The sequence below is a fragment of the Ambystoma mexicanum genome, chromosome 4q (assembly GCF_040938575.1).
Source record: "Ambystoma mexicanum isolate Mex_15411 chromosome 4q, UKY_AmexF1_1, whole genome shotgun sequence".
Taxonomy (NCBI): Eukaryota; Metazoa; Chordata; class Amphibia; order Caudata; family Ambystomatidae; genus Ambystoma; species Ambystoma mexicanum.
This window is the reverse complement of record NC_090928.1, coordinates 1,287,059,063-1,287,883,787: the sequence shown is the minus strand read 5'-3', so window position 1 is coordinate 1,287,883,787 and position 824,725 is coordinate 1,287,059,063. Positions and strand designations below refer to the sequence as shown.

The window sequence follows — 824,725 nt, the reverse complement described above, 5'->3', positions numbered from 1 at the left end:
TATCTGGGAGCCAGTTTATTGGGGCGCAGATGTCGAGGAAGGAGCTTCGAGGATAACCAAACTTTATCTCCTACTGAATAGGAAGGTCCAGGTCTTCTTTTAGAGTCAGCATAACGTTTGACATCTTCTCGGGCCCGTTCTAGATGTTCCTTAACCTCCTTATGTACTGTGACGAGGTTTTCGATCCAGGAGTCTACTGTAGGTACTCTCAAGGAGTTCCCCCCTTCTCACCTGGGTCCGGTGTTTGCCGGTGTCTTCGATCGCTGCCTTCTTGCGCACGCTCCTGGTCTTGAACAGCGCTGCTCGAGTCTCGCCTGGTTCCAGGTTGCATTTAGTTCCGGGATCGCGGAGTCCAGGAATCCGGGAGACTGAAAAGGCTAGAAATGCCCGGGACCAGGAAGGGGGAAAGGGACAGGAGTGGGTAATAGCACTGGGATAAAGGAAACAATACCGCGAGCTACGAACACATGTCTGGGCTACTCTGCAATAGCATTGAGACGCACGGAGCCGTGGAAGGCGTGGTCTATAAATAGATCACGCCGCGCTCAGCGCATGGAGCGAGCAAGGGCTACAGCTCTAAACGGCCATGTTGGAAGTAGTACTGAATGTAAGCCCCGTTGAGACAAGGACCAGGAGGTCCAAAAGGGGCGTGATCTGAAGTTCATGACAGCATGCCTCCTCCGAAGGCCTTTCCCTCCAAGTTTGCCCGGGTGTATTAGGTGAAATCTTCTGAGCAACCGAGGAGCCTTGATATTTGAAATAGGGTCCCAGGTCCTTTCGCTGGGAGGATATCCTTTCCACTCCACTAGGTATTGAAGATGGCCCCGCTTATACCTGGAGTCACAAATCCGGGACACCTCATATTCCAGTTGGTTGTCAACCAGTAGAGGAGGTGGTCTACTGGATTTTCGAGAGGATTGGATGTAGGGTTTCAATAGGGATGTGTGAAAAACTGGATGAATTTTTTTCCAGGAGTCAGGTAGCTTGATTCGATATGAGACAGGACTGATAATCTCCTTGATGGGAAATGGACCATAGTAGCGGGGAGCCAGCTTGTTTGGTCGTAAGTGTCGGGGGAAGTAGTTTTGATGACAACCACACTCGGTCACCGACCGTATAGGAAGGACCTGGTCTTCTCTTGGAATTGCATACCTCTTGGTTTGTGATCTGGCTTTCTCCAAGTGTTCTTTAGCCTCCCGGTGAATGTTGATAAGAGTTTCGATCCAGGAGTCAACAGTAGGTACTGGTGTAGGGTAAGGAAGAACCGAGGGTAAGACCGATGGATGGAACCCCTGGCTACAATAAAAGGGGCTGGTCTGTAGCGCTGAGTGTTCGGAGTTGTTGTAAGCGAATTCCGCAACGGGTATCAGGAGAGACCAGTCATCCTGGACCTTGGTGGCAAAACATCGGAGATATTGTTCCAGGGTCTGATTTGCACGTTCTGTGGCTCTGTTGGTTTGGGGGTGATATCCTGAAGAGAGGGCATGTTGGATTCCTAGTACCCGACAGAGGTGTTTCCAGAATTGTGAAATGTATTGGGGACCCTGGTCAGATATGATCTTGGAAGGAAGCCCATGTAGTCGGAATATGTGTTCCAGAAATATTCCAGCTAGCTCTGACGAGGAGGGTAGTTCCATCAGTGGCGTAAAATGGGCCATATGGGTAAACAAATCTATTGTGACCATGATGGTATTATATCCTCGGGGAAGGTGGTAACTCCACTATGAAGTCTGTAGCGATGATTTCCCATGGTTTAGAGGGTAGAGTGGGCTGCAGAAGAAGACCCGCCGGTCTTTTGTTATCATGTTTATTTTGGGCACAGGTTATAAAAGCCTGGATGTATTGCTGTACGTCAGACTTCATTTTAGGCCACCAGAACTGTCTCTGTATAAGACGGAGGGTGTTGGTGATAGCTCAGTGCCCGGAATGGAGTGTGTCATGACAAAGGTTTATTATTTTTTGCTGTAACTTTTGTGTAGGAATGAGTAGTGCATTGTCCTTGAATAAGTAGCCTTCCTTAATTTTCAGAGACTTCGTGTTGAAATGTCCTTCCATAATTCCGAGGATTGAGTTTGCGATCAGACTTCTTCCAGGAGATCAACTGCTTGGGCTACGAAGATTGTCGGAGAGAACATTTTAGGAAATACCTTATCTTCAGTGGTCACGTAGTCAGGACGGCGAGGCAAGGCGTCAGCGATCAGGTTCTGTGATCCAGGGACATGGGTAATGTGGAACTGATACTGGGCAAAAAAGTAGGCCCAACGTGCCTTACGACTGTTCGTGCACTCCAGTGACTGTAGAATCTGAAGGTTTCGATGATCAGTACGGACTTGGACAGGATGTCTGGCTCCCAGAAGTAGGTGTCGCCATTCAGTGAAGGCTTGGCGAATGGCTAAGAGTTCCTTTTCTAGGACGGAGTAGTGCGTTTCACTAGGAGTTAAGGTTCTTGACAGATAAGCAACGGGGTGTGCCAAATCGTCCTCCATCTTCTGCTTCAACACTGCTCCTACAGCGTAATTAGAAGCATCCGTTTTCACTAAAAAGGGTCGACTTGTATCAGGTTGAGCCAAAATGGGAGCTCGTGTGAAATGCAGTTTCTTGTAATGTTGACCAGACAAATGGGGTGTCCTTCTTTAGCAAAGCCACTATGGGTTGTACAATCTCGGAAAAGGTGGCTATGAACTTCCGGTAGAAATTGGCTAGTCCTAGGAAGGATTGGATTTGTTTCACGGACGTGGGAGTAGGCCAGGCAAGAATGGCCTTTACTTTTGAAGGGTCCATGCCAATCCCCTCTGGACTAAGGATAAATCCAAGATGGTGCACAGAGGTAACGTGAAACAAACATTTTCCAGGCTTGGCTAAGAGGTGATGTTCCCGGGGTCTTTGTAGAACTTCCTTAACATGTCCTTCATGCTTCAGAGGGTCTTTGGAAAAAATCAATATGTCGTCCAGATAGACAATGACGAAGAGAAACAACATATCAGAGAACACCCTATCCATAAAACGTTGGAATACTGCTGGTGCATTGGCTAGTCCAAAGGGCATGACCAGGTACTCGTAGTGACCAAAGGGTGTTCTAAAGGCGGTCTTCCACTCGTCTCCTTCCCGGATACGGATCAAATGGTAGGCATCCCTGAGATCCAATTTGGTGAATATTACGGCTCCTCTCACAGCTTCCAGGATATCCGAGATCAGGGGCAGTGGGTACCAATCCTTGAGGGTGCATTGATTTAAGCCTCTATAGTCGAGGCAAGGTCTGAGTTCCTTGGTATCCTTCTTGGGAACGAAGAACAATGAAGCACCCGCTGGAGATTTCGAGGGTCTTATGGTGCAGTTTTCAAGATTAGTGTCTAGGTATTCCCGAAGGGCCTTTGTCTCGGGTTCGGAAAGAATGAACATTCTGCCGAAAGGTATTACAGCTGAGGGATCCGTATCTATGGCACAGTCTTCGGGCCTGTGAGGGGTAAGGGCCTGGACAATGGCAGTAGAAAATACATCAGCACATCCCCGATAGTCCTCTGGAACTTGTATGACATTGGAAACCATGAGTGGTTTTTCTTGGTCTCTTGGTAGTTCTTTAGGAGTTACCGAGGAGGGATCCAGGGATAGACAGTGGGACATACAGAACTCTGAGCCCAGGAATAATGATCCTGCTGTCCAATTGATATACGGATTGTGCTTTTGTAACCAGGGCATACCCAAAACCATGGGGTAATGGGCTGACTTAATGATGTCGAATGTAATCCGCTCTTGATGATGGTTTATGGAAAGTTGGATCTCTTTAGTCTGCAGGCTTATGGGTCCTGAAGAGAGGGGTCTTCCGTCAATTGCTTCCACCGGCTGCATGGTGTTTCATGTCTCGTACGGAATATGATGACTAACAACCCAGTCTTGATCAATGAAAATTCCCATAGCTCCGCAGTCCACCAAGGCCAGAATGGGATAGGTCTTGCCTTTGGAGGGTGACAGGAAGGCCTGTAGTATCACCAAACTGTGTTTTCCAGGAGAGTTCAAGGATGGAATTGATGTGGAGCAAACATCTCTCTCCCGAATCTCTGCTCCATTTAAGATCGGGAGCTGGCGTTTCCCGAACGCCGAGGAGGTGCCAGAGGACATTCCCTGACCAAATGTTTGTCTGAAGCACAATACATACACAAACCCGTATGGATCCTTCTCAATCTTTCTTGAGGTGATATGGGTCCACGAAAGGCTCCGATTTGCATGGGTTCAGGTTCTGGGCTGGACTTGGGTTTGCGTCCGTTCTGGCTGTGCTCTCAAAGGACGCCTTGGATGGGTTTCCCTTGGATTTCTTCCTTTCAGCCTTCCTTTCCTGGATGCGAAAGTCTATTTGCAAGGCCAGGTCAATTAGTGCTTGGAATGAATTTGGTCTGGCCACCCTGGCTAGTTCATCCTTGATCTCATTGTTTAGGCCTCTCCTGAACAGGGTAAAACGAGCCTCAGAGGACCAGTCTGCTTCCTTAGCCAATTGTTTAAATCTGGTCACATAAGTGAGCATATCTTGGGAGCCCTGTTGAAAATCCAGCAAGCGTTCTTGGGCAGTATAGACCTGCTCTGGACGGTCAAACATGCCTTTAAGAATATTACACTTCGGGCTTCCCCGCGGGCCTCCTTGCAGAATACGACTTCTTTACAAGCTCCTCTGTGGACCAGATACAGTCTGCCATGGCACCTGTACAAACTACGACGGACTCCGGGTCAGCTGAGAGGAAGAAACACCACTCACTGATTACGTTTTAGAGTTACGAGATAACCTCTCCAAGCTTAGGGAGTTGGCACAAGCCAACTTGGGTTAAGCTCAACAGACCCAGGAGAAATATTATAACAACAGAACAAGGGTACGGTCATTTACAAAGGGAGACAAGGTGTTGGTGTTATTACCCACCTCCCAGAACAAGATGTTAGCCCAATGGAGAGGGCCTTATAAGGTGCTAGACGTCTTGGGACCGGTCAATTATCTAATTGAACAACCAGACAGAAAGGACAAAACGAAAAACTACCACATAAATCTGTTAAAAGAATGGAAAGAAACCGAAGACATTCCCCTTGCCGCCAAAAACATGAACGCAGTAGGGGCCCAGGATGCAAACCTCGAAACTGCTCTTCAGTCAGTACAATGGGGATCCGAATTGTTTTCATTTAACCCTGGAAAAACCCATCTAGTAGAACACAAGATAGAGACCTTCCCAAATCAGTTTGTGAGGACACAGCCTTACAGTTTACCCGAAAGTAAAAGAGAGGCGGTGCAGCGGGAGGTAGAAGAAATGTTGAAGATGGGAATAATTGAACGATCAACAAGCCACTGGTCGTCCCCGATCGTTCTTGTCCCAAAACCGGATGGGTCCACCCGGTTTTGTATGGACTACAGGAAACTGAATAGTACATCAACGTACCAGGCCTATCCTATGCCCCGTGTGGACGAACTGTTAGAAAATCTAGGAACAGCTCACTACCTAACTACGATAGACCTCACCAAGGGTTACTGGCAGATCCCTTTAAGGAAGGAGGATAAAATAAAAACTGCATTTTCAACAGCATCAGGATTGTACCAGTTCATCGTCTTGCCGTTTGGGCTGCATGGAGCACCAGCTACGTTCCAGTCCCTTATGAATCAGGTGCTTGCACCACACAGGGGTTATTGTTCGGCTTACTTGGATGATATCATCATATACAGCACATCTTGGGATGACCATCTCCTACACTTACAGAACGTAATAAATGACCTTGATGGGGCGGGATTAAAAATCAACTCCAAGAAAACCACCATAGGGGCACAACAGACTAGGTATTTAGGCTACCTGGTAGGTGGAGGAAGAATCCGACCACAGTTAGACAAGGTTGAAGCCATCCTGAAACTTCCGGTACTGAACAACAGGAAACAGATACGGGCCTTTCTAGGGTTTGTGGGATACTACCGGAGGTTTATTCCCATGTTTTCCTCGGTAGCTGCACCACTGACGGAATCCTTGAAATCATCCTACAAACAGGACGTGCACTCCGATCCCAAGGCTCTCAGTGCCTTCCAGCGGTTGAAACAGGCCATTTATACTCTACCGGTTCTCAAGTGTCCAGACTTTAATAAAGAGTTCTTTTTGCAGTCGGATGCCTCGGGTTCCGGCCTGGGGGCTGTACTGTCCCAAGGCAGTGAGGAGGACTTATACCCTGTTGCTTTTATAAGCCGAAAACTGCTAAAACACGAGGAGACCTACTCCACAATTGAGAAAGAGTGTCTTGCCATCAAGTGGGCCGTGGAGACCTTAAGGTACTATTTACTGGGCCGTACATTCATTGTCTTCACAGACCACGCTCCCTTACAGTGGCTGGCGGTCCAAAAAGACTCAAACCAGCGGGTGTTGCGATGGTTCCTGACCCTTCAAGCATATAGGTTCAAGACTGTTCACAAACCAGCTGCCTTCCAGGTTGTCCCTGACTATTTGTCCCAGAGTGTTGATCGCCCCGAACGGCTCAATCCATCGGGGGGGTTTGTGAATGACTGGGAGCCCCGACGTTCACTAATGGACCTCAACAGGTCCGCAATGGCGTTCACAACGACCATGAGGCAGACAACCACGGTCGCAGGTCGGAAAGTCATGGAGGCTGCAGAGCGAATCCAGACTGCGAAGCACGTCTGCCGGGCTTCGAACACGTGGCGAACCCCGACTCGACAGCAACCAGCGTCCGCAGAACGAACCCAGATGGCGGAGCACGCCTGGCCCATGAACCAGATATAAGCAGTGGTTGCCGAGCGACCCCGCAGCACGGGTCGGCCTTCCATAACCCGTCCGCAGTCTTCCTTGAACAGTCGGAGATAGCGGAGGAAATAAGTACTCCCACCCATAACTGGCGCTGGGCCGATAGCACGTCCCACAACCACGAGGGTGAAACAGTACCCGCTCCCCGGGACTGTTATGCCACTATCTTACCTGAGCCTCTCCCCACGAGCAATCAGGTCCACGAAGAGGGGACATGGGAGGAAGCAGAACGGCAACCTTCGCTCACTGGAAAAAGGGGCGGGGCTTCGGGGAACATTTATAGAGACAGCAACATGCTCGCTGGTGATTGGTTAATTACTGTTTCAGCCCTATATAAGTCTGAAACTAACAAAGGACTGGGTGATTTTTCTCCATGCTGTTTCAGAACAGGCGAGGTGACGGAGAGAGACACTGCAGAGACGCTCTGGGTATATGAAGACTAAACAGAGGTCTCGTCCATATAAAAGGAGACTGAACTAATTTCCTGGTCGTCAATTTTTATTTTCTTATCTGAAACTTGAATAAAAGGATTTTTGGTTATTCACCCCTGCCTTCCTGCCTCATCGTTACAGTCTATTTGGCCCGTTTCAATCAGTTGGCAGCAGAAACTGACTGGCCTGAAGAAAAGAAGACAGCCGTCTTCTATCAAGGCCTCTCAGATGAACTAAAGGACATCCTCTCCACTGTTCCTGTTGTCACCACGGCATTCGTGGAACTGCTAGATTTAGTCCTTCAGATTGATGCCCGTGAATCCGAAAGACGTGACGAAAAGAAACCAGCAAGGTTCAGCACGGTTTCAGCAGAGGCCTCGTCTTCTTCACTTCCTGCGCCAGAACCTATGCAGATTGGTGTGGTTAGGGGACCACTTACCCCTGCTCAACGAGAATATCGTAGATCACACAATCTTTGCATGTACTGTGGGGCCTCTGACCACTTATTGCCTGAATGTCCCAAAAAACCCAAAAGAAAGGCGGGAAACACCAAATCCCGACAGTAGACAGAGTCCCTATGTCCGGAAACTCACCTTTGGACTTTACATTACAGAATCCGAGTCATCGAGTCCGCCTACCTGTTACATTTTCCTTAAATCACAGTGTTTCATTCCAGACAACAGCCGTGATTGATTCAGGTGCAACAGGTAATTATGTTGATCAATGCTTTGCCTCCATGTCAAGAATACCACTGGTTCGCAAAGCCATACCTGAAACAGTGAATACAGTGGACATTTCAATTCTTGTATCAGGAATGGTAACTCACCAAATGGTTCCACTACATAAGAGTATCGATGAAGGCCATACTGAAGAGATATCATTCGATATCATCAAAGCACCAGCCTACAAAGTCATTCTGGGTATCCCATGGTTGAAGCTTCATAACCCTGTCATCGACTGGTCGACATCCCAGATTCAATTCCCTTCCAATATATGCAATACCTGATGTACTACATTACTTGGTATTACCCAGGATAGTCCGGTCAGGGCACTGGTTTCTCCTACTATGCATATTGGAGCTGTTTCTAAAAATGTTGTCTCTCTGATACCTTCCCAATATGCAGATTATGCAGATGTCTTTGACAAAGGGATGGCGGAGACTCTACCTCCACATAGAGCCTATGATTGCCCAATAGACCTAATACCGGGAGTAAAGATACCATCCGGCAGAGTGTATTCCCTCACTCTCAAAGAAGATGAAGTCTTAAAGATTATATAGACAAGGCCTTGGCCATGGGATTCATTCGTCCATCCAAATCACCAATTGCATCACCACTTTTCTTTGTTCCTAAGAAGGAAGGGGATTTACGTCCCTGTATTGATTATTGTGCCTTGAATGAAGCAACCATAAAAAAACCAGTACCCTCTTCCTCTGATCTCTGTTCTCCTTGATCAATTGGGATCTTCCAAAGTATTTACTAAGCTCGATCTCAGAGGAGTTTATAATCTCGACGGTATGAGAGAGGGGGACGAATGGAAGACCGCTTTCAAAACACGTTACGGTCTATTTGAATACCTTGTCATGCCCTTTCGGTTATGTAATGCCCCGGCCACCTTTCAGGCATTCATGAACGATTTGTTTTATGACATCCTCGATCAGTTTGTTGTTGTCTACCTGGATGACATTTTGATATATTCACAAAACTAGGAAGACCACGAAATACATGTAAAAACAGTGCTCCAACGTCTGAGAGATCACAAATTGTTTGTAAAAGCTGAAAAATGCATATTTCACGCCTCAGAGGTGGAATTTTTGGGATATGATCTTACTAACAATGGGGTGCGCATGAGTCAGTCCAAAATGAGTGCTATCCTAGAATGGCCTGTGCCCAATTCAGTCAAATCTTTACAATCATTCCTGGGATTTGTAAACTTTTATAGACGCTTCATCAATGGCTTTTCTGAATTCTCTGCACCTCATACCTCTCTGACAAGCGCCAAGGTGCCATTTGTATGGGCTTCAGAAGCTCAGAAAGCTTTTGATCAATTAAAATCAGCCTTCACTTCCTCCCCTGTCCTCAAACATCCCGATCCCAAGCTTCCTTTTTTTGTTGAAGCCGACGCTTCGGGTTATGATCTTGGGGCGCTGTTGTCACAAACCTGTCCTCATTCAGGCGAAATTCATCCTGTTGCCTACTTCTCTCGTAAATTGACAGCTTACGAAAGGAACTATTCCATCATGGAACGCAAACTCTTAGCCATCAGAGACGCATTCTTGGAATGGAGACATCGGCCCTCATTACGACCCTGGCGCTAAGCGAAAAACGATGGCGGTAAAGGATTACCGCCATCGTTTTCCGCTAGGTCCGATTAAGACCCGTGACCGTTAACTACGATGCCATTAGCGGCATCGTAGTTAACGCTGCCGCTAACTGCACCAAGGACGCGCGCACGAGACCCCCCACACCGTAATTACCGGCATGGCGGAAAGGTACGCGAATGCTGACCCAAGCGGACATGCACCTAACGCCATCTCCCAGCCCGTTAAGTACCTTACCGCCATGCCGGTAATTACGCCATCGCGAACCGACCGTAAAGGGCCTTGTGCAGTGAATCCAGCTGCCACAGGTGCACAGAATCAGCACAGGTGGAGGCAATACAGACTCAGGAAGTACAAAAAGAGCACACCCAACCCCTTCCCAGACCCAGTCACACTCCACAATGATACCAATAGGACTAGCAATGTTGGGGCTGGAGGACCAGATAGCAATGCAAGTGCTACAACTACAACTACAACAACAGGCTGCACAGAGAAGACGCAGGAGGAGAAGGAGGGCAAGGCAGGCCCAGCAAGGCCAACCAGCACAGCCAGTACCACCAGGCAGGCAGCCCACAATCCCACGCATCAGAGCCAGTGCATTCAACCTCACCGCAGAGCAGATCCACACCCTGTACCGTTTGGACCGGGACACCATCACCGCCATCGTGGACATGACGCACAACGACATCGTCAGCAAGATAAAACACCAACTGCCATCCCACCCCTACTGAAGGTAGTGTCTGTACTCCACTTCCTGGCCACAGGCACCTACCAGCACACAGTGGGGCACTTGCATGGTATTTCACAACCATTATTCTCACGTACACTGATCCAAGTGCTCGATGCCCTCCTCAAGCACATAGACGACCACATCTCATTACCACGGTCTGCCAAGGAGATTGCAAACACCAAAGTGGGTTTCCATGCACTAGCCGGCATACCTGGTTGCATTGGTGCCATCAACTGCACCCATGCGGAATTGGTGGTCCCACATGCCATGGAGGTACCGTACCGCAACCGTAAACTATTTCACTCAATCAACATGCATATGGTCTGTGACTCCAACAGGATCCTCACACATTGTTGTGCCCGATTCCCCGGATCAACCCATGATTCAATGGTCCTGAGGAACTCCACAATACCACGCTACATGGAGCGACATGCAGGCCCAAGATCCTGGCTACTCTGAGTCTCACGTCATGACCTTGGTATGGCAGAAAGGGGGGGGGAATGATGCATACTCCAACTGGCAGAAAGGGGGGGGGGAATGATGCATACTCCACCTGGCAGAAAGGGGGGGGGGAAATGATGCATACTCCACCTGGCAGAAAGGGGGGGGGGATGATGCATACTCCACCTGGCAGAAAGGGGGGAATGATGCATACTCCACCTGGCAGAAAGGGGGGGGAATTATGCATACTCCACCTGGCAGAAAGGGGGGGGGTGATGCATACTCCACCTGGCTGCGACTAGCAGAGACGATCATACCCTAAAGCAGCACTAACGTAATCTCACACCTGTAGACATTATGCCTGACCGAAGCAGCCCCACCATGTCAAAGAAGGTGTGTTCCAACCATGACACAACCATCTGCAAGTGCATTTTCAATTTGGAACATTGACTCCAACGAAATGCACCTACATGCACGTCACTATACACCATCTACTGAAAGGCCTGTCCCACATAGCGCACAAAGGAGGCACATGACGGACAGAAACATCACAACACCACATCACAGACAGCAAGGCCCACAAAATGTCCCTATCAACATCCGGATAGTTCACTGGGTTCATAATGATGCAGACAACAATGTAGCAATCATGTGAGCGTTGACATCACAGGACACGTGCCAGGTCACCTAAACATACGGCATGGACGGACACAGTGGATGGGCACTCACAAGGCACTCGACCACCCTGCATACATGGTTTGTTGGCATGCAAAACTGTCCATGAGAGCCATGGACATATACCGTTTGCATAGCGTGAATCCATCAACGCAACTGAAAGTGGTCCAAAGTAACAGTTCAATGTGCATGTTGGCACGTCATGTTCAGAATTAGATGTAATGACTGACACATACATTGTTTCCTACATGCAGGTGATGCTGGCTATCCCCTGAAGAGGTGGCTCCTTACACCAGTCCGGAACCCACAGAACCAGCATGAGGCGGACTTCAACCGTGCCCATGCATGTACCCGTGTGGTGATTGAGCAGGCATTTGGCCTACTCAAGGCACGGTTTCGCTGCCTCAGCAGGTCTGGCGGGGCACTCTTGTACTGCCATGAGAAGGTTGCAAAGATTGTCATGGCATGTGTAATGCTACACAATATGTGTGTCAGACGGAATGTTCCACTGCCCCCTGACGCAGAACTGCAACCACCTGACGATGAGGATGATGAGGGTGGGGATGGGGCAGCACCTCAAGGAGGCAGCAATGCACAGGAGGGCCGTGAAATGCGTCAGAATATCATTGACCAATGCTTCTAGCACACACAGCTGGTGTGTGTAACATGGAGACGGCACTTGGGGCACTGTGTGTGTCTGGGACATGCACACTGTGGACTGTACACCAATAAAGCACACATACGCAATGAGCAATGTCCACACATTTGATTTGTGCAAATCAAAAAAGTGTATTATCAATGTGCATGTCTGAAACACCCAATCCCCCTCCCCCTCCCCCTCCCCCCTGAACTCCCCAACACACCCAGTCCCCCCTCTGCCTCCCCCCTGAACTCCCCAACACACCCAATACCCCATCCCCCCTGAACTCCCCAACACACCCAATCCCCCTCCCCCCTGAACTCCCTGCAAAGGTGTGACGGTGCCCGTGGTGAAGTGGGTAATGTTCCATTGGTGCACTGGACGGCCACTATTGGTAGCCCCCTCTCCCGGCACCTGGGGCCCCCCTGCCTGTGCTCCTCAGGTTCCTGGATGACCTGAGGACGGGGCTGGCTGGGGCAGAACTTGCAGCGGAGGAGGTACTGGCCTGCTTGCTATGCCGTGTGTCCATGATTGTCTGTATGAGTTGACTTATCATATTCCGCACCGCGGCTAGTTCTGCACAAATGTCCTTGCTTGCTGATTGGATGGCTGCCTTGATGTTCTCAGCACATCTCTCCATGCCTGCACTGGCGCCTCCACAATCAGCAACATGCTGCGTCAGTAGTGAGGCCAATTGTTGTTGCCTCGTTGATATTTGGTCCAGCGATTGCTGGAAATCAGGGGCAATGGAGGTTGCAATTGTCGGCCCAATTGGACTACTCCCCTCCTCCCCTACTCCCACTGTGCTGGGAGTGGCTGGCCATGCATCTCCAGGGGATAGCCCCTGTGTGTCGTCTCTGTGCAGGCTACATGGGGACAGGTGTGGGGAGTGAAGGTGGGCGTTGGGGGAACCTTCAGTGTCATCCTCCATATTCCCCACATCGCTGTCGGAGCATGCTGCGACGGCAGCAGTCTCCCCAATGGTACTGCTCCCCGCAGACACATTCCCCTCAGTGGGCAGCAGTTGTTGTGTGTCTTCCGTGGGTGCTATCATGGCACTTTCGTCGGGGGACATTGCTGCCCTGGGCTGTCTTTCAACAGGGATTTTGGCCTGGTGTGGTTTGGGCATGGGTCCAGCAGAGGTGGAGGGTTGTTGTGCTCTTCCATCTTTCCTGGGCTTCTTGGCTGGGGTGGTGCCACTCTCGTCCCTGCCAGTGTCCGATTGTGAGCCTGTGGTGGAGCAGAGGAGGGAATGTGTTATTGATGGGTCAGCGAACATTGAGCAGGCATGAAGATTGCCATGGTTTTGAAGGATAGATGGTGGAATTTTTAGGCTGTGACATACAGGGTTGTCTCCCTTTTGGGTGGGTTGAGCATGCAGAAATGTGTGCGTCTGCTGTGGAGTGTGCATGCTGCATGTGTGCCGGGTGTGGGTCTCCTGCTGATGTGTTGTGTTTACCGTGTGGGGCGACATTGTGATTCCCATGTAAGTGTAATTCAGGGTGTTTTGCATGGCTGAATTGGAGGCACCTACCTGTGTCTCCTGATGTCGGGGCTCCTCTCTCCATTCCACCAACGCCCTCAATGCACTCTATGCCTATCGTCGAGGCACAAATCTCCTCCCATGGCTGCATCTTGATTGGGGCGTCTGCTCCCCGCCAGTTGCCAGGCCCAGGTTGCGATTGGCTGACAGTATGCTCCTTACTCGGAGCCGGAGGTCATCCCACCTTTTGTGGCACTGTTTGGAGGTGCGTGGGGTGGTACCTACGGCACTGACCCGTTGTGTCACGAGTTCCCATATTTCCTTTTTGCGGGCTATGGCTGCTCTTGTCATTTCTGGCGAGAAGACGATGTCCGCCTTTTCCTGCAGCGTTTCTGCCAACATCGTTAGTTCCTCCCGACTGAAGCGGTCCTGCCGCTGCCGATCGCAGGTTTTTTTCACAACTTTGGGCATGTTTAGGTGGGGAAATGGGTGGGTAATGGGTTTTACAAGGTCTCAGGGTCAGATGTGGTGTGGTTGGGTAGGATGGCAATGGATTGTGTTTTTAAAGATGGCCGCCGTGCTCTTTCCCGTTCCGCCGCGATGACGCTACTTCCGGTTCCGCTTATTTACGGTGACCGCTAATTACGGTGACCGCTAATTACGGTCGCCGCAATGATGGGTGGCGGTAGTGCACCTTGTGCGGCGTACGATGACGGTAAGGGCCGTTTGGGGGTCATTTACGCCATGGCGTAGTTTACATTACCGGCATGGCGTAATGCTCGTGCGCGATAGGTCGTAATGTGCTGCACTTTACGGCATCGGACCAAGGCGTAAACGCTAATCACACCATGCCGGTAATGTTGGATACTTACCGCCTGGGTTGTAATGAGGGCCATCACCTTCTGGGGGCCAAACACCTTGTAACGGTATACTCGGATCACTGCAGTCTGTTAGCCTTCAAATCTATGAAATGCCTTACAGCTAGACAGGCGCGGTGGCATTTATTCTTTTCATAGTATCAATTTATTATCACATACCATCCTGCTAAAGCTCAAGTTTCGGCTGATACTCTTTCTCGCCTACATGCGGATGGCCAGTCCCAACAGGTCGAAGCACTTCCTCTCCTACCAAACAAAGTTGTTTGTGGTTGTTCGGTTCAGCCCTCTTTACGTTCAATCATCCTTGATTGGGTTTCAACCCATCCAAAAGAGATCATTGACTTCAACCTGGAAGTAATTCAGGGTATGCCATTCATTCAAGGGCGCGTCTATATACCCTCAGGTCAAGCTAGAGCTTTAGCACTCCAGTGGTCTCACGATTCTTTGATTGCTGCACATCCTGGAAGTGAAAAGACTCTTGAAGCCTTACGGCGTTGGGCTTGGTGGCCTTCCATGGTTCGTGATGTAAAGGACTACATTTTTTTTTTAATTTTAATTGTAACAATTAGTTTATAAATAAACTTCAATTACAATAAGAAGAATCCAATTTTCACATATACAACAAAGCAAGAAGAAAAACAACAATACAACCAAGGCGAAACACCACATTCTATGAATTCGCAGGAAGGAGAGTAAAAGAGTAAAAGAATAAATGAATAAATGAATATTGCCAACATATTGCCCACATACTGCCAACATATTTCCGGTTAGAGCATGTTCTCAGTCAAAATGTTTTCCACAAACTCACATACTGCACATGTGAGCGAAACATTGGAACCAGATAGGATCCAAAACCACCATCTGTCCATATCTTCATCAGCTGGGGCAAAAGGCCCAAGGTAGCGAGTTCGTTGCTGTGATATGTTGGAGCACTCAATGATCAGGTGTTTTACTGATTCAATTGCGTTTCCACAGAACCTACAGAGGTTATTCTCGATCTTAGTAGTATTATTTCTTCGTCGCCATTGGATCTCCTTAGTTGTCATAACGTTCAACTGAAGTCTCATAAATTGATTACGATGTTTTCTTGATGGAAATTTTTGGAGATATCTAGGTAATTGATCTAGACGGTTTGTTAATGGCCCTAAGTCGATCGATGAAGACAGAAGATTTCTATGTTCTAAGTTTTGGATCCAGTTCCACTTCCTTAGTTTCTGTTTCGCAAGTTGGGGGGTTGCTATTAATGTTTCCCACTTTATATCTGCAGAGTCTAGAATCTTTTTTAAACCGCTGCACCACGATAACATGATACCGCAAGATTGCTGTTTGGTTGCATTTGCAAAGATTTGATAAGCCGGAGCCTTGTCTGTCATTGACATTTTCCGTAACAAGGCCAGCGATTTCCAGACAACTATGTTGTACATTGATTCGATTCCAAGTTCATGTCTTATAGAAATCATTGAGGTGCCCTTTGGAAGCTTAAGGATGCGTCTCCAAAATAAGCCTTCGAGGGTCGGCCACAGATGATAGTCAAGATTCCAGCCGGCCTCGGCTCCAAAGGTGATTGAAGGGATCACCTTTTAAATATAGAAGGTTAGTACTGGTTTTAGGGTAAATTTCCCGTATTCAGCATGAAGCTTAGCCCCTTGTAGCGCGAAGGTCAACATACGTTGTTTGAGATCAGACATCCAATCATGTTCTCTGATTGAGGTATTAAAAATGATGCCTAGATACCGAACAGATGGTACAAGTTGTAGCTGTAATGCGTCGAGTTTCCGTCTGAAGTTTTTAATTTGTCTTTTGGAGGAATTTCCAATCGCCATGATCTTGGTTTTCTCCACATTAATTTGTAGCGAGTTGTCACTCAAGTAATTTTCAAGGGCTAATAAGAGTCTCTGAAGACCAATTGGGGTTGCGTCCATTAGGACAATATCGTCTGCATAAATTGTCCAACTGATACTGTTACTGTCGATGTTTGGGGGGAAGCATCGAGTCTGAGAGAATGCTTCAGATATATCAGCTATGAATAGTTTAAATAATAAGGCGGCAAGGGGGCATCCCTGTTTTACTCCCTTGTTCGTACTTATTCTCTCAGTGAGTTCACCAGCCTCATTAATTCGCACTCGGATTGATGTTTTATTGTGGAGGGCCATAATGGGGCACAATAATTCAAGCGGACACGACCAGGTAATCAGTTTTTTCCACAATTTTGTGCGGTCCAGAGAATCGAACGCTTGTTTCATGTCAATGAATGCGATATACAGGTTTTTGCCTTGATGAAATGCTTTTAATTTCAATAGGTTCAGAATGGTTAGATTTACCTCAGTTCCCACGCCCTTTGTAAAACCCGACTGTCTTATATCAGAGTGTCCTGAGCTGATAGCCCACTTTGCCAGCTTCTGTTGTAAGAAGGACGCAAATATTTTACCCAAGATGTCTAACAGAGCAATTGGGCGATAATTCGCCGGATCATCTCGGCAACCCTTTTTAAAAATAGGAACTATGATAGCCGAGTTCCAGGTTTCAGGAATTAGCTTTGTGATAGCTATCGCTTGGAATAGATGGTAGATAAAAGTTGTCCAATGCTCAATGTTGGCTTTTAGAGTGACATTGGAGAGGCCGTCAGGGCCAGCTGCTCGAGAGTTTTTTAACCTTTTAATTGCAGATGATATGTCCTCTCTTGTTTCAATTACATCCCAAGACTGGACAACTTCACACCTTTGGTCTGTTGGGCGATTTACCGCAGTTCCAAAGACCTTGGCAAAGTATGATTCCCAACTGGCCTTGGAAATACCATGATGCATCTTTGCTTGATGGAAAATTGCTTTGTGGTTTATGATATTCCATAGGTCCTTTGTCTGATGACAAATGATGATCTTCAGAATACGTTCTCCTCGTTCTTGATCTCTCATTGTTTTGAAACATTTCAACCAATTTCGGTACTTCACCTCCAGATGTTTCATTTGCACCATAGCATTGGGGTCTAAGTTTTTCTTTAATTTCCTTAATTCACGTTGCAGTTGTTTTTTTTTTAGAGATACCAATGGACTAAATTCATATTTTTTTAAATATGAACATCTGTTTGAATGATTAGATTTTATTTGAAAGTCTACCAGCAAGGCAGTGTAATTTAATTTGTCATGTGGAGCTATTTCTTCAGAGGACATCAATTCGTTTAGATTTCTCAATTGCTTAGTGTTTATTTTTAGTCGATTTCCTCCTTGATTTACTTCGATCGGCTGGTTGAAAAGCTCTTCATTTTGTGGCGAAAATGCCCTTAGAGTTAATTCGAGCGGATAGTGATCGCTCAATTTTGACTTCAGAACCGTCAACTGGACGATGTCATGAGACATAGTTTTTGATGCCCAAACATAGTCAATAATAGTTCCATTTCCACCACGCTGCCATGTAAAGTTTGGGGGACAATCTCCTTTTGTATGACCATTGAGCATATAACAGTTCCTAGCATTCATTGCTGACTGAAATTGATAACCTCTACACGAGGTTTGTGGTTTCTGCTTAAATTTAATCGTTTTCAGGGTATCATCAAACCACGAAAAGTTCAAGTCACCGCATACAAGTACTTGTAGGTCGGACAGCAATTCCATGGAATCATCAATCAGTTTTGTTATCGATTGGATAAAATGACATGAGGAAATCATTGCTGTGTTCCAATAGATGTTAATGAGCAGAAGATGCTTGAATGTTGAGCTCGGTCTACAACTGTTTTTGAGAATTGTTCCCTGAACAAACAAATTTGGAGAAAAAGAATGCAAAATCTCCCATCCGGAGGCGTTATTTATCATGGTCAGGAGCCCAGAGAATGGTCGACCAAACTGGTTTTTCCCAGCTGGATTTAGAACGATGGAATACCCGTCTCTGTGCGGCGACTCCCTCAACCATGTTTCCTGGAGGCATAGTGCAAAACAATTTTCTAAAGATGGTTCAAAATTTTCGAACAGATGTCGAAATCCTCTGGTGTTCCATGATAAAAGGACATTCACGTCGTCCTTAATGTTTTGCGATAGCTAAGTCCTGTTCGAATGAATCTGTGAGGTACGATCGAACACGGCATTTTGATGTCCGACTGATCTCTGTCTGATATTAAATTGTTGTCGTAAAACTTCACGGCGTTGTTCGTGAGTTTGCTCTCGATCGTGAGGCACATCATTGCCTCTTCTTTCTCTTTGTGGGTTGGTTTTTAATGTCAAATCGAAGCCATACGACAGTAGCTCGTCTTTTGCTGCAAGCAAGGCATTTTCAACTGCCTGAGAGGTGATATGCAGATAGACCATATCCAGAGAGTCTTCATTGATGTATTCCACAATGGTTATATAGTTGGACGTTATCGTTCTTAGGGATGGAAAATTATGTAGTAATCGCATCACATTTCTACGGTTTAGGTTGACCTCGTTTGAGTCTGAGAAAATATTCTCGAGTCTTAATCTCCAGAGATTTTGTTCCTGTACAGATTTCACAGGTGCAGTTGCTATTGGATGACGTTGCTTTTGCTTTTCCCATTGTGCAGCTGTCATCCTGGGATTTAGCTTTGTAGTGAATAGTTTTTTTTGATGTTGTGCAGCAGCCTTTTCGCGTTCTCGATTTTGGGATTGTGAGGCTGCACCAGAGGTGCTGGCATTTGCACACGTGGGGGTCTTCTTTGTTTCAACATTTTTAGATCTGAACACCTGGTGAATTTTTCCCGGACCTTGGGAAGGTATTAGAACAGGGCGAGGGGTTTCAATTGCCTGTTCTGATTGCATCAATTCGACCGATTTGTCTGAGTATATCGAAAGATCGCATAAATCAGTGACACTTAGATCGGAATTCTTTGAACCAGAATCAGATTCGCATCTTCGTCTTTTATTTGGATTTGATGGTTCGGCTGCTTTTATTTTAGAGGTTTCTTTCGACACAAGATTTCTTGAGAGAACATCATCTCGCTCACCCTGATGAACATTTAATGGATTGCGAGAGAAAAGTCCCAGCTTTTGTGGTGTCGAAAGATTTCTCACAAACTGTTTCGTTTTTATTCGAGCATTGCTCATCTTAGTTTGCCGCTTGTTTACTATCAGTTTGTTGGTAGGGGTTTTTGTGGATTTTGCACAGGGTTTGGATGGAAACGAAGGAACAAAGAGTTTTGCAGCTCCACTGAAAATGTCAAAGGTGTTTACAGGTCCTTTTGAGAGTGGTACAGGAGGGTTTTGTGTAGTTTGAACTTCATCCACAACAACCGCAGACAAGTTGGAATTTTGTGGTAATGCGTCTGGTTTCGATTGTACTTTATTCGAATGAATACGGTCAAGCTGGTCACCCAAAGGTGGTTCTACTTGTGGTTCCAACGACACGACAATTTCGGTGTTCACGTTGTCGAGTTGCGATGTACCAGGACTCTTGTCCAAGACGGTACTGGAATTAGGAATGTTATTTGGACCGCTTTGCTCTTCTTTTCTTCTTGAGATGGTGTTTGATCTCTCTGCGCGGTGAGGAGGTCTCTCTTTCAATGATCATTTTTATCTGTGTGGTCCTTCATTGCGGGGTCTCCTAGTCGGTTTTGCCATTGAAAGGAGATCTCCGCTTCACGTTCCACTCTAGTCATTAGATGAGTGTTATTTTCTTCCAATGATGAAACTTTGTTTAATAGATTATGCAATAAAGCATTTTGATCTTTTACAGACTCGTTTAATGTTTCAAAAAGTTTGATGAATGGAATCAAGGCTAAAGATGAGGCCGCCAAAACATTATTGTGTATCTGGATCCCGGCTGCAACGGATAGATTTTCTTTGTTGCAAGGAATTGACTCAGATTCGGAAATTGAAGGTTCATCATTTTTGCTAGAGCTCCTTTCATTTCTTGGAGAATCAGAGGCTGCTTTAGAACTATGGTGAAAACGCAGGTTTTCCATCGGGTCCTTTGAGGAACACGGTTGTGATTTTCTTGTCGTAGGGGTGCCTATGTTACGAATACTTGGAACGTCTTTTTGCTGAGGTGTGCTTGTGCAGGATTTAAACATGCTATTTGACCTTTGAGTGATCTTCGCGTCTTTCTCACTGTGAATTGGCGACTTTACTTTAGTTGTTGGTGTGATTTGCGGAGCCATCGAAAAGCTATGAATTAGTTTGTTTTTTACGGCCTGATAGTCCGCTGTCAGCCGCTCCGTCAGCCGCGCTTCTCCTCCCGCTAAGTCCACTCCTTGACTTTTTTTATGAGTAGGCATAAGCAGGGGAGGTAAAAGGGGTCGAGATACTGTGGTTTCTGATGGACGTGAGATTTCACGTCTTTGTAAATCCGATTCGAATGCAGGAGCCGTCGGAGCAGTGGCAGTTCTACTGACTATAGAGTCACATGAGATATCATTATTTATAGGCGGAATGAAAGAAAAATTTGTTTGAATTTCGGGTCCATTTGGTATCTTCAGGGCCAATAGTTCTGTGTCCGTTACGTCAAACGGCGAAAGAAAGGAAGCAGTATCGATTTCGATCATCACGTTTGACTTTGGAAGATGATGCTCATTTACCATGTTTGTCATTGTGAGCGAGTTTGGTTCGGCCAAAACTGTGTGCGATTTCATGATGTTTTGGCACACGTTGTCTAGCTCATTAGAGTGAAGAACTTGTGTCGAGTTGTCGGCCAACACGACTTGATTGATTTTATTAGTTTCATCACCGTCTGCTTCAGGCGGCAGGTGAGATTCCATGTCGGAAACAACAAGTGGCGCAGTATTTTCAGACCGCGGACTCGCTGTGTTTACCGCGGCACTTTCAAGAATTAAGGTCTCGTCGTTGGACGTGAAGGTAGGTTGAGCTTGCACTATGTGAGTATGTACAGCTATCACGTCGACCACAGACACAGCTTGGTTGATAGAAACGAGGGATGTTTTTGTTTCAAAGTTTACTTCAAGGTCGCTAGTGCTGGCAGCGTGAAGTTGTGTGGAACTGTGTGGAAGGCTTTCAACCCCAGCTTGATCTAGGTAAGGGGGGGGCGAAGGGGGTGGAAGAGGAGCACAAGCTGTAATGGGGGGGAGGGAAGAGGAAGACGGGGTGGGTAGGGAAGAGGGAGGGAAAGGGAGAGGTGCGGACGCATTTGTTGAAGCACCGGCACCCACAGCTGGCAGCACAGGTTCGGTTGAGTAAGAAAACGCACCACGATTCCGAGCATTTAATGTTGATTGGCGCGTCTGCGGATGAGTGTCAGTTACCATGGTATCTCTTACCGGTGGTTGTCAGACTCGAGTTGCAACTCGGCACGTCCTCAGCGATGTAGGCGGACTGGAGGCAGACTGGACTCTGCACCGGACTCCGCGCCGCGCTCCGCGCGCTGGAGGGGTTTTTAAACAGTTAGCCCAGTGAAGAAAGAAAGAGGACTGAACACGTAGTGCAGCTCCTCAATGTAGCACAACACAGCAAGGACTGGAGGCAGACTGGACTCTGCACCGGACTCAAAGGACTACATTTTGACTTGTTCCATATGCACTCAGTGTAAAACCTCTAGAGCCAAACCAGTAGGCTCGTTACAACCTCTTCCTGTTCCATACAAACCTTGGCAGCTGCTGTCAATGGATTTCATTGTGGAACTTCCTGACGTTCAGGGTCATGACACCATTTGGGTGATTGTTGATTATTTCACAAAATATGCATTGTTCATACCTTGCTCTGGCTTGCCTGCGGCTCCGGAATTGGCGAGACTGTTCTTGACGAATGTGTTTCGTTTCTTTGGATTACCCTCGGTTATTATTTCTGACCATGGTACACAATTTACGTCACGATTCTGGAAGGCTCTTACAGCTTCTCTGGGTATTGAGGACAGGTACTCCTCGGCTTACCATCCTCAGACGGATGAGCAGAACTAACGCCACTATCGAACAGTATCTACGCTGTTTATGCCTTCAGTTCCAACAGTCTTGGTTTACTTCTCTGCCTTATGCAGAGTTTGCATATAATAACTCTATGCATACATCAACTGGGGTTTCTCCCTTTTTTGCCCTGTATGGTGGTCACCCCAGAACACTCCCAATTGATCCGGTATTGCCGGCCGTCAATCCAGCAGCAAGAGACTGCAGAAGAGATCTCGATAAGATTCATCGGGATGTACGCTGTCATTTACTCCGAGCTCAAGATCGTGCCAAGAAGTATGCCGATGTGCATTGATGCCCTGCACCAGTCTATCCGAGTGGCATGAAGGTGTGGTTGTCGTCCCATAATTTACGAATTGCGGGCAAACGCTCGCTTCTGCCTAAATATGTGGGACCCTATGCCATTACTGATGTTATCAATCCAGTGGCGGTCAAGCTCTCCCTGCCGCGCTCATGGCGGATACATCCAGTCTTTCACGTCTCCCTGATCAAGCCTTTCATCCAGGGGACTCGTCTGCCTACACGTCCTTCGACAATCTTGGTGGATGGAGAAGAGGTGTATGAGGTCTCTTGTATCCTGGACTGCAGGGTGTCTAGGGGTACGTTGTTCTACCTTGTGGATTGGAAGGGTTATGGGCCTGAGGACCGAACCTGGGAGCCTCTCTCCAATTTACATTGTCTGGATCTTCTGAGGAGTTTCCATTCCGCCAGGGGGTTGCCGGAGTCTTTGGGGGAGGATGCTGTTACACTTCGGGCTTCCCCGCGGGCCTCCTTGCAGAATACGACTTCTTTACAAGCTCCTCTGTGGACCAGATACAGGCTGCCATGGCGCCTGTACAAACTACGACGGACTCCGGGTCAGCTGACATGTCCTGTACGTGGAAGACGTACGGCAAGACACACCCCCTTACGACTATAAAAGCACTGTCTTTCAAGGGGCTCGTTGCTGCTAATTAGTGTTACAAGCTACAAGCGGTTACGTCCGTTACTTCTTCGTGTCTTCTCCACACGATTCATCTGAATTCCTGGCTTCGACCCTTGCCTGACTACCGGATTGGCTTGTCTCCTCCTTCATTCCTGTCGTGCTCGTCTGGTTTTTTGACTCGGAACTTTACTGGATTCGGCTCCCTTCTGTCTCTTGCGGTACTTCATTCCAGGTTGCCGCTTCTGCGCACGGAACCAAAGCAGAGGACTTGCTGTCTTCTATCCGGAACTTTTCAACATCTACTCTTGATGCATGTGCATGTGTGCTCAGGTACATACTTAATTGGCAAATCCTGTCTCTGCTACTATTTTCTCTCCACGACTTGTTTGGATTTTTGTGTCTTCTGTTGGATTCTGGGACATTGAGTGACTGTCTTGTGAACTTGTCTTCAAGTGCATATAAACGCTCTGCTGAAACTGCACCAACACGGCACTAGTGCGACCCTCGTGCCGTTCAGGGCTACTTCCCTATAGTAACATTCCTGTTTGTTATTTTCTCCTTTCGTTGTTTTCCGTTTCCTGGATTCCTTTCCTCAAAATATCCTTATTCAGGTTAGTTCTAACAATTCGATATATATATAATTTGGGACTGATACTTCAAAGGCTCTTTAGAACATCCCACTCATTGTGTTATATTTCTTGCAGATCCACACCGGGGAAGCTCCACTCCAATACTTACCTAGGTAGTTTCCCGTAATATACAACTGTTCTGATTACTTGGTTTAATTTCAACACTAATATCTTTGTATTCCTTTGCAGCATTGGTATTGGCGGTGTGTGTTCTCCCCGCTCTTTTATTCAATTGACACCTCTGTCTGTCCCAACTGAAACAGCAGAGAGGTACATTGTAGAAAAGAGCTCCTCTTTGAGGAAGCCTGAGTCTTGTACTCAGGGGAGCTGGGATGGAAGGCTGACTATCGATTCTTGACCACCATCATCTCCAAGGTCAATCCTCCGCATATTCGGCCTATTTCGGAGTGGTGAATAACAATTAACCCATTGTAGTCGTCTAGGAGGGCATCGCCAGAGTTAACAAGGGGTGTTGCCCAAGTGAAGGCATTGCCGGAAAGCTGGGATATGATGAAACCCACCTTAGCCCTAGGAGTCGAGAAATAATAGGGCTTAAAGGTCAAATGGACCAGGCATGAATCCAGGAATCCGCGAAGTGTTTTTGCCGAACCATCATACTTGTCAACAATACCGCCCAACAGGGCACCCTCCTTTGTAGCAGAATCCCGGGACAAGACCAATTGTTTGAGCACAGCGTTTTCCGCCTTAAGGTTTTGAACCTCGGTTGATAATTCTTGCATGTGTCGCATTAAGTCGTACACAGCGGCTTCCATCTCGTTTTTAGGTTCGATCGGGTGGCGTCTCAAACTGTCAAGGAGTTCCCCCCTTCTCACCTGGGTCCGGTGTTTGCCGGTGTCTTCGATCGCTGCCTTCTTGCGAACGCTCCTGGTCTTGAACAGCACTGCTCGAGTCTCGTCTGGTTCCAGGCTGGGTTTAGTTCCGGGATCGCGCAGTCCAGGAATCCGGGAGACTGAAAAGGCTAGAAATGCCCGTGACCAGGAAGGGGGAAAGGGACAGGAGTGGGTAATAGCACTGGGATAAAGGAAACAATACCGCGAGCTACGAACACACGTCTGGGCTACTCTGCAATAGCATTGAGACGCGCAGAGCCGTGGAAGGCGTGGTCTATAAAAAGATCACGCCGCGTTCAGCGCATGGAGCGAGCAAGGGCTACGGCTCTGACGACCATGTTGGAAGTAGTACTGAATGTAAGCCCCGTTGAGACAAGGACCAGGAGGTCCAAAAGGGGCGTGATCTGAAGTTCATGACAGGTACTGGAGTAGGATGTGGGAGTACGGAGGGTAGGACAGATTGATAGAATCCTTGACTACAGAAGAAGGGACTGATCTTGCTAGCTGAATGATATGAATTGTTATAGGCAAATTCAGCCATAGGTATTAGGAGTGACCAATCGTCCTGAACTTTGGTGGCGAAACATAGTAGATATTGTTCGAGAGTCTGGTTCACACGCTCCGTGGCTCCATTGGTTTGTGGATGGTAGCCAGAGGATAAAGCACGTTGGATTCCCAGAATTCGACATTCTTGCTTCCAAAACTGAGATATGTACTGAGGTCCTCGGTCTGAAATGATCTTGGAAGGCAACCCATGAAGTCAGAATATGTGTTCCAGGAAAATTCCGGCAAGGTCTGATGAGGAAGGTAGTTTGGATAAGGGTGTAAAATGAGCTATATGAGTAAACAAATCAATAGTGACCATGATTTTTCTGTAGCCTCTAGAGGGTGGTAATTCCACGATAAAATCAGTGGCAATGAATTCCCAGGGTCTCGTTGGTATTGCTGGTTGGAGTAGGAGTCCGGCTGGCTTCTTATTATCGTGTTTGTTCTGATTGCAAACTGTGCATGTTTGGACATGGATCCTAATATCATCCTTCATCTTGGGCCACCAAAACTGTCTTTGTACTAGATGGAGGGTGTTGGTTATCCCACAATGTCCCGAATGTAAGGTATCATGACATAGACTTGTGATCCTTTGTCTCAGTCCAGGAGTGGGAATGACTAATCGATTATCTTTGAATAGATACCCGTCCTTATCTGTGAGATTCCATCTGTTATTTCGCTTGTGCTCCTTCCAGAGGTCCGAAAGTCGAGTTTGGCCTTGGATATTCTCCAGGAGGGTGAGTGCTTGGGCAACAAAGATTGTGTGAGGAAACACCTTTGGAAAGGTCCGATCCTCAGAGTTTTCATAGTCAGGACGTCTGGAAAGGACATCGGCAATTATGTTTTGTGATCCAGGGACATGATGGATGTGGAACTGATACTGGGCAAAGAAGGCGACCCAACGGGCCTGACGACTGTTCCTACACTCCAAAGATTGTAAAACTTGAAGATTTCGATGGTCCGTACGGACCTGGACTGGATGCCTAGCTCCCAGGAGTAGAAGTCGCCATTCTGTGAAGGCTTGGCGGATGGCTAGCAGTTCCTTTTCCAAGACGGAATAATGAGTCTCACTGGGCGTCCGGGTTCGTGAAAGGTAAGCAATGGGGTGTTTCAAATTGTCCTCAAATTCCTGTTTCAGTGCTGCTCCTATGGCGTAATTGGATGCATTCGTCTCCACTAGGAATGGCCGGTTAATATCAGGTTCAGCCAGGATGGGGGCTTGAGTAAACTCTGTCTTTAATCGTTGGAATGCCTTGTCTTGATCTGTAGACCAGAGAAATGGAGCATCTTTCTTCAAGAGAGCAATGATCGGTTGAACAATTTCAGAGAAGGACAGTATGAACTTTCGGTAAAAATTGGCAAGTCCCAGAAAAGATTGAATCTGTTTCACGGATGTGGGAGCCGGCCAAGATAGTATGGCATTTACCTTTGAAGGATCCATTCCAATTCCTTCTGGAGTAAGGACAAATCCTAGGTAATGAACAGAAGTGACATGAAACAGGCATTTCTCGGGTTTAGCTAGGAGTTTGTCTTCACCCAATCGTTGTAAAGCTGCCTTAACATGCTCTTCCTGCCTTAGAAGGTCCTTGGAGTAGATCAAGATGTCATCCAGGTAGACGATAACAAAGAGGAACAGCATGTCCGAGAACACCCTCTCCATGAAACGTTGAAAAACTGCTGGGGCATTAGCAAGTCCAAAAGGCATTACCAGATATTCAAAATGGTCAAAGTGAGTTCTAAAGGCTATTTTCCATTTGTCACCTTCCTTTATACGAATGAGATGGTAAGCACCCCTTAGGTCTAATTTTGTGAAGATTACTGCACCTCTGACTGCTTCCAGGATATCCGAGATGAGGGGTAGAGGATAACAGTCCTTGAGAGTGCACTGATTTAGACCACTGTAGTCCAGACATGGTCTGAGTTCTTTGGTATCTTTCTTTGGAACGAAGAAAAATGAAGCACCCGCTGGAGATTTGGACGGGCGTATGGTGCCATTTTCCAGGTTAGTATCCAGGTATTCTCGGAGAGCCTTCTTTTCAGGTTCAGATAATATAAACATTCTTCCGAAAGGAATCATAGCTGTGGGTTCGGTATCGATGGCACAATCCTCTGGCCTCTGAGGAGGGAGAGCTTTAACTATCGCGGTCGAAAAAACATCAGAAAAGGCTTGGTAGGCCCTGGGAATCTGGATGATGTTAGAAACGGTGAGTGGACTTTGTTGGTTCTCTTGAAAGTCTCTAGAAGGCTTTGGTAAGGTATCCAGGGATCGGCAGTGAGCCATACAATATTCAGATCCAAGAAACAGTGAGCCGGCTGCCCAGTTGATGTAAGGACTGTGCCTCTGCAGCCAGGGCATTCCAAGAACCATCGGATAATGGGCTGATTTAATGAGGTCAAATTTGATTCTCTCTTGATGGTGATTGATAGAAAGTAGAATCTCTTTAGTCTGAAGGGTAATGGGTCCTGAGGAAAGAGGCCTTCCATCAATTGCCTCTACTGGTTGCATTGTAACTCGGCTTTCATGTGGAATGTTATGAGCAGTGACCCAATCATGATCTAGAAATATGCCCATAGCTCTGCAGTCAACCAATGCCAGGAAAGGGTAGGATTCTGTCTTGGAAGGCGATAGTAGGGCCTGAAGAACCACAAGGTTATTTTGTCCAGGAGAGTTCAAGGATGGAATTGATGTGGAGCAAACATCTCTCTCCAGACACTGTGCTCCATCTAGGATCGGGAGCTGGCGTTTCCTGAACGCCGTGGAGGAGCAATGGGACATTCTCTCACAAGATGTTTATCGGAGGCGCAATACATGCACAGACCAGTATGGATTTGTCGCATCCTTTCTTGAGGGGTAATGGGTCCACAAAAGGCTCCTAGTTGCATAGTTCTGGGTCAGGGGTAGAAGGAACAGTAGACTCTGCTCTAGGGGCATGTTCCGGGATGGTCTTTTGGAAACTTGCCTTAAGACTTCCTCTTCTCTGCTCTTCTTTCTTGGATTCGGAAATCTATCTGTAAGGATAGATCCATAAGAGCCTGGAACGAGCTTGGGCGGACCACCCTAGCAAGCTCATCTTTTATTTCTTCGTTCAGCCCCCTTCGGAAGAGTGTAAAACTAGCTTCTGGAGACCAGTCTGCTTCTTTCACAAGTTGTTTGAAATGAGTAACATAGGTGAGCATATCCTTGGACCCTTGTTGAAACTCGAGTAGTCTCTCTTGAGCACTATACACCTGCTCTGGGCGATCAAACATTTCCTTAAGAGCTCTCACAAAGCCATCATAGTCATCCAGGAGTGCGTTGCTTGTATTGACTTGGGGAGTTGCCCAAGTCAATGCATTTCCAGTGAGGTGTGAGATCATAAAACCCACCTTTGCTCTAGGAGTGGAGAAGTAGTAGGGCTTGAAAGTGAAGTGAACTAAACACGAATCAAGGAAGGCGCGGAGAGTCTTGGAAGAACTGTCATACTTGTCCACTATTCCTCCCAATATTACATTTTCTTTGGCTGCGGAATCACGTGATAGAACTAGCTGTTTTAATGCTGCGTTCTCTACCTTGAGGTTCTGTACCTCCGTTGTTAATTTCTGCATGCCTTGCATGAGGTCTTGAACGGCAGCTTCCATATCTGAATCTATCATTTTTAAGGTGTCTCAATCTGTCACAAGTCTCTCCCCTTCTCACCCGTTTCTGTTGTGTACTTGCAACCTTCTGGGATTTCTTCTTCTTTACGGTCCGGGATTTGTATAGACCCGAACGCCGCTCTTTGGCGTCCAGCGTGAGAGTAGCGGTTCAGTTTCCAGGAGCAATTACAAAGTCCAGGGTAATTCCAGGAAGTAAATAAGGTACGCTCAGAGGCACGTGACTCGAGCGCGGAAGGTTTTCCAGGAGATTGGAGAGGGAAGGGAACAGGAAGGGATTCAAGGAACTGGGAACAAGGAATAAAGCGAGAGCCCCGATCGAACTCCGGCTAAGCACGTCCGACTACAGGTAGCAGTAGCGTTGAGGTGCGCAGAGCCGCGGGGGTGTGTCTCTTTTGTAGGATGAGCAGCGTGGAACGCATAGACTGATCCGGAGCATTCCGTTCCGGGCGGCCAAGTTGGAAGGATAACTGCATGCAGACCCCTGCGAGTCAGGGACCAGGAGGTCCAGAAAGGACGTAGATGCCGGTTCATGACAGATTCGAGCCTAATGACCCGAGCGTTGGCCTGCGAAGACTGGAGGCAAGGATCGTGGAGAGTGAGGCGGCTGCGAGTAGAAACACGCTCGCATTGCAGAGCCTGCTGCCACATGGGAGATAAAAGCACATGGCACACAGCGTTCGCGGTGCGGAGGGGGCTGAGAGCGGCGGTGGCGGGCATCTGCAGCAAAAGAAAGTGTCCCAGGTGGCTACAATTGTAGCAGCGAGGGAGCCGTCCAGGGCTCCGTGAGGCTTTGGCGTACCCAGCGCAGATTGCAGGGAGCGCCTCTGCTGCAAGAGAACAGCGGCCGGTGAATAAGATACTTTGTTTCATACATGAGGGACTGGTTTGTGTTGGAGCTAAAGTGGTCTTACTGCTCCCAGCCGATAGACACTGCTGGGGAGCAGATGCTGTGGAAACATTGTCGCACCCCTGAACGCAAGGCTTGGAAGGCGATACCTTGCCCACATGAATAAAGAGCAGAGAATAGGAGCGGAAAGCGATCTGGGCATAAATAAATGAAGTAGATGAACCGCATGGAATAAAAATAACAAACGCCCTTGGTGTGCAGTGTAACTTAAAGCTTTAACTTGCATACAGCTCTAATGCAATGATAATTGGGTGATGTGTCGCTATGGGAAGCTGAGACACTTTGGCACCTGGAGGGTGCTGGACGCCTGCCCTTCACTGTGAGGGGGGCCTGGGAACCATATCACCAAAAAGGGCAGGGAGAGCACCCATAACCTGCATGAGGAGACTGGTAGTGCACCCAGGCACTGCCAGAAAAGTGGATATAAGGGTGTACTGCCATTACTGTAGCAGGTGCAGTCCATGTGCTGGCGCCTCCTGGGCACTTGCCAGATGCGGTGATAGTTAGAGGACAGGGGGCAGTCATTGAGGCGCACAGACACGATAGAACATATTTACTGGCGCGCAGAAGGAGGAATACCCAGCGATCCAAGAAACAAGCAAAGGGGGGCCGACCACAGCAGCCAGTGGAGATACGTGGGAGGACGCGACCCACTCGGGGGTTTTGGATAGTAGCCAAGCCTGCATGACACAGGGGGGACCGCAACGGGGAAAAAGAAGTGGCGTGAAGACCAACAGGAGCCCAAGAGATGGGTGGTCATGCTGATGGTATAAAATAGCCTCTAGGAAGCGGTCAATTATTTAGAAACGTGGGAGGACACAGCCCACCCGAAGATACAGCGTCACAAATACAAACTTAAACAGGGGCCTCAAAGACACTGCCCTGGCCTGGAGTGACACATTGGTGGTAAACCACGACAGGATTGATACACCATGGAACAGGTACCCTCAGATACATAACAGATATTGCAAGATGGCGGGGCGAGGAACTGTCAGCAAGAGCAAAAACAAACAATCCACGATGGAAGCATTTGCCAAGACGCAGCAGTCTCCTGCGGCGACAACGCACAGCGGTGCGACAGCACCAGCGGAGAGCACCTCAGCGGCTGAAAACCACCACATACTAGCGGCTATAACGGAGCTGAGAGACTCGTGGGGGATAGCGATGGCGGACCTGCGAACCTCCTTGGAGGCTAAAATAGACGCAGTAGGCATAGAAGACACCCTACTGCGACAAGATGTTCGAACGCTGGCAGAGGGAACGAGCAGCTTGGAAAGTGCGGTGAAAACCAACACAGACACTAGCACCAGCAACACAAAAGAGGTGCACATACTGAAGCAACAGGTAGCCAACCTGGAGAACCGCGCCGAGGAAACGGAAGGAAGGGCACGAAGGAACAATATCCGCGTGGTCGGACTGCCGGAGGGGGAGGAAGGCTAAGACCCTACAGACTATGTGGAGAACTTGATCTTGCAAGAAATTGGAGCTGACAAACTCTCGCAGGGATTCACGGTGGAGCGAGCACATAGAGCCCTCATGAGGAAACTGAAGCCGGGGGCCCCTCATCGTGCGACAATTGACAAGATACTGACCTATAAAGATCGCAAGAAGATTGGAGTATTTTCGCAAAGGGGGAACGATCGAAAGGGCCTCGAGTACCATCATGGCGTATCCTGACTACACAATGTTGGTCCAGAGGCAACGTTATAGCTATGTGGCAGTCAAGAGGAGATTGCGCATGGCCGTAATCAAGTACATGCTACTGTACCCTCCAAAACTGAAAGTGCTGCACAAAAGTAGAATGTTCTTTTTTGACACCCCAGAGGAAGCAGCGGCATAGCTGGAGCTACAAGGTTGCCCGGAACGAGATACGGAGAAGGTCCAGGAGGAGCATGATAAGTGATTGGGATATTATACGCATATTGAAATGATGTAGAGCGGGTACCCAAGTAGAGACTATGCTAGTTATAAGATAAAGGGGTGCGATCGAGTAGTGCTGACATTTGGCAGGATGCCTGTGATTTTGTTGAACTTAAAGGACTGGAATGTAGAAGATTGAATATATAAGTGAATTAAACAGCAATGTGTGGTTGAATTAAAGCGAAACAGGAGTGGCAGGACGATGGCACCCTACCCCCTGGTAGTAATGGTAGTAGTCGCAGGATAGCCATTAGGGTGACCTCACCCTACTGAGTTTCGAGTAAAGGCTATTGCCAGAAAGAGCTAGATGCGGGGGTGCCTGAGATCCAGGGATGGAGCTGCACAACAGTTGGGGGCTTATGGGAAAGGAGGCGTAAGGGGGGAGGAGGTCTGGGGAGTTTGGTGTGTTTTTGGTTAAAGGGAATACGAGCCTACACAGACTGAGATTGAAATGGGATCTGGACTGCACAGATGGGAGGGGAGGGGGAACTCTAATGGGCCATGGGGGACCTTAAAATAATTACGTGGAATGTCAGGGGACTTAATAGTTATCCAAAGAGGAACAAGGTTATGTTGTACCTGCGCAGACAAAAGATAGACATTGTACTGTTGCAGGAGACTCATGGGACATGGGAAAAGATTGAGATGGTTGTGAAGAAATGGAAAGGGATAGTGGGGGGGCTCGACAAACTCTGCTTATGCTAGAGGAATGCTCATCTGGGTGGCGCTGCATGTCCCGTTTGAACTGTTGCAGGAAAAGGCGGAAACAGATAGGAGGATGGTCATACTGAGGGGGTTGGTGGAGAAAAGGGGGATTAGCATTGTAAATACATACGCCCCCAATCAGAATAAGGCAACATATTTCAGAACGCTGTGTACTAACCTTAGCATGTTTATGGGGAGTGCAGTGATCTGGGGTGGGGATTTTAACTGTGTATTAAACCCCAGGGTGGATAGATCAGATGGAAAGATTGATAGACCCGCCCCAGCGGCTAAAGCGTTGCAGACACTACTAGATGACTTTGGTCTGGCAGATGTGTGGAGAATGATACACCCCCAAGAATGGCAGTACTCGCACAATTCCGCCCCGCAGCAGTTGCATACGAGGCTGGACTATGTCTTTGCTACGTCGGAGGTAATAACAGAGATTACTCAGGAAGAATACAAGGCGAGGGTCCTCTCGGACCACTCGCCCCTGGTTCTCGGTTGGCAATATTGCCCCCCGAGGGCAAGGATTCCGACATGGCGCCTCCGGGCAGAGGCACTTAAGGATCCCTGCTTCAGAGAAGATATAAGGGAAGAGATTATAAATCACTTTGAGATGAACACGGGTAGCGTAGACTCGGCAAGCACATTATGGGAAGCCTTCAAGGTGGTGATGAGAGGTGTAGCCATAGCAAAATCTAAAGGCCTGCAAGGTGGGATCTTGGTTGACCTACAAGAAGCAGAAAGGGAACTGGAAAAGGCACTGAAGGGAGGTGGGAAAACAGAGAGAGACGTGGAGCGGATACTTCAACTACAGCAGAAATGTACAGAGCAATGGGGAAGACTGTGCAACCTCAACTATAAAAAATATAGAGAGAGACAGCATGCAGGAGGGGATAAAACAGGAAGGCTATTGGCATGGTTATACAAGAGCGAAACCCCCAGACCCATGATCAGAAGAATAACTAGAGAAGATGGTAGTGTAGCTGACACCCAGGAGGAAGTAAATCAGGAGTTTGCAGATTATTATAGGTTACTGTATTGGAATGAAGAGGGAAGTAGTGACGGGGAGATAACAGAAATACTGGAGGACATAGCGCTGCCCACTATAAGTGCAGAGGAAAGAGAGGAGCTGGATGCACCGATTACTTTGGAGGAGTTAGAAGAAGTGGTGAAGCAGCTGCCTACTAGTAAGACTCTGGGGCGGACGGGTTCCCAAGCGAATTTTATAAAGTGTATGTGAAGGAAGTGTACCCCCCAATGCTAGAAATGTTAAATGAAGCGTTTGAGGTGGCACGGCTGCCAGAGTCACTTAGAGAAGCGATCATAATACCACTCCCCAAATCCAATAAGCCTGGGCATAGCTGTGGCTCCTACAGACCCTTGTCGATGTTGAACCAGGACAGCAGGATATTGACGGCTGTCCTGACAAACAGACTGCAGAGAGTTATAGGCAAATTAGTACACACTGACCAAACAGGCTATGTCCCGAACAGAAATATAACTCGTAATCATAGACGACTCCAACGCGTTGTCGAATGGGGGAGTAAGAATGAGGGTGAAATGGTTATTGGGTCCTTGGATGCGGTAAAAGCTTTTGATTCGGTCAAATGGCCATGGCTGCTGGCGGCTCTGGCGGGCTATGGAATGGGGCCTGGATACTTAAGGTGGGCGAAGATGCTATATAGTGAACCGCTGGCCAGGGTCAGAACGGGATCAGTGATATCCGAGAGATGGCAACTGAGTAGAGGCACCAGACAGGGGTGCCCATGGTCCCCAATGCTCTATATACTAGCCCTGGAGCCTCTAGCAATATACCATAGACAACAATACGATACTATAGGTATGGAGGTTGCGGGGGAACGACACTTGATCTCCTTATATGCGGATGACTTGCTGCTGTACTTGAGGCACCCGGAAGAAAATCTCCAGTACATCCTGGAAGTGATGGAGAGATATGCGGGGCTGTCTGGTATAGCGGTGAATCCTCAAAAATCTAGTATCTTCCCATTAGGCAGTTACAAGGGAATCCATGTGGGACGGTTACTGGTGTTACATATACCATGGTCAATTAGTACTTTCCAGTATCTTGGAATAGACGTGTACCACACGGTGGAAGAAGAGCAAAGGCACAATACTAAGGTAGCCATTGAGAAAATCGAGAAGTGTATGAAATTCTGGGTGAAGTTGCCCCTAGCAATGATGGGACGAGGAGCAATGCTTAAGATGGTGGTCCTACCTAGGCTCCTGCATTATTTTGGGAATATTCCATACCTGATACCCAAGAAGTTTTTCACTAAACTGAACAGTATGTGTAGGGATTTCCTGTGGCATGGTACCCGGAATAGGGTGGCATTATGGAAGATGCAGAACTTTTATGACAAAGGAGGGATAAAACTGCCTAATTATGAGGTCCATTACGTAGCGAGACAACTGCAATACATTGCCAAATGGCTCTCAGATGAACTGACCCCTGAATCCAGGTTGTTTGGACATGATTGTGCCCCATTTTATTTAAGAGAGATGATCTGGCTACCCAAAACAGAAATGGAAGAACGCCCTAAGATGATGATGCTTGGGTGGAAGATGTGGCGCCGGGCATGCTGGATGATGGAGAACCCATTCCCATGCTCCCCGCAGGTACCACTAGTTGTGCTGGTAGGGGGAGATAGGCAGCTGAGGAAGATAATCAGGAACCATTGGGAACCAGTGGGGTTAGTAACGATGGGAGATGTCTGGCGAGAGGGGACTATCATAGATTTTGATGTGCTGGGTGGGGAATCAGGGTTACACACGGGCCAGTATATCACATATCACAGAATGGTGCAGAGAATTAGGAAAACATGGCGCGAAACGGTACTGGAAGCAGAACCGGGCGCTACTATAGATATAATATATGATATAACGGAAGGGGGGGCATGAGATCTCTAGACTGTACGAGATGGTGATGTCAAAGGTCGGAAGGATTTAACACAGTTGAGACTGGATTGGGAAGCAGAAGTAGGAGCCCCGATAGAGGATGGGATGTGGGAACGTGCCCTGGGGTACCACAAGAAGGTGTCAAGGAATGCAAGGCTAAAACAGATACAACTGTACATTACACAAAGGGCATATAGGACACCTCAAAGGATATCCAGGTTTGAAAATGCTGGACGACAAGCATGTCCCAAATGTGACGAAGAAAAAGCTGACATGGTACACATGTTTTGGTTATGCCCAGTAATTGAGCGTTTCTGGGGCGAAGTGGCACAGAAACTAGCGGAAAAGGGGATCACGATCATCATAGACACAACCTGGGCCTGCTTGCTGGGGGGGGTTCCCCAGATCGCAGAAACTTATGCATGTTGATAAATTGAAAGATCTAGCATATGTGCTTGCAAAAAGAAGGATTGCCATGGGATGGAAGACATGTCATAAGCCACGAGTGGAGGTGTGGTGGAAAGACTTGTAGAAATGGCCAGAGGCAGAAACCATGGTATGGCAAGAGACAAGCAATGTGGGGGGAGAGGAAGAGGCGGGAACCCTGAGGGCAAGGACATCATTGATAGCGGAATTATTTGGCAGATACAGAATGAGTGGAATAAATAGGCTCGTAAGGGGGGTGGGATAAGGGGACCAGTGACCGAAAGTACTCAATGAACAATTGAGCTGTTGATATATGCACTGCGTGTTTGGTTTGTATTGTTTTTTGTTTGAATAAACCAATAAAATTGTTTTAAAAGAAAGAAAGGGTACGTGATTCCTCTACATCCTCTGTGGAACCTCTGGTGAGGAAAGCGGCTGGTTGAGCGGCCTCAAACTTGACCATTCATGTCGAAAACCTTGGTGCTGAATACCTTCTTCATTGACAGTTGCGCTTTATCTTGCGCTGTATATCTGTTCACAAATCTCCTCATTTCGAATGGATTGTGCCCTCCCACATATTCCTCATCTAATGATATTTCCATAACCAGCTTCAGCTGCTTTGGAAATATTTTTCCAGCAGTTGGAGTTGCGCGTCGATGCCTGTCGACTCAATGTCCCTCGAAGGCCTCTATCTCGATGTCAACATCATTGATGGTACAAACCACGCCCAACGACCATTGAAGGCCTGCCTATCGATGAAGGCATAAACCCAGAAAGAGTAAAGAGGAAAACTAGCGGCAGGTAGGTCTAAAACCCCATCGACGACTGTTGAAAAGACAGTCTTTAGATGAGTCGAGAAATATTTCTCCTCAGCGGAAGAAGACAAAAAGATCAAGATCACGCAGTGGTTCTCACCACTCGTCATCTTCGCGACGTTCAAAGAAAAGTCACCATAGGTCACCGTCTTTGTCATCATTGAATTTCCCCCCATAATGGGTCAAATGCCTGACGAAATCAGCCTCTCCGGCTGAATGGGAAAACTTCAGAGTAAAAATGATTAAAGTATTCGAGACTGCGGCCTTGACCCCCTTGAAGACTCATGAACGCATCATGAAAGCCATGACTAGGTCAAAAAACAAGACAAGAAAATAAATTAGGGCCAAACCTGTGCACCCTCGGGCCCAGGAGGCAAGGACAAATCTCCTCGAGAGCGGTCGAAGGATCCCTCGAGTCGCGACAAATCTCCTCCGAGGAAGAAGTAATCGATGCCATCAGCAACGAAACACTGCTCGTCGGGCCCTAAAATGTCCACAACACTGCACGCTCAATGTCGTCGAAAATATTGGTGCCACCATCGAGGATTACTGAACCTCTGATGATTCACGTCCCTTGGGCCTACAATATGAAACACCTGGGGTCCCTGAACCCTTAATTCCAGAGGAAACAAGGATTAAAAATCTACAGGAGTCCCTGCAAAATGCAAGTGGACTAGATACATCCCGATAATTAGAATTTGGGAGACCTGATCCTACTGACCATGCAGATGGGTCTTGCAGACCTTTAATGTCCAGGGTGGTGAAATACATGGGGTGGAAAAGACCCACACCAATATATGAGCAGGTTAATCTTACAGATATCCTAGATAAAGGACCCCAGGAGGATCCTATTCTTCCCTTTCATGTGGCTCTGCAAAGGCGAGTAAATACAAATTGGGAGACGCCAGAGTTAATTCCTAAATACAGGGCGTCCAGTAGTGGCCCCAGTTATCTAAAGAAACATCTGACTGCTGAAAGTTTGGTAGTGCAGGCTGCCACATCCACCTGAAAACAAAATGCATACCCAACTATTCCCCCAGACAGAGATGACAAGCGTTACAACGCTTTGCCCAAGAAAGTTTTCTCTGCAGGGAGTATGGCCCTAAAGACGGTGAATGCTACGTGAGCGTTGGCCAGGTTCACTTACATTATTTTGGAAATATATAGCAATGGCGGCTGAGCATATCCCCGAAGGGGATGAAAGAGACATATTTTTAAATCTAGTCAAGGATGGGAAGGATGGGTTGTGCAAATCCCTCCAGATAGGTCTTGACACTGCTGACAGTATCAGCAGGTCAATGGAGGCTAATACAGTAATGCGCAGATTCGTCTGGTTAAGAAAGTCCGGTTTTGCCCTTTGATGGCACGCATTTATTTGGCAGCAAGGCTGACGAGAGCGCTTGGAGAAGCTGCAAACCTCCAAAGCAGCAGCCAAATCCCTTGGTGCTGCTATTAGACAGCCACAAAACCGCCCCACCGGGACACCTTGGAGGGGTAAGTCCTTTCGCTTTTACTCCTCTGTTGGAAGGGGGAGAGGACTGTCCAATCAAAGAGGTCAAAAAATATTACCCGTGGTGGACGGGGAAGAGGTACTTTACCATCAGCCACTGCTCCACCCGCCGCAAATCCTCTCTGAGGCCCCAGTGGGAGGCAGACTCTCACTGCATCTGAAAGAATGGTAGGGCATTACTTCAGATGCATGGGCATTGGAAACAGATGCCCAGGTTTACTGCCTTCCCTTTCTAAAAAAGCCTCACAGTCAATCCCCGGGGAACAGCTCTTTCAAAGTTCCAGATCTGCTCCTTATGCAGGAAATCCTCACCCTGCTATAGAAAGGTGCTGTGCTGTAGAACAAGTACCTGTAGCGGAGAGGAACAAGGGTTGGTAATCCCTGTACTTCCTAATTCCCAAGAAGGATGGAGGATTGAGACCCATCTTGGATTTAAGAGATTTAAATAAATTCCTCAGGAAGTACAGGTTCAAGATGGTTACCCGTTCTCAGATCCTTCAGGCCCTCCAGCTTCAGGACTGGATGGTATCATTGGACCTTCAAGATGCTTACTTTGATGTGCCAATCCATCACAAGCACAGACAGTACCTGAGGTTTGTTAAGTATTTCAATCAGGCGATACACCCTGGTCTCAGCCTAGTATGCAGCGCACAGCTGAAATGCTTATTTTATTATATCTATACGTTCAATATTTTGAGTGATATACCACTCATATCACACCCCTTATTCAAATACCCCGGGTCACAATGGACCAGGAATCTGGCTGGTTGGTAAAGGTCATATTTATTTAAAAATCAAATCAAACATACTTTTAATAGGGAGCAGCAATCACCAATGTGGTGACAATAACAGACAGGAAGGTATGTAATGCGCTTAAATTCACTCTTTAGTAACACAGATGTAAAACACCTTTGGCTTGTTTGGAAAGATAGCACTTAAGTTAGGATTTCACCCTGCAATATTTCTCAACCCACAAATAAACAATTTTAAATAGATATAGGGAAGCAGCAGGTAATCAGGAATAAGGAATGGAAGACAGAATTCGAATCCAACCTTCCATCCCCAAACAAGAGAGAAAAACGAATTTGAAATCTTACACTTTAAAATGAAATTTCAGATATGGCTGGGCAAAACAATGAATGTGTGCAACAATTCTTAAATCAGTACAAATCTCTATGGGAGCAACATTGGAAAGATACCAACAATCATGAGTTATAGTTTGAGCAAAAGTAAACACTTTGAATCTGAATGGAAGGTTGAAAATAATTTAGAAGAAAAATCACACATGTAAAATTTTGCAAAATTGTGGATTCCCGGCAAAAATTAACCAAACGGTTTATAAGAAAAACGGGTGAAATACACTGATTTGTAGTGGGATAGGATGTGGCTATAGGTGTTAAGTATAATCCAGAGCTTAAATGAAGTCTCTAGCTATTAAATTGATGGAGATATGCAATGTTGAATGAGAAGCGTTTTCAGAAAAATCGGGTAGTAAAACAGAAAAGAAACTCAGTTTGGATTCATGACTTCAACACCAGATCCCCAGCGTCCGCCCCGGCAGAACCAGTCAGATCACTCGAAGTAGAATTGATAGTTTAAGGTTTACACAACATAAAAATGCCAGAAATGGCGCTTAGCAAGATAAATCAAAGACAGGATGGCAATAAGGATTCTGACAATGTTACAAGTTATTAAGGTATTGATAGGATGGTTTAGAGATTGGGATGAGACAAGGCAAGGTATGCTATGGTTTTCTATGATTCCTTTTAATACTTACAGTCCACTTTAATTTAGGATTTTGGACCGTCAAGGGTTCTGGTCATCACACAAATCGGATCTAACCAAGGACAGTTGGGCAACTCAAGCAGGACAGGATCATCTAGGCTGTTCTGGTCACCAGACTGCACTGGACTGGCGCTTCTGGTTACTGGAGAATGGAGATCAGTGGGATGGCGGGTTTGCAGGCATGCATCTAGCAGTAGCAAGCCAGGTTGGATCAGGATGCTTCCCTTGGGTTTTGGAGATTTTTAGAATTTGAGGCCTAGTTGAAAAGGGGTTCAGCAATGCATAGGCCTTGGCTTTGCAATGATATCTGGAATCAGGATCAAGCAGGATGAAGAAATCAGGAACAGGACGCCATGCAGGAAATCAGGAAGAAAGTCAGGAATCAGTGTGTCTGTGTGCTATCAGGTTCCCTTATATATCATGCCAAATGACATCACTACAGTATATGGCAGGGGCAGGCTTACTACCCACACCCATAATGCTAGGATTGGGCAAGAGCATAGTTTCCGCTTTGCTCTTCGCTGATCGGATCACAGAAAAGGATGTCATGTTTATGGGATGATTTTTACAATGACTAGAAACCTCCCCTAGCTTATGGAACCAAAATCTAACTTTCCCACAAATACATATTTATACAGTTACAACCTCTGAGAAAATTAGATACATAATACATATTTTGTGGGTCATATTTCAATCCAAACCCCAAATCTGTGGGACCTGGTTTAGCCTTTCTGCTACATTTTGGCAATTTTAACCATGAACGATTTGGCCTAACATTTCCCAACTTTGTACACAGATGCGCATGTAACCCTGGGATGTGTGTAAAAAATGTTATGTGCGCAATATCAATACTTTCCCCACAATCTGTCATTCTTTACAACTTCTGTTCCTTATGCAGTAAAGAGATCTACCAAGTTTTCAAAGAAAGAACATAAAAGTTGATTTAAAACTACAAACCTTTCATATTTTTCCTCATTCTTGCTGCAAAGTTAAATATCTTGAAGTTCAGTTGCAAAACAGGCTTTTTAAAACCAACAGGAAGTCTATTGTCACTTAATCAGCTTTTCCTTTCTTTTCCCCAACTGCAAGTAAATGTCAATTCCTTTGAAGCAGGATGAGGGGCCTCTCTCTTGATTGAAGTTTACTGCCCCTCACACTTGACAGGTGAGAGTCTTAGCCTGCTATTGTCTCAGCCTGGAGCAAAGACGAATGTCTGATGTGACTGGGGAAGTCCCTTTGTCCTGGGTATTCAAAGCCTCAAAGCTAGCAATTAGCCACTTTCCTGTTCCAGAAGTTTATGAGGCGTCACCCTTTCTCAGGGCTAGCAAATGGCAGAGCAAGTTTTTTTTAATATAGTTTGCCAACCCAGCCTGGGTTTTAGCTTTGATTTTCTCCTTTTAAATCTTGATTTTAAACCTATAGAATTAAAACAGTTTATAAGTGTATTTTTACCAGCAACAAATCCTTTTACATTTCTAAGTAATCAAGCCTTTACACAACAATGTACCTTAAAAATAGGCGATTTTCCCTCTCCAGTCAGGAAAAAGCACATTTTACTATTTCTTTAAATCCAGTTTTCATCTCTAGCAAATATACACTTTCTGCAGCTATGGTTCTTTTCTTGAGTGCTGTAGTTGTTTTGTGGCATGGATACAGTTACAGGCATCTATTTAGAGTCTTTCTCTGGACAGCTGATTCTTGACACTGTGGCAAAGAAAATAGACATGTTTCCCATGTAAAATGAAAACAAAGCCCCTGGTTGATTCTTCAAAGATACATTTGACAGGAGCCGTCATTCAAAAGGCCCGGTTACTCTGAGACACAATGAATGATCCTGGGCATTGCAGGGCCTTTTTAATCACAGTAGTTCATGAGAAATTGATGAACTTAGCAGCACTTTTCAGGTTGGGGACGTGGGGGCGTGGCTTGGCAGCCATGGACTAGGCTGCTCTTCTTGTGAGCTCCTTGATCCGAAAATTGATCCGAACAAGGGCACGTACTTTGAACTGGAATTCCAACAAGAAAATATGACTAAGACAATGGGAACATAAGGGGACCCCAATGCAAGTAACCGCAAGCAGATCGAATGGGCAGAACAGAAGTTACGGAACTTTGAGGTTCGCATTGGGCACTACGAAACTGGCAGCAAAATGGCAGCGGACAAAGGAGCCCTTTGATGTGAGGACTGTGATCTAGACTAGGGCTGAAGAGGACGGAGGAGCCGGCACCCCATCGCAGGCGCTGACTATAGCTTCTGCATAAGAAATACCTGGCGGGGACGTTGGGCGACTCAATGGAGCAGAGTTGCTTGCGCCGGAGCGCCTGCAGGACCGCTGCTGTAGAACATGGCTCTGAGAGCGCCCGTGATGGCAGTGAGGACGACCCCCGGAGAAGTGCAAAGACGACGGCGCTGTGGAAGCCAGGGGATCCGGCGGTGAAGGTACGGAACGTCCATAAACTGGGACGACATTCGCAGCTACGAGCGGAGCTGGAGGACGCCTCTGAAGCCAGAGAATAACGGGTGACCGCACGTAACACGGCGGACAACTCAGACGCAGGCACAGCATATGCGCGTCTGCAACGAAGGGTCGGCCCATATTGCAGAGCGAGAAGTGGGCCTGCACAAGTGTCTGCATTTCTAAGTGGCGTCACTGATATGTTTAAAGGGGACAATGACCATTTTGGTCAAACAGGTGACACAAACATGTTCATACAAATACCTGGGTTCTATGGCCATATAAACCTCCGTAAAAACCTCAAACAGTGGCTGCTCAAAAGCCAGAGCTATAACGGTACATGTTTCTAATACCAAGGATCCCAAGGTCTCATGCCTGAACGTTGCAACTGTATTTTGGGGGGCCACTTTAAACTCTTTTTAAACTACAATTGTGTCAAGGCGAAGCGCACCGGGCGTGTGCGACATCACAGAGGAGGCGGATAGCGAAATTGAGCCCCAGACAGGGGCGGCCAGGTGGCAGGCCTTGAGGCAACAGGAGGCCGCTACCGGAGGACGCAGCTCCTATAATTAAACAGCGATGGCGAATAGAAGGGCTGGAGGGATGCAAGCTAGAAATCCTCGGCGAAGTGCGTGAGGAGCACTGGACCGCCCAGAATGGGTGCCGGACAACTGCGTGGCACAGGCGGCCCCACGAAATACCATTGTGTCAGGTGAGCAAACATCTGGCCGTCCTACACAATTGCGAGCCAGCACCCTAATCCAGGAGGAGTGAATGGGCACATGACTAACAGCCAGCACGCATCAGTGCCTGGGGTGTGGTAGAACGCACGGACATACAGGAGCGGTGCCTGGTGGGCGCTGAGCTAGGGGTTAAGCATGGGACTGGTGAAGTGCTGGTGCCCCCACTGGAGAATCAAGATTATGCAGGCCTGAAAAGTCAGTGGATAAGAGCCGCAGATTCCACACATGGTGGACCCATACTCCAAGGAATAAGAGTAAACAGAAGGCAGCGCCACCGGGAGCCCTGCACCCGCGAAGTTAGGGCTTCGGACCGACACAGGAACTAACACACTCTAGATGAGACGCAACCTTGTGCAGTAGACTGGCTGGGCCAGGGACGTCCAGTGCAATGGCTCTCAAGGGGGGAAAAGTCAAAGGCAAACAGCCAACAATGGACATCTTTACGAAACCACAGCAGTCCCCAACCACACCTGCACAAGCCATGGCAACTATACCAGGAGAGACGACCTCGCCAAGGGACGACCACTTGATCCTTGCAGCTATTACGAAACTAAAGTCCTCGTGGGGGACTGCGATGGCAGATCTGAAGGCAGCACTGGAAACTAAGATCGACGCAGTAGGGATAGAGGTCAACCTACTGAGACAGGATGTGAGAGCATTGGCGGACCGGACGAGTGGCCTAGAGAACGCTGTGAAAACCAACACAGTTGTCAGCACCACCAACGCCAAGGAGGTCCACATATTGAAACAACAAGTGTCCAACCTGGAAAACCGAGCAGAGGAGGCGGAAGGGCGAGCAAGACGCAATAACATACGCGTAGTGGGCCTACCGGAAGGAGAAGAAGGCTCGGATCCCACGGACTATGTGGAGAATATGATAATCCAGGAAACAGGGGCTAGCAAGCTCTCCCAGTGGTTCACGATCGAATGGGCGCACACGGCCCAGATGAGGAGGCCTCAACCTGGGGCTCCTCCCCGCGCAATTATAGCAAAGATATTGAACTACAGAGACAGGGGAATTTTTTCGGAAAGGCGGAACAATAACTCGGGCGTCTGCGACCGTCACTGCATACCCGGACTACACCATGCTGGTGCAGAGACAGCGCTACAGCTACATGGCGGTGAAAAGAAGACTGCGAACAGCCAGAGTCAAATATATGCTTTTGTACCCTGCGAGACTCAAGGTCCTACACAAAGGCAAAGCACACTTCTTCGAAGCCCCGGAGGAGGCGGCATGCTGGCTGGACGCCCAAGGCTGCCCAAAGTCTGGAGACGGTCAGGAGCGAGATGGACAGGATAAGTGACCCGGCGCCATGCTTATTACTGCTGGGGGCGGGTGATATTGCAGCAATGATACCTGAAGGGGATGTAAAGACACGTTAGTAAAGTGCGAACGCTAATTAACTTACACACTCACTAGGTGGACTTGTTGGACTGGAATATAGAAGTGTGCAAGTTAGATATGAGCTGTGAGTGCGCTGCGATCTATAGACCAACATAGGAGACTCAGGATGTAGGTGACCTATCCCCAGTAGTTAGAATAGGTGAAGCACCGGTAGGGCGAGATCTCCCTGCTGTGTCCCGAGTACTGGCAATACCCAAGAAAAGGGCTAGATGTGGGGGTGCCTGAGATCCAGGGATGGAGCTGGGCATCAGTTGGGATGGGGGAGGGAATGTGGGGAGTTGGAGATTGAGTTGGGGCTGGGAAGGGAGGGGGGATGGAGGGAAGTTGGGGGAGTTGCAGTGTTAATGGCTAGGGGTAGTGTAAGTTGGGGAACAAGCTTACATACATGAGCGGTGGCGCTCCAGGCAGAGGTTGGAGAGATACAAAGGGGGAGGGGGGGACATGGCTAGAATATGGGGGACCTTAAGGTAATTTCTTGGAATGTCAGGGGGCTCAACAGCTGCCTAAAAAAGGGACAAGATCATGATGTATCTAAGAAGGCAGAAGATAGATATTGCCCTAATACAAGAGACTCACCTCACAAAAGAAAAGTTAGAGGTGATCCAGAAGATGTGGAAGGGGACCGTCATCGGTGCAACATATTCGGCTTATGCCAGAGGGGTGACCACTTGGGTAGCACTGCATGTCCCATTCCAATTACTACAGTCCACAGTTGAAGCAGATGGGAGGATGGTGGCAATACGAGGGCTGGTGGAAAATAAAGAAATCTGCATTATAAATAGATATGCCCTGAATCAGGCCACAGTGACATACTTCAAGACCCTATACAACAAAATAAGCTTGTACCATGGGGGGGGGGCAGTGATCCGGGGGGGGGGGGTCGATTTTAACTGCACATTAAACCCGAAGGTAGATAGGTCAGATAATAAACTAGACAGACCCGCCCCTGCTGCCAGGGCCCTGCAGGCTCTGTTGACAGATTTCCGGCTAGAGGATACATGGAGGGTACACCACCCACAAGACAGACAATATTGGAAAGGAAGAGGAGAAGTTACACAGGCTTGATCCAAGGTGTGCACTCAAGTTTCTACATCTCCAGGATGTCTAAACATAAGACAGGATGATCAACCTTTTGTAGGCTGCACGGGCCCAATTTAGGTATGGCAATTTCGAAACAAACTTTATCAAGATGGATCATGTTAGGAATATCTGAACTAGAGATTAGTGGGAAAGGATCCTCCAGGGGCTCTTAATTTAATGGATGGAATGTTCAAGATTAATGCATCTGAAGTGCTTAATGGATGGAATGTTCAGGTTTAATGCATCTGAAGTGCCATGTCCATAATAAAACCTTTTTGGTGTTAAATGGATGTTCTTATTTACTTTCGTTCATGAGCCTGGTGCCAAAGGCGCCAGGACAGTGTCCGCCCTGTCTCCTGTGCATGCAACCCCTGCATGCTTGTGCCCCTGACGTCATGACAATGACACCAATTTGAAAGATCTCCTGACCAAAAATGATATCTCAAAATCAACTCAAACACAGAAAAGCATCACAGAAATGTGGGTTATTCCACGGATCTCGCGGCATCCTCCATTTGGATTGTGCATTACCTGTAGTTTTTCTAGCAGGACTATGGAGGTGGATGTGGGATTAGATAAACCGTGGACTCAACATCAGTTCACTAATTGCAATTCAAACAACGTTGTGTATGCGGTATGGGGTCCATGTCCTAAAATGTATATAGGTGTGACTGAGCGTAAAGTAAAAAACAAAATTTCAGAACACAGAAGTTGCATTAAAAATAAGGTCCTGATTCCAAAATGGGTCTCTCCCGCCGGGCCGCTACAACGAAGCACGCAATTTAAGACTGGATGATCAAAAATAATAAAGAAATGCAACACTAACCTTTGACACCTCCGGAGCAAAAGGCATGATGTCGCCAACCCTGCAGGCGCGGACTTGAAGCGACAGTGGAGCGGAGAAGTGCGGACCGCCCCTCCCCCTCCGAGGAACACTGAGGAAGCCCGCCGGCTGCGGAGTGTGGCTGCCGAGGAAGGCAACGGGCGGTAGCTGAGAGCCTGGCGCCGAGGAACAGCATGATAATCCCCAAGAGCGGCAGAGTGCCACCCCAGGCCGCGGAGAGGACGCTTCCAAGGCAGAGTCTGCAGCGTCGCGCAGCCTAGCGAGGAGATAGGATGCCGCGGAAAAAGGAACAGGAGGCCCCACTTCATGGAGAGCTGCGATCCGGATCCCTGAATGGGAGAGAGAACGAGACCATACGCCAGGCGGCGTAGAAGGTGAGGGCCTCCTCCATCCCACCGCTAAGAAAGCAAGGGGCCAGCCCCACGCGACATACCTCTCCCCCAGCCATAACGACTTTGGCTGGGCTACCCACGCCACCCAACAACTTGAATTCACAGTGCAGGGGCTGGGCCGACAGGGATCACCACGTGAGGTGCCCCCCCCTCCCCCGCAACACAGGCCGGGGGAGGCAACGTACCGCAATCTCCCACCCACGGCTGCCTGAGGCAGTAGAACTCAGGTCTTACGCTGCCAAGGAGCATTTGAAACAACGCATCTACCTCCATCACAAGGCCCCCCCCCTTTTCCCCAAGTGGAGGGCAACAGACGGAGGGTAGAGGCACGAGGACATCCCAAGGCGCCCCAACCAACAGCGGCACTACCCCACGGGTGTCATGTCTAAAGCAAAGGGGAAAGGGGGCCCAACCCTAATGAACTCCCAAACCACCAAACAAGACGCCAATCTAATACAAATGTGGTAATCGGATACCCCAGTACATACTAGAGGAAGGGCGCAGTAGGACCCCCCTGCTGAACGCAACCCCACATCAACCACCACCCTCAAGGGATGACATGCATGCATGGTTTATGGAGCTGCAAGCTAAGTTCATGTCAACGGTTCAGGACCAGTTTGCCACGATGAGGAATGACATGAAGCAGGTGGTCCAAGAACTGAAGTCGGATGTGGCCAAACTGGAAGAGAGGACCGATACGCTAGAGAGATTCCTCCAGAACACAGAAGAAGAAGCACAGCATAACAGCGAGATGCAGGAACACTTGGTGAGGCTAACCCACAATGTAGCGATACAATGTAAAGACCTCAAAAATCGCTCTCAAAGATCCAACATTCGCATTAAAAATATGGCAGAGTGGGTACTCGATAAGGACCTTAAAAATGGCAGTTCAGGAGGTGTTCAGAGACATTCTTGAGGCACAAGAGGCAGAATTCATTGGTATCGACAGGGTGCACAGGGTGGGCCCAAACAGAATGGGTGCGCCAGGGGAGAGACCAAGAGATGTGCCAATTGCTCTCTCCTCATACCCCCAAAAAGAACAAATCTTGAGGAGGGGGATGGGCCACATAAGAATGAATGGGGCGGACCCTCAGCTGTACCAAGACGTGGCCCTGGTGACTCTGCAAAAAAGAAAAGCGATGGCCCCACTAGTCAAGGAATTGGTGGCGAGGGAAATCCACTACAAATGGACGTTTGCATTTGGTTTGCGGTTCACATGGAAAGGCAAACAACGAAGAGTGACCACATGGGACGAAGGGCTCCACATAATGGACATACAAGCAGATGGGGCAGACGAAAGGGACAATAAAGCAAGGGGAGAGTACCAGAGAAGGCCGAAAGGATGGGAAACGGTCCAGCAAAAGAAGAAGCAAATTGGGAGAGAGAAACGCAGAACGACCCCAGATGAGTAGAGGGGAAACACAGGATGAGACCTGTACGCAGGTGGCATAGGTAGAACAGTAGGAGGAAGAAGAGGTGAACATTTGATGACATCCAGAAAACAAGCGACACATCGGCCCGGTGAAGGGCCCCGGAACTTGAACCCGGTAAGGACAGTGGTAGATGTGGGGAATAGGAACCCCCGCGAAGTTCACCCCGAGCTCATGGAGGGCCGGGATCGATAGGCTCAACGCCCTAGCATCCTTAGATACCTGGGCCCACCTCGGGACAACTGTTGGTTCAAAGTTCAATGTTGGGGTGGGAGTTAAGGGAACTGGGGGAGGGCTGGTAGAGGATGCCCGGAAGACGAACGGGAACTCTGCAACTGGGAATTTAAGACACTCACTACGGGCTAAGACACCATGGGGAAACTCAGAATTCTAACATATAACATAAGGCACCTCAACTCCCCAGTGAAGAGGAAAAAGGTTGAGGGCATGCTCAGGAGGGAAAAGGCGAACATTCTACTACTGCAAGAAACCCACATAAGAGCCCAAGACAAACAGAAAGTGCACTTTAGAGGGTACAAGATATGGGCTCAATCCAATGCTTCAGATAAAAGAGCAGGAGTGATGATAGCGGTAAAAGATGGAGGTGACTCTAGGCTAATAGACAAGCTAACAGATAGGGACGGGAGGTACGCGTTTGCTAACACCACGATAGATGGATACTGCCTCACCCTGTCGTCAATATATGCACCCAACACGGGACAGGATGGTTTCCTACGGGACACAATGGGGAAGCTTGAGGACTTTGCAAAAGGAGAGGTGATACTGGGTGGGGGAGACCTAAATATGGCATGGCACCCACAAACAGACAGGAGCACTGGGGGATTCCAGGGCCATGGGGTGCCGCCTAAGCACCTCAGGCAAAAGATGGACCATATGGCTCTATGTGACATATGGAGGGAACTCAAGGGCCAACAGAGGGGATACACATACTTCTCACAGGTATACAACACAATGTCGAGAATAGACTATTTCTGGGCATCGGTGGGACTGATGGGCAAAATACAATGAATGGAAATTGGATCAATATCACTGTCAGACCATGCCCCTTTATGGATGGAGTAAGTAACCCCTGGGAAGGGGAGGGATACGGCGTTGGAGGCTCACTCAGGACCTACTCCTGGACCCAATAATGGGAGAAACGATAAGGGAGATGGTTATAGAATACTTTGCACAAAACGACACAGGAGATGTCCCACTGGGAACAGTCTGGGAGGCATTCAAAGCAGTAATCCGCGGCCAAATGGTAACACTGAAAGCCTCCAAGGACAACCAGAGGCAGACTTCGGAAAGAGAGCTAGAAAGGAAATTAACAGACACACAAGAGAAACTATTGAGTCACCACACCCGGAGTCTGAAGAAGGCTCTGAGACATGTACATGGGCAATTGGAAATGCTACGCACCAAAAAAGTAGAGAAAACCCTCTTATATCTCAAGCAACGATACTACATAAAAGCCAACAAGGCAGATAGATACCTGGCTAGACAACTCCGCGAGAAACAAAAGTCAATGATGATTTTGAACATCCGAAATGCACACGGAGAGACACAAACGCGCACCCAAGACATGGGGGAGGCCTTCAGGGAGTTTTACCAAACGCTGTATGCAACAGAATATCCGGATGGAAGCGACCAAGATGCGTACTTACAAACCCTCCCCATTCCACAAATAGCAGAGTAGGATAGAATTGCACTTGATTAGGGATGAAGTGCAAAAAGCAATAGCAGATCTCCCAAATAACAAGGCACCCGGCCCAGATGGCTTCACAGCCCCATTCTATAAAAAGTATGCTGACATAATAACCCCATCTTTAACCAGACCTCTAAACACCTTCAAAGAATGCGGAAACGTAACCCTGTCAATGAATGCAGCCAAGGTATTAGTCTTCCATAAAGCAGGAAAAGAACCCTCCCACCCCGGCTCCTACCGCCCCATAGCCCTGATTAACTTAGACTCTAAGATCTACACAAAAATCCTGGAAGCTAGATTATCCCCACTTTTGCCCAGCTTGATAAGCACTGACCAATCAGGCTTTATACCGGGTCGACAAACGAACGACAATCTGAGAAGACTAATACATCTAGTGGAAAAGACGGGCATTACACACACTCCGGCAATACTACTCTCATTAGATGACGAAAAGGCATTCGTCCGGGTAAAGTGGTCACTACTATTCAAAACACTGAAGTGCATGGGATTTAGAGAGCAATACATAAACATGATAAGAGCCAATTACAATAATCCATCAATTAGGATAGCCATAAATGGAGAGGTCTCAGAGAGGGTCGAGATATCAAGGGGCACCAAACAGGGATGCCCACTATCCCCCCTTTTATATGCCATTTTCCTGGAACCATTGCTAATAAGAATCAGAGAATCCTCCCTCATAAAGGGGATAGAGATGGCAGGCAGACAACACAAAGTGATTGCCTACACAGATGACATGTTTATAGCCCTAGCGGACCCGGGAAGAACACTCGCCGTAGCAATAAGAGAATTAGAGACACTCGGGGCAATCTCCAGCCTAAGAATCAACAGGAAAAAGTCAGAGATACTAATCCTGGCAGGCGAGAGTAGGGAAGTAGAAAGGGAGGCAGCAGCACTAGACCTCAAAATAGCAGAAAAGGGGATCAAGTACCTAGGAATAACACTGACACACAAGGTTGACCTACTGTATAAAGGGAAACTATCCCCCGCTGCTGGAACTTATAAGGAGGGATCTTGAGCGCTGTAGTCCTCCAATGGTCTCATGGTGGGGCAGAATTCAGTCGGTAAAGATGAACATTCTCCCCAGCCTGTAAAATTATTTTCAAGCTCGCCCAATTACCGTCTCCAGATCCTTCTTCAAAGCACTATCAAAGTCAATCGCGAACTATATATGGAAAAAGAAACCCCCAAGGGTTGCCAGAGCGATCCTCACAGCACCAATTCGAGCCGGGGGAATGTCCCTCCATCACTTTCAAAAATATTACCAAGCTGCGCAACTAAGAGTACTGAAGGAATGGCAGGGGGAAGACCAACAAACAATATGGGTGACACAAGATAGGGCAGTAGCCAGATCCCCATTGGTGGAAACTCTTTGGAAAGCAAAACAATATAGGCACGCTAACCTCTGCATCAGTGAAGTCATGAAGACCACTCTGGAAGCCTGGGACGAACAAATGCGAAGGGGAATCATGACCACAGTAGAAGCTCCCTTCACACCCATCTGTCGGAAACTCCAATTCCCGCCAGGAATGGAATGAGGGGCCTTCGAGAAATGGGAAACTGCAGGGTGCACAAAAATTGGGGAAATGTTCCAAGACAAAGAAATAAGATAGTTTGAGGCATGTAAAACTCTACTAAACCTAACAGAGGCGGACAGGTATAAATACAACCAGCTGAGGCACTGGCTAGCGACACCTGAAGTCAAACAAGCGGCCACTAGAGACTTCACTTCATTTGAAAAATACATAATAACCGACTCAGGGTCCAGGAAGTTAGTCTCGTCACTGTATAACTTTAACTCCCAAGAAGAAGTCAAGTGGGTCTTTATGATCAAATGGGGAAAATCACTGGGTGAAGATATCCCAAAACAACAGTGGGTAGAATTGTGGAACAGCATCCCAAAAATGACTCGATCAGTTCAAATGAGGGAAATGTGGATAAAAATTGTAACCCAATGGCATTACACGCCAGAGAGACTGCATACAATGTACCCACAAACACCCAATCTTTGCTGGAGAGGCTGCGCAGAGGTGGGTACGTGGAAGCACATCTGGGGGGACTGTCCGGGGATTAAGGGTTTCTGGTCTGAAGTAAAGACTGAGATGGGAAAAATGTTCCCAGATGTGGAGCAGTTGGGGGAGAAAGTGTGGCTATGCGGAATGAAATATCAGGCAGCTAGGAAATATACGAAATCACACCGGAGGCGCTTCATTGGATTAGTTATAGCTGCATGGGCGACAATAGCCCAAAACTGGGAAAAACAAGACCCACCACAATTGTACGCATGGCTACAGAAGGTCTGGTCACAGATGACAATGGAAAAGCTAACGCATACTATTCAGGGCTCAAGCGGATCCTTCACAAAGGAATGGGGATGGTCCTGGACTATCTGCAATCAGACTATATGGAAAAATGGTGCCCACATAAAATCAGAATAACAAATATTTTCAGTACATTAGACATTCCCAAACTGAGAGACACCAAGAAGATTGTCCAGGGAGGGAGGGCGGAAAGATGAGGGATGATTCAGTTACATGTTTGTATTTGAAAACAATAAAATATAAAACATTTTTTTTTTTAAAAAGGTCCTTACAGCTCCTCTTGTGAACCATTTTTTGGTAATGGACCATACAAGTGAGACACTTAAATGGACAGTTTTGCTTCAAATTACACCAACACAGAGTGGTGAATCTATGTCCAAGAGACTGTATGCTGAAGAACAGTGGCCGAGGAGAAGCGATACGGATCCAACCCAAGAAAGTGTTGAATAACGTTCTTAGGCGCAGAACAAATTATGGACATACCTGTGTGTAATTATGACAAGTTGGACAAATGCTGTGTCTAGTAACGGTATATTGACATCACGCTCGTTTTAATGGATATTTTGCAGTTTGTGCTCTTTTTGAACCAGGGAGGCGTTAAACGGACTATCGCGGAACGCTGGAAAATAGTTGTGCTAAAAAGCCGCCACCCGGGATGAATTAGAAGCTACACCTTTCATAGTGACGATAAGAGAGCACAAAGTAAATGGAGTTTGTCTGTTATTATGTGGCGCAAAGCAAACGTTGGACTTTGGGCGAATGAGAACTTCAATGTACCCTTACATTTTTTGACAACATGGTGTGACTGCCAATTACAGTATTCGATTGTTCACAGTAAATGTGTGATGCTGGACCAGAGATAGTTTCTTTTAACTTAATTGTTGAGGAGGACAGTTTAGTAGCAACCTGCAGGACACTGACAACAGTAACTAATATGGGGTCATACATTCTGCAGGTTCTATGCATCTTGTTACATGGAAGAAAGCTGTTGATTAACAATAAAAGCATAGTATCTCGATGGTGAAATGTTTACGGCCATTTGGTACAGAGAGAGTATTGCTCATATTTATTTTTTACAGATATAGACCGTGGGGTATCATGGTGTAGCTGCAGAAAACATAGACATAAGACATTCCTTAACAGTATCAGACATTGACACATATACAGTATATACATTGAGATATAGGAATGTGTTTTATTGTAGCATGCTGGTAGTGCAGGAGAGGAGTTGATTTACTCAGTTGGGCTCTTCCTGCCCGTAGTTTACTTCATTATAGCTCTAAATGGACTGTTGGACCTGTAGCGGTTGACTTTGGTTTGCTAGTACTGGTTAAATAATCAGGTTTTTAGGGCTTTTTTAAAGTTCAGGAAGGATTCCTCATTTTTTATATTTAACGGGAGGGAGTTCCAATGTTTGGGGGCCAGGACCTGGAAGCTGCTACCACCTGCTCTAGAACTTTTGAACCGCGGGACCACAAGAAGCAAGTTGTTGTGGGATCTGTGTGGCCTACTGGCGTTTTTTCATGATGGTTCTGTTCAAGTAAATAGTTGCTTTATTGGCTAGGCATATGTGTGTGTGACACATAGTGTCTTGAATAGGATTCTGGCCTTGATAGGAAGCCAGTGGTTTTCGCTCCTAATATTGGAGATGTGATCAGATTTTTTTATACCTAGGGCAGCCCGTAGTGCTTTGTTCTGCATTAGTTGTAGCGTGTTAAGGTTGGTATTGGACGCTCGTAGTAGTAGCATTGCAGTAATCCAGCTTCGACAGAATTAGTGCTCTGGCCAGGGTGATGAAATTTGCAGGATTGAGGACCTGAAGGCTTAGAGCAATTAATTTAGAAGTGTATGTAGTAGTGGAAGAGAGTGCTGAGATGTGTTTACCCATAGTAAGGTTGGCACCTAAGTACACTCCTAGAGTTTTGACTTGTTTGAGTACTGGAATCAGCATTCGGAGGGCATCAAATTTGGTTTGAGAGCCCACAATGAGAATCACTGTCTTCTCATCGTTGAGGCAGAGGCTGTTTAATGCCATCCAATTTTGGACAATAGCATAGACTTTGTTGATGGTCACCGTATCCTGATCATAGTACCCTGAGATTGGTATGAGGATTTGGACGTCATCTGCGAAGTTGGTGTAGATGACACCCATATCCTATAATGCGGAGAAGAGAAGCTTTGTGTATGCATTATAAAGAGTTGGTAAGAGGCCTTGGGGGACTCCGATGGGGACTGCAATAGGGTTTGCTGTGTCTTTAGCGATGGAGACTCTGGACGTACGGTCGGCAAGGAAGGAGTTGACCCACTGAGTGGCATTATTGGAGAAGCTAACCTCATTGGCCAGGGTGGTGCATAATTTATCATGACTCACAAAGGCAAAAGCTGCATATAGATCTAACAGCAGTAGCATACAGAGTTTTCCAGAGTCTCCGATAGTGTCCATCTGTATTTTAAGGTCAACGAGAGCAATTTCTGTGCTGTGGTTGGGCCTGAATCCGGATTGTCTCACTCCCAGGAGTTGGTTTTGTTCGAGGTGGGTTTGAATTTGTGAGTAGGCTATTTTATCTATGATTTTAAGTAAAAATGGGACTGTAGTTATTGGCTGGTAATTAATGGGCACAGCAAGGTCAAGGGTCGTTTTATTTTTTTAGAGGAGGGTTGACCCAAGTTTCTTTGATGCTAGCCAGGACAGTGTTTGGCAATAGTATTGTTCACTTGTTCTTGGGTTACTGAGGTGAAGTGGAATAGAGAGGTGTCATGGTCTTTAGGGGTTGTGAGAGAGTTTGTAGAGGTATTTTTATCAGCTAATATTTTTCTTTTAGTATCTATTTTCATTTGTAACAGCAAGATTTTGGAAGCTAGTGCGTCTTGAATGGTAGTGCACCATTCTTTACTGGTATTAGCTAAGGTGGTGGCTGGGATAGGGTTTTCCAGCTCACGGAGAATGGAGAACAGTTCATTTGAGTCTGAAGAGGCATTAGTAATACAGGTGTTATAGGTGTTTGCTTTATGGGTAATGATTGCCCTTTTTTAGGTTTTATTTGCCGCACTAAACGCAATTGCAGACTCAATGATACATACCTTTTTGTGGATATCTTCGAGTGAATGTTTAGTTCGCCTTAGTGTGACAAGTTCCTCGTTGAACCAGAAGGGGGTTCTTTGGTTGGCACATCAGGTTTTGGTTGTAATTGGGGCTAATGAATCAATAGTGGTGGTAAGGCATGTATGGTAGGTTGCTGCCAACAGGCAGATTAAGTTGGTTTCTATGGTTTTACTTAAGATGGGATTTAAGTTCTCAGCTGTAAGTTTGCGAGTGTTTCTCATTTAGTAAGTGTCCAATTCCGCAGTTTTAGGAGGGCTAATTTCATTCCTTGCCAGGGTGAAGTTAATGCTACGATGGTCTGTCCAGTCAAGAGGTGTGATTGACTCTATGTTTACAGTTGCGTTGAGTGAGAGTATCCAATCGTATGTTCTACCCTTGATGTGGGTAGGGGTATTCATATGTTGCGTGAAATGAATATCTCCGACGGCAGGGTGCAGGGCTTCAGCTTTGTGGTCTAGACTATCATTAAAGCCTACATTGAGATCACCAAGTATGATGCACTTAGTATTTGGTTTGATGAAAGGAGCTAATAGCAAAGGTATATCTAATTCTGGCTGGGAGTTAAGGATTAGGCACTTTATAGATTACCACTAGGTTGATGGTAGTGTTATGGTTGATTACAGGTTTGGCTAGTAAGATTTCGTAACCTTCGGGATTTTCAATGGGACATGATCTTAGAAGTAAGTCGAACTTAGCTATAATGGCTACGCCGCCTCCATGAGAGATGGATCTGTCAGTCCTCAGGATGGTATATTCAGGTGGGATGGCAATGGCTAGCACGGGTCCGCATGCTTGGTGAAGCCACAATTCTGTTATTATTAGTAGGTCTGGTTGGTGTTCGATAATGAGGTCCTGAATCTCAATAGCATGTGCTCCTATTGATCGGGCACTGATGAGGGTACCTATGATGTTAACTGGCGCATCTGGTATGGGAGCAGTAGTGGGTGGGGGATGGGGTCAACTGTAATTCTGGCTTGTTGTTTGTTGGTCATAGGTATTTTATGATGTTTAGTTTGGAGAACTGCACTGGGTGTGGTCTGAATGGGGGTAGCTGTGGCAAGAGTATATTGGGGAGTGCTGACCTTGGTGCGTGACCTTAGGCGAAGGGATCTAGAGTTACCCTAAAAATTAATCTGAACAGGTGTAATAGGGGCTGGGAGGGATGGAAGGAGTTGACTTTAGTACGCTGAATTCTGGTTTTACCCTAAATAGGGTAGGATGGTGTTTCATCAACAGATTTTTGCAAATAGCACTGATCCATCATGCGAGGGATGGAGGAAGGTTCTGGCTTGTTAATGCCATGAGTGGCAGTAGGGGTATTAGTGAGGAAGTACTGGATGGGTGGGAATGGTGCGGAGGATTGTAGGAATGGGGTGGGGCAAGGGATAGTGTGGTGTTGAGGGCATCCTAATCTGGTGAGACCATTCCAATGGTTGATGAACGGGCTCTCTGTGCATGGCAAGCAATTGGGTACAATACAGAAAGGGAGTGACCAGGGAGTACTCCCAGTGAGTAACCAGCCTAGCATCACTGGATTATCTATTAAAGATGGCTATGGAGCTGAGCGTTAAATTGCAGTACAATAATCTCGAATACAGAATCACTTGTGCATCACAATAAATACAACCTAGGCTTGGTAGGGCTGCTGGCTACCTAATACATCTTAACAGTCCCATACATTTTTCTGGAAATGAACTTAGAGATAGGGGAACAAGGGGTACACTGTATGGTGCCACTTTGTGAGGCAATCGGCTTAGTAGGCTAGGTTCGAGAGTATGTAATTTACAATATGGTGCAATACGATTAAATCAAAGCATTTTGTATTAGCATAAAAGATACAGCATCATACTTGGCATATCAGCAAAACTAGAAGCAACAATATATCTTTGCATTTTAGAATAGGTGGAGCCTTTTAGGTGTGTCCCTGATGATTGTCCAAGAACCTGCCGTGGCTGAGCTAGGTCGGGACTGCTGTCCCATACAGTATGGGTGGGCACACATGGCAGAGGTGACAGTGGTTAGCAAGATAGTACATGTGGGAGTAACTGTGTGCATTGACAGTATTATGAGTAGCGTGAAAGCAAATACAGTGGACAACTTTTAGCAATAAATACTGAATGTAGGGGTGTTGCATCAGGAACCACAGACAAATAAGCTGGGTGATTCAATAGTTTATTTGAGACCACAACATAGGAAACGACCCCCAGCTGGAGAGTCACAAGTTACACATCTTCTTGTCAGCACAGTTCAAGCAATAACATTCTTACCAGAACCTCATGATGTTGATGCTGTTCCAGGTTCCATGGAACAAGTGCATTCCTATTAACTATTTGCAATATGGTACAGTGTGCTATATACAATTGCCAATGATGTCATAGTGATGTATATCACTGATATAACCTTATCCTAACACATCCTCTCCTTATAATACTTGAACACAAAATGAAGAATTCATTGTGTGATGTCCTTACCCGAATCCTCTCTCATCAACTTTCTAAGTACAGCCACTCTCTCTTTATTCCAGATACTACCACCTTTGACTAATACAGAGGAACCTAAGTCCTTCACAACCTGCTTAGGCTCTGAAAACACTGATGCTTCTTTCCGTAATTTGGTGGGGATTTTGATCCAATCACCTTCTTTAACTTTAAACTCCCTGCAGCAATTCCTTAAATCATATTGCATCTTGGATTTGGTACCTGATACAGTGATTCTCTCTCTCACCTTTTCCAAATCCAGACTTACACACCTAGTATTTCCCATCCATCCCGGGGACATGAGGGAATTAGGTTTTCTTCCACGCAACACTTCAAAAGGGGACACTCCCGTTACACAGTGAGGAGCCAATCTGTACTGAAAGGTTCTCTCCATCACTGTTCTTACCCAATCGCCACCCGTGGCAACTGCAATCCTAATGGCTTCCATGACAGTTCTGTTAAAGCGTTCTACACATCCATTACTCTGTGGATGGTATAACAAAGTGGTTGACTGTTCTATCCCATACCTTTTCAAGAAATCTCTAAATTCTCTAGACACGAGTTGTGACCCATTGTCAGACAGGCATTTCTTGGGAAATCCTTCCCTCCAGAATAAAGGCTCAAGAAATTTGATTATGCTGTTGCTAGATATGTCCTTTAAAAGACATACTTCAGGCCATTTTGAAAAGTCCATTACTACAAGTAAATAGCTGTCTCTACCTCCTCCAATGTTGAACTGACCTAATAAGTCTAAGGCAATTTCGTCCCATGGGACCTTTGGACTTTCTGTCACAACCATGGGCACTTTCTGGACTCTTAGCCCTTTATCACCTTCTACACATTCTATACAATTCTTGACTTGTTCTTCAGTATCTTTGTCAACTCTCAGCCACCAGAATTCTGCCCTTATTAGACCTTTGGTTCTGGCAACACCCAAATGTCCAACATGTGCTACATCTATCACTGATTTCCTCATCTTTTGTGGAACTACCATCTGATGACCCCTGTACAAGTAATCCCATTGAAACCAGAGTTCATCTTTCACTTTGGCATAACCACACGTGTCTCCATTGCACCCTTTTAATTTGTTGGCGATTATTAACAACATAATCTTTTGATATATCGCATCTTCTGCACAGGCAGTATCCCATGCTTCCTTTTTCAATGCCTCATGAACTTGAAAAATGTCAGTTATATCCTCTGAACATTGATCATAAGAACTAGTGTGAGCTTCCTTTTCCATTGACCTAGATAACGCGTCTGCAACCACATTCTTATCCCCACTTACATGGAGCATCATAAACTGTAATCCTTGTAATGACGTTACCCACTTCATGATGTGCCTTGAAACTCCCTATAAACCACCGTTAGTAAAGATTCCAACTAGGGGTTTGCGATCGGTGCAAATTGTGAACTCTCTGCCCCATAATAATCTCTTGAATTTTTGCACACCCCAAACACAAGCAAGATATTCCTTCTCAACAACAGAGCACATACAATCTGGTCCTTTCAATGATCTAGATGCAAATGCCACTGTGTGTAGTCCTATGTGATCCTCCTGTATGAGAACCTCACCAATACCATAATCACTGGCATCCACAAAAACATAAGTCTGTTTCCCTTCCTCAAAAATTTTGAGAATAGGTGCATTCGCTATTGAAGACTTTATATCTTCAAACTCCCTTCTACACTCCTCATTCCACTTAAATGCAACACCCTTCCTGGTAAGTATCCTCATGTTACTTGACTTTATGGATAAACCTTTAATGAATTTTCCATAAAATTCTACAAGACCAAAAAATGACAGTAGATCTTTTGACTTGGGGGCCTCCATCCTCTTAATGGCTTCAATAGCTTCCTCTTTAGGCTTAACGCCTTCTCTTGAAAATTCATGACCTAAGTATACTACTTTATTAGCCTCGAATGTACAACTTTCCATCGCAACAGTAAGACCTCCTTCCTTCAAAATACTCAAAACTCTTTTTAGGCGCTTATCATGTTCGGCATCATCACTAGTACACACACCAACACATCGTCCTGATAACACAATACTCCATTCTCACCTCCCAGCAGTCTATACATGATGTTTTGAAAAACACTTGCGGCCGAGACTAGCCCAAATGGCATGCGTATATACCTAAGCAAACCAATGGGGGTGATGAAAGCTGTGAGATCTCTAGACTCTGGGTGTTCAATTATAGACCTCAAATATGCTGATTTGAGGTCTATAATTGAAAAAACCTTGGATCCAGCCACCCCCACCAAAAGATCATCTATTCTAGGTAGCGGAAATGTGTCTGCCACTACCATGCTGTTTAAGTGTCCATGGTCAATACTGTCATGATGCCTACCTCCAAGGTGCCAGACAAGACCCAGCTACCCCAGAGGCAGGCATCATGTCTTCAAGGGAAGTCACAACAGTCTCAGGTAGGGGCTCTTTGGACTCAGTCCTGGCGCCTTTGGCGCCAGGCTCATATCAGGCCACAGTCCTGGAGGCATAGGCGCCAGGCTCATAAAAGGGGACTTTGTGTTAAAGGTGCTTAGTGTTAACTTACCTGATGCAGACCATGCTGCAACATCCAGGCCTTCTGAGGCCTGAATGGGACTACTTTATCTTTGGAACTACTTAACCACACGGGTGTGGTCAGGGGAGGAATACATACCTGAGAGGAAGGATACATACCTGGAACTACTTTGAAGGCTATTTAAGCCACGCCCAAGCAGCAACTCACGCTTCGCGTTGTTCTGCATCTAGCAGCTGGACGCTCACCGTGTTTGCTCCTGCATTCTGTCTTCTGCCACTCCTGCCAGCATCCTGGAACACCTGCAAAGAGAGAAGAGAAGCGGGTAAAGAAGAGTCCTTACCTGCTAAACCCGCATTCCGGAGACATCTCGCCGACAGTCCTGAAAATGAAGACATCCATTTAAAAGCACATCGCATCGATCGCTGCAGCGCCGCATCTCACTCACCTGTACAAGGTACCACCACGTTCTACGGCGACATCTGGACTCGCAGCTATATCACCGCGCCTAGGGAGAAAAAGACAAGAATAAAGGTGAGAGGGGAAAGAAAACAAGGAAACCATAATTTCCATTACAAAGCTTACCTGTTGGGTTATTCCAACTTCATTTCGGGTTGGTGCCGCATCCTGGCATTTCCGGACCCCGGCCTCTAAGGGGAAAAAGAGACATCAGTGTTAGTGGGCGCATGAAAAGACGTTACCCAACGCACGCCCATTAAAGACTTACCTGATTTCTTCTGGATTTATCTTTGTTTCGGGTTAGTGCCGCATCCAGGCATTTCCGGACCCCGGCCCCCATGGGGAAAAAGACATCAGCGTTAGTGAGTGTATTGATAATTGATACAAGGACACTGAGAGAACTCTCATCAAGCTCACCAGAGTCTCATTCTTCGGTTCCACAGCTCTTCTCGGAATAGTTTCCGCACCTGAAAAAGAGACAACGAACAATTATTATTGCGGAATCATACTCATTAACAGAATCCTTATGGTACTATACCGAGAAAACAGAACTTGAACCCTCTACAATCAAAATCCCAGTGAAGTAACTGGATACAACGCGCCTCTGCATGAGAAGCAGGATGGAGAGCTCAACCTTTCAAACCCTAAGGTGAGACTTCACGTGGGGGTCGCAGGAGGGTTTCTTAGAGGGGTGAGAAGGGAGCGGGAGGCTTATACTTTCTCCCGCAGATTGTTAATACTCCCTTTTCACATACAGAAAGATATTCCTGCGAGCCAGACAAGCCAGATTCGAAGGTCCGGTCCAGTCCATCTTCTGGGTCCTGCGCTTCACCATAGAAGAAGCAACAACACTCCAAACCAGACCTGCGCCTCCGTGGGAGTCAGGTGAGCGTAACAAATACATAACCTCAAAGACCCATTGGATTTTTTTTACTAATACTATGGTACTAACCCATTCTGAGGCATCTATTTTCTCAATCACTTCTTCCAGCCAGCTCCATTTTCGTCAACTCTTTCTCCACATCTTCCTTAAGTGCCAATGGAATGGTGCAGAGTTTGGCAATTTTAAGCACTGCACCCTTCCTCAAATTAATTTTATGAACAAATCCTTTTAGACACCCCAATTTATTTTCTTCCTGCATTTTACCATTCTCTACACTTTCCACTGAAAGAACCTGTTCTGGATGGGCTGCCTCAAGTCTCATCTTTAATTCTGCTTGATCGCTCGATGAAAGTAACTCGCCACCTGTTTTTGCAACATGTATAATTCCAATGGATTTTCTATCCTTGAACTCTAACTCACCTTCAAAACTCCCTATGATCTCCATCGGTACCTCTCCATATGCATTTGCTCTAACAGAATTTTCCCAAAGTGTACAGCAATCAAATTTCTCTTTCCACACTTGTACACTAATCAAGGTATAATCTGCTCCACTGTCAATTAGCGTTGAGACAGGAACACCACGAATTAATACAATAGCATAAGGTTTTTTATTTTCACTTTCCCCATCAACAGCATTTATGTTATGTTATTTTATCTTATACCGTGCCAAAGCCCGTAGGCATCCAGGCGCCGAGAGACAGAAACATGCAAGCTACCTATGAGGAGAGGGGGTACTAATGGAAGAGATAGGTCTTCAGCTGTTTCCTGAAGGAGAGTAAATCCTCAGTCTTACGCAATGTAGCTGATAACGCATTCCAGGCCTTAGCGCCTTGGATATGAAACGCTCTGCCCAGCCCACGGGATCGATTCACACGATGTTGGACTAGTAAGAGATCTTCCGCTGATCTGAGCCTTCTTGAGGGTTGGTAAACACTTATAACATCCTTCAAATAAATTGGTGCCTTTCCAAAGACGCATTTATGACAGATGGTGAGTAGCTTAAACTAAATTTGGGCCTCAACAGGAAGCCAGTGTAGCTTTTCCCTAGCAGCAGTAATTGGTTCTGAATATTTCATTTGGTAGATGATGCGAATAGCTTTATTTTGTACCTTTTGGAGTTCAAGGATGTTGGCTTTGCTTGCCCCACATAGGAGAGCATTACAATAATCCATGTGTGGTAGAATAACAGCTCTCACCGGTTTAGTACGGTTTTCAATGGAAACAAGTGGGGCAACCTGTCTGAGCACTTTAAGATGGTAGTTAGTGCTCTTTGATATGGCAGCGACGTAAGCTACTCTCCATGAAGGTGCCTAACGTTTTAACTTTCTGTACAACTTTTATATCACTACCATCAATCCTGAAACCTGAGTACGCCTGGTCCAGTATAGTTAGTACCTGACGGGGTCTGAATAGCACGAGCTCAGTCTTTAAGGCATTGAGGCAGAGCCAGTTTGTAGACATCCACTTTTTTATCAGTTGATATACCATATCTACCAAATTTTGGTCTGTGTCATGATTACCCGTGATGTCAAGGACCAATTGGAAGTCATCCGCATAATTGCAAAAGAAAATCTGAAAGAATTCCAATTGATTGCAAAGGGGGAGGACGTAAATATTAAAGGGGAGAGACAGGCCCCCTGTGGAACTCCACAGGTCAACAGTTGCGGTTCCGAGGCACAGTCCCCCCAGTATACCTGCGATCGACGACCCTCAAGAAATGAGCTTAGCCATTCTATGGCATTTGCAAAGAGGCCCCCGACTGACTGCATTCTCTCAAGAAGTATGTTATTTACCGTGTACACCACTTCTCTTCCTGCCTCATTCATAAAATCATTATCATAGTCTGCGGTTACCTCATGCGCTTGACCCATACCAGAATTAAAATATGTGCAACAACGAGCAAGGTGTCCTCTCCTGCCACAATCATTACAAATTATGTGTGTTGCAAAACAATCTTTGACTGATGCTAGATGTGAAAAACTTCCACATCTGTAGCATCTTCTTTCATAAACCCCTCTTGAGTCCTTGGAAAAACTAGTATCCTTGAAGGTGTTAAACTCTTTAGGCACACCCTTATGATCCTTTGAGGGTACCAATTGGCGCCCCCAACTTCTCCCAGTTGGCGGCCCTTTGTTCTCATGTCGATCCTCAGACTTCCTTCCACTGTATTCTGATCGCCTTGCTGAACCATTTGTTCCTTGTTTTTCGTTAACTTTTGATATTTTTTGCACCACTCCTTCACTTTCATCATGTTTGGGTCTTTCACCAGGCACATCTGCTTGATACACTTATCAGTATGTTCAACAGTCTTTGCTATTTCAATAGCCCTGTCCAGAGGATTGCTCTCCTTCCATAATTCCTTCCTAATATTGTCATTGACACATTTGATCATTAACTGATCTCTGATGTGTTCATCCTGGCAATGACTGAATCTACACTTGACTGCCAGACCACTCAAAGCTGTGATGAAATGTTCAATACTTTCGCCATTTTTCTGACCTCGCGCAGCAAATTTATATCTTTCTAGAATAATATTCTCAACATGATAGTGTTTATCTAGTTTTGCTAATGACCTCATATGGACCTGCATCAGATATATCAGATGTTTCTGGAAGTTTCTTCAAGACCTCCTGACCTGCAGGACCTAACCAGTGAAATAATAGGGCTTCCTTGCGTTCGTTAGAAAAATTGGCACCAAACACAGCAAATGCATATTTACTAAATCCCTCCTTCCAATCTGCCCATCTAACTCTGGGCTCACCCGGGGCTGTAAGTAAGAATATAGGAGCTGGCACATTTGCCATCTTGTTGAGTGTTCCTGACTTGTTTCACTTATAAAAAGCTATCCTGTTAACTTCCCAATGCTTGTCGGATAGTAACAACTTACTACTCTTTCATTTCATTGTATTGCATTGATTCACCAATGAAGAACATTCATGACAAACCTCAGCATTTACTGTTCTGGACCGATTCTCATGTATTCATGTGAAAGATATTTGCTTACTTGTGCAGCAGGGTTACTTCATCTGCATCTTGTGGATCAGTAGCAGTGTTTTCTGAATGCTGGGAACGTTTATAATGAACGAAAAGATGCTGCCAATGCAAACAATATGGCCGCACGTTGATGGGTCCTTTTCTCTTCAATGCGTGGTGACGTGGGGTGCTACACTGGGCTTCCTCAAACTTCCAATATGGCCACCATGTCGGGCCACCACGTCGTTAGGTCCTTTACTTTAAGGCGTGGTGACGTGGCGTGCCCGAAAGTGTTTCTCTTCAATCCCGACGGCGCATCATGCAGCTTTGCATGCGCGTGAGGATGCGTTTCCTCAGAGATGCGTCGTGCAGCCTTGCATATACTTGAGGACGCGTTACCTTGGAGACTGTTTATCAGAAGTAAACACCGCCTAACTGCGGCAAGCGATGCGTACAATGTCCTAATAGCAATTCAAATGAAGCTGCCAATTCAAATGAAGCTGCCAACACTCACCGTAGACACCAGATTGTTACGTGAGTGGTGGCCGTGTCTAGGGTCGCTAGTGTCTCCAAAGTGTCCCCAAAGTGTCCCCAAAAACTCCAGGTTCGCTCAGGTGTCCTCCAACACTTCGAACGCAGTTTCAGTCCTCCGACTTGTGGTATTTTTTCCACTGGCGTTTCTGTCTCCTTGTTCCTTGGCCACACGCCAGCTCCGGTCAACAGGTTTAGCACGATTGCCACCACAGGGCTCTCTCTTTCCTTGCTTCTTGACCACACGCAGACTCTGGTCTAGCACAATTACCTGCTGGAGTCTGGTGTCTGCCGGGGGTCGTTTCCTCCGAGTTCCTCCTTGTATCCTCGTCGCCAATTGTTGCATCAGGAACCACAGACAAATAAGCTGGGTGATCCAATCGTTTATTTGAGATCATAACATAGGAAACGACTCCCAGCTGGAGAGTCACAAGTTACACATCTTGTCAGCACAGTTCAAGCAATAACATTCTTACCAGAACCTTACGATGTTGATGCTGTTCCAGGTTCCATGGAACAAGTGCATTACTATTAACTATTTACAATATGGTACAGTGTGCTATATACAATTGCCAATGATGTCAGAGTGATGTATATCCCTGATATAACCTTATCCTAACAAGGGGTTAAAGCATAAGGCTTAGTTCCCAGAAACTATGCAGAGCTAACAGGCACTAGATCCGGCAGTCAGAACAGTGAGGCATAAACAACAGACGTTGAGAATGGGAGTGGAACAGTTTACATTGGGGCGTCATAGGCCATGGCATGCTTTGCAAGCGACAAGGCAGTCGTATGCATCATAAAGTATACCGGTGTTAACGGGTAAGCAAGTCTGTGCATAGTTCAGGGCACAATGAGCTGATATTGCACTGTGCAAAGCGCTTCAGGGCGCTGTAGGTAGTTAGGTTAGGGCACACAGGGTGAATATAAAATGGGCTAGAGAGCATTGATACAGTGCTTACCGGTTTGTTCGGGTGCGGGATAGTGTGGAACAACCGGTGTGTGCCCAAGGGCTCTTAGGTAAGCATGTGACAGGATGCCAAGACGGATGGGCAGGGGGACCGGCCTTGGCCTCTGAATACTCTCTGGACAGGCTCGGGACAGGTATAAGCCTTTGTGCTTGTGCCTTTGTGCGGTCGGCAAGCGCCTACCGGCGTGGAATTGGTGCCTAAAAAGAGAACGTGTGGCCAATCCGATAATGGACCGATTGAGGATTTGTCGATTTCGAGAACTAATTAGTTTATGAATGTGTTTTAACTTATTTGCCCATACAAAGGTGTGCTGTCTCAGCAGATCGGAGTATAATTAGAAGACACTTCCACCAGACCTATGATTGTTGAATAAACAAGTACTTTCACAGTGAGCCTTCCAGGGGTAATTTTTGCTCCTTTGGTCAACGGCTGTTCAATGACAGCAGCACTAATGTAAGCTGTTTGTTTTGTATTGTCTCTACTCAGGGAGCCAGAATAGTGTTTTTTTTTTTACCTGTCGAAGATTTAAAGATAGTAAATGTTGCATCCCCTAAATAAGTTCTTGTGGATTGTGATAATAGAAGGAGAACGAAACATGTCAGGATTTTGAAGAACACTGTACTAATAGACAGCATTGTGTATTAAGATATTAATAATGTTCAGAACCCTTTTGAGCATGAAAGGATTCGCTTACGTGTCTACACCTGTGAGAGAGTAGAGCAACCATTAATGATATTGGTCTCTTATTCACCAACCAATTAAGTTTAAAAATAACGCAATAATACTGGCCTTTGTTAGCCAGTGGTGGTTTGTTTTAAATTCTTTGTAACTTTTGCACTTTGTGATTTGCATTGCACTAGTCACTTTGTTGAAGATGTGTACATTTACAAGATTGTATGTGTTTTTATACTAATTATGTATGTTTATTAATAAAAGGGAATATATTATAACACAGATGTAAGAAAAACAGTTCTTTATTTGTTGGATAAACTGTTCAGTTTTTTCATTCATGACAGGAATAGACAACACAAAGACAGGAGGGTTCTGTAGTCAGAGTTTTCAGAGAATTCCCTTTGGGGAGGAATCCTGGTGTCGTTAAATTTCCCCACGTCTCTATTTTGTTTATTGGTTGGTAGACCCCATCGCAAGGATCTCCTGTCCTGGAGTCCAATCCATTTGTGAGGCCTTAAAGTCATGTCAGTACTTGTTTAATTCTTGGCTCGCCTTAAGATTCACTGTTGCCTGGCCCATCATCTGTACCCTCCTCCATCTGAGGCCTAAGCCATAGTCCTCCATTTGCTTGGCCGGACCTGGAGGGGTGGCTTCCAAACCTTATCTGATCAAGGCAAGGGGCCCCGCCTCACAGGATGTCCAAAGAGAAGCTCAAAGGGGCAAAGAGAAGCTCAAAGGGGAAACCAACACCCTCTTGAGGCACTTCTCTATAGGCAACGAGCAGGCATGGTAGGAGGAGATCCCATTTCCTCCGTAGGGGCATTTCCAAAACACCCAGCATGCCCTTGAGAGTTTTATTATAGCTCTCAACCAGACCATTAGTAGGAGGAGGAGAACTTAAATGTCATTTCGCACTCCTTCCACATCGCTTGCATGTAACAAGACATGAAGTTGGATCCTCTGTCAGAGACCACCTCTTTAGGGAATCCAACTGTGGTGAAAATGCCCATGAGAGCCCTGGTGTAATGCATCAACAATGGAAGGTATGGAGCCGATGGAGACACACCTAAAATGGATCGAGAAGTGTCAGTCAGCGGTCTATGTCTTATTCCAAGATGGCCACTGCAACGTATATACGTCACACGCATCTTTGCACCGATGCGTTGTATCGTCGCTTTTCTCTTGTAGGAAACTTCTAACGCTCAGCTCTCGTACTTTTCAAGCCCTAACAGTATCTTTCTACCCGTTTCCCTTTCATTTGCTTTTCCATATTTCTAGTACTTTTTAGGTGCTTTCTGCTATTCGGGTGAGGGTATATCGATTTGCTGTCTAGACTCACGGAGGCGGTAAGGGTTATTCGGTCTCTCTGTTAACTATCTACGCTACCCTTTCTCTTACTCCTCCCGTCTTCCCTGTTCCTCATTTTACTGCTACATCTGCTGCTTTTGTGTTTTTCTACCAAGCTTCCCTGTAGCGCTTTCGGAGGAGATCGCGCCCCTCTGGCGTACCTCTCCCTCCTTCTTTTTGAGCATTTCACTTACTTTACGCCCGCCTGCTTCCATCTGGGTCAGTCGGTAGGATCGCCGGCAGTATTCCTTCCTAGTGGGAAGGTGGATACAAGGCGGCTTTCCATTACGACCAACGGTGGAGCTGTACTGCTTGTTTACGGTAGACCTAGACTTCATCTATATCATACTCTGGAACAATCATCAGCCACATCGTATTTACAATCAGAAGAAGAGTGGTATCATTCCACACAAGCCACACTTTCAACCTCGGTCTTCTTACCTACCATTCTTCAAGAAGAAAGACTTCTTTGCAGGGTTTTTTCCCTGTTTTAGGACTTGCTCTTCGGGGGTCTTCGGGGCCTGGTTCCATCCTGTCACGACGGCCTCTGAGGAGCCACTCCCCTATTTGCATCGTAAGAAGGAGAGGAAGACAAGAAGACTCCGTAAGAAGGAGACAGAACAATTCACAGACTCAACAGAAGAAAGAGGTGAGAGGGAATTAAGGGAAGAGGTTAAAGACAATGTCCTGCATAACAGTATACAACACCAAGGAGAAACCATGGCCTCTTTAGAGCAGTTTCAGGAGATGTTCAACGCCATACAGAATCTACGAGTAGATATGCAAACACTCCAGACGGAGAACCAGGCCCTGCGCCAACAAGCCACAGCCAGAGATGAGTTAAGAAGCGAACTGCCTCCCATGCCCTTTTCTCTCAGCAAATATGACGGTAATCCAAGAGGAATGAAGGAATTCCTGAATGCCTGTCAGGTTTATTTTTCCTTCAGAAGGAGGACTTTCGAGACTGGCAGAGCTCGAGTAGGCTATCTGGTAGCTAACCTGACGGGAAGTGCTCTGGCATGGGCCACTCCACTGGTTACCACAGATGATCCTTTAGTTAATGATTACGATCTGTTTGTTCAGAACTTTAAGCTCTGATTTGAAAGATCAGAGGTGAAGTACTCGTCTTACAAAGCCTTTATGGATGGCAACCAGGACGTTCAATCGTATGTGGCCCGGTTCCAAGACCTGGCTACATGGCCCAACAAACAATCTTTCGCCGAGGGCTACACAAAGAGATAAAGGACGAGCTAGCACGAGTAGCTCGACCGGAGACATTTTCCGAATTAGTATCACTAGACCTTCGGATAGAGTTCAGACTAAACGAAAGACGAAGTGAGAAGAGACGAAGTCGAGGTCATGCACCAGTTTATAATGCTCCTGTTCCGCCTAAGGATCACACCTCAATGGAAGAACCGATGCAAATAGGGGCAACCAGAGGTCTGTCAATCTGGAAAAGTGAATACCCTTCATTTGAATGACAGACGTATCTTGATGGCCGAAGGCCAACCGTCTTATGCACAGAATTATAGAAATACAGACTGCCATGCTTGACCAACAAGCGGCCATTTTAAACGTAGCAAGAATCGCCATTTTGCTTGTTAACCATTGCTCATTGCTTTCTGTCTAAACTGCTTTACAGCTTGCAATTCTTGTGAATTCTGCTTACTCTGCTCAACTGTTAAAATTGTTGTCTGAATATGAAAGGGCAAGGTCGTGGGACTGAGGAGTTCGTTGAAACTCCTCATGAGTAGCCCAGAATGGAATGCCCACGCTCCTTCTCTGTAGCCTTGAGGGAGAGCTGCAGGGCATTTAATCATTTCACAGCTGCCAGTCAGTCTCGTACTGTGGTAGAATATGTTAGAATAAAGCAGCTAAAAGGCTTGAATTATGCTCTTCTTACGGCCTCCCTTCACAAAACCCTTTAGAGCGTGTCGGCTCCCAGGACACGAATAGCACCTCATAGATAGCAAAGCTTGGAATGTGACTCTTCCCCTGTGTGCAGCTTGCTTCCAAGAACAGAAGCACTGTGTTCTGTTCAACAACTAGAAGATGCCTCCGCACTTTCTAAAAATTGCACATTGTTACTAGAATAGACATCGAAAGTGTCATAATTGTCATACTCGTCGGAAATGTCCATCATCATCCTGAGTTCAAAGAAACTTAATAAAAGGGGGGTGTTAAACATGTCATAGCTGATTGTATTATATGCATTTTGTATATATGTAACTGATGTACGTAATTCGCTCTCTTGCGTCCCTCGAGGTCTAGAAAATACACGTTGCGGGGCATGAGACCACAGTTGGCCAATTGGGACTATTTTGCTTGCAATAAACCCTAGCATCGGGAATTTGAACCTCGTGTCTGGCGCATCCTTTCGTGTATGGTTATTGCCTTGTTTCCATATCGCAAGGGACCCCTAGGGGCCCCTTTCAAGGACAACTAACTTCAGAGGAAAGAAGGCGCAGACGAGCAATGAATCTGTGCATGTATTGCGGATCCTCAAAGCATCAACTAAAGGATTGCACAGAAATACCTTCCAGACGCCAGGGAAATGCACAACCTCATATCTATGCAAGGGAGATAACGGGGATATCAGCTCAAACCCTTGCAATACAACCAGAGCAGGAGGAGAAAGCATAGAGGGCAACCGACTGAGGGTACTACAGGTTACTCTTGCAGTATCTTCCGGGAGCACGATTCCTGTATTGGCTATCTTGGACTGCGGGGCTGCAGGCAACTTTATCGATGTGACATGGGCCAACGAGAAGGGAATTCCGCTCCAAGAAAAGAATAAGAGCATACCAGTTGAAGGAGTGGACGGACGTGCTCTCTCTTCAGGTCGAATAACCATGGAAAGCCATCCTCTACAGATCACGATGGGTAATCATGTTGAGAAGATTGTCTTTGACGTCATAAGGGCAACCCATTTTCTGTTAATACTTGGTATTTCTTGGTAACGTCAACATAATCCCTGCATAGACTGGTGTGCCAACAGACTAAGTTTCAATTCTAGCTATTGCGAGGCGCATTGCTTTAGGAAGGCCGAGGGAGAAGTTCTCACCGCACTCCGGATAGGACAGTCTTGTGTTTCCGTCTCCTCGATTCCTGAACAGTATAAAGAGTTCTCTGAGGTTTTTGATGACAAGGTTCCCAAACTACTTCCACCGCATGGTCCAGAGGATTGCGGCATAGATCTCAAGGAGCTGACCCCGGTACCCTTTGGTCGTATGTAGCCATTATCTCAGCAAGAAACGATCGTTCTTCAGAAGTATTTGGACTCTAATCTTGAGAATGGTCTTATTAGAAGGTCAAAGTCATCTGGAGGAGCATCCTTGTTTTTTGTAGCTAAGAGGGGTACCAGGGAACTACGTCCTTGCATCGATTACAGAGGAGTCAACAGTATCACAGTTTGGGATAGATACCCGATGCCCCTGATTAGAGATATACTAGAAGCTGTCAAGAATTCTCAGATATTCACCAAGATAGATCTCAGCGGGCATACCACTTGTTAAGAATAAGATCCAGAGATGAGTGGAAGACTGCATTCAGAACACCGTTGGGGTTGTTGGAGTACTGTGTAATGCCTTTTGGTATGGTCAATGCCCCAGGAGTGCTCCAAAGATTCATGGATGGTATGTTTGCCGATATGCTCAACGTATCGGTAGTCGTCTATCTAGACGACATTCGCATTTTTTCTACAGCCCTTACGGAACATCGATCTCAGGTCAAGGAGGTGTTACGGAGATTACAGGAGAATCACCTCTATGCTAAGCACGAGAAATTTATTTTTGAAGCCTAAGAAGTTCCTTACCTGGGGTTCATCCTATCTTCCACAGGAGTTCGAATGGACACCGACAAAGTTAAGGCCATTCTTAGGTGGCCCGAACCTTCATCAGTCAAGGAGGTTCAGAGATTCCTTGATCTGGCGAACTTTTATCGCCACTTTATTCCCCATTTTTCTGACATTGTTCTACCCATAACATCTCTCCTTAAGAAGGGAAGCACTTTCGAATGGAACTCGAAGGCACAGGAAGCCTTTTCCAAACTTAAGGAGCTGTTTACTACCGCCCCAATCTTGAAGCCTTTTATTGTTGAGACGGATGCCTCTAGCGGAGCCATGGGTGCAGTCCTCTTACAGGAGGACCTGAAGGATCCAGAACGTCCCATTGCTTATTTTTCTCGGACATTCACAGTGTCAGAGAGCACCAAAGTATTAACTGAAAAGGATACGGTACTTAAAAGGATACAGGTGGTAGGGTCTTCCGGATCCCTGTTCACGCGTTTTGATATTTGTGAAGTCAAGTTAAGACCTTCCAAATGATACAACTCTCTGACTGGTAAAACAGGCAGAGTGATGGATCACTGGAAAGGGCGTGGGTAAGGTATAGGAAGTCAACCTAGAACAAAATAAAGTATCATGAATAACTGCCCCAACCTGGGTATGATGGAATAGAGAATGTCATGAATGCACACACTGACCTTGAGTCTAGGGCAGATGAATCCAGCAGAGTCTCTTGAGGAATCCAAGGTAGAACAAACGACAAGGAAGGGAAGATTAGTAAGGGAGACTTATCCCGAACGGAACGAGGCTCACGCTAGATACCTGGTTGATGCACCACAGGATAGTGTCCAAAGTACTGTTCACTGTCACCTTCCCGTTATCCTTGAAAAGCTTCCTTCCCACGTAGAGTAAAGTATAGAAATGAATCAATCCCCCTGTTAATATCACAGGTGCAGGAGTTGGAAATAGCGCTCCTTTTAAGGTATAAACAAGTACACGCGGTTCTGTACAGCCGCGAAGAAAAGAGCGTGTGGATTTACACGCGAGCAGGCTTCACGCAGTCCAGGCCAGCAGCGCTTGAAGATAGCGTGCGCGTGTGGATTTACACGCGAACAGGATTCACGCAGCCCAGACCAGCAGCGCTTGAAGATAGCGTGCGCGTGTGCATTTACACGCGAGCAGGATTCACGCAGTCCAGGCCAGCAGCGTTTGAAGATATTGTGCGCGTGTGGATTTACACGCGAGCAGGATTCACGCAGTCCAGGCCAGCAGCGCTTGAAGATAGCGTGCGCGTGTGGATTTACCCACGAGCAGGATTCACGCAGTCCAGGCCAGCAGCGTTTGAAGATATTGTGCGCGTGTGGATTTACACGCGAGCAGGATTCACGCAGTCCAGGCCAGCAGCGCTTGAAGATAGCGTGCGCGTGTGGATTTACACGCGAACAGGATTCACGCAGCCCAGACCAGCAGCGCTTGAAGATAGCGTGCGCGTGTGGATTTACACGCGAGCAGGATTCACGCAGTCCAGGCCAGCAGCGCTTGAAGATAGCGTGCGCGTGTGGATTTACACGCGAACAGGATTCACGCAGTCCAGGCCAGCAGCGTTTGAAGACAACGTGCGCGTGTGGATTTACACGCGACCAATCAGCTCCAGGAATCAGCGTGTGGCGGAAAACACGCTATAGAAGGCCCAAAAAGTAGCTGTAGTAACCTGCAAGGATGCAGACCGGAGGTTCAGTTACACAACGCCAAATGATTCGATCAGAAGCAGCGAGTGAAGTTTCCACGCTGCTTAAATACGTAATGCCGTAGTTCACGTGACGAAGCAGAATACACGTGAAGTTAGCGACGTGAAAAGTGCAAACGTCGTTTTCCCGGCAACGTATCGAACAACCGCCATTTGGAGTAGAACGGTCTAGCTGTTCTACGAGCGTAGGAGGTAGGACCACGTCCAGCATGCATGACACAGCCAGTGAACGGAATTATTCGGTCCTGGAAAGAGAGCTGCTGACCATGAGAATGGCTTGTGAGGAGTGGAGGCATCTGTTACAAGGAGCCACCTACCCATTTATTATTCAAACAGATCCTAGGAACATGCGGGTACTCCAGCAGATGGAGTGTCGCAACTCTCGACATGCCAGGTGGGCTTATTATTTTTCTACTTTTGATTTCCGGATTACCTACATACCGGGAACTCAGAACGGACTAGCAGATGCCCTCTCACGAAGCTGGCCTATGACAGAAGACCGAAGGTCGAGGAGGAGGTCTTAATACCCCGGCAAAGGTTTATTACAGTCATAAGCCGTTACCTCCAAGGCGTTAGAGAGGAGAGCAAGGCCTGGAAGAAAGACAACATCCTTCCGGAACAGTTACAGGAGAAGGAGGGTCTGTGGTTCCACGATTCCGCCCTCTTCCTACCCACTCAGGAATTACAACATCAGGCAATGCACTTTTGTCATGACCTTCCGTTAGCGGGGCATAAGGGTCAGAAGGCTACATATGAGCTATTGACAAGAGGCTTTTGGTGGCCTTCTGTCCGGTCCGATGTCATATCCTTCGTCAAGACTTGCCCGGTATGTGCCACTGGAAAGGTGTCTCGACAAAGGCAATTGGGTCTTTTGCAACAACCCAGTCTACCAACCAGTCCCTGGAAGGATCTTTCCATGGACTTTATCGTGGATTTGCCACCGTCGCAGGGAAAGACCGCCATCATGGTCACTGTTGACTCGTTCTCCAAGTTGGCCTTTTTTCCCCCTCTAGCGGGTATACCTACATCAGCTGAGACTGCATCTGTCTTTCTCAAGGACATAGTACGTTTACATGGGTTACCACAAGTTATCATTTCGGACAGAGGAGTCCAGTTCACCTCCCGGTTTTGGTCTATTCTCTGCAAAGAGTTAGGTATTCAAAGGACGCTTTCCTCTGGATACCGCCCACAGTCCAATGGGCAGACTGAGAGCCTCAATGCCAACTTGGAACAGTATCTTCGCTGTTTTTGCAACAAGGGGCAGGATAATTGGGCTACGCTAATTCCTATGGCCGAGTTTGCCTATAATAATATAATCCACACAGCAATCGGCATCAGTTCCTTTAAATGTACCTATGGATATCATCCACACTGGTTACCAGGACTAGATCTGGTTGAAACCAAAGCTCCTGCGGTTAATGAACTGCTGGCTGACTTGCAAGGAATACGTCAATTAGCTCTCCATACTTTGGAGGAGAGTCGAAGGGTCTATAAGAGATCTGCAGATTCCAAGAGAAGACCCAATCGCCAATGGGACCCTGGAACCTTGGTTTGGTTATCTACCAAATACCTGCCCAGATGAGCACATCTGGGTAAATTTTCTCCAAGATACATAGGACCCTTTCGAATCGAGGAAAGGATAAATCCTGTAGCTTACAGACTGAAGCTGCCCGCAAGATTCAAGAGGATAAATCCGGTATTCCATATCCTTCCTCAAAGCTTACGTGGAAGACCCATTTCTTAGAGCAAACAGAAGTACAAACAAAAGGTCAATTTCTGGACCTGAAGAATACGAGGTAGCCAGATTAGTGGATTCACGTTATAAACATGGCACCCTTCAGTACTTAGTACAGTGGAAGGGGTATCCAGTGTCTGAGAGAACATGGGAACCCAAGACCCATGTACATGCTCCGGACTTGGTATACAAGTTCCATAGGCTTTATCCAGGAAAGCCAGAGGGCCGACTCATCGGAGGGGGCATACTTTAATACATCAACCATGGAAGGTAAGGAGCCGATGGAGACACACCTAAGATGGATCAAGAAGTGCCAGTCAGCGGTCTATGTCTTATTCCAAGGTGGCCGCTGCAACGTATATACGTCACACGCATCTTTGCACCGATGCTTTGTATCGTCGCTTTTCTCTTGTAGGAAACTTCTAACGCTCAGTTCTCGTACTTTTCAAGCCCTAACAGTATCTTTCTACCTGTTTCACTTTCATTTGCTTTTCCATATTTCTAGCACTTTTTAGGTGCTTTCCGCTATTCGGGTGAGGGTATATCGATTTGCTCTCTAGACTCACGGAGGAGGTATGGGTTATTCGGTCTCTCTGTTTACTATCTACGCTACCCTTTCTCTTACTCCTGCTGTCTTACATGTTCCTCATCTTACTGCTACACCTCTGGTTTTTATGTTTTTCTATCACGCTTCCCTGTAGCGCTCTTTCGGTGGAGATCGCGCCCCTCTGGCGTACCTCTCCCTCCTTTTCGAGCATTTCACTTACTTTACGCCCGGCTGCTTCCATCTGGGTCAGTCGGTAGGATCACCGGCAGTATTCCTTCTTAGCGGGAAGGTGGATTCACGGCGGCTTTCCATTACAACCAATGGTGGAGCTGTACTGCTTGTTTACGGTAGACCTAGACTTCATCTATATCATACTCTGGAACAATCATCAGTCACATCGTATTTACAATCAGAAGAAGAGTGGTATCATTCCACACAAGCCACACTTTCAACCTCGATCTTCTTACCTACCATTCTTCAAGAAGAAAGACTTTTTTTGCAGGGTTTTTTCCCTGTTTTAGGACTGGCTCCTCGGGGGTCTGTGGGACCTGGTTCCATCCTGTCACGACGGCCTCCGAGGAGCCACGCCCCTATTTGCATCGTAAGAAGGATAAGGAGAGGAAGACAAGAAGATTCCGTAAGAAGAAGGAGACAGAACAATCCACAGACAACAGAAGAAAGAGGTGAGGAGGAATTAAGGGAAGAGGTTAAAGACATTGTCCTGCATGACACCTCGCAACCACCTTGGCAGTAATGGTCCGAAGGGGTATAGCCTCAGGGTACCTGGTGGCATGATCAACCAGGACCAGGATGAACCGGTGTTCACCTGATGTGGGATGGTCAAGGGGACGGACAATGTCGATGCCAACCCTCTCAAATGGTGTGCCAACCACTGGCAAAGGCTGCAGTGGGACAATGACACTGTCTCCAGTCTTGCCAAACAACTGACTAAGTGGGACAGGTCCAGCAGTGGGACTCCACTTCTACTCCCATCCAGGTCCAGTAGAAATGTGCAGAGAGCCATTGCTTAGTCTTCTTGGTCCCAAGATGACCAGCTAATCTCATCTCATGCACCAACTGCAACAGGAAGGGCCTGTAAACCTGGGGTACCACCAGCCTCTTGAGGGAACCAGGTTCAGGCTTAGTGGGCTCACTACAAAAGGAGCTCACCCTCCCAAATTTTTTGAAATACCTCCGCACTTCAGCTTGTACCTGGGCCTGTTTTAGGCTCGAGAGAGAGTGGCACTATCTCTGACCCTTACAGATGTCTCCCCTAGAGGCCCCCCCCCCCTTCAGCAAGCAGGCACTGAAGGCCAGGGTGAACCTCTGAGTTGAGCACCTCTACCCTCAGGAGTTGAGTCTCGGGTTACCATTGGACCCAGCCCGTCCAGAGCCTGAATCACAGTGGGTGCTGCTGAAGCAGCAGGAAGAGAAGGAGCCCTCTTCACAGAGGTGGCCTTCTTAACTCTTCTGTCTTGCCTTGGGTCTCCCTTCTGGCTTGGGTACCTGTCAGTCAGATATGGTATGACCTGTGATCTAGTGACCGCAGCAGCAGTCAGGGGTAGTCCATACGAGATCAACCCAAACTCCAGTAGATTATTACCCAACAAATTGTTGGTAGGCACATTGTCCTGAACCAGGACAGGAAGCTTTCTTGTCCGCAATCGTGCTGGTGACTAGGGCTACAGGAGATAATTTGGGAGGCCCACCAGCTAACCTGGTAGTTCTCAGAGGAGCACCTACATAGTCCTCTGGCATGAGCAAGGTCCTGTCCACCACCGCCATACTTGCCCCAGTGTCTCTCAAACCAGTAGAAGGCTGGTGTTACTCACCACTCCGTTCAGGTCAAGGGTAGTAGATAAACGACCTTGGAGATGATAGGTGTGCAAGAATCGATATTCGGCCTTAACTTCCAGCCCCCTGAGTTCTAGACTCAGGCTTCCTCAAAGAGGGGCTCTTTTCTACAATGTACCTCTCTGCTGTTTCGATTGGGACAGACAGAGGTGTCAATTGACTAAAAGAGCGGGGAGAACACAAACAATATTAGACAGTTGTTGAGAATATCCAAATAACCAAACAGCGGAATAAGGTAATGAAATACCTAGGTAAGTATTGGAGTGGAGCTTCCCCGGAATGGATCTATGAAAATAAGGAGCTAGGCTTAGTGAGTGGAACCGTGGAAGAGATACCCAAAAAACAGTATGAACCAAGAACAACAGACCCGAGTAGTGGGTTCTAACGGTATTGAAACAAGTCCTTCTTTGAAGACAACTGCAGGAAAAAATAACAAACAGGAATATTAGTATAGGGAGGTAACCCGGGCGGCACGGGGGTCGCACTAGAGTCGGGTTGGTGTAGTATCAGGAAAGCGTTCGGATGCACTATGGTAAGTTCCCAATCTCTAATGAATCCAACTATCAGTAACAGGAAATCAAAACAAGTTCCCACAATACAGTAGTGATTGAATGAATATCAAACAGAGAGGGCGTTACCGAGCTCACCCGGATACCGTTGTTGAAATCCCTTGGAATTCTGCACACGTTCAGGCGTGGAGCGGAGTAGCGGGAAAAGCTTCGGGTGGATGTTCGCCGGCAGTCCGCGGATGGCAGCTGAAGCAGGAAGAGTCTGTTCCGTGACTACCAGCCGAAATGGAGCCACGAAAAGCTGTAGGAAGCAGAGAGTAGTCCAGTAGCGTTCTGTGTCAAGAATCAGGAGGGTACGACAGAGACCAGGGGAGCGAGGAGCAGTCCGGGTCAAAAAAGCCATAAGTATCAATAAACAGTTCCAATGAGGGAGAAAGAATCTCAATCCAGTAGCCAGGCAAGATTAAATTCACAGGAGATAGGACAGACGTAACCACAACAGCGAACAACGCTAATTAGCAGCAACGAGTCCCTGCGAAAGACGGCGATTTAAAGCCGTATGGGGGTGTGTTTTACCATACGTTTTTCACGTACAAGCCGTGTCAGCCGACACAGATTCTGCCGCTGTTTATGCAGGCGCCATGGCAACCTGTACCGGCTCCACAAAGGAGCGTGCAGATGAGCTGAACGCTGCAAAGGACGCTGCGCGGGAACCCAAAGTGTAAGAGCTGGCCATTCAGGAGGACACTTCTCAGAAATCTGCAGGAGTTTTGTGGGATGGTAGCCAGTACTTCTGCGTACTAGCCCCAGGCTCCAGGGGACACCAGGGAAATCTCTGCAGGAGTGCCAAATGTGATTCCTGTAGAGGAGGGGAGGACAGTGGCCTCCACCTCAGGCATGAAGTAAGGTTACCTTTACACTTGGGGTCACCCTTCTTGTCGTCCAGAGCACCACAGTCGCAACAAGTGCCAGGAATCTGGGGTACGGTACTGGATCCACTGGGAGGCTGCTTTGCAGCAGGAGGACCACTACTCTTACTCCCCCCCACATAGGACTTATCCCCACTAGATTTCTGGTTCTTAGGAGAGGATGGTTTAGGTTTATTTGACTGATTGCTTTTGGGACTCCTCAGACTTCTGAGAGTTCCCTTTCTCTTTGTCCTTCCCACTGGGTTCCTTAGGGGACACCCAGTGAGAGACACACTTGTCAGCCAGCCTGGCCAGCTTAAAGGGATCTAAAAAGTTCTGGTCAGCAACATACTGATGCAGCTCTGGTGATCAGACTTCAGAAAAATGCTAAAAAAAAAAAAAACAAAAAGGCGGGACAATTCATCAGGAATTGAATGCAGGGTCTGCTAAGGGACCTACCAGTATGACATCTCCTGCAGCATATTAGCAGACAATGAATATAATGCCTCCTAAAAAAAGATTGTCATCTTCCTATTCCTTGCAACGGAGAGCTCCATTTCTAGCTCGTTATCTATTGCCATGGTGATGTGTCAAACTATTCCCAACACATCGCAACGCTGGTAGGAAATCACGTGATACCGGTACACGCGACATTGCGTGAATAAAGCCAGCCCCAAGAGCGCAGCCCGATGCTTTTGATTGAAGTGCTCTGGACTCGCGTTTTGTTGTCTTGATTACGTGTTCTGACCTTTGCCTCGTTTCCTGGATTGTTCTTGCTTAACCCTCCCATCTTGAATCTATGATCCTGATTGCTCCACGTAAGCCTGCCGACCCATTTCCACATTAAGGACTGCCTTTGCTTCACGATTTAAATACCTGCAGCTGCCTGCTAGATATCCGACCCATTTCCGCATTACAGACTGCCTTTGCTTCACGATTTAAATACCTGCAGCTGCCAGCTAGATATCCGACCCATTTCTACATAAATGACTATCTTAGCTACACGCTGAAAATACCAGCTGGCGCCTGCTAACTCTTCGACCTGTAAACAAGGACCGCTTTCCCACTGACATTCTTCACTTCAACCCCACAGTGGATTCATCCAATCTCACTCCAAAACAGAAACAAGTGGGAGATCACAGAAAAGACTAGAGACGCTTGCTGTGTTTGTTACATAGGCGTCCTCATGCGGTCGGGGTAGGTCGTTTGGATTTTTGGACCAGGTACTTTAAGGAACTATCAGGTGCCCTTGTGCGGTCGGGACAGGACAGTGAATTACCGGATATAGACTTCAGGGATTGACCTTGTCAATACTGGTAAGACTCTGTATGTACCCCCCCCCTATTTTTAGTAACCATACGTTGTTCTAGTCATTCAGAGTTTGTTCTTGTACTTGGTTACTTAGGTGATTCGTCATCAGAGATTTTGGGGACCATGAACAGCCATACCCACCCACCTGGAACAACCTGCTGGGTTCCACAGACCAGGTTGGTTTGTTGTCACTATTGAGGGTGGGTTATTCCCAAACATCTTTCGTGGTATTGATTATTTTCTTGTTTCTCCAGTTGGCGACTGGTAGGTGTGGGTCTCCTCTTCCAACTATTTGATCTTTCTGTCTGTTGCAGAGAGGTACAATAGGTGGAGGAATTCTTCAGCGACTTCCGGTTTCATTGTTCAGTGCTCCCTCCACGCTGGTAGTAATTGGCAGGGAGTCTTAACATAATTCAACAAAGGTTTTCACCTTGTATCCATCAATCCACCCCATCATGTTCGTATGCGCAGCACTCACCTAGTCAACCCAAGACAAATTCTCTCTTTTCTTATAATCCCTAAACCTTTTAAACAGGTATTGGGTAGGTGTCTTGTCACACTTGGCGATCAAAGCAGACTTCATGCATTCATACTGACCCCTTTCTTCCACACCCAGTTTCAGAATACAGTCATAACAAGTCTGAGACACTCTACTTAAACACTTTGCCCAATCTCTTTTTTATCAACATCATGGATTCCACAAGCCATCTCAAACGCTTCACTACATTGGAGGATATCAGAACCCTCCACATACACACCAACCAAATCTTCATAAACTTGGTGGCAGGGGACCTCAACTGTTTTAGCTGAAGTCTCCACTCTGGCAGGTTTCTCTGACATTCAGTGTGCTTGTTTTTAAGTTCAAGATCCCTATTTTTGATTATCACTTGCTGCGCCAACTCCTAAAGTTCTCCTTCAGTTTCCAACTTTTAATATTCCAAGGCCAATTTCAGCCTAAATAACTCAAGTTCAAGGAATTCCCATAAGAAACAATGCTGGGTTTCGGAGTAGAGGCAGCCGGAGCGTTGGCACCACCGGAAACAGATTCAATAACAACCCCTGGGACAGGGTCTTCAATGGTTGTATCCCCCCCCTCATCAAGAGCATCACCATCGGTCTGGTAGTCCACCAGGGCAGCTATCAACTCAGCCCTAGACTTATCTTCAAAGTCTAACTCCCTGGCTTCACAAGCACTCTGGAGAGCCTCCAAGCTCATCCTAATCAATTTACCATTTGCAATAGATGCCAATGCATGTAATGTAGTTATCTAGTACACCACTAAACCTCAAATTAAAAAAGTGTGTATATTTTGTAAGTGGCATGGTTACACACTGATTCATAAAACCACTAGTATCCCACCGCTGCCACCAGTGTACAGACTGGAGAGGGGGGGGGTCTGTACTTCTGCTCTCTATATGGCAGAGAGGCACAGAGGACCCCAGCCAAGATTCTCTATGCAGTAGCAATGGACAAGCAATCAAGTTTTAGATGCGTGTTCAGGGCAAATCTGTTATTACAAATCCCCCCTCAATCTCTCACACCAGTTATCAGAGAGACTTAAGATATCGCATTTGGCTAGTGGGTGCCATAAAAATGTAATACATCGCTAGTAACCCTCTTTACCTTTCCTACCCAAAAACACACATTTGAACTCTGGAGATTTCCCGTTGGGGCCTCTGCAGTATGGGTCCCTTTGAGCGAGGGGGATGAAGTGAAGGATGTGTTTCAAAGATTCCAGTACATGTTCATATGGAGCCACTTGAAAAACACTTCCAGGGCCGCTTTTGGTTTTCAGTCAGGAGGCCCCAGCGTATAGTATACCACGAATAGCGCTAAGCATAGACGTTTAGCTCCAGTCAAGCACAAAACGACCCGTATCTCCAACGATTCCAAATGTAAACAAAATACCACGTGACGTCTTTTCCAACTGCGACAGCCTCGTCAGTCTCCAACAAGCCCGCTCTGTGACACACCCCTATCCCTCGCTCGGAGTTTTGCCGGCACGGCGTTGTGTCCTTCGGATACCGCTCCACGCTGATCCTCAAGATGTCGACCACCACAAGATAGCACCAACGGCGTTAAACTTTTCAAACTCCCGTTTTGTCTTTCAAAGCAACTCCTTAAAATCAATCGTCCCTCCGACCAACAATGACGCAGAAAGCCCGTCCTGTCCAATCGTTGCCCGAAGCGAGTAACCTGACACACTCAGTGCCCAATCAGATGACAATCCCCTTCCAGCAGGCCCCCCCAACCACCACTCAGGTGATCCCGTGGGTGGCGGGTGCGGATGGGGGCGGGCATTGTTGCTAGGCAGGCCTCGGTTGCCTTCCGTCTGCGCTTTTTTTTTCCTCCATTCTCCGAGGAGGGTGGCGTGCGCAGGCGCGAGGTGGGAGGGCCCAGGGACGCAGAAGCCGCGTGCGCGTGACCGGCGCATGCGCGCGGAGCGTGAGGTCGGGAGTGTGCCCGCGGCTGGTAGGACAGAGCAAGGAGGGCAGGCGGAGTGCGCGTGCGCGATCCAGCCCGAGAGACATACCGAGCGCGAGACCGCGGAGTGCGCGAGAGTGACAGCGGGGTCGGGAGAAGGGAGACATGCCGAACAAAACCAAGAAGGACAAGGTGAGGAGGCTGCAGGCCTGCCACTGCACGGGGGCGTGGGCGTGCACTGGGGCCTGCACACTGCCCACAGGGGGCATTCGCGAGCTGTGTGGGAATAATGAGCCATTGCAGGGCAATGAAGTGTTAGGCTTACATAAAAGAGCATGTGTGGGCTGTGCGGCCCAGGGCAACATGGGAGTGGGTGTCATGCACCTAAGAGGAGGGGGGCAGGGGCCCACCTCAAGAAGGGGAGGGGATTGAATGGAGCGTCCTAGTTTGAGGCAGAGGATGTCCAGGCTCAGTGGGAGATGGGTTGCATTGATGCATGGGTAATTGGGTACATGGAGTCAGGGGGTATGTGAAAGAAAGGGGTGGGCTGGAGCCAGGAGTCTGTAGTGTTGTATAGGTGTGGCTCAGGACAGGCAGGCCAGAAGTGGGGTGGATGACAGAGCATGAAGCTCACCCGCTTAGGAGGGTCGCAGTGCACCGCAACGGAGGAAAGCTAGTGCAACTTGTGTAAATGGGAGAAAAATCAGGACTCCTTAAGAGGGTAGTACAGTCTTCAATGATACCCGCGTTCATCACGTGTCATGGTAGATGTATGTTGGTAAGCTGCACTGCTGCTCTCACGTAGATCCAAGCTAGTCCAGGGTCCCCACACACATGCCACGTCTCTCTGCAAATTAAACTAGAATTACCTACTGAACGTAGCATCTCTGACTGTCATTGACAACAGTTCCTTAAGTGGGATAAGCAATCGAGGCGTAAGCTCTAACAACTTGCAACATAATGTTTGCTAGTGGAGACTAAAGTATGTCTGGCACTGCTGAAGAATTGCAAGTACCTAAGGGAACCTTGGAGAGATGTGTGGCCGTTTGTGTTCTAACATACTCAGTCGAGTTTACGTAACTGCTATGAAAGGGAGCAAATTCTCTTCTACAGGTAAATCCTAATATAATTGATCTGCAACAAAACAATGACAAATACAAATCCTGAAATATGACAATGAAATCAATTAAACATGGATGAATGCTGGTTCCAGTCACTTAGTTCTTTTCAAGGAAATCCATGATTCTTCTGTAGAAGTTTTAAGTAAACATTTTAATGTTGACGTTAATACAATATATTGCAAAAATCAAACCATAAATGATCCCTTCAGAGTATTATATGAAAACAATCTAAACTACAAATGTCTGAAAATGATGTTTCTAAACATGAGGCTTCTACTGCGTGAAAGGTATTGTTGCCTCAAATATTTTCTTTGCATTTAGAGTTTGAACTGAGGTCAGGAAGCCCTGGCTAGGGTGTACTTTTTGGACACCACCCAGGCTAGCACTATCCCAGCAGAAGCTTTTATTGGCATAGAGAACAATGTCCTAGGACTTGGACCGCCGGTAAGGCTGTCTTGTGGTTTTGGAACCATGTCTGGTCTTATCCTTGAGATTTTGTATGTCTCCTCCCAATTACCCACAAACCTCTGCAGCAGTGCAAATATCAAGTTAAAGCTACTAGTTAGGTACCTACTTGGATCCCAAACTACTAAGACTTATCTTAGGTAAAACACCCGTACACTGGTCTGCTCTGATCTATTTTGCATTGTGAGATATTCCTGATCGGAACACTACGCTTTTGAAACTTGATACACATTTCAGATGTTTTCTCTTCATCACCCTCTCTCCCTTGGCCTGTTGTTCCTGTTGTTTTGAAGGATTCCAGTTGTCTTCTTTTTCTGAATTGAGAAGTGTTTCTAGTAACTGATGTTTAGCCGTGTTATGGTGACCAATGTGCTGCTGGTTTCCCTGTTAGCGGAAGTGGTCTTAAAGGCAGACTGAGTTTTTGTGGGTTTGCAACTTTTGACTAGCACAATGTACCCAACCTCACAGAAGATATGCCACACAGGCTCTTTACTTTCATGGTGGGTGGCAAGGTAGCTCTGGCCAGCAACCCTTCCTTGAATCACGCCTGTGTGGCATGATGGATGAGTGGGAATGTTCAGCAACTAATTAATGTCTGTGATGGAGTCGACCTGGTGGAAGTTTTAGGGGTATTCCTAAAAGGACTTGTAAAGAAATAACTCTAAGTTTACTCTAATTGCTCACCAGTGTGTACATGGAGCGTTTTGAGTCGCCATTTGCTTCTGGCCAGGACAGAATAAGTCGATTGTGTCTGATTTTTCATCCTGCCCGCTCCCCCCTCACTTTCCTACCAAGAATATTTTAAGCTTTGGGCCTTGAAAAGTAGTCCCTTTGTGTGGCTTGAACTCCCCAGGTCACCCATGCACAGCTAACACCTTTCCTAATTTTGGTAGCGCCAAGTCAGCTGCTATTTAAACCTCCTGATATCTGTTGTAATTGCTGAACAAAACACAGGGGTATTGCTAACTCAGTAGTTTGCAGAAGCCCATGCACACTTTTTGCCATGGAGAGTTGGCCCTTACTGCTGCAATAATGGGGCATGGACATATCTGGCATTCATGTAGCCAGGCCTATAAGGTATTGTCGCATCACATTCCCCATAGTCTCTGTTCCTGGGCACCAACATTTCTTTCATGGCCTGGAATTTGAACTTGAACTTGCTGTATTCTGGTGTCCTGTGTGGGCCAGGAGATTTACTCTTTTGGTGAGACTTTGGTATCGTAGTGCACAAATTGTGGGAAATATATCAAAATGTCTCCTCAGAATTCCGACTGCCGAAAATGCAGACTGTTTTTTAGATCCCCCCCTTACACCACATGTATTATATCCTTTACCCCCCACACATGTATAGAAGTATGGGGTGGCATCTGAGGGGGTGGTCCCCCCCCCCCTGCATATATACGTGGTGTAAAGGCGGTTGAGGGAAATAAGTCTGCGTTTTTGGGCCTCGGACTTCTGGGGGTCACAGTAATCACATAGATCCCTAATTGTGTAATAGCACACATCCCTCTATTGCTGACAATACGTTGCAGACCATGAAGAGGCTTCAGAATGCGTATGTCTGTCAACGATGGTGTGCCACTGTCGCTCAATGCAGCCCTTCCATTTGTTTTTGATGGTTCATGTTCATCTGCAGGTCTCGTGAAATTCACTGGAACTCTAGCATTGTTGAGTACTTTTTGAGGAGGGTCGAGTGACCGTTTCATTGTTCTCGACCTAGAGAGTGCACTTAATTGGTTGTTTGCCGTAGCTTCTGATAAAACTAATAATACATCTCCTGCTAAGTGTCTTGTGAGGATTTGTAGGCCCTCTTTTGAGTATCTGCCAATTAGTGTAATGTAATCAAATGGCAGCTTCAGAAAACAAAGGGAGGGTTTTGAAAGTTTGCCCCTGGATGGCCATCCCTTAGGCTAGAAGACTTTTGGGGTGTGCTGAGAGGGCAGCGCTATTCTGATATATATATATATATAATTTTTTTTTTTTTTTCACATGTAACTTTTGACATTTTCCAAAAATGTCAACAAAAACGCAACTCCCCTTACACTCCCCCTCACACCTTTAGTTTTTTTTATCCTTCGTTAGTCCCTGCCCCCTTCAATCCATAACATCCTCCACCTTTGTGTCTTGGGCCCCAATTTAGTGATGAGGTTCCTTCTTTTTATGTCCAACAGTGTTTACAATAGTCTTATCCTCCTCGGGCACCAGGTCCACCTGGCTCCGATCTGTAGGAAGCCCAACACCAGAAACCAATCAGCCAAATATCCTTGGTGATCTTCTTGTAGAGAGTAAGATACCCATTCCAGCGCTGCACAATTCCACACTTAATTCAAGCTAGACTGTCTTCATCTGAGTACGTCATTTGGACTACTGATGGGAAGAGATCGCATCCACAAAGTAACTGGTCACAAACAAACTATCCTTTTTATGGTCCAGGTGAGTTTCTGCCTTAACCATATTCCAGTAACCTACCTATTCATGACACACACCATATATGGGCCCAGGATCTCTCCATTTCACATTCCCTCCAGCATATAGATTGGGCACTGTGGGGTAACATTTGTGTATTTTTACCGGTGTTAGGTGCCATTGTAGCATGAGTTCTTTACCCATATTTCCTGGATTTGAAGGGACCTCGTGAGTTTTGAAGTATTGGCCCACAATCCTTTCCAATCTGTCTCTTCTATTAGTTGGCTTGTTGCCCCTTCCCAACTCGCCATGTATCTCCTTTCCCCGAGAACCTCCCCCTGTTTGGTGTACTTGTAAATTGCCCCCAAAGCATGTCTATCTCCTGACTCCGTCAGTAAGTATTTCTCGAATGGGAATAGGATTCGCATTGCTGCTTCCTTCATAGGCGGCTATAATAACCAGTGTCTTATTTGAGTATGTCTGAACCTCTCCTCTTCTCCCACCCCAAAATCCGCCTTACATTGGGTGAGGGATTTGATTTCTGTGCCCTCGAACATGTTCCGGATTTTGTGGCACCCTCCCTCCCGCCACTGAAGCCCCTTCCCGCTCATCCCCTGAGATAATTGCGGGTTTCCAAAAATTGTTGTAAGTGGAGACGGAAAAGTGGTGATTTGAGCTCTCTTGATTATCTCATCCCAGGAGTCTGCTACCACGGCCATTATCCTGCTACAGTACATGATTATGAGGCCTATCCTCCTTGGGTTTCCATAGTAGTTCTAGGTTCTCTGTAAGTAAGTCCTGGGGATCGTTGTAACAGTGCGCTAGTTAAGACTGCCACAGAGTACAATTGCTAATATGGTACAGGTGATAAGAAATGCTGCGTTGAAACTCTTCAATTGGTACCCCCTAGTAAGCACCAAAACGATGAAGTATATGACTAGAAGAAGGTACATTCAACGGGCAAGTCTTAAATATTAGGAAAATACTAAATTGTTCCAATATAAATCCACAGTAAATCTGGTATCTGCAATACGTCTTGGAATTTATTGTACTCATAGAATAATCAGCCGACACGTGTTTCGACCCCCTGGGTCGTTGTCAAGGCGATGTTGCTAGAGATATATAAGAATATCTCAGTAGTGATAGGGTAAACAAAATCCTACAGTAATAGTAGCGTTTAAAGAAAATCAATTAGCGGTAAGTCTACATACTGTTCCAGGACAATGGAGGGGAAAGGGCAGAGAAGAGGAGGGAAAGGAGAGAAAAAAAAGAGGCAAGGCACATAATGTCTTCTGTGCTTATTGAAAACATACATTTCATACAACCTCTGGTGATCGTCATGGGTTCAGCAGAAATTCTACCAGTTTTGGTTGGAAGAACATATGCTCTTTCTCTGCCACATATTCCAGGAAAGGCCCCCACGTATTTTATAAACTTAGGGAGCTTTTTATCAATCATGGCTGTCAGTTTTTCCATGGCAAGTAGTTCCTAAATTTTTACCCACCATTAAGCTGTGTGTGGGCCCTCCACCTCTTTCCAAAATCGGGCTCGTTTGAGCCTAGCAGTCATGAGAAGATGGGAAACCAGTTCGGCCCTGGGGCCCGACCTTGGATACGAGCCATCTTCAGGAGCGTCTCCCAATAGCAGAATTTGCGGGTCCGTAGGAAGTAATGTGTTTCAAATGTCTTTGATTTTGGATCGTATCTCCAGCCAAAATGTTTGTATAGTTGGGCAATGCCACCACATGTGGCTTAAATCCCCCCTTTCCCCACAACCATACCAACATGTGTCTGGAATCTCTGGGTTCATTGCGGTCTATGCGGAGAAAGGTACCAGCGGTAGCATAGTTTAAGAGCGCCCTCCCTAACTGCGGTGCACCGTGAAGTTTTGTGGGCCCTACTCCAAATCTTCTGCCACGAGTCATGGGGGACCGTAATCCCCAATTCCCTTTCCTAGTCTAGCATGTATGGTAATTTCTCTTCCATCTGGGCCTTTTCCAAAAGGCGGTAGTAGGTAGCTATTCTATGGGTCTGCTGGCCCTCTAACACTGTCAATTCTATCCCTGTCGGGGGTCTATTAGCTGCTTGTTATACGGTCGGGTGTGTGATCCAATGGCGCAATTGTAAGTATCTGAACTTCTATGTTTCGTGGAACCCAAATTTCGACTTGCATTGCTCAAAGGTCAGAGGCGTAGAGTTTTCATAGAGACCCCGTAACCTTAGGGGTTCCCCCTCTGACCAGATGTGATAAGCATTAGGTTGGAGGCTCGGGGTGAAGGCTGGGTTTTGAGTGATAGGCGATAGGGGGCCCAGACCGGCCGGGAGGCCTCGTTGTGCGCAAGCTTTTCCCCAGCAATGAAGTGTGTTTTTCGTGTTTGGGAGCAGGGCGATTTGGCGAGTACGCACTTCTTTTGGGAAGAATGGGAGAAAGTGCAAGGGGGTGGCGGATTCAGCTTGTTCAATTTCACACCATTTAGGCCAATTCTCAGGCGACCCGACCATCCCAACAACCCTGCCACCTGAGCAGCTCTAAAGTATATCGAAATAGAAGGGACACCTAGGCTTCCCGATGCTTTCTCCCTCATAAGAAGTTTGCGCGGGAGCCTCGGTTGTTTCCCTTGCCATATGAACCTGCCAACTTCTTTTTGAAGTTCAAGGAGTTCACGTTCTGGGATTATTATTGGGAGGGCATGGAAGGTGTATAGAAGCTTCGGGAGGTCATTTTGACTGCGTAAATACACCCGAGCCAGGATATCTCTTGCGCTGTCCATCTGTGCAGAGAGTCCTTGGCTTCTTTGAATAGATTGTGAATGTTGGCCTTCTGCAGGCCCTCGTAAGCCTGAGTTAAACGCACACCCAGGTAAGTAATATAATTGGAATTCCACTGAAATAGGTATGAAGTCTAGAGAGCTGCCAAAGTGGCCTGAGATTCCGTCAGCCCCATTCCCATGGATTTCCTGAAATGTATTGTGAACCCAGAGACCACAGCGAACTGGGCAAGAGAGTCTACTAGAGTGGGTAAGGAGCTTTGAGCGTCTCTAAGGAAGCAGAGCACGTCATCCGTGTATAACACGACTTTATGCATTTTCCCTTGTGCTCAAATCCCTTGATCTCCGGGTGAAGGTGTATGTGCTGAGCCAGAGGCTCCATCGCCAATGCGAAGACTAACGGCGATAGAGGGCATCCCTGCCTGGTGCTCCTGCGTAAGGGTATCTGGGCAGACCATTGCACGTTGATACGCACGCGCATCGATGGGATTTGGAAGTTTTGACAGTATTGGCCTCGAGAATTTAGGGCCAAAGCCAAAACCTTTCAGAACTAGATGCAAATATTCCCAGGACATACTATCAAATGCCCTGTGGGCATCTAAAGAGAGGAGAGGGAGGGTCCCCGGAATTGAAGGAGCTAAGGATATCGGGTTTATTGCTCGGTGAATATTATCGAACGGCCCTGAATAAATCTCGTCTGATCCCGATCTATAACAAGTGGCGGCATATCCCCCAGCCGGCGGGCAATAATTTTGCTATATATCTTTGCATCGGAGTTGAGGAGCGCTATAGGGCGATAAGATGCGCATTCTGCCGGGTCTTTTCACGGTTTTAAAATTAAGGTGGTGGAGGATTCTGCCATCGTCTGCGTAGCAGTTCCCTCCTCCCACAGGGAGTTAAACAGCTTTGTAAGGTGGGGTGTTATTCAGCTTGAAAGGTTTTATAAAACTTATTGGTTAACCCAACAGGGCCTGGGGCCTTGCCAGTGAGAAGGGCCTTAATTGTGTCCTCGACTTCTTAGGCCGTAATGGGATCTTCTAATGTGGCGCTTTAGATTTGTGGGATTTGGGTGACCCGCGCGTCATTTATAAATTGCCTGGCGGATTGTGGGTAACCGACATGGGAAACCAATTGTTCTCTAAAGAAGGCCTCCACGAAGCAGAGTTTCCCCTCCTCAGAGGAAATAGATCTGCTCAAGTGATCGCGCAGGGAGTCTATCCTGTTCCGTGTTGACTGCTTTTTGAGTTTTGCTGCCAATAGCCTGTTACCCTTGTTCCCTTTCGTGTAAAAAAATATTGTTTTACTTGCAACATGTAATGTGCGGCTCTAGATGTATGGTGCGCCTCTAAAGCCTTTTTTGCTATGCGCAGGTCTCTCAGGGACCGGCGCGAGTTCTTGCTCTTGTGTATTACTTCACACCTCCGAACCTCTCCCTCCAGCTGGGCCTGCAAGATTTTCCTGGCCCTCCCTTTCTGTGTCGCTTGTTCTATCAGGTGACCTCTGATGACCGCCTTTGCAGCATCCCAGACTACCCCAAGCTTCGTGTCCCCTGTGTCGTTCGCCCGAAAGTAATGTATAATAGTTTCAGCTACATGGGCGCAGATTGTCTCATCCTCCAATCAGAGGTCGTTTAATCGCCAAGGTGGTCTATGGGGGGGAGTTGCTTGGGGAGGAATTAGTGATAAGCGGACTGGGGCGTGATCTGAAAGGGCTTCCGGGAGGATCTCCACATCTGTTGTCAGTGGAATAAGGGTGTCATAGAGGAGCAACATGTCCAATCTGGAGAATCCTCTATGGACCGGTGAGAAGTATGTATAGTTTAGCTCTTCCGGATGTAGGAATCTCCATGCTTCGATAAGTGTTCTCGCAGCAGGGTGGTAAGAGCTAAGAAGTTTTTCTTATCGTTTGCAGTTGGGGGAAGCGTCTTATCAAGGAGGGGGTTGACCACTGCGTTAAAGTCTCTGCCTAGAACTATCTCGCCCTCAGCATGTTGCTCTACAGTGTCTGAGAGATAGGCTAGAAATACATCTTGCTTAGTGTTTGGGGCGTACAACGAAATCGGGGTCATTTTCCGCCCCCACAGCATATCTACTATCAGCAGGAATCTTCCCTCCCTGTCAAGTATTATCTTCAATGTTTTTAGGGGGATGCCCTTACGCACCAGGATGGTGACCCCACGTTTCTTCGTGCCACTAGAAGCTAAATATTTAGTTGGATAAAGTCTATTGTTAAGGTGGAATTCATCCGCAGGTTGGAGGTGAGTTTCTTGAAGGAATAGTAATGCTGAGTCCAATGACGCTAATATATGTAGCAATGCGTTGCGTTTTAGGGGGAGTTCAACCGCGGTACGTTAAGGGTGATAAATGTAAACTCTGGTGTCGCCATTCCGGAAACATTCAGTCCCCCCGATACGCTATCCAACCCCTTCCCCTCCCTGCCCGGAGCCCCCCGTTCCACAGCTGTCAGACCGGGAAAGAGTTGTGTGGATAAGTGGGATCCTCCTCCCTGGGGAATAGGAATATGACATTGAACCAAGACCGACCAAAGAGGGTTGAGACCATGGTGAGGACTTTTTGACAAAATGACCAGCCAAAAACAGATAAAATCAAGACATAATGAACCAAAAAAAAAATACAAAATATAGGGAGCTTCTGATAGCCCCAGTACCAATTTCGACCACAACAAACCAACAGCAACATTGGGCGCAATCCGACTTAGGCGCCCCAAATCAGAATCTGAATTCAACTTTTGCAAACCATTCAGTTCCCTTTCGGGAGATATGCCTTGTGAGCAACTAATGCAACAGGAATATCCAAAAACCATTCCGGGATCTATGCGGTTGGTATCCCAGAAACACCTCCAGCGAGTGACCCCGTCCACTCAATGACAGGCCCACCAGTGAGCTTCTGCTCGTGAAGGTCCCTCGGCAAGTTTGCTTAAGTTCTCCCGAGACTCCATCGATACAGTTCCCCATGGCCGGGCCATCGTCCCTCGTATGTCATATCCCAGGAGAGACAGTTCACGATTAACAGAGTATGCATCCTCTTTATTTAGGTGTTCCGCCAGTCATCAAAGTGTCAGTCTGCTCCTGATGGTCTCTTGGGTCATTCGGCGAGGAGCGTGCGTGGTTGTGATCTACAACCTCCCTCTCACTAAGGGCGGATCCGCCCACTTGCCACCAACCTCAGGGCCTTCTTATCTTGTCTTTTGGAGTTGGATGAAAGTCGTGATCTACCTCCATCCGGATATCCTGGGTCGACCTGGAATCAGTGGTGTCCTCCGCTATTAGATCTCTCGCCTCAGCCTCAGAGGAGATCGCATAGTATTGGTTGTGGCAATCAAACAGCAGCTTACAAGGGACACCCCAGCGGTAGCGGATCTTCCGGGCCTGTAACCATGCAGTCACCCTCTAGCCGGCGCCGGCAAGCTAAGGTGTATGGAGAGAGATCCTGAAACAGCTGAATGGATGCTCCTTGGAATTGCAATGCTTCTGCTTTCCTGGCCGCGGTCATGATTTCCTTATTGGTGGAAAAAATGAACCCTGGTGAGGACATTCGGAAGAAGCTTTCTCCTCTGCTGAGCCGATGAGTAAACACGGTGCATCCTATCCAGGATCAGAGCTTCTGTGGGGGATAGGCTCAGTAGACTCCGGAACAGTTCGCTTACATAATTGGCCAGGTCTTGATCCGAAACCTGCCGTGGTATCCCGCGAAGGCGTATGTTATTGCGTCTGGACCTATTTTCAAGGTCCGCCTGTTTAACCCAGATGTCCTCCAGGTGTTCTTCAATCGTCCGGACCCGCTCCATGAGGACTTCAGTATCGTGTGTTTGCTCGCATGTTACGTTTTCTAGGTCATTGACCCTCTCTTCAAGACCTCCAAGGTGAGTAGTTAATTCAGCCAAAGATCTAGCTAAAGAGTCTTTCGAGGTAGTGATTTCTGCCTTCATTCCTGGGTAATCTCTTGCTTGAAGGCTTTTAGTAGGTCCTCAAAGTCCGTTCTGGAGAATGCCATTTCCAGGGGAGTGTCTATGGCAGGGGGCGAGTGAATATCCACTGTCAATATATGGCTCTGGGGAGCGGGTGTCACCTGGGGTGTTAGGAAGGCTTTTATGTCCTGAGCCTTTTTCTTTCCTATGGCTTTGGGCTCAGGGGCTCAGGTCACCGGACTGTGATGTACCATAAATGGAGAGGATTATGGGAAGTTGAAAGTATTCCGGGGCCTGATAATTCCAAAGAAGGTCTATGGAAGCTTAAGTGGCAGGGCTGAGTCCGGGTCCTCCGCTCATGTTTCAATCCAACCTTGCTCTCCCCAGGCGCAGCGGGTGGATTTTCTCCAGTCCCTAAGGATCTTTGTAAGGGAATGGGGTGGCGCTCAAGGCCCAAGCACAGAGATATACCACTTACTGGAGCCCGGAAGCGCGGCATAGACCCAGGCGCGCTCCACTCGCCTCCCCCCCCCCCCCCCCATCCCGGAGCGCCTAGATGCAGCTCACCGATCCCTCAGGGTTGCAGTCAGGCGGGAGGTGGAGCCGCAACGTCTCCAGCCCTCCACGGCAGGGAGGGGCCTCCCCGTTTGCAGGCTCCAGGCCTCCAGCAGAGCCCCCCGAGTCCAGCGTCCAGCGATCGGTCTCAGTGCCCCAGGCCAGCAGCCCTCCCGATGGCGCTCCCTTCCCCCGGGCCCGATGTGCAGGTCATTCCCCCGCTCTCAGGACTGACACCCGCCCCGCTCCTGCCGTACCCGCTCTTCTCCACACCGCAGGCTCGCTTCACTTATGGTCGCGGGGCCGTTGCGCTGCCTTCAGTGCCCCCGGTCTCAGGAGGCCCCCGCGGGAAAAGACGCGAACCGCCATATCCCGGGGGGGGGGGGATCGAGAGAAGTTCGGCGAGTTCCGGGAGTGTTGCGCTCCGATGTTGGCTGGAAATGCTGACCGGGGATCCGCCTCAGGTTCAGCCAGGAATCCCGTCAGTCTGAGCTGAAATAACGCGGTTTGCTGCTTCCTTTGGCGGAGCCCACAGCAGGCACATCTTCCATGCGCGCTGCCTAGCCAGGCCCCCCCTAGCGCCATTCTAAAGTGCCTACCATGGAGGCCCGTGCTCAGCCCAGCTCCCATGCACGTCCCATCTATTGGGAACATACATGTATTCTGACGTGACGGGCGCATTTGGGAACATTGTACTGGTAATATTTCTTCACTTTTTTTTAAATAAAAAGAATTGTATTCAATCCAGTTCATGGGTCGAGCTTGTTTCTCTTAGTTCAAGTAGACACATAAGTTACTTGAACTGCAGGTCTGGTAGTAATTTTTAAAGAAAGTCGAGGCTTGATCACCGTTGGAGCTCTTCACTCTTCAACTTAGTTATGTATGTTTCTGCTTCACTGGCTACGGTCGGGCTGAATTCTGTCCTCCAGAGGAATGGCTGGATTTCCTTGAGGGCAACTTCCTCGTGGGATGGCTTGCCTCCCTTTTGCACCACAATCCTTCATATCTTGGGAACACTGTATGGTTTTACACATGTGCCATCACATGACGGAGCACATTCCACACCCACACATGCCGGAAGCATCTGTTTGGTTGTTAGGAACAGTATGGGACTGTGTTTGACAAGCACAGGCACTGAGCCAAGTCCTTTCTTGAGACACGCAAAATTGTCCATCCAAGTTTTGTGCCAAACTATCACCTTGGACAGACTGCTTTTTAATCATGCCTGGTAGAAGCTCCGTATTTCAGTCTTGGTTCACGACAGATGGTGATGATCACCTGGTATATTGAGGAAGCACCTACTGCTTTGGATACTTATGATTGAGTTTAACGGGGCCTGCTCAGTTACTCCCCTACTCTAAAATGTCACTTTTATACTTTCATTTATGGTGATTAAGAGCTGAGTGTGGCACTATTGTCTAAAGGGGCTGGAGTGATTTAGTTCCAAGCCACATTTATCAGAAGTCATTCTGAGTCCATTGCACATGTCTACAGGAGCAGCATTGTACGTTTTCTGAGATTAACCAGCTAGTCTTCTCCGGGTTCCCTCCTATCAGAATGTGAGGCTCTATTGAATTTTCCATTTACACAAATGCTATTATGCCTATTTGCACACCGATCTAGCCCACGCACCATGACGTGAGGCTCTACGGGACTGTGCACTCTTAATCTACCCTCATGACGCAACTATATATGCTTGGTCCTGAACATTATGGACTCTGCTAGCACACTTGTACTGTAACTAGCGCCTAGATGCCCCAGGACCTTGTGCGCTGCTATACATGTAAACAAATAAATGCAGCACTAGGAGCCAGCAAAGGGTTGTAGACATGACAGACCTTCCTCAAGAGAACACCACACGTGTGGTTGATAAAATCACAGAGTAGAGAGGGGTCGGCTGAAAGGTCAGGATGAATACTGCCAGGCTCGCTCCCAGGCAGGGCCGCAAATAAGACGAGGGGCAATAGGTCAGACGGAGGTCGTAAGGAGAACACAATTACGTCACACTTTACTTAGTCTGCTTCCTTGTATGATAGCAGGATCCAAGAATTAATGGGAAGATTGAAGCGGAGGGAGAATGAAAGCTAAGACAGCAGGGGTGTCTGGCCTGGGTGGCATGATGACGCTGCTAGACAAAGGAAAAGGGGGAGGGGTCTGTACCAGGGAGCACGAGGATGCAATTAATTTTTTTAGGGATAATAGCGACATGGGTAGACGGGATTCACAAATATTTGCTAATGTTTGCCAATACACTGCTTGGGTGGATATCCTCAGGATTCTGGGGTGTATTTGCGCTGTGTCGAGGAGAGGTCCCTGTGTCGGCACCGTGGGCCCAATCCAAGACCACCACTGCCATGCATTCTCCAGTCCTGCTGATGTGCGTAACAACGTAGGACAAACATGCACATTACCTCCTTCTCACCACCGCTTTGGAGTGTTGTGTATCTAGTCTACAAGATTAGGGGTGAGGGCAATATCCCACTCCCCACAATTATCAGAGGTTTACAGTTGTAATTATGGGGCATTTTAGAGTGCATGATCTGTCATTGGTATGGCTTTGAAGTGTTGAAAACTCCCTGTATGTGCATCTGGGATATTTGGTAGGTGATCTGACATCCATGCCATTACATGATATGCATGGTGCATTTCATGATAAAAGTACTGCCAGAATCGGAGAACACTTGACACTTTAATCTTAGTGTTAAAACAAACATTTCAGTGTGCACTTTGCAATATATTGTGTTTTGGCTAGCCCAGTTATTAGTGACTTGGTTGGCACTTGTGCAAACGAACATAGTGGTTACTTGTTCAGCTGATATCCATATAAACGTTAGCATGAGGAGGGGTCCAGATGTGTTTTCTGTGGACGGTCTATCTTTGGAGTTGGTCAACATTTGAGGGCAGCAGGATGCCACAGAGCTGTGTCCTGGGATGCCACCCTAAATCAAGAGCAGGAGGCGATTGTATTCTCTAAGGATGCAAGAACTAGGCATCTTTTAAAAGGGCGCAGAAGAGAGGCCATCTGTGCATCCTAGTCCTCCTAAGTCGCTCACTGAGCCGCAGTGAGAGACATTTGCATTAAAGGGTGGTAGCATTGTTAATCCTGAATCTCCGCCAAGGCACTCGCAGCTAGCTGTAGCGAGATCCTGTCCTTCGCAGCTACCTGTAGGGAGAGCCTGTCCTAAACACTGCAGAGTTGACCTGCTTTCAAGGAGGGAGTACACACATTCAACTTGTGAGCTGCTAGCCAGGCATAATAAGACGCCCCCCACCTCCATTCGATACATGAACACCGTTTCTTACGCGCAAAGAGTCGACTATCACTAGCTAGTTGCAAGTGCACATTTTGCAACCTGGTTTGAAGTATGCTGAGAAGACAAAAGTAGAACTAGGGGAAGTATTGGCCCTCGTTGCAGAACGAAACTGCAAATGTGGCTGCAAATCGGTACCCATTTTCATGTATTTGGCACGTAGCTGGTGGGCAGCAGGGCCATTTTGCTTAACGCCGTTTTGCTTTGAGTGCATTATTTGTGCGTTTGTGTTTTTTGTGGCGTTGTATATACCGTCTTGCAGCTGCATTTAAAATCTCATCTGACTTGACGGTGGTGTCCACGTGGAAGTTCTGTCCTTATTAGAAGTTTCCCTGATTATCGTATCATCAGGATTGAACGGCTATGGGGGACCGTTACACTTTGGTTCTCTTTCCTTGAAAAACAAACTGGGCTTAGATATAGCGACATACCATAATGACGTGTTTTTGCGTAGCAGAACATGTCCTAACTGCCCATGTATAACAAACCAGCTAGCATAACTTATCCAAGCAACTTGGTGTTAGTTGGCATGACCTAGCATAGCGTAACCGCACAGGTAACCTGTCACACACAGATGTCGGAGTGGATGAGGACTGCGGATGCTGGAGGTTTTCGAGTGTACCAGTTGATCCCACTAATAGTGGGACATCACACGAGTCCCATTCTACACCTGCCTGGCAGAGTAAGATTTTGGAATATTCAGTGATCTCTTTTGGTATGTAAACAGGCTTCATCTCTAGTCATTGGTGAATTGTAATCAACTCTTGGCAAGTAAGAAACAGTGTGTATGTGAGAACTGAGGGAGTCCGTGTTTTCTTTGTTTTTTTGCATTTTCAGGCTTGTAAATTAAGCAAAACATTAGGTAGCAGATATTGCCTTTCTACGATAGCTTCTGGAAAGTATGAGGTTTGAGTTTAAATTGCTCCTTGTTGCATTATTGTGGATTTTAGCGATGCTGACAGTTTGGGGAGGGGGAGAGTGACACCTTATGTTGTTTATGTATTAACCATCTATCTGGTGTTGTTGTGGAAGGGGTCTCATATATTGAGTAATTTAAATTGACTCATATGAAAAAAGTTCAAACCTTCTCTGCCCTTTGGTGTTCCTCTAGACTTGGCAGTGAGGTGGCATTCCCACAGTGTTCGTCTTCCATCACATCCTTTTGAATAGAGTCCACTGCAGTAGGACCATACAGCACTTGGTTGGCTCATGCTGTATGTGTTGTAGACAGTCCAGTTGGGCACGTGTACAGTGACCAGTGTAGCCTGGGTCAAGTACACATGAAAATCTCTGGTTGTTTAATCCCCATATTTTTCTCTCCCCGAAAACAACAAGGGTGCCATAGACTCTGGACTGATGTTCCCGGATTGGAACTATCAAAAGTGTGCGATCTGTTCTTGCAGCAATCTCAGTTTGAGTCTGTTTGCTGCCACTGTTCTTGCAGCAATCTCAGTTTGAGTCTCAGTTTGCTGCTGCCACTGCCAATAAGGAGTGCTTCTGTGCAGCAACATTGCACTCTACATGTGTACAGCGCTTCTGGTTACAATTCAATAAACAAGTCTTTTTCTAAAAGTGATGGCCCCATTCTTTCTAATTATAATTTTCTTCTTAATTATGATTTAAAAAAACCTTTTCAATACAAAACATTCATCAAACGTTTATCTGGATTTTATCCAATGTGAGTGATCGAGTATACATTGAGGGGTGCCTAGCATTTGTAGAGGTAACACCTTGATGAGTTTATCTTCCTTCCATACATATGACAGGAGTGTTCATTTCCTTAGTAGTGTTAATTTTTCCCCGTGATTAGGTCATTGTTCAGGATTATTTCCAAAAATGTCATGGCTGCCAAGGTTAGGCTGACGTTTGTTCCGTTCACCAGCATGTTCCACCATTCGTGCGCTGTGAGTGATTTTGTTTTTGTCATGCCTGCGCCATGGGCGCACACATTGGCAACCATCATGGACTATTTGTTATTCATTTATCTTCAGAATACTCTTGGAACAACCCCTATTCACACTTTGGTACTTAATTCCCATTTGCGTGACTTTGGTGCCTTCTTATATAACTCAACTATCTACATGTACCACAATGCACCTTGCTACAGCTATCAATTCCTGGCCATTCCCATTCGTCAACATTGGAACCACAATCCCCAGAAGTCCTAGGGATCAGTGCTGCTTCCACCATCTCAGGACCAGAGAGGGAGGAGGCAGATTGTATTCAGGTGTGCTGCTCCAGGTGCTGCCCATTAGCCTGCCTCAGTACAGGGCAGGGCGGTATTTAAGCAGCTGCCTGCAGGAGCTCAGTCTCTTGCATCAAGAGTCCTCCCAGCCCCTTTTTGCCTCGAATTTGTATGCTGTTCCTGCTGCTGCATTTTCCTGCTTTTGTTCCAGTTCTCTTTCTGGGCTTCCTGACTTGCAGCCTGCTACACCCTGCTGCCTACAGCCCTAGCCTTTTGGGCTCACTGCCTCACAGAACTGCTCCGCTGGGCTTCCTGCCTTGCAGCCTGCTACATCCTGCTGCCTACACCCCTAGCCTTTTGGGCTCCCTGCCTCACAGCCCTGCTCCTCTGGGCTTCCTGCCTTGCAGCCTGCTACACCCTGCTGCCTACAGCCCTAGCCTTTTGGGCTCCCTGCCTCACAGCCCTGCTCCTCTGGGCTTCCTGCCTTGCAGCCTGTTACACTCCGCTGCCTACAACCATAGCCTTCCGGGCTCCCTGCCTCGCAGCTCTGCTCCTCTGAGCTCGCTCCTTGCTGCTCTGCTCCGCTGGGCTCCCTGCCTTGCAGCCTGCTACTCTCTTCTGCTTTCAGCCCCGACTCTCGGGTCTCTCTGCCCCTACGCCCTGTTCCTTTGGGTTCGCTCCTTGCTGCCCTACTCCTCTGGGCTCTCTGTCTGCCGCCTACTATAGCTCTCAGTCCTGCTCCTCTGGACTCTCTGCCTATTAGCCTACTACAGTCCTCTGCAATCCACTACAGTTTTTCTGTACCTTGTACCATTTGGTACTTCAGCCCTGCTTCCTTGTTTATAGCTCCCCTCTTTCCTGGCTGCTGCTCCCTTGCTCTCTTCCTTGTTTGCAACCCCTTGTTCTTGATCCCTGTCCTCTTCCTTGACTCCTCTGTCCTCCCCTTTAGTTTACCCATTTCTATTGTACTGTTTCTTCATTCATTCCCTTCTGCTAGATTTCTCTTAGACTTCCTTGTCCCTGGTTATTTCTGTTCTTGTCTCTCTTGTTTTATGTTGATCCTTTGTACAGAGCTTGACTATTGGTTTCAGGCAGGCAACCTCTGCCCTTTCCCTTGTCGCGTTTTCTGTTTAACAGACACCCACAGCTGTTGTTCCCAGCCATGAGCAGACAGAGTGGGCCTCTGTAATATTAATCCATGCAGAAGGCTGGAGTTTCCAAAGGTCCGTGGAACACTTTTTCCATATCTGCATACACCCCAAGAGGGAATCCAGTGTGTTTGTATCTTTGTATTTCCTGCCCCTTTCTGTTCACAACTACAGCTGCCTACCTTTCTTTCTTGATGAGTTTCCTGCTGTGTGTGTACTTATCGGTCACCTTACATCAACACAGCCACCCAAACCCTACCTGGGGGCCCTGTGCCACTCTTGACAGAGTGCCATCTTTGACAGTTTTGGCGATTGAACATTCTAGATGTCTTGTTCCATGTCTCTGAAATGGGAACATTCGATCATTAGATGATATGAAGAGTCTACTATAAAGACTGGATTGGGGTGTCTGTACTCCTGCTCTCTATATGGCAGAAGAGAGGCACAGAGGACCCTAGCCAAGATTCTCTATTGTTGGTAGCAATGGACAAGCAATCAAGACCTAGCTTCTCAGGAGGTGATGCGGGCTGGTTCTTAAGTACAGTGTAGTCCCCAAGCACCCACAAAGGAATGTCCACACACTGTTAGTTAAAACACAGCTCTTTATATAAATATGGTTCACGTTTATGTGCACAGTCACAATAACTCACTTTGTGCTCCGTTAATCTACAATGGTAAATATATACACAATTCTATGTGGTACCACAATTACTTTGATTCCTTTAAAATGCATTAATGGTACTCAGTTCAAATAGCATACAAATCAACACAGTAAAACAATATCAACCATAGACTTGGGAGGAAGACAAGTTGATTAGACAATTGGCAGAATACTGGCCCGATACCTACACAGTTCTGTATGAGGATCCCCCCACCTGGGTAACCTGTAAAGGAAGATGCACTACAAGCCCAGTCCGTCTATTGAGTCTTATCTCCTTCTATCAAAGTTCTACTGCCCCAAGTGCCTGGTTTCGTAGAGTTCTTCGGTAAGTCGTCGACAGGCCCATCTTGAACGGACTCCCTTTCAGGCAAGAGCCGTGGGTCGTCGAGATTCGGTGAAGAAAAGGGTGAACACTGTCGTGGTGGCAGCATTAGCTTCGGTTCTTGCGGTGTTCGTTGACGATAGGTCAAACGTCCTGCAAGCTGAGGCGTGCGGGGTACCTCGACAACCAGTGTTCGTATCCGCAAAGAGTTACTGAAGATCTTTGGCCTAGCAAGGACGCCGAGCCGTCCGGCGTCTCTGCGGTCTTCTGGTGGCGGGAAACCCACCGGCGGATTCTCCTCTGTCGTCGACCTTGACTTTCTCCGGCCGGACGAAAGCGGTCGAAGGTGATGAACAAGTGAGTCCTTAGATCATATATTATTAGGCAAAGGAAGTACGGCGGCTCCGGTCAGCGACGGCGGTCGTGGATGGCTGTCCCTTGCTTCTCTTCGTTCTCCTCGGCGGGTCTCCGGTCAGCAGTCTTTCGTAGGTCTGTCTACCAGGGAGCTTTGGCAAAGATCAGCTGGTGCACGATGGTCCCTCGTAGCTTGGGGAGAGGTCTATTAGCCAGGTCCTCTATTGGATCAGTTCCTTGAAGGCACAGCAGCTTTCAGATTAGCGAAGGACTGCAGCAGCAGTTCTTCTTCCAGTGGGCTTCAAGGTTAAGCGTCAGTTTAGATGTCAGTTTCTACTTCAGCTTCTGACCGATTTCTAGCAGTGAGAGGCCCCCAGATATACTGTTGATATCCCAGTCACTCTTCTGGGTCACACTCCGGCAACCAATCATTCAGAAGGGCAGTCAGGCAGTCAATCAGGCGCATGGTGCATTCAGGCCATTTGTCATGATGTATACCCCCGGGTATCCAGACCACGTCCATCAGCCCTGGGAGCAGGCATCATGTTGCCTTGAGAAAACCCAGCAACCCCTGCTAGGGGCTGTCTGGGTTCAGTCCTGGCGCCATAGGCGCCAGGTTCATAGGTGCACACTTACCTGATGCAGACCATGCTGCAAGAAGATCCAAGCCCATCTGAGGCCTGGAAGGGACTACTTTACCTTGGGGACTATTTTGTTACTCGGGTGTGGTCAGGGAGGAATACCTACCTGGGACTACTTTGGAGACTATTTAAACCATGCCCGAAGAGCAGCAGACGCTTCGCGTTATTCTGCATCCAGCAGCGTAACACTCACTGTGCCAGCAGCAGCATCCAGCCTTCTGCCACGCCCGCCTCGAACCTGGAGCACCTAGAAAGAAGGAAAGATGCAAAGGTTAAAACAAGAGTATTGCCTGATTTCATCGCACTGCATTCATACCAGTTTTGGGCAGGGCTGTCTGTCATTGTGTCAACCACCAGATACTAGACACCCATAACACAGAATGTGTATTCGTCACGCACTGCATTCACCCAGGTCCCAGCCCATGGGCGTACCCACAACATAGTCATTGGAAGGCTCCAGCCAGTCTGGCCTGGACCTCCCCACAACACCATATATGGAACTTCCACCCAACAGCTAGTCAGGGGGAAGGGACAGAGTCAGGGCTTCCCGGAACTTCGGTAAAAATAAGGTAACATGCAACAGAAAGCAAGAGGCCACAGGGGCCATCTTGTTTCCTATCAGGAATCCACTGATTCCAATGACAGGGCCTGGGCACCCCAAAATGGAGGATGCGCAGGGCACCCGTCAATTCAGCACAGAGCTGCCACCAGCCCGTACCCTACTCTGTGGGCCACACACAGGTGCCCAAAAACATACACTAGCAGTACTGGGTCGTACTCCCACCCGTGGGCGCAATAAGGGTATCCTAAAGGTCTGTTCACCAAACCAAATACAGGAAGAGCTGCACCGCCAGGAGTCCCACATGAATTCCTGCGCGGAAAGCAAGTCGGAACATGCATGATAAAGCAATAAAGGACAAGAATATGGAGGCCCTGTCCCTCCAATGCATTTCCAGCATCACATCTACAACATGTTTAATTTGACAGTATCTGCAAAATGGTTTGCCATCTGGGTGTACTTTCCGCACATGTACGACTTCTCCAGTTGGAAGACTGTTAGGTGAAATCTTAGAAACATATCTCGATAGTGCCTCGAAGGAAATCTGATAAGGTATTCTGGAGCATTATCGACTGATCTTCTTTCATTAGTTTGTTCTATAGTCGAAGCATATGCTGCTCTATCCTCCTGGGTACGGATCCAGTCATATTCTTTGTTTCTTTTTGACCATCTCTGGATTTGATATTAGTATTTCTGTTGTACCTCTGATCACATTAAGCTAGTTCAAGCATCTTTTATTCCATCGTTCAAGTATCCATTCTTTTCTTCCCTTGTTTGTGTGTCTAATCTGAAATGGGGGTAGATAGTCTGTCATTATGCTCTTCCTGAAAAGAGATGGTCTTCTATAGGGTTTGACGTTACATGGATTGGGGTCCTATCTCATATCTGATGAAGCTGATCGGGTTTCTCTTGGGAAGTCTTAAGACTTCTCTCCAAAAAAGACCTTCTAGGAGAGCTCACGTTTGCCAGGTTCAATTTAGAAGAGTCTCTTCTCCATATATTAACATGGGTATAACCTTCTGTTGGTAAAATGTGATTATTGGTATCATTGTGTACTTCCTCTATAGGTTTAACGTGGCTTTTCCTTGTTCGGCCAATCTTTTGATCTTAGTTCAGAGTACTTCATTCCAGTCTCTTTCACAGATGCTGCAGTTAAAAAGAATCCCCAGGTACGTGATGGTTTAAAATTCTGTAAGTGGGTGTCCGCCTAGCTTCCATTTAAAAGCTTTCTTTTTCTTATGAGAGTTCCCCTACAGAGTTGCTAGTTCTGGGATGTAGGTTTTCTTCATGTTTATTCTAAGGTTGTTTGCCAAGATGTATTCAATGAATTTGTTTAATCTATGCCGTAGCGCGATCTGCGCCTGGTCAATGATGACCAGATCGTCTGCGTACAGGATCCAAGGAATTAGTTGGTTTAAGATTCTTGGTGGAAAAGCTGCAACTAATTTCTGCAAGTCTTGCAGATCAGATGGATATAAATTGAATGAATGCAAGAGGGCACCCTTGCTTTAATCCTCGATGTATGTTTACTTTCTCTGTGACTTCACCATGCCTCGTGAGTCTTACCACAATCATATAATTTCTTCCAGAGCATTCCTCTGTCCACGCTGTCAAATGCTGGTTCGAAGTCAATGAAAGCTATGAAGTATTTAGTCTTAGTTTTGATGGACTTTAGCTTAAGTATGTTTGTTTAAAATGAAGCGATTCAAGGTGGTGCCGACTCCCTTGATGAATCCAGTTAGTTTGTCAAGGGTCTAATCGGTCGCTTTTTGGTGCCCATATAGTGAGTTTACGGAGGAGGATTGATCCAAATATTTTCCCCATTACACCCAGAAGGCGATTGGTTGATAGTTTTTTGCTCTTCTTTGTTGCCCCTTTTTAAAATGGGTACATTGATGGCCGTTGAGGTGGGGATCTTCTTGGTTCGTTTTTATGTGATTTTAATCAGAGTTGTAAATGTCAGTGCTCAAAATTCAATTTTTTAAAGTTTTATTTGTGCCCTCCCAAGCCCCTCGTTATTCTATCCTTTTAACCCCACTCCAACTCCTCCCATTTGAACCCTTTACCCATATATATGACCAGAGCCACGTGCATCTTTTAGCATGCAGTTGGTGAGACCATCAGGGCCAGATGCTCTCGAGGCATTTAATTTGCTGCACATTTTTTCTATGTCATCTCTGATGTATTTGAGGTTCTATTGCCTTATAGTTTTTGGTGGGCCCCACTGTGCTTTCTGTGTGATTGGGGCAACTAAAATAGTAAACTGGCAGACCCAGTTTTTGTCTGAAACATTGCATATCTGCATAGACGCCTGGAATCTGCCATTATTGTTGAGAAGTTCCCATATGTTTCTGGTCTTTTTCTTTGAGATAGTTTTAATTATGGTTTCGGCGTCATTTGTGCTCTCTGTGCTTGTGAAGGTATGAGCCAGTTTCTGTAATTATATTCCTTTTCTTCATGTGGAAGAATGTATCTATTTCATTGTTCTGCCGGATTTTATTAATGTCTGCTCTAAGGTTTCTCTTCGATTCAACTACTGTGTGAAGGACGCTGTCTCATGCTTTTTCATTGTTTCTGAAATTAATTGGTAACCAGGCATACTGTGGTGTCTCATCAGTTGGTTCATCGGTGCTGCTGAGTATTTTGGTTATTTGTGTTGCATCCTTTGCTTTTAGCCTGAGTCTATTGCAACTTTGCTTAAGTTCAGTAACTGTTTTTGGATTTTCGACGAGTGAGCAGTTGTTTCGTCCCAGGCTATTTCTATGAGGTTGTGATCACTTGTTGGCATGTCTATCACATGTAGATGCATTATCAACCACAAATCTGTCGACACAAATATGTAATCTAGGCATGCTTTAGATTCCCCTCTAGACCAGGTGCTCCTACCCAGGATGTCTCTCTCGGTTTGTGCGTTGAACATATGGAGATTACGTTCTCTCATCCCCTCCATCCATTGATGAGCAAGTTTTCTTAATTCACTTTCATTTATTACAAGGCCCTGTCTGTTGATCAGTATCCTGTTCAAATCATCACAAAGGAGGAATTGTGTGTCTTTACATCTACTTGTTGTTTCCTCAATGTATCCATTATGGTTTTAGTGAATTTTTCATAGTCGCACATGTTCACATCATAGAATGTGTTGCATGCTATCACTATCATAATTTGTGTTAACGTGTCCCGATTGCCTTCAAATTATCAAGATTTATAAGCCTATTGATTCTTCTACCACAAGTCCTGCTCTTTTCCTTATTAGCATCAAAAGTCCTGAGAAGGGTCTGCCTGAGGCTCCTTTTTTTCCGGGATTCAGGTAGCATTCGTAGTCGTTGCAGCAGGGGGTCTTCTTGGCAGCATAGTACTTCGTATTTTCCTAGGCCTAAAGTTCGGCTATTGACGAGCTGGAAAAAGCTTCAGGAGTTCCAGGATCCTATGTATCGGGTAGAATTGACAGAATTTATCTGGCTCTAGTCTTTCGCTTCTGGTGCCAAGGCTCTTGCGATCCAGCTCCAATTTGAATAGTCAGGTTTCTGATTGATACTAGTCTTTGTGGGCGAAATTTTCATGATTTTTTTTTATCAACTGTAGATTTTTTCCTTTCAGTTGCCCATTCAAGTTCCTCACTTGGCGCTTGCCTGCTAGTTTCTTGTCATGTTTTCTCTGTTCTTGTGTGACCTAGCCTATTTGATTTTGCACTATCAAGGATCTTACTTGTCTTGCAGAGTAGTTCAAAATTTCAAAACCTAGTGGCAGTAAATCATTTGATGTTTCCAGTAGAATGTTTGTTTTTAATTGGATGATTCTACATCTAAATCCACCCTAATCAGTTCTTTTTTCGTCCATAAATTGCACTATTTTAAGGTCTTCTGATATGACGTGTCTGAGTTTGGAGCTGTGATGTAATAGCCTTATGACATTCGTACGGTTTAATAATGGGTTGTCTTTAGAGTGTAGGATTCTTTCTAAGGTCATTAGATGGCACCTCTCGTGGTTGAGAGTCAGATTGTTCGTCATTTTGGTCGACCTGTTTTCACATGACATGTACTTTCCTGTAGAGTGCTCACACTGCTTTTTGCCACTTTCTTCCGTAGCTGTTCTCTTTTGTTCCAGGGTGAGGAATGTTTAGCTCGATAGTTTTACATATGCTTGATCTCCTAATTTTGCTGTGTGATTTATTGATTGAGAGACATTCTTGTTGCTTAGGGCTACATTCTTAAAGCTAGAGTTCATCATTCCTGTTTCCTCTTCCCTGAATGTTTGATCCTGGTTGTCATGGATCGTGACTTCATTAAGTAATGCAGTGATTTCTTCGTAGTTCTCAAACGCTTTAGATGAGTTTATGGATGCGTTACTGAGATTTATAATCTCTAGATTTTCGCTCATCCTCATCATCTTTGTGCCGTTTGTCACTTGTATTTTGAATGACTCTTGTCTGTTCTTTATTGGTTATTGCCGTCGTCATTGTTCTCTTGCATTTTGGTTGTCCAGTTTTATGCACAGGTTCTGTTGGAGGAATTCTTTGGTTTCTCATGAAGGCTCTACATCCGTTAGATTTGGGTTTGTGTATTGTTCGTTGATTCTTTGATTTCTTTTGGATTGTGACTCTAGAGATTTGGGAAGAGATGTCCCAAGATCCTTCTGACTAGGTTGTGTAACTGTCATTGCATTCTTTTGAAATATTGAGAAGTAGGCTAAGGGATCTTTGGGGGGTCTCCTTTCCATCTGAATTTCTGGGGCTAAGGATTTGTTTGGGGTTTGCTGTCACGGTCGATTCCGGTACAATGATTTCGCTGTTATCAGTCCCATTCAAGTCTATGGGCCTTTGACAGTGTGCTCCCTCCTCGCGAGTCTCCATTTTGAGACTGTTGCTGGACGTAACATGTATTGTTTGCATTGATTTACCAGAGATGTTTTCTTTTCCTCCATTGATGATTTAGTCTTGCATGAGTTCTCTAAGGATTTCTTCTTTTTGTGTCATGCAAGGTTTTTCTTTTTTGCATTCCTTGCTTCGAGCATTGGACCGTTTTCCACGTTGTATTCCGTGGACTTAGATAGCTGTGAGGAGCGGGTTTGCCATCTCATTTACTTAGTTTTCTAAGAGTGCAGTCATCAAGATGGAATTGTCTCCTTTTGCTTCTCACTAAGTCACCCAGTCTGTTTTGCCGGGTTGCAGATGTCTCAGCCTCTTTCTCTAGCCTATGGTAGAGTTTATCCACCAAGCTTTCTAAGAAGATCAGTTTTGCATGCGACATTACCAGTAATGTAGTTTGATCTTTCAATGCATCATGTAGTGCTTCGTACAACTTGGTGAAAAGCGGCATCGAAGAGGCCACTATTGCCATTATACTATTTTGCGGTAGTAGAATGGTCTCTGTTGAAAGTTGCCCTGAGTGTCTTGAAGTGTCATGCTGGTGTACAGATTCATTCTCCGATGTACAGTTCAGCGTTGTCGCCTTTGCACTACATGGCGATTGTTAGGCAGAATCCTTTGCAGTTCCCTTAGGGAGCACTACAGAAGATTAAGACTACAGGTGAGAGCAATAAATCCCCTCTGGTATCAGTCCGTACCACAAAGATTTAGTTGGTAGCTGTGGCTAAGCAGTCAGACTTATCTCAAGAGGGAGATGAGCAGTATTCAGGGTTTACACTATAGACTACAATACTATGGTACAAGGAAACACTGACCAAAGCTTTGTATCAAAAAGAATATATATATTTATTTTACACTCTCTTAAGTTCACACACAAATCACTATAGTTAAAGCAAGTTAAAACAGTCAAGAAAAGTATGCACAACTCCCTATTTAAATTGTAGACAAGTTTGAGCTAGAGTGAAAACTGAGCAAAACGGCACAGTGTTAAACCAAACAGAAATGGCACTCTTAACAATTTCTTCAGAGGGAGGGAAAGGACAAGTCATACAGGGTTAGACTCCTAAACTTTATTGCTCTCACCTGTAGTCTTAATCTTCTGTAGTGCTCCCTAAGGGAACTGCAAAGGATTCTGCCTAACAATCGCCATGTAGTGCAAAGGCGACAACGCTGAACTGTACATCGGAGAATGAATCTGTACACCAGCATGACACTTCAAGACACTCAGGGCAACTTTCAACAGAGACACACTAGCAACACTACCCAATTGGATAGTGAACAACCTAGGCAAGGCAATACTTTAGTATAAGCAATACTTTGGTGAAAACCGAGCAAAATGGCACTTCAGCAATATAGAAAGGGGAAGGAAAGGAGGTTATAAGAGTTTAGGTGCACCAACACATTTCTAAGTGAAAAGCAATCTAGAGAAGGCAGTTGTAACAGATTTAGCCAGGAACAATAGGCCTGCGCCAGAGTCAGTGGTACAAGGCAACTGCCCAGGATCAAACGGTTCTTGTAGCTGCAGTTAAAGTCTTTGTTAACGAGTTGAAAAGGCGGTTGCAGAAGGTAAAAAGATAATGTTAGATGAAAGGGGCGGCCAGCCCAGAAGGGTAAGTAAAGGATTTAAAACACCTTTAGCAGTACCCAACGAAACGGGAGGCCTGGCGGAACAATGTACCTTGAAAGTGGAAGAGGCTCCTGCAGTGGTGGTAGTTCCTGCCGTTCGGGAGATCCAGCAGAGGAAGAGAGACTCTCGTCATGGAGGAAGGTTCGAGTTACTGCACTGTCCAGCGATGAAGCCAGCCGTGGCGATGCCAAGACGAAATAAAAGGTACGCTTCTTTAAATCGCGGTTGTGGTGGACGGGTGCCTGGCTATCCAGTCTCCTAGTGCTGGGCACTGGCGATTCAACCAAGGCAGGTCCTGGAAGGCGATTGGTGAACTGGTTGGCCCCACCAGCTCAAGGGAAGAAGACTCTTGCAGGTGAAGATCTTCTCGAGTCGTTGGAGAAAAGTGGTGAGGATCTACAGCAGGGCTTCACCGGTGGTTCAGTCGTTACAGATGTCTTCAGTTTCTCTCCTCTTCGGGTTTCTTAGTTCCAGTGGCAACGTCTTGTCCTCCAGTCCTCAGAGCCCTGCTTTTATGCAGAAAACCCTCATTCATACAGCTTAGCTGTCACTCGCACAGTGGTGTGGCTATCTTGGCGGGATAACCCCCCAGCCTATTGGGACAGAGTGTGACTTGGGTTGCCTAGGTAACCCTGTCCAGGTTGCCTATTCCCCCTCCCACACATCCTGTCTACCCCAGACTCAGTGGTGTCGAAAGGAGGGCTTCTGGGCAGAAGCCCGCCAAAAGGACGAACAAAGGATCCCTGACCTGGGTTAGGATTTCAGAGAAAGACACGAGAAAGAAATATTATCAAAGATCTGGCAATAAAAACCTACCGGAGTAAAGTTAAAATTAAAATAAACCGGCGGTATGTTAGAGGCTGTCAGTAAAAGTGGTAGCCTCGAACAATGGGAAAATCCCATAGGAAAATATTCGCGGTCGATTATATACGGTAGTAACCACTGCCACCATCCAGAAACTTTGGAGAGAGGAACTGGACGGTACCCTCTCGAAAATGAACACCACGGAAAAACTATTAACCCTTTCCAGTACTTCCATAGTGAGATGCGTTGTACTGGTTTTGTTCATAACTATTGACTAGTAAAGTCAATGGTAACTTTACATGCCCTGGGAGAAAGTAGTCAGTCCCAGGGTATGGAGTCTGTTTGGGGGTCTCTGACACCCCTGTGATACTGCATTGAGGGTGCTGTGTAACACGCATGTAAAAAGATACCTATGAGGGTGAGAAAAACCCCATAGACCATAAGCACACAAAATAGCCTAAAACACACATCAGCAACGTATCTAAGAGTGGGAAAAAGAGTCTCACTCTTAGCAGGAGAAAACAATAAACCCCTCAAATCCAGCAAAGCTGCTGCGGGATTCTATATGTAAGGGAAATTAGCCTTAGAAGAGAATTCTCCCTAACAGCGATGAAGGGAGTTCTTCTTCATTGTTGCTATGTGAAGCAGTTTTGTCATTTTTTCATTTCATCAAGTCGTATGTTTTGGTTGAGTATTTAGAAGAGGTGTTGAGGTGACTGCTACACTTGTGAGGTCTGTGTCACGTAGGTTTAGTTTGTTAGCAGTTGAAATTCTCCGATTTAAGTTTCTGTTGGTTTTGGTACTATTTGATGATGATTGATTTTGGTACTATTTGATTGATGATTATGCCAGATGGAGTTTAATCTCTGCTATGTCGTGACTTGGGCGTTCTGCGTGCGGAGCGGATTGCTTGAATGTTCTCTAGTTTGCGTGTATAAAGCGGATATTGGTTGCTTGTGACATTCCTTTCAACTCTTGTTTCTGTGGTTTTCAGGGAGCTGGAGATGCTCTAATGACGTGCATTCGGTGGTGTAGGTTCCGCTTGAGTTTGGGTCTGTTGCCTGGATTATCGCGGGCAAAATCACTTCCGTGGGTTTGTCTTCGTTGTATGGTTCTGGTCTAAATTCTGTGGCCAGCGTTTCCGCATTTGGAGTTGGAGTGAATTGTGAATTGGGGTTCGTTTATAGCTGCAGTTGATGTGAGTCTTCATGTTGTAACGAGTCACACGTTTTTGCCCGGGGATCGGGTATTATAATGGCTGGCCCTATCTGCAGGGAATGTGATAAGCCAGATAGAATGGGTGAGGCTAGCGTGATTGATCCCAAAGGAGTAAGGATTCTCTCGCATGGAGCGGCCGGTTTGATGTTCATCGTGCCCAGCGGACTTGGTGATGATATAAGTCTGGGTGGGGAAGTGTCACTGAGTGGATACTGCTGCTGGGTGGGGGAGTGTGTCTCGGGTTTAGCGGACATGAGACTAATTCATGATTAGAGAGCGAGACACCTCTTCTTGGCCAAGGGCTCCACTGTCTTCACTCAAGTGTCGAAGTTTGTGCCGCGTGATCGGTCCCCCAGATGACCTCTTGTTTTGGTTGTTGCCTGCAGTGAACGTCTCACGATTTGATGGATTGAATGCTGCAAGTTATGTACCAAAGGTTGCAGGACCTGCAGGAGATGTCTGGAGACTGCACCGCCTACGTGGTACAATTAGTGTTTTAAAGAAAGGGCTCCTCCTTCAACACAGCAAATGGGTATAGAAACAATGGACAGACTGCTGAAACTGCACCACCTCAGCACTAGATGCAATGGTAATCAAAAAGAATTTTGTGCAATCAGCCGTGATATTTCTTGCCAGAACGTTTCCTCGTGTTTTACACCGGAGAAATGTGCTTGTAAGTGCGCCCCTTCAATGACATTAGTCAACACTTTTCTAGTAGACTAATAGCATTAAGGTTTTGCTTCTTCACTGCATGCTTTTGTTCAGTGGGCTTCCTGCCAGAGATTACAGCAACCTCGGGGAAAAGAGGTACTACCTCAACTCCCACCCCTACTCCCCAGCACCAAGCCTGGCACAGTGTGCTTTTGTTACTCTGATACTGCTCCAATTGCCCCCTGAAGGTAGCCACCCTCCTCTGGGCATTATGAAACTAAAAAAGGAGCTCTCAGGAGCCGAGCGCCAACCCAGGATTTGAATGATTGAGTGCTTTTCATTTTGCTACAAACACAGGGAAAGGGTCCTTTTGTAGCCTTGCAGACAATCTCTGTATATATAGTTTGTTGCCCATATCACCTAGGACACATCCATCCTTTGTTCTCACGTTTGCCTCTAGTCCGTTGTTTTTGCACAGTAAACCTTGTCATACGTTACCCCTGTGTCTAAAGTCCTTTTTATTTTTCACATAAGTTTTTATTAACATTAATATTGACAATATGCAGAACTGACCCCCTCACCCCCAAAAGACCCATCCAAAACCCGTTATGAACTTGCCTTGAGCATATTCCAGGTACTCTTACCCAGCATGGGCATTGCCCCTTCTAGGGTCTTGACCAGTGACTTTTCCCAACTTTCCGGCTGGTCTCTCTTTCCACATTTCCCTCTTACACCAGGCCCAACAGTTTCATTTTTCTCGGGCACCATGCTCCTCTTGAATCTTTTTGTAGGAATGTCATCACCAAGTCCCAGTCCGCCACAAAGCCCTGATGGTTTTCCTATATGTAGTAGGTTACCCACTCCATAGATGCAAACTGACAGATTTTGCTCACCCGCTCATGTTCCGTGGGTGGGTCCGTCGACCTCCATTTCTGGGCGTTTACCAGGGCTCCTGAAAGCATTAATATTGCGTAGATCTTTCTCTGCGCTTTAGGGAGGAGATCCTCGATTGTTCCTCCAAAACCTCGTATAGCTTCACCTCGGTTACTTGTACATTTGAGACCGGTCATTTCCTCAACTGCGATTTAGCATGTAGCATGTCCCAGTATGCGGGGCATTCCTCCCACCACACATGTCCCAAAGTTCCTTCTTCTCCACAGTCCCTCCAACAGTCTTTCTTCACTTGCAGGAATAATTTGTTCAGGGCTCTCGGAGTGAGATGCCATTGATTAGTTTAGTCCCGAATTCTTGTATTTGTATAGATTTCGTAAGATTTGGTGTGTTGGCCCAAACCAGTGCCCACTCCGCTTCTTCTATTTGGCGGCCTACTGCCTCCTCCCATAACCTTCTGTATCGAATGGGCCCTGGTTCCTCATTTGTTCTCTACATTTGTAGAGAGTACATTTTTAGCTCCTTCATTTTCTGTTAGCAGTTTTTCAAAAGGCGTTGGGGAACTCTCAGTGCTGCCTTCTTTATCACCGGCGGGAGTAGCCAGTGTCACATTTGCATGTATCTAAATCTCTCCTCCTCCCCCAGGGAGAAGTCCATTTTATATTGGTTGAATGACTTGATTTCCCCTTCCTCGAACTTCTCTTCTCTTTAGGCATTCTCCCTGTTCCCATCTGTTAAACACTTCCCCTCCTTCCCCTGGGGAAAATTGTGGGTTGTAGAAGTTTGGGATAAAAGGCGATGGGTAGGTCGTTGGGTCCACTCTAGTTATTAGTTCGTCCCATACGTCGCCCACCAATGATCCTATCGTGCTTTTTATATAGGTTTTGAGGTCTGTCCCCCTTGGGTTTTCACAACACTAACTCTAATTGCCCTCCCACTAGTGCTTCTTCCATATGTCTCCACTTCTTGTATCTGTCATTTTTCATCCAGTCTCTATTTACTCTAATTTGGGTGGCCCTGGTAGTATGCTCCCATGTCCGGTGCCCTCATAACTCCCCTGTTTCTTGGCATTTGCATCAGACTTCTCTCGACTCTGGGTTTTTTATTGTTCCAAATAAATGTTCCTTTGGACTCTTGGAGTGTTCTAAAGAATGGTTTGGGGACTTTCGTCAGAATTGTCATGAAGTAGTACAGGATTTTAAGGAGTATGACCATCTTAATTACATTGATTCTTCCCAGCCATGAAATCCTAAGTGGGCTCCATTCCTGTAGTAAATGTTTGATTTAAGCCAGCAGGGGCGGATAGTTTTTCTGGTATAGTAAATCAATGTCTTTGGTGATGTCGATACCTAGGTATCTTATCGCAGTGGTCTGCCAGCTATATTGAGAGGCTTTTTTAATCTCCCGTTCTGTCCCTTTCAGCAACGTTAGGTTCAGGGCCTTGGTGTTAATTTTTAACCCTGTGACGTCTCTAAGCTTTCCTAGTTCTCTTTCCAGTGCCCTGATGGACAGCTCTGGGTCTGTGAGTATTAGCAGCATGTCATCCGCGAAGACCGTTATTTTATGGGACTGCCCTCCAAAAGGGATGCCTGCTATGTCCTCAGTGGCCCGAATTGTGGCCAACAGGGGTTCTAGGTAGATCGCGTACAGCAGGGGAGAGAGGGAACAGCCTTTTTTCGTATCTCTTGTTACCTTGATCAACCTTGTTAGCTGCCCGTTTATCAGTAGCCGGAGGAATGGATTAGAGTAGTTTGTCCTTACCCTGGCCAGCAATTTCTTCCCAAATCCCATCTTCTTCATAGTGGCGAACACAAACTGCCATTCCACCCTATCAAATGCTTTATTTGCGTCTTAACGCGAGGAGAAGTGCTAGTAACTTTTTCATGTTCATCTTTTTGACTAGGTGTGCTACCCTTCTAGTGTTGTCCCTGGGTCTGTCTCCCACGTATAAAGCCCGATCGGTCTATTGCGATGAGTTTCGGAAGGTGGGGGGGGTCTATCCTAGCGGCCAAAATCTTTGTGTAAATCTTAGCATCAATATTTATTAGTGCTATCGACCTGTAAGTCTTGCAGCATTACGGATCCTTGCCTGGTTTTGGAAGGACAACTACCTTGTTGGAGTTTTTCTTCCTTCTTTCCCGAATTTGTTAAATAGTTGCACTAGGTGGGGGATCGGCTCTTCTCTAAAAGTTTTATAGAAGTCGGCGTAAATCCGCCGGGCCCTGGAGATTTATTATTGGGCATTGCGGTGATTGCTTTACGAACTTCCTCAGCTGTTATAGCCTGATGGAGGTCCTGGGCTTCTTTGGTTGTTATGGTTGGAAGATGTAGACTTTCCAAGTATTTTAATTGTGCATGATCTAGGGGATTCGCTGACTTGTTAAGCTCTTAATAGAATTCTGTGAATCCTCTTTGTATCGCTGAATGTTCGGTACTCTCCTGCCCCTTTACTTTGATTTTGGTAAATTGCTCTGTCTCTTCCTTCCTTAAAAGCCTGGCTAGCAGCCTATCGGCATTGTTGGCTTTTACATAATATTTGTCTAAGGTGTAGCAATGCCTGTTCTGCTTCCCTCGTTTGCAACACCTCCAATTGACGTCTTATGGCCCTGTATTCATTCCCTCCTAGTTTCACTACTTGCCCCAATTCCCATCCCAGTCCTAACTTGTTTGAGTTTGCTTTCTAGCTCCCTTTCCAGCTGCCTCCTTTCCTTGTACCGCCTGGCTTTCACTGCGACAAACTGACCTCTGATCATGGCCTTAAATGCTTTCCACCTCAAGTTTTGGCTTGTGTGCCCCAGCTTATTGAGCAGAACATTCTCAAATGGCCTTTTTAATCTCCTCCCTAATTAGACCCTCTTTGACTATGCATGACAGGAATTTCCACTTCCAGATTCCCAGGAAATTGGCCCTTCTCCTTAGTGTGATAGATACAGGCGTATGGACTGACAGAGCTATTTCCCCTACATCCATTTCTGCTACAGAGGCTAGTATACCCTGTGAGATCCACACATAGTCGATCCTCGAAGACCTATGAACATGGGAGAAAAATGTGTACTCCTTTGCATCCCCCTTCTTTTCCCCCCAGGCATCCACCAGTGCTAGCCTGTCCATTTTATCTTTCAGTTCTTTCGAGGGTCCACCCTGGGATCCCGCTCTACTCCTATCTACTTGTGGCTCCTAGGCCATGTTAAGGTCCCCTGTTAGGATAATGGGGCCTCTGGCAAATCCTTCCAAGTTGGTTAGTTTCTGTTGCATGAATTTGTCCTGCCCGGAATTGGATGTGTAAATGATGGCTATCATGTACACCTATCCTCCCTGCTTGCAGTCTTGTGGCTAGGTACCTACCACTATTATCCTTTTCCCAGTCTGTTGCTGTCATATTGAGGGAGGACCTAATAGCCAGCAGAACCACCCTCCCCCTTTCTTCCTTCTCTCGTTCGCTTGAAATAATGTATTGTATCCTTGGATTCTAAGCTTGTGTGCCTCCCTCGCTTGTAAGTGCGTTTACTGGAGTGTCAAAATGTCAGGTTTCTCTCTCCGTTTTTTCCTTTTCAAAGGGGATTTGAGTCCCCTGACGTGGAGTGTCATGATGGTCATTTGCTAGTCTTGTTTGTCCCCATTTTGGTTCCTGTAGCTCTGTCTCTCTTCGTGGTTTGGATGGGATCCCGCCCTCCTGACTCCTCCCACTCTCCCCTTCTCCTTAAGCCCCCAATCCCCACTCTGCTGGGTGGACTCAGTCGGCCTCTAGCCCCTCCCGATGTGGCGTCACACGTATTCCTTTCCTTATCCCAGACCTGCGAACTGCAGGCTCTCCCCAACCCATAATTGGATCCCAATTACCACCTTCCCACTCCCCCTAACATTTTCGTGTTGTGGTATTTACCCTCCCCGGGCAATCATTCCAGGTGTAGACTGTACCCTCCTGGTCCTCCTATGTTGAATCTGGGCCTTTCGGACCCCTCTTAGCGCTCTTACGTCTCACTTTTGACCATTACCACCATTTCTTTGTTCCCGGGCCCCTTACTCCTGTTATGCTGGTCTCTGGTTCTTCCTCCTCTATTCCCAGTATGCTTGTTCCCTCATTGCAGGCTGTGATGCAGTGTTCTTTTCCCCTCCCATTCGAACACCAAGCCGAAAGGGAAGGTCCAGCAGTATCTAATATCCTTTTCATTCAGGAATCTTAATACAGGCCCATTATCCTTCTTTTTAGTAGTGTCATGTGGGATAAGTCTTGGAAGAGCTGGATTTCCGAACTGTTATATTTGAGCTGTTTGCTGCTCGGAGGATCTCTTCTTTCTGGCCGTACTCGTGCAGGGCCGCCAGGGTGTCTTTTGCTCCCGCCTCTTACCTTAGTGGACCCACTCTGTGCACCCTGTCTAGTTTTAGCACGGAGTCTCCTTCCAGATCTATTGGGTCCGCAATTATTCACCTGACCGCTGCCTTGAGATATTTGTCTTGGACGTCTTCAGAGCCCTTTTATCTGAACGTTAGATCTCCTGGACCTGTTATCCAGGTCCTCGGTCTGCATTTCCAAGTTGTAGGTGGCAGTTGCCAGCTTCTCTACCAGGTCCTCCGTTTTCCCTGCATCCTCAGCCAGACCTGGCCTGTGGTCTCACCTCTGTGTTGCAGAACGGCTGCTTGATCCCTGCTTCGGCCTGCTGTACATTTACTGCTCCGTTCCAACTCCACCAACTGAGTCAGTGGCTCCTCCTCTCTTCTCCGGGACAGCTGGGCTTGGGAGTGAATTCTCTTCTCCGGTGCTGCTGGCTTCCCTCACCGCACCGCTTACCTGGAATCCCGGCTCCTCCTCTCGGGGGTTTGCTGGCCATTCGTCTCTGCTCCACTCGCCTATACTCCAGCCCCCTGTCCGGACTGGGAGTTTCTCCTTTGCCTTCTCCGGGGCCAGCTCCTCCTCTCTTACCCGCAAGAGGATGGCCCGCGCACCGGGTCAGTAGGTGCTCTCTGCCCCGAGGACCTCAACCTCTCCGTCCCGTCTTCCTAGCCCCAGCACCTAGGTGGGCTGCATGGCGCCTCTCTAGGGTCTGAGTTGGGGCACTCTGCGGGTCTTCACAGGCTAATATCCGGTGCTTTCTCTGCTGGGGGGGTGGGCTCCCCACAGCCCCCTCGCCTCGGGGCTCTCTGCCAACACCACCTGGAGTACCAGGCTGGAGCTGCAGCTCTTTAATGCGTGGCTTGACTGTCCCTCAGACCTCTGCCCACGTTAGGCGGTTGTTACTTTGCTGGACAGGATCAGCGCTTTAAATCATTAATTTTTTAGAGGCAACGCTATCCTGCTGGCTTCTTCACCCCGCCCCCCTCCCTGTCCCCCTTTCAAGGGTCTCTGCTTCGTGTCCGGGAAGGGAAACGCGCTTACAGCTTTCTTGCTCATGGGGGAGAGCTACTTTCAAGGTGCTCTCCCTATGGCGGCCATCTTGGGAATCTAAAGTCCTTCCTTCTTTTAATCCTGTTTTTGGTTACATCACATAGACTCAAGATGATCTGGGACCATCTGACAGGTTGCAAGGTTGAGTGCGAGGAGCTGTGTTGGCAAACTGCAAGGTTTTAGGAATGATTTTACTGCAGTAAAATAAGAATAGCTAGTGCCACTAAGTAAGAAAAATGAATTTGTGTCTTTATTACTCTACCTAACACTTTCTCAGTCAGCCCCAATGTAATACTTCCCCTAATCAAGGTTTAACTTCTGATAGGAAGGGCACTCTGATGATGGTACCATTGGAGCAAGACTGAAGCAACAGTGCAGGTAAAAAGCACTGTGTGGAGAGTCTCAGGAGGGGTTGTTTGTGAAGGAAAGTGCTAGGCCTAGAGCTCTAGAGCGGTCGATCGAAAGTCTGCAGAAAAGAAACTAACCACGAGAACACATGGTCTGAGACTGGGGAATAAAATGGACCGAAACGGAAACTCGTAAGCACAGCAGCTGAATGTATGAAAGCTGCAGAGGTAGTTCTGGAACTGGTACAGGCACTTTCAGGAACTGCCACTTGATAAGAAATGTGAGCGAAAGAACCAGACTGAAGAGGGGACCCTTGGGCGCCAGCAAATATGTGAGAAATGTCCAGACTATTTTCAGCACCAAGACAAACCGCCAACAAGCTGTAGGGAAAGAAGCTGAGAAAACCATGACCAGTTCCTGAATCCCCAAAAAAAGAGGATGGCACATTGGACATGTACTGGGCTACTGAACATGTGGCCTTAAAGAGGCATGTAGAACGCTGGAACTGTTACAGCATTGCTAAAAAATAGACGATTATTGGCAACACTTAATTTCGCCACAGATTCTGTGCAAACCCTCAAGGTAGGAGCTGGACATCTTAGAGAGCCGCTCATGTCTCGGCTGAGGCAATTATCATACCCAGTATGACACTGTAAAGGATCAACCAAGTACCTCCAAAGCATTGCCTGCTGCTGAAAACAGAGGAGGGGAGAGGCCCTGCTTGTGCTGTAGGCTCTGGAGGCTTGTGAAGAGAAGCCAAAAGGGTCCTGATCTGCAGAAACATTGGGGAGGCAATGAACCTGGAGGATCTGACCCTTCTTATTGGAGTTTCAGCAGTAGATCTTAATGCCCCACCCCTTCTCTGCTGGCGTGTGACTGTACAATTAGAGGTTCTTCCTGAGGGCCTCACTTGTGGGGATGCCAAGGCATTGAAAGGTTCACACAGGCTTCAGAGGAACACCATGGAGTGTAGATGCAACTTTGCAACATAACTGTTTCTGTGAAACGGTGGGCCTCGAGGCGGCAAAGGAAGCTGCTGTAAACCTATCGTGGATAGTGAGCAATCTGAGACTCGGTTGTAGGAGGCAGCAGGGAAGTGTCATTCGTAGGGTGTGCAAACCTTCCAGCATTGAGCTCCTGGACCATAGCCACTACAGGACCCGGTGAGACAATGTCAAGTTTATTAAAGTTAGTTTTATAAACCTAAATAAAAGTACATATAAGAACTTCAATCATTAGGCAAGCACATATTAACAAAATCCAAATCAACTTGGTGAACTTTGTGAAGTTGGAACTGTACATGATGCAACGTACATGATGCAATTGGACATACATCTAAAAGTGAAATGCTACATTTTATCATTCACCAACGCCTAACATTGGCATCCTAATTCATTAGTTCAATTAAATCACGTCTCTTCTTTTTTCTGTTGTACATTTGTTGATGCTTTTTTATGTAGAATCTATTGTAACATAAATAATTGCATATAGTTAGTTTTTCTTAATACGCTATATGAATATTACAATAAAAGTAAAAATAAAGAAACATAGCAATGCAATATGCAATTCAGATTGCAATTTATATTAATGCATTACAGCGAAATATGGACTTACAAGAAGCAGCATAATTATAATTAGTGCTACGTATGTTGGATCCATGTATTGGATGAATGAGCTGTGTATACTGAAGGGTATCGAAGGAGACAGACACAAAGGCGGCATGATATTTGTTACACTTTTATTTAGGAAAATGGAAAAGAGGTCCCAGCCTCAAAGTCTCTCAAGATGTCTGTCATCACACTCTAAAACTAAAAAGTAAATTAACGCAAAGTTCCATCTGTAAGGAGAGCTGCTCCTTTCTCCTGCTTCTAGATTGTGATTGTTGCTTAACCAACATTTTCCTTCAAACATAAACAGGGGGAATGGTTCCCTTCCCATGATTTGTACAGTCTTTATACAATGTTCTCTCCAGGAGAATGGCTCCCTTCTCCTAGTGTGATTCTGTACAAGTTCTAATAGAACCAGGGTAATGACTCCCTTCCCCTGGTATGTCTTGATACAATGCACAACTGGGCCAGGGGCCTTCCCCTGACGCCCCCAATTTGACTTCTATTTCAGGAACAAGAGAATGCCCCCCTTCTTTTGGTCTGCTTCCGACACACAAAGCCAGGAGGGGGAATGACTCCCTTTCCCTGACGTCGCACTACTTTAGCTTTGGTACCAGGAGAATGACTTTCTTCTCCTAGTATTACTTGATATTCAGTGCTTTCAGGTTGATGCACGCTTTGCCTTGGTAACTTGCTGTCAACAATGTCCCAAATCTTCTTAGGATCCCAGATCCTTATCTTGTAACTATTGGACTTATCTCCCTACGATGAGGAAGATTTCCACTCTGCTTTAACATTTATTTGTTGGGGTCCCAGACCTTTCTTATATCACCAGTGGTTTCTTCTTCCCCACTGTTTGCGATGACCCTTCCCTGGTGGCCAGTGTGCACTTCTCCCCCACTGCGATTGTGGGCGGGGTCTCGGACCCTTCACTGGTGGCCAGTGGATTTATCTCTACCACTGTCTTGAGGGCGACTCCCTCTGGTATTTGCTTGGTTTCGCTTCAGGTACCAGACCTTATCTTGCTCGGGTTTCAAACCCTTACTTTCCTCCCCTTTTTTCGCTAGCCCAACTTGGTTCACTCCTGCAAACTACTGCCACGAAGAAGATTACTTGTATCGTCAAGTTCGATTAACTCGCATTCAGTATTTCAAATTAATGTGCATTTACTCTTTATGCCCCTACTGGTTCCTGCGTTGCACCAGTTACCTTTGCTGGCTTCGGAACCATCTGCTGGCTCGTCCTGGAGTCTTGCTTTGATCGGGAGTGTTGTGTGTGCCTTTGTTTTCTCTGCTGCTCCTGTTCCACATTATTCGCCCCCACTTGCTAGGCCGGCGGTGTAGGCGCTTTTGCAGGACCGCATGGTCCACCTTCTCAAGGTCGTGCAAATGCTCCTAAGCTTCCAGCCACATTCCCGACCAGCTCCACGCCACCGGGCATAGGATTCTCGCCACCTGCTTCTCGTCGCCAGCAGATGACTGCTTTCGGCTTCCACAGAGCGTTTCTGCTCTGCCTTTAATTTCCCCATGCTGGAATGTCTCACGTGCAGCTTTCCTTCTCGGGTGGCCCATATCCAGGATGGTTCTCTCAGTCCTTTGGGTTTTAGGTTGTTTTGGTATCCACTCTCTGCAGAGCACAACGTTTTCTCTTGTTCCATGAGTCATTCTTCATAGCTCCTTGGGGGGCCACCTTGTCCCAGTACTTGCATTGAGATTAACCTTTACGTTTTGGACGATCTTCTTCGTCTCAGTTGATGAAACTGACCTGATGTTACAATAGCACATGGTTGTCAGTCAAGGTGGAGTGTGTGAAAGGGTGCTAGAGGTTTCAGGTAGGTTTAGGTTTTGGTGTTGTGCCGCCGCATTAAACTACACGTAGGGAGACTATTGGGTAGCAGCCTCCCCTCCCTAGCCTCATGAGACGGGGCTCCTACTGGGGAGAAGTCACAATACGTACTTATATTATCAACATTTATTTAAGTGTGGAGTAGCCTACAATGATTCCTTGTTGGAATTTGGGACAAACATACACGCCCGTGGCACTTGAAGGGTTAATGAATATAAAACAACCGTACGTAATATTTCATTAAGGCTTATGAACATCTTGCAACTGAACGAATAAGTTAGTGTTAACTGTAGGTCTAAATGGAACACTTTTCTTCAAGGCAATTGAAAATATTCCACCCGCTGCTGTTCTCCCAGGACCCCTTCTACCCACTTGGTACTCCTGGGCTTTCCTTCCTGTCCCCCAGCATAGCTGTGCTGTCCCCTCCCTCCACTTGCCCCTGTAATCTTCCCTGGACTAACTTGGTCCTCCGGATTGTCCCTATACTTGTTACTGACGGGGGGTGGGTTCTCCATCTCTCATGCCTGAGATGGTTTGGCTCGAGCCCCCTCTCTAGCTGTTCTGTCGCATCTTCAAGCTACTTATATAATTTCCTTTTCCCTGATGACTATCTTCTTAGGACCAATTCTTCACATCTCAGACGTTCGCTTCTGGAAGGGCATTTTTGGAGAAGTGGTGCAGCGAAATAAATGTCCCTCACACGCTGTCTTGTTTCAGGATTATGTGACAAGATAGTGTGCTAAAGACTCTGGGCAAGGCTCCCGTAACCAGGACTAATGCCTGACAGAGACACCCAGTACCCCTCTTGTTATTTGCATATTTTAAGTAACTTTGGGTCTCACCCGAAGTTACCAGGGGAATCCAGACATGGACCTCTTGCTCTCTATTTTTACAGAGGCACAGCTCCAACCAGACTGAAACATGTGTTTGGGGTTGCTGTTGGTACTCTTGTTCTGAGGAGAATTTCCTGGCATTTTGGTGCTGGACTGCCCCAGGGCAGGACAAAGACTGATATGTTTTGGATATATCTCCTCTGTGAAAGAAAGAAAGATGACCAGTGAGCTAAAGACTCTGGGTAAGGCTCTCATAACCATGACTAATGCCTGGTAGAGAGACTCCCAGGACCCCCCTTGTTATTTACAAATGTTTAATGGCCCATCTGCTTTTATTGCTCCAAACCGCAAACAAAATATGCAAGAGCAAGCAGCAATGCGTGCTTATTTCATTACAATGTTCTCTTATTGTGATCTTTTGCATGCATGGCTGCAGCTTTAACGTTGAGGTAAATCCATCATTGCTTATCTAGTGGAATGTTTGGATTACCTTCATTCCCAAGACATGACAAACCCTGCTTGTTTGCGCAGGGAAGCCTCCCTGCCTTATCCCCAAGCTGGCAAACAAGACCTGGCCATATTTTGCAAGTGAACTCGTATGATTTCTTCCACCAGTCCTTGTTCTGTGTAATGTGCACATCCGTTACAATCGTGAACACTTTTTTCCTCATGCAAGTGTATTTTTGTGCTTAAAAGCAAGAAAGCTAAAATGGCTGAGACTATGCTATAATCTTAAAAAGAAAATGACATTTCACAATCTATGTGGGCACCTCCCCATCTCGCAGTAATGTTCCCTTTCAAGTCTTCTCCTTTCTCTTCACCAAACCTCACCAGCTACCTCTCGTCTTTTCGCCTGCTCCTCAGGAAAAATCTCCAATTAGCTCTCCTTCACCTCTCTAAAATTTCTTCCATCTCTCAAGTTCCTTTGCCAGGCGGCGTCTCCCTCTGATCTCCTTTTCCCCTCCTGACATACTGTTCTCTGTGGTCACCTACAAATTACATTTTTTGTTCTCCTTAATCTCCACAATCCCATTTTCTTCCTTCTTCCAGAGGGTACCCCTCTTTCTTCTCCTAGGCGAACCTCCTGCACCCTCCGTCTCTGCTCCCAGGCAATTCCTTGCTATAGAGCAAACCAGGACCTCCTGTCTGCTCCACACATCTATTACTCCCCTCCTCTAACACTATAAGATCTTCCTTTAACCCACTTTCTTCCCTGCTCTCTTCTCCCTGCTTTTGTCTTTTTTAATTTTTTTATTTTTATTTGCATTTTAAAGCACTCACACATTGAGGCGCCGTTACAGAATTTTCTTGTTGTTGTCTTAGTTGCATATTTATAACGTGCTTAAATACCCAGAGGTTTCTAAGCGCGGACCCGGGGATCGAACCCTTGTTGCTTCGTGTCGTCTTGCTTCCAAGGCGAGCACGTTGCCACTGAGCTATCCTCCCAGGACAACGTTCCTTACTACGCTCCAGTATTTCCTCCTTTGTAGTAACTACTGCCATACTCTCCTGGCACTGATCTCAAAGGAAGGGGTCTAACAGGGTCTTTTGCTTGCTTCCTGCCAGTTCTCCCAAGGCTTCACACCGACTGACTGCACTGGCTGTCTTTTAAAGGCTGATCTCTCCTTCTTTTGGTTGTTGCTTGGAAACATGACCTGCACCTGCGCAGTAAGTAGGAGTTCCTATGATTTCGCCATGTCGGTTGCAAGGGGGCTGGCCTAAAATTATGTCGGACCACCTGCAACATTTCTCAAAAGAAGCGATGCATGTTTTCATCATTGCTAAGGGGACATACATTTGTTCCTTTGATTTAACAGTATTTAGATGGTGCATTAAAGATTTCACGTGAGTCCCGCAAATGGAGCAGACCTGGAAATGTATCCAAAATATTGCTCTGACAATCTTGCCAGAGCATCACGTTTATCTACTCCTTCATCAAAGGTTTCCAGGTGTTGTAATTTGGTTCTGATAAGAGGAAAAAGGATTTTCGATACTGTCGGGCATTTGTCTCTGTCTTGCAGGGGCTTTAGTCTTCCGCCAGGCTTTGAGGGTTCCTTCACTTTGCTCCATATATACCAGTTTAAGGCCAGAATATGGCTGTTCGTCATAGGCATAAATAATAGTGAGATTGAACATATTACATGGTTATGGAGCGTCAGGATTTGAGATACCCATGTTTCACATGCGCAAAATCTCTTCAAAAAAGTCCAAATGTTTTAAAATTGGTCTTCCAGTTGTACAGTCAGTAGACAACTTTTATATACTATGCATAATAATCCATGTATTCCTCTGTTGTTGTAGCTGACACGTGTTTCAACCACAAACTCTTTTTCAAGGTTCTGGTATCTCTCGTTTTATGATATGGAGGTACTTAATATAATGAAACCTGTCATCCATGTCTTCGCAAACGATCTTTGATAATGGTTGTGTGAGTGACACTATTGCACGTGCCTAGTCACTGTCCCCATATATGTTGTGACTCAATGGTCAATATTGATCGATCTTTTGTCAGTTGGCGAAGCAGAGTTTGGCGTCTGAGGCACTTATTGTCGCAACTACGACTTCGGCAATACACACATAGTCGCCGAGCAAGTATGCACATACAATACTGATCTTGTGTCCTAGTAAATGCGTTGATTTCTGTCTTGAGGTGCAAGTAGATCTGATGGCTGAAAATTAGGTTACCGAGAACCTTGATGACTGATGAGACTAAGAATAAACCCGGATTCCTAAAGTAAAACCTTCACGAAAAGGGTGATGAAGGTAGATACGCTCCTGGCCATTACATTTAGAGTGCAGAGGCAAGAGAGAAGTTGGTGCTGTTCATCATATTCCTAAGAATTTAAACCTATCAAAAGAAACATAAACAATCACTCTAAAGACTTCAGTTACCAGAGTTGTCTCTAGACAAGTCTTCCCATTGGCAAAATCTATTACCAGAGGGAAAATTACAGTAACCGTATTCTCTCTGAAGGGAAACGTGTGGTGATGATTTCAGCTAGTCATGTAGATGACAAGAACTTCTAGCTTCTAGAATGATGGCGGATTATATAGAGTGAGAGGGCCTCTGGAATCCATAGGTGGCGGTCGAGGAGGCAACCTGGGGAAGGGAAAGTCGAGTGCTTTTTGACCCCACCCTTAGTAGACCTGGTGAAATAATTTCTCTAATGGAAAACCACCTGCTGACAATGATGGATGCCATCATAAAGGCCATCCCAAGGAAAGGAAAGCCCCTACTGAGTTCATTGTAAAGGCAAGATCATTACTCTGTTTAGCTGGAAGTATTTTAGTGAACATTTGGGATATGCTGTAGTTATACAAACAGCTTTGGTACAGACCATATCAGGAAGACCTGCAACATGTTGCAGAACAGGGAAGTTGAGGTTCCGCTCCTTATTGGACGTGAATATGATATTGGTGTACCGAGCAACTGTTTGTTGGTCGGCATGATGACTGGTGTCCCATTGCCTCACAATCACTCTATTGCTGTATTAACGTCTATGATCCCCGGGATGTGAGTTCACTAATAATATTAAAACTCTGGTTGAAGATCTAATTTTGTCTGGTAATCATGATTGGGATATCACCTTCCTTATGATTGTGGGTGGTGATTTCAATGCCAAAATTCTGCTCAGAATGGATTTTTTTGATATTGACTACTTCAGTACATTGTGGAATATACCAGTGTGTATCCTAAAACAAAAGGATTATAATAGCAACGGTATGTTATGGTATAAAACATGAATTCCTTTGGGTCCCCATATGATTAACAACACATACGACGGCCTTCCCTATTTAAACATGGTGACAATATACAATGTTACTGATCTGGAAATGGGCCCTTTGGAGGAAAGTGATTTTTTTCAAAATGGCCTGTATGCCTAAAGTGGAATATTCTCAGATTGATGTGCTGGAAGTCAATTGCGGGGGTTCGGGGTTTGTATTAAAGAAATCCTAGATATGATCTCGTCTAGGGCCCTGGCACTGGAACAACGGCTGGTAAGTGTGGGATTATAAATTCCATAACAAATGTGGTGATTGTTGTAATAACGGTTAGTCTTAATAAATACAATTTGGCATAGTGAAACATCAAATGTTTATGAGAATGTTATGATGTATGCTGAATTTGTTGACCATCTGACCAAAATACTGTGACGAATCGCAGGAATTCGTCCCTTTGAGGCTAGGGAGGTGAGCTTGTTCCACAAGACCTTCCCTACGGGTCTGGGAAAGTGGGTCCTCACTGTTATAAACACCCCCTTAAGGGACAAGGACTCCATTCCTGCAAGAAACTCCCTAATCCCTCCACCATCGTGGTACCTATGGGGACTATCACATATGAAGAATATTGCAAGATCCAGAGACTTGGCTGTAGGTAAGGCTGAAATAACCCGTTATGCACAAGAATGGTCTGTCTCTTTAAGAGGAGACACAAATAATGGAGATGAGTAGCCTGATGGAGGAGACTACACAGAGTGAAGACACAGTGCGAACAGAGAGAGAAGAGCGTAAGTAGGGGACAGGATCCAGAGTCTCCCTGCCACCGCGGAGGGAGTAGTCTTTCAGGCCCATCGAGAAGACCCCCCACGAAGTCCCCGTTGGAAAAGGAGGGGGAGGGCAGGTGGCCATCGTGGATGCGGACACGACCTCTGCAGAAGAGCTCATTGAAGTCGTGGAGGAGGCCCAGCCCATCGGGAGGGATCCCGACGAGGGTGACTACGAGAGCGAGGGTGTCGCCGACGAGGTTCCTCAAGAGCCCTCGCGCCCGTCGTTTCCGGTGCCGCAGGACACTTCGGCGGCCATTTTGTCAGCAATTCAGTCCTTATGCTCGGAGATAAGGACAAGGTTGCCCCTTCCCCGATGGAGGTACCTGAGCCAGACCCGACGGGGGAACCGTAGCCGGGACCTTCGGAAAGTCCACCGCATAAGAAGAGGACGACGGATCCTCCGCCACCTCTCTCACCTCTGCGGCCTGCTCTGCCTTCCCCCCCGGTTTACTACCCACGGGGATGATACAGGCACGGACACGGCTAAGAGAGGTACAGATGACGACGGATGCGACGACGGGACGTGTCCCCCGCTGCCCCCTGCTCGGGCGTCCCCGCCCAACGAGATTGGATCCTTCCATGCCATGATTTCCAGGGCATCTGATCTCTTCCAGCTCTGACCCGAAGAGAAGAAGGAAGGGATCCTTTACCAACGGCGCGAGGCTAAAAGGAAGACGGTCCTCGCCGTACCACTTCTTGATGATATCTAGGATGAGGGGCTCACCCTCCTCAAGAACCCTGCCACGGCGCCTGCAAAGAGTGACCGGTACGAGAAGAAGTACCGGGTCCCCGACGCTGCCCCCTTGTGCCTTCGGGCGCAACCTACCCCGGATTCGGTCGTCTCGGCGGCGGCAAAGAAGAAAGCTGGGGGAGGGGGGGGGGGCCATCGGCCTCGACATCAACTTCCCCGCCAGATGGCGAGGGCAGGAAGCTGGACACGATGGTGGACACGATGGACGACGGGTCATCTCATCCGCAGCGACGACTAAGGCGGCCAACGCCCTGGCTATCGTAGCCCGCTACGACAGAGAGTTGTGGATCAAAATCGCCCCTCTATTGGACTTCCTTCCGGACGCCAAAAGGGCTGAGGCCCTTGAAATCTTACAGGAAGGTGAGATTGCTTCGGACCACGCCATCACCGGTTTCCGTCAGTTGGACAACAGCTTTTGCCTGAGACGACAAGGATGGCTCAAGGTGACGGATTTCCGCCAGGACGTACAAACCAAAGTTTTGGACATGCCCTTCGACGGGGAACAACCTGTTTGGGAAGGCGGTTGATGAGTCCATTCAGGCTATTAAGACAGACACAGAGACTGCCTGGGCACTGGGAGCGCTCCAACGGCGACGGCCGTCTTTTCGGAGCTCCGGAGGCAGACAAGGTGCCTCCAAGGGATCCGGCAGTGGCTCCTCGACGTTCCGCCAAGCAGCAAGACCTGGGGTTCTCCACCAAATTCCCAAAATCCCACCCGGTCCCGTCACAAGACGCCCTGTTTCTGGGAGCCAAGCTCGACACAGTGGCACGGCTGGCCTCGGCGTTGGAGGAAAGGACCAGGACCATACTGGGCAAGGTGCAGCGTCTGCTGGCCACGGACATGGCCAGGGTAAGATCTATCAAGTCCCTCCTCGGGATGATGTCCTCCTGCATTTATCTGGTGCGCCTTTGCAGACTTCGGATGTGCCCCTTACAAGAGTTCCTCGACGCCCGCTGGGTCCAGTCGACTGGCAGCTTCGAGGACAGGATCCCACTCAACGAGACGTTCCGTCAGGCGATGCAGTGGTGGGGTACCTGCTCTCATCTGTCGGCGGGCACAGACTTTCAGACCCCAGCTCACCAGGTGACGGTGACGACGGATGCCTCCCTGGAAAGTTGGGGAGCGCACTCCGGAGATCTTCACGCGAGAGGCCTTTGGCTCCCGGAGAAGTCACTCCACATCAACATCTTGGAGCTCCGCGCAGTGTTTTGGGCCCTCGGGTCTTTTCTTCCATCCCTCAAGGGCAAGGTGGTGAGGATCTTCACCGACAACACCACCACGATGTTCTACATCCGGAAGCAGGGCGGAACCAGATCCCCTGCCCTATACAAGGAAGTCCAGGATCTGTGGCATTGGGCCGTCGCCCAAGGGATGTTTCTGGTGCCTTTTCGTCTGGCAGGAATAAAAAACACCATCGCCAACTCACTCAGCAGAGAGCTGTGCTCGTGCCACGAGTGGGAACTACGCCAGGATCAAGTGGATAGACTCTTCCGACGATGGGGCGAACCCCAGATCGATCTCTTCGCGACGGCGACAAACTCCAAGTGCCGGAGGTTCGCCAGCAGGTTCCCCAGCCGAGTAGCATGGGCGATGCTTTCTCGCTTCCCTGGGACGGCCTATTTCTTTATGCGTTCCCTCCGTTGCAGTTGCTGCTCCAGCTCAAGAGGTCCCGGTGCAGGATGATCCTCGTCGCACCGGCGTGGCCGAGACCGATCTGGTTCCCGCACCTTCTGGACTTGTCAGCGTCCACACCAGTCAAGCTGCCGACGGAGAAGGGGGCGCCATTCTTCATCACAACCCAGAGTCGCTGAACTTGCAGGCCTGGCTCCTGCAGCACTAGAGTTTGGAGGGTATGACATCCCAGCCGACTGCAGAGAGGTTCTTGCAAAGGCCAGGGTGTCCTCAAGTGCTACGTACATAAATGGAAGAGGTTCTCTGTCTGGTGTGTGCACAGAAGATTAACCCTCTGCGGATTACGGCCCCTCGGGTATTGCCGTACCTACTGTCATTGGCCAAGGCTGGACTAGCTCACGCTTCCATCAAGGTACATCTGCCCGCCATCTCACGATACACCAGAACTATGGGACGGGCGTCCTTGTGGTCCCATCGGCTGGTGAAGGAATTTATGAAAGGATTGTTCCGATCATTCCGGCCGTTCGAAGACCTCTGCCCCAGCGTGGGAGCTCAACGTGGTGCTGACTAGGCTCATGGGGGGCCCCATTTGAGCCTATGCATTTGGCACCGTTGAAGTTTCTGTCGTGGAAGACGGCGTTTCTCGTGGCCATCACCTCTGCACGACAAGTGGGAGAGATCCAGGCCCTATCTTGCAAGCCACTATACTTGACTTTTCACGACACGAGGGTGGTGCTGAGGACGCACCCCTCCTTCATCCCAAGGTGCCGTCGGACTTCCACCTCAACGAACCCTTGGTGTTGCCAGTTTTCTTCCCGTCGCCTTCGTCGCCGGCCGAGAGGACTCTGCACTCGCTGGACGTAGCTAGAGCGCTGAAGTTCTACATGGACCGCACGAAGAGTTTTCGGAAGACATCACAGCTGTTTGTAAACTTTGGACCTGTAAATCAAGGGAAGGCTCTCTCGAAGGCTTCTATTTCCAGATGGCTCTCCGGCTGCATCATGCACTGTCACCGGTTGGCAAACCGACGGCTGCCCGGCAGTCCGAGAGCCCACTCGACCAGAGCGATCGCTGCTACCACGGCGTTCCTATCTGGTGTGCCCCTGCTCGACATCTGCAGGGCTGCGACGTGGAGGTCGACGCACACCTTCACGAGATTCTACTGCGTCGATCGGGACTCCAGGGAGGAGTCCAGGGTCGTCCAAGCAGTGCTGCGCAACCTGTTCGCTTAAGGTGAGCCTGGTGAGGAGGTAAGAGATGCTTAATGTTGAGTTGTTGTATTGCTTAATGTTGAGCCTGTTGCCACCTCCCGTGGGTGTGCATGTGTATACTGCTATGTCTTCTTATATTCATGAGCATGTGAATCCATACCAGAACCCATGCTGGAGATGTTACAAGTTACTTACCTGTAACTGTTGTTCTCCAGCATGGGTCTGGCATGGATTCACATGCGAACCCTCCCGCCTACCCCTCTGCGGCTCTTCACTTGGTCATACTGCCACTTTACGTGCTACCAAATCTGAGGATGGCTGCCAGAGGCGGGGCTTAGGGAGAGGGCAGTCATTGGCTGGGGGCAGTATGACCCAGAGACCAGTGATTGGTTACTACTAAGAAAGACAGATCATAAACGAAACTGATACTGATTGTTTTTCTATACCGAGGATTCTGTCCTCCATTCACACTAAACTGCAGTGACCCTACCACTAAGACAAAACCACAAAAGCCCGGGAGATTGAATCCCTTCTCCTTGATAGGCTTCCCCAGCAATATATTGTTTTACCTATCATGTATGAGTTCAGTTCCTTTTCCAAGTCTTTGGTTCCCCCTTTTATTGACTTGGTAAGCTTTTCTTCCTCGGCGTACTTGGCCTTTTGAATTTCCCTCGGCCTTTTGAATTTCCCTTATGTTTTTCTCTTTCTCTAAATTTGGGAGGTAAAATCCTCTTTACTTCCGGTTCTGTGTACTCTTATTGTTATTTCACTCCTTCTGAGTGAGATATCTGATATTAGAATTCTTATTTTCTAGTTTACTGCTTTTTCTCATTGGGGCAAGTATAGCAGACCCAATAGTTATTCGTATTCTTGTGGCCACTTTGTATATTACTGAGACGAATTAGATGAGTCCCATAATACTTCTCACTCTCTGCTCTTTCTCATATCACTGGAACGATTGGGATGAGTCCCGTAATGGGTTTCGCTCTCTCCATTCTTTCTTGTATAACTGGGACAAGTTGGATGAGTCCTGTGATGGGGTTCACTCTTCTTAGTATTTGGCTATTTACTGGGACAAATAAATTGAATCCCTGAATGATTCTCACTCTTCTTGATATTTGGCCATTCACTGGTACTTGGTTATACTAGTGTTCCCTTCCGGGTCTCCTGCCATCCCTCTTACCTTTCTTTTTCATATGGGTTTTGGGGTCACTGGGCCTGCATGCAGGACAGGGATATTTGTTTCTCTCGGTCAAGGCGTCTTCTGCTTCCACTCCAACGCGCTCTGCTTTTTGTCTGCGGTGCCAGCGTTATAGCAGTCTTGGTGTTGTTGCCAGACGGCACAGTCCACCTCTCGTGGGTCACACCACCACTCGCGATGGTCTGTCCCTTGGGGTTTTCTTCCCCTGCTCTCTGTCTTCAGTTCGCTTGGTGCTTCTTGCACACACCAGCTGGTTGCTTCCTCCCAGCCGAGGATCTCCCAGTCTCGGTCAGCCCTCACAACACTGCTGATTTGAAACAACCAGGATTTACATCTCATGGTCCTTCTTCCTTTTTTGAGACATTGCTGGGCCCTCCCCAGTGGAGGATTGTAGTCATTTTTCTCTTCCAGTTAAGCACTCTCCCTTACTCGTTCATTTCTCCTCATCACAGTAGTGTTGTTTTCTAACCACTGAGTGATCGGTATTACTCTCTCACTCTTCTTCACTGTAGTTTTACCAGATAATTCTTCAGGATAGATCTTAGATTGCATGGCACAATAACAAACAGTCTGGGCTGCTTGGTTTTTCTAAAACCCTGATCTTACTGTCAGTCCAAGAAAAAGGGATTTAGGGAGTTCCTCATCGGAAAGGGGAGTCCTTATCCCCAAGATGGGAGTCCCTCTCTCTGAGGTCCTACTTACCGCCACCCATAGGGTGAATATTACATAGCGGGCTCGTCTCCTTCGCCTCGGAAGGAAAGGCTCCCCTCTGAGGAGAAGTGACCGAATCCCATGATTCCTCACAGTAGCGATACGTCTGGCTGCAATTAGGGCATTTCCTAATGGAAATTATGGTTTCAATTTGAAGCCTTTAATAGATATTTATCAACTAAATATGGTACGTATTATGACATGTGTGGCATAGATATGGGCACCACGTAAGTTAAAGGTGCTTTGGACTCTTGATAATTATTGTATCAAATACATTTTCTTCCCTCGACTGCATACTTAAGTGCTGAATGTGGCTTGATTATGCGGGTGGTACAAGACATCTAAGATATGGGAGGAGGTTGGTGTGAGCCAGGTTTAGTTTGTGCTATGTGATGGTGTTTGCGTTATCAGGTGGGTGTGAAACGGCTAATCGGGTGTTGTGCATCATGAGAGCACTTCAGCGTTGCGAGAGAGTGCGGATTGTGGCGTGAAAAGTGATTTTAGGATGGGCAACTGTTGGGGGTGTGAGCGTTTGACCTGGGGGGGAGACAAACAGATGGTGTCCTTGTGTTTGTGCGTCCTTTGCTAAGGCCACCTCGGGAAGACTGTTGATAAAGCCAAAGGTGGGTTTGGCCAAGGATTTTGGAGCGCTGGTGCACTCGGCAACAATGCAGAATGCAAGGTCCCATGGACCTGCACCTTACTCCTGCTGGTGATGGTAAGTGACGGTAGACTGCTGGAGCAGCGTTGATGAAGCCGGAGTTGTGTGTGGCTGAGCATGCTGGAGTGCTGGTATCGATTGTCGAGAAGATGCGGAAAGCAAGATGACGTGACCTGCAACTCAATCCTGCTGCCGGTGGTGGGAAGTGGCCTTATGCTGCCAGAGCAGCTTTGATCAATCCCTTGCTGGGCATGACCAAGGTGGATGGAGCACTAATGGCGGTCGGCAAGGAGGCAGGAAGCAAGTTAAAGTGACCTCCTCCTTGCTTCTGCTACAGGTGATGCAAAGTGGCCCTAGGCAGTTTGAGAGGTGTTGATAAAGCCTGAGGTTGGCGTGGCCGAGGACTTATTTCCGAGAATTGGGCCTCAAAAGTTGCACTCGCTATTAGCCATTGACCAGTGATAATTGACTCTTGGCCAGTCAGAAATTGCGTGCTATGTGCAGAATTTAGGTCTTGTATGTCTGGCCATTAGTTTACAAAATGACGAGTGAAGCCTTTCAAAGGATAGACAGACTTTGAACCAAGGTGGATTTGGTGACTTCCCACAAGATTGGAATCCAGAGGTTCTAGCAGTGCATTACTGATGGAAGTGTGAAAAGAGGTCTAGTTAGGGGAGTCGGTCCACGGTAATATCGACTCGATGAATGCTCTAGTGTAGAGTGCTGCGCTTCAAACAGAAAACCGGTAGACTGGAATTGCAATAGTGGGGGGAACAATTCCTTTACAGGGTGTTTTACAGTAAACATAGTCGTGATTGAGCAGACTATGAAGCAGGCGATGAAGGGTAAAGATGCCAATAGGGAAATGGACTCATGAATGGGTAATAGCTCAGAAGGGCCACCAGTTTTATATGTTTTTAAATTAATTTGTAAGTTGTTAAGGATGATTTCATTTGTGTGCTGAGGAAGAGGAACTGGGGGATGAAGGTGAGGGCGGAAAGTCTTTTTGTGGATAAGAGTTGCAATTGGCAAGCCGTCTTTGCTGAATCTGGATGGAGTGGGGGACACGGGTAGTAGTTGGGAGCAAGAAGTGTGAAGACGCAGAGTGGTGTATTGTTTTGGTAATTTTTTTTTTCTTCTCAAAACATGAAAAGGACCCATAGATATAATTGTGAACGAGGCTTCAAAAGAAACTCTTACAAGGTGGTATATTCCGTCCCAAAAAAGTTACTAAAGCCAGAGACAATATGAATGGTGGCTGAACAGGAAGAATGCCCCTTAAGTGCACATCACATGGTCGGTTACGCAGTGTTTCAGAGCATCAATTTCTTCTAATGCAGAGCACAGCATTTGCATTTGCCATTAGCTATTGCTAATTGGCTCTTGGCTAGTAACAAATGGTGTGCCGTTTATATCCGTACATTGAGGCGGCGAGTGACGTTTTATGGCTGGCTAGTAGCTTGCAACTTTAAATTTGTACCCCTGCATTTGTCCATTTTTGGGACTTTTGAGTTCTTTCTTCGCTTTATTATTTGAGAAATGGCCATCCAGCACATAGAGTAAGCTGTTAATATTCATACCTCCTATTCGTTATTAAATCCTCCTTGGGTGATGCTCCCGTTTTATTACTCTTTGTAGTGTTACCAGTTGCAGCTTTAGAGCATTGCACTGTTTTTTTCCAACAGTAACTGCTTTTTAAATGTTCCTCTGATGCATAGTACTAGGATGATTTCTTTGCCCTGCTAGAGTTCCCTTTTGTTTCTTAAATTGTGACTTTAGTAGGGCTTTTGTCTCTTCCTGCCCACTCTGTATTAATCCAACCCTTTGGCTATTTTGTGGGTTAAGGTGTGGAGTGGATGGCAAACTTGCATTATGTTTAACTGCCAATCGTTTTGATGGTTCTTCTTTAAAAAAAACACACATGGGCAACACAGATATTCATGACGCAAGACTAGAAAAGAACGGTTCCAGTGGTGGTCTTTGGGGGAGTATTTTGTATTTTTTAATACTTAGCTTTGTATTATTTTTTTTTTGTCAAATTATGTTTTTGTGAGAAGAGCAGTAATTGACAGTTCTGCTGGTGATATTTTTCTAAGCGTGTAAAGCTATATTTTAACTCTAAAACATGACTTTTTGTAATGCACATTATACTGCAGCTATTAAAAATGCAAATGAAGGTAAATGTTGGTCTTGAAGTTCCTAATCGGCTCTAGAGGTAATGGTGGTAGCACTCGGACCTGTGCCGCTAGTCTGCTGATATCCCGTGGTGAAGAGTGCATGCCAGCCGGGGTACAGGACCCTCACTTTGTGTAGTCATGTTTTCTGTGTGGGAGGTATTTACATTCCTATTTTACAGGTTGTGGTTGCCTGTTTTCGGTGAAAGGTGCTAGTGCGCAGCTCATCTGTAGTTCTGATTTTAGGGTTCCTATGAAGTGGGTACAAGGACTGCTGCGAAGAGGCGATTCGGCATACAGGCAAGGAAGCGGGGTTCGAAATTGAGCCTGGTTAGCTTGGTACCAAGAACTACCAGGTGCCAAGTTTGGCTCCCCAGGCCAACTGTTGCCGAACAAACACACCTATGGGAATTCCACTCTCTGGGACAATGCCCCCCAAAACTGTGTACACATCTATACAATATTTAAAGCATAAGGGGTCATAAATAACGGACACAATTATATGTTTGCATCTTATGAGGAATTCTTGTTTTTTTATTAGCATTGGTTTTGTTTTCATCACAAAGATTTTAGCTATATCAAAACCACCAATCACATAGCACCCATAATCGAGCAACATTTCATAATTTTAAAATGCAACTTTTAAAAGCATTAAATCAGTTAAAAAGCATCCTTTTAAAAAAACGTAGTTACTAAGGGCAGATGTACATTGTCATCTCCAAGTGAAAATTCCTCTGATGATAAAGTGCTGGTCTCAGTTAACATTTCCCCAAATGCAGTTCTCAGATCCGCTATTCCCCTACAGGATAATAAAAGATGTTTTAATGTTTCCTGTGTATTAGACTCTTTACAGTATCGACAGCCAGTGATCCATTTCCCAGGTCTCAGGCGTGATACCTGTATCTCCCTTGTCGGGTACAGGTTCCTTGTTGGGGCCTTTTAACAAATATATCAGCACCGTTCCGTATGCCCTTGTCTTGTGTTTGCTGTGATGAAACAATGTATACCTCTTCACTTCGCTCAATGTGGAAATCCAGTCTGTTCTCCAGACTTTAACCTTAACTTTGTCTGGGTCTCTTGAGCTCATTTAATGTGGTGTCTAACCCTACCACTAAGTGCTTACAGGCCTCGCTCCACTAGCATAGCGTCCCTGCTAAGATCCAATTCTGTTTTTATCGTGTTGTATAATGTTCCCATGATAACTTCCATACATTTACGGTAGCGGGTAATGCTTTTCCAATGGACAATCCCATGTAGAGAAACCAGGCCAAGTTCTTATCACTTATATGGGAGTTGATCTTGGTAGACCCAACACTGTTTTTCAAACGGCACCCTCGATCATTGGCCAGACCAGTCTCCGCAAAAACAAGGCAGTCTCTACGCCATACGTCAAGGCTGCCACCACCTTAAGTTTGTAAAGTTGTATCAATGGGGACATTTTTATTTATTAAATTTGTTACACACCCAGACCCTGGGGTATCGCGGCGTGGTTACAGACAATTTAGGCATTAATATTCAAATACTTGCATGTGGATGGACAGTAATACAAAGGAATTAGTGATATTTGCAAACATAGGTTAATACAGTGCAAGAATCATACTTATTTACATTTTTCTGAAACTGAGCATTTTACTAAAATTGGGTGAATAACCAGGTGTTTAGCAATTTTTTGAAGCCATGGAAGGATTCCTCCTTTTTGATGTTAAGAGGGAGGGAGTTCCAATGTTTGGGGGGCCAAGAATTGGAAGCTGCTACCCCCAGCCCTAGTATTTTTGTAGCGGGGGATCATCATGAGCAGATTGCCGTCGTGTATCGGTGATCAGATGAATTCTTTTTTGTTAATGGCGTTGTTCAAGTAGATGGGGGGGGGGGGGAGAGGGGGAGGGGGCTTTTTTGGAAAGGCATTTGTAGGGGATGCAGAATGTCTTAAAGATGATTCTGGCTTTGATGGGTAGCCAGTGGGACTCCCTCCAATGTTCGAGATATGATCAGACTTTTTTATTCCTAAAGCTGCCCGTAATGCTTTGCTTTGTATTAGTTGTAATTTACTAAGGTTGGTATTGGAGGTCCCTAGTAATCACGCATTACAATAGTCCAACTTTGATAAGATCAGTGCCCTGGCCAAAATAATGCAGTTGGTGGGTGTAAGAAATCGGCGGCTTAGAGCAATTGATTTGGAAGAATACAACGTGGATGATGAGAGTGCACTTGTGTGTTTAGCCCTTGTGAGGTTGGCATCTAGGTAAACTCTTAAAGTTTTTACTTGTTTAAGTACTGGAATCAACGTACCATCAATGTTGATTGAGGAGTAGTCCGGATGGAGGGCACCTATTCCTATTTTAGTTTGGGAACCCACAACGAGAATCTATATTCTCATCGTTAAGGCAGAGGCTATTCAAAGCCATCCAGTTTTGGATAATAGCATACACAAAATATTTGTTTTCAATAAAATGTATTTTCTTTTTTTTTTTTACCTTGAGAAACCAGGTTTTTTAATCTTCAGTTTTAGTGCCTTTTTTTTATTCGCTGCGTCAACCCTACTGTTATTGATCAAATCCCCCCACCTCATCCCCGGGAACAGATCATGCCAGCAGATGATTCAGAGTCTGCTAAATATGGAGTGGAAACCTTCTTGCTGGTGAGAGGGATCTCCGGAAACCTGTGTGGTGGGAAGAAGTGGTGAATATAACACTGCATGCCGTGCCCCCCCCCCCACCCAATAAACTGCCAAGCTCCACGGGTAAGCTCAACCATCTTTCTGGCTCCGTGCATACACCTCTGAGGTGAGAATTACCGCCCTAAGCAAGGTCACGCAGCCAGTGGCAGTTCAACTTGGACATGCGATCTGTCTGGTATCGAGTCATACCGAGCGTCAATCGCCTCTCCCCCCCCTCTTTCTTTCTCGCCCATATAGGGACATTTCTAAGTGTTTCCATCCACCCAAGGTTCTCTGTTGCCTGGTTCAACTCAGCCCCATAATCCTCCCGGAATGGCACCTCTGGGGATCGGGCCAACACAACCCCCAGGTAGTGGGTACTATCTGTGTCATTGAAAGCCCATCCCACCCTGAAACCTCTGCACACCTTCTGTTGGGGGGTTGGGGGGGAGGAATAGCACCAATTTCCAAGGGTTAGCATTGAACCCTAAGTAACGCCCAAACTAAATTACATCCACCATGATCAGAGTGAGATTTGTTTTGGGGTCATTAACAAATGGTATCAGGTCATCTGCGGTATACAGAAATAAATACCCTTTTCAAATTAAAGATATATGGGGGTGGGTACGGGGTTACAACTAGTGGGGAGGGGGTTTGGGTGGAATTATAAACCAAGGGAAATGGAGGGCTGGGCCTCAAATAAAAAAAACTAATTTTCGGTAACCTTTTTTTAAGTTTACGTTCGGTAAAATCACATGTAACGGTCATCTGCGTATAGCAAGATCACCAGTTTGTGAGAACATACTTATTCCCCTATGAATATGCCTAGATCTGATCATTTCTGCCAGTTGATGCACTGTCAGAGCAAACCGCATGTGTGACATGGGGCACCCCTGCCTCTTGCCATTCCGATGGGTTTGGACAGCTACCGTTCCCCCGTAGCTTTGCCACAGGAACCTTATATAACAGGGAGACCAAAGACCAGGGAGACCAAAGACACAAACTCTTCCTCCACCCCCATGCGCCTTAGAACAGAGGAAAGGCCATTCTGTAGGATGAAAAGCTTTCTCTGCGTCTAAAAGCGCTGCCACCACTGAGGACTTCTGCTCTAGTATTGAGAGAAGGCCAAATACTCCACGGAGCCCATATGAGGTGGAGCGCCCAGGGATAGAAACTGCCTGATGAGACAAGACACATTTGGGCATTAGCAGGGCGAGTCTATTTGCCAATATCCTGCCCAATTTTTCTGTCAATGTTGTTTATTAAAGAGATTGGCCAATAGGGTTGAGCACATCCCAGTGTACCTCATGGACTCTGGCAGGGACCTGTCACTCATTGCCTGTAGATGCATGTTCTGCATATGGGGGACTAGGATCATCTCATATGCCTTGTAGAAGTCAGCCGAGAGCCCGTCAGGGCCAGAGGCCTACCTGGAGTGGAGAGCCCGGATTGCCTCGTGTACCTCTTGCTCCATCAGCGGCCTGCTCTGTGACTCTTGCTCCTCCCGTGCCAACCAATATAACCCTACCTGATCCATGTGTTGACTGGGTCACATTGACCTTGGCTGAATATAGTGCACTATAGTAGTCCACCAGCGCCCCTATCTGTCTAGCAGCCTATCTGGCCTGTGCCCCTCCCCGTACTGACGAACCGCTGTCTTTCGGTTGATAAATCTAACCTCACGTTCTGCCGCCTCCCAAAACGTTGCCAGGTCTGTGTGGAATTGTGCCTGTTTCGTAGCGTTGGTGAGGAACCCCGCCTCAGTTCCCATAACCCGCAGGAGAGTTTCACTAGTCTCCAGCTCTGCCCGAATGACCTTAAGAATCCATACCTCTTTTGCAGAACATACCCCTCGGATCGCACACTTATATGCTTCCTTCCCACAAAACTGCTTAGGAGGCCCACCATCCCTTATCCCCTCCTCTACTGCCCCCTTGAAAATCAGGTCATGAAGGCTCTCATTTTTTTAAATACCAGCTCCTATCCCCTTGTATTCTCCCCGGAATACCGTCACCGGAGCATGATCAGAAAGTGTGTGTGCTAGGATGCTGCAATCTGTAACCCAGCCGATCCCCCTGACCGAGACTAGGAAGTAGTCTAGCATTGACGCGCTGCCAGGCACTGCAGACCTGAATGTGGAACCCCTGTCCTCCCCCCTGTGGTGGTCCCTCCACACAACAACCAGTTCCCCAGTGGCACAAAGCTGCTGCAACATGTACATGGCCTTTGTGGTCACCCAGCTGCTGGCCCCAGACCTTTGAACCTCAGGGGTTCATGACAGCGCTAAAGTCCCCCGCCCACAACACAATATTCTTTGGGCATTTCCTAAATTGTGCCTCAATGAATCCGTGCTAGGGCCGTAGTAATTGACAAATGAGAACCCCCTGTCCTTTGATCACCCCAGTAAGAATGAAGGCCCTCCCCTCAGTGTGTTTAACCATCTCCTGATAACGGAACCCCAATGCACCCCTTATAACTTTACCTACCCCCTGTGAGTAGCGCAAGTAGGAAGAGGAATATCCGTGGCATCCCCAAGACCTGGGCAGCTTCATCTGAGGGTGAGAGATGCGTTTTCTATAGGAAACCCACGTCCACATGTATAACCGTATTTATCTGGATTTGGACGTACAGTTTAAAACCTGCACAATCCAGGTAATAAGTTTGACCCCAGTATTGGACATTAGCGTGTAGGGAGGCCATCACAGAACCAGGGGTTTCACTGCCTCCCATCCCATTCGAGCTCAGCGTCTCTCGCATAGCTCGAGTTGGTACACCCTTGAGCACGATTCCAATTGACACACCTGTTCCCTCCCCCATCCCGGCTGGAGGTCACGTGCCACCCCCCCTGGCTACGCTTTGGCCCCAGCAGATTGTCCAATTCTCTGCCCCGTGATTAATAACTGTTGTGTATTACAGCAACCAAAAAAGAAACAAACCACCACCCATACCTCCCCATGCCCCACCAGCAATCCCAACCTGCCGGTTAAACTCCCCCCTTCCACCCCAGAAAACAAACCCGTGCCTAGGCATGGGAATTGTTCATGGCTTAGCCATCCCCACCAGCTCCCTAAATAAGGCAACTCATACCACCACTATGTGAATTCCCGCCATGGAGAGAGAACCAATTCCCGCCATGGAGAAAGAACCAATTAGCCTTGGGACTTGGGATACTGTCATCCAAGGTCTCTGTTTTGTGGCTTGGTCAGTGTGGTTCTGGATTTTGAAAGCCTAGTCGCGCCGCAGCAAACTGTATTGCGAAATCACCCGCCTCCTCAGGGGACTGAGAACATATGGCTTTACCCCCTGTGCTGGATGCGCAGTCGCACAGGAAATAACGTAGAGTATTTGAAGCCTTTCTTCCTGAGCCTTTTCTTCACCTCAATGAAATTCCTCCTGGATGCTTGCACTCTATTGGAGAAATCTGGGAAGAGACAGATTTGGTCCCCATTGTACATGAGGGTGTCCAGCTCCCTAGATCGTCTTGAGGCAAAGTCTCTGTCACAGTAGTTGAGGAGCTGGCAATAATTGGTCTAGGCGAGGAGCCAGGCACCAGAGTCCTCCTCCCAGGTATGCGATGGGCCCGCTTCACGACAAACGCTGCCGAAAAGCCCTCTTGGCCCAGCGCCTCTTGTAGAAGCACCTCTTGTAGAAGCACCTCGACCAGCCACTCCATGGGACCTCTCTGCCCACTCGGGGACCTCCACTTTTGCGAATGTTATGACGTGATCTTGATTCAAAATCGTCCTTAACTGCCTTTTTCAACTGGGCTACGTCGCTCGTTGTCTTCGCGGACTCATCTTCCACCGTAGATATGTGCTGCTTTGCCTTATCGATCCTGTCGTCGTGCTTATGTAGCCTGACCTGCATGTGGTGTACTTCGCAGGTGTGTCCAATTTATTATCCAGAGAGTGGATGCCTGCCTGCAATTGTTAAAATGTCTTTTCCTGTAAAGCGTCAGCGGAGGCCCCCCCGACAGGGTGTCCCCCTTGGCATCCATGTCTGGAGTCCCCCACGTAGAGTTTTGGGTTGGGAGCGGGCAGCATATGGGAGTTTGGACTTGTTCTTATCCGTTTTGACCATTTTGTTCCAGGCAGTGCAGGCTTCATTGAGCTGTAAGACATGCAGTGTGCCAAGCTCGACCGTCTCTCCCCCCCCCCCCCAGCAGCACAATGAATTCCTGCCGCTGTCAACTTTTCACGCTCTGTGCTTAGCGCCTGACCAGGCAGACCTCAGATTAACTAGACATTCCCCTTTGGTGGGGCTGTACACCCCAGTCTGCACGTGTGGATCAACCATGCGGGATGTCGTTAACCATTGATGGGTGCAGAACCTCCCCCACCCCCTCACCGCCCGCCTTATTGGTGGTGATTCCTCATGCCACTGATGGTATGGAGGTGGGGGGGGGCAGCACCGGGCCCAGATAGTAATGGGGATAGTAATGGGCTTCCCACAGGAACTCTAGATTCAATGGGGGGCCCACTGCTTCCCCACCGCCCGCAGCATCAGCCCAGTTCAAAGTTAAAGCTCAGTCTGTAAGAGCCTTGCGCACCGGCAGCCTAAGCAGCCACCGCTCGGGTTATAGGCCCAGAGGACCCACCTCCAGTGTCTTTCAGTGTGGCGCGGTGTACTCTGGCCCCCGGGCACCCACTTACCTCTCAGATGCTTGGCCACTCCCCGCAGTCCACAAGAAGGCTTTCTTGCCTGGAGCTGAAAACCAGCAATCAAGTGCCCGAAGCGCTCCACTAGCCCCCACCTACTCCGGATCGCTGCAGGCACCTCATGCAGCCCGCTCTCTCGGCAGCAAGGGGGACTCTAATCATGCCTCCTGGCAGCAAAGCGGGTCTTCTCTATCCCCCTGTAGGGAGCCCAGTGCTGCATGCCCAGCCGGGGATGTCTCTGCTTGATTAACCTCTCGCAGCTCCAAGTGGCAGAGTCGCGGCTCGCCCCAACTCAGCCACGTTCCAAGTATCTCCTCCGTTCCACTGACCTCCAGCCATGCACCATTGAGTATGGTCCAGGAAGACTGGGGAGGATTGCGTTGATTATCAATAGGAAAAGGGGGATACCATGTCTGACACAAGGGCATACCACTCCCAATCCCCAAAGACCCTCTACCCAGGTGATCCTCCCTCGCTTCTCTGCCCCCAGTGTATTGATCCAATAGCGATGGCCTGCCCCTGGCCATCTGCGCAGAGAATCCAAGGGGTTTAGGAGTCAGGATACCCTCAGGTTTCTCACAGTTTCCTGGCAAGGTCAAGGACATTCGCTACTGGTCGCAATATAATAGAGCTTCCGCCATCCAGGACCATGCATTTTCTACAGACGGTGTTATTCTATTCCGATAAGTAATTTGGACCGACCTTTTCTCTTCTCTGCACTTTCCAATGGTGATTTCTAGAGGAGTGTCCATGATGGTTTTTTGGTTATCTGCCCATTGTGCATCCTTTGTAGAATGGTCTATGCCCCTTTTAAACGTAGCATTATTGTTTGTGGCAGACTTCTCGATAATCATCTTTTGATTTTCTTCTCTGAGTTTATGATCTGTTCAGAAAGTTTTGAGGCGTTTTGTTTGTAAATGGCGTTTAATTGAAAGCCTAACGATAGAAGACATGGAGTAGCCCCCAGCAGCATCTGCGGTACCATGCCTGAATTCAGATGTAAATATACCCTAGTCAGATCTTTCTCGTTTCCTCAGTTTAAAATTGTGAACTTTGCACTCCACCAGAGCTTCAAGTCTAATACAGTTATCCCACTCTCCTTTTGGGGATTTGCTTTTACTCCTGTCATTAGGTTCAAGATTAGGTTTTTTGATAAGGTGTCTCTTCTTTTCTTTACTTTAGCCCCTCTGGGATCTCAGATCCTAGTCCTTTAGTTACACCTTGAGGTTCGATGGCCTGGGTGGTGGCACCCTCAGTTCGACTGGCGTTGCACCCATTCCAGTTCATCTCTGTCCAGCTCTCGTTACCCTGTGCTACCTTGCCAATAGTTGGGCCGGCCCCTTGTTCCTGAGTCCATCCACTCCGACCCTTCACAAACTCCACCTGTCACCTCTTTTTATTCTTGCAAATGTTCTGGTTCGTATTTTGTCAGAAATGGAGCCCATTCCATAGCTCTTGTTGGAGATCGATAGTGTATCAATCTCGTTAGCTCCTCCATTCTGTATAGGTGTAGTGCCTTGGCCGCCCATTCCTTTTTACTCGGGAGGTTCTCCCTTTTCCATCCCACAGCAAGACACGCCCTAGCTGCCAGCAGGAGATAGTGCGGCATATGTGGTAGTTTGACCCAGTTCTCATCTGTCATTTCAGTTCCAAATAACACCAGTAGTGGGTCCACCCTCCTTTTCACCCCATCCAGGTCCTTGATCCAGCCCAGCACTTCTTTCCAGTACTGTTGTACCTTTCCACAATTCCACCACATATGCCAATGATCAGCTACTTGACCACATTTCCTCCAGCAGTGGAGGTCTGCCCCCGAGTACATTTTCCCCAGCCTTGCTGGGTCCCATTGCCACCTATATAGCAGCTTGAGTCCGTGTATCTTATACCGGCAGGCCACTGATGTTCGATGGGCATTTAGGCATAATGTCCTCCATTGATCCGGGTCTATCTCCCTCCCCAAGTCTCTCGCCCACCTCTCCTTGAGTGTAGATACCTCATCCCCTCTGGCCTCCAGTAGTGCCTGGTACAACTTTGAGATGAGACCCTTGGTACCCTTCGCCGTGTCCAGCACTCTCTCTGTGTGTCAGGTCCCTCTGTAGTTCCTGCTTCCATCTTTCAGACCTTAGCACCCCCTTCAGTTGTAGGTATTTAAAGACTGATAGGTTGCCCACCCACAGGGCTGCTTCCAGGTCTGCTATCCCCACAAATTCGTCCTTCATAAGAACCTGCCCCACCCTCTCTGGCCTGCTTCAAACCAGTCCTTGAAACGTCCATGGTCCGGTATGTTGTCTCGTATGGCTGGTGCCCAAAAATTGCTCGGTGGGGAGGGCCACGTTGTGACACCTTCCATCTCTCTAACTCTCCATAACTTCAGTAGTGGACCTAGAACCTTGTAAGTGGATTCTCCTCGGTATGGCTCTCATTGGTGCCCATAACCACTCCCCCAGGGTGACCGGGCGGAAGCGGTAATTTTATATCCCTACCCATTGTTTATCTTTGTCCATATGCAGGTGAGGGATCAGGGCTCTGAACTGGGCTGCGCTATAGTATGTTCTCATCTCAGGAAGTCCCAACCCTCCCCTTTGGCTGGATCAGTAATTTATAGGCCACCCTCTGCTTGCCCCCTTGCCATAAGAATCTGAGTATTTACTCTTCTATTCCCCAAAGTGTATATCAGGTAACTCTATCAGGAGTGCTTGATAGAAGTATAATATTCTTGGAAGAATCGCCATCTTAAGAGCATTCAGCCACCCTAACCAAGAGATTGTCAGATTTTTTCCATTTCACCGGCTAGCCTGTGCATTAGTGGGGGGGAAGTTACATTTGTATATTCTATCCAACCTCCACGGTATTCTCACCCATAGGTACTTTACGCAGTCCCTTTCTACTGGTATCCCCAGGCCCGACCATGTCAACAATTGTTGTGGCGTGCCGTCCCCTAGGAGAAGGATAATTGATTTGTCAATATTTATCTTGAAGCCTGACACCCTTCCATATTCCTTTATTACCCAAAGTGCTCTCTGTAGAGAATCTTGTGTTCAACGGTACATAAGGATGTCGTCTGCGTACATGCTCATTTTATGCTTCTGCTGCCCCACTACAGTTCCCTCTATCTCATCATCTCCCCTTATCTGCTCCCTCAGGGGCTCCATTGCCAGGGCGAACAGTAGGGGCGAAAGAAGGTAGTCCAGCCTAGTACCTCTAGTCAGGCGGATTTCACGTGACATGGCCCTGATAGCCATTACTCTGGCAGTTGGTCCTGTGTAGACCGCTCTAATTGCCCTGCACATCTTATTTCCTACCCCTATTTTTCGCAACACCGCAAAGAGGAAGGGCCACTCCACCCTATCAAATGCCTTCTTGCCGTCTAAACTTGGGAGTCCCTGCTCCTGGGTGCTCCCCTACATGCTTGATTAGGTCAAGTGTCTCTCTAATTGCGTCCGGCCCCTGCCTGCCTGCTATGAATCCCATTTGATCGGGATGTGTGGTAGTTTTTCTTCAAATCTTATTGCCAAGATGTGGGTGAAAATCTTTTCATCCACATTTAGGAGGGAGATTGGGCGGTATGAGGAACAGAGGGACGGGTCGTGTCCCTCTTTGGGGATGACGTAGATCTGGGCCTTACTAAATGATGCCAGGGTCTTCCATGTCCCCAGGATGTGGTTGTACAGTTTGACCAGGTGTTGTGTTAGGGTTCCAGAGGTGTTTCTGCCACCAATGCGTACCGTTCCATTGTCCGGCCCAAATGACCCCATTTATCAACTCCTTTATCCGTGCTATCCCCTCTAGTCTTTCTGTCCTATGTTTCGTTCGCCCAGGCATTAAAGTCCCCACCAATAATGTATAAGTCAGCCTCCCGCTCATGTATTCTATCCAGCGCTTCTTTTATGAACCTTTGTTGTCCCTAATTTGGGGCGTATACTGCCACCAGTAGCACTTTCGCACCTTCCAGAGTTCCCTCTACTGTTAGCAGTCTGCCCACAAGCAGATTAGTGGCTACACAATCTTTGATTCGGCATAGTTTATGAAGGATTATTCCCACCCCTCCCTTTTTCGTGGGTCCCGACCCCTCCACCTCGCAGTTCATGCTCCTCACCCTGCACCAGTCTGGTCTCTGCCAAGAATAAGATGTCCAGCGAGGCTTTCCGAAACTCCCTTGTTACCAACAACCTTTTGGTCGGGAAGTTCAGCCCTTTTACCTTTAAAGTGCCCACCTTTAGGCCCTTCTTAGCCGCACCTTCCCCCATTATTAGTTCTGTCTTTCATATTTGCCATCTCGCGACTACGGTTTGGTGTCGCCTCAAGATGTATGTCCTTTTCCCTCGGAGGGACTTGCCAAAAATTCCTTAGGTTAGCTCTACTGGTGCTGGTAAACCCCATGAACTTAACACTAAACCACACAACTTTCAACAAGGTGAACCCTTGCAACTTGGAGGTGGGAACATTGATATGGGAGATGCCCCCTCTCTCACTGGGAGCCAATTTGGAGAGGTTAGGACAGCCTGCCCCCAGCACCTTTCCATCTTTACCTGAGCTTCCACCCGGGCTTCATTGATTAATGTGTAACCACTCGCCTTCTCTTTGCTTTCATCTCAGTCCCCCAGCTTTTCTTGAGCCGCTTTTTTGGTGAGGGGCCGTTGAGCCTCATGAATGTCTGCCCCGTCTGGACTCTCCTCCTTCTGAGGTCGGGTCTTGTGGACCTTGCAGGCCCCTCATCTGATGCTCTGCGTTCGATGTGAGGTGTCTCAAGGCTTGATCCGCCTCTTCAATTGACATCAGTCTGTATTCAACTCCTTCAGCCTTAAATTCCAGTGAGAACGGGTAGCCCCACCTGTATCAGATCCCCCTCTCCCACAGCCAAGTCGTGAGTGGCCTGCAGCCTCTTCTCCTTGCCAGTGTGAAATTGGAGAGGTCCTGGTATATGAAAACTTTGGAACCTTCAAATTCAATTTTTTGTTGTTTTGCTCTGTTTAATACCTCCTGTCTGTCTCTGTAACTTAGTAATCTGGCCACTATAGAGTGAGGGCCGTTTCCATAAGGTTTCCCTCCCCTATGCGCCCTTTCCAGATGCACCGTCTTGCCCCCTTCTATTGCGAAGAGTTGGTGTATTAGTGCGTGTACCTTTTCTTCGACATGTTGCAGCGTTTCTCTGTCCACTTCTTCAGGCCCAGTATTTGCACGTTGTTTCTTCTCTCCCTGTTTTCAAGGATGTCGATTTTTAACCTCATTTCCGCTTACCTTAAGTCCAGCTCTGTCATTTTGGCATCCAGACGCATCTCCACCATGTCAGAATTCCAATGCCTCAACCTTGCCTTCAATTGTGGTCCCTGTGCCCGTCAGGTCGGCTAGCAACGCTTGTATATCCCCTCTCAGGGCCTTGATCTCTGCCAGAATATGTCCGTATCCTCTTTCGTGGAGAACTGGGAGAGGTCGATTCCTGTGGCCATCGTGATATGGGGGGCGGACCCTGAGTGCTTGCCTCGATCCCTTCGGCGCAGACTCTGGTGTTTCACCTTTACCCCCCCCCCTCTCAGTGCGCACTCCAGTCCTCTCTTCCCGCTTTCCTGTGCGGCTTCTTTGCCTTCTCCGCATTATTCGCACTATCCTGGGCCACTGTTCTCGTGTGTCCCCTCTTGCTGATTTGTCTCCGGGGGTCTCTGAGTGTGTCCTCTTAGTTACCCCTCTTACACGTGTCCCCCTGTAGTGTGGCGTGGCGTGGGCTAGGGAGGCTTCCAGGGTATTTATGCTATTTATGCTATTTATGCTGGGTCTATCGATGTATGGCTGTCTTTCCTTGCCCCTGTCTAGCAGTGCCTGCAATTTTCGCCTCTGTGCTCAGGGTTGGGGGGTCCAAGTCAGCCTGCTGGTCGCGTCTATGCTTTGCAGTGGTGCAACACCACCTGTGTCCTGGTTCCCAATTAATGCTGGGTTCAGTCTCTATCTGCCCTTTTACCCTTCACCTCTTTGTTACCAGTCGTATCACGTCTCACTTGTGTGACTAAGGCGGGGGTCTGGGCACACACCTCTTTGTGTGCGGATGCTTGCCCTTTTCTTTCTACCTGCAGGTCCAATTTCAAGATGGCCTCCCCCTTAGAGTGTGCCTGTGTCTGTCCGAACGTCTGACCTTTACTCGGCGCTCTTCTTCCAGTTGGGGGTCATGGCACGTCTTGTGGGCCCCTCCACGGATTTGTTGAGAACTCCTTAGTTGCCTGAAAAGGTCCAATGCTCTTCTGTGGACACTCTCTGGGGCTTAGGGTGCTGTCTCTCACCACACTTCCCTTCTCGGGACCTGGTATGCTGTCTCCCGCTTTATCTCCGGCCCCTCTCTCCTGGCGCTCTTCTTGCTGCTGCGATTTTTTTTTTTTCCCCCTTTCTGCTTGATCGGGATGATGGGGAGCACTTCTCAGCATGCTGCGGTTGCCGGCCCCTCGGGCGGACCGGACCGCCTTTGCTGCAGAGGCTGCAGGCGTTAACTCCCAGGCACGGCCTTGGCCCTGCTAACAATGTCGGGGGCAGGCCCCTACGCGTTACTGCTCTTTACTCGGGTGTCCGAGGCTGCCTTATCACCTGCAGATGCCTTCATTGTTTCCGCTTCGAGCCGGTGTCACCATTTAGAATTTCCATGGGTCTGGGTGCCCATTCTCATCTCCTAAGTGCTGGAGGGAGCGGGAGCTGTGTTCTTAATGAGCCATCTTGTCCCGCGCCCCCAGTGGTCTCCAGGACCTTTACTTTTAAAATATACAAGTGACTGAGAATATGTTTATATATTTTCATTTGCATATTCAGTTAACTCTCAATAAGCAAGTATGTGTTTGCGAAGGAGTTGACTGGAACACAGTGTTGCTTTAACCAAAAGAGCTGTTTAAATAAGCAGTGTCGCATAGCAATTTGCTATGCAATTCTGTAGGTTTGCTAATCAAATGGGCACTTGTGTCTATTTAAGTTGCCCTTTTCTATTAAATCACAGCTCGCCCTGCATTCCTCTCTTGTCCTCTGTGCTCTCCATTTTTTTTCCCCCTGTTCACAAGTGCTAATGGAGAGAAAGTGCAGCAGTAATCATCTCCACCACTAGTGGCAAAGGCATGTATGGGAGTGCTAGGTAAGAATTTTTCTTTTTCAAATAATTGCAAACCAGAAGTAATTGGGATGATACTTTTACTGAGCTTTCAATATCCTGTCTGGCAAAGACCACTGTCAACTTTATTATTTTTTTTTTTTAAGCCAATCTTGCAATTCCATTCCTAAATTGTAAGTTGTTACATAATGCATAATTATAGTATTGATACTGTAAAACACTGCATCATCTCCAGTGAAGTTTAAGTTAGTGTTCTAAATTTCATAGTGTCAACTACAATTAATTTGTTTGGGGAAGATGCATCATATTGACAAGTGAATTTGAAAATGTACTAGTTCTATAAACTGCAGGTTGAATACATCTTGCAACTAGTGCTCCCTTGAGCGAACCCATACTCCTTGACATTCTATATCACCCGGTTGCTTTGTACCAGGTACCCTGAAAGTGAGATGACCACAAACTACAATATTCCACCTAGTTTGCTCAGTTCTCTGCCTGCTATGCAATCCACTCTGCTAAGTCTTTCTTGCCTCTTACATAACAAATACACTATGTGAACTAGATGCTTATGGAAAGTAGTGATCAATAGTTCCATCCAGCCTGTACATCTACGATCTACTGCAATACCAAACACTGCAGTTGGCCTCTTGAGCTCGCTTTCTTTTATGATTATGATTGTATTTGTTAGGGAGAATTCTCTCTTTAGGCTGAATTTCCTAACCTAGTGAGTCCACCAGCAGCTTTGCTGGATTTCTGTTTTTTCCTCCTGCCAAGAGTGAGACTCTTTTTCTCCCACTCTTGGACATGATTTATGGTGTTCCTTTGACTGTTAATGTGTTTTATGGGCTATGGGGTCCTTTACTCCATAGGGTCTCGTGTGTTTTTATTATGTGTGTTACACAGCACCCTCCATGCAGTAACACAGGGGTGTCATAGTGACCCCCCACATAGACTCCATACCCTGGGACTGACTACTGTCTCCCATGGCATGTAAAGTCACTATTGGCTTTTCTAGTCCCAAATTATTAACAGAAACCAGTACAAACCATCATATTGTGGATGTACTGGTCGGGGAAATTCGGTTGCCCGGGGTCTGTTAGTTGAGGGGGCACATCTCCGTCCCCCCTGATCGAGTTTTGGCTGGTGGCAGTGGAAACTACTTTTTATATTCAACCGCGAATATTTTCCTATGGGATTTTCCCATTGTCCGAGGCTACCAACTTTAATTATTTAATTCTCATAGCCTCGAACATACCGCTGGTTTATTTAATTAATATTAATTCTCCGGTTGGTATTTTTTGCCAAGACTCGATTCTAAAATGGTGTTTGTGTTCTCTTCTGTGATTCCAACGCAAGTGGAGCCCTTTGTTCCACTTTTTGGCGGGCTTCTCCACAGAAGCCTCCAAAAGTGATGTCACTCTGTCTGAGTACTACAGGGGGCGTGGGAGGGGGTTTAGGCACCCTGGGCCGAGTTACCTTGGTAACTCAGGTCGCAGTCTTGTGTGATTGGCCCACCACTTAGCATGTTTGAGTGACCGCTAGGCTGAGTGAATGGGGGTTTTCTGCATACAAGCAGGGCTTTGGGGACTGCAACTTCAGAAGTCGCCACAGGACCTAAGAATCCGACGAGGGAGAAGCTGAGCCGACCTACCACCACGACACCACCGGTGGAGCCCTGCAGAACCGACTCACCACTTCCCGACGACAGAGAAGATCTCCCGGCTGGAGAGGCTTCTTCCCCTGACTGGTGGGCACAATCAGTTTACCTTTCTTTCTTCGCACCCCAGCCCGGTTTGTGGTCGAACTGCCCGTGCCAAGCACCCCGGCAGCCGGATAGCCACTCGCCACTGAACCGCGAATCACCTGACCGCTCCTTGTACCTGAGAAACTCAGCGGCTGGTTTCTTCCCTGGCAGTGCAACGGACTCCTGTCTTCCTCCACGACAAGATCCTCTCTTCCCCCGGACGAAGCACCGACTTGCACCCGCTGCCAGGAACAACTGCCCCCGCTAGAGCGTTCTCACCACTTTAAGGTACTGTGTCCGCCAGGTCTCCCTTTCTAAAGATTGCAACAAGGTAATAATAACTCTTTGACCTTCTGGACTGGGCTGGCCGCCTTGACCCTCTAACTGGTCCCTTTCCTTGGTCCAACTCCTTTGTGAACCGTTACAAGGCTTTTGTGCACTGCAACCGTGTGACCTTGGACACATTTCGTTTTGATCCTCTTAAAGCGGATCCAGCCTATTGACTCTGAATTCACGGTGCTACTTTGCCTTTCTCTCTTGTGTGTTCGTGAAAAAGTGTTGGGATCTGTTTCAATTTATTCTCTCCTCTTCTCTCCCGTTTTAAAACAAATTATTAGAGTGCCATCTATGTTAAGCGCTCACTGCTGTCTTAAAATAAGTGGGGCTTTACTTAAGACTTGTTTAATATTCTTTTAAGGGAGTGTATATCTTTTAGTGAACGTGTTTTTGAATTGCTTGCTATTAGTGCCTGTGTGTTTTTCTAGATGTGGTTTTAAATAAATAATTATCTCTTTTACACCAAGCCCTGGTCAGTGTTTACTTGTTCCACTGTGTTCTCTTGACCTATTGTGAATACTCTGTATACTGCCTAACTCTTCTTGATGGAAGTCTGACTGCTCAGCCACAGCTACCAAGTGAATCTGTGTGGTACAGACTGCTACCAAGTGGGTTTACTGCCAAACACCTGTAGTCCTAAATCTTTTGCAGTGGTCCCAGAGGGAACTGCACAGGTTTCTGCCTAACAGTATTATATATTGCAACCTGCAGGAGACAGCTGGCCAAACTGTTTTCAGAGTCTTTTTAACGTATCTATTTGTGTCCATCATGCAGCTAACCTTCAACATTTTACAGACACTCATCTAAGGCTCGGAAAGTCTTTTCGCCCGATCTCATAGCCAAGTGGATTTTATGAAGGGCGACTAGCATTTGCAAGGGATGTTTGAAACTTTTATTTAACATTTACTTTGTTTGCAGTAAATGTGAAAGATTTCAAAGGTTTCATTGTGCATGGGGGCCCTCTGGGTGGCAGCAGTGTTCTGCACATAAAGTGGGTTTATAGTGACATGCACCGTTTTACAGAAATCACATTTTAAATGTGTTGTCCTCCCTTGCTTTGGGTAAAGTGCATTTCTCTTAGGTTGAATAGGTAAACCTAAGTTACCTGACCTGCAGGTCTAGCTGAAGATTTTGCAAGGCCCGGCTCCCCTCACTAATGTCTTATTTCAGTGGTATGCAAAACTGCTGTATTTTTGCTAATTTCATGTCTTGTGTATATAACATCTGCTGACATTAAAAATATTAGTACAAAATTGCTAATCAAATGGGCATGTTTGCTAATCAAACAAGATTTAATTAGCAAACTCTACTAATCAATTTTTGAAAACTAATTTATGCCTTGCAGAGGCATAATGCGTTTTTCTGCCTGAACCTCAGACTTTCTTCAGTCTTTTTTTAATGCTCTTCTCCTCAAAAGTCTACAAATAAGGGTGCACAGAGACTGCGTGAGCATTAATCCTCGTATGCCCAGATGGTCTCCTCAGCTGCTCTCTCCTGGCTGTTCTGAAAGGAAAAGAACTGAATTCCACCAGTCCGTCATTCATTTCCAGTTTATATAGGGACAGAGGGGTTGTGGACCAATCGGACACAAGTTCCTTTGAAACTCTATAAGTATTCCCCCAAGCCCTGCCCCCTTTATCTCCATCAGAAGGTTGCCATGATGCTGCTCTAGGCGGTGCCAGCAAAGAACTGCGTCTTTCACACCCCGGGAACACTGTCTTGTACAGTAAGTGTTCAGAAGAAAGTAGAAAACATTGGGAATTCGGAGGTAGTGGAGCCGCCAGTGGTACTTGATGATTGTCTGATTCATCAGGTACTGCAGACGAGTGCCGGCTGGGTTCTGAGTTACACGTATCATGGCCGTGAAACCCTGTGACACAGAGAATGGCTTCAGTTTCTCCATATGGGTCCATCCCTCGCATTGTTCCATGGAGTGTACGTCCAGGTCGGGGATGGTCCTGTTCGCTTGGCAGCGTTCCGCGTTCCCCTCGTAATGTCCCGCGACTGCTTTCTTCCCACCACCCTGACTCAGTTGTAATGTCCTATTCGCTAGTGGTGGGGGTCATATTCAGGGCTGTAGTGTCTGTGTTCTGTGTCCCCTGTGTCTCGGATCCGGTCCTCTCAGTGTTGAACAATCGGCTACTGTAGTCCTACAACAAACTATTAAGACGAGCACTTCATAATTGATTTCCATGTTGCTTTAACATCTAACCTGCCATATGCTATTTGCATTAATAAATAGCTGCACAAAATGTTACACGCACATTTCCCTGTGCCAGTGTTGAGTCCCTTTTGCGTATTGTCTAATGCATGTATTTCAAGCACTTGACTTTCATAAATGGTTTCATGTGATGTTATAGTTTGATAATGCTAGTTAAACCAAATTATGAGACTATGCGGTTCCCATTAAACCTCATATTATTCAAATGAATGTAGGTATTTGTCATTGTACATTAAGTTTTGTCATCTTTTTGTGTTAAGAGCTAGTTCCTGTTTTACTGAACTTTGAGCAAAACCGTTAATTTTACTTGGGGAGCTTGGCCTTTTAAAGCTTTTCTAAACCATCGTTAAAATGATTGCCGTATTATAATGCTGAAGACCCAAGGTCCCTTTTAAGTTTGGGGTATTCGGTCGTGCTGAAAGCGCTACCTTAAAACCCAAAACTATTGTCATTAACATAAAAGCTTCAAATATGGGCTTTGGATGAGGTTCTGTAATGCTTTTCCAATGGAGATGATCTTTGAGGAGGGGTACACAGCTGTAATCCCACCCATTCCCTGCCCCTAGCCAATGTAATCCCTGTGGCTAATCCCACCCATTCCTGCCCATCTCAGAACTCTTTAATTTTGTCTGAGCTCTTACATGGAGGCAGCCATCTTGGACGACTGTCTCTAAGGAAGCTCTCTGGAAACAAGCTGGCCATCTTTGAATGGTAAATATACTGTGCATCTTCCAAATAAAATGATAATTTGTTTAAAATAGGTGAAGTAATTTGCAGTTTGGGAGCATATTTTGATTTGCAATGAAATGAGGTCTAGTTTATTGTGAAATCATATTAAATTCACTATTACAAGTATAGTGCTCTTGAGCCCATCTTCCAATGATAATGCACTACAGTTAAAAAAACGTTTTCACAAAAAAACTGTGGGCCAACCTCCCATGCATCTCATGTAGGAGCAGAAATCCATTCAACTCGTTTCCTAAAAGCATGCACACAAATCTCCGTGCGCACCTGTTACTCTATACACCATGTTTATTAAATTGATTACAGCTGCCCTCCTCCTTTCACTGGAAAACGTCCTTCGCTACCATTGGACGACCTGCCTGTGATCGCTCACAGTGAAAGCAGCACCAGTGGGTTGTCTCTGGCAACGGGGTGACGTGCAGCAGCGCGTTGTGCCATTGGCAGAGACTCGCCACTAGGAAGGAGTGCTGCCTCGCGACTTGCATAGGGGATGGAGGGAGCATTCCCCCTGTCCGGGGGTTACTGGTCTGGGAGGTACTGTGCCCCACAGGTGGTTGGGGGGCCTGGGGACTTAGCGACACTTGTATTTGCACTGTGGTGGTGTAACCGTCACGTTGAGCATCTGCAAGATGAGAAAACTCTGAACTAAGGGAATGCCCATCAGTACAGAAGAATGGCTCTGCAATGTAAACGTTCCGACCCATTCTGTGCTCGGCGATGAAGCATTCAGCCAATTCCCTGTAATTGGGTATCCGGAATGATTAGCTAAGGAGTTGTGGATATCGTCCCCTAAAACCAGGAGAGACTATTGGTCCATTCCATGGCCTAAATCCTGACTGAACTGAGTGGCGAGGCTGACGGCTGCGCAGATGGTCCTGGGGTTGGGTGGAAACTGCCTTCTCCAGAAATGGCCAATTGGTATCATTCTGCCCCTATTGTGCAAGGCATCAGGGTATAAATTGGGGGTCATATATGTCCATACCGGGTCTATACCACGGTCTCTCTGCTTCATGAATGGCCTATTTATTAATGTGTTATTGAGTGTTGCACTGCGCCATCGCGCTGCCTAGAAGACGCCTTTCAGCACTGGAATGCTATGAGATTAAAACATAAAAGCGTTCCTGTTGTGAGCTGTCTTCTTTGACTGATCGTGTGCTGCTCTGGAGATGTGACATGTCGGGGCTGATACTGGTGAAAGGTCGACAGAGTTATGATGAGTGCGATTGTTCCTTGTGCGACATTTGGTGGAGTGAGGGTTGGGGGGGAGATGTGTTACTGGGTCAGATTATCTGATAAATCCAAATAAATAAATATCTAATGTCCTTTTTTAACTGGGGCTCGAGGCGATATTACAGAAACTGTGCACCTGTTAATGTTAAAGGTATTTGTACCGTGCACCGTCGCCAACGGAATTGGTCCCCAGACGGGCAGGCGGATCTGCAAACAAGAAGGTGGGGTGGGGTTAGGGTGAAGAGAGAGTTGGAAACTGAGAAAAGTGATATCCTGTTGGCAGTTTCAGTTTAGTTTTAACCGTGCGCTGAGCTTGGGTGTGAATATCTGATTGATGCGAGTCCTCGTGTGCTGTTGGTGTGACTTATGTGTTTGTTGTTGCGGTTTGGTGAAGTGCTTGCGGTTTGCTGTCGAGAGGGTGGTTGTGTGGATATTTGAGAGAGTTAAGTATGCAGAAATTTGAGCTTTTGGGTTAGTGGGATATATGTCACCTAGTCCTTATAATTATTCTATGTACCTGTTTGTCCTATGGAGTAGGCATATTCTTTTTCTTTCCTGTCCGTCTAATTGTTGGTGATGGCGTGGCAAGTTCCCAGCTATGTTAGTTTCGACCTTTGTGTGCCAAGTCGAGGCGTGCATTATCCCCCACTCTGGTATCGGTGCTGTATTTTTACAGTCACCGGCTCCCTTCCTATCGGTGATCCATTGTTGCCTGTGTTTAGTTTGTAGGCCAAGGTAGTATTGGCACAACATTCTTACCCTTCCATCCCGATCCCTCTGTGATCGTTCTTTAGTATGGTTCTAGCAGATCTCTTTCAATTTGTAAGATGATATGCCGTAGATTGTTCTTCCCTTACTTCAGTTGATGGGCGGTATCTTAGGGAGACTGTGAGGATCAGTTTCCTCTCTCAGCATTGTTTCAGCTTTGTATGTGTCCCCATAGGCATTCTTTCTAGTTACGGGGTGAAGAGCCAAGGTTTTAGGAGTTTTCTGAATAGGAGGTGATCTCTTGTGTTACATATGTTCTTTGGTAATTCGTTCAGGTTTTTGGGGCGAGGTGAGAGGAGGATCCTCCGATTTTTCTTTTGTTGTATGGTTTTGGTTCCAAACAGATGTCACTGCTGGATCAGAGTAGCCTTGTTGGGCGGTGTACGTATAATTTGTATCTTGGAACTCTGCACCTTGGCCGTGGATTGCACTGTTATGCACATTGATTTAAACTTGATTTGCAGTTCTATTGGTAGCCAGTGTAGTATTTCCAGAGCTGTTGTGATGTGTTCTCTTCGAGGTAGTTTGAGGAGCAATCTGGCCACCGCATTTTGTATGCTTTGGAGTGTTTTTGCAAGTTGTTCTGGCATTCCCAGATAGAGGCTATTGGCACAGTCTACTTTTGACATGACGAGAGCGATGACGTTGAGTGTTTTGTTCACGAATGACAAGAATGGTAGGATCTTTTTTACTGCTCGCAGTAGAAAGAAACATTTCTTGATTAGAGCTTTTATTTGTGGCTCTACGGTAAGTTTGTTGTCCATCAAGACTCCCAGGTTTTTTACAATTAGCGACGGAGCTGGGGTTGGGCCAATTTCTGTTGGCCAGGGGATGTAGTGGTTGTCTTCTCCGTTTTTTTGGAAGACCATAATTTTTGTTTTCCTTGGGTTGAGTTTGAGGCAGTTCAAGTTCATCCAGTTGTAGATTTCACAAAGGCAGCTCTCTAATGGTGTTTTCTTCTTGTGTGGCTTGTATTTTGTAGACTATTTATGTGTCCGCAGCGTAGTTGTAACAGGTGAGGCTGTGTCTTTTAAAGATCCTGATTAGTTGAGAGAGGTGGATGTTGAATAATGGCGGGGAGAAGGATGATCCTTGTGGTACTCCACAAAAGGACTCTCTTGGGCTGGATTTGAAAGGTTTGATCCATATGGTGTCTGTTCTGTTAGGAAGGAATTGGTCCCTAGTAAGGCGCGGCCGGTGTAAATAGCACTAGGGCAAAACACGACCCACTTTATAAAAGCATAGTCTTTCAATCGCATGGAAATGTCTGCCCTTGCACCGATGCAAAATGTCTGTCACGTGAACCCAGGAGTCTTGTCGCCCCGAACTTGCAACACCCCTTTAAAAAGCCAGGCAATATATAAAGCAGCACTGCGAGGTCTAGGGCCAGTGCCCCCCTTCAAGACTCCCAGGTGAAGGTGGGCGAATAAAGCGTGCATCTTCAGAGGAGGAGATGCAAATACAAAAGAGAACACGAGTAGGGTGGGACTGTTATCTTGAAAAGTCACGAACTTGTAAAAGTTGGCCACGGTTTTTGGGTGCCCAGGACATTATTTTTTTTAACACAGCCCGAATGGTCGCATTGCTAATGCAAGCGACGTGGACACCTCTTCACTTGACAGAAGAGTGGCCGACGCCAGGTGCGTGTGGTGCATTCGTTCACCACAATAGTAATGCACAAGTCCACGTAGACGCGAAAGCACGCGATTCCTCAGCGCATAAGTGAAGGATCCGAGAGAGCACCTACACCTGCGCTGTACAGCGCCGTGGCGAGCCTTTACCGCCAGGTCCTGTGTAGAATTACCGCCAGAAAGACAGCTCATTCACCAGAGAATAAAGCAGCAGCCACTCTCCATCCAGTACAAGCTGACGCACTTGGCACAGGATCGAATTAGAAAAGGCTCAAGCAAAGTCTGGCGGCCACATTAATGAAAGAGAGGGGAGACTTGAGTGCTGCAGATAAAGAAGCTCCGCCAACTGGAGATGTTTCCTTTTAAATAGTCCTGCGGGAGATGGGGCTGCACCCCTACATTGCCACCTGACCTGCTGCCTCATGACTGCTCCAGGGAGCCTGATCAGTGGAGACATAATTGGAACATGGATGGGTCATCGAGTCCTGGTCACACGCGCCCCGTGGAGGAAGAGGAGGGACACTGCTACCTGGAAATAGAAGCTTATTTTTATTGTAATGGTGGATTTTCCTGAAAAGAAATGTCCATTGGGGAGGGGAGCAGAACACAAAACAGCAGCTCTCGAGAGGCTAACCAAACGCTATGACTAAAGGACATCGGGAGACATGTTCAGAGTGTGAGCCACCATGCTGTGGAATAGGCTCCCTTTAGCGGGGCTTCTTGCAACCGCATGAATGTATTCAAGTTCAGTTTGAATGAGTCCAGCACCATCCCTTTTTGGGGGCTGGGGTCTCGAGCTCCCAATGCCCCCCTCTCGGCTGGTCTTCTACCCGCCCATCTTTATTCATTACTCACAGCCTCACTCATTGGAAGTATTTGAGCTCGCTTTAACAAGCCTTACCATCAGACTTTGTGCTCGAAGCGCCTTCCAGTTTTTCTTCAAAGCGGCCATGTGAGAGTTAATGGCTTAGTTTGGAATTATTAACCCGTGATTGTTGAAATAAAACCAGGCCTGCTTCAGCCACTCAATGTATGAGAGCACGTTGTGTCGTCCTATAGAGTCTTGTTTGTTTATCGTGCATTTGTAAGGCGCTTATACACCAAGAATGTGTGTTCCAAAGCGCCCAACGCCAATGGTTTTAACTAGTGTAGAAATATTAGGCATTTGGCAGGTAAAAAAAGCCCAAACTATTGCCATTGCCAATGCTTCCTTAAGAGGAGCTGTTGGCTTGAAAATGACCGTTTCAGTGTACTACTTCGTTTGATGAAGGCTGTTTGGAGCCCGTTCACACACACGCTTTTTACTTGGACCTTCAGTAGACGGATGCGTGTAACCACAAAATCTTATTTTGAGTTTTCTGTAGGCAGCCAAAAATATGGAGACCGCTTGCTGCTTGGATCAAAAACCTGCAAGGTCGCATATATAGACTAAACACCATTTTGAATGAAGCACAGAAATTGCAGTTACATTGTGCCAATGAAACCATTCTCTTATGGCAAGCATTTGCTTCAGTGCCTTTAATAATTCAAATTACAAATATCTACAGAATGCAGTTGAAACCATATCTTCGTTTGACCTGAAAAAGCCAGCAAGCTTAACTTAAAGTGCCAAGCACATGTAAGGCTACAACAGAAAAGATTCGACATGTGTACATCATATGTTACTATACAGAGTTTCCATACCATGTAGCATACCACCCGCAGTGGTGCTACATCAAACAATCGCCTTTGACTGGGAGCGATCGGAGCTCACTCCATATGTTCCTGGGATGCGACGACGCTGGCTGCATCGTGATGTATGTGTCTTTGCACTCACTAACCCAGGTTAAGTAACCAACTCGCCACCCCACGCATCCACAGAGCCAAAGCAGGAGGGAATAGACTTCCCAATATCTAGCCCTCAAGTTATGGAATGCGCTCCCCACGGAGCTCGGGTTAGAATCATCCCTCTTCACATTCTGTAAAAAACTGAAAACTGCTCTCTTTAATGAGACTCTTCCTGATACTTACGGTTCCCTCACACTCCCTTACCAGATGTGATATAAACTGTCTCTTCCTCAGTGAGAACATTATGCGGCCTGTTTTTTACCACCTTTGTAACTAAGCTGTGCTTCCACTATCTATGTAACTTAGTTGTGACCTCTTTATACTGCTACCGCTGTAACTAAAATGTCACCCAATTCTGTAACCAGCGCCACGATGCTCCCGAGCTGATGTGCGCTATACAAATCCTAATAAATAAATAATAAATAAATAAGTCTCGTAACCGCTCTCACCGGTTGGGAGGTGATTGGTCTTTCCATCGCTGTAGGATGCAGCGCATCGCAAGCGAACACCCTACATTGAGAAGGGCCCTCAATCTCTTCTCCGGGATCCCCACCCACACCCCAAAGAAGGCGCTCCGAGGCATCAGCACTATCTGCCTGTTCCCCATCTCAGATATTGTGGCATAAACCTGTTCTCCAAAGTGGACCAAACTAGGGAACCCCACAACATATGTATGTAGCCAATGCCATCTTGCCCACACCTCGGGCAGGTGCCCACGTGATCTGGGCATATTATCCGCAGTGCCCATGGCGTGTAGTGTAACCTGTGTAGAATCTTATACTTATTCACTGAGCCCCATTTAGAGAATGCACACATTTTCGTCCACATCCCGTATGTTGGTTATAGGTCAATGGTGCGAATCAAAAGGTTCGAAATACAATAGGTTCGAATCAAAAGGACCAAAAACAAAAGGTTCGAAAAATATATATATATATATATATATATATATATATATATTTTTTTTTTTTTTTTTTTTTTTTTTTTACATTTTTTTTGGGGGGGGGGGGATCCACTCCCAGCCCCCGTTTTTGTGGTAAAAACTACTTTTTTTACTTAAACGGAAACCCAAAACAATATATATAATTTAAAAAAAAATTTGAACCTTTTTGTTTTCGATCCTATTGACTCTCACCTTTTGCATTCAAACCTTTTGTAATCACAGCTTTAACTGGACACCCCCTATGTTCTATCTAGCAACAGTTCTGTTGGCCATCTTTATTATCCAGTACGTTGGCGTAAAGAGGCCACTATTCTCCAGCAGCCATACGAATTGGATAAAAGGGCCAGGTAAGCTTAACTTCTAAGCCGTATGGTTTACGTTCTCACGTGAGTTTTCAAAATTCGTCATGCCTTTATGCAAATTTGTGCTTTGGAATGTCCAAATATATCATTGAGCTGTGAACTGTTTGCAAGAGTATATGCAGGTGCATTCATACCGGGGCGAGGTGCTAGATGCTGTCAGGCAAGCAGTTCTTGTATGCTCTCTGGATGATGGGCACTCAGCCCTCTTTCTCCAGAACTAGGATAGGGGTTTACAGAACAGTTCTGCCAAAACCGCAATCACTTCTTACTCTCATGTAGTAGACCCATTGTCACTGTACGGCCATTTCAAAACCAATTTATATTTGATCATTTCTGGGGACGATGGTTCACACTTCATGTAAAGTGGGGCCCACCTTTATCACAAGATCTTACGTTGCAGGGCTGACTCCGCCCTCCATACTTCTGAGGTTGAGAGGTTTAACACCATTCACACAATAGCTATTGTAGTGCTTACAAAGACGGGAAGAATCGGTCATCAAGTGCTACATAAAACATGATTATTTATATCTGTATATAGTGAGTAAGTACGTTTAATGTGGTTGGATCTAAGATGGGGCCATGGTTTCCTAATGTTACATTCTTAATGGCCACTTCTCGGATGGCTTAAAGGGGTTTTAAATAGTGTAAAGGGCTCCGGTTTGAACAAAGTGAAGGAGGGAGAGATCATTATTCCTTGGGGAGGAATGTACTGTAGTGTTAAGATGGTGTTTTACTGGCTCTGATCTACAGAGCGAGAACATGTTCCAGAGTGTAGGAAGGACATGAGTACATTTTCCACATTTTAGCACAGTTTTAACACTTAATAAATATAGTGTATTATTCGAGCGTCCTCTCTTGTTTGGTATATTTAGTTAGCATTTGCTCTGTTGAACTGAGCCTACCACTCCTAAGCAGAATGTATTTTATTTCTGGAAAGTTTAGCCTATATGCACAAAATAGAGCTAAACACATTAGAAGCAGTTCTGTTCTCCCGCAGGGTTGAGCAATTCAACCTAAAGATTGTGCCAAAACACAAATCTGAAACCCTGTTGGAGTGCATACATATCTCAAACAATTTAAATACAAACTTAAACAAAGATGCATCAAACATATATCAACAAATAAAACAAAATCTAGACTACTAATAACCAACAGCAAGTCCTTAATCATTCCTAATCTGCACTTGATCACTTCCCACCCGTACATTAGTCTTTAAGCTACATAAATATAAGGTCAGCAGTCTGGTGGTACAGGGGGACAGGTGAAAGTGGGGTGAAGGTGGGACCAAAGAGAGGAAGAGCTGTTCTGTAGTCTGTAAGAACAGGACAGTACTAGCGGGTCAGGTAGGCCTTAGGCAGGACCAAGAGATGGGAGGGGGAGCGAGATTCCGCTCGGGAAGATGCAGTAAGATCAGAGAGGCAAGAGTAGTAAACAAGAGGGCCCCTCGTTAGGCTAGCCCAGAAGTGTTGCCTCTCCAGCTTTCCCTTTCTGTCTACTCCCACTGGCCCTTTATTGGCAAGGCTATGGCGTAAGGTCAGTGTGGTAATGGACCATAGTAAACCTGCTGTTTGGTAAACCATAAAGCCCGCAAACCCCTAGGAACTAAAGAAGAGACAAATGAACCGCTTTTGAACCATAAGGACTGTGGGATTTTAGGGGCTGGGATGGCAAGCTAGAGTGCATGAGACAGCTAGCAAGGACATTGAGGAGTCCTCCCAGAGTTGGAGCCCAATTAGAAGAATCGTCTTGACATTTTAATTTGAGACTTTTTGTGGTTGTCTTTGTAATTATCCTCCCAAATAAAGGTTTGAACTTCACTCGATGGGCTTGGCATACTTCTTGACCCAAGGCATATCTGATATTGGTAAAGGGGCAATAATAGAGCACACACACACACACACACACACACACACACACACACGCGCGCGCAAATGCACCCACATAGCCAGTTATGAGACACTTGCTCCTGGCTGCCCGTTCGCCACATATATTCAGCGCATCATTTCTTGCTCTTCAAGTCCATTATCACTTGCCAATGACTTAGTAGTGAGTGTAAATGTTGAGGCCAAATTTCTTATATAGTCAGTGGCGCAATAGAGGCTCTGTTGAGGTTAAGCTAGTTTTTCCATAGTAAGAAGCTTTTTTAAAGAATTTGAATATTTTTGAAACTAGGAGAAACAAAAAGTATACATGCTCTTCTGATACTTTTTTGGAAAGTTTTATCAAGTTCTCCTGGTGCAGTGAGAAAGGGAGGGGGGGTCGCAATTGGGGAGATACAGGACCTTCCCCCATGGGAAGCCCTCCAGTTTATTCAACATAACTGCTGAACCCAATGAATTAACTTCCCAAATATAAGTTATGGCTGGCATTAATATTTCCTTCTTAGTATTTGATGATCGGAAGAAATGAAACTGTACAAAACGTACTATTCATTCTCTTTTACTGGGCAATATATAAATTGATTTTAGTTATCAATCTCAGGAATTCAGATTGGATTGCAAACATTTGATTTAATGAAAAGCCCAAGATATGTCAATTGTTCAACTGATTCTAATTTTTTATCTCAAACTCCTGGCAACCTTCTCTTCATGACTAAGACAAATGACTTTAGAGTTTGCAGTTTTAATGACCCGGTTGTTTGCCAGGGCGAACCCATGAAGTTCTGTTATCGAGTGCTGCAAGCCGATGCTGTGGAATCCAGTATCCTTATTTTACATATATACTATCTTCATCAAACATACAATAACATACATTGTTATTTACATTCTCCAAAAGGAGCATCCACATACAATTCACAATACATAGTTCATATTTCATAGTCTGTGTTCTCATAAAATAACAGCTACAAGGTACCTATCTATATATCATCAAAAACTTACCCAACTTCTTAAGACATAGATTCTAATTTGCAATAGACATTAATCATATCAAGCCAGTTCAATCACATGCTATTGGTAATCTGATACTAGATTTGTTCAACACCAGTATTGAATAGAAATAACTGGGGATGAAAAAGCACCAGAAAGAGAATACATAGGGGTTGCATGTACACAATTCACATGTTCTGATTCCAAATGGATTCCACAGTAGACCATACATTAAACATGGCTGTATGTATCGATTCTGAAGGTGAATTTAAACACTAATGCAAAAGGTGTATGGTTGAGATAGTCGTTATCTGGTGGACATATCGCCCATAGATAAGCAAATATAACGGCTCAACGGAGGAACATTAGTAAGAATGTGTCATACTGTCTCCAACATCGCAGTATTTTTACTAATCGACAATAATGTTCGCCAGCTGATAAATGCCACTGGGTGCCTTACCTTGCTCTTACGGGCAATTGATTCGTCCTCATCAAGAGACAAAAGCTTCTTTGCGCTGGACTTGGACAGCGAATGAAATGCCTGTGAGTTAAGTGTGGATAGTTCCTTCCAGCTGATGGAAATTATGCAATTTTCCCGTATGATGGAAACTATTTTCCCAGTCTCTTTTCTGTAGACGCTTTTAAAAGCTATCTTTATGGCATTGTATCTGCCACAGCAACGACGACTAACTGACCAATTTAAATCGGAGTATAGATCGATGCATATAGCATCCTACTTGTTATGCTCCTCAGTTTTATTGACACGTATAATGTTTGTACCCATTTTAGTTAGCATCTAACTCTCAGGGTGACACAATTCTTTCAACAGGAGAAGACCTCTTTGTTGAATTATCGCCTCAAGAGAGGTCAAGCTTAATTCAACACAAATGTATTGAATTGGACAAGTAGGAGGAAGGACTAATACAGTTCGCCAAAACCGACCTTCGATATTATTTATCCAAGTAAGATTTTTAATGGTTGGAGCTTCCAATCCATATGCAGCCACTGGAATGAGCCACTGTGTATACAACATCATTATGCCCTTTAGTGAGTCGCCTGCATAAAGTAGAACAAAGATGCGCACTAGCATAGACATTTGGTTGGCTAGCTGAATCTTACTTGCTATAAGCGTGCAGTAGCCTGTATTTGATGGAAAAACGTCCCAACTCCTCTAAAATGGCCTAAATGGCCCCAATGGTATGTTCGACAACGAGAAGGTCATCAGCATACATAATTGCTGTAACCTTAGTCGTCCTAAATTTGACAGGGCAGTTTGCATAATTTTCGAGCCGGGCAATCAAACGGGACATATAAAGGTTGAAAAGGAGAGCCACTCATAGGCAGTCCTGTTTAACTCCTTTATTTATTTTAAAAGGTCTAGATAAACTGCCCTCATTGTTAAGACGTATACAGGCGGTGTTATTAGTGTGCAACTTATCAAGATGTCTAATAACCATGAGGGACATTTTAACTCAGTCAAGGTGTCCCACAGGTTCTGACGACTAACTCGGTCAAACGAAGAACGGAAATCAACAAATGTAACATAGACTGACGTGTTCGGATGCTTTTTAGCTCTGGTGATGATGGCATCAAGAAGGCGTATATTAAATGTCGTGCTTGACCCAGTGTGAAAGAAATATGCAATAGATTGTTAGCATCAGTCCAGCGTTGTAGATGGTAGCGTACAATGGCAGAAAATACTTTGCTAGTAGTATCAAGTAGAGATAATGTGCAATAGTTTTCGGGCATAGTTCTCGACCCCGCTTTAAAAACAGGGATAAGAATTGAAGTAGACAAAGAGGCTGGAATTCGCCTTTCCTTAAATGCCTTTTTACACAAGATGAATAGCAATTCAGACCATCTAAGGTGGTGCTTGATTACCATGGATGCAAGGCCATTGGGGCCAGGGACCCTGACATATTTTTAAATTTATGTCTTCATCGATGGCATTTAAGGGTTGAGGGAGTGCGTTACCTCTAGCTTTATTCAACATTGTCCACACCTTCTTGGTATCGCCCACTTTCAACGAACATATAATCGTTTGCCATTTCCCATTTAACCTTCTCGAGTTTTCTACGTTTGCATCATGCTCTGTACACATTATTCAGTTTTTTCTTTAATGCAATATAATCACTCATTGATAGTTGTCTCTTTCTTATACTTCGAAGCTCCCTACGTTTGCGTCTAAGCACAAGCAACTCCCCATCATATATAATGTTAATTTTTTTTTCCTTTAGCAATAATCGGTGGGCAGCTAACAATTGCGACTTCCATAGTTAATTTCTTAATTAGCTTTTCGATGTCATCACAATTCATGTCAACAATAGCAACTTCCACATGGTCAGTTAATTGGCAGATTCCTTTAGTCATTTGCTTAACCTTTGAAACATTCCATTTGATTCTATTCCCACTATTTGTAACTTCTATTCCATGGGGACCTCTGGCAAAAGAGCCCTGGGAAGAGATGGCTAACGTTGCATGAATTAGAACATGGTCAACATATGGCATATGTATCACATACTTACTCAAGAGCTATCATGTTTCTGCAAATCTAATCTAAAGTGGCAGGTTTATTGCCATTAATCCATGTACATTTGCCCGGAGTATCACTCGCAGTTCGACCATTCAGTGGTCACATATCCCAATCATTCAAAATGTTAGACCATGCAATTCCCCTATCATTCTTTTTGGGTTTCACCATCACATTTAATGCTGTTATGTTTTAAAAACTAGCTTTCATAGTAGAGACCCCACATTGTGCATTTAGATCCCCGTAAAGAAAGACCACATCATTACCTTCATGTATGAGCCAATCGGAGAACAAGCTCGAGTAGGTTGATCATTAATATATTAAGGGCGGCAGGGATATTTTTGGCTTTAATTTGGATTGCTAGCACATGATCATGAGCAAGTTGGGAGGGAATTAATGATAATGATATTTTATTTATATCGCCCTCGTACACAAAGTGTTTCAGAGCGCGACAAGGCAAGGGAGGGGAACAAGGGAGAACAATGCAACGTTCTTACTAGGCCCAGTGAAATTGAGAACGCGCAAGTGTATGTGACAGGGGGAGGGGGAAAAGTGCATGGAAGTGGGGGAGAAACGGAAAGTGCAGAGCTGAGGAGAAACGGAAAAGTGCAGAGCTAAGGAGAAACAGATAAATAATAAATAAATAATAAAGGCAACAAACAGTGGTAGTGCAGCCAGCAAGTGCTGGGTTTAAGGCAACAGACAGGGTAGGACTGATAAGTGCAGGAAGACAAAAAAAAAGGGGGGGTCTGTATGGGTACAGATACACACCCCAGTTCAAGGGGTGGCCCGGAGGCAGTGTGGGTGGCATGGTGAGCAGGATCCAGGGCCCGGCGGACAGAGGGTGGCCAGGTGACAGTGCCAGAAGAGAACAGATTAGCAGGGGAGAGGGTGGACGAAGGAAGAAGCAATGAGGAAGGTCTTGAGGTGTTTGCGGAACCGGAGATAGTTCTCCTCAGGTTTTAGAGTGGCAGGGAGGCTATTCCAGAGGGAGGCACCATCCGAGGACAGATCTACCCCCAGCTCATTTCTTTGAAAAACATCTGACCTTGAGGGAGTTTGAGGTAGAGGAGCAAAGAGCTTGAGTGGGGAGGTATATGTGGAGGGAAAGCTGAAGGGGTTTTGGACCCAGGCCCCAGAAGGCCTTGTGGACAATGCAGAGGGTTTTGAATTTAATCCATGCATCCATTGGGAGCAAATGGAGAGATTTCAGAGCTGGAGAGTGGTAACGATTAAGGTAGCAGTTGCCGGCAGAACACAGTGAATCTGTTATGGCTCCGAATGGGCGCTTCAATGGCTCAAGAAAGTCCAAGTCAGAAGATTGTAATATTCGAAGTGCTGGGATTTTGGAGCAAATGGCAATCAATGTAGTTCTGTTTCTATATATATTTTTTTGTCAATTTGTCGGCCCTTTCACTAATGGTTGCCACTCTGTTTTTTAATGGGGTCTTACAGTCGCTAACAGAAAGTTCAATTACATGATCCTTTTCAAGGATGGCCTTGCTTTGTTTGCATTTCTCTTTATTGGTGGTACCAATACCAGGGAAGTCACCTTGGTTCATACGTCAGAGACAGACTGATCTTCAATAGACCTCTTTGCCTCTGTAAGACTGGTGTCATGAACTTCATTGATGGACTTCATTGATTCATGGTGCGTCACCCTTTCTCATGGTAGCCCTGAATCGCTCTGTTACCTCTTGTATCCAGGCTTGCAACATTATACTACTGACTTCTGCAATTGTATTCGCTCTCCCCTCTTGCTTTTCCACTCTTTTTGACTGCTTACTCTCTGTTCTCTCCCCCTCTCCCCTTCTTCCTTTTCCTATCTCCTCTCCTCTTCCCCATCTCCTCCCCTCCTCCCCTTACTTTCTTCTATGCAATTATTCTATCAGAATTGTCCCTGGGCCTAGTTTGATAGTAACATCGTCTGTCTCCTCCCCTTACCTTACTTGTTCCCCTCACCCCCCTCCAGCACTATCTGAAATGTCTTCAGGCCTAGTATGATAGTCACTTGTTTTGTTCCTCCCCTCCCTTTTTACCCTACTCTTCCCTCACCTTTTGTTTTCTCCGGCGCTACCAGAAATGTCGGCAGGCATTACTACTGTAATCGCCTGTCGGTTTCCATTTCCTTCCCACTCTCCCCCCTCCCTTCCTTATCTATGTCTTAGCTCTTGCACTATCTGAAATGTCGTCAGGCCGAGTACAATAGTTAATTTCACATCCTTACTGTTCATGGCCTGTAAGAATGTCATTGTATTTTCCCTTGTTCCCTCCCTTGCCTTGAAGAAGTTTGAAACACAGTTTATTAACATAGCGCCTATAAACAATCATATTCTGAATTAGCCAGCTTGTGAGTGTTCCTGTTTTCTGAGGTTGCCTTTTGATTCGTTGATTTGCTCGCTTTCTTATCCGTCTGGATTAGATTTTTGGTGCACGTGTAGAGGCTGCAGTGGAATTTACCGGATGGCTACGTTCGTCCACTACTTTCTCGATGCTCGTTAAATTTTTTTTCATTTGCTGTCGTTTTTGCTTACGAGTATGACAAAGGAGACTCCGTAACATTGTAGGAGTGATGGGATATATCATTACTCAAAATAGGCGAAGCACTCTTTCTTTCATCACGATTAATCTAATGGGGGCCCCATTTGCTTGTCCCCTGGTGCCTTAGATAAAAAGCAATCCATATGGTTGCATAAAAGCGACACCATTATCTCACTATTCTTTTGGGATTGCAAATAGATTTGATCACACAGCTTTATGAACATTTTAAGTGCAAAATGCATTAAACTCGTAGATGGCAGTACGTTATTCTCTGCCAACCCACTTTCTTTCATGTGAGCAGTGGGTTGAGAGTTAGATGTAGCACTATGTTCACATATATTAGCCGCTTCACTCTGGGACAAAACAATAGATGACTGGTGAATAGAAGCAGTCAAGGGGAGGAGGGGAGTACTAGACAAACGAAAAGGGGGGGGGGGCTTGTATTCGGATGTTGCGGTTCCGATTGATGAGAAACGGCTTTAACATATGAGTGGTCTCCTCGAGCTTCAACAGCTTCTGTGCTGCTCTATTAGATCCACAAGGGCAATAGCAGAGTTCCAAAAGTGAGTTAGCGTCTATGGCACCCAGAGAAGCATCAAGGGGAAAGCTAAGATTCGCATTGGCTCCAGGTGGATGAATTTCAGCGGACTTCTTAAGTGGTAATGCTGGGCGCAAACTCTCTGGTATATCATTGCCGGGTTTAAAACCAAAAATCAGTAATCTGCCCCAGCAATTTAGGGATATGAAGTTTTGTTTTTCAACTCGAGTCTCACAGAAGTTATATTAATTTTGGTTTGTGTCCCGGGAATAGAAACTAAACTTTTTTCGTGCTGGTAGCCAGAGGTTTTACCATACGGTTTGTTCTTTCGAAGGTTATAGTGCTTCGGTTTGTTCTTACCCGGCATGATGGTCTACAATCCGCAGGCGCTTACCTTCGGTTAGTCGAGCAGAATGTTTCAATGGGTTCGAAGGAAAGCAAACAAAGCCCAAGCAGCTGTGGATAATCACTGTACTCAATCTTTCCACTTCAGATTTCCAAAAAGAGACGGGGGAATTTTCACAACCGCCAATCTCACTGCCAAACACACTATTCTTCACACGGCGCTTCAAGCTCCGCGTGAGCGGCTAGGGATAAGGAAGCAGCGTTCACAGATGCAATGAAGAGGGTAAAAAGACTCATGCAGGGAGTCGGAACACAGGCCCAAGGATTTGGAACCTGAGGAAGACTCATTCCGGTCAAATAAGTAAAGGTTGGGAAATCCTTTTGAACTGCCTCTGTAGCCAATTTATCACAAACCCGTTTAAAATGGTATATTGGTTTTTCCCAAAGCCGATCTTAAATGCTTACAACCTCCTCCTCCTTAGAGGTCCAGTTATCGAGCTCTTGCAATACCAGATTTGCAAATATTTTGCTCCCCACATCCTATCTTTAGGGTTCAATCCGTCGCCCTTCTTTAATAAGGGGTAAATGTGCAAAAGGTGCCTTGACTCCGGATCTTTTGGGCATTGACAATTTGACACAACAGTAGAATAAAAATGTTTGTCCATAATTCTGGGTTTCCTTTTTAGAGTGGGGTTTGCAAGCCCAGCAGTCTCTTCAACGTTGTATGTTAAACCCATGGTTTTCAGATACCCTTTATAGGGATCCTTTTGATTAAGTTCCTTAAAGTAATCATTCCATTGCCCATCGCCAATTGGGTTAGTTAAATACCCCAATTGACTGATATTCATTATTCTGCCTCATTCTTGTTTAATATTCTTGGCATTTCCTCACTGCCAGCCTGACAAATGCTAAACTGGTATGCCTTTGACCAATTCTTGAAGGATTGTTTATAGTATATAATTAAACACATTTTGAAAGATGCTATGTTGGGATCTTATATATCAATTGGTCATATTTATGACCTAAATTGGACCTTTCACTGACTATCTTCGGTCTCATAGGTCCTCTTCTAATTGTACGGATGAAAAGTTGGGAGAGAATTTCACTGATTGCAGTCTAGCCAGCAAGAAGTCAAAAAACATAGAAAGGTTTGGACGAATGGTAACTGGTTTCCAGCTCAGGCAGTTTCTGCTCTCGATTTACCTCGATCTACTGGACCTGTGCGGACAGATACCACCTTGCAATGAATACGAAAGAGGGCTGATAACTGATTGAACCCTGGGATACAACTAATGTTTTGCACACTAAGAAAAGTGGGCGAGTAACTAACAAAAATATGATTGAATGAAACCAAGTTGAATTACTCTGAATATCTCCCAAAACATTGCATTTAATCTGCAAAGCTCCCAAGTTGTTAAGTAATTCCAACGACATCTGGCCTGAAGCTGCTGCTTTGCTCAGCCTGGATTCAAAAACAATAAGAATTGAAAAAACTACCCAGAATTAGGGTCTCGCTGCCACCCTCCCCTATCCAGTTGTGGGGCGTAACCTATGGCACAAATAAGATCCTTTACATTTTGTTTAATTGGATTGCAATATATGTTGATTAATGATGCATCACTAAAAAAATAGATGCACTGGATTCAAAAGCATAACTAAAATTCCCCATAAAGAATTATCTAGCAGAACCATTATGCCACCTAAGTTATTTCAACTCACTGTTAAGATTCTACCCGAAGGACGACCTCAACAGCCAGTTGGAGAAATACAGTAAATCCGTCAAGGATTGGTCAACTGTCTAACAAAATATGCCATACTTTGTAACTTTAGGTAATTGGGGTGCCTCCTTTAAGATTGTTAAAGCCCTGTTAGTTCCAAGAAAGTACTTTCAAGTTGTAATTACTGAAGATGCCAGGCTAATGAGTCGCTACTCTTCCCCACAGGTTGGAGGGTATATGGAAGCCATGACCAATCCTGATGTTCAGCTACTGTGTTGGAGCAGGGAACATTACTTAGTGTGATTCTATGACTTGTACTAACGTTGTTCAAACATATCTGTAAATCCTCTTTATATGTAATTGTTGGTAACCTAGTTTGAAATTTGGTTCGCAGATGCACTAACTTTTGTGATGTGTCATCACCTTTGTCTATTGAGGGCAGGATCAAACAATTCAAAACCCAAGACTAATGGGTTCTCTGATTCAGCAATCGGTAATTCCACAATCAACCGTGAATGAATGGGTATGTAAACCTCTAGTCTGGTTCACAAATTCCGCTAAATCAATGACCTTGGTTATTGAACGAAGATCTGGAACTTCGTGCAACAATGTTGGAACGATTCAAAGTTCTTTCCGACTCTCCTTTCATACTCTGACTGGAGAATGAGTGACGTTTGTATAATGGTTGCTGGAAACCCCTCCTCCCCCCACCCAAGGGAAGGCATGGGCCAACATTACGCCTTCTCAGCATCATTGATCTCCACAGTCTGGGCCCCATCCCACATATTTAGGTCCTCTGTTTTCTTTAGAAATGGAAAAATTGATGAGACCTGTTATACTGATGGGTTGTGGGTGCCGGTTGCACAATTTTGCCCTTCATTTTTCCACACTCCATTGCAGTTTAAGCCGCTTGCATCCCTGTTGCCGCCAAAGCACCCTCTTTTATATCTGTGTGGATGGAGGAGGTGAAGTAGAAATTTCCTCGAGGATCTTGAGATCGTCTTGATGTGGTGATTTCGAATAGTCTTAGGATTCTGCAGCTGCATTGTCTCTTATTTCGTTGTAATGCTATCATTTGACAGCTTTCTTGTCCCAATTATATCAGTTGTAGGATGAATACAGGTATCAGGGCCACAGTCTCCTCCGTGACACACAGATTGATTTGTGAGGGCCACTTCTTTATCTATTAAGCCAGCAAGTATAAGATGTTCCGGTTCTGATTTGCCTCAGGAGGTTTGGCCCCGCCTGTGCTTGTGTTTGAGCCAAAGGGCGGAGCTTTTTGGGACACAAAATTGGATGAATGCATTAACTAAGTTCTTATTACTGGGGTGCCACTTAAAAAAGATAACAGGTAATTCAGCACTTTGAGTTCTCCTGGGGAATATGATACTCCTTAACCAGTGAGTTCTGCATTGTGTTAGATGGGGACAAATCTGTTCGACCGAATAGGGCACACAGGCCAGAAACATGATCAGATACTTCTAGTAGCGCAGGCCCCATAGGACTTTAAGGCTGAACAACTCCCAGGGTTACAATAGCTCGACCCCACTGCTGGTCAGGGTGGGTTTTGCCAAGTTGCTGAGGGTTTGTCTTCATTTTTTTTTATTTTTATTTTTTTAAATTTGTTTTTATTGAGTTTTCAAAATAAACATTCACATGAACAAGGAAGTACAGAATAAGATTATCGTTTGGAATAACAACGAGTACCTGTTCAGGTCAGGTTCTTCCTATTGTTTGGAAGGTACAACTGAAGAGCATACATGATCAGAAGAACGTGGAGAGACCAACAATATAAACAACTATGTCCTCCCTTTTCCCCCTACAAGTTTAGAATTGATACCCCCTCCCCCCTCCCCCCGGTAATGGAAGACTGGTCATTTGGAGATTTTTTGGCGTCGTGGTCAAGGTGTAAGTTGTGGATCAGGGTTAGTTCAATGGAGGTGAGTTATGGGCACTCCCATGAGGAGGGTGTAGTTGTGTGCCTGAGGTGGCTTCGTCTAGCGGTGTGGGGGGAGATGTATGGTAGAATGTTGGGAGGTTAGTCCCTGGAAGGGGGGGTGCTCCGGTCCGGCCCTCTCCAGGGCAGAGACCCATCTTCGCTCTGGGTTGGTTCTGCAGTGGATGTATATGCGCTCAGAAAGTCGGACCATAACAGTTCACATTGTGACGCTCTACCATGGAGTGATGCAGGTATCTTTTCCATCGTGCAGAGATTTAGGGCGACATTGATCCATTTTTTCTTATTTGGGGTCAACAATGGTTTCTATTTGGTCGCTATTGGTGCCCTTGCCGCAAGTAACAGGTGGGGGACTATTCCTTGGACCTTCGTCCATTCGCCGTCCTCCGCCTCAAGACTAAACAACACCAGTTGCGGGGTCAGAGTTCTCTGGATCCCATCCGTGTGCCTTATCCAGCCAAGCACCTCATCCCAAAAAATCTGGACCTTAGGGCAGTCCCACCACATATGCCAATAATCAGCTATTTGACCACATTCGCGCCAGCAGTGGGGGGATGATGATTGATACATCTTTGACAGTCTATGTGGATCGTATTGCCAGCGGTGGAGGAGTTTGATGGAGTGTAGTTTGTATTGGCTTGATATTGAGGTGCGTGTGGCCATGGTGCACATTTTGTTCCACAGTTCGTCTACAATTTCAATCTCCATATCGTTTTCCCACCGTGTTCGGAGAGTGTGTGTCGACCCAATACCGCCCTCCAACAGCAACTTATACATTATAGAGATCAATCCCTTCCTATCAGTTTTGGAATCTAGCATTTTTTCAAATGGGGTGAGTTCTCTGCTCAATTTATCCTTCCACATTGCTCTCGTCAGGACTCCTTTGAGTTGGAGGTAGTGAAAAGCGGAAAGAGTTCCTATGTTTAAGGTCTCCGTTAGGGCTGGCAAGGTAATGAAGGAGTCGGTGCGTACAAGTTGGCCTACCCGCTCAAGTCCCGCCTCGTACTAGGTCTGGAATCTTTCTACGTTGGGGATATGGTTGTTAATACCTGGTGACCATAAATGGCTTAGTGGGGACGGCCACGTCGTAATGCGTGTCATTTCTGTTCCCTCTCTCCAGATTTCCCACAGGGCTGCAAATAGTGGGTGGTCTCTCGTTCTTCTCATCACCCATTTCCGTGGTGCCCACATCCATTCTCCAAGTGTTGCAGGCGCTAGATAGTGGTTGTCCATTGCTACCCATTGTGGTTCACTGTAGTTGCGTAGGTGTGGGACAAGTAGACGGAGCTGGGCGGCTGCATGGTATTTTCTCAAGTCAGGTAGTCCTACCCCTCCCTTATCTTTGGGCAGTGTGAGGGTGGTATATGCTATTCGGGGCTTCTTTCCTTGCCAGAGAAATTTTAGAATTTCCCTCTTGATGTCTATGAAGTACCGCTGTGGGATCCGGATTGGGAGCATCTGGAATGGGTAAAGGAACCTCGGGAGGCAAGTCATTTTTTATTGCATGGAGCCTGCCCAACCACGATATCGTGAGTTTATCCCACCTGGCGAGGTCTGATCGGAGTTTCGTTAGGAGCTGGGGAAAATTTGCTTCGTAGAGAGAGTCAATATTTTTGGTGATTCGTATTCCCAGGTATTGTAATGTGGGGTGTTCGATCGTTAGCCCCAGGGAGGAGTATTTTACCACATTCGTAGTTGGGTCACCTTGTAGGGGGAAGAGGACAGACTTGGCACGGTTGATCTTGAACCCTGACAGGCGGCCGTATTCCTCGAGTAGGAAGATGGCTTGATGGATGGAGGTCTCTGGGTTGACTACGTGTAGTAGTATGTCGTCAGCATATAGCGCTAACTTGTACTCTACGCCTCCCAAACGTATGCCCTCTACACCAAGGTCTTTTCTGATTTTGCATGCCACTGGTTCCAGCGATAGGGCGAACAAAATGGCTGAGAGGGGGCATCCCTGCCTGGTACCACGCTTTAATCGGAACCACCTAGAATATTCTCCATTCACATGGACCGATGCCGAGGGAGCTGAATAAATTGCTTGTATTCCCTTTCTCAAGTTGGGGCCGAGTCCTATTTTCTGAAGGACCTTTATTAGGAAGTCCCACTCTACCCTATCGAACGCCTTTTCCGCGTCAATAGAAAGCAGTGCAGGGTTGGTGTGGAGAGTATGGGAGGTGTGTAACAAGTGGAGGATTTTGCGCATAGTGTCTGCGCCTTGACGGCCTAATATGAATCCTACTTGGTCAGCGTGAATGAGACGGGGGAGGAACGATTCGATCCTAGCGGCTAAGACCCTGGCGTATATTTTCGCATCCAAGTTTAGTAGGGAAATAGGGCGATATGAACCACATCTCGCGGGGTCTCTCCCTTCTGTTGGAATGACCACAATGATCGCCTTCGTAAATGAATCGGGGGGGGTTTCCCTGTCTCCAAGATCTGATTGAAGAGATCAGTGAGGAAGGGAGTGAGTTGCGTTGCAAATGTTTTATAAAATCCTGCCGAATACCCATCCTCCCCCGGGGATTTACCTGGTGTAAGTCTCTTTATGGCTTCATGGATCTCCTCACTCGTTATGGGGCTGTCAAGGGATTCCGCCTCTGTGACTGTAATTTTGGGCATGTCAATATCGTTTAAATATGTTTGGATACCTGGTGTGTCGGGTTCTTCGTCGGGGGTATATAAGGCTTCAAAGAAATCGGCACATTTTTCAGGGATGGTGGTTTGGGCCCCTTCCGGGGTGTTTTCTGAATCAGATTTTTCGTGAACCCTTCTGTCGGCTTGCTGCGCCCGTAGTCTGGCTGCCAATAACGCGTCCGCTTTGTCCCCTTTCTCGTAAAACTTCTGCTTCAAGAGGAGAAGTTTGCGGACTATTAGGTCATGTTCTAGGAGACGGAGTTCCTCCCTTTTTTTCCTGGCTTCTAAGACCTGTTCAGAGTCAGTAACCCCACTCTTGATTGTTCCCGTCTCTAGTTGGGTAATTTCCCTGCGGAGTCTGTTTTCAATCAAAGCTCTCTCCCTTTTTTTACTGGCCCCTTCTCTCATTAAGACCCCTCTCCATGTGGCTTTGGCCGCCTCCCAGACACCCTGTTTGGAGACCTCACCATTATCGTTCAGCTGGAAGTAGTCCTCAATTGCGGTTTGCATTTCTTGTTTAAAAACTGCATCTTTCCAGAGCGATTCATTACACCGCCATCTACCCCTCCCTATTGGGAGGGTGCCCCATACCAAATCGGCTCGTACCATATCGTGGTCTGACCATGAGATTGTAACGATATCTGAGCAGGAGGCTGTATCACATAGATCTCTCGAGGAGAAGAGGTAATCAATGCGGGTGTGTGTGTTGTGTGTGGCTGAAAAGAAGGTGTACCGCCTATCTGTGGGGTGCATACAACGCCACACGTCCATCAAGCCATACAATTCCATCATCCTATTAAATTGGGTGTAGTCCCCAGTGGGTTTGTCCCTTGTTTGCGGATTGCCGGGGTGCCAATCCATATCGGGGTTCCGCCCAAATGTTGAAGTCCCCGCCTAGTATTACATGGCCGGTCGCTTCTAGCATGATTTTGGGTATTGTTTTGGAGAGGTATCGGATCTGACCTACATTTGGGGAGTAAATCGTGGCCACCGTGATAGCTAGTTTACTTATGGTACCTGTGACAAGTAGCGCTCGGCCCTCTACGTCCGCCCAAACCTTCGTGACCATCAGGTTTATTCCTTTTCTGACCAGGATCCCCACCCCACCTTTGCGCAGTGGGCCCGATCCCCAGAACTCCAGCCCCGTTCGCTTCCCCAAGATTACTCTTTCTTCGCCTCTCACGTATTTAGTCTCCTGTAGGAGAAGGATATCAAATCTCGACCTCCGGAACTCTCTATAGACAAGGGACCTTTTCGTGGGCGAGTTCAGGCCTTTCACATTCAATGTGCCCACCCTCATGGTGCCCTTGGAGCATGCCTCAGCCGTCGTCACAACGGTGGTGTCTTAGGTCATAAGGGCGCCCTGACCTTTCCATTGTTTCCCCATGATGACCGGGGGACCACAAGCCCATCTCTCCATATGAGCTATTCATCCAAATCACTGACGCGAAGTCAGCCTCCATTCCCTTTCCCCTTCCTTCCCTCCCCCTCCCCCCGTGTGTTCGGTGGCGTTCGATTGAGCCGAGTTGAAAGCACTGGCTCATAACCGAACCACCAGTGGAGACCGTTACTTCACAGTCCCCTTGCAGTATATACATCAATATAAACTTTAGAGCCCCCTGGGACCCCCCCTCCAGGTGTACATGTTAACTGTGCGCGGGTAGGGTCGAGACACCCTACATGTGAGATGTCCTTCAATCTTATTTTCTCGGCATGTAAATTAGCTGAGTAGAGCTGCGAGGAGATATGGTCAACTCAATCCTTCTGGTGAGCCATTTCCTCTACGGTATTTTCTTGAGCCTTTAACTTTCCTCCTCTTCGGGCCTCGTATTCGCCATTCCCTGTCTTCGCGGGGTGCATGATCGGTCGATTCCTCTTGAGATTGGTGACCTAATAGGTCAAGGATGCAGGCCTTAATTTCTCTCTCCGAGTTCAGTCTGATTCTCGATCCTTCGTGATCGAAGGAGAGGGAGAAGGGGTATCCCCATCTGTATCTTATGTCACGAGATTTAAGCCATGTGGTGAGTGGTTTGCACATTTTCCTCAATGCGAGGGTTAAAGAGGAGAGATCCTGATAGATCGTTATTTGTGCCCCGCTCAGGGTGATGGTGCATCCGCTCCTCGCCTTTTCTAGTACCCTCGATCTATCCTAGTAATGGTGGAATCGGGCGAGGACGGACCGGGGTCCCCCGGGTGGCCCCCCCGCCCTGTGGATGCGTTCCGTTTTGGGTTCATCAATATTGTCGTCAGCAACGAGGAGCTTTATGATATCATGTAGGGTCGTTTTCTGACTGTCACTATGCACATATGACTCCCTCTGGCCAACACTACCCTGCTTGCACATTCACACATTCTCGTCCGTGTCATCATCCCATGATCACATCTGAGATTTAGACCCTCAAAACAAACATACGCTGTGACATACGACACTGTTGCAAATCAGACCCCTAATTTACAGTCTACAATAAAATCCTTTACTGCCCTCTTCTCAGCACTGCACTCTGCCAATTCCTCATCCTTAATAAACCTAATCTACTCCTTTTGCAATCACCCTGCAAACGTTAATGACCAGTCAAGCTTTGCACGCATCTACCAAGCCATTATCCATTGCCTCCCCTTCCGGCTAATGTCTTTGCTTGCTACCTTTTTTCTCAAATCTCTGCAAAGTTGTGGAATTCTTTCATCACTCCTCTCTCCATACCACACCCTCCTTCTGTCCACCACCTCTTCCCCCTAACCATTCTACTCCCGACTAATTCTCCCTTACCTCTATTGAATTAACAGCCTCCTTCGTAGTACCAACACATCTTGCCCTCCTACTGACCAGTTTGCGCACCAAAAGGTCAAAGACGTGGTCTCAATCACCTGCCGTTATCTAAGTTTCTTTTACCTTTCTTCCCCAGCTGGCCTCTTTTCTGCCTCTTTCAAATCTGCAACTGCCTTACCCCTACTGAAGAAACCATCTGCTCGCCCAAATGTCCTGGCAAACTATCACATAGTTTCCTTACTTCTCTGTTATTATTCAAAGGTCCTTGAGTGGGTGGTCTTCAACCGGATCACTAAGTGCCCTGAGGATAATTACGTTGGAGATGCACTTTAATCTGCCTTCTGTAGTAAACAAACCACGAAAACTGCACTCCTGCATATCTCCAACTTTCTCTATTGATGTCAACCACTCCAAACACTCTTCCTTTTGGACATTTCTGCGGCTTTCAACACGGTCAACCATTTCTTTTCACCACTTCTCAGGTCCTTGAGTTTTGCAAATCTACCCTTGGCTGGATTATCTCCTACCTGGAACGCCAATTGTTTAAAAGCTTGTATAACATGCACCTCTAACCCCACCCGCCCCCTGCTTCATCCCGCCCAAAGATCAGTGATTTGACCTCTATACCTCTGCCTTAGGAAGACTTATCTTATCCTTTGGCTTTCACTGTCACCTCTTTGCTGATGACACTTGAAACGTTCTACTTTCCCTTCTTCATCCCAGCCATCTTGGAACTGATTACCAACTGTCTCATTTGAATTTGTTGCTGTATGGCTCTGTGCCTCATGCTGAACCCATCAACAATGGAAGTTCTCGTTCTCCTGGCTGCCAATGCCATCCCCACCTTTCCGACCCCTCCCCTTTTCGCCTGAAGTTTTTGTTCCCTTGCCATAGGCTATCAACCATGGGCTCCTCTTTGACAGCTACAGCAATTCTTCGCTACCCCGGCTCCTGCTGCATTTCTTAACTTTCTCAATATTCTGTAAATATGTACATTTCTTGCTAAGCACTCTACAAAAATGCTAATCTCCACTCTCGCGGCCAGGAAACTTGACTACTGCTTGAGTCTACTCCTTTGCCTTCTTCTCGACTAATTCCTCCCTTTAGACAAAGTCCTCAACTTTGTTACCCACACTCTCTACAACTTGCCCAGATCCTCCCCCACTTCTACCTTCCGATAACAGGTTGGTTGGCTCTTGTGACGAATCCAAGGAATTCATCCCTTCTCCCTAAGGGGGAGCCACCCCCTTTGAGACTAGGGAGGAGATCCCACTAGGGGAATTGGGCAAGCAGGATATCACTGGGGGTGTTTCCCCTACACCCCCATTTAGGAGATAAGGTCTACCCCAGTGAGTGAGTCTGTAACACCCCCATTACCGTCTATTGCATTCATAGGGCCTGATAATGTTAAATACAGGGCACCTTGAAGTATGCTTGCTTTGGCTGCTGACCCCTCTTTGAGACCGGAATTCCAGGACCAATGGTATTATCAGGGTGCATAGAAGTCAACTCACCGCCTCAATTCTATGACACTATCGGTGCTGTCTGGATAAATTCTATCGGTGCAGGTCACTGACAGTGGAAGGCCATTACTAAGTCTTTGAAGACTGTGGCTGAGAAAAGGTGTACTACTCTGCCGAAGAAAGATTTCTTTAAGTCCCTCACTTCCATTTAGGAGGAAAGATCAGATGTGGATGATGCCCCTTTTGGTCTCCAGTATGAGACCCCTAATGTACCTGACTGCCTCCTTTCAGAGGAGAGTCGGACGGAGGATCATTGTGACATTTGCACAATGCAAGTGGTATTGACACTTTGAGCTGGAGTTCGGCAAACCAGACCCAGGGGAGCATGCCGACTCCTCATATAGGCTATTTATTTATTTATTAATTTGTATTTTTAAAGGGCACATCAGCCCAGGGGCATCGTGGTGCTGTTACAAGATATGTAAGGTTTACAGATTATTTATGTGACCTAGTGCCTGAACTGTGGGAGGTACAATCAGAGTATGTCGAAAGTAGTGGAGTATTTGGGCTATTCCAGACCTCTTGTGCAGTTTGATCAGGATGATCTTATGGACATTTTGGTTCTGGGTCCGCCTACCGACCCTGTGTTGCCATTTCAGCTGGCTCTGCAAAAGAGGATGGCTGTGAATTGGGATGCCCAGCGTAGATGTGCTGCCAAAGACCCTCCAGAGGGCTTGCAGGCTCCTTCCACCAGGGGCATGGCTACATGACAGCCCTGCAGGGGGGGTGTCCCTGTAAAGAACTTCGAAGGGATTGTGTCCTCCGACGTATTCCTTATCTTAGATATAAATCCTTCAGCTTTGCTGGCCTCGGAAAATTTTTTCGCCAGAGGGCGCTGCGCGTCGATGATCGCCGAGTCGATGACCCTCGACGGCCTCCGTGCCGACGTCGACGTCATCCTGCCTATAAAGGCCGCGCGCAGCGTCCGTTGCTCAGTTCCGTTTTTCCGCGCTTCGTTGTGCCTCGGAACACCGTTGCTCAGTTCTCGTCAAGATAACGTATATAATAACTACTATTTACCTCGATATCGATGGCATCCTCCTCCGACCCGACGACCCCTCGGTCCGGTTTCAAAAAGTGCCGAGACTGCGGGAAGAAAATGTCGTTGACGGACCCTCACAGGGTCTGTTTGTGGTGTCTGGGAATCACGCACCAGAGTTCGGAGTGTGAGGAATGCCTTTCCATGACGGCGAAAGCCTTGAAGGAGCGTAGGGGGAAGCTCGAGAGAGGTAGGTCAACTTTAACTTCCTCGAAAGCTTCTTCGGTAGAGTCGAGACGTTCGTCTCCTCACCATAAAAAACACTCTCGATCTAGATCACGAAGTGGCTCCCACCACTCGTCGACATCGAGACACTCGAAGAAGAGACGTAGGAGATCCCCTTCGTCATCTTCGTCGAGTTCTCCTGAGAGAGTTCATTGCCCCACAAAACGCAGCTCGCAAGCTGAGTGGGAGGAATTCAGGAAAAAGATGCTAAGCGTCTTCGAGAAAGCGGCCTCGTCCCCCTCGAAGACAGCTGAGGGTGATACCCCGGGTAAAAAACCCAAAAAATCTAAACGCCGCGAGTCGCAGTACCCGGCGGAAAAGTCAACCCGAAAGCGCCTCGAGCCATCGGGAGATAAAGCATCATCGACGCCATCGTCGAAAACTCCTTCGAAACAGAGGTCGGCGCCATCGACGCCGTTGTCGAAGGATTCATCGGCGCATCAGTCGATCGAGTCGACGCCGACGTCGACGCCGATATCGACGCCGGTGAAGGAAAGAACCACGGCTACTCCACAGCCAACGGTTAGACAAAAGACCTCCGACTCGACGCCGAGAACGTCGACGTCGTTCTCGAGCAGGACTCCGATCCTTTCGAGTTCTTCGAGGCCTAGTACACATTTCTCGACGCTTTTCACGGCGCCTTCGAGTACTTTCACGTCGGTGTCGACGACATCGACGTTTTCAAGGCCTGTGATGATGGCTCCTTCTGCATTGGAAATGGGGTTTATACCATTCCAAAAACCAATGTATCCCCCTTTAACCTCGATTTTTGAGGAAAGGGAGGATTCAGACCAAGATATTGATTTACAGAGGACCACATCACCAGAGCCAGAGACTTTCGCCTCTGAGGAAGGAAGATTAAAAAATCTTCAGGATGCACTTCAGGAAGCTAGTGGCTTGGACACTTCTCCTGAAGCAGAATTTATCAAACCAGACCCAGGAGAACATGCGGAGACTCCATATAGAGCTCTGATGTCTAGAATCATAGAATTTATGGGTTGGTCTGCACCTTCTCCTGCCTTTCAGCAGGATGACCTCACTGACATACTGGACAAGGGCCCACAGGAGGATCCTGTGGTTCCATTTCACTCTGCTCTACAGAGAAGGATTTTGACAAACTGGGAAACGCCAGAAATTATCCCGGCAGTAAATAAAAAACTGTCAACAAAATACAGGGTGGCTAGTTCTGACCCTGAATATTTGTCAAAACACCCTACTCCTGAGAGCTTGGTTGTACAGGCTGCAACCTCATCAGGCAGCACATCTGCATACCCCACTGCTCCGCAGGATAGGGATGACAAAAAGTATGATGCCATGGCTAAGAAGGTTTTTTTCTGCCTGTAGCATGGCGTTAAAGTCTATTAACGCGACCTGTACGCTCGCTAGGTTCAGCCACACCCTTTGGGAGTGCGCTTCATCAGCGGCTGACTGCCTCCAAGAAGGAGAGGAAAGGGACGCATTTTTAAACATCATCAGGGATGGTAAAGATGCGATGTGCGAGACCCTACAAACTGGCCTAGATTCTGCTGACAGTATCAGCAGGGCCATGGCGGCAAGTACCACAATCCGCAGGCATGCGTGGTTGAGGAAGTCTGGTTTTGCCTCTGACGTGCAGACCAGGCTTTTGAATATGCCCTTTGACGGTTCTACCCTCTTTGGAAAGAAGGCGGATGACAGTTTGGAGAAACTGCAAACGTCCAAGGCAGCAGCCAAGTCATTGGGAGCTGCTATCCGTCAGAATACCTTTCGTCCTTCGGGATCATCGTGGAGAGGACGGTCCTTTCGTTACTATTCCTCATATGGAAGGGGCAGGGGACGACCGGCTCAAAGAGGCCAAGGAAGATTTACCCGTGGTGGACGGGGTAGGGGAAAGAAAGCCGCACCCGCAGGAGCAGGAGCCACTTTACCTTCGGCAACTGCATCAGCCGCTTCAAAACCACTCTGAGGTCTCCCCTCACAGAACACCAGTAGGGGGCAGGTTAACTCACCATCTGACGGAATGGCAGGCTATTACGTCAGATGCTTGGGCTCTGGAGACAGTGGCCCAAGGTTACTGCCTGCCCTTCCTACATATCCCTCAGAGTCATCCACCGGGGAACAACCCTTTGAAGCTTCCAGATCCGCTCCTCTTGCAGGAGGTTTTAGACCTGCTAGAGAAAGGTGCCATAGAACTGGTACCTGTAGCGGAAAGGAACAAGGGTTGGTACTCCCCCTACTTCATAATACCGAAGAAGGACGGAGGACTGAGACCCATCTTAGACTTACGGGAATTGAACAAATTCCTCCGAAAGGACAAGTTCAAGATGGTGACTCTCTCTCAGATCCTTCAGGCCCTCCAGCTTCAGGACTGGTTGGTATCTCTAGACCTCCAGGACGCTTATTTCCATGTGCCGATCCATCCCAGGCACAGGAGATACCTGAGGTTCGCAATTGGCAGCTCTCATTATCAATTTCGAGTTCTGCCATTTGGGCTAACCTCCGCCCCGAGGGTCTTTACCAAGCTAATGTCGGTTGTGGCTGCAAGTCTAAGGAGGGAAGGGATTCATGTCTACCCTTACCTAGACGATTGGTTGATCAGAGCTGTATCTTCGGAACAGGCTCAGAGACAACTGGATTATGTTTGCCACTTCCTTCACAAGCTGGGCTTCTCCCTCAATTTAAAGAAGTCACAGATGATACCATCACAGAGACTCCAATTCATTGGAGCAGTCCTGGACACTTCCCTGGGAAAAGCCTTGCCACCAGAGGTGAGGGCTCGAGATATTCTGCAGATGGTCATCAGATTTCAGAATGCCCAATATCTCCCAGCCTACGACTTTCTGAGGTTGCTAGGCCTCATGGCATCCTGCATATTCCTCGTGCCGGAGGCTCGCCTGAGAATGAGATCCCTCCAGTGGGCACTGAGAACTCAGTGGTCACAGTTCTCAGGAAGGATGACAGATCTCCTTCGGATCCCGGTCAAAGTAGCCCGAGACCTTCAGTGGTGGGCCTGTCGGGAGAACATCCTGAAAGGAGAAATGTTTTGGCAACCATGGCCGGAGATAACAGTAGTCACGGATGCCTCACTCACGGGGTGGGGAGCTCACGCCAACGACTTGACCATCAGCGGTCGTTGGTCTCCATCGGAGTCCAGACTACATATCAACCTGTTGGAGCTGAGAGCCATCAGACTAGCGCTGAAGGCTTTTCTGCCGTCTGTACGGGGAAGAAACGTCCTAATAATGACGGACAATACAGTGGCCATGCACTACCTCAACAAAAGAGGAGGCGTAGGCTCACTACCACTGTGCAGAGAGGCGATGCAGCTCTGGTTTTGGGCAATTCAGGAAGGAATCTCTCTATCGGCAATTCACCTAGCCGGAGAGAAGAACTTGACAGCGGACGCTCTGAGCAGGCAGAGCACAGTCTCTCACGAGTGGGAGATAGCTCAGGAAGTCCTTCAAGAGATCTTCGCCCTTTGGGGAACCCCTCAAGTGGATCTGTTCGCCACCAGTATCAACAGGAAGTGCGACAGATTTTGCTCAAGGGAATTTCCCCCGAGAGGAGCTCTAGGAGATGCGTTCGTAGTGGACTGGGAGTTCCCACTTCTGTACGCGTTCCCTCCGGTCCCTGTCATTCCTCAAATGATCAGGAGGTTGAGAAGGTTTCGGAAGACCATGATCCTAATTGCCCCGGATTGGGCCAGGAGAACGTGGTACCCGGACCTTCTAGACATGTCCATCTGCCCTCCAATTCGACTGCCATACAGAGAGGATCTTCTCTCGCAGAAGGAAGGTCAGGTTCTCCATCCAGCCATCAAGACCCTCAACCTTCACGCTTGGTGTCTGAAAGGTTGAGGTACAAGGATTGGGACCTTCCGGATGATGTTATGGAGGTGTTGCTTTCGGCCAGAAGGCCGGCAACTAAAACTCTATACCGCTGCCGTTGGAACAAATTTTGCAGCTGGTGCAGAGAAAAGAATATTGAACCCTTTTCTTGTGGTACACCTATGGTGTTGTCATTCTTACTTTACCTGGCTAATTCAGGCCTACAGGTTGGCACAATTAAGGGCTATCTCGCAGCGCTATCAATCTTTAAGCGCACTGCAGAGGAGCCTTCATACTTCAAAATTCCATTGGTAATACAATACCTAAAAGGATTAACTAATGTTTATCCCCCGAAACCTTTTCAAGTTCCCTTATGGGATTTAAACCTAATTTTAAACTTCCTAAAGGGTGCCCCTTTTGAACCACTACACTCTTGTTCATTGAAGCTTCTCACCCTCAAAACTGTTTTGCTAATAGCATTGACATCTGCTAGAAGGGTTAGCGAGTTGCAAGCCTTATCGTGTAAACCTCCACATACAATCTTTTACAAGGACAAAGTTGTTCTTCAGGTGAAGCCTAACTTCCTCCCGAAGGTAGTCTCGGAGTTTCACATCACTCAGAAGATTATATTACCTTCTTTCTACCCTCCTCCTCATCCGGGGAAGGAGGAAGAGAGACTGCACAGGCTGGACCCTAAGCGAGCCTTGAGCTTCTATATCAGCAGATTGGCTAAGATCAGACAAGCAGACCAACTCTTTGTAGGTTATGCAGGACATAAGTTGGGCCTTCCAATAACAAAACAAACCATCTCCAGATGGATTATTTTAGCCATTCTGGAGTGCTACAAATTGGCAGGAAAGGAGCCTCCTCAAAATCTAAGGGCTCATTCTACCAGGGGTATCGCAACATCCTCAGCCCTTCAAAGAGGGGTGCCAATTCGAGATATATGTGCGGCTGCCACATGGTCGTCCGCACATACATTTACCAGATTCTATAGCCTGGATTCCTCCTCTAGTCAAGAAACTAGATTCGGCAAGGCTGTGTTACACTCTGTCCATTCTGGAAGGGTAACATAACTTTTATTACTCCCGCCTCCAGTCACAATACCACTGCTATGGGAGTCTATCTAAGATAAGGAATACGTCGGAGGACACAATCCCTTCGAAGAACTAGTTACTCTTACCTTGTAACGTTCTTTCGATGGGATGTTCCTCCGACGTATTCCTTATCGACCCTCCCATCCATCCCCGCAGTATGACTTCCTGTGGGTTTGCAGCCTATGCTCCTTCAAGGTGATTAGTCTAATCCAAAAACATTACTGGGGACTACAAAACGGAACTGAGCAACGGACGCTGCGCGCGGCCTTTATAGGCAGGATGACGTCGACGTCGGCACGGAGGCCGTCGAGGGTCATCGACTCGGCGATCATCGACGCGCAGCGCCCTCTGGCGAAAAATTTTCCGAGGCCAGCAAAGCTGAAGGATTTATATCTAAGATAAGGAATACGTCGGAGGAACATCCCATCGAAAGAACGTTACAAGGTAAGAGTAACTAGTTCATCTGTGATGATGCAACGTGGTCTTCCATACACATGTTTGTTAAGAATTATTCCCTGGATACTTCCCGTGTTCAGGATGTTGCCTTTGGTAAGACAGTACTTTACTCTGCCATTTAATTGGGTATGTCTAAATTCTTCTCCCTCCTCCCATCATGGATGCTGCTTTGGGAGTCTGTCAAATATGAGGAATACGTTAGAGGACACAATCCATTCAAAGAACAAGTTACTTAGCAACTGGTAACATTCTTTCGACTGGATGTTCCTCCAACATATTCCTCATCGCCCTCCCAGTTTACCCCTCTGTAGAATTTACCATGCTATTACAGCTTTCGTTCCAACAAGGCTGAGTACAGTCAGAGCGTCCACACGATGAGGGGGGGAAAAACATGAACTGGGGCTATGGGCGACATGCGTGCTACTTATAACATCCGACGAAGTCACCCTCGACAGAGGACTTTGAGGGACATCGACCCAACGCCATCGACGCAGGGCGCCCTCTGCCAAAATATTTCCGAAGCAGCCGAGCTGTGGACATTACATGTCAATGATGAGGAATACGTTGGAGGAACATCCAGTCGAAATAACGTTACCAGTTGGTAAGTAACTTGTTCTTCTTTCTCGCCAAGAGTAAAATATCACTAGCCATTGCTGAGTGCAAATTTTGCACCCTGGTGTTTTGCCCCTCGTTGAAGGAAGAGACTTCTAAGGTACAAGACTCTTTCTTACCTGGTGTTTAGGAGCCGATGCGTAATAAGTTGATCACAGGGGTAGAAGAAGTGGAGAGAGACCACGTAAGCCAGAAGCCGCTACTGTTACATGGAGCCGATGCTTCCTGGAGGCGGGACCAAGACGCACACGTGGTGGGCAGAGACAATGAAACTCTGCTGAGCCCAGGAGTGCGGGATGCCCTATGCTCCAAGGTTTTGAGATGTGCAGCACCGAACCACAACTAAATGGGATGATGGTCGTGCTGAGACAGCAGCATCCGACGGAAGTCACAGGGCACCAATGGGGCGATGAACCTAGTTCTACCGCTGAATCAGTGACTGCCTCCCTCACAAAAGCCCACCGCGAAGAAACAGGTAAGCATTTTTATCAAGGAAAGGGAGGAGGGCGATAAGCTCTACAGGGTTCCAAAAGGGAGCCAGAGTGCTGAGAAAGCAAACCAGGTGCCAAAGTCGGCGATGGGGCCTACAAACAAACAGACTGAGAGAAATACCCAAAGTGGGTGAATTTGAGAGCCACAACCCGCAAGGGGCTATTAAAAATGAGAACGAAATGAAATGCCCAAAGAGGCTGAAGTGGAGAACCACTACCCACGAGGGTTTGTCAGAGACCCCGAAAGTGAACATAATACCCAAAAGGGGGGAAGCTGATGACCATAACCCGCGAGGGGTAACGAGAAGTCAGAAAGCAAAAATAATACTCGACAGGGGCGAGCTTTGAACACCACAAGTCACGAGAGGTTACCAGGATCACAAAAATTAACCAACTACCAAAAGCGGGTGAAGCTGAAAGCCATAACCTGCGAGGAGTTATTAAAGCCCAGAAAGATAGCAAAATACTCACAGGGGCCGAAGTTCAAAGCCACAATCCTCAAGGGCCTTTGAGAAACCAAACGCAAAGCCAATATCAAAAGGGAGCGAACTGGAAAGACACAACCCCAAAGGGGGGGTCAGGGGAAAGATGAATTAAGGGCAGTACCTGAGAAAGGGTAAGCTAAACGGAGCAACCAAGTAGAGGGGAAAACCTGGATAGGAGCCACAGCCCAGTCCGGGCTATAAATCCAGCCACTCAAAAGGGGTGAAAACCTACAGTATCGTAAAACCTTAAGTGGTGGCCGTAGGACCCCATGGGGCTACACGCTTGGGCCGGTCTGAGGCACCTTGGAAGGGTGAGCACGAGACCACAATTGACCATCTGCAAGATCTACAAATCGCAGAACCTTTGTTTAACAAAACTGTGTGAAAAGACAAGAACTAAAACATGGTGGAGTGGCCAGCATTGGGCACATGTACTCTGTAGTGAAATCCAAAACCTTTGTCATTAAATTGACATTCTCTGGGCTAAGTTTGTGTTTTTTGTGTTAGAGATGGGGTCGGTTAGAAATATAGCTTAGGTTTGGGCGGACGACGAGCTTGAGTTCTGTATGACATCTTAACAAGCACCACTTTATTATTTTCTTAGAATAGGGAACGCGTACTGTAGCACGCATTCTCTTTGGCCTACCACACTCTCCACAAACAACCACTTCCTTTTCAAGTTATTTTTCCTAGTCTAAAATGCCATCAATATTCTTACTCCTCAGTAACTCTCTGATTTGGATCTGTCTACTCACCATCTTGTTCCTCCACTCTTCCTCTGTACTGAACCTCAGCCCCATGCCCCCCTCATGTGCCTCCTTTTCCTGCCTCTTTCTTCCTTCTCGCCCGACTGGAGCCTGCTGCTCATCACAATCGAAGCGAACCAAACTGTGGATCTCGTCAAAGCTCAGCTTAAACTTACTTGCTAAAGAGGGTGCTCCCCCTGCTCTGCCTGCTTTCCCCATCCTCTTCCTGACCCCACCACTCACTTTATTGATACTAAATAATTCAGTTTATTAATATTTTAGAATCACAGCTCTGACTAGTACATATAACCGTACTACATTATTTGTAAACAATGCCTTTATCACAACGTGGCAGTTGAGGATTAGGTTGTAGTCTCTGTCAGAGTGAATAGATAACTACTGAAGGGGTCTAAATATCGGGCAGCCTTTGGTGTGGTGGCGTAAGCTGGAGTATAGTCATTTCCACTTTAGAGCACCACACAATGTTTCACATCCATTCCGTGTCAGTATGTATCCTTGGCTGTGTCCAGGCCTTAAACACACATCGCTTTGCCATCAATAAAAATAAGGTCAATGTTTTTCTAGAGCATGGGGGTACGTTGGAAGTCCTTCCCAGAAAATAAACGAGTGGCTCTTGCGGCACAACCATATCATAATGGCAGAAATCCTGGATTGTACCATAGAAATGCAATTGTGTAGATTTATTCAGTGCTCCTCTTCGGTTTGAAACACATTTCCTAATGTTACCTTTGTGAGGCACCCGTCTTTGTTTTTCTTTTTGTTTTGTTTCGTTCCTGGTCTTTGTCCCACTAGTCTTTTTAATACCCTCATAACTGCCTCACCACTTGTTCATGTCTTTGTTCTGTTGTACAGGCATCCCTATAGTAGAAGGCCTGCGCCATCGCTAAATGTGTTTATTTTGTACGTTTTCCTGGTGTATGACTGTAAGGCTGGCAGAGGCCAGCCTCTGAGCGAAGTGAGTATGCTTAACTAGAGGAGGCCATGAATATTTCTCAGATCATTAACTACCTGAATCGCTTGAGGATTTGCAGAAAAATTGGCTGCTACGTGTGGGCACATGAATTGGCCATATTGGCTTGAAGTGGACTCTGGTTTATTTGTCTATGTTTGATTTATTCAACCTGCTGGAAGTCCTTCCTGAGCTTTTCCCCCCCACCCTCTTTCACCCTCATCACCAGTACGCTGGTTGGACAATTCCTGGGCCGTTGCTGTACTGCCTTCCTCTGCAAGCCTCCCGAAAGAGACTTTCTGATACGCTGCATACCAAAGTCTAACCTCCACCCAAAAGACAGTTGAAATTCCCACCTATGGCTGTGGCAGTTTTCTTGTTGTTGCAGGTAATAGTGCTTTAGATGATGCAAGGCTCTGGAGAAAGTTGGGTCTCCACTTCGAAACCAGTACCCCTGAGCACCTGACAAGCTTAGTATTGAACAGCAATATTGTTGTGGATCTACCTCCAGTATTTGGGAACCAATTCATATTACCTTTGTGCATATAATGGACATTAGCACCTGGGCGGGGGGAGCCAGCCAATCAGATGGCTAGGAACACAGGTTTGAACCACCGGTACAAGCCTGCGTTCCATGCCGCCTGACGGCCAGCTCCCCTCCCCCACCGCCATATTCCCCCCCACCCTCTGTCCCGTTTTAATTTTGTTTGAACCCCCCAAGTTACCTTATTTTGGCGTGAGTGCGCTGCCGCATCCGCTCCTTCTCCTTTCCTCTGGGCAGGCTGATCTAATCTGCAATTTTTTAAGCGACTATAAACAAGTGTTGCAAGGCGCGACAAGACACGGGTGGGGGAACAGAGGGAAGACGGACAGATTAATCCTACTTGGCCAGGTGTCTTTCAGATTGCGCAAGTGCATGGGAAGGAGGAGGGGAAAGTGCAATACATGGGATAATCTATTAATAACAATAAGTAAAGTACGGCCAGCTGGTGGCAAGTGCAGACATCTGGTGTCAAGTGCTGGTAGTGGGACTGCAGGGTTAGAGAGACCGTCCAGAGTGTGGGGGTTGCCAGAAAGGCAGTGCAGGTATGTTACTGGCGGTGGACGGGACCTGGCCCTGAGATCAGCGGGTGGCCAGGTAACCAGTGCAGTTTCAGCCAGGAATTCAGCAGGGGAGGAGAAAAAGCAGAAGCAAAGCGGTTTTGAGTTGCTTCTGGAACCAGAGATGATTCTCCTCAAGTTTCAGTGAGGCAGGGAGCCAGCCGAAGAGAGAGAGAGAGAGGGAGGGAGAGAGAGAGAGAGAGAGAGAGAGAGAGAGAGGGATCTACCACCAACTCATTGCTTGGAGAAGCAACTGACCCTGAGGGAGTTGGAGGTGGATGAGCGAAGAGCTCGAGAAGGAAGATATTTAGGAAGAGAGAGTTGAAGGTATTGAGGCCCCAGGCGGCCTTGTGGACAATGCACAGGGTTTTGAACTTAATTCTTGCAGCCACTGGGAGCCAGTGCAGAGATGTCAGTCCTGGAGAGATACGATCCCTGGGCTTGAAGCCAAGGACAAGTCTCGCAGGTCTGCTCTGGATAAGTTGCAGTGGGCAGAGAGTAGAGGCAGATTTAGAAAGAGGGCTGTTGCAATAGTCCAGCCTAGAGAGAACAAGAACTCTGGAGACGGTGAGCTTCTGGGGGGAAGGAGAGGAAAGGAAGAATACCTCTGAGGAGGTGCAGCTGGTAGTGTGATTTCTTAGAGACGTCCGAGATGTGAGGAGAGTGTGGAGTCGAAGATGACCCCAACGTTTGTAGCCTCACAGGTGGGAGCAGGAAGAGGGCCAAGAGAGGCCAGCCAGAGAGTGACCGGAAAAGAGGGAGGGAGTGAGTGTGCTGGTGAGGAGAATCTCAGTCTTACTGGCATTAAGGCAGAGATCATTGGCGGCACACCACTCCTGGACGGCGGACAGACAGATATGAGAGAGGGAGAAGAGGTGGCTGAGGGTAGCCTGAAAATGAGCAGTGTGTCATCCGCATAGCACTGGAAGATGTGACAGAGCGTGGCCATGCGGTGGGCAAGAAGTTCCAGGTATTGGTTAAACAGTCAGGGAGAGAGGTTAGACCCCTGGGGAACACCACAGGTAGAGATAGAGGAGAGGAAGGGCCCAAGTTGAACCTGGGAGGGTCGATCAGAGTGGAAAGAAGTCGGCCACGCCAGGGCCTGACCGGTGATGCCCAGGTTATCAGACGATTGAGCAGGATGTCATGGTTGACCGTATCAAAGGTAGAAGAGAGATCAAGTAAGATAAGGTCACAGGGGGTATTGGAGTCAAGGTTGGAGAGCAGGTTTTCACGGATGTTCACGAGAGCAGTTTCTGTGCTTCTGGTAGCTCTGAAGCCAGACTGATGCTCATGGAGACAACCAACAGATTCAGAGTGAAGATTGAGCTGGGAGATGGCCAGCTTTTCCAGGAGTTTGCCCAGGAAAGGAGTGATGGAGATTGGGCGATAGTTGGCCGGGCAAGACTGGTCAGCAGAGGGTTTCTTAAGAAGAGGGTACACAAGGGAGTGCTTCAGGGGGGAAGGGAAGACTCCAGTGGCGAAAGAGTGGTTGCAGAAGTCTGCCAGGGGAGGAGCCAGGGGGGTCAATGTGGTCCTTGATTGTTTTGGAGGAGCAGGGGCGAACCTGTGTTGATGAGACTTTCATAAATCAGACTTGTCTGGAAACCTCGTCCGAGGAGAACAGGGGAAAGGCAGAGAAGGAGGGAGGACAGGTGGCCGAAGAAGGGCCAGAGGAAGAGCAGGGAGTAGAAGAAGGAAGGGGAGGAGAGAGAGGACAGGATGTCCCGAATTTTAGAGATGAAATGAGAAGCCAGAGCCGTGCAAAGGGCCTGGGAAGGGACAGGAGAGGTAGAGACTGCGTCAGGATTGGCCAGTTCCTTGCAGATTTTAAAGAGTTCAGCCGATTTGTTAGATGCCGCAGAGATTCAGGATTGGATGTGGGCTCTCTACTTGGTGAGGACAGAGAGCCGGTATTGCCTTTGGAGCAGGAAGCATGCCAGTTTGTCAGAGGATGTACCAGAAGCATGCCATTTCCTCTCAGCCAGCATGCACTTGCGTTTGAGGGTGATGAGATCTGAGTCGTACCAAGAGTTGCATTTGGCTTTAGGCTTCAGGCATATCCTCACGACAGGGGCAAGAACATCGAGAGTATCAGATCTAGCAGAGTGGCGCATGGAAAGGGCTGTGTCAGGGTGTGAGTCAGCCAAAGGGTGAGGGGCGGGGGTGAGAAAGTGGCGTTGAATGCCTCAATTGACATGCGCTTCATGGGTCGTTTGACAGAGAAGGTGGGTGGCAGTGCTGGAGTTGGCGTGGCATGGAGGGGGTTAGAGTGGTGAGATGGGAGGAAAGGAGAAAGTGATCCCTCTAGGAGGGGGTAGTGGTGAGAGTGAAAGAAAAGGGAAGGTCTGAGGCGATCAGAACATCGAGTGTGCCCTGCAGAGTGAGTCTGGCCAGAGGGGAGAATACTGAGTGAGAGAGAGTCGCAAAGGTTGCGGAAGAGTCCAGAGGAAGGACAGGAAGCATCCAGGTGGATGTTGAAATCTCCAAGAATGAAGAGTTGAGTGGTCGAGACCAGGAGGGAAGAGGAGAGGTCCGCCCACTCGGAGAGGAAGGAGGAGATCTGACCAGGTGGCCGATAGATAGTAGCCACAGTAAGGAAATGGGTAGGAGAGAGAGAGAGCCTGCAGATGAGGCATTTAAAAGAGGAGTCGGCCTGCATAGGAATGGGAGTCAGGAATCCACTTGGGGAAGATCAGGGCTACACCACCTCCTGAACGGTTGGACCTGGGCGCGGAGAGGATCTTGTAGCTGTCAGGGAGGAGAGTGTCAAAGCCTGTGACAGAACCGGCCGTGAACTATGTCTGTGAGACCGAGGACATCGAGGCCAAGTTCCTCCAGAAGGCGGCAGATGTCGGAGGAGTGTTTGACAGCTGAGCAAGAGTTAAGAGTGGCAATGTGGAGAAGGTTGCCGTCCTTGAAAGACTTCCGGGGAGGGGTATGAATCAGAGGTACATCCAGTGGAGGTGTAGACGAAGCCTGAGTGAGGGCAGAAAAGGAAGGAGAGGGCAGGGTAGCCAAGGAGAAGGGAGCAGGGGCAGGCGAGGAAGCCGTGGAGCGGGAGAGGGGACAGCAGGAGAAAAAAGGAAATTGATGAGATGCAGGAAGTGTATCGAAGAGGAGAAGGTTGGCCTGAGGGCCTCGGACCAAGACTGTGCCATTCACATACACATTAATGATGACCTTAGAGGAGTGGAAGGGGGCCAGGAGGGCCTCCCACTGGGTGCCACCATAAATGGGAAAAGAAGAGCAAGGAGAGAGCCCAGAGACCATATGAAGAGTCCATAGGTCTGGTGAGAGAACAACAAAGAGGATGTCGGTGAAAGTTTGCCTGGAGGAGGCACTGGTATAGGTGTCAGCGATGGGGAGGCCTGGGTTGAAGACCAGGATGTCCCATTTAAACTCCTTTTTACCAGATTTAGTGAGGAGAGCAGGATAGTCGATAGAGAAGCAGTTGGAAAAGATGGGAGAGAGAGAGCACCATAGAGTAGGTAGGAGGAAAGAGGGGGGAAGGGAGTGGGAAGGGGAGAACACTAGGAAAGGACACAGGGAAGAGTGCAAGCAGACGAGACAGCCAGAGCAGAAGATAAAAGTTGACAATGGGCAAGATAACTGGCGCTAAGATTTAAGTACTTACACAATGCAATTTTCAAACAGGAGAAAACACACCCAAGTTTGAGAGTTAACTATAAGGACAGGATTGCAGGGTGAAGGAGGGTCTCTGCCTTACACGGGCCACTCCTCCCTTCCTAACTAGCTGCCGGGTGGCGGCTGTCCACTGTCTTCCTCTGCTGACACCTGCAGACACTGACTGGAGCCACCAAGTGGGAGCCGCCCTTTGCCTTGGGGCCCTTGGCCACGGGGCCCTTAGCCACGGGGCTAACGGGCAAAGGGAAGAGGGGCTCCATACAGACCCCCGCCGCACCTTTCCATGGTGGCCATCTTGATAAAGGATTTTCATTCATTGAACGGGATGCGCGAGGCGCCCCAGTCAATTAATGAAAGGGCTGATACGGGGGGTGGGGGTGTGTTAACGACCCGGAGCCCTTGTTATCAGCCCTCACTTTGCTTGGGTCGATAACTTGGGCTGCTGGGCTATTAACCCCCCACCCTTGGAACGGGGGCTTATCGCCACATTAGATGTTATCAATAGCTTCCAACAAAACGAGGTGATGGCTGGAAGGTTTTAAAATTGATCTTAACCTCTGGTATTGCTCTGGGCAACCCGCCCGACCATCGTTCTTCACCTGCCAAGCCATTACAAAATGGGAAAGACCATATTAAAATCAGGCTTGGTTCCACCCCAAAATGGGCAGTCCTGCCCGAACTGCTTGGTCACATCCCTTCGGCACAAGACCACAAGCATCCCCAAACATGTTTCCGCCTTGGTGTGCTTCATCAGTGAGGATTAGTTTGGGTCTCTAGGCCCAGCAGGCACAGGACTCCCCTCCTGGGCATACCCGTCCCACTCTGTGTGACTACAGCAAAACAAGGTTATGGCTAGAAGGTTTAGTATTAATCTTAACCTCTGGCATTTCTCTCGGCAACCCTCCAGACCATCAATAGCTTCCATACTCTGTTTTACCACAAAGCCAAGTATTTAAACTTGCAATATAATGTCTTTTATACTCCTCAACAGAAACATATTAGGAATGCTCTTGCTCTCTTGTTTAGCACGCATACATCATCATTCTCTTGTATAGATCATATAGCTGCATTAAAATAGTATAGTGAAACAATATGTATTTCCCAATGTTGGCAAGAAGTAGCAGAGTCTTAACATCCTACACTTCTCTTCACTTCTAAAATGTTAAAGCAACCTGCTACTAATCATCAATATGTGTACAACCATTGAAACTTAAAATAATACTCAAAATAATAGTGCTGTCATATTGGCTAGTGGACTGGCGAGATTGTAAATGGCAACCCCTGTAAAATCCATTAATTGAAAAGGGTTGAAACTCTGTCGAAAGTTCACTTCAGTTAAGGGGAGTTAATAAAATAACTTTGAAGCAATCTAAAGCCACTGCTTAAAAATTACAGATAAAGCTTTTTAAATCCCTTTTCAAGGATTCCTCTCCTGTCCTCTCTGATTTGATGGATCCACTTATCCTGCCCAAAACGGTATGAAGGGCAGCAGAGACTTTTATGCGCTGTGCCAAAACGTGCATCAGGCTAGAACTGTTTCCCTATCACACCCACATTTAAAATCTTACTGAGCAACAATACATCATGGTGTCTCTTAACCGTGTAACTATGAGAAAGAAAAATGTTGCACAAATAGGTAAAAAAATGGCTTATTTCAGCCCTCAAAATATTGAAATGGTCAAGAAATGTGAACTCAGAAAAGGACAAATTGACCGGTTTTAGGCCCATGAGCAGATTTACTGTATCACGGGAAGGCATTTTAAAGTTCCCTGCTTCTTCTCATAGCATTGGTTTAGCTCTGTCATTTAGTTTTGCCTTTACTGAAGCAATCCTACAAATCAGAATTTGGAAAAATTGGCCAAGTGCCAATTCTAGGCCCATAGGAAAAACTATTCTCATGGTTCATATGTTGAATTGGCCGCTTGCTTTCTCTTAACAAGGAAGGTCATCTTCGGAATCTGGTAGGCCTCCAACTTCTACCTCATATGCATTCTTTACGACCTTGCTTCTGTCTGCCTTTGTGATATGTATTTTTTTTTTTTTTTACATTTTTTGGTTTAAAATCAAACCTTTAAAATATTACACAAACAAAATCAACAGAAGTAAAAACCACAAAATCCAGTGACCTTTATCTTTCCCCCCCCCAATTAAACCTCCTCCCTTCTCACTGCCCAAACTGAAAAAGTCACATTGCCAGATCTTATTTTCCATGATCAACCTTGAAAGCACTTAAACTCATTCAGGCATTCTCACAATTGTCCGGATTGATCTTTTAGTTTATCATCTATAACGGCCAGGAAGGAGGTCAGGGGCATGATTAATTTCATATCCAATCCATTCCACATTCTCCTCCACCACTCGTCTGCACACGCAGACTGATTTTCATAATGCCACCGGCCCAGATGAATTGATCTTGCATCTTTCAACGCTGAGCAAAAGAGGACTAAGTGTTTAAGGGACTTCAACTCCTTATTACAAAAGCGACAGAATTTAGTCCCACATTACACGCCCAGTGGCTGGTACTCTCTTTAGTTTTCATTGAATTCAGCCGAAATAGCATATATAGTTTTCTGGCTTTCGAATTCGGGAAACGAGTCAGATATTTTTGAAGGATGTTGTAACCCTTTGATTCAGCAGGGAAATTTTTCATCGCATTGGCGGCTAGACGCGCTTGTTACATGTATTTATCCAGTCAGCGCGCCATAGGGTCACCTTGGCAGCCGTAGGATTTGTGTGAATTTCAAGCTAATGTTGTTAAATGCTGAAAGATCTTCACATTTTTTATCCATTGAGAGAGAATATCTGAGCCTCCCGATGGAGCATTGTGGAATATCTGGAATTGGAATATTCCTTCCTCTATTCTAGTTTTTCGAAACAGTGCTAGTTGGCTCCAGCATATCCTAGCGTGCAGTGAAATTAAAGCTAATTCATACCGTATGCAGGCTGATGCAATTCCAGGTGGTAAGTTTAAGGTCTTAGTCCAGAACATATGTTCTAGGGAATTCCAGTGTGTCGCCGGGCAACCGAAGGCGTTTTCCGCGCCGTAAGCCAGAATCGGCACAACATTTTGTTCATAGAAATTACGCAGCAGTTGCAATGAAAATCGCCCATATTTTCTATGTATCACCAAGCCCTGGCAGGCCAGCTGACCACATTTTCGCTTTGAATCGACCACCCAAGGGTCGTCACAAATGCTGGAATTTAGATTCATGGCGAGGTATTTTACGCTTTTTGAGAGCTGCAGTTTTGTTTGATTTAGAGACCACACATATTTTGTCTCTTGAGTTACGACTTGTTTTTAAATTCTCGAACACCAGTATTTCTGTCTTGGTTGTGTTGATCTTCAAATTATTCTGGCAAACATATTTTTGAACAGCTTCAAGTTTGCGTTGAAGACCAATCGGTGTTAAATCTAGAATTACCAAGTCGTCAGCATACAACAGCCAGCTTACCTTCGATGAATTGAGTTTTGGTGGAAAAGATCGCACCGATTGAATTGCGTCCCCAATATCCGAGATAAACGGCGAAAATTGCAGCTGCTAACGGGCAACCTTGCTTGACTCCTTTTCACGTCTTGATTTGAGCTGACAACGTCCCCGATGTGTCCAGCCGAACGGCAATTGAAGTATTAGAGTGAAGCTCTTTAATTGCTGCAAGTAAGCCAACCGGACAGCCCCACAGTTCCAGTTTTTGCCACAACAGTTCACGGTCATCATGTCAAATGCCATAGAAAAGTCAAAAAAAGCAATATACACTCTCGTGTTAGTTCTCAAAGCTTCCTTTTTCAGCTGATTTAGAACAAGCAGGTTTAGTGAACACCCTACAAGTTTCACAAAACCCGCCTGTCTTTCATCCACTCTTTTCGCTGATTTAGCCAAAGTGATCAATTTTACTTGCAACAGGGATGCAAAAATCTTGCCCAGAACGTCGAGCAGGGCCACCGGACGATAATTTTCCAGTGATGCTCTGTTTCCTTTCTTAAATATTGGCACGATTATCCCAGTCTTCCATGAGGCTGGCACTTGCTTTTGCAAGTTGATTTTCGTAAATAGATCAAAACACAAGTCTGCCCATAGATCAGGAAACTGTTTGATCATATAGTTAGACAACCCATCGGGGCCGGGGGCCCGCAAGTTTTTTGTTATCATGATTACATCTCGAATACATCATTGCTTCAGCATCGTTTTGATGTAATATAAATCGATGGCTTTTGATCCAATTTTTATAGGCTTGTTTGACTACTTTGTTTTTACTGCTATTTCACTCTTTGGGCCTTTATTATTTTTTTCGAATTTCAGCTCGCATGTTTTACCATAAGATCAAAACTATGTTTGTTCACAAAAGACCAGTTTTTAATACCAATATTTTTGGTTTTAAATTGAGATAAAATTGACACATATTCAATCTCGTCTGACTTTGACTTGAATTGTTTGAATATCTTAGCCACGTCTTGTTCTTATAATTTTAGGCAAAGACGATTTGTTTCAACTGTGATTTTAGTTTTCCACTTTTTGATTTGCGGACTTTGTGTGTCTTGAAATCGTAGTTCTAGCATTTCATGATCGCTATTTTTCATGGTATGAACTTTCATGGTCTTAATTTTTCCATTCAGCTTGTCAGAAACAAAAATATAATCAATGATGGAACTTTGACCTTCCCGCAGCCACGTGGGCTTAGCCGGTATGTCTCCTTGCGTTCGACCATTTAGCATTGAGAGTCCTCTTACTTCCATTTCTTCTAACCATAATTTTGACAAATGACCTTTCGCGGGACACTGAGGATTGAAAAAATCAATATTTAAGTCACCACAAACTATCAAAGCACTTCCACTGTTTGATTCCAACAAGTTATCAAGAATTGCGGTGACCTGATCAATAAATGGAAGTGACCCAGTCCGTTGGTGATTCCAATATAAGTTGATAATATGGATCACATCGGAAAGTTTGAATGGAGCGGCGGTTTTGCGTAACTCACAGACTTGGATGTAGGGCGTGTAATTCATTGAGTTCTGCAACCGGTATCCCGATGACCTTTTAATCCATGTCAGGAGACCTGCTACTGGGCGGCCCTTTTCTGCCTTAATGGCTGGATTGATTGCACATTCATAGTCTGTGATTGTTGGTAATTCACAGATCCAGGTTTCCTGTAAACAGATTAATTGTAACTCGTGTGCCCAGTTATTATTTAAGAGATGTGAAAAACCATGCGTATTCCATGAGGCAAAAGAGCATTCTTGATCCACGTTAAACTTCGGGCATTAGCTGTTCAAATTTATATTTAGTGTCGTGGCCATCCAGTTCCAGTCTTCTACGGGGGCATGTTCTCTTTGAGTGCTTATTTTTACCAAGGAGGATTTTTCAGTTTGTCTCATTATCTATAGTAATCTTAATTTTCTCCATTGAACTTCTTCTGAAGCTCATGGCCTCTTCAACCGCCGCAAAACTTTGGGAAGGCGAAGCGGCCGATTGTGCACTGCGAGTTAGTCCATTCCGGTCGGACGAGAATCGCCAGGTTTTCTCACTTTGATCCAACTTTCTCGCCACTTCAAAAGGTTTAGAGGTGCTCTTATTAGAGGGCCAGGCTTCTCGTGGCTGATTTAACATCTCTTCTTTTTTGCGTCGTTCTGGGTCCCTCACTTTATAAGTGTCGAAACCCATTGATAACAGCTCTTCATTTGCATCCAAAATTACATTTGCGATTAGATTAGAGTTTAGATGTAAAAGCACCTTATCGGTGCACATTTCCTCTGGGAATTCAATGATTTTCAGATCTTTCGACTCCAAAGACTCCAGTCGTAGCACATTAGTTCTATTCAGAATAAGTTTATCCAAGCCCTCCAGTCGCTCTAACATTAACTTAATCAGCAACGATGGCTCTGCCGTTTGTACGGCAGGCATCCTGTTCTTGTTTTTCAGATTTTGCGCCAACATTTTGGGCTTATATAAGTCAGATTTCTGGAACTTATCTACTTTGGCATCAAGAGTTGCTTTCGCGCCTGATCCCAATTCCTTCTGAAGATACCCCTCATATAAGTTACACTGGCTTGAGTCGTCAGTATTTTGAACTTTCAACTGGCCTTGTATCCTTTGTCTTTCTCTTTTAGCTTGTAGTGTAATGAATTCCAGACTCCTTGGCACTCTACCCTCGTCCTTCTCCTCTGCAACTAGCGGAATGATCTCACACAGTCTGTCTCTCACTACACGTCTTGGACAGGTTAATGGAGCTTCACCCTTCTGTGACTCACTCAGGGTGCAATTTTGTTTCTCTAATGATGTAATCTTACAATCGCTGCTCGATTTTGTTTCTAATGCAGATACAGCAGCTTCTTGAGTGACGCGTATTTCCGCAACAGTTTTAACCGTTTCAACATCGAGTTCAATCTTGTCTTCATAAACTGAAAGAGCCATTAATTCCGCTTGTATTGCCAAGTCCTCTTCGTTGGGCGGACTCTCCATCGCGTCAGACTTTGGATCATCTATTTCAAGGTGGACAATCTGAGTCTCCTTTATTGTGTCCGCTAATTTCAAACTGGTGGAAATAGCCTTGTCAACTAGTTGAAACATATTTAAATTCCGTAAGAATTTTCGGGCTCCTTTTTGTTGCGATTTTTTTCGAGCAGGCATGTTCTTTTTCATTAGAGGATGATTTTTCTTTGAACCCATAGTTGAAGTCGGTTGCACTTCTAGATCTAAGGTTTCAAAAATAGGAAACAGACCTGCTGACTTCGCTGTTATCACGCCACGTTCTGCGGGTCAGAAACCCCTTTTATAATTTTCTGAAGTGAAGATGAACCGGAGGCCATTTGAGGGTCCTCTAAGGCTGGATTAGATGCATTATTTGCTTGCATAAAAGCTGTATTAAACGAAATATCAAGAGCTTTTACGAAGCAATCATTTTCGGGATGATATTCATCAACAAGCTTTTGCTTGCGCACCTCGATTTCCAACAGAGCAGCGCTTTCTTTAGGCCCCTCATTCGAGATGTCAATCACTTCTGTTATTGAACTTCCTGGTGACTTACTATGCAGGAGAGATTGCATGTGTGGTTGGACAGGCTGTAAATGAGAATCGGGCATCTTGGCCTGTTTTGAAGAGTTCACGCAGACATTCGAATTGGCAGCTAAAGCTTTACTTCCCCAGTCTTTCAGGTTACCGTCGTCCCGCAGCTCATATTTTTTTTTTTTATTATGGCTGTGTGTGATTTATGAAATAAGGACAAGGCTTCTTTTGCAACCTCTGCAAACAGCTTTTTGTCAATCATATCATTCTTTTTAGCCTCATTTGTTGCTAGGATGCCCGCCATAATTTGAGTCATCTCTTCTTGTTTGTGTCCATCTCTCCCCTGCATTGATTCTAGGTGAACCAGTTTTGAATTCATCAGAGCTAGTAAAGTTGTGACATCCTTCACGTTATCATTTAAGGTTTCATATAACTTAGTGAAGGGTGTGAGAGAAATTGACATTTCCGATGTAAGAGCTATTAATAGATCATTAGAGGGCACGTGAACACAAGGAGCTGGCCGCTCACCTTCCACTCTCCCCTGTGCCTTATGTGGAATGCGTCTAGCGCATGCCCCTTCCCTCCTAATCTTAGGAAACGGACGTTCTCCAATCGAGGAGTCCGACGTATCAGAATAGTCAGATGTCTCTTCGCACTGAGCTTTCGCTTCCAATTATGTAACGTCTCTTGTTGCTGGACTGACCAGTCTTGGGTGGAATAGGCACTCTTTTCTGAGAATCGGCCACATTTCCTTCTTGTGACAGTTCAAAACTATCAGAAGACTGTCACACATGGTTTACTTCTTTTATAATTACCAATTCCCCATATAGCTGGATTTGACTTACTGACACTCATACAATTCCTTTTCTGTGGGGCTTTGGATAATAACTCATGAGGTAGATTAGATCCATCCAACCGGTTACAAGATCTGGATTTGTTTAAACTTATTAGGTTCTGTAGGACTGCAGAGACTACCTCTAACGAGTTTCTTTTGTCATTATTTAGTAAACCATTTCCTGTAGCATTTCGAATATTCTGTGTATTTTCACTATGCCATGTTGTATTCAAGCTAGAATCCTTAAGGGGAGTCTCTGTGGGCTGTGAAGGATAAATGGGGCTCTTAGCATTTTGAGGGGCGGCAAAAGAATCCTACAGCGAGGCATTTACAGGATTGCTCAGCGACGTGATAGAATCAGAGATTGTACTTACAGCATTTTCGTGGCCAACGCCCGCGCCACCTGACCCGCTGGGCGAAGCGGTTAGAATCATATTACACTCAGGGGGAGGAAGCGAGGCAGAGCCCGCTGCAGCATCCGCCAAATTCACCAGGCGCTGCACAATCCCCGCCTCACTCGCGATCCCCACAGCGGTGCCGGGCTCGCCCGCGACCTCCGGCCACGCCCCCTGGCCCAGCCCGCCAACGTCATCAACGGACGCCACGGCGGGGGATCTTGTGGCGTCCTCCATTCTCCACTCCTCGCACACCGGCACAACACCCATCGAGCCAGCGGTCTCCGCTCCACTCGGCGACAGCGGCAGATCGGCCCGGCCAATCCGCGAATCAAGGTCGATATTACTGCTCGCTTCAATCTCGATACTACTTGACTTTGCGTTATTCATATTATTCATATTAGTTTTTTTGTTGGTCCTCTTAACTTGGTTTGAGATCATGCCCCCATCCCCCTCTACTTTGTTTTACTTGCAAAGGAAGGGGAGGAGGCAATGGGGAGGGAAGGCTGGAATTAGCCTGCACATGTAGGGTAAAGGGCGTGGACGTGCCACGAATAGGTGATGGACCAACGTCCAGTGTTTTCAGGGGTTCAAACACATCTTCCAACGGCGTTACAGATGCATCTTCAGCTAAGTCAATATTGTCAGTTACTGACCCACAGGAAAAGTATTGACTCCCTTTTTTGGTTTTCGATTTTTTTCGCCTGCAATACTTCTAAGTTTGCTGTTTGTCTTACTTGAGCTCTAGTTCTTAGCAGCACATTAGATGGATCCATTTCTTGCAGACTAATTTAATCCGATTATTGGCCTTGCGCTTTGCGCCAAACAGCAAACAGCGATATCCTCAGCCCTTTGGTCCTCAGGGCTTAGTATGTATTTGTACCTCCAACTCCTCCCCATATGCATTCTCTAGGAACCTTGCCTCTGGCTGTCTTTGTGGTACGTCTCCCTGCTGTCCTGTGGAGCTAGTTATGTAAATTATAGCGCACTGCTCAGAGACATCTGAACCATCCCCATTTCCTTGCTAGTCAATCCTGATTAGTTGGTGTCTTACTGTTTTGTTCCACCTTTCCTCCTTCTCCTAATCATCAATCAACTTCCATTAGTACTAAGGTCTTTGGCAACATGGTTTACAGTTCAAATGTCGTCGATCTTGATCACGCCTCCAAGGAACAGTGCTTTCCCACTTCTTACTTTTATCAGCTGTTCATGATCCGGTTGCTTTCATCTTGAGGCTTTGTGTCCTATTGAGTAACATGCAATGTTTAAAAGCGTTTACTTTAGAACTTAATCTGCTTTGTATGGGTGACGCCCAGAGCAAAGCATTTCTTTCTTTCATGCCATCAGATTTTCAAGATGGTGGATTTTTCAAAATTCATGTTCACGTGGATTATATAAAATAAGGATTATTTGGCAGTTAATTTCCAAAGATTTGTTCTGCAAGAGTAAGTAAATGCCGTCTTCATGTGCAACAGTGTGCAGCATGACACATTGCGTTTAATAAATAGCATTGCTATGTTTAAGAATCCTAAATTCAGTTAAATGAGAATAGCTGAAAAGATCTGTTAAGCTCGCACATGTTGTGGCATTAAACGTGGAGTAATGTTTTTACAGAGTGGTGGTTAAATTAGCAATGCAAGATATAAATGAAACCTTTTGTAGGTCTTCAGTCTCCATAGAAACATGTATTTTAAACAAAATTGAGCTTCTCTGGCTCTGTGAACACTTTCCATGTGATATTTGCAGCGGGTGCATATTTACTTCACCGGCGTCAAATGCAATTGAAAATGTTTTAAAGCAATTTGTGGATTACCGTTGTTTGGAAGTAAGAGATGTCAAACTCAATGGGTCTAAACTTGCATATGTGGCTATGCATTTCTTGTTTGTGAAGACTTGTCAGTCAGTAGGCGTGAATGCACATAGGTTCTAGTTTATAGCTTCCCTTGGTTTGTTTAGCTGTCCAATCACAAGTACGTTTATGGAATATGCGACGGAGCCTCAAGGTAGGATGTCTCCCTGGATTAGAAGAGTGGTCTGTTCCTGCTAATCCCCTTCAGCTGAGTCATGGGCCGTTCTCGTCTTGGGTTGCCTTCAGATATTGCCCCCGCTGTGGGACCATGCTTTAACTGGCACCTTCTTCTGTCCATTGAGCTTCACAGATCCCCTTGGGTGGGCTCTCCTGTCTTCCTGGTGCCGACTCTAATTGCTGCTGATGATCATCCTGGATGCGCAGAATGTTCTTGTCAGTCTTGGTCTTCGCTGGTTTACTCTTCAAGTCCATGGATACTGGATCCTTGCCCTATTGAAATTCCTATACTTACCAGGTTTTCCTGTCCTTTTCAGAACAGAATACTCAGTGACTTATACCCCAAGTGCTTGTGCTGGGACATGTGGTCTTCAGGAGTAGCAAGCGGTTCACAGGTTTCTCAATTGCAGGCCATACACCAAAGCATTTTGGGGAAATGTGAGTACCATTATAACTGCACTTGGATTTGGTTTTACTGTATTTTGACAATTGGCGAGCATTGAAAGGGTACTGTGAGAAACCAAGAGGTGTCTCACCTGCTAGTCCCTGCGCGCCGCTCTCTCTTTTTCTCTCTTTTTCTCTCTTTTTCTCTCTTTTTCTCTCTTTTTCTCTCGTGGGCAGGGGCATGGCCATTGCCTTTGGAGCCAGACCCTGTGGGTTGACCAGTGCGGGAGGATCACCTGGGTGAGGGGTCTTCAGGGAGTGGGGGTGAGACAGCCTATGGTGAGATGCGGTATTCCCTCTTTTCCCATACTCCTAACCCATCCTATTTCATAGGATTCCCCGATGTCCCGACTCCCACCACCAACCTCCCCATCTTTCCACACAAACACTGGTCTGAGGAAGATGGCGACTGAGAGTAGAAATGCTGACTCTTATACATTGCATTGGACATGTCCCGCTAATTGGGTCAGGCAAAGTCAGGCACTTGTCTCGTGTGCATACATCTGATACCAATTAGCTCTCCTCACACAGATAAAGGGCGGAACATAGAGACACACTCTGATCAAGGAGGAACACGGCTAAGAGCAGAACTTCTGGTGCAAAGGCGCACCTACTGGAGCAGAGCAACGGACCAAGGGACGAGAGCAACAGATAGAGAACCCCAGGAGTTCCCTGCAGTAGGTCATTGCCTCCAAAAACGCAGTGAAAGATACCTGGAGAAGGCTGAATCCCAAACAAGAAAGCTGCATTGTGTTCCAAAGACGCCAGCGACCCTTCCGGGTGAACAGCAGAGTTGGGGAGGCGAGGCCAAGCCTGTGGTACTGACCTTGACTCGCATATTGGAAGAAAGTAAAAGACAAAGAAAATCACACAGCCGGTGAGTTGGCAAGCGATGCGAGAGACAGGTGTGTGCTAAAGAGCGGGTGAAGTGGCAACCTATCGCAAAATTGAAGGCTGCACCCGTGTGGAAGAGACGCGAAGAAAGGCAGACCTGCAAATATACTTTAAAATAACGATAGCTGGAAAATCAGCGATACTGATGAGTAACAGAGTGGTCCGGCAAAAAGAAGTAGCCCACTCAAAAGTCTCTGTGAAAGGTAGTAGGTTGTCTCAATAAAGTGAATGAACTGTAAAAGCAAGGTGATTGAAGTTAACCCCGAGAGAAGAACGACGTGAAAAGCTTCATGTTGAACTGTGGTACATAATACAGTAAACTACCCAGACCAGAAAGCACTACAGTAAATAACATAGGAGTGTGAGCCGAAAGCTGGAAAGTCAAAGTGGTCCTGCGGGTGTCTGTCGCAAAAACCATGCACATTCGAAAGTCTTCGACATCGGGAAACGGTCCGAGTCTGACTGAGGGAGACCAGAAGTATATTAAGTTAGGGCAAGGGGAGTTCTAGAATGGCCTCTGAGGGAGTAGCAGCTTAAGGCAGCAGCTCCTGATCCCACCCTGGCAACCATTGGAAACCTATTTAATATTGGATGAAAATGTCGGGAAAGAAGAAGAACGAGCTTTTGGACAACCCTCTTTCTAAGAAAACTAAACAAGTGATGGAGGATCTTGAAGAAGAGGCTCCAAGCAATGCTGAAATCTTTAAACTACTTAAGCAAGTGGCCAGTGATATGGCTGAAGTGAAAACAACTTTAAGTGATTTGTCTGGAGCTGTCAATGGTCTTGAAACACGTATGAAGGATATTGAAGGCAGAACTACAGGTTTGGAAAGAGAGACTGCAGGCAGTTATAGGGCCTATCAGGAATTACAAGAGGGAATGTCTAAGCTCCAACTGTCAAATATGAACTTGGAGATCCAGGCCAGAAATAACAATTTGCGCTTAATTGGCATCAAAGAACAACCTGAACTCAATTTGCTCACTTTGGTCACTAATGTTTTTCAAAAAAGCTTACCAGGAAGCAATGTGCAGCCCAAGGATTTGGATGTGGTGTTTAGGGCTGGAAAATCGGAAACTGGAAAGCCAAGACAGATAATTGTGAAGTTCTTGAAAGCCAGCATGAAGGAGGATATTCTAAACATTGCGAGGAAACAAACATCTCTGTTTTGGGAAGGAGTCTCCTTTAATGTCTACCCTGATTTTCCTAAAGAAGTGGTCCTGAAAAGGAAAGCATTTTGGGAGGCAAAGCGTTTGGCCAAAGAAAGAGGATTGAAGACTTCCCTATTGAAACCTGCTATATTGAAATTGTTTCTACCAGATGGAATAAAACTCACAGAAGTTCCTGAACAAGCCTGTGCATGGCTTAAAAATTACCCCTGCATGTAGACACAATCAAAGGCTTAATTGGTCGTAATTTTCTGATTTGTGCTTGATTTGAAATGCCTTTGGATGTTCAAGTTTTTGCCTTTTATTAATTTATTACATTCATACTAGTTGAAATTGTTGCCTAAACTTTACTTATTTAATTGATTTAATTGTGTTTAAAATTTGAATTATGGCAGTTTATTTACATACACGGCGCGTGTTACCTCCTCTGTCGTCAGCGTTCGTATTGTTCGAGGTATGCTGTTGTGTTGTGTTGAAAAAAGGACCCTCTTGTTATTGTGACTGCTCACGTGGCGTAACGTTACGTGAAGAAGTGGCAGTTTACTTCCGGGTTCGCTTGTTCTTGGAGACAGCGTTTTTTTTTTTTTTTTTGCGCTGCTCGACGCATTCTCCGAGGCATTTCGTTCTCCCCAATGGTGTGTTTGCTGGTGGTTCGGGACTATGGCGATCCCCATCTGACATGAGGTGAGTGTTGCGAGTGGTTACATAGTCCTGATATTGTTATAGTTATCCGGATTATTTGGCCTGCGTGTAACCCGTTTTTTTTCACTTCCTCCACATTATGCCTCGGGCTTTGTTTGTTTGTTTCTTGCCTCCTCTGAATGCTCCAGGGCCTGCACGGTTGCCGCAACACAGTACTTTGTTGTGCTCAGCGGTACACGTGTGAATGGGCTGGCCTGGGGCTATTTGTGCGGCATGTATTGTGTGGTGCAACCAAAGCCAGGAAGCCTTGCGGTAGAAATAGGAGGTGTTTAAGGACAGGGGTAACATGTATGATGATGCACTGTGGCTAAGTGTATTTTACCAGCATAAGGCACAATGATGGGGCATTATGGGGTAAATAGTTTGCCACAATAGGCACAGTGATGTATCATTAAGGGCGAAGCACAGTAACACCCTAAGGTATAAAGTGAGAAGGTTCTATAGGCTAAATGCAGTATCCAGTGTGTGACACAGTGATGAGGCTAGGCAAAGGCTAAGCAATGTCTAATTGGTGCTGTGGCCAAGATATGGTTAGTTGTATGAGGTGAGGCACATACATAGTTACTGAAGACCGTTGGCATCATTGGTTCACATGGGCAAGTGCGCTCAGTTATAGGTCTTACCGTAAGTGAGGAGGTGGAGTCGTGAACACAGCATAGCGGATATGTAGTAGGATTTATTTTTGTATTGCATTATATCAAATGTAGCCTGATCAGCACAATACCCCTTCACACAATGCCCGTGATCACATGCGCTCTGGGCGCTATATGCATTATCATATATACCTGGTGTCTTGTTTCGGATGGGGGATGCTGGTCTAGTCTTGGTGTTATCTTTGTGGAGATCTGTATTGCGGGGTTGGAGCCGGGGTTGGGCTGGTGGCTCCGCAGTGGGGTGAGTCATATTGGCATGTATACTTTATACTCAGGGCAGGGGTGTTGTATAGACGTGCATATGCTTGCGGGGGAGTTGGTTCCTCTGCATATTGTTTTGTTTGTTGTTTTTTTTCTTAGAGCATGCAGGTTGGTGGCTCTTGGGAGTACAGATTAATATGGGGTTTGGAATGGTTTCTGGGTCAGTCATGCTGAGCCACCACTAAATGCACAAATATTAGGGTCCAGCAATTCATTGGTCAGTTTGCCCTCCAGATAATGTGAAACAGCCCACAAGTTATTATGCATGAGGCAGTGGATGCTGGAGAAACACCAATATGGAACTTGAGGATAAATGAGGAGACATTTGGACTTGATTGTTGGAGAGCAAGGCAATGCAGGGGTTACACACTTAAAGGACTCAGTAGCAGAGAACCACCTCTTTATAACTAGGGGGTAAATATTAACTTTATGAATACCAGCCATATGGGGGGTTGTTATGTTATGCTGGTGTTTACGTTATTCATATTATAATTTTGAGCCTTTTCCGGCTGAGGGTTAGGGGCATTGTTCACAGCATTGTGTGGGGTCCGTGATGGCTGTGAGGAGAGCAGCGCAGTACTGGGATGATATAGATTGACGATAAGTGTGCATTGACAAGATGTTTTTGAATTGGATGTGCACTTCTTTTGTGGAATGGCTGCTTTCCTTATATTTGCTCATCTTTCTTCATGTATACGCTTTCTACGCCCTGGCAGGGGATTCTAAATGCATTATTACGTGATTGGTGTTGCCTCACATATCATTTACCTTTCATGTTAACTCTGCCTTTCACCTATGATCAAGTCCAATCAGGACCTATATGCTTTGATCTTTGGTTTGTTATCATCCCACGCACGTGATACAACATTCAATTGTTTCATTGCCTCAGCCTCGGAATATTATGGCCATTCCTCTTTCTTTTGGGGTCATGCCTTTTTGTTTCATTGAGGTACTATGACTTGGTGCCTCAATCTTGTAGGATGATTAGATGTGTCTGCTTGATCCAGATATATGTGAAGTTAGATCTTTTCATGTAGTGAAAGTGTAGTTGGACTTGACTATATATTCTGATGCTGCCTGTAAGGGGCAAGATCTGTTAGTTTGAAGATAGATACTGGCGACGGGTTGTACTATGCTTAACTATTGTGAATGGGTTGTCCTTGTTATGTGTGGATGTTATAGAGTTCTGTTCCAGGTATGTGTGTAAATTTAGGGTGGGGACGGGAACTTGAATTTAGAGTTTACTGAAAGTTTAGTGTTCAGTGACATTTACTTTTGGTTGCCTTGCTGCTGTATCTGTACAGTGTGCCATCTACTTGTTACTATTTTTAGCATATTCTAGTGTTTGTTGCCCCTTATGGGCATGTGCTTTACCTTTACTCTTTTCTTTCTTTTCTTTTTTCTATTTTCTTTTTATTTTTCTATCCTGTTCTTTGATTGTAATTGCATATGTTATAATATGTCTCGAAATTCTACCTGTACCATGAGTACCAAAATTGTGGATCATCTGAATATTGTCTCATGGAATGTTAATGGAATCAACAATGTGGTGAAAAGGACTAAGATTTTATCTCAACTGCGTTCATGCTCTTGTGACATCGCATTCCTCCAGGAGACGCATTTAGAAGACTCAGAGGCTGAAAAATTGAAGAGGTTGGGTTGGAGATACTTATTTTTCTAATCATTCCTCTAGTAAAAGAGGTGTTTCGATACTTATTAGAAAGAATCTGCCTATATCAGTCATCAAGAGCAAGGGAGACAAAGAAGGAAGAATTATTTGCGTTCTGGTGAGAATTCAAGGTGTGGACATTCTATTATGCAATCTGTATGCACCAAATTTGGATGATCCGACCTTTTTTCATGAAGTGGCTCAATTGCTTCAGAGTTTTAATACGGACTCCATTGTAGTGGGTGGGGATTTCAATCAGGTCATGGACGCTGCTTTGGATCGATCAAATGGAGATTATACTAGGTCACCAAATAGATGCAAACGATCCTTGGAGAATTTGATTGAGGAGTTCAACCTGGCCGACATCTGGAGGCTAGAGCACCCGTCGGATAGGGATTACAGTTTTCATTCACAGTGTCATGACACATACTCTAGAATTGACTTCTTTTTGACCTCTGGCCGAGTGACTTCCAGTTGCTATGATTCGGCTATTGGCCTTATTGCCCTATCTGACCACGCACCTATTTCATTGCGATTGTCCTTGCAGTACTCTTTGGTTAAATCTCCAAGGTGGAGAATGAACTCTTATATTCTGAAAAATGACCAGATCAGACAGGAGGTGACAGAGGAAATTGATACCTTCATCTTAATTAATAGGACTGCCGATGTTCAACTTTCAACAGTTTGGGAAGCTCTGAAATGCTTTGTTAGGGGGTTACTGATTTCAAAAACTGGCAAAGAAAGGAAATTGAGAATGAAAGAAATTCAGAGAGACTCTTCTGAAGCTAAGCGCCTGGATGTTCTGTTTGCAGCTAGCAGAGATGAAAATACAAAAAATGAACTACGAAAAACTAAGTATGAACTCAACAAACTCATCTCTAGCCAAGTTGACTATGCACTGTTTAGACAAAAAAATTAACTATTTTGAGAATGGTGAGAAGGCAGGGAAATTGCTGGCACATCGGCTGAAGATGGCTGAAAGCGATCGTTTCATTCCTGCTATAAGGAGTCTTACTAACACATTGGAGACGCAGCAAACACAGATTAACAATTCATTCCGTGGCTTCTATGAAAGACTCTATACCTCGGATCTGTCCTGTGGAAATGATGAAATTGAAAACTTCCTTGACTCTCATATTCTCCCTAGCCTGTCAACAGATGAAGCGATGAGTTTAGAAGGGAAGGTGGAGGTAGATGATGTTCAGCACGCAATTTCAAAACTAACAATGGGTAAATCACCTGGCACTGATGGACTACCTAATGAATTTTATAAGGCCCTCCCTGATTCCGCACTACAGCTTTTGTGTGATGTTTTTAATGCTGCTTTTGAGTCTGGTTCACTGCCGGATTCAATGAGACATGCATTGATTACAGTGATGAGGAGGAAAGACAGATCTGCTACCAGATGTGAGAATTATCGACCGATCAGTCTGATAAACTGTGACTGCAAAATATTAGCCAAGATCCTGGCTGTTCGGTTAAATAGGGTGGTTTCAACTCTGATACATGAGAATCAAGTGGGTTTTGTCTCTGGAAGGGCAGTGGCGGACAACATGAGGCGCCTACTATTGACAATTGAGAAAGGGCATAATCAACCAATTGCCAGTGCGGTCATTTCCCTGGATGCTGAAAAGGCATTTGATCGTGTTGAATGGAACTTTTTATTTGCATGCTTGGGGAAGATGAAATTTGGGCAAGAATTCCGGCGATGGGTTAAGTTGTTATATACTAACCCTTCTGCAAGTGTGCTGACGAATGGACTTATTTCCGATCCGTTTGAGCTTCATCGTGGTACAAGGCAGGGTTGCCCTCTTTCACCTCTCCTTTTTATTATATCTATGGAACCTCTAGCAGTGAGCTTAAGGGCGGATGTACGCCTTCAAACGGTAATTGGAAATGGTCGGAATAATTTGGTTTGGTTATATGCGGATGATTTGTTGATTGCCCTTCAAGAACCGGCTATTGGTATTTCTTATTTGATGCAAGACATTCATTCCTTCTCCGTGATATCAGGATATAAGATTAACTGGAGTAAATCCGAGATCCTTCCAGTCAATGGGTTGTGTCAACGACATACATGTGTTCAATTTCAATTCAGGTGGTGTGCTGAAAAGTTGAAATATCTTGGCATATGGATTGGAGCAGACATAGTGAAGTTACCTGCCATTAACTTTGCTCAGATTCTTCCGACCCTAAAATCCGATTTGATGAGGTGGAGTCTTTTGAAGTTATCGACATGGGGCAGAATCAACTGTTTGAAGATGAACTTGGCTCCTCGGATAAATTACTTGCTGAGCATGCTACCCATTAAGATACCAAGAAACATCTTTAGGGAGGTCAACAGGATTATGCAGGACTTTATTTGGAATGGGAAGCCTCCAAGACTTGCAATCTGGAAACTTCAACTCCCATTGTAATTGGGGGGAATGAATTTGCCTAATTTCTCAGACTACCATTTGTCCTTTTCCACTCGACATTTGTGCAAAGTTATTGACTCTGGAGATGTACAGTCTGAGCATTTTGACCTCTTATCTTGGGAATGCAGTGCTGTGTCCCAATTAGACCCGAGATCTCTGCTGACCACTCGAAGGAATAAATCTAGAAAAATCAGCGCCCTTACTTCATTTTTGCAAGACTGCTGGTGTGAACTCTCAATCCGTGTGGGTGCAGATCCATATTTACATCCAGATGCCTCCATATGGAATAATCCAGCCTTGAAGTATCAGGGCAAAACACTGTTTTGGACAGAATGGCTTGTGGCTGGTATCAAATACATTGGAGATTTGTTTGATGGGGAGAACTGGTTAACGTTCACTCAGCTTGGCCAGAGGTGTGATATGACGAAATGTTCATTTGCCGAATATCGGAAGTTGAAGATTATTATTTCAGCTTGTATTGAGGTGCCACAATTGACTGTTCAGAGTCCAGCCTGGGCAGCTGTAACTGTATGCCTCAGTGCATCTCACCCTGCTTCTACCATGTATGGTATCATAAAGGCTACTCGGAAAGGTGATCCGAGATTACCTGCTCTGTGGGCGGAGGAATTGGGGGAAGATGTGAACTTCAGATGTTGGCGAAGGTGCTGTGAGAACACTCGTTTGGTGAGTTTGGATTGGTCCCTCAGAGCATCTCAAACGAAGTTGTTGTTTAGGGCCTATTGGACGCCGGAGAAACTATTCAGGAGACAACTTTTAGACAACAATCTTTGCTGGAAATGTAAATGTTCTAGAGGATCTCTGAGTCACTTGATTTGGTCCTGTCCTAAAACGATGCAGTTCTGGGAAAAGGTGTGTGAGAGATTAAGCCTGGTCTTAAACATTGCAATCCCCATGAATGCCTCATTATTGATTTTAGGCAATGATTCTCTTCTGGAGGATATTGACTTTGGAAAGAAAGTTTGGCTGCTACGTGCATGTATGGTTGCTAAGAAATTCATTTTGAGGTCCTGGAAATCGAGTAATTCTTTCAACATTGATGATTGGGTGGAGGAGCTTCTTACAATTTCAACATATGAAAGAGCTATTTACAAACTCACTGATGACATTGAGAAGTTTTGGGACATTTGGGGCTGCTTTCTTGATGCCTATGCGTAATGCAGAGCTTTGATCTGGGACAATATATACATATCCTTGTACAATGTTGTGCTGTATGACATCTATAGGATGTGTATTGGTTGTTTTATTATTGAATTTGTTATATGGTTCATGCAATTAGTATTCTTAGTCCTTATTTCCTGCGTTGGCTCTTTTCTCTTCTTCTTTCCTGTTTTTCTTCTTCTTCAACCGGTTCTATTTTTTAGTACATTGATGTGTATTTTAAATTGGTTGTGATATGTTGATTATTTACATTGAATTGATTGGCTATGTGTTTACTGGATTATTCATGTTCATGTTTATTTATGTAAAATTAAAAATTGTAATAAAAAAAAAAAAAAAAAAAAAGTTAGGGCAAGGGAACTCCTCAAGGATATGAGTTAAACTTGGGGAAGGGAGCCCCCCAACCCCCCCTGCAAGTGTTGTGAACCTTTTGCTGTGAAAGGTCTGAGTCGACAGAGGAGGACCGACGTGAACCTTTCGTTAAACTGCATTTGTGGAAATTGAAAAGCAAGACTTTAACGTAGAAGGCCAGGCGAGCCTCGATCCTTGTCTGAATGACCTTGTATTAAGAGCCTGAGCCAGAATGTGTCGTCTTGTCTGCACGGACTGCCCTACCCCGCGCTGTTGAACGTGGTTCTGAGAGCTGAGTCGGACACATTTATTCTTTTGAACACTGACTTTATTTTATATACATATATTACCTTTCACACTTTTTGTACTAGGTATAGGACAGGCATTAGGTTTTGTTAGTATAGGCCATTTTGATTTAACGGACACAACTAGGACTGTTTGTTTATGATTTGATGGTCGAGACAGGAATCGGCCAAAATGACTGATTAAAAAATGACCGAATGGGTGATTTGGCCGAATTTTGGCCGTTCCAAAATTCCGAATGGCCGACAAGTTTGACCAGATCACACATTCAGTGCTGGAGGCTGCGGGGGTGGCCCCCTGCACCCTTGCTCATTACTTTGTGAGGGGGGTGGCACCGGCAGCCATAAAAAAAAAAAGGTGGGGGAAAAAAAGGAAAGGACTCTGCAGCGCCGATTCGCGATCACGGAAGTGAAAGGGAACGTGCTTTGCAGGGACACAGCAAGTGGGAAGCACGTGGGGCTGTGGGCCAAGTCAGAAATGTTTAGGGGAGAAAAGATTGAAGGATATTTCAGAAAAATAATCTTCAGTCTTTTCTCCCTTGAACATTTCTACCTCAGTCTTTCAACCCTTATCCCTCCTAATACATTTGTGTTGTTTGTTACCAGTTAACTAAAGATGAGAATTGCCATCCTGGCATCTGATGACCTAGAGCAATGTAGGCTAGAGGTTTTGCAACTTTATATATTAACCACATTAAAATCGATCACGTTAACATTTTCCTTATCTCTGCATGTTGGATATCGCACACTAGTTTGTGTACAACATTCCCTCGATCGTAACCTGTGAATTAATGGTAGCATTGATACAAAATACTTTTTTTTTCTGAAGTGAACTTTGTAACATTTGTACTAATAAGAATCTGGTTTCTTTTTTTTTTGCTTCTAGTTTTGTAAACTGTTACCCAGTGATTTTTCTTTTTGTGTCTTTTTTTAATTTTTATTGGAGGTTCACTACAGTCAAACATTTTATGCCATAGTTACAGAATTTTGATTGAGTCTTGAATCCTGATCTATGCAAATGCTAGTCAGGTCTGGCCTATGCCTCCCTGTCCTCAAACTTCATGGGCTAAAGGCAGCCATTACTGTATATGGATGGCCCGATCTGTTTCCTTTCACAGAAGGGAAGCTAGGCTTAGCTGTGAAATGCATTTAGAATTACTAATGCAAGGGTGCCACCTAATGGCTCTGTGCCCGGGTGCAGATATGATCCCTGATTTTACATGCTTGGCAAAACCCTGCCATTTTCCTGATTCACATACCTAACTAGGGCAGGCTACAAGGGCTAAAATTGGGTTGGGGGCTTCTTCTGGGAAGCACAATGCAGAGAGCTGCACGCTTAGTGACTACTTGGTGGCGACATACTCGGTAAGGTCAGTAAACAATCTAAAATGAGCAAAAACAGATGGCTCACAGCAGAACCAGGTAGCAAGTAATAATATCGCCACATATATGGTCGCCGTAAATATCGCCGGGAAAATGTTGTGGCGATATTATTTGGTGACCATATATATGTTCCATGCAATAATGTCCCCACAAAAAACAACCATTTTTCGGCGATATTTTTGTATGTCGATATTTTTGTGGCGACATTATTACATGGAACCCAGAACCACAACCCAACAAAAGGCCCACATTGCAGTGTTAACATAAACGCTCACTGTGTGTGTTAAACCAAGTAATCGCTGCAGCTTTTTCTGTTTCAGTTGAGGAACAGTGGATGGGTAAAAAGTGCACATCAACGCATCAGTCCCTCCATGGTGGTCAATCCTTGCTTTATTGGATAGAGTAAAACAAGGGGCTGTGAGGGATAGGGATTGAACCAAAATGCCCTTCTAGGGGACTGAAACAAAAACATAGAGCTTGTTAGGGTTGTAGGAGATGATGATGATCAATGTGCTGTAGATTGTGGCGTTCAGAGGAGAGGGGTGACCATGAAGTATTTTAAGTTGGAGAGGTAAAGGAGCATACCCAGTTGGTTAATGCGGTGCATTGAAGATGAAGGGCCTTGTAAACGAGGTTTGTTGAGATGGAGAATGTTCAACTGTATAGGCGATTGAGCCCCAGTGGGATTAAACAATGTTGAAAAAAGACTTGAAGAAATTAAATCTGAAGTGAAGAAAGGGGGGCAAGGATTGTGTAGAGAATTCTTCAGGGGTAGCAAGAAGGGTGGTGAAAATAGACGTACTGGCTCATGGGCGAGTTAGAGGTTCACGCTGAAAGACCTTGGGCCTGGTATGGGAATCTAGACCTTGTGTAGGTGTTGCTTGCATGCAAAAGCCAGTTGGCACTGTTTAGATATTTTTACTAACTTTCACACAGTGAAACCTCCCTCTCTTCCGTGGTGTCAGAGTAATTGCACTGTAGATAATGATTTACACATTAAGATGATATTGATTACATCTTTGGATTTACAGGAGCCGCCTAAAGCAGTAAAAAGCACCCCAAAGAACAGCAACACTGGAAAAGATGGTAGTGTGGAGCCACCCGAAGAGGTAAGAACCCAGCCCAATTTTAAATCTGAGTTAACGAAGGATGCATTACAAATTCTCATAGACTGACTCTTGAAGACTAAAAGTTGAATCCATCAGTAATGCTGATTCCAAGGGTAGGTTTTAGAAACTCCGGCCACTCTGCACTGTTCCATTTTAAAAGGGTGTAGGAATTCAGGAACCTCTGGCTTGATGATCCTGTTCAAAAAAGGAAAAATTATCTCTTGCAGAAGGCTTTCATCCACGACAGACCAGCGAGTGAAGTGTTGAAACGACACATTTTTACTGTTAGTTTTTTTTTCTTTTGACCCCCTGTCAAGGTTGTTAGCAAACCATTCACAAAACTGCTACACACATACCCTCCGTCAAGATTAGACTATAAATCACCAAACAAGTTTATTTCCTGTATGAATTATGGGAGGATAAGAATGTGGTGTTTGACTTTGAAGCAGAGGTTGGAGGACACAGAACCACGCAACTCTTCACAATGTCAAAACCACATTCCTTGTCTACTTAAATCAACAACGTCTCTACTCTCCACCTATAAAAGCCTGTTCATGTTGCCCTAGCTTGTCACACTAATGTTCGGCTTAAGCACTTTTGTTTTTGTGGCCTAATTCAAAAAGCAGTGGGAAGGATGGTGGCGCCATTGTGAGCACACATTTCTGTGCATGCTCCCAGGCTGCAGGCTGGAAACCTGCATTGCTGCATCTGCCAAGGAATCACCTGGGAAACATTTTAAGAGGATCACATCCAACAGTTTTCTCCTTCTGCATGTCTTCATTCTTTGACAGTGAATTCTTGCTTTAGCGTTTTGTCTCTGGACCCCTTTGTTAGAAGGTTTTCAATGGCTCTGGGGTGTATGAAAGTGTGGCATTTAACTCCTGGAAAGTTGTAGCCATCTCCATTTACTATCCCTTATTCTACCTATGGGGGGGCAGTCTTACTTTGACTCCTAATGAGAGCCTGAAGAGCACCAGTATCCACCATGCGCTCTATTCGGCCACTTGTTTCTCTATCCTAATATTTAATGTGTAGCCAAATGCATGGCTAAAGCGCCTGAAGCGTAGTGTGCATTTGTGGCGATTCCCATCTTGGTAGGGTGTCTTCGTCTGCACCCAGCACTGCCATACCACGGAAGCTTCAAGGGTATGTTGCCCGACTCTCCAGGATGCTGCTGGTGTGCTACCTATTCTTGCCTCCTCCCCTGGCCTGCCCTTTTGATTGTGCCTTTGCTTCTCCGGTCTGCGGTTGCTGCTCTCCCCTAAGCATGCCACTGCATCGGGTAGGGCCCTCTTACATATAATTTCTCACATCCCTTATGGATTTCTCTTCCTACCGCCATTACTCTAATAAACTTTGTTCACCTCTTTGGGATTCTTGCCGAGAGATTTGATTCTTGCAACTATACTCTTAATCATGTTGGAGCCATCCATAGGCACCTTTTCGCTCCACCAGAGCTCTTTCTTCTGAAAACATACGCTAAGCCCTGCATGTCGAAAAGATGTAAATAACGTTTATTTAAACTTGTGTAGGATGTGACAGAGTCCCAAAGTCAAGAAAACTGAATTGCAACCAGCCAGCCCTAGAAACCTACTACCTGAAAGGTTTTGTAGGCAAACGGAAGTACTTTTGTATTGAAGTGGTCAGGATGCTTAGGAATTTTTGTTGGTTGAAAGCAGTGTAATCGCACACCTTCCCACTTGACATGATTCAGGCAACCTGCCCACTTCCTTGACTTGACTTCCTTGCAATATCTGAAACCTGGCTCCACGCTGCTGCAGGTCCCTCGCTAATGCTTGCCATTCCTGACTCCTACACCATTTTCAGAGCGGATAGGGAAACGTCAAAAGGCGGTGGGGTTGCCTTCATAATTTGGGCTAACTTGGCACTCAGACCCTCGACCACCCCTATGCTCAAGTCATGTGAACTCCTCACAGTTAAACTAACAACCTCCCATACCAGTACTCTTACTCTGCACCTTGTATACAGGCCTCCTGGTCCTTCTGGTGACTTTGAGGAAGATACCGTACTGCTCTCAGACAATACCAAACCTGCGTCTCAAATCCAAGTCCTAGGTGACTTCAAACTAGGCCTGACCGACCCTAATGACCGGGCCGCTAAGTCACTAGAAGAATCCTTGAGTGAACTTAACTTTACGGAAAGAATCATCCAACCTACACATGTGAAAGGACGAACGCTAGGCTGGCTGACCATAACTGCCCCACCACAATAACTGCTATCGAACCCCAGGCATGGACTGACCATTCCCTGATCACCTTCACCATTAATGCTACCCCACCGCCTACTAAAACTAGACTATAGCGCTACCCTTACCCACTAGGAATAAGCGTGGCATTATAGCTGAGAAACTCCGATCATGATCCCAATTTTGAACTCTACCACAACTGAAGAGCCTGAAGAACTAATCAATCTCTTCAACAATACCTTGACCAAGGCCTTAGATTCCATCGCCCCAATGAAACTCTGCAAAAGTAAACCTAAAGCCCACCTCAACACCTGGTTTGCACCACACTTGAAACCCTCAGAACTGAAAAGAGGAAATGTGAAACTACCTGGAAAAACCTTCCTATCAAAGAGAACAAAGATAAAGTTACCGAAATATCCTCCCTATACAAAGCAGAGATTATCGGAGCTGAACATGAAACCTACAACAATAGTATTCAAAACGCCAGTTCCAGTATCGAGGAACTATTCGGAATTCTAAGAGAGCTAGAATCCCCTATAGCCCCGGACGATTCTCACCCAAAAGACAAAGATTGGTGCACAGTCATACAAAATGCCCTGGCCAATTAAATCGCCACACTTCAAAACAAGATTGCCACCAAACGATGCAACATCAACACTACCGATTCCTTTCAGAAACCGGTAATAATACCTGCCCTCAATACTTAACAAGAATTCAAATTTGCCCAAGTTACCTCATCTGAGGTCGTAAAAATCATTGCTCTCTGAAACCTTCTAGATGCCAAGGCGACATCTGTCCGGCTCAAATTATAAAAGATGCAGCTAGAGATCTCGCCCCTTTTATCACGAGGATAATAAACTAATCTTTCAAATCATGCCAGGTTCTTACCAACCTCAGACTCTTGGGTACTCCCTTTACTAAAAAAAAAAGCCTCACTTGATCCCTCCATCCCCACGAACTATAGACCAATAACCACAGTCCCTTTCTTACTGAAAATGATCAACAAGGCAGCCTACATCCAAATCCAGACTTACCTTGAGACTAATAACCTTCTAGGGCTTAGACAATCTGGCTTTAGACCACTCCATGGAACTGAAACAGCCTTAATCGACTTGAAAACACAAATTGACCTCATAAAAGATAAGACAATGCGCACTACTCATCCTGCTTGACCTCTTGCCGCCTTCGATTTGGTGGACCATAACATACTGTGCGAACACCTCTCATCCTCGGCCAACTTCTCGCAAGAGGCTGCAAATTGGATCAAGTCCATCCTAAATAACAGAACAATGAGAGTTGTTTCTTCCTCTGACTCTGCCGACCCTGTACCTATCACTTGTGGAGTCCCACAAGGCTCCTGCGTCTCCCCTACATTATACAATGTTTTTACTAAACCTCTTTGACATCTTGGACAGCCTTGGTGTCATCTACACTAAATATGCAGATGACACCCAGATACTGATACCGTTATCCGGCCACTATGACACAGATGACGCCTTACTCAACAAGATTTACCTCGTCATTCAGGCTGGATAGCTACCCATTGTCTCTGCCTGAATGACGAGAACACCGAAATACTCGTCTTGTGGGCATCCGCCTACCTCAATAAACTAAATTACAAATACGCGTCCTTTAACATAGACGGAAACATTATCAAAACTGCCAAAGAAACTAAAACATTAGGTTTTTATATCGACTCCACCCTGAACTTGAGGAAACCAGTGACTGCCACTGCCACAGTTTACACTTGTAAGCTCATCCATGCCTGCAAAGCCTACTTATCTACAAACAGACGCATCACACTAGCTCGAGCACTAATCTTGTCTAAACTTGATTACTGCAACGCACTATATGCAGGAGCTAACAAGCAAGTGATAAACTACAAACCCTACAAAATAATGCCTTGAGAACCGCTTTGAGCATTCCAAGGAAAGATCACATCTCTGAAACAAGACAAAGCCACAAATGGCCATCACTAAAGGACAGGATTTACTTCAAACTTGTCTCCATCGCCCACAAATGTCTGAATAATGCTGCCCCTCAATACCTGAAAGACAAAATCCTCCCAAAAACTTCTTCCAGATCAGCTAACTCTTGCTGTATCATCACACCACGCTTTAATCTGAAGAGAGCCAGAGGCTCCAGCTTCCTGGTCCAAGCGACCTTAGCCTGGAATACCCTCCCGCTCAACCTACGGACATACCAACCCTTCCATAGCCTCAGATCCAACACAAAAAAATGGCTCCTTACCAACGATGCCCCCACTGCTTCTGCTGGCGATCTGTAAGCCAGCTATTCCATGACTATCTACCTGCACTTATGACTCTTACTGTTGTCAATTAAAATGCTGTATTTCCTATTATGTGGCTTTGCTCTATGTACTTCACTGATATGCATTTATGTACCCTTGCCTTGTCTTGATACGCTCATGTACTTACGTTTGCCAAGCTGTCTTGTATTGCGCCAAGATACCCCAGGGTGAGGTGCGCGTTATAAACAATAAACTAACTTGACATGATTCAGGCAGTCTTTTACCTGGTACATGGTAATGAAATCCTCTTTATCCAGGTTTGGTATCTTTGTGCAGTTTAAAACAAAATGTTCAGGTCTCAAACTCCAACCGCTGAAGAGTGGATCCACTGAAAGTATTAGCGAAGATTGAGAAAGCTTTCTATATTGAATAGGTTTTCTGTGGTTGCACAGAGGCATAAGTCCTACGGAGTGGATGGGGGGGGGGTTGGCTTAAAAGGGAGGCAATAACAGGTAGAGGGAGGAGGACGATGAGGAGGTTGAAGAGCGTGAGGGACAATGAGGCACAGAGGGTAGGTTCTAGGTTGCTGCGGTTGGAGGTGACCGGGCGGTATGGGGGTAACGCAAGATAAGTGGTTGTATTGGATCATAAGTGAGGGTTTCATAACCGACAGGTACCAGAGATTATGGCCGGTCAGTATCGTTGAAAGTTCATTGGAAATGAAGGAGAAGTCTTGGCACCTGCAAGGTTTTCTAGGCTCCTTTTTAATGTAATAAAGTGATTGCCATTGACATACGAAATGCCATATATTGACATTTTAAGGACTGCCAGGATAGGTGTGCTAGGGTCAAAGTCATTTGCGTGCTAGACGTGTTTGACCCAGCATTTTATCTTCCAGGGCTTATAATGTGGACACCTCCTCAAAGGACAGTAGTGCTGAAGCAAAATCCGTAAGTGAAGCGTGACTCGCTTACATTCTGTTATTCTGAGAGGGATAACATGAGTACACCTAAAGTTAAATTGGGCATTGGCATATCAACCAGTATCTCTGAAAGGCCAGCAGCGTGCCCCTGATCCAGCACTTGATACTTCATGCGATAATCCTAAGTGCATCAATGAGTTGGGTAATATTACGTCTGGCTGAAATCTGTGATGGGCCAGTTGTGCTCGGATTGGGCCAGTGACATGTCCTATGGGCCTGAGTTTTATCTTAGACTTATGAAATGAATACACTTAAACTGGATAATATTTAGACGGGAAAGACTCGGGGGGGGGGGGGGGGGGGGGGCCTGTTGAGTCAGGCATGCCAGGCTCACCGTTTCAGTTTTCTGAGGGCGATAATGTGAGTAAAATGAGGGGAGGGAATATTAAATGATTTGATAGTGCAGACTGGTATCTTTTTGGACACGGTTTGGTTTGGAGCAGAATCTGGCACCTGCCCAGTGTGCGTGGGGCATCCTTTTATCCTTCTATGCGCAAACAATAGTATTATGGAAATAAATATTAAATGGAGTAATTTAAAAAAATGCTCATACCTTTTGAAACAATATTAATGCTGGTGCAGAGTCAGTCAAATGTCTGGTGTGCCCGACTCAGCCTTTCTTCATTCCATGGATGATACACAAGTGCAGTTGAAAAGTTTCATCTTAAAGTAGAATTGTTTAATTGCATAGACTCTCGCTTCCTGTGGAAGGCCTGGAGAGCTGTGAAAGCATCTGTGTTTCAGGTGCCCCCTAGCTTTATCCTAGTTGGGCTAATGCAAAGAGTATGATTGAGGAGGATCATGTTAAATGGTGCGATATGAACTGCTTTTGCCTCTGCATTGCCAGCGTGGATGGGTAAGACCCTGTGACAGTGTGCATGTGGCTAACCCATCATTTAAACATTCTGGAATAGAGTACCAGCACCTTGGCAGTATTAACATCTGTTAAATGCAAGAAAAAATACCTTTTTTTTTTAAATTTGTGATTTGGTTTATAAGAAATCGTTCACGTTCTATATATTTTTACACACCAAAAAGGAAAAAATAAAGACAATAAATCATCAAGAACATTTGTCCCATAATAAAATAACATTTACACTTTGTATCAATCTATCACATTAACAAGTTAAGACAATTATTTCCTTAAGTCTACTGACGGCAATAATCAGAGATAGTCGATCCTTCCATTAACCTACAAAAGAAATTCTCAGATGATAAAAATTAATATGGATTACACATTTTTCCAGATATGATATACATTGCTGGAAGGTTCCATCATAATCCCTTGGGGTACGAAAGCATGATTCACTCTGATCCCTAGTTTGGCAGAAACTACAGGACCTACTTTCTGGAAGTATCCCTAAACCGATATACAGAGTTTCACCATTATGGAGTATGTTCAGACGATATCTCGAAGGTATCCAGATAAACCGGACAGAGAAACTGTTTCAGGTAACCTGAGAGTAGCCCTGGTGGTGAACCAGAAGGAGGAGTCTGACAACTTAGTGACATGTGCATGTGTACTTAAATTAAAATAAAACTCTTTAACTTACCTTTATCACTGAGGGAAGTTCCCTGCCTATCAAAAGTAAAATGGAGGGTGCAAATCAAGTGCAAAGAAAACGTTTTCTGTCCGAACCCCAACTGGCCATACCACTTTAGGAAAATATCGAACTGAAAAGAAAAGGGAGGCTTGGATAATGGCTTCGGTATGGGCATCTGCCTGGCCTACTGGTATTTTACTTGTTCTCAGTCTGTTCTTGCAGGCTGTTTCACAGCTTTTATATCAAATTCTTTTGGAAAATTAACAAATGTCGTTGGTCTGGGTTTCCCTCTACCTTTTGATTTTTAAAATGTTCCAACCCCTCCAGGATGCTTCCCACCTTCGTAGCATTGGGACTTCCAAAAGTCTGGTGGCTCTGTGGTTAACTGTCTTGTTACTTGTTACAAACTTTAGCTTGGGGCTCCTATCGAGACTGGGACTACACCTTCCTGTGATTTCAAGTACTGTGAGGTCAGGGTTGCAGAGTATTCACCTTGCTTGCACTTTGTTTCAGCATAGGTCCTGTATCTGAACTTCAATGATACTCTCCTCAGTTGTATGTCTCGCTCGTCTCCACAGGTTTGCAGCGTCCCTTTCTCCATCTGTACCTCTCGCGGTGGGAAAGGCGCTTAAAGGCATGAGCACGGTACCTCAGGCTCCTCTCTTCTTCCCCCTTCAGCGTTGGTATCGGGCACTAGGCCTACCATGGGTCTTTAGTGGTCTTGCCACCCACAAAGACAGTTGATTTTCTGTCCTTCCTTACACTTGCTCAGAAGGTGCCAGCCTCCAGCTAGCCAAACCTTTGCTCGCCACGTCACCACTGGGTTCGTGGTTCGACCCCTTCAGGGCGTCAGTGCTCCAGAGGCTTGTGTCAAGAATTTACAAGAGAGCTCCTGGGTGAGTTATACCTCCGTCACCAAGCACCAGTCAGAGAGAGAATACTGACTCACAAACCAGTTATTGAGGCCACAGGTGAGAACTGGAACTGCAGCAGCTGATCCCCAAGCAACTAGAGAAAAACAATAGGACACAGTCAATCACTACTCTAGCACAGGGTATTAAGTGACGGTGAGCTAGACGAAATTAACCTACTTGGAGGGAGTACCAGCTGTAGACCAGATGAAGCGCTCTCCTAACAAAGGCATTCAAGGATTCAGGGCCACAGTTCCTTCCCAGTGGTAGATAGCAACAGCAGAAGTTCAGAGTCAATGTTCCCAGGTAAGAACAGTTCCAAGAGCAATATCCAGGAAAAACAAAATCCAATAAAAGTAATTCACAAAAATAAACCCAGTTCAATGTTTTCCAAATAGTTCCAGGCGAAAGTTCCAACAAATGCCAAAACAGAAGGGTAATCCAAGCCTAAATCCAGTGAAGCAGAAGCTGGGGGTTGAGAGCCAGAAAACGAAAAAGGCACAGCATTAATTATCCAAAAACCAAGACTAATCTAAAGTAATCCAGTAGAGCACAGCCAGAGGTGAAAAACAGTAACAAGATGAACGCCGGAACAAGCCACTCACAGAAACGTTGAGTAGCACACTACTGCAGTCCGGCAAGGCTTTTATAGTTTGCTTCCTGGTTGAGGTCATGTGACGGGAGCAGTGTGACGTCCTCGTCCTCGTGCTCTGGCGTCAAGGAGGTGACATGGCAACGTAGGACGTAGATCATGTGTGCAGGTGGTGGAGGAAAAGCCTGTTGCCACGAGTGAGTGGAGCAGGGAGTCCCGTGGTAATGCTGCAAGGACTGCGGGTGGCATGTGAGCGAAGCAAAAGAACCCATGGCCCGGAGTGGCTGTGAGAAAGAAGGGCAGCTCAGTGCTGGCGGGCCGAAGGTATGATCGCTTGCTTATGCTTGGCATTTTGGCTCCTCCGAGAGCGGGGAGTTCCGCCTCCATTCACAGTTCTCCTTTTATATCAGTCATTAGGATCCATGAAATACTGTGAGTAGTCCCTGGTTATGGCCCTCGTGCGAGGTTCACCATTGCCTGAAGCCAATAGACTAGAGGAAGAATCTTTGTTTTGTAGTTGTAAAGGGGAATGAAACCGTTATTTTAACACACATACCCATATATTCAGAAAGGGTGGTTTGGACAGGGAAGTCCATGCTGGCATGGGAGTCCTTATCCAAGAGGGGAGTTGCTCCCTGTGAGGTGCCCCTTGCCCAGACCTTTAGATAAGGATCTTGCGTAGCGGGCTCCCTTCCCTCGATTCAAAGGACATGGCTTCTCTCTTTGGAGAAGGGACAAATTGTCCAGATTCCTCACACCCCTTTTTTCTTGAGTTATAAGTTGCCTGCTTATAGAGTCTACATTTTGCAAGGGAATCGGGTTTCAATCCCGTAGGCTCCCCATAATCTTTTCTTTTACCCGAAGTTTGTTATGTTTACTAAATCCTTATGGGACTCCTAAGTCAGAGTCCAAATGCATTTTAATATTAGTTGATCAAATGTGTGCTTGATTTTGTAGCTAGACAATGGGACAAAACTTCAAACTTCGAATTCGGAGGACAGGATACTATTTTATGGCATAAATTCAACATTCCATTGTACCCACGTCACTAATGAAATAAGACCCAACTTAAATCTAATCAGTCTTTGGCACACATTTAGGCAGCGATGGAACTTTTTTCCACAAGATTCCTTCCAACCGTGGAAGAAATATCCAACATCCAAATGCCAACATTCTAAGCCATAACTTATAGACTGACCACCTTTGCTTTATAAAAACGTAAACGTGGAATTGGAAAACATTTTTCTTTTTTGTTCTCTTAATTTGAGAAACTAATAGCAGAATCTTCTTTAGTAGTAATTGATGCTCTAGATTTTTGAAGTGGAAGTATTTTACTCCCTATTTTTCTAAAGTTAGGAGTAAAATGAAATTTTTTGGGAGTCCAAAAATCAAGTACAATTCCTAACAGGAGTATTTTTATACACGAATAAAAATGTGTTTTTAACTGTAAAACGGAAATGTTATTCGAATTAATATTTATTTACACCTAGTTATGCATGCACGTTAAAAGATACATTTTTACCTCTTCAGATCAGGCAGTATTAATAGTTTCTTCCTGTGGTATTAAGTGCATTTTTGGTATAAACATATCCATGTAGCTGTGGAGGTGAAGGCAGGGGCACGTGGTCCTGTGCGTTGGTTCCTTATTTTTGGGAGTATTGTGAGAAAGGTGAAGGTGTCTCCCTGTCTAAACCTTGAGGATCTGTCTTCCAGGCGGCCAGGACATGGCCATCGCTATTGGATCCAGTTCCTAGGGGTGGACCAGTAAGGGAGGATCACCTGCAGGGGGTCCTTTGGGAGTGGGACACTGATGGGTGAGAAGCTATATTCCCTTTCCTTTGACGACTTTTCCTCATCCTCTCCTAGGATATTCCCCACAGGGATAAAAGGTGGAACCAGAGGGCACTGTACGAGTAAGGCGAGCATGGCAGACAGCACAACGAGAAGGCTACCACGCGGCAGTTCAAAGGAAGGAGAAAGTCGGTAGGAATCAAGAGGGTGGCGAGGAGAGACGTGACCTTGCCCTTTTCGTCCCAGACCCACAGACCCTTCGTGGAAGAGAGCCTAAGACCGCGAACAATAGCACAAGTGTCCTGCAGCAGATGTCAACGGTACACAGGGCAAACCTATGCCGATGAGCCGGAGCGATGGAAGCTCCCGTGGCCGTGGTACTGGCCTTGGACTACAGAGAAGTTAACAGCCAAGCGATTCATGGTGAGTTGAGGGGTGAACCGATAAGAACCAGGCTGTGTTGAGTAGGTATTGCAAAGTGGCAAGTTTTTAACCAAAGCTGATTAACATTGAATGAACTGTAAAAAGTGAGAAGGGGAGACCAACGGCAGAGGGAAACTGGCACCACGTTTGTGCTATCTCGGAAGACTCTGGTCGAGCACCATATGAGAAAAGCTACAAGTACCAGAAGGCCATAGGAGAACCATTGGAATGGTCATGCAGAGGGTCAAGCAAAATCCCTGTACGATCGAAAGACTTTGATCTACAAGCACTGTGAAAGAAAGGGAAGTGAATACCGTAAACATCGAACTGTGTAAAAAGAGAACATTGAAAGTAAAGAGGGGTCAGCGCCCGGAAGAAGGGGGCCGAGGGGTGAGCCACTATCACCTTGATCGAGAGACACAGTAAACCCGGTGAAGAGAGGCTAAGAATCGAGCGGGGTCGGAGTCCGGCAGATGGGGGATCCAAAGGTGAAAAGTTGTCACCCCAAGATTGAAAGTGAAAGCAAAGTTAGACGGCTAGAGTGAATCTGAAGGAGGGATGCCAGTGAAGAGGGGTCAGAGCCTGGCAGAGGGCGGTCCAGAGATGAAGCTATCACCCAAGTATCGCCAGTCAAGAGGGGTACGAGCTCGACGGAGGGTGATTCAGGGGTGAAGCCATCATCTGAATTTCAAGTAAGAAGAGAACTGACACAAAAATGTGTGCAAGACAATTGAGAAGGGTCAGCGCCCAGAAGAGGGGGCATGGGGGTAACGGGGGGTGTACCCATCCCCCAACGAATATTGAAAATTAACTTTTGTTTGTTAAAAGAACTTTTGTTTTGTTGTTTGAGCATGTCGGGTCCTCAAAGGCAAGAGATTTTCAAGTGAAACGAGACTTGGCCATTGACGGCCCTGATAACTGAAAGCTTGACAGTTAAAAGCTGAACTATAATCTTGTGCTAGAAAAGCTTGAGAGTGTGTGCTGAGAACTGCAATTGGAACTGTGGTTTTGTGCTGGAGAAGCCCTAGACTGTAATGTGCTCCAAGCGCCCATCTTACCCTGTGTCCAAAACTTGGGGAAGGAAGACCCATGCTACCGTATATATATTATTTGAGAACACTTCTTTCTTTTCTTGAGAATCATCCCACACACCTTTTTGTATTAGTTGTGAGGTTTGGCAATAGGTTTCTTAGTATAGGCCCTTCTTATTTTTGACATGACACCACTAGGACTGCCTTATTTTTCATTTGATGTTTGACGCTTGCTCCCATCTTAGATTTAGGTTTAGAATAGGCGTTTTTCCAATCTGCATACAGAATTCATTGTTCAATAAACACCCTTGAACTATGATCACTTGTGTCGGTCTTACTTGTTGTCACCATGAGTTCCTCACAGCATTTGCCAATTTTAAGGGTGTAAAATTGGTTGACACACCTCTTCTCTATAGGGCTGGGAGTGATGTCAATGAAGAACTATTCCATTTATTACAAATTTTGAAAACACAATTTTGCAGTAGTTTCCAATTTTAAGGCAGTCTAGATTCTATTTTAAATCTTTTTTGTCCTTCCTGAAAAGCAGATAATAGTCTTTGCAATGTTGGTTTTAGTTAATTCTTATTCAAATATATATTAAGAGATTTAGGAGTTCTTTGCAGACCAATTGGTATAAATCAAATTAAGTATATTGTCCACGTAGGCCAAATATTGACTATGTACTTGGCCGATACGCAGTGGAAAATATATTTGAACTACAAATGTAGTTTCCAAGTCAGACAAATGGAGGTTAAAGAGGCAAAGAGCCAACACGCATCCCTGCCTCAATTGTTGGTTTGTTTGTTTATTTGGTAATGCGCTCCAAGCCCGTGGGCAGCTGGGCGCAACAGTACAAGTAGACTAGAGACTTAGTTACAAAGCCTGACACAGCCTATTACAAAACAGTGGTAACTTTCAACAAATGATACAGGTGAAACAGTACATATAGGATCAAGATGGGTAAGCGCAGAAGAATATCGTCTTAACAATGTATAACGTGATCAGCAAGATAAGGGTGAATATCGTTACATATCGTTAGTTGTGCAGCCATTTGAGAGCGTTAGATCTGAATCTAAGGTCAGGTGGGAGTATGTGCCATGATTGTGAAGCTCTAACTGGGAAGCTAGATCCACCCGCCGTGGTAAGTTTGAATCTAGGGACTTCAAGTAAGAAGGTGTTGGCAGATCTCGTCAATCGGTTAGAGGGTCTCCAGTTGATTCTTTCAGCTAAGTAGGGGGTGCTTGATTGTTGAGGCATTTGGATGTGAGAGAAATGGTTTTAAGGATAATTCTGTCTTTTATCTTAAGCCAGTGGGCCTCGGTCCGGTGTTTGGAGATATGCTCTCTGCGTGGGGTGTTCAAAGCTGCTCTAAGAGCGTTATTTTGTAATCTCTGGAGTTTGTCAATGACCAACTTATTTGCACCTGAGTATGGGGCGTTGCAATAGTCCAGTCTGGACATGATGAGGGCATTGGCCAAGGTGAGGCAGCTGGCACTGGACAGGAAGGGTCTGGCAGCAAGGATGAGTTTACACGTGTAAGTGGTTGTGGATGCGAGGGAGTTCACTTGCTTTTTGAGGGTGAGAGCTGAGTCGAGGTAAAAACCTAGGGTTTTAACCTCTCGCATAACCTTAATAGTATTATTGTCGATGTTAAATGAGGCATAGTCCGGGGTGAGTTTGGATAGGGTATGGTCTGATCCGAGGAGCAGGATTTCAGTTTTATCGTCGTTCAGGCAGAGGCCATCCATGCCTGAATGAGGATGTACATTTTATTCACCAAAGCCAGGTCCACTCCATAGTTGCCCGAAAGGGGTATGAGGATCTGGGTGTCATCTGCGTAATTTGTGTAGGCGACGCCCAGTCTGTCCAACTTGTCGAACAATGGCTTGGTGAAAATGTTGTACATGGTGGGTGAGACACAGGAGCTCTGTGGGACTCCACATGTAATTTGGATGGGATCGGCACAAGTGGAAGTGGAGAACACTCTCATGGTCCGGTTGGCTAGAAAGGATTGGACCCATGCTATAGCTTCTCCTGTGAAATTGGCAGCTAGCTTGAGGTGGTTGCATAAGACTGCATGATCCACCAGATCAAAAGCTGCTGACAAGTCCAGTAGGAGTAGCAACGCTATTTTCCCACTATCCTTGAATGCCTCCATTTTAGTTTTAAGATCTATCAAGGCTGTTTCAGTGCCATGGAGAGGGCGGAAGCCCGATTGGTGCGAGCCTAGTAGATGGTTAGCTTCTAAGTAATCTTGAATTTGGAGATAGGCTACTCTATCGATAATTTTTAGTAGGAAAGGTACAGTGGTGATAGGCCTATAGTTGGTCGGGATGGATGGATGGATCGAGGGTTTGTTTTTTAAGAAGGGGGAGGACCCAGGATTCTTTTAGGTTGGCTGGCACTGTATTGGATTTGAAGGAGGAGTTAATGAGCTTCGAGATGAATGGGGCTAAATCTCTGGCTGCGTCCTTTATTATTTGAACTGGGCAACTGTCGCCCTTGCAGTTGGAAGGCTTCAGTGAGAGGATAACCTTTTCAGTGTCGATGATGGAGATGGGTTTGAAGCTAAAAGGGGAGATAGTATAGGGTTCAGTCACTGGAGGTGCTTGTTGATCAGTAGGAGAGAGGGCGTCCTTTTTTTTTTTAGTTATTTTAAGTGGAGGGTGGATATTTTATTCGATAGGGCATTCTGTATATTAGTGCACCATATCTTGTCCTTGGGGACCGTGTCAGTTGGTTGGATGGATGGGAGATTCCATTTCCCGGAGGATGGCAAAAAGTTCTTTGGTATTAGATTTGGCGTTGGTAATTCTGTCATTGAATAGATTTTTTTTTGTATTGATAATTTCAGACTTGTAGTATTTAGTGAATTGGGTTAAATTAGCTTTGTTGTCGTTGGTAGGCGAATTACGCCAGATAGGAGTGTTCGTTTCTGCTTTCTGAGGTCCTTAAGCTGGGGGGTGAACCAAGCATTAAGGTGGGCTTCTTGTTTAGCTTTGCGTAGTTTTGGAGGTGCAATAGTATCCAGTGCATGAGACATAGCTTTATTAAAGGTGTCTACTAGGGTGTCTGGGTCAGTATTGTTCTCCAGGCCATTGATAGGAGGCAGGAGGAGGGGGATGAGTTTTTCTGTAGTAATGTCTTTTTTACTTCTGGTGGGGAGTGGTGGTATCATTTTGATAATTTTAGGGCTGAGGAGGTCAAGCGTGGCAGTGAAATTTATTAGATAGTGGTCGGTCCATGGTTGAGGGGTGATGTCAGTAATGACTATGTTGCAGTTAAGTTCAGAAACCCAGTCAAGGGTTCTGCCTTTAGCATGTGTGGGGGAGAGGACTTTTTGGGTAAGGCCGTGGTCATTTAGGATAGCTGTTATAGAGAGGGCATTTCTGTTGTCTGGCTCATTAAAGCCGATGTTAAAGTCGCCCAGCAACAGCGTTTGCGAGTGATTTTGGGTATTGTTCGCTATGAGGGTGGTAAGGTCATCTTCGAAGGTTCCCAAGGGACCTGGGGGCCTATAGATCAAGTGAATGGTTAGCGTGCGGTTATTGGAAAGTTGCAATTTTGCTGAGAGTACTTCGCAGGAAGCACAGGAGGGTGAGGTGCTAAGTCTGATAGAGTAGTTTTAGCGATGATGGCTAGGCCACCGCCTTTAGCATTAGGTCTGTCTACTCTATGGATCTGGTAATTGTCAGGTATGGCTAACATCAAGGAGGGTCCTGCTACCTTGTGAAGCCAGGTTTCTGTTACGGCAAGGAGGTCAATGCTGCTGTTGTTTAGTATGTCAGCAATTTCAGTTGCATGGGCTACCATGGATCTGGCATTGATAAGGGATCCAGTAAGTGATAAGGTATTCTTAGGAATAGGATGGCTTGCAGATTTATCTGTGTGCTTGTTTTGACTCGGGAGTTTCTTTTTGTGAAAGTGAGTGGGATTTACGGTCGGAGTTAAGGGTGTTGTGGCTTGAATTTGCTTATCCAAGTGCGTCAGTATAGTTGGGGATCTAACGGTATGGTTTGTGCCGTTTCTTTTGGGTTCGTATATACAGGGTAGTCTTGCCCTAAGTCTTAAGTTTTTGTCTGTGGGGGGGGGCTAGAGCTGTAGGTAGCGAAGGCCATGATTGTAGTTAGGAGGGTCAGGGAGGTCAGGTTTCTGCACATGGTAGTTAGTATAGTTGACTGGTACCCTTTACTTCCCTTACTTCGCTAGGATGTCTGGTTAGGGTGACGCAATGTAGATTGCGGGTGGCTAGTTGTAACCAGGGGTTCACCTAGTGATGTGGAGCATGATATTCAGGAATCGCAATAAGAGCTAAAATGCATGGTCTGTTAGCGACCATAAGGCACAGCACAATCAAAGTGGTCTGTTAGCGACCATAAGGCACAGCACAATCAAAGTGGTCTGTTAGCGACCATAAGGCACAGCACAATCAAAGTGGTCTGTTAGCGACCATAAGGCACAGCACAATCAAAGTGGTCTGTTAGCGACCATAAGGCACAGCACAATCAAAGTGGTCTGTTAGCGACCATAAGGCACAGCACAATCAAAGTGGTCTGTTAGCGACCATAAGGCACAGCACAATCAAAGTGGTCTGTTAGCGACCATAAGGCACAGCACAATCAAAGTGGTCTGTTAGCGACCATAAGGCACAGCACAATCAAAGTGGTCTGTTAGCGACCATAAGGCACAGCTCAATCAAAGTGGTCTGTTAGCGACCATAAGGCACAGCACAATCAAAGTGGTCTGTTAGCGACCATAAGGCACAGCACAATCAAAGTGGTCTGTTAATGACCATAAGGCACAGCTCAATCAAAGTGGTCTGTTAGCGACCATAAGGCACAGCACAATCAAAGTGGTCTGTTAGCGACCATAAGGCACAGCACAATCAAAGTGGTCTGTTAGCGACCATAAGGCACAGCACAATCAAAGTGGTCTGTTAGCGACCATAAGGCACAGCACAATCAAAGTGGTCTGTTAGCGACCATAAGGCACAGCTCAATCAAAGTGGTCTGTTAGCGACCATAAGGCACAGCACAATCAAAGTGGTCTGTTAGCGACCATAAGGCACAGCACAATCAAAGTGGTCTGTTAATGACCATAAGGCACAGCTCAATCAAAGTGGTCTGTTAGCGACCATAAGGCACAGCACAATCAAAGTGGTCTGTTAATGACCATAGGGCACAGCACAATCAGTGTGGTCTGTTAGCGACCATAAGGCACAGCACAATCAGTGTGGTCTGTTAATGACCATAAGGCACAGCACAATCATTGTGGTCTGTTAGCGACCATAAGGCACAGCACAATCAGTGTGGTCTGTTAATGACCATAAGGCACAGCACAATCATTGTGGTCTGTTAGCGACCATAAGGCACAGCACAATCAGTGTGGTCTGTTAGCGACCATAAGGCACAGCTCAATCAAAGTGGTTATTAAGACCCTAGGCGCATATGCAGGCAGGGAGTACCTAGATTCGAAATTCAAAAATATGGCTAAAATGCAAGTGCAAACTGGGTATGCCTAGTTTCGGTACAACTAGGAATGCAAAAGGCTAGTATGCAAACCAATTAGAATTAGTACAATTAAGTTATATAAAAGCAGTGATGACGTTAAACATGCTGCCAGCTAAATTCAATTTTAGCACAGGAGGCCGAGGCCACTAATGACCAAGGAGCACAAAGAGAGCTATCTAGCTATCCGTGACTAGGAGTACAGTAGGCTAGTATGCAGCTGGGTCGGTCATTATATCAACAGTATAGTAACAGTATACATAGGTAATACAATGCTGGTACAGGTATTTACTGAGCAGGATGTATGTGCAGACAAACGGTGGATTTACAAAATCATAGGTAGATTTGGGTACAATCATAAGTATTGCGAAAGTTCATTGAGATTACGCCACGACTCTGTGTGCACAGCTTAGTAGGGCAATATCAATTAGGCAGAGGGATAAACAAGCGGATCGTATATGCAGAAATATTGCGGGCATGGGGTAATGCATTCAGGTTTGGCGAGTGTGCAAGATAAAACGAATCACATGTGGGCTAATGTGTTTGGCAACTTATGCGAGTCTTTGAGAGTCAAGCGTCTGTGTGTGTGTGTCTCCTTGAGGTGACAATTTTACAGCAACACTATTAGACAAATGAAGTTGAATTATTATTTTCAATACATGAGGGTCCAATTCCCAAACAGCTCATTTGGTCCACAAGCGGGCCCTATTTACATTATCAAATGAGACTGAGAGATAACGATTGCAGTGTTTCAGAATTCTCTATGCCACGCCTGCTTCTGTAAGCATGCAACCAAATAAATGTTCAATTGACATTCCACTTGTTTTTTAAAGCAGGATTGGGAGGTGCCAGTCTGCCCGGTGCATGGACCAGCTAAGTAGTTCTTTTAAAATGATTGAAGCAGATATTTACTCGATGTGCAATAGCGTAATTTGGCGATAGTTTAGTGTAGATAATCTTTTTAAAAGTCTGAACCACTATCGCTTCAGACCAAGACCTAGGTGGCAATTGGCTGGAAATTACTTGCTTAAACAAGTAGTTAAGTATTCTTGCCTATATATAGGGGGGATGTCTTTAGAACCATATTCAAGAGCCCATCATGTCACGTGGCCCTAGAGTGTTTTGTTTGAGTTATTTACATCTTCTTTCCTATGCTCTAAGAAAACTAGGGAAATGGTCAGATTGGCCAAATAATAAAGTCATCCCCATTTGTGTCTCAAAAAGCCTACTTCTGTTCCCAACACTAATAAGCTAAAGCTACTATGTAAGGATGATGTCTTCCTAAAGTAAAGTGTTCTGTGTAGATCCAAGTAACAGAAAAGTACAGTCTCTTGGGTAATCCCAAGTGGGAAACAAAAAGAAAGGTTCAAAGCTGTAGGACTCAAAGGTTATGGTTGTAGTCCTTTCCCCTAGATTCCTACTTATAGTGTTTTTCTCCCTTTGTGGCCTCTCAGGCCGGTATGTTCTTATATAAATGTCAGTAGCCAGTTCACAAGAATATGCTACTTATCTTTCTCCTGCTTAACCCACCAACTTGGCACACTCCCGTTGCCCAAGTGTAGGATTTGCTTGCAGCTTGTGGGATGTTTTTACCCATGCATCCGAGCCCTACCACAAAAACTGTGCAGTACTGGCATTGAAAACATGATGATAGCCAGAGCTTCCCAGAAAATGCCCAGGGAAATGGATGAAGAATAGGCTGCCACCCATTTTTGCCGATGTTATGGGCACAGAAGGGCACTGCCTAAAACCACCATTGGACTACCCACCCAGCAGCCTGAAACCATTGGGAATGGCAATGCTGATTGCCAAAAGCAACCTAGAACTGTGGGGAATTCATTTTCTTAAATCCCCAAAATGGTTGCATTACCAGTACTCACCACTATCAGAAAGCAGGCGTTTTAAAACCACCAGACTTTTGTGTAAAATTGAATAAATGAACCCAAAGCAGGCCAAATAAAGACTTACTGAGAGGTGGATACAATGTAAAGTTATATTCTGAAGTGACTTGAATGTTCATAACAAGACTGGCTGAGCTCTGCAGGTCTGCAGCAGCCTAACTGAAACTGGATTTAAAACTACCAAAAATTGAAAATGTTTAAATTAACTGAGTGACCTACTTTTGAGTGTCACATAGTTTGTCACTGTTGAAATGTCATAAGTTTTGAACTTAGAATCAGCATTCTAGCTGCATATGTAAAAATTGTCTTGACTTAAACTGGGGAACAAAAAGTGACATTTTATCTGAAACCTGGCTTAATGAAACTGAATTCTGCCCACCAGCTACCCCCGGCAGGAGTTGAGACTTGCACAACAGCTGTGTTCCCAGGCCTAGCTGCCTTTTGCTGTTCCCACCAAAAGGGATATGACACTTCTCTGATTGAATTACCTGGGCTCTGCAGGAAATTGAACAAAGCCCTGTCCTGACTCAGGCAAATGTTTTATTGGGGGTGTCGTAAAAATGGCTTACTCTTGGCAGAAACTGGGAGGGGGAGAAACTGGAGACAGAGGCTGAGCTTGAAGAAAGTGGAAAGACTGGTTTCTGTACCATGTGACCTGAAAAGACACACCCCTGTAGCCAGAATATGGTTTTAGAAAAAGATGAATAACTCATAGTACGGACTTGTCATAATTATTTAAATGATACCATAATTCTTGTGATTTTTCTGCCCACATTTTAAGAGGTTTTTAGAACCGGTGGTATGATCTGGGGGCAAACTAGCAGTTAAGAGGGTATTACTTAAAATGTCTGCATGTGAAAAGTCTGATACTTCATCAATTAATGCCTGCATGCCTTGCACACATTTGGGTAAATTTGAGTAAGATTCCGATATTGGTAACCCGACCAAAAAGCGCAAAAAGTTGCCATTTCTCAATGCAAGCTCTCAGGAAGAGCAGATTTGGACAGAGTATACCTCAAGTGATATGTGATGGATGCGTGTAATTTTAAACAGATGTGTACCTGTGTAAATATGTATTTGGGTCAAATATAGATTGTGTGTAAAGTTGACAGGGGTGGGTTCTCTGTATCATAAACAGACCTCATCATGATGACACTTCATTTCATTCCCCCAATCAAGGGGAAGAGGAGGAAGTGGCCAATGACAAGTGGAGAGGGGTAGGGCCTAGAAAGCTAGCCTCTCCACCCACTTTCAAAACACATAAAAGCAGACAGTCAGGACAGATAGACATTCAATTCCATTTGCTGCGGAGCATGCTGCCGGACCATACCACATCCAGAGATCCAGACTTCAAATCTATCAATCTCCAGAACCTGTAGCAGTACCTAGAAAGCAGAGCAGTATCCAGAATCCAGAGTGGCTAGACCAGCAGAGCAGAGCTGACCCAGACCGCTGTGAGCAGAACCAGAGAGCTGACCCAGATCACTGTGAAGTGCCGAGACCAGACCGGAGTCCAGTCCGAAAACCTGACCAGATCCGTGGCGAGGCCTATTTCTAAATATATTGTGAGTACCTAGCAGAACTGTGCAGAACCCAATCTCTTAGTTAAAATAATCTAATGCAAGCTATTTTAATCTAACAAGAACTGCCTCCTAGAAGTTGTCACCTGTCATTTTTAAAAGCTGTCACCTGTCATTTCCAGCTGCAAGCTGTAACCTGTCGCTTTGAACTTTTAAAATTTCAAATCCGAAAAACAACCTTCACAAAATCGTTCATAACTCTGGAACCGTTTGTGCTAGGAACTTGGTTTAACTTTCCTCTGAAAGCTTAGAATCTTACCTTTCCAACAAGCCTAGAACCGACTTCTGATACTTTCTCCGTAATCACGATTCTCGCACTCACGAATTTTACCGCGATTTGCGATTTGGTTAAAAATCCAGCGACGTGTGAAAACAGCAGCTTCCTTGCTTTCCTTTGCCAAAAATTCGATAACCTGCTAGTTACTCCTAGATCCTTGCTAAAGTGAGCCTGAACTCATCCCAAGTATATTTCACTCATCCTGAACCTCCGAAAGGGAATTAAAACCATTTTCAGCATATTCCTCACTTCATTTCCAGCACATATAAAAGCATGTTGGGCCTGTGTTTCAAACGTCTATAGTCTAAGCTTGCAGGGGTGAACTGAATTACATTTGATTGCATTTCTGAGAACTGTGTGCTTTCCTTCCATTTCCTTGCATTGCATAAAGGGGGGGGTGGATTGCCAGAGAAAAGTGATTACATTGTTTTGTTGAAATCATATTGAGTATTTTCTGTATTGCATTTCATTCAACATTGCATCCATCTGAACTTATATAAAGCATTCTCTACTACCTTATTCTTCTGTTCCTATTCACAAGTGTGCTAGTGCCGGACTATCCATTATTGATTACTGCTCAGATTAAGTGTGATATTAAATTATTAATTTATTATAAAGTGTGATATATTTATTGTTTAAATTATCAAATAAACCTTTTAAACTTGCAAAACAGAACTACTTCTTGGCTCAGTGGGGTCAGGGGGATTCCAAGAGAGGGGTGTTATATAGCGGTAGTCATCCAGAACGCATGAACTGGACGTAAAGATATATCAATAAGGGTTTCCATTCAGTATCCCAGACTAGGCATTGACTTAGCTGTAGTGTTGAATTGAATCCTCTTACAACATGTATTCACTTATTTTGGGTGCGGGTCCCAGAGTTGCAGTATTCCAAAATAGCTTGGTTTCCTCCTTGTCAAGCCAATGTCCTCTCATGGACTCTCCCTCTTGTGTGTGTGCGAGTCCCAGATTTGCAATATAACTGCTTGGTTCACTATCCTGCCAAGCAGTTATCTTTTCATATGCTTCTTGTTTGGGTGTGCAAGTCCTAGACTCCCTGTTTAAATCTGCTTGATGTACGCTCCTGCCAATCCTTCGTCGTCTCAAGGACTGTCCCAGACTTGTACTATTTACAGTTGCTGGTTTACTCTCCTGCCAGGCAACAGTTCCAACGTGGACTTTCTCTGTTTGGGTGCAGGTCACATAATTGCAAAGATTCTATTTTCCTTTGTCTCAGTTTCTCATATGGGTGCGGGACCGAGACCTTCTTGATCCGGCTTCCGTTTTCAAACCCTCTCTCCCCCGGACCACTGGTTGATAACAGGGCTTCAACGCGGTCGACAGCGTCTTACCTGACGCAGCTTCTCCCCGGCGGTACATCCTCTCTCCTGGATGCTTCACCGGTGCTTTGGATGCCCGGAAGTTCCCCATGACAGTAATGCGAGCAGTACTTCGCTCTGGGACCCCGCTCGCGTTCTCCTCCTCTGCTCTCCGCTTTCCTCTCGCTGGCTCTCCTTTTCTCTGCTGTACGGTTCACCGGTTTCCTCCTGAGGATCACTTTCCTGTTGCATCTCAGCTGTGAGAGATTTAAACTTCTGCGTCAGAAAAGGGAGTTGTTCTGGGCAAATCACATTCAATGAGAAGCCAGAGCGCTCACTCTGCTTCTCCAGAGTGATCCTTTGATTCTTGATCATCTCAGTACATGACAGTCAGATGTAATATACTTGGCATTTCCTAAGGTTTGAATCTTGTCACGTCTATTATGTTGACTAACTTGACAAAAACAGATATTGGCCTTATCAAAAGAAGGGAGGGGAGAATGTAATATTGGAGAAGGGTTTGGATGTAGTAACGCAAGGGCATACTGCGTTCTCTGAACATGGTCATCCCTCCCCCACATGATCTTCCCTCTCTGTACCACTCTCAGGTCGACTATTGTACTGTGGACGCACCGCCCTGGCCCCATAGGAAATCTCTCCCACCAGGGGAGAAGCGACGATATCCTCAGATTCGTCACACATCACTGTTGAGTTATTTGTTTTCCATGAGCTAACGTGAGTTTGGTCTGTATATCACTGTCAAGTAGAACTCTAACTTGGATCCGGTGCGTGTTTTTTTTTTTTTTTTTCTCTATCCACTTTCTTAGATAGGCGGCACATCACCTTTTACAAGGGATAAACTTCACACTTGAGGGCGAGATTCATTTTTCTATAGGGCATGAGTGATTAAGGGATTCTTTCACCTATGTGATATAAGATGTTGGGGAGTTGAAATCATCAAAGTACCCCAGTGGCCTCTTTTGTGGTATTGTTATATCCCTGATGAACCCATCAAATGTGTTAGGGGCAAGATGAGGGGAGAGGTCCATGTTCTTTTGATAAGACATTATTTCTTAATTCTTGCATTAAAGTGAGCAACTTTTCTAGCGCTCCATGAAACGCAATTTCCTTTTGATGACACTGAAATGGAGCACAGGCAAGGGAGAAGCTCCTTGCAGATTTTATCGATGCTAAATTGAACTACAAGACAATTGTGTTCACTTAGATTTGTAGAGACCACATGAACATCTGGACAGCGCTGATAAAAGGTAGAAGAGGCAAAAATTGAATCTATATATGAATGACTCTGATCCCTATGCCAAGCAGAGGTGGCAAGAATAGCGCCATTAAATTTGCCATTCAGCCTGTTGAAACCCCAAGTATCAAAGAAATGAAACCAGCAAGAGCCTTTAAAATTGCAATACCTCGAAAAGGAAAATAGTGCTATTTTTGGGATCCCAACATGCACAGTTCAGATCTCCTGCTATTTTTATATTTTCAGGAAGACTCTGCTCCAAACAAGAAGAAAGGATTTCAGCCGGTGGGGGGATCTAGGGTGCAAATCAAATTAGACATCATAGGATTCCAGTACACATTCATTACATCCCCATATGTGGCGTTTCCTTTTATTACTAGTTTAACTGCAAAATGCCCTGGCTGTTTGTCCAACCAGATTTCAGAACTTGCAATAGTTGTAGACACTTATGTTTGTGGTGTGGTGTACGCCCTTGTTTGTTTACTAGGTAATTTGAAATGCACGATTTACTGACACAAAGGGAGATTTGCACAAGAGGTCTGAAATGACTGAAAAATGTAAATGTTCTTTCACTCATGTGATTTGTGGTGTGTGCTATACAAATGGTCAGTAGATCACTCAACCCTTCTCCGTGGCGGTGTGGCTGAACATCAAGGCCACTGCCACATGCTCTCAGCAGGGTCATGCCTCATCCAGGACCGACCGCCCCGAGGAGCGGGCTTCTAAGTCCTTTGTGAGTGCCTCACCCATGCAGGCCCAAGACAAGGCCAAACACCGTCAGTTCCAAGCGGGTCCCGTGTTGGGCGGGGCGCGTTCAACATCACCACCTGCCTCCATTGCCAGCCAACGATCAAGCTCCTCCCACAAGAGGAAGTCACCCAACCCGACTAAGCTGCAGGAGAGGCCCAAGAAGCCAGGGACATAGACGGCCAGACTGCCCAGGAAGACCCAGTCGGCTCAGGAGAGGTCTTCGTTGACGATAAAGCTGGTGGAGGCTGCTCTCACAAAGGTACAAGGGGCTGACCTCGTAAAGGTAGCCCCCGCAACCCAGAATGTTTCCCTACCTCTAAGGCAAGCTGCAGTGACTTTGGCAAAGTCTGCCGACACGCCAGAGAAGAGGATGCTGTCTTGGAGCCCGGCTCCGACCCCGCAGAATCGAAAGGGGGGGGGGGCACATGCATCGCTGGACATCCTTTTGACTCTACACGCTTTAGTGTTGGAGATCCAGAATAGAATGCTGCAGGTTCCTATGGCCCCCCAGGCCCTGGCCATGCTCTGGCAAAGAGGAGGAAGCATCATCCGACGCCTCCATTTCAGCGTTCACATCCACGTTGGACCCCTCCCACACTCCCCCGGTTGACCCAGAGATGGGGATGGATACGGCCACAGCAACAGCGACGACTGACGATGATATCACAGCAGGAGGGTCAACGCAGCCCGAGGTGGGTGGGGTCGTTCCATTCTATGGTTGCAAAAGCCTCCAAACCTTTCTAACTTCACGAGGAAACCAGGAAGGAGGGTTTCCTGTACAAGAGGCGCAATGCCAAGAGGAAGACCATCATGGCAGTGCCCTTTCTGGACGACGTGTCGGAGGAGGGCTTAGCCCTCCTTGAAGAACCCTTGCACGGCTCCAGTCAAGCGGGATAGGTTGAAGAAGCAGTACCGGGTGCCGGAGTCTGCACCCAAGAACCTGAGGTTGCAACCATTGCTGGACTCTGTGGTTTTGGCAGCCGCGAGGAAGCAGTCGACGAACCCTTCCTAATCATCCTCTGTCCCTCCGAACAGTGAGGGCAAGAAGTTGGATGCCATGGGAAGGAAGGTAATTTACACAGCGGCGTCCACCATCAACGCGGCCAACGCACTGCTGATCCTAGCAAGGTATGATGGGGAACTGTGGTACAATCTGGGCCCGATTCTGGAGTTCCTCCTCCCTGACGACAAGAGGATGGAGGCGATCTCCCTCTTCCAGGAGGGAGAAGTGGCTTTGGACCATGCCATCACGGTGGCACTGGACTTCTGCGACACAGGGTCCCGGCAGATGGCAAACGGTGTCTGCCTGGAAATGCCATTCGACAGAGATAACCTCTTTGGGAAGGTCGTCGACGAATCACTGCAGGTCATCAAGGCAGATGCAGAGACGGCCCTTTCCCTGGGCACGCTCCAGCAGCACCACTCTTCCTTTCGCTCCTCCAGGGGGAGGTCCAGCAGGTCGTCGAAAGGTTTCTCCTCATACCACCAGCCCACCAGGTCTACGACCCAGGAACCCGGCGGAGGCCGTTTCCAGGCGTACAGTGGAGGAGGTCCGCGCCGCCATTGCCCGTAAGGCAAGACGCCAGCACCAAAGCAAGTCTGAACCGGCCAGGACGTCGGGGCCCCCACCCGTGCACCCCGGTGGGAGGCTAGCTGATGGGATTAGAGAGTGGGAGAAAATCACTGACAGATGGGTGCTGGACGCTCTCGCCCAATGACATACCTTGGAGTTTCAGCACAGGTGTATGCGAATCCCTCAGGAGCGTTCTCCGGCAGGAGCAGCACATACCTCAACTCTTGGAAGCGGTGCGGGCCATGCTACGAAAAGGGTCGATGGAACTGGTACACCAACGACACTGGGGCTCCGGAGTCTAAGCCAGATACTTCCTAGTCAAAAAGAAAACCAGGGGTTGAAGGCCCATCCTAGACCTGCAACGTTTCAACAAGTACCTCAAGTCCCAAAAATTCAGGATGGCCACGTTGCAGCACGTGCTCGGCCAACTGGAGGAAGGAGACTTCTTGGCGTCTACTTTCATGTCCCCATTCACAAGAAGCACCAGAGGTTCCTACCCTTTGTAGTGCAGGGACGGCACTACCAGTTCAATGCCCTCCCCTTTGTCCTGAGGTCGGTCTCCAGGGTGTTCACAAAGTGAAGAGGTGAGGCTGTTCTGCACTGGGACTGCCATTATAAAGCCACTCGTACGCTTTAAAACCCTGATTTTGATGTGATTCTACTATTAGTGTTTTAAGCTGCTAATTGCTGGTGCCTAAGTGTATTTTGCATTAACTTACCGTACTGGTTGCTCACTGCAGTTTTTCTGTAGTATTTCACTACGAGTCAAGATGGAGGCGCAGTCCTCTCTGTCTCTAGTATACAAGGTCATTCAGCATCGCTTCCAACTGGATTCCGGCATTAATGTGCCAGATCGACTGCCCGTGCAGCGGACGGGCGCAGCAGGCACACAGTCAGCATGCCAAAGGCGCGCTTAAGGCAAGTCCGTCTGTGCCAGTCCTAGCCGGGGACGTGCGGGATGGGCACTATTATTACACCAGGTATTCTTTGTTATCCCTTGCGCCTACGGATACCATACTGCCAGCTGGTTGGAGAGACACTCCCTTGCATGTTTGATCTACTCCTAGCAAGGCAGTGCCGGAAGGATCTCCCTCCCACTTACCCTCTCTTCTATCTATGCTCTCTTCTGCCTGCCCATACAGATGAAATGCACAATCTTATGACGAGCAGGGAGCTAGCGATGCTGTGCCTTACCGAGACCTGGCTTGTGCCCAGTTCTTCGATAGGCCATCCCAGCAGACTATGGCATCATCCACCTCGACCCCCCCCCCCCAGCATGGAGGTGGGGGTTGCAGTCATCTATCGCTCTGGATTTGATGCCATTCAGCTGATTTGCGCTCACAAGCTTACTATGGAAGCACTTCTTTTTAGGTGTGCTATTTCGCCTACATGTCTGTGCCACTTTCTCCTCATATATCGCCATCCTGGTCCTCCTGGGAGTTTTGAGGAACTCTTTCTAGATCTTTTGGCTGACGTTCATATGCGCTATACTAACCTTGTAGTGTTAGGCGATTTTATTTTGCGATTCAACTCTCCCAGACCCACTGATATGAATAGTTTTTTTTATAGCATTTCTGGCCTTGAACTACATCAATTAATCCAAGGTCCCACACATAAATTGAGAAATACACTAGACTTGATCTTTTCCAAAGAATCCTTACTTAGTTGTAATGCTATTGAACCAGTGGTCTGGTCAGATCATTTTAGGATAACTTGTACGTTTAAGTCCTCTAACCCACACGAAAGACCTAGCCGTGCAGATAACCTCCAAATGCAATTCTGTATTACCTACGTCTTTAATTACTGTCTCAAGTGCTTAAGGATACGGCAGACAAATTTGCCCCTCTGAAACTGGTACAACTTCGTAGACTGCCCTCTCGGCCATGGTTTTCTGACCAGCTTGGAGCAGCTATATTGAAGGTTAGACAGACTGAACGCAAGTGGCGCAAATTCTACGATCCTCTTCTTAGAGAAACTTATAAATCATGTCTTTCTACTTATCTGGCAGATATTAAAGTCGCCAAAGCACTCCACTTTTCTCGCAAGATTGAAACCGCTCTGTCAACCAAAATTGTTTTCTATTGTCAAATCATTGTCGTCTTCGGACTCTTACATCGAGGTTTAAACCTACACAAGAATAATGTGACTGTCTATCCCATTTTTCTGTTACCACGATCAATGACATTCTGATGAGTATTGCAAAATCGGTAGCTACACCTTCTGGCAATGCAAAGGCTATTTCTAATGCCACTCAACCAGAAAATATAGCGAAATGGTCTATTTTTCAACCGTTCACAGAAGCGGTAGTATTAGCAGCCATCCAAAAGATTAAATCCCCCCCTCCGTCCGACGCCATCCCAGTAGAGATTATGAAAGAAATCGCACCGGAGCTCCTAGAAGCATTAACAACTGCTGGAAATGATTCATGTCAATCTGGGGTTGTCCCACCGGAGTTGAAATCCGCTGGGCGGTTCCGCTTCATAAGAAGTCATTATTTGATCCAACTGTCTTAGCTAACGTCCGTCCTATTTCTCTGCTTCGCTTCTTGTCTAAACTACTCAAATCCTTGGTTGCGCCCCTACTTTCGTCTTTTCTTGAATCCTCTGTTTTCAACTCTGCACAGGCCGGTTTCAGACCTGACAGAGGCACCGGGAATGTGCTAGTTTCCATCCAGGATGACCTGTCCAGACTGGTGGACTCAGGTGGGGTGGGGTCCCTGATTCTATTAGACCAATCCATTCGACACTCCTTGCCCAGATAATATCTGATCAGGTACTAGCCTGGTTCACCTCATTCCTGGTGGTTCGTACGCAGACTCTCTATGCCACTTTTCCTTTCTACTCCTTGTCACCTCACTTGTGATGTCCCACAGGGCTCGTCTCTGTCTCCGATCTTATTCAACATCTGTATTTGGGCCTTGGTGTGTCTCATCCGCTCCCACGGTCTCAATTGCTACTCTTACGCCGACGCCACCCAAATCCTGATCCGCTTAGATCAAGATCAGGCTGTGGTGTCGTCGTGCCTCCAGAGCTGCTTGACTGCCGTTGGTGAGTGGATGGACTACAACTGGCTCAAACTGAACGGAGACGAGACGGAGGTCCTGGTGGTTGGGTGCCCTCCCAATCCCTCACTCTGGGTCTCCTCTTTCTGGCCCTCTACGCTCGGTCCCCACCCTACTCCGGTTGGTAAAGTGAAAAACCTGCGGTTATTCTTTCAGCCTCCCTATCTTTGGCGGATCAAGTTTCAGCAGTCTGTTAAGTAGGCCATTACCAACTTAAGGTCTTGAAGAAGGTGCTCCCTTTGATCCCCGAGCCCCTCGGCCCTCCGGTAGTTGTGGCTTTGGATCTATCCCGCCTAGACTGCTGCAATTCGCTGTATTTGGCCCAACCTAATGGTCTCATGCAGCGGTTACAGCATCTACAAAATTTAGCGGCCCGGATGGCAACTGGCACCCGCTATGGAGCCCATATATCTCTGGTGCTACGATCTCTGCACTGGCTGCCTGTTTGGCCAGCGTATTCCATTTAAAGCCCTGTGCATAGTTCACTGAGCTCTCCGTTCTCAGGGCGCTGAATTTCTCTAATCTAAATTCACTCGTTATCACCCTGAGCGTCTGCTGCGATCCTTCTCTGCGGATATTCTTATTGTTCCCAGGTTCCGTCGCACAAGGGTAGGTGGTCGTGCCTTCCCCATAGTTGCTGCCAACCTTTGGAATGGGCTGCCACCTTGAATCAGGAATCGAATCACCTGGCTTTTAGAAAAGTGCTTAAAACTGCGCTCTTCTAGGTATCTGCCTTCACCCTGTTGACATTCGGTCTGAACTGCCTTTCTCTCTAGCGCCAAGATACCCTCGGGTGGCCGTGCGCTTAAAAAATCTATCTAACATAACAAAGTGCCTGGCACCTGTGGCGGCCCATCTACGACTGCGAGGGATACACGTGTATCCATACCTCGGCCACTGTTTCATCCGGGCCAGTTCACGAGAGTTAGCCGTTGGTTACATGGAGACGCATCTGGGATTCCCAATCAATTATCCAAAGTCTTGCTTGACATCATCGCGGAACGCTCTGTTCCTAGGCGCCAGGTTCAACATGGTCTCCTGCCTAGTGTCTCCCTTGGAGGAGAGGGTAGCGGCCATGCTGGGGAAAGTGCACCGGCTGTTGTCAATGAAACATCTTGCATCTACCTTATCCAGCTCTGCATTTTAGGGATGTGACCTCTTCAGGAGTTCCGGGACGATCGCTGGATACAGGTGTCCGGAAGCTTTGTGGACAAGGTCCCGCCTGACGAGGTGTTCCGTTTGGCGATAAGGTGGTGGGGTGTTCACTCCAACATCGCCCGTGGCACAGGGTTTCCAACCCACCCCACGCCCCCATACCAGGAAACTGTCACCATTGACGCTTCCCTGGAAGGCTGGGGAGCCCACACCGGATGTCTGCACACCAGACGCCAGAGGCCTGTGGCTGCCAGAGGAGAAGGATCTCTACATAAATATCCTAAAACTATGTTGCAGTGTTGCGGGCCCTCAAGTTATTCCTTCTGTCTCTGAAGGGCAAAGTGGTGAGGATCTTCATGGACAAAACCGACACAGCGTTTTACATCGGGAAGCAGGGGGGGGGGGGGGTCACTCGATCACCAGCGCTCTCCAAACAGGTGCAGGACTTGTGGCACCGGGCCGTCGGACAAGGGCTTTTCCTCGTCCCCTTTCACCTGGCGGGAGTCGAGAACACCATCGCTGATTCCCTCAGCTGGGAGTTGCGCTCCTGTCACGAGTGAGAACTTTGGCAGGACCAAGTGGACCGCATCTTCGCCAAGTGGGGCGATGGCGGCAAACTCTAAATGCCAGAAGTTTTCCAGTAGATTCCACCAACCGAGGAGCATGGGGGACGCGTTCTCCTTCCTGTGGGAATGCCTGTTTCTGTACGCATTACCGCCTCTGACTCCCCTGCTGCGAGACAGACACACACACACACACACGCACGCACGCGCACGCACACGCACGCACACGGCAGAGGCATATTTGGTACACAGTCCTTCTCAGCCTGTCCGCGTCGCCTCCTGTCAAACTGCCAGTAGCCCCGGATCCTCTCACCAAAGGAGGCGCAATCCTGTATCACGATCCAGAATCACTTGGCTCCTGCAGCCCTAGAGTTTGGAGGATACAAATTGCCAGCAGACTGCAGGGAGGTCCTTGCCAAGGCCAGAGCATCGTCGACTTTGAAGTGCTACTGTCACAAGTGGAAGCGTTTTGCTACGTGGTGCCGGTCACTGAAGATCACCCCTCTGGGTGTCACAGCCCTGTAGATTCCTCCCTATTTGTTATCGTTGGCCAAGGCTGGACTGGCGCCCTTCTCTATCAAGGTGCATCTGGCTCCCGCTACACCAGGTCGCCAGGAAGATCTTCTCTTTGGTCTCACTGTCTCGTCAAGGACTCAAAGGACCATTTTGATCTTTCCTGCCGGTGAAGGCTCCTGCCCCGCCGTGGGAACTCGACATGCTGCTGACCAGGCTCATGGGGGGGGGGGTCCCCCCTTCGAGCCCATGCATCAGGCCCCTCAAGTTTCTCGCGTGGAAAACGGCTTTCCTTGTGGCCATCACCTCTGCCAGGAGGGTGGGTGAGATCCAGGCCATATCCTGCAAATAGCCATATTTGACTATTTACGAGTCAAGGGTGGTGCTGCGGACGCACCCCTCTTTCATGCTGAAGGTTCCGTCGGAATTCCAGCCTTTGGTGTTCCCAGTGTTTTTCCGAAGCCTTCATCACGTGCTGAAAGGGCTTTGTACTCGCTGGGCGTTGTTCGTGCCCTGTAGTTCTATGTGACACGCATGAAGAGTTTTCGGAAGACTTCTCAAATGTTTGTGAACTTTGGTTCTGAACCACGGGAAGGCTTTGTCCAAAACTTTCATCTCAAGATGGCTCTGGGGCTGCATCACACACGGTCATCAGTTGGCTAACTGACAGTTGCCCGGCCATCCGAGAGCTCACTCCACCAGAGTGATCGCTGTGACAACGGCTTTCCTGTCTGGTGTGCCCCTACTGGACATCTGCAGGGCTGGTACGTGGAGGTCCACGCACACCTTCACAAAGTTATACTGCGTTGACAGGGATTGCAGGAAGGAGTCCAGAGTCAGCCACGCCGTACTATGCAACCTGTTTGGTTGAGGTGAGTCTGTTCCACATTTAAGAGTAATTGCTTCTGTTGAGCCTTTCCACCTCCTGTGGGTGTGTAATGTTGTACTGCAATGTATTAGTTATACTCCTACGTCCTGTCCCCTTTCCTCCATAATTGTGGGACATTCCGTCCTTCGGGACGGGACCGGAGCACTTTTGATAAAAAGCATAAAAAATTGAAACTTTTTGTCCTTCTATTGTCACGCAGGGCACCGCACGTGGCCGTGACCCCGACCCACCTGAGCTCTGCACCGCCATTCAGTCCTTTTCTCCACGCGGTCGGTGTTGGACGCACTAGCATCAACAGGATTTTTTTCTGTTTTCCTTTTGTCCTTCTTTCCTCCTCTGGTTCCGCTGTCCTCCATCCGTCTATGCCGGAGCACCTGGGATTCTTTAAGCTAACATCGCTTCGCTAGGGCGGATCCCCATTCTCTCTGTTTAGAGTGCCTTGGCCCAGACCATCGTTGGGACTCGTGTTTCTACTGCGACTCCTCTCCGTCCGGGCACTTCAATGTAGTCGTCTTCGGTGGGAGGAAGTGTTTCAGCGTGTTCCTCCTCATTGCCAGCTTTTCATTGATGAAAAGAAGAAACGCCAGATAAGTAAGGGGTCTTCCAGGTCCGGGAGGGGCTTACATAGCTCTGTTACCAGGGGTTCCCTGAAGTGCCTCGTAGGCCTAATAGGTGCAAAAGAGTTTTCTCCAAGGGTTACCACGGCGGACCTGCCAAAACCGGACAAAGTTCCGAGGGTCACCTGTTAGGTGCTAAAGTTCAGCCCGGTTTGTCTGCGGCTCTGGATACCGGGGTTCACCCTGAGGTCTCCATTTCTGGAGCTTTACACATTGACACCGGGTTATGCCCGGAGGTCTTGGTTTCTGGAGATTCCCATACCGAGCCACGGCTTGAGGCCCCTCTTGAGGGAGCTATTGGTTCCTGAGGCTAAGGTCACTACCGACAGAACCAAGAGACCGGCTTTGAAGGTCTTGTCTATGAGGTGTATTCCTCAAAATTCCCGCACTCCGGGTCGCAGTGATACGGTTATGTTGAGGGGGCAAAGGGGGCGGTCACGGACCATAACTCTTCCACTACCGGCTCGGCCGAGGTTCCTCCTCTGGGGGCTAATTTTGGGGCGATCTCTAAAATGTCTCGTAAACATCCAAGACCTCCCCGTACAGGCTCTGCCGAGGATCCTTGTGTCAAGGCTAAGGTGTTGCTTAAGTCTCCTGTTTCGCCTGAGGAGACAATTGCCTTATCTACACATGTGATGCAGTTCTCTTCAGGTGTCGACAAAATGGCAGCCTAACCGCCTTGGTCCACGGCAGCCATTTTGGACACCTCACTTACACCTACGTTCACGACATCTGGTGCTGGGAGCATTCCTTTTGGAGCTGAGCAGCCTTTTCCACGCCTTGTGGATAACAAAAACCTGCTCCGCCCTTCTTATGATTGGTGAGCTTGGGCACTGCTGCCTCATAGTCTTGTTTCCTCCTGCTTGTGCTCCGCTACTCTGTGGACTTGACCGGTGGTGGGCTTTCCTGGCAACCATCCTCCTTGCTTTCTTGGTGGAATATTTTAAGGGTCTTTTCAAGGAAATTTAACCTGAGCCTCCTGTTTCGCCTTCCGCCACGGCTGTTCCTACACATCCGACAGTGGTTCCACCTCTTCCTCTTGGCCCATCTCCGCCTCCTCCTCCATTGTCCCCTATAGAGAAGACGCCGGCAGAGCGGGATAGCACTTTAAAACCTAAGGCGGTGCACGTGGCGGACCAAGCGTCTGATTCCGCTTCGCTGGATGACCCTCAAACGGATCAGGATAGCGATGAGCAGCCCCGCTCTGTGAGTATTCCATGACCGAGTCCTGGATATGATGGCCCTTCTTGATTTTCCAGTACCTGTGGCCCCCAGCTCCGCAGGAGGGGGTGCTTTCGGGAGCATTTACCCTGTCGCCTCAGGAGCGCACCGGCCTGTTACTCCAGAAGGACGTTTTGGCTGAGGCCCGTAAAGTCTGGGATAAGCCTCACACTGGGCTACACCAACAGAAGAATTGACGCTCGATACAGGCTTCACACCTCTGAGGAGATAGCCTTATCGTCTTGCCGCTTCCTTCCCGATGGTGGTGGCTGCGGCCACTCTTCAATATAAGCCGGCCTCTGCATCTTCAACAGCTGCGGCTCAAATTCTGTCCAAGGAAGACTGGACTCCTTGGACAAGAAAGTCTTTGCCAATTCGGCGCTCCAACTTCGTCAAGCGAACACAGAGCTCATCCTGGCAGTAGCCAATCTGAGGTTGTGGAAAGAGCTGGCCTATTTCCAGGAGTGTATTCCAACGGATAGGCTAGATGACTTTAAAGCTGGTTTTCCACACGCCAGAGTCTTGGCACAGGATCTGCTGAAAGCCGCGGCACACCACGTAGAAACCTCGGCTCGAGGCCTCATGGTGGGGATTGACACCTCCCGCTAGGCGTGGCTCCATGCGACATTTTTCAAAGGAGGTGCAAGACAAAGTTCTGGACCTTCCTTTCGACGGCAAGTAATTGTTTCATTCTTTTACGGATGAGGAACTCACAAAGAATAAGGCACATACCCAATCCGCCAAATCCTGACAGAGGTCAGGGTCTCACTCTATCCTTCTCTGGGTTCAGGGGGTTTCAGGACCGCTGTGCGTGCCAAACTGAAACGCTGGTTGGCGGCACCCGCCGAAAGCAAGTGTGGCAAGGTGGCCTGTTTTTCTCTCGGACGTCAGCCTCCTTTCCAGGGGCAGGTAGTCTCCCTGCCGACAAATCAGCCAAATTATATTTTTTGTCGGTCGCACGAGACTCCGGTGGGAGGACGAATCTCGTCTCATCTGGAGGCGTGGCAGACCATCATGGGCGACCAGTGGGTTTTTTCCATCGCTCGGGCGGTCATCTGCTTGCCCCTCCCCCTGACCCCATCCTTCTTTTCAACAGATCGGGTCGCCCTCCCTCAGAGCCGAGGTACAGAAGCTTCTAGCCCTCAGAGCAGTGGAACATGTTCCCCCTAAGGGAACAAGGGGAGGGTTTCTACTCCCGTCTGTTTAGTGCCCAAACCCAACCAGGCCTGCCTGCGCACTATCCTCGACCTTTCCCAGTTCAACCGTTCTCTCCCCCAAGAGAAATTCAAGATGATCACGCCTTGTCAAATAAAGTCCTCTCTTCGAAAGGCCTATTGGCTCAGTGTGGTGGACCTTCAGGACGCTTACATGCACATCCTGTTAAGGAAACCACATCGGAAATATCTGCTGCTCTCCCTGGGAGGGGTGCACTTCCAGTTCCGCGTGCTCCCTTTTGGTCTCAGCTCGGCGCTGCGTGTCTTCACGAAGATGTCGGTCATCGCAGCTTTCCTCCGCCTACAGGGTATTCATGTATATCCATATTTGGACGACTGGCTCCTTCACAGCCCTTGTCCTCAGACGGCATTGAACAATCTCCAGTCTCTCCTCCAGCTCCTGTTCCACCTTGGGCTGTCGGTGAACTGGTGGAAATCATCCATGATGGTCTCCCAAGACCTGATTTTCGTGGGTTTCTGCTGGGATACGATCAGTTCCAGGGTGTTCCTAACTGCGGACAGGATTGCAGATTTAGCCACCACGTCTCACCTCTTCCTCCAATCAGCACGCATGATGGCTTGGTAGTTTCAGAGACTTATTGGCCTCATGGCTTCTTGCGTGCTTGCTCTTCCTCTTGCATGTCTGAAAATGAGACGTAATCAGCTGGCTCTTCGGAGCTCTTTGTCTCAGGCTTCGGACTCTGATTCCAAGATGATTCCAGTTCCATCCTGCATGACTGATCTACTATGGTGGTCCTTGACCAACAACCTTTCTGTGGGGGGGGGGTCCTCCTTTCAGGAGCCCTGCCCACAAGTGACGATTACCATGGACTCCTCCCTTCTGGGGTGGGGCGCGACCCTGGAACATCTCCAGGTATTCGATCTATGGACACTTCATATCAATTATCTGGAACTCCTCACTGTTTTTCTGGCGCTAAAAGCTTTTCAACCGTCCATTACGAACCAGGTGGTACGTATCCACAATGACAACTCAGTTGCAATGTTTTTTATATGAACAAGAAGGGTGGCACCAAGTCACCGCCCCTTGTGGACCTTGGCATTCAGATTTGGGAATGGGCCATTCAGCACAACATTTGGCTGCTGAATGTACACATTCCGGGTCACATCAATGTAATTGCATACTCACTCTGCTGCCAGACGGTAGCCAGCTGCAAGTGGGAACTGAACACAGAGGTTCTATCCTCCATTTTTCACCAAAGGGGCACTCCAGAAGTGGACCTATTTGCGAACAGGAAACTTCCTCTTCATGCTTCCAGGAACGGTCTCAGGGTATCCTCCCTAGGGGACGCTCTCGAGATCTGTTGGCACAACATGAAGGCCTATGCTTTCCCTCCACTGCCTCTCATTCATCGGTCACTCTGCAAGCTCAGGAATGCATCGGATTGCACTCTCATGTTCATAGCTCCTTGGTGGCCAGCCAGATTCTGGTTCTCAGAACTTCAGCATCTGTCGATTCTTGATCATATTGCAGTTGATTCCCAAGCTGCTTCACCAGTATGATCATCCGATGTGGCACCCCTCCCCACAATCGTTCAGCTTTGCGGCCTAATGCCTGAATTCAGATCATTAGCACAGTTTAATTTGTCGGAGGACAATATGCGCATTATTCAAGCGGCCAGGAAACCTTCTACGAGGACTCAATACAGGAGCAAGTGGCTCAATTTTCGCCACTGGTGTTTCACTATGCAGCTCGACCCCAGGCACGCTACGATTGACGCTGTTCTTAGGTTCATATCTCATCTTGCAGCTTCGGGCATCCATGTCTTGCCCTGCCGGACTTACTTGTTGGCTATTGCCCCTACCTGTCCACTGATGGCTGTTCCTTTTCTTTGACGAACCCAGTCATTAAAAGGTGTTTTGCGGGTCTATTACATCTTTTTCCACCAGTACGCAATCCACATCCAAAATGGGATTTGAATGTGGTCCTCACTGCCTTCTGCCATACACAATTTGAACCCATGGCCACTACTGATCTCAAATACCTTTCTTAGAAGGTCACATTTTTGATTGCAGTGACATCGGCGAGGTGAGTATGCGAGCTGCTAGCTCTGTAGAACGCCCGTTCCTCACCTTCCATAAGGATAAGGTTGTGCTTGCACTCATCCTTCTTTCCTTCCTAAAGTGGTTACCGATTTTCATTTGAATCAATCTATTTCATTACCTGTCTTTTTTCCGAATCCGGCCTCCGAGGCTGAGAGAGTCTTACACAACTTAGATGTCAGGCGAGCCCTGAAGTTTAACCTCAACAGAATGAGTGAACTCAGGGGCTCCTCACAACTCTTTGTCACATTCGGAGACCCGAAAGGGAGACCCGCTTCAAAGGCTACTATCTCCCGATGGATTGCCTCTTGCATTTCTCAAGCATATACCATTCAGGGCCTTCGACCTCCGAAGGGCTTCATGCCCATCTTGTACGTGGCAAATCGGCTGCTGTTGCCTTCCAAAAGTATGTTCCTTGGGAAACAATTGCCAAGGCGGCTATGTGGGCTTCCCCCATCAGCTTTTTGTAAGCATTATTGCTTGGACCTGAGCTCCGGGGCTGATGCCCAATTCGGCCAGGGTGTTCTCAGGAATCGATTTTCAGAAGAAGAGTTTCCATCCACCCGTATTACCTGTGAGGAGTGCTTGGGAATCTCCCACAAGTATGGAGGAAAGGGGACGGGACGTAGGAGTATAACAAAGTTACTCACCATAGTGAGTACCTTACTCCTAGTCCATAGTCCCCTTACCTCCATACGCCCGCCCGCCGTCCCCTCTAATAAATATCCTCTATTATTGCTTAAATGGTCGCAGACCTGGCGATAGAAAAGGACTGAAAGGCGAGGTGGGGGGTAACGGCCACGTGCGGTGTCCCACGTAAAAATAGAAGGACAAAAATAAGGTAGTCACTACGGTGAGTAACTTTGTTATTCATGAGCATGTGAATCCATGCCAGACCCCATGCTGGAAAAGGAAAAAGTTACTTACCTGTAACTATTGTTCTCCAGCATGGGTCTGTCATGGATTCACATGCAAACCCTCCCTCCTACTGCTCTGCGGCTCTTCTTGTTCATGCTGGCACTTTACGTGCTTACCAAATCTGAAGCTAGCTGCCAGGAGCGGGGCTTAGGGAGATTGGCTCGGGGCAGTATGACCCAGAGGACAGTGATTGGTTTAGAGGAGAAATAAAGTGTGTAAGTGAAATTGTTTTTTCTTTTACTCTGGATTCCCGGCATGACGATGGGGAATATTCATGAGCATGTGAATCCATGCTGGAGAACAATAGTTACAGGTAAGTAACTTGTTCCAAGTCTTTTAACCAAAGGAGTTTTTAATACTTTGGAGCTTCTTTGTAAAGCCACATACACCAGCCACATAATGCAACAAGTTTTAATTTCGCCTGTAAATCTCTTAAATGTTCTATTGGTTGTGCACTATAATAATTAGCAAATGTAAAGCTGTCACCTTGCTTGGGCCAATTTAAAAGCTTGCTTGTGCAGAGGTTTATTTAGAGTAAGAGTCAAGCCGAATCTGATTCCCAAAAATGAGCATTGGCAACGCCAACAGTTTGGGCTTTTGTGTATCCATGGTGCAGGTGTAATGAAAGGCACTTGTCTGGCACTGACGTAAGTGTTATGAAATGGCTATTGATGGTAGCAGGTGCAAAATGGTGCGAATACCTGGGCATCTAGTAGCCGTGCCTCTCAAATGCGTAATATTTCTACACGCAAACCGGATTGTAAGTATCCGTGGGGCAGCCGAATCATTCGTACTGCTGTGGCAGTCAGCAAGCAACAAGCAATCCGGTTTGCGGTTTCACGAAAACACAATTTCCAGTCTCCAGATTCCCTCGATAAGCGTCGCCAGCTACCCATTGAACGACCACAAGATACCAAGGGTTCCCTGTGCCTTGATCGAACTAGATGAGATACAAGATCACCAGTCTCCTGAGAATTATAGCGACACGCTCCAATGCAGAATGCATGATTAAAGAGGCTCCCACATCAATCAAGCCCCACTCCAATTCATTTAACTCGGTGCACGCTGTGGCGTACACTTATTGGGCCACATCGTTTGAGAACAATAACCATCTCAAGAGATTACCAGATACACTCTGGGTCCCCCTTCCTGAACACTGTACTGAGCCACTTGACCAACACGGCGGTACCTACATAGAACATTCCATCATTCAAGTCCGCCCGTCCTGATGAAGGCCCACACAGCAAAGGCACACTATACGACCTACCAGGGCCGAAACACAACTGTGTAGACTTTTCTATGATCCACCTCAGTGCCGAATGACACTGAGCCTCTATGTAACGTTCTTAACATTTTGTACGATTCAAGTATCACGTGTCCTCGACTCCTGTTACGGTCTGACGTAACAGCAAGTCATGTTTTTTGTTTAACGTCTGTATTGTTTCTCGAGCTGCACTAATCTCGAACCTGGATGCACTTTACTGTTATGCACTTATATGTATTGCTAGTTGGAATGTTTTGTTTTGCCTTATGTCCCAACAGACCAGTAGGTCTGCACCTTTGATTATAAACATTGATTGTAAACATTTAGTTGTGTCCGGTGTATATTATGAAATGGATTAGGTTTGCGGAACAGATGGGATTGACCCTGTTCACCTGTTTTTTTGTTACGATTTAGCCCTCATGGGCAGAATAGGGTCCCAACAAGGAGTCCTTGTTTGTTGTACCTTAAGTTATAGACACGCATTGCTTATAAATCGAGTGGCTGAAGGCAGATTGGTTAAGAAAATGTTATTGCACCAGTAGTGGGTTTACACCTCCAAACAAGTCATTAACTCTCAGAAAACTGCTTTGAAAAAAAAAACACTGGCTGGTACTTAGAGTACAAAGTGTGATGGTAAGGCTTCATTAATGCGAAATGACCATAGGTATTGGAATGAGCAGACAATGGGTGGGCAAATAACCATACAACACCTACAAGCTTTGTCTCCCGACTCATGTGCCATTTATCGCTATCTCTAGTCTGTGCAGAACTTTAAGTGCCACCTAATAGCCCAAACAATGATCATAAAATGTCATATTTGGGTGTGGTCCCTTTCCCGAGAGAAACAGCCTTTATTTCACTCTTTTTTTATTGAAAGAGGAAACCATTGTGGCAGATTTAGTAACATTAACCTTGAAACCCAGCTCTCTCGCAGTCTGTACAAGCCTCAATCAGCCGATATTGGGGGCGGCGAGGCTTGATCAATCCTGGCTAAAAGAACCCCTTTCTCCACGTGAGATAAAACCGGCCTACCCACACCATTTATGTGAGGCCGCCTTCTTGCAGGTCGTCTAGTACTGAGGTTAGGGAGTTCGTGTACAAGTTAAAAAGTGGTGTACTCCAAAACACCCCCCTGTTGTGCCCCCATATTATTTTGAAGGAAGAGGTTGTAGATCTTGCTTTATCAATACGTAATGCAGAACTATATTGCTCGTGTATTTTGATCAAAAAGGGCAATAACTTTCTGGGAAGCCCAGTTTGTTTGAAAATGGACAATAAAGTCCGTCTATTCACAGAATCAAATGACATTTTGAGCTCCACGATTGCTGCATAAAAAGGCTCACCTCTTATGAAAACAGATTTTGTGATCCATAAATGCAAATTAAGAGATTGTTATTCAGTTTCCAGTTCTTCAGAAAAACCCAACTGGGTTTCCGGTGACATATATATATGTAACCCGCATTTCCTGTGGGCTTAAGTATTGTGCATAGGTTTTGTGTCACGTTTGTTCGGCTGTTTTTTTTTTTTTATCCCCTTTCTACGTTTTCTTTATTCTTGCAGCGCAGATTTTGGGGCACAGGTTTGTTCCAGCAGGGCGGCATGGTAGGCTCCACCAGCAGGGGAGCAGGGCTGTCTCTGAGGTGATATCACCTCACGACTGGCGCAAGTCCCCGTGCTAGCGCCGAAAGGTTGAAAGTCCCTGGGGAGCTTAAGAGCCCTGAGGGGATCGTGAGGGAGAGAGTGCCTGGAGACACAAGGAGAGAACAGTGCTGGACTGGACTTTGGGACTCTGGAGATTTCCCGGTAGGCCTCTGCACCCTGGGCCTTTTTTCTGTGAGTACTCTGAATGTGTGCTCCTATTACCCTCTCTCCCATAAAACCCAACCCTTCATCCCATCTCTCCACATTAGAATTTGGACCCATATTTCCACATTTGCTTGTGGGAGAACCCTAAGCCCTACTTACAGGGGTTGGTTGCCCTTGCACACATGGTGTAATATTGGGCCACTTGCAAGCACATTTCCTGGGCCACTTTTGGTTCCCAGTCCACCCCTGGGAGGGAAAGGAGCTGCGTACTGACATGGAGGGCTCCCAGACCCTTGTTTGCTTCAGGGACGCCCCACTGCCCTTTGGCCGCCCGCCTTCCAGGGACGGCATTCCTCTCTTCCCCCATCCGGGGTCGAGAGAGCAAGCCGGGGTTACAATCTCCTCGTGTGCTGAACAGCAGAGACTGCTTTAGCTCTGTGTATTCTCAGTCAGGTAGGAAAAGGGAAAAAGAGAGAAACAAGGGAGCCCGTTCCCTGCGTGTGCAGGCTTGTGGTGACACTTGGGAAGTGGAGCTGCCTCAGAAAGGTTCGGTGGCGCTGAGAGACGTGCCTCCGCTCAGCTGCACTGCGGGGGTGTGTTGATCTTGAACTCTCCTTAAAGCGAGGTGTGTTTTAGCTGACTGAGTACTCTCTACTGAGACTACAGTAGGTGTAATGCGCATTAGTGCCGTTAAGGGGTTTGTTTCACCCTTGTAGTTAGTAGGTTTCGTTTATTTTCCAGGGTTCAAATTAGAGGTGGATGGCAGCTGGTAGCCAGACTGGGTTGTTGGTGATTGTTGTGTTAAGTGTTGTACGTCCCAGTGACCATCTGTCTACCAGTTGTGAGGAGACACTGGCCCAACCTATTTGAGTATTTACTTAGCAAAGGTGAATGCATTGGTTCTCCAAGTGAACCCAAAAGTATATTTAAGTATTTATTTACCAAATGTGAATGCTCTGGTTTTCAAAGGGAACCCACTGATCTATTTACAGGCTTATTTACTAAATTCGAAAGCATGTATCTTCAAGGTGATCCCGATAGACCTACTTCAGTTTTATTATAACATATGTGAAAGTGTTGATACTGTAAAGGGATGAAAGGAGAAATGTGATGTGTAGTTTCTTTCTAGTACTAGCAGAGAGCTCCTCTCTTAGGGGCAATGTAGGTGATATATTACCCAAGTGCACCAAGGCTTGAATTTATGCATTACTATTCCATAAATGAAAGTGGTTCACGCTTAATATAAGAACTAAGACTCTGTCTGTTTTTTAAAGCAGGGGCACCCGGTTATCGGTCAGTCATCTGGGCTGATGTACATGTGTGCTGTAAGATGTTGTACTCCTATGCTCAGCTCTCCTACAGGTGCAGTGCGATCATTACTACAGATAAAAGGGGAGAAACACCTTACATATAGTTAACTCTCCCAATACCATATGTTTTATTAAAACCAGAATGCCAAATATTTTGAATGAGGAATCGAGTAATGAGATGGGTCACGAAGGGGCATCCCTTTCACCATTCTCAAAAATCAAATAAATAATGGGTGTTTTGCAAGAAGTTGTTTACAAACCTGATACGATCACAGAATTAAATGTGTCACGTTGGAGCCTGAATATTTCTGCTGGAATAAAGGATAAAACACGTTCGAGATTTTAAATTCAAGATTTACTTGTCACCTCAGAAACTTTAAAACATTAAGATCACAATGTTGACATAGCCTTTGAGTATAAGATGAGGCAGACCGAGTGGTCTGGTATACATCCACAAAGTGTGCAATCCAGCCTTCAGGACAGACCTCATTTACAATGCCAGAACTGTCATTGCATTAGGGGCTGTTTCCAAGATCCCAGAACCTCATTGAATGTTTGTCAGCTGCAGCCTCAAGGAGTGCCAACTCACCCGATTTCATGAATTATTTCGTTTGATGCAACTGTGGTACTCCTCAGGCTGGCACCATTCCACCAATCCTCTTACTAATACTGGCCCGCTTGCTTACAATGGAGATCCATCCATGAAGGCGGATCTAAAAGGCATGGTACATCCGTTACCTTACAAACTATTTCTAAGCGGGTCACACATTCCGTTGCTATCCCTGCTGAAGGCACTACAGTGGACAAACCAGTCTCAATACTACTTGTGCTGTTACTGAAAAGGATTGGGATTCCATTTTTTCGAAGAGGTTATTCCAGTGTATTCGGTGATTAGTCAATAGAGTACCTTCCTTTTTTAATATTTCAGTTAATATTGTCACTGTTGGAGATTGTTTGATGTTGGTGCCAAGCTGAGTGGCCATCATCTCCTCCAGGAATGACTTCAGTCATTATTGTTCTAGTCCTTTGTAGAGACTGAAAGTGGTCCATTTCTTTTTTAATTTTTTTTTATTCAAACCGTTGTTTATTAGTTCGATCAACAAACTTTTACTTTTTTCGATCATAAATTCCTTATTTTTTACATTTAAATATTTACAATACTTCCATTCATTATCGTACAATTCTATTCTCCATTTTTTTATACAAATTAATATAAATTCTAATTTTTAACAACTAAAACTCTTCCATCAACTGTGCATCATAGAGCAAGTTATTATTCCGCATGAATACATGCATTCAAACCAAGGGTAAACTGTTGCTTCTTTGTTGGTGTTTCAATATATCATTTAGATATCATTTAACAATTTATAAAAACTGTGATTTACAGTAAGCATAACCTAACATGTATGAAAAAAAATAGATACAACAAAACCACATGGCAAGTAGATCAACTGGCAGGTGCCACTTGCTATATACAAAAAGTATAAATAGTAGTAATCACTGCAACATACTAATTCACCCCTTCAAGATTTTTATACATAGTCTCAAGTTCTTTATGATTATTAGAAATCTATAAAGGGACAGTACAAGACTTATTCTGTTGCCCCACATGCAGGCTATCCAAAGCCATTCCCTTTTGTTAACATCCAAGCCCTCGCCATCTATGTCAATTGTTAATAGACGCATTGCCTCAAAACGGGGACAAAGTATAACTAGATGTCTCAAAGATTCTATAATAGATCCATCATTACAGAACCTACATCCCAAACCAGTGTCAGATTTCAAGCGAGGGTTCCAACAATTAATTCTGTCGAGAGTTAATGATTGATTCAATTTAAATCGAAAGTAGGTCTCCCTTGCTTTATTACAGTACAGGGAAATTGTATTATGTAAGGTTTGTGTGGACGCCTTAAGGTGCAGAATTTGGCAGCTTCTTTATAAGGTTTAAGTTCGTCCATTCCACTTAACGTTTTGCACCAATCATGCTCAAAAATAAGTAATTTCACATAAGTTGGTCTGAATTCCAGATCTGATGGTTCAAGTGCAATTTCATCACGTAGATGGACCATTAATGCGTAATATCTTGTGAGAGAGGACGGTTCAGAAGCAACCATTAATTGGCCAAGATCTTCATTAAAGCAATGGTCGGGAGGGTATAACATTCTGGCAAAGTTAGACAATAGCCGCCAGTTGTAGCGTGCAGATAGTGCAGTCAGACCAAATTCTTGCCTTACCACTATGTTTGGGATTGATTTGGCCAAACGCAGCGCTCTCTTCCATGTTCGACCTTGCAATTGTTATTGTTGTTATTGTTATTTTGCATTTATATAGCGCCTTATATACCATTGGTATGGTCTGAAGGTGCTGGTAGGTTGAACGCCCTTGGGAACCGAAGTTCAGGTCAGTATAGAGAGTAGAGGGAGTCCAAAAGTGCGTGTGCGCACTAGGTATGTGTGCAGCTGGTGCGGAAATCGAGTGGTAGCTGCTTCTTAGTTGTAGGTGTGGTGGTTGAGAGGTCAGGAGTATGTGTTTGCTCTGGTCGGTTTTACCCAGAACGAGTGTGGCTGCGTTAGGCCTGAGGAGAACGCCTGGCTGGGGGGTGTGAATCCAGCAATGATTACTTAGAGTGATGTGGAGTAAGAGGGAGATGTGGATATGAGAACAGTTATACCGAATGGTGTCATAGTATCTGTGTTCTAGATGAGTGGTGGTGTGAGAGGGAGAGTAAGCGTGGGGTGTGGTAATGATGTATGTTTTCAAGTGTTTCCTTCATTCCAAAGCATATTAAGCATCGTCTGTTGTACATATTCGTCCGCTCCACACATTCGTTCAGTCATTATCATCGTCTAGTTCACACCCTCGTACACTTCTAAACGCTGCTGGGAACAGTTCTGAATTCAACTTTCACAGAGAGGCTATTGGGTGCAACTTTCAAGTGTAACTGGGTATACTTCTAAAATGCTATTGGGTACACTTCTAAATGCAGGTGGGAACCGTTTTACAATCAGCTTTCAGATAGGTTATTGGGTGCAGCTTCTAAATGCAATTGGGTATATTTCTAAAATGCTGTTGGATACACTTCTAATTGCAAGAGGGTACAATTCTAATTCAACTTTCTCTGAGGAGGTGCGGGGTACAGTTCTAGTTGCGAGTGGGAACAGTTCTTAATTCAACTTTCACAGAGAGGCTATTGGGTGCAAACTTTCAGGTGCAACTGGGTACACTTCTAAATGCAAGTGGGAACAGTTCTAAATTTCAGCTTTCACAGAGAGGCTATTGGGTGCAGCTTCTGAATGCAATTGGGTACACTTCTAAATGCCGTTGGGTACATTTCTACATGTAAGAGAGAACAGTTCTAAATCAACTTTCTCACAGAGGCTAACCGGCGCAACTTCCAACTCTAATTGGATACACTTCCAGGAGCAGGTGGGAGCAGTTCTAATGCGGGTGGTAACGGATTTAAATTCAATTTTCACAGAGAGGCTATTGGGTGCAAACTTTCAGGTGCAACTGGGTACACTTCTAAATGCAAGTGGGAACAGTTCTAAATTTCAGCCTTCACAGAGAGGCTATTGGGTGCAGCGTCTAAATGCAATTGGGTACAATTCTAATGCAGGTGAGGACAATTCTAAATTCGACTTTCTCAGAGAGGCTATTGGGTGCAGCTTCTAAATGCAATTGGGTAGACTTCTAAATGCCGTTGGGTACACTTCTACATGCAAGAGGGAACAATTCTAATTCAACTTTCTCAGAGAGGCTATCCGGCGCAACTTCCAACTGCAATTGGGTACACTTCTAAATGGAGGTGGGAGCAGTTCTAATGCGGGTGGTAACAGATCTAAATTCAACTTTCACAGAGAATTCTAGTGTATCTTTCTCAGAGGGCTATCCGGCGTACTTCTAAATGCTAACATTCACAATTCCATCCAAGAGTGGACATGCTAACATTCACAATTCCATCCAAGAGTGTACATGCCAACATTCACAATTCCATCCAAGAGTGGACATGCTAACCTTCACAATTCCATCAAGGAGTGGACATGCTAACATTCACAATTCCATCTAAGAGTGGACATGCTAACATTCACAATTCCATCTAAGAGTGGACATGCTAACATTCACAATTCCATCAAGGAGTGGACATGCTAACATTCACAATTCCATCTAAGAGTGGACATGCTAACATTCACAACTCCATCTAAGAGTGGACATGCTAGTATTATGGCACTCTATGTTATTGGTAGGTAAGATAGGGTGGCAGGGGTTTTCTGGAGTAGAGTGATTGCTCTACTCCCCACCCATGCCACACTCACGGTTTTTGTTGGCTTCCTTGGCGTCCCCTGCGGACACCTGCTGACACATCCTGGAGCCGCCTCTGTAGGGCCGCCCTTTGCCTTGGGGCCCTTCGCCAGGGGGGCTGCCGGGCAGAGGGCTGCCCTGGGAAAGTCGGGGATAAAGGGGAGGTGGACGAATCAGGGCAAGGGGAGGACAAAGGGGGCGGGACTGAGGGAGGAAAGCTGCTGTGCAGAAGGGAGGCAGCAAGGGCCTCCTGGCCCCAAAATGGTGGCATGGGGGGGCAGGGGCACAGAAATTCCTTTGTGGGGGGCATCTGGGGTCGGCTTGCCCTGCGCAGCACTCACCTGCTTCCCGATGGTAAAGGAAGCAGGGAGGCTGCCGCGGGTCGCTAGACCCGAGCCCACGGGCCCAGTTAGCCAATGGGGAACGGGGGGCGGGATGGAAGGCGGGAGCAGGGATCCAGGAAGGAGCGGGGAGAGGGGACGCAAAGAGGGTACAGGGGCCTGGGGGCACAGAAATTCCTTTGTGGGGGCATCTGGGGTCGGCTTGCCCTGCGCAGCACTCACCTGCTTCCCGATGGTAAAGGAAGCAGGGAGGCTGCCGCTGGTCGCTAGACCCGAGCCCACGGGCCCAGTTAGCCAATGGGGAACGGGGGGCGGGATGGAAGGCGGGAGCAGGGATCCAGGAAGGAGCGGGGAGAGGGGACGCAAAGAGGGTACAGGGGCCTGGGGGCACAGAAATTCCTTTGTGGGGGCATCTGGGGTCGGCTTGCCCTGCGCAGCACTCACCTGCTTCCCAATGGTAAAGGAAGCAGGGAGGCTGCCGCGGGTCGCTAGACCCGAGCCCACGGGCCCAGTTAGCCAATGGGGAACGGGGGGCGGGATGGAAGGCGGGAGCAGGGATCCAGGAAGGAGCGGGGAGAGGGGACGCAAAGAGGGTACAGGGGCCTGGGGGCACAGAAATTCCTTTGTGGGGGCATCTGGGGTCGGCTTGCCCTGCGCAGCACTCACCTGCTTCCCGATGGTAAAGGAAGCAGGGAGGCTGCCGCGGGTCGCTAGACCCGAGCCCACGGGCCCAGTTAGCCAATGGTGAACGGGGGGCGGGATGGAAGGCGGGAGCAGGGATCCAGGAAGGAGCGGGGAGAGGGGACGCAAAGAGGGTACAGGGGCCTGGGGGCACAGAAATTCCTTTGTGGGGGCATCTGGGGTCGGCTTGCCCTGCGCAGCACTCACCTGCTTCCCGATTGGTCAAGAAAGCTGTTAATATCCACAAGACACATGTCCAAAGCATAAAGGAGCACAGATTCCACTTTCAATGTATAAAATTGCAATAATGGCAATAATGAAAATTTACAGAACTTAATGTACACCATCCGCATTTGAGTAGCAAGCGGAGCCGCTTTTTTGTTCAGTACGTCTTTCCACATTGCCAGGGAGTTGGAATCAGTTATTGTATATCCAAGATAACGAATAGCAGGAACTATGGTTATCGGAAAATTGTCAAATGACCATTTTTGAGTGGGGCGTTTTCTCTTTAGGTTCTTAAAGACCACAATGTGGGATTTGTCTACATTACATTTCAGATTATTACTGTGACAGTAGGACGCAAACAGTGCAAGTTTAACTTGCAGGCCTTTTGGGGTACGATCAAAAATAACTGTCATCGGCAAAGGCTAGTCATTGTATTTTTAGGTGGCCAAGCCTTGCCGGATAGGAGGTTTAGTTGTCCCAAATGTCGTTGATGCCACATAAATAAAGATTGAAGAGAGTGGCCGCTAGGTTGCATCCCTGCTTCACACCAACCTCAATCTTTATTGCATTGGTTGTTGCACCTTCGTTGTTAACTCTTACAAGATAGGTGGTATTTGCATGAAGTTTAGATATCAGCTGAATAATATATTGGGGTATGTTCATAGCAGCCATTTTTTCCAAAAGTAATGAGCGTATGACGCAGTCAAAGGCAGATTTAAGATCTATGGATGCCATGTACAAAGGCCCGGAATTCTGTACTTTGGTTTTCGCTAACACGTGCGCCATAATTGTTGCATTTAGGGGAGTGCCCATTCTTGCCCGGAAACCAATTTGGTACCGAGGCAGGATCTTGCGTTGTTTAATCTCTGATTGTACTTCTCCCAAAAGCAAGATAGCAAAAACTTTCGCAGCAGTGTCTATTAACACGATGGGTCGAAAGTTAGAGGGTTCAGATCTTACACCCTTTTTGTTAATTGGCACAATGATGGAACTTAACCAAGAAGGGGGAATAAAGGTGGTTGTTCGAATGTTATCAAAAAGCTTTTTAAAGATCTGATCCCACATTGCTGGCTGTCTTTTAAGAACGCAGGCAGGAATCTCATCCGGGCCAGCTGCTTTAGAATACTTCAATGCATTTATCATATTCTCTATACTACACACTGACCATGGAGAGAAGGAAGAAGCGGCTAAAACAACACATTTTGACTCTATTTTTACAAAGGCTGCAGGAAGTGCAATTCTTTTTTCAAAGAATGCTTTCCAAACCTGTGCAGAGATCATAGAGGACTGATCCGTGGAGATTACAGTTGTGTCAGCCCTAAGCATACCCATGTGGATCGTCGGTCTCTGAGGCAGAGTGTACTGAACATTTGTTGATTGATCAAATTATGAATAAAGTGTTTGTGATTTCTGCATTTGTTTCGATAGACATTCAAAATCCTTTTTTTTTTTTCCCTTCTCAAATTCCCCCCAAAAGAGAGCGTTTTTGCGAAGTTCACAGAGAGCCATATTCTTGGTTCTTTTGGCTTCAAGAATTATGTTAGAGTTTTGGTTATTAATAACAGCTGGGCAGTGCCTAGAATTTAACAGCAATGTGTTTATTATCTCAGATATGATTTTGGATAGACTGCCAAATTCGTCGTTCGGCGTATTTTGCTGATAATGAAAATTATAATCATACATGAGACGTGCAGAAATCATGTCGTTCACTTTGTCACAGAGATTAGTGGCCCACTGAATCGACAGCCCAGGACGATCCCCTTCGAGGAACGCCTGTTGAAGGTCCTTGACCAGTACTGTCACAACTGCCTCCAGGTGCAGATGAATCCTACAGTGGTCACTATAACCAGGATCATGAATTGCGATTCTACTAGTAGGCTGCAACCCCCGAGATGTAACAAAGTAATCAATACAAGTGGAGCTGTCGCCTCTCCTCCATGTATAGCAACCATCACTGATCTCAAAAGGAAGAAAGTCAAGTTCCCAGAATGCCACATACTCTTTCCATAACTGACCTCTAGACACTGCTTGCTGATGAACCCCAGTGTTCACATTGCTATTTTTTTATTTTAAACAATAGGCATTAAAGTCCCCTCCTAAAACTATAGGGATGTGCTGATAGAACTTCATCAAATAATGTATCCAGCTCCTGAAAAACTAGTGCTAACTTGAAAGTTGCAGGATTGTGATATATACATACAATCAACATAGGGTTGGAGTGTTTATCATTGAGTATGATCAGTAGAGCTAGAGTTGCTGCCGCATCATAGACATCTAAAATAGATGCATTCAGGTTGTTATTTAAACATGTTGCTAATCCACCATACGGCCTTCCAGCAGTGCCTTGTTTCGTTTTTTTTTATATACAGTATAACCAGGCATCATGCTCACACATGGTTTCTTGGCATAATATAATATCACATTTGATGTCTACATGTGCGTTGATGATCCCGGAATATACATTTCTAAGCCCACACGAGTTACGAGATAAAATTGATAAAATGGAAGCCTGGTTAGTGGGGAGTGTTATCCATTGCTGGGTTTAGAGCATTATGCAATGCAGATAACCATGACCAGTCCTTGCTGATATTGGATAAACCTACTAGTTGTGCAATTACTTCGGCATTTACACTACTCTGGGCGTCACCAAGGACTATATTTGGCAGCTTCGAGGAAATAGACACCAAAAGAGTTTCTTTAAAAGAGATTGCATCATCAATGGAATCAAATGGGTACGCCATCAGTCCAATGAAATGCAGTTCCTCCGTGTATTGTAACAACAGATTAGTAATAATGGCCGATTGCACCTTACATACCATTCGATTGTTCTGAATCGGCGGCAAGGTGACCCATCAATGTCTGTCGTATGGAGAGTTCGAAGGGCTGGAATTCTACTAAAAGCTTGCAGCAGTGCAGAACAATTTAGCCGCTTTATGCCATTTTTATCAGAGATGATTTCCCATCCTAATTTGGTTGTGGAGTGTTTACTCATGTCCCCCATCCCTTCAACCTCCCCCCCCCCCGGGCACAGTTCGGAGATTGAGACCGCTGCCTTTCCTTCACGCAAACTCCCTTGGTATCCTGGGAAGTTGGTAGATTCTTAACAAACTCATCTCGAATCTCAAAGGACCGAGGCTGAAGAGGCCTGTCGTTGGGTGACAAGGTTCTAGGAGCCAAGTCATTGACCAGCTCCGTTTTGCTCGGAGCGTATGGTATGTCCGCCACCTTTCCCACTTGAGTAATTTTCTTGTTGAGAACTTTAAAAAAGTTGGGTATTTGGGTCTGAGAAGACGAGTGCACTTTCTCGTCTATCTGTGAACACGTCAACTGATTTGAGAATTTTTTAGGATTTTTTTTTTTAAAGGGGTTACACCAGGGTCCAAGTTACCTTTAATGGTTGTCAGGTCGTCTGTACCCATATCTGCAGCTGATTTTTTACAGTTGATGACAATTCTTGAAGTTTGTTGCCTATTTGATGCTTAATAGATGGCTGTTCATCACACCCCATCGCCGCTACAGTTTCATTACCCTTAACAATTTTTTTATATTTTCCATTTGATTTGACTTGACCAACTGGTTCAGCTTGAGAGATTTGGACCGCTTTATTTCTGTCCACTTTCCTTTTTAAGGCTCGGAAAAAGTATTTTTTCCTTCCTTGATAAAATAGTGCGCTCTGCGTTAATCCGAGATCTTTCAGCAGAAGCGGGTACATTAAAGTTGGCTGCAGCGTCAGTTTGGTCATTTTCTTCTAGCAAATTGATTAGTGCTGAGGGACTGTCAGGATGAAAAACCTGACACCCCTCTGTATTGCCAGGAGGAGCTGCCTCCTCTTCCCCAGGTCCAGGTTGTAAAAAAAATAGGACCAGTTCCAGCTTCTGAGCATGGGCAGCAACTTCCGAACATAGTTGAGCATGTGTAAGAATATGGCAAGAAGTATCAATTCGTGGGGCAAGCACAGTTTTAGCAAATGATTGGGGGAAAGAATAAGTGACATGTGGAACATTCCTAGCTTGTGTTCCATTCAGTGGAGCATCGAGCTCGTCTGTTTGTGTAGTCACAGAGACATTAGAGGGCATATCTATTTGCGTCGGCTGGCGACCCCTTGGTTCCTGTCTTAGACTATCAGCAAAAATGAAGCCCTCGAGTTTGTTGAGTTTTATGAGGATTTCTGTCAACGTTGATTTGCAGTCCCTTAACTCGTAATGCGTGTATTCATGACAACGATCAAGTAGATTGAGTATCCTTGTTAATATAGGATATGATGCTTCAAGGGAGTGCATGTCCTCTGTTGGTTCTAAAATGTCAAATCCCAAAGGATGGTTTGTTGGAATTTAGGTGGGCGAAGGCAGTGGACCTAAGACGGGCTTTAGGATTATAGTTGGATTGGTATTTGGCGAGGAACGATAAGAGCTGGAAATGGGAAAATTGTATGGCTTAGTAATATGTATATCAGATGCTGGAGAAATATTCAAGTCAGCCATAGGTGCTACATCTTTACAATGAATCTGTACATCAGCTCTTTTACAGCTAGGATATGTGACTGGAGTAGAAGGACCAACCGATAGCTGCACCCGTTTTCGAGGGCAGCAAGTAGGACTGGTGCTAATATGGAGTTATTCGAGGGTGAGGAGGGAAGATCATCATTTGATCGATCAGGTGGAAGGTTTAAGTCATCCATACGCATACTGAGAACTTCTACGGGGCGGTTTTAAATAATCATTACCTTGGGAGGAGCTTATTCCAAAAGAGATCACCCCATTAGGAGCCGCCACGGATGCTTGCGTACGTGCATAAGAGAATGCTACCTCATGCCTTACCAGGTCCTGATCGGTGACAGGGCCCCATAATGCATCAGAACCGATAACTATGCAGGGCACTAGAGCAGCACTCTCAACGGTGCTCTTTGCCATTAACATGCGTATATTTGTTGGAGCTTTTTCAAAGGTCAAGGTCTTGGAAGGAGGTGATTTTAGCGCGCGACCACTGCGCAAGCTTAAGACCATTTAAGATTGCTGTGATAAATGCTAGAAATAACAGCCTCACCCCCCACTCAGGTAACAACTTACACAGCAAGGTAATGTGATACAATTCACAAGCTACATGAATACCGTGCTCACCTCTACACCCTCACAGCCCAACCGCCACTTGGAGCCCACTTAGATGCGCACGCGTGACGCGCGTGCGCGTGAGGTTATGTAGGAGTTGAAGCCGGCTGGAGGCAGTGCGAGGAGAGAGGGGGGCGGAGTCAGTTAGGGAGTGACTGGAAAGAGAAAAAAAGAAACAATTACCCTTTCAGAGGAAAATGCAACATGGAATCATAGACGTGTTTGAGAAGCCGCGGCAAAGCCGCGCCAACACTTTTAAACAAACACGAAAAAAACGGTGTTCCAATACTAAAGTCTCTAGTTCATGACTTGATAGAATGACCAGTAACGGCGTTTCGCCGACGGGGAGTTTCCTCTTGCGCAAGGCGCTTGGCGTGAGGAAGCAGTTTTCAGCTTGCTGGTAATCTACTAAGTACAAGCGATTCCGGGCAGCCCAACAGCCACTTGGAGCCCACTTAGATGGTCCATTATGGACTTGGCATTATGGCCTATGAACGTGGATTTTGCAACAATGCCCTTAGAAAAAAGGCCTTGCGTTGACTGTAGCCCCCCTGGCTCCCATCCATTAGTGAATTATGGAGTAGAAGGCCAGATGGCTTGACTTTTGAATCAATCGAAATTGGTAATGGGTATGCCCAAAGTGATGTCCTTGTTGATATCAAATAATCCATCACAGGGCCCTTTCCCCAATTTGGAATGAAAGTCCCTACATATAAGTGTAATTGGCGTATGTGCTGCTTTCTTAGATATCATTCAACAAGGATAATAGATTCTGGGAAGAGGAGTGTTGCTCTGTTTTCTAAAAGGGCAGGGTTCTTGTAATAATTTAAGCTGTGCTTCTACCAGCAGCAGCCACCCAGTTTATTGCTTGCATAATTAGAAATACAAGAATACCTCAAGCGACATCTTGCCCCAAGAAGGAAACCAACCCCTCCTGAGTGCCTATCCCTTCTATTCACATGTGCTGGACTATTTAACCTAACAAACCCATCTGGATATGGTGGCAAAGTAGACCTTGTTTCTTGGGACATTATTCGTAATAAATATGCATCTCTCTCAATGGACCATTTATTCTTGGAAAAATAGTTCTATCACAATTTAAACTACGCAAAATGTGCTACAGTGCCACCAAGTAGCCGTTCTTGGAAGTTAACCTCAGTTTGTGCTACTGAGCAATACATTGTGTGCGCGAATTGACAGAAACGCATGTTTATTACACTTCCAACTTGCCTTGGTATTAGGGCATTGCTATTGCATATTAGCTTTGCTCTCAAGGATGCAGACAGCCACATACATGTTTTGCCCTCATTAGGATTCCATGCAGTATTGTGGGACATCCTTGTGGTTGGAGCATTGGGGCATGTTCACATGAGTCCACTGTAACTGCTGAGGGCTACAAACGAGTTACAGAAAAGCCAACTGTGTTGAAATGGACTTCCTATATCTCTGATTTGCAGAATTAACTGTTTTAAGATGTTATCCCTGACCCAGACTACTTTCTAAGCATGGTATTGCTAGAAAGCTAAATTGCATTTTTCAATAGGCCTGCAATAAACCACTCAATGACTTTCTATCCATCAGAGTCCAGGTAACAATGATGGTTGAAATGTTGCAAAGAGAAGGAGCGAAAACGATGCTTTCTATGTGCTGTCACCAAATTGAATAGGTCGGTCACAGGTGTGACCCAATTGGCAAGACTGAACAGTGTAGTCAGGAACACATCGGCACCCTAAGATGATCACTACCTGAAGCTGAACAACGCACCGTGGATACAAAGAGCTGTCGCAATCTGTACCCCAACCATCATCATGGAACATTCAGGGGGACTCTGCAGGACAATACAAATGTATCCTGCAACCACTTTCTCATGGAGGATCCATGGTGCATTGGCAAGACTGAAACATGACTATCTACATGCATCAAAAGCAGAAAATGAATTACTCAAAACGTGCGGAAATGCGAAAGATGTACCGCCTGTAGGTAGAAAGAAGACAAAAACCTTGTTGTTCTAAAGTTGGAATATGTAATGTGATTAAAGGCGTACAATCTATATATTTGAAGAATAAAGTTAGGATACGTGTAATGTTCCCTAATTTAATTGCCTTTCAAATTGAACATTTTGGAATAGCGTAAGTGCAAACTGCAAAGTAGACTTTTATTTTTTTATTTTTACAATTGTGAATCTCTTTTTAGATTGACATGCTGTGCAGGCGCCTCAATTTCTTTTGTTGGGCGAGGATTACGGATTTTATTTATATAAAACAAACACCCTAACAAGGGCGCGGCGTGTGTGACATGTCAAGGTACTGCCAATGTTTCTTCTAGTCGACATAATAAAGCATATTTTCTGCCATGTTAGACACAATGATGTGGAAGTATTTTCAGTGTAGGTCGTATGAGGATTAGACATTCACCTTTTTGATAATTTCAGCTCTCAAGTTGATCACTGTTTGTCTATAGTAATTTATTTATTTTAAATTCTGCCGTACATGCATCCTGCCAAGGGCTAAGTAAGGATCAATGAGAAGCCAAGATCAGAACTTGAAGGTTCAGCAGGGTTTTATTTTGAATACCAGAGCATCCCTCAAAAGAGCAGGATGACTTCTCTTAGGGCTGCAGTCCAGTAAACAAGGTTAGTTCCTGGGTTTTAACAATGTGGGTCCCCTGTTGAAAATCCCTGGAGGGGGTTCAGTCTCATTTCGGGGCAGGCTGTATCTCAGGCACTTCTTAGGACTCTGTTGGCGTTGTCTTCTGATGTTCGGCTTCTCCATGGGATGATTCAGTAGCCATACACTACTGACACAGATCTGAGTGACCAATGGTATATGGCTATGGGTCACAAAACTTAAGCATGAAGGCCTCTAGTTGCTGGCTGGATTTGGGTGTGGTACTCACCCAATTCCCTGTCTTGTTAGTCAGCTCATACCTTTGCTATTTTACCTTCCTTGGGATCTCTGCTCTGTTCCTCTCTTTCACTCCTGTTCTATTCTTCAAACTGAATGTGTGTGCCCTCCTTTTAGTTGTACCATCTCCTGTCCACACTGCTTTACCAGACGTGTTGCTTGTCACGGGGTACCTCACATCGCTGACTCAACCTGCCCAGTCTACTCTTCTCTATTCATTCACCTTCCCTAGTTTACTTTACCACCAGCCATCTCATCAATTATTTTTCCTGCTAATGTGCTCTCACACTCGTATTTCCACCTCCTCCTCTGGGATTCTCTGCATTTCCGCTGGTGGTCTCGCAGCCCTTCACAGCTTTTTCCACTTTTTACTAATCTCACTACTCTTCCTCCTCCAGATGTTTTCCCCTCAATCATCACTGCCTCCTCCTGCTTGCCTAACGCATACCCTATTGTTTCACTCCTTCCTGTCTAGTCTTTCACCACCACCTCCTGATGTCATTCCTCTGCCTCCAAATAAATCTGTTTCCCTCGTCTTCCCCCTCCTTCTGTGTCCTTCAAATCAACTTTCCACTCTAGTCGCTGCCTCTTCTGTCCTCGGACCACATTTAAACAGTTGCCTTTCTTTTCCTCTCGCCTCCTGCATGATCTTTCTCTGTACCACTCCTTGCTCTAAACTCGCAAGCCTCTCTGCAAAAGTCTTCCCTTTTCAAAGGTACTTGGACATCCCTCTCGGTCGGAGCCTTCCTCTGTGTTCTTCAGGCATTGGTATAATTGTGTGTGGGAGGTGTTTGTATTGTTAGGATACGTGGACTTCATTCTGCAGGTGATGTGCGCTCCTCCCCCCCTCAACACGGTTTCACAACCCCAGCTAATAATTGGAGCCAGCACTATCCTTGTGCTTGCGGGCCCTCTGCTCTGAGAGTCACACTAAAGAACAGACTTTCCAGCGTGCAAGCCTGCAAACGTTATGCTGGTGAGTCTTTGATGTGCTCCTTTCTCTCAGTGGAATATGTTGCTGTTGGTTCACTGTGATGGGTCACTGCCATGCCACTGGGAAGGTGAAGGTTAACATAGTGCTGAGCAGGAATGAGAAACTGGAGCGGTGGCATAGGTTTAGCATAATGGACACCATTCATAAAGCTGAAACCAGGCTGATTGACTTTCTCAAACTGGGTGTTCTCTAAATTCTTGTAATGTTCATGGATCTTAATAGAACAAGGTATGTTATTCTCTGTATGACATGGGCAGTACACTGGCCCTGTCAAGATGGACAAGAACCCTTCTCAGCCGAGAGGGAGAAGCCCATCGGGCAGCAATCCAGATTCAGGTCTACTACTGAGGTGGACAGTGGCATCAGAGGGCCCCAATTCCAGCCGTTCCTTGTGTCAGTATGTGTCTCTGCAGAGCCTGATCTCCAGAGCGAGACACATATGGGCGCGCACACCTACCGGCATACAGCAGTGACGCCGGCACTATGAGAACAGAGTGACAGACACGACCATACAGATGACCTCACAGCGCTGGCATTGAGAATTGGCAAGCCCATGCAACACCTATACCACAGAAGAAAAAGAAGCAACGAAGACCCCATGTCCCCTAAAAGACTTTCTGGAAGACCCAAAGAACCAGGGTCCTGGTGTAGGAACATGGACACTGGCCGACCTGGGCCGTCATCTCTGGGATTCCGCAAGCCTGCACTGTTTGTTTATTTATTTATATGGCGCACCGGACCAGAAGGTATGAGGGCGCAAGCATTACAAAGTATATTCTCAACTTAGTTGCAGTGCTGTTCATTATTTACATTATTATACAAGGGCGCAGTGAGTAAATGCAGTTACAAGGAGACAGAGTAAAATTACGACAGAGTTACAGGTTGAAAGAATGTGTAGTAGTTACAGGGTGTCGGTTATTGGTCTTTGTTCTTAAGACACTGGATGTAGTTGCGCCTAAATTGGTGGTAGGTTTGTGGTGCTCTAACGGAGGGTGGTAGTGTGTTCCAGTGTTGGGCTGCTCTCACCTGGAAGCTATTGCCGCCCATTTTCATTCGCTTGAATCTGGGAACAGCGAGCAGGTTAGCATTACTATTTCTGGTGTGTCTGTTGGGCGTGTATCTAGTTATTCTGTCGGTTAGATAACGGAGAACTGAGTTGTTAAGGCATTTGTGGGTGAGGGAGGCTACCTTAAGCAGGATTTTGTCCGAGGTAGTGAGCCAGTTGTGAGTTCTAGTATTCGAGATGTGTTCTCTTTTAGGGAAGCTAAGCGCTGCTCTGAGAGCATTGTTCTGTAGGATCTGGATTTTATTGGTAACCTGTTTGTTAGCACCTACATAGAGGGAGTTACAATAGTCCAGTTTTGATAGTATGAGAGCTCTGGCTAGAGTAATGCAGCTTTGGGTGGAGAGGAAGGGTTTGGCCGAGCGTATAAGCTTGCATGTGTAGGCTGTGGTGGAGGCCAGGGAGCTGACCTGTTTATGGAAGGAGAGGGTGGAATCGAGGTAGATGCTAAGGGTTTTCACTTCCTTAGCTACCTTTTATAGAGTTGCCGTCTATGGTGAAGCTGGAGTAGTTGAGGTCCAATTTGTTTAGGTTCGTGGCTGATCCCAGGATGATGAGTTCGATCTTGTCATCATTCAGGCATAGACTATGGGAGGCCATCAATGCCTGGATGATGAGGTACACCATGTTCACAAAGGCCAAATCCGTGTTGTAATCTCCCGTCAACGGGATGAGGATTTAGGTATCAGCATAGTTAGTGTAGGTGATAACCAAACCGTCAATCATCAAACAGGGGCTTAGTGAACACGTTTTACAGTGTGGGGGAGACACATGACCCCAGAGGGACCGGACATGTGATGGGGTCAAAGGAGGCCGTGGTGGAGAAGACACGCCTGGATCTGTTGCTCAGGAATGATGTGATCCAGCCAATAGCTTCTTGGGAAAAGTGGCCAGCCGAGTCTAAGTGGCTACATAGGATTTTATGATCAACAAGATCAAAAGCTGCCGAAAGGTCTAAGAGGAGCAATAAGGCAGTTTTCCCATTATCCGAGTGTCAATTTGGGCCCTTGAGGTCAATGAGTGCGGTTTCTGTGCCGTGTTGGGGTCTAAATCCTGATTGTCGGACTCCTAGGAGGTGGTTTTGTTCAAGGAATGTTTGAATTTGTAGGTAGGCTGTCTTGTCGAGGATTTTTAGTAGGAAGGGGACGGTGGTGATGGGTCTGTAGTTAGTGGGGACGGCTGGGTCGAGTTTTTTTTTTTTATTCTTTTTTTTTTTTTTTTTTTTTTTTTTTTATTAGGGGGAGGACCCAGGATTCTTTGAAGTTGTTGGGGATAGTACCTGAAGAGAAGGAGGCGTTGATGAGTTTGGTAATGAATGGAGATAGGTCTCTGGCTGCGTCTTTGATGATTTTAGGTGGGCATAGGTCGCCTTGGCAGTTAGATGGTTTGAGGCCGAGTATGATTTTTTTCCACTTCTAGCGTGGAAACTTTGGAAAAGCTGAAGCGAGTGAGGGGGTTGGGGGGATGGTGTTGAGGGCCGGTGCGTTGGGGGGGTATTAGGTTTGGAGTTGGATAAAGGCTATTTCTTGTTGTTAATTTTGATTTGGAGGCCTGCAACTTTATTGGATAGGGCATTTTGGATGCTGGTGCACCATTGTTTGTCTTTCTTACAGGTGTCTGGGGCCGGGATGGTTGTCTCTAGCTCTTTTAATATGGTGAACAATTCCTTAGTGCTGGATTTGGCATGCAGTATTCTCAGGTTGTAAGATTCTTGTTTGGCGAGGAGGATTTCTTTTTTATAGGTAGAAACTATTTTGTTGAGGATCGGCTTGTTGCTGTCTGTGGGAGCTGGTCTGCAAATTTGTTCCTTTTTGCGTTTCTCTAATCTGAGGGCTTTTAGGTGGGCCGTGAACCAGGTATTCAAGTGTTTGTACTGAAGAAATGGGCTCACAGTGAGAGCGGGTTTAAGCGGGAGACAGGAAGTGTGTTTTTTTTCGTGGGAGGTCTGAGTTGGAGGTGGGAGATGAACAAGAGATGAGAAGTCGGAAGCAGGGAGCGGCGACTTGTGGCAGAGATTCGTTGAGCAGGTAAGGTATTGGCTTCAGAGTGAAAGTGGTTCTGCAGTGTGAGTGGGTATTTGTGTGAGGAGTGCGTAAAGAGCTTAGTGTAAGGAGTGAATGTAAACTGAATGGTACAGGGTGGGATTAGCAGTGTGAAGGAAGATTTGTAGCAGATTGGAGGAGTAGTGGAGTGGGAGGGGAAGTAACATAGAAGGGTGGAGGCAAGAACTCGGAGTGAAATAGAGGGACAGGAGACTGGTGGGAGGAGTAAGGGGATGTGTGGTATTAAATAGTGGACAGGAAAGGCAAGCATCTATCGATCCAGTACTCTACAACAACCACCTTGCTCCCTCCCTCTATCTCTCACGCTTGGTACCACTCTTGTACGCACAATACCACACCTGTGCTCTCCTTCACAATCTGTCTCCTCAAAACTCCATTCGACCATCAGTCGTCGTCCTGGTCTCTCATCTGCCATTTCCTGACCTCACCCAAACTGTCTTCATTCCTGGTCACGTGGGTCTTTTTATACTTGGCTTTTCCTTCTTGACCACTTCCTCCCATTTCCCATAGATCCCAGCTTGCACTGGCCAATCGTTTTCTTAATTTTCACCCGGTGCTACGTCAGTGACCAATTCTTTTAAAATCCCTTCTTGGCCCTACACCTTTTTCCGGCATTGCCGTGCTTTGCCATCTTGCTGTCTTGAGAAGTCTGTGTTGTTGCTGGTAATCTAGAGATAACAAGAGGAGTGAGGTTCATGTTCAGTGTCTGTGCTTCGGCTTGCAGAGTTTCCCACTGGGGATGAACTGCATTCTGTAGCCAGTGGTTCTTTGAGAAATATTAAGTTGATTCAGACGGCACCTTGCCTCAAGGTCGCCGGCCCAGCTGATGACATCAGCTCACCGACCACTGATCTCCTGCGGACTGGCTCCCGCTCCCCCATGACCAACGACGCCACCGTCTGTGACGCCGCCAAGTGTGCGTCAGTGTCCAATATTTCCAGGGTCGCTGCAACAGAGCGATTCATATCATAGGGTGAGGGCATGGCCCTCTATCAGATAATACGCCTACGCACTAATTAGGGATCCTAAGTTACTGAATCTGTTTTACACAGTAAGGACTCAGAGGGAGCTGTTAAGGCTCCTCCGACAGGCGCTGGGCCAGGAAGGGACACCATTGAGTCGGTTTCCTCTGTTGGCATACCATCTCCAGTGGCTGCTTCCACTGGACCTCACCACGCAACCGTACAGAGGAATGCACTGCAATCTTGCTGGAGGATATCCAATAGTCACTAGTTCTGATCAAGGTGAAAAAGGACCGAGTTCCTCACCTCTGGATTTGTCTCCCCAACGACGATGAGGCCCTCTGAGGATGTGGTGCAAAGGCAGAGAGCAGATGCCGCTGCTGCTAAGTCCCCAACCCCCAGCATCTGACGTTTACGGACCTTGCTGCTATCATGTATTGGGCATGCTCTTCATTACTATGACTCTGATATTTGTGTGGCTCTGGTACTATTAGTATTTGTAGTTTGGACGGGTAAGAGGATCTGTCGACCATAAAACTGTGAACCTGGATTTTTCTGCTGGACGCTTGTCAAACGTGGTGGGACTTTGAGACTTACTGTGCTATAGAACTTAAGGATTTTTGACCAGAGGGTGGGTCCATAGAACAGGCTCAGCCCGTGTCCTACTTAACAATACCATCATGGCCATTGTGGCGGTTACAAGATTTGTGAGTCCTGATCCGACCAAGTGCCCTCGTCCGCAGAAGGCAGATTGGCGGATTGACTGAGGCCCTCCTCATGTGTTCTCTGTTCAAGGAGCGGCAGCCAAAGCCAGTCCCCTAAAAGGGCCCCTTTTGAGGGTCCTACTCATCTCAGTTCTGGGTCTTCATATGGCGCCTCAGATCTATTCTCCAGATCCACACTCCCTTGAGTTTAGTTTATTTGTAACGCGCACCGAGCTGGAGGCATCTGGGCGCTGTGCTTACAGGTTACAACATAGTACAAAAACAAAGGAATACAACAGCATGGTACTAAAGAGTTACACATATACAGTAGAGTAGTAGAAATATACATCATTACATTTATACCACAAACAAGAATTTACTGTGACAAAAATCTACGTATGTACATGTGTTGGGTGTTCTGACCCACGTTTGGACTATTATGCTACAACATTTGGTGCTGTGGGCTTAGGAAATCCAAGATGGCCGAAAAAGCCCACATGTGCGCCAGAATCTATGAAAACCGCGCAGTTGTGCACACTAAAATGGTTGCCTAACTTGCCACCCACCAGTGTGAGCAGGATGGGCCGGGGTGCCATGAGTGAAATGTGTGCCAAAGGAAAAACCGCACTTTAAAATCACCTTTTGTTTCTCTGAATGCCAGCTCAAAATGCCTATTTGCAACACATCCAAAAATCTCACTGAACACCAGCGGACATCTGGCAGAATAAAGTCTTGTGGGCATACAAAATCTGGAAAGAGGATGAGCCTAAAACAATGTTCATCACACGACTGGCTGAGCTGTGGATTTCAGCAGTTTAAGTAAATTTGGACTGAAAGACACTAAAAATCTAAATGTTTAAAAGAAATGAGTGACCTACTTTTGAGTGTCACATAGGCTGCAATTGTTTAAATGTCATAGTTTTAAACTTAGAATCAGCATTCTAGCTGCATATGTAAAAAATTGTTAGTTATTTGAATGCAGAAAACTGGGGAACAGAAATGACATGTGGCTAAAAACTGGCTTAAAGAGATTCCAATTTTGCCTGGCAACTACCCCCATCAGGAGTGAAACTTGATTCACAAGTAACTTCCCAGGCCTGGCTGTTTCCTGCTGGCCACACTAAGGATATGCCATCTCTCTGATAATTGAATTAAGGGGAGCCCCCACAGAATACAGGAGCTCTGAACAATGCAACCCCCTTCACCCAGGCAGATGGTTTATTGCAGATGTTGTAAAACAGCTTCCTCTTGGCAGAAGCTGGGAGGGGCAGAGTCTCTGAGCTTGGCAGAAACTGGAAAGACTGGTTTCTGTACCATGTGACCTGAAAAGACACATTCCTGTAGCCAGAATATGGTTTTAGAAAAAGATGGATCATTCATAGAGCGGACTTGTGAAAATTATTTAAATGATACCATAATTCTTGTGATTTTTCTGCCCACATTTTAAGACGTGTTAGGACCCGGTGGTATGTTCAGGGGGGTTTTAGCGGAAAAGAGGATATTACTCAAAATGTGTGCATGTGAAAAATCTGACACTTCATCAACTTATGTCCATACTCCTTGCGCACATGTGTGTAAATTTGGGTTAATGTCCGAAATTGCAAAATCAGTTAAAAAGTGCAAATGTTGCCATTTCTGAATGCAATTGATGGGTGCGTGTAATTTTAAACGAATGTGTACCTGTGCAAATATGTTTTTTTTTATCAAATATAGATTGTGTGCAATTTGACAGGGGAGGATCCTCTGACCCATAAAACCTACAGCATCACTCTGACTCACAGTTCCTTCCCCAATCATGGGAGAGGGGAGAATTGGGCCAATGGCAAGTGTAGAGGGGTAGGGTCTAGTGATGCTGCACACACACCCATTTTAAAAACAGATAAAAGCAGACAGACAGGACAGATAGGGACATTCATTTCCATCTGCTGCAGGACGCTCTGCCGTAAAATCCATACTTTACCTCCATCAATCTCTAGAGAAAGCTGTGCAGAAAGATCCAGACTTCAAATCGATCAATATCCAGAACCAGAGCTGACTCAGACCAGACCAGCAGAACAGAGCTGACCCAGATCACTGTGAAGTGCCGAGACCAGACCAGAGTCCAGTCTAAAACCTGACCAGATCCGTGGCGAGGCCTATTTAAAAATATATTGTGAGTACCTAGCAGACTGTGCAGAACCAATCTCTTAGTTAGATTAAATAGATTGAATTATATTATTTTAAGTAGAACTGCCTCCTAACTGTCACCTGTCATTTTCTAGTTGCTAGCTGTCACTTGTCTTTTTGAACTTTAAAATTTCAAATCTGAAAAACGACTTTTATTTAATCGCTCATATCTCTGTGACCGTTTGTCCTAGAGACTTGCAGTAACTTTCATCTGGAAGCTGAGATGTTAGGCTGTCCTAGGACCCCAAAACGATATTGCTAGTCCTTATAGTTCCTCTGTAATCGCGCCCGGCGCACTCGGAAAAATCTGCCGCGATTTGACATTTTGCCGCGATTTGCAAGTTTCTCCACGTGTGAAAACAGAAGTTTTCTTGCTTTCAGTTGCCAAAAATTCGTTTAACCTGCTAGTTACTCCTAGATCCTTGCTAAAGTGAGCCTGGACTAATATTAACTTGATACCACTCACCCTGAACCCCTAGAGGGAATTAAAAGCATTTTAGCATATTTTTCACTTCATTGCCAGCACATATAAAAGCATTTTGGGCCTGTGTTTCCAACTTCTGTAGTCTAAGCTTGCTGGGGTGAACTGAATTACATTGGATTGCATTTCTGAGAACTGTGTGCTTTCCTTCCATTTCCTTGCATTGCATAAAGGGGGGAGGGGATTGCCAGAGAAAAGTGATTCATCATTGATTATAAAGAAGTGTGCTAGTGCCAGACTATCCATTATTGATTACTGCTCAGATTCAGTGTGATATTCAATTATTAAATTATTATAAAGTGTGATATATATATCTATTGTTTAAATTATCAAATAAACCTTTTTACTTGCAAAACAGAACTACTTCTTGGCTCAGTGGGGTCAGGGGGATTCCAAGGGAGGGGTGTTATATAGGGGTAGTCATCCAGAACGCATGAACTGGACATAAAGATATATCAATAAGGGTTTCCATCCAGTATCCCAGACTAGGCATTGACTTAGCTGTAGTGTTGAATTGAATCCTCTTACACATGGCATGTCGTGATTATTTGAATGAGGTCCTGCTCATGGAGCCATACTTTGACCCTTTTCTGGGAAAGTAGGTAAGATGGTTCCTCTCTTATGGAAAGAGGGAGGGCATTCCATTTCTTTGCAGCGAGGACTGGGAAGCTAACCCCGCCTGCTCGTTGTTTGATGTGTGGCATGTTGACACAATGCATCTGGGCTCTTCTAGTAGGCTGTGTGGCAGGAGATGGTATTGGACAGCTAGATGGGGGCCTGGTTAGATGAGCACTTATGCGTGAGGGACAGTGTTTTGGATGCAATTCTTTGGTTAATGTTGAGCCGTTTTAGAGAGTGTCTGGTTTCCGATGTGTTGATTCCTTGGGAAGTTTAATGCTGCTCTAATAGCATTATTTTGCATGACTTGCATTTTAATGAGGTTATGTTGTGATGTGCAAAGATATAGCGCATTACAATTATCGAGATTTGAGAGGACAAGTGCTCTTGCTATTGCTATTGTAATGCAGTTGGCTGGTATGGGCGACTAACAGTAATGAGCTTACAGGTGTAAACTGTTGAGGAAGCCAAGGCGTTAGTTTGTCTTGTTAGGGATTTCAATGTAAATTCCCAAGGTTTTCACAACCTTACAGACTTTATATTACCGTCAATACAGAAGGTGGTGAATAGCACATCCGTTTTGGTCAAGTTGGTTGGTGAGCCCAGGAGGAGCAGATCTGTCTTATCATTGTTAAGACAGAGACCATGCTTCGCCATCCAGGCTTGTATAGTAAGGTAAATGACAAGCGTTTTACTGTCTACAGTGTAGTTACCAGTGATGGGGATGAGTATCTGAATGTCATCCGCATAATTTGTGTAAGTGACACCAAGATAGTCAAGATCATCAAAAAGTAGTTTGGTGAACACATTGTAGAGAGTAGGAGACACACTAGACCCCTGAGGGACACCACAGGTGACTGGAGTGGGGGTGGCAGAGGCTGAAGGTGCAAAGACCCTCTTGGATCTGTTATTAAGGAAGGATTCAATCCAAGCGTTTGCCTGGTCAGAGAAGTGTGCGGCAGATGATGGGTGTTTGCATAACATTTTTTGGTTCACCAGATCAAATGCTGCTGATGGGTAGAGTAGAAGAAGTAAGGCCAGTTTACCCATGTCTTTCAATGGTTGGATTTGAGTCTTATGGTCGATCAGCGCAGTTTCTGTCCCATGTCTGGGTCTGAATCCTGTTTGTCTAAGGCCAAACAAGTTGTTAGATTTGAGGTATTGCTGTATCTGCAGGTAAGCAGCTCGGTCCATAATTCTTTGCTGGAAAGGTACAGTTGCGATGGGTCTATAGTTTGATGGATTGTTAGGATCTAAGGATGATTTTATTAGAAGCGGGAGCACCCACACATCTTTCAGATTGTTGGGTACTATGATGGATTTAAATGAAGTGTTAATGACAGATGTGATAAAGGGGGCAAGTTCCTTCACGGCATCTTTGATAAGAGGAGCTGGGCAGGCGTCACCCTGGCAGTTTGACGATTTGAATTTTATGAAACCAGGATGATGGTTTCAACCTCTAATAGAGAGGGGGCGTAAAGTTAAATTGCTGCTGAACGTTCCTGGTAGAGGTTGCTGGGTTCTGAGTTGAATCAGTATTAAGAGTTTTCTTAGTTTCTATTGGACGTTTGTACTGCAGCTCTGTGTCCTCCATTTATTGGCAGTGCGTCATCGGCCCTGCTAGGCCCACCCATGGCCTCAAAACTGTTGTATCTTTGTACTCTCCAAATCAAGGCCCCTGCATAGCTGATTTTCATCGCCGCTCCAACTAGCGTAAGTCAGCTGCAGTTTGAAAGAGGGCGCCAATCACAACCATCAGCTGTTTGCCAAGCCACGCCCACAGGAAGAGGCATATAAATCGGCGACGCCTTAACCCGTGCAGCGTGAAGCCCGCTGAGGAGTAAAGGGCGTCTGCCTTCTACTGTTTACTGCTGTTTCCCACTGGAGACGCAGGATACGTGGTAAGTGCTGGTCCCTGGATCACATCTTTACTAATTTAAAATATCAACTTTCACTTACTGAATATCCTTTTACTCGAATAAATTGCCAATGAATTCTACAAAGCCTCGTACGCGATTACAAGAAAAACTTGAAGAGTCATTGGTAATTGTAACCAAAAGTACCCATTCACTGGAGTCGCATGGGAATCGCATGCAACACCCTAACGACACTGATTCTAAATTGGTAGTCTCAACGGTCACTCCATGTCCAACAGTGAAACTTAAAAAAGAGGATAAGCCCCTTTTGCAATCTACTATGGAGAGAACTCCGGTTTTATGTCCATCTTTGAAACTTATACCAAAAATTGTAAACATCAAATCAGTAGGAACAAATCCTTCGTCTCTTGAGCCTCAGTCCTCTTTTACTCTGGACCAACGGAAAGATACTCCATTTACATTAACTTTGAACATCTTACCCCCCCAGCCTCTCAATCACCCAATCTCTTCTGACACAACCGCCCATGAGAAACAATGGACTATGTTATCTAATCCGAGTAAACTAATGACTCATCCCTCCATTGATACAACAGCAACCGATCAATCAAAATGAGCTTTATCTTTACCTGCAAACCCCCAAACACAAAGTGAGAGACCTTAAATCTGTCCACGAAGATTCTTGCTTTACACCGAGCCTGCAGGAAAGAGCAAGAGTGGCCAAACAATGGCACTCAATGTATTATCCTACAGACTCCTTAAATTGCCAGAAAAATAAACCATTGTCTGTTCGCATAGCTCGTTTTTCCATCGACATAACGGAAATAGATGCGATTATGGATTCTCAAGAAAAAAGAGCAGAAGTTTTTGGGGAGGCCCTTAATGACATTCCAGATTAAAAAATTAACACATCTACACCAATTGCGACTAAAGGAGCTCACGTGCCCTTAAAATATTTCTCAAAAATGTACTCAAGATTCAATGACTACCCCCAGCTGTCAGTAGTCTCAGAGCTAGAATCCCTCTCTCCACACAAGAAAGTTGACCTCTTGGATAACAGACCTGACATCCCGGAAAGAATTACAACCACGATGCTTGACCTTCAGAACACACTAGTAGGAGTGCTATCAGTGTCAATGGTACCCTTTCTAAAAATCCAAGAAGCCATGGTAGACGCAACTAAAGATCAAGCAACCTTGCTAGCCATGATCATGACTAAGCAAACTCAACTAGGTTTCATTGGAACTATACAAGAGCATCTAAACTATGATGCAGAAACCTCTAGGACATGACAAAGCCGCCTTGCTGAAGTTGCAAGATTAGACCGAGCGGACAAACAGAACCTGAAGGACACAATATCTATAATTACTAAGAAATTGATGGATGAAAAAGTAATAAAAACATCCACACGTGAGCATCCAAATGGATCAATCGACCAAACAAACTGAAACTGAGACCTTAGTGCACGCAGATGTAACTAAACTAGATCAGACAACGCAATATGAAACTCAAACTCACCCTTTAGGATCATTGGACACATCATTACCATCGAGCCTAGCTAAAGCCGAACCGGCACTATGTACCCCTTTTGATATCTTTGACTTAACTAAACGAGGTCATGTGGGCAACGAACAGACTATGAAGAAAAAAAAATAGACAAAAAAAATAGACACAAAAAAAACTCAAACAGGCTCTCGTGCATTCCTGAGAAAAATGCAATCGGTCCAAAAGTCTCTTTCACAAAACATAACTACAACCTCAAAACAAATTACCCAAAATCATCCAACCAAAGAACGTGTTGAATCGAGCCTACCAAATAGAGAAACAACATCCATTCTAACTCAACAACATGACAGCCCGGCGGATGAACCACTTGATGCTCTATTAGCTGTGATTAGTCAAGACACATCTACTCAAATAACAAAGACTCTGGAAGCCGGGCACACTAGAACTTCGGCTGACGCTACTACTCATAACTCCATAGACTTGCAGGATGACCTATTGATAGTGCTTGACGAATGCTATGAGACATCTTCAGACATTTCTCAGATTACCCCAAATAACTAGAATACATCAAATAACATCTCCTTCGTGTACTCAACTGTGTCAAATTACGAATCTTGGTCGTCATCAGAATCACAAAAAAATCCTAAAACCAAGGTGTTAAGTAGTGAGCCGGAGACACCAGAGTATTTTGACAAATGATATTTATTTCTTGATATTACTTCAAGTTGCAAAAAGGGAGGTTATGCAAAAATCTCAATTCGAAATGAACAGTGCCAACCAGGCTTCTCAATCTCTTTTTAAAACGTGACCGTAATCATAGGTTCAGGTTTACCTCTAAGAAAACTTCGTTCGTGCCGTGCTGAGCGGTTTCCTTCACACACTCGACTGAGCACCCCGTTAGAAAGAGTTTCATCATATAAAGTTCCTCCAATCTTCTTGCCGTCCTTGAAGTGAAAGGAAAAACTCAAACTCCAGTATTTTTATCACCTTGTGAGCAGTCCCTCTCCTGTTGACTGTGCTCTGCGCTGTGCATAGTGTTGCCTGCCGTCTCGATAAGGGTTCGTCCTGCGGAGTGCCCTTCTTCCTCTAATAAGCCCACCGGTGTTGTGAGCTGGTCTCTTCCCACTCGGAATCCACGCCGGCCGTCGCCTTCCACTCCTGCAAAATGAGACACACGTTGAGGTGTTTAGTGCAGCTTTAAACCCTTGGGCCACTCCTCCTCCTCCCCAGCAATTAATCACAGGTGCTGCCTCTGGGCGTAGTACAGCCGATGCTAATTCCCCTCCTTCCTGCTTCACACACTCTGAATCGGCGTTAGTTTTCACCCTTAACTGGGAGAGTCTATTCATATATGGAAATGTGGATTCCCTCCTTCTTTCCCTGTTTTCTTTTCCCCGTTGTTGGCTTTTATTTAAAAAATGCATCTGTTGAGGCCTTCTGGGAGTTGTAGTCCGTGTCGTTACTGTATCAATCATTTCGCCTGCTATGTGGTGTGAGGGCTGCCCCTTTGTACCGTTTTGTTCTTTAGCATTTCTCGATAACCTGTCCGCTGCTACAGGTTCTCTATCACACAAGGACATACTGCCCGACCAAGACGAAACACCACTCATCAGACCAAACTTTATTAACCCGGCGAAAGCATCCTTTGCATTCAGAGTAGCCTTATTCCCAACTGCGACAAACTCCGAAGACCCTGTAATTATGAATAGAGCCAGGAATGGACCAAAGAATTAACCATGCGTGACATATCCCGATGAACAGCGGTCTGCCCCTCCCAACTTGGTCACAAGAAAAATCCACTTCAATCATTGATTACATTTTTACCTCAGAGGGGATACGAAAATTTATCATTTCTACTGCCAATCATCCCCAATCTAATAGTGACCATCACCAGCTATCAATATCATGGGATACACTACGATCTCAGATCCCACGAATGACTGTACCAGACCTTGAACTGAATAACGGCTTGAATAGACTTAGAATTAAAAAAAAATCAGATGCCTGGTTTAGTTTCAAAATTTGAAGGTTCACTACTGCAAGACCAACCAAAATTAAATTACGGCTGGATCCTAGAGAAATATCATCAACCGCTCTGAAGACATAGCAACTCAATGAAACACAACCAGACGCATCATTTCAATATTGAAATTAAGTTGAAGAAAAAACCTCTTCAGAAACGAATACGTCTCTTAAAAAAGCAGAAACAAACACATTTTGAAATCAAAAGAAAAAAAGAAAAACAAATATTCTAATTCGATAAAATCAATTAAAGCAATAATGCAGCAAAATGATGCAGAAGCAATTTTAGCTGCCCTGAAACAGAAAAACACAAAAGAACTATGGTCATTGCTAAATGAAACTCCCAAAGCACCACACATGATCCAAGAAGTAGATGCTCACGCATGGATCAAACATTTCACTAACCTATATTCACTAACCTATATAAACCAACTCCAGATACTCTGATAACCGAAGCAGAGAAAAGAAACTGCTCTTGGGACCTCACCTGGGAAAAAGATCATCTTAGAAACACCATCTTGGCTCTCAATCCATCTCGAGCCCCGGGTCCAGACGGAACTATCGAATGCCAATTTGAAATCCGCACCAGAAGAATGGGCCACCTTTTTCTCCCAACTTCTTCTACTCATTGGAAGGACAAAAGAAATCCCTCGAACCTGGACCCTGGCTATTCTTATTCCGATCTACAAAGCTGGTGATAGAAAAAATCCGGAGAACTATAGACTCATAGCGCTCCTAGATCCCCTAGGAAAACTTTTCGCGGGATACCTCCTAAAAAAAAAAAAACATCTGAGCGGTTGAGAATAGTAGGCAAGAAAAAAGACAGACTGGTTTTGTTAACAAAATAGGAACCAATGTCAATGTATTGCTGTTGAACATGATAAAATATGAAGCGATCACCAAGAAACGGGTATATGCCATCTTTATGGAGCATTCGACTCTGTCAACAGGCAAAACCTGTGGAACAAACTAACATCATGGGGTTGCCCACCGTGCATGCTGAATCCAATAAAACAATTGTATTCGAATACTTCTATTCAAGTCCGGCTAACCAAGGATGGTGTGACGACAAAACCAATCCCTACCTGGAACGGCCTGAAACAAGGTTCCCCCCCTTGAACGCAGGCGTATATAAACTGTATACCTCAGAATTTGGGGAAATGATCAAAGACCCATCTGTGAATCCTCCGAAGATCAATAATGAACCGTTGCAAACCCTAATATATGCTGATGATATAATCATCCTAGATAAAACTGTGCCAGGCCTACAAAAGTCATTAGACAAAGTTCAAAACTTCATGATAGAAAACGAGTTGCATATAAATATCAATAAAACTAAACTGATGAAACTCGACCCAAAAAAATAAGAACCGATAAAACCTAAAGATACATCTAGAAACCGAACCCATCGTGAAGGCAATTAAATATCTGGGTGTACTGATAAATCCTGCTACAAACAAACAAGAATGGAAAGATCACCTTGAGGGTAAAGCCAGATCTCTTGCCAGACAAGGTCGCTTCTTTCACCTAAAGTTTGGAACCTTTTTCAATAAAAGCCTCAATCGCTATGTACAAGCAAAAAGTGGTGCCCATCCTTACCTATGCCGGCGAAACATTGATCAACAAACAATAAAATGGCCCCACTACGAGGCGATATTTTGGAGGAAAACATTATCCCTTCCCAGATCATTCCCTATGCCAAGAATCCGATTTGAACTGGCTCTTCAATCTTTGCAATTATAGTTCTTTGGAAACAAATGGATCTATACAGAAAAATAATCTCCCAAGAGCTGATACCATCGCTTGAAATACTGAAAGAAAAAAAACAAGCTTTTCAAGTCACAGCTCTTTCTCATTGGATTTCTAAAATTAAACAAAAAATGCAAACAGAAGAAATTGCTGAAGAAATGCTGCTAAATAGACTGCAACATGTGAAACGCAAAATTCGGACCAATGACTGGATTAAAACAATCACCGAACAACTCAAATATAAACGCCATCTAAAATGTGAATCGGATACAAGGGCTCTTCATGAACTTCCAGGCTACCTAAATTATTTTCCGGACCGCATTATCCGAGATTTCTTTTGGCGCTTTTGCCTAAACATTCTACCAACCCGCGACTACTTAACGAAGATAGAAAAATCAGATAATAAAACCACTGACTGCCGCTTTTGCAAAGCAGAGAATGTGCGTGAAACACTTTCATTTGATCATGGTCTGCCCGGCTTTAAAAGAAAAAAGAGATCTATACAAAGACTTCTTTGGAATATCCCAAAAACAAATGACCACTCAAGAAAGATGGCAAAAATTATTGGACAGACGCCTAATCTTCACAGTAATCAAATTTTGGACAGTGATTATCAACAACAGTAAACTGTATGATTTGAAATGTAATGACAAAGCTTTATTCACCCTGAAATGTCAGTTAAGTGCAAAGTGAAAAGTTTGTAAAATCAAACAAATCATTTTTTAATTAAAATAAAGTTTCTATTTTGCTTTGGAGCAATGTAATTTTATCTTGGAGTGCTTTCTGTATGTTAGTGCACCACAGAGTATCTCTGGTACAGGTATCCGGTGATGGGGCTGGTGATTCTAACTCTTTCAAAATGTTGAAGAGTTCCTTTATGTTGGACTTAGCTTTGGTTATGCGGTCGTTATAGTTGTCTTTTTTTGCTTGCACAATGGCTACCTTGTAGTTAAATGAGGCTGAAATGAAGTTGTCCTTGTTTGCTGGAGACTGGGTGCTTTTCCATAATGCCTCAGAGGTTCTCTTCAATTTCCTAAGAGACTTGAAGTGTGGGGTGTACCAGTTGTTGAGGTGTGCTTGGGGGGCTAGGGGGTGGTTAGATTTACATAGTTTAAGTGGTGCTATTGTGTTAATAGCCTTGAAGATAGTGTGATTGTACAGGTCGACTAGAGCCGTGGGGTCTGAGAGAGCTATGCTGGGGTTGATCATTGGTTGAAGTAATGGTATTTATTAATTTCTCAATGGTCAGATTACATTTATTTCCGGTCATGGCTGGAGCTTGGTTCCGTGTCGTAGGTAGCAATGATTCTTTAATGGTGAACAAGATTATGTGGGGGTCGGTCCAGGCTCAAGGGGTGTTAGAAAGGATGTCAATATTGCAATTTAGGTCAGCTAAGCAGTCAAGGGTTCCACCTGTGATGGGGGTAGGTTCGGCGATGCTGTGAGTAAATCCTAGTTCAGTTATTGTGTTCTGAAGGGTACAGGCTTTAGAGTCTTCGGGGTCTTGGAAACCTAAGTTGAAGTCACCCACGATGATGACTTGTGAGGAGTTTTTGGTGTTGGTTGATGGCAGGTGTGAGATGACCTTTTCGAAGGTGGTGGACGGTAAATTAGGTGGATAGTAATAGTTGATGTCGGTGTGGTGGTAAGTTTGATAGATAGTTCTGCTGAAGGTAAAGGTTGGTTGTTGACATTTCTTGGGCCTTGTGCGGTTTTATATATGCTGGTTTTGAGGACCAAGATCCAAAGGTTGTACTTTGGCGCTGACCAGGTGATCCTAGATATCTAATGAGTGTTCATTTCCACACATAGTGTTTGCAACAATTGTTTTTATTGCTTGCAAACTGCTTCAAACATAGGTTGTCACTCTTGTGACAAACACTTTAGTTGGTCAAGGCTTACATAGAGTCCAAAGTGTGCAATAACTTTGGTTTCACTACTGCCGACATGTGTTTCAACCCTTTAAGGTTTTTCTCAAGGCAAGGTTAATGTAAGCATGGTCCCGGATTGGTGTGGTGTTAGTCCAATGCAAGCTCGAGTACTGGATAGTACTTCTTGCCGGATGGGTGCACGTATTGTCTTTGGTCTCGCGGTGACCTGCTGTAGTAAGCTACTACAGCAGATCACCTACAGCAGATCACCGCGAGACCAGAGACAATACGTGCACCCATCCGGAAAATTCAGATCACTACTTTAAAGAGAAGAGACTTGGGTTTTCATGTTTCTGCTACCAATGCCATTGCCAGGCAGTCAATAGAAAACTTCAAGGAGGTCATGGCTATGGTACTGGTGACTCTTCTTAGCGACAGTAGGTGGTACAGATGGGGAGGCCAGTGGCACTGCGCAAGTGCAGAGCCCATGAGACACAGTTGCTTGCTGCCAGTGTGAAGTAAAGGGCTTTTGGGGAAGAGGTCTGCCAAGAGATGCTGAATGCTGCCTGTGCTCCATTGTGGGTAGGTAATGACCCTGGGGCCGGAGGGTTGTGGCAGGTAAACTCTTGTATGAGCTTCTCTGGTGATGCGCACTGTGTCCCACCACCATAGGGTGATTAATATTGATCTGCTTCCCTCTAAGTAGGTGGGGGTGCGGACAACTGAATCGTTCACTGGGTTCACAGTACCTACTCTAACCGTAAATTAGTGTGAGCAAAGATTGAGGATGCAATCCGAGGCTATTACTATATGCAAATATCTACAGACCACTGCCAGTATCTGTGTTTGTGATCAGGGATGGGTGGTGCTTTATCATACTTACGGACCCGTGGCTGTCTCAGCCACTCGCTAGAAGATGAGTGAGGAGTCCACTGAAGACATTTCAAAAGTTGGCAACATTGGCTCCTGCCTCTGAGGAATTCTGGATTCATTGTAGAAGATGGTTTGGAGCCTGCTGGCTTCCACTCCCAATGTTAATACTGTTTAACATTGGCTTCCGATTGGGTGTAACATGTGCATGGTTTCACTCTGGGGCACCAAGTTATGTCTGGCCTCCCATAGCGGCGCAGAGAGACATCCTTGTTGGCCTAAATCCATGGTTCTGAGGCCTTCTATGAGGTTATAGCTCCCCATTGTGATGTAATATGTTGGCTGAAGATGCAGCTGTTTATATAGCCTCGGTGCTGTTTTACTCTTAAGTTGAAACCCACACACTATTACAAGAAATAGACCATGGAAGCCGTATGGTGCTTGCAGCCGTTGGATGACTGAAGGTCCAGTCCCAGAGACGGGCATTTAAAAAAAGAAAATAAATCATGAGGCAACTTGAACAAGGAAGACATTCCCGTGAGAATTCACATTGGCAAATAAGGCAGTGTAAGAAATGTTCACGGTGAAGGATGCAAGACTTTGATCACTTCAAAATTTTGGAAAGAATCTTGGACCGTGTGTGGGTATGTTGTATTCAACACTGCCTTTGAATCGTTACTTGTCTGGGATTCCATTTCATCCGAGCCATGAGGGCTCTGCAGCCAGCCATAGGTTGGAGCTCGAGTCTCGATGCATTTCATGCAATTAGCAAGTGTAAAAGGAAACACACATATTGGCCAGTAGTACCGATGTGAAGGAGTCCCATTTCTTAGATATAATGCTGGGATCGCCTCATTCTTGCCTTCTTACCTGGCTGGTGGATGGCCACAATGTTGGATTTTTATGGCAGTACGTTGGTCTGGTGAAGCAACATGGAATGCTGTTTTTCTCTTGGAGCTTACATGAAGCGGCATTCTATTTTCAGAACAACTCAAGAAGGAGCATATCTTTGGTTATTTTTCAGGAGACTGGTTTACTTCTGACCTCTTCCTTTGTCATGTGCAGCCTATGACACATGCATCTTAAACCGAAACGGACCTTAGGGTAAGTGGTTTGGTTTTGTGGTAGGTTTCGGGGATTTAGAACTTATGAAGAAGACAAACTGTCCTGCAGAGTGGGCAAACCCGTCACCCCTTCCATAAATCCATTTTCCTGAGTTAGCTGCATCTGGCTTGCTAATGTTTGATTTAGCTCCTGGAAGGAACAACACCAGAGGATGTGCACTCCTGAACAACCCCAAACTATGTGCATAAATGCTGCATTGTGTTTTGTGCTTGTGAGCTTGTTTGCTCGGTTGTGTTCTGCATTCTTTGCAGTGTGACGTAGGACCTTTTCAAGATTTAATAATCTTGTAACTAGCCTTCGGTGTCAACTTGCGGGTTAGTGAGCAAACCCTATCCTACTTGGCCACCTAGTTCTTTACCAAACACACAATGCCCATTCATCAGAAATGCGGCCAGTAACAAGTATGTGTTGGTAATTAACTTGGTGGCTTTGCATGCCTGCAACTTGAAGCCTAATAGAAATGAATCATCCGGCTTCTCTGGAAAGCCCTCCTAAGTTAGTCTATTGGCACCCCTGATTAGTGCATATTGAAAAACATGGTGCCAGCATGTCATCCAGGGTTTTGAATCCTTTGATTCAGTAGATTTCTTCCATTGGTATCATTTCATCCCTACATCTTTGTAGCAACAATAGATCCTAGAATCCTGGCTTACATTTAAGCCATTCCTTTTCTGGTAAAATCTTACTGAGTGGCTTCCCTCTAGTCTCTTGCATAAGGGCATGTTTTCATGTCCTCAACAGTTTCTGAAGGTGTGGTTCCTTAGTCAGCCCACTAAGTTGCCTGAAATGTCTAGGCGAGATATTTATGGGTTACCTTCGTTCTCCATCCTAGCATATTGGACCTCATCACTGCTGCCCCATGTGTTCCAAACATGTGTTCCAAATGTGTTCCAAACGCTTGTAAGATACCAGAAGACTGGTGGCCTGACTGCCTGAGAAGCCATGGCTGGTAGGCACAGAGCAGCAACCGTCTCATCTGTTGGCCTAAGAAATCCAAGAAGTCTGAACTCCCAGAATGGAGAGGAGAGCGAACCTGAAGGTTTCAAAACTGTAAGAGTAAGACAAGGTAATACTGTCAGTCACCAAAGGAGAAATGGTGTAGTCCCATAAAAGAAAATGTGTTGTGCATAAGACGAAGAAAACCAAGACTTGAGAATCTAACATATATAGCCCATGGAGAGGCTTGAGAACTCTATTCTATGGAAGTATTGAACTTTAAGAAAATTGTGATAAACCTTCCCAAGAACTCTTTTGGAACTTTGTGAAACTGTTAAGAATCCTGTTTCCTGGGATAAAAGACTTGAGGATTGAAAAGCGTTCTAAAAACCTGCTTGGCGAAGGAATCCAAGGTTTGTGCCAGGCAGAAGTCCTAGGCAGAGGCCTGGTCCTGGTCTCCTTTTTTGTTTGGCTTTCTAAAGTGGTAGGGCCAGTTATTTAGTTAGGATCCAGACCTTTTATTTTGGACTTCTAACGTGCACCCTTTGCTTTAGTTTATTAGGTAGGAAACTTCGCTCCTACCGATAGGCATAGTTATTCATTTTTCTTTTAATTTTAACAAAACCTTTGAAAATGTCATTAACTCCTCCGACTCCTGGTTCGACACTGCCCATTGTTTGACATCTTGTGGCTGGTGTTAAACATTCGGGTTTAGCCGAAAACAAATCTCAGATTGGTCCCAAGTAATTCAAAGTCCTGATACCTCCCCAAATTGTTCAACACTCCGCAGGATGTTGGCAAGATTCTCTCTAGGTCACCTGACTTGTGGCATTTTGTCGTCAATATACAGTGTGTTAGTAGATGCAATGCCTTAATTTACCACACCCTACCCCTACCCTGCCAGTACCCCCTGGATAATCCTGGCCATCAGTTTTAGAGCAAAGAGCAGACGGCCAGTAACCCTACCTTATGTCTCTCTGTAGGTTAAATGTCTGTAATGTCATACCATTAGTCTTAATCAATTCTTAGGGCTGAGGATATGGTAGCTCCTTCAGGCTTATCAGATATTTTCAAAACCCCACCTTTTCTGAGGGGACCCATGAGGTAGCCACAGGACACTGTTTACAATGCTTTCTTGACGTTCATTGCCAAAACCCCTTTGCTCTCGGTTTGCTGCCTGGACATTTGTCCGCCGTTGAAGGTTACAGGAGCAGGGATGACCTGCTATGAACGTTCCTGTTCCAGGAAATGTAAATGTTTGACAGGGGACTGAATCCTGTTGGCAATAACTTTGGCCAGTAGCTGTTTATGTGCATACATGGACTAAAGACCTATACAAACCACATCTCGTAGGATCCCTGTTTGTTTTGAGCTGCACCAATGTACTGGCTCGCTCCTTTGAACTAGGCAGTCACCCCAACTCTCTGACCTCTCAAATGCCCTTTTAGCAGTTTGGGAGCTATCCATGAAAAGTATACAATTCTACAACCAGCCCAGGGGCCTTCCCACCGGGCTCAGTTTCTGGATCACCAAATGTATCTTCTCAATCATTATTGGGATCTTTAGGATTCTCTGCCACCTGCTCGTCCATTGGCACTAGTTAATCTTGTCGTTTGGGAAACTTTTTGGTGGTATAGCTTCTCATAAATGAACCTTGACAACTCTTGTATACCATGCTTCCCATTATCTGGATGTTTAGGATGTCTTACTTAAACTCTTCCTGTTATGTAATCCATGCTATCACTCTGCCCAGCCTCTCTTTGCATAGAGCACCTCGCTAGTGATTTCCAGCACCTGACTCGAACCTCTATCGGGAGCCTTATCAAACACTATTTTAAGAATTCAAATCGTTGCTGGAGACTTATCCCTGCGCTCCCTTTCACAGCTTCCCTTAAGCTCCGTTAGCTGTACTTTCAGCAGACCAAGTTCATTCACTGTTGGTTTCAGACTCTATCCTCTGTTCAAAGACACATTCTCCTTTAGAAAACTTTAAAAAACGTTAAACCCATCTCACATGACTTGTGTCCACCTTACTATCCCCTGCATCTTTCTTGGGAGGGAGTGTCAGCGTATTTATTTGTATTTTCTATTTATTTGTTTATAATGTTCCAGAGCCCGCAGGCATCGGGGCGCACACAGACACACAGGCCAAAAGAGAGGACGGAGAACGGGACAGTGGTGAAGGATACAAGGTCAATTAGGAGGATTTAATCAAAGAGAGCAATTTTCAGCAATTTCTTAAAAGAAAGTAGGTTGGAGACTGATCAGAGTCGGCGGGAGGTCATTCCAGATCTTGGAGGTGCAGTTAGCAAATTATCTGTCCAACCCTTTTGATTTCTTAAAGCGGGAGCGGGAAACCAGATTGGTGTTGGTAGATCTCAGTGAGGGTAGTGATGTGTACCATGAAGTTGTTGACTTCAGGTATGAGTGCCTTCCCATATAGACACTTGTGGAGCAGAGATTCTGCCTTGAATTGACATCTAGCCATGACCAGTAGCCAGTGCAATTCCCTGCAGTGGTTTGAGATATGACACCTTCTCGGGACTTTATTGACAATCCGCACCGCATTATTGTGAACGATCTGTAGGCGTTGAATGCTTTATCCGCGCCAACTAAGAGCGCATTGCAGTAGTCTAATCTTGACACAATAGCAGCCCTAGCAATGGAGGCTGAGTTTTCCTCGTTAAGATAAGGGTGGATATTTCTAAGAAGCTTGAGCTGGTATGAGCAGTGTTTGGTTACTAGGTTCACATGGGCTTCGGCACTCGTTGCACAATCAGTTTGTACACCAAGTGTTTTGGCTTTAACTCTCTAACTGAAATGCAGCAGTCCTGGATGGGGAATGACTGATAGCAGTTAGGGAGTTTAGTCCTGGCTTGTAATGAGCCAAAGGTAAGAAGCTTGGCCTTGCCCTTATTGAGACACATCCAGTTGTCCACCATCCAGGAATCTATTTGAGAGTAGATGTTTTGGAGTACTAGGTTATCCTTGGCATAATCCCACGAGAGCTCCAGGACCAGCTGGGTGTCAATGTAATTGGTCCAAAAGACTCCAGAGTTTTCTAGGAGGCTGCAAAGAGAAAGGATGTATAGATTGAACAGTATGGGAGACATACATGCGCCCTGGGGCACCGCACAATGTTGAGAATGGGGTCTGAGGTAGCCTTCTTCCAGCAAACCTTGGATTTTCTGCCAGTCAAGAAGGATAGTATCCACTTACTAGTTAAGGCAGAAAAATGACAGGTGTCCCTAAGTGTCTGTACGAGACGTTTGTGGTCTAGTAAATCTAACGCAGCCGATAAGTCCATTAGTACCAAAAGGCCGGGTTTACCATGGTCTATAATGCTAAGCACATGGCTCTGAAGATCGAGGACAGTTTCAGTGCTACGAGCAGTGTGTAAGCCTGATTGCCTGGGATGGAGAATGTTCATAGTCTCTGCGAAAGATTGAATCTGACGAATTGCTTCTTTGTCCAGTATTTTCAAGAAAAAGATATAGGTGATGTTGGGTCCTAAATTGGCAGGGTCCTTTGGGTCCAATCCAGATTTTTTTTAAAAGGCGATTGACTGTGACATTTTTAATGTCAACAGGAACTGCATGTGCGCAAAAGGAGGCATTGACAAATCAGGCCAAGAATGGGACAAAGGTATCCTTATTATCAAGGATTAGTTTAGGGTAATTACATTCTCGTCGTCCAGTCGTTGGATGCATAGTACACAGATTGGCTATTAAGTCAAGGTTGGGTACATCCTTGAAACTAAGCAAGGTGCAATCATGAGGGGGCGCTGAACATTGGAGAGGAGGAGACAGCAATCCCTGAAGGACAGTGCTTAATTTAGCTGAGATTTCACTTAGAATTTTGTCCCTAGCGCTGAGTATTTTGTCATGGAATGCAGGCTGTATTCTGGTGCAGTCCTCGTTCGAGGGAATAAAAGTTAACTGGACTTTGGGTTGTTGAATGAGCTTTATTATGTCAAACAATCTTTGTAGGTTTGTTAGCGTCTGAGATTTGTTGGTTGAAAAAGTTATTTTTCGCCTCTGTAATTCCATCCTTATAGACTTTTTCGTCAGATTTCCAGGTGCTTTTATTATCAGTCGAGGGGCATTGAAGCCAACACCTCTCTCTGCCTTTCTCTTATTTATTTTTAGGCATCTAAGTTCTGGTGAGACAGTGTATAGCCAACAAAGCGTCCATCTTGAATCCCCGGTACCTGCTCTACCCCACACTTGCATAGTCTAACACCACTGGAGAATCTAGCATGTTTGTACCACACTTCAGGCTACTTCACTAATCAATATCGGGGCAATCATTGTGGATATATCATGTAAAGTGAAGTCTTGTGTTGGAATTCCACAGCTTCCATGTGTTTGACTGTAATAGTCTGTAACTCCTTATGGACATGGCTGTTCTACTCTCGGCGATATTTCCTACAGTGTCCAGGACAAGTGGTGGACCAGTGTAGTCATGGCTTACTTGGAGCACATCCCCATAAAGCACATGATTCCCTATATAGCCAATATACATTCTTTGCCAGAACCTATTCCCCTGAAATGGGTCCTTGAAGTGTTCCCGTCTACCTCTATCACACGGCATGTGTTCTGCATAGCAATTCATGCGATTGTACAAAGTTGTATATAGTTGAATAATACTATAAATGTTGCCTTCTAGAACTGTGGGGCTGTTAGAATGTGCTGTTGGTAAGGAGAACAGTTGGAAACTAAGAGTGTGTAGCAGAGGACAGTCTCAGTTGGGGGCCTCCCTACCTGCTGCACTACATGCTGTATGTGCATCATAATAAAGCATTAAGTAAAACGTACAGAAGACTCTGCTCTGAAGATAATACAATCCGCTTCTCTTGCCCCAAATCAAGGGACGTGTGGATCCAGGTAATCCCTCCCCCGGCTCCTGCTGTGAAGCAGTTGACTTATTCATCCTTGCGATAACAAGCCTCAAATCTAGCATGCTGCTCTTTAAACAAGAGTTTTTTGCAGCATAACAGTATTTATCTTGTATCTCGGCAGCAAGTACACCACCTGTGCTTAATCTTACTATGAAGACCCCTTTATGTCCTGTCATCAATCTAATAACTTCTGCTATTCTTGGTTAATCTAGTTATTTGTGCCCCAGCCATGCTCAGTCCCTACTTGGGCCACAGAACCCCCCCACACCCCTTTGAATCCAGGTTGTTTGTACCGGCATTCCCCCTGATATGAAACTGCAACTGTCTGAGACTGTATCCCACCCCATCTCGATCTCCTAACACATTTCTCCAATCACTCGTTTGCCACACAACTGTCTTTGTGATCACTTCTTAAAAAGATGTCCATGTGACCCAGGCTACGCGTTGCATGAATAATCACATTAGGTTACTCGATTCTACCCAAGCAGGTGGCTTGTGGAAATCAATAGCTGCACATGGCACCCTACTCCCCAGCCAGCTGAGCACTGCGAGAGGTGGGTAATGCGAGGCGGACAACTGCTTGTAGATTTCTCAAAATATGCAATTTTATTATATTCAGAAAATACCTTGCTTACCCTACTCTACAGAGGAATTCCCTGCCTAGTCTATAAGGGAACGCTCTCTAGCATGCGATAACTGGCCCTCACGCTAAACAGCCAACGTATATAGAAAAAATATAGCAACACAATATAATAAAAAATATTGGTACACTATCTGAATGGCCTTCTCCTGTCCCGGGTAAGGTTGCTTCTCCAGGATTCAAAGTCAACCCAAAACTTTCAACAAAGGAAAAAAAGTTTTTGAACCAGCTTTTAATAGTTCCAAGTCAAAGGAAAAAAGTTAATCCAACAGAAAACCACTGGTAAGAAATGTTTGTTCCTGGTTGTAAGATCCACTTCCAACTTCCAGTAAAGAAATGGCACCAATGGTAATCCTGGTTATGATAAATTGCTTCTTCAAAATAGTTTGCCACAGTTCAAAAGAAGGTGTAATATCCCCCACTGTCACCAACAAGACAGTTCTTAATCAACAGTTAGGACTTTGTTATTTACAACTTTACATTGGTATATTTGTCAGGATGTTTTCTTCGTACTGCTGCTTCCACTTCAAGAACCACACTTCTACTGTTGGTATTATGAGAACAGTCACCTTTGTCCCAGAGTACGTTATGGCTTCAGACCACTTCAATGTTACATCTGCTGACAACTTATTATACCACCACAGTTTAAATACTACTACCACAGCTCAATACTTAAGACTTCAACCTCTTAATGTAAGCAAGGAACTCTTCCTTTTAAATTTCTCAAAGGGGCAGCCTCTTTGCCGCCTCAGTCTGTCTGCCGCAATGACAACCTGCTTCTGCCCACAGGGCTCACTTCTTTCTGGCTTCTGCAGTCTTTGGCACCACAGGTTGTGTCCACTTCACAAGCAATTATTTCCCCATTACCTTCTTTAGTCACACCTTTCTGTTAGCCATCAGCCCCAAGTAATTGCCCAAAAGCCTTGGTGCCACTCTCTGTTCTATGATTACTTGTATCCACACCTCACACTTCTCACCTCCACAAAGACTTACACGGCGATGCTCAGACATGAGCCTCTGCACCCCTGTTCATCATGATCTCTGCAAATGCAAGCTACACCTTGCAAGCGCTGCTTGTACCCATATTAAACAGAATGCCTCTGAACCGCTTAAAATATATGAACGCGATCCTCCTTGACAATACCAATGTGTCTGATTGCTCTAAATCGGCAGCATCACTATTGGTGCCCGATTGTCATACCATGTTAGCCCATGTAAATGTGCCAGATTATTCTAGTTCTACAGCATCTCCATTGGTGCCCGATTGCCATACCATGTTAGCCCATGTAAATGTGCCAGATTGTTGCAACCTCGCAGTATCACTATTGGCACTTGATTGCCCTAGCATGGTAGCCACCATAATTGTACCCGACTCACCCATGACGACACCTTTAAATAATAACCCAGCAACTCCTGACCAGCACTCACCAAGACTGCTCAAAGGAGCCCAGATCAATGCCAAATCACTAATAGCTCACTCACTCTATATCACAGACCTAATATCCAGTAACAACCTTGATTTATTAGCCATCACAGAAACCTGGCTACACGCAGCAGCAGGGTCTGTCCTCTCCCACGCCATAGCGGACACCTACACCATCTTCATAAAGGACAGACTAGATGCCAAAGGAGGGGGAAGTAGGAATCGTCAAACATTCCCTGTCCCTCAGAGAAATAAATATCCAAACCTTATAATCGGAGGAACTGATGTCCACTAAATTGACCCTCTCCCCATTAACACTTGGACCCTACATCTAATGTATAGGCCCTCTGGAACCTGAACTTTCCTTTGAGGAGGATATCTAGCAACTCCTCTCAACGGACGTCAAATCATCCTCGAATTGTGCTTCTTGGCAACATAAACCACAAAGTTCTTAAAATCAAACCGTTTAATTAACTCTCAGCTTTCCTAATTCCTCACACTGGTCCAATGTAACCAAGGGACTTACTGTATGTTTTTTTAAACTTACCTTTACTGTGTATTGCTACCTTTAATCAAATATCTGCACTGTCATTTCTTAGTACTACAAATGCAACAAGTAAGTTTTCTGCAACAACGCCACGATGCTTAAGGGCCGATGTGCGCTTTACAAATGGAAATAAATAAATACAAAATAAACCTAGGTTTTAATGACCCATTGGACCATAACGCTCTTGTAATTGGTTATTTATAACGCGCTTAATATCCAAAGGTTTCTAAGCGTGGACCCGGGGATCAAACCTCTGTTGCTCTGCGCCGTCTTGCTTCCAAGGCAAGCGTGTTGTTCCCTGAGCTATCCTCCAGAGACTTGCATTCGCATTAGGTGTTCCAACAAAGAACATGCCCTGCTAGCCAAGACTCCAACTAAAAATCTTAGCTAATAAAAACAGACTCCTCTCCCCAGAAGGCCCTACTTGACACACAACCTTCCTCAATCACCTCTCACTTCCAGCAGTTTGAGTTCAACCGTGTCACTGAACTGGAGGTAATCAAACTCATCAAAGGTCTAAAACCTTCCAGATGGCAAGGTGACATTTGCCCAGCCCAAGTCATCAGGCTGCACACCAGAGCTGGTGCCTTTCGTCTCCTCACTCATCAATGCCTCATTTGCCTCCAGCATAGTGTCCTCGAGTCTACAAGATGATTGGGTACTACAAGCGCCTCGAGAAGCCCACCATCAACCTCAACACACCTACCAGTTACCGCCCAATCATGACCATGCCTTCCCTACTCAAAATCCTGGATAGAGCAGCTTATGTACAAATCAAAAAGCACTTGGAATCTTTCAACCTTCTCGGGCTACGCCAATCCGTGTTCCGCCCTGTCCACAGCACCGAATCTGCTCTCATAGACCTAAAGATCCAAATAGAAGAGTTCAAAGACAAAGGCAAACTCGCCCTTCTCCTTCTATTTGACTTCTCAGCAGCCTTTGACTTGGTAGATCACAATCTTCTGCCAACACCTTTCATCGGCCGGCCACTTCTCTCCATAAGCTACAGCTTGGATCTAATCCTTCCCATTAAACAGAACGATGAGTGTGTTCTACGCCTCGGCGCAGAGTTCACCAAGGTTCATGCATCTCTCCAATGTTATACAATATCTTCACTAAACCACTCTTTGAACCTCCTCGACTGCTTGGGTATCTCCTACACTAACTATGCAGACGATAACCAGATCAGGCTCCTACAACACCGACTCCATACTCTGGGTATGGCTTACCAAACTATTCAGGCTTGGATGGCCTTACACTCGCTGTGCTTGAAAGACGACAAGACCAAGCTTCTCTTGATCGGATCGCAACCACTACTAAATAAATTAGATGGAGCATAAAAATCCTTCATTATTGATGGCATCACCATCCCAGTGTCCAAAGAAGTTAAAACTCTGGGTGTGTATTTGGACGCCTCACTATCCCTAAATAGACAAGTAAATGCAATGGCCTGCACTGCAGCATATACCAATAAACTGATTAACGCCAGCAGACCTTTCGTCTCCACAGAGAACTGTGTCACAATTGCAAGAGCACTCTGTCTCCAGATTAGCCTACTGTAATGTGCTGTTAGCCGAAACCACTACCGGTAATATCAAAAAGCTACAGATCATACAGAACAAGGCGCAAAGAACTGCCCTAAACATCCAGAGAAAAGACAAAATTTCTCCAGCCAGAAGAAACCTATATTGGCTACCCATTCGTGAGCGTATTCTGTTTGACACTCTCCATAACCCACAAATGCCTTGCCAACATGTGCCTGGATGCTTCTCACAATGATTCTCCAAACCAAGGGCGTTCCAACCTTGGGCTGAGAGTGTATAGAAGACTCGACCCAAGCCTCTCATTTATTTTCTTTGTGCTTTGTACCAGCAGCCTGTTATCTATACTTGACCTAAGTTGTCTGGAGGGGATGTATGGTTTCATTTTGCCCTTTAGGTATACCGAAGTACCCTACCACTATCACTAAGAGAGGAACTGTCATTCTGGACATTCTGCAAATGTCTCATAACCTGGCTTCTTTCTCAAGACCTTAAAGGAATAGTGCGTTCAGAAATATTATTGTCCCCAGGGTTCAGGCATGTGTTTTTAAGCATACGTTGATGGATCGTACAAACATTTCCTATGCACCTTACCATAGTTTTCCTCTTTTGTACACATGCGAAATCGAGTAGCAGGCCACGGCCATCTTGTGATAATCTTATCCGTTGCCACATCACCCAAGCAGGACTGCCCTGGCGGCACTAATTCATATGCCCTGCCCCTGAGGCTGACCTCACCAAACCTAGTGATATTCTCACCCTATCTCCAGGACGTTACTGGGCAGCATAGCCAAACGCGTCCAGTCATCACCTATGTGTCATGATCTCTGCTTCCAAAAGGTCAGGACTTACCCAACTCCCTTGGAAGCAGACCCATAACCCAGGTTCCGAGTGCCAACCAGTCCCAATTGGGACCTTTTGGACCCTGTCCTGGCGCCAGTGGCACCAGGCTCATAAATATGCCCAGTCCCAGCGCTGGAAGCGCCGGGGTCATAATGCTTGGGTGGACTTACCTGCAGCAGACCATGCTGCTTACTTACCTGCCAGTTGAGCCTCTAATCCTCTTCTGTTTAGGACTACTTTTCCTGTTGGGTGGGGCAGGAGCCACTCCCTAGGTTCAGAACACTGGAACTCTTCTGGAAAGCAGGAACTCTTTTCTTACCTAGGCGAGGCTGTGGAAGGAGACACCTAAGCACCACAGGAGGCTATTTAAACCACACCCGATGGATGAATCTTGCTTTCCGTTATTCTGCATCCTCTGCAGCAGAACGCTCATCGTGTCTTCTGCATCTGATCCTGGGCCTAAGGGAAAAAGGCTTACCATCCTGAATCCAGTCTTCAGCAACACCTATAAAGACAAGAAAGAACAGGTTAGCATTACGGTCTTCAGTGACAGCGCTTCTCTTACCTGGTCCATCGGCTGTCACCAATGCCTCGCGCTGCATTCCGGCATCTGAAAGACAAAGGCTTACCTACTCTTTGCGTGCTCTGGAGGTCTTCGCACTGCATTCCGGCATCTGAAAGACAAAAGCTTACCAACTCTTCGCACGCTCCGGAGGCCTTCGGCGCTGCATCCCGCATCTGAAAGACAAAAGAAGGTGCGTTTAAAGACATTGGGTAACTTTATTACTCACGTGCCATTACTCCTTCCCACGCCGAACCCAGTGGGTATTCCGGCACCCTTCAGCAGCTCCGAACTTGTACCTGCAAGATAAAAGGACAGTTAGTTCGCATCGTGAAGCAGGCAACGAGCGCTTACTTACATGCTTCCAGGCGCTTCTATTCCTCACACGGGTTCCATCCTCAACTCACTTCAGCCCGTCATCCGCCATCGCCGGAACCCTGCAAAACAAGAGACATCATTACAAAAGACTTTTAAAGACATTTGAAATACTCGGAACTTACCGTTCGTGCAGTAAACGACAGACAGCAGTCCTCTGAGGTCAAGAGGCCTGCACCCTTATCCAGTGAAGAAACTGGTTACGGCACCCTGCCCCGAGGCAGATGGAGAGCTCGGCGTTCACTTACCTAAGGTGAGAGCGTTAACCTTTGGGGTTCTACAGGAGAAGAGAAGGGGATGAAGAGAGAGACACCCAATAACCCCAGTTCATTAATCCCATATTTTCTATCTGCAGACATCTTACTCTTCGAGTCAGACATACAGTGCACAGAGGTCCAGCCCAAAGAGCCAACCGTGTGTTACACATCACCTTTGAAGATACGGTATTCGCCCAGTCAAGACCGGCGCCTCTGCGGGAATCAGGTGAGCGTTACACTATGTGATGTGACGCAAAACCCGGAAATCAACACACATCTCACAACCCAGCGCGTCACAATTCGGAATATAAAACTATACTTTAAAAGGAAATAGCAAGACTGTACAATTTGTAAAGTACTTTTATTTCAAAATAAGCGCTCCGAGAACATCCGGCGATTGCCTTATTCAATCAAATGGGTAATTTTTTTCTTCGCTCTCGAACCGCAAATGTTTATCATGAGTCACGCAGTGTTCCTTTTGGGTAAAAGAAGCACTTTGGACGCACCGTGAATTGCAAGGCTGGTGCATCAGCTTGGCGCTAGGCCACTGTAAATGATGTTAGGTTGCTCCTAATTGCTGGTACCACGTAAGGGCATATCGGGCCGTGGCAATAGTCCCAAAAGAGTCATTGATATCCCCAGCTGTTGATGTGTATCTGCAGCTGCCGGTTGAAAACCCCGCCAGTTGGTATCTGGAATCGATGACAATCGCAGAAAGGCAGGATGTATCTGTTTTGAAAACATAACAGAATTGTTTCTCAGTAGCCGGTCTTTATTACAATTCATCATTTTACACATTAATTCAGCCCCGTGTTGAAGCTAAAGATGAACACAGATGTGAAACAATGGGAAAACATAGAAAACAAAGTGGACAGGATAATGGAGGATAGTGCTATGGAGTATGTTCAGCTCGAAATGGGATGCGGAAGCTTACGCTACAAATGGAGGAACAAATAGACAGCATTTTAATTAAATATTAGCGTTGACCCTGGGGGAACCGATTGGTGGTCTACATACCTCTCGATGCTGGACTGCCCATGTGCCCGGTAGAAAGACCAGTACACACAAAGGTTGTACTTGCGTTTCATTGCAATATGCCACACAGAACAAACTTACATTATGTTCGGCATTTCCATTCTCTTGGTGTAACGCAGACCGTAACGCAGACTCTGTTCAGATCAACGATTTTTCATATTCTGAAATTACATGTTCCTTAGACCAGTTTTTGATTAGTGAACCTTATCATACACCCCTCCCTTGACATAATGCGGCCTACTCCAAAGTTGGAGTCGAGGGTACACAAAATGGAGTCCATGTGTCTAGCAACAGCCCCACCTCTGCTTATGTCAGGGCCCTCTTCCCCATGGCAGCAGAAGGGCAAAGGACGTGCCCCTTTTGAGTGCAGTAGCAGGATGTCACTTTCGCGTATAATGTATGTGGGCTGGGGGCTCAACCGACCTACTCCTTCCTTACATTAGCAACGACCCCAACACATGCCCCCGTGAATATATTGGTCAGAGTGCTTCTATTTCTCACCAACAACCCACTTTTTTTATGTGCTGTTTTGCTCACAGTCAGTAGTTCAGCTATTTGGGCAACTGCTTGGTAAGGCAACTGCGGAACCCCAAAGTTGCTTTCATACTCTTATCCATCTGGCCTTCCTATGATCAGTGAAGGTACCACAGTAGCTCGACAAAACTGGGAAGTGTGAAAGCACAGCGTAACACTATATGGCATTCGTAAAAATGGTACTTGTTGAAAAAAATAGACAGAGGATCGATTTCAAAATACAAATTGGATGCTTTATTTGGACACTTCATGAAAACATGCTTGATCAAAAAAACAGATGGTAGCCATTTGTACCAGGAAGTGAACTGTTGCACAAGCTCTGCTTTAGGTGGACAGGGCACGTTGGCAACGTATGTGTCCTCGGAACAAAATCGTGCACGATTCCGTGAGTATGTATCTCCAAGACAATCATAATAAGATCTTTCACAAAATCGAATTCCATTTCCTAATATATTGGCTTGACCACCCATTTGTTGCTTCTTTTCGTAAAGGCCATAATGTAGCGAAGCATCCCAAAGTTTCCTGCAGTCCTCGATTGTTCACGGCCTACATTCTCGTTATGCGCTTATACTGCTAGTAATGTCCTATATTTCATTCCGTCTATGCCGAAATGCAATCTCTTTGGCCTGTACTTTAGACACATATTGTGGAACACCTCCAAATCTCCTGTGTGGCAGAATTCTGAGATTCCCTTCAGATCTCTAGATAGTTTTATCAAACACAATCTTCTCAAGGGCTTTGTGTGGAGGTGAAGATGGAATCGACCACTTCTTCCGTTCCTGCTTCGGCGACAAAGGGCCATGTGCACATTGGTGGAAATGTTGGTTTTCTGTCCAAGAATGAAAGTTGGAACAGTGGTTCATTAGTGACAGCCATTTTTGTAGTAGAATTTCCACAGACCCATCACAAGCTTTGGAGCTCCACCAAAGATGGTTGCTGAAAGACTGGGGCCACTGTAAAATATTTTCAGAACCTTTTTTTTCCCTGAAGCTGAGATTTATTTTGAGGGATTTGACAACGTGCCATACATCCAATTGATGGCGAATATTTGGAAACTGAGCTCTCATTGTATTGGCTATTGAAACGTGTCAGTCTGTGGCTGAGGTCGATTTTGCATTCCCCTCGATTCGAGATCTTCCAGTGATTTTATAAAACCAGGTTTCTCCATGGCCACTCAGTATTTACATCCGGACACCTGCACGACCCCCAAACTCACCATTTTTTTTTGTTTCCATGTCCTGAAAGTGGTATGTGCAGTACTTTGCTGAAAATCCGGGGCTGTCTAGCCTGAACTGTTTTTCACAGAATGTACTTTGAATAGACAATTGTTCAATTTTCCATGCTTCACTAATGGCAGGTAATAGATATTGATGTTGTTAATTTGTATTACCGTGTTTCAGAAATTAAATGGAGTCCCACAAATTGCCAGAAACTGGACAACTTTATCAAACTAGAGCCACTGAAAAGTAAAACTGCTGCACACACTAGATTCCCAGCTGGCAGTTTCCCCAGCATCGGTTGTGCGGACCATGAACATTTTTCATGGAGCATTTCACAGGTGGCATGTATTTTGAGGTTACTGCCTTGTGATACACGAGTCACATTCACCAATGGCTTCCCACATACTTCCCCTCTCTCTGAATGCACACATTTCAGCATCATTATAATCTCCATCAAGCTGCTGTCGATTACTATGTATTTGGGCTCCTTTATTAGACTATCATACTGCATTATTGTTGTTTCTGACTGAATTGTGGTTGGCATATCAGCCAAACTGGACATACTGTATTCGAGATCTTTGCCTAGTTCCTCTGTCAATTCTATTGATGCTTTAGTCTGTCATTTCAGCGTCTGTTACTTGATCATGAATCAGAGAAAACATCAATATCGATTGGTTTTTGGGTGGCCCTATTTTGGCAGGTGTCGTTTGTGTCAAGTGGTCTGCGACTAATTAAAAAGCATCTTCATTACATTTAGTTTTATCTTCATCTGGTGGAGCAGTCGCATTGTAGCAATGGTCCAACAGTTCTTTGCTTGTTTCGCTGGTCACATTAAATTAATATTCTGGCCATTGGGCAAAAGCAGCTCGAGTCTGCTTATTAATTTGAACATGCTGCGCCTCTAATAGTTCCTCCATGATGAAAACAGTTTGGCAAGCAGCATCTGTGAATTCTGTAGCTGTCAGTGTCTGCATACTTCGTACACCATCTGGCAACTAGAAGACAGGTAAAAAAAGATGTTCAATGTAAATCCAACATACAGTATTGGACAATTTACATTAAAAAAGCATGTTATGAAGGCACCAGCACAATACACTGTGTTTAAAAATGAAATTGTTTGCAAATTACCATATCTTTCTTGCTTTTCTGTGAAACCACCTTCTTTACTGTAATGACAGCAACAGCAAGCTGGTCCACCGACTCAGATCCACGTGCCTCCTCTTCTATATCATGTATATATCCCTAGAAAAGAATATCCATTCAAAATAACTCATTCGGATTAGAAATCAAATTATTCAATCGCACATATGGCTTACACAGATACAATCGTACATCGTGTACGTCATTTAAAAAATACATTTAGATTTCCACCAGATTGTTGGTTCGTTTACTAGATCAAAGATGACTGTGCAAAGCACACTGATTGAAATGTTGGACTCAAGCTATTTGCAAAAACTGCGAGTTTATAATAATGTCACTGTCTAATAGCATCAGATCTAGGACCTACTTTCTTTCATTCGATAGAACTGTCGGTACGCATACCTCTGGGTCTGGATCAACTACGAGGGATGATGTAATTGTAGTCGAAGCTTCAGCTTCTCCCTGTAAGAGTACTTGTTTTAGTATGGATGAAAAAATTGAAATTGAACACACTCAATGTGACACAGACAATGGGACATATCAATAAAAAAAACATGAATGAAACATTGTGTAAACCAACGACACGATACGTAAATATCATCAAATTATCTCAAATTCTGTGCATAAAACATTTCCGGAACTGAATAGCTAAATAAGACTGCCTGATATGCGCTCAAAGTTGTTGTTGACTCCAGGCAAGACATGGATACAGAATCTTGCTCCTTCATATTCAGTGCATAGTCATGGAGTTGGAAAGGGAAAATATTATTTGATTTAGAAATGCTAATCTTAAAAAATTGGCATGTAAAGAGACAGATTATGAAAATATTATGCTTATTTCTAAGGGCACTATACCATAGTTATCTGTGCCCATAAATCATTTTCTATGATGCTCCTAAAACCAATGACCGTTGTTTAGCTAAATGGGGTTTAGTTATAAAGCAATACACTTGTGTGAAGAGGAGAATTATTATAAGGGACATTTACACCTAAATCACCAATCCGTCCATTTAGTTACCTGTTCACTACCTCAAGGTCCACAGCTAAATCAGGAACCATGACTCACCTGAGATGGCCTGTGCATGAATAGAGTCGGAATTGCATTTGGGAGCAATATACGAGACGTTCTGAGTTGATGCTTCTTTGTGTACTTGGATTAGTTGTACATATTTGCGGCAAAGTGCAGGCTGCAGATGCGGTATCGATCACCCCTTGTGTACTCCAAGACTGTACGGGCTCTATAAACTCTTCCAGCGCAAATCTGCAATATATGACCCATTCTCTTATTTGATCTATATTCCTCGGGAATACATGGATTGTAGTGCCTTTAGATTTATTATGGGTCTTAGTAGGGCAACTGAAAACCGCACATGCCGGCGTTGTTGGAAATACTGTGTTAAAAAAAAAGTCAACAATATTCAAAAATGACATTGCATAAAAGCGTGAGAAAGACAGAATTATACCATACAATTTTTCTATGCAAGCTATGTTTTGGTCATGGAAGCAATACCAGTGTAGCGTAACTGGCTGTATTATAGGATATCTTTCATAAACAATTCATTGATGTGACGAAAATCATAACCTGTTACTCGTCCCTTGAATGTACTATCAAGCATCAAAAGGAAACATGCTTATAGACACGGTCCGCGAAGGATGCAATTCAATCCCAATTGACACTGATGACAATTGAAATATATATCGATAACATAACAAATTAAAATCAAGTCAATGGCAATGAGATGAATGAACATAATACTAATGTGTACGTTCATTCGAAATAGATAGAAATTTAGAGATGAAGGAGATACGGTTAGGTGACCTGCCCTTACCTTGACCAACAAACATTTAGATTCAGCAAGCAGGGTAGTTAGTGGCAGGAGAACAGGGAGATGTCCACAGGTAGCACGACGACGAGCTGAATCACAGTGGTCACAGAGGTTCTCAGGTAGCACGTTCACAAGTTGACTTGCAGTGCTCAAAGATGTTTTCATGAAAAATATCAAGTGGTTTTTGAAAAGAGGGTGTGTATGTGAATGAAAGATGTGTATATGGTGTGGTCTTATGTGGATTGCAGGGGCGCGGCCTCCTTCAGGGGATCCTGCCTGGAGACACGGGGTCTGGGGAGGGCATGTGAACATTGACCCCTGTGCGTAAGATACCTTTGAAGTGTACATGGTGTTTGGCACCTTGGCTGTTCCCACCCCTGCCATCGCCCTTTGCAGCGCACATCCACTGGTGCCAACTGCCTTTGATAATGGAGGGGGGATGGATGGGCAAGAGGCGTGCAGAGAAGGTAAGGAACACTGCTGAAGGGAAGACGCACTTGATTCACTGAAAAACGGAAACATCCATTGATAAAAGTTCAGTTGTTTTATTTTGTTTCTGATTTTGATGGCACAAATGTACTACACATTAAAAACTTCTGGTTGCAGCACAGTGTGGGAAAATCCCTTGTACTGACCGCCGTCACTGGGGAAAGTTTCTCTAATGGCACCAACGACACAGGCCGGTATTACTTGTCGAACGCGGTGTCCAACCCTCCCATGAAGCCACCATGTCAACTAACGATAGGCCACCAGCCAGTACCATCTGTGAAAGAGAAAGATACAAACTGTTTTTAAAGGAACACGATTAGTTGCCAATGATATTTCTTGTATCCATGGCTTTGTTGCCAGTACAAATGCTACCTAGACACTGTACAATATTGAACGACTATGCATTCCATTACATTTAGGACACAAATATTGCTTCATGGCTGTACATGAAATTAACATAAGGAGACCACTATGATATCCCCAAATTGAGAGTGATGTATAGAATGGCAAGACTGCATTCGTTTGGCATTGACAGATCAAAGTTACGACGATATAGGAGACAACCATGAAATGGTAGTGGCCTAAGTGACATCACTTCTAGAGTACACTTACTCGTTACTTGGATTGCGTGGGCGAACTGTTGCGCGAAGTTCGTGCATAAGCACCATCATAATCCTCAACACGAACTGTGTGAGGCAGGCTGCCCTGAAGTCTGGCAGCCCGGTAACGCATTGCGGCTGTGTCTCGTCTTCCGATATGTAGGAGAGGCATCCAGAGTTCTCGGCAGCAGCAGTTCTCCTCGTCGGTTGGCATTAGCACTCACCGATTGCAGGTACACAGGTGGAAACGCCGTCCATGCGACTAGGCTCGGGCTCTTGATCTGTTGAATCGTCCTCCCAACTGTCTTCGTATCTTTCTCTTTCGAGTAATTCTGCCTCGGAATACTCCGGCTCGTACTGGTAGGGCTGTATTGTTGCCATTATGGGGCAAACAAAAAAAATTGATAGTAATGGTGCTGGTATCTGTTTGCACGGGCTACGAGCAACGAATATGGCTGACCAGAGCACAGAAGAGGCACAGAATACAAAAACAAAGACAGTGAAACAATTCGAAAAGCAAATCTGATGAGAAGCGGTCTGTTTATACTTATTGAGGAAAGAGGCGTCCTGCCATTTCCATGGAGACACATTAGCTGAAGCCCAGAGAATGTTGACAAGAGACGTGCTTTGGTGTTGTGAAATGGGCGGTAGTGATCTCAGCCTCAGGGGCGGGGCATATGAATTGGTGCCGCCAGGGCAGTCCTGCTTGGGCGATGCTTCAACGGATACGATTATCACAAGATGGCCACGCCCTGCTGCTTAATTTCGCATGTGTACAAAAGAGGAAAACTACAGTAAGGTGTATAGGAAATGTTTGTACGATCGATAAGCGTGTGCTTAAAAACACATGGCTGAACCCTTAGGACAATAATATTTCTGAGCGCACTATTGCTTTAAATCCTTTCCAATTTGCTATCATGACTGCATATAAGACTACACAATGTAACGAAGTTCATTTCTAGCGATGCTTCTTTTATGTACTGTACTTTTTTCCATCTGTAACCACTGTAACCAGCGACTGGATGCCTTCCGGTTTCGAGCGCTCTACAAATGCCAAAATAAATCCTCTCTAGATGGAGCCAGTGTGTTTCCTTGCCGGGTTACTCAACTTAACATATATAATAAGACTGAAAAAACAGAAAGGTCAAAGTTTCATGCATATAGCTTCAAAACTGGTATTGCTACAAAGTTGATGACCGGGACGTGCAAGGGGGAGAACTATACCCCGAGGAGGACTGGCGGGAGCCGTGCACAGGAGCAGTTGACGACCAGCTGCAAGGGAAGCAGTAACTGGAGGAAGAGGAGAACCGAAATGTGGTTCACCACGAGAGGACTACTCAATTGCCGCTGAGTGAATTCTCTGAGCGCCCCAGGGCCCGGTGTAGCAAGAGAGAAGGTGAACACACAGCTGGGAAGGATCACAAGACTGCAGACCTGCTGCAGACACCAACACTACCGGAGCCTCAAAGGGATGCAGCTGCCTGGGAACCACCAATAGCTGAGAATGAAGCAAACAGATATGCGTGCTGCCCGGGAGGTGTCGGATGTCCAGGGAAGCAAAGGGGAGAACCCAGAAGCTGAGAAAAGAGGGCCTGTGACCCTGAAGCAAAGCAGGAAGAGTTGTATACTTGGCAGGCAAGTGAACCATGCCGCTAAGGTTACAGTGCGAGCCTTGGCGTGGCACCCAAACAAGAAGTTGAGAACAAGAGGGTCCGGTACCCAAATTGCAAACTAAGTAAACCAAGAACAGTTATGTACTTGACAGGAGAGTGAACCAAGCAGATGCTACTCAACAGTGAGAGTATGGGAACTGCACCCATATGAGAAACCAAAGTTTAAAGTGACTAGGATCAAGAGGGACTGGGACCCTGTGGAAAAAAGACAGTCCAGGACAATGCACTGCCTTGGTAGAAGACTGAACCAAGCCATTTAACGAGTCTGGGATTCGCACCCATATGAGAGACTGGGAATAAGAGTCAAGAACCCTAGAAAGTATAGAAGGGCATCTATGCTTTTTATAGCGAACTGTGCCAACTTGGTAGAAGTGAGAACTCAAGACGTATTCCCTTGTAAATTGTCTAGTGGCACTTTGCCAAAAGGGGAGCCCAAAAGGAATGGGCTTAAAACAAGTAGTCTAGGGAAAAGAGCACAACTCTAGCATTGGAATCTTGCATTTTGGAACATTATTTTGCAACCCTTTGTATTACTAGAGAGACTGGGAACTTTTCTGCTGGTTGAAAACACAAGGAACGCCTTTTACTTTGAAGAAACATCATCCTTGCACAGTTACGTTAGATTGTTAGTGTTCGGGATGAAGGTAGATTTTGAGACACAACAGTGACTTACTTTTTTTTAGTTTTGGTATTCCTGACAAGTTCACTAGTTTCCTTTTGAGGTAGGGAAACCCCTCTTAGCTTTAAGGACAGAGAGGCATTTGTCCAACCCACTTTTAATTAATAAAAGTCTATAACCAGAAATATGCCACCATTTGTAATATGCCACCATTGTGTCTGAGCCTTACTTCTGCACCCTTACAGTCCCCTCTGCTTCTCTTGGTAATTGATGTATGCAGCTATCACCTGGCTCTTTTGCCTGCTTGTTGCCTGATGTTTGGAAGGAAGCCCTGGAGGTATTTATATGCTGCTGCTAGCTCTTACTATTTTGAAGAATTTCTGTTCCCGTGACCACCTTACCTGGCTCATTGTTTTACTCAGAGTTGCACCCCATCCAAGGGAGCTGGTGTCTGCTGGAATTAAAGTAGAGACGGACAAATGAATGGAATGTGTTTGTGGAGAGCATAAGGTAATTGTTAACTTCGCTGATATGAGTTGGAACTGCAAAATCCTGAGATGCTGGTTTTCAGTTCCTGTTCAGGTGTATTATGAGGACAGAGAGGAGAAACCAGGCCCAGGGGACCACGAAGCGACTACACATGTGCTCCTTCATCTTCAACCATGCATTTGCTGGTTTAGCAGGGTGTTCTAGAAGCGAGGACAGGTTGGACATCTAAAGGACTGCCATGTGCTCTTATTAAGGTTTGTTCCTGGAGTGGATCAAGTAGCATCTTTCTTCAAACAATCAGGAAGACCTGCTGAGCGAGAAAATGGTACACTCTCTGTAGATAGAACTGTTCAGAAGAGATGTGGCTGATGCCATGAACAATTGCCCATTCATGGGTAGACTGCCAAAGGCTCCTTGTGTAGCAAATTGACCAGGGTTTGCATTCATAATGGCCTAACAAATGGCATGATGTGGATGGGTGCTTGAAACATAGCACTTCTCATAATGGCCCATAGTCTGGTTTTCCTATCCTCTGCCTTTATGATGGCGCCTTTGTATGCTTGTGTGCTGCCAAGGGATTTTACATCATCCCTGCTAGCTCTGCTGTGTTGGTGGAATTTCAGGACTACAAAACTCATGTTCTTGCCTGGAACTCTCCCCCGCCCCACAAACCCTAATCTTCCTTTTTTCATGGCAATGTTGTCTCAAGCACTCCCATATAACCCAAAACTGGAGTGGGGGGGTGGGGGTTCACCCTCTGATACTCCTGCCTCCCACACTCAGCACGCTGCAATGTGGGAGTTTGCATGAACCCAGTTAGCATCAAAAGGGCAAGAGTAAAGCTAATGACTGCATTGACAATACAAACAGCTGTCTTTTGTGTAGGCATGGGCTGGGCACTTGCCAGGCACTGCCACAGTGGTAGCATCTGGCCATAAAATGACAGCAGCTGGCAATGGTGTGTATGCAATGGCACTTACTATATAATACTTATAAAATAGCAGAAACTGTTGGCTTTGCCAGTGCTCATTTTTTAACAATTTACATGCAAGGAACAAACAATTGGATAAATATTACTTAAAACTTTAGTGGCTAAAGGCACACTTGTTTATGATAGGATAATTTATTTATAGTGCGCTCATACACAAGTGTTTCAGAGCACGACAAGGCAAGGGAGGGGAACAGGGGAGAACAAAAAGAGCAATCTTACTAGGCCCAGTGACATTGAGAACGCGCAAGTGCATGGGAAAGGGAAAAAGTGCATGGAAGGGGGAGAGTGGAAAGTGCGGAGCAGAGGAGAACATATCAATAAAAATAAATAGATAATCGAGGCAATAAACAGTGGTAGAGCAGCAAGCAAGTGCTGTGTTTAAGGCAGCAGACTGGGTAAGTCTGATAAGTGCAGATAAAAGAAAATGGGCGTGTGGGAATCTGTATGGGTACAGATACAGCCCCCCAGTGCAAGGGGTGGCCAGGAGGCAGTGCGGGAGGGTGGCAGTGTGAGTAGGTACCTGGGCCCAGGGGACAGAGGGTCGCAGGTGTACAGTGCCAAGAGGTAGCAGATCAGCAGGGGAGAGGGGGAGCGAAAGCAGAAGCAAAGAGGAAGTTCTTGAGGTGCTTCCGTGACCGGAGATGGTTCTCCTCAAGTTTTAGAGTGGCAGGGAGGTTGTTCCAGAGGGAGGCCTCAGCCGAAGACCTAGATCGCTTGTTTCTCTGAAAAACGACTGACGCCACCAGGGGGCGCACAGGCTATGGTTGCTTGATTCCCTATCTCCCGCTGGAGCTGGGCCTAAAAGGGGTGTGAGCCCCCCCCCAGCGTCCCCCTGGCGAGAATACACTGGTGGGACTGCGAGGTGACCACCCCAGGGACCCTCTGACTGCAGGTGCGGCGATCAGGGACACCGGGAAGCCCGAGTTTGGAGGCCGTTGGGTCTGGAGGACAACGGTTGGAGACCCGGCAGCCTGGGAAGAGTGAGAGGAGCCGTTGGAGCCTGGGACGGCGGGCTCCCGCGGGTGTGCTCGCCTGCCTCTTCTGGCCCCCGCTGGCGTGCGCGGGGGATCCCAGTTGGGAGGACCTTTCCCTCGGATCGCTGTTGGAGCGAGAGTGGCTCCGGGCGGCCCGGATCCCGGATCCGAAGTGGGAGGAGGAGTCCCGGCGCAGGAACACAGACACGGGGAAGGAGGCGGGCGTTTGGAGGATTGGATCCACCTAGCGCATAGCCCCTTGGGGGGGCCAGACAAGCACGAGCCCCCCCCCCCCGCGAGGTGGCCGTCAGCCAGAACAGAGAGGGGGGGGCCCAGAGGTAGGGAGACACACCTACCACGGAGTGGGAGATTGGAGGACCTCCAGCCCATTCCCCAGTGATAGCTCGCCCAGTGAACCCCCCCCCCTATCCCCCCCACCCCGCGAGTGGACCCTTGAATGGACTGGGGTCTTGGGAAGGGGGTCGGGGCTTGGGAAGTGGAGAGGGGCTACTGGTTGTATACAAGGCGTGAGGCTGTGGAGAGGCTCCAGTCAGGGTGCAGAGGGTGGGTGGGCCGACTCTGCTGGGTTGATTGCTCCGGGGCCTATACCCGCAACGAGTGCCTTCCTGGCGAGGATCGGGAGGTCGGTCTGGTGGGTTTCTCCCCGGAGGAAGGCGGCGGCACTGGGCCCCCCGCGGTGGTGTGGAAAGGGTGCGAGGCCCCCGCCCGTGGCTGGTGGGGCATGTGCCCGCCCTGGGGGGAGGTGAGAGATTCTCTCCCCCCAGAGTGCGAAGAGGTCTTTGGACTATCGCTGCGGAGAGTGCAGGGTGTGAGGCCCCCGCCCGTTAACGGTGGGGCGTGTGCCCGCCCAGGAGTGGATGTGACCCCGGAGGACAGTCCGACTCTTCGACGGCAGCCTAACAGCCAGAGTGGTAATGAGGAGTCGCGGTGCGGTCTGGGGGGGGGGGGGTGCCTCGTGGCCCCCTAGACGGTGGCAGTTCCGGCGGCGGGGCGCACGAGGTGGCCAGATGAACTGGCGTAAAACCCTCCAGGAGTATCGGTATCGGGAGAGTAGCAGCTGCAGCAAAGGCCTGGATCGAGATAGCGGAATGGCCCAGATGGAGTCTACATCACAGTCGGCCTCTGCAATGGAAAGGGGCTTTGCAGCAGTCTTGCAGGAAATCAGAGACATGAGATCAGATATTGCTCAAAAAATTGAAAAAATGGACCAGAGGGTGAGCAAAGTGGAGGACAGGCTGTTGCAATTGGAAACCAATCAAACCTCTTCTGTGACCAGGAAGTGCAAATAGACATGAGGTTGAAGGCCCTGGAGAAGAGGGATGAAGAAAGGGCCAGGCAACTGGACGATTTTGAAAACGGGGAAAGAAGGAATAACCTCAGAATTTTTGGGGTCCCGGAAATGGAGGGTGAAAGGGAGAGGGAGCTGGGCTGAGTGGTGAGAGACATTATTAATCTCCTCTTCCCGGATGGGATGACAACAGAGCCGATGTTTGACCGGGTTCATAGGGTGGGGGGGCAGAGCGGGAGGCCGCCAATCCATTTTGGTCCAGTTCCATTACTACACAGAGAAGGCTGAGGTGCTGGAGGAGGCTAGGAAGGCCCGGGAGATGTCATATAATAACGCGCAAGTTTCAATTTTCCAGGATCTCTCAGCGTACACATTGGCTAAGCGCAGAATGTGCCACCCCCTAACGCAGTTGCTGAAGGAGAGGGGTGTGCGCTATAGATGGGGCTACCCCCTTCTCCCTTTCATTCGAGTACATCGGGCAGCGTCTGACTTTGGTCACTGAGGAAGACATAAAAGGTGCTATTCAGGAACATGTAACGGAGCCGATGCCCCAGAGGGGCCCCATGGGATCGATCGTGGAGGGGGGCGAATGGTCCCGGGTCTCCGGGAAACAGGAGGAAAAAGATAAGTTCAAGAAAATTTAAAAAATGTAATTTTCCCTCACCGACCAAGAATGACCAGGGCGGAGGAGGGGTGGATCGCCCCAACCAATAATGGAAAAGAGGAGAGGATCCTGGGGTCCATGCAAGATCGGGATTCCCCTGAACAGCAAGTATAAGGAGACCTCGGAGGGGGCGCCGGGTTGGGGGGGGGGCTCACAGTGGTGATCATGTCAAGGTTGATCCAGCAGAGGTGGGTATGCTGGTGGTCCAGCCACGCACCTGTGATGGTGGCCATTTTTTGCTGGACGCTGAGGAGGGGAAGGGGGGATTGGGAGGGAGTTGGGGCTGTTGAATTTGGGGAGGAATGGAGGGCAGTTGGGGGCAAGTTTAAGGCCCACCCGGGGTGGAGGGAGGGGGGGTGTTCGGGGACACAGGGAAAAACATCAAGAGCTGTTTAAAAAAGGTGCGGCGAGGGTGTGGATCGAGAGAAAAGGTAACTTAGATAATGGCTGAGTGTCTGCCGGCCCTGGGTGTGGGTTCCCTAAACGTACGGGGCTTGAACACCCCTACCAAGAGGTCCTTGGTTTGCAGAGAATTTAGAAGGGCCAACCTCGACCTTCTCTTTTTGCAAGAGACGCACTGGGCACGGGGGAAAGAACCCAAAATGCAGAGGGGGGGGATTGGGGGAGGTATTCTGCGCATCGCACAGGACCAAGAAGAGAGGGGTGGCCATCGTACTGGCGAAGGACATGGGCTTCGACAAGGAGGCCATCATGAGGGATCCGGAAGGCCGATATTTAATGGTTAAAGGGTCTCTACAGGGCCCCCCACTGACTCTTGCTGTGGTGTATAGTCCAAACGAAGGCCAGGCACAACTTTGTGAGGAAGTAGGGGCCCGGCTAAAGTTATTTGTACAAGGCTCTGTGGTGGTGGTGGTGGTGGTGGGGGGGGGGGGATTTTGACATGGTCCTGGACCCATCCACTGACTGGAAACGGCTGGGATCTCAGGCGGCTAGGGCAGCGGACGAAGCCATGGCCCGAACCTTTCAGAAGATTAATGCGGAACTAGGTCTGGTGGACACAATCCCGAGTTCTAGGACCAGTTACCCCTCTTTTACATACTACTCTGTAACCTATGAATCCTATTCTAGAATTGATTACATCCTGGTTGATGAGCTCCTGGCCCCTTTTGTTTCAGGCCACAGGGTTGATCCCGTCCCCTGGTCTGACCATGATATGGTATGGGTTGCCATAGGGGGTGGATGCCGGGGTCCATGAAGCGATGGAAATGTAATGACTCCTTGTTGAAGGATGACGTGTTGGCTCAGGGGATCCTAGATGCCATAGTGGACTTTTTCGTACTGAATAACAATGGTGAGGTAGGCATCCACACACTATGGGACGCCTTCAAAGCGACATTACGAGGTGTCCTTATTAAAATGGGAGCCCAGAGGAAAAGGGAAAGGGAAGCTCTGGAGAGGTCTTTGAGAGAGAAGATAGCCCTTCGAGGGGATTGAGTCCGTCGTATTCCATATCTATGACAGTAATCGCCACAGCTGTGCTGCTTCAGAAAATCTTTTGGCGTCTGCGTCCTGCGTCGATACGCCGTCCTCGAGGACCTCCTCCGACGGCCGACGTCCCCACATGTTATAAGTAGGATGCACGATGCCCATAGCCTCAGTTCCGTTTTTTTTGCGAACATGTTCGTTTCGGAGATCTCGGCGCGCCTCGACTCTTTGGAGTTTCTGTTCTTTCGGTTCTTCGAACCTGTTCGTTTGTGTAGTATTGTACGGGATGTCTTCCTCTTCTTCCACCCTGCGTGCGGGGTTCAAGAAGTGTGGGGACTGCGGGTCCAAGATGTTGGTGACGGACTTGCACGATGCCTGCCTCTGGTGCCTCGGGGAGGCCCACGACACGGATGATTGTGTCGACTGCCAGCCGCTTACGTCCAAGGCCTTGCGGGAACGTAAGAAGAAGCTGTCTGTCGGTAAGGTGTCCAAGCCCCGGAAGGCGAGGTCCACTGGGCTTTCGCCGGACAATTCGAGGGGCGACTCTCTGCATCGTTGTCGTAAGTCTAGGAGGTCTCGGTCCCAGAGTGGGTCCCGCCACTCCTCTGCCTCTTCGAGGCACTCCTGGAAGCGCCGTCATCAGTCGCCTTCCCTGTCCTCATCCGAGGACTCCGCCCATCAGCGGGTTTCTTATCCCACCAAGCGTTCCTCTCTGGAGGAGTGGGCTTCCTTCGGGAAGAAAATGTTGGCGATTCTTGAATCGCAGTGCTGTGGTCCGTCCGCGCCTCCGAGATGGGTCGGTCGTGACCGTACTGGAGACACTTCTCGTGCGCCTTTGGGCTCGGGTGGTCGGCATGATTTGCGGGAGAGGTCCCGCTCGGACAAGGGAAATCGTTCCAGTTATGCCCGTTCCAGGTCCCGGTCCTCGACACGCTCGAGTCCGTGTGCGTCTGTGAAGTCTTCGAAGAAGACGTCGACGCCGGTGGTGCCGAGGTCGCCGACGGACTCTCTCGAGGTTCCGCCTCCGAGGAAGTCAATGTTGTCGGCGCAGCGCTCGACCTCGACTCCGATTCCGATTCACTCGAGGCCCTCAACGACTTTCGAGGCTGTGGTGTCAGAGGTACCCCGTGGCACGGGGGAACCCCCTAGAAAGGCTCTGGCCAAGGCAACACATGTGTTTCTCCCGTATTCTTTCCCCCCTTTCCAGCCTATGGAGTATATTTCTGAGGTGGAAGAGGGTTCTGAAGATGGGTTGGTTCCGGACACGGTGCCGGATGAGATTCTTTCTGGTCATAGCCAGATTGAGGACTTGCGTCAGTCACTGCATGACGCCTGTGGTCTGGACACCTCTACGGAGGTGGAGTTCTGTAGGCCTGAGCCTGGCACCCATGCCGAGTCATCGTACCGGCTCCTTATGTCGAGGGTCACGGACTACTTGGGGTGGTCGGTGCCCCCAGTTGATTTTGTGCAGGATGACCTGACGGATATCCTCGACCAAGGTCCACCCACTGACCCGGTACTGCCATTCCATATGGCTCTGCAAAGAAGGGTGGCAGCGGCTTGGACTGCTCCGGAGAGTCTCCCGGCAGTGGGCAAGTCTTTGCCGCGAAAATACCGCCCAGCCAGTAGCGACCCCTGCTACTTACCACGCACCCCACTCCGGGGAGTTTGGTGGTGCAGGCGGCTATGGCCCCCGCAAAGCAGGCGGCGTATCCTACCATCCCTCCTGATAGGGACGACAAGCGTTCTGATGGCTAGGCATAGAAAGTGTTTTCTTCAGGGGGTATGGCTTTTCAGGCTGCCAACTCTGTATGTGCCTTGTCACGTTTTACGCACACTCTATGGAACTGAATTTCATTAGCGGCTGAAAATATTCCCGAAGGGGACGTACGGGATGGTTTTCTTGCTATTATTCAGGATGGCAAGGAATCCATGTGTGAGTCCGTTCAGTCGGGTTTGGGCATGGCAAACTTTGTCAGCCGGTCCATGGCGGCGAGCACCGTGATACGTGAATTTGCGTGGTTGAGAAAGTCGGGGTTTGCTCCTGATGTGCAAGCCAGGCTCCTCAACATGCCCTTTGGTGAGGAAGGAAGGACAAGTTCAAGATGGTTAGTCTTTCTCAAGTCTTCCAGGCCCTTCAACTTCAGGACTGGTTGGTGTCTCTCGACCTCAAGGACGTTTATTTTCATGTCCAAAGCACAAGAAGTACCTGAGGTTCGCGTTTGGCGACTTGCACTTTCAGTTTCGGGTCATGCCGTTCGGATTGACCTCCGCCCGAGGGTCTTCACCAAGTTCATGGTAGTGGTGGCAGCGCATCTCAGGGAAGGGGGGATTCATGTCTACCCCTACCTGGATGATTGGTTGACCAGGGCGCGCTCTCCCGAGCAAGTCTTGGATCATCTGTCTGTCACCTGCCACTCCCTTCACAGGCTGGGCTTCTCCCTCAACTTAAAGAAGCCCCACTTGCCGCCAACTCAGCAGCTCCAGTACATCGGAGCAGTGCTCGACACGTCCCTGGGGCAGTGTTTTCCTCCCCAGGTGAGGGCTCACCACATTCAGCAGATGGTGCACAAGTTTCAGCATGCCCAGAGTCTCTCAGCGTTCGAGTTCTTGAGATTGCTCGGCCTCATGGCATCTGCATTCTTCTGGTGCCAGAGGCCAGGTTGCGGATGAGATCTTTGCAATGGGCACTCAAGCTCCAGTGGTATCAGTCCTCCGGCCTCCGTGCCGTCCTTGGTCGCCCAGGACCTTTTGTGGTGGGCCGTCGAAGATAATCTGATGAAGGGGGCCCCATTTTGGCTGCCCTGGCCGAAGGTGACGATCGTGACGGACGCATCCCTCACGGGATGGGGAGCTCATGCCAACGAGTTGACAGTCAGTGGTCGTTGGTCTGCGTCGGAGTCCAGACTCCATATCAATCTGTTGGAGCTGAGGGCTGTCAGGCTTGCCCTGAAGGCTTTTCTGCCGACTGTGCGAGGAAAGAATGTCACGATCCTGACGGACAACACAGTGGCCATGCACTACCTCAACAAAAAGGGGGGGGTGGGGGCAGGGTCACTTCCTCTGTGCAGGGAGGCGATGCAGCTCTGGTTCTGGGCAATCCAGCAGGAAGTTTCGATCTCAGCAGTTCATCTGGCGGGAGACGAAAACGAGACGGCGGATGCTCTAAGCAGGCAGAGCGCGATCTCTCACAAGTAGGAGTTGGCTCAGGAGATTCTCGTGGAGATCTTTGCCCTTTGGGGGACCCCTCAAGTGGATCTCTTCGCCTCCAGTGTCAACCGGAAGTGCGAAAGGTTCTGCTCGTGGGAATTTCCTCCAAGAGGAGCCTTGGGAGACGCGTTTGTGGTGGAGTGGTCATTCCCACTGCTGTACGCGTTTCCTCCAGTCCCCGTCATCCCGCAAGTGCTGCAGAGGTTACGAAGGTTCGGTTCCCGGATGATCCTCATTGCTCCGGCATGGTCCCGGAGGACGTGGTACCTGGTCCTTCTTGACTTGTCCATCTGCCCTCCACGTCGTCTTCCCTACTGAGACGATCTGCTCTCACGGGAGGGGGGGGGGGTCAGGTTCTCCATCCAGAGGTCAGATCCCTCAACCTTCACGCTTGGTTTCTGAAAGGTTGAGGTATAAGGATTGGGACCTCCCTGAGAACGTGATGGAGGTGTTGCTTTCGGCCAGAGGGCCTGCAACAAAGTCCCTGTACCGTTGCCGTTGGAGAAAGTTCTGCAACTGGTGCAGGGTTAAGAATGTGGATCCGGTTTCATGTGACATTGCTGTGGTTCTTTCTTTTTTGCTTTCTTTTGCCCACAGGGGCTTGCAAGTGGGTACCGTTAGAGGTTACCTGGCGGCGCTGTTGTTCTGATCTTGATGGTCGTGCCGATTATTGAATACCTCCGTCCCCAAGTATCACACAGACAGAATAACCAAATACTGTCTGTGCAATCTTTGAGGCCACAGGTGTGGTGAGCCGTCAACTGGAACCAGGAAACGCCGGAAGAACCCCTTTGACCGCTGTAAGGCAATAGATGGTTATCAACTAATGCAATATGGACACAGCAATAAGGAACTGATTTTAGCAAGGCTTACCTAGATAAGCTGTGGGTTAGGTCGTAATGCACTAGGGGCAACCAGCAGGGACAGTGAGCCGGGTTTTCAGAGAGGCTAGGGTAGTAGTTCCACACCTGGGCAAGTTGGCACAAGAGGAGTCCAAAGACACGTAATGGGGTCAAAACCAGTTCAAAGCACAAGGTCTAAGCAAAGGGATAATCCGTTTAAGCAATCCGTTGAGGAGGTGCAGGGTCGAATATCTTTGGAAGCAAGCAAGGTAACAGATGAAGCCAAGAAGAATTAGAGTATCCAAAAAACAGTCCGTGGTCGTAGAGCCAATGAATCCTTGATGAAAACAAAAACGCCAAACAGTCCTTCCGAGAAGCAGCTGAGAAGCGCTGCCACCGTGGTTTCCGGCGCTTTTAACTGTTAGTTGTAGTCACATGATGCAAAAACGCGGCAGCGTGGGAAAATCACGTGATGGCAGAGGATGAACGTGATTGGCAGTAGTTCACCTCACGTGACGCGTGAATCTCCGTGTTCCTCTGCGGTGCTGCAAGGCATACAAGAGTTTCCACGGGAGTTGCCAGGACAACGAAGGTCGGAAAACCAGTCATCTTTCTCCAGTGTCGAGCAGAAGGTTGTGTTCTTGTGTCACGATGTGATGTGCCAGGTAAATGCAGGCTGATCGTGGGTTGCCTAGTGGGATGCCTAGTGGTGGGCACACTGGGAGACGTGACAGCTGTCCATATTTAAGCGCTCGTCTTTTAAAATCCCTTTAATTTCTCAGTTTCTAAAAGGGCTCACTAATGTGTTCCCTCCGTCACCTTTCCAGGTGCCCAGTTGGGATCTGAACCTTGTTCTCAAGTTTCTAATGTGTGCTCCGTTTGAGCCTTTGCATTCCTGCCCTTTGAGACTGTTAACTCTTAAAACTGTATTTTTAGTTGCGGTCAATTCCGCTCGCAGATTGAGTGAGTTACAGGCACTTTCAGTTAAGCCACCCTTCACTGTGTTTCACAAGGACAGGGTTGTCCTTGGAGTTCGTTCTTCCTTTCTTCCGAAGGTGGTGTCGGAATTTCATTTAAGCCAGATGGTTATTCTACCGGCATTTTATCCTCCTCCGCATCCTGGTAAGGACAAGGAGAGGCTCCATAGGCTGGATCCTAGGAGAGCTTTAAGCTTTTATATTTCTCGCATGTCCCTGGTCAGAGTGGACGATCAACTCTTTATTGGTTACGCTGGAAGGTGTTTGGGACAAACTGTTACTAAGCAGACTTTGTTGCGATGGATCATCTTGACAATTTCCGAATGTTACCGCTTGGCGGGTAAGGACCCTCCGGAAGGCTCACGGGCCCATTCTGCCAGGGGTATGGCTGCCTCTGCTGCCCTGCAGAGGGGTGTTCCTATTCGTAACATCGGTGATGCACCCACCTGGGCTTCGGTCCATACTTTTGTACGTCCCTACTCCCTCGATGCTATCCGGGGGCAGGATCAAGGCCTTTGGCAAGGCGGCCCTTTACTCTGCAATTTGATTGGGCATTCTAAATTTGTATATTCTAAATTCTTTTCCCACTTCCTTATGTTGGTACTGCTTTGGAAGTCTGTCATAGATATGGAATACGTCGGAGGACGCAATCCCCTCGAAGAACAAGTTACTCTCTTACCTGGTAACGTTCTTTTGATGGGATGTTCTGACGACGTATTCCATATCGCTCCCTCCCTGCCTACCCTGCTACAGAATTTCTTATGAGATTGCAGCTTACGTTTCCGCAAGGCTTTCTGTGGTCATACTGGCAGAAGATTGGTGCCACACGTTCTGGGAAAAAACTACAACTGAGGCTATGGGCGTCGTGCGTCCTACTTATAACATCTGGTGACGTCGGCTGTCGGAGGAGGTCCTCGAGGACGGCGTATCGACGTCATCGACGCAGGACGCAGACGCCGAAAGATCCTCCTACATAAATCAGAAAGGAGCCTTCAGCTGGTTAAGCAAAAACATTATGAGAAGGGGGACAAAGCGGATAGTATTTTAGCCTGGAAATTGAGAGAGGTCCAGAGAAGTAAAATGGTAAAAGCAGTGAAAAATGATAGGGGGGCGATGGTCAGTGACACCCCGAATATAGGTGAGGCCTTCAGTAGATTTTATGAGAAGCTATACTCCTGAGTATGAAGGGGAAGACACCCAGATTGAGGAGTTTCTGAATACCATTAAGGTCCCGGCCTTACCAGAGGGGGTGGCGGATGGATTTGAGGGGCCTGTAACATAGGATGAGGTGGAGCAAGCGATTTGCGGGATGAGGGGGGGACGTCACCGGGCGAGGATGGCTTCACTGTATACTTTTACAAGAGGTTCTGCTCCACCCTAGCTCCGTATTTAGTGAGGGTGTTTAATGCAGTGATAGAGGGCGGAATCCTGCCAGAATCCATGATGGGGGGCTATAATAGTGGTGCTGCCTAAGGAAGGGAAAGACCCGACGGAATGCCCCTCTTACCGGCCATATCGCTCCTTAATATAGATGTAAAGATCCTAGACAAGGTGGTGGGGAAGCGGATGGATGCGATAATGCCAACACTGGTTCACGGGGATCAAGTGGGCTTCATTAGGGGGAGGCAAGGGTCGGATAATAGCCGTAAAACGTTAGATTTGATCCACTATGCCCAAGAGTCGGATCTGGTGGCGAGTTTGCTTTCTCTGGACTTGGATAAAGCTTTCGATAGGGTGGAATGGAGATATCTGGAACTAATCCTCCAAAGAATGGGCTTTGGGGCAAACATTAGGAATTGGGTGGCCGCGTATATAGGGCCCCAAAGGCGACGGTCCAAGTGAATGGGGTGCTATCTGACTCGTTTTCCCTTTCACGGGGGATGAGGCAGGGATGCCTGCTCTTCCCCGCCCCCCCCCCCCATTATACGTTCTTACGTTGGAACCCCTGGCCATAGCAGTGAGAGCCTCTGCGGATGTCATGGGGATTAGGAGAGGCGAGGTGGAGTTCAAGCAGTCCTTGTTTGCAGATAATATCCTGGTATATCTGGTACAGCCGAACGCCTCACTTCCCCTCTCTTATCATTGATGACTACTTTTGGGCAATTCTCAGGGTTGAAAATCAACATGGCAAAGTCAGTGATACTCCCCATGAGGGCTCGGGACCAGAGGTTGGATCCCCTGGATAAGGGAGTGGTGGTTGGGAAGGACTCTGTTCATTACCTAGGCATTCTCATTACTAGGGACCTTTCTAAGCTAGTTTCAACCAAATATGGCCCAGTGATGGTAGGGATTTCATCTGACTTGAGGAAATGGAGAGGGATGATCTTGTCTTGGTATGGCCGCATGACTGCGGTAAAGATGAACATCTTGCCTAGATTGCTGTACCTCTTTGTTGCTCTCCCAACGATTGTCCCCGACCAAAACTTTAGAGATCTACAGAAAGTGGTGCAAGAGTTTATATGGCAGGGGAAAACCCAGAGGATCGGGTGGGCTAATTTGACTCTCCCCAGGCAGGAGGGGGGTTTTGGGTTACCAGATTTTCCTCTTTATTACCGTGCAGCCCAATTACGGGTCCTGGTGGAACACATGAAAGATGGGATGAGGACTTATTGGTCTTATCTGGAAGACATTGACGCTCACCCCCTTAAGGTGCGTAAACTCTTGTGGGTTCCGTGTATGCTTGTCCCGAGTAGGTCGAAGGCTCACCCAACTCTTGGTGTATCTGGGCGATTTGGAAAGAGGGTCCCTCGACTGCTCACGAACCTCTTGGCCCTCTCTGATGACCTCACTCTGGGGACACCCCTTCAAACTTGGGAGTAGGGGGTTTCGGAACACCCAATCTTGGTCGAACAAAGGGTTGGAATGTGCTGAGCATATGTTCAAAGAGGGTGAATTTCTTCCGTATGAAGAAATGAGGGAGGCTCTGAGGGGTGGTTCAATTTCCATTTTTGAGTACCTCTGGTTGAAGGGCATTCTCTGTGATCAGGCATGGGGGCAGAATTTAAGTAGAAAGTTGACTCCTTTTGAAATGTTTCTGGACACAGCTACGACGAGAAAGGGGGCAGTATCCAGGATGTACAAAATCCTGAATACCAACAACCTAGTGGAGAGGAGGGGATTCCGCAAGTTTTGGAATGAGTTAATAGGGGAGGCCCTTTCGGAGGATGATGGGCAAGGATATTTAAAATAGCGTTTCATGGGAACTTATTTACATCTGACATGGAGCATAATTTTAAGTTCTCCAGCATGGGGTCTGGCATGGATTCACATGCTCATGCTCATGAATATTCCCCGTCGTCAGGCTGGGAATCCTCGGTAAAGAAAAAACCAGTATCAGTTTCGTTTCTGATCTGTCTTTCGTAGTAATAACCAATCACTGATCTCTGCGTCATACTGACCACAGCCAATGACTGCCCTCTACCTAAGCCCCGCCTCTGGCAGCCATCTTCAGATTTTTACCGCACGTTCATGTGTTGGGATCCTCGTGCTATTGCTCTCGAGCGTTAGTGCTATTTTTTCACGTTTTTTTTTCTCAAAAAATTCATTTTTTTCGGTCAAAAGAGCCTCAAGCTCCACCGACTTTCTATCCGATCAACGGGGACCCGTGTCGGATTCGTCTGCGCCCCTCAAGGGTGAAGATTCGTCGAGCTACGCTTTTGGAGGACTCCAGAAGTTTCTCAGGCCCAGTCATGGCCCAGGAGAAGGGAAGCGCGACGCCCGGAAAGCTGTTCAGGGTCTGCCCTGGATGCCAGCTTCAGAACGTCTTCAAGGAGGACGAACACTCCTTTTGTCTCTACTGCCTACATGAGGACAAGACGCACGTGGAGAAGGACTGTGCGTTTTGCGGCAACATGTCGGAGCGGACCATGAAGGACCGCCATCAACGTCTCGCCAACTGGCTAGAAGGGAAGAGCCCGTCCGGCGAGAAGAAGAAGAAGAAAACCGAGCGGTCTTCTAAGACCTTTGAGGACGCCCCGGCGACGGGGGTCCAACATAAGGCCAAGTACCGCGAGTCCGCTGGCACCGGGAGCGCCGAACGGTCGGGCTCTACGGGCGCCAGGCAGGGTGCACCCTCCCCGGCACCATCAACCACGAGCCAACGCTCTGGGTCGGGTAAGAGGAAGGCCGAGCACCCGGCGAAGCTCCTGGAGAGGCCCCGGTCGAGCTCGAAGGCGGAGGGGGAGCGAGGCGGTGTCCCCCCCCTCAAGGATAAGGCGGTGAGCGCACCTAAGGTGGTGAAGGCCTTAATCCATCCGGCCAAGCCCTCTATCGAAACTGTCGCGGCGGCCCTGGCTCAGCCTGTGCAGGCTACACCAGTGGTGGCGACCTCGGGGCTCAGAGTCTCCCTGCCACCTCGGAGGGAGTCCTCTTTTGTGCCCATCGATAGGACCCCCGTGAAATCCCCCGAGGGGAAGAGAAAGGGGGGGCAGGGCGTCGTCGTAGATTCGGCTTCAACCTCGGAGGAGGAATTGGTCGAGGTCTTAAGCCACGGCCTCGGCGTGGAAGAAGACCGGCCCGTCGGGATGGATCCCGACGCAGGTGACGACGACATCGTCGAGGGTACCGACGGGGCCCCTGATCGCCCGTCGGATTCCCCTCTGCCAGCACCGCAAGACAACTCGGCGGCCATTTTGTTGGCTATACAGTCCTTATGTTCAGAGATAAGGACGAGACTACCGTTGCCGACGGAGGAACCTCTCCCGTCGGGGGACCCAGAACCGGGACCTTCTGGTGCCCCCCCCTACTAAGAAAAGAAGGATCCACCCTCCACCTCCTTTTCAGCCGTCGCGCCCCGTCCAGCCCTCCTCCCCGTCCACCCGAGGGGATGATACGGGGACTGACACGGCAGCGACGGGAACGGACGACGAGGTATACGACGAGGATTTACCGTCGTCGCCTCCCACCAGGGCTTCTCCGCCCGACGAGATTGGATCGTTCCACTCCATGATCACCAGGGCATCCGAGCTTTTCCAACTCTGCCCTGAGGAGAAGAAGGAAGGTTTCCTTTATCAGCGGCGCGAGGCCAAGAGGAAGACGGTCCTCTCAGTGCCTCTATTGGACGACATTTGGGATGAGGGCCTCACCCGCCTCAAGAACCCTTCCACGACGCCAGCTAGAAGAGACCGGTACGAGAAGAAGTACCGGGTCCCGGACACGGCCCCCCTGTGCCTCCGGGCGCAGCCTACCCCGGACTCCGTCGTCTCCGCGGCGGCCAGGAAGAAAGCGGGGGGGGTGCGGCCTCCACATCGACTTCCCCACCGGACGGTGAGGGAAAGAAATTGGACGCTATGGGACGCACAGCGACGACGATTAAAGCGGCCAACGCCTTGACTATCGTGGCCCGCTACGATAGGGAGCTCTGGTACAAACTGGCTCCCCTGCTGGACTTCCTGCCGGACGACAAGAGGACAGAGGCCCTGGAGATCCTGCAGGAAGGTGAGGTGGCTTCGGACCACGCCATTACCGTTGCGACGGACATCGCCGACACTGGGTTCCGCCAGTTGGGCAACGGCGTTTGCCTTAGGCGGCGTGGATGGCTCAAGGCTACGGACTTCCGTCAAGACGTTCAGACCAGAGTCCTGGACATGCCCTTCGATGGGAACAACCTGTTTGGGAAAACAGTGAACGATTCCCTTCAGGCCATTAAAGCGGACACTGATACGGCCCGGGCCCTAGGAGTTCTGCAACAACGACGGACGCCCTTTCGGAGCAGCGGAGGCAAGGGCGCCTCCAAAGGTTCCGGCGGCGGTTTCTCCACCTACCGTCAAGCGGCCCGCTCGTCGTCTCAGGAGGCCTACAGAGGACGAGGCAAGTCTGGCGGACCCCGCCGTCGTCGCCAAGGAGGTCAAGGCGGCAAAGCCTCGTCGAAGCAGGATTGAACCGGCCGTGGGGTCGGGCCCCCACCGAAGCACCCCGGTGGGAGGCCGGCTGGCGAGCTTCGTCAGCGTGTGGGAGTCCACCGACCGTTGGGTGCTGGACACCTTGGCCCGGGGCCACGCGCTCGAGTTCCAGAGAAGGTGCCCGCGCGTCCCCCCCGTGGCCAGGAAAGAACTTCATGTCCCTCAACTTCTCCTGGAGGTAAAAGCGATGCTCAGGAAGGGCGCCATCGAACTCGTCCCAAAGAGGCTTCGGGGCTCCGGAGTTTACTCGAGATACTTCCTCGTGAAGAAGAAGACGGGGGGATGGCGCCCCATCCTGGACCTGCGACGTATGAACAAGTTCATCAAGGCGCAGAAGTTCCGGATGGTCACCCTCCAACACGTCCTGGGTCAGCTGGAGGAAGGAGACTTCCTGTCGTCGTTGGATTTGGAGGATGCCTACTTCCATATTCCCATCCTAAAGGGGCACCGAAAATTCCTCAGGTTTGTGGTCCAAGGGCGTCATTACCAGTTCAAAGCCCTCCCCTTCGGACTACGGTCGGCACCCAGGGTATTCACCAAGTGCCTCGCACCGGTGGCGGCGCAGCTGCGCCGCGAGGGGGTCCACGTCTACCCCTACCTGGACGACTGGCTCATCCGAGCCAAGACGAGGGAGCTCGCCGTGGTTCACACGGCAAGGACCGTCCAACTTCTCACGGAGCTGGGATTCTCCGTGAACTACGCCAAATCCCACCTGGTACCCGCGCAAGACGCTCTGTTTCTGGGAGCGAGGCTCAGCACAGTGTCTCTTCTGGCCTCCCCGTCGGAGGAGAGGACCAGGACCATCCTGGGCAAGGTGCAGCGGATGTTGGTGGCCGACGCGGCCAAGGTGAGGTCCATCAAGTCCCTCCTCGGAATGATGTCTTCCTGCATCTACCTCATTCCCATGTGCAGGCTCCGGATGCGCCCGTTGCAGGAGTTCCTGGACGCGCGCTGGATCCAAACGACTGGCAGCTTCGAGGAAAGGATCACACTCGACGAGAGCTTCCGACCAGCGATCCGGTGGTGGGGCACCCGCGCGCATCTGACGGCGGGCTTGGACTTCCAGACCCCAGCCCACCAGGAGACAGTGACCACGGATGCCTCCCTGGAAGGGTGGGGAGCGCACACCGAAAATCTGCACGCAAGAGGCCTTTGGCTCCCGACGGAGAAATCCCTACATATCAACGTCCTGGAGCTCCGTGCAGTGTTTTGGGCCCTCCGGTCCTTCCTTCCGTCCCTCAAGGGCAAGGTGGTGAGGATCTTCACCGACAACACCACCACCATGTTTTACAACAGGAAACAGGGCGGAACCAGGTCCCCAGCACTGTCCAAGGAGGCACAGGACCTGTGGCATTGGGCCATCGCCCAAAGGATATTTCTGGTGCCGTTTCATCTGGCAGGGATAAAAAACACCATCGCCGACTCACTCAGCAGGGAGCTGCGCTCGTGCCACGAGTGGGAGCTACGGCAGGATCTAGTGGATCGCCTCTTCCGACGGTAGGGCACACCCCAGATCGACCTGTTCGCGACGGCGACGAACTCCAAGTGCCGGAGGTTCGCCAGCAGGTTTCCCCAGGCGAGGAGCATGGGCGATGCTTTCTCGTTCCCCTGGGAGGGCCTGTTCCTCTACGTGTTCCCTCCTTTGCCACTGCTAATCCGGCTCGTCAACCAGCTCAAGAGGTCACGGTGCAGGATGATCTCGTCGCACCTGCGTGGCCGAGGCAGATATGGTTCCCGGACCTTCTGGACTTGTCAGCGTCCCCGCCAATCAAGCTGCCGGTGGACGCGGATCTGCTCTCCAGAGAAGGAGGCGCCATCCTCCACCACGACCCGAAATTGCCGAACTTGCAGGCCTGGCTCCTGCAGCGCTAGAGTTTGGAGGATACGACATACCGGCCGACTGCAGAGAGGTTCTTGCAAAGGCCAGGGCGTCCTCGACTCTTAAATGCTACGGACACAAATGGAAGAGGTTCTCTGTCTGGTGCCACGCACAGAAGATTAACCCTCTACGGATTACGGCCCCCCAAGTACTGCCGTACCTGCTGACGCTGGCCAAAGCTGGACTGGCACACGCGTCCATCAAGATTCATCTTGCTGCGATCTCCCGATACACCAGAACCACGGGGCGGACGTCCTTGTGGTCTCATCGTCTGGTGAAAGAGTTCATGAAGGGACTGTTCAGATCGTTCCCGCCGGTGAAGGCTCCGGCCCCGGCGTGGGAGCTCAATGTGGTGCTGACCAAGCTCATGGGACCTCCGTTCGAGCCTCTGCACTCAGCTCCGTTGAAATTTCTGTCGTGGAAAACAGCGTTTCTTGTGGCCATCACCTCCGCACGACGAGTGGGAGAGATCCAGGCCCTTTCCTGCAAGGCCCCGTACTTGACTTTTCACGACACGAGGGTAGTGCTCAGGACGCACCCCTCCTTCATGCCCAAGGTACCGTCGGACTTCCATCTCAACGAACCCTTGGTGTTGCCTGTGTTCTTCCCGTCGCCTTCGTCGCCGGCTGAGAGGACTTTGCACTCGCTGGATGTGTTCTACGTGGACCGCACGAAGTATTTTCGGAAGACGTCACAACTCTTTGTGAACTTTGGACCTGTCAATCAGGGGAAGGCTCTCTAAGGCTTCCATTTCCAGATGGCTCTCCGGCTGTATCATGTACTGTCACCGGTTGGCAAACCGACCGCTGCCTGGCCGTCCGAGAGCCCATTCCACCAGAGCGATCGCAGCTACCACGGCGTTCCTATCTGGTGTGCCCCTGCTGGACATATGCAGGGCTGCTACGTGGAGGTCGACGCACACCTTCACGAAATTCTACTGCGTCGACCGGGATTCCAGGGAGGAGTCCAGGGTCGGCCAAGCAGTGCTGCGCAACCTGTTCGCCTGAGGTGAGCCTGGTGAGGAGGTAAGATGCTTAATGTTGAGTTTGATGTGATGCTTAATGTTGAGCCTTTGCCACCTCCCGTGATTGTGCATGTGTGTACTGCTATGTATTCTTTATTCATGAGCATGTGAATCCATGCCAGACCCCATGCTGGAGAAGGAACAAGTTACTTACCTGTAACTGTTGTTCTCCAGCATGGGTCTGGCATGGATTCACATGCGAACCCTCCCGCCTACCCCTCTGCGGCTCTTCACTTGGTCATACTGCCACTTCACGTGCTTCCAAATCTGAAGATGGCTGCCAGAGGCGGGGCTTAGGTAGAGGGCAGTCATTGGCTGTGGTCAGTATGACGCAGAGATCAGTGATTGGTTATTACTACGAAAGACAGATCAGAAACGAAACTGATACTGGTTTTTTCTTTACCGAGGATTCCCAGCCTGACGACGGGGAATATTCATGAGCATGAGCATGAGCATCCATGCCAGACCCATGCTGGAGAACAGTTACAGGTAAGTAACTTGTTCCATATTGCAAGGCTGGCATAGGGACCCATTTAAACTGTCGAAGATGTTCCCAGGGATGTCCCCCAAATGTCCAAGGGGATGCGGCCAGGTGGGTTCAAGGGACCACATGTGGTGGCACTGTCCAGTAGTCCAGAAGTTCTGGAAAGATGTGAGGGGCTGGATGGCGGAGGTGACGGAGGAACTATTACCACAAAATCCGCTGACTATGCTGTTAGGCCTCCTCCCGGAGGAAGCCGAAATTCACAGGTACCCAAGAATGTGGGAAAGAATGCTGAGGGCGGGTAGAGTGGCCCTGGCGCAGAAATGGAAGTGCCCGGTGACTCCTTCCAAGGATGACTGGTTGAATAAATTAAAGAACATGTTCCTCATGGATAAATTGACAGCCATGGTTAACAATAACTTAAGTGCATTCCAAGCAAACTGGTGTGGGGTGAAACAGAAGTGGGGATGGGAGATTTAATGTCACCGTGGGGATGATACTGTGCCGGGGGGAAGGTTGGGGAGTGTGTGGTGCCCACTCTAGGAGGGGTGACTCACGGTCTGGGGCGCAGCAGGCGCTATACAGTCGACAGATGGCAACAAACAATTCAGCACCCCAGCACCGGGGAAAGGACGTCTAACGGAAGCTCTTGTAGTTACTGGTTTGAAGGGACAATTATTTGGGGGGAGGGTCAGGGTTGGGTGTGGGGATTGAGGGGTAGAGGAGTTGGGTTCTGGACTTTCAAGGGTTCATTATAATCTATTTGTTGTATTCAGAAAACGCTAATAAAACCAAAGTTAAAATTTTTTTTTTAAAAACCACTATCCCTGAGGGAGTTAGAGGTAGAGGAGCGAAGAGCTTGAGAGGGGATGTATTTGCGGAGGCATAGCTGAAGGTATATTGGACGCGGGCCCCAGAAAGCCTTGTAGACCATGCAGAGGGTTTTGAATTTAATCCCATCGTCCACTGGGAGCCCAGTGGAGAGATTTCAGAGCTGGAGAGATGCAATCCCAGGGCTTGAGGCCAAAGACAACTCTTGCAGTCCTGTTCTGGATTAGTTACAGATTGCGGAGAGTAGAGGCAGGTAGATTTAGAAAGAGGCTTTTACAATAGTCCAGCCTAGAGAGAACCAGAGCTTGGGAGACCGTGAGCGTCTGAGGGAAGGAGAGGAAAGGCAGAGTACCGCTGAAGAGGTGCAGTAGGAAATGTGACTTTTTAGAGACCTCAGAGATGTGGGTGGAGAAAGAAAGGGTGGAGTCAAAGATGACCCCGAGGTTCTTAGCCTCGCAGGTGGGGGTAGGAGGAGGGCCAAGGGAGGCCGGCCAGAGAGTGAGGGGAAAGGATGGTGAAGGTGTGCCGATGAGGAGGATCTCCGTCTTGCTGGCATTCAGACAAAGATCATTGGTGGCACACCAATCTTGAATGGCAGTTAGGCAATCGGAGATGAGAGAGGGAGAGGAGGTGGCAGAGGGCAGCCTGAAAATGAGTTGTCATCAGCGTACCACTGGAAGTTTGAGCAGAATATTGCAATGCAGTCGGCTAGAGTTGCCAGGTATTTTTTGAAAAGCCAGGGCGAGAAGTTAGACCCCTTGGGAACACCACAGGTAGAGAGGAAGATGGATGATAGGACCCAAGTTGGGAGGGTTGATCAGAGAGGAAAGAGGTCAGCCCGGCCAGAGCCTGATGGTTATCACAGACGGTTGAGCAGGATGGTATGGTTGACCGTGTCGAAGGCAGAAGAGAGCTCGAGTAGGATGAGGACAGAGGGAATGTTAGAGTCAAGGTTGGAGATCAGATCTTCACAGATGTTCAGGAGGGCAGTTTCCGTACTTCTGACAGTTCTGAAGCCAGACTGATGGTCATGGAGACAGCCAACAGAATCGGAATGAAGGTTAAGTTGAGATGGGCAGCTTTTCCAGACGTTTGCCCAGAAAGGGAGTAATGGAAATAGGGCGATATTTGGCCGGACAAGAGGGATCCACTGTAGGTTTCTTGAGAAGAGGATGCACCAACTTCTATCCTCTATTGTGATTTGATTTGTCCCCAAGGAACCTGTGTTCTGAAATAACCTTCAGAGTAAAGCAGCAGTGTGGGAGATATAAGGCTTTGGTGGGTGGCGGGGGTGGGGAGAAGCACACAAGTACTGTTCCCTGAAGCTGTGTTGTGAGCAAGAGTATAATATGCCCCCGGTTCTGGACCATGAAGAGATGCTCACTGGAGCCGTAAACGGGTATCCCTATCCTTGATGCAATTGGGAGACTGCGACCTATGTTGCAGAGGTGCGTCAACTGCAGACCACTTCTGTCTGACTTCAAAATGACTGCGCAGCTGATGACTACTAATTGAGGAATAAAAAGTCACATGCCTTATTAGGTAATCTGATCAAACAGGAGTCCTTGAAAAGCGCCAGGGCTCAGGAGTCCAGGTTACCTAACCCACTACAGAGCTGGAGACTGAAAATAGGCAGGCCTAGGAGCTTGCTTGCATCCATGTCCAAGAACTGCTCTCAAGCTAAAGCTCCGCTACAGATCCCCAACTGGATTTCCCCGCATTAAGGTTCAGTGAAAAGATGCCACTGTTCCATATGTTCATAATCCAATCCTCAATTTCAGACATTTGCGTGCAATTTGTTTACTTTAATTGAAGTATTGTGATTGGAATTGTTTAATACAATCAATTCATAAATAAGTCATGAATTTCATTCAAAAGAACTGAGGAACTAGAACCTGCATTACCACTTTTTTTTTTTTGTATATGAATATTTTTACTTTTGTAGATTATGCTGACTAATATTCTATTCTATTTAATGCACCTTTTATCCTAGAGTTTACTCCCTTTCGTGCCAGATAGGAAAAAGTGATTACATCGGTTAGGCCACTCCTATAGTTACATAGGTCACATGTCTTTAAAAGGTTCCTTAGTTACTTTTGGTTCTTAGATCCAGCCACACACTTCTTAGACTTCATCCCCAAATATTGTTTGTGACTGGTGTGGTACATCAGAATTTGGACTCTGACAACAAAGCATGGTTCAAGAGTCTTTATTTTTCCCTCCCAAGTCCCAAAATACCCTTTCTGTAAAACTACAAATCCAAGCCATAGTCTATAAAAGCAGAAAATAAAAAGGATGCTCATCAGGAAGCCAATACAATACAATCCTCTGTCTGGAATCCTACTCTCCTGGTTCACGTTACGGTCCTGCTCACTGACCTTGTCTTCCCTCCTCTCTCGCTGGCCACATCTCATTTTGCCTCTTTGATGCGGTTAAACTCTGCAGGGCCTGCTGAGTCTTTCGTGATTGGTTGTCCCAGGGACGCTCTTCCAGCAGGCTGGTTTACTCATCCCTCCTCAATCTTCACAGCAGATTGGGCATACATAAGGCCAGAAGCCAAGTCAGCCATTAGTAAAGGGTGTGCAGAGTTTTTGTAAAAAGTAGCTCCCAGATATCCTAAAAAGGTATTTGTAACTGGCGGCAGGAATGGTGACGTATGTGTTTTTATTTATGTGCTGAAAACCCAATAGGTATCGGGGCGTGAACAAAAAGACACAGGTGACAACAAAGGCACGGGACGATATACGTTTTAGACAAAAGGAAGTATTTATTTAAATGGGGTGCTTTTAAATCATTTGCAGAAGGACCACGAAGTTCCTTGTGGTAATGCTTGGGGGAGGGTCTTCCATGCAGAGGATGCGCAGAAGGGAAAGGATATTCCATTTCCTTGGACGCAATGGGCTTGGGGCATACCAGTAGGCTGCTGTTGCTAGATCTAAGCATTCTTGGAGAATGGTAGCTCATCGGTTTCTCTTTCAGGCAGGTGGGGGAATTGCTGTAGATGCACTTGTGTGTTTGGCTGACTAGCTTGGAGCGTTCTCTTGAGTTTTTCTGGAAGCCAGTGCAGGTTTTTTCTATGCTTAGTTATGTGTTCGCCAGCGTTAGGTTTTTTGATACTACGAATGGCATTGTTCAGGATTTTCTGGAGGCCTTTATTAGCACCCCCCTCACCCCAACAGTGCATTGCAATAGTCGAGTCCGGATAGGATGGTCGCTCTGGCTAGGGTTTCACAATATATATCTGCGATGAAAGGTTTGACTTGCTCGAGCAATTTCAGATGGTAATTAGTGGTCTTCACCAAGTAGTTAACCTGGGTGTTGGAGCTTAAAGAAGAGTCCAAGTGTGTGCCCAGTGTTTTGATCTTGTGCAGGGTAGGGATGGTGCAGTTTTCTGTCTCGAAATTAGCATAAAGAGCTTCCAGTTTAGATCTAGCATGTTGTGGGCTAAAGAGTCGGAGTTTGGTCTTCGAGTTGTTTAAATCTCATGTGTGGTTACTGTCGTGACTCTCGGAGAGAAAGGAGTGGATGCAAGATATAACTTGGTGGAAGCATCTGCTGACCTTTTTGAGTGTTAGGATAAGAATGTTGTGGTGCAGAAAATCAAATGCTGCAGACAGATCAGCAGCACCAGGAGATCGCACTGGTTATTATCAACCAAATCTAGCATATTGGATTGTAGGTCCAACAGGGCACTTTCGGCGCTATGGTGGGCCCTAAAACCAGACTGCCTGGGATGTACAATGGAGTGTTGGTCCACAAAGCCTTGGAACTGCCTGCTAGCGAGTACACCATCCTCACAAATGATATCGCGCTCATACACAAGTGTTTCAGAGCGCGACCAGGCAAAGGGAGAGTAACAGGGGAGAACAAAAACAACTATATTACTAGGCGCGCGCAAGTGCATGGGAAAGTGCATGGAAGGGGGAGATGGGGAAAGTGCGGAACAGCGGAGAGAACGCAATAAATATTAATAAGTCAAAAGAAATAAAAGCGATAAACTATGGTAGTGCAGCCAGCAAAGTGGCAAGTGCTATCTTAGTCAGATAGGGTATATCTGATAAGTGCAGAAGAAAAGTGGGTGGGGGACTGTATGGGTACAGATACAGACCCCAGAGCAAGTGTTGGCCCTGAGGCAATGCAGGAAGGTTGCAGGGTGAGCAGGTACCTGGCTCTGAAGGACGGAGTGTGGTCAGGTGCCCGGTGCAGAGAGAGGGAACAGATCAACAGGGTAGAAGAGGGGAAAAGGCAGAGCTGAAGAGGAATGTCTTGAGGTGCTTCCGGAACCAGAGATGGTTTACCCAAGTTTCAAGGTGGCAGGGAGGTTGTTCCAAAGGGAGGCCCCAGCTGAAGACAGAGAACCTCTGAGGAGGTGCAGTAAGAAGGTACTTTGTTTTTTTTTTTTTTAGAGATGTCAGATGTGTGGGGAAAAGTGTAGAATCAAAGATGACCTTGAGGTTCTTAGCCTCGCAGGTGGGGGTAGGAGGAGGGCCAAGGGAGGCCGGCCAGAGTGTGAGGGGAAAGGATGGTGAAGGTGTACCAATGAGGAGGATCTCGGTCTTGTTGGCATTTAGATGATCATTGGCGGCACACCAATTTTGAATGGCGATTAGGCAATCCGAGATGAGGGAAGGAGAGGAGGTGGCTTAAGGAAACCTGAAAATGAGTTTGGTTTCATCAGCATAGCACTGGAAATTTTGAGCAGAAAATGGAAAGGCAGTAGGTGAGAGTTGCCATGTATTGATTTATAAGCCAGGGCGAGAGGTTAGACCCCTGGGGAACACCACATGTAGAGAGGGAGATAGAAGATGGGAAAGACCCACGTTGGAACTGGGAGGGTCGATCAGAGAGGAAAGAGGTCAGCCAGGCCAGAGCCCGATCGGTGATACCCAGGTTGTCACGGAGACGATTCAACAAGATGGTATGGTTGACCGTGTCGAAAGCAGAGGAGAGATCAAGTAGGATGAGGACAGAGGGAATGTTAGTCGAGGTTGTAGAAGAAAGAAATTTGGTAATGGGTCTGAGGTTGGCGGCGTCTTCAGGACTGAGCTAGGCTTTCTTGTCCGGCTTTCTTCATGAGAGGCTTGACCGTTACCTTTTTGATAGAGTTGGGGACAGTATTGTTTTTAAAGGAGGAGTTAATGAGTAAAGAATGGGGCAAAGGGTGTTTTATTGTCCAGGATGAGCTTGGAAGGTAAGATGTCCTCAGGGCAGAATGTGGGGTTCATAGTACTAAAAGACTGAATAAATGCAGAAGTGGTAATGGCGACGAAGGAGAAGGCTGGTTGTTCTACTGCCTGTTCCTGTTTTCCTAACCCGTGGGCAGTCTGGGTGCTGCAGGTTGGTAAGGTTTTGTGATCGGCTTGGGAGTTTGATTTTATTTCATACTGTGTTGCTACAATTTTGTCTAAAAAGGCTCGCTTTTCTACCCACCTCAGCTCCTTTGATTTCTTATCTCACTTAAAGCACTGCTGTAACTATACCCCAGAACCTGGTGCTGTTGCATTAATGCGTTATTCATGATTTAATTCCAGTAGAGCCTTAGGTGATTAGGCTGGCCCCTTACTAATTGTAGCATTACACTGTGGAGGATGCTGGATGCTGTAGCCTGAGATTGTGCGATAGGCTGGAGCACTTGATGGGAGGACCCAGTAGCCCCATTAGATTATGAATTCTGTCACCCTTTGTGACTCACTTTGCTTAGATTCCAGAGAGGAATACCGTTTTATTGTATAAAGACCAATTTACATTTATAGGAGTTTATCACCATTCCATCCTGACAAAGTTAGATAAGCATTATGAACTCTGTCTCCTGGCTCACTTGTGGCTTCGTTGATGGTACATTACATATGCTCTTTTTAACCACAATGGACCTTTCAACGACCAGGGGGAACGCTTGACAGGGAAAACTTGCAGAGAAATTCTGTGAAGCAGACTTTTGAGACACCCTTTTTGGCAGCAGCACATTCTTAAGACTTGTGGATTATATACAAGTCTGTGGGGCGGGGCAGCACACTGAAACTGCTTTCACTCCATTGCAAACTGAGGAACTGAAGCAGCCTTAGCCCTGGGGATAAGCTTGGTTGGAAACTGTAGGGTATCCGATGGCATGCATGGATAAGTGGAAAACTCTTGCGAGGGTTCAAGAAGTTACTGGGGCTGTAGAATTGAGAAACAATAGCCAAGGTGCACGCCAAATGGCATCAGCATTTGAATACCATGCGCGTATCATGATGGGACGGGCTGCATGCTGTCACAGATGGTTCCATAATCACTCTGGAGGGGGTTGAAGGGATTTTACTACGTTCTGTGGGGCCATGGTAGTCCCTCACTCATGTCTAATGCTGAACCCCCACCCTAGCCTAGGCGTCCGTAACCTGGTTAGTGCTGCTGAATGTTAACCACTAATGTCTGAAACTGAGCTGTGTTAGAGGTGGTCTAAAAGACGGCTGTCTAGACTTCCTCAGGGGCTTCCTAACTGTGCCTTACTTGACCCAGTTGTTGGTGTTCCAAGGGGGTTTTGGTATAATGCCTTATTCTTTGTCAGACTCAACACTCATTCTGCCAATTATCTGTCCTTTTTAATCTCCTAGGTATGGCCTCCATCCTTTGATGTTGCTCTCCCTCCTTCCTTCCTCCTCCCTCCTTTACTACCACCATGCTGCTAATCCTTCCTCCACACTAATACTCCTCCCTCCTTCACGCCTTTCTCCAAATGACTACTCCCTCCTTCACATTACTACTATTCCCTTCTCACTACTACCATTTGCTTCTCCTCACTGCTACTCCTCCCCTGCTCCAAGTTCTGTAAGCGCTACTAATGGTCATCTTCTTACTGCGATATGAGGTTGCCAGGGCCATTTTAGGATATTTAAGTCCATTGGAAGGGTTACCAGCATAGATCTTTGAGCATAAAGGTTGAGCTAACATTTAAGGCGTAGCACAAATGTCTACTCTCAGGTCAATCCAATGCAACACACTGGCAACCCTCTGAACCATCTAAATAATGCGGTTCATCTAAGTGCAGTACAAGTGACAGCCTTGGCAGTTCTTCAGGTGAAATGTGACTGCTGAATCTACACCTTCTCCTAACGCAGTGCATGTGCAGACATTCAGAGTTCTTCAACAGCAGTACACGTGTTGGCCTTCTCAGTTCTTGGTGTATAATGCATATGTCAATCTAGTGAAATACAGCTTCTGACCCGCTGTTAAATATTATGTGCTTCGCAAATTGCTAGCCTTCAAAGTTCTTGAGGCACAGCAGGTACTAGCCATACTGTGGGAAACCTGAAGCTTTCTCACCCGCTGGTCCCCGGCGATCTGTCATCAAGGTGGCCAGGACTCTTCCATCGTTATTGGATCCAGTTCTTGGGGGTGGACCAGTGGGGAAGGATCACCTGGATGGGGGCTCTTCTGGCAGTGGAAGTGGGACACCGAGTGAGACACAGTAGCCCCCTTCCTTATAACACCTTTTCCCCATTCTACCCGGTAGGAAACTTACAAGCTCCCCCCCACCCTCTTTCCAGCACAAACACTTTCTTACACCGTGAAGGACAATGGACTAAAACCAGAGCCCGTTTACCTGACATGTCACAACACATGACAGTAACTACACACACCTGACGGCCCTTTCCCTTCCCACAGGGTTAATCATAAGACCAAGAACTAGAGCTGACGTGTGGTGTAACAGATGTCAACGGTGCATGAGACCCACCTGCACTGATAACCGAGGCAGGGAGAAGTGCTTGCTACCGTGGTACTGTCCTTGACGCCACAGACAAACGACAAGGAGTTCAGTGCAGTCGGAGGGATAACCAATGGTAAACCGGACGGTGTTGAACGAAGGTTGAAAATGGCAACATGAAATGAATAAAGAACTTGTGTGCTAATGAACTTTCAAGGCCCTGGGAGAGACCAGCTGCAGAGTGGTTCGGCTCCACATGGGCACCCATTTGAAAGACTCTGGGTGGTCCCCTTTTCTTGTGAACATTATAGTACCAAGAGGCCATAGGAAAGGCCGACATAGAGAGTTAAGGTGGTCATACAACAAAGTCCTTAAACCATTATCAAACCTTTTGACATTGTGAAACAGGCCTGTGCCCCCCTGGGTGAGGGAAACTGTGCGAATGGTAAATGTGTGAAGCCTGACTGGGGGTTTAAGAGAGAGCCTGACTGCGGGCTAGAGAAAGCTAAGGGAAGTGAATCATGCAAGCTGTTACAAAATGAGTGAACTGTGTTAAACTGCAAATATGTACCCGACTGAGGGAGGCCAGCATTGCAAAAAAGGATCAGAGCCTGGTTGTGGGGGATCCACGGGGGAAAGGAAATCACCCAACGAGAACATTACTGAAAGGAACATTTGTCTGGTTGTTTATAGCACATAAGGCCCTCTGAGGCAAGAGGCTTGGTATAAAAGATACTTGGCCACAGAAGGCCCTGATATTTTGGATCGTGCTGGAGAAGCCCAGGAGTGTGCTGTGCTTGAGAGTCCCTCCTTGTCCCGTGCTAAAGGCGTATGTAAGGGAGTCCCCAATATACCATCCTGACTTATTTAGTGAACATATCTTTCTTTTCTGGAGAAGATTATCGCACACTATTTTGTAACTTAGTGGTAAAGCTTGGCAATATTTTTTTTAACGTATACGCCATTTGTATTTTACAAAATGCCACTAGGACTGCTTATTATTTGATGGTTGTAGATTGCTCCCATCTTAGATTTAGGTTTAGTTTAGGTGTTTTTCTCACCCATTTATACAGTTTAATAAACCACCTTGAATTGTGATCACTTGTGTCGTCTGTCTTGACTGTTGCCACCATGAGTTCCTTACAATACCCACATTTCTACTAAGTGCAGTGCATGTGTTAGTTTACAGATATTCAAGCAGAGTGCATGTGATAACTTGCACAATGTGCTCCAAGTGCATCACACGTATTGACCTACATGTGCAGTCTTCCAAGTGCAATATCATTTCATACCCCCAAATCCAAGTGACACCTTTCCTAACACTAATTATCCATCTAAGTGCCATACATTTCCTAGCCCCAACAAGCCATCTAAATGCAATACATTGCCTACCCCCCAAAATACAGCCAAGGGTGACACATTTCCCAAAAATCCCAACACACCATCTAAATGCAATATATTTCCTACCCCAAAAATTCCATGTAAGTGGAACACCTTTCCTAGCCACAATAATCCATCCAAGCCTAGATTGAAGTCCATCTAAGTGCCAGAGCTAAAAACTAGCTATCCGTAATGGGTCTTCCAAGCATCATGGACAAGCTATCATGTTGCATCTTCTGGGCTTGATCAATTGGTTGTCTTATTATCTTCCAGATACGATTCCGAGGCTCCCCGCTTATCTGCCATTTGCTGGCAGTGCTCACACATAAAGGTGTATTGGGTGGGCTAATACAAGGTCTTCTAGGCGTACTGAGAGAGGTGAGTCCGGAGGATTAGTTATCCCAATACCTGGTTTGAGTAAGGGAAGGAACTTGTAAGGCTTGGGGTGTGTGTGGTAGTTTAAAGACTGGCCTGTTGATGTGCACTGCGTTGTTAGAGGGCGTAAGAGGGATGCGCCGGCTTCTACTCAGTTGAGCATAGCCATGTTCCTTATTGGGGCATTGCGTTAGCGACATTAAAAACAGCCTGGCATGTCTGTAAATGGTGGATTAGTGCAGTGTGGTCTGTGGTTGCTAGTTTGCGATAATGACCTGCACCGCCTGGGTGTCAGGGTCATGTTCCTGGTGGAGTTTTGTACTGTTGTAGCCGGAGGGATGGAGAGGTGGCCTGACTGATCAGTGTTATGCTACACATTGCAGAGTGATCGGTTTGGATAGGATTGTGGCTGTAGCTGGAAAAGTGAAGATGCTGTGATAAGCATCCAGTGTGGACTCCATTCCACTACACGGTTCCGGGCGCCACTGGAAATAGCCATGTCTTTAGGTCCTTCCTGAAGGAGAGGTAGTTTTTGTTACAGCAGATGTGTATTGGAAGGGAGTTCCAGATGGGGGTAGGGGGGTCTTGGCTAGAGAAGGCAGTTCCTCCCAATCTGGTGGAGTTTTTGGGGTGGTTGGGGGTATTTCGAGAAGGAGTGCTGAGCCTGATCGGAGAGAGCTGGTCGGATGGTAGCGAGTGATCTTGTCCTGGAGGAACTCTAGTCAGTGTTATGGAGGGCGTGGTGAGTGATGCACATGGCTATAAAGGTGCTCGTCTGCTGATAGGCAGACAGTGTAGTACTCTGAGGACATAGGTGATATGTTCTCTAGTTAAAAGGCCATGAAGGAGTCTGGCTGCAGAGTTTTGGATTTGTTGGAGTTTCCTGAGCTGATGTGCTAGAATGCCTAGATAGAGGGAGTTGGCATAGTCTAAGCGGGAGAGAACAATGGCGAGTGTTGCAAAGAGCCTATGCGGGTAAGATAGGTAAGGGACGATTCGTCTTAGGATGCATAAGTAGAAATTCCAGGTTCTGAACACACAGTTGATGTGTTGGGAGCGGGTCCATTGTGCGTCCCAGATTTTTTAGAGGTGGAAGCTGCAGGTAGTACTCGTAGGGCGTGTGGTCAGGCTATCAGTTGGGGGAATGAGAGCAATTTTGCCGCAAAGTATTTCAGTTTTGCCAGGGTTTAGGAGAAGGTGGTTGGCTGTCATCCAGTGATCGATTGCAGAGAGGCAGGAGGAGATGTCGGGTTGGGAGCAGGGGGGGGATGTTGCAGTTTTGTGGATCTTGAAAATTATCTGGGTATCATCTGCATAGTTAAAGCATGAAAGGTAGTGAGGGTGGATGAGAGTTGGCAATGGGCTGAGGTAGAGATTGAAGAGAAGGGGTACGAGGAGTATCCCCGAGAGACACCTATCGGGACAGTGTGAGGATGGAGGTGAAAGGCAGAAGGAGCATGATTTGCGATCCAGATCCATTCGAAAGGAATGAGATCCATTTTAGAGCGGAGTCCCTGATGCCTAGTGTGGTAAGTTGGCCATGAGGATTGCGTGGTCAATGGTGCCAAAAGCGCATATAGATCGAGCAGGATGAGTGCAGCGCATCCATCCACATCAGCTATTCTTTTTAGATCGTCCCAGATGGACACGAGCAGATTCAGTTCCTCGAAGGCATCTGAGGCCAGATTAGGCTGGGTTGGGTAGCATGTTGGCTTCTGAGAATAGGCTGAGTTACTTGTAAGCAGTGTGGTCTAGCAGCTTAGAAATGAAGTAGGTCCTGGAAATAGGTCTGTAGTTTGAAGGAAGGAGGGGGTCGGGAGTGGGTGTTTTGAGAAGTAGCTTGACATGAGGTTTTGAAGGCTTCTGAGAAGATACCATACGAGAGAGAATTGTTGTTAATGGTCTGTGCAGCATTGCCAGCAAATGTAGTTGGGATGTTTTTAAGAAGTGTAGCGGGACAGGGATCTCCTGGGGAGCCTGAGGACTGGCTTAGTGCTAGGAGTTTGAGGAATTCAGAGTGAGAGATGGGTGTGAACAAGGACAGGACTTGCTGAGTGGGCCGGGGAGGGATAGGACTGGAGGGAGGGTGGGGGGTTACCAAAACTAGTTAGAAGAGGATGTGGCAGAGTCTCTCAATAGCGATGTTGTGAAAGTGGTCAGATAGTGTCACAGAAAGTTTGGGAGTGCGGTGAGTGAGGAGTTGAGCAGCTTGGGTTCTTGAATTCAGTGATGATTTTGTTTGTTCTGTGATACTGTATAATCATCACTGATCCCCAGCCTAAAGTCTCCTCCCATGTGGCCAGGGGAAGGCAGTTGCTACCTGATCCTGACCCCCGCGGGTGGTATTCTGAGGATGGATCACATGGGAGAAGCTGGCCATCAAGGGAGAGTGGTGACTCCAACAGGAGACGAGTGATGTTAATCCCTTTCTTGTAAAGTGGATCCTTTAACTCCAGAATTTTTGATGGCATGTTGCCATTATTTAGAACCATTTCATTATTAAAATCTGAAACTACTTTTTTTCAAAGAAAACACTTCATTCTTCATCTATATATGATAAGTCTTGAACATATCCAACATCTGATGTTTACGTTGATTGTTATTTAACTAAACCTATCCAATAATGTAACTTAAAACAGAAAGCCTCAAGTACTGAGCCGAGGAAGAGGTGCAAGGAGTCAATGTGGACGGAATATGACAGCAAGTTCAATGTGCAGTCTAGTTCCACGTCAGCTGCGCAGGACATTTAAACTTGGAAATCACCTGCAGCTGACGGATCGGAGAGGGAGCGAGGAGGGAAGCGAATCCAGAGGCTCATTGAGAAGAGCTGTGGGGAGAGCAGGAAACGGTTTGCCGGTAGCATTCTGGAGACGTTCAGGATAGGAGTAGAGGAACTCCGGTGAAGTTGCGGCAGGTGCCCTCGAGGGACTGCTGAAGGTAAAGTGTGCACAGCAGGACCACGGGAGACACGGTCCTGCAGGGGGGCAGGGGTTCCCTCGGCGAAGGACTAAAAGGCAGACGTGGGAAACAAAGGAGAGACTGCCAAGAAGGAGATGCTTGCCCAACGAAAACTCCTCGTAGCAGCCGCACGTTAGACCAGTGAGTCAACCTAAACTAGTAGGTTGGAAGTTCAAATAGGTTAACAAACCTTTGGGAATCATTTTTGAATACTGACCATATAGAATTGAAAAGCAAAGGCAAATCTGGTACAATTATCCTGAAATTAGATGTTGGGGGAAACCTGGAACCAGCATTGACAAAAGACATTACAGAAGAAACAAAAGAGCAAAAGTTGTAGAAATCTCCTAATACGAGATGGCAATGCTTTTGCCAGGTTTCCCCAAATTGACAAGCGATATTGAAAGAAAGGTTGACAGCTTGAAGAAACCCTCATGTATGGGATATCAGTATGGGGAAAATTGAATCAAGTAATAACTAAAGTCAGCAAAGGTTGACTATTGAAGTACAATTTTGTTCTACCGTAGAGGAATGTGAATGTGACAGGGAGAGACCTGATGAGAGCATCAGGTAGTGAACCTTTTTTGGGAAGAGATGCCTGGCGGGAGAGTACATCAGGGGATCTGCATGAGCCAAAAGGGAGATATTTCTGGCAGGAGAGTGAACCAAGATATCAAGATACAGTTGAGAAGTTTCCCGGTGGGAGAGTATACGAGGAAACCCATTTTTAACTGGTGTTTTAAAGAGAAACTTTGTCATATCAAGTTGTTGTTTAAATCAAACATTTTGTCAACCAGAGAATTTGAAAAGATTTTCCTCTTGCCATACTATCCACGGGAGGATAGCTCAGCGGCAGCGTGCGCGTCTTGGAAGCAAGACGACACGAAGCAACAACAGGTTCGATCCCCGGGTCCGTGCTTAGAAACCTCTGGGTGTTTAAGCGTGTTATAAATACGTAACTAAGACAAAAAAAACAAAAAAAAAACACACAATTACGCAACTATGTAACAGCACCTCGATGCCTGCGGGCTGTGTGAGCGCTTTATAAATGTAAAATAAATAAATAAATCCAATATTGGTTTGTTTAACCATCCTGAAAATTAGGAAAGACTTTCCTTTGCCATTTTCCAACCAGGATTGTGGACGAGATCTTTGTTTTGCCATCCTGAGGAAAGTATTAGATGAGACATTTTCATTGCCTTTTAATAGACTATTGTTGAAACAGAACCTTTTTCCTGAAATAATCTACGGGGAAGGGAGGCAACCCCATGACAGAAGGATTGTTTTGTTGAAATTATATGTTTACGTTTTTGCACATTTTAGTGGAATTGAAATTGGAAACCTTTTATCTTGCACTGTTTAATTGTGTATGTTAGTGTGAGGGTCCGATTTAGTTTGGAAACAAAGGTCAGCCTGCGTTAGTTTGTTTCATAGGAAGGAACATTCACTTTAGGACAGGGAAAGTCAGGCCTTTATCCGAACCCCTTTCTGTTAATAAAATGGCTAATGTTGAGAATATTACCATTTTGTGTATCAGCCTCTCATTTCTAAGCCCTCAGTTCCCTGCTCGGATAATAGAAATCCAGTGTCCATAGGTTTTTTGGCTTCTTATTTCAGTTGTCATCCACTGCTGACCTCACACGAATAACCCACACTTCCCTCTTCCTGGTTTTTATATGCGCCACCTCTCTCCCCACCCCCCATGTATGTCCAGGATGGGGTCCCTTTGCCTAACCTGTCTAGCTGGTCTTTTCCTTCCATGAGGTGCAAAATCTTAAATAGTGGGTAACGCTCCACCCACTTTCTCTGTGTGGACTTGCCCAAAACATGCAAAGCGGCCCGGGAAGGCAAGAGTGCATGTTTGTGTTCCAGGCTTTGGCTTCGCCCAGTCTCCGGTAAGTTATTTGGGGATGGTGTGGGTATAGTTGTCACGCTCACCTGGTCTCCACGGGGGCGTGCTTGTGTGCGAAGGATGTCTGCTTAATGAGGGCCTGATTCCGTCTTCCCTCCTGTCTTGCCTCAGGAGATGTTCGTCTGCAAGCTGAAACAAGATATTAGCCAACTGTGTGGAGTTGGTTTTGGTTTTCACCTCCTTCCGTGTTATCCTTCTCTTTCCCTGGCTCACCTTGTCTATTATATGGGTGAGCTCTCCGTCCTGCACACTCTCTGGCAGGGACGCGGTTACTCTGTAGTTCCAGGATCGAGTTACTTCAATGATCCGATGGAGGTTGCTGAAGTGGATGGACCGGAGTAAGCAGGTAAGTCTCTATTCCAATAACTCCTTGAAATAGCTGCCTTAAGTCCTTGCATGCAAGATATCTAATGTTTGTTTTCGTTGTCTTTCAGGTGCGGCACAAAGCGGTTTTTGGATGATGGATGACACTCCTGACCATGATGTGCAGGATTCTTACCGGTAAGTAGAGCGCTGTGCGAGATGCGCTAATAGTTTTGCTTTATTTTAGCCTTCTTGTGTGCGACTAACCTGCTTTGTCTTTTCTGTTCGGCAGGTGCTGCGCTTTTCCAGGAAGAAGATGGAAGGTCCGACTGACGGTGTTGAGATGCGGCGCGATGCAGAATGATGGAGAACTGCTCGCTGGAGTTCCTGGAGAAGGCCGAGTCAGGTGCGTCGCTACCCGAGAGGGTACCTTCTGTTCTGATCTTCTACAGATGCGGCGGCCCTTGGATAAGCATAAAGGCGAGGTCCGGATGTTCTGCTGGTAAGGCCTTCAATGCGTGAATAACTCTTGTTCTTCTATTTTCACAGGTGCCGGTGGATAGAAGACTCTGGACGGGTGTGGCAGAAAGGAAGCAAAAACTGACACAGTGAGCGTTACGCTGCAGGAGTGCAGATTAACGTGAAGCGTGTTCAGTTTGCAACGTGCGGTTTAAATAACCTTGCAGGAAAATAGTCCCCTTCATCGTATCCTGTCTCTCTGGTAAAGTAGAGCCAAGCCACACCCTGTACTGAATGGGCTCAGCATCTCGGAGCCAAATAAATGGACCATGTATTTAACACTTACCATGAGCCTGGCGCCAGCGGCGCCAGGACTGAGCCCAGGTGAGCCTAGCTGGGGCCTGGGAAGTCCCAAAGGAAGCCAGAACCTGGGCTGGGCTCGCGGGTTTCAGGGTTTTGGGGGCATGCACCATGACAATATTACTCCTTTAGGTACCGGGTGGTGAGGGCATGACCTATTTGTTTCAGATTTTCAATTTTGAAGTGCAGAAATGCACCATACTTTGAGACGTAGATTGTTGCACCATGTAGATTGTGGAAACCCCCTTGCTGTCTCTCTTTGACTGTGACTAGCTTGATGATCTCCTTTTGTCGCAGTCTGTGCTTACCCGCTGCTGCACTCAACAAGGCCAAGTATTTAGTTATATACTATCTGGTGACGAGGGAGAACCTCCAGCTGATCACCTATTTGGGAGATCCTTCTCACCCGTAGCTGGGATTTCAAATGGGACAAAGGATTATCAGCTGTGCTTCCACTGTACCCTCTGAAACGAGACTGGCATAGTATGAGAAACTGGGATTCCTAAGATGGTATCACCGGGAAACAACCTGTCCTGGATCTGATAAAGGGCTTAATCTGGCGCTGGCCTGTGGTTCTCCTAGGAGAAGGGCTTAAAACTCACATTCGTTCCAGATGGTGAAGGAGCTCACTTTCATTCTTCTTGAAAACATTGTTCTTCAGATGGACTTTGATGACTCCATACCGTGCATAGAAATACGTAGAGCTGCAGAGTTCGGGGCTCAGTCCCAGGGCCACGCACAGAAGTGAGACTGTCCTCTCCATTACCACAGAACCTGATGCTTTGAACCAATATGAGCTAAATCTAAAAGGAACTTGTTTCTTCACAGCCTTCCGCAGTTTTGAGGGTTCCAGACTACAATGTAGTGAGTATGTGGGTCTATAGTAACCCATCTGAGTTTCAGACGTTTTATTTTGCGTAACTAGACCCGTGGAACCATGTACCGGCAGCATTAAGCATCAAATGCAAAATTGGCGTCTACTTAACCTTAACTAGACGTGAAGACTTCATTTGCTGCGTAATGCTGATGCATTCTCACTACCACTAAAGCCTGGTGGCCTGTAGGTATATCCACAGACAGCAGGACTCGTTACATGTGTTGCTCAAGAAGGAACTTGTCTTGTAGTTCATTAAGGACAGATCTACTTTATAAAATAACCACAATGCCCAACCTCTGTATCTTGCCCAGAGGAAATCCTGGCCTAAACAACCTTGGCCATATAGGCCGAAACTTGAGTTGGCAATATCGATTTCCATCAGAAGCGACTAAGTTCAGTTGTGGTTCACAACAATGTGAAAAACGGGCGAAATCTATTTAGTCGCCTTCGTTTTAAGAATAATACAATGATCTATGAATAGGGTAGTTTTCGACTTTTGGTGTACAATATTTGTTTTGTTGTTTTTGGAACTTGTTGTTTGAATGTGCTGGCAGTAATCCGCTTATTTTTTACTATTAGTGTCTTTGGTGATCTGTGAGTCAATTTCAAAGCACTTCAAAAATTGTATTAGCTATGTATTTCTAAATTATTGAAACATATATTGTTTTAATGAATTTGATTGTATATTTATTTAAGTGTTCAGAATGTGTGATTGAAGCTAACATGGCACTCCAGGTTTGGAAGCAGGAGCTAAATTGTTTCTAACAATTTGGAACCAAGCACTACTCCCTTGGACTCTGGGCACATCCTTCTACCATACACGGTCTCTACGCCTGCTTTCCTTGTGGATGTTGCCAAGCTCTGGTGATTTTTGTTTGGGGAGGATTCCTGTATCCGCCCTGCAGTCCCTTTTAACTCTGTTGTTTGTTGCCCGACCATTCCCCTGGGGTCAGTTTTGGGTTGGCAGGTTGAGTGCTTGGTGCCTCTTCTCTGTTTGGCAGGGGCAAACCCAGTCCGTTCAATTGCTGCTCTCTGTTGCATACCAGTGGTTTCACTGCAGGTGTTTCTTGGTTGTGCACGGAGACCTTCTGGGAGTTCGGGTTCTGAAAAATACAAGCTTAATCTGGCATTGTAGAAAGGACAGTGGTACCAGTGGTCATATACCGAGCACACTCGGTGAGGGTGGGCCCAGCTCCCTCTCCCACATCTGGGAGGGGACCCATTTACACCCCAACCCCAATCAGGGTCATGTCCCTGACCTTGTTCCAAGTATTACTAGAGTTGAAAGTCAAATGTCCAAGTGGCACACAGAGAAATAAGGAAGCGTCTCTTGAGATAGCCGACCGTCAGCGATAGGCGCACGAGCAAGTTCACGGCTAAGTTCCGCTTTACCGCTCGTGAGGACTTCGTTCTGCTCTTTGGATTTGGATTTTCGCCTAGCCAGTGTTTCACTTCATATGCAAGCGGACTGCTTTACTGGTTACACCAGCCCTGGTGATTGACACAGACTGCTAGCCCTGCCCAGGAAAGGGCGTGTTTTCCATTCTTCCATCTCCTACTAAAGACATCTCTACGCGCACAGCGCGCACGAGAAAGTTCACGGCTAAATTCCGCTTTACCGCTCGTGAGGACTTCGTTCTGCTCTTTGGATTTGGATTTTCGCCTAGCCAGGTGATTGCTTTGGCTGGAGGACTTGGACTTTCAAGCCCACTAGTGGAAGTTTTAAGTATATCAGCAACTCCTTGATAGATGTTTGTTTGTTTGTTTGTTTTGTTTCACAGTGTTTCACTTCATATGCAAGCGGACTGCTTTACTGGTTACATCAGCCCTGGTGATTGACACAGACTGCTAGCCCTGCCCAGGAAAGGGCGTGTTTTCCACTCTTCCATCTCCTACTAAAGACATCTCTACGCTCACAGCGCGCGCGCACAAGCAAGTTCACGGCTAAGTTCCGCTTTACCGCTTCACCGCGTTTCTGCGGTCGCGGTCTGGCTTCCTAGTGCTGGTGTTCTCCCCATATAGTCTACACTTCGCTCTTCCAGGTTTTCCAGGTTAGTTTGAGAGTTGCCCTATCTCTAATGTCCTTTGTGCCGTACTCACTGAAATCAAACATGCCAGATTTGGCTTCATATCCCAAGCCTGGCTGTCCTAGCACTGGGCTCTTTCAAACGAACTTTCCAGCATTTATTCTGTCCCCCAGAACTCCAGTTGGCCTCACTTCTGCCAACCCCACCATGGGCCCGTTGGCGGATCCCCTCCGGACTATCCCTTCTCTGTCACAAGGGTCCGCGGGACCTCACCTTCCGGTTGTGGATCAGCAAACGGTCCCTTGTGTGGTGCACCCCAGTCCATCCATAGTGCTGTTAACTCCTGCTCGCTCACGTGGTATTTCCGACAAAACGATTCTTGCTTCATTAAAAGCACGGAATGTGAGGAGGAAATTCAGCACGCACTCAAACCACACTCTCTCGTCTATTACTCCAAGTTCCCCTATATTCCTTGATAGTACGAGCATTTCCTTATATGCCAGCCATCATGATACTTTCCAGTCTGTGAAATTCCCTTGTGATGTGACCCAATCCAGCCTCTCTCCTCAAGCTACTTATTCCACACCGATAGACTCAGCAATTGCTTCCTTTGCTCTTCCTACGCCTCGTGCAGTCGTGCCTGCTCGCAACACGTTTGCTTCAGGCTCCAATATTGGTGTTGAATTAGCCCTGCAGGCTATCAATACCTCTATTCTGGGAATGCACAAAATGTTTGATACCTTGCACACAAAAATTGCTACCCAAGGCGCACAACTGGAGGAACTATTACACTGGAGTCGTCGCCATGATCAGCTGTGCCCCTTTCCTACCTTACCATCAGAAAGGCCATTGGCGAGCAGTGAAGCCTCAATTATCACCTGTGGTAGCTTTACTAATCTAGACAGGCACATAAGTACAGCTGTGCCCCCTGCGATTTGTGTCTCACATGTGAAAAGCGCGAATGTCCCCTCTGCTTTGCCTCATTGTCATCATGTCATTTGTGCTGTTGACGCTCCTCCCAACACTATGACTCCTGTCTCTGTGCCTCAATCTCAGCTAGTCCCAAACAACATGGATTTGGTGCCTGCTCTGGAGGTGCCCCTCCAGGTTGTGACCACTGCTCCTAGTGTCACACTCTCCATCCCTGAGGGTTCCTCTTCGGCAAATCCCGTTGTTCCAGTATCTCTGCCCGCTTCTAGTGGCAAGTCTAGGGCTACGACGATTCCAAAAAACTTGCATGTCGGAATGAAAAAAACGAAAAAACAGATCCCTCGTCGAGGCAACAAAAACACTCTGAATGCCTTCTTTAAAGCTATTGGTGGGTCTTTGATAGCAGGGCAGAAAGATCCTCCCCAGAGCCACCCCCCCATGATACTCTCGGCAATTCCTGACCCTGCACTGTTGCCAGCGAGTTTTCTGCCGTCTGTTCTTACAAAGGAAGCGGCACTTGCCCCGCCTGTTGATATTCCGGCTTTGATACTTCCCCACCCCCCTTTGGACGCTCTGGTTGAGTCCCTTGAGACGTTAGACCCGCGTGCCGAACGACTTGAGATCGACATGCCACCTACTAAAACTGTCTCCTTTGCCTCAAGTACCAGACGGCCCTCTTCCTTAACATCTGCACCGAACCAGGGCCCATTGAATGACCTGAAACAAGCTGTCGACAAGTTTCTGGAGGATAGGCTATCTGCTGTGCCCACACCTCAATTTACGTCTATTATGACAGCCCCCTCACAACTCATTTCTAAACCGTCTGATACGTCCAACTTTTCTAGTCTTGAGCAGTACAATCTCGAGTCCCAAGTGACTGAGTTTAAAGTTCTGCCCCCACAACAAACGCTCCAATCCAGACTGCCTAATCCTCACAATTTTGAAATAAGGCGTCCTCTCTCTCAATACTCTCAAGTACCTTCTACCCTCTCGGCATGCACATCTATTTTAAAATGTTGAGATGGTTCTTATCCTGTTTATAACTTGAATAGAAGGAGTGTCTTAAACATCTTTAGTGACATTGATGAATTAAGGGATATTTCTACTCTTGATATAGCACAAATTGAATTTATCTCTGCCTCTTCCAATTCCATCATCAGACTATGGATACCATCGACCATTGTTGCCAACACTATCTGGCGAGCGAGAATGGCTCTGTGTGAAATGGGTTTTCTATTGGCACATGAACCGAATGATAATACGACTCAATCTAGGGTCCCCTCCCCACATCCACGCATCTATGAAAGACAACAAATTGATAGATGTGATATTAACACAGTGTGTGATACTCGGACTCGCATTCAGAATTAACCATCATTGTGCCAAAACGGCAATCCCTTGTATCTTGCATGTTGGAATACCAGGGGGCACCATCATCTACATGTCTCTATTAAATCTATGCCTGTGATCTATCACATCCTTGCCTTACAGGAGACCTGGCTGTTAGGCCCCCCGGTGTGGGATGGGTATGAAATCACTCTGCTACCGGCCACTCGAACTAAAGGTAGACCCACCTCGGGCTTGCTGGTTGCCGTACTCCAAAGGGCTGGACTTCATGTAAATGCATGGGCTGCCTTTGGGGCTCATCTGCAACTAGTTAAAATTGATCTGGGTACTGCCTCGCTCGCATTGTTGAATGTGTATAGAAATCCTGTTGCCTGCTCTGATGATCACTTCTATGGTGGCCTCATTTCCTTGTTGGATATTATAAATATGGCAAATACCACCAACTTCACCATCATACTGGGGGATCTCAATATGAATTGTATTGCTAACAATCCATATTCAAAAGATAGCTCTCAGTGGATTCAACTTATGAATGAACGTCATTTTATTATGATTAATGGGGCCCTCAAAGGTGATTCTCCTTCTCAATCGACTTGGTATCGCAATAACAGTGCAAGTACAATTGATTACATTTTTGTGGACTCGCCATTGTTCAAACTCTGTCAGGATCTTGCAATTACTGCATATCCTGGCAGTGATCATAAACTTCTTCTCTTGACCCTTTCATGGCAAACTTTTGCGTTAAAATCTTCTTCAGTCAGCTGTGGATTTGCTATCAACTCGGCCAGATCTAGACTGAAATGGACAGATCACCGACTTTATGAATTCGAAAAATTAATTCAAAAGAATTTGTATACATTGGGCGTACAATACACTGACATACATGCACCATTTGCGCATACCATTTCGACTCCCAGGCAACTCCAAACCAAACATACCCATTCCTTTGATCAGCTGGTTAAAGACCGAAAGACCGAGTTTAGGCGTTTAAAGCGGCAGATACAATTCGCCTCTTCTTGTAATCGTTGGCAAGCGCTCACCAAATTGAAAACACAACATAAAAACTGGTTAAAGGGCCATAAATCATTAATGTTCCAACATGACAGTGAAATAATGTTAAAATCACTTGCCAACAAAAACTCAGCCCAAATGTGGCATCTGCTACACAATCATGCACATATTAGAGATGCCGATGCACAATTAAATGCTGTAAACGAATCACAATGGATCTCTTACTTTACAAAATTGTATGCTGATGCCAACTTTGATCCTGACACCTTTCGTTCTGTTGGAGCATCAAATTGGAAGCTGGCGTTTACAACTGAGGACATTGTATCAATCATCAAAAAAGCTAGCTCCTCTCGAGCTGTTGGCCCAGATGGCATTTCCAACGCCATGTTGAAACTAAATCCTGACACATGGGCTCGCATACTGTATTGCATTTTTCAAGACATATTGCACTCATGTACCATCCCATTATCTTGGAAATCCTCCATTATTATCCCGATTTTTAAAAAAGGCGAAAGGTGTCTACCTCAGAACTACTGGCCAATTGCCCTATTAGACTCTCCGAGTAAAATTTTCACCAAACTTGTACTGATTGAATTTAATAAGTGGACGCTCCAGAATTCATTTAGAGATCCGTTTCAGACTGGTTTCATTCCGGGTATGGGTACTCAGGTTAATCTCTTCGCACTGAACTCTATCAAAGCTCAGTGCCAAGAATTGAAACAACCCTTATTTCTCGCGTTCATTGATTTACATTCTGCATTCGACTCTATTTCCCGCCCTCTGCTTTTTGCCAAATTAAAACGTGACCATTGTCTGCAAACATTGTTTGATATCATTCTGGCTCTTCATTCTGACACGTGTATCTATGTACGATTAACCCTTGATGGAGCCCTGTCTACTTCCATCCCCACGGCTCGTGGACTTAAACAGGGCTGTCTTCTGGCATCATCCATTTTTAATTACTTTATCCATGATATAGTTTTTATATTTCAAAATCTTGACTCAGATTCTCCAAAAATGAATAACCATCAGGTACAAACCCTAATGTATGCTGACGACATGGTATTGCTATCAAAAACTCAAATTGGCTTGCAGAAATTGTTGACAGCTTTTGACTCCTATATTATCTGTAATGATTTAAAAATTAACTCTAATAAATCTCAGATAATGTTGTATCAACCAACCAAAAGAAATAAATCATTTAACTGGCACATTAACCAGGCACATCTGCTGATTGTCCCGCAGTACACCTACTTAGGTATGATATTTGAGTTGCGTGGGTCCTTCAATGCTCATGTAGATGGGATCCTGAAAAAGGTGACAACGGCCTCGTCACAAGCTGGTCTGATCATGTCTAGATATGGCAAATTCTCCATCACACCGGCCCTTGCCTACTGGAATCAGAAAGCAGTGCCATCAATATTGTATGGTCTTGAAACTCTCACATGTCAGTCTAAACTTGTCTTTCACAAATGGGAAAGCCAGTTTTGGAAAAAGATACTACAATTACCAGCTTGTATCCCCATCTCGTGGATTAGATATGAATTGGGCCTAATTTCACTTGAAACCTTATACATTTGGCGTCTGTGCGCGCTTTTCAGAAAATGCCTTCTTGCATCTAGGGATCACACACTACTCTCAGAACTCGCTTTTCATATGTTTCATACTACACAAAAATGTTTGGACTCTTGTGTGACTACTGCTTATTCTGCACTGAGTAGTGCTGATATTTCCCTTGATACATTAATTAATAATCCTGATAAGGCTAAATGTCAGCTGTATGAATTTGACTGGATTAAGACAAATGAATCGTGCTTATCTTATTGTGATGGCAATGCTCTCCGATTTCCTCCAAAAAAGATGTGAACACTCCTTATCTAGTCAAAGCCCCAGCAGTCAATATCCGCTCTGCAATCATGCGTCTACGTTTTAACATTTGGCCAACCAAAGCCATTCTTCACAGACGCAAGATAATAACAGATCGTGATAACTTTTGCCGCTTTTGTAAGAACAATTGCCAACCTGAGACTTTGGAGCATCTTATTGAGTGTCCTGCTCTCACTCTTCATAGACTCAAGTTCCTGGTACGACATTGCCGGCATTTAGGTTTCCTAGACTATGAGGCATCCTGGCTCACAATTCTGAACTCTGCGTACTTGCCCATCCAAATTGCAGTTGTTAAATTTATTGAAAGCCTGTCCCATTTAGATGTTTAACTCATTAACAGTTGCATTTTCATTTGGTCACACCTTCCGAGGTTTACCCATTAGCCTCTTGATATTGTGTCTTGTTAATTGTGCTATGAACTAATGATTGTTTCTTCGGAGATAATTTGTCATTATGTTTTAACTTGGTTTATGTGTTTGTTTAGTTGTTAATTTATTCTCTATAAATACGACTAGATGTGTATTTTGTTTTATATTATGTCTTTGTCATAATAATTTCTATTTGCTAATTTTTGTTCACATTTACATTTTGTATAATATTTATTCTTGTGTATTTGGTTTCTTTCTGTAATACTTTGAAAGGTTGATTTGTTTCAACCAATTCAATAAAAAAAAAAAATAGGTGGTGAAAAGCATTTAGAAGGCACTGACACCAAAGGGTGGATCTCTGCAAGTCCGGTAGATTGGGGAGTAGTAGTTGGTACGTAACTCACTTGACACATTAACATGCATTGTATACTAACAGAACACGCTTTGTCAAAACGCGTGTGGCTCAAAGGGTTCAGACCAGCTTAAAGGCCGGCAGGTTATGTATGCATGGACGTCTGGAACAGCCGCTCCCATGCTTTCTGGAGTCCCACACAGGCCTCTAAAGCATTAGCTAAGCCATCGTCCCTGGCTGCAGGTCCCCTAATGCTGAACAGTGTCCCTGCATTGATGACAGCACGGCTTCTTGCTGACGAGCAAAATAAGCTTTCATCTGCAGCAGCTTTTAGATAGTTAACCAAATGCTGGGCAGAGGCTCATGAGAGAAGGGGGTGGGGCGTATTTCTGCTGTGCCAAGTCTCCAGTGCAGATTTCTTTTTTAAATGCATTTTATTATTGGCATTTCAACATACAGAGTGTGTAGGTGAATTAATTTGGAGATGGTCCGTGGGGCATCACAAGAACGATTGCCGTCGTGCAGGTGAAATGAGTAACCAATTCCAAAGTGCCTTTAGAATAAAGGCAAAGAAGTGGGGTTCGAGCCATGACGGGGATAGCTGGTTCTCACGACCACACGCGATGGGCTTTGTCCTGATCAGCGTGCACTTAAGTTTTATAACCAGTCTCTCCGAGTTCGGCACCGAGAGCAGTACTGAAGGGGGTGTGTTGTGTGCTTGGGGCCCTGTCCGCGGATGGGCTTCACTGTAGCCTTGCATTTGTCCGGGCTATTGGCAGTGTTGCCTCCAGTGCCCTGCACCGTTCCAGCGTGTTGCCTCTCTTGGCCTGACGTGCCTGCACTGGCCAGGGTGCAGAATGGGCTGCATTCCTGACGCTGCGCCTCGCCTACCTTCTGATTTTCCGCAGCCAGTGGCATTTCTGCGCTTCATGCAGTATGGACCATGTGGATTAAGTCTTCATTCACAGGCCACTGCTCACTTCCACGCGTTTTTTTGTCGTTTTTTTTAAACTTAGTTTTATTGACATTTATGTAAAAAATTTACAAAAACATGAGGAATTTTGCTCACACTGAGTCGTTAAAAAAAACAGATGTGTAGGTCTTTTTTTCGTTACACAGAATTTTATTTATTTTTAAATTTTATAATGCGTTACTCGCCCATAGGCCTCAAAGCCCGCCATAAAACAAAACAAACAGTAGATCCATGAGCGCAGAATAGTGCCTGAAACCTAGTGCGGGGCAGGAACCTGAGAGGATTAGTCTGGTTCATATTTTTTAAAATCAAAAGTGGAATTAGTCTGCCTAAGCTCAGGCAACGATTTGTTGCAAAGGGCTGGGGCCTGAACATCAAATGTGGAACCTCCAAAGGTCTTAAGCTTATACCTCGGTTGTACCAATTTGTAGGGATCATAGGAGCGTAAACGGCAACCACGTGGAAGGGTGGTGAGATGATCTGACAGATACTGTGGCGCCTCACCGTTACAACATTTAAACGGGAGTGCTAGTAGCCTGTGTGTAACTCGATGTTTGATCGGATGCCAGTGAAGCTCTCTTCTGTCCTCAGTGATGTGATTTCTTCTGGATAAACCATAAACGGCTCGAACTGCCCCTTTTTGAGCGACTTGCAGCTCCTGAAGATTAGACTGTGATGTACCTAATAAACTGTTATAGTAATCCAGGCGTGAATTAATCAGGGCTGTTGCTAATAAGGATCAGTTTTTTAGATAAATATAGGGACAAATATAGTTAAGTAGTTTAGTGATCTGTCCGCAAGAAGCTCGGACATGGGCAACATGAGGTTTCATAGAGCGTTCGGCATCAAGAGTAAAGGCCAGCATCTTCACCTTCTTGGACAATTCGATTTTATTCCCTGCTCTGAAAAAGCTTTCATAGTGTGGGGAGAATTTTTTAAGAAGCTATGGTCCGGAGGTCTGTTTTTTCGACATTAAGGGCCAGGAATTTAGTCATCTACACCTGGATACCTTTGTAAATTGCGTTGAGGGCAACTGAGTCTTTGCTATGACAACCGGTCAATTCCAGAAGGAACTGGTGTCCTCTGCATAACTGGTATAATGTACAGCCAGGTCGTATAGGAGGGCAAGAAGGAACATGGTATAAACATTGAACAAAATTGGAGAATTGCAGGATCCCTGAGGGACCTCACAGGTGACCGATGTAGACATAGAACAAGCATTATCCAAGGCCACGCTCTTGCTTCTGGCTCAGAGGAAAGATGAAATCTGCTGGGCCGCCTTGTTAGAGCATTGTACCTGATCACTCAGCCTGGTAACTAAAAGCGTGGTCCACCAAATGAAATGCAGTGGATAAGTCCAGTAGCATAAGAAGAGCTAACTTGCCTTAATCTACAATGCTGACAATGTTTCATTTAAGATCCAGCAGTGCAGTCTCTGTTCCATGCTTCGATCTAAAGGCAGACTGTCTCAGATTGAGCACGTTGTTAGTTTCTTTAACTCTTGAAGTTGAGTATAGGCAACGTTATCCGAAAAAGGGAACGTTTGTGATCAGTCTTTAATGTTTCGCTATATCGGGGTCTAGGTTGCTCTCTTTCGAAAGAGGGGTGATCCAGGCTTCTTTAAGGACCGAGGGTACGGTAGCTTCAGAAAAGGAACGATTCACCAATTTGGTCACCCAGCGGGCAGGGGTGACCATGCAGGCTTTGAAAATTCTGGGAGGAAAGCTGTCCCCTTGGCATGAAGTTGGTTTCATATTTGCAAAAAGTTTGCAAATCTGGCCTTCTGTACAAAGCCTAAACTGCAATACAGTCGATGCATGCAGATTGTAAGACGATGATGCAGACAGATCAGTACAACTGGAACTAATGGTTCGTCCCGGGCATCATTTTGCACGCCGGCTATTCATTGTTGGGGCCCAGAGATTTTTATACATGTTGCTCAAGTGGCACCCCCTACCGTGATGCACCCACACCCGCCTTGGATGGATACTCCATGTTGCCCACACACAAACTTTTAATTGCTACACTCAGAGACACAATACACATGGCTACTAAACCAATCACACGGTGGCAGTGGAATATTCCTTCTAGCAGACCAAGCATCCGAACGCTGCACCACTCTTACTAACTTGCATATTGCAGCCGCGGATAATGCATCTTGGCACCACAAACACAGTTGGCTCTTCTCTGGACAGACGTTCCTCCATGCCCTTAACACAAACCCCAAGTACTTCTGAACTGCACTCGTCAACAGCAAAGCTAGCTTTCATTTTGCCTCACTTTCTTCTAACCTCCCCCACCCTTCTCTTACAAAGCACCAAGAGACCATGCAGATGGCATTTGTAAAGGCATCATGAAGCAAGCACAGACAACAGACTCAAAAGTTCAAACAGAAATAATGTATTAACTCCAATGTGAGGATGGTACAAGCCCTAACTTGCCCTATGCTAAGGTGGGATTTCCCTACCTGGACGAAACTAAGGAAACTGAGTCAAGGAGTTCAACCTCAATCTGTCTTTGTCCAAAACCTATCCTTGCCATCACAACTAAAGCTAACCAATGTGTAGGGATGTCAATAATAAAAGAAATTGTGATGAACGCAAAGTTCTGAGCTTCTTCCAGCTCTTAGCTCCCCTTCCCCAAGTTCAAGAAAGTTCCATAAAAGTCGCAAGATTACCTTTCCCAAGTTCAAGGCAACACAGTTCCAATGAAAAGCTTGGGTTCCCTTCCCCAAGTTCAATGCAACATAATTCAAACCGAGAGGGATCTTGAGGCTTCGTCCTCAAGACAACATTTGCAGTTCCTCAAGTCTCAGGGTTCCCTTCCCCAAGACTTTAATTCAGCCACTTGTATTTGTTTTAGTGTTTTCAAAAGGTTCAACACCATGCTAGATCAACCTGACCCTCCTACTGGCTTGCATCACCAGTTCACTTAGTGCTGCTTCTTGGCTTGTTTCACAATGTCTTTGGTTTTTATAGTTTAGGCTCACTGGTCCCCCACATCAAAGGGTGTGCAGCCAGGATCCCTGGGCTCTTCAGCCCACACAGGTTCCTATATTCCTGCCCTGTGTTCAGAGTCACATTCACTTAGCTCTTCTTTGTTGGCCTCTTGGCTTTATGGGCAGGTTTACAATCTTCTGGCTTTTCCTAGTTAGACTCTTGGCTTTGCCACAACGTGTCGCACACATCTTGCCAATCTTTGGCTTTGCCGCACTGCATCCGCTTATAAAGTCACCTTCAGGTGGTCTTAATTATGCCCCACCTCTCTGATACTCTTTCACACTTGCACTCTTTTCTGCATGGTTGCTTTCACATGGACACTTTCCCTTTGGCTTTCATCTGCTATTTGCTTTGCTCATAAAGTTGCATTCAATTTAATATTCAATATGCTTAGTATCAAGTTTTCATTCATTTTGGTATTCAATATGCATATTTTGGCTTGGTTTCAAGTTTTCATTCAGTTCGGTATTCGAAATGCATAATTCAAAATAGTTTCTAGTTTTCATTCAATTTGATAATTAATTACTTGTGTGCAGCCTGCTAGGAGCACCTCGGCTTTGAGTGGCTTTCCCCGACACTCACCGGTCCTCTGCGTCCCTCCCCGGCGGCTCCTGCTGCTTCCTTCTGAGGTCGGCGGGCAGGCCTCCGCGAGCCCCACTTGCATGCTGGGTGCAGTATTGCACATGCCGGCAACTCTGCTGCATCTGCAGAGACGCGGACTGCGTCCTCTTCCATTCTGCTGGCCCCCAGCTCCAGCTGCTCGTTCTCGCATACAGAGGCTCCCACACCTATGACAGCCATGCGGCCTCTCTCGCCTTGGGTTCTACAGATCGTCCGCAATGTCGGACAGCCTCCTGGCTCCTTCCATCACGGCTGCCTCTTCTCAGAAAGGTTCCCCTGCTGGTCTATCCCACACGGGGCCTCCCTCTTGCTCTCTGTGCTGGTCTGTTACTCCATTTATAAACCTGCAACCACTTGACAGGTTGCAGGTGTGGATTCTTAATTTTTCTTAGTCTGCAGGCATCTTCTTCGTCCCAGTAGTAAAGTGGTGAACTAAGTTACTAGTTTTCACTACTCCTAGTCGCTTCTCCGCCACAGACCTGTCATAGGAAAGTTGTGGGACAAGGAGAGGAGATCTTTTAGAGTAGCCTATAAAGGCTGGGGGAGGATTGGGTTGGTCTTCAATAGGGAAAGGGGATAACATGTCTCTCCTGTGGGCACCCCACTCCCAATCCCATCTCAATGTCATGATTGCACTTGTGGAAGCTAAATTCTTTCTCCTAGTTTAAAATGTGAAGATTTTAGATACCTGCTGTGAAATCTGGAATATTCAATAAAGGTTAGCTGGCACAGAAATGTTCATTTTAGCTGCCTAATCCTCACGCTTCTGTATGGAAAAGAAAACGTCTTTTGTGTTTGGTGGACGCAAAAGGGTATGCGTCTTTTGGAACCAAATCGACCACCTCCAGTAAATGGCAGCTCTTTAATTCTCAATGACTCCCATTTGTTTGTCAATCACAAATTTAGGCAATCTGCGATGGTGTAGGATTACCTCTTCTGACGATATCGGACTAGATTTTGGCAAACCTATCCTGTCATCTCTTTTAGTTGCCCATATGTTTGTAAATGAATGATTTCCTGAAGTTACACCCACCTAAGTTGATGTTTTGGAGGCTATATTTCCTCTTCTAGATCCTGCCATAAAACCGCAAACATGCCTGGGATAGTTTGTACTGTATAATGTTGCAGGCTTTCTCGAGTGATATTTAATCCCTGATATTTAAAGCTCTTCTCTTTGCAGCATAAGAGAAATATCCTGAGGTGCAAAATGTGCCTACTTAAGGGTGTATTCTGGATTCAGAAGCTCAAATGTATTAAGATCTATTTTTTAAAGTCTTACGTTTTGTGAAATTAATAATTTTCTTTCAATAAGGGTCTAGAGTGCAGGGATCGATTTTATAGCGATTTGATTAGCAGGTGCTAAAAGCAGCTCGTGGGTAACCAGCATGAGCAAGCAAGCAGGACCTACCTCCTGGGGAATAAGGAGCTGCTACCCATTATATGCCACAATGCTAAAGCAACTGTATTTGTATTACTCTGAAGAACAGGGATGTCAGTTTCACTCGGTATGACTTAGAATAACACATTTACAGTTGTGGAGGCATTCAAACGAAGGGTGCCTGTAAATGGCATAATGATGAAAACAAGTAGTCAGCCGGTTGAAGCGTGTAAAAGAAAAATTGGGACATATACCAGGGACCTAACAAACTGAAACTAAACTTATTTAAGAAAGCAGGTGATTTATAAAGTGAACATTAACCAAAGGGGGCAGTGCTTCAAGCTAAAGAAGAGTACTAATTAAATATACAAAATTACATTATTAAGCATCCCTGGAAGACAGTGGTGGTGGGGTCAGGTAGGAGGATGGCTGCAAGATCATGGGGAGCTCCCTCTTTAGCAAGTGAGTGACATTTAAGACTAGTTGCACATTTGGGCTGGCTTTGATTGTTATGGGCAGTGGGTTCCAGTGGAGCGGAGCGAGTACAGAGAAAGAGAGGAAGCGAGAGGGAATAGGGAGGGTTTGGGATGGTAAGGTTGAGTGCAGTGGAGGATTGAAGGCAACAAGATGGTGAGTAAACTGAGCTACAGACAGATACTGAAGAGCAACACTATTGATAGCTTTGTAGACATTTGGAAAGGATGTTTGTGCATGGAGAGGCAACCAGCATGTTGCTGGTACGTAGAAGTGGGGGAGGATCTGGGATGGTTTGAGAGTGTGGGTAGCAAAGTGAGGACTTTGTCCAGAGAGAGGAATGAGTAGGGAGGAAGGCCAAGGAGTAGGCTTGAGCAGTAGTCCAGTTTGCTGAGCACAAGAAAGTAGATAAGAGTTTTTGTAGAGTGGTTAGTAAGAAAAGTACACATTTTCCGAATTTTGAGGAGTTTAACACGAGCAGCAGAGGCAGTTGTAGTGATGAATTATTGCAGTTGTAGGTTGCTATCAAAGAGAACCCCAAGATTACGAGCCTTGGGTGAGGGATCTAGGTCAGGCGGGAATATACTTATGCAAAATATATATTTTCATCTGTTCCCAGGGACTAGACTACATCAGGTCTACCTAAGGACTTTTTCATCTCTACAATACACTGTAGATTGTGGTGTTCCTCAGGGCTCCGCTTTATCTCCTCTCTTGTTCTATCTGTTTTTGCAACCTCTAATGGATCTAATTTCCAGTTATGGATATTCTTTTTATAATTATGCTAATGATTCTCAAATCGTCCTGTACTTAGAACGAACTGACAGTACATGGATCGATTATGTTGAAAAGTGTCACTCTGCAATTAAAAGCTTGTCTGATGCCAATTAATTGAAAATCCACGCAGACAGAACTGAGATTTGCTAGTCAACACAAACTCGCCCCCATTGAAACCACTTTTTCTGGCCCGATAGTTTTGGTTCGTGCCCAGAACTGAAACAAGAGGTTAATTTAACATCTAGCGATAATCGTTGACCATGAGTTAACTTTTTAAGTAAGAATCAGGTTTTGTTGATGAATGCTTTTGTCTCTTCTAGACTGGATTACAATAAGGGTGTTTACCTCAGTCTTCCATTTTACTCACTAAATAGATTAGAGAATCCAGAGCACAGCAGCTAGAACATGGATGAAGCTTTATTTTTATTTAATTCTTATAACGCGATACACGCCCGTGGACCTTAAAGCGCACACAAAACATAAACAAGGTGAGGGTCAGCAGTGGAGGGGTCAAGGGAAGGAGGGGTCACTTAGTCTGCTGAATGGAAGAGGCAGGATTTCATGAATGCAGCCAGTGATGGAGATGTTTTTATGGGAGGAGGAAGGGCGTTTCATTCCCGTGGTGCAAACGCTTTGAAGCTTGTTCCACCAAATGTTTTCAGTTTAAAACGCGGTTGGGTCAATGTGTGGTTGTCATTTGAGCGTAGCGACAGTAAGGGTTGCTTAATTGTCAGCCAGTTGATCAGATACTGGGAGGGATGCGGTATTCGGACATTTTTAGGTAAGGGACACAATCTTATGAGTAATTCTTTGTTTGGTTGGCAAACAGTATAAGGTCTTAATATATGACGAGACATGATCTCGCCTGGATAGTCTGTAGATTGCCCTAATGGCTCCATTCGGCGTTGTCTGTAGGCGGTGCAAATTCGCTTGTGACATACCAGTAAGCGGCTATTGCAGTAGTCAAGCTGCGAGTTTACTAGGGCAGCAGCCAGTAGGGATCTGTTTTTTAGTGGTTAGGTAGGGTCTGATTTGGTGTAACAATTTAAGCATGTATCTGCAGGCTGTGTGTGTGTATTTATAATGTATTTCTGAGGCTTGTGGATCTGCTTAGATCACATGCTATGCCTAGGCCGACATTTAGTGGTAGCCGCAGAGTATTACATTTTTTTTAAACTCGAAAAGGGATGGCAACGGGGCGTGCCAGTAATCCTATCCCTAGTGTGACGTCCACTGTACCCATGGTCCTTCACGTGTCGAGGTCCCTCAGATAGTTTTTTCACGCCACCATAGTTGGACGCATATTGCAGAGTTCCTCCTTCTGGCTGATACCATTACTTATAAAAAGCTTAAAGTTAGTCTTTCTTTCTGTCCTTTCGACAACTGTTCACATCAGGCGATCTCCAGAGACTTCTTTCGAGGACAAGACGATCCGTCGATGACGAATTATCCCGTCTCGATGAACTTTGCCTGCAGCCTACCTAGGGCCCCAACGGGCCTCGCCCCTATGCAGTAGGGAGAGTGGGGAGAGGTCATATGCCATTTCACTTGGAGAATGCATATTCCCCTACACTTCCTTATATTCCACCAGGCTGCCGAAAAAACTGCAAGTCCTGCAAATTGTATAGGCCAAAAACTTGAAAGGACCGAAAAACTAAACGCAGGGCCAACCACGCCATGCAGGCTGCAGCTGTCATGGACGTTGAGGTAGCCCCCACCGGTGGCAGCAATGGCGGCCTAAGTTACGCAGAGGGCGGTCAGGACCCGATGGATTCCTGCATGCGAGCCCCCGACTCCCACTTCACATTTTTGGGGGATCTGTGGGTCTCAGCAGCTTCCACGGAACCAGATTCAGGACCTGACACCCCATGGCCGACAGTCGATCACGTCGTCAACCGATAAGCCATATGCGACGTCGAAGGAAATATCCGAAAAGTCCCTGTCCTCTGGGCAATTGCGGTCACGATCACCACACAACAGGCCCCCGAAGCAGACGGCAAAGTCAGTTTCCGACTCTGCAACCAAATCAGGGAAGTCCTCTGGGTTCGGTTACCAGGAGTCGAAGTTTTGACGGCCCCTTCAATAAATGCTCAAATGAGTGATTTAATCAAAAAACATGTCTCTGAAACCCTACTTGAGGCAACAATGTCGAAAAACTCAAAGCCCTTGACGTCTCGAGCCTCAAAATCACAAGGTTCAAAGATTAGGGATTATTCTATCCCTAAGAGACCCTGTCGGGGGCAATGCATCATAAACAGCCTTCTGTCCCAGAGCCTCTGCCTACACCTCATCCCTCAGTGTTGCCCACCTCCTCCCAGTGGACCCCAGCGCAGTTTGATGGGGTCACGAGGAGACCGTCTAGTTTAGTAAACACGCCCAGATCAGCTTACCATCCTCCAGGGGCACCCTCAGAGTGATGCAGCTAACAAACAGCCTGATGCCAAAAGTGCCTGTCTGAATGCAACACAAATGAATACCTTGACGCACCAAGACATGGCTCAGGACACATATTACGACACTCAAGGCAGATGACCAGGGGGACACAGGGGACATAGATCATTACTATGATGATAATGACGACGATGATGTGTACATCATCCAATCCCCAGACCATACTGACCAACAAGTGTCTGATTCCCTGGTGGACAACCAGCTGCAGTACAATGACCTACTCTTAAAGGCTGCAGAACACTTTAAGATAGATACCCAGGAATCGCCAGTCGATAAAGACTTCGTAGAAGATATACTTGGGGACAAGAGATCTGCAGCGCAGTTCATACCGCTGCTCAAGTCCATCCTAAGGTGGATTCAGCATTCTTTACTTATATCCAACCTAACCAGGGCAGTCAATCCACGCTTTGAAAAGATGTTTAGGCCAGCCCCTTCAGACCTGTTTTATATCGGGGGGGACAGCTAAAGCCTGACTCTTGTAGTAACCTCCACAAGGAAAAGGGCGAGCACTTCCATAGCATCTGCCAAAGCTCCTCCAGAAAAGGAGAGCAACATAATATACACAGTAGGCAGGAATGTGGCTTCCTCAGCTGCCTACTAGGTGAGGATAGGCACACACTGCTGTCCAGCTACAATTGCCTCAAGTGGGACGAAATCTCACAGCAGTTAGATTTGGTCCCATAACCCGAAAAACGCAACTCCCACAAACAGTTGCTGAAGGGAGACCAGTAGCAAGCTGCATCCTTAAACTATTTAGGCGCAGCGGACAATGCAGGGCAAATTGTGGCGGAGGGTACCCTTATTAAACGCCACGCATGGTTACAGCAATCCTGGTTCAAATTGGAGACACAAGCCACTCTTTTGAACATGCCCATTGAGCCCTTGCATTATTCGGCAAAGCAGTTGAGGATTCTCTTAACAGCGCCAAAGAGGAATTCTACAACCTCAAGTCCCTGGGCCAACTCATAAACAAACCATTTGTGCAAAAGAGGAGGTTCCAACACACACCGGTTTAGAGGACAGAAATCCCAGCGGTCTTCCCAACTACAACCAGGGACAGAGTTCATCCTGGGGTTCCTCACAGGGGCAGTCCTCACAACATTTTCAAAGGGGCCACAAAGTCCAGATGTAGAGGCAGATCCTCCTCCAGTGGAGGCTTCATCCCACCAAAGCAATGACCACCCGCTACAGGTCCCTTCCCATGCCTCCCTGGTAGGAGGTTTTATTTCTCACTTTACCCACGCATGGGAGGGGATCACTTCGGACAAGTGGGTACTTTCTACCGTGGTGGGGCACAATTGCATAGAGCTACTACAAATGCCAAGCAACCACCCGCCAACACAAAGACAAACCTCACAGGACGAACAGCTCATCTTGCTAGAAGCCATTGCCCATAAAGGACGCCATAGAAATAGTCCCGGCAAACCAGGGTATCTATTCAATGTACTTCCTTGTGCCAAAGAAAAACCTAACCAATGCGCCCTGTTCTAGACCTGCGTCCTGCGAACACCTATGTGAAGGCACAAAAATTCTGCATGACAACGCTACAAGAAATAATCCCACTGCTAAAACAGGGGGACTACATGGCAACCTTGGACATGATAGATGCATACTTTCATATTTCAAAGTTCCCAGCGCACAGGCACTACCAATTCAAGGTGCTACCCTTCGGCATAGCCTCCGCTCCAATGGTATTCACCAAGGTACTGGAGGTAGTGGCGGTGCACCTACGCAGGGAATCAATCCCGGTGTACCCTTATCTGGACATCTGATTAATAAAAGGGGAAACCCCTCCAATTTGCAAGCAAAACGCCCAAAGAACAATCAAATTACTGTTCCAATTGGGATTCTCAATCAATCAGAAGAAATCAAGTCTCGTTCCAAGCAAAACCAAACAGTTCTCAGGAGCTATCCTAAAGACGGAGGAGTCTGTCTTCCCGTCAAACGAAAGAGTGCAAAACATACTGCTGCAAATACCTCAGTATATAGACGGTCGCCAAATAACCGTATGCAAAGCAATGCGCTTGCTTGGGATGATGGCTTCATGCGTTTACCTGGTTCCACACGCACGATTGTGGATGCGTCCTATGCAAGAATGGTTAGCGAAACCTTGGTCTCAGGCAAGCGGTCAGTGGCATAATCTAGTGGTAGTTTCGCTAACCCTAGTACAGGTGTTACGCTGGTGGACAAAGGAAAATCATTTCACAGCCCCACAGTGCAAGCAACTGTTATAACAGACACATCACTCTTCGAGCAGGGAGCCCATTACCTCCATCACACAGCGCACATCTGTGTACACATATCATAGCCCAAAATCACATAAACCTGTTAAGCTGCTAGCATGTTCAAAGCCTTATAAGCCTTCCAAGTGCACCTAGCGGGTCAAACGGTACAAGTCTTAACAGACAGCACCACTGCCATGTTTTATATCAACAAGCAGGGAGGCACACACTCTCCAAGTCTGACCAGGCTAGCCCCAAAAATGTGGAAGTAGGCACTCAAGCGCAACATGTTCCTAGTATCACAACACGTTGCATAGATACCCTACCCGAAGAGTACGAGTGGCAGCTCAGCAGAAACATTAGACAATATCTTTTCCCTCTGGGGCTTTCCTCCACTAGACTTGTTTGCCACAAGCCTAAACGCACAATGCCCAGACTTCGCATCCAGGTTTCCCCAACCATGGTCCAAGAGGAAAGCCCGGTGGATGAGCTGGTTGGGGACATTTGCCTAGGCTCCCCCTCCACCCCCTTAAACGCCACTAAAGATCAGGACAGTGAAGAAAATGCACCAGGAATAAGTAATACTAATCCTGGTTGCTCCTATGTGGGCGAGACAGCCTTGGTTACTGCATCTGCGCAAACTGGCGACGTGCGATCCAATCCGATTCCCGTGCCCCTCCAACATGCTTACCCAACACGGGTGGACAATGTTACACCCACATCCTCAATCTTTGAACTTGGCAGCTTGGCTCCTGAAGTCCTAGTGTTTGGCCATTTAAAACTACCTCAAAGGTGTATGGAAATCCTCAAGGAGGCACGTAAACCAAACACCAGACAATGTTACTTTAATAAATGGAAAAGATGTGTGATATGGTGCCAGTCCAAAAATGTAAACCTGATCGAATGTACTCCATCACACATTCTTCATTGCATGCTCCACTTTCTAGACTCTGGTCTAGTATTCAATTCCATCAAAGTTTACCTAGCGGCACTATCCGCGTACACCACTTCTCAAAGCAAGGTGTCCTGGTGGAAAGTCCCTGTCATTAAGGCATTCATGGAAGGAGTAAAAAGGCTGAACGCCCACCCACCCCACCCATTTCAAACCCGCCTCCAGGGTGGGATCTAAATGTGGTACTTGAAAAGCTGATAGGGCCCCTTTGAGCCTATGCACAAATCCAGCCCTAAACACCTAACATATAAAATGGCTTTTCTGGTGGCCATCACCTCCATAAGAAGAGTCTGTGAACTACAAGCTTTGTCAGTGCAAGACCCCTTCTTTGTTATCCACAAAGGCAAGTTGGTGCTAAGACACACCTTAGGTTTTCATCTAAGTTCATATCCAAGTTCCATGTCAACCAGTCCATTTAACTACCTGCTTTCTTACAAAACCCTTCAAGCTCAGCTGAGAAAAACCTCCATACACTAGATATAAGGAGGGTGGTTCTTTACTATGTAAACAAAACAAAACCGCTACGAAAAACAGGCAACCCTTTGCCTCCCTAGCACCTGGCAGGGAAGGTGATCACGTTTCAAAAAACGCCATCTCCAGATGGATAGTGAAATGCATACAGCTCTGCTACCCTCTATCAGACAAAACTCTGCCTTTCTCACCAAGAGCTCACTCTACCAGGGGAAAAGGGTCTACTTTGGCTTTAATTGCAATGTCCCACTGGACGCCATTTGCAAAGCAGCTACATAGAGCTCTATACATACTGTTACATACTTTTACTGCTGCATAGATGTTTTCTGGCTTTATCTACTCTTCTTTGCTTTATTACATTTGTACTCGCACTACACTTCATACTATCTCATGTCAGTAACAAAACAGAGGGCCCTCGACGTGTGAAGGACCATGGGTACAGTGGACGTCCCAGTAGGGATAGTATTACTGGCACACCGTGTCGACGTCCCTTTTTGAGTTTCGAAAACAAAGGTTAATACTCTGCAGCTACCACTAGATGTCGGCCTATGATGTCGACATGTGAATCTAAGCAGATACAAGCATCAGAAATACGATTACGGTGAGTAATGTATCCCATGTATGTATATGTCAAGGAGAACACCCAGTGTTTTCACGCATTTGGTTACTGGAATCTGATTACCTGAGATTAAAAAGTGACAGTACAAAGCGTCCAGTTTCTTTAGACTAAGGGCCTCATTACACGGAAGGCGGGGAGCCATGGCGCTATTATCGCCATGGCTCATGCCGGTAAAATACCGGCACCGCCTTGGCGGAAAGGGGATTTACCGCCCCATTCCAAGGTTGGTGGGGCGGTAAATCCCCCTTCCGCCATTGGCCTTCCCCATTCCCATTTCTGCCCCATAGGGCTCTATGGGAATGGTGAAGGCGCTAATTACGACACCGCAATTTTGCGGTGCCATAATTAGCTCCGAGGTCCCTTAGCGGGTTGGTTTTTAACACCTGCAAAAAGCAGGCATTAAAACACCAACCCGCTAAGGGACCTCGTAGTATGGCGGTAATTGTTAACGGCCACCGTTACCATTAACGGTGGCCGTTAACCATTACCGCCTTCCGTGTAATGAGGCCCTAAGACTGGAAGCAGTGATAAAGAGTTCTGTTTTCTCGTTAAGAACCAAGGAATTGAATGCCATCCAGGCTTGGATTTCTATATACAGCCTATTCAATGCCTTAGTGTCCTCTGAGTGTGTACCTGCCACCTCTTAGGACAATGGGTGTCGTCTGCATAATTTGCATATTTGAGACCCAGGCTATTAAGGAGGTAAAGTAGCGGCCTGATGTAGATGTTGAATAGGGTGGGGGGGACAGGCCTGAGCCCTGTGGCGCTCCACATGTGGTAGAAATAGGGGAGGCCTAGGCATTTTCAACGGTTACTCTTGATGTCCTAGGACACCGAAATGACACGATCCATTGAGTGGCCTCTCTGAGCAGTTGGTTATATTTTTCAATCTCTCTTGAAGGAGGGTTGTGATCAATGAGATTGAATGCCGCAGAGAGGTCTGACAACATCAGTAGTGCTGGATGACCTTTTTCCACAATGCCTATGACATTAGATTTGAGGTCTAAGAGTGCAGTCTCGGTCCCGTATTGGGATCTAAATCCGGATTGATTGATGGCCAGGATTTTTTTGTCCTCCTATAATGACTGTAGCTGTAAATGCGCCACTCTGTCAATGATTTTAAGGCGATATGGAACATTGGTTATGGGCTGATAGTTTTTGGGCAATGCTGAATCTGTGTTCTTTTTTAATAAAGGGGTTATCCAGGTCTCCTTCAGTGAAAAGGGCACAGTGCCATCCATGAAGAACATGTTGATCATCCTGGTGCTCCCTGGAATTAAGACGTTTAGGGAGTCTTTAAAGACGTTAGTGGCGCAGGAGTACCCTAGGCATGAAGTAGGTTTGAAGTTCAGAGAGACCAGCTTATTTCACTTGCTCTATCTGCACTACATTAGCTCCCAATAATGAAGCGAATAATGTTTAAGAGCCTATATGTTGTATTCAAAAACTTACATTTTTTGTGCAAATCTCCCCACTTTTCCAGGTTCAAATGGTACTTAATGAAAGGTTTGATACATATTGCTCACTATGTGAAAGAGAACCATGTACGGCGTGCCTTTTCATTGCAGGCTGCCAAATCATGGAATGGAAAACCACAGACTATTTGGAAAGAGACTAACCTTATAGCTTTTAGAAAGAAACCTGCCGATCTAGCTCTTCTTGAAATTCAGGAGAGAAATTAGGTTGTTTATTGTTCTGTCATAACTCTTGTGATGAATCTGGGAAATGTCCTTTTCCCCCCTAACGGGGATCCGCCCCCATTGAAGCTAGAATATTGAGCCCGCTCCTCAAGACCCTGCCCAGGGGCAAGCAAGACCTCACTGGGAGTGACTCCCCCTAGGGGGATGAGAACTCTGATAGTCCTTAAATACTGTACTCTCTGCCTATATGGGGGGCCAAAGAAAGTGTGAGAGTGATGAGGCCTTTTTCTTTTTCTGACATCACTGCTTAACCTTCCTCCGACTCTTCTGGGCATACCAATCAGTGAGGAATAGCTTAGGTCTTGAGGCCAAGCAGGCACGGCACCCACATCTGGGAATGCTTGTGGTCTCGTGCAGAAGGGATGTGACCAAGCAGTTCGGGCTGGACTTCCCCTTTTGGGGTGGGACCAAGCCTGATTTGCATATGGTTTTCCCCCCTTTTGTAATGGCTTGGCAGGCGAAGCACGATGGACTGGAGGGTTGCTCAGAGCAATGGCAGAGGTTAAGATTTATTCTAAAACTTCCAGCCATCACCCCTTCTGTATTGCCTTCCTCAGACTCGACATTTTATAATCGGAAGCACGTTGCCTCTCTTAACGGAGACTATCAAAACGCAGAAGTCCTCAGTTGGAGGAGGAGATTCCCTGATGCTAATCTGAATGGCAGGGGAGGAGAGTCGCAGAGCAGACGCTGCCTCTGGAGTACGGAACGATTGCAGCCTGGAGCAGGGACTACAGAGAGGCCATGGTAGGCCAGGAGCATGCAAAACGCAGCCGCATCCAGTTAGGAAAGTGCTTTAGCATCCGTACTAGAATCGGAGAAGGGAAAAGAACCACGAGCACTGACTAGGCCCTGAGAAGGCCACTGCAACAGGAGGCACTAGCGTGGCAGGCGGAGACAAATGCGGCAGAGAGCAGTCACAATGACTCTCCCTGGCAGAAGCGTTGCGAGAGGACAGGTACACGGGCCACACAGGAAGAAGGGAGGCATGCGATTAAACTCTGTGGGGAACCGGAGACCCAGAGCCATTCACAGGCGAGTAAGCCCGTAAACAACCTGTGCAGGTACCAAATGTTCCGGAATAACGAGAGAACAGTGAAGCAGAAGGCAAACCAAGAAGCCAGTTTAAAAAGTCCTATAAGGAGGAAGGGACACACACACACAGACCTAAGGAACCCAGGGGTTGGAGAACTCGTGAATAGCCTACACAGGGGCCGAGGTGTCCCACAAGACATGTGACTTTTACCAATGCTGAAGGCCAAGAGAGCCATAAGAGGGAACTGAAAAGTGGAACCCCCACACTAACTCTGTGTGACGGCCCTTACGAGTGAGTCGGCCCTTAAGATACAGCATTGTTGGAGGGGGTTAGGTAGAGTGGCCCATTGGACCCAAGCATTGAAACATTTATTGAACAGAGTTATCTTTTTGGAACACTTAAAAACCTTTCATTGAGTGACTTTGCAACCAGAGGAACTGAGAGAGACTTGGATTGGGAACTTTTTATTTCTTTTGTCCCGATCTTCAAAAAGGGAGCCATAGATTACCCTCTAAACTATAGGCCGATAGCCTTGCTGGATGTCATTGGAAAGGTCTTCGCCACAATTCTTTTGAACCACTTCCGTAAATGGGCTGCTACTGCACGGTGTTCAGATTCTCTCCAAACAGGATTCCAAAAAAATGCGAACACGAGTGCCAACATTTTGTGTTTGAACTTACTCAAAGACAGAGTTCTGAATGGATCACCAAGGTAGTTCCTAGCGTTCGTCGATCTGTCCCAAGCGTTTGACAGAGTGGACAGACGGAAATGATGGTCCAAACCTAAGACCTGGAATAGCCCAGAGAGCATTTTGGACCCAATAATCAATCTACACTCCAACACCAGTATAAAAGTCCGGCTAAATAACCAAGGTTTCACCTTGAATTGCATACCGACCTTTCGCGGAGTAAAGCAGGGATGTCCTTTGGCTCCCGCTTTGTTCATATCTTTTCTTGGAGATTTTAAAGAGACCCAATCTACAATCAGAGCATTTCCACCGAAAATAGGTAATACTCGGGTCCCGAGACTTTTATACGCGGATGACCTGATATTACTTGATCAGACCCAGGTCGGGTTGCAACGACAACTGGATAATATTACAGCTTACACCATCGAAAACAACTTCGATATCAATAAATCAAAAACCAAGATAATAATTTTTCAAAAACCAAGAATCAAAAAGAAATTGGCTCCTCTACAATACAAAAATACAATACAAAAACTTGAAATAGTTGAGTCTTTCAAGTATCTCGGAGTGCAACTCGACAGCACCAAGAGGGCCCGGAACATGCAAAATGACTTATGGGCGAAGGGAAAGAATCTAGCGGCACAACTGAGAGAAGTTGATCGAAAATATGGTAAATTCTGTCTTCAACCGGCGATCAGCTTCTATAAGGCCAAGATTATTCTATCGCTGACATATGGCATGGATGCTACCCCGTCTATTCCTCCGGGTCTTTGGCTCAAACTCGAAAGTCATCTGGAGATCTGTGTTGGGCCTACCAAATTCCACTGCTGTAGCTCCGATAAGACGGGAACTTGGCCTTGTTTCCCTCAAAGCTGAGGTGGATACCTCCACCTTACAACTATACAGGAAAATCATCCATCCTGACAGCCTTGAAATATATTGTATGATTGCAGAAGAGATTGAGAAGGGCAATAACCAGCCGATGAATAAGTGGGCTATGGACCAAAATCTGAAACTACAGGAAATTGCATGTAGTAAAGAAGACCTAAAGAATAATCCCGTTAGGATCAAAACCAAACTGGAATGTATAGACTGGATTGCGACCACGGAAAAAGCAACACGCTACAAATTACTAGCCCATCTCCCAATGACTATCAACAAACTGAAAGAACCAATGGCATACTGCAAAAGATATCCAAGTAAAGCATTGATGAGAATTTTTCTAAAAGCCTGTCTCAACGTCTTGGCGACGCAGGAAATTCTTGCGATCAGAACAGGTTCCAAGGCAAAAGCACGTAGACTGCAAAAATCCTGAAGAGACAGAATCAATCAGGCATTTACTAATGCTCTGTCCAGTCCTGCACCAAGCGAGGATCGCCTTTTTCAGCCCTCTGACGGTAAATTCTTTTGCTGGCAATGAAGAAATCTGGTGGAACCGCCTAATAACTGGGGACAAGACACGATGGCACACGCCGTCTGCTAAACTCTTGAATTTAGCAATGGAAAAAACTAAACCGAACATTGTCTTCTGACTTTTGTATACCATCTACTGGCTGAGGCACTATTCTTGTCCCCTTTGTGGTGTCTTCGCAAATTGTTTTCTCTTCTCTGCTGCTGAATGTTTTTTGAGTTCTTGTAAAAATCTTTCTTTTGATTATGTACAAGTAATAATAATTAAAAAAAAAAAAGAAAATTCTTTTGTAAACTCCTGTCATGACCCAGGCCAGCAACTGTGTTCCGGGACGAACATTTGATTTTTTTCAAGATTGCAGGAGAGTGGGCTAGCTAGGAGGCATCGACTACCTGCAGTGTGGAAAACATTTCCTCTCCATAATTGTTTCTTTTTTCATCTATTGGTAGGGCCCATCAGTTGGACAGGTTAGGACGGAGGACTGCTTTTTAGTTACTTGACATCCTGACTAGTGCCTTCGTTTTTAGTTAGGAAGATAATTCCCTTTTAGCAAGAGGATTATGGGGGCATTTTCTTTCATTTAAATAAAACGTGAGCCATTATTTGGCTGCGTCTTACTTCTGGTTCGCCACACTCGGCTGTCTGTATCTATTCTGTCATAACTGTACAGTGCAAGCATAACCTCTGGTAAACGACTGTGTACTTACATTTTTTTGCCTCATTATGCTTTAAACATGCTCTCTGTATCCTCATGCTTATACATACAGATTGCTGGTATGGCAACAGTTGGCCTGGGGAGCCAAACGTAGCTCTTTGTAGCTGTTAGTGTTGATCCATCCAGGCGTTCTTATGTTATAACCAGAAGCGAAATAGCTCCTAGCATTTGTGACCCCTAGATTTTGTTGTGGGTCAGCTAGTGTTGCCAGAGGATAACTTGTTAATGGTGAGACATTGTTTTCCACCTTCTCATATTGGATTAATTTAATCTGTTGACATATTCTTGCCACAAATTGCTTCATAATCAACTCGGTTAACGGAGAGGGCATCCCTGCGGGGTTCCTCTGACAGTGGGCCAACATTTAAGTTGCAAGCTGCTAGCCAGCCATAAAGAAGTCTCTTGCCACTTTAATTCTATACATAAACATAGAACACTATGTTTTAATTGCCAAGAGTCAAATATTACCAGCTTTGGCAAATTGTTTACCCTGCCTCTGCGCAGATGGGCATTGAGAAGGGGAAACAATAAGGGCTATTCTAGCAAAGGGGCTAGTGTCATTGAACCCAATATTATTCATAAACTGGAACTATGGCTCAAGAATGGATATGGGTCTGTAGGCCTTATTCTCCTCTCTATTGCCCTTCTTCAACACAGGGACTGTTAGCGCTTGTGCACAGGAATCCGGGAAGCAACAAAGTTCAAGCATAGAATTATACAGAGGAGCCCAACACTGGTGCCCTAATGGATGTTGGGGTTGCTGCTTTGCTCACGCATCGATGGGCTGAGCTCCCACTCCCTATCCTAAACAATCCCCAACCCTGCTCATTTGTGGGCCTTCAGTAGATGGAGAATCCTCCCAATACTGTTTTTGGGCAAGATTTGCAGAGATGGCCCGACCTACCAGCTACCAGACCTGCAGTCTCGGGGTGTGGTGGCTTTTTCAGGGCAGATTCACATGGCCCCTAACCCAAACGTGTCCGTAAGCGCTTTCCAAATTATGGAAGTATATGGGTTTGCATTTTCTTTCAGATTTTGCTTGGTGGAGCCAGTTTGTTTCACATCTGCAAGCCTTACTGCTTGGCCAGGTTTCACCTTCTGATCCATTGTGTCCTAATAGCGGGTCAAAGCCGTTCTAGTGAGTTTCTTCAATGTGTCGAAGAAGCGTCTTACTCTTGTTCGCTTCCCCAGAGACTGCTTGCTGTTTTGCTGTTTTTGTTTTTGTGTTTTCAGTTCCCATTCCGAAAATGTTGATCTTCCTGCGCTTACCTAGATTATTCTCACTAAGCTCAGTCCCTAAATAGCTTGAACTTTGCCTAGGCATTGGAGTAGGTTACAGATGAGGGGGTGTTACCACCCTGTGCCACCTTAGACTGCGTTGTTTTGGCCAGGTGCCGGGGTGGTCTTTCTTGGTATCCTGATGCAAAGGACCATCAATCTTTTTCTTTTGCAGCCTTTCCGGGAGAAGTACCGCAATTTTGTCACATTGCCTCTCTGTGCCAGTTTATAGAGCCCAGTGTTTTATTCCAGAGAAGGTACACTTCGTTCAATCGCCTCCCTCGTTCAATCCTCCGTGTGTAGCAGGAGACAAAGGTACTGGTTCCTGGGTTTTAGACAGAGTTTATCAATTTCAGGACTTCATTGCAAATTTCTACAAGTTTATAAAAAATGTGCAAGCTGTCTTTCTGCACCAGCATCTGCTTTCCAGCTCGGGTCTCTGTTAATGGCCAAGAGGCCTCATGCATCAAGGGTCCAGGAACTACATTTCCCCCCTCTCGACCACAGTGTGGAGTAAAGGGAATCAGAGAAGGTACCTTCTATTGTTGGCTTCTGGCATTCCGAATTGTAGGTAAATGGATGAATCAGTGTTGCTATTTCCAATCAAGAAATGGACTTGGCTTTTATTTCAGTACAAACTAAAACGTTTACTTGGTCTGTCTCCATTTCAGTCCTGGACCCAAGAGATGTCTTGCACCTCTGCGTCTCACTCGTTGCCTTCAGTTCTTCTCCTTCTTTCACTCGTCACGGAGTAGTCCGAGTGTCCTCAAGGCCTGCTTCACGTCATCTTTATATAAATTTAGTTTATAATAGTCTTGGCCTAATATCTTTATTTAACCACGTTTTACACTATGCTGTAAGAAAATAGTTTAAATACCTTAGCTGCCTCATTGGTATGCATTTTTTTCATCATGAAATTAAACTGGTTTCTTACTCTTTCTTATGTTGGAACCACACCTCTCTGAATACAATTCAAATCACTTTTCCGCTCTGTCCGTCTTGGACTGTTGTTGTCGTAAGACACTCTACACAGTAAATATTTAATGGATTACTCCGTCGCTTATGTGGTCGAATTTTGTAGGGTCCCACTTTTACCAACCTGGAACTCAAAGGATTCTTTACGCTCCGAGTCCCTCTTAAACTGTTTCTTGTTGTTTTCTGTGTATTCCGTTTAATGTTCCACTCAAATGACTTCTTGTTTCTTGGTTGCCTCACTTTGTGTTCCTCAGTTTCCAGCATACCCCTCCATGGATTCTCTGATTCTGGACTCTTGCTGGCTCTTTAAACACATGGCTTAGCATGTAACACCAGTGATTGGTCGTTTTTCACTCTCATGCCATATAGTTGGAACTCAGGATTACTTTGCCCAGAATACAACTCAAATGCATGTTGCTATCCTCGCGTCTTTGATTATTGCTGGTTGTCTGCACTACATACCCCAGCATTCATTTTAGTTGACTGCACACTACTTTAACTTATCACTGGACTCTGACTGTTTTGCAGCATGCACCTCAAGTGATTACTCCTCCTCCTGCCAAACATGCACTGGTCTTCATAGCATCCTGCAAATGTTTGCCAAATTAGGGTGCAAAGCTTGCTCCTACAGCAGTACCTTTAATTTGAAGAAAAGAGCTTTGCTTTTAAAAACCAAAACGTTCTGTGTGACCGTGATTTTTAAAAGAACTCTGAACAGAATGTGGGACTTGTCATTTTTCTAGGCTCTCAAGCAATACTTGTTCAGCCCTATTTTGGTGTATGGTAGTATAAGAATTCATGCACATTTTTCAAGGGATGCACTTAGGATTGTGGAAACAGCTTGAGTTTGATCCAAGTAAAAACATCTCGACTACCCTGGATACCGAGTCACTTTCTACTTTTGTTTATAGTTATGGATTAAATTGTTGCTGTGAAATAGACATTTTTGCAAAATGTTTTGAAGTATTTTTTAAAGGGAAATGGCCCAAAATGTCGCCCTCACAATTGCGATGGCCGAAATGCCTGACTTTTTTTTCTTTCTTTTTTTTGATCACATAGATCCTTTTTAAAGTATTGATTACTGACTTGATTTCATGAAATTTTAATATATTTATCCTGAGGATGCTTATTTGTTGTTGTACAGCTTTCCTCTTAAACACATAAGCATCTTCCGAGTTGCTTAGACACAACTCGCACAATGTTTTGCTTTCTTATCGCAAGCCAATTCATTTCGACATGCTCCACATAGTATTTCTCCTCATTGCAACGTGGTGGTTCCTACCTGTTTTGAAGGCCCCATTTTCTGCAACCGGGGACAGATGACCACTTGCAGGGAAGACGCACTTTTGTAACTTTCTCTAATCTTCTGGTGACTGCACTTCATTACAAATGAATTGAGAGACGATCATAAGGAGACGTGGTCTAAGCGATCATCTTGGGCCAGCCACAACTACAGTTATAAACCTCATGGTTGCAACAGTGCATAATGTGAACTCACTTTCACGTCTTGTTTTGGTTCTGTTAAATCAGTTCCAATGCTCACAAAGTAATCATGTATGTGACTTTTCTTTGTTTTGACATGATTTGTGGTGCCACAACCATGGAGCTACTTTTCCCATGTACATTTTGCAGCTCTCATCTAGTTTCAGTACTGACAGCTTTTAGTTTGAAATGTAAGGGTTGGGAGAGTAGAGCAGCGGCAGTGCTCTGCGGGAAGGAAGCAATGAACAGGATTGGGAGAGCATTGAGACAGTAGCGCGTGTGTACACACTGTTCCTATCCAGTTACCTTCCTTTCTGCTAGGGCACTGTCACCAGGCACACAACAGTTTCCTCCGGCTCGTACGTCCCTTCGATGGGTTTGAAGAGGAGGAAAGGAGCAGGCGTAGAGGCTGTGTGCAGGCATGATCGCCCTTCCACAAATTATGGCCCTCTGCTTTCCCCTGTCTATAATTTGGTTGCAGTGATTGGTCTACAATACGGACACCTCACTTGGTCTAGAAGGTAAATTATAGTGTCTGTGTTTTGGTTGATGTTACTCTGAATTATATGAGTGTGTCATTTCACTATTTAACTCTTTGCTTGTCCATATGTTAGTATCTACTGTAATATAACAGCAGTGCCCATTTTGAACATGTCAGTTGGCTCAAAAGTGAAGTGTTCCATTTCTTTGTGGACCTTCAGACCGTCCCAGTACCATGTGAGCTCGACCTTTGAGGACCATCATTTAAATCGGTGGAGTTACTGCTACACAAATCTTAGTCTAGCGGCAAAGCAATGGTTTATTTTGAGAAGTTGCAATATCTTGTACAAGCAAAACAAGCATCATGGGCTGTTCTGCAACTCAATGATAAAGCTAACATTGTTTGCTTTAGGAACCAATAATTGCAAATTCTGCATTTAAATTTCTTTTTTTTAATTAGAGGAACAAATATGTCCTCATTCCCGTCTTTGCAGCCGCTCCGATAGCACAGCGAGTAGAGCGCTCGCTTTGACATCTTTGCAGAGCCTGCTGACGCAGGTTCGAATCCCGGCAGGGCCAAACTCACCCTTTCATCCTTCCGAGGTCGATAAATGAGCACCATACACCGTGGGTAATAATGAGCAGCGCTCAGATACCTGAGAGTTCGTAGCGCTATATAAATGCTAAATTATTATGAAACTGCATGTACCTGCTCAATTAGTCTGTGTTCCAACCTGCATGTGAACTTTGTGCTTCCTGTGTGACGAGGCAAGTAACCTAACTTTGTCAAGTGCAGGTAAGAACCCCTAGCTACAGGAGTTTGATGGAGGTGAGGGTTTCAGAGCCAGTCCTACCTGAGATGGAATGTGGCAGCAGAGCGGATCCCATTATCTGTGCCCCTCCTCCCCCTCACCACTCCCTCTTGTCATGCCAAAATGTTTCTTTGCAGACAAATGCTCTCTCTAGCCTGGCCTCATCATTCAGATACTTCCAAGTACCTTTCAGTTGATTTCAGATCACAGGTACCAGTAGTGCAGCCATGAGCAGAAGGGACCCCGACTGAATGTCGAAAGAAGCATCCACATGAGAGAAACCCCAGCCCCCACTGGACAGAAAAAAAATCTGAAGCCCTCTGACACGGTATGACAGACCACGAGAAGCTGCTTCCTTACGTGGTAGCACAGAGGACCTAGCTGAGCTGCGGAGCAGAGATGACCACACAGTGACTTTGTAGACCACAGGCGGGTGAGAGGGGAGAATTCCCTACTCACCCCAGAGATGTACGGGCAGAAGACTCCACAGAGCGGACCAACAGCTACCATAGGTGTTCACGCAGTGGAGTTTCCGAGTAGTGGAAAGGAGCCTGCACCATCAGCCACAGGTTCCCTAGACCACCAAGGACACAAAAGGGTTGTTCGGGTGAGGTCAGAGGTGGAAAACCGCCAAGAGATCAGCAGGAGGAAGGATAGTATGCTGGCTTATGGAAAAGATTTGTGGAGCAGATGAGGTAGGAGGGAGCAGTTCTGCAATTTTGTGTAGGTTTGTGTGGAGGGTGTATCCGCAAGGTAAAGGAGTGTGAAAGCCCAGCTTCTAAAAACGTACATGGGTCAACTACCCTGTGTCGAATTTGTTCCACCCAGGAAGGTCTGCAACCACGTTGTAGCTCATTGCAACCTTCACAGAGGAGAAACCTTCATTTGCAGATCAGTTTGGTCCCACCCACAAGGGTAGAACCAGCACCGAAATGCTAGGCAATTCTCCTTTTACCAAGAGTACCATCAGCAACCCCAGACATATGTTTTGGCCTTGTTGAAGCTGGCCCTCTCTAAGGCACAGTGAGCAAGGGGTTCACGTCTGGATTAGCCTTGCTTACTTAAGGTGAAACTGCAAGTTTTAGTGACATAAGGAGTGACTGTAAATCGATTGTACCTGAGTGAAAGGAGGATGCTCAAGTGGTGGTTCGGAAAGAGGATTGGTACATATCGGAGGGAGCAATGGCTCAGTGGAAAGAAGCATAATATCAAAGGGTGGAGGTGATGCATAGGACAAGTGAGAGCATCGACATGACCAGAGTGGTGGGAATGAGATGGAGTAGACCAGAGGAAAGAGTAGAGAAGATGGAGGCGATTGTGCATGTTAGAATAAGCCTGAATCGTACAGTATGTAAGTTACCACCCTACATCCCAGTAGATCACTAATGACTAGGTTGAGTAGGGACAGGTAGGATGTATCTGGGGGAGCTCCACAACCCCAGCTTTTAGGTTATCTCTATCATATTCAAGATTTTTAGACAGTAAGGGGGGGGGTCAACATTATGTAGCACTAACCTGGTGTTCAAGGAGGAGGCTCCTTCTATAATATGAGAGAGAGCGGGACAACATTAGGGCCCATCGAAATGTCACTGCCTCAGAGTTGCAGTGATTCTTGTGCCATCTGACACCATTTGGGGGCTTTCCACTGCCCTGGGAATGAGTAAGGCTGTGTAACGGTCATGTTCCCCGTAAGCCATCTCACCACTGGACCGCCACTGGGAGAGACTTGTCTAAGAAGCATAGTTGGTATAGGAACAGCCAGATTTTCACAGATGAGGCTAGAGCTGTACTGTTGTCTGTACTAAAAGCACAATCTCCCTTTATGCTTTTACCTCGGAAAAGCAGGGAAGCCATCAAAAGTTAACTAGCACAAGGAAAAAGCGGGTTTATCGGTGGACACGAAACATTTGTACGAAGAAACCTGAGCTGAAGGCTGTACAATATCGTATGGGCCAAGACGAAGGCCTCTAGTGGATCAAATTCCAAATCTGCAGTCAGTGCATTGCTAGGTATTGAGACTTCGGTGGCACGAGGGGCTAGAACATTGTGGCTTACCTCAAGATACCTCACCGAAAAAAAAGCAGGCTGTGGAACAGGCATTTGCATTTGGATGAGACCAGCAGAAACCACTGAACTGGCCAGATTAGAAGTGCGATCTGGGAAGCAAGAGAATATTTGGGGTTAAAACAGAAACCTACATGCAAGACTACAGGAATGGAAAGAGTGCCCTTATCCCTGGATTGTATGCGAAGATTTACAGTTGACCGAACTATGCATACAAACATCACCTCCGTTTTTGTTAAGGTTTAGTTTGATTAGCCATCTACTCAGTTCTGTCCTGTGGGCACTGCACAACCTATCCAGACCCTATCCAGGCAAAGCAGGGACTGGCTGTCTTCCACATAAGAACAGAGCAACCAGGTGTTTCCAGAAGCCATACACAGAGGGATCAACTGCAGTCAGGGCAGAGTAAATGGGAATGTTTGCTTTGCTGTGATCAGCCAGAAAGCCAGAAACGCCACTCCCCTGATTTTCTCGCACAGTCCTTCTTTAGAGCATGGTGGCGAGTACAGGTGCAGGTTCTGGATTCTGGACACCTGACGGGCAGGTCCTCGGGTTGTTTTGAACCTGGCCTAGATAGGGGTCCATGACTTCGGAGACATTAATAAATTGATGAAGGTGTGACATGGAAGTTTGGCTGAGATCTGGAGAAGTCGGAGGGTACAAATTAAGAGTCGACAGAGGAATCAAGTGAGGCTTCCGTGAAGAGGGACATGCGCAGACTGCTTCATGTGAAGGGGACATAGTGATCGGAAGTACCCAAGGAACTATGGAATACAATTATTTCTGGTTGGCAAAGCGAGTTTGCCATTGGTAGGTGTGCAATATAATTGTTAAGGAAAGTCCTTGAGTCCAGAGGAAAGAGAGGAACTACATATAACCCCCTACTGGAGCAAATCTATCTGACACGATAAGATGTTGGAGGTAGAACCCGAGGTAGCCACACACTAATCCAAGTGGTAAACGATAGTCCAGAGATAGGAGGACTAATCGAGTTGGAAGGGTCTTTGCAAAGCTGGAGACAAGACAGCAGAACAGCCGCAGAGGAGTTTTTAAGCAGAGATGGTGAGCTCAGGTGCTTAATTCCATTTTTGCAAGAAGAGTTGTAGGGACGACACATGGCAGGCTGGGGGCGGCGGTGAGGCGCAGTTGAGGATTACCACAACTGAATGGTATGACCAAACCAGGCGCCTCTTTTCTCCTTTAAATTTTTTTTAAAAAAAATCCATCCTTGATGTGATGACAAGGTGATTGTTTAGGAGATTTCACTTTAGGCAATTGGCCGCAGGCTTTTGTGGGTCACTGGAGAGGATCAGCGTTTGGCTCTTCTACCTTGAGCACGAGGAGGTGGAAACTGCTTAATTTCATGTTGGCAGAGCCCGGTTAGGCGGCCTGCAGATTCACTTATTGTTCATGGTGTGTTGGCTTTATAGTGCTCTGCCAGATGACGATTTCTCCAGAGGTCTTGGTACCAGAGGGAAATGCAAAACTTGGAATTACTTTGCTTGTGACCAATGTCTTACTTGAACTGTTCTATTTATATTTTGAATATGTTTTTAAATGTATTCTGTTGAATCCTATTGTTTTATTACTTGCTGTTCTAATGGCTCAATGTTTTTGTAGTGCGTATGTGGCAATTAGGATGAATCTGGAAGGGCTCAGATAGGTCTGTGTGTGTGTCTCTCGCTCTCTGTCTGTGTGTCTCGACCCTAGGTCCCTGAACGATCACATGCTTCCCTGGCGACTCAGTTGCCTTCAAAGGCTAGATTCACTGGGCAGTGTGCTTGAACATTCAGCCCTCTTCAGATCAATTAATAGCTTTTTGTTCTGAGCGAGCTTTTGCTCAGGGCGGTTTGTAAGTGCAGTGAGATGCTGTGGCTGCTGCTTTTTCTGGGAACATGCCATTTGTGTTGTGTTCATGTCATCTGTTCATCTGACACCCAGGGTGCTGCTGTTTTCCTCTCTACCTGCAGCCAGCTTTTCTGCAAGGGTGTATTTTTAGAGCAGGACCTCGCTCCCCTGCAGTTTCAACCTCCAACTCCCCCTTCTCTGTCCACGATGGTACACTTGGATAGCTGTAGTGTTGCTTCTAAGTAATGTGCAAATGAGAACATGACGCCGTGCCGCTCTGTGCCAGCACAGCACTCTGGAGGTGACAGTGTATCGGGGCATAGATGCTGAAGAGAACAGCAGAGCACATGGGTTCTCGTCACTGTCCCTGGCACCAATACCCGTGTCTGGAAAGGACTTCTTTCACCGACCATCCACTGTTTCCTTTACTTTCAGAGCTTGATGCTAGCAACTGGGAGGGCGTATGGGTGCTCCATGGATCTGGACTGGAATCAGGGTCACAACAGATACCAGAGTGGGCATGCCATATACGTGGATACGTTTGGGTGCCCAAAATTCATTACAAAAACATTTTAAAGGAATTTTATATCACAGTTTAATTCCCCCCTCCACCCTGCCTGCGTCTTTACTGTTCATTGTGTTTAAAGGACCCCCGCACATCACATGTAACTGTACGGCCATTTCAATCCTAACAGAAACTGGCACTTTCTGTGCACCAAACACAACCTCAAGGCGATATATAAAATGGACTTCCTTGCACGGTGGATCTCTTCAGTTACAAGTAATGATTTTGTGAAGCCAGTTTTCCTTAATATAAAAGGTATTGACAAAGCCACCAGGTCTTCCTTTGTAGAGCCACTTGTAGGGCCTTAGTCATCCTCCAGTTCCTGACTTTTTATTTGAGGTGTTACATCTATAGTACAGCAACATTTGTAATCAACAGCCGAGGTACCCTGATCATTGCCGGTGATGACCACCAAATGTCTGGTGTGATTCATTGTCCAGGTTACTTGAAGTTGGGGTAAGAAGTGCATACAACCTTGCAAGAGTAAAGCCACTGCTTGGGGATATTTGGAATGCAGTACTTGCATATGTTGTCTTTCCACTACACTACCTTGTGTATGATGGGAGTTGGCATTTGGTGGCTGTAGCAGGTCCCTCCATTGTTACACGTACACTCAGTAAGCTTGCATTCGAATGTTCTTTACATATGTTCACTCTTCCTACCCCTGGGGCTCAAGGACAGGCTCCTAAGGTTTTACAAGTAACTAAAGCAAGACGTTGGATTATCTGAGAGAACCAGCCCCCCCAATGGTTGCATTCAATCTTCTCTGTGCCTTTTCAATCCGTGGGACGCAGCACATTCAGACTTTGTGGGCATCATTCTTGACATGCACTTCAGGCGTGCATTCATTGTTGAATCCGTCCACTATTCAAAACCAGATCTGGAACGCCCAAGTTGGCACAGCCATATCCATATATGGTCTCATCTGTATCTCGTACACACTCCCAAAGGATCAATAGCTGGCTACAAGCCTCTGAGCTGGAATTTGCACAGGTGTTACTGGTAGAGCAACGTGTACTCCCTAAAATTGGGAACTGGCTGCAACAAGCCAGGTGAGCACCCGCAGCTATGTACCTGAAGTTACCTCCATTTGGGTTGAGAAGGGTTTTACTCCCAACCTGAGAAACTGAGGATTTCTTTAGAGGCACACATAGCATTTACATCTGAGTCCTTGGCATAGTACTCATCGGGAACAAGTGACAGCTCAACGATAACTGCGCTAGAGTGACAGTGGCACTTCCAGGCACACATCTTACCTGGGAGCGCTAAATATTTAATTAAGATTTAAACCCCTTTTCCACTATGATTCCAATAACATGTTTTACTCCAAAACAAATGTTTGTACGAGAGGAGGGCGGCCTATTCACAATTTTTCATCGATCTGACCCTGCCTTCCAAGCACTGTGCGTGTTCCTTAAGCTTATTCCACTCTAGATTGGCTCCAGGCTCTGCAACATCCACAAGGCTTTGTAGGGCCTGGGACCATGCTATCTGCAGCTTTCTCTTGCCAATTACTCTTTCCAGATCCCTTCGATCTTCTAGCTCAACTCTCTGCTGATCAAACGTTTCTTCAAGCAGAGAGCTAGGGGCAGATCCCTCTCCTCGGCTGGCTCCCCCCTCTGAAACAGCCTCCCTCCTTCTCTCTGCCTTGAACCAGACCACCTCAAGCTCTTTTCCACCTCCCTTACTTGTTAACCCAGCCCACTGCCGCTGTGACTGCCGTCCTGGTCCCTCCTGCGTCCAACAGGGTCTAGACCATCTGCACAGTCGCCACTAGCACCCCTCTTCCCCCACACTGCCCGCTGTGCCCACACCTGACTACCTGGCGGCTGACGTCTGCCACCTTTGGATAATACGCGCCATTGCACTTACCTACCAGGTTGCATACCCCCTGTCCCCCCTCCTCTTGGGGTGTCTCCCTTTGTTCCCTTCCCCTTGTGGTGCTTTGAAACACTGTTCTGTGTTGTATAGGTGCCTTATAAATATCCAATAAATAAAAAATGCTGGCCATTTATTTAGCCCTGAATTTCATCATCATTTCTTGGCCATGGAAATAATGCGAAGATTGATGATAGTGAAGGTGGCTGTTGGAGTATTCCCAAAGGACCCTTTTGTGTTGCTCTTTCAAAAGAGGAAGAGACCAGGAGTGTGAGTGCGTTTTTGTATGGCTATTTCTGAGGCTTGTGGAATCTGCTTAGATCACATGCTATGCATAGGCCAACATCTAGTGGAAGCTGCAGAGTATTACAGTTGTTGTTTTTGAAACTCGAAAAGAGACGTCGACAGGGCGTGCCAGTAATACTATCCCTAGTGTGACGTCTACTGTACCCATGGTCCATCACGCGTCAAGGCCCTTCAGATTATTTTTTTCCGCTATCATCGACTGACGCTTAATCGTGGAGTTTCTATATCGGCTAACGCAGTTGATTGAAAAATAATTACTCTTTCTATTCTTTAAATCAGACTTTCCACAACATCTTCGGTGGTGAAAAAAGGACGAACATCGGACAAAGACCTTGATTGGACACACCTCTTCGGCCTTGGAAGGCTGCACCGGGACTCGGCCCAGACAACGGGGGACAGTGGGGGGTGGGCATTTCCTAAGGCACGAAGAGAATGCATATTCCCCTTTACCCTCTCTATTTTCGCCTTGCTGCCCTTTCATCAAATTATGTAAAACGCACCATTTAAATTCTGCCCTAGTTGCAATAAAAAAAGTTCCCCTGGAAAGACCAGCACAGGGTGTGTAATCTTTGCCTTGCACGGGACCACAACGAGGGCCATTGTCGAACTTGTCAGCTCTTCAAACCGAGAACACGCAAGGACCGAAAGACCAAACGTTGGGCCCACCACGCCATGCAGGCCGAGCCCCCCTTGGACATGGATGGTGCATCCAGCAACGGCAGTATTGCCATCTTTTCCGACTGGAAGGCGATGGGGAACCGATCGATTCCCATGTGCTAGCCCTCAACCCCAATAGACAGGCTGGCAGCGCTGTTATGGGGACGACACCCGCGGCAGTAGCACACACAGTGCAACTCACACCAAGCACATAACCCGTGGCTGAAAGTCGACAACGCCATTTTCGACACAGCCAGACACGGCTCCAAGGGGTAGGTCTGCAAGCTCCCTGTCCTAAGGGCACTCAAGATCTCGATTCTCGATCGCCACATGACAGGCCCCTAAAGTTGCACGACAAACGGGACATGGACACTGTGTCCAAACCAGCAGCCGAGCGTCGGGTGACGCAGCTTTGGACCTCCCTTCCGACAAGACTCGAAACTGGTTAACATCGAAATCAGCAATAAGCACCAGTTCTTCTAAAGGAGTTATTGCAGAAACATGTCGCAGAGACCCTCCTCAAAGGGAGTACATCGAAAAAACACTCTTCTAAGAGCCACCAATCTTCTAAGAGTAACCATTCCCATAAAGAGAAAGGTACACCCCACAAGGAGAAAGATCACTTCCCAAGGGGAGGGTTCTTTAACAGGTGCTGTGAGACATAATGTAACGCTCACCTGATTCCCACGGAGGCGCTGGTCTTGGCAGGAAGGTGTCTGTGACTCAAAGTAATGTGCAGGACTCGATTGGCTTCTGGGGCTGAGCCTCTTTGCACTGAGTGTCGAACTTGAAGGGTGAGATTTCTGCAGGTGAAAGAATATATGGGGGTTAATGATCTGGGCTGTTGAGTGTCCTCTCTCTCTCTCTCTCTAGCTTCTCTGTAGAGCCCCCAGGTCAACGTGCTCACCTTAGATAGGTGAATGCTGGACTCTCCATCTGCGTCTGGTGCAGGGTGCCGTTGCCAGTTCCTTCACTGGGTGAAACGTAGGCCTCTTAACATCAGAGGATCGCTACCGCCGTTAACTGCACGAGCGGTGAATTTCCGGACACCTTTTTAGTCCTTAAAGTCTTTAGGTGCGTGGGCACGTAAGTATTGAAGGGTTCGTTATAATGCTTTCTCCTATTTGTTTTGCAGGGCTCTTGTGATAGAAGATGGAGTGAAGAGAGCCGAAGCTGGAGCCAGAGCCTTGGAAAGAAGCGCTTGGAAATGCGTATGTAAATGCAAGCGCTCTAACTGTCTCTTTTCCTTTACAGCTGTGAGTTCGTGCTGAAGAGATGCTGGAAAACGCCAGAGTATTAGCAGGCGCTCTATTGTGGCGAGCGCGATGGGCGTAAGTAAATACCTGTCTAATGTCTCTTCTTTTGTCTTTCAGATGCTGGGTTGCAGCGTTGAAAACATCCGGAGTTCGCGGAGTGCCGGTAAGTAATAACTATGCTTTTGTCTCCACAGGCGGAGGTGCAGCGTGAAGAAATGGTCGCTGCCGCTGGATCAGGTAAGGAATGCGCTGCATGTGAAGGTTGCCGTGCTAACCTGTTGCTTCTTGTCTTTACAGGTGCTGCTGAAGACTGGATACTGGAATGGTAAGTATTGTTCTTGCAGGTACAGGATCGGAAGAAGAAAAGCTGGAACAGACTCGGTGAGCGTTCTGCTGCAGATGCAGAATAACGCGAAGCACGTTTCATCAATCGGGTGTGGTTTAAATAGCCTTGGAGTGATGAGGCGTCGTCCTCCACGGCCCCGCCTAGGTAAGAAAAGAGTTCCTGTTCCAGAAGAGTTCCAGTGTTGCATCCAGGGCGTGGAGCTTGCCCCACCCAGGTAAGAAAGTAGTCCCGGCTTCACAGAGGATTCCTATGTAGCTGGTAAGTAAGCAGCATGGTCTGCTGCAGGTAAGTCCACCCAAGCATCTTCATAAATATTATGAGCCCGGCGCTTCCAGTGCCGGGACCGATGGCTTTGATGAGCCTGGTGCCACCGGCGCCAGGACAAGGTCCAAAAGGTCCCAGTGGGGACCGGCTGGTGCCTAGGGTTAGGGGCCTGCTTCCAAGGACGTTGGGCTTGTCCTGGCTCCTTGGAAGCAGTGATCATGACACATAAGCAGCCTACTCCAGAAATAAATCAGACTCCTCTACCTCCAAATCCTCTTTAATATACCACGTTCTTCTCAATGGTCCTGTGAAGAAGTTGATAGGGTAATGCGTACAATGTCTTTCATGGCAAATTTCTTTGACAAAAATCCACAGGCATTACGCAACCTACAGAACACGCCACCCACTGGTGGCGCATCCACTTCACAACCCCCAACAAAGAGGCTACGTCTTGACACCCTCTTAATTGGTCCTCAGCAAGACCCCGTACAATATGATCTGTATGATCCAATTCAGACACTGAGGAGCTGGATACCCAAGGGGGAGGGGGGATCACTATTATGAGGATGATGTCAAGGACCTTTACATCCTACCCTCTCCCAATGACCTTGACCCACCAGTGGCAGACTCACCGATGGGCAATCAACCTCAGCGTACAGAAAGCTATGTGTTTGCGCGACATGATGGCATCTTGCATTTACCTGTTTCCACACGCACGTTTGCGCATGTGCCCCATGCAGGAGTGGTTGGCGAAACAGTGTTCCCAGGTAAGCGGGAAGTGGGACGATCTAGTGGTTATTTCGCCACCACTAGTACAAGACCTTTGCTGGTGGACAAAGGAGAATCTGTTGAAGGGAAATCCCTTCCACAATCCGGCGGTGCAAGAAGTAGTAACAGACTCATCGCTCTCAGGGTGGGTGGGGGGGCACATCACCTTCATTTCACAGCACTTGGTCTGTGGACCACATCAAGCTACAGAACCACATCAACCTGCTGGAATGTCTAGCAATATTCAAAGCACTTTAAGCATTCGAAGCACAGCTGATCAGTCGGTACAGATCCTAACCGACAGCACCACTGCTATGTTCTATATCAACAAGCGGGGGGGGGGGGCGCACACATTCTCCCAATCTGTCCAGGCTAGAACAGAAAATATGGACATAGGCACACAAACCGGGATGTTCCTCTCTTCCCAACATGTTCCAGGAGAACTTAAAACTGTAGCAGTCTCGCTGAGCAGTGATCACCTACCAGAGGAACACAAATGGCAACTAGACACAAATGTCGTAGACAACATCATCTCACAGTAGGGCTCCCCCACGCTAGACTTGTTAAGATAAAAAAAGCAATGCCCAGAGTTTACGTCCAGGTTTGCCCAACCAGACTCCAAGGGGGAACGCCCTATGGATGAGCTTGTCAGGGAAATTTGCTTAAACTCCCTTCCCGCCCCCCCAACTCCTAACGAGCAGGGTGGTTAACAAGATTCACAAACAACGCTCATCCTAGTTGCTCCCATGTGGGCAAGACAACCATGGTATCCACATCTGCACAAACTGGTGATGTGCAATCCCATCAAACTCCCGTGCCAGACAAATCTGCTCACTCAACACGGGGGAATAACAGTACACTCTCAACCTCACTCGATGAACTTGGCAGCATGGCTCCAGTTTGGACATCCAAATCTACCACAGGGGTGTATGGATATCCTCAAGGAGGCACGTAAACCAAACACCAGGCACTTATTTTGACAAGTGGAGATTTGTAATTTGGTGCCAGTCAAAACAAATAAACCCTGTAAAATGTACTCCATCCCACATTCTAAACTATATGCTCCACTTGTTAGACGCAGGGTTAGGATTCAACTCTATAAAGGTTCACCTGGCAGCTTTATCAGCTTACACCACCTCTCTGAGTAAAGTATTGTGGTGGAAAGTTCCCATCATGAAAGCATTAAAAGCATTAATGGAGGGAGTAAGACTCCATCCTCCAAATTCAAACCCAACGCCAGGCTGGGATCTCAATGTAGTACTTGCATAGCTCATGGGACCTCCCTTTGAGCCTATGCACAATTCTTAAACACCTGACATATAAAACTGCCTTCTTGGTGGCTGGTACATCCATAAGAAGAGTTGGTGAACTTCAAGCATTGTCAGTGCAGGACCCATTATTTATCATCCACAAAGATAAATTGGTTTTACGAACACACCCTAGGTTTTCGCCTAAATTTATTTCCAAATTTCACATGTGACAATCCATTGAGCTACCAGCCTTCTTCCCGAACCCAACAAGCTCAGCTGAGAAAAAACTCCATACACTAGATGCAAGGAGGGGCAGTCCTTTACTATGTAAACAAGACCAGACCGCTCAGGAAAACACACCAATTGTTTGTCTCTGTAGCACCAGGCAGAGAAGGAGACCGCATAGTCAGATGCATACAGCTCTGTTACTCATTATCCAGCAAAACACTGCCTTTCACGCCAGGAGCTCGCTCCACAAGGGGTACATGAGCTATTTTGGCTTTCATCGACAATGTCCCGCTGACAACTTTTGTAAAGCAGCTATATGGAGCTCAGTACACACTTTCACTCAGCACTACTGCATTGACACTCATTCCAATGCAGATACACAGGTGGGACAAGCGGTTCTAAAACATTTATTTGCCGCTGGACCTCCTTACAACCCACCCCCTTCTATAAACGGTGCTCGCTAATCTACGCACAGCATGTGTTCTAAGCAGATTCCATAAGCCTCAGAAGGGATACATTACTCACCGTAATTGTATTTTTGATGCTTGTATCTGCTTGGATTCCCATGGGGCCCACCTTTCCTCCCCTTGGAAAGAAGGTGCTTGGATGTTTATATGAGCTTTATCTGATAATACACATGTACTCACACTATACTTCATGCTACCTCCTGTCAGAAACAAAACAATCTGAGGGACACGTGAAGGACCCATGGGTACAGTGGACGTCACACTAGGGATAGTATTACTGGCACGCCCTTTCGACGTCCCTTTTCGAGTTTCGAAAACAACTGTAATACTCTGCAGCTTCAACTAGATATCAGCCTATGCATAGAATGTGAATCTAAACATATAGAAGCATCACAAATACGATTACGGTGAGTAATGTATCCCATATATGTGTATTTGGATTTATTTCCTTCATTAGGTTCTCCACAACTATTGGGAATGAGGATTTTCTGCAATTTTGGTTTCGTAACTGATCTGTGGGCTCTTTGCTTCTGTTGAACTCGCAGTATCTCTGTTAAAGGCCTTTTCTACTTTGAATGGAACTCGCATTGTAATCACTGATTCCAGGGGTGAGAGAATCAGGAATACAACATATCATTGACATCGCTGAGTGGAGAAACATGCATAATGCCTCATAGTCAGGATGCATGTGAAACATCTGTAGCTTTTAATTTGGTGTGATCCGTGGCTTTCAGGCTTGCAGTTGCAGTGCGTTTGCCATGCAAGTATGAGGAATGGATATGTCTTGGAAAGAGTCTTTCATTGGTCTAGTGGCCAAAGCCTTGAAGTTGAGTCTTTGAAAGTGTTGCTCAGTTTGAGCAAACATGGAGACAATCGGATGTAATGCTGAGAGGAGACCTGTGAGAGAAACCCCCTCTTTCAAAGGTCGTTCTCCTGGTGACCGTTTTCTGAACAAGTCGAATCCATCTAAATTAGACTTCATCCAGTTGCCCAGCCATTAGTCGTCTCAGTGCTGAGAATGCTGGGCAATTTCTTATTAGTTGCATGGTGGTGTGATTTCAAATGAGTTGCAATGGGGTTGTGGCAAGGAAGACCAGAGACGGGGAGCAACAATATGACTGATTGCCAGGGGCTTTGCTTCAAGGGGCTTGCTTCAGGGCACTCTGGGGATCTCCAAGAATGAAGGTGGCCAGAGCAGATGCTAATGGAGAGCCTTGCAGTCTGATGTCTTTTCCCAGAGGCAACCATGAGCATGATGGTGAGACGCAGGACAGCTTGTTTGCCTGTTCCCCTATGTTAGAAGACTTCAGGGAGACACAACCCATGCCTGAGCGACGTGTGATAGAGATGGGAACTTCTACTCTGGGATCCCAACCCTGGCTAAACGACATCACTCCCTTCTGGGATCCACATTCTTAGAGATTCCCTAAAGTGCAGGTGTGCCAGTGAGAGAGGAGAGGATATTGGACTTGGCGAAGAATGGGTCCACTGCTATTTTATCCTGAAAACAATGGCTGTCCTGTGTGCAGTCATTTCCAAGAGTTAGTTTTTTGTGTTTTCCCAGATTGTGCTCTTTCTTCGTAGTTTAATCGAGCCATCGTTTCAGTTGATGCCACAGGAATTTGTTTGAGAGAGTCTGGGACTGTGAAGAGAATGCCATTGTGGTGGAGAGTTAATCTAGTAAAGGATTTTTCGGGGGATGGAATTTCGGACTTTGTGTACTTAATTTCTCCTAGAATCCTGTCCTTCACCCCTGTTTCCCAGACTAATTTGTGCAACGAGAGGTTGGTGGTGTGATGAATCCTACGGAAAGTCTCCTCTCATGTGGCCACGGAAAGGCAGATGCTTCCTGATCCTGTCATGGGGGTGGTGTTAGCCGGGAGGATCACCTGGGAGGAGAAGGGTCCCAGGGCAACAGGAGGACTTGGAAGGGAATATCATTAATACTGCATAAATAATGGCATGTTGTCAAAAATAACTATTATTACCTAAAGTCAAATGTCTGACTACGAGTGAAGACAATCCTAACAGGTCACGCATTAAGAGTGAGATCAACTCTTGTAAAATTTCTAACATTCTTAGAAATGGGAAACTCTTGAGTCCCAGGAAAATCATGCAGAGAAGTCTTTAAAGGCTACCCATTTACATCCTGAAAAAAACTCATTACTCTGTAAAACCAAATATATATTTTAATCCTTATAATACTCCTTTAAGGAATATGCTTAAGAAGAGAAAAGAACAGGATAAAAATTCCCAGAATACTGGGACGAAGAAGAGGGATGCAGAGGCACAAGGTTGCAAAGCATTGCCAATTAATGTACAGTTAAACAAAAGCCTGCTTAGATCTGGGGAATGGGAATTCGCCGAGCTACTGTGGTGTGAATCCTACTGTTGTATTTGTTGTTGTTGAACTGCCATATATTTCCTTGTTGATTTGGTGTATTCAAGTGTGGGGGACAGCTATCCTTTTCTTAGTGTGTTTTCCTTTAGTTTTCTTTAGGCAGGGAAATCCTCGTCAGGGTAGGGATAGTGAGGCATGTATCCAACCTTTTGAGTTAATAAAATGGCATATTTTGGAAAACCTTCTTTAAGTTGTCCGCCTCACGTTTCAGACCTCTCCCAGTAGGGTCTTGAACTTTGAGTTTATTATTGGTTTGCATTTAAGAAACTCTCTGCACATTATTTGTAGTGGTATGATTGTTGACTACTAACCACCTTGTTTTGTGTTCGTAATTCTGAAACGTTGGTTGTCTGTTGTGTGCAGTTTCCATGTTTTGAACATTTTGAGGGACATGCGGCATAGTTGCTACACCTCAAATAAAAGCAGGCCAAGCACTAGGGGTCCTCTGCCTGCACCTGCTGCTATTGCGTCTCTTGTTTCTGCCTGTGAATAGTGTCACTTAAAGTCTGTGTGACCTACTTTCTATCCATCCTTTGCGCCCCATCTAGACCGGACTCCGCCGGTTTCCTTTTCTGCCTCGCTCTCCCCCAGCACATCACATGCTTATCCCAAGACATGAACCGTGCCAGTGCAGAGCTTAGTTCCTGTAAGTATCTTTGCCAAGCTGGAGCAGACTTTGAGGGAGGTAATCCAGGAAGTCCCCGCCCCTTTACAAGGAACATGACAAGTCAGCATGGCAGTCAGTCATACATCTCCTACCAGAGTCTGCTGAGCAATTACTAGCCAAGATGAAAGGGCAGCCGGGGCTTATTAAACCACCCCTAATAGACTCTGCGCTTGCAGCTCACTGCACCCTCCCCCCAAAGGGGATAAAGAGATCAAGAATTTCAATATTGCATGAACAGATGGGACGTGCATTAAAATGAGATCTGTGCAGCCTCGCAGCCATCCTTTTGTCCAGTATTGCAGAATAAAGGTCACCTCAGTGCAGTAACTGCTGTGGCTGCACTAGTTTTATGTGAACATGGGCAAAGAATCTGCAGCCGTGGATGAAGTGCGTGCAGTATGTCACAAACGAGTGCTGCGGACAGGAATAATGAGCCCTGCAGCGATCATCAGGAAGGATTACCTGTGATCGAATAGACAAATAACCTACACGACCCAACTCTTTAGTAAGCTCCACTTCACACGACCCAACTCCATTCTATGCAATGGCAACAAAAAATAATAATGCTCCCAATACAGACACTGTGGCTCTTCTGTACTGTAGCATTCGTCAGTGTCTTCCTGCCCCCTCCGGTGCAATTGCTCTCCCTCAAATCCCATTCTTTCACCTCTCTTGCAGTGAACTGATGGGTCTCAGGACACAACTTTACTCGGTCATAGCAAGGGCATTGGACATAAGAATAAATTGTTTTGGGTGATTCAGACAAACTATTACATGATAAGACAAAGAGGGGTTAATGCAGACAGCTTTTTATAGAAAAGGTCACAGGCTGAGTGGGATTATAAAGCACATAGTTCAATCTAAGTGCATAGGAAGACCACTGAATAGCCGACACCTACAATGAAGAACGGAACACTGTTGGCAGCTAAAAATAGGCATGGATGAGCGTCAGAACAGGCATTGAATCACTCAATGTGTCAGTTCAGGAACCGTGCTGCCTGTCTGAGCTATTCCCACCCTTTTTGAAGGAGTGTATTGTGCATTCAGGATTTCACTATTGTAGCTTCAGAAGTGGTCGTTCCGCACTGCTACCTACAAGGAGGTCTCTAATAGATCTGCGGCTAGCACGTATTCCATACAGCTTTTGTGGGTCTCTTGTTACTCTAAACAAGAAAAGTGTATGCTCTGGTACGGACACTGGGAAATGCTAAGTAAGTGTGGCATTGATAGCAATGGCAGTGGGAAAGCATGATAAGCTGGGATAGCATGAAAGGGCTGGAGAGTGGAAAGTAATTAGAGGAGACAATAAATGAAATATTACGGTGGGGTTGGAGCATAAGGGACCACAAGGTAAAAATGGCAGGGCATGGGACGTGCCTGCTCCTATCTCTCCCTTTTTAAGCTGTCTTTGGAAACAGGGTTAAAAATTGCCAGTTCTGAGGGAGTGGAGGTTGGCGGCACTGAAGATGCCCACCCTGACCTGCAGCTCTTAGGTGTCGCTATGGTGAGACTCTGTCTGGTTGCGCAGATGATGCCCTGTGGGTTTGCTGCACTGTGGAGATCTAGATTTGAGAGTGGAACGAATTTGGTAGCAAGTGGCTGTACGTACTGGTAGAACAATGTGAGGAATGTGATCCCTCTCCTAGCTCACCCCACCTGTGGGAGATTTCAAAGGTGGTAAAACTTTGGTCTCACACTTGGAGACCGAGATAGCTAAGAGATTTAGGGGTGTTGTATCCATGATAGTGTTGTTTCACCAAGGGCAGATATGTCCCAGAGATGTCAGTGGCTGCTGTTGAGGTTCACGTGCAACAAGTGAATGGTCGTTTGCAAGAAAGATCGTCTGACCTAAACCTTTGTTTCCATATGGCTTCTGTGGGGAACCGGTTCTCTGGGGCCAAGACCAGCTTGCCAGAAACCTCATTGGGTTTGGTGGCTGTAGAGGCCCCCTTGCAAATTGATTGGCCCATTACCTATCGTCTCTTAAATCCTCTGGCGATGATGTTCCTAATGGTGGTGGCACTTTCTTAACACTTAAGGATACAGAGTGATGAGATGCACCAGTAGCGTAAAAGGACTTTTATGGACCCTGCAGTGGAAGAGTCCTTTTTGGGTAAGTAACAGGCAGACCGTGGTGCCTGGGTTTTGAATGCTCTTCCTTGATTTATTTATTTTGATTATTTCTCCCAGTTTGTGGCTGTGGCATTACCTTGTTATCTCTACAAACATTCCACCCTGCTGCTATGGCGATAGGGTTTGGGAGCTAAAGTGATACATTTCTGAGCAAGGTTGTGAATCTTGTAATTTCGTAGTGATTGGGTTGTTTTGTTGCGTAGAGCCCTTCCGCCGCTACAGTGCACCAGGATTGTTACCCTGCAGTTCATGAATCGTAACTCGATAAAAAGATTGGGGAAAACAATTGCTGCAGTTCCAACTATGCTCAAAAAAGTACTTTGTCGACATGAAGAAACAAGTAGACAGTCATTCTCCCCCAAATTCCTTGAAAGGGAGGTCTTTAACTGCTTAATTTTCTCCTTTGAGGTCAACAACCTCTGTGATTTCTCGAGCCCACCCCTACTTTGGTATGATGAACGTCTCTTCACAGAAACAACACCAACTCAAGTCTCTCAATTCATCACCACTGGCCATCGCATATAATTCTAATCCGTCGTGACCCTATGATGGCCCTCAACATTATTGGCAAACCCTTTCTCTATGTGCGAGGAGGCAAGCAGTGGAGTAAGGAACCTTGCACGTACGGTTATCGGAATGCCAAGGTAAGCGCTGCTTCCATATTCCACCCTGGATGTTATTGAGGACTTATGATTGACTCTGTGCGGAGGGTGGGGGGTGGGGACAATGACGAGAGGACTCCTCTGATGCAGTGAAGATGAAAGCAGCAGAATCTGACAAGTTGTGAGGTCAAGCAGCAATACTGAAGCCCATGGTTTTGACTGCTGAATATAGAGAACAGGGGGATCCAGAGGTGACAGTTGTATATTTGTGAGGACCGCAGTTTATTGCTGTTTTTGCATAAGCCAGTTGTCATGCAGTTTAACCCTATGTTAACATGTGGTGCTATAAAATCTCGATTGAGCCTGCGTGTGACTCTTGTAGCCAGCAAGGCGCCTCTGCTCAGGCCTAGATATTTTTGTTGCAGAATATGTAATTTGAACATGTATTAGGATTATCTATGATTATGGGAGGAAAAGCATGAAGAACTGTACCCTGTATCAACCCCTGATCCAAGCCTCTGAGATTCTGTCACAGGTACTGGTGAAATGAACTGTGCAATTTATTTAAATTATATTTTGAAGATTAGGTAATGTGACCGGGTCATTAAGGGAATGGGACCCCTCTCAACTTGAAAAGGGATGTCTACCAGGGAGGAAGCCAGAGCCAGCCGCTTACCCCCCCCCAAGCCTTCCACTTGTAGTCCCTCAAACTAACTGCCAAGCCCCATTACTGGATCTTATGAATATGTGATTGGGGAGGCACCTGCTGTCCATCTGGGGTGTCACAGAAGTGGTGATGAGAAAAGGCAGCCCTTGACAAAGAAGCCTGTAGAATGGTTGGTGGAGCATCAGACTTGCTCTGCAGCGTTCTCTGGAGTACTGCCAAGGTCCACTATACCTGACTAGGTGCCCACTTAAAATGACTGAGGATGTGGCATCATTTCGGGGCATTGTAAGTGGAACGTGTCGCTGAGCAGAAGAGCCAGAGTTAAAATGAAATTTCTATGATGCCAAGTATGGTGGATTTTGTCCTCTGATCTAGGCCGAAATAAATGGAGTGTGCACACCATGGTTTTGTATTGCTGGGCAAACTGTGCCCCTGCAGGCTACTAAAGCACACCCACTTAACGTTGGGACCTAGGGGGGTTTCCTTTCACCTGTCGCCACCTCATTGGTTTCCCTGTAACCTTTTAAGTCATTAATTCCTGGCATAAGGATGCCATCCTGCATCCCTATTCCGTAGTCAAAGGCTCGATGGAACTATTGGACCTACTGGGTGCCCTGTGGGTTGGGAACTACTTTGAGGCACTGTCATATTTATATATATATATATATATATATATATATATATATATATATATATATATATATATATATATATATATATATATATATATATATATATATATATATATATATATATATATATATATATATATATCTGAGGCTTGTGGAATCTGCTTAGATCACATGCTGTGCATAGGCCGACATCTAGTGGAAGCTGCGGAGTATTACAGTTTGTTTTTCGAAACTTGAAAATAGGCGTCGACACAGGGTGTGCCAGTAATACTATCCCTAGTGTGACGTCCACTGTACCCATGATTCCTCATGCGTGTAGGACCCTCAGATTGTTTTTTCCGCCATACTTGTTGGACGCATCCCATGGAGTTCCCTGGCTTTAGCCATAATTTGTTAAATATATATTTCCCCGTTTTCTTCAATACCCACGTCGAGTCATCGGAATCCGAAGCTCGACGCCGGACCGGAGAAGAAGACTGCCGTCGGACTACACGATGGACTTTGGGCCTCGGAAAGCCTCTGGCCTCAGCCCTGTACAAGTAGGGAGAGTGGGGGTGGTACATACTCTTCACTCACATATATTTTCATATATATATTCCTACACACTAGCCTGCTGCCACAGGGTGCGAATGGAGGGTACCCCTTTCCAATTTTGCCCCAAGTGCAACCGCAAGTACCCTTGGTTGACAGACACGCCACCTGTAACCTCTGCCTGCCGAGGGACCACCCCGAGGCGAATTGCAGAGCGTGTAGCCGGTTCAAGGCTAAAACTTTAAAGGACAGTTCGATCAAACGTTGGGCCCACCACGCCAGGCAACGAGAGGCCACGGAAGCGGAGGGTGCCTTCAGTGATGGCAGCGACGCCGTACTATCGGACGGCAAGGGCAACGTGACGTCGAAAGACAGCCAAGCGCAAGTCCCCGACCTCGGAAGGTTGTCCGGCAGGGCAGCTATGGGGAAAACACCCTGCGACACGAGCGCTACCCACACCACTTACACTAAGCACTTGAAGTCCAGCCGAGACTCAACGCGCACGTTGAGTTCTCGGAAAGAGGCACACAGAGAACGGTCCACCGAATCGGTGTCCTCTGGGCGTTCTCGATAAAGATCGCCGCATTGACACCAGGCAACAATCCACTGTTGCCAAGACTGCCTCACTTACTAAAGTAATGGAGGTTCGATCGTCCGAAGCCGACCTCCATCCCCAGGCTGCACTCCAGGAGTCAATCTGCGGAAAGGGACACTACCCCCGAATCTCGACACCAGACGTCGAAAAGCTTGGAAAAGGTGAAAACCCCAGGGAAACACTCTTCCACTCACGGGGAGGGGGGAAACAGCAGAAGAAGCCTTCTCAACCTTCCTACATTACAGATACCCAAGGACAGCTCCAAGTCCTCTGTTAAACATTCTAAGACACCTGCACAAGCCCATAGGTCCAGTCAAGAGATTGCAGAGAAACGCCCCCAAGAGAGGGTAATTCCCAGCTCTAAACAATGGTCCAGTGAGGACATAGACAGTTATGTCCAGAATGTCATCCCTAGCAGACTTCTATTCCAAGAATCCAGAGCACTTCCTATCGTATACCCCTGACCGGGCTACTCCCTCAGGGTCTAGGGACCTGCAACCCCCTGGTTAGAAACCTCGAGTTGAGGCACCAGCACAAAGTTGGTCTTCTGACCCTTTTTACGTACAGCCATACTCTCAGTATAATGAGCATCCACTACAGGATGAGGATCCAGAATTGGCAGCGTTGGATGACCAAACTGGGACGGACTACTATGGGGATGACGAGTACCAAGACGAGGACGAAGATGACCCAGGAGCTCAGGAGGAAAGGGACTTCACCGAGGAATTAGTAGGAGAAAAGAGACCCATTGCCCAGGCCATCCCTATTCTCAAATCTATACAAAGGAGGGCAGTAAACCCCAGGATTGAAAAGTTGTTCAGGGCAGCCCAGTCAGGCCCGCTGTATATAAGGGGGCAACTGAAACCGGACTCCCTGCTAGTCACAAATACCCGAAAAAGGGCGGGAACGCCCCTATCATCGTCTGAGACTCCCCCCCCCCCTCCCCCTCCTGAAAAGGAGAGCAAAAAGATCTATGGGAGGGAAGGAAGGTAGCCTCCACTTCCGCCTACCAGACAAGGATTGCCAACTCTACCACTCTGCTGGCTAGTTACAACTGCCACCAGTGGGAACAAGTGGCTGCACTCAACGACTCCGCTCCAGAACCTTTAAAGAGCTAGTTGGCACAGGTTGCGTCAGAGGGAAGGGCTGTGTCCGGTTGCATCCTTAAGGCAACCTTTGATGCCGCGGATAACGTCGGCAGGCTAATAGCAGAGAGCACTGTTATTAAAAGGCATGCTTGGTTAAGGCAGTTGGGGTTTAAACCCGAGACACCAGCATCCTTAATAGACAAGCCAGTGGAGCCTGATCTACTGTTTGGCAAGGCGGTAGAGGATGCTTTAAAAAACGCCAAAGATGAGTATGAGACTCCCTGGGACAGTTGACCAACAAACCCCCTAATCAAAGAGGGAATGGCAATTTTCGTCACCCACGCGGCCAAAATTCTCAGAGGCTCCAACTATTCTCAGGGGCAGGGCACACCATGGGGTAATAACCAGCAGTCTACCCAGAGTTACAACAGGGGTAACAAAAGGGGTCGTGATAAGGGTAGAGGCAGCACGCCTCCCGCAAAGCAGTGACGCCGAGATCAGGGTCCCTTCCCACGCAACTCCAGTAGGGGGACGCATTACCAACTTCACCCAAGCTTGGGAAGGGATCACATCAGACAGGTGGGTGCTGTCCACAGTGTCCGCAGTATATTGCATAGAACTGCTTGAGCGTCCCTGAAACCACCCTCAGCGACAAAAGGTACATTCCCTACACCACCAGAAGGTCCTCCTCGAGGAGATCATCAATCTTCTAGAATAGGGCGCGATCGAACTCGTCCCAGGCAAACAGGTAAACAAGGGTATTTAACTTACTTCCTTGTGCCAAAAAAAGATCTAACAATGCGTCCAGTCTTAGACTTGCGCCCTGCAAACAAGTATGTCAAGCCCCAAAAATTTTGCATGACTGCTCTCCAAGAGGTAATACCCCCCCTAAAAAAGGGGATTACATGGCAACACTGGACATGAAAGATGCCTATTTTCGTATTTCCATGTTCCCAGCGCACAGAAGATTCTTGCGCTTCAAGCTGGACAGTCAGCACTACCAGTTCAAGGTGCTGCCCTTCAGTATAGCCTCGGTTCCAAGGGTATTCACCAAGGTTCCGACGGTGGTGGCGGCACACCTACGCAGGTAGGCAATCCCCGTGTACCCTTACCTGGACGACTGGCTCATCACTGGGGAGACCCCAGCAATTTGCAGTTCAAACATTCAAAGAACGATCGACCTCCTCTTCGAATTGGGTTTCTCCATAAATGAGAAAAAATCAAGCCTGCTGCCAAGCACCTCCAAACAGTTCCTAGGAGCTGTACTAAACACTCAAGAAGGGATGGCCTTTCCATCAGAGAACAAGAATTCGGAACATACTACTGCAGATTCCTCTATCGGTCCCGTCGCCAGATAACGGTACGCAAAGCGATGCGTTTGTTAGGCATGATGGTGTCATGTATTTACCTGGTCCGCCACGCGCACCTGTGCATGCGTCCCCTGCAAGAATGGTTGGAGAAACAGTGGTCTCAGGCAAGTGGTCAGTGGGACGATCTAGTGGTCGTTTTGCCAACACTAGTACAAAGTCTTAACTGGTGGACAAGAGAGAACCTGTCCAGGGGGAAAGCCTTTTACGATCCAGAGGTTCAAGCTGTAGTCACTACAGACGCATCCCTATCGGGGTGGGGAGCACACCACCTTCACTACACAGCGCAGGGTCTCTGGTCTCACTCAGTGGCCAAGAATCATATCAATCTGCTAGAGCTTCTGGCAGTATTCAGCTTCAAGCGTTCGAGCCTCACCTGTTAAACCTATCAGTGCAGATCCTAACGGACAGCACAACTGCGATGTTCTACCTAAACTAGCAGGGAGGGACTCATTCGCCAAATCTGTCCAAGCTTGCCCAGAAAATTTGGATATGGGCACTCAGACGGAACATTTACCTGCTATCGCAACATGTTCCAGGGGATCTCAATTCTCTAGCAGACGCCTTGAGCCGAGATCCTCTCCCACAAGAACACGAGTGGTCACTAAACAGAGAAGTCGTAGAAGACATCTTCTCACGGTGGGGTTTCCCCACTACAGATCTATTCGCCACAGGCGAAAACAAACAATGTCCAGGAATCGCATCCAGGTTCCCACAGCCATGGATTGGTCAGGGATGTTTGCCTACGCTTTTCTACCATCCCCCCTTATGAGGAAGGTGGTCAACAAGATGCACAGGGAATCGATGACGCTCATTCTAGTTGCTCCCATGTGGGCGAGGCAACCGTGGTTCCCACACCTACGCAAACTAGCTGTGTGCTAACCCATCAGACACCCATTCTGGCACAATCTTCTGTCCCAGCACCAAGGACAAACAGTACACCCACAACCCAACTCAATGAACCTGGCAGCATGGCTTCTGTGGTCATAGTTTGGACATCTCAATTTACCACCGAGATGTATGGATATCCTAAAGGAATCTAGGAAACCGAACACAAGGTACTGTTACTTTGATAAATGGAAGAGATTTGTTGTCTGGTTCCAGAATAAGCAATTCAACCCAGTTGATTGTACTCCTTCCAATATTGTCACCTACATGCTCCACCTGCTGGACGCAGACCTTGTATTCAAATCACTCAAGGTACATCTGGCCGCGATATCTGCCTACACCACTTCCCACAGCAAGGTTTCGTGGTGGAAAGTACCAGTGGTGAAGGCCTTTATGGAAGGGGTAAAGAGACTCCACCCTCCAATCTCTAACCCACCACCGGGTTGGGATCTTAATGTGGTGCTTGCTAAACTCATGGGCCCACCATTTGAACCCATGCATAAAGCCAGTCTCAAATATCTGACCTATAAAACTGGCTTCTTAGTAGCCATTACATCTATAAGAAGGGTCAGTGAAATTCAGTCTGTCAGTGCAGGATCCTTTCTTTCTCCAGCATGGGGTCTGGCATGGATTCACATGCTCATGAATATTCCCCGTCGTCAGGCTGGGAATCCTCGGTAAAGAAAAAACCAGTATCAGTTTCGTTTCTGATCTGTCTTTCGTAGTAATAACCAATCACTGGTCTCTGCGTCATACTGACCACAGCCAATGACTGCCCTCTACCTAAGCACCGCCTCTGGCAGCCATCTTCAGATTTTTACCGCACGTTCATGTGTTGGGATCCTCGTGCTATTGCTCTCGAGCGTTAGTGCTATTTTTTCGCGCTTTTTACAAAGAACTTCGATTCTTTCGGTCAAAAGAGCCTCAAGCTCCACCGATTCTACATCCGATCAACGGGGACCCGTGTCGGATTCATCTGTGCCCCTCAAGGGTGAAGATTTCGTCGAGCTACACTTCGGAGGACTCCAAAAGCTTCTCAGGCCCGGTCTCGGAGATGGCCCAGGAGAAGGGAAGCTCGACGCCCGGAAAGCTGTTCAGGGTCTGCCCTGGATGCCAGCTGCAGAACGTCTTCAAGGAGGACGAACACTCTTTCTGCCTTTACTGCCTTCATGAGGACAAGACGCACGTGGAGAAGACTGTGCGTTTTGCGGCAACATGTCGGAACGGACCATGAAGGACCGCCATCAACGTCTCGCCAACTGGCTGGAGGGTAAGAGCCCGTCTGGCGAGAAGAAGAAGAAATCCGAGCGGTCTTCTAAGACCTTTGAGGGCGCCCCGGCGACGGGGGCCCAACATAAGGCCAAGCACCGCGAGTCCGCTGGCACCGGGAGCGCCGAACGGTCGGGCTCTACGGGCGCCAGGCAGGGCGCACCCTCCCCGGCACCATCAACCACGAGCCAACGCTCTGGGTCGGGTAAGAGGAAGGCCGAGCACCCGGCGAAGCTCCTGGAGAGGCCCCGGTCGAGCTCTAAGGCAGAGGAGGAGCGTGGCAGTGCCCCCTCCCTCAAGGATAAGGCGGTGAGCGCACCTAAGGTGGTGAAGGCCTTGATCCATCCGACCAAGCCCTCTATCGAAACGGTCGCGGCGGCCCTGGCTCAGCCTGTGGTGGCTGCACCAGTGGTGGCGACCTCAGGGCCCAGAATCTCCCTGCCTCCTCGGAGGGAGTCTTCCTTTGTGCCCATCGATAGGACCCCCGTGAAACCCCCTGTGGGGAAGAAGAAGGGGGGGCAGGGCGTCGTCGTAGAGTCGGCCTCAACCTCAGAAGAGGAGCTGATCGAGGTCTTAAGCCACGGCCTAGGCGTGGAAGAAGGCCAGCCCGTCGGAATGGACCCCGACGCAGGTGACGACGACGACATCGTCGAGGATACCGACGGGGCCCCTGCTCGCCCGTCGGATTCCCCTCTGCCAGCGCCGCAAGACAACTCGGCGGCCATTTTGTTGGCCATACAGTCCTTATGCTCCGAGATAAGGACGAGGCTACCGTTACCGACGGAGGAACCTCTCCCGTCGGGGGATCCAGAACCGGGACCTTCTGGTGTTCCCCCTACCAAGAAAAGAAGGATCCATCCACCACCTCCTTTTCAACCGTCGCGCCCCTTCCAGCCCTCCTCCCCGTCCACCCGAGGGGATGATACGGGGACTGACACGGCAGCGACGGGTACGGACGACGAGGCATACGACGAGGATTTTCCGTCGTCGCCTCCCACCAGGGCCTCTCCGCCCGACGAGATCGGATCTTTCCACTCCATGATCTCCAGGGCTTCCGAGCTTTTCCAACTCTGCCCTGAGGAGAAGAAAAAGGAAGGCTTCCTTTATCAGCGGCGCGAGGCCAAGAGGAAGACGGTCCTCGCAGTGCCTCTGTTGGACGACATTTGGGATGAGGGCCTTTCCCTCCTCAAGAACCCTTCCACGACGCCAGCTAGAAGAGACCGGTACGAGAAAAAGTACCGGGTCCCGGACACGGCCCCCCTATGCCTCCGGGCGCAGCCTACCCCGGACTCCGTCGTCTCCGCGGCAGGGGAAAGAAATTGGATACTATGGGGCGTAGAGTCATCTCGTCGGCAGCGACGACGATTAAAGCGGCCAACGCCTTGGCTATCGTGGCCCGCTACGACAGGGAGCTCTGGTACAAGATGGCTCCCCTGCTGGATTTTCTGCCGGACGACAAGAGGGCGGAGGCCCTTGAGATCCTGCAGGAAGGTGAGGTGGCCTCGGACCACGCCATCACCGTGGCGACGGACATCGCCGACACTGGGTTCCGCCAGCTGGGCAACGGCGTTTGCCTTCGACGTCGTGGATGACTCAAAGCTACGGACTTCCGGCAGGACGTCCAGACCAGAGTCCTGGACATGCCCTTCGACGGGAACAACCTGTTTGGGAAGACAGTGGACGATTCCCTTCAGGCCATCAAGGCGGATACGGAGACGGCCCGGGCCCTTGGAGTCGTGCAACGACGGACGCCCTTTCGGAGCGGCGGAGGCAAGGGCGCCTCCAAAGGTTCCGGCGGCGGTTTCGCTTCCTACCGTCAAGCGGCCCGCTCGTCGTCGCAAGAGGCCTACAGAGGACGAGGCAAGTCTAGCGGACCCCGCCGTCGTCGCCAAGGAGGTCAAGGCGGCAAGGCCGCGTCCAAGCAGGATTGAACCGGCCGTGGGGTCGGGCCCCCACCGAAGCACCCCGGTGGGAGGCCGGCTGGCGGGCTTCGTCAGCGTGTGGGAGTCCATCTCCACCGACCGTTGGGTGCTGGACGCCCTGGCCCGGGGCCACGCGCTCGAGTTTCAAAGAAGGTGCCCGCGCGTCCCCCCCGTGGCCAGGAAAGAACTTCACGTCCCTCAACTTCTCCTGGAGGTAAAGGCGATGCTCAGAAAGGGCGCCATCGAACTCGTCCCAAAGAGGCTTCGGGGCTCCGGAGTCTACTCGAGATACTTCCTCGTGAAGAAGAAGACGGGAGGATGGCGCCCCATCCTAGACCTGCGACGTCTGAACAAGTTCATCAAGGCGCAGAAGTTCCGGATGGTCACCCTCCAGCACGTCCTGGGTCAGCTGGAGGAAGGAGACTTCCTATCGTCGTTGGATTTGGAGGATGCCTACTTCCACATTCCCATCCTAAAGGGGCACCGCAAATTCCTCAGATTCGTGGTCCAAGGGCGTCATTACCAGTTCAAAGCCCTTCCCTTCGGACTACGGTCGGCACCCAGGGTATTCACCAAGTGCCTTGCACCGGTGGCGGCGCAGCTGCGCTGCGAGGGGATTCACGTCTACCCCTACCTGGACGACTGGCTCATCCACACGGCAAGGACCGTCCAACTCCTCACGGACCTGGGATGGGCAAGGTGCAACGGATGTTGGTGGCCGACGCGGCCAAAGTGAGGTCCATCAAGTCCCTCCTCGGGATGATGTCTTCCTGCATCTACCTCATTCCCATGTGCAGGCTCCGGATGCGCCCGTTGCAAGAATTCCTGGATGCGCGCTGGATCCAGACGACGGGCAGCTTCGAGGAAAGGATCAAGCTCGACGAGAGTTTCCGACGAGCGATACGGTGGTGGGGCACCCGCGCGCATCTGACGGCGGGCATGGACTTCCAGACCCCAGCCCACCAGGAGACTGTGACCACGGATGCCTCCCTGGAAGGGTGGGGAGCGCACACCGAAAATCTGCACGCAAGGGGACTCTGGCTCCCGACGGAGAAGTCCCTACATATCAACGTCCTGGAGCTCCGTGCAGTGTTTTGGGCCCTCAGGTCCTTCCTTCCGTCCCTCAAGGGCAAGGTGGTGAGGATCTTCACCGACACCACCACCACCATGTTTTACATCAGGAAACAGGGCGGAACCAGGTCCCCGGCGCTGTCCAAGGAGGCGCAGGACCTGTGGCATTGGGCCGTCGCCCAAGGGATTTTTCTGGTGCCGTTTCATCTGGCAGGGATAAAAAACACCATCGCCGACTCACTCAGCAGGGAGCTGCGCTCGTGCCACGAGTGGGAGCTACGGCAGGATCTGGTGGATCGCCTCTTCCGACGGTGGGGCACACCCCAGATCGACCTGTTCGCGACGGCGACGAACACCAAGTGCCGGAGGTTCGCCAGCAGGTTTCCCCAGACGAGGAGCATGGGCGATGCTTTCTCGTTCCCCTGGGAGGGCCTGTTCCTCTACGCGTTCCCTCCCTTGCCTCTGCTAATCCGGCTCATCAACCAGCTCAAGAGGTCACGGTGCAGGATGATCCTCATCGCACCTGCGTGGCCGAGGCAGATATGGTTCCCGGACCTTCTGGACTTGTCAGCGTCCCCGCCGATCAAGCTGCCGGCGGACGCGGATCTACTCTCCAGGGAAGGAGGCGCCATCCTCCACCACGACCCGAAGTCGCTGAACTTGCAGGCCTGGCTCCTGCAGCACTAGAGTTTGGAGGATACGACATACCGGCCGATTGCAGAGAGGTTCTTGCAAAGGCCAGGGCGTCCTCGACTCTTAAATGCTACGGACACAAATGGAAGAGGTTCTCTGTCTGGTGCCACGCACAGAAGATTAACCCTCTACGGATTACGGCTCCCCAAGTACTGCCGTACCTGCTGACGCTGGCCAAAGCTGGTCTGGCACACGCGTCCATCAAGATTCATCTTGCTGCGATCTCCCGATACACCAGAACCACGGGCCGGACGTCCTTGTGGTCTCATCGTCTGGTGAAAGAGTTCATGAAGGGACTGTTCAGATCGTTTCCGCCGGTGAAGGCTCCGGCCCCGGCGTGGGAGCTCAACGTGGTGCTGACCAAGCTCATGGGACCTCCGTTCGAGCCTCTGCACTCGGCCCCGTTGAAGTTTCTATCGTGGAAAACAGCTTTTCTTGTGGCCATCACCTCCGCACGACGAGTGGGAGAGATCCAGGCCCTTTCCTGCAAGGCCCCGTACTTGACTTTCCACGACACGAGGGTAGTGCTCAGGACGCACCCCTCCTTCATGCCCAAGGTACCGTCGGACTTCCATCTCAACGAACCCTTGGTGTTACCTGTGTTTTTCCCGTCGCCTTCGTCGCCGGCTGAGAGGACTTTGCACTCGCTGGATGTAGCTAGAGCGCTGAAGTTCTACGTGGACCGCACGAAGGGTTTTCGGAAGACGTCACAACTCTTTGTGAACTTTGGACCTGTCAATCAGGGGAAGGCTCTCTCGAAGGCTTCCATCTCCAGATGGCTCTCCGGCTGTATCATGTGCTGTCACCGGTTGGCAAACCGACCGCTGCCTGGCCGTCCGAGAGCCCATTCCACCAGAGCGATCGCAGCTACCACGGCGTTCCTATCTGGTGTGCCCCTGCTGGACATATGCAGGGCTGCTACGTGGAGGTCGACGCACACCTTCACGAAATTCTACTGCGTCGACCGGGATTCCAGGGAGGAGTCCAGGGTCGGCCAAGCAGTGCTGCGCAACCTGTTCGCCTGAGGTGAGCCTGGTGAGGAGGTAAGATGCTTAATGTTGAGTTTATGTGATGCTTAATGTTGAGCCTTTGCCACCTCCCGTGGTTGTGCATGTGTGTACTGCTATGTATTCTTTATTCATGAGCATGTGAATCCATGCCAGACCCCATGCTGGAGAAGGAACAAGTTACTTACCTGTAACTGTTGTTCTCCAGCATGGGTCTGGCATGGATTCACATGCGAACCCTCCCGCCTACCCCTCTGCGGCTCTTCACTTGGTCATACTGCCACTTCACGCGCTTCCAAATCTGAAGATGGCTGCCAGAGGCGGTGCTTAGGTAGAGGGCAGTCATTGGCTGTGGTCAGTATGACGCAGAGACCAGTGATTGGTTATTACTACGAAAGACAGATCAGAAACGAAACTGATACTGGTTTTTTCTTTACCGAGGATTCCCAGCCTGACGACGGGGAATATTCATGAGCATGTGAATCCATGCCAGACCCATGCTGGAGAACAACAGTTACAGGTAAGTAACTTGTTCCTTACTGTTCAGAAGGATAGACTGGTTCTATGTACACACCCTAGGTTCTAGCCTAAGTTTATTTCAAAATTCCACGTGAACCAGTCCATTGAGCTCCCGGCTTTCTTCCAGGAACCCAAAAGCTCTGCTGAGGTGAAACTACACACTCTAGATGTGCGAAGAGCGGTCCTCTACTATATAAACAAGACCAGACCGCTAAGGAAAACAGATCAACTGTTTGTCTCTGTAGCTGCAGGCAAAGGGGGAGATTGCGTCTCTAAAGGTGCCATCTCTAAGTGAAGTGGATTGTAAATTGTATCCAACTGTTACTCCCTTTCTGAAAGAACTTTGCCTTTTACGCCTAGAGCCCACTCTACAAGAGGCATTGGGGCCACTCTGGCTTTCATTGCAAATGTACCCCTTGACACCATTTGCAAAGCAGCTACTTGGAGCTCTATTCACACTTTTACTCAGCACTAGTGCATTGACACTCATTCCAAGACAGATACCCAAGTGGGACAAGCGGTTCTAAAACATCTGTTTGCTCAGGACCCTTCTCACATCCCACCTCCTTCTAATACTGCTCGCTAATCTATGCACAGCATGTGATCTAAGCAGATTCCACAAGCATCAGAAGAGATGCATTACTCACCGTAATCATATTTCTGATGCTTGTATCTGCTTAGATTCACATGCGACCCACCCTTCCTCCCCTCTGAGAGAAGGCGCATGGATGCTTGTAGTCTTCTCTTCCTTCTATCTGCTTGGATAATCTGTCCTCGCGCTACTCCTCATGCTACCTCTTGTCAGAAAAAATACAATCTGAGGGTACTACACGCGTGAGGGATCATGGGTACAGTGGACGTCACACATGGGATAATATTACTGGCACGCCCTGTGTCGACGCCCATTTTCGAGTTTCGAAAAAAAACTGTAATACTCCGCAGCTTCCACTAGATGTCGGCCTATGCACAGCATGTGAATCTAAGCAGATACAAGCATCAGAAATACGATTACGGTGAGTAATGTATCTCATATATCTGAGGCTTGTGGATCTGCTTGGATCACATTCTATGCATAGGCCAACATCTAGTGGTAGTCGCAGAGTATTGCATGATTTGTTTTTTAAACTGAAAAAGCGATGCCGACTTGGCATATCCCTAGTTTGACGTCTACTGTACCCGTGGTCCTTCACGCGTCGATGTCCCTCATTGTTTTTTTCCGCCATCGTGGTCCGTCGCTAGTTGCAGACTTCTTTCTGGCCAACACGTTTGATTAAACAAGGTTTAATTTTAGACTTTCTTTTGATTCTACCATCAACCGCTGTTGCACGCTGCACTACCAACTGAATTAGCGGCCCTCAGCGGATGGCTCCATCGTTAACGACGTTGAACTGTTTTGACGAACGTAGACTGCAGCCTACACGGGCTTCACCGGTCCTCGGCCCTTCACATTAGGGAGATTGGAGGGAGGTCATATATTTTGTACCCCTTAAGAGAATCCTCTTCTGACCCCTTATCTTCCCTTTTGTTGCTGTGCTGCTCTTTCCATTATCAATGGAAAATACTCCTTTTAAATTCTGTCCTTCCTGCAACAGGAAATTCCCTTGAAAAGACACGCACAAGGTGTACAATCACTGTTTGCCAGGGGACCACCCTGAGAAAAACTGCAAATCCTGCAGGCTTTTCTGTCCAAGAACCGTAATGGACAGTCTGACCACATGCTGGGCCGCCCACTCCATTCAGGCTGAGGCCTCCATAGACATGACTGGGGAATCCAGCAAGGGCAGCATCGATGTACTCCTTAGTGACGCTGAAGGCGACCGCCGTTAGGTGGAATCCCATGTTCGGTCCCCCGGCTCCAATAAGCAGGCCTGTGGCCGTGTGACAGAGACATCACCTGGTGGCTCAGACACACACACTTCCTGCCACACTAATCACATAACCCATGGCTGACTGCTTCGTCACCCGTTGAGAGCCACGTTGTGTCAAAAGAGGGGTACTTAAGTCATCCCTGTCCTCTGGGCCATCGCTCTCACGTTCGCCACATGACAGGTCTCTGAAACAGGCTCTGAAAGGCTTCAGACAACGCGCCTCAAAAAGCCCTCCTTTAACGCACCGAAGGCCATGCTTTGAAAGGCACTTCAGCGTCCCCGCCTCCACGTCAACAATGAGGGATCTATCAAACATGTCCCAGTCGCACCTTTAAAGTAAAAAACGTCAAACCGTAAAATCATTGCCTCTACCTTACCAGCCCTCTACCTCCCAGTATAGCAGCCTTTCTCCCTCTGGAGACACCCTTTCAGGAGTTATGCATCACAAGGAACAGCAACCCTTGCAATACGCCCCTAGCCCCTCAATATTTGCCAAATCAACTGAATGGACCCCAGAGAATTTTGATAGGATTATAAGAAAAATGTCCTGCTTTGTTGGCTTCATGGACAAGCACCTTGAGGAACTTAAAAATCTTCAGGGGCCCTACACAGAGGGTAGTTGCCAGGGATAAACCATCTAATAAAAGGACACGTCTGAACAATTCACAGCCCAGCACTTCCACCCAAGCCACCTCTCAGTACCATGACCCCCTCTTAAGACCTCTAGGTTCGCGTTCCCTCTGGGTCTCAGGACCCTGGATCTTCGGGGAGATTAGGGGGATCAGTATAGCCAGGACCAATATTATGACTGAGGATGACATCCAAGTCATACAGTCACCAGACCAGCCGGTGGCTGACTCACCAGTTGACAATCGCCTCCAATATAAGCTACTTCTCAAAGCCGCCCAACATTTTAAAATAGATTCCCATGAGGCTCAGGTTACCATAGATTTTGTGGAGGACATTCTTGGTGACTAGAAATCCTTCACACAATTTATCCACCTCTTGTAATCCATCCAAAGGCACATCCAGCCTTCTCTTATTACACCAAACCCCACGAGAGCGGTGAAACCTTGCATCGAAATTTTCAGGCGAGCCCCTACGGACCCTCTGTACATCAGGGGTCAGCTTAAACCCGATTCCTTGGTCGTTACCACTACAAGGAAAAGGGCAGGCACACTTCTGGCCTCTGCGGAGGTCCCAGCAGATAAGGAAAGCAAGAAAATCTACACCTTCGGCAGAAAGGTGGCTTCCTCTGCAGCCTACCAAACTAGGATAGTCAACACCACCACCCTCCTGGTTAGCTATGGTTGCGATAAATGGGACATTCAGAGCCCCTGAAGTCAAACCTTCTAAAAACCGTGTAAGAAGGCAAGCAGATGTCTAACTGCATCTTAAAAAACAACCTAGATGCCGCGGACAATGCATGCCGCATCATAGCCGAAGGCACATTAATCAAGCGCCATGCCTGGCTGAGGCAGTCTGGGTTCAAACTAAGTTAACATGCCCATTGATCCTAATGCTCTGCTCGGTAAGGCAGTTCAGGATGACCTAAAGAGTGCCAAAGAGGAATAGGATGCCCAAAAGCTCTTGACCAACTATCCAGAAAGCCTTTTGTCCAAAGGGTGTCTTTTAACACAAGGAGGTTCTGTGTCCAGGGCCCACAACGCTCATAGGTACAATCCAGGCACACAATCACATTGTGGGGCTCCTCACAGGGACAGTCCTCCTCCTCCAATTTTCAAAGGGGCTGCAAGAGGTCTAGGAGCAGGGGTAGAGCCTCCACTTCCACAGGTTCCACTCCACCCAAGCAATGACTGCCTGCTACAAGTCCCCTCCTATGCCACTCCAGCAGGAGGTCGCATTTCACAATTCACCCACGCATGGGAGGGATCACTTCGGACAAGTGGGTGGCAGAAGGATACTGTATAGGTCTTCTGCAACGAACATCCATCCATCCAACCACCCCCGAAGACAAAGAAAAAGGACACCATAGGTGATGCACATATTACTGGAGGAGGTGAAAGCCCTACTGGAAAAAGATGCAATAGAAATCGTCCCAGCAAACCTGGTAAACGAGGGTAATTATTGAACGTACTTCCATGTTCCAAAGAAAGACCTAACAATTGGGTAGGGAGGCTGCTAGGAATCAACACCATCAAATTGGGGGTACCAGGTTCATAAAAAGAACATTATACAACAGATAAGCACCTGGTTTGGGGTGGTTGGAAAATTCCCACAAATTTGATGTTGCCCAATTAAAACATTGTACAGGGACCCCTCTGGCTCGTAAGTCCATAACAGGTACTCTCCTTGGGCTCTCCACCAGGGAATCTCATGGTCTTTTCTCTGTACAGCTTTCTCTGTACAAATGAAGGTGTTTCGTTTTTTCCCTTAAAAAAAATAAATAATAATAAGTGAAAGTGCCCCAGCGGCAGATGTTCTGCCTCCCCATTGAGAGGTGGAACTCATCGCAGGGTGTGCATACAAGTCCAGGTGCAGAGTTAAGTTAGGCACTGAAGGGTAGGTATGGGAGTATTCAGGGTTAGGGGGTAAAGGGATGGGGGATGGCGGGCAGTGGCAATGTACGTGATTTTTTTTTCCTTTACAAAAACTTTGAATTCGTAATTTTTCAAAGTTTTTGAATTAAATAATCACATATATCCCTGCGTTGGCGCTTTGCTTGCTCTCACCCCCGCCTTGGCGCTTTGCTTGCTCTCACCCCCGCCTTGGCGCTCTGCTTGCTCTCACCCCCGCCTTGGCGCTCTGCTTGCTCTCACCCCCGCCCAGGCGCTCTGCTTGCTCTCACCCCCGCCCAGGCGCTCTGCTTGCTCTCACCCCCGCCCAGGCGCTCTGCTTGCTCTCACCCCCGGCTAGGCGCTCTGCTTGCTCTCACCCCCGCCTTGGCTCTGGTTTGGACTTTCTGCTCTCTTCCTTGGAGTGACAGTGTACGTTCTCTCTCTGTTCTGTGCTCCTCCAGGAAGGAATTCACATAGGGCGGCGAAGTTTCTTCCTTCCGGCGATAGCCAGGTGGTCTGCATTGGATGGACCTGGTGCCCCTTCACATGTTCTCTGAGTTGCTCGGGCGTTGGTTCCACATTGCGCCGCTCGTTCAGTGCTCTGGCTTTCTCCACCACAAGGTACTCTCCTGAGCTGGGCTTCTCTGGTCCTGATGCCAGCAAGATTGCGGAGCGTTTTGCGGGCTTGGCCGATGCCGATCTGCCCTGCTGAGAGTATACTTACTTCTCTCCAGCACACCTCCCAGGAGGAGGTCTCTCCTCTTGTGCTGCACCACTGCCTCTCTCCTCCCTAATTCCAATGCTGATTGGATCTTTGTCTTCACGCAACGTGGGGGTAGGCTTATCTCTTCTCCGTTCCGAATTGAGGACCACACGTGAAAAGGGTCACAACTCATAGGAGCCATTGTTGTTTGAAGTGGCAAGTCATTATACATTAACTCCCATTGAACCAACAAAACTATTGTTCAAAGACATGGGAGGGATACACGCATCCCTTTTTAGGGATTGCCTGTCCTCTAATGAGGGGGGGATGGGAGGGGTATCACCGCACTGGGATCTCACTTACCCTGTCGATTAGGGGCTGTCAAACATAGTGGGCTTACCTGCCTAGTCCCAAAGTAGATGGTTACCCCTTGGGGAGAAGGGACAAGTTCCCTGGATGCGTCACACTGGCCAAGCCTAAAAATGTTAACTGAACACTAGCCATTTGCGAGTGAGGATTAATTTAGCATGTAAGAGTCGGTGTGCTGCGTGCATATGGAGAACGGAGTGGGGAAATTACTTGTTTTGCCTGGCCAGTAGCTTGAAACTTGTACCATGAGGCTGCCATCACTGTCGGCTGGCTTACTTTCCTGGCAATGTGTGTGGGGATTGGGGTTTTGGGCTTCGGGAGGGAACTGGGAAAGGTGATGTTGATGAGGTGAAGTTGGTGTTTTAAAGTTTAGCAGAGTTTAGCCTGAGGAATCCTAAAGCAGTCTAGTATTGGATGGTTGTTGGGTATTCTGAGGGGTGAATTATTTGCGTGTTTCCACAAATGGGCAATTCCCAATGTAAAAACTGTTTGAGGTTGTCTCTAGCGAGAAAGTGCCAGGCAAGCACTGGCATGTGTGTCTGCTTGCCAACCTTTGATCAGAGTCAGTGGGTTCAGCAACTTCTGGTTTACATACCAAACTATGTACAGTCACTGTAAACCTGCAAAAATTGTCAGGTTCTTCTGACTCACGTCACTAATTGAGGTGTAGGCCTGCTGATCCCTCTGTTTTATCCTCCAATTTCTTCTCTGCTTTGTAGTCCGACAGCTTAGTTAGCTTGGGTTGATGAAAGGCCGCTATCCCTGCATCTCACAATCTCAACAACTATTTTTTAAACATTTAATTTTTATTCTTTGTGTTTGATTTCTTCAATCAAAACATTAGAATCAAAATACAAATTAACCAATGTATACATAACCTATTTAAAATACTTGACGAATGATATGGCATTTGTAATGCGCCTATACACAAGTGTTTCAAGGCGCGATGAGGCAGGGAGGGGGGGAACAAAGGGAAGACAGACAACGATCATACTAGTCCAGGTGTTGTTCAGATCGCGCAAGTGCATGGGTAGAGGGGAAGGGAAAAGTGCAAGGGGAAAGGGAGAGGGGAAAGTGCAGTACAGGGGTAGTAGAATAACAAGATAAATAATAAAGGCCAGCTGGTGGCAAGTGCAAGGTAAGTGCAGACAAGTGCTGGGAAGGGGGGCTGTGGGGATACAGAGACAGTCCCGCAGTGCAGGGGTTGCCAGGGAGGCAGTGCAAGGGGAGAGTGGCTGGGCCGAGGACCCAGTTGCAGATTAAGTGCAGTTTCAGTCAGGAATTTAGCAGGGGAGAGGGGAGAGAAAGCAGAAGCAAAGAGGAAGGTTTTGAGGTGCTTCCGGAACTGGAGATGATTCTCCTCAAGTTTCAGGGAGGCAGGAAGGCTGTTCCAGAAGGAGGCCCCTGCCGCGGAGAGAGATCTACCCCCAACTCGTTGCTTGGAGAAGCGGCTGACCCTGAGGGAGTTGGAGGCGGATGAGCAAAGAGCTCTAGAAGGAAGATATTTAGGAAGAGAGAGTTGAAGGTATTTTGGCCCCAAAAGGCCTTGTGGACAATGCAGAGGGTTTTGAACTTAATCGTCGCAGCCCCTGGGAGCCAGTGTAGAGATTTCAGTCCTGGAGAGATACCGTCCCTGGGCTTGAGGCCAAGGACAAGTCTTGCAGTCCTGTTCTGGATGAGTTGCAGAGGGCGGAGAGTAGAGGCAGGCAGATTTTGATAGACTGTTACAGTAGTCCAGCTTAGAGAGAACCAGGGCTCTGGAGACAGTGAGCTTCTGGGGAAAGGAGAGGAAAGGAAGAATACCTCTAATGAGGTGCATCTGGTAGTGTGACTTCTTAGAGATGTCAGATATGTGAGGAGAGAAGGAGAGTGTGGAGTCGAAGATGACCCCGAGGTTTTTTACCTTGCAGGTAGGAGCAGGAAAAGGGCCAAGAGAGGCCGGCCAGAGAGCTGCAGGGAAGGAGGGAGTAGGTGTGCCGATGAGTAGAATCTCAGTCTTACTGGCATTAAAGCAGAGGTCATTGGCGGCACACCATTCCTGGATAGCAGACAGTCAGAGATGAGAGGAGGAGGCCGAGGGTAGCCTGAAAATTAGCTGGATATCATCCGCATAGCACTGAAAGTTGGGGCAGAGAGCGGCGATGCAGTGGGCAAGGAGTGCCAGATACTGGTTAAACAGCCAGGAAGAGAGGTTGGATCCCTGGGGGACACCACAGGTAGAGAAAATGTGTCCGAGAGGAAAGACCCCAGTTGGACCTGGGAGGGTCGATTGGAGAGGAAAGAGGTCAGCCACGCCAGAGCCTGACCATTGATACCCAGGTTATCACGGAGACGGTTGAGCAGGATGGCATGGTTGACAGTATCAAAGGCAGAAGAGAGATTGAGCAAAATGAGAAAACATGGAGTGTTAGTCAAGGTTCGAGAGCAGGTCTTCACGGATGTTCAGGAGAGCAGTTTCTGTGCTGTGCTTCTGGCAGCTCTGAAGCCAGACTGATGGTCATGAAGACTACCAACAGATTCAGCATGGAGATTAAGCTGGGAGATGGGCAGTTTCTCCAGGAGCTTGCCCAGGAAGGGAGTGATGGAGATTGGGTGATAGTTAGCCAGGCAGGAGGGGTTGGACGAGAGTTTCTTAAGAAGAGGGTGCACAAGGGAGTGCTTAAGGGGGGAATGGGAAGACTCCAGAGGCAAAGGAGTGATTGCGGAAGTCAGCCAGGGCAGGAGCCAGGGAGTCGATGTGGTCCTTGATAGTTTTGGAGGAACAGGGATGAACCTGTTTTGACGAGACTTTCATAGATCGGACTTGTCTGGAAACCTCGTCAGCAGCGAAAAGGGGAAAGGCAGAGGAGGAGGGAGGAGGGGTGGCTGCAGAAGGGCCAGAGGAAGAGCAGGGAATAGAGGGAGGGAGGTGATATGAGGAGAGTGAGGACAGGAGGTCCTGAATTTTTTAAATGAAGTGCGAGGCCAGTGCCGTGCAGAGGGCCTGGGAGGGGACAGGAGAGGTAGAGACTGCAGCAGGGTTGGCCAGCTCTTTGCAGATTTTAAAGAGTTCGGCCGAATTGTTAGATGCCGCAGAGATGCAAGCTTGGATAAGGACTCTCTTCTTGGTGAGAACGGAGAGCCGGTATTGCCTTTGGAGCAGGCGGCAGGCCAGTTTGTCAGAGGATGAACATGAAGCACGCCATTTCCTCTCTGCCACCCTGCACTTGCGTTTTAGGGTGACGAAATCCGAGTCATACCAGGAGTTACATTTGGCTTTGGGCTTCAGGCGGATTCTCATGACAGGGGCAAGGATATCAAGAGTATCAGATATAGCAGAGTGGAGAGGGCTGTATCAGGGTTGGAGTCAGCCGAAGGGGTGGAGGGGTGATAACGTGGCAGCGAAAGCCTCAACTGACACGCACTTCATGGGTCGGATGAAGGTGGCTTTGCCTGAGGGGTAGGGAAGGTGAGGTGGGAGGATGGGAGAACGTGATCACTCCAGGTGAGAGGAGTGGAGGGAAGGACAGAGAGGGGAAGGTCAGAAGAAATCAGAGCATCAAGAGTGTGCCCTGCAGAATGAGTCGGCCCAGACGGGAGAATAGAGAGTGAGCGAGTCGCCGAGGTCGCGAAAGTGTCCAGAGGGAGGGGCGGGGGGAGGAGAGACAGGAGGCATCCAGGTGGATGTGTAAGTCTCCAAGAAACAGGAGTTGAGTGGTTGAGGACAGGAGTGAGGTGGAGCGGTCCGCCCACTCGGAGAGGAAGGAGGAAATTTGACTGGGTGGCCGATAGATAGCCACAGTAAGGGAATGGCGGGGAGAGAGAGAGAGAGAGATCGATCAAATGAGGAGTAGGTCTGTGTAGGAGTGGCAGTAATCCACTCAGGGAAAATGAGGGACACCCCCCCCATCCCCCCCCAGCACGCTTGGGCCTGGTCTCGGAGAGGATCTTGTAGCCGTCAGGTAGGAGTGTGTCAAAGCTATGACAGAGCTGGCCGTGAACTATGTCTCAGTGAGACTGAGGACATCAAGGTCCAGTTCCTCAAGAAGGCGACAGATATCGGAGGAATGTTAGACCGCAGATCAAGAATTAAGAGTGGCAATGTGGAGAAGGTTTAATATACAAAAAGAAAGTCTGATATTTAATTAGGTGTCACTAAACACTCTTCCCACATCAAGTGGAATCAATTATCACAACATTTTATTAAGATTCAATACATTTCATAAAACAATCATAAAAATGTTCATATTTATGATTGTTTTATGACATGTATTGAATCTTAATAACATTTTGTGATAATTGATTCCACTTGATGTGGGAAGTGTGTTGAGTGACACCTAATTAAATATCAGACTTTCTTTTTGTATATTAAAGTATATGCTCACAGAGCAGGAAGTCTGTTCATCCCTACCTGTGACTCAGAACCGTTTTGAGAATAGAAATGTGGAGAAGGTTGCCATCCTTGAAGGACTTCCGGGGAAGGGTACAGATCAGAGGTACGCCCTGCAGAGGTGAAGAAGGAGCACGAGAGGGGGCAGGGAGGGAGGGGGAAGGCAAGGTAGCCGAGGACAGAGGGGGGGGGGGCAGCAGGAGAGGAAAGGAAGTTGATGAGGCGTGGGAAGCGTCTATCAAAGAGGTGAAGGTTGGCCTGAGGGTCTTGGACCAAGACGGTCCCATTAGAGTAGACATTAATGATGGCCTTAGAGGAGTGGAAGGAGGCTAAGAGGACATCCCAACGGGTGCCATCATTAATGGGAGAAGAGGAGAAAGGAGAGAGAACAGAGACCATAAGAAGGGTCCATAGGTCAGGTGAAGGCACGAAAAAGAGGATGTCGGTGAGAGTTTCCCTGGAGGAGGCACTAGTGTAGGTGTCAGCGATAGGGAGGTTAGAGACCAGGATGTCCTTTTTAAACTTTTTCCTACCAGATTTAACGAGGAGAGCAGGATAGTCAATGGAGGAGCAGTTAGAGAAGATAGCCGAGATAGAGAGCACCATAGAATAGGAGGGCGAGGAAGGGGGGGGGATGGACAGACGAGAGCAAGCGGACAAGATAGCGAACGGCAAGACAGTAGTGCAGTCGGACGGACGCTCAGGTTTAAAGATCTCACAGTGCTCAATATGGGAACCAGGGTGAGGCCACCTAAGTTTGAGAATCCTGAGAGGGGAGAAAAAGGCCTAGTTTACCACATTGCAGAAACAGTAAGTATAGGCACAATGCGTAATGAAGTGACACGGGTGTAGGTGGGGTGGGCCGGGAGAGCAGGTGGAGCTAACAATGATGAAACCGCGCCTTCCGTCCTCTGCGGACACCTGCAGACACAACGGGAGCCGCAACCGTAGGAGCTGCCCTTTCCCTAAGGGGCCCTTAGCCGAGGGTGCTGCCGGGCAGGGGGGGCTGCCCAGGAGGATTAGTTTTAAGGCAGAAGGAGGAGAGGGGATGTGGGCGGGCTGGGAGGAGGGAAGGGAGAGGAGGACCAGGAAGTGGCTGCAGGGGGAGGGGCCTTTTGAAATGTTTGTTTTATTATTTTTTTGGTTTTGCCCCCTTCCCTGGGGCAGATGATCAGCCATCTGCCCCCGGGGGGGGGCTAACCTGCAGGCCCCATCCTTTGGGGGGCCTGCACACTTATTCCTGGTAGCCCTCCCTCCCACACCCACCAATTGGATGGGGGCCACCTCATGTACTCCTGCCTGGGGCCATAAATCTGCCCCCAGGGAGGGCTACAAGGGGTGGCCCCCCTTTTCACTTGGTGTGGGAGGGGGAGGGCCACCACCATTTCTTGGGGGCAAAACAATCCCAGGCCCTCCACCCCCGTTCTATTTTTTTTTTTTCCCCTTCCCTGGGGGCAGATGATCAGCCATCAGCCCCCAGGGTTGTGCACATATGTGCCCCCATGCTTTGGGGGCCAGGGGGGTAGAGGACTGCTTACGTGAAGCAGCCCCGCACCCTACCTCACAAACGTTTCCATGGTGGTCCAGTGGTTGCAGGGATCGAGCAAAACAGAGTGCCAAAACCGACGAGCCGGCTCGGTGGTGGCAACCTAGAGCGGTTTCCACCGACGAGCCGGCTCGTCGGTGGCACTTAAAGGGTCAATATTTTATTATATTTTTTAATATAAAAGCGAAAGCCGCTGCATGTATTAATACAATTGCGTTGTATTCATACATGCAGTTACTTTCTTTTTGAGTCTCCTGGGTCCCCCCGGCATGGGGGAGCCCGGGAGACTCAAAAGGAAAGCCACTGCAATTATAAATACATTGTTATATTTATGATTTCTATGGTTTTCTAACAACAGCAATCGTAAATACAACAACGTTTTATTTATAAAAGCACTTCTCTGCTCTCACTAATGAAGCAAAAGCCGCCGCTGTAATAAGTTACCAGCAGGTGGCTTTTGTTCCATTAGTGCTGCAAGGGCAGAGATTAACTCGAGCACAGGAAGTTCATCCATATCACAAAATGGACGCCTCCTAGTGCTTGATTTTAAAGGTATTTAAACATTATTTGTGAAACATTTTACATAGGAACTTTAATTAAAAAGATGTTTAATTTGTTTTAATATTGCCCATCTTTTAAGCCATTAAAATATTTGAGTGCACTATTCCTTTAAACCTCAGTGGTTTATTTTACAAAGTGAATGTGCCAATGTGTTTAGGTTAGACTGGAACTAAGGATGTGCCATTTCAAAGGAATTGGGGATGAGCAGAGTTTGCTCAAGAACTGGGGCCAGTGAGTCTGTCCCCCTCCACTTTGGGCCGGCCCTCTTCTTTTTGCTTCTCATCTTCCTTCAATACTGTGGCGATTCACATGGTGTCATCACTTCTCCCCAACGGGGAGTCCTTTACTATGAGGCTAGGGAAGTATGGCTGCTACGCAAAAGTCCCCTTAGAGTTGGTTTAATGTGGGAGGTCCTCATGGGGGAGGGACTCCCCCTTTGGGGACGAGGACACTCACCTGGGGTGCAACCCGTTGTATATTGTCACTGCCCACATTCCCTAGCCTTCCCCACTGTTCAGAACCATTTTGTTGAAAATAAACCTATGCACCTTTACATGGGCTAAAGCCAAAAGTGCTAGGACAAGGAAGAACACAGAAGACATGGAGGTTATGAACTGTGTGGCCCCGAGGAGGCATGAAGATTGTTAACCAGTACAAAGGACTTTTACCATCTGCCAGGACGGGACTGGCAACATTATGAGCATGGACGACGGACTAACCAGGCTGCCAAACCCAGCCAGGAGTGGGAAGAGGCACGGAAACCAGCAGCAGTTTCAAACACTGTGGGCAGACGAGAGTCGGAGAAGAGCGGAGGACACCGGCGGAGAAAGGAATAAGTTATCCACTGGTCCATGTGATGCAGAGCGAACAGCCGAGCAGCCGACTGGAGCTTGGAGCCGCTGCAGTGTTTGGACACGGAAGAGAGGAGACCGATGTAGCGAAGAGAACGCTAGACCCTGGTAGTCATGGTCACATGCCAAAATCTCTTTGAAGGTAAATGGGAGGTGAAAGAGACCCGGAGGAGACACTGGGGTGGAAGCTAGAAGTGTGGGGGACCAAAACACTGATAAGCCAAGCATCTGAGGAGAGCCTCATTGCAGTGGCTACCACAAGCCCACTCACCACCAGAGAAAGGTCAGGAACACTAAACAACATAAGCCAAGCATCCGAGGAGATCCTCCCTGTTGCAGTGCCGACCATAAACCCACTGACCACCAGAGAAGCGTCTGGGACCCCAACATGAGGGAACTGAGTTAGCAAAGGGAAACTGAGTAAGCAAGGTGAACGTACACGTCACAGTGGCAGCACTGACCCCATTTATCAGCAGAGAAGGATTTTGGAATTTGATAACACGATGGTGTGACTCAAGCTGAGTTGTGAGAGAACATTTGAGACACCAGAAGGGAGTCCTTCTCCTGGTCCCGAATTAGGAGCTGTGCTAAAGACGCCAGGGAAGTGAGTCATTCCCTCTGGCCTTGTTGTAAACTGTGCCTAGCAATACCAGGAGAAGGAAGTCATTCTCCTGGTACCGAGCTGAAAGTTGTAAAGAAGCCACTGGAAGGGAGTAATTCCCCCTGATTTTTATTAGAAGCTGTATCGATCTGCACCAGGAGAAGGCAGCAGTTTTTCTGGATTTGGAAAGACTGTGTGAAACCTGCACGGCAGGGGAAGGGAGTTATTCCGCCTGGCATATTCTTGTTGCACGAGAACAGTCTTTTGAACATTATCTGAGCATCACGAGAAGACAGACATTCTCCTGGAGAAGAAACGTTCTGTTAGATTATCCTTTAGTTGTAGTGTGAGGGATAGAAGTAGGTTATGATACAGGACAGCTGTGTTTGCATTTGACGTACATTCTGACAGACCTCTTTAGTTTTATCAGGGAAGCGCCTCTTAGAAACGGGGATAGTGAGGGATATTTTATACATCAATTAAGTCTGTAACTATCATACAGCCCTGGTATCCACTTCCTTTTTCGACACCCTTACTATGCCTCATATCCAATATTGCTCTCCATGTTTCCCACCTCCTCTCCTCTTTCTGACTCAATGGCTTTCCTCCAATCTATTCTGCGTGTACTAGCAATACTTTCTTCCCCTCCTCCTCTCTTTCCATGGCCTGGTCTGTGAATGAGATGATGGTAGCTGCATGGGTACGAATAGCAGGGAATATTCTGGATCACCTATGCAGATACCTAATGCTCCATTTGCATTGCAATAAAACATTGACCTGCTTGTTTTGACAGCTTGTTTTTCTTATTCTGTTTAGATGTGAGTATTCCCAGTCAGAACAGCAGGTTTGCACCAGCTGTAAGGTTCTTCAGGATACATTTTGACAGGAACATTGTCAAAATGCTTTAGTCTGAACAGATGTGGATCATTACAGCAGACTTTGTAGCTTTGTTTATGGGCACTACTTGCTGAAGGCATATGATGTCGCAAGAGCACTCTGTTTAAAATTTACATGGTTTCATTTAATGATTTTCTACTTTTGGAGGTCTAGAACAAACCTTTTCTGCTTCAACATGTGATTATTGCCATACAATCAATTACCTTTATTCCATGGACTCCACTGTGGTCAGAATGTACCATGTGCAGTAAGGGGAAGTAAACTGAATGCAGATATTGCAATTTTAGCACAATGACATGTTTTATTAAGTGTCGTTGTAGGTCTAGCAAAATCTACTCGACCATTTGCATAGTCGTGTAGTTTTTATGAAGGTTGAGTACCATTCGCAGCACTTGTTGGCGAGTACAGTGAACTTCTGGGATGTTTGAAACGTTTGACCTTTACTGCAAGCAAACATTGTTTGCAATAAATGTCAAATACATTTTGCTGTGCGTGGCTGGCCTCTAGTTGGCAGCAGTGTGCCAAACATGACGTAGCTCATGGTGACATGGACCATTTTACACAAAACACTGGTAAAACCTTGGTCACTGATCGCCTTCGGTGGAGTGCATTTCTCATATGTTGAGTAGGCAAGCGGTTCTCGACATGCAGGTCTTGTGGGGTTTTACGAATTTGTGGGGCCTGCTTTGTTTCGAGCAACATTGAAAAATCATGCTTCATAAGAGCGTCTGAGATTGGCTTGTATTAGGAGATACTTGCATTGAATGTGGTTCTTGTTTTGTTCATTTTGTAAGATTTGATTTAGAACAAAAGACATGTGCATGTTTTTATTTTAAACATTCACCAATTTCTTTCCCTGACAGGCACATCAGACCTCAAACAAGCGTCCCAGCAACAGCGTCCCTCCACCAACACAACTCAACAAAATCAAGTATTCTGGTGGACCACAGATTGTAAAGAAAGAAAGGCGGCAAAGTTCATCTCGATTTAACATCAGTAAAAACCGAGAACTGCAGAAGCTCCCAGCCCTCAAAGGTAAGGAACAGAAAATATGTACACCCCCGAGAATATGTTGCTGCAATTGCCAGTTATAGGAACAACCTTTTGCCACCCACATGCAAATGTTGCCTTCTCCTTGGAGAAACACGCACCCTTCTTAACTTGCCACACTGTAATCTGAATGCCACAATAATTTGAAGCAGTATGCCTACTGAATCCTAGCACTAAAATGGAAAAAAGACATTAGAAAAAGCTCATGATGTCATGCAACAGTCTGTTATTCTGCACCAGTTAACGCTGTAGTAGTCTCCTGGCCCTGGGTCTTATCTGAGGTACTTATTGTGCCCAAACCTGTGGTGAACAGACATCAGTCTGTGGGTGTGAAAAGAGAAATGTTGATGCCTACAATGTAAGGGATTGAAGGAACAGACGGCCCAGAAGAGGAATTTACCAGGATCAAGAAGATGGCTCAATGATTGATCTGCTGGTGTGTGGGTCCTTGCAGATGATGGATTGTGTTGAAGTCTTGGCGAGAAAGTCGGGTGACAGTAGTTTGCTGGTGGTTCGTGTTTTGTGCAGGTCTGTGTCCTTCATTAATGTACAAGTGAATAAATGGTTTCATGATTAGCTCGATGTGGTCAAGTGTACCTCAAGTGACCTAGCAGTTCGGGCTGGACTGCCCCTTTTGGGATAGGACCAAGCCTGATTTGCATATGATCTTTTCCTTTCTGTGATGGCAGGTTTAAAAAAGCAGTGCTCTGGGGTGTTGCCCCAGTGCAAGTGTCATTGGTTAAGATTAACTCCTAACCTGCAACCTACAGTTTTGTAAGCCGACCTGCAAAGAAGCAGCTTACAATGTGTAGTTTACATTGATACAACAGCCAGCCTTTTTAAGCTTGGAACTGACATGTCTTATGCTGTGATCTCCGCTCCATGATTCGGCATGAGATGTCTCCTTCCATAAACATGTTCAGGTTTCACTGTTGCAGCATTAGATCTTCATCTGTCCTGCTCCTCTAGAGCTCATCTCAGGTCTTCCCTGCTCAATAACTCTCGCTACTGGTTCCATGGGTCAGTGCAAGGTATCTTTCTCACAGTGCTTTATTTTTGTTTGGTTATTCCTGCTTACATACTTGGTCTTCTCCATATGTTTTCGTTGTCCTCCCTCCTTTGGTTCTCCCAACGCACTCGCCACCTTGGCGCTGCTTTCTTTCATATGATTCACCACCTGCAATGGCTCTGGTCACCTTTGAATTATGTGGCAACTCTCCCTCTTGAGCGTTTAGGGTTTTTAAAAAAAAGTCTCCTCCTTCCTCTGTGATAGGGTCTCTTGTTGCGACTGCGTATGCTTTGGCGTCTGGCACTAATCTGAGATTCCCTGCAGCCTACCCCATTTTCCTTTTGAGTCCCCCAACTGGCAACCTCCCTTTCTGCCTCTTGACATGCACATGTTTGTCAGCAGACATCTTCTGCTCTGACAGGATCCCATTTCTCTGATCTTCCGGCAGCTTTTCTCCATTGTGCAGATCTACTCCGTTGGCTGGACGTGAATGAGTGTCTTCACAGGATTCAGCTTTTTTTCGGGGGACTGAGACTGTGACAGAATGCCATCCAGTGAGTGCAGGATATACTGAAAGCTTTTGATTTTTAGACATAAAATGGTAATTCTGTTTCTGAAAGGGACGCCTGATAATTGGACCCCCTTTCATAATACTCCATACTAAAATCCTAGTGCAATCATATGCCTTTGCTTCGCACAGAAGCCATGCAAGGCAAGAAGAACAAGCTACATAAAAACGCAGAGAAAGTCGGAGCAGAATTTTGATCAAAGAAAAGCAAACAATTGTTTATTGACCAATTCCTATCCTAGTCTCGGAGCCAGTTAAACTGAACGTGACTAAAGGGTCAAACTTATCTGCAGCCCAAGCAAACTGGACGCTGTAGTTCATAGCAAGAGATTGGAACCTAAGAATGTCAGAAAGGGAGGCCAAGTAGGTTGATGAAATTTGGGGTACATCCAAGAGAAATGTCGTTTAAATCCAAGAAAGTGTCCATAAAACGGAAAAAAACCTGGACGCAGGGAGATACAGAATTTTACATTCTTGGTAGAGAAGACAGCAGGCTGAGATAAACCTGATGGGCTGCAGAGAGGAAATAACTGATCAGTCCAGCAGAAGAAACCGAGAAACGGGGTCACAGCATGTGAGATGATCTAGGTTTTGTTTGCCAGAAAAGCTGCCAATGCAGCACAAATGCTACCATTTTTACAGTCGCAGGACGTTTCTGCTTTTCCTGGGTCTGTAGTCATTTTGATTTTAGCTCTACAAAGCATGGACGTCTCTGATAGAAAATATGATTTGTTAAACAGCTGCTTAGTCTTTCAGCAGGGTAGCTTGCATTTTGTTAATGAGACAAGTTGCAAGTACATTTGTAACCTTATTTTCTCTAAAAGAAATTGAAGAAAGTAGCACAGCCATGAGTCAATATATTTTAGAAGCAAGCAATTTCACAAAAGAAATGAAAGGCTGCTTTTAAACTGAAAGTGAGATACCTATGTTTGTTAATATACTGATTTGTTTGAACCCAGATATAACTCATGTTCAACTAGCAGAATGAGTATGACAACTTGGAATGAATTGCAAGCATAGCATAATTGAGACACTATTGTTTTTGATTTCCTGTTGTAGAAAGTATTTGAAAGCATCAATGACTTATTTAATGAAATAAAGTTGGTCAGAAGGCTCACACATGTAGATGCTTAGCGATCCCTAGCTTTCTGCGCCAGTGAGTAATTTCTTCATCATAAATGATGTACTGATAAATGTGTGCTCGTAGACATTATTCAAACATAAGACTGTTGCATTGCACGTACTCATCCAACTGCCTACATAAAGTAAGGGATAAGAATTCATGATTTTGTCTTGAAGTAGAAAAGTCTTACCGCTTTTTGTTTTATTTGGACATACCAACTCAGCTTTGAGTCATCCTTTAAAAGTGATGAATTAGCCATACATTCTACGAAATCACAAGAAGTAAAATGCTAATTGCTCAGGGTACGTTACACTAATCCCATTTTAGTTCCTGTGGATGGGCTTATGCCACCCTGGCATCCCCCTCCCCAACCTTCAAAACAAGACTCTGGTTAGTGGCCTGGGGAAATGTTTGTACATGTTTTCTTATGTGGCTTGACATATGGATTGACCAACTGGCCTGCTTCTTACGCGTCTGTTGGTTACCCCTTGCTTAGACCAGAATTCACAGTAAGAGTAAAAGATTTCCTGGCTCACATTTTGTTTAAAAGGGGTGTGAAGGAAGGCATTGTGAAGCAAGAAGCATATAAGAAGTTCAAACAGAAATACTTCATTAGCTCAAATGTCAGGATGGGAGAAGGCCTAACTTGCCCTATGCGAAGGTGGGATTTCCCTACCTGAACGAAACTAAGGAAATTCTGAATCCACGAGTTCAACTTAAGTCTGTCTGTGTCCGAAACCTAACATTGCCCTCACCACTAAAGCTAAACGATGTGTAGGGATGTCAATAATCAAAGAAATAGTGCTCAACATAGTCCAGAGCTTCTTCCTGCTCTTAGCTTTCTTCTCAGCTCTCCTTCCTCAAGTTCAAGAAAGTTCCATAAAAGTCTCAAGATTACCTTTCTCTCATTCAAAATATCACAGTTCCACACACTTCATGGGTTTTTCTTCCTCACGTTCCAAGCAACACCGTTTCAAAGAAAGGGTCTTGAGACTTAGCTCTAAAGATAATATTTACAGTTCATTAAGTCCCAGGGTTCCCTTCCCCAAGACTTTAACTCAACCACTTGAATTTGTTTGTCTTTTCAAAACAAATGTAACACAATTCGAGGTCAGCCTGCCCCCTCCTTCTGGATTGCCTCACCAATTGACTTAGTGTTCCTTCTTGGTTAATTTCAGTGTCTTTGATTCTCATAATTTAGGGCTCACTGGTCTGAGCGCAGTTGTCGGACCACATGGTCCACCCATCAAAGGTCGCGCAACCAGGATCCCTGGGCTCTTCAGCCCACGCAGGTTCCTCTGTTCCTCTCTTGTGTTCAGAGTCACATTCACTTGGCTCCTCTTTGTTGGCCTTTTGGCTTTATATGCAGGTTTACAATCTTCTGGCTTCTCCTAGTTAGCCTTTTGGCTTTGCCATTACGTCGCACACCTCTTGCCAGTCTGTGGCCTTGCCCCACTGCATCTGTTCATAAAGTTCACTTTCAGTTGGTCTTTTCCATGCCCCACCTTTCTATGGCAATCTTTCACACTGGCTCTCTTCCATGGGTTACTTTCGTATGGGCACTTTCGAATGTATTGTGTCCTCCCACGTATTCCTTATCTTTGATATTTCCAATATCCATCTTGCTGCTTCTGAATTATTTTCAGCAGGGGGTTCTGCGTCGATGCCTTTCGACTCAGTGTCCCTCGGAGGCCTCTGTCTCGATGTCGACGTCACTGCAGGTATATGTAGCATGCACATCGCCCGTTGGCTTCCGTTCAGATTTTCCAGCCCTTCATCGATTCGGGTGTGCAATGCCTAGTTCTTAACCTGAATACTTTGTAAATCTACTTCAAGTTTTCTTAAAAAATTCACGACACGGCTTTGTCATCGGCATCGTCCACCCCTTGATCCGGCTTCAAGAAATGCTGTGACTGTGGTGCAAAGATGTCTGTTACGGACCAGCACAGGATCTGCCTGTGGTGTTTGGGATCAAATCATCCGTGATCAGAGTGCAAGGAGCAAGGACTGCCTGTCGATCACTGCCAAAGCCTTGATAGAGCGTAGAGGGAAGTTGGTAACATGTAAGCCTAAAAAATACCCTTCTACTCCATTTAAATAAAAGACATCAGACGAGTCGAGAACAATGTCTCATCGTCGAAAGAGGTCTAAACCTTCCTGTTTGAGAAGTGGTTTGCACCATTCCTCAATGGGAAAAGAGAGCCGCCATAGGTCGCCATCCACCTCGTCCAGTTCACCTGAACCAGTAGTTTGTCCTTCCAAATCAGTACACCAACACAGTGGGAGGAGTTTAGGCTCTGTATACTAAATGATTTAGAGAATGCGGCCTTGCCCCCCTCGACAGCACCTAGAGGCAATGCTCCAGTCAAAAGACCTCGGAAGCACAAGAGCCTTCTAAGGACCCGGCCACCAAATCTCCTAGAGAGCGATCTCATCCCTCGAGTCGAGAGAGTTTCCTCAAAGGCAAAAAACGACATTGACGTCGAAGGGAATTCAGACCGAAAAGTGTCATCGACGCTGTCCGCGCCGATACCGATGGACAAGCCATCGACGACTCGAGTGTTGGCCTCCACGGCGCCCATGTGTCAATCCCTTTGACACAATCGTCGAAAACCATCGAAACCATCAGTGCCTTTGTTGAGGCAGTCTACGTTCACAATTTTGACGTTTTCGACTCCTGTGATGGCTACCATAATGCCTACTTCAATTGAAAAACGTATACACCTCTACCACTAGCGGATTACTTTAAATCACTCTTCAATTTCTGAAGACACAGAGTAGTCCTCTGAGGAAGAAAGACCCTTTGGGTGGCAATATGGGACACCATCAGCGCCTGATGAACTTATATCAGAGGACTCTTGCATGAAGAATTTACAAGAATGTCATCATGAAGCTAGTGGTATTGATACCTCTCTTGAGATTCATTTTGGAAAGGCAGTCCCTGAAGACCAAGCAGAGGTAACATATAGACAGCTAATGACAAGGGTCATGGAATATATGGGATGGTCGAAACCCTCCCAGTGGGGCTCGCTGTCCATTTCCATCAGGCTTTGCAAAGGAGAGCGGGTTACTTTTGGGAAACACCAGAGGTTATTCCAGCTGTGAACTAAAACAGACAGCCAAATACACAGAGCCTCTAGTTCTGACCCTTTTTTTTTACCTCTCTAAGCACCCTGCAACAGAGTCTTGTAGTGCAAGCAGCCACTTCCTCAGGTAGACAAAATGCCTATCCTACGATACCACAGGATAGAGATGGCTATGACGCCATGGCCAAGAAGGTTTTCTCGGCTGGCAGTATGGATTTAAAATCTGCCAATGCTACGTGCACGCTAGCGAGATTTACCCACACCCTCTAGGAGTGCATTTCTAGCACGGCTGACCATATCCCGAGGGGCAGGAAGGAGACGGTTTCCTTATTATTGTCAACAATGCGAAAGACGCTATGTGCGAATCCCTCCAGACCGGTCTTGACTATGTTGACATTATCAGCCTAGCCAATGGCGGCTAGTACAGTGATTCACAGATTTGCTTGGTTGCGAAAGTCAGGATTGGCCCGAGACGTAAAATCCAGGCTTCTCACCATGTCCTTTGACGGCATGCATTTATTTGGAAATAAAGCTGATGAGAGTTTGGAGAAGCTGCAAACTTCCAAGGCAGCGGCCAAATCCTTTGGAGCTGCAATAAGACAAACTCCAAACTGCCGCACAGGTGCACCCTGGAGGGTTAAGTACTTTCGCTATTATTCCGCATTCGGAAGGGGGCGAGGACAGCTAGCTCAAAGAGGACATAAAAGATTCCCCTGTGGTGGATGGGGTAGAGGTACTAAGACCGCGACAGCAGCGGCTGCCTTACCTTCAGCCACTCCAAAACCTCTGAGGTCTTCGTACACAAGACTGTAGTAGGAGGCAGGTTGTCACATCTGACAGAATGGGAGGCTTTTACCTCAGATGCTTGGGCATTGGAAACAGTTGCCCAAGGTTACTGCCTACCTTTCCTGCAAAAACCAGAGTTATCCACCGCGGAACAACTCTTTGAAGATTCCAGATCCACTCCTTATGCGGGAGATTTTAACCCTGCTGGAGAAAGGTGCTATAGAACCAGTACCTGTAGCAGAAAGGAACATGGGTTGGTACTCTCTATTTTCTGAGTCCAAGGAAGGACGGAGGATTGAGACCCATCCTGGACTCGAGAAACTTAAACAAGTTCCTCATGGTTCTCGGATCCTTCAGGCCCTCCAGCTTCAGTATTGGATGGTATCATTGGACCTTCAGGACGCTTACTTTCATGTGCTGATCCATCACAAGCACAAACAGTACCTGAGGTTTGCTGTTGGCAGTTCTCATTATCAGTTTCGAGTTCTGCCATTTAGGCTAACCTCTGCCCGTGGGTTTTCACCAAGCTAATGGGTGTTGCGGCAGCGAATCTCAGGAGAGGGGGGGGATTCACGTCTACCCCTGCCTAGACGATTGGCTAATCAGGGCCAGTTCCCCGGAACAGGCATTGGAACATCTCAGTTCCACCTGTTACTCCCTCCACAGGCTGGGCTTCTCACTGAACTTCAGGAAGTCCCACATGATACCATCACAAAGACTCAAGTTCATCAGAGCAGTCCTGGATGCATCACTGGGAAAAGCCTCGCCACCAGAGGTGAGGGCTCAAGACATTCTGCAGATGGTGACAAAATTCCAGAATGGCCAAAATCTACCGGCCTTCGATTTTCAGAGGTTGCTCGGCCTCATGGCATCCTACATTTTTCTGGTGCCAGAGGCTCGCCTGAGGAAGGAGATCTCTCCAATGGGCTCTTAGCACACAGTGGTCACAATTCTCAGGAAGGATGTCAGATCTCCTACAAATCCAAAACAGAGTCTCGCTGGACTTTCAGTGGTGGGCCTGTCGTAAGAACATCTTGAAAGGAGAATATTTTTGGCAACCATTGCTGGAGATAACAGAAGTGATGGACGCCTCACTCAAGGGGTGGATAGCCCATACCAATGATTTGACCATCAGCGGTCTTTGGTCTCCATCGGAGTCCAAACTGTATATCAACCTTTTAGAGCAGAGGACAATCAGATAGTGCTGAAGGCCTTTCTGCCCTCTGTACGGGGAAAGAATGTCCTGATAATGATGGACAACACAGTTGCCATTTTCTACCTCAACAAGAGAAGTGGTGTAGGATCACTACCACTGTGCAGAGGGGCAATGCAGCTCTGGTTCTGGGCAATACAAGAAGGAATCTCTCTGTCAGTAGTTCACCTAGCAGGAGTGCAGAACACAGCAGCGGACGCTCTGAGCAGGCAGAGCACAGTATCCCACGTGTGGGGAACTAGCCCAGGAAGTCCTTCAAGAAATCTTCACCCTTTGGGGAACCCCTCCCCTCCCACCCCCAGTGGATCTGTTCGCAAACAGTGTCAACCGGAAGTGCGAAAGGTACTGCTCAAGGGAATTTCCCCTAAGAGGAGCTCTAGGAGACGTTCGTAGTGGACTGGGAGTTTCCACTCCTGTACGCATTTCCTCCAATTCCCATCATTCATCAAGTCATCAGGAGGTTGAGGAAATCCATGATCCTAGTTGCCCTGGACTGGGCCATCCCTATAGCCATTATGAAAACGATCTCCCATAATCTTCTAAGGGAAATCACTGCGCCCATTAATAATTCCTGCAAATCTGGGCTAATTCCATCTGAGCTGAAGGCGGCTAGTGTGTTCCCTCTCCTTAAGAAGCCATCACTTACTGTTCTTGCTAACATTCGGCCCATCTCTCTTCTTGCAAAACTGTGAGTCCCTGGTATCCCCTCTACTGTCCTCATTTCTGGAATCTTCCTCCCTTCATGACCCTGCTCAGTCCGGCTTTAGACCAAGCAGAGGCACTACGAGTGTTCTGGTCTCTGTCCAGGATGATATGGCCAGACTGGTGTACTCAGGTGGGGTGGGTGCCCTGATTTTGTTAGATCTATCAGCGGCTTTCGACACTGTCGACCACCCCATCCTGTTGTCCCGTCTTGCCCAGATCGGTATATCTGGCCAAGTACTAGCATGGTACACCTTGTTCCTGGCGGATCGTACTCTGACACCTTTTCTATCTATTCCCTGCCCTTAGAGCTGTGGAGTTCCACAGGGCTCCTCCCAGTCGCCGATCCATTTTAACATCTACATTTGGGCACTTGTCTGTCTCATCCGCTCCTTTGGTGTCGGGCGTTATTTGTATGCCGACGACACTCGGATCCGGATACGTTTAGATCTGGAACAGGCTGATATGGCGTGCCTGCCAAGATGCCCGACGGCTGTTGGTAAGTGGATGAGCGACAATTGGCTCAAACTAAACAGAGACAATTGGCCAGAAAATATTGTGTATCCTGGAGCTTGTTATAAATGAGACGCTGTAGATCCATGGAAGGTGACCGCCTAACTCAGACATGGCTATCAATTGCCCCAAATAATTCTGGCTCTTGTATAGTGGTCAGAGATGCCCGGCCCTCCCTGCAGATCCGGTTCCCTACCAACATTGTCTGAACTGGCTCTAACCTCGTTCATTGCAGCAGGGGCGGTTCAAGGGTCCATATCAAACAGTCTGTTCCTAACCCTATCCACACATCCAGTTATCCCCGGGTCACAGAGCAAGAATCAGGCTGGTTGTCCAGGATATTTTACTTGCTACATGTTGCAGTGTCACCCACTGGGCCTGGCAGAGTCTGACTTGTCTGGGCCTGACTCCCTCGATGGGCTTAGAGCTGGAAATGAGCAAAGCATCCTTTACCAGCTCCAGCCGCTACACTCCCCCAGCCTTCTCTACGGCCACAGCTCTTCCGGAACATGGACAGGCCTGATTGTGTACAGATCCAAGCTGATTCCCATCCTCTCTGGAGACAAGCTCTCTATTGCAAAAGCCATTTGTCGACTAGCACGGTAGAGTACACATTCCATGGTGTTAGTGTCCCATCTGAAATGCTTATATGCACTAATTGAACTGTCTGCAGCTGCCCTCCCGGTGGCAGCAGTGCACAGGGTTAACTGCAATTACATGTAAGTAAATCTGTTGAAGTCTGCCATTCAAACCTGTTGAAGGCCATTTGGAGGAGGCGGACACTGGAGCAGCTCTGAGGTTTGTTTGTTTGTTTGTTTGTTTATTTATTTATATTGCGCACCAGACCCTTAGGTTACCGGGCGCAGCAACAAGTATATGCGAAGCTTACAATGTTACAATGTTATATAAATGAATTTACAATATTACACCATATTGCACAAATTACAAGAATGTACAGATAAAGATTTGCCGTATTTACATGAATGTACAGTTAGCAACATACAGGATTTGCGGTAATAAGCATAAAGGTTGATGTCACGTCAGGGTGCATTGGGTCGGACTACACTTGTGAGTGTTCGGGTGTTAAGTCGTTGTTGGCGATAATGTGTTTGATAAGGTTCCTTCTGAAATGGGGGAAGGGTTGGTCAGCTCTTAGGTTAGGTGGCAGGGCGTTCCACAGGTTAGCAGCTTTCACAGGGAAGCAGGCGCCACCAATTTTGGCGAGTCTGAATCTAGGTACTGCCAAACAATTGGAATTGGCGATTCTCAAGGGTCTATTAGAAGTTTTTCTTTTTATTTTGTCCATTAAGTAGCTGGGAGCTGCATTATTTAAGGCCTTATGGGTTAATGAGATCATTTTTAGCTGGATTTTATTCTCCGTAGAGAGCCATTTATGTTGCCGCCTAGTCGAGGAGATATGCTCCCTCTTTTTTATTCCTAATGCAGCTCTGAGAGCATTATTTTGTAGAATTTGAAGTCTTAGGGTAGTGGCTTTATTGGCGCTACTGTATAGGGCATTACAGTAGTCTAGTCGGGAAAGAATTAAGGCTCTAGCCAGGATTAGGCAGCTGGTATTGGACAGGAAGGGCTTGCCTGCTCTGATCAATTTACAAGTGTAGGCAGTAGTGGAGGCTAGGGAGTTTACCTGTTTAGTGAAGGACAGGGTAGAGTCGAGATAGAAACCAAGTGTTTTTACTTCCCTCGAGACTTTAATGGCATTTCCGTCTATGCTGAAGGCTGAGTAATCCGGGCCCAATTTGTTAATATTAGCTTGTGTGCCCAGAATGATCAACTCTGTCTTATCATCATTCAGGCAAAGACCGTGAGTGGCCATCCATGCCTGAATGATGAGATACACTCTATTCACCAACTCCCCATCCCTGCTGTGATCCCCAGAAAGTGGGAAGAGAATCTGTGTATCATCTGCATAGTTAGTGTAGGTGATACCGAGATTGTCCAGATCGTCGAACAGAGGTTTGGTGAATATATTGTAGAGGGTCGGAGAGACGCAGGATCCCTGAGGGACTCCACAAGTAATAGGTATAGGGTCAGCTGCTGCCGAAGGGGAAAAGACTCTCATAGTTCTCTCACTTAGAAAGGATTCTATCCAACTGATGGCTTGGGTGGAGAAGTGAGCGGCAACGTCCAGGTGTTTGCAGAGGACTTTGTGGTCCACAAGATCAAACGCAGCTGAGAGATCTAGTAGGAGGAGGAGGGCTGTCTTGCCCTGATCTCTCAGTTCGTCTATTTGGGCCTTTAAGTCAATCAGGGCTGTTTCCGTTCCGTGTAGTGGGCGGAAACCAGATTGTCTAGTTCCTAGTAGTTTGTGCAGTTCAAGGTAGTTTTGAATCTGTATATAGGCCACTTTGTCCAGGATCTTTAGCAGAAACGGAACTGTAGTGATTGGGCGGTAATTGGTGGGGATAAGAGGATCTAGAGTTTGCTTTTTAAGCAACGGGAGCACCCAGGATTGTTTTAGATTAGCTGGGATGATGCCTGTAGAGAAGGATGCATTGACCAGTTTGGAGATAAATGGTGATAGGTCTCTGGCAGCGTCTTTTATTAGCTGTGCTGGGCAGATGTCACCTTTGCAGTTGGATGGTTTGAGGGTGAGGATAATTTTTTCAATCTCAAGTGTGGAAGTTTTGGTGAAGGAAAATTTGGTATGTTGAGGCATGTGGATCGCCTTAGGTGGTGACAGTGTAGGGAGTTTAAGCGAGTCTTTTTTCAGTTGAATTTTGTTTTGGAGGGTAGTGATTTTATTAGATAGAGCATATTGGATGTCAGAACACCAGGTCTGATCTTTAGTGCAAGTGTCTGGTATGGCAATAGGTGACTCAAGTTCCTTTAGGATGGAGAGGTGGATGTGTACTGAGAATCTAGACATCTGCCTGCCTTGTGCCAGCCTGCTTCTATTTTCACTTAGGAGAGATCACCAAAGAGCAGTCATTCATTCCTGTAAGTAGTGAGCACAATAGAAGTATCCATACACACAGAACACCATTTCTTACTTGCGAAGACATATTTCGCTAGCCAATTGCTAGTGCACATTTTGCACCCTCACACACAGAATGTAAAAATACTCAACATCGGACACCCTGTTGTCCACATTACAACTTACTGGAGGAAACCTTTCCTCTATGCAGTCTAGGCATAGATTGTGTAATTTGTTTTATAGAATTGATATGGAGTCTGGGGGAAAAAAAAAGCTTCCCCACTGATTTGTGTATTTGGAATGTATACGCTTGATTGCAAGAGTGTGGTAGGCTTGGTGGCCCAAGTGCCAGCTTTTGGCTAACAAAGAAGGGGAAAAGAGCCATTGCACGGGGTTTCAATAATGAAATCTTTGTCCATAACGCAGTTCAATGGCCTTCTCCAGCATTGCCAGACAATATATCTTTCATGGATTCACATGCTGTGAATATTCCCTGTTGTCAGGCTGGGAACTTCGGTCACTTTAACCTAGCGTTTTCCTATGGAAAACTTTGACACTTTAGTGTCTTATCAACATCCTTTTTGGGTGCTTTAGTCCCCAACAATAGGACGTATGGTATAAATAGCCCCGCCCTTGCAGCTTCCCTTCAGATTTCAACCGTCTCCAAACTGTTGGGATCACCTGGTGGTGTTTGTGTTTTTGCACATGCGTTTTGCTACTCGAGTATTGAGATGGCTTCTGGGGCTCCAAAGAAGTCTCTTTTCCGGACCTGTGCGACTTGTGGGTTGAAGGTGGTGTATGAAGGCGACGGGCATATGGATTGCCTCTACTGCCTTTACCCCATCACTTGGCAGACACTTGCGAGATTTGTCGAGGGTTCTCGCAGAAGACTCTTAAGGACCGCAATCAGCGGCTGGTCTGTTGGCTTAATGAGGGCACATTCCCGGCCTCGGGGGTGGGGTCGGTCCGGAGCCTGTCCTCAGAGCGGCCTGTGCAGTCTGCGGAACATCGCCGTGCGGCGCCGGCCAAGCCTCTGGCTAAGAAACATCGTCCTGCACCAGCGTCGGAGGTGGGGAAGAGCAGTAGATCGTCTTCGAGTAAGCAGCTGTCAAAGGGTGCTTCTTCGTCTAAGCATGGTCGGTCGGACCATTCCCGGGGGTCTGGTAGTAGATCCGATAAGTCGGCGGTGCAGGAGAAGGGCTTGGCCAAGCCAAAGGACTCATCATCGAAACGCTCCTCTTCCGGAGACCATCACAGGTTGTCCTCTAGCAGGGAGGGGTCTAAACACTGGTCCAGCGCTGCCATGCAGGCCGGGTTTCCGGTGAAATCTACACCGCAAGTGGCGGTACCGACGATGACCTTGTCGACAGTGGGCACGTCGTTGATGGTTGCTCTCCAATCTACAGTTCCATCATCAACGGTGGTGTTGTCATCTCCGGCGACAAGTGTTTGAAAAAAGACCAATGTTTTTCTATCCCACGAGGATGGAGAAGGAAGGATTATTGCAGAGGAGTGGGGCGTGGCAGTCTTCCGCCTTTGACTCGCTGCTGCCTGACACCATTCTACATCAAGATACTGCAGCCTTTTCAGTGTCTTCGGAGGTGGACGATGACCAGGAGCCTGTGCTGGGCCCTTTGGCTTTGGGACTGCAAAGTGTTGGGCCCTCGACGTCTGTGGGAGAGGGAGCTGGTCCTGCTAGTTAGCCACTGGTTAACCCGCAGTCTGTTGTCGCTCCAAGTTTTGTCCATGCTGCAATCATTGTTGGGCCAGCTGGATGCGAGGTTGCCGCCTCTGAATATGACCCCGGTGGGGCCTGTAATGGAAGTTCCTGGTGTGCCTCCATGTAAATCTCCTCCGGCTGGGTTGCCGGTACCGCTGCCGGTGAGAGAAGACAGTCCACGATCGTATCCTGAGAGTTGGAGACGGACAGTGTTCCGCGGCGCACTATGTCTACTGGTTCATCGTCACCGGCGAGGGATGACGCGTGGGACACGGACGGGGGGGTGGAACAGCCTCGGAGTATGGCGCACTCTCACCCCCCACCGCCTGATGATGTTGGGGCGTTCCACACCATGATGGATAAGACGTGTGTGGAGTTTAGGTTGCCCCCAGAGGAAGAGCGGAAGGATTGCTTCCTGTTCGATCAAATGGGCAAGAGAAGGAAAGCTGTATTCTCCGTGCCGATTCTGGACCACGTGTGGCAGGAGGGCCTGCGCACGATGCACCATCCGTTTTCGGAGCCGGCTGTCAAGGGTAGACTTGAGAAAAAGTTCAAGGCCCCAGAATCTCCCTCGAAGTGCTTAGTGTTGCAGCCCACTCCTGAGTCTGTGGTGTCGGCGGCTGCAAGCCGTAAGGCCCGGAGTCAGCACAAGTGTTACTCCTCTGGACAGTGAGGCAAGAAGACGGGATGCCTTTGTGAAGAAGGTTTTGACTGTCGGGGCGACGACGGTGAAAGCGGCAAATTTCCCAGCGATCATGGCACGCTATGATTGTGAGATGTGGCATAGGCTTGCCCCTATTTTGGAGCAGCACCGCAAGGACGCCATGCTATTGGTGCCTGAAGGCGAGGAGGCTTCCAATCACAGTATAAATATTTCCGTTGACTTGGCAGAGTCTGGCTTTAAGCAGATTAATAATGGTGTAGTACTTTGTCACCAAGCCTGGCTAAAGTGCACTGACTTTCGGCCAGAGGTGCATTATAAGGTTATCGACATGCCCTGTGAGGGGGAGCATTTGTTTGGGGAAAAAATCGATGATGCCCTCAAAGGGATGAAGGAGGACACAGAGACTGCTAAGTCCTTAGGGGCTTTGCAGAGTGGATGCTCTTTTCGCTCCTTTCGCCCGTTCCGGGGTGCTTCGGGTAATGCCCCGTTTGCTTCCACCAGGGACCGGGGTTATGGTCTGTCGAGTTATTCCTCCCAGGGGTATCGCAGGTCGGCGCAGAAGAGTCGGGACTTTTAGGCTCAGCGGAAATGGGGTTTGCAGGCCTCCACCTCCAAGGGGAGGCAAGCTAAACCACAACAATGGCTTCCTTCAGGCCAATCTACTAGGGGACAGGGTGGCGATGCACGTGGACGAATGGTCCAAAATAACATCGGATCGTTGGGTGTTGGACACGGTGCGCCTGGGCCACTTGTTGGAGTTCCAGTGTTCTCCAGTTGCCATTCCACCGGTGTATTCCATGCAACCACATCTTCACAGCCTGAGGCAGGAGGTGGTTTTTATGCTAGAGAAGATGACTATAGAACCGGCTCTGGTGGCAAAGCGAGGCCAAGGGGTTTATTCCCGCTATTTCGTGGTGAAGAAACCCAATGGCAAGTGGCGTTCCATTCTGGATCTTTGGGCGTTGAACAAGACTCTGCAACGCCTGAAGTTCAAGATGCTCACTCTTCAGGAAGTCATCCGGTCGGTGCAGCCGGACAAATTTCTGGCATCATTGGATTTACAGGACGCATACTTCCACATTCCCATGCGTCAACAGCACCGCAAGTTTCCGCGGTTTGTCGTAGGAGAGGACCATTACCAGTTTCGGGTACTCCCATTTGGTTTGAAGTCGTCCCCAGGACGTTTACAAAGTGTTTGGCACCAGTGGCAGCGTTTCTCAGACGGGAGGGTCATCACATATACCCGTACCTGGACGACTGGCTGGTGAGAGGTTCATCGCCAAGGGAGGCGCAGGAAAGTCTCGGAGCTACCATGCAGCTGTTGCAACGGCTGGGATTCGCCATCAACTTCGAGAAATCATTTCTGGAGCCTTCCAAGGAATTGGTGTTTCTGGGGGCAGAGTTTCGGACTCGACTGGTACTGGTGAAGCCCTCACGAGAGCGGGTCCTGAAGCTCCTGCAAAGGGCAGCCGAGTGGAAGAGCGGCACAAGGGTTTCAGTCCGGTCCTACATGTCGCTGCTGGGGGCCATGGCGTCATGCATGCTGCTGCCGCCGAACTGTCTCTTCATGAGGCCGGTGCAAGAGTCCCTTGCGGACCGGTGGGCACAGAGCTGCAGATCGTGGTACGACAAGTTGATCGACGGCGCTCTGGTAGAAGCTCTTCGCTGGTGGAAGTGCTCGGACAATCTGGTTCGGGGCATGCCGTTGCTGGAGCCGGAGTTCCAATTTACGATTGTGGCAGATGCCTCTCAGATGGGATGGGGGGGGCGCATCTCAGCGACTTGCAAGTTCAAGGCCTGTGGTCTCAGGAGGAATCTCAGTTCCACATCAATGTGCTCGAGTTGAGAGCAGTGCACTGGGCCCTCAAGTCGTTTCTGCCGCCACCACAATGTTTGATCTCTGGAAACAGGGGGCCCGCATTCCAGAGTGCTGTCGAGGGAAGCACAGGACCTTTGGCATTGGGCTCTGCTTCATGAAATCGGCATTGTGGCTTCTCTGCCGGGAGTGTTGAATGTGCAGGCAGACGCGCTCCGCAGGGACGTTGGCCAGTAGCACGAGTGGCAGCTGAAGGAGCAGCAGGTTTCCATGATCTTCCGGAAGTGGGGCCACCCCCCATTGGATCTTTTTGCAACGGTGGAGAACAAACAGTGCAGGGAGTTCGCCAGCAGGTGGGCTCACCCAGAGTCTCTGGGGGCGGCGGTCTTGTTCCCATGGACGGGCCGGTTTGCGTATGCATTTCCCCCGTTTCCTCTCATCCGGCAGACCCTCCAGTGGATTCGGAGATACCCATGCCATGTGATTCTGGTGGCTCCGTTCTGGGCAAGGCAGCCGTGGTTCTCAGATCTCCTTTTCTTGTCGATGGCAGAGCTGATTCGGTTGGAGGTGACGCCGGACCTTCTGGCTCAGGACGGGGGAGGGTGCTGTGTGGCACCACAGTCTGGTTTTGTGTGTGGTATAAGGCCCAGCCTGGGGTGGACCCTTTGAACATTTTCCCAGAACAGGTTCTCCCCTACCTGTTGGGGGCCTGGCGTTATCCTCCATAAAAGTACACTTGGCTGCGATATCTTGTTGTTTCGAACTTTTCCTCCGGTCAAGAAGTTTGCGCCGTGTGGAGCCTTAATGTGGTACCTTCGGGTCTGCAGAGACGCCTTTTGAGCCGCTGTCGACGCCTCCTTTAAAGTTTCTGTCACGGAAGGTGGCTTTTCTGGTGGCAATTAGTTCAGAGTTGCAAGCATTGGTTATAGAACCGCCATACATGAGATTCTTGAAGGACAAGGTTGTTTTTGGCCACCAATCCGCACTTTAGCCCCAAAGTGCCAACAGTATTTCATAAACTCTTCTATTGTTTTGCCCTCGTTTTTTGCTTCAGCATCCACGCCTGCAGAACGGGCTCTGCATTCTCTGGACGTAAAGAGGGCGTTGAAGTTTTATTTGAATCAAACTCATGATTTCAGAAAATCTAAACAGCTGTTTGTGGTTTATGGGCCATCCATCAAGGGACAAGCAATCTCCAAACCAGGACTTTTTCGTTGGGTGTCCTCTACCTCGTCTGCCACACTAAAGCTGGAAAGCCTTTGGGAAAGACTCCAAAGGTACACTCGACAAGGTCTACGGCTTTGTCTGCGGCATTATGGTCGGGGATTCCCGCTGGTGGACATTTGCCAGGCGGCCTCCTGGGTGGTGCTGCATGCCTTTACCCAGCATTACTGTCTGGGGCAGCAGCATGGTGGTGATGTGCAGGTGGGACGGGCGATCCTGCAATGCCTATTTCAATAGGGTAATCCCCGCAGCTTCGGGATGTTTATTTTTGATCTTGGTCACTGGATGGGTTTGTCTCATGTATATGATTTTGTTTCTGTATTGGTTTGCCTTTACACCCCACCGTGCATGATTGGAACTGCTATGTAATCTATTCACAGCATGTGAATCCATGAAGGATCCAATGCTGCAGAAGGTTGTAGTTTCTTACCTGTAACACCAATTCTCCAGCATTGGTATCTTTCATGGATTCACATGATGTGAATATTCTTCTGGCGGTGGGGTAAGGTGGTGGACGAGGCTGGTATACCTGGCTTTTTCAGCTGCAACACACTCAACACCCTGCCCTGGAGAGAGAGAGAGAGTGCCCCCGAGTGAACCAATGTTGTTCTTCAAAATAGATATGTACAATGTTCCCCTTCAAGTGCAGCAGAGTCCTGGCTCATTTATATTCATGGCATAGGCCTGCTCATTCGGGTTCATGATGATATTTGTATTTATTTAATTTATATAGTGCACCAGGCTCAAGGGCATCCAGGCGCATCACTTAGTTTCAGGCATGGTACAGGCAAGACATTTGAATTGAATATACAGAAATATACAAGTTATACAGAAAATATACAAATGTACAATAGCAGGTTATAACAATAGGCTGTTAATGCTATAGTTTGACTGGGGCAGAGTCACAGGAAGTCATGGGTAGACAGCCAAGCTTTGGCTTTGCGCTTGAAGGCTGGGAAGGAGGATTCAGCTCTAAGAGGATTAGTAACGAGTTCCATAACTTAGCTGCTAGGACTGGGAAGCTGCGTCCACCAGATCTGTGGAGGTTGAACCGCGGGATGTCAAGGCAGTTGGTTTGGGCACTTCTGAGTGGTCTCGCAGCGGTGTGTAGTGTGAATCTGCTGGCTAGGTAGCTAGGGGCTTGGTTGGCAAGGCTTTTGTGTGTGAGCGCAAGTGCTTTAAGAGAGACTCTTTGGGAGACTGAGAGCCAACGGAGATTCCGTCTAGAGTCAGAAATGTGAAGGTTCCTAGGAATGTTTAGAGCCGCTCTGATTGCATTGTTTTGGATGATTTGTAATTTTTTTATATTGCATTGGTTGGTGCCCAGATAGAGGGCATGGCAATAATCAATTTTGGATAGGACCAAGGTCCTGGCTAGTGTGGTGCAGTTGGCTGGTGATGGGAAAGGGCAGCATGCTGTGATGAGCTTGCAGGTGTAAGATGCTAAATTCAATGTAGGGCACCTGGCAGAGCCCTGAAAAACCCAGGAGGGAAATATTAGATAAACTAGACCAAAATTGCAGGGTGAGAGGTCAGACACAATTCCAAACTAATGCAGGAAAAAACAGTTAGTCATACTGCAATCCTTTTTTACAAAATGCATTTTAATAGCATCTGGATAGTGTTATTGGGGATAGAGCACCCAGGAGGTATTATGCCACAACAATACAAATGAGTATGGTCCAGTGAAAACAACTGGATCTCAATGTGATACAACAAAGGGTGTACTGCTATTTTTGTTAAATCATAACAGTCATGCAGTTACAGTAATACAACATAAACCCATATTCATGGACATGTATACAAAAGACACAAACAATGCTTCCAATGTGCACTGTTGACTGGTAATATCGTCGACACAACGGTGTTTCGGCCTAAAGAAGCTGTGCAATGCAGCTATGTGAGCAGGCCTTCATCAGGACGTGTGGTAACCTTAGAGGGAGTCCTGGAGTCACTATCTATGGACAAACAAATAGGGAATTGTCAATGGAACAGTGACCTCATATTAAAATGAAAATTCAAAAAATCTCTCAAGGGGATGCTAAAGTAGAACGGGGTGGAGGAGTCTAAAATCTTACCAAAGATTTATCCAGTGCTGGGGTACGCAAGATAATCCATCATAAATATAGATATCTGTAGGGCACTGAGTACATTGTGGAGGGACAGAGCTTGTACCTGTAACGACATATTTAGGAATCTGTAAGACTATTATACAGTTCGTATATGATGAATTATCTTGCGTACCCCAGCACTGGATAAATCTTTGGTAAGATTTTAGACTCCTATACCAAGGAGATCCCAAGCGTTTTAGTGTCCTTAGCCACTTTGATGGTGTTAGCATCAATGGTGAAAGATTTAAACGATGGGTCAAGCTTGCTAGGTCTTTGGTGGGAGCCAAGGATGAGGAGCTCAGTCTTTTCGTCATTTAAGCACAATTCATGCTGCGCCATCCATGCCTGGATGACTTGATAAATGGCGTTGATGGCTAGGGAGTCAGTTTTGTGGTCTCCCGTGATGGGGATAAGTATCTGAGTGTCGTCTGCGTAGTTGGTATACGTGACGCCCAGTAGATCCAAGATGTGAAAAAGGGGTTTTGTGAATACATTGTAGAGTGTCAGGGATACACATGATCCTTGAGTGACATCACAAGTGACTGGAGAGGGTTCAGTAGGGGAGAAGACCCTCATGGATCTATTGTCCAGGAAGGAGGTGATCCAGGCTGTAGCTTTGTCCGAGAAGTGGGCGGCAGTTTTAAGGTGGCGGCATAGGATTTGGTGATTTACTAAATCGAAGGCCGCGGAGAGATCTAAGAGGAGTAAGTGGGCCAGTTTGCCCTTATCCTTTAGGTCTTCAATCTGAGTTTTTAGGTCTAAAAGAGCAGTTTCTGTACTGTAACACGGGCGGAAGCCAGATTATCTCAATCCCAAGAGATTATTGGTTGCCAAATACTGTTGGATCTGCAGGTATGCAGCACGATCAATAATTTTTTGAAGAAAAGGGACCGTGGTGATTGGTCTGTAGTTAGTGGGTATCTTAGTGTCCAAAGTGGATTTTTTCAGGAGTGGAATAACCCAGGCATCCTTGAGGTTGTCCGGGACAATCACAGAGATGGAGGAGTTTGAGTGTGGGGATGAAGGGCGCCAAGTTATGCGAGGTCTCCTTAATATTGGTGGCAGGGCATGGGTCCCCCTGACAATTGGAGGGTTTAAGGTTGTTGATAATGTGTTCAACTTCGATGATGGAGAGAGGTGAGAAGCTAAATGGTTTCAGGGATTAAATGTTGGATTTGATATTAGCCAAAAGGGTATTATGTGACAGACTGGATTGCAAACTGTTTTTTTTCTCGTTAATTTTAGTTTGGAGGGTGACGATTTTACCCAAGAGGACCTTTTGAATGTTAGCACACCAGATGCTGTCTTTGGAACAGGTGTCTGGAGGAGTGGCACGGGATTCCAGTTCCTTTAAGATTTTAAATAATTCCTTGGTGTTAGATTGGGCTAGTTCAATGCGTTTATTGTATGTCTCTTTTTTAGCAGAAAGTATGGCTTCTTTGTAATTTAGGGTAGCTAAGGCAATACTTGCTTTATTGGCTTCCGTTGGATAGCTTTTCCAACGTGCTTCAAGAATCCTTTTTTCTTTGCGTAGGGTTCTCAACTGCGGCGTGAACCAAGAGTTGAGGTGGGCCCGAGGTTTCGGTTTGCGTAATTTGGAGGGCGCGATGAGATCAAGCGCTTTTAGCATGGTCTGATTGTATGTGTCTACCAAGACTGTGGGATAAGAGCATGAGGAAGAGAGATCATTGAGAGCGGGGAGGATGAGTGGGAATAGTTTGGCGCAGGTTATGTTGCGCTTATTTCTTGTGGTGGTGGCGGGTGCAATATTAGGGATAGAGTGGATGATTTTAGTGGGGATGCTGAAAGTGATTAGGTGATGGTCGGTCCATGCACATGGTTCATTGGAATTGACATTAGAGTCACAATGTAAGTCAGCTATCCAATCGAGAGTCCTACCCTTGGAGTGAGTTGGCGAAGTGACCCGTTGTGTGAAGCCTAGGTTAAGTAGTAGGTTGTTGACTTCGCGGGTGGAGGCATCATTAGGGTCTTGGTAGCCTAGATTGAAATCACCTAGTACAATCATTTAAGACTTGGTCTTGGTGTTGTCAGCGAGGACATGGGAGAGGTCCTCGGCAAACGTGGAAGTGGGCCAGGAGGTCTGTATATAATGTGGAGTGTAATAGTCTGGTTGGGGGTGATGGCCATCTTAGCTCTGAGTAATTCTGCTGAGGTGATTTGGCAGGGAACGGAGAGTCTGAGTTTAAGCAAGGTTTTATGAATAATGGCCACACCGCCTCCTTTAGTTTCATCAGTATTGCTGTCACTTCTGATAATAGTATAGCCTTCAGGGATAGCTGGGGATAGAAGCGGTCCTGGGGCAGCGTGGAGCCAAGTTTCGGTAATGGCTATGAAGTTCAGGTCGTGAGTTGTGATGAGATCAGCCATGTCGAGTGCATGGGCTGTGAGTGACCCAGTGTTAATGCAGCCTTAAGACAGGTTGTGGGGCTAAGCGGTAGGGTACTCGAATCAGGAGTGATGTCCAGTATGGGTATGTCCAATATGGGTGTGGGTGTGTGGTGTTGGGCAGAGGCTGTACAGATTGAGCCAACACTAGGCAGCAGCCTGTAGCCTTTTCTGCATGAAAGGCTGCATTGGCGGGGGGGGGACAAAGGACCATCTTTAAATAAATGCATGCACTGGTACTCCTATTATAATTCTGCATCGTTTCCAGCTAACTATATTCTTTCTGGTGACTACCTGTTTGTTTTAGTGTTACTTCTTGTGTAGTATGTTCACACACTAACACTCCTGAGCCTTCTCTGATGGCCCATTATGGATTTATTTTTACACAAAAACCCTGGGGCATTGAGGCGCTGTTACAACCAGTTACATGCAAATGAATGTCAAGAAAGGGGCGGCAGTGAGGTTGACTCACAGGGCCTTAGTCAAACCTCCACCTTTTTAATGATTTTCTGAAGGCCCAATAGGATTGTTCAGCTCTCAGGCTGGGTGGGAATGAGTTCCATTGTCTAGTTGCTATAGCGGGGAAGCTTGTACCGCCACCTTTAACTCCGTGGATGAGTCAATGTGCGTATGTCCATCTTGCTGCTCTTCATAACAAGGCATTTGTGAACTTTTGAGGAAGGTAAGGCACCGCCGCGTTAGATGGGCATCTATGTGTAATGGATTACGTCTTGAAGATGGTTCTTTCTTGGATAGGCAGCCAGTGGGCATCGCTTCTGGCCTGTGAGATGTGCTCTTGCTTAGGAATGTTAAGGATGGCATTGTTCCGGATCACCTTGAGCTTACAAATATTGAGTGCGGAAGTTCCAGCAAAGAGAGCATTGCAGTATTGCAGCTATGACCCAATGATGGCTCGAGCAATGGAAAGGCAGTTTTTAGGGTATAAGAATGGTCTGGAAGTGTTGATTAGCTTAGTGTGTAGGCCATGGAGGAGGCTATGGCGTTAAACTGGTGTGTCGGGGAGAGGGTGCCATCAAGATAGATGCCCAAGGTCTTCACAGAGGAAAAGACTGGTACCTGGAGGCTGTCAATGTTGAAGGTGGAGTACGATGAGTTCAGTTTCTTGATTACTGCTGGTGGCCCCACCATCAAAATCTGTCTTGACATTCAGACAGAGGCCATTAGTATCCATCCAGTCTTGGATGGTCGTGTAAATAGTGTTTAGGGTGAGTAAGTCTTCTGTGTAGTTGCCAGAGAGGGGTTTGGTATCATCTGCATAGTTAGTGTATGTAATGCCGATAGAGTCCAGGAGGTCACAGAGGGGTGTGGTGAATATACTGTAGCGGGTGGGGCAAATGCAAGAACCTTGGGGCACTCTGCATGAGATGGGCGTTGGGAAGGCACTCTGCATGTTTTGTCTGCAAGGAAGGAAGTTACCCAGGTCATGGCTTTCGGTGAAAGGTTGGCAGTGGATGTCAGCTGGGGGCAAATGATTTTGTGGTTGACCAAGTCAGAGGCGGCAGAGAGGTCCAGGTGAAGGAGGAGAGTTGTCTTTCCCTCATTTCTGATTGTATCAAGCTGTTTTTTTTTTTTAGGTCCAACAATGCTGATTCTGTTCCATGGCCTGGCCGGAATCCTGATTGGTGCATACCAAAGATGTGGTTGTTTTCAAGGTAGCGCTGGATTTGTATTTATTCCCTCCCCGTCTAAGAATTTTAGGAGGAAGGATTGTTGTGAGCGGCGGTAGTTGTTAGGGGCTAGGGTGTCTAGTGTGAGTTTTGTGATTAGGGGCAGGACCCACGCTTCCTTCTGGCTTGCAGGGACTGAGCCTGAGGAGGAGGAGGCCTTGATGAAGTTGGTGAGGAAGGGAGTTGGTTGTTCAGCACAGTCCTTGATGATGATGATGATGATGATGATGATGATGATGATGATGATGACATGGTGGTGGCAGGGCAGATATCCACTTGACGCCTGCAAGGTTTCATGCTTTTGAGGATGGCTGCAACCTCCGTTTCAGAAACATTATGGAAATTAAATGCTGGGTGGTCCAAGGAAACGGGGGTAGACAGTGGGTTATCGGGTGCTAGCAGGTATAGATTTTTGAGAAGAGCTCGTTTGGCATGGATTTTCTTCTGTAGGGAATCTATTTTGTCTTGCATTGCTTTTTGGATGTTTGTACACCATACTCGTTGGTGGTAGGGTGGCTGGGGCGTCCAGCTCTCTAAGTATAGTGAAAAGTTCTTTGGTATTTGACTTGGCATTAGCTATTCTGTGGTTGTAGGAGGTAGATTTCGCCAAGATGTAAGCTTGTTTGTATTGCCTGGAGACTGATCTAAAACTCGGTTTGCTGGCATCTGATGGGTATTTAATTTGCTTCTTCCTGGCCAGGTAGGCGATACAGAATAAGGGAGAGGGATTCTGTGGGTGAAGTGAGGAGTTTGATAGAGAGTAGGTTGCAATTTCCCTCCATATCAGCATTAAGTTGCCTAAATGCCAGGGAGTTCTTATAGTTAAATGATACCCCACCTCCTCTGGCTTCAGGCCTGTCACTTCTGTGAATAGTGTACCCATGTGGTATTGCTAAGGTCAAAGCTGGGCCGGATGCGGCATGTAGCCAGGATTTGGTAATAGCTAGGTGGTCAAGTGGCATGATGAGGTCACATATATCCAGCGCATGAGCGGGGATGGATCTCATATTAAGGACCCTTTAAGCGATGTATGGAATCATTTATCCTAGCCCTAACTTTTTATAACCCTAACCCGAACTAACAAGCAACTGCAAACTGTATGATATATGATAGTTTATTTATATAGTGCCTATACACAATGTGTTTCAAAGCGCTTCAAGGCAAGGTAGGGAACAAGGGAAAATGCAATCACTTTCTTACAGGCCATGCACAGTAAGGATGTGAAATTAACTATCGTACTCGGCCTGACGACATTTCAGATAGTGCAAGAGCTAAGACATAGATAAGGAAGGGCGGGGGTGAGTGGGAAGGAAATGGAAACAGACAGGCTACTACCGTACTACCATTTCTGGGAGAGCCAGAGAAAACAAAGGGAGCAGTGTGCAGAAAGGGAGGGGAGGAACAAAACAAGCGACTATCGATCGTACTAGGTCTGATGACATTTCAGATAGTGCTGGTAGCTGGGGGGGGGGACAAGTAAGGGGAGGTGGGATGAGACAGACGAGGTTTCTCTCATACTAGGTCCTGGGACAATTCTGATCGAGTAAGTGCATGGAAGAAAGTAAGAGGACAGGAGGAGATGGTGAAAGGGAGAGGAGGAGAGAACAAGAGAGTAAGCAGTCAAAAACAGTGGAGAAGCAAGAGGGGAGAGTGAATACAATTGCAGAAGTCAGTAGTAAAACATAATATTGCATGCCTGGATACAAGATCAAGATGGGAACAGCATGATGCAGGGCCACCATGAGAAAGGGTAGGGTGATGCACTGTGAATCAATGAAGTCCATAAAAGTCAAATCGAGCATTGGCCACAAGACGGTGATGGTGAAACCAGAATGTTTCAGGACAGACTCCTGCAGAAGTAGACTGGATGGGGCTGAGGGGGCACAGGTTTGAAGAATCAAGCAAAACAGGCAACACCTGTGTGCGAGTGGGTGGGGGCACAAGGGAACATCACGGGGGGACCAGAGAGGTGGGGATGGCCTGTGGGCACAGAGGGAGTAAACCCATGTTGGTGCATGCTTACATGCCCAAAAGAATTCTAACCAGCGGGCCAAAATTCAAGTTGCATTCTACTAGCCAGGCATAAAAGGTCACTCGCCCCTTCAATTAAATAAATACACAGCTTACCTTTTCTTACTTACCAAGATTCAGATATTATTAGCCAGCAGCTAATGACAGATGAAAACTTTGAACTCTGTTATAACCCTCCTATTCGCCTTGACTAATAGTAATTCACGTGTGGGGGAGAATATTAAAAAGGCACATTAACATTGCTGTTAATGTTTCTTCATTCGTCACTATTTTTTTTCAACACAAAATATATTAGGCCATCCAGTACATGGGTCAAGTGCATTTCTCTTATATCGAGTAGATAATTGAAGTTACTCGACCTGGAGATCCTACAGTATTTTAAAGATTTTTCGAGGCCTGCAATTCTTATACATTTTAACATGCATACCACTCACCAGTGCTTCTTCCCTTCTGAACTTCACTATCATACTCTCCAGTGGACCCTGCCTGGCCCAGTGTTTTCTGCTTTCCAGTGGCTAGCTGTTCGCCTCTAGCCAACCCTCTGTGCTTGATTTTACAGAATCTGCACTCCGCCATGAAGGTTCGCCTAAAACGGACAAAGGCTGCCTGGGCTGGCTGCTTTTTATTTGACATCTGCCTTGATGCTTTTCTGGGGTTCAAGGGAACAGGCTGCACCTGTGGGATTGGACTCATTATATCTCCTTATTGGACTGTGTGGCACTGTCCTAAATCTCTATTTTGGAATTCGTAACGGCCCAATTGTGTGTTTGTTCTCGCCCTCACTCTCTGATCTCATCTGTAAGCAAATCACCCAGCCCACCACAGCTGTCATCCGAATCGGGTCCCCTTCTTTTGGGGTTCACCAGGAACAGGACCCTTCACTTCGGGTTACATAGAATACTCATGTTAGCTCTAGTGCAGATCACCAGTGGATGGGGAACAGCAGCCTCAAACCCCCATCCCCACCCACAACCTCTGCCTCCCCATGTAGAGCTGGGATTACAGGTGCCGCCTGATCTGTTAGGGTGTGTTCTACTTTCTGTGAGCCTCTGTGTTCCCAGCGTGTGTTTTCATATTGCAGAAACGCACTGGTAAGCCTGGTGAAACGTTAGATGCGTTTATTCCTGCTACCAATGAATTGAGGTTAAAATGATGCATTTTTATCATTCCTGTTGCTGCTCAGTAAGAGGACAACAGGTGATACTTTCACATGGGGAAGGGGGGTCATTGTTTGTGCTTTCCCTCTGCAGTTGCAAAACATGATACTTTGTTCTGCGGCCGGAAATAAATAGCTTTTCTCCAGCACAGGATCTTCCATGGATTCACATGCTTATGAATATTCCCTGTTGTCCGGCTAGGAATCCTCAGTAATATTAAAGCAGTTTAGCTTTAAAGCTTAAACTGCTTGTCACTTATATAGCCTTTTGCTGTCACTTTGCATCATACTGCCGCAGCCAATTTAGTCCTCCATAGCTCCACCCCTGGTGGCCATCTTCAGATTTGTACTGCATGTTCACGTGTTGGGAGTCCTCGTTGTTTCGCTCCTCGAAAATATCGACTTTTGTACTATTTAAGATTTATTTTTGCCCTCGTTCCTGGCAAGGCAGCTGTAGCTGAGAGAGGCTTTGTTGGCAGATAGCATGGACCTGGGACACTTCCTACATCCACTGATGTGGGAAGGAAGCACCGTCAAGTCTTCTCTTGTCGCAGGAGGACAGCAGGGCTGCACCCTGCAAGTTGGCATGGGCAGCTGTAGTTGTCCTTAGCAACAGTCTTCCTAGTCTTCAAAGGGGCTCTGCTTCTGATTTTTGACTCCAGTGCCGGCCTCCAGAACTCTTGCAGTGCTCCTTATCGTACCCAGAATTTAGGCTTTGGGGCAGAGGAGAGACCCCAGCATACCAAGGGCGAGCAAGTCTCAGGTAAGGGTTCAATCATGGACTGTCAAAAGCTCCAGCTCTACCCAGCAACAAACATTTCTTGGCAGGAATACACAGTAGACCTTATATGGGATTTTCTGACGTGCGAAGGCACACCATCAAAGAACCGTGCATGAACCAAACGTAGCAGCTATTATGAGTATATGGTACACGAAATGGCATTATGTGGTTTAGGGGAGTGGCCCAGAAAGAGAAGTAAAACACGATTTACTGCCATCGGCATAATGAAAATTGCTAAACAAAAGTGAGAGACGTCAAGTCCCCCTTCGGCACTCCACTGTAAGTTAGTGTGTGCTACAATGAAACGCAGAAAAACATGAATTTGTGAAATGGTACCCCTGCCATGGTAACCTTATAGGCTGCAGGACTAAACAGCTAAATGGAGCTAAACAGGATATGCTTGCCTCGAAATCAGGCAGAGCTCCAGGACATAGAGAAAAAGCTTGGGGTCCCATTGAAATCAATGGAAGGAAAATAGCAAGAGAAAAAGCGCTTGGTAACCATATTCATCACAAAGAACATTATCAATGGTAAGTAACTTGTTCTTCCTTGGCCTCCCTTTATCCACACAAACTTTTCCTATCCTACCATTTCTTTGGTCTGAGGGGAGCTTGGCTTTTCCCTCTTCCATCCTTCCTAATTTTGTGTCTCTGCTTCCCTTCCAGATTCTCCGACTCTTGATCGAGAGGAGCTTTTCATCCAGAAGCTCCGACAATGTTGCGTACTCTTCGACTTTGTGTCTGATCCGCTTAGTGACCTGAAATTTAAGGAGGTGAAGCGGGCAGGACTGAATGAGATGGTAGAGTACATCACACACAACCGCGATGTGGTCACGGAGTCAATCTACCCTGAAGCAGTTCTCATGGTAAGAGTTTCAGATCTGGTGGAATCTTCTGGTTTGATTTCAGTGTTTGTGGTGGATGAGCAGCGTTGGTCATTGTAATGAAGTCTTAACATGCTTAGCTACTACAGTAGCATAGCGTCTGGTGCTCTGCCCTCTTTACACACTGGAGGACCTAGTAGAGGTTTCATGTCTTTTGTGCCTATTTCTTCACTGCATATTTTTTACTGAACATTCTTTGCCACAAAATGCATGAGGAGAAACCCTGCTCCTCCCCCACGCACCCTCTCCCCATACCATATTGCTTCAACCAATCCTCTTCCCCTGCATTTTATGGCAAACGATTGATAAGTGCAGTACAAAAAAAGATCTGTTGTGACCTTTGAAGCATTGATGCAGTGTGGTCAGTCTGTGCTGCGTTTTAAAACCAAAATGCAAATGCACATTTTCTGCAGTAAAACGACTCCATCCACAGAGCATAGAACGTGCCCGAGTAGGTCATTCAGGTATGGGGCACTGCCCCTCCCTTTATTCAAGTTTAGATGATTCTCAAATGTTCTGGATCTTACAAATAAAGCTCATGCTGAGGCAATTTGGCCAACCTACCAAGTTCCTGAAATATACCTTTCTGGCTTTCTTTTTTTTTTTAGAGAGGGTGGGTAGTTTTTCTGTATAGATCCCGCCTGATCTGTATAATTGATTAGCCCTAGAACAGTGACTTTGCACGGAGAACACAGAAACTTGCTGTTGGTGCTGCCCTGTGTGCGGGGAATGCCAGAGACTGGCTCCAGTCGCTGGAGACCCTGGTTTTCGGGTGAGGCGAGCCCTCTGGCTGACGAATGGTTGAAGTGAAAATGGCACCTGCCGCTCTGACACAGTGGTAACTTGCCTTGGGACTGTTGCTGCACCCTGAGCCTCGGAGTGCTTGTCGGGCAGCCAGACCCACACGAGACCAGAGTCCAGGTGGAGCAGGTAGGAGGGGAGGCCCTGAGGTAGTAGCAGCGAGCTGAGTGGGTCACGCTGCAATACGGGAGCGCAGAGGTAGAGGAGCCCCAGAGGAACGGAAAATGTGCAGCTGCCAGACTGCAAGCCCCTTAAAGATCGTGGGCGGCAGGCGCATTGCACCTCACTGACCTGACTCATGTCAGAATGCTGATTAGCTTATAGCCGCAACCTCGCTCCAGTACATTCCACAGCATTCCCAGCAGAATCATCCTAAGCCTGGGGTGTGCAGGGCTCTGGGGCTCTGTAGTGAAGCCAACGCCTACAGTCGCAGGGAGGCCTGGCATTGGGACATATTGCCGTGGTGGAGAGGCTACGCCATACACTAGCTGGGCACACAGCAGCAGAGTGGGCTACAGACTGCACCAGCAGAGGTGGAAACACTAGTACTCTGTGGTGCCACACAAGGCATTATTACCTCTGTCTTGTGGCTTTAGTGTCAACAAAATGGTCGGATGGCCTTGTGCAGGGGAACCACCTAAGGCTACACTGCGGGGGCTGACCCGAGTGCAGAGCTGGTAGTTATTAACAAGTTACAGTAGGACTTCACCCCGATCACATGCTGGAAAAACAGCCCAAGGGGAAAGCCGAGCAAACTAAAACCAAGGCTTTTGCACGCAAAGCAGAGGGCAGAAGCGCAGCCATGGAGGAGGGCTGTGTCACGCATACAGCCTCACCCTCGGGCAACAAAGAAGAAGAGAACCAAACTGCGGATCTGCAAACAACACTTGAGTAAAATTGACGAAGGGATCACTGATGTGGACCTCCTCAGACAGGGCGTCTGGGCACTCACTGATGTAATGAAAACCGTGGAAACGCAGGTGGACGAGAACAAGCAACAGATTGCCGGAACTCTACCAGAGGGGAAGGAACTGAAAATGAGGGTGAAAACGCTCAAACACAGGGCCGAGGAGGCAGAAGGTAGAGCCCGACGAAACATAGAGATCCCGGCCCGCCTGAGGGAGCAGAGGAAGTTGTGCCGGGTACCCTGTTAGCCAGGAGACCCCCGCCTGGTGCGCCCAGAGGCCATTGATTGTGAAAATCTTAAACTACAAAGACGGGGAAAGAATAATCGCTTTCTCCAGACAAGGTGGGGGTCATCGATAGGGGGGGTCTGCCAATACTGATGTGTACCCGGATTACATGTTGCGAGTACAGAACAGAGTGCATCGTTCGCACCAAACCAAGGAGCGGCTTCGGCAAGCGGGCCTGAAGTACATGTTGATCTATCCGGCCAGACTCACTCCACAATGGCACCTCACTTTTCTTTGACAGCCCAGAAGGGTGCTCATGCTTGGATGACATGTTGAAGGTGGCCCTACTTCGCAGGCCGTATGACATGGAAACTTGACTGGCAGTGAATACTATGCGGGAACTTGCTCCAGGGATACCCGTAGTGCATTGTAGGGCATCAACCGGTTCTTCGCTCGGCGGGGAGTGGACCTGTGACCTGCAGGAAGACTACTGCATGGAGCAGGCCTGACGGTTGGGGTGCTAGCGATCCTCCACTGTCACTTCAACCCGTTTGCCTTTTATTTGGGTGCTAGTTAAAGAGGTACCTAGCTGCAGCACGCAGAGCCGGTGGTCTTGTGGACAGGGACCGGGTTGTGTGAGATGCGGCTGTGTCTGAACATGCAGTTAGCTGTTGGGCACTTGGTGATGCCCTTACTCATTTTTGATTTTTTTGAAGGGCCTTAGGACTAGTCACCCTAAGTTTCCCAGGTTCACCCAGACGTGGACCCCTTGCTCTTTGTGCTCAGAGAGGCACAGCTCCACCTTACTTATGATGCCTAACAAGGCTGAAACACGTGTGTGGGGTTGCTGTTGGTACTGCTGTTCAGAAGGGAATTGACATAGCATTTCGGTGCTGGACTGCCCATGTGGGCGGGACAAAGACTGATGTGCAAATGGATATTTCCCATCTGTGAAAGGTACAGTGAGCTTAAGTGTGGCTGCAGACTCTAGAGTGGGTACCTTCTCAAAGAACAGGCCTTTTTGCCGTGTTCGTTCTCATAGAGGAGCGCCCTGACTAATATTTGATTGAACGTCTATCATGACCCAAGAAAGGATCATGAAATGAATATCCTTTGGGCATGTCGAGGGATTGAGAAATCTATGGGATTCTGGCAGAGGTTGCTCCTGTCAATGATGGGCAGAGTTGCACTTCTCAAGATGGTGGTACTGCTGCGCCTACTGTACCACTATGCAAATATGCCCCATTGTTCATTATACCCCCAAGGTTGTTCTTCCGCAAGTTTGACTCAGGTTCATTTGGGGAGGGAAGAGGTGCAAAAGTTCACTGGGCACATTATGCAGGGATTACAAAGATGGGGGTATCGAGCTCTGCATTTTGAATCCTGCTACCTTGCTGGTCAGTTGCAGTTCGCTGTTACCTGTTTGGCAGATGAGGCCTTGCTGGACCCCGACCGGCCTGTCGGGAGGCACTTTGGTGGCAGACATTAGCTTGCATGATCAGTCCAGGTTACTGGAGTTGGGTTGGAAGATTTGGCGTACATTCTGGCGGTTTCTGATGTGGTCAGGACTCTTACTCCATCAGCATACCCCTGGCAGCAATATGCGGGAGGAACCACGGTGAGGTCCATAGCTGCAGACTTTACTGGAACCCTAGCAGGATAATCACCCTGGGGGGGCCTGTTTAACGATAGATGGCTGATGAGTTTCCCTTTTCTGATAGATGGGTATGACATCCCGAGCGGTCAGTTTCTCACATATCTCTGATTGATTACGACACTGGAGGCCAGATGGCCTGAATTCTGGTTGAAGGGGGCGGGGAGAAAAAACCTGGTATTGGACACACTGTACGATGTGTCTTGGGAGGTGGAGGGGTGGTCATTTGGTCTCCAGGCTCTGACGTGCTGTTAGACGCATTTAAAACTCCAACACTCTTGGTAAGAGCCAAATGGGAAGCTGATGTAAGGAGGGCATTCGCGGACGGGGAATGGGCCAAAGCACCGTTGTACACAAGGAAGGTGTCTAGGAATGCCAGATTTAGGGTGACACCAGTATATGTTACACATAGGCCATATAGGACTCTGCATGCCATTTCCCAGTTCTTAAGTGCGGAAGCGCAGAAGTGCCCCAAATGCACCTGCTATAAGGCTGACATGAAATATGTTGTGGTTGCGCACAGTGATTAAAGCTTTTTGGTATGGCATTGCTGGAAGGGCGGCGAAGGATGGGATTTCCATGTACGATTGGCTGCCAGAGGTATGCTAGTTGGGAATGTTCCCTCAGAGGCGCGCTGAGGCACACCCCACTAAGATGAAGGATCTCCTATTCGTATTGGCCAAACGCAGGATTGTGGAAGTCCTCAGGAGGCCCCCACATTGAGGCTTGGTGGAGGGACCTGTGGAAATGGGCAGAAGCTGAAACTGGCAAGCGCATACACTGGTTTGGTTGACTGTTTGTCAGTTGATTTTCTTAGGACCAAGATTTTTCATGCATATGCAGGTTTGCAGCAACGGAGGCATAGCCCAGATGAACACTCTGGAAGGTATGCAGCTTCATGTGGGACACTTTGGAAGTGATTATTAGTTGGGGCGCAATTGCAGAGGTGATATCGCGGCAGATGTATACGTTGCTGCAGTTATTAATTTGTTGACCTATACACTAAAAAAATTATTCTTTTTGCCATTACTAAGAGGAGTTGCTTATATGAACAGATAAAGAGGGACACAGTCATGAATCATTGTATTTTAAAACTTTTACTACTCGCCAGTGGCAGACATGTTGCCTCTATTTGGCTCAAGTGGGCAGCAGTCTTTCCTACTACTTCGGTTGAGTGTATGGTTCCTGGTAAGCTCTGCAGGGCATGTTCTGAACCCTGCAGCAACAGCTGCTGTAACAAAGTACCAATAATAGATGTGTCGGCCAGAAACGAGTTTTAATTTTCACAACATTCATACAATTCCGAAATTGACTAACGTGCAATTAGAACACGCATGATGCTGTTTTGCAATGATATTGTGATCCTTGTTCCACCCGTCTAACAATCATTTCCTTCTTTCTCTTCTGTGAGCCTTTCCGCTTTCTCTAGTTTACTTATTTTTTCTCATTCACCCTGCTTCCTTTCTTTAATTCATGGTCCTCTACTTCCTTACTTTCTTTTCTTCATTTTTTATCATGATTCAATTTCTTATTACTTTCCATGCTCCCAATTCTCTCATTAATTTAAATGTTCTGCCCTTTCCATCTTTCCGCCTTCCTTTCCTTGTTTCTGTACTTTCTTCATGTTTCCTGCATCCCATGCTTTCATTGCCTTTCTTTTCTGTCAATTCTTTCTTTCCTTTATTCTTTACATCTGTCATTGATTCCTTGTACCATTCTCTTCTCTTCATACCTTTTTGTTTACTCTTTTCTTTATTGCCTTTTTACTTTGTCTTTATACTTCGATCTTTCTTTCCATTTAGCCAACCCTTTCCTAACAAGTTTGATTCCTTCCAATGCTTACTTTGTAATTTCATTAGCTATTTTCTTTGATCATAATTCTTTCTGCCTTCCTTTCTTTTACATAAACTCCCTGAATTCCACTTTCTCCTTCTGTGCAATAAGAATGTGGACGTTTTTTTCCACCAACTTCTAAGAGGAGATTTCCGACGTATATTTCTGTGGAGTGGTTCCCTTCTGTGGACGGTGTTCTAAGCTGGTTGGCGGAGAGCCATCCTTATCACAAAGGAACAAAGAACGTAGGTCTGTCAATTGATGTGGATGTACAGAAGCATAATTGCTACTAAGGGAGGCTAGTGTTAGTGCCTCTCATTGCTTTATATATTTATCTCCCTTCAGACAGAACACTTGAAGTTTTCAATCTTATTAAAGATTTTAGGCGTGCACAGACTTCGTTATTATTCGTACAAAGGGCGGATATAGCCTTAATGGATCATGATATTTACGGACAGGGCATCGGGTTGGTTAACACGATTGGTAAATATTCCGTCTGCATTAGTTAATTGAACACATATATTGTAATAACTTGAATGCTTTTGGAAGCGGGAGCAATTGTGTTGAGTTGAACGAAAGAAGTAAATACAAATAAAGGAAAAAAGAATGAGTAGAAAGATTAATAGGAAGGGAACGTCAAAAAGGCACCAGATGGATAGATGGATAGATGGAATTGAATTGAGTAAACAAGTTAGGTGGAAAGTGAGTGAAAAGGGATAGATGTGGAAAGACCTGCAGCAACTGAAACCAAGGGAAAGGAGGAAAGGCAGCCAGTAAATAGGAGATATCTGTGTAGATGGCAGAGTAAGGAAGAGAAGAAAACAAGAGAAGACAAATCACAATAATCAAGAAAAGAAAGGCAAAGTAAAAGGTAAGGAAGACTGAGAAAGTAAAGGGTATCAAGGGACGTCATTTGGGGGTTACCAGGGATAGACCTGTCCTTGCAACCCCTGATCAACTGGACAAAGAGGCAATGCCAAGAGCAGATATCTTTGTTGAAAAAGGGAGCTGTAACATGCAGCTAAATGTGCCACAGCTTTTTTCACCTGGAATCTAGATCTCGTTAGCTGGAGAAATAACAGGGATGCTGGCATACCCATGACACCACCATCACTAACGGGTTGGCAGTCCATTAGTGAAGAATGCCTGAATGGTTGGATTCAGAGGCGGGGGACTGTCTGTCCAACTCATATCAGTACTGTAGCAAGAGGAAGGGTATGGGGACTAGGTCTAGCTAGCTGGGAATGGGTAAGAGCAGCCTGCAGTACTCTGTGATAGCACAGCATGAATGCAAATCTCATCAGTGGCCTCGTCTGCTTTGCACATCCAGTGAGCCACTGGGCCTGTGATGAGGGGTGTACCCCAGTGGCTTCTGCTACCAGTCGTGCCTGGGCACTGTGTGACCTGACCCAGATCTGCTAGACCTGCATCACAGGCCCACTGTAGATGGAGCATGTACACCTAAGCAGATACAAGCCTCATAAATACGATTACGTTGAGTAATGTATCCCATATATTTGGAAGGATAGCTCAGGGTCAATAGATTTGCTTTGGGAACAAGTGGATGCATTGCAGCAATGGGTCCAGTTCCTGTTAAAGTGCTTAGAAGCTGGAGGAGGCTGGCATTATAAAGGACCATAGAAAATAATGAATGGCCCTTTTCTAGGGGTAATGTCATGGAGCTACTGCTGCTCTTTACATTTCAAAATAAAAAAACCCTGCAATTACCTTGACTTGTAACACATCCTTACCCTCTTTCTCCCAACAAAATAAACTAAACTATGGGTTACTTACTAAATTAGCAAAAGTGAAAAGTGATGGCTGCAAGGTTTCAAATCATTTATAGCCACTGGCACAGCTCTGGGCAACCCTCCAGACCAGTTTTTTTCTGGTTGGACTTGGGGATGGTCAGTTGCTGTTTCCAGTCTGTGGCCAGACACTTGGCAGGCACTGAATGTCGGCGTGTTGGGGTTTAGGCCTCTTCGAGATGCTCTGTCTGTTTGCAGTTTAGCCTGAGTGATGTACAATAGTCCAGTTTGTTGTGTTGGATGTCTTCTTAAATTTACAGTAATTTGGTAATATGGGCCTATACACACTGATATTAACGCTACATATGGGGATCCATTCTTGTATTGAATGTATATCATATTGCAGTGATATCGTAACCATATTTTTCTTGATGTACTGAGGAAGAATGCTATATGATGCCACTTCCTTTTTTGACAAGGGGTGAAAGGTTGGGTGCTATCACTTTCCGTGATGTAATTTTGGGGTGGTGTCAAATTGCACCACTGTCATCGGAGGTCAATGGTCGTGTGATGTCAATGCCACTACCCCTGGAATTTCGGTGAAAGGATGTCCCTGAGGCTATCCAATGATTTCAGCGCTGAAAACCAACATCGTTTGGTAAAAATATTTTTCTTCATCCACTAGCCAGCACTTTCCCCACATATTCTAGGACTGGAATCTGTTTATATAATTACACCTGTCCTAAAATTTTGAGGGGTGTTTAGTGGCAGAAAACATACATCGTTTACCGAACGATGGTGGTTTCCAGCACTAAAATCACATAAAATTAAAGCAAATATGGTCACTGGATTGGTGCAAAAAAGCATAATGCGTGTACCACTTGCACATGAGTCCATTTGAGAATTATCATTGCGATTCACAGTTGAAAGGTTTTCTATGAAGTTAAGTCCATTAATTGCAACAGCGGACGCTGCCCATCAGAATGATAGAAAATGTCCGGCAGTTAGCATTCAAGACTATTATTGCTACTTTGGCCTCATCAAAGAGGGTCTGAAAGATCTCTGCCTCCAGGAGCTTAACCGCAGGGCGCATTTCTGGTGCTCATTAACCTAGTTCCTTACTAGTCATCTTTTGTTCTCAAGCTGCTAGTGGTGAGTACTTCAATGTTTTAAATAAAAATAGCTTTTTTATAAAGCTATGTGGAATGTTAACTAGTGCTTTTGTAGGAATGTGGTGATTGCTGTTCTCCTGCTTAGCTTGGATATTTAGATGGGGAGTGGAACGGCAGGCAGTGCCATTGAATTCACCTTGACCTTATGAAGAGTTAATCCGAGGGTCAACACCGCTCAGTATTGGTCGCCATTTAGTGAGGCACAGAGTAGACTGTTTGAAGCACTCGTTTGCTGAAACTGACCCGTCTGGTCTTGGAGCACAGCCTGTTTCTGGTTCTACTTAGTGGCATAGATGAGTTCATTTAAAGGTGTTCATCCCAAGAGGAAATGCACTCCATGTGAAGGAAGCATACATGATGGTCTTTTTGGGAATAGCTTGCTTTAATATGTCTGTTACCAAAGTGGTTCCTGCTACAACCAACCAGTTTACCCACGTAAACTGCTTGCTATGGGAGCAGTTGTCTGGGTATGAGACTAGCCGTAGTAAACTCTTTCCACCTGGGGACTGAAAGTACAGCAAAACATGCATATATAGGTTATGAGACTAGCTGTGATATACAGAGTTGTGCTTAGATTTTAATGTGCTTGAAGCCGTTAATGTTAAATGGATTGATTGACTGATGAGCTATTGTTCTGCCTCTTACTAACACATCGAAGACTGTCTTAGTTTTCAGTGAACCTCTTCCGCACGCTACCGCCCTCCTCGAACCCCACCGGAGCAGAATTCGACCCTGAAGAGGATGAACCCACGTTGGAAGCGGCTTGGCCCCACCTACAGGTAATTGCAGAATGTCTGAGCCTTTGGTGGCTGAGGAATTGCTGTGTATGGAAGGCGATGAGGGGACGGGGAGGGGCCACAGGTTGAGCTCGATGGCTGAACATGTACACGAGGAACCTGTCTGGGTAAATGAGCTAGGGGTAGGAGGTTGGATGGGTGCACCTGCTGCGAGGTGAAGACTGCAAGCAGGTTATATGTTCTCTAAAGTTTTTGAGGGTGGGTATGCATAAACCATCCTTTTATTTTAGTATGCAGCAGTATTCACAGCAATGCATTGCATGGGGATCAGGTAGGGAGAATGATGCATTTTCTGCTCACATGTTGAGGAATAGACTGAGGTCAAAAGGACTAGGACTACCAGAGTCACATGATGCAGTGTTCAACTTTTGAAAACATTCCTTTGACCGAGCTGCAAATAGCTAAGGCATCTGTGCCATTTGAAGAGCAGTGATCCGCTCTGCAACCACTTTGCAATTGCCTCCGCATCCCTCCCCCCACTCGCGCCCTCCGCCCCCCACCCCCCGTTCCGCCACCTACTAGAATGGCTTTGGTTGGTTTGCTGGTCATTTGGCTCACCAGGCTTTTACCTCAAGGAGAATGTGAGGTTTTTTCGCCCAGTTTGTCCGTTTTTCAGACTAGTTTAGCTCCCCTTCCTCGTTGTAATGGTGTATTTAGGTCAATAGTTCAGCTGCTGTACTGTCTACTTTGTGTAGTTTGCTGGGTTTGTAAACCTGTTTGACTGCTGTGGTGCAAGGTGTTCCCTTCCTGACTTTGGGTAGTTGCTGCTCCATTCATAACTGGAGTGCTGTGATCTCTATAGTAAGGCGTATTTTTTTTTTTCATGGTGTTGGTGCTCTCCCTGTCCGTGAGAGGTTTACTTTGCTGCTTCTTTGTTGACTTGAACCTTCTTGTCTCACTGCTTTAATGATGATGCTGTGCCAATGTTCTGCAAAACTGCACATGTTCTTTTATTGCCTGTATTGCCATTGAGATTCCAGGAAATGATTAAAATAATTTTAGAACCACACTCGCTAATGTTGTGGAAACAGCTTGGCGTCCTTCCCAGGGATAAGCATCTGGGAGGTCTGTTAATAGACTCTTACTCAGGTTGGCCTGTGTGCAGGTTAGCTTGAACGCCTGTCTGGCTTTTGAAATGCCCCCTTATGGGATCACAGGCAGGCCACGTTAGAGCTTAGTCTCAGTGCTATGGGTTCAGGGCCATGTCACTCTTGTCCTAATGTGTCTTTTGTGCTGTAGACTTTTTCACTTGGAATCACACAATGTTTTTATCCCGTAGCAGCATGCTCTGTTATTGGACTGCTTTGGGTTTATTCAGTGCGCTCCAATAGACTTGTGAAGCTCTGAGTATACTGGTTCTTCAAACTACAAATGCAGTACTTGCCAAACTGGGTCTGTACATGAGCTGTGTAAACTGGGAATAAGCTAAGCTTGCTAAAATGGGGATTTCTGAAGCAGGAGTATATTGGATGTGCAGAACAGTTATTTTGGCATTGTACAAACTGAAAGTGTACCTGGCTTGATAACACTGACTCTATACAGCATGTGTAAAACAAATTGCCAATCTTGGAGTATTATGGGATTGTGTAAACTTGCAATATACTGTGATTATTTCATTGGTACTTTTCCATGCATGGATATTGTTTAATTGTGTAAAATGTCACTAATCTGGGATTATGAAATGGGGAATATACTGGAATTGTCAAACTGGAAATCTAGTGGGTTGCCTAAGGGTGGACTACATTGGAATTACCAGAGTATAGTTGGATTGTCAAACTAGGATTTTCCTGTTTGCCTGTTGTGCAATTGGATTGTACAACTGGTAATATAATGGGATTTTGCAAACAAACTGTAATTGGCTATAAAGACGTGCAATATATAAGAATTGTGCAACAGTAAATGAAGTGTCAAGTTAGGAGCTAATGATATCATGCCATCTGTGACCCACAACCTACTGTTGCCATGTGACCCGTCACCAACCGTTTTCATATCGTGACTCATGACTCACCATCCGCATGTGACCTGTGACTCAAAATGTGCTCCCATGGATGATACTCCACCTTGCAAACAAAACCACTTGGTGGAAATGTCACACTGTGTTCTTGTGCTGGGTTATAGTGTCCCCATATGTATACTAGTGACATCCAAACTTGAAGGTGGCAGGCCAAGTGGACAGCCAGCTTCTCAGAATCTGCCGAGGAACATGCAAGCACCTGCAGGAATGTGAATTGGGGATAGGCAGTCCCCCTTATGTTCCTGCTCGCTCTCTCTCTGTACTGCAGGGGTAAAATCACATGTCATAAAAAGGAGAGGACTACAACTGCACTGATAGGTCTAGGGAGTATCCAGTGCATTGTGGCGAACCCGAAGTAAGACTCGGACCAGAGGACCTGATTCAACTCTTATTTATTTAAATGAAAAGAAAATGCCTTCACTGGCTCTAATTTTAGAAGTTGGATTTGCTTCCCAAGAAACTAAAACTGAAGTACTTGTCAGAATAACCAAAATCAGTCCTCTGTCCTAACCTGTCCAACTGCCTGGTCATACCACTAGATAAAAAGAAACAAAACAAGGCAATGTGTTTTTTTTACCTGTGGTTTGTCAGCACCTGCTAGCTGACCCCCTCGCTTCGGACCATCTTCCACATAAATGTTCCTCCCAGGACATGGTTCCTGACCTGGGTTTCCACAGCAGATCTCGCAAAGAAAATCCAGACCAAATAAATGTTCCTCTCTGAAAAAAAGGTACAAAGCAACTGTGTTCTTGTTAATTCCATTCACCAAGGCCTTCATTGCTTGCATCCAATGGCTTATTCAACTCATCTCTCTCGAAGACTGTCATATTCTGTGGCCCACCTCGCTCCCTTGAGCCTACCCCACTCTTGGGTAGCTTGGACGTTACCCTTTTCAATTCAATGTTCTCTTGACTCTCAGTATTATCAAATCTTATGTCTCTCTGTGCTGCTGTAGGCTAGCTGCAGACTCTCTAGCCACTGGACTCCCCTTGTAGCTTTAGGCCAGGTTGTGCATACCTTTCACCTCACTGGACTTGGCAATACGATTTTCTTGACTTTCTCTACTCTTAGCTTGTTCTATATCACTAAGGACTCCTTGAACCTGTTTTAGATTGTTCCCTGGCTTATTAACCCGTAAAGTATTCAGAGTTTGGAATCCCCCCCCCCCCATGTAGCAATCAAACCACTCTTTTCCTTTCTTCTTCTTCCTGCGTGGCCCGCGTACCTGGTTCCTCGCTGTGTTGGTGTTCTTCTCCGCCTGCTCTTCGGTTACCTCTCATTGTGGCGGCCTTCTTGGGTGCCTTGCCGGTCTTCGTGGCTCTCTTTCTCGGATTGTCAGCACTGGGGCTTAGAGGCTCTCGCCCCCCCCCCCCGCATTCTGGAATCTGACAAATTCTGCAGGCTCTGAGCCCACCACGTCCTCTGCGTGGTCTCACCTCCAAGTTTCCTATGTTCTGCACTCTAGCGGCAGAGTCCGCTGTGCGCGGTTTCTCACCTGTCGTTTGGCATTGCGTCAGGGAATCTCCTCCGATAAGGACTTTGGTGTTCTTGTAGGAGTCTTGTGCCCGATGGGTAACATGCTTCTGATCATTTCCTAGGGAGTCTGAGGAGGGTACAGCATTGGTGTTCGACAAATAGAAAGGCTTTAATGTCTGAGGTCCCCATATAGCCAGCGAGTACAGATTTCATAGAGTTTCTCACTCTTCCCCAGGGAGTCTTCATCCACAAATAAGGAATCACTCCCAGTGAGATCCTGCTTGCTGAAACCCATAGGGGTGGTCTTACAGGGCAGGCTCACTACCGTAGCCTCAATGGAGTGGCTCCTCCTGGGGGCAAAGGGAACAAATTTCCAGCTTTCGTCACAGCACCCAAAATGACATTGAGAATAAGGGCCCATGGGGTGGGTGTGGTGCCATTGGAAAGGCATTCATGCGAAAACAAAGGGGAGATGCCACCCCTTACTGGAGCTTTAAAAAGAGGTCCAAGTGTCCTCCAAAACAAAAGTAATGCAGGAGGTGAGTGAGAATGCGGACTTCAGAGTCAATGAGCCGTCCGAGTCAATGAAAAAATCCAAGTGAGTCCATCAGTAGTGTTGGGAGGCTAACAACAGAGGGGGTAAGATTTGCATAAATAAAATCTCCCTTGCCGGCCTCAATAGAAATCCCAGCAGTCAGCATTCATGGCTTCCTTGGAATTAAATAAACCCCCATACCCTCCGTAAATGACAGCAATGTAAGCGCAAGATTGTAACTTCGCAAGACGCACAGTAAGCAACTTGTCACATTGTCCCCCCTACTGCAGAATATCATTCTTCGGTCTGACTAGTTAAATTTTCTTTCAGAGTTTCCGTCTGAGCATGGTTCAGTTCGGCATTTTGTCCTTGCCTTACAAGTTCCTCGATGCCTGCTGTGATGAATTGAGGGATTTTGCTGCTTCTCCCAAAGTGGGAGCACTACCCTGTGAGGCTAGGAAGGGGAGTCCCCTCACCGGCAGCGACTCCCCCTTTGGGGACAAGTACTCCCGTTCCTGTGAGGAACTCCCTAAACCGTTTCTCATGACCATACTTTCTTTGCTGAATCAGAAGCTAGTGAAAATGATTTCTGGAAAAAAGATAGACTGAACCAGTTCACCAGTAGAGGGTTAAGGGGGGGGGGGATTCTCCTGGTACTTTTTCATTTGGATGTTGAACCCTTTTGTAGATTAGTGGTAGGGTTAGAGTAAGTTTTTGGACAGTGGACGGATACTTTTGATTTGGACAAACATCCTAATAAAGAGCACCTGAGTTGATATTGGTTTAGGGAGGGATAACCCTTTAGAGATAGGGAGAGGTAGGTTCTTTCCTTTATTTCTTATATAAAACTTTGCTGAAACATGCTATCCCTTTATTCGACTCCTTACTCCAGCACACCAAAACCCCCTCTGTTAGTCATGTGGCTAGGCTAGCAGCATATATGCGGTTGCGTAATATGGCTTAAACATTGTAGAAACCATATTGCCTAGCTGTGCTTTATTTTGATCCAGTCTTCCATTCGTAAAAAGAAGAATGTTTGTTTGCCTCAAAGGCATGAGTGATTTTATGTCTGTCGTCCCAGTGTGCATGGAAGGAAGTGAACATATTTTGTCACTGTATGCCGACATACTAGGACTTTGGGACTTTGCCCAAACTCCCACCGGTTTTCCTGCTGTTCCTGTAGCATATTGGGACTGTGCGCCTGATCCTTCTAGGTGATGAGCTAGCTTGTGTTGCTTTAGCGCTTCCTGCTTTCCCTCCCAAAAGAATTCTAACCAGCGGGCCAAAATTCAAGCTCCCCGCTTTGTCCTTGTGGCGCTTCAGAGACTTTGGCCACATGGCTTTGGTGCAATTGCAGGACCCCACGGTCCACCTCCCTGAGGTCACGCCACCGTTGGCTTCTTTCCCACTCTTCTACCGGTCAGGAGCTTGGCCTCCACTGCAGTACTCTGCCGCCCATTCCTGCATGTCCCGCCGCTGTGGATCAGTGTTCTTGCAGCTTTGCGTTCCCAGGTCCGGGCTTGCTTCCCAGGCTGGGCTGGCTTCACGTCAGCTGCTCTCATTATTTCCCGGTCCTTTCTTACTCTTTATTTCCTGTGGCTAGTTCCTCCCCAGCGTAAAGTCAGTCCTTCTTTACTGTTGTTCAGATAATCTTTATGCATCCTGGGGCCAACTCCTCCCAGTACTATGCTAAGGCAATCTATTATTACTCTTCAAGTTTCTTTGGCTCTTCGTTGTCTGGGTCATATTAATTCGTAGATCAAAGACAGAACAGACATTGCCGTAAAACAGTGTTATCAGTGATTTTTGACAGAGACTTCTTCCCAAAAGAAAAAGGTTATTTTACGCCCTGAAGAAGGCCTAAAAAACCTAACAGCACTAGGGATAGTGCAGTATGGAAAATAAAGGCCAAAACATATGTCGACTTTTTATGAAGCGTTAATGTCGAGCTTCATTTCACCTTTATTGGAAAAACCCACTATAGGTGTTCCACAAAACATGTCACTTATATGTGGTTGTGTTTGCTCAAGATCGATAATTTTTCTATTGAAAGAACGGATAACAATAATTGTTGTCTCTACCAGTGCCAATATGAATTTTTGTGAAACACATTGATTTTGATCTATAGGATATGGACTCAAGTCACTTACTAACCCCACTGTTGCATTAATGGTCTGTTGTTTCTGTGTTTTTGATCAATCGTTTTTAGATGTATTTCATGTATTGGTAAATTGATTCGTTTTTTGAGATTCAAACTCTTGTGTAGATTCTGTCTTTTGCTCAACTAAATAAGAGCAGAAAGAGTGCACTTTCTGTTGAACAATTTGGGATAAAGAGAGGGGTAATCAACATTGTGGTGCTTTCCGTCTGTGCTACTGTCCCTTCTTTTCAAGATTGATCCCCGGAACCAACAAAATTGCGAGTACCCAATGTCTTTACCCATTGTCCAATTAGGGATAACTTTTGGTTTCACTCATGCCTTACGCCTTAACTCACTGGCACTGGACCAGATGGTCCTACCCACTTGCTGGGCCACACAAAGGCATAGCTAGCCTGTGAAAACTTCGGCTTTCCTAGACAAGTGCATGGTCATATATGTGATTTTCTAAACTGGCAAGGCAAGATAAAGGCCAAACAACAACATGGCAAAAGAACAAGCAAAAATCTCACTCCCTTGCCATTGTAAGGCACTAGCTACGTTTAGTAGCCATACGCGGTAAACCTAAAAATAAAACAAACAAAAATTTAAAAAATATCATTGTTGCCATCAGCTTGTCTTTTGGCACATATAAAAGTAACCAAAACTCTCAAGTGTAAAAGGCTAGGGTGATACACATGTATCACCATTGAACTGCATTGTAAGATGTTGTGTGTAATGTACAAAGGTTACAAAAGAGTGAAAGTTAAAAGGAAAATCTAGTTTCCCAGTAGTGCTAGTCTGAAGGACTGATCAGTTTCCCCTAAACAAATTAGCAAAAGGCCAGGGTAGTGATGCTGAAGGTTTCACTTCCCTGTAAAAAGTCAGGGCAGGTTCAAAAACAAAGCAGACAGATTATGGGTGCCTGGAATATTGAGGGAAAGTTGCCAAAAAAGAAAGCTTTCCTAACACTGCCTTTAGAAGTCTTAAGTTCTCTGAAGGCAGACTACAGAAAAAAGCCACTTTGCGGCTCTAGATTAAGCCTGGCAGAGATTGAAAAATAAAATCCCAAACCCATACAATCCAGCAGAATCAACAGGGGCTACCACATCAGGCAATAAGTGTGCTTTTTTTCAGAACACTGGGTTGTCCTTATTGAATGTTCCCAAATAAAATGCCGCCCCACCCCCCTTACCTGGATTCTCAGTCTACTTACTCTTTCACTTAATGTAAAGCACCCTGCAAGGGACTGATGTGCTCGCTGCTGATGCCTTCCTCTGTTTACTTAATCCACATATTCACTCCCTTTCTCCATTAATGACAGTGCAGATTAGGGTGAGTAATTTACCATGCATCCATAGTGGAGGGGTTGAGGGCTCCATGTGGTGTGCCTAGGTCTCCTGCCGTAGCCGACCTCACCCCTGCCTTCTGTATTGCAGTGTCTGAGGTCCTGTTTTGCAATGAGGCTTAATGTGGATGATCTGCTCATTCTGACCTTTTCTTTGCTGCAGCTGGTGTACGAGTTTTTCCTTCGGTTTCTGGAGTCTCCTGATTTTCAGCCAAATGTTGCCAAGAAATACATTGACCAGAAGTTTGTGATGTCGGTAAGAATTGAAAATGCAGAGTAAGGTTTTGGAATAGATGAGCATGAAGCCCCAGAACATCTGGTGTATGTGCTCATATATTGTTATTGTGGAACTGCATGCTACATTTTTTAATGGCATGTGTTGATATTGTAATGTTGCTAGAATATAGTGTAACATGGTTGTTTTTCTGTGTGAAAATCAATCTTCAAAACAATGATTTGTGGTAGTGCTGTCCAGTCTGAAATTGCAAATGACCGCTTATTGACTTATTGTAGACCATTTTGTGCATAGAAAAAGTTTTGCATTGTAAAGTAACAATTGGGTCTATGTCTTGCCCTTCAAACTGTTGGGTCTGTTCAGTTCAATAGATGGAAGTGCAAATATTCCATCTTTGAGGAAATACCCATTGATGTGCCATAGGTCCAAGGAAGCAGAAGCAAGGGATTTGGCAGCATTGCTCTGGCAGACATGTTATCATGCATGGCTCATTGTGATCAATCCCTGGCGCCTTGAAGCAGCGCCTAGTTCTCTAAGGCCTCTTGAGATCCCTCAGCCGTACAGTCGGTGCAATTTATGAAATTCAAGACCAATCGCTATTTCGGTGCTCATGTGCACCCAAAGATTTGCTTCAAAGACCGCTTGTTTAGTTGGTACAATCCCTCTCTGATCCTTACAGATGTTGGGGTTTGTCATTACTCCGCCCAGCTGGGTTGAATTTCATCAAATGAACAGTATTAAATGAGCAAATCCAGCACTGGCTGCTTTACAATGATGACATAGTGGTGGGTATATACATGAACCAGGTTGTGGGGGAATGAAATGGGGGCAGCAAGAGCACAGGTAGCAATGAGAATGCATCGATTGTATGCAGGTCTGTAGAGGTGGAAGAGGAGTGAGGATTCAGAGGAAGGGATGATGCAGTGGAATGTTTAAAGAGCCTTTTCTATGGGGAGCAGGTGATTTTTAAGAGCAGTGTTTAAGCCCTGCACTTTAGACCTTTTCATTGTCTGGGGAAGGGCCTTTGTCTTGTGGGTCAAGGATGGTGGTGAACAAAAAGGGACAGCCCTGGAATGGGAAAGACTAAAGGGCTGGGCAAACACTGGAACAGGGGGGGGGGGGGAATTGTCCTACCCTCTATAATTCAAATCTTAGCAATAATTGAATGCAGGTATATTTAAACCCTTGTGACAACAAACATCAATGGGGCACATAAAAATTTGTCCCATTGGGAAGCAACCTGGAAAAAACACATGAACATTGTTATATTCAAACAGCTTTTTTTATTAGGCTTATTTAAAGCAGCCTGTCATATGAACAGTTGTGCTCGAAATATGATGCTAAAACATGAAAGTTTTAAAGCATTGCAAGTGACCATATAATTGTGGAACACAATAGGTGCACATTGGTTGCATAACAAGTGGTGAGAGAACCATATATATAGATGGAATGGTAACAAAGTCTAGGTGAGTACTCTGATGGGAGTGACCTCGCTTGGTAGGATCTGCTTGGTGAAGCAGGCTGGATGTAAGGAGAGGTGCGGGCGCGACCTGCGGGGTAAGGGCGCAGTGCGGAGCATGGCGTACTCTGCAGGAACATGTGCTGGCTCTTTTGAGGCAATGAAAGGCTCCCACTACCTTTCATGGCCTTAGAAGGCGGCTTTTGAGCCAGCACAGGTTCCTGCAGAGGACGCCAGTCTCCGCACTGCGCCCTTACCCCACAGGTCGCACCCACACCTCTCCTTACATCCAGCCTGCTTCACCACGCAGATCCTACCAACCCAGGATCTGGACGTCTGCATTGCTCCTAACTATCGTGGATCCAAAGGTCGCCTCATCCTGACTCCATATCGTGACAATCCCGAGGATACCCGCCCCCACAGGGCCCCCCTCCTACATCAGGCGGTGACTTCTTCACAGCCTGGAGTCCGCACCCGGACTTCCACTTCACCATCCGCTGCGCCGCCACCTTATTTGAGCAGTCAGTGCATGGAACTCCCATTTGAGAGAGACCTGACTTTCATGGCCCTAGAAGAAGGCTCCCACCATCTTTGAGCCGAAACGTCCGCAGCACTCGTGTCCATCTCCCTGGCTCTGACCAAGCCTCCACCTACATCTCTAACATAAAGACGTAGACCTATCATGAGGTCATACTTCTGCCGGGCACAGGTGATCCTCGAGCGAGGTCACCCCCATCAGAGTACTCACCTAGACCTTTTTATCATTGTATCTATATGGTTCTCTAACCACTTGTTATGCAACCAATGTGCACCTATTGTGTTCCACAATTATATGGTCATTTGCAATGCTTTTGAACTTTTCATGTTTTTGCATCATATTTTGAGCACAATTGTTCATATGACAGGCTGCTTTAAATAAGCCTAATAAACAGCTAAATAATAAAAAGCTGTTTGAATATAACAGAATGTTCATGTGTTTTTTCCAGGTTGCTTCCCAATGGGACAAATGTTTATGTGCCCCATTGATGTTTGTTTTCACAAGGGTTTAAATATACCTGCATTCAATTATTGCTAAGATTTGAATTATAGAGGGTACGACAACCCCTCTGTTCCAGTGGGTCAAGGATGGAACAGAACAAATCGGAGTGAGTAAAAGGTGGACGTTGAGTGTTTGAGGGGGGCTTAGAGTTGCAGATTGCGAGATGCAAAGTAGTGCAAGTCAACGTTCATTATAGTGAGGCGGTTATAACCCATGGATGGCTTTGAAGAAGGAATAGTGCTTCATAGCGCACTACTCCACATGCGGTGAACCAGGCAAGAGGGGAGCAGAGCAAAGAAGGTTGGAGAGATTGTTGGTTGTGAAGTGGAGTCCAATAACGAGGCTGGAGCATTAGTTCAGTCTTTCTGAAAACTAACTGGGAGGTCAAAAATGTGGTGGAGTGAAAGGAATAGTACGGCCGGATCTTTCGGACGTAGTGGGAGTGGAACTAATGAATTGGTTAGTGTGAAATCACTGCCAAAGAGGACCATGAATATGCAAACTTTGGGCGATGGCCTGAGATGATCCGGGTTAAAGAATAAGGGTAGGTTTTGGTAGAAGGGTGCGAGATTAGAAACGGGAAATGTGCATAGCTTGAATTAGGGTATCCTCCAACGTGTGCCCGCGTGATCATAGATGGGTTTAGGGAGGGTTAACAGCAGGTGTCTACATGCAAGACCCAACGCAATTCGTCAGGTCTGTACCATAGATGAGGGACTAAATCGTATGATGCTCCTTTGTGTCTAAAAGCACTCGACAGCCACACAGGAGGTGCTCGATATGTCATTGATCCAGGCTAGCCATACTACACCCCATGCGGTGCACCTCCTATCCAAAGGAAAAAAGAACCTCAGGAAAATAACACCTGTCTCACTTTGCTCCATGAAGAAGGGAGCTGAATCGGGAGCACTGAAGAAATGCCTGCGCCTCCCTCCTTGCTTGACGTCAACCTGCTAAGACGAAGTCTATACAGCCTCTACACTTGCCAGACCACCCATTGGCCCCCAGTGTATCGCAGGCAATGGGTGTCCAGCTCTGCCCTACGGATCGGGCGTTCTTTGCTCAGAAATCTGCCGAGATGAGCTTCAGCGTGGAGGGACGCACCTGCAAGCAACATGGAAGTGACCAATACCATTGCCGGTGTTGGTTTAGGTGCTCGGAGCAGTGATTTTTGCTTGCTTGCGTTCCTCTGCGAGCGGATATCTCTCAACCCAATGAATCCGTGTCACCCGATAGATATGGTGTTTGGGCTCTCAGGATCTGGCAGCTAACAGTGTGCCCCAAGTATTTCTAGGATTTTAAAAAACAAAGTAATATGCCATTTAATGTATTAAATCCTTTTACTCTGTTTTAATATTGCAACGTTACTAGGATTCTATGTAATTGCATATTTCGCTTTCAGATGCTTTCTCATGGTTATAGTCTTGGGAGCATAGCTCAGGGGCAACATGCTCCCCTTGGAAGCAAGACGACATGTAGAAACGCAGGTTTGATTCCCCGGTCCGCGCTTATAAACCTCTCGCTATTAAGCGCGTTATAAATAACCTATCATATCATAGTATAACATAGGTCCTGTATTTGGGGTGATTCACTACTTCCAATCCCTTCTACTTACTTCCCAGGAGTATTACAACGAGTATAGTAGTTTTACTCTTCGGTTGTGGTCTTTTGCACTACCTCTAGGGGTAAACTGGGTCTCTTCCAAGACACTTTACAAAATGTGCACATATACTATAATTCTGTTTTTACTTGAAATGTGTTCACTTTTATGCAATGCTTGGATTGAAGAGTGGATAAAAGCATCTTTCAGTATATCTGGGTTGCATAATTTCATGTGTGCTTGTGTTGGACTAATTATGCCTTGCTAACGTTGAGCAAAGCTGTGTTGCCATAGTCCGTTCTGGGGAAATATGGTGGACAGCCTCTGTAATCACCAAGGACGTGTCTGCTAAAGCACCACCCGAGGCTTTTTGAGTGGGAGTATTTTGTGGATTTAATGGTTTTCTGGCTGATTATGAAGCCCATAAATGCATGTTTCAGTGCACACAAATCCTGAGCATGAGAAACAGAAAAGCACTTTCAAATGTAGCATGATTGGCATGGATTTAGGGAGAATTCCCTCCATACTCGCACCATGTATGGACAAGAAAGTTGCATTTTCTTCCAGCACTGGTTGCTGGTTAGCTGTAGTCCAAGAGGTTGTATGCTGACTGGTCCTTAATGTCAGGTGTTGTTTAAAGAGGCTTTCTATTTGCTTTTTTTGCTGCCAGTGCAGCAAACCTTTTGTGTTGTAAAGACTTGTTCTGCTCTCATGAAAAAGCTAATGTAAATAACTGATCTTTCATGCTTTGAAGTAGTGGTTTGTTTCTGGCTCTCTAATTACCTTTCTGCTGCCAGAAGCCGACACCCTCATAGAATCAATGTTAACCAATACTACAAGTTACTTCATGGAGCAGGAACAGGTGGTACAAACTTGCCACAACTCGTTTTATTTCCATTGATGTTCAAGAGCATGCCTGGTAATTTCTAGAAATATTGTCAATACTGTTGTGTACTCCAAATCAAATATTTGGCAGAAATGGTTCTGGGTGGACTGAATGTGCCCACCCTGACATATGATTGTCCAGTCTCTGCTAGTCACAAAGACCTCCCATTAATTTTTCAGCCAGAATGAGCCTACAATCAAGAACCCCTTATTGTAGGTAGTAACTTGCTTAAGTGGAGATGAAATGACTAGATTGACTACTGTGATTGGAGCTTCATGGGCTTAGAATTGAATCCTGAGATGGATTGTGGCCCAAGGTGTGGCAGTTCACCTCTGTCTGGAGATAACTGTTTCTGGTTTCTTGTGCCTGGGGAGAAGGTAGTCCTTTTGTCTGAATTGAGTTGGTTTGCAGTGTGATGGCCGGATTAGTGCTGGATCTCACAGTTTTACCTTTTAAATTGACAGCTTTCTTTTTCTTTTGTTGCGTAATACAGCTGCTGGATCTGTTCGACAGTGAAGACCCACGAGAGCGGGACTTTCTAAAGACCATTTTACATCGAATCTATGGCAAGTTCCTGGGCCTTCGAGCATACATCAGGCGGCAAATCAATAACATATTTTACAGGTTGGTGGTTTCCTGGATAAACCAACAGCTCAACGCATTGTTTGCGTGCCATGTAGACACTTGATTCGGGTAGCCATGATCTAGCATGGGTGTAGACCTGCTGTAGCCCGACGTCAAGACAAACAGTGGTTGCTAAAGATTTGAAGTTTTAAGTATTCTGTTTGCAGTGCAAAGAGCTACATTGTGTACATCTTTTTTTTTTTGTAAAAAATATTTTTGAATTCCATTCACCAACTTTGGATTAGTTGCATTGTGGGTGGGAGCATCACGTCTGCAGATGTGTATGGCTGGAGCAAGAAGAATTATGTAGATTGTGTATTAAAATGGATTTTCAGAACCAGCTGTGATGAATCCTATGGTGTCCTCACTCCTTTCCCGGCGGTGGCTTCTTCCCCATGTGGCATGGGGACAGCAGCTGCTACTTGATCCTGACACTGGGTGTGGCTATATGAGGGAGGATCACATGAGTGGAGGCAGCCCTCGGGCGGGTATCATGACATCATTGTACATGGTATCCACCCTTTTTCTTTTGAGGATACCCCCGCCATTCTGCATGCCTTTATTCCATATCGTCATACCTCCCCTCACTCACCTAGGAAAGGTACCGGTAACTCTCTCACAGGATCTTTAAGTCCTTAAAATCTGACTTGCCTATCAAGACTCCTGAAACACCTTTCCAGACTCGGGATACAAGTCCTTTTAAGATCACTGAAAACATCTTTTCAGTCTTTGCAAACAAGACCTCAGAAACCAACTACCATTGCCCTAAAAACAAAAGTACTGTGACTAAAAAGAAATGAGCGGAGTAATGAAGATTACTCAAAGCCAGGAGCGCACACTGCTAATGTGCAAGTTTCATACCGGGAGATTTAAACCTGCAGACCAGCTGACAGGCGCTCGAAGACGCTGGCTGGAGAACGCTACTTCTCTCGGTGTTGACAGAGGAATCGTGGCATTGGAGCAGTGTCCATGGAGCCAACCAGTTCCCTGACATTGAAGAAGGGAGCAGACTGTAAGAGGGAGCACACTGTGCGAATGCCAGAAGCAAGCTGATGGGTTCTTGGCCTTCTCGGGTACTCGAAGGCAGCCTCCACGCCACTGAATCCCAGGAGGACACAAAGCGAGTGCATGGAAGCCGCAGGTGACAGATGCGGAGAAGCTCAGGAGGCGAGAGGGAACGAAACCCTGAGAGACCGCCACCGGCTTGCCGCAAGAGTAACCACACACTCCAGCAAGAACCAGTGAGTCCACCCGAGAGAAGAGGGGACACCGGGGCGTTTGGCAGCCTTGCCAACACCTAACAAACGTGAATGGAGTATATGAGAGATCGAACAAATTAACAATTCTTAAAGAAGCAAAGTAGAATAAGAATAAGTGACTTTGAAGTTTGTGAGTGTATGCAGTACACTTATGAGAGAAGTCCTGGCAGGGCGAGTACACCATGCATCATCAAGTTGAACAGTGTGTATTATACAGTATTCAAGGAAGTCCTTATAAGGATACATCAGGACTACCAAAAGACTGTTGAAATATATTGAACCATACAGAGAGACTGACATGCGTGCGCGCGCACAGACTGACGCTTAAGACTGCACTGGTTATCCCCCTTCTGAAGAAACCCACTCTGGATCCTTCTAATTTCTGCCCTATTTCTCTTCTTCCCTTCTGGATGAAACTCTTGGAGTCACTGGTCTCTCCTATTCTGTCCTCTTTTTTTTGGTATCTTCCAGGATGCTGGACCCGGCCCAATCTGTCTTTCATCCTGGCAGGGGCACGGAGAGTGTTCTTGTCTTAATGCGGGATGATGTGGCCAGTCTGATGGATGGGGGGAGGGTGTCGGCTTCCTGATTCTTTTAGATCTTTTAGCAGTTTTCGAGACCGTGGACCATGCTACCCTGCTTGCATGCCTGGTCTAGATTGGTGTTTCGGGTCAGGTACTGGCCTGGTTCAGCTCCTTTTTAGCCGATCGATCCCAAACTCTTTATCTCCCCCCATTCGCGTCCAGGCCCCGTCACCTTAGCTGTGGTGTTCCCAGGGGTCTGATCTGTCCCCCATTCTTCAAGATTTATATCTTTCTGTTACACCTCATCCGCTCCTTCGGCATCAGGTGCTATTTGTATGCCGACAATACCAAATTACTGATTTGTCTCAACCTTAATCAGTCTGACTTAATCAGTCTGAGGTGTCAGCCTGCCTGCATAAGTGCTTGACAGCTGTGGGGGAGTGGATGAAACTGAATGGGGATAAAACAAAGTGCTGGGGGTGGGTTCTCCTCACGATCCCTCACTCTGGGGTTTCTCTTTCTGGCCGTCTTCCTTGGGTCTGCTTCCAGTACCTACGACCAAGGTAAAAAATCTGGGTGTTATGTCTGCCGACCTGGCCATGGTGGCACAGGTTTCTGCGGTATGCCAGATGGGCCATTTCAGTTGAAAATCCTACGAAAGGTGTTCCACCTGATTCCAACAAGGCTACAGCCCCCAGTGGTGGCGGCTATGATTTTGAGCAGGCTGTCTATTGCAACTCCTTGTACTTAGTGCAGCCTAAGAGGTTGGTAGCCCGTTTACGTCTCCAGAATTTGGCCGCCAGGGTGGCAACGGGTACCCCTTATGGGTCCCACATTTCCCCTGTCTTGCGTGCCCTTCACTGGCTCCCAATGGCCCAGCGCATCCAGTTTAGGCACTGTGCATTGTACATCGCGCCTTACATGATCAGGGTGCAGAGTATCTGCATGTTAAATTTGAGCGCTATGTTCTTAACAGCCCCTTGCGGTCTGCGGCAGCGAGCATACTGCGTGTGCCTTCCTTTCGATTGACTCAGGTGGGCGGCCACGCCTTTTTCGATTGCAGCAGCACAATTGTGGAACTCTCTCCCTTCTCCTATGAAGCTGCTGTCAAATCATCTTGCTTTTCGTAAAGCGTTAAGACATATTTATTCTGAGCGGTCTACTTCCTGGCTATAGTGTGGTGTTCTGTGTGTGGCTTTTCCCTCTCTAGTGCCATAATGCCTCCGCTATGGGTTGGGTGGCCACCAGGGCACAGGGAGTCATTGGCCATTTTGGAAGGACAGATGGCCACTCTCAACTTCAGTACATGGGGAGGGTTGGGTGGACTTTGGGGCACAGTGTAAAGACTGGTAGGGGGTGTCTGTACTTCCGCTTTCTATATGGTAGAGGAGAGGCACAGCGGACCCCAGCCAAGATTCTTTATTTGGTAGCAATGGACGAGCAATAAAGGCCTAGCTTCTCAGGAGGTGATGCGGGCTGGTTCTTAAGTACAGTGTAGTCCCCGAACCCCCACAAAGGAATGTTCACACTCTGTATTACTGAAAACAGTCTTTATATAATTAATATTCTCCAGCATGGGGTCTGGCATGGATTCACATGCTCATGAATATTCCCCGTCGTCAGGCAGGGAATCCTCGGTAAAGAAAAAAGAACCAGTATCAGTTTCGTTTCTGATCTGTCTTTCGTAGTAATAACCAATCACTGGTCTCTGCGTCATACTGACCACAGCCAATGACTGCCCTCTACCTAAGCACCGCCTCTGGCAGCCGCCATCAGATTTGGAAGCACGTGAAGTGGCAGTATGACCAAGTGAAGAGCCGCAGAGGGGTAGGCGGGAGGGTTCGCATGTGAATCCATGCCAGACCCATGCTGGAGAACAACAGTTACAGGTAAGTAACTTGTTCCTTCTCCAGCATGGGGTCTGGCATGGATTCACATGCTCATGAATAAAGAATACATAGCAGTACACACATGCACAACCACGGGAGGTGGCAAAGGCTCAACATTAAGCATTACATCAAACTCAACATTAAGCATCTTACCTCCTCACCAGGCTCACCTCAGGCGAACAGGTTGCGCAGCACTGCTTGGCCGACCCTGGACTCCTCCCTGGAATCCCGATCGACGCAGTAGAATTTCGTGAAGGTGTGCGTCGACCTCCACGTAGCAGCCCTGCATATGTCCAGCAGGGGCACACCAGAAAGGAACGCCGTGGTAGCTGCGATCGCTCTGGTGGAATGGGCTCTCGGACGGCCAGGCAGCGGTCGATTTGCCAACCGATGACAGCACATGATACAGCCGGAGAGCCATCTGGAAATGGAAGCCTTCGAGAGAGCCTTCCCCTGATTGACAGGTCCAAAATTCACAAAGAGTTGTGACGTCTTCCGAAAACACTTCGTGCGGTCCACGTAGAACTTCAGCGCTCTAGCCACATCCAGCGAGTGCAAAGTCCTCTCAGCCGGCGACGAAGGCGACGGGAAGAACACAGGCAACACCAAGGGTTCGTTGAGATGGAAGTCCGACGGTACCTTGGGCATGAAGGAGGGGTTCGTCCTGAGCACTACCCTCGTGTCGTGAAAAGTCAAGTACGGGGCCTTGCAGGAAAGGGCCTGGATCTCTCCCACCCGTCGTGCGGAGGTGATGAAACGCTGTTTTCCACGACAGAAACTTCAACGGGGCCGAGTGCAGAGGCTCGAACGGAGGTCCCATGAGCTTGGTCAGCACCACGTTGAGCTCCCACGCCGGGGCCGGCGCCTTCACCGGCGGGAACGATCTGAACAGTCCCTTCATGAACTCTTTCACCAGACGATGAGACCACAAGGACGTCCGGCCCGTGGTTCTGGTGTATCGGGAGATCGCAGCAAGATGAATCTTGATGGACGCGTGTGCCAGTCCAGCTTTGGCCAGCGTCAGCAGGTACGGCAGTACTTGGGGAGCCGTAATCCGTAGAGGGTTAATCTTCTGTGCGTGGCACCAGACAGAGAACCTCTTCCATTTGTGTCCGTAGCATTTAAGAGTCGAGGACGCCCTGGCCTTTGCAAGAACCTCTCTGCAGTCGGCCGGTATGTCGTATCCTCCAAACTCTAGCGCCGCAGGAGCCAGGCCTGCAAGTTCAGCGATTTCGGGTCGTGGTGGAGGATGGCGCCTCCTTCCCTGGAGAGTAGATCCGCGTCCACCGGCAGCTTGATTGGCGGGGACGCTGACAAGTCCAGAAGGTCCGGGAACCATATCTGCCTCGGCCACGCAGGTGCGACAAGGATCATCCTGCACCGTGACCTCTTGAGCTGGTTGTCGAGCCGGATTAGCAGTGGCAAAGGAGGGAACGCGTAGAGGAACAGGCCCTCCCAGGGGAACGAGAAGGCATCGCCCATGCTCCTCGCCTGGGGAAACCTGCTGACGAACCTCCGGCACTTGGAGTTTGTCGCCGTCGCGAACAGGTCGATCTGGGGTGTGCCCCACCGTCGGAAGAGGCGATCCACTAGATCCTGCCGTAGTTCCCATACGTGGCACGAGCGCAGCTCCCTGCTGAGTGAGTCGGCGATGGTGTTTTTTTTATCCCTGCCAGATGAAACGGCACCAGAAACATCCTTTGGGCGACGGCCCAATGCCACAGGTCCTGCGCCTCCTTGGACAGCGCTGGAGACCTGGTTCCGCCCTGTTTCCTGATGTAAAACATGGTGGTGGTGTTGTCGGTGAAGATCCTCACCACCTTGCCCTTGAGGGACGGAAGGAAGGACCTGAGGGCCCAGAACACTGCACGGAGCTCCAGGACGTTGATATGGAGGTACTTCTCCGTCGGGAGCCAAAGGCCTCTCGCGTGCAGATTTTTGGTGTGCGCTCCCCACCCTTCCAGGGAGGCATCCGTGGTCACTGTCTCCTGGTGGTCTGGGGTCTGGAAGTCCATGCCCGCCATCAGATGCGCGCGGTTGCCCCACCACCGGACCGCTCGGCGGAAACTCTCGTCGAGTGTGATTCTCTCCTCGAAGCCGCCCGTCGTTTGGATCCAGCGCGCGTCCAGGAACTCCTGCAACGGGCGCATCCGGAGCCTGCACATGGGAATGAGGTAGATGCAAGAAGACATTATTCCGAGGAGGGACTTGATGGACCTCACCTTGGCCGCGTCGGAAAGCAACATCCGCTGTACCTTGCCCAGAATGGACCTGGTCCTTTCCTCCGACGGGGAGGCCAGAAGGGACACTGTGTCGAGCTTCGCTCCCAGAAACAGTGCGTTTTGCGCGGGTACCAGGTGGGACTTGGCGTAGTTCACGGAGAATCCCAGGTCCGTGAGAAGTTGGACGGTCCTTGCTGTGTGCTCCACGGCGAGCTCCCTCGTCTTGGCTCGGATGAGCCAGTCGTCCAGGTAGGGGTAGACGTGGATCCCCTCGCGGCGCAGCTGCGCCGCCACCGGTGCAAGGCACTTGGTGAATACCCTGGGTGCCGACCGTAGTCCGAAGGGGAGGGCTTTGAACTGGTAGTGACGCCCTTGGACCACAAACCTGAGGAATTTTCGGTGCCCCTTTAGGATGGGAATATGGAAGTAGGCATCCTCCAAATCCAACGACGACAGGAAGTCTCCTTCCTCCAGCTGCCCCAGGACGTGCTGGAGGGTGACCATCCGGAACTTCTGCGCCTTGATGAACTTGTTCAGACGTCGCAGGTCTAGGATGGGGCGCCATCCTCCCGTCTTCTTCTTCACGAGGAAGTATCTCGAGTAAACTCCGGAGCCCCGAAGCCTCTTTGGGACGAGTTCGATGACGCCCTTCCTGAGCATCGCCTTTACCTCCAGGAGAAGCTGAGGGACGTGAAGCTCTTTCCTGGCCACGGGGGGGACGCGCGGGCACCTTCTTTGAAACTCGAGCGCGTGGCCCCGGGCTAAGGCGTCCAGCACCCAACGGTCGGTGGAGATGGACTCCCACACGCTGACGAAGCTCGCCAGCCGGCCTCCCACCGGGGTGCTTCGGTGGGGGCCCGACCCCACGGCCGGTTCAATCCTGTTTCGACGAGGCTTTGCCGCCTTAACCTCCTTGGCGACGACGGCGGGGTCCGCCAGACTTGCCTCGTCCTCTGTAGGCCTCCTGAGACGACGAGCGGGCCGCTTGACGGTAGGTGGAAAAACCGCCGCCGGAACCTTTGGAGGCGCCCTTGCCTCCGCTGCTCCGAAAGGGCGTACGTCGTTGCTGCAGAACCCCAAGGGCCCGGGCCGTCTCAGTGTCCGCTTTAATGGCCTGAAGGGAATCGTCTACTGTTTTCCCAAACAGGTTGTTCCCGTCGAACGGCATGTCCAGGACTCTGGTCTGTACGTCTTGACGGAAGTCCGTAGCCTTGAGCCATCCACGCCGCCTAAGGCAAACGCCGTTGCCCAACTGGCGAAACCCAGTGTCGGCGATGTCCGTCGCAATAGTGATGGCGTGGTCCGACGCCACCTCGCCTTCCTGTAGGATCTCCAGGGCATCCGCCCTCTTGTCGTCCGGTAGGAAGTCCAGCAGGGGATCCAGTTTGTACCATAGCTCCCTGTCGTAGCGGGCCACGATAGCCAAGGCGTTGGCCGCTTTAATCGTCGTCGCTGCAGACGAGATGACCCTGCGTCCCATAGCGTCCAATTTCTTTCCCTCGCTGTCCGGTGGGGAAGTCGATGTGGAGGCCGCATCCCCCCCCGCTTTCTTCCAGGCCGCCGCGGAGACGACGGAGTCCGGGGTAAGCTGCGCCCGGAGGAACAGGGGGGCCGCGTCCGGGACCCGGTACTTCTTCTCGTACCGGTCTCTTCTAGCTGGCGTCGTGGAAGGGTTCTTGAGGAGGGCGAGGCCCTCATCCCAAATGTCGTCCAGTAGAGGCACCGCGAGGACCGTCTTCCTCTTGGCCTCGCGCCGTTGATAAAGGAATCCTTCCTTTTTCTTCTCCTCAGGGCAGAGTTGGAAAAGCTCGGATGCCCTGGCGATCATGGAGTGGAACGATCCAATCTCGTCGGGCGGAGAAGCCCTGGTGGGAGGTGATGACGGTAAATCCTCGTCGTATACCTCGTCGTCCGTACCCGTCGCTGCCGTGTCAGTCCCCGTATCATCCCCTCGGGTGGACGGGGAGGAGGGCTGGACGGGGCGCGACGGCTGAAAAGGAGGTGGAGGGTGAATCCTTCTTTTCTTGGGCGGGGGAGCACCAGAAGGTCCCGGTTCAGGATCCCCCGACGGGAAAGGTTCCTCCGTCGGCAACGGTAGTCTCGTCCTTATCTCTGAACATAAGGACTGTATAGCCAACAAAATGGCCGCCGAGTTGTCTTGCGGCACTGGCAGAGGGGAATCCGACGGGCGATCAGGGGCCCCGTCGGCACCCTCGACGATGTCGTCGTCACCTGCGTCGGGATCCATCCCGACGGGCCGGTCTTCTTCCACGCCAAGGCCGTGGCTTAAGACCTCTATCAGCTCTTCCTCTGAGGTTGAGGCCGAATCTACGACGACGCCCTGCCCCCCCTTTTTCTTCCCCGCCGGGGGTTTCACAGGGGTCCTGTGGCAGGGAGACTCTGAGCCCCGAGGTCGCCACCACTGGTGTAGCTTCCACAGGCTGAGCCAGGGCCGCCGCGACAGTATCGATAGAGGGCTTGGCCGGATGGATTAAGGCCTTCACCACCTTAGGTGCGCTCACCGCCTCATCCTTGAGGGGGGGGACACTGCTTCGCTCCCCCTCCGATGGGGCCTTCGAGCTCGACCGGGGCCTCTCCAGGAGCTTCGCCGGGTGCTCGCCCTTCCTCTTACCCGACCCAGAGCGCTGGCTCGTGGCTGAAGGTGCCGGGGAGGGTGCGCCCTGCCTGGCGCCCGTAGAGCCCGACCGTTCGGCGCTCCCGGTGCCAGCGGACTCGCGGTGCTTGGCCTTGTGTTGGACCCCCGTCGCCGGGGCGTCCTCAAAGGTCTTAGAAGACCGCTCGGATTTCTTCCTCTTCTTCTCACCTGACGGGCTGTTCCCTTCCAGCCAGTTGGCGAGACGTTGATGGCGGTCCTTCATGATCAGCTCCGACATGTTGCCGCAAAACGCACAGTCCTTCTCCACGTGCGTCTTGTCCTCATGTAAGCAGTAGAGACAAAAGGAGTGTTAGTCCTCCTTAAAGACGTTCTGCAGCTGGCATCCAGGGCAGATCCTGAACAGCTTTCCGGGCGTCGAGCTTCCCTTCTCCTGGGCCATGTCCGGGCCTGAGAAACTTCTGGAGTCCTCCAAAAGCGTAGCTCGACGAAATCTTCACCCTTGAGGGGCGCAGACGAATCCGACACGGGTCCCCGTTGATCGGATGGAGAGTCGGTGGAGCTTGAGGCTCTTTTGACCGAAAAAACGAAGTTTTTTGAGAAAAAACGTGAAAAAATAGCACTAACGCTCGAGAGCAATAGCACGAGGATCCCAACACATGAACGTGCAGTAAAAATCTGAAGATGTCTGCCAGAGGCGGTGCTTAGGTAGAGGGCAGTCATTGGCTGTGGTCAGTATGACGCAGAGACCAGTGATTGGTTATTACTATGAAAGACAGATCAGAAACGAAACTGATACTGGTTCTTTTTTCTTTACCGAGGATTCCCAGCCTGACGACGGGGAATATTCATGAGCATGTGAATCCATGCCAGACCCCATGCTGGAGAATATTAATTATATAAAGACTGTTTTCAGGTAAGTAACTTGTTCCTTCAAAGGTATGTACACAATCACAATAACGCACTTTGTACTTGGAAGTCAAAAATGATAAATATATACACGTCTAGAGTGGTACCACTAATGTTATCAAATCTCATTAAAGTGCATCAACTGTACGGTTAAAATGTCACACAGATCAATAACGAGTAAACCAGCAATAGAGATAGGCAGGAACGTAAGATGGTTGAAACAATAGGCAGAATGCTGACCCCTACCACGAGGCACAGTTCTGTGTGGAGATCCCCCCCCCAACCTGGGCAACCTGTAAATAAAGATATATAGCACAAGCCCAGTCCATATAATGTTTGATAGTCTTCTTCCTATTAAGGTTTTACCCCCCCAATGTACCTGGTGGCGTAGAGTTCTCCGACGATGCGCCGACCGATCCTTCTTGAGTGCCTCCCTTTCAGGCGGGAGCCGCGGATCGTCGAGAGGTGTCGGGGAACTTGGCGTTCGGTGTCGGGGAATTGACGGCCCTTCCCGAGTGCCCTCCCTTTAAGGCGGGAGTCACGGGTCGTCGAACGTCCGACGGTGAACAGGGTGAACTACGGCAAGGAAGTGACAGCTTCGTTCCTAGCGGTGCTCGTCGACGACAGAGCGTTGGCGTCCTGCAAGGAAGAGGCGTGCGGGGCACCTTGGTGACGATAGTTCTGGACCGCAAAGAGATGAACAACTGTGGCCCAGCAAGGGCGTCGAGTCGTCGGCGTCTCTGCGGTCTGTAGGTGGCGGGAAACCCACCGGTGGATGCTCCTCGGCGCGTCGACGGTCGGGCCTTCTCCAGCGGGAGACAAGCGGGTGGCGATGCAGACAAGAGCGTCCGATGATCAATGGAAGTTCTTAGGCAAACTGGAGCACGGTGGCTCCGGTCGGCGACGGCAGTCGACAGTGGCGGACAACAGTCCGGGTGCTTCTCCGTGGAGTTCCGCAGCAGTCCCCGTATCGGGTCAGCAGCCTGTCGAAGGTCTGTCTACCAGGGAGCGTTGGCAAAGATCAGCTGTGCACGATGCTCCCTCGTAGCTGTCATGATCTCTGCTTCCAAAAGGTCAGGGTTTTCCCAACTCCCTTGGAAGCAGATCCATAACCCAGGTTCCGAGTGCCAACCAGTCCCAATTGGGACCTTTTGGACCCAGTCCTGGCGCCAGTGGCACCAGGTTCATAAATATGCCCAGTCCCAGCGCTGGAAGCGCCAGGCTCATAATGCTTGGGTGGACTTACCTGCAGCAGACCATGCTACTTACTTGCCTGCCAGTTGAGTCTCTGATCCTCTTCTGTTTGGAACTACTTTTCCTGTTGGGTGGGGCAGGAGCCACTCCCTAGATTCAGAACACTGGAACTCTTCTGGAAAGCAGGAACTCTTTTCTTACCTAGGCGTGGCTGTGGAAGGAGACACCTAAGCACTACAGGAGGCTATTTAAACCACACCCGATGGATGAATCTTGCTTTGCGTTATTCTGCATCCTCAGCAGCAGAACGCTCATCGTGTCTTCTGCATCTGATCCTGGGCCTAAGGAAAAAGGCTTACCATTCTGAATCCAGTCTTCAGCAACACCTATAAAGACAAGAAAGAACAGGTTAGCATTACGGTCTTCAGTGACAGCTCTTCACTTACCTGGTCCATCGGCTGTCGCCAACGCCTCGCGCTGCATTCCGGCATCTGAAAGACAAAGGCTTACCTACTCTTCGTGCGCTCCGGAGGTCTTCACACTCCATTCCGGCATCTGAAAGACAAAAGCTTACCAACTCTTCGCACGCTCCGGAGGCCTTCGGCGCTGCATCCCGCATCTGAAAGACAAAACAAGGTGCGTTTAAAGACATTGGGGAACTTTAATACTCACGCGCCATTACTCCTTTCCACATCTAACCCAGTGGGTATTCCGGCACCCTGCAGCCGCCCCGAACTTGTACCTGCAAAATAAAAAGACAGTTAGAGCGCATCGTGAAGCAGGCAACAAGCGCTTACTTACGTGCTTCCAGGCGCTTCTATTCATCACACGGGCTCCATCTTCAACTCACTTCAGCCCGCCATCCGCCATCGCCGAAACCCTGCAAAACAAGAGACATCATTACTAAAGACTTTAAAGACATTAGAATTACTCGAAACTTACCGTTCGTGCAGTAAACGACGGACAGCAGTTCTCTGAAGTCAAGAGGCCTGCTCCCCTTATCCAGTGAAGAAACTGGTTACAGCACCCTGCCTCGAGGCAGATGGAGAGCACGGCGTTCACTTACCTAAGGTGAGAGCGTTAACCTTTGGGGTTCTACAGGAGAAGAGAAAGGGAAGAAGAGAGAGACATTCAATAACCCAGTTCATTAATCCCACATTTTCTATCTGCAGACATCTTACCCTTCGAGCCAGACATACAGTGCACAGAGGTGCAGCCCAAAGAGCCAGCCGTGTGTTACACATCACCTTTGAAGATACGGTATACGCCCAGTCAAGACCGGCGCCTCTACGGGAATCAGGTGAGCGTTACAGTAGCTCGGGAAGAGGGCGCCTTACCAGGTCCTCTCTGGGTCAGTCCTTGGAGGCACAACAGCTTTCAGATTGTGAAGGAGAGCAACAGCAATTCTTCTCGTCCAGCAGGGCTTCAAGGTCAAGCTTCAGTTACTCCAGTTACTTGTCGTAGTGGACTTCAGCTTCTGAACACGATTCCTAGACGTGAGAGGTCCCCAGATATACTGTTGATCTCCCATTCATTCCGCTGGGTCACACTCAAGCATCCAATCACGACTACGGGCATTCATGCAGGCAGGCACCCAATCAGGCACACAAGGTATTCAGGCCATTCACTTCTCTCCAGACACTCACAACAAGTTATGTGTATTGGGACAAGTACCGAGCCATTCAACACTCCAAGCTGCATTCATACCGGTTTCGGGCAGGGTTGTCTCAGTCATTGTGTCAACCACCAGATACTAGACACCCACAACACAGAATGCGTATTCGTCACACACTCTATTCACCCGGGTCCACCCACAGGAGGTACCCACAACATACATCACCGGGAAGGCTCCAGCTAGTCTGACTGGGCCTTCACAGCAACACCATATATGGCACTTCCACCCAACAGCCAGTCAGGGGGAAGGGACAGAGTCAGGGCTTTCCAGAGGCCACCGGGGCCATCTTGTTTTCCATCAGGAATCAACTGATCCCAATGGCAGGGCCGGGGTATCCCAAAATGGAGGATACTCTGCACACCTGTCAAATTCAGCATGGAGCTGCCACCAGCCCATACCCTGCTCTCTGGGCCACCCACAGGTGCCCAAAAACATACACTAGGGGCACAGGGTTGTACCCCCACCCATGGGTGCCATAAGGGTATCCCACAGGTCCGTTCACCAAACCAAAAGAAAGAGAGCTGCACCGCCAGGAGTCCCGCATGAACCCCAGCACGGAAAACACGATAAAAAGCAGTAAAGGACAAGGATACGGAGACCCTGTCCCTCCGATGCATTTCCAGCATCATACACAGCCAAGGGCCATGGCCTATGACCCCACTAGGAGGTAGGAGTGCCTGGCCATGGCCAGCAGCCACTGCTTTTTACTTTGGGAGTCACGGCAGGATCTAACGCCCTTGCTGGGCACATTTCCCACAGACCATTGGCACAGGCTATGACCAGGGGTTCTTTGAGTACCTTGTGTTCTCCTGGGTTAGGGCGGAAGTCCCTGGATTGTCACAGTATCTACTATTCATGGCAGTAGGCTATCTAATAGATGTTATTTTTTAAACATATATTGTTTTTTAGAGTTCCAAAAACATTGCAACACAGGAGCAAACAGTAAAAGCATAGTATATTGCTGTGCCCATACACAGAAAAGAAAACAAGTAAGTATCCAGCATAGGGAGTTCGCAAGAGAGCATATAAGCAGGCCCTTCACGACCACTTATCCACCCCCCACCCACTTCCCCCAAATCTTCTCCCATTTTCCAGGGCAGCCTCTTGCATTGTATTTTTGTTTTTCCAAGGCCATGCATTAGTCCATTTCCCCCACCCACTTTGCCATTCTAGGGCGCTCCGCTGGCCCCCACAGTGCCACAATGGTCTGTTTTACCAGTCCGGCCGCTATGGATACAAACCATTTCTCAGACCTAGTAAATCCTCAGTCTCCCAGATACCTAACAGTCGTGTTCTCGGTTCTTTTGTTATGTTGCGACCTGTCACTGAGCGTATTCTGTCCAGACATTTCTGCCAGAAACAGCAAACCATCGGACATCCCCATATGTTGTGAAAAAAGGTCTCCTCCTTCCCTTAATACCTCAAGCATAGAGGATGATCTGCCCACCCCCATTAATGTAATGCAGTGTGTGAGTAGTAGACCCTGTGCAGGACCTTGAGTTGGGCCAGTCTTAACCGGGTCGAGATACCAATCTCTCTGGGGAAGAGGAGTGCCTCCACCCAATCCTCGGGTTGCATTGGGCCAAGGCCCACTTCCCACTGCAACATATTCTTTTGTGGTAAAGGCAGAAAGACCTGATAGAGGGTAGAAATAACTTTGCTTAGTATGCGCACTGGGAAAAGGTTTGCCTCTATGGGTGAACAGGGCGGGAGGCTGCATATAGGGATACTCTACACTCTGTGGCAGCCCATTCTCTTTGTACAGTGTCCAGAAGGGAATCGTCACCCCATCATTTACCACATCCCCCACTCTCAGTACCCTGCATCTCTCCCAAGCCCTAAACCTGCCTATCTCCCCCACCTCGGGAACTGGGCGTTATTCCATAATGACTGTACCATGGTGGGCTTGTTTCTCCATCCCACATGGCGGTCAGCGTTCCTCCATGTCTGTCTAGCGTGTTGCATCATGGGTGGGAGTGGCTTCGTCTTCTGATAGAGAACCTGGGAGGGGGGCAACCCCACCATCCACCCATGCTCATTCCCAGTCATGGAGCCAGTCGTTTACCACTGCCAATTGGGCAGCCCACTAGTAGCTACACAAATTTGGGACTCCGACCCTCCTCCTTCCCACACCGAGCGTTGCAGCGTGATCAGGGTGATGCGAAACGGCCCCCCTACCACAAAAGCGTCCGAAGAGCTGCATCCACCTTTTGAAATTCCACCTTGGGGACAGGTAGCAGGGCGTTATGCAGGATATACGTGTACCGAGGTAGGGCCAGCATCTTAAACACAGCTGCCTTCCCCAGCAGCGTGAGTAGGAGGGATTTCCTGACATCTTGCACAAATCTCTTCCATTACAGGATGCAGGTTCTGGCACACTTACTCCGCCGGATCCGGACTCACCCACACCCCCAGGTATTTAAAGCCTACCACTGAGACCCGATACAGACAATCCTCAGGAAGGCCCTCCCCCCAACTCCCTGAAGAGGAAAGAATATGGACTTGTCCCAATTTACTTTAAGCCTGCTAGCCTCTTGAAATTCCTCTAATGTCCGAGTAACCCCCCTCGCACATGATTCCTGCAGCCTACTGAGGTATACCAAGAGATAATACGAGTATAGCGAGACCTTATCACCCCTGCCCCCCTGCCCCATGTTCCCAACCGAAACCCGCCCAAGTCCGGTCTGTCCTCAGGCAGGTGGCCAGTGGTTCCATCGCTAACGTAAAGAGAAGAGGGGATAGAGGACATTCCTGCCTCGTGCCCCTCTCCAAAGAGAGAGCCCGGGAAGACACCCGGTTTACCCCCACTGCTGCGACCAGTGATGCATACAAGAGTACCCATCCCATAAATCCATTCCCAAACCCCATGCGCAAGAGGACCTCTCACAAGAAGCTCCCATCAACCGAGTCAAAGGCTTTTTCCAGGTCCGCTGAGAAAAGTGCTAACGGGTGCCCCACTGTGTGTTCCTGGGAAGTGACCATAAACAGCCTGCAGATGTTCATCCTTGTGGATTTCTCGGGCATAAAGCTGCATTGGTCTAGATTGACCAGGAATTGGATGACTTTAGTTGGGCTACTAGCAAGCACCCTCGTCAAGATTTTTACCTCCCCATTAATAAGGGAAATCGACCTTTAGGATGCGCCTGAGTCTGGTGGCCTGTCTGCCTTGGGAATGACCACAATGCATGCCTTTCTGAGGTCCGGTAGGAGTATACCAATAGCGTATGCATAAGTGAATAACTTATTCCAGTAGCGATAGTGTTGTCTCTCTTAGCTTTTTCCATTGGGCCCTCGGTCCTTCCCCGATTCAGGTGTGTCACTGCCATTGCCACCACCTCCTCAGTAATGTCAGCCTCTAGGGCTACTCTGAGCGGCACATAGTTGCGGGAGAGTAATGGCATCTAAAAACGGAAAACCCTCTGCCTGCACCCTCTTCTGCCTGGAGCTGTAGAGTTTCTCATAGAATTTGGCAAACTCCTCTGCGATCCCTTTTACCACCCACTCCCCACCTGAACCAGCTACCTCCCTTTGGCCTTCCTCCTTTCCAATCAGGCTAGCATCTTACCGGCCCGATTCGTAAATTTGACTTTTCTTAAGCCACTGCGCCTGCTTGCGGTTATTCAGCGTAATTCTCCGCAGTGTTTCATGTGCTTTGTGAAGTTCCACCGGTCTATCTCGGGTACCCTGCTGCAAGTATGCCTCCACAGCCACCCGCTCGGCAATCCAGTGGATTGTGTGGCCCTGTGGCACATCAGATGGATTGTGTGTTTTCAGCTCAGTCTAAGGATTCATCAGGCCCAGCAGCTGACGTGTGTCTAGGGCATCCCCAGAGTGTGGCTACTGTTGATACACTATCAAAAAGAAAAAAAGGAAATTCACTGAAAAATATCTGTTAGGGCTGTTATCGTCTACAGTTTTGGTCTCTAAGCAGGAACTCTGCACAGCCCGAGATATTTAATGTTTATGAATATAATGAAAGTCCCATGTGTACTCATTGTAGCCTTAGACCACACACACTTTTCCTGAGACAAAGCCTGGCCTACTTGCCTACCTTACCTTGATTGCTTTTTGGCTAACCGCTTATTGTCTTCCCTGTTTACCTTAAATCGCCTCCCAAAATCCTCTCACCAGGGCCGTTTCTGGAAATCCATCTGAACTATTTCTGGGTGTCCAGGTGTAGAGAATTCTATGCAAGTGGAGCAATTAGAGACAAAGAGCGAGATTACGAGAAGGATTGCAGAGTTGGATAGAGGAAGATCGATATGCTGGAGGCCAAACTGTGGATAGATTTGTGAACGAGTAGAAGAAAATTAAATATGGCCCCGTTTTGCATCGTCCGCCATCCAGCTTAGTGACAATAAGAGGAGGTAGGTGTGAAGTGAGGGAGTTCACAGAGACTCTTGGCAGTAATGTTAATTTTTTTGTCGAGAGGACAGAAAGCATAGTTGGGGAACCCAAAGAGGATGCTGGCACTGTACTCCAGTTTAGAGATGACAAGAGTGGTTAGGAGATTCTTGGCAGTGTTGAAAGGAAGTAGGAGCCTTATTTTCCTAATATTTAGGAGGTTGAGGCGAGCCTCCGTTGAACATTTGGAGATGAAAGTGTGGTGTGAGAAGAGTCCTAGACGATGCTGAGGTTTCTAGCTTGAGTGGCGTAGGGAAGTGTCAACTGGGAACTGCATAGGCAGGGAAGGAAATTGGAGTATTTGGCCGGGAAGAAGAGCACCTCTGTTTTGGAAGAGTTTAACATGAAAGAGTGCAAAGCCATCCAATATTTCATGTCAGAAGACCGTTTACTATTTTGCTCAATTCAGGAAAAGAGTAGATCATTTGGGTGTCATCCAAAGAGTTGGTACAAGAACTCAAAGGAAGAGATTCGTGCCCCAAGAGCAAAGTTGTAGAGTGTAACGAGTAGGGGAGCGAGGTGAGATGTGTTGTTGCTCCAGGAGACAGAGAATTGGTGAGGTGCATTGCAGGATTAAATCCAGGCAAGGGCTCATCGCAAATTTCAGGAAGAAAGGGAGTATTTAGGTGTTTAGAGTGATGACTGTGTCAAAGGCAGCGTACAGTTCAAGCAAGGATAGGTTGGAGTGCTTAACCAAAGCAATGATGTTGGATTAATTCCCGAGAGCAGTTTCTGTCGAGTGACAAGAGAAGAGACCTGTTCTTAGGGTGCCTCAATGGTTGTGGATGTCTAAGAAATTGATAAGACAGTTGAACACAACCCTTTCAAGCACTTGAGTAGTGCGCAAGGAGACGCACAGGACAAAGGTTAGCCGGTAGATTTGGGTCGTCCCCTTGCTTTATTTGGCGAGGGATGACTATGGCCGTTTTGATAATAGAGGGAAATCGGTCGAAGGACAGGTTGAAGAGTTCAGCGATGTGAAATGCCTTTAAAGGGACAATAGACTTGACTAGTTGAGGAGCAAGAGGATCTGATGGGGTGCAGGAGGGGTTAGCTTTCATCAGTAGAGCTAGGACTTATTCAGTATTAGTGTGACTAAAGTGGAAGGCAGAGGATGATGGTAGAGTAGACAGTGTAGAATGTAGGAGGAGGGAGTGTGAGGTCAGGAGAGTCTCTCATTTTGGAAATGGTTGCAGCGCATTATAGCTGTGAGAGTGGAGTTGATAGTCGTAGGTTTAGGAGTGCATTTAGGGTGCCCTGTGTAGCAGGCAAGAATGGCTGGATTGTGTCGATGAGGGTGAGCTAGAATTCCCATATTGCTCGATCAAGAGATGATTTGCTAGAGTTCAGAACAGAGGTCCTCATGAAAGTGGATAAGGCTCTTTTTGAGCAGCAGCCGATGCATGTCTGTGCGGGAACAGCATATGCATGGGGTGACCCATGGTGGAGGACGCTGAGACTTAGGGGTGAAAGTTAGCAGTGGGAAGTGAGAGGAGGGTGCGCCGTATAGCAGAGATTTGAAGCCGGAGATGGTAGTGTTGGTGGAAGAGGCATAAGGTGTGGAAGGAGGAGAGTGAGAATTGTATGTCGGAGATAAAGGGAGGGCTGGCAGAAGGTTTACATTTCCTTTGAATGATAGGTGAGGCAAGTGGTAGGAGAGGTGAGATGGTGGTGGAAACAATGGAATGACGAGTTGTGGACGTGTGACAGTAGTATTAATGGCAGAGAGAGAGGTGGAGATGAATAAGAGATGCAAAGAGTTAGCCCTGGTGTGGATTGGTAGGTTATGGATCGTGTGTAGAGCGTGCTTACTAATAAAATACTGAAGTTTAGATTTCTAAGAAATGGTTGGAGATGGAATGTTAAAGTCACCTAAGAGAATGAGGTGATGTTTAGTGGAAAGCGAATCACGGAGTTGGCCAAGTTCATCACAAAATGGTCTAGTGGGACCAGTGGGTGATCGATGGAGATGTGAACTGAGTGAGGTGAAGCAACAGTAGAGATGGTGAATTCAAAAGAGGTAGGACAGATCGTGGCATTGGAGATTTGGTGAGGCAATGAGGTGAAAGAGTGTAAGTGTCGGACGCCTCCACCCCTGCTAGTTAGATGAGGAAAGCGAATGAAGGATAGTTTTGTGCCGTTTAGGGCTGGCCAGAGTGGCAGTGTCAGAAGGCAAAATCCAGGTTTCAGTGATAGCGCAAGATCATCTAGGGGAGAAGATCTGTCATGAAAGTAGTTGGTGATGAAGGCAATTTTGATGCCTACAGATGGAGTATTCAAGAGTTCAATTTTCAGTTGATGTGGTAAGGAAGAGCAGAGACGTTGAGTCTCGGAGGAGGAGAGGTGAGGTGGGTAGATGTTGGGGAAGGTGTGGTTTGATCTTGGGCTTTATTTCTTACAATAAGGATGCGCAAGAGAGCTGAAGGTGTGGAAGTTTTGAGACGTGAGTTTGATGATTGTGATAGGAAAGTGGGGCAGTTGTAGCGTGATTGGAGAAAGCGTAGGGAGAGGTGAGTAGGAGAAGCAGCAGGAGCTAATGCATTATAGGTGAATACCAGTCTGGAGAGACAGCACAGTACTTAGGAAGCTAAGGGTACACTAGCACGCTAGTATGGAAGCTCTTCAGATCCGCTGCTTTCAAGAAGTGTTCTGACAAAGAAGCTCTGTTAGTGTCTGTGGACCTCCCCTTAGACCAACCATAGGTAACCGAGGAATTGTTGCTAACTTCCTCTGTGTCACAGAGGACTCAATGAATACTCTTGCTACTCGGAGACAGTCTAGCATTTAGTCTGGGGCTATTCCCCCAAACGCCATCTCTCGCTTCTACAAGGCACCACTCCTCCCTAGCCGAGGTGTCCTTACTCCCCAGGTTATTATATACTGACTGTTTCTCCCTGCTGTCGAGGTTCCATCTTTGCTATATGGGGCCTCCTAAAGCCCCAATGCTTTATCTACTTAAACTCCTTCTGGGACTTCCTAGACTGACCCTGCACTATCCGTGTTAGTTGACTAAAAGGGATTATATGGTGTGCATTCCAGACACGCTGCCTGTTTCCATCGTCTTCCTTTCAATGCCAGGTTCCTCTTTTAGTACCCTCCTACTTCCAACTCTGCTTGCCTTAAGTCCTTCTACTCCCTGCGTCTTCCTGCTCTGTCGCTCACTCCTTCTATGCATTGCCTCCACCCTTTGATACTACTACTCCTTCCCACCTTTTTCCTCAGTCACTCTTCTTTGACTCTCAGCCACTACACATTCACTCCCTCCACTAATCTCACTTGTTAGTCTCACACGCACTCTTGCAATGCAGTACCACTTGTACTCACTCACCAACCAATAAGCTACCTGCTCTACAATTCGCCTCCATGCTTTTGTCCACTGTCCTTCCTCCTGCTTGTCTTTTGGTCGGCGGCCTCCTCCTCCTTGTTAGCAAGATTTATCAGTGTTATGCTTAATCCCCTCTCCTAGTGAGACCCCCAGCACTTGTTCTCCTGAATGAGGGGAGCCTTTTTCCCCTCATTCATTCTTTTTCTTGCTCTGATCATGGGATCCCTGTGCTATGTTTTACCTTAATTTATGGAGTCCTGCTTTTCTCCATACCTTAAAGGCATCTGTGTTTCACTTTTACAGCACACAGCACCCTTTGTGCAGTGTTGCTGGAAGCCACTTGGGCTCTCCTTTATTTATTTGCATCTTCCTTATGAACTACTCTTCTGAAGGTTAGTGAGATACTTTTTATCTGTTTTAGCTTTTCCTTTTTAGAAATCCGCACACGCCACCTTGTGTAGTGCTGAGGGGTTACCTAGTATCCCCTTTTTCTCTGCTCCTGTAACTCTTTAGTTACATTAACAGCCCTATAGTTATGGTTGGTGGCAGTGGACGCGTTATACCGACTTGTGCAATTTTGCATCGCAGGCTGTATTCACAGCTGCGGCTGTGCACAGGAGGGTCTCCTATGTTCAACATGGTGACTCCATTCTTTTTTCACCATTTCTCATGTGTTTGTTCTTTCTTGACCCTTCTTCTGCTATCCTAGGAAGGGAAGGTCTTGATTTGTCTTCGGCAGGAACCCTTTGTGTAGCCGTAGAGGCTCCAGTGTGTCTGCGAGGAAAGGAGGCATGGGAGCATCCCGCAACTCTCCTATCCTTTGTCGGCTGATGTGCCTGAAAGGAACCAGTTCCCACTGAGGGGCTGGATTGGACAGCCACCCACCCCTTTCTGTAAACTGCAGGAAGAGTTTGCAGAGGATCAGTGTGAAATCCTGCTAAAAGGTGAGGTGTCTGCAGCAGTTGGCAAGTCGGCCACTGAAACAAAAGATAGGAAGCAGAAGACTAGAGACACCTGACACACTTCCAGTAACCACGAAGAGACCACTGTTGGTGATACCAGATACCCGGGACCGCCGACCCAATTGCAGTGCATAGTCTTCCCGTGAACGAATCCTATCAGAACTTTTGTGAGCTCCAGTTGGACCTCCAGAGGCAAGATCCCCCTCCTCAAAGTCCCCTCACCAGAGTGCAGGACGGGCGGATTGACCGGGCGATAATTGTTAACTCTTGGAGCTTGTAAAAAGGAGCCAAAACCGCAGACTGACGTAGGATTACAAGAATACCCTTCTGAGAGTCTGTTCCCTTGATTGCTACTACGACATCTCTTCCAGAGTCCCTCCTTTCGTCACCATGATCAAGGAACAGGAGACCGGGTCCACCGCTGCTCCATAGGAAAGAATCCAGCTGCATCTTCTTCAATACTCCTCAGGTACTGTGGGGCTCAGCGTAGTACTGACCTTAAGCCAACTTGTCGCTCCTGTGCTACTGGAGTGCTGTATCCAGTGTTTGGGTGTTCACCCATACCATTTGTCCAGGCCAAATGCTTGTGCGCCTATACAGAGTCCTTTCCAATATCCCCGAACACGTTTTATTCAACCAAAGTATCCTACTTGAGAGCAATTGAAGTTCCGGAGTGGAACTTGACCTTTTCTGCTGCTGAACATCACTTTGCATCCCTCTCCAACTGACTCTGAAGAACTCTTAACTAGTTAGGGATGGACTGCTAAAGTACTGGAATCATTGAAAATTATTGCAAATAGTAAGTTGCTATTGCCAAATAACCCTTTTTTCCTACAACAGAACATTTTCGGATTGACTATAAGTGATTTGATTTATCATTGAACTGTATTCATGACTGATGCATTCGAATGAGATTGGTTTGCTCACCTGAAGTATTGCTGCTGCTTCCTAGTGTGTTGATTAGTTGAAATAGTACTAACTTACCTGAATATAACTTTGTCTTGTATATATAAAATGTCTATTTTGCTATAAATGTGTGAGAGTTTCTTTGGGCCCATTGATTTATGATATGGCATTTAGAAGTATTGAGTTCATTGTACTTACCTACAGTCCACATCCTCCTCATAAGATAAAACTGTTACTCACCACTCCGAAATAGGCCGAAGATGTGGAGCAGTGACCTTGGAGGTGATGGTGGTACAAGAATCGATATTCAGCATTCCATCCCAGCTCCCCTGAGTACAAGACTCGGGCTTCCTCAAAGAGGGGCTCTTTTCTACAATGTACCTCTCTGCTGTTTCAGTTGGGACAGACAGAGGTGTCAATTGAATAAAAGAGCGGGGAGAACACACACCGCCAATACCAATGCTGCAAAGGAATACAAAGATGTTAGACAGTGTTGAAATTAAAGCAAGTAATCAGAACAGTTGAATTCAATGGGAAACTACCTAGGTAAGTATTGGAGTGGAGCTTCCCCAGGGTGGATCTACAAAAAATATAACACAATGAGTGGGAATATTCTAAAGGGCCTTTTAAAGTATCAGTCACAACTAATATATCGAACTGGTAACAACTAACCTGAATAAGGATATTTTGAGGAAAGGAATCCAGGAAACAGAAGACAACGAAAGGAGAAAATAACAAACAGGAATATTAGTATAGGGAAGTAGCCCCGAACGGCACGAGGGTCGCACTAGTGCCGGGTTGGTGCAGTTTCAGCAGAGCGTTTATATGCACTTGAAGACAAGTTCACTAGATAGTCACTCAATGTCCCAGAATCCAACAGAAGACCAATATCCAAACAACGTCGTGGAGAGAAAATGGTAGCAGAGACGGGATTTGCCAATTATAAGTATGTACCTGAGCACACATGCATCCAGAGTAGGTGTAGAAAAGTTCCGGATGGTTGACAGCAAGTCCTCTGCGAGGAAGGCTTTGGTTCCGTGTCCAGAAGCAGCAACCTGGAATGAAGTACCGCAAGAGACAGCAGGGAGCCGGATCCAATAACGTTCCGAGTCAAAAGCCAGACGAGCACGACCGGAATAAAGGAGGAGGCAAGCCAATCCAGTAGTTAGGCAAGGGTCAGAACCAGGAAATCAGATGAGGAATCGTGTGGAGAAGACACGAAGTAGTAACGGACGTAACCGCTTGTAACGCTAATTAGCAGCAACGAGCCCCTTGAAAGACAGAGGTTTTATAGCCATATGGGGGCGTGTCTTGCCGTACGTCTTCCACGTACAGGACGTGTCAGCTGACCCGGAGTCCGTCGTAGTTTGTACAGGCGCCATGGCAACCTGTATCTGGTCCACAGAGGAGCTTGTAAAGAAGTCGTATTGTGCAAGGAGGCCCGCAGGGAAGCCCGAAGTGTAACAAAAACTGGCTGATCTGCCATTCTGCCAAATCTTTGGCTATGTCATGCCCTCATCAGATTCACCTGCTCATGCGGCGTGCAGGCGGCGGAGTGTTCTTGTTTTTTGACGCTTGGATTATTATTGGACTGCTTACCCTGTTACCTGGATTTTTGGACTGAATCTTTGATTTGCTTTTTGGATTAACCCTTGGACTTGGCGCATGGTAAACCTCTCACCTGTATTGCTCAAGAACTTTGGAACTGTTTTCAAGGACTACCTCCATTGGTACCTTCTGTCAAGACTCAACGCCTTCCACCCAGACACCCTTGGTCCCATCCTTTCCTCTGCACCACCCACCAGACCTCAGGGGGAAACAGTTAGGTGTACAGCATTCATCGGTCATCCCAAGGGTAGGTGCATTTACTGTCTCTGTTGATGCTTGTTGTGAATACCTTGTAGGCAATCAGCTAACCTGGTGTTTTCTTTGCAGCCACCTGGGACCCGGTGTTTCCTGTTTCTCCCACCTGTGCCCCAATAACCGGTTAGCAAGTATGTTGTGCTCCTCCCTGACTGGTGCTTGGGGACAGAGGTATACTAATCCATGTGGACCTCAGATCTTGACAGACTGAGAAGCTGCTCACTACTGGGTTATGGATACCTACGCCGGGGACCCAGTGGCTGCCCTTGTACAAGCAATCAGTCTTAAAGTCTGATATGGCGGCCGCTACTACGGCCATTCATCAGCGTTTAGATGACATACAAAGTGAAAGACACACTTTGGCACCAGATGAGGAGTTTGGGGATGTGCCCGCACAACCAGAACCCCCCTGCAGGGGCAGTGGCACCAGCCCCAGTCTATGTTCCCACTCCGTTTCCCTTGGCTGCCCCCAAAAAATTCCAGGGTGAGCCACGTAAATTCCGCACCTTCCTGAATCAGTGTAAACTACATTTTTTATGTCGGCCACAGACATTCCCTGATTCTACCACAAAGGCTGCCTTCACCCTATCCCATTTAAGCGGCATTGCCGCTACATGAGCTAACCCATTGTTGGAGAATGATAGCCCCATTTTGTGTGATTTCGATAGGTTAGTGGCAGAAATGACCAAGGTATTTGACACACAACATAAAGCTCAAACTCAGGACCTAGAATTTCTTGACCTGACCCAAGGGAAAGTACCTTTGATAGAATACATAACACGATTTAACCAACTGTCTGTCGAAACTTCCTCGCCCAGAGATAAAAAAGCGGTTGTATTCTATTACGGGCCTCAGCAAACGTGTGAAGGATTCCCCATCCGTTGTACCCACATTGCCTACCCAATATCCTGAATTGATGGACTTGGCACTCCAAGTCGATGCCCGATATAATGAGAGAAACACTGACTCCAAAAGAGCAAATCCAGAGTTCTTTCTGGGCTTGTCATCCACAGAACAAACTAGCAAACCCATGCAAATTGGGGGTATTCGCAGTCCCATTTCACCCACTGAGAGGGAACGACGCAGACGGGCCAACGCTTGTTTTTACTGCGAAATCTCCGGTCATTTCGTTAAGGAATGCCCCCAGAGACTCAAACAAAGACCAACAGGTTTTCTGAAGGCTCGTCCCTAGATTAGGGGGCACGGACGAGCCTGTCAGTACACCCATACGTACTCCCTTCATTGTCAACCCGCCCCTTGTTCCTTCCGGCTCTTTTGTTCTCTGCTGACAACATCAAACACCAAGTACATTTGGTCATAGATTCAGGGGCGACGGGCAACATGGTACTTTGCTTGCTTCCCTTAGCCTCCCATTGCAGAATAAGAAACACCCAGAACCTGTACAAGCTGTAGACGGTTCCCCACTGATTTCGGGTCCTATCAGACAACAGACGGCCCCAGTAACTTGTAGTACAGGACACACACCAGGAAATTCTCACCTTTGACCTGATTACTACTCCTCAATATGGTATTATCCTTGGCATCCTCTGGCTACGCACACATAATCCTGTCATCAACTGGTCTTTGGGTTCAATCTCCTTTGAATCTTTGTTCTGTCAGGAACATTGCCTGGCATCCCCAGAACAGGTGATGACACCGGCACAAGCCCTTGGAGCATTAGCTTGCTTGTCCGTACATGAACCTCAGCAAATGGAGGTTGACAGCCCTGGGCATGTGGTCGGCCTTATTTCGGCCCAAATACCCTCGTAATATCATGACTTTTTGGAAGTATTTGACAAAAAATCCTCTGAACACCTGCCCCCGCACCGTCCATACGATTGTCCCATAGATCTGGAACCAGGGGCTCTCGTACCCTGCGGACGCATCTATTCCCTCTCACCGTCGGAAGATCTGATCCTTAAGGAATATATGTTTTGTTTGTTTTATTTAGTATAGCGCTCCAGACCCAGGGGTAAATGGGCGCTTACGGACAGGTTACATAGTTACAGTATATAAGCAGTTATACAATTGTGGCGTTAATATGCCATATATAGTGTGTACAGGAAGGTATTAGGAAACATTTCAGAGTATGTACAATATATACAGTTGGTACTGATCTTAGTCTATCTGAGGATTGCCTTCTCCAGAAGCCAACTAATGAATAGTTTTCTGAACGATTGGAAGGATTTGGTCAGTTTAATACTCAGTGGCAGGGTGTTCCAGAGTTGAGGGGCGAGGACAGTAAAGCTCGAGCCCCCCACTCTTTTGGCAGAGAATCTAGACACGGTGAGCCAGAGAGCGTTGGATGATCTGGTGATTCTTGTGTTTGGCTTAAGGGAGAGTTTGTTGCTGAGGTACTGGGGGGCTAGGTGGTTTAAGGCTTTATAGGTGAGGCAGAGGGCTTTCAGGTCGATTTTTTTTTGTTGGATAGATAACCATTTGCAAGATATTCTTATATGGGAGATGTGCTCCCTCCTGGGAATATTTAATGCTGCTCTCAGCGCATTATTCTGGAGGATCTGAAGTTTCTTGATTATAGCTTGGTTGGCACCAAGGTAGAGGCTGTTGCAATAGTCAAGCTTCGACTGTATGAGGGCCCTCGCCAGAATGAGGCAGCTGTTTGTGGATAGAAAGGGTCTACAAGCCCTGATTTAATTTTCCCGTGTAGGCGGTAGCTGAGGCGGTCATATTAACTTCTTTGGAAAGGTTGATATTGGCGTCAAGATAGAAGCCTAGGGTTTTCACATTGTTCACAACTGGAATGATGTTGCCATCTATGATGAAGTTGGAGTAATCGGGGCTAAGTTTCTGTAGGTTATTGGGGGACCCGACCAGGAGGAACTCTGTCTTCTCATCATTCAGGCAGAGGCCGTGTGTGGCCATCCATGCCTGAATGATGGCGAAGATTTCGTTGATCCTGGTAGCGTCAGTGTTGTAGTTGCCAGTGATGGTGAGGAGTATCTGGGTGTCATCTGCGTAGTTGGTGTAGGTGACACCCAGATGGTCCAGTTTGTCAAAGAGAGGCTTTGTAAAGATGTTATAGAGGGTAGGGGAGACGCAGGACCCTTGTGGGACACCGCATGTGATGGGGTCTGCTGCAGCCACAGATGAGAAAACCCTCATGGTTCTGTTGGCTAGGAAGGATTGTATCCACGTGACAGCAGAGGGTGAGAAGTGGGCAGCAGAGGAGAGGTGGTTGCAGAGTATTTTGTGGTCAACCAGGTCAAAGGCTGCTGATAAGTCTAGGAGGAGTAGGATAGCTGCTTTGTTTTTGTCCTTGATGTCCCCAATCTGACTTTTGAGGTCAATAAGGGCAGTTTCTGTTCCGTGTTGAGGACGAAAGCCAGATTGATGCAGGCCTAACAGATGATTAGTCTCCAAGTAATCCTGGATTTGCAGATAGGCAACTCTGTCGAGGACTTTTAGCAGGAAGGGGACTGTAGTGATAGGCCTGTAGTTGGTGGGAATGGCCGGGTCGAGAGATTGTTTTTTTTAGGAGGGGGGAGAACCCAGGACTGTTTCAGGTTGTTGGGTACAGAATTGGTCGAGAGAGATAGGTTTACTAGTTTGGAGATGAAGGGGGCTAGGTCTGGTGCAGCATCTTTGATGATCTGGGCGGGGCAACTGTCCCCTTTACAATTAGAAGGTTTAAGGGATGCTATGATTTTTTGGATTTCGGGTATAGTGACCGGTTTGAATGTGAAGCCGGTGGTGTTGCTGGTCGGGGTGGGTGTGCTAGGTATGAGGGCGTTGCTATTTGAGAGTTGTAATCTTTTGGCGTCAATTTTGTTTTAGAGACCAGTAATTTTGTTGGCCAGGGCATTTTGGATGCTGGTGCACCATGGCTTGTCCTTCACGCAGGTATCGGTTGGAGGGTTCGGGTTTTCTAATTCCTTCAGGATGGTGAAGAGTTCTTTAGCAGTAGATTTGGCATTATTTATTCTAGTATTGTAGGCTTCTTTTTTTAGTGCCCATTATCTCTTTCTTATAGAAGGAGTAAATCGTTTTGAGATTGGATTTATTTTCTGCAGAGGGGTTGGTTTTCCATAGGGTTTCCATCTTAGCTTTCTTTTTTCTTAGCATTTTGAGTTCCGGTGTGTACCAAGGGTTCAAGTGAGCTATGGGTTTGCCTTTGCGTTCCTTTAGGGGTGCAACAGCATCAATGGTGTTGGTTAGGGCATCGTTGTAGGTGTTGAATAGAAGGTTAAGGTCGGCGGTGGCTGGGAGTGTGTTTAGAAGGGGGAGGATCAGAGGTGTGAGGGTCTCCTCAGTGATGTTGCGCTTGTTTCTAGTCAGGCAGGCTGGTGCATAGGGGCGCTGCTTGGGGTTAGGATTATTTTGTTTGATGTCGAATAATATGAGGGAGTGGTCAGTCCATACAAGAGGTTGTGGGGCTTTGCAGGTGATATTGCAGTTGTGGGCTGCGACCCAGTCAATGGTTCTACCTTTCTGGTGGGTAGGTAGTGTAACGACTTGAGTGAAGTCGTGCTTGGATAAGGCGTTAGCCAGGGAGGCAGCTGGATAGTCGTTAGGGTCATTAAATCCTAGGTTAAAGTCTCCTAGAATAATATTTTGGGAGTGGGGCTTGGAGTTCTCTGCTATAAGAGTGGTGATGTCTTCCTCGAAGGAGCCTGTGGGGTCTAGGGGCCTATATATTAGTTGCAAAGTAATGGTACTCTTAGGGGTGGTTTGAACTTTGATGGTGAGGTGATCGCAGGACTTTAGCAGGGGGAGGTGCTTAGTCTGAGGTCGAGTGAGGATTTGAAAATGATAGCTACACCTCCACTGCGAGCATTAGGTCTATCTGCTCTGAGGATAGAGTAGTTGTCGGGGATGGCAAGAGTGAGGTAAGGTCCTGCTGCTCCATGTAACCAAGTTTCTGTAATAGCAAGGAAGTCGAGGTCTCCTGAGAGGATAATGTCGGCAATTTCGGTGGGGTGGGCTACTAGAGATCTAACATTGAGTAGTGCACCTTTTAGAGAAGTCGCGTTGGTGGCCTTAGCACTGTCCTTAGTGGTTGTGGACTTGGTCCCAGGTGTGGTAGGCAACTTACTAGATGTGGTAGGGAGTCTAGCGCCAAGTCTGTTATTGCGGTCCTGGAGGGTGGGGTTGAGTGTGGGGCAGTGAGCTAATGGGTTGGGAAGGTGAGGGTTGGAGGCAATGTGGTCAACTTTAGTTAAGTTGGTGCTGTTAGGTAGGATATTGGCTAGTGTGGCCTTACTTTTAGCAGTGAGTTGATGGTGAGTGGTGTGTGTGAAAGGGAGGGGAGGAAGGGTGTGGGGCAGGGGATGGGATGGGGTGGTGTCTAGGGCAGCCTAGTTTAGCTAGACCATTGTTGTATGGTATGTAGCTGTTGTTGCTACATGGAGTGTTGTTGTTTATGATGCAAAAAGGGAACATGGTGAGCATGAGCCAAAGGAAAATAGTTGGACTTGAGCAGAGAGTGGGCAATTTGGTTGTTAGCACAGCAAGGTGGGCAGGGGCTAGGTTCGAGCTAGCTAGTGTGGTGCGGAGGAGGGCAACTTCAATTGGAGTACAGCCGTGGTTAGATTGAAATTGCTGTTATAGTGAAAGAAGGGCAGTTTCAAAAATATTAAATATAAAACATTCCTTACATTTCGGCCACATCAGACCTTCCCAGTTCCCTGCAGCCAGTACCCAAAAGGGAAGATGATCTATGCCCCTGTATTGACTACTGTTGTCTCAACAACATCACGATCAAGAATCGGTACCCCATACCACTCATCACACCATTGCTGGACTGTCTCACACATGCTACTGTCTTCACCAAGCTCGATTTACGAGGGGCGTACAATCTTATACGCGTCCGAAAAGGGGACAAATGGAAGACGGCTTTTTGTACAAAAAACGGCCTCTTCGAGTATACACCCCATGCACACACATATAACACAAACACTATTGCACATCACCTCTGCCAAGTCACTTATAACGCACCTGTACACAACTACAGTTCATAAAGAATTAAGATTTTTTTGTAACGATGAACAATTTTGAACTGAAGCTTCCCACATAACTCTTATCTCCTTAAACACAACCCCCCCCCCTAGTCCATAGCATACCTATGCTGCGCCCAACCACACATCATTAAGACATGGCTGACTAGCAGGGTCTTGTCCACCCTTGCATAACTTTAATTGCTGAAATGCACACACGCCTAATAGCACCTCTCAAACGCTCCCAAATTTTGGGACTCCGGTCCCTCAGAGGGCGTTCAGCCAAAAGCGCGTTGGGACCATAATTATGGTGAAAGGCACTATAACAAATGACTGAATGAATGAATTAATGATGTCCAAGGCGGCTGATGGAATAACGACTGCCAGTAGTCGGGGCTTCCAATTGTTCCGTATAGGACGCATATAATTTGAGTTGTATTTAATTTGTTGCTACATCATTGTCTTAGTCCAGATTGTCATGTAGGAGTTTGGTGCTGATTTGTTCTTTAATTTGGGATGGGATTTGCCGCCTCCATTTCTTATCTAGGAATGTTATCAAACGTTCCACCGTACCCCACCATTACACTGTAGGTTTGTCTCCTTTCTAACCATCTTCATTTGAGGCTTCATCAGAGAAGGTAATGCCATTTGTGGCCTTGATGGTAGCCTAAATCGTTTAGGGGTTGGGTACACAAGCCTGTTTTCCTTGTGTTTCCTCTGATGGTTGGCACTGCGTGAGGTGGTATCCACTGCTAAAATGGTGCTAATGCCAAAAACAGGTTCTGACCTTGGCATAAGGATTTTTGTTGACAAGTTGTAAACAGGACCATCAAGCATGCCCAAGTTCAGAATTGACTGACTGACATCAAGCTTCATAGATTCAAGTCTCAATTATCATCTAGTGCAACACCTCTGCCTTTACTATCTACTCCAACCTCGTTTAAAAGACCTATCATCAATGTGAGAAACCTGAAGGTGTCCTCGCATTTGCTTCCCTTGGATCCTCTGCCCAGGTGGCCAGCGAAGGGCCATCGCTTTTGGATCCAGACCATGGGGGCGGACAAGCGAGGGAGGATCACCTGAGTGGAGGCCCCCCTGAGGGCAAGATATGGTATCTCCCTTCCCTAACATGGATTTACCCTCCCTTCCCTCAGCCCTTCATGGGCTACTTCCACTCATGCCCTATTTTGCCCTGTAAGTGCCCACCAAGATATACTCTCTCACTGTCTGCATGCAAGTGAATGATGTGAACTAGATTGAATACGGAACTGACTGGAAACTGCTAATTGAGTATATTGAACAAACCTTTGAAGTTAAACATGTTGAATGTCGGACTATATATGAACAGCACTGTGAGCAGAATTAAAGCATATGGACAATTTACCAATCACTTGAGTATTCTAACTACCAGTGTGAGAAAGAATCATAAATCTTTGGACAGGCAAAGACTGATGCAGAATAATGTTACACTAACAAAAAGGAATACAAGTGTGAGCAATCAATAGCCTGAAGCAGAAGAGCCTGTGAGGGTCCAAACATATCTAAGGGGAACTTATGTTTGCGTGACCTGTAATGGGTGGACCGCGTAGTCTGACAAATGTGCCTAGACCAAAGAGTTTCCCTACTGTGAAGATCAGATATCATAAATTACCCAAGGGGAAGCATAGGGTTCCTGGTTGCGTGACCTGTAATGGGTGGACTTTATGGTCTGACAACTGCACCTAGACCAGGAAGCCCTGAATGAGGACAAGCAAAGGACATTGTGAGTGAGCCACGAAGAACTATGAAATTATTGATAAAGTAAGCAAGAAGGTGAGTCAAGTGGACCTATTGCTTTCTACTATTGAACATTGAGCGGATGAAAGCAGTAGAAGTGCTACAGTGAAATCTTGGGGAAAGGAACCCTGAGAGTCGAAGGAACTGAGAAACACAGTCTTGGGGAAGGGAACATCAAGACCTCTTTATGTGTGAACTGTGCTATATTGATCTTGGAGAAGTGGCATCTCATGACCAGGCGGAACGTTGTTGAGGCAACCAGCTATTGGAACTGTATTACATTTGGGATGAGGAGCCCAAGAAGTGCTTCGGCTGATAGCAGCTGAGACTTTACTTTTGCACACTATTTTGTTGGCTAAGAAAAACCCCACACCATGTTTATTTCTAGACATGATGGCAAGCATAGGTTTTGACACAAACTTTTGATTTGGTCTTACAGACACAGACTTACCTTTCGTTTTCTTTAGGCAGGATAGATCCTTATGTAGGCTTTACACCATTCTGACATTTAAATAAAGTAAGTTCTTTTGTCCGTGTCATCTCTCTTGAAACCATGCCTAACTCCCATCAGGAAGACTCAAGCGCCCTTGCATCTGCTTCTGCTGCTCCGCAAGCCTTTCATCCCTGCCCTGAGTTTTGGAACAGTGGTCTGAGCCATGTTGTTCTCCTACCTGGACGATTGCAACGTCCCACTCGCAGGAGTCCTGGATGCCACTTTGGCACCACTGAAAGCAATCCGGCACAGGGCTAACAAATTCCAACCACATCTCGTCTCTTCTCACCCCACCCCATTCCTCCAGAAGCTGCACTTGCTACCGCTTCAAGCAAGCATCATGTTCAAGACAGCCTCCATCACCTACAAAATAGTTACAACCAAAGCACAGCTCTACTTGGCTGAGAAACTGCATTTCCGGAGGCTAGTGAATTACCAGAAGGCACAAGTTCATCACGCTGGAAAATAAGGTCTGCATGACTGCCAAAACAGGAAGGAAACTGGCCTGTTCCCGCTATGCATCATATCACTTGAACAAGTTCACCACGCACAAGACTGGCCTCCTCCATCCTACGCTTCAGGATGCACCTGAAGACTCTTCAAAAAACATCTTTCCCATCTTTCATCACCCGTTGAACCCAAATTCTCTGCTACCCCCACATCCTTTCATGTAAACTGCCTGGGTTTGCCCCCTATGTAAATGCTTTACTTCCCTGCTAGTTTCACACTTTATAAATCACATAAGTTGGCACCCAAACTGCTTCCAGAAACCCCATGCCATGTATGCACACCAGTCGACTCATCCTAGCTTTGGGCAACTTTTTTTCCAGGTCTACCTGGATTAGCATTTTCCTTGGTGTGCTGAATCTAGTGAAGCTGTCACTAACTTCTGAGGGGAAGTTTTCCTCATGTGGCCAGGGAAGGGCAGAAACTACCTGACTCTGACTTTGGTGGTAGCTATCAGCAGAAGGACCACATGGGGGGTTAGACCTCCGTGAGGTGAAGATGGCTCACTAGAAGATCTGTTAAACGCCCCCCTGCCCCCCAAGGGATAATAATCACCAGTCATTGCCTTTCCAGCTATATATGGCCTGGTAACCACACAGTGCAGGCTAGTTGATCCGAGCAGCTGACCATTGCCGGGAACTTAAACACCTGACAAGCTGGGAAGATGGTGGCGCACCATACCCAAGGTCAGTTGTGAAACTGGAGGGATGCCGAACAGACGAGATCGTGGCATTTGGAAGAAGAGGCTCCGAGATTGGAGGTCCGCAGCGCGCAAGTATGGAGCAAGAGACTCTACTGGGAGAGCTGCTGCAGTCCAAGGACCGGGGTGACTACAGCAAAACAAGAGGTGATGGCTCGAAGGCTTAAAATGAATCTTAACCTCTGGCATTGCTCTGGGCAACCCTCCAGACCATTCCTCTTCACCTGCCAAGCCATTAAAAAAGGGAAAGACCATATGCAAATCGGGCTTGGTCCCACCCCGAAAGGGGCCGCCCAGTTCAAACTGCTTGGTCACATCCCTTCAGCATGGGACCACAAGCATCTCCAAACATATTTCGGCCTCATCAGTGAGGAATAGCCTGGGGCTATAGGCCCAGCAGGCACGGGACCGCAGTGCTTACGCAACACTGTCCAGAAGACTAAGCTTACCACTGTTCAACACGCAGCCCGTGGAGAACGCTGAAGCAGTCAGGAGAGACAGGTGAACTCATACAGTAAGATTGAGGTGCTTCAGGTTATACACTGCACGCCAATTGGAAGTAATTAGAACGCCTGGGAGAACCAAGCCGGGAAGCTGGAGGAACCTGGCAAGCATGTGAAGTTGTGAATGAAAGGCGGGCAAATGCCCAATACTCGAATGGAAAAGAATATGAACATATGAGTGCTACAACATTGGCAAAGTCCTGGCATGAGAGTATACCAGGCAATTCGAATGCAAGTCTGGGGCCTGCACCCAAAATACAAATAGTTACGTTTTAACCAAGCTGTGGCAGGAGAGTACACCACGCCTTTTTTTTGTTCGAGTCAGTAGACTCAGACCTGAACTGTGCGGAAAGCAAGCCAGAGGAGCAAGTAAAGGAACCTTGTGAATGTGTGAAACCTATGGGAAGATAAACGAGTCCCTTGGAAGGAAGAGATTGTAAGGAGAAGAAAGGTCAATCTCTTGATACAAAATCCTTACCGTATATTTGAAAGTGGAGGAAAGGCTGAGAGGAGGCAAAGAACGAATAAACTTAGGGGAAGAGAAAACACTTCCAATGATGCTGGAACATTTGGTTGTTTATTTCTTTGACACCCTTTTGGAACTTTACTTGTGAACTACAGCTGCAAGTGGCAGCTCGAGAACATTAAGCCCATTTGCACTTTATGATAGGTTTAGCGTGTGAGGGTCAGCGTAGCGTTTTGGACATAGGACGGAAGACTTTTACTTTGGGCATCTTGACAGAGACCATTGCTGGTTTTGCTGAGAGGGGGAAACCCTCCTAGATTTAGGGGAAAACGGGCTTTTCTCCAACCCATTTCTTTTAATAAGTTCATATAAATCAACATTATGCCTCTGTGTTCGAGTCTTGCGATATCTCACATTGGGCATTGGGAGGTTAAACAAATTAAAGTCACACAGAGAAAAGCTGTCTCCCTTCCCATGGAAGGGTTTGGTGATGCAGAAAGGATAAAAAGAAAAAGTACTCCGCACAGGTCTGCACACAGAGGTGTTTCGAGAAGGTGCTCTTAATATGGGAAGTAGGTTTACAGGTAAGTACCTTATTTCCCTCTGTGTGATTGCCATCTGCTCCTGAAGCGGCATAAAGATATCACGCTCCCCCTACTGGTGGCTACTTGTAAACAGCATGATCATGTGTTTTTCCTTTTCCAGTGTGAGATGTCCCCTTTTTTGCGTGCAATTCTTTGGATTTCCATCTGTGCTCAATGTGTCATAGAAGCAGGGAGGTATTGAAGGATGAGTGTGGTCTTATTTGCTAAGCCCAGCTATGAACTGTTGCTGTTCTGAAGTTTTCCATGCTGCAGTTTTTCTCCGAGTGGTTCATGAATTTGCCGTTTTCTGTTTTTCTATAGGTTCATTTATGAAACAGAACATCACAATGGGATTGCTGAACTCTTGGAAATCCTGGGCAGGTCAGTACTCTTGCAGGGGTTGATGTTTGCAGTGATCCAAGATTGCATGTGATTCTTGTTGGAAGGTAACCCAACAGTTTTGGCAGCAAGTCATGGAAGATGTGATCAAGAATGATGAACTGTTTTTCCTAGTGTTTATTTGGCTTTTAAAATGCTTGTTTTGTTTGCACTGAATTTTAACTCTAGACATACGCAGATGTTAAATCACTTGTAGAAAATAAATACATTCACACTGCGCTAATCGTTGCATGCCTCATTGCATGTAATTTATTTGAAGGTCAACCGAACACGTGTTTCCAGCCAAAGCTCTTCTTCTGAGGCTGATTTGTGTATATTTACATGTACATCATTTAACAAATTCACATATAGGTATACAATGTAAGGCACAAACCAGGGTGTAAACAAAAGGGGACGGTTAAGCATAAGTAAATTATCCAATTAGGACGACATATAAATGTACAACAGTGTACAATTGAAAAATTAACCACATCAACATCTTGAAAACCAAATAGTCATGTATGACAAAACATCGAGAAAAACACATAGGAAGAAATAAAAAACATGAAAACCCACATTACCACAATAACACTCACTTCCCTTGTCAGTTTCGACGTTACCGGGGAGTCGCGATCCGCTGATGCCTCTTAAATACCATTGCTAATCATAAACATTGAATACATACAGCAACACCTAACTCATCATTACTTAGCAGTCAAGTTCACTATTGCTCCCCCAACATTTGTTCACACACGAAACATGCCCCCAATATAGCCATATTGAACCTAATACATTAGATTATACTTCATTTTCAAATGTCCAGGTGTTTCGCAGACCTAAGATCCCTCAAGGAGTTAAATACTACCATCACTCACCTGAAAATTAACATTCATACACATACCTTACTCTTGCATGCAGCACTAAGCATGCAATGTTATCCCACATACAGGTTTAAACCTACTATGGAGGAAACTATTATATGTGAGACACCTACACATCTATAAAGTCCTCGTTGGCATACTTGAAACTGTTCCTGCAATTCCTCAAAGAATTAAATCCAAACAACTCAAAACCCGCAGAAATAAAATGATGCACAACACGCCGCATGGTCCGTCCATTCCGTACTATACCAGCATACCATGCGTTTACACCCGTCACGCTTTCCTCTTTTCAAACAAAATTTCTATGAAAATCGTACTAGATCCGGATCTAGCTCCTGAAGTGCAACCCAATAACTGTTTTCCCAGCATATCTAAAATGTTACCACACTTAAAACAAAAACATTAGTTCAGTAGTATCTCTTCCTTCTCCTTGTTCATCATCGAATCGGAACACTCCTGACACAATACTGAACAGTACAGTACCTCTGTGGAAGCTCACTAACTTCCTCACTGATAACGTTGCAGCTGTATGACTGTGTCTGTTTTTCATTGTAGCAGTATGACTGCATCTGTTCTTCAGAATGTTTACTCATTTTTGCAGAGACTTCGTTAGTAACAATATCATGCTGTTCGCTGGTCGAATGTTGTTTTTCCCAGTTGCATAGAGCTTTCTGTTCTCCTCTTTTACTTCCCATCCGATCTGATCTTCAGTTGCAGATTGCGCCATATCATTATCCGTACTTGGCCCTCGTTTCCTTGCGTCGTGAACTAATAAGCTTGCCAGTCCAGATGGTAATATATTCAGCGCCGCAGATATGCAGTATACAGGTGCTTCACTCTACTCCGTCGCACACAGCTCCCTCACACGCGCATTGAACCACTGTGAACTGTCTTTAGAATGGAAGCTTTGCCAACTGCTAGAGTAGGCTTATGATGTCATCACTTTAAACTCAGCGGCAGTGCAAAGCAGAGCTCTGTTGCACAACAGTCTTGAATCACTGTCACCGTACTCCATAGTAAATGCAGTTTGCGTTCCACGATGCAGGCTATCCACGCTACATTTGAGTTGTGGCTACTCTATCGTGTCCGACAGACCCTTGACGCAAACTGGATTATAAATCCATGTTCACCATTAGTTATCAAGCCGCTCCCTTACTATGCGTCCCGCAGACATTAACATATGACTCACGCTCCTTCACCCAAGCAGGAACGCCCTTCTGTACTTTCCGTTCTGGGCCACCTGTAAATCGGCTTGTTACAAGTGACCTCTTGAGGAGTAAAATACTACTATACATCAATTCCTTCCCTTCTAATGTGCCCTGGGCGATGGGACTTACTTTCCATGCGGGTGAGGGCATTGTTCCCTCTTCGGTCCTGCTGCTCCCCCCACAGCAGACTTAATTCCGAAGCTGCGACCTTTCTCCTGCATGTGTGCTGGTTCATAAGACGCGTAGGCAATATGATGATGATGGACCGCAGCTGGTCTTAGGTTCTTTGAGATATTTATTATCTGTTACATATAGCGGAATGAACACTGGGTCCCATCACCCAGGCTTGATGTCCCAACTGATTTTATTGGAACCTTTGTACACCCACTGACCTACTGACATTCTAACAGTGACATGCAAGCATTCTATCACCCATCCATTCACACAGGCACTACACAACAGTGTCATAACTCCTGGTGGGTTGGAGGACTGCTCATGGACTGGCTGTGATGGATGTGTGCAGCAAGGAGCCTGGTGCTGTCTTGTGGCGTTTTAGAGCCCGTTCCTTTTAGGGATAACAAGTAATTGCAACAGTTAAGGGGCAAAGGGAGGTTTCTGTGGGAATTAGCAGTGCAGGTCCTTTTACCATCAGCACTTGAGCCTGTTCAGGTTTCTTCATCGGGCCTGTGTTTACCACGCGGGCTGAATTTATCTACCATAACTCCGAAAATGGCCTCTCTCTATATGCGCGCACTAAGTCTATACATCTGCACTTTGTGCAATATTGTGTTTGTGCAGGGTTCCTTAGCACACCCCGTGCCCCCCCCCCGGTACATTGTACATTGCACGTCTTATTCATGGGACCCGCCTCACTCTAAAGCGCCTTGAGGGGTGTTAAAGGTTTATTTCCTTCCCAACAATGTTGCCATTTATAGCCTTGGTCACCGCCTGCCTCACTGCGAGGGCTACAGTTGCCAGAGCTAGAACTGACTGAATTCTTTTAATTGTGTCTGGATTCAGACTCAAAACTACAACTGGAGAGAGCACCAGGAAGACATCTGCTGAGGTTAAATGCGACAGCTGCCACTGCTTGATTTCACACCAATTATTTGAATGTAAAGGGCCTTCTGTTTGGGATTATAGGGGCTCTCTCAGCCCACAAGTTCCTAGGTAGGCAGATGGACTTCATCCTTGCCTTGTCCATCTTGAGGATGGGTTGCAATGAAACAAACCCGAAGAGGAGGAGTAGCAGCAGCGAAGGATTGCTTGACTCTGGATCCTTCCGATACCTGCGTTGATGGCAAAGCTTTACCAGTGTCTGCTGATGGCAGGCATCTTGAAGCGACCAAAGGGAATTGAGGGATTTAGTCTCTTCCCTTGATATACTAGGCACAGTTGAGTCATAAGCCCTTATGATGCTGCTCTTTTGGGAAGTCTTGATGTCCTCTGTGGGTCCAAAATGACCAGTTGAAAGCACGGGACACAGAGCACCAACACCAGCACTGCCCAAAGGCCTGCGTTTGCTACCCAAAACGGTGCAGCAAAGAACATTGCAAAATGTATAAATGTTGGGATGCCTAGGAATCTCTGTTGGGCCTGCTCAGCTGGAATAGTCTGTTTTAATGGAACCTGAAGTCTGCTTCCAGCGGACTGCGCTGCTCCACTCTACTGCAGATCCAACTCGTCTGCCCTCTCAACCAAGGGCTCCACTGCCATCCTTAATTGGAGATTTTTGTTGGCTTTGAAGCTGCAGCTGTTTCACCTCAACAGACCTGCGGCGGCTGACCTGTCTTCGTGTGGACGCAATCACCACCTGTGAGCTGTCAGAAGCTGCCTAAAATGCCCAATTAGCAAGGTTTGGAATTGCCTTTGTAATTCCACGACAGGGATCCAGAAGCAAAGTACGATCTACAACATCGTGGACTATTTGTAACAATCGATCCAATGCTCATCTTTGAGGACCACTTGGCATCAGGATGAGTACTTTGCTCAGCCAGTCGAAAGTCACTCTGATTTTCCTGATTGCTAATAGCGACGGACTACCTACTGAAAAGATATGTCCAAAGATAACCTTAGTGTTGAAGCTGCTTTACTCTTAACCCATGATTCACAGGTTTGACTTTGCTATTCCCCTTCACGTTGGCTTGAGCCGAAGATCCCCCCAGACGGTTGTCGTGCGTTACCTGGTGTGCTAAACAGTGTTGCATAAGAACCTTCATCTGGACATCCCTTTATTTGAAGTAATATTGTGGTGTACTTGTTATAAATGAACATCAGAGAAGTAGTATCAAAGTTCCTTTTATTAAGTTACACAAAGATCAGTTGAGGAACAAGAAGAGACCGCGGGGAGCCCTGAGGTTGACCCACTGGCTCTCACCACCCAGACTCCCATCTCTCTGACTCCCTGAGCTGGAACCCTCTTCAATGACAAACATTCCGCTCACTCACACATTCTCACTGTGACATCATGCACTGCATGCATCCAGCAGTTCACTATATAACACTACTTTATGTTGCTCCCCACAGCACCCTCGTCTAAGAGATGACCTTGATTTCATGACAACTAGGGAAGGAAAACGTAAGGAACCCAGTTTGCCTATCTGTGGGAATGTATCTTCCAACCCTGAACACTGTGATGCGATTCTGTCCTAACAGTATGTGTGTGTATATAGCATCCAAGCAAAAAACAGAATCGAGCCAGTTCTATTCTGAAAGCACTAGATTGAAAAGTGTTCCAGCCCCCCCTCAGTTATTCTCTGCTCTCCCCCACCCACGTATGATTTCTAAACATGGTCAGGTGTCCCTTTTGCATCAGTTATAGCTATTTTGTGTGTTGTATGGCGCCTGTTTACTGTCAGTTTTTATTTGAATTCATTTTAGGATTATTCTTCAATTGGCATTCAGAAGAATAACCGGCTTGGACTGGTCATTTTGTGGCTCCTGTCTTCAATGTGATGCTGGAGGTTTCGACGCCTTCTGGCACTTTAGATGACTTTTCCATCTGCCCGATTACACCGTGGCCCGGGTGTAGTTCAGTAGGAATCCTTGAGCTCACTGCGAGTTACATCTGAGGTGTTTGATAAGTAGAATGGAGCTCACTAGTAGCTTCTAGGCTGTCTGCTTCCCACTCCCAACCCTGCACAACGGCCCTTAGTTTTGGTTTAGGCAGCTGTGAGCTCTGCACCAAGAGAGGTGCCTTTGTTGGTGTTGTCTCCTAGCATTCTAGCCAGTTGGAATGTGTGGCCCCCAGGCTGATCCAGGCTGACTTCCTTAAAATCCTTATCCTTGCAGATGAACTGCAATCCTTTTTTGACCTGGAGGTGCTGGGGGACGATTTCATTTTTTGGGATTTTGGCTCGCTATGTTTGAGGGACCTCTAAACATGGCTTCAATGCTTTTTCAACTTTTCTTATGTGACTAGAGCACCTGCTCCTGAGGTCCCTGTGTCACTGCAACCATTTTTCTATTGTGCAGCTCTCAGTAGACCACATGTATACAAGGGTATGGGTTCTTTTTAGGTACCATCATTTGGTCACAGGGGGCTTTAATCACTCTACAAATGTGTTGTGAATTAGGCTGGGAGTAGTTGCGTTTTATTTTTGGCTACATAAGGATTGTAGCCACTTTAACCACATTAGTAGCCCAATGCACCAGTATATAGCCATTATAGTACACATGTATTTGCACCCTGCCCCTTAACATTTCTTTGTGTGGTCACTAGGCACAGCCAAAATGGCAGTTTCGTGGGGATTGGGTCCTCCGACGTATTCCATATCTATGACAGTAATCACCACAGCTGTGCTGCTTCGGCAAATCTTTCGGCCTCCTGCTGCGATGACATCGATACGCTGTGTCGAGCTGACATCACCGGATGTTATAAGTAGGACGCACGACACCCGTAGCCTCAGTTCCGTTTTTTCCACAAACGTGTTCGCTTCATAGATCTCGGCGTGCCTCGATTCTACTGAATCCTATTCTTTCCGTTCTTCGAACCTGTTTTCTTCCTTGTTAATTGTATGATGTCTTCGGCTTCTCCCACCCCGCGGCCTGGGTTTAAGAAGTGTCTGGTGTGCGGGTCCAAGTTCTCGCTGACGGACACGCACGACGCTTGCCTCTGGTGCCTCGGGGAGGACCATGATACGGATGACTGTGTCGACTGCCAACCGCTCACATCGAAGGCCTTGTGGGAGCGTAAGAAGAAGCTGTCGGCCGGTAAGGTGGCCAAGCCCCGGAAGTCGCGTTCCACTGGTCTTTCGACGGATGATTCGAGGGGCGACTCTCTGGATCGTCGTCTTGAGTCCGGAGGTTCTCGGTCTGGGAGTCGGTCCCGCCATTCCTCTGCCTCTCCGAGGCACTCCAGGAAGCGCCGTCACAGGTCGCCTTCCCCGTCCTCGTCCGGGGACTCCGCCCATCGGCGGGTTGCTTGTCCCAACAAGCATTCCACTCCTGAGGAATGGGATTCCTTCCGAAAGGAGATGTTGATTTTTCAATCGCAGGGTTCTGGGCCGTCTGCGCCGTCTGAGGACGCCGGGCATGGCCGTGCTAGAGACACCGCTCGTCTGCCTTCGGGCTTGAGCAGTCGTCGCGACCACCGGGCGCCTTCAAGGTCCTGGTCGGACAAGGATGGTCGCTCTAGGCATGCCCGTTCCAGGTCCCGGTGCTCGACGCCCTCGAGACCGCAAGAACCTGTGAGGTCTTCGCCGAGGTCGTCGACGGGCTCTCTAGGCTCTGCCACCGAGGAAGTCGTCAATGCCCTCAGCGCCTAAACTGTTGAGAGAAACGCGTGGGGCTCTGCACTCGAGGCCTGTGTCGAAGCCGTTGATGCTGTCGATGCCGACTCCGTCGATGCCTTTCGAGGCGGGGTTGTCGGGGGTACCCCGTGGCACGGTGGAACCCCCCAGAAAGGCTCTGGCCAAGTCTAAACATGTCTTTGTTTCTTTTTGTGTACCCTCCTTCCAGCCTCTGGATTATATTTCTGATGTGGATGAGGGGTCTGAGGAAGGTAGGGTTCCTGCAGAGGTTCCAGATGACATTGTTTCTGGTCATAGTCAACTTGAGGACCTGTCAGACGTTGCACGACGCCAGTGGTCTAGACACCTCTCCGGAGGTGGAGTTTGGTAGGCCGGAGACTGGCACTCATGCCGACTCCTCATACCGGCGCCTCATGTCGAGGGTCACGGATTATCTGGGTTGTTTCGGCCCCCGCGAAGCAGGCGTCGTACCCTACCATCCCTCCTGATAGGGACGACAAAAGTTTTGACGTTTGGGCGAAGGTGTTTTCTTCTGGGGGCATGGCGCTTCAGGCTGCCAACTCCTTTTGTGCCTTGTCTCGTTTCACGCACACTCTGTGGAACTGTATTTCCTTATCGGCTGATCATATTCCCAAAGGGGAGGAACGGGATGGTTTCCTTGCTATCGTGCAGGATGGCAAGGATGCCGTGTGTGAATCAGTTCGGGTCTGGACATGGTTGATTGCGTAAGCCGGTCCATGGCGGAGAGCACCCTAATATGCAGGTTTGCCTGATTGCGGAAGTCTGGGTTTGCTCCGGATGTGCAAGCTTGGCTCCTCAACATGCCCTTTGATGGTGAACATCTTTTTGGCAGCAGGGCTGACGAGAGTCTTCAGAGGTTGCAGACCTCCAAAGCTGCAGCAAAGTCGTTGGGCGCTGCAGTTCGCCAACCTCCGCCTTTTCGTCCTAGGGGACAGCAATGGAGGGAAGGTTCCATTTGATGTTACTCGCCCTTTAGTAAATCGGGAGGAGCTGCAAGTCAAAGGGGCAACCGTAGGAGTGCCACAGGTGGAAAACAAGGTACTCGAGGTGCCAAGGCCGCTCGAGCAGTTGCTTCTTTGCCCTCAGGCACTGCCACAGCTGCTTCAGCTCAGTCATGAGGCCCATGCTTCTCCGGTTGGGGGAAGGCTGGCGCAGCATCTTATAGAATAGCGTGCCATTACTTCAGATGGGTGGGTTCTGGAGATCATAGCCCACAGCTACTGTCTTCCTTTCCGGCAGAGGCCTCACGACAATTCACCAGGGAATCTCTCTTTGAAGAGCCCGGATCCACTCCTTGCGCAGGAAATGCAATCCCTGCTGGAGAAAGGCGCCATAGAATTGGTGCCTGTAGCGGAGAGGAACAAGAGATGGTATTCCCCTTATTTTTTTATTTCGAAGAAAGACGGGGGATTGAGACCCATCATGGACTTGCGCGGTTTGAACAAGTTCCTCAGGAAGGACAAGTTCAAGTCCTCCAGGCCCTTCAACTTCAGGACTGGTTGGTGCCTCTTGACCTCAAGGACGCTTATTTTCATGTGCCAATCCATCCCAAGCACAAGAAGTACCTGAGGGTCGCGGTTGGCGACTCGCACTTTCAGTTTCGGGTCCTACCGTTCGGATTGACCTCCGCCCGAGGGTCTTTACCAAGCTCATGATGGTGGTAGCAGCGTATCTCAGGAAAGGGGGGATTCACGTCTACCCCTACCTTGGACGATTGGTTGATCAGGGTGCGCTCTCCCGAGCAAGTCCTGGATCATCTGTCTGTCACCTGCCACTCCCTTCACAAGCTGGGCTTCTCCCTCAACTTAAAGAAGCCCCACTTGACGCCAACTCAGCAGCTCCAGTACTTCGGAGCAGTGCTCGACACGTCCCTGGGGCAGTGTTTTCCTTCCCAGGTGAGGGCTCACAACATTCAGCAGATTCTGTACAAGTTTCAACATGCCCAGAGACTCCCAGCGTCTGAGTTCTTGAGACTGCTCGGCCTCGTGGCATCCTGCATTCTTCTGGTGCCAGAGGCCAGGTTGCGGATGAGATCTCTGCAATGGGCTCTCAAGCTCCAGTGGTCTTAGTCCTCCGGCAGGATGTCGGGCCCCATTCAGGTGCCGCCCTCGGTCGCCCAGGACCTTCTGTGGTGGGCCGTGGAAGGCAATCAGATGGGGGGGCTCAATTTTGGCTTCCGGAGGTGACGATCGTGACGGACGCATCCCTCACGGGATGGGGAGGTCATGCCAACGAGCTGACAGTCAGCGGTCGTTGGTCTCCGTCGGAGTCCAGACTCAATATCAATCTGTTGGAGCTGAGGGCCGTCAGCCTTGCCCTGAAGGCTTTTCTGATGACTGTGTGAGGAAAGAATGTCCTGATTCTGACGGACAACACAGTGGCCATGCACTACCTCAACAAAAGGGGGGGGGCAGGGTCACTTCCTCTGTGCAGGGAGGCGATGCAGCTCTGGTTCCTGGCCATCTGGCATGAAATTTCGATCTCGGCAGTTCATCTGGCCGGAGACGAAAGTGGATCTCTTCGCCTCCAGTGTCAACCGCAAGTGCGAAAGGTTCTGCTTACGGGAATTTCCGCCAAGAGGAGCCTTACTAGACGCGTTCGTGGTGGAGTGGTCCTTCCCACTGATGTACGCGTTTCCTCCAGTCCCCGCCATCCCGCAACTGCTGCAGATGTTACAGAGGTTCGGTTCTCGGGTGATCCTCATTGCTCCGGCATGGGCCCGGAGGCCGTGGTACCCGGACCTAATCGCCTTGTCCATCTTCCCTCCACGTCGTCTTCCCTACCGAGACAATCTGCTCTCACGGGAGGGGGGTCAGGTTCTTCATCCAGAGGTCAGATCCTTCAACCTAAACACTTGGCTTCTGAAAGGTTGAGGTATAAGGATTGGGACCTCCCTAAAGACGTGATGGAGGTGTTGCTTTCAGCCAGACGGCCGGCAACATAGTCCCTGTACCGTTGCCGTTGCGACTGGTGCAGGGTTCAGAATGTGGATCCTTTTTCATGTGACCTTCTTGTGATTCTGTCTTTTTTGCTTTCTTTAGCCCACAGGGGCTTGCAAATGGGTACCATTAAAGGTTACCTGGCGGCGCTGTCTATATTTACGCTCTCGTCTGAGGAGTATTCTTAATTTAAAATTCCTTTAAATTCTCAGTTTTTGAAAGGGTTCACTAATGTGTTCCCTCCGTCACCCTTCCAGGTGCCCGGTTGGGATTTGAACCTTGTTCTCAGGTTTCTAATGGGTGCTCCATTTCAGCCTTTACAGTCTTGTCCTTTAAGACTGTTAACCCTTAAAACTGTATTTTTAGTTGCGGTCACTTCCGCTCGCAGAGTGAGTGAGTTACAGGCACTTTCAGTTAAGCCACCCTTCACTGTGTTTCATATGGACAGGGTTGTCCTTAGAGTTCGTCCTTCCTTTCTTCCGAAGGTGGTGTCGGAATTTCATTTAAGCCAGAAGGTTAATCTTCCGGCATTTTATCCCCCTCCACATCCTGTTAAGGAAGAGGAGAGGCTCCATAGGCTGGATCCTAGGAGAGCTTTAAGCTTCTACATTTCACGCATGTCCCGGGTCAGAGTGGACGATCAGCTCTTTATTGGTTACGCTGGAAGGCGTTTGGGACAGGCTGTTACTAAGCAGACTTTGTCTCGATGGATTATCTTGGCAATTTCTGAATGTTACCGCTTGGCGGGCAAGGAGCCTCCGGTAGGCTTACAGGCCCATTCTACTAGGGGTATGGCTGCCTTTACTGCCCTGCAGAGGGGTCTTCCTATTCATAACATCTGTGATGCAGCCACCTGGGCTTCGGTCCATACTTTTGTACGTCACTACTCCCTAGATTCTATCCGGGGGCAAGATCTGGCCTTTGGCAAGGCGGTCCTTTACTCTGCACTTTGATTGGGCATTCTAAATTTGTATATTCTAAATTCTTTTCCCACCTCCTTACGTTGGTACTGCTTTGGGAGTCTGTCATAGATCTGGAATACGTCGGAGGACCCAATCCCCTCGAAGAACAAGTTACTCTCTTACCTGGTAACGTTCTTTCAATGGGATGGTCCGACGACGTATTGAATATCGCTCCCTCCCTGCCTACCCCGCTACATAATTTCTTATGCGTTTGCAGCTTACGTTTCCGCAAGGCTTTCTGTGGTCATACTGGCAGTAGATTGGTGCCACGCGTTCTGAGGAAAAAATTACAACTGAGGCTACGGGCGTCATGCGTCCTACTTATAACAGCCGGTGATGTCGGCTCGACGGAGGCCTTAGAGGACAGCGTATCGACGTCCTCGACGCAGACGCCAATAGATTTTCCGAAACAGCACAGCTGTGGTGATTACTGTCATAGATATGGAATACGTCGTCGGACCATCCCATCGAAAGAATGTTACCAGGTAAGAGAGTAACTTGTTCTTTGCTGACAGGCACCCACAAAGATACTCAGAGTTGTCATTCCAAATGGTGAAGACTGCCATCAGACTTCCAAATCTGCTCTGGTGTTTGTGTTTGGTGGTTTTTAGTACCTGGCTGATTGGCTGGCCACCAAAATGTCTATGTGCTGCCTGGTGCATGATTGGCGGGCTTGCTTCGGCAAGCCCCTAAGTTAATGGGCCTCATTATGATATGATATGGCATTTGTAACGCGCCTATACACAAGTATTTCAAGGTGCGACGAGGCAGGGGGGGGAGAAGTGGAGACAGACAACGATCCTACTAGGCCAGGTGTCATTCAGATCGTGCAAGTGCAAAGGGTAGAGGAGAAGGGAAAAGTGCAAGGGGGAAAGGGAGAGGGGAAAGTGCAGTACAGGGTTATTAACATACAGCATACAGGATAAATAACAAGGGCCAGCTGGTGGCAAGTGCGAAGTAAGTGCAGACAAGTGCTGGGAAGGGGGGCTGTAGGGATACAGACACAGTCCCGTAGTGCAGGGGTTGCCAGGGAGGCAGTGCAGGGGAGAGTGGCTGGGCCAAGGACCGAGAACGGTGAGTTGCCCAGTTGCAGATTCAATGCAGTTTAAGTAGTATTAGCAGGGGAGAAGGGGAGAGAAAGCGGAGGCAAAGAGGAAGGTTTTGAGGTGCTTCTGGAACTGGAGATGGTTCTCCTCAAGTTTCAGGGAGGCAGGAAGGCTGTTCCAGAGGGAGGACCCTGCAGCGGAGAGAGATCTGCCCCCAACTCGTTGTTTGGAGAAGCAGCTGACCCTGAGGGAGTTGGAGGCGGATGAGCAAAGAGCTCGAGAAGGAAGATATTTAGGAAGAGAGAGTTGAAGGTATTTTGCCCAAGGCCCCAGACGGCCTTGTGGACAATGCAAAGGGTTTTGAACTTGATCCTCGCAGTCACTGGGAGCCAGTGCAGCGATTTCAGTCCTGGAGAGATATGGTCCCTGTGCTTGAAGCCAAGGACAAGTCTCGCAGTCCTGTTCTGGATGAGTTGCAAAGGGCGGCGAGTAGAGGAGGGCAGATTTAGATAGAGGCTGTTACAGTAGTCCAGCTTCGAGAGAACCAGGGCTCTAGAGACAGTGAGCTTCTGGGGGAAGGAGAGGAAAGGAAGGATACCTCTGAGGAGGTGTAGCTGGTAGTGTGACTTCTTAGAGACGTCGGATATGTGAGGAGAGAAGGAGAGTGTGGATTCGAAGATGACCCCAAGGTTTTTAGCCTTGCAGGAAGAGGGCCCAGAGAGGCCGGCCAGAGAGCTGCAGGGAAGGAGGGAATGGGTGTGCCGATGAGTAGAATCTCAGTCTTACTGGCCTTAAGGCAGAGGTCGTTGGCAGCACACCATTCCTGGATAGCAGACCGACAGTCAGAGATGAGGGAAGGAGAGGAGGAAGCCGAGGGTAGCCTGAAAATGAGCTGGGTATCATCCACATAGCACTGAAAGTTGGGGCAGAGAGCGGCGATGCGGTGGGCGAGAAGGGCCAGATACTGGTTGAACAGCCAGGGAGAGAGTTTGGATCCCTGGGGGACACCACAGGTAGAGGAAAAGATGTCAGAGAGGAAAGACCCCAGTTGGACCTGGGAGAGTCGATTGGAGAGGAAAGAGGTCAGCCACGCCAGAGCCTGACCAGTGATACCCAGGTTATAACGGAGACGGTTGAGCAGGATGGTATGGTTGACAGTATAAAAGGCAGAAGAGAGATCAACCAAAATGAGAACACATGGAATGTTAGTCAAGGTTCGAGAGCAGGTCCTCACGGATGTTCAGGAGAGCAGTTTACGGGCGATAGTTAGCTGGGCAGGAAGGGTCGGAAGAGGGTTTCTTAAGAAGGGGGTGCACAAGGGAGTGCTTGAGAGGGGATGGGAAGACTCCAGAGGCGAAGGAGTGATTGCAGAAGTCAGCAAGGGCAGGAGCCAAGGAGTCGATGTGGTCCTTGATAGTCTTGAAGGAACAGGGGTGGACCTGTTTTGACGAGACTTTCATAGATCGGACTTGTCTTGAAACCTCGTCAGCAGAAAAAAGGGGAAAGGCAGAGAAGGAGAGAGCAGGGGTGGCTGCAGAAGGGCCAGAGGAAGGGCAGAGAATAGAGGGGGGGAGGTGATAGGAGGAGAGTGAGGACAGGATGTCCTGAGTTTTTGAAATGAAGAGAGAGGCCAGTGCTGTTCAGAAGGCCTGGGAGGGGACAGGAGAGGTAGAGACTGCTGCAGGGTTGGCCAGCTCCTTGCAGATTTTAAAGAGTTCAGCCAAGTTGTTAGATGCCGCAGAGATGCGGGCTTGGATAAGGGCTCTCTTCTTGGTGAGAACGGAGAGACGGTATTGCTTTTGGAGCAGGCGACAGGCCAGTTTGTCAGAGGATGAACATGAAGCACGCCATTTCCTCTCTGTCACTCTGCACTTGCGTTTGAGGGTGACGAGATCCGAGTCATACCAGGAGTTACATTTGGCTTTGGGCTTCAGGCGGATTCTCATGACCGGGGCAAGGATATCAAGAGTATCAGATATAGCAGAGTGGAGAGTGGAGAGGGCTGCGTCAGGGTGGGAGTCAGCCGAAGGAGGAGGAGGGGGCGAGAAGGTGGCAGCGAAAGCCTCAACTGACACGCGCTTCATGGGTCAGATGACCGAGAAGGAAGGTGGCAGTGATGGGGGTGGCTTTGCCTGTGGGGTAGGGAGGGTGAGGTGGGAGGAGAGGAGAAAGTGATCACTCCAGGAGAGAGGAGTGGAGAGAGGGAAAGAGAGGGGAAGGTCAGAGGAGATCAGGGCATCAAGAGTGTGCCCTGCAGAATGAGTCGGCCCAGATGGGAGAATAGATAGTGAGAGCGAGTCGCAGAGGGCGCGAAAGAGTCCAGAGGGGGGACAGGAGGCACCCAGGTGGATGTTGAAGTCTCCAAAAAAGAGGAGTTGAGTGGTTGAGGACAGGAGTGAGGAGGAGAGGTCCGCCCACTCGGAGAGGAAGGAGGAAATTTGACCAGGTGGCCGATAGATAGTAGCCACGGTAAGGGAATGGCTAGGAGAGAGAGAGAGAGAGTCGGCAGACAAGACATTCGAAAGAGGAGTAGGTCTGCGTGGGAGTAACAGTAGCAGGAATCCACTCGGGGAAGATGAGGGCCACACCCCCAGGCCCCCAGCACGGTTGGGCCTAGGCACGGAGAGGATCTTGCAACCGTCAGGTAGTAGTGTGTCAAAGCTGGTGACAGAGCTGGCCGTGAACCATTTCTCAGTGAGACCGAGTACGTCAAGGTCCAGTTCCTCAAGAAGGCGGCAGATATCAGAGGAGTGTTTGACGGCAGAGTGAGAGTTAAGAGTGGCAATGTGGAGAAGGTTGCCATCTTTGAAGGACTTCCGGGGAGGGGTACAGATCAGAGGTACGCCCTGCGGAGGTGAAGAACGAGCACGAGAGGGGGTGGGAAGGGAGGGTAGAGGCAAGGTAGTCGAGGATACAGGAGGGGGCACAGCAGTAGAGGAAAGGAAGTTGATGAGGCGTGGGAAGCGTCTATCGAAGAGGTGAAGGTTGGCCTGAGGGCCTTGGACCAAGACGGTCCCAATAGCGTAGACATTAATGATGGCCATAGAGGAGTGGAAGGAGGCCAAGAGGACATCCCAACGGGTGCAACCATTAATGGGAGAAGAGGAGAAAGGAGAGAGCACAGAGACCATATGAAGGGTCCATAGTTCAGGTGAAGGCACGAAAAAGAGGATGTCAGTGAGAGTTTCCTTGGAGGGGGAACTAGTGTAGGTGTCAGCGATAGGGAGCCCTGGGTTGGAGACCTGGATGTCCTTTTCAAACTTTTTCCTACCAGATTTGGTGAGGAGAGCAGGATAGTCAATGGAGAAGCAGTTAGAAAAGATCAGTGAGATAGAGAGCACCATGGAATAGGAGGGAGTGGGGGGGGAAGACAGGACAAGTGCAAGCGGACAGGAAGAGAGAAGCAGCCCTAGTTTACCACAAAAATCAGAACACAGTGAACACAGTAATGCATATCAGGTACGCAGTGGAGAGGCCACCTAAGTTTGAAAATCCTGCGGGGGGAGAAAAACCTTAGTTTACCACAAAATCAGAACACAGTAATGGGTCCGTCTGTAACCCTGCCAATGCTACCAGCGGCTTACCGCCAGACCCGTAGTAATTTACCAGCGCCTGACTTCCTGGTGCCACCGGGCTATTAAGTCTGGCAGCCCAGCAAGTCAGGCGCCGGTACGTTTGTTAATTCCCATAATGGTTTGTTAATCACCATTCCCCTAAAGCCCTATGGGACTCTATGGGAGTGGGGACACAGGAGCACCGGCTCGGTTAGCAGCGATGCTGGTGCTCCCGTGACAAGTCTGCCTACTGGGGCAGGGTCAGACCTGTCAAGTCCAGCGGCTCCGGCAGGCAAACTTGTAGCTTGCCGGTCTGGAACCAAGGTTGCCGGTGAGCTTACCGGGGTTTATAGTGATTCCATCCGAAAGAAAGCAACGACAAACCAAAGCATCTAATAAAAAGCATCGAATGCCAAAGCTTCTTTCCATCTAAACCAGTCCATTGAAAAAATAAATGGACTGGTTTCAATGGAAGTGTACTTTTACATGTAAAAGAGAGCATTTCAATGCTTTTTTTGTAACTTTAAAACGTTACATTGTTGGGTGTCCTGACCCACGTTTGAGCTATCATGCTGCAACATTTGGTGCTGTGGGCTTAGAAAATCCAAAATGGCCAAAAAGCCCACAAGTGCGCCAGAATCCAGGAGAACCACGCAGTTTGTGCGCACACCAAAATGGTTACCTCACTTGCCACCCACCAGTGTAAAGAAAGATCTTTGTTAACAAAATCCACTGTTATTGATGTCAAAAAGTTGCTGAAATCGTGGCTCACCGGACCACTTTAAAGATTCAATCCTTTGGGGGGTTCCACATAGCCATTTTACTGTAAGGAGCCCCATCAAAACAATGTTAAGCAAGGATTTACTACCATGTAAGAACCATTCCAGTTTGGAATGCATTAATCCAAGAAAAATCCCAAAAATGGTTGCATTACCAGTACTCACCACTATCAGAAAGCCGGCGTTTTAAAACAACACCAGACATTTGTGTAAAACTGAATAAATGAACCCAAAGCAGGCCAAAGAAAGACTTACTAAGAGGTGGATACAATGTAAAGTTATATTCTGAAGTGACTTGAAGGTTTATAACAAGACTGGCTGAGCTCTGCAGGTCTGCAGCGGCTTAAACTGAAACTGGATTTAAAATTACCAAAAATCGAAATGTGTAAATAAACTGAGGGACAGACTTGTGACTGCCACATAGTTTGTCACTGTTAAAATGTCATAGTTTTGAACTTAGAATCAGCATTCTAGCTGCATATGTAAAAATTGTCTTGACTTAAACTGGGGAACAAAAAGTGACATTTTATCTGAAACCTGGCTTAATGAAACTGAATTCTGCCCACCAGCTACCCCCGACAGGAGTTGAGACTTGTACAACAGCTGTGTTCCCAGGCCAAACACCAAAAGGGATATGACACTTCTCTGATTGAATTACCTGGGCTCTGCAGGAAATTGAACAAAGCCCTGTCCTGACTCAGGCAAATGTTTAATTATGGGGGTCGTAAAAGTGGCTTCCTCCTGGAAGGAAAGGGGAGGAGCACTGCCTGTGAGAGCAAGCTGGCTTGCAGAACTGGAAAAACTAGAAATTCAACCTTGTGCTGGGGGAAACCACACCCCTTTGGGGCCAGAACATAAATCTAAAAAGATGGATCATTCATAGAGCGGACTTGTGAAAATTTTATAAGTGATATCATTATTCTTGTGATTTTTCTGTGCACATTTGAAGACGTGGTAGGACCCGGTGGTATGTTCAGGGGGGTTTTAGCGGAAAAGAGGATATTACTCTAAATGTATGTATGTTAAAAATCTGACACTCCACCACCTAATGCCCACACACCATGATTTACATCTGTGTAAATGCGGGGAAAAATCCAATATTGGTAACCCGACTAAAAAGTGAAATATGTTGCCATTTTTGAACCCAAGCTCCTAGGAAGAGCAGATTTGGGACAGAGACTACCTCATGTGATAGGTAATATGTACATGCAATGACAAACCACTATGTATTTGAGAAATGTGCATTTTGAATCAAATATAGATTTGTGGGCAAACTGACCAGGGGAGGATCCTCTGACCCATAAAACCTACAGCATCACTCTGACTCACAGTTCCTTCCCCAATCATGGGAGAGGGGAGAATTGGGCCAATGACAAGTTGAAAGAGGGGCTGGCTAGTGATGCTGCACACACACCCACTTTCAAAACACATAAAAGCAGACAGTCAGGACAGATAGAGACATTCAATTCCATTTGCTGCGGAGCATGCTGATCGACGACTTCACATCCAGAGATCCAGACTTCAAATCCATCAATCTCCAGAACCTGTAGCAGTACCTAGAAAGCAGAGCAGTATCCATAATCCAGAGAGGCTAGAATAGCAGAGCAGAGCTGACCCAGACCGCTGTTAGCAGAACCAGAGAGCTGACCCAGATCACTGTGAAGAGACCCAGACCAGACCGGAGTCCAGTCCAAAACCTGACCAGATCCGTGGCGAGGCCTAATTCAAAAATATATTGTGAGTACCTAGCAGAACTGTGCAGAACCAATCTCTTAGTTAAAATAATATTCAATCTATTTTAATCTAACCAGAACTGCCTCCTAACTGTCACCTGTCATTTGCAAAGCTGTCACCTGTCATTTTCTATCTGCAAGCTGTAACCTGTCGCTTTGAACTTTTAAAATTTAAAATCCAAAACACTACCTTTATTTAATCGTTCGTATCTCTGGAACCGTTTGGGCTAGGAACTTGGTTTAACTTTCCTCTGGAAGCTTAGAATCTCAACCTTTCAACAAGCCTAGAACCGACTTACTCCTCATACTTTTGCCGTAATCACGATTCTCGCACTCGCAAATTTTACCGCGATTTGGTTAAAAATCCAGCCACGTGTGAAAACAGCAGCTTCCTTGCTTTCCTTGCCTCTTAAGAACCATCCCTGAATGATTGCTAGAGTGAGCCTGGACTAATATTAACTAGATACCACTCACCCTGAACCTCTAGAGGGAATTAAAAGCATTTTAGCATATTTTTCACTTCATTGCCAGCACATATAAAAGCATTTTAGCATATTTTTCACTTCATTGCCAGCACATATAAAAGCATTTTGGGCCTGTGTTTCAAACTTCTGTAGTCTAAGCTTGCTGGGGTGAACTGAATTACATTTGATTGCATTTCTGAGAACTGTGTGCTTTCCTTCCATTTCCTTGCATTGCATAAAGGGGGGAGTGGATTGCCAGAGAAAAGTGATTACGTTGTTTTGTTGAAATAATATTGAGTATTTCTGTACTGCAATTTCATTCCACCTTGCATCCATTTGAAACCATAAAAGTATTGTTGCTATCTTATCCATCCTATAACCACTCATCATTTATTATAAAGAAGTGTGCTAGTGCCGGACTATCCATTATTGATTACTGCTCAGATTAAGTGTGATATTCAATTATTAATTTATTATAAAGTGTGATATATATATCTATTGTTTAAATTATCAAATAAACCTTTTAATCTTGCAAAACAGAACTGCTTCTTGGCTCAGTGGGGTCAGGGGGATTCCAAGAGAGGGGTGTTATATAGGGGTAGTCATCCAGAACGCATGAACTGGACGTAAAGATATATCAATAAGGGTTTCCATTCAGTATCCCAGACTAGGCATTGACTTAGCTGTAGTGTTGAATTGAATCCTCTTACAACATCGAGCTGTCCAGTGCTGAAATGTCAAAACTGGCCAGCTCTTTTTTAACGTTAAATGTTTGAAAAATATTTTGGGGGGGGGTACGCCCCCCTCACCTCCCCAACCCCCACACCCACCAACCGTAACCCTAATGTAACCCTTAATCTAACCCTAGCCCTAACCCTAACGTAACCCTTAATCTAGCCCTAGCCCCAACCCTAACCCTAATGTAACCCTTGATCCCTAACCGTAGCCCTAACCCTAATCTAACCCTAGCCCCAACCCTAACCCCACTAATTTCGATGGATCCATCGAATTATTTACAACAAAATGGCTATTCGATGGGATGGAATTTCGTTGCATATAATTCGATGGTTTTCGTGTTAGATGCTTTGGTGTCCGATGGATTGACCAGATACCCTTACCGGCACCCTTGTTTCCGGACCCCTAAAATTATAATGAGGCCCAATTGGAGACCCTGTGCAGTCCTCGGGTCAGTTCCTGTCCTGAAGACTTCTGGGAAGATGGCCAGCTGTTTTGGTCCTCTGTTTGGCCATACTGACTGGACCCTGGCTCCTTTGTCCTTTGCATCTGGCCCCACCTGGCTGGTTAGGGGGAAGGATCTTTCTGTTTGCAGTTATCGACAATAACTTGAGCTCTGTACAGATGTTTGGTTGTAAGTAAGGTCTTTTTGCTTTAATTCCCGAGCTTAACCAGTCTATTTTAGGGCGACTGGTCAGCCCTTATGGTTCCCAGTTTAGGGGGACTTTGCTCTGTGTGCAAGATAGCCTTAAAATGAAGTGCTGCAGGAGTACTATGTATTCCATATTGTTTTTCTGTTGTAACATTTTTGTCACCTTTTTGGTGGCAGTGGAATAAGTCTTACCTTTTTTTCATCCTACTCTGGTGCCCGTGTATTTTTTTACCACATAATGGTGCTTTAGTGCTTTTTGTACGTCTTGTTCATTAACCTTCTTTCTGGCTTCTCAAGTTGAAAATTGCCATGTACGGCATTCACTTTGGCAGAATCCAACTTGGATTCCCAGCTAAAATGAAAGTATGTATTGACTGGCCGGACATGGGGGACGGGACTGTATTGTCTTAATCCACATTCTGTTCACGGATGTCTTGCTGTGAAAATGTGAGACCGCGGGCGGTCCATAATTTGACAACCCTGCTGTCACAGATGACCTCAAGAAAACAAGAACTGTCGAAGACAGTTCACAGATTTGTATTTGATTTGTAGTCTGTGGTCTCTCTAAGGGCCGCCTCACTATATCTAAACTAGGGATGGGCGGTCCCTCCCTAAAACAGGCATCAGTCAATCCCATCAGGCAATGGTTAAACACATTGTGTGAAGAAAAGAAGAATATCGCTTTAAGAATGAGTTCTTATGAAAATGGAACGAGAAAGCAAGAACAGGGGAGAGAGAACGGCCGACAGGGAAGCCCCCTGACGTCTATGCAGTATGGAGAAGCGGAGCAAAGTGTGGCCTCGGCATCCACGGTCCGCTGAGAAGCAGACAACACATCATAGACGCAGGAGGCATGGCACAGCAGATAACGGAGAAGCCTTTGTCAGGACGGGGAACAAAGAACCGTCCAACGTGGTGGTGTGACCGCAGGGTTGCCTTGGTTGGCCTGGCTCCCGCAGAACGTTGAAACCTCGAAGACTGGGAGAGTGGATAGCTCCCATCTGCGGCTGTTTACAGTACAGTACAGGGCAAACTGCAGAGATCAGAATGAGCGAGAAACTCGGAAGGAAGACGCGAGAGACCAGAGCAGATTACCCGAGCGTGTGCCGAGCCATCCCCCAGACAAATACAGGTACTGGGATTGACTGGACTAGGCTGCCGGGCAAACATGGGATAGCGAGTAGAGAATATGTGTACCACAAGGGTGATAGCGAGACAGAGAACACTTATAAGGAAATTCTTAATGACCTGTTGAAGAATCAGAAGGATGAGAAAAATTGTGACTCCTTAAAGAAGTGGAGTCAAGAGCACTGGGAAAGAGAGGGGGAATCCCAGGAGATAATTGGGAGCAAGACAATTACTGAAGAGTGAGGAAACTACTTATTGGGAAGTTGTTGAATGTGCTTTGAGTTGAAAATAAAAATTGAAATCTACAAGGAGAAAAGGAGTCTCACGGATTGCCCAGGGTTGGGGAAGTCTCACAGCTGATAAACCCAGCGAAACTTGTAAAGTGAAAGGAATATGTTTGAAAGACTCTCGGGGAGAGTGATGATAAGGCTCATATGGTCTGGAAGAGAAGACCCATGAACAGTTGTAAATAGTTAGAAGAACTCTTAAATCCTAAAAGTCTCATCGGAGGAGATCACCATACAGAAAGTATTTTGTCAAACAGACATTTGTACGTTGAAGGACTGCCTTGAATCGGAGATCGCTGAACGGCTGCTTCACGAGGAAAAGGCAAACAAGAGGCCAGGAGAAGAGTACTTCTTTCATTTATTTTATTTATTGGGCATTTGTATGGCACCTACACACAAGTGTTCCAGCTCAAGTTTAGTTATGGTTTATTAGTGTTAGGGTGAGGTAGGTTTAGGGTTTGGACTGAGACATTCTTTTGGTTCTGACTATAGACGAGCCCCCTTGGTTTGTTAGTTCGGGACTTTCCCTAAAGCAATAGGGCAAGAGGCCTTTTCATTATTTTAATCAAAGAAACCTAAAATGCCCATTGTGTCCGCTCCTTCTACCGACCCGCCACATCTCACACACCTTCTTTCCCAGTCACCCTCCTTTTACTTTTCCACTCACCTTACCATGCACTCACTTCTCTATCAGTCTGTCTTAACACCCTTCATGCACGCTCAGCAATTCCTCTCACCAACCAATATCTCACTTTGCACACGCCTTCAGCATTTCTTTTCAATGCTATTCTCCGTTGTCCTTCCTCCGCCTGGTCACTTTGTCTGCCTTCAGCGTCAACCGTACCTGGTCCGCCATTTCAGTAAAAGCAGTCCTCTATAACATCAGTCTGTGCCTCATTTCATGTGAGGGCCTCCTGGCATATCCAGGATGCCGGATTGACAATTGCAGCACTCTGCAGCCCAGTAACGGGTAACAGTAATAGTCCTTGTGGGTGTCCACATTGCACTGCAATACGGAGTGCTCCACAGTCTGTGCTTGGGTGTAGCTTCTGTTGCTGCTCTGCTCACATAGGCTGCTGAGATTGGTGGTTTGGGTGATAGGTTTTTCACCCCTGGCATCTCTTGCTCTTTCTCTCCTGGTTGTGCCGATTGCTTGTTGTTTTCCTGCTGGGTCTTCTGGAAATTGTATTTTCCTAGGAGAACATCTTGCTATCTAGATATTGAGCCTGATAAGGTGCTACTTGTATCATGCATGCCAGCACCAAAAGAAGGGACCAGTGCTGGGACCCTCCTAGCTCTGACAACCCCGCCTCTTGGGCACGACTGGCTTTGGGAATTGTAAGGGTGCAGAAGTAGGAGATGACACACGGGTGGCCTGTTGCTGGTTATAGACTTTTATTTAAAACCAAAAGGAAAGGAAAACCCGAACGGTCCCTATTTCTATGAGGGGTTTCCCCACCTCAGATACACTATGGATTCCGTCAGAGATCTTGTCAAAAGTAAATGTTCCACAGTCGTGTCGGAAACCGATTTCCTTCCCTTACATTCTAAGCCATTTAAAGAAAGGATGATTTTCTTGATTCAGAAGAATGTCTCTCTGGATGATTTTCCCCCACCTTCATTTATAGGGAAAATTTAAATGTTCTTTGTCAAGGGCAAGGCATCAAAACAAAGTCTCAAACGACTCCTAGGACTGACTCTCCTCCAAGCGGGAAAGAAAATCGTCTCAAATCTTAGAATCTTCACAACTCCTGCAGGAATGTTTTCCTTCTCCAGGTCTTTCTCAGGTTTCTTAGGATGCCAAGAAAATGACTTCCTTCACTTGGCTGTCGCAGAATGTTCACAAAGAACACCAGGGAGTATGACTCACTTCCCCTGGTTTTACTCTTGTCTGTCAACCTAACTCGCTTTGCTGTCAGGCACTGTGACTATTAAGATTGATGAGGATACTTCAATGGATGCATGCACAATCCACCTGGTACACTCTCCTGCCAGGAACTATAATGATCTACAAAGATGCTTTTTATGGTTGCGGGTCCCAGATTCGCTGATACAGACCTACTGGTATACTCCCCTGCCAGGTATGTGACTATAATGATTAACTTGGATGCTTTAAGAACTTATATTCTCAGGGTTATGGGCCCCGGGCCTGTGACTCTTGTTTCCCTCCAGGTTTCCAGCTTCTACGCCACTGCCTTGCGCCCCTTTCACCTCCCATCACCCTTGCATACTTGTCTCTATGGTCCCCAGTGCTCTCGGGGCTTCTGTGAAGATTCTGGCTCGCTTCAGTGTTTCTTTGCCAGTCAGCAGTCCACAGTGCCCTGTTTCTTGCAGTGGCTCTGTGAGGAAAATTCCCTTCCACCGATCGTGCTTCCTGCTCTGCACGTTCGCCATCCCAACGGGGCACCAGGAGCTGCTTCTTCCTCCTTCGTGAGCGGTCCTTCCACACTGGACGCTCCTTGTGGTGGCATGCTCCCTTCGTGGCATCCCGATCTGCCTTCTCTCCAACGCGTTCTTCTCTGGACTCCTGATTCCTCCAGGGAGGGCTCAATATTAGTCTAGAGTCCTTCCTTAGTGTTTATGCATACATAAAGTCCATATTGACTAGACTATTCACTTTGGTTCCTCTGGGTACTCCTTTCTTCTTCGTCTAGGTACTAAATAAATCAGTCTCCCAAGAACTAAGCACCCTCGCCTTGGTATTAGGAAGGGGAACTCTGTTTGGGTAGTCGCTACTCCTCCTCATCCCAGTACTGCATGGGTCAATCGCCCATGGTTTGATAGTCCTTCTTTATCTTGGTATTGTGAGGGGGAACTCTATTCGGATAGTCCTTGCTCTTCCTCTTCCCAGTACTTCCTATACTGAAGTATAAGAGACACGCACTGGAACCGTGGGAATGGTACTGGTATGGGTTGGTGAGTAAGGTGGGCTAGGGTAAGGTGGGTTGTGGGGATACTATGTTCTCCCCCGGTCGTCACTAATCCCATAGGGGGATGCCGCCGCTGAGCACGACTCCCAAGGGGATTATCTTATAGCAACCTCACCTCCCTGGCCTCATGGGAAGGGGCCCCCTCTGGGGGAGAAGTGATGAAATCCTGGGATTTGTCACAGAATCCATGGTGTAGACCTCCCACTCCAGGCTCAGAAGTGCCCCTAATCCCTCTTGATAGGGTCAGGTAGCTGACTGTCACACAGGTCTGTTTGAATGGTGCAGATCCAGGCAGAATTTGGAATAATGGATGGGGGTCCTGCAGCTGTTCATCAGATCACTGACTGCAGCCAAGACCCGATGAAGTGCAATAATGTGCTGAAGACCCCAAAGACTACAGCTGAGGAGAAACTGCATTGTCAAAGCCAGAACCCAGTTAAGCCCTGTGGCAGACGTGCCCCAGCAGTTCTGAATACACGAGGGATTATAACTGTGCAAATAGAACTTTACAGATAGGACTTCGGGGTGCAAGCATGGACACTGTTTTTCTCAATCCATCCCGCAAATGGGATTGTATCAGTGTAAAGCAGAGTCCCTAACTTTTACTTTCCTGGTAGTGATCAGTGGATTTCTCACCAGGTTTCTTCCCTGTGCCCCTTGCTTTCGTCCCCCCAGGCGACCTTCTATAGTGTGGTGGGACTGGGAAAGTTACCCTTAAGAACTTGTTACTACTCTTTTTAAACTCAAACAGTACTTTATTCTGGAACTGTGCCCACCTTGTTGGCTTTGCAAAACCTTTTGTAAGGACACCTTCAAGATTTCCTGCTCTCTACACAAATATTTACTTGGAACTTTGAGTTAGTAAGCCTATTTACCTGGTAGGCAAAGACTACTTAAGCTAGGTGCGTTATAATTATAAGTCAAGGTATATGATTATTGTTTTAGTGCACAATTTAATTTCCTCACTTTACTGATTACTGTGCATAATGCTTATTTATTTGAATTGCGTTTACCTTGTTTCATTGTAAAGTGTCGATGGTCTCCATTAGGGTAGTTTTCCTAAAGCCTACCAGCAGGTTAGAGACTATAAAACTATCCCTTGGTATACAGGCCCTAACTCTTAGTATAAGGCTGTAGTACCCAAGGGTTTGATAGAATGGCAGAGCAGCCAGGCTTGGCTTATGAAGAGGATGTGAGCTGTAGGTAAGTACAATGAACCCAGTAATTACATTAGCCCAAAGAAACTCACACACTTGTAGTTACAGTAAAATTTACATTTATTTTATATACACAAGGCAAAGTTTTACTCAGGTAAGTACATGATATTTAGACTAAAACACCAATAGAATATTTCAGCAATACCTTTTCAGGTGAGGGCTTCAGTAGTAGTGGCTTGCAGCAGTCATGAACACAGTTCAGTGATGGATCAATTCACTTCATAAAATCTCTGACAATGTTCTGTTGTAAGGAGAAAGGGTTTTCTGATGCTTTTGGATCTACTTAGAATAACTTGCTGTGCATATAGTCTGACATCTAGTGGAAATCGCGGAGTATTGTATCTTTCTTTTGAAGATCGAAAGGGTACGTCGACATGGCTGTGGCTGTAACACTATCCCTAACGTGATGTGTAGTGTACCCAAAATCCCTCAAGGGGCGAGGTCCCTCAGATAGTTTTTTTTCCGCCAACATAGTTGGTCGCTTATGCGGAGAGCTCGTAAAAGTTTTCTATTGCTAAATTCGTTTCCACGGTTTACGGTCGCCTAGTCAACTACGACAACCTTCTTGACTGCTTTGTGGGTTCCCTGCCGCTGACAACCTCTGCAACTCCTTTGTGACCTGCTCGACGACTGTCGACCGCGTGGCCTCGCCCCTCTGGCCTGGCCCTTCAAGTAGGGAGAGTGGGGCCCTGACTTTTTATTCTTCTCTGAGAATTTATTCCCTTCACCCCTCTTTCTCTTCTTGGTCTGGCTGCCACTAACCTCTGCTGTGTAGAGGAGTCCTTTCAAATTCTGCCCGTCGTGTAAGGGCACATTTCCCTGGAAGGACACCCATCGCAGATGCAATCTGGGTCTTCCTTGACCAAGACGAGTGCTCGTGCAAGGCCTGTAAACACTTTAGACCGAAGACATTGAAAGACAGGCGGACTAAACGGTGGGCGGCCTACGCTATGCAGGTGGAAAACATGCCCCCCATCGGCACCCTTGCTTCGAACGACAGGAATCTGTCTGCAGCCATGGCTGCTAATTGGAAGTCATCGACCTCTCAGCGGAGCCTGTGTGCTCCCAGATTCCTGTCTCCGGTCCCGACAGACAGGCCACTGGCACGGTTATGGGGGGATCACACCCCAGCGACAAGGGCACACATGCACCACGTGTGCTCAAGCACACAACTCCTAAGGCCTCTTCAGCGTCATCGAAGAAGCGCTTGATGCCCATAGGACCGCTGGAAACATCGGCGCCTTCCCAACTTCGCGGTTCGCCCTCCTCGCAACCACAATCGCGGCATGCGACTGTGCATCCACCTGGAACGGTCGTTCCCCCTAAAAAACACACTGTTGCCAACACGCCATCCAGGGATGCACAAGAGCCTAAGGACCCGCTGGAGTCACCAACCATGACTGCGCCTTCAGACGCGGCAAGACCTTCTATACAGCCACCGAAGCTACGCGTGAGCCTTTCGGAAATCATTTTGGCGGAGTACAAAGGCACCCCCTCTCGCAGAGGACTATTCTGAGGCCCCCCAGCCTCTCTCTAAGGCCTTGTTGGGAAAATCTCCCCCTTCTGGGCAGCCCTTCCCTCCTCCTGACCATTCACCTTCCTCTCTGTAGACTAGGGAAAGGTGTGAGCAACATATGGACAAAATGTCCCAGTTCATTGACTTTTCTGACCGATATATTATACCATAGGGACCTAGGGAAGTGGACTCCTGCCCCATTCCCTCCAAATTGTAGACTCCCCACCTCTGCACACGGACACCAAGAAGACATCTTGAATGTCCCAGATGACCCAACCCAGGAGGTTTCTTATCAAGAGCTTAACCCCTTTGATCAAGACCCAGCTGATCAGGACCCAGACTAGGATCAGGCGGAGGACACAGGGCCCTTGGTTTAAACGTTGCATACTGCTGACCCGGACGTCATCGGTCTAGATTCCCATTCTACTCTTCCACCAAGAGATTAGTCACCTGTTGACGACCAGATGCTGTTCAGCACCATTTAAAAAAAGAGCAGCGGACCATTTTCAAATTGCAACGCACAAAGCCGCTCCAGACTCGGACTTCGTTGAGGATATCCTAAAGGAAAAGGCTCCAACTAGCCAAGCCATTCCTTTGCCAAATTCTGTAAAGAGGCGCTTGGCCCCTTCTTTGCTGTCCCCGTCTCTCACACGGGCAGTTAACCCCCGGGTTGAGAAATGATTTCGCCCATCACCATCCAACTACCCTCTACATCAGGGGTCATGCCACTTCAGACTCCTTGGTCGTTACAACCACTTGAAAGGGGGCAGGGTTACCACTGTCCTCAGCAGAGTCCCCTCCGGACAAAGACTGCAAGAAGCTTTGCGCCCTGGGTAAGCGGGTCACCGCCTCTGTGCCCTACTCCACAAGGATCGCAAATAACACCACGCTGCTCGTGAGTTCCAGTGATGTCCAGTGAGGCCTAGTACAGGATGCTCTTCAGGATGTTCCAGAGCCCATCTGATCACGCCTGCTGGTGGTCGTGGCTGAAGGCAGAACTGAAAAACACATTGGACTCGGCTGAAACTGCTGGACGCACCCTCACCCAGGGTGCCCTACTTAAAAGGCAGGCCTGGTTTAAAAATCTGGGTTCAAACCCGAAATTTAGGCCTCTCTAACATACCAGTGGAGGATTCCAACCTTTTTGGGAAGGCGGTTGATGACGCCCTAGAGACGGCAAAGAAAGAACGCGTCACTTAGCCAGATTACAGCTAAACACTTTCACCAGCGTGGAGGCTCTAACGCATGCCGGTCCTTTCGTGGCCAATCCCTCTCGCCCCAGTGGCAATAAGGCTCAGGGAATACCCCCTAACCCTCCATCCAAGGCTCCTCTGGTAACTTCCAATACCAGCATAGAGGCTTTTGTAGGGCAAGGGAAGAGGCAGAAACTCTAATCCTAGAGGCTCCCTGGCCTCCACCTCAAAGTGACTCACCGGTTCAGGTACCCTCCCACGCTTCCCCGTCGGGGTCGCCTGTCTTCATTCATCCACACCTGGGAGGGGATCACTTCAGATCAGTGGGTACTAAAGACCATTGCCCATGTGTGCTGTATCGAGTTTCTCCTGCCACCTCGCTACCACCCACTGAAAAGCAGCCACCTGTTGCCAGAACAGCTGCGCATCCTTTTGCAGGGAGTTAGGCCTGTAGCGTGCTTAGCAAGTATTGGAAAAGCCAACATGTAGAGAACAGGTTCCACTGATGAAGAAAGGGAAGTCCCAGAGATTAGGGGTCCTCTCCCAATCCCATCACTGTAGCTGAAGCCCAGAGAAGGACGTGGAGGGGGGCGAAGTTCTTGGCCAGATCTCCACCCATAGCAACCAGGCAAGGGAGAGATATGGTGAGGACCTTAAGCCCATAAATCCCTATTCCTAGAGGAATCTGACATATTCACTATTTAGAGCCCAAAATGAAATGAATGTAGGAATCCCATGAGCTGCAGCAAGTGAAAAGATGGCTAGATTACCTTTGGGCTTCATGAAAACCCACACTGTGTGATTTTAGAGGGGAAGCCCAGTGTACAATTCTTGTTAAATGCTTTTGTGATCAATTCATTTGATAATACATTTTATTTTGTTCTGCCTTTAATTAAAAAAGAATGAACAATGTTCCAATTTATTGTTATTCCATTTTGTACTCCCAGATAAGATAAGCACACACCTCTTTCATTATAAGTACACCCCCCCACTCCTTTCCCTGCTTTTACTTCCTCTGTGGATTTATTTGTAATTCTTATTAATACCTTCCCACTCATAAAACAATCTTGTTTCTTCTAGTATAATCAATGGTTTTGCGTTGCCTCTGAAAGAAGAGCACAAGATGTTCCTAATACGGGTTTTGTTGCCACTGCACAAGGTGAAATCCCTGAGTGTGTACCACCCACAGGTAAGAGCTTTTCTGATTGCAGCCTGTATTTAGGGTAAGATTTAAACAAGTGATGTGTAATGTGTGGTCTGATAGCTGGCGGGGCATTCAAGGGCCATGTGCTTTAGAGCAGTAGATGGCAGGCGGCTTAGCTATGTTTGGAGAACTCTAGTTAAGATGGATTTCCAATACCAGCGCTCATGGAGGGTTCTGAGAGGGCAACCTAGCTGGTGAAGATGGTTATTGGCACCTCCTCAAGCTAAACTCTATATTGGTACTGTATGCAGTGTGGTTAGTTAACCATAATGGAAACAGTCAAATAACATTCTACATAAGAATAGAGAAATATTCTAATTTAGTAGGTTGTAAAACTCAAGAAAAGCATACATCACACTGATCTACACATGTGCGCACAGTAGGCAAGTTCAGGGAACTAAAGCAAAGACATTTTAGGAAGTGAAAATAACAATGCAATAAAACATAAACCATATATCCTGCCTTCTAACTATGACACAAGTCATTCTCTATCGGCTGCATAGACCTAGTGCCCCAAGACTCAGCATCCAAGATAAGTACCTGAGAGGGGGCACAAAGTCTCAAATGTTCCCCTGACAATGCTCTGGCAAAGCCAAGAGGTTGGTAAAAGAATGTATTTTAATATAGCACATTTGTATTTAGAAGAAATCTTTAGGGGTACAATCTGAAACCAAGCACACTAGGGCTTACCTCTGGAGGGGGCAATCCTTGGCTATCCCCTCCACTGATCACAGCCAGACAAGAGTGTGTTAGAGAGTGGACTTTGGTCCATATAATCCCTATGGTGTGTGCAGCATGAAAACGGACAAGTACATGTTATGTTACTTGGCATTTATATAGCCTTATACATCATTGGTTTGATCTGAAAGCGCTGGTAGGTTGAACGCCCTCGGGAACCGTAGTTCAAGTCAGGACCCATATATATATATATATATATATATATATATATATCTATATATATATATCCGTATAGCTGTGTTCTAGTTGAATGATGGTGTATAGTAGAGAGTAAGCGTAGTGGTGTGATATGGTGGTTTTCCCATTCTCTAACTGGTCCGGTGTGGCGGGAGTAAGTTCATTCCTCAGGACATCATTAAGTACAAATGCGTCTCCAACCCAACCCGCCTCCCTTTTTTTTTCCCCAACGAACCCAGTGTCGTACAGTTTGTGATGTTATGTTCTGATTTCACCAAGAACATAATCAGTGGACTGTGGAGAAACCTTCTTAGTAGTGCATTCCAGGCCAATTTGTCTGAAAAAACCCACTACCGCGATTGTTCATTGGGTCTTTTCACTGCTGATTAATCGGGTCCACCATTCTTGCTCGCAAATGGTTTGGAGGTCCTTAAAGAGGGTGCTTAGCCAGGTCTTCCTCACTTCAGTAACTCCCAAGCAGCGAAGGAGGAGGTGTTTTATTGTCTCCACCTGGTTTGGGCTCTTACAAAAGCGACAGATATGGTGGTTATCAGTAAAAGCGCCTGAGACCAGGCACGTGAGCAGGACGGTGGGGACGTACATAGCGACGTACAGATATATAGCGACAGGGTGGATACAGGTATATATGGGGATACAGGTAGATAGCATATATAGGGGGTACAGATACATGGCAACAACATGGTGAACAGGTGTTGCCAACATCCACACCGTCTGTGGCATCCGTTCCATCCACTCTATCCGTTCCACTCCATTTACTCCTTTAATTTTCTCTACTCCATCAACTCTGACATTCTGTTTACTGTGTCCACCCACTCCGTTCACTCCATCGATCAACTCGATTCACTCCGATCATTCCCTCTAATCCATCCATTCTATTCTATCATGTGGGTTAGCACCAGGTAGGACAGCTTCATAGTGTGTTTCGTTGTTGGGTTGCTAGGGGGTTTGGACAATCTTTGGGTGGTCATCAGTGTTATGGTAAGAGCCACGTTTTTAGATGTTTGCAGAATGACAATTAGTCTTCGGTATGTTGGATGTGGGGTGGAAGTGAGTTCCATAGACTGGGGGCAAAGGCTGAGAATGAGGATCCTCCTATCCTGACAGTTGGTGATTGGTATCACTAAAAGGAGGGGGAGGCTGGATTTTACAGTGCGCAGTGGGTGGTAGGGTTTTAGCTTGTCTTGCAGGTATAGAGGGCCGGTCTTGTGCACTGCTCGGTGGGTGATGCAAAGGGTCTTGAAAGTGGCCCTTCATCCAACTACGAGCCAGTGGAGTGTTCTGAGAGCTTGAGAGGTGTGGTCTCTTGGGCCCAGTGCTAGTAGCATTTTGGCGGCAGCATTTTGTGATCTTTGTAATTTAATGAGGTGTTATGTCCGGACACCGAGATAAAGGGATTTAGCATAGTCCAGTCTCGACCTTACGATAGACTTATTAGTGGCAAGTCTGTTATGAAAGGAGAGGTAGGGAAAAATGCGTCTAAGAATTTTGAGGTGGTAATGACAAGACTTGGATATGTTGTTGATTTGGCGAGAGGGTTAGGTCAGAGTCCAGCTTGCATCCAAGGTTTTTTACTGTGGCAGAGGTGGTAGGTAGTTGGCTCATGGATGTGAGCCAACGTAAAGGGTGGGGGAGAAGCTTGGTGTTGCCGCACACCATGATTTCGGTTTTAGTGGGGTTTAGCAGGAGGTGGTTTGTAGTCATCCAACGATCAATGTCAAGGAGGCAGGCTGCGAGGTTGGGCTGAGAGCTGGAGTCTGAGTTGAGGAGTTTTAGGATTATTTGAGTATCATCAGCGTAGTTGTAGCACAGGATATTGTGTGGGCGGATTATTCCAGGGAGGGTGGACATACAGAGGTTGAAAAGGAGGGCTGATAGGCATGCACCTTGTGGTACTCAGTATTGACTGGTCGAGTGGCCGAGGCAAAGGTGGAGAGAAGGGTTAATTGTTTCCTGTTGTTGAGGATGGAGGCTATCCATTTGAGAGCGTTTCCACGGATTCCTAGGGAGTGGAGACGGTCAAGTAGGATTGAGTGGTTAATTGTGTCGAAGGCGGCAGAGAGGTCTAGGAGGATTAGTGCAGCATATTCTGCAGAGTCTGCAGTGATCTTAAGATCGTCCTAGATTGAGGCCACAGTGGTTTCGGTTCCGTGTCGTGGTCTGAAGCCTGATTGTGCGGGGTGAAGGAGGTTGTTGGATTCGACAAAGGCGTTTAGTTGGGAGTATGCAGTTCGATCGATGAGTTTTGCAAGGAACCTGGTGTTTGAGATGGATCCTTATCCAACCTAGAGTGGCCACCCTGTGGACCCAAACTTTGCCATTGCCCCGGTTGATGGAGGTGCAGTGGCTGAATATGGTGTTTTGGATTGGGCAAAGCTATGAATTGGTTGCAATTGCCGGGTTCAGGGATAACTGTGACAGACTTGTAGCTGGACAGGTCAGGCACCACAAGACAGCAGCCACAGCAGATCTCACTGCATGAAAAGTCCTCCAGGACAAAGCAGAACCAAGATAACGGTGAAGAAACCCTGCTGGGTTACTATTCAAGACTCTATGTACCATCTACAAAGCAGTCATGAGTATCACACCAGCATAGTTGGCAGCATACGCTACTTGCACAGAAAATCAACCAGCCTGCTCGATTCACAACTCGTCTGCGGGATTAATAATGTTTCCATATGTCGTCTCATGAATCACTGAGTTAATTGGCTTGTGGCCTAATCAAAGTAGACCAATGTCAACCTTATTGTCTTGTTCCACACTGTAATCCTATTATCTGCATGTTTCAAGAAACATTAAAATGAACATGTTGTGATTCTCTAATTATATAACGCATTTCCAAGAAATGTTTCCTTTGTAAGAGAGCATACTAGACCGAAGAGATTTCCATGTATAGAATACACGGAGGGATCCTGCAATGACTGTGAAATCACCCATCCTTAGACAATTCTCCTTACTGTGATCTTAGCGGGAGCAAGTGGTATATAACTTACACTGCTCAGGCCTGGTGCATATTTCCGAGGGGCTGCCATCGTGGGGTAAACTCTGTGCACTCGGTAGGATGCTCTGACCACATACCATGTACTAGTGAATGTAACCCACGATTTAGAGATAATGCTGTATTGTATTTTGTATTGTGCCTCCCATGCTCGTTCAATAAAACTTGTTGGGGGGGCGGGGGGGAGAGAGCATACTAACCTCAAATACAGAAAAACCTTTAATTCACGAACAAGCCATGCATATCCTCATCCCGTGTGTCTCTCTAGCAAAACCAGCTCCATGTTGCTCTGGGACAGATAGAAACTGAGAGGTCAGAACCTCGGTTTTACTACTAGCATCCCTGCAGACACTGTAACAATGGAACACTTTGTCCAGAGGCCACAAAGGCACCTTAAATTGTGATTTAAAATTGGCGTAGACTTGTCTATGTACATTTGGGGAGTGCCTGTGTAGAAGGCAGTTTTTAGGGCCAACCTGAGGAGCTGTCCACCAAGTCCTGTGCTACCTGGAATGTGGTGGTTGGGATGACTTTGTCTAGCCCCAGTGGGAGACCCTGTGCATTCCTCAAAGCCTTACTTGAGGATTGCGGTAATGAAGGACTGCTGCTGAGGGTCATGGTTAGGCCATACTGGCTTCAATGTCCTCTGCAACCGGCTCCTTTTTTGCGGGCGCTATCCTGCCCAGGACTCTTTTGCTTTTCCCTTTGCTCCTAGATGTTTGCACTGTCTTCCCTTGCTTCCTAGCTGGACTCTTCCTCCCCTGCAGTTGCTGGACATCCTTCTGGCCCAATTGTCTGAATTAGGCATTCTTTCTGGCTTGCAAATCTTAATGGCTTGCTGCTGCTACGCCTCCACTCTGTCGTGGAACATCTTGGGTTTTCTTTTGTGGGCCTGTTTCCCTGCTGGCTGTAACCTCCTGCTCCTATGAGTTTTACCTGTGACAATTGCTGAGTACTGGAAGGCCCCTTCCAAGTTTTTTGGTGCATGGGTCCAGTTGCCAGGTGTCGTCTTTGAGGCATGCAGTTCAGGTCCTTGTTTGGTTGTGGGATCGAGTGACACCTACCCAGTGCCCCCAGTCACCTCTAGCCTGGCCTAAACCCTACACCAACATTCACCACTGCACTCCACATTCCCCGGCTCAAATTGGAGCATCCAGTTTTCTTGCATACCTGTCCTGTGGTCCTGGAGAGCTGGGGTTTTGAAGCTCTCCTTTTACAAGTAACCTTCGGTGTCTGGAGTAGGCTTTGTGCTCATTCTGCAACAAGCATTTCCTGGCCTGCTTGTACTCGAACCCTGGGCTGGAACTCTTCTTTGGGGGGTGGGTCCCTTGGGTTTCCCTTCTGGGTGGTTGCCTCTCCACCTGCACTAGTTGGTTGAAAGCAGAGCTTAGTAACTTTTCCAAATAACTATAACAGGCACGTGGGATTTGTCTTGTTAATTTCTATGCGAGCAACTATGGAAGCTATTGAAACGCCGCTTAAACAGCTACTTACTGTGAACTTTGACATTTCCATGATCCCTCGTGGGTTCCTAGCGCTTCGAGAACAGATACTGTACAATCAGGTTGCACCTGTGATTTACTAAGTAATTTAATATAATAAATCACTGTCCCATTGGAACTCATGGTGTTACAGTAACCATTACTGGTTCTAACTTTTCTTGTGGAGTGAACTGGGAACTTGTCCGGCCCAGTACTGTATTGCTAATTTTACTTGTTGGTTGTCCTTCTGGGCCCCTTTCCTGTAGTTCCTTAAACCCTTACTACTGAACTGCTAGGTTAGTCGCCTATATTTACTTTCATTGATTAAGGTAAAAAGAAGTTCCTATTCCATTTCTTAGTTTTTTCTATACTCTTACTTTGATGTTGTGTCAGAAATCAATTTTTTGGTGTTCTTGTTTCTTTTTGTGCACTTTTTTTAACCTTCGCTTTTTAGTATCCCTGAGCTCTTCATAATCAAAGGGACTTCTACTGAAGTCCCAATGCAACCCTTTTTTTAGTATATGGTTCCTAAGGAAGCCCATATGCATCCTAGGGCAGGGATGCTTTTTTAGTCCCCTTCCACCCCCATCCCCTGCAACACAACCTTTTTTTTTTTAACTTTCCAACTCTACATCTGTTCTCCAGCATTGGATCTTTGATGGATTCCCATGCTTATGAATATTCTCATCGTCAGACTGGGAATCCTCCGTAACATTAAAGCAGTTAACATTTAAATTTAAACAACTGCTGTCGATTTAGTGCTCTATTAGTCACTTTGGGTCCCATAGCCCCACAGCCAATACAGGTCTCCCTAAGCGCCACCCACGGAGACCATCTTCATATTTCTTTACTGCACGTTCAGTGTTGGGAGTCCTCAAAAAATATCTTCATTCTGCCATCATTTGGTTGATAATTCTTTTTCTACTGATTTCTTCAGCCTTAAGAAGCTTGGAGCGTCCCTCACCCATTGGTGGGTCCTTCTAGCTTCTTGACACCCCCGTAGGTGCAGTTTCATTTTGTGAGGTCCTTGGATAGTATCCGAGACACCATGGCTGACACCAGAACGAAGAGTCTTTTAAAGTCATGTTATGTTCCATTAGTCATCTGAAGAACGTATATATTGAAGATCTTCCCGACTTCCCTCTATTGTCTCTATCTTGGTCATGAGATCAACAACTGCTGTATTTGCTAGTCATTTTCCAACAAGACGCTGCGGGATCCTTATAGAAGGTTGGTGGATTGGTTAGGTGATGTCGCTGGAGCCTCTGACTCTACCTGTGCCCTCCAATCATGCTTCCTTCTGGCAGAACAGGAACCTGGAGCGAACTCCCTCTTCCGAGAGGTCGAGATCTCAGGATGAGTTTTCCTGTGGGGAAAAAGGCGAGACATGGGCATATGACCTACACCAGAGCTGCTGCATAATTGACGGCCTTGCCGATTTAGCCTACAGTCCCATCAGTGGCAACCTGGTCATGTCTTCAGCTGATCCACAATCTTTGGCAAAGGAGCACTCATTGACTATGTCTGCTGCCCTGTCGGCTATGATTTTGTTGCATATCCAAGTCAAGTCTTCTGTCCCATCGAAGACACTGTACGTGGTCCAGTCGATGCAAATTTTAAACCCTGGCTCACTCGACAGTGCAAATATCTACATTGATGGCTACGACGACTATGGTGTCAGCCTCCTTGTCTTCGATTTCTCAGTCCCAAGACGGTCTGTGCTGCCTGCCTTTCCAAGGCCTACATGTACACATCCACTCTTTACAGTATCTCCATATATACTTCCTTCCGGTCCAAATCCTTCTATGGTCCCCCCGATGGGACATATTACAATCATGTCATTGACACAGCTTTTGACGGTCCTGAATGTCTTTTCTGATGATGAATATGTGGATGGTTCCACCTTCTAGTCTATTTGTTGCTCCAGTGATCATGCCTCCCCAGCGGGCAGTTCCTGAGCCCCGCGGGCCAGCTCCAAAGCAGGTTCCTGCACAAATGAAGCCTTAAGACCTCTCTGGACTTTGTGTCTACACTGCAGTCTTTAGTCTCTGAATTTCAACATCGGCTGCCTGCCCCCTCTCTTCCTCCTCGTCAAGATCTTCCTGCTACCTACCGCTCTTCCTCAGACGAGACGCCCCTCCCGTGTCTCTGCACCTGTTATTCTTCCTCCTGCCACTCTCACAGATACTGATTCTGAGTATGTTGTCTCTCAAGGTGGTGTGTCTACTCTCACAAACACCACTGGCTAATTTGATGCGATACCCTCCCCCTGATGATGGGTCCCTTCGAAGCGCTCATGTCCAGAGCTGCCAAATTGTTGGATCTGATCCTGGCGAAATAGAAAAGTAAGGCTTTGTATACCGATGGAGAGAGAGCCAGCAAGAAAGCCTGTGGTTGCTATTCCCATTCTCAGAAGTTTCGGAAGACGGTCTCTTGACCTTGAAAAATCCCTCTTTGCCCCTCCCAAAAAAGACTGGTTTGAGGAGAAGTACAAGGCTCCTTATTCTGTGCCCAAGTGTCTCAGAACATAACCCAGGCTGTGGCCTGAAGGCATTCAACTAACCCGTCCTCTCCATGCACGGTTCCGCCCCAACAAGAAAAGCAGATTGATGCCTTTTCGAAAATGCCTCATCTCAACTGCTGCAACCACCATTAAGGCAGCCAACTCCATTGGCTATTCTTTCCCGCTATGACAGGGAATTCTGGTGTAAATTGTGCACTATCTTGGGTTTTCATCCAGGCGACAAAAAGGACAAAGCATTTGCCCATCTTTGTGAAGGGGAGCCCGCCTCAGACCATGCAATATCCCGGTGGACAGATTTTAGGAGGCCTCCTAGCTAAAGTGAACATGGAACTCTGAGGTTTGGCGAAACCCAATCAAGGTATGTGCATGAGCAGTCAAGGCTTATCAGGAGAGTGCGATACAGGGCTACATTATTGGAAACAATTCAATTTGCACAGCATGTATAAAAATACAGTAATTTATTATAGGCCCTCTGAACACACTGAATAATCTAATCGATAGTATTATCACACAACACTCTTCAAATATATACAATCACCACAGTTCAAATCTGCATTAAATAACTTATTCAGCAAGTGGGCTGAATGCAATAACGGATGGAACCAGATTACAAGTTAATTCCCTTAATTAAGCAGTCCTATCCCTAAGAAGAATGTGGCCTTCTGCCCAAAAGTCACAGAAGCCACAATGTTTCTCCCCTGAAGGGTGTCTTTAAAAGTAAGTAGTAATTCACTTGTGTTGGTGATGATTCAAAAAGCACTTCAACAATTTTTCTAAGGTAAGTAAATGTTTTCTTATTTCAGGTTTGGCGACCAAAAGGTGAGTGGAATGGAATGTTGGAGACAAAGGGCTGTATTCCCAGTGCTATTCCATGGAGGACACAGGGTGGGAGGTGACAGATGCACTGTTTTTTCTTAACCACTGACTGGTTTTCCCAGATGTTGGTGTGGATTGTCTGGGGGCTCAATCTCCAGGAATTGCGTGTTCGGGATTCTTCTGATCGGGTACAGCTGCAAGATGCAAACTGTGGCGCTGAAGAAATACAAGAAACACTGATGCAGACCTAATCGGGACACTTAACAGGTTGGAGAAAGGCTAGTTCCAGCAACAGGCTCTGCACACAGGTGACGACAGGCGTCCTTCCAGCTGTGGTCAAAGAAGCTGCTCCAGGACAGGATCCTTTGTTACTGGGATGCTGAAATTCAAAGAGAAGGAGACAAGATGGTGACCACTGAAGTTCTGGGCTTGAACGTGGAACAGCGATTCTTCTGGCGAGGTAGCCCACAAGAGAGCTGGTCAGTCCACTGGGCAGTCAAAGGACTCTTCCTAAAGCTCTGAAGGCAGGATTTTCAAAGACATGGAGACGTGTTGGTCCAAGGGCTTAAGCACCACTTGGGGTCTCTTCGGAGATCATAGTCAAACAGGGTGTCACCGGACCAGACTCAGGAAGGGATTCTGTGCCACTTCGGGAGTCATCTTCAGATCTTCAGCAGGGTAGTGTTCTTCAAGCGATTCTTGGCTCCAACAATGATCTGATGAAATGCCTGCAGAAGTCCTCTCATATAAAATCAGAGCTGGAAGCAAGTCCAATTCCACCAATGGAAAGCATCTGCTCCATTCAAACAGCCAGTAGTTGTCCAATCAGCAACAACTATTGGTTTCACGTTTGCCCCACACCTAGACTTTCTGGCATAATGTATGTAGAGTGGCACTAGACAGACAGACGGACACAGAGACAGACGGACACAGAGACAGACGGACACACCTGACTTGGGAAGATGGTCAAACAGCAATATGGCTAAAGAAGCAGGCGAAAATCCCGCGGCACAGCCATTTTAGGGCATTAACGTTTGGTAGACCTACACGGTAAACACGGATGTGCACATTAAATATAATGCACAATGATCAAAATGTTTCTGCTGCCACCAGCTTGTCTTTAGCGTGACGAGTGAGGAATGTAAGTCTGAACACAAGGTGGTCATGTTTTGGTTAAAGACTCTTATTCAAAACAAAAGGTTTGGGAAAAGGCCTGTCTGACCTGGCTCTAAGAGGAATTTCCTTACCTTAAACCAAAACTAGGGATCTGTTCGTGCTTGGATGTCATCACAACTATCCTTGTGTCCAGAAGTTCTATTCTGACCCTCATACTATAAACAAAAAAACATAAGGTGAAAAGGGAAATGTCTTTAGCTTTAGGTATTTGCAAAAAGAGTTCATAAAGGAAAGTTGAATCGTTTCAACGTAAAGGTCCTCCATGGTAAAAGAGCCTTGGTTCCAGGCGGTGATTCGCTTTCCCTGGATTCTTTCTTAATGCAAGCGATTCTTGGTGTAACAGTTCTTTGTGTATTTCTTCGCCCACAACAATACTGTTATTTTCAAAAGTTCTTTCTTTTTTAGCAGTCTATTTCCTTTCTAGTGATTTCCTGTAGATTTGCAACTGCCTGGTATACTCTCCTGCCAGGGCTTCTTGTATTCATACATGCTCGTTACTGCCTAGTTTACTCGCCTGCAAGGATTTCTTATATTCACACTTGGTTCTTCTTTCACCTCCACAGTTGCATATACCCCTTTTGATATATTACATCTCCTTGATTCTTCATTCGATTTGGGTTCCCCCCGTATTTGCATTTTTTAAGCTCCTATATGGCTGGTGCCCTTATTTGTAATATGCTGTCTTGTTTTTCAACCAGTGTCTTTGTCTCTGAGGCTTGAATTGCTTTGTTTTGTGTTTGGCGCAGTCGCCGATATGCGGCAGGGTCCCCACTATACCTGGGTTGACTCACCGGTTCTATGTGGCGTCTTCGGTCCTGTCCACGCTTATGCGGTAAAGCTTTGCCACCTGCTTTGACCTCTGGACTGCCCTTGCATCATTCTGTCCCTCTCGCTGCTTTGCTTCGGCACGCCTTTCAGACTTCAGGTGCCGGTAGGTGAAATGCTATTTTCTTTGTATGCAGAACGCCCAGGAGTCTTTCCATGGCTCCGGGCGTGTCCTCTGTTTCCTGTCACTGCAGCGTTTCTCTGCCTCTTCGCTGGCGAGCTGCTCTGCTCAGCCACCCCGGTTCGTGCTTCCAAGCTCCACAAGCATCAGAGAGGTACGACGACTTCTCCTAAACAGCAGCAGCCTCTTGGAGTTCTGCTTTCGATCTTTAAATGTCTCGCACACAGGTGCAACTATAACACTCATTGAGCTTGAGGCTCAGTCTGCTGTGCATTGTTCTTTCCTTCTTCCTCGTCCCAGTATTTGGGTGATAGTGGGAAAAGGAGTCAATTGATGTTGATTGATATTGTTTGGTGAATGATTTTCATCGTATCTGTTTGATGGATAATTGAAAATATTGTCTGGGAGTTCTTACACTTTAGACCAGGGATGGAAGGTTGGCCCATTTGGGAAAAGCTTTCTCTATTTTCCCTAAAGGGGGGTATAGATGTATGGCAATAGGCCATTGTGGTAAGGGGTATCAAGGGCTGGTCTTCATGGGCAAATAGGGGGGCTACCATGTCTCATCCAATGAATGCATGACCCCCACAGACTGTCCTATCTTATGTGGTCCTCCCTCATATAGGCGCACCCAGGGTCAGGATCAGGTAGCGGCTGCTGTCCCCTGGCCATAAGGGAGGTTGTTACCGCTGGGAGATCAGTGAGGACTAAATTGGACTCATCACATTAAACGCATATAAAGGTAACCAACAATCCCATGTGTAAAAAACTATGGTGATAAAACAGTATCCCCCATTGCACTGCACTGTAAGGCGCTCTGTGCTATGTAAAGTACGGGAATTCAAAAGGAAAACATACTTTCCTAGTACTGATAGTCTGATGGACTGATCAGTTTCCCCATAACAATACAAAAGACAATTGAAGCTGAAGGCTTTACCTCCCTTCAAAAAAATCAGAATCTGTTTAAAAATGGAGCAAAAAGAATGGGTGTCCATAGGAACTATAGAGGCGAAGTTATAAAGGGAGAACTCCTTCCCAACAGCAGTCGATGTTGCAGACACCAGCTTCAGGCAGATGGGCAATGGAGCAGTCTTACCCCAACAGGGATGGCTCAAGACCACTACTTTCCATGCAGCGATCCAGTCTAAAGTGGTAGATATGCCCATTGACGGAAGGGACCTGTTTGGAAAGATGACATGCGCTTCAAGCAAAGAGGATATTGCTACCACCCACTCCCTGGGCACACTCCCGCAATGACTTTGGACCTTTAGTCCCGGCAAGGCATGTTTTTCCAGAATGTCATGCGCCTATAGACCTTCCCCCCCACCCCTATCAGTATCAGTCATACCGGTCCAATGCATACTGTGACGATCCTTCAGATAGCGTCACTTCTCCCCAGGGGGGAGACGCCTTTCCATGAGGCTAGTGAGGTGAGGCTGCTAACCAATAGAGCCCCTATGGGTGGTAACATGCGGGAGGATTTCATGGAGAGGGACACCTCTCCTGGGAATAAGGACGCATGGCCCCTTTGAACGCCAATCCCACAGGCTGATGATGCCCGAACTTCTGTACATAAGCTTACGCCCAAAACTATGTGTAATTGTAAAGTATCAAACTACTCTGATGGTACAGGGATGAAAAAAGAGCTTGAGAATGCTACAATCAAGCAGGATGAAGGTTCAATCATTTTCTGTCAATTAGACTGACATTGAGCTGGTGCCGTCCCCGCTATTTAAACTGAACAGCAATGAAGGACAAGTAGCTTGATATCCGGAGAAGGGAGAAAGATCTCAATATCCAATGACGGAGGAAGGTGTGGCGAAGACGATTGTAGAAGACAGGACTTTGGCTCTGAGACTTGGAGCAGAGAGAGAACTGGAGAAGAGAACCGAACTAATCGCAGAAGATAAAATGGTAAAATGGAGGTCAGTGGACCGATTGAACGAAGAAACAATCGGTCAAACGCCAGAAAAGTCTGGGAATTGGAAACTGAACTGTGTGAGGCTGCAAGGAGGCAGTTTGAGAAAAGGAGGAAGAGGAACTACTAGACGCAAGGAAAGCGTCTCACATATCAGCCTTAGGTCAACGCAGAGAAAGAGTGGAACCGGTGTGGTGGTTGCGTGATATGTAATGGGTGGACCGTGCGGTCTGACTGCTACGCATTGACTGCCAAGCAGAGCCTGCTGCAGAGCCGCATAGGCAAACGAGCAGAAGGGGAATCGGACAGTGGCATGCCCTGGGACGGGTGACTCGTGTGGTCCGAAGCTTGCGTCCAAACTGCCAGCAACAAGAGTCCGCAAGAGCAAGCAGGACCAACTCGAGAATGACCTTGGTGTTCTCCAGCATGGGGTCTGGCATGGATTCACATGCTCATGAATATTCCTGGTCGTCGGGCTGGGAATCCACTGTAAAGAAAAAAAATCATTTTCAGTTTCTGGTCTTTCTCCTAACAACCAATCGCTGGTCTCTGGGTCATACTGCCACCAGCCAATGACTGCCCTCTACCTAAGCCCCTCCTCTGGCAGCCATCTTCAGATTTTTACCGCACATTCAAGTGTTGGGAGTCCTCGTGCTATAGCTCTCGAGCCTTTACTGCGTTTTGCGTTTTTTTTTCTTTTTTTCTTTTTTTTTCAAAGAGTTTAATCTCATTTTTTTCAGTCAGTCGAGCCTCAAGCTCCACCGTTTCTACTTCCGATCAACGGGGGCCGTTTCAGAATTTTCTATGCCCCTCAAGGGCGAAGTTTTCATTGAGTTTCGCTTCTTGGAGGATTCCAGAAGATCTTTGAGAACTACCCTGCGTGGAGATGGCCCAGGACAAAGGAAACAGACGCCTGGATCCAAGCTGTTCAGGAGCTGCCCTGGATGCGGATTGCTGAATGTCTTCAAGGAGGATGAGCATTCCAGATGTCTCTATTGCCTTCACGAAGACAAAACTCACGTGGAGAAGGACTGTGCGTTTTGCAAGAACATGTCGGAACGGACCATGGGGGATCAGCGTGTCCGACTCACCAACTGGCTTTAAGGGAAGAACCCAGCGGTAGGTGAGAAGAAGTCCGAGCGGTCTTCTAAGACCTTTGAGGGCGCTCCGGTGACGGGGGCCCAACATAAGGCAAAGCACCACGAGTCCGGCGCTCCTGGTGCCCGCGATCGGTCGGGCTCCTCGGCTGCCAGGCAGGGCGCACTTTCACCAACGCCATCAACCACGAGCCAAGGATCTGGCTCGGGGAAGAGGAAATCGGAGAACCCGGGTAAGCTTCAGGAGAAGCCCCGGTCAATCCAAACGGAGACAGCCGAGGGGGAGCGAGGCGGTGACCCTCCCCCCAAGGTGAAGGCCTCAGGCACACCCATGGTCGGCAAGGCCTTGATTCACCCGGCTACGGCCTCTATCGAAGGAGTCACGGCGGCCCTGGCGAAGACAGTGGAGGTGACCTCCGTGCCTAGGGTTTCCCTGCCACCACGGAGGGAATCGTCTTTTCAGCCCATCGATAAGACCCCGTGAAACCAAAGGTGGAAAAAGAGGGGGGGGCACCGGTGGCCATCACGGATACAGATACAGCCCCTGAGGAGGAGCTGGCTGGAGTCGCGAAAATCCTGAACAAGAAGTTCGAGGAAGTCTGGTCCCACGGGAGGGATCCCAACGAGCCGGACGAGGAAAGCGACGGTGGTGCCGACGAAGAGCCCGTTGAGGCGGATGATTCCACTCCCCAGCTGCCGCTACCGTCACAGCCAGTACCTGGGCCACAAGACAACTCAGGAGCGATCTTTATGGCGATCCAGGCCTTCTGTACGGAGATAAGGACAAGGTTGCCCTTACCACCAACGGACGATCCAGCGGAGCCTGGACCATCGGGAAGCCCTCCAAGCAGGGAGAGTTCATCCCTGCCCCCTGCCCAGCCAGCCTTCACGGCCTTCTCAACCTTCATCGCCCTCTCCTGATCCGAGGGATGACACGGGAACGGAGACAGCCACGACGGGGACGGATGACGACGGTGGTGATGACGGAATGGGCCTTCCATCACCACCTCCTCGGGCCTCCCCACCTGACGAAATTGGCTCCTTCCATGCCATGATCGCCAGGGCATCCGAGCTCTTCCAGCTCTGCCCCGAGGAACAGAAGAAGGAAGGTTTCCTCTATCAACGGCGTGAGGCCAAGGGGAAGACGGTCCTCTCGATTCCCTTACTCAACGACATCTGGGACGAGGGGCTGTCGCTCCTGTAGAACCCGTCCACGACCTCCGCCAGGAGAGACGGGTACGAGAAGTACCGGGTCCCGGATTCCGCCCCCATGTTCTTTACGGCGCAGCCGACCCCGGATTCGGTCGTCTCCGTGGCAGCCAAGAAGAAAGCGGCAGGAGCGACGGCTTCAAGTTCGACCTCCCTGCCGGACGGCGAGGGCAAGAAACTGGACACCATGGGCCGACGGGTCATCTCGTCGGCGGCGGCGGGAACGACGATTAAAGCGGCCAACACCCTCGCGATTGTGTCTCGCTACGACAGGGAGCTGTGGTTTAAGATCGCTCCCCTGCTGGACTTCCTCCCGACGACAAGAGGGCTGAGGCCCTGGAGATCCTACAGGAAGGCGAGGTGGCATCGGACCATGCCACAACGGTGGCCACGGACATTGCTGGCACCGGTTTTCGCCAGATGGGCAACGGTGTTTGCCTTCGCCGGCGTGGATGGCTCAAGGCAACCGATTTCCGCCAAGACGTGCAGACCAGGGTTCTGGACATGCCCTTCAACGGGAACAATCTGTTTGGCAAGAATGTGCAAGAATGTGGATGAGTCGCTGCAGGCCATCAAGGCCGAAACAGATGGCTCAGGCCTTGGGGGTTCTGCAACGACGACAGCCGCCCTTTCGGAACTCCGGAGGCAAGCAAGGTGCCTCCAAAGGATTCAGCGGCGGCTCCTCGACGTACTCATCACAGGAGGCCTACAGAGGACGTGGCAAATCAGGAGGATCTCGTTGTCGTCGCCAAGGAGGCCAAAGCGGCAAGGCCGCTGCCAAGCAGGACTGAGCCGGCCGTAGCGTCAGGCCCCCACCTGAGCACCCCGGTGGGAGGCCGGCTGGAGAAGTGTTAGGGAGAATTCTCTTATAAGGCTAATTTCCCAAACCTAGTGAGTCCCCCAGCAGCTTTGCTGGATTTTTGGGTTTTTTTTTCTCCCGCTAAGAGTGAGACTTTTACTCCCACTCTTAGACATGATTTGCGGTATGTCTTTGACTTGTTATGTGCTTATGGGGTTTCTTTTTACTCCATAGGGTATCATCTGTTTTTCTGTGTGTGTGGTACACAGCACCCTCTGTGCAGTACCACAGGTGTGTCACAGTGACCCCCAAACATAGACTCCATACCCTGAGACGGACTACTGTCTCCCAGGGCATGCAAAGTCACCATTGGCTTTACTACTCAAATTGTGAACAGAACCAGCACAAACCATCATATTGTGGAAGTACTGGTAAGGGGTAATTCGATTGCCCCTGGGTCTGTTTTCGAGGGGGCACTGTCCCGTCCCCCCTCGTCGAGTTTCTGGCTGGTGGCAGTGGTTAGCACGTGAAATATTCCACCGGAATATTCTCTATGGGATTTTCCCCTTGATTTTAAACGCACCACTTTTTGGTGCAATGTTAAAGATAACGCCGGTTTATCTATTTAATATTAAATCACCGGTTGGGTCTTTTTGCCAGAACTCGAATCTAAAATGGCGTTTGTGTCCGTCTCTGTAACTCTGACCAAGGTCGAGGCCTTTGTTCCACTATTTTGGCGGGCTTCTCCACAGAAGCCCTCCAAATGGTGCCACTCTGTCTGGGTTCCACAGGAAGGGTGGAGGGGGGAATTGGCACCCTGGACTGCGTTGCCTTAGCAACCCAAGTCGCACTCTACTCTGATTGGCCCAGTGGAGAGCCGCCCGGCTCACCACTTAGCATGTGTGATTGACAGCCAGGCTGATGAATGGGGGGTTTTCTGCATAAAAGCAGGGCCTTTGGGACTGGAACTTCAGAAGTCGCCACAGAACCTAAGAATCCAAAAAGGGAAGAAGCTGAGCCATCTGCAACGACACTACCGCTGAAGCCCTGCTGCAACTACCTCACCACATTCTGACAAGAGAAGATCTTCTGCTGGACGAGCCTTCTTCCCAAGCGCTTGTGGGATCAACCAGTTCACCCTTTTCGCCTTCCAAAGACTTCTCTTGGTCGAATCGTCCGTGCCAAGCACCCCGGCGGCCGGATAGCCAAGCTCACCACTTTTGACCGCGAATAAAAGGACCGCACCTTTTAATCGGAAACTCCACGGCTGGTTTCATCCCTGTGCAGTGCAACGACTCCCCGTTTCCTCCTCGACGAGATCTTCTCTTCCCCTGGTCGGAACCACGAACTTCAACCACTGCCAGGAACAACTGCCCCCGCTGGAGCTTCCTTTCTCTTTTAAGGTACTGTGTCCTGCCTGGCCCCCCTTTCTACAGATTGCTAAAGGTGACACTTGAATCCTTGGCTTTTAAACTGGGTTGGCTCCAGGCCTTCTAACTATATCTTTTGAATCACCCCAACCTCTTTTGAACACTCTGCAAAGACTTTCAGTGCACTTTAAACCGGATGATCCTGGGCACATTTCGCTTTGCTCCATTTAAAGTGGGCCTGGCCTATGAACTTTGGCTCTACAGTATAACCTGCCTTCCTCCCCATGCTCTGAACTCTTAAGTGTTGTGAACTGTTTCATTTTATGCTCTGCCTTTTCTCTCCATTTTTAATCTAAACTATTGGAGTGCCATCTAGGTTAAGCACTCACTTCTGTCTTAACAAATAGTTGTGCTTTAACCCTGACTTGTCTGATAGTTATCAAGGGAGGTGTGTATACTTACCTGACTGTGTTTTAGATTATTTTTCATTGAGAGTGCTAGTGTATTGCCTGAAGTGTGTTTTAAATAAATAATTATATACTTTTTATACAAGGCTCTGGTCAGTTTTTGTTTGCTCTACTGTGTTTTGACCCTATTGTGTATACCCTGCATATTGCCCTACTCTTCTTGAGCGAAGTCTGACTGCTCAGCCACAGCTACCAGGTAAATCTGGGTGGTGCAGACTGCTACCAATTGGGTTTACTGCTGCTCCTGTAGTCTTAATCTTTTTGCAGTGTTCCCCAAGGGAACTGCACAGGTTTCTGCCTAACACTGCGAGGACCTTGGAGACCACTTCAAAAACAAAATAACTTCCATCCAACACACCATTCAAAACAGACCAAGCGATGACAGCGCAAACCACACCGACGAGGCACACGCAAACAAGCTACGAAACTTCCCAGAAATATCAGTTGAGGCTTTCGTCAAACTGGTAAACCAGAGCAACAAATCAGGCTCTCCTGAAGACCCCTGCGCCCCCGGACATATACAAAACAATTCTCAAACAAGGAACCCCCATGGAATACCACAGGAACCTCCTCAACCTCTCAATCTCAACAGGGAAAGTATCACAGGCGTTCAAATCAGCCTACATCAAGCCGCTACTCAGACACAACAGGAGACGTAGAGGACTTATCTAACTATAGACCCACCTCCAACATACCTTACATAGCCAAACTGCTAGAAACGTACGTCTACCAAACAACCCAAGAATTCATCGAAGAGCATTGCCTACTAGACCAGGCACAAGTTGGTTTCAGACCCATGAGAGGAACAGAATCAGCTCTCCTCTCAATATGGGACGACCTATAAACAAATGCAGACTCGGACAACAGTACCGCCCTGATTCTCCTTGATCTGTCTGCAGCTTTCGACACTGTCAATCACACCATCCTCATAAAGAGACTAGAATGACTAGGGATAACAGACACTGCCCTACTATGGATCAAATCCTTCCTAACAAACAGAACAGAAACAGTATGGATGAAACCTTTTACATCCAAACCCAGAGAATCCACGTGCCGAGTACCACAAGGCTCATCCTTCTCCCCGCTGCTATTCAACATCTACATGCACCTACTGATCAAACTCGTCAAAAAACACGGCCTCACATGCTACAACTACGCCGACGATACTCAATCTTCAACATACAAGATACCAGAGAAGAAAACACTACACTAGTGAATTGGCTTCGTGGCATATTCAACTGGATGAACCTCAACCATCTCAAAATCAACCCAGGCAAAACAGAGATAATGATTGTTTCAAAAAAGGGAGGAGACATAAACTACATCCTCTGGCCAAGAGAGCTCGGCACCACACCAGAACCATCAACTGTAAAAAACATAGGGGTCCTGATGCATAACAATCTCACTCTAGAGCCACAAGTAAACTCGGTAATCAAGAAATGTTTCTTCCTCCTGCGAGCAGCAAAAAGGATCCTATCGTTCCTGTCGTTCGCCAACAAAACACTCACCATCATCGCTCTGATCATGTCCAGAGTAGACTATGCCAACAGCCTATACCTGGGCATGCCCGAACGACTTCTAAAAAAACTGCAACGCATACAAAATGCAGTAGCCAGACTCCTCCTCAAGCTACCCCGAAGAGAACACATCACACCTGCGCTAAAAATACTACACTGGCTACCACTAAAACAACAAATAAAGTTCAAATCCATGTGCATCACGCACAGAGCAATACACAAACAAGGCGCAGAATTCCTAAGCGACAAACTACGCCTACATCAACCGACAAGAACACTAAGATCAAGCACCAACATACGCCTGGAACCAAAACCCTACAACAGGAAAAAACTCGGAGGATCCTCTTTCTCCCACCAGGCACCCAAAACCTGGAATGACCTACCTAAGAATATACGGAACACAACAAACCACCTAGCATTCAGGAAACTCCTCAAATCATGGCTCTTCACAGGGTAACCACAACGGAGACGCACCAGAATGCGCAGACATTAAAACAACAATGAAAATAATCCCGGCCACTCTCAATCTGGACAAACACTCAAACCAAAGAACTAACCACCCGACAGAGCATAAGATAGCATGGAAAATAGACACAAAAGGAAGGCTCCAGAGACTGAACACATACTTAGACACAGACGAAAGCCCTCTAGTGACTCGCCCACTCACACGTACCAGACGCACCATATCCAGACCGGCAGACACATTTAGATAGAATTGAGAATATTAGCATGGCCACACTTTGATGGAGTTGAGGACATTGGCCTTCGTCGCATCTAGAGGGGACTCTGAATGATAGCAGGCCAGCACTTGGATGGAGTTGTGAATATTAACATGTCTACATTTGGACAGAATTGAGAATGTCGGCCTGCATCGCATCTAGATAGGACCGTGAGTGTTGGCATGCCCGCACCTAGGTGAAAGCTGAATGCCAACATACCCACACCTAGATAGATTAGTGAAATATAAGCATGCGTCGCATCTATATAGGACTTCGAGCGTTAGCATGCCCGCAGCTATGCGAAACCTGAAGACTAGCACAGGCCACACCTAGAATTGTGGACATTGGCCTGCGTCGCATCTAGGTGGGACTGATTGAAGGATAGCAAGCCCGCGCCTAGATGAAACTTGAATATTGGCGTGGGCCACACTTGGAATTGTGAACACCAGCCTGCGCCGCATCCAGATAGGGCTGCGAATGATAGCATGCCCAAACCTGGACAGATTTCTAGACGCTAGCTTGCGCCGCATATGGACGGGACTGTGAATGTTGGCTTGCCCACGCCCAGATAGAATTCTAGACATTGGCCCGCGCCGCATCCAGATAGAGTTGTGGGGGTCAACTGGTGCCACACTGGGACAGAACTGCAAATGCTAGCATGCCAAAGGTTAGGTAACCCACTAACCAATATAAGCTCAAACTCTGCATACTTATCTCACTCAAACTCCCACAACCATCTCTCGCACAACAAGCCACACGCACTTCACAACACTGCAACAACACATAAGCCGGACCAACAGCACACGCGGCCTATCACAGACCCGATACCCGCACCAAAGCTCAGCATCTGGTGTATACCGAGTCGAAGCTGCCAACAGAACACCACTCCTCTCACTATCCTACTCCCTCTTCACCTTACTAACCCACCCCCACCTTATCATTTTCAGATCCGCCAGAGCGCCTGGGGACCAATTCCATTGGTGACGGTACGCGGTACAAATACCTTTAACATTTAATTTATCAGCTCGGGCCAGTCCCTCCTGCTGCTTTGCCTTGAGGATCCTGCAGTGCGAGGAACCAGGTAGCAAGTTTGAGCCCCGGGCATGCAGCTATTACACATGTCACGGACTCTGAAACTTCAGCACTCCGATGTTCCTGTTAGGCACAATGAGAAGGAGCACCTGATGTCCCTGCAATGACCTAGCCAGCAAGCCCAATGTTCCATGCCTGGCTGGGAGATGTGTACGCCCCACCCTGGCATGGCCCATTGGGCATGCTCTAATTCTTGGGATTACTGGTGGGGGGGGGAGGGAGTGCTCCTGTAAGCAGATCGCTCTACCCTTGCCAACTCCTCAATTGGCGGGTGCTAGGCAGATTGCTGCCCATTATGGAAGAGCCGTCCTTGGGGAGCAGTGATACAGAAGTTGAGTATAGAGTGGTCAGAAGGGAAGGGGTCAACTCTATGATTAGATGCAGGAAGACAGTCAGGCATTCAAGGAATTTACCCTGGTGGTGATGGTTTCAGAGAGAGAGGCATAGTTGGGGTTGATGGGTGGGGAGATTTTGGGTAGGGTGAAGTTCCCTGTGAGTGCTTGTGGGATTTTGGTGGGAATGGAGTCAATTAAGTGCTCCAACTCGGAGGGAACTGAGAGGAACCAGTCACAGATAAATTGGGAGGATGGTTGGAGATGGGTGGGTGGTGGGAGATTGGTGGCGGTGAACGCGAAGAGATGAGTAGGAAGTTGATTGAGTTTTCTGTAGTGCTATGTATTTGTCACTGCAGGTGATGTTTGTAGCGTATAATCTTTTTGCATTATTCAAAATGCAATACTATCCATATAGGACTCATGGTTGTCCTTGCTCCATTTAGGACTCATGGTTGTCCTTGCTCCATATAGGACTCATGGTTGTCATTGCTCAGAATGTTGATTGCTTTTACATGAAACTTCTTTTGAAAAAGAATGTACTTGACAAGTTTTGCATGTTCATATTTTGTTAGGTTTTTGATCTTTACTTGCAGGTCGTCTTTATGATTTTTATCCTGTTCTCCCTAACAGCTGGCCTATTGTGTGGTACAGTTCTTGGAAAAAGACAGCAGCCTGACCGAGCCGGTGAGTACTTATTTGCTGCGACTGTCAACCTTTGGTCTCTCAGCTGCCCTGTGTAGGTGTAACTACATATGTTACCTTTGTCTTGATTTATAAACATTATAACATTTCTAGTTTGGCAGACTTGAGCATGCCAATAGAATCAATTCTTAAGCCTGCAGTGGAATGGTCTTACATTTTGCAGGATGTTGCAGAGTGTTCTGCTGGCATGGAGATGCAGGCTCTGCTCCAGAACCAAGAAATGGGAAGATCATGGATTTATGATATGATGTGTGTCATTTATAACACACCTGTACACAAGTGTTTCTAGGCTTGACAAGACAAGGGAGGGAAGACCAAGGGGAGGCAAGCCAAACGATCTTACTAGGTCTTGTCATTCAGATTGTGCAAGTGTGACAACGCAAAGTACCAGGGAGAGGGATGAGTGAAGTGCAATCAGTGCAGCATTGAAGTGCGGCCAGGGCAGCACAGCTCTGGGAAAGTGCAAGGAGCCAGGGGATTGTAGGGTTACAGTTCCAGCCTCTAAGTGAGTTGTAGGTCGGAGGCAGTGCATGGGAGATTGCTCATGGAGGAGCTTCATACCCAGTGAGATCCTGGGGGTGGCCAAGCAGTCAGTCGGCACAGCAGACGGGTAGGTCAGCAGGGGAGAGAGAGGAAGGCAGAGGAGAAAAGGAACGTATTGAGCTGCTTCCCGGAACTCCAGGTGGTCCAGCTCAAGTTTGAGAGGGGCAGGGAGGCCATTCCAGAGGGAGGCACCTGCCGAGGAGAGAGATCCCCCCCCCCCTGTCTCCAATCCCCCACTCTCTGCCTGGCAAAGCGTCTGACCCTCAGAGTTAGCGGTAGCAGAGCAAAGGGCTCGAGAAGGAAGATATTTTGGAAGAGGGAGTTGGATGTATATAAAGATGCTGTTTTCATGCATACTTTAAAAATGCATTCAGTGTGTTTCTTGGTGTTGTTTATTTTTTTTAAATGTATTTACCAGTATGTTCTCCCCAACCCACTGCTCACTTAACATTCATACCCCTACCCATGACTGGAATGCTGCATCAACCATTTTTCGTGCCTGTTAGGGAGAATTCTCTGTTTAGGCTGAATTTCCCTACCTAGTGAGTCCCCCAGCAGCTTTGCTGGATTTCTGGGGTTTCTTTTTTTCTCCTGCCAAGAGTGAGACTCTTTTACCCTCACTCTTGGACCTGTTGAAGTGTGTTTTCTTGGTTAAACCTTGTGTTGAATGGGCTATGGGGTCTTTTACTCCATAGGGCCTCATGTGTTTTTGTGATGTGGGTTACACAGCACCCTCTGTGCCGCGACCCAGGGGTGTCCTAGGGACTCCCCAACATAGACTCCATACCCTGGGACTGACTACTGTCTCCCAGGGCATGTAAAGTCACCAAAGACTTTACTAGTCTTAAATCCTGAACAGAACCAGTACAAACCATCATATTGTGGACGTACTGGCTGGGGCAATTCGATTGCCCCAGGGTCTGTTAGTCGAGGGGGCACGTCTCCGTCCCCCCTGATCGAGTTTTGGCTGGTGGCAGTGGAAACTACGTTTTATATTCGACCGCGAATATTTCCCTATGGGATTTCCCATTGTTTTAGGCTAACACATTTAATTATTTATTTACGGTAGCCTTAAACATACCGCCGGTTTATATATTTATTATAACTCCGGTTGGGATTTTTTGCCAAAACTTGATTCTAAAATGGCGTTGGTGTTCGCCTCTGTAACTCTGACCCAAAGTGGAGCCCTTTGTTCCACTTTTGGCGGGCTTCTCCACAGAAGCCCTCCAAAGTGGTGCCACTCTGTCTGGGGTACTTAGGAGGGGTGGAGGGGGATTTAGGCACCCTGGACTGAGTTACCTTGGTAACTCAAGTCGCACTCCGTCCTGATTGGCCCAAGTGGTGAGCCGGCCGGCTCACCACTTAGCATGTTTGAGTGACAGCTAGGCTGGGTGAATGGGGGTTTGCTGCATAAAAGCAGGGCTTTGGGGACTGGAACTTTAGAAGTCGCCACAGGACCAAGAATCCGACGAGGGAAGAGCTGAGCCGACCTGCTTCGACGACACCACCCGGTGGAGCCCTGCTGAACCGTCTCACCACTTTTTCCGACGACCGAGGAGAACTCTTAACGGAGTGGCTCCTTCCCTTGACTGGTGGGGACAACCAGTTTTCACCTTCTTTTCGCTTCTCGAGGTATCTCGTGGCCGCCTTGCCCGTGCCAAGCACCCCGGCAACCGGAATACCACACTTTACCCCTATCCGCGAAAGTCGGTACAACCCTTTAACCGGAGGACTCCGCGGCTGGTTTCTTCCCGGGCAGTGCAACGACCTTCTTCTTCTGCTCTTCAGTGAGAACTTCTTCTCCCCTGACCGACGTCGAGCCTTGCTGCCACTGCCTGGAACAACTGCCACCGCTGGAGGATCCTTTCCACTTAAGGTACCGTGTTCCGCCTGGCTTCCCTTGCCACCGACTGTACGGGGTAGATTTAGCCCCCGGCTTTCGAACCTGGGAGTGCCTGGGACACCCTGGCTAAACTTTCTAAGCCACTCTAAACTCTTTCTAACTCTTTGCAAGACTCTGAATCCCTCCTAACAGTGTGATCTTGGGCACCTTTTCGCTCCGGCTACTCTAAGAGTGGGCCCTGCCTAGTGACTTTTGCTCACCTGTGACTTTGTGCTTCTTTGAGCCTATTGCAAGTGTTCTGGACCTTAGAGTGGTGTGTTTAACCCATTTCTGTTTCTTTTTATCCCTTTCTTGAACCTACTAGAGTGTTATCTAACGTTAAGCGCTCACCTCTGTTTTAATTATGTGGTGTTAACTTAGAGTTGTCTAGATAGGAGTAAGGGTTGGAACTGCTTTCATTATAACTGTGTTTGAAGTGTTTTTACTATATTTTGCTAGAGTGATTTCAACTTATGTGTGTTTTATAAATAAATAACTATATACTTTTGAAACCAAGCTCTGGTCAGTGTTTGCTTGTGCTATTGTATTTGAGTACCTATTGTGTATACTTTACATACTGCCTAACTCTTCTTGAGGGAAGTCTGACTGCTCAGCCACAGCTACCAGGTAAATCTGGGTGGTACAGACTGCTACCAAGTGGGTTTACTGCTATACCTGTAGTCTTAAATCTTTTGCAGTGTTCCCCAAGGGAACTGCACAGGTTTCTGCCTAACAGTGCCGGCATAAAGAAAACGGCTGAGAGCTGTAATGAAGGTCAGACATTGAGCATGCATGCGGTGTGAGGGCGAGGACTCCACCAAAGCAGCCACTATTCATTTCTCTTTGATTCAAATATTTATTTTGTGAACATTGATGCCATGCAGTTGGTGTAGCATAAGCACGGTACAGTCAAAAGCCATCGATTCGGTCCCTCATATAATCTAGTAGTCGTCTCTACTCTGCTGGCCTCATTGACATTGTTTGCATGTACTGCACTTTCCTTAAGAGCGGGTAATTCACTGATTGCAATACCTGCTGCTGCTGACTTTTTACCAGAGATCAAATTCATGAACGTTTCAAAAATATTACACAGTTGTCTTTCGTGGGATGTCCTTCAATTGGCAGTGAGCCCAGACCCCTGAGTACCTTACGGCTTGACAGCATCTTCGGTTTCTTTTGCCTATTACTGCAGGGGTTCAGAAGCATCCAGCAGTTGTTATCGAGGGCAATTCTGACTGCAAATAAACAAACACTAGGGGCATGTATATGCCCTTTAGGAACAAATGTGACAAATAGGATTGAGCAGGTGCAGACCCTGGCAAAAATCGAGGGGCGATCATTTGGTTGTTGAAGGGTATCACGTGATATCTACTGGCCTTCAATGCATATGTTAACCACCCACTTAAGAACAAATTGAATAACAATGGGTTTGGAACAGAATTTCGTATTTGGGGTTTCTGGCTCTCTAACTTTGTGTCCGCCAAAACCGTTATCTGGCTTCTTTGGTTTTTCGACTTTTCTTTTGTGGCCAGGTGGCCATCTACCAAAGTCTCCCTCCCACTGCAACCGTTTTTCTGGTGTACTGCACTTTATAGCACACTTGAGTATCCGGGTGAGGGGTGCTTTTTAAGTCTCCCATTTTGGTCCAGGCTGATATAATCACCCTGAAAAGTGATATCGATTAGGTTGTTGACAGCTGTAATTTAGTTTTGGCCACACCACACATGTAGCCCTTTTTACTGCATTAGTAGCCCAATGCACATCTTTGGTTGCCACTGGGTACTAATGCATTTTTCTACCCCTACACCAAACCATTTTAGTTTTGGCCATTCCATAAAGGACAATTGTTCTGGGCCCAACCCCACTCCTGGACCCTCTGTTTTGGTTTAAATTTGTGTAGACTAGTTTAAAGCCCCCAGACTTCCCAATCTGTATCGTGTAGGTTGGTAGGCCAGTGTGTGTAGTGGCTTTTCACTCCAGCATGATTGGCAGGCGGCCAAAACCTGTGTGCTCTGCCTTGAGATGTGGTGGGATTGGTGTGAATGTATTATCAGTGTGCAACATTGTGCATTCCCCAGATTGACTACTGCTGAATCTGTATCATACTAAGTATCCCTAGTGTAGCCACAAAGGCTGCACCCTGGCTCCTTTGCCTAGCAACTGACTCCTTCTCTTCAGTTGGAATGCCATGTTGGCTCTTCCTTAGCTTCCTGCCATTGTCCTAGCTGGTTCGACTGGCTGTTCCTTCTAAGGCCATCTTTCCTATCCTGTCATTTGCTACAGCTTCATGAGAGATACTTATGCAACACAAAAAATAGTAACAGTTGTACCAAAATAAGAGTGCCCAGCCAACATTCTATTAAGAGGTACTTTAATCACACCAATCCTTGTACAGAGTTAATTAAAACACAAAAGACTTACCTGTAAGATGTATTAATTGGGGGACTTATAGTTCAGGGAATTTTCCACCCATCCCTAATCATGCGCCCACAATTCATATTTATTAAACAGTTATTTTTATGAACCTGCGATATGCCAGTTTAACAGTATTGAATCCCTTTAGCCTCCCTCCTCTTTTGGGACAGGAGATACACAGGGTTGCACAGAAGTTTGATTATAAAAATAATCAAACCATTATAACATTTAAATTAAGTGTACATCTTTTACATTCTCTATGAAATCTAGATTTCCACTATTAATATCAAGATGACTGATCATATACTGGTAAACTGAATAATCAAAGATGTATTTAACTTTAATGTATACTTTAAGTGGACATCATATGTACCTTTGGTTTACCCAGAGCGCATATTCATCATGCGTTGGCAAGTGAATGAGGATTAAGGAACAAGCTTGCATTTTGTAGAAAATCGATCCGAGCAGAAAACCAATCCGAGCATCGCTGCCTATCTCGGTTTTTCATTTATTGAAAATAAATGTCTCCTTTTTTTAACAATGGATATGTCTGTGTTTCAAACAGCACTTTAGAAAACTCAATTTAAAGACAGGCTACTTTGACATTAGTGTTTCTATTGCAATACTGTTTAAAAAGTGTACATTTTGTCATTTTCCAAATGGGCAATTTAAAGTGGGAAAAACGGGTGGCAGTTACAAACCCTCTTCCTATTTGCCTGATTGGTTCAAGGTTAGTAACCAGATCCTGTTCTGTAATATAACCATAGAATGACTTCAATTGCATTATTTTTCTAGGCATGTGCAAAGTGAGATAATTTATGGCTCCCATTCTATACTCAGCCTTTACAAAGAAAATGAGTCTGGGATCTCCCAATATATAAACACCATTTGGGTCAATGTGATCAAATCCAATGTTTCCAGAACAACTTGCACTTCTAAAATATTTACTAATTTAATTTCCCAGGATGTACAGTCAATTGATTTACCCTCCTCAGTACTTTAACAAATAAGAGAGGCTGGGATTTCATCTATTAGCCTTTAGAGTATTCTTCCCATAGAATTATATTTCCTCAAAGCATTCAATTCTCATAAGAGTTTTAGTGCTTTCCCACAGACGGGTGGTTACCCTCTAAAAGTCTGGTTAAAATTTCCCTTCTAACAGGTGGACATCAGTCCGAAAGATGGGTCAGCTTCCCTTCGCTGCTTGGTTGCTCTCCTTCTGTATATTGGGCCTGTCTGCTTCCTTTCCGACTAAGGAAGGCCAGGGATTGAATTTCATATAAGCCTTTCACAATGGGCTAGCAATCCAAGATGAGACCAAAAGAAAAAGAAGAAAGCAAGCAGTTCTAATCTTCCTGTGGTTCTCAATTCTTCTAGTCTGTCCATCCGTGAGTGGGTGAGTGAGCGGCCTTCAATCTGTGGGTTTGGACCTTTATTGGTTTGAATCCACTCCCCTTAGAGGTGTGTATCATTTCTCATTTTTGATTGGTAAGCATGTGATTGGACAGTGTTCCAAAAGTGACATCACACTAAACCACCCCCTTCGTACTCATATTAATGAGCATGGCTGTCTAATGGGAGTAACATCTAAACCCAGTTTCCCCTCCCACTTGATGTGATGTCAACTTGGGGATTTGTAAATTAAACAATTTTGATTTTCTAAAACTATGTTCCACACGTGATTAAATTACTAATTCGTGTTCCAGATTGCTCTCAATCAGGTGAATAAAGTGACGCTAGTCTTATCTCTGCACGACATGTGATGTACGTGTGACAGATTTTTGGTTTTTATCTGATACTTTCACATAAATATTCTATTCTCATCTCAGAATATTGGCGTAGCCAGCACGGTTGCTAGGATTTGATACATTAACGTGCAATGTTTCTGAGCCAAAAATATCTACATTTGTAAAATGTGCATAATTAATATGAAACAAAATATTTTACGTTCAGCTGAACTACAAATCAAAGATACTTCAACGATTGTGACCAGTTCAGTAGCTAGACATTGAAAGAGGGTATGAGGACCCCTCTCGACCTGGAAGCCTACTAGGGAGGAGGCCCGGCCATTGCTACCCTAAGGGTAAGGTTGGCAGGACCCCAATTCCTGTGCTCCCTATAAGTTCCTATATATGCATGGCAAGTACCACTGTCAATCACCTACACCTCTGTGTGAAGATTCTGTCCAGTTTCTTTCTCCCCATTTCAGGCCAATACATCTATAAGCGCTCCTGGTGGACCGAATGCATCATGCCAATCCTCAGAGCCGCCAGACATTCAGCTCCAGTCATACCAGTGGACCGAAAACAGCTGTGACCATACGCGGCAAGGACTACTGCGCATCACCACCGAAACCTAGGCATGCAGAGACAGAGCAATTGCAGCACTGTGCTCAAACACATATTTGGACAAAACAGCTGCTTTCAGACATGAACACAAGAACACGTATTGTCCCCTGACAGGAACAGGAACATTATCCAATGCAGGGCATAATTACCCGGTAAGGTGGAGCCACAAGAAAAAGGGGTCAGGGCTTAACCCCCTTTTATGTTTTTGATGCCTGTAACAGGGTGGGGAAGGCAGTGCGAGATTGGCCCGGGAAACAAGTGGGAAAAGATAAATGGGTAAAGGAGGTAGGTGATAAAGCTGGCTACAGGAAGTTGTGGGTTGTTCGGGGGAAGTCGGAGGAGAACCAGTTGGGAGAGGGTAGGGAGGGGAGAGGGTGAGAGAGCCATTGGAGGGACAGAGGAGGAAGACTCATAAAGAGAGGAGATAAAGGGAGGTGTGGATGGAGTAGGAGATTAGCTGGAGCAGAACGAAAGTGGTAGCGAGATACTGGGAAAGCAACATTGGGGCATAAAAGGAAGGAGAGTGGGCTTGAGTATCTTGGTGGAACAACCCCAGGAGCCTTCAAAACTAACATAAAAGTGGAATCGGTCACGCCTAGGAAGTGCAAGTGGGAGTTTATATAGATAAGGCCATCGAAAGGTAGAAATTAGACCGGGGTAAACAATCGGTAGATACTACCCTGTGAGCAGGAGCACCTGGCTTACGCAGGGTCTTGTTTTCTCTAGATGGGGGAGATATGGATGGCCCTTGCATCCCTTTTCAAGAAACCAATAAAAACCCTTGAACTGTCGTTTGGGAGTTGGTGTTATTGAGGCCATCTGTGACATTATCCTGCCCTCACCAGATGACATCCTGTCATAGGTTGACATTGGTGTTTGGTGGTTTTTATGGGGCCAAACTGATTGGCTGGCCCTCCAGAACCTTTGTTTAAATTGCCTAACTGAATCAGTTGACTGACAGAAGCCAGCACCTGCGAATGAAGGTGTACATATAGGTGAAAACCTATTCCTACACTCACTCTTGCCAGATTTTTGGAGGGCTGAGTCAGATGGCGTACCTTCTGCAGAATTATGGTACAAAAACCATTATCGACTATTTTAATACCAGTCTGGCTAATCTGGCTTCCCCTGCATGTGCACCTTATTGTATTTTCGTCTGCTGGGCTTCCTGTCAGTCTCCCTCGCCCTGCTGCTGGTCGTCCTACTATGCTTGCACCAGGCCTTCCATCCTGGGATTGTTTTCTCAGGCTGTTCTGCCACTGCTTAGCACTGTTTACTGCCAAGGTCTACCTCCTTGGTGCACCATCGCATGGAAGGGTGTTGGGACCTCGACATACCACCATATCTGCTTCTTTGGGCCATCCTGAGCGTCACTGCTGCTGTTCTGAGATATGGGCTGTTTTTCCTCATGTTCCATCCACGTTTGCATATTGAGCCACAAGAGTCTGCCTTGTGCAAGTTCCTCAGTTCTTTTGGAGCCATCTCACCCACTGTGGACTCCACTTCTAGCGAAGGACCTCCTCCTGTGAAGGGATGATTGTTCTTTTTGCCAGTCGGAAGAAACTGGTAGTCTGATTTCAACCGCACTTCCCCATTGCCTTGCATTGGGAGCTGTTTCCTGCTCTGCTGCGTTCTGACCTGGGGCTGTTGTATATGGAAACATGCCCTGATCTCTTCTTGGCTATGGGGGTGGGGGGCATCCTATGTTTTATCTGGTGTCCCCTGCGGTAGTGCTGCCACCTCTACACCTGGCGTGAGGAGCTTGGATTTACCTGGCTTTTGCATCACAACCACAGGTCAGCCTATCGACTTGGTTCAATGGGTTTCTATGGTGCACTTTTAGAACGCTAGAGCATCTACAAGTGACACTGTGAAATACCTACCTGAGCTGTGACAAGTTCCTAGGGTCCTCTAGTGTCTCTGGAGTTCTCAACCCAGTTGTGGATTTTGCCACCAATTTTTAAACACTACCCCTGATTTAGTAGGGATTTTTAAATCTCTGTTGCGCTTCTGCCTGGATATACACTGTTGAGTGTTGCTTGCGTTTCCCTCATTGAAGTGTGATATGCCCTTCTGGGACTAGGTAGCGTTAACATAAAACATATTCTGGACTTTGGTAGCCCTCCTGACTTTGTTGGATAATGTGTAACCCTGTTTTCATCTTCTAATTGTTATCGCTCTGCTGTGTGAATGTTTTATGTGTAATACTTTTACTTGACATGTAGTTGGAAGTCTGTACTAACTTCTGTGCAGCATCCTTGTGTGCGTTATTGTCTAGGGGTCTAGCCCTCTATATGTATAGTGTCTGCCACAGGTATGGAGCTTGCATTTTAGGGTAGTGAGTGAGTTAGGCCTGAAATAGCTATTTACTGTATTTATATCTAGACCACCCTCTGCTGTGCCACATGAGTGCTTATTTTCTCTAACGTGCATATTATGATAAATGTGACCTGCTAATAGAAGTGTATATTTTGCCGTACTCTAGTGTGGTGTATTAGTTTGTACTGACTATTGGGGAAAAACCGTACCACCCTGCTAGCCTTCCTCCCTTCTGAAGATGAGCTGGTCTTGCTTACCTTAAGAGAGTTTGGTCTTTCCTTTTGGCTGACAATGATTACACAGCCCTCCACAGTGTGTGAGAGAGTTGTGCAAGAATCTACAACGCTTGGTCAGATGCTTCTGTGCCCCTGTTGGTGTCTTTGTTGATGCTAGTGCTTATGCCTTTTAAGTTGTTGTTCTAGGTTTCCTGTTTGATGTTCCTTTGGGTCATCTGTAGTCTTGCTGTGTCCCAAGCTAAATTTTGTTCAAATAAATTACAATTCCCTAGCATGGGGGCCAAATCTTCCACATCCTGTTGTGTGAGTACTTGTCTCTGGTTCGTGGGGTCTGTATATATTCTTTGAATTATTCATCGAAAGATCCCTTGGTTCCAGGGTTGGTGAGATTTTGACGTCTGCTCCCACCGTGCCGTGATATATATTGCGTGGAGGGGACTTGTGCTCCCCCTGCTAACAGCTCTTCCGGACCTGCTGGTTATAATAATTTATAATTAGTTATTTATAAAGTGCTTTATACCAAAGAGGTTTCTAAGCGCAGAGCTGGGATTCGAACCTGTGTTGCTTTGCGTCGTCTTGCTTCCAAGAAGAGTGTGTTGCCACTGAGCTCTGTTACCTGTGCCAGTTCTCAAACCCTGGTCTGGAAGTCTTCTTGGAGGCCACCTCTAGTATCCTCTCCTGCTGGTTACCTCTTCTGCTACACCTGTAGTGTGAAATTGTAACTTGGCTTTTTTCCCTATTGACAAAGCCAACATGTTGGTTTTGAGTCATTGTCTATGGGTAAACGTTTGTGAACTCTGGAAGTGCAGCTACTTACCTAGGTTGCAATATTTCTTAGCCGCTCCCCCCTTGGGTTCTTGAATTTTGTGGACATTTTGTCTTTGGAAGACACCAGTGAAGGTATATTCATTTTTTAATAACTCGCTGCATTTCACTCCTTGCCATTGACCAACATTGTATCACTGGGTTTCTCTGTGGGCTTTTGAGTACTCTGTCCAGTTTGGACCTGTGCTATTACCTTGTTTTAATACCTTTACAGAATGGCTATTTTGGTCTGTCCGTGTGTTTTAATCCTTTAGCCTTTATCCACACATTGTGTTGTGGTTATCCCTTCTACTGGGGCAGGAAAATAAAATGTCTCCTATGTTTTAGCTATTATTTAATAACTAAAGTGTCTGCAGTGCTCCAGATAATATAAGTGGGAGTGTTTTACTTTATTAGGGAGTTAAAAAGTAAGCCCCATTTCCAAAGGGACTTTTTAATCAATAAGTAAAAATGTTTTAAAAGTAAAATATAAATATTTTGTAATAAATATTTCTTTGCACCAAATTATTCATGCACATTAAAAAGATATATTTGCACTTCTTCGTATCAGGCAGTAATAGCCGTACTCTTACGTCCCGTCCCCTTTCCTCCATACTGCATGGGCGTCCCTCGCTAGGGACGGGAGACGGAACCTTTTTCACCAGAAAAAAACCTTATTCCCCTTTAAATTTAGAGGCGTGCAGGGGTGCGACCCTGGGAGCCTGTGCTCGCCTGACACCGCCCACTGGCGCCACTCCCCAGTCCCCTTTTCTGCATCAGCGGGAGCGGGCCGATTTCAGTGCTCCTGGGTTTGGCTTCTGCCATGCAATTCCACACGCTCTTCCCCGGATACTTCTGTCTTTTTTGTCTTTTATCAATCGGGTACATGGCGTCTTCAGCAGGCTTCAGCAGGTGTCCGGCCTGCAAGGGGCCCTTCCCTACATCAGATCCCCACGCTCTTTGCTTCCGCTGCCTTGACCCCGACCACGGATGAGGGTTGCACTGCGTGCGATGCACTTTCTTCATGTGCTCTGAAAAACAGACTAGCTAGGTGGAGGGAGCTCTTTGAGAATTCTCCTCCAGAGGACTTGGAGGACTTCGTCAGACCAAGCATCTGCCCGACCGTCACCCATCGAATGTGGTGTCCCACAAGGCTCATGCACCTCCCCCACCCTCTTTACCCTCCCATTATTCAGTGACCTAGAAGACTTCGGCATAGCCTTCACCAACTATGCCGACACACAAGTTCTCATTCCCCTTACAGGCAGCTATGACCAAGACCTAAAAACCCTCCAAGACATATATGCCCGCATCCAGGCTTGGATGGCAGTAAATGGACTATGTCTAAATGGCGAAAAAACAGAAATTTTAGGCCCCAAAGAAGCCCTAAAAAACTTAACACATATAGCTCTTTCATCATCGAGGACACAATCATTACAACTTCAGCTTCTGTGAAAACCTTAGGGGTATACCTAGACTCCACACTCTCCATGGACGAACAAGTCAATGCCATCTCAGCAGCAGCAGCTCTCACCTTGAAAACCATAAATGCTATAAAACCATACCTATCACAAAAGAACCGACTCAACATTGCCAGAGCCACAATATGCTCTAAATTAGACTACTGCAACATCCTGCTTCTTGGCACCTCTTCACGTAATATCAATCGCTTGCAAGTAGCACAAAACAACGGCCTCAGAGCTGCCCTCAGCTTTGCCAAGAGAGCATATCACCCAAGCAAGAAGGGACACACACTGGCTCCCAGTCAAAGAACGCATAACATTTAAAGCGCTCACAATCACACACAGATGCATCGGCCAAACCCTGCCAGCATACTTAGTGGAAAGAATACATTAAGCACCAACCAACATGCCAAAACGTAACAAATATTCACACCAACTCTCAATCCCAGCATTCAACAAAGGGAAAGCTGGAGGATCCAGCTTTGAATTCCTAGCCCCCAAAGCCTGGAATCCGCTAGCGCCCAAACTGAGAAGCGAACAATCCCTTACCACAATCAGGAAATCACTGAAAACAATGTTGTTCAACTAACTCTCGACCTCCGGCTCCCCACTCCGCCCATCTGTTCCCCTGTAACTTTGGAACCGCCGGCTGCCAACCTGTATTAGAATGATGTCTAACAGCTCCACGTTCCCTTGTAACCATGGAACGATGGGCTACTAACCTGCATTAAGTTGAATATTCTGTTAACAGCGCCGCGATACCTCAGGGCCGCTGGACGCTTTATAAATCCAAATAAATAAATAAGACCAGGCCAGAGGGAGGGCCCATCTTTCCCATTGCACCCTACAGGGGTGACTCCTTTCCAAGGAAAACGCCCTGACAGGTGGAACATCCCCGTTTCTCACACCAGCAGCGGTACTGAGGCTAACTCAGCTACCAGCCGTCAGGCCGAGGGGTCTGTAGATTCTTCTAGAAACCATGCTGAGGGACTGCAAGGTCCTTTTACTGGGTGTACACCCGAGGGGCTATGCCCTTGTACCTGCAACATGTCCGTGGGGGTGCCTGCATGCAGCACTGCCGGCGATACGGCCACCCGAGGGGCTATGCCCTTGTACCTGCAACATGTCCGTGGGGGTGCCTGCATGCAGCACTGCCGGCGATACGGCCGAGGGTGACACGCCTAGCAGGCCTCGGTCTGAGGTGCAGGGTAGGCATCATGCTCCATTGCCAAGAGTCCTGGAAGAGGCTGGGCCCAGTGAGCCATGCACCGCGACTTCGGCACGTGGCATGCTACTCCACAAGATGGCTGCATCGCCAGACAAGATGGCCACTCGTCTGATACCACCCGAGGAACGGAGCAGGTGGGAGAATGAGTCACAAGGTAGGACTGGTGTCAACCAGGTACGTGGCCTACAGTTTATCCAACTGCATCGCAGGGCAGGTTTACTCTGCAACCAGCTAGACAGAGTACGCAATGGCCCCAAAGTTCCTCATGCTCATGAGATCGCCTCAGATGGGGTCCATCCTTAGGGATGTTATTGGGGACATGCTCCCTCAGGCCCCTCCGCCTGCGCCAATAGTCATTCTTCCTATGGCTCCAGCGCCGCGGGCCCCGTTGCCGTCGCTGCCCACGCCGGCTCCTTCTATTACAGTTCGCCTGCCTCCCACAGTTCAGGCTGTTTTGTACCAGCCTCCGGCTCTGGTCTCCACACCGCAGCCCTCAGCGCCCAGCACCCCTCCACCCGCTCCAGACAAGTTGGAACCCCTGGTGGACACAGACGAGGAAGAAGACCCCGACACCATCAGCCAAGGCCTTCCACAAACGGCTTGCAGGTCTGGCAGAGTACTTGGGCCTTCCTCAACCCGAAGTCGAACAACCAGAGGTGGGGGTACTGGCCGAGGTCCTCACTCTACGCCCCACGGCTAGAACTGGGATCCCAATGCATAAGGACGTTGTCGCCTTGGCCAAGAAGGGGTGGCTCAAACCCCACTCGGCCCAACCGGTCAATCGGCGCCTGGACACCAAGTACAGGCAAATGGAGGGGGATCCACTCTTGCTGCCGGACCACTCTCAACCGTACTCTTCGGTGATTGCTGTTGCGTCACTATACTCAAAGCCTCAGTCGTCCTCGCCCACCTCATCCTCAGCGCTGCTAGGCAAGGAGAACTCTTGGAGGCATACGGGAAGAAGCTTTATTCCAACGCTTCGCTGCATCTTCGTCAATCGAACGCAGATGCCATGCTGACAGCCATTAACCAGAGGCTTTGGCGGGAAACAGCCGACTTCCTGCCGGAACTTTCCGATGCAGAGCCAGTCACATTTGAAGGCGGGACTGGTAGAGACAAAAATGGGGGCGCAAGACATCATGGAGTACACTGTGGCCCATATTGACAACTCTGGCCGGGCCACGGACATGAGAAGGACTGCCTGCCTTCGGGCTACTAAATTTAACCCAGGTGTTCAGGAACGCATATTGGACCTTCCATTCGAGGGTGGCGACCTTTCACTCCACCGCCGATGAGGAGCTAGATAAAAAGAAACAGTTCACAAACTGCAAAGTCTTTATCCTTACAAGGGCCACACCCAAGGTGTTCACCCAGTCACATCAGCGCTCTGACAAGGGGCAGACGTTCAGAGGGTTCTGTGGCTTCCAAGAATGGAGATCCAGGCAACCCCGGCCGCTCAGAGTCAACACCGGCGCAAAACAAAAGTGGTGGTGGGGGGGGGAGTAAGGGCTTTTTTTCTGTCTCCTTCGCAACATCCCCAGAGGGAAAGAAGGCATGACGCGTCCCTTCGGGTACATGTGTCTCCTGTGGGGGCAGACTTGCCCTTCACACACATTGTTGGTGTCAGAAATTCACGGACCCCTGGATCCTCTCTCTAGTATCCACAGGCTACCGCCTATCAATCCCTTCCTCTCCTCCCTCCGCCCCTCTACTCCCAAAGATTGGGACAGCAACTCTGTTGGCGGAAATTCAGTCGTTCATTGAGAGCCAGGTAGTGGAAGAAGTCCCAGCCTCCCAGCGAGGATTGGGCTTCTACTCCAGGATTTTCGCCATACAAAAGAAGAACCCGGCAGGCCTGAGAGTTGTGTTGGACCTCTCCACCCTCAACCTCTCCCTCCCTCTTCAAAAATTCAAGATGGTTACGCCAGCGCTCAGAGCGGAGACATTGTGCAAGGGAGACTGGATGTGCTCCCTGGATATGAACAACGCTTATCTACATGTCCCGATTTGGCACCCGCATCATTCCTTTCTGCGATTCAGGATCATGGGCCGCCATTTCCAATACAAGCTTCTACCCTTCGGCCTCAACTCGGCCCCCAGGGTTTTTACCAGACTCATGATTGAAGTGGCGACGCTCCTCAGGGCCCAGGGCCACGTCTACCCGTACCTGGACGACTGGCTAGTCAGGGCAGGATCTCCGGAGGCGGTTCACCACACTTCCTCTGCCCTCATTATTACACTCCACGAGCTGGAATTTTCGTTCAACCTCAAGAAGTCTGTTGCAGCCTACACAAAGGCTGACCTTCCTGGGCCTCATCTGGGACACAACCTCTGAGAGAGTGTTTCCCTCTGAGGACAAGATCACAGCCATCGAGAGGGCCTCTACTCACTTCCTCACCCGAGGAGTCACGTCGGCCTGGTGGTACCAACATATACTGGGTATCATGGCAGCGGTCCTACTGGCCGTACCCCACACAAGACTCAAGATGAGGAGATTACAGCTACACTTCGCAGCCTCATGGAATCAGGAACGGGGCTTCCAAGAGGAGCATGTCAGAATTCTTCCTTCTCGCCACCCGGACCTCACATGGTGGTCCAGGGACTGCAACCTGCATACGGGCAAGTGCAGCCGGCCCCGCAGGTCCCCATCACAAGGGATTCCTCCCTGGAAGGCTGGGGGCCACTCTGGACAACCACAGCGTCCATGGAGTCTGGACCCGGCAGGAGTCTCATATTAACTGGCTGGAACTGAAAGCCATCTGGCTAGCTCGCAACGCTATCCTTCCGCTCACTGGTGGTAAGGTCGTCCTTATGCAGACCGGCAACTCCACCAGCATGTACTATGTCAACAAGCAGGGGGGTACCAGGTCTCCTTCACTGTGCAGCCTAGCTATCAGCATGTGGGAATGGGCCCTGGAGAACAACATCTACCCCATGGCTGTCCACCTGCCGGGTGAGTCCAACTTGGAGGCGGTCAGGTTCAGCAGACTGGGAGCGGACAATTACAAATGGCAATTGAATGATCAGGTGCTGCTGGAGGTCTTCAGCAGATGGGGGCAACCTCGGGTGGATCTCTATGCCTCCTGGGACAACAGGAGGGCCAGCAGTTCGCGTCCTGGCAGGGGCAAGGCTCCGGCTCCCTGGGCGACGTATTCCAGATAGAATGGAACGGCATGACAGCGTATGCCTTCCCTCCCCGACCCAAAAAAATCATGTCACCTCAGCATCATTCTGATAGCTCTGTGGTGGCCAGCGAGACTGTGGTTCTCGGAGCTTCTCAGCCTCTCAAACTGGCCTCCCATTCACCTGCCGATGGTCAAAGCTCATCTTTTGGCACAGCAGTGGGGCAGGGTTATCCACCCCGCTCCACACAAATTAGCCCTTGCAGCGGTGTCCCTGAGCAGGTCACGCTGAAACACTTGAGCCTATCACAGGCTACCTAGAAATTATTCAGGGCGCTGGGAGCAAGGCTGCTAGGAGCCAGTACAAGTGTAAAATTCACTAGGTTCTGTCACACGTTGGATGATGTACTCTCCTCTGCACACCTTGCTCACTCAGGCGTGCATGTGGACACATGCCACTCCTATTTGGCAGCCATTGGGTCCTACAGAAATTCAGAGGAGCTGGCGGTGTTCTCTTCCAATCCGGTGGTCAAGCGACATTTGGCGGGCCTCACCAGGCTCTACCCGCCCATCAAAAAACCATACCCCGTGTGGGACCTCAATTTAGTGTTGGGCGCATTGGCGTACAAACCATTCGAGCCAATGGAGTCCGCAGACATCAGGCTGGTTACCATTAAAACAGCTGTTAGTGGGCCTCACCTCGGCTCGCAGAGTCGGCGAGATACAGGCTCTAGTGGCTTCAGAAACCTACACTACCTTTCACAAGGATAAGGTGGTCCTGAGAACACCCCCCACGTTCCTACCTAAGGTAGCCACAGCTTTCCATCTAAACGAGGAGATAGTCTTACCTACCTTTTTTGCCGACCCCCAAGGACGAGGCTAAGAGGGGCTTGCATTGTTTGGATGTCAGACGCGCTCTGAAATTCTATCTGGACAGGACCAAGGGTTTCCACAAGTCGGACGCCCGGTTTGTCACCTTCGGGGGGTGAGGGGGTCAAGGCCCTGTTATCAGGCATCCAAGGCCTCTAAAGCAAGGTGGATGGTTTCGGCCATTAAAGGAGGCCTATGAGGGGCAACAAAAGCCACTTCCCGCTAACTTGCACGCCCACGCTGTCAGAGCCAAGGCCACGGCCAATGCATTCCAACGGCATGTCCCATGGTAGGTCATCAGCCGGAGAGCCGCCAGCCTTCGGCTTTCTGTAAGGACTACAGTTTGGATGCCGGCTCCAAGTCAGACGCAGCTTTCGGACAGGTGGTTCTAAGGATTGTTTTCTTACGGAGGGGCTCCTCTCCACCCTGGGGCTACATTCAGTTGCAATCGTCCATGCAGTATGGAGGAAAGAGGACAGGACGTAAGAGTAAATAAGTACTTAGTCCATAGTCTACTTTCCCTCATACATCCCACCATCTGCCCCCTTAATAATACTGGTGTCATTAGGCAATGTTAAATATTGTCGATGCGTCAATGGTGACTGAGGAGTGGTGCCGGTGGGCGGAGTCAGGCGAGCGCATGCTTCCCAGGGCCGTCCCCCTTCATGCCTCTAAATTTAAAGGGGAAGAAGGTTTTTTCTGGTGGAAAGGGGACTAAGAGTGTGTTAGTCACTATGGTGAGTTACTATTCATTTTCCACCTGTGGCACTGCATGTACTACTGGCCCAAACATCCATGAAGCTGTGTAGGTGAAAGCAGCAGGGGGGAAAGGCTCCTATGTGTCTGTTTCCTATTCTTGTTGGGGTTTATTTTTACTCATTTACATTTTTTTGAATATTTGCCTATTTTTAGAAAATAGAAGTAGCTGATGTGCCCCTTAATCTGTATCGCTGTGTGTATGTATCTTAGTTGTAAACCAATGTTTGTTTTGTTTAGAAAAAGCATCCCGCCTTTGCCCACATGGGCTTATCCATGATATAATTTGACCAGATATGACTTGACTAATCCAGTGAATTTGTCCTTTTATCTCCAAGAGGGCGAGCCTCCTTTGGGACTAGGGAGGTGTCTGCCATACACACCCGCAAAGGGACATGGCAGGCGGGATCCCACTGGGGGGTATCTCCCCCACCCCCTTTGATGATAGGCAGACCCCTAGCAGGGATATGTACCACCTTCCCTTATCTGAGGAAGCCAATGTCGTCCTAGGGTATTTGGGGGATTGCCTCAAATCACTTTGAGACTGTTGTACCTGGTTTGGTTTCTGACCCGATACTGTTATGCTCTCAAAAGCAATAAATTGCTTCATCTCCTTTCAGAGACCGATATCAAAGGAGCGTATCAGAGACAAGGAGGAATGAGAGCCTGCCGGAGTGCAGTCCACCAACCAGCCAAGACGCAGATTAGGGCCTGCCTCCTTTAAGGCGGATCCAGGGAGTAATCACACGCAGACAGCGTGTCGTGCTGAAAGGTGAAGAAGCCTGCTCAGCGCTTTTCCATACATACAGGAGCTCGAGAAGCTTTGTCCACCATACAATAAAGCGTCACAACCGCCTGAGACATGGTTGACCCCCGCCCCCAGAGGACCTGCTGGAAAGAACCGAAGCCCACACACCGATGCAGAGGGAACCAGATAAGCAGGAACTGCCCTGCACTTCCCCGGAGGAACATCGCACTGCGAGATAGGTATGCGGTACACCAGAGGAACCGGGAGGAAGGTGGACCCGCCAGTGACGAACTCAAGCTGGGGAAAGGGACTGTAATGCCACGTGCCAGGGCGAGGAAGACCCAAGAGGGGCCGAGCTGCCATACTAACCGAGACGGGGCAAGTTGCCAAATACTGCAAGCCGGGGTGAGTGAAGGGAAGGGAAGGGAAGGCCAAGGAGAGGCGAAGCCGCCATACCACGGGAGTGCAGATACCCATGCATGTGTGAGAGAAAGAATGGCTTAAGAGGGCCCAAAACTGACATACAACATGACAAGCGACAGGGCAAGAACCTAATTAACCCACAGAAGGTTGGGAAAATGGACAATAGAAGGGGATGAGACCCTAAAAAGCCCAAGCGAGGCAATACCCCCAAGTATGTCTGAGAGATCGGAGACCCCATGAGTGGGTAGAGAACCCCAGACCCCAGGGACCAAGGGGTTCCGTATCAAGCTGGGAGAAGCCTGACCAACTGGCTCTCTGTGATCAGTTTTGTTTTTGTAGGTCGCCTGACAAAAATACATATTTCTTTCTTAAAATTAAAAAAATGTTTTGCCGATTGTGGGCTGCATACAAAAAGCAAAAACCCACATTGCCTTGCCTGCATGACGGGGTTCAAAATCAGGGAGGTTTGCCCTCCCAAAATCCATCCCCCACCTCAGCCCCCCAGCACTCCCTGGAAATAAACAAACACACTCAAAAACATGCAACACACACACTTACCCGGTTCACTGTCACCTCCGCTTTTGGGTCTTGGTCAGCCTGTCAGCCCCTGCGCGCACTCGTGTGCGACACAGGGGCTGACAGTTCAATTTAGAAAGACAGCTCTGTGCGGTTACAGCAGTCTTTCTAAATCGTTTTTATTTTCAATTCGGTTTTAGGAAAAAGTTCTATTCATCTAATGCCGACCAACTAAGGACACTTGTAACGCTTTTGTTGGAACCCGAAGCAAAGCACAGGGTCAAAGGCATAGAGATAATTATTGCTCTGTATGCCATGGGCACTAGCTCTTGGAGAACTGATCCACGATAGAACTGTTAAAAGGACCTCAAATTGGGACCTGGCACAATAAAGAGTGGGTCAGAAGCCAGCCAGTCGGGTGCAAAGCCCTTAACCATTTTTATCCTTCTGTTTCTCTATAGTGGTAAGTTAGGATCAGGCTAGATGGATTTCTGGACAGAGAACAGCTTTACTTTGTACGACCTCCTGACGTGCACCATTTTAGACTCTTCCTTTCTGTAGAATAGGGACAGATTGGTAGGGTTTTAGAGGAGGGTTTTCCTTCCTCACCTTGAGTTGAACACCACCGGATTCTGACAGCAGCATATTTTGGAGCCACTAAATGTCCGGAGTGCGGCGAGTGTGTTGTTTGTGTTTGTATCACTGAGGAGCTGCAGCGACCAGTCTTTCTACGCTGTTCTTTATTCAGGAGGTGGACCTCGAACTACAAAAACCCCGGACACGCGCGGAGCGTCGCGGAGTGCGGCGAGTGTGTTATTTGTGTTTGTATCACTGAGGAGCTGCAGCGACCAGTCTTTCTACGCTGTTCTTTATTCAGGAGGTGGACCTCTAACTACAAAAACCCCGGACACACAGTGCGGCGAGTGTGTTATTTGTGTTGCTTGGGGAGCGGCGGGTCGAGGTGAGGTCAAGACCTGTCCATTGACTCCTGCTATTGGAGAAAACAGTGAAAAATCTTGTGTAGGTAAGATCCTTATAGGCCTGCCGTAATGCTACTAGTAACATTAATTATTATGTAGATATGAGTGATCGCGTGTAACTTTTAAAATCACTAAAGCATTCCTCAAGTACTATACTAACACTCCTGAAGTCTTAGCCGTGACTCCGGGGCTCGCCCCTTGAACGGCTTTGTCACGAAAACAACGCACTTCCTTTGGACTCAGCCGTGACTTAGCCGTGACTGCAGGGCTCGGCCCTTTGAACAGCTTTGTCACGAAAACAACGCACTTCCTTTGGACTCAGCCGTGACTGCGGGTCTTGGCCCTTTGAACGGCTTTGTCACGAAAAACAACAAAAACAATTGTTGAGGATGGACAACTGCTCCATCCTCAACAATGATTGGACGAGAAGAGGCAAATACTTCTAGGCCTCAAATAACGCAGCTGAATGTGAGTATTCCCCAGAGCGTTCCCCTGGGGGTTGAAAGACCTACGAGCGAGGGAGCTGATCCCCCGGATGTGTCTCACTCAGATTCGTCACAGAAGATACCACCGACCATTCGGGTTGCGGATGTCGTTATTCGTCCGCCAGATGTAAACATCATATCATCTCATATCGAGCAATCAGAAACCCCAATGAAATCTCCCTCAGGTACTCTATCTACTCAACCTGAAAACAACCTACTGGATGTAAGTATCGCTGTGTCGTCTACGTCTGCTAATACTGAAGGAATTACTAGACTCTTAGAACATGAAGCAAGCCGCTGTCCGGACATAAAAGATAAAACTTATGAAATATTCCAGAAAGCACATATTGCTGACGTAAGTAAACTGCAGGGAAAAAACCAAAGAACCAAAAATGTAAACGAAAAGGCAATAACATGGGATCAAGGAAATTTCTAAGAAACCTAAAATCAGTCAATGCATTTGTTAATACAGAAAAAGCAAACGAATTATCTAAAAACACCAATATAGAGGTCTTGCAAAAGTGCCCGGACGATCCTGAATCGACAACTGCGATAGATGAAAGCATCGAAAATGTTGAGCAAGAGCTCTTAAACCTATCAGTCTATGAAGATGTGACAAATGCTGAAATAGACGATGAGGAGATGGCACACAAAATCACAAGTCCTGAGGCCTTGGCAAAAATTGACCGGTTAAACTCTTTGAATGGGGCACCCCGAGCCAGCAATAGGCGAGTTTGCGAACTAATACCCCCGCCAACAGAAGCGATCCCGTTGGCTCCCACCGAAAACTCTAACAAATTTGAAACTATGGCGGAAAAAAGAAGCCGCCTGGGTGCTCGGAAAAAAGCCCCAAACTCTGGAACTGAAAATAGCTTAGTTTGCTGGAATGATCATAGCAAAAGGCAGATTGAAGAAATTGACAAACCAAAATTTAACATGACAGACATGGCTTTTACAATTCAGCCTATTCTGAAGGATCCCAAAACACTCATAACATCAATTGTAGCTAATAAAAACCAACGAAGATCGCAACAAAATCTTTTCGAAAATAAAGATAAATTGGCAAATACTGCGAAGTATATGCTAATACTAGAAAGAATATTGGACACTAATGATGGCCTAATTTTGAATCGAAACAACGTCCTTAGACTTTTACATCATGTTCCTGGACTCCGGTCAATTGAGGCCAATGACATTCAAACAGTGGCCTTCATCAACGATCACCAGAATGACAAAGTTGTACTGCATATAAATTCCAGAATTGTCTGTGATTCACTCCTAAATGCAGTCTCGTTCCTGCTATCTTTAGGCTTTGACATCCATGAGGTCTTCCAAAATAATACTGCAGACCCCTGTTCCACAAAGGCAACGGTAGCATTAGATAACAATTCACCCTCAACCCACAAGGTTACTTTTGGAAACCATGCTAAACTAAATCCTCCTACCAAAGCTGTCATTAAGACACTGAACAACAAGTCAGAAATCAACAAGGAATTAATTAGTCTCCCACAAGAAGAAAAATTTTGCAACTTGGGAGAAAACATCAAAATCACAATTTCTGGAACAAATTCTGCAGTTGTAAGTGAGCAAAACATCGACTCACAAACTCTGGATGATACCACGTCAAAAAATTGGAATTGGCTAGCTGGCATCCTGGGGGAGCAATCTAGCTAATGCCATCAGGGACGCGGTAGTCCCCACATGAATGTACTCTCATGGAACACCCGAGGATTCATGCATTTATTTAATGAATCAAAAAATAATCCATTGAATCAAACAGTGATTTGTCTGCAGGAAACGTGGCTGACTGTGCCCATTATCAGATGAGTATGAAATAGTTATGAACCCAGCCATAGCGAGAAAAAAAGGTCGTCCATCTGCTGGTTTAATAACAATGGTGAAAAAAAACTCAGGTTGGACAGTGAAAAGTGCCTGCAATTACACTCCATACATCCAACATACAATTGCAGAGGCTAATCCAATGAATCCCGGGAAGAAAATCCAGCTCAACATAATTAACTTATACTGGCATCATAAAGAAGCTGGCACATACAAATTTTTGAACACAGTACTGGATCTAATTGACGTGATCAATAGCGAGCAACAAGTGCCCAACGTAATTTGCTGTGGTGATTTCAATCTATCATGCTTGAGGGACGTGCAAGATTATGCAGCACCAACCACAACGCAAAAGTTGGCAGCAAAATGGTGCTCGGCCCTACAAGAAAGAAACATAACAATGGCAAATGGGAACACTAGTGGAGACATTCCAGCACAAACAACATGGAAAAGTGGAAAGGCATCTTCCACTATAGACTATTTCTTTATCTCAGACAATCTAAGCCATCGAGCAGTGGAACTAACGATACTAGAAGACCTAAACAGCGACCACAGCAAGTTAATACTTACTCTGCTTTCTCCGATCATAGTGAAACCAAACAGCTGGAGGAATCAGGTTGAAGTAAAATCCAACAGAATTCGCCTGAAAATAAAGCCATCTGAGGTGAAACGAATTACAGACCTATACTATAACCTCATAACAAACTCAACAGACGCTAGCCTTGAATATACTGTTGTATTGGAACAGTTTATGACTACTCATAATGGTTCAAAAAGTCCAGACTTTGTTCCTAAACACTGCTATAATTATGAAACTGCAGTAAGAAAGAGGCAATTAAGGAAAGAGCTAAGACACCACGCACAACTTGATATTGATCAGCGACAGCTCGCAAAAAAAGCCTCTATGCAGAAATACAAAAACTGGCTAATTTCGCATAAAACTATCCAATACCAACAGGATAGCGAAGCCATGTTAGCGGCGCTTAGTAATAAGAACTCAGCCGACTTTTGGAATCTGATCAACAACATGAACTGTCAACAAAGCGCAATTCAACCAAACATGGTCCCACAAGCGGAATGGGTCACTCATTTCGTTTCGGTTTATAGAAAAAACAGCTCAACAATTGAACCTAAATTTCCGAAGCTCACCAAGTGGGATCTAAGGTTTGACAAGGAAAGCATAGCACAGAGCATCCTACGAGCTTCCTCCTCAAGAGCACCGGGTCCTGATGGACTAACCAACCACTTGATAAAACAAAACCCAGAGGATTGGTCTGAGTGTCATGATCTCTGCTTCCAAAAGGTCAGGGTTTTCCCAACTCCCTTGGAAGCAGATCCATAACCCAGGTTCCGAGTGCCAACCAGTCCCAATTGGGTCCTTTTGGACCCAGTCCTGGCGCCAGTGGCACCAGGCTCATAAATATGCCCAGTCCCAGCGCTGGAAGCGCCGTGCTCATAATGCTTGGGTGGACTTACCTGCAGCAGACCATGCTGCTTACTTGCCTGCCAGTTGAGCCTCTGATCCTCTTCTGTTTGGAACTACTTTTCCTGTTGGGTGGGGCTGGAGCCACTCCCTAGATTCAGAACACTGGAACTCTTCTGGAAGGCAGGAACTCTTTTTTTTTTTACCAGGAACTCTTTTCTTACTTAGGCGTGGCTGTGGAAGGAGACACCTAAGCACTACAGGAGGCTATCTAAACCACACCCGGTGGATGAATCTTGCTTTGCGTTATTCTGCACCCTCTGCAGCAGAACGCTCATCGTGTCTTCTGCATCCGGTCCTGGGCCTAAGGAAAAAGGCTTACCATCCTGAATCCAGTCTTCAGCAACACCTATAAAGACAAGAAAGAACAGGTTAGCATTCCGGCATCTGAAAGGCAAAGGCTTACCTACTCTTCGTGCGCTCCGGAGGTCTTCACACTGCATTCCGGCATCTGAAAGACAAAAGCTTACCAACTCTTCGCACGCTCCGGAGGCCGTCGGCGCTGCATCTCGCATCTGAAAGACAAAACAAGGTGCGTTTAAAGACATTGGGGAACTTTAATACTCACGTGCCATTACTCCTTTCCACATCTAACCCAGTGGGTATCCCGGCACCCTGCAGCCGCTCCGAACTTGTACCTGCAAAATAAAAAGACAGTTAGAGCGCTTTGTGAAGCTGGCAACAAGCGCTTACTTACGTGCTTCCAGGCGCTTCTATTCATCACACGGGCTCCATCTTCAACTCACTTCAGCCCGTCATCCGCCATCGCCGGAACCCTGCAAAACAAGAGACATCATTATTAAAGACTTTAAAGACATTTGAGTTACTCGAAACTTACCGTTCGTGCAGTAAACGACGGACAGCAGTCCTCTGAAGTCAAGAGGCCTGCGCTACCTATCCAGTGAAGAAACTGGCTACAGCACCCTGCCCCGAGGCAGATGGAGAGCTCGGCATTCACTTACCTAAGGTGAGAGCGTTAACCTGTGGGGGTCTACAGGAGAGGAGAAGAGGAAAGAGATAGGGACACCCCAATAAGCCCAGTTCATTAACCCCGTATTTTCTATCTGCAGACATCTTACTCTGCACGTCAGGCATACAGGGCACAGAGGTCCAGCCCAAAGAGCCAATCGGGTGCTGCACATCACCTTTGAAGATACGGTAGTCGCCCAGTCAAGACCGGCGCCTCTGCGAGAATCAGGTGAGTGTTACACTGAGTTCCTCATGCTACTGTTCACACAGATCACGGAAGAAGCCACTATACCATCTAGCTGGAAATCAGCTATTATAATTCCCATTTTCAAGAATGGAAACAGAGCAGATCCGAAAAACTATAGGCCCATAGCATTATTAGACGTTTTAGGAAAAATCTTTGCTACCCAACTACAAAATCAATTAACGAAATGGATTGAACATACAAAACATCTGGACCTCCGTCAAACTGGTTTTGTCCGAGGTGTTGGTTGCGGCTTAAATCTGCTACTGTTGAACATTTTGAAAATGGATGCTATAAGAGCAAACAAGAAAATCTATCTTGCATTCGTGGACTTATCCCAGGCATTTGACAGCATTGACCGGGAATTATTATGGAGGAAAATGGCGACCTGGAATTGTCCGCTCAGTCTACTCTTGGCCATTAAAGCACTTCACACTGACACAGTAATAAGGGTGAGACTGAATCAACAAGGACTCCTCTCTGAGCCAATAAATACTTATAGAGGAGTAAAACAGGGTTGTCCACTTGCGGCCATAATATTCAATCTGTTCATGTCAGACCTGGGGGCTGCCTTTGAAAATATCAACGCCTTTGCACCAAAAATAAACGGAAACGAAGTAAATTGGCTCCTGTATGCGGATGACCTAGTCCTACTGGATTTAACACCTATAGGACTGCAACGGAAATTACAGATTCTAGATCAATACGTTACGCAAAACGGATTGATTGTGAATTCTAAAAAATCTGTAATTTTAACTCTGCAAGATCTTCAAAAAAACAAAAAGAGAGAGGGGCTGAAAAAATTTAAATGGAGAATCGGGAAGGAGGCCTTACAACACGTTGACCAGACCATGTACCTTGGCATGTGCATTAGCTCAAGTATCAACGAGTTTCCTTGGGTTGCGAAAACAAAGGATAAATGCAAACAACTAACAGCACAGGCCTGCATACTTAATAAGAAGTTCGGTAAACATTCGTTAAAACCTGTCATGGACTTTTATAAAATGAAATTCATCCCGGCAATTACACATGGAGCCAATAGTGCTCTGGGATGTCCAGACACACTATGGTCATCGCTTGAACATCACTTCTGGTCAAAAGTTGTGCGTCTTCCAATAGGGGTACCAACAGCTTGCATAAGATACGAGCTAAGTCTCTTGTCAATTAATGCAATAATAACGTGGACCACTCTAAATGAATTTAGAAAAATAACCTCCAATTCAACTGCTCCTCAATACAAAGTTCTAACCAGTACAGACACAGGACCGACAAACTGTATATCTTGTCCCAATGGATAACACGCTGTGACACCATCCTCAGTGACTTATCCACCAACAGAGAGTTACTCCATAAGAATCCTGTCAAAGTAAAATCACTATTATGGCAGCAAGATTGGATTGACACAGGGGACACAAGAGGAACTCATAGAATCATGAAAATATGTCCGGCTGTGTTAGGGAGAATTCTCTGTTTAGGCTGAATTTCCCTACCTAGTGAGTCCCCCAGCAGCTTTGCTGGATTTCTGGGTTTATTTTTTCTCCCCTGCCAAGAGTGAGACTCTTTTACCCTCACTCTTGGACATGTTGAAGTGTGTTTTCTTGGTTAAACCTTGTGTTGAATGGGCTATGGGGTCTTTTACTCCATAGGGCCTCATGTATTTTTGTGATGTGGGTTACACAGCACCCTCTGTGCCGTGACCCAGGGGTGTCCTAGGGACTCCCCAACATAGACTCCATACCCTGGAACTGACTACTGTCTCCCAGGGCATGTAAAGTCACCAAAGACTTTGCTAGTCTTGAATCCTGAACAGAACCAGTACAAACCATCATATTGTGGACGTACTGGCTGGGGCAATTCGATTGCCCCAGGGTCTGTTAGTCGAGGGGGCACGTCTCCGTCCCCCCTGATCGAGTTTTGGCTGGTGGCAGTGGAAACTACGTTTTATATTCGACCGCGAATATTTTCCTATGGGATTTCCCATTGTTTTAGGCTAACACATTTAATTATTTATTTACGGTAGCCTTAAACATACCGCCGGTTTATATATTTATTATTATAACTCCGGTTGGGACTTTTTGCCAAAACTTGATTCTAAAATGGCGTTGGCGTTCGCCTCTGTAACTCTGACCCAAAGTGGAGCCCTTTGTTCCACTTTTGGCGGGCTTCTCGACAGAAGCCCTCCAAAGTGGTGCCACTCTGTCTGGGGTACTTAGGAGGGGTGGAGGGGGATTTAGGCACCCTGGACTGAGTTACCTTGGTAACTCAAGTCGCACTCCGTCCTGATTGGCCCAAGTGGTGAGCCGGCCGGCTCACCACTTAGCATGTTTGAGTGACAGCTAGGCTGGGTGAATGGGGGTTTGCTGCATAAAAGCAGGGCTTTGGGGACTGGAACTTCAGAAGTCGCCACAGGACCAAGAATCCGACGAGGGAAGAGCTGAGCCGACCTGCTTCGACGACACCACCCGGTGGAGCCCTGCTGAACCGTCTCACCACTTTTCCCGACGACCGAGGAGAACTCTTAACGGAGTGGCTCCTTCCCTTGACTGGTGGGGACAACCAGTTTTTCGCCTTCTTTTCGCTTTTTGAGGTATCTCGTGGCCGCCTTGCCAGTGCCAAGCACCCCGGCAACCGGAACCCCACCACTTTTACCCCAACCACGAAAGTCGGTACAACCCTTTAACCGGAGGACTCCGCGGCTGGTTTCTTCCCGGGCAGTGCAACGACCTTCTTCTTCTGCTCTTCAGCGAGAACTTCTTCTCCCCTGACCGACGTCGAGCCTTGCTGCCACTGCCTGGAACAACTGCCACCGCTGGAGGACCCTTTCCGCTTAAGGTACCGTGTTCCGCCTGGCTTCCCTTGCCACCGACTGTACGGGGTAGATTTAGCCCCCGGCTTTCGAACCTGGGAGTGCCTGGAACACCCTGGCTAAACTTTCTAAGCCACTCTAAACTCTTTCTAACTCTTTGCAAGACTTTGAATCCCTAATAACAGTGTGATCTTGGGCACATTTTTGCTCCGGCTACTCTAAGAGTGGGCCCTGCCTAGTGACTTTTGCTCACCTGTGACTTTGTGCTTCTTTGAGTCTATTGCAAGTGTCCTGGACCTTAGAGTGGTGTGTTTAACCCATTTCTGTTTCTTTTTACCCCTTTCTTGAACCTACTAGAGTGTCATCTAACGTTAAGCGCTCACCTCTGTTTTAATTATGTGGTGTTAACCTAGAGTTGTCTAGATAGGAGTAAGGGTTGAAACTGCTTTCATTATAACTGTGTTTGAAGTGTTTTTACCATACTTTGCTAGAGTGTCTTCAACTTATGTGTTCTTGAAAATAAATAACTATATACTTTTGAAACCAAGCTCTGGTCAGTGTTTGTTTGTGCTATTGTGTCTGAGTACATATTGTGTATACTTTGCATACTGCCTAACTCTTCTTGAGGGAAGTCTGACTGCTCAGCCACAGCTACCAGGTAAACCTGGGTGGTGCGGACTGCTACCAAGTGGGTTTACTGCTATACCTGTAGTCTTAAATCTTTTGCAGTGTTCCCCAAGGGAACTGCACAGGTTTCTGCCTAACAGGCTGAAGCAAGAAAACTAAATGATCCTCAATCCTACTTGCTTAAGTTCCCAGACACTGCCCGTAGACTCCTTTATATGAAATTCCGCTTGAACCAATTCCCCACAAGAGAAATGTTGGCAATTCGTCACAAAGATGGAGCTCCAATATTGACCTGTCGCTTATGTGGGGAAGAAAATGAAACATTGAAACACCTTATTTTGTATTGCACACAATTGCGACAGGAACGATATAATCATCTGAGAAAATATATTATGGCAAGACCAACCCTGTCTGCTGAGGATTGGTGGGACATGATGCATCAAGACATGGAACGCAGCCTAACAATTGAACTGACTTTCCTTCTTGAAAAGATGATCGAAAAGCTGGAAAAATATGAAAACGACATCAAAGTCGTTTTAACATCAGCTTGATCATTGGAAATCTAAGAGCATTTTCGACTGCAATGCTTCCTACTTAGTCTTATGCTTCTCGCACATGCCTTCCTCTAGCCTCTTTGTCCATCTTTGCCCTTATTTTCTGATTGGAGCTCCTTCTGTAAATCTGTCTTTTTCAAGAATTAATTTTCTAATGCACTCTGAGATTTTCTTTCTTCTTTTTTTCTCTTTTTTCTTTTCTTCTCGTTATTTTTAAAGGTTTGTAACAAACCAATAAAAAAAAAAAAAATATATGTCCCAGTTAATCTTTCCAGAGTGCTCACATAAGCAGTATCCCTTATGTATTATAAGTGTTTCTCTATTGAGGGAGCAGCTCCCTGCTTCTGCAATAGCCCCTCAAGAGTCTTAAGAGGGCAGCTCTTGTACCTTTTTTGTTCTCAACATGTATTCAGCCATAGAGTCGGAAAGGGCTACCATCTTCACAGTGGAGTCAAAGAACTAGTTACCGCAACTAAACTCCTATTCCAGAGGTTGGCGTGTTCGGTAAGATTTTCATATTTATGATAAATCTTCCTGACCTGTGCCAACCCCAGAACTTTTTGCTTGGACTAGGTATCTATTTTACCTTGTCCCTAGGTGAAGGGGAATCTTTTTCACCCCTCACCTAGTCTTTTACTCTTTTTATGGGTGACCTTTTTATGTCTCTCCATTTTGTGTGATTGAAGTTCTAGTTTCCTATAACTTTTGGACTTGGGATGTTGTGTGAATGTAATAAAGATTTTTTATGCTATTACGATGTTTTTGATTAATATTAAAATATGAAGTTAAAATGGATTATCTGACTGAGCCTCTTCCCTCTCCACATTTATTCGAATCAATTAGTACTTGAATAGTTTTCTTACTTACCCACGTCACCTTGCTTTTGCCTTTTCAGTTGTTTTACTAACTCCGAACTGAGTTCTATAAAGTAACGTGGCAAGGAGTATGCTTGCACAGAGTTGGTTTATTATGTGATTCCAGAACTGAGTGTCACTGCATGACTGACCGGGTCTACTACCCTGGAATTACTGACTCTATTCTAAAAGTATATCTAACCTGGTATAACTCCCCAAGAATAGCTGATTGCATTCTGAATGTGTTATAGGTTAGACTCACTATGAACTGTGTGACGCTGGAAATGCATTGCTGGAAGAGGGCCTCCGTATCCTTGTCCTTTGCTTTTTATCGTGTGTTCTGTCATGTTTTCTGCGCAGGAGTTCATGTGGGACTCCTGGCGGTGCATCTCTCTTGTGGTTTGGTGTACAGACCCATGGGATACCCTCATGGCACCCATGGTTGGGGTGCAACCCAGTGCCTCTAGTGAATGTTTTTTGGGCACCTATGTGTGGCCCACAGAGCAGGGTATGGGCTGGTGGCAGCTCCATGCTGAAATGACTGGTGCCCCGAGTGTCCTCCATTTTGGGCTGCCCAGGCCCTGTCATTAGAATCAGTTGATTCCTGATAGGAAACAAGATGGCCCCTGTGGCCTCTTGCTTTCTATTGCCTGTTACCTTGTTTTCCCAAAATCCTGGGAAGCCCTGACCCTGTCCCTTCCCCCGACTGGCTGTTGAGTGGAAGTTCCATATATGATGTTGTTGTGAAGTCCAGGCCAGACTGGCTGGAGCCTTCCCAGTGACTGTATGTTGTGGGTACACCCTGTGGGTGGGATCTGGGTGAATGGAGTGTGTGACGAATATGCACTTCTTGTTGTGGATGTCTAGTTTCTGGTGTTTGACACAATGACTGAGACAGCCCTGCCCGAAACTGGTATGAATGCAGTGTGGAGTGTTGAATGGCTGGCTACTTGTCCCAATACACGTAACTTGTTGTGAGTGTCTGGAGAGAAGTGAATGGCCTGAATGCACTATGCACCTGATTGGCTGCCTGCCTGCATGAATGCCCTTCTGACCGATTAGTTGCCTGAGTGTGACCAGGCAGAATGAATGGGAGATCAACTAGTATATCTGGGGGCCTCTCACTGCTAGAATTGGTGTTCAGAAGCTGCAGAGAAACTGAGTTGAACCTAAAGCTTAACCTTGAAGCCCTGCTAGAAGAGAAGTCTTGCTGCTGCTGTGCTTCGTCGATCTGAAAGTTGTTGTCTCCAAGGACTGACACAGCGAGGACCTGGTTAGGCGCCCTCTTCCCGAGCTACGAGGGACCATTGTGCACTGCTAATCTTTGACAGCGCTCCCTGGTAGACAGACCTACGACAGGCTGCCGTCCGGAGACTGGGACTGCCGCAGAATCACAAGAAGCAGCGCCCGGACACTCTTGTCCATCACCGTCGACAACCGCCGTCGCCGACGGGAGCTGCCGTGCTCCCTTTGCCTAAGTAACGTTTGATCCAAAGACGCTCTCGCCTTCAGCGACGACTGGTTTGTCCCGCCGGAGAAAGTCGAGACCGCCGACGCACCGAGGAGCATCCTCTGGTGAGTTTCCCACCACCCGACGACCGTGCTGGGCCACAGTTCTTCACAATCTGTTTGCGGTCCTGAACTATTGTCACCGAGGAGCCCAGCATGCCTCTTCCTTGCTGGACGCCAACGCTTTGTCGTCGCGAGCACCGCTAAGAACGAAGCTGCCAACTCACTGTCGTCCCCCCCGCCCCCCAACCCTCCACTTTTACCTCGTGGGAACTCGACGATCCGTGGCTCCTGCCTTAAAGGGAACCGCTCAAGAAGGATCCATGGACGACCCGACGACAAACTCTGCTATTCCAGGTACATTGGGGTTGTAGAACTATTGTAGAAGGAAATAAGGCTTCTAGAACAATATATGGACTGGGCTTGTGATATCTTTACAGGTTGCCTAGGTGCGGGGGGGGGGGATCTACACACAGAACTTTGTTTTACGGTCGAGGCCAGTATTCTGCCAATTGTTCTAACCAACTGCTTTCCTCCTATGTCTATTGTTGGTTGCCTTTTATTAAGTGATCTGTGTGACATTTAACCAGAGTATATTTGATGCACTTTAATGAGATCTGATAATAATTGTGGTACCACTTTATAACTGTATATATTTGCCATTGTATGTTATGTTATTTTGCATTTATATAGCGCCTTATATACCATTGGTATTGTCTGAAGGCGCTGGTAGGTTGAACGCCCTTGGGAACCGAAGTTCATATCAGTAGAGAGAGTAGATGGAGTCAAAAGGTGCGTGTGAGCACCGGGTATGTGTTCAGCTCGTGCGGTATCGTGTAATAGCTGCTTTCTAGCGGTAGGTGTGGTGGTTGAGAGGTCAGGAGTATGTGTTCGTTCTGGCAGGATTTATCCAGATCGGATGTGGCTGCATTAGGCCTGAGGAGAACGCCTCGCTGGGTGGTGTGTAACCAGCATTGATTATTTAGAGTGATGTGGAGTGAGCGGCGGATGTTGATATGAGAACAGTTATACCAAATGGTGTCATAGTATCTCTGTGTTCTAGTTGAGTGGTGATGTAAGGAGAAAGTAAGCGTGTTGGTGAGATGTGATGGTTTACATTCCCTTTCAGAGACTTCTAATTCATAGAGAGGCTATTGGGCACACTTCGTAATGCAACTATCTAATTGTACTTCTGAATTCAACTTTTCACAGAGGCTATTGGGTACACTTCTGAATTCAGCTTCTAAATTCACTTCAAAGTCAATTTTCACCGAGAAGTACACTTCTAAATTCAACTTTCACAGAGAGGCTATCGGGCACACTTTAAATTCAGCTTTCCACAGTGAGGCTATTGGGCACTCTTCTAAATTCATCTATTCACAGGGAGGCTATTGGGTACACTTCTAAATTCAACTTTCACAGGGAGGCTATTGGGTACACTTCTAAATTCAACTTGCACAGAGAGGCTAATTGGGCACACTTCTAAATTCAACTATTCACAGGGAGGCTATTGGGCACCCTTCTAAATGCAACTTTCTAATTGTACTTCTGAACTCAGCTTTTCACAGAGAGGCTATTGGGCACACTTCTAAATTCAGATTATCACAGAGAGGCTATTGGGCACACTTCCAAATTCAGCTTATCACAGAGAGGCTATTGGGCACACTTCTAAATTCAGCTTATCACAGAGAGGCTATTGGGCACATTTCTAAATTCAACTTTCACAGAGAGGCTATTGGGCACAATTCTAAATTCGGCTTATCACAGAGAGGCTGTTGGGCACATTTCTAAGTTCAACTTTCACAGAGAGGCTATTGGGCATAATTCTAAGTTCAACTTTCACAGAGAGGCTATTGGGCACATTTCTAAATTCAACTATTCACAGAGAGGCTATTAGAGATTCAATCTAAGTGTGGCATATGCTAACAATCACATTTCTGCCTAGAAGTGGCGCAGGCTAATCTGTGTGGTTCTTTCGGGCTACGGTACATGTTAACATTATACTGCAGACCATTCAAAGGTAAGTTAAGAGTGGCAGGAGCTTTCTGGAGTAGAGTAATTGCTCTACCCTCCACTCATGCCAGCACTTAGTTTTGTCGGTGTCTGGTGGCTTCCTTGGCGTCCCCTGCGGACACCTGCTGACACTTCCTGGATCCGCCTCTGTTGGCGCCGCCCTTGGCCTTGGGGCCCTTAGCCGCTGGGGGCTGCCCTGGGAGGACCAGAGTTGAGGGGCTCACGGCCCAATCAGAGTGGGGTTCGGGAGGGGAGCGGGAACCAGGAAGGGGGTGCGGGGTGGGAGAGGGATGCGCAGAGGGTCTGGGGTCCTAGTTGCCCCCAGAAAGAAATGTGGAGGGCCCAGATGGGCTTCTTACCTCGCGCCGGCTACCTGCAGGGAAGATTAACTAATCACAAAGCGAGTTATTGTGATTGTATATAACCTTAAATATTAATTATATAAAGACTATTTTAATTAATACAGTGTGTGGACATTCCTTTGTGGGGGCTTGGGGACTACACTACACTGTACTTAAGAACCAGCCTGCATCACCTCCTGAGAACCTAGGCCTTGATTGCTCGACCACAATAACAATAATAGAGAATCTTGGCTGGGGTCCTCTGTGCCTCTATTCTGCCATATAGAGAGCAGAAGCACAGACCCCCCCCCCCTCCAGTCTTTACAGACTGCTAATTACTATTCTGAATAAGGTTATTCTTTGGATTGTATCCCCAAAGTATAGAGTTGGTTCTTGTAATTTATCTGGGCCTACTTGTATTTAAATATGCCACTTAATTTTATAATGCATTGTGTTTCAGTGTTTCTCTGGGCCATATGCATGCTACAATTTCTTTTTACCAAGCTACAGCCCTCTCTCCCGCCTAAGATGAGCATGGCTGCTCTGCCTATGCCACCCCCTTCCCCAGGTGGTACTGCCTTATACTAAGAGTGGAGCTTATGTACTGTCTTGGGTGTATGGTTTTTATGCATTCTGGTATGGCTTTAGAAAAACTGCCTTAACAGCGTGCCACACTTTTGTTTATACCTATCCGTTTGGGTAGCATAATTGTATTCAATGGCGCATCTGCATAGGTGTGATTCTTTATGGGGGACCCAGATGAAATCAGGAAGCCTTGTTGCTTCCACAACTGCCCAAAATCATGGGCAACTTACAGTCTGTGTATATGTTAACTGATTGCTGTTTTGTGAGTTGGCATGCATGTTTGTGTGCGACCAATTCAGCTATTTTATTTGGCCAAATGCCACTTTCCACCACATCCCCAATGTATAAACTTGACACTGTGCCATCAATCGACTTTCTTTATCCATGAATTATGGAAGATCAGCATTGTGACTAGCAGTACTGGACAAATCATTTCTGGAACTTAATGGACAATCTGGCATGATCAGTCATGTTTTTTGGTATCCTGAGATAGTCACCATCAATTGGGAGCAAAGATGCTGAATGTAGGCCATGGCAGGGCATAGCGTCAGTGGTATTGGACGAATTCAAAAACAATGTCATATTGATTGAGACAGGAAATGGGCGTGTGTTGGGTCTTTGTCTTAAGTAAGAGAGCAACTACTAATTTCGAATTTGCCAATTATAAAGGCTAACCCAAAACAATATTCTCACGTTACTGTACTGCTACGGCTGCAGCTGCCTTAGAATGAAGACATGCTATGTCATTTATAACACACCTGTACACAAGTGTTTCTAGGCACAGGTATGACCTGGAGGCATACCTGTAGTTGCAGAATCGTATTCCTTACAGTAATATGCAGGAGGTCTATGTTAATAGCCATGTGTTTGTATCAATACAGGCAATGCAGATCCATTTATTATGACCTAACTGAGCAAATGTCTTCTGCTAATCAGTCCAGGGCTGTTGCTTCAGCTAATTTCCCTTTTATTGCTCTAAATGCTTCCTCTGTCTCTGATGTCCATTAAAGCGGTTCTGTGATTTTGGCTTTCGTATAGTGTCGTAATGATTTCAAGAGCTGTCTCGCCCAATATCCACTGCCTACAAAGCCTCTCCTCTGTATAACAGTTTGGAAATCTCTCATACAAGGGGCTGTAACTTGGTATATTATAAAGTCGTGTTCTAAAGAATTAATCTTTTCCTTGCATAGTTGCAACTTTTGCTGTGATGCTTTGAGTCATTTCTCAGCTGAAGTGGTTAACGGCACCTCTGTATCTTGTTTGCAGGCCTTAAAAGATGGTGCAGCTAAAAACAAGTGAACCCACAGAGAATTCCTAGGAAATCTGATATAATCAAATAATTTTTTAAGTTACTGTGGAAAAAAGTGTAGGGGATTCTGTATACCCCTAGCGCATCCTTGTCCAACTGCATTCAATTCTGCGATAAGAAAACAGCTCTCGGGATGTATAGGTATTAAAAAGAATGTAGAAAATACATCAGCAACAGTGAATTTTGTGACAGTGGACTGTGTACAAGGCATGATAGTTGCAGGGTTGGGCTGAAAGGCTGGGACAACCACTGAATTCACTGCCCCAAAGTCTTCTACAAATCTATATGTATTTCTACTAGTATTTTTGACAAGAATAATCGGAGTGTTACAGGGACTAGAAGTAGAGACGATGATCCCTTTCTTTGGGAGGGACACTCTGCTGTTATACCCTTATCGGCTTCAGGTTTCAGTGGGTACTGTGGAATGCAGGGTAGTTCTTTGATGGTCATTCTTTATTTGGAATTGATCCGTATTCCTAATAAACATACTTCATTATCATGCATTGGCCAAAAGGATTCAGGAGCAGCATTAATGAACCCTTGCAAGTTTCGTGACCAATCCACTGAGGTGGATGAAACCAGCTTTTGCTGCGTAACCTGCAGTATATCCAAAACGGCTTCAGTTTTCTTGCTAGTATTCTGACACTCAGTCAGGGGTACAATAAATAGTATCATTTATCTTACATAATAAATCTCTTCCAAGCACATTAACAGGGACAGAGAAGGAATGCATGTGTCCGTGATATGACCTAAAGTGACCGTTAGTCACTTGGTGCAGTGCAGGAACATTGGTTGTCCTTATTGCCTTTACAGTCTTGGAGGATAGGGGGAATGTCTGGAAAACACCTGGAATGGTTAGCTAACCTACTAGCTCCAGGATCTAGTAAGCATGAAACTGACTGCCCATGGGCTTCATACTGAACATAAGATCCTTCCTGATCTACAGTTGGCATAGGGCATGTGGTGAGGTTATCACACAGGTGATCTCAGTACTATTCCGCCATACTTTGCTGTTGGGATGGTCCATTCTGGGTGAACTTTGGATTTGGAAAAGTAACTTGCAATGGGGAAGGGGGCATTGTTTTGTTGTGAGCGGTACAGGCATTCTTTTTTCCAGTGCCTCACCTGCTTACAATCATTACATGCATTGGGGCCTATAGTCTCTCTCCTCCCCCTCCTCACCAGTTGTTATCTTTGTTGATTTCCTTCTGTATTCTTCTTCCACTGTCCCTACCACCAACTTCTCCTCTAAATCCACCCTTAACTGTTGGGGCCCGAACCTCTGCAGGCTCAGCAACCGCAAGGTCATAAGCTTATTCTCAATATTCTCCTTCTGTTTCTTACACGCAAAAGAGTTGTTCGCTCTTATAAATGGCTCACACCAAGGTTTATACTCCCACCCTATACAGATAATCTATAGCTGTGCTTTTATCCTGAATTGGAGACCAAAGATGGAGTTTGCAATTTCCCCTTGTGCAGTACCATCAGGCATAGTGATGTCAGAGTCCTGAATAAATACTGTCTTTTAGGGATCTAATTGGTCAGCTGGCAAGACTCCCTTATTTCCGTTTTCAGTTTCCTCTCTTGCCCCAATCAGTCTTCCCAGGGCACACCTCATGAATTGCTGCTGCTCTTCTATCCATCTCCAACCCCTGAATCTGCAGCCTGACAATTTTGCATTGCCATTCTCGTGAGCTGGTTCATGTCGGCCCAGGCAGGATTACAGCACTGAATAATGGTCTGCAGCTTGATGGGGCACTGAACCTCCTGCTGTATATTTGGAAATGTTTTGATTACATTTCTTAACTCTCCATGAGCCAAGGGAACATGGACAACTATCAATTGATTGTCATCTCCTTCACCACCGGCCGAACCTGGGACCTGCCTGAGGGGGCGCCAAAGTGGTCCTGAGTTTGGCGCATTCCCAACTCACCCCATTCTCACCCTATTTGAATGGGCTACCTTGTCTCTATCATTTATCCCGTTATTGGATGTTCCTTTACCCATCTTCTAATCACTTATAGATTACCAGAAGGCCTCTTGGCCGTTACCAGACATGTATTACCAGAGTTCATCAACATTTACCAGACCAGAAATCCAAACTGCAGCACTTTGCTAGGTCAATATCAGGTGTGACAAACCCAAGGGCTACCCCCTTTTTGCTTCAGATAAACACTGCTCCAACTTATAAAACTCAGACTACGTCACACACCGTGTTTAACTAAAATGACATCTGTTACTAGTGCTGCGAGTACTGCGACGAGGAGGTCCGGTATGGAGGTGCTGGAGAATAACCATCAATGTTCTAGTGGTTGTTCAGTCATGAGATGCAGTCTTCCAATAAAAAGGGAAGTAGGGAACAGTTATTCAGTTCGAAGCAGTAGCAGAGGACATAGCAGTACTAGTGGCATCGACAGTTCAAAATGGAGCAGTAGAAAAACCAATCGCAATGGCAGTGGTTGTGTACTCAGAAGATGTGAAAGCGGTCGCAAAAGTGGAAGTGAAAGAAAATAATGAAACATTGTATCCCGACGGAAGACCCTCTCAGAAATGATAGCAGAGGACTCGGCAGCACGGTTATCTTGTTGCAAACCGAACGCAAAGGGAAGTGTGCCGCGTAGGAAAAAGTGAAGTGAAGGGAAAGTATTTCTCTAGCGGCCTCGTCTATGTAAATGACATATCAATAACGGAGGAGGAAGCAAGGTGGTGGAGAGAGGCTTTCACCAGGCAGAAGATAAAAGGAAGAATAGAAGCAGTGAAGATGGGACGAGAAAGGTGAAGTGACACAGAGACCATAAACCTTTTATTGATGAAATTGACACAAAACGACTTCCTGACAATGACAGAAACTAGGGCTGGGAGAAGTGGTCCCGCATTACGTTTATTTTTAAACAGAACACCTCCAAAATAATAAAACGGACACCATTTCCAGACGCATGAGAGAAAGGATCACAGCACAGGCTCCAGGGAGAGAGACGTGGAGGAACAACAAAGATTACGTCAAGTAGCCACAGTGAGGAATACTGAAGCTCCCATGAAATGCAGGACTGCAGTGAAAGATCTTGTTCTGCTGAGAACGGTAGAAGGTATACAAGTGCTGCTGGGAGGGCAAAAACTAGGGGGAGAATCAGGAAATGGAGCGCAGCCGTTGGCAAACTGAAACATTTAACCAAGGGGTTGATACAGAGGCATATAAAATAAGTCCCAAAGGACACTGCACCACAAGTGTTCCTGGAAAGAAAGCGAGACATCCCTACTCTTCCTAGTCCATGTGCCAATAGGACAAAAAATGGTTAGTACTTGGAGAGAATATTCCAAGGCTGCCAGAGACCCCAAAATCAACTGATACAAAAGAGCCAAATCAATACTACGGAGGCTCGACGTGGGTTGAAACACTAATCAATCGGACCACTCTTTCTCGTCCTAGTGAGTCTGGGACTAACAATGGGCAGCACTTGGGAACAAAGCCAACGAGGCCTATACCTGAAGAGGGTAACCATTATCCCTCAACCAAGCTAATGAAAGAAAAGGGAGTGTGTATTGTCCCCCCTGGCATTGTAAGTTCCACTTGGGAAGAATATTGCAGATAAGGTACAAACCAACAAGTAAGAGAGTCTTGCTTGTGAGTTTGCATAACTTTGCGCTGGAACACTTCTGCATTTATTTTTTCCACATCAAAACTTTGGTACAAAGAACCCCACTAAGCTGTAGAAAAGCAGCCACAGGGTATAGCGTTGTCTTCCTGTAGTAGGTTTTTGGAGCATATGGTGTGAGGCTCGAGTAGGTTTCGGCACAGGACGCTGTACATTTATTTTTACATCCTGACCGTCCTATTTAGTTTTGTTGAGGCAGGGAAACCCTGCATAGAGTTAGGGACAGTGAGGCCTTTTTCCCACCCCTTTTATTATTTGAATGAATTAATTGGGAACCAACCATTCTCCAGCATGGGGTCTGGCATGGATTCACATGCTCATGAATATTCCCCGTCGTCAGGCTGGGAATCCTCGGTAATGTCATGATGCCTGCCCCCGGAGCGCCAGGCCCAGCACCCCCGGAAGCAGGCATCAATCCCTCGGGTAAAAGCCCAGCGGCCCCTTATAGGGGCTCTTTGGACTCAGTCCTGGCGCCTTTGGCGCCAGGCTCATGTTGGACATCAGTCCTGGCGCCATAGGCTCATAAAGGGAGGTGTTTGGTGCACTCACCTGATGCAGACCATGCTGCACGCTTCAGGCCTCCCTGAGACCTGAAAGGGACTATTTTTTTCATAGGGACTATTTTTTCACTCAGGCGTGGCCAGGGAAGGATACATACCTAGTTGGGGAAGGATACATACCTGGGACTTCTTTGGAGGCTATTTAAGCCACGCCCAGACAGCAGCTCATGCTTCGCGTTGTTCTGCATTCCAGCAGCTGAACGCTCACCGTGTCTGCTCCTGCTCCTGGACTCCAGCCACGCCCGCCTCGAACCTGGAACTCCTGTTAGGAAAGAAGAGAAGAGAAAGGTGAAAACCACGAACTATTTCAAACTTCTTACCTGCATCCGGAATCTTCACTCCAGCATCCCTGAAGGACTTCCATTTAAAAGCATTGCGTTGCTCGCTGCAGCGCGCTCTTCACTCACCTGTCCTCGAGACATCTCCCGGCTCCATCGCGGCTGTCAGGCTGCAGCACATGTCGCCACATCTCTGCCCCTAGGGGAGAGAAGAAGAGACAAAAGGTGAGCAAAGGGAACACCGGAGGAAAGCCTAATTTACAGCCATAATACTTACCAGCTTTTCTTGGTGTCATCCCATATTTTGGGTCGGCGCCGCTCCGTTGGCAGGTACCGCACCCCGGCCCCTATGGGGAAAGGACAAAAGACATTATTGGGAAATGATGAAGACATTTAGAGGAATCGCCCTCACTAACTCACCTGAGTTTACCATCGGCAATTAACCCCTTCAACGCATCGTCTTCATTCTGCATCTAAAATAAAGGACAGATCACAAGTTAGGAAGACAACATAAAAGGGGGCTCACTCTTGAACATTTGAATCTTCATACTTACGGTGTTTCGCTCAGAAAGTCAAGAGGATTTTGCCAGCGCCATTCTGAAAACCAGTGAAGTAACTGGACTAACGTGCGCCCCTGCACCAGACGCAGGATGGAGAGTTCATCCTTCCAAACCAAAAGGTGAGCTTAAACCGGGGGTTTGGAGGAGGAAGTTAGAGGAGAACGAAGGGGAACAAGGGGGGAATCAAGCACACTATTCTGCAGACGGTTAATTCCCTTTCTCATCTGCAGAAGGATATTCCAACGGGCCAGTCAAGCAAGATTTGGGGAACCAGTTCAATCAGTGTTCCGGGTTCTGCGCATCACGCTTGAAGAGGCCACAGCAATCCAGACTAGACCTGCGCCTCCGTGGGAACCAGGTGAGCGTTACAGGTAAAGAAAAAATCAGTATCAGTTTCGTTTCTGATCTGTCTTTCGTAGTAGTAACCAATCACTGATCTCTGCGTCATACTGACCACAGCCAATGATTGCCATCTCCCTAAGCCCCGCCTCTGGCAGCCATCTTCAGATTTTTACCGCACGTTCAAGTGTTGGGAGTCCTCGTGCTTAGCTCTCGAGCTTTTACTGCGTGTTTCGCGCTTTTTCAGGTGAATTTTCACATTTTTTCGGTTAATCGAGCCTCAAGCTCCACTGTTTCTACTCCCGTTAACGGGTACCCGTTGCGGGATTTTCCTACGCCCCTCAAGGGTGAAGATTTCATTGAATCAACCTCTTGGAGGATTCCAGAAGATTTGCGGCCTACTTCGAGATGGCCCAGGACGCGAGTTCGTCACCCGGACCCAAGCTGTCTCACAGCTGCCCTGGATGCGGGCTGCAGAATGTGTTTAAGGAGGACGAACATTCGCGATGCCTCTACTGTCTTCATGGGGACAAGACTCATATAGAGAAGGACTGCCAGTTCTGCAAGAACTTGTTGGAGCGGACCATGAGGGACCGTCGATCTCGTCTCGCCAGCTGGTTGGAGAAGGGCTCAACGGGTGAGAAGAAGAAAGGGTCCGAGCGGGCTTCTAAGTCCTGTGCGGGCGCCCCGGCGACGGGGGCCCAACACCAGGCCAAGCGCCGCGAGTCCGCTGGCTCCGGGAGCGCCGAAAGGTCGGGCTCTTCGGTCGCCAGGCAGGGCGCACCTTCCCCGGCACCGTCAACCACGAGCCAGCGCTCCGGTTCGGGGAAGAGGAAGTCCGAGACCCCGGGTAAGCTTCGGGAGAAGCCCAGTCCGATCTCGGGAGAAGGGGAGCGAGGTGTCGCCCCTCCCCCTTAGGAGAAGGCCCAGGATGCACCTAAGGTGGTGAAGGCCCCTATCCAGCAGGCAAAGGCCTCTATCGAGGCGATCGCGGCAACTCTGGCCAAGCCGGCAGAGACCCCGCCAGCGGAGACTGCCTCCGGGAATAGAGTTTCCCTGCCGCCAAGGAGGGAATCCTCTTTTCAGCCCATCGTCATGGCCCCCATGATGGAACAAGGGGGGGGGGGCACGGTATCCTCCTCGAGCTCGGAGTCAGCCTCGGAGGGGGAACTGACCGAGGCCGCGAGGAATCTCGAAGTACAATTCGAGAAGGTTCGGTCCCGCAAGGAAGATCCTCGGGAGATAACCGAGGAAGACGACGATGGCGAGGAAGAGCAGCCTTCCCTTCCGGCGCAGCCGGAACCTAGGCCTCAGGATAGCTCGGCGGCCATTTTGTTTGCGATCCAGTCCTTGTGCTCTGAGATAAGGACGAGATTACCACGGCCCAGGCCGGAGGACCCGCAACCTGGCCCGTCGGGAAGTCCTCAGAACAAACGACGGAGGACCCAACCCTCTCCTCCGCTCGCCCCCATAAGGCCTGCAGTTCCCTCCTCATCCTCCCACGAGTCGGGAGATGACGGTGCGGTGGGCTCGATGACGGGTTCTGAGGGCGGCGGCGACGACGACGGAACGGGTCTCCCGGGCATCTCCGCCGACGAGATTGGCTCATTCCACGCCATGATCGCCAGGGCGTCCGAATTGTTCCAGCTCTGCCCGGAGGAGCAGAAAAAGGAAGGTTTCCTCTATCAGCGCCGGGAGGCCAAGAGGAGGAAGACTGTCATCGCGGTGCCTCTAATCGATGACATCTTGGAGGAGGGCCTGTCGGTACTCAAGAACCCCTCCACGGCACCAGCCAAACGGGACCGGTACGAGAAGAAGTACCGGGTCCCCGAGACCGCTCCCCTGTGCCTCAGGGCCCAGCCAACGCCAGACTCGGTCGTCTCGGCGGCGAAGAAGAAAGCGGCAGGGTCAGGAGCCTCAACGTCGAATTCCCCTCCGGGCGGTGAGGGAAAGAAGTTGGACGCCATGGGGCGACGGGTCATTTCGTCGTCGGCGACGACGATCAAAGCGGCCAACACACTGGCGATCGTGGCCCGTTACGACAGGGAGCTCTGGTTTAAGCTGGCCCCCATATTGGACTTCCTACCGGACGACAAGAGGTCCGAGGCCCTGGAAATACTTCAAGAAGGCAAGGTGGCGTCGGACCACGCCATAGCGGTGGCAACCGATATTGCCGATACCAGGTTCCGCCAGCTGGGCAACGGAGTTTGCTTACGACGACGGGGTTGGCTCCGGGCGACCGATTTCCGTCAGGACGTCCAGACCAGGGTGTTGGACATGCCGTTCGACGGCATCAACTTGTTCGGGAAGGCGGTGGACGAAATCCCTCCAAGCCATAAAGACGGACACGGGGACGGCCCGCGCCCTAGGGAGCCCTTCAGCAACGACGGCCCATTCGGAGCTCCGGAGGCAGACAGGGGGCCTCCAAGGGATCCAGCGGTGGCTCGTCGTCCTACCGCCAGGCGGCACGCTCCTCGTCTCAGGAGGCCTACAGGGGTCGCGGCAAGCAGGGAACGCCTCGCCGCCGTCGGCAAGGTGGCCAGGGCGGCAAGGCCACCACCTCCAAGCAGGACTGAACCGGCCGTGGCCTCGGGCCCCCACCGAAGCACCCCGGCGGGAGGCCGGCTGACGAAGTTCGTCGGCGTGTGGAAGTCCATCTCCACCGATTGTTGGGTGCTGGATACCCTGGCAAGAGGACACTCTTATCGAATTCCTGAAGAAGTGCCCTCACATTCCACCTGTGGCCAGGAAGGAAAATCACGTCCCGCAACTGCTGTTGGAACTACGGGCGATGCTCAGGAAAGGCGCCATCAAACCCGTCCCGAAGAGGCTCCGGGGTGTACTCAAGGTACTTCCTCGTCAGGAAGAAGACGGGCGGCTGGCGCCCCATCCTGGACCTTTGTCGTTTGAACAAATACATAAGGTCACAAAAGTTCAGGATGGTCACTCTCCAGCACGTGCTGGGACAGCTGGAGGAAGGCGACTTCCTATCGTTGCTGGACCTGGAGGATGCATACTTCCACGTTCCCATCCTCAGAAGTCACCGAAAGTTCCTCAGGTTCGTCATCCAGGGACGCCACTACCAATTCAGAGCACTGCCGTTCAGATTGAAGTCGGCCCCCAGGGTCTTCACCAAGTGCCTAGCACCTGTGGCGGCGCGGCTGCGCCTGCAGGGGATTCACGTCTACCCCTACCTGGACGACTGGCTCATCCGCTCAAGGGCGAGGGAACTTGCTGTCGAACACACTGCGAGGACCGTCCAGCTACTCACAGACCTGGGATTCGCCATAAATTACCCAAAGTCCCACCTGGTGCCGTTGCAGGTGGCCCTGTTTCTGGGAACGAAGCTCGATACAGTGAGGCGCCTGGCGGCACCGTCGGAAGAACAGACGAAGACCATTCTGGGCAAAGTGCAGCGCCTACTAGCCACGGACGTGGCCAGGGTGAGGTCCATCAAGTCCCTCCTGGGGATGATGTCCTCTTGCATCTACCTGGTGCGCCTATGCAGACTACGGATGCGCCCTCTTCAAGAATTTCTCGACGCCCGTTGGATGCAGGCGACGGGCACCTTCGAAGACCGGGTCCCCCTCAATGAGGTGTTCCGGCAGGCGATTCAGTGGTGGGATGTTCGAGCGCACCTCACGGCGGGCAAGGACTTTCAGACGCCGGCGTACCAGGAGACTGTGACGACGGACGCTTCCCTGGAAGGTTGGGGCGCCCACACCGGAGATCTCCACGCAAGAGGCCTCTGGCTCCCGGAGGAGAAGCTCCTGCACATCAACATCCTGGAACTCCGAGCCGTGTTCTGGGCTCTCAAATCGTTCCTCCCGTCGCTCAAGGGCAAGGTGGTGCGGATCTTCACGGACAACACCACGACAATGTTTTACATACGGAAGCAGGGAGGTACCAGATCCCCAGCCCTATCCAAGGATACACAGGATCTGTGGCACTGGGCGGTCGCCCAGGGGATGTTCCTGGTTCCCTTCCACCTGGCAGGAGAAAGAAACACCATTGCCGACTCGCTCAGCAGGGAGCTGCGCGCGTGTCACGAGTGGGAGCTGCACCAGGATCAGGTGGATCAACTCTTCCGACGATGGGGCAAACCCCAAATCGACCTGTTCGCAACAGCGACAAACTCGAAGTGCCAGAGGTTCGCCAGCAGGTTTCCCCAGCCGAGAAGCATGGGCGATGCGTTCTCGTTCCCCTGGGACGGCCTATACCTGTATGCGTTCCCTCCGTTGCCGTTGCTGCTTCGACTCATCAACCAGCTCAAGAGGTCCCTGTGCAGGATGATCCTCGTCGCACCGGCGTGGCCGAGGAAGATCTGGTTCCCAGACCTTCTGGACTTGTCAACGTCCCCATCCATCAAGCTGTCGGCGGACGCGGATCTCCTCTCCAGAGAAGGAGGCGCCATCTTCCAACACGACCCGGCGTCGCTGAACCTGCAGGCTTGGCTCCTGCAGCGCTAGAGTTTGGATGGTACGATATACCAGCCGACTGCAGAGAGGTTCTTGCAAAGGCCAGGGCGTCCTCGACTCTCAAATGCTACGGTCACAAGTGGAAGAGGTTCTCTATCTGGTGCCGAGCACAGAAGATCAACCCCCTATGGATTACGGCCCCTCAGGTGCTGCCGTACCTGCTATCGCTGGCAAAGGCTGGGCTAGCCCATGCCTCCATTAAGATTCATCTGGCGGCGATCTCCGGATATGCCAGAACCACAGGACGGACGTCCCTGTGGTCACATCGACTGGTGAAAGAGTTTATGAAAGGACGTCCCCATCCATCAAGCTGTCGGCGGACGCGGATCTCCTCTCCAGAGAAGGAGGCGCCATCTTCCACCACGACCCGGCGTCGCTGAACCTGCAGGCTTGGCTCCTGCAGCGCTAGAGTTTGGATGGTACGATATACCAGCCGACTGCAGAGAGGTTCTTGCAAAGGCCAGGGCGTCCTCGACTCTCAAATGCTACGGTCACAAGTGGAAGGGGTTCTCTATCTGGTGCCGAGCACAGAAGATCAACCCCCTATGGATTACGGCCCCTCAGGTGCTGCCGTACCTGCTATCGCTGGCAAAGGCTGGGCTAGCCCATGCCTCCATTAAGATTCATCTGGCGGCGATCTCCAGATATGCCAGAACCACAGGACGGACGTCCCTGTGGTCCCATCGACTGGTGAAAGAGTTTATGAAAGGACTGTTCCGGTCTTTCCCGCCGGTGAAGGCCCCGGCCCCGGCGTGGGAACTTAACGTGGTGCTGACTAGGCTCATGGGGCCCCCATTTGAGCCGATGCACTCCGCACCGATGAAGTTTGTGTCATGGAAGACTGCATTCCTAGTGGCCATTACCTCCGCACGACGAGTGGGAGAGATCCAGGCCCTATCCTGCAAAGCACCGTACTTGACTTTCCATGCCTCTAAGGTGGTGCTTAGGACGCACCCCTCCTTTATGCCCAAGGTGCCGTCGGACTTCCATCTTAACGAGCCCCTGGTGTTACCTGTTTTCTTCCCGTCTCCTTCGTCGCCGGCCGAGAGGACTTTGCACTCGCTGGATGTAGCTAGAGAGCTGAAGTTCTACCTGGACCGCACGAAGAGTTTTCGGAGGACATCACAGCTGTTTGTGAACTTTGGACCTGTGAATCAAGGGAAGGCTCTCTCGAAGTCTTCTATTTCCAGATGGCTCTCCGGCTGCATCATGCACTGCCACCGGTTGGCTAACCGACCGCTGCCAGGCCGTCCGAGAGCCCATTCGACCAGAGCGATCGCTGCTACTATGGCGTTCCTATCTGGTGTGCCCCTGCTGGACATCTGCAGGGCTGCTACGTGGAGGTCGACGCACACCTTCCCGAGATTCTACTGCGTCGATCGGGATTCCAGGGAGGAGTCCAGGGTCGGCCAAGCAGTGCTGCGCAACCTGTTCGCTTAAGGTGAGCCTGGTGAGGAGGTAAGAGACGCTTAATGTTGAGTTGTATTGCTTAATGTTGAGCCTGTTGCCACATACCGTGGTTGTGCATGTGTGTACTGCAATGTATTCTTATATTCATGAGCATGTGAATCCATGCCAGACCCCATGCTGGAGAAGGAACAAGTTACTTACCTGTAACTGTTGTTCTCCAGCATGGGTCTGGCATGGATTCACATGCGAACCCTCCCACCTACCCCTCTGCGGCTCTTCACTTGGTCATACTGCCACTTCACGTGCTACCAAATCTGAAGATGGCTGCCAGAGGCGGGGCTTAGGGAGATGGCAGTCATTGGCTGTGGTCAGTATGACGCAGAGATCAGTGATTGGTTACTACTACGAAAGACAGATCAGAAACGAAACTGATACTGATTTTTTTCTTTACCGAGGATTCCCAGCCTGACGACGGGGAATATTCATGAGCATGTGAATCCATGCCAGACCCATGCTGGAGAACAACAGTTACAGGTAAGTAACTTGTTCCTTACCTCTGTCTGACTCCTCACACAGGACACAACACATATACAACTGCGAATATCCTATTAATATGCCAACCAAATATGAATTCCAATGTTAGCCTACCCAGAATTTCAAACTCCAATTCGCATACACCTGAAAATAACCTGCCTCATTTTCATTGTGCATATTGATTGGCTCGCCTGAGCGGCTCACGTAAGCGCACCATTCACTGTCTGCCTTCTCCCGATCATCCACCTTACCTCTGGAGCGTTCAAGAGGAGGTGAACTGCAAATTCAGCGGTATTCCCATGTTGCGTGACAGGAAACGAGTCTTGGCACCAAATTACCAGAGAAACCAGGTTATTGGATCAATTTGTTTATGGCAGAGGCATCTTTATTCCTTGTGTTGCAAGTCAAGGGACAACCGCAACCCACACCTGACCACTGTGATCTAATCTGCCCTCCAGATCCCTTACCTTTTATAGGTTATCACCTGACCAGATTGAAGCCTCGGAAACCTTTGAGAAGCTATTACTCTGCCTTCTGCATACTCATCCTATTTCCCAACAAAACCATGGACTCGTTCATTAATATGTCGATTCAGTCCCTTCTCTGTCTCTTTCTGGTTTTTATATTCTACGGCGATTTCTCGCCATACCAAGTCCTCCTAGAGGTGTGGGACCTCCAGCCCCATGATGACTTCTGGTAGCCCCAGAACAGTTTTGTTGTTCATATTAGCCCAGGACAGATTATTCGGACAAACGGATACCTTCTAGCTTGTCATACTACCCACGCTGGTCAGCACTTTTCAGTTCCGTCCACGGAATGCATGCTTACACAAGTCCAGTGGGAAACCAAGCAATGGCAAAGCCAAATAGAATCAGGGTTGCCTGTCAGCCAAAAGGGATATGGACAGTGACATGATGCATGTAAACCTTTTTTTCATTTCTCAAACTGCTACAGGTACTTCTCAGACGTGCTCACAACGAGCCTATATAGGGGGGGAACCATATCCGCCGGTAGAGGCTGCCTGCCTCCAACGCAACCGGTCTCGTACCCATATTATTCAAAGAACATCTGGGAACCCGAGCTATTATACACTGTAGCACTCCAATATAAATATGTACTCCAGACCTTGTTTCATGGTAGATAAATTAGCTTTATTGGTGGAACAGAATAACTCGTTTCACACAAACTGGCCTTCGTCAGAATACAGAGCATAACGGGTGAATAGCTTATCAACATTTTATTCCCTTTTCTCTTTTCATGTATTTTCCTTTTTCCAAGTAGACACTCTAAGAATGAAAGTGCCATCTTGTAATACATGAGACCACAATAAATCTGTTTAGAAAGTGTTTCAACCACTCTGAATGAAATAAGTTTCTAAACATACTGCGGCAAGTACGCACAATGTTATGCAATGACATGTTCTAAATACCATGTGCCAACTTTTTGCCGTACTCTGAAGTACACATTCAATTTTAACTGTGTGGATCAGCTTTCCAAACATCAATACCAATGCTTCATTATGCGATGCATGCGTCAATTCAAAATGTCATAGGCTTGTAGCTATCATATACAAGTACAATAGAGTACCGTTCAATAAAGTGCAACTGCTTTTTCTTATGGCTCACATAAAGTGCAAGTGCTTTTACATAACAAATCCCATTTCATAAAGTACAATGTCATGGTTAGAAATATCTGCAATGTACTTTTTAGTCTCTGTTCTGGCTAGATTACTTATAGAATTGCTAATTTATGTGCAGCCAATCGATCATTGTCACAACATACCATCGTAGAATAAAACGCAATTGTGTATGATTAAAAAAAGCATAGCTGTCCTGTCTTATGATAAGGGTTTGAAATTGAGGGGAGCTTGGAGCTCCTGCTTGTAGCCCAGTAGAGACCGGTTAGCTGGACACAATAGCTACCAGGGGCTACTTTTGGCTTCCCACGCAAACTGATGCAGAACAAACACATGTATGTGAATTTATCTCTGTGGGTTTGAGGCCTCTATAAATAAACCTTAGTACTAATCTATACAACGTTTAAAGCATAAGGGGTCATAAATAATGGACACAATTATATTTGTTTATCTGATGTGGAAGTGAGATTTGCATGTGCTAGCTCCTTGTCGCTACAAATGACCTCCTGGTCAATGGTTAATGCTGTAAAACCAGGATCTGCTTTTAGCTCCTGCTAATCCAATCTTTATTTCGATCCCTCTAGGCTGCAAATGCATACATATAAAAGGCATTTCCCTAAAGTGCAGCTTCTAATGAAAAATGTTAATACCAGTATAAGTTACTGCACAATATTTCTTATATTTATCACCCCATCTGTCCATACAGACATCACAGTAACTTCATTCACTGTATTTAAAAAAGAGTTATAAGCAATCGTACAATATTCAAGATCAGTATAATAAGGTGCTATCACTTATCATACAGTTCTAGTGCTTGCCTCTGAAGACCAATACCATCACCATCAAGTGCAGTTGCATAATTTAAAGTGCTAGTGCTAACTTCCCAACATTTTTTTCCTTATTGACCTTCCTGACCATACAGGCAGAAGCACTTTTGCTGTCACTGAACAATGCAAGATCTATACATCACTGTTTGGTCATCACTAATTCCATACACAAGATATCCGGTGCTATGCATAGTTTGTACGGAACTGTACAGTAACCAAATAAAAATAAAAACAGAAAAACAAGAACAGTTCCATGTCCATTCATTCAGTGCTGTTTACCTCTGAATAGCTTCTGTATACAACTGCAAAGTGCAAGTACCCTCGGTGCTGAGAGGAACCAAAAGGTGTCTCACCTACTAGTCCCCAGGATCTCTCTCTCAGGTGGCCAGAGCACGGCCACCCCCTTTGGCTCCAGACCCTCCGTGTGGACCAGTGCGGCCGCATCACCTGGGGTCTTTGGGGAGCGCGGGTGAGGCAACCGATGGGGAGACGCGGTATTCGCCCCTTTTTTGTACGCCTAACTCATCCTATTTTTTAGGATTCTCTGATGTCCAACTCCGCCCCTTTCTACACAAACACTGGGCTGAGGAAGAGGGCGATTCAGAGTAACGAGACTAACTCTTATATATCGCACTGGATATGTCCTGCTAATCTGGTCAGGCACAGTCGGGCACTTTAAGTGCATACATCTGATACCAATTAGTTCTCCTCACATGGATAAAATGCGGAACATAGAAACACACTCTGAGCAAGGTGGAATAAGAGTAAGAGCAAAACTTCTGGAGAAGAGCGACGGACTAAGGGATGAGCGCAGCGGGTCGAGAACCCCAGGACTTCCCTACAAGAATCTCCAAAAGGCAGCGAAAGACATGTGGTGAAGGCCAAATCCCAAAGCCGAAGGCTGCATTGTGTTTCGAGGACGCCAGCAACCCTCCCGGATGAATGGCAGAGTTGGGGAGGCAAGGCCAAGCATATGGTAATAACCTTGACTTGTGAATTGGAAAACTCCAAGAAAGAAATGCACACAGTCGGTGACTTGGCAAGCAACCTGAGAGACTGATGTGTGTTAAGGAAAGACTGAAGTTGCAACATTATGTTGCAAGTGAAGGTTGCGTGCGTGTGGAAGAGACGCAAAGAAAGACAGACCTGTGAATGAACTTTGAAGTAAGGATAGGTGTGAAACCAGCGATACTGAATAACGGAGTGGTCCGGCGAAAGGAAGTAGCCCACTCTAAAGTCTCTGGAAAAGATTAATTGTAGCGATAAAGTGAATGAGCTATAAAAGTGAAGTGATCAAAATTAACCCGGAGATAGGGGGGGAGAATAAAAAGCTGAAATGTTGAACTTTGAGTCGAAGTGGTCCTGCAGAGGTCTGTAGAGGAAGCCACACACATTTGAAAGTTTTTGTCATCCGGAAACGGTCTGAGCCCGTCTGAGGGGGACCCGAAGGGCAATAAGTTTGGGGACGGGAGCCCCTGCAAGTTTTATTGAATTTTTGTTTTGAAGAAGTCTGAGCCCGACAGAGGGGGAACAACGTGAACTTTTTATTGGATGTTGTTTGGAAGACTGGAAAGAGAATTTAACGTGGAATGCCTGGTGGGCCTCAGTCTACGTTTGAACAGTTTTAGTGTTAAAGGGATGGTCTAGTAAAAAATTTTATTTAAAAAATAGATAGGCCACATAAAAAAAAATACTAGCATTCTCCGTTTTAAAACTTCCTATGTAAAATTTTGAGCTATTCAATCTCAAAATTCGAAAAAGCAAGCACAGGGGCGCAGCCATTTTGTGAAATGGAGGCCCTCCTGTGCTGGCTTTTGCTTTTGCGGCACTAATGAAGGAAAAGCCAGTCAGCTGTAGTAAACAAAGGCTACCGCTGGGTGGCTTTCCCTTCATTTGTGCTGTAGGCAGAGGATGGGGACCGGAGACCAGAGCAGGAAAGCTGCAGCTGAATCTCGGTAAGTGCTATTTATTTTTTTTACAAAAAATAAGCACTAGCTGCGGTTTTTTTTCTAGGTTTTCCGGGCTGGAGGAGCCTGGAAAACTTAGAAATAAAACCGCAGCTTTAAAAACATTGTATTTATGTTTGCGGTCGCTTTTGAAGCGACCGCAAACATAAATACAACGTTATTGTGTTGGAAAACGCTGCGGTTTTTCTTTCCAAGTTTCTCAGGCTCCTCCGGCTCAGAGGAGCCTGAGAAACTTGGAAAGAAAAACCGCAGCGTTTTCCAACACAACCGCGTGTGTTTCTGCCTGCTGTGGCTATCACTTTGGGTATCCGGTGCTCCCAGGGGAAAAACCGCAGCGTTTTGCAACACAATAACGTTGTATTTATGTTTGCGGTCACTCCTCCATGCTAACTAGTTACGCGACCCCGCCGGCCCAGCCCATGCTCTAGTCACCAATAAACACATGCATCTCCTCATCTTTATTGTGACCACGAGGGGTTTTGGTGTCATAATCCACAATATACCTTGATTCTGCTTGTCTCAATCCTTTTTTTCTCTGCCCCCCAGTGATGTTTTATCTTTAGAATGCACTTCATCGAAGTGTTTAGCAAGAGGATATGCTGGATCGCCATTTAGGTCTCTGGTGCAGGGGAGTGTCTTTCCTTTACTGGTGCACCCCATTTTTGGCTTTTGTAAATTAATTTTGCTCCCCAGGCCCTGCACACTCAGGCCTCTACACCGGGATATAACCTGTGTGTTTCCTCATTCGCTCCCGCCTTCTGTCCTTCCTTCCCTCCCTCCCCTGATTGGACAAGCTCTGTGTGTATCCACACGAGAAGCTTTTGATTACATCCACGACCCCCACTGCACCATTTAGGTCCCTGGTACAGGCGAGTGTCGTGCCTTACTGGTGCCCCCCATTTTTGGCTTTTGTAAATTGATTTTGGTCCGCCAGTCCCCGCTCGCTCAGCCCTCTACACCGGGTCATAGCCCGTGTGTTTCCTCCTTCGCTTCTGCCTCCTACCCCTCCCTCCTCCCCTGATTGGCCAATGGTTCCCATAAATATCATAGTACCTGGGCTGCCCTCTGCCTGTTTCCCCTGCAGGTCTTCAGGGGAAGCAGGCTGACAACCACTGTCACCAAAACCTAACCCCACCCACATATGAATGTGTACTGGAAAACCCACTCTTACTCATCCACCCGAACACCACACAACGCTGAGAACAAGCCGCCGGTAATGAAGTGCCAGCCACACGACTGCAGTGGCAATCCCTGCAGACTCCCAAAGCAGCTGCCCGCAACCCTCACGCTCACACCCGACTCACCTGCAGACAGCACAAGCACCTTCAGACAGTATCCAAACGTGCCGAAAGAAGAACAGACAGCCGTCAATCAGCGTCAGCAGACAAGGTAGGGAGAACGAAGGGTATTAACTGCTACCAGCTCCTGCAATAAGTAATCTATCCACTAAACATACACATCCAGGACATCGCCAGGGATTCCAATGTGAACAAATCTTACATGCTTGCACTGAAGTACCTATTGTATGGTGAGAACTAGCCCCCCCTCCCGTTATCTAGGAATCTGACTGAAATCTAGGTGTTTTTTAATTACTGCCTGCCATTCTGTGAAATCTAGGCCTTTCTCCCGTTATCTAGGAACCTCAAATCTAGATGTTATTGACTACCTGCAATTCTGTGAAACCTAGGCTGTTCCCCGTTTTCTAGGAGTCTCAAACTTGGGTGTCTTTTGATTACTTTCCAGGGATCTCAAATCTAGGTGCTTTATTACTGCCTGCCATTCTGTAAAACCTAGGCTTTTCTCCCTCTAAGATCCCAAAAGTCTAAGAGTACTATCTCACTGTAAACCATTCTGTAAAACCTAGGCTTTTCCCCCATTATCTAGGTATCTCAAACCTAGGTGTATTGTAACATTACCTGCCATCATTGAATCCTAGGCCCTTCCCTTTGTCCAAGTACATCCAGCAACCACTGAAAGCTAGTAACTATAATCGGAATCACTACCCAAGTTAACCAGGAACCCTTAGTCCTCCCAACAAACTGTGCCACCCTTTCCAAAGCTTAGTACTCTGCCTAGACAGCCCACCCATAGATGGAGGAACACCCAACCCACTAATTGGACAGACACCCTCAGAGGGCATCCAGCTATCGCAACATAAGAGGATAAAACTCAATATTATCCAAGTGCAAGGCCCGATAGGTGGGCTACTGCCCCTGTAAACGCAATACCCAAAGCAATCCTACTACCAAGGACACAAAAATGCCCCGACGCAGAATTGGATGCCGCCAAGGAGACCTGGAACAATGACCAACCCCAACGGATGCACAAACTCGCCCATCTCCAATAGAAGCTGTCATGAATACAGAATGCACCCCCGTAAACAATACAACCAACAGAAAAAACATCATAAGAGAAAAATCCCTATACCTTACACCGTACCTCGCAACAACTGAAGAACCTCAACACTTGAACGCCATTGACATGCCCATACAAGCTACGAATCTTCTCGAACCCCGCAAAAAAAGATGAGGAACCAAGAAGAGAAAGGGATGATACCAACACCCTTAACACCATATAACACAAGAACACAAGGGCACTACCAGCAACCACATCAAAACATGAAAGATGACGAAGCTGTAGAATTCATCAACCCAACTATCAATCTAACGGACAGATTCAACGATGAAGCGCCCTCCACTGTAACGTAACCAACCGGCGACTACAACACAAGCACTCCAACTGAACATCCATAAGTCAAAACGGGGAACAACAAACAAACCTGACCACATCAAAAAGATTCACTGCAATGTAATCAACGCTTGCTCAATGTCCAAACATGCCACCGAAATCTACGACCTCTTTTGCGACGAAGGTATCGCCATCCTGTTCCTAACTGAAATATGGCTAGATGACGACTACAAAATCACTCTCATAACTGCCTGCCTGAAAACCTCAAGTGCGTCCAATCGAACAGGAAAAACAAAATCGCTGGGGGCCTGGCAATAGCCTGCAAGGTACACCTGGAAATTAAACTGCAAGACCCTCCTAAACCGCAAATCTCTAATCCTTTGCCTATCGACCCCAAAACAAACCTCAAATTCATACTGGTATACAGACCACCGGCTTACGATGCAACCGTTGTAGACGCCTTCACGGAAGCAATCGCCAACCTAACCATCGAGCAGGATCACCTGATTGGCTTGAACATCTGGTGCAACGAAGAAACCACAACCACACAAAAATCATTAGCCAAACAACTAGAAACAATGAAATTACATCAACTAGTCAAAGGAGCAACCTACACGGCAGGACTTACACTAGATGACAACATTGCCAACAAAAATCTCATTACCACAGCATCACCAATTCAGATCCTCTGGAGCGACCACATCATCATTCCTTTCGTGATCCCACTGGCCAAACCAATAATCAAGCAACAGGACAATCCGCATACTATCATGAAAAGGAAATTGGAGGACCATATACAAACTGCCACGTAACTGAACTAGTGGAAATCAGCAAACCACAAGCAACGACTGAGCGAAGCTGACCTGGACCAAAAAACAGAACTACTTCACAACTGGATCACACCAATAGACGAGATCGCCAAAGAAAAACCTTTTGCCCATCACGCAAAAGAGCGACGGCAAAATAGTTTACCCTGCTACTCAGTGCCATGAAAAGGAAAACAGAAAACTTGAACTAGAATGGAGGATTAACAACGACCGTGCAAAGAAATTCAAATTCCAACAACAAATCTGCTCATACAAAAAGGAAATCCAAAAAGCCAAAACGAAATACTTCGACATCAGAATCATAAAAGCACCAAGCACCCAAAAAGAACTGTTTAAAATCATAAACTAAATAAAAACCCCCACTGGCTGCAACAACGCTCTGATACCATCGAAGAGACTGTGCAATGACCTCACAGAGCACTTCAAAAACAAAATCGTCACCATCCAACAGACCGTAAAGAACAGACCTTGCAACCACAGTATGCAACTCACCCACCCGTACGAGGAACGCCCAAACAAACTCCGAAACTTCCCCTAAATATCAGCGGAGACATACTGGTAAACAAAAGCAACAAAACAGGCTCCCCCACGGATTTCTCTGCACCCCTGTCCCCCGACATAAAGAAATCAATCCTCACACAAGGAACAGCCGTGGATTACTACAGAAACTTTTTCAACCACTTAATCTCAACAGGGACAGTGCCACAATCCTTCAAATTATCATACATCGAGCTGCTCCTCAAGGACACAGCAGGAAACGTCTAGGACCTCTTCAATTACAGACTGATCTCCAACATACCTTACCCAGCAAAACTACTCGAAACATTCATCTAGAGAATAACCCAAGAATTCATAGAAGAACACCGCCTACTGGACCAGGTACAAGTAGGTTTCAGACCAATGAGAGGAACAGAAACCTCACTTCTCTCAATCTGGGATGATTTGCAGGTGACCGCAGACTATGACAAAAGCGCTGCTCTGATACTTCTAGATCACTCTGCAGCATTCAACACAGTTAACCACGACATCCTCATCAGGAGATTGGAAGAAATTGACTCACCATCCCAGCATTATTATGGATTAAATCCTTCCTAACAAACAGAACAGAAACCATATGGATCAAACCTTTCAAATCCAATTATAGAGAATCCGCCAGTGGAGTACCACAAGGATCATCCTTCTCCCGGTTATTAAAACATTTACCTGGCTCAACTAATCAAGATCATTAAAAGACAGGGCCTCACATGCTACAACAACGCTGATGACATACAAATAGTCTACAAAATACCAGACGCACAAGAAGAAAATGCAACACTAGCGAGCTACCTTCATGAAATCTACAGCTGGATGAACTCTAACTACCTCAAACTCGACCCAGGCAAAGAAATAATGATGATCTCTAAAAACAGAGAAAACAATCACTACATCCCTTGGCCAATGGAACTTGATACAGCGCCAGCCCCATCAACGATGGTGATAAACTTGTGAGTCTTGATGGACAAAGAACTAATTCTAGAGCCACAAGTAAACACTCTAATCAAGAAATGCTTCTTCCTCCTACGAGCAGTAAAGAAGATCCTACCGTTCCTCATTTGCCCGCAAAACGCTCACCATGTTTGCCCTCATGTCCAGAATAGACTGCGCCAACAGCCTATATCTAGGCATGGCATAGCGACTTCTAAAATAAACTCCAACGCCTACAAAATGCGGCGGCGAGTCTCCTGCTCAAACTACCGCAAAGAGAACCCATCGCACCAGCTCTGAAAACGCTACAGTGGCTAACAATTAAATAGCAAATAAAGTTCAAATCATTGTGCATAATGCACAGAGCAATCGACGGCCAAGGCGCAGAAAATAAACATCTACCGCCCAACAAGACCACTCTGATCTAGCCACGACATCCATTTGGAACCAGAACCATACAACAAAAGAAAATTCAGAGGATCCTCTTTCTCTCACCTTGCACCAAAAATCTGGAATGAGCTACCAAAGAACATAACGGAGAACACCTATTTAGAAACGACTCAAAACCTGGCCGCCTTCCCATAAGGAATGCCTATGGGGGCACATACGCAGCGGAAATAATACTCGGGGCGGATCGGTTCCCTCTCTAGCTCCCTAACTCCCTAAGCTAGTTTCCATGAATAGAGTGCGGTGAAAGAACAATTTACGGCATATAACTATACCAAATCAAAACATAGATAAGGTAAGATCAAACTGTGTAATGAATATGGAGAGATCAGGAGGGAAGGGTGAGGATGACATGTCAACACACATTTAGTTGACAGAGCAAACATAGGCAGCTATGGATCACCGGCAGGGAAATGGACAGGAAGGGAGCTGATGAATGTAAAATATACAGCACCAATACTAGAGCGGGGGACAACAGAGGGGGCGGGGGGTCCTACACTCTCTATCTGCCATCTGACATAAGGAGTAAGTCCCGAGAGCAGCAGGAGCGAAGGATACCCTGGACTACCAACAACACCAGATTCACCGATTTCCAGACTTGACACCAGCTACTGAAAAAAGTTGGAATCTGAACAAAATGAAGAAATGCTTTCTCGTCGGAGGGGTGAAAGCAGGGATCCTGCGCCCAGCCAAGCTTGACCGCATGCAAGGACCAAGGAGTTCATATTTTGGAATGTTGAAAGAGCTCAGGAGTTGTTCAAATGGATCCCAGAGAAAACCAAAATCATTACGGACAAGGTATGAGGTTTCTAGGCCCGGGTAGGGGTCTGCTTTAAACTGGCTCCAGGGACCTTAAGTGTAAACCCTTTGTGCACCCATGTTATAACAGTAATGGAGTTAGACCTTGTGTAAGAAGCAGTGTTAGGCAGCCAGCTGGACGGTAAAACAATGAAAGGCTGAGATAACTGGGGCAGCCTTATTAGAAAATGGCTTGCAGGCGTTGTTCTATACTAATTATGGCTACCCATCAAGCAGTGGATTATTTTGTTTTTGTGCCGGCAATATGGGTGATGGGGTGGGTGGTAACACCCATCGACCCCTTGAATCATCACGACATTCCATGACCTACGGAACTGGGAATCCCACCAGAACCATCCAAAGTAGTCAAATCTCAGAATACTAATGGACAATGAACTAACACTATAGCCACAAGTCAACGCAGGAGTTAGGAAATGCTTCTTCCAGTTACACACCAATAGGCTACTCCTCCCTCTTCACCTTCCCACACAAAACAATTGCCGTCATGTCACGAATGGACTATGCCAACAGCATCTATTTTGGATTGCCAGGATACCTTCTGAGGAAACTACAACGAATACAGAGTGCAGCAGCAAGACTACTCCGTAGACTAAGAGAGAACACATGACACCAGCACTGAGAACACTACATTGGTTACCAGTCCAAGAACTAATCTTCTTCAAAACACTGCATAACACACGGGGCAATCCACAGCCAAAGAGCGGGATTCAATCAGGGAAAGGTCACCATCTACAAACGAACACTAAGGTCCAGCAACGACCTTCTCCTTGACCAGAAATAATACAGACAACATACGGGGGAACAGCATTCTCCTGCATAGCTTAGAGACTTTGGAACTCGCTCACATCAGAAATACGAACAGAAGATCACCTAAAATTCAGGAAACTTAAAAACATGTCTATTTAGCTCACCAAGCTAAAGATGGAACACTGGCGAAGGAAAACCGCCATTACAACACGATAAGAAACTTCAAAACTGGATCATCCACAGGAATAAAACACTCCACCCCAAACACTGTAGAATAAGATTAACCCAATGGATCAACCCAAAGCACAGAAACTGTGAAGAACCTCAACGAGAGGTTCTAGAAGGTACGAACCCACGGGAGGGATCCCGAAGAGGTGGTCGAAGAAAGCGACGGTGGCGCCAACGAGGCCCCAGTGGAGGAGCGGCCATCCCTCCCGTCGCAGCCATTGACCGAGCCTCAGGACAACTCGGCGGCCATTTTGATGGCAATCCAAACCTTATGCACGGAGATAAGGACGAGGTAACCACGAACCCCGGCGGACGATCCAGAACCGGGCCCGTCGGGAAGCCCCCCGAACAAGCGGAGGAGAGTTCACCCCCGCCCTTCATGCCCTCACGACCCGTGGTGCCCTCATCCCCCTCGCCGGACCCCAGGGATGTCGCGGCGACAGATACGACGACGGGGACGGATGACGATGGTGGTGACGACGGGACGGATCTTCCATCACCACTCCCTCGGGCTTCCCCGCCCGACGAAATTGGCTCCTTTCACGCCATGATCGCCAGGGCATCCGAGCTCTTCCAGCTCTGCCCCGAGGAACAGAAGAAGGAAGGTCTCTATCAATGGCGAGAGGTCAAGAGAAAGACGGTCCTCGTTGTACCGTTACTCGAAGATATCTGGGACGAGGGACTTGTGATCCTGAAGAACCCGTCCACAACGCCTGCCTAGAGGGACAGGTACGAGAAGAAGTACCGGGTCCCCGACGCCGCCCCTTTGTGCCTCAGGGCTCAACCTACGCCGGATTCGGTCGTCTCAGCGGCGGCCAAGAAGGCGGCAGGGGCGACAGCCTCAACCTCTACTTCTCCACCTGACGGCGAGGGTAAGAAATTGGACGCGATGGGGCGACGGGTCATGTAGGCGGCGACGACAATTAAGGCGGCCAACGCCTTCGCGATTGTGGCCCGTTACGACAGGGAGCTATGGTACAAGATAGCTCCCCTACTGGACTTCCTACCAGACAAGAGGGCAGAGGCCCTGGAGATTCTGCAGGAAGGTGAGGTGGCGTCGGACCACACCATAACAGTTGCAACGGACATTGCCGACACCAGGTTTCGCCAGTTAGGCAACAGTGTTTGCCTTCAACGACGAGGCTGGCTCAAGGCGACAAACTTCCGTCAGGACGTGCAGACCTGGGTTTTGGACATGCCGTTAGACGGCAACAACCTGTTTGGGAAAACGGTGGATGAGTCGCTGCAGGCCATCAAGGCCGACATAGAGATTGCCCGAGTCCTTCAGCAATGACGGCCCTTTCGGAGCGCCGGAGGCAGACAGGGGGCCTCCAAGGGATCAGGAGGTGGCTCCTCTACGTACCGCCAGGCGGCCCGCTCCTCGTCCCAGGAGGCTTACAGAGGTCATGGCAAGCAAGGAGGGTCTCGGCGTCGTCGCCAAGGAGGCCAAGGCGGCAAGGCTGCCTCCAAGCAAGATTGAACCGGCCGTAGCGTCGGGCCCCCACCGAAGCACCGCGGTGGGAGGCCGGCTGGCGAAATACTTCAACATGTGGGAGTCCATCTCCGCCTACCGTTGGGTGCTGGATGCCCTGACCCACGGGCACACTCTGGAATTCCAAAAGAAGTGTCCCCTCATTCCTCCCATGGCCAGGAAGGAAAACCACGTCCCTCAGCTACTGTTGGAGGTAAAGGCGATGCTCAAAGGTGCCATCGAGCTCGTCCCCAAGAGGCTCCGGGGCTCCGGAGTATACTCCAGATACTTCCTCATCAGAAAGAAGACAGGCGGTTGGCGCCCCATCCTGGACCTACGTCGGTTGAACAAATACATCAAGGCACAGAAGTTCAGGATGGTCACCCTCCAGCATGTGCTGGGACAGCTGGAGGAGAGTGACTTCCTATCGTCGTCGGATTTGGAGGATGCTTACTTCCACATCTCCATCCTAAAAGGACACCGAAAGTTCCTCAGATTCGTAGTCCAAGGACGCCACTACCAATTCAGAGCTCTGCCATTCGGATTGAAGTTGGCACCCAGGGTGTTCACCAAGTGCCTAGCACCAGTGGTGGCGTGGCTGTGCCTGCAGGGGATCCATGTCTACCTCTACCTGGACGACTGGCTCATCCGTGCAAGAACAAGAGAACACGCCGTCGAGCACACGGCGAAGACCGTCCGCTTACTCACAGAGCTGGGATTCTCCATAAACTACCCGAAATCCCATCTGGTTCCGTCGCAGGTGGCACTGTTTCTGGGAGCAAAGCTCGATACAGTGGAGCGATTGGCGTCTCCGTCGGAGGAAAGGGCGAAGGCCATCTTAGGCAAGGTGCAGCGCCTGCTAGCCACGGACGTGGCCAGGGTGAGATCCATCAAGTCCCTCCTCGGAATGATGTCCTCATGCATCTACCTAGTGCGCCTGTGCAGACTACGGATGCGTCCTCTACAGGAGTTCCTCGACGCCCGCTGGATGAAAGCGGCGGGCAGGTTCGAAGACAAGAACCCGCTCAACGAGGTTTCCGTCGGGCGATCCAGTGGTGGGGCACCGGTGCGCTCATCACCTCGGGCATGGACTTTCAGACCCCGGCACATCAGGAGACTGTGACAACGGACGCCTCCCTGGAAGGATGGGGTGCGCACACCAGAGATCTCCACGCAAGAGGCCTTTGGCTCCCGGAGGAGAGGTCTCTCAGCATCAACATCTTGGAGCTCCGGGCCGTGTTCTGGGCACTCAAGTCGTTCCTCCCGTCCCTCAAGGGCAAGGTCGTGAGGATCTTCACCGACAACACCACCACGATGTTCTACATCCGGAAGCAGGGTGGCACCAGATCCCCAGCCCTATCCAAGGAGGCCCAGGATCTGTGGCACTGGGCCGTCGCCGAGGGGATGTTTCTGGTTTCCTTCCATCTGGCAGGAATAAAAAACACCATCGCCGACTCACTCAGCAGGGAGCTGCGCTCGTGCCACGAGTGGGAACTACGCCAGGATCAAGTGGATCAGCTCTTCCAGCGATGTGGCAAACCCCAGGTCGACCTGTTCGCGACGAACTCCAAGTGCCGGAGGTTCGCCAGCAAGTTTCCCCAGCCGAGGAGCATGGGCGATGCTTTCTTGTTCCCCTGGGACGGCCTGTTCCTGTATGCGTTCCCTCCGTTGCTGTTGCTGCTCCGACTCATCAACCAACTCAAGAGGTCACGGTGCAGGATGGTCCTCGTCGCACCAGCGTGGCCGAGACATAGCTGGTTCCCGGACCTTCTGGACCTATCAGCGTCCCTACCAGTCAAGCTGTCGACGGATGCAGATCTTCTCTCCAGAGAGGGAGGCGCCATTCTTCATCATGTCCCGGTGTCGCTGAACTTGCAGGCCTGGCTCCTGCAGCATTAGAGTTTGGAGGGTACGATATACCGGCTGACTGCAGAGAGGTTCTTGCAAAGGCCTGGGCATCCTCAACTCAAGTGCTACGGACATAAGTGGAAGAGGTTCTCTTTCTGGTGCCGTGCATGGAAGATCAACCCTCTACGGATTACGGCACCTCAAGTGCTACCATACCTACTGTCGCTGGCCAAAGCGGGACTAGCTCACGCTTCCATCAAGATACATCTGGCAGCGATCTCCCGATACACCAGAACTACAGGACGGCCGTCCTTGTGGTCTCATCGACTGGTGAAGGAGTTTATGAAAGGACTGTTCCGATGTTTCCCGCCGGTGAAGGCTCCAGCCCCGGCGTTGGAGCCCAACGTGGTGCTGTCCAGGCTCATGGCCCCGCCATTCGAGCCTTTGCATTCGGATCCGTTGAAGTTCCTGTCGTGGAAGACAGCGTTCCTTGTGGCCATCACCTCTGCACGACGTGTGGGAGAGATTCAGGCCCTTTCCTGCAAGCCTCCATACTTGACTTTCCACGAGACGAGGGTGGTGCTGAGGATGCACCCCTCCTTCTTGCCCAAGGTGCCTTCGGACTTCCATCTCAACGAGCCCTTGGTGTTACCAGTCTTTTTCCCGTCACCTTCGTCGCCGGCCGAGAGGACTTTGCACTCGCTGGATGTAGCTAGAGCGCTGAAGTTCTACGTGGACCGAAAAAAGAGTTTTCGGAGGACATCACAGCTGTTTTTGAACTTTGGACCTGTGAACCAAGGGAAGGCTCTCTCGAAGGCTTCCATTTCCAGATGGTTCTCCGGCTGCATCATGCACTGTCATCGGTTGGGAAACCGACTGTTGCCCGGCCGTCCGAGAGCCCATTCGACCAGAGCGATCGCTGCTACCACGGCGTTCTTGTCTGGTGTGCCCCTGCTGGACATCTGCAGGACTGCTACGTGGAGGTCGACACACACATTCATGAGATTCTACTGCGTCGACCGGGATTCCAGGGAGGAGTCCAGAGTCAGCCAGGCAGTGCTGCGCAACCTGTTCGCTTAAGGTGAGCCTGGTGAGGAGGTAAGAGATGCTTAATGTTGAGTTTTATGTAATGCTTAATGTTGAGCCTTGCCACCTCCCGTGGTTGTGCATGTGTGTACTGCTATGTATTCTTATTTTCATGAGTATGTGAATTCATGCCAGACCCCATGCTGGAGAAGGAACAAGTTACTTACCTGTAACTGTTGTTCTCCAGCATGGGTCTGGCATGGATTCACATGCGAACCCTCCCTCCTTCCCCTCTGCAGCTCTTCACTTGGTCATGCTACCACTTTACGTGCTACCAAATCTGAGGATGGCTGCCAGGGGCGGGGCGTAGGGAGAGGGCAGTCATTGGCTGGGGGCAATATGACCCAGAGACCAGTGATTGGTTACTACTAAGAAAGACAGGTCAGAAACGAAACTGATACTGATTTTTTCTTTACCGAGGATTCCCAGCCTGACGACGGGGAATATTCATGAGCATGTGAATCCATGCCAGACCCATGCTGGAGAACAACAGTTACAGGTAAGTAACTTGTTCCTTCCACCCATAAACCATGGAACACCCTTTCTTTTTGCATTTGAACCCTGTCCTGACTTTTTGGAGGTTATATAAAGCCTGGTTTGCTCTTTCATATGGAGAAACTGATTAGTCCGTAAGACTATCAATACTGAGAAACAAGGGGCCTCATTACAACTCAGGCAGTCCGGAAATAACGGTGGCGGTAAACCCGCCGCCGCCACCGTTGTTTCCGGACCGCCTGATCCCAAGTCCTGCAGGCGGGAGGTGATGCTCCCGCCAGGTCTGACCTGGCGGGTTTAACACCGCCCGCCTGCAGGCGGACGAGGAAACACCGGCAGCATTACGAGATGCTGCCGGTGTTTCCATGATCCCCATTCCCATTGAGTCCCATAGGACTCGATGGGAATGGGGATTAACACCATTCCGCCTCCCTGATTCCCGGAAAACTGGGGTTGTAATGCCCAGGTAATTCTGGGAATCACGGCGGCGGAATGGTAATACGTGTCCGGCGGTAACCAGGCGGTTTTACCGCCGGACTCGAAATGAGGCCCAAGGTCTCTCTTTGTTAATGTCTTCACCTTACGGTGAAGTGCAGTTGGAATACTTTGTATCCTTATTCCTGAGGCTTGTGGAATTATGCTTAGATCACATGCTATGCATAGGCCGACATCTAGTGGTAGCTGCAGAGTATTAAATTTTTTCTTTTCAAAGCTCTAAAAGGGACGTCGACAAGGAGTGCCAGTAATACTATCCCTAGTGTGATGTCTACTGTACCCATGGTCCTTCACTCGTCGAGGTCCCTCAGATTGGTTTATTTCCGCAATCGTAGTTGGACGCATAAAACAGAGTTCCTTCTTGGATGATGCCATTATTTAGAGAAGTTTAATTCTAGTATTTCTTTGTCCTTTCGATATCGGTCTACCACAAGATCTTCTGAAACGGCTTCAAGGACAATGTTCATTCCTCGATGTCAGCAACTCCGTCTTGACGATCCTTTGCCTACTGCCTCTCAGGGCCGCGGCCCTGAGCGGGGGGAGGTTCACATTCTGGTCTCGTTAAGAGAATGTATATTCCCCTTTACTTCCATCTGTTTCACCAGGCTGCCATCCCATATATCATGCAAAACACTCCTTTTAAATATTGCCCTTTCTGTAATAGGAAGTTTCCCTGGAAAGACTTGCAACGGGTGTGAAACCTTTGTCTCCCCAGGGACCATGCCGAGGGACAGTGCAAGTCTTGCAAATAGTTCAGGCCTAAAACCATAAAGGTCTGCAAGACCAAATGCTGGGCCCGCCATGCAGGCCGAGGCCTCCATGGATGTCAAGGGAGCCTCCAGCGATGTCGGCATCGCCGCCTTAAGTGACGCTGAGGGCGATCAGGATCCATTGGATTCCCGCGTGCGAGACCCTGACCCCAACAGGCAGGCCTGTGGTTCTGCTACGGTGACAACACCCGGCGGCTCAAACACTACCAACTTGCATCACACCAAGAACACACCCCCCCCATGGCCGAAAGGTGACCACGCTGCAAACCGATAGGCCACACACGGCATCAGGGGGGGGTGTCCGAACTTTCCCTGTCGTCTGGGCCATTACAGTCGCGATCACCACACGACAGACCCCCGAAACCAGCGGAAAAGTCTGTTTCCGACACCGTGTCTAAATGTACATAGTTCTTGGGCGCCGAAAGACATGTCGACGGCCTTCAGAAAAAACGCAGAGAGTGAAAACAATTGGCGATTAAAGGCCTGAATGTTGAAAAACCATAAGTCTTCGATGACCCAGGTGGACAATTTTCAAGCGACTAAAAGCAGGGATTTCACTACCCCATAGGGCACTTTTTCAGGGGCTATACACCATAAGAAAACCCCTGTCCCAGAGCACCCACCTACACCTGCTCCCTCTATATAAATTCAATAAAGTTATGAGGAGAATGTCCTGTTATATAAATTTCTTTGATGACCACCAAGAGGTCCTCCAAAATCTTCAGCGAACCCCACAGAGCGGGCAGCAGCCACTCAGCCCACTGCCAAGAAATCCGACATAGGCACCACGCAGGCTACCACCTCATCACATCATGACCTAGGACAAGACATGTATTACTTTACCACACAAGGGTCCCAAGACCCTGGCACATAGACGCGAAGGGGATACGGACCTGGATCATTATTATGACGACGATGACGTATACGTCATCCAGGCCCCAGATCTCACACACCCACCGGTGGCTGACTCCCCAGTAGCCAACCAGTTGCAATATAAGGACCTGCTCCTAAAGGCTGCAGAACACCTCAAAATAGATACACAAGAAGCCCAAGTAGATAAGGACTTAGTTGAGGACGTTCTTGGGGATTAAAACTCGGCAACTCCATTCATCCCCCTGTTACAATTGGTACAGAGACGCATCCAGCTCTCTGCTTACACACAATTTAACACACTGCAGTCAACCCACGCATTAAGATGTTCAGACCAGCCACCTCAAACCCCTTATACATTAGGTGGAAGATAAAGCCTGACTCTTTAGTAGTTACTACTACAAGAAAAGGGGTGGGAACCCCACTAGCCTCTGCTGAAGCCCCTCCTGACAAGAAGAGTAAGAAAATCTACACCCTGGGCAGGAGGGTAGCCTCCTCAGAAGCCTACCAGCCAAGGATAGCTAATAACATGACGCTTTTAGCCAGTTATAATTGTCACAAGTGGGATGAAATCGCTCAACAGATAATCAGTTCCAGAGCCCGTCAAAACACAGCTCTCACCATCGCAGAGGGGAAACAAGTAGCCAACTGCATCCTCAAAAACAACTTGGATGCAGCAGACAATACGGGAAGAATCATCGTGGAAGAAGGCACACTGATTAAACACCACACATGGCTATGGCAATCAGGCTTCAAACTAGAAACCCTCCTAAACATGCCCATTGAACCCAACTCTTTGCAAAGCAGTGGAGGATGCTCTCTAGATCGCAAAAGAGGAATAGGACACCCTCAAATCCCTAGGGCAGCTCACCACCAAACCCTTTGGGCAAGGAGGGGGCTCCAACTCTCGCCGTTTTAGAGGACAAAACCCCCAACGGGCCTCTAATTTCAATCAAGGTGGCCAATGTTCGTCCTAGGCTTTGTCATAGGGGCAGTCCCCACAGCAGGGTTTTCAAAGAGGCCAAAGAAAGTCTAGATGTAGAGGCAGATCCTCAAGAGGGGGCTCAACCACCCCTAAGCAATGACCAGCCACTACAGGTTCCCTCCCATGCCACTCCAGTAGGAGGTCGTATTTCACACTTTACCCACGCATGGGAGGGGATCACTTCAGACAAGTGGGTACTTTCTACTGTGGCAGGGGGATATTGCATAGAGCTGATCCAAAAGCCAGCCAACCACCCGCCAAGACAAAGGTAGTCTTCACAGGAAGAACAACGTATCCTGTTGGAAGAGTGAAGGCGCTACTTCTAAAGGACGCCATAGAAATCGTCCCCGCAAACTAGGTAAACAAGGGTATTTATTCAATGTACTTCCTTGTGCCAAAAAGACTTAACAATGCACTCAGTCCTAGACCTGCGCCCTGCAAATACCTGTCAAGCCACAAAAGTTCAGCATGACAGGAGGTAATCCCACTACTAAAACAGAAGACTACATGGCAACCTTGGATATGAAAGATGCATACTTTCATATTTCATTGTTCCCAGTGCACAAAAAGTTCTTGCGTTTCAAAATAGTGAACCAGCACTACCAATTCAAGGTGCTACCCTTCGGCATAGCCTCTGCTCCACAGGTATTCAGCAAGGTACTAGCGGTAGTGGCAGTGCATCTACCCAGGGAATCAATCCCGGTGTACCCTTATCTGGACGACTGGCTGATTAACAGGGGAATCTCCTGTTACAATTGGGATTCTCAATCAACGAGAACAAAACTCAAGTCTCGTTCCAAGCGAGACCAAACCGTTCTTAGGGGCTGTTATATAAACAGAAGAGGATCTAGTCTTTTCGTCAAACGAAAGAGTGCAGAACATACTGCTGCAAATACCTCAGTATCTAGCAGGTCGCCAAATAACCGTACGCAAAGCAATGTGCTTGCTCGGGATGATGGCATCATGCATTTAGCTGTTTCCACACGCACGGCTGCGCATGCGTCCAGTGCAAGAGTGGTTAGCGAAACAGTGGTCTCAGGCAAGCGTCAGTGGGACGATCCAGTGGTGGTTTCACTAACCCTAGTTCAAGCGCTACGCTGGTGGGCAAAGGAAAACCTGTTAAAGGGAAAACCTTTTCACAACCCGAAGGTGCAAGCAGTTGTCACAACAGACGCATCACTCAGTGGGTGGGGTGCCCATTACCTTCACCACACAGCGCATGGCCTGTGGACTCCGATCACAGCCCAAAATCACATAAACCTTTTGGGACTGCTAGCAGTGCTGAAAGCACTGCAAACCTTCCAAGTGCACCTGTCAGATCAGGCAGTACAAGTCCTCGTGGACAGCACCACTGCCATGTTTTACATAAAAAAGCAGGGGGGCACACACTCCAAGTCTGTCCAGGCTAGCACAATAAATTTGGAAGTGGGCACTCAAGCGGTGCATGTTCCTAACATCGCAACATGTTCAAGGGGAACTCAATTCTCTGGCAGACTTGTTAAGTAGAGTTCCTCTACCCGAAGAGCACGAGTAACAACTCAACAAAAATATCCTAAACGATATCTGCTCCCTATGGGGTTACCCTAACACCCAATGCTCAGACTACGCATCCAGGTTTCCCCCTACACAGGTCCAAGGGGAACGCCCTGTGGATGAACTTGTCAGGAAAATTTGCCTACGCTTTTCCCCCGACCCTGCTACTGAGCAGGTTGGTGAACAAAATGCACAAGGAACAAGTGACACTAATCCTAGTTGCTCCCATGTGGGTGAGACAACCTTGGTTTCCACATCTGCGCAAACTAGTGATTTGTGATCCAATCAAACTCCTGTGCCCTTACAACCTGCTCAAACAGCACAGGGGGGGGGATAATGTTCCACTCACAACCTGTCTGATTTTGGCTCCTGAAGTCATAGAATTTGCCCCTTTAAACCTACCTCAACGGTGTATGGACATCCTCAAGGCATGAAAATCAAAAACCAGACACTGTTATTTTAACAAATGGAAATCATTTGTAATATGGTGCCAGTCAGAGTATAAACCCGATGGAATGTACTCCATCACACATTCTCCACTACATTCTCCTTTTACTAGACTCCGGGCTAGGATTTAACTCCATCAAGGTTCACCTGGCGGCTCTGACGGCGTACACCACTTATCAATGCAAGGTGTCCTGGTGGAAAGTCCCGGTCATTAAGGCGTTCATGGAGGGAGCAAATAGACTTCACCTTCCCATTTCAAGCCTACCTCCAGGGTGGAACCTAAATTTGGTACTTTCAAAGCTGATAGGAGACCACCCTATGCACAAGTCCAGCCTTAAACACCTTACATATAAAACGGCTTTTCTGGTGGCCATCACCTCTATAAGAAGGGACAGTGAACTTCAAGCCTGGTCAGTGCAAAACCCTTTGTTATCCACAAAGACAAATTGGTACTACGAACACACCTTAGGTGTTCACCTAAGTTCATATCGAAGTTCCATGTCAACCAGTCCATCAAACAAGCTTTCTTTCGAAACCCTTCAAGCTCAGCTGAGTAAAAACACCATACACTAGATGTAAGGAGGTTGTCTTTGAGTATGTAAACAAGACAAGACTGCTAAGAAAATCTGACCAACTGTTTGTCTCCATAGCACCTGGCAGGGAAGGTGATCACGTTTCAAAAAATGCCATCTCCAGATGGATAGTGAAACGCATACAGCTCTGCTACTCTGTCAAATAAAACTGACTTTCACACCAAGAGCTCACTCTACCAGGGGTACAGGAGCTACCTTGGCCTTTATTGCAAACGTCTCGCTGGAGGCCATTTGCAAAGCATCTACATGGAGCACTATTTATACTTTTGCTCAGGACTACTGCATTGACACTCACTCTAAAGCAGACTCACAGGTGGGACACGCAGTGCTAAAACATCTATTTGCTACTGTACCTTCTCACAACCCACCACCTTCTCCAGATACTGCTTGCTAATCTATGCACAGCATGTGAATCTAAGCAGATGCCAGCATCAGAAATAGGCTTACGTTGAGTAATGTATCCCATCTTTTTATGTACGTTTTTTTTTGTTACTTCTACAATATTCTTAAGACCAGCTGATGACAGCAGTGATATTTTTATTGTCTTTGAAAAATGTTACTTGTGCACTTTTGCATTTACCGCAAATGGCTACTAAAGGAGTCTAGCACCCTACTGCAAGGTTTTCCACTTATTTGGCGATATTGTTCTTTGGCTTACTTCCTGCCTTCCCAGGTCAGGAAATACCTTATGTCGAATACCGTTTCCGGGGGTGGGGGGCGGCGGGTGGGGATCAGTGGCTTTCGTAGGCTAAGGGACAGTTACTGTGTGTGGTTAGAGGAAGGGGCTGGGACGGTCTAGACCCCAATCCACATCCTTGGTGACTAAATGTTTGATGCTGGGCAGATGTGAGTGCCAGTAGCTCTCCATGATTGGATATCCACTGCCTGTTTGAATGGTGCAGATCCTTAGCATTGGTCGGCTTGGACATGCTCGCAGCCCAATTTTGGATGTAAAATGACATCTCCTGCAGCCATTCGAAAGATCATCATTGAAGCAAAAACCTCTACCAAGAAGTGCAGCACGCTGGACTGGTGGGAACAACCAGTCTTGACCACTGCTGAGGACTGTGCCTGCTGAGTCTATAGAAGGGTTTTTGGACCAACTGGTGGACTGATGGTCTCTTTCCGGGGCTATCTTGCTTCAGCCATTGATGTTCCAAGTGCATCCTTGGAACTTGGGGGATCGTTGGCTTCTGGAACACGAAGCCTGATCCTGCATTTTCATTCTGCTTGCTTGAGCGAAGCTGTGCTGGTCCGGCTCCTGTGTTCATCTGCTGAAGATCGCCTGTCGCCACCTGAGCGTAGGGACTCCCGTTGCAGCACTCCATCAATCCCTGGAGATGTCCTAAGGTGGTCTTCCCTACGGATGTCTTCACCTTTCTTCATTTGGGTGTTCTGCTGAATGCTTAAGCACTGTGACAGACCAAAACTAAATCCTGCTCCTGAGCGTGACCCTTGCACCATCAACTCCTGGGCCACCATCGGCAGGACCAAGCACAGAAGAGTGTGTGCTCAACAGAGTCCAGGATACTGGCAGTGCTCTGTGAAGAAATCTGAGTCCGGGCCAAGTTAACCTACCTGTTTCTATCCCTCTCTGTTCTCCATAAGGTTACATGGGCCTAATGTCCTGTCCCTCTATCACTCTTTCCTGAATTTGGTCGGTGGAGGCATGGTCAAAGATCCCTTCCTAGGACTACCCTAAGGACTGTGATTGAATGATTCTACTGTACGGATCTTTTACTAACTTTTTGACTTAGTCAACATAACCACTGCCACTGCCACCTTGTATATAAACCTACCTTCGAAGTATCTACTTTGGAACTGGTGACTTTTAGGCAAAATGCCCCAAACCATTTTAGGGTCGATTCATTATCAGAGCTAGGGAAGCTATTCTTTGCTTAGTCGTCTTTCTATTTCTAATGTACTTAGCTGTGTTCCACTGATCATTGAATCAAATGCTATTCTATTTCTCTGAATGGTGAGTGCAAATATCTGTTTTGTAAGGGTTTTGCGTGACAATATTTGACTATATGGTTTGTCTGCTTTGTGTGCATTTTAAAGGAGTAACAAACTATTTGAATATTTTTATGCTTACCTGTCGAGCTAGAAGTATTGTTGTTGCTCTGTCGACTCATTGTAGCCCTAGAACAGTCTCTAGCCCATCCTGAGACTTATCCTTGCTGCTCTGCGACCTTACCTAGATTGGGTTTAGCTAAACTCGTCTTGTTCACCATTATAGGGTGTCCTCCCAAAATCCTCCCTGAGGGCTGATTTATTTTAATCCATCTTAACACTTGGATGGTTGTGTGGCAAGTGTGGCTAGAAGGTTTGTGACTGTGACGTGTATGGTACTGAGTAAAATTGGGGTGTTGGGTAATTGAAGGGAGGAGTTGTAGAAGTAGTGTGTCGGAGGGGAGGAGTAGCATGGAGGCGAGGAGTAGTGTAAAGTCATCATGTGGAGGAGCGGAGCAGTGATGAGCAGGAGGGAGACATAGTGTGGAGGATGGAGGCCGAACATCAAAGGGTGGAGACGAAGGCTAGAAGGAGTGCAACATATCAGAGGGATAGAGTGGAGGGAGGTGCGAGGCAAAGTAGGTAAGAAGAAAGAAAAGGAGAGGTGAGAGTGAGCGTGCTAAACAGAGGACTTTGTGAGGCACAATTCCATGTAGAAGAAAAACAACTTGAGAGAGTAGAGGGCCGGTTGAAAAGTCCTTGAAACCATTTTTAGGCCCTCCCAATTAGCCAAATACAGAACTAGACAGTTGGAGGGTCAACCGTCTGTATCTACTAACCTGGGGTCAGGTACACTTGGGTTAGTTAAGAGGTTCGATACAAGACGAGAGAGAGCGGGATGGCCCTTGGAGCCACACAATGTGTGTATTTATATACAGGAGGAACAATGCTTTTTTGATCACAAAAGAACATACAATAGATGAGAAATCAGATTTGACTGGAAGCAGTAAGCTTCTTACAATAGGGTAAGGGCATTCTGACCAGGTTGTGTAGGGGAAGTAAATGGAACAGTCACCAGGGACAATACATAAGTGGACATACATAGATTAAGTACCAAGAATATTGGGTATTTTTAAGTGCGGTAGGCGGTACGGCCAGCTGTACTCGGGATGTGACCATGATGGGTGAAGTGCGATACTAGAGGCAAAAGAAGTGGCGAGGGAAACATTTTATATGGCAGGCAGATGAGAGGTAGGTTAAGAGGGTAACTGAGGCGATGAGGTAGGCTTTGTTTATTTTTGAACATATCCATATGGTCTGTTTCCTGGATGTCTGGGGGGAAGAGAATTCCATGCAATTGGAGCAAGAAGAGAGAGAGAGAGCGGAAGCGAGAATAAGCGTAGGGAGGGCGAGGAGCCAGAAGGGCAGTTGAGGATGCCGAACGGAGATTACGAGAAGGTTTGTAGAGTTGGATAGAGGAGGATATGATATGGTATGGCATTTGTAACACGCCTATACACAAGTGTTGCAAGGCGCGACGAGGCAGGGAGGGGGGAACAAGGTGAAGACTGACAACGATCCTACTAGGCCAGGTGTCATTTAGATCGCGCAAGTGAATGGATGGATACAGTGGTGCCTTACCGTGGATAGATTTGTGAACCCGAAGAAGACATTTAAATCTGGCTGTTTTGCATCATCAGCCATCCAGCCTGGTGACAGTACGAGGAAGTAGGTGTGAAGTGACGGAATACAAAGAGCGTCCTGGTAGCGAAGTTCATGATCTTGTCTAGAGAATAAAGCATAGTTGGGGAGACCATAGAGGATGCCGGCACAGTAGTCCAGTTTAGAGAAGATGAGTGGTTAAGAGTAGCTTGGTTGGGGGGGGGGGGGGTCGAAACGAAGGAGGTGCCTGATTATCCTAATATTTAGGAGGATAAGGCGAGCTGCTGTTCCAGTTTTGGAGATGAAAGTAGAGAAGGTGTGAGAAGGGTCCTAGATGAAGCAGATGTTTCTAGCTGAAAAAGAGTAGGTGAGAAAGTCGGGTGGGAACTGGATAGGCAGAGGAAGAGATGAGAAAGAACTTTTTGGCCTGGAAGAAGAGCACCTGTAGAGTTTACCATCAGAGAGTGCAGCGCCATCCAATATTTAATGGCAAAGAGACAGTTGGACATTTTGATAGAGGGATCAGTGGAGAGTTAAGGAAAAGAGAAGATGATTTGGGTGTCGCCCGCGAAGCGTTGGTACGAGAACCCAAAGGAGGAGATTAGTGCCCCAAGAGCAGATGCTTAGAATGTAAAGAGGAATGTACCCAAGACAGCCTTGTGCAACACCTACAGTTAGGAGTGAGTTGAGAGGTGGTGTTGCTCTAGGAGACTTAGAATTGGTGAGGTGCAAGGTAGGATTCAATCCAGGCAAGGAAAACTGAGATTATAATGGGTGTGATCTGCCTGATCTGTGGTCTACAAAACCTGATAGGTGAAGACTTTAGACATACCTTTCTCGGATTAAATCCGTCCCATTCGAGTGGTCCGGCAGGATGACATTTATGAAGAGAGGGCACTTGTCCAAAAAACTGCAGCTGAAGTTAGATGCTAACCAAGATTTTGTCTGTCTCTTGGGTCTTCTTTTTGGAGTATCTCAAATCATGGGAGTTGGACACCCCAACTCATATATTACATCTCTATATACAGATCCAAGCGAATGATTTGTGTCATTGGTACGGAGTTGTCCACTTTTTCCCTTTTACATAGGGGTATGCAGCAATTTATTCCACTGTTCCCCCTGCTGTTTGCTTTGACAATGGAGCCTTTGGCCCGAAACGAAAGGTGTGAAATGAGAGGAATGGGGCTTGCAATTAAATGCTTTGAATCACTTATATCCCTGTATACGGAATATATAGTGCGTTCTCTGACCCACAGGTAGGTCTCATTCTACCGCTGGACTTAATACATCAATTTGGCAAAGTGCCAGGATTAAAGATTAACTGGGCCAAAACGGAGGGATTGCAGTTTTGCACTGCCAAACCGTAGTGCCTCCGGGACTGCATTTCTTTTCGTCCCTGGTATTTATTAAATATTTAGGTATAAAAATGTACTTCAATGAGAAAGCTGACATACAACATAATATTGTACAACTACTGGGTCAAATGGAATCAACATTCTTTCTGGGTGGAGGCTAGGGAGGTGAGCCCGCTCCGCACGACCCATCCTAGGTTTCTGGGAAAGTGGGAGCTCACTGGGAGTGACTCCCCCTCTTGGGGACAGGGAACCCCAGTCCAGTGAGGACCTCCCTGACGGACTACATTTTCCACTGTGAAGGCATCATGAAGCGAGACACAGACAACAGATTAACTTTCTTAACATGATTTCTATTTCTAATGTCAGAATGGATTAAGGCCTAACTTGCCCTACGCTAAGGTGGGTTTTCCCTACCTAAAGAAACTAAGGATAGTCTCTGTCCGTAAGTTCAACTTAAGTCTGTCTGTGTCCAAAACCTATGCTTGCCCTCACAACTAAAGATCTACAATGTGTAGGGATGGCAGCACCAGAAGAAACAGTGTTCAAAATAAATGAAAGTTCTGAGCTTCTTCCAACTCTGGCTTGGTTCAGCTTCCTCTTCCCCTTCCCCAAGTTCAAATAGTTTCACAAAGAAAGGCTCGGGTGTTCCTTCCCAAAGTGTAACACAATCCAAAGTGTCAGGTTTCCTTCCCCAAGATAAACACAGTTTCAAAATAGCCCAAGTCTCTTGAGATTCACCAGTATTGCACATTTCCCAATGGTACTCTTTTTAACTTGTATCACAAATGCTCTTCTTCACTTCAGCACTTACATCACACATCCTTTGACTCTGGCCTCTTCTTGGCTCATTCCCAGGGGTATCCAGTCTTTACAAAAACACACCTGTTCCTTTATACCTTTATAATGAAAACCTGTATACCATGTGTATTTTTGGGTGGGGTAAAGGGTTAATTTTGGGGGGGGGGGGTGTTTGGGGTGAGTTTTTAAGGGTGGTAAACGGGGAATTTGGGCAGGGGCAAAAAAAATTAATTTGTTATAAAATACTCGATATATACCCGATAATACCTGCATTTTAGACATATCAACTGGTTTAAAGAAAACGACCGCCTAAAAACGTCGGGGGACTGCCTGCAGTTTTCTGCATTGTGTATAGCTTAGCGCTACGCAATATTTTGTTGTCCACTCCACCCCTTACTCTGCCTGTACATTTACCCAATGTTTTTGATTCTTCTACTGTTTAGAATATGCTTACCTTAGCCTCGTTGTGTGTGTGTATATGTGTGTATATATATATATATATATATATATAACACGGTAGTGGCCATAGGAAGAGCACTTTCTGGGCGGCTTATAACTTCGCTCTCCCTGGACGAATCCTCACCAAACTTTGCAATGTATTTGGGTCACTCTGAATTTTTTTGCAAGGTTTGGTGAGGATTCGTCCAGGGGGGGGGGCAAAACTTGTTTTTTTCCCACGCCTACAGCCCAAACCGCTGGACGGATTTACACCAAATTTGCGGCAGGAGCGGCGGCTTGGTCCCGAAAGGTGTAAATCCGTCCAGCAGTTTTTTAAAAAATGACAAAAATTTAAGTGAAAAAAATTAGTGATATCTGTGTTCATTTCGCGGACACACTTCCCTGTTCGCTTGCTTGCATGATGTCCGCGGACATCTGACTTGCTCTCTCATTGGATGCGGTGAAAGCGTGCAGTGCATCTGGCTTCAGAGACGCCCGCCATCTTTGTTCCTCGCATGAGAGGCTTTGTATCCTGCCTGCACAGTAAGTCCCCCACCCCCGCTCATCCCTGTGTCTGTCTCCTGTTCCTCCCACCCCCCCGCTCATGCCCCATGTGTCCTTCTTTTCACCCCCACTCATGCTCCGTGTCTTTCTTCCCTTTTCCTCCAGCCCCCCGCTCACGCCATCGGCACACGGTGGCCAGCGGAGGGCCGAGGAGCTGGATCTGCCACCTGCACACAGTCTTTCTCCCTCCCGCCGACCCCCCGCTCATGTCCGTGTCTTTCTCCCTCCCGCCCACCCCCGCTCATGTCCGTGTGTCTTTCTCCCTCCCACCCCCCGCTCATGCACCGTTTGTCTCTCCCACCCCCCGCTCATGTCCGTGTCTCTCCCATCCCGCCCACCCCCCGCTCATGTCCGTGTGTCTCTCCCCTCCCGCCCACCCCCCGCTCATGTCCGTGTCTCTCCCCTCCCGCCCACCCCCGCTCATGTCCGTGTCTCTCCCCTCCCGCCCACCCCCCGCTCATGTCCGTGTGTCTCCCCTCCCGCCCACCCCCCGCTCATGTCCGTGTGTCTCTCCGCTCCCGCCCACCCCCCGCTCATGTCCGTGTGTCTCTCCCCTCCCGCCCACCCCCCGCTCATGTCCGTGTGTCTCTCCCCTCCCGCCCACCCCCCGCTCATGTCCGTGTCTCTCCCCTCCCGCCCACCCCCCCGCTCATGTCCGTGTGTCTCTCCCCTCCCGCTCATGTCCGTGTGTCTCTCCCCTCCCGCCCACCCCCCGCTCATGTCCGTGTGTCTCTCCCCTCCCGCCCACCCCCCGCTCATGTCCGTGTGTCTCTCCCCTCCCGCCCACCCCGCTCATGTCCGTGTGTCTCTCCCCTCCCGCCCACCCCGCTCATGTCCGTGTGTCTCTCCCCTCCCGCCCACCCCGCTCATGTCCGTGTGTCTCTCCCCTCCCACCCACCCCCCGCTCATGTCCGTGTGTCTCTCCCCTCCCGCCCACCCCCCGCTCATGTCCGTGTGTCTCTCCCCTCCCGCCCACCCCCCGCTCAGGCCTCGTGTGTCTGTCTCCCTTCCCCCCACCCCCGATCTTGCCTCTTTCCCCCTCCCGCTCACCCCCGCTCTTGGCTCTTTCCCCTCCCGCCGACTCCCTGCTCATGTCCGTGTGTCTTTCTCCCTCCCGCCCACCCCCGCTCATGTCCGTGTGTCTTTCTCCCTCCCACCCCCCGCTAATCCCCCGTGTGTCTCTCCCACCCCCGCTCATGTCCGTGTGTCTCTCCCCTCCCGCCCACCCCGCTCATGTCCGTGTGTCTCTCCCCTCCCGCCCACCCCCGCTCATGTCCTTGTGGCTCTCCCCTCCCGCCCACCCCACGTTCATGTCCGTGTCTATCCCCGCCCGCCCATCCCCCGCTCATGTCCGTGTGTCTCTCCCCTCCCGCCCACCCCCCGCTCATGTCCGTGTCTCTCCCCTCCCGCCCACCCCCCGCTCATGTCCGTGTGTCTCTCCCCTCCCGCCCACCCCCCGCTCATGTCCGTGTGTCTCTCCCCTCCCGCCCACCCCCCGCTCATGTCCGTGTGTCTCTCCCCTCCCGCCCACCCCCCGCTCATGTCCGTGTGTCTCTCCCCTCCCGCCCACCCCCCGCTCATGTCCGTGTGTCTCTCCCCTCCCGCCCACCCCCCGCTCATGTCCGTGTGTCTCTCCCCTCCCGCCCACCCCTGCTCTTGCCCCGTGACTCTTTCCCCCTCCCGCCCACCCCCTCTTGCCCCGTGTCTTTCCCCCTCCCGCCCACCCCCTCTTGCCCCGTGTCTTTCCCCCTCCCGCCCACCCCCTCTTGCCCCGTGTCTTCCCCCCTCCCGCCCACCCCCTCTTGCCCCGTGTCTTCCCCCTCCCGCCCACCCCCTCTTGCCCCGTGTCTTTCCCCCTCCCGCCCACCCCCGCTCTTGCCCCGTGTCTTTCCCCCTCCCGCCCACCCCCGCTCTTGCCCCGTGTCTTTCCCCCTCCCGCCCACCCCCGCTCTTGCCCCGTGTCTTTCCCCCTCCCGCCCACCCCCGCTCTTGCCCCGTGTCTTTCCCCCTCCCGCCCACCCCCGCTCTTGCCCCGTGTCTTTCCCCCTCCCGCCCACCCCCGCTCTTGCCCCGTGTCTTTCCCCCTCCCGCCCACCCCCGCTCTTGCCCCGTGTTTCCCCCTCCCCCCTCCCGCCCACCCCCGCTCTTGCCCCGTGTGTTTCCTCCTCCCACCCACCCCCGCTCTTGCCCCGTGTGTTTCCTCCTCCCGCCCACCCCCGCTCTTGTCCCGTGTGTTTCCCCCTCCCGCCCACCCCCGCTCTTGCCCCGTGTGTTTCCCCCTCCCGCCCACCCCCGCTCTTGCCCCGTGTGTTTCCCCCTCCCGCCCACCCCCGCTCTTGCCCAGTGTGTTTCCCCCTCCCGGCCACCCCCGCTCTTGCCCCGTGTGTTTCCCCCTCCCGCCCACCCCCGCTCTTGCCCCGTGTGTTTCCCCCTCCCGCCCACCCCCGCTCTTGCCCCGTGTCTTTCAAAGCTCTTGCCCCGTGTCTTTCAAAGCTCTTGCCCCGTGTCTTTCAAAGCTCTTGCCCCGTGTCTTTCAAAGCACTTGCCCCGTGTCTTTCCCCCTCCCGCCCACCCCCGCTCTTGCCCCGTGTCTTTCCCCCTCCCGCCCACCCCCGCTCTTGCCCCGTGTCTTTCCCCCTCCCGCCCACCCCCGCTCTTGCCCCGTGTCTTCCCCCTCCCGCCCACCCCCGCTCTTGCCCCGTGTCTTTCCCCTCCCGCCCACCCCCGCTCTTGCCCCGTGTCTTTCCCCTCCCGCCCACCCCCGCTCTTGCCCCGTGTCTTTCCCCTCCCGCCCACCCCCGCTCTTGCCCCGTGTCTTTCCCCTCCCGCCCACCCCCGCTCTTGCCCCGTGTCTTTCCCCTCCCGCCCACCCCCGCTCTTGCCCCGTGTCTTTCCCCCTCCCGCCCACCCCCGCTCTTGCCCCGTGTGGCCCCCCTCTCGCCCACCCCTGCTCTTGCCCCGTGTGGCCCCCCTCCCGCCCACCCCTGCTCTTGCCCCGTGTGGCCCCCCTCCCGCCCACCCCCGCTCTTGCCCCGTGTCTTTCCCCCTCCCGCCCACCCCTGCTCTTGCCCCGTGTGGCCCCCCTCCCGCCCACCCCTGCTCTTGCCCCGTGTGGCCCCCCTCCCGCCCACCCCCGCTCTTGCCCCGTGTGGCCCACCCCCGCTCTTGCCCCGTGTGGCCCCCCTCCCGCCCACCCCCGCTCTTGCCCCGTGTGGCCCCCCTCCCGCCCACCCCCGCTCTTGCCCCGTGTCTCTCTCCTTTCCCCACCACCCCCGCTCTTGCCCCGTGTCTCTCTCCTTTCCCCACCACCCCCGCTCTTGCCCCGTGTCTCTCTCCTTTCCCCACCAACCCCGCTCTTGCCCCGTGTCTCTCTCCTTTCCCCACCACCCCCGCTCTTGCCCCTTGTCTCTCCCCTTTCCCCACCCCACCACCCCCGCTCATGCCCTCTCCCCCTCGTGTTCCTCCCCACCCGCCGCTCATGCCCCGTTTTTCCTTCCTCCCCCCCCCCCCACCCCCCACCCCCTGCTCACGCCCTGTTATGTTCTTTATACACCCCGCCTTCCCTTTCCATGGTGGCCATCTTGGTGAAAGATTTTCCTTCCTACACTGGGACGCCGCCGGCGTCCCGGTGTAGGAAGGAAAATCTTTGGGTTTTTTACCACCCGGCGTTCCCACTTTGAGGACATAAGATGTTAGTGGTGTTCATCTATTGAAAAGGATGTTATGGTGACATTGCACTAATAAAACCCTTTAAAATTTAGTAAAAAAAAAATGTTACAGGGACGTTATGGTTAAGTTGCGCTACTAAAAACCTATGAAATTCAGTGAAAAAACTTTGTCAAAGGGACGTTATGATTCCAAGTAAAACCGAAAAACCCTTGAAATTCGCCAGTTATGGTAAGCTAAGCAACCATAACTCGCGCCACCACCGTGCACCCAGGCCTCGTCATTGGAATCAGTGGATTCCTAATGGAGACAAGATGGCCGCTTGCCATCCATCGCCTGTCTGACTAGCAGTTCCATATATGAGAGTGTGGGGAAGTGCCGACCAGACTGGCTCCCTTCCCAACGACCGTAATTTGTGGGTACTCCCGTTGGACCTGGGTGAATGGAGTGTGACGAATACGCATTCTGTGTTATGGGTGTCTAGTATCTGTTTTTTTGACACAATGAAACAGCCCTGCCCAAAACTGGTATGAATGCAGTGTGTAGTGCTGAATGGCAGAGTACTTGTCAGAATCCACATTCTGTGTTGAGTGTCTGGATGGAGAAGAATGGCCTGAATGTACTGTGCACCTGATTGGCTGACTGACTGCCTGAATGCCCTTCTGAGTGATTGGTTGCCTGAGCGTGACCCAGCAGAGTGAATGGGAGATCAACAGTATATCTGGGGGCCTCTCACTGCTAGAAATCGTTCAGAAGCTGCAGTTGATACTTTATGCTTATTCGCAAAGCCGAGCCGGAAGAAGGTGAACCGTTGTTCCTTTCCGTGTAATCTGAAAGCTGCCGTGTCTTCAAGGACTGATCTAAGAGGACCTGAACCTCTCCCCGAGCTACGAGGGACCATTGTGCACCAGCTGATCTTTGCCAAAGCTCCCTGGTAGACAGACCTACGAAAGGCTGACGAACGGAGAAGGGGACCGGGCGAGGAGAACGAAGAGAAGCACTGGACATCTGTCGACGACCGCCGTCGCTGACCAGAGCCGCCGTGCTCCCTTTGCCTAAGAACGTTTGATCCAAGGACTCCCTTGTTCCTCATCGTCGACTGCTCTCGTCCTGTTTGAGAAAATCCAGGCCGCGGACGATGGGGGAGAATCCGCTGGTGGGTTTCCCGCCACCCGAAGACCTCAGGCGCTGACGACGCTACTGAAGTCAGCCGTGGTCCTGTCCTGTTCGCAGACGCCGACAACTCAACGCCCTTGCTGAGCCAAAGTTCTTCACTAACTCTTTGCAGCAACGAATCATCGCCGTCGAGGTGCACCGCACGCCTCCCCTGTTGCAGGAAGTTTTCGATCACTCATCGAGTACCGCAAGGACCGAAGCTGCTGCCTCAACGACAACGTTCACCTTTTCTTCATCTTTGAAGCTTGACGACCTGTGGCTCCCCCTTGAAAGGGAGCGCACTCAAGAAGGGCCCGCCCATTCCCCAACGAAGAACTCTACAACACAAGGTACATTGGGCTGCAGAACTATAGAAGAAGATAAGACTCTAGTAGACCATATATGGACTGGGCTTGTAGTGCATCTTCATTTACAGGCTGCCCAGGGGTGCGGGGGGGATCCTCATACAGGACTGTGTCTGACGGTAGGGGCTCAGAATTCTGCCAATTGTCTAACTTATTTTCCTCCTAAAAGTCTATGGTTGATATCGTTTTGCTGTCGTATGCTATTTGAACTGAGTACAGTTGATGCATTTTAATGGAATCAGAGTAAGCGTGGTACCACCTAGAACTTTATATATTTACCATTTTAGAATTGTCGGAGCACAAAGTGTATTATTGTGATAGTGTATAAACATTGAACCTTATTTATATAAAGGCTGTTTTAACTAATAGTGTGTGGACATTCCTTTGTGGAGGATTGGGGACTACACTGTACTTAAGAATGAGCCCACCTCACCTCCTGAGAAGCTAGGCCTTGATTGCTCGACCATAGCTACCTTATGTGCCTCTCCTCTGCCGTATATAGAGCAGGGGTACAGACATCCCCCTCCAGTGCGCGTTTTCTCTACAGTCACGCAGCCGATAAACCTTGACACTTTGTGATGCTCTTAATCCTTCTTGACTAACACTGGTTTTCCACCTTGCACCAGTGTAAACACTTGCCACTTGCTGTGCTTCCTTTCTGATAACAGAGGGCTTGATCATTACTTATAGGTTGACTATCTTTTGGCATTGCCACAACTGGCATTCACCTTGCCAATCTGAGTTCCACAACATGTTTCTCATTACAATTGCTTTTCATTCAGTTCAAAATAAATGTTCATACCAACTTTCATTTTGTTTCTTAATGCTTGTAGCAAACTTCAGTTCTTTCAATGTAGGACGTTATTTGTTATCCACTTGTGCTACACATTTCCATATCTTTTCTTTAATTCGGCATTCAATATTGGCTGTTGTATTTTCCACAATGCTAAGCATATTTTTCATGCTTCATTTATTCCTTTAAAATCACTTGACATTTTATTCATGATTCCTTTTGGCTTCATTCGGTTCCAGACCCTTTTGTCATGCGCTTCTCGCTTAAGCATAAACATTGATTGCGTTACATTGGACCCAGAGCACACTGTATTCTCTCTCTCTCTCTTGCTGGTCTTTGCTTTTCTCTCTCCTCTCAGGTAGGCATTGGGAGGCACAGCGAGCAGCGTTCGCTTTCTGAAAACCTTTGTGTGGCGTGTCACAGTAAACAAGAGTTCTCTGTGTTCCTCAGGTCCAGCTGGGAACACGTAACACTGGCCAATGTTGGGGCTTCGGTCTTCTCGTGGCTCGCTCAGTTTGTAGCACCTTCTTCCTCCACTTGGTGCACACAGAGTCCACTCTTCTGTCTGCTCCTCGCCACACACTGGCCCTCTCCAGCCAGGTGCTCGTCGGTTTGCTGTGTGTGCCTGCTGTAGTTCTCAATAGGCTGAAGGTGCAGGTAGTTTGCCTGACCCTCATTAGAAGGACATGCCTGATCCTTTCCAGTACTATAGTGGTGACACTGACTACGAGTGTGTATTACTCCTAGTCGCCTCTTCCTCGTCCCAGTCTCAAAGGAGCCTCAAGGGGATACAGTTGGCGTATATGACAGTGGGGAAGAATGATCATTTATTTTAGTAGGGGAAAGGAAAGATGAATTTTGACAATTACTTGAATCAATGAATTCAGTTTACCCATATAAGGAGGTGTTCTCATCATTTCCCTTTTCACTGTCTCTCTGTATGGACGATTCATTTGAGGCTTACCTTGTAAGGGTGCAAGGGAGGAGGCTTCACAGTGTCCTATAAAAGCTTCAGGGACTGACGGTTCGTTGTGGAATGGAAACGGGGAATACTGCGTCTCCCCTTGGACATCCTTACCCCAATCCCAAAGGACCCTCCACCCAGATGATTCTACCTCTCATCTCCACCCCCAGAGTCAGGATTCAAAAGCAATGTCCTTTCCCTGCCCACCTGAGACGAGGATCCAAGGGGTGTAGGTGTGACCCCTTGACTGACTCTCAAGATGGGGGGTGGGGGGGTGGGGGCTCCACTGACAACATACCCAAACAGCCAATATACAACCTAAGGGGGAACTGCAAGAACCTATGAGGACAGTGGGAGATTTCTCCCTGGATTGGGGAGTTCTAGTTCCTAGACCTACAGCAGTACAAGGCCAGGGTGGGTAGGCTGGGACTGGCTGAGTTACCCAGACTTCCCGGTAGCACATGCTTTTAAGTAAATTGTACATACCTCAGCGATAGGAAGCATGCAGTCAGACTGGGAAAGTCTCTATGAATGCAAATTTCCGACCTGTATACAGGCACGCACACAAGCACCCGCGCGCGCGCACACACACGCTTGCATGCTCATCCACCACCTCCAGAGCTGCCACAGTACGCTACACCACCTACCACTCTGTCGCCTGCTCTAATATCCACCAGCTCTCCCACCAACCTCACCCAAACACCTGTCATCCATTTGTTTTGAGTATGGGGTGTTTATGCCCTGGTTGATGATGGTTTCCACTACTTCCAACTCCCCCTTCCCGTTGGTTCCTTGTATCACATGTGTGCTCTGGCCATTGTTTGCCTTGCCCTTTTCCCGGGGTTGAGTTACAGGGTGAAAGATTTCAAGTCTATGCTGAGCGCCGCTCCCTTGTCCTTTGTTGTAATCTGTTTCGGGTGGCTAGTTGGGCATTGCTTTACTCCGCTGAGTTGGCCTTCTTTCACTCACGCGGGGAAGGATTGATGCCTTGCGCGCAGGACTAGCCCAGAAAAGAGGCTGACTGGTACTGTGGAAAAAGAGCAATACCAACATTCTTATCGCATAATACATTCTAAGGGGGATTGGGGACGGTAGAGTCCCCCAAACTCCCTCACCCCACCTTGGAAATAAGATAAACTCTAGTATGCGCTGGTAGGTGTCTACCCCAGGTTGGTAGGGTTCTCTGATCCACCTTGGCAGGGCAACACCTTGACCCTGTCCAACATACTTGAAAATATACAGAGTTGTCTGCAAAGTGAAGTAAATAAATGTGTCCACCAGTTACAAATTGAAACCTGCGATAATCATTATCCAAAACCTTTGCATGACAATGAGGTTTGTTCTTCACCCTTGACAGGTTATCGTGGGTCTGCTGAAGTTTTGGCCAAAAACGCACAGCCCCAAGGAGGTGATGTTCCTGAATGAATTGGAAGAAATACTGGATGTCATTGAACCGTCAGAGTTTGTGAAAGTCATGGAACCTCTATTCCGGCAGCTTGCAAAGTGTGTCTCCAGCCCCCACTTTCAGGTAAGTTGTGGCCGCAGCAGAAAATTAACCTGATTTGATGCTAGTCTAAGACTAGGTTTCTTCTGATGTAAAATCGACTCATGTGTTCTATTTACGTTACAAACGGATGCACATATGCACTAGTACCCTCTGCACACCACCCTGCACAAGCTGCAAGGTCAGAGTGCGCTTTGGTTTGCATTCCCTTTAGGCACACTGAGTCTGGTGTCAATACGAAGTGTTGCTGTCCAGCTCCTTATTCTGGACTGTGCACACTGCTCACTGCACAGTCATACACTGTTCAATGGTGCTATTGAGTTTAGAAAGGGATTATTGGATAAAGAGATACCCATCATGGGAGCTATACAGTTGTCCGAGATGCCTTGGCACAGCCCAAAGTGTTCCACTATTGATGGGCATTCTATGGGTACAGATAATCAACTTTGCCCCACTACACGCCCCAATTAAACATCATTTGGCTGGCTGTTGTGAAGGCATCATGATGTAAGAGACCACAGGTTCACTCTTTCTAAAATCAATGGTTTATTTCTTGAAAGTCAGGATGGAGAAAGGCCTAGCTTGGCCTATGCTAAGGTGGGATTTCTCTACCTAAATAAACTAAGGATAGTCTGTGTCATAAAGTTCAACTGAAGTCAGTCTGTGTCCAAAACCTATACTTGCCCTCACAACTAAAGACATACAATGTGAAGGGATGTCAGCAACCAAAGAAACAGTGTTCAAAATTAAGTTCTGAGCTTCTTCCAGCTCCTGGCTTGTTCGTTCTCCAAGTTCAAAACAGTTCCACAAAAAGACCTCAGGGTTCCCGTCCCCAAGTTGAACACAGTTCCAAAATCTCAGGGATCCCTTCCCCAAGAAAGCCGCTCTCCTGTCTTCAAATTCAGTCAATTCAACTTGCTTAATTCTCAATACGGATTTCAAATCCACTTTGTAACATTTCAGGCTTTTTAACACTTGCCTTGGCTGATCTTTTAATCACTTGAACATCTGTTAGGTTTCAACTTTCCTTGGTTTACTCCAAGTAGGGGTTACTCGATGCGGTTGCAGTTGTCGCACCACACGGTCCACCGATCACAGGTCATGCAACAGATAACCCTTGGCACTTGGTAATGTTCATTACATCTCGTTGGACTTTCTTGCCAACACAGGTTTCCTTTCTGTATCATCAGTCCATATGCAACAACTCTACCAACACGTGACTTTCACACACTTCACTTTGTGGTATTTCTCCTAGTTACCACCTTGCTTTTACACTATCCAATAGTGCTTAAAATTTGCTTCTTACTAGCTTCACAAGCTGTGTTTTTTGTGCTTTCCTCGTGTCTGACCGCACGTTTAGCGCTTCTGGCAAGGGATTACTGTGCCCATAACTTTGCATATAATGTACAATTTAAGAAGCTCTACATTTAAGGATGATCTAAGGGCCCCCGAAATGGATCATCATCACACGCCTAATCATGTTTGCACCATGCCTTCTGTAAACGTCGGTGGCCCACAAAAGGGTAATGTGATTACACAAATGGCTACAGAAACTACTGATGAAAATTGTGCATCTTGTTTGCCAACTTGCTGTTCAATTTTAAGAACTGAAGATCAAATCAATCTGCCCTTTCTTCCTTTTCACTTGGTGAAAAACACTTTAAAACACAATCTGGATTTCACGGTATCTACTTTTACAATGAAACGCCATATTAACGACTTGGCACAAAAAAGACATCCCAAAAGTCATAGCCTGAATGCTTTGGCAAATTCCTCCTGGGCTGCCAGCCCAATTCAACGAAATCAAAAGGGAAATCAAGAAATAAACGATCTTCATGCACTTGACATCTTGTTCATCGGAATTCACGACAATCTTGTTCCGTGGCTTGACTTCACACAAGACGCTGGAACCAATGCACAAGAAAATGGTATGCCCGCTCCCTCCTATCCAACTACACTATCATGCACTAAACCATCCACATGGTCTGGAGTTGAAGAGGGATGTTCAACGGTCAATCCTTTTGTCCGTTACAATTCTGTTGAAATATTACAAACACAGTTACACAGTGATTGCAAGATCCTACTCTCTCAGCGCCAAGCTTTGTACTCAAATCGCTGGTAAATGTTTTTGAATCACTAAATGAGGATGTCCACATCTACTCTGGCATCAATGGAACTTACTAAAGAGGTGAGCTGCTGTGATTCCACACTAGTTGGGCTGAATACAGCTATGCAAGCAATCCCGATACAAGCATCACAGAATAAGTCCCACTAAGACTCTTATCAAGGCCTTTGCTAATGAGTTCTGTCAGTTCAAAAACAGTAATGAGCTAATGTGGTCCAACATCAAAGCCTCTATCCTTGCACTTAAACCATCAGATGCATCCATAGTAGAACAACTGAAAACGGTCTTCAATGAGGCCTGCATAGGGGATGACACCCCATTATCTGCTCCGACTTTAGAAGAATATATGATATTAGTACAGATTGCTGATGGCCATGTCTAAAACCAGTCTCTTCCTTTGAATCATGCTATCAATCCATGATAGTCTGGAAGCATTTCTTCATCATCAAACAAAGCTTCAACCGTAAACGAGGAAGCCAAGTCTGTTATGCTTATTACATCTGATGAAGTGACAGAGGCTCCAAATTCACATAATAAATCTCTGATAAAGAGTGCTAAATCTAAGAAAAAAGGTGGTCCAGGTACAAACTGTCAGGTTCTTCTTCCAACTGCATCTTCAAATTTTCAGTTAAACAGAAAAAACTGGAAAAGGGAATTTATTCAGGGCGCACAGGACAATGTAACTAAAATGAATGAAAAGGGAGCTAAAACATTGAAAGGAACAAGATCTGATGTTACAAAAGATCTTTTGAAATTTAACGAAGAAACTCAATGCCCTAACACAGACACACTACCAATTGTTCTTGAATCAACAACTCCAATGGTGATAAAGAAAATAAAGTTTGGGTCTCAAGCTGAAAATCTATCGAAGACCGAAAATATTCAGTCCAAGTACTGAAATTAGCTCCAATTTCTTTTGTAAAAAAAAATCTTTCGTAACCTGTGGGCAAAAGTGAAAGGCTTATAACTATTGCTGGACTAAAACCTCAACCAACAGTTATTGGACAAATGCGGGAATAATTTGTCTTCTTCACAAGTGCCAGATCACGTTGCGCTTGCTTGCGAGTTTGTTCCCATCAATAAACCTTTTGCCGCTCCCAAGATATGGCTCCAACAAATCAATCAGAAAAAAGGACAGAAAGCACTAAATCGAACTAATATTCTGTCCTATACAAAAATAATACCTGATTTGTACCTTTTTTCATCGAATGATATAGATAAGAGTATCTTTTCCCTATGAAAAATCAACACATATTGCCAAACTTATCTTAAAAACAACTGAAGGTGTCCAAGCTCTTCTTTCATGCACTTTAGATTAAAAAAAAATAGGATGGAGGTCTTTACTACCATTCCTGCGCTGAATCAATTAGAACTACATCCATTGCTTATCGGTTCTACTATAGATCCAAAAAGATCACTGTACCGTCATCAAATGTCAGAAATAGAAGCAATTCGATCTCAAGGAATAAGCACAGTTCATGCAAACAAAGAAAATGCTAAATTATTGCCTCTCCTTCCAGATACCGTATCACAGGTATTTCAATGTTTGATTGTGACCGATCGACAACTCTAGGTTACTCAGGGCACGGAACTATTGAGTTGGAACACACAAGGTCCCTTGTAATTTCAACATAAAGAGATCTGAATTCCTTTTCACAGCATTTGATTTAGTCCTATTTCAAGAAACTTGGTTTAAGACTAAACTTTATTTGGATGGATTCATTGTTTCTCGGCTTGCAACTAGCTCTAGTCGAGGGCGCCCGGCGGCCCATCTTTTGATAGCCGTTATAAATATGTGTGGTCATATTCAATGTATGAGTAATGGTATCCAAGGCATTCTGGTAATAAGGTGTAACATAAAATGGGGATTTATGGTAAAAAGGTCTCCAATTGATAAATGTGTATTGGAATTCAGCTTCCCCTGCATTACCATTGTTTCTTGCAGACATTTCTCACGTTCTTACTGATCTCAAAATACGATTCCCAGGTGATTTGATAGTGATTGGTGGTGATTTTAATGCATGCTGTTCCCCAATAGCAAGGCAGTCTTCAGAATCTTTAGTTGACAACACCAACGGTGAACTATGGGAGCAAATATTTACCAATTGGAACCTGAACATCGTAAATGGCAATATTGGCCCTGAATTTCCCCCGCCGCAACTTGGTCGAATGGCAAACATTCGTCCACAATAGACTATCTAATGGTATCTTCTAAGTAATTCCATCAGTGCAAGTGGTTTAACGTTGTTCCCTGGCTCCAAAGTGATCATAATGCATTACAAATTGTATTTTCCTTAGAAAGTTATGAAAGTAATGACATCTATGTTCCTAAATTACAAACCATCTTAAATGAGAATCGTGTTGTCTGTTTTAAGAATGGGAGCGAGAAGTTGAATGCAAAATTGCAACATTTAGTAATGCAGGGTTTAACTGATGACTTAAGTGCCCCTGGTACAATTTATATGGGATCTGAATTCACCACAATTAAAAAAAAAAAAAAAAATGCTTCTATAAAAACTCCTTTCTATCAGATGGCCCATATACATAAACGGCTAAATGAAAATCTCAGAGAATTAAAAGCAAGGAAACTCGACCCAAATACTTATAAAATGAAAAGTCCAAACTAAATAACATCTATAAATATTGGTTGCGTGGGCATCAACAATTGCGTAACACTGATGATGGGCAAAGCATGCTAGAAAACTCTTACCATCACAAATTAAACATTTCTGGCCTTCAAATAACAACCAAAATGTATCTCAAAGTTCTCGTCAATCCTGCAGTTTACCTGCTTCTGCCTGGGAGACTTATTTTAAAAAACAAATGGCAAAGGATACTCTGATTCAATCATACCTTGATAATAACATCAAATGGATCTTGCAGATAGACAAAGACGAGATTTTGAATCTAATCATGTCGGCTTCCAAATCTCGCGCTTCTAGTACTAATGGTTTGACTAATCAGACACCCACACACCTGGTCAGTAATTCTAACCAAATTGTATAAGAAAATCGTGCTGTCTAAAGTAATAACCAGTTCCTGGAAGCAAACCATAGTAATACCTATTTACAAAAAGAGGGACAAATCAGATCCAGCAAGATATCGTCCGATTGCATTAATGGACTGTGTCAGCAAGATTTTTTTTTCTCATTCAGTCCTTCATGAGTAACAGAAATGGGCATCCAATCAACAAATACCATCTAAATTTCAGATAGGATTTAGAAAAGGGCTCTCAACTATTCTAAATTGTCTGACCCTAAACCTCTTGGAAGCACAACGTCAAATAAAGCAATCTCTACAAACCTGAGGCATTTGACTTAGTATACAGGTCAAAATGATGGCTAAAATTAAAATCTTGGAACATACCCGATAGGTTGTTGCAAATAATCATTGCTTTACACGATAATACTTCCATCAAAGTGAGGTTAAATCTCCAAGGCGACCTTTCTTCAAAGATACCCGCCGACAATGGTGTTGGGCAATGGTGTTTACTTGCAGCTTTACTTTTCAATTTTTATCTTGCGGATTGGGTTAGTTTCTTGCAAAATTACACCTTTGCGTCACCCACCATAGGGAATTGCAAAATCCATCTACTTACCTATGCTGACAACATAGCCCAAATTGATAATACTCCTATAGGGCTAAACATTTAATCTCAGCAATGGCAGTATATGCCAAGACCAACGATTTAATAATTAACCTCACCAAATCGAACATAATTATGTTCGGTAAATCAACCAACAGGCCCCGCAAACAACAATGGGACGTAGCCCAACAACCAATTTCGATTGTAAAAAAAGAAGTAAGATACTTGGGCCTTAATCTCATAACCAATCTGTTGCTCCAGGACTTAACACCAAAACTAGAGAGCAAAACACAACAATGTATGTGCAGGCAAATAAAAAAAAATCTATCTTCATATTGTCGATTTTCCTTCATACCTTTAATAAAATTATATAAAGGCAAAATTATTCCAACGCTTCTATATGGGATGGAATGTACTACATGCTCTCGTATAATCAATTGGGATCATTTCTAGGGTAGATTACCGATTTCTAGGCTGAGATAAAAACTTGGCTTACATTCTCTCCAATCTAATTTTTTCTTGAAAGTCTTTGCTCTCTACAGATTGATAATCATTCCACCTGACCAATCTCTGCATGTGGACATTAGCGACTATACAAACACGCAAAAGAATAGCTATCTTTCAAATATAAATGATGACGCTGAAAAGATTCTTGAACAATGTGATTGTACCCGCCAGACTCTTATAGAAAACCCAAATAATGTTAAACGAGCACTAATGCGCCCGACCAGATCAAAACAAAAACTGTGATCAGTAATTTAAAGAATATTAAACATTTTACTTTGTGTGAAAAATAAAGTTCATATGTCTTACCTTACATCAGAAGATTCTCAAACCCCACGTGGCGTAACGAGTTACGTTTTTGGTTAAACTTAATGAGACTGACCGAATTTGGAATCAACTAGAATGCTCTGCAGGTGAATGTACCCTGTGTGGAGAAGAGTTTCTTCAAGACATGTGGCATGTATTGATGTGAAAAACATTTTACATGTTTTGTTCATATCGCTTGGATTTCTTCCCAGGATTTCTGGCACAGGTTTCCACAGGAAAGGAGATTTCATTGTCCATTGCACTTCTAAAACTCTTGAATGTATTGAATTTCATAAAATTGATGCTGTAAATTATTAAATTGAAGTATTGTAAAGATTGTTTATATATATTTTTTTTTTCTTTTTCTGTCGTGGTGTGATTCCATTTTGATTCACATTTTTTGTTGTAATGTACCAATTGTAGTGCTGTTTCTATTTTGTTTTTTATACACTGTTTTGTGAGATATAAGTAGGGACTGAATTTGTAATCTAATTTGAAGAAATGTGTAAAAAGTCCTTTTTTGTGACTATATGCACAATAAAAAAAAAAGAAAAGTATTCAATATTGGCCATTTGGTCTCCAGGGCCATTATTGATTAGATGCTTTCACTCGATCGGCATCTTCCTTTGCCCATACAAGCCTCTGGAGCGCCCTGGCATGAGTGGTCAAACAAAGACATCCCCCACCCTGCACGGTAGAAGAAAGACCAAGAAAAGGCAATCCATCTTGAAGTGGTGAAAAAAGAAAGCTGATAATGGTGGTCCTTCTTTGCATTACCGCGGCTGTGGGTACCACCTGCTAGTAAGAATTACACAAACGTTGGGAGACTATAACTACTGCTACCAGTCATTCAGATGAACCTGTCACTGTAAAACAAAAAGTTATAGGAGCAGTTGGAAAGGGGATACACTGTAACCCCTCAGGACTCCACAAGGAGGTGTGCGCTGATCTCGCAATAGGAAAAATGGGAAGGTTACAAAATATCCCCCGCCCTTGCGAACAGGTGTTCTCACAAGGAAAATAACAGAAAATAAAAGAAGCCTAAAGGGCTCCCAGCAATACTGCACAGAAAGTGCTGTGTGCTGCAAAAGTCAATGACGGATGTCACAAAACTTGGAGGAAAGCATGACTCCAAGAAAAAAGGTATAAAAAGAAATACAAAAGGTTCCCATGGACAAAGTAAAAGAATGAGCGAGTGTGGAAAAAGGTTCCCACCCACCCAGGAGAACGGACACGAAATCCTGTTCTGGTGGAGGAGATTGCACACAAAAAATAGAAATCTACCCAACAGCGGGGCAAGACCATGCAGAAATTTAAACACGATGCAAAGGAAGTGATGAAGAATATGGGAGTCAAGAGAGGGGGATTATGAACTAAGGAAGAAGGAAAGAGGCACAAGGGGTAAGGAAAAAATAAGCCATATAGAAATGTTTATAGACCGAACAAAGAGTCACAAGATGGAAGGTACGGCCGATCCTCCGGGTGCTCTTGCTTTCCTCTTCAGCTTTCTCTTGCTCCCCTCTCTCTCGTCGGGAACTCTTGCTAGCAGCGCACGCTTCCAAACCTTCCTATTGCTTTTGGTTTCTTCCTGGGGACATGTGTCCCCCAAATGCAACGGGGGACAAGTGGCTCAGGGTTCTGCAGCACTCTCGACCCTCTAGAGGCCCATCCTAGCCTCAGCGTCTTTCTTGCTTTCCTGTAACTGTTTGCGTCCTTTTCACCAGCCCCTCTGCAGCCTGCTCCACATCTGGTTGCTGCGTCCTCCTTCGCAGGTGGATCTCTCCTTCAACCAAGCTGTCTTCCATTTATGCACCTGTAGCCGCTCAATTGGCTGCAGGTGCAAGTTTTTTGGCTGACCATAATTACTTCCGTCAGTGGGATATGCCTGAACCTTAGTATGGTGTTCCACAGTCCTCGTCCCAGTACCAAAGTATTGTGCACAAAGCAAAGTGTGCCTTCCTCTTAGTTGCGTCTTCCTCAGCCCAAGTCAAGGCAATGACCTCAAGGGATCCTTCATGAACTAGGGTTACGATTACTCGCCTTGGTCACTCCAGGTTCAAACTTAGCAGGTTTGAAGGTTGCCTGGACTACCAAATCCCCTCCTTGGTTACGCTTCAAAGTTCTCAGGCGCTGCGGGTGCAGGTCCGATTTACATCTGGAGCTGCATCTCTCATCACAAATGCAGGACAAAGAAAGCACTGATGCTGTCTCAGGACACTTGAAGAAAGGCGGGAAAGTCGCCAGCAGCGACCGCCACTGTCCCATAGTGCGGCAGGAGCACCCAAGGCTTGCGAACTGATGCATGCTGCTTTCCCGTGGCCCAAAGCAGTAGGGACAACAAGATTTGGCAAGAAGAGGCTTTGCAGTGCGAGCTATGCTCCTCCCAAAGCTCGAGCCGGAACTCGAGTAACGCTCCAGCACGGGCACTTGGGTGCAAGCTGGCAGTCCACTGGAGGGCCCAGGGACTCTTCCGCAAAGGCTCGTTTGCAGGGCACCAAGCAAGCATTGAGTGATTGGTCCCACCACTCAAAGGGGTTGAAGCGCCTTGGCAGGATTTCGGAGATTGAATGCAAAGCAGGGCTCTACCAGGACAACAGCAGGCTCAGGGTGCCAAACCTTCTCTGCACGTTTCCGGACAGTCCTTGGATCAGCTTCGCTGCTCAGGATACTTGGCTCTGTGTATTGGTCGATTCGGATCTAAGGTTGATCTGTGGTCTGCACTCGGAGCCCTCCCCATATCCTAAAAGTCCAGGACGGGCTCGCACCTGGCTGGCCAATGAGATCTGCCCACTCATGCCCGACAACAGTAATTCAATCGGGGACTACTGCGGCTCTCAAGCACACAGGCACGCCAGACATTCTGGCACCCGTAGTGTGGATTGGGACCGGACGTTCCCAGCCCGCTTCCTGGGTACCCACCCATGTGACATCCATTAGCCCACGGAAAGCGCTGGCTTTCGCGTGAGAATTCATGCCCAAATAATGACTCCCTGGGTCACAAAGAGCAAGGGAAAGGCGAAAGGAAAAGACAAATGACCTTGTGGCTTGGCCATGACGGACATTAGCCAGTGTGATGAGCCACACGCAGTAAGTGCGGTATGGTTCAGGAAAAGTTAATAAAAATACATGAAAAGTCACCTGCTGCCACCAGTCTACACCTAGGCACATTGCATAGTTACCATAGAGTCCTTAAGGGATGTATAGGGCCCGGAAATGCAAGGACTCCAGTGAGCGGTACTGTAATGTACTTTGCGCAGTGAAGTACAGTTGGCAGAAGTGGCAACAAAGTCATAAGACTAATGGAAACCATGTTTCCCAGTACGGACTGTCACAAGGACAAGTCAGTTTTCCCAGAACGATGAGTGAAAGCCCAGTGGAGCTCAGCTGAAGGCTGTGCTTCACTGGCAGAAAGTTCAGACAGAAGGCTGAAACAAAAGCAAAAAGTTAGGGGTTCCAAAAATATAAAAGGTAAAATAGCAGTAAGTGTAATTTTACTTAACACTTGTGTCATGGCCCTCATCCCGGAGTTGTATTTGGGCACTCCCCCATGGAGGGACTTTATTGATGAACCGCTTAGTTTTCTGTCTTCGTATGAGGATGGGTTGGAGAAGACAGGTGCGCTCTGGGAGGGAGTAAAGTTCATATGCCCAGAATGGTCTGGGAAAGGCCTGCAGATCGGGACACTACCAATATTTACAGTTGCAAGGTTCACTTTCAGACCCGAGGTGGAGAAAAACCTTTGCTGGGGATTGTCATCCTCCTGCTACAGAAGAGCGATACAAAGGGACTCTTGGCTAGCCTGTATAGGGAATTGCTCTTGGCAGTGGTGGCTGTTGAGTTTTTTAACTGGAGGGGCACTTTCACACGCAGGGGGACACAAAGGGGGCACTTTCACACACGGGATGCAAGGAGGGACTTTCACACACACGGGGGCAGGGGTCTGCAAGGGGGGCACCTTCACACACACACACAGGGCAGTTGTGGCGTACCATGGTGGACAGGGGTAGACGGGGCCTTTGTTGTGGGCCTTAGTGGTCAGGTGCCGGCTCCCGCCTCATGTTTGCACCGATTGGCCTATCTAGGCCGGTCAACCAATGGGAGAGGGAGTCGGGCTGGGCCGGGCCGGGCCTGGCCTGGAACAAACTCCCTATGGATCTCAGAATGGACCAACCTTACCCTAGCTTCAGGTGGAAAGTCCTCACCTGGATACGTTCCAATGACACTTAGCTCGATTGTCCCACTACCACCCACTCCAGAAACCTTAAATGACTGCAACTAGATGAATTGATTTCTGGCGAACTAGCTTGAACTGTAGTTTTGCATTTTCTTGTACATGTACCTTTGTTACTAATGTGAACTGTATAACTGTATTTTTTTCCTGTAACCAAGTTCTCAAGTATCCTTGTATTGTCTGCACCCAGCTACCCCTTCGGGTTTGGTTTTGCGCTATACCAAATAAACAAACAAACAAACGTTGTAAGCACCAGTTTCAAACAGATTGGCCATGTTGGGAAAGGCCTTAGAATGCATGTGTAAGTTAGTGAGCATTTGCAAATGAAAAGGGGGAAAAACCCAGAAAAGCGATTCCTCCAGGTGAAACAGTCCCACTTTAGCCGTGGGGTTCAGACATAGGGTTTACTATCAATCTGAAAAAGTCTCAGCTGCAACCCACGCAGAGTCTGACCTTCCTGGGCCTCATCTGGGACACCGTTTCCCAAAGAGTTTTGAACTCGGAGGACAAGATTATGGCCATCAAGAGAGCCACTACTCACTTCACCTCCAGGACAGTGACCTCGGACCGGTGGTACCAACACCTGCCGGGTATTATGGCGGCGGTCCTTTTGGCCGTACCCCACACGAGACTCAAGATGAGGAGATTACAGCTGCACTTCGCAGCCTCTGGGAATCAGGCGAGGAGATCGCAAGCGGAGCCTGGCGACATCCCTACATCTCTCCACCCGGACCTCATGTGGTGGTCTGCGTATTTCAACCTCCGGCAGGGCAAGCCCTTCCGGCAGCCTCTCCCGCAGGTCACCGTCACTACGGACTCCTGCCTAGGAGTGCCACGCTAGACAGTCACAGCGCCCATGGAGTCTGGACTCGGCAGTAACAGGAGTCCCAGATCAACTGGCTAGAACTGAAGGCCATCTGGCTGGCCCTCAAGGAAGGCCTTCCTCCCTCTGATAGAGGGCAAGACAATACTTATCCAGACGGACAACTCCATCAGCAAGTACTATGTCAACAAGCAGGGGTGTACCAGATTCCTTCCACTTTGCGACCAAGCTGTCCGCATGTGGGAATGGGCTCTGGAGAACAGTATCTAGCTCACCGCTGGCCACCTCCCGGGACAGTCCAACCTGGAGGCGGACAGGCTAAGCAGACTGGGGGCGGACTATTACGAGTGGCAATTGAACGACCTGGTCCTGAAGGAGAACTTCCTCAGGTGGGGGCATCCCCAGGTGGATCTGTTTGCCTCCCAGGACAACAGGAAATGCCCGCAGTTCACCTCCTGGCAGGGTGCAGGGCCTGGGCTCACCGGGTGACGCTTTCCAGATACAATGGAGCTACATGACAGCATACGCCTTTTCTCCCACACCCCTGGTACACAGGGTGATCTGCAGGATAAAGCCATCTTGCCACCTCAGCATCATTCTGATAGTTCCCCGGTGGCCGGCGAGACCATGGTTCTCCGAGCTGCTCATCCTCTCAGACAGGCCCCCCATTCATCTACCGGTGGGTCCAGCTCTTCTCCTGACCCAGCAGGGTGGCAGGGTACTCCACCCCGCTCCTCACAAGTTAGCTCTCACAGCGTAGTTCCTGAGCAGGTCACACTGAAACATTTGAGCCTATCTCAGGCTAACCTGGAGATCATCCAGGGCGCCAGAAGTAAAGCTACCAGGAGCCAATGGGCCAGATTATGTCATTGGGCCGACTCTAAAGAGATCGACCCCCTTACATGCACGTTGGACGACAAACTCTCCTTGTCGGTGCACCTCGCCCACTCCGGAGCTCAGGTGGACACACGCTGCACCTATCTGGCAGCCAATGGAGCGTACAGAAATTCAGAGGAGGGTCTCTTCTCCTCGGCTAATCCTGTGGTCAAACGGCATCTGGCGGGCCTCCACAAGCTCTATCCGCCTATAAAGAAGCCACAACCTGTGTGGGACCTCAATGTAGTCCCGGGCGCCTTGGCACACAAACCGTTCAAGCCAATGACGTCCATGGACATCAGGCTGGTCATTCTAAAAACAGTGCTCCTCTTGGGCCTCACCTCTGCTCGCAGAGTCAGCGAAACCCAGGCTCTGGGGGCATCAGAGCCCTACACTACCTTTCACAAGGACAAGGTGGTCCTCTGGACGCATCCTGCATTCCTACCCAAGGTGACCTCCTCCTTCCATCTGAACAAGAAAATTGTCTTACCCACCTTCGCCGACCCCAAGAATGAGCATTAGATGGTCTTGCACCGTCTGGATGTCAGACACGCGCTAATATACTACCTTGATAGGACCAAGGACATACGCAAGTCGGACAACCTCTCTATCACTTTTGGTGGTTCAAGGCCCAGCTACCAGGCCTCCAAGGCTTCCATAGCAAGGTGGATGGTCTCGGCCATCACGGATGCTTATGAGGTGCAGCACCGTCCAGTGCCGGCCAATTTGTATGCCCATGCGGTCAGTGCCAAGGTCACGGCCATCACATTTCAACGGCATGTGCCGTGGCAGGTCATCAGCAGTGCAGCTTCCTCTGCCACCCCTTCGGCTTTCTGTAAGTCCTACTGTTTGCACGCCCCCTCTAGATCAGATGCAGCTTTTGGGCAGGCGGTTCTAAGAAACATGTCTGCTTAAGGAGGGTCTCCTTTCCATCCTGAGGCTACATTCAGTTGTAATTGCCCATACAGTATGGAGGAAAGGGGACGGGATGTAGGAGTAATTAAGTTACTCACTGTAGTGACTAACGTACTATTAGTCCATAGTCCCCTTTCCTCCATACGTCCCACCATCCTCCCCCCTAATAATACTGGTGTCATAAGGCAATGTTAAAAATTGTTGATGCGTCAATGTGGACTGAGGAGTGGCTCTGGTGGACGGAGTCAGGCGAGGGCATGCTCCTAGGACTGCGCCCCCCGCGTGCCTCTAAATTTAAAGCAGAAGATTTTTCTGGTGAAAAGGGTCCCGTTTCCCGTCCCTCGTGAGGGACGTCCATACAGTATGGAGGAAAGGGGACTATGGACTAAGAGTACGTTAGTCACTACGGTGATTAACTATTATTTTTTTAGTATAGGCCCTTCTATTTTGACACAACGCTGTTAAGCAGAAACCTGTGCAGTTCCCTCTGGGACCACTGCAAAAGATTCACTTGGTAGCTGTGGCTGAGCAGTCAGACTTCTCTCGAAAAGTTAGGCAGTATGTGGAGTATACAAAATAGGGCAATTTACACAGTAGAACAAGCAGACACGGAACAGAGCTTGGGTGTAAAGATATATAGTTATTTATTTATAAAAACACATCTATGAAAACACACTGGCACTTATACGGCAAACAACTTCAATTACTATAAGTATCAATCCCCTAACAATATTTCGACAAGTCTAGGTTCAACGGCACCACTTATTTGCAGACAGAGGTGAATGCTTTAACCTAGATGGCACTCTAATATTCGTTAGAACGGGAGAGAAAAGGCAGGGTATGAAACCAACTCGGTACCAACACTTTTACAAAGCAAATGCAAGGCCTGTTAGGCAGGGTCTACTGTGGATCACAAAGTTCAGAGGCCAGGCCCACTCGGAGAGAGGCAAGGCGATATGTCCCAACAAGTATCACAGTGGAAACGCACTTCGAGTCTTTGTAGCAAATTGTCACAGAAAGGTTGGACCAGTTTAGAACAAAAAGTTAAGAAGGTCTGGAGGCGACCCAATGGAAAGGTAAGGATTTAAGACACCTCACACTAACCGTCACAAGGGAAGCCAGGCGGACACGGTACCTGGTAAGTGAAGAGACAGCTCCGGCAGGGGCAGTTGTTCCTGGTGGTGGATGCAAGTCGGGGCTTTGCCAAGAGATGAGATGATCTCGTCGTCGAAGGAAAGTTGAAGATCGTTGCACCACCAGGGAAGAGACCTGCCGCGGAGTGCTCCGTCACAAGGCACCACCTTTTGGTCACGGTACGGGCTAGTGGCTGTCCGGTTGCCGGGGTGCTCAGCACGGGCAATTCGACCACTATGCCCTGGAAGCGAAGAAAAAGCAAAGGGACTGGTTGTTCACACCAGTCAGGGGGAGAAGACTCTCCAGCAGGGAGATCTCCTCTGTCGTTGGGAAGTGTTGAGTCGGTTCAGCAGGGCTCCACCAGAGGTGTCGCTGCAGGACGGCTCAGCTTTACCCCCGTCGGATTCTTAGGTCCTGTGGCGACTTCTGAAGATCCAGTCCCAAAAGCCCCGCTTTTATGCAGAAAAACCCCATTCATTCAGCCTAGCTGTCAATCAAAACACGCTAAGTGGTGAGCGGGGTGGCTCACCACTTGGGCCAATCACACCAGAGTGCGACTGGAGTTGGCAAGGCAACTCAGTCAAGGGTGCCTAAACCCCCTCCCACACCACCTGTGGTACCCAGACAGAATGGCACCACTTTGGAGGGCTTCTGTGCAGAAGCCCACCAAAAGTGGAACAAAGGGCTCAACCCTTGGTTCGGAGTTACAGAGGCGAACACAGACGCCATTTTAAAAACCGAGTTCTGGAAAAAAATACCAACCGGTAGATTTATTTAAAACAAATAAACCGGCGGTATGTTCGAGACTAGCGGGAAAAAGTATTAGCCTCCAACAATGGGAAGAATCCCATAGAATTATATTCGGGGCTGAATATAACAAGTAGTTTCCACTGCCACCAGCCAAAACTCGACGAGGGGGGACAGTGCCCCCTCGAACAACAGACCCAGGGGTAATCGAATTACCCCTACCAGTACGTCCACAATAGGATGGTTTGTACTAGTTCTGTTAGTAAATTTAGGTCTAGTAAAGCCAATGGTGACTTTACATGCCCTGGGAGACAGTAGTCAGTCCCAGGGTATGGAGTCTATGGTGGGGATCCTCTAGGACACCCCAGTGTTACGGCACGGAGGGTGCGTTGTAACACACATAGCAAAACACATGAGACCCTATGGAGTAAAAGACCCCATAGCCCATAGAACACATTGACATTCCAAGGAATTAACCACATTCATGTCCAAGAGTGGGAGAAAAGAGTCTCACTCTTGGCAGGATGGAAAAAAACAAACTCCAGAAATCCAGCAAAGCTGCTGGGGGACTCACTAGGTTAGGAAATTCAGCCTAAACAGAATTCTCCCTAACAAACGCCACTAGGACTGCCTTATTTTTCATTTGATGGTCGACGCTTGCGCCCTTCTTAGATTTAGGTTTAGCTTGGGCATTTTTCCACCCTGCATTCATTGTTCAATAAACACCCTTTAACTGTGATCACGTGTCTCTTTACTGTTGCCACCATGAGTTCCTTGCAGTGCCCATACATTTCCATGCTACCCTAGTATTACCATGTAAGGACATACTCATGTTTGCTTTGCGCATACTGCCAATTATGATACTATAAGAAAACATATAGTTTGTTCTGCCAATATATGGCAGTATCCCCACATAAGGACATACTACAGTTGGCTTTACCATTAAAAATGCTTGCCAAAGTATGAAAACATGTCCAAACTGGCTGCATTAAAATGGCAATGTAGCTACATAATAACACTTATCATGCAGGCTATATACGCCATGCCCAGTAAAAAAAAAACGCCATGCCCAGTAAAATAAATGCCATGCTTGTTCCATGGTGCGCCAGCACCTTGCACTCTGACATAATCACGTTAATGATTAATGTGATTAAGTGTGAATGCAAGGTGCTGGGGGGCCCAGTCATGGCATTTTTTACAGGGCCTCTATCAGATGCCCATTAATAAATTACATTCCTTCCCTCATTTCCCTCCAGCGCCTCACATGCACAGATCATAAATTATGATTACATGCAAGGCGCTGGTGGGGACTTGGGGGTAAGCCTTGATATTACATGTGAGGTGCTAGGAATCCCAGCGGACTGGGCTGGCATTCTTTACTGGGCATACCCAGTACAAAATGCCATGCCTGCTCCCTGGCCTCCAGTGCCTCACACGCACACAGTGAATGTGATTGTGTGTATGCGAAGTGCTGGAGGCGCAGGGGTCAGGCATGGTATTTCTTTACTGGACACCTACCATAGATGCCCCAAAAAAAGAAATTGCATGCCTGTCCCCTGGGTCCCGAGCTCCTCACACATGCAATCAATGTGGTTGTGTGTATGCCAGGCACTGGGGTGTCCAGTAAAACAATAACATGCCTGTCCCTTGGTCCCCACAGCGCCAAACATACACACACTATCAAAGTGATTATGTGTATATCCAAGGCGCTGGGGGTCCCAGTGGGGTAGGTATGGTATTTGTTTTTACTAGACAACGATCATAGATGGCCAGTAAAAGAAATGGCAACCCTGCCCCCTGGGCCCCACAGCACCTCAGAAGAGCTGATTTTGGCTTGTGGGGAGGGGTATTGTGCAACAAAGGCATTTTTGCAAACCTTCTCACACCTCACCCCCTGCCCCCCTCGCCAAAATCTGCTCGGACCAGCACGAGCACTCACTATGCACTCACTCATAACACAAGCATACACACATCCATACGCATATTTAAATAATAAATAAATGAACATACAAACACACACATTTACACAACCTACACACAGCAATCATGCTCTCATTGATACCAGCATCCATCATACATTCACCTAGCCAAACAAGCCTGCACGCATTCATACACATAATTTTAATAAAAAAAATATATGAACATAAACAAACGTACCTTCTGCCGTGGGTCTTTCCTCTCCAGCGCTCGGGAGCTTCCCGGTTCCTGCAAATGCATGCAGGGGCCTGAGCCTGAGTGACTAGACGCCCCACTCCAGCCTGCTCTGTCTGTATGTGCGACAAGGCACTGGAGCGCCCCCTTGCACATACAGACATGCGAAATGCCCTAGCCTTACATGGCTCATTGGGCTTGCGTGGCTGGGGAGCTACAGTTCAGAACACTCCCTCAGCTGAAAAAAAACTTATGAGGGAACGTTCAGTGTTTCACTGGGCTGGCTCCTCCATAATGGCCGAGAGGGGTCCAAGACCTGGTGGGTCAACGCCCCTTTGCCCATTATGGACGAGCTGCCCTTGGCTCTTAGTGTAACCGTTTGGTCAAATTGCAGCCATGGTGCAGTGGAGAAGAGGGCTTTGCATGGATCTCCCCGATGAGCTCTGCTTGTAGATATGTTTTAAGGTGTTGTATTCCACTGTGCCCCTGCAATACAGAATGCAAGCTGTAAAGCTGTTACATAGATGGCACTACTCCCCCCAGAAAATTAGTGACAATGTATCCTGTAGTAAACTTGCACTGCTGGAAATGTGGGCAGGGGGAACTGGCACATCTGGTGGAAATGTGAAACCATTAGGGGTGCCCCTGGTTTTAGTTGCTCGGTTCCACCATGCGAGTGTGTGAGATGTCGAATAGAGGAGAGTATACCCTGCATAATTAACTTTCAACTGCACAAATGGCAATCGTCTCAAGGGGACTGAGGAAGCTGCTTGTTCAGTCTGTACCCAGATGGGAACGTCTCCCACTTGCACCCAAGTAAATACATGCGATAGTTGAGAAGCTAGGTAATAGCAATAGATATCACAGACCCTCAACCCCCTCAATGTTTGTTTACGCAGCAGGACCTTTTTTGCGATTTGCGGCAAATGAATGCAATCATTTTCCCTTGCAATGCAAGTATTTTGTGTAAAGGAGCTGCAGTCGGAAGCGCTGAGAAGTGGTAGCTAAGCTTTGGAATGGTATTCATTTTTACAGCCGTTATACGACGCAGCCACGAGATTGTTTGCTTATGCCAGCGTTTAAGTTCCGACTCTACGTTTGCAAATAACAAGGGGAAGTTGGCAGAGTATAGGGATTTAATCCAAGTGCTTATCAATAGCGGCAACCTTTCCTGCCATCTCCGCCAGGCTGCCTTGTATGTCCTTCCAAATTTCAGTGAGCCATTGCAGTAAATCCTCCTTACTGGCCATCTGCGGGGCTGATCCTGCGGCGCCATGGACCTGAACCACTGTGGTGAGCTCCTACCTACCATGGTCCTGGATCTGTAAAAGGGCTGCAATCTCTTGAAGCATGCCACTGGAGAGTCTACTGATTGCAGCAGCTAAGAGTTCTGTGTTTCTGTCTCTGCCTCTGGACAGCAGAAGAAAGAAAGAAAGAAACGGGACACTTTTGGCAAGAATATTTTTATGGCAAGTAGCATGGCTCCTTAAAGCAATAAACCATTCTTGGAAGATGTCGGAGGCAGCAAACTAATTGCTTGAAGGCATGATCTGGGATGGTTTCAGAGAAAGAGGATGGAAAGGAAGCAGCGTGCCAAGCACTGAAAACTGAGCTCAACACAGCACACTGCGTTGCTCTTGATATGGGGACAGCAAGCCTAGCTACTCGACATCTTGTTTGGTGATATACCGTTTTCCAGCCAAAAGCAAATATATCCCTAGAGTAAATCCAGGTTTCAAAAGCCACATCAAATTATTTGGGACTGGAAGTTCAGTAAACCACAGACCAGCCCTTTTCAATACCCGCATGGTAGTTTGGTAGAGGCCGTGGCTTCAGTTGCTTTCAGGCAGAGGCGGAACCAAATGTGCGCAGAAGCGGTTCACTAGACCGGGGAGAGAGTGCCCAGGAATGTCAAAGCTAAGGAGCCTCTGTGCCCTTGGCAACCTCCTCTCAGATGCCTCTTTGATATTTTTTTTCCCCCATCTCATTTGCTGCTGACGGGAGGGAAGGGCTTTTGGTTTTTACATTTGGATCTTTCAAGGGGGGTTGTTCAAGGTTTCCACCTCGCATTAATTCGGAAACCCCTGGACCACACTCTGTCAGGACAACATCACTGAACCCATTCCTTTTGGAATAGGTTGGAACTCAGCACCTGAGGCAGCAAATGAAGTAGTATCTGCCAAGGAACAGAAAAAAAGGGGTGGTATTCTGTCTACTTTTTGATGACCCAAACAAACAGGGATTTACATCCCATCTTGGATTCAACACAAGTTTCTAAGAGACCAATTTAAGATGGCAATGTTGGTCGAGATCCTACACTCTTTGGAGCACGAAGACTGTTTAGTGTCCTTAGATCTTCCGGATGCTTTTTCCATGTGCCCAACGATCAGAAGCACAAAGTCCCTGGGGTTTGCAATTGGTGAGGCGCATTACCAATTCTGTGAGCTCACATTTAGACTTGCGTCCACCCAAAACTTTTCACCAAACCGATGACGATGGTGGTGGCAAGACTCAGGAGGGCTAAGATTCTAATTCTTCCCCTACCTGGTGGACAACTGGCTCATCAAAGCAGCGGGCAAGCCCTCATCTTCACTGCACGTGCCATCTCCTTCATAGCCCGGGCTACTCCCTCAATTTCAAGATGTCCTTTTTATCTGTGGTGCCTTGGATACTGGATCGGAGAACGCCACCCCTTGCCCCACCTCACCCTCGAGGAAAGGGTACAAAATATCCTGCAGATAATCAACCAATTCCAGTACTCAACACCTGCCAGCCTATGTTTTTCTGCGCCTTGTGGGTTTGATGGCAACTTGCATTTTCTTTGTGCAATGGACCCATCTACGGATGCGATCATGCCAGTGACTCCTCGGATCGCAATGGTCCCAGTTTTCCAGCGACATGTCAGACATGGTGGTCAGTCAAAATGTCGAAAAAAAAATGTCGAAATGACAAAAATTTCGAAATATTTTTTTCAAAAAAAAAAAGTCAAATCTATTTTTTTATTTATAAAGGCTGAGGTGCTCATCCGAAGGGTCTCTGTGTAAGATTTGGTCCTTGATAGAAACCAGGGTGTATATCAATCGGATGGTGCTGCTGGCAATCAGGCTTTAAAAAGAAAAAGAAAACTAAATTGAGTTCTTATACCATGCTTCATGCCGTAATCCATCCTGTAAGCGCGGAACAGGGTTTCAAACCTGTGTTGCTCTTGCTTTCAAGACCAGCGTGTTTCCCATTAGCTATCCTCCCACCCTGAAAGCCTACCTTCCTTGCACTCTTTTATTCATGGGGTAAAAGCTCCTGATTCTGATAGACAACACAGTGACAATGCACTACCTCAACAAGAGAGTGGGCAAAGCGTTACTGCGCCTGTGCAGGTAAGTGATGAAGCTCTGCTTCTGGGCTTTAGAGGATGACTTTCTTGTTGGCAGCCCATTGTGCCAGGAAGAGAAATATGAAGGTCGATCCTCTGAAGTGGCAGAGCTCTGCCTTCATGAGCCGGAGCTGTGCCAGGCAGTTATTGCAGAAATCTTCAACCTTTGCGGGACGACTACAGTGTAACATTAAGTGCAAGCAGTGCTGGGCTAGGGAACTTCCGCCGAGAGGGCACAGAGGATGTGATCTCAGTGGTCAAGCGTTCCAACCTCCTCTTTGCATTACCACAGATCCCAGTCATCTTGCAGGTTCTCAGGAGGCTGAGGCGATTCAAGTACACAATGATTCTGGTTGCTCCGAATTGGGCGTCAGGACCTGGTAACAACCCTCCTCGAAATTACCATCTGACATCCTCAACACCTCCCAAAGGGAGAAGACCACCTCTCCCAATCTGGGCCAGCGTAGGAGGCGGAACAGATCTTCATCCCAAGCTCTTGATAGATTGTGAACCAGGGATTGTGACCTGCCTGAAAGGCCAGCACCAAAGCTCTTTACAGCTGTCGCTGCAAAATGGTGTGCTTTGTGCACAGAGATGGATCTAGATCCTATTAGTTCTACTGCTGCATTCTTGCAAATTCTCTTGAATGTTCCTTGAAATGGAATACAAATCAGCACTCTGAAAGGCTATCAAGCAATTATCTTAGTGCTCAAAGGGACACCTGAACAAGGGTCCCATTTCGAATATCCTGCAGTCATCCTGCAGAGGTCTGGTGACCGTGTTCCTGTGAGACAATTTGTCCTACCGCTGTGGGATTTAACCTTGGTGCTTCTATTTTACATGAGATCCTTCTTTGAACCTATACATTCTTGTCCTTTGCGGCTGCAGTCTCTTAAAAGGCAGTTGTTCGGTTAGAAATTACAGCAACCAGGCGAGTAAGTGAGCTACAAGCTCCGGCTGTGAAGCCCGCTTATTTGGGCTTTTCCAGGCAGAAAGTTAGACTGACCTTCCTTCCGGAGATGATCAGACTTTCACCTCAGCCAAAGGATTACTGTTTTCTTTCCTCCGCTCGTTTTTATCTGGCCAGATCCAGGGAATTTAGTATGGATGTACAATGTTTATATAGCCTTAGCAGGCGGCAAACATGGTGCTGCAGATTGCAAACAATTTCCAGATGGATCATATTCTTCTTTTATAATGGATCCCTATCTCCCACTGATTCCTCGTCTGTGACAGGAAATCTCCTGCCCAGCTGTTCTTCGAAACAGTTTTAGCAATCGGGGGTGCAGTGAACTCTGTCTCTGCTCTCCTGTATGCCTCTGCACGTCCCGCGTCAAACATGACTTTGCGGACAGTATATATCGTGGCGCTGATCACCGTAACCTACATTACATTTTTCTGCAAACTAAATAGGCTTCACAAGCACCATTCTAAAACGTTTTACTGTGTCATTCGCCCACTCCAGGAAAGTCCTTGTGCACTTAACCCTGCACGGATTGCCTGAGAAACTTCTCTTTGACCCTCACAGGATTTGTCTTTGCTCCCTGGAGGAGGAATATGAGCTGCAGGATTGTGGATCGTGCCAATCAGCGGACCTTACGACCTTGCAGGAGCGTTCAGCAAAGCTATTAACTTTTGTCACAAGGACAAGAGGACACCTTTGAATTTGCAAGCCGTGGAACGGGTCAGAGAGTAGCGTAGGTCTCTGCAGAAAGAGACGAAGCAGCATCCGAAGCTGTCTCGATCCCCAAGAGATTCAGATCACCATTATTCTTCGTGTGAGGGTTTGAAGATAGGAGACAGACACAACAGTGGTAAGTTTGTTGGCATAAACATTTATTCAAAAGCAAATCTGGGAAAAACCTACCTAGCCCTATTACCAAGAGGTGTTTCCCTGCCTCAAACCAAATGGAAAGGACTTGTCAGGATGTCCATAAAAATTATATAGCCCACCGTCCTGTGTCAAAAATCTATTTCTGTCCCTTAAGTTATCACATATTCTTGATCCAGAAGAGTTCCAATCCAATTTGAAGAAAAACAAAGTTCCAACGCGTACCGAAACAGTTACATGGAAAATGTCTTCCTTCCCTAGCTTTCTTTAGGCTTCTTAACAATGTCAAGAGTGCCTTTCTTATCTTGACTTCTCTCATTCAGTTCTCACGACACCAGGGAGGACGCTTCCCTTTCTCTGGTCTCTTCTTCTCTCCCCTTGCTTTCAAGTCTCTGAGGTGTGGGTTCCAAACCTGTACGGTTCTCTTCTGATTGTGTGGCAGACCTTCACTGGGTGCTGTTGCCAGACCCGTCTTACTTGTTTTGTTTTTTTGGAGCCTCAGGAAGGTTACTTTGCTTCCCCAGAGTTTCCCTTCTCCTGTTAGGCTGGGACAGGGTATCCTGCTTCTCCCTTCTTCCCCTACCTAGCATAGCAGTCACCCCTGCACCTACATGGTCTCTCCCAGCAGTCTCTGGTTGGCCTCTGGGTCTTTCTGCTTTGGTTTTGGGATTCTGCAGTCACTCATGTCCCCTTTCTCAGGTGTGCTGCAGCATATCCACAGCATGGGGTTCCCCTGCTTCCCCAATGGGGAGGGTTAGGCTCTCTGTTGGGTCCTTTTGAAAAGGGATTCTCCTTGGCTCCCCCCAGTTCTCAGCACTTCGCCGGCATGTAACGTGTCCCCTTCTGACAGAGCCTCTGGTCCACAGCTGCTTCTACACGAGGGCTTCTCTCATACTTCCTAAGTCTGTCTTCCTTTTATACTGGCTCTGGCCAATATGACTTGGGCAGACAATAGCCCGCTCATCATGCTTCCAATAGGTAATACTCATGCCTCCACACTTCTCCCTTGTCACAGTACTGATTTTAGGACTTCCTTGTGAGTCTTTGGGGTTCTTCCTCAACACAGTACTGGGAAAGGGATCTTCACTTGGGTAACTCCTTTTCTTCCTCGTCCCAGTACTTTCTAGGGCAATGGTAGGGTGTCTAAGTTATGAACTTCTTAGGGAAGTAGTTGTTCTGTAGGAAGGGGCTGAGTTATTGTGCAAAGGGACTCCCCCTAGTGAAAAGCTGACCACATCCACGGATTTGTCCCAGAGGCCTTTAGGCTAAAGATGCTTGACATCTTTTCCCAGGTGTCAGTGGCTTCAACGGGGCCCACTGCGCTTGGACGAGCCATCCAGGATCCCTCTCTATTCCACGGCAGCATGCCTACGAGCTTTGCCCCGGCTCAAACGGATTCAGTTGATTGTAAACACGCCTGAGAAGCTACGCCTTTGGTCATGGAGCCCACAGGGCTGGCTCCTCTTACCTTGGTGTTGTCTGCATCATTCAGTGCTGGAGCTCCTCAAGACTATGCCCCACATTTGTTGGGCAAGTTGATGTCCATGATGACTGAAGTCTTTTATGTGGAAGGTAACCCCATGTCTTTTCTATTAGAGCCACTTGACTCCAGGGAGACGTGAGATTTCCCTGGGGAATTCTTCAAAGGAGGAGATTTATAAGAAGCCATCTGCCTCGAGACCTCCCCTGGATTTGAGCATCCTCCTTGCGCTGACTCCGGGAAAGCCTCAGGCCTCCTTCCAAAAGATTGAGAAGGTTGTGGACACAATGGGCCTGTCAGCCCTCACCATACCCAAGGCTCAATTCGTGCCCACGGACATGCTGCATGAGCGACCTCCTTAGAGACAAAATGTACTGCCTTTCAACCCAGCAGTTCAGGCACTGGTGTTGGAGTCCTGGGAGAAGCTAGCCTCAGTCCCTTCAGTGGATCGAGAACTGGCCAGGAAGCATTTTCCAGTTTCTTCGGACATGGCTTTTTCTCCCATCCCGCTCCTGAGAACTTGGTAGTGCAGGCCGCTATAACCAACCTGAAGACCAGGTCCTTCCTCTTTGTCCCCTGACAAGCAAAGTAAGAAGTTGGACATCTGGTGGCATATATTATTCGCCTCTGGCAGCCTTGACCTGCAGGCAGTTAACTTATCTTGTCCCCAGGCAACATTTTACTTCGGCTGTTGGAATGTGATGTGTGTGCGTGACAGTGTGTAAGGGTTATGACCCTGGCGAGGGTACAGGTGACCCTTCCCAGAAGTGGGGAGAGGGGGGTGGAGGGCCTAGTCCCTATTACCGCACACATGCTATGAATGTTGCCAAGAGTACCACCCTTATTCACATGCTTCCGAGTACTATTTTTGGTCCGTATTCTCGTTTCAAGACTCCAACTCCCAGAGTGCATCTCAGAGCAACCAAAAAAAAGACGGATCCAGGAGAATGGAAACAAGAACAGACAGGGAATCCACTAAGGATTTCCTTGCCAAACAGAAATGAGACACTTAACACACATACCAACCCCAGATTTAACTGAGGCGAATGGTGGGCAGTGGAAAACTAACGGAATTAGGAGTTACTGCAAGAGAAGACAAGAAAAACAAACCCCCCCCCCCAATGAATTAGCAGTAAAACACACCAGTATATGAAGGTTGCCACATGGAGAACAAGCGGCCTGAGCCCCTGCCAGCTACCACACCATCAGAGATTGCAACCAAGCCATTGCTGGAAAAGGGGAAGGGTGCTTGGGGGTGTTTAAAGCTTTTCACCTGCGTAACTCAGCCCCTGGGTAAAATATGAGCACTGCAGCCAACAGAAGGGGGAGGGGAGATGGAATCAGCAGGAGCACTATAAAAGTGGATTGTATGAGAAACGGAGTGAGTGCTCTCAGGAGTAAGGTCAGCAGTTGCGGATGTGAGGTCAGTAGGCGTGGAGGTGGACCATGAGCCCCGCCGGAGGAGTGGTGTGCTGTGAGTTCGTAGCAGAATGCAGGTGAGGTCTTATGTGAGATAGCATGTTTCTAGTTGTATGGAGTGTTGTATGGAGTTTAGTGTCGTGAGGCCGATGTGGAAAAGGTGAATGAGAAAGGAGTATTGAGAGAGGGAGAAGCGGGGAAATTGGAGGGATTGTATGGTGGGAGGTTGTGGCGAGAGTGCAAGGCAGTAGTGACAGTGTTGACTGGGAATTTGAGGCAGGAGATGCAGTGAAGGTAGCAGTAATAGATATAGTGTGGTAGGGTGTAGATGGAGAAGAGGTATAGTGACGCGAGAATGGGGGTAGTGCGAGGTAAGGAGAGAGTGTGTGTGTGTGTGTGAATGTTGGTGAGACAGCGAAAGAGAGGGAGAGACTGGAGGATGGGGAGAAGAGAGGAAAACAAGTGTATAAGGAGAAGAGTGTCTGAGCCCGGACCTCATTTGATATTTGGGGAAAGGTTAGCATACCTTTTGGAAGGAAGGGAGAAAGGAAGATAAGGCTCCAGCCTTTAGGCCTCCGTCCAAAGCCAGTAAGCTTTTAGATGGTAGGGTATCGATCTCTGGTGACCATCATCTTGGGGATTAGCAAAGTCAGAGCTAGCATGGAAGGGAGCCCATGGGAAGATGAGTGCGAGATCGGGGAACAGCTATTATTTAGGCCCCCTTTAAGATCGTAACAAAAACCCTTGAGCGGTCTTCTTACTTGTGTTATTTAGACCACAGAGGTGGCTGACAAGCACCCGGAGGGATATCTGAGACAAGATTTTAACGCCCTTGTCAAGAATGGTAGAGAGACACCCAGTCCGATCTTGCACTCTGGCATGGACACAGCCAACTGTGTGATGGATGCAGGTACCATGGGCACGATCTTCAGGCACTTGTGGTGTAGATGAGGTTCTCAGAGTTTGCTTCAGACATTAAGTTTAAACTGTTTGACGAGCCTTTTGATGGGCACAACCTCTTCTGGACTAAAGCGGAGTACTCCTTGCAAAAGTACCAGTCATCCAAAGCCACAGCAACGTCCTTGGGTTTAGCCGTTCAACAGCCCTCAGCTCCCGCTGCTAGGGTGTTTCGTCCCTTCTCTTCCCCGCCCACCGTGGCAGAGGATAGGCACAATCTGATAAGCAACAGCTGTGTCATTCTCCCCGGTAGAGGTTGCTGAGCCTATGGAGGGGGCATCTCCACTGTTGAAATGGATTGGTAGAATCTGGTGTGGTGGACAGATTTTTAGTAGGGTACCCTAGTTATAGTGTACAGGGAACTCTGAGAGGTTAGCCAAAACCCATTGAAGGTAAATGTGGAGAGCAGTCCAGGCTATTCTTAGGAGAGTGCGAGTGGTATCAGGGCCCCTCAGTGAGTCCACACAATAACTAAATTCAGGTATATATATGAAATACAAATATTTACCACAGGCCTTACTCGCACTACAAAATGAAACTAGTAGGTGATATCATTATCGCACAGTACTCAATAAACATAGGTTCTTTAAATGCATTCAAATGACTTAATCAACACAGGAGGTAAGTAAATGAATCCAGTAAAGATGGAACCAATTCATAAGTACATTTTCCTAACTTCAGCAGTCCAGTCCCTAAGAAGAATTGGGCCTCATGCCCAAAAGTCACAGGAGCCACAGTGTTTCTCACCAGAGTGTAGTCTCTGTAGGTAAGTTCTAATATTTTTTGTTGGTTATTGTTCAAATAGGATATTCCACAAGGTTGCTAAGTAAATAAATTGTGTTCTTCTCTTTCAGAAAATGCTACCCAGGTTTGACGACCAAAAGGCAGTGGAATGGAAGATTAGGCTACAAAAGAACTGGTTCCCGATGTTAGTCTATGATGGACCGGGAGGACAAATACTTTTTGTTTACTTTGCTGATTACGATTTTCCCAGATGACTTGATGAGTCGACTGGGGGTCGCTGGAGGTTGGATTTCCTGCTGTTTGTTCTGGTGAGAGGTGCCCAGAAGCTACAGCTGCAAGGATTCTTCCGGTCGGCTCCAGATGCAAGATGAACCCCCTGGTGATGAAGAAATGCAAGATTTACTAATGCAGGCCTTTTCAGGGCACTTCACATGACGGGGGAAGTTGAGTTCCAGCGACGGCCACCTCACACAGACGACGGCATTCGTCCTTAAAGGTTGTAGCAACTTCTCTAGGACAGGATCCATTGATGCTGGGACGCTGAAATTTGCAGCGAAGGAGACGTGTCCCACAAGCTGGCAACCACTGAAATTCCGGGTGCAACACTTCCTTAAGGGGGTGTCCAGGGACACTTGCGAAGGCTCAGGACAGCTGGATCCACAGAAATCTTCAAAACGAGTTGGTCCCACTAGGCCAGGGGCTGAAGCAGCAGGTAGTCCAACAAGGCTTCACCGGGCCAGACGCAGGAAGGTATGCCAGGCCTCTTGAGGATTCTTTTTCGGATCTTTAGCAGGCTGATCTTCTTTGAGGGATTCTTGGCCCCAACGCTGATCTGAAGAAATGGCTGCTGGAGTCCTCTTCTTATCCAAAATCCAGCCTTGAAGCAAGACCAAGCCCACATATGGTAAGGATCTGCACCATTCAAAACAGCCAGTAGTTGTCCAATCAGAGACAACTATTGTTTTCACTTATGCCCCACAACTAGACTCTGACTCTATGGATGTGGACTGGGACTAGACAGTTCCACCCCTTTCCTGGGCGACTGACACCCGCACGCGCGCACATGAACACACACACACACACACACAGACACCCACACTTATATGGAATTTCCTGAAAATGTGGTGCACAGCCATTTTAGGGCACTAGCCACATTTAGTAGGCGCACACGGTAAACGCAAATGTGCACATCAAAATATTGCAAAAATTGAAAAAATGGAACTGCGGCCACCAACTTGTCTTTAGGCACACATAAAAGTAATCAAAAATCCCAAGTGTAAAAGCTAGGGTGATACAAAATTATCCCTATTGCGCTGCATTGTAAGATGCTGTGTGCAATGGTAAAAAGTTACAAAATGTAAAAGAATAAAGGGAAATCTAGTTTCTTAGTACCGACAGTCTGAAGGACTGATCAGTTTTTCCATAGCAAATGAGCAAAAGTGAAGCTGAAGGTTTTACTTCCCTTGAAAAAGTCAGAACAGGTTAAAAAGAAATCTATTCGAACAATCACAGCTGTTATTTTCATTTATTAAGTATAGACATAGCTCGAAAGCAGCAGAGCGCTGTTCAAGGTATGGGTAGCCAGCGTTTGGGCTGGCATCTTTTAACAGTAGCGCAGTACTGAGAGTTGCATTCTGTGCATCCATTGGGATTAGTCAATGGTCTGGTGTTGAAAAAGCCCTGTTTTGAAAGATTTGAGAATTCTGGGGACATTCTGAGTCAGTATTGGGATCGAGCTCCAGAGGGTGTGTGCGTTTTATCTTTTGCCCCACCAGGCACAAAACCCTTTTGGGAGAGGACTTCATACAGTGTACCTCAATTGGGGGAGGATATTTCTGTTCAGCGAGGAGTGGCATCATACCATGTCAGATGCTTAGGCCTTGTAGGTCGTGAATCAGGAGCATTGTCTTTATTTTTTCAATGCCCTCCAGACCATCCACCTACCAGCCCTGTTCTGCCTCCGGACCCTCATGTTGGGGAGGTTTGTCAGCTTCTGTGGAAGTGCGCTATTGAACTCGTGCCCTGTTCCCGGCAGAGGCTGTATTATCTGTATTTTCTGGTTCAGAAGAAAGACTGGGGCTTGCGTCATATCTTCAATCTGAGGCTTTTTAGCTTCTACCTGCACAAGGGCAAGTCCAAGATGGTCATGCCTACCCAGATCCTTTAGTACCTCGATATGCACGACTGGCTGGTGTCTCTGGATCCTCAGGCCATCTACTTCTATGTGCCTATATATCACTTGCACAAGAAGTGCCTGAGATTCACATTGGGGTCTTTACACCATCAGTTTAAGACCCAGCCATTTAGCTTGTCTTGGCGCCTAGGGTTTTCACCAAGCTGCTAGCATTTGTTGTGGCTCGCCTCAGGAAGGAAAGTCTTTCCTTAGCTGGACAACTGACTTTTATGAGCTCGCTCCCCAACATGGGGTTGGCACACCTGTACCACACACGTAGCCTGTTGCACAGTTTGGACTTCTCTTTCAATTTAAAGAAGTCTCAAGTTTCGCCATCCCAAACCCTCTGATTTATCTGTGTGGTCTGACCACACATCTGGGCAGGCCCTTCTACTCGAGCACAGGGAGATCTTCTAAAGCCAAGAACTGGTTTGGGCCTAAACCTTCCTTCATTTGCTGGGCCTCATGCCCTCCAATGTTTTGTGTAGTGTCGAAGTCTCGATTACGTATGAGGTTGCTTCAGTGGCTTCCCTGTTGGCGGTGGTCCCAATTTCATGGAAACATGTCAGACCTCTTGACATCTTGTATGGTGGTCCCTGGGAGACAACCTACTGAGGGAGGTGTTGCTTTGGCAAGGCTGGACCAAACTGATGGCAGCCATGAATGCACCCTTGAAAAGCTGGGGTGTTCATCTGCAAGATCTTATGGTGAGCGGACTGTGATCCCCCTCGGAGGCTCTGGAACACATAAACTTGCTGGAATTGAAGGCCCACAGTCTGGCACTGGTTGCCCTTCTCGCCTCTATAAAGGACAAACGTTTGCTGGTCCTTGCGGACAAAACAGTGGCCATGCATTACCTCATCAAGCAAGGTGGTGTGATGTCCTTGACTGTGCAGAGAAGCAATGCTACTGTGGTTATGAACTCTGCAGAACAAGGTGTCCGACAGCTGCCCAAATGGCGGTGATCAGAACGTTACAGTGGATGCCTTGAGTAGGCAGACTTTGTCCTCCCACTAGTGGGAGCTGTGCCAGGGAGTCTGGAGTAGCTCTTCTGGGGAATTCCTCAAATGGACCTCTTAATCTCCAGTGTGAACATAAGTGTGAGTTGTGCTACTCAAGTGAATTTCTTCGGCAGGGAGCTTTGAAGGATGCACTGATTATAGTTGGACTGCAATCTGTTCTGGGGTGTTCTGTCATGCTGCTTGTTCTCGGGAGATGCCATTTTAAGTCCTTGTTTCTGATCACTCCGTATTGGGCTTGCAGAATGGGGTTTCTGGAACATCTGGACAGTTATTTATGCCCCAACTGGCACCTTCTGTTGAGGGTTGTCCTATTCTCCCAGTTGTAGGGGGGTACTGAAAGGTAGGCCATACTTGTAGCCATTAAATACATTGGGGTACCCCTGATCACGCTCACCAGAGTAAATCCACCCCTCTATGGAATTAAGGCTAAGAGTCTATCTTGCAAAAGATAACAAATGAAATCTATACAAAAGTGAGGGTTGGCAAAGAACTCTGCCCAGAGCAGTATATTCTGTCACTCAACTGCCCTCCCAGGTCCTGAAGACTGGTGCTGGGCCTGAAGCCTTAATACACTCGACTTGGTCACTGAGCTCATCCAAAATTGTCTATCTTGCCTTTCAAGGGATTCTGCAAAGTCTTCCTTTCTTCATCAGCAATTCCTGGCAGCCATGCTACTTACCATATTAATACCTTACATAGAAGGACACTGCAGCCCTGCAGATTTTTACAAGCTTTGAGACCTAGTCCCCAGTAAAAACTAAACATTTTTATAACTAATTTTCATTCATAATCCATACATCTTACTCATATTTTTATGTGGTCCTATAATCTCTTTTAAACCTGATTTCATAATTCTGTATGTCGCACATTGAATCTGTATGCTCTTATTCTTAGTCTGCATGGGCTTTTGATGAACAGGAACTGCTGCCCAGCCACTTTGTGTGCTCAGAGAGCTAACCTCGGTGACGCAATGCCTGTAGTCTACTTTTAGCACAAGCTGCATTCCTTCTGGCACAGAGGATTCTGCTCTTTACTGTGCTCTGAGAATACTAAATACAATGTAAAATGTTTGCAAATTCATTCAACTAATAGTTATTTTCACCTTTTTATTTCAATCCTAACTATCTTTATTTAGTGACTGGCCACGCCTTTGTGTGATTTATTTTTTAAATGAAAAAAGATTTCGGTGCTATAGTGCTTAGAAGTCTTGCCTAATTGTAAAGGGCTTGAGGGGTGCAGGAAGGTGCTAGCCGAAGCGCTAGCTCCTCCCCAACAGTACTCCACCCAAATCTCAGCTGTCTGAACCTTCTTGCCTGGCTCAGAGTCTGAGATCCAGGGAGTGCGACTTGTTGGACGACATCCTGGCTGTATTCCTTTCATCTCAGAGGCTGACCACCAAATCCATGTATGCCTTCAGATGTTGTAAATTCTGTGCCTGGTGTAAGGAGTGGGGTCTGGGCCCATTTAGCTGCTCTAACTCCTGCCCTAACTCCTCTGTTCTAGATTATCTGCTTGTTCTGGGCCGGACAGGCCTGCAGATTGGCACTGTGAAGAGGTATTTGGCCATAGTTTTGGTCTTTAAGAGAAGGCCAGAGCAAGTAAACCGTTTCTCCTACACCAGTTAGTGGTTTTGGTGTAGGATTAAAATGTTGTCTTCACTTTCTTGATGGCTGCTCTGTGCCCCTGTTGTCAGGTTCATTAAGATTAGTCACCCAGAAGGTCATCCTTGTAGTCAACACTTCCACAAGATGTGTGCGCTAGTTCCCGGCAATAATTAACCCTCTGTTTTTTCCAGAGAGATGGTGCCTTGAGTGTGACCATCCTTCCCTTTTTAAGGTACTCATATTTCAATCGCTCTCAAAAAGATCGATCTTTCTGTTTTTTCCTCCTTCACGTCTTTCTAAGGCATAGGAGCGATTCCAACGCTAGATCCAGTGCGGGCCCTCTGCTACTATGTTGTGGTTTTGGCTATAGCATGTTAACTGCACCTTACAGACATGTTTGCATAACCCTTAGGTAAGGGCTGCGTAACCATTGAACCTAATGGTAGAAAAATGTGTTGCCCAAAAGGAAAGCCCAGACACTCCAACGGTAGTTGTAGCAGAGCAGTCAGGCTTAACTTCAGGAGGGAGGTAGGCTGGCAGGGAGATACAGTCAATCTCAATAGAGAGATACCAAAAAAAAACACCATGCTGGTATCCAGAAAAATATACACTTGATATGGTCACACACAAAGTATGCTATGAAAAGTACTCTGGTTAAACATAGCCCATAACCAAGCATAGTGTAAATAATAAACAGTAACTCTTTACCCTAAAATGTAAGCACCACACATGGTGGCCGACGCAGTACATACAGAATTCCAGAGGTGAGTTTAAGTAGACACATCATGTTCAGGATCCAGGGGTAGCTGGATACATGGGTACAGAAGTTAGCACAGGTTTCCTACTACACTCTAAATAAAAGTATGATACTACACATATCCAGCACTTAGCGGTGGAACACAGCGGAACACAATGTCCAACACGGCCAGGAGGGCTACCAATGTTCAGGACATAATTTAGTGAGACCCTAGGCCCAGAAGGGCATATAACATTCTGAGGCGGGAAAGAGTGGCAATACTTAGTGATACAATGTATATCCTAGGGAGGCGTGTGATACAGATATTTAAGCATTCCTAATAAATCTGGGTAGAATTGCTAGAAATGTAGAGCTTGGTAAACAACCGCAGGGACCCTAGAAAATTCCACAATCCAGGTGAGCGCATTCCAGTGTCGCATGTAAGAGTTAAAAAGTTGAAAAAAATGCCCCAAAGGGCAAAGTGTTTTAGGCTGGTCTGTGCTTATGATGACAAGCTAGGTAGGTCCACAGTTACTTCGCACAGGTACCCAGAAGAAAGCAGTCAGTCTGTCGTAAATTCATTCCACACTGCCAATGCAACCGCGGAAGCTGCATGTACACAACCGACCTTGGCTAGCAAAGATGCCTCCTTATATAAATGGGCCACCTCATGGCAACCAGTGGTGGGGAGGGGGTTAGGAAGGGGTTATGGATAGGCATGGGGAATGAGGAAAACTGGAAAGAGGATTGGGCAAAGTACATTTGATAGGTATTGGGGTACTGTATGGAAAGCACCACCTGCACACAAACCTTAGTCTCTTATACTAAGCTCAATAACTTAGCTGGGGACTAGCCTCGCCATTGCTCCAGAAACTGGACAGTCAGGAAAGGGATAGAGAAAGAATATACCCACCCTATGGCCCACAACAGTAAATAAATGGGAAGGAGCGGGCGAATGATAATATAACACCACTATTGAACTAGGGGATAATGATCGCCCACCGCGTGTACTAAGCTCAAATAATTTAGCTAGGAACCAGCCACGCTATTGCCCTAGAAACTAGACAGTCAGGAAAGAAAGAGAAAGAATATACCTACCCAGTATGACAACCGGATACATAAAAAAAAACTACAAGGATTAAGAGACATATATAACCCACTAACCAAAATCTCAAATTTCTGCATACTTAACTCGCACAAAAACCCACACAACCACTTCTCTCACAGCAAACCGCACGCACTTCACCACACTGTAACAACAATCAACATATAGATCGCAACAACAGCACACAAGGACTCTCTTCGATCCTATATTCACACCCAAGCTCAGCGCACAGTGAAAACCGAACTGAAGCTGCCAACAGAACACCACCTTCTTACTTTCCTACGCCCTCTTCACCCACTAAGCCAACCCCCACCTCTTTGTTTACAGATCCGCCTGAGCACCTGGAGACCAACTCTGTTGGTGACGGTGCGCTATATAAATAGCTTTAACATTAACATACACAACTCTTAGCACAACTTATATTCTCATAACTCGACATGAGTGTTACTCTCATGCCCCCTGCATAACATAACATGACTTGTACTCTGGCTTAGGCCAAATCACAGTATAATGTTCCATCGCCCCACAAAGTCCCATATGTCACCACACCATGTCTCCCAGAATTTAGCAAGTCCATAATCTGATAAAAGGGGGAAACAACAGAAAGACAATGTCAATCTCTCCCTCTCCTTAACTCCCACGTGTTACCTGGCACAAGTAAACACACAATATTCATGGCAGCGCTTATCTGTGGCCTCTGGACCCTTGAATGAGCCCAGAGGCAAATGTTGTCTGGCAAAAGCCATCCTGCGAAATAGTCTTGTCTGCGCTTACTCTCACTGCCACGGCATGTTGCCAATAAAGGCATTCCTAACACCTTACAAAGAGGATGGTATTGTGCTTTACTGTGACTTTATTTTTCTACTGATTTGAGGGGCAGGTTGGGACTTTGTGTGTGTGTCCCATGTGACGGCATCCACTACCTGATACTGACCCTGAGGGCGGCTATATGAGGGAGGACCACATGGGGAGAAGTGACCCTCAAGAGATAACATTACATCATCAGACGAAGTCACATTACCCCCCCCCCCCTCCTTTCCCTCACAGATCTACTAATTACTTCTTCCAGTATTATGGAAAAAGAAAACTCTGAAAGGCTCAACCTTTTCATACATATGAGAACACTGAGACGAGGAGGCTGACGGGAGCAATGAAGATTCATGAGACCTAGAAGTGCAGAACGCATATGGCAGGTGCTGGGATATTTAAGAAGCGGAACTTGAATGGAGGAAGACCGAGCAGACTGGGGACGTTGTGTCCGCTCGACGCTCATCGAGGGGACTACCAAGCCGCTGGGGAGAAGTCTATAGTGCCAAAAGGCTCTAGGGGAAGGCGGAAGGCTGCAGTAAACGGTTTGCCCCGCTTGGACTGCACTAGAAGAGAAAGGCAAGTCTGATTGGTGTCTGTGGAAACCGAAGAGCAGCACTTCAGCCGTCTCAGCAACCTGTCAGGAGCTGCGAAGGACGTGGAGACGGGCGAATGAAGCCGTTGAGCGACAGGAAAAGGTGAGCCCAAAGAAGGGAGATTGGGACGCTGGGGCTATTCTGCAACGTTACCGAAAAACTTAAGTGCATCGAATGTAAAAGAATATGAGACACGATTTTGCCGAAGAGGAACAAACGGAAACAAGTATAAGAAGTATACAGGTTTTACAAGCGTGTGAAAGAGAAGCGAAGCCAGAGGGAGGTCAAGGGGAACGAAGGATAACCCCTGACCTCGTGAACTTTGTGAAACCAGATCAGTCGCAAATGATAAGAGACTCACACTAAAATCCCTGGCAGGAAAGTATACCAGATAAAGCCAAAGTTTGCAAGTGTATAAAGCAGTCCGGATTAAGGAGTCTTGGCAGAGGAATACGCCAGGCCAAAACAAGACTGTGAACAAAGTTTAACTAAACTGGAGACAAACCTGGCAGGGTAGTACACCAGGTGTCTTGCATGGTTGGAATTCACATTTAAGTTGTTTTTTTAATACAAAGTGTTTTGTTGCTGAGCAGAAACCTTCAAGGAAGGTTTGAACCCTTGGGAATTGTTAGAAACCGAATGGTATTCTCCCGGTTACTCCCCCTTTATTCCAATCACTGTACCCAGTTCCTCCCCTCCCAGTTCGAAAACCATAAAGGAGTGCACAATCTCTCAGAGAATTACCTGTACCACGATAACTCAGATACTGACAAAAAGAAGGAAATGCAGGGAAATGGGAGGGAAGTACCCAAGCTTGAGACTCGAGATTCCCCCTTTTTCCTAGTCAAGCCAGAACCCTCTCATCTTTAGTCAGGGGTCACTTAGCTTCACACTCCAAATCCCCCTCCCCAATCACTAGCTCGAAGAAGAGTAAGCAAAGAGGAAGGAAGATTTCCCATAGGGATCAACAGGGAACAGCTACCTATGGAGAACTGCCATGTTACCTTAATGAAGTCAGGCAGTGTCAGGAAATGCATTTTAATTATCCACACCTGACTTCACTTGACCAGTATGCAGAGTATAAATGGTGTGTCTCTAAACAGCATAGTGAGCGATCTAGGAACACGTTTCACACCTAGGAGATGCAAGGCAGAGGAGCCCTGGTCCAGAAGCGAGGAGGAGCATGGCGGGCCAGATCGTGACATGCTGAGGGAGAAAGTCTGCAGCACGGCAAGGGAGCCATGCCTCCTGGAAGTAAGAGCCAGCCAAACAACTTGCTACAGACCTTGTGTCAGTAAGTGCTTGTTCCCCTAGGGTAATGAGAGCCCAGGCGTCCGAGGGGCAATGAGAGTGAGCCCTGATCCCAATGATGAAGGAAGGAAATTGTTTCAGATCCATGGTGCAAACGGTGAGTGTCCAAAGATCAAAGGAGCCCGGTGTGCGTCAAGATTAAGTAAACGCTACTAAAGGAACAATTTATATGTATATATGAAGTGCATTGCCACCAAGGAAAGGGCATGTGAGAACAAGATGCCGAAAGCCAAGAAAAAGAAAGGACAGTATACAAAGTGTTTAGAAGCAGTGCATTCTGGAGCTGGAAGTTCAAAGTATGTGAATGAACTTTAAAAGGCGTGATGATTAAGATTGCCCCCGGCAAGAGGGGAAGTGAAATGTGAATACTGAACACTTATGCTTATGATATTGAATTACACAGACCAAGAAACACTGGGGCAAATAAGTGCGAGCTGAAGGGAAAGTCGACGGGGTCCTGTGGAGGTCTATAGTAAAAGCCTAACGCTTTCGAAAGTCTTCGACATCAGGAACATTTCAGAGCCTGACTGAGGAAGACCAGAAGTGTGATAAGTTAGGGTAAGGGCACTCCTAACAAATGTGAATTAAGGCTGGGGAAGGGAACCCCTACAAGTGCTGTGATTGAGAGGCCCGAGCCCAATTGAGGGAGACTTGCGTGAACTTTTGGTTGAACTGTGAACCCTTTTGTTGAACTTTGAAAGAACTTTTGGCATGCTAGAAAAGTGACTTTACCGTGGAAGGTCAGGCGGGCCTCAATCCACGTTTTGGACTGCTTTGTTTTGAGAACCTCAGCCAGTGTGTGTCATGCCGTCTACAGGGACTGCCTTACTCTGTGCTGTCCAACGTGGGGAGGAGAGCTGACTCAGCCACTTAGATTCTTTATATTCTAACAGTTACTATTCTTTGCATACACATTCCCCTTTACATACTTTTTGTATAAGGGATGGGGCAGGCATTCGGTTTTGTTAGTATAGGCCATTTTAATTTGACAGAGACTGACGTGGACTGTGTTTTCTTTATTATTTGATGGTAGAGACTGCTCCATCTTAGCTATAAGGCAAAGTAGAAGTTTTTCCAAACCTTGAAAATTGAATAAAGGTTTTACAAATTGTACCTTTTGTGTCAGTGTCATAATTGTGATACCATGCCTCCCTTACAGAATCTCAAAACTCCTGAATAGAAACCTGGGTAAGGGAGCCATCCCCTGGAACAGTGCATCTTCCATTGGGAACTTCGTGTTGGACTATCTTCTGAGCTTTAACATTTGTGCACCTTTCAAGACCAAAGACATTTCCCTTAACACCTTAGAGTTACTTTAGGAATGTGAGGGCAAGGATAGGATTTCGGACACAGGACAGTTTTGCTTTGGACATCTTGACATTGGACAGAGTCTTAATTTTTGTTGGTTGAGGTAGGGAAATACGACTTAGAATAGGGACAGTGAGGCATTTTCCAACCCCTTTTTATTTTGAATACAAGTTTGACAAAAAACTTGAAGTCCTCTGTGTCCCTGCCTCATTCCTGGTACATCACAGTACGTACATATAGTAACCTTTTGTAAAGTACTTATTTAAACTGTGGTTGCTTAATGCATTGCTTATATTAAGGTGTATGCGTGTTGTGTGTTTTGTGTTGTGTATTTTTCTTGTGCTTGTGTGTGACGAATTCTTCCTCGAAGTCAGACTGCGCTACCGTGTTCCTTTTTACTGCATTTTGGACCAATTTGGTGGACACCCCATGCACACACTACTGGATCAGTCTTTTGAACACCTCACCAGAGAACTTCTGAAAAACCTCTTTAACAAGGAAATAGCTCCATCACAAAGTTGGACGCTACTTATTAAAGCTGGGAGGCCGGAGGAAGAGTGTGCTAGGTATTTCCCAGTTGTCGGTTCAATGCGGCTGCAAAGCTATGTGCCAATGTGCTGGCCAACAGAGTGAGTTGTGCGACAGTCGCTGGTTAACGACCACCGGATAATTTATTAAATTAATAGAAGCGTTGAATACATAGGGTTCTTGGCAGACATTCACGCTGTGGTGCTATTAAACACATCCTCAAAAGCAACAATATCACCTGCTGCTGAGCAAGCATCTGAGAGTTAAATGGTGGTTCCTGTTCACTGTGATGAAGAAACACATTTTGCCGAAAAATGTGAGCATATAATCACGGTCCTGTATTCATCAATGGCAACATATGTTCCGTTGAATGGACTGCGTTCATTCTTCTTCCAGCTAGAGCATGGGAGAAGTCGGGGCTACCCTCTGATGTGTCTGCTGTTCGATCTGGCCAATGAACCCCTGGCTCAGCACATTAGGCAGAACATACACATCAAAAGGTTGGTTGCTAGCTGAAGAGTATACAGTGGCACTCCCTGCAGATAATGTGTTCATTGCCAGCTCGTATGGACTCAAAGACGGCCTATGAGAGAAGCGATCTGACTATGAAACAAATACATTCACATGCAAATCCCTGCCACTTTTTCAATAGATGCTTCATTTGATACAAGCATCAGACATACGATTACGGTGAGTAATGTATCCCATATCCTTCCCAAGAGAAGGAATGGGAATGCCAACCTCGACCCGATGTTCAATGGGATTGATGAACGACCCTCAAACTGTAACTATGGACCAGGTTGAGTTGCTTCAAAATAATGATTCTACCTAAAATATTGTATTACCTGAGAGTGCGATCCATCCCCGAACAGCAGTGACTACTGAAGGACGATGCTTGCATTCCAGCTGAATTCTTGTCGCGAGAAGAAAGCGTCTGATATGCATATCAAAGATGTGCCCGTCTTTGGAAAAGGATGAGTTCAGTTTACCCATTCTAAATCTGTTTCCAGGGCCATTGGTCGTTGAACCAAGTGACTTGCTGAAAGGAAGCTATAAGCACAGCCATGCCAAAATGGCCATTGCTGCTGCGAGATCCAGCAAAAGTCATGGACCCTGAACAGACCCTGTACACAGATAAATGGCTGTCTCCTTAGGTTGGTGACACTATTTACGAGGAACGGGTGGTTGGGAAAGGCTAAATGCTTTGGGCAAGAGTGCCTTCGTCCATGCGGAAGCCTTGTCTGGCACCAGCACTTGTCCCTTCTATAAAAATGTCTGGATGCTCAATGTGAAGAGGATATCTTGCATAATCAGAAGTGGTAAATGTTAGGCAAAATCATATGCAGTACCCTTTGGAAACACCACACACAATTAAGACTACAAGTGACGGTACAAATTCACCTTTGGTACACGCCTGTACTACACAGTAAAGTGGTAGCGATGGCTGAGCACCCAGACTTATCTCAAGACTAAAGTGAGCAGTATCAATAGTTAAATAAATGACAGCAATTACTATGGTTCAAACAAACACTGGCTTAAGGTTTCTGAGTAAAAGAATATACATTTATTTACCCATCAGTTATAAAACATTCCACTATTATCAAGCAGTTGAAAAATCACAATCTTAATACACTACACCACACCCAATAGATCCTGGACAAGTTAAGCTCAAAATGAAGTGTGAGCAAAATGGCACTCCAGTAATTAAAAAGGGAGGGAAAGACAAAGTTAGATAAATGTTGAGCAGCACCAATAAGTAAGTAAGCAGGGCAATCTAGAAGAATTAACTACAGTGAGGAAATCAAATTAAGAGGCTTGGACTAAAGTCTTTGCAGAGGCTCACACAGTTCAAAGTAGTTCGCAGTTAAATCTTTGCCAAGAGTTCAGAACGAAGTTGGTCGGATGAAAGGTTTCTTTAAAGAATAGAGAAGGACAAGCCCTCGGATTGGCAAAAGGTTTCAAACACTTTTACCGCGGTCGGACGGAACGAACAACCAGATTTGAACAGTACCTTAAATGCAGAGGAAGGCTGTAGCTGAGGCGGACGTTCCTGGCAGGTCCTGCAGGCTCACGGTTCCTGAAGCGACTGTCGGACTGACACGAAGTAGGAAGACTGGAGGGTCCTGCACTGCCCAGGGAAGAAACCAACAGCAGAGCAAAGCAACGAATAAAAGATGCACTCCTTAAAACCCAAGTAGGGTCTGTTCCTCCTGGCTATCCGGTTCACTGTAGCTCTGTACACCAAATTCGACCAGAGGGAGGAGGCCTGGCTTGCAGTTTGGTGAACTGGTTGTTCCCACCAGCTCAAGGGGAGAAGATTCCTTGCAGATCAAACTTCGACAACAGGGAAGGAGATTCGGACCCGCAGCAGGGCTTCACCGGGAGGTTCAGTTGTGGTAGAGGTCCTTTCGATCCAGTGCCTTTCCAGTCCCAGAGACTTGCTTTTATGCAGTTTTTCCCCATTCACACAGCCTGGCTGTCAATCACACAGCAGGGTTGCTGTTCCGCCGGGACAGTCACCACAGCCAATCATACCAGAGTGCGACATGGGTCTCCAAGGAGACCCTGTGCAGGAAGTTCTAAACTCCTCCCTCACATCCTGTCCCCCCTCAGACATTCAGGCGCCTAAGGAGGGCTTCTGTGCAGAAGCTTGCGAAAGGACGGCGCACAAAGGAACCAAACCTGGTTTGGCGCGCAGAGTAAAACACGAGAAAGACTTTTACGAAAAGAAACGGCGAATAAACCCAGCCAGAACCGTAAATATGGTCCAGCGGGTTTAGGTTCGAAGCTATCAAGATAGCCTAAAGCAATACCAAGGCTATTTAAAATAACCGCGGTAGGAAAAATAGTGTAGTTACCACTGCCACCAGCCAAATCTTAATGAAAAGGGAACTAAACAATGTTCCGTGAGAAACGGACAAAAAGGGATATCTATTAACCCTTTCCAGAACTCTATGTAAGATAGTTTGTACTGGGTCTGTGATGTTAAAAGACTCATTTCTATTTGTATTTGCATTGATTGATTTATAAAGCACCTTACACCAAAGCGCTGTACAATGGAACAACATAATACATAAAACAAACAATGTAACGGTGGAAGCAATTACATTATGAATCAATCAACAAAACAGTGAGAAGAGCAATTAACTGAAGGGGATAGGGAGAGAAGGGGAGTGGGCGTGGATGGGGGGTGGTGAAGGGTAGGAAGAGGGAAGGGGAAGGGTGAGAGGGTGGAGGCAGGCGAGAGGGAAGAGATAGTCGGGGGTAAGAATAAGGATGGGGGAGCAGAAGGAGGGAAGGAGTTTCAAGGAGCAGAATGGAGGAGGAGAGATTTAAGGGAAGTGCGGAATGAGGTGAAGATGGGGGTGGAGCGGATTACAAGAGGAAGGGAGTTCCAGTGCAGAGGTGCTAGGAGTTGGAAGGAGCGGAAACGGGAGGAGGCACAAGGGGACGGAGGTACAGTGAGAAGGAAATGGTCAGCGGACCGTCGAGAACGGGAGGGGGGAGTAGGAGAGAAGGGAAGAGAGATAATGGGGAGCGAGACCATGGAGAGATTTGAAGACAAGGCAGAGAAATTGAAATTTAAGTTGGGAGTGAAAAGGAAGCCAGCCAAGGTAAGAGAAAGAGGTAGAAATGGAGTTGCAGGTGGTAAGTAGACAGAGGCTATGGACAGCAGAGTGGTAGATGGACTTAAGAGGGACAAGATGAGAAGTAGGAAGTCCAAAAAGTAGGGAAGAGCAGTAGAAGAGGCGGAAGAAGATTAGGGAGGAGATTAAGAGTTTGGTAGCGTGGAAAGTGAGAGAAGGACGGATTTTGCGAATATTGAAGAGGTGGTAGCGACAGGTGCGGGAAGTGAGGGAAATATGTTGGGAGAAGGAGAGAGAAGAGTCAAAGTGAATGCCTAAATTACGAGCATGGAGAGAGATAGGGAGATTAGAGGGACGAAAGTGAATGAATGGGGGAGGAGAGGCACGGGGAAGAGAGTTAGAGGGAAAGAATACAAGTTCGGTTTTGTCAGTGTTAAGAGAGAGAAAGCGGGAAGACCTCCAGTTGTTAATGGCAGTAAGGCAGGAAGAGAGTTTTTGGTGAAGGTCAGATGAGGAGGAGAAAGAAAGAGTTGAGTGTCGTCGGAATAGAAGTGGTGGGAGATGCCAAACGAGGAGACAACGGGCAATGAGGGAGGTGTAAAGAGAGAAGAGGAAAGGACCAAGTACCGAACATTGGGGTACGCCGTATTCAAGAGGATAGGTAGGAGAGGACCGGCCACCCCAGGAGACAGTAAAGGAGCGGGAAGAGAGGTAAGAGGATAACCCGTTGAGAACAGAGCCTTTGAGGCCAAAGGAAGAAATAGGGCTTCATCACGAGTTGGGCGGTAGTTCCGGCGCTAATAGCGCTGGTGCTATCTGCCCTACCGCCAAACCCACCGGTGCTATTAGCGCCGGATCACGGGTTTGGCAGATTGAACACATTTGGGAATGCCCCATTCCCCATTGGGCTCAATGGGGAAATTTTGCGCTATTACCGCCGGATCTGCCGGCGGTATGAGCGCAAAATTTCGGCGGATTTCCCCCCAGCTAAGAGCTGGGGGGAAATCAGCCGAAGCCATGATCTGGCGGATCCTTAAATGCGGCGGTAATAGCGCTACTGCCGTATTTAAGGGTTACCGCCAGACTTGTGATGAGACCCAGAGTGTGAAGGAGGAGGTGATGATCGACAGTGTCAAAGGCTGCAGAGAGATCGAGGAGAATAAGGATAGAGGATTGTTTGGCGTGGTGAGCAGAGAGAAGGGAGTTAAGGTTAGAGGTGAGACCAGTTTCAGTGGAATGCTTGGGACGGAAGCCTGATTGGTAGGGTGGTAGGAGAGAGGAATTAGTGACAAAGGATGAGAGCTGAGAGTAGGAAAGGCGATCGAGAAGCTTGGAGAGGAATGGGAGAAGAGAGATGGGTCTGAAGTTAGAGGTGAGAAGTGGATGAGCAGAAGGTTTCTTCAAAATAGGGATGATCGTAGCATGCGTGAAAGCAGAGGGAAAGGTAGCAGAGGAGAGACAGATGTTGAAGAAGGAGGTGAGGTAGTGGATAAGGAGAGAGTAAATCTTAGGGATTAGAAGGGAAGGGAGAGGGTCAGATGGGGCGGACGTGGGGTGGGCTTTGGATAGGAGGGTAGAGACTTCAGAAGGGGAGACGGGAGAGAAGATGGACATGCAGGATAGGGGGGGGGGAGGAGTAGAAGTGAAATCCGAGGGGGTGTGGACTGATAAAGTCAATGGCAACTTTACATGTTCTGGGAGACAGTAGTCCGTCCCAGAAAATGGAGTTAAAGTGGGAAGTCTGAAAAAGACAACCCTGTGTCACTGCACTGAAGGTGCTGTGTAACACACAGTAAAAAGATGATGCCTATGGAGTAGATGAGGATCCACAGTCTATGAAAACAAAAATGTTTAAACACATACAGCAAAACACACATAAGAGTGGGAAAAAAGGCTCACACTTATCAGGTGTGAAAAAAATTAATTCTAGAAATCTAGAAAAGCTGCTGAGGGACTCGGTAGGTAAGGGAAATTAGCCATTCTGGAGAATTCTCCCTAATAGTAAATGGATATGATTCAGAAAATACTGCAAAGAACCTGGAAGAATATTTTGATGACTTTGAAAAGGTGCTTCCAGGACCAAAGAGAGCACTTGATGCAGGGAAGACATCTTTTTACAGCTTACTGGTTGTCTGACAATATTTTTAAGGTAGCAATAAGTGAAAATGATCGGCACTGCGGGATCCAGAGGGCAAACCTTAAACACATGATTTGGTCCTGCAGGAAGATAATTTTGTTCTGGAAAGATCTGAAGGAAATAATTTAATTGTTGCTAGAAAAGCTGCATTCTCTAGAACTCTTATCAGCTATCTTGGACGCCACACATTAACTCAACTTTGAAGAGTGCATTTTCTCTGAATACTGAACACAGTCACAAGGATGACATTGACACTATGTAAAGCGCAGGACGTTGAGATGGTATGTGGACCTGCTTAAACTAGTTGTCTTGGAGCAAGGATTCAGTCCAGTAGGAAACTCAAGGGACACATGAACCGATTTGGTCAAAGTTTACAAATGTATATTGAAGGCTGGCACCTTATCATGCACGTGCCCCAAAAGGCAGACACATTGACACATCCCACTAGGGAATGAAACGAGGAGAGTAATTGCAGAGAACCAACATTCATATAAGTAAAATAAATGCAAGCAAAGAACTCTGCTGCCCGAGAGCGCTCTGCCAAAAAATACATGAGCAGCACGTTAAGAAGACATAAATCGTCATGGATGACATCATACTGGCTTCCCGGTACAAGCGTCCAAACTATGGAATACCATCCCCGCGCATTTACGTGCAGAACCCTCATTTAACCGGTTCAAACATGGCACGAAGTGCTGGCTCCATAACATGGACTCCATGACAGCCTAACTCTTTGACCATAGCTTTATGGACTGCTGCCAGTCACTTGTAATTAATGTATCCGTGTATGCACTTGTTTTCTTTTATTATGCTTGTAATAACTTTCAAACTTTTTTTGCTGACTGTTTTGATTGTACCTGCCTGTAACTGTAACGTAACTTTGATCAATGGCTCCTTGTAACCAGCTCTAATTTACGCGCCCATATGCCCCCGGGCCTGTTTGCGCTTTATAAATAAATAAATAAATACAAATACAAATAAATACATAAGAGACAGTCTAACAGGCAGCATTGGCTATGCATATTTACTACTCCCCGTTCCATAGGGGAAGCCTGGGTCCCATTGGCTGCTGTCTCTCCGTCACTCATAGTACACATGGTCAGCTGGGCTCATCCTTGCAGGGTGAAGGTCAGGCGAAGTTCTTCAGAGATAATGTAGAGCTGTCTAACTTAACTAACCAACATTGACATACATGAAATAATGACTGGTATAAACTATCACATGAAAAGAGGCTATTGGTGTGAAATACTTGCATACTAACCCGTGTCTTTTATGGGTGCGTTGGGTTAGGGGTCGTTCCTCAAGGTGCCTTCTCAGAAGGGTGGATCTCTGAGGTGTGGTCTCTGGGGCTTCACATTCTTAAAACATATTAGGGATAGATGTTTGTTACCAGAGTATATGGCCACTCAAGATTAGGCATATGGTAGGATCCAAGGGAAGGGTCGGGTGACCTGATGCATTCAAAGGGAATAGGGGGCATGGGTTCAATGGACAGTGGATTAGCATGGAGGGGGTGGAGAGAGCATGAGAGTCGGTCAACAGAGATGGATGGGGCGCTGGGACTGGAGCAGGCCTTGGTCTCATGTTCTAGGATGAGCGCATCTTGTCAGTACTCGATACTTGCTAATGGCAACAATGAATAACTGCGTTTCCATGCGAACAAGAGTCCTGCTGAGCTGGCAGAGGGTGGAGGTGGCAGGGGCTGGCTGTGAGCAGGGCGGGAGATGGAGAGTGGACATTTCAGCAGAGGGCCTAGAACAAGATGGCGTTTGGAAAGACACAAAATGGAGTAGACTGCAGGCCTTAACATGGAGTTTATGCGCTTCTATTACAAATGGGAGATGCAAATAAGTACAGGAGGGGTGGAGATGTCCCCCCCCCCGCACCTCCCCTTAGCTCATTCATCATTTACCTGGTACGGGAATGGTGCAGGGAGGCGGGATATACTGCCTCTCCCCAAACAATATGTGGACAAACTATTATTGGAGTGTACGGATAGATACAGGTGTTTGCCAGTGAACCATCTCGGATTGCGTCCACATTCCACTCGGCTACCCCTGGGTTTTGTGCGCATTATCAAATAATAAACTAAACTCACTCTTCTCTACCCCTGTCACTCACCCCTTCTATCAGTCCATACGCATGTCCTGCAGCTTTTCCCCCACTCTAGGTTTTTGCTTCACCTCCCCCCATAATAACGAAGTTATACTGTTACTAGGTTAGTAACACATAAAACATTTTCTAATTTTGTAGATTTTGACCAGTTAATTTGTGTGTGATCAATGTTCAATGTGCTTGTTGCAAACTTTAAAAATGAAAACAAAATACAATCCGTCTTTGGACATAGTTCAATACGGTAGGAGTGCTTGGGGAGCTCATGAGTGGAAAGAGCTGCAGTTTGGCCTGCTCCAGTTTTATGGTACGACCTTCTTTTAAAATTTAAATTAACACTCCATAGAAGTAGAAACAAGTTGTTTTACATGTTAGGGCTGTAGGCTTTATCTCTCCAAAGAGGTTCTGCTCTTAGTGTTAGCATAATCCTGTTGGATGAAGTGCAGTGGAATGAGGCCATGTGTATCCATAGGGTGACTTAACACTTGCCCCTATCCCTCAGTTTTTGGTGCTGTTGAATGTTTCCTTTGTGCCCTTCTCCCGGGAATGCCGGTCAAGTGGCACAGAGAGTAGAGCGCTCGCTTTGACATCTTTGCAGAACTTGCTAATGCAGGTACGAATCCCGGTGGGCCCAAACTCAGCCTTTCATCCTTCCGAGGTGGATAAATGAGCACCACATAACGTGGGTAATAATAAGCAGCGCTCAGATACCTGAGGGTTCGTAGCGCTATATAAATGCCAAATTATTATTATTATTCTGCACTGTTGTTAATCTAAAGCTGCAATAAGTAACCTATTACTTCTAGCTTGTGTGCATACCTAGGTGGACTCTTGCAAAGCCTATCGATTAACCGTCCGGACTTCCATTCATGCTTTAGTCCTTCTGTTTGTCCTTTACATTAGGTTTCCCTTCTGAATGCTTCCTTGGATTAATCAAAGAAAGACCTAGTCCTTCATTCCCAAATTGTGCATACCGAAAACTAGTGATTGTGCTGGAGTTGTAGGGTGTAAGCCCTGGAGGGGTTGAAACACAACAGGTTGTAAAACTGATGCTTTGTGTGATTGGTTCCTCTTTTAGGTGGCGGAGAGAGCACTTTACTACTGGAACAACGAATATATAATGAGTCTAATCAGTGACAATGCAGCCCGAATCCTGCCCATCATGTTCCCTGCACTCTACAAGAACTCGAAGAGCCACTGGAACAAGTACGTACTTTCTGGTTTCTCTTCCTAACAGGATTCTGCACTCATGCATTGTAAGAGCTGGCATATGTGTCGAGCTTTACGCAATCAGTCAACATCACCCGGTTCATAAGCTAGGAATTTGTCCTGAAGCCAAGTGGGATGCTTGCAAATAAAGCTTGGTTACACCTTCAGATTAAACAAAAACCTTGGTTATGCAGTTGTCCGATTGTGAACAGGACACTGCCTGCTAATGGAGGACTGATGAATTTGGATCCACTCCAGTTCATTTTTCTCCTTCTAAAAAGAGCATCCATAGAGCACAGGTTTATGCATTCATATGTTTCTTCTTTGTCAGCAATTCCACCTTTTCAGTTTTCAGTGTCTCTTCAAATGTTTTTCTTCTCTCTTGGGAAGACTGGCTCAATTTTGGATCCTCACCCCTCTTTGGTAAGTCAGCAAGGACTACAGCAGGTTTTGTGATGCTTGGCTTTACCTTTCAAACTGTGATAGCAGACCAATTTCTATCAGTCCTCTGAACATTAAACGTCTGTGTGTCTGTTAAGATCCCAAACATCAATTTGTAAGTTTTAAAGTTTCATATTTCAGGGGATTGAGGCTAATTTCCAAGTGCGTTTGATTACCTTCCAAGTGTGTGCGGGAGACTTTTCCTTCTTCATTACTTCAGGTGACCCATATCATATAAGTTCTGTACTGTTTGCTAACTGGTCTTGGTTGCTATCCTTTTCCAGTGTGCGCAGAGGGCTCCATAAGTTCAATGCAAAGCTAGACACTGATGGTGGATATTGGCCAAAGTAGCCATTCGGGGGCACTGCATCTTAAGGCATGGTGCCCAAAAGAATAGTGCTGCAAGAAAACATTATTTTGCTTATCTACATTATGAAGAGCTTAACCTCCCCTCGACAGCAAGTGATTGGCACACCTCAACAGTTTCCCGACCAACTCTTTTTTATAGAGGGTTGTTTGGCTAAAAACCAGGTCATCAAAGCTTTGAGGCAAGGTCTCCCTCACCAGAAGGTTCCATTTCATCCCCCCTCACACACCCTAATCAGCCCAGATCATGACTGTAGAGCCAGGGGAAGGAGGGACTCTGAATTTTCTACCCCAGATGGTGCAACTCTCCAACCGAAAGTGAACTGATCTGCTTCCTCTGGGGATTGCACAGTTCCACCTCAAACCCAATAATGTGCTGATTTCTACCAGCCCACTCTGCCTGAACTCGGTAATAGCTGATGGGGCCACACTCTGCATTGGGAACTAGGTCCCTCTAACCTCCATGGAAAGAGGACACCATGTCAGTAACAGCACCAAGAAGGTTTGAAAAGGCTCCAGCAAGCAAGTCACAGTCGACTAATTTTAAGACTGTTATTAGCCAGGCAGCAGGGACAGCCCTTTGAAGGACAGCTACAGGATGGGCGCACACTGTGCAGCAAAGTGGAGGCCAAGTAGCAGCAAGCATGAGATGGGCTACCACTTAATTCCGTCAAATACCAAGGAGACAGGAAGGCTTCTGGAGAGCATCATGGCAGGCAACACCGGAGGACAGCAAAAGAAAAGCCCAGCTAGGGATTCATCAGCATGGAAAGACAACACAGAAGGGCAGGGCTCAGCCAGGACATCTGAGGAAAGACCCTCCGTAGCAGCCCATCTGGCCAGCAGTATTCCAAGCAAGTTAGCACCCATTTATAGAGTGACACAGGGTCTCCTCAGACATACAGACTCTCAGAGAGGAAGGGTAACCCTACCCACATATCCACAACCGTGCAGCATTCAAGGTCTTTTGGATCAGCCAAGCTTCCATGCACACACCCTCACAGATGTATATTGAGGTGTCTGGGAGAGCCCGATAAAGTTCAGACTGCAAGCTGAGCTAACCAAGAAGCTTTTGTGGGCTCTAAAAGAGCCTACATACTCAGGATGACCCTTTTACCTTTTCCCCCTGGCTGAAACAAAGGCCAGCACAAAATAGCCCAGTGTAGGACTTGAAGCTTTTGTACCCAAATGGCGGAAGAGGGGTGGATTCCCTGGACTCGTCACACTCCCCTCTAGTCTGTGGCACCCCTTGGCCCAGATATGGTATCAGCTGTACATATGCACAGGGCCAGGGGTGGTGTTCTGCGGTTCCCTTTTTTCCATATCAACTTGCAGGAATATTTTCTACACTCTGCTGCCACTTAGAGATATTTTTCCCACAAAAATGTCACCCAAGTCCGACTTTAAGCCTTGTGACGGATGCGGATGCAGTGTTTCCCTATCCAACCCGTATGCAAGCTGTATTTGGTACCTCAGGAAGGATTACGGCGTGGTTGATCGTTGGGTGTCTGCTGGGTGTCTGTCCATACTGTGATGAATCCTGCAGCATCATCACAAAAACCCTACCTAAAGTCTCCTCCCAGGTGCCATGGGAAAGGCAGACGCTCCCTGTTCCTGACCCTGGTTGCAGTATTAGCTGGGAGTATCACCCGGGAGGAGAAGGGGAACTGGAGGACTTTGTGGGATGGGATGCAGTATTTGTCTTCCTCAAGGAAGGGAATAGCATCAATACCGGCATTTGTAACGACGTCAAAAAGAGCTTTTATTCTCTCAGACTAACTGCAGCCTCGGGCGTGGCAATGCACCGCTCTCCAGCACCTCACTTCAGTCCCTTTTTTCCGCATGGACGGTGTTGGAGCTGGCAGCCACCTCTGAGACCTTTTTTAGCTTTCTGCTTGCTCCCGGTTTGTTTTTTCAGTTCTTATTTCACTTCCCTTCGGTTCCTCACCTCCCTGGCGCATGTCGGCCGCAGGAGGATTCACAAGGTGTGCCTCTTGCGACCGCCCGTTCCCGGCCTTGGACCCCCATGCACTCTGTCTTGAGAGCTCGACCACCGATGGGGCTCATGTGTGGCCTGCAGCATGCTCGGTCACAGGGCATTGAAGAATAGGTCACGGTGGATGGAGATCTTTCACACTTCTCCCCCTCTCCACCTTAAGCACTTAGTCTACGGGACCTCTTGTCAAGACAAGGTAGGACCTCTGTTCCGCACGGCTCCACAGCGCAGAGAGTCCTTCCACGGGGTTCTCACAGATCGGGGTTCCTCACATTCTGGTTCTGGCAGGCCTGAGACCTCCAAGGTTACTGGCTCCCAACCTGAGGGGCCCCGCGGCTCTTCTGGGCGGTCCAGGGATAGACCGGAGGCCTTCCAGGCTACTGGCCGCCAAGCTGTGGGGTCCAGGGGCCCTACCACGTTGTCCTCGGACGGACAAACGGGTACGTCCTCTTCTATCTACCCCATGGGGTAAGGGATCGTCAAAGTGCCACCTCCAAGAGTAATTCCTCGGCTAGATCCAGCACGGCTACCAGCACAGGTGCCGAGTGCTCCCAGTCTACCGGAGCCGCGTTATGACTATTGGCAATCCGGCTGAGGACTCGGGGCGTGGCGCAAGGCTTCAAAATGGTGGCGCTGCACGTCCCGTTCCTCCGGCTCTACCGGCCCCTCCTCTGGTTCAAGCCCTGCTGGTCGTGCTGACCCCTTCACCTACTCCTGTACCACCAACGCTCCTTCCCCTCACCCCCTTAATCGCCGTTGGACTTGTCTGCGACCTGTTTGCCAGGGCCCGGATTTCCCTTGGCCTGTGAAAAGGCAGGCGGCGGGTGTACGCCCAGGCATCTGTTAAGGCCTTTCATGACTGCCTCTAGGGCCTGGCACAGGTCTTGGGAGGGGGGGCAGGGGCAGAGCTCCTTCCTGAGGAGGCCTCCAGGAGTCTGGTGTGCAGGCAGAGGTCTTGGGGAAACGCACCACGACCCGGTCTGGCATTCCACCTCAGAACGATGTGCTGCAGGTGGCACAGGTGGTCTGGGAGAAGCCCAGGGCCAACTGAAAGCTAGCCCAATTTACAGCGGCACCCCTTAAATATATTGGGGTACCCCTAATCACACTCACACCAGAGTAAATGCACCCCTCTAGGGAATTAAGGCCAAGAGTCATCTTGCAAGAATAACAAACTTGAATCTGTACAAAGATGAGGATGGAGGGGCAAAGGACTCTGCCCCAACCAGCATTTTGTCCTTCCGTGGCCAGCTCCTCCAGACTGATGGCAAGCAGGCTCCTTTATATACTGTTTAACTTGGTTACTGGATACTGGCATAGCTCATCCAAAACTGTTCTTCTTGCCTTACAAAGGATTCTGCAGTCACACTTCTTGCATGGCCAGGTTACAACCTACTTAGCATACTGCTGCCTCTGCAGGAATACATTGTAGCTCTTGTTTAGTATCATCCTTGCCGCCATACTCTTAACACTTCACTCAATATTCTTATATTTTATCTGGTCCAGTACTTCCACTTAAAACATCATTTTCACATAATGTTGCATTGTGTGCATGAGCAAGTACACTCCCCTATTCTTAGTCTGCATGGGCTTTTGATGGACAGGACACAGCTGCTCAGTTACCTTGCGCGCTCTGCCAGCCTTAGTCGACACCAGGAAATGCCTGTGGTCTATTTTTAGCACAGGCTGCATTCACCATGCTTTGAGAAAAGCGAACTACAATTTAACAGTTTTACAAATATATTCAATCTGAATAATTTGCACCTTATTTAAATACTATCTTAATTTAGTGACACTCCTCCCCCCTGGACTCTTGTAGTGCTTAGAAACAGTTAACAGAAGTCTTGCCTAATTCTAAAGCGCTTGGGAATCGTGGGAATGAAGAAAGGCACTAGCTACTTCCCAACACAATGCCCGATGAACAAGAAGTTGGACAGCAGGTTTAGGCTGACGGGCGGGGACCCAATACGCCTTGCCTCCCACCCGCAGCCCCATTCCACTGTGGTGGCCACGTCCTCTTTATATTCTAAACCAGCGTTTTCCTCCACGGGAGTCCCCTCCAGTTGCCTCTCCAAGGAGGGCAAAGTGCTTGAGTCCTTGGGAAAGCGGTGTTACTCCATCTCAGGACTGCATCTGTGGCAGGCCAATGTGGGCGCCCGCTTGGCTGCGGCTAACCAGAAGCTGTGGCGGGAGCTCTGGGAATTTCGGACAAACGAGCCTCCTTCAAGGCCGGTCTGGCAGATGCCCAGGCCATTTCGCAGTACCTCGTGGAATATTTGGTCTCCCACATCAACACAGCCAGCAGAGACCTGTGTCTTGGGGTCGAGATTAGGATGGCCTGGATGCACGCCACCAATCCTAGATCTGCCCTTCGAGGGCGTGGCCCTTTTTCATTTGTCTACTGATGACGAATTGACGAAGAAGAAAACCTCCACTAAAACTGCCAAGTCCTTGGCCATCCTGACAAAGCTGGGTCAGAAACCCTTCCCTCAATCTCAGGGTAGGACCGAGTTCAAACCCCAAAGCAGCAGAGGACGTTGTGTGGGTTTTTTTGCTCCCCCTCCTCTGACCATGCCTCTGATGCCAAGAAGCAGTGGCGGAAGGGTCGGGGAACACATCTCACCTATGAGGGGGAGGGCGGGGGGACGGGGCATTTGGCTCTGTTCCACGACACCTGGAAGTGTCTTTTCAGCAACCCATGGATCCTATCTGTAATCCCCACGGACTTCAGTCTTCCTCTACCATCAACTCTTCCTCTTCGTCAGCTTGGGTCCCCGGCTAACATGCTCAGACTATTTTACTGGAGGTTCTTTCGCTCTTGGAGATAATGATTGCACTTTGGATAAAGGCGCTATATAAATAACACATCATTATCATTAATGATAATGATGAGATAATGATGTGTTATTTATATAGCACCTTTATCCAAATCGCTTTACAGAGCACATATTTACAAACAATATCACTCAACTGAAAATTGGTACTCATTTATCGGCCACGGAAGGCTGAAAGGCTGAGTTGGCCTGGCCAGGATTCGAACCTGCGCCTTGCAGATCACGCTCCGATCGTAGCAGCAAGCGCTCAACCCGCGGAGCTATCTTACCGGCATATGCAGGCGAGATGCAGGCGATATAACCACTTGCTCTTGTAGACAGGGGCTTCGGTTACTGCGGTAACCAATAACAACCAGGCTGGCCTGAGGGTAGTCCTGGACCTGACTTTCTAAATCTGTCTTTACCGCTGGAATGCTCCTGTAGACAGGGGCTTCGGTTACTGTGGTACCCAAGAACAACCAGGCTGGCCTGAGGGTAGTTCTGGACCTGACTTTCTAAATCTGTCTTTACCGCTGGAATGCTCCTGTAGACAGGGGCTTCGGTTACTGCGGTACCCAAGAACAACCAGGCTGGCCTGAGGGTAGTCCTGGACCTGACTTTCTAAATCTGTCTTTACCGCTGGAATGCTCCTGTAGACAGGGGCTTCGGTTACTGCGGTACCCAAGAACAACCAGGCTGGCCTGAGGGTAGTCCTGGACCTGACTTTCTAAATCTGTCTTTACCGCTGGAATGCTCCTGTAGACAGGGGCTTCGGTTACTGTGGTACCCAAGAACAACCAGGCTGGCCTGAGGGTAGTTCTGGACCTGACTTTCTAAATCTGTCTTTACCGCTGGAATGCTCCTGTAGACAGGGGCTTCGGTTACTGCGGTACCCAAGAACAACCAGGCTGGCCTGAGGGTAGTCCTGGACCTGACTTTCTAAATCTGTCTTTACCGCTGGAATGCTCCTGTAGACAGGGGCTTCGGTTACTGCGGTACCCAAGAACAACCAGGCTGGCCTGAGGGTAGTCCTGGACCTGACTTTCTAAATCTGTCTTTACCGCTGGAATGCTCCAAGATGATGACTCCCACGCACATAGCAGTCTCTGTGTGCAGGGGACTGGATGTGCTTTCTGGACCTCAAGGATGCGTACCTGCATGTACCCATATATCATACCCATCAGAAGTTTCTGCAATTCACGATTGTCGTACCACTTCCTGTACAAAGTGCTGCCCTTCGGCCTAAACTCGGCCCCTTGTGTCTTCTCAAAGTTGATGAATGCAGTGGTGGGCCTTTTCAGCCTGGAGGGCCATCATCTATAGAGGCAGATGAAGTGTCCATAATCCATGGGCACTCCCGTCCCCTGCATACTTAAAAATACTGGCAATAACGTCCAGTCAAGGTTACTTTATATACTTAGCATGTCATCAAAACAACCCACCCTTTAAATACGCATGATTCAGCTAGTGGTTTTTAAAGGTTTCTCTTATCCTCATACACATACTTTGCACTACATTCATGGACCCAAAATAATTCTAGTGATATTTAGACCACACACAAATTCAATAAGAATTCCAAAATAATTCAAAAAAAGTTAAATAAAAAGCTCAACGCGTGTCGAGAGCAAATCTCTCTTCTTCAGGAGCAAACAAAAGTTATTTACAATTGGTAAATGCACTTTTCTTTATATTATAATGCATCACTCTGCCTACTCAAGTCGGCATCCAACCTCCCAAACTCACAACCAATAGAAAAAGAAACTGGAAGGACGTCATAGAAAGCAACCTATTCGAATAACTGGAGTTAACCAAACCCTCAACTGCAGAACTAGAGCTAGCCGACCTAGACGGGAAAGCAGATCTATTACACAAATGGATTGCAGATACAATTGACAAGATTGCCCCAGAAAATCCATTCACCCCATCAAAAAAAGAGCAATGGCAAAATGGATCTCCCCACTATTAAGCACCAAGAAAAGGAAAACAAAAAGATGGAACTGGAATGTAGGAAAGAATACAACCCAGACAAAAAAAACTGTTCCAAAAAGAAATCTGCGCATAAAAGAAGGAAATTCAAAAGGCGAAGAGAAGGCATTATGATGACAATCACCAATGCCACCAACACTCAAAAAGAAATGTTTGACATCATTGAAGAAATGAGAAACCCACCAGGCTGTGTTAACACACCAACCCCTTCAGAGAAACTATGCAACGACCTGGCAGACCACTTCAAGAAAAAAATCAATGACATCCGACAAACCATTCAGCAGAGTCCAACCAACCACAACATACAACCAAACGTACCTAACTCAAAACCACAGCACACACTCAAAAACTTTCCTTAAATATCAGCAGAGGCATTCGCAATGCTGGTAAAACACAGCAAGAAAGCTGGTTCACCCATGGATCCCTGTCCCCTGGACATCTACAAATCAATCCTTGCACAAGGAACGCCAGCAGAATATTACAGAAACCTTCTAAATCTATCACTAGCAACAGGAACTGTACCAAGGACCTTCAAATCGGCATAATTCAAACCACTTCTAAAAAACACGAGTGGCGACGTAGAAGACCTCCAACTACAGACCGATCTCAAACATCCTCTACCCGGCAAAAACTACTGGAAACCTACGTATACAAACTAACCCAAAACAACGTAGAAAAACACCACCTGCTAAACCAAGCTCAAGTCGGTTTCAGACCCGCAAGAGGAACGGAAACAGCATTACTACCCATTTGGGATGACCTAAAAACTAACGCCGCAGACTCGAACACAACCTCATCCCTTATTCTGCTCGACCTCTCTGCAGCCTTGGACACAGTTAGCCATGACACCCTAACCAAAAGACTAGAAGACATAGGCATAACAGACACAGCAATACGCTGGACTTAATCATTCCTAGCAGACAGAACAGAAACCATATGGGTTAAACCCTTCAATTCCACCCCACGAGTTAACGACTGTGGAGTGCCACAAGGATCCTCACTATCGCCACTGTACTTCAACATCTACCAGACCCAGTTATCAGAATCTTCAAAAAATACATTAAATGCAACATCTACACAGACGACACTCAAACCATCTACAAAATCAAAGACACCCAACCCGATCATTCAACCCTAATCGTCTGCCTAAAAGAAGTCTTCAACTGGATGAATGCCAACAACCTGAAAATCAACCCAGGTAAAACAGAAATCATGATCATATCCAATGACCAAGAGAACAAAACCACCATCCTGTGGCCAATGGAAATGGGAACCGCACCATCACCATCTAAGGTAGTAAAAAATCTGGCATTGCTGATGGACAACACCCTAACCTTAGAACCACAAATAAATGCAACAGTCAAATGTTTCTTCGTCCTCTACACGGCAAGAAGAATCCTACCTTTCCTCTCCTTCACGCACAGAACACTCACTATCGTCGCCCTCATCATGTCAAGAATCGACCATGCAAACAGCCTCTGCCTCAGAATACCTCCTGAAGAAACTACAACGGAGCCAAAATACAGCAGCCAGACTACTGCCCAAACTATCCAGAAGAGACAACATCACTCCTGCCCTAAAAACACTACACTGGCTCCCAGTGAAACATCGCATCACCTTCAAAACAATGTGCATAATGCACAGGGCAATCTCTGGACAAGGAGCAGAATTCCTACAAAAGAAAATAATCTACAAGCCAACGAGACTCCTCCGGTCAAGCAACGAAATCCGCCTTGAACTAAAACCGTACCTTAAGAAAAAACTTGAAGGCACCTCCTTCTACCACGTAGACGCAAAAACCTGGAACATCCCAAAAGAAAGAGAAACACCAAAGTTCACCTAAAAATTGCCACCCTCAAACTCTCTCCCCACATCACTCCCTGGATGGCCATCCATTTTCTAAAGCTCAACACAGGAGAAATTACCTACCGGTAATGTTCTTTCTATGGATTTATGGATCCTTCATCTGATATCCCTCCAGTGTCCGCTGCTCAGAAACCTTTTCAAACGGGGGTGCAGTACGACCTGACTCCTCTACGCCGGATGGGACACCAGCAGTACATCTATTACATCACTGCGTCCCATACCTCAGTTCCCCACCTTCCCCGGGAGCTCCCAGCTCGGCAGTCTCTGCAGAAGAATCCATAAGGATTCAGCTTAATGAGAGCTAAAATAATGCATTCCAATCACTTTTTTTCTATCTTGTTTTTCTTTTCTTTTTTTGTGAGGAACAGCCACCGTACTGATAGGCAAGTTTTGGTGCTTCATTGGTTTTGTTGCTAACATCCATTCATTATTACCTCAAGTTGTCTGACTAGTACTAAAAGTGCCCTCAGGAGAAGGGAGTAATTCTCCTGATCCACGTTGCTTTTCATAGTGTTGGGGTCAGTTAGGGTAGTTTTGGACAGCAGACTTATTTCTTTGGACACACTAGTGATATGGCAAGATCGTATGCAGTACCCTTTGGGTGCACTCCAACAACCCTGACCTCCTGGCAATAGGAACCAAACCTTTGGTATAAGTTTGTAGTACACAGGTTGGTAGCGTGTTGAGCTGCCAGGCTTATCTCAAGAGGGGTCAATGTAAGCTGTAGGGGAGTTCCACAGAGTTTCACAGTGACAGGTATTCAAATATACACTTACAGACCAGGTTTCTTGAATAAACCATTATTAATTTATCAGCCAGAGTAAGCCTTCTTCAGAAGGGGCAATATAATAGTAACACACAAATAGACTCCAAACATACACACTCTTAATCTTTCTAAATCAGTAAGTACCTTTTTGGGATGGCACACAGACAATCCTACACCCTCAGGTGACTCTAGTAACTAGGACACTGTGGACATTAATATACCACTGTTTGAATTTAGAATCCGACCTGGGAATATGTCAAAGAAAAAGATAATTGGAACAGAACAAGAGATCACACAAATATTCTGAAGCAGGTAAGTACTTTTGGTAACCCCCAATGCAAAGTTAGTTAACCCCTTCCTGGAAGGAAGACCAAACACAATGTCATAGGGAAGAAGAGTCATTCAGGGAGCCAGGATAGGCCAAAGTCAATTGGGCAAATGTCTAGGTGAGCTGAAGCACTTCTTGCAGGTAAGTAAGTCTTGCACAATGTTTCAGAAGTCTTTGTAGAAAAGAAGACATCAAAGTGGGGCAACAAGCTGATTAGGCTTGTGAAGTAAAGAAACTGTTAGCAACTCTACAGAGCAACCAAGACAAGTCTCTGCAGAGGACAAGTAAGGTTACAACAAGAGGTAAGTTCTTAGACTGTACAGTACCTTTAGGTTAAAGAAAAGTGCAGCAGATGGCTTCTGTCCCTGTGCAGCTCTGCAGATCCTGGTGTACCTGGGCCTCAGTCGTGGGGACAAGAGGGTGGACTTCTGGGGATTCCCGCACTGCAATGGGACGGTCACTTACCGCAACCGACAATCTTCAAACAAGTGGCACTTCAGTGATTCAGCTCCTCACGTCTACCGCAAATAGCAACACCACAGTTCAAGGCTGTTGAGATGGGCTTTCCTTTCATCTGCGGTCCAACACTCAGCTGAGATGGCTCAGGCTCGGTCAGTCTTGCTTTTTGGGAGTCCGGAGGATCTTCCTGGAGCTCTTGGCCAGTTTAAGAGCAATGCACACAATCTGGTGTTCTTCTCCCTGGCTATTCGGTTCCAGCAGCAACTGCAGTGGAATTTCAACCAGCTCCGAGAGGATGTCCAGGTCTTCTCTAGTCAAAACGAAATTGGAGTTTCAGCACAGCAGCAGGGCTTCACCGGGCAAACCAACGGTGCAGGAGTTGCAGCAAGCGACCTCAAGTTCTTCTTCAGATTCCTTCGTCCAGTGGTCGACTCTGCATTCCAAGCCAAAAAGCCTCGCCTTTTATGCAGGTTTCTCCCATTCATTCCAGCCTACCTGGCAGTCACCCAGCAGGGTGGCTGTCCTTGCCGGACAGCCCGCCAGCCAATCACCTAAGAGTGCATTCCTGTCTCCTAGGAGACGAAGCACCGGGAGTTTCGGGCACCTCCCTCGCTTCCTGCCCCCACCAGACACCCTGGAGCCACTCGTGAATCCCGCCAAAGGCAAAATAAACAGAGACCAAACCTTGTTTGGTGCACAGAGAAAATCTCAAGACGGACCTTTCCACAAAGAAATGGTGAAAAAAGAAGACCGGGGAAATGTTTAACAAAAATGGCACCCTTGGGTGCTTTTCTGCAGCTACGAACGCAGCCCGCGGTAAAAGCACACCACGGTAGTTAAAAGTAAACCACTGCCACCAGCCATTCATCGAGGAAAGGGTAACATAAAAGTGTTACATGAGAAGCTAGACAAAGGGAATACTAAGTAACCCCTCCAGCACCCTATTGTAAGATAGTGTGTGCTGAGTCTAGAAAGTTACAAATGTAAGTAAAGTCAGTTTCACTTTACTGCTCTTGGAAACAGTAGTTTATCCAAGAGAAGGTATTTAAACCTTGGGGAAATCTGAAAGTCTTCCCTGTGCTACTGCACTGAAGGTGCTGTCTGGCACAATGTAAAAGATGATGCCTATGGAATTTGTCAGACTCCACAACCAAAAGAAACAGTGTTCAAAATCACATTAAGATACATGAGAGAGTGGGGGAAAAAAGGGTCTCGCTCTCTCCAGGTTAAAAATTCAAGTGCTCAAAATCCTGCAAAGTTGCTGGGGGTCTCTAAGGTAGAGGGGAATTAGCACATTTCTGAGAATTCTCTCTAACATTAGGCCCTAGAATCTTACTTTCATAAAATATTGTGAAACATGTCCTCAGTGTTTCTGCATCCTCCTCCTAACTCGCCACACCAATCACAAACTTAGAATCATTGAGGTTCCTGCAGGGACATCATTTCACCAAAATGCTAGGGGTAGCGGAAGTGACATCACATGACCCTCTATCTCTGATGACATCACAGGAAGTGATGTAAACACACAACCCTTGACCTGACATCACGGGAAGTGATTGACCCCACCCCAAAGTGATGTCGTGGGAAGCGGTGGAACGCGACCTTTCACCCCTTGACAAAACAGGAAGTGGCATCATAGTTCCTAAGTACACTACAAAAAATATGGTTACGATATCGCTATAATGTGAGATATACATTTCATACAAGAATGGATCGGCATATGTATCGTTAAAATGAGTGTGTTTAGGCCCAGTCACTCCAGAAGCAAAGAGCCACATGGTGCTGGCCACAGCCCAGGATCTTGAATTAAAAAAGACAAAAGAAAAAAAAATCTTTACATTTAAAAAAATATATATTTCAGGGGTTGCAAAGGCGTCCACAGGGGTCGCAGTTGCAACCCCTAAATGACGTCCCTGGGTTCCTGCCCAAAGTAACGGAATAATCTTGAGGCTTAAGCCTTATTGAAAATAAAATATTCTGTGCATGATGGGCACAGTATCTACTTGCCTAGTCAAATGTTTATGGAACCTTGTTATTGACAGACAACCTATTCTGGCCATCGGCGTATATGAAGTCCGTTCTCATGGTGTAGTGGTCATTTTGTTTCTACTTGGGAATGATGCTCTATTTTGTTTGCATGGCCTCAGCATAATGTTTGTTTTGAAGTAGTTTGGTACAGGTCAGTTTTGTTGATTCTCATTGTGTTTCAAGGCGCAATAGCGCCTTGAAACACATTGTGTATAGGCGCATTATAAATACCCAATAAATAAATAAAAAATGAGTATTTGTGATAGATTGTTTGACGATGTGTTTCCTACAGGACCATCCATGGTCTGATCTACAATGCACTGAAGCTCTTCATGGAGATGAACCAGAAGCTGTTTGATGACTGCACGCAACAGTACAAGGCAGAGAAACAGAAGTGAGTATTGCCCTGCAGGTGTGATGAGCACTACTACCCGTGCAGATGCTAACCGTCAGATTAAGCGGATGTCTGCAAGAGCAACCAAAAGGGGATCTTGCCCCTAAATTATCAAACAAGAGGCAGGTCCCTGTGTGAAGGTGAGTGCATGTAAGACAGCCATCTGCTGGTGGGCCTTGCTGGTAATTGAAATTTCATCAGGGTACCCCTGAGGAATATGTGCACCAGAGGTTACTCCTGTTTTATGAGCAAACAAGGTTAACGGGTGTTAGGGAGAATTCTCAGAAATGTGCTAATTCCTCTCAACCTTAGAGACCACAGCACTTTTGCTTTGATTTTTTTAACCTGTAGAGCGCGAGACCCTTTTTCCCCACTCTCATGTATTTTTCTGTGATTTAAGCTCTGTTTCTTTTTGGTTTTTGGAGTCCTACAAACTCCATAGGCATCAAAAAGAGTGGAGAAGCAAGAGGGGAGAGCGAATACAATTGCAGAAGCCAGTAGTAACACATAATGTTGCAAGCCAGGATAGAAGATGAAGATGAAAATGGGAACAGCATGATTCACGGCCACCATGAGTACAAGATGCAAAGGAAGTCCAGCATGAGAGTTGAGAAAGGGATCTTCCACTACTTAGCAAGCCCCGCCCACCTGGTGCCTTCCTGCTTGCCGCTCTTTTCCCTACTTAAGGAGCCCTCCAGCCTCTTTTCCTTTGCAGCTGGGGAGCAGGTGTAAGTGGATCTAGGTCTCCTGGCCTAAGCACCACCCACCTTCTTAGCCCTGCCTCTTCCTTCCTGCTCTTAACTCTTAGATCAAGGGCGTCTAACCCGGGCGTCCAAAGCGAAGGGCAGTCAAAGAAAAGGGCAATTCCTGTTCGGACCAGGAGGATCCAGGGTCCGACTCCCTGCTAAGACAGCAGGTAAGCATGCACCAACATGTGTGTACACCCTCTGTCCCCACAGGCCATCCCCACCTCTCTGGTCCCCTCGTGTTGTTCTCTTGTGACCCCCACCCCCTTCCTGCACACAGGAGTCTGTCCTGATACATTCTGGTTTCACCATCACCATCTTGTGGTCAATGCTGGATTTTACTTTTATGGACTTCATTGATTCACGGTGCGTCACCCTTTCTCAACTCTCATGCTGGACTTCATTTGCATCTTGTACTCATGGTGGCCCTGAATCATGCTGTTCCCATCCCACCAAGACACCGGAGATTACTTGGCTGTATATTTTCATAAGTTAAACGCAGGGCACCAAACCCTGTGGTCTAAGGTGGTGGTGTTTACTACTACCAGGCTATCGTTCACAGTAATTTGAAACCTTGGGCTTTGCACCCAGAGGAGTGTCAACAGGCCTGCACTAAGTTACTTCTTCACCAGTTTAAGGCTAGTCCTAATACAGTCACTTGCTTTGAGGGCTTGTCTTAGCCTTCCACTGGGATTCCTACTTGGAAGTACTTTAATGATATTACTGAGGAATTCCCAGAGGTCCAGCAGCACTATTGGCTGCTGAGTCAGGTAAGTGTTTGATTAGGGCCTCCCACTTTCCTATTAAAAGGAGTCCTTCTTGAACATGAGCATTCCCAAAATGGTATCCTGTAAGAAAGTGCCAGATTTGAAAGATGAGCACTGCTCTTAGTTGGTTCCAGTGGCCGCAGGTTCCCAACCAGCAAACATGCCCACTCCCTCAAAAGGGGTATCTGAGACGCTTGAAGGCCTACTGCCCTTATTGATCCCGTGGCACCATGTCAGGAGAGTCGGACACTACTCACCAGCAGGTGGCTGATAAAGTATCTGTCCAAAAGACACACTGTTTGCCTTCTTCCAGCAGCGGAGTTGGACTCTTTTCAACCCAGGGATTCTTGGTCTTGGACATTTTGACCTGAATCTCCTTTTCTATTTGTCCTCAGCCTTGCCATTCAGTTAACCATGGTTGTCACGGATCTGGCTACTTTATCATGTGCTTGCTCTTTGGTACTATGCCCTGACTTTGGTACGTTCTGCCCAGGACTCAAGATATGTTCTAATGTGGGGTGGGAGGTTCATGTTCCGGGGCTCTGATCCTCCTCAGAAGAGCACATTTTTCATGTCCCATCTCCAATTTATGGCTTCCCCAGGTTTGAAGAGGTACGTTGTTGACCTTACTAAAGATAATCGTACTCCACCAGGACCTGGTACCAATGCATACAAAAACTTGGAATAAGGGCTTTGTTTCTCCCAAGTTCTCTTACCCCCTGACCCTTCCACCCCACAACCTATTACCGCTCCTCTGAGTTTAACTTGTGCATTTGGGTTCCTCCCCTGGGAACGTTACTTTGACTGGTGCAGCTCTGGTCCTGTTGGAACCACTCTCCGGATGTTGGCTATTACACTTTCTTCCAGCATAAGAAGCCGCTGGTTATAAGCCTGACATTGACGAGGGGACAAAAGAAGAAACCCACTTTTCTGCACAATCGTTTCTATTGGATTCCTTACCCTAGATAGATCTTCTCCTGCGCAAGCTGTCCTCTGGAAAGGTTGCAGCCACTAGTGGGTGGAGCACACTGCATCAGCTCTGCCCAGTGCTGTTGCATGCCCAGATGCTGGACGTGATGTTTCTGCCTGTACATATGGAACCAGTCTCTCGCATCACCTCAATTTCTTGTTTACGCACACTTGGTGGACTGTTTAGAACGCCATTTGGTTTAGCAATGATTTTCACTGTGTCATGCCTCATATCCTGAAGGCCTCCGCTTCAAGACCTACTTGGATTGTGGAGGATAAATGTCAGGATCCGATCACTGCAAGGTATGTCTTCATTGCCTTGGGGAGGACCACAACACAGAATAATGCAGACCCTGCCAGTACATGTATGGTAAGGCCCTATAGGAGCATGCTACTTAACTCGTCACTAAACTTCTCAAGGGAGGTGAGAGTACTTGTGAATGTTGCCAGAATCAGATTTATTTATTTATTTTGTTGCTCATATAGCTTGCCAAGCCCAAAGGCATCTGGGCACTTTCTTACAGAAAAGTTACAATTGTCACTCTGGTTACATATATACAATGGTCAAGAGGCATGGTAAATACAGTTCAAATACATTGTTAAAGGAACAACAATGTACTAAGTTACATTTGGGAGACCAAGGATGGATAGTTGGATATTGCTACGTTCCACAGGTAAGGGTGAGGGCGTTAATTACCCAGGCCTTGTGTGAAGAGGTGCATTTTGAGTTGTCTGCTAAATACCCAGAAGGACTCTTGTGCCGGGAGGGTGTTCCATTGCTTGCTAGCAATGGTAGGGAAGCTACTGCCGCCCGATTTTGTTTTGTAGCTTCAATCTTGGGGTTGGGAGGCGGTGCAAGTATGCTGCTTTTGTGGGCCTTGCACGGGCCTTGCACGGTTAGGAATTGTAAATTTGTCTGATACGTAGGCAGGGGCCACCCGATGAAGGCATTTGTGTGTCAAGGTTAGTGTTTTGAACTTGATTCGTTTTTGTACCGGTAGCCAGTGGTGTTTGTCTTATTAAGGAGATATGCGCTGATCTGGAACTATTGAGCGCAGCCCTGAGGGCATTATTTTGCAGCACCTGAAGTGTACGGATGTTTTGGATCTTCGTGCCGGCATATAAGGCGGTACAGTAGTCTAGTCTACTCAGGACTAGGGCTCTGGCCAGAGTGATAAAGCTATCTGGAGATAGGAATTGTCTGCATGTGTTGATGAGTTTGCAGGTTTAGGTCGTGGCTGAGGTGGTAGTGTTTATTTGTTTAGTGAGTGTAAGTGATGAGTTCAAATAAAAACCTAGTGTTTTTACCTCGTTGGAGACTTTGATGGTACTACCATCAAAGTTAAAGAATTTAAACACATAATTTAGTTTGACAAGCCTGAATTGATAGCCTATCGGGAGCAACTCTGTCTTGTCGTCATTCAAGCACAACCCGTGATGCGCCATCCAGGCTTAAATGTTGAGATAAATGGCATTGAGTGTGGCAGTGTCTGAGTAGTGGTCTCCCGTGATCTGTATGAGGATCTGGGTATCCACATAGAAGAAAGTGTAGGTGACACCCAGATTATCAAGACGGTTAAATAGTGGGTTTGTAAAGATGTTGTACAAAATCGGGGAAACACATGATCCGTGGGGTACTCCACATGAGAAAATGGTGAAGGTTCTTCCGCTTTTGGGGGAGAAGACTTTCATTATTCTGTCTTTTAGGAATGATTTTATCCATAGGGTGGTGTTTGGGGAGAACTGAGCTGCTGTTTGCACAGGATGTTCTGGTCCACAAGATCGAATCCACCCGAGAGGTCCAGGAGAAGAAGGGCTAGCTTCCCTTTGTCTTTCAAGTTGTCCGTTTGGACTTTCAAATCTAGGAGTGCAGTTTCTGTCCCATGCTTCGAGCAGAACCAGACTGACATAGCCCTAGGATGTTGTTGGCTTCAAGGTATTTCTGTATTTGAGTGTAAGCTACTCTGTCTAGTATTTTCAGAAGAAATGGTACTGTCGTTATTGGGCAGTAGTACGTGGGAATGTTTGAGTCGAGGGTAGGTTTGTTTAATAATGGTAATACCCACGCATTGTTTAGGTCCGTGGGGACGCAATTGTTTATAAACGAGGCGTTGATGAGATTGCTGATGAAAGGGGTGAGTTGGGGTTGCGCAGTCTTTAATGACTGTTGGTGGGCAGAGGTCACCTTGACGATTTTAGACTCAAGATGATTTGGAGGACTTCCGAGTTAGTGACCTCCGTGAATTCAAATTGAGGCACTTTATAGTTAGGGGCATTCTATTGAAGACCAGGAAGATTGGAAAGTTTAGCTAGCCTTTTTTTTTCTTTTTTTCTTCAATTTTAGCTTGGAGTTGCGTAATTTTGTCTTGGAGAGCGTTCAGTATGTTCAGACACCAGCTTGCATTCTTGTTGCAACTTTCCACTGGGAGAATCAGGATGTCTAGTTCCCTAAGTATTGAGAAAGGTTCCTTAGTTTTTTAATTGGCCTTGGTGATTCTGTCATTATACAACTTACTTTTTGTAAGGAGTAGTTGTTTGCATTCTCTGGCGGCACTGTCGAAATGATTTTTATTTAGTGCTGTCAGTGACTTCTTCCAATGAGATTCCGCCTTCCTTTTAACCTTTCTTAGTGCTTTTAAGGTTGGGGCGAATCATCCATTTAGGTGGGCAGGTTGTTTGGCTTTCCTTAAGGCAAGTGGAGCTAATTTATTTATGGCTGCGAGTATGGTGTCATTGTACTGTATCGTCATTTTAGTCGGGTCAGAAGAATTATGCGTGGATTGTGTTGCCAGGGCGGGTTGCAATAACGGGAGTGAGTTATTGGCCGTGATGTTCCGGTTGTTTCTTGACAGAGCAGCAGGGGCCAGTTTTTGGAGATTGCTCTGGTTGATCTTGGTATCGATATTGAATGTAATGCGGTGGTGATCAGACCATGGGCTGGGAGAGTTCGATAAGGTGGCCAAGTTGCAATTGATATCCGCAAGCCAGTCGAGAGTTCGACCATTCACATGAGTGGGGTTGTGGATCCTATGCAAGAAGCAGAGTGCTGACATGGTGTTGGCCATGGATAGATCGTTTTTGTCAAGTGGGTCGTTGAGGCCCAAGTTAAAATTGGCCAGTATTATTGTTTGTGATTTCGGTTTGGCATTGGAGGAGAGGATTTGTGTTATCTCGTTCTCAAAGGCAAGTACAGGCCCTGGTGGTCTGTAAATGAGGTGGATATTGAGTGTGGCAGTTGCAGATAGCAACATTTTTACTGATGGGAGTTCACCTGAAGTGATGAATGACAGAGGTCCCTCTCATGTTCAGGGACGTTTTAGCGATAATGGCAATGCCTCCACCTTTGGCTGAGGGTCTGTCCATCCTACAGATGGAATAGTTATCAGGGACGGCGAGTGAGAGGGCAGGGTCAGTTCGGCGTGGAGCCAGGATTCTGTAATGGCTATGAAGTCTAGTTTATGTGATAGTGTCTGCAATGTTTAGTGCGTGGGCTGGTAAGGATCTGGCGTTGATGAGGGCTTCTAGGATGTTGTCCGGTGTGTTGATTTTCGTGTGGTGGAGGTTGGGTGGGTGTTTACTGTTGCAGACAGTTCCGAGTGTTAGGAATTCGTTCCTTGTTAGGGTGGTGGGAGCATTGAAACAGGAAGTGTGTCTAGTGGGCTTCGTTCTGGTTTCTAGGTTGTCGTTTGAGTTACAGTGGACAAGGGCGACTGATGGGATGAATGAGGCATTGCTGGGTTGCCATGGATCCCAAACTGCTTGTCGTCGTTTTGGAAAGCTGTTAGTGGGATGTGGGTCGGCCAGGTGTAGCGGGAGTCTGGTAGGTGTAGTGGCATGGATCTGGACTGGGTAGTCTGCAGCTGGGCAGGGTTATGGCATGCCTTGCGTGAAAGAGGTGTTTAATAAGTGTGGTGGACATGTTGCTTGGTTGTAGGCAGGCTTAGGTAGTGGTGGCACCATCTGCTGAATTGGGGTGGGAAGGGTACGTAGGGTACTTGGTTTCTAGCGGTGGTTGGCCGTGTATTTGGGGCTTGAGCCCTCTCTGGCTTTGGGGTGCAGGGGGGTCTGCTGGCTGTAGCACTGTTGTGGGGTCCTTAGATCATGGTACTAAGTGCGGGTATCAGCCTAAGGTGCAGTTTCGAGGTACTGGTAACCGGCTGGGGCACATCTTCAGCAATAGTGGTAACAGGCTAGGCCACAGTTCAGTACAGTGGTAGCAAGCTAAGGCACAGTTCAATAAGGTGGTAGCAGGCTAGGGCACAGTTCAGTATAGTGGTAGCAGGCTACGGCACAGTTCAGTATAGTGGTAGCAGACTCGGGCACAGTTCAGTATAGTGGTACTATGCTGTCCATGGTCCAAAACCTCTTGCATTAGTCCACTCTTTTCTGGTGGGAGGGGAATGGTCCCTATTTGTCCCTGTGTGGCGTCTGACTATATCTGACACTAGGTGTCCAAGTCGCTCCAGTTCATCAGAGCAATGCTTTACACGTGTGTGCGGTGTGACGATTCACAAGGTGTCATCAATTCTGGTGTCCAGACATTTGGTCGACCTAAAACTGGTCGAATGACATTTGGTCGAAAACCAAATGGTCGAATTTTTTTTTTTAATTCTATATGTATTTTTCGGGTTTTCGTTTTTTACAAAAATGGGTTTTTAGAAAAAAAAGGGGGGTGGGGGGGACCCCCCAAAAAAAAAAAAAAGGTGAAAATAAAAAATTTGACCATTTGGTTTTCGACCAAATTGGTTCAACCATTTGTCTGGTCGACCAATTTTTTTCGACCAAATGTCTGGTAACCATCAATTCTCCCCAGGGGGGAACCCTTCCCCATGAGACTAGGGAGGTGCGGCCGCTACCCAATACCCCCCAAACCGCAGGGGTGGTTTAATGTGGGAGAACTTTATGGGGAGGAACCTACCCACAGCTGTGACAAGGACGATCACCTAGTTTTCAGCCCATTAAACCGCATCACTTCCCAACCAACATTCCTTAGCCCCCTGCTTCCATACCAAGCCATTTTATTGAGAGTAAGCCCATGTAAGCCCCCGGATTACTACTGATGCAGAGCACCTGACATTCTTCCCCTGGATACAGAAACGTAGGGCTATGTGAATGTATATCCCTGCACCAAACAGAACATAAGTTGCACCTCATTATTGGTTATCATCTCATTGGACAATCATTATCTTATGAACACAGTTCTCCATGTTCGACCACTGTCGCAGCGTTGATGTCAGTTATTTTGTTTATGCCATCAAGGATATTAACAAAAACCCAGAGCTGTTACCCAATATTACTCTGGGCGTCAAGATCCATGATTCATATGTCGATGCATCACAAGCATTATACAACACTTTGAGCCTGTTAACAGGAAGAGATGAGCCAGCCCCTAACTACACGTCAGACCCGAGAGGTCCTAGCTGCTATCATTAAGGATTTATCATCAGAAACATCACTCGCTATCGCAACACTCAACAGATTCTACAGGTACTTGCAGACAGTAAAACACTGATGTTCCCTTGTTACCATGTCCACTATTTCCCAACATCAAATCCACTATTTGCCACATGTACTGAGACTACTCCAATACTCTCATTGTGTCATGACCAGAGGTCACATATTCCAAACTGCATAACTACTAAATGCGCGAACGTCACGTAGACCTGGACTCCCCTCCACAATGCAGGACTCCTGCGGCCACAACACTGCGTATGGAGACCGCAAGGGTCCGCTGGGAACACCTGGCTATAGCATGAGCGGTATGAGCAAAATTGAAAAGGGGGAAAAAAAGAAATTTGAAAAATCTGCTTTTTTATTTTCCAATTGTGTGATTGTGATGGTACATTTTCTGCAGGCAGATCCACTGCCTGGAAACAATCCATGGCCAACAGTACTGCGTGTAGCAGGCTGATCAGAGGATGAAACCTATGAGCCTACTAACATCACAGGCTCTTCGCGGCACTTCCTGCCCAGACTAGGAAGGCACCTCAGAGTCCCTTCTCCCACCTGCTACACTCCGATTGGACTGCACAACCATCTTTTGGCCTATCAGGGTGCCGGCAGGATTTAGCCGGCCCCCCTCTTCAAAGGCCTACATCTAAGGCCCCTATCTGTGCCTGTCTGGGCACGGGAGGGCCCACACCTTCTTACCTACTCTACAAGCCTCTATGCAGCCTTCTGTGATCAAGCTGTTTCGCCATGAACTTGAGTGATGTTCCTCTCTGCTTCCGCACTTGAGTAATGGCTGAACTTTCCACTTGATCCTCCTTGACCCTTAACTGTACCCATCTGCCTTTCTACCTTAGCCACCCTACTTTCTCACTGCATTCTGTGTCCTCAAATGAAAATTTGTTTTGCCAGTTTTTTCATTTTAAAATCGAATCTAGTTGGGTGTGCTTTACACCTTGCATGCTTTTGTGCACTGCATGTGTGATCCTTTTTAAAACTGAATCTTGCACCCCCATCTATTGCTCTGCATTTTGTGCCCTTCTTTTACTACTAGGCTACCTTGGCGTACAGGCCAGGACTGTGCAGTGCAGTCCTTCCCCACCCCCATTTTTAATTCTTCTTTCATCTATCCTCTGCCAATTTATGGCACTCACCATCTCTCCTATCTTCTCTAACTGCTACAATACAGACCAAGCGGTCTGTGGCGGTCCGTGTTGGGACGTGCAAGTGCTACAAAATTTGCTGTTACTTTTGAGTTACAATGGGAATTGCTGAAGTTTTAGATGCAATTAATGCTGCCAGAAGTAAGTTAAACTCCAACTGCCTTATCATGCTATGCCAAGGTAGGACGTACTTGGGAGAGGGCGATGATATGCATATAGCAGCCGCACTAAACACACAAGGAGGGGATATGCCTATTACTAGTTCCTCTATAACCCCGAACTCTGCTGTCAGGGCTGTCCCACACCACAAGGACGTTATCAAGGCCCGTGGTGGGGAGGAGGGACTCATTTAATGCAGATGAAAGAGGCTCTGCTCCTGGTGTTGGAAGGGCACGCCACTGGGACAACTAGATCAAGCTTAATACAGTAGACTTTACACATTGATAATGTGCATCCCTCGCATCTGGTTACTGCTGATGCTTCTCCCACCCGTGAGGTTGCTTACAAGGACCACGAGAGGGAAGGCTTCGCAATCCAGTCTGAGAAGGCACAAGAAACAATAAGGCAGAGGAACTCAATTGCAGATCAGCCTCATGCATGTCCTCAAACGAATCTGGGTGACTTTATTAAAGCCGCTCCCACGAGGGATTGCAATTGAATAATAAAATGTTTGGAAAGTGAGACGGTCTACTTACTTGCTGGAGGATTCTGGTGCCGAAAACCTTTGTAGCTGATTTTGGGACCCAGTACGTCCATACTGGTATGACGGGTGTCTCTTGCCTGTGCTCTGGTTGGCCTTTTCGAGTGCTGGACGTCCTTCCCGGGTCTTCATCGTCATGCTGCTTGTCCTCATCTGCTTGGGTCAGACCTTCCATCCTGGGATCATTTTCAGGGCTGTTTTACTGCTTCTTACTGCATTTTACCTCCAGGGTCTTGGTTTTGGAAGAGTGGGAGCCACACACTCTCCCTAATCTGTTTGGGCCAGGCTGTCCTGGGCTGCCGCCACCACCACCAACGTTGTCCTGCTACAGGGGTGGTTTTGGCTGGTGTGCCATCCATGTTTGCCTGCTGAGCTGCCTGGGGTCTGCCGTGTGCAGGTTGCTCCATTCCCCTGGAGCCATCTCCATTGCTGATTTCACTTCTGTGTGGCGGTTTCCACTCCTGTCAAGGAAGATTGTTCTCCTTTTGGGCTTTCAGGGTAATCGTTGGTTCAGTGTAACCCGGGTGACCAGTCCTTCATTTTACTGTTTAAAGAGAAGCGTTTACTTACTGAATTGTTCTGCCTTTTTAGAACCGTGTTTTCAGGAACCAGCACTGTAAGTACTTACCTCTCGACCTGGGTTGGTGGGTTATTCAAGGTAACCTTAGGGGTTGCTGTGGTAGTTGGGTTCCGCTTTTCCCCATTAGTTAATATTGTGGTGTGTTTGGGGGGGGGGGGGGGGGGGGCATGGCTGAATCCTACTGCTTCTGTGCTCCTGGATATGCTTAGTTTTGAGCCCTCATCTGTATCCCGTCGTCTTGGTCTCCACTGGTGTCCCATGGGGGGGAGACCGCTTGATTTTGGGTACCTGTGGGAAGAAACTGGGACTTACCCGACTTCATCATAACCGCTTGTCCACTTAATCCAGTAACACTGTATTGAATCTAATAAGTAGACCGTGTTCTAGTTCCACGAGGCATTTAGTTAAATCACCTCTTGTCAGGTTGGAGAGTATCTGATATCCATCAGACCAAAGCTTAATCACATTCTTGCTTATATAGCAGTTTACATGAGGTGCTCTCAGTCCATTAGAGCCGATTCTAGATCTGTTTGCTGAACAGACATTGATCATGTGGCTCTTACAAGAGCAATCTGTGAGGGCTCCGATACATTAGCAGATCACCCTAGTCAGAGCATCCTTTATAAATGTGTTGGGCTAGTGGATTGGGCATTGCCTCTTTTCCTGCTCTTGCCCCTTACTCCTACGTCCCGTCCCCTTTCCTCCATACTTATGGGACATTCCTCCGTCCGTGTGGGATGGGACCGAAGCACTTTGTAAAAAGCATAACATTTTTCAAAAAGGTGTCCTTCCTCTCTTTTTACGCGGGGTACCGCACGCGGCTGTAACCCCGCCCTCCTTAGCTCCGCCCAGCGCATCGCCCATCAGTCCTTTTCTCCGCTCGATCGGGACTGGACACACTTTAATCTTCGGAAGATTTTTTCCTTCCAGTGTCGTTCTCTCTTGCTCTGGCTTAGTGGTTGTGTAGTAGTCCGTCTATGCCGTTTCAGTTAGACTTTCCTACTTGTTGTTCTTGTCAGCGACGCTTCGCTAGGGCGGATCCCCATCCTCTTTGTTTAGAGTGCTTGGGTCCGGACCACCGGTGGGACTCGTAGTATTACTGCGACTCCCAATCGATCCGGTCACTTCAACGTCGTTTGGAGCGGTGGGAGGAGGTCTTTCAGCGCGCTCCCCCATTGCATTTTCTGACGTTCATCGAAGAAAAGAAGAAACGCCCGGTGAGTTCTTTACTTCTTAGAGCACCCCGGCCGGGGGACTCCTTCCCGGGGTCTTCCCGGTCTGGGAGGAGCTGCAAAAGCTCTATTACCAGGGTTTGCCCTGAGGTGCCTTCTAAGCCTAAAAAGTGTACCAGAGTTTTCTTCGAGGGCCTCTGTAAGGGGCCTAGTGACACCGGATTACTATCCAAAGCCCCTCCTTTGGGGGCTGTTTGTGAGCCCAGTTCTACTGTGACGGCGGGTACCGCTGCTAGTTTCGAGGTCTCTTTGGCTGGAGCTTCCCATAAAAACACTGGGGTACGCCCTGAGGTCTCAGTCGAGGCTGTCAGCACCGAACGAAAGTTCGAGGCCCGTTGTGAAGGGGCTTTACATAACAGGCTCGGGTCCGAGGCCCCTCGTTGTGAGGCTAGGGTGACCAACAGTTCTGAGAGGCCTGTTAAGGTCTTGTCGGTGAGATGTGTTCCTCATCGCTCCCGTTCAAGCAGTGACGCCAGACGAGTTGAGGAGGCACGGAGTGAGGTCTTGGACTGGAATTCCTCTGTTACAGGCGGTGCCGAGGTCCTTCCGTTGAAGGCTTGTCGGGCTGACAGCATGTCTCAAAAACATTCTAGCCACACAGTACCGGCTCGGCTGAAGTTCCTTGTGTTAAGACTAAGATGAAGACCCCTGACCTGCCTGTGGAGGCCCCTGTCTCACTTCCACATGTGTCACAGTTCTCCTCAGATGCTGAGAAAATGGCAGCCGCTTCTGTCAAAACTACAGCGGCCATTTTGGATACCTCCCTAACAACTAAGCCATTGTCTCACGGTGTGGGGAGTGGATTTTCAGGTGAACATCGTTTTCCTTGTGCACATCCTTTTCGTCCAGTTTATGACTGGAACACTCGGATGCCCTTAACGCACAATGTCTCGCTCCCTGAGGCATCAGTGCCCTTGATTTATGTGGACACCAGTGGTGCAGGGCCCTCTTGCCAACCCTCTCCCTTGCGCCCCTTAAGTTACTCCGCTCATGAGAGGCCTCCTCCAGTGGCACCTTAATCAGCAGCGGAGGACGTCTTTTTCAGCAAGTTTCAAAGACTTATGCACACGGACCCCATGAAGGAGTATTTCTTAGGCTTGTTTAGGGAGATATGCGCCCCTGCGCCGACGGTCCCTGCCGTGGCACCAGTAATTCCGGTGGCACTGCCTTTACCGGCCATGCCTCCACCGGCTCTTCCTTCCTTGCTTCCATTGTCCCCAGTGGACAAATCTCTGGTGGTGCCTGATGTGACGCAGCCTGACCCGGAGGTGTCTGACGCTCAGGGGGATCAGGACAGCGATGACCAGCCCCACTCTGTCAGAGCCTTTCACGACCGGATGCTGAACATGTCTGTTGGATGTTCCAGTACCTGAGGCACCTGCTCTGCAGGAAGGGGTGCTTTCGGGGGCTTTCACCTAGTCTCCTACGGAGCGTACCGGCCTGTTCTTCCAGAAGGACGTTTTGGCCGAGGTCCGTAAAGTTCGGGGAAAACCCGCACTCTGGACTGTTTGTCAACAAGAAGATTGATGTGCGTTATAGGCTCCATTCTTCGGAAGAGGTGGCTTTAGCGGTGTGTCCACGCCCCTCCTCCACGCTAGTGTCTGCGGCCACATTTCAATCCAGACCTGCAGCATCATCTTCAACGGCTACACAGGCTCTGGCTAAAGAGGACAAGCTTCGTGACTCCTTGGGAAGGAGGATTTTCGCTAATTCAGCCCTGCAGTTACGTCAAGCGAACGCGGAACTGGTATTAGCAGGGCCGAATATGAAAATGTGGAAAGGTCTGTCAGAGTTTGCAGAATTTATTCCCGCTGATAAGCTGGAGGATTTTAAAGCGGGTTTGTCAGGTGCCAGGGTTCTGGCGCAGGATAAGCTGGTGGCTACGGCGCATCATGTCAACACCTCGGCCCGGGGCCTTATGCTTGGCATGGACACCGCTCGTCAGGCTTGGCTGCACGCCACCAAGTTCTCTAAAGAGGTGCAGGATAAAGATCTGGACCTGCCCTTTAACGGCAAGGAGCTTTTTCATTCCACAACAGACGTGGAACTGACCAAAACTAAGGACAGCACTCAGACCGCCAAGTCCTTGTACGTCCTGGTGAAGCTGCCTTTTAGGGCACAGAGAACGTCCTCGTAGCCTCGGCAGTCCTCTGGTTTCAGGGTGTTTCTGGACCGAAGGTCCCACAGGGTTGATACCCCATTGGGAAATTCCCGCCGACGGCAGCAACAGAGCTGGTTTTTCTCCCGTTCCTCAGCCGCCTCTTCAGGTTCAGTTGGTGCTGCCACCGAAAAACCAGCTAAATGAAGTTTCTCTGCGCTCGCACGAGACCCCGGTAGGAGGACGCATTGCGTCTCATTGGGAGGCTTGGCAGACCATCACGAGGACCGGTGGGTCTTGTCAGTCGCTCAGGTGGGCTTCTGCTTACCCCTTCACCCTACCCCACCCTTCAATCCTCCCTTCCAGCAGTCTGGGTCTCCCTCCCTTAGAGACGAGATTCAGAAGTTACTGGAGTTCAGGGCGGTGGAACCCGTTCCCCTAGGGGAACGAGGGAAGTGATTCTATTCCCGGCTGTTTACGGTGCCCTAACCCAACCAGGCTGGCCTGCGAAACCATCCTAGACCTTTCCCAGTTCAATCTCTATCTAACCCAAGAGAAATTCAAGATGATGACGCCCTGTCATATAAAGTCCTCTTTGCAGAAGGGCGATTGGCTCAGCGTGTTGGACCTCCAGGATGCGTATATGCATATACTGATCTTGAATCCACATCGTTTTTCCGTGGGGGAGGAGCACTTCCAGTTCTGAGTGCTCCCTTTTGGCCTCAGCTTGGCACCGCGTGTCTTTACGAAGATGTCGGTTATCGCAGCTTATCTTCGGCTTCAGGGTATCCATGTGTATCCGTATTTGAACGATTGGCTGCTGCACAGTCCTTGTCCTCTGGAAGCCTCGAGCAACCTTCAATCTCTCCTCCAGCTCTTGTTCCACCTTGGGCTGTCTGTGAACTGGTGGAAATCCTCCATGACGGTCTCTCAGGACCTGAATTTCTTGGGTTTTCGTTGGAACACGATCGACTGCAAATTATACCTGACCGGGGACAGAATGACATATCTGGTGGCCGCGTGTCAAGTCTTTGCGCAGTTAGAGACTATGTTGGCCTGGTGGTTCCAGAGGCTTCTGGGTCTTATGGCCTCGTGTGTATTGGCTCTTCCTCTTGCTCAGCTCAAGATGTGGCGGATGCAGATGGCTCTTCGGAGTTCTTAGCATCAAGCTGTGGATCCGGACTCCAAAATGATATCGATTCGAGCTTTCATGAGAGCGGACCTTTTGTGGTGGTCGTCTCTCGGCACTCTATCGGTGGGCACGTCTTTTCTGGACCCTGCTCTGCTGGTGACAATCACGACGTACTCTTCCCTTCTGTGGTGGGGTGCGACGTTGGACCTTCAAGTTTCCGATCTCTGGTTGCCCCAAGACAAGCTCCTCCATATAAATCATCTGGAGCTCCTGGTGATCTTCCTGGTGCCCAAGGCGTTCAGGCCGGTCATTATCAACCAAGTGGTCCGTGTCCGCACTGACAATGTGGTGTCCATGTTTTACATCATCAAGCAGGGGGGTACCAAGTCGCTTCCTCTTGTGGATCTTGCCATTCAGATTTGGGAATGGGCAGTTCAGCATGGCATCTGGCTGGTGGCTGTGCACATCCCAGCCCAGCTGAATGTTACTGCAGATGCCCTCAGCCGACAGACGATGGTCAGCTACGAGTGGGAATTGAAAGTGGAGGTCCTTATACAAATATTCCAGTGTTGGGGCAGTCCAGAAGTGGACCTCTTCGCAACATCGGCGAACGGGAAACTTCCTCTGTATGCCTCCAGAAACGGGCTGGGAGCCTCCTCTCTGGGAGATGCTCTCGAGATTCCTTGGCACAACATGAGGGCCTATGCTTTTCCGCCTCTGATTCATCGGACGATTTGCAAACTGAGGAACACAGTGAACTGTTCTCTTCTGCTCCTAGCTCTGTGGTGGCCGGCCAGGTTCTGGTTTTCAGAGCTTCAACATCTGTCGGTGTGTGCACCGATCAGGCTTCTGTTGGTTCCCGACCTGTTTCACCAGAGAGATCGGCAGCTGTGGCACCCCTCCCCACAATCGTTCAGCTTGGCGGCATGGTGTCTGAGTTCAGATCTTTAGAGCATCTCAACCTGTCTGCTGATAACATGCGCATTATTCAGGCAGCCAGGAAGCCCTCAACGAGGTCTCAGTTCAAGAGCAAATGGCTTTGGTTCTGCCACTGATGCTTAGCCAAACAACTGGACCCCAGGGTGGCTACGATTGACACAGTGCTGTCCTTCGCAGAGTCGGGCATCCATGTCCTCTCATGCAGGACTTATCTTTCAGCTGTTGCCGCCTACTTATCTACGCACCAGTGCTCTTTTTCACTATCAAATCCAGTGATTAAAAGGCACTTTATTTATTTATTTATATGTTTACATAGCGCTGCAGCCCGCAGGCATCAGAGCGCTTCACAAAAAGACAGACTGGAGTATAAAGACGGGACAGTCAAAATCACATGTAGCAGACATTGGAACAGAAATGAGCTAGCTGGCTGGCGGGAATAGGAATTTTATTTAAAGAGAAATGTCTTGAGTTGTTTTCTGAAGATTAGATGATTAGTTTCCAATCTCAGCCCCGGGGGGAGTTTATTCCATGTGAGGATTGCCTTGGTCGTGAAAGCCCTACCTAATCCTTTAGCTTTTTTGGTAGGGAAAACTCGCAGGAGGCCAGATTTATTGGACCTCAAGTTGCAATGTGATTCATACCACACAAATTGCTTTTTTAGGTAAGTTGGTGCTTTTCCATATAAGCATCGGTGTACTAGGGTAATGGCTTTGAATGTGATGCGATCCTCGATCGCAAGCCAATGTAGGTCCTTTCTGTTTTTTGTGATATGATCTCTCTTGGAAGTATTAGTGATTATTCTGACAATGTTGTTCTGCACCACTTGGCATTGTTTTAAGCATTTATTGCTTGCGCCAAGGAGTAAGGAGTTTCAATAATCTAACCGGGAAAGAATTGTGGCTCTTGCTATTGTCGCACTATTTTGTGGGCTCAGTAAGGGTCTGATTTTTTTCAATAGTTTCAAGTAATAGCGACAATTCCTTTTGAGGTAGGCAGTGTGGGCTTCTGCTCCCAAGGATGCCTGAAGATAGACGCCTAGAGTTTTGACTTTTTCTGCTATATTAGACTTTGCGGGTCTAATGCGTCTTTACCCTCCTGTTCGCAAACCGCACCCGACGTGGGATCTGAACGTGGTCCTTACGGCCTTGTGCCATAAACCTTTTGAGCCAATGGCTACGGTAGATCTTAAGCACCTTTCGTGGAAAGTGTCCTCCTTTCACCCGTGACTTCGGCAAGACGTGCGAGTGAGCTCCAGGCTTTGTCGGTGGAGCATCCCTTCTTGGTTCTCCACAAGTATAAGTTTGTTCTGAGGATGAATCCTTCTTTCCTGCCAAAAGTGGTTTCTGAGTTTCATATAAATCAGTCTATTTCTTTGACAGTCTTCTTCCCAAACCCGGCTTTGGAAGCCGAGAGCTTTTTGCACTGCCTGGATGTTAGAAGAGCTCTTAAATTCTATCTGGACAGAACATCTGAATTTAGGAGTTCTTCTCAACTATTGGTGACCTTTGGTAATCCAGTGTAAACAGGCCTCCAAAGCGACTATCTCCAGATGGATCGCTGCCTGTATTATGGAGTCTTACACTGTTCAGGGGCTCCAACCTCCTAAAGGGATGTCAAAGGTATGTCCCCTGCGAGACCATTGCAAAAGCGGCTGTCTGGGCCTCCCCATCGGCTTTTTGTAAACACTACTGTTTGGACCTGAGCTCCAGATCTGATGCTCAGTTTGGCCAGGCTGTGCTAAAAACCCCTTTTCAGTAGGGGGTTTCCATCCACCCGTAGTTCCTGTGAGATTGCTAGGGTATCTCCCATAAGTATGGAGGAAAGGGGACGGGACATAGGAGTATGTTACTCACCATAGTGACCACCTTACTCCTAGTCCATAGTCCCCTTTCCTCCATACGCCCGCCGTCCCCTCTAATAAGGTCCCTTTATTATTGCTTAAAGGTCTCTGACTTGGTGATAGAAAAGGACTGATGGGCGATGCCCTTGGCGGAGCTAAGGAGGGCGGGGCTACGGCCGCGTGCGGTACCCCGCGTAAAAAGAGAGGAAGGACACATTTTTGAAAAATGATGCTTTTTACAAAGTGCTCCGGTCCCGTCCCATAAGTATGGAGGAAAGGGGACTATGGACTTGGGAGTAAGGTAGTCACTACAGTGAGTAACCTTATTATTTTCACCTCTCCTCGCTTTGTCAGGGATGGCCTTGCTGTTCTAATAATGGTGTACAATGATAAATGGGGCTCGTCACGAAGAATGGAACTGTACTAAATAATCATGATTCACCACCAAAGTATCGTCATTGAATATGTGTATTGAAAAGCGGGAGGATATGAGATGAATCCAATGTAGTCATCACGGATACTGCAGCAGTGCCAGGGGGCGGCAGCCGCTACTTGATCCTAACCTTGGGGGCTACATTTATAAGGGAGGATCACATTGGAGCAGAAACTACTGGGGAGATGTCATGGCTTCATTGGATGAGGCGTGGTATCCCCTTTGCGTATGAGGAAGACCCCCTGATGCCCAATACCCAAATGGCCTTTTACCAGGTGTTTGTTCCCCCCTCCCCCTTTATGGAAAATGAAAAAATCTTTCCCAATATCATTTAGGCCAAACTCCCATCTATGATTTGAAGCATAAAGGCTCCAACAAAACACTTTTTCCTAATTCTCCTTCATTTAAGACCAATTTTTCATATGGAATCATTGAAAGTGATTCTCCAAATACTATGCATCAAGTAACCTCAATAGACTCCAACGACCACCAGTACTGAGACGAGGAGCATGAAGGAATTGATGCAAGGCAACAGGAGCCTCAAGCTCAGTGATTGTGCTAGTAGTTTGGTGAAAACACCTGTGCGCTGGACATTTAACAATGGCCACCACACTACGCGAAATGGTTCAGGAGAAGACACTGCATCTCCCGCAGAGGCGTACAAATGTTGGAAGCACAAGCTGGTGTGGCGTAGCAGTGGAGGTTACCAGCAGAGAAGTAGAGTAGCATAGTGCGAGCAGGATGTGCCATGGAGACGTCAGGAGCTGTGAGAGAGTTCCTGGGTGCTCGGCAGCTCGGAGAGGCAGCGTCATCCTTACCGGGACTTGAAAGGAAGCAAGTGTGCAGGAGTGGACCCGCGAGGGAAGCCAGAGAGGGAGGATATGATATGGCATTTATAACGCGCCTATAAGAGTGTTTCAAGATGTGACGAGGCGCAGGAGGGGGAACAGAGAGACGATGGAGACAACAATCCTACTAGACCAGGTGTCATTCAGATCTCGCAAGTGCATGGGAAGGGGAAAAGGGGAAAAAGTGCGGGGGTGGGGGAGACAGTGCAGTACATGGGATAATAGAATAAATAATAAACAATAAGTAAAAAGTGGGGACCAGCAGTGCTGATAGTGGGACTGTAGGGATACAGAAAAAAAAACAGTCCTCCAAGTGCGGGTGTTGCCAGGAGGCAGTGCAGGTGTACGACTGGTGGGGGAGGGGACCTGGGCCCAAGATCAGAGGGTGGCCAGGTAACCAGTGCAGTTTCAGTTTCAGCAAGGAAATTCAGCAGGGGAGAGAAAGTAGGAGCAAAGAGAGAGGTTTTGAGGTGCTTCCGGAACCGGAGATGGTTCTCCTGAAGTTTCAGGGAGGCTGTTCCAGAGAGAGGCCCCAACTGAAGAAAGAGATCTACCCCCAACTCGTTACTTGGAGAAGCGACTGACCCTGAGGGAGTTGGAGGCGGATGAGCGAAGAGTTCGAGAAGGATGATATTTAGGAAGTGAGAGTTGAAGGTATTGAGGCCCCAGCCCCCAGAAGGCCTTGTGGACAATGCAGAGGGTTTTGAATTTAATCCTCGCAGCCACTGGGAGCCAGTGCAGAGATTTCAGTCCTGGAGAGCTACGATCCCTGGGCTTGAGGCGAAGGACAAATCTCGCAGTCCTGTTCTGGATGAGTTGCAGAGGGCGGAGAGTAGAAGCAGGCAGATTTAGAAAGAGGCTGTTGCAATAGTCCAGCCTAGAGAGAACCAGAGCTCTGGAAAGAGTGAGCTTCTGGGGGAAGGAGAGGAAAGGAACAATACTGTCATGGCCACTAGTCATGGGGCCAGTCCGTCCTCATCCCTGGGGTCCCATTGGACCCAGTCCTGGCGCCTCTGGCGCCAGGCTCATCTGAAAGTGTGCTCTGCACACTCGAGGCCCAGGGCGTGTGCAGCTGGGCCAGGCGTGGCCATGGATCAGAACTGGAATGCACCTGCTACAGGCCCAAAGAAGGGCAAGGTGGAGTTGGTAGGCAAAGCTAATGGGAGAGGCCTGAACCAGCCTGTATAAGGCCAGCCCATCCATGTGCCCTCGCTTCGCGTTATTCTGCTTCCAAGCTAACGCTCTCCGATGTACTCACCGGTGCCTCTCTGGATCTTCTCAGCCTCCTCCTGAAGATTCTCCTGAGAACGCTTCTTACCTGCAGTCTTCCACCCATCTCTGAGAGTGTCTTCACTTCAGCTACTCCATCGCTGAGCGCAGCGCGCTTCTTACATGCTGACAGCCTCTCCTGCAATCTTCATCGAGACACAATTCTTCGTCGTTGGCAGGCACCTACGAGGAAACCAGAACACACAGGTTAGGACTCATATGCATTTGCATGGCCGCATAACACAAGAGACTAAAGCGCCCTTATAAAGACCATCTTACCTGTCACTGTTGGAACTCAATCAGCCTCCAAGGTCTCCCGGATCCTCTTCGATCCAGATCCTCCTCCCGAACCTATGGAAATAGAAATGAGACATTGCAAGAATTACTTTTAAATCGAAATACTAACATTCTAAATCGTATAATCATACTAAAGACTTACCCATAACGTGGATTGGTCACAGCTGGTCTGGGTCAACACCCTCACGGACCAGTGAAGTAACTTGGTCCATTCAACGCGCCCTTGCTAAGGAAAGCAGGATGGATAGCTGTTCATCACTAAATTACAGGTGAGCGTATATGGGAAAGTTCTTGCCCACCGTATTCTGGCACGCAAGGGCTGGGGGAAGTCACGATACCCCCACTCCATACTCATTGCCTCTCCTCTTCACGCAGGGGGCAACACCCAGCGCCAGAGCCGCAGGCCCAACCAATCTCAGAAGGGGAAGATGATTTTGAGGAGCCAGTTCAAAGGAGGGCTCCAACCACGCCTCAACGCCCCCGCGGAAGTCAGGTGAGCTTAACAAATGCCTCTGACGAGGTGCAGCTGGTAGTGTAACTTCTTATAGATGTCTAAGATTTGAGAGAAGGAGAGTGTGGAATCAAAGATGACCCCATGGTTTTTAGCCTCATGGTAGAAGCAGGAAGAGGGCCAAAAGAGGCCGGGTGTGCCGATGAGGAGAATCTCAGTCTTACTGGCATTAAGGCAGAGATCGTTGGCAGCACACAACTCCTGGATAGCAGACATTCAGAGATGAGTGAGAGAAAGGGAGAAGGGCTGGCTGAAGCTAACCTGAAAATGAGTTGGGTTTCATCCGCATAGCACTGAAAGTTGTGGCAGAGAGCAGCAATGCAGTGGGCACGAAGTGCCAGGTAATGGTTGAAAAGCCAGGGAGAGAGAGATTAGACCCCTGGGGAACACCACATGTAGAGATAAAGATAGAGGAGAGGACATCGGAGATAACAGTGGGAAGCAAGTGGCAGAGCTAAGCTGCGTAAGCGCGAACAGGCCCGAACACGCTACACAGAGCCGGTGAGTCAGCCCAAACCAAGTGGGAGCCCTTGGCATTTTGGCGACCGTGCCAATGACAATTTGAATGTTCTGAGATTGCCAAGACAAACAATAAGAAGATAGTTTGCGAGTAAGAATGGAAGAGTGCAGACCCAAACCCCAATAACATTTGAATGCTTGAAATGCAAATGTGGGGAAACCCTTGAACAAACATTAAAACAGATAGATACACCAAACCAAGAACGGTATATGCAGTTTTGGAAATAGAGGAACTGAAGTGCAAGAGAAGTCCTGGCAGGAGAGTGCACCAGGCAGTTGGAGTGTATAAAGAGTCCTGGCAGGGGAGTATACCAGGCAAATTGCAAACCTACAAGAAATGTCAAGAGGGGACAGTGTTTGTTAAATAAGGGCGGCACTTGTGTTAAAGAAGGATTTGCAAGGTGTGACAATGTGTACGTCTTTCTCTTTCTTTTTGTGCAGTCTGGAGCCCTGCTGAGGAAGAGACACTGAACCAGAAAGTGATACATGTAGGGACTTTCCTCTAAACAACTCGGTGTTTCGTATCCTAGGAAACAGTGTGTGACGAGGAGGAGGTCGAACCCAACGGACTCAGCTGGGCGTATTGAGAAAGCTGTTGAAAGAAGATTGGAAAAATCCCACCGCGCCGTTGCGCATAATTGAGTTGTTTACAAGTTAAATTTATATCTGTTGTTGTGTCGCCTGAGCGAGAGACGGAGTTCGGCGGAAGAAGCTATTTTAAGAAACACCGTCGCGTTTCAATGTACTGCCAGGAGCCGCAGACTGGACTCTAACGAACATTTCTTTGCCGGCGCAGGGGGATAAAGAGAGCAGCGTTCCGGACCATCGAAGCTGAAGACGAAACACAGGCTCCGGAGCCAACACTTGAAGTCAGAAAAGGAGGCGGAGACGAAGACGAGCCTTTGTTCGCCGTATGCGTGAAATGAAAAGACATCACGCAGGTAACGCTTGATAACGAGGGGAGGAGCTGAAACTGATAAGCTGCTACAAGGCAGATAACGCGGAAGGACTGAATGAATTATACGTAAGAGATTTGTGGAGTGAGGCGGCGGAGGCGTATACATATAAATGGGTAAGGCCATTCAAACTGTAATACGGCAAACGTAATTGAAAGGCTGAGTGAGGTCTGTCTACGTGAGAGGTCGAACGAAACGGAGAAGCCACCTATCTCTAAACATATAACAGAAACGAACATTCCTTCGTAAATGTAAGCGAACCTGTGCATGAGTGGAAGGGGAGAGAACTTCAAAGGAGGCAGTCACATATGCGGAATGAACACTTGGATAGGAAGAGGAAGTCGGATGTAAGGCTGTGAAACAATGCCAGTCGCCTCCCTGCAGCCACAGCAAAACATATGTGCTGTCAGTTGTTCTGAGTCTGAGGAGGAACATACGATCAAATGAACTTTATAAGCCAACTCCTAAAGCAAACTGGGGCGAAAGGAGAAAAATCTAATAAGAGCAGAAAATAAACATCTAAGAGAGAAGAAGTCAACCAGGGGAGAAAGAGAAAAAAACCATAGCAGTAAAATAAGGGAGTCAGAGACAGAAGTAAAAACAAAGATAAAACAAAACCACGAACATTCTTTCAAGTAGAACTTAACCATTTATGCTGTAGCGGCCTTCTCCTTGAGGAGCTGGGGAATGCTGAAAGAAGTAGTATCCTTTTTCTGGTTTTTCTGAAAGAAAAGAAATTGAATTAATAAAGAATTGGGCTCTTTTAGTCCAAAGAAACTACTTACTGGCTGAGGTCTCATAATGCTTGTATTTCATCCAATCTACCACTTAATGCAAGGCTAACAAACTTTTTTTTTCCGAACGGTTTGTTGTGGGCCAAGGAAAGACACATATAACTGTTGGAACAGGAGACATTGCCATCCTTTGAAGAATCCAGGGGAAGGGACCACCCTCTGGAACTAAGGTCTTTTTCATCTTGGAGAACATTTACGTTGGAGCTGTTCTATTTTTATTTTTGAACACTTTTTGCAAATACCAGGTCAAAGACATTCCCCTTCTCACTTTATTATTTTGTTTGTAGTGCGAGGGTCAGGATAGAATGTTTGGGCACAAAGGTGCCTTTTGATTTCTGACACCATGACTGACAGATCCTTTGTTTTTGCTTTTTAGGTAGGGAAACTGCTATTTAGAATAGAATTGACGAGCAGCATGTGTTTGATACCCGGTCTCGCGCTTAGAGGCTGGAGTCCGGCATGAAGTGCATTATAAAAAAAAAGGCTGCCATCGTACAAAATAAATGGCTTCAGTTAAATCAGTACAGTGCACGATAGTAGGCAGTAACACCCTTCTGCCTTAAGTGTCAGTGTCATTTTCTCTTGTTTACATTTTGCATTTTTCTTTCCTTTTTTTTGCCATGATCTGTGGGTGTCAATGAAATGCATTTCTGAAGGAAAGTTGGAAAGACAAGCAGACAAAATGTAAAAATGCTGAATTATATGCTTTAATATTTGCAAGAGATTTTGCTGCTTTTTTTATTAAAGGAATAGTGCCATCAACAATGTTATTGGCTCAAAACATGGGCTATGATCAAAAATATTCATTAAGAAAGTTCCTTTGTACACTTTTGAGGAAGTAAGGCTCAAAGTCATAAAATGTTACCAGCAGGTTGCTTTTGCTTCATTATTGCTGGAGAGCAGAGATTAACACAAGCTGCTGCTTGTAAGTGCTTTAAATTTCATTATTTTTTAAAAGCACTGCAAATTAAATACTTCGGTTTTCTTTTTAACTTGGAAAGAAAACCACAGCATATATAACGTTGTATTTATGTTTGCTGTGGCTTCAGCTTTGAGTCTCCTGTGCCACCCCGGTTCGGGGGAGCCCAGGAGACTCAAAGCTGAAGCCACAGCAAACATAAATACAACATTGTTGTATTTAAATATGCTGCAGTTTTTTCCCGGTCTCCTCCGAGCAGGAGGAGCCTGAGAAACATAGATAACCGCAGCATTTACAAACATTCGGCGGCTTCAGGTTTGAGTCTCTTGGGGACGCCCGGTTCGGGGAAGCCCAGGAGACTCAAAGCTGAAGCCACAGCAAACATAAATACAACGTTGTTGCATTTAAAAATGTTGCGGTTTTCTTTCAATGTTTCCGGAGTCCGAGAAACGTAGAAGGAAAACCGCAGCATTTACAAACACATAGTTGTATTTCTGACTGAGGCGGCTTTCGCTTGGAGTCTCCTGGACTCCCCAGGTTTGGGGGAGCCCAGGAGACTCAAAGCGAAAGCCGCTTCAGTCAGAAATACAACGTTGTTGTATTTATGATTTCTGTGGTTTTCCAACCACAGCAATAACAAATACAACAACGTTGTATTTATAATTGCGGCAATTTTGCTTTTTAACTTTCATTTTACTTGTTCTGTGCTTCCATGGGCTTGGGGAGCACCGAAAACGCAAAATGAAAGTGAAGGCAGCCTCCTCAGCTCATGTACAGCTCTGATCTGGCTGCAGTAAGCAAAAGCTCCCAGTAGAAGGGGGGCGGGGGGCTTTTGCTGCTTGATTAATGCCGCCAGGGCAGAGCTGAACATGAGCTGAGGAGGCTGCCTGAAATGGCAAAATGGATGCTCCCATGTAAAAGCTTTGATCCTCGTTTGCTCAAAAGTTTACATAGGAACTTTCTTTAAAATTGGGTTTAATGCATGTTTTTGGTCATGGCCCATCTTTTGAACCAGTAACATTTTTTGATGGCACTTTTCCTTTAAGTGTTCTGATATCGGGAATGTAGTTGAGATATTCATACACATTTACTATGGAACTGAGATCACAATTAAGTGACTTTCCTTCATCTCTGAGGGATAATCTCTCCTTAGGCTCCCCTGCCGGCTCCATGCCGGATCCCCACTTAACTTGCCCCCCTATTTGGCTTGCTGCTTGACTGTGTGTGTGCTGCCCAGACTGTTGGTCACTTCCTTCCACTGCTCAAGCTCTGAGGGCTGAGGCCAAACTCACTGATCTACATCCGTGGAGACTGAGGAATTCCAGTTTTCTGCTCTGAACTAGTATCCTTTTCATACAGTCTGAAGACTTTGGTAAATGCACTTTAAAAACTTAATCTTCAATAATTTTCTGCTAGGCAGGTCTCCAGTTGGAGGCTAGAGGGGCCAGTCCCTTTTAGGCATGCGCATACTATCAAAGTATCAAGCTTTTCTACTGTGGCAGAGTAGGAATCTTGTGATTAACTGTTCATGGTGAATGCCACTCCTCATCTGTGTTTCTTGCAGTCTGATTTTACAGCCATGTCTCTGTCAGCATATCAGTCATTCCTCCATTATCCATGTCTTCTATTTTACAGAGGGAAGTTTAAGGTAAAGGAGAGAGAAGAGATGTGGCACAAGATAGAAGAACTTGCCAGATTAAACCCCCAGGTAAGTGTAAAAATGTTCTGGAAATACCGCCCTCTCCCTGCCACCAACTCCCTCCCCATCACTCCCTAGCTCCCCATAACTCACACCCACCTGCATGAAGCTGTCTAGCAATCCACTATACCTCATAAGTGTTCAGATGAGCACTACATGCATTCTTGGTGTATAGATTGGAGTTCTGATGGCAGCCAATGTTACTCAGATTCTTAGCATGTAGATTGTGAAAGACCTAATGAGAGAGTGCCAGTGCATACATGCTTACTGTGCCACCCTAGTGGTGTGATGAAATGCCAGTTCGCACCTTGCACCTAATAGGGGACCTAGTGAGGAAGAGCCAATGGAAGCATTCATATCATTGGACCATATCCGATATGACGAAGGGTTGGTGCACATGTTCCTTGCATGCAAAATATGAATTGATAATGAACAGATATTTTGTGCACACTTCTACAATATAAACTGGTCCACTTTTGCGTATAAGCTCGCTGACTATTGCCATCAGGTTGGTTGGTACAAGTTCCTATTCCTCAGACCGTGGCTCACTATTGTATGCACCTATGTTTTGTTAAATGAATTTTCGAATGGATACCTTACTTCAACAACTCCTCTTACGAAATAACTCCATCACGATCTGGACATCTGTAAACAGCCACCAGATCCATGTTGGAGAATCTATCAGGGATTTAAAATGTAATTGTACGTTCTTGATCTCCACCTCTCTTTGAAGGCATGTTTTCACTTTAGGTAATTTTGGTTTCTATGTGACTATTTTTTTTTAATGTGTATTACACTGATAATTGTTTCTAAAATGTGCCTTGGTGTATTGGAGGCCTTTGACATTGCAAAGGAATTATTTCCACCCTCCAGTACCATTATTAATTATATTTTCATTTTCCTATTACTATGTTCTTGAGAGTCAGGATTAACGTACCGTGTCAGTGTTGGCCTTAGGATCCTGTATTAAGATTTTTTTTCCCTGTGTTGCAGAATGCCTGGTGACCTTTTCTTCCCACCCTTGTCTGTGTGCTGTGCTTACCACCAGGTACAGGACTATATCTGTGTGTTCAGGCACTGGGGACTTTGTACTGTTTTATTAGAATGTCTTATTCCTTTTTTCTAGTGGGCCCACACTAGAGGTATTGGAGTGATGAGGGTCCCCCAAAACATCACTATTTTTATATACAGGGGGATTTATATACTGTTTGTCCATGTTTCTATTTGAACTTCTAGAAATCTAGATGTGTAACATAATAAATGCGTACATATATTTTTCAGTATATCACTGTGGTGTTTTTTCAAGAGATAATTGTAGGAACTAATAGTACCTTTGTGTCAGCATGCTTCTCCTACCCGAAAGTTGGGCTTGGATGCTTTATCCATGTTATGTACCTTTTAAGAGAGGGTTGTTTCCACCTTCTTTCCATGTGTGTTAGCCCCTCTCTTAGGTTTAGTGGTTGTACAGCCCTCACCAGAGGGCTGTACAAGTGCCTTAAATGTTCTCTTCTAGTTTACTTACTCTTTACATTGTTTCTTGAATTCCTTGAGTTATGGTGGCCTGTGGTTTAAGCCCTGTCTTTTCAAATTACTGGCTTGGTCGGTTATTTTCATAATATGTGGCACCAGGAATGACCATAGATGTTCCTTCTCTGGCTGTGAATAGAGGCAACAAAATAAAGCAATATCAATGGGAACCGTGTTAGGCCGAGTAAGGGTTTTCCAGGCAACCTACTCCACAACATCCCTGAAAGGATAACGGCACACGAGGAAGTTTGCTGGCCAGCCAGGATTAGATAGCCAATTATTTGAATGCTGCCTCTTCCATGATTGGAGTGCTGGGGTAAACTCCATTGCACTATTGTACATTTCTGGTGGGGGTTCACAGACATTCTCCAGTCGGCATCTAGTGTGAAGGCATCATGAAGTAGGCACAGATAACCGGTTCAAGTTTGGTTCACAAAATCTGTATTAACTTAAAAGGCAGACTTGCCCTATGCTAAGGTGGGATTTCCCTAGCTCAAGAAAAGTAAGGATAGTCTGTTTCAGGAAGTCCAAATCAAATGTCTGTCTGTGTCCAAAACCTATACTTGCCCACACAAGGGGTAGGGATGTCGGCATCGAAATGAATAGTGTTCAAAATAAAGTTCTAAGCTTCTTCCAGCTCTTGGCTTGCAATCAGCTTCCCCTTCCCAAAGTTCAAACCAGTACACAAGATATATCGGGGTTCCCTTCCCAAGAATTCAAATCTTCCAGCTTCTCAAAAACCGCACAATTCCTTGGAACTCTTCCCACCTCTTTTGAAATTGGTACTTTTCAATAGTTGACATAGGCAGTTATGTTTTCTTGACTTCAAAATCACATAATCGGTTTTTGCAAAACACAAGCTTCGTTATGGATACTTTCAGTGGCTTTTCCATACAAGGGGACACTCGGTCTAGGCACAGTTGTTGGACGACATGGTCCACCCATTACAGGTCACGCAACCAATCACCCTTCTTGGCTGCTTCCCATCAACAATCGGCCACTACTCCAATTTGACAGTGATGCTTAATTTATTCACCAATGTCACACTCTCCTGACTACCGTGGCTTGTATGGCCACCATGCACTTATTACCCTTTCCGTGTCCTTCTGGCTCTTGCCCCTGCAGGTTTCCTTATGCAGTTCCTTGAACTCTTTTGGCTTTTGGCCAATACTTGGTTTCTCATACCATACTCTTGTTGGTAATCTCTTGACTTTGCCCATATTCAGATAATAGCTCATTTTACCACCTTTCTTTCACTCCACTCATGTGTGCTCAAAACTTGCTTTTGCTTTTACTTTGTTCGGCATTCAAAATGGCTTTCAGTTCGTTCGGGTTTCAAAAGTACTTGTAATTGCTCTTTTCAGTATTCAAAAGTAGTTATAATGGTTTTCATTCGATATTCAAAACAATGTTCATCACATATTTGCCAGCCAGCCTGGTATTTCTCACACTCACCGGTCGGAGTTTACGGCGCTGCAAGCTCTCTTCCGCCACAGGTTCTTGCGTTCCTGTGCAGTACCTCGCTTCCTCTCCCAGCAGCTTTCGTGGCATTGCTTCCCAGTGATGCTGCACCTGCATTTCAGGATTCTTGCGACAGCTTTGCTCGGTCACGCTGCTCTCCTTCTCGCGGTTTGCTACCGGCCTCCAGCGTTCCTTAGCTTTGCTTCCTGCTGCATAAACTCTCCATCTGTTGTGAACGAGTCTTAACCGCGCCACCTGCCACGCTGCTGATCCCGAGTTGCCTTCCCAGCTGCGGCCTCTGCCTCCACAACTGACTCAATTTCCAAAAGGATGTCAGCTTTTAAAGTTCGCGCCCCCATGGTTAGTCCAGGAAAGACTAGACCTTTCACCATTAGAACAGTAGTTCTGCCTTACTCGTGCTGTCCTCCTCCTCGTCCCAGTACACAGCTGATGCTGATATGTATCGGTATTAACACAATGAGGCTGCAATGTGTTTGTTTCAACAAAATGAGGATGCGTCTTCCTAGTTGGTCTCTTCCTGCTTCCAGTGTTGAGCTGGTGTTTCTTAGAGAAAGTTTGGAGGGAAGAACAATCGCCTACAAAGGCTTGTGGGATAGAGGGTTCATTATGAAAAGGAAATGGGGGTGGGGGGATGCCATGTCTCACTTAAGGACGTCCCCTCCACCCAGGTGATCCTCCCTCACATATCCCCCCGCCCCCCAGGGTAAGGATCCAAAAGCGATGACCACCCAAGAGGAGGATGCTGGGGGGAAAAGAACTGAGGACGCCCTGGGGGTTCCTCACACTAGACTCAAGGACCTGACTGAGGATGCAGAGAGGTCCAAGAGAGATGCTGACGACACAATTTTCAAAGATTCCAGCTTGCTGCAGGTCCCCTTAAGGCAAAGCTGTGCCTCTCACTCTACCAGAGGAAGCTTGTTGAGGTGGTTTGCTCCCTTGAACTGGCAGGGACACTCTGTTCACTATTCTCCATGACTTGCTGGGGCTTTCCTGGATCAGAGGACATCTCATTCTGAGTGGGAGCTCCTCCGCTGCAAGTTCCAAACTGGTGTTGCATGCTGCTGTGTGCGGAGTGCTTCAAGGGACATCCTTCCTCATGGCATTGCTCCTGTTGTCCGGACTGAGCCAGCTGATGAGGCCTGTTTTCTGGACTGAGCCAGCTTCTGGTGGTGAGGCTTGTTTTTCGGACTGAGCCTGCTGGTGAGGCCTGTTGTCCGGACTGAGCCAGCTGGCATTGGTGAGGCTTGTTTTTCGGACTGAGCCTGCTGGTGAGGCCTTTTGTCCAGACTGAGCCAGCTGGTGGTGGTGGTGGTAAGGCCTTGGTCTTGTCTTAAGTCGCCTATGATGAGTTGCTTCGGGTCAACTGAGCTCTGCTCCACATCTGATGTGCCCTTTCATCAGCTTTAATTCCTCATTGTGGATCCTGACATACTGGCCCTGTCACCTTTTTAATGCCAGTTTTGAAACCTCAGACCAGGACACGCGAACCTACCTCTGCACCTTCAAGGCGTGGCCGCAACCTTAGCACCCTTCTGCGTGTGGATGTTGTGATTCAGAATCCCAGGTGAACTTATTCCTTTGTTCCCAAGTACCAGCCAGAGAGGAATAACAGTAGACTCCCCAGCCAGTCATTGATACCATAGGTGGAATGGGAAACTGCAGCGCCTGGCCCTCGGTAGCTAAAAAGGAAACAGGATTCAGGAACAACTCCACAGTCCAGACACCTTATGAGCCGGACTCTTGCAGAGTTACTATAAAATGACCCCTACCTAGTTCGGGAGAAGACCAGCGTACCAAGAAGGCGATCCAGGACCAGAGAGGAACAAGAAAAGGGGAGCCTGTCCTGAACGGCAACAGGGAGCATCTAATGGAGTGCAGTGCATTTTGTGTTGTTGATGATTCCACCAGGTACTGCAAAAGTTAGTTAATGTTCCAGGAATTTAGTAATCCAAAGGAGAAATAAATGCCCAACCGGTCCAAGAAATAAATCCAGGAGAAACAAACCAAGTCAAGAGTCACAATAATCCAAAAAAGTGGGGAAGCCAGTTCACCAAAACACAAGGTGCATTCAGAAAACAATCCAAAGGGAAAAGCCAATGTCGAAAAAGCCAAATGGGTCAATCCAGATAAGCAAAAAGCACATAGACGAAACGCCACTAGTAGGAATGCTAATAAACACCGGAATTTCCTTGTGGGTTCCTTCAATGCGGGTAGTTTCCTGGTTCGTGGTGTCACATGACTTGCCCATGTCACGTGTGATCTCAGCTGGTGTGCTGAGACCCGCGCATTTGTCTGCGCAATGCAGCATCCCTTGGGTGCCATGGCAACATCCAGCCAAGATGCAGGAGCCGGCGTGTGGGCAGAGCCCTTGAATAAGGGACAGGACATCACTGTGGCCGAAGCAGCAGTAAGCATATGACTGAGTCCCCTCTCAAAGGGCTGCAGACCCTGCGAGTGATGAAGATGGGCAAGATGGAAACAAGCCACCAACCAGGGGCCATGGACATTATCAATCGGTTCCCAGGTGCTTTCTTCGGCCTGTACCCTCTCCATTCTAAAAGGTGCTGAAGGTGACCTCTGCACAGATAGGAGTCAAGGATGGCATCAACTAAGTATTCATCAGCAGAACCCAAAACGAGAGGCGCAGGTTGCACAACACGAGTAGAAGGAAGACATGTCTTCAAAAGGGAAGTGTGAAAGACCAAATCAACATGCCAGGTAGCAGGTAAAGACAGCTAAAAAGAAACCAGGTTGATGACCTTGCTGATTCTATATGGCCCTACAAAACGTGGAAGCAACTTAAGGCAACCGGGAATATGAAGGTACCGTGTCAACAACCAGACTGTGTCACCTGGTCGATAAAGTGGAGCTTGGCGACGATGGCTGTCTGCCATAGAATGCATGGTGTTCTGTGCATTCTGCAAGTGTTGTTGGGTTTGTTCATGAATGGTTTTGAGGTCCCTATAACAGGCATCAGCAGCAGGAATTGGAGATTGTCCAACAAAGGTAGAGTACAGGAATGTTGGCCATACAAAGAAAGAAAACAGGGAAAAGCCTGTGGAGTAATGACTAGCCTTGTTGTAAGCGAACTCTGCTGTACATAGAACATTGAACCAGGTATTCTGATGTTGTATACAGAGACAGCGATAGAACAAGCGGTGACGTAGTCAATTGTATCCTGACCCATTCATGGCCACCAACATTGTAGGAGGGCCACGGTTCTGCTTTGACCAGGATGTCCATTAATCAAAGCATCATGTGACCATTCCAGAGCCTGGCATTTGTTATGATGGGTCAGGAGAATAAGGCGACCTTGGACAAAAGGCAAGCCTTTCATGGTAGTCCACATTCCATTCTTGCAGAGCATTCGGATGTTGAGACAGCGTAGGTATTGTTCTGGCATCTGGTTCACACGCTCGGTCTGTCCAGAAGTTTCGGGGTGATATGAGGACGAAAACCTATGCCCAGGAGCACGGTAAGAGCCCTCCATGAATGTGACGTGAATTGGGAACCCCGATCTGCTATGATAATGGAAGGGAGGCCGAACAAACAGAAAATGTCACAGAAATGGAGATCAGCCAGGATCGGAGCAGAGGGTAAACCAGAACAAGGGACAAAGCGGGCCATTTTAGTGAAAGTCAACCACCACCCATGTCGTGTCATGGTTCTTTACTTTGGTGAGATCTGTAATGAAGTTCTACACCATAGGCCAAGGTTTGTGCAGAATTTGCATGGGTTGGAGTAGACTCAGCGATTTGCCTCTGAGGTTTTTTTCTTTGACACAGATAGAACAAGCGGTGACGTAGTCAATTGTATCCTGACCCATTCATGGCCACCAACATTGTAGGAGGGCCACGGTTCTGCTTTGACCAGGATGTCCATTAATCAAAGCATCATGTGACCATTCCAGAGCCTGGCATTTGTTATGATGGGTCAGGAGAATAAGGCGACCTTGGACAAAAGGCAAGCCTTTCATGGTAGTCCACATTCCATTCTTGCAGAGCATTCGGATGTTGAGTAATGCACTCTTTGATCCAGGCTGGGGGAGCCTGGGAGAAGCAGGAAGAACCAAAAAAAAGGGGATGTGGGGCAGCAATCCCCAGCAGCACAGGGCAGGAGCCCAACAGCATTCTGTGGTCTCCAGCAGTAAAAGGCAAAAGCTCCCAGTAGGGGTCCTTTGCTTGGTTATTGCCGAGACAGCAGAGCTTAAGGTGAACAGAGGGTGCTTCTATTCACAAAATGGCAGCCTCTTCGTGTTAAGAAAAACAGACTTTGGGGCTCATCTCCCAACAATTTTAAATGGGGAGTTTTTGTAAGAGTATTTTTTATTTGTTTTTCATTGTGCCCCATCTTTTTGGGCAGTGGAATGTTTGAGTGAACTGCCCCTTTAAGAGGAGATTGCCAGGCTCAGCTGACCCGGCAGCATGTCTCGCACTTAATGTACCACAGGGCTGGCGGAAAGGCTTGTGCCGTTCCCCCATACCCTAGCTCTGATGTGAGGTGCAATTTAGGCACTCCTCTTACAGTGGGCCAGATTTTGTTTTTACGGTAAGGGGTTGACACTGGAGTCAAACACCTAGCCCAGCCTTATTGTCTCACCAACCTGTTCCCAGAAGACCCTTCACCAATTGCAGGAATGCTAATAGAACAAAACCTTCGCTAAAGCAGTGTTTGCGGATGTCAACCAAGGGCTTCACGATGCATCTGTCTTGTTCAGATCTGCAAGGACCTCAGAAGCAGCAGTGGTTTCTTGTCATTCACAGGCATTATACCTTCCTCTGGAGAACCCCCACCCCCTCTGGTGCCCGTGATGTCACGTTGTACCCTCCACCCCCCCTTTTCCCCCCATGATGTCGCTTTGTGCCCCCCCTCTGGTGCCCCGTGATGTTGCTTTGTGCCCCCCCACCCTCATCTGGTCACTTGTGATGTTGCTTTTGCTCCCCACCCCCTCAGGTGCCCTGTGATGTCGCTTTGTACCCAACCCCTCTGGTTCCCCATAATGTCACTGTGTGCCCCCCACCCGGTCCCCCGTGATGACGCTTTGTGCCCCCCACTCCCTCTGGTCCCCCCTGTAGCTTTGTGCCCCCAACCCCTCTGGTTCCCCGTGTTTTCACTTTGTGCCCCGGCCCCCTCTGGTTCCCCGTGTTGTTGCTTTGTGTCCCCGCCCCTCACTGGTCCCCCGTGATGTCGCTGTCTGCCCCCCAGACCCTCCCGGTCACCTGTGATGTCGCTGTGTGCCCCCCCTCTCTGGGCCCTGTGAAGGCTTGTTGTACTCCACCCCCTCTGTTCCCACGTGATGTGGCAGTGTCCCCCCCCCCCCCCCTCTGGCCCCCGTGATGTTGCAGTGTTCCCCCTCAACCCCCCCTCCCTCTGGCCCCCGGGATGGTTTGTACCTCCCAACCCCCTCTGCTCCCCTGTGATGGCTTGTTGTACCCCCAACCCCCTCTGTTCCCCCTTGATATCGCTGTGTGCCCCCACCCCCTGCCTTCCCTGATCTCTTCTCTCTTCCCCCACCCCTTTTCCCTTTCTTCCACCCACCCACACAATCCATTGCAGAAGTTGTCTTGATGCACAAAGGGTTCACCATCAATGACTTTTGACAATGCTTGAATTTGACTTTTGGACACATTGACTCTTGGTGCTTCACCCCCTCAACTCTCATGCTGGACGTCTCTGTGAATCCTTGCCTAAATTTTCTGTTCCCTTCCAACATTGTTTTTCTGACCTCTGCAACTGTTTTCCTTCTACCCTCTGCTTCTCTGCTCTTTTCACTGGTTGTATTCTCTGTTCTCTTCTCCTCTCCCTTTTCCCTTCTCTCTCTCTCCTCCCCCTCCCTTACTTTTTTCTATGCACTTACTCTATCAGAATTGTCCCTGGACCTAGTATGATAGTATCAAATGTTTGTCTCCTCCACCCCCATTTTACTTTTTATTCCCCCCCTCCCCTCCAGCACTATCTGAAATGTCAGGCCTAGTACGATAGTCACTTATTTTGTTCCTCTCCCTCCTTTCTCCTCCACTCTCCCTCACCACGTGTAATTCTCCAGCTCTACCAGAAATGTCGTCAGGCCTAGTACGGTTGTCGTCTGTTCCCATTTCTTTCCTATCTGTGTCTTAGCACTTGCACTATCTGAAATGTCTCTAGGCCGAGTACGATAGTTAATTTCTCATTCTTGTTGTTCATGGCCTGTAAGAATGTTTTTGTATTTTCCCTTGTTCCCTCCCTTGTCGTGAAGCGATTTGAAACACATTGTGTATAGGCGCTATATAAATAAACTATCATATCATAGACTTAACGAGACTTGGCGGTGGTGTACAAAGATGAACAAAATGCACCTTCTCCAGGACAGTGTCCGGGAACATGGTAAGCACCTCGCCCCCTCGTGACGAGACAAAGCGTCAGCCTTTCCATGAGCTGTTCCTGGATGATGTTTAATAGTGAAGTTAAAGATGGCAAAGAACAGATGCCGGCGCACCTGATGCACTTCATGGATGCTAGATCCTGAATATTTCGATGATCGGTATAGACAGTCACAGATCATTTAGCCCCTATCATGTGGTGTCTCCAAGCTTGAAAGGTGTCTTTCACTGCCAATAGCTCTTTTTTTGTAACCGTATAGTGCATTTAAGTGGGGGTGAACTTAGGAGAATGATAGGCCACTGGATGCAAAAGACCTGAAGCTGTACACGTCTGGGACAATATGGCACCCAAATCAAAGAAAGAAGCATCAGCCTCTACTATGAATGGTGCATCTGCATTGGGATGTTGTGAAATTGGAGCTGTGGTGAAAGCCGTCTTTAGGTTGTCAAAGGCTTCCTGTTGGAGAGCAGACCAAACAAATGGGACATGCAGACTGATTTTGGTCAAGGGAGTAAGGATGGCAGAGAACCCAGAAATGAAACGCTGGTAAAGGTTTGCGAAGCCTAAGAAGATTTGTAGGGCCTTGACTGATGTTGGTACAGGCCATTCCAGTATTGCCTTAACTTTAGCAGTGCTCTATGTGACAAACCAGAGGGTATCCCACACGCTAGTCCCCGGGGATCTCTCTCTCAGGTGGCCAGACCCTGGGGGTGGACCAGTACGGGAGGATCACCTGGGTGAGGGTTCTTCCTGGATTGGGGGTGAGATAGCCGATGGTGAGACGCAGTATTCCCCACTTTTTTGTTCATCTACCCCATCCTATTTTTTTAGGATTTTCCGAAATCCCAACTCCCCCCGACCGCCCCCCCTTTTTTTTGCACAAACACTGGCTTGAGGAAGAGGGTGACTAAGAGTAACCAGACTATCTCCATCACATCGTACTGGACATGTCCCGTTAATCGGTTTGCCATAAGTGCATGCACCTGATGCCAACTAGCTTGCCTCGCACCGATACAAGGCAACACCTAAAGATACACTCTGAGCAAGGGGCAACAAGAGAAAGAGCTGAACTTCTGGGACTAAACGCACCTACTGCAGCAGAGAAACAGACCAAGGGACCAGAGTAGTGGGTCGAAAACCCCAAGGGTTCCCTATTGGAGGTCATTGCCTCTGACAGGCCGCAACAGACACATGGAGAAGGCCAGATCCCACAAGTGAAGATTGCATTGTGTTTCAAGGACGCCAGCGACCCTCTCTGGTGAAAGGCAGAGTTGGGGAGGCCAGGTCAAGCCTGTACTACTAACCTTTACTCGAAAATCAGAAGGCGCTAAACAAGAAAGAAGCACACACAGCCAGTGAGTTGGCAAGTGACCTGAGAGACCGGTGTGTGTTAAAGTTAATGAAGTAGCCACATCATATAAAAAGTGAAGGCTGTACACATGTGGCGGACACGCAAAGAAAGGCAGAACCGTGAATTAACTTTAGAGTGAAATACAGCAGCAAGATGAGTAACACTAAGTAACAGAGTGGTCCGGTGAAAGGCAGTAGCCCATTCAAAAGTCTCTGTGAAAGGTGCATTGTTTAAAGCAAAAGAGGGAACAAACCTCAAGAGTGAAAGTAAATGGTGAACGTTGAAAACCCATGCACATTCGAAAGACTAAGACAGCCGAAAGTGGTCCATGCCCGATTGAGGGAGACCCAAACTGCATTAAGCTTGGGGAAGGGAGCCCCCCTGAAACTTTGTGTGAATTGTATCGTAAGAGGTCTGTGCCCGGCAGAGGGGGACCTACGAGAACAGGATGGTGCAAGGTCTGACCCCAGCAGAACGGGACCTTGTGCACATTTTGATTGAAACATTATTTTGGAAATTAGAGAAAAGGAACTTTGAGCGTGGAAGGCCAGACGGGCCTCGATCCACGGTTGTCAACGGTTTGCTGTTTTGGAAGTCAAGCCAGTGTGTGTCATCCTGTCTACAAGGATCACCTTACCTCGTGAGGTAAGAGAGCTGGTTCAGCCGCATCATTTGAACACTGACTTTTCCTTTTGCATACATTTTCTCCCTTTTACACTTTTTGTACAAGAGATACGGCAGGCTTTAGGTTTTTGTTAGTATAGGCTATTTTGATTTTACAGACTCCACAAGGGCTGTTTTATCTTTTTATGGTCGATATTACTCCCATCTTAGTTATAGGGCAAAAAGGAGTTTCTCCAACCCCAACATTTTCAATAATAAAGGTTTTGGAAATTGTATCCATTGTGTCAGTGTCCATACTTGTGATACCATGCCTTCCCTACAGCATGGACAACCCGTCTGCCGTGATGTCAAATCCAGGAAGTCGATCTCGCGTACATGGAATACACACTTCTCGGCTTCAGCGAACTGTGCGTTGTGGTGTGTTCTGAGGAGGGTTTATATGATGAGACTATCAATATTTCGTCATGGTAGACGAAAACATAGGAATCAAGTATGTCATGGAAGATGTCAAACATGAAGCGCTGAATTGTGGCAGGCGCGTTATATAAACCAAAGGGCATTACGGTATATTCAAAAAGATTAACGTGTACAAAATGCTGTCATCCACTCTTCTCCTGATGCGGATCAGATTATATATATAGGCACCCCTGGGGTTCAGTTTCGTAAAGATGATCCCCTGACGTAGCTGATCCAGTAGTACCGAAATCGGGGGAATCTGGTATCTGCTCTTTACTATGATTTGGTTTACCCACCTGCAGTCTATACATGGTCATAAATTCCCTTCTCTCTTGGAGACAAAAAAGATAGGACTAGCAGCTGGGGATTGAGATGGTTTGATGTGTCGGTTGCATAATGCAGAATCAATATACTCCTTTAGAGCCTGGTCTTTCTACAGGAGTCGTAGAATAAATGCAACCACAAGGTATTTAGCACCAGGAATCAAGTAAATGGGACAATCATAGGGGTCATTTGGGGGATTCTGCCCTGCCTTTATCGAACACGTCCAATAAAGAATGTTACTCCTCGCAGATGTCCGATGTCAGTACCCACAAGATGTTTCATGGGTACTAAAGCCTTGCATGGAGAACGGTAGAAGAATGAAAGTCTATGGTACCTTGTACCCAATCAATCTCCTGGTTTTGTTTATTTAACCATCGGATCCCCAATATCACTCCAAATTTGGGCATGGCTATAAATTGGAACTATAGTGTTTCTGACTGCTTATCTTGAGCTGTGAGGTTGAGGGGTATTGTTTGTTGTCTAATGGGGCCTGAGACAAGGCTAGACCCATCCACTGCTTGCACTGGTTGAGGCCTTGGTTTGTCCTGCAAGGATAAGTTCAAAGACGTCGCGGGTTGAGCGCTCACTGCTGCGATCTGAGCCTGATCTGGTCGCGATAAATGAGTACCAATTTCGGTTGGGTGATATTGTATGTAAATATGTGCTCTGTAAAGCGCTTTGGATTAAGGCGCTATATAAATAACACATCATTATCATTGACCTAATTTCCCTTAACACCACAATCTCACTACTTGGGTAGTGCTTTGAAGATCAGGGACTTTAAGGCAAGCATCTATCACCAGGTGCGAAGAAGATGCGGACGCATGTTGAACAGGGTGGGGGGGGGGTTTATGGTTCGTGCTCATCCGTGCCACATGTCCTACTGATAAACCTGCTGAAAACCTGGGGTCTTTGGAGGCCACAATAAAAACGGGCGACGTCAGACGACGAAGTTCTCGCTCAGTTGGCTTCAAAGTGCCACGAACACCACCTATTTGCATGGGTTCCACAGTAGATTCCGTGAAATCAGAGGAGGGTGCTCGTTGCTAGGTGCAAATCCAGTTGTCCTATGCGATTCAGACTTTCGTTCGGCCCTTCTAGCAGCCACCTGTAACTTCAAATCAACCAGGTCTGAGAATTGAGTGGGTAAAGCAGGTACTATTGCCGAGGTTTCTTTCATGAATCACTAAGACCCTTGTAGAATGTAACTGCCTTTTTGTTTTCAGGCCAAGAGGTCTCAGCAGCGAATTGAATAAACTGATTAATATATTCCAACAAACCGATCTTTCCTTGCTTTAACTCAAGTAATTCAAGGTCACAAGCTTGCACCTTGAATCGGGTGTCAAAAACCCTGGTAATTTCTGTCTCCTAAAGATCGAAATCGGACAGTACCAGACTAATGATTCCAGCAATGGATTTGCTGAAGTGACTGCTATCCCACGTAGGTGGGACAGGTTAAAAGCACCTTTGGGAGTGGAATCAGGAAAGCCTGGGGTCTACAAAGAAAGTGTAATTTGCACTCATTCATAAAGGTGCAGAATTTCTGCGGATCCCTGCTAAATCTTTTTGGTGGGGACAAAGGCAAAGGAGGTGAAAGGAAGACAAGGGCTTGGGGGAATGTTAGGGGGTGCAGCACCAGGCTGTGGTAGAGGAACCGCAGCGCCTCCGAATTCCACATCTGGAGGTAAAGGGTGGCGCTCACTCTAGATAGCATCTAGTCGATGGTGTATTGCTATATTCCTTCGCCAGATCTATGGACCCCCTCATATGATCTCTGTGCTCTGTCCTGTCTCCCCTCTCCCATTGATGGTGGCACCCGCTGGGAAGTCCTTATGGATTTCTTTGACTCCTCCAGAGTCATCATTAATGTCTACCTGAATGGCACTGTCATGGTGCAGGCCCCGAGGCTAATCTCCTCATCAACTTCCTCTCATCTCCAGCTGCCCCCCTACTCTCTCCCCTTGGCTACCTTGCCCTCTTTTCCTTCCGCCTGTGCCCCATCTCTAGCTCCCTCTGCACGGCGTACCTCAGATGTTTACCCCTCCCCGGAAGGTCTTTAAGCCTGGCAACCTCCTTCATCTTGCCACTCCTCAACTCTCGCTCTGCTGTCAAACACGCCTCTGACATCTGCCACCTCCTAGAAGAACTTGACCTCAATGTCCTCGGTCTTACCGAGACTTGGTTCACGACCAGCGCTGTCACGAGTTTTGACACTCTCCTCCCTGACAGCTACAAGATCCTCTCTGCCCCCAGATCAAACTGGCCTGGAGGGGGTGTTGCATTGATCTTCCCTGAGTGGATTCCTGCCTCTATCATCCCCACTCAGGCTTACTCTTCCTTCAAATGTCTTGTCTGCAGGCTCTCTCTCGCTCTCCTAGCCACTCTCTCACTGTTGCTACGCTCTACCATCCCCCTGGTCACATTACCTCTTTTCTCTGAGTGGGCAGACCACTCCTCCTGCCTCCTGTCCTCAACCACTCAACTCCTTCTCCGTGGTGACCTCAACATCCATCTTGATTCTCCCTGTTCCTCATCTGTGCTCTTTAGCGACCTCTGCGATTCACTCTCCATCTCCGTCATCCTCTCCGGCCCGACTCACTCTGCCGGCCACACACTTGATGTCTTGATCTCTTCCGGCCTCACACTCTCTACTCCGCTCACCACTCCTCTCTCCTAGAGTGATCATTACCTCCTCGCCTCTCATCTTTCCATCTCCTACCCCAAGATTGCCACCCACCTTCTTGGACATCCGGCCCATGAAGCGTGTGTCAATCGAGGCTTTCGCTGCCACCTTCTATCCCCACCCCACCCCCACCGCCGCATCCACCGCAGGCTGACTCACACCCGGACACAGACCTGTCCATGCTTTACTCCTCTATTTCTGCCACTCTTGATGCTCTTGCCCCTGTCCTGATGATCTGTTTGAAGTCCAAAGCCAAGTGTAATTCTTGGTAGGACTCTGACCTAGCTACACTTAAACGGTAAGTGTAGGGTGTCCGAGAGGAAATGGAGGACTTCCTGCTCATCCTCTGACAAACTAGCCTTCTGCCTACTCCAAAGGCAATACCGTCTCGGACACATTCAAGCCTGTCTCACTGCGGCATCCAACAATTCGGCCGAACTCTTTAAAATCTGCAAGGTGCTGGCCAACCCTGCTGCAGTCTCCACCCCTCCTCTCGCCTCCCAGGCTCTTTGAAATGCCTTTGCCTCTTATTTTAATTCCAAATTCAAAAATTCCAAAACCCAGGACATTTTGTCCACCCTCTCCTCCGCCTCTCCCCTTTTCGACCCCCCCCCCCTTCTTTCTCTTCCTTTACTCTTTTCTTCCCGGATGAGGTTGCTAGACATGTCCGATCTATGAAAGCTTCATCACACCGGTCCATCCCTGTTCCTATAAAATCATTAAGGACCACATCGATACCCTCGCTCTGGCCCTTGCCGATTTCTGGAACCGTTCCTTTGCCTCTGGATCTTTCCTCTCGCCTCTGAAGCACTCCCTTGTGTATCCTCTCCTCCAGAAACCCACAGCTGATCCCTCTTGTCTGGCTAACTATCGCCCAATTTTCATTACTCCCTTTTTGGTAAGCTCCTGGCCATCTATAAGCTTAACCTTCATTCCGACTGTTGGCTCTCTCCATGACCAACAATCTGGTTTCAGAGCTGCCAGAAGCACAAAAACTGCTCTCCTGAACATCTGTGAAGACCTGCTCTCCAACCTTGACTCTAACATTCCCTCTGTCCATATCCTACTTGATCTCTCCTCTGCTTTCGACACGGTCAACAATACCATCCTGCTCAATCGTCTCCGTGACAACATGGGTATCATCGATCAGTCTCTGGCCTGGCTGACCTCTTTCCTTTCTGATCGACCCTCCCAGGTACAACTTGGGTCCTTTCTATCCTTGTTCTCCCTCTATACCTGTGGTGTTCACCAGGGGTCTAACCTCTCGCCCTGGCTTTTTAACCAATACCTGGCAACTCTCGCCTACTACATTTCCATGTTCTGCTCAAACTTCCAGTTTTATGCTGATGACCCTCAACTCTTTTTCAGGCTTCCCTCAGACACCACTTCTCCTTCCCTCATCTCTGATTGTCTAATCGCTATTCAAAATTGGTGTGCAGCCAACAATCTTTTCCTAAATTGCGTAAAGACTGAGATCCTCCTCATTGGTACACCTTCACCATCCTTTCCCCTCACTATGTCCGGCCTCCTTTGGCCCTCCTCCTACCCCTACCTACGAGGCTAAGAATATCAGGGTTATCTTTGAGTCCACACTTTCTTTCTCCGCACACATCTCTGACGTCTCTGAAAAGTCAAACTTCTTACTGCACCTCCAGAAACGCGCTGGTGGTAGATCTGTCTTCGGCCAGCTCCTCCCTTTGGAATAGCCTCCCGGCCACCTTGAAACTTGAGGAGAACCATCTCCGGTTCCGGAAGCACCTCAAGACCTTTCTCTTAGCTTCTGCCTTTGCCCCTCCTCTCCACCGCTGATCTGTTCTCTCTCTCTCAGCACCGTGCACCTGCCCACCCTCTGTCCTTCGAGCCCAGGTACCTGCTCACCCTGCCTCCCTTCTGCACTGCCTCAGTGCCACCCCTTGCACTGGGATCTGTTTCGAGGGGATTGGGTCCTCCGACGTATTCCATATCTATGACAGGTAATGTCCACAGCTGTGCTGCTTCGGAAAATCTTTGGCGCCTGCGTCAATGACGTCGATACGCCGTCGCCGAGGACCTCCTCCGATGGCCGACGTCACCCCATGTGATAAGGACGCACGACGCCCATAGCCTCAGTTCTGTTTTTCCGCGAACGTGTTCGCTTCGTGAATCTCGGTACGCCTCGACTCTTTGGAGTTTGCTGTTTTCAATTCTCGGTTCGTTGAACCTGTTCGGTTTTGTGAAGACCTGTTTGTGGCGATGTCTACTTCGTCTTCAACCCCGCGTCCGGGCTTCAAGAAATGCGGGGACTGTGGGTCCAAGATGTCGGTCACGGACTCGCACAACGCCTGCCTCTGGTGCCGCGGGGAGGCCCACGATATGGACGACTGTGTCGACTGCCAGTCGCTCACGGCAAAGGCCTTGCGGGAACGCAAGAAAAAGCTGTCGGTAGGCCGGGTGTCTAAGCCCCGGAAGTCGAGGTCTGTGGGGCTTTCGACGGATGACTCGAGGGGCGACTCTCTGCGTCATCGTTGGAAGTCCAGTGGGTCTCCTTCCAGGAGTCGGTCTCGCCACTCCTCTGCCTCTTCGAGGCATTCCCGGAAGCGCCGGCATAGGTCGCCTTGCCCGTCCTCTTCCGAGGACTCCGCCCGTCGCTTATCCCTCCATGCAAGCGACACCGAAGGAATGGGCTTCCTTCGGGAAGCAGATGCTAGCGATTCTAGAATCGCAGGGCACCGGTCCGTCTGCGCCTCCGAATGGGGTCGGTCGGCACCAGTCGAGAGACACCGCTCGTACGCCTTCGAGCTCGGGTAGTCAGCACAGCTCGCGGGAGAGGCCCCGCTCGGACAAGGGTAGCCGTTCTCGCCATGCCCGTTCCAGGTCCCGGTCCTCGGCGTGCTCGAGACCGTGTGATCCTGTGCCTGTGGTCTACCCCTACCTGGACGATTGGTTGATCAGGGGGAGCTCTCCCGAGCAAGTCCTGGATCATCTGTCCGTCACCTGCCGCTCCCTTCACAGGCTGGGCTTCTCCCTCGATTTAAAGAAGTCCCATTTGACACCAACGCAGCGGCTCGAGTACATCGGAGCAGTGCTCGACACGTCCCTGGGGCAGTGTTTTCCTCCTCAGTTGAGGGCTCTTCACATTCAGCAGATGAACAAGTTTCAATTTGCCCAGGATCTCCCAGCATCCGAGTTCTTGAGACTGCTCGGCCTCATGGCATCCTGCATTCTTCTGGTGCCAGAGGCGCGTCTGCGGATGAGATCTTTGCAGTGGGCACTCAAGCTCCAGTGGTCTCAGTCCTCCGGCAGGCTGTCGGACCCTGTTCAGGTGCCGCCATCGGTAGCCTGCCACCTTCTGTGGTGGGCCGTCGAAGGCAATCTGATGAAGGGGGCCCCATTTTGGCTGCCCTGGCCGGAGGTGACGATCGTGACGGACGCATCCCTCACGGGATGGGGAGCTCATGCCAACGAGTTGACAGTCAGCGGTCGTTGGTCTCTGTCGGAGTCCAGACTCCATATCAATCTGTTGGAGCTGAGGGCCGTCAGGCTAGCCCTGAAGGCTTTTCTGCCGACTGTGCGTGGAAAGAGTGTCCTGATTCTAACGGACAACACGGTGGCCATGCACTACCTCAACAAAAAGGGGGGGGGCAGGGTCACTTCCGCTGTGCAGGGAGGCAATGCAGTTCTGGGCCATCCAGCAGGAGGTTTCGATCTCAGCGGTTCATCTGGCCGGAGACGACAACGGCCAGGCGGCCGGCAACTAAGTTTCTGTACCGTTGCCGTTGGAGAAAGTTCTGCGACTGGTGCAGAGTTCAGAATGTGGATCCTTTTGAATGTGACATTCCCATGGTTCTGTCTTTTTTACTTTCTTTGGCCCACAGGGGATTGCAAGTGGGGACCATTAAAGGTTACCTGGCGGCGCTGTCCATATTTAAGCGCTCGTCTGAAGAGTGTTCCTATTTTAAAATTCCTTTAATTTTGCAGTTTTTGAAAGGGCTCACTAATGTGTTCCCTCCGTCACCTTTTCTGGTGCCAGGTTGGTATTTGAACCTTGTTAAGTTTCTTATGGGTGCTCCATTTAAGCCTTTACATTCTTGCCCTTTGAGGCTGTTGACTCTGAAAACTGTGTTTTTGGTTGCGGTTACTTCCGCTCGCAAAGTGAGTGAGTTACAGGCACTTTCAGTTAAGCCACCCTTCACTGTGTTTCATAAGGACAGGGTTGTCCTTAGAGTTCGTCCTTCTTTTCTTCCGAAGGTGGTTTCGGAATTTCATTTGAGCCAGAAGGTTGTTCTTCCGGCGTTCTATCCTCCTCCACATCCTGGTAAGGAAGAGGAGAGGCTCCATAGGCTTGATCCTAGGAGAGCGTTGAGCTTTTATATTTCACGCATGTCCCGGGTCAGAGTGGACGATCAACTTTTCATTGGTTACACTGGAAAGCGTTTGGGACAAGCTGTGACGAAACAGACTTTGTCTCGTTGGATTATTTTAGCTATCTCCGAGTGTTACCGCTTGGCGGGTAAGGATTCTCCGGCTGGCTTGCGGGCCAGGGGAGTGGCTGCGTCTACTGCCCTGCAGAGGGGAGTTCCTATTCGTCACATCTGTGATGCAGCCACCTGGGCTTCAGTACATACTTTTGTACGTCACTACTCCCTCGATTCATTCAGAGGGCAAGATCTGGCCTTTGGCAAGGCAGTTCTCTATTCCGCAATTTGATTGGGCATGCTAAATTTGTATTCTAAATTCTTTCCCACCTCCTTGCTTGGTACTGCTTTGGGAGTCTGTCATAGGTATGGAATACGTCGGAGGACCCAATCCCCTCGAAGAACGTTACTTTCTTACCTGGTAACGTTGTTTTGTTTTGATGGGATGGTCCGACGACGTATTTCATATCGCTCCCTCCCTGCCTTCCCTGCTGCAGATTTCTTTTGCGATTGCAGCTTGCGTTCCGCAAGGCCTTGTGTGTCTGACTGGCAGAAAACTGGTGGCACACTTTCTGGGAAAAAAACTATAACTGAGGCTATGGGTGTCGTGCGTCCTACTTATCACATCGGGTGACGTCGGCCGTCCGAGGAGGTCCTCGGGGACGGTGCATCGACGTCATCGACGCAGGACGCAGACGCCAAATATTTTCCGAAGCAGCACAGCTGTGGACATTACCTGTCATAGATATGGAATACGTCGTAGGACCATCCCATCGAAAGAACGTTACCAGGTAAGAAAGTAACTTGTTCATCTGTGCCCATACGGGTCCCGCATTTTTCTTCTGCACTTATCAGATATACCCTATCTGACTAATCATGCACTTGCTACTGGCTGGCTGCACTACCACTTTTCACTGCCTGTATTTAGTGCACTTACTATTTATTTTGTTCTCTCTGTTCTGCGCTTTCCACTTCTTCCCCCTTTTTCCTTTTCCATCCTCTTGCGCATTCTTAATGTCACTGGGCCTAGTAAGATTGTTGTTTTTCTTCTCCCTTGTTCCCCTCCCTTTGCTTGGTCGCGCTCTGAAACACTTGTGTATGAGCGCGATATAAATAAAATATCATATCGTATGTTAGCAGCGATCATGTCTGCTCTAAGCATGTTAACAGCCTGCACAAAAGCGGACACTGGTTCCCCAGCTGCTTCTAGAAGTTCAGGTGGGAAGGTGAAAATTACTTCAGTCTGTTGTGATTCAGAATCCTAGGTGAAATTATACCGTGTTCCCAGGCTGTTGTGATTCAGAATTCCAGTTGAAATCATACCTCTGTTCCCAAGTACCAGCCAGAGAGGAATAACTGTAGACTCCCTAGCCAGTCATTGGGACCATAGGTGGAACAGGAAGCTCCAGCGCCAGGCCGTCGGTAGCTGAAAAGGAGACAGGATTCAGGACCAACTGTACAATCCCGACACCTTATGAGCATGACTACTGTAGAACTACTGTAAAACGTCACCTACCTAGTTCAGGAGAAGGCCAGCGTACCAAGAAGGCGATCCAGGACAGAGAGAAACAAGAAAAAGGGAGCCTGTCCCAAAGGCACAAGGATGCATCTAATGGGGTGCGGTGCAGTTCAAGTGTTGCTGCAAAAGTCAGAGTTAATGTTCGAGGAATTCAGTAATCCAAAGGAGAAAAAACGCCGGCCAGTCCAAGAGATAAATCCAGGAAACACAAAGCAAGTCCAGAGTCACAATAATCCAAAAAAGGGGAAGCCAGTACACCAAAACACAAGGAGCATCCAAAAAAACAATCCAAAGGGAAAAGCCAAGGTCGGAAAAGCCAAATAGGTCGATCCAGATAAGCAAAAATCACAAAGACGAAACGCCACTAGCAGGAATGCTGATAAGCACTGGTGGTTGTTTGCGGAGTCCTTAAATGCAGGCAGTTTCTTGGTTTGTGGTGTCGCATGACTTGCCCATGTCACGTGTGATCTCGGCTGTTGGGCTGAGACCGGCACGTTCGCCTGCGCAATGCAGCATCCCTGAGGCGCCATGGCAAGCTACAGCCACGATGCGATAGCCGGCATGCAGCCAGAGCCCCGGAATGAGGGACAGAACATCACTGTGACCAAGCGGCGATAAACTGATGACCCCTTTAGCTGCCACAATTCCTACGTAGAGATTGGATCCTTTTCACTGCAGGTACCTATTTTTTCACCTTTGGTGGTGGAGCCTGAGCTTGCATTTCTTCTGTGGGATCCTCCTGACTCACCACTTGTCACAGAGACCTGAAAGAAAGAATTAATGATGTAAACGAAGCTGCAACTCAACTGTTTTTGCCCCTTTGTTTCCTACCTACGAGAAAAGGTATTGTGACGAATCCTTGGATGTTGTCACTTGTTCCTTAGGGGGAGCCCTGTCCCATAAGACCAGGGAGGTGAGGCCACTATCAGATAGTCCCCCTCGGTTGGTACCCAGCGGTGAGACTCTGCCTCTAGGGACAAGATGACCCAAAGTAAACTCGATATTATTAATTTGCATTTATTATTATTTGCATTTTTTATATAGCGCTACGAACCCTCAGGCATCTGAGCGCTGCTTATTACCCACAGTGTGTGGTACTCATTTATTGACCTCGGAAGGATGAAAGGCTGAGTTTGGCCTTGCCGGGATTCGAAACTGCGTCGGCAGGCTCTGCACAGATGTCAAAGTGAGCACTCTACTCGCAGGGCTATCTGACCGGCTATGACAACCCTTCATCACCTCGCCTCACCTCTTACACATCCTGCTATCCCTTCACTCAGCCCTCTGTAGCCCACACTTCCATTTGTTTTTGTAACACTGAAAACCTGAGATTAACTGGGACGAGGAAGAGTAGGGATGACTATAGAAGGATCTTCCTGGAAGGTACTGGGACGAGGAGGACATGCAGAGCAATGAGGAGTCCTCAACCAAACATACAACATACACGCTGTAGTTTTGATAAGTTGAAGATAAAAGCCAACAAAGGACTTACCAATGGTGGAAACCCTCCGTGGAGGAACCGCGATCGAGGATGCGATGTGGCGGAGCACTGGGAAGAAGCCAGCGAGTGCAGCAGGAACGAGGGAACCACCATGCCATCCTGCTCAATCGTCTCTGCGACAACCTTGGTATTACTGATCAGGCTCTGGTCTGGTTGACCTCCTTTCTCACTGACCTACCCTCTCAGGTCCAACTGGAGTCTATCCTCTCTTCTATCCTTCTCTACTTGTGGTGTTCCCCAGGTGTCTATCCTCTTTCCCTGGCTCTTCAACCACTACCTAGCACCTTTTGCCCACTGCATCGCTTCTTTCTGCTCCAATTTTCAATGTTATGTGGAAGACACTCGGCTCTCTTTCAGGCTCCCCTCGGCCACCTCTGCTTCTTCTCTCATGCCAGACTGTCTGGCCGCAATTTAGGAATGGTGTGCCGCCAGTGATCTCTCCCTTAATGCCAGTAAGACTGAAATCCTCCTCGTTGGGACACCCAGTCCCTGCTTTCTTCTCTCTCTCTGGCCGCCCACTCTGGGCCCTCTTCCTGCTACTTCCTGTGAGGCTAAGAACTTTGGTGTCATCTTCTACGCCACCCTCTCCTTCTCATCACATCTGACCTCTCTAAGAAGTCAAACTGTCGGCTGCACCTCCTCTGAGGTATTCATCCTTTTCTCACTTCCCCCAGAAGTTCACCGTCTCCAGAGCTCTGTTCCTCTCTTGCAACAGCCTCTTTCTAAATCTGTACTCTTCGACCTTTACAAATTATCCAGAACAGGGCTGCAAGACTTTTCCTTGACCTTAAGCCCAGGGATTGTACTTCTCCAGCTCTGAAATCTCTTCACTGGCTGCCAGTGGCTGCAAGGATCAACTTCAAGACCCTCTGCATCATCCACAAGGCTTTCTGGGGCCAGAAACCGCTCTACTTCCAACTTTCTCTTCCATAACATCTTCCTTCTCGAGCTCTCTGCTCATCCACCTCCAACTCTCTAACGGCCAGATGCTTCTCCAAGCAGAGAGTTGGGGGCATATCTATCTCCTCGGCTGGGGCCTCCCTCTGGAACAGACTCCCTTCCCCTCTCAAACTTGTGCAGAACCTCCTCTGGTTCTGGAAGCAACTCAGGACCTTCCTTTTTGCTTCCACTTTCTCTCTTCCTCTCCCCGCTCTGATGCACTTGACTGCTCCGCGCACTGGTCACCCTCTGAACTCGGCAAAGGCTCTGGCTTGTCAAGTTGCCCTCTCACTGCCTCTGGACTCCCCAGGACTTATGGATCTGTGTCTGCAGCCCTACAGTCCCTTCTATCTGCATTTATGAGCCATCTGCTGGCTGCACTTGTGACTTAACTGCATTTCCCCCTTCCGCTCCCCCCTGGTACTTCTCCCCTTCACTCTTCCATGCACTCACGCGGTCTGTATGACACAAGGCCTAGTAAGATCGTTATTTTATCCTCCCTCTGTTTCCCCCGCCTTGCCTTGCCATGCCTAGAAACACTACAGGCGTGTTAGAAAATCCCATATCCTATCCTCTGCAGTCAGGAGTTGAAATGAGGGGGATCAAAAGGGGTTGAGAGTCTCACTAATTCAGGTATTATGTAAATAAAAACTGACTTCCAACTGTGAGTACAAGAGATTTTACTCTATAAAGGAGTTCTCAGAGCACACTCATGATGGGGATATTCATTGTTTATTACATCAAAGCCGATCCCCCTTATGGAGGTCTAGGAATACAAGTGAGTCACTTTCCCTTCTTTATTGACACACTCAAGTCAAATGAAAAAAAAACAAATATCCTTTTTGAGGCAAAAAAAAAGGCACATGCCCACCTTCATTTTCTGTTTTTTGTGGGCGTACTTCATTGCAGGGTGCACTTTCTCCTAGACCAAGGCTTGGCCTGGCAGTGTACTTATGTGCGGATTCATATTATTTGGCCGACACAGCACCATTCATCACACAGGCGATAATACTGCATAAAATGTATCACCATCTGCATGGACTTCTGTTCCTCCCATATCTTTTTGGAATTTTTCATCACAACTAGCATTATGTCCTTTAATATCTTTTAATTTAGAAATGTTGTTTATGGTTAAAGTTTGGATTGTATGTTTTTCTCAAATTGATAATTTTGAGATATTGGACATATGGTATGGTCTTAGAGTATAAGAATATTATACATTTGGAGTGCAGCTTGTGAGGTTTGATGCATGCATTATGTATGATTTTCCATAGGTTTAATTGATTGTTCTTGGTTTGAACTATGGGACATACCACCATTAGATGCTTTGGATGTGAAAATGAAAAGACTCTGACTTTGGATGCAGTAAAAACATACATTTAAATATGAATTCGTGTGTTAATTTTAAATGTTTTTTGCATGTTTGAATTTCGCAGGTGTGTACACATATAAGTATAACTTTAAAAACCTGGTGTTTGAGCCATACACTTTTCCAGTATGGCTGTCTTGACAGTGTCTCATGTGAGCGGTAAAACGTGCTTCACCCGATGCTGAGGAGTCTGCTCCCATTTATTAAGGTGTATGAATAAAATACATTTTTAATACAATTTTGTTGTAGAGTGTGCGATTTCAATTGACTGGGTCCAGGATTTTGCTATCCCTTAATTTTAATGCATTTTGTTATTGTTTCCAAAAAGCGTTCTTTTGTTGTATTTGTAAGGCAGATGACGTGTTCTCATTTCTTCCGCCCATGACAAATTGTATTGAATGTGTATGCAGTATTCTGCTGTATGATCCCTTTGCGCCTTGACTTGTGTATTTTATTTTCGGTCTTACCCAAATTGATCGTTGACAAATGATCGTATGGTAAATCTGGCCGAATGCGGACAGTACCATTTGATCGTTTGTAAACGATCATCTTGAGTCATCGCTACCAAACATGGAGTTTGGGGGGTGTCCCTGGGGTTACAGGACCCACCTACCAAAATGGGAAACCTACAAATACTGCGACGTAAACATTTTGCCCATACCGAATACGGTGCCTTTGCGCCGTACTAATATCCCGACCCCCATTACTCTGACTAATGGAAGCAGTGGTGTCCCCCGCTCCCGTTAGTCGGAGTAATGGGGGTTGGAGGTTGCAGGGGTGTCCCCTGCATCCATTATAAGGTAACAGTTTTTAAATAAAGAAAGAAAAAAGGATCCTGCAGCGCCAGTTCCAACCCACGTCAGTGGGACAGAACTGACGCTGCAGGGATGCAGTGGAGACGGCGGCACACTTCTGTGTGTGCAGCCGAAAAGGTAAGTGGGTAGGGGGAAGCGGGTAGGGGGAAGCAGGGAACAGCGATGTATGTGATCTCTGCGCCACGCCATAATGGAAGTCGGCATTTTGAAAGTTGACATTATGGGTAGATCCCCAAAATGCACCATTCAGAAATAGACTGTAACTTTGTGGAGCCCAGGCCTCAAGATATATAAAAACGGATAGTGTTCCGTGATTAGCCCAGGCTGGGCGAGCAACTCCCATTGTGGAGGGGGTGGGGGCGAGAGTTACAGGACCTACCTCTACCAAAATGCACCATTCAGAAATATGCTGCAACTTTGTGAGCGTAAAACTACCACCTTGACAAGGGATAGTTCAGAAGAGTAAACTCATGAAAACTGGATGATCTTTAGATCTGTGGGGAGAACCCCAAACGCTCCTTCCGCTTTTCCAATGTTTTGTTATCTCTGTGGGGTGTTCTTTTGGGAGCAGGTGCTTCCTTTCCCTGTACACCTATTTCAAAGGAACAGTTCCTTTAGGCGTGGTTTAAACATCCCTCTTCCCACCCTCCATAGCTTGTCAGGGTATGAGAGGGCAATGGGCTTCCTTTCTGGGGTGTGATAGCAGACCCTTCTCTTCACCTTGGCAACGTCCCAGTGTTGAAATTGAGCAGCCTGTCTAGTCTAAACCATGCATCTTTTGACTTGTCCAACACAATCTTGCAGTCTACCATAAATGTTCTCATACTTCTACTTAAGAAAAATGTTTCACACACATACTCAAACATACACTGTTACTGTTTTTATTTAAAATAGGAAAGAAATCTGTGTCTCCATGGCGACCATTAAGACGCGCACACACTGATTTCTCGCGCACTAGTTTGTACCGGGCATCTAGTCCTCATACTAGTCCTCATACTAGACTTCATACAGGCTGACCCCACTATGTCGCTGTTTATAATTGTGCTTACTGTACTCAGAATCCAGCTACAGTGAAGTTATCCACGCTTATCGTCCAGTGGCTAATAACCATAGCAGAGGGCAAGAGGCACACTTATTGTGGGCCCAGAGCCCCAACATGTTCCTATAGTTTACTCACAGTACAGGGAGTATTTTCACAGAATATTCCTGCACATTGCCTATAATCCTTTTTCATTCTCATTTTAAACCTTTTGCCCTTCCATGTGCAAGGGTATGTGCTGATGGAATATCCCCTGTTTACTTACCCGTATTTAAATTAAAAAGCCAACCTTAGAAAAAATGCTATTCTGGAACCTCAGCTCAACAAACTGGGAGGTGGTACATCGAGGGGTGTGACTCCATGGGAAATAGCAAATGGCTGTTATGAGGAACTTTTGCTGCTGGACAGGTAGCCCCAGGCAGTTCCTATACATGTAAATTATTCATTTGGAATCGGTACTATGGTATGGTTAAATTAAACACCATATGAGACTGTGATTGTGTTTTCCAAAGCATTGGCAAACATTTAGAGTCGCACTTTAAACATAAACTACAATTTACACTCATCAGAATGTTTTATTCTCCACTTTACAAGAAGTTTGTAACAGCTTTGTAAATGCCTGGTCTTGGGATGGTTTTAAAATTGGCAAAAATGCTACAATTTCCGGTAATCGTGCACTGTACAATAGTTCCTGTAGCACAGGCTTCTTCCAGTATTCCTATGCTTAGAAAATGCCCTTATGTTGGTCACCAATTGTTGCAGGTAAGTGTACTTCCCCATAATATGTGTTTTCATAGACTGCTATTTAAGTTTGCTTTTGTTTGTGAACTTTTGGTTGAAATCTACCAATTATATATATTTACACATATGAATATATGTATGTGGGAGTAGGGAGGAGTCTGAGGGGTTGCGGGTGTGGGCTGCAGGACACTCCATTTAAACAAAAAACAGTCTGAATTTGACAACCAAAAGTGCAAGAAAAAAATGCTTACTTTTAAGTAAGTCTATGAAAGCATGTAGAACCATCTTTGCCACCTCCTCCATAATAGAAGGTTCTGGTAAGGTAATTGTTTTTTCACTGACATGCATTAACACCTTGTCTGAGGGTTAAAGTTTAACATCCACACATGGACTGAAAGTACTTTGCTGGACATGAGTGACTACTAATAATAGAGGTTGAGGAATTGGAGGTGTGCTGGCTGTGGACCCTCTGGTTTCAACGGCTGAATACTCTTTCTGCCAGACTGGAGTCTTGGGCCTCTAAAATGGCAACTTGGAGCTCGTGTGACTTTCGTTTCCTGAAGAGTGCATTATTGGTTGAGTGTCGCTTCAGTATGGCTCCCGGGAGTGTAAGGAGAGCTCTACCCCCTTTATTACCTGTGGTTGCTTAGACAGTGTGCTGTAGTGACTCCTGCGAGCTAACCTTCCTCTTTGGGTTTGCCTCTTATAGTACCCCAAGTACCATGCTCCCCCGCCGTTGCCTCTCATCTACGCCATGGAGACCGATACTCCAACCGCTGAGGACATCCAATTACTGAAGAAGACGATGGAGACCGAGGCTGTGCAGGTCAGCAAAGGATCTCTTCTCTCACATCCTCCTGCTTCCTGCAACATCCATTGCACCCCATCTGGCACCATCCCGCTGCATTTTCCCAGCTCACAGTATCCCATGGAATACCCTCCTTCCATCAGCTTAGTGCAACTGTGTGATTCTGACTTTCGTTTCATAGTGGTCTTCCATCACGGGCGACAGTACGGAGTGTTCTCAAGTGCGTCTAGCTTAGTCTTAATGTAGAATGGATTGTCCCCTCATTGTTTATTGCGCTGTATAGTGTAGAATGCAGTGTCTCACACCGATTTGGCATGGTGCATAGTGTAGCATGCCGTGCCCCCGCACTGGTCTGGCATGGTGCATAGTGTAGCCTGGAGTGTCCTCGCACTGGTCTGGCATGGTGCAAACAGTAGCATAGAGTGTCCTCACACTGGTCTGGAATGGTGCATAGTGTAGCATGGAGTGTCCTCGCACTGGTCTGGCATGGTGCAAACAGTAGCATGGAGTGTCCTCACACTGGTCTGGAATGGTGCATAGTGTAGCATGGAGTATCCTCACACTGGTCTGGCATGGTGCATAGTGTAGCACGGCGTGCTCTTGCACAGGTCTAGAATGGTGCAAAGGACAGCATGGAATATTACTCTTCTATCACTGTGTACCCTGCTGTATTGTCTAGCATTTTCTCCATCACTAAATGTAGCATGCCATGCCCTTGCCTTATTTTGGTAGTGAGCACGTGCCTCCAGAATGCGAAGCTGCATTGCATTCTCTTGTCTAGGATGGTGTATCCGTTATTCTCTGACATTCCCAAAGTGAATAGGATGAAGTGGCATATTCTCTCGCCATTCAAGTATGCTCCGAAGAGTGGAGCCTGCTCCCCCTTGGACATTAGTCACATCATACCCTCTCAGTGCTTTCATTTCAAGGCCTAATCCTAGAAGGAGGTTTCTTCTACGTTGGTCCCTTTGTTCCACTTGTCATCTATGTACTGTAGAATGCACTGTCATCCATATGACGTTCTAATAGCTTCCATTGCTGGTTTTGCAGCTTATTGTCTGTTCTAGAAGCACAGGCACCAGTTAGTGGTTGGCTCTGCACTAGTTGGAGAAAACCAACTTATGCTGAGAGAGAGAACCATTGTACAAGAAAGCGATTTGTGACATGGACTGCACTCACAGATCACCCTTTGATTCAACTTTTTCTGATAGTCTTGTGCATTTGCCACGTTACATTGTGCTTTGGTGGGTCTCAGCAACCAACATTAAGCTGCTAAACCAGAGTTACATGTAAGCAATGTATTTGTTCCTCAATTTATAAAGAATTCATATGATAGTTGCAATAACTGTAATATAATTGAGTTGAGTTTTAGGGTAAAACTACTCAATTGAAAACCTATTCGTATGCCGCTTTATCTTCTTTGCCATTCTGGCGGGTATCAGAATTCACACAGCAATGCTTTAGAGGGAAGGATAGATGAGTTGGCATTCATCTGCCAACATTATGCTGGCAGACAGTTCTGCACTAGCTTTGCTGATGGTGCTGACATCTTTGTCAGTCAGGTAGTGCTGCGGCCCTGCATTGCATATATCCCCCCTTCTGTACTGCCATATCCCTTCATGCATCCAGAGTATTCAGACTTTTTTGTATGAGAAGTTTGTAAAGCATTAGAGATTTGTATGCAAATCAAAAGGTTAGTTTGGAAAGAATGATGGATGTGGGAATCCTGAAACTGCCCTTCAAGTCAACTCCTAACAAATGTGTCAAAAGACCTTTGAAAGGGCCCAATGGTGGCATGTAACCTTTTAAAAAAATACCCCCAGCTTTTTGCAGTCAGGGGAACTGCCCTAAAATGGAAGTCCCTCCTGTGGTTTGTGCAGCATAAACTCTCACTAACACATTGCATGTTCTCCATATAACATCTGATTGTATAACCTACAGTCAATCAGTCAGCCACTAGAGCTAAATGAACAGAGAATCCGCTCTACAAATCATTGCCAGTTAATCGCTCTGAGGTGGCCAAAGGGTGACGTATTGCCCTCAACAAAACACTTAAATTGACATTCGGCATTTTCTCAGGTATGGCATGTGGCATGGAGGAGCTGCATACCTGGTTGGATTAAAGTGTTGGGTAATTAATCCCCAAATGATTAGTAATACACCATAATGTCGCCCTCATTTCTGCACTTCTCCCTTCACTGGCTGCACCAATCACTGCTCTTACCACCTTATTTATTCACTTATTTATCCACTAACTTATATTTTTCCTATGCCTTGGACTTCTTTGCCCCCCTCCCTTTTTCCTTTGCACTTTCCCCCTTTCCCTTCCCATGCACTTGCACGGTCTCAATGTCACTGGGCCTAGTAAGATCGTTCTGTTTTTGTTTTTTCGCCCCTGCTCCCTCTCCTTTTGCCTGGTTGCGCTCTGAAACACCTGTGTATTGGCGTTATATAAATAAAATATCATATCATATATATAATTTGTGCGGCCCTGCAGTCTGTGTGTCTTTGGGGGCGCATAAAATACTGACTCCCATTACTGCCCCCAAGCAGAGCTGGGGTAGCGGGGGTATCACCTGCTCCCCTTGGGTGCAGTAATGGGAGTCGTGTTCTGCGGGGGACAACAGTTTAAAAGACAAACACCTGTGGCGTCGCCGCAGGGATAGCATGGAGTAGGCGGCGCACACAGAAATGTGCCGTCCGTTAAGGTAAGTGGGTTGGGGTAGGGGCATGCAGGGGTGGGGGAGGTGCGTAAAGTGATCTATATGATCGCCGCGCCGTAAATAGTGTCAGCATTTTCGGTGGCGCAGTTATGGTGGCGCAGTGATCACATAGATTCAAATGATTGGATGCTCCTGCTCCGGGTGAAATAAGGGTTGTATGCTTTCCTTTCTTGCTTTGGCCACAGCCTGATCAGTGTCCAAGCTATCCACAGATGGGGCACTGACTCTTCTATTTTTGGTGTGCTTGATCTTAGTTGCCTCTCCCTTAAATTGTGGCACCAATTTCTACACTTGCCTTCCTCATGGTGGGAGCGCAATATTAGGTCATGACTTGATCCCTCTTTGGAAAGGCCATTTCGAATAGATTGTGTCCTCAAACATATTCCAAATCTTTGACATGTAATGTCCACAGCTGTGTACTTTTTTGGCAGAGGGCATCCTGCGTCGATGGCGTCGGGTCGGTGTCCCTCGAAGGCCTCTGTTGAGGGCGTCGTCACTGGATGTTATGCATAGGACGCACGGCGCCCATAGCCTCAGTTCCATTTTTTCCGCAAATGTGTTTTCTTCGGAGACGGCACGCCTCGTGTATTCCTCGTGAATGTCTTCTTCTTCGACCCCTCCGACTCTGCTGTCTGGCTTCAAGACTTGCCGGGACTGCAAGTCTAAAATGTCGATTACCAACCCACATTCCATTTGTTTGTGGTGCTTGGGCGAGAGTCACTACACTGACGACTGTATCAAATGCCAGTCGCTGGCTGCTAAAGCCTTGCGGGAGTGTAGGTAGGGGTTCTAAACCCAGTAAGTCCCGTAAATCTAAGTCCAAGGGGCTGTCCACCGACGATTCGAGGGGCGACTCTCCCCGTCGGAAGGAGTCCCAGGGATCTCGGTCCCGGAGTGCTTCCCACCATTCGTCATTCTCGTCCCAGCATTCGAGGGGGCGCCATCACCGGTCACCTTCCACGTCCTCCGAGGAGGACGCAGCGGCGAGGAAAGTGGCTTGCCCAACTAAGTCCTCGACTCCGGAGGAGTGGGCTGCCGTCAGGGAGCAGATTTTGGCGATTTTTCAATCGCAGGGCACAGTTCAAGAAAGGGATGGGTTCCTTGCTCTCATGCAAGATGGAAAGGATGCCATGTGTGAATCCCTTCAGTCGGGTTTGGACACGGCTGACAGTGTTAGCCGGTACATGGCTGCGAGCACCGTTATACGCAGATTTGTGTGGTTGCGGAAGTCTATTTTGCCCCGGATGTGCAAGGCCGTCTTTTGAACATGCCCTTTGATGGCGCGCATTTGTTTGGCAGCAAGGCTGACTAGAGCCTTGAGAGGTTGCAGACCTCAAAAGCTGCGGCAAAATCTTTAAGCGCTGCTGTGCGTCAACCTCCGCCTTTTCGTCCTAGGGGACAGCAGTGGAGGGGAGGTTCTTTTCGTTACTACTCCTCCTTTGGTAGAACAAGAGGAGCCGCCAGTCAAAGGGGTCCGCGTAAAAAAGTACCCGTAGTGGTCAGAGAAATAGAGGTGCCAAGGCCGCTCAGGCAGCTGCCTCTTTGCCTTCAGGCACTGTCGCTGCCACTCCAAAAAAGTCATGAGGCCATGTCCCATGGTTCGCCGGTTGGGGGAAGACTGTCTCAGCATCTCGAAGAATGGCGAGCTATTACTTCGGATGCGTGGGTTCTGGATACAATCGCCCACAGCTTCTGCCTTCCCTTCCTAGAGCGGCCTCACGCAATCCACTGGGGAATCTCTCTTTGAAGTTTCCAGAGCCGCTCCTTGTGCAGGAAATCTTGACCCTGCTAGAGAAAGGCACTATAGAACTGGTGCCTGTAGCGGAGAGGAACAAGGGATGGTATTCCCCTTATTTTTTTATCCCAAAGAAAGACGGGGGATTGAGACCCATCCTGGACTTGCGTTGGTTGAACAAACTTCTCGGGAAGGACAAGTTCAAGATGGTCACTCTTTCTCAAGTCCTCCAGGCCCTTCAACTTCAGAATTGGTTGCTGTCGCTGGACCTACAGGATGCTTACTTTCATGTGCCGATTCATCCCAAAGCACCAACGGTACCTGAGGTTTGCGGCTGGCGACTCGCACTTTCAGTTTCGGGTCCTGCCATTCGGATTGAGCTCCGCCCAAGGGTCTTCACCAAGCTAATGGCGGTGGTGGCAGCTTATCTCAGGCGAGGGGGGGTTCACTTCTACCCCTACCTGGAGGAGCGGCTCATCCGTGTGCGTTCTCCGGAGCAAGCATTGGATCACCTCGGTCTCACCTGCCACTCCCTCCGCAGGCTTCTCCCTTAATTTCAAGAAGTTACAGCTGACACCTTCTCAACAGCTCCAGTACATCAGGCTCCGTTGGACACGTCCTTGGAAGTGCTCGCCTCCCAAGGTGAGGGCTCATCACATTGTGCAGATGGTGGACACGTTTCAACATGCCCAGAGTCTCCCGGCTTTCGAATTGTTAAGGTTGCTCGTCCTCATCGCATCCTTCATTTATTTCTGGTGCCAGAGGCCAGACTGAGGATGGGATCCCTGCAATGGGTTTGCAAGATGCAGTGGTCACAGTTCTCAGGCAAGATGTCGGATCCTGTGCAGATTCCACTCTCCACAGATCCCAGGATCTTTTGTGTTGGGCCGACGAAGGGAACCTGATAAAGGGGGAGCCGTTTTGGCAACCATGGCCGGAGATGACTGTAGTGACGGACGTATCTCTCACAGGATGGGGAGCTCATGCTGAAGACTTGACCGCCAGCGGTCGTTAGTCTCTATCGGAGTCCAAACTCCACATCAACCTGTTAGAGCGGAGGCCCATCAGGCTTTCCCTGAAGGCTTTACTGCCATCTGTGCGGGGGAAGAGTGTCCTGATCATGACGGACAACACAGTGGCCATGCATTACCTCAACAAAAATAGGGGGGTTAGGGTCACTCCCATTGTGCAGAGAGGCAATGCAGCTCTGGTTCTGGGCAATCCAGCAGGGAATTTCGCTCTCTGCAGTTCATCTGGCCGGAGAGGACAATGTGGCGGCAGATGCTCTGAGCAGGCAGAGCACAATCTCTCACGAGTGGGAGTTGGCTCAGGAAGTCCTTCTGGAGATCTTCGCCCTTTAGGGAACCCCGCAAGTGGATCTCTTTGCCACCAGTGCCAACCGGAAGGGTGAGAGATTCTGCTCAAGGCAATTTCCTCCGAGAGGAGCCTTAGGAGACGCATTCAAAGTGGATTTGTCATTCCCACTGCTGTGCGCATTTCCTCCAGTCCCTGTAATTCCTCAGGTGTTAAGGAGGTTACAGAGTTTCGGATCCCACATGATCCTCATTGCTCCGGATTGGGCCAGGAGAGCGTGGTCATTCTAGAAATATCCATCTGCCCTCCATGACGTCTTCCCTACTGAGAGAATATGATCTCGCATGTGGGGGGGGGGGGTCATGTTCTCCATCCAGAGGTCAGGAGTCTCAGCCTTTCTGAAAGGTTGAGGTATAAGGATTGGGACCTCCTGAATGCCATGATGGGGGTGTTCCTTTCGGCCAGGAGGCCAGCAACAAAATCCCTGTACTGTTGCCGTACCTTTTGCGACTGGTGCAGAGAACAAAATGTTGATCCTTTTCAGTGTTCCATTCCTGTGCTGTTGTCTTTCTTGCTTTCTTTGGCCCACAGGGGCCTTCGAGTGGGTACCATTAAGGGTTACCCGGCGGCGCTGTCCATCATCAAGCGCTCGTCTGAAGAATGTTCTTACTTTAAGATTCCTTTGATTTCCCAGTTTCTTAAAGGACTGACTAATGTATTCTCGCCGTCCCCTTTCTAGGTGCTGGTTTGGGATCACGAATTTGGTCTTGAAATTCCTCAGGGGTGCTCGGTTTGAACTTTTGCACTCTTGTCCTCTGAAATTATTGTCCTTCAAGACCGTGTTCTTGGTTGCGGTTACTTACGCTCGCAGAGTGAGTGAATTGCAGGCACTTTCATCTAAGCCGCTCTTTACTGTGTTCCACAGGGATAGGGTTGTACTGAGGGTACGTCCTTCCTTTCTACCTAAGGTAGTGTCTAAATTTCATTTGAGACAGAAAGTGGTTCTTCCTTCTTTCTATCCTCCTCCTCATCCTGATAAGGAAGAGGAGCATCTCCATAGGTTGGACCCTAAGAGAGCTTTTATATTTCTAGAATGTCTAGGGTCAGAGTGGACGATCAACTCTTTGTGGAGTATGCTGGTCACCGATTGCGCCAGGCTGTTACAAAACAGACCTTGTCCAGGTGGAATATCCTCACCATTACGGAATGTTACCGATTGTTGGGCAAGGACCCTCCTGAAGGGTTGCAAACGCATTCCGCTAGGGACGTGGCTACTACCACAGCCCTGCATTTGGGAGTTCCTGTTAGGAATATTTGTGATGCAGCCACATGGGCTTCTATCCACACCTTTGTTAAACATTACTCTCTGGATACAATCCATGGTCAAGATATGGCCTTTGGTAAGGCAGTTCCTTATTCTGCCATCTGATTGGGTGCTCTAAAATTCTTTTCCCTCCTCCATTTTCTGGTACTGCTTTGGGAGTCTGTCAAAGATGTGGAATACGTTGGAGGACACAATCCATTCGAAGAACAAGTTACTTACCAACTGGTAACGTTCTTTCAATTGGATGTTCCTCCAACATATTCCACATCGCCCTCCCAGCATGCCCCTCTGGAGAATTTCCTTTGCGATTGCAGCTTACGTTTCCGCAAGGCTATGTGCAGTCATTTCGGTGCTGGACTGCTCATGTGGGCGGGACAAAGACTGATATGCAAATGGATATTTCCCATCTGTGAAAGGTACAGTGAGCAAACAGAGTGTGCTGCAAACTCTCATCTCATAACAAGTTAACATGCTATGATCTTTCTGGAGAGGAGCGCCTGCTACCTTTTTTTGAATTGTTTGCAAGGAACTTGGGATTGGTCACCCTGAGTTACCTGGGGGCAAGCAGACGTGGACTCCCTGCTCACTGTGCTCAGAGAGGCACAGCTTCACCTCACTGATGAGGCCCAACAAGGCTGAAACACGTGTATGGGGTTGCTGTTCGTACGTGCCATAGCATTTCGGTGCTGGACTGTTCATGTGGGTGGGACAAAGACTGATATGCAAATGGATATTTCCCATCTGTGAAAGTGTCATGAGCACCGTTTCCAAGGAGTCAGGACAAGCCCAACATCCCCGGAAGCAGGCTCACAACCCCCGCCCCTGGTCCCAACCGACCCCTATCGGGGCCCTCTGGACCATGTCCTGGCGCCGTTGGCGCCAGGCTCATAAGAATCACTGGTCCCGGCGCCAGAGGTGCCGGGCTCATACTTTGGGTAAAGGTGCTTGGGTGGACTTACCTGTAGCAGACCATGCTGCATACTCAACTTCACAAGTCCTGGCAAAATGAAGCTCCAGCCTTCTGCTGGGTGGGACTATTTTTCCAATCTGGAACTATTTTCGTGCCTGGGTGGGGCTGGCATCACTCCTTGACTCTGGAACACAGGAACTCTTTTTCTCTTGGGCGAGGCTGAAGAGGAAGACACCTAATCACCTCAACACTATTTAAACCACACCCGATTGGAAGAATGTGCTTAGCGTTATTCTGCATCTGCAGCAGGACGCTCACCGAGTCAGCTCCAGTCTTCTAGTGATATCTTCTGCTCCAGCCTGTGAAAACAAGTCAGATCTTCACTTACCATCCAGGGATCCAGTCTCCGGCCGCACCTGTCAGCAAAGGAACATCAGGTTAGCAAAGGGCAACGTTTTAGCAGCCGCGCTTACTTACCTGAATCCACGGCATCTCCCGAATCCCGCGGCCTCTACCTGCAAGATAAAGAACTCCGGTTAGTTCAAAAAAAGGGGAAATTGGACACAATTATATTTTCACTTACCGGAGCTGTGCGCTCCTCGCCATCTCCTCTTCTGCTGCATCTCCGCACCTGCAAATCAAGAAAAAGGCATTAAGAGGTGTGAATAAACCTGTCAGCAAGCATATTACTTACGTGCTCCTCCACGTGCACGGACCTTCATACTTACATGCATCCGTATGCTCAGCATATAGCATTTCGGCACCTAAGAAACAAAGGCAAAGACTTCATTAAAAGGTGCTCTCGAACTTTACAAACCGACCAGCATCCGCTCGTGCAGAAAACGACGGCATCGCTTCTTCAGCAGCTTTAAACCCTCTGAGGCTACAAGAGACTTAAAGCAATCCCAGTGAAGTAACTGGAACCCAGCACCCCTGCATCAGTCGCAGGATGGAGAGCCCAGCATTTCCATATCTAAGGTGAGAGCTCATTCAGACTTTGGGCGGCCTCAGGGAAAAAACGAATAAGGAGGAGAAGCCCAACCAACAACCAGCCATTAATCCCTTTTTCTTCCGCCTGCAGACACCTTACTCTACAAGTCAGACATTCCATAAGAGGAGGTCCGGTCCAGAGAACCATCCGAGTCCTGCGCTTCTCAATTGAAGACACGGTAACTGTCCAGCCAGGATATGCGCCTCCGTGGGAACCAGGTGAGCGTTACAGAAAGGTACAGTGAGCAAAAAGTGTGTGCTGCAAACTCTCATCTCAGAACAAGTTATCATGCTATGTTCTTTCTGGAGAGGAGCGCCTGCTTCCTTTTTTTGAATTATGTGCAGTCAAGCAGGCATTGGATATGTGCATGTCACATGTTATGGAGGAAAAAACATAAACTGAGGCTACGGGCGCGGTGCGTCCCATTTATAACGTCCAGTGACATAGCCCTTGACGGAGGCCTTCGAGGGACATCGACCCAATGCCATCGATGCAGGACACCCTCTGCCGAAAAAGTTTCCGAAGTACACAGCTGTGGACATTACATGTCAAAGATGTGGAATACGTTGGAGGAACATCCAATCGAACGCACGTTACCAGTTGGTAAGTAACTTGTTCTTCTCTTTGGGCGGATTCCAAACTGCAAATATTTCTTTCCTATTTGAGGCTCTCATTCTGAAAGGAGCTCATAACTCTTCCTGGAGTGACCTTAATCCCATTTGTTTTGAGCCTCATGTTTATGCCAGTGCCCCCTTTTAAGGCCCAGTTTAACACCTGCCCATCCGAGGGGGCGAGCAAGGGTGGGTGAGTAGGGCACAGTCTGTGGTGTCAGAAGCCTCCAATAGTAGGCCAACCAGGCTACCACATGACGTTCACCCCAGTAGAGACGAGGAAGGGCTACTTAATGGACTTTCATCAAGGTTTGCCTTCCTCCATCACTCCAACAGTGATCTGGTTTTATTACCAATTCTGATTGCAACACATAAATGACGCGGAAACACCAAATCTTACTTTAGATTAACTAATGAAACATGTCAAATGTTTAATGCTGGCAGTTATTTTTTATGGAGTTTAATCACCTACATGTATCTCCAGCCAGCATATTCCCTCTGTGCATCCTCTGCCCATTGGTTGAGTTGGTGTTGCTGGCCATAAACTACTTTTGTAGTTTTCCTTTTCGTGCTAGAAATTATTGCATTTTGAGCATTGTTGGTTGGTAACCGCATGTACCCCTCCCCTCTCATATTGATGTCCTGGTGCAGCTTGACGGACGCTAGGCATTACTCTTTTAGGACGTTTGCGACCTACTGGCTATCCGGATTCCCTCCATGATGGTGCGGTCAAAGTCACCTGGAGGGCTTTTGAGGTCTATGGCTGCACCTAAGCCGTCTGCACATTTTGAGAGCACTTTTAACTGAGGGTCTGGGAACTGGCTCTCGCTACCTTCCTTTTACACCTTCCACTTAGATCCCCCTCTCTTTTCCCTCTTCTGCTTTCCTCGCCATCCCTTCCTCTTTCATTAGTTCTCTTCCTCCTTACTTGCTGCCTCCCCTGTTCTTTTCTCCCCTTGGTGTTTTCTCCCCAGTAACTTGTTCGCCGATTGATTTCCCTTTTCTTCTCTTTGCCTCCTTGCCACTCCATCATGCACTTTACTTTCTGCCTCCTTTCTTTTCCTCCATCCTGCTAACCAATCATTTGCCCTCCTTCTCTTTCCTACCCCTGGCCTCTGCTCCTTTCTACCCTCTCTGCCTCCTCCTCTCCACTTCCCTCATTCTACTCGGCTCCACCTTCTTGCGCTCCCCTATGCTCCACCGTGCACGAACAGCTACACACACCAGCTTCCAACTCCTACACCACTCATGCTGCGCTTCCTTCAGCCCTTGTTATATAAGGCAGCAAGCCTGGGGGCCAGGACAAATTATGTACCCGGGTGTGTGCAACACTTGTACGACCGGGAAGCTCATCCTAGATTCCCCCTGGGCATCATAGAGGACGGAAGTAAAGTTCTCACTGAACAGGCCCACCATGACTCAATTCAGATGGAACACCAAGGGAAATTACCCCGGCTCAGAGCAGTTGCCAGGAGGCTGCATCAAATGCAGTTTTAAGATCCGTAAATGCAAGATATAGAAATTGCTTCCTTAACTAAACAAATTTCTGCAACCAAAGATTTATTCGAAAGACCTGATTTAGAGTACTTACTCTAGTTGTAAATGGTTGTATGTGATTTCAGTGCTGAAAAAAAAAATCGCTGGGTAAAGAATATTTTTTTTCAGTCTAAACGCCCATCCCAACATATTTTAGGACTGGCACAATTATATAAAACACCATTCCTAGAATATGTGGTGAACGCATTGGATAGTGGGTGTAAGATAAATATTGTTTAACTACAACCACCTTGATGGGTGAAAATAATATTCTCCAGCATTGGATCTCTCATGGATTCACATGCTTTGAATATTCCCTGCGACAGGCTGGGAATCCTCAGTAACATTTTATCATAGCCTATAATAGAGCTTTTAAGCTCACTTTAGCAGCCCATCCATGTCCTTTTGAGTGTATTTTGCCTCCACCAATGGGATGTCGAGTGACAAGCCCCACCCAAAAGGCCATCTTCAGATTATAACCACACATCATGCTGAGGCGTCCTCAAAGCTTTCTCTCCTGGAGAAAAAAACACCAGAGACCAGCATATTTCTTCAAAACTTTAAAATATTTCTCAGAACTTAATAAAACCATCTATGTAGATAAGTGCTTTCTTACTTTCATAATATGGAAGAAAAACAAAAAGCTCTTTTCAAGGCATGCCAGTCATGGGGAATAAAGAATGTATACGAGGGAGACAAGTATTCTGAATGTATATACTGTATCTATCCAAATCACATTCAGGAGGATTGTGAAGTTTGTGCCACGTTTAGCACAAAAACCCTCAAGGATACAAAAAGGAGACACTAGCCCTTTGGCTGATTGAGGGCAGATAACCCCCTTCAGAGGCTGAATCCTCTAGAAGTTTGGTGGAGGAAAAAACACAGGCCAAAAACTCATAAGCGGGCCAGGGTCAGAGGAGAGGAGATTTTCTTCTTCTGCTAGCATCAAGAGGAAAAAGGAAGGAAAAACTGAAAAGTAGGTCTGACCTCGCTGACGAGGGACCCATCGAGGACGAAAAGTATGACAATCCACTGGAAGCGCTCCATTGCCTGAAAACCACCATTGACGGCACCACGGTCATCCACAACACAATCCTCATTGACGGCCGTCCAACTGTCGACGGCCATTAAACCCTCGTCGACCTAGTCAACGGGTAAACGAGCGAAATCGTCTTAGATGACAACATCCTCTACACACCTGTTGACTACAAGTGTGGCCCTCAAAATAACTCGCCGACAGTGTCGGCTGCGTCTCCGTTGATGACGGTACCATCCACGGAAAACCAGACAACGTTGAGGGCAGTATTGACGGTACATGGAAAGTCACTAATACCTTTCCTGTCCTCGCTGTCAACCGGGGGTGAAGGGCAAAAAAAGGTTGGAGCGTCCACGGGCCCGCAGAAATAAATCTGGAAAACGGAAGGAAAATTGGAAAAATTCAAGCGCAAACACAAGTCTGGAGACAAACATATGCCAGATAGAAAGGAACAAGAGGCAATAGAGGACTCTACAACTGTGCAACTAGGCCCATTCGTTATTAAAGGAATAGTGCGCTCAAAAATGTTATTGTATCGAGGGTTCGGGCATGTGTTTTTAAGCATACGTTGATCGATCGTACAAACATTTCCTATGCACCATACCGTAGTTTTCCTCTTTCTTACACGTGCAAAAACAGGCAGCAGGGCGTGGCCATCTTGTGATAATCTTATCCGTAGCCGCATCGCCCAAGGTGGACTGCCCTGGCGGCCCTAAATCATATCCCCCGCCCCTGAGTCTGACATCACCAAACCTAGTGATATTCTCCGCCTATCTCCATGACGTTACTGGGCAGCGTAGCCAAATGTGCCCTGTCATCACCTACGTGTTAATGTCGGTTGTTGCAGAACCCGGAATATCAACACACATCATCTCACAACACAGTGCATCCCAATTTTGAATATAAAACTATACTTTTAAATGAAATAACAATACTGTACAATTTGTCAAGTACTTTTATTTCACAATAAAACGTTCCGAGAACATCTGGCAATTGCCATAGTCAAGCAAATGGGTAATTTTTTTCTTTGTTTTCGATCCACAAATATTTATTGTGAGTCACACAGTGTTCCTTTTGGGTATAAGAAGCGCATTGGATGCACCATGAATCGCAAGGCTTGGGCATCAGCTTGGCGCTAGGCCACTGTATACGATGTCAGGTTGCTCCTCATCGCTGGAACCGCGTAAGGGCATATCTGCCCGTGGCGATCTTCCCAAAAAAGCGTCATTGTGATCCAGCCATTCAAGTGTACCTGCAGCTGCCGGTTAAAAAACCCATCAGTTGGCATCGGGATTCGATGACAATCGCAGAAAGGCAGGATGTAGCTGTTTGAAAAACATAACAGAAATATGTCTCAGTAGCCGATCTTTGTTACAATTTAACATTTTACCCATTAATTCGGCCCCATGTTAAAACTAATGATGAATACAGACGTGAAACAATGGGAACATAGAGAAAACAACGTGGAAAGTAGTCTACAATTTGCTTCAGAGGTTAGTGCTATGGATTATGTTCAGCTCAACATTTTGATGGATGCGGAAGCTGACGCTACAATTCAAAGAACACATAGAAAGTATTTTAATTAAATATTAGTGTAGAACCTGGGGGAAGCCAGTGGTGGACTACATGCATCTCAATGCTGGACTGCCCATGTGCCCGGGACAAAGACAAGTACACACACAGGTTGTATTTGCATTCCATTGCAATATGCCACAAAGAACAACCCAGTACAATGTAAGCCAGCAATAACGGTCGGCTAATAAGTTGACTCGTTGGTCTATAAAATCATCGAAAGTAAAACGTACGTAATATTCAGCATTTTCATTCTCTCGGCCTAATGCAGGGACGCTGTTCACTTCAACGATTTTTCATAAAATGAAATTACATGTTCCCTTGTCCAGTTTTGGAATGGTGAAGCTTATCATATTTGACGGTATTACACCCCTCCATTCATTCATTCCTTTCGGAATCATCCCTTTTCTCTCAAGGTCGAAAAACAATTTAACCTTATATTGTGGGGGTCAACCCTGGGGGTTTTGAGGCATTTCAAGCCCAGTTCACAACATGACTAATGACAACGGGCCCATAGGGGTTGTTTCTTATCACACTTTTGGTGATCCACAGTAGAAGGTGGTAACCTCACTGCTTCTTAGTAGAAGAACCTATGGGGGTCTTCAAGGTCAAATAGCAATGTTTTAATTTGCTTGGACATTTGTCTGTTTCCTGAAGCAAGGCTAACAATGCGATTCCTGCAGTTGGTGCGGAGCAGTCCCAGTTTCATGTTTCTGAACACATCCACCAGAATATCTTAAGATGGATGTTGGAGTTCTGTCTATTTTGTAAGAGAGCCCTTTCTTCAACCATAGCCCCAGGTATCATTGGATAAAGATGCCTCATTGTTGGGATGAGAGCAGACATATCCACGCTTTTAGTCAGCAGTCATGGGACCTTGTGTCCTTGAGTGGAGGCTAATGAAGTTGCTTTTGTCCTTTCTCCATCGTCCAAGGGAACGTCTTACAGATGATGACAAGCAGCACCTTTGTAATGTCTTACCTTAACAAGGAGCCATGTCGCATCACTCCCTATGCACGGATGCTGTGCCAACAAGGAAAGTCCCCTGTTGTACACCAGGGTGTTCGCTCCCAAAGGAGGTCTGAGTGGGATGCATTGTTTGTAGATTGGCCCTTCAGTCTTGGTAATATCTCCCAGCCAGTCTCTGATGCCAGTCATTCAATGAATATTTATATGGTACATGATGACCATGAAATCTACGGGTAGGAAACTAGGGGAGAAGGGCGTTGTGATCTATTTTTCAACATGACAATCTCTCTGTGGCGCAGTTTCTGAGATGTGACCTCTTATCACAAGTGTAAAGTCGCATCTGACATCCGAATTTGAGATTTCTCTGAGGTTGTTCTGGTGGAGGTGTTGTAAGCGCTAAGCTGTCAACAAAACTAGCATATAGGAAAGATTTTTAGTTGCCACTGTGTAAAACGGTATTGCCCTGCTATTAATCCCCACAGCAGTTATGTCAGAGTTTCTGCTGTTCCTGGCCAAGAGTGGACCTAATGTTGGCATAGCTAAGCTGGTATGAACATTTTAGTGCTCAAAGGGTCGCCCAAAAAACGTTCTTCATTTGTAATTTCAACTGGTGTTCAGTTTTTTTATAGTCTGATTTGGCTAAACCTTGGGACCAGGATTGTGCTATGACTTTTTTGAACACTGGCCCCTTAGAGCCTGCGCATTCTAGCTCTTTGCAGCTTCTCCATAAAAATACTCTTCTTCACTGACATCAATTCAAGTGAGCCACAACCCTTGTTGTGGCCTCTGCCTTTCTGGTTTTCTCCAGTGTAAATGTTGGGTCTGCCTCCGAGATCTGAGATTGGTCTCGGACTATTGCTTCTACACACCTGTCCAATATGAAGAGCTTTGATAGCTCTGATCCTTTAGTGTCATAACCACAACAAAGCCAGTATCAAGAGTAACAAACATTCGAGGGGATTGGGTCCTCTGACGTATTCCATATCTATGACATGTAATCACCACAGCTGTGCTGCTTCGGAAACTTTTCCGGCGTCTGCGTCCTGCGTCGATGACGTCGATGCGCCGACGTCGAGGACCTCCTCCGACGTCATCCGATGTGATAAGTAGGACGCACGACGCCCGTAGCCTCAGTTCCGTTTTTTCCGCGAACGTGTTGCTTTGTGTTTCTCGGTTCTAATTCTCGACTCTTTGGAGTTCTGTTCTTTCTGGTTCTTCGAACCTGTTCGTTTGTGAATTTCCTTCGGCGATGTCTTCCACTTCGTCTTCAACCCCGCGTCCGGGCTTTAAGAAGTGCGGGGAGTGTGGGTCCAAGATGTCGGTGACTGACTCGCACGACGCCTGCCTCTGGTGCCTCAGGGAGGCCCACGACACGGATGACTGTATCGACTGCCAGTCGCTCACGTCCAAAGCCTTACGCGAACGTAAGAAGTTGTTGTCGGTAGGTCGGGTGTCCAAGCCCCGGAAGTCGAAGTCGGCGGGGCTTTCGACGGATGATTCGAGGGGTGACTCTCCGCGTCATCGTCGGAAGTCTCGTCGGTCTTCTTCTAGGAGTGGGTCTCGCCACTCCTCAGCCTCTTCGAGGCATTCTCGGAAGCACCGTCACCGGTCGCCTTCCAGGTCCTCTTCCGAGGATTCTGCACGGCACGTCGGTTACCCCACCAGCCGTGCGACGCCGGAGGAATGGGCTTCCTTCGGGAAGAAAATGTTGGCGATTCTTGAGTCGCAGGGTACTCAGCCGTCCGCGCCCCCGAGTGGGGTCGGCCGTGAGAGGTCGAGAGACACCGCTCGCAAGAGTGGTCGGCACGAGTCACGGGAGCGGTCCCGTTCGGACAAGGAGGCTCGTTCTCGCCGTACCCGTTCCAGGTCCCGGTCCTCGACGCGTTCGAGACCGTGTGCTCCTGTGAAGTCTTCGAGGAAGACATCGACGTCTGAGGCGTCGAGGGCGTCGACAGGCTTTCTCGAGGCTCCGGCTTCGAGGAAGTCGTCGACGTCGACGATCAGGTCGTCGAGGGACACGCTCGGGGCTCCGGCTTCGAGGGCTGTGTCGACGCCGCCGATACTGGAGGCGCTGCATCTGACGTCGACGCCGATTTCCTCGACGCCGATCCTCTCGGCGCCGTTGCCGGTTTTCTCGACGTCGGCGCAGATTCGCTCGACGCCATCGACGCCTTTCGTGTCGGAGGTGCCCCGTGTCACGGGTGTACCCCCTAGGAAGGCTCTGGTTAAGAGCAAGCACTCTCGGGTGCCTTTTCGCCACCTGGAATATATTTCAGAGGCGGATGAGGATTCTGATGGCCTGGTTCCTAGTCAGGTGCCAGATGAAATTGTCTCGGGCCATAGTCAGTTTGACGATTTGAGGCAGTCACTGCATGATGCCAGTGGACTGGACACCTCTCCGGAGGTGGAATTTTGTAGGCCTGAGCCTGGCTCCCATGCCGATTCCTCGTACCGGCGCCTTATGGCTAGGGTGTCTGAGTATCTGGGATGGTCTGCTCCCCCAGGGGAGTTTGTGCAGGATGATCTGACGGACATCCTTGATGTTGGTCCCCCAACTGACCCGGTACTGCCGTTCCATATGGCTTTACAGAGAAGGGTGGCGGCGGCTTGGACTGCCCCGGAGAGTCTCCCGGCGGTGGGCAGATCCTTGTCGCGTAAATACCGTCCAGCCAGTAGCGACCCCTGCTACTTGACCAGGCACCCCACTCCGGAAAGTTTGGTGGTGCAGGCGGCCACGGCCCCGGCAAAGCAGGCGTCGTACCCTACCATCCCTCCTGATAGGGACGACAAACGTTTTGATGGCTGGGCGAAGAAAGTGTTTTCTTCTGGTGGTATGGCGCTTCAGGCGGCCAACTCCATTTGTGCCTTGTCACGTTTCACGCACACTCTGTGGAACTGTGTTGCGTTAGCGGCTGAACATATTCCCGAAGGGGATGAACGGGATGGTTTCCTTGCTATGGTCCAGGATGGTAAGGATGCCATGTGTGAGTCCGTTCAGTCGGGTCTGGACTTGGCTGAATGCGTCAGTAGGTCCATGGCGGCGAGCACCGTGATACGCAGGTTTGCGTGGTTGCGGAAGTCGGGGTTTGCTCCTGATGTGCAGTCCCGGCTCCTCAACATGCCCTTTGACGGTGAACACCTTTTTGGCAGCAAGGCTGACGAGAGCCTTGAGAGGTTGCAGACCTCAAAAGCTGCAGCGAAGTCGTTGGGCGCTGCAGTTCGCCAACCTCTGCCTTTTCGTCCTAGGGGACAGCAGTGGAGGGGTGGTTCCTTTCGCTATTACTCGTCCTTCAGTAAAGCGAGGGGAGCTGGCAGTCAAAGAGGCCAACGCAGGGGTACCAGAGGTGGACGACAGGGTACCCGTGGTGCCAAGGCCGCTCGGGCAGTTGCCTCTTTGCCCTCAGGTAACGCCGCAGCCGCTCCTACTCAGTCATGAGGCCAGGTCCCATGGTTCGCCGGTTGGGGGAAGGCTGGCGCAGCATCTTGTAGAGTGGCTAGCCATTACTTCGGATGTGTGGGTTCTGGAGATCATAACCCACGGCTACTGTCTTCCCTTTCGGCACAGGCCTCGCGACAATCCACCGGGGAACCTCTCTTTGAAGTGTCCGGATCCGCTCCTTGCGCAGGAAATTCAAGCCCTGCTGGAGAAGGGCGCTATAGAACTGGTGCCTGTAGCGGAGAGGAACAAGGGATGGTATTCCCCTTATTTTTTGATTTCCAAGAAAGACGGGGGATTGAGACCCATCATGGACTTGCGCGGTTTGAACAAACTCCTCAGGAAGGACAAGTTCAAGATGGTTACTCTCTCTCAAGTCCTCCAGGCCCTTCAGCTTCAGGACTGGTTGGTGTCACTCGACCTCAAGGATGCTTACTTTCATGTGCCGATCCATCCCAAGCACAAGAAGTACCCGAGGTTCGCGGTTGGCGACTCGCACTTTCAGTTTCGGGTCCTGCCGTTCGGATTGACCTCCGCCCCGAGGGTTTTCACCAAGCTCATGGTGGTGGTGGCAGCGCATCTCAGGCAAGGGGGGATTCACGTCTACCCCTACCTGGACGATTGGTTGATCAGGGGGAGCTCTCCCGAGCAAGTCCTGGATCATCTGTCCGTCACCTGCCGCTCCCTTCACAGGCTGGGCTTCTCCCTCAATTTAAAGAAGTCCCATTTGACGCCAACACAGAGGCTCCAGTACATCGGAACAGTGCTCGACACTTCCCTGGGGCAGTGTTTTCCTCCCCAGGTGAGGGCTCTTCACATTCAGCAGATGGTGCACAAGTTTCAGCAGGCCCAGACGCTCCCGGCGTTCGAGTTCTTGAGGTTGCTCGGCCTCATGGCATCCTGCATTCTTCTGGTGCCAGAGGCTCGCCTGCAAATGAGATCTTTGCAGTGGGCACTCAAGACGCAATGGTCGCAGTCCTCCGGCAGGATGTCGGACCCGGTTCAGGTGCCGCCCTCGGTCGCCCAGGACCTTCTGTGGTGGGCCGTCGAAGGCAACTTGATGAAGGGGGCTCCATTTTGGCTTCCCTGGCCGGAGGTGACAATCGTGACGGATGCATCCCTCACGGGATGGGGAGCTCATGCCAACGGGCTGACAGTCAGCGGTCGTTGGTCTCCGTCGGAGTCCAGACTCCATATCAATCTGTTGGAGCTGAGGGCCGTCAGGCTAGCCCTGAAGGCTTTTCTGCCGACTGTGAGAGGAAAGAATGTCCTGATCCTGACGGACAACACAGTGGCCATGCACTACCTCAACAAAAAGGGGGGGGCAGGGTCACTTCCTCTGTGCAGGGAGGCGATGCAGCTCGGGTTCTGGGCCATCCAGCAGGAAGTTTCGATCTCGGCAGTTCATCTGGCCGGAGACGAAAACGTGACGGCGGACGCTCTGAGCAGGCAGAGCGCGATCTCTCACGAGTGGGAGTTGGCTCAGGAGATTCTCTTGGAGATCTTCGCCCTTTGGGGGACCCCTCAAGTGGATCTCTTCGCCTCCAGTGTCAACCGGAAGTGCGAAAGGTTTTGCTCGCGGGAATTTCCTCCGAAAGGAGCCTTGGGAGACGCGTTCGTGGTGGAGTGGTCATTCCCGCTGCTGTACGCGTTTCCTCCAGTCCCCGTCATCCCGCAAGTGCTGCGGAGGTTACGGAAGTTCGGTTCCCGGATGATCCTCATTGCTCCGGCGTGGGCTCGGAGGACGTGGTACCCGGACCTTCTCGACTTGTCCATCTGCCCTCCACGTTGTCTTCCCTACCGAGACGATCTGCTCTCACGGGAGGGGGGTCAGGTTCTCCATCCAGAGGTCGGATCCCTCAACCTTCACGCTTGGCTTCTGAAAGGTTGAGGTATATGGATTGGGACCTCCCTGAAGACGTGATGGAGGTGTTGCTTTCGGCCCGTAGGCCAGCAACGAAGTCTCTGTACCGTTGGCGTAAGTTCTGCGACTGGTGCAGAGTTCGGAATGTGGATCCTTTTGCATGTGACATCCCCATGGTTCTGTCCTTTTTGCTTTCTCTGGCCCACAGGGGCTTGCAAGTGGGTACCATTAAAGGTTACCTGGCGGCGCTGTCCATCTTTAAGCGCTCGTCTGAAGAGTGTTCTTACTTTAAAATCCCTTTAATTTCACAGTTTCTGAAAGGGCTCACTAATGTGTTTCCTCCGTCACCTTTCCTGGTGCCCGGTTGGGATTTAAACCTTGTTCTTAGGTTTCTTATGGGTGCTCCGTTTGAGCCTTTACATTCTTGCCCTTTGAGGCTGTTAACTCTGAAAACTGTGTTTTTAGTTGCGGTTACTTCCGCTCGCAGAGTGAGTGAGTTACAGGCACTTTCAGTTAAGCCACCCTTCACTGTTTTTCACAAGGACAGGGTTGTCCTTCGAGTTCGTCCTTCTTTTCTTCCGAAGGTAGTGACGGAATTTCATTTAGCCCAGAAGGTTGTTCTTCCGGCATTCTATCCTCCTCCGCATCCTGGTAAGGAAGAGGAGAGGCTCCATAGGCTTGATCCTAGGAGAGCTTTAAGCTTTTATGTTTCACGCATGTCCCGGGTCAGAGTGGACGATCAACTCTTTATTGGTTACGCTGGAAAGCGTTTGGGGCAAGCTGTGACGAAACAGACTTTGTCCCGCTGGATTATTTTGGCCATCTCGGAGTGTTACCGCTTGGCGGGTAAGGACCCACCGGCTGGCTTGCGGGCCCATTCTACCAGGGGTGTGGCTGCATCTACTGCCCTGCAGAGGGGTGTTCCTATTCGCAACATCTGTGATGCAGCCACCTGGGCTTCAGTACATACATTTGTACGGCATTATTCCCTCGATTCCATCAGAGGGCAGGATCTGGCCTTTGGCAAGGCGGTCCTTTGCTCGGCTATTTGATTGGCTATTCTAAAATTTTGCTTCTAAATTCTTTCCCTCCTCCTTGTTTTGGTACTGCTTTGGGAGTCTGTCATAGATATGGAATACGTCGGAGGACCCAATCCCCTCGAAGAACAAGTTACTTTCTTACCTGGTAACGTTCTTTCGATGGGATGGTCCGATGACGTATTCCATATCGCTCCCGCCCTGCCTTCCCCGCTGCAGAATTTCTTTTGCGATTGCAGCTTACGTTCAGCAAGGCTTTGTGTCTGACTGGCAGTTGACTTATGTCACACGTTCTGGGGGGAAAAAACTACAACTGAGGCTACGGGCGTCGTGCGTTCTACTTATCACATCGGATGACGTCGGACGTCGGAGGAGGTCCTCGACGTCGGCGCATCGACGTCATCGACGCAGACGCCGGAAAAGTTTCCGAAGCAGCACAGCTGTGGTGATTACATGTCATAGATATGGAATACGTCGTCGGACCATCCCATCGAAAGAACGTTACCAGGTAAGAAAGTAACTTGTTCAACTCATTTTTGTTGACTTTATGTTATGTTTATTGAGTTTATATAGCGCTTTACACCAAAGCGCTTTACAATATAACAGTACAAAAAGACAGAAGCATATTTATAAGCTTGAAACAAACCAGTGGTACAGTATACAGAACAATTTGCTCGAGCGGGGGAGGGAGAACTCAGGGGCCCTAACGCCTTTGGGTGGTTACAGCATCCCATATGGTCAACGGGAGGATGAGGTAGGGGGGAGAGGTAGGCCAGGAGAGTCAGGGTGGGGGGGGGGGGAGTGGAGAAGAAGGGCTTTCAGGGAGGAGCGGAAAGATGGGTAGGTGGGAGAGGAAGGGAGTTCCAGTGGAGGGGGGCCAAGTGTTGGAAGGAGCGGAAGCGGGAGGGGGCACAAGGGGCTGGGGTTACGGTGAGAAGGTATTGGTCAGCTGAGCGAGTTTGCTTGTCCATATAACAGAATATTTTCAGGTGAATGTTCAGTGTGTATCTTGCGTGTTCCTGGTGGAAGCACAGCTCATTTGACATTAGGCCAAGCAGTTATTATTATTTTTTTTATTTTTTTACAAGAATGTTCCTTTTCTTGATATCTGCCGTGCTTCCACATAAACTCCTCTGCGTTCTTGTGCCAAGCACAAATGTGTGGATCATCAAAAGTGGTTTGCTCCAGTTTTAAAGGTCACTGAAGCCAGCAAAAGGCAGGCCAAGCATAGTTGATTAAAGGAAAAACGGAGCAAAACAAAGAGGCCTGGAAAATGATTGAGAGAATATAAAAATTGAATCAGAGACAAAGAACAATTATTACAATTAACAAATAAATGGGGCAGATAATGAAACGAGGAACCTTGTTTTAATTTAAGCAATGGGAAAAGCCTAGCTCTTTGGAAAGGCGCCTTGTGCCAGGTAAGGAGGCAGATTGTGCTAGCATTCAGAAGGCCTTCCTGGATAAAATTGTAATAGTGTGTAATATAATTCGTCAGGACCAAAACAAAAAGAATTACTTAGCACAGATGTAGGAAAGACCAGGGACCACAGCCCATTGTGTGTTGTTGGATTTCTGCCCTCTCTCGGTCATGGAAATGGAAACGTTTCTGAAAGACTTGCATCCCACTACTTGCCCTAGGGAGATTTTGCCCTCTAAAATTATCCTGAAAAATTTGAAAATGTTTTCTCCATTTTTGAGGAGATTTGTGAATGCTTCATTTTTGCACTAATCGATTGATAACCCCCTTTATCCCAGAGAGGCTGCCAATCACAAATACCCCCTTTCTGCTTAAGATAATGACAAAGTAGCCACAGCACAATTACAAGATGTGGAAACCTTTGATCTTCTACATATGAAGCAATCGGGTTTTCGATGTTCTGATGGAACCTTTGAATGGAGAGTGCTCTGCTCGACTTTCCTACACAAAAGCTGACCACCCTCGAAAGGAGTAATTACGGGGCTTCTGATGATACTCCTCGATCTATCAGCAGCCTTTGACCTGCTTGATAACAAAAATGCTGCTTGATAGGCTGGCAGATACTAGCAATTGGTCACAGAAGGTGGTCAAGTGGATGGACTCGTTCCTCAGGGGTAGGAAATCTAGGGTCTGCTGGGGGGATGCCTCATCAGAATCATCTGAGATCCTCAGTGGGGTACCACAGGGTGCCTGCCCATCTCCATCGCTGTTTAATCTCTATACTAAACGACTGTGTGTCAGAATGGAAGAACCTGGGTTACAGTTCACCAATTATGCTGACGACATACAATTGATTATGAAGCTTGAACAGCGCTAACACTGAGCTGATGGTATATGGGTCTAAACAAGCTAGATCAAATTTGAGCCAGGCCTATAATGGTTTTGAAATCGAAGGTGGTTGAATCTCAGTAGTTGACGAAGTAAAAACTCTGGGTGTCTACATGGAAGCTTCCCTGATTTTAACTCCCTATTAGGGTGAGCAAGTAAAGGAGGTTTGGGGAGATTGCAGAAAATCCAAAATGACACTGTGCGTATTGTCTGCAACATTTCCATGCGGGAACCAGTATCCAAAGCCTGGGAAGAGCTCCACTGGCTCCCTGTGGCAGCAAGAGTCGGATTAAAAATTCTTATGGTGGGGCATACATTTCTATTTGGAGATGCCCCTACCTATTTAAAAGGAAAACTGGCTATCGATATGATATGGCATTTATAATGCGCCTATACACAAGTGTTTCAGGGCGCGACGAGGCAAGGGAGGGGGAAACAGTGGGAAACAGACAACGATCCTACTAGGCCAGGTATCATTCAGATCGTGCAAGTGCATGGGTAGGGAGAAAGGGCAAGTGCCTGGGGGAAGGGAAAGGGGGAAAGTGCAGTGCAAGGGATAGAAGAATAAATAAGATAATAAAAGCGGTCAGATGGTGGCAAGTGCAGGATAAGAGCAGAATAAGTGCTGGTAGGGGACTGTAGGGATACAGAAAACAGTCCCCAGGTGCGATGGGTTGCCAGGGAGGCAGTGCAAGTGTGCAAAAAGCGGGGCCTGGCCTGGACCCAAGATCAGAAAGGGTGGCCAGGTAACCAGTGCAGTTTCAGACAGGAATTTCAGCAGGGGAGAGAGGCAGAGAAAGCAGAAGCAAAGAGGAAGGTGCCTTACAAGCTGTGCCGCACTTTGCAGTCTTGTGACACACTGCAGCTCATCATCCCTGGTTTTAAACGTGTCTTATTTTTGTGTAAGCGCCTCGATGCTTAATGGTTTTGGCGCTCTAAATATACTTAACATAACATTACATGGGCCAAGTCGCAGGACAACATGCTCCTTTTGTGTTTGGCATTTGACAATTCAGGGTATTTGTGGGTGAGGGTGAACAAACTACTGCCCTTGGCTAAGGTTCTTTCGATTGGCTCCTATATGTACACTCAAATGTTTTAAATGAAAAATATCAGCTTTGCTTTTCCTTTGACATGGATGAATGTATGTGATATTTTATTTTTTAAAGCCACAACTAGCTGGAAAGCAACGCAGTTCTCCCATGGAGTTATAGGTACGGCATGACACCAGCATTGAATGGAACTCTGGTATTTTGGACACTATATTGTAGTATTTAGGGTGTGTTTATTGTGCAGCATATGTGCTATTAACAAATGCGTAATGTTTTCTACTTGAGTAACAACGCATGGTTAAGTATATTGAGCTTTTCTTTAACAATCTAAACAACCAGGATACTGATTATTTGTGACTGTACATTCTTCGTGGCTTAATCCTTGTGTCTGAGAAGACTACACTGATCAATTGGTGGATGCCCTGACATCATCTAAGGCACAGTTGTGTCGAGAAGGAGTTCCAGAGATTACTTACTAGAATTTCTTTACAAACCATTTTTATTAAGTTTACAAACAAAAAGGGTACACAACAACCTTCAGAGATGCACAATCTACCCACCACCGTACGGTTGCTGTCCCCTCTCCCACTGCCCCACCACCCCCATGTCCCCCCTGTGCTGTTATCCCTCCTTTGTAGATCATAATTCCCAAGCGCCTCTCGACATGCTACCCGCTCCCACTGTCCGTTTCCCTCTCCAACCACTGGACCCCGCTCTAAAGCCTGACATCAGTTTGCATCCTGCCTTTTCCCCCAAATGTGATCATGTTTCTGGGGGCAACCCATGTCTGAACACTCGCAATTCTAGGTCACACCAGTAGAACATTCCCTCTTGCCATGAGGAGACACCCGTGCGCCGAGCTAACCCAACCAGCTGCTATGTCTCTCTTGGCCACCATCAAAGCTGTCTTAATCAAGCACAATTCCTTATGGGAAAAGTCTCCCCCCCACCCCCCTACACCTTTACATGCAACAAACTGAACTTCAGGCTGTCCGTCACCGACTTTCCCAGGACCTCCGCCAATGCCTCTCAATCCGCTCCCAAGAAACGCAGTATCTTTGGGCAGGGCAGGCCCATATAGTATGAAAGAAGGTGCTCTCCTTTGTTACACATCTCGGACAGTTGGGGTCCACTGCCCTCCCCATCTTGTGAAGCCGAACCTAGGTGTAGTATACACTATGTAGTATTTTGAACTGAAGAAGCCATAGTTTGTTGAACACCCCGGCCTCCCTTGCCGATCCCTGTACCCTCACCGCCACCCAATCCTCATCCTCTATGGCCCCCAGATCCCTCTCCCAACGACCTTCAACTTGCTCAGGGGCGCGGTAGAGAAATTGTTGATCACTATATAGTGTGCTGTAAGTACCTTCCCCGGTATTCTCCCCTCTAGCAGGAGGTCCCATTCTTCCCTACCTTTATGGCTCATGGCATATTGCAATTGTGTGAAGGTGAAGCGGTCACTGTTGGGCAACCCATGAGAGGCCTTGTAAGTGTCGAAAGGAGGCCAAATGTTTCTGCTCTATGATGTGCTTCAGTTATTGCACCCACACTATGATTCATTTGGTTTGGTACCCCATCTGCCCCACTTCTGTGAGATATCACAGATCTCCGTGAGATTGCCCCAGATGTATGCCTCCATCGCCACCACTCCACCCCAACCCGGCGCTGGCTGCGGACCATGCCTCGAGTGAGACGATCCGGCATTGGCAGGGTGACCTTTCGCCGGTGCCTCCATAGCATTAGTGTCAGCAGGTAGTTCCCCATCATATGTCTTTCCAACTGGATATGGGAAGCCCCCTGGTCGTCATACACCCATTCATTCACGTCCACTAGTTGGGACGCCAAGTAATATTTCCTGATGTCCGGAGCCCCAGCCCCCCCCTTCCCCCACCACACAACCAGTCCAGCGTGGACAGTACGACTGAGTCTTCATACCCCAGATCACATTCCTCTGCAGTCCCTAAATAACTTGGAAAACCCATGGTGGAATCTTCACCAGAGTTTTCTGGAGGACCTAGAGCAACCTGGGGAGTGTCAACATTTTCAGCAGTTTAGCGCTCCCAAGTAGCGTGACCAGCAGAATGTTCCAATGTTGGCCCTCATTAAGATTGGGTCTAGGTTATTCAGCAGGAAGTTCTGTTCCTCCATGTCACTGGTCATCCTCAGATACTTAATTGTCCCCTGTGACTTCACCGGCAACAACTCCAACTTGTCACAGTTAATCCGCAAGCCGCTGTAATCCCTAAACTCCCCAATCGGTTCCATCACCACCGTGCCAAAGACCCTGGGCTCGCCCAGGTAGTTCAGTGCATCGTCCGTGTCAAAGGGACACCCGGTCTTCCAACCCGTCTCACCATCTAAAACCCTTGATCCTGGGGTCCTCCCGAATCTTTGCAGGTAGGGATTCTACTGCCAATAAAACCAATAGGGGAGAAAGTGGGGACCCTTTACCTTGTACCCATCTGCAGCAAAAACTCTGTGGAGAACGCCCCATTTACCCGGATTCTTGCCATTTGACCTGCGCACAACAATTTCACCCAGCTGTGTTGCGTAAATAATATGCGTTCATTCTGCTGCCCCCACTTTGCCCGTTCCCCTTCCCTTCTACCTTGATAATAAGGGGGGGGATTTGTCTGAAAAACCCCTTAGCAGAAAAGTGGTATTGGTCACCCTATCTATGATTGTGGCGGGTAGCAGGAGGTAGGCGATCCTTGAAAAGGAACGGTGCGCATTCGAATAGAAGGAAAACCCCTTCGGTGTCGGGTACAGTTCCAGCCAGGCATCCCTTAGTCCCAATGCATCTATGAGGATGTATAGCTTTGAGTGTGGCCGACCCCATTGTATGATGATTTATCCATCTCTGGTGAGATCGTGTCATTGAGGTCTGCCCCTACTATTGTGAGATTCCCCCTGTGAACCGCCAACAAGGATTAAATGCTAGTTTACGTGTCCGCTTGGAGGTAGGGAGGGGGCATAAACTGAGGCGAAACCTACTCTGTCCCCCCGAAGTCAAGCCTTAGCCCTCGGGTACTTACCCTCCTCATCCCTTATCACCGGCTCCACAATCAGTTGGAGGGATTTCCTCACCAGAATTACAACCCCGTAGAGATCCCAGCATGCTCCACCACTGTACGTTTTGCCCTCTTCTGGAAGGCGCAGCTGGACCCCAGCAGGTGCGTTTCCTCTAGGAAAACTAGATCTGTTTTGTGAGCATTGAGGAAGTTGGAAACCAGCCCTTTTACCTAGCAGCCCATTGACATTCCATTACAACATGTTATCGGAGAGGCCCTCTACCCTCACCGGCCCTCCCGCTACATCAGCCATCCACTGGTGTTCCTGGCGAGGCATCTAGAGGGAGTCCCCCGTCCATGCTGATGATCACCAAATTTGTTCTCTGGTTATACCTCAACATATCCACGCCAAAACTTCCCCACCCCCAACCTGAAGCATCTATCAGCCCCCCCAGAAGTAAACTGGAACCAAACACCAAGTGCAAAAGTCCCCATAGGTGCACGTCAAAGAGAGGAGAGGGCACAACGGCAACAGCCAACACTTTTACATACAACAGCAAGTCTATATCACCTGGCCATCCACTCACTGCCTCAAGCCACCCTGTTTTCAGCTACCCATGCTGGCGGGTGGCCTTATCCCGTGGGGGTCTCTTTATCTTTGCAGCGTAGCCTTTCACGGAGGTGACCCTCCCCATCCAGCCAGTCCCACGTCACTGTCGGATCTGTGAAGAATAGCATCCCATCACTCTCGGTTTCTGGTAAGAACATGGCATGCTTATATTCCGCTAGTTTCGGTCGTCTTTTGACTGCATTCTTGAAGTCCAGGAACACCAACACTTTCAAGCTGTTCCCCTGTATGGGACCTTTCTTTCGGGCGGCCTGCCAGATAGTGTCCCGGTCCCTGTAATTGAAGAGCTTGGCAATGACTTGTCTGGGTTAGGCACCCAGGAGGTGGGGAAGGTGGGAGGGGGGTCTCTACTGGGGATCCTATGAACTCAGCCCACGCTCTTCTGTTGGTCTGCAAAGTCCTTAGGCTCTGTTGGTGTTCCTGGCTTTGTCTCAGCACACTGTATATGCTGGGCCTTTATACCCCCAGCCTCACACTCTGGGTTTGCCTCTGGTGTCTCTGGTTCCTTGGCATGGAGAGCCCAATGAACTTCGGCCCCCAGTTCCCTGCCAAAAGTTAGAGTGGACACTGCCGCCCCCCCCCCACACCCCTCTGGTGTGAGCAGGCTAGTCCTCTGTGCATACAGTCGCTGTGGAGCACTGGCCGCTAAAGGCACCACAGCTGTGCCAGGGAGCCCTTAACAAACCTAGTCTGCCCCCTTCCTCCGCCCTCTCCTTACACTATCAGTGGGCTGAATATGCTGCCTGGTGGCTGTCGGTTCAAATCCACCCTGCTTGAGGCTGTCTAGGGTAGAGATATGGCCAGCTCAGCCAGTCTCTGCAGGTTGGGGGAGGAGGGGGAGCCCCTTCAGGTACCTTTGCCAGTCTCTATACTGTGTGCAGGGCTCCCCCTGCCTCCCGTGTCAAGGTCTTGTGTGGAGGGCAGCTAGGTGCCGGCAATCTTACTTCACGCTCTCCCGTGTCGGTCCAGGTCCTCTTTTCATGATGGGCACTCCCGCACTCATCGGTCAGGCCACACCAGCGGTATGCCTTCTGGCCTTGCCACGTGTCGCTGCCTGTTTCTGCAGCTCTCGCTGCCTCTCCTGCCAATCTACTTGGGCGCTCCCCCTCTGTCACAGTGGGGGCCCCCTGGATTGTTGCCGTCTTTTTCTGGCCGCACATCTCAGTAGCGATATGCTCAATAGACTGCACATAAGGCCTTGAATGTAGTTCTTTGTAGAAGGGGAAGCCAATAGAGGGTTTGGATTGTGGGCAAAGGTGATCCTGGCACAGTCATACAAATATGATTTGATGGCTGCATTCTGGACAGGCTTGAGTCTACAGATTTGGGTTCAGGGGAGACCAAGCTAGATTCCATTAGCCTTTGAGAAGGAATTCTATGACTGGATTCATAATGGTTCTTGTGTGCATAGTTGTGAATAATTCTATAATGTGGTATATTGACGTTGGGGATAAAGCATTTTTGACTAGTGAGTAGATTTGTGCCCTGAAAGTGAGTTTAGAATCTATAGTTTCGAGTACTCTGACTTGCTTTGCCGGGGTTGTAGCTGTCATTTTAAATTCCAGGAATATGGGCCAGATTTTAATCCTATTACCTCCGTTTTGGTGGGGTTAAACTTTAATGCATTCAGTAGCTCTCGACATACAGCCAGTGAAGTGGTCTAATATTAGGAGGATTTGGGTTTCATCTGTATGTGAAGGAACAGAGGTCGAAAGAACTGAGTTCTGCCACTGGTTTGAGTATAGGGCCCTGTGGCACTCCAGAGGGTAGTGCATAGCTCTTCATTTGAAGGGAGCTAAGGCTACTAAGGTGTGCAATCAGACATGAAGGTCTTTTTCCAATGTGTGTGCTAAGGTCTGAATTCCTGCGGAGTGGTGGTGTCCCAGTAGGATGACACATTTGACTGTGTCGACAGCGGCTGAAGGATCCAGGATGGTCAGAGACTAGATAACTAATGTCAAGAAGGAACGTTTTGGTTCCCCTACCACGGCAAAACCTTGCTGGTGGGCAAGATTGTTGTGAGGGCACTGCAGCTATTTCCAGTAGTTTACCTTGTATAATGTAAAAAGGTATGAGACATTCAACCAAAACATGACACAACTTGAAAATGAATAGAACACATAACCAACACAGCTGTTAAGCAAAATGTCTGGCTGCAAACAATGTATTACTTTTGTGCAACATGTTTTTCTACACATTCATGTGTATGAACACACCATGTAGATTCATATGTATGATACATGCACACAGCGAACTCTGAAAAACACTTGTGTGCAAGCAAGTGGCATTCACGGAAAAAGCATGATTTTGGTTTAAAAAGGATACTTCCCAATTTCTAGTACATTTTTCATTTTATTACTGCTAAGATCCTAAAATAGTAGGAAAATAAGTATGCATGTGTAATGCCCGTCCCCATGATCTACAGACACAAAACATAGCAGAGGTCGTACAGAAAAATAAATTCCTTATCTCGCGGTTTGACTTGCTCAGTACCTACACAGCTCAGACAAAAATGTGTTTTCCGGCTACTTATTCATGGCCTACGATTTCTTTCATGCAGCTAAGAATCAAAAGATGTGGTCTTTCAACTAGAACGCGAATGCTACGCATGAAAAGATAAAAGGTGTATATTTGCCCGATTTTAATGCATAAAAAGGCCCCATACCACACTTACCGGGAGGACTGGTGTCCCACCCAAACCCTATTTTACACCCTCAATGTAACCTGCCATGAAGTAACTTCCCACGTTGGATTTTCTGTTTCCGATGAAACAATGGTATGTACACTAGCATGCTGCATGCTCCCCGGCATTAGATACAGTGCTTGACGACGTATAGTTTGGCACTTCCTCATACATTTATAGACTGGGGAAGCTGGTGACAACATGGATGTTTACAGTGAATAAGCGTGGAATTCCCTGCCTTATAAAATAAATTATATGTTTGTAGAGAAGTATTTTTTCTTCAGCCTAAGAGATTAATTTGGTATAAAGCTAAAACGGGACTCTCCTAGTAAAGCCGCTCCTGTTGTAGGCTGCTAGAGCAGCCTCACTTTTTTTTAAAGATTACATTTTTATGTGTAATTAAACAAGTTATCATACTGTGCTGAAAAGCACACCAACATATTATCCATTGTTCTCATTGTCCGTTCGGAACTCCCCCTCTATCCTCCACTCCAAGTAGTGTCGTCACTGATTATTTTTGTTCCTAGATAATCTTTAACACATTAAACACTAGCCACTGACATGCCCACCTCCCTTTGAGGAAAAGGGGATGGTAAACCGTGGGAGGGTAGGCCAGGGGGAGAAGGGGCTGAGGGGTACCCTATGTTAACCCCTTGGACTGCATCAGTGTCCACTTCACTGCGCCCACAACCTTTCCCTGCCTAGATTAAAATCAAATCTGCCCACCATGCTGAACCATCAAAATCGGCTTCCCCTCCTCTGCACAAGATAGCTATTAAAATGCACCAAAGGCTGAAGTGATTGCGATTGATTTGGCTTTTATAATGCGCCTATACACCAGTGTTTCAAGGTGCAACAAGACAGGGAGAGGGAAAAGGGAGGACAGACCAGACAAACCATCTTAGTAGGCCTTGTGACATTCAGATTGTGCAAGTGCGTTTAGCGAGAAGTGCAGGATAAAGGGAACAGGGGGGTGCAATCAGTGCAGCAGGGCTCCAAGTTAAGTGCGGAGAGGGCAGGGGACTACAAAGGTGCAGTCCCCGCCCGGCAGTGTGCAGAAGGGCCAGGAGGAAAGTGCAGGAGGACTGGGCAGGAGAGGCCTAGTGCCTTGTACGACTCTGAGGGCAACAAGCAGGTAATCTAGGCAGAGCAGGAAGGTAGGTTAGCAGGGGAGAGGGAGCGAGAATGAAGAGGCGGAGAGGAAGGTCTTTAGAATCTTCCGGAACTTAAGGAGGTCCGGCTCACGTCTGTGAGGGGCAGGGAGGCCATTCCAGAGAGAGGCCCCTACAGAGTAGAGTTGTATATAGTGAGGACTGCAGCACCAGAAAGCCTTGTGGACGATGCAGAGGATCTTGAACTTGATCCTTGCAGCCACCCCAGAGCCAGTGGAGAGAGTTCAGGGGTGGAGACATACGGTCCCTGGACTTTAGGCCAAGGATAAGTCTTGCAGCCCTGTTCTGGATGAGCTGAAGGGGGGCGAAGAGCCGAATTGAGAAGATTGAGAAAGAGGCTGTTTCAGTAGCCCAACCTGGAGAGAACCAGAGCTCTGGAGAGAGTGGGCTTCTGGGGACAGGTGAGGAAAGGGAGAATACCTCTGACTAGGTGCAGCTGGAAGTGGGCTTTCTTGGCAAGGTCTGTGATGTGAAGAGAGAAGGATGAGTGGAGTCGAAGATGACACCCAGGTTTTTAGCCTCACAAGAGGGTGAGGGGGTGGGGCCCAAGGAATGCTGCCAGAGGAAGAGCGGGAAAGCGGGAGCAGGGGTCCCAATGAGGAGAATCGGTCTTCCTGGCATCAAGGCAGAGATCGTTGGCAGCGCACCATGCCTGAATAGCGGAAAGACAGTCGGGAATGAGCAAGGAATGCAGGAGGCCGAGGGTAGCCTGAAAGAGAGCTGTGTGTCATCCGCATAACACTGAAACTTGGAGTAGAAGGTGATCAGGTGGGCTAAAGGGGCCAGGTAGACGTTGAAGAGCCAGGATGAGAGGACAGAGCCTTGGGGGACACAACATGTCGAGAGAGAGGTGGTGAATAGACATGAGCCAAGTTGGGCCTGGGAGGCTCGGTCTAAGAGGAAGGATATCAACCAGGCTAGAGCCTGATCTGTGTTGCCAAGGTTCATGTAGAGATGGTTAACCAGGGTGGCGTGATTGACCATGTCGAAAGCGGAGGAAAGGTCCGGGAGGATGAGGACGGAGGGAGAGCTGGAATCAAGGTTAGCGAGCAGACCTTCATGGGTGTTCAGAAGAGCAGTTTCCGTGCCTCTGACTGCTCTGAAGCCAGACTGATGGTCATGGAGACAACCGACAGATTCAGTGTGGAGGGTTAGCTGAGAGATGGGCAATTTCTGCAAGAGTTTGCCCAGGAAAGGAGTGATGGAGAGCGGGCGGTAGTTAGCCAAGCAGGAGGGCTCAGCAGAAGTTTTTTTTTAGTAGGGGTTGAAAAAGGATTGCTTGAGAGGAGAGGGGAAAGATCCAGTGGCAAAGCAGTGATTATAGAAAATGGCCAAGGCAGGCGCAGGGGAAACAGTGTTGTCCTTAATGGTTCTGGAGGAACAAGGGACCACTATTTGCATGAAACTTTCATAGATTGGACTTGTCTGGAAACATCATTAGGTGTTATAGGCGAGAGGGAGCAGGAGAGGCCAGAGGGGGCTTGAGAGAGGCAGAGGGAGAAAGTTGAGGAGCAGATATATGTGATGGCATTTATAACGCGCCTATACGCAAGTGTTTCAAGGGGCAAGTGAAGACAAGATGTCCTGAGTTTTAGTAGTGAAATGAGAAGCCAGAGTCGTGCAGAGGGTCTCGTGGGGGGGGGGGGTGTTATAGGAGGGGTTGAGACTGCTGTAAGATTTGCCAGCTCCTTGCAGATTTTGAAGAGTTTGGCCGTGTTAGTGGCCGCAGAGATGTGGGCTTGAATATGGGCCTTCTTCGAGAAGATGGAAAGTCTGTATTGCCCTTTGAAGCAGACGGCAGGCCAGTTTGTCCGAAGATGTGCCCGAGGCTGTCCACTTCTGCTCAAATACTGTGCAGTTGTGTTTCAGAGCGGCCAGGTCGGAGTCAAACCAAGAGTTGCACTTGGAGGCAGGCTTCAGATGGATCCTCCTAACAGGGGCAAGGATATCCAGAGTGTTGGCGATAGAAAGATGTAGGTTAGAGAGGACTGTCTGAGTTGGAGTCAGCCGAAGGAGTAGGCGGGGGAGAGAAAGTGGAGGCAAAAGCAGCCACTGACACTCGCTTCATAGGTCGAATGACCACAAAGGAAGGTGGCAGTGCCAGGGGGGGGCTTTGCCTGCGGGACAGGCAGTTTCAGGTGTGAGGAAAGAAGAAAGTGGCGAGTCCAAGAGAGTGGAGTGGTGAGGGGGTTGGAGAGGGGGAGGTTTAAAGATATGAGAACATCCAAGGTGTGTTCGGATGAGTGCGTCGGACCAGAGGATAGAATGGAGAGGGAGTTAGTCAAATATGTTGTGGGAAAGCCCTGAGGAGGAGTCAGGGGAGTTCAGGTGGATGTTGAAATCCCAGAGGAGGTAAAGCTTAGAGGTAGAGGTGAGGAGAGAGGAGGTGAGCTCAGCCCATTCAGAGAGGAAGAGGGTGACCTGGCCAGGTGGTCTGTAGTTGGTGGCGACAGTCAGCGAGAGGCCAGGGGAGAGACGGAGTGAGAGAGCGCCTGCAGACAAGGCATTCGAAGGAGGAGTAGACCTGAGTGGGAATGATGGAAGCAGGGAACCCCTCAGGAAAGATCAAGCCCTCCCAACCTCCCCCCCCACCACCGGGCTGATTGGGCCTGGGTTCGGAGAGGATCTTTTAGCCCTTGTGGAGGAGAGTGTCAAAACGTGACATAGCTGGCCATGAACCATGTTGCGGTAAGAGTGAGAACATCCAGGTCTTCTAGGAGGTGGCATATGTTGGATGTGTTTCATGGCAGAGCCAAGAGTATCTTCGTGGAACAGGTTGCTACTTTTAAAGACTTCGAGGGAGGGGTACATACATGAGCTGTCCCTGTAGGAAGAGGCAGATCGGGGGAAGAGAAGGTAGAAGGAGGTGGCATACTGTCCAGGAAGGAGGCAGAGTACGTGGAAAGGGGTGGCAGAGGAGCCAAGGAGGTCGTAGGAGGAATAGCAGGAGAAGTGAGGAAATTGATGAGACGCAGGAGGTGCCTATCAAGGAGTATGATCTACCTGGGCTTTTCTATTTTGGCTGGCCCTTCCACACTTATCCTTCAGCAAATTTTGTTTCAAAAGGCTTCGCCTGTCAAACAGATTGACGATTGCAAACCAAAAATGTGCTCGCTATTTGATCAAACCGGCATTAACCTTTTATGGGGGAAATTTATTCCTAAAATTATCTACGGCCTTGAACTATAATTCAGGGTGGTACCCAAATGGTTGGATCGGATAGAGTATAAAGTCTGGTGGAGAATACTGGGAGTTTCAAACTGCGTTCCTATCACATCTATACGATTTGAGCTGGGGTTTACATCTTTAAAAGCATGAGTACAGTGGAACTGTTTGCAATTATACTTGAAACTTCTGTCCTCTATGGATGCCTCTTTATACAGGTTACTGAGTAAAGCCATGGTCTTGATCCAGAGGGGGGGAACAGAGTAAATCTTTTGTCTGATCTCCGTACATACAGTAACTCAAGCTTGGAAGAGTTGAACGTGGCTATAGAGTCCTTTGTTCGAAACCCTGAAAAGGTTAAAAATCGCTTTTTATGATCTAGACTGGGCGGAGACCATTGATAAAGGTCAGTTATCCACCCATGAGTCATGAATACAAAAGAGAGGAGCAGTTCCGCTGTATCTTATTCTGTTCTCATGCTCCATTCGCAGAGCAGTGTTCTTATAACTTGCTCCCTACTCGTGAGATCTTACTAATGCGAGGGCAGAATGAAAAGGACAAACAGTGTTGCAGATTTTGTAAAATCTACAAGAGTTTTGAAACGTCCAAATATCTAATCATAGACTGCCCAGCTCTGAACATTCTGGGTATAAGTTACCTCGGAAAGCTGTTCCTCTGAGTAAACTTGATCAACACTGATTTTTTTTTGTGCCAAAGATGTTTAAACTCCCCGAAAGTGTCTGATGCGTTAGCTGTTGCATGCTTTTTTTGATCGATTGCTTCTCCAGCATGGGGTCTGGCATGGATTCACATGCTCATGAATATTCCCCGTCGTCAGGCTGGGAATCCTCGGTAAAGAAAAAACCAGTATCAGTTTCGTTTCTGATCTGTCTTTCGTAGTAATAACCAATCACTGGTCTCTGCGTCATACTGACCACAGCCAATGACTGCCCTCTACCTAAGCACCGCCTCTGGCAGCCATCTTCAGATTTTTACCGCACGTTCATGTGTTGGGATCCTCGTGCTATTGCTCTCGAGCGTTAGTGCTATTTTTCGCGCTTTTTCACAAAAAACTTCAATTCTTTCGGTCAAAAGAGCCTCAAGCTCCACCGATCCTACATCCGATCAACGGGGACCCGTGTCGGATTCGTCTGTGCCCCTCAAGGGTGAAGATTTCGTCGAGCTACACTTCGGAGGACTCCAGAAGCTTCTCAGGCCCGGTCTCGGAGATGGCCCAGGAGAAGGGAAGCTCGACGCCCGGAAAGCTGTTCAGGGTCTGCCCTGGATGCCAGCTGCAGAACGTCTTTAAGGAAGACGAACACTCTTTCTGCCTTTACTGCCTTCATGAGGACAAAACGCACGTGGAGAAGGACTGTGCGTTTTGCGGCAACATGTCGGAACGGACCATGAAGGACCGTCATCAACGTCTCGCCAACTGGCTGGAGGGTAAGAGCCCGTCTGGCGAGAAGAAGAAGAAATCCGAGCGGTCTTCTAAGACCTTTGAGGGCGCCCCGGCGACGGGGGCCCAACATAAGGCCAAGCACCGCGAGTCCGCTGGCACCGGGAGCGCCGAACGGTCGGGCTCTACGGGCGCCAGGCAGGGCGCACCCTCCCCGGCACCATCAACCACGAGCCAACGCTCTGGGTCGGGTAAGAGGAAGGCCGAGCACCCGGCGAAGCTCCTGGAGAGGCCCCGGTCGAGCTCTAAGGCAGAGGAGGAGCGTGGCAGTGCCCCCTCCCTCAAGGATAAGGCGGTGAGCGCACCTAAGGTGGTGAAGGCCTTGATCCATCCGACCAAGCCCTCTATCGAAACGGTCGCGGCGGCCCTGGCTCAGCCTGTGGAGGCTGCGCCAGTGGTGGCGACCTCAGGGCCCAGAATCTCCCTGCCTCCTCGGAGGGAGTCTTCTTTTGTGCCCATCGATAGGACCCCCGTGAAACCCTCCGTGGGGAAGAAGAAGGGGGGGCAGGGCGTCGTCGTAGATTCGGCCTCTACCTCAGAAGAGGAGCTGATCGAGGTCTTAAGCCACGGCCTAGGCGTGGAACAAGGCCAGCCCGTCGGAATGGACCCCGACGCGGGTGACGACGACGACATCGTCGAGGATACCGACGGGGCCCCTGCTCGCCCGTCGGATTCCCCTCTGCCAGCGCCGCGAGACAACTCGGCGGCCATTTTGTTGGCCATACAGTCCTTATGCACTGAGATAAGGACGAGGCTACCGTTACCGACGGAGGAACCTCTCCCGTCGGGGGATCCAGAACCGGGACCTTCTGGTGTTCCCCCTACCAAGAAAAGAAGGATCCATCCTCCACCTCCTTTTCAACCGTCGCGCCCCGTCCAGCCCTCCTCCCCGTCCACCCGAGGGGATGATACGGGGACTGACACGGCAGCGACGGGTACGGACGACGAGGATTTTCCGTCGTCGCCCCCCACCAGGGCTTCTCCGCCCGACGAGATCGGATCTTTCCACTCCATGATCTCCAGGGCTTCCGAGCTTTTCCAACTCTGCCCTGAGGAGAAGAAAAAGGAAGGCTTCCTTTATCAGCGGCGCGAGGCCAAGAGGAAGACGGTCCTCGCAGTGCCTCTGTTGGACGACATTTGGGATGAGGGCCTTTCCCTCCTCAAGAACCCTTCCACTACGCCAGCTAGAAGAGACCGGTACGAGAAAAAGTACCGGGTCCCGGACACGGCCCCCCTATGCCTCCGGGCGCAGCCTACCCCGGACTCCGTCGTCTCCGCGGCAGCCAGGAAAGTCGGGGGGGGGGTGCGGCCTCCACATCGACTTCCCCACCGGACGGCGAGGGAAAGAAATTGGACGCTATGGGACGTAGAGTCATCTCGTCGGCAGCGACGACGATTAAAGCGGCCAATGCCTTGGCTATCGTGGCCCGCTACGACAGGGAGCTCTGGTACAAGATAGCTCCCCTGCTGGATTTTCTGCCGGACGACAAGAGGGCGGAGGCCCTTGAGATCCTCCAGGAAGGTGAAGTGGCTTCGGACCACGCCATCACCGTGGCGACGGACATCGCCGACACTGGGTTCCGCCAGCTGGGCAACGGCGTTTGCCTTCGACGTCGTGGATGGCTCAAAGCTACGGACTTTCGGCAGGACGTCCAGACCAGAGTCCTGGACATGCCCTTCGACGGGAACAACCTGTTTGGGAAGACAGTGGACGATTCCCTTCAGGCCATCAAGGCGGATACTGAGACGGCCCGGACCCTTGGAGTCCTGCAGCAACGACGGACGCCCTTTCGGAGCAGCGGAGGCAAGGGCGCCTCCAAAGGTTCCGGCGGCGGTTTCGCTTCCTACCGTCAAGCGGCCCGCTCGTCGTCGCAAGAGGCCTACAGAGGACGAGGCAAGTCTAGCGGACCCCGCCGTCGTCGCCAAGGAGGTCAAGGCGGCAAGGCCGCGTCCAAGCAGGATTGAACCGGCCGTGGGGTCGGGCCCCCACCGAAGCACCCCGGTGGGAGGCCAGCTGGCGGGCTTCGTCAGCGTGTGGGAGTCCATCTCCACCGACCGTTGGGTGCTGGACGCCCTGGCCCGGGGCCACGCGCTCGAGTTTCAAAGAAGGTGCCCGCGCGTCCCCCCCGTGGCCAGGAAGGAACTTCACGTCCCTCAACTTCTCCTGGAGGTAAAGGCGATGCTCAGAAAGGGCGCCATCGAACTCGTCCCAAAGAGGCTTCGGGGCTCTGGAGTCTACTCGCGATACTTCCTCGTGAAGAAGAAGACGGGAGGATGGCGCCCCATCCTGGACATGCGACGGCTGAACAAGTTCATCAAGGCGCAGAAGTTCCGGATGGTCACCCTCCAGCACGTCCTGGGTCAACTGGAGGAAGGAGACTTCCTATCGTCGTTGGATTTGGAGGATGCCTACTTCCACATTCCCATCCTAAAGGGGCACCGGAAATTCCTCAGGTTCGTGGTCCAAGGGCGTCATTACCAGTTCAAAGCCCTTCCCTTCGGACTACGGTCGGCACCCAGGGTATTCACCAAGTGCCTCGCACCGGTGGCGGCGCAGCTGCGCCGCGAGGGGATTCACGTCTACCCCTACCTAGACGACTGGCTCATCCGCGCCAAGACGAAGGAGCTCGCCGTGGTTCACACGGCAAGGACCGTCCAACTCCTCACGGACCTGGGATTCTCCGTGAACTACGCCAAATCCCACCTGGTGCCCGCGCAAGTCGCACTGTTTCTGGGAGCGAGGCTCGACACAGTGTCCCTTCTGGCCTCCCCGTCGGAGGAGAGGACCAGGACCATCTTGGGCAAGGTGCAACGGATGTTGGTGGCCGACGCGGCCAAAGTGAGATCCATCAAGTCCCTCCTCGGGATGATGTCTTCCTGCATCTACCTCATTCCCATGTGCAGGCTCCGGATGCGCCCGTTGCAAGAATTCCTGGATGCGCGCTGGATCCAGACGACGGGCAGCTTCGAGGAAAGGATCAAGCTCGACGAGAGTTTCCGACGAGCGATACGGTGGTGGGGCACCCGCGCGCATCTGACGGCGGGCATGGACTTCCAGACCCCAGCCCACCAGGAGACTGTGACCACGGATGCCTCCCTGGAAGGGTGGGGAGCGCACACCGAAAATCTGCACGCGAGGGGACTCTGGCTCCCGACGGAGAAGTCCCTGCATATCAACGTCCTGGAGCTCCGTGCAGTGTTTTGGGCCCTCAGGTCCTTCCTTCCGTCCCTCAAGGGCAAGGTGGTGAGGATCTTCACCGACAACACCACCACCATGTTTTACATCAGGAAACAGGGCGGAACCAGGTCCCTAGCGCTGTCCAAGGAGGCGCAGGACCTGTGGCATTGGGCCGTCGCCCAAGGGATTTTTCTGGTGCCGTTTCATCTGGCAGGGATAAAAAACACCATCGCCGACTCACTCAGCAGGGAGCTGCGCTCGTGCCACGAGTGGGAACTACGGCAGGATCTGGTGGATCGCCTCTTCCGACGGTGGGGCACACCCCAGATCGACCTGTTCGCGACGGCGACGAACGCCAAGTGCCGGAGGTTCGCCAGCAGGTTTCCCCAGACGAGGAGCATGGGCGATGCTTTCTCGTTCCCCTGGGAGGGCCTGTTCCTCTACGCGTTCCCTCCCTTGCCTCTGCTAATCCGGCTCGTCAACCAGCTCAAGAGGTCACGGTGCAGGATGATCCTTGTCGCACCTGCGTGGCCGAGGCAGATATGGTTCCCGGACCTTCTGGACTTGTCAGCGTCCCCGCCGATCAAGCTGCCGGCGGACGCGGATCTACTCTCCAGGGAAGGAGGCGCCATCCTCCACCACGACCCGAAGTCGCTGAACTTGCAGGCCTGGCTCCTGCAGCGCTAGAGTTTGGAGGATACGACATACCGGCCGATTGCAGAGAGGTTCTTGCAAAGGCCAGGGCGTCCTCGACTCTTAAATGCTACGGACACAAATGGAAGAGGTTCTCTGTCTGGTGCCACGCACAGAAGATTAACCCTCTACGGATTACGGCTCCCCAAGTACTGCCGTACCTGCTGACGCTGGCCAAAGCTGGTTTGGCACACGCGTCCATCAAGATTCATCTTGCTGCGATCTCCCGATACACCAGAACCACGGGGCGGACGTCCTTGTGGTCTCATCGTCTGGTGAAAGAGTTCATGAAGGGACTGTTCAGATCGTTCCCGCCGGTGAAGGCTCCGGCCCCGGCGTGGGAGCTCAACGTGGTGCTGACCAAGCTCATGGGACCTCCGTTCGAGCCTCTGCACTCGGCCCCGTTGAAGTTTCTATCGTGGAAAACAGCTTTTCTTGTGGCCATCACCTCCGCACGACGAGTGGGAGAGATCCAGGCCCTTTCCTGCAAGGCCCCGTACTTGACTTTCCACGACACGAGGGTAGTGCTCAGGACGCACCCCTCCTTCATGCCCAAGGTACCGTCGGACTTCCATCTCAACGAACCCTTGGTGTTACCTGTGTTCTTCCCGTCGCCTTCGTCGCCGGCTGAAAGGACTTTGCACTCGCTGGATGTAGCTAGAGCGCTGAAGTTCTACGTGGACCGCACGAAGGGGTTTCGGAAGACGTCACAACTCTTTGTGAACTTTGGACCTGTCAATCAGGGGAAGGCTCTCTCGAAGGCTTCCATCTCCAGATGGCTCTCCGGCTGTATCATATACTGTCACCGGTTGGCAAACCGACCGCTGCCTGGCCGTCCGAGAGCCCATTCCACCAGAGCGATCGCAGCTACCACGGCGTTCCTATCTGGTGTGCCCCTGCTGGACATATGCAGGGCTGCTACGTGGAGGTCGACGCACACCTTCACGAAATTCTACTGCGTCGACCGGGATTCCAGGGAGGAGTCCAGGGTCGGCCAAGCAATGCTGCGCAACCTGTTCGCCTGAGGTGAGCCTGGTGAGGAGGTAAGATGCTTAATGTTGAGTTGATGTGATGCTTAATGTTGAGCCTTTGCCACCTCCCGTGGTTGTGCATGTGTGTACTGCTATGTATTCTTTATTCATGAGCATGTGAATCCATGCCAGACCCCATGCTGGAGAAGGAACAAGTTACTTACCTGTAACTGTTGTTCTCCAGCATGGGTCTGGCATGGATTCACATGCGAACCCTCCCGCCTACCCCTCTGCGGCTCTTCACTTGGTCATACTGCCACTTCACGTGCTTCCAAATCTGAAGATGGCTGCCAGAGGCGGTGCTTAGGTAGAGGGCAGTCATTGGCTGTGGTCAGTATGACGCAGAGACCAGTGATTGGTTATTACTACGAAAGACAGATCAGAAACGAAACTGATACTGGTTTTTTCTTTACCGAGGATTCCCAGCCTGACGACGGGGAATATTCATGAGCATGTGAATCCATGCCAGACCCATGCTAGAGAACAACAGTTACAGGTAAGTAACTTGTTCCTTATAATTTACATACTTAATAGCACAGAAGATTTTTTTTATTTTAAAGAAAGCTTACCAGGTCCACTAAGGGTGGCTTCCCAGAACACTACACCAGCAGTGGTTCTGGAATGGCTCCTAAAATAGTCCTTGTGTAGAACACATCCCCATTTCTTGCTGAAAATTATTTGACTTTAATTCCAAGCAAAGCATTTCACTTTTATTTATATATTTTTTCTAACCCCAACTCTACCCCTGTCTGTCAGCAGGGTGATCTGTTCATCACCTCAATATGAGAAGGGCTTTTTTAATATAAATTGGAGCATGAAGGTTGGGAGGAATGCAAAACAAAATTATGGGAACTGTGGAGCAGTCGCCCAGATTTTCTAGCATTGAAGCAATCCCTTTCAGTCAAACACCATGTAAATCACTGGTGAGTTCCACTAGATGGAAAGCTGGTACTGGTGCTCTCCTAAGGAATATTCTGATTGCTTAAGTATGCGTAGAGACCACCTGGAAGTCATTGCACACTTTAACAGGCATAGATTCCGGTGTTAGAGCGGATGCTCGGGTAGGTACATCTTCTGTACTCCAGTCTTTTCCGTTGAAGCTCATTAGCAAAGGCTGTTTTTGGGAGGAGACTGCTGTTCTCTTCACTGATTATGAATATTATGATGATCCAATTATGGAGAAGAGGCAGCCTAACCATAAGCCACACGCTGTCTTCTCTCACAGAACAAGAACCCGAAGCTCACCTGTCACTGCACAGCATGACTAAGTACTGGAGCAGCCTGACTTCCTTAAAGTGACAACTGTTTTTAATCTGGCTATAGCTCCCTGTTACCTTATTATATTGTAGTTTTAAATGGTTTTGGGATTTCATATCACATTTTCTGAGAGTGGTATGTGACCCCGACCCATGAGTAGCACTGTTTATTATTTATGAAGATACCCATGATGGAGGACGAGGATAGGAAGAGATAAAGATTTCCTTTTTTTAAGCAAGTGTCACTTGAGGCTTTCTATGTATTGACTGTATTTTGGTTTTGTGGCAAGGCCAGTACCTGGGTCTTGTCAAGAAGAGGCGAGGGAAGCCTGACCCAGAACATCTGTAGCAGACCAGAAGAAGGACTTGGACCAGAAAATATTTTCTTCAACAGTGATTTATTAACATCAAAATGAAAGAAATGCCTTTCTATCCTTATTGCTAAAGTGAGATTTCCTGCCTACAAAACTATACTAAGGTGCTTGTCAAAAGAAGTCTTTTGTTGAACTGACCCTTCCTATACTAAAGCCAAACACAACTTAAATTGAGCAGTATGACCTGCTTCAGAGTTTGTGTAATCTTGACCTCTCCTCGGTCCGTGAGATATTTCTTCTTGGCTTTACTCATTATAATCTTCGTACCCAAAAGAGTTCACAACAAGTTTCTCCAAACACCCACAAAGTCTCAAGTTCCAGAACACATTAAAGTTTTCATTTGATGTAGACGAAGGGGTAGCTCCTTAATCCCTCACACCATCTGGTTTGATTTCTCTTCTTATGGTTCACCCATAGCTTGTCACTGACTTTATCTCCCATTTGTTCTAGTCGTATCTCGTTGCATTCTTAAAGTTCAACTTGTTCCTCTAATCAAACACGCTTATGTATCTCCCGGGGTTGTTGATAAACCCCCCCTTTCGATCTACTTCGCTTGGTGAGTCATAATATCTATACTCTTTTTTTGATACTCTATTATCCCTGGTCCTTGTGGTGAACGAGGAGGAGGACTTGAACGATTAGAGATCATTCTCATAGGTTTATTAAAATAAAAGAATCAACAATTTAAATAAAAGAATCAAAAATGCCTAAGTAGCCCTATCGCTATGAGGGAGGTTCCCTACCTGACAAAACAAATGCTACAGGGGGTCAGGGGGGGGGAAATAAGTCCAAAATAAGACTCTTCGTTCCAAATCCTGTCCAACTAACTGCCCTTACTACTTTAGAAAAAATGTCCAACTACAATGGAGGCTTTGTTACAATAGCCTCAATGTGGCGTCTGACCAAATTTTATATGTGGCTTGTTCTTGGGTTTCAAAGTTCATTGTTCACAGTTGGATATTCTTCCCAGTCTTATAAAGTTAAGGTTTCACTTCCTCATTTTAGCAAAGAAAACTCTCTTCTTGTGCACATTTCCATTCCTCCAGGATTTCTTGTACATAAACAAAAAAAGTCCTCATTCGAGGTGTAGGGTTTTTTCCCAAAGTCCTGTGATCCTCACACTGGTGATTTTCTTTTACTGGAGTTTTTGAGATAGGGTGGTGATCCACCATGTCCCATCAGAGTTCTGTGCCTTCTGGTGCTTTCTCAGACTTAATTCAAAGTGTTCATATTTTTTTCTCAGTCCCCCTTTCTTAGGGTAGTGGCACACTCGGGTTTCTCAGGCTCCCGTAAACTTGGTATCTTCGCAGCTGTGATTCACAATATTCATAATTTTCTCAATCCCCATATGATATTTGTACACTCTGGTTTCTCAAGCTCCTGTAACATTTATTTAATACGTTTTGTATATTGCGCCTAATACCGTACCAGAGTTTGGTTTCTAAGCGCAGATCTGGGATTCGAACCTCAGTTGATCTGCGTGATCTTGCTTCCAAGACCAGCGTGTTGCCCCTGTGCTATCCTCCGTTCTGTGATAGCTTCCTCACCCATTTTCACAACCTTCGTATTATCTGTCCCCCTTTCATAGGGTATTTGCACACTCCGGTTTTTCAGGCTCCCGCAACCTTGATAGCCTTCACAGCCGTTAATCACAGTGTTCGTACCTTGTAAAGGTAGGTTCTCCATTGGGTTCCACAGGCTCCTGTAACTCTGCGGCTGCTTGTCGCCGTAGCTACGGTCCGGCATATGCAGAGCTTGGGGACTCAAGCTCCCTCATTTCATCTGGCCTCTGCATCATTTTCCGGCCTACCGGCCCACCACCGCTTGTTCGTGGTCGCGCCACCAGATATGACCTGTCTTTTTACTGCTTTCTCTCCATAGACCTCAATGGTACACCATATATTATGTTTTGTTGAACCCTCCCTGATGTTTGGCTGTAAATGAACCATTTGTACTCAATTTTCCTTTCTAAGCTCAGCTGTTTTGGGGGCACTGATCAGTCCCTATGGCAGGGGTCTGTAACATTCGTCTCGCCAGATGTTTTGGCCTGCATATCCCATGATTTCTCCCCATTGACTATGCTAGCTGGGGCTGATGATAAATAGAGTCCATAAGATTTGGAGAGCCGAAGGTTACAGAACCATGCCCTATGGCTATCCATGCAGGAGAACTCTGTCCCTCTATTTTATTTTTCCTGCATGCATCATCCTCTGTGAAGTGCAGTAGAGACACTTCGTCTCTCAGTAACTTTGTTTTTGTTAACTTTGTTTTTACTTGCATGATGTGTCCAAAATGGGCTGGTGGTAACAGATACTTTTGTAGGGTTTTCTTTTTTAGTGTCTCATGCACTTTTGCATCTTACCGCTTAATGCCATTTAGAGTACCAAATACTCTAAAATGGCAGTGATATGATCACCTATCCTTTGGCCTTCTTGTAGTTTGACCTTCTTCCTGCCTGGTGTGGCTGGATTTTGCATACATAGTAAGCCCTTTCACAAAGATAGCTCCAGCTTTCGCTGTGCAAGTCTGTGTGTGTGACCGGCTGTGGTGGCTGGGTCTATCTGGACCCAGTCCACTTCCAAGCCAGGTGTCTGTTGCTGCACAGAGGTACTGGCCAGGATTGGACAGCCACTCTCATGTGCAGTTCCTTGCCGTTGGTGAGCTGGAGTCAATTCCAGTCTGGATCCTGGATAAAAGGACTCCTCCTGCAGCCATTCTTCAGATCATCGTTGGAGACGAGACCCCTGAGAGCAGCCCGCTAAAGACCCAGAAGTTGTTGGAAGATCACCAGCAGCCCTTTCTTAATTTTCCTGGTGAAGCCCTGCCTCTCTGCAGATCTCCTGAAGACCTTCATTGTTTCGACCCTTGGATCAGTGGGAACAACCAGTCCTGACACTGATCGAAGTTCTAGCCATTGGAAGTGCTCTGAGCAGTCCCTGGACCATCCTGTGGGCTAGCCAGACGTCGTCCTGGCCTACTTCGCTGCAACCGTCACCCTTCTGAGTCAAGCCTTTGGACACTGCAGATCCTCAACTTTTGGAACAAGAAGCGTTTCCCTGGGATTGCAGGTCTCCACCAGGAAGAGACCGGTTTCTTGGTTTCCACCACGAGAGTCGCATTCTACCACTTTCTTCAAGTGGCCATCGCTGCTCGCTGCCTGCATTGCTTCTAGGGAGTCCTCGGAGGTCGTCGCTGGAGTTGTGGTCCAGCTGTTCAGTGCATTCTAGTACGCAAGCGCGAATTAGCCAGACCCCGAAACCCAACTCCTAAATTTACCTCTGCACGTGCGGTCCTTTCGTGTCCTCCAGTGGAACAAAGGCACCAATCCAGAAGTCCCTGCGATTTCAGAAACTCCTACAGTGGGTCCCTGAGTGAATCGGAGTACAGGGTGTGAGTAAACCTAAATGTTTTGCCCCATCACTCCCTTGCTTGGCCTTGTCTGGCCTGGTATCCACTTCCCAGCCTAACCCTTAAGTGGTTGGTTTGGAGAGGGTACGTTAAAGATGTTATTCTTGTTTTACGGAACTTTGGAACACTTACAAACTACATGTTGGCTCAAGCCAACATTTGTTCAATATTCCGAATGAGAGTGCTAACCTCCTGTGCAGACTTTTATTTGAGATTTGTGACTCCAAGGGTACTAGGGCCCTTCCTGTCTAAGCTAAGGAAGTACTTTTAGGCATAGTACCCTCTAAGATTGTGTGTGCATTTTGCAAACTCCTTTACATCCAACCTATTTTCAGTGTTGATTACTTACCTGGTGCTACATTCACTTTGCTACACTTACAGTATCTTGAAAAGTGATTCTAACTATTCAAAAGTCAAGTGTTACTGCTCTTAGCAGAGCACACCAAGGTGAATGTGTGTGTGTGTTTTGTGTGTGTATGTATATATGTATATATGTGCATATATATATAATATATAGAATGTTATAGCTTGCTACTTGCCTGTGGTTTTTCATTGGTAAGTTTGTCTGAGGCCTAAATAAATGTAAATATCTGTATTTTTAGTTTGGGCTATTTGGTGCTTTAGCTCCACCTTTAAGCTGAAACTATTGCATTAGAGTACAGAATGTGCCTGCCAGTATTCTCTCAAAGACGTCTTCTGAGAGGTAATGATTTAATTGGAACCGTAGACGTGATACTGGTATAATAAAAATGTCTTAAGCAAATCTGCCTTTACCACTCAATTTCTAAGCACTCTGCGTGTCCTTCACTGTAGTCCTGTTAAAATCAAGCATGGTTAAATCCAACAGTCGTGGCTTGTGTATACGTATCGGGCATTTGCCAGGAACTACTATTAGATGTCAAGGTACTCCATTTTACGTCTGCTAGCATCAATAGCCAGATTATACCACTACGGCAGTGCCTGGCAAGTGCCTTTCCCATACCTACATAAAGGCCCAAACTGTTGGCATTGCCAAAGCTTGTATTCTATTTTGCCTTACTTGTATTATTATTAGTGGGCGATGGATGTTCCCGCTCTTGGTGGCTGCAGTACTAGGAGTATCTGAAAATTTGGAGCGGTCATTTTGCAGCCTATCATCCTTGTTGTGTTGGAGCGTTGATGCCTTAAAGATGTTTTCCTGCGCATCAGCTGTTCCTCCTCCCCCCTGACAACGCGGAACACCACAGTGGCTTGACTGCACCACTATTGTAGAAGGAAAAGACAGTGGGGAAGGAAAGGCGATGTTCAAACTATCCTATGGATCGAGAGGGTCATAAGTCACTTTTGACCCTCTCCCTGCAGTAAGCAGAGTGTCCTCTTTGTTCATTCATGTATGCTATCCTCAGTAAAGGTAATAAGGCTGATGCTTCTCCTTCTACACATACCTCTCGTAATTTAGAGACACTGCTATCAAGTAACCACGCTAGTCACCTTGCAACGTATTCATCAGTTGCTGCATTACCCTGATGCCCCCAATGGAAGAACTTGTATAAAAGTTTTCTCCACAAAAGACCATCATGGCGGGCTTCATTGTAGCCCCTTGTGTGATCCTTTACTTTTTTGATTTGTATTGCGCACCACTGACCCGAAGTCTTAAGGGCGCTAACACGGTACACAGACGAGTACAATACACAGAGGGATACCATTAGTCAAGCAAGATGATCAAAAGAAGTGTGAGAACAGGAAATCAGAAAGAGATCTAAAATTCTTCCTGAAACCGGATGTCGACAGTTCCTCTCTACGGTTCACAGGAATTTTGTTCCACACAGAGGAGGCTACCACAAAGAAAGCTCCTTTCTTCGTTTGAGAGGCTCTGCAAGCTGGGATTTTTAATTGCTTGGTGTTGTTGGATTTCAAGTTGTGTGAATTAGATTTCATTTTCAAGACTTCTTTTAGATAGGCTGGTGCTGAACTTTTAAGGCATTTGTGAGTGATTAGAAGAAGTTTGAAAGATGATTCTAGCTTCCATGGGGAGGCAGTGAAGTCGCCTTCTCGCATCAGAAATATGGTCCCTCATGTTGAGATCTATTATAATTCTTCCTCTTGTTAACATTACCCTGTTTGAAGCTGCCAATAGCAATTTTGAGGCCATAGTGGTACAGGCTGCTCTATCCTCCCAGGATATTGCTTCTCTTCAGTTTATGTCCGCTTTTTCGCAGCCAGTAGACCTTGCCTCTCAGCACTTTGATTTGGACTTACCAGGGAATCTCCTGGAAGAACAACTCTTTCCTACCGGTTTCCATTGTGCCTTCACTCATCCTCTTTGGGGATCACCACTCTTCTGCTATTGCGAAAAGTGATCATATGAATTCCCACACTCACACAGGGTAGATTCAATGCACCAATTCTTTCAGATGGGTGCAAATTCGATATCAGCGCTAAACTTTGTACTAAAATCATTCATATGGTTGATAATCAGTACATATATGAAAGATAATAAATTGATCCTAAATACCCTTAATTCTAAGATGTTTACCATCAGCATTACTCTGTGACAATCGGCCAGGGCGGGAATCCGCCATAAACAGGTCACAGGCTATTTATGACTTCGAGGGCCCTTAATGACTTTACAGCAAATAACATATTTGGGATTTACCATCTACAAACAACCCCAAATCGGTTTAACTGTATCTTGGCTGTGCTCTAAGAGTATTGTTTGCTGCACAATTGAAATACATATAACTTGAATATAGGTTCTTCTCCCTAGCCAGTTTTAACTTAATGCAAAACTAAGGTTGTGCCATGCTGGACCTATGGGGCTGAGTTGCCGCACGTAGCAGATGAACAAATCTGGCACAAGTTGAAAGCCCTAATATGGCGTGCAGTGTTGTCACTTCCTAATTGTGTACCTATTTCCATTCCGATATAAGAGTTGGGTATGTCGTCTCTGTGTGTGGATTAAATGGAAGAAGCTATTGGGGTATTGGAAACTCGTTGGTCCAGTTCCAAATTCTCTATTTGTGCTGCTTTATATTCTTGTGGGAAAAGATAGTTGTACTAACCTAAGTCAGTGTGTAAAAAGTTTTGAATCGCTTTTAGAAAGTGCAAATGTTTCGAATAAAACTCTAATATTGAATCCCACTTTAGTTAAACAGTAGTTTCAGGCAAACTGCTGTACCACTAGGGACATGCTGGGTAGATATAAACTATTGTATAAGGAGTCCTTTGAGGAGAAGAACCTTCATTTATTAAAAGTTGTCTCAGAAGATTCCTGTGCTTTAAATGTATAAACATCTTCATGCGCTTTACATTGAATCTCCTCCCAACACATGAAGTGTTTAGAGCAAGATCTAACCTGAAACATGGCAATCGACTTTGCCATTTTTGTGGCAACACGAGAATCGTAGACACCATGAAGCATCTAGTTATTCATTGTCAGAAGCAGAGGCTCAATAGGGAAACATGTGGGGGATTTTTCGGAGGGGGGAGTTTAATTTGGAATAGTATGTTTTACCTTGTGTTCTATAGGTAGGAATACCTTTGGGTGATCAGCTGTCCCTGGCAATGGCCGCTACTTGATTTGTGCTAGAAATGTGTCCAGCTCTGCTAAATATGTAGGATGTTTTAAAGTGATTAAGCTTGATGGAGTTTGGTTTTTTTTTATATCTGGAATTAATTGTGATTGTATGTATTGTGGGAACTTGATTGGATATCTTTTTTCATTCTTTTTTTTTTCTTTTTTCTCATTTCATTGTTTGGTTTTCTTTTTTCTTTTCTTTCCCTCTTTTTGTAATTTCGTATTACTATTGTGTAGGGTTTGCTTTTGAATAGGCTCTCAAATCAAACAATGATCAAAGGCCAGATGTATGTTTGTCCCTCTGTTTGACCAATGCAGTAGCTTCATCTGTTGTTAATGCTAGAGGGAGCTGTTGCCTTAGGATACATAGACCATGCCAATTTGCATAGCTTCGCCTGTTGTCACGACATAATGCCATTAATGGCATCATTAATTATTAATGTCCTTTGTTTCCTTTGTAGAAAATAAGGCCTTGCTCACTGATTGTCCAATTACATTTCTAGATGCTGAAGGATATGAAGAAGGAGAAGGTGTTGATGCGCAGGAAGTCTGAGCTGCCTCAAGATGTCTACACTATTAAAGCCTTGGAGTCTCATAAGCGAGCAGAAGAGTTCCTCACTGCGAGCCAGGAGACGCTTTGACGTGCCTTCAAGACCCCGTCCAACCATAAAAAATGAGAACGAAAAAACAAAAATACACACAGTGCACTCCTCAAACTAGGAAATGAACTATTGGCCAGTGCGTGTGATGAGCTTCTCGTGTCCTCTGCCGTCCTTTATCATGGCTTTCTTTCTGACGACTCTTGCACCTGCTTTGTGGGCTCCTTGTTCAGGCTCCAGCTCTTATTTTTTTTCCCTTGCTTTGTTCCTCGTCTCCTCGTGTTTCCTGTTCTGCCCCTCATGTGACATGCACTGATTTGCACATTTTTGCCAGCTGTGTGGATTCAGAATGAGCCTTGATCCCTGTATCAGGAAAAGAAGATTCTGCCCACTCCTGTTCTAGCATCATCTTGGCTGAGAATCTCTGCTTCGGGACCGGGCAGGTCTCCCTTGCATATGATGCTCATCCCAGACCCTTTTCTGTCCAGTGTCCGACTATCTCCCTGCCCATGCTTGAAACGGCTGCTCCAATCACGGGTGGACACTGTATCAGTTTGTGTATCAAGTCTTGGGTAATTCCTATAGGTGGCATAATATATTTAAGAAGTGTAGAACTTAATTATTGAAAGCATCAATGAAACAGTCTCTTTACCGAGAGGGTTTTAAATGATATAGGATATGATGTACCATGCACACCACAAACTAAAAATGGATCCTAGGTGCGGGCTCTTGACCGAGTGACTTCTTGGAGATGTCTGTCTGCTGAAGAGATACTATTTCTGGGGCCATCTGCCTGACATCCACTACCTTTTCTAAACACTTGGCGTAGCTTGTGGGATTATTTAACTTTTAGACATGGAGGTGCATCTATGGACTGTGCCAGTGGAAAGAACCCCACTATCATTTCAGACGACTTACTTCCCTGGTCTTAGTGTTGCTTTATCCAACTGTGGATATTCATGCACGTGCGCTCTTAATTTTACAACTCTTCATATTGATGAGGCTTCTAGGCTTGGGTTCTTGCTTTGAGGCGTTGTTCCCAGGATGTGATCTGGAATGGTGGTCATGTTGACAGTATTCTTAAGTCCTTTTTGCCAAGAATGTCATATGTCTAGTACCTTTTATGGCAGATATTTAACAATTACTTTCACTTCCTTAGCATTTGAACGCAAAAAAGGAAATGTGATCGGATATTAAATGATTGGAATACATGACAAGGCTAATGGCAATTGGGGGAGAAGTGTGCCGTGGTTTAGAGCACTTTATAGAGAGTATGTATCTGGCCCTACAATGAGCAAGCCAGAGATGCTGATTGAGAGACGTGTGCTCAGATAGGTGGAAGGCGAGGTATACAAAGGCATACAAAACAGAACCCGCTTAAACACTACAAGTGAAAAAACATGAAAGTAATGAGCTCTCAGTCCCATTAAGTGATGTTTTTTAAGGAAGCAATCAGCAAAAATGAGAGATGTTAACTGATCAATTTTAAGGGTGTTTTTAATGGTTTTCAAGGGGGTGAGGGAAGGTTTGCCATTAAATGGAGCAATCACGCTATATTTCCAATTAGGGTAAAACATTACACATCTCTGGCTCTTAAGGTGGTTTGCAAAGAGTGCCAAGAACAGGAATGAGACAAACAAGAAGAGCGGCTGACTGACCGCAAGCACGAGAACTAGATGTGGTTTCCCTTTCCAGCTCAGAAATGAGTGCAGTCAAGTACCTTAGTGTTTTTATCTAAATGTCATTGGGGGAGTTTGGTTTGGATGTTGTGATTCCCAACCTCTCATCCCCCCTGTTGTGGGTAGAGGAATAGGCTTAGCTACTTTAGGCTGGAGTACTAATGGTCTCCAGCTCCTCCTGCAAATAGATAAGCCACCGAGTTCCACCCATAGAGAAAGTAGACTTGTACTGAAGAACGGAAAGCTGTAGATGATTTGAGGCCAGTGGTCCTATGCGACTTTAAGCATTTTTGGTGTTGATAAATTCTTGTAAAAGAGGATTTCACCTTGGGTTCATTGATGTCCTCTCATCTGATAAAGGGCCTGCATGTTCAGTATGAGCACTGAGGTGTGCTTACCGAATACTTGTACCCCAACGCAATCACTGTCCAGGCATTGTGCTTTCAATGTTCCTTCCCACAATCCCCACAGTAAGATATTCATTGAGAGCTCTTCTCGAAACCAGTAGCCCTATGAAGAGGACATTGTGAATTTGATCGTTCTGTGCACAATTCTGCTTAAGGGGAGGGAGTACTTAGTAGCTTGTAGAGGGCTGAAGCTGTCTTATCCCGAATTTACAAACACTTCTGTGAAGTAATGCCTTGTAACACCCGAGCATGGAAAAAGCCACAACTGACCTTGCATTATTGTTGCATGATTTACAGTGCTGTGCTGGGGAGGCCTGGACAGTTGAAATAAGTCGTCAAACACATGCAATAAGACATGGGTGGATGATTGATTGATCGTTTCACATGAAGAGCACCAGAAGACAGACAAGTAGTGGGGGCTGGCCTGTCCTCTGCCAAAGATACTGAATCGCAGAAGTCTGACATACATGGGAGTCCTGCACAATGATGCATTCAGCCCGAAGAAATGTTGGGCATTTCCCCAAGCTTGTATGCACAGCCAACCAGGGACTTCATTGATGTAATGGCATTGCATTGGCATGTACAGTATTGCATAGGCCACATCAGGGCTGCTCCATACATGGTCCCAGCCATAGACCTGACTGTGGGCTGCCAACCACCACATTCCAAGCTTCTTTGTTTGTCCACCTGCCTTCCCCACACCTGATTATTTTGTAACCGCTACCTTTAGTGGCCCCGGTTGTATATTTCCATTTCATACTGGGTCTGTAAGAGGAATCCTTGCCCACGAGCAGGCCACAGCAGCAGAACTACACACGCATCCATATTCCTGTTCCTGAGCCCTCCCCTTGACTCAGCGGCTGAAGCACATCAGTCTTGGAGCCTGTGCTGCAGTATATTGTCCTCACAGATGTGCTTGACTGGAATAGCTATTCCAATGCCCTCATTCCTGATGTGAAGAGAAGCAAGCACTTGCTTGAACTGCTCACACACCCATGTTCTGTGTCTAGCCGGTTCCCATTACAGATTAATCAGCAAGTCGGAATGGCCTAGTTGTCAACACACATCTTCGCTCCCATTCAAATGGATTTAACTTGGAACAGTTTTTTCACATAAGCCCAGGGACTACCCATGATGTGGCCAATGCGCAGCTACGATTGTGAGATGCCATGGTCATCATGCATGCTTCCCTGATGAAAGCCATTCCATTTAGGCTTGCTTGTCCATGTGGGAAAGATTTCCCTGGATGAGTATGCATTGTGGATTGCTTTCAGCACCCGCATGCGGAGCTTTTCCTGTTAGTCTTCTGCAGATGTCTCACCAACCTCATAACATAACCCAAACGTGCTGTTCTCATACCCATTAGGATTCACCTTTCATCCTAAAATTCCAGGTAGACATCGTCACTGTTGCTTCTTCAATATACTAAATTCTGTGATGTGACAAAAAATACTTCAGAATTGCACTTTATTAACAAGCTAAAAGATTTGATGTCTGATGCTGCTATTTTGGGGATGAGCTCTTGATGAGGAACCTCCTTTCCTGCCCAGATCATGTGCCCATTTACCCATCCCTGTTGTATCAGTATTGCATCCCTTGCAAGGTTGGATCAGCCCATGTCCTCACAAAGCGATGAGGAGGTGGGTTTCAGGACTAGCACCTTCCATTGGATTGTCCTTGTCCTCAGGGCCTTGTCATAAGGGAAATACTTAATGAACCAATGAACCATTCCCGACCTGACTAACACTATGCTGCTTCCAGGTCCTGTCTGTACATATGTTTTACTTTATTTTTAGGTAGCATTACATAGTATGACGGGTCAGATTTTGTACAGATGTTCATGTATGTACAGAACTAAATAAAAAGTCTCTTAAACTGTTGTGAACGTTTATTATCAAACATGTTGGTTATTCTCTGCTTGGCACGTTTGGTGGCCTGTAGCTCTTTGTTCTTCATGTGACCTTATCTATGAAATAGAGGAGTTAAATTCTTAGATCGAAGATCATAATGTAAAGTTTATTCCGCTAACAGACATTGGACCAGTGATTTTCCAGCATGGGGTCTTGCATGGATTCACATGCTCATGACTATTCCCTGTTGACATGCTGGGACTCCTTGGTAAAGTTAAAGCAGTTTAGATTGAAGCTAAAAACTGTCTCCTCTATAGCCTATCATTGTCACTTTGGGTCATACTACCCCAGCCAATGACTTTTCTTCCTAAGCTCCAACCCTGGTGGCTATCTTCAGATTTTTACTGCACTTTTCTCGTGTTGGGAGCATTCTTGTTTCGCTCTTCGAACTCCAACAGTTTTTTTGCTGTTTTTTGCCTATTTTTGTGAGAATTCGATTCTTCTCTCATGTTGTGACTACCAGCAACGGAGACCCGTTGCCGGAGAAGATCTATCAGATTTCCACTTCGTGGTGCCACAGGCCCAGGCTTTGGCTTTCATGTCGACACCATTATGATGCCACAAAAAGTATTTGCAGGTCCTTTGAGAACTGTGGCCTGAAAAATATCTTCGAGGATCTGCACCTCAGGTGCCTTTACTGTCTACATCCCGATGCGGACGGATGTACGATTTGCAATCCTTTTCCTCAAAGACACAGAAGGACCGCCATCGGGGGTTGGTGGCGTGGATCAAAGAAGGGAAGGCAGAGAGAGGCTGGTCACCATCACTGGCTCCATTGACGGTTAGCTTACCGGCAAGTGGGCTTCCTCCATCCGTGGGATAATCGCTGGCGTCAGTGGCCAAACACAAGAGCAACT

The 824,725-nt window shown here is 47.4% G+C and overlaps 1 protein-coding gene and 1 long non-coding RNA gene across 5 annotated transcripts; one reads left to right on the top strand and one right to left on the bottom strand.

Annotated features, from left to right (window-relative positions):
• Positions 1–82,777: 82,777 nt before the first annotated feature.
• On the top strand, positions 82,778–823,838 carry PPP2R5D (protein phosphatase 2 regulatory subunit B'delta). 4 transcript variants are annotated; one of them, XM_069608913.1, is made up of 16 exons: positions 82,778–83,140; positions 219,332–219,409; positions 431,532–431,703; positions 459,916–460,115; positions 469,143–469,253; positions 476,945–477,037; positions 482,494–482,624; positions 517,675–517,734; positions 546,808–546,916; positions 568,959–569,012; positions 654,427–654,597; positions 701,877–702,004; positions 715,349–715,450; positions 741,246–741,318; positions 769,143–769,259; positions 819,777–820,048. In XM_069608913.1, the coding sequence occupies exons 1-16, from the start codon at positions 83,114–83,116 to the stop codon at positions 819,912–819,914; spliced, it is 1,764 nt and encodes a 587-aa protein (XP_069465014.1). In that variant the 5' UTR covers positions 82,778–83,113; the 3' UTR covers positions 819,915–820,048. The 4 variants fall into 4 exon arrangements, with proteins under 4 accessions (XP_069465014.1, XP_069465015.1, XP_069465016.1 ...); XM_069608914.1 differs by lacking the exon at positions 715,349–715,450 and having other exon boundaries at positions 82,977–83,140; positions 819,777–823,838; XM_069608915.1 differs by lacking the exon at positions 769,143–769,259 and having other exon boundaries at positions 82,977–83,140; positions 819,777–823,838.
• Positions 288,563–294,634, bottom strand: LOC138468377 (uncharacterized). Its single transcript, XR_011268248.1, has 2 exons — positions 294,404–294,634; positions 288,563–289,036 (listed from the first exon to the last, which is right to left on the bottom strand). It is a non-coding gene; the product is annotated as an uncharacterized lncRNA (long non-coding RNA).
• Positions 823,839–824,725: the final 887 nt, after the last annotated feature.

Coding starts and splice junctions, on each gene's coding strand:
- PPP2R5D (XM_069608913.1), top strand. CDS start 83,114: ATGCCGAACAAAACCAAGAAGGACAAG. Junction 83,141..219,331: donor ACAAAACCAAGAAGGACAAG/GTGAGGAGGCTG, acceptor TTGGATTTACAG/GAGCCGCCTAAAGCAGTAAA. Junction 741,319..769,142: donor TTGCCAGATTAAACCCCCAG/GTAAGTGTAAAA, acceptor TGCCTCTTATAG/TACCCCAAGTACCATGCTCC.